This window comes from Aquarana catesbeiana, linkage group LG04 (assembly GCF_042186555.1).
Source record: "Aquarana catesbeiana isolate 2022-GZ linkage group LG04, ASM4218655v1, whole genome shotgun sequence".
NCBI lineage: Eukaryota > Metazoa > Chordata > Amphibia > Anura > Ranidae > Aquarana > Aquarana catesbeiana.
In genome coordinates, this window is record NC_133327.1 from 199069459 (window position 1) to 200222891 (window position 1153433).

Consider the following 1153433-nt stretch of genomic DNA (forward strand, 5'->3'; position numbering starts at 1 on the left):
ACTGGCTTCGCCAGCTACAGCCCAATATGGGATAATAGGTACTACCCAGAGCTGCAATTTTTGCAAAGTGGGAATACATGGAAAAGATATTGGGTTACATGCTTGAAGCACATTTTTTTGAATGGTAAACTATGCCCTTTTTCTGACCTGCGAGTTAAATCCCATCTACCGCATTCAATGTGCTTTTATTATCTACAGCTACAACATGCTATTAGGGCACAGTCAGGTGGGGAACCTAGGGTACAATCCCGACTCCTATTTTTAATTATATGGCAGAGGTTTCCCATCTCAAAGGATTTATAGTATATCAAACTGTTACTTTATGTTATCTTCTATATTTCTGAGAGGCTTCCCTGTTGCAGTCATGAGCAGGTGGGAGAAGGATGTTGATGTATTTGAGCATGAGCAATGGGAGGAGGCCCTGCAGGCTGTACAGACCTGTTCTCTCAATGTAACGCAGCAATTGTACCAGCTTTATATTGTCCTTCAGGTACATCTTACACCTGCTAGATTATGTAAAATGTGAGTGAGAGACGACCCAGTGTGCACCAGATGCTCTAGGGACCACAGGGACCTAATTCACCTTTCATGGCGATATACAAAACTGCATCTATACTGGACCAGGGGGACCATTAATAAGGTATTTCAGATCAACATCCCTACTGACCCTAAATCATATCTACTGGGTATCTTAGATGAGCTTCCAATTGAAAAACTTCTTAACAGGCTTTTGCCAGGGCTCTCTTCCAGGCCCATAAACGAATTCTTAAGAACTGGAAAGCAGCCAACCCTCCTACACTTAAAGAGTGTATCACCCACATATACCGGATACCGTATACCCTACGTATGAAAAGGTATATCCAACACAGGGGATGTAAATTCAACAAGTTATGGGGCCCATGGTTGGATACCCCAGGGTTATGGATAGACTGCTGTTGTAAAGCTATTGTCCATGTGAATGAACATGATGAACTAGGTGACATGTATACTGCATGACTTGAAGTTAAGATGGGGTGCTTCTGTTAGGCTCTGCGGGCAGGTGTGCACCCCTCGGTGCTGGTGTCTGGAACAGTGTCATGTTTATGTTTGCCGTATGTTATCTGGAACCTGTAACTTTTGTTTTTTACATTGTGTTTCTCAATAAACGTCTTTAAAATAAAATATATATATATTTGTGGCACTGTAATTTTTATTTCAGCATAACAAGGGCTTCATCTCTAAACTGTGTCTTTGAGGTGTTTTGGTGCACTCTTTGATGATATTGTAATAAACTCTGTACACAAAACAGTGTGGTATTGAAAAGATCATAAGCTGTGCTATGAAACTTGCTTTGCCACTTTTTGGCAATGTACTGTATATGAAGTTGATGGCTTTAGTTTTATTTTTTCCAAGTATACAGTACCTTCTGATAGATTTTGGAATTGCCAAACTTCCACTTCCACTTCCAGATTTGAAATCTGCAACTTCCACTTCTCACTTCTATTCTACTACTGATATAAAAATATACTGTCTTTGGAAATCAGTCATGTTGGATTGTTGATGCTGTATACAAGGCAAGAAATAATGTAACAGCATTTAAAATGTTTATGTATGCATGTTATATAAAGATAGAATATGGTGTCACTAATGCTGAGAATTGTAATATTCTGTATCACCACTTAATGCATCCCTTCAAGTATGATATTTTAAGGGTTTGTTTATTTTCTATGCTGTCCTTAGGTCCTTAGGGTAAAGACCCTCTCTCCACTAAATAGTATTTTATTCTTTTTTTTCCCATTGGTACATATCCCCTGCACCAGTGTGCAGCTCCCCATGCCCTATGTTTGAAAATTACCTGCCTATTAGTCCTAAATATGGCTAAAATTATTTTAAAGTGATTGTAAACCTCTTACATGAACTATGAACAAAGCATATCCCACTATAATGTGTACCTGTCTCAATTCAGAACACTAATTATCATTTCTGTCTGCTTCCTCATTCCTCTGCTATCTGCATTAAACACTTATGAGAGGTTTTCCTACACCAAGAGGTAAAAAGGTGATGGGGAGGGAATTCGTGCACACAGCCTGTGATTGACAGCCTCAGCTCTGTACCTGTGTGCAGTGTGAAAGGACCCCACCCCTTGCTTTCAAAAAGCTTAGACAAGCTGTATAAATTCTGGACTCTGGACAGCTGTAAAGAAGAGAAGACTGCACATAAGCAGGTATGTGAGGGTGTATCTAAGGGCTTACAACTACTTTAAAGGTTCAACTCTCATTGACTTCAATAGGGTTCAGATTAAAGTGTAAAAGTCAAAGAAGTTCAAACATCCCGCAATCCAAACACAGGTGCATCGTCTTATTACTACTTGATATATTGCCACTTATTGTTGGTCTAACCTTGGATAAAGTTTCCTGTCGATTGCAATAAAACTGTTACAATCATGCCAGTTCTGGTGTTGCCACAGCTCAGAGAGTGTGCTTGAATGCAAAACATAGCATTTGACAAGAAAGGCTGCATTTGACCTACTTTGCCTGTAACCCAAACACAACTCAATAGAACATGTTGCATCTGAACAAATGCAATGCAACGCAAAGCTGGTCAAACACAGCCTTAAGCCTCATACACACGACTGGATTTTCCACAGACAAAACCTCAGACTTTTGACCAAAGATGTTGGCCAGGAACTTGTCTTGCATACAAATGGCATGGAATTGCCGGCCAACAAACATGAACGTAGTGACGTACTACGTGTTTTTACAGCTCTTTAGCACCACTCTTTGGGCTTCTTCTGCTAATTTCGTGTTAGTAGAAGTTTGGTGAGTGTTGAGTCGCGCTTTTCATTTCGCGCTTTTCAGTTTGTGCTTTTCAGTTTGTGCTTTTCATTTCGCGTTTTTCAGTTCCTTTCTGAACTGCTTTTCGTCAACCAGACATGTTGCGGAACCAGAGGAGATAACGTGTTATTTATTTATTATTGGCCTTGGAGTTATTGCTTTGACCCAAGTTCAGTCCAGGAACAGGAGGAGGAGGATTTTTTGGACCAAAAATTGGTTGCTTTATTAATCGTGACCAATTATGTCATATGCCTTTGCTGCGGGAGCTCTAAGAGAATAATCTGGATGATTTTCGGAATTATCTCCGGATGATGGACCCCTGCTTTCACCAACTCTTGGCATTGTTGACCCCTTATATTAAGAAGCAGGACACATGCATGAGGCTTTTATTTTATTTTTTGGTTGAATAATGATTTGATTTGGTATATTTTCTATATTTTTGGATGCATAGAATGCACTTTTTGGTTAAGTTCTATTGGCAGATAGCATGTCTAATTTTATTTGTTTTCTTTTTTTAATGCACAATAAAATGTGGAGAATAATACTTGGCTATGTGTTTTACTTCAAATGACAGTTTGGGAGTAGGCAGTTACATTTAAAAAAATACAATGTAAAATTAACAAGGGACACCAACATAGTTGTATCTTTGATCTTAAAAACTACGGGATAATGGTGTTTTGGTAACTTGCCCAAAAAAAAAACAAACAAGCATAATAATATTATTCTTGATATCACTAGAAAAAAAAAGGCTTTTAACCACTTGCCAACCGCCTAACGTAGATATACTGCGGCAGAATGGCACGGGCAGGCAAAATCACGTACCTGGTATGTGATCTGCCTCCCGCGGGCGAGGGGTGCATCCAGGCTGAGGCGAAGACCACTCATTCATGGCCACCCCCTCGCGATCGCTCCCCACGAATAAGATTCTTCCTCTGCTGCTGTATAGTAAACAGCGGCAGAGGAAGTGGTGTCATCGCTCCTCGGCTCGGTATTTTCCATTCCGGCGCCGAGGAGAGAAGACATCGATGTGAGTGCACAACACATACACACACAGTAAAACACACAGGCACACATTTACACACATTCACAAAATTAGACACCCACCATTTAATCTGTAGGGCCTTTATATAATGTTTGGGGGTTCAAAGTAATTTTCTTGCAAAAAATTTTTTTTTTCATGTAAACAAATAGTGTCAGAAAGGGCTTTGTCTTCAAATGGTTAGAAGAGTGGGTTATGTGTGACATAAGCTTCTAAATGTTGTGCATAAAATGCCAGGACAGTTCAAAACCCCCCCAAATGACCCCATTTTGGAAAGTAGACACCCAAGCTATTTGCTGAGAGGCATGTCGAGTCCATGGAATATTTGTCACTAAATGATATATTGCTCAAACATGCCATGGGAATATGTGAAATTACACCCCAAAATACATTCTGTTGCTTCTCCTGAGTATGGGGATACCACATGTGTGAGACTTTTTGTGAGCTTAGCCGCATACGGGACCCCAAAAACCAAGCACCGCCTTCAGGGTTTCTAAGGGTGTAAATTTTTGATTTCACTCCTCACTACCTATCACAGTTTCGGAGGCAATGGAATGCCCGGATGGCACAACCCCCCCCCCCCAAATGACCCCATTTTGGAAAGTAGACACCCCAAGCTATTTGCTGAGAGGTATGGTGAGTATTTTGCAGACCTCGCTTTTTGTCACAAAGTTTTAAAAATTGAAAAAAGAAAAAAAAATACATTTTTCTTTTCTTTCTTCATTTTCAAAAACAAATGAGAGCTGCAAAATACTCACCATGCCTCTCAGCAAATAACTTGGGGTGTCTACTTTCCAAAATGTGGTCATTTGGGGGGGGGGGGTTGTGCCATCTTGGCATTGTATGGCCTTGGAAACTGTGATAGGTAGTGAGGAGTGAAATCAAAAATGTACGCCCTTAGAAATCCTGAAGGCGGTGCTTGGTTTTCTGGGCCCCGTACGCAGTTAGGCTCCCAAAAAGTCCCACACATGTGGTATCCCCATACTTAGGAGAAGCAGCAGAATGTATTTTGGGGTGTAATTCCACATTTGCCCATGGCATGTTTGAGCAATATATCATTTAGTGACAACTTTGTGCAAAAAAAAAAAAAAGTTTGTCATTTTCCCGCAACTTGTGGCAAAATATAAAATATTCCATGGACTCAACATGCCTCTCAGCAAATAGCTTAGGGTATCTACTTTCCAAAATGGGGTCATTGGGGGGGGGTTGAACTGTCCTGGCATTTTATGGCCTTCAAAACTGTGATAGGCAGTGAAGAGTGAAATCAAAAATTTACGCCCTTAGAAATCCTGAAGGAGGTGCTTGGTTTTCGGGGCCCCGTACGAGGCTAGGCTCCCAAAAAGTCCCACACATGTGGTATCCCCATACTCAGGAGAAGCAGCTAAATGTATTTTGGGGTGTAATTCCACATATGCTCATGGCCTGTGTGAGCATTTAGTGACAACTTTTTGTAATTTTTTTTTTGTCATTATTCAATCACTTGGGACAAAAAAAAAATAATATTCATTGGCCTCAACATGCCTCTCAGCAATTTCCTTGGGGTGTCTACTTTCCAAAATGGGGTCATTTGGGGGGGGGGTGTTGTACTGCCCTGCCATTTTAGCACCTCAAGAAATGAGATAGGCAGTCATAAACTAAAAGCTGTGTAAATTCCAGAAAATGTACCCTAGTTTGTAGACGCTATAATTTTTGCGCAAACCAATAAATATACGCTTATTGACATTTTTTTACCAAAGACATGTGGCTGAATACATTTTGGACTAAATGTATGACTAAAATTGAGTTTATTGTATTTTTTTTATAACAAAAAGTAGAAAATTTTGTTTTTTTTTCAAAATTTTCAGTCTTTTTCCGTTTATAGCACAAAAAATAAAAACCGCAGAGGTGATCAAATGGCATCAAAAGAAAGCTCTATTTGTGGGAACAAAAGGACGTAAATTTTGTTTGGGTACAGCATTGCATGACTGCGCAATTAGCAGTTAAAGCGACGCAGTGCCAAATTGTAAAAAGTGCTCTGGTCAGGAAGGGGGTAAATCCTTCCGGGGCTGAAGTGGTTAAAATACGTTTGGCAGAACTCCATCAGTATCACCAGCAAAGCAGCTTCATTATTATCCCATTAAAGAAGAAGATACTGTGTGCTGCATTTTGAGATTTCATAATTTGCCACGTCCCGAATGTTAATTTTCCATTACGAATGCCAGTTTACAAGACCGACAGCTTCTGGCTCGTCCTTGCTTCCGAGCATGCATGTTTGTACTTTGGACTTTTGTCTGACAGACTTGTGTACACACGATCAGAAAATCCGACAACACACATTTGTCCATGGAAAATTTTAAAGCCTGCCATCCAACATTTGTCCGTGGAAAATCTGTCAAAAATTGTCCGGTGGAGCGTACAAACGGTCGGATTTTCCGCCAATGGCCTGTCATCACACAATTCCCATTGGAAAATCCGATAGTGTGTACAAGGCTTTAGAACTGTCATCTACACAACTCCACTGACGATTATGGGAATTTGCTGACCTGCATTTCACTTGCTCTTAAATGCACATCAGATGCAGAAAAACAACTCATCCATATCAGCACATACTTTAAATTGCCCTGATTTGTTAAAGGGGTTTATTTTAAGGGAGTGTTGAAGAACAAACACAACAAGGTATATCTGATATAAACGTATTATGTAAAGGAAAACTATAGTGTGCAGTCATTTTGATGTAATGTATTTAAACTAAATTTGTGGCTTTCCCTGACAAGATCTAAGCTCTGTTAGAACTCCAGGCAGATGAGGGAGCTTTCTCTGCTAGATTATCATTAAAAAATAAATTAATGTAAGGCAGCCCAAAGATACATTTTTTTTTTGCGTTTTTGTTTTTCATTCAACCAACTGACTGAAAAGAAAAAAATGACTTTCTTTCCTCATCCACATACTCGATGTGGATGGGAGAATTCTCTCCGCTGAGATATTGTATTCTGACAGCGGGAGACTTCCCCACCATCAGAATACACTGATCAGAGCCGGTGGTGCTGGTTGAGCAGGAAGAATCGAACAGGGTGGTTGTACAGAAGTGAATCAGTAGGTCAACTTCTGTAAAACCTCTCTGTCCATACATGGATTGAAATGCGGCCTGTCCCTGCTGAACCAATCTGATTTTCCATCCATGTATGGCCAGCTTATGATTTGTAAAGGTTATGTTTAGTGTCATTGGTTAAAGCAGAGCACCACCCAAAAGGGAAATCTCTGCTTGTTTGCTTCCCCCCCTCCGCTGCCACATTTGCCACCTTTCAGGAGGGAGGGGGGAGCGGGTACCTGTTTTTGACAGGTACCTGTCCCCATTTCTGGGAGACCTCACCGCAGTGAGGTCCCCTGGAAGTTCGGCCCCCCTCCTCCTTCCTCGGCCGCCTGGCCATTCACAAAGTGCAGCACGCTTCACCCATGACTTCAAGGAATGGCGGCGGCAGCACCCGAGAGTCGATTGAAAAATTGGCTGGGGTACCTGTCCAGGATCCCTGGACAGGTAAGTGTCCTAAAATTAAAAATCAGCATCTACAGTATTTGACTTTTAATTTTTTAGTTGGGGGGGCTGGAGCTTCACTTTAAAGTGTAACTAAACTTTTTAATAGAGTAGGGAACAGTTAGAACATCTGTGAGGTTTTTATTGCTGAGGGAAATTGATTAAAGCAGAGGGCGCACTGGCCTAGTGCATTATCCAGCAGCAGTTTTATTAAAAAAATAATATATAAAATATAGCTACTCACAATCATACCATGTTTCCCCAAAAATAAGCCCAGGTCTTATATTAATTTTGGCAACAAAAGACCCAGTAGGGCTTATTTTCAGGGTAGGGCTTGTCATGTGCTGTCTTCTCTCCCCATCTCCCTCCCTGCCTGTCAGGAATCCCCAGTGGCCAGTGGAACTGAGTAAAAGTGCTTGTAAAATCCTAGAATGCACTGTATTATATAATGTAATCTGTGTATGTTTCTGTAATCTATTTGTGATAAACACCTTCTTATAGCGCTGCTCGGCACTTCCGTGACTCTCCGGAACTCTCTTCCCCGCTCCGAGCACTGCAGAGGGGGGGACGAGATCCCCGCTGACAGCTGGGAGAAGAGGAGGAGAGCAGCGGGAGGTCAGCTGAGCGCTGAGCTGCGCTGTAACAAAGGTATTTATCACAAATATATTACAGAAATATACACAGATTACATTATACTGTATACTATTGTAATACAGTGCATTCTAGAAATTATTTTCGGGGTAGGGCTTATATTGCAGCCCTCCCCGAAAATCAAAGTAGGGCTTATTTTCGAGGTAGGTCTTATTTTCGGGGAATCGCGGTAGGTAGTGAAAGCGCTTTTACAGCCATTGCATGTGGCTACAGCAATGCCAAAGTCTCTCAAGGAGGCCCTTACCAGGGTCCCTGCTGACTGACGTGTTTTTGAAGGTATGTCCTTCTACATCAGAGCCCATCGAAACGTGTCAATCTGGCGAAGTCCTCCTTGAGCGAGAGACTTTGGCATTGCTGGGGGATTGTAGCCACATGCAGTGGATGGATAAGTGCTTTCACTACCTATGTTTGTGACATACCTTCGAAAAGCGTCACCCAGCAGGGACCCTGGTGAGGTCAAGCCCTTTCACTACCTATATTTGTGAGTAGCTATATTTTATATTTTATTTCTTAACAAAACTGCTGTTGGATAATGCACTAGGCCAGCATGCCCTCTATTTTTATCTATTTCCCCCCAGTGTTCTGAGGACAACCCTAGTCCTAGAGGGCAGCAAGGCCCTTCTGATTGTGTAGTTCTTTTCTGGCTTGGAATATCACACCTATGCGCAGGAGAATTTCGTTGCTGAGGTTTTTATTGTTATCTGTGTTACCACTGAGGGGGACTCTCTATTTACCAGGATGGATATTGTCACAAGGACAGAAAGTGACGGGAAATCCAAAATGTCATGGTCATCACTGAAACACCTGTTGAGGGGGGATCCTATAATGGAGACACTTGCCTATGAGGCAATTTATGTTCATTTTGAAGAGATTCTCTTTAATTTCCGGTCTTCAGGACAAGAAGTAAAGAGAAATCTCCCTAATGGGACACAGTCAGCACAAAAAAAATCCCTTACTTTTAGCTAAAAGTGTTTTAGCTAATTTCCCAGGCTTTTGGTGCTAGCCAGCTCACCTATGCTATTAAAAGGGGGATCAGCTAATGGTCCAGGCTGCCAGCTGCTGAAGCGGGAATGGGAACATGGTGTCAGTGAATTTGAGTGCTGCTGAAGGAACCAGAATTGTGGAGGACATCCAAGCCATGGTCAATTCCATAATGGACTTTCACCCCACAGAGGTATGCCTGGGCCACCACTAGATATTAGTTAGGATTTGGGACAGGACATTGTCCATATTAAGCTGTGTGCCACATCATGTTCAGTAAAGCTATATTTACCATAATGAGCCTGGTCTGAAATCATTCAAAAGGGTGCATGTTGGTTCTGGCTTATTCCAAAAGAACCAGGGTCTGTAACAGCACTACAGTATGAAGTAAAAACATTGCAAAAGGTTTAAAGAGGAGCACAAGGGCTCCCCCCCAAAAAATACTGTAGCTGCTGAATTTTCATATTTTCATAAGGACACTTACCTGCTCAGGGATCCAGTGAAGTCCGCACCTGAGACGATTCTTGCGCAGGCACAGGCATCTTAGCTAAGGGAAACCGGCAGTAAAGCCTTCCGGCTTCACAGCTGGTTTACTAATACGCATTCACGACTGGTGTTGCGCTTTGTGAATGGTCCTGTGTGTTTTCAAGAATGCTGTGGGGGGAAGAAGGAGGGGGCAGAACATCCTCACAGATAGCTACAGCGATCTGCCCTGGAAGTGGGAGGGGGTACCTGTCAAAACCACATACCCACTCCCTTCCAAATAATGCAAACAGTGGAAGTGGAGGGGGGGAATGCACAAAAGCGAAACTTCCCCTTTTGGTTGAAGTTCGGTTTTAACTCAGCAAGACAAGCAGGAGGAATAATGTATTTGCTAAGAGTAACCGAGCACAAGCTCAAGACACGAAGCAACAATTTATTAAGCGTGGTATCTGGTAGGGTGACAGGTCCTCCAGTGCTGAGGGGGTAGATGTTCTGGCTCCCTCCCTAGCAAGCAGTATTCAATGGCAACATGTTCCAAACCCACATTACGTGATCTATGGCCTGGGTACAAGATACTGGAAGATAAGAGTTAGGTGAGAGCATGCATGAGGTCCCCATTCTGTTACTGACAACAGAGGTACGCTGGACTGGTGGAGTGGGCGCAGGATCGGCACGTCCCTCCTAATGCAAACATACGTTACAGTGTGTAGTGACATTGGACAAGTCGCGTTTCAGAGAAATTCTGTACTTTTAATTGCTGCATACAGTGAAGGCTCGTCTCTAAGTCGGGGAACTGCCTTAAACCCCTTTCACACTAGGGCAGTTTCCAGTCGCTTTAGCGCTAGAAATAGCCTCTGCTAAGTGCCTGAAAACAGCCTCTCATTCATTCCAGTGTGCCTTTTCATACTGGGTGGTGCGCTTGCAGGATGGGAAAAAAAGTCCATCTTTGGGGCGCTAAAACGAGTGGCGCTTTACCGCGAACGTGGCCGCAGTCCCAGTGTGAAAGGGGTCTTAATGTTAGATTCTTCACATGACCACAGTCTCCACCTTGTGCTGGGCATGATGAGCGTTCACCGGGAGAAAGGTACCCCCATGTGCCTGGGCAAAGATGACATACTTACTCTTATGTAAGGTATGTACCCAGTGTTATAACATAAAAAACATAAAATAGATATGTAAATGCAAATAAACATGTATAACGTGATTCACATTATAATATATAATAGACCATTTTTCTACAATGACTTGTCAAGTACAATCACTATTCTCCAGTTAAAGAGCTGCTTTCGTGCATACATAAAAAAAATTTAAAAAACAGATTGGTGTGCCTCCACCTCCTCGTGCAACCTCTGTGCTCCCAGAACTTTCAAAGGCAATAAATAAGCCTCATGATTGTAGTATAAAAGATGGTGTACATCAATTTTGGGTTCATTCCAGATATTCCAAAATGTATTAAAATAGTGAATCTTACATTAAAAAATGTCTCTGTACTGCGTAGATAGGCAATTTGCCATTCTCTTATATCACTTCCAATCCGGAATGCCCTACGCATTACGTCACGATACGTGATTTCATCAGGGGATGAACGCTTTTACACAGTACAGAGCCATTTTTAATGTAAGATTCACTATTTTAAATACATTTTGTTACTTCTAAATACTACACCATGGAGGAATATCTTCTTTTATCCTAATATATGGAGCTAATATGGGAGATGGAGTCCTAAAGGGACCAGTATCAAAGACTTTTGGCACACTCCTGGAATATCTGGAACGAATCCAAGATTGATGTACTACTTTTATACTACAAACTAAAGGCTTATTTATTGCCTTTTTAAGGTAAGAGTTCTGGGAGCACAGAGATGGCACTGGGAAGTGGAAGCACACCAATCTGTTTTTTTGTTTTTTTTATATGCACGAAAGCAGCACTTTAACTGGAAAATAGTAATTGTACTTGACATGTCACAGTAGAAAAATGGACTATTATTTATTATAATGTGTTTCTGCACTAGTACAATGGACTGCACATGTAAATCACATTATATATGTTTTTTTTAATTTACATATCTATTTTATGATTTTTATGTTATAACAGTGGGTACAATATTTACGATACACACTTACACGTTATAATCTGTGTGACACCAATTTACATACCTTACATTGCTTATAGTTTGTGGGAACACAACAGGTGTATGCAGCAGATTGTTCGCATTTTTTCAAGATTATTAACACAGTCACCAACAAATCACTTTTTTGCATAGATATTTTATTGATTTATTTTATCCTCACTTGGGTAGTGCAGAGGTACACTCACAACTGTGTAGTATACTTACCCTTCTACCAATTTCCCATTACTTAACCCTCTAAACCTAACCTTAACTTCTGTACAGTGGTTATAGTTTGAAGGATTAAGTGTTAGGTTACGTTTAAGGATAACTTTAACTGTTAGGGTAAGGTTTGAAGTTAGGGGGAGGGTAAGGGTTAAGGTTTGGGGTCTGTTAAAGCATTAAAGTGAAACTTTGAGCAAAATAAAAAACTACATATATGATGCAGTTTGTCAATACCCTCAACACAACAACCTTTTTTTTTCTAAGTACCCTCTGTAGCATAGTTTTATTACATGTTGATCCGGGCAAGTATGTTTGTATTTTTCAACTTCCTTTAACCAAGACATCCAGCAAAAGTTGAACAAACACTAGCTTCTCCACAGATTGAAAGTTGAGGAGTGAGTGTAGCAACCCTAAAACAGAAAATGTGTTACTGATCTGATCACCAAATTAAAATAAAGGGTAAAAAGTCTAAATAAAATGAATCCAGCCGGCACATCTCAGGATTTGTAAGCTACAATAAATTACAATATGTAATAATACATATTTACATCAAACTTGCATTTACACTTTTATATCCATAGCAGTGCTGCCCTCCATGTCCTCCACTGCTCATTGCTGCTCCTCTTTCGAGTTATATAATGCCAACGCATCCAACATGATTTACCTGCATACCTCTGATGAAGTCTTGATGCCGAAATGTGTCAAGCAGGGCTTGGGAGATGTTGCTATGCACCGTGGAGTCTTCAATAGAGCAATAGCCAGGAAACCATGGCAGACACAAATGGCACATTATGATGCACATTAGAAGATTTGAGCTACAGCCAGGAGATTGTGTACAATGCACTTTGTTGAGTGGAACCTGGTATTTTATGATAGTGTTGGTAGCACCTGGAAACTGTGAGTTCCTTGACTTTAGCCTTTGCCTGTTATTAATAAACAATATTTCACTGGGAGAAGTTCTCTATTTTCTTCTGAGAAACATATGCTATTTGCATATTGCTGAGAAGTCGGACACCTCTCTGCTCACCTTAGCTTAGTTCTCCTCTCTCGCCGAGGAGAGAATAATAAATGATATTTGATTTCCAGTACCTGTAATTAGATGGCCACCAGGCTTTGGTGAGATCCTATCGAAACGTTGGTGGGTCACACACTTTGGATTAGATTGATTTGACACATCCTGGTAAAATTGGCGTGTAATGGGTCTATTTCAGAGATTTCATGTTTTTGTTAATTTTGGGGGGGTATAGGTTTTTTGTAGGTCCTTTATTTTAGGCGAAGTTGCTTTTTTTACAACAAGGCTTCCCTTGGGATTCGCTCCAGGGTGGTATTTTGTAGTTTTCATTTTATTTATTTTTTCTTTCATATTGATATGGACTTTTTTAAGTTTGGGCTGCTCAAAGTGCAACTTTCATATGTTCACCAACTATTTTTTGGATCTGCCTTTTGTTTACAACATTCCTCTGCATTATTTGAAAGAGAAACTAAGTACAAGAAAAACTGTTCACCTAAACCATCTCACATTATCACTTACATTCACCACACTCCCTTATTCCCGTGGATTTTAGGCAATTACCAGCTAGGTTTATTATCCCTGATTAAAACTGTCCTGCTGCTTTCCAGTTTTACACTGCTGTATCCTCTGCAGTATTTTAATCCTTGTAGTGCTCTTTGCCTATATTAAATGGCTTTAGCCTTGTGTCATCTGTGTTCCCTTGATTCTTGTAGTAAAAGACCAGTCTATACTTTTTTATCTGATACATTTCAGCAAATTCTGTCTCATCAAAACGTGCTGAGGCTGGCCAATTTTACACTGCTGTATTATCTCTGGTTTCCTAATTCCTAATGAGAGTTTGATAAAAATTGGCTAGCAGCAGGGTGAAAAAGCATGTTTTGTTGCTAAAAATTTAAATGATTTGTGTATTTTTAATGTTGCCCTTGAAGTTTCATTAAATGAGAAGTATAACCAAAGCTTTTTTGGCTATATTTCTCCTATGGATCACAGGAGTGCAGTTTGTTCTGCACTCCTATGACCAATTTTCAGCTGACAGTTGTCCGACTGACGTCACTAAGCTGGTCCAGGCTCTGAAAAGGTTCCAAGCATATGGTCTGGATCCACCTAGCAACCTTGACTGACACCTGGCTCAGCCTCTCAGTGATCTGCTAAGAGCTTGAGCCAGCCCCTCCTGCCCCCTTTACAGCCCAGCAGTCCAGTGAGCACTGGAGGGTCAGAGCAGAGAGCCAGTACCTGACAGTCTCAGCTCTCTCATCAGACCAGAGGGGGAGAACCGAGCAATCAGCAGTGTTAGATTGCTCAGTTATCACTGCAGCGAAGGCGGGGGACAGATGCAACATCGTATCGATGCTGCATCCACCAAGGAGAGTATAATGGGGTTTTTTTTTCCACAAACTCCATACTTTCCTTTAAAAAGACTCCCTCCCTGCTGTGCAGTTTAAAAAAAAATGTTTTTGCATTGGTGCATGTGCCCCATGGCAATGCCCAGCTTCTAATGTCTTTTTCACAATTCTTTGCCCTTATGACCAGAATTTACTACCAAAATTCACCCTTTGCAGAATTCAGTGAGGTTCACCACTAAGCTTGTGTTTGCCTAATTTCAATACAGATTTGATGAACCTTTGGCAAATCATAAGCAGGCAGATAAACCCAACCCTACACATACTGTATGTTGAGTGTGTGTGTGTGTATGTATGTATATATATGTGTATATATATATATATATATATATATATATATGTGTGTGTGTGTGTGTGTTCTGTGTCATTTTATGTTTGTTGGTTTGCTGGTTTTATGCCAATTTATGTTGGGTGAAACGGGCAGCAATCATAGGAATTGTGGGTCAAAAAACAGCGCAGAATTTTTTTGGTAAAATATGTATATTGTTTTGTTAAAACAGCATAATATCTTAATACCTAACCAACAGAATTCCTCTTAGAATCATCCAAAATTTTAAAGAGAACTCACTTAGATGTCTTTTTTTATTTTTTATTTCTCCATGTATCAATATATAAATCTATAGTGGTGCGTGTTGAATGCTTTGCCAACTGATTTATAAAATCTATTACGCAAACAGATAAAACATCCCTGTAATATGATTGTTGCTTAACCGCTTGCCGACCAGCCGCCGCAGTTGTGCTGCGGCAACATGGCTCGGCTGAGCGAATCGCTGTCATGTTACGTCGGTAACATATTCGGTCACTAGGGGACATGTGCGCACTGCCGGAGGCGCGCATGCACCGCCAGAGGCGCATGTGCCCCCCCTGCTCGCCCTCAGAGCCAATGCGAGTGCCCAGCAGTCGCGGGTCGCGATCACCGCCGGGCTCCCGTGATCGTCCGGGGGACACCAAAAACCGGGATCTGTTTGTGTAAACAAATATCTTCCGGTTCTCTGAGGAGAGAACAGACAGGTAGTCTGTTCATACAGGGTATGAACAGCGATCTGTCATCTCCCCTGCATAGTCCCCCCCCTTCAGTTAGAACACACACTAGGGAACACATTAACCCCTTGATCGCTCCCCTAGTGGTTAACCCCTTCACTGCCAGTGACATTTTTACAGTAATCAATGCATTTTCATAGCACTGATTGCTGTATAAATGCCAGTGGTCCCAAAAATGTGTCAAAATTGTCCGACGTGTCTGCCATAATGTCGCAGTGCCAATAAAAATCGCAGATCACCGCCATTACTAGTAAAAAAAATTAATAATGAAAATGCCATAAAACTATCCCCTATTTTGTAGATGCTATAACTTTTGCAGAAACCAATCAATATACACTTATTGCAATTTTTTTACCAAAAATATGTAGAATACATATTGGCCTAAACTGAGGAAAAAAATAGTTTTTTTATATATTTTTGGGGGATATTTATTACAGCAAAAAGTAAAAAATATTGTGTTTTTTTTTCAGAATTTTCGCTCTTTTTTTTCAATTTTGTTTGGGTGCAACGTCGCACGACCGCGCAATTGTCAGTTAAAGGGACGCAGTCCCGAATCGCAAAAAGTGCTTTGGTAAGGAAGGGGCTTAAAATCTTCCGGGGCTGAAGCGGTTAAGATGACCAAGGGTCTGATGGGTTGGAATCTCTTTAGTAAGCAAATATCAGAAGTATAGAATTTAAACCTCTCTCTGAACCTGGGTCCACTTCAGGTTCTGAAATGATTGACAATCGTGTCCTATGTCCCTTGAGAAAGTGTATGGTTGCTTGTGAAATGATCATTGGTTTTGTAGCATGGAATAAAAGATCAGCCCAACTAATGGATGTGTGCGGTACCTGAAATACTTTCTAATTGTTGAACTTTTAGTGAAAATTTTTATATTTACAAAAGCAAACTATTTGTAAAGTTTTGCCAGCATACAGTCCTATCATATCTAAATGATTGAGTGTGACAGAATCATAGCACTTACCACAACACTGCATAGTTGAGTGTTTACTAAAGGGTGTAATAAAATTGCATATAGTTTTAGTAGTGTATTTTCCCAGTATAGTGCTAAGAGTATACATGCTATTCAGCCATGACGTAAAAACCTTTTAACATTGTTGTATACAGTAACTGTGCTATTGTATAAATAATAATGCATCTGTGGACCTAGAATAGTTAAATTAGTAACTATTAAGTTCATCGTGCATTTTCCCAGTGAGTGAGTCCCTGGTTCACTTATCTGCTAGTATTTCAGCAAATTACATTTGTTACATTTTAAACACTTGCTAAGTAAGTCAGACATGATGTAAAAACCTCTGTATACAACATTTTTGTATATAGTAACTGTGCTATTGTATATATTATAATGCATCTGTGGACCTAGAATAGTTAATTTAATTTATGTGTGCTGTTTTTTTTAGAACCAAATTAAAATTCTACATGAGAACCCTGCTTTCCCGAGCAAAGGGAAGAGGCTCCCTGCACATGTAGGAAGCTTATGTGCTAATAAAATGATTGTCAGTGGTTTCAGGCTGTCTCTCCCTGCATGCTGTGGATCATTCTTTATGTAACTATTTATGTAAAATGCCTCTAGTAACATGCATGAGACTCTGCCCAGCCTGATTCATCACAGCACCAGGCATAAATTAATCACTTTAAGCCTCCTAAACAGCTGCGATCTACAGATTTTTTTTTTTTTTTTGTAACAGGCAGGAAAAAAAATGTCCAGGGTAATTTCGTATTCCAAAATAAATCATATTAGCTTTGAATTGATTGGCTGTTGAGTGACCATGTTTTTCTCTTGATGAGATTTAAATATTATGTTTAAATCTCATTAAATGAAAAGTAGGTTAACATCAGAAGCAAGATTCATCTGACGTGGCAAATAGCAAGTGTTGATATTTGGGAAGCAATGTACTAAGAGAGGGAGGCATTTTTACAAGAACTATTGTTTGCTTTATACACCCAGTTATGCGCAGAGGAATTTAACAAAAACATCAGAAATTCCCTAGCACATGATTGGCTGTTTGAAGTGAACACTGGTGCCCTGGGCAAGGGTAAAAATTACTTCTTTTAAACACTGCCTTGATTTTATTTATCAATATTTTGTAACATGTGGAAATGAAGTTTCAAACTTTCATCTGATATACTTTCCATTTCAGTAGTGGAATGGTGATTTATTTAGGTTGAATGAGATGTCACCAGTCTGTGAACAATATTTATGATTTTACTAATTTTGCATGTAGTACCAGTACCTTCTCCAGTGCTTTACAGCGTGCTTATGGTCTTTTAACCCTTGCACTCTTATGCCCCCACCACAGTAAAGACAGTGAGGCGTATTTACTAAAATGTTCTCTTAACTTCTAAATAAAGCTGTGTTCAGTCATTATTTTTTTTAATTCTCCTGCACTTAATTTATCATTTAAAGTAAACATAGCTGATTTTTTAAATTAACTTCCTTATAGATTGATGAATGAAATATACTAAAGTTTTCTATATTAAAGGCAAATTTTCCTCTACATTTGAGAGTGTGGATGCTAGCTGAGACAGTCGATAAAGTAATGATGGACTTATGGCCGGTACACATGATCCGAATATTGTACGACCGATCATACGACCGTTTTCGCTTAATAGTCGCAAGTAGAAATTGAGTAGCTAAATAAAGTCACGAAAATTCTCATTCGACAGAAAAAAAAAATTGGAAGTGATGTCATGTGTTGTAATGTATTTGTATTGAATTTTCGGACGACAACTATACTGACTAACCGAAAATCGTACGATCTGGAATTGTACGAGGAACATTTTCGTGCATGCCTAATCAAATAAGATCGGATAAACAGTCGTGACCGGCTGTCGAAAGTAGTGTACACACGATCCGAAAATCGTACGATCCTTCCTCGGACGACATTTTTCGTATGATATTCGGATCGTGTGTATGGGCCATTATTCACAGTAGAGTTCTTTTTCTGAAAGTGAAAAAATAAATTGGAAGCAGGAAGGTCTTTTTTATTGCAGAAGAAAAAGAGTATGGTTTACTAAAATAGTTAAGAATCTTCACTTACTAAATTGTATGAATATTCAATTCAATCATTCAATCATACGAGAAAAAAAAATCCTGTTTATTTATTACTTCTGCACAGAAATGGAAAATTGAAGTAAATGTTCACATAATTTATTATGCATCATTGGTAAATCATCTCAGTACTATGTTTCTTCTGAAATAAAAGCTTTTTACTTTCCTATTTGCAAACTTTAGTTGCAACTTTAGTTGAATTACTAAAGCAAACTGAATGTTCACTTTGCAAGTGAAGTTGCACTATGCAAGGGAATGTGCCCCAAAGGTTCAGTGAAAAAAACAGCATTTTTCCTTGCACGTGATTGGATAATGGATGCCATCAGAGCTCCACCTCATTCAGTAAACTCTGGGGACATTTTCCTTGCAAAGTTCAACTTTCCTTGCAAAGTAAACAGCATAGTCACCTTTAGTAAATGAACCCCTGAATGTGTACACACAATGTACATTCTCAGTACCAGGATGAATTAACTTCAGTGCACATGTGTAGGAGTTACGTCAACCCGGGCTGACCAATCAAGATGACTGAAGATGCTGAAAACAGAAGAAAACCAGGCTAAGAGGCCGATGGTGTAGAGCAAGGGTCTCCAAACTGTGGCCCGGGGGCCAGATGCGGCCCTTTGCTTGCCTTTATCTGGCCCCTTGGGGCACTATTCATCCCACTGATATGAGACACTATTTTGCCCTCTGACTCCAAAAATTGAGCATAATTCCTGCCACTGACATCACCAATGGGGCACTATTCCTCCCCCTACTATCAAAGATGGGGCACTGTTTACTCCCACTGATGCCAGAAAAGTTTTCTATTCCTGCTGGCCACAGTCCAGCCCACCTAAAGTCTGAAGGACAGTAAACTGGCCCTTTGTTTAGAAAGTTTGGAGACCCCTGGTGTAGTGGAAACTCTCAAACCTAGCCTTACTGGAAGGAAGAGGAGGATGGTTTTGCAAACTTTAGTCCCTCTTTAAACCAGATCACCACCTAACCCCCTCCCCTCGTTTTTTTCTTTTACCACTGCTTACCTGAAGGTGATATCTGCAAGTTTCAGACACTCACCCATCCAACGGGTCCAGCGTTGTCCCGCTGAGATCTTCTCAAGCCTGGCCACAGCTCTGTCCCGCACTGCCATGTTCTTTCTTACATCATCAAGAGGCCTGTCGACTCTTCCGGGTTCGGAATGAAAGGCTATGCCTCCTGTAATATGTGATATGCATATCCCGGAAGGAACAGCGGGCAATGTGCATTTCATTTGCCTAGGCGAATTACAATCTTGGGGAGGTGGGGCCAGACAGTTTCCCTAAAAAGGGTGGGGAAAAAAAATGTGCTATACGTGTAGAGGATGGGAGGAGGGTTGGAGTGGAGGGAATTTGGTTAAGAGGATGAAGATTAGCTTTAAGTGCTCATTCTTCAGTGCAATATCTATCAGCAACAAATTGAAATCCATTCTGTACTGTTTTGACTTTAGTACAGTGACCTCTGATTGGCTGCTTTGGGTAACTGTATTTACAAATAGGAACTTTTCTTTGATTAGGGCCAGTAAGGGCCCATTCACTCTAGACTGCAGTACGGGAAAGCCACATTCCAGTGAGGCTTCCTGCACCTCATTCCAATCACACTGCCCTTGCGTTCTGCTGCGGGGGTCAGTGGAAAGTTAATGACACCAGTTTGCATTGGATCACCTAGTAAAAAAGTACCATGCAATGCGGTTGCTGTGCGTTTGATGTGGTGTGGTGCGATTTCAGCCCATTCAAAACATATATGGCTGAAATCGCACTGCACAGAACTGCATGTGTATTACACAGGAACTGCATAGCGTTCCTGTGCGATTCACATGCAGTTCCTAGTGTGAAGGGGGCCTTAGTCAGCCAGCATCTAGGTTGATGTTATAATAGCTAGATCACACAGGCACTATTTTTTTTCAATAAGAGAAAGCTAGAATTCGCTATTGAAATGATGATCAATCAGTTAAAAAAAAAATAACCAGTCATTTGCCAGTCTTCCTAGTTGTCTGGCTGCCGTGTTGATCCACTAGCTTCAATGCTTTCCAAATCACTAGCCTCGAACAGTGGAGGGATTCTGACTTCACTTTAATTTCAATTGCTACATACTTATTTTGGGTAAGAGACTTAGACACTTCTGAAGCCAGATGTTAAGCATGACAGCCAGGCAAAATGCCATTATTATAGAGAGAAGTAAGCAAATGGAAGCAGTTGTGTTTTTGCCATGGTGGATTTCCTTCATTGCAGCGGGGAAGTCAATTTAAAACACTGAATATTTTGGGGACATGAGACTGGATTGCAGCAATGAAGTTACAGGTATTTTTTAAGCACTTGCTTGTCCTTTTCCTAAAAAACAGCGCATGTTGGCATTTATCTGCCGCATCCAGATACAGAGCTGTGTTCAGAGGTCCTAACTCTATGCAGCTTTCTACTTTACAGTTAGGAGATTAAAAGTAAACCCGTCAAGGGGCAAAATGTTAGTTGACTAACTGTCATATTAATCCCATACTTCTAATACTTTATTTCAAAGACCTGAGGCAAGTCTCAGAAAAGCGTGCTCACAACACTGTGATAATACTTTACATGGGATCAATTCAACAAACTAAATGTGCACACATATAAGAACGATCAGCTGAGTCAACACACGTTTGCATTGTGTGCAGTGTGTATTGCAATGTTGGGAACTATAAGAATCCCTAATTTAACAAAGAAGGGTTCATCATTGTACTTTGTGTGTGTTTCCCCTCTCTTTGCCCATTTGGTTTCCTGTCATTAATAAAACGTCCAATATTTTAAGTGAGGACATGGAAGATTGAATAAGTAAAATTGCATTATTTTATGCGCCTTTTGTGTAACAGGGAAAAAGCGCTAACAGGGAATTTTTACTCATAATCTGATGAGTAAATAAAATGTAGAAAAGCTATATTTTAATCCATGTCTACAGGCCACCAGTGGAACACAACCACTTTTTTAGTCCTTAACGGCCCCAACATCAGCTACTGCAGCCTGTGCAGACCCCACCTTTTCAGAAATCATAATTAAGTACAATAAAATATGTCATCTTAGGAACCTTATCTGAGGCAATGCTATTTTGTCACCAAACTATTTCTATCCTGAATCTGAAATAGTAAAATGGGAGCGACTTCAGTGGTGTCACACAGTGAACTCTTTCTATCTCTTTCTATTGTAGCATTGTAAAGATGAAAATAATAGGTAAATACATTTAGATAATAAAAACACGATAGCCCCAAAGTAAGAAACAGAAAGTAAAACACTAGAAAGGATCATTTTGCTTTTTCTTAAATAGGAGAATTTAACTTATATTTGAACTTTGCGATCACAAAGTAATAGACGTGGGGTTGATTGAATAAACTGCACACTTTGCAAATGCAGTTGCACTTATTTTCCTAGATGATTTCTTAGATTCCTAGTAGATGTATTGTGGTGAAGCTTCACTTTGTAAAGAAAACCTAATCACATGCAAGGAAAAAAAAATGTTTGCTCGCCTTTAGTAAATCTCCCCCATTATGTCAGTTCTTATTATATACTGGAAAGCTACACCGGTGCATAGGGGTTGATTTACTAAAGACAAATACACTGTGCACTTTGCAAAGTGCAGTTGCACTCTACAAGTGCAGTTGCTCCAGAGATTAGTAAATGAGCAGAAGCTCTGCTGACTTCCGTCATCCAATCATGTGCAAGCAAACATTCAATTGTTTTTATTTTCCTTGCACGTAATTAGGTACTCTTTGCAAAGTGAAGCTTTACATCATTTACTAAGCTCCGGAGCAACTGCACTTTGCAAAGTGCACAGTCTATTTACCTTTAGTAAATCAACCCCATAGTATCCATAGAAAAACCCTTACTCTACACATTTCCCAGTGATTTATATATTTATATTTTTGGACACATTAGGACCTTGGAATCTTGGTACATTGCATTAATGTATGTATGTTAACACAAGTTTTTATGCTTGTTAATGTATATTGCATCATGGCAGAGCACTCACATGAACTGGCTAACAAGGCACCAAAATGTCCAAAAAATGGACATGCACCATTTTTGGCAGAAGAGTGCACCACAGCACACAGTAGTGTGCTAACCTGCATTGTAGTTTGCAATGTCTGGAACTTTAGTACGTTGGGTTTCCATTCAAAATGGCACTGGCACTGCAATGCGCTAATGCATGTAACGTGCACAGTTCCATGTGCAATACTGCAATGCATTTTTCTTCCCATCTGAAATCTGTTTCTCAGTATCTTTATGAATTGTATTTCATCATGAAAGTCAGTGCTTGCAAAATACAGCACCCTAATCTTAAATAAGCCTACTATGAAACAAAAAAATGAGCCTACTCCATACCTCATTGCTTTTTAAAAACTAAAGTTTCATACACATCTTTATTTTATATATCATTTATTGCTTATCTCAAAACTGTGATAATATGGGGTACACATATCACTAGATGACACTCCTGTCTTCCAAAGGTGGCCTGTAGACATGGATTATTACCTTTTTTAGTTTATTTAATCATCAGATTATATTTTACTGCTCTTCTTGCCCATGATAAGAACAATTTTACTGTACTTTGTTATAATAAATAAAATAATACTGTAATTTTTAATGTACACACTTGAAGATAAAAACAAATCTGTTGAATGCAAAGAATGTATTTTAGTAAGACTTAAAAAGGCAGAAAGTGCTTTCTTGAAAGAAAACACTTTTGCTGCCAGATACCCGTTAAATCCATGTTGCCACTGCTGAGCAGTCAGAAATAGAAAATTGTTGGTTTAACTCTTTTTTTGAGGGTAAATACGTATGGTCATTTTTTTAATCTTAGCTTAACAGCAATCATAAGTATGGTATGGTAAGCAAACATTTCCAAAGCATCAAGAGTTTTCTTGACACCATATATCCGCTAGTTGACAAGTGAGGAATACATCTGTTAGAGAAAGTCCTAAAGGGGTTCATTTACTAAAACTGGAGAGTGCAAAATCTGGTGCAGCTCTGCATAGAAACCAATCAGTTTCCAGATTTGTTTTTTTTTTTTTTGTTTTTTTGTCAAAGCTTAATTGAACAAGCTGAAGTTAGAAGCTGATTGGCTACCATGCACATCTGCGCCAGATTTTGCATTCTCCAGTTTTAAAATCAACCCCAAAGTGAGCTAAACACCTGTTTAGCAAACTTTAGCAGATGTGTAGCTGACTTCAGCAGGCATTTAGGAGGACATAGGCTGATCTTTGCATATACATACTAATGTTTGCTGAAACTAGCTTAATGTTAGCAAAATATAATGGAGTTTTTACAAAAGGATTAAAGAATGTTGACTAAGTAAACTAAAGCTGGCCATACACCTATAGATTATCTGCAGATTTTCTATGGTTAGATGGAAAATGTGCAACAGATTTCTCCATGTTTGCTAAACTGTGTGGATGGAGGAATCTCCCACTTTTTTTATCTAACCATAGAAAATCTGCAGATAATCTATAGGTGTATGGCCAGCTTTACTGTTGACCAAGCTCTGTACATATGTTGATGCTGTATTGGCCTAAATCAACCAATCAATTCATAGCAATAATCTAGATTTTTTAATTCTCCTCATACGTGACTGTATTTAAGTGAACATATATATACATTCCCCTGTTCAAGTGAGCCGACAAAGTAAAACACCTCTTTGCCTTCAGTAAATTAAACCTATTGCTCATGAGACTAACCTTTACATGCTACATTTTTTTTTTAAATGCCTGTCTATATGTAGCCTATAAATCTCTTACACTATAGCAAAGATGTGTTTTCAGAAAAAAAAAAAAATCTTTACAGTCTAAGCAGTATCTGATGTAATTCAGGATGACCATAAACTATTCAGCGATTGGGTTCCAAAACTATGCATTTGGCCTTTACTACCACTAGCACATGTAGCATTTGTATTTGCAGAAATAAATGAAAAAAAAAGAAGCAATGATATGTTAACAGTACCAAAGCACCAGAATGGGAAAACAATGCAGTGTTTTAATTCAGTTTTTCAGGTTTCTTATTGGAAATTACGTAGCCAAAAGTGGTTTAACAAAGAGGAAATAAACCTGAGTGATTTTGTTTTTAAAATATATTGTACCAACATCAAATGTAATGCAGTAATAACATACAAATTGTAAAATAACTTAAGAACACACTGAAAAAAAAATGGAATATATAAATAACTTGTTTTCATGGAGAACAAATAGTTACAAAGCCCGCCCATCAAAGTTCATTTAAAGGAGAGCTTTCCCCCCACCCCCACCCCACCCTCCCACCCAAACAGGTCACCTTTTAGTGTCCAGAAATCTCCAAATCATGTTTGCTAGCAAACTGCAATCACAATCGCCACGTCCACATTAAATATCTATATGTATTCAAAATAAAGGTCACACGATACTGGAATAGAATACACCTCTCATGAAATTAAAATGCTAACAAGGAACTATCGATTCACAATGTAACCAAAATAAATTTTGTTCATGTATATTAACATATTTTACATGTAGCCAATGGCTAGCATGAGATGTGCATTAAATATTATCTTTAATACAGTACACTCCTGGCCAATGCTATGTGAAAATATATCTCCACTTAGAATTGTATGTGCTAATATGTTAAGAAGATATAAAAAAAAACAAAAAACAGCCCGTTCACTTTTTAAATACCAAATCTTCGCCATTGTATGTACATTTGACAAGAAATGCTTTGGAAGAACTTCTGTCACATAAAGGGTTAAATAAGAAATATATAGGTCATTTGATTTCCTATTGTTTTATGTGAATGTGATGATAAATTCAAGGAGAAGGATTTTTTTTTGTTGTTGTTGTTGTTGCTTACTTATGTAGAACTTATGTTCTACTAAAATTGAGGATGAAGTGCAAGGGAGATCATGAAATGTGGAAACATGCAAACCAGGAATCTTGAGCAGAATCACCTGTACAATTTGCCAATGAAAATCAGCAAAGAAATAGTCTTTATTTAACTCTAGTCATTCTTCCAGAAGTGTTGGCGAATCCAGAAGACAATACACAAGGAGGCCCGCCTCACTTGTCATGATTTCTTGTATTAAAGTGAACTTTGCACAAAAGGGTCAGTGTCAAAACCTGGGAGTGTCCAAACATATTCCCTCCCCACCGATAATAGATCACATCTATTTTTTTTTTTTTTTTTACCCCCATCATCCACTTTATTCTCTGCTTCCTTTTCAAGTGCTGTAGCAAAAAGATGTGTGCTGAGTTCCCCATCCCTATTATAGCACACACACTCATCAGCATAAAAAATTCTAATTTATAGATTATTTACCAAATATAATTAGCATTCTGTCTCTGTAGTCTGTCCTTGTATAGAGCTTCTTTGTAGCCATATTGGTCCCAGAATGTGGAAGGTATTTCATAGGTAGTGATACCATTTAGTGGACCGAAAAAAAAGGCTTTCTGCTGCAAACAATTTCACGACTGCAGAAGCTTCAGCAACAGTTTTTAGGTCTTTTTTGGACTCCTTTTAGACTTGTAAAGGGAAGAGGATTGTGGTTGGGTCTGAGACTCCAGGCCATAAATAAAGAGCTAAGGATAATGTCTATGGACCCCAAAGTCTTGAGGCCCGAGCATTGCTAGTCACAGTCCCAGCGCAGCTGCATGTTTTTTGGCTTTCAGTCTGAGGTCTGCAATGCTTGAGTTCTTGCTGGACGTTTTGGCTGCTGCAGCTGCAGCCACTACTGACGCAGCCGTCGCTGTTTCTGCTGCTAGTGTTGCCAGTGGAAGACCAAAGGGAGGACCAGGAAACATCATATACGGAGCATGTGCTGTCAGATGAGGGTGGAGGTGGTGATGAGCATGTGCCACTGCACTGTCCAGCTGCAACTGTGCCTGAACCTGGAAGGACAAGGATGGCATGTTGCAATGACTATCCTACAAATAGTATTGCAGGCAAGCAGGCAAGAGCCACAAGAAAGAAAAAAAAAATAACAACAATCCATTAACACAACCACAATCAGATATACATGCAGAATAATTTGTTAACCCATTGCAGCCATAGAGTCTGTCAAATCTATATTCTGTTGCTTGTTTTTGATCCATCAAGAAAATAAAAACAAATGATTAAAGCCTTTCTCAATAATAGGCACCAGATTCAATCAAAAGGAAGTTACTAGGCACCAGATTCAATCATATATCTATCTATATATATATATACACACACACACACACACACATATATATATATATATATATATATATATATATATATATATATATATATATGATTGAATCTGGTGCCTAGTAACTTCCTTTACTTAATAAAAATGAGCACATCCTCATTACAAAAAATAAATACATAAAAATAAATATAATTATATATATATGTATATATATATATATATATATATATATATATATATATATATATATATATATATATATATATACATATATATATATATATATATATATATTGTAATGAGGATGTGCTCATTTTTATTAAGTAAAAGAAGTTACTATTCTTACATCAGACACTCATGTATTTCAAGGAGATCTGAGAGTTTTCATACAACACATAATTACTTGTTTATTATTATTATTATTATTATTATTATTATTATTATTATTATTACTATTATTTGTTAATTCATCAAGCAAACTGATTATGCTAATATGTGCCGCCATAATATAAATACAGTAAATGCTGGTCTGAGTATATATTTAAAAGGCCTTGCTAATAGGTGAAGAAAATTAAACATTTTAAATATTGTACACTTTAAAGTGTGTATTACGATTTATAGTTTGTATAAATGTATTGGGGAAATCAAATAAAATTGTGTTTTAAAATGATTATGGTCCTGCCAATTTTACAATAAGCTAATCAAATTATATCCTTAAAAAAATAGACAAAAAAAGCTCTAAAAAAATCTGACAAATGGTGCAATTCTTGTATGGAATAAACAGTACTTAAAAAATTTGTGAAAAAAAAAATAACAAAATCTGTTTGTTTTTGTTTTTTCTCTCTGTCTCTAGGCTAGATAGCAAGTAAACATCCTTGACATACATAAGGATTGATTGTGTGAAATAGACTTCTGGCTAAAATCAAAAATAAGAGCACTAACAGAAAAAAAATAGATTTAGAAACAGTTGATGGTTTGAGCTGTCAGGGAGTTAGGAGTGGGACTTACAGCTCAGGTAAGTGGTCAGGGCAAGTGGTCAGAGAAGTGTTTTACAAGGGAAGTTTGCTATGTGTCCTGACATTGAAGCTTTGTATTAATATACACATCCTCCTTGGTGGGGAGAAATGAAATGATGTCATTGTCTCTATAAAAGGAGCCTCATGTACACAGAGTACTCACATGATTAAATATTAATAAGCATGCTTTCAATGCAGTCATTACATAAACGGTGAATGAGTAGTTGTCAGCCCTCTCCTTCCTCTCTGAGTCTGTCCTGCTATGGCTGCTCCCACATTTATTTTTATTTCTGCTGATCCCTTTCGCTGATGATAAGCAAACAAAAGCATGCAATGATTTAGCAATCAAACAGAGTTGGCTAGGATGTACTTGCCTGCTGAAATGGCATCCTCAAAGCGCCCACGTTGACATAAGGTGCTACACGACAAGCTTCAAATTGGCTGCCTGCTCCGATAAGAACCCCTGCGAATATCAGAGGGATGGAGATGAGATGGGGAGAACAGGTAGCTCATGTACCGGCAAAGGTCTCTTGTGATAACATAGCCCCTGCCCTTTTCATTCTATTGACAGTACATGTGTTCAACGGATGACATTGATCCAGCGCCTCGCTGTGATGGGCTGTCGGCGTACACAGGGTGAATGCGTTCCCAACGCTGCGTTCACACTGCGATCACACTGCGATCACACTGCGCTAACCACCCATCGCTCTCTCCACGCCACACAACCAGAGACAGCCAACTACAACCATGACAGAATATGTCAGCGCTTTATAACATTTGCACTGTACCTTTATGTAGCTGATTTTCCTGCTTCCTGCATTTCGCTCTTCGGTTTTGAAACCAGACCTGGATACCAAAAAAATAATTTGATCTGTATTTTTTTTATATATAACGATTACAACGTTTCATTTAAGTATTGGGAACACGGTTTGGTTAACCTCCCTAGTGCCCATGTATTCTGGCTGGCAGTGCAAAGAGCCCTTTAGGTCATATCACTCTATACTATTATTATTATATAGGATTTATAATATTTAAATATACGACTCTTTATCATTTACAGTGTATTATATGACTCTCTATAATTTACAATTTATCATATCTCTTTCATTTGCACAGTATGTTTGAATTATCACAAACACACAGTTTGGGTATATGTACCCTTTGTAGTACTCATGTATTCTCTGATTGGCAATGCAATGAGCCCTTTCGGTTATATCACCCTATAAAATATACAATGCATCAAATCAACTATATAATTTACAATGGGGTTTATTTATTAAAACTAGAGAGGGCAAAACCAGGCTCATTTCGGAAACCATTTAGCTTCCAGGTTTTATTGCAAAAGCTTAATTGAACAAGCTGAGGTTAGAAGCTGATTGGTTTCTCTGCCGAAGTGAGCCTGATTTTTCCACACTTTAGTAAATAAACCCCACTTTACCATATCACTATAGTTTACAACTCATCATATTTCAATAATTTACATTTTTATAATTGGATTATTAGGAACACACACTTTGGTTATAGGTACCCTCTAGGGTACCCATGTATTTTTGGCTGGCAGAGCTTTGAGCCCTCATGAGATCATGTCACTCTATAAAATGTATAATTTTTTACATCACTGTATAATATTTACAATTAAATCTTTATATTTTAAATTTGTATGACTGAAGTATTGGGAACACATAGTTTAGGTATATGTACCCTTGGTAGTGCCCATGTATTCTGGTTGGCAGTGCAATGAGCCCTCTAGATCATAACACTCTATACCATGTACAATTTTTCCTATCACTGTAAAGAATTTACAATTATTCATACCTCTATCATTTCTAATGTATAACTAATGTATTGGGAACACAAAATTCAGGTATATACCCTTCGTAGTGCCCATGTATTCTGGTTGGCAGTGCAATGAGCCCTCTAGATCATAACACTATAACATTTACATTTTTTCCTATCACTGTACAGAGTTTACAATTATTCATACCTCTATAATTTATAATGTATAACTGATATATTGGGAACACACAGTTTAGGTATATGTACCCTTCGTAGTGCCCATGTATTCTAGTTGGCAGTGCAATGAGCCCTCTAGATCATAACACTATAACATTTAAAAAATTCCCTATCACTCTATAGAATTTACAATTGATTATATATCTATAATTTATAATGTAGAACTGAAGTATTGGGAACTAACAGTTTGGGTGTAATTACCCTTCGCAGTGCCCATGTATTCTAGCTGCCAGTGCAGTGGCCATATCACTCTATATAAATTGCGAGGTATATTTCAATGGGTAAATATACTATTGGTAGTGCCCATGTATTCTGGCTGGCAGTGCAATGAGCCCTCTCGGTCATATCAGCCTACACAGGGCATTTAATGAGCGCCGAATTTGGGATAATTACATGTCATAAAAGCATCGCTACAAAGAAGTTTAGTCTGCTCCTCTGTGCATTAAACAATAAAACACGCCGCATAATTGTCTCATTATTATGATAATCCCATTGGCTCCCTCAGAGAAAAGTCTGAACATCTGATCTAAAAAAAATCATCCCAGAGAAAATTACAAAAGGAAAAAAAAAATCATGTGCTGGGGAAGAATACAACTTTGTAAACTGCTAGATGCTGGGAAGCAGAGATCACAAATACAATCTGCTTGTAAAAGGACAAGAGATGGGACTTAGCATTAATAATAATAATATTATTATTATAATAATGCCACGACAAAGGTAGAAGAAGTAAAAATGCATACATATAATATAAACAAGAATATTAATAGCCGCAAAGTAGTAGTAATAATAGTAAGATTATATTCATTATTATTATAATTAAAATTATTATTATTGTTGTTGCGGTTAAAAAAAAAATCCTTACAAAAAGAAAAACAAAACCGTACCGCTCTTTTGTCACATAGATGGGATTATTATAACAAGAAGAATATTTGAAAATTATTTTATCTATATATAGAGAGAAATGATTACATTTACCGACATTTTCGATGTAGTCATGTATTTAATAATTATAAAATAAAGAAAGAAGAGCTACATTTGTCAGGAAGGGTTGGGTTGTCTAGTTATGTGATTCATCTGAGTCCCATAAGAGAGCTCATGTCACCCCAGCAGAGTTCAGGGCACATTCAGGGCAGATGGAGACCCTTTACACACAGGGTTGTACATAGAAAATAATTGCACATTTGTCGGCATGAATTACACTGATCTTTAAAAAAAAAACTGTATTAACAAATTTTCTAGTATATTGTTCTTTTAAGAAGAATTTTGCATCACTGAATCCTCATAAACACCAATATAATCTGTTTTTCACAAATCTATTAGCAAACAACAAATAATTGGATGCTATATATTTTGTAGTATTCTGAGAATGTATTTCATCTAGGGAGGCTCGTCCGATCACTGGAATAGAAATACCGGGGTATAGGCAAATGGCAGTGCCTACAATAACTGGAGATGGAGAATAGTGATTGAAATAAAATGATGTGAATTGAGGTAGGTAAGCCTTGTTTCCAAGCCTGACAGTGAGGTAGACATAGGCTCAGGATTTAAATGGGGAAGCAAGACTTGTTCCCCCAGCTATTGGGGACAGGTAGACATGGCTTACCAACTGAAGGGGGAGAATGAGGCTTGTTCCCAGGGGAGGCAGGTAAAGGGCTCATGGTTTAAATGGGGAGAAGCAGGTTTGCTCCCAGGGATAGCAGTGACAGTAAGACATGGGCTTAAGATCTGATTGGGGATATTAGGCATTGACTAGAAGCTCAAGATCTTAAGGGGGGGGGGTAAGCCTTGCTCACAGGGCCAGCGGTGACAGGACATGGGCTCATGACCTGAAGGGGGGAAGGAAGCCTTTTCCCCAGGACAAGCAGTGACAGACAAGGGCTCTTAATCACAATGAGGGGAATTAAGCCTTGTTCCCAGTGCTAGCAGTAGCAGGTAGACATGGGTCCTTGATCTGAATTGGGGGAAACCAGCCTTGTTCCTAGGGCTAGCAATAACAGGTTGACACGGGTGAATTAACCTTTGTTCTAGTAGACATGGGTCCTTGATCTAAATGAGGGAATTACCCCTTGTTCCTAGTAGACATGGGTCCTTGAATGGGGAAATGTTCGTGCTAGCAGTGACAGGTGGGGTCATTGGGTAGGCCAGTAGATAGTACCTGTACTCTGGCCTCTGACAGCCCCAGCCTCTGGCTCAGCTCTTCCCTCATGAAGGCATCAGGATAGTGGGTTTCATCGAACAGCCTCTCCAGTTCGTTTAGTTGCTCCAAAGTGAAATTAGTCCGACTCCTTCTTTGCTTGATTTTAGTCTGGCCTTCTTCTTCCAGCACCTTCAGGTCCTCCTTCCGTTCCTTCATGTCTGGGGACACTGCACACAAGAGACACTGGTAAACCCTGCTGTCACTAAATCCAGATGACAACTCTGACAAGAGAATTCTCTTCCCTTTGATATAAAAACACAGCTACTATTGTGGACTGCAAGCCTCCAGATCCCAGTACCTATAGCTATCCCAGAATGATCAATTACTTGCAGATAATCAGTACATCTAAAGCGCATAAACTAACAGATTATCCACTCAATAAATGACAATCACTATGACTAGATCATTGCAAAGGCCAGAGAGAGAGAGAGAAACTACAATCCAACCCACCTATAGAAAGTAACATCCTACATCACACTTCACTGGGCTGAAAGGCAACCCAGACACCTACCCCCATCAGACAGAAGGCCAAGTACACTAAACTTAATCTACCTAACTACTCCCATGTCATACTACCAGACATGCTGAAAATTGATCTTCATAACCACCCCTATGCCATAAAGCCAGGTATGCTGAAAATGAATCTTCACAACCACGCCCATGTCATCAGGCCAGGTATGCTGAAAATGAAACTACATATCTACCCCCATGTTATAAGGGCAGATATACTGAAAATGAATCTACACAACTACCCCCCATGCACTAAGGCCAGGTACACTAAACCTAATCTACACAACTACCCCCATGTCATAAGGCCAGGTACACTAAACCTAATCTACACAACTACCCCCATGTCATAAGGCCAGATATACTGAAAATGAATCTACACAACTACCCCCCATGCACTAAGGCCAGGTACAGTAAACCTAATCTACACAACTACCCCCATGTCATAAGGCCAGGCATACTGAAAATGAACCAACTACCCCGTTTGAAAAGGCCAGGTATACAGAAAAGACAGCTGCACAGCTTCCCCTGTGTCATAAGGCCAGGCATGCTGAATTTACAGAACTACCCCCACGTCATAAGGTCTGGTATACTGAAACTAAAACGACACAATTTTCCCCATGTCATAAGGATACTGATTCCGAATTTAAACAGCTACTCCCATGTCATAAAATCATGTATACTGAAGCTACACAATTACCCCCATGTCATAAGGCCAGGTATCCTGAATCTACACAACTATCCCCCGTGCCCATAAGATCAGATATACTGATTCTGAATCTACACAATTACCACCATGCCAAAAGCCCAGTTTGCTAAAGAACTGAATCTAGACAGAATATTCCCACACCAGGCAGCTTAATATCCCATAATTTAATCAAGCTTCCCTTCTTCTTGCAACTATGGCCATTCCCCCCATTCAAGCTAACCAGTTATTGGATTGACACTACTAAATAAATGCATACAAGAGGGACAGAGGTCTAAATTAAATCTGGATCACTGTGCTCATGCAAGATGGTCAGTCACTCTAAGCGAATCTCCCCAGAGAACCAATATATAACTACACATCATACTAGTCATTGCACTTGAACATAAGGAAGAGAGCGCTGGGGAGCCTGGAGGAGGCAGCGCAGTGTGCAGGGTGTCAGCGCAGTGTGCAGGGTGTCAGCGCAGTGTGCAGGGTGTCAGCGCAGTGTGCAGGGTGGCAGCGGGCGGTGATCGGACACGTGGAGCAGCGTCTATCCCGCAGCCTGAGAGCACTACCCGGACGTGTGCTGCTCATCACTGGGCACATTTGTTTAGGAAATTATTTCCGGGAGACGCTGCGAGCCCAGTTCCGATATGCCAACGAATTCTTATTTGAACAAAGGTCTGAGATAAACAGATCCACTGATTACATCCGCACATTCTACCATGCCCGTGCAGACATTCAAATAACACGCTGCTCCTCCTATTTGATTAAACAAATGCATGGATGGAAATCTTCCTATCATTCATGTCTATGTATTTATGGTATGCGTTCATCATGTGTTCACCTTATCATTGTGTTGATGGGTATAAAATAAATATGTAGTATATCTCTCTCTCTCTCTCTCTCTCTCTCTATATATATATATATATATATGTTCGAATGTATATATATATATATATATATATATATATATATATATATATATATATATATATATATATGTGTGTGTGTGCGTGTGTATATATGTGTGTATATATATATATATATATATATATATATATATATACAAACACACACACACTATCAGTTCTAAAAGGATTCACTGGATGTATATGTTATATATTAATTATCAATGCATGGAGCTGTGTAACTATTAACTATGAGAAAACATTTGTATACTATCGAATTTTATAAGCATCCATTAAATATCTGCTTATTCATAAATTATCAGTACTTGAATATGAGTATTGTACCAGAGAAATACATATGTACAATATCCATTCCATATTCATTTAATATATACTGTACACATTCGTGTTTATATACGTGTTTATGTGGATATATTTATTATATCTATTCAATTCTCTAAGTAATCTTTTAATATTTATAATGTGTTTTTAGTTCTGTTCAAATATATATATCTATATATCTATATCGATATCTATATCTATAGATATCGATATAGATATATATCTATATCGATATCTATAGATATCGATATCTATATCTATATCTATATCTATATCTATATATGTATATAGCTATATATATATTACACACTTACCTAAGTAAAGCAATGATTAAATGTACATTTATTATCACTTAATTATCAACGCTTGGATTTGAGTAAATATCAACTGAAACCTAATGCTGATATTATAATAAAATATGCTAACAATTGTAATTATATAAATGTAAAATGTACTTTTCTTACAAACTGACAATCTTGGTAAAAAAAAAAAAAGATCCCGATGATATAATTTTTTGTTACAGATCCTTACATTGTAATATTTGATTATGTATGCGATAATAGCTGTGAATCAATAGGCGGAATAAATAGTATTTTGAAAATAAAATACTAATTTCACACAGCTTTGACACAAGGATAAGTATGTTTATTTTAGCCATGTGGCTGTCATTTGCAAACCTCACTGAGCTCAGCTGAAAATAAATGTAATTTCTTTTCTAAATTCATCATCCTTTATCCTGGATGTTAGCTCTATGTACTGACCCTATACAGCAGCAGTAAGGGATGCGCTAATTATGGAGAGTAGCAATGAAGTGTATCTAGTTAGCATGCATCCTTCAATAGCTTGATGGCTGTCAGCACTGGGTAGTATTCCTCTTTACAGCCCACATCCGCAGGACAGGAGAAACATTATTATCGTGTCACTAATAGAATTAAAGTTCACTTGTGGTCAGAAGTGTGCTGGGGGCTCTCTCTTCTGATCAATGAGGGTGGGGGGGGAGGGGGAAGACCCTACATCTAGTGCTCCTGTGACCCTGATAATGGTAGATTGCATTGATTTCACTCCACTTTTAACTGGTGCTCGCCTGTCGAAAAGTCCTGTATTAGTAATATGACTGAGGGCTGTGTGTAAAGTGCACTCTGTGGACGTGTGTGTGTACAAAGCCTTGCACTGCTGCCCCTCTCTGCACATATGGCATAGTAAATAATGCATGGGATGGGTCTGATGCTTCAATCCATGTGTTGTTTTGTAATGGATGGTGTGGTCAATCTGTGTGTTCCTTTGGGTAACTTTTTATTACAAGTAATATAGATACCTGTGTGTGGGGTGTGTGTCAGTTTGTCTATCCATCTATTTATCTATATCTATCTATCCACCCATTGATCGATCGATCTTAGAGCCTACATAGTAGATGTGGATAACTTAATTACAAATGCACTGTGTTTGTATATAGATAAATAGATTTTAGAACCCACGTAGTGGATGTGGATAACTTAATTACAAGTATTATCTATCTATCTATCTATCTATCTATCTATCTATCTATCTATCTATCTATCTATCCATACATATCTATATCAGAACCTACATAGTAGATGCGAATAACTTCATTACAAGTATACTGTGTTTATATATAGATAAATAGATATCAAAACCTACATAGTGGATGTGGATAACTTCATTACTAGTATTATATATATATTACACTTGTAATGAAGTTATGCACACCCACTGTGTAGGCCCTGATATATATATACATATATATATATATATATATATATATATATATATATATATATATATATATATATATATATATATATATATATTTATTTATTAATTACACTTGTAATAAAGTTATCCACATCCACTATGTAGGTTCTGATATCTATTTATCTATATATAAACACAGTATACTTGTAATTAAGTAATTCACATCTACTATGTAGGTTCTGATATAGATATGTATATATATATAGAGAGATAGATAGATAGATAGATAGATAGATAGATAGATAGATAGATAGATAGATAGATAGATAGATAGATAGATAGATCAGAGCCTACATAGTGGATGTGGATAACATTGCAAGATTGCAAATATATATATATATATATATATATATATATATATATATATATATATATATATATTTATATATATAAAAAAATATTATATATATATATATATATATATATATATATATATATATATATATATATATATATATATATATATATATATATATATATATCTCAGATCGTATCTAATAATAATGATAAAAGAGCTACTTGTTAGGTGAGAGTCAGCAGCAATCAGCGTGCATTGGAATAAAGAGAAGTGTAGATCTAGTTACCCTCAGTAAGTTTGGGGCTCCCGGGGTCCCTGATCCTGCTGTCGGCGGTCAGTTCGAGCTCCAGGACCGGCGATCTGGTCCCTCCTCCGCCTCCTCCTCCTCCTCCGCCACCCCCACCTACCCCCCTGGCCACCGGTATCCCGTCCTCCCGGGCACCATCCCCGCCGCAGCCGGGCTCCTTCCCCCGGGCCGGGCCGCTCTCCAGCACCTCCCGGTAAGTGATCATCTCTTTTTTCTCCTTTATCTTGTGATCAAACGACTTGGACACAAAAGCAGTAAGTTCTTCCATGGCCGTGGATGTAATAACCTGGCAGCTCTTCCTTCCAGGCTCCCTGAAAAGCTCAATCAGAAGACATCAATGGGGGCTGAGCAGACAGAAAACCCCACTCAATCTCCCCTCGTTAGAGATCTTTGTCAATTCTTCTTGCTAAGAGTTTCACATCAGATAGGGATGTGCTATTGAAGTCGCAGTATTTATACTTTGCAAAGCCTGCCCCTTGTTCTCAGCAAATTACCTCCCCTTGGAAGTAGGAGAAGAATCCCCCCTTTCTCCCTTGTAGCATCCTAGCAGCAGCAGTGCCAGATCACTGGAGCCCTACAGGTTCCCAGATCATTTGTGGTCAGGTTGCTATTGGCCATTAATCCCCCGGATTGACAAGAAGCCCTAATTAATTTAGTTAAAGCCTTGCTGTGTGCAGGGCTGTATGAGGGAGACACAGGGGAGATGGGCAGGATCAGGGAGGGGCCACAGGCAAAAAAAAAACTGGCATGTGTCAGGGGAACAAGCCCTCACCTCAATCAGGTCCCTTGCCTATTAGATGGCCTTATCTTCTCCATTAACCCATCAGCAGCCGACATCAGGATTCCCTTTAACCAGTGCAGGGCAAAGGCCAGTCACCCGGGTCATTGGAAGATCTTGTGGAACATTAAAAACAATCAGCCCAACATGCAAACTTTGTATTCAGCCAATGACATGATTGATTGGGAAATGCATGCTGTGTTCCTGTATTTTTTATTTATTTCATTCTGATCGATCAGTGTGCTCGTGGCTTGACACCTTTAAACTGAATAGGATTGTTGTTATTATTATTATTATTATTATTATTATTATTATTATTATTATTGTGCAATAAGCACACCATGAATTATATTATCTACAATACATGCTGTGTGTCGGCTGATACAAGAAAAAAAAGGAAATAATTACAATATCCATTGCAGATTAATTGGAGAAAGGCGTTCATGTCGGCGCTGCTAATATTAATAAGAATTTGACAGTAATATAGTGATGACTGCTTTGGCTGGGAGGTGCTGCTAGCACTAGGGGTAATCCTTCCACTCCAATAAAGTCATTGCCATTTATTCTTCATTTGGCTCAGTCATCTGCTAATATGTACATTTCACAAATGCTAATCTTATACATTTAATACACCATGCATGGTTAGCTTAGCAATTCCCATTATTCTGCCCATTATTTTCATTTTTTTTTATTATTTATTGATTTCCCGACCTCTGATCTTTGTATAAGAAGTGTATCCATGTCCAATAACACAATTCTCAATACTTGACTAATGAATCAATTAAACCGGTCCCAATGCCAGAGTTCATTCTAGTTATATGTGTACAATAATGTGATCTATATATTTATCAAGGTGAATGTGTATGTGTTGTGTTTGTATATATATATATATGAATTCATATCCCACACATATAATAATACACACAAACGAATAATCCTAATATAAAACAAATTATTTAATGTTATTGGTTTATTGCAGTGTAATATAGAAAATGTGTAAAAACAGCATAACATAGAATATAGACTAGAATAAATAATAGAACACATTTTATGAAAAATAAAATCAGATTTTTTTTCCCTCCAGATTGCATTTTGCAAATATACGTAGAAACATTATATTCTTTTACACTACCATTTTACTTTATTACTACACATGCTGCTGTCTGGGAAGAGTATTGAATGGGGATAGACATGGCTTGTCATCCTGCTCAATGACATGATACTGTATCCAGGACCAGTATGAAGTGGGGACAGACATTAATTGTCACCCTCCTCAGTGACTTGTCACCTTCCTCAGTGACAGGACATTGTACCTATAATAAGTACTGAGAGGGACAGACATGATTTGTCACTTTCTTAGGTGACAGCACACTGTACCCATAAGTACTGAGTGGGGGCAGACATTACTGAGTACTTAGTGGAGACAGGTATGATTTGTCACCCTCTTCAGTGACAGTACACTGTACCTATAATGAGTACTGAGTGGGGGCAGACATTACTGAGTACTTAGTGGGGACAGGTATGATTTGTCACCCTCTTCAGTGACAGTACACTGTACCCATAAGTACTGAGTGGGGGCAGACATTACTGAGTACTTAGTGGGGGCAGACATGATTTGTCACCTTCTTCAGTGACAGTACACTGTACCTATGAGTACTGAGTAAGGGCAGACCTTAGTGAGTACTTAGTGGGGACAGGTATGATTTGTCACCCTCTTCAGTGACAGTACACTGTACCTATAATGAGTACTGAGTGGGGGCAGACATTACTGAGTACTTAGTGGGGACAGGTATGATTTGTCACCCTCTTCAGTGACAGTACACTGTACCTATAATGAGTACTGAGTGGGGGCAGACATTAATGAGTACTTAGTGGGGACAGATATGATTTGTCACCCTCTTTTGAGATAAGACACGGTACCCATAATGAGTACTGAGTGGGGGCAGACATTACTGAGTACTTAGTGGGGGCAGACATGATTTGTCACTCTCTTTATTGACAGCACACTGTACCCAGCAAAATAACTAAGTGGGACAGACATGATTTGCCACCCTCTTCAGCGACAGGACAATGTACCCATAATAAATACTAAGAGGGGGCAGACATGACTTGTCATCCTGCTTAGTGTCAGGTCACTGTGCCCAGGAAAAGAAATGAGTGGGGACAGAGATGGCCTATCACCCTCCTCAGTAGCAGGATACTGTACCCAGGATGACAACCGTGTGGGGACAGACATGGCTTGTCACCCTCCTCAGTAGCAGGACTATGTACCCATGATGAGAACTGAGTGGGGACAGACATGGCTTGTCACCCACCACAGTGACAGTATTACTCATGAGAATTGCAGACTGCATGGGAACAGAACTGATTTGTCACCCTCCTGAGGGACAGGACCCTGTGGGCTGATTTACTAAAACTGCAGAGTGCAAAATCTGGTGCATAGTAGCCAATCAGCTTCTAACTTGAGCTTCTTCAATTAAACTTTGATAAAAAAAAAAAATGGAAGCTGATTGGTTGCTCTAGAGAGCTGCAACAGATTTTGCACTCTCCAGTTTTAGCAAATCCACCTCTATACCTAGGGATAGTGCAGACTTGGGACAGAGATGGCTTGGCATCCTCCTCAGTGACAGGACACTGCACCCAGGATGAGAGCTAAAAGAGGGCACACATAGGTTGTCACCCTACTCAGTGACAGAATTCTGTACCTGGGAATAGTGCAGATTGGGGACAGAAATAAGATGTCACCCTCCTAAGTGGCAGGACATCATGAATAGTGTACATTGGGGATAGACATAGGATGGCACCCTCTTAAGTGACAGGACACTGTACCCAGGAATAGTGCAGATTGGGGACATAAATAAGATGTCACCCTCCTAAGTGGCAGGACACCATGAATAGTGTAGATTGGGGATAGACATAGGATGGCACCCTCTTAAGTGACAGGACACTGTACCCAGGAATAGTGCAGATTGGGGACAGATATAGGATGTCACCCCCCTCAGTGACAGAACACTGCCCCTGAATAGTACAGATTGGGGATAGACATATAATGGCACCCTCCTCAGTGACAGGACACTGTACCCAGGAATAGCGCAGATTGGGGACAGATATGGGATGCCACTCTCCTCAGTGACAGGACACCATGAATAGTGTAGATTGGGGATAGACATAGGATGGCACCCACTGTACCCAGGAATAGTGCAGATTGGGGACAGATATAGGATGTCACCCTCCTCAGTGACAGAACACTAGCCCTGAACAGTGCAGATTGGGGATAGACATATAATGGCACCCTCCTCAGTGACAGGACACTGTACCCAGGATGAGAATTGAGTGGGCACGCACTGGCAGGACTACCCATGAAGTCAAGCTGGCATATTCCTCTTATTCTAACAACTTCTCCTACAAAAGAAATACAAAAGATTAATATGACCATAGTTCACAAAAGTACAAATTAATCGATCTCTCCTTTACTGTATTAGCAATAAATACTGTACATACAGGTCCGGCTATTTAACAGGACGTTATCTCCTTTAATTTATAATCACCTTGCACCTTAGGAATTTCACTATATCTACTTGTAGGAATCATTTCAACTTAACAATATGTACGGATTATAGATCAGGACAATAGGAAGATCCGAGCATCGCTGTATGTGACACAATTGGCTTTCACTTGGAATCATTTCACCGAATAGTGCAAAAAAAAGTTGCAACATTTTTGTCCAAACAATGCTACAAATAACAACCTCAGCAACTATAATCATCAGAATAGTAAAAATACTACCACTAATAATTAATAATAATAATTGTGGAATGCATATAACTAATTAAAAAGAGATAATCGTCATTGTAAAAGGGGGGAAACTGTTCTAAAGAGCTTGCAAACCAAGCTAATGTTGTTGACCAGTACTGTGAAGCAGGGAAATAACTGTGTAATATAGAATAGAGATAGAAATATCATAGAGGCAGAGAACAGAGGCACCAAGAGGGGTCATTTAGAGACACTGTTACAAATGATCAGAATTCGTTGTTATACATATTACATGACACACCATACAGTATACACACATAGGAATTTACACACACACATTACTACATAGTATTACACTATACAAAAGCCAATATCCCCTGCACTGCAATACATTGGACACCACAGTTACAGAATTCACACACATGTATACTTTGGGAACTTACACTACACCGTTATTACATACTATACAATATTATACTGTACAAGGACCAACATCCACTGTACTGGAATACATTGTACACCACAGTCACTTCAGTATACACACATTTTAACCCACATGCATACTTAGGGGACTTAAATAAACATACCACTACTCAGTATTACACAAAGTATTGTATTCTGTACATACATACACTGTACAGGGCGAGCACATACTATACTGGGATACACTGTAAACCAAGTATACCATTTATTTCAGCTCAGTGGATATAGATTCATTTGAACCATTGAAGATATTACTTTATACACCACAGCACAGTAGAGCCTTCCTAAAACAGAAGATAATCTCATGTCTCACCTCCCCCAAAAAGTTGAATTTCCTTCTCTAGGACAGTATATACAGCAACCTACTATTATATAGCTATGTATTCTGTATACAGATGTCCCAGGCTTGGAACAGAAGGCTACACAATATTGGGCTGTATAATGGGATATAAAGCAGAGCTTCTGGATGCACAGAGGACCGGAGGGGATAAAAGGATAGATTTGCAGCTGCTAGTTTTAGGGAAGAAAAATCCTATATATATTACTAATATACTGTATATAATATAAAATCCCTATATATACTATACAGTATATCATGCTATATATAATACAGTATAAAATCATTATATACCGTCTATTATTCCTATATATAATCCCAATATACTATATAAAAGTCTTATGTATACTACAGTATATATAATGTCAATATAAATAAAATACTATATAAAAAGCCTATATTTACTATATAATCCAAATAAACATAACACAATATAAAACCCCTATATATAATCCCAATATTTATAATACTATATAAAATCCCTTATAGTCCAAGTATATATATTATAATATATAAAATCCTTATATGTATGTATGTTCTATATATAATCCCAATATATATAATACTCTATAAAACCGTTATATATATACTATATACAATCCCTATAATCCCAATATATATAATACTATCTGTAATCCTGATAATTGTGATGGGGTTTGTGATGGAGAGCAGGCATGTGGGTACCCTCTGCTTTACTTTGCACTGGTCCCATTGGAGGACTATTTTGTCTCTTCTGACCCACCCTATCTGACTTATCTGACTCTTTGGGGGTTATTTACGAAAGGCAAATCCACTTTGCACTATAAGTGCAAACTACAAGTTCAAAGTGCACTTGGAAGTGCAGTCGCTGTAAATCTAAGGGGTAGATCTGAAATGAGTGGAAGCTCTGCTGATTTTATCATCCAATCATGTGCAAGCTAAAATGCTGTTTTTTATTTTCCTTGCACGTCCCCCTCGGATCTACAGCGACTGTACTTCCAAGTGCACTTTCAATGCAATTTCAAGTGCACTTTGTACTTGTAGCGCAAAGCGTATTTGCCTTTCATAAATAACCCCCATTGTCTTTAAGTGGTAATAAAATCAAAGGCAAACACTTATTATATTGCAGCTTACTAATTCTTAGATATCATTGATGTATTCATATTATTTTTTAGGCTTCTTTCTTTTATTTTCCCCTGGTGATCCAGCCAATAAGTCTGTTGTTTCTCAAAAGAACAAGCTGTCCTGCAGATGTAGCAGTTAGACAAACCATTTACCACTGACAGCTTTTATTTATTTGTACGAAACCTTTATCCCAAAAGGAAAAAAATGCTGTTCATGTAACTGATTATAATGTATTAGCCGGAGTTTGGCTTCAATTTGTTAGTGTATTTAAATCTGCTAGTATATCTAACCCCCCCCCCCCCAGTGATAATGCTACTGTCCAAAGGTGCCACCTGTGCTACTTCATCCAGAGTTGTGTCTCACGAACAGGAGGTGTGTTCCTGGCCAGATCACCAGGTGAAAACAGAGGGCGAAAAAAAAAAAGAAAAGTAATGCAGCCACCACATTTAATGCTTAGTAAGCTGCAATATATTACATTTTGGGTGTAATACCGCTTTAAATCCCTACACCCCAGCAGTGTATGAAGACAGTACTGTTGATGGGGCGCCGTGCTCATTGCAGACAGCAGAGCAGATGGCCGTGTACAGTAGTATAATCAGTCGGTGTTTGCAGTACGTTTAATGTTAGGATCGCTCTGCATTGATTTCCCTTCTCCTGCTTCACTGTCTCAGCGAACGCCTATCGCTCTCTCTCTCTCATCGATTGCTCGGCGCTCTGATGCCTGTGCCTGCAGCGAGGCTCGCTCGATTGTTCAGGCCTGGGTGTATGTTTCCAGCGTGGTTCAGCTGCTAGGAGGCTGTGCAGTTTCCGGTGAGTGTTGCTCGCTGCTCGGTGTTGGCGGTTCCTGTACATTGCCCTCGGTGACCTGTGCCCAGCTCTGGGGATTGCTGCAGGGCGGCTGTGCTGTCAGTGGGCCTGTGTTGTGATGGGAAGAGGCACCGACCTAGCTGGGCCTGCTGTGTATTCGGCCATATACAGCATTCTGAATGGGAATAGTAATAAACATGGGATTGGGGGTGCATGCTGATTGCTGAGCAGGAGAGGTGTGCTTGTTGTAGTATATAGAGGGAGGGGAGCTGAGTGGGGAATTTAGTGTATGTCCTATTACACACAGCCTTCTGTATGATGGCAATGAGCCCCATTCTATGTTCACCTATGTTAGGGCAACCACTTCATCTCAATGGACTGACTACACCAAAAGTATAGCTCCCAACTGTCCTTGATTTCAAGGGACTGTCCCTGATTTGGAGCAAAGTCCCTCTTTTCCCCCTCATTTTGGTCTGATCTATATAGATGTATATAAAATGCACTTTTTATCTTACAAAAAGTGTTCTCCAGTGCTAAACCTTTCATCCACTTTCTAAATTGCTGCATTTGTAAATTCTAAAAGCCAATATAAAGGAATAGTAGTGGTAAAAAAAAGCCCTCGTGGATTTAACCACTTCAGCCCCGGAAGGACTTACCCCCTTCCTGACCAGAGCACTTTTTGAGATTCGGCACTGCGTCGCTTTAACTGACAATTGCGCGGTCATGCGACGTTGCACCCAAACAAAATTGACGTCCTCCCCCCACAAATAAAGCTTTCTTTTGGTGGTATTTGATCACCTCTGTGGTTTTTATTTTTTGCGCTATAAACAAAAAATTTTGAAGAAAAAAAAGCTATATTTTTTACTTTTTGCTATAATAAATATCCCCCAAAAATATATAAAAAAACTATTTTTTTCCTCAGTTTAGGCCGCTATGTATTCTTCTACATATTTTTGTTAAAAAAAAATGGCAATAAGCGTATATTGGTTGGTTTACGCAAAAGTTATAGCGTCTACAAAATTGGGGATAGTTTTATGGCATTTTTATTAGTAATGCGACTTTTGTTGTGACTGCGATATTATGGTACACACATCGGACACTTTTGACACAATTTTGGGACAATTGTCAGTTATACAGCGATCAGTGCAATAAAAATGCACTGATTACTGTTTAAATGACACTGGCAGGCAAGGGGTTAAACACTAGGGGGCGATCAAGGGGTTAAAGTGGATGTAAACCCAATGTCATCCTTTCTAAACTACTGCCATAGGGGTTATCCATAAGGATATACATGCCTCCTGCATGTATCTTTACCTGTCAAATGTCTGCCCTCTGTCTGTTATTAGACCCGAAAAACTGCAGATTCTGTGGGTGGGTCTGTTGTCCGGAGCTCGGTGGGTGGAGTTGTGATGTCAGTAGACTCCCCGCCTACCTCTACACTTTGTACTCCCCTTGGCCAGGCATTTTTTTTTCTTACACTGAACTTCTGCTGGTCTTGTGGATTGTCAATATGCATTTTCTCCTGTGTATTTCTTATACTGAACGTCTGCTATGATCTCTAACATCCAGTGAAAAGACAGGAAAGTAACCACATGACTTCAGCATGCCAAATCATGCTGAGGTGTGGAACATCCAATCCTTGCAGAGCTTCTGAAGAAAGGAATGGGAGGGAATTAAAAAATAATGCATGTCTTATGCCCTGTACAAAAGATAGGATTTTCCGATGGAAAATGTGTGATAGGACCTTGTTATCGGAAATTCTGACCGTGTGTGGGCTCCATCACACATTTTCCGTAGGAATTTCTGACACACAAAGTTTGAGAGCTTGCTATAAAGATTTTGTTGTCGGAAATTCCGACCGTGTGTACACAAATCTGACGCACAAAGTGCCACGCGTGCTCAGAATAAATTAAGAGCCGAAAGCTATTGGCTACTGCCCCATTTATAGTCCTGACGTACGTGTTTTACGTCACCGCGTTCAGAACGATCGGATTTTCCGACAACTTTGTGTGACCGTGTGTATGCAAGACAAGTTTGAGCCAACATCCATCGGAAAAAATCCATGGATTTTGTTGTTGGAATGTCCGACCGTGTGTACAGGGAATTAGGCTAGTAGACAAGATATGTAAATCACCTGTCACTCACAGCAAGGGGGAGGATTTGACAAAGTTTTTCTCAGTTTGTCAAGATTTATCTCACTGAACAATAAGAGGATTGCTCAGAGATGGATTAACTCTTTGTGGCAAGACTGGGCTCAAATGATAGGAAATCTTATACTCTACATTATGTAAAAAAAAAAAAAAAAAATTGGGTTTACTTCCACTTTAAGTGTGTCCTAGGGAGTGATTCTAACTGTGGAGGGGGGTGGGCTACCACTGACATGACAGCGATCACTGCTCCCAATGACAGGGAGCAGTGATCTCTGTCTTGTCACTAGGCAGAACAGGGAAATGGCTTGTTTACATCTCCCTGTTCTGCCGCTCTGTGACATGATGGCAGGCACCCGGGGGACATCGAGTCGGCGCGACCCGCGGTCACAGAGCATGCGGTGCGCGCTCCCACAATGCTGCATCTTAAAGGGGACGTACCTATATACCCATTTGCCCAGCCGTGCCATTGTGCCGACTTATATTGTCGTGTGCTGGTCAGCATGTGGTTTATTAACCTTTTTTTTTGTTCTCCTTTAAGGGGGTGTGTCCTATGCCTACATACATTTGCTAGTAGGTGTCCCTCATTCCCATCTCAAAATGTTGGGAGGTATGCAAAAGGTGCGCACATAGCATTTTCTGCATGATAGTGCATTGGCGCATTACAACACAGATGCATTGGGTAGGTTAATCAGATGTGCCCTTTTTCCAGGGACAGTCCCCCATTTACAAGGCTGTCCGCAGAAAAAAACACCCTGTTTATCAATTTACATCCATGGCCTGTGGGCCGCAGGGTAATCCTCCCTTTCAACATTCAGGATAATATTATTGGCTGCCTAGGCCTGGAGGGAGTGGAGAAATGAGACTACGTTAGCATCTGGTTGTATCCAGGTCTTATATATGGCATACAGTGATCTTCCCTCCTGCCTTGTTCACATGGGTGTACATCTGTGTGACAGACCATCTTTGCACGCACGGGATACATAGTAGTTCTGCGTAGGCAGTCCCATTTGTGCCTTTTGGGATGCAGCAGCTGCACAGGTACAGCCACCGGTCCTAGTTTGACAGCCAGTGTGTGTCCCCCGAATGCACACAGGGGTTGATTTACTAAAACTGAAGAGTGAAAAATCTGGTGAAGCTCTGCATGGTAACCAATCAGCTTCTAACTTGTTCAAATAAGATTTGACCAAAAAACCTGATTGATTTCTATGCAAAGCGGCACCAGATTTTGCACTCTCCAGTTTTAGTAAATCAACCCGAGTGTGCGTTTGGGGGACACATAACCGCTGTCAAACTAGGACCAGTGGCTTTATCTGTGCAGGTGCAGTAGACATGAATGGGAATGCCTGCCCAGAATTACTGTGCGTTTAAAGGCGGCCCTTTACACACTTAAAGTGTTTGTAAAGGTTCCAATTTTTGTTTTTTTTAAATAGCAAACATGTTCTACTTACCTGCTCTGTGTAATGGTTTTGCACAGCCCCAATCCTCCTCTTCTCAGGGTCCCCCACCAGCACTTCTGGCTCATCCCCCCCCCCCCCAGTGCTCCCATAGCAGTCTGCTTGCTCTAGGGGCACTCGTGTGTGCTCGCTCCCGACCTGCCTCTGTGTGTCTATGAAACACACAGAGCGTGGCTCAGCCCCGCCCCACACTCCTTTCTCATTGGCTGTGACAGCAGCGGGAGCCAGTCGCTGGATGAGGCTCATGTGAGTATAAGGGGGGCTTCACACTGAAGGTTTTAGAACCACTGTAAGTAGTCTTGTGTGAATGAGTCCTTACAGGTAGGAGGGGATGCTTCTCCTGGGCAATCATTTGTGCTGTTAGTTCCACTGGGTGACTGAGGTAAAAAATAAACCAGGGTTTACTAACTTTATTTTGCAAGTGGTTAGTGACAGAGGGGAGGACATGCTGCTAACTGTAGTATCTCATACACTCTGTGGAATACTTACTCCAGGCCCCTGCACTTTTTTTTTTTTTTTAATTATTAAACCTGGTTTTATTGAATTTAAATAATGCTGCAAACTCCAATAAGCCAACCCACACAGGGGAGGTCACTGGCGACTCCAGATACAGAACACCACTAACAACAAGCAACCTAACATGATGGCCCCCCGCATCAGTCCACAATGCCAGGAGTATGTGTCAGAGTATCTCCTCTTACTTGAGACACCCGAATGGTTGTAGCTCCTTTGAAAGGACTTGGGAAAGCCTCCAGAAGGTCAGCTAGACAGATATCAAGGGTCTAGACCAACAGCAGTGGATAGTTCCTCCAACCATTTTGCCCATTCACTGTGAAACTTTTTCTTCTTGCCCCTATTTTCAGATTTATCCCAGTAGAGAGGGGAATTCGAAGAAAAAAAAAATGAGGAGGTGCTTTCTTCCAGTGCATGGCGATCGATTTTCTTGCATAGAAAAAGAGCAGTCCCAGGAACATTCTCATAGTGATCGTGGAGGCCATATCCTTTACTGGACCCAAGAGACACAATTTGGGTTCCTGGGTAAAGTGGGCCTGAATGATTGTGTTTATTTCGTCCAGCACCCCTGTCCAAAACCTAGAGATAGACAGACTGGTCCAAAATATGTGTAAAAAAAAAATCACCATCTAAATGACATTGGGGTCAGTTCACTAAAGGTTACCACATGCGATATGAAGGTCATGTGACTAATTTTTAGGAAATATTGCATGAGATAAGAGTCAATTCAGCGACGTAAAATATTGAATGTGAGGTAAATACTGAACATTTGTTAAAATAGTGAAGTAAATATCACAAATAAACATGAGATAAATCATTAAAGTCAATTCACTAAAAAACACACACATTCATTATTTACCACCTGGTGATTACTGGCAGTATTTTTGAAAAGTACAAAATAACAATTGGAGAAACTCTGCACTGGCCAGGAAGTGAAAAGTATACAATATATCGGTGTGAAAATGTTCTCTGAGCTCAGGAATGAAAATAAATTGTAACATTTCATAAGAGGGAGCATATGTAAATAAAGGCATACTAGAATGTTTTGATAGTTTCACAATATTGCTGTGTGCCTTCTAGAGCAGTGTTGGACCCCCAAAATAACGCAAAATTTAAGTGCTAAATAACGTAAAACATAAATATTTAATGCGTTCATTAAATAACGCATTTTTATTTATTTATTTTTTGTGAATTTACTACTTTTGAGAGAAATACCGCAGGTGTGTTTTTAACTCAAAAATGTATCTATCTCTTGGTGAATTGACCCCATTATCATCAGCATGAGGGAGATAGGTCTTGGTTCAATCTACACTCACCGGTGTGAATGTAGATTGTGTGAGAGAGTTCAATTTGGCATATGATTTAACATTAAGGCCCCTTTCACACTGGGGCGGTGGGGGCGTCGGCGGTACAACAGCGCTATTTTTAGCGCTGCTGTACCGTCGTTCTTGCAGCAGTATTCGGCCGCTAGCGGTTCGGTTTTAACCCCCGCTGGCGGCCGAAAAAGGGTTAAATCAGCTCGTACAGCGCGGCTATAGCCGCGGTATTACCGCGCTGTCCCATTGATTTCAATGGGCAGGAGCGGTTTAGGAGCGGTGAATACACCGCTCCTTCCCCGCTCCAAAGAAGCGGCTCGCAGGACTTTTTTTACCGTCCTGCGAGCGCACCGCTTCAGTGTGAAAGCCCTCGGGCTTTCACACTGAACAATCAGCGGAGGCTGTTTAGGGGCGGTTTTCAGGCGGTATTTTTAGCGCAATACCGCCTGAAAACCGCTCCAGTGTGAAAGGGGCCTAAGGGATAACACCACCCCAAGGTAAGTAAAGGAGTGTACCCACCACAGCTGTAAGTCCTGAGGTGCCAGGGCCTCAGAATCAATATGAAAGAGGAGTGACCTGTGCCAGTTAACGCTTAGGCAGGAAAAGCTCTGCAAGACCAGTAGGGCTCCCTGCAGGGAAGGCCCAGTGTCGTCCAAGAACAACAGGAGATCATCTGCATAGAGGGTGCCCTTTCTTCCAGCTAGCCATCCCTGAGACCCCAAATGTCTAGGAAGACACTAAGGGCCTCAGCAATTGCTTTCATGGCAGGGAAGAGGGGGCACCCCTTTTACGTACCCCTATGTAACGGAAAAGAGGAAGATAGCTGCCCCACCAAATGCACAGCTGTATGGGCCCTGTATAAAGAAGTTATAACCATGTAATGAAATGCAGGGGGAAACCCAGTCACTTCAACACTTCTCATAGGTAGGGTCATTCGACAATATCAAAGACCTTCTCTATATCTAAGGAGGCTACAACCCTTGTACCAATATTGAAGTGTTATGTTAAAGGGGTTGTAAAGGTAAAAATTTTTTCACCTTAATGCATTCTATGCATTAAGGTGAAAAAACTTTTGACAGTACCGCCGCCCCCAGGCCCCCCGTTTTACTTACCTGACGCCTCGAATCTTCGCTCCTCGTCCTCGTCAGCTTCATTGCAGCTCAGCCTGGTCGCTGATTGGCTGCAGTGGATGGATTGAAAGCAGCGCAGCCATTGGCTCGCGCTGCTGTCAATCACATCCGATGACGCGGCGCGCCGGGGGGCGGGGCCGTGTGATACAGCGAGCGGCTATAGCCGCCGGCTGTATCACGGGAGCGCGCCCGCAAGCACTCACCACCGTGCGAGGGAGCTCGCATGAAGGTGGTAAATGCTTGCGGGGAGGAGCTGAAACAGCCGCCGAGGGACCCCAGAAGACCAGGTTCGGGGCCACTCTGTGCAGAACGAGCTGCACAGTGAAGGTAAGTATAACATGTTTGTTATTTAAAAAAAAAAAAAAAAAATAACTTTACAACCCCTTTAATGTTTATAGACATATGAGGTCTGAATCCCATCTGATCCGAATCGATAAGGGTGTGGAGCAACCGACTAACCTTAGATTTAAAGAGTTTAGTAAATATTTTAAGGTCACAATTTAATAATGTGATGGGCCTGTAGTTTGCACAGAGAGAAGGGTCTTTGGGATGTTTATAAATCATAATAATGTGAGGTTCCTTTATAGAAGGAGAGAGTATGTTGTCTTCCAAACTTCTGCAGTAAGTAGCAGCCAGTGTAGGGGCCAGGATATCCAAATGAGTTTTATAGAATTCCATGGGCATCCCATTTGGACCAGGGGCCTTCCCATGAGGGGAATGATTTAATGGCCAGTTTCACTTCCTCAGCAGAGTTAGGACCCATAAGGGAGTCGCTCTCTGAATCAGAGAGGCATCCTGAGCTGATGGGTTTAAGAGGGCAGTGAGCGCAGAGTGACTGATGTCTGGAGATAGAGAGGAGGTATACAGCTTGCTATAATATTTAGAAAACTCAAGTAGTATATCCTCTTGGGTTGTGAGAAAGATACCATCTTCTGAGGATTGCAAACCAGAAAAAGCCATAAGGGGCCTGCCATTTTGCAAGAGCATGGCCAGCAGCCTGTCCCTTTTGTCACGCTGTTCAAAAAATTCCTGTCTATGGTTATACAGGTTTTTTTCTAGTAATTTCTGTCATATGGAGCTGTAAATCTCTCTGCACAGACATAAATATGTGGAAATTAACTTGGGAAGGCTGGGTAGGATACAAGTTAGCCTGCACCTTTTCAGGATACTGTAAACACTGCGTACATGATGATTGCTCAGTTGTTATGGCTTTCTGTAGAGAGATGTAATGCACAGGCATGCATGCCTTGAAGGTGTCCCAGACCATGTTGGGGAAGGTAGAAGTCTCATTAAGGTTCCAATAGTCTTATGACATCAGACATTTGCACAGTGGCTTTCAGGTGGGATATCCACTATGGGTCCAGTCTCAATGGTTATCTGTTGTGAACCCAGGAGGTATGCAAGATCACAGATAAATGACAGTGGTCTGATACCCCCCCAGGAAGATACATGACCTCTTGAACGTGTGTGAGTAAAGAGGAGTTGGCGAATGCCAGGTCTGTATGGGAGCAAGTTCTATGTGTAGTAGAAAAACAAGAACCTGCTTGGCTGGTGAGATGACGCAATCTCCAGATCTCAATCATATTAGCAGCCAGTGACCAGTTGGAAAGATCACCTGTATGCTGGTTGTAAGGGGTAGCTCTATTGAGGTCTGTGGATAGGGTAACATTAAAGTCTCCCATGATGAGTACCTTACCTGGGCAGTATGAGCTAATCTTGTCTAGGAGAGTGTGTAAAAGATTGGGGCTAAACGGAGGTGGAAGATGGATATTAACCAAAACATATCTGAGGCCCGGCAATAAGTACTAGCATTATAAGATATATATGCCCTGTGGATGAGTATGTACACCCTCAATTGTACACAGTAATGATTTACTAATTATTATGGATATGCCCCTGGAGTTTGAGGAATATGTGGTGTGAAACACCTTTTAGACCCAGAGCCTCTTGAGGGAGAGGACTTTGCTATGCACTAGATGAGTTTCTTGTAAAAAAAACAAAAATACATTGATGCTGTTGTGTCTCCGGGGAGTAGTCAGGGAAGGAGATTGGTGAACCTCTGCCCATCATTACTTCTGAGACACCCTTTCTAAGGTGCTCTTTTTACAGTATATCCAGTCATGTTACTGACTTGTTGCCAAATAACCTAATTAGTTTATTTTATTTATTTCAGGTACTTATATAGCGCCGTTAATTTACGCAGCGCTTTAGATATACATTGTACATTCACATCAGTCCTTACCCTCAAGGAGCTTACAATCTAAGGTCCCTAACTCACATTCATACATACTAGGGACAGTTTAAACAGGTTGGTTGGGATTCGAACCAGCGACCCTTCTTACTGCTAGGCGAGAGTGCTACCCACTACACCACTGTGCCGCCCGTTGCAAAAATCTTCCAGCTCTTCCTTGTTAGTGCCACTTACTTTGCCAGCTTTTGGAATTGTACACTTCAACAGTTACTTGCTAGTTTCCAGGCCTAAGCAAATTATGTCATACATCCCAGGAGTCTTCAGGCGGGGAGGAGAGATTTTTCTCAGCTAAGCCTCTTGCCTGCATGCCTGAACTTAGGGCAAATGAATTCCAGGAATTAAATGCTACATGAATCATCTGCGCTTATTCAAGATGGATGCTAGGGGGTGGTTTCCCTGCAGTTCAGCTCACCATACTTTCTTTCCCAGCAATGACTTGGTAGACTTCTAATCTCTAATGTAAATACAGAGAAGGTGTTTTAGAACAGGGGAAAAAGAGGAGCTTGATGAATTCCTCCACAGTTCTTGCAGCTACAAAAGGCATTGTGGGCTGGGTTTAAAGTTCATTTATGGTTTGAAAATGTAATAGTTGAATGTCCAAAGCCTGGCCACACTTACACGTTAAGGTACATTGAGCATTTTTTGTAACATGATTGCAGTGATGGCATTAGTATCCTATTATACAGGATTTATGTAGCATCAACAGTTTGTAGATGGAGGCGACTTTCAGGCATTCTTCAACACATCTGTCTTTATCAGATTCTTGGCTGGGTCTTTTGTGCAATGGCGACGATGGTTGGACAGCTGCTTTCACTACGGCATGCAGTTAGATTAACTAATCATGCCAAGTTGTATACATTAGGTCTCATGCGCACTGAGCATTTGCCCAGCTCTCTTGAATGCCTTTCTGTTGACAGTAGAAAAGCAGCATCAAAATCATGCCTAAAGCCATGTTTTTGTAGGCATGTTTAGGCACCTAAAGTGCTTGGGCGATAATACATATCATTGGTCAGAATAATAACTTATTATGGCCATTGAAATGAATTAGCGCTCAAGCGCTAAACGTGTCTAGCATTAATGCGCATTTATACTCATCAATCTTTTTTTTCTGCCAGAACACTGCTGCTCCTTAACGCACTAGCAGTGTTTTTTTTTGTGCCTCTAAATGCTTGTTTGCATGGACACATAGGCTAGCATTGAGAGGTGTTTAGAGGCAGAAAAAAAAATTAAACGCCCCTAAAAGTGGTGTTTTTAACTCCCAGTGTGCATGAGGCCTTAGTACTATGCTAGCTAAAGCAGACATTTCCCTGAAGACTAATATATGCAGATCCGAACAGCAATTTAGTTAATTAAAAAAAGTAGCCCCTTGCAATTTGCTCACTCTGGCAAAAGAGGATACTTATCAGTCCACTGTTTATACTATCAGAGTTAAGGTAGAATTTTAGAAATTTTGTTTGTAGTCTTGTATAAAGTGTAGCATCACTATTGGGTTTTAATTGCTGCCTGTGTCCCCATTGAAGAGATTTCCTCTTATTTCCTGTTCCAGTGAGCACCTGTAAACGGGACAGAATGGGAGGAGGAACTTTCCAGTAAATTTGCAGACCTTTGTAAAAAACAGATTTTTTTTTTGTTAACTTGCTAAATGAAAATAAAGTTTGACTATTTTTTTTTTTTTTACTTTATTTTTTGCAAGGGACACAATGGGTCGCCACTCTTCAGATTCAGAGGAGGAAACCAGGACTCGCAAAAAGAAGAAACATCGAAGACGCTCTTCCTCCAGTAGTTCATCAGATAGCAGAGCTCGTAGTCATAAAAAATCTGGACGTAGATCAAGGTCTCGATCACGAGATGCATATTCGAGTTCACACTCCTATGACAAAAGGTGAGCTGACCTTTGTAGTATACTGCTAAAGACTTGCTGCTAGACATTTTAAAGAAAAATTCTCATACGTATAAAAAAAAAAAAATAGTTCCATACATACATGTCTAAATACCTGTATTCACTTCTCCAATAAAACAGTATTAAAATGTGAAGAAAATCTCTTTAGTCGTCTTCCACATTCTCTAACCTCACACACCCAATCAAGTCCCATTTGTGGGTGGTACTAAGCCCTTGTTAATGATCGCGATGAAGGGAGATGATGTATCGGTTTGAGGGCTCCCACCCAGGTACCCCGTTCCACCCCCTCTGTTTTTTTTTTTTTTTTTTGTTAGCTGTAGGTGGCCTTCTGCCTAGCATCCTTGGCTTGTAGCATACAGGCGACCTCTTCCACCTAGCGCCCTTGGTTACTAGGACATCGGTGGCCACTGCTGCCTGGGGTCCTGCTTGAATGCAGACAACCCCTGCTGTCCTTAGTTGCTTGAAAGCAACTGGCCCCTGCCACCTGGCATCTTTGGTTACTAGGACACAAGTAGCCCCTGCTGCCTGGGATCCTCGGTTGCTTAAACAAAGGCAGCCCCTGCCTCTCGTGGTTGCTTGGATGCTGGTGGCCACTGCTGTTTAGCGTCCTTGGGTGCTAGGATGCAGGAGACTGATGCCGCCTAGCATCCTTGGTTGCTAGGATACAGGTGGCCCCTACCATTCTCCCCCCCACCTCTCCACACCTGGCATCCCTGGTTGCTTGGAAGCAGGTGGCCAAACCATGCAGCATCTTTGGTTGTTAAGGTGCAGATGGCTGCCTGCATTCTAGCAACCAACAGCACTGGGTACTGAAGTAAGCACTGTTAATTGTAGTTATTTAAATATTTGTCTCCTTGCTAGATGCGTGGTTGGAAAACAGTGTTGTGGAGGGGTTGGTGGTCACTGTCAGCCACACTATTTCAGCAATGAGAAAATTTGGAAAGATGGGAAAATGTGCTACATGCACTTTGTTGCCTGGGGCACAGAAGCAGAAGAAAGAAAAAGTGTAGTAAGATATCAGCCATCCAGCCATAGTGTGGGGCATTAAAGTGATTGTAAAGATGATTTTTTTTTTTAAATAACAAACATGTCATACTTACCTGCTTTGTGCAAGGGTATCCCGGTGGCACTCCTGGCTCCTCCTCTTCAAGTGCCCCCTCGAAGAGCCGCTTTTCATGGGGGCACTCATGCGGGAGCGCTCCTTAGTTCTGCTGCCGCGTCCGTTGACACAGACAGCAGGACTCGGCCAAGACCCCCAGCTCCCCTGCCACTGGATTTGATTGACAGCAGCGGGAGCCAATGGCCACTAACCCGTGATTTTAAGGGGATGTACAGGTACGCCCATTTGTACAGCCGTGCCATTGTGCCGACGTACATCATCACGCGCTGGTCAGCAAGCGGTTAAAGAAGAGCTCCCGCCTTTCCTCTCCAAAACAACAGATGCATTGTGCATGTAAATAGATCACAACCCCAGTGTCAGATTGTGTGTAACTTACCTACTTTAGCTGTATACAGCAGGTTTCTGTGTCTGCGATGTAATTCCTCCTCCTGGCTGACTTTGAAAGTTCTCTGACTTCCTGTTTCCTTCCTTCCTTTAAACCTCTGTAGCTTCAGGACAGACTATGGGAGTCGCTTGTAGCAGTTCTGGCAGTTGATGTGGGTGGGTGTTTCTGGGCCTTCGTGTGGGTGGTGAAAGGAGAGTATTGGAATTCTGCTGCCACCAAACACACTCCATTTGTCTCTGCAGTGAACAGAATGCTGTACAGTAGGAAGTGTAACCTTACAAACCATCTCTTGGACAAGAAATATTCTATTCTAGCTATCGAGGGCACACAAATATAACACTGAACACATGATCATGTTTTTTTCTGCGGTGGTCTCATTCTTTTTGACAGAGAAACAGCAAACTGTCTTTGTTGAAGGCATGATTTGTAATGTGTATATAGTGTTTGCACATACAACACACACACACAACTCAATTTAGTCACACAAATCTTTGGTTGTTGTACAGTGTATGTGTAGTCACCAAACACACTAAAAATGTCAGCAGAAATGCGCACTCCTTCTACACAAAGTGTGAATCGGGCCTTAGATGCAAGGGATTCCATACTAGAATCAGTGAAGTCTTAGGGCTTGTTTAAATGAATGGTGTAAAAATGCAGCGCAACCACAAGGTTTTACCACCCCCCAACTTCTCCCCCTTTAGCTGAAGAGGCAGTGGCTGGGGGATGAACACATGCCATGACTGCGACACTCTGCTTCATGGCTGTGGTGGCAACTATACCTCCTGTTGTGCTTGGTGGGCACTACTGCCTGCCAGACACAACAAATTCTAGTAATTGGAGCCACACTGCAATTGTGCACAATGTACATGTTTACAATGCAGTACTGCAGCATTTGGGAGGTTAAAATGGGTAATGACGAGGTAATACAACTCCTCACCACCTGTCAAATGCTCCCTGAAGAGTGATCCTAATGCAGATCACTCTTCAGTCTGCAAAGCAGGTGTAAATGTGTAATTCCTGTCTTGCAGCATGCCAAAGAATAATGGCTAACTGCAAGATTACAGAGGAAGGGCTATGGGAGGTTATTATGAAGGTGTTTCCTTCATATGTAAATTAATCACTTCAGAGAACAGGGCACTGGGAGGGCGGGATCTGAGGTGTCTCTCTCTTCACACTGGTCAGTATATTTAATTGGGCAGGACTGAATTCAAATTGTGATCCATTTGATCCTGCCCAGCAGCAACACAGCTAGCTTTCAGAACAGCTGTATATGAAGGGGTTTCCTATTTGATTTTGAATAATGCTGTGATCTGTGAGGTGGGACTTGGAAGGTTTGGACTCTTCCTGTAGGTGTGACTGGGTGGGATTGAGTGCAAATTGGGTTGTATTTCCATCCCACCCACCATCAGAGCTGTGAGTGAAGTTACATCATTTGCACAGTCTCAGAAAATAGAGGGGCGTTTTTTAGGCTAGAGATGCAGCAGTAAGTGTCTGTCAGTCTTCATCAGGCTATACAGACTGTCACATAGTACAAAGCCACAACTAAACCCAGAATATCAGAGGATCTGCAGACAACAGAGCAACATGGTACAGAGAAAGGTATGAACTATGCTGGGACTGAACATTCCAGTCAGTTCTAGTGAAAAAAAAGTTGGAGTTCAGCCTTAAACCTGAATTAGTATGTGCCGTTGCTCCAGTTAATGTGCTGCTACCGGCGGCTCACAGCGCCGGAGCCCACGATACCCGGGAGTAACTCTGGGAGCGATGTCAACCGTCGGAGCGGTGTATGAGGACGGCTGCAGGGGCTTCGATCTCAGGTAAGTAATTCATAATGAGCTAGTATGCTATGCATACTAGCTCATTATGCCTTTGTCTTGCAGTTTTGTTTTTTTTTTGTCCTAGGGTTTACAGCCACTTTAAGGAGTGTTAGTGCCTGAATATGATATGGTATTAGCCACTTGCAATTCTCCATTTTGCAGAGCTCAGCCTGGGAGAGGGTGAAGCAAAACTATGAACCATCCAGTTGTGCTTTAGTGTTCATGTACTAACAAGGGACATGCTAATGCTACTTATTCTTTCTCTATCCGGTCACAGGTTGGGGGAGGGCCTTGTAACCATTACTGAACTGCAGCAGAGCAAATCGGGAATACTGCTTGCCAAACAGTAATCAGAACTTGATGGACACAAATAAAAAAAACAGTTCTAATATAAGTATTTCATCTGTGTTTTAAGCTGTTTTCCATGCATTTAGCTTTAAAGTAGTTTTAAACTCTGTTACACCACTTGTAACTACAGGTAAGCCTATAATAAGGCTTACCTGTACGTACTGTGAATATCTCCTAAACTTGCGCAGTTTAGGAGATATTCAGAGTGTATGCAGCCGATGACGTCTTCAGCACATGCGTTCTGAAGGTTCCAGCTTACAGTGCCGGACTTTCAGAGCCTGTGCTGTAAAAGTTTTTTGTTTTTTTCTTTAGCGGTTATTAAGCTCTGTAACTTAAAAAGCTTATAGCATTATGATTGTGAAGCCTATCATTGTTTTGTAATCCATTTCTTAAAATCTTCCCTTTGTTTCCTTTATTGGAGTGCCTCCATTCTTTCAGAGTTCCCTTGCTGCCCTTGGCTGTGAGTACAGCTGTACGTCCATAGGCTGTCTGTGTGCACATGCATACACACAAAAAAAAAAAAAAAAAAAAAAAAAAAAACAGATCCTGTTCCCTTAAAGCATTTTCTACAGCACAGTGCTTGTGCTATGTTATTTGGCCCCCTGTAACACCTACAAAACCTGGCTGATTCTGCCTGGCTATACCCTCCCTTCTGTAAACTGACAATAGTGTATCATGGCTGCTGAGCCCTGACACCGTGGTCAGCTTACGTGCCTCAGTCATCCGCAGCCCTGCTCTCTGTCTCCTGTGTCCTTTCCTCCATCCTCTCCCCCCTCCTGCCCCCTCCACTCCTGCTGCTTTCATATTTAATAGTAAAAGCTCCCATCCCCTCTGTATTATAACAATACGTTCCCCTGTGTCTGTGTTATATAATATGCTTATCTGTATCAATAACACAGCGGCTCCCTGCGATCATGTGACTCCTCGGATCTATCTCTCATCTCAGCCCCGTCCACTGGAACTGTCAGTCGGGCAGAGGAGAGGAGGGAGGAGGCACCTGAGCGCAGGAAGACACTGTGTTATCGGTACAGATAAGCATATTTATTATATAGCACAGGGGAATTTATTGTTATAATACAGAGGGGATGGGAGCTTTTTATAGAAGTGGCTTAACAACCACTTTAACCACTTGCTTACTGGGCACTTAAACCCCCCTTCTGTCCAGGCCAATTTTCAGCGCTGATACATTTTGAATGACTATTGCGCGGTCATACAACACTGTACCCAAATGAAATTTTTATCATTTTTTTTCCACATATAGAGCTTTCTTTTGGTGGTATTTGATCACCTCTGCGGTTTTTATTTTTTGTTAAAATTTAAAAAGACCGAATTTAAAAAAAAAAAAAAAAATTATATTTTTTTATATTTTGTTATAAAATTTTGCAAACAGGTAATTTTTCTCCTTCATTGATGTACGCTGATGATGCGGCACTGATGTGGCAATAGGCACTTGTTGGTTACACTGATAGGCAGCACTGCTAGGTGGCACTGATTGGCACCACTGGTGGGCATTGATATGTGGCACTTGTGGGCATTGATAGGTGGCACTCATGGGCATTGATAGATGGCACTGGTGGGCACTGGCAGGTGGCACTGGCAGGGGGTACTGGTGGCACAGATGAGGCAGAATTGCCTCTTCCTCTTCGGGACCGATGTCCCTTGCACATGAGCCGGTGATTGGCTTTTTTTTCTCCACACACTGTTAGCGTGAGGAGAAAAAAATAAACGATTATCGAGCTTTTGTTTACATCATGTGATTAGCTGTCATTGGCTGACAGCCGATCACATGGTAAGGGGCCGGGATCGGCCCCTTACTCAGATCTGTGATCAGCCTAGTCTCAGTGACTCGGTGATCACAGCGAGCGCTCTGCAGGGGGCGCGTGCAAAGGGGAGGCCCGGAAATTCAGGTCCGCGCTTTGGCCGTCATTGATACTAAACCTTAATTTTTTTTTTTTAAATAACAAACATCATACTTGCCTGCTCTGTGGAATGGTTTTGCACAGAGCGGCCCTGATCCTTCTTTTCTGGGGTCCCCGCCAGCGCTTCAGGCCCCTCCTGCTGAGCAATCTGGTCCAGCAGCAATGATATTTAAATGCTTTCTTACAAATCTAAAGGAAATCCTTTCCTGGGTAATGTTTTAGGATTTTAATATATGTAGGCTAAAAAATGTGACTTTAAAACTATATCAAGTGGTCTTTTGAAGTTAGTAAAAAGGTGGTGGAATCCTACCAGGCACCCAGTTGTTTTCTCCCTGATCAGATTCATAGAAAAACTCAGACAGAACTGATGGCATTATGTTGACAGAGAATCTTTCATACTCTTTTTGAGTCCATGCATTTTTTTCATGCAAAATGGGATGTGTGGTTTTCTATTTTGAATACAGTAGCTGACTTGATCTCCTCCTATTTTTTTGATAGTACCATTCAGAAAATATTAAGCGTATATTAAAGTGGATGTAAACCCTCACATATACCCAGTGAAGTCAACAACCTCAGATGATGCACAGAGATGAAACCAATCTTCCTACATAAGTTTTACTTGCATATCTGCTGTCTTCATCTTGCTATATTGTTTAGAATTCTTTCATCGTGTTGAATTTTAACTTCCTCATTCTGCACTGGGAGTGTAGCCTTGGCTTACACTGGCAGACAGCTGATTGGAGAAAAGCCCCCCCTCCCATGTAGGTAGAAGAACAAAGATTCGTTCAGAGCTGTGCTGTGACAAGACAAGCTCTGTGCTAATCTATTTATAGCACCCTCCCACGACACAAATTTTCAGCTACTTTTATCTGCCGTCTCTGAGAACTTCTCAGATGTTATCCTGCTGATAACAGGGCAACGAAACACACAGGACTTAGTGCTTTGAAGAGAGATGAGAAAACACTACAGATATACTGTATGTGCATAGGTCAAATTTCATGAATTGGATTTAAATCCACTTTAAATAGGTTTAGGATTATATCTTTATATTTCATATGTTTTTTTTTTTTTTTTTATCTCTGCACGATCTGTTGATAACACCTATCACTGGTATTATGTACAAAACATCCATTATGTATGACCGTATACCTATATATTGGTATTCTAATGATAGTAACTTTCTATGTTGTATACCAAAATTTTTATATATAGTAATGCAATCTGATTTTGAATATTTCTGAATAAACAGTTTGTAAACACAAAAAAATCACATTGCTAATTGCCTATAAATTCTAAGAGGAAGAAATCGGGAACGTTGGAGAGGATTTTGTTTGTGATATTGAGAGAGACACATCTAGAATTTTTTGGATACCATTCTTCTTTTTTATGAAGTGCACACATAATTGCACAATTCCACTGATTGGGCAGTTCCTTTTTAATTCAGATGCTTCCAATTCTTTAAAAGGATCTTGAGTTTTTAAATAATAAAGTTAAAGCAATCTGCAGGAATGTTTTCCATGCTTATTGATTTCTTGTTTTTATGTTATGTCATATTGGCTCTATCTTTCTTCTTTTCATAAGATGTTTTCTGACTCCTGTTGACAAATGGTTTCCCTGTTCTCATCTGTGGAGTCGGCTGCTTTATTTAGGAGCTCATCAAAGTTTCCAGTTCACAAGTATGCTGCGTTGGTAGCAGATGATAGAACCAGCCTTGGCTTTATTTATGAAAATTCTTGGTCTGAATTCCTCCCCAATTAGTTTTAAACTTTGTAGAACTTTCTGGTTTCTATGAATATTGGTCCACTGTTTTCTCAGATTGCTTTTCCCATACAAAATGCAGTTTCTTCTCTCCATTTTTTAAAAATTATTTCTACTAAATGTTAATTCCACATGTCATGCACAGTACTTGTGCTGTGTTTTCCAGGTATTCTTCATTTTTTGGCAGTAATCTTTAACTTTACCAAGTTGAACCAAGAAGTTTTCATCTGAGCAGATTCTCTACCAAGCAAGGCTTTTGTTATCCTGCAGATGGTTTCTTAACATTTTTTCTTATTCTGAATGATCCAAGCCATCTTTGACATGAGATCAGTGAAGCAGATGTTCATCAATTCTGCTGGCATATTGGATTTCTGCTCCTTGATCCTGAAGTGTAGTGTGGCAGAATTTATTTGCCTCTTATTTGCTTTATGCTGAAAGTGGGGTTCATATTGTTGCTATCACATGGTGATGGCCACAGTCTGCTTTAACTCCCATTGTTGGAACCTATAGTCCAAATTTTTAAAAGGTATTTTGAGTCAGATTAAAGTCAGTGTTTTAATCAAATAGCCATGAGAGATTTTAAAGCGGCTTTAAATTTGAAGCCAAAAATGTAATACAATATGTTGTGGCTTACCAATCATTAGATGTGGTGTCTGCATTAGTTTTCTTTTTTTTTAGGCCTTTCCTCCTCAGTTTTCACCTGACGATCTGGCCAGTAACACACCTCCTGTATTGGAGTGCCCCCTCTCTGGGCGAAGGAGCACAGGGGCACCTTTGGACTGCAGTGTTGTCATTCGGGGAGTAGGAGAGTGTTGGATGTTTGAGCAGATTTAAATTCACTAAAAAATTGCAGCCAAACTCCAGCTCATACTTTATAATCAGTTACAGCAAAAAGTTTTGTTCCTTTTTGGGATAAACTCGTCTAAGTGCTCAACCTGTGGCCCGCCAGCTGTTAAGGAACTACAAGTTCCCTCATGCCTCAGCCTTTGGGAGTCATGCTTGTAACTGCCAGCCTTGACAAAACCTCATGGAACTTCTAGTTCCGCAACAGCTGGAGGGCCACAGGTTGAGCACCAATGGGATAAAGGTTTTACATAAAAGCTAATCATTGTAACCACCCCTACTAGTGTTAAATGGTTTGTCTCATCTCTGTAACTGATACATTCTGCTGGAGAGCTTGTTCTTTTGAGAAAAAATAGACTTACTGGCCAAATCACCAAATGAAAATAGAAGAAATCAATCTTAAAAGAGAAATTGAATGTAAATCTAAGAATTAAGCTGCAATATAATAAATGTTTGTTTTTGGGTTTTAAGTATACAGTGGGGGAAAAAAGTATTTGATCCCCTGCTGATTTTGTACGTTTTCCCACTGACAAAGAAATGATCAGTCTATAATTTTAATGGTAGGTTTCATTTAACAGTAAGAGACAGAATAACAACAAAAAATCCTGAAAAACGCATTTCCAAAAAGTTATAAATTGTTTTGCATTTTAACCACTTCAGCCCCGGAAGAATTTACCCCCTTCCTGACCAGAGCACTTTTTGCGATTCGGCACAAAATTGACGTCCTTTTTTCCCCACAAATAGATCCTTCTTTTGGTGGTATTTGATCACCTCTGCGGTTTTTATTTTTTGCACTATAAACAAAAAAATAAAGACAATTTTGAAAAAAAAAGCATTTTTTTTACTTTTTGCTGTAATAAATATCCCCCAAAAATAATAAAAAAAAAACATTTTTTTCCTCAGTTTAGGCCGATATGTATTCTTCTACATGTATTTGGTAAAAAAAATAAGCGATTATTGATTGGTTTGCGCAAAAGTTATAGCGTTTACAAAATAGGGGATAGTTTTATGGCATTTTTTATTAATTTTTTTTTTACTAGTAATGGCAGCGATCAGCGATTTTTATTGTGACTGACATTATGGCGGGCACATCGGACATTTTTGACACATTTTTGGAACCATTGTCATTTATACAGCAATCAGTGCTATAAAAATGCACTGATTCCTGTGTAAATTACACTGGCAGTGAAGGGGTTAACCACTAGGGGAGGGGTTAAGTCAGTACTAGGGAGTGTTTTCTAACTGTAGGGGGGGTGGGCTAGCTGTGACATGTCACTGATCTCTGCTCCCGATGACGGGGAGCAGAGATCAGTGACACTGTCACTAGGCAGAACGGGGAGATGCTTGTTTACATCAGCATCTTCCCGTTCCTCCTCTCCGTGTGGCAATCGCGGGTATCCTCGCGGCGATCGAGTCCGCGGGACCCGCGACCCGACTCACGGAGCTCCCGGCCGGCGCACACGCAATGGCACGTCGGGAAATTCAAATAGGACTTACAGGTACGCCCATTTGCCCAGCCGTGCCATTCTGCCGACATACATCGGTGTGTGTCTGTCGGGAAGCGGTTAATGAGTGAAATAAGGATTTGATCCCCTATCAATTGGTAAGATTTCTGGCTCCCACGTGTCTTCTATACAGGTAATGAGCGGAGATTAGGAGTACTCCCTTTTAAAAGACTGCTCCTAATCTCAGCTTGTTACCTGTATAAAAGACACCTGTCCACAGAAACAATCAATCAGATTCCAATCTCTCCACCATGGCCAAGATCAAGGAGCTGTCCAAGGATGTCAGGGACAAGATTGTAGACCTACACAAGGCTGGAATGGGCTATAAGACCATCACCAAGCAGCTTGGCGAGAGGGTGACAACAGTTGCTGCGATTATTCGCAAATGGAAAAAAAAACAAAACTGTCAATCTTGTGGAGTTTCATTGATCATGAGCACAGTGAGGAATCAGCCCAGAACTACACGGGAGAATCTTGTCAATGATCTCAAGGCAGCTGGGACCATAGTCACCAAGAAACCAATTGGTAACACACTACGCTGTGAAGGACTGAAATCCTGCAGTGCCCGCAAGGTCCCCCTGCTCAGGAAAGCACAAAGTTTGCTTATGAACACCTGAATGATTCAGAGGAGAACTAGGTGAAAGTGTTGTGGTCAGATGAGACCAAAATCGAGCTCTTTGGCATCAACTCAGCTGGGGTCATAGGCAGGAATGCTGCCTATGACCCCAAGGACACCATTCCCACCGTCAAACATGGAGGTGGAAACATTATGCTTTGGGGGTGTTTTTCTGCTAAGGGGACAGGACAACTTCACCGCATCAAAGGGACGATGGATGGGGCCCATATACTGTCAAATCTTGGTTGAGAACCTCTTTCCCTCAGCCAGTTCATTGAAAATGGGTCGTGGATGGGTATTTCAGCATGACAATGACCCAACACACACGGCCAAGGCAACAAAAGAGTGGCTCAAATGAAAGAACATTAAGGTCCTGGAGTCTCCAAACCTTAATCCCATAGAAAAAGTTACCAAACATCAGCCTCAAAACCTTAATGACTTGGAGAGGATCTGAAAAGAGAAGTGGGACAAAATCCCTCCTGAGATGTGTGCAAACCTGGGGGCCAATTACAAGAAACATCTGACCTCTGTAATTGCCAACAAGGGTTTTGCCACCAAGTAATAAGTCATATTTTGCAAAGGGGTCAAATGCTTCACTTATTAAAATGCAAATCAATTTATAACTTTTTTGAAATGCGTTTTTTTTTTTTGGGGGGATATTTTTGTTGTTATTCTGTCTCTCACTGTTAAAATAAACCTACCATTAAAATTATAGACTGATCATTTCCTTGTCAGTGGGCAAATGTACAAAATCAGCAGGGGATCAAATACTTTTTTTCCCTTACTGTATGTGAACTCTCACCTTTTAAAACAACCCATTCAGTTTTTAAGAAAGAAATAAAATGCAAAACATTTTTGTTCTTTTAAAGACATTACAAATACCTTTTTTTTTAGTGATCCTCTGTTTTTAGCTGCATAAGAAGATCAGAGAGCTAGGGGAGGCGAAACAGCAGCACACTGGTCTTCCCGGTGAATGTGCGGGCAGGAGGGGGGGGGGGTGTGTCAGCATCAGACTGATCATTGGAGGAGAGTAGTCTGTGAAGGCTGAGTTCCCAGCACAGCCAGAAAACTAACCACGCTGCACTCTCATGCCTAGTGTGGTCAGATTTTTACAAAGGAAGCAATACAAATAGAACAGGATAACTTTTCATACAAGTACATGGTACAGCAGGCACACATCAGGAATATTAAATGTTGGGTTAACCTTATTTAATACCACTTTAATGTATATACCACCCCCTCAGATATGTGCTTTTGTTTTCTCATAGGATTCTACCGATAAACCATTGAATTCATCATATTTTTGTTGTTTAGATACCCCAGTAGAAGCATAATATTTATTATAGCGTAGATTGAACAAAACTCGGGGTACAATTTTGTTTTTTTAACAACATCACCTGTGCCTAGTGTATGTATCACAACTGTACAAGATTGTGTAGTATTTAGGTGATTCTTTACTCTTCCAGCAAATCTCTTGTAGTTGGATGTTTTGAAAATTATAATTTTAAGCTGCTTTCCAGGGTAGCTATGGTGTTTAAGCCCAATATAAAGATATAATGTTCAGTGTTCCATTGTGAGATTAATTTTTATGAGGTTGGGGTGTAAGCCCAGTTTTCAACTCTAAACATGGAAAACTAGAAACTCTTCTGTCAGGATTATCACACCTTAGCCAAATGGGTCCATATGTAGGCTCCTGGGACAGGTTTCCAACCATCTATATAAAGAAGATGTGGGATATGTTGGATGAATTTACAGGTGGTCCGCAAGTTGTAGCATTTCTTGAACTGGTTACACCTACTTGAAGTAATGTACCTTCAAGACAACTTTACCAGTCATTTACCTCCCTCCTTTGGTAAAGCTTGGCACCAGCACTAAACGGCACATACCACAATAATACCACTCAGTACAAAGCTAAAAAAAGGTTTTGGTGGGAGTTCCACTTTAGATTTTAATAGCAGAAAACTGAGTCATGTGCTTGACAGTGCGGATATCCAAATGCATTGCACCTACACTGCATTAATATTATAATGCAACCTCAATTTGGATACTGACTGATCTAAAAAATTGTGTTACTAGGTAATTAAAGTGGTTGTAAAGTCAAAGATTACTGCCAGCCCCTCTGTTTTACCAAGCCATACTACTCTAAGTATATGTTTGTATAAAATTATGCCTCCCAAATACCTTATTTCAGATATTTTGTATTTGGTCACGTGACCTCCAGTCGTTCTCCTCCCCCAATCTAAGGGCTACAACGGGAGGAAGCCCTATCTGACATCAACTGTGAGGTTAGGTGACCGCTGTGCTGTCCACTCAGCCCCTCTTGCTGTAGCCCTTAGATCGGGGGAGGAGGGCGGCCGGAGGTAGCATGACCGAACAGAAATCTGAAATAAGAGGCATAATTTTATGCAAACATTTACATTATGTAGTTATAGTATAGCTTGGTGGAACAGAGGGGCTGGCAGTAATCCACTAATAGTGGCAGGAGGAGAGGGGCGAGAGAAATCGCTCACACACAGGAACTGACGAGCAGGGAGGGAGGGTGAGGGGGAAGAAAGAGGAGAGCAGCGGGATGATGGAGGCATGTAAACTGACCACAGTATCATGGATCAGCAAATACCGTGGTCAGTTTATATAGGGGGACATGGGAACAGGCAGGATCAACCCGGTTTTTTACAGCATATAAAGGGACTATGCTGTTTAACCTGCTATAAGGGAACAGTATCCCTTCTCTTTTTTTTCCTCGGTCTGATGGCCAGCCTTATTAGTCCCACTTCCTCTAAGCCCTAGCGGTCTTTGACCCGCCCAAACTGTGATTGGACAATGAGAGAGAAGCAGCGTAGTGATAAGTTTGTCTCTGTCAGTCTGCTCTGCTGCTACCCATGTTTCTTCTTATTGGCCCCTTGTACTGCTTTCTGTCATACTCCAGCTCTGCTGTATAGGGACTGTAAACAAGTCAAATTCGGGCTGTACTACATTAATTTAAAATACACAAATGTTGTAGTATTTATTGCAGAACTGTATTTGCGTCTTTTTATATCTGCCTAGAATGTGGCTTAAAAGATTTGAAATTTTACCACTATTGAGTCCTGAGCGTAAGGATTTGAATAATTTTAGAACCACATCCCAATTTTTAAATACAAAAACATGAAGAAAGTAGGGACTTTAAAGGTGCAAATCGACACAGTTATGTTATAAAATCATTAATTATTTCATATCCATGAAATTCATTTTTGTAATAAAATTCAAAATTACAAGACTGATAAAATCACCAGACACATTTTACATGTTCCATGTTAAAATTGATGCATCCACCTCAATATGTTTCACCAATTTTTTTACACACAGCTTCTTCAGGAGTATATGCATCAATCTAGATTGAATGATAAACCGTCCATAAGAAAAAAATTATATAAAACATATTGTATTTATAACATGAGAACTCTTGCAACAGTATACACTAATATATAAAATAAACAAATCCTTTGTGTTATGCACCCGACAATGCATTGGCTGCTTTGTATTTGTTCTTATATTATGGCTTATATTACATACCTGTTAAATTTCCATCAAATATTATCTATAATTGTAATGGCAGTTGACACTCATGGAGTAATGGTCTGGACAACTGAGTAGACAGCCACAGGGAGGATAAAGGTCCAAGCTATGTAAAATATATATTTGGGATTACAGTCAAAATCTGCATATGGCTATACTGCATGACACTTAATCTTAAATGCATATGTGTTGACTTACAAGGAATCTTTATTCCTAAGTAAACCTCAGGAGCAGTTTAAGATTTTGTTTAATGTCTGAATTATCCAACATCCACAGGGTATGAGGATCCACAGATCTAACGTAAGAATGTATTAGATATTGTTACAAAAAAAAAAAATATATATACATATTGCTCTAATAATTACATTTCAAGCTAGTACTGTTGATGGGGTAGTTATATTTGCCATCAGTAACTAAATATACAGCCATTTGAACCAATTACCCCCCTTAAAACCACTATACTGCTTGCTAAGTAATGTTATTTTCACAATTTTCACGTAAAGAGTCTATCAACTTACTGTGTCAATACCATCAGTTTGTTTGCTCTCTCATGGCTCCAGCAAAATGGCTGCCAGCCAGCCTTTTATCCCCCCCTCCAATGCCGCTCGGCATGTGACGTCAGGAGCGGCACATGGACGCCCGAGGTCCCATCGCGCATGCGCAGAATATGTTCCCAGGCAAACCGAAGGTGACGCTTGAAACAAAGTCCAAGCCTCACTCTCAGAGCCATACAGGGAGGGGCCACGCCCCGCTACAAAGCAAAGACCGCAAACCCCAGCTGAATGTTAAGTTGACCCAGAACACTACGCAGCGCCCCTACACACCAGGAGGGAATGGGTATTGCATCATAGTGTCCCTAGTCAATTAACACAGCGCAGTGTTGATGATTGAGAAATCTCAATCTAAGTAGGACAAGTATTGGCATGCATGTTGCCTGAGCAATCATACATGCACCGGGTGTCCGTGTGGTTATCCATCCACATCCCACAGGATGGTCAACTTATACCAAAATTGAATAATACTCAAATTTAGCAATACTTTTGAATTTTTACACAGCCAATACATTTATCGGAACACAAACACATTTCATAGCATATCATGATAACCTCTTTTGCACATATTTCCATTTAACCTCATCGTACATTGTATCAACAGGCTTTCAGTAGGACTTATAGGAAAGGTTTAAAACTTGAAACAATCAAGATGTGAAATTGTGTAAAAGGAGTTTTATTTTAACAAACTAGTTCTTACCTTGAGCCGGCCATAGATGGTTTGAATCTGAGCTGAGTCGGCAGGGACTGGCTGAGATTCTATCCATTTTTGGGCAGGCTGATTGTACCCAAGTCAATCCATCAATCAACCTGGGTACACGGGAGGGATTATTCCCCCATTAACTCTGGGGGAATAGAGCGATTTTCTTTTCTGCAACCCAGGGTTGCAGGAAAGAAATTTGCATCAAACCTGGCCTGCCTTAGTTTTGGTTTTTGCGACTTGCTGTAATCAAAATTATGCTAGTCAGTTTATTTTTAAACTCTTCATCCAAACACAAAGAGTAGCCTTAGGTAAATAGATTTTTTTTTCTTTTTAAATATATATTCTCAGTCTATTTTGCTTGTAATTTGCTTGTAGGAATAGTGTGCACAGGCTTTTGTGATCAAGTAATGCTTTACTTTTATTCCTTCGTACAAGTCGGTGTGAATGTATGGTAAACACCTGGCAAATGCAGTGTAAATGCATTACAAATGTATTGAGAACCAACCTCAAATGCTTTTGTATTCTAGCACTTCATAAACCAGCCATAGGCAACACAGTACAGGCTGTTGCCTTTAAGTTATGGTAATCACTTATAACAGTATGTCCAATGAGAAAATCTACAGGCTTTAATACTGTTGCCTCAAACACTGTGATAACTGGTCAATAGGCTATATTTGCTGCAATCCTTGAGTATGTAGCCATTTGTAATGGTAATTCCTAGGAGAACTGTAATAACATGCTTGTAGATGAGATATAAAGGAAACTAAAGCTGCTGTTGTACTAGCAGACCTTGCCTTGTAGGGTGCTAGTACAGTAGAGCTATAGACAATTTTGTTTTCATTTTGGATAGAGCAAGGGAGGGTTATAACCCCTGTCAGATTTTTTTTTTCGCCATCTGTGTCCCATTTCAGAGATTTCCCCTCACTTCCTGTCCTAAATCTAAACAGGAAGAAAGAGAAAATCCCTGCAAATTAAGGGAATTTATTGGGGACCTCCAGCTCACCAGAACTAGTGTCCCTATTGTCCCTATTCTCCTCTATCACGTTTCTGGGGAAAACCCAAAATTTGGAATATTCTTTTACTTTCACTTTCAATGATAATGGTAAACAGGACAAATAGAGAGGGTGAGTCTCCCTAATGGGGGCACAGCAACAGCCTTTAGTTATACTTTAAGAAATTACAAATGTAATGTTTGCAGGACGCATTACTATCGATTTACCAATGAATCACAGCAAAAAATTGTGAGCTGTGGCTAAGGTAAATGCTTAAACATCTGTTTTTAGACTTGTTTACCTGTAAAAAAATATATATATATATATATATATATTGAAATGACAGTCACATAGCTTCACATCAAACTTCAAATCAAATAATGGGCGCTGCACCAAACAGTTAAGTTATAAACCAATATTATATCTTCCCTAGTGAACACATCCCACAGTCTTAAATAGCTCAAATAACAAAGAAAGGGAATAGTATAAAACTTGGTGACAATATTAAGTAGTTGGTGCTTTGATAATGAGAAACTCATGACAAATCAATAAAACGTTCTTCAAACAGTGTCCATTTAGGAAAGTCTTTCAAATTCCTGTGCTCTTAAAAAGTGCTCTCTCTATTAACATATACAGTGAAACACACCTCCTTCAAATCCGCTTAGTGCTCCCAAGTTATGCACTTATTAGAACTTTGTGACCCCTTAAAGTAATACTAAACACACACAGTTTAATGTACATTGTCCCTTCTATTTCTGTATGTTGATGATGGCACTGTAATTATTTGATAAAAAAAAAAGTACCTTTTTTCCTAATCAATATACAGCTGTCACGTGACCCAGCTCTTTCCCAGCCTGTCTGCAGGGAAAAATAAGCAGGAGGTGCCTCTAGTCCTCTGCTGCTGGTCACATGTTTAAAAAAAAAAAAAAAAAAACAGCCTTTGGATTACAGAGTAAAAATATCAACTGTTTGTTTTAAATTGTCATACTAATATATATTTGAAATCAAATCTTTATTATTTTGTGTAAACAACATGGTGTGGGGACGAATTTCTGCAAGTCACAGGCTGTGTCATGCCCCTCCAGCCTGTGTCTTAGAATAAGAAGGAGGTGAAGCCTTCATTAATCTAAATGTAATATTCTGCCCCCATTGCGTTTAGCTGGTTAGTGGGCATGGAGGAGGAGGAATAAAGTGGGCTGTCATTTGCCACTGTGTATACACCAACATGTATGACTCGATAGTCACATGGGCTGATCAGATGTGATAGGGAGGAAATGTTCAGCATAGAACCTTAACCACTTAAGGACCAGCCTCATTTTGGATTTTAGGTGTTTACATGTTTAAAACCGGTTTTTCTGCTAGAAAACTACTTAGAACCCCCAAACATTATATATGGTTTTTCTTCTAACACCCTAGAGAATAAAATGTCGGTCATTGCAATACTTTTTTTGCACCGTATTTGCGCAGCGGTCTTAAAAGCGCACTTTTTTTGGAAAAAATTTTTTGAATAAAAAAATAAGACAACAGTAAAGTTAGCCCAATTTTTTTTTTATATTGTGAAATATAATGTTACACCAAGTAAATTGATACCCAACATGTCACGCTTCAAAATTGCGCCCGCTCGTGGAATGGCGTCAAACTTTTACCCTCAAAAATCTCCATAGGTGATGTTTAAAAAATTCTACAGGCTGCATATTTTGCGGTACAGAGGAGGTCTAGGGCTAGAATTATTGCTTTCGCTCTACCGGGCGCGGTGATACCTCACATGTGTGGTTTGACCACCGTTGTCATATGCGGGCGCTACTTGCATATGCGTTCGCTTCTGCGCGCGAGCTCGTCGGGACGGGGGGGGGGTTTAAAAATTTTAATTTTTTTTATTTTTATTATTTAGTTTACATTATTTTATTTATTTTTACACTGTTTAAAAAAAAAAAAAATTGTGTCACTTTTATTCCTATTACAAGGAATGTAAACATCCCTTGTAATAGAAAAAAGCATGACAGGTCCTCTTAAATATGAGATCTGGGGTCAAAAAGACCTCAGATCCCATATTTACACTAAAATGCAATAAAAAAAACCAAAAAGTAATTGAAAAAAATGTGCCTTTTAAGAGGCGTGGACGGAAGTGACGTTTTGATGTTGCTTCCGCCCAGCAGTGTCATGGAGACGAGTGGGCGCCATCTTAGCCTCACTCGTCTCCAGGCACACCACAGGGAAGGATGCGATCGCCTCCGCCGCTACCGGAAAGCGGCGGAGGACACCGGATCGCGGCGGGAGAGGGCCCTCTCTTGCCACCGATAAAAGTGATCTCGCGGTGAATCCGCCGCAGGGACCACTTTTATCTGAAAGCCGGCCGCCGCACGAAAACGGGGATACCGGGGTTATGGCAGTTAGCAGGTGGTGGTCGGTAAGTGGTTAATGGAAACTGAGCATGTGCGGAGTTGCCACCACAGCTACAAAATCTCTGGCTGAATTGGAGACATGAACAGAAGGTGGAGATAGAGAGCAGCAGAATCATTAAGCGACTAAGCATGCACAGCATTTATTGATTCTTTTTTTATGATGTGGGTTTAGTGACACTTTAAGTTAATAAGTGGGTCCAAAACAGCCTTATTCAGTGCTATGCTTCCAGTCAGCCTTCCAGGTCACTTTTTTACACCACCCAATTGTGCTCTTAAAAGCCACTTTTCTCCTCCTCCAACTCTGTATTGCCACTTGATATCTGGAAGATTTTGCCCCCCTCATGACCAGTGCATTTTGTGCTATTCAGCACTGTGCTACTTTGACTAGCAATTGCTTGGTCATAGTAGGAGAGGTTGAAAATTTGAAAAGCAACACAGCACTCAAATTAAATGTATGTCATTTCTTTTACACAAATAGAACTTTCTTTTGCTGATATTTGATCACCACTGGCCTTTTTATTTGTTATTTTAAAAATGAAAATATCGAAATTTTTGAAAAAAACATGTTTTTCTTAGTTTCTGTTATTGATTTTGTAAACAGAATCTTTCTTCATAAATTTAGGTCAAAATGTTTTCTGCTACATTTTTTTGGGTAAAAATAATCCAAATCAATGTATATTATTGGTCAATCCTGATGAACTGATGTCTTATCTCATTTCTTGAGGCCCTAAAACTACAGTGGATATAAAAAGTCTACACACCCCTGTTAAAATGTTGGGTTTCTGTGATATAAGCAAATGAGACAAAGATACTAATTTTAGAACTTTTTCCACCTTTTTAATGTGACTTATAAACTGTACAACTCAATTGAAAAACTAAAATATTTTTTTTTGGGGGGGGAGAGTAAACATATAAAACTAAAATAATGTGGTTGCATAAGTGTGCACACCCTCTTATACCTGGAAATATAGCTGTGTTCAGAATTAAGCAATCACATTCAAATGTTAAATAGGAGTCGGTACACACCTGACATCATTTAAAATGCCTCTGATTAACCCCAAATAAAGTTCAGCTGTTCTAGTAGGTCTTTCCTGACATTTTCCTAGTCGCATCCTACAGCCATGGTCTGCAGAAAGCTTCCAAAGCATCAGAGGGATCTCACTAGTAAAAGGTATTAGTCAGGAGAAGGGTACAAAAAGAATTTACAAGGCATTAGATATACCATGGAACACAGTGAAGACAATCATCATTAAGTGGAGAAAATATTGCACAACAGTGACATTACCAAGAACTGGACGTCACTACAAAATTGTTGAAAAGACAAGAAGAAAACTGCTCAGGGAGGCTGCCAAGAGACCTACAACAACATTAAAGGAGCTGCAGAAATATCTGGCTAGTATTGGCTATGTGATACATGTGACCGATTGGCAACACGTAAGCCTTTTCTTACAAAGAAAAACATCCAAGTCCAGCTAAAATTTGCAAAAACACATCTGAAGTCTCCCAAAAGCATGTGGGAAAATGTGTTCTGATCTGATGAAACCAAGGTTGAACTTTTTGGCCATGGCCAAAAGATATGTTTGGCGCAAAAACAACACTGCACATCACCAAAAGAACACCATACCCACAGTGAAGCATGGTGGTGGCAGCATCATCCTTTGGGGCTTTTTTTCTTCAGGTGGACCAGGGGCCTTAGTCAAGGTAAAGGGAATTATGAACAGTTCCAAATACCAGTCAATATTGGCACAAAACCTTCAGGCTTCGGCTAGAAAGCTGAACATGAAGAGGAACTTCATCTTTCTGCATGACAGCGACCCAAAGCATACATCCAAATAAGCAAAGGAATGGCTTCAACAGAAGAAGATTAAAGCTTTGGAATGGTCCAGCCAGAGCCCAGACCTGAATCCGATTGAAAATCTGTGGGGTGATCTGAAGAGCGCTGTGCACAGGAGATGCCCTTGCAAGCTAACAGATTTGGAGTGTTTTTGCAAAGAGTGGGCAAATATTGCCAAGTAAAGATGTGTCATGCTGATAGACTCATACCCCAAAAAAACTGAGTGCTGTAATAAAGGTAGTATTAGTTTAAAGCAGGATTGGCAAAAAATCCCCCATTGGTACACCCCTCACACAAAACACTAAAAAGTTATTACATTAGTGAAATTGCTTACCATTGAAGAGAAAAGTCTAATTGAATTTTCAGGAAGTGCTCTCTCTCTCTAATTCAAAAAATGCATCATGTATTCTTCCAAAAAGGAGCTGTTAGAACAGTAATTACATCGTATCCTCTCCCCTCTCTCTAACTACATTTCCCATGAACCTTCGGGAATTGCAATGAATATGGGGGTGTACACTGGGCCTGTACATGTAAATGTGAACAAGCCCACTTCAACATAAATCACACCCCTCATTCTGCATCCAGCAAGCCATACTACTCAGTAGCACACAGCAGGATAGATGGGTTACAGCCTTATAAATGCAAAGCATGTTTGTGCTCTCTCCCTCCAGCCACAACAGGAGATAAACATATTGCCCTTACTTGCTTTATGTAATCATTACTGAACTGTAGACACATGTCCATAATTATAAATTATACAGACTGTACTCTGCTGTATTTCAATATTAGAAATATTCCTCCCCCTGCTGTATGTTTCTAACAGCAATCAGTGCTTGTATGTTGTATGTGAGAACATCCCTATGTGCACCACAGAAATAAAGAGCCGGGACACGCTGCTTTACATCGGCTTGTGGCACAAGTAAATGTCAGCATGAGAAAAAAAAAAAGTGCAGCAATAACTTACTAAAAACACAATAAAGGTGGAACCCTCTAATGTATGGCAATCTCCATAAACTTCAATATAAGTGCGGTCTCCCCATCGGTGCCCATAAGTGCGGTCTCCCCATCGGTGCCCATAAGTGCGGTCTCCTCATTGGTGCCCATAAGTGCGGTCTCCTCATTGGTGCCCATAAGTGCGGTCTCCTCATTGGTGCCCATAAGTGCGGTCTCCTCATCGGTGCCCATAAGTGCGGTCTCCTCATCGGTGCCCATAAGTGCGGTCTCCTCATCGGTGCCCATAAGTGCGGTCTCCTCATCGGTGCCCATAAGTGCGGTCTCCTCATCGGTGCCCATAAGTGCGGTCTCCTCATCGGTGCCCATAAGTGCGGTCTCCTCATCGGTGCCCATAAGTGCGGTCTCCTCATCGGTGCCCATAAGTGCGGTCTCCTCATCGGTGCCCATAAGTGCGGTCTCCTCATCGGTGCCCATAAGTGCGGACTCCTTATCGGTGCCCATAAGTGCTGTCTCATCATCTGTGCCGTTGCGGCATCCAGTATTTCGTATACAAGATCTGTCACAGCCCAAGATCTCCCGCTCTGTCACTTGGCCGGTGTCTCGCAGTGATCCCCGCTCTGCATTGAGAGATGGCTGGCGGGGGGGGGGCGGTGTTGGCAGGGAGCAGAGGAGGAGGAGTAGGGATACCACCTCAATGGGCGGTACAGATCGGGGGCTGTGAGACCCCTCCGTCCACTACAGCAAATGGGGACGGAAGTACAAGTCCCTGCTTGCTTTTAGGGAACTACTGGTGGGAAGTGACAAGACCGCTGGCTGGGAGTACATAGTCGGTGAAGGTAGGAGATCAGCAACAAGGACATGGGGAAACCGTTTTTTCCCGGAGTTCTGCTTTATGGGTGTGCACACTTATGCAATCATATTTTATTTTTTTATTTTTACTTCCCTCCACCTAAAAGATTTCAGTTTGTTGTTCAATTGAGTTGTACAGTTTATAGGTCACATTAAAGGTGGAAAAAGTTCTGAAATTATTTATCTTTGTTATTTTTTTACATCACAGAATCCCAACATTTTAACAGGAGTGTATATGATAGAGAAAATGTAGCGCATAATGAATATATGTGTAATCAAAGTACAAACGGTTTTCCTCAATTGTGCTTCAATCCAACAAAGTATTGGTGATTCATCAATCAAATAACATGTGATGTATATAAAGTCTATAATAATAAAATAAGTGAAGACTTTAATGTCCCACTAAATAAAAATGGATGTAATTCGAAGAGGGATGGTGTTCCAACATTTGGCAGAAGATTAAATCCGCAGGAAAGGCACATCAACCAGATGAAACAATCATGGAAACGGTGGTGTGTAGAAAACTCTTACCAGATCCTGTGAATTCCCTTGTCAGCGACAGGGAATCAAATGAGCAGGGTGCCACCCAGGGCAAAAGGAAGGATGTCCTGACACTCGAACCGTCCAGACTGGACTCTGCGTGTATCTCCGGGGGCCACCAGGTAGGTCCTCTCAGTGGATAACCAGGGCACGGATCAGAAAAGTGAAGACATCTCACGTGGAACTGGAGTAAGAACTTGATCTCATTCAGATGGTATGTGGAAAGAGAAAATAGGCCTCCACATAGTGCAGATAAAAATGGGGTATTTTTTATTTCTAAAAAAAAAGCCTTATTACAATAAAAACGTGATCACAATATAAAAAGCAGAGTGGGCAACATGGAGGATGCTGAATAAGCCCGACGCGTTTTTGACCTAGGGGTTTTCTACTGGGGTCTTCTACTGCCCCAGTAGAAGACCCCTAGGTCAAAACGTGGGGTCTCCTCATCGGTGCCCATAAGTGCGGTCTCCTCATCGGTGCCCATAAGTGCGGTCTCCTCATCGGTGCCCATAAGTGCGGTCTCCTCATCGGTGCCCATAAGTGCGGTCTCCTCATCGGTGCCCATAAGTGCGGTCTCCTCATCGGTGCCCATAAGTGCGGTCTCCTCATCGGTGCCCATAAGTGCGGTCTCCTCATCGGTGCCCATAAGTGCGGTCTCCTCATCGATGCCCATAAGCGCGGTCTCCTCATCGATGCCCATAAGCGCGCTCTCCTCATCGGTGCCCATAAGTGCAGTCTCCTCATCGGTGCCCATAAGTGCAGTCTCCTCATCGGTGCCCATAAGTGCAGTCTCCTCATCGGTGCCCATAAGTGCAGTCTCCTCATCGGTGCCCATAAGTGCGGTCTCCTCATCTACTGCCCCAGTAGAAGACCCCTAGGTCGAAATGCGTCGGCCTTATTCAGCATCCTCCATGTTGCCCACTCTGCTTTTTATATTGTGATCACGTTTTTATTGTAATAAGGCTTTTTTTTTTTAAATAAAAAATACCCCATTTTTATCTGCACTATGTGGAGGCCTATTTTCTCATTCCACATACCATCTGAATGAGATCAAGTTCTTACTCCAGTTCCACGTGGGATGTCTTCACTTTTCTGATCCGTGCCTTGGTTATCCACTGTGAGGACCTACCTGGTGGCCCCCGGAGATCCACGCAGAGTCCAGTCTGGACGGTTCGAGTGTCGGGACATCCTTCCTTATGCCCTGGGTGGCACCCTGCTCATTTGATTCCCTGTCGCTGACAAGGGAATCCACAGGATCTGGTAAGAGTTTTCTACACACCACCTTTTCCATGATTGTTTCATCTGGTTGATGTGCCTTTCCTGCGGATTTAATCTTCTGCCAAATGTTGGAACACCATCCCTCTTCGAATTACATCCATTTTTATTTAGTGGGACATTAAATTCTTCACTTATTTTATTATTATAGACTTTATATACATCACATGTTATTTGGTTGATGAATCACCAATACTATGTTGGATTGAAGCACAATTGAGGAATACCGTTTGTACTTTGATCACACATATATTCATTATGCGCTACATTTTCTCTATCATGTATTTATTGTTTTTGTCACATTATATGTAGCAGCTTTTTTCTTTGCATTTTGTTAGCGCAGTGTTTTTTCTATACACTTAACAGGAGTGTATAGACTTTCTATATCCACTGTAAATAAGTTCCCCTCAATTCCCAACCCGTCCATCTGGGGATAGAAAAATCTCCTCCCTGATCACGGGTAGTAATAATACATTTCCCACTTGCAGCAAACCTGAATATCAGCAGACTTTGGAAAGCTTCTGAACCCCCCTCGATAACGTCCACACTTACAGAACTTAATCTTCAATGTGAGATGGAGAGACTAGTGACTAGAAAAAATGTATGCATAGCTAAGTTTTTCTTTTTCAGTGGTCTTCATGGTTATCACATCCTAGCTGCACTGTACAAATATAATGATTCTTGTTAAACACTAGTTCATTTAATTGGTTTGCTGGTGCTCCTTTTCCACTTCCCTCCCTCCCCTTCCCATCCTTACCCCCTCTCTACTCCTCTGGAGCCACCTCTACCAATACCTCTGGATGGAGGCATATGTTTACTGATCTGTATTGAATTTCACACTGCATTGACTGTTTTGAGTATTTTCCATAATTTATCTGTGCTCCAGTGGGAACATCTGACAAGATTTCACATGTAAATGCTAACTCTTTATATGAAACTAATAAAGAATATAGAAACGTTATAAAACTAAATACGTTTATTTTTGGTACTTATTGTATTTTTTTTACATACTGTCAACAGTGCGGTACAGTGTCATCATATGACTGGTATGGTGGTGATCAGGGATACTGACTTGTGACAGTAAAGTACCATCCAATCTTATATATCATCACATGCCATTCTATTATATAAGCCTAACAACTATATATAGTTTATGTATATGGCTAATCATGTGCAGTTTTTAGATATAATTTTATACTTTTTCATCTGTTCATGTTTTAGACGCAGACATCGGTCTAGCAGTGAATCATCGTACAGTTCAAGGAGAAAGCGCAGTCACAGCAGGTCAAGAGATAGAGGAAAGTCGCGGAAAGTCCACAGATCAAGGATATCAAGGTGATTTTGTCATTTTAGGATGACCCGCCATTCATTTAAAGGAATAAATAAATCTGCTAAATAAATATACTGTACATTGCAATAACGAAGTCACAGTGAATACCCAATATTTTGCCAGAGGTTTTGCTTAGTAATTGCAAGCTGGAAAAAATGATAGGGAGCATTGCCTAAGTTCTCCCTCTTTGTCCTCCATTGAAGTTACTCCAATGGATATCCATGTACTGTCAGTGCAAATAAGGCACAGAGACTGAACAGTGTTCTCTATTGCTCCATGCTCAGGTTTAGCAAAGTCAACTCAGAGGCCTAGACAATAAGAAATTCACTTACAGGTCTGTCATATAAACCAAGCATTTTCTTAACAGTTCTTTTCTCTTTTTGAGAGAGTTGTTTGTTTTTTAAAAATGCATTGGGCATTGGCAAATTTTGGTATACCAAGGATTACCTAACATATCCCTACCATTTCAAAACAATCTGCACAAAGCTGTTTTGGTATAAGAAAAATGTAAATGCCTTCCTCTCTTCCTAACGAATGATCCTCTGGTCAGAATTCCTACAGTATGAAGGCTGCATAGAAATTGCCAGTTCAGGAATGTCAGTCTCCTGTGTTACTGCAGTGCTCGGTGGACTCCCACATCGCTACATGTTCTCTGCAGACTTTACAGGAAGATGTCTCATGGTTGGAATGGTATTGGGAAGTGCAGGAGAGATTAGTATTTATATTCTTTGCTGGGGCAGCTTTGTGCAGATTTTATTTCAACTTGACAGTGTCATTTTACAGGATAACCAATGCCAAGAACAAAAATATAATATTTTGCAACTTACCGATTCTTAGATGTGGTGGCTGTATTAGTTTTCTTTTTTCAGGTAAAGAATATTTTAGCCAATGCAGAAATTGCCTCTTGATTTTGCTAGACATGCTGCATCCTTGTTACTTCCTGGGACCTGAACAGAAAGCAAAGTGATTTTTCTTATGTAAACTACCAAACCCATCATCCCCTATATAATGGAGTTGAACCATAGGCAGGCATGTTTGAAGTACAGCCTGAGTAGCAACCATGTGTCACCCACCCAGGGACAGATTGTGTATTATTTATACTATTACCAGGTGAAAATAAAGGTAAAAAAATCGAATGAATAAAACAAATGGAACCACCCAATCGAAGGGCTAGTATACTGCAATATATTACATTTTGTTTTTTTGGGGGTTATACATGCCTTTAGCAATAATTGATTAGAAAATATAAAAAATATTCTGTACTATAACTGGTGGATGCTTTATCATTGATGGATGTTCACACCATGTAGAATTTAAAAACTATCAATATAGATGGATAAGCTAACAAATGGGGAAGGGCCCCACACGTAAATTTGCTCTCATGCACAAACTGTGCAACTCAGCACAATGTCTGACCTCTGATATAGGAAAGGCCATTTGCTCTGTAGGAAGTGTCCAAAATTCAATTGGCCTAGGCAGTGAGTGTGACTTTCACCAAACAATGTCTGCTGGAATATCAACCACTGCTATTTAAAATACATGGTTCTAAAAGATTCACTCGCACTGACATTCAGAAGACATTCTGTTTGCTGAATGCCAGATTCTCTACTTTTAAAATATACCCCAAAGCATATCTAAAGTCAGAACCCTTTTTCTTATTTTTGGATATACTAGGAAATTGTTATGGCCCCGTCAGTTTTATTATTTTTTTGTTTGTGTCCTGTTGAGAAGATTTACTCTTCACTTATTATCCAAGAGACACTGCAATAAGAAGATCTCTACAAAGTGTGGGGATATGCCCTCTTCGACAGTTGTCATCAGAACAGCTATGCCCTTTGGAAGATTTCCCCTCATCTTCTGTTCCTGTGACCATTCAAACATCTTGCATTTTCTCACTTCCTGTAGTAGAGACCATGGTTTACAGGATCGGCAGGAAAGCCTGGTACACACTAGCAGTTTTTTGTTTTGTTGAACCAGCGGGCTGAACGAAATAAAAACTGAAGAGCTCAGGAGGAGCCCTGTACTTACTATCTGATGTTAGTACAGCGATCTGCCCCGCTGAGCTATTGTGTTCTGACAGGGTGACAGCCCCCCCCACAAGAACACCTTAGTCAGCACTCTCAGCCATTGACTAAAAGTGCTGATCGGATGCCGATCGGCAGACATTTTTCGGTCCTACCCCTTCAAGAGAAGATATAGATTGATAGATAGATATATATATATATATATATATATATTAATATTAATATTCTTTAATGATTTGACCTATGTGCATATTGCTTAACTTCTATAGGCTCCATGATGACTATGTTCTATAAGAATTTTCCTGCTGTGATCTCCACTATGATGTTTGTTATAAACTGAATGTACTGTCATACCTTGGATTAAATGTTAAAAGTGCAAGAATAATAACGTGTTTGTACTGCTCAATTCCTACTAAACCATGACTTCTAGTGAATGTGATCTATGTATATTTCATGCCAAATGGCAACTGTTTTATTCTTCGTTTTGCTACCGTTTATGCCGTACCATCATAAAAGATGTTAACAGGAGGTAACCAATCAGGGATGGGTATTTGTGGTGCATACTGGTAGATCTCAAAAACTTTCTTCACACATTTATGAATATTTAAATTGCTTTATCTACATATGATGCCTTTTGTTTATGCCCAAGCAAAAGTATTTTTAACTTTGTGTTTTACTGTGTATCTGTGAGATTTTAACATATGGTAAACTGAATGCAAGACTGCAGCAAGCACCCCAGCAACCTTCCTGCATGTTCAGTTTATTTTATAGTGTCTTAGGAGGCTCAAAACCTGAGAGATTCTATCATTCTAATTTCTACCAGAACTTGGATTGACCTATTCCAGTCTGCCCACTTATATTGCCACCCTGCCCCCCTGGCCACTAAGAAGGATAGGTGTCATCCTTGACCAGTATGTGGACGTGGGAGGGAGGCATGTCTTATTGCAATTGTAATAATAGTGCAACTAAATTTGGATTTTCCCTGGGTACTTTGAGTATAACTAATATTTTAGGAAGTCAGATGTTTGCTATAAAGAAAAGTACTGCATTAAAACATAAAAACTATTTGGATCAAAAATGGCTACATATCTTAACTTTGCTGAAACAAAACTTATTGTATATTGTGTTCCTTGTCCCTGGTGCATATGAATACATTTAGTTGTGGTCTGTGTCCACTCCTGGTCCTCAATGGCAGAGTAACACATTTAATTTTCTTGCATTTCTTCACCGGTGCTATCAGTAACCACAATGAAGTATGCGAGAGACGCAGTTAAGTTTTTATGAAGATGTGGGGTACCAGGATAATTCTGTAGTAAACAAAAAAAATTGCTCAAGTCTTATAGTTGAGGGCATGGTGCTTTCGATTAGTTAAAATGCTCGATGGAAGCATTGAGAAAACAAATTTTACAAAACGTATACTAAAACTCTGAACTGTAAGTTTAACAGGGAAACACAAGAACCAGCCAGTATCTGGTAAGGTTAGGCTAAAGTTAGTAAAGCAGATCTGGCTGCAGAGTATTAATGTGTAACAGTGAGGTCTTATAGGTAAGACTAACAAGCTTAAAGCGGGGTTCCACCCAAATTTTGAACAATATCTGTATGTATTCTCTTCCTTGCCTAGATGCTGACATGCCGTTTAAAAAAATTTAAATCGCCGTAATTACCTTTTATTTTTCTATTCTTCTTTGCACTTCCTGGTTCTCCTCCCGTGGGAGTAGGCGTGTTTCTAGCCTCTCCCAGACTCCTGGGAGCTAGTCTCAGGCTTCCCAGGATGCCACTGAGCATGTGCGAGAACGAGCGGTGAATGCTGGGAGCACAGCATTCAACACATCCAGGAAATAAATGCTTGTGGGCTTCAAATGCCCACAATGAAGATGGAAACCGCCTGTAGTGAATAATATAAGTTATTCTTTCCGACAAAATCTGACACAGGCGGACATATTACACACAATAGGTGAGTATGTAATGCTGAGAAGAAAAGTTTGTGAATGAACTCAAAAAAAAAAAAAACGATAGATAGGTGGACCCCCGCTTTAAGGCCCAATTCCAGTAATCAACCCTTCTAAAGCTGGTGAGAGGTCCAAGGTTGCCAAGAGGAATTAAATTTAGACAAGCCATTGTTTCTCAGAGCAAATAGGTGTTCAAGTTAACAATTGTGGGTCAGATCTACAGACAGATTGGGTATGTCCCACAAAGAAGTGGTTGAGCATGACAAAGGTCAGTATGAATGGGTATGAATTACATTTTAAGAGATCCATTTCAAGGCAAGGTGAAAGATTATTAAGTCTTAATGTTTTAGTATATTCTTGCTAAGTATGCTAAGTTAATTCTCCTCAGCTAACAATTCAGATTCAAACATGCCTCAAAAGTCTGAAATGGTGGCTGTAGAGAATAATTCAATTAATTCAATTGATACTTCATGTTCTTAGTGAGTTACTGACCTGTAACACATGTGTAGATTAGGAGTTCTAATTTTACTGGTTTTATACTTGTTTTGGGCCATTGACTTCTTGATAGTTAAGAGGTGATGATAGTGAAAGATTTGCACTTTTAAAGTTGAAATGATAGAAAAAACTGGTACATTCCCAAAAATATAGTATTATCAGTGTGAACTATGTTACCTTCCAAAAAATGCCGGTTTTCCAATTCAGAACTCCGTCAGGCAGCACAGTCAGAATATGACTTTTTTCTTTCCTCTACTGCTGCCATCAAAACAATACAGTCTGGTCAGGGACAACCCCAACCTACAGTATGAATGGTTATTGGAGGAGCAGCAACTAACCGTTAAGGTCAACCCTATGCTCTCCCTTCCTATTAGCTAAAGCTACTTGTGTACTTTTCAGTGTAGCAAAGCCAGGCATGTCAAACTCAAATGAAACAGTGGGCCAATTCGACAGAGCTAAATTTTCAAGGGGTCGCAGTATATCTTCTGAGAGCTGTACCTACCTAATTCCAGAAAACGGCACTTTGGAACGTAACACTGTGGTAAAAATGGTATCTTATATTTAATCCAGAGGAAAGGGCCATGAAACTTTCCTGAAGTATTAAATTGTAAACTTATAAATGGAATTGTAACTTATTAAGTGCTGCGTAAACTGTCGGCGCTATATAAATCCTGTATAATGATAATCATAATTAATTAGGAAATGCATTATCTTGTTTTTAATTTGGTTTGAGGTCTTTTTTTAAAAATATACTGTAGCTCTTTGGTGTGAAAATGTAGTGTTGACAGAATTTTAGAGATCATTTTATGTTAAATTACTAAATATTTTAAGTAGGGTTGCATCTCTGTAACATTGTTAGGTAATATACAGTTGTGCTGTGGTGCTAAATAATTGAGATGCATGGCATTGCCACAAAAGTTGTGGTAGATGCCACCGATGTAGCTATTTTATGTATTTCATAATGTGCGTTATTATATTTGAGGGCTAGTGTATTAATTATTTCTGTCCTGGTAGATATTGTAATAGTTTGGCTTGTGCTTTTTTTTTTTTTTTTTTACCCACTAGTTCTATGAATTTAAAACTATCCTGGAGTGAGGCTGGATGATGCAAATGGGACTTAATAAGATCGCAAACTGAATTTCTGCAAAGGAACCGTGATTTACATTAAATTAGGAATTTAAAAAAACTGATTTAGCTTTGCGTTATTGAGCATTTGCTTAATAACATTTTGCCTCCTTGAGACAATAATTTGTCTGTGAAACTCCTATATGTCCTCTGCAGGAAAAATTGAAAGCAACAGCTCCCTTCTCCCAACCTCACATGGAACGATACAAAGGAGTCTTTCAGCTCAGCAAAATTTAATAAATCATCCTATTTCCTAATTCGATCATATTAGATGGTGATGTGGAAGAGGCATTTCAAATCGCATCTCCTCATTAATATACATCAGTCGGGGGAATGGAATACTTTATGTGGGGATGTCATGGCTCCCGTGTCTTAGTTTACTAAGTGGAACAGGTTGATGTGATACAGGGGGCTATTTGTCACTGTCTCGTTAAAATGGTTTGGGTCGAGTTATGGAGTCCAGAAAGACGCCGGCTGATAAATCAAAACTGGATTGAGTGGACAGGAGGCAGTGATTGATACTGTGACAGGATATGAAAAAGGAATTGAGATACAAGCATGCATGATATTGAATATGTGAAGGAAAATGGCCCCAGAGTATGAATATTATTCAAAGAAATGAGAATAACAATATTAGATGGCAATGGTTCTAGGTGCAAGGATACTACTTACTGGAGAAATATGTTGGCTATCAAGATTCAGGCTTGGGTACAGATTTCAGAATTTTCAGTTTGCCATTTTAGAGTGGTTGGAAAAAATTGTTCTGGTCCAACTCTAAACATATTCATTCTGTTTTTATTTTGTCTTTTTCATTTAAGTGCAGTCACCATTTGATAATAGAAACAATATGTCTGCCAGTTAATTTTTTAATTCCCTGAGATAAACTTATCCCTTAAATGTTGAAAATAGAAAGAAGTGTATATGTTTCCCAAAGTAACAAGATACCAAATTGCTAGTCGGGTTGCACAACAGGTACTGCAACTGGAACAAAAATATATTGTGAATCCCTCAAATTCCACCAAGGGGGCTTGGCTGTTGGTTCAGGATGCATTGGATCACCTGGCGTCATTGCCTGTCGTCTAATATTATGAAGAGAGGGAACAGACAGGTCACTTGCTGGCAAAAATTATGCAGTCACACTCACCACAAGTATCTCACACTATAAGCGCCTTATGCTCTTGGGAAGGTAAGCTAGTCAACTCCCCAGAGATCATTATGACTGAATTGGTCAAATATTATTCATCTCTATACCATTCTAAACAGTCATGCTCACTGGACTCCCTGCATGACTATTTGCATAGTATTCAACTGCCTGTCATGTCATAACTGGATAGGAACATGCTTAACGCCTGCAAACTCTGGAGGAATTGCAGACAGCGAACAGCATGTCTCCCAGTGATGAGGGTTTGCCCATTAAGGTATATAAAAAATATGCTGAACTTTTGCTGCTGAAATTACTTTAAGTTTCCAATGCAGCTTGTGAGAGTAGATGCCTACCCCAGTCAATGACCAAGGTTAATATCATACTCCCTTTGAAACCATGTAAAGATCCGAGTTCGTATAGATCTTTCTCACTCCTTCAAAGTGATATCAAGATCCTGGCCCAAAGTCTTAGCGCTTAGACTTAAGATCATTTCCTCTATCATAAATTCGTATCAATTAGGCTTTATGCCCCAAAAGTCTACGGCCATAAACCCCCATAGATTGTTGGTCAACATCCAATCAAAGGCAGATAACATGGGTGAAAGAGCACTGCTATCTTTAGATGCAGCTAAAGCATTTGGTAGTGTAGAATGGCAATCCTTGTGAGCCGTCCTGTCTAAATTTGGGTTTGTGATTCTTATATCCTGGGCCAAACTGCTCTTTGACCGACCTGTAGCAGCTATAAGGGAGACTGGTAAATTGTCACCAACATTCTGTCTGGGCAGGGGCACCCGAAAGGGATGCTCATTGTCCATGTTATTTGCCATGGCTATCGAGCCCTTGGCGGCGTCAGTTAGAATACTGACATAGGTTTCATACTGACATGAGTAGGTTTCAAATATGGCCCGATCCTGGAGAAAAAAATCATGCTCTATGTAGATGAGACTATGCTATTGCTGGGTGATACTTCCCATTCCCTTAGAGCAGCCATGCACACCATCATTCAATTTGGAGAGTACTCCAGACTTACTAGATGGACACCTTTCCTGGCTTTAGTCCCATCATGCCCCGTGTCTCCATTATTCAAATATCTAGTTGTACAAGTCACCCAACGGATGTTTGACACCGGTATATCTAACCCCTTTTGCTATGATTTTGGGACAAGATTAGGGTTTGGAACAGACTTTGTTTGTCCCTAGTGGGGAAAATAAATCTTATTAAAATAATTTTTATGCTTCAACTCCTACAGTGCCTTGAAAAAGTATTCAAACTCATTGAAATTTTCCACATTTTGTCATGTTACAACCAAATAGGTAAATGTATTTTATTGGAATTTTATGTGATAGACCAACACAAACTGGCACATAATTGTGAAGTGGAAGGAAAATGATAAATGGTTTTCAATTTTTTTTTCACAAATATCTGAAAAGTGTGGCATGCATTTGTGTTCAGCCCCCTTTACTCTTATACCCCTAACTATAATCTAGTGGAATCAATTGCCTTCAGAAGTCACCTAATTAGTAAATGGAGTCCTCCTGTGTGTAATTTAATCTCGGTATAAATACAGCTGTTCTGTGAAGACCTCACAGGGTTCTTAGAGAACCCTAGTGAACAAACAGCATCACGAAGGCCAAGGAACACACTGGTCAGGGCAGGGATAAAGTTGTGGAAAAGTTTAAAGCAGGGTTAGGTTATAAATAATATCCCAAGCTTGTAATCTCTCACAGAGCACTGTTCAATCCATCATCCAAAAATGGAAAGAATATGGCACGACTGCAAACCGTCCACCTAAACAGACAGGCCGAGCAAGTAGAGCATTATCAGAAGAAGCAGCCAAGAGGCCCATGGTAACTCTGGAGGAGCTGCAGAGATCCACAGCTCAGGTGAGAGAATCTGTCCACAGGACAAAGGACAACTACCAGTTGTGCACTCCACAAATCTGGCCTTTATGAAAGAGTGGCAAGAAGAAAGCCATTGTTAAAATAATGCCATAAGAAGTCCCATTTGAAGTTTGCGAGAAGCCATGTGGGGGACACAGCAAACATGTGGAAGGGAGGTACTCTGGTCAGATGAGACCAAAATTGAACTTTTTGGCCTCAAAGCAGAATGCTATGTGTGGCAGAAAACTAACACTGCACATCACCCTGAACACACCATCCCAACCGTGAAACCTGGTGGCAGCATCATGTAGTGGGGGTGCTTTTCATCAGCAGTGACAGGGAAGCTGGTCAGAGTTGATGGGAAGATGGATGGGGCCATCTTAGAAGAAGACCTGTTAGAGTCTGCAAAAGACTTAGGACTGGAGTGGAGGTTCACCTTCCAGCGGGACAATGGCCCTAAGCATACAGTCATAGCTACAATGGGATGGTTTAGATAAAAGCATATTCATGTGTTAGAATGTCCCAGTCAAAGTCCAGACCTAAATCCAATTGAGAATCTGTGGCAAGACTTGAAAATTTGCTGTTCACAGACGCTCTCCATTCAATCTGACAGAGCTTGAGGTATTAGGAAGAATGGGAAAATTTCACTAGATGTGCAAAGCTGATAGACATACCCAAAAAGACTTGCAGCTGTAATTGCAGCGAAAGGTGGTTCTACAAGGTATTGATTCAGGGGGGCTGAATACAAATGCATGCCACATTTTTCATATTTGTAAATTTTTTTACAATCATGGCAGCACACACGCTGGGTTTTGACTCCGCCCCCCTCAACCTGATAGGACTGGTTAGCTATAAGTTTTGAAGAGGAGTCCACCGCTGCATTCTCCTTTTTTTTCCTTACCTGTTAGGACTGACGGGATAAAGCACGGACCTCTTACTGCTTCGCCCCAGCTAGGTTCAGCCTCCCCTAGTTGGAAGCCCTGACTGTACAGTCTCTAAACGAGCTATATGCAGGGACCCCACTGCAACTTCCCACTCTCAGGGGAGTTGTATTAACTTTTTCACAAGCCTTAAATAGGCTCAGAACACTCTGCAATGGCCTCCATTTTTTCCTCCACTTTACCTCTTACCTGCCTTCTCTTAGGCCACTCTCCGTTTTTTTCTGTCATTTTTTTTTTTCCCCACACTGCTGAGCCTTCTAGTCCTCCGTATTCTTGCCCTTCCCAACATGGCGGCTGTGATTGGGGCGACCGGAAGTGACGCGAGTATCTTCTCTTTTCGCCAGTTTCAAAGATGACATCAGGTGCTGCATATCACCATGGTGCATGTGTGGCACCTACATCACTTCCACCGCGACGTCGGTCTATTTAAAAACGGCTCTTTATGCTGTACAGCCTTACAGATGGTTCTCCACGCTTGCACTCTGCATTTCTGCATCTGTTTACTGCTGCCACTAGTACTATTAAGCCTTCTGACCTGGTAAGACACTGCTCATCCCTTTTGTTTCTCTTATGGATGGGTGTCTTTCCTGTTACTGAGCTTCACCGGGACTAACCCTTCGCTTTCCAGATATACTCTATCTGTTGCTCATGGAGGCCGCCGCCCCAGCAGACCATCCACAGCTTACAGTGAGGTAAGAGGCATCATATTTTGGTAAGTAGCGAAGAGGAGTAAAAGAGAGCCACGCCACTAATATCACTTTATCCTGATAGCCCTGGCAGGTCATCAAAATCATCTCACTCCAAACGCAGGGAACGATCCCCTTCTAGGCATTCACACTCCAGAAGAAGCCGGTCAAGAACCTCCTCCCACCACCACAGTAAATCATCATCCTCTCACCAAGCGCAGCAGGGCCACCGTACCCAACCTTCAGCTAATGCCTGCTGTGTGTGCGGAGCGCAAGCCCTCCCTAACAAGCCAGCTTGCCAGACATGCGCTGAAGAAGCGACCAGGGAAAAGGAATCGGATGCATTAGAGGTGTCGAATATAATCAGAGAATCTGTAAAGGAATCAATTCTGTAGGTGTCAGCCACAGAACCAATTAGACCAGTTCAAAGTACATCAGCGACAATCTCTACCGTCCCGCAAGAATCAGATGACTCATCAGCTGAAGAAGATTCTCCAGTGTCAGTCGATTTCGATTTTGCTTTAATAGACCCCTTTGCAAGGTCAGTAAAGGAGGCAATTGGTTGGGAGGAACCAAAGGAAACGCCCTGCAAGCTCAGGAAATACTTCCCTGACTTAAAAAGGGACCCAGAGACCTTCCCCTTTATCGATGAGCTTGAAGAGTTAATTAAAGATGAGTGGCAAAAACCCGACAAAGAGTCTAGCCTGACTCTTGGATAGCAAAGCTATATCCTTTAAAAAAAACAGCCGTAAACCCTGTCATCGCGGCACCTGTAGTAGACGCTTCACTAATGCGTCTGGCTAGACACGTGACATTGCCGATAGAGGACACGGTGACTTTCAGAGATGTTTTGGACTGAAAAATTTACCTCGACCTCAAAAAAGCCTATTCAGCAGTGGGAGGAGCCTGCAAACCAGCTATCACCCTAGTGGCGGTTGGCAGAGCAATTGACAGCTGGACCTCCAACGTTGAAAAACTACTGTCAGAAGCAGCTGATCAGGAGAGAATCGTATCTACTCTACAGGAACTCAGCCTAGCAGGAGACTTTGTAGCCGAAGCTGCAGTAGATATAATAAGATCAGCAGCAAGGGCGATGTTGTCTTCGGTTATGTCCAGAAGAGCCCTATGGTTAAAACCGTGGGTTGCAGATACAGCTTCCAAATCTAACTGGTGCAAGATTCCCTACGACGGAACCAACCTGTTCGGCCCCAAGTTAGACTCGGCTATCTCAAAAGTTATGGGTGGAAAATCGAGCCTTATTCCCTCTGACCGTAGGCTGAAGCAGCAAAAGATTGACCCTTTAAGACGCAATCTTCCTGAAAGATACCGAGAAGCGAGATCATATAGACCAGGCAAAGAGTTCAAATGGAATTGGCGGAATACCCAATCATCTTTCCTGAGGACACAGAAACCCAAAGCTCCCAGTACAGGAGACCAGCAAAAGTTGTTTTGATGCCACGCCCGCCCGTGTTAGTGGGAGCCAGGCTCAGGCTATTTACAAAGGTAGGGCATATCATATAAAGGATCAGTGGACAATATCCACAATCTGCGAGGGCCACAAATGGAGTTTCAAGTGCAGAACCTCCAGGGATCACTTCCAAAGTACCCAACTTCCATCATCTCTTTTAAAGCGAGAACTCCTAATCAAGTATGTACTAGAGTTACTACAAAAGCAGGCGGTAGTAGAAGTTCCTCAGCACCAGAAAGGCAAAGGCTTTTACCCCCCCCCCCTTTTTCTTGTGAAGAAAAAAAAACGGGGGACCTACGACTGGTTCTAGATCTGAAGAACCTCAACAGGACGATCCTAGTAGAATCCTTCAAAATGGAAAGTCTTCAATCCATACTACTGGCAATAAATACAAAAGACTGGATGTTATCAATAGATTTATCCAACGCCTATCTCCATATTATTATACACCCAGATTTTTAAAAATACCTACGGTTTGCAGTAGGACAACATTTCCAATTCCAGAGTCTTCTGTTTGGAATATCCACGGCTCCCAAAACGTTCACGAAGATTCTACTTCCAATGATAGCTGAGAGAGAATGGACTAATGCCGCGTACACATGACCGGTTTTGCCGTCGGAATAAACTCCGAAGATTTCTCAGACAGAACTCCGCTCAAGCGGTCTTGCATGCACACTGTCACACCAAAGTCCGACCATCCAGAACGAGGTGACGTATAACACGTACGACGGGACTAGAAAAAGGAAGTTCAATAGCCAGTAGCCAATAGCTTCCGTCTCGTAATTCAGAGCATGCGTCGTTTTTGGTTCGTCGGAACAGCATACAGACGAGCGGTTTTCCCGATAGGAATTGGTTGGAAACATGGAAACATTTATAACATGTTCCATTTCTAGGTCCGTCAGAATTTTCGAAAAAAAAAGTCAGATGAGGCATACACACACGATCGGAACAGACGATGAAAAGCTTCCGTCTGACTTTTTTGTCAGACATTCCGCTCGTGTGTATGCGGCTTAAGAGTCCACCACTATCTCGACGATATTCTACTCTTGGCCAACAGCCAACAATTATTCCTCCAACTTCGGGGAATACTAATCTCCACATTACATCAATTCGGGTGGATAATAAATTGGAACAAAAGCAATCTGGAGCCAACCCAATCGATGGTCTTTTTGGGAGCAGAACTCGACACCAATGCCAACACGGTGGGTCTCCCTCAAGAAAAAATAGGACCATTGGTCCAGAAAATAAGAAGATTAATGGAAGCAACACACTTATCTGCTAGGACATGCTTCAGCATATTGGGATCCATGTCTACCACCTTCCCAGTGGTCCCAATGGCATACGAGGACATTCCAGATCTTGTTCCTGAAACAATGGAATAGAACATCAATGAATCAACAAATCGGTAAAACAATCTGCATGGTGGTGGACGCGAGTCAGCAACCTAAAATGTCATCGACACATCGTGCCCCCTCAGCCGGAAATAATCATGTCAGACGCCAGCCTCCAGGGTTGGGGAGCACATTACCAAGATCAGGCGGCACAGGGCCGTTGGTTTTTTTGCCTCTCGAATTTTCACAACTAGGCCTGGAAAGGGATCTAAGTTCGAGTACCCTAAAGGTTCAAATATCTGCCTTATCAGCCATGATGGGAATTGTGACGGGAGGGTCCGTGGAACTCAGAATCCCTTGGAAAGTAGGGGATGCCCTTGTTTCAGCTCCCCATACACCTCTTATGTCTAAGTCACCCTGTGCTATCCTGGCACAGGGTGAGTGAGAAAATATATCTTGGACTACTTAAAATGGGACAGTAATATTTGTCCACAATATCTCCCAGGATATATGTAAAGACTATTATTGGTTTGTTTGATTCTGAACTCAACATGTTAATTGAGTGAGCTGATCACATTGGCCTCCAGGACTGGCTAGGAGACGAACAGTCTGGCTTACCACAGCTTCTATTACACACATTGTTGTTTGTTCTAATTAACCCTGTGTTGATGTTTATGGTAATGTGTATTGCATAGTCACCTAGTCTGGGTAAATGATTTAGTAAACTAGCTCATGTTAATTAGGTTACAGTTGTATTGTTAGAGGAGGTTCCAATGGCATATAAAGTCTTGTAATTTTGATTCTAAATAAAATAGTCCATGCTAGCATCTAAGCAAGTCTCGCCTTGTTTTGTGCTTATGAGCGGTTGGAATATCTGATATCTGAGTCCAGACTGGGAGGAAGTGGTATACTGATGGAAGCACTCAAGCGGAGTGTGGAATGCTCCGTGACAGGAATCAAATGGGCCTCCAATCCCCTAATAATTCAATTTCAAAAAGCATGTTTAAAAATAAGACCACCTAGGAAGCCGACCTTTTCAACATGGGACTTATAGTTCTAGAGGCCTTTTTTCCTTTGGAGTCAATATCCTTATGGGATTTAATGCTCAAATTAGCCTTTTTAGTGGTAATAAACTCCTCAAAAAGAGTGTCCGAGCTACATGCACTATCAATGAAAGAGCCTCACCTGGTTTTCTATCCTGATAGTCGTTCTAAGACCGTCTGAACAATTCATATCTAAGGTGGCATCTGCTTTCCACTTCTATCCAGAGATCAATTTACCAGCGTTCCTCACTAGCCAAGGGGATCCACATCCATTGGATATCAAATCAGTTATTTCTTCATATCTGGAGGGTACTAACCCATTCAGGAAAGCAGAAAACTTGCTAATTATACCACACGGGGCTAAGAAAGGTCAGGCAGCTTCTTCCAGGGCAATAGCCTCTTGGCTAATAAAGATCATTAAGAGTGCGTATGGAATGCAGCTCCTTCCAATACCCAACGACTTGAAGGCTCACTTGACCAGGGCAGTGGCGACATCTTGGGCAGCATATTGTAGAGTGTCGCCGGAAACAATTTGCAAGGCAACAACCTGCTCTTCTAGAACCACGTTCATGTCTCATTACAGAATAGACCCGGCTAGGTTAACAACGGTTGAATTTGGAAGATCGATCATTAAAGCTAATTCTTCCATATCCTGTGGATAAAAAATAAAAATCTTAGAAAAGCACTCACCCATGTAGCGAGTTATTTCCTAGTGTGTGTGCTGCCATGATGTGTCAGAAAAACGGAAAATTATATACTTACCTTTCCGTAATTTTCCTTTCCTGACGCATCCCATGGCAGCACACAGATACCCACCCATCTAAGGTAATAGATACTGAGAATGCAGCGGTGGACTCCTCTTCAACACTTATAGCTAACCAGTTCTATCAGATTGTGGGGGGCGGAGTCACAGCCGAGTGTGTGTGTGCTGCCATGGGATGCGTCAGTAAAGGAAAATTAGGGAAAGGTGAGTATACAATTTTCCATTTTATCATTTTTTTTTTTTTTGTAAAATCTTTATTTTTAAGAACATTTCAGTGAAAAACATTACATAGAGTAAACATGTATAGCATAGCCCAGAGAAGGTTTATAATGACACATGCTTTTGCAACCGACCATATCTCAAGTAAGATTAGATCACAATTTTTGTGGCTTTTAAACATCTTATTGAGTCCAAACGTCCCCGGGGAGCAAGTCCCGTCCGGTGACGGTCCTCCCTCATCCAGGGTGTTGGCTGTTCGGGTGGGTAAAGGGAGCACCCCCCCCCCGACGACCGCTCGGGGAGAGGGGGGCCTTCTGCCTCCAACAACCTCCCCCGGACCGCCATATCGGCGAAAGCACCCCCCCCCCCCGATTCCCATTTTCCGGAGTGCGAGACACGGCCCCCCCGCCCCGACAGGGTTTAGAGGAGCCGGGCCCACCCTCTTGTGGTTGGCCACTGTTGTCTTATTTCTAGCTGCTGCAGTGTATAATACAGTTATTATCCAGTCTATGGGCGAGAGGGTATTGCATGCTCTATAAATCATAATTAGTAATAGAAGAGAAGTGAAAGAGAGAGAGAAAGGAATAGATAAAGAATTGGAGTGGGGGAGGGGGAGGGTAGGTGGGGAAAGTGGGGAAGGTAGGTGAGGAGCATACCTTATGTTCTGGAGAAGTCTCAGAATTCCGCGCCGAACGGGCCCCAATCACGGCAGGTCCTTTCAGTGTTTGATGTGGGTCTCATTCTTTATGTGGTATTATTAACATTAAGGCGAGATCTTAGGGAAGGTTCTGCCAGCTCTAGCAGGGCTATGTCTAAACTGGAATTTTCATGATCAGGTGCGGACATATATTCTTTCCAGGGGGTCCATATAATTTCAAATCTTTCTACTTTCCCCTTACAGGTCGCTACCCAGTGTTCAGCTTCTCTAATGTCATTCACTTTCTTTATTCAGTCTGTTTTTGAAGGGGTCTTGGTTTGTTTCCAATATATCGGGACGAGGCGTCTGGCTGCGTTTAGGAGATGTGGCAATATGCATTTTCTGTATCTACTGATTGGCATTTGTGGGATATGTAGGAGGAAGTATGCAGGTGACATGGGGATGTCAAGATCTAGGGTCTCTTTTATTAGGTTTTTAATTTCACTCCAATATGATTGGATCAGTGGGCATTCCCACCAAATGTGGAGGAGTGTACCCTTTTGTCCACACTCTCTCCAGCATAGGTCTGATGCCAAGGGGTAGATGCGAGCTAAGTCAGCCGGTACTTGGTACCATCGTGATAAAATTTTGTAATTAGTTTCTTGGGATTTGGATTCTATGGAGCTCGAGTGGGTTAGATAGTAAAGGTGTGTCAGTTGAGTTTGCGGAGAGGTCCATCTTTAAGTCCTTTTCCCATGCCCTTATATAGGTTGGCCTAAGATTGTCGGTAGCATTACTTAATAAACGGTACATTTCCGAGACCATGTGAGGGATTGGATCTTCTTCTATGAAAATCTTTTCGAAGCTTGTGAGAGTGGAAAGGTCTCTAATTGAATTCCCATTTATGTCAAAGAAGTGATGGAGCTGCCTATACCTCCAGAAGTTCATTCTGGAGCCCCCGTGTCTCTTTTGTAAAGATTCAAAGTCCATTCATTTACCTTCATGCATTAGTTTCCCACAGCTGGCATTACCATCATCCAACCAAGGACCAAAGAAGGCCATTTGTTCTGGTGGGAACCATAGGAATCCCCCTGATGGAGCTAGTGGTGACATAGGAGGAGACAGATTTAGAATTGAGTTTAATTTGTCCCAAGTGGAGAGTGCGTGGAGTGTCAAGGGGGAAGTATCTTCCGACAGTCCCCTGTACTCTCTGGGCAGCCATGGCGCATAAGCCAGGTTCCTGCCCGCTAGCCACTTTTCCAAGGAGACCCAAAGCTTGGACTGGGTGTGGAAGCGCCAACTGAGAATTCTCTGAAGGACTATAGCTCTATGGTATTTCAATATGTCAGGAATTCCCAGTCCCCCCGTCAATTTAGATCGCTTCAACACTCTCAAAGCTATTCTAGATTTCTGTGTGTTCCATACGAAACCCGAAAGTATACTATTAATCTGGGAAAAAAACTTGTTCGGTAAGGGTATGGGGATCATTTGTAAGTAAAAAAGGATGCGGGGTAAAATATTCATTTTGATTATATTGATACGTCCTATCCATGTGAAAGCAGTCTTAGTCCACTGTGAAAGGTCTTTTTTAATTATATTAAGGAGTGGGGGGAAATTTGTGGCGTATAGGGTATCATAGCTGTCTGTCAGTTGTATTCCTAGGTATCTAATTGAGGATTTGGCCCAGGCAAAGGGGAAGGCGTTTTGTAAGTTACTCATCAGGGAGGGAGGCAAGTGAACAGGCAAAATTTCTGATTTGGAGAAATTAATTTTAAAGTTTGATAATGATCCGAATTTGTTTAGTTCCTTCATCAGGTTTGGCAGCGAGGTCAGGGGTTCTGATAGATGAAATAGAACATCATCTGCATAGGCAGACAGTTTGTGTTCAGTTGTTCCAACCTTTAGGCCCTTTATATTTATCATCGCTCTGACAGTGCATAATAACTGTTCAAGAACTAGAGCGAAGAGGAGAGGGGAAAGTGGGCACCCCTGTCTCGTGCCATTCCGAATCGGGAATTGGGAGGATAGAACTCCATTCACTTTTACTTGTGCACAGGGAGTGGAATAAAGAGCTAGAATCGAGGATAGCATGCGTGTTTTAAGTCCTAGAGTCTCTAATACCATTTAAAGAAATGTCCAATCAACCCGGTCGAAAGCCTTCTCGGCGTCAGTAGAGAGAATTACATAAGGTTTTAAGTGTGGGCGGGTACGTTCCCAGTGTATAAGTTGGATGGCTCTAACTGAGTTGTCACCCTTTAATGAACCCTGTTTGATCTGGGTGGACTACATTAGGTATAAGGTTTCCAAGTCTGTTTGCTAATACCTTCGCCATGATCTTAATATCAACATTAAGAAGGGATATGGGCCTGTAGCTTTGGGGTAGCATCGGGTCTTTGCCCTCTTTGGGTAGCACTGTTATATGTGCTAGAAGCGCCTCAGTGGGGATAGGATTCCCTTCCGCAATGGTATTGAAATATCTGCACATGTGGGGACTTAAAAGATGTAGGAATGTTTTATAATATGTCCCCGTGAAGCCGTCCGGTCCTGGGCTTTTCCCATTGGGCAAGGATTTCACTGTTAACTCTATCTCTTCTGGTGATATTGGTAGTTCTAGTTCTGTGCATTGATCTTCGTTTAAGGGTGGAACACCGGCTGAAGCCAGGTAGTCTCGTATGGCTGTAGTTCTATTTGTCTGGGCGTCTAAAGGGTGGTCGGGTCAGGTTATAAAGTTGAGTATAATATTCTTGGAACCCTGATGCAATTCCAGAGGACCGGACCGAAATGTCTCCATTTGAGGAGCGTAGTTTGTGGACATAAGTCTGAGCTTGTTTCTTGCGAAGAGCTCTAGCGAGCATGCGCCCACACTTATTTCCATGTTCATAATATTTGTGTGAAAGGCGTCTGGCTTGCTTACGAGTCTGTCTATCTAGTAGACGTGACAACAAGTTTCGTAGGTCAGTTAACCTCTGTAATGCCTCAGGGCTCTCATTTTGTTTATGTTTCAGTTCTGCTTCTTGAAGGGCAGTCAGTACTCTTGTGAAGTCTGCCTGGAGCATCTTTTTAAGTTTGGCCCCTAGAGATATTAGCTCTCCTCTTATTACAGCCTTATGGCCTTCCCATACTATGCTTTCTTTAACATCGTTAGTGGTATTCTCTCTAAAATAATTTGTGATGGCTTCCGACACTCCAGCCCCCACAGCCGCATCATCCAGCAAATTTTCATTTAATCTCCACGTCCATGCCCCACGAGAGCCAGACGGGAGCTTGAGAGTCACACCTACCGGTGCATGGTCCGATATTGTGACATTCCCAATGCATGCTGACTGTAGGAGCTCCAGCGCCGGCCGATCAACATATATTTGGTCTATACGAGTATAGACATTGTGTATTGCCGAATAATAGCTGAAGTCCCTCTCTGCAGGATGTAGGGTCCTCCAGCTATCAATAAGCATGTGTGATTGAAAGGACTTACGGAAATGTTTTAGAAAGGCGTAAGAGTGAGTGTGGCTAGTGTTGGAGGTGTCAATGGAAGGGTCTGGGCTGACGTTGAAGTCTCCTCCAAGGACAACAAATCCTTCCTTAAACTCTGTCAAAAGTTCAAGGGCCTTATCTATGAAGGAAATTTGATTTGAGTTGGGAGCATATATCGAGGCGAATGTGTATTTGCGTTCTGCTATGGTACCTTTCAGGAAAACGTATCGACCTTGTGGGTCTATTTTACTGTTCAAGAGTTGAAAAGGGCATGTTTTATGGATCGCTATTGTAGTTCCTTTAGATTTGGAGGGAGGGGAAGTGCTGTGGAACCATTGGTTATATAAATGGGTTGGAAGTCTAGGTAAGGAGGTATGGGTAAAATGGGTTTCCTGTAAGAAAACTATTTGTGCCTTCAGTTTTTTGAGCTCCCACCATAATTTGCTCCTCTTCCCAGGGGAGCATAAGCCTCTTATATTATAGGATATTACCTTTAGTGTAGACATGATGAGTCAGATGGTTGGACGTATGTCGCGTGGCCGAGCCCGTCCGGCGCGGAGCCCCCAGTGATGTATTGCTCCTGTGAAGAAGGGGGTGGGGTAGGGAGAGGGTGGAGGAAGTCAGAAAAGTAAAGGAAAAGAAAGCACAAAGAGGTTACCGTTAAAACATAAAAAACAGTACAACTTATGAGTAACAGTGTTAATGAGAAGAGTTTCTGCATGTGAGGTATGAGGTCTGCCCTAACAACAGAGGAGGCCTCAGACCTTAAACTAATGTCCCAACTAGGGACAATACCCAACAAGGGGTGGCCTACGTAGGGAGACGTGAACCTAAACACGGGGGGGGGAGACATGGGGTGCCGTCTCCGTCCACCGCATCATTAAGTTGTGGTTTTGAACAGGGGGAGTCATTCTGGGTGAGCAAATGCAGCCTTTCATTATATGGGGCCTAGGTAAGATAGGTGAGACAATAATATCAGGAGGGTGGTTTTCACGTGGGGTCATCTGAGTCCTGAGCTTTGCCAGCTAGGGTCCCTCATTTGTTGATTGTAGTTAGTGATCGTGGTTAATCTGAAGGCTTGCATGTAAGTAGCCCGCTTTGCTTGTCAAATTGGAAGAGAGAGGGGAATGTCTCAGAATGTGGGTGTGGTTCTTTTATGGTAAATGTGTAGTTCACCCGTAGTCATCAGGGAATCACACAAGGGCTGCATAGAAAATGTAAAAGTCATCCATAGTTGTCAAGGTATCACATGTGGACTGCGGCATTAATCTCGTGTGGTGGAGGGCCCCGCCTCAGGATCTTGATTCTGGTGTTGTCTGTCTCTTCTGCGGTTCTTGCGGGAGACTGTTGACCATTGAGAGGGTAATTGAGTCCTGGGAGCATCAAATGTGTTTCTCCAATCCGGAAAGTCCACTGGATCTAGGTCAAGAGTGGAAAGGAAGTTTGGGAGATCATCCTTATTACGCAATGTGACTTGGCGTCCATTTTTAGTCACTTGTAAGAAGAAAGGGAAGCCCCAGCGGTACGGCAGACCCGCCTCTTGAATGGCATTCAGGAGTGGACGCAGAGCTCTGCGTTGCATGAGGGTGCGCCTGGAGATGTCTTGATAAAAAAATAAGTGCGCGCCATCAAAATCATAGAATGGTTTACCACGCATTTTTTGCATGATGCGGTCTTTTAGATTATATTTGTGGAGTTTGCAAATTATGTCCCTAGGATTGTCCACGTCTTGAGATGGAGGTCTTAGGGCTCTATGTGCCCTATCAATTTCTATTGGCGTAGTTGCTGATAGGCCCAGTATATCCCTGAAGATGTCTGTCAGTGTGGGGATAATATCTCTTGAAGCTGTGGCTTCAGGCAGACCTCGGATCCTTATGTTGGCTCTCCTGCTGCGATTTTCAGCGTCATCCAGTTGGCAAAGCAAGTTTTCAATCTGCTGGCTTTGTATTTGGCATTGTGATTGCAGCAGCGCAATAGTGGGGAGAGCCTCCTCCAGTTTTTCTTCTATAGATTCCACTCTATTACTCAGGTGTGTGGTGTCAGTTTTCAATTGGGCTATATCCTCAGTGAAGGCTTTTTCCACCCTGCTTGTGAAGCGCTCCAAGTCCTCTTTGGTGGGCAGGGACATAATATGGCGCCGAATGTCTTCATCACTGAGATAGTCAGAGATCTCAGAGCGGCCTCCTAGAGAAGCTGGGGAGGCACAGGGGGCAGAATCACTCACCGACCCTGGGGATGTAACCGGGGATGCTGGGGAGTTTGTTCCCTTCAGTGTCCGTGCTGTGGCTGCAGCTGGCTGGTAGGATTTGCTTGCTTTCTGGGCCTTCCCGGGCGGCGCCATCTTGGATGGCTCGCGGCTTTGTCCTCGGGTCCCTGAAAAGTAATAATCAAGCTGTCCCTGTCTTGATCGATCGGTCTTTGCCGGCTGTGTGGGTTGCCTGAACCGTTGTGACATGTGGGGAGTCTGGAGTGGCGATTTACCCCCCGTTTTTCGCTGATTAGTGCGGCGGTGGAGCGGAGCTGAGGCAAGACACAACCTCACTCCTCCATGGTCAGGACACGCCCCCCAAATTTTATCATTTTAACCATTTGTCATTTTCCTTCCACTTCACAACGATGTGCCACTTTGTGTAGGTCTATCACATAAAATCCCAATAAAATACATTTACGTTTTTGGTTGTAACATGACAAAATGTGGAAAATTTCAAGGCACTGTATATTTCCTCCATAATACCCCAATGGTTTTTCCACTTTCGATTTTTTGTGAGGTTAACTCTATCTTTAGACAATTTATTATGTCATTATAGGGCCCCATGGGTTAAGCTGGAAGACTTACAGAGACCTAAAAATTAAGGGGGTTTGGCTATATTATTTGGCAACACCATTACAGCATTAAATCGGGGCTATGACTGAACCCACACAGTTCTTACCCAATACAGTCCATTGTACTCATCTTACTACAGATCACCAAACTAGCAAGTGTTACCCACTTACACCATATACTGAGACATGATAAGTTGCTTACCTTTGCCGATTTACAAGAACATTTTCATCCCCCCCAATGCATGTACTACTATCTCCAACATGTGGTGAAAGCACAGGGGGGACTGGTGGTGTGGCGTCAATCCCTCAACCCCAATATTCAATGTAATGAAAAGTACAACTTGATTCATTTTTCATAGAGGTGTCCCAAACTGCATATCTACTGGGAGTGAATTTTACATACCTTCAGTGCAGTATTTCAAGCCCCTATCCAACTGGACCCTAGGCACTGTATACTTGGAATACTTGATGCTCTACAATTACCCACAGACGCGAGGGAGGCTATAGCAGGGCATTGTTTTAGGCACGCAGGTTTATCCTACAGCACTGGAAGTTGGCATATCCCCCCCACCCATAAGGAATGGTTGCAATGCATGGATGATGCTCTTAGACTGGACAAACATATCTACCAACATAGAGGTTGCGCCAATAAATTTAAAAGCTCTGGGGGCCCATGGTTGGATACCCTGAGTCTATGTTGATCGATCTGGTGATGTACAGGATTCTCTGTGCGTGAACCCAGGCTAAAGTCACTATGACAAGCCTGGGTTCACACCAGAGCGGTGGGAGAAACTGCATATGATTCGGACAGGAATCACCCCACATTCCTGTTAAAAACGCATGCGATTCTTTGCAGTGTGATTTTTATTTTTTTATTTTTTCCATATCAAAAATATAAAAGAAACGTTACACTAGGCGAGACACTCATCTCGTCTCTGCATCACATATAAAATTCCGGATACATCTCTAAAACCCCATCCTCCCCTACCCCTTTTCTACCCCCCCCCACCCCACCTTGCCCCTCCCCACCTTCCAGAAACATTACATTCTTTCTTTTTTTCTTACCCCGATTTTATCTTAGATTTATCTTCTCTTCTCCCTCCATTTCTATAGGTTTTTATTTTCTATTCTTATTCATTTTGGTTATGTTTTTTACTTAATTATTGTTGTGTTTTTAGCGTTTATGCTCCCATCAGTTCTGCAAATCTTAAGGAGTACTTATATTCTACCCACTTCCTCCACTTCTCTTTGAATTCCTCCATTCCCATCTCGCCATTGAACCCTAAATATTCTAAATTATAGATTTCATTTATTTTATTACACCAGTTCTTCACTGTGGGCCTTTCCAGTTCTTGCCAGTGTCTGGGTATTTGGCTTTTGGCGGGATCTAATAGTTGTGGGAGCAACGTTCTCTTATACTGTTTAATTGGCATTCTAATCCCATGAAACAAACACCCCCACGGATCATCTGGGATTAATATGCTCGTTATCTCTTTGATTATTTGCCTGATCCCTCCCCAATATTTTTTAATTTTGGGGCATATAGCCAAGTAATTCTGCGCTGCTCACAAAGTCAGCAGCTAACACACCGCATTGAATAAATGGTATATAAACATAGAAACCTTAAAGTGTAGCGCTAAAAAGTGATATGCCCAGGGGCAGTGTATACAGTGAATCTTGATAACACTGAATTCAAAAATAAATGCAATAAGTAGATAAAACAAACAAATATCTGTGCAAGACAATCAAAATGAAGTCCATATAAATAATGGTGCAAAAATGGTGAGCAATGAGAATATGTTCTTAGTCCATAGAGTTAAATCAATGAGATGCACTAATTAGGAGCCTCTATGGGAAGAGAACTTGCAAACGATGAATTGTATAGTTGTGAAGAAAACCACCACCGTGTGAAGAGGAGGCTTACCGGATTGTTTGAACACGACAGAGCATACACTCTGCGTGTCAGACAGGCTTGGGTAAAAATGGATGGACTCTGGATCGGTGTCCTCAGGCAGGTATTCACAAATGACAACCGGATGGAAACATGAGGGACGTAGTATCACATGCAGACCGGAACTCAGAAATCCACAAGCATGTAGAGGATGCCAAAGAAGAAAGCAAAAGGGGACCACATAGTGTAATTCCGTAAATCAAGAAAAAAATTTAATGAAGTAAAAACACTCACATGAATGGAAGTAAATCACGGCTGGTATAAAATCTATTAGGCAGCAGTGGGGACGCGTTTTGTCTCCAAGGACATCGTCTGGGGTGTCCCTCCATTGCTGCCCACCATAAATATATAGAAAAATATGACCCCCATCATGAGAGCCAAGCCCACAAACCTTTGCGGCATGTATAGCGAGTACTTCCGGTGTGGCAAAGATGGCGTTCCAGTGTGCGTTCCACAACGCTCACTGAATAGTGTAAAAATGCGTTCCACATACTTCCCAGTGTCGTACCTATCTAATGGAAGGAACACTGGGAAGAGGGCGGTTCAGCGTGGGTTCAACCCGGTCAGTGCGTAATGCAAAAGCCTCTGGGGTGACGTCACACGTCCGGGCAAACATGCGGATGTGCGCGTAGCCAGCACAGAACAATTCAGTGACTGGAGAGCGAGCGTTCATACCACGCTGAAGCTTGGCGTGCGTGCCACGTCATGACTGACGCAAGATCGCGAGTGACACGTCAGACACGGTAAATGTACCAACAACCGCTGCTCCGTGAAGGACATAATGGGATCACACGCACGGACGTGTTACGAGTCCCATGTGTGACTACATATGTGTAAAAAATGCAAAGCGGAAGTAAGAAAGTACTGAAGATGACATCTAATTGAAACAAAAAAAACGTAGTGGGAGGCAAATACACTAAATACAAAAACAGAAGGGGGCATCAATAATGATATTAAAATGTTGCCACCTAATGTCTCCAAACATCAATGAATTAAATAAAAATATATAAAAAAAGAAAAAATGTATTTATTGAAAAAGAAAATAAAATTAAAATTCGGCCATGTGGGATAAACTCGATGGCAAATACTAATGCTGATAAAAACAACCAACCATAGTGACAGCACTATGATATTCTGGCGACTATCTGGGGATTTGCCAATTGAAAAATGAATAAAAATAGGATAATAATTATATTTGCTTATAGGAACTAGAACAGAAATGTAAATAAATATATATACCGCTCATGGGATGGACTCTCATGTAGGACCATATATACATACAATATAGTTACATATCAACAATAATAACAAACAAGAAAGAGAGATATTAAAATATGAAAGTGGTAAGTAATGTGAATGATGAAAAAAGGGAATCATGCTTGACTCTGATTACATGTCAACAATCATAACGAACAAGAAAGAGATATGAAAAATATGAAAGTGGTGGGTATTGTGAATGATGCAATAAAGGGGATCAGGCTTGACTAATAAAGGCATTAATATCCCAATCTATATTCATGCCATCGGGCGAGTCCTATCAATGATCAAGAATGTAGTCCCATTGGGGTTGCGATCATGATGTAACTTGTAATGCCTGGGTACGGTATGTTTCATGTCACCGCTCTTGATTAGGGCAATATGTTCTGCGACTCTGATGAAAAATGTGCGAATAGTGCGACCCACATATTGCTTCCCGCAAGGGCAGGTGATTAAATAGACAATATAGTGAGTCGCACAAGTGCAGAAATGCTTGATAGAGTACTGCTTATTGGTCACAGAAGATCTGAAATCGACTACTCTGCGTCCTACTCCTGAATTATGCTGACACACTTTACATTTCCTGCACGGAAAGAAGCCCGTCAATTCTTGGAAAAATGACAAACATGTCAATACCGTCAGATTGAAGCCATTTTTACTAAGCATTGGAACATTCTCAAAAGTGATTGTATTCTGGGTTTATCTTTACCAGATCAAGCCAAAGTTATTTTCAGAGGAGTGCCCACTTTGCAAAGTAGAATAGCCACGAACACTATCAATCCCCCTACACGTTTGTCCTTTTTCCAAGATTTGACGGGCTTCTTTCCGTGCAGGAAATGTACAGTGTGTCAGCATAATTCAGGAGTAGGACGTAGAGTAGTTGATTTCAGATCTTCTGTCATCAATAAGCAGCACTCTATCAAGCATTTCTGCACTTGTGCGACTCACTATATTGTCTATTTAATCACCTGCCCATGCGGGAAGCAATATGTGGGTCGCACTATTCTGCAACTCTGATGCAAAATGTGCGAACATATTGCCCTAATCAAGAGCGGTGACATGAAACATACTGTACCCAGGCATTACACGTTACATCATGATCGCAACCCCAATGGGACTACATTCTTGATCATTGATAGGGTACATAGCCCCTTGGAGGGGCAAAAACCAGAGGTGTCTCACAACTTGAGACCTTTTGGATCTATGAACTATGCTCCTACTCGCCCTATGGCATGAATATAGAGTGGGACATTAATGCCTTTATTAGTCAAGCCTGATCCCGTTTATTGCATCATTCACAATACCCACCACTTTCATATTTTTCATATCTCTCTTTCTTGTTCGTTATGATTGTTGACATGTAATCAGAGTCAAGCATGATTCCCTTTTTTTCATCATTCGCATTACTTGCCACTTTCATATTTTCATATCTCTTTCTTGTTTGGTATTATTGTTGATATGTAACTATATTGTATGTATATATGATCCTACATGAGAGTCAATCCCATGAGCGGTATATATATTTATTTACATTTCTGTTATAGTTCCTATAAGCGAATATAATTATTATCCTATTTTTATTCTTTTTACAATGGGCAAATCCCCAAATAGTTGCCAGAATATCATAGTGCTGTCATTATGGTTGGTTGTTTTTATCAGCATTAGTATTTTCCATCGAGTTTATCCCACATGGCTGAATTTAAATTTTATTTTCTTTTTCAATAAATACATTTTTTCTTTTTTTTTTATATATTTTTATTTAATTTAATGATGTTTGGAGACATTAGGTGGCAACATTTTAATGTCATCATTGATGCCCCCTTCTGTTTTTGTCTTTAGTGTATTTGCCTCCCACTACGTTTTTTGTTTCAATGAGATGTCATCCTCAGTACTTTCTTACTTCCGCTTTGCATTTTTTACACATATGCAGTCACACACGGGACTCGTAACACGTCCGTGCGTGTGATCCCATTACGTCCTTCACGGAGCAGCGGTTGTTGGTACATTTACCGTGTGTGACGTGATCATCTTGCGTCAGTCATGACGTGGAACGCACGCTCACTCTCCAGTCACTGAAATGTTCTGTGCTGGCTATGTGCACGTCCGCATGTTTGCCCGGACGTGTGACGTCACCCCAGAGGCTTTTGCATTACGCACTGACTGGGTTGAACCCACGCTTAACCGCCCTCTTTCCAGTGTTCCTTCCAATAGATAGGTACGACACTGGGAAGTATGTGGAACGCATTTTTACACCATTCAGTGAGCGTTGTGGAACGCACGCTGGAACGCCATCTTTGCCACACCGGAAGTACTCGCTATACATGCCGCAAAGGTTTGTGGGCTTGGCTCTCATGATGGGCGTCATATTTTTCTATATATTTATGGTGAGCAGCAGTGGAGGGAAACCCCAGACAATGTCCTTGGAGACGAAACGGGTCGGGACGGTCCCCACTGCTGCCTAAAAGATTTTATACCAGCGCTGTTTTACTTCCATTCATGTGAGTGTTTTTACTTCATTAAATTTTTTTTCTTGATTTACGGAATTACACTATGTGGTCCCCTTTTGCTTTCTTCTTTGGCATCCTTTACATGCTTGTGGATTTCTGAGTTCCGGTCTGCATGTGATACTATGTCCCTCATGTTTCCATCCGGTTGTCATTTGTGAATACCTGCCTGAGGACAACGATCCAGACTCCATCCATTTTTACCCAAGCCTGTTTGACACGCAGAGTGTATGCTCTGTCGTGTTCAAACAATCCGGTTAGCCTCCTCTTCACACGATGGTGGTTTTCTTCACAACTATACAAGTCATCATTTGCAAGTTCTCTTCCCATAGAGGCTCCTAATTAGTGCATCTCATTGATTTAACTCTATGGACTAAGAACATATTCTCATTGCTCACCATTTTTGCACCATTATTCATATGGACTTCATTTTGATTGTCTTGCACAGATATTTGTTTGTTTTATCTACTTATTGCATTTATTTTTGAATTCAGTGTTAACATTCACTGTATACACTGCCCCTGGGCATATTACTTTTTAGCGCTACACTTTGAGGTTTCTAATTTTGGGGCATGACCACCATATATGGGCCATAGTCCCAATTTCTTCACATCCCGCGCAAACATAGCTGCGATGTCTCCTTTTGGCATTTGTGTGCCTTGTCGGGGGTTATATACCATCGGGCCAGACACTTATATTTTAGTTCTATCATATTGCTATTTACTGACGTGGAATGGGCCCTCTTCAGTAATTGCCTGGTCTCTAAATCCCAGTTCCTTTTCCCATTTCCCTATAAATGCCGGTATATCCAGCCCTTTCATGTCTCTCAATATTTTAAAGATCACAGCAATCACCCTCCTCCTTCCAGTATCCACACATAGTTTTTTTTCCAAAGGAAGTAGATTCTCTGCCGTTCTAATAGGCTGGGGTAATGCCTTGAAGAAATGTTTTAGCTGAGTATACTGCCACCGATCAATCACAATCAATTCATTTTTATGTTTTAATTCCTGGTACGTGTACATTTTATCTTGCTCCATTATGTCTTTCAATTGTAAATTCTCTTGTATGATCCATTTTCCAAACATTTTCTCAATCCCGCGATTCCCCGGTGCAAAATATTTTGTGTCTTTCAAAGGTGAGTTATAACCCCATTTTTCCCTTTTGTGTGTATCTTATCCCATGTTATTGGTGTAATACTGTGCGTGCCTTCGCTTAATAGTGCTTTCCATTTTTACCCATCTCTTTTCCTTATTATTTTTTGCCCATTCTATTTCGTGAAAGAAGTATAGCATTACAGTACTTTTTAATATCTGGTGCGCCCAATCCCCCATACTCCTTATCCTTTGTCAGTAGTGCTAAACTAATCTGTGTTTTTTTTTTTTCCTATCCAAATGAATCTTAGAAACAGTGTTTGTAACGTTTTGAAAATAGCCTGTGGGATTGGGAGCATTTGCATCTTATACATTATTTTAGGGAGAATTCCCATTTAAAAAAAAATTGATTCTTCCCATCCAGGATAGCTGTCCTAGTGTTATTTTATGAAGTTGTTTTAATATCGTTCAGTAATGGCAGAACATTTAATTGGTATAGTGTCTCCATGGATGTTGTTATCTTAACTCCTAAGTACTTCAGTTCTTTTTTCCCCCAAACGAAAGGAAAGTCCTTTTAATAAGAATGCTCCTCTGATTTTGGTGCGTCAATATTTAAGGTTTTTGACTTCACCGGATTCATTTTAAAGTTTGATATCTCTCCGTATTCTTTCAAGGCTTTCATTAGGTTTGGGAGGGTTATCCTGGGGCTAGTTATCAAAAATAGTATATTGTCCGCATAGGCCGCTAACTTATGATCCTCCTCCCCTACCTTAATCCCTCTAATGTCTGGGTTCTGCCTTATCCCCTACAACAGGGGTTCCAGCGCCAGCACAAACGGGGGAGAGGGGACAACCCTGTCTGGTACCATTGTACATCTCGAACGATCCCGAGACCGCCCCATTTACCTTCACCCTCGCAGCAGGTCGATTTATATAACGATTTGATCCAGTTAGTCATTGCAGTGCGATTTGAGCCCATCCATATTGTATGTAATCAAATCGCACCGCAAAGGTGTGTACTTCTGCAAATGCTTAGTGTCGGCACCAATGTCAGTGAAACCCTAATTTACAGTATCTCACAAAAGTACATCCCTCACATTTTTGGAAATATTTTATTATATGTTTTCATGTGACAACACTAAAGAAGTGAGCGTACAGCTTGTGTAACAGTGTAAATTTGCTGTTCGTTCAAAATAACTCAACACACAGCCATTAATGTCTAAACCGCTGGCAACAAGTAAGTACATCCCCTAAGGGAAAATTACCAAATTGGGCCCAAAGTGTCAATATTTTGTGTGGCCACCATTATTTTCCAGCACTGCCTTAACCCTCTTGGGCATGGAGTTCACCAGAGCTTCACAGGTTGTCAATGGTGTCCTCTTCCACTCCTCCATGACGACATCATGGAGCTGGTGGATGTTAGAGACCTTGCGCTCCTCCACCTTCCATTTGAGGATGCCTCACAGATGCTCAATAAGATTTAGGTCTGGAGACATGCTTGGCCAGTCCATCATCTTTACCCTCAACTTCTTTAGCAAGGCACTGGTTGTCTTGGATGTGTGTGTTTGGGGTCGTTATAATGTTGAACTAATGCCCTGCGACCCAGTCTCCGAAGGGAGGGGGATCATGCTCTGCTTCAGTATGTCACAGTACATGTTGGCATTCATAGTTCCCTCAATGAACTGTAGCTCCCCAGTGCCAGCAGCACTCATGCAGCCCCAGACCATGACACTCCCACCACCATGCTTGACGGTAGGCAAGACACACTTGTCTTTGTACTCCTTACCTGGTTGCCGCCACACATGGTTGACACCATCTGAACTCAATAAGTTTATCTTGGTCTCATCAGACCACAGGACATGGTTCCAGTAATCCATGTCCTTAGTCTGCTTGTCTTCAGCAAACTGTTTGCGGGCTTTCTTGTGTATCATCTTTAGAAAGGACTTCCTTTTGGGATGACAGCCATGCAGACCAATTTGATGCAGTGTTTGGTCTGAGCACTGACAGGCTGACCCTCCCCACCCTTTCAACCTCTGCAGCAATGCTGCCAGCACTCATACGTCTGTTTCCCAAAGACAACATCTGGACATGACGCTGAGCATGTGCACTCAACTTCTTTGGTCGACCATGGCGAGGCCTGTTCTGAGTGGAATCTGTCATGTTAAACCGCTATATGGTCTTGGCAACAGTGCTGCAGCTCAGTTTCAGGGTCTTGGCAATCTTCTTATAGCCTAGGCCATCTTTATGTAGAACATTTTTTTTTCAGATCCTCAGAGTTCTTTGCCATGAGGTGCCATGTTGAACTTCCAGTGACCAGTATGAGAGAGTGAGAAAGATAACACCAAATTTAACACACCTGCTCCCCATTCATACCTGAGACCTTGTAACACCAACGAGTCACATGACACCAGAGAGGGAAAATGGCTAATTGGGCCCAATTTGGACGTTTTCACTTAGGGGTGTACTCACTTTTGTTGCCAGCGGTTTAGACATTAATGGCTGTGCTGAGTTATTTTGAGGGGACAGCAAATTTACACTGTAATACGAGCTGTACACTCACTACTTTACATTGTAGCAAAGTGTAATTTCTTCAGTGTTGTCACATGAAAAGATATAATAAAATAATTACAAAAATGTGAGGGGTGTACTCACTTTTGTCAGATATTGTATATGTACACACACTATGGCTAATTTAGACTGGAGCTATTAATCCTATGAGCATGTCTTTTGGAGCGTAGGAGGAAATAGGAGTATTCTGAGAAACTCCATGCAAGTAGTGACCTGATTGGGATTTAACCCAAGAACCCTAGTGCTGAAATGCGGATGTGGATTTTATGTCTCAAAAGCTTTGGTTTAGTAAAGAAGTAGATGCTATTCTTCTAACAAAGTGAACGTTCTGTTTGTAAAGTGTATTTTTCCTTTGCAAGTATTGTAAATGTTGTTTAAGATGAACTAGTGTTTACATTGAACACCCAATCAGATGTAGCACCCTCTACATAGGTAGGTGCTAGAGGTGAGGATTTTTAAAGTGTAGGTAAATTTAGGCAGGCCTAGCTGCCTAGATGGAAGCTGGGCCTGTTTGCTTTGCTTTGTGTGGGCTGGGAGTGGCTCAGAGCAGCAGCTGTGACTCAAAGACAGCATCACTCCACGGTTACCTCCTTGCTTCTAGTGGATTTAGAGGCGGAGCTGTCTGGGGTGTCTCAGGGAGCCTTAACCAATCCCCAACTAGGATTGGCAGGGGGCAGGCCTACCTAGGGTTAGCCCAGCTGGGGGGGGGGGAGTTGTCAGGTGGAAGAACTTAGGATGGAATACTAGGCTGTCGGTGCCTTTGCGGGAGCTCCCCAGTCCGGGGGGGGGGGGTAACCTTGGGCCTGGAACTCGGGTGCAGCAGATCCCTACAAGAACTCATAAAGGATCTGAACAGGAGGCACAGAGAGGTGTCAGAGAGCACAGCAGGAGCTAGTACTGCGCAAGGCGATCTCTACTGTTCAGATACCCTCCACGCTTTACACCTCATGTCCACAGGTACAATCATTACTTCCCGCTTTCAACCCCACCACTATAGACGAGGTTGCTAAACTACTTGCTCACATCCATCTTACCACCTGCCCTCTGGATCCCATTCCCTCGTAAATACTATGTTGACCCTCTGACTCTATTCTACACTCTCTAACCCACATCTTCAATTTCTCCCTCTCTTCTGGCATCCTCCCCAACTCCCCAAAACATGCACTTGTCAGCCCCATACTTAAAAAACCCTCAGTGGACCCATCCATTCTTAACTCCTTGAACGTCTGGTCTACAACTGAATGAGCGACCACCTAGCTGATAATAGCCTTCTTGATCCCCTTCAGTCTGGATTTCGTACCCAACACTGCACAGAAACTGCTCTCCTAAAACTAACAAACGATCTACTAACGGCCAAAACCAATGGACACTACTCTGTACTCCTACTCTTGGACCTCTCTGCTGCCTTTGATACGGGTGACCACCCCCTCCTCTTGAAAAAACTCCATGCCTTTGGTCTCCGTGACTGTACTCTTCACTGGTTCTCCTACTTATCCAACCGCACATTTAGCGTTTTTTACAATTCTACTTCCTCCTCTCCTCTTCCCTTCTCTGTTGGGGTCCCCCAAGGTTCTGTTCTTGGATCTCTCCCATTTTCAATCCACACCTCCTGCCTGGGTCAGCTGATAGCTTCCCATGGCTTCCAATACCACCTCTCTCTGATGATACCAAAATCTATTTCTCTACCCCTCAGCTCATTCCCTCCATCGCCTCACAATATCACTAAGTTACTAACAGATATATCAGTCTGGATGTCACACCACTTCCTCAAACTCAATCTATCCAAAAGCGAACTCATGGAGGATCTGAACAGGAGGCACATAGAGGAGTCGGAGAGCACAGCAGGAGCTAGTAGCTGGGCAAGTCCATAGGATGGAACCAGCGGTTTGCAGCCAGGGGGGCTAGAGGAGTGACACGTGCTATCAGGAGGACTGGAGAGCCATGCTAGAGAGGACTGAGAGGAAACAGTCAGAGCTGGGTGTGGAGCTAGTGAGAATTGCAATATCACGAGCAGTGAAGACGGGCAGCTGCAGCCAGGAGGGCTGGCAGGGCCTGAAGAGGGCTTACTGGGAGCAGTAGTCCACCTAGGACAGCTAGCACTAAAGACTTCCCATTTCTATTTTCTCTACATTAAAGAGGTCCGCGGTCCCTGCCTGCAAATGGCGGTTACCAAGGCTTGGTTGAGTCGGTGTCAGGCCTAAACATGTACTATCTGTGTCTGAAAAGTAAGAGTTGTGCTGGAGAGAGAGAGAGTAACAGTTTGCAAGCAAGTGTATATAGTGGTCCCAACTGTTTGATATACAATCAACCAATTCCCTGTTCTACTGGGCATCCCATATATTCCTATCCCCATCCGAGTTATCCCCATCGCCATCTATAAAAATACAAAACAAGCACATGGACTTGTTCATTGTCTCAAAAGTGTCTGGGAAGTGAATGCCAGGCTGGGCAGGGTGACAGGTGGGGCCACAACACTCAGGGGCCCTTAAAGGGGCACTGCTACACATATGTGAGGGAAATTTAAAAAAAAACATGAATTTTGCTAGCACGATTGGGTGCTTAAGTAAACATGGCTTCATCTTATTCACCAACATTCACTTTTCAAAGTAAACAACTCTATTCCTTAAGTAACTGAACACCAAAGAATCAAGTAAAAAGTTTGGGATATAATACGTATACATTTTTCATTGCTGTTCTGTGTCAAATTTCCTGTTATCTAATCAACAGCTTTAAAATAAGTTTTTTGCATATGCAAATCCATCTCTGCATTGAACTCTATTGTTACATTGAGATGTTCTCCCCCTGCCTGTGCCAGGCAGGTGAGTTGTTAATGAAGGAAACGGACATATGGGTGGTCTGCAAAAGCTGACTGATGGACTCTGTACAGTAAGTTGTTAGAGCGGATTGAGATAAGGCCCTGATTGTTCTGTGGTGGTTCCTTCTCATTTGCAGTGTAATATCTCACAGTTATGGGACCTAGATTCATAAATATAAGCTAGTTCACACCAGATGCACTCCAGCACATTTTTAATCTGCATCAAAAACACATGCACAGTGTTTTTCATACATAGCTCACACCAGTACAGTGCTTTTCAGTAGTCAACAAAAGTAAAACATGCCACATTTTTTTCTGTATGGAACGCACATGCATCTGTAACACCATAACACACATCCTGAATTGCGACGAAGGCAAAAAGAGGTTAACAAATCAAGTGGCTTGATCACCTCATCTTCCCTGTAAAATCCCCCATTTAGCTATATTTTTCTAAACAATGGTCAGAAAAGTATTTTTTTGTAGTTTTCTATATTGTACATAATTCATGTTACTGCAATGCGATAGTGTGAAAGGGCCCTTAAAGGGGATATATACACAGAGGCGGCTCTAGGCTTTGTGAGGCCTTAGACAAAACTTGGACATGAGGCCCCACTCACGCCCGTAATGGAGAAAAAAATTTAAGCGATAAAAATTAACTGCATAAACTACATATATTAAGAACCTTAAATGCTGGTGTCAGTGTCCTCTATCTCAACGCTGATGTCAGTGTACCTTCTCAGCACTGACACCCATGTGCTCTTAGTGCTGGTGTTGGGGCACTCTATCTCAGTACAGTGTGTCTTGGAGCTGGTGTCAGTGTCCTATCTCATGCCGGTGTCAGGGTGCTCTATCTCTGTGTTCTCTGTCAGTGCTGGCATGCTCTCAGTGCTGGTGTCAGTGTTCCCTATCTCAGTGCTAGTGTTATGGCACTCTTTCTCAGTTCACTCTGTCTTGGTGCTGGAGTCAATGTCCTCTATCTTAGTTCTGGTGTCAGTGCTCTGTCTCTATCAGTGCTGTACTCACATAGAGCTCCTTGAACTCGGCCTCATAGAAGAGAAGGGGCTATGCAAGTTTCACCACCTCAGAGGTCTCATCATCACTGTCGGGCAGCAGTAGGTCTCCCAGGACTCCCTGTAGGGGGAAGAGCTCCTGGTGGGAAATATGGGAGATAGACGTTGGAGAAGCCGATCATGAGCAGTGCCATTGCAGAATGAAGACCACCTTGACCTCCCGACCACTGCAGCAGAGCCCTAGGTGGCCGGGGATGAGGGTGGCCGGGGATCAGGGGGACCCAGGCTGTCAATCACAGACAGACACACAGGACACTGGCAGAGGACTGAGCAGACCTGATCTCCATATAAGCAGGAGGTGATCACTCTGAGATATGTACACAGAGAGCTGATATACAGAGAATGGTGATGATTGTGCTATGCTCTCTATCAGTAGCGTATCCAGAACCTTAAGGGCCCCGATGCAAGAAACCACGAAGAGTCCCCCTGACCCCCGGGCCAGGGCCCTTCCCTCTGAGCCCGGTGGTGATACTCCAGGCCCTGGTTGCAAGTATGACCTTTTCCGCCTTATGACCATATGACCTTCCCTGTAGTTCCGCCACTGGTGTCAGTATTTTTTAAATTTTTTTTTACAATTTTCTTTTTTATTATGTTTTACAGTTTTTTAGGAATCCTGTGGGGGGGATTTGGTGAGATATCAGGGGTCAAAGCAGACCTCTCATGTTCCACGTTTGAGACAGAGAAGGAGACTGATGACACATCCCTCAATCTCCATCTCTGCAATCTTAGCTGCACAGAATGAATGGACAGGAGCTCTGTACAGAACTTCCAGTCATTTCCTAAACTGAAGCACAGGAAACACAGTTTACTAGGCCACAATTATGAATGGACTTGGTACAGATCACTGACTCTACTCAGAAAAAGAAGGGGCCGGAAAATGGCATATTTACCGACCCATTCTCCATCCTGACATATCCCGAGGGGGGTCACACAGGGGCTGGAGAGCACACGGGGGACATTGGAAGAAAGCTGAATAGGAGGAGCGTCAGGGACGGCTGCATATAAAGGAATTGATCTCTTCTTTGGATTTTACTGCCCCCTCCCCCATCCTGGCACCCTAGGGCCCCAGGGGAGATGAAGATGGGGCCCTGTCCCCAGGGGAGATGAAGTTGGGGGCCCTGTCCTCAAGGGAGATGGAGCCCCTGTCCTCAAGTGAGAAGGGGGCCTCTGTCCTCAAGCGAGATGGGGTTTCCATCCCCAGGAAATATGGTGGGTGTCCTGTCCCCAAGTGAGAAGGGGTCCCTGTCCCCAGGGGAGATAATGGGGTGCCCCTGTCCCCAGGGGAGATGATGGGGGGGCCCTGTCACCAGGGGAGGAGGGATGGGGTATGGGATGGTGTGAGGGGGATATGGAGGTCAGCTTACTTGCCATAACCAAGCTGCGGGGCACTCATCCATGGTTGCCTGGGCTCCCTCCAGCAGCAGCACAGACAGGACGATCAGATTATCTCCAAGGCGAGAGAGATCTGTGTATGAGGGGGGAGAAGGTGGGGCCTGGCAGACAAGCCTGCAGTGTCTTCCGGCTCTCACAGGGCTGCTGCACATGTGTACCTAAACTTCCTTAGCACGGGGAAAGTGTGCAGAGCATCTCCAGAGCACTACAGAAAGGAATGGATGCTGCCGAATTAGGGGGGCGGGACTCTGGCTGGAAAATACACTGAGCTGAGCAGCGCTGCATTAAGCAGGAGAGAGGAACCTGGAGGAGCTGGCCAAGGACAGGGCATGCAAAACATAGCAGCCAGTTCAATAGAGCAGGGAGCTCTGCTACAGAGGCGGCTCTTCAAGTAGGCAAATTAGGTGCCCGCGGGGCCCCTGTCAGTGCGAGGCCTTAGGCGGCTGCCTAATTAGAGAGCTGCCTCTGTATATACAGTATACTTTTGCAATCAGTTACTTTGTGTTTTTTCATGAGGTGAGTATGTGTACTTATTTATTTTACCCCTAGCCAAATGAGCATTTAACCCATGTAGTACTGAGGGGGGCCTCATTACACTGGTACAACAACCTAGAAATTAGCTTTAAATCAGAAATCTGTTTTCACTTCAACATAAAAGTCTATTACTGTTTTACGGTGTCAAATAAATATAAAGTGAATATCCAGCCAAAACCTTATTTTTAATATTTTTTTTAATGCTGGCCTTGTAATCTAAGTGCGCATAATCACTTCAATACAGGGCACTTTTACCCCCTTCCTGCCCAGGCCAAATTTTAGCTTTCAGAGCTGTCACACTTTGACAATTGAGCGATCATGCAACACTGTACCCAAAGGAAATTTTTATAATTTTGTTCACACAAATAGAGCTTTCTTTTGCTGGTATTTAATCACAGCTGGGTTTTTTATTTAAATTACAGAAACGAAAATAATGAGAATTTTGAAAAAAAAAAAAAGGTTTTCTTTTGTTTCTGTTATACAATTTTGCAAACAAATTATTCTTAATAAATTTAGGCCAAAATGTATTCTGCTACATTTCTTTGGTGAAAATAACCAAAATCGGTGAATATTATTTAGTCTGTAGGAAAGCTATAGAGTCCACAAACTATGGTTTATATATATCTGAAAATTGATCAGTTCTGATGTACTAATGGCCTATCTAATTTCTTGAGGCCCAAAAAATGCCAGGACAGTACAGATAACCCGCCAAATGACCCCTTTTTGGAAACTAGACAGTCAGAAGTATTTAGTAAGAGGCATGGTGAGTTCTTTGAAGTTGTCATTTTTTGTCATAAGTTTTTAGAAAATTAAGAAACAAAAACATTTTTATTTTATTTTTTTACATACTGTCACCAGTGCAGTACAGCACCCTCGTATAACTGGTGTGGCAGTGATCAGGGATACTGACTGGTAACAGTATGAAAACATTTTTTTTAACATTCTTTTTGAATTTGTCTTGTTTTTTATTATGTTTTCCCTTTTTTTTTAAACACTGACCAGAGCAATATAATTGTATTACTTTGGGGAAGTGTCAGTATTTATTTTAATTTAATTTTTTTTACACATAATGTTTGCATATAGCAGTGCATTACATTGCTATATGCAAACATTTTACTGAATGAAATCAATTCATTCAGTTTATTTTGTTGTAATTAGCTGTGGTTGGTCAGAGCTAATCACATGTGATTACACTGACCAATCACACCTAGCAACCCAATTGGATACAATAGATGGCTTGAAAGGAAGCCATCCATTGTATACAACTGTCATGTCATGTGATTGGTTACAGCAGTCCCATTGTACCGGCAGCAAGCTGGTACAGTCATCAGTCATTGGCTGTGTCCGGCGGACACAGCTGGTGACAGATCGTGCCGCTGCCCTGCCCCGTGATCTGAAAGGACGTCATAAGATGTCCGCCTGGATCGACGAGAGGTTCCCGTCGGCGTTGTCATGCCATAGGCTGGACTGGAACCAGGTAATTTATTTGCTGGGGGCCCACAGTTCCCTTGCTAAAATACTGAACTAAAAGAAACAATAAATACCTGAGTGTGTGGAAGAGGCAAAGGAACTAGAGATCAAATTGCCAACATTCGCTGGATCATGGAGAAAGCAAGGGAGTTCCAGAAGAATATCTACTTATGCTTTATTGACTAAAGTAAAGCCTTTGATTGTGTGGATTACAACAAGATGTGGCAAATACTGAAAGAAATCCGAGTACCAGACCCCCTCACCTGTCTTCTGAAAAACTTGTATGCGCAAGTCAAGAAGCAACAGAACAGGACATGGAACAACTCACTGGTTCAAAATTGAGAAAGGAGTGTGGCAAGGATGTATTTTGTCACCCTACTTATTTAACTTATATGCAGAGTGCATCATGCGAAATGCCATTCTTGACGAATCACAAGCCGGAATTAAGATCGCCACGAGAAATATCAACAACCTGAGATATGCAGACGATACCACACTAATGGCAAAAAGTGAAGAACTAAAGAGTCTCTTAATGAAGGTGAAAGAGGAGAGTGCAAAAGCTGGCCTGAAATTGAACATTAAGAAAACTAAGATCATGGCAACCGGTCCCATCACTCCTTGGTGAATAGAAGCAGAAGAAATGGAAACCGTTACAGATCTTCCTGGGCTCCAAGATCACGGCAGACGGTAACTGTAGCTATAAATTTAAGAGATGCTTGCTTCTTGGGAAGAAAGCAGTGGCAAACCTAGACAACATTATAAAAAGCAAACACATCACCCTACCGACTAAGCCTCGTATAGTCAAAGCTATGTTATTTCCAGTAGTAACCTATGGCTGTGAAAGTTGGACCATAAGGAAGGCTGAATGCCAAAGAATTGATGCTTTTGATCTATGGCGTTGGAGAAGACTCTTGAAAGCCTCTTGGACGGCAAGAAGATCAAACCAGTCAATCTTGAAGGAAATCAACCCTGAATATTCACTCGAATGACAGATCCTGAAGCTGAAACTCTAATGCCACGTACACACGATTGGATTTTCCAACAACAAATGTTGGATGTGAGCTTGTTGGCAGAAAGTCTGGCCACATGTATGCTCCATCGAACATTTGTTATTAGACATTTCGCCAACAAATGTTGGCTAGCAGGTTCTCAAATTTTCCGCCAACAAATTTTTGTTGTCAGACTTTCCGATTGTGTGTACACAAGTCCGTCGCACAAAAGTACACGCATGCTCAGAATCAAGTACGAGCCGGAAGCGATCGGTCTTGTAAAACTAGCGTTCCTAATGGAGATATTACTATTGAACTTCCTTTTTATCGGCTCCCTGTACGTCTTGTATGTCACATATTAATATTACATTCGTAAATATTGGCCAACATTTGTGTGACCATGTATATGCAAGACAAGTTGGAGCCAACAACCTTCGAACAAAATTCCACAGTTTTGTTGTTGGAAAGTCCGATCGTGTGTACGGAGCATAATACTTTGGCCACCTAATGCGAAGAGGGGACTCATTGGAAAAGTACATAAAATCATATAATGATTCCGCGCTACAGCAATAGTAAAGTGCAAAAAGTGCCCAATGAATAGGGTAAATAAAGAGTGTGCAAATGGTGCCCAATAAGTTGGGATAATGATAAAGTGCAAAAGTGGTTAATCCATGAGCTGGTGTAACAGTCCAGGGGCATTAGATTCAATGTGGTGATAGTCTCTTAATTCAGCATTTTTCAATAAATGTCCAAAAAAGAAGTTTTTTCAAAATGGGGAGAAGTGGATAGGGATGGGAAAGATAGACAACTCCAATAGTGTAGTATGTTTATAATTAAAATATGATCTCTATCTCTCCCATCCCTACCCACCTCTCCCCTCCCCACCGCCCTCTCTGGGAGTACAAGACTGTATGAGGACGTGGATGTGAAGTATCCATTCAGGTTTTACGGAACGTAAAAGTGGAACGGAGGACCCCCTGGTGGTGGATGTTGGCATAGCAGAACAGATTCCTGTGCATTATCTTATGCTGATTTTCAAGATATTAAGGTGAGGGTTCTGTGAGCTCATTTATGGGATTATACACCTCTCACCTTTTTGCTGTGTAGTTCATCTAAACGCATTTTGAAAAAACTTCTTTTTTGGACATTTATAGAAAAATGCTGAATTAAGAGACTATCGCCACATTGAATCTAATGCCCCTGGACTGTTACACCAGCTCATGGATTAACCACTTTTGCACTTTATCATTATCCCAACTTATTGGGCACCATTTGCACACTGTTTATTTACCCTATTCATTGGGCACTTTTTGCACTTTACTATTGCTGTAGCGCGGAATCATTATATGATTTTATGTACTTATGAGTGGAATGTGAACACTGTTAGATCCTGCTGCAGACAGCTTTTTTCACTATATTTGATTGCACTTTAGTGCACGGTACGCACTTTGCTTATTTATTTGTTTATTTTACTTTTAGTTTATGAGGGTAGCCCTCTTTATATTAATTAGGGGACCATTTTGAACACATCCTAGTAGCACGAGGGCTTTTTTATCTTTATTTTGTACTCATTGGAAAAGACCCTGATGCTGGGAAACATGGAAGGAAAAAGAAGAGGATGACAAAAAACAAGATGGATAGATAGCATCATCGAAACAATGAACATGAAGTTAAGCAAGCTCCTAGAGGCAGTGGAGGACAGAAAAGCCTGGCATGCTATGGTCCATGGGGTCACGAAGAGTCGGACACGATTAAATGGCTAAACAACAACCGTGTTATTACTGTTAACTGAGGCTACGTTGGTAAGATTTTCCTCTCACTGACCTGGTGACAGTGATTTTACCACAAAGGAAATTACAAAAAAATCTGCAACAGGGACACAGCCATACACATCTGACAGAAATTCTAATCATCCACCACAGAGTATAAATTTGCCATGCCTATAAAATAATTCACTCCAATAAATGCAGATACAAGATGAGACTACAGGGTCTCCAGACCAGTCAAGATCCCTTTCCATACATGGGTAATAGGTTTGAAAGCTAGAGGTTCTTGCTTACTGTTTATAGTTCTAGAGCAGGAGTCTAAAGTGTTCACTGCCCACTGACTGGTTCCTGGATGCCATTTTTATTTCTGTGCTTTCAGAATGAATACAGTTTAAACCAATTACATGAAGTAATTTGGTTTTCACATTTGAATCTCCATTTGCTACTGCAGCAAATGGTCTGTCATGGATGTCTTTTAGATGGTTAGCTACCTGCTATCTTAAATTTAATTTTTCTTTTTCAAACTCATTTACTTCATTTAATCTCTTAATCTGCTGCATATACAGTATACAATGTACATAAGCATATTCACGGACAACAGAGACCGCAGGATTGGAACAAACATAGTCATTATATTGGAGCAGCCATAGATTCAAAAAAAGAAAAAATATTCAAAATTTGCCTAAAGCATTGCATGTGATAATTGGGACATATCATGGTTCTTCTACAAGCATTCATTAGTCATCTGTGTAATTGGCGCACTCTTTCTCCCTTACTTGGCCATCATGGATCAAATTCAACAAAGGGCAGAGTTTTAAAAATGTGTCCAAATCTAGCAATAAAAAAGACAGAACTCTTACAAGTGCTCGGCAAGGATGTCTCTACACACTTTACAGGAGAACAGCATGGGTAGCAGAAGTGCAACACTTTTGGTGCAGAAAACACATGACTTTATGTAATTTATGCTCCATAAACTCTAAAAGCTGAACTGCAGCCACCAAATCATTACAATAAAATACCTTTTTCTGTTTTATCTCCTCCCTAACACACAACTGTTTTTAGCTTTTCCTACATTCCCAGCCATCCTTATATTTATACAGTGATACACATCCACACACTGTTCTAGCATAAAAAGTTAGTGTCATGTTGCTTGTTTGCTGCTCTTTTCTTTTGGGAATGTGAGTTCCTCTGCAATTGTTTGTGGAGTCCAGAGTGAAAAAACATGTCGCTTGTCTGGTCTCGTGTTAGCACATTGCAATACCAAGAATGAAATGCAGGGATGCATGCACAGTCAAGGGTTTACTTTGGTCATCAGCTATCACACTTGATGTAGATTTTAGGGAAAAAGTCTTGACTCTGTAAATAGCTTAATTATTATTTGTTTTATAAATAAATATTTAAGTCATGACAAATGATTCACAGAGCAGCATGGATTATCTAAAGAGACAGCACAGCAGTAACATGCCCGTAAGTTCTGACCATCTTCTGTTGTAGCTATGCTGTCTTTTACAGTTTTATATACAGTATCATTGAAAATGTGTGCTCCATTGATGAGTCAGAGACAGCACTTTTCCAGAGATAAATCTATTGATTTCTCCCTAAACTACAGGGATAGACTGCTCCTGCAACTATCCTTATATACAAACAGCAGCTGCATCTGATTGAATGCTGACAGGGCTTCTTATCTCGATTTTTGTCCAGTTCATTAGGAATGCTTGGACAGCTTTACTTTCTCTAAATGTATTGACACCAATTCCTAAAAGTTTGGCACTAAGAAATGCTGGTGATGGAATTATGGTCCTGAAAATTTCCAATCTGACCTATACTGCTTAAAATATTAAACCCAAAACCAAAATTGTAATATATTGCAGCTAAGCAATCCTTAGACGTGGTGGCTGCATTAGTTTTCGTTTAGGTTTTTTTTCCCTCTCTTTTTACATGGTGATTTGGCCAGTAACAGACATCCTGTATTAGTGTGTTCCCACTCTAGATGAAAGAGCACAGTTTTTACATGAATAAATAAAAGCTGTTCATTGTAAGCACCCCTGTGATACATGTGCAGGAGAGCTTAGTTTAAAAACAGACTAACTGGTCAGATCACCTGGTGAAAATAAAAGAAAGAAGGCCTAAAAATTAAAACTAATGCAGCCATTGTTGAGCTGCAGTGTAATGTTGTTTTTGGGTTTAATACAACTTGAATCAATGCAGTCAAATCTGGTAAATGTAATCTTCAAATGAATAAAATATCTATTGTTAAAGCAGAGTTCCACCCAAAAGTGGAACTCCCTTTTATATGCTCCCCCCCCTCCGGTGTGACATTTGGCACCCCATAGGGGGGAACAGGGACTCGTTTTTGACAGGTCCATTTCCCCACTTCTGGGAGACGGACCGTGGCCTGATCTCCCAGAAGTTCAGCCCCCCTCCTTCCCCCGCTGCCGGGCCAATTAGCGCAGAAATGGCGGTGGCAGCACCCGGGAGTTGATCTGAAGATCGACTGGGGTGCCGACATCGTGGGCTCCCTGGACAGGTAAGTGCCCTAATATTAAAGGTGAGCAGCTACAGTATTTGTAGCTGCTGACTTTTAATTTTTTTCACCCAGGCTGGACCTCCTTTTTAAGGAAAATAGTCCTATGTATTTGTGTTATTGCAATCCATAACACACACTTGTTTAAAGCATTCTAATTGTTGCAATTCATACTTCATGTGGACTGGGCTGCGAATACACATGGGCTGTGAGTACCTGTGTATTGTATTGTTGAGTATTAATGTCAGAAAGCTAGTTGTTAATTTGGACAGGGTATAATCCCCAATCCTCGTTAAATTAGTAGGTACGATGCCCGGCAGGTGTGGAGACATGACTTGGTGTACATCTTGCGGCATGTATGCGTTCCTTGATCATCCAATCGAGGGCGCATACTGCTGTGCAAAATGTAAGCACATTGTTTCCCTGGAAGCCCAGGTTCCAAATCTAGAGAAGCAACTGTCAGCACTGAGAAGACCCTCTATACTAAAGGAGAGCTGGGAACGTACCCGGCAGGTGCTGGCAGGGGCCAGCACAGAGGCAGGTGGAGACAAAGAGGTGCAGGCACTAGAAAACAGTAGATGGGTGACAGTCAGGAAGGGTAGAGGGGAAAGTGCCAGGGAAGCCAATCCTGGGCTGGAACATCCCAATAAGTACGCCCCATTGAGTGACATTGGTAAAACCAGTCATGGACCAGTACTGCTGGAGCTGAGGGACTCCCCTAGCTGCCAGGGGAAGAAATCCTCCAGTGAGAGTGGGGGAGAAGCAAAAGGAAAGACAGATTCTGGTGGTAGGAGACTCAATTCTTAGAAGAACGGAGAGGGCAATCTGTGACAAAGACCTGAAGCGTCAAACTGTATGCTGTCTACCGGGCAGTCGGGTTTGGCGCATCACGGATCTGGTGGACAGATTACTGGGAGGGGCTGGGGAAGACCCAGCTGTCATGGTGCATGTTGGCACCAATGACAAAGTCAGAAGAACATGGAGTGTCCTAAAGAATTATTTTAGGGACTTAGGAGCTAAATTGAGGAAAAGGACCTCCAAGGTAGTAATCTCAGAAATACTACCTGTATCTCGAGCCACACCAGAAGGGCAGAGGGAGATTAGGGAAGTAAACAAATGGCTGAGGAGCTGGTGTAGAAAGGAGGGGTTTTGGTTCCTGGAGGGGCAGTGCACAAACCTGACAAAGGGGCCCTGCGTGTCTCCGAAACGTTGCACTTTTCTCTGTGATGTGATCTTTCTCAATAAAAGAAACCTTTGGACGGAAGTGTTGATCCATGGTGTGCTGGCGAATATGTACACTTGCTTGATGTTTCCAATACCCAACTGGTAATCGCTACAGCACCCACCATTTTATGAGCCATACTTTCCAGAAACATGTGCGATAGGAATATTGACAAGACTATAGAAGGGAAGGACTGCATCTAAATGAGGAGGGTGCAGATCTGCTGGGAGTGAAGATAGCTGAAAAATTAGAGGGGCTTTTAAACTAGGTGATGGGGGGAGGGTCCAGAGGTAGAGATAGTCAATGCGGAACATAGTATTGAAGGCATTAGTGGTAGTGGTAGGTTGACTAAAGCACAAAAACCCAAGGTAAGTATAGTAACAAGTCCTATTTGCAACCTCGAACACCCAATAAGAAGCCGGTATGCGACCAGTCTAAACTACGTGGCATGTTCACCAATGCCAGGAGCCTGGCGGACAAGATGGAAGAACTAGAGATACTGTTGTACGAGGAGGAATTCGATTTTGTGGGAATTTCAGAGACTTGGTTCAACAGCTCTCATGATTGGCTGCCAACCATTCAAGGGTATTCCCTTTATCGCAGGCATAGAGAGGGTACAAAAGGGGAGGGGTATGCCTGTATATCAAGAATAATGTACAAGTGAATGTGAGAGATGACATCACTAAGGGAGCTAGGGAGGAGGTGGAATCCTTATGGGTAGAGCTCCAAAGGGATGAAACTATGGGGAAAGTAATACTGGGAGTATTCTATAGGCCCCCTAACCTGAGGGAGGAGGGGGAGACGGACCTCCTATCACAATCTGGATTAGCGGGAAGGATGGGAAGTGTCATCATAATGGGGGATTTTAATTATCCACACATAAACTGGGCGGAAGGAACAGCGCATTCGTCTAAGGCTCGCCAGTTCCTAAATGTCTTGCAGGACAATTTCATGGGTCAGATGGTAGACGCACCAACTAGAAACAAAGCGTTACTAGACCTACTGATTACCAACAATACAGACCTGATCACGGATGTGGAAATACGGGGCAATTTAGGAAACGGCGATCACAGGTCAATTAGCTTCAGTATAAATCACACAAATAGTAAACATAAGGGGAATACAAAGACACTAAATTTCAAAAGAGCCAACTTCCCTAAACTACAAACCTTGCTAGAAGATTTTAATTGGGATAAAATCTTAGCAACAAAGAACCCAGAGGAGAGATGGGTTTGCTTTAAGAGCATATTAAATAATGGCATTAGCCAGTGCATCCCTTTGGGAAATGCATTTAAAAGAGCGAACAAAAGTCCTGGGTGGCTTAACTCCTATGTAAAAATGCATATAAAAGCAAAAGAGAAGGCCTTCAAAAAATGCAAGGCTGAGGGATCATCATCAGCATTCAAACTTTACACAGAATGCAACAAGAAATGTAAGGGTACAAATAGGGCGGCTAAGATAGAACACGAAAGACACATAGCGGAGGAGAGCAAAAAAAAATCACAAGAAATTCTTTAAATATATAAACAGTAAAAGAGACCATATTGGCCCCATAAAGAATGAGGAAGGGAATCTGGTTACAAAGGATGGTGAAGGTATTGAATTTATTCTTCACAGTCTTCACGAGGGGCTTCAGTAACCAAAACTGCAGTGTTTAATCCTCATGACACATCACAGGAAGCACCCTCATGGCTAACAGAGGACAGAATTAGAAATAGACTTGAGAAACTTAACATTCATAAGTTACAGGACCAGATGGCTTGTACCCGAGGGCCCTTAGGGAACTCAGTCAAGTAATTGCCAGACCATTGTTCCTAATTTTTACTGACAGTCTACTGACTGGAATAGTACCAGCTGTTTGAAGAAAAGCCAATAAAGCACCAATATTTAAAAAGGGGCCAAAATACATTCCTGGGAAATACAGACCCATTAGTCTAACATCAATAGTTTGCAAGCTCTTGGAGGGGATGATAAGGAACTATATACAAGATTTTAGTAATGAAACTGGTTTTATTAGCAGTAATCGGCATGGATTCATGAAGAATCGTTCTTGCCAAACCAATCTATTAACCTTCTATAAGGAGGTGAGCTGCCATCTAGATAAAGGGAGGCCCCTAGACGTGGTGTATCTGGATTTTGCAAAAGCATTTGACACAGTTCCCCATAAACGTTTACTGTACAAAGTTAGGTCCGTTGGCATGGACCATAGGGTGAGTACATGGATTGAAAACTGGCTACAAGGGCGTGTTCAGAGGGTAGTGATAAATGGGGAGTGCTCAGAAGGGTCAAGGGTGGAAAGTGGGGTCCCCCTGGGTTCTTTACTGGGACCAATCCTATTTAATTTGTTCATAAACTACCTGGAGGATGGGGTTAACAGTTCAATCTCTGTATTTGCGGACGATACTAAGCTTAGCAGGGCATTAGCTTCTCCACAGGATGTGGAAACCTTGCAAGTAGATCTGAACAAATGAATAGGCTGGGCAACTACATGGCAAATGAGCTTTAATGTGGAAAAATTTTAAATAATGCATATGGTTGGCAAAAATATGAATGCAATCTACTCACTGGGGGGAGAACCTCTGGGGAAATCAAGGATGGCAAAGGACCTGGGGGTCCTAGTAGATGATAGGCTCAGCAATGGCATACAATGCCAAGCTGCTGCTAACAAAGCAAACTGAATATTGGTATGCATTAAAGAGGGGATTAACTCGAGAGATAAAGCGATAATTCTCCCGCTCTAAAAGACTCTGGTCCAGGCCTCACCTGGAGTATGCTGTCCAGTTCTGGGTACCAGTCCTCATGGAAGTATGTGCTGGAAATGGGTTAAGTACAGAGAAGGGCAACAAAACTAATAAAGGGTCTGGAGGACATTAGTTATAAAGAAAGATTACGAGCACTGAACTTATTCTCTCTGGAGAAGAGACTCTTGAGAGGGGATATGATTTCAATTTACAAATAACATACTGGTGACACCACAATAGGGATAAAACTTTTCAGCGGAAGGGAGCTTAATAAGACACGTGGCCGAAGAGAAGAAAAGAGGTCTAACCTTAAACTGCGTAGAGGGTTCTTTACCGTAATGCCCTGTATACACGATAGGATTTTCTGATGGAAAATGTGTGATAGGACCTTGTTGTTGGAAATTCCGACCGTGTGTAGGCTCCATCACACATTTTCCATAGGAATTTCCGACACACAAAGTTTGAGAGCTTGCTATAAAATTTTCCGACAACAAAATCCGTTGTCGGAAATTCCGATCGTGTGTACACAAATCCGACGCACGAAGTGCCACGCATGCTCAGAATAAATTAAGAGACGAAAGCTATTGGCTACTGCCCCGTTTATAGTCCCGACGTACGTGTTTTACGTCGCCGCGTTTAACGATGGGATTTTCCGACAACTTTGTGTGACCGTGTGTATGCAAGACAAGTTTGAGCCAACATCCGTCGGAAAAAATCCATGGATTTTGTTGTCAGAATGTCCGATCAATGTCCGACCATGTGTACAGGGCATAAGAGTGGCAAGGATGTGGAATTCCCTTCCACAGGCAGTGGTTTCAAAAAACTATTAGATAAGCACCTGAACGACCACAACATACAGGGGTATACAATGTAATTCTGACATATAATCAAACACATAGGTTGGACTTGTGTCTTTTTTCAACCTCACCTATTATGTGACTATGCACACACACACACACACACACACACACACACACACACACACGGGCCTGATTGAAAGCCCTGTGTGAAAGGGGCCTACAGTTCTGTTCATAAATTCAGTTTTTTTTTTTTTTATATCAGTCTTGTGTTTCATAAAGTGATACTGTCACTAAAAAAGACAGCCTGTAAAAGTACTTTATTAATGCTTTCAGTACCAAATCTGGTAAATCCAACTTTTTCTCTCTTGAAGAGCTACACTTGCTGCTGGAATCTTCATCCTTGGAAATTTTCACTAGTTCCTTCACATCTGCAGGGTCATAATAGTGACATAGTGGCCAGCAGGTGGAATCACAGTTCAGAAGTAGGAATTCAACATGCCCAGAAATGTCTAATGCTCCAGTTGCAGGTTTAGTAAGAGAGTGAAGAGTATATTTTTATTTGTTTTAAGCAGCAGTGTTGTTTTGCAGGTATTACTGTAGTTTTTAAAAATTTTTTACTGCATTTTTTTTTTTTACCGCTTAACCTCTAGAAAGTTTACCCCCTTCACGACCAGAGCATTTTTGCTATTCAGCATTGCGCTGCTTTAACCCCTTCCTGACCACTCGCTGCAGTTGTACTGCGACAGGTTGGCTCCCCTGGGTGAACCGACGTAATTGTACATTGGTTCGCCTTTTTGACCACTAGGAGGCGCGCACCAGCGGCGCCACGCCAGAGCCGATGAGTGCCTGGCGGGCGAGATGACCGCCAGGCACCCGCGATAGCTCGTAACAGAGCTAGAACCAGGATCTGTGTGTGTAAACACATATATCCCGATTCTTTCAGGGGAGAGGAGACAGTTTCTTTTTTCATACCAAATATGAACACTGATCTCTCTCCTCCCCTAGTGAGTCCCATCCCCCCCACAGTTAGAACACACACTAGGTAACACAGTTAACCCCTTGATCACTCCCTAGTGTTAACCCCTTCCCTACCAGTGACATTTACACAGTTACCAGTGCATTTTTATAGCACTGATCGCTGTCGATTGTCAATGGTCCCAAAAATGTGTCAAGTGTCCAATTTGTTCGCTGCAATATTGCGGTCCCGATAAAAATCGCAGATCCACCGCCATTACTAGTAAAAAATAATAATAAAAATGCTATAAAAGTAAATGCTATGATATAATAAATTAACCCGTTTTGTAGACGCTATACCTTTTGTGCAAACCAATCAATATACGCTTATTACGATTTTTTTTTTTCTTTAATTTTTTTTTTTACCAAAAATATGTAGAAGAATACATATCGGCCTAAACTGAGGAAAAAATGTGCTATTTTTTTTTTTTTAAATTTGGGCTATTTATTATAGCAAAAAGTAAAAGTAAAAACCGCAAAGGTGGTCAAATACTATCAAAAGAAAGCTCTATTTGTGGAAAAAAAGGACGCAATTTTGTTTGGGTACAGCATCACACGACCGCGCCATTGTCAGTTAAAGCGACGCAATGCCGTATTGCAAAAAATGGCCTGGTCATTGAGCAGCCAAATCTTCCAGGGGGTGAAGTGGTTAAGTGGCAGTTGCGCGGTCAGTGAAATGAAATTACTCATTTTTTTCACACAAATAGAGCTTTCTTTTGGTAGTATTTGATCATCACTGGGTTTTTATTTATTGTATTTAAGTGTATATTCATTGGTTTGTGTGAAAGGTATAGCGTCTACAAACTTTGATATGTACTGGAATTTACGCAGCTATGATGCTTTACTAGTAATGTCAGTAATCAGCGACTTGACTGTGCGACTGTGATAGACTGGCGGACAATCTGAGGTTAACAGACCCTCGTTGGGAGGTACACTGACTGACATTGACATCTATAGCGACACTAATACAATGATCAGATAGAATCCTGTACACTGTATTAATGACCCTTGCTGAGAAGGGGTTAACATTAAGGGGCAATCAAGGGGGTTAACTATGTGCCTAACACGTGTACTGTGTGCTGCTTTTACTATCAGATTTGGCTGTTTTTGAAACCTGCTTTGCAGGGAGAAAAAGCAGCCAGATCACTGATCTGCATACAAGAGCCCTGTGTGTATGTAAACACCGGACTCTGTGCTGTGATTGGCTACAGCTGATCAGCAGGTCTCAGCCATAAATCATTGGCCAGGACCTGTTGACAAAATCCCACTGTAGCCAGTGACAGCGTGAATTAGCAGGAGGCAAGCGCATCTGTGCCCCCAACCCGGAATAGGCTGGATAACATACGTGTACCTGATCCAGGCTCTTATGCTGCCCTCCGGCAGTAAATGTAATGTGGGCGGGTAGGAAATGGTTATGGTTTTACACAAAGCAGCCCTGATCCTCCTCCTCTTAGTTGGCAACTGAACCAACTGTTGTTTCTTGAGTATAGGCTCAATTTACTATAATGCTTTATATCATAACTGTTGCTGGTAGTAATAAAAGCTAAATATAACTGGCATATGGCCGGAAAAAAACATAATTAAGGCAGATAAACGTGTCAGAGTTTCGTGAATTGAGCCACATGGCCATTAAAGATGCAGTAACTTCATCAACCAACCTGACTGTTCTGTAATCAGTATATATCTATATGAAGTACTAAATTTGCTTGCTAATCAATGCAACTCAAACTAATGACAAATTTAGATTTGGCTAATTAACCACACTTTTATCAAAGTGCACACGTTTAGTTCTTACTCGTCTAACTTTGTTCTATGAAGGAATTTTTTCACAAATATTAAAGAAATTAAAATCATTGACTCTTCAGCCAGATATAAGTGAGACAATAATAATTATCATAAAACAAAAATGTAGGTAGGGTTCTAAAGTCTCGATGGACAGCTAACATGCATTTTTTTTTTTAACATTCAAAGACTAATATTGGAAAAAGTTGAATTTGTTTTTATACCTACTGTAAATATCCTATTCGAAGAAAGCCCCCGTACACATGATCCGAAAATCGTACGAAAAATGCTGCATTCGATTCGATCGTACGATAATCGGAACATTGGTACAGAGCTTTTGAGAGACGATCAGGACAGTTCATTTGATATTATTCTATCAGACATGCGCAGAAATTTTTTTCGTATGATGCCAGATCGTACGATTTTCGTTTAATCAGTACACCTATCGTTCAAAAATGCAATACAAATGCATTACAACACATGACATCACTTCCGAATTTTTATGCCGTCGTATGGGAATTTTCGTGACTTTAGTAAACTCATCAGATTCTACGTGAGATTAGCATGCAAAAAAAAACGGACGATCATTCGTCAGATAATCAGATCATGTGTATCGGGCATTATATCTGATTAACCTATTTTAGATTTAGACTTGGACCAAAACAACTCTGGGCTGCCATTTGGTACCAGCGAGTATGTAAAGCACAGCTCAAATTTCATCCAATTGCTCCTGAATGGGCTGAAATTCAGGCTGTGGTTGGCCCTTGAAGGAAGACTAAAGAAGACTGCATCCTATCAGATACAGTCACTTTTCAAGTATTTAGACAGCCATAGGTGCTGCTGCTGTCTGAATACAATAGCTGGGCAGGGGAGATTCCTTCATCAGCTCTGATTAGCATAGATGGGAGGAGTCTATTAATCTGTGGGTTAAACAAGAGAAATCTGTGTGCATGGCTAGCTGTAGGTGCAGTCATTTGATCAGGCAGTGAATGCTGTCTGTCACTGTAGTCTCTGATCAAATCTTGTCTTGGTGCAGGATATTTGTTATGTACAGTATATGTATTTGTTGTTTTGAATGTACTCTACATGTCAATTTTTTTTTTAATGCTACAGTTCTGAGGATGTATGGCAATATCCTTGTTTGGCATTAACAGCATAACAAATCTAGACAAGCTCTTTTTCTTTTTTTTTAATTAATTTTGCAATGTTCCTCTTAGAGCAGTGGTCTCCAAACTGCGGCTCTTTGCTTGCCTTCATCTGGACCTTGGGACACTATTCCTCCCACTAATACGAGCACTATTCCTTAAACTGATACCAATGATGGAACACTATTCCCCCCACTGACACCAATGATGGGACACTTTTCCTCCCATTAACCACCAACAATGGGGCACGATTCCTTCCACTACCACCAATGATGAAACGCTATTCCTCCCTCTGACACCAAAGATGGGGCACTATTCTTCCCACTAATACCAACAATGAGTCACTGCTCCTCCCACTGATGCCAACAATGGGGCACTATTCCTCCCACTGACACCAATGATGAGGCACTATTCCTCCTTCCACTGACCACCAAACCTAAGACAGTGTTTGCTCTCACTGACACCGGGACATTTTCTACTCTTATGGCCACAGTTCGGGCTCCCCTAAAGTCTGAAGGACAGTAAATTGGCCCTTTGTTTACAAAGTTTGGAGACCTCTGTTCTAGAGTAAAGAATGGGGTCTTATAGAAGTCAGACTTTCTGACCATTATTGTGGGTTTTAACCACTTCAGCCCTGGAAGATTTGGCTGCTCAATGACCAGAGCACTTTTTGCAATTTGGCGCTGCGCTGCTTTACCTGGTAATTGCGCGGTCATTCAATGTACCCAAACAAAATTTGCGTCCTTTTTTTCCCACAAATAGAGCTTTCTTTTGATGGTATTTGATTGCCTCTGCGCTTTTTTATTTTTTGCGATATAAACGTGAAAAGAATGAAAATGTAGAAAAAAAACTATCTTCCACTTATTGTTATAAAACAAATCCAACCAACTAAATTTTAGTCATACATTTAGGCCCAAAATCTATTCAGCCACATGTCTTTGGTAAAAAAATAAGCGTATATTTATTGGTTTGCGCAAAAGTTATAGCGTCTATAAACTAGGGTACATTTTCTGGAATTTACGCAGCTTTTAGCTTATGACTGCCTATCTCATTTCTTGAGTTGCTAAAATGGCAGGGCAGTACAAACCCCCCTCCCCCAAATGACCCCATTTTGGAAAGTAGACACCCCAAGGAAATTGCTGAGAGGCATGTTGAGCCCATTGAATATTTTATTTTTGTATCACAAGCGATTGAAAAATGAAAAAATAAAATAAAAATTACACAAAGTTGTCACTAAATGATACACTGCTCACACATGCCATTTTGGAAAGAAGATACTTCAAGCTATTTGATGAGAGGCATGTTGAGTCCATGGAATATTTTATATTTTGCCACAAGTTTCTGGAAAATTGAATTTTAAATTTTTTTTTTTACACAAAGTTGTCACTAAATTATATATTGTTCAAACATGGCATGGTTATATGTGGAATTACACCCCAAAATACTGCTGTTTCTCCTGAGTATGGGGATACTACATGTGTGGGGAATTTTTGTTTTTCACACAGTATTTGCGCGGCAATTTTTCAAACGCAATTTTTTTGGAAAAAAAAAACACTTTTTTAAATTTTAATGCACTAAAACACACTATATTGCCCAAATGTTTGATTATCTAATGCCGAGTACATGGATACCAAACATGACATGCTTGGTATGTTTGATATGTTTGTCGCCACTGCACTGCCAAACTACATACATTTTTAAAAGCCTTTAAAATCCTTTACAGGTTACCACTTTAGATTTACAGAGGAGGTCTACTCCTAAAAGTACTGCCCTCGATGTGACCTTTGCGTTGATACCTTGCATGCATGGTGCAATTGCTGTTTACATATGACACCAGACCAACGCTTCTGTTCGCCTTTGCGCGTGAGCAAGGGGTGCTTTTTTTTTTAAATCATTTTTATTGTTATCTCAGGGAATGTAAATATCCCTTATGATAGCAATAGGTAGTGACAGGTACTCTTTTTTTTTTTTTTTTTTTTTTTTTTTTTTAATTGCAGTCTATCAGACCCTAGATCTCTCCTCTGCCCTCAAAGCATCTGACCACACCAAGAGCGATGTGATAAAATGCTTTCCCAATTTCCCAATGGTGCTGTTTATATCCGGCAAAACCTCATGAAAGTCATGAAATGCTCGTAGCTTCCGGTTTCTTAGACCATAGAGATGATCAGCTCTATGGTCAGCTGGCAGAATCACCAGCTGCATTCTCAGGTTCCCTGTTGGGACAGGAGAGCCCAAGAATACCATAAAAGACGGTGGGGGGGGGGGGAACGTTCCCTCCCACTGCTTGTAAAAGCAGTCTAGAGGCTAATTAGCTGCTAGGATTGCTTTTACATGAAAGCCGACAGCAGGCTGAAAAGAATGATACCAAGATGATACCTAAACCTGCAGACATCATTCTGGTATAACCACTCAAAATCCAGCAACATACCAGTCCGTTGCTGGTCCTTGTAGGGCATATATTGTAATGTCCTTTGTTTTTTCATGCAGCCTGTGGACTGAATGAAAAAAAGATTGATTGGTGGGTATGCCCACCATTAGAATACCGCCCTTCATCCGCCCACTTCTAATGATGGTCATACATGCACCATTTTTTTTTTAACTGTGGTGGTGAAATCACCTCCTACAGCGCTGAAGTTGCTGATTTACGTATCGTGAGAGCAAACACGGTTGCTGTCAAGATAAATAAATCAGTGCTGCAACTGAATGGTGTACCTGCTAAGAAAATGATGGTTAACAATAAAACAAAGTAAAATTACAGTATAACAGTAAGACATACCATAGCTGCAAAGCAAATACAATAAAACATAGTAAAAATAAAACAGTACAGTTCTAAAATACAGGAACAATAGAGCGAGAACAATAGAGCAGGAACATAAGAGAGCGAACAATAAAGAAAGAAGAAAAATAAAACCACAACTATGTTTGTTTTTTTTGTGTTTTTTTGCACTTTTATATAAACTGTAAACTTTCCAGATTAGGGTCTCTCAAAATGTGATGGCCATCTCATATTTCGAGACCCTGTGTTAGTGTGCCCTAGGACTGTGTAGTGCTGTACCCTATGCTAATACTCCACTAGTGTGTGGTAGTGTTTGATGCAGAGACCAGGTTGGTCAGGACAGGAGGGACAATAAAAGCGGGTGTCACGCCTAAATCCGCGTTTTCTGCAGACACGACCTCTTCCTTGGGGTGTTCTTTGGGCAGGGGTACCAGCAAAGACATACTGCATTTGCGTTGGGAAGGTGGGGAATAGCACCGTCTGGAGACAGAAGGGCTGTGACGATCTCTTCCTGGAATTTTAGGTAGGATCCAGTTCGTCCTGAAGCTTTGTATAGCACAAAAACATTCAGCAGAGCCAATTGGAATAAATATACAGACATTTTTTAATACCAGCGTCTGGCCTTACGGGCAGTTAGGTACGGCGCCAACAACTGGTCCTTGAGGTCCACCCCTCCCATATTAAGGTTGTATTCGTGGACACAGAGGGGTTTCTCCACAACCCCAGTCGCCATAGGAATTTGGACTGTCGTATCTGTGTGAAGGGAGGAGGGAATGAAAACATTGCACGGTACCACATGCGCCAATTCCACAATCTAAAAGGTGACTAAAAAGTGGCACGCTTGTGTAATAATTGTCCACGTACAAGTGGTACCCCTTTCCGAATAAGGGTGATACCAAGTCCCACACAATCTTACCAGCGCTCCCTATGTAGTCTGGGCAGTTCTCTGGCTCCACGTGACTATTTCTTCCCTCGTAAACCATTAAACAAGGCTGCAAACTGCTGGTTGAAGTGGTTTACAAGGGGCCGAATTTTATGGAACTAATCGTATCCCAGGGTCACTCCGAGGATGACAGAATTCATTGTCATTGAAGTGCATAAACCGCAAGATCTGCTTGTATCGTGTCCTGGTCATGGAGGCAGAGAACACGGGCATATGGTGAATTGGGTCAGTGGACCAATATGACCGCAACTCGTTCTTTTTAGTAATGCCCATGAGGAGGGATAGGCCCAGGAAGGTCTTAAATTTGGAGACCATAATTAGTCTCCAATCTCTGGCAAGGATCAACTGGGGATTACCGGCGATTAATTGACCAGCATACAAATTGCTTTGGTCCACAATAGATTTATAGAGATCTTCCATGAAAAACGGCGAATAAAAATCAAGTGGCGTAAAAACAACTCTTTTCACCTGAATTACGGGTTGGCCAGTGAATGGGGGAACTACGGGTGCTGCAGAAGTGGTGGGCTCCCAATTCAGATTGGCAAATGCAGCAGGAAGGGCACTATGGGCTCGATGGGCCTGTGTTTGTCTTCTTCTTGGTGGGTGCAGGACACTAGTTGTGCTAGCCACCTCACCAGCTTGAACTACACTTATGGGACTTGCCACGTCACCACATGATACTGCGGTGCTGGTTTGACTATGACCAGGATGTACTAGGCCACTGGTGCTTGCCAGTTCACCAGAAGGATGAGCGGCACTAGTACTGGCTCTGTACGAGAGCCCTGCGGTTCTTGCACCTCAACAACAGCAGAAGAACGGGGTCGGGTACTGCCTGACCTTGGCAGAGATCACTACTCCCTCGCCAGAGATATCTGTCAGGTTGCCGCTGCTTTCTACTGGTTCGTATTCTAAACCAGAATCAGACAGATGGGTGACTTCCTCTTCACTCTCATCTGTCAGGCTCAGAAACGTGTAGGCCTCTTCACTAGTGTACCTTTGATTGGACATTTTGGCCTTTACTGGTACACTAGTGAGACTCCGACAGCAAAATCCGATCGGTTAAATTCTGATTGTGTGTACACAAATCCGATGCACAAAGTGCTACGCATGCTCAGAATAAATTAAGAGACAAAAGCTATTGGCTACTGCCCCGTTTATAGTCCTGAAGTACGTGTTTTATGTCACCGCGTTCAGAACGATTGGATTTTCCGACAACTTTGTGCGACCATGTGTATGCAAGACAAGTTGGAGCCAACATCCATTGGAAAAAAATCCATGGATTTTGTTGTCAGAATGTCTGATCAATGTCCGATCGTGTGTACAGGGCATAACACTGATTTTTGTCACAAATGACACCAGTACAGTGATCAAAAAAATATGAACACTGCACTGGGTGACACAGTGACAGGGAGTGAAGGGGTTAACTTGGGGGGAGGGGGTGACAAGTGTGCCTATGTGTACTGTGTCAGTGTAGTTTTGGTGCAACTTACTCTGAGATGTCTTCTCTCCTTTCTCTGGAACGGAAAAGAGTTCCACAAGGGGAGATGACTTCACTTTCCCTGCCCGTGTTTACACTTACACAGGCAGGGGAGGATTTCATTCGTCAGGACCGATCAGCAGGTCTAGGCCAGAAATCATTGGCCTGGGCATGTGGACTGACCAATTCTGAAGTGAATCCAATCGTTGTGGCTGCCTGGGGGGGCGTGCGCCCGACGTACAGCTATGACTCTTCACCCAGCCGAGCCAACCTGTCGCAGTATAACTGCGGCGGCTGGTCCGGAACTGGTTAAGTAGAATTTAGGCTAAAAATCAGAGTGCAGACAGATATTTAAAAGATAAAGTTTAATTTGCATATGTTTTGGCTTTCCTTGTCATCCCCCCAAACTATTAATGTACTGATGACTTTTTAAATAAAAAGCATTACAATTTTATTTCATACCTTTTTTTAAACCCAATGATCTAATCACTGGGCTTCAATGCTTCTCTATGAAAAAACATGCAGGTCATAGGTGGTTGGAGAGAGTGGCAAGGTGTTTGTATATATTTTCCTAAAACATCACAGCACCCTGCCTCAGTACTCTTTTCAAGAGCCCACAGTCCTGATGCTAGCTTTTCGCCAGCTTTTGTATGGAGATAAGTTAATATCAAAACATCTTGATTGGTGGATGTAAGTCTGTAGGTGTATAAAGACTACCCTAGATAACCCCCACATATGATACTAAACCTCCATGACTAAAGCAGAGCTCCAAGCAAAGGGAGAAGCGCCGCTTGTTTGCACCCTCCTCTGCCACATTTGGACATTTTTGGGGGGGAGCGGGTACCTGCTCCCACTTCTGGGTAAGGTCGTCGATCTACGACATTTCTGGTCCCTCCCCCCCACCCACTGCCTTCTGGGGGACACACAGGTCCCAGAAGATGGCGGGACCATTCAGAAAGCGCAGTGCGACTCGCACATGTGTAGTAGGAAACAGGCCGTAGAGCTGCGAGGATTCACTTCCTGTTTCCCTTACTACAGATGCCTGTGCCTGCACCCAAAGCCATTTGAAGAATTGGCTTGGGGTACTGACATTGCGGGATCCCTGGACTGGTAAGTGTCCTTATATTAAGAGTCAGCAGCATCATTGAAATCCTTAGAATAAAAGGGGTGGGCCAGGGGCAGTTTGGCTGAGGAGCAAAGTGATAAATGATGCTACAGATCCTCCAGTTAGGAAGTGAAGCGGATGCTATCTGACTGGCTTCAGCTTCTAATGCACACTGTGAGAAGCAAAATCAGAGTAAGCTATTTATTTTAGTACATGAGATGAGCCTGTACAACTATGCAAGACTAAAGGTAGGGCTGGAGTTCTGCTTTAAAGAGGCAAAGAATGTTGTGCCTAAGGCAGTAGCTTGTTTTAGCCAATTATCTTTTGTTCAGATTTGAATTGGATATTTGGTTGATGGACTATTACTTTTTGGATATGAGCATATTTGGATAACAATAGGCTTCTTACATTTCACTCATTTATTTCTGCTGTTTGTTTGATGCCTTTTTGTAGTTAAGCCGGTTTTTAAAAGTTTATTAAACAGTTATTTTCCAATACACGTTCTTTTAGTAGTTTATTAGGTGATTGTGTTTTCGTCTATCATTCTGAGGGATAATATTCCTTATCCAGTCACATTTACTTTCCACACTGACAGTGAAAGCTAATTTGTGCCAGAAGATCTGCCCAATTCCAGAAAATTTATTCATAAGAAAGTTTTCCTCTTAAAGCACTAAGCTTTTGTGATACAGAGAAAAAAGATTTTCATATTTTCCTTATATACTCTTCTTGAAGTTCTTCCAAATTAGGTTTTAAATGCCAATTAGGAGGTTGAATATAATAAAATAAAAGCAAATACAACCAAAATGGCCCAACCTTATGGCTAGTTAGACTGTTGAGAGAACAAGCGGAACCTTTGCTCTTAGCATGGCTTTGAGAAAGATATCCAGTTTAATGAACACATTAATTAGAAATATAACTATTTATAAGATGATAATTAGAGACGAAGCACTGTAAACTGGGCTTTTCCTGCAATTAATGGAGGATTAATTACTGGAGGTAATGAAGTGGATTTTTAAATACATTAAGGTGAAGTACAGAGATGTGCAAGGCTTTGTGATAGTTGCATAATTATTTCAGGCTGTTTGAGCATAGCTCATATAAGATCGCTAATAAGCATCATTGCATCATTATGTATGCACTTAAAAAGACTTACCACCAAAATGAATCCCTAATTATTTCTAATTGGCAGGACTCTGTGTAGTCATTGAGCTGTTTGTAGCCATTTTAAGGTTCATTTAACTATGCTTAAGGCCATGTGATGGGGTGGAATTACAAAAAAAAAAAATCCTAAAAAAAAAGAAAAGAAACCCTTCTCCTAGGCTGGCCTTAGCTGGCACAGTTAATCAGTTGTGGTGGGCTTGTGTTTTAAATGCACTTACTCAGGTAGAGGTCAGAGCTTTGTGTAGCCCAGGCAAAGTTTTTCTTTTTGAAGGCACTTGACTGTATTCATTTGCAATTAGCTAAATAATTGTGTCTGTCAGTATATTTGAGTTTCCAGCATGACTGCCTCCTTTCATCACTCTTTCTCCTTGTTGGATAATAACTTCTCTGTGTAGCAAATATTTTTCCTGATACCAGCCCCCCATCACACACACAAACCTTTTTTCTTTTAATAATGCCTCGATATGCTACCTATCCACGTTCATTTGCTAACTTAACAGTGCTCTACATTTCAACACAAGCTTCCAACTCACTTCTGATTGATTGGTGAGAGAAAGTTTCTTCTCAAGGACAATGTTTAGGCTTTTAAGGTCATCTCTAAGGAATTGGTCATTAAAAGGGGAAGCACAAAAAAAAAAAAAAAAGAGTTTTGACCTATGCCAGAGTTTAGTAGTTAGTGGCATCTATATGTAAAATGTTGACAGCCATTCACATTGAAGCATTCAAGTTGGCAAAAGCCATTGTACATTTTGACTCTTTAGTTGGCTTCTTCTCCCTGTCCCTTATGTATCTTTAGATCTCTTTTAGGGTTTCTTTGAGTTATTGAAATGTCAGGTTCAAATAATTTATTGTCGTTGCTCTATGATTGGTGTATAGTTATTTTTATCTCCTTGTATCAAATTTATTATTATATCCCATTAGGACGGAGTCTGTGAAAGTTATTCAATGGGTACCTTGTCCTGTTAAACATAATCAGAGCCATCTGTGGCGTGTTGTTAAGGTATATAAACCATTCGTACAGCTTAAGAAAACAGTGGTGAAGCAAATTGCAGTCTAATAAAAGGAAGGTCATAGTTACCTTCTTTTCCCCCCTTATGAAAATGTGGTTCTAATCATTCCTTTCATGTCTAAATATGAGAATAAAAATAGTCAAAACGCAGAATTTTCATTACAATTATAATAATGGGACATTGATGTTACATTTTCCGATTTTTCAATATTTTATTTTAAACGGTAGTATAGCAAATACTTTCCGCTTAACAAGCTGGTGATAACATTGACCTAGGTTGCTCTGGTTTGGCCAGTCAAACCAATTAAATATTGCATCTCATTTTTCAAGTGCTTTTCCGAGTTGAGGGACTTACTGAATTTATCTTCTGTCTTACTTCAGGGTGGCAACTACTTGAGTGTTCTTTCTATATATTATTTCCCACAGACCATATTTGAGCTATTTGGATATCAGGGTATTATAGCCAAAGTTAGCTGTATTTCTTGGAGGCATAATGTTGTACTCTAATCCAGTGTGTTTGTATTTTCTTTATCCAATTTGAATCTTTCTTGATTTTTGTAGTTATGGCATTCTCAAAGGGATTGTATATTACTGTGTATACCGTACTTTAGCACTTCACAATTTATTAGATACTATGATTTTAGTACAATAAATTAAATTGTGGATATTGCAAAGTAATTTTGCACTTGTGTGATCTTGTAATTACTTTTTAGGCAGGCAGCTAAAAATCCGGGACCCTGCATTCACTATATCTGGTCTCCCACAGTACACAGAACATGGCAATGCAAATATTTTAGTAAATATAAACTACTAAGTACCTTTTCTCATCAGCAGTATATAGCAGTCGTTTGACTTCTATTAGTGTCTGGTTAAAGCTTGTAGGAGGAGTTTTCAGTCTACGCTGACTGTCCTATGAGGCTGCATGACCCTTTACCCTTTGTCTGGACAGTGCTGATTGGCCTTGGCAAGGGAGATTCCTCCAATCACACTGATTAGCATCAAAATTTATCCATGTATGGCTAGCATTATTTGTAGGTTTACCAAGTGAAAATAAAGACAACAAATGCCAGGGGGCTAAAGCTTGAAAGAAATAATGCAGCTACATCATTTAGGCTTTATGCACATCAGCCGCTGTGTTACAACATAGCAGCTGGTGTGCATTGCAATGCGGTGGGACAACTGCAGTGCAATGTGCAGATTGACTTGCACCGTGCTGCGTTGGGAAAAAGTAAGGCCTGCCATACTTTTTTTCAGCGTACGCTACCGCAACGTGGTGGTATGAAATGAGCACATAGGAGGCAAGGCATTTTGCCTTGTCTTGCGGTGGGACTGCATTAGAAGAAATGCCCAGTGCATTCCCACTGCAGTCCCACCGCACCTGGTGTGAATGGGCCTTTAAGGACTGATAAGCCGCATTTACAATTTTCTTTTTGAAAAATGGAGGAGTTCTTTTTTCTTATTTAGACCTTCTCAGTCTGGACATTTTAGGAGGAGACCTAGTCACAAATTCAGATATCTTCGTAGGTGGATGGTAGTCATGTGAACAGTGACCCCATTAACTACAAAGTTATTTTGTCACGAAAAGGGCCACTGTTTATTTAATTTAAAGGATATCCATGGTCACAGCATAGCTTGTTTATTTTTAAAACTTCAACATTTTAATAGAAATACAAACAATAGTTATTTTTACAGTCCAGTATAAGCTTACTTGAAAAAATATTTTCATGTTGTTGCTGTCTATCTGATGACTATCTCCTTCCACAACTTACTGGATTCTCTGCATGTTTTGCAGCTTTTCCTCTGCTGTTTACTTTCAATTTTTAAGGACTACATGTCCCATAGTACCTTGTAAGCAGTGATTCTTGTACTGACTGTGCTTCCTGAAACTCCTCACCTCAGCACGTCTGTAGTTCAGAAGGCAGGATCTGTGAATTCTGTGACACAGCAGTGCCTATCAACAGGGCATAGTGAACGTGTCACAGAATTCAAAGAAATAAATGAGTGTGGATCTTCACAAAGTACGTTTACAAACTTCAAGGTCATTCGTATTAATAGGAGTAGGCTAGAAGTAACTGAGATACAATGTGTAAATATGATTTAACATTTTGACCATAGATACACTTTAAAAATGGAGTTTCTTTTATGTAAACAGTGTAGACACAATTGGTGGTTAGGAGTTCTTAAAATTAAGAAAACAAGGAAAAAAAAAACAGTAGTATCTGTTTTGGGTTTAACCCCCCTGGTGGTATTCCAGAGGGCGGCTCGGGGAGAGTTTAGTACCATTAGTGGTAACCCCGAGCCATACTCGGGATCGCATCACCGGATCCTGGAAGAGGTTACTTACCTTGTCCCTGGGATCCCGCGATGTACTCCCGGTGTGTACGGCGGCCGGATCTTCCGCCTGATGCACTGTGTGCCCTTGCTTCTGTTCCCTGCGAGCGCTGCGACACAGGTTGTGGAACCGGCGGCAAATTCCAACAGTTTAAGACACAAACACACTGATACATTGTAATCCTATTGAATTACATTACTAAATAAAATAAAATTGACCTTAGTTTGCCCCCAGTGCTTTATCCAGTGCCCTTGCCTGCAGTTTTACTGTACTTTCTGTCTGGAAACTGCAGCATGACCATGGTATCAAAAAAGCGTGCCTCTACCTCAAAAGTGGCATATGACCTGCTGGAAAACAGCGACAGCGATACAGAATCGCTTGCAGAATTGAGTGATAGCGATTCGTGGGGAAGTTCGTCATCAGGCACAGAAAGTGATTTCAGCGATGATCCTGCGATTGTGCCCCGTGATGTGCGGACTTGGTGCTCGATTGACTGCGGTACTGAGCACGCAGCGTCCCCAAGATTCCCATTTACTGGAGAACCTGGTATCAAAGTGGATGTGGAAGATGACAACCCATTGGCATACCTCCAACTCTTTTTGACCGATGAGGTTATAGAAAAAATTGTTACGGAAACAAATCGGTCCCAGGAGCAACAAGCTGCTATGCATCAGAGGTTTTCAAGGAGCAGAAAGTGGGAACCAGTGACCAAAGAGGACACCTGGAAGTTTCTGGGCCTCATAATTCTAGAGGGAGTGGTGGGGGAAACCCCTGCGGAAGTGGTATTAGACAATCAACAAATTACTAGCTACTCCTTTTTTGACACCGTCATGTCGGAGTACAAATTTTCTCTGATAATGAAATATTTGAACTTTCAAAATAATGAAGCATTTGATGAGACTTCTCATCCAGCACCAAAACTGAAAAAGATTTGGGAGGTATATCAAATTATTCAGAAAAATTTCCAGCAGACCTATGTACCAGATAGAGACAGTATCGACGAAAGTCCTAATGGCCTACAAAGGAAGACTTAGCTGGATACAGTGTATCGCGTCTAAGAGAGCACGATTTGGCATAAAATCATTCATGCTCTGTGATTCCAGCACTGGTTACTTATGGAATTCGGTCCTTTACATCGGGAAAGGAACCAAATTCAACTAAAGATTCAGTAATTATGGAATGGCAAAAGCTTTCGATCTTACTTTGATTAAGCCATTGCTGAATCAGGGCTACTGTGTAACCACAGATAATTTTTACACTTCTCCAGAACTCTGAGTTCCTTTTACAGCACAAGACGGATGCATATGGGACCATTAGAGCTAACCGGCGTGACATGCCTTTGGCAATAAAAAGCTCAAGGCAGGAGAAATAGTTGCCTGGCGGAAAGGCAAAACGATGGCACTGAGATGGCGCGACAAAAAAGATGTGTGCCTAATGAGTACTATTCACAACACCTCTACTGTCATGGTACACACAAAAGGTGGAAAAGACGTAATGAAACCACAAGTCATGATGGACTATAACAACACCATGGGAGGTGTTGACGGAGCTGACCAGGCCATGACTTTTTATCCAGCCATGAGAAAGCAACAAAAAAGATTACAAAAAAATCTTCAGGCATCTTCTTGAACAGTGCCTGTGGAATACTTCCGTTCTTCTAAAAAAAAAGAGTGACAAGCCTGTGGTTCATGCGGACTATGCTTGGAAAGTTGCCGAACTTATATTTCTCAAGCACCAAACACCAACGACTGTAAATAGATCTGGACGTTGTGCTGCTGGCGTTGTGAACCCGGAACGCCTGACTGGTCGTCACTTTATGGACCACATTTCACCAACAGAAAAGAAGGCAGCACCCACAAGGATGTGTGTGGTTTGCTGCTCTAAGCATGACGACACTGGAAGGAAAATCAGAAAAGAAACCAGGTTCTACTGTCCTGACTGTGACGTCGGACTTTGTGCTGTACCATGTTTTAAAATTTTCCATACCCGAGACATTTATTGAAGCAATATGACTACTAATATTGCACCCTTGTTTGACCAAAAAAAGTCAGTGTATTTGATTATATTATATACTAAAATGTATTGAATAAAAAGTATTATTATTATATTATTATTTGTTATTATTTATAGTTATTTATTATATTATAATTTATGATTTTGTGTTTCAAACTTCATCATACCCGAGATGTCTACTAGACTCTGGTTTGGACAGATTTAACTGAGTTATTCCTAAGAATTACAGGCCTACAATATAAAACGCCAAATTTCCATGCAAAATAATGGTACCACTTTTAGCACCAAAAATCTGAAATAATCATACCGCCAGGGAGGTTAAGCTAAACTGGGTGTATCATTTCACTTCAGATTCAGATGTGTGTTGTAAAGTTGTTTTAGAATGAACACAAAGCAGGCTTCAAGGAAACCTGCATGGTTCTCTTTCTGAAACTGACAGCTGCATAACTATCATATTAAGTAGCTTAAATTTGAACTCCCAGCAGGTAAAAAAAAAACATTTATGCGCTTGTATGTGTTTAAAGAATAATACATTTATTTTTAAATGCAGCTATTGAAAGTACCTGCTTTTGACTTGGTGTCTGCCCCTTGTAATCCACTACACTACAGTACTAGGGACAGTTGCTTGTGCTGCACTGCATATGAGCAGGATGAGTGAGCAGAATTACTTTATATCTGCCTAGTTTGTACTGTCCAATCATAGGCTGTTGGCAGGGAAGCAAGTCTGTTTATTTTGTTATCACTGTAACTGTCTTGTCCTCCCCTATTCCAACCCTTGGGAGGGGCCATGGCTCTCACATTGTGTGTCTGTAAGATATAGGGTATAAGTAATATTGAGTGAACCATTTGTAACCAGGCTCTGAAGAAGGTCGTCAGTCCTTCGAAAAGCGTCAGCCAGTAGGGTCCCATTTAGGACCCCCTACCTTGCTCTGGTAGTGCAAGCAACTTGTAAGAGACTAGCCACCCATGTGGCTTGATGAACGGGTTTACAAGTTTGTTTGTGAGTAGACATCTTTTTGGTTTTATCAGATATTTTTAATTTGTTGGATAATGCATTAGGCCAGTGCACCCTCTCTCTCTTTTCGTATATTCCTACAGCACGACCAGGACAACCCCAGTCATAGAGGGCAGCAAGACATCTAAGGGATTATCCATTTTCTGACCTAGTAATGCAGCACTATTGAGTCAGTTCACTGATGCGTAGGAGTATGATGTTCTATTTGTGAGCAGGGAAGTACCTGAGCTACTGTATATAGTTTAATGTGAACCTTTACCTTCCCCACCCACTTTCAAAACACTCCACTCCTACCCCTACTTTCTCACAATTGGACATTTGTTTTTAATTTTTTTTTCCCGCTCCCTGGAATTCTGTGATTCTCACCTAGACATCAAACATCGCAGGAGGCCTAGGGGTATTACAGCGCATGTACTGATGTATGTCATCAGTGGGATGGCTATCTTTCCAGGTTCTTTCAGCCGGCCCCTGATGATGACTGTGATGCATGTGCATTATTAGGGTGCTGGCTGCAAGGACCCGAATAAGACATTGACCCCCTGATGACATAAGTAAAGAAGATGGAGGCACAAGACCCAGCATGTGGTGGCAACTTGAAGCTGGATTTTCTGGACATGTGAATATGTATTTTGAGGATAACCCAGCGAACAGAAAAGAGGGGGGTTAAAAAATATAACACAAAGAGGGTGAAGTTCTTCTTTAACTGCAGTAGAGAAGAGTCAGGGGGCTGTGTGAATCTCAGGACTAAATAATATAATAATAATTTTGCAGGAAAAAGAGCTCCCATATTTATATTTCAGCAGTATATATATTTTGGTTTGCTTCTTTTTCTGATTCAGATTGAATGTTTTTTGTGATTAAGTTTTCAAATCAGAAGTTGTGATTATTCTTTGACTTAGGCCTCTTTCACACGGCCGATCCGTTCAGGTCCGCCTGTCAGTTTTTTAGGCGGACCTGAACGGACGCTCCATAGACCTCTATGGAGCATCGGATGTCAGCGGTGACATGTCCGCTGACATCCGATCCGAAAAAGTGTGACGGAGGAAAAACCTACTTTTCCATCCGTCTGTGGATCGGATTGGGTGACGACGGACTCTACGGTCCGTCGTCATCCAGTATCCCACAGGGAGAGCGGCGCTCTGACAGGTCCGTCGCTGCACAGTGTACAGCGACGGACCTGTCATCTGCCTGCTCAGCGGGGATCGACGGAGCGAACCCCCGCTGAGCAGAGCGGGCTACGTACACGGACACGTCTGTGTGAAGGAGCCCTTAATTGGCTATATATGTGTGCTTTGGAATAATGACTCAGAAAAAAGCAAATAAGCAGATAATCAGGCAACTATCTTTTATGAAGTAGGCAAGTAGTAAAAAGTTTGTTATAGGTCTGATAGAGGAGAGGGGTGCAAAGATACTGAATTGTGGAGCAGATCCCCAGTAATCCTCTGTTAATTGAAATAGGTGGTCTTCTACATTGAAAATCTTTTGTCTAGTTTAATAGTAAGTCGTCTTTCATCCATTTGAACATGAAGCTTTTCATTTTTACTTATGTCTGGAAGAACACAGATTTGGTATCTAACAATGGACGGCATTACTATTTGCATGAATTGTGGTATATAATGGTTAAAATAAAGTGATCCATTAGCTTGCCATTAAATAACACATTGGCAGGGATACCTACTTCTATCAGATTCCTGTCAAAGTAACTCATGACCTGCTTTGGAAGTCCATTGCCATGCCTATGTAAATATAAGCGATTGTACTTTTTTGTATGCAGTGCAGGCCTTTTTACAGCACTGTGCATTAAGCACATTAGATCACAAAAACATTTGCTTTTTTGACTTTTTTGTGACTTTTTTATATTTAATTCTTTGTTTAGAATTTTTAGCAAAATACAATATGCCATAAAAAAGGAGAGAAAAAAAATGGCACCAAATTAGAGGAGAAGACCCCAAACATTGCATAGGTCATAAGTCATAGGCAAACAAGAAGAGAGCGAAATCCTGACTCTAGGTACCACATAACTGGATGAGAAAGTACAGTATATTCTGTCCAGTAGAACCAGGTTTTGCGAAACTTTTCTTGTCTACCAAGACGATGTCCTCCATTTTGTAAATTTCTCCAATTTTACATAGCCAAACACTGAATGGAGGAGCTTCAGATTGCTTCCAGAAAAGCAGAATGCGCAGTGGCTATTTTATATCTTTCAGGTTGGTCCTTCTGTAGAAAAAGGCGTGTTTTTCAGTTCAGTTGATTGCCTCCCACGGCTTTAAATATCATCTCTACACTGATGACACCCAAATCTATCTCTCCACCCCCCAGCTCTCTCCATCTGTCTCCTCACGCATCACCAACTTACTAGCAGACATATCAGCCTGGATGTCACATCACTTCCTCAAACTCAACCTATCCAAAACCGAGCTCACATTTCCTCCCTCAGGTGCCACTTCCCCTGATTTCTCTGTCAATATCAACGGCTCTCAACTTGTCCCCTCATGCCAAGGTCCTAGGTGTAATCCTGGACTCTGAACTAACCTTTCGGCCCGCATCCTATCACTATCCAAAATTTGCCACCTCAACCTCCGCAACATCTCCAAGATACGCCCCTTCCTAACCTATGTCACACAAAGCTTCTAATCCACTCCCTGGTCATCTCCCGCCTCGACTACTGCAATTCCCTCCTCATTAGCTTACCTCTAAATAGGCTATCCCCACTTCAATCCATCATGAACGCGGCTGCCAGGCTCATCCACCTCACAAACCGCTCAGCGTCTGCTATACTTCTCTTCCAATCACTCCATTGGCTGCCACTCAGCCACTGAATTAAATTCAAGATACTAACTATAACTTACAAAGCCATCCACAACCTGGCCCCCAGCTACATCACTAACCTAGTCTCAAAATACCAACCTAATCGTTCTCTTCGCTCCTCCCAAGACCTCCTGCTCTCAAACTTCCTTGTCACCTCATCCCATGCTTGCCTTCAGGACTTCTCCAGAGCCTCTCCCATCCTCTGGAATGCTCTACCCCAATCTATCCGATTTTCTCCTACTTTATCCCCTTTCAGACGATCCCTGAAAACTCACCTCTTCAGAGAAGCCTATCCGGCCCCCACCTAACAACTCTGCATTTATCTTCTCAATCAGCACATCGCCCACAATTATTACCTCTGGTATCTCTTGACCTTTCCTCTTAGATTGTAAGCCCTAAGGAGCAGGGCCCTCTGATTCCTACTGTATTAAAGTGTATTGTATTTGTACTGTCAACCCCCAAGTTGTAAAGCGCTACGTAAACTGTTGGCGCCATATAAATCCTGTATAATAATAATAATTTTGGAAAAAGTTGCACTTATATAAAGGAACTGATATAGTAATAGACCATTTTTCATTTATAAACCTGAGCTCTTTGTAGGCATATAGCCCAGTGCTTGATTAAGCAAATGTAGCAAACAAATGCAATAAACTTTTTAGGTTGAACTGAGATGATTTTGTAGGGGAAATAAAACTGGGCAAGGGGCAAGCAGGTTGTGGCAGATGTGTGTAGTAAAGAAGCAGTTCAAGCTTACTTCCCTTTGAAATTAGATGTCCAGCACCACTATGGAATAAGAACTCACAGAAACCACTGGGACCCTGATACACCCATCTGAAGTCCAGAGAAGTGTTGTCAGAAGTGAAGTTCTGAATGCATTGCAAGCTAAAAGCCAAATGTGGCCACTACAAATAAGATATTGTATGTATCAAAGAAAATATAGAAAATGTTCCTTGAAAACTCTTCTATAACTGAGAGTAAAAATGTCCTCATCCCACATAGTGTGCTGTAGTTCTTCTCACTGACCCTTGCATCATCATTGTATCCTGTACAGAGAGTATTACCAGTACCAGGAGATTGACAATCCTGGAGATGTTGGATTCAGAAGATTCTTTTGAGGAACATTTTCTCTGAAACCAAGCTGTAAACAGTGGCACAGGCAGCAGAAAAGCTAAGTGTTACATATCTTTTTAGGGCCCTAAAAAGAAAAAGCCATATCTTGTCTGTTCTGCTGATGTAGGAAATTATGCCATTACTGAACTGTCTCTGGCTTTAGAATGAAGTACACCAAGACCAATTTTGTCACTATCATCTATTTACTATCCATCTATCAAACCACCTACGTTATTGCAAAGTTACCAGTAGTTTTATGGCCGGGAATATTAGTTTTAAGGCAAAAAGAAAAAAACCTTCAGATGACGATGTTACCACAGTAATTGCTCACTTTCAATGAATCATCACTGACATAGGAACCTATGAATTAACCTGATGTTTTACTATCGCCCTACTCCACGTACAAAGTATATAGGGCAGCTAAAGTCCAGACAAAGCCCAATGTATCGCTGGGAGCATTGACTTTTTCATGGGGTCATGTATACTGGCATATTACGCAATTGAAAAACATATTTTCTACATTAATAAGGTAGTCTTAGTCAATTTATTGAGGAGTGGTTTCAGATCTCGTATAAACCTCCTTTGCTTTCTGATGAGCGATCCATGTTCAGATTGCTTCTCAGAGACCATTAGACAGGCAGTGAAGAGGCGTTGTGTATCACCTACTCGCCACCTGCTTTAACTCCCCAAATTCTGGACAACCGTGTTGTTCTCATGCATGCGAGGTGCTTTTCGCTTTTGGTTTCACTTGCGAATGCACCCTGCCTACAATTAGATGTGAGAACTCCAGTGGAGGATCCCACAATTGGCTGCGAGAGGCAACCCCAATTGAAAGCATTGGGAGGCTGACGACTCCCACAGAAAATCACAACCACTTGCAGACTGCCTGCATCCAGGGGCGATCACTCGCATGTGATTGCTGCTTGAGAGATTACATGCAAGTGGGCATGGTAAACTGAGAGCTGACAGCCTCCCATTGCTTTTAGTAGGGCTGCCTACTCGCAGCTAATAACGGGACCTCCCAATGGGGTTCTCACATCTAATTGCAGGCAGGGTGCATTCTCAGGTGTGAATGCATGCTAATAGATGTAGAGACAAAATATGGTCATCTGGGTGCATTTGGTTCTATTTCTGTAATATTGTCTTCACCCTGAAACCTTTCCAAAATAAATAAATATACTGATTATCCTGATACAGGAAAGATCATTTAAATTGTCCCTGGCTTTAATATTTTTAAACACTAACCTGTGAGAGGCATGCAAATTAGGTAGTCAGAGCTCCTGATTTGCATACGTTTTCTATTCATTATCTCAAAAAGTAATAATCCACACAATCAGCCTGACAGCCAGGCAGCTATCATTTTCAGAAGGGGCGTTTGGCAGTGCCAGCCTCCATGTTCTTTAAGAAAACCTGTACTGAAAATTCTACTAGTGTATAGCCAGCTTTAATCCAGAGGTATTGAAGCAAGAGACCTGGAAGCTATCTGACTTGAGAAAGGGAATTCCACCCAGAAATGAGCTGACACGCCACTTTACACATATGTTTGATGTCACCCCGGCCGCATTCGGACAACCGCTGCTGCTTTGTGGTCTACAGCAGTGGTCATCAACCATGTCCTCAGGACCCACTAACAGGCCAGGTTTGCAAGATAACTGAAATACATCACAGGTGATATAATTTGCTGCTCAGTGATGGTAATACAAGGTAATACATAAAACCTGGCCTGTTAGTGGGCCCTGAGGACAGGGTTAATGACCACTGGTCTACAGCACCCACTGACTATACAGATGCAGCCAGCTTTTACTGGTTCCTGGCTCCCCTTACATTACTTCTTGTGAGACAATACAGTGGAGGACTCTACTATACAATCCCTATGCTTCCATCCACTGGGACCTAGAAATATAACGCCTGCTGGATCTTTATGATAATGCTACTGTTCTGCTACATGTGAGTGCAATCCTGTTCACCTTTTTATTACATCTATCATTAATAAATACTACACTGAGAGTGGTGCACTCTCTTGTCTATGTTGTCCTTTCCCCATGCGCATTGGAGTTACTGGAGATCCAGCCGCCTGTTGGCCATCCAACAGAGTATTTATTGATAAATGGTGCTCAAGTATTTGTATGTGAATGCATTACCTTAATGTTTCCAATTGTCCATGGTACTTTTACACACTACAATTAGACAGTGGCACTTTTTCTTCTGCCTTTGTCCTTTTCCCTTTCTGATGCTGCAGAAGTGTGAATCCCAATATGAACTTTCACATACCTTTATAGATTTTGAATACTCCACATGGAGATTGGATAATAGACTTTTTTTTTCTTTTGTGTTCATGATTGTGACCCCTTTTTTCTGACCAACCTGACCAGGGATCATTTTTGCTTTTGCGCTGGGTTATCCTAAAACATCCTTATTGTTTTATTATTATGCAAAAAGTCTTGTTCTCTATCATATATATATATATATATATATATATATATATATATATATATATATATATATATATACATACCACCGCGCTGCGCTGGTGTGCAATTTAAAATACATGTATGATATGCAGTGTTTTGTTTTGTTTTTTTCTTGTGGAGAACAGCAGCGTAGTGCGATGCAGTTTCCTGCATCACATTATGCTGTGGCCCATTGAACTTGCTGAAATGTTACATTTCAATAAAGTTTGCACAAAAAAGTAAACAGTTTGATGCTCTGTTAACAGCACATCAACATTGCTGCCTTTACCCAGCAATGTTGTCGTAATAGTATGCATTGTAAAAATATTCCATTATTTCACCTGCCTTTATATATTTTTTTCCTCCGTATTTAGTCGACTAGTAAGTGACAGGGCTGTGATAAAAACAACTTATCATGGCTGTCTTTTCTGTTTATAGCATTTTTTTTTTTTTAAATAAATGATGTAGTTATTCCAATTCCCGACATTGTTACTTCACTTTTGCTGGACAGCTTGGTTTCGGCCAGCTATTGTCCTAATGCGCTAATGCAACAGAGTGTTTGTTTTTTCTTTTCGAAAGCAAAAAAAAAGTTAATCTTTAAATGCATTGTGTTTCCATACCTTTACTCATGTTCATTTTCATGTAAGGTACTGTAGGGAACTGTAAGATGCTTTACCATCAGGTGGTAAGACTATTGATAACCCTTTCTACCTTTTTAACTTCTACGGCTTAAACAGGAAGAAGTCACCTCAGGCCCTGCAGCTGTTATTGACTTGTTTTTCCCAAGTACATCAACCAGGGTTGGCTCTGAGAGCTAGATGTTTTATCTGATTTGTTAACTGGGTGGAGCATCATGGGAAATGTAGTTCAGCAGCAGATGGATTGCCTGAGGTTTGCCCATCCCTGATTTAAAGGCTTGAAGCCGATCAGCAGCCTTCAAAATGTGCAATTGAACTCTACTACGCAGCTTGTTTTTCACACATTCTGTTGATCATTAATGTTCCTTATAAATAGTCTTCTAGTGAAACTTACACTGTGTTAATATTTATACACTATCATCTCGTGATATATGATTTTTGTGAGACTGATCTGTCTTCATACTAAAGTTTAATAAATATTGGGAAGTACCGAATGACACTGACCTCATTTCCTTTATAACAATGAAAATTAATAGTTTCACGTTTTATGAGGCTGATAGTCCAGATGTAGTGTACATTTAATTAAGTGTAGTTTCCTCTCGGTTATGGTATGTGTATCTGCTTTTTGTCGCAATTTCTTTCTAGTTTTACAATTTTCCACATGTTTTCCTTCATCATTTATGATTTTTTTCAAAGAGCAGCTATGAGGATTTAAATCACTTTAGCATGCAGCAAAACAGTACCCATTCAAACAATAAACGCCATTTTAAAAAGCCTTTAGATCTTCTGTCACTTCATAAATAAAAATGTATAAAACATTATGCAGTTGTAGTGCCCACCTGCTAATTAAATGCAGATTTTCTCAAACTTATTTTCAAATCTGCTTTTTTTGTTTCAACTCTGTCTGTGTGGAGCATACATATGGCTCTTGTGAAATTAATTATGCTTATGGAGCAGCTGTTAAATTTAGTGCAACTAATTTTATCCAATATTTTACATTTTAATTGATTACCTGTGAAGAAATTAGCAAATTAACACGTATTGTGCAGTAAGTAAATATGCTTTTATGGACAGCTTTGGGTATTAGGCTAATTTTTTGGTAACCTTTCTGTATATATGTGTGTGTTACTTTATTTATTTCACAACCTGGCTAGGTGTTGATTGAATAAAGACAGGGGTTTTGGTCTGCCACATAGGGAAGATATTGGAGAACCTTCATTATCTGATGGGAGGCTCGAGGAAGGGTGCGAGCCAAGCATCTGTGTGTTCTGTAAGTCCCGACATGAGAAGCAGATTGGAACATAATGACTCTTTCACAGAATTTTTGTAACATATGGGCCTATCTGGATCTGAGAAGGCTTTGAAGATCTTTCAACTTGACTAAGTGACTTAACCTTTGCCATAGTGGTGGGTCTTTTTTCGGCAACCCACTTTTCATTTAATCTGTTCTTCTTTTTTATTAATAAATTACCAGAAATATAGTTTTGTAGTATATTAAATCATTTTAACATGGTTCTCTTTAGATTTATGCACTATATTATTCATGTATACTCAGTTTATAATGTAGTTTAACTGTTAAATATATTCTAAAGAATTGATTTTAATTTGCTTCAGATCTTACTTCTAAGATGCATTTAGGGAATTTTCAATTACTATTGTTTTTGTGTTTTTTTTTTTTTTTTGGTTTAATTTTATTTTTCTTGGTGGAAAGCATATACTGTCTAAAAAAAAAAAAAGTTTAGTACATGTTTATGATGTTGGCCATTGATCTAGACAAAGTGTGCCAAAAACATGATTGGGGCGTTCTGTTGCTTTCAAAGTCCAGCCCCCTTTCTGTTCATTGCAGATCACAGACTAATAGGTAATGCAGATGGAAAATAGTCCATTAACCAAAGTATTCATTGTTTTTTAAAAAAAAGGAAAAAAAAAATACAGATGAACAAGTTAACCAATGTGCTTAATGGGGAGGGTTTATAATCTGCCACAATTGTTTTCACTTCTTTTCATCTTTTTCTAGTAAAGGTTTACACTATCTCACAAAAGTGAGTACACCCCTCACATTTTTGTAAATATTTTACTTTTCATGTGACAACACTGAAGAAATGACACTTTGGTACAATGTAAAGTAGTGAGTGTAAATTTGCTGTCCCCTCAAAATAACTCAACACACAGCCATTAATGTCTAAACCACTAGCAACAAAAGTGAGTACACCCCTAAGTGAAAATGTCCAAATTGGGCCCAATTAGCCATTTTCCCTCCCCATTGTGATGTAACTCCTTAGTGTTACAAGGTCTCAGGTGTGTTAAATTTGGTGTTATCCCTCTCACTCTCTTACTGGTCACTGGAAGTTCAACATGGCACCTCATGGCAAAGAACTCTCTGAGGAGCTGAAAAAAAAAGAATTGTTGCTCTATATAAAGATGGCCTAGGCTATAAGAAGATTGCCAAGACCATGAAACTGAGCTGCAGCATGGTGGCCAAGACCATACAGCGGTTTAACAGGACAGGTTCCACTCAGAACAGGCCTTACCATGGTCGACCAAACAAGTTGAGTGAATGTGTTCAGCGTTATATCAAGAGGTTGTCTTTGGGAAATAGATGTATGAGTGCTGCCAGCATTGCTGCAGAGGTTGAAGGGGTGGGGGGGGGTCAGCCTGTCAGTGCTCAGACCATACGCCGCACCCTGCCTCAAATTGGTCTGCGTGGCTGTCGTACCAGAAGGAAGCCTCTTCTAAAGATGATGCACAAGAAAGCCAGTTTGCTGAAGACAAGCAGACTAAGGACATGGAACCATGTCATGTGGTCTGATGAGACCAAGATAAACTTATTTGGTTCAGATGGTGTCAAGCGCTTGTGGTGGCAACCAGGTGAGGAGTACAAAGACAAGTGTGTCTTGCCTACCATCAAGCATGGTGGTGGGAGTGTCATTGTCTGGGGCTGCATGAGCTGCAGTTCATTGAGGGAACCATGAATGCCAACATGTACTGTGACTTACTGAAGCAGAGCATGATCCCCTCCCTTCGGACACTGGGCCGCAGGGAAGTATTCCAACATAACGACCCCAAACACACCTCCAAGACAACCACTGCCTTGCTAAAGAAGCTGAGGGTAAAGGTGATGGACTGGTCAAGCATGTCTCCAGACCTAAACCCTATTTAGCATCTGTGGGGCATCCTCAAACGGAAGGCAGAAGAGCGCAAGGTCTAGAACATCCACCAGCTCCGTGATGTCGTCATGGAGGAGTAGAAGAGGATTCCAGTGGCAACCTGTGAAGCTCTGGTGAACTACATGCCCAAGAGGGTTAAGGCAGTGCTGGAAATAAATGTTGACCACACAAAATATTGACACTTTGAGACACTTTTGTTGCCAGCGGTTTAGACATTAATGTGTGTGTGTGTTTGTATTTTGAGGTGACAGAACATTTACACTGTTGTACAAGCTGTACACTCACTACTTTACATTGTAGCAAAGTATCATTTCTTCAGTGTTGTCACATGAAAAGATATAATAAAATATTTACAAAAATGTGAGGGGTGTACTCACTTTTGTGAGATACTGTATGTATCTTGGGATTACAATGCATCTTCTTTCTTGACCATCAGCTAATGATGTTATTCATTGATCCTATACATACTAAAAATTTCAGCTTAGCTAATTTAAGCATGTATGTATGTTATTTTATAATATGGTAGCTTAACATTACACAAATGTCAAGTGTACACAGGGGCTTTTTATGAAATCAGTGGGCCTGTGTGTAAGATCATACCTTGGACTCCATTGCTTGATAAAAAAAAATATAGTGTGCTGTGATGAAGAGTGGTCATGCTTTTCATTGTGGCTGGGTTGTTGCTAGGGTAATAAAAACATGACACCATTAGGTGACTGAAGGAAGCAGAGCAATAATGTGGCATGCATAGTGTGCGTTGGCGAATGGTGGGTGTGGCCAAATTCTGTTAACAGTGGGAGGGATCTAAAGAAGAGTGGTTAAATAAAACAAAAGCCTTCTTGAACCCATTGATGTGTCACAGGTAAGAGTCTCACAGGCATGTAGAAACCTCAGCACAATAATACTTTTAAAAATTAAACACTACCATTACCTATGAGTTTTGTGTACACTGGAAATAGAGAGCTAACACTTTATCTGTGCCTACATTATAGAAGAACTTCATTACTATAGTCAGAAACTACTTTGCAACCAGCAACAATAAACACTTTGGTCAGATGTCTGTAGTGTACATTATAGTATATATAGTACAGAGTCTGTTAAACCTGGTTGTAGACATTAGGCTCTTTCTTGTTCAGCCAGTGGGCTGGACAAAAATAAATAAATTGTGGGGTGTATTTGTGCTAACCATATATAGGAAAAAACGGTGCAGCTGCTAGTGTAAGCCCAAAATACAAAAGACCCAAAGGTATCAAAAAAAAGTACAACGCGCATCCACAAATGATTTCTAAATATAGAAAATATTTGAAACGATAATTGTGTCAATATAAATGTGAAAGATGAGCAACAAAATTACTATACCAGATAAGATATGCTAACACAAATCTTACCGTGATATGTGAAACAAGGGATATATATTAAGTGTAACCAGATACACTAACACAAATTTAAACGTGATAAGTGAAAAAAAGTTAAGTGGTTAGGTATAACCAGATGTGATTTAGTGTATCTATTTGAGTTAATGAAAAATCAAACAAATCAACAACTAAACGTCCATATAAATCCAAAATTATTCCCATGAACGATAGTCCCAATGTGTAGTAAAGAATAACAGCCACAATTCCTCAACACTTGGAAAGAAATCGATGTTCTTCCAGCTTGAACTTGTATTTAAAAGGGCCGCTTACCAGATATGTTGAACCTCAGATTATAGAGATCGCATACGCCTGGTGCATTAGCCTGCCGGCAGCGATGGTCACACTTCGATCAAGGAAGAAGGATATCCTCATCTGATTCCCATGACCAGAGAGTAGATGCTTTCCATCTCAACAGCTTGGATCCACAGGTGAAGGAAATATATTACACTTAATTACAGTTTTCTTTTCACAGACCGTCTTGAAGTCCAACATATCTGGTAATCCAGGGTGAGGTCAGCTACTCTGCACAAAGATAAATTTCCAATATGTTTTGTACCTCTAAAGATATACAATGTGGTCTCTACCAGGTGAGCTCATGGTCAGTTTACTTATTACACGCATTTCAAGGATGCCCATGAACTTTTAGTAATTAAAGTTGTTATAGACTGTAATAGAGGAGCAATATACCTAGCACTGTTTCCGCCTGAACTTTATGAGGTATTTCATTTGCTAATTACTGTATGCGCTTAGCTATTTGCTACTGCTGTTAGTTTTGTCATTGTAGTTTACTTACAAGTTGCTCAAGGTGCATTTCCAAGCATACCAAAAATATTTTGAAAACCTATTTCTTACCTTTCTATGTGTTTGTTTTTGAAGTAGGCCTTGGGCAGATTGCAAGCTACTCTGAACAATTTAAAATGAGAGGGGAAACAAACGACGGACTGAATTTCCACTTGCTTCTAGACCAGCTTCTAGATCTTGAACCCTTTGTTAGGGTAGACTGTTTTCAAATCTGGTTTACAACTGATAATGAGATCTACCAGCACAGCACAGTACAGATATGTTTTTTTATGATGAACATTAACTCTCCAGCCGCTCTACACAGCACATGAAAACTTCAGTTTTGGAGCTTTGAGAAAAGAACATTTTAAGTTATGCTATGTAAATGCTAATGTGGCACAACATACAATTTTTCAGTGCAAAAGTGGAAATGCACTTTAAAAATTATCATAAGGAATATAAAGTACAGGTAGTGCACAAGTACCACAAGGATTGTTCTAGGAAGAAAGAATTTATGAAATAGAAAGCATTGACTTGTTCGTTTTGGTTTAAACAGATCTCGATCCAGACACCGCCAAAGATCTCGCAGCCGTAGTAGTGAACGATCCAGTCGGAGAAGATCCCGAAGCAAGTCATATGACCGAGACAGAGGAAAAGGCAGATATAAGGGCAAAACAAGAGGGAATGAGAGAGGCAAGGAAAAGGAATCCAAGGTTTCCAAACCTGGGTAGGTTTTATAATTTAAAGCTTAGCCTTCCTTCACATCGCAAACCAGTTCCATTACCATTAAAGTTTGGGTTGCACCGATACTAGTATTGGTATCGGTGCCGATACTGAGTATTTGCATAAGTATCGGTACTCGTGCTAATGCACCGATACCTGAAACCGATACTTTCAGGCTCAGTTCCTTGATCTGTCAGTGGGTCACCCCTGTTGACAGCTGAAGTGTTAAAGAAGTCTGGTAATTGGAGCTGTCCAAAAAAAAAAAAAAAAAAGCAGCCGGAAATGTTTATTAACAACATTGCTCAGCTGCTGAAACACTAAAATTCAAAGAAACATTGTTTATTTTTGTATCTTTCTGTTTCTTCATCTGCAGATCAAAGGGATGAACAAATGTTCCTCCGTTTAACCCCTTATTTATTATTTTCTTGCTTTTTTTTTTGTTCACGTCTATTTTATAAACGATGAAAACTTTTTTTTTTTTTGTTTTCTTTGTTAGTGAATATTTTTACACATATATATTAACATATATTTACACATTTCACATTGAAAAAGTGCAAAATTAAAACAAAAAATCTATTTAGTTTGTAAATAACGTTTCAATGCTTTGTACCATTGCTGACAGCTGAAGTAAAAACAAAACAGTTGCGGTTGGTATCCGCGAGTACTAAAAAAAAAAGAATCGGTACTCGTAAAAAAAAAATGGTATTGGTGCATCCCTAATTAAAGTATATGCAAACCCTCATCTTGTAAAACAGCCCATTCAGTTTAAAATACAAATGAAAGGCAAAACATTTGTGTATACATAAAAAAATAAATAAAATATGATGATCTATACATATCTTCTGTCCCTCAGCTGCATAAGGAGTTCAGAGGGCTGGGGGAGGAGAAAAAACAGCATACTGGTTCTTGGTGAATGGCTGTGCGAGGGGGAGAAGGGGGGCATGCCAGCACGTCTAATCATTGGAGGAAAGCAGGCTGAGTTCCCAGCACAGCCATAAAACTGACCACGATGTGCTCTCATGCCTAGTGTGGTCAATTTTTAATAGAAAAGCTGAGGGGCTGGCAGGAGCACCAGGGGCCTCACACAAAGGAAGCAACAGAAAGAGAACAGGATACTTTTTCATACAAGTACATGGTACAGTAGGCAAATATCAGGAACACGGAATGTTGGGAGTAAAATATTCTTTAAAAGAAGGGGGAAGGATAAAATAAATGAGAACATGCCTTGCAGCTGCACATTTTTCAGTTGATAGTAGTGTCTGTGGTGCATGTATGAGAGATTGCATAACACAGACACAGATTCTCACTATTGCTTCACCTGCTGTTTAAAAAAAGAAACAATCTGGTACTGTAAATAAATAAGGAGTAACATATAGTGGATTATCCCTTTCATGACTAAGCCTATTTCTGACATTTGGTGTTTACAAGTTAAAATCTGTATTTTTTGCTAGAAAATTACTTAGAACCGCCAAACGTTATGTATATTTTTTAGCAGAGAATCTAGAGACTAAAATGGCGATTGTTGCAATATTTTATGTCACACGGTATTTGTGCAGTGGTCTTTTAAACCCAACTTTTTGGGGAAAAAGACACTTTCATGACTTTTAAAAAAATGAAACTGTAAAGTTAGCCCAATTTTTTGTATAATGTGAAAGATGATGTTACGCCGAGTAAATAGATACCAAATATGTCACGCTTTAAAATTGCGCACACTCGTGGAATGGCGACAAACTATGGTACCTAAAAATCTCCATAGGCGACATTAAAAAAAAAAAAATAACAGTTACCAGGTTAGAGTTACAGAGGAGGTCTAGTACTAGAATTATTGCTCTCGCTATGACGATTGCAGCGATACCTCACATGTGTGATTTAAACACTGTTTACATATGCGGGCGCGACTTTTGTATGAGTTTTTTTTGCTGCGCGAGCTCGCGGGAACGGGGGCGCTTTAAGATTTTTTTTTTTAATTTTATTTATTTTTATTTTTTTACATTGTTTTTTTTTTTTTTTTTTTTTTTAAATTTTGATCACTTTTATTGCTGTCACAAGGAAAGTAAAAATCCCTTGTGACAGGTACTCTTTATGGAGGGATCGGGGGTCTAAAAGATTCCAAATCCCTCCTTTGCGCTTCAAAGTATTCAGATCGCCGAAAACGGCAATTCTGAATACTGTATATTTTTTAAAAACCGGCGCCATTGGCAGCCGAGTAAACAGGAAGGGACGTTGTGACGTCACTTCCGTGTTTACAGAGAGAAGACTGGAACAAAGCCATTTCCGGCTTCGTGCCAGTCTGCCTCTAGCTGCTGGAAGTGGCAGATCAAGGATCCGGTCTCCCGGTGGGACTGGAGGCCCGGTAAGAGCTACAGGAGGGGGGGATGTTTCCTCCCGCTCCTACGGGGTAACAACCAAGCAGCTTTTAGCCGCATCAGTTCTTATCCCTTTATAGCCGATCGCCCGCTCTAAAAAACGGTAACGGGGTGATGCCTGCAGCTGCAGGCATCATCCCGGTATAACCCCTTAAAGCCGAGGCCGCATATATGCGTATGCTTGGCGGCAAGGGGTTAAACCAATGTGCCAAGGTAATTAAAGCTACTCCAGCCTTAATTTCTGTCTTGCACAGTTGTATAGGCGCCTCTCCTGCACTGTATTTGCTTACTTTGATTTCACTGTATGCTTCTCACAGTGTTTTTTAGAATCTACAGAAACTCATTTCTTAGTGGATGAAACCCAACCCGTTTGTCACTGCCCAGCTTCTTTCATTCATTGGATATTAGTACTTTCAATAATGAAGGCTCAGCGTCAAATGTGGACGTTACCTAGGGTAGGAACAGCCACTCATCCATTATTCATCAAACTTGTGGCCTGCATAAAGTCAAAAGGAAGGACAGGAGAAATGACTCCAAGCTGAAATTAACAAGTAGTGGGGGTGCAATAGTTACCCCAGTTCCAGGCAGAGAGTGATAGGTGGTAAGTGGGCACAGTAGCGTGGCCGTGGCGCTAGACTAGAGAGGTTCTAGTGCAGGCCTTTTGCATGCAGTGCTGTGTAAATAAGGGAGATAATATTAGAGCGGGATACAGCGGGTAAAATAAGTATTGAACACATCACCATATTTCTAGGCAAATTTATTTCTAAAGGTGCTATTGACATGAAATGTTCAGCACGTTGGTAACAACCCATGCAATCCCATACATACAAAGAAGCCAAAACAAAGAAGTTCAGAAATTAAGTTATGTGTAATAAAATGGAATGACACAGGGAAAAATGTATTGAACAAGTTAACTGAAATGTATTTTATACTTGGTACAAAATCCTTTGTTGGTAATGACAGCTTCAAGACGCCTCCTGTATGGAGAAACTAGTCGCATGCATTGCTCAGGTGTGATTTTGGCTCATTCTTCCGCACAGTATTCAAATCTTGAAGGCTCTGTGGGCCTCATCTATGAACTCTGATCTTTAGTTTTTGCCATAGATTTTCTAATGGATTCAAGTCAGGTGATTAGCTGGGCCATTCTAAACGGCTTTATTTTATTTCTTTGAAACCAATTGAGAGTTTCCTTGGCTTTGTGTTTGGGATCATTGTCTTGCTAAAATGTCCTCTTGTTTCATCGTCAGCCTGAGAGCAGATTTTCATCAAGAATGTCTTAATACATTTTTCCTAGAAAAATAGTGATGTGTTCAATACTTATTTTACCTGCTGTATATGTGAAGGTGGTGGGCAGGCAGAGAGATATTTGAAGGTGGAGTTGAGTGAATTTGAGCTGAAGAAGAAGGTGGGTAGGAACATCAGTGAGTTTAAGTAAAAATAGTTGGTGGGGCTGAATAGCAGTGAGCTTCAGCCAAATAAAGTGGTGGACACAAATTAAGAACTTGAACTAAGGAAGGTGTTGGGCATAAACAGTGGTAATTAAGAGTTAAGATGTGGGTCAAAGCTTCAAATTACACTGGCCCGGGGCTCCCAGCAACCTCTCTTAGTCTGTCATTTTTGGTTTTTATTCCAGCAGTTTGTCAAAGTCAAAAGGAAGATTAAAGGAAAGCATAGAGTTTTCCAGGATAAATGAGAACGGCAGTATTTTTGTTCACCAGTATATGATAAAATCCACTGTTTAACCAATTGCTTGCTGGGCACTTAAACCGCCTTCCTGCCAAGACTGATGACCCTCTGACAGAAGTCGGTGATCGATTGTTTTTTCCCCTCACGCTGACAGCGTGAGGGAAAAAAAATAAGTACCGATTACCAGTCTTCTGTTTACATCACGTGATTAGCTGTCATTGGCTGACAGCTGATCACGTGGTAAGGGACCAGGATCAGCCCCTTACTCTGATCTGTGACCAGCTGAATCTCATAGACTCTGCAATCACAGAGCACTCCACGTGCGGCCCGCAGGGACGCACAGACAGTGCATTCTCGGGAGGACGTCTGTGGAAGCCCTCCTGGCAATTAAGGACCGCGCTGTAGCCGTCTTTCGGCTATAGCGCAGGCAGGAAGAAGTGAATATACAATAACTTTGTAGCTGTTCTAAATTCCTTTGCTCATTTTTCGAGTCTGAAAGTCAACTGGGGAAATTCCCAGATTCTCTCACTCAGGACACCTTCCCCCAGATGTGAAATTCCCGCAAATTGTCCCTTGCAGAGGGTAGAGGTGGTCAAATATTTGCGGTCACGTATCTCCAACTCTGTATCAGACTTTATTGCCTTAAAGCGGGGGTCCACCTATCTATCGTTTTTTTTTTTAGTTCATTCATAAACTTTTCTTCTCAGCATTACACACTCACATATTGTGTGTAATATGTCCGCCTGTGTCAGATTTCTTCGGAAAGAATAACTTATATTATTCACTGCAGGCGGTTTCCATCTTCATTGTGGGCATTTGAAGCCCACAAGCATTTATTTCCTGGATGTGGTGAATGCTGTGCTCCCAGCATTCACCGCTCGTTCCCGCACATGCTCAGTGGCATCCTGGGAAGCCTGAGACTAGCTCCCAGGAGTCTGGGAGAGGCTAGAAACACGCCTACTCCCACGGGAGGAGAACCAGGAAGTGCAAAGAAGAATAGAAAAATAATAGGTAATTACGGCGATTTAAATTTTTTTAAACGGCATGTCAGTATCTAGGCAAGGAAGAGAATACATACAGATATTGTTCAAAATTTGGGTGGAACCCCGCTTTAAATGTCGATCCACTTTTGACTAAACTAAAATCCAGACTGCAGGCATGGCAGAATCTACCTTTGACACTCATAAATAGGGTGAATTTAGTAAAAATGAAATTTTTACCTCTGTTTTTATATATATTTCGAAATTCTCCTGTTTGGATACCGAGATATATATTCAAAAGAATATATCAACTTATAACGACTTTCCTGTGGCAGGGGAGACACCCCCGAACCAAACCCTGGGTGTTACAATTCCTGTGGAAACAAGGGGGGCTGACGGTCCCGGACATTCACAGATATTTCTTAGCGGGTCAGTTAGTATTCCTGCACAGGTGGTTTACTCTACCCGAGAACGACACTAGTGCCAATACACTAGAGACTGCCAATACACTGTTGGTTCTTATGAGGCGCTGACACCTCTCCCGTATCGGGGTGTCAGGGATCCGTATAGGCTCACAAGATCCATGCGTGCAACCAGCAGGGCATGGGTAGCAGTGACCAAGATGGGTAGCACGTCTGAGACTTCTCTTCACACACCACTTTGGAAGAATCCTAAATTAATACACTTTTGTGAGTACCCTGATCCAATCATCTGGAATAAATTTGGTATTAAGACGCTGAAAGACATAGTGGGTGGTGGGAAACTTCTGCAGTTTGACGCCCTGAAAACTAAGTTTAATCTTCCCAACACTCACTCGTTCCGTTACCTTCAGCTCAGACATACATACAATGCCCAATTTGGAGATATAGGTATTACCCTGAAAATGAGTGATTTGGAGTCCTTACTGAGGGAGGACACCTTGGACAAGGCCTTGTCTACAATATATAAACAACTGTTCGGTGAGGGAGGAGATCTCCTTGCAAAATGTAAGGCGGTGTGGGGTGAGGTGTTCCCCCAGATAGACGGGGATGACTGGGATGATGTATGGGACATTCATTTATTAGATTGGTCTCTGCTAGGGACCAACTCATTCAGTTTAAATTCCTGCATTGTATATATCTTACTCCAGCTAGATTGGCTAAGATGTTTCCTACCCAGTCGCCTAGTTGCTGGTGGTGCAGTTCCCTCGCTGCCAATTTCATGCATATCATTTGGAATTGCTCGAACATCCAAGCTTTTTGGAAGGGGGTCACAGAATGTATAGCAGAAGTCACCGCCATTCCTATACAACCCACAATAGAGGTGTGCCTTTTGGGTTTGGTAGACAATCTAGCCCCTAAGAGAGTAACTCGTACCTTACTGACGATCCTAATTTATTACGCTAGGAAAATGATAGTGCTATCATGGAAAAAGCCCAATCCTCCATCTGTATCAGCATGGAAGGGTGTGGTTAATAGGGCTGCATCTTTCTACAAGGCTACGTACATTAGCAGGGGCATACCACAGAAATTTGATAAAGTGTGGGGCAGTTGGATGAATAGTGAAGCTACGGTGGTGGATTGAGTGGCACCTAATGGAATCCACCTGTGAGATTTAACATGCATGTAACTATTTGACATATCAAAACGTACTATTGACTGTCATTAGGAAAAGGGGGCCCTATTATCATTATTTTGATCTATTCACTGAGTGAGGGTCTGGAAGGAGGAGGAGAGAGAGTCAATGCTGAAGAAATGTAAATAGTTCTTTCTGTGTGTGGCCCATTGGGTCTTGTGTATACTTGTTATGTTTAAAAGCAATAAATAAACTTTTCAAAAAAAAAAAAAAAAAACAACTTTGTAGCTGTAACAAAAAAAGCAACATTAGACAACAAAGGTATATAACATTTTGCCAATTACGACTTATATTTGTAAATGTGCAACCCGCATATTAGGGTGCAACTGCCTTTCAGGCCAATTTTACTTATATTCGACATGCCTATGTTGCACTTTTGTTGATTTATATGATGATTATTTTATTTCTATACCCTTGTATATGCAACTTCAATTGCAGTAGTGAATGTAACTAGTTCCCACCTGAGATCAGTGATAATGGATATTTCTTATGAATGTTTAAATGCAAGAAGATTCAGCCAAGGTTTTGAGAAGGAACTGTGATACTGTAGCAAGGCTTTCTGAATAAAGAGTACACCTAAAGGATTTTGGAAAGCAAGACTGGTACTTGCTAAACATAATCTGTCATCAGTATTAAAAGTGCAGGAAGTATAAAATGCATCCAAATTAAGGTGCCTGCACACACCAACTTCCCATCTTGGCCAATTCCTGGACTATTCTGACCGAGAAGCTATTGGCAGAATGGTATTAGAGGCCGCTGCAGGTATGTGTTTCCTGCACTCTACCTGCAACAGTTTTTTTTGAAGGTTTTAATGACAGATTCTCTTTAACTCAGTCAGAATGTGAAAAAATGAGCCATACCTTCAAATTATTGAAATGAAAGAAAATGTTAGAGCATAGCTGCCATGCAATGCACATTGAAGAAAGTCACTGCAGATTGTGTGACAGTGACCAGTTACTGTATAAGGATACAAATATTACCTAAAGGGTCCATGTAAAAGTGTAAAACTGATTGTAGTAAGGTGGGTCTGTCATGTGGGGAATGTGTGTTCAGACCTGTCTGGTCTACACAGACAGGCCTGTGGGCGAAACCTACAGACCATTGTGTCTGAGCTAAGCAAGTAGCAGTCTGTATGGGGGTAGGGAACAGGTCCAGTCTGATAAATGATGCAATATGTGATCTTTTACCTTGTAAAACAGCCAAATTTTTTTTTATTCTAAATGATCACATAATCTAAGTTCTTAGCTGCATAAGGGGCTTAAAGAGCTGGAAGTGGAGAAACAGCAGAATACTGAACTTCACAGTGAATGGCTGTGCAGGAGGGCCTGTCAGCACAAATCTGGCTATTGGAGAAATGGCAAGCTGTTTATTCAGCATAGCCAGAAAACTGACCATGCAAGGATGAATGTGTTCTCTTGCCTTAACGAGATCAGTTTGAAATAGGAAAGTAGAGGGACTGGCAGGAACACCAGGTATTTCACACACAGGAAACAATATAAGGAGAACATGATACTTTTTAACACAAGTACAGAGTACAACTGGTGTATATCAGGAATGTTGGGGCAACATTCTTTCAGCAGAGAAGCTGAGAATCGGACACTTCTGTCCTATGAAGGAAAGATGGTGTTATGCAGCAAAATAGCCAGGAGGCAGAAATCGTGTTTATTGTGTTTATTTTTATACTAAAAAACCTCTATGCGGGCAGAACACTATGTTACTTTGATGTGTGGATGAATAAAAGTGGGCAAAAAGCCCTGAAAGGTATTTTGGTGATTGGACCAAGTCTTTGGAAAACTCTTCATTTGAAGCTGCATCTCACAATAAGAATTAATTGTTATTGAGGAAAACGAATGTACTGTGGCATAATTTGCCCATTAAATGCTCCAAAGTATACAAAACAATTATTAACGACCGTTTTCAAACAGAGACTTAGAAATTACAATTATACTGGGATAAAAAAAAAATGGTTAAGGTGGTGGTGTAAATAAACATATAGGAGTTTAGGTAAATGGTGATTAGAAAAAATGACAAAAATTTTTAAGCTGTCCTGATGAGTATGATTTTTTAATATTTTGATATTATGTGAGTGTTTTGACCTCTGAATGACTAATAAGAATGCTTCCAATTTATTTGCATGGAATGTACAGTAGATCAGTACGGCTGGTGTTTTTTTTTGGGGGGGGGGGCAGAAAACAACACACCCCTCAAACCGCAAGTAGAACGAGACTAGCACAACTGCCTCCCCACGGCCTGGTACTAACACCCCCATACCCCACTACGCGCTGTCCGTACCCTGGATGCGGGCGGTGAGAGCAGCGTTCAGAGCTTATGCGGCCATCTTCCAGCCCTGTCCTTAAGCGTGGTGGGAAAGCTGCTCCGGTGCTGCAGTGTGCGTCTCCTACCTGCTCCTCCCGGAGCTAGGCGTCTAATAGGATCAGCTGACATTTTGGCCAATCTGAAAATGGGTTTCATACCTGCTTCTCGATTGGCTGGGAAGAGGATCAGTGTTGCAACAGCTAATATTTATTCGCTGTTGCAACACACCTGCTTGGGCTCTGGTCGGATCCTCTGCGACCCGAGCCCACCCTATTTTGAAGCCTAAGGATTTTATCACATTTTTATTTCATATGTTTTTTTCTAATTCATTTTGACAATCATTATTTATTTTTGAGTGCTGGATGCAACACTACTGTATATTTCTATATATTGTGTGTGTATATATATATATATATATCTTTCTGATTGTATTAATGCACGATCTGGTATTTTTTATTTTACATGAAAGTATTGGGATACTTTGCATGTACACTTGCATAGCATATCACCTTTATTGGTAGTACTACATATGTTACACTTTTTTATTTTTTTATGTTGGCACTTCACATTTATGTATATATATCTATTCACTAGGAACCTCTAGAGAAGATATTATGGTAACCCTATTTAGGGGCAACTCTGCACAGTAGTTCACCAATACAGGTTTGAGGGCGCATGCCCCCCTTTTTTACACCTATACACCTGCACACATTTCTAGGAATCGCCCCCATAGGAGGGCCTGCATTTAATGTTCAGGCTGGGATATTTGGTGCGGAGTTTTTGTATACAGTACATATCCAGGGTACAGCCCCCCCTAATTATACTTTGTGCTCTTAACTATTAGGTAGCGCCACTTAACCCCAATGTATTGTTTTTTTGTCATTACTTAGAGCCCCCTCAGGGGAGCCTTATTAGGGGAGGCAGCAACCTTTTTCTATTCTTATCCTAAGCGCGGTTTGCTTCCATTTCTCTATATATCAAAAGAATATTGTCAGAGAAAAATACAGTGAGATTAACTTTCGTGTACACAAACACAATGTAATACCCAGTTTTTTTGTAAAATAAGATGAGGTTGCATTGAGTAAATAGATACCAAACATGTTAAGACTGAAAATTACGCGTGCCTTTGAAATGATGAAAAACTACCGTACCTAAAATTCTTCTTAGTTGATGTTTTAAAAGCCTTTACAGGTTAACAGTTTAGACATAAATTATGACCCTTGAATTACTGCTGTCACTCTGATGTTCATGGCGATACCTCACATTTTTGGTACACAAAAACAATATTATACCCATTTTTTGGTAAAATATGAAATAAGGGGTTGCACCAAGTAAATACAAAACATGTCAAGCCTTAAAGTGGTGGTAAAGGCAGAAGGTTTTTTTTATCGTCCAGGGACGCCCTCCCGGCAAATTAACTCTGCGCTGTAGACATCTTTCGGCTATGGCACGGATAGCAATTGGTTAATATTGCACCCCCCCCAATGGAAAATCTATGGTACCCAAAATTTTCCATGGGCAACACACTAAAAATCTTTACAGGTTATCAATGTAGAATGAACTGCGAATTATGGCCCTTGAATTATTGCTCTCATACTGTATGTGTGCATTTGCATGAGTGCTTTATATATATATATATATATATATATATATATATATATATATATATATATATATATATATATATATATATATATATATACACTGTTTAACTTTATTACTATCACAAGGGGACCAACAAGCCCGCTATTTCATAGCTGATAGCATGGGCAGGTAACAAACACAGATGCTGAAGGAACAGAAGAGCCAGGAAACCAGCGTGACTGGTACCGGGGGGTACTGGTAAAAGTGATCAGGTGGCTCTGCAGCCAGCTAAATCACTTTTACTTGAAAGCCGATCAGCGGCTTAAACAAATGACACAATGCTCATGGCTGCAGCAGCGTTGTGAGCTTGCTTTTAACCCTTTGTTTAGCAGGTCGTTTCTTCTTGTACATCTACCAGTAAAGTAGATAGCCCCCTTTAAGGTTTACTTTATTACTTTATGCATATCAAATATTTGTATGCAGTATACTGAGAAAAATAAAATAAAAATAAAACTCTAAAGGTTTCTATTAACAGCTTATATTTCCCCTGTGCAGTGTCTGTTTATTTCTTTAAATTGCAGGTATGGTTAGTATAATTCGCTTTGTCAATACTGATCATCCATCAAATAAATGATAATGATGTTTTTCTGAGTTTCTACTCCTTACGGGCTGTGACAGGACTCTTCTTTTGTCAGTGATTGCTGATGATCATGGCTAGTGCAGTCTTCTGCATACAAATCTGACTAAGAGCTCACCATCTGAAACTTCTGATGGAGTATACATATTTTAAGCCTGCTGCCTCCACACAAAATCTGTGTGAGGTTTTTCTCTTACTGTGGGTATGAAGTTTGATTTAAGCCAGAGTGGAGAACTTGTATCATGGTAATGTGGATGTTACTCATTCTAAACATAGAGATATTAGCAATTCAATATGATTGGTGAAGGCTATCTCCGAGTGTGTATATAAAATAGCATAATTTTATCCAATAGAGCTGAGACCTCCTTCGTTTTAGGAAAAACTATGATCACAAATCTCTTCCCCTTGATAGTGTTAGTTATTACAGATGCTCCTTGGATAAATTTTTCTTATATAAATTCATGGAAACTTCCACCTAGACCCTATAGAATTATTTAAATCAAAAGTCTGTAGCGGTTCATCTGTTTTCCTTTTATTACATTATCAAGGCTGGCTGTATTGGTGCAGTCTCTTGAGTTATTACCCAGTCACCTTCTCATTCTGGTAAAATAAATAGTGTCAACAAAGAACAAGCCCTTTTAGGGCAGCTTCACACTGCCCCGCTGTGCTTTGGCTAAAGCGCAGCTAACCCACGGTTTTCGTGTGGGATAGCTGTGTTTTCCCTTTGACTTCAATTACATCCTGCAGTTTTGGTGCACTTTCTGAAAGCATAATGCGCAGCAGGGCAGTGTGAAGCCGCCTTTAGTGCTATTAGTTAATATAATTTCTTGTAACAAGGATCTCTGGAAGGTTTTTGGTTTTCCCTGTTATTATGACCAAGATAAATGTTACCGCCACTGAATTCTATCTGAAGCAAGACTTATTTTAGAGGAATATGTATTTCCTCTTACAGTTAAAAAAAAATCAGCTTAGGTTGCTGATTCAGAACTGTTCTTATCGTGGGACTTTTCATGCACCCAGATCACCTTTATCTGTTGTTGTGATCTCATGGGCCCTTCCTCTGGTCACTCAACTATGCACACTTTCTGTGTTACAGTAGTTGTATGCAAGTCATTTGCTTAACAAGGATGTTGGCCTGTAATAATCTGCCTGTCCTTACTTGAATAGCAAATTGTTGGATTGGGACAATGTACAATCTCTATCCCTTGATAGATAAACAGATGAGCTGCAAGCATCTTGAAATGTTTGCTTACCTTTTGCTACAGAAAAGGTAGCATCAAATGTTTCTTTTTATATCTTTCAAATGGATCTTTGCTGATAGTGTGGTTTTCATAATATTAGTAGCCACTAGGTCCAATCTCAGTCCACTCTGATATCCTAAAGGTTCCTAATACCATGTCGTTGCTGAGAAGTGTGAAGTAACTGAACTGAGTATCTCAATATACAGCAAATTTTCATGTTGGCAAAGAGAAGTCAGCAGTGTCCTGATGCATACTTTATTGCAATGTGACCTAATGACTGTAGAAACATTGCGCTTGAGTACCCCTCTTTTACTAGGCCATATTTCTCTTTTCAGTGCTGTGATAGTTTGACAATTACTTGGTCATGCAACATTGTTCCCAATTAAAATGTTTTTCCTTACTTTTGGCTCCAAAACATATCAAATAGAAAAACTCCCCCAAATGGACGCTATTTTGCAAAGTAAACACCTCAAAATGATCTCATTTTTGGCCCAATTTTTGGGGGGAAATTTAGAAACATGCTAGATACAGCACATCCTTAAAGTCCAAATCTGGGCACAAGAAAAAAAATGAATCTTGCAGTAGGCTCTTCACACTGCATGGGTTAGCTGCTCGTTAAGTCTAGGGGTATGTAGTAATACCTTACTCCTTGCTCCTTGCTCCTGTAGGCTCCTTCCATCTGTCTGACCACTCCTATGAAGCTGCCTATCCAAGGTGCTTTCAGACACAGCGTGCGTGCCCCCTTTCCCATGTATAATGCTGGGTTACGAGCCCACAGCCTGGGGTAGAGAAGAGGACAGCACCGGAATCTGCCAGAGTAGGGGGGAAAGTAAGTTGTGTGTTCTCTTCAGCTCCCCCTAGACTTAACAAGCATTTAACCCTTGCAGTGTGGCATGGCCCCAGTGCAAGTGTATTTTTCCCCTAACCCAGAGTTAAGCTTTAGGGTTCATTCACACCAGATGTGCTGGGGTGCACTTGTGAGTGCATTCCCAGTGGGTGGCAACAAAAAAAATAACGGTTCCCTGTGAATGCAGTTCACACCAGCGTGTTGGATTGCATTTGCCAAGTGCTGAAAAAAAGTATGCACTACTTCTCTTCATTTTATATTCATAAGATGGTTTTTCATCCTATTCCTCCGTTGAGAAGTAGGAAAAGACTTTTGAGCTTAAGAATTAGTTGTGTTTACATTTGTGATCGCTGTTAGTGGTTGTCACAGCAATCACAAGGCATAGAGTCAATCTGATTGGTGTTGTGCATTTTTCCTGTAAACCATGCTGTGCAATGACAGGCATTGTGCGTATGTGCACTCGCCCCTCCAAAAGATCACCTCTATCAGCGTGACTTTTTAAATGTATGCTTGCAAACTTTCAAATTGAATTTTTACTTGGCTTCATGCATAAGCTGAACTTCTGCAGGCTTTAACCAGTTGTGGACACTGAGTGTGCAAAAAACGTTATGAAAGTGCACACTGCATATGTAATATGCATTATTCATCTGCCCCACTGCAAACTTTCTGTTGCTCCAAAAGGAAAACTGATTTTCTGTAATGTTCTAAGAGTGAATAAGCAAATAAGTGGTACAGTATCATGTGTAGGCATATGGTAGATTCAGTGCTAGCAAGTAAAACGTTCACTGTAGTTTAATATCTAGACCTCATACTCTGCCTAAAATTACTTATTGACATTAAAATATGGCAGGGAAACCTATTATCAGCAGTCTGTTTTATTAATCCAAAATAGTTTAACGCATCTATTTTTAGATCCAATATTGGGCCCAAAAGTTACAATCAGATGCATAACAGGGCAATTCCCAACGCTTAATCATCCTAGCCATGTACGTTTTTCCATCCTAAGAAAGGAATTGACGACTTTAATCCACATATTTACTGTTGGGTTGTGTTGGAGAGAGCCATTTTTTGCCACACACTATTTGTCTGCAAATTGCTGAGGTACAAGAGGTTCAAACTGACCAAACATACAGATCGAGTTTTCAAGATGGTTACTGAACAGGTTATTGACTACCAATATTGGAATAATTTGGGACATTGCCACAGTATGTGAATTAGATCACCTGTTGTGTTACAACACCTCAGGGAGGTTAAGGTTTCCCCACCGGGGGATATGTACTGTGTATCATAACCAATGTTTCATGGTATTCCAGAGCAAGAAGTAAAGGTGAATCTTGATGTTCAAATATAACTTTTCTTTATTAAAAAATAGATCGCTGGTGCATAGGGATGAGCCCACGGTTCGAGTCAAACGTAAGTTCCTTTGTTCGAAAACGATACGGAACATATGGGGCGTTCGCGGAAGATTAGAGCGCCGTGGAAAGCCCCATAATGCACTACCAGATTGAAGTGCATTGCTGTATGATGATTTGCCAAAGCATCCACCTGACTTGCATGCTTTGGCCAATCACAGCACGCTCTGCTAAGAGAGCCAAAATTGGGCAAAGGCAGGGTGCTTTTGGCCAATCATGGCTCAGGAGAACTAAGTCCATGCCCCATACTATATAAGGCTGCTTACAGAGCGGCCGTGTGTAGTGTTATTGGCGTGGACAGAGATTAAGCAGGTAGGTTATTCATTTAGTGGCAGTGTATTTGATACATGTATTTTTATATATATATATATATATATATATATATATATATATATATATATATATATATATATATATATATATATATAGTAAGTCAGTCTAGTGTGTGTATGTGTGTGTATATATATTATACACTCTGCATTTAGCATAGACTATATATTCAGTGTTTACTTGATATTCAGTCAGTGCAGGCAGTGTATTCATATATATATATATATATATACAGTCTCGTGTGTGTGTGTGTGTGTGTATATATATATATATATATATATACTCTGCATCCAGGAATATCTACAGTACATTCTGTGGTGTACTGTTTCTAATGCACTTCAGGCAGTGTATTAATATATATATTTACAGTCTTGTGTGTGTATATATATATATATATATATATATATATATATATATACACTCTGCAACCAGTATAGCCTATATATACAGTGCATTTGGTGGTGTACTGATCCTAATACACTTCAGGTGGTGTGTGTGTGTATATATATATATATATATATATATATATATATATATATGTGTGTGTATGTATATATGTATGTGTATATATATATATATATATATATATATATATATATATATATATATATATATATATATATATATACCGTATTTATCGGCGTATAACACACACCCCAATTTAAGAGGCAAGTTTCAGAGGAAAAAAATTTTTTTTTTAAATAAACCACTTTTAAGCAAAATTAGGTTAGTGAGCATTAATGCAGCCTGATCTGTGCCCATCTGCAGCCTTGCATTTACTTCTCCCATGTGCTCTTAACTGACCCCAATGTGTTGCAAGCATTTAGGTGTGACTTGCCTCTCAGCTGCTCCACCATCCAGCAAGAATTAGCCAGTTAGCAGGAGATGTGCCAGCGATCCCAAACTAGCCAGGGATGCCATGCTTATTCTCTCACCTCTGTAGAGCACTGGAATCTCTCCCACTTCTGTCAAATACAGCTGATTACTGCCCTGAAACCATAATTTAATCTGTGAATACAGATGTGGCACTGTGCAGGAAGTTCCTCTACTATAGTTCAGCTTTCCTGAGCAACCGAGCCGAGTACGGAGCTGAGCCTAGCGCCGAGCGGAATGCTGAGTGCTGAAAGGAGCCAAATGCCGAGCCGAGTACCGAGCTGAGCCGAATGCCGAGCGCCGAAAGGAGCCGAACGCCGAGCCGAGTACCGAGCTGAGCCTAATGCCGAGCGCCAAAAGGAGCCGAACACCAAGCTGAATGCCGATCCGAGCGCCGAAAGGAGCCGAGCTATGCCGAGCCAAACGCCGGAAATCACTGAGCCGTCATCTCCACTCGGCTCGGCGATTTCCGGCGGCATTCGTCCCCCTCCTTCCCCTCTGAGATACGCTATCGGCGTATAACACGCACCCGCGAATTTCCCCCTATTTTCAGGGGAAAAAAGTGCGTGTTATACGCCGATAAATATGGTATATATACTCTGCATTTAGTGTAGCCTATATCTACAGTGCATTCAGTGGTGTACTGTTTCTAATACACTTCAGGCAGTGTACACAGTACCTACTACAGTGTGTACAGTTTCTACTACACTTCTGGTGGTGTATACAATACAGTGCAGCCGTTGTGCACTTTCTAATACACTTCAGGCAGTGTACACAGTATCTAATACAGTGTAGTGTGGTGTTGCAAAACGAAAAATACATCATGTCTGGAAGGCCACCAAGGAGAGGCAGACGCTCGCAGGCCACTAAAAGAGGGCAAGCAGCCTCTGTGTCTACAGTCAACAGTGGTGGTCGTGGGGTCTGCAGTTGGCCGTGGGGCACGATTGTCCTTTCTTGCTGCTGCTGGCCGAGTTATTGAGCCACAACATGCAGAAGAGTTGGTGGAGGGGATAACGAAGCCCTCCTCATCCTCTGTCACCCAGGCTCAGAGTAGTTTGCCTTCCAATGCAGCTGCCAAAGTGGCCTATTCCACCGGCTCCTTGTCCACAGTCACTCCTTCCGTAGCTCCAACATCATGCACGGAGGAGTCTCCAGAATTATTCGACCACAGTGTCGGTTATATGCTGCTGGAGGGTGCGCAGCGATTTGAAGGCTCCGATGTTGGTTCCCAGGTTGAGGAAGGGAGTAATGTGAGCCTAGAGAGAGGGGGTGCCGCAGAGGGACAAGAAACTGGCAATCATGTTTCACAGCAGAGCCTGTTCCTGCGCCCAACATGAGTATCTGTGAGGGGTTACAGTGTTGTGGCACCACCACCCAAGGCCCAATTTTTCTGCCCCTGTTTAACAGGGGCATGTAATTACAACTTTTGATATATTTCACAGCAGGGCCCGTTCCTCCGCCCAACAAGATTAACTGTGAGGGCTTACAGTGTTCTGGTACCACCAGCACCTAAGGCCCAATTATATATACTGCTTTTCAGAGTATCTATTGCCTGGGGAACCCCCACGCCATTTTTTTTGGGTATTTTTATCTATATTGCAGGGATCTGACAATACATTACAGCCGCGAGCAGTTTTAAATGACATTTTTTCCTTTAGAAATGTCATTTTGCTGTGGCACTGTTATAAACATGGGAAAGATGCAGTACTTTACAGGCATACTAAGGACACCCCCCAGGCATGATATTTAAAGGAATATTTCATTATTATTGGTTCACTTTAAGCATTATTAAAATCACTGTTCCCGAAAAAATTGCAGTTTTTAAAACTTTTTTTTGCATTGATACATGTCCCCTTGGGCAGGACCTGGGTCCCCAAACACTTTTTATGGCAATAACTTGCATAAAAGCCTTTAAAATGAGCACTTTTGATTTTTCACGTTCGTGTCCCTTAGACTTTAATGGTGTTCGCATGTTCTGCTGTGAACCAAACCGGGGGGTGTTTGGCTCATCCCTACTGGTGCATAGTCAGGCTCCAGCTGACACTGCCTACAGCATTCTGCCTGTACCTCTGTGCAGGCTTTCTATTTGGAAGCTGGGAGAGAAGTGTCAATAAACTACAAGAGCACTCATCAGTGTCTCCGCATTTCATTGAGAACTACAAGCCATCTGCCATGGTGGAAGACAGGGCTTGTAGTTCATTCATTCACGGACTCCTTTGACTTGAGGGTTAAAGATTCTGCTGTTTTTAAATTGCGACAGTGGGTACGAGGAGAACCCCCTCTCTCACTTGTCACAGGGTGGGTGGAGGGGGAATAGGGGACTGTGGGAGCATGTTATATCTTAAATACAGGTGTAACATGCTCCAAAAGCTGAACTTAAGGCGGAGTTCCACCCAAAAGTGGAACTTCCACTTATCTGATTCTCCAGTGCCACATTTGGCACCTTTCAGGGGGGGAGGGGGGAGTGGGTACCTGTTTTTGAGAGGTACCCTGTCTCCACTCACGTCGGACCTCTCCGTGGTGAGGTACGTCACAAGTTCGGCCCCGACCTCCTTCCCCTGCTGCCGGGTCAGTAAGTGCTCCACGCATGCGCAATGGGGACCTGGCTGTGAAAAGCCGCAAGGCTTTACTGCCGGGTTCCCTTACCAGCAGTGGTGGCGACAGCACCAGACAGCCGGTGTAAACATCGGCTGGGGTGCCGAAATCGCTGGACAGGTAAATGTTCTAAGATTAAAAGTCTGCAGCTACAGTATGTGTAGCTGTTTATTTTTAATTTGTGCAAGCGGGGACACCGCTTTAAGTAATGAAAAGTTCTTGCCAAATAAATGGGCCCATAGTAGAAACTGGTTCCTTGCTCATGATTGGATATTCTTTAAAAAGGGTATTTTCAGTGTTTCACCCCATTCATTTAGATAAATAACAATTTACTTTGAAAGTAAACATGCTCTACTTCTTTAGTAAATCAGAATCATTGTTGGCATGGTAGTTCCAATGAAACTCATACTGCTAGTACAAACAAACAAATATGAATATATTTTCTTATCCAGTGGTGGAGTTCACTTCTTTTCACTTGCTTTCCTTAGCCTTCTTAGAAAAAAATGTTGCTGTTTACAGAGTTCAATATCTCAAGCTGAAATTTACATACACAAGTAAATAATTCAAAGGTGTTCGTTTATTGGACTGTTCTCTCCAAGCTTTTAGTTAGCATTTTCAGAAATTGCTCATACATTATGTGAAAGGGTCGTATAGAACTGGATTCACCAGATCAGGTGATTGCAAACAGACAAGGTTCAGTGGAATTGTATTTAGCAATTTGTTTTAAAGTGTTATAATACTTTACGAATATTAAGCATCTTCATTACTAAAGTTAGCGAATAGTTTATTTAAGTTGTTATCAGTTATAGGAAACGTACTGACAGATTGCTGACCCGGAAATTTTCTAGTTGCCTGGCTTTCATACCTCTTTTTGCTATATAGTTATCTTGGAACAGAGGTGAGATGGATGCATATCAGGAGTTGTAATGCAGTAGGGCGCATTTTGCTTGTTGCTAACTTGGTGCGTATTATGCTTCACATGCTTTCTTTTGGGAGCACTGTAGTATCACATTCCAGCAGTACCATAGAAATAGACGCTCCTTCTGTTTCAGCTAGTCTTGTTATACAGCTGGGAATCCTGATCCAGGAAACACTTGTATATCTCCTCTGTGACAACATATTTTTACAAACAAACTAAGGATTTTGGACTTTTCTGGTATGACAGCAGACGTTCGCTTTTATTTGGAGCTTGTCATATTTTTTTTCCCCTTGCATCCTCTTTATGCAGCAGGAAGTCATTTATGCTAATTCCCTTCTATTTGCATATAGGTTATAGAGTTCTGTGGAGCAAAGCATTCTCAGAACTCCTTTTAAGTGTCTGCTTAGATCAAAGCAGGTCTGTGTGATAGCTGTTGTCTGACACCAAGCTGAGCGGTGTTGTTTTCATTAAACATTTATCATACTTCCAATGCGACAGCAGGCAACTTTGTGCTTGGGTAACATGTTTTCATGCAAAATTTATTGAAAAAGACGAGACGTTGTAAAAAGATCTTGTTGCCTTTCACCAGTGGCGAAGGGTAAATGTTTGATTGGTGCGATGGAATATATATGTATTTTTCGCTATCCACACTGCTTACATACCCAGCACCAATCCCAGCATAAGACCCTTTTCTGCATTACACAGAACTGGATTTATATTTTTAAATATTTATTTTTTATGTCTGCACCATTCTGTCTTTTAAGTCACATAATACCATTCATCTTTGTTTTTGGTAGATGAAAAAAATATGTTGGAAAATAACATGTATTCATATATACTTGGATGATCCTACATAAGTTAAAATATTGGTAATACTTGTAAAATACAATTAATATGTATGTACAGTATGTTTGCGGATATATACTGTGTGCGTGTGTGTGTATGTGTATATATATATATATATATATATATATATATATATATATATATATATATATATATATATATATGTATATGTGTGTGTGTGTTTATGTACAGAGTAGACCCTTCTTATCTCAGGTAAATAATAGAAGTTGGCTGGAAAATCCTTTTTGATTTTCTTTAATGCTCTTAGAAACCTGGTTGGGGTTTTAACTATATTCCCCTAGGTAAAGTGGAGCTTCACCCAAAAGGGAAAGCTCAGGCCAGATCGTGACAATGAAGTTGGGATCCGCCCACATGCTTCACTGCAGGTTTCCCTTACCCAAGATGGCAGTGACAGTTTATAACATTTATACCCAGTGAAGTGACTAGCCTCAAATGATACACAGAGATGAAAGAGACCCTCCTACATAAGTTGTACCTGCAGTCTTCTCTTCTCTACATTTGTTCAAAGTGCTGAATTATAAAGCTAGTCTGAGAGTTCAGAAAAAAGGGGGGCAAAGAGCTGAAGTTATACTCTGCAGAGCTCAGTGGTGAGAGCTCTGAGAGCTGATTGGAGGAAAGACACACACCCCTCTGCACACAGGAACAGAGCCCTGTCAGGAAATCTTGTCAGAACAACCACTTTAAGTTTTTATAATTCAGTGCTTTAAATCAGTTTTTACTCCCTCTGAATTCAACTAAGCTTTGTAGTGTTAAAGTGGATGTAAACCCATTTTTTTTTTTTTTTTTAAGTTAAGGCTTGCACTATGTACAGTATAGGATTATATGTCCTCTGTGCCCAGTCTTGCCACAAAGAGTTAATCCATCTCTGAGCAGTCCTCTTATCTCTTTTCAGTGAGATAAAAATGGCCACACAGAGAAATAGATGTTGTTTTCTTCCCCTTGCTGTGAGTGCCCGGTGATTTTACATATCTCACGCATGAGTGTGAGAGAGGCATTGTGTGTATATTCTGTGTACTTCAGATCCCCTCCTCCTTTCTTTTCCAGCTCTCCCAGGATTGGCTGCTCCACACCTCAGCATGATTGGGCATACTGAAGTCATGTGGTGACTTTCCTGGGTTTTGACTGGATGTTAGTGATCATGGGGCATAGTCCACAAGACCAGCAGAAGTTCAGTGTAAGAAAAAAAAATGCCTGGCCAAGGGGAGTACAAAGTGTAGAGGTGGGCGGGGAGTCTACTGACATCACAACTCCACCCACCGAGCTCCGGACAACAGACCCACCCACAGAATCTGCAGTTTTTTGGGGTTTCATAACAGACAGAGGGGAGATATTTGACAGTTAAGGATACATGCCGGAGGCATGTATATTCTTATAGATAACCACTAAGGCAGTAGTTTAGAACAGATGGGAGTGGGTTTACATCCACTTTAAACCTGAAATTTCAGTGGATTTCATTGGGAACAGATTCATACAAGTATAGTGGTTTTAGGCCCATTTTATTTATGTTAAAAATATATATATAATAAATATATAATATTTTCGAAAATAAACATTCAGAACATGGCAAAGTATTCCCAGAGTGCTAGGAGTTATCTGAATGAAACAGCAAAGAAGTAGAGTAGCTGACTTCCTTGAAACTTACATTAATTAAAAATACAAAATATCCTCTGTAACTCATTGGATAGCAAAAGTAAATGAAATCAAGCACAAAGAGGACCATATAGTTTTTGGCAGAGGCATGATAAATTCAGGTGAACCCGGTTTTATTTGAGTTTTTCTTCTACAACTGAATATGAAAATCGGATGTGTCCTAATCCCACCTAATAAGCCTGTGACTGATTGATTTTGGACAGTAAGTTGTGACTGGAGGGTAGGTCTGGGTCTGAGAAATGATTAACCCCCTAAAACTTCTTCCATTCATTACACATTATCCTTCTCCATAATGTTGCCATTTTAGCCTTTCCTTTACTTCTCACCCCTTATGAAAAACTGCTCACACTTTGGTGACAATATTTTCAGTCACAGGCCGGTTCCTCTATCTGTGGCATATACTTGCACCATACATCAGTCTGTCCTATACCTAGGCCAGAACTATGGTTTCTGCAGTAACTTTGAACTTTGTACTAGTTTTACTGTACCCAATAACATTGACTCCTGGGCTCTGTTACTGTTTGGTCTTAGGCCCCGTTCACATGCTCATAGTACCCATAGCGGAAATGAGCGCTCCCACTCTGGATTTTGTTTGCATGGTTTTCATGAGATTCCGTGTTTTGTGCATAGGGCAGCCCATGCTCTTGAATGGGCTGCCCTATGTGTGTTTGTCGTACAAAAGAAGCTCATGCACCTTTTGGGTGATGTGCTTTGCATGTTTTTTTAAAAGCGTGTTTTGCCACACGACAATCGCTGCAAAATCGCACCACATTTGTGGTGCCATTAAGAATGATAGCATCCAAATGCATGTCACGCATTTTGCCATGATTTGTAATTACGGGCAGAATCACCCTGATTCTGCTGGCAATCCTAAATTGCCTAATGTGAATGGGGCCTTATGTTTAGGTGAATGTTACTTTGTTTAAACTATATATATATATTCATATGCACTAATTTATATATTTATCTTACTTAAAAATGTAAACATTTTATATTTATTCGTGACTAGAGATGAGCTCCAGGGAGGCAAATAAAGACTTCTTTTGGTAGTATTTAACACCTCCCGCCCAGCCTATTATAATATGGCCGAGAGGGAGTACCATTATCCCATTTGCGCGCATTGTACACGCCCTAGGGGCTGCACAGCGGCACAATCTGTGATAAGCTTTGTCCAGTCTGCCATGGTACCAGTTATTTCTCATGTGCAGCATTGGCATACTTACAATTACACCCCAAAACAAATTCTGATATGCCTTGGAGTATGTGGATACTACATGTGTGAGACTTTTTCACAGACTAGATGCATAGACGGGCCAAAATCCAAGAAAACCCTTTGGGCTTTCAAGGAGCATACATTATGTGTTTAATTTCCTGAATACCTATGATATTTCTTGAGGATACTGAAGTTTGAGGACTGGATGGTGATGATCACATTTGGAAAGCAAACACCCCAAGGTATTATCTGAAAGGCATAGTGAGTCTTTTGAAAAGGAATTATTTTTGAAAAATGTAGGAGATGCACGTAGTTGTCAATTAATAAGATATTTCTACCACAGATCATAGACATAATGCTACTCCTCCCAGGTATGGTGATACCACAAGTGTGAGACTTTCACAGACTCACCAAATAGAGGGGCCCAAAATCTAAGAAGCACCTTCAAGCTTTCTAGGAGTACAAATTACACATCTAATTTCCTGGCTACCTATCACAATTTCAAGGCTCTGGAGATTAGAAACACCCACAAAATGACCAGGAATGCTATTTATGGCTGCACTGGTTTGGTGACATTAGGACTTGGTAGCAGTGATCAGCAACACTATTGCTGGCTTACTCTGGACCGGTGACACTGTTGCTAGCTGCACTGGTCTGGTGTGGTGGTAATCAGGAGAACTGATCTTAGCTACACTGATCTGGCTGCACTAATAGGACTCATTCACATCTACCGCCCATCAACTGTTACCCCCTTTAGTTCCAGAGGCAGCGGCTGGGGGTGTACACATGTCGTGGCTGTGATGCTTTGCAGCCAAATCAGGAATGGCACCCCCTGTAGGCCCACCAATCATGACTCATTCAAGTAGTGAAATGGGCGGGGGGGTTGTGTGGGGTTCAAGGGCTTAAAGCAGGTGGCGAGGAGGCGATACAATTCTACGCTGCCTGTCAAACACTCTCCACATGAATTGCTCTTCAGAGAGCACCACACATGTGAACAAGTCTGTAAGGTGACACTGTGACTGGTGTGGTGGTGATTATATACTCTGTGACTGGTGTGGCAATGATTAGGGACACTGTGACTGATATGGTGATTGGGGACACTGTGACTGGTGTGGTGGTGATTAGGGACACTGTGACTGGTGTGGTGGTGATCAGGGATACTGACTGGCAGCACTGGTCTGGTGACATTGTACTGCTGTGATGCTGATCAGAGACCATGACAGGCAGCACTGACACACAGTGATATTAAAGCAGCCGACCATTGTATGATCACCTCTACAGAATTACAATTTCACCATAGTGACACTGCACTTGCTCTGGTGGCACTAGAGGAAAAAAAAGAATATATACAGTGTGTGTGTGTGTGTGTATAGATACAGTATCTCTCAAAATTGAGTACACCCCTCACATTTTTGTAAATATTTTAATGTGACAGCACTCAAGAAATTACACTTTGCTACAATGTATTGCTCTTACTCTCTCATACTGGTCACTGGAAGTTCAACATGGCACCTCATGGCAAAGAACTCTCTGAGGATCTGAAAAAAAGGAATTGTTGCTCTATATAAAGATGGCCTAGGCTATAAGAAGATTGCCAAAACCCTAAAAACGGATCTGTAGCACGGTGGCCAAGACCGTACAGTGGTTTAACAGGACAGGTTCCACTCAGAACAGGCCTTGTCATGCTCGATCAAAGAAGTTGAGTGCATGTTCTCAGCATCATATCCAGAGGTTGTCTTTGGCAAATAGACCTATGAGTGCTGCCAGCATTGCTGCAGAGGTTGAAGGGGTGGGGGGTCAGCCTGTCAGTGCTCAGACCATACGCCGCACACTGCATCAAATTGGTCTGCATGGCTGTCATTCCAGAAGGAAGCCTCTTCTAAAGATGATGCACAAGGAAGGCTGCAAACAGTTTGCTGAAGACAAGCAGACTAAGGACAAGGATTACTGGAACCATGTCCTGTGGTCTGATGAGACCAAGATAAACTTATTTAGTTCAGATGGTGTCAAGCGTGTGTGGCGGCAACCAGGTAAGGAGTACAAAGACAAGTGTGTCTTGCCTATATTCAAGCTTGGTGGTTGGGAGTGTCATGGTCTGGGGCTGCATGAGTGCTGCCGACACTGGGGAGCTACAGTTCATTGAGGGAACCATGAATGCCAAGATGTACTGTGGCATACTGAAGCAGAGCATGATCCCCCTCCCTTCGGAGACTGGGCCGCAGGGCAGTATTCCAACATAACCCCAAACACACCTCCAAGACAACCACTGCCTTGCTAAAGTAGCTGAGGGTAAACATGATGGACTGGCCAAGCAGACCTAAACCCTATTGAGCACCTGTGGGGCATCCTCAAACGGAAGGTGGAGGAGCGCAAGGTCTCTAACATCCACCAGCTCCGTGATGTCGTCATAGAGGAGTGGAAGAGGACTCCAGTGGCAACCTGTGAAGCTCTGGTGAACTCCAAGCCCAAGAGGCTGGAAAACCAGCAGCCGACCGACTCCCGATCAGCGCTCTACGCCAATGGCAGAGAATGCTGATCAGACTGTTCTGGCGGGGGGCAATCAGAACACAACAGCTCATCGGTGGAGATCTCTGTACTAATGTCGGATGGTTAGTACAGCGGCTCTGACCGGTGCGGTCAGTTTTCCACTGGGTTGCGCGAAAAATAAACTGTTAGTGTGTACCAGGCTTTAGGCATCGTTCTTGCAGTAGTTAAAGAAGAAGGAAAGGCTTGGTAATATACCAATATTTGAATGTTCCCTCCCCTCCTTTCCCTCGAATGGGCCTGCATTTTATAACAAATCACTATGTTAATACCTTTTTTAAACGTGTTTCTATGTGGTCACATGACCACAAAGCTCCGGCTTGGTGTAAATGTGGAGGGCCAAGAACGTGACTGAATCACATACAACATTGACGTCACCCACTGGTGCCTGCTCTAAGCATTGTTGGTGGGGCAGAGAGAGTTAACACCCACCAACTACATAGAAAAAAAATCTGAAGCTTTGGTCCCGTGACTGCATACAAAAAACTTGAAAGTATAGTATTTATATTGCAATTTGTTATAAAAGGTGTGCTGGGCCGCAGGGCCCTGGGGAGAAAATGATAGGGAACACTTAAATGTTTATTACTTAGCCATTCTTTGTAATTAAATCTTTGCTGCCTCCAGTTTATTTTACAAATCACCACATTTAAAGCGGGATTCTGTCCTAAAAAAAAAAAAATTAAAGTCAGCAGCTACTAACAGTGTAGCTGCTGACTTTAAATAAGTACTTACCTGTCCTGGGTGCCCGCGATGTCGGCCACCCGAGGCCGACCCGTCCCTCGGCTCTCGGGTCACGGCACTGCCATCCTAGGAAAGGGGAACAGGCAGTGGAGCCTTGCGGCTTCACTGCCAGTTTCCCACTGCGCATGCGCAAGCGGCGCTCCGTTCTGTGAATGGCCCCGTGGTGTTCTGGGAACACACACAGTTCCCAGAAGACAACGGGGCTGCTCACCGAGGATAAGAACTCACCGCGGAATAGGAAGAGGCAGATTAGGAAGACTGCCTAGCAACAAGGGTTTAGGTAAGTTTAATTTTTTTTTTTTTTTTCAAATTTTTTTTAAATTTTTTTTTTAGGATTTTTGGTGATTTTTTTTTTCAGGGTGGCCCTCCACTTTAATAAAAAGCAAATATATGAAAGAGCATGCAAGTAAAAATTAGATATTTGTGCTCTCTGTAAATACATATATTTATATATTTGCTCAGGCTCATGGTAGTCCTTACTGATGCAAAGCAGTATCGTGTTTGCGCCAATGGAGGGGGAAGAGAGAGTATATGTATTTACAGAGCACAAATTTCAAATTTTTTATATGCATGCTCTTTTGTAAAATAAACTAGAGAAAATCTGAATACATACCTTTTTTTTTTTTTTTTTTTTTTTTTTTAGATAACTTCTGTCTGGTTATGAACAGCTGCTCAGGCTTGTGGTAGTCCTTACTGATGCAAAGCATTATCGTTCCCTAGATCATTCTCTTGTGAACCCAGGCTGTCTGAATGATGCTCCCCTAGGGGGCATTTAATTTACTGCCTGGGCTCACAGAAAATGGATTAAATGATGCTGAGCCTCAGTCAATCAAGAAAATTAGGCAGAGGGGACTTTGTGGTGAACAGCGCTGGAGAGGAGTAGAGTATTGCAGCCAGAGCTGTTTTTTTACTGTCAAGAATGCCTGACGATTACATTTTTTTTATGTATTTATTTTTTAATGAATACTAGAACTCTGATTTAAATAAATACATAGATAAAAATATATTATTCTCACTCCTCACCCTTTTAAGGGCCACCCCCCTCCAAGGCATACATAAATTCCAATCGAAATTCACGCATTCCTTTAACCACTTAAGGACCGAGCCTCTTTCTGAGATTTGTTGTTTACAAGTTAAAAACAGTTTTTTTCGCTAGAAAATTACTTAGAACCCCCAAACATTATACATTTTTTTTCCTAACACCCTAGAGAATAAAATGGCGGTCGTTGCAATACTTTCTGTCACACCGTATTTGCGCAGCGGTCTTACAAGCGCACTTTTTTTTGGAAAAAATACACTTTTTTGAATGAAAAAATAAGATGACAAAGTTAGCCCAATTTTTCTTTTTAAATTTTATTATGAAAGATAATTTTCCGCCGAGTAAATTGATAACCAACATGTCATGCTTCAAAATTGAGCCCGCTCGTGGAATGGCGACAAACTTTTACCCTTAAAAATCTCCATAGGCGACATTTAAAAAATTCTACAGGCTGCATGTTTTGCGTTAGAGGAGGTTTAGGGCTAGAATTATTGCTCTCGCTCTACCGATCGCGTTGATACCTCACATGTGTGGTTTGAACACGGTTTTCATACGCGGGCACTACTCATGTATGTGTTCGCTTCTGCACGCGAGCTCGGCGGGACGGGGCACGTTTAAAAAAAATAAAATTTCTTATTTATTTTACCTTTTATTTTTACTGTCCTTTAAAAAAAAAAAGTGTCACTTTTATTCCTATTACAAGGAATGTAAACATCCCTTGTAACATCCCTTGTAATAGAAAAAAAGCATGACCTTAAATATGAGATCTGGTGCAAAAAGACCTCAGATCTCATATTTAAAATGCAATACAAACAAAAATTGTCATTTGAAAAAATACCCCCCAAAAAATGGCCCTTTAAGAGCTATGTGCGGAAGTGACGTTTTGACGTAGTTTCCGCCCTGCAATGGTATGGAGGCCATCTTCCCCTCACTCATCTCCATGACTAGCAGGAAGAAGGATCCGATCGCCTCCACCGCTGCAGACAGCTCAGGTAAGTGGCGGAGGGCACCGTAGTGTGGCGGGAGGGGGGCCCTCTCCCGCCGCCGATTTAAAAGTGATCTTGCGGCGAATCCGCCGCAGAGACCACTATTATCAGAAACCAGACCGCCCGCCGAAGAGGATACCAGGGTTATGGCAGCTAGCTGCTGCCATAACAAAGATACCCCTCTTCAAAGTTAGGACGTATATCGGCGTGCGGCGGTCCGGAAGTGGTTAAAACCTGAGGAGGGAAGTTAGAGACGGCCACCCCCTTCTCCCCTTCACCATCACCCCTACTTTTTTCTCTCTCTCTCCCTCTCTCTCTATGTTCCCCCCCATCTCCGCCCCGCCCTCCTTTGTCTCTCCTCCCCACACTCTCCTCCTTTCCTCCTCTGCGCTTCCTATTACCCCCCCCCACCCCACTCTACTAATGTATCCAGTTTTAACACGCACATATTCTCCCTACAACTCCACTTCACATACACCTCAGCTACATTCTATAACAGGGATATGCAATTAGCGGACCTCCAGCTGTTGCAGAACTACAAGTCCCATGAGGCATAGCAAGACTCTGACAGCCACAAGCATGACACCCAGATGCAGATGCATGATGGGACTTATAGTTTTGCAACAGCTGGAGGTCCGCTAATTGCATATCCCTGCTCTATAAGAACCAAACTTGGACCTAACACATGGCGAATCCCTCCCTACTACTAATCGCAACTCCCTCCAAAAGCGATTAAACTATGCCCATGTATCCTACTTAAGACACCTTCCCCATCCCCTTGTCTGAGAATCTTAGCAGTAGTCGCACTCTACATGGACTCCTGTCTTGGATAAAGCTCACTGACGAAATGTAGATCATACTGAACGGAATAGTAGGTCCAGATCTACCATGTAAAGGTTTATGCTGAAGTGATAAAATCCTACATGTACTGAAATCTTGTTGTTCTAAAACTCAGTTATGTACAACAGTTGATCGAGATTTGTTATTTTTTTCCTTAAATAAAATTTTCTTGGGAAAAAAAATTATTCTTTCTATCTTAATTAGGAGGAATTGGTGGATTCATGGGTAATTCCTCCCCTATTCTCTGGAAAGTGCTACCTAAACAAGAGTATCTTCTAGTTTTCAACATTATGAGATTATCTTTACAGGCACATGCATTCAGTTATTAAGTTAACATCAAAGCAGACCTGAGGCCTAAGGGGTCTAATGTGAGCTATTGCCATAATGTGCAGGGATGGAAAGCATGCTTACAAATATTACTAGTTGTACCTCTGCAGTTCAACATTTACAGCTCTACACTCCACAGCCACTGGTGCCATCTTGCCTCAAATTTGTTATGCAGTTGGTGTCTTGCTTGTTTGTCCATTGAGCAGCCAGTGACAACGCTACTCCTGCACAATAGAGTTGCTTCACTCTTCAGCATCTTGCATATGACAGTTGCAATTATCATGCAACAAAACACGCATTGAAAAAAAAGCAGGTAAGGCTCACTGCCATAAAAAAGATAAAGTGAACGGGCTGCCCTATTCTGTTCTGCAACAAATGCACAAAAACCTTTGTTGCATGGTGCAAGTGTGAATGCAACCTAAGGGCTCATGCACGCTGCAGCACAATGGAGCTCATAGAAGCAGCTCCTACAGGTTTTGAGCTCCTATTTTTTCTGCCTAGAAATTCCTCTCTGTTAGCCAATGTGTCCATGCACACTACTGCTTTTTCGGGCGTTTTCAGGCATATGTTCCTACAGGCAGAACCCCCCCCCCCCCCCCCCATCAATCTCGTGTTTTTGAGAAGAGCCTAGTGCCCCAAAGAGCTCAAAAAAAGCTCAAAAATGTGGGAAAACGCACAAAAACATTTTGTCCTGCTTTTTGTTTTGTTTATATAGTGGTTAAGAAAAGACTATCTAGGAGGGTTTATGAAAAAAAAACGCTTATGCTCAAAAGAGCTCAATAAAAATGCGACAGAGCACAAAAAAGAACAAGCTTTAATAGGTAGAAATAAAAGCTCAAACGCCTGTGAAAAGCAGCTTTTTTTTAGCTGCAGTGTGCATGAGCCCTTGAAGGACATGTTCACTTTTTAGTTGAAAAGAAAAAAAGTCTACCCTCTATAGCTCTTCCAACTTAGAACTCCCCATCTAGCTGCTTGATTACTATAGCATGACAGCTGCATTCTTCTCCTGGCTGAAACTGTCTTTGGTGTTAGCCACACCTGCACTGTGAGCCATTGTGGTCTTGAGTGGGGCTGTGCATTTTTGAGAATGGAGACACTTGGTGTACATGGACTGACCTTTTAAGCCCCACTTTTGCAAAAGATATGATCATTCTCCTTTCTCAGGGTTTCATGCTTTTGCTTATGTTTTCTCTTTTCTGTTGGTTTTGTCTTTTTCACAGATCTCTTCCCCAAGTAATTTTTTGTTATGCTTGCACCACAGTAAAAAATGTTTTTTTTCATGCAGGATTACTGTATGTATGATTTTAATCCTAAGTACTATCAGGAAGTTTATATGATTAATCAAGTCAGCAATATCGATTATTTAATCAATCAATATACAACAGTAATAGAAAATATTTGATAAGTATAATTACACTGACTCATTTAGTGATTGCCTGAATTTGTTGCACTATGTAGGTATTTTAAGCAACGTAAAATTGCATGAAAGTATGGATTATGGAAAAAAAAAAATGAAAATATATTTAACAATTCAGTCACTAACAATCACATGTATCAGTCAGATTAATCGTATAACATAGACACGTGAAATAATATCCCACAACTAATCTCAATAATACAGCCAAAAATGTATGCTTAGGAGTAGGATGACTTTAATAATTTATTTTCCACTCATAGGTGTCACAACCACAGTACAGAGTACCAATAATTTGACTAACCTAGCAGAAAACCAGGTCCGCATTGTCAGACCAACCCCTTTTGCTTCTTATGCAGCAAAATAAAAAGGGGTTGAGTCTATGCAACAAACTGTGTTAATACAACTCGGAGTTGATTACTTACTCCTAAAGGGTTGTGTTACAGTGGATGGGAGTATAAGGTCACAACAAAATCTCTCCCACAAATTTTGTAATATACACTTAGATTCAGAAGTAAGAGGGAATTTTCTCAAAGTAATTATCAAATTATATTTTACCCAGAAAGTTATTGATGTTGAATTGGAGCCACAAACTGGAAGGTCCTTCAAGTAAATTGATCGAGGGGGCAATGATTATCTGTATAGGCTGATCTTTCTTTCTAAGACAGAGCGTGATGATCATAGAGGGTGTCACTGTCAATGAGCCAAGATCTCTCGGAATTCCCCTTTTATTCCTAAAAATCCTCTTATCTAGGGACTGACATAGTGGGTGTAGTTTGGAATATTTACTCACATCTGATTGGGGAGTATTATTACTGATTAATTATTTACTCAGTCAGTGGTTTCACTGATCCACCAGATAGCGCTCTAAGACTTAGAATCTCTGTATTACATCATCTGAGAATAAAATCAGATTTTATTTAATTCGGTTTTATATGTAATATAGGAATAATCTCAATATGACCTTTTCATTATAGTGTGTGTAGTTCTATTCCCTGGGGTGTTTTCATAATATTTGTAATATTCACTTTTGATGTGCCATCGGCTAAAGATTTGTGACTTTATCCAGCATTCCATGTTAAGGTATTAATTATTATGCCTCAAAGGTTGTTTGTCTACATCTTGCACCATTTTCCATTTTAATTCTGAAAACACATATTGCAAAATTTTAAGTAACACTTAATTTAAAGTGTTACTAAACCCAGGACCCTGCATTCACTATATCTGGTCTCCCACAGTACACAGAACTTTGAAATGCTATAGTTTTAGTAAATATAAACTGCTAAATACCTTTTCTCATCAACGGTATATAGCAGGCTTGTGTCTTCTATCAGTGCCTGTTTAAAGCTTGTAGGAGGAGTTTTCATTCTGCTCTGACTGTCCTCTCAGGCTGCAGGACATTTGACCTTCTGTTTGGAAAGTGCTGATTGACCCTGTGCTGATGCACTCTCCCAAGAAAAAAAAAAACTATCTAGCAACACACACCAAACTGAGCATGTGCAGCTTGTCCCCTAGCCTCTGTTCTATCAGGAGATAGTTTGGGGACTGTGAAAGTAGGGGAGGAACAGAGAAGACCGGGTCAAACAGCCTTTTTACACAATGTAGAGGATTAACTCCTTAGTCTCCACAGTGAATATAACAAGCATGCTTTACTGCATATACAGACTGATTTTACTGTTGTGGGTTTAGTAACGCTTAAACAGTGATTCAATTCTTTAAAATTATAACACGTATGAATCTATGATAAAATAATTTGATTACAATGCACTCCTTTACCTAAATTCTATTGCATGAAGTACATTGAAACAAATCAACATGGTATAAAATTTACAGTTTCTGTTTCAAATTATTTTGATATGATACATGAGGGCATAATATCATGTACCTTACTTAATCTCCTGATATTTTTCTGAGTATATGTTACCCACAGATCTCTGTGCTGTCAATAATTGACCTAATGTCCATCTAGGTCTGATGTTGAATAGTGCCCTAAGCTGACGCTATATAGAAAGAGTCTTGTCTCACCCAGCTGTGTAAAGAGCAGTCGTAAAAGTTAGTTGGGACTGTTTGAATAGTAAACTCCTTCATTGTTTCTCAACTTGGAATGTCCATTGGTTTCGTCTGTACACAACTTCGTTAGTAGAACAAACTCTTTGGGTTTCTGCATCCAGAGAAAAGTAAATATTTCTGTGACATTTTGGTCTTGGTGTATCTGAAGTTCAGGCATTTTTATAAAAAAATCATATTTTATCATTTCAAATCAGAAAAACCCTGACAGCATGCATAGTATTGGCCTTGTACAAAATATAGATATGTGTGACCACTGTGTACAGTTTCCTGTGTGAAGGCAAAAATTCTTCCACCCTGAATATATCATAGTTTCCCAACTCATTTCAGATAAAATAATCAGGTTTCTTTAAAGACCTCATTGATATGTGACAAGTGCTTGCAGCAATTCTTGAGACAGGCCCCTTGCACACAGTGACGTCTAGCTGTTGTGTGCCCCTACTGCCATTTTGGTGCACCCAGGAGGGACAGGTGCAGCTTTCCATCCCTATTGCCTGTGATCTTTCAAAGTCTACGGCAGGCTGAGGATGGATGGAGCTGAACGCTGTACCCGGAACACATCGGGCCCTAAAAATGAGTACTATCTGGTATCGTGTTCAGCCCTGCGCAGCCACAGCCTGCCATTGACTTTGAGAGGCTGCAGACAGCAGGTCTGGTCACTACACCTATCCTTCCCAGGCACACACAAATAGGCCGGGAGGGATGCACCTTTTAAGGCCCTTTGTTTGCAAGGGGCCTTAAATGTTAAGTACATGCAGTAAGGTTTAGTATACTTATGACCATGTTACTTCGTAATTTCCCAAAAAAATGCATCTCCTAAAAAAGTCTTCAGCACAGATCCAGTGTGTTTTCATATTTAAAATGTTGCAATTATTAAAAAATAAATAGACTAAAAATGTAGCCATCTATCCTTGCCCTAAACAAAGCATGTAGATTTCATCTGGGGTTCAGTGAAGAGATACAGAAAACATACATGTTTGGCACCCACTGAGAGCGGGAGTTAAACATTGGTCCATATGATGGCTGTGTCTGTCAGGGGTCATTAGGAGGCTTCAACTTAAAAATGTTCCGTGTTCTGTCATGTACAAGGAAAATGTCAACGTTCCAGTTGTAAGCAGCTAGCCAGACTGTAGCAACCCTTTCTTGTGATGTTTAACCGGTTTTGTATGCAGAAGGTTTTGTTTTACTAAGGAGTAGAAGGAGGGCAGTTGATTTCCCAGCCAGGGCATCTTGTATCTTTTAAGCTACTATTGTCTGGCAGAGCCCTTCTAATCTGTGCATGTGGAATCCAAGGTGAACGATATGGAGCTGTGAAAATCCAGTTAGTGTGAGCTGTAATCTCTTTACTGGTTTTAAGTAGTTAGAGGGGTATTCAAACACCCTGCAGATACTGAACTGCAGAGATACAGTAATCATCCAGCCATGCACTCGACGTTCTGCTATCACCAAGCTGCTCTGGGAGAGCCGGCTGCAATAATTGAGTGGCTAAACAGATAATCATATTGGCTTCAGAGTTACTTGCAACATCGCATGTGTTAATTACGTTTCATCGTTTAGTGCAAAGCTATATAGAGCAGTTGCTTAAACTTAGCTTGTAATATTGTAGTTTTATTAAACATGCTTGTCTTGGGTGCTTTTATCAGTAATTTTGTAGCACTTTTTTGTACAGTCTTTTGTATTTGTGAATTTATTGCTTAATTTGTAGTTACGCTTTTTAAAGGACAACCATCATTTTGACGAAAACCACAGCTCCAAGCATATTCAAGCTATGCTGGCAGTAAATCATATGGACTCCAACCTATAAGCAGCAGAAGTGCTCATTTGTACTGCCTGACCTACCTGGTGCAGTAATTTAATTGTTAATGCTCGGGTACACCAGAGAGGAGACAGGCACCTACATAGTTGTAGAACTTAGGTGCCTGTCTCCTCTCTGGTGTACCCGAGCCATAAAAAATTAAATTCCTGCACCAGGTAGGTCAGGCAGTAGCTGGTAGCTCTACATGTGATCCACCTACATGGCTTCACTGCCACAAACTCTACATTTCACCTAGTGGCCATTAAAGAATATTTCCCAAGTAGCGCTCACTACCAGCTGACACCAAACACCAATTGTATCCCCTTGAACTGAGGCAGTGGCAATTTAAAGCCACAAAACACGTTTTATGAAGTTAAATAAAGAAATTGGATGTTTTACTAAAGCAGAAGACTCGTGCCTATCATGTGAGCAACCACATTGGGTGAACTACCTATGAGCCCTTTTTCTGCTGTCTCTTTCTACCACTTGCTTGAAGACAGGTTTTCTCCACCCATGCACTAGGAATGCCACGTGCCCCCCCCCAGCTGGGTGACGGCAGCCTCAACAGCTGTAAATCCATTTCGATCTTTTTTCCTTTTTTTTGTGGAAGCACTGTATTTTGTTTTTTGAAGTAATCTACTGCACTATAAGTGCTCTCTCTCATCCCTCTTTTCTTTTTTGGTGGAAAATCTGAGCTTTACAGGGAACCCCTGGCCAGCTCCTTAGAATCCTTCAGTCCATGATCTAGACCTTAGGCACCTACGTAGGAGTAGAAACAGGGCTGGGGTCCTTGCCAGGGTGGTAGCTAGAAAATGACTATGTTAGTATGCACCTTATTTTCATCTTCATTTGTAGGTTTCTAGTGTACCAGAGCCATAGATGATGTAAAAAAACTACACTAATAAGAAGCAATTCTGCAAGGAAGGGGAGGTCCCTTTTATTTTTCCAACAGTAGAGGTTGGTTCTTGTTTGGAGATGTACATTTTACCGTTGTCTCACCGGGTCAGCCACTTGTTTCTTACATTTAAAGGCTGATGCCATGAAAGGTGTACAGATCAGCAAAACTCAGTCATTGAATGTGGTGGCTGCATTAGCTTTCTTTTTTTAGGCCTTTTCCCTCTGTTTTCATCTGGTGATCTGGCCAATAACACACCACCTGCATTAGAGTTTCTTTACTCTGGAAGGAGCACAGGGGCACCATTGGACAACAGCATTGTTAATCTCGAGGGGAAGGGAGTGTTAGATGTACCAGTAGATTTAAATACACTAGCCAATTGAAGCTTACCCTCTATAGACAGTTGGTCTCACTGCAAATGATAGGTAGGGAAAGCATTGCACAACTTTTTCCTGATCACAGGCTCACAGAACTGTTCTCCTTAGGTGCTAGAATAATTTTGGGGTGGTTTATTGAATCCAGTGACAATTTGGCACCTTTCACATGGGATTACTGGACTGGTCCAGCTGGCAGTTCTTCAGGCAGGCCCATTCGGAATCTCCATGCAGCTCTATGGGCAGATACATGTTGGCTACCTCTGTCCAGGTCAAAAAAAAAATGGAAAATGTCTGTGTCCTTTTTCATTATTCCAGACCTAAATGTAACGGATTGGAGGTAGCCTAATGTAACGGATGGGAGGTAGCCTTATGTAAATGAACACATCCATTTACATCTGCCCGCCTGCATACGTCTGCTATCAGAAAACGAACTGAGACTGGACGGGCATTGAAGTCAGAAAACTAACATCCATCCATTCAGCCCTGATTCAGAAGGAGATCTGTTCACGAATCCCCTGCTGAACAGAGCTGACAAAGCCCATGTGAAAAGACCCTTCCTCTTCACTGCTCATTGACCACAGACATATTTCTTGTGACTCATTTCCCCCAAGAGAGATTTTTTTATGCATGACATTAGGGAAATTTTCAGAGCTGGACTCTTTTCTCATTATTCCTATAATTTTTTTTTCATTTGCATGTAATTGATAACAGCATTGTTACTGTAAAGGTTGGATATGATAAAACAAGTAATCTGTATTGGCCAGTCCCATAACTTTGTGAATCTCTCCTCTTTTGTACCTTTTGTTTGCACAACCTTGGAGAATCGAATTATTCTGGAAGTATCTGTGGCCAATGCTACTGTATTTTTTTAACTAGCGGTTGGATAAGATTTACTGTTATCGATAACTAGTGATGTTCAAAGCAGTTGTCATTTTGTGTGTTGGAACATAGTTCATAGAAGTCCAATTTAGCAATTCTTAATACATGACACATGGACATTGCTGTGTCCTTGTGAGTGGATAGTCTGCAATTCCTCAAGTCTTGATCAATAAGCTTTTCTGCTGTGTTTGGATAACTAGTAAACTGTCTAAATAGACAATTTTTTGCTATGAACCATATAGTAAATTTACTGCAGTGTGAAATGTTATCCTTGTTTCTCTTTCTAAACTCAAATTTATCTTTAGGATTTTTCTGTTACTGTATCTATTGTATATTACACTGTTACTAAAAAAAACAAAAAAACACAAACATATTTCTCACAGGAACGAATTGATTGGCTGATGATGTGTACACTGCTGCCTTTACAGATGCCTCAGACCATGCCAATATTTTTACCTGTTTTCCAATCGATAGCTGTCTAGGAATTCAGATCACCCGGTAAATGTAAAATTCCTATAGATTTACATTCACCTCAAATCGAAACCTGCTTTATAGAGCCCCCAGAACTTTGCTCATTTTTTAGCTAAGAAATCCTTTGTTTTCCTGATCTTAAAAAAAAAAAACATTTTTACTCAGTTAAATGCTTGTTAAGTGGTATTGGAATAATTGTTATGTAAATATTTTCTTTAAAGGTGAACTCCAGACAGATATAAAAGACAAAAACGAATGTAGTTTTGTATTCATTCCTTACTAAATATGTTTTTTCTATTAAAAGCAATGTAAGTACATAGATTTGACCTGGCACCAAACTTTGCAGCCTGTCTAGCAGAGTTCAGACTGGAAGAGGGAGAAGCAGCAAAAGAAGCCAGTCATTTGTGTTGCAGCACAAAGAGCATATTAACTAGAGGAAAGAGTAGAGTAACAGAGATGTGTTCTTATTAGTCTGCTGCTTCACCTTTCACTGTCCAGTCTCAGGCTGTGGGAGATACAAGACTTGTAGGTGGTAAACTGCAGGAGTGAGAAATCAAGTTTCCTCTCCTGTCAGACTAAGCTGCCTGTGTAAATGTCAAAAATGGATGGACAGAAATGCCAATCCTTTGGAAGGTTAAACTATTCTCATATGTGTATTTTATTTGTGTTTAGTTTGCTGCTCAGCTTAATATGGTAAGAACTAAAAAATACGTTTACCTATTTTTTTTTTCCTTACCTATCAGTGTATGAAGACCGATAGCTGAATCTAAAACTAAATTTGCTATAGAGAGACTCATCCCTTAGTGGACAGCTTTAACAAACTTTAACAAGGAATGCAAGAAACGCGTAAAGCTATATATTCGTCTGTTGGCGAGTTTATAAAGAAAATGAATTATAGGCGGTTTTGTCCATCAAACAGCTTCTAAAAAATGTATTTTTGATGATTAACAAAGTATGATCATTAGTGGTATTTTTGTACTGGATTGTTTGTATGAATCATCTGGATAAGTTTTAACTTATAATTATGTATTCAAAGTTTAGAATTTTATATTAAGTATAAGTTGTGCCTCAAAAATCCTGCTAGAAAGACATTTTGGATGCGATTAAGGTTTCCAAGGAAGGGATCTGTTTAGTGGGACACTTGCCCATTTTATCAAAGACGTTACAAGTGGGAAGGTTTTACTTCCACAGTGGAAGGTCCCTGAACAACCTTCTTCAAGAGCTCCTAGCTCCTGAAAATACAGAGCACCTGTCTGCTCTAACCAGGTTTCAACTTCTAAACTTCAATTTCGGCGAAAGGCTTGGCCCACCAAGGTCCCTAAGCGTTCATCAAAGCGCTCTTCACAATAAAAGGGTGCCCCCACTCCTAAGAGTGAGGAGATGTCTCTTACAATTTGCGTCTCTCTGGATGACAGATGTCCCAAACCTGTGGGTTCAGTCGGTTTCAAAAGGGAACAAAAAAGAGCTCAAAACTCTACAACCTAACTGCTTTCTATTTTCAAATCAAAAACTACAACGTACTCAAGCACAGTTAGATTTGCAAACTTCCCTGAAGCACTCCCTTCTGCTCCTGAACCGACACAAGACAGGTTCAAAGGATTTTATCCAAACCTGTTTGTGGTACCAAAGTCCAAAGGGGGTATTCGTCCTGTTCTGGGTTTAAAACGCCTCAACAAATTCCTTCAGATTACAAAATGTTGCATGGAATCTGCAAGGTCAGTGTCAGGGCTGGGTTCTCAGCCCTTCCTTCTCCTTGCTCAGGTTGCTCAGCTGTCAGTTAATTGCCAGTACTTATCGTTCCACAGTGGCTCACCTGTTCATCTCCTGCTTGTCAGTCAAGCCCACAGCCAGCCCCTTCTGGCTATTTAAACTGCCTGGTTCATTTCATCAATTGCCTTCGCCTTGGTCAACATATCTAGAGATTCTGCTGTGTTCCTTTTGAAGACTTGCCTGGTTGACATTCCTGATCCTGTCTGCTGCCTCTGACTATGCTGATCTCTGGCTTCTTGATTTCCTGGCTTGTTCTGACTACCTGATTTGGCTACCGAACCCTGGCTATGTTTTGACTATGTTTACCAGTTGTACCATTTTTACCATTTTATTAAAAGGTGTGATTTTTACTGCATTTTCTATCTCAATCTGTTTCATGGTTCCTGACAGATTGTTCACAAAGATCTTAACACCTCTGCTTGCCCTGCTTGGAATTCGGGGCATCCAAGTCACAGGCTATATAGACAACCTTTTTCTTAAGAGCTCATCCTCCTTGCAGCTATCAGATGCTCCAGGCCTTTGGCTGGGTGATCAATTTCAACAAATCTGCTCTCTAGCATTCCCTTCACCTTGAAGACGTGGGTCTGGCCCTGGACACATCCCAAGCAAAAGTCTTTCTACCAGAAAAAGAAAGCTCTTTCTCTAAGAGCACATTCTCGTTAATTGTGATCCAAGAGCCCATACTGAGATTCTCCAGGAGAGTTCTAGGTCTAACGATAGCCTTCTCTAAAGCAGTATAATCTGCCCAATTCTATTCAAGAACTCTCCAACAAAATATCTTGTTTGCCTGGAACAAGCAGGCTCCTTCTCTCGATTTTCTAATTCTCCTGTCTGGCAAAGCAAGTGCCTATCTTGATGGATCACCACCCCCTTACAGTGGAGAAGTCCTTCCTTCCATAGCACTGAAAAGTTATCACAACAGTTGCAAGTCTCTCAGAATGGGGAGGAGTGTTCCAATCCCTATTAGTCCAAGCAAACATGGTCATTGAGGAAAGCCAAACTTCTCATCAACATCTTGCAGTTTAGAGCATTCTTGTTGTCCCTGAAACACTTACCCCCCCCCCACTGAAGAGGCACACAATCGGTGCAGTCAGGCAATGCCATGGTAGTTGCCCACATCAGCCATCAAGGGGGCACCAGGAGTCTGACTGCCTTAAAGCAAGAGAACCAGATCATCTCTTGGACAGAAACTTGCTGTCCAGCAATCTCTGTAGTTCATATCCCAGCAGTGAGTAACTAGAAAGCGGTTTACCTCTGCCACTATCGCCAGGATCAAGGGGGATCTTAAAGGGGATCTCTTTAATTTGACCTGCATCCTAGCCTTCCACCAGATTCAACAACAAACTACCTCAGTTTTCTCCAGAACATGAGATCCTGTAGCTCTAGCTTCGTATGCTCAAGAAGATAGAACGAGAGAGAAAAACAGTGATTATAATTGCATCAAACTGGCCCAGAAGAACCTGGTACATAGATCTACTTGGACCCATGGGCTCTTCCAAACAGGCAGATTTGTTATCTTAAGGCCCTCTGTTCTATACTTTATTCACAGTCTCTGGCTTTATAGGCACGTCTGTTGAAACGCCAGGTATTAAATGCTGATACAGACAAGACTGGAGAAAAAAAAACATTTGTCCCACAAAGAACTTTCTGGAATGGAATTACCTTGTCTCACACTAAGTGACGTACACCCTCCAAGTGCAATGGGAAACTTTGCAAGAAATTGATTTCCTAGCTTTCACGAACGTAGGTTGTAGGTCAGACAAAATTTGATAGGCCCCTTTCCCTCAGCCAGGTTGTTTAAACCAGTGACCAAGATGAAGGATGGCAACTGGCCTGCGGGATAGTATAACAAATCAATCTAGGAGGGCCTCAACGAACATCTGACGAAGTCCGAGAAACTCTACCTTTAGTTTAATGCATTGAAAGTCACCAGAATGCCCTCTATCTTGATCCTACAAGGCAGACAATTAAACAACTTCATAGGAGGAAAAGGCTGAACCGATCTCATAGTCACCAGAGCATCAACTCTTTAGAGGATCCCTGACAGTTTTTCACATCTGTGATGTGCACAGCAATCAGGGCTAGAATGTTAAATTCTGCCCAAGCCAGAATTAAATCAGTTTCTTAAGTCACAAAACTTCCGGTGCTGCCCTGATAGTTGATGTAAGCCACTCTTGTGGCATTGTCCTACTGAATTCTAATTGGATGACCTCACAGACAGGCAGTCTAAAGTTGAAGAGAAAACCAAATTGCCCTGAGCATTGAAGAGATAACAAAATTACCCTTAGTTCCAGAATATTGATTGGGATCCAAACTTCCTCCAACCACAAAGTCTCTTGTACAGATGGGGTACCTAGGACTCCTACCTAGCCCAAAAAATGGGCATCCTTTTGTGAGCACCTTCCAAACAATTAGGAGCTAGGATTTTCCAGATTCCTAACTTGTGACCCACCACACTGAAACTCAGGCAGAGAGGTGGTGGAAGTGCACATGCACAGCAGCATGTGTCAGAGTGCTTGAGGAGGATGTATGTGGTGGTCCTTACAAGGCACCCACAACCAACAGAAAAGTGGCACGGGCAAACGCAAATGTGTTGTAGCCTACACAAGGTGCATTTTTAAAAAAATTCTTTACTTCTACAATCCACAAAAAGTGCATTCCAAGACCAAGCATAAATTACCAGCATGTGCAATAGTTGGCACTAAGCATATAATGGATAGGAAGCAAACGTGAATAATATAAAAAACTATAGAGACTATAACGTAGATAGAACATCATTGAAATACCACGTTCAGCGTGAGTGATGATATTGTGGCTTTCCATTTTGGCATTATGGGCTGCGTTTTTAATGATTATTAAGCCTATGGAAGAAGATGGGATGAGGAAAAAGAAATAAAAAAAGGGGGGGCAGATCCAAATTACTCTCTGATGTCTCGCAGGGCTTCACAAGCTGCGACCTAAAGTAGGTGAGATCTTTCTCTCTCCCTGAGGATCAATTCGTAGTCTCTGGAGTAGTTTCAAGGTAATTTCGGTATTCTTGTGTGAAACTAAAAACTTGCACATAATGTTAATTTGACCAATTCAGAAAAACGTCACTACGCCAAAAAGGTTTTGCAGCACTCAGAAAATATATGTGACAATGTTAAAAATGTTTTGCGGTGCTCTAATGGAGTGTCTGAAACACATTTTAAAGCATTACAGAACATATCACAACCCTGAAATGGGAAGATGATAAACACTCCAAAGGGTACCGACTCCTACAAAACCAAGGAGAAGTCCTGCTGCTTGTGAGCGGTAATCTGGATGGGAGACAGTAGCCCATGCAGAAAAGAAAACAAGAGTGTCTTCTAGAGAACTTAACATAGAATTCAGTGCTCAAGGACAATTGCAGGCTGGGCACCACTTCTTCCTTATCACGGGGGTCTAGGTACAGCCTCCAAGGCTATGCTGAATATTGGCCACTCCAGAAGGCTCCCAGATGAGCCCAGTGGCTCTGCAGCAACTAAGAAATCTTGCTAGTTGAAAAAAAATCTTCATCGAAGGGAAAAAAAAGTAACAAATATATTGTTCCTCTCAGAGCAGAGAACACACCAATGCTTCTAGGACACTAGCAAAAACAGAGGCATGCTGAGTGGGAGAGGGTCCTTATAGCCCTTTCCTTGGTTTTGCCAGTGTCCATTTTCCTGAATGCGACAACATAACATGATATACTTGAGTTACTTCATCCTGTGGCCTGTAATGTGCAATTAAGAAAGGTGTTATGTTTCCAAGAATTCAAGTTATGTTCCAATCTTTGTAAACAGTGGAACAATGTTTTGTACCTTTTGATACAAGTTGTCCTTTCAGGCATGGCCCCACCCTTTGGAGTGCAGCCCACCTAGTCTGATACTTTACTCCCTTTCTAATGTTCTTGGGCCCTTGGAGCCGTACTCAGGGCAGCTTTCTGCAGTCCTGCAGAATACTGATCTCCCAATAGAAATGAACTGAGCTGTAGTGTGTATGCCCAGAATAAAGACCTAGCAGGGATGCTTTCTAAAGAAAAGGCTGTGCGGCTTTAGTCAGGACCTTGAAGATTGCTGGAATGAGGCAAATGTAAGTGTTAGACCACGGGTGCTACACTTAGGGGTGGCCATACACCTTAAAGGACAACTTGTTCCAAAAGTACAGTTGTCCTTTAAAAGTGCTCCGGTCAAGCAGCTAAAAGTACTGTACACGTGAATTGTTTTACCTTTACAAATCATGTATTTTCTAACAATCAATAAAATTAAATAATATGTTAATGTATAACAAAATAAATATGACAAAATGGTGATGGTTAATCCAGTCATAAGCCTCAGTTTTAAATGTATTTAACAAAGTATCATACCGTATACTAATTAACAGTTCTATGTATGAATACTTGGGTTTTTTCTTATCCGCCATCTCTCACTTTTTGTGACTTTAATGTGGTATTACTTCATCCCATTAGTTCCATAGCTATTTTGCTTTTTCCATTGTTTATTTTATAAATCAATTACACACAAAATGATTTTGTATAATTACTACATATAAACTATTAAACTCCTAGAGTTTATTAAACTTTAATAATACCTGAATCATTAAAAAGGATATGTCATGTTTAACATAAATAGGAACTCCCCGTTATTGTGTCAAGAGTTCCATGGGCATTGAATAATTGTGAATAATTGTAAAGCAACTCCATGCTTTATGAAAATATGCAAGGGATTGGGATGTTGTGCAACTGAAGCTAATGATGCTGTGGAAAACTTATGGTTTTATTACTTACTGGATGCTGGTTCTTATATACTGAATAACACTGCTGTAATTTTACCACATTTGCAGCTGCTTTGCTTAGGTTAAACAAAAAATTCACTATGAGCCTTTAAATATTTTGCAAGATTAAATTGTGTTTTTATACTTCAGTATATCATCATTGTTACATTGGAGATAAAAAAAAATTTGCTCTACCAAAGATCCAAAGTAGTGCTCCAGGGTGTTTCTTACCCCCTCCAACCTATACAAACTGGCATATAGCAGAACTGTAGACAATATGAATACCAATTGTTCACTGATAGACTCTTCTATGGGCCTGCATAACCTGCAATCTATGGGGCCTGAATTAAGTAGCATATAGCCTTTGTCGCCCCTTATCCGAGCTGTGCACTTGTAAAGAAGTGTACGGATAATCGCCTAAATCTAATTAGGGGTTAAAAGAGGCCATGACGGTGATGTGGCAGCGAGACACCTTACTGTATCAATCCTGTTTGCATTTGAAAAATAAGGTTGTCATATTGATTATTCAGATGAGCTCTTATTAGCTTTGGCTCAGTGGCTTGTAGCACAGCTGAAGTTTTTTTTTTTTTTTTTTCCTTAACAGAAGGAAACATGCTACGGGCCAATATCATCTTATTTGTAGTTTACATCCTACCTCCTAAATTGGTGGCAGACGTGATTCGATTGGATGGCTATATGCGGGTGTGTGTTCCTGATCAGGAACGTTAAAACTGAGATATTTCATGTCTTGTGCAATATAAACACATTTTTTCTTGTAAAATGTATGATCATAAATCCATTCTAGAGTGGCATTAAAATGTAATTTATGACTGCTCAGACTAAGTATAATTACTGTTTACTCAATTAATGCCACCAGTGGACTGCATTAATTGTAATAATACCTATTTCAGTGCAATCTTATATGTTTTGAGGGAATGTGTATACAATTTAATTAAACCAATGATTATGCACAATAACCACCTTAAATTAAAGATTAAAATTATGTGAAACATTGAGCAATGTCCAGAGTATAATAACCTACAGCAACAAGTCAATAATGTTATCAGCACAAAAAGGATTTTGACAATTTTTGTGTGTACTGTGGTTTGGTTTGCATGTTTAAGAATATACTGTGTGTTTATGCATGTTACTGGACTTTCAGTTAGTATTTTTAAGACATCCATGTAATATACAGTACACAAAATTTGATTTTATTTGTACAATATCTATCCATTTTACCACATTTGTATAGCCACAACTTAGTCAGTATAAAGTGTTTATCATGATCGTGATGAAGTTGCACAATTCATTCATACACACACATTCTTCTTCAAGCACAAAATTTACACTAGGGCCGTCTGTTTGAACTGTCTGTTGGGCCGTCTGTCCCAACCATGCCACTACCTGCATGGAGTTTGCATGTTCTCCCTGTGCCTGCATGGATTTCCTCCGGGTACTCCGATTTCCTCCCACACTCCCAAGACATGCTTGTAGGTTAATTGGATCCAGTCTAAATTGGTCCTAGTATGTGCATGTATGAATGTGAGTTAGGTACCTTAGAATGTAAGCTCTTTGAAGGCAGGGACTGATGTGAATGTACAATATATATGTAAAGCGCTGAGTAAATTGATGCCGCTATATAAGTACGTTTAAATAATAAATAACTCCTGGAAGCCATAATCCACTATGGTTGCTCTTTCATAGTATTTTGGTTGTTTAATGTACCTTTAAGTTTAATGCTTCATATTTGCTAAGTGTTGTATCCATCTAGACCAGAGGTAGGCAACCTTTGAGAAGTGGTGATCTACCTGAAAAATATAAACTTAACCTACCTAAAAAAGTGACAGTGTCAGTCAGTAGAACAGTGTCTATAGGTCAGAGGGTGGTGTCTGTAGAGCAGTGGACAGTGCCAGTAATTGTTGTTTAGTTTAATTTTTTTGAAATGTTTAACAGCCCTGTTGGAGGGCTCTGGTGAAACATCAGTGGTGTAAACAGACCCTTGGTGTCTCACATTTGAGACACAAAGAGGAGAATGAGGACTGTATCCTCAAGCTCCATTTCTGCAGCCTCAGCTGCACAGAATGAATGAACAGGAAGAGCTTGGCACACTCTCTCCCTGTTCATTCACAAACTAAAGCATTCAATTATAAATGAATATGTTTCTTCTTGTCAGCGGTGCAGCATACTAAGTTGTTACTTCCCTGTGTAGCTCGGCATATGTGGGAGGAGAAGTCTGGGGGTTAGCAAAGGAGGGACACGATCTACCTGTCACCTGCCCTTGATTGACGGGTTGCCGATCCCTTGATCTAGTCCTTTCTTTGTTTATTTAACTTGATGCATTTTAAGCTACACTGATGGGTAATCAAGGCACCATATCCCTTGTATATATAATAAAAACAAAACTGCCAAAAGCAACCAGGAGTAGAAATGCCATATATTTCCTTATACCCTATCCAGAATTCTCATGTATATACTGTATCTTATAGCATACACAGTGAATTTAACATATACAGTATAGACAGCAACCCTGACATGTTTCGTGTTCAGCTTTGTTCAGAAGCTGCTGTTATATAGACAACAATGTGTGTATAATAACAACACCGTGAAAGTGCATGCAGTGTCAAAAACAAATATATACATCAAAACCAATAGAAAAGTGACACTTAAATAAAATGAATCAGAGCCACATGTCCTTGGTGGGAGACTTCAAGGCAGGCATGAGGGGAACCAAGTGAAGGCCAGCAGTGTGTTTCTCTGTGGTAAATTCACAGGTAAGTACGTATAATTGTCCTTTACATGGAACTCAGCTGTCAAAATACATATTATTGTGGTTATTATCTGTGACATTCTCCACACATGTGGCTGTGATTTATATTCGGTAGATTTAAATTCTTCTGTTGGTTTTGACGTATATATTTCTCCTTACATTGCATGCATTTTCACTGTAGTATTATTATACGCTTGTCTATATGGTCGAATCTGACCGAAAAATGCATCAAAATTGGCTGCTTCTTACACTACATGTTGAATCCATTGTGTACGCTACAAGACAGAGTGTAGCGAATCAAGGATGGTTGTTATTGGAAAAATCTATCTACCAAAATATATACATAAGAATTCCGGGTAGGATGTAAAGTGGTAGTTCCCAAAGGTACAGTATTAGCATGATTGGAGGCAGTGGCAGTACTGCCAGGGTCGCAGCAGTCACACTTGCAACCGGCCCTGGAATTACGCCACTGTCGGGGCCCCAGTGGGGTTGCTAGTCCCACGGCTTTGAGCGGAGAGCGTATCTCTCATACAGCTCAGAGCCAACAGTTCTCCCTGCTCCCTCCTTTCTTCCTCTATCGCACGGGATGACACAGCCGATCTGCTCCTTCTCCCCCCTCCCCTCTCCTGTGTGTGCTTTGCGGGAAGTAAAGTGTGAAGCTAATGAGCTCACACCTCCTGCGGTACACATATGGGAGGTGGCAGGGGGAGAAGGAGCAGATTGGCTGTGTCATCCCGTGTGAGAGAGGAAGGAGGGAGGGGGAGCAGGGAAAACTGTCAGGTCTGAGCTCTGAGAGATTCGTTCTCCGCTCAGGGCCTTGCTGAGGAGGCAGGCGGCGTTGATGAGCACTGATCGGCTACACTGATAGGCTGCACTGATAGGCAGTGCTGATGGGAGGCATTCATGGGCAGCAATAGGCTGCACTGAGAGATGGCATTGATGAGCAATGATCTGTGGCACGAGTAGGCGGCATGGCACTGATGGGCATTGATAAGCACTGATAGGATGCACTGTTACGCAGCACAGATAGGTGGCATTGAGCAATAGTCTCTGGCACGGATAGGCAGCATTCATAGGTGGCACTGATAGGCAGCATTGATGGGCACTGATAGGTGGCACTGATAGGCATTGAGCACTGATGGGTGCTGATAGGCAGCATTGATGAGCACTGATAGGCAGCATTGATAAGCTCTGATAGGTGGCATTGATGGGCATCATTGATGCGCGCTGACAGGTGGCACAGATGGGCGGAATTGATGGGCACCAGTGGGCACTAATAAGCGGCACTGATGGACGCTGATAGGCGGCATTGATGGGCACTGTTAGGCTGCACTGAGCACTGGTAAGCGGAATTGATGGGCACTGATAGGTGGCACTGAAATGTAGCACTGAAAGGTGGTATTAATGAGCACTGATAGGCAGCATTGATGGGCACTGATGGGTGGTATGGATAGGCAGCATTGATGAGCAATGATAGGCGGCACTGAATTGCAGCACTGATCGGCGGCACTGATAGGCAGCATTGATGGACACTAATAGGTGGCACTGATAGGCAGCACTGATTATCAGTGTAAACTATTTACTGACATTCTTGGCAGTGAACACCTTTCCTTTCCTTACACAGACACAGCGTGGAGGAAAGGGCTGCCTATACCCAGCAAGTCTGTTTACATGTGATCAGCTAATCACATGATAAAGGGTGAAGCTGCACAATTTTGGCTAAAATAAGAATCGTGATTTTTTTGCTCAGAATAAAGATCACTATTCTCGTGGCTAAACATCATCTTTCACATTATACCAAAAAATTGGGCTAACTTTACTGTTTTTTTTTTTTTTTTAATTCATTAGTTTATTTTTTCAAAAAAAAATTGCGTTTGAATAACTGCTGCGCAAATACAGTAAGACATAAAATATTGCAACAACCACCATTTTTTTCTGTAGGGTCTCTGCTAAAAATATATAACGTTTGGGGGTTCTAAGTAATTTTCTAGCAATAAATATTGATTTTAACTTGTAAGCAGCAAGTGCCAGAAAAAGGTTTAGTCTTTAAGTGGTTAGTTAAACTTCCCTCATCTACAGGCAGAATGTCATTCCTTTGATCTAAGAAGAAATTTTACTTTGTTTATACTTATCCACTATGTTGTGATAAAACTTGGCAGGCTGCCTGGATTTTTTTTTTTCAGCTGTGAGAATTTTTTGCACTTGGAAAGAATCGTGAAATGCTGTTTTGAAGATCTGGAAGGGAAAAGAATCGCAACTTCGATTCTTAACAATTAATCGTGCAGCTCTAGTAAAGGGATGCCGTGATAGCCCTGGATGCACGTCCCTGGGGGTATTCGGGAGGCAGTGTTCTGGGAGGATATCCATGGACACCTTCCCAAAATTGGGAGCCCAGAGGTCTGATGGGAGGCCCATCATGATTTTTTGCACTGGGGCCCTGAAGATTCTAGTTATGCCCCTGATTGGAGGCCTTATAAATATGGAGTTTTACCATAACTTATACATTCATTATGAAATGTTGATATCAAATGTTAATGTTTTTTAATAGAGACTTGTGTTATCAAACTTGTGTGTCCGTTTATGAAACTGTGAACAGCAGTGATCCCTAGGATTGCTGCTGATCTCAGTTCATTAACGGTTTATGAAACTAAGATGATCGGGGGAGAACATGGTCTTCGTCGATCTCCGCACACTGAGAAGCTGTAACTCACACAGAAATGACCAGTTTATGAAGATGCGATCTCAGCACTTCACTGGCGATCTGTTTCAGAATTCACCCTCCCAGATTCACCAGCTCAGAGGTGGAGAATCGGGGAGAGAAGAGAGAATCCGGGTGGAAATGAGGGGGAGTGAGGAAGAGTAATGACTTCTTCCTCGATCAGACCCCCCAAGACAGTAACATGTCCATGTCCCACTGCCATGTCTAGGTATGTGTCTGTGTATGTATATTTATATATACTGTGTAGGGGTACGCATCTTCACTGGCCTCACGATTCGATTACGATTACCCTGTCCACGATTTGATTCCGCGATGCATCATGATTACTGCGCACGGTTTTCATCCAAAAAATTCAACCGTGCAGAAGAACGCCATTTTTTTAATTTTATCTGTTCTAAAAAAAAAAGAAAACACTCCCTGTATGTGGCAAAGTGTAAACACCTTTAAGAGTAGCTCCAGACTGCCCCCAAATGACTACAGGAGATGGTCAGAGACTGCAGACATGATACAGGAGATGGTCAGAGACTGCAGACCTACTACGGGAGATGGTCAGAGACTGCAGACCTACTACGGGAGATGGTCAGAGACTGCAGACCTACTACGGGAGATGGTCAGAGACTGCAGACCTACTACGGGAGATGGTCAGAGACTGCAGACCTACTACGGGAGATGGTCAGAGACTGCAGACATACTACGGGAGATGGTCAGAGACTGCAGACCTACTACAGGAGATGGTCAGAGACTGCAGACATGATACAGGAGATGGTCAGAGACTGCAGACCTACTACGGGAGATGGTCAGAGACTGCAGACCTACTACAGGAGATGGTCAGAGACTGCAGACCTACTACGGGAGATGGTCAGAGACTGCAGACCTACTACGGGAGATGGTCAGAGACTGCAGACCTACTACAGGAGATGGTCAGAGACTGTAGACCTACTACAGGAGATGGTCAGAGACTGCAGACCTACTACAGGAGATGGTCAGAGACTGCAGACCTACTACAGGAGATGGTCAGAGACTGCAGACCTACTACAGGAGATGGTCAGAGACTGCAGACCTACTACAGGAGATGGTCAGAGACTGCAGACCTACTACAGGAGATGGTCAGAGACTGCAGACCTACTACAGGAGATGGTCAGAGACTGCAGACCTACTACAGGAAATGGTCAGAGACTGCAGACCTACTACAGGAGATGGTCAGAGACTGCAGACCTACTACAGGAGATGGTCAGAGACTGCAGACCTACTACAGGGGATGGTCAGAGACTGCAGACCTACTACAGGAGATGGTCAGAGACTGCAGACATGATACAGGAGATGGTCAGAGACTGCAGACATGATACAGGAGATGGTCAGAGACTGCAGACATAATACAGGGCATGATCAGAGACTGCAGACATAATACAGGACATGATCAGAGACTGCAGACATAATACAGGACATGATCAGAGACTGCAGACATAATACAGGAGATGGTCAGAGACTGCAGACATAATGCAGGAGATGGTCAGAGACTGTGAACTTGATGCAAGAGATGGACAATGTCCCCATAACGTCCCCCCAAACGACAATGTACGTCATTTCATTAACTATGGTTTATGTATGTCTTATTGTCTCAGCGATTGATTCACATCACAATTTCATTGATACCTTTTTATTTTTTGTATGATTTATGGTTTTGCTCATCACTGCCCCACACATGAAATGCATGGCTGCATATGTGGGGTCAGTGATGAGCAAAACCATAAATCATACAAAAAATAAAAAGGTATCAATGAAGTTGTGACAAGATTAAATCACTGAGACAATAAGACATACATAAACCATAGTTAATGAAATGGCATGGTCACTTTAATGTTTAGGTCCACCATCAAGTTTATTATTTTATTAGGGTCATAATTTGGCATATTACAAGGTAAGAGTACTTAGTGCCTAGCTATCATGCTGCCATACTGTAAGGATTCTCTGAGTGGGTAACACAGAAATTTTGCTAGCTATGCTTGTTACAAAAAATAATTTCAGTCCAATTTAAAATTTGATAGAATTCCTCTACTTAATCCAATGATATGATCTAATGAATACATCCAAATGTGATATAGGCAGCAGACCATGAGTTTGCATCCATCAGTTCTGGACTGGCAATCTGTGAGGAGGACAGAGGACAAGCGCAGCCTGGCTCGCTCTGGTCTTTCTCCCACAGTCCTGCCGCCCACACAGCCAGTTCTAAGAGGAGTCGGGTGACAGTCTCCACAGTCTCTCAAACCCCCCCTCATAACAGCCTGTGTGCAACAGTGAGCCGAGGAGAAAAGCTCTGGGGACCAGGACTCAGAACACGTGTCTGTCTCCTCTCTTGCCAGTGAAGTGAAGCGAGCGACACAGGGCGGCTGGGGATGACGTCAGCGGGAAGAGGGAAAAGCGCGGCTTAGTTCGGCTGCTTTCGAACCCGGACTCGGAGGCAGAGCATGGCGTGGCACGGCACGACGATGACGTCATCAAAATAATCAATTTTTTAAAGATGTAGCATCGATGCCGCATCGTGGACGGCCGAATCCCGATGCATCGATGTTACAATTAATTTCAACACCCCTAATACTGTGTGTGTGTATATAAAATACTGTGTAATAGAGTAACTGCAACCTTTAGGTGTTAGTGAATGGTCCAGTTAAAGCTAGCTATACACAGCTAGGCTGATAAAATCCATTTATTCCTCCATCCACACTAAACAGCATGGATGGAGGAATCTCTGATTCTATATTGTGTCACAGCTGCCTGAATACTCGAGCAGTGATTACATTTGGTAGGATGCCGTAACTGTTCAGCCAATGATTTTTCCACCCAGCCTAGTCGATTTGGGGCCTGCAGGGCCACATGGCCCGATTTTATTCTGATTCAGAAGGAATTATCGAAAATTTTTCAATATCTATAGCCAAATTAAGCAATGTTTTCATTGCACAAACTTTTCAAACATATAAATATATATTATAAACTTTCCAATCAAACAGCAAATAATGGCTTCTGTTATTGTTGAAAATGATTCTAGTTTTTTAATATTTGGCTTTCTGTTTATAGAAAGTTATTGTAATTCTAAAAATTCATAATATTTCTTAATAAAATATTTTAGTATAATAAGATGGCAAAAATGTCTTTCTTTTTTTTTCCTGTCTGCCCTCTATTACTTGTAAGCTAGCAGCGCTTGCTAGGGATTTGGTGTGTCATGGGTTAATGCTCTTTGCATTGTTTTCCTGTGTATCAGATGCTTCTTATTTTGCCACAACAGACTGTAGGCCTCAAGGAGTAGAAAGAGAATGGACACAGATGTATCCAAATATCTAATTTTGCCTAAAAGCAAGTGCCGGCAGATAAATGCCCATAAAGGGATTTCTTTCTTAAGCCCCGTGGATTTTCCTCTTTCCTCTTTTTTTTGGCAACTTTTTGTGCGAGTTAGAAATGAAAAGCATTCATCCAGTGCCCTAAAGAACAGCTCTGTTGAATGGAATAACAGCGTAATGTAGCATTGAAGGCAGAATTGAAAGTGATTATCTAGTTAACTCTTGACAGTTACCTCCAGATTGAAAAAGAAGTGGCAGGCTTGATTTGCAAATGAATTAGGGCTTTTTCATTTGGTGCCAGGATCATCTTTTTATATTCTGATATGACAGATGCTGTGTTCCACGCTTTTGTCCCTTCTTAGTCTAACACTAGCAAATAAAAAACAAAGGATAATGGTACTCATTTTATTTGCATCTTTTCTCCAGGAGTTTAGGCTTTGTGTGAAAGTTTTTAATATTCAATATTTCTAAAAACATTTTTTTAAATTGCTGTGAATTCCATTGTTTATAACAGAATGAAACTTTGTTTGGCATTACTTGTATGATTGAGTTGTGGCTGTTTTTATAGTGAATACCAACTTTTTGATTATAAATAATTTTTCAGCATTTGGGAATGATGAGATTGAGATGTACAATAGATACAGTTAGAAAATGTTTGTGCTCAGTAAAAATGTTCCATCATATGTTGTTTGTAACGACCTGCAGGACTATGGTGGTGGATTTAATTTCAAGAAATGGCACACAGCACTGTAAAAGTTTGCCAAGATCTATAGTGATGATTAGGGATGAGTTTCGAGTTCGAGTCGAACTCATGTTCGACTTGAACATTGGCTGTTCGCAAGTTCGCCGAACAGCGAACAATTTGGGGTGTTCGCAGCAAATTCGAATGCCGCGGAACACCCTTTAAAAGTCTATGGGAGAAATAAAAAGTGCTAATTTTAAAGGCTTATATTCATGGTATTGTCATAAAGTGTTTGGGGACCTGGTCCTGCCCCTGGGGACATGGATCAATGCAAAAAAAAGTTTTAAAAATGGCCATTTTTTTTCGGGAGCAGTGATTTTAATAATGCTTAAAGTGAAACAATAAAAGTGTAATATCCCTTTAAATTTCGTACCTGGGGGTGTCTATAGTATGCCTGTAAAGGGGCGCATGTTTCCCGTGTTTCGAACAGTCTGACAGCAAAATGACATTTCAAAGGAAAAAAAGTCATTTAAACTACTCGCGGCTATTAATGAATTGCCAGTCCAACAATAAACATAAAAGTTCATTGATAAAAACGGCATGGGAATTCCCCACAGGGGAACCCCGAACCAAAAAAAAAAAAAAAAAATGACCTGGGGGGTCCCTCTAAATTCCATACCAGGCCCTTCAGGTCTGGTATGGATTTTAAGGGGAACCCCGCGCCAAAATTAAAAAAAAAGCAGCGTGGGGTCCCCCCAAAAATCCATACCAGACCCTTATCTGAGCATGCAACCTGGCAGGCCGCAGGAAAAGAGGGGGGATGAGAGAGCACCCCCCCTCCTGAACCGTACCAGGTCACATACCCTCAACATTGGGAGGGTGCTTTGGGGTATCCCCCCAAAACACCTTGTCCCCATGTTGATGAGGGCCTCATCCCCACAACCCTGGCCGGTGGTTGTGGGGGTCTGCGGGCAGGGGGCTTATCTGAATCTGGAAGCGCCCTTTAACAAGGGGACCCCCAGATCCTGGCCCTCGCCCCTGTGTGAAATGGTAAGGGGGTACAAAATTACCCCTACCATTTCACTAAAAAAGTGTCAAAAATTTAAAAAATGACGGACAGTTTTCACCATTTCACACAGGGGGGAGGGCCGGGATCTGGGGGTCCCCTTGTTAAAGGGGGCTTCCAGATTCCGATAAGCCCCCTGCCCGCTGACCCGCACAACCACCGGCCAGGGTTGTGGGGATGAGGCCCTTGTCCTCATTAACATGGGGACAAGGTGTTTTGGGGGGCTACCCCAAAGCACCCTCCCAATGTTGAGGGCATGTGGCCTGGTGCGGTTCATTAGGGGGGCTGCTCTCTTGTCCCCCCCTCTTTTCCTGTGGCCTGCCAGGTTGCGTGCTCGGATAAAGGTCTGGTAAGGATTTTTAGGGGGACCTACGCCATTTTTAAAAAAATTTTGGCGCGGGGTTCCCCTTAATATCTATACCAGACCTGAAGGGCCTGGTATGGAATTTAGGGGGACCCCCCACGTCATTTTTTTTAAATTTTGGTTCGGGGTTCTCCTGTGGGGAATTCCCATGCCGTTTTTATCAATGAACTTTTATGTGTATTGTCGGACCGGCAATTCATTAATAGCCACGAGTAGTTTTAAATGACTTTTTTTCCTTTGAAATGTCATTTTGCTGTCAGACTGTTCTAAACACGGGAAACATGCGCCCCTTTACAGGCATACTATAGACACCCCCCAGGTACGAAATTTAAAGTGATATTACACTTTTATTGTTTCACTTTAAGCATTATTAAAATCACTGCTCCGGAAAAAACGTCCGTTTTTAAAACTTTTTTTTTGCATTGATCCTTGTCCCCTGGGGCAGGACCCAGGTCCCCAAACACTTTTTATGACAATAACTTTCATATAAGCCTTTAAAATTAGCACTTTTGATTATTCATGTTCGTGTCCCATAGACTGTAACGTTGTTCGCGTGTTCAAACGAATTTTTTGCCTGTTCGCAAGTTCTGGTGCGAACTGAACAGGGGGGTGTTCGGCTCATCCCTAGTGATGATATGTATTACATGCTTGTACCTTACATTTAGCATAGGTTCTAAAAACTTGGACACTGAAAAAATAGTATAGAAAGCTGTAGGCCTGAATTTGTGTCTCTATATAAGCATAGTTCTATTGAACCACTGGGGGCTATGAAGTCTGTCTAAGATGTACTTTCAAGATATGACACACAACACTTTGAAATTTTGCAAATGCCTTTAGTGTTGCTAAGTATTACATGCTTGTACCTCACAATTGGCATAGGTTCTTAAAGCTTGGACACTTATAACATAGTATAGAAACCTGGAGGCCTGGATTTGTGTAGCCATATAAGAATGGTTCTTTTTAGCCAGTGGGGGCTACAAAGTCTGTCTAAAATGTACTTTCAAGAAATGGCACACAGCACTGAGAAAGTTTGCAAAGATCTTTAGTGATGTTATGTATTACAGTACATGCTTGTACCTCACATTTGGAATTGGTTCTAAAAGCTTGGACACTGAAAACATAGCATAGAAAGCTGTGGGCCTGGATTTGTGTGGCCATATAAGAATGGTTCCATTGTGCCAGTGGGGGCTACGAAGTCTGTCTAAAGGCCCGTACACACGATCGGACTTTTTGACAACAAACATGCAAATTAGCTGTTTTGGAGCAACATCCGACCGTGTGTACGCTCCATCGGACAAACTTTTTCTGTTTCCATCGGACTTTCTTGGCTGTACGAACGGACAAACTTTCCGGCAACAAAAGTCCGATTGAGCAAAGTCTGATCGTGTGTACACAAAGCCATCGGACTTTTGTACAAACTACAGTACGCAACCGCGAGAATGTTTCCAGCGCTGGTTCTCGGCGGCAGGGTACTGTACATCTCGCACTAACTGCAATAGGAAAAACACATTTTCCTACTGCGGCGGGGGCGCGAGAGGGAATTCCCCTCTGGAGAATACCAAGCCCTTTGGTCTGGTATGGATTTTAAGGGTAACCCCCTACGCCGAAAAAACTGCATGGGGGTCCCCCAAAATCCATACCAGACCCTTATCTGAGCACGCAGCCTGGCCGGTCAGGAAAAGGGGTGGGGACGAGCGAGCGCCCCCCCCCTCCTGAGCCGTACCAGGCCGCATGCCCTCAACATGGGGGTGGGTGCTTTGGGGGAGGGGGGGCGCCCTGCGGGCCCCCCCCAAAGCACCTTGTCCCCATGTTGATGAGGACAAGGGCCTCTTCCCGACAACCCTGGCCGTTGGTTGTCGGGGTCTGCGGGCGGGGGGCTTATCGGAATCCGGGAGCCCCCTTTAATAAGGGGGCCCCCAGATCCCGGCCCCCCACCCTATGTGAATGAGTATGGGGTACATCGTACCCCTACCCATTCACCTAGGGAAAAAAGTGTCAATAAAAAACAGTACACAGGTTTTTAAAGTAATTTATTAGGCAGCTCCGGGGTCTTCTTCTGACTTCTGGGGTCCTTTCCGACTTCGGGGGTCCTCTTCTGACTTCGGGGGTCTCTCCGGCGTCCGCATCTTCTGCTGGCTCCACCGCTATCTTCTGCCGCTCTTTTGCCAGCGGTGGCCTGGACTTCTGGATCGTCTTCTTCCCTCTTCTCTTCCAGAGATGTTGACACGATGCTCTCTCCAGCTGGAATGCTCTCTGAGCGCTCCGCAACGGATTTATATAGGCGGTAACCCCGCCCCTCCATGACATCAGAGTCCCGAGGCATGCTGGGACTGCGAGGTCATAAGGGGGCATGGTCATGTCAGGGCCCCCCCTCCCCCAAATCACCCACCCCCCATGTTGAGGGCATGCGGCCTGTTACGGCTCAGGAGGGGGGGGCGCTCGCTCATCCCCACCCCCTTTCCTAACCGGCCAGGCTGCGTGCTTGGATAAGGGTCTGGTATGGATTTTGGGGGGACCCCCACGCCGTTTTTTTGGCATAGAGGTTACCCTTAAAATCCATACCAGATCTAAGGGCCTGGTATGCCCCTGGAGGGGAACCCATGCTGGTTTTTTATTTAAAATTTGGCGTGGAGTTCCCCCTCAAGATTCATACCAAACTGGTATTGGTGGGGATCCAAGTCGGATCCCCGCACCAGTGTGAACCCGGCTCGCAAGGTGTCAATCTCGCCAATAAAAGTGGTGAGATTGACACAATATCAGACAACAATAAAGAAGTTAACCAAAGGGTGGTGGTAAAGAGCTGAAAACCATGTGATTTGGTGAAAGTTGGCTGGAAAAGTCCTGTCGTCTGTATGCAAGACAAACTTCTAGCCAATGCCCTTTGTACAAAAATCCAAGGGAAAGTTTGTACAAAGTCCTATCGTGTGTATGGGGCTTAAGATGTACTTTCAAGATATGACATGCATCACTGTGAGAGTTTGCAAAGGTCTTTAGTGATGGTATGTATTACATGCTTGTACCTCACATTTGCCATAGGTTCTAAAAGCGTAGACACTGAGAACATAGTATAGAAAGCTGTAGGCCTGGATTTGCATGGGAGTATAAGCCTGGTTCTAAGGGAAGCGTGGTACATGATAAAACTAAATATAGTAAATAATATTGGATTGTTCGTTTTAACTCAATGTATCCAATACCCAGACTGCAGAAATATCAGTCAGTTTGCAAAGAGTACAAACCTTGTGTCCATTTGCAAGCCCATCCTCTCACTACATGATCATTTGATATATGACCACAACACAAATGTAAAATGTGTGTGCAAAATGTTTGTTGCATGTACAGCCAATTACAATTCTACTTCGTTCTCTCCTCTTCTTTTCTCTGTCGGGATCCCCCAAGGTTCTGTTCTTGGACCTCTCCTATTCTCAATCTACACCTCCTCCCTAGGTCAGCTGATAATTTCCCATGGCTTCCAATACCATCTACGCAGACAAATTTATCTCTCTGCTCCTCAGCTCACTCCTTCAGTCTTCTCAAATATCACTAATTTACTAACAGACCTATCAGCCTGGATGTCACATCATTTCCTCAAACTCAATCTATCCAAAACCACTCATATTTTTTTCTCCCACACATGTGCCCCTTCCCCTGATTTCTCTGTCAAGATCAATGGCACAACTATCAGCCCATCCCCACATGCCAAGGTTCTGGGTGTAATCCTGGACTCTGAACTCTCCTTTCCACCCCACGTCCAATCACTGTCCAAATCTTGCCGCCTTTACCTCCGCAACATCACCAAAATACACCTCTTTCTGACTAATGACATCACAAACCTCCTAGTGCACTCCCTGGCCATCTCTCGACTCGATTACTGCAACTCAATTCTCATTGGCCTACCTTTACATAGGCTATTCCCCCTTCAGTCCAGTATGAATGCTGCTGCCAGGCTCATCCACCTTACCAACCCCTCAGTGTCTGCTACTCCTCTCTGTCAATCCCTCCACTGGCTTCCACTCACCCAATGAATTAAATTCAAAATACTAATAACAACTTACAAAGCCATCCACAACTCAGCCCCCAGCCAAATCACTAACCTAGTCTCAAAATACCAACCTAATCGTTCTCTTTGTTCCTCCCAAGACCACCTCCTCTCTAGCTCCCTCATTACCTCCTCCCATGGTCGCCTCCAGGACTTTTTACTGAGCCTCTCCCATCCTATAGAACTCCCTACCCCAATCTGTCTGATTATCATCTACACTGTTTGCTTTTGGACGATCCCCTCCTCTTCACAGAAGTCTATTCCACCCCTACCTAACAACTGTACTTTTTTTTTCTCAATCAGATCTTCCCCCACAGCTATTACTGTACCTTTTGTATCACTTGACCCTCCCTCCTAAATTGTAAGCTCTAATGAGCAGGGCCCTCTGATTCTTCTTATATTAAATTGTATTTTACCTGTACTGTGTCTCCTCATGTTGTAAAGTGCTGTACAAACTGTTGGCGCTATATAAATTCTGTAGAACAGGGATCTCAAATTGGAGGCCCTCCAGCTGTGCGAAACTATAAGTCTCATGAGGCATTGCAAGGCTGACAGTTCCAAGCATGACTCCCATAGGCAGAAGCACAATGGGACTAGTATTTTCGCAACAGCTGGAGGGCCGCCAGTTTGGGACCCCTGCTGTAGAAAAATAATAATAATATAGCCAGGATAGCTCAGCAACCTTTAGTGTTAAACCTTAAGACAGATGCTAATTTACTGTATATCAACTCTGATTTTAGTTTATTGTCTGGAGTTCTCTTTTAAGGTTTTCCCATTACGTACATGTTAGAATGTACATTTTTTCCAAATTAAACAGATATTGAAGAAAGCTTTTCCATCCACATAGCCTTGTGTCAATGTAACTTTTGCTGCAATTTGTCAGTAGTCTAATTAATGATCCTATGAAAATGAGGACAGTTGCTGGATGCCGTCAGTATAAGTGTGAGTGGAAGCCTTTTTAGTCACTAAACTGTTTATTAGGCCTCATGTACACGGACGGACGTTTAGGAGCAGTTGGGCATTTTTTTCTGATGCGCGTGCCCGGCGGACATCTGCGATTGCCAGTAACAGAGCTGGGACGTGGATCTGTGTGTGTAAACACACAAATCCACGTCCTGTTAGGGGAGAGAAGACCGATCGTGTGTTCCCAGTACAGGGGAACACCGATCGGTCTCCTACCCTCGTGATTCCCCTCCCCCTACAGTTAGAATCACTCCCTAGGTAACACATTTAACACCTTGATCGCCCCCTAGTGTTAACCCCTTCCCTGCCAGTGACATTTATGCAGTAATCAGTGCATTTTTATAGCACTGATGTCTGTATAACTGTGAATGGTCCCAAAATAGTGTCAAAAGTGTCCGATATGTCCACCGCAATGTCGCAGTCACAATAAAAATCGGAGATTGCCACCATTACTAGTAAAAAAAAAAAAAAAAAGTAATAAAAATGCCATAAATCTATCCCCTATTTTGTAGACGCTATAACTTTTGCGCAAACCAATCAATATACGCTTATTGCGATTTTTTTTTTTTTTTTTAACCAAAAATATGTAGAAGAATACATATTGGCCTAAACTGAAAAAAGATGAGTTTTTTTTTTTTTAATTTGGATATTTATTATAGCAAAAAGTAAAAAATATTGTGTTTTTTCAAACTTGTCACTCTTCTTTTGTTTAAAGCGCAAGAAATAAAAACCGCAGAGGTGATCAAATACCACCAAAAGAAAGCTCTATTTGTGGGGACAAAAATGATAAAAACGTTCATTTGGTTACAGTGTTGCATGACCATGCAATTGTGATTCAAATTGCGACAGCGCTGAAAACTGAAAATTGGCCTGGGCAGGAAGGGGGTGAAAATGCCCTGTATTAAAGTGATTAAACGCTTCTAAACGCAAACGTGGCAAAACCCAGCTGAACACAACATGTAAACGCGGAGGTTTTAAATGTTTGTTTTGTTTTGTTTTGTTTAAATGTGGGTTACTATCTGTCAAGTTAAATCGTTCAGGAGAGGTTGTAAAAACGTCCCGTGTACATGAAGCCCAGTAGTGTTCCTCCCAGACAGATGGGGTATTTTTCAGTGAGTTCTAGTGGCAGTTGGGGAAGCAAGGGACATGTGTTGGCACCTCTTTTAGCTGTTTCCTAATCTTATTTCCTGTTTTATTTACTTGTTATTGCAGAGGTTCTTGTCAAGCTTTATTGTCTGAGTGAGAGTAGCATGACTAACTTTTTGCTCATTCATTGTTAATTCTGCTACATTTTAATGAGCACTTTCTTCAGATATAAAGCAAGAGATTAACTCATTCATTGACATTTGTCTCCTTCATTTAATGTCTGGCTTAACTGAGAGTTGGTGCAGCTTGCTGCTTACAAAAGTACTGTTATGGGGCAAAAATTGCATTTTATATAGTGTTAGGTCCTGGTTGAACTGGTTTGCTATTTTTAAGTATTTTATTTATAAAATATTAGGTAAAGTGGTTTTAAACCCAAAAGCAAACATGTATTATATTGCAGCTTAGGATTCATAGATGTGATGGTGGCACTTGTTTTCTTTTTTAGGCTTGCTTTCTTTTTTTTCACCTGTTGTCCAGCCAGTACGTCTGTTGTGTTTTTTTTTTCCAAAAGAACAAGCTGTCTTGTAGATGTATCAGTTAGAAATAAGACAAGCCATTTACCACTTACAGGGGTGCTTGATCATCTTTTATTTATTTATATAAAACCTTTAGCTCAAAAGGTAAAATAAATCTGTAACTTCTTATAAAGTGTTAGCTGTATTTCAGCTTCAGTTCGTTAGTGTAGCTAAATCTGCTAGTACATCTAACACTATCCTCCCTCCAGACCAATTCTTGGTTTTCAATTTTAACCTATGTGGAAGAGATAAATGTTATCATTTTGAGTGAACAGATATGTTGTAAAGTCTGGCTATGCACAGCAGAGCCATCAGTTATGTGATATAGACAAGTATTTCAGGGAATTGATCACATTTCTTTAACTACTTTAGTACCGTTGTACGTATTTAAACGGTAGCTTGGCAGACAATTGTTTACCCGATGCCATTATAATCAACAATGGGTAAAGCACTATCAGGCCAGAGGCAGCACAGTGTACTGAGCTGTCATTAGAGAAAGTGTACCAAGCCAATCCAGGCAGCTCGGTACCATGTGATCACTCTGATGATCAATCACAGAAAACACGTTTGTAAGCATACTGTTATTTACATTGGAGAACAACTTGGGAAATAAATTAATCTGCAGCAGTTTCTGGTCTGTTCATTTTCACTGTGAGTTTTTTTTTTACTGCACATATTTCATCTTTATTCGCTGAAAAATGAAACGATCCAATTGGTTTACTATTTACAAATTATTCACATTTGTTTTCTGAGTTTTAATGTTATAAGCCCTATTAAAGTTCTGTTGGCATTATTTGTTCCAAAGGGCAGGCTTAAAGTAGAAGTCCAGCCTAACACTAAAATCCCTGCATCTACAGACATTGATGATCTAACACTAACCTATCTAGTCCTGTAAAGAAAAAAATCAATATACAAACCTTTTTTTTTTCAAGCCCACGCTGATCTATCAGCTGCGGCTTTGCTGTGTAGGCGGGTGCAGAGGACTCATCCGACAACGGAAGCCCCATAGTAACTCTATGGGTGACGTCACTCCTCATTCATTTCACAGCCATTGTCGGCTGTATCCTCTGCAGAGCTTGCGCTGCTGGAGACCAGATCAGATTGGCTTGAAAAAAAAGTATGTATACTGATCTCTTCTTTACAGGGATAGGTAGGTTAGACCCCTTTCACACTGCGGTGGCGTTCGTGGTAAAGCGCCGCTTGATTTAGCAGTGTTTTACCGTTTACTGTTTAAGCAGCGCTTTGGTGTCACTTCTCGGCTGCTAGCGGAGCGCTTTTAACTCCAAAGAAGGGGTTAAAAACTCCCGTGTTGTGATGCTTCCGAATCGCTGGTCATTCATTGCAATGGGCAGGGATGTTTTGGGAGCACTGTATACAGCGCTTCCAATCCGTCCCAAAGATGTTGCTTGCAGGACTTTTCCAAACGTCCCGCAAGCACACCGCCCGGGTGTGAAAGCACCCATTGCAGAGAATTAGAGGCAGTTTTTAGGCACTTTACAGGCGCTATTTCTAGCGCTTAAATGCCTGAAAACTGCCTCAGTGTGAAAGGGGTCTTAGTGTTAGCTCGTGGATGTCTATAGATACAGGAATTTTAGTGTTAGGCTGGACTTGCACTTTAATCCATCAAGGAAATGAAAGGACAATTGGTATCCTTTCATAGTACAGTTCAACATTTGTTTTGAAGTAAATATAAATGAAATCACTAAGTTCTCTTATAAGCATTTACATGTTTGTTGTTTCAAAAGTTGTTTTATTTGTAAATCTGCAGCTTTAAATTAATACTTAGTAACCCCCCCCAGGAAGATACTTGTTCAGGCACTTTCCTGATATAGGGTGACACTTTACGCATTACATACACTGGATATGGAACTTTGTTGTCATTATCAGGAAACCTGAATTGAGAAATATCATATGCCCATCACTGGAGTGCAAGCATTAGGACAGGAAGTGACTTCAAAGAAGCAGGGGAGGGAGGGAGATCAGCAGCACTAAATCCTCATTAACATGAGTAATGATGCCCACATAGCATGAACGGGGCATTTTTTTGCAGCGTCTTAATTTCAAGTGCTGCATGCAGACAGTCCATTGAAGTGCATTATGATACAGCAGCTGCATGCACACTGTCACTGGTCCTAATGTGACAGGCATGCACTTGCAGGTGAGCGGCCTTGAACGCAGACATTAGGACAATCGACTGTATCTTTGCAGCTGCTGCGTTCTAGTCGACTTTAAAGGATAAATTCACCTTTCAAAAACAATTAAAAATAAATGCACGTATTTTTTTTTTTACAATGCAGTCTGTGAAGCATTGCACTTGGGATCAGCAGATTATGGGTGCAATGCCAGGATCCTACAGACCCTGTCAGCTGTCTGCCCATACCTCCCTTAAAGGAGGACCATTACTGAACTGCAGGAAGAATCAATGAACTATGAGAGTGCTCACCAGCACCCTCACAGTTCATTGAGAGTTACAAATGAGGGGGTGTGTCCGGCCGGCTCCATGGATGGCTGCCTTCCGCTGAAGCTCCTCCACATCTCCACCTACATGAGTGGCTCGAGCCTCGCAGACGGGGTGGTTTTCAGCAAACCCACTCCAGCACAGCTCTTCCAACACTCAGGCGACATGACCCAGAGGCGTGAGGCACCCTGTCAGCCTCAAAAGCTGACAGATATTTACCCAGCCCTCTCCTTACTACTCTACACTGCAAGCCGCCCACACCTCAGATCCCAAGCTGGCAGTTCTACTATACCAAGGGGATCCTGGTGAGTCATCTCCCGCCCTGTCTCCAGACTCTCGTGTCCATTAAAGTCTAGCTCCAGAATAGAGAGCTCTGATGGCAGCATTATACCTTCTGCTTCTCTCACTCCTCCACTCCCTACAGTCGATATAAAAAGTCTACACACCCCTGTTAAAATGTCAGGTTTCTGTGATGGTAAAAATGAGACAAAGATAAATCATTTCAGAACTTTTTTCCACCTTTAATGTGACCCATAAACTGTACAACTCAATTGAAAAACAAACGGAAATCTTTTTTTTTTGGGCTGGGGGAGGCATTAAAAATAAAAAAATGTGTCTACATAAGTGTGCACACCCTTTTATAATTGGGGATGTAGCTGTGTTCAGAATTAAGCAATCACATTCAAACTCATGTTAAATAGGAGTCAGTACACACCTGCCATCATTTAAAGTGCCTCTGATTAATCTCAAATAAAGTTCAGCTGTTCTAGTAGGTCCCTCCAAAATTAATTAAAAGACGAGAAGAAAATTGGTCAGGGAGGCTGCCAAGAGGCCTACAGCAACATTAAAGGAGCTGCAGGAATATCTGGCACGTACTGGCATGTGGTACACGTGACAACAGTCTCCCGTATTCTTCATATGTCTGGGCTATGGGGTAGAGTGGCAAGACAGAAGCCTTTTCTTATGAAGAAAAACATCCAAGCCCGTCTAAATTTAGCAAAACCACACCCGAAGTCTCCCAAAAGCATGTGGGAAAATGTGTTCTTGTCTGATGAAACCAAGTTTGAACTTTTTGGCCATAGTTCCAAAAGATATGTTTGGTGCAAAAACAACACTGCACATCACCAAAAGAACACCATACCCACATTGAAGCATTATGGTGGCAGCATCATGCTTTGGGACTATTTTACTTCAGATGGAACAGGGGCCTTAGTCAAGGTAGAGAGCATTATGAACGGTTCCAAATATGAGTCAATATTGGCACAAAACCTTCAGGCTTATGCTAGAAATCTGAACATGAAGAGGAACTTCATCTTTCAGCATGACAATGACCCAAAGCATACATCCAACTCAAGCCTGTTCACGCGTGCTTGAGGCCTAAAATGTACTGATGAAAATATTTTAAAAGCCCAGCTTTTGCAAACTAAATGTTCTCGGTGAGGGTTTACATCAATGTTAAGTCATCAGTAAATTCTATGCAACGGTCCTTGATTTTTGTTCTTGCTGTTATATCGGCTTTCTACTGCCAAACATGCATTAAAGTAATCAGTACATATTTTACATTAGATCCATTTACTTCTATTTATTATATATTATGTCAGGTTCATTTAGTCGACGTCTGTTTTATTGTGTTTGCTGTATGGTTTTTAGATTGACAAAGAAGCTATTGCCAGATGCCAATAGATGTAAATGTAAGTGTTGCCTTCCCTGTGCTCATGGCTCCTGACCACAATGTTCTGAGCTGGTAAGCTTCATGTTACTCTTCCACATTGCTGCCTGTGCTTCCTCAACAGGTCAACTTCATGTTACTCTTCCACATTGCTGCCTGTGCTTCCTCAACTACAAATTGAATGAACAGCCCATGTCACTTTTTTCAATATTATTACATTAAACCAAGTGGATTTTGATTGATAACCTAATATTCAACTAATGCAAAGCATCAATCATAGCTTCTATATTAATTATTTAATATTGCAGTCTAATTCAAAAATCAATGTGCAGTATGAGTAGAAGGGAAACTCTCGGTTCCCCAAAGACCTAAGACGGAATGATTAAAAAAAGAGAGCGCGAGCGAGACCTGCTGTACTCCTATGTGTTTTCCTGATACAAATCTTTATTCATTTGCCAATAATCTCTTCCCATTTTCCACTTCAGGAGCATGTTATCAGTTCTGAGCCCTGTAATTGAATTAAGGCTGCTTTCAGCGGAGAGGCAAACTTGTACAAATATTGATAAAGCCATGACAGGGACAGCTTTGCACACAGACCACTAAATAAAATCCAGACACCATGACAGGGAGTTATCAACTACTGATAGACAGCCGTTCCTTTCCTGCAAGTGCGTTCCTTTCCTGCAGTAAATTAGCTTCATTAAGAAGGTTGCACTTAAAGGTCTCAATAGATGCTCAGGACTTCATCTCTGGACAGATAATAGATATCTCCATTTCTTTCTCTTGTTGTTTCTGCTTCAAACTGATTCTCACCAGCTTTTCACCAGTGGTTACATTTTACGAATAAGGACCTGCTAACAGACATTTTCGACTGAAAATGCATTTCTTTCTTGTTCATTGAGGGACACAGGATTTAGAGACATTTGGTTTATATTACCACATACAGTAGAATTTGGTTTAAAAAAAAAGGGGGGGGGGGACTTGGCTGGTATAGCCTCAGCCACTTTTTAGCATGCCTCAGTTTTTTTGCAAGTATGCTGGAAGAATGGACACCTTTTCTCTACTGAGAGAAGACATCCACGTGTAACTGTTTTACTAGCCATTTATTTTTTTTTACCATTCTACCAGGTTTTGTGCAAACTGATCAATAATCGCTTATTGCAATTTTTTTTTTACCAAAAATATGTAGAAGACTAGGTATCGGCCTAAACTGAGGAAAAAAAAATTTTTTTTTTATATGTTTTTGGGGGATATTTATTATAGCAAAAAGTAAAAAATAATGCGTTTTTTAAAAAATTGTCTCAAAAAATAAAAACCGCAGAGGTGATCAAATACCACCAAAAAAAAGCTCTATTTGTGGGAAAAAAAGGACGCGCAATTGTCAGTTAAAGCGACGCAGTGCCGAATAGCAAAAAATGCACTGGTCAGGAAGGGGGTAAATTCTTCCAGGGCTGAAGTGGTTAAAAAATTTTTTTTTTTCCTATTTCTTTTACATTGTCCCTTTAAAAAAAATAATTAAATTTTGACCCTAAATCCCTCCTTTGTACTTAAAAGTATTCAGATCGCCAAAAAACAGCGATTCTGAATACTGTGATTTTTTAAATCAGCGCATTGGCAGCCGAGTAAACCGGAAGCGACGACGTGACGTTGCTTCCGTGTTTTTACATAGATTGGATCTAAGCCATTTCTGGCTTCGTTACAGTCTCAGCCTAGCTGGTGGAAGTACCGGATCGTGGATCGGGTCTGCCGGTGGGACGTGAGGCCCGGAAAGAGCAGTGGTAGGGGGGACCTCCCCTTCCACTCCTATAGGATAACAGCTGAGTGGCTTTTAGCCGCATAGATTGTTATCATTAAAAAGATGACCGCCGAAAACGGTACCGGAGTGATGCCTGCAGGCACTCCCCCCCGGTATAACCCCTTCAAGCAAAGGCTGCATATGTGTGTATGGTCGGCGCTAAGGGGTTATTATTATTTTTAGAATTTTTTGTGCAAATATCAAAAATTGCAGAGAATGACACTATAATATTTGTTCATTTGCAAGAGAATGCTTATATACATATATATATATATATATATATATATATATATATATATATATATACATACACACACACACACACATTTGTTGCGCTGCACTATGAAGGTATGAATTATGTTTCAATTTGTCAGCCTCTTTTTCCAAGACAAAGTCCAGAAGTCACAGAGCAGATAGGAATAAACCACGTAGACTGTTACTTTTTATTTATTTATAGTTTGGTACCTTGTGTTTGCCCAATTTTTCTTTTAAGGCCCCTTTCACATGATCGGACCGATCAGGTCTGCCTTTCAAGAGGACCTGATCGGGCCACCTATTGTCTTCTATGGGAATACGGATGATCAGTGGACAAAATCCGCTGAGAACAGACATATGGCGATACGTTCACCATCCGTCCAGCGGGTCGAATCGGATGAAAACGGACAGCCTGATCTCTCTGTAGAGGAGAGTGAGACTTTGACAAGTCCATCTCTGTACAGTGATCAGATACGGACCTGTCATCTGCCTGCTCAGTGGGGATTAGCGGAGCGATCCCCGCTGAGCAAGCAGAGTTTGTCAATATGGATCCGCTTTATGTGAAAGGGGGCCTAAGCCTTATCAAGATAACATTTTTGTGCTACTGGGAATTGTACTCTTAATACATGCCTGGGTGTTGGTGAGTGAATCCGTTGACTAAATATAAAGCTTGCTGAAAATGTGATCCGTGTAGTTATGTGTGAAAGACATTGGATGCTACACACCTTGCAGGACACAAGGTAATTTGATCTGGCTTGATACATTTCTAAAGTAACAATGCTGTTGATGTACAGACACCTTGTGGTGCCTGAATGCTATTGTGCAAATTGATCCTGATCTTCCTGTGCAGCTCCATAGATACTCGGCCAAGCATGTACATAGAGCCTGGACGTCTGCTCAACATGCTAGAGAAACATTAATAGATTTTGAAGGAATGTTGATGAAAAGCAGTTATGTTTTATCAAACCACACATCAGTTGCTATGACTGCGATCCATGATTATGGGTTTAAACTGCGTCAGCTGAATTTTGACAGCGGGGCTCCTGCTGGGAATCGCTATGAATCAGAATTGCTAAGCTGGGGATGTGACGCTGACCTGACTACAAAAGGTACAGCATTTTGGAACTCCAAAGAGGCACACTCATACCCAAACTGACCACGCCAGCACAGATCTGCTTCCATGCTTGCCGTGGTCAGAAAAAAGGGCAAAAGGAGCTGGCATGATAACCGGGTATTTCTAATAAAGGAACTAAAAAGGAAAAGGATAGATTAACTAAAAATAAAATGAAAAATAGTTACATATATATGGTCAACATTTTTGAGGTAACATGCACGTTAAGATCCTTTCAGCACTGGTGGAAAATTGTTTGCACCTTAAAAAGGACAATTTTGAATAACAGCCCTGACAGATATTTCCAGGACCATCGCTTCATTGTGAAGCTGATAATTTATGGGGAATCCCACATACATGCTATAATCCTTACCATATCACACATATCTGAAATTAGGTCATTGTTGATCCAGCACTGAAATGTTTTTTTTTTATAAAGCTACATAAAAAGGTAATTAAAAATCATGGTATGTTGTGAATGGATATTCTGTGGTTTTATGAAAATAAACTTCTTCAAAACATTAGACATAAACCATTTACATTATGCAGCAGTTCAGATTACTTTGACTGCACTATGCAGAAATGTGTAAACTGAAATTTGTCAGTTTACTGCTTCTCCCAGATTGTATTAAAATAAAGTACATTTAACCAATTGCATAGTACTTATACAACTATATCGAATTGCATTGACAAAAAAAAACATAGGAATGGACCTAGTTTTCATATTGTCATTGACCATATTTTTGTAAGGTTTACAGATAGTTGTTACCATTAGAACTGAAATCAAAACATGAAGAATTGGTACAGGGAACAGCTAATAATGTGTTTGTTTCTAAGCAGTACACTGAAAGATGTACCTTTTTGTCTTTAGTTTCTCATTAATAATAGCAGTGCATTTCTTGTGCCCTCAGCCTCATAGCTGGTGGTTTGCACTGTGAGACCATCTAAGGCACTGCTGCCCATAACTGTTATGCCCCGTACACACGGTTGGATTTTCCGATGGAAAATGTGTGATAGGACCTTGTTGTCGGAAATTCTGACCGTGTGTAGGCTCTATCACACATTTTCCATCTGATTTTCCGACACACAAAGTTTGAGAGCAGGATATAAAATTTTCCGACAGCAAAATCCGTTGTCGGAAATTCAGATCGTGTGTACACAAATCTGACTGACAAAGTGCCACGCATGCTCAGATTAAATAAAGAGATGAAAGCTATTGGCCACTGCCCCGTTTATAGTCCCGACGTACGTGTTTTACCTCACCGCGTTTAGAACGATCGGATTTTCCGACAACTTTGTGTGACCGTGTGTATGCAAGACAAGTTTGAGCCAACATCCGTTGGAAGAAATCCTAGGATTTTGTTGTCGGAATGTCCGAACAAAGTCCGACCGTGTGTACGGGGCATTACTCTTTCAAAATTTTGAGATTTGGTGGTGTCACTAATGTGGTTCTCACTGTTCTCCTTGCTGGACAGAAAGCTGTTTGTGAGGATGCACAGACAGGCATCTCCCTGCTTCTATTTTATGCATTCTGTGGGTCTATGCTTTCTGAATCTCTCCTGATATGATTATTTGGCCACCAGTCTTCAGATCATGGTTATCAGGGGGTCGTCTTAACATGAGAAAGCAAAACCTTGCCTCTGTTAAGATGGCCACCTCCATACAATGTCGAACAAGGCATGGTAAGTCAGTAATGGGGGAAAAGAGCAGTTGCAAAGTGGCTACAGCCAATATTGATGAGTGCAGCAGTTTTCCCTTTCATGCCACCAGCCTTTTGGCAACTTTGTTGTATAATGATGAGCCCTCTTTATTTTTTAGGCTATATTTTTAACAGCAAAAAAATATATAGTAACATTCCACTTCAGGTAAAACAGATGGATTTTTATTCATACATCTCATGGATACAGGGGACTTCATGACTGCATTGTGTTATGCCACCGCTTTCAGTTGAATGGACACTAGCCGTAACCCTTCCCAGCCCAGCTAAGCCTCAGTTTTTAGCTAGTGTGCTTAGGTGGTGGAGTGCCTACAGATGTCTCTCTGAAGATTATTTTTTGTGAACTTTATTGCCCTAATGTTGGCCTATTCTATACACCCCTGCTGTGCAAGAGATTGGCTTTTTCTGGAACAATTGCCTGCAGCATGGTGGCCAAGAGGAACTGTACACAGACCCTGCATACAAGAGCAGAGATCATCTGCTATGTCACCAGTCTGTGTTGGATCCCGCAGGCATTGATCTCCAGGGTACTGTGATATAGGTGACCCTGCTATCAGAATGCTTTACAGGTCGAATGCAGTAATCCTCCTGAGGGGAGTCAAGTCCCTAAACGGCCATGCTAGGAGCACATTCTGTGAGGGGTAAAGTTTGTGTCTGTGGACCCTTGAGCTGAACTGGTGAGTAACTTTGATAGTGCAGCAGCTGGTAGCTCCCTTTTATAGAGTTTCTTTCTGATATAGACTGACTTTCCAATGTGGGTACACTACACCACTGTAGAAGTGTTCAAAAGATGAGGATTGGCATTGCACATGTACATCTGCACAGGGGAGGGGGCATTTTACTAGTCCAGGCACAGCTGCATGTGTGTTCACAGGTTTCTGGATCACTTCTGCCCAGTACAGCTCCAGCGGTTCTGTTCTTAAATGTAACCCTTGCACAACTGTAGAAGTCTACAGTGCAGTTGGTGCCAGTGCATAGCAAGTTTTGAGACATTTGTGATTTGGGGTGACTTGCCACTTTTTAATTTTGCCAACACTCATCCCAGCTGCTTGGCCGTTCCCCTGTAGGGTGTTATAGGTTTATTAACCCCTGGCAAGCCATTGCCTTGTGCAGGCAGAGAGGTGTGTGTGGGGGGGGGGGGTTATGGGCTCCCAAATCCCTCTATAAGGTAAAGAGGACAGATGAGAAATGAAATGGTCGCACACCGGAGCTGCAAAATTGCTTGATGATTATCTTTATTGTCAAAATGCAGACGGGTTACAGGGATTGCAGTTGACGCGTTTCACGAGAGTGTAGCTTGCTTGTTCACAAGGTAAGGAGGACCCCTGCAGAGTTTGATCTGCAATGGCTTTACTAATGGTCAGATTAGCTCTGAACCTTTGCCCTTAACTGGTATTTCCACCATCTCAGGGGCGAATCATCTGGTCCCTTTGTGTCAAAAATTGAGGCATTCTCGAAAGCTATTTCTGGTTTTCAGGATCAGCTCTAAGAGGTAGACATGTGCATTCGTTTTCATCCGAATGCATTTTCGTCCGAATTTCAGGTATTTTCGTTATCGTTTTTCCAAACAATAACGAAAGTGCAGAATCCGAAAAATGAAAGATCCGACATAAACAAATTATTTATTTTCGTTGCTACAACAGTTCGATATAGATAGGAGATTCGACATGATGCTGGCTGACAATAACAATCTGTGTCCATCAAACCTGTGGTCGAATGTGCCTAACCTTAACTCTATTAGTCCAAGATTATTCTACATAGAGAGAAAAAATTTGATCGCTGCTGGAATTGAGTGGGGGAAGTAAAATAAAAATAATGATGATAATGAATGTTATTGGCAGATTGTAACCAAAGAGGATTATGGCTTATGGTGTCTGTTGAAAGTTCTATGAAGATTCGACGGAGCAGGTAAACTATACAGCGTCGTACAGTTTAGCTGCTCTGTCAAATCTTCTTTGAACATTCGACAGACACCATAAGCCTTCAATGTCAGATTCGACCTTAATTAATTTGGATTTTCAGACGAATGCAAGTTTTTAACGAAGAACGAAATAAAGAAAAACGAATTTCGGGAGTAACTAAATAAATGTATTTTTCGGACGAAAACGAAATTCCGAAAAGAAATATTTCAGTGTGCACATGTCTACTAAGAGGTTATTGCTGGTTTTTAACGTGTGGACGATGATGAGGAATAGGATGAGGAGGAAGCTGTTGAGTATGAGGAATCCTCTATAGAGGAGTCGTCCCTGGAGGAATTTCAGGGCCATGGGGCTGTCTCAGACACATTAGACCACAGTGGGCTTCCTGGCAGTAATCTGAAATGACCACTTCCAGCATCCTCTCTTAAAAACGTCAGTTGGTTTAGGCTCTGATGGCTGCCAAAATACCCCTCATCTTTCCATTCTCCCTCATTTGAAGAAGGTTTTTTCACATCTGAAGCAATTTGCTCAGCAGTATCCCCAAGAGGAGAAATTCTACAAAAAAATTAGGACCGTCAGTTGTCAGTTTTTTCTTTTTCTTAAACACATTTTATTACAAGAGAAGTCAAAATACAGAGTAATACAACTCAGCACAAAAATGTTCACAGCATGATTTGTATGAAATTCAACATAAAGCATTCAAGTTACAGAAAAGAAAAGGAACCTGGAAACCGCTGCACTTCTTCAACCTTGTTTAGTTTACTGTACTTTTTAACTAGGAAGGAGACAGAGTCCGTTTCAGTTTTGGTTCATTGACACTTTGCTTTAAAAACACACAAACAAAGCTGCTCCAGGAGAGTGAATAGCCGTACATCTACTAGCCACTTTTAGTGAAGGTGCTAACACAGCTGATCTGCAAAGCTACAGAAAAGAAAAGGATCCAGAATCCGCTGCACTTCAACCTTTATTGAATGTTCCATAAAATTAGCACAGACAGTGTGGGGTACATCAGAAAGTTAACGTGTTTCACACTACAACTAGCGCTTACTCATAACCTTCATAACCTTAAGGAGGTTATGAGTAAGCGCTAGTTGTAGCGTGAAACGCGTTAACTTTGAGCTGTACCTCACACTGTGATGATTTTATAGAACATGCAATAAAGGTTGAAGAATTGCAGCGGATTCTGGATCCTTTTCTTTTCTGTAGCTTTGCAGATGAGCTGTGCTAGCACCTTCACCACAAGATGGAGGGCCAATCACTCACCTGGAGCAGCTTTGTTTCTGTTTTTAAAGCAAAGTGTCAATGAACCAAAACTGAAACGGACCCTGTCTCCTCCCTAGATAAAATGTACAGTAAACTAAACACGTACAGAACAGCAGACCTAATGTGGCATATCTCCTACAGACAATGTCCCATAAAGATTATTGCTCAGTTATCATTGGGAATAGTAAGAGTTGAATTACACCACACATCCAATACATTGCTATATTTCCTTGGGCACCCTCTGCGTTTGTACAGGACTAATTATATAAGGTAGGATTTGATTAACAGCGCAAATCCACCGAGAAGTTTGCATCTGGGTGTTGCATCCATTAAAGAGCAATTTGCTTTTGTGCTAGGAATAACGTCTCTATCAGGAACATTCTAAAGTGACCCAGCTACTTTCTATTTCAGTTAGATCCTGATTGTCTTTAAAGACACTACAGATAAGATGTTAGAAGCCCTCTGTAAGGCCAGCCATACACGATTCGAATCTTGTGAATCTTCTTACAAATTCCTGCTGAACTGGCTGAGAATCGAACCGTTAATGGGCAGGCTGAATGTACCAAATTGATCTTCGATCGATCACCTTGGGTACTACCAGTCTGCCGGATTTGCTTGCGATTATCGTTATCAGCTTCTAAAGCTGCTAGCAATAATCATTGTATTCTCCCCCTGCTGTCTGTGTTGATGGGAGAATCATAAAAATTTATTTTCTGCAACCCATGGTTCCAGTAAAGAAATTTGCACTGTGTATGGCCGGCCTGAGGCATTCTTCTGTCTGGTAGGAGCAGCTCTGCAAGTTGTAAGGTTTTCCATGAATCTTGCGTTATCGGGGGAATGCCTTGGAAGACTCCATAAGGCAGCTTTCATTGGTGAACACTGTCCAGTCAAATATTGGTCAGCAGAACTTTTTTGCAAGAAGCAAATTGAGAAGCTGGGTCTGCAGCATGGTGTCCAGAGGCTGCAAACTGGAATTTCATTGCTTTCCTTCCACATACTTTATGCACTTGAGGATCCTTTTGGAGCCATAAAAAAGGCAATCATCTGGGACACATCACAGGTCCCAGATGATTGACCGGCCAGTCACAGCGTGGCTCGCGCATGTGCAGTGCGTGCCCGGCTCTGAAGCCACAACCGGGCGCCCACAGTGACAATGCCGGCACCGCAGAAAGGAGGGGGAGACAAGCGGGGCTCCGTTCCCCCCGCATCGCTGGACCGTGGGACAGGTAAGTGTCCGATTATTAAAAGTCAGCAGCTGCATTATTTGTAGCCGCTGACTTTTAATTTTTTTTTTTTTTAAGCGGAACCCCGCTTTCACTAGCTTAACTAGCTTATTACTTTTCTTTAGATACTTCAATCAACTCTTCACTGGTGCAACCCCAGTAAAACCTTGGAAAATACCTGGGCTTCATGCTGTCGGGGTAGCCTGGAATGTTGATTCTGGCATTGAATCCTGTGTGGGTGTTCACCTTCTCACTGTGCAATGCGTGTAGTTAGCCTCTGGGTGCTTTACAGGTCCAGGGATATGGTCCATATCTGCACCCTGAAGACTCCTTTGGGGGTAGCCCACCATGCTGGCCCAAGTGTGGACCATATATAGGGATCAGCGACGTGGACAGGTAAGTTAGGGTCACCCTGTTTGTTACACGTTACTATACCCACACTCCTGAATAGCATGCGTTTATACATTATAACTATCAGGAAACCAGGACTTTGTGGAAACCTATTCACTTTTACAGTGTAAAATGTTTTAACTTGGTGCTAAAATTCGATCATTCAGAGCTTAGTCGCAGGTGCATGATAAGGTGTTAAACCATACCACAGATTGCACATTTTACCATCGCTTCTGCCTGGAGCCCTTTATAAGGTACCAAGGAGCTTTGTCCCTTCCTTTTACTGCTAGGATTTCGCTACTTGACTGTCACAACCCTAATATTATCATGTAATCATGATAATGTAATTACATCTTCTAACTGGTAAGCTGGAATATAATCTTATCTTTTGGGTTCAATACTGCTTTAAAGGCAAGGTTCCTCCTTTCACTGGTGAAATTAGCCTTTTTTGGCCAGTGTTTACTTACTTGAAGGCATAACCCAAATAGTCATAAATATGAAGTCATCTGTGTCCTTTGGTATACTCCAAGAAAAAGATCTTACAGGTAAACTAAAAATCTTATTTTAAAATGTATCAGAATTATAAAATAACTCACGAAATGCTGCAAACAAGGGCCCGTTCATGCTTTTACAATCTATGGCGCATTTTCCTCCACAAGATAGCATATTCAGATGCGGCAATTTACGTCTAATTTTGCTGTTTGCACTGCTCTATGCCTGTGACTGCATAGATTAGAAAAATGCATGCATTTTCCTTATAGTACAATGAAAACCTTCTTTTAAAGGCCATGAAAAGTGCAGAAACACCTTTCAGCAGTGTTTAACTTGAGGTGCAGTAGTTTTTTTCCTTTTATTTGCAGTATTGTAAAGTCTTCCGTATCATTTTAAATTAAATGTAATTGAAATTAGGATTCTGTGCTGTAGGTAAGCAGGTAATATACAGTGGCCATCAGCCGAGAGAATACAGAAGACGTACTGGAAAGAATTAGTTGACTGTTGTCTGCGTGTGTCATAATGTGTGCATAGACTAATGCCTTGTACACACGATGAGATTATTAGACAAATGACCGTGCATTTTTTTTGAATGCTAGTCTCCAGATCGAAAATGAAGAGGTTACTAAAGTTACGAAAATTCTTGTACGACAGAATAAAAAAGTGATGTATTGTATTTTTGGACGAAGACCTGTACTGATTAAGCAAAAATCGCATGATCTGTTATCGTACGAGAAAAATTTTCGTGTTTGTCCCTTCTAATAATATCAGATGAACTGTCGTGATCGGCTCCCGAAAGCTGTGTACTAAACATCAGAATATCGTACGATCTCTTCTAAAGTGTTTTTCATCAGATTTTATGATTGTGTGTATGGGCCTTTAGGGACATCTTTATAAAGCGAAGAATTTGACATTCACCAAATATTCACTGCAGTAGAATCAATCGCATTAATTTAAAATGTGTGCTAGTCAAAGCTAGCCTGATTTGACAACGAGCATCTTATAAATATGGGCACCTGCAAACCTTTGCGTTTGCCACTGTACAAATTTTGGTGTAGACTTGCCTTGGTACAGGTATGTGGGTTACATAAGTTTATTAAAATATTGTTACAGTAATTTTAATAATATTATGTTATTTTCTCACCCTGTTCTTGTAGTAGCGTCTGCATGATGATGTTGTGTATCAATGGTATGCTTAAAAGCCAATTATTGTCTATTGGATCCACCAATCAGGAGGAGCATCCTACCGAAATCTCTAGATGAGGCCCTTTTTGAGCTGCCTATAGGGTCCAGCAGCACTCTATCTTATGATAAACAAACATGTTTGCACTGTCTGAACATGCATGTTTATGCACCCTTAGGATATCTTTGTCTCTGGGAAATTATTGGAAAAACATAACAGACAGCTCCCTGATGTTTGGTGGTTAGGAATTGTCTGCAGAGGTTATACACTACTTATGACCATAACATTGTTTCTTGGCCTGTCTGTATTTGGCCAGGTTGAACAATGATTTTATCATTTCTAATGGCAGCTATACTGGTATATCATCTTTCTAAATCTTCTTGCTTTATAGAAGTTATCTGCTAAATGAAAACAAGATAGCTCTGGTCAATATTTAAACATCGGGGAGCTAGGAGGCAAATTACATAAATTGCATTGGACAAGGATTTAGCAACGATTTAGAACTTTTGTTCTTCTGTTACAGGGACTTGGTTAACATCAAAGCTGGATTAGAACATCTGGTAAGTTCTACATTTCTCTTGAACATTTGCATCATCTTTGATATCTGCATTCCAAATGAACATTTTTCAATGAGCTTTGAATACCTTGATTTGAGAGAGTCAACTATTTCCCAAAGGGTCCGCTTACCAATATTATGTGAAGGTACTTACGCTTTCATTTAGTCTATCATCTCACGGGAATATAATTTTTTTTTTTAAATTACCTTTTTTATTTTGATGTGAAGATGAAATGAAAAATGCAGTACAATCATTGGAGTGATGATTGTTTTAATTATCAGCAGAAAAACAATATTTGGCTGAAGATTTTTTTATACTAAAATCTAATGTGTGCATATGTAGTTTACCGTTATTATTTTATATGGTTGTAGATTCCATATGTTTGTGTAGCATGCATTTGGTAAGTTAACTTATGCTTTTTTTTCTGTATTAAAAGATAATGGCTGTGGTAACATTGTGCAGATTTTACAGTTGCCTGACTTTTTAAAATTATTTTAAAATTATGGGTAAAGAACTGGCACACTGGTTAAATTGACAATTCTTTCTTAAGGCTGCATTCATGGGGGGGGGGGGTGTTATGTGAGAGGACGTGTCTCACAGAGCTCCCATCCTAGATCCTGCTTTGATCCTGCTCTCAGCCTGTGAAATCGCTGCATTTCGGTCCACAATGCTGCCGGACCCACCTCTGACACTCCCGGTCCCACCACTGGACACTTTGGACAGCTATGCATACCCGTAAACAGACGGAGTCCGGGGGACCGCTCAAAATCCAACATTGCGCCTTGGCCTCCTTCTCCAGATACTCACGTGGAGCTGACAAGCCAAAGGATGCGGGTAAGCCTCTCAAAACTCTCAAGACTAATAGCAAGGACCCCCCCAGGAACATGCTATACTATACACAAAAACTGGCTGAGCTTACAGGGCAGAGAGGGGAGGAAGATATGGATGCCACTCCAGCTATACTGCATGCAGCACTGGTGGGAGAGCAGCTCTCACAGGCCCCCTCTGCCATACAGGAATTGGCTTTCCCTGAGAGTGGGGTGGAGGAGAGGGGGGGGGGTGAAGAGGCAGCACAACCTACCCTGGCAGACATCCTCAGAGCAATACATAGCTGCACAGCCTCTGTGCATACCCTACAGGAGCAATTTGGCAGCATGAAGGAGGAACTGAGCTATATCCGCCATGACATGTAAAAGATTTGAGAGCACACCACTGCCGCAGAAGGTCGCGTTAGTGACTTAGAAGACAAACTGGCCCCCCTGATCAGAGACACTCAGATCACAGCGAGACTTACAAAGGCAAATGAGCTTAAGTCAGATGACATTGAGAATCGTCTGAGAAGGAACAATGTGTGCAAAGTGGGGCTCCCGGAGAAGACGGAGGATAGGGACCCCACAGAATTCGTGGAAAAATGGCTACTCGAGGTCTTTGAGAAAGATATGATCAGGTCGTTGTACTCAGTGAAGCGGTCACATAGAGTACCACCCAGACCTCTCCCACCAGGCCATCTGCCTCGTACCCTTCTAGCCAGACTCCTTAACTACAAAGACAGGAAATTATACTTCGCCAAGCAAGGGAATGGCGCAACATACAATTTAACGGTGCACGCATCTCTTTTTACCCTGACTACTCTGCGGAAGTACAGCACCGCAGAGCAGGATTTGCAGATGTTAAAAGAAGCTTCAGCAACTCCAATCTCCATACGCCATGCTGTTCCCGGTGCGACTCCGCATCTCAGCTAGAGGCCAAGCACACTTTTTTGAATCTGCGGCTTATGCATCTGCCTGAATTGATGCCAACGAAAATGCTATCTGCCAGACCAGGAGGGAAACTGACATCAGGCTCCAGTACACCCGGAGGTGGGATGAACACAGCGAATGCTACCTTTATCCTGTCTTTCTACAGGACGCCGGCAGTTTGACAGGGAGACGTTTTTTTCCCCCCAGCGTTGTGAGCAATGTGAATTTTTCAAATTCTAAAAGTTTACCAGGAAAGAACTAGTTGATTCCCTTTGAGCTGTACCAGTTGTGCGGCTCGAAGCAACCCTAAGTTCTCTGTTTATCGACTTTCAGTTACCAACCGACCGATTGAGTCGGGAATCACTGGCTAACGAAAGTTTCCACAGCTACACAGTGATGGAGACTCTACTGTTCTTAGTTCACTATTTTTCTTTACAGTTCAACTAAGCTGCTCTTATGATTCCAGAACTATTGACATCACTTCCAGCCACTGCACATTCATTGCAAAATTGTGCCTTGTAACTTACCCAATGCCCTGTGACCGACATACCGGTCTGGTATACCCGGCTGAACAGAAATATGTATCGCTCCGGGCAAGAAGGCCTGAGGCTCCTTTCACCCTATGTCAGATACTTTATTGCCTCTAAATGAATAATGTTCCAATACTGTCCTGGAATATTAGGGGCCTCCAAGACCCACTTAAACGTACCATGGTGTCCACCGTCCTCAGAAAGCACTCACCGCTATTTATGCCCTCCAGGAAACCCATCTGGTTCCAGAGACGGTATCTTGTGTTAATTTTGCATGGGTTGGATGGGCGTGCCATTCCACACACACCTCCTACTCAAGGGGGGTGAGTGTACTGGTACACCGATCAGTAGACTTCCAGGTGTATGACAAACTGATTCTGAGGGGGGGTATGTGATCCTGCTATGTAGAGTGTACCAACTGAAATGCATTTTGGCTGCTTTATATGTCCCACACCCCTTTAACCTAGAGGCACTGAGAACCCTCCTGGCATTTCAGCTTAGGAACCCTGACCTACCTTTCGCTGTGGGCGACCTCAATTGCTATAAACATCCCCCTCCGATGGATGGCCGCACTATTGCCCAAACAGCGCTGCAGAAATTCACGGAGGAGGTGGGATGGATAGACCCCTGGCAAGGCCGTAACCCACAGCAAAAACAATTCTCCTGCTTTTCTAAAATGCATCTCTCCCTCTCTAGAATAGATCTTTGCCTATGCACACCCCAAACGTTCCGCTTCCTACATGACATCAAATACCTAGTCGGGAATCTCTGATCATTCTCCCCTATTGGTCTATTTGTCTCTAAACCTGTCACGACCCTACTGGAAAATCAATGCCTTTTGGTTAAACCTATTCCCCTCCCAAGATGGCATAACTGACGCAATTGCAGGGTTCTGGCTACACCATGCTGACCACCCTAATCTGAATACAGCCTGGGATGCCTTTAAAGCATTCCTAAGAGGTATCCTTATCACTGAAGTTACGAGAATTAAATCTAAAATGAGTGCCCTGAAAGAGCAGACAGAGCAAATAGTGAGCCAACTGGAAACACGGTTTATAGATAACCCTAGTGACTCTAATAAGGAGGCCTGGCTGGCCGCACAGGAGGCGGTTGATCGTATTAGCAGCTGATAGAGATTTTTCAATAAACTTGCTTTTTACGAAGAGGGGGAACAGACAGGCTGACTACTCGCAAGAATAGTCAAGTCTTCCCAGACCCTTTATTGGCTCTCTGCGCACCAAACAGGAAAAGCTGGTGAACACTCCCACTCAAATCATGCAGGAGCTGGTGGAATACTATTCAGATCTCTACCAGTCTCATGCAGGCTACTCGGAGGTGGAATTGCAGACCTACCTGCGGGCTGTTGTGCTGCCCTGCCTCTCGCATCCCAAATAGCACTCCTAGATGCCCCCATCAGAATAGGCCCTGGGGGACGATGGCCCGAAATTTATAAACAATATGGGGGTCCCATTCTACCACATCTCCTTAGAGTACCTAATTCAGTCAGGGAACGTCAGTGCCTGCCAGTATCTGACTAGAGCTAATAATGTGCTTATACTCAAACCGGGTAAGGACCTGCTGGACCCGGGTTCGTATAGACCAATATCCCTCCTAGCCAAAGTTCTAGCCTTGAGAGTCACTAAGGTTATCTCCTCCATTATTCCAAAAGAATGGAGGGGACACTAGGGAGAAGAAAGTTGCTGCTCACCCCTTGAAGACTAGAACAGAAAAAAGAAGGTTTCCCCACCTTGGGGTTTTTAGGCAGCGCAATAATGGATATAGACTCAGTTGTATGAAAAAAGTATAACAATTTTTATTAAGTAATAATAGACCATCAAAGTTAAAAACTGTGAGCTTCAGTGGGAATTATTTAAAAAGTAAGCTGAACATACATAAGCAGACATTTGTTCATAATCATACTTTGAATCATGAACATTAAACCTGACGCGTTTCAACCCCTACAATTGGGGTCTTCTTCAGAGGATCAGTCTGCTGGGGAGAACATGAAAATAAAGTTGATATATATATATACATGTTCCATTCGTATGAATCTAGTATGAACTACATTGGCTACGCGATACTTTAGTGCAGTATAATTCATCCGTCTTGACGGGCGGTGTTTCAAAAGTGTGATCTCTCGTAAGCCACGTTATACCTCACAATCCTGGTCCGGGCTGTGGTGGCGATAGAGGTGGTTGGAGCCCCCCACTGGAGAAGAGGACAAAGCAACTTACCTTTTAAAGGGATCTTCATGTGGGAATCTGTGTTCTTTGTTGAACATACCTACACTTGGTAATTATACTGCACTAAAGTATCGCGTAGCCAATGTAGTTCATACTAGATTCATACGAATGGAACATGTATATATATATATCAACTTTATTTTCATGTTCTCCCCAGCAGACTGATCCTCTGAAGAAGACCCCAATTGTAGGGGTTGAAACGCGTCAGGTTTAATGTTCATGATTCAAAGTATGATTATGAACAAATGTCTGCTTATGTATGTTCAGCTTACTTTTTAAATAATTCCCACTGAAGCTCACAGTTTTTAACTTTGATGGTCTATTATTACTTAATAAAAATTGTTATACTTTTTTCATACAACTGAGTCTATATCCATTATTGCGCTGCCTAATCTCCTCCATTATTCAACCTGATAATGCAGGGTACAGGGCACTGCTGTCAGATGCTCACAAGGCTTTCAACAGCATAGGCAGTACCTCTGGACAGTTATGGACAAATTCGGATTCTGGGATAAGTTCTTGTCCTGGGTCCGGCTGCTTTTTAACTCCCCTCAGGCAGTTATTGGAGATGCGGATCACATCTCCTTACCCTTCCGACTTCACAGGGGTCCCCGACAAGGCTGCCCACTGTCCCCATTACTATTTGCCGTCGTGATAGAGCCTATCGCGGCCTTGATTAGGTATAATTCATCTATCTGTGGTTTTAAATACGGGGGGGGGGGGGGGCTACACGAAAACAAATGCTTTATGCTGATGACACCATGTTACTCTTGGGAGGGAGACACTTCAGACTCCCTGAGGACAGCAATGTCAGTCATCGAGCATTTTGGAGTGTACTCCGGCCTGGTGATTAACTGGACCAAATCCTCATTAATGCTAATAGATGCAGGGCCTGATAGCCAGGGCCCTGCGCTACACAACGTACCAGTGACCTTGAGCTTTAAATATCTGGGGGTATACGTTACCCCTGAGACACAAGATTATATCCTGCTCAATTTATCAACTCTGTTAGGTCTCATCCGTGATAGAATTAAAGTCTGGTTGAGTTTAAAAATGTCCCTGGTAGGTAACGTAAACCTTATAAAAAAAAGTTCTTCATACTGCAACTTCTCTATATTCCGGCATAATACCCCAATGATGGTCCCCCTTAAAATATTTTGCATTATCAACTTCCTCTTTAGGTCCTTCCTATGGCATGACAAACCCCCAAGAGTTTAGCTGGAACAACTGCAGAAATCCAAAGACGCGGGGGGCCTGGCCCTATCTAATCCATGGATTTTCTACGTAGCAGCCCAACTACAGCATATTGCTCGGGCTATGTCTCTGCCGCAAGTAGAGGTGGGGGGAACCTCCGAAACAGATTCTACCAAAGCCCTTATGTGCCAAGTAATGGCAGTTAATGATGTAGCAGAGGGGTTGGAGGCCTTGGTCTATGCAAAATCCAATAAGAAGTTCCCCACATTTGCCCTGCTCCAAAAAATATAGAACAAGGCCAGACACCTGCAGGCCGTCTAAGGTTTTACTAAATACAGCCCAATTTGGAACAATGCTTACTATCCGGAATTGCAGTCCTTGACATGTGGGGCTCGGTGGAGGAAACACGGAGTCACGCACCTGAACCACAATTTTGTGGCGGGCAAATTGAGCTCTCTTTACGACATGCAGGAGCAATTTCGACTCCCACAGACTATGTACTTTTACTATATGCAGCTGCAACATGCTGTTAGGGCTCAAACTATTGAGACTCTATGGGTGCCATCCCCAACCCCCATATTCCATTACATTGAGGAGGTGTCCTGTTTTAGGGGCTTTATCTCTTGCTGTTATTCAGTGTTATTGTTTGTATTCCTGTCGGGTTTCCCATTGGGGGCAGTGAGCAAGGGGGAGAATGACATGGGCACTTTTGAGGAAGATCGGTGGGAGGAGGTCCTCCAGGCTGTCCAAATGTCATCCCTCAATGTAATGCAACACCTGTCCCAGTTGTACATAGTCTTGTGGGTGTATTATACACCCGCAAGGCTGTTTAGAATAGGGGTGAGTACAAACTCCGATTGCCCTCGGTGTGCTAGAGACTTGATCCATATGTTGTGGTGTTGCTCCAAGCTACACCTATACTGGACAGGGGTCCTGAACACTATTAATAAGGCCTTTTCAGTTGATATCCCGACAGATCCCAAACCAGGCATACTGAGTGTGCTGGACGACCTCCCCCTTGAGGATAATTTTAAACCACCTATTGCAAGTGCCCTTTTTCAGGCTCACCTGCTTATCCTTCGGTGATGGAAGGCAATTGACCCTCCCACGCTCAAGGAATGGGTTACCCGAGTGGGGGACACTTTACGGTTGGAGTGGTTTATTTTCCAGCATAGAGGACACCCTGGAAAATTGGATGCATTATAGTCACCCTAGCTGGATACCCCAGACCTCATACTGGATAGACTATTGATTTATACTAGCTGCTGGAAGTTTACAACCTGTAAAGTTACTTAAGATTTGATAGAGCAGTGGGCCCTGCAGGGTAGCGTGTTGTAGGTGCATAATGATGATGCCATGTTGAGTGCTGGTGTAAAGTGATGATAATACTGATATCATCATCACTTTACACCAGCGTACACTGTAACTTGCTGAATCTGGAATCTGTCATGTTTGTAATTTAATTTCTTTAATATAGTTTTTTATTTAGAAAAAAAAAAAGGCTGCATTCATACCTGAGCATTTTCAGCTAATAGAATGCCCGAAAAAACACCTGAAAAACACCCAACAAGCAAAATCTCATTCATTTCAATGGCACCTGTTGACATCTGAGCATTTTTTCGTCTGATGCAGAATGCCTGAAAACGCCATAAACTCAAAAAAGAACATGAGCTTCTTTGGGGCAGATTACAGGCGTTTTTCTGCCTTTTGCACTGGTGACCTGAACAAAATCACGGCAAAATCGTGGCAAAATCACGCGACTTTGAAACTCTCAGGTGTGAATGCAGCCTAAAGTGAGCCCATGACTAAATAGGAGCATTAAAACTGCCTTTAAAAATATTAGTGCATTTTTACCCTTATATACCATTATGCTAACAACATTCCTTCACTGTGAGGTCCATCAGCAGATTGACTGGCTAGGTCCATGAATGGTTACACGAGTGAATAGAACTTGGGAAAAAATGGCTGGCTGAGAAGATATTTTTCAAGAGGTTGTATGGCATTGGGCAAGCTGCGCTAAAAAAATCCTCAGAGTTTCGATGTTTAGGTAAGTATAAAGTGAATATACAGTTAAATGAGTTTCTAATATGTGTTTTACCTAAACTCTTTAAACTCATTGGATATGGTTATCATGCAAAGGCCTGCATACAAAAGTGAGGTTTACCCAGAAATCTTTTTGTGTTTTTTTTTTTTTTTTTCGAGGGGGTCTTAAATCCACATCCCAGGAAGCATTGTCTGAACATACACACTTATATTGTGTGCTACTGATATCACTCCTTTAGCAGTCAGACAGTAAAATTTGACCTGTCACTGAGAAGGCCCAGCCAGGGCCGCAGTTAGGAACACTTTTTTATATGTACAGGTTTGCCCAATCTGACTGTAGTGGCTGGATTGAATTAAGTTGATTTTATGTCTTTAGGCACTTTAAGAACTTAAATTGGAATTATATATAGCTCCCGACCAGAGATGCAGCGTCTGCAAGGTTCCTGGCAGCACAGATATTTTTGTCCGATCTTCTTCTTGGGTTTGAGATCTTTGGCCATCTTGATTGACTGTGCTGGGATGACTACATTTCCTTACATGTGCGTGAGAGTTCATTTGTTACGTCCTTGGGTAGATGCCAGGATTGCACACTGAGCTGCACATGCACAGCTTAGTGTGCATTTGTAAAGAGATTGTGAACAGACAGGTAGATATCCTTTATTGGGACATAGTTTGTCTGTTCTGCAAAAAAAGCCTGTCGGTTTGCAAATTTGTAATTTATAGGTAAAGTTCCACTTTAAAGCATATCTACAGCCAAAAACAAATTGTCCTTCTAGATGGTGGTTGCTTTAGTTTTAATTTTTTAGAGTATTTTCAACAAGCACAGAGAATAAAACAAAACCCAAATAGTACCTAAGCGCAATAACCCCCTATATGTAAATATGTCTCTTAAAGTGGAATGAATTAAAAAAAAAATAAATCAAATTAAATATACTGCTGCTCACACTCATCTATTCCCAAAAAATTACACAGTGTAAAATACAAAAATTTGTGTCACGCAGTACTATATATCCTGTGAGGATATATATACTAACAAATAAAAAACAGAATCATGAAATATTCATATGTGCTGAAACTTAAAGTAAAATCAATAAAAAAAAAACAAAATGTCTGAGTGTTGTCCTTTAAATCAGCAGTCCCCAACCTTTTTGGCATCGGCTGCTTGGAAGAAAATTGTGCCAAGGCCCAGGGGTGGAGATTCGGGGGGGTGTTTATGCTATTTTTCATGGGCAATTTGTGTCAGGATGATTGAAGTGCAATATGTCATTTATTACATTGTAATCTAAAATGAAATGGTTCAACTCACCATAATGCAGAATCAGTGGGAGCCCTAAGCGTGTCACTTGCCACCGTCTCCTGCCCCCCAGATGCAGATTGTCAAATGCCACGTCACCTGCCTTCAGATGCAGCTTGTCACTTGCCATGTCGCCTGCCACCAGATGCGGATTGTCACTTGTCACTTGCCACCAGATGAAGATTGTCACTTGCCACGTCATTTTTCACATCACCTGCCACCAGATGCGGATTGTCACTTGTCACCAGATGAAGATTGTCACTTGCCACGTCATTTTTCACATCACCTGCCACCAGATGCGGATTGTCACTTGCCATGTCACCTGCCACCAGATGCGGATTGACACTTGTCACGTCACCTGCCACCAGATGTGGATTGTCACTTGCCACGTCGCCTGCCACCTGATGTGGATTGTCACTTGCCACGTTGTCGGCCACCAGCTGTGGATTGTCCCACAGATGTGGATAATAATGCCCACTTTGCTAAAGCCGTGGCAATAGTTATGCACAAACCATGGCAGATCGTGAATGTCATTGGTGGCCCAGCACAGAGAACATGGAAGAAACCAGACACCAGTGACATAAATATTTAAAATGGTGATGTAGGTTTTTTCAGCATTGGATGGACTAAGAGGTTTTTGAAGTGATAGATAAATTAGGCATGCAACCATCCTAATCTTTATATCTTCCAATATAGAGTTTGTTTATGATGGCATTTAAAGTGATACTAAAGTCTCGTTTTTTTTTTTTCTATAAAAAAAAAAACAAATGTTACACTTACCTGCTCTATGCAGTTGTTTTGCACAGAGCAGCCTGGATCCTCCTCTTTTCGGGTCCCTCTCTGGCTCTCTTGGCCCCTCCATCCTTTTGAGTGCCCCCACAGCAAGCTGCTTGCTATGGGGCACCCGAGCCGAGCTGCAGCTCCCTGTGTCCATTCAGACACAGAACCGCGGTTCAGCCTTCCCCCTCTTACTCCTGATTGGCTAACTGACTTTGACAGCAGCAGGTGCAATGGCACCACTGCTGTGTCTCAGCCAGTCAGGAGGGAGAGTCCCAGATGGCCGAGGCACTCGTGCATATCACTGGATTGAGGTAGGGCTCAGGTAGGCATTGCACAAAGAAGTTTTTTTTATCTTAATGCATAGAACGTTTTCTTTAAATGAGCTTTCCATGCAAAGACTTTGTACATGATTAGGCTCCCTAAGCCCCCCTGAGAATTTGCACATGATTAAGCTTCCTGTCCATGTTTATCTAGCTTTATCTAGTCTGTATTGATAGACTTTATAAGTCAATTTCAACTAAAATGATGTGTGCCTGTGTGCTTGCAAGCAAGTTGTGGTATACAGTATGTTGGCCTCTTTTTTGTTATGGCAAAAAGTACTTCAGAAAATGGGAGAAATTGCCACAATATTTCCTTGGACATACATGAATTGCTTAAATGATGCAGCTCATTTGTGCTTCTGCAAATCCAAGATCAGTTTGGAAGGAAGATGGCTTTTCTTTATTAGGATGTAACTGGTAACAGAAGATGATGTTTCAAGAGCATTATACAATGAAATAATAATAATAATAGAAATAAAAGAAGCAACTTAATTGTTGTTAAAAGGACTATTTACTCAAACTAGATTTGATAGATGCTGGTTAATTGAATTTCACCCACAGGTATCCTAGGTCTGACCCACTGGTATCCTAGGTCTGACCCACTGGTATCCTAGGTCTGACCCACTGGTATCCTAGGTCTGACCCACTGGTATGCTAGGTCTGTTCAGTTGCCACAGCCTTTAAAAGTTGTGCCAAGTTAGAGCTAAAAAATAGCCCCGCAATTAAAACTCGAGCCAAAACGTTCTTTCTAATTTTGTACAAAGTAAAGAAGATTAGAACCTCTAATCGTTTTTATTTAGTTAAAGTGTTTGTCACCCCAGCACTTCATATTCCTGATATGTGCCTGCTGTACCATGTGCTTGTATGAGAAAGTCTCCTGTTCTCTTTGTATTGCTTCCTTTATGTGAAATCCCTGGTGTTCCTGCTAGTCCCCTTGCTTCGCTAATAAAAACTGACCACACTAAGCAGGAGAGCACACCATGGTCTCTAGCTATGCTGGGAACTCAGTATTCTCTCCTCCAATGATCAGACTTGTACTGACATGCCCCCGCTGCACAGCCATTCACTGGCAAGCTCAGTGTGCTGCTGCTTCTCCTTCCCCAGCTCTTATGCAGCTAAGAACAGAGGGAATGTGATCACTTATAAAATGCATGAAAAAAGGTGTTTATAATGTTTTTTGTATATCTTTACAATAATGTTTTGCCTTTCATTTCTATTTTAAACAGAATGGGTTGTTTTACAAGGCAATCGTTTGCGATCACTTTAAGTAATCAAAAAGAGAAAGCCCTAAAAAAAAATCCTACATCACTAACACTATGGCAAGGTTGCCAATATATCCCTAATTGAATGGAGGATACTTACTTCCACTGTGGTTTTCTGTTTATCTTATTATGAATGAAGTTGGTGTGGATACAGCATGAGGACTCATACTCTTATTCTCATGCCGGGTAACAGAGCCTGAAATGGCAGAGGGATCTCACTTCCCTAGTCCTTCAGGAAAGCCCGTGTTTCAACTCCCAAGCATCTGGCAAAAATACGATGAGGTTGATTTACTTTAACGGCAAATATACTGTGCACTGCAGGTGCACTTTAAGTGCATTTGCTCTAGATCTTAGGGGAAATTCTGCTCTATCATCCAAGCATGTACAAACAAAAAATGCTGTTTTTTAATTTCCTTGCACGTGATTGGGTATTCTTTGCAAAGTGAAGATTTACCTCCATTACTAAGCTCTGGAACAAGTGCACTTGCAGTGCAAAGTATATTTTTATTTTGTAAATCAATCCCAAATGTCTAATTTCTAGTTGCCTGGCTTGTTTCAGTGCTTTCTGAGGTAGTTGGGCACTTTTTATTGGATGGGTTCATAAAAACACTGCTCAGCTGTCTGAGGCTGCAAAGGCAGCAGACATGGGTGTACACATCACTACGTGGCAAAAATTATCTCTCTTGCTCTCGGCGGTCATTACCACTCGCCAAACCCATTCACTTGAATGGAGCCGCACCGCAACCGCCCCCAACCACTTGTAATGCCCACACAGCACAGTGATACTGGGATGAGGAGGTGACATAACGCCTCCTCACCGCCTGTCAAACTGCACCACAAGTGTAAACAAGCCTTTACCTGGTAAAAAATATGCAGGTTATAGTTCTGACTTTTGAATCTAATTAAGTCCAGAAACAATAAGGCAACTATTAGAAGGCGGTCAGCTTTGACAGCCTCTGTATTTTCCTCACTGTAGTTTTTCTTTATTGTGACTAAAATGTAGTGCTCTTTTACGGTGCAATTGTGTGAAGGCTGGTCCTGGCTGTATGGTTATGAAATCTAACAGAACATTTATTCACCTTAAAAAAATTGCCACAGAAAGGACATCTGTTCACCGGAGAGAGATTCAAAATAGAAATCTCTTATTTATGTGAAGTATGGATTTTATATAAAAAAAAAAAAAATCAAAAGGGGAAAAAATTGGCTATGTCACATAAACAAAAAATGGGCAGAAGAACAGACATATTTAAAAAGGAGAAAAAAAAATCTGTTACAGTGTATAATATTAAACATTCTGTTTTAGCAGCGTTTAACTGTTATGATTGCTAAACCCTTATGTGTGATTTGGATAAAAAAAAGGATAAAAAGCTTCTTTTTTGTAGAATCTATGCCAGTATATCTTACTAAAACATATTAAAGTTTAAACATTAAATAAACTAGCCATCTGGATCTAGACGCCAGTGTCTCTAACTTGAAGTAGACTTAAACGGGAGTTCAAGAAAGCATTGTTTCTGTGTTTATAGACAAATGACTTGTATTTATTTATTTTACAGTTTTAGACGTGTGTGTCAAATACAATGAGTGAATGATGAAATAAATTTCCTAGTTCTGTTACATTGTTGAAAAGGCAACGAATTTAAAAGAATGTTCCTCTCCTGGTATTTATCCTTTCCTTTAACAAATGTATTGTTAAATTCTCACATGAGTCTGTTGGTTTGTCTCTGCATCATCCGTATTACTTGTTCCCAACTGATCATTCACAATTTTACATCCTTCTAATTGTATTTGAGTGTTGTTTCTATGATTGTTTAATATGTCTTAGCCTAAATATATGACTAAACCACCTTTAATCAATTGCTATCCAAACTGTCACTGTAAAAAAGCCATTGCATTTCATTTTTTTTTAAACTCTGCATGGGTCTGTGTTTGTTCTGCTAAGAGCCACATTTATCTAATTACAAACGATACTAGTGTATTTTGAAGATTAAAATGCAGAGAATGTCTCTAAAAAATGTTTAATAATTTACTTTATTACAATTACCAAAATGTTAATGCTGACATATATGGTACGAAGTACTTATCATAATTAGGTGCACATTCCAAGCCCACATTCACGACTGAGCAGAGCGTATTCTTGGTGTTTCTGAAGCGTTTTTTTTTTTTTTTTCTCAGGAGTTTTGCACGTGTCTCAAGCATCAGGAGTTTATTTCCTGGTCCAGGCAAAAGGAGGAAAGCAATTCTGTAGGTGTAGAGCAGGGAGGGATCTCCAAACTATGGCCCTCCAGCTGTTGCGGAACTACATATCCCTTGAGGCATTGTAAAACATTGACATTCACAGACTTGACTAGGCATGATGGGAATTGTAGTTCCTGAAAAACTAGAGGGCCATAGTTTGGAGACCCCTGGTGTAAAGGAATTCTTTGGATGCAAAAACGTACCCATCTTGCATTTACAGGCATTCCTATTGAAGTCTATGGGATCAAAAATGCCTGAATAAAAAGAAAAAAAAAACTCATGTACCTTTTTGCGCTTAGAGCAACTGAGCATACAAGCATAAATGGGCACAATTAGAAGGAATGGAATTCTACATAGTCAGACATAGAGAAGTAAGCAGAAAAACACCCAAGTGTGAATGAGGGCCAAAACACTAGTAGTCTTGGGGCACTTTTACATTGCTTCGATGCAGTCTCCCCACAGCGTGGATGCAGTACAGTTTGCTTGCAGTTTTCGTACAAACTACTGGATTTTTCCCATAGACTTCTGTTTAGATTGGCCATTTTTGGTGCGTTTTCCGAAAGCGCACCAAAAGTCCCGTATGATGTGGGCAAAAAAAAACAAAACTATATACTTAAAAATAAAATGCATGTACTAAATACTGATAATTGAAGTACCCAAAATATATTACCCCTAACAGTTCACATTAAATACAAGGGTTTTAGTTGCACTTGCAATGTAGTTTGTCACCAGTTCACGAGAGTGTGAAATTTTAAATCTTGGCATGGTTAGTATATATTTACTCGACACAACATCATCGTGTAAAGTTTATCAAAAAATTGGGTATTATATTGTGTTTGTGTGCACTAAAATGCATTTAAGTGTATTTTTTTCCTGAAAATTTGCGTTTGATAAAGGGCTATGCAAAAATAATTTGCAGCAACCACTATTTTATTATGAAAATAATATATATATACCGTATTTATCGGCGTATAACACGCACCCCAAGTTTAGGAGGGAATTTTAAGGAAAAAAAACTTTTAGGAGGGAAGTTGAAGGGAAAAAAACTTACATTTAAATGCCCATCATTGCAGCCTTGTCAGTGCAGCCTTGCCCCAGTGCAGCCTTGTCAGTGCAGCCTTCCCCAGTGCAGCCTTGTCAGTGCAGCCTTCCCCAGTGCAGCCTTGAAAAAAGGAATGATTAATGCGCTACCTGAAAAGAAAAACATAAGCTGCTACAAACCATGTGACTAAAATGTGTACTTGTGTTAAATAAATTGTAGCGCTAAAAAACATGTGTCATAAGAACAGAATGTCTCTGTAATCATAGACGAGTGTCCCAATAGTGACGTGTAGTCAACAAAACACGATGATCCGCAATGGATAAATAAACGGTGTAACAGTCCCTTCAGTTTCCCAAATCTCAGTTCAGATGTCATCAAACTCATAAAAAGATGGGGTACACTTACCGGAACTGTTGGATTCTACTGCCATAAGCATAGAATCAATCGAGCTGTGTGCCGCCCTGGGCAAGTGGGTGTGATGGTTGGAGGCCGATGGTACCTCTATGAGGCCTGGATGTCACCTCTGGATACACGGGAAATGGATGGAGACCTGGTTCCAAGGTTGATGATATTTTCTCAATTCCCGAAAGTATATAGAAAAGAAAAGGGGTGCCTCCACATGGTGTAAATCTGGGTAATTTATTTACTAAAAAACCACTATACATAAAAGTGATCATACAATAGTAAAATGGCAGTGTACTGGGTATAAAAACTGCCCTATGCGTTTTGATCTACTGACCTTCAACAGGGCCCCTGTTCTTACCCGATGTAAGAATATAGCAAGATATAGCAGATATACATGTAAATCTTATGGTAAATCTTATGTGGGGAGATTTGTTTAATCTCTGTGTGTGTGTGTGTGTGTGTGGGGGGGGGGGGGGGGCACATTGTACAAGCAGAGAGGTGAGGGGGGGAGAAGGACACAGGAGGCAGACACAGAAGAGCAGGCTGCGGCTGATGGAATCACGCAAATAGATAACGGTATCAGGGGCTCAGCAGCCATGATTATTGTGGTCTGTTTGCAGAGGGGAGGGCATAGCTAGGCAGGATTTCAGGTGATACAGGGCTCCAAATGACACAGCACAAGCACTGTGCTGTATAACAGGCTTTAAGGGAACAAGATCTGTATTTTTTTTTTCTGGGTTAACAAACGCTTTAAGTTCATTTCATTTAAGTGCATATCTAAGAAACATTAATAAGACTAGTTCCCCTTTAACATACCATAATTTCCTGCACACCAGAAACTAGGCTGAGAGTGAGATTATTGATCCACCCGTTGCATTGCGCAGTGCTGACATCACAATCTATCTAGGAAATAGACACGGGAGAGGGAGGAGTTGGGGCACGCTTGCAAGAGGACAATGGAACAGAAGGGACATCAACAGTATGAAAGTTAATGCTCATCCACAATCTAGAATGCAGGAAGTAAGCTGCAAATCTGAAAACTTTGAAAAGCAATGTCACTCTTTGGCAGCAGTGTATCATCTGCAGGCACGGCTATATGACAATTAAATGTTTAATTTTGACAGGTAAAACAGTTCACATATGTATTTTAGTCAATTACTTGGACTGTTTAATCTACTATAGAATTGTTTTTGGCCTCATTTATTTTTTTACTGAAATAGGTAAAATAATAAAGGGCCTAGGGATGCATACGGTCCAAAACACTTCTGTTAGACACACCTGGTCTGAAACTATTTAGTTATCCGCTAGAACAAATGTTTATTGCGTTTCTAGCTGTCAACAAATAATTCAAGTCTTTTTAAGCCCCATTGTAAGATGAAACATAGAAATGAGTGCTATTTGCAATAATAAAAAATATTATCTATGGGAAAATATCCCCTTATCCCAAGATTAAGCTTCCAGAAATTGTATCAGCCATTCTGGGGAACATTGTGGCCCTTGATCTTGTTGCATTGGTCTTATATGCTCATAAAAAGTAAACATCTGTTGTACAGAAAGCAATTAAAAAAAAATTAAATATAATTACTTCCCCGTTGATCCATTTCAAGTAGATATCCACAAAATATCTAGGGAACAGGCACAGGAGGTCATTTTGGAGTGCTGTACTACACATAAAATAGATGGGAAGGGGGGAGGAGAGAAGAACCATGCCACCTACAGAGCAGTATTGTTTATTAATCAAAATTCAGAGTTACAGTGCATCTGAAAAGTTATGTTGAAGCCTTATTCCAAAATGGATTAAATTCATTAATTCCCTCAAAATTTTACAAGCAATACCCCATAATGACAACGTGAAAGAAGTTTATTTAAAATCTTTGCAAATTTATTAAAAATAAAAAGCGAAAAAAATCACATGTATAGAAGTCTTCACAGCCTCTGCTCAATACTTTGTTGAAGCACCTTTGGCACCAATTACAGCCTCAAGTCTTTTTTAATAAGATGATACAAGCTTGGCACAAATCATATTTTTGGGCAGTTTCTCCCATTTTTCTTTGCAGGACCTCTCAAACTCGATCAGGTTGGATGGGGAGCGTCGGTGCACAGCCATTTTCAAATCTCTCTAGAGATGTTCAAATCTTGGCTCTGGCTGGGCCACTCAAGGACATTCACAGAGTTGTCCCATAGCCACTTCTTTGTTATCTTGGCTGTGTGCTTAGGGTCGTTGTCCTGTTGGGAGATGAACCTTTTCCCCAGTCTGAGAGTAAGTTTTCAGCAAGGATGTCTCCGTACATTGCTGCATTCATCTTTCCCTCGATCCTGACTAGTCTCCCAGTTCCTGCCACTAAAAAACATCCCCACAGCATGATGCTGCCACTACCATGCTTCACTGTAGGGATGGTATTGGCCAGATGATGAGCGGTGCCTGGTTTCCTCCAGACGTGATGCTTGCCATTCAGGCCAGAGAGTTCAATCTTTGTTTCATCAGACCAGAGAATTTTGTTTCTCATGGTCTGCGAGTCCTTCAGGTGCCTTTTGGCAAACTCCAGGCAGGCTGTCATGTGCCTTTTACTGAGGAGTGGCTTCCGTCTTGCCACTCTACCATACAGGCCTGATTGGTGGAGTGCTGCGGAGGTGGTTGTTCTGGAAGGTTCTCCTCTCTCCACAGGGAAACGTTGGAGCTGTCAGAGTGACCATCGGGTTCTTGGTCACCTCCCTGACTAAGGCCCTTCTCTCCCCGATCGCTCAGTTTTGCTGAGCGGCCCGCTCTAGGAAGAGTCCTGGTGGTTCCAAACTTCTTCCATTTTCAGATGATAGAGGCCACTGTGCTCAATGGGACCTTCGATGCTGCAGAAATCTTTCTGTACCCTTCCCCAAATCTGTGCATCAATACAATCTTGTCTCGGAGGTCTACAGACAATTCCTTGGACTTCATGGCTTGGTTTGTTCTCTGACATGCACTGCTAACTGTGGGACCTTATATAGACAGGAGTGTACCTTTCCAAATCTTGTCCAATCAACTGAATTTACCACAGGTGGACTCCAATCAAGTTGTAGAAACATCTCAAGGATAATCAGTGGAAACAGGATGCACCTGAGCTCAATTTTGAGTGTCATGGCATAGGCTGTGAATACTTATGTACATGTGATTTTTTCATTTTTTAATTGCAAAGATTTCAAACAAACTTCTTTCATGTTGTCATTATGGCGTATTTGCAGAATTTTGAGGAAAATAAATAAATTTAATCCATTTTGGAAGGAGGCTGTAACATAACAAAATGTGGAAAAAGTGAAGCGCTGTGAATAATTTCCCGGATGCACTGTAAAAGTAAGTTATGCACTCACAGGATAACCAGTACAAGGGGCATAACAGATGGTAATAACAGATCATCAGTGAACACTGGGGTAGACCATGAGCGCCCGACAGTCAGTCTGAGCGAGGTGTCAGGAAGACTTGATGACATGAGGAATCTGCAGCTGTCAAAGCTCGGTGTTTCCTGGAAGTGTTCTGGCCAATCGGAGCGTGTTTCGGAGGCACGGTCAGGCCTCCTTCATCAGCCTCTACCTCACCACCTTCAGCAGTCACTGAAATCAGACTTTGCACCTTATTCATGAACTATTATACCCACTGGGACAACTATATGTTATTACCAATTACAGCCTGCAGGTTTAGTGTGACTTTTCAGGGCAACCTTTATGCTACTGGACTATACATAACCCCTGAAATTACATGAGCTAAATTTTAGGCATCATGCCCGCACGGTGCAAAGAAAGGGAAAAAAGCAAGAAGTCCATATTGGGCCATAAGTCCACGTACGCATAAAGCCCTTACTGAGTGCTGCTCGGATGTGCCTACAATCATGTACAGCCAAAACGTATTTCAGTGATGGCTGCGCTACCATTTGTTTCTCACGAGTGCTGAAATACATTTTTATGCTGTATGGGCATGAAGCCTTAGTCGTCGTAATGAAAGTATAGGGGGCTTCTATTTGCAACAGATTTTTCTATTCATAAAATGACAGGGGCCACAATTCTTGCAGATGTGTTTTATAACCAGTGGTCACTTAGCATAGTATTTATAAGACAAGACCTGCATGGCATTTTACATGCTCTTCCTATACTACTGCCATTGATCATTCATTTACTAAACGTCATCTAGTAACAGGTGTACTTTGTTTCTGCTTTCATTTCACTGTTAATAATTTGAAAACAACTTTGGCTGTCCATACTCATTTATAGGCTTCAGGGAAATCAGCAAATAAAAAGGCATCCTTTACTTTATTCCTGTCGAGCTTCACCCGATCAAAAACTATAAAACACAAAAGTCTGTAAATCGGTTGTTTTGTAGGTTTGTTTAGGTAGCGTTCTTCGTTCAGTCTACAGAACGGCTTAATTTGTTGCATGTTTATAGTATAAAAATGTCATTATTGAATAAATATTTGTAACATCTCCTCAAATGTTAAAGTATTTTTGGGATAGTTTATTGCTTTAATTGGCTTTCTTTAATAAAAAAAGAATATTTGAAAAATCATGACACATTTATGAAAAGATCCTGATATTGGACAATAATTATAATACCTATTAATTTGGTATTTGTATATGTACGTAAAGGAAGTTTATGTATAAAAATATAATGTAAAAAATATGCAATCTGTAACTAACAAGTAAGACAAGATGTATGTGGACTATATTTAAATTCTTGGATGTATGAGTCACATGGTAGTTTTGATTTATTTTATTGCTCAAAAAAGCATGGCTGAAAAAAGTAATTAATTAAATACTGTCCACAAATGTATTCCCAAGTTTTTATTTGTTTATTTAATGGAAGAGAGACAATATGAAGTATTTTTGTTTCTACATTGCTTCTTTGATAGCACATTATGTGCATGTTCCACCTTGTCTGTAGTAACATCCTTTGATCTCATGGAGACTATTGAATACCATATTCCAGGCAGGCACACAGTAGGGAAAAATTTCTGATTGAACCAACTTTTTATTTTTTCCTGTTGCTGGATATTTAGATTTTTTTTTTAATCTATTTTGTGACCTCCATGATTTATTTTGTGCCATCCTAATTTTGCTTATTGCTCTTTCTGCCATAATTTACTTTGACTCCAGAATGCCATTCTTAACAAGCCGATGCGTACATGAGGCTCCTCATAAACAGAGTGGTTATGCAAGCAAACAGCTATAATACAAAAACATGTCAAAAAGAAGTGTATTATTTTCTTTGGCACTAGCAAAAAAGAATTGCACTTGGAAATGCTGTTCCCCATTGCACCAGTGGTTTGTTCGTAATTTCAGTAATTTGATCGTTGCTGATGAAAAGCTGACAAGATTTCCACAGCGCCCCATTAGATAAAAGCAGCATGAAACCACAGGTTAATCTGCAAACAGATTTTCATGCTTATTACTCTAATGATTCCATCATATTTGATGTCGCAGGCAGCAAGCCGCTGCTCGGCAGCAACAGTGTGTGCTCCATTTTGATCTTTCTACTCATTAAATGATGTAGTAATTTGACTGACCTCTGACCAGGTGCATATCTATTCATAATTGCGTGTCATTCTGATCGGGAAATTACTTTAGAGAAACCAAAGTATTCATCCTGCTTCCCAAGTCAAAAAACTAACAAAAGAAATATTGCATTAATTTTCAAATGATGATATTACATTTAGTGCCTGGGCCCCATATATCAAAATCTGAAAACTGCTCAGTTACTATATGCGCTTAATCTTAATGGTATCTCTGGATGTCAAGGGCATGCAGGAAATTAAATCGGAAAGTGCAGATAGACCTAAGAAGACATTATCTCTTGATGATTGCAGTTTTGATAGGTATTTCAGTGAATTTCATTTTCACAGAATGGTAGAAGATGAGTTAGCCACCAGATTTTCTCATTTTTCTTCCACATGATTTATGTGAGTTGAGTATAAAACTTTTTATGGGGAAGCAGTTACCGAAGATGAGAGGTAAATTAATGCACTGGGTTTCCATCTCGGCTCCATACACAAATGTCAGAGCTGTACGTACGTAATGGCTCCCATCATTATTCAGAGTTGTTTACATTCAAAATATGTAATGAAATCTGTTCAGAATAATGAGGGAAATAAAAGTTTAGAAAATTGTAAAGGTCATGAAGTTTGAGAAATGATGCAATGCTTCCAAAATAACATTTAGGCAATATAAATTACATTATTATGCACCAACTCTGCATTATGGAGACATGAAGATGAAGTGCTTTGGACTAGTAAAATGCTGTTAGCACTCTCTGAAGTATGAGAATGTGTAAAATATTTCTGATTTTCATATTCTGTCTTTTTTTTTTTTTTTTTTTGTGCATAAAGGGAAAAAATGTTTCTCGTAGCTACTATAGCATTACAGCTTTAAGTCATAGCTACAGGAATTTGGCCAAGATGCCAGCCTATCATTTAATTTCCTCCTCTAATTGATGTGCATGCATTGATAAGGCTCTCTGTAGTGTCCAGCAAGTCTATTTGGCTTCATAATAGATCTGTTTTTGTTATGAGGTTATTTCTAGCCATGCCATAATGGCTCCCGCTCTGTTTGATTCATTTTAAGACTAGGATGTTTATACCATGAGCCAGAACAGATAATTTGCTTTATTTAATAAAATGTTTTTGTGCTTGGGCTAATGGAGTTTTATTTGCGATACTGAGAACTTGGTGAACTGTCTGAAGTATGGATGGTGTCTTTTGGAAGACAGATTATAATCCTACGACAATGTTATTTTGTGTGCTTACATTATTATTTTTTATGAGGTTCAGCATTTGACCTTTTCAGCATTTTGAGGTGCTTATGAAATACAATTATTTGGTTTAACACTGTTATAAAATCGTCTGACAAGTATTTAGCCATGTTTGTTAAAGTGAACCTATGCATAGCTTAAAAATACTTAATGGATAGTCCTACAAGGCAGACACTTAGAGTTGCCTGTACATAATTTCCGATGTTTTGCTGAGTGCCCCTGGACATGGGTCAGTTTTGCTCTCTTCTTACCTGTGCATCTGACATTTGGTTCTGTGCTATGATGAGCAGTCTCACTGACCAGCCAGTTTTAGGACTTCCAGGTCCTCACATTGATCTCAAAAGGTACTGTATGTGTGGGCACCTCTAGGTGCCTACTTTGTAGTTGTGTGATTCTTTAGTTATTAAGCATTTTTACTGTCCAGTTTAACTGCTGGGCCTGCTACTGCTTGAACACCCCTAGTATCAGAAGCCTTTTTTACTATGTACTTCACTGTGATTTATGGAAAAGATGACTTTGCTTAATGTTCTTGATAATGAAAAAAATACAGGAAGTAACCAATCACTATTTCATTAAAGCATTCTAGTATTTTTCTAAAGACATTAAATAGCCACAATAGCATTGCTAGGGGAATCAAGGGGCTGTATTAAAGCCAAAATCATGGCTCTCCAAGCCGTTAATGCTTGTGAAATGATTTACTGAATGTGAGATTACAAGCTTATCCATATATCCAGGATACATAAATTACTGGGACTTTTCCTCACTTGCATTCGTCTTTATATTACAGACAGCATTACTTCTAGGGCCTAGAAATATAGATTAAAGCTCCTGTTTATCTTCAGGATCCCATTTGATATATAAATATGTCTAGCTGTGTGGTAAGAAGCAGTAGTATACAGCAGTAACTTGGCATTCTCTAAATACCTGCCTGTATATGGGCCACCCTCAGCTTTTCATAATGCCTACATGTATTTCTTAATTATTTTAAATGAACAGGAACAAATTATTATTGAATTTAGGAGCAAATCAGTGCAATCTGAGAGCCAGCAGGATTTTTTAAAAAGCCCAAAAATATACTTTTACTTGCAACAGCACTACCACATTTGAGGACAACTTCACTACTCCCCCGCAGTGTAACCTACGTTGCATAATTCTTACCTTCAACACCACTCTGGAGATCTTCACTATATGGCCCCGTCTAATACCACACACCCTTTTTACAAAAAATGCCCGTGTCCTACTTTTGCCGCATAGGTGGGCTTCTTTCTCCATTCATTGCTATGGCTAGGGCTGTACTCGTAGTCCAAGCCATCAACAGGCATATGAATCCAGCCATATGAATGAATAAGGACAAGTAGCATTCATGCAGCTGCCAGTACATTTTTATGCAAAGACTGCACAGTGCCAGAAAGGGACAATCTCCAGAGCAGGGCTAAACGTTAGTATTTTGTTTTTTCCATTACACTTAGAGGGTAAAGGGGGATTTGGGACAACAAAGAACAGATTCACCAAAAGGCATACTGGCTCCTAGAATTAGGCTATGTGACTCTTCAAATTTGTCGGCTCCCTAATTATAATTCTAAAATTAGTATTAGAACCGTTGCAGCATGTAAACAGTGAGATGCACAAAAAGTGTTCTTACCTACGGAGAACCACTTCCTGTCAATGGTTCATCATCTCTAATCTGCTACTGTTGAACTAACATTAAAGAATGTGAATGTTACCATTCAAATCAGAATTTGCAGTGGTCATTTTCAATAATGTGTGCATTGGTTAACACAAAAAAAAAAAAGGTAAGTTTGTGATGGACACTGGAGATTTACTGGCTACACAAGCCTTTCTTAGAGGTGATCCATGAATGCATTCCTTTAGGATGTATGTAGACAAACTGAAAAAAAAAAAAAAAAAATTGTAATTTTCAGAATAAGCCCTTATGTGTAGTGTGCATGTATAACTTTGTTTAAATTAGTAATTTACTCCAAGTAAGATCATTATTATGTGCTTTATTATATCCACATTATGAAGTGGCAGCAGAAGCAAATTTGTCTAGCACAAACATACAGCGCTACAGGTATTTTTTACCCCTATAAGAGAGAGAGAAACGCTAAGCGATTTATGCTATTTATAAAATCATATTTTCCTCTTTGGTGGTATCCTAGGAAATCTAAGAATAAAACGCTAACTTTAAAAAAAAAAGTAAAGCTTGTAGAATTGTTTTCCTGAAATTCAGATCTGCTGTGCACACTTTATTTTCCTTACCCATTGCTTTGAAAAGGAAGCCAGTAACAGGATTTGTTTGGGCTCAGATAAGTAGCTGTTGACTCGAACCCTCAAGAAGTTAAGGGCTGTTGATAAATCAGCAACAAGTGACTGTTTACTTAGGGAAGCTGTGAGTGAGAAGTTTCACTTCACAATGTTATTTGCTATGATAACATATCCAGAAGAGTTATGCCTTTCCACAAATTTAAAGTCCACTGAATATGAATGGTTGATCATATTTGAACTATGTTATACAATTTTCTTATTATGTTGCAATTTGGACTGTACACAATGGAACATTACAAAAGTAAGCCAGGCCAAGCAAAAAAAGACCTAATAAAATCTCCTTGCAGCATTTTTATTAAAGTTAGGGGTCCTTGTTGTATATACTTATATGCTTTGCAGGTATGTGTAGATGGAGCACTCCAATGTCCCTTTGGAAACTTTAGATTCATTCTCATCTTTGAGCAAACCATTTCTTTCAATTTAGTTGTGGATTCTCTTCCCTAAATGATGCAAATGCATACAATTAGGGCGTTTTCATTTTAAGTAAACTTCTCTTACCCTGTTGGTACTATCAGAACCTTTTAACAGAGTTTGCTAGTTGTTCAGCACAGGACACAGGCTCCTTAATCATTATGGCTGGTTATATGCAACTACCTTCAGGTGATTTTACAGTGGCAAAAAAAGAAGGTGCAAGGACACCCCCCTAATATAATCCCTCCTGCTTCCAGCTAGGACTCAGTGTCTTTAGGTGATGGGCCTCTTCTCTTTACTCCTCTCTGGATGATATATTCCAGAATGTTTTTTGGAATCCTCATGCAGCTTCTGGATAGGCTGACTGCTCAACAGAGCCCTGAGGGACTATACCCTTCCTTATGGAAGATGTGTTTCTAGCCAGTAATGTTGCTTTCCGCATTGAATACTGATGAGGTTACTGTCCGTAGCATGTACTTCAAAATGTTGACTAAGCTGCAGGGTGCTTCAAATGTTCATGGCCATTTTCTGCCTTGTGCAGCCCATTGTGAATGATAAAGCCAGGAAGGGGCTAATTTCCTGCTAATCCTGTCTACATAGATCGCAGTGAATACAGGGCAGAGGCCCATTAAACATTCAGCTCAGGATGCTCTCTTATTTAGAACCCCTTGGGATGTGTGGGAGCTGCCAACCTTACTTCTATTGGTTGTGGCAGGAAACTGGGAGTGTCAAGGTTAATTTTAAACTTGGCACCATACTAAGCTCTGGCGCACCTGTGCACATCCCCAAGTTACGTCTAGTGTGCCTGTTTGAACTGGTGCTACTGGGTTAGCGTAACTCAAGTGTGTGCTGCGCCTGCCCTGCCTTGTTCTTAGTGCAGTTACGTTGACTGCATGCACTGCCTCTTCCTTTTTACAGGTGGGATTTCAGACTACAACACCACCTGGTTCTCTCTCTACTGAGGGCATATCACAGTGGCTGCTCTCACAATACTTAGGTCATGTGTCCTACAAGTGGCACTGTTCGTCCCTCTCTGCTGCTGTGGAGATTGTAAGTACCTTTTTGGAGACAATATCACGAGCAGGACAGATCACCACCCGTTCTTCTGATGGTTGCCCCCACTCTGACTCTTTGTCTTCCTCTGGCCTTTTGGCTGCCTCCTTTCTTTCTAGAGAAGAATTTTCTGCCACAGTGTCAGATTTTATGGGCACAATTTCTGGCCTTTTTGAGGCTATAGATAGTATTGTAAGGGTTGCAACCATTTCCCTTTGGCCTCCCCTTCTGAATCGATCTTCAGAATCCCTTGCTTTTTGCGGCACGGGATCAGGATGTCACACCTATTACAGAGAATTCAGCCAAGCTAAAGGACACCTTTGCTATCCTTATTGATGCTTTAGGCCCCTTTCACACGAGGCGGGCTCCGTTTCTACGGAGCCCGCCTCGGTCCGCCGGCTCAGCGGGAGATCAGTCCGTTGATCTCCGCTGAGCCGGCGGATGACAGGTCCCTCTCTGCTCACTGAGCGGGGAGGGGCTTGTCAGGCGCCGCTGCCGCCTATGGAGGGATCGGACGAAAACGGACAGCGTGTCCGTTTTCGTCAGATCTCACCCGATCCGATCCGCCAGCGACGGATCTGGACGTAGAGCCATACGTCTGCTTTTAGCGGATCGCACGGGGTCGGATGTCAGCGGACATGTCTCCGCTGACATCCGACGCTCCATAGGCTAACATGGATCGCCCGTTCAGGTCCGCCGTCAAAACTGACAGGCGGACCTGAACGGTCCGATCGTGTGAAAGGGGCCTTACGTTCTTGCCTCACATTGGAACGTGTCTTATGGTATCCTGTATGGGGTCTCTTTAATTCCCTAAACCAGCCAAGACTTTCTACTCTCTGGTAGAGTCTGTCCTGTATGGAGGCTGGCCTCACCCAGGGAAGATTTTTACTTCTCCAAAAATGTTTTTTTTAAACAGTAAGTGGACACTTCCTGTGGTAGATCCTGCCATTGATTGTCTTTAACAAGACCCTCACAGACCCTATGGAGGATAAACTCTAGTTCCTAAACCCAGTATATAATAGATTACATATTCTTCTAAAGCTCTTTTTTTCTTGTCAAGCCTGGCCGTGCAGCCCACAGTGGCATCTGTGGCAGTCTGTCAGACCATTGCTGTTTGGACTAAACACTTGGCCTTCATTCTGTTCTGAATCCTGTGCTGTTTGCCTCTGTCAAAGAGGTTATTTACCTCTCTGTTCTTATCTAGGACTATAAGTCAATTAGTCCCTATGCTGTTATTCAAACAGGTCATAGATGGTTTGCATATCGGCTGGTTCAGCAGGGACCAGCAGAGGTTTGAACAGTGTATAGGCAGGCTGATTGTACCCAAATTGATCGATTGATCAACTTGGGTACAACCAGCATGTTTGATTTTTTTCATGCAATTATTGCCGGCTAGCTATAGCCACTAGCAATAATCATTGTGTGCTCTCCTGGCAGGAACAGCTCCCCGAGCAAGGCCCCCCCCCCCCCCCCCCCCAGGCCACCAGAGGAGAACACAATAGCTCTGCGGGAGGGATTTCCCCACCATCAGTGACTGTGTTGATGGGGGAATCCAGCGCGATTTTCCTTCTGTGGTTGCAGGAAAGGAAATGGCACCATCTGTGGCTGGCTTAAGAAGACAGTAGGATACAGATAGAAGGTACTTTGCAGCATGTTACCTCACTAAATAACCAGTTCTTTTATTTGTTTCATGTTTACATACTGTATATAGGATATTTTGTATTAATGGAATAATAATTTTCCCAATATTTTTGCCACTGATGCATTCTTGTTCACAAAATTGAATTGATATTGCATTTATTTCATTTCATTTTACATCCAAATGACCTTTTGACCATGTGTAATATGTTGTGAAACCATCTGATGTTTATGCTTAATTGTGTTAAACCGTGATATGTAGCTATTTGCCTTCCTTTTTCTTTTATTTAAGGTTACAGTTTCTTTGCCTATTACAGGTTACTGTCTCAGTAGATTAGTTTTCTTTTAGTTCACCTGCAAATGCCTTCAAATACTGATTAGGCATGGCAGCTAAAGCTGATCCCAGGGTTACTGTCCTGTTAACTAGTTCGTTTGGGCTAAGCTGGCTCCAACTATTTTCTACACTGTAATCATTTAGATACACAGCTGCCTGTAAATGGCTGAGCAGCGCTCAGCCTGACTCAGTTTTGTTCCTGGTGTGAAACAAACTAGTTAAAAGAACAGTGAAGCAAGGAATCAGCTTTAAGTCCACCTAATGCAGCTTCCTATGATTGGTTGGCACTGCTCCTGAATTCAGAGTTGCCACCAATATGTAGGCTGTACCTGCTTGATACGTTGGGATGAAAAATTGTTACAGGGGACCTGGCTATCAGCATTGTCACTGCTGATTCAGAAGCATGTAGCTAATATGAGCATAGCAAATTATGATTTTTCTCTCACCATTGCTTTTGTTGAAAACCATCTTGGATCTTAAGACACTAAAGGTATCTTCATTCGCAGTCAGAAATTTTAATTCCATTGTAGGATACTTAGAGGACCTCTTGTTGGATACTGTCTGGAAGATTCTGTCTTGGGTAGAATTTCAGATTCCATTCTTTCACTCAGAGATGTTTTAAGAACAGGTGGGGGACTTTAGATGTGGACCTCCTGGATCCCAAATTCAGCAACAAACTGAGGCAAGTCCAAATGCAGAGATTCACTGGCCATATTAGTGGATGCCCTAGTGCACAGGTGTCAAACACAAGGCCCGCGGGCCGAATCCGGCCCTCCAGGCCATTTCATGTGGCCCTCGCACCTCTCCTGCAGCTGCAGGAGAACTCCAGCCCTCCTCTGTTCTTCCTCCAGACTCCTACTTTCTGCTTTCAAGCAATGCATCCAGCTTCTTCCCAGCAGCAGCATAAGGAAAGAGGGTGCACTGTGATGTTAGGGAGAGTAGGGGACTTAACTTCTGATGGTGGGGTGGCTCGTGACATCTAATGTAAGGGGAGGTGATGTGCTGGACATCTAATTTTATGGATACAACCAGCCCTTTTGAGGACAATCATAATGCTGATGTGGCCCACGATGAAATTGAGTTTGACACCCCTGCCCTAGTGGCTCTGTGGGATCAGTGCAACCTGATTTACACCTTTGCTCTTCTGAAACTTCTCCCTCATCTGCTATGCAGGACTGATATGGAGGGAATTCCAGTAATATTTATAGCACCTTATTAGAATCCTTGGATCCCTTCTGGTTCCTTCTGTCCAAGGGACCAGTTTACCCCCTTGGTTAATGTTCACTGGCTTGAGGGCATTGCTGTTGAAGCCCTTGTCCTAATGGTTAGGAGCCTTTATGATCTGGTAATCCCTATGCTCTTCCAAGCTAGGCCATTTCAGCAGGGAACGTCTAAATTTCAATCCACGTATTGACTTTCTGGTTGTACACAAGTTGATCTATTGACTGCAAGCTACTAGAGCGGGAAGTATGATGGATATTCAACCTCCATACCAGGACTCCATCTGGTATGAACTTTAGCTATGGTGTGGATCTTTTTCTCAGATGATTGTTTACTTGATTTGACATCTTTGTGTCCTGATTCATTTATGAATTGAGATGCATTTATTTTTTTATTGTACAGTGGGGTGGACAAGTATTTGATACACTGACGATTTTGCAGGTTTTCCTACTTACAAAGCATGTAGAGGTCTGTAATTTTTATCATAGGTACTCTTCAACTGTGAGAGACGGAATCTAAAACAAAAATTAATTTGCATTTTATTGCATGACATAAGTATTTGATCACCTACCAACCATTGTGGTTCCATCCCTCTGTCTGACCCCAGTGCTAAATAGGTCTCTTTTTGGAGGCTCTGACAGGTCATCATACAACTTATAGTCTAATAGATAAGATTAACTATTTCCTGTCAGCACACACTCTACTAGATCACAAAGGGCTTCTTTCAGGCATTTGTTTCTTAGATTTGCAAAGCTGCCACCTGGTATTCGATTCATGTTCTTTAAGGCTCCCTTCATATGAGTGTCATCAGTACCATCACAGAATCCTTTTTGAGCTAATTTACACTTGTGGTTGGTGCATGGTAAATCATATGGGCGGCACAGTGGTGTAGTGGGTAACACTCTCGCCTCGCAGTAAAAAGGATTGCTGCATCTAATCCCAACCACGACAATACCTGCCTTGATTTTGCTTGTTCTCCCTGTGCCTGTGTGGGTTTCCTCTGGGTACTCCGGTTTCCTCCCACACTCCAAAGACATGCTGGTAAGTTAATTGGCTTCTGTCCAAAATTGGCCCTAGTATAGTACTGTGAGTTGGGGACCTTGGATTGTGGGCTCCTTGAGGGTAGGGACCGATGTATGTGTGGAGCGTTGCGTAAATTGACGGCGCTATATGGGTACCTTAAATGCATAATGATATAATAGATGAGCATCTTAATGATACACAATGTATAGGGATAGGGACAATTGTAGACACTTAGGTTGATCTAGATGGACTGGTGTCTTTATTCAACCTTACTAACTATGTAACTGTGTAACTATATGGTTAGGCTGTGGTTTTACCGCCCCCAAGCTGCTCCCCTTTAAGCTGCAAAGCATGTGTACCTTGCTGTAAAGGCAAGTTATAATTTGGGAAGTTACCATTTTTGCTGCTGGTTTCTGCACTGTTGTCTGTGGGTGTGTTAGCATTTTTGCTGCCATTGTGCACAACCCACATCTGCTTTTGGATTTCCTGTAATTTGGTGTTTCTTAACCAATTTCTCTCTAGGGCAATTTTTACATTTTTCACATCCAGTACATGTTAAAATCAGGATTTTTTTGCTATAAAATTACTTAGAACACTCAAGCATTATATACGGTATTTTCTTAAAGCACAGGCCCTGGAGAATAAAATGATGATTGCTAAAATTTTATCTTCTGATATTTGTGCAGCCATTTATCAAACACAAATTTTCAGGAAAAAATATACTTAAATTAATTTTGGTGCACACAAACACAATATAATACTCCGTTTTTAGTAAAACATAAAATATGATGATGTGCTGTGTAAATAGATACCAAACATGTCAAGATTTAAAACTGTGCATGCCTATGAAGTGATGACAAACTATCATGCCTAAAATTATCCATAAGTAATGCTTTAAAAGCCTTTACAGGTTTACAGTTTTGAGTTAAACATGATCTCTGGCACTAGAAATATTGCTCTCACTCTGATGCAGCAATACCTGCACATGTGTGGTTCAAGCACTGTTTACATATGTGTGCCGGACCTGCATGAGCACAGGGGGACGGGAGTGCTTTACATTTTTTTAACACTTTTTAAAAATAAAAGTTCCATTCAACTTCATTGCTATCACAAGGGATGAACAACATCCCTTGTGATAACTTTGGCAGATACAGGTACTCTTTTGGAGAGATCAGATCTATTAGACCCCTGATCAGCTCCTCTGCTCTCCAAGGCAGCCAGTCAAACAGGGATTTTTTTGATCAGCTGCTTCCCTGGCTGTACCAGCCAGTGAAAAACAGCATTGAAACTGGAAGGGATGAAATCCTTGCGGCTTCTGGCTTCATTCATCACAGAGGAGATAGGGGGACAGATGTTCCTCCATCTCGTCTGTTGACAGTAAATCTAACCAATTGCAGCTGTCTTAGGCTCCCTGGTGGAATTGGATAGCCCAGGAATGACGACAGGAGGTGGTGGTGGAGTGGGTGTGTATAAGACAGCTATGAAGCTGCTTGGATCACTTTTACCTGAAAGCCAATTTCCATCATGGTAGCAGCAGCCATGATCCTGGTATAACCACTTCCTTTTCAGGATGTAATTATACGTAAGAAGGAAGTGATTAATGAACAAGAAAACAGGATTTTTGTGTTTACCGTAAAATGCATTTCTTGGAATTCATTAAGGGGCATATGTCCCACCCCTCTGTAATAGTATTCTACTTCTACTGTTACTTTTTTACAAAACTGAAGCATGATGGGAGCGGGAAGTTTTTACCTGGCTGGCCCATGGCTTTATTTTTTTACTTGTACTAAAGTCCTGTTTTTTTTTTTTTTTTTTTTTTTTACTTTGAGTCTTGAACATCACATAGTAACTGGATTTGGTACTTGTTTAGACTAATTTAGGAGCCTTTAGTTATGCTTATAACCTGTTATTAAAGTGTCACTAAATCCAGACTATGAAAAACTCTCATTACATGCTATATAACAGATTGTTCATACTCACAAGGCCACGAAAGTATTCGTTTTAGAGTGAAATGTACCTGATTGATTCTGCCTTCAGCTGTCCCTCCTATCTTCTCTGTGTCCCCATTGCAGACAGAGCTTGTGTAGACCAGCAAGTGTCCTCTATAGAGTTTCTCAATTTCAGTTCCTTTCTAAGCTCTTCATTTCCTCCTTTTTCATGCCTGTACAGCCCACATGACTATAGAGTCCCACATGTGGGCATATACACAGTGGTAAATTACACTCCCCTGCCTCACGAACTCACAAAATGCTTCATTTTTGTATAAATCAATATTAAATATATCAAATGTAATTGCTAATACCTGTAAGGTAAAAAAAGAGTCTTGGATGCAGATTCATTCTGAACAAAATGAAAGCTAGTGTCAGTCATACTTGAATCACCCTATTCATCATATACATTTGATGTTCAATAAAGAATTGGGAGCTGTAAAACAGTTATTAGATTTTTTTTAAAAATGAATTGCTCTTTTGAAACACAGACCAATACTGTAGAGAGCATACATTATTATTATTATTATAATGCAGGATTTATATAGCACCAACAGTTTACGTAGCGCTTTACAACTTGAGGATAGACAGTACAAATACAATACACTTTAATACGGTAGGAATCAGGGCCCTGCTCCTTAGAGCTTACAATCTAAGAGGGAAGGTCAAGACATACAAGAGGTAATAACTGTGGGTGATGTGCTGTTTGAGAAGATAAATGAACAGTTGTTAGGTAGTTTGTTAGCCAGATAGGCTTTTCTGAAGAGATGATCTTTCAGGGGTCGTCTGAAAGTGGATAAAGTAGGAGAAAATCGGACAGCTTGGGGTAGAGCATTCCAGAGGATGAGAGAGGCTCTGGAGAAGTCCTGAAGGCGAGCATTGGATGAGGTTACAAGGGAGTTTGAGAGCAGGAGGTCTTGGGAGGAGCGAAGAGAACGATTAGGTTGGTATTTTGAGACTAGGTTAGAGATGTAGCTGGGGGCCAGGTTGTGGATGGCTTTGTAAGTTATAGTTAGTATCTTGAATTTAATTTGGTGACTGAGTGGCAGCCAATGGAGGGATTGGCAGAGGGGTATAGTAGACACTGAGCGGTTTGTGAGGTGGATGAGCCTGGCAGCAGCGTTCATGATGGACTGAAGTGGGGATAGCCTATTTAGAGGTAAGTCAATGAGGAGGGAGTTGCAGTAGTCGAGGCGGGAGATGACCAGGGAATAGATTAGAAGCTTTGTGGTGACATTGGTTAGGAAAGGGCATATCTTGGAGATGTTGTGGAGGTTGAGGCGGCAAATTTTGGATAGTGATAGAATGTGGGGCTGAAAGGTTAGTTCAGAGTCCAGGATTACACCTAGGACCTTGGCGTGGGGGAATGGGTTGATAGTTGAACTGTTGATATTGACAGAGAAATCAGGGGAAGTGGCACCTGAGGGAGGAAATATCATGAGCTTGGTTTTGAATAGGTTGAGTTTGAGCAAGTGATGTGACATCCAGGCTATGTCTGCTAGTAAGTTGGTAATGCGTGAGGAGACAGATGGGGAGAGCTGGGGGGTGGAGAACATCAGCAGTAATAGAAGCCCCTCACAAAGATCTTTCCCTGCAGATGCCAAAGAACAGGGAAAGCGCTCTCATTCTGGGACGACATCATATGATGTTGTTCCACTCTTGCCGCGCTTGCTCACCCGCGGGGGTGTGTGGCGATCAGCAGCGTGCTGTGTCCCTAGGACACGGAGCATCCCCGATCTCGATAAAGAGCCGATTATGAGGCTCCCATGTGATCACCCATGTGATCAGCTGTGATGGGCACTGATGAGGTGGCTCTCCTTTCATGCTGTCAGTGTAAGGAGAGCCGATCAGCGTAATTTTCTTACAGGGGAGATCTTCACAGATAATACAGGGCGCTGATCATCAGTGCCCTTATCAGTGCAGCTCCAAAAATGCATAGCAGTGATGCCAATCAGTGCTGCCTTTCAGTGCCACCTCATCAGTGTCCATCAGTGCTGCATATTAGTACCTCCTCCTCAGTGCCGTCTCATCAGTGTCCATCAGTGCAGCCTATTAGTGCCCGTCAGTGCAACCTTATAAGCGCACATCAGTGAAGGAGAAAAATTACTTAGTTACAAGATTTTTTAGCAAATTAAAATGACCTTTTTTTCTTTTAATCAAAAGTCTTTTTTTTTTAGCAAAAAATTAAAAAATCCCACTGTTGATTAAATACCACCAAAAGAAAGCTCTGTCTAAAAAAAATAAAATAAAAAAAATAATAAAAAAAAAAGATAAAAATGTCATTTGGGTACAGCTTTGCATGACAGCGCAATTGTCATTTTGCAACAGCGCTAAAAGTTGAAAATTGGCCTGGGTAGGAAGGGGGTGAAAGTGCCCAGTATTGACGTTGTTAAAGGAACCATAAAGATGACTGCTTACAAATTTTATTTTCTTTAAACTAAGCAGTGTAAGCAGGTTCCTTTAAAGGAATTACTGTGTCGCCTGTGTTAAGCAGCCCCCCCTACTACTTACCTGAGCCCCACCTAGATCCAGCGATGTTGCACAAGAGACTTGGCTGTTTCAGATTACCTGTAGGTAAAAATTACCAAGCAGGATTTACTACCGCTTTAAGATTTTTATATGTACTGAAAGTTTTTCATCTGCAATTAATGGACTGTTGAATTAACAAATAATAAGTGACGTTATATGGTACCCCTATGCTTTGGAGAACAGGTGTCCCGTTACAAACATTTTGTATGGAAAGTAAAGTATATCTAAACCCAAAACTTTTATCTTAATTATACAGGATAGAAGGTCATAGATCATGGGTTATATGCCACTTCCTTCAGGTGATTGGACACTGGCAAAAGCATTGCTGGGAATGCCCCCAGTGCATCCTCATATAACATTGTCCACGCTGTGGGACTCCAGTTTTTTGATAATGTCTCTAGGTGATTCACACCTAATAGTGTAGTTTTCTAAACCATTCTTTATAATTTTCTTTACTAATTTGACTGACCAGCGGTGGTGCATCCATTAAGGGCGCACGGGTGCCGCCCCCTCTGTCCAGCCACCCCCCTATATGACTAATGGATAGATTCATGCATTGCATGAATCTATTCATGGCTGCTGCTGCCATCCCCTATTCAGGCATCCCGCCCCTTTTTGGACGCCGGGTGCCTGAATTCCAGCAGTGGGGGGGGGAGGGTATTTTTGAAGCACCTGATTAGAGCCATAGGCTCTAATAAGCTTCAAAAAAAGTGAACTCGGAGCGCAAAGCATTGAATATTTGCTTTTGTAACACTGAACCGTCTGTCCGCCAATCAGGAAGCGCAGGTGTGTTACCCGTCACATGATTGGCTGAAATGACAGGCGCTGTGATTGGACGCCTATCAGGAGGAGAGAAGGGGAAGAGATGCATGGGGGACACAGCTCGGCACAGTCACCCGCTGCTACACCGAGGGTAAGTGCCGGGCAGACAGCGAGCAGGGGTGGGGTTGCAGTGACTTTATTTGATGGGCACAGTGACGGTATTTGATGGGCACAGTGGCATCATTTGATTGGGACACAGTGGAATCATTTGGGACACAGTGGCATCATTTGATGGGGCACAGTGGCATCATTTGATGGGGTACAGTGGCAGCATTTGATGGGCACAGTGGCTGCGTTTGGCAGCACAATGGCTGCATTTGATGGGCACAGTGGCTGTGTTTGATGGCACAGTGGCTGCAATTGATGGGGCACAGTGGCTGCAATTAGTGGGGGACAGTGGCTGCATTTGATGGGGCACAGTGGCTGTGTTTGATGGGCACAGTGGCTGCATTTGATCAGCGCAGTGAGGCTGCAATTGATGTTTTTTTTTCAGAATTTTTCAGTTTGCACCCCCCCAAAAATTTTGAGCACCAACCGCCACTGTGACTGCCGTTGATATCACAATACAACTGTTTATAACCTCAGGGCTCATTTGCAGTTTTTGGATCAGTTTCCCTCAATGTATATAACTGGAACCATACGCTGACCCTCTAGTAGCAAGACTACTGTCTTATGTTTGCTTTGGGCACTGCATCCTGCATTTGGCGATCACCTTGGCACATGATGTAACGAGTGTAATTAGCCATAGGATGCTATACAGGTCCAGGGCTGTGGTCCATTCCTATGGTACTCAGTCCATGAAGACCTCTTCAGAGGTAAGCCCACTGTGCTGGCTAAAGCTTTTCTTCTACTGGAACCTGCAGCCTGGGTAAGGGAAGATGGGGGTTTCCTTGTATTGTGACCGTGTCCCCCCTCTAAAACTGTCTCTACCACATTGGCAGTGGACAAAGTTATAATAACGTTTACCTTTTCCAATTTGGTGGATTTTTTTTCCCACACAGTGCTGCTCTGGTGGTGAAATAGTTGTTCTATACCTTCCGGCTGATGCACTTCCACCTGCTATTTCCCCTGAGAAAGTAAAAAGCACAACAAGACAAAAAAAGGCACAGCAACAGGACATCGGTTAGTGCCTAAGGTTATCGTGGCTTCCTTTCCCCGACATACTAATACCCTCCCAGTCCACATCCATTTCGGGAGTACTCCACAGTGGATCCCCTCACTAAGCAATGGAGGAGACAAGCATTCACTTGAGCAGAGAAAACAGGGCGCTAATAGCGCTAATGCTACAGATGCCACTAAGGGAAAACAGTGAAACACTGCAAGTGATAGCTATTCACCTGCACTGGAGCAGAGCCCTACATACATTTTCCTCTAATTCTAGCTCTCTTTCAGGTGCACAACAGACTGTCTATCTGAATAAGGCATATTTCACTACAACTATGTCTTGTTTCTCTGCCCTACTACAACCTTCAGGCCCGACCCTCTGCCTCTCCACCACCTGAATCCTATTAAGGAGTATGACCCTGTACCTACTAACCTCTTACAGGATGATATTGGTGAAGGTGAGGTGGACGTGGAAACAGATTCCACAAAGGAATTTTCACCTCCTGCATTTTTAAAAGCATAAGCTAAGGCTTCATTTCATATCCTTTCTAGTGTGAGCTTGATGCAGTGTGTACTCATTTGCCAGCTCCTGCGATCTATCTTGATAGGGATTGGGCTCTGATATGTCTTTTCCAGCGTCAAATATCCTCCTCAATGAAGTTGATGTGGGTGAAATGCATAGGGGTGGAACCTGACGCTGGTGATAGTACTGGTTTGTGTCCACATAGCTGTGAGTGCTCAGATAGTGGGGAAGGTGTTGTGCGGCTGACAGCATTCAGATCGCCCCACCACCCTGCTGAACTAGTGATCTGTTGGGAATGCTTGATTTATTTTACAAGACTGCTGATTATTAATTTATTGTTAGTATATTTTTATTGCGTTTATTAAAATTGTTTGAACGATATCACACTGTCTGAGTCTTCTTTTGGCATCTATATGTTCATCTGGGGAGTTGGGGAGTTGAGGAGTGGAAGGTGGAAAGAGAAGTATTTGAAAGGTAAAATGTGAACACCATTTTTATTGGAATCGCACAAGCTGTGTTTGCCTAATCTGTTGCAGGATAGGCATGCACTTCTGGTAAGTGCATTCCCTGAGTATGGTGGAGGGAGTACATTGGGCAATTTCAAAATGTTTAATGTGACATATGGTGGTAGACAATTTTGGACAATTCATTATCGGACTTGAGACTGTTTATGAATTTACTAATTCCTATTGAAGCTTTTTTGTCATTTGAAGCTGGTTATCACATGTATTGAATATTTGCAGATGTTTGGATTTGTTGATAAACATTTGGGAATAATTTCAGTGCTGTATATATTACTGATTTTTTGGGGGGATATGTATATATAACAGATGATTATATACCTAGGTAACATTTTTTAAACATTGCACAAAGGAAGGGTTTACTAAATATAGCTTTTGCTTAGCAACAATGAAATCTCAACCAAATCAAGCTCCTATGGACTCAAAACGGTTAGTGAAGGCTAGAAAGACTTTTTACTTGCACATGCAAATTAACTGTGCTTTTACATAAGAACTGACCAAATCCCAAAATGGTATTATTCCTATAAAACGATTTGCTGGGGTATATGTTACAGAAAAGGAATTTATATAAAAAGGGTCTGTCCCAGTAGTAGATCCTGCGACCTCTGTAACAAATTAAGGATGTTACCTTCTATAAGGATTTACTCGATACACACTTTGAACCCATATTGAAGACAACCTGTGCTCTTGCTGGCCCTGTCTTACAACGGGCCATTGCGGCTATGTCCATTTGTTAGACTGCTGCTAAATTGGACTGGGTAAATTAATAGAGAACTCAATCTGGTCTTTGGTTCTGCTGGAACAATTGAAACTTGCACCTTCAGTACTGCTACTTTGTGTTGATGCCTTAGAGAATGTACTACAGTGCTTTGCAAAATTATTCACCACCTTGGCATTTTTCATGTTTTCTTGCCTCACAACCTGGAATTAACATGGATTGTTTGAGGATTTGCATGATTTAATTTACAGAACATGCCCACAACTTTGAAGATGTTTTTTTTTATTGTGAAGCAAACAACAAATAGGACAAAATAACAGAAAAAGTCAACGTGCATAACATTCACCCCCCTAAAGTCAATGCTTTGTAGAGCCACCTTTTGCGGCTATCGTAGCTCCAAGTCGCTTTGCATAATTCTCTATGAGCTTGCCACATCTTACCACTGGGATTTTTGCCCATTCCTCCTTGCAAAACTGCTCCAGCTCCTTCAAGGTGGATGCTTTGAGCTTGTGAACAGCAATCTTTAAGTCTGACCATAAAGTTTCTGTTGGATTGAGGTGTGGGCTTTGACTAGGCCATTCCAACACATTTACATGTTTCTTCTTAAACCACTCAAGTGTTGCTTTAGCAGGTTGTTTGGGGTCATTGTCCTGCTGGAAGGTGAACCTCCATCCTAGCCTCAAATCACACACAGAGTGGTACAGGTTTTGCTGAAGAATATCCCTGTATTTTGTACCATTTATCTTTCCCTCAACTCTGACCAGTTTCCCAGTCCCAACTGCTGAAAAACATCCCCACAGCATGATGCTGCCACCACCATGTTTCTTTGGGTGATGTTGTGATGTGTTGGGTTTGTGCCAGACATAGCATTTTCTTTGATGGCCAAAAAGTTCAATTTTAGTCTCATCAGACCAGAGCACATTCCTCCTCAAAACGTGCCATTTTGTTTTTTGCTGAAAGTAATAGCTTTTTTATGGCCACTCTGCCATAAAGCCTAACTCTATGGAGCGTACTGTTTATTGTCGTCCTATGTACATATACTCCAGTCTCTGCTGTGGAACTCTGCAGCTCCTCCAGGGTTACCTTAGGCCTCTCTGATTAATGCCCTCCTTGCCTGGTCCGTGAGTTTTGGTGTGTGGCCATCTCTTGGCAGGTTTGCTGTTGTGCCATGCTCTTTCCATTTGGTTATGATAGATTTGATGGTGCTTTTAGGGATTATCAAAGATTTGGATATTTTTTTTTATAACCTAACCTTGACTTATACTCCTCAACAACATTGCCTCTTACTTGTTTGGAGAGTTCCTTGGTCTTCATGGCAGTGTTTAGTTAGTGGTGCCTCTTGTTTAGCTGTTACAGCCTCTGGGGCCTTTCAAACAGGTGTGTATATGCAATGACAGATCATGTGACACTTAAATTGAACACAGGTAAACACTATTTATGTGACTTCTGAAGATAACTGGTTGCACCAGAGCTTTTTATGGGCTTCATAACAAAGGGGGTGAATACATACACACATGCCAATTATCTTTTTTTTATTTCTGAAAACAAGTTTTATGTATATATTTTTCTAATTTTACTTCACCAACTTAGACTATTGTGTTCTGATCCATCACATATAATTCAGATTAAAAACACACTGAACTAAAGGCTGAAATGTAACAAAATAGGTAAAAAGCCAAGGGGGTGATTAATTTTGCAAGGCACTGTATGTCAGGTCTGTAGGATACCACTGCTCTCTGTTCATACGCGCAGAATTATATAGTTAAAGGCTTAATCTGCTGAGTCTGCTTGCAAAAGGCATCATCTACACGTGCCTTTTAATAGAGAATATCTTGGCGAATCCCTAAATAAAACCCCTCAGCATCAAGCATCATTTTTGCAGGTTTGCAAGGCTACCACCTGGTCTTTTCCCTCATGTCAGGACATTGTTTTAGGACAGTGGGACCCACCACTTCCAGAATACACTGTACTGAAGTCGTTGATGGACAAAAGTTTTTCAGCATGTCTTTTTGACAGCGTGGATGCCCCCATACTGATCAAAATTTTGTTCCGTGTACGGTCAGCTTTAACAAACATTTAACCCTTGCAGTGCAGGAAGGAAGGGGGGGGGGCAAATATAAGGGTATTTTTTATTGTGCCTGGAGATGGGCTTTTAATTGCTGTCAGGCTTCTGTGTCCCTTTAGGAAGATCTCCCTTCACTTCCTGTAGACTCAGCTAAAATGTGAGGGAAATCCTCCCTTAGACAGTTGTCATTGAGACAAATTTCCCTATCGGAAGACAGCCCTATTGTGATAGCAACTCAAAATTTTGTATTTATTTTCATTTTAATCCCTGGTGACATTGGTCTAAAAAAATTAACGATTTGCTGACTGTCTTGCGTATATATGAGTCCTGTCAGCAAGTGGTTATAACAAGCTCATGGCTTCAGCTGCAGTCATGCTGTTGGTGTTACTTTTTACAGTCGGTGATCGGATGTTCAGTAAAAGTTATCTGAGTGGCTTTACAGCCACCCAATCACATTTACTAAAATGAGAAGGGCCATATCCCCCCCATCGCTTGCGGTGGTTCCAGTTTCAGAGCTGTCATTCCTTGGCTGCCACAGCCAGGGAAGCAGCTAGTCAAGTACAGTCTGTGCAGAGATTGCACCTCTGGGTCCAATCTGTCATTGCAAAGGATTACAAAATAGAGTTTCTAACTCTGCCCCCTCTACGCTTTTTATCTTCCAATCCCTGCTTTAGACCAACAGGCAGATTTAATGACTGCTGTGCCTCAACTTCAGGCACAAGCAGTGGTTGTATTAGTTCCTTTTGAAAAACAGTGTCAAGGTTTCTATTCAAACCTGTTCACAGTCCCAAAACCAAAATGGAGGGCATCCATCAAATACTGAACTTAAAATCTCTTTTTAATCAAATAGTTTTTATTAGTTTTCTCTTTCATCGAACAACAATAAAAAATAGACTCACAAACACACAATATAGCTCCTACAAATCCCCACTCCCTAGAATAAATAAAAAAACAAAACAAAAAGATATTAATTTCCATCTAATCTCAAAGCCCCCTACACAATATTACACCTTATTAATACAAATATATATATATATATATATATATATATATATATATATATATATATATATATATATATATATATATATATATATATATAACTGCCCCCCTCAAAAAGCAGAATTATATCTCATTATTGATTTTCCTCAGTGTCATTACTATACTCGGCTGACTGCTCCGATAGATTGGAGACTAGCCACCAGTGCCAAATTTTTTAGGGCTCCTTCTATGTTTATATGCTCCTCTCGTCTTAAATTAAGGTTAATCACTTTAACCCATTGATCTATTGTTGGTGGATATTTAGATATCAATTTTGTAATGTAAGTTTTGTAATCCCTAACAGAAGTTAAAATCTCTAAACTGATTTCTTTGTGTAAAAAAATTCCTGATGGAACCAATGAGATCTGTGATTGTTTCTCTACGAAAAGGGGGTTTCTGGCATAATTAGACATGGAAAATGCCTAGACACATTTTCCCCTCACACCAATGCTTTCTGTGTTTTGCTGTGGGAGACCAACACTTCCAATTTCTAACACTACCAGGCCAGCTCCTCTGCACCCAGAGTGTTCACTAAAGTTTTTTTCCCTACTGGCTCTTCTACAAACCCAGTGCCTTCATATCACAGGTTACTTGGACAACCTCATGTTTAACCTCTTCAACACTGAGCACTTTTACTCCCTTCCTGCCCAGGCAAATTTTCAGCTTTCAGCGCTGTCACAATTTGAATGACGATTGCGCGGTCATGCAACACTGTACCCAAATGACATTTTTATTATGTTTTTTACACAAATATAGCTTTCTTTTGGTGGTATTTAACCACCAATGTTTTTCTTTTATTTTTTTTGCTGAAAAACATAAGGGTGAAAATTAGGGGAAAAAAAGTCTTTCTTAGTTTTGGTCAGAAAACTTTGTAAATAAGTAATTTTTCTCCTTCACTGATCTGTGCTGATGAGGCTGCACTGATGGGCAATGATAGGCTGCATTAATGGGCACCAATGAGGCAACACTGATGGGCACTAATGGGGTGGCACTGATGGGCACTGAGGTGGCACTGATGGGCACTAATGAGGTGGCACTGATGGGCACTAATGAGGTGGCACTGATGGGCACTAATGAGGTGGCACTGATAGGCCGCACTGATGGGCACAGATTGGTCTCACTGATGGGGACAAGTTGGCATCACAGATTGACCTCACTGATGAGGACAAATTAGCATCACAGATTGGCCTTACTGGCACAGACTGGCATCACTGATGGGCACTGTTGGGGCTGCACTGATAGTCAGGACACTAATGATCGGTGCCCTAATTATCTGTACAGGTCTCCCCTGTGAGGAAATGCCGCTAATCAGCTCTCCTCTGCTCACACTCTGTCAGTGTGAGGCGAAGAGGGCAGATAACTGCCATTTCCTTCTTTACATGTGAGAGACTGGGGTCACGCCATGTCCCAGTAACACAGCGCACCCACGATCACGCCCCCGCTGGCGCATAAGTGCAGTGAGACTAGAACAACGTCCATATGATGATGTTCCAGAACAACAGAGCACGCAGCCCGCCATTATGTGTCTATACGGCACGCAAGAGGTAAAGTCTCCTCAACCACAACAATCTCCAGAGAATGATTCAGTTCTTTCAAACCTTTGGCTGGATAATCAACTTTTCAAAAGTCTTTTTTCCAGTGGTCATACCTTCTTGAGTCCCTGGGTCTAATCTTGGACTCAGTCCAAGCCAAAATTTTCCTTACCCAAGGGAAGGCTGCTTCTCTAAGGTCCAACTCAAGGACCCTCAGGTCAATGCCTCATCCATCAGTTCACTTCTGCATGAGGGTTCTGGACTTGATGGTAGACTCCTTTGAGGCAGTTCCCTTTGCCCAGTTCCACTACAGACCTTTTCCAACATATTCACGCCATGGAACAAGCACATCCAATTACTGAATCGCCCAGTGCTTCTGTTCAGCCAGGTAAATCTCTCTGGCATGGGGAACCTCCAATACTGCTCTAGAATTGGGAAAGTCTTTCCTTCACATGTCCTGGAAGGTGGTGACAATAAATGCCAGCCTTACAGGCTGAAGTGCAGTTTAAAATTTTTAACGTCTTGGAACCATCAGATTGTCACTACAACATTGAACTTCTACACTTTAAGGTCACCAACTCAGGGTACAGCTACAGCTCAGGCTGATACTCTCCTGGGCAGAAACTCACATACCAGCCATCCACATCCCTGGAAACTTGGCAGGCTGACTTTTCAATTTGCCAACGCCTAGACCCGGGAGATTGAGCCTTGCACCAAGAGATCTTTAAAACACTCCATCAAGGGTGGAGAAAACCAGATGTGGACATTGTGGGTTCCAGGTTCAACAACCATCTGAACAAATTTATACCCAAGACTACAGATCCTCTAGCCTTCGTCGTGAATGCTCTGGTGATTGCCAGCTGGTTTATTCCTTCCCCCTAAAGAAGATTCTCCTCTGACTGCTGTGCAAGAAAGGACATGAAAAGGTTTGGTGATTCTCATTGCATTGAATTGACCCAGAACGTGGTACAAAGATATACTCAGACTTCCTTAGATGAACCTTGGCCTCTTCCAAAACAGACTAGACCTATTGGTACAAGGCCCTCCTATTCCGTCTTTCTTTGCAGTCGCTGGCTTTATTGCATGGCTGTTAAAACCCAACTTCTAAAAGATAGGGGTATTTCTGAGTTGGTTACTCTCACCTTAATTAAAGCAAGAAAATCCAGCTTGCCTAAGATTTACCATCAAACATGGAAGACTTATTTTCCCCCCTCACCTTGGCTCTGCCCTCTACAGGAAACACAAATCAGATACAATTCAAAAGGCCCCTCCCTTTCCTCTGACCCTCAGTTGTTTTGTGTTTCCAGACACTCCAGGAGCACCGACATGTTTTTTGTTTTCTTAGGTCTGGTAACTGTGGTTGGTGGACCCCCTTCTCTGGTATCATCCAGGACTAGTTGTGGCCAAGTCCTGGGTGATAATCTGTACTTCTACCAGAAGGGTTCCCTTTTTTGGGGGTTTCTTGTCTACCTGGTGGTGTAAGTGGCTGTGTGGATCTGTGTTGTCCTCGTGCTTCACCGCGGTGTACCAAGATGGTGTCAGAGGACTTCCGGTGACGCAGCAAGATGGCGCCGGAACCAGAAGTCACATGACGTACTTCCAGGCGCCGTTTTTTTCTTAAGGAGCGTGGCATGGTTACACTGAAGACATGCTGCTTGGGTAACAGTTTGAACGCTGGACAGGCGCATTTAGCGGTACAGCAGCAGTTTGTCTTTACGGCCGATCTCCACTTGCTTCATGGAGCTTGGGGACAGGTCTGAAGATGGAACGCCCGCTCGGATTGAACCAGCAGCAGCATCCGGGTCCCATACTGCCCCCAAGTTAAGCCCTTGTCTGTGGATAGTTACTTCTACAGCAGGGTTTTTTTTGTATGGAACTTTTCCGTTTTTAGTTCTTGTTTCTGCTTTTTTTCTAGGACAAACTGGTGAAGAAGAAATGTGGGAACTGTAGGGCCAGGCTTTCTGATAGTTATAAAAGACTATTTTGTGAGGATTGTACCCCATCCAAAGCTAGTTCAGAGACTTCCTCTTTTAAACAGTTAATGTCTTCTATGAAGGAGGTAATGGACTCCTTTCGGTCCCTTAATGACAGGGTTACTGGTCTAGGGTCTTCCATAGCTCAAGAGCCTTCAGCCTCGGCTAGATCCCTTCCTCTGTTAGTGTCTGAGACCGTTAGTTCTCGCAATACTTCCAATCTGGAAGAAGGTGAGAATACAGTTTCTTCATCTGATGAGGAATCTGCATCAGAGGAGGATACGGGTAGCTCATCTAAATATCTTTTTTCAGTTGAAGATATTGACTAACTACTAAAGTCAGTATATGCCTCGGAGCAGATTGAGATGCCACAGCAAACCCAATCTGTACAGCATAAAATGTATAGGGGTCTACAGGGGCGGAAATTGAGAGCCTTTCCAGTACACCAGTCACTTAAAGACATGATTCTTCTGAGTGGAGAGAACCTGAAAAAAGGCTGTTCCAGTCTAGGGGACACAAACGAAGGTTTCCTTTTTAGTCTGAGTTCGAGTAGGTTTTCTTTAAAGCGGGGGTCCACCTATCATTTTTTTTTTTTGGAGTTCATTCAAAAACTTTTCTTCTCATCATTATCTACTCACATGTTCTGTGTAATAAGTCCGCCTGTGTCCGATTTCGTTGTAAAGAATAACTTATAAAATTCACTGAAGGCGGTTTCCATCTTCATTGTGGGCATTTGAAGCCAACAAGCATGTATTTCCTGGATGCAGTGAATGCTGTGCTCCCAGCATTCACCGAGATGTTGTGATGATGCTGTTGCACAATGCATGCTGGGAAGCCTGAGACTAGCTCCCAGGGGACTGTGGGAGGTCTGGGAGAGGCTAGAAACACTACTCCCTTGGGAGGAAAACCAGGAAGTGCTAAGAATATTAGGGAAAAAAAAGTAATTACGGCGATTTAAATTTTTTTACACAGCATGTCAGCATCTAGGCAAGGAAGAGAATGCATAGAGATAATGTTCAAAATTTGGGTGGAACCCCGCTTTAAGTGCCCTAGATTAGATGCCCCTATGTCGCAGGTGTCCAAGAGGTCTGATTTTTCTTTTGAAGACTCTGGGATCCTCAAGGATCAAATGGATAGAAGGGCCAAGTCCTGTACTGTACGATTAAGAGAGGAATTTTGAGTTCCCTTTAAATTCCTTATCTTGGAGTACAGGACACAGCCCCCCCCCCCCCCCCCTTTCTGTGTCTTGATCACCCCTTATTGGTTGCTAAAAAAACTGGAGTCTCATGGAGCATGGAGTGGACAGAGTGGGACAGCTTTTTTTTTGCCAGTATCTGATCATCTGAAGGTAGCTGCATATAACCCATGGTCTAACAATACTAGTCCTGTGTACTCTACTGTACTTCAAGATACTAGTCCTGCACTATACCCCAAGATAAGAAATTTACAGATTACAGGATTAGAGCTCCTTTAAGGTTCTTATTGCTGTCTTTTCCTCTAAAGGTGAGATTGACCCCCTCTATTTGTCCTAGAGTGCTACTGACCATTTTCACTGGAATATAAAGTGATGCCAAAATTTTATTTCTCCACTAGAACAGGAAGAGATGGTAAATCTTGTAGTGGAGGATACTTGTTGCAGAAAAAAAATTGAACAAGAGATTTCCATTAGTCTGCCTTTTTTCTCTCTCACTTCCTGTTGTAGCTACAAGAAGCATACTAATACAATTATTAAATCTTTTCTGTTTTCATTACATACCTTTAGTGGTATCATCTTTAGGTCGCTGTGCTTTCTCATGCAATGCAGGCCAATCATGGCTGGTAGGATGGGCTGGCATGGTGCTGTAAATACCGCGACTTTCTGTTTTCAGGAAGCTACTGTAACACCCGCATGTGATGCTGAATCTCCTTGATTGGAAGAACGGTGACAGGCTGGGGAGGAGAGAACTACAGTAGATAATGTCAGAGATAGGTGGGCCTTATTTGACTTCCTGCCGCTGCTGGACACTCACAGCGTATAGTGAAAGCAAAGTAATCAATTTCAGTAGAGGAGCCTGTACAACTGTGCAACATTGAAGGGAAAGCTGGACTTCAGCTTTAAGGGATATCTCCCCAATAAAGCTTAGATGACAAAAGAAATGAAGTTTGAACTATTCCCTGCTCTATCCGAAGTGACATTTATTTTGGGCTTTAGATTTACTTGAATGTAAAGTGTTTATCACCCTTTTATTTTTTATATATTTTATAGTTTACTCTCATCTCCTTTGTGTGCCATTCAATACCATTACCCTTTCTAAAAAGGAAAAACTAGCAGCTGAGGTTCTGTTTCCTTTGTCATCCCATGCCTGTGATTCGACAATGAAGAAGCAGCATGAAGAGTGTATTGATGAGGATTATTCACAAGATCTCAGTGTTCTACGCTTGTGTGAGCTTGTAAAGTGTTTGACTGACCAACAGAGCAAGTCAATACTGTAGAACCCCAAATATGTTAGTGTGGTGTACTAAATTACACAGGTGATAGTAGCCAGTTAGATTTAGTTCCATATGCTAGTATGTAAAAGTACATTTAAACTTGTAATGAGTATATACCTGAAATAACTTTTGTTTATCAACTTTTTGCATTGCGTTCTACTTTGATTTTGAATTATTTTTATTTTAGTTAACTGTTAAACCTTAAGAGAGCACACGCAGAAATAAACTTTAGATTAAGGCAAGAAGGAAAAAAATTCTGTCTGCAATATTTTACTGAAAATGAGACATGTACAATCACCCTGCACTGCTGCCTATTGAAGTTTAACTTTAAAATGGTTTATATGCGGATGGCAATATATATATATTTATGTAAAAAGATATAATATTTTGAAGTGGTTTTATAACATAAGATTTGCCGAAAAGCTTACAGACTCTGCAATAATTCATAGGCATTTCAAGGCCAAAGGAAATTTGTTTTTTAGGCATTATTTCACCTTCTTTGTGTAACCCAGCTTTTCCTCATATCCAGGGCTGCAGTAAAACTGGAATTCTCAGATATTGCTGCCGGTACAATCAAATTTTTTTTATGTATATATTTTTGACATATTATGAAGTTCCCACACACCAGTCATTTACATTTATACCACATATAACCTTATAGCTGCTAAAATTGCTCTTAGGTTAAAAGAATTATATATGACAAAATGACACAAACGCTAACATAATAGATGTGAATGGATATTAAGCAATGTGCTAATATAGTGACTGCACTACACACAAATGTCCAAATTTTATGAAATGATGAAATACAGTCCAATTAGGTTTGTGATCCAATACACATGTGAGAAGTTCCTGGCATTCCTGGGAACCTTGGAGTGAAAAAATGGAAGCAAACACCACCACCGTCAAAGAGGGAGGAGACTTACCAGATAATATTGACTTGGCGGGGCATATACCACCCAAATCAACAAGGCTTGTTGGGTTCAAACCACCCAATGGGGGACAGCAGATCCTGGAACTCCGTCAGTCGATCAGCCTTAGCCGGTCATGAGATGTTAGCTGAAGGTTCCAGGAGTCTTGGGGAGCATGAAAACTTATTGTCACAGGAAGGGTATCATGTAATAGATAAAGGGGGCAGACATAGCGTGATACCGTTTAAAAAGGAGGTGGTTTATTAAAAATATAAATTCAACACTCACATTTGGAAGAAATTGATACAGCATGTAAAAGCATGAGGTGATAGCGGAAGGTCCACCCAACGCATTTCGACTGTGCAGGTGTGGAGGGGCTGAGAGCGTACAGGTGTGGGGGGCTGAGAGCGTACAGGTGTGGGGGGCTGAGAGCGTACAGGTGTGGGGGGCTGAGAGCGTACAGGTGGGGGGGGCTGAGAGCGCACAGGTGTGGGGGGGCTGAGAGTGTACAGGTGTGAGGGGGACTGAGGCACTGAAGGACTTAGTGAGATAGCTAGTGGGCAGATTCTGTGGGGCGGCCTGTGGGCAGGACCCTGGGGAATGTTGGTGGTCAGGCTCGGGGGGGGCCAGACTTAAAGCTGTGTAAGGGGCCCCACAATTTCTGATGGCTGCCCTGGATGTGATGTCCATTATCTCCCTCATAGACACTGATATCTTGGTTAATTTTCTTTAGCATATCGGTTAGTCAGTCCAGTATGAAGTGCATGAGCTGTACAGGTGTGTATAAATGTACAGTCTTTGGAGATTTGCAGGAAAGTATGAAGCTTTTATTGCAAATGTGACATACAGAGTCTCCTCTGCAATAAAAGCCTTCCTGTTAATATTTTTTTTCTTTTTTAACATTTTGCATTGAAGAGTTATGATTTTGCCACCACGTGCAATGTATTTGTAAGTTCTAACCTTCGTGGCAGAGGTGTAACTACAACCTTCAGGGCCCCGGTGCAAGAAACCATGAAGGCTCCCCGTGACCCCATCCCGGGGGCCTTTTTTCATGTTCTGCACTGGGCCCCCTCTTGAGGCCCCCATATGGTGGTGGAACACCAGGGCCTAGTTACAAGTGCAACCTTTGAAACCCTGGTAGTTCTGCCACTAACCTTACTATTGCTAGAGGGCTTTTTGGATGATGTAATGGAGCACTCAGAAGATATAGGGGGCATGCTGAAGGTACTAAAACAGTGCCCCCTAATGCCTCCAGAGTGCCTCCATAATGCCCCTTGCATCCTCCTGAGTGCCCCCTGGGTTTAGTGGCAGACGGCTGGTGGTGGGAGATAGAATCAGTGGTAGAGGGATTGTGTGGGTGGGGTGGGGATCAGGATCAGTGGCAGAAGGCTGGTGGTAGGGGGTGGGATCAGGGGCAGAGGGATGATGTGGGGGGGTGGGATCAGTGGCAGAAGACTGGTGGTGGGAGGGATGTTGATGGGTGGGGGGGATCAGTGGCAGAGGATTGATGGTGGGGGGATGAGATCAGTGGCAGAGGGATGGTGGTGGGGGGATAGGATCAGTGGCAGAGGGATGGTGGTGGGCAGGATGGGATCAGTGGCAGAGGGATGATACATCCCTCAACATCCTCTATCCTCAAATGATGCAGGACATAAATGACCATAAGCAAAAGATGATATGACCATAATTAACCAAATGATCTTGTCCATTTTCCAACGTTCAACACGTTTCACTTGCTTATTAGCTTCTTCAGGACCCTATACTTTTGGGGCGCCCCGCAACATAGGATGGGTGTAATCTAATATATCTGGGAGATAATTTTGCAAGTAATTTATTATATACATAAGGATGGGCTGCACTGTATACTCCTTTGGGGTATCTTTGATACATACAGATTGTTTGATATATGCTCCTGTTTGACTATTTTGTACAGTGCCTTGAAAAAGTATTCATGTCCCTTGAAATTTTCCACATTTTGTCATGTTACAACCAAAAACGTAAATGTATTTTATGAAAAATAGCTCAAGCTCTGTCAGATTTTAATGGAGAGCGTCTGTGAATAGCAATTTTCAAGTTTTGCCACAGATTCTCAATTGGATTTAGGTCTGGACGTTGACTGGGCCATTCTAACTTCACAATTATGTGCCACTTTGTGTTGGTCTATCACATAAAGTCCCAATAAAATACATTTATGTTTTTGGTTGTAACATGACAAAATGTGGAAAATTTCAAGGGGTACTGTATATTGTAGGTCTTTTTTTCTGCCTGCCCTACATTTCTATTACACCTTGTAGTTTGTTACATTTATGTCCTTTTTAAATGGAAATAATACGTGTAGAGGATGTATTCCTCTTTCTGCCTATTTCCTTTTAATAGTCTTTTAATACATAGGTTTTTAACATGTTTATAGTAAAATATATTGTTTATAAAAGTTTGTACGTCACTTGTGCCTTTTAAGTCCACCATTTACCCGTACAAGTAACTCTTGTTAGTACTTTTTTTTGTTAGTGTATTGGATGAAGCACCCTTTGAAAGCTATTCTTTCTGACTACCTATTTTCAACAAAGATTCCACTTTGCTTCCGTGCATAGAACAGACCCCAGATCTGATTGATCAGCTTCCTAGAACACAAGGATTCGGTGCCATGTCTAGCTGTTCACAGGACACATGGGTCTCAGTCCTTTCCTCCAGTGTAGTATTTAGATTGGCTTTTATTGCTGGATAATTTCACTACTGGATGTAGCAGGAAAGCACATTTGCCTCCTCGGAAATGTGTCCCCTTCCTGATTTTTACTTTGTAAGTCCCCAGCACACACATTGGGGGGAGATTTACTAAAACAGGTGCACACATAATCTGGTTCACCTGTGCATAGTTACCAATTGGCTTCTAGGTTTTATTGTCAAAGCTTAATTGAACATGCAGGCGTTAGCAGCTGATTGGTTACTATGCACAGCTGCACCAGATTCTGTGTGCACCAGTTTTAGTAAATCTCTCCTGCCCTAACCATAAGCTTTATTTTATCTTCCAACCTACCATTTCAAAATAACACTGGCCACCTTAGTTTACGTCATTAAATTTTCTAGTGGACTATTCCTCAATTCAACATTTGTAGATTACATTATTTTCCAACAGTCTGTTAAATATTTTTAGGCTTGTCAATCTTATCTTCAGCTTATTCACATAGTCCTCTCTTCTCTACCAGGTGTGTAATACTATACATGACAATCAGTGTTTGCATACTCACACAGAGCACTGTTATTCAGTTGCCTCTACTTTCTTTTCTAAACACTACCTTTTTCCCCTCTCCTTTGACTGTGTTTGCTGCAGGTTAGTATGCAGAGGCTTCTCAAATGACCTTCTATTTTTCATCCAAGCCTCAAAAGCCAATCTTGAGATCTTCTGTATGCTACTTCGACCTCTTCTACATTGTTAGATGTCAATTTTATAATACATATTTAAATTCACATAAAAGCAGATAAAAAGGCATGCAGTGTTGTAAAAATGGATTCTTATTGCGTACAATAGGTTTCCCAACACTATAATGACAACTTTATGCTTCCACTCCTCTGCCAGAAGGTTGCTGTTGATGTACTTGTTATCCAGTCCGATAGTCTCAAATGCATTTGAAATTTTCAGCAGACATGTGCTGTTGGAGTTAAACTATAGGCAAAACGTTTTTTTTTCATTTTTGATAGAGTAGGGAGGGTTCTAACCCCTGTCATGTTCTTTTTCCTGCCATCTGTGTCCCATCGCAGAGATTTCCCTTCACTTCCTGTCCCATAGCCAAACAGGAAGTGAGAGGAAATCCCTGCAAATTAAGGAAATTCCTTGGGGACCCTCAGGTCACCAGAACTAGTGTGACCATTGGAAGACTTCCCCTCTGTTATTTTTCTGGAGATAACCCATAATTTGCGATTTTCATTTTACTTTCACTTTTAATGATACTGGTAAACCGGACAAATAGAGAGTGTGAATCTCCCCAGCAGGGGCACAGACAGCAATAAAGGCTGACAAGTGTTCTATTCCCTCTCCACTCTATCAAAAAAAAAATAGTTTTGCCTTTAGTTATACTTTAACCACTTCCAGACTGTGCTATAGCCGAATGACGGCTACAGTGCAGTCGGCCAGTTCTGGGAAGGATTTATAAGACTTCCTCCTGTAATCGCGCTGCGTGCTCTGTGATCAGTGTGTCCTTGGGACACAGCTGATCACAGATCAGGCGTAAAGGGCCAATCTGCTGCCTATCAGTGGCCATCAGTGCTGCCAATCGGTGACTCTTCATCAGTGCCACCTCAGTACAGCCACATCAAAGCCCACCAGTGCCCGCCCCATCAATGCAGCCAATTAGTCCCAATGAGTTCAACTTTATCAGTGAAGGAGAAAAATCACCTGTTTGCAAAATTTTATAACAAACCATGAAATTGTATTTTTTTTTTTTTTCAAATTTGTCAGTTTTTTTACATTTATTTTGCAAAAAAAAAAAACCCAATGGTGATTAAATACCACCAGAAGAAAGCTCTATTTGTGTGAAAAAAAAGATAAAAATGTCATATGGGCAGTGTTGCATGACTGTGCAATTGTCATTCAAAGTGCGACAGTGCTGAAAGCTGCAAATTAGCTTGGGTAGGAATAGGATAAAAGTGCCCAGTAGGCAAATGGTTAAATACTAAACCACCTTATGCAGGTCCATTCCTCTTTACAAAATGCAAAATTTATATAAAGAAATTACATACAATTGTTTTCATATAAAACAGGATTGAATTTTTTTCTGTCCAAAGAAAGATCAATCCAATATCCTTTCTGGGATGGAATAGAATATCCCTTGAAGACACGTTTTTTTTTTTAAGCTCTCTTAAGTGCAAAACATATTTTGTTTATTCTACATATCATGATCTACTATTGTGTTTTAACAAATATACCACACATTTGCAGGTAATACACTGTTTTATTTCTGAACGCTTTCATGCGACATTGGATTTAAACTGTGTGTATTGCCATATGGAATCCAGCCACTTGTAGAAGTGGCAGTTTTTATTGAACTTTATTAAAAAAAAAGAAAATGAGTATGCTGTTGCGCTGACTAAAACCCAACCATTATTTAACAGAGCACATAAGAGGACCAAAGAGTGGTTTTATAAAGGGGCGGTCGTGTTGCCCTGAAACATGTAGCCACTTCCACTCCACTTCCTGTCAGCATCACCCAGCTGAGAGAGGTGCTGATTTGGGCAGCAACCATCTTGCTACACCCAGAAGCCGCTGCTGCATATGTTGCAGCCTGAAGCCTGCCAGCTGTACTTACACCAAGAATTTGGCTTTAGCCAGCTACTTGCCTGCCGAGCTCTGCAGCCTCACGGTCCTATGGATGTTTATATGGGTTTATGACAAGCCTTGATCCACTTTTAACTAGTGAGTGCATTTTTTTGTCTCTTATTCTTTTTAATAAATTGCTACAGCTAGATGGAGGTGCCCTCTTGTGGTTTTTTTTTTTTTTGTTTGTTTGAAAATAAAACAGCTTCACTTCAGCAAAAGAACATAACATTGTCCATAACTCTGGTTCAATGGAAAAACAAGGCAATGGCCTCCCACAACTATACTAGCCCCAGGAGGAGGGGCTGAAGTGTGTGATGCGAACGTGAACCAGGACGGCGGCCATTTTGTTGGAAACACTGGTCGCTTCCATTTGCATGGCTTGTATCATAGAACATGTGAGGGTAATCTCTTTTATACAATAAAATATGCTTACTGGATGTCTGCGCAGTGGATATTTTTCTTTTTATTTCTGAGAGTACCATTGCTGAAGTTGAGGTCTATCCATTTGTTTTCCATGGCGATTGATGGTGGAGTTTGAGTATTGACATCCATACCTGTGCAGTGTGATTAGCATAATCCTGGTGGAGTGGATCTATCTGCTTGTGATGATCACTGGTACTATCATTTGACTTCTCACTGTGTATATCCCTTCGTTTTAGGGTAAGAGTCAGTATTATCGGGTGTTGGTGACGGCTTTTTCTATTCAGCATACCAGTATTCACCTCAAGAATTACTTTGGCTCTCTACGAACTCTTAATACATTGTTTGGACTTTAAATAAGCACTGCACTTCTTCAATTATACTAGCCCCACATTGGGATTTTGAGGTTTTCCCATCAGCTTCAGAGGTCCCAAAGATGGTGGAAGAAGCAGGATCGGTCAATAATGTGCATTCTGAACCCTGGACTCTGCGATAGGTGCTCTCCTTGATGCTCTTAGTTTAACGTGAGTTAACTGCAGAGTACTTTACAGATCCAGAGCTCCCTGTGGACTTCGTCAAAGCATTTGACATGGTACCCCATAAACGCCTAATATACAAAAAAGGTACACGATAGTGTGTGTAACTGGATAGAAAATTGGTTACAATGGCATGTCCAAAGGGTGCTGATTAATTGTGCAGCCTCTGAATGGTTTGGAGTTGTGAGCGAAGTGCCCCAGGGCTCTGTTCTTTGACCAATTTTGTTGAACTTCTTCATAAACTATATGTAGAGGTTATTATAAATAGCTCAATCTCAGTATTTGCGAAAGACATGAAGCCAAGCAGTGCAATAACTTCACAACAGGATATTGAAACTTTACAAGAATACTTCAGTGAAATAGAGGGGTGGGCAACTAAATGGTAAATGAGGTTCAATGTAGGCAAATGTAAAGTGATGCCTTTAGGGGCTTAAAATATGAACGCAGGCTATCTGCTAGGGGGAGAACCCCTAAGGGAGTCAAGGATGGAAAAGGACCTGGGAGCCCTAGTTGATGTCAGACTCAGCAATAGCATGCAATGCAAAGTTGCAGCAAGCAAGGCCAGCAGACTATTAGCATGAATTAAAAAGGGGAGACATACTCGAGAGATAAATATATAATTTTACCACTTTACAAAACTCTGGTTCAGACAAATCTTAAATATGCTGTCCAGTTCTGATCACTAGTCCTCAGGAAGAATATGCTGGAATTAGAGAGAGAGTCTAGAGAAGGGCAGCTAAACTAATAAGGGGTTTGGAGGAACTCCCTGCCATCTCCTTCAAATGCACCCATACCATGATCATCCAGTATGTTTGTTTGGGCTCCCTACTGCCTCCAGTGATGATTTAAAGACTGTATTAACCCATCTTGCTCCAGCAGGTTCCTGTGAGTACCCGCTGTGGAAATCCTTAATTTCTTTACATACCAAGTATGGCATATAACAAATGCAAGGCCAGTGATCCTGCAGGCCTTGCCAGCTTGTGATCCACAAACACATCTGGGGTGCTTGCAATGTACATTTAAAGGATCTGAGACTGTATTCTTGACTTGCAACACTCCCCAGAGTCCTGCATAATACATTCAGATGTGACTCCTCCCTCTTTATTGTACAGGTAGGCATTTCATGAATACTATGTCTATGTTTATGGAGATAATGTGATGCATGTTTTCTGTCTAAGAACACAGGAGCCACAATGTGCTTCCACCCACCTCTTTTCCAGAGTCCATCTCTGATTTCCCTGTAGATGGAGGTCCTCCTTCAGATTCTGTTGGGGATGTTGAGGAATGTATCTTATCTGTTTTTTGACTTGGTACATGAGTACCTGATGTATTTGGCTCCAAGGTCTGAAGACTTAGCTCCAAAAGGGCACCAATTTGATTCTTACTGACATTATGAGAACCTGCCTTGACCTGGAACAACCTGTGTCGACCATGCCTAAAGTCTCCAACCTGGATTCTTTTAAAGGTTCCCCCAAATCCTCCAACCATGACAAAGTCCTACTCACAGTGAGGAGACACCCTAACCTGCCAGAATGGGGAGGGGGGTGTCTGTTGGTCCCAGGACATTTAGAATGTTTGGGTCCAGAATGGGATACCAGGAGCTACAAGTTAGGATTTTCATTTCTGCCTCTGGCCCAATTTAATGTTGTCCAACCTAACAACATCTCCCTCGAATGACCAGCAGACCTCCAAGCTGCTTTGATTCAGTTCCTGTCTCAAGGGGTCTTAACCCCAGTTCCAGAGAAGGAAGGGCTCCAAAGTATTTACTCAGACCTGATCACGGTTCCCAAAGCAGATGCTGGCTCTTGTCCCATTCTGGGTATAAATGTTATCTACACCTTTCTACAACTGCAAAGATTCTGCATGGAACTTCCCAGGTCAGTCTTTGCTTCTTTCAACTAAAGGACCTTCTGGTCTCTGTGGACAACAAGGATGCCTACTTGCAAATTCCCATCTTACCAGTGCATCAATGCGAATTGCAATTTGCTGTGGACATGTAACATTACCAATTTGTTGACCTCCCTTTTGACCTGTCCATTGAACTTTGGGTCTTCGCTTTCAGAGCATCCCAAATTGCAATGTCTGGGTGACCTCTTTCTGAGGAAACAATCAACTCAGGCTCTGTCAGAGATTCAGGTGGATCTTAAGTAGATCTTTCGGAAAGACAGGGTAAAATGGAGGGGTGGTGGTGTCTGTCTCTGTGTGAGAAGTGATCTCAAAGCGAGTGTGAAAGAGGACCTAGTTGATGGAGAGTGTGATAAGCCTGAAACATTATGGGCGGAACTGTACATGGGTGTGCGTACTACAAAGGTCATCACTGGAGTTTGTTATAGACCTCCCAGTGTTAATGAGGAGGTGGAGACAAAATGGAAAGGGCTGCAAGGGCTGGGACAGTGATAATAATGGTAGATTTTTACTACCCGGAAATTGGAGTAATGGCACCGCTGGGACAGTTAAGGGGGAAACATTCATAAACCTATATGGTCCAGTTTATTGAGGCCCTGACTAGGAATGATTCTCTGCTGGACCTGGTAATCTCAAACCATGCAGAGCTTATTACCAGTATTCATATAAAAAAACATCTGGGTAGCAGTGACCATAACATCATTTAATTTAATGTTAGCTGTAAGCGAAAAAACACATACGGGAAAGATAAAAAAAAAAAAAAAACTTTAAGAGAGCAAATTTTCCAAGCATGAGGGCTGCTCTCCAAAACTTAGACTGGGAGAGAATATTGTCATCGATTAACACAGAACAGAAATGGGAATTCTTCAAATAGACTGTATGGAAACTCACTGAAAAGTATATTCCAATGGGCAATAAGTTTAAAAGGCTAAAAATAAAACCTATGTGGCTCACGGCCAAAGTTAAAGTTATAATTGTTAAGAAATAAGCTTTTACAAAATATAAAAATGAAGGAACACTATCATTGTTTAAATGTTAAAAAAAGAATATAACAGAATATGAAAAAAGGAAATCAAGGATGCAAAAATTCTAAACGAATGACAGATTGCAAAAGACAGTAGGACAAACCCAAAAAATTATTCAAATATATTAACAGTAAAAAGGTCAGGTCTTAGCATCTAGGCCCTTTACAAAATAATCTAGAGTGGGTGACTGTGGACAAAGAAAAGGAAAATGTATTAAATACTTTCTTCAGCTCTATGTATACAAAGGAGCATGGGGGAGCTCATGTCCATAATGGGGATGGTAGTGACAGCCCCAAATGATCCACTGTGGCTCAAAAGCGATATGGTCCAGAAATATTTTAACAGAATAAAGGCAGATAAAGCACCTAGACTAGATGGCATCCACTTACGGATCCTAAAAGAATTGAGCTCTGTCATTTCAAAGCCATTGTTTTTAATTTTTAGGGACTCATTATTGACTGTAATGGTAGCACTGGATTGGCGTAGGGCCAATGTGGTGCCCATATTTAAAAAGGAATCAAAGTTTTTACCCAGTAACTATAGACTTGTTAGTTTAACTTCTTTAGTCGAGAAGATACTGGAGAGTTTAATAAAAGCATAGATGAGTTCTTGTTGGGAAAAAATATTTTAAGCAACAGCCAGCATGGATTAATGAAAGACGGAAATTGTCAAACCTGATTTCTTATTATGAGGAGGTAAATAAAACCTTGGACAGAGGGGTGGCTGTGGACATGGTATGCTTGGATTTTGCAAAACCATTTGACTCAGTTCCCCACATTCGGCTAATGTGTAAGGTAAAGTCTACAGGCTTTGAAAGTTCAGTTTGTAAATACAGTGCCTTGCAAAAATATTCACCTCCTTGGCATTTTTCATGTTTTGTTGCCTCACAGCCTGGAATTAACATGGATTGTTTGAGGATTTGCATAATTTAATTTGCAGAACATGCCCACAACTTTGAAGACTTTTTTTTATTTTGAAGCAAACAACAAATAGGACAAAACAGAAAAAAGTCAATGTGCATAACTATTCCCCCCCTCTAAAGTCAATACTTTGTAGAGACACCTTTTGTGGCTATCACATTTCCAAGTTGCTTTGGATAAGTCTCTGTGGGCTTGCCACATCTTACCACTGGTATTTTTGCTCATTCCTCCTTGCAAAATTGCTCCAGCTCCTTCAAGTTGGATGGTTTGAGCTTGTGAACAGCAATATTTAAGTCTGACCACAGATTTTCTATGGGATTGAGGTCTGGGCTTTGACCAGGCCATTCCAACACATTTACATGTTTTCTCTTAAACCACTCAAGTGTTGCTTTAGCAGTGTGTTTGGAGTCATTGTCCTGCTGGAAGGTGAACCTCTGTCCTAGCCTCAAATCACACACAGAGTGGTACAGGTTTTGCTCAAGAATATCCCTGTATTTAGCACCATCCATCTTTCCCTTAACTCTGACCAGTTTCCCAGTCCCGACTGCTGAAAAACATCCCCACAGCATGATGCTGCCACCACCATGTTTCACTGTGGGGATGGTGTTCTTTGCGTGATGTTGTGTTGGGTTTGCGCCAGACATGGCATTTTCTTTGATGGCAAAAAAGTTCAATTTTAGTCTCATCAGACCAGAGCTCCTTCCTCCATACATTTTGGGAGTCTCCCACATGCCTTTTCGCAAACTCAAAAAGGTGCCATTTTGTTTTTTTGCTGAAAGTAATGGCTTTCTTCTGGCCACACTGCCATAAAGCCCAACTCTATGGAGCGTACGGCTTATTGCCGTCCTATGTACAGATACGCCAGTCTCTGTTGTGGGACTCTGCAGCTCCTCCAGGGTCACCTTAGGTCTCTGTGCTGCCTCTCAGATCAATGCCCTCCTTGCACGGTCCGTGAGTTTTGGTGTGCGGCCGTCTCTTGGCAGGTTTGCTGTTGTGCCATGTTCTTTCCATTTGGTTATGATAGATTTGACGGTGCTCTTAGGGATCATCAAAGATTTGGATATTTTTTTATAACCTAACCCTGACTTGTACTTCTCAACAACATTGTCCCTTACTTGTTTGGAGAGTTCCTTGGTCTTCATGGCAGTGTTGGGTTAGTGGTGCCTCTTGCTTAGGTGTTGCAGCCTCTGGGGCCTTTCAAAAAGGTGTGTATATGTAATGACAGATCATGTGACACTTAGATTGCACACAGGTGACCATCATTTCACTAATTATGTGACTTGTGAAGATAATTGGTTGCACCAAAGCTTTTTATGGACTTCATAACAAAGGGGGTGAATACATACGCACATGCCAATTATCAGTTTTTATGTATAAATTTCACTTCACCAACTTAGACTATTGTGTTCTGATCCATCACATATAATTCAGATTAAAAAAACATTGAACTAAAGGCTGTAATGTAACAAAATAGGTAAAGAGCCAAGGGGGGTGAATACTTTTGCAAGACACTGTAGATAGAAAATTGGCTAATACGCTGAATTGTCTAAGGTTATCAGTGGTGTACCCCAAGGTTCAGTGTTGGGACACTTACTTTTTATTATCTTTATAAATTATATATGGTCTGGGATTAAAAGTACCATTTCAGTGTTTGCAGATGACACCAAGCTATGCAGTGGAGTAACGTCCTTACAGGATGTCTCCAACTTACAAGCCAACCTCAGTGCACTGTTTAATTGGGCAACTGTGTGGCAAATGAGGTGTAATATTGATAAATGTAAAGTTATGCACAAGGGGGCTAAAAATATGCATGCATCATACACACTAGGGCAGGGGTCTCAAACTGGCGGCCCTCCAGCTGTTGCAAAACTACAAATCCCATCATGCCTCTGCCTGTGGGAGTCATGCTTGTAACTGTCAGCCTTGCAATGCCTCATGGGACTTGTAGTTTTGCAACAGCTGGAGGGCCGCCAGTTTGAGACCCCTGCACTAGGGGGAGTACAACTGGGGGAATCCATAGTGGAGAAGGATCTGGGGGTTTTGGTAGATCATAAGCTTAATAGCATGCAATGCCAAGCTGCAGTTTCCAAAGTGAGCAAAGTCCTTTCTTGTATTGAGAGAGGTGTGGACTCCAGAGAGAGTGATATCATTTCCCCCCTTTACAAATCATTAGTAAGACCTCATCTGGAATATGCAGTTCAGTTTTGGGCACCAGTTCTCAAAAAGGATATCGGGGAACTGGAGAAAGTGCAGAGAAGGGCAACCAAACTGATAAGAGGCATGGAGGAGCTCAGCTATGAGGAAAGATTAGAGGAACTGAATTTATTCTCTCTTGAAAAGAGGAGATTAAGATGGGATATGATCAACATTTAGCTACTTCTATTAACCTGTTATTGTGGGGGGGGGGGGTTTTGTTGCTGTTCTGCCCATCCCTTAGTTGGTCTGTTTTTGTACCTGAATAATAATAAGCTTGGAATATATTAAAGAGGAACTGCAGTCTGCTCACATAATTTGTTATAAAGACATATTTGCCATTCTGAAGCTTCCCTCCAACCACTTTGCATATTATTTTATATGTACTGTGATTCTGTACTTGCCAAATATGCTGCAGAAATCTCCCTCTACTGAGTCTGGCTGCAACCATTTTAACTGTGGGCAGCTGTAGCTGTTGCCTGTTCACTTCCTGGATTTACACAGACACACATAGGGCACACCTGCAGCTCTCATTGGCCCTCTTATGACTCATCCCCCCTCCCTTCCTGGCAAACTCTCACAAGAGTGAGAGAGAGCTGTGCATGATGTCATAAGCCTAAGCTTTTTACCAGACGAGAAACAGGAAGTGGGCTGTAGGAGGTATTTACTGGCAGAAAAAAATGTTTTACTATCCAAAGTTAAAAAAGGGCAGAAGATTTAATAGATATAAAATTGAAAAAATGACTTTAGATTTGCTTTAAGGAATACATTGTTCTCATTTTCACTTCTACTGTTGCTTTCCACAAAATTGAGCCAGGCTAAGAATGGAAGATGTCAGAGTTCATTCAAGTAGCTGTCTAAAACTGTGTTTATATGCATACAGTGTATAGTTTTTTTGCACTTATAGCACTATAGGAGTCAATGGGGCCATACATACAGCTGTGTCTACAAATGAAAATGTGTGTCGTGTATAGTGACCTAAAAAAAGTGGAACACAAATGCATCTGTGACCATAATATATCCGAAGGATTTATACATGTAAATGCATACAGGCATAAAACCTTTCTTAAATCAGCACATGCTCATGCTTAACGTCTTCCTTCTTTGTTGGTTCCTGCTATGTGTTCTCTGCTTTTTCCTATGGTTCATAGTCAATTCTCATTACTTTGTCCACTCCACCCACTACAGTGATTTGCTTCCACCGTGCTTCCACTTTTTCCCCTGTCCTATAAACAGTTGTCGTTTACCCAGAGAGGAATGCTTTGTTTGAATTTTTAGCCTGTGTTTTCTTCTGAACAAAAAAAATTGTGTATTGCTTTTTTAAAAGTTATTTAAAATGTTTTCCTTGTATTTTGTCACCATGGTATTCAGTGCTACTCTTTATTCTATTAAAAAAGAACACCTTTTTATGTATGAAAACAAAATTGAGAGCAAATGATAACTAATAAACTTTATGTATATTATATGTGTGTATTTATATCTATTTATATAGACTTTATAATATATGTGGGGTGAACGTTAACGTTATATATATATATGCTCTTTACATAATGTCATTATTAAAATTATATCTTTCAATTTTCAGAGAAAATATTTAAAAGTATGCATCAGATGTATATTGTTACACTTTAAGTAGTTGGTAAATGGCCAAGAAATGATTTCCTTACAAAGTGATTTTATTTTCTTCTCCCATTTATTTTATGTAATTTAATTAAATATTACCAAGAGAGGCGTGCAGCCAGCAATTTACATGGGATAGAAGTGGATATATCCTAGCAATTAAACGGGAAAGTCATTGGTCTACATTTAGGCTTGGAGATGTGGATGTTTCATAATGGTTGAATGCCTTTTCAAATCAGGGATATTGCATAGAAATTAGGAGGGATATTTTTTTATAGATGTGTTGGTCTATCTCGGTGCTGTTTATTCTTTATAAAACACTGTGCCTTTTGATTAGTACCATAATGTATGGTAAATATGCTTTTTGTCTTTGTTTTTAGTCTCCTGCTGAACAGGCCAAAGCAACGCTGCAGATGGTTCTCCAAGCTGCTGGTGAGTGATGGTAGATGAAGGTTTGCGTTTGTGAGACTGAAATAATTACCGAGCAGAAACTACACTGTGGAACATACCTCATTATAAGGCGGTATTATGTACTGGCAGTGCTGCAAAGTCTATTTCTATCATTATTTTAAAGAGGAAAGGAACTAATTTAAAAGAACAATGACAACAAAAAGTATAGAATTATTTGCATTCTTTCTGGTACAGCAATTATGGGACGAGGTTAGCAAATGCGTATCCCTCTGAAGGGCATGTAAAGTGATTTCTGAACCTCTAGCAAACAGAAGATCGTTTTTACAATTAGAAGCAGCCAGTGTGCTGCCTAAGGTTACACAGAGCTGATAAACAGAAGGTATTCAGAGGACATTAGGTGGTTTAGTTATTACCATTTACTGTCTGGAGCAAGCAGGACCTAAAGCAACATATGTAGTTGTCTAGTAAACCCCCGTTCGCATCCAGATGTAAAAAAAATGTAAGTCACAACCACCAAACATCTTATAGCTGAATCGAAGATCAATAGCTTTGTCATTTGCATGTGTGTGTTTGCACATGTGTAGATGTATAATATAATACACCCATTAAATAAATGTTTTATAAAAACAGCCCTCTATGGAGTGCTCAGTAAGTTATATTTGCATAAACAGTATGTTCTGAACCTGTTACCACAAAACATATTAATTCCAATGGGAGTAATCTCTAAATGCTATACCAACTCACAATGATGTGCGGTCACTGCAACCAAAAACCTAATCATAAACTTCCAAGGTGGACCAAGGTATAGACACCTTGGTCCATGAAAGAAGTTGCCCAAAGTGGCAAACCTGGCATAATTTACAAAAGTATTAAAAGTATTTATTAGTTTTTACCCAATAGACAGAATTTCACAATTCAAGGAAACGTTTCCAATACCCTTCACCTCAACCTTTAAAAAGTAGTCAGCATTGCCTCACATGGACGAAGGACCTTACGTCACTGAGACCCTACAGATGGCCAGGCACAATAATATCAGTTATTTTACATAAAATCCAACAATGCCAAACAAATATTTTACCTTGGCATGCCTCTGTAGTTACCACCAGGATGTTACCACCCGGGTATAAACTGTGCACATTTGACAAATTACAGGACATGGATGCTATAAAGCAAAAATTTGTATACTTTCCATCAAAAAGTCCAGCAAATGCTTATATACTCATGTGGTCAGCACTAGTAGTTAAATCAGAAGTGCAGTTCTGTTTTCATAATCCAAAGGCAATGTGTAAAAACAAAGGTCTTTTAAATTGCTGAGCTTGATAATAGAGGGAGGAAGTAGACCTGGAGGTACATTGAGCCAAACGCATATTAAGCCAATATATAGCAGAGAGAAATGCAGTTCATATGTATGCAAGCAGATAGATTAGCAAGTGGGTGAACGCGCTGTACACCATGCAATCCAGGGAGTTAACCTAATAGTGCCACCTCACCATCAATAGTCACTCATCTCACAATGTGCTGCAATCGTCTAGCACTCCTCCGAGATATTGAATCTTTCATCAGCTGTTCCGATAATATCTCCAGTATTAAACAGTCTTCCAGTTCATGGACACCTTGATGTCAAAAACCCCAGGACATCAAGGGAAGTGGTCAGCGTGACGTTATGTGCAGACGTCTACATGTTTTGCTATAGTAGTGTAATGCAGCTTCGTCAGGAGGGTTGTCCATGTGATTGAGACAACGTTATCTCCTTTTTAATAGGTGAGGGGAAGGGTATTGGTATAGTTTTCATTGTATTGTGAAATTTTTTCTATTGGGTAAAATGTAATAGATAGTTTTGTAAATAAAGCCACATGTGTCACTTTGAGCAACTTGAACATTGCTTGGTGTCTATACAATGGTTCATCTTGGTTTATGTTCTGAACCTGCTGTTTCAGGACCTGCTCTTTTAATATTTTTATATTCAAAGTTTCCAACTATTTGTTTAAAATCTATCCCACATACACTGTTGGTGACATACAGGTAAAGCCACACTTTGAGTTTACTGTATCTTTTTATAGCTCAGATGTATGGCTTAACATTAGCTGTGAATTTACCTAGAAATCACTCTCCTAAAGTTGGACAATTCAGAGAGCCAGTGTCTGTTCCCTTGCATTGTTTGCATCCATGTCAATTTGTAGAAGATCTATCATATTATAAGAATAAGCATACCCCATCAATATAGTTTTTAAGGTATAGAAACTCAGCTCAGAATATCTCTAGCTTTAGGGCTTAACTAAATGCATTATATGCACGTCAAGCTACTAAGCAATTTAACCACCTGTTGGCAACCTGGTCCTGGTGCAGGACAAGATTTGTATTCAACAGGGTAGGGGCTAATTAGTATTGGATTTGTGTTAGTGTTATTTTTAATATGTTGGTGTTTATGGGTTAAGGTGTTACTAAACCCACAATAGCAAAATCAGTCTGTATGTGCAGTAAAGCATGCTTGTTGTACTCTCTGTGGAACCTAAGGTGTTAATCCTGCACATTGTGTAAAAAAGGCTGTTTGATCCTCCCCTTCTTTTACTGTCATCATTCCTTCTGCTGATAGAACATTGCCTTGGAGGCACTCTGCACATGCTCAGTTTGGTGTGTATTTCCAGAGTTTTTTTTTTTGGGGGGGGGGGGGGTGCATGTGATCAGCACAGGGCCAATCGGCACTGTCCAGACAAAGTCAGGGGTCATGCAGCCTCATAGGACAAAGTAAAAATGACAACTCCACCTACAAGTTTTAACCAGTGCTTGGCCAGACACTGATAGAAGTCACAAGACTGCTATATACTACTGATGGGAAAAAGGTGTTTAGCCATTTATATTTACTAAAATAATTGGATTTACGTGTTCTGTGTACTGTGGGAGACCAGATATAGTAAATGCAGGGTCCTGGGTTTACACTTTAAAGTGACATTAAACAATGTAATGTCCTCCATGAGCTATCAAACCGCTTCTTTTTCTTTTCCCCCTATCTTCCATTCCTTTGGAACGAGCAGTGCACGTTGTAGTCATGGTCATACTCTATGCACACTACACGTCCCTGGTTCAGCATGGTAGTGAGCAAGACAGGGGGCTAGATTTCTACATACAGTGGGATCATGGAAAATGAATGTAGCCACTGTCTAACAGGAAATCAGTTCACAGCAGCAGGAAAAAACAAAAAAGGAATTTGGACATTTGGAAGAGACGGAGAGTAATAGAAGGTACTTTTTAATTTAAGAATACATAGTTGAATAGAATTTTTAATTTTTTGAAACCAGAGTTTAGTGTCACTTTAAGAGCTAAAAAAACACTATGGTACCCAAATATCTTGTTATTGGATCACCCAGCTGCTCTCTAAATTCTCATCAGAACTTTGGCATTCTTCCCTGTGATTTCATCATAATGGCTTGCCTGAGTGACTAATAATGAGGTGCTCTATTCTTTCCCAGTGGGCAGTATTAAAGTGATTCTAAAGGCTGAAGGTATTATACCTTAATGCATCCTTGCATTAAGGTAAAAAAACATCTGTGTGAAGCCTCCTCCCACCCTCTTTATTCTTACTTTAGCTTGATCTTGAGTATTATGCATGAGAGCAGCGGATCTCTCCATGCTCTCCCTCCTCATGCTCAGAGACAGCAGGGGGAGCCGTCGGCTTCCACTGCTGTCAATCACAGCAAGTGAGGAGGGAGCCGAGGGCTGGGGCAGAGCCACACTTTGTGTGTCAATGGACACACAGAATGTGGTTTGGGAGTGAGCCGGCATGAGTGCGCTCATAGCAAGCAGCTTGCTATGGTGGGGGGAAGGAGCCAGATTGCACAGAGCAGGTAAGTATGACATGTTTCTTATAAAAATAATAAAATATGGGTTCACAATCACTTTAAAGGGACATGTACGTATGAAATGTTTTTTATATAAATAAGAAAATATGGGTTTACAATCACTTTAAAGGGACGTGTACAGTACAATACTTTTTTAAAATGCTTGTATTGCAGTGGTATTCTAATGTGATAATGTAATTCTAATTTTAAAAAAATCCCATAGCATTACAGCTGAAACATTGACAAAAGATTTTGAATATCAAATTCTGATGTTACTGTTTAGCTGGCTGGCATGTATTGTGCACTTAGAAATAGCCTTCTGCACACCACTACTGTAGAGACTGGTTATTTAAAGTATATCTAAGCCCAAACAAAAACGCATTAAATTTGCATATATGTGAACCAGGGCTGAGACATGACATCCGGACCGCAGAAGCTCTGGCAGGTGCTCTACCGCTAAACCACCAGGGCACAGGCAAGTGAGCTGGGCGTTATGTGTAAAAAATAAATGCATCCTAGGGCAATAATTGATTTTATATTTGCTGGCCTACCACTTCACCACGAGGGCAGAGGAACAGCAATTAAGTGTAGGGAAGTAATCCTTTTTCATTAGTCTAAAAAAAAAGTCACATGACATTAAAAATAGGTATCGTATTCGTAGTCTTCAAAAACTGATATTAGTGTATCGCTACTGATTATCATATGTGTAGGCCCCATTAGTGATTTCCAAATGTGTTACAGGGTAGACTTACCATTCCATAGATATGGTCACACACAGTTGGGACCAAATGTTGCAAAGTTGGGCCAAATGTTAGATTTCTAACTACATAAAAAAAATTGTTTCCTTTTGGCCACAAGGGAGGGGACAGTTATATTTCACAGGGCTTCCTCGGCTTTTGTATAATCACCAACAAACATGCTCTTTTAGGAAACATATCTGCATATGGCAAGAACTGGTTATGATATACAAATTAAAGTTATTCTTATTCATATTAATCAACCTTAAATAGCTTTCCACTAATCTAGCTGTAATGAAAAATGAATGTAATGATTTGGCATGGGTTAGGATTACTATTACTGCACTTTGTATGCTCATCTTAGAACTTGCACTAGCTTGCCTAATAAAATTGCCACCTGTTTTTCATAGATTATATTACTTGATGAGAAGGGAAGCTGCTTTTAAATGCAGTGGAACTGATCTACTGTGCATAAATTGTGCCAAATATAAACTAGGAATCTATTGTACAGTACATATCCAATCCATTACCAGTAATTAACTCACTGACTCTTCTTAAATGACATTGCATATGTATAGTATACTCATTTTAATGCTCCTGGTGTCTCCCCCCCAACCCTAACCCTATTCTGGCTGCAGTGGATGGTGTGCACAAGTGAAGGTATAGCATGTTTGTAATGACTATATTCTACTTAATTGTTATGCATGTGTATCTTAAAGTATACAGAAAGATAGTACCTTCGATCACGTGAGTTTCACGTTAGTAATAGTAATACAATTTTTATACTCTGCACAAAGTTGCCACCATCATTTCCAATAGAAGAATTTTGTGGTATTTCATGAATAGCGTCAGTGTGTTTGGGGTCCAGCACATGTTGATACTCTTTTAGTTCAACAGTTCTTATAAATTATAATGATGATAACCTTCCTATAATTTCATGTTACATATTCTGTTGGGCCCATAATGGAGGCTTTCATGTTGTGAAAACTTATTTACAACCACTTTAAGGTAGTTAATAGGGTCGTTAGATGCATATTGACGCTTCTAAATTTGGTCTGGATATCTAGCTTGCATTGACCTCTGGCCATGAAAGGTTTAAGTATCTGAATTTATTAGGATTGACCTCTAATTCCCTGTACAGCAGCACTCACACTAGAAGAAAGAGAGGCAACACTGTAAGACAGTCAGGACTCTCTTGCTTTGTACATGCTTACAAGAGGGACAAGCATAGGTATGACCTCATCAGTGTTCTACTGTCCTTTAGACCCCACCATAGGCAGCTCCTATATATCTAAAATTGTTTAAAGCCCACCTTTAGCCCAACTAAAGTTTTAACTAGAGTAGAAAACTCTTTTAAAGCTTTAAATGTTGTCTGTGTCCACATAGAACAGCTTCTCTCTTCCCTCATGGGACACAGAAATAATATTGCAACAGTGGATCTAAAGCTACCCTTCTATAACCGAATATTTATTGTTCTTACTATCCAAGTCCTTGTTTTTCCTGTTCTGACACCTGTCAAATAACAAGTGAAGACAACGGGACAAAGTTCACAGGTGTTGCCACCCTTGCCTGTTCCTTTTAAAACTAAAAAGAAAATAAAGTATTGTTTGGAGCAAGGCTTTAACATAGGGAATTCAAGGACCATGGGTAAGCCGTGTGCTAGGAGATTCTAGATCACAAGTTTGGCTGAGCAGAATTATCAATCCTTTGGCAGGTAACAATTCACATACTTTTCATATGTGTAATTCATTATTATTCATTTGAGTTTGACTTTAATACTCTTATGTCTGATATGTTCTAGAAACATTTAGACATATGCATGTAAATACTCTTTTCTGCAAGGCAACTTAACATTCTATGCTCATTGTCATCTGTTCACTTCTGCTGCATATTCAAATTCACTCTCTTTATGCCTTAAAATATTTTAGCATGGAATTTCAGCCAGTGTTTTTTTTTCTCCTTTCTAGCTCTAGTGTATGTATTGATACTGCTTGCAAATATTCACATCTTTTCCAATAAAGTTTCCAAACAACGTTATATTTCACATTTTCAAATATATGCATTATTCTCCATATCTTTAATATGCCTTTGAAGCGTATAATTATAAAATAGATGTGACAGCCCGGCCCTCAAAAAGAACAATTTGTTTATTTTCCTCTCAGCTGTCACCCCTCATTTCTTTAATTTAACACCTTGAAATGTATTACAGATAGAATGAGATCTACCTCATTTTGGCCTTGGTGCTCTGGATTTTGAAAGATGTTTAAAAATATTTTTGACACCTAAATACATAAAAGAAAACAGAAGTTGGGCTCATGATGATGCATTTTGTAATAATAGCATCTCCTGAAGCATAGCAGAGACATAAAACTTGTTTTCCCATCATCCTATGTGTTATCTGGATTTCTTTTGTGTTATTTGTCTCATTCAGCCATAAAGTGGATTAACATTGACCCTGTATAATGTGTCACTTATCTCTTGATGTTGCGTCTTTTGAAGCTGAGTTTAGGTAGCCTGTTCTCAGCGGGAAGGCCAGCAGTCCTAAGGTTCTTTAACTTGATCACTAGTGTAACCAGTGGCGTTGGCTTGGTAGTACGTTATTTGTGAATTTGGAAAAGCAGTTCAAACAGAAGTCTGAAGTTAGGCGTTACCAATATTTAGGCCTGATGAAATGCTGATACAGTCTACTTTCTTAAAGTCTAGTGGAGCTATATGCCTGTATGCTGCTGCACACCTCCATTGGTTTGCTTAAAGCCTAGCACAATGTCATGTACAGGACTCGGGTTACCCAAAATTTCCACTGTACAGCAATTGTGTGCTTACAGCATCATCAAGCATGCCTTTTCTGCTGGTCATGAGGCAACTGTGCACTCAATGACCACTCCAGCTATTGAAGAGCAATGCAGATAAATTGCCAAGGATCATTGCCCTTTCCTTGGGGTGAGTGTAGTAAAAAAAAAAAAAAAAAAAAATACTAATTATGATTTGACTTACTGTTTAAAAGCGGAGTCTCAGTTCTTGGAGTGAAAAATGAATCATGCTGTGCAAATAGTGTTTTGCTATTTTTTTTTTATGCCATGTATAGCAAATAACTGTTTTGTTCCAGTTTTTTACTTACAACAAAAGCAGTAGGCTATACTGATACCAGCATTATTGTGTAGCTTTTGTACACAGCTGACCAAATTATATACTGTGAATTTTTGTATTAGAAAATCCCTCAAAAATTATGCACATGGCCTGGCTTAACCACTTAAAGACCAGCCTCGTTTTGGATTTTAGGTGTTTACATGTTTAAAACAGTTTTTTTTGCTAGAAAATTACTTAGAACCCCCATACATTATATATGGTTTTTCTTCTAGAGAATAAAATGGCGGTCGTTGCAATACTTTTTTTTTGTACCGTATTTGCGCAGCGGTCTTAAAAGCGCACTTTTTTTGGCGAAAATTCAATTTTTTGAATGAAAAAATAAGACAACAGTAAAGTTAGCCCAATTTTTTTTTATATTGTGAAATATAATGTTACGCCAAGTAAATTGATACCCAACATGTCACGCTTGAAAATTGCGCCCGCTCGTGGAATGGCGTCAAACTTGTACCCTAAAAAATCTCCATAGGCGACGTTTAAAAAATTCTACAGGTTGCATATTTTGCGGTACAAAGGAGGTCTAGGGCTAGAATTATTGCTCTTGCTCTACCGGTCATGGCGATACCTCACATGTGTGGTTTGAGCACCGTTTTCATATGCGGGCGCTACTCGCGTATGCGTTTGGTTCTGCGCCCGAGCTCGTCGGGACGGGGGGGGGGGGGGTTTAAAAAAAAAAATTTTATTTTACAATATTTTATTTATTTTTACACTGTTTAAAAAAAAAAAAAAAAATTGTGTCACTTTTATTCCTATTACAAGGAATGTAAACATCCCTTGTAATAGAAAAAAGCATGACAGGACCTCTTAAATATGAGATCTGGGGTCAAAAAGACCTCAGATCTCATATTTACAATAAAATGCAATTAAAAAAAAAGTCATTAAAAAAAATGACATTTAAAAAAATATGCCTTTAAGAGGCGTGGGCGTAAATTACGTTTTGACAGATGCGATCGCCTCCGCCGCTACTGACGGCTCCGGTAAGCGGCGGAGGGCACTGGATCGCGGCGGGAGGGGGGCCCCTCTCCCACCACCGATAAAAGTGATCTCGCGGCGAATCTGCCGCAGGGACCACTTTTATCTGAAAGCTGGCCGCCGCACGAGAATGGGGATACCGGGGTTATGGCAGCTAGTTGCTGCCATAACAACGATATCCACGTTCAAAGTTTGGACGTACATCGTCGTGCGGTGGTCGGTAAGTGGTTAAAGTGTAAGCGCATTTTAAAAGAGCCCCTATTTGCTGCACTTTTGTTTTCAATAAAAAATAGATATTTGAATCTCTCAGGATAACAAATCATTTTTATAAAGCATATTCACCATGTTTGCCTTGAGGTAACACAGAGTGGTAGATAATAGTCCAGGTACAAAAAGTTTCCTGAATCAATTGCAGTACATGACTGCTCAATGTCATATTGACCAAGTTTTCTCAAATGTGGTCAGGCATTGCGTATGTGTGTAGGTTTGTATAGAGGAAGTGATTACTTTCTGGTTGTCTTCCACTCAGCCACAGTAGGTGGATGTGGTGATTTTTAACAAAATGTCCCTTCTGACGTAAAAAGTAGTGAAGAAAACTAAAAATTTTGGTTTGTCTTGGTAGAATAAAAGTCATTAAGAATAGGTAAAGCTTATAGCTGGGTAAGTAGGCAATTTTTGCCCTTCGTTTGTTTTAAATATTTAACAGTGTATAGCTATAAATTTCTACTGTTGTCAACCTACAGACTGTTACCTTAAAACACCTCTGAGGGGACCTCACAAATTCAGGGTTACATTTTCTATGACTGCTGACTATATTGTCTGCTGACTGACTTTTCTATGCGTGTGAGCTAACATGGCTTAATTGGAGATGCACGCTAGGGTTTGATCCATTTAAAACAGTGGTCAAAGGCACAGCCACAAAATGCTGCTTGCTTACTCAGATCTCCTAATATTTTTATACAAGAATAGGCTCTTCTGCTTAGGCTAACAATATCACAGCTACTTCCCATGTCTGAGCAGATGTTAAGCAAGCTGTAGCTGAATGTAAATTTTGAGAGGGTGGCATGATTTAAGCTCATTTGAAGTGGGCTGGTGTCCCTGCTTTGCTCATAATTCAGCATCCCCAGGGGGAATTTTCTACTATACCTCTTTATTTTGGCTCTTTATATGGACTCTCTCAAGTCTGTATAAAGCAGATCATCCCTAGACTAAATCTCTTCAGCCTTTGTTATTGGGCTCTGTAGACCTGTAATTAGGCCTCCTGGCAGGCCTTGCAGGCCGGTTAATGGTCATATGGAGTTTCTATGAAGCAGACTGGCTTTGAATAAATCCTGGTAGGGATGGGTTTATGGGTCACTTCCTATCTGGACCTAACTTTGTCTGTGTGCCCTACGGGCTAAGTTCCCTTGACCATGGACAGCTCAGTTTGCTTCTCAAGCTCTACCCTGTTAATCCCTAGTGTAAACAGAGGATTTAGTTGAGCTTCTGTCACTTGCCAATCCACTTGGGTGTTAGCAAAGCTGTTCACAAGACTTCATTATAGAGCACTGCTTATAGTGTAGTGTGAGCCAGTGAATCAATTGCATACACTGTGAGTCGATGAATCAGTTGCAAAAAAGTGCAGTATTGAAATTCTGATAAATATGCTCAAAATTAGTTTAATTTTATAATAAGTATGATAATCATGGTCATATTTATCTAGAAAATATATCATGTAGTTATATCCTAGGATTCTAGTTGACAGTTGATGGACTACCATGAAATATTGCGCTTTATTAATTTTATTAAGCAAAAGAATTTATTGGTTAAATTTGCAGGCATGATGTAAAAACCTTCACTCCATGATTGTTGATAAAAGGCTGGTTGCATTGGTTATTCAAACTCTTACCTTTTATAAAACAAATTTAAGCAAATTTTGTTGCAATTTAATTTTTTTTTTTAGTTTTGGTATTTTATGTGAGAGATTTGGAATAATCTATATAATTTGAAATATATTGTTCATTCTTCCTCAAGGCAGTGTTTGCTGGAGAGGATGATCGAATTGTGTTTTTAAAAGTTTAGTTTGTACTTGATAATAATCATGTAGTACTAAGGCCTGTGTTAGCAAACTATGGCCTTGTGAAGAATTTACTTAGCTGAGTTACGTCAGCGTGCTTGTATTTATTCAGCTTCCTACAGAAGTGAAGAGAAGATTGCACACTATAGAAACAAAATGGAAAATGACAGATGTGTCTTGAAGGACCACATACGTAGAGTCTCTGATTTAAGTCTGGTGGAACTAATAGGATCATTGGTTTACTTTCTTGCTTGCCATTTTTTTTGTCCTAGTCCAGCTCAGTTAAATAGGTTATTTTGTCTCCAGATATGCAAAATGATCAACCCGGCAGCTGGTACTGAATATGAAACAGAGACTGACAGTAGAACATTAACCAGTATTGTAAACAGTCTGCCACATCATTGGCACTCTGCAATGGATTTACAACTGCAGAGAGCTTAAGAACTTCTTGTATGATTAGCTGATTTTCACATTTTGGCATCAGTTCATACCTTTTTGGAGCAAAAGTATTAAAGATCAGCATCACCTAGTAAAATGAGATATGTTGCCATAGTCAGCCTTGCAAACAGTTTTCTGTCTTTCTTTGGTTAACTGCATGTGCATGTCATTTATCAATGTTCAATAGCCCAATAGAAATTGATATTTTGGGGAATTAAGTTTGGGCCTGCTAGCTTTTAATTATTCATACCATAACACACAATATTTTTCTTGACCTCTGCTGTAGGAAGTCTCATTCTCATGGAGATGCTATGTAGGTTTGGGCCTGAGATGGCAGCATTCAGTTGGTGAAAGACTGCACATAGCTGATGCCATTTATGTGCCTACTATCTTAGTCACAGTATGGATGGATGGATTTATCAAGCTCCTTGCATTAAAGAAAGCAAGTGCAGACGTCATGCAAATGTGGCTGCGCCTAAATTCTCATTTCTTGCAACTCAGTTGTGCCTCATACGGCCACATCTTTAAGCAGCTCCAGGTGTGCATGAAGTCCATACAAAAGAATTACTTGATAGAAGTCTTTCACTGTTTTGCTCTACTTTTTTAACAGAATTGGCACATGAACTGGTCGAGGGGTGTGTTTTATTCTGGGGCAGGCAGTTCTTGTAACTGTGATTAAATTGGAATATTGGAATTTTCATTTATATTGTAAAGTCATTTTTGGTAACGTGAAATATGTTTGCATATTACATTACTAGTACATTTAACTATTCAAATGTCATATTTGGGATAATTATCCTCTAACCTTTTTTTTGGGGAATCTGTTTTGAAATCTGTTGTATATATGTGTGTAGATATAATTTCAAAAAGAGTTGCAACACTGCTTCTAGCTCTAAGGCCCCTTTCACACGGGCGGATAGAAATCAGCTTTTATCTGCAGATAGATGAAGTTATCTACCGCACCTAAACTCTCACAATGCTTTCCTATGGCCCCATTCACACACTGCGTTTAGCAACGGTTTTGTTACATGGAGTTTTGTGCGGTTAGAAAAAATAAATTTGACTGCGTCCAGGACCAATTTAGCACAGCTATCTGCACATAACCGCATGTAATCACAGTGTACCATTTCTCCTGCGGATAGCAGCCGCAACAAGGAAAGAAAAACAGCAGGAAGCACATCAGAAATGGCAAGAATGTTCCACCGCAGCTAAATGCAGCCACGTGTAAACGCTGCTAATCGCAATGTAAAACTGCAAGTGATCGCTGTGCCTGGAGTCTTGGAATTTAAAAATAACAAAAAAAATTGCTTTTAACAGCAGCAGAACAGCCGCCCGTGTGAAAGAGGCCTAAACCGTTATTTTTTTTTGGAGGGCACTAAGTTTGTTTGCACAATTTTTTGTTTTTGCACCTTTTTTTTTCCCTGTGTGGGGGAGGGGTGTTAACATTGACAGGAATGGATTGGTTCCTTTTTTTTTTAAGTTAACATTTTTTTCCAGGACAAACTATTTCCTAAAGATAAAAATATTTGGCTTCTAATGTAGGAAAACCTAATGCCAAAAAGTTTTCTTACAATATCAAAACAAATCCGTTTCTGGAAAATCCAGTCTCTGATCACCTTTTCACCATATATATATATATATATATATATATATATATATATATATATATATATATACACACACACACACACACACACACACACACACACACACACACACACAATATTTCACTATTCTAGACAATCTGTCCCAGATTTTGGATGCAATGGAAGGGCATAAATATTTTAATGACTAAAAATGTACACTATAGTGACATACCTACAATTATATATGTATACTATAGAAGCAAGTTGTACACACTGTTTATTCATGTTGACTTTAATAGATACTTGCAACTTTCCATTCCATGTTCTTGAAATATCTGATGGGATTTAAGTGATGGAGCAGCATATGGCATAACTGATTTTGATGCAAATGTGCCTGCTAATTATGGGAAGATGAATATTTTAGATTTCCTATTGATCTTTATCACAAGGCAGTTATGTGACTTCTTTAACCAAATCATTAATTGCAACAGTACCTTAGTGGCGACTGTATTCAACAATGATGGTTCAGAAATGTGGCCCTATTCAGCTTTCTCTTCTAATTTTGTGCAGTAGGGTGAACAGTTGCTATTATTTAACTGCTGACCATTGGAGCGACTTCACCTAAACATTGTTCATGCAGAGTTTTTTGGTTCAATAAAGGTTTTATTGCATAGATCAGTTGAATTTTGCACGTAAATGCCACATAATGGTTCTTGCAAAATTTTTTAAAAGTTTACTTCACAAACATTCTTTGTGGGTTTCCACTTCTTAAAACTGATCTCTAGCCAGATATAAAAGGCACAAATTAATTCAAACATGTAATCCTCGTTACAGCAGAGCCCAGGTAGAGGGAGAGAGAAGCAGAATGAGGAGACAATCTGGTGTGCTGCAGTGCAAGAAGCATGTTATTAGGAATGGCAGAGAAATTAGCTTATCGATATGCTGCTTTTCCAGTCACAGAGTAGAGGTGAGGAGGGGGCCTGTAAGTGAAAGTAAAACTGCAGCTCTATTTAGACAGGGCTGTTTTATGGAGAAGAGCAGTGTAACTATCAGGACTGGTTGGTTAGAAATACAAATTACACTTGGCAGGTAAAAAAGATTGGCTTGTACTGTATATACCATGCTTTGAAAAAGTATTTGCCCCCATTTTTTTTTTTTTTGCATATTTGTCACACTTAACTCAGATCATCAAACTAATTTTATTATTACACAAAGATAACCCAAGTAAATACAAAATGCAGTTTTTAAATAATTGTTTCATTTATTAAGGCAAAAAAGCTGTCCAAATCTGCCTGGCTATATGTTAAAAAATTAATTGCCCCCTAAACCTAATAACTAGTTGTGCTACCCTTGGCGGCAACAACTGCAATCAAGCATTTGCGATAACTGGCAATGAGTCTTCCACATTGCTGTGGAGCAATTTTGGCCCATTCTTCTTTGCAGAATTGTTTTAATTCAGCCACATTGGAGGGTTTTCCCAGCATGAACGGCCTGTGTAAGGTCATGATACAGCACCTCAATTGGATTTAAGTCCAGGCTTTGACTAGGCCACTTCAAAACCTACATTTTGCTTTGTTTGAACCATTTGGAGGTAGACTTGCTGTTGTGTTTTGGATCATTGTCCTGCTGCATAACCCAAGTGCGCTTGAGGTCACAAACTGATGGACGGACATTCTCCTTTAGGATTTTCTGGTAGAGCTCAGAATTCATGGTTCCATCAATTATGGTAAATCCTCCAGGTCCTGAAGCTGCGAAGCAGTTCCAGACCATCACGCTACCACCACCATGTCTGACTGTTGGTATGATAATCTTGTTATCAAATGCTGTATTAGTTTTATGCCAGATGTAACGGGAAGCACACCTTCCAAAAAGTTAATTTTTTGTCTCATCAGTCCACAGAACATTTGCCTAAAAGTCTTGGGGATAATCAAGAGGTTTTTTGGTAAATGTGAGATAAGCCTTTGTGTTCTTTTTGGTCAGCAGTGGCTTTGGCCTTGTAACTCTCCCATGGATGCCATTTTTGCCCAGTCTCTTTCTTATTGTTGAATCATGAACACTGATCTTACCTGAGGCAAGTGAGGCCTGCAGTTCTTTAGATGTTGTTCTGAGTTCTTTTATGACCTCCTAGATGAGTCTTCGTCATACTCTTGGAGTAATTTTTGAAGGCCGACCACTCCTGGTAAGGTTCACCACTGTTCCAAGTTATCTCCATTCGTGAATAATGGCTCTCCACGTGGTACAATGGAGTTCCAAAGCCTTAAACATGGCTTTGAAACCCTCCCTAGACCAATACATGTTTGTTTCTAATCTGTTCTAGAATTTTTTTCTAGAATTTTTTTAGATTGTGACATGACATGAAGTTCATTCATGATTCAACATGGGAGGGGTCAATTACTTTTTCACATAGGGCCAGGCAGGTTTGAACAGCTTTTTTCCCTTAATAGATGAAATAATAATTTAAAAACTGCATCTTGGATTTACTTGGGTTATCTTTGTGTAATATTAAAATTAGTTTGATCTGAATCATATAAGTGTGAGAAATATGCAAAAAAAAAAATCGGGGATGGGGCAAATCCTTTTTTACAGCACTGTATTCCATCTGTTTAAGTGTTTGCCTGGAGTTGAGCTTTAAGGTAGATCTATATCCTAAATGGATGATGCCTAGTTTGCTGAAGCCCCATGTATCATAAACAATTAGCATTGTTTATCATAAAAATAATGTTTTCACCTTTTTTCATCCATTATTGCACCAGCCTTAAAGTGGAGTTCCACCCACTTTTACAACTCTTCAGCATCCCTCACTAAACTGTGCACTGTAAACGAATTGGATATTTTAAAATTTTTTTTCTCAGCACCTACTGTATATCTGCTGAAACCTATTACACTGCTTGTGCTGCACTGAGAATGTGCGAGATCTGCAAGGATGAGATCCAGGAAGAAATACAGTCTGGCTTCAGATGCCCACACTTAAGATGGCCACGGCCTGCGGCACGTTTATAAAATAACAAACTACTGCTATAAACTAACAAAACAGACCTTAGTTTACAGACTAACTTTACCAGAATACATTAAGCTTGTGTATTATAGGGGTATTTTTATTTAAAAAGTATAATTTCGGCCGGAACACCACTTTAACTGAACATCATTGCAGTGGACCAGCTTCCTGATAATAATGGCCCTACGTGCCTGCACAGTGTGCCTCAACATGGCCACTTCATCAGGTATACCTAGATGCCATTAGGGATGACAGGGTATTAATGCAATAGCAGAATTAAAAGATAGATGTCACCCCACAACAGTAAGTGATTGGAAACGATCTTCTGGAAGGATCACCGGGTATTCTTTTAACCCATTCACATCCAGAGGTCATCAGTAACTTTGTGACTAGGCAAACTTAAAAAAAATTTGCTATGCAGTGGTTTACTCAACATTAGATTTACCACCTGAATAGCAGACTGTACTTTTTTCAGCGCAGTGCAAAACATTTCAATGGAGTTTGTTTAACCACTTCAGCCCCAGAAGGATTTACCCCCTTTCTGACCAGAGCACTTTTTGTGATTCGGCACTGCGTCACTTTAACTGACAATTGCGCAGTCGTGTGACATTGCACCCAAACAAAATTGACGTCCTTTTTTTCCCACAAATAGAGCTTTCTTTTGGTGGTATTTGTTCACCTCTGTGGGTTTTATTTTTTGCGCTATAAACAAAAAAAGTGACAGTTTTGAAAAAAAAGCAAGTTTTTACTTTTTGCTATAATAAATATCCCCAAAAAATATATAAAAAACTAATTTCTTCCTCAGTTTAGACTGATATGTATTCTTCTACATATTTTTGGTAAAAAAAATTGCAATAAGCGTTTGGTTTGCGCAAAAGTTATAGTGTCTACAAAATAGGGGATACATTTATGGCATTTTTATTATTATTTTTTTTTATTAGTAATGGTGGTGATCTGCGATTTTTATCGTGACTGCGACATTGAGGCAGAAACGTCAGGCACTTTTGACACTATTTTGGGAACAGTGACATTTATACAGCAATCAGTGCTATAAAAATGCACTGATTACTATGTAAATGACACTGGCAGGGAAGGGGTTAAACACTAGGGGGCGATCAAGGGGTTAACTGTGTTCCCTCACTGTGTTCTAACTGTTGGGGGGATGGGCTCACTAGAACATGACAGAGATCACTGCTCCCGAGCAGTTGAGCCCTGTCATATTGCTAGGCAGAACAGGGAAATGCCTTGTTTACATCTCCCCGTTCTGCCTCTCCGTGTCACGATCGTGGGCCGCCGGCAGACATCGAGCCCACGGGCACGCTCGCACTCCCCGCCGGTGGCTCGTGCGCCCACTAGCCCACGATTTAGAGGGGACATAGAGGTACGCCCATTTGCGCAGCCATGCCATTGTGCATCTTCGTGCACTGGTCGGCAAGCGGTTAAAAAAAAATTGTGCTGCACCGAGATCAGTGCAACTACACTGCAGTGATCCCACTGGACTACACACACCACTAGTGTGAATAAGCCCTAACGTTCAGGTACATTTTACGCTCCCATAAGTAAGTGGGAACTAGACTTTTGTTATCTTGAGATTACATAACAGAGTAAAATTAACTCTGCTTTGCAAATTAACCCCTATGCTTATAACAAAAAGGAAAGTTTGAATCATCTTTTACTACAGGAATATAATCAGCCTGTGTTTTCAGCTGGTCTGGTGCTAAGATGATCTTTGGTTTGTCTGTCTTTACATGTTCTGAAGCAACACTATTCACGTACCTAGAAAATAAATTCCAAAACCGCTGAACTGCAAAAAAACCCAACCTGTAGGTAACTGCTAGAGTTTAGCCGCATTTTACTGAACTTTTTTTTTCACCTTGCACAAATTTTTTTATTTTTATTTTTTCTGCTATTGGCCTAGAACCACCTCCACAATAGTTTTCTATTCATATATTGCTTGTCTTAATAGCAGTGATATGTTCTCGGGAGCGCTGTTCACTATAGTCACTTTTAAAATTTACTTTAAAAGCATGATAGCATTCTCTCAATTATTTAACATTGATTGTTTACCAGATTTAAAAATGTTTTAATACTGTAATTACAGTAATCAGGGCTGAAGTTTGAGATGCGTTATCCTGTCAAGCCAGCCATAGACAGATCGAAATGTGTTTGGTTCTTTCGATCAATCTGTGGGCAGGCTGGCTGATTGACTTTGTACAACCAGGCTGTTAGCTTTTTTTCGCTTGATCATTGCTGTCAGCAATAGCCTCCAGCAGTGATCATTGTATTCTGGTGGCTGGGAAACCTACCATTGTCAGAATACAATAGTGCATCAGGAGGGATTCCCCCATCACCACTGACTGTGTTGATGGAGGAATCGAGCATTTTTTGTTTCCTTCATCCCATGGTTGAAGGAAAGAAAATTGCATAATCTGTGGCCAGCCTAAGGGATTGACAGTTCTGAGAGGCGTTTTTCAGCTGTAAAATATGCGCTAATGTCAAACGCCTAAAAACGCAGATAAACGCTCAAAAATGCAGCTCACCAGCGTTTTTTTAAGTTTTTGATCCATTGAAAAAAAAAAAAAAATGCTAACACTAAAAAATTCTAAAAAACACTATTGCAGTCACGTTGAAAAACTTTGAAAAACTCACTGCAAAGCTACTGGTGTTTTTATAACCTTATGTCCAGTGTGCATGAGGCCTAAAAGTAACCATGTGTTGACACAGTTGATTTAATAGAAGGTGGTATATCATTATAACACACACAACCTACTTCCACAGCTTGAACAGCACTTTTTAAAAGATTTATCCATCAAGCATTATAGAAAAAAATCTTTATGATGGCTATTTTGTCCCACACTTAACTTATGATGCTATAATTGGAATTATGATTCTTTTTCTTTGTACTCATTCATCCATAGTAATGTTAGGATTATTTTTTTTGTTTTGGATGGTGTAGGGAAAGATTAGAAACTCACTCAGGTTTTATGACTGTCTGTATTCTTAAAGCAGTATTTAACCCAAAAGTAAACATTTATTATAGCTTGTCAGTTCGTACAGAATCACATTTTGTTGCTTTGCATCCTGAAATGGAGACAGACACAGTTTTTGTTTTATCTACCTGTATTTGCTTATAACATCCAAGTGAAAGATATAACACCAACAGGCCAGAAAAAAAAATCAAAAACATAATCAATGAGTTAAAAAAAAAGGATCACCCCCTTCCTGAAAATGACTCAATCAGGTGTAGCTAATCACCTTCTTAATGGCACACAAAGCCAATTGACTTTCAACTGTGATCAGCTGCGATCATTTTGATTAGCATTTTGATGAAAAGAACTTTCCTGGACCATTCCAATTCCTGGTTGTGCAACTGAAGCAAACAATCAACTGTGGGTGGCACTTTTCAGAATAGAAGGAAAATAGATGGGACAAAATACCGTCAAATTCTTGAAAAAAAAACGGTTCCCATCTGCCAGAAAGTTGTCAATGGGAAGAAGTTGTACCTTCCAACAATACAATGACCCAAAGCGCACAGCAAAAATGATCACACAGTGATTGAAGGAGAAAAAGGTGAATGTTCTTGCATGGTTTAGTCAGAGCCTGGACTTAAACCCCATTGAAAATCTGTGGAATTACTTAGAAGTCCACAAACGGTCACCATCAATTTTTACTGAACTTGAGCAGTTCTGCAAACAAGAGTGGGCAAATATTGCAAAGTCTAGATGTGCAAAGTTATTAGAGACAAATCCCAACAGACTAAAGGCCGTAATTAAAGCAAAATGTGGTCCAACAAAATACTGACACAAAAGGGTGATGCTTTTTCCAACTCAGTGATTGTTTTTTATTTTGTATTTTCTTCTGACATGTTGGTGTTATATCTTTCACTTGGATGTTATAAGTTGCACTGGGTAAGTGCAACTGGATAAAACAAACTGTGCCTGTCTTCATTTCAGGCTACAAAGCAACAAAATGTGTTTTTTTTTTTTTTTTAAAGGGGGGTGATTTGTTTCTATACCCACTGGGTATGCATTGTTTTTATTTTAGGCTTTATTTCTTCTTTTTTCATCTGGTGATCCAGCCAGTAAGTCTGTTATTTTTCAAAAGAACAAGCTCTCTTTCAGATGTATCAGTTTATAGGAATTGGACAAACCATTTAACACTGACAGGCTTGCTTACAATAATCCGCTTTTATTCATGTAAAACCCTTATCCCAAAAGGAAAAAAAAAATTGCTTTAACTGATTATAAAGTGTTAGCTAGAGTTTGGCTTCAATTTGTTACTCTATATAAATCAAATAGTACATTTAACATTACCCTCCCCCCAGACTGACAATGCTGCGCCCTTGTGCTCATCCATCCAGAGTGGAAACTAATGCAGCCACCACATCTAATAATTGGTAAGCTGCAATATATTACATTTTTAGTTTTGGGTTTGATACTGCTTTAATGGGAGGGAGATTTCCCTTCATTCTTTGTGCCACAAGAAGTAAGGGTAAATGTCCCCTAATGGAATACAGATAGCCATAAAAAAATGCAAAAGGAACTGGTCATAATCAACTTTAAATGAATGCTTGGGAAGTATAAAGTTATGGCTGTTGTAAATGTTGTCTGGTTAACCACTTGCCGACCGCCTCAGGTAGAAAAATGGCGGCAGAGCGGCTCTCTTGCACTGGATCATGTTTCTAGTACGTGTACCAGCACTTTGGGTAGGGGGCACACGTTTAAGCCGATCAGCAGGTCCCAGCCAATGATTGACTGCTGCCACCCGCTGATCAGTGAAGAGGGTGACGGGACAGAGCTCTGTGTATGTAAACAATACAGAGCTCTGTCCTGTCAGCTGGGATGTGCCATTTTTTGTTTCCCTGCAATGTAAAAACAACCCACAGTGAATGCACCAAGCACTGTTGAGCACACATGTAACCCCTTCCCAGCCAGCCAGTGTATATTTTTAGCACTGATCACTGTATTAGCGTCATTGATTCCCACAAAATGTCAAAAGTGTCAGATTGCCCGCCATACTATCAATTCAGCTATAAGTCGCTGATCACCGCCTTTACTAGTATAAAATAAATAAATAAAAATTCCAGTATATATACCATAGACGCTAAAACTTTCACGCAAACCAATTAATATATGCCTATTGGGATTTTGTTTATCAAACATATGTAGCAGAATACATAGTGGCCTAAATTTATGAAGAAATTAGATTTTTTAAATGTTTAATTTTATATGTTTTATAGCAGAAAGTAAAAAATATTGTTTTGTTTTTTTTTCAAAATTTGTGGTCTTTTTTGTTTATAGTGCAAAAAATAAAAAACCCAGCGGTGATCAAATACCACCAAAATAAAGCTCCATTTGTGTGAAAAAAATTATATAAATGTAATTTTTGTACAGTGTTAAAGCAAAAAATGGCCTGCTCATAAAGGGTGGAAATCTTCCGGAGGTCAAGTGGTTAATCTACAGTATGTATTGCAGTTCATCGTCTGAAAGACTTGACTTGCCTGTTACATTTTTTTTTTCTTTCTTTTTAATTTTTTTAACCCCTTGCCGACGGCCGAATGCCGATATATGTTCTCGCTTCGAGGATGGATATCAATGTTATGGCAGCAGCTAGCTGCCATAACTACAGTATCCTTGTGTTCGGCCAGCGGTCGGCTACAAGATAAAAGTGGTCTCTGTGGCGGATTCGCTGCAAGATCACTTTTATCAGCGGCAGGAAAGGAGCCCCCCCCTCCCACCGTGATCCGGTGCCCTCCGCCGCTTACAATCTGATCCTTCCCGTGGCTGTGCATGGAGACGAGTGAGGCAGAAGCGATGTCAAAACGTCACTTTCGCCCATAGCTCCTAAAGAGCCATTGTTTAAAAATTATTTTTTTTAAATGACAATTTTTTTTTTTTGCGTTTTAGTTTAAATATGAGAGCTGAGGTCTTTTTGACCCCAGATCTCATATTTAAGAGGTCCTGTCATGCTTTTTTTCTATTACAAGGGATGTTTACATTAACACAATTTTTTTTTTTTTTTTTTTAAACGGTGTAAAAATAAAAGGTAAAATAAATAAGAAAAAAAAAATGTTTTAAACACGCCCCGTCCCGCTGAGCTTGCGTGCAGAAGCGATTGCATACGTGAGTAGCGCCTGCATATGAAAACGGTGTTCAAACCACACATGTGAGGTATCGCCATGATCGGTAGAGCGAGAGCAATAATTCTAGCCCTAGACCTCCTCTGTAACTCAAAACATGCAACCTGTAGAATTTTTTAAACGTCACCTATGGAGATTTTTAAGGGTAAAAGTTTGTCACCATTCCCTGAGCTGGTGCAATTTTGAAGCGTGACATGTTGGGTATCAATTTACTCGGCGTAACATTATCTTTCACAATATAAAAAAAACTGGGCTATCTTTACTGTTGTCTTATTTTTTAAATAAAAAAAGTGTATTTTTTTTTTTTAAAAGTGTGCCTGTAAGACCGCTGCGCAAATACGGTGTGACAGAAAGTATTGCAATGACCGCCATTTTATTCTCTAGGGTGTTAGAAAAAAAATGTATAATGTTTGGGGGTTCTAAGTAATTTTCTAGCAATAAAACTGTTTTTAACTTTTAAACAACACATCTAAAAAAGAAGCTCGGTCCTTAAGTGGTTAACAAATGTTTCTAAATCAAATTCATTCGTTTTATTATGAAATGGTATTCATCTCAGTTTTTTGTTTCTGGGACAGTGGCACCTGTTTTTCTTCCGATACAGAAAATTTTCTTTGCTCATCATCTGCACAGTATGCAAGCGGTGGACTCTATAGCATAAGTTTTTTTTTTTTTTTTGCATATCTTCAAAGGTTGATTTTTATGTAATATAATATATACCTAACAGTACAGTTGAATTAGGTTATAGGTATGTCACAACTGAATGGAATAACTTTTTGGCCTTATTTAGTAAAATACTGTAAAGAGCGCTAATGGTATGGTTCAGTATTCCATAGCATCAATTAAAGCTGAACTCCAACCTTACCTTTCGTCATGCACAGTTCTACAGGCTCCTCTTCTGTACAGCAATTGCTTGCTCAGATTTCACTGCACACTGTCAGCTTCTATCAATGTGCATTAGAAGCTGTATAAAAGAAAAAAGACATGCTGAAAAATCAGACAACACCAAAAGCATGTCCCAGTAAAAAAATGCTAATATTTTATTGGTGCGTAAACTTTGGTCAAAGTTTATATGACACCCTTACCCTGTATGTAAAATTACAACCCTGTCAAACATATCCCTTAGCTTAAACCCCCCCACCACCTAGTCTAGAGATGCACACAAATGATCAAGTTATAAGAAATGTATGGCTAACCAATAAGACCACCCCTAAATAAGTACTATACCCTTATATAACACCAGATACCATGTGAAGAAACAAAACCTTATTAAAACCTAAAGAGGATCTTCCCTCATCCTGCTAGAAAATGGCAATACTATGTAAAGTACACTTGACTATGTCCAAGCTGCCTTTCTTTTCTTTTGGTTCCCTTTTCAGTCGATGTCCCAGCTCCTGCGCTGGCATTTTGAAAATGTATGTCTTCCTGTACATGTGTAGAATGAAGATCAAGATGTAATGGTCCTCATCTTGCGCATGTGCTATACAATACTACACATCCATTAAAAAAAAAGTGAGATCTCGGGGAATACTTTTTTTTTTTTTTAAATAACAAATGAGTCTAATGCCATACAGCACATGTGTAGTATGAGAATACTGTAAGATCATGTAGCTTAGGTATGAGGTGTCCCTGAAGGCACTAGTGATGTTGCCTTCCCAGGGAGCATCTGTGTGACCAGTGCTATACCACGAGTGCCTTTCAGGAAATAAATTAGTGGAGGCAATAAAGTAAATAACGTCAATTTTTTTTTTAAAATCATTGTTGGGTGATTTCACATTAGCCTGCAGGGCAATTTGTGCTGATGTGAACTTTAATAAAAGGGGGTAGAGGACCACTTTATCTGGCCATGCAAAAACATTGTAATATAGGCAATATTTTAGTGTGCTGGTAAAAAAAAACTATTCTCCAGCTGAGGAGATATGGTCCATGCCATATATCCTTAATGCAGGAATTAGGCAACATTGGGATATATGTTTATAAGTTAGTGAATGCTGATTCTATTATATGCATATGAACTGCGGTTCTCAATATCAAGAAGCACGTCCATATGGCGTACTGCAACCTCCCCCTTACACAATATTATGTTCCAATGGAGAACTATAGAGTCAATGCAGCACTGCATCAAATAGGAAAGTAAAGGTTTCATATATACTGATATATGTGTGAAAATTCTCTCTCTCTATATATATATGCTAGTGGGTGCATGAAACTTTCTTAGAAGAGGGGGTGAGCTAAAGTTCTGTGCTTTGCCTTTGTACAGATGGAACCCAAGCCATGTGTGAGATATCATACTATTTTGCGTTTGTGGGCACTTAATTCCAAAACTTGAGCTGTAAATACACATGTATGCCCTCAAGGAATACTGTCACTCATGGAACTTATGTATAGAGTTACTATGCCTACATTTGGGTTTACTATCTGAATCTCAAATATACATGTGCTCATAGATCACTGACAATTTGTGAAAACTGCTTCTTGATATTGAGAACTACAGTTCATATGAATATGATTGAACAGGCAATCTCTAGCTTTGAAACGGCTATTCTTTTATTGCTTTATTCCTGCATTATGGATGTGTGGCATGGACTTCTTGTAATTATATCTCCCCAGATGACGAATACCTTTTTGTCAACACATTTTCACACCTTGACTTTACTATGTCTCCTAATCGTACTGAACTGTACACAGGCTCTTTAATCTTTGACTCAGTTGTATGCAGCTATCTTCAGGTGATTGGACTTGGACAAAAAGAAAGGCTGCAAAGACATATATAACCCCTCCCACTCCCAGCTAGCCTAATCTCTGCTGGTGTCCTTAGGTCAGGGGTCTCAAACTGGCGGCCCTCCAGCTGTTGCGAAGCTACAAGTCTCATGAGGCATTGCAAGGCTGACAGTTACAAGCATGATTACCACAGGCAGAGAAAATATGGGACTTGTAGTTTCACAACAGCTGGAGGGCCACCAGTTTGAGACTCCTGCCTTAGGTGATTGACCTCTTCTCTCTACTGACAGAAGCTTACCTTCTTCTCCGAAGCTTTCTCTCGATCTTTCTCTGAATGATAATGTTCCACCTAGATGATTCTTCTGTCAAGATCCCTTCTGCACCCTAGAGACTGCAGCTTCCGGATCTAGCAATTGAGTCTTCTGTTCAACCACCCTGTCAGATTTTTGCCGCTCAATCAGTGCTGCAGGCTATAGCTTGCAGTGCTGATTAGTGTTTTATGATGACGGGTAAGTCTTCCCGATTCCCGCAGAATACAAAGTCGCAGCGGGGAAGATTCCTCCATCCACATCCAACGTCTGGATGATCAAATCGGGTTGGCTTTTCTTTATCATACATCACGGGACACAGAGGCTAATATTCATTACCTACTGAGTTACGCCATCTCTAGGTGAATGGACGCTGGTAGACAAAGTCTTAGACAGGAAGTGATCCCCTATATTACCCCTCCCATACAGAAAGTACTCAAGTTTTTTACCAGTGTCTGCCAGGTGGATGGGCAGTTCGTTGAGCTCTCTGAGCTCCAGGTCTTTAGTTCCACAAGTGGTTCTTAAATGAATCAGGGGATTGACCGATCTGATCCATTTGACACAGTCTTATATGCTTAGATAAATGGTACCTGAGCCTCACAAAGAAGACTCAAGGATTCTGCAAGGTTTTGCCTGTAATGCGACCTCCGGACATTGGATCCTGCATAGTGGAATCCTGAACACCACACAGCTAAGGCATTCCTGCAGGGTGCTGTACAGGTCCAAGGTAGTGGACCCTAAAACATGAAAAGGTTATCCAGTCCTTGAAAGTCCTCAAGTGACAGGAACCCGCCGTGATGGGTGAAGATTGGGCTCTTTCTGAGTTTCTGAGGCTGCCCTGTGCCTGGACGGGTAAGTGAAACCCCCTTATTTACCTATTGTGGGGTGCCCCATGTGTGTAACAATCAGTCAAGCTAGCTAGAGGCTGGATACATGTGTTCGGTGACCACAGGTGGGAGTTTGCGCTAGCTGCAAAGAATACCTTTTTTTTCTTGTTGTCTGGCTGTTTTTTACCTTAAAATGAATGGCCCGCGCACAAGGGTGCTCCATTGCGCATCTTGGGTCGCATGACGCACATGTGTTTGCCAAAGTGCTCAAGAGTTCACGGTTGTTAGGCGGCCATGACGCATGCGGCTTTGCCACAGGGGTTGTGCGCACAAGAAGCCGCACATGCCCCGTAGCCTAATCTGGGCGCACAAAGATTTGCGTCATATGCAAATACAGCCACGCCCGTTCGCCGTGACCGTGAATGCCGTGGAACGTCCCGGCGCACAGCCAGCTTATTTAATCTGTGTGTGCTAAGCATGCCGTGCTTCCAGAGGGCAGCTGTGGGACACAGAGCAGGCTCTGAACCAGGCATCAGGGACCACTTCCTCAGGTGTCTCAGCGCCGAGGCAGTTCCACTGCCAACAGGGCGCTAGAGCCAGGGGCAGGCCACGAGGCCAGAAGAAACCCTGGGTCCAAAACTCTTCTAAACCTGGCACTTTTGAGGGGTTGCCCCCACTCTATCGGGTGGGGGGGGGGGCTGCTGCACTTTGTAGACAATTGGAGAACAGTGGTTCTGGACGAGTGGGTCACCTCAACAGCATCTTGCGGTTACAAGCTGGAATTACGGGGGATTCTTCCTCAGAGGTTTCTAAGATCCAACGCTCCCTCGGATCCTCCAAAGAGAAACTTATTGTTTCAGGCACTACTTCATTTAGTGCATCAGGGAGTGATTGTACAGGTGCCTGTATCTGACAGGAGCGCAGTGTTTTATTCAAACCTGTTTACGGTTTAAAAATCAAACGGGGAAACAAGGCCCATTTTGGATCTAAGATCCCTGAACCAGTATCTATTAAACCAGTGATTTCGGATGCAGTCTGTCTGCTCAGTAGTAGCCTCGCTCCAGATGGGAGACTTTCTGGCTTCCATCAATATCAAGGACGTGTATTTAGATGTAACTATCTTTCAACCTCATCAGAGGTTCCTGCGATTTGCAGTAGAGGAACGTCATTTTCAGTTTTTGGCTCTGCCCTTCGGGCTTGTTACAGCACCCCGGGTGTTCAGAGGTCCTAGCACCAGTACTGGGTCTTTTAAAAGCCCAGGGGATCTTGGTGCTCGGGTACCTGGATGACCTCCTGCTCAGAGATCACGCACTACAGGCTCTAGAACATTGCATAGCCTGCACAATGCAGTATTTGGAAAGCTTGGGCTGGGTCATAAATACCGAAAAGTCAGCCTTGAGACCAGCTCAAAGTCTGAAGTATTTAGGTCTAATCCTAGAATACGGTCCAGGCAAGGGTATTTTGCCACCCGTAAGGATCTGTGCCCTGAAGGATCAGGTGCGTCAGATAAGGGGCACCAGTCAACCCTCCATTCGGCTCTGTATGAGTCTTCTAGGAAGGATGGTGTCCTCCTTTGTGGCAGTGCCCTATGCCCAGTCCATACACAAGTCCATCAAGTCCAACCTATGTATGTGATTATATGTCAGTATTACATTGTATATCCCTGTATGTTGTGGTCGTTCAGGTGCTTATCTAAAAGTTTTTTGAAACTATGGATGCTCCCCGCTGAGACCACCGCCTGTGGAAGGGAATTCCACATCCTTGCCATTCTTACTGTAATGAACCCTCTATGTAGAGAACCAGTCAACCACCATAAGGATAAATGTGTTGCCCTGGGAGCTGGGTAATCCACAATGAAATCCATGGACAGGTGGGTCCAGGGCCCCTCTCATTTGGGTATGGGTTATAGGAGGCCCACTGGAAGGTGTCATGGAGTCTTACTCTAAGCACGCACGGAACAGGCAGCTACAAAGGCGGTTACATCAGCGTGTAGGCTAGGCCACCAGAATTGTTGGGAAATGGCTCAAAAGAGTTGATTGTTCCCAGGGTGGCCAGCAGCCTTGGGAGAATGGTAAGTCTGGAGCACGGCAGTACGAAGACTCTCTGGGACAAAGCAGCGGTCATAAGGTTTCTCAGGAGGAGCATGGACCTGAGCAGCAAGAATTTTGTCACCCAAAAGAGAAGTGAGACTGGTGTGAACCGTAGCCAGAATACGATTGGGTAGAATCACAGGAAACGGAACCGAGTGCATCTTGGAAGTGGAGGAAAATTGTCGTGACAAAGCATCCGCCCTTACATTCTTAGTATCGGGTAAGAATGAGACAATATACAAAAAACAAAAACATGCAGCACTGTGTGATACTAAGAGCAATTCCAGGATTCAGATTAAACTAGTTAATGAACGACTAATTCTATATAGCAAACTGCATGGTTATTCAGTTAGAAAGCTCACTCAAGAATTGTTAGTAATGTACTGCAGCCAGGTTCCAGAAAACTCCCTACAACCTCTGTTTCAATACCTTTTTGATAGGTTGTCGCCAAACTGAATGCCTGACAAAAATCTGAAATGGGGCAGCGGGAGAGTGAAAGAAAGTTAAATATATGCTACAGGGAAGAGCTTAAAGTGCACCTGTTGGTTTTTTCCACATGGGCAAAGCATGGTTCACTTTTAGGTTCTGATCCCACTACTCCTGCTGCTGAATTGTGCCAGGTGTATGTAAAATACATTTAAACGATCATTTAAATGTTTTTCAAGGAAGGTATAACTGGGTAAATGGTGCACTTCTTAATCATTACATTTGACTGATGTGAACCTTTAAATAGCAGTACTGCTTCAGCGACCACATTGCGATGTCTTTTATCGCACTAGCAGACCGCATAATTTTTCTGTCTTTATGTAGTGGGTGAAGTGCAAATAAGGTAACTCTTGTATACCTAAATTGTCATTTGGATTGCTGCTTATCTGTAATAAAGCCGAGTGGCCTGATGGTAGTAACCAATAGCTTATTTAATAAAGTCACATCTGGGTTAACCTGTTAACAGAAACTTAAAGTGGAACTCTAGTCAGAAAAGTCAGAAAATAGGGTCCTGCTGATAATGTATGGAGGCTCCACGGACGGAAGCAATTTATTCTTTTTCCTATTCTTACCTTTTCTAGTGTTCCTCTGATTCTTGCCAGTCTTGACTTCATACTCTAGCAGCTCTTCTCCTTTCTTAACAGAGCTGCTCATGTTTACTGTTGGGGTTTGGAGTTCCTTATGTGAGATAGTTTTATTGTATGGTAACAGAAAATACTCTGGAAGCTATAATCACTGGATTAAGACATTTTTACTTTGCAGGCATTTTTACAATGATTACACATTGGTGAAGTGTTGACCTTCAGATCCTTATGACTTGTTGCTCTGTATTCTGATTTCAAGAGCAGCTGTCTAGACAGCTATCTCCCAATGCTGTATGGAGTTTGTGTATGCACCTGTGGCCTTATGAAGGACTCAACCTAACTACCAAGATCTTCCCTGGTCTCGCTTTTTGGTATATTTGGTCCTCCTCCTCCACTTATGAATCATTCTTGTTTTATGTACAGAGCATGCAAGGATTGTTTGCTGCTCTGGAAAGTGTACTGTACTTTTGTACTGTAAATAATAAAAAACGATTGAAACAGAAAATTACATTTAAAAAAATCTTTACAGCCAAGGAAGCTGCTTCTGTTTGCTCTGTAACTGCCATGGTGCTGCACATGAGCCATTCGATGGCTTGACAGTTTGGTTGAGGAGACAAGCAAAAGTCCCAGCATTCCAGGAATGTACGGTAACTGTTTTTTGAAAATGTTAAATCAATGGCTTTAGTCCCGCTTAATGATTAACTGCTTCTTAGGGCTCTGGGCTTCAGCAAAATGGCAGCAAATTTACAGCATACACTAATTTTGCAAGCACTAATGTGGAATGTGTGTTTCCTGCTAAAGAACATTATTTTTTATCAAGCTGTTTATGGGTAAAGTTCCACTTTAAAAGTGCAGACCTGCCTGCTCGTACAGTCAGCCATTACCAATGTTTTTGGTAGATACCAGGGGTGCCAATTCATGCTCTTGTCTCACAATAGCAAACACTATTGTCATCCAAAGTACACAGGTAATTTTATCTGTAATGTTAGCAGTTGCTGCTTAATAACCTGCTTCTGTTTAGTTTGCATACCATAATTGCCGAAGTCCTGATGGAATTATTTCCCATATTGTCTTATTTGGATTTATAAGCTAAAAAATGACCTGATGCATAGTATGATTTTATTTAAACCCCAGTCCTATGACTCTGCCATTTTGTTATTAATGAGAGTATTTATCATTGTCTTATTAAATACGATGCAATAACGGTGCCATCTTTTCCAGCTAGTTTCATTTGCCCATGTTTTCTTTGTTGGGCCAAATGAATGAAATTAGAATAAACAATCTCTAAGTCATTTGTAATCATTGGCTGATTAATGGAGTTTAGTTTCACAGCCATTATTCATTCACTAGCACCTGATATCTTTTCCATAAACAAATTATGTTTGGTCAAATTATGAAATTAAATGAAGCATTTGATGAGTTTATGATTGACCCTTCCAGCTCAGTAGCCATTAGTCAATGTCGCTGCTGCACTTAACCGCTTGACAAATGCGCTGTCTAAAGAAGCACATGGATTTATTATGATTTCTGATTAATGCGTACTGTTAGGCAAACTAGATTCTAATCATTTCTTGACTCTCGTTTTAGCAGTCGAGGAAGAATTTCATCGCTGATGAAATACATTTGTGTCTCTGTAGATTTAAAGATGATTATAAAATGCTGACTGGATAAATCCTGTGATGTTCCAAAGGATTTTACCAAGAGCATATTTTATTTAACACCAGCCAGATCTGGTTTCATCTTCTCCCCTCTGTGCCTGTTATTATTTGTAAATTGCTGTGCACAATTAAGGAGATGAGGGGGTCTGATAGGCTGCCCAATTGGTCTGGGTCATTTCAGTTAATTCTTTTAAGTTTACTGTGCTTTAGAAGTCAAGTTTTTCCCACAGGTAGTGGTTTATTTAATTAGGTGGTGTGATGTGCACAATGTGATAAATAACTACAGCAGCTGATATCAGTCTTGATACTTAAAAGTTACAAAAAGTTCAAAACTGTCCCTTGCCTAATTTTTACAGTACAGAAATAAGTGTGATTGTATGGAGTTTAAGAAAACAATGCTGTACAGTTCATGCACAGATTCAGTTTTTTTGTTCTGTCTATTCTAATCTTTCTAGTTCTATAAAGCATATATCTAAAGTCAGTTTACCATAGATGTAATGACAACCTTTTTTGTCTTTTTTTCCTTTATTTTCATCTGGTCAGTAGTACACTTCTTGTCCTAGGGTGGCTGCAATTTTTCCTTCACTGTATCTCTGGAGGAACAAGTAGCCACTCTTGGACAGCCGCATTGTCAGCATGTGCAGAGGCTAGTGTTAGATGGACTTTACATGGGTGGCAAACAAATTAAAGCTTAATTCTAGCTCCTACTGCAATGGTTACAGTAACAGTTTTTTTACCTCGGAGATGAAAGCTAGCATTTCTCTGTGTTAAAATGTTTGTCACACTGCCACTTTTGATGGACAGCTTAGTCTGTTAATGGAAGTTTATTGGACAGACTGCTGTGTTAATGCTATTGACAAATCACATTACATTTTTGGTTTTGCTTTATGGTTCCACTTTAAGAACCCAAAAACCCTTACTAGTGATGTGCTTCATGTCCAGTATAACACATATTTTGGTACGCAACTAAACCTCCAAGATATTCTGGTCTGAAGGATAGCTTATGTTTATAAATGATAGAATCCAGTTTTTCACAAAGTGTAGGACATGTACCACTGATGGTGGACATCTGCAGTGCAGGTACTCAGATATAAGTCACCTGTAATAAGTCCAAGGATACCTTCTCTCTAGTGTGAGATACTCAGCAAAACCTCCAAGATATTCTGGTGTGAAGGATAGCCTATGTTTATACATGATAAAATCCAATTTTTCGCAAAGTGTAGGACATGTACCACTGATGGTAGACATCTGCAGTGCAGGTACTCAGATATGAGTCACCTGTAATAAGTCCAAGGATACCTTCTCTCTAGTGTGAGATACTCAGCAAAACCTCCAAGATATTCTGGTGTGAAGGATAGCCTATGTTTATACATGATAAAATCCAATTTTTCGCAAAGTGTAGGACATGTACCACTGATGGTGGACATCTGCAATGTTGGTACTCAGATATGAGTCACCTGTTATAAGTCCAAGAATATCTTCTCTCAAGTGTGTGCTACCCATTTTTGGACACTAGAGGAAGTATTTTGTTTTAAGCTAGGTTTACTCTAGTGCAGTGTGTGTGATCCGATTTTGAATGCGACTTTGTAGTGCACCTGTAGTACAACTTGGTGCATTTTTGAAACATTTATTTAATGTGTGTTACTACTGCAACTCATCCCTGCTGTCAGCCAGCAGGTTTGAGTCACTGGCTGTTAAGGCGGCAGCACTTGCTGGCGTCCTAACAACCAGTGACTCATCCCTGCCCAAAGGGCCTGGTATGGATTGAGTGGGGACCCGCGTGCTGTTTTTTTTTTTCTTCAACTTTTTATGTTGGCTTTCATTTACATTCTGCTGTCAGCGGCAAAGACTCAACATTTTTAGGACGCCAACGGCTGCCGGCTCCTTAACAAGCAATAACTAATTCCTGCTGCTGACAGCAGGTACGAGTCACTGGTTGTTAGGCCGCTGATGGGTGTCTACTCCTAACAACCAGCACAAATCTCACACAAACGCATCTTAAAACAAATGTAGATGCAATTTTGATGCGCTTCCATTGAAGTCTATGGACCACAAAATCGCACTGCATCACACCAAAGTAGCACAGGACCCTTCCTCAAAGACGCATCGCAGCTGCACTGCATTTATGTGAACAGGAACCTTTGGAAGCCATGTTATTTCCATTGTCATGCGTTTTCAGATGTGACTTGTGTCACACTGAATTGCATTAGTGTGAACCAGCAATTTTAGGCAACAAGTAAAAACATGCAATGAGCTCTTAATTCTATCTGTTAAATGCTGCAGCTGTGCTTAAATTAAAGAGACCTCTCAGTTTACCTTAGTCTGCGTTCTGTTTAATCCAGGGAAGCCAAAATGTAGGAAATAGCAGGGCTACTAGACTGTACATCCTGAAGACTCTGCTGCTTACCTTCCACTCTCCCTGCTTCACAAATCAAGTTCAAACTTCACCCTCAGGTTTGATTCTAATGGGTTGCTAGGGGAACCTCAAAGAATTTATATTTTTCTTACATCAGACATTTGCATGGGAAAAGCAGCATGGAGCCATCAGCGGGTGTGAGTGGGAAATGCTCTGCTGCATTGCAAACAAGGATTCTCATATTACCAGGGGTGGCCTGGTGCATTACTCACTAAGGCCCCTTTCACACGGGGCAGAATCTGTCCAAGCAGATTTTCCTGCTCAGCGGGGGATCCCTCTGCTGATCCCCACTATGCTATGCAGAGCGGACACAGACACAGCCCACTGTTCTCTATGGGGCGGTCAGATGGAAACCGACTGCATGTCCGTTTCCATCCGATTATCCGCCTGGCAGATCAGATAACAAATGTATCCCCATCTATCTGTTTTTATCGGATGCCAGCGGGTCACAATGGACACATGACTGCTGACATCCGCTGCCCCATAGAGAACAATGGGTGGTACACTTAGTTACCCTAGTTTCAAAAAAGTACATGACCTTTTTTTTTCTTCTTTTGTTTGCATAAGCACTGCTGTTTATCATCTGTATGGCTGGATTCACACTATTGGGAATTGGATGGGGGTTTCCACCATCCAATTGGCATAACAGGAGATTGTGACCGGCTCTCTATTGAGCCAGTTCACACATCTCCACAACAGCTCTGGTGTGAATTGCACAAGAGTCCTGTGTGTCTTTTTGTCTGTTTCAGGTCCAAATTCAGCCCAAAATGTGGGCTGAAATTGGACCTGAAACAGTGAATAGAGATGCACCGGACTCCTGCTGTGTGCTGCTGCGATCTCCAGTGTGAACCCAGCCTTATGCAGAATCATTAAAGCTGAACCCCGGGCAGAAACATTTTTCCATGTTGCTGCTGGTGCTTTCCTACCTTGAGTAGATATGTACTCCATTTGTTCCCCAGGCTCTATAGTTTGAGAGAAAATGAATGTGCATTTTTTAAAATCACAGGTTTTATTCCCTGTGATTTCCATTCTGTAAGACTGATGGCTGCTGTTCCCTCTATCCCCACAGCCACCGGTCTTATAGCTTCCCCATTGTAGTGTTGTGTGAGTGTAATGGACGGGTCCTGCGAATTTCAGACTCCTGGTCTGTACCTCCCACTCATAAGCATGCACCATGGGAAATGTTCTTTATACTCGCATGGATGTGATTTGTGTTAAAGAGTGGAAGCGGGGATTTTTTATCTCTAGCAAGATGATGTCACAGGCTCCAAAAAAATCAAAGATTAGAAAAAAAAGTAAGACGTATTTGCTTTAAACTTTATTAGTGTTTTTATAGCTGCTAGGGAGTGGATCTGAAATAGATACTTTTATAAAATCCTAGAGTTCAGCTTTAATCTTCTATCAGAAAGTAGGAGTATTAGACATAATACAAAACTATATTCAATTTAAAAAGAAATGATGGTGTTATACAGTGTATTTCATTTCTTGCTCTGCTTTAGCTATCTCTTAGTACATTTTGATGTCTGTTTGCATTGGGTTAACACAAATTGGCAAACAAATTTGTGAAGAAGTAATTTATGTCACACACAATAAATGAGATGTAGAATGAAAAGTATATACTGTATGTTGCTTTTAGCAACCACTCACATGTATGCTTTAGGTTTCTAACTTTTACTGCAAAAAAGGTTGCTAAGGGAAACCAACTTTACTTTGCAAGCGGTCATTCATTTCTCTGCTACAAAAGAAGTAAACCTCCATACTTACAAGTAGCTGTTCACAGACAAATATTTTGTTGATTTGTATCTGATATTTAACTGTAATATTAAAACAAGTGTAATTTTGTATACATTTCTGTTTGTATGTTACAAAAATATTCAAGTTTGCTTATAAAATTATTTTCTAAGTACATATTTTGGTTCAGTCAAAAGCGATGCAAAGCTTTGATATTTCCCAGTGCCTCGCCCTCATCGATCCCAAACACATCTTACCAAGGGTGATTAAGTGTCGGTTCACACAGGGCGACTTGTCAGGCGCCTTGTCAGCCTGACACGTCGCGGTCCATTCAGTACAGTGGAACCGTTCTAATAGGAGCAACTCAAGTCGCTCTGACTTAGAAAAAGGTTTCTGTACTACTTTGGGGTGACTTCGGAGCGGCTTGCATTGACTTCTGTTAAAGAAGTCATTTGCAAGCCACGCTGAGGTCATGCTGTGCGGGGCGGCTTCAGAGTCGGACGACTTTGAAGCCGCCCCTTTGTGAACTGCCACTGAATGCTTTATTTTGGAAAAATATAAAATGTCATGTACTGACACAAGATGGGTAAAGAGGAATTATTTCCTTATGTTTCAGCCTGTTTAAGTTGTCCCATTTGATAGTTTACATATTTTCTTTTCTGTGATAATACATTAGTGTGTTTCTTTACTTTTTGAAATAGATAACTTATATTTGATGAAGTTAATTTTCTTTTACATTTGAGTAATTTCTTGTATTGTAATACTGTGCTGTTTAAAAGCTTCCAGCCAAAATGTTTTTTCCACTTTGAGTTGGTGGGTTTGATTCAGTTCTCTGATGGTTCTTCGGGTAATATAAGCATGTGCAAGAAAAGTAAAACAAAAAACAAACAGGATTTATATTTGCACATGATTGAGTGATTAAAGTCAACATATGTACACCTCACTTTGCAATGGGAAATTTCATGCAGCTTACTCAATTAGGTCACGTTGTTCTTGCCTTAAAATGTTTGTTAACCCCAAAAAATGTAAAAAAAAAAAAAAATCCTGTTCCCCTAACTACTTAAGGACCGGAAGGCAATTTTTTGCGATATGGCACTGCATCACTTTAACTGACAATTGCGCGGTCGTGCGACACTGTACCCAAACAAAATTGATGTCCTTTTTTTTCCCACAAATAGTTTTCTTTTCATGGTATTTGATCACCTCTGAAGTTGTTTTGTGCTATAAACAAAAAAGAGCAACAATTTTGAAAAAAAACCCAATATTTTTTACTTTTTTGCTATAATAACCCTTTCATGACTAAGCCTATTTTTGACATTTGGTGTTTACAAGTTAAAATCCGTATTTTTTGCTAGGAAATGACTTAGAGCCCCCAAACATTATATATTTAGCAGAGAATCTAGAGAATAAAATGGTGATTGTTGCAATATATTTTATCACACGGTATTTGTGCAGCGGTGTTTTAAACGCAACTTTTTGGGAAAAGGGATACTTTCATGAATTTAAAAAACCAAACAGTAAAGTTAGCCCAATTTTTTTGTATGGTGTGAAAGATGATGTTACGCCGAGTAAATAGATACTAAACATGTCACGCTTTATAATTGCACGCACTCGTGGAATGACAACAAACTATGGTACCTAAAAATCTCCATAGGCGACGCTTTAATTTTTTTTTTTACGGTTACCAGGTTAGAGTTACAGTGGAGGTCTAGTGCTAGAATTATTGCGCTTGCTCTGATGTTCGTGGCGATACCTCACATGTGTGATTTGGACACCGTTTACATATGTGGGCGCAACTTCCGTATGCATTTTTTCTTTGCTGCGCGAGCTCGCGGGGACGGGGGCGCTTTAAAAAATTTTTTTTTCTTATTTATTTTATTTTTATATTTATAAATTGTGTTTAAAAAAAAAATGTTTGATCACTTGTATTGCTGTCACAAGGAATGTAAACATCTCTTGTGACAGTAATAGGTGGTGACAGGTACTCTTTATGGAGGGATCGGGGGTCTAAAAGACCCCCGATCCCTCCTTTGCACTTCACAGTATTCAGATCGCCATTTTCGGCGATTCTGAATACTGTATATTTTTTTTAAACCGGCGCCATTGGCAGCTGAGTAAACGAGAAATGACATAACGTCGCTTCCGCGTTTACAGTTAGGAGGCTAGAACAAAGCTGCTCACGGCTTCGTTCCAGACTGTCAGTAGCCGCCGGAGGCGGCGGATTGTTGATCGGGCCTCCCGGTGGATTGGGAGGCCCGGTAAGAGGGGGTGACCCAAATGACCCCATTTTGGAAAGTAGACACCCCAAGGAAATTGCTGAAAGGCATGTTGAGCCCATTAAATATTACATTTTTTTGTCCCAAGTGATTGAATAATGATAAAAAAAAAAAATTTACAAAAAGTTGTCACCAAATGATATATTGCTCACACGTGCCATGGTTATATGTGAAATTGCACGTGTGGGACTTTTTGGGAGCCTAGCTGCGTACGGGGCCCCGAAAACCAAGCACCGCCTTCAGGATTTCTAAGGGCGTACATTTTTGATTTCACTCCTCACTACCTATCACAATTTTGAAGGCCATAAAATGCCAAGATGGCACAAACCTCCCCCAAATGACCCCATTTTGGAATGTAGACACCCCAAGCTATTTGCTGAGAGGCATGTTGAGTCCATGGAATATTTTATATTTTGACACAAGTTGCGGGAAAATGACAAACTTTTTTTTTTTTTTGCACAAAGTTGTCACTAAATGATATATTGATCAAACATGCCATGTGCATATGTGGAATTACACCCCAAAATACACTCTGCTGCTTCTCCTGAGTATGGGATACCACATGTGTGAGACTTTTTGGGAGCCTAGCTGCATACGGGGCCCCGAAAACCAATCACCGCCTTCAGGATTTCTAAGGCCGTAAATTTTTGCAAAATACTCACTATGCCTCTCAGCAAATTGCTTGGGGTGTCTACTTTCCAAAATGGGGTCATTTGGGGGGGGGGAGTTTGTGCCATCTGGGTATTCCATGGCCTCCGAAACTGTGATAGGCAGTGAAGAGTGAAATCAAAAATTTACACCCTTAGAAAGCCTGAAGGCGGTGCTTGATTTTCGAGGTCCCGTACGCGGCTAGGCTCCCAAAAAGTCTCACACATGTGGTATCCTTGGACTTAGGATAAGCATCAGAATGTATTTTGGGGTGTAATTTTCACATATTCCCATGGCATGTTTGAACAATATATCATTTAGTGACAACTTTGTGCAAAAAAAAAAAAAAAAATTTGTCTTTTTCCCGCAACTTATGTCACAATATAAAATATTCCATGGACTCGACATGCCTCTCAAATATCTTAGGGTGTCTACTTTCCAAAATGGGGTCATTTTGGGGGGGTGGGGTTTGAACTGTCCTGGCATTTTATGCACAACATTTAGAAGCTTATGTCACACATCACCCACTCTTCTAACCACTAAAGCCCTTTCTGACACTTTTTGTTTACATGAAAAATTTTTTTTTTTTTGCAAGAAAATTACTTTTTTTAAAGCAAATGCCCTACAGATTAAAATGGTGGGTGTTTCATTTTTTTTTTCACACAGTATTTGCGCAGCGATTTTTCAAACGCATTTTTTTGGGAAAAAACACACTTTTTTTAATTTTAATGCACTAAAACACACTATATTGCCCAAATGTTTGATGAGATAAAAAAGATGATCTTAGGCTGAGTACATGGATACCAAACACGACATGCTTTAAAATTGAGCACAAACGTGCAGTGGCAACAAACTATATACATTTTTAAAAGCCTTTACAGGTTACCACTTTAGATTTACAGAGGAGTTATTCTGCTAATTTTACTGCCCTCGATCTGACCGTCGCGGTGATACCTCACATGCATGGTGCAATTGCTGATTACATTTGACGCCAGACTGACGCTTGCGTTCGCCTTTGCGCGAGAGCAGGGGGGGGGACAGGGGTGCTTTTTTTTTTTCTTTATTTTTTTTAATTTTTTATCTTATTTTTAAACTGTTCCTTTCATTTTTTTTTTTTATATCATTTTTATTGTTATCTTTATTGTTAGGGAATGTAAATATCCCCTATGATAGCAATAGGTAGTGACAGGTACTCTTTTTTTGAAAAAAGTGGGGTCTGTTATGACCCTAGAACTCTCCTTTGCCCTCAAAGCATCTGACCACACCAAGATCGGTGTGATAAAATGCTTTCCCAATTTCCCAGTGGCGCTGTACATCCGGCGAAATCTACGTCATAAAATGCTCATAGCTTCTGGTTTCTTAGGCCATAGAGATGTTTGGAGCCACTATGGTCAGCTGGCCGAATCACCAGCTGCATTCTCACGTTCCCTGTTGGGACAGGAGAGCCAGAGAAAAACATGGAAGATGGTGGGGCATTCCCTCCCACTGCTTGTAAAAGCAGTCTAGAGGCTAATTAGCCGCTAGGATTGCTTTTACATGGAAGCCGACCGCTGGCAGAAAAGAATGATACCAAGATGATTTCTAAACCTGCAGGCATCATTCTGGTATAACCACTCAAAGTCCAGCAACATACCAGTATGTTGCTGGTCCTTGTTGGGCATATATTGTAAACTTTTTTTTCATGCAGCCTGTGGGCTGAACGAAAAAAAGAGATTGATTGGTGGGTATGCCCACCATTAGAATACCTCCTTTCATCCACCCACTTCTAATGACGGGCATATATGCACTGTTTATATATGCCGAAGCATGGGGGCATCTGCCCCAAAAGGTAGGAGCAAAACGCTCCTCCGCCCCTGCTGCCCCCATGTTTCGGCATATATGCTCTTTTTTTTTTTTTAAGTGTGGTGGTGAAATCACCTCCTACAGCGCTGGAGTCACGGCTTTATGTATAGTGGGAGCAAACGCTGTTGCTGTCAAGATAAATAAATCTGCGGTGCAACTGAATGGCGTACCTGCTAAGCAAATGATGGTTATTAAAACAAAGTAACATTACAGTATAACAGTAAGACTTTCCATACCTGCAAAGCAAATAAAAAAAAAATAGTAAAAAATAAAACATTTTTTAACGCAACCTGTGCCTAAAATATAGCTATACCGAAGCATGGGGGCATCCACTCGCAAAAGGTAGGAGCAAATCGCTCCTCCACCCCGCTGCCTCACGCTTCTGCATATATGCTCTTTTTTTTAACTGTGGTGGTAAAATCGCCTCCGACAGCGCTGGAGTCACGGCTTTATGAATCGTGGGAGAAAACGCTGTTGCTGTTAAGATAAATAACTCCGCTCTGCAGCTGAATGGCATACCTGAAAAGAAAATGCATGAAGGGAGGTAAGAAGGAAAACATTCTTATTATCCCTCCACTTCATAGCGAGCAAGTTATTACACTTGAAGCAGGCCATCTCCCCCGGCCTAAGACAAGAATCTACAAGCCGCTGGGGAAAGCCCCGGCGATTAGGTCGCACGGTGCCACATGCTCCAATCTGCTGATCAAACAAGTGACTAAAAAGTGGCACGCTCGTGTAATAATTGTCCACATATAAGTGGTACTCCTTTCTGAATAAGTGTAACACCAAGTCCCACACAATCTTGCCAGCGCTTCCTATGTAGTCAGGGCAGTTTGTCGGCTCTACGTGGCTATCTTTTCCCTCATAAACCATAAAACTACATGTATAGCCCGTGGCCCTGTCACAGAGCTTATACATCTTGACCCGTATCTGGCACGCTTGCTGGAAAGATACTGTTTGAACAACAAGCAGCCAGAAAACTTAATCAGGGACTCATCCCCAACTTGATGAGGAGTAAACAAGTCTGCAAAACGTTGGTTGAAGTAGTTTACGAGGGACCGAATTTTGTAGAGCCGATCGTCTCCAGGGTCTCCACGAGGATGGCAGAGTTCATTGTCATTGAAGTGCATGAACCGCAAGATCTGCTCGTATCGTGCCCTGGTCATGGAGGCAGAGAACAAGGGCATATGGTGAATTGGGTCAGTGGACCAATATGACCGCAACTCACTCTTTTTAGTTATGCCCATGTTGAGGGAAAGGCCCAGAAAGAGCTTAAATTCGGAAACCGTAATTGGTCTCCAATCTCGGGCACTATGGGCACGACGGGCCTGTGTTCGTATTCTTGGTGGCAGCGGGACACTACTTGTGCTTGCCACCTCACCAGCTTGAACTGCACTTATGGGACTCTCCACGTCACCACGTGATACTGCAGTGCTGGATTGCCTATGACCAGGGTGTACTAGGCCGCTGGTGCTTGCCAGTTCACCAGAAGGAATAGCGGCGCTAGTACTGTTCTGCTCCATACGAGGGACCTGCGGTTCTTGCACATCAGTGACAGAAGAAGTTCGAGGTCTGGAACGCCTGACCTTGGCAGGGACCACAACTCCGTCGTCAGAGCTATCTGGCATGGAGCCGCTGTCCTCTACAAGTTTGTATTCTGAGCCTGAATCTGACAGATGAGTGACTTCCTCTTCACTATCTGTCATGCACAGAGACATGTAGGCCTCTTCACTAGTGTACCTTCGATTTGCCATTTTGGGCTCTAAATTTAGTGGTACACTAGTGAGACTCACAGGTAAAAAAAGCTCCTGACTGTTAGCGACTGTATCAAAATGCTACCAAAAAAACTGTTAGCGATCGCAGGGATCAGGCCTGACTCTGCGAACGCTGCAGTTATGTGTGTTTAGTGTTTTGTAAGTGACAGTGATCGATCGATACTGCACTTAGGTGGGCTGGGCTGGGCGAAGGGGCAAAACGCAGGTGCTAGCAGGTATCTGGGCTGATCCTGCTAACACTGTGTTTTTGGGAACCCTAAACTGCTGGGGACGCTAGTATAGATCTGATCGGATCAGATATTGATCCGTTCAGATACTATACTACTAAGGGAGGTGTATGCTGCATGCGTGGGTGTTAGCGGAACTGGCACTAACCTGACGCTGCCTGGGGCGACGCAGACCCTATCTGACCCTAAAACTTAACTTATATCACCGCCGGGTGATCAGGGGGTTAAACCTTTATTAGGTAATAAACGGCGGGTGCCCTGAAACTATAAAAAACAAACAAACTAACTAACCAGTGTCACCCATAACAGTTATACGGTGATCACTGGTGAAAGGGTTAACTAGGGGGCGATCGGGGATTAAAACCTTTACTAGGTAGTATATGGGAGTCCCTGACATTATAAAACGCTGACGGCGAACCTAAATACTTACCTCCCTAACTAGCGTCACCTGTGACACTAATACAGCGATCAGAAAAAGGATCGCTTAGTGACACTGGCGACGGGTGTGAACAAGGGGTTAAAACTTTATTAGGGGGGGTTGGGGGGTACCCTAGACCTAAAGGGGCCTAACACTAACTGCCCTACCACTTATAACTGTCACAAAATGACACCAATGCAATAATCAGAAAAAAAAAACTGCTATTGGTGTCACTGTGACAGGGGGTACAGGGGGGTGATTAGGGGTGAAAAGTGTGCCTAGAGTGTTCTACTGTAAGTGTAGTGTTGGTGCAGACCTACTTGTCTTGATGTCTTCTCTCCTCGGAAGCCGGAACGAAATTGCTTCACGAGGAGCGATGACATCACTTCCTCTGCCCCTGTTTACATTACAGCAGCAATGGAAGATTTTCATTCATTGGGAGCGATCGCGAGGGGGTGACCACAAATGAGTGGCCTCCCCCTCAGCATGGATTGCTCCCCTAATGATGCCGACCGCCTTGGGCACCGGTGGGGGAGCGATGCGCCCCCCCGCCCACGGGAGGCAAATCACATATCGGGTACGTGATTTTGCCTGCCCGTGCCATTCTGCCGCAGTATATCTGCGTTAGGCGATCGGCAAGTGGTTAAACAAAGAGTTAGTGTTACTAAACCCATCACAGTAAAATCAGCTTGTTATACTTACACTAGAACCTGAGAGGTTAATTCTCTGCATTGTGTAAAAAAGCTGTTTGATCCCGTCTTCTCTGATCCCCCCTTCTTTTACTGTCCCCAAACCAAATCAATGTTCTGTGTACTGTGGGAGACCAGATATAGTGAATTCAGGGTCCTGGGATTAGTAAAACTTTAATGATTTTTTTTTTTTTTTTAAAGAAGATGCAAAGATCTTATTTTATTACCTCACCCTTTGTAAGAGGAATGTTTGGAACGCTTTTGGGGGTTCATTTCTTGCTAAAAACCTGAAGTATTTGCTGTATATGGGAGGAGTTATGTAGGGAAGAGCCTTCAGTCTGTCTGTTTCTGCCAGTGTCCATTCACCTATAGGTGGCGCATAAGCAAAGTAGTCATGATTTATAAGCCATGTCCCGTGATGTACTCCAAGAAATTTTTGTTATCAAGTAAGAGCAATATTACACTATACCTCCTTGAAATTGCAGAGCACCCAGGGCGATTCACCGCTCTGGACACTCTGCATTGCCGATGCGCTAGGGGGCAGTGTGATGCACAACTGATTAATCGCATATCACACTGCTCCCTTTTTTCTTTTTTTTTTGTACTAGCTTTATTTGAAGTGTCCAAAACGTACACTTCATTCACTGCAATGTCAGGCGGCTCAATGCGCTCAATCATTGCAGTGCAGTTTGGGCCAGTGCGCTGTGATAAAATGCAATACAAATAAATGCTAGGCTGCGTTGCAGTGTGAATGGGACACATAGGACAACATTGCTTCCTGTGTGTCCCTGTTGTGACAGACGTTTTACAATGCAGTAAAACAGCTGTCACTGCGTATAGTGCGGATTCACTCTTAGTATAAATATCCTATTTTCCCTGTTAATTTCCAGAAAAAAAATGGAAATTTTTGGAAAAAAAAATTCAGTATGGAATAGTGTTATAAATTGAAAGTCATTTTGTTATGCTGGGAACCTAAAATGCATTGCATATAAAAGTATTATGCTATAAAAGTACAGCTTAATCAGTAAATAAACAACATTTTTAAAATTGTATTTTTTTATTACAAATGGAATAACCAGGACTGTATATGTTAAGAGCATTTTAATTATACATAAGAACAGGTAACCAACCCCCATTTCATCCTAATCATTTAAAAGCTTCCTGCCAATATGCATTTTCATTTATTGACAATACTGATCCAGAAGCATATATTGGTCCTGCAAGAGCTTGATCAATTTTCTCCTTATTTTTAGGTGTCATTTTATCTATAAATGAAGTGGTTGTTTATACAGTATCTCACAAAAGTGAGTACACCCCTCACATTTTTGTAAATATTTTATAATATATTTATAATATACTTTCAAAATAACTCAACACACAGCCATTAATGTCTAAACCGATGGCAACAAAAGTGAGTATACCCCTAAGTGAAAATGTCCAAATCGGGCCCAAAGTGTCAATATTTTCTGTGGCCACCAATATTTTCCAGCACTTCCTTAACCTTCTTGGGCATTGAGTTCACCAGAGCTTCACAGGTTGCCACTGGAGTCCTCTTCTACTCCTCCATGATGACATCACGGAGCTGGTGGATGTTAGAGACCTTGCGCTCCTCCACCTTCCATTTGAGGATGCCCCACAGATGCTCAATAGGGTTTAGGTCCGAAGACATGCTTGGCCAGTCCATCACCTTTACCCTCAGCTTCTTTAGCAAGACAGTGGTCATTTTGGAGGTGTGTTTGGGGTCGTGGTCATGTTGCGGCCCAGTCTCAAAAGGGAGGGGATCATGTTTTGCTTCAGTATGTCACAGTACATGTTGGCATTCATGGTTCCCTCAATGAACTATAGCTCCCCAGTTCCGGCAGCACTCATGCAGCCCCAGACCATGACACTCCCACCACCATGCTTGACTGTATTCAAGACACACTTGTCTTTGTACTCCTCACCTGGTTGCCGCCACACGTGCTTGACACCATCTGAAACAGGTAAGTTTATCTTGGTCTGCTTATCTTCAGCAAACTGTTTGCGGCTTTCTTGTGCATCATCTTTAGAAGAGGCTTCCTTCTGTGATGACAGCCATATAGACCAATTTGATGCAGTGTGCGGCGTATGGTCTGAACACTGACAGGCTAACCCCCACCCCTTCAACCTCTGCAGCAATGCTGGCAGCACTCATACGTCTATTTTCCAAAGACAACCTCTGGGTATGACCCCAAGCACGTACACTCAACTTCTTTGGTCCACCATGGCGAGGCCTCTTCTGAGTGTAACCTGTCCTGTTAAACAGATGTATGGTCTTGGCCACCATGCTGCAGCTCAGTTTCAGTGTCTTCACAATCTTCTTATAGCCTAGGCCACATTTATGTAGAGCAACAATTCTTTTTTTTAGATCCTCAGAGAGTTCTTTGCCATGAGGTGCCATGTTGAACTTCCAATGACCAGTATGAGAAAGTGAGAGCGATAACACCAAATTTAACACACCTGCTCCCCATTCACACCTGAGACCTTGTAACACTAACGAATCACATGACGCTGGGGAGGAAAAATGGCTAAGTGGGCCCAATTTTGACATTTTCACTTAGGGGGTGTACTCACTTTTGTTGCCAGCAGTTTAGACATTAATGGCTATGTGTTGAGTTATTTTAAGGGGACAGCACATTTACATTGTTAAACAAGCTGTACACTCACTACTTTACATTGTAGCAAAGTGTCATTTCTTCAGTGTTGTCACATGAAAAAATATTTACAAAAATGTGAGGGGTGTTCTCACTTTTGTGAGATACTGTATTTGTGAGGCAGTGGTTTGCAACAAGTCCTTACTGCTGGTGAAGAAACAATTTGTCATGACCCAGAATCAGCAGAAAGAGTGTTTCTGGAATGAACTCCGGAGGGAAAATCTACTTGCACTTTCATTATGGTCCTCATAATTTCATTCCATAAAGTATTTTTTAATGTCTTTAGGCAACTTTGACATGCAAGGATGTGTTTTGTCATATGTTTGCAAATTGCAGCTATGCTCTCAGCAGAAATTGCAGCTGTGGAATTGTTTCCAAACTCTAGATGTTGGTCTCGCCATTTTACCGAGAGGTGGAAAAGAAAAAAACTATTTACTGACCAAGACTGTTGGTGAACATTATGCTGTGGTGATGGAGAACATTAATAGTAATCATTTAAAGGATATAAAAAAAATACACTAATTTGTCAGACAAATTTACCCTCTTACCTGCCAATTAAGGCCTGAGAGGACAAAACCATCATCTACTGCAGGGGTTGGCAACCCATCGATCGCGGTCCACCCGTCGACCGCCTGCAGGTGACACGTGGACCGCAAACATATTCCTGCACCACTGACCCCTGTCTTCTAAGTGCTGGTCCTTGCCTTTTCTCCCAGCCGGCTCCGTGAATCAGTGAATAGCGGAGACCGAGGGGAAGCACAGCTCAGGACTGAGGGCGGGGGGGGGGAGCTGGCCAAATTAACTTTTTAAGTTAAACTGCTGGTGATTGGCTGTTAGGACACAAGGTGGTCCTAAGCAACCAATCACCAGCTTGCAAATATGAAAATTGACTCTGCCAGCTCCCGCCCCCTGTCCAGAACTGTGCTGCTTCCTGGTCTCCACTGTGGAAAAAGGTAAGACACTGCTATGGGAGGAAGGGCAGCCAGAGGTTACTGCTATAGGGGAAGGGGGGGCAGAGAACCTTGCGTTCTGAGTGTAAAATGCACTCCTGATCCCTGCGTTTTAAGCATAAAACGCACTCCTGAACCCTGCATTCTGACCATAAAATGCACTCCTGATCCCTGCATTCTGAATGCAACCACATTCTGAGCATAAAACGCACTCCTGATCCCTGCATTCTGAGCATAAAATGCAATCCTGATCCCTGCATTCTGAGCGTAAAACACATTCCTGTTCCCTGCAATCTGAGTGTAAAACGCACTCCTGATCCCTGCATTCTGAGCGTAAAACGCACTCTTGATCCCTGCATTCTGAGCAAATAGCACTCCTGATCCCTTCATTCTGAGCGCATAGCACTCCTGATCCCTGCATTCTGAGCGTAAAACGCACTCTTGATCTCTGCATTCTAAGCGCAATGCACTCCTTAACCCTGCATTGTGAGCATTTTGCACTCCTTAACCCTGTATTCTGATCATATTGCACTCCTTAACCCTGCATTCTGAGTGCAATACATTCATGGTCACCGCATTCTGAGCGTAATGAACTGGTGAAAACTGCATTCTCTGCATAACGCACTCCTAAACCCTGCACTCTTGTAATACTTATTTTATTTTAGTTCTGAGTAAAAATATTTTATTAAGTGAAAAAAAATAGGTCTGGCTTACTGTCTTTTTTTGGGGGGGGGCGGTGATCTTTGACTTCATTAGTGTTGTTCAAGTAGATCTCCATCTCTTGAAGGTTGCCCACCCCTGATTTACTGTATCCTAACAATCACCCAACTGTAGGAGGTACACGATTGAGCCCACAAGTAAACTAAACAGGAGCCTTTCCCCTGCAGTGCCTCCTAGTGGGGAGAAGCACAGTGTTACTTGAATTGTATTCCAGGATTTGCTTGCCTTCATGTTAGAGATAATTTAACACTTTACATAAAGTTTCAGAAATCTTTCATTAAGGTTTTCATATTATAAAGTTTGAATACCATGTCATATATATATATATATATATATATATATATATATATATATATATATATATATATATATATATATATATTATGGCTGTAAAAGAGCATGTTCCACACTTCCGTTTTTGTGTGTTAAATCTTCAAGAAAGAAACAAAAAAACAGCTTTGAAAAAAAAAAACAATTTTTCAACTTTTTCCAGGCCTCATCTGCAGGCATAATCTGTCTCCTCATAGCTTCATTGTGAAAGAGATGTCATTTTTAATTTGTAAATATTGGAACAGCTTGGACGAACACAGATGATGAGAGGCTTAGAGGTCTGCAAAAGATTTTATACCATTGGCACACACCAATGAAAGTATAAAAGCAGGTCAATTTCAGAGTGATCCAATGCTTGACATAGACTACAGGCAGATACAGAAACAAACATTAATTTACACTGTAATTTTCACACTCTCAGAGGTTCTGTGCGAATATTTCCTTTTTCTGAATCTTTGGTAGAGCTGTACAGCCTCTGCCTTAGTCAGAACCCAGTGCGCAATTTCTACGTATTCTGAGAAATTGTCCAGGAACGTCCAGAAATTAGATCTGATGGTGGTCATAGTTGAATGTAAGTCGAATGTTCCTGGGGTTGGAATTGAGTTGGTCAATAAATTCTTTGAAGGACTCTGGGGTGCCTCCCCAGAGGACCAGGACATCATCTATGTACCTCAACCATAGGAGGTCATGGCTGAGGTACATTTCCAGGCATTAAACAAACTCTTCTTCCCACCAGCCTAAATGAAGGCAGGCATATGCCAGTGCCCATGGGGCCCCATAGATGTGCCTCAGGTCTGCCTATAGCTGGTGCCCAGAAATTGGAAGCAGTTGTGTGATAGAGCAAATTGTAGAAGCTCTAGTAGAAATTAATTTTGGGCTCCCACTGTGGGGAAGTTTTGGTCCAAAAAGTGTAGGGGTAGGGGTAGTTGGCCTCAAGGAGTGTAAGATAGGAGTTTAAGTTTATCCCTAAGTACAAAAGTTTAGAATCTACCCAATGGTAAGGGAATGACTGCTGGAGAGAGCTGCATAGGGAGGCCGGGAAGGAGATAATAAAGTGATAGTAAAGACAGTTTTCTTTTTTTTTTTCCTCCTCTTGCATCCCCCGCCGGTGCTTCTGGCCCCTCCCTCCTGCCAAGTACCCTCATAGCAAGCAGCTTGCTATGGGGCACCCAATCAGACTTGCTCCCGAGCCGCTGATTTGTGTGTCCTTTAACACATGGAGCACGGCTTGGCCTGGCTCCCACTCTCTCCTCACTGGCTCACTGGCTGTGATTGACAGTAGCGGGAGCTAATAGCTTGTGCTGCTGTCTTAGCTAACGAGGAGCAGGAGACCCCATTTTCAAAAATATTTGGACAAAAAATTGCAACTTCGAAAAACTTGCTATGCCTCTTACTAAATACCTTGGACTATCTACTTTCCAAAATAGGGTATTTTAAAGGAAATTTGTACTGTCCTGGCATTTTTGGGCCTCAAGAAATGAGAGGTCATCACTACATCATGATACTTTTTCAGATATCTATAATATAGTTTGTGGACTCTATAACTGTCTTACAGACTACATAATAAACACAAATTTGGGTTATTTTCACCAAAGAAATGTAGCAGAATACAGTTTGGCCTAAATTTATGAAGAAAGGTTATTTGCAAAATTTTATAAAAGAAAAAATGAAAAACACTTTTCTTTTTTTTTTCAAAATTTTCAGTCTATCTTTTCCAACGGTGATTAAATACCACAAAAAGAAAGCTCTATTTGTGTGAAAAAAATGATAAAAATTTCATATGGGTACAGTGTTGCATGACTGCGCAATTGTCATTCAGTGTGTGACAGCGCTGGTGCCTGGTATTGAAGGGGTTAAATTTGTGAGGGTTCAAGGATTAAAATTGTGGCAAAAGTTTCTGGATAGTCAGTAAGGAAACCAGGGGGTTACTGATGAGATCATCTGCAAAAAGGTTCAACTTATAATGGCGTTGTTCAACCATCAAATTCAGAATATCTGACGTATTCCTAAGGAGTTGGGCTAAGGGTTCTATGGTGAGTGTGAATTAATAGGGGTGATAGTAGGCACCGTTGTTTTGGTGCCTCGCAATATTTAACGAAGAATTACCGTGCATCATATAATTTCTTTATCCATGCACAAAATTTCCAGTTGAAGCCCCATCTGTCCAGGATAAAAAAAAGGTACAGTCAAGAAAAAGTCAAAAACTTTCCAGATATCCAGTAAGGGGAGCAATGAGCGGGACTGTACAATTTTGAGATGCCTCGATGAGATGGGCTGTTTTGTGAATATTATCGCTGGCTTGGTTTGTGGATCGCAGTGGACAAGTCTCCTAATACCTTGGGTCAGTCTCATTAGCAGAATTTTAGCAAAGAGTTTTATATCCACATTGAGGAATGATAAGATGGTTAGACCAGTTGATTTAGTCCATTTCCCGTTTTGGAATAATTGAGCTTAAAGCCAAGAGGATATCTGGGCTGAGGGATTTCTGGTCTGGAAGGTTATTTAGAGTGTCTTGTAAGAAAGGAGCTAGGATATCCAGAAAGCTTTAGTAGTAGGAGGCTAAAAAGTCATCAGGGCCTGGTCTTTTATGGGTTTTCTTTAAGTTCTTGATAGCTGAGAGTACCTCATCGTCTGTTATTGGGGAGTCTGATAATGTGCGTAATGCATGGTATGGATATTATGTAGAGTAGGGCTTCTGAATCCGATGCGGAGGAATTATCCATGTAGGAGTATAATCCTGAAAGATTTTGCTTAAAAACGTTTACTATTTTGGATGGGTTACTAGTAAAGGACTATTTACCTACACATAGATGGTAAGGTTTAAACACTAGATCTGGTTTCTGAAACCTGGAGGCTAGTAGGGTGTCAGGCTTATTTTCCTAAAGATAGTATGCATTTTTAATTAGTTTGAGGGATAGATAAAATACATTCTGTGTGTAGCAGCCGCCCCAGCACCCCCTAATTACTTACCTGAGCCCCATCTCTCTCCAGCGATGTCCACAAATGTCTAAGCCGTCTGGAACACTCCTCCTCAGCTGAGACACAGCAGTGCCACCATTGGCTCCCGCGGCTGTCAAAGTCAGTCAGCCAATCAGCGGAGAGAGGGCGCAGGGCAGGGGCGGGGCTCTGTGTCTGAATGGACAGTGCCTCCATAGGAACCTGCTGACTGTGGGGGCACTCGATAGGAGGGAGGGCTCAGGAGCAGCAAAGAGGAAACCAAGAAGAGGAAAACCAACTGCACAGAGGAGGTAAGTATAATATGTTTGTTATTTTTTTAACCACTTGCCGTCCGCCCACTGTCAAATGACGGAGGGACGGTGTGGCTCTCTTTCTGGGTGGACATCATATGACGGCATGCCTGCGATTGTGCCATGTTGCTAGGACATGGCGCGACGTCGATCTCTGTAAAGAGCCTCTGACATGGTTCTTTAATCATGATCGGCTGTGTTCAATTACAGCCGGTCACATGTAAACAAGGAAGTTCCGGTAATTAGCGCTCCTCACCTTACACTGACAGAGTGTGTGGTGACTAGAGCCTATCAATGGCACCTCCTCGCAGGGAACAGTAAGAGATGTAATCAGGGCACTGTTGATCAGTTCCCTGATTACATTAGAGCACCAGAAGTGCCATCAATCTGTGCCCACCAGTGCCAACAATCAGTGCCCATTAGTGATGCCAGTTAGTACTGGTTTTCATTGCTGCCCATCAGTAAAACCCATGAATGCCCATCAGTTCCGCCCATCACTGCCGCCTATCCATGCCGGCTATCAGTGCTCGTCAGTGCCACCTCATCAGTGCCCACCAGTGCAGCCTATCAGTGCCTCCTCATGAACGCACATCAGTGATGGAGAAAAATTACTTATTTACAAAATTAACTGACAGAAACTAAGAAGAACTTTTTTTTTCAAAATTTTCAATTTTTTTTAGTAAAAAATAAAAATCCCAGCAGTGAATAAATAGAACCAAAAGAAAACTCTATTTGTGTGAAGAAAATTATAAAAATGTCACATGGTTGCAGTGTAGCATGACCGCGCAATTATTCAAAATACGACAGCGCTGAAAGCTGAAAAATGGCCTGGGCAGGAAGGAGGTGAAAGTGCCCTATAGGTAAGTGGTTAAACGAGACTTTGCAATCACTTTAAGCTTCTCTTGGCCTACTTCAGATCCAGTTTAGCTCGGTCCAAGGGGGTGTGGAGAAATGTCTGTGCCTTTTCCTGAAATTCAGTGGAAGGAGACAAGCAGTTTGTGTTTTTGAGAGAGGAGGCTAGTTGTATAGATTCTAGGATGTGTGAATGGATAAAGGTCTGCAGGGGTGCATCTGAAAGAAGAGAGGAGTTAAGGTTCCATGATGGATCTGCTCCTATGGCCAGTAGAGAGGATAGTGTGATTATCAAAGCTGAGAGATTGGTCCATGAGGTTGGGAGTATGGCGGCCGCTGTTATAGATGGGAGCAATGCTTAAGACATGAAAATGGGGTCCGTGTGAAAGAAGGACTTATGGGGGTGTGAGTAAAAGATGAAGTCCTTGGTCGTTGGGTGAAGCTCTCTCCAGCAAGCAACTAAGGAATGTTAGGATAGTAGAGTGTGGAGATGCACTGCCTGTTGAGAAGTTGAAGAGTGAGGCTATGCCCTGTCCAGGAAAGGGAAAAGAACAAATTTGAAGTATCCGCATAGAATTAGGACACCCCATTTGATACATGCACACTGTCCGAAGCAAATACTTAAAGAAGGGGAGCCGAGTAGTGTTGGAGGCATTGTAGGGAGCATATTGTCTCTTCCCTGTCATGCAGGAATCCCGTATGTACTAGGTAGCGCCCATTTGGGTCTTTGATTTCCTTACTAGGCAAAAACTGTGTAGACCTTCAGAAGGCGATAAGAACCCCCCATTTCTTAACCTGGGCTTTCGCCTGGAAGACCTGAGGGTATCTGGCGCTGATGTATTTTGGAAATGAATATTGTGAGAAGTGTCTCTTGTAGACAAATATCGGCTTTCAAGGACTGGAAGTGATGCAACTCCACAGTTCAATTGTTGTTGAGTTAAGACCCTTAACATTAAGAGTAAGTATGCAAAGATACCCCATGGTATATCTGAAAAAGCAGTCTAGTTCAATAGCATAAGGGGGTAGGAAGAGAGAAAGAAATGGAAAGGGTGGAAAGAGAAAAGGAAGAGTGAAAATGAGAAGCAAGTCACTCATACAGGATAACATAAGTGGCATTAAATGTCCACAATAGAGTTAGAGTCTATAACGTAAAATGTGAAGCTCCTCACTTATCTAAATGAAGAAAAGTGATGCTCACTGTAAAAAATGATGACAGGACAGTTCAGGGCTCAAGTCTGAGGAGGACCGTGAAGCAGGGGAGCACTGACCAGGCTCCAGTTCCATAGATTGGGAACACTGAGTCCCATGGTCAGGGAGCCTTGCTGTGCCTTTGGACCTCTAGGTGATAAGCTAGAAGGAGTAAGAGGGAGCCGGAAGCTATTTCTGTGATGTTGTGCCTCGGGCCAAGGTGTTGCTCATGTAGATGCAGTTGCGGTGCACAAAGATAGGATGGATTGGGTATTCCCACCTATAGGGTATACAATGGTGTTGAAGAATTTGCAGTATGGTTTAATTTCCCTCTGTCTTGAAATAGTGGAAGGAGCCAAGTCTGCAGATACAGTGGTGATGGAAAGTATTCAGACCCCCTTCAATTTTTCACTCTTAGTTATATTGCAGCCATTTGCTAAAATCATTTAAGTTCATTTTTTTTCCTCATTAATGTACACAGAGCACCCCATATTGACAGAAAAACACAGAATTGTTGACATTTTTGCAGATTTATTAAAAAAGAAAAACTGAAATATCACATGGTCCTAAGTATTCAAACCCTTTGCTCAGTATTTAGTAGAAGCACCCTTTTGATCTAATACAACCATGAGTCTTTTGGGAAAGATGCAACAAGTTTTTCACACCTGGATTTGGGGATCCGCTGACATTCCTGCTTGCAGATCCTCTCCAGTTCTGTCAGGTTGGATGGTAAACTTTGGTGGACAGCCATTTTTAGGTCTCTCCAGAAATGCTCAATTGGGTTTAAGTCAGGGCTCTGGCTGGGCCATTCAAGAACAGTCACGCAGTTGTTGTGAAGCCACTCCATCGTTATTTTAGCTGTGGGCTTAGGGTCATTGTCTTGTTGGAATGTAAACCTTCGGCCCAGTCTGAGGTCCTGAGCCCTCTGGAGAAGGCTTTCGTCCAGGATATCCCTGTACTTGGCCGCATTCATCTTTCCCTCGATTGCAACCAGTCGCCCTGTCCCTACAGCTGAAAAACACCCCCACGTGCCACCACCATGCTTCACTGTTGAGACTGTATTGGACAGTTGATGAGCAGTGCCTGGTTTTCTCCACACATACCGCTTAGAATTAAGGCCAGAAAGTTCTATCTTGGTCTCATCAGACCAAAGAATCTTATTTCTCATCATCTTGGAGTCCTTCAGGTGTTTTTTTAGCAAACTCCATGCGGACTTTCACGTGTTTTGCACTGAGGAGAGGCTTCTGTAGGGCCACTCTGCCATAAAGCCCCGACTGGTGGAGGGCTGCAATGATGGTTGACTTTCTACAACTTTCTCCCATCTCCTGACTGCATCTCTGGAGCTCAGCCACAGTGATCTTTGGGTTCTTCTTTACCTCTCTCACCAAGGCTCTTCTCCCCCGATAGCTCAGTTTGGCCGGACGGCCAGCTCTAGGAAGGGTTCTGGTCATCCCAAACATCTTCCAATTAAGGATTATGGAGGCCATTGTGCTCTTAGGAACCTTAAGTGTAGCAGAAATTTTTTTGTAACCTTGGCCAGATCTGTGCCTTGCCACAATTCTGTCTCTGAGCTCTTCAGGCAGTTCCTTTGACCTCATGATTCTCATTTGCTCTGACATGCACTGTGAGCTGTAAGGTCTTATATAGACAGGTGTGTGGCTTTCCAAATCAAGTCCAATCAGTATAATCAAACACAGCTGGACTCAAATGAAGGTGTAGAACCATCTCAAGGATGATCAGAAGAAATGGACAGCACCTAAGTTAAATATATGAGTGTCACAGCAAAGGGTTTGAATACTTAGGACCATGTGATATTTCAGTTTTTCTTTTTTAATAAATCTGCAAAAATGTCAAAAATTCAGAGTTTTTCTGTCAATATGGGGTGCTGATGTACATTCATGAGGAAAAAAATGAACTTAAATGATTTTAGCAAATGGCTGCAATATAACAAAGAGTGAAAAATTGAAGGGGGTCTGAATACTTTCCGTCCCCACTGTACCTAGTTGTCATAGCCCTGGAAAGTGAGATTGGGTTTCTTGCATGCCGCTTGAAGGATGATTTTCTTGGTGTGGTAGTAAAGAAATTTCATGATAATGTGCCTTGGCGGGCCCGAGGACGGCTTTCTTACCAGGGCTCTATGGATTCTTTTTTTAATTCTAAGTGATCAATCGGGATTGCTGGGGTAAATTTTTGCATGAAAGCAGTAAATGGTGGATTGTAAGTCAATCAATCTCTGGGATTCCCCTGAAGTACAGACTGGATCTAGGTGATCTGTTCACCAGATCCTCTAAATTGTAATGAAGTGTGCTGTTTCCTTCCCTTAACCACTCAAGCTATTTGTCATGTGTAGAAATGGAAGTGACTGCATCGTCCATCCTTGCTTCTAGATTCTCAGTTTTCTGGCCTAGTTCCCTGATTGCTCTAGTAAGGCGGTCAGTGACCTGTTTAGAGGTAGCCTGGAGGGCTCTTTGTAGCATTTTGTCTATTTGTGATAGTAAATCTGTGTAGGTGTGACATCCCTCAGGGAGTTTACCTGGCTGTCCCTGTGTTCGTCTCCCTGTGCTGTGGAGACAGACCTCGAAGAGGTGGCTAGGTCTTTGTCAGCACCATCTTGGGAGCTGCAACCTGGACCAGTGCCTCTTTGATCGAGTGGCTCCAAAGCTTCCCCTTAACCTTCGGTGGAGCCATGGGGGGTAGTAAATGTTATGGAGGGCCCAAAAAAGTGTCAGGTGCCCAGCTGCTGTGATCCGGCTCTTATCCAGGCCCGAGCTATCCTAAAGTGTGCCTGCTGTCAATTGCCTAGTGTATACACCCTGAAAACAAAAAATGTTTTAAGGGACAAACATACTATAGATCTATACGCAGACAAAAAAACGGTAAAAATAAAATAAAAACAAAAAATAAATAAAGGGGGAGCATCGATGTGCCCCTTGGTCCTTTTTCTGCCTTCACTCTGATTTGAGTACATGTACACATACACACAAGTGGCTTAAAGAGGCTCACTATCAGCAGTGTTCAGATGCAAAAAACAAAAAAATAAATTATTTATGATGCACTGTGCTGTAGCAAATTAAATGCCATCCAGTTAGGGTTTAGATCTACTTTACAGGGCTTGGGAGTTTTTTTTTGCTCTTAGGCTCTTGATCTACTTGGGCTGTAGTTGGGTAAAGCCCAGCATGAACTACTGAGCATGCTATTTATGCAGAGGCAATTAATTTGGAATAAAAAATAAAAAATAAACTAAAAAAACATCAATTACTAAGCACTTTTCTGCTTTGTTTATGCAGTTATGTGATGTTAATGGTATCTTTACAACCTCTTTAACTTTTTGATTCTCCGACAGAACTCTATCTTGGCCAACAAAACCTCATTTGGTCACTGTAATAAGTATTTACTAGTTACCGTAGATAGCAGGCAGTGCAGTTGATGTGAATGAGATTTTCTTGGGGAAATGTAAACTGATTCAATTACTTTTGTTAATGGACTGTAAAAGCGTATAGTAACTCTTTATGGGTGATTCACTTATAATTCATAGTTTATTCATTCTCCTATGCACATAGAAGCACACGTCGTTCTTGTTTTCAACATTCATTCACATAAGGCTGGATGTAAATGCAAGCTAATCAGTTTATGGTTGCGTAAAGGAAGAGCTTACAGTTCAGCTATATATTTTACCTAGCTTTTATTTTGGTATTTAAAAACATAATTTTAAAGGGTTAGTTCACCTTTACCAAAAATCTGCTTATGCAGGTAAAGGGTGCCTGTAGATATAAAGGTAACAGTACAACTTTGACCGAAATTAAATTATGACTTTGCTATATGTGCCTGGCTGAAAAATTCCCAGAGATGGTATAATCGCGTCCTCTCATGCTACACCCTAGCATTTACGCTCTCTTCCTTGTCACAGTAGCTCTGAGCTGAGTTCTGAGATCTAATGCTGTAGTAGAGGAGCTGGTGGAACCACACACATGGCAGTGGTTGAGAGCCAGCTCCTGTGATGGTGGGTGTGAGCAGTGACAGCTGGGAGTGTCTTAGCAACGTCCTAGCAACAAGACAGGACAGGATTATGTCATCTCTGGGAGTTTTTTTGGCCAGGCTAAATGAGGTACATAAATGGTTTATGCCTATAGCAAGAGCATTATCCAACTTTGGTCCAAGCTGCGCAGTTTGTTTTGATCTACAGACGCCCCCTATAACATAGGCAGTTTTATGGTAAAGGTGAACAAACCCTTTAAATGTGATATGGATATTGCACTAATTTAATGGGCAACTGTACCTTTGGTACAATTTGTGCTTTAATGAATGCATTCGCACTACTGAGTGCAGCCCACCTTGTCTGATACTCAACTTTGCAGCCTTACTTCAGGAAATATTCTTGCTGAGTCTTTTTTAGCCTACAATGCCAGTGAGGAAGTTTCCTTGAAGCAAGGCTTTCAGCACCTGGAAGAGTCACATAGTGAAGATTGCTAAATTGAGGAGGAAGGTATTGGGTCAGCAGGGCAGTGCTAAGGGAAGTGGCTGTATTCATTAAAGGACAACTTTTACCAAAGGCACAGTTGTCCTTTAAAGAGTAAGTTTCCAAAACCTGATCTTAATTTTGGGTGGATTGTCAGTTGGTTCATTCTAATCGCAGCAGGTTAGGGAGGTGCCAGTTCTCCATAATGGGTTAGTTTTGATTGGCCTTAAAATGGTAATAAACACAGTGGTGGTGGCTCTATTAGGGGTGCAGAGGCCCGCCCCCCCAATCCATGCGTCCAGCCCCTAATCTACATGCAGGGCACCGGACGCATGGATTTCAATGGGTTTTTTTTTTGTTTTTTTTTTTTTTTAGAAGCACATAATTAGAGTTTGAGGCTCTAATGGCTTCAAAAAAGGGTGGGCTTAGGGTGCAGAACACTGAGTCCACCCAGTTGTGTGACATTAGCGAATTAATATTCTTTAATGTCTTCCTGCTTCTCCTCCCGGCCAATAAGACTCCCTGGCCAATCGGGTCTCAGGACCCAATTCCTGTTCGGCCGGGAGGAGAAGTGTGACAGACTCACCCGGGACAGAGGCTCTAAATAAGTGTTGTCTTGTTTTGTGCTTGTGAGCAGTTTGAATACCTGATATCTATAGTCAGACTGGGAGGAAGCGTTATTACTGACGGAAGCACTCAAGCGGAGTGAGGGTCATTCTGTTGCATTGGTGGCAGCAGTGGGATGCTTCCTGCAGTCTCGGACATCCAAACATCCACCTGGATCCAAGGTCCGGATAGCAGGAGAGGAGAGGTACAGATACCAGCCGCCATGGAAGAGCAATTCAGAAGGAGGTTGCGAGAGATACAACACAGAGGACCAGTATCAGAGCAGGTTCTGCTGGGATGGTTTGATTCTATTCGCTGCGAACTCTGGAAGGAAGCGCTAGTCCGTGAGCAGCGACACCAGGGAAAAGTTCTCCCCTCCATCCAGGAAAGGTACTGGTTGCAATATGTATTGCGGGTGCTGTTTTTGGGAGAAAAACCGCACAAGGAGCAGACGGCTGAATTAAGCAGGCTGGTCTGGGCAGAGATGCGGCTGGATGAGAGCTCCGGTAGCATGTATCCCAAGCATACCCTTGGATAGCGGATGACAGCCCAATGGAAGGCTTTGGCTACGGAGGCCTGGGACTCTTGTATGTGAAGCTGACAGGGGACCCTAACTTTGGGAGTGATTTGGAGTGACGGTTGGACAAAATCATGGATTTCAGAGAAGGGCTACTTAACGTCTCGGAAGTGCACTAGGCACTGGAAGATATAGAGTTTCTGGCCGTTCAGGAATGGGAGCTGGAGATAGCCTACAGACGGCTGCTAGACTCTGCTCAGTGCCAGGGCTGGGCTCCCTTTGCCTGGGACTGTTAGGAATTACCAGTTGACAACTCTGAAATCCTGGCTGAAGAGTCAGTTGTGTGGCAGAGTGACAGTGTGCTTTGCCAACCTGCCCCCACAGCTATGGACGCAGAGGTCTTATGGCGGATGCAGCAAGTGCTGACTGGCCTTCATGATCCTGTTTCTGCATGGGATGATGTTGGATGGAGGAGTGTGCCTGTCCAGCAGCATGCCAGAGAATCGGCAGTGGAAAATCTGGAGATTGCCATCCCCAAAGCTGAAGTGCTGACAACAGGGCAGAGCTCTGCTAACCTCTGCCCAGCACTGATAGCATCTTCTGAGTTCCATGGACAGGAGATGGTGAACCTCTATCCCCAGACACCAGTTGCAGAGACAGGGGATTTGATAGACTTTTCTACTGAGGAAGAACAACCTGATGAGCCTCCAGCAGAAGAGCTTGTATCCGGGCCAAACTTCACTGTGCTCTGCCCAGCACCAACAGCAGTATCTGTGGAGTTCAGAATCAAACAACCCAAGAATAGTCTTTACATATATCCTGGGAGATTTTGTGGATAAATAATACTGTCCCATTTTAAGCAATCCAAAACATACCCTCCCAGTCACCATTTTCAATATGGCATACACAGGGTTCCCAGAGTCTGTGTGTCCTGGGGGACAAGGACCCAAATCCAAAGTAACACCACCTCAAGGGTCCCCAGGCATGCAGCTCACAAAGCGCACCGTTCCCCCAAATGTCAGGGTCCATAGTCGGTAGGCAAGAGGCTGGCATTCGGTCCCCTCCAAAAGCCTCTGTCCCGGGTGAGTCTGTCACAAGAAGCAATGGCCCCGGCTCCTCCCTCGGCAAGCTGGAGCGAGGAGCAGTGGGCGGAGGGGCATCAACAGCCACTTTGAGGAGCCCTAACCTGGATCCAGCACCACCTCGTCATTGGAAGGTAAGGAAACGGACCACCACCTTTGCCACCCCCCCCCCCAAAAATATTGAGCACCAGCCGCCACTGATTAAACCCCCCCCAAAAAATTGAACATATTGCAGCTTATCAATCCTTAAATGCAGTGACTGCACTCACCTCCCATCTTAGGGTGTCGCCACTCCACTGGAGGAGCCATGGAGACATCATTGGACAGCATCATTGTGGGGAGTGTTAGATGCACTAGCAGATTTAAATGTACTTGACTAACAAATTAAAGCAGAGCAAAACCCTCCTTTCCTTTACAGCCAAGCAAGCTGTTAGCTTAGCCTCTGTTTGGTTTGCGTTGTACATGTGATCAGTAATGACACCAGCCATTTGATGTCGTGACAGTTCAAATGGGAGAACAAGCAACTGTGACAGTTATCATTCACAACATGCCTTGAATATAACTGTTTTGGGAAACCGTTAAATTGATGGGTTTAGGGCTAAACTCCACAATACTTGCCTATCCTTCAACAGTCCAATGTCCCTTGCTGGTGCCGGCTTCTTCCAGGTGCTAGGATGTGGCTGTCTTCATTGGCCCAGGATGACATCACTTCTCACACATGCAGTCATCCTGGCACACAGGCGCTGTACCAGAATGTAAATGGAGCTGCTTTTGTGCAGCTCATTGTACATTCCTAAGAAGACTGTGGGCAGGCAGGTACTGTAGGTCTTTCCTATTGCCTAAGAGACAAATAGAATTGAAATGAAAAACATTTGTGTATAGATATAAAAATGATTACAAATTTTTCGCTTTTTTATAAGTGATCCCTATGTTCTCAGCTGCATAAGAGCTGGGGGAGGAGAAACGCCAGCACACTGAAGGCAGTGCAGAAGGGTGTGTGTCAGTACAAGTCTGATTTTTGGAGGAGAGCACACAGAGTTCCCAACATAGAGAACTGACCACAATGTGCTCTCATGCCTAGCGTGGTCCGTTTTTAAAAGGAACGCAGAGGGACTGGCAGGAACACCAGGGATTTCACACAAAGGAAGCAATACAAAGAGAACAGGATACTTTTTCATACAAGTACATGGTACAGCAGGCGCATATCAGGAATATGAAATGTTGGTTTTACATACTCATAAGCATTATCAGATTTGTTTTGTGCATAGTAACAAAGACCTGGTTGATCCTGCCTCTGGTTGGTGCTGTCTATGGATCACTTGCCACCTTTACTGTGCATGCTCCAGAGTAAGTGAACAGACAAGCTGTTAATTTCTCCTCTTTCTATGCAGTTTGTGTGACTATACAGTCATATTTGTGGCCAAAGTGCTGAGTGACCCCTTCCTCTCGCCTTCTCTTCCAGGCAGATAGGTCTGCCCCCTTGGTGTTAGGAACATAACATAAGCACTGTGACCCCTCCCTCCTCCTCTGCCCCCTGCTGCTGTTTTCCTCGCCACTGGGGGGGGGGGGGTTACTTGCTGCTAGAGACTCCTGATAGAGATCTTTCTCTGCAGACAGGAACCAGCAGGGTAAGATCAGGTGTACTCCTCATAGCAAAGATAAAATAAAGTATTTAGCTGTTTTTACAAAAAGAGGAGCATCTGGTGTACTCCTCAAAGCAAAGCTAAAATAAAGTATTTAGCTGTTTTTACAAAAAGAGGACGATCTGTAATTACCTTAAAGCAAAACTCCAGCTAACACTTGTTAGCCACTTTCCTCAGTCTATACTCATATATGCGGCCTCTCAGCGGGAGGTCTTTAATGCCGAGAGGCAGCATATATGCGGCCCTATGTAAGCACATTTCTGTGCTTAGTGCGCGGTCGCTGCATGCTTCCAGCACAGTAACCAGTGGGTACCAGAAAGCTGCTGATGCATACATGCAATCAGTAGCTTTCCAATCATGTGACCGCTGTGACTGCCAGTCACATGATCAGAATGCTCGCCTCCACCTCCCGGCATTTAGAAGGGCTGGGAAGTGCCGGCAGGAAGGGGTTAAGCAACCAAAACATCTAAGAATTGTTAAGCTGCAATTTATAAGGTTTTCGTTTTTAGGTTTAATACTGCTTTAAATTTTATTTCTTAAAGGCAAACTCCATCTTTCTGAGCAAGTTTAATGTTACACTTATATTTAGGTTGTAATGAGAAGCAAGGTCAGGGTCTGCCACCACCCACCCTTTTATCAGGAGTACGGATTCAAGATTAAACATCTGAATTGTGGTCATGGAGGGTACCCTGGCCACCACAGTGCACTGGTCCAATTCAATATTTTATTTAGTGGTGGAAGTCACAGTGGTTTTTGGGTATAAAAGCTAGCATGCCACAATGCATTACATGGTAGTATGCTGCAGGCTTACCGAAAGGGTTGGACTCATACGAACATACGCTCAATGAGTTAACAAGGCTTGTATTACCAACAGGCAATAAAGGAGGATCCTTAGACCAGATAGCGATGAAATCCAAATCACATCAAGAACTCTGAAGGAACTCTTCTAAAAGGTGTCTCGTCTCGGTAGAATAGCCCATAAAGGATAAAAAAGGGGCCACATAGCATAATTCCGTTTGGTACAGCAAAATTTATTAAAAAGTAAAACACATTTTCCGTGGTAAAAAAAGCACTTGGCATAAAATTATGGCAGGCAGTGGAGTCTACCGACGCGTTTCGTCTAATCAGACTTAATCTGGGGTACCTGCATTGCTTCTATGTGGAGGGCCCATCACATTCACGTTTATTTATACCAGCTACTCACGTGGTGAACAGAATCACTTCATTCTTAATATTGAACTATGAACTTTCCTCACATTCAACAGATATCTGAAGACCGCTAGGGTTCTCTATACAAACTGTTGTGTATGGTTATAAATACATGTATTTTTTCTTTTTTTTTGGTGTATGCAATGTTACAACCATCTATTCATCGGATTTAATTAGGGCTACACTGTATATGCACTTGTAAGTAAAATGAGTTGGAAGAGAGTGTACAGTATTCTAAGGCTAGATACACACGAGCCAAATATCAGCCGAAATCAGACAGTACAGTAGAAACTGTCCAATGTGTACAGCTGCCCCTCCAACAGAAGTCGATCTCATGACCAGCTTCTGTCAAATGAGCATGCTAGAAAACCAGCAGCTGACCAGTGTGTTCTGGTGGGTGGGGGGGGGGGGTTGAGATCGCTGCATTAACATCACTTGTGTTAGTACAGCGATCTACCAGTTTTTACAAGATGCAATATTTAAAAGCTAGTGGATTAAATACAAAAAGCAAAGGTTTTTAAAACATAGTGGCTTTTTTTTTAACTCTTATTATGCTGTGTCTTAAGGACGCTTTACTAGTTCACTTAGTTGATAGTGAGAAAAGCATAGTGCGGACAGTTTTTTCTGTCATGATATCTGTGTTTTACATATAAAGGCATGATTATTTAGAAAATTAAATTGGCTGTTTTACAGTACAATTTGACCCCCTGTAAATAGTGTAGAAGAAAAACCAATTGATCGTGTCTCCATAAATTTGATGCAGGTTAGATAAAAAGATGGTGACCAATTGATGGTCCCCAGAGATGCCGATGTATGATGGTAGACTGTCTAAATAAACTGTGTGCAATTTATAAATAGGCCCCCAATGTATACATTGCATTTGTTAGAATCATCAGAGCAGCCAAGTAATAGACTTGATAACCTTTCTGTTTGCTTATTTCCAGATAATGATAGCACACATAATATTACAAACAGGGGTGTTCATGTAATTATGATATGTCTTTTACTTTGAATTATGGCTTCTTTGAAGTAGAATTTCCATTTGAAATGAGTTTCCATATAATGGTTATTGCGTATAAAACAAAACAATGTAACAGACTGAAGTGGTTTCAGGGCTTTAATCCCTTGGTAAATTAGCCAGGAGGCTTGCCTTTTCATGGACTTCCCAACAACAGGTTGAAATCGTTTGGGCATTGACACAAAGGTCCACTGCAGGGAATAATTCTGAAAGAGATGTGGTGAAAAATGGTATCTGAGAGACATTACTTGAGTTGCTTATGCCTCCTGGACCAGAGGAAATGAAACGCTGTGTTCATCAGCTGACAATAATATAACTGCTCAAATAAGTGAGGGCTGTTTGCTTTTGCATAACTGTTGTTGGGGGAAATAGTAATTTATATTGTAAAGGCATAGAGGACAATTACAATCATTTTTTTAGGAACCATCTACTTCTTCTGCATTTATCTTTCAAAGCTCCCCCACCCAGTGCTGAGTATTTGTAGATAAAATATACTTGCCTAATCTGCACAGCTCCAGTGAATTTCACTGTCGCCTTTTGATGCCATGTAATATGCAATCTATGTAAAGTAGGGCACTGCTTTCTTTCAAGGGGCATTTGTATTGCACTTATTAGGGCTTCCCCCTAAAAGCATTATTTTGAAGACTAGGTAATACTTTTAATCCCACCCACCTTGCTTTTACCCATGCACAGTTTTTTTTAAAAAGCCCTTCAAAGCCACTGGCATGTGTTCTACACTGGCGCTTTTGCTAGGCCTGGAGACTGGTGATCCAGGGCTGCATTTTGGGCCTACTGCCAAAAGTCTTGTTACTGCCCCTCATTTTCATGTCATCACACGCTGTAGTTTTTCTGGAGCTTCAGAGGAGATGACAATTGAACAGCCAATGGGAAGTGTCCATGTTTCCCAGTCAGCAACATAGTGGGGTACCTAATGAAGTTAAATGCGTAATGGATCTGACATGTAGGCACCTAAAGATGCATGCTAAGTGCAAGTGTGGATTTAGAATTTATAATCCGAGTTTAAAGCCGGGAGAAGCAAATATTGTCTAAATACAAGAGGCATGAATATTCTTAGTGTTTGTTAAGCCAAAATTTTAAATCACTGCCAGCCCCTTTATTATAGGCAGGCATAGCGCACTGTTAATGTGTTATATTGAAAGGAGGCATGTAAATACCTTTTTAGAGCTATCTTCAGTCCGGTCACGTGACTCACAGTCGCTTTACAGCTCTGATACATGGCTTCTGCAGGAGGGGCCGAGATCGCCCTCTGACGTCAGCCTGGGAGGTCACATCGGCGCTCAGCCCCTCCTGCAAAAGCCATGTATGGGAGATGTAAAGCGGCCGCAACTCACGTGACCGGCCTGAAGATCGCTCTTAACCACTTCAGCCCCAGAGGATTCTACCCCCTTCCTGACCAGAGCACTTTTTGCGATTCGGCACTGCATTGCTTTAACTGACAATTGCGCAGTTGTGCAACGTTGTACCCAAACAAAATTGACATCCTTTTTTTCCCACAAGTATAGCTTTCTTTTGGTGGTATTTGATCGCCTCTGCGGTTTTTATTTTTTCCACTATAAACAAAAGAATAGCGACAATTTTGAAAAAAATCCTTATTTTTTACTTTTTGCTATAATAAATATCCCCCAAAAATATATAAAAAAATTTTTTTTCCTCAGTTTAGGCCAATATTCTTCTACATATTTTTGGTTAAAAAAAAAAAAAATCGCAATAAGCGTATATTGATTGGTTTGCGCAAAATTTATAGCGTCTACAAAATAGGGGATAGTTTTATGGCATTTTTATTTTTACTTCTTTTTTTATTAATAATGGCGGCGATCTGCGATTTTTATTGGGACTGCGACATTATGGCGGACACATCGGACATTTTTGGCACTATTTTGTGACCATTGTCATTTATACAGCGATCAATGCTATAAAAATGCATTGATTACTGTGACACTGGCAGTGAAGGGGTTAAGTGTGTCCTAGGGAGTGATTCTAACTGTTAGGGGGCTTGACTTCAACATACAGGACAGTGATCACAGCTCTCGATGACCGCAGCAGGCGCACGCCTGCAACTCCGCTTCTTAAAGGGGATGTACCTGTACGCCCTTTTGCCTACCAGCTCCATTCTGCCAACGTACATCGGCCTGCGCTGGTCGGCAAGCGGATAAACTGTATTTACATGCCTTGTTTTAATATAACACACATACAGTGTGCTATGCCTGCCTATAATAGAGAGGCTGGAGAGTGACAATCTATAATATTTTATGTGTACTAAAAGCGGCAGGGATGGAGACACAGAACATGGAGCTGACAGGCAGGGAGGAGGGGGTGAGAGAGGAGAGCAAAGAGGACAACTGCGGATGATGAATGGACGTACTCTGACCATGGTGGTCAGGGCTCAGCAGCCATGATTATCTTTGTCAGCACAGACAGGGGATACAGGAAGTGGCAGGATCAGCCGGGATTTTTACAGTTTAGAGAGGGGCAGATTAGACAGCACAAGCTGTGCTGTTTAATCTTCTTCAAGGGAACGGGATCTGTATTTTTTTTTTTTTTTTTTTTTTGGGGTGGGGGTTAACAAATACTTTAAATCTTGGTGTGCTTTGTGTATTTCTTTCATATCTGTGCATTACTCCAATGGTAAGCAGTGTTAATTTTGGCAGCAAATTTGGATTTCGTTTTAGTCATAGTCTTTTGACTAAAATAGTATTTAAGTTTTAGTCTCATTTTAGTCTTCTGCAGTTGTTTTAGTTTTAGTCGTATTTAGTCGACTAAATCTCCAGTACATTTTAGTCGACTAAAATCATTTTAGTCAAGTTAAAACACAATGGCCTGTCCAGTTGATGGCCTGGATTTATGTTGTTTTATACTTCCCTTACTTTTACCGCAGGCTTCATATGGAGGACACTGGATCCTGGAACTGTCGCTACGCGAGCCTTGACACGCTCGAACAGGAGGGCATATAGTTCATGCTCGTTACCCTTGGCCGGGGCATGCCCCAGCTGACACTGGTCTCACCCAGCCTCCCCAATAGGGGGATCCCCAAACCTATTCAGTCCTATGTGCTAGAACCGGAACAAAGATTTCCAGATATTATATTGATACTATGCACCCTACTATTCATGTTCATGTATAATTGTTCCCAATGGCAGAATTACCGGTAACATACCGGTAATATCCTGGGATGTTAGGGGTTTAGGCTCCCCAATTAAACGCATGATGATTTCCACTTGCCTGGAAAAGTACCCTCCGATCATTTTATGTATGCAAGATACGCATTTCACTACAGAGACCCAGATTTGCCTTAAATATGCTTGGGTGGGGAAGGCATACCATTCCACGCACACCGCTTACACTAGGGGGGTGAGTGTGATGGTACACAGATCTGTAGACTTCCAAGAGTTTGATGCATGTGTAGACTCTGAGGGACGGTTTTTTTTTTTTTTGCATTGTCATGTTGGGAGGTTGCAGTGTATCCTTGCATGTATATATGTTCCTCCCCCGTTTTCAATGGCTGTACTCCGGCTTCTGCTAGCATATTTGGAGAGCCGTCTGGATCTACCGTTGCTGGTTGAGTCCCTCTATGGACAGACACCCTGGTTCAGGGGTCTTTGTCCCATCAAGGGACTCTCCATTTGCTACAACTGCTTAACGAGGTGGGTAGTTATATGGAGACATAGGAACCCTTTGGACAAACAGTTTTCCTGCTTTTCCAAAACACATGGAACGCTATCCAGAAATGACCTGGCAGTAGGTAACCCAGCCATGCTCCCATCCGTCTCGGAGGTGGTATACAAACCCCGCAGTGTGTCGGATCACTCGCACATTGATTAGTCTAATTGTGTCCCCACTGTCCAGGCTACTTAGGGCACACTGGAAATTGGCTGAAGCTATTTTTGTCTCGTGAAGGGATGGATCGGAGCATGCGGGAATTTCTTGATGGCCGAGATTTTGCAGACTCCCCCCTTGAATCAATGGGATACCTTTAAGGCTTAGCTGAGGGGACTGCTTATCTCGGAAATTGTTAAACTAAGAAAAATTAATCTGGGCAGAGAGAAAAACAGGTGCAGGAATTGGAGGAGAGATATGTACAAGACCCTACTGACTCAGCCAGGGAGGCATGGCAGTCATCTCAATCTGCTTATGAGCGGCTGCTATTCTCCAAGGCAGAGAAAAAGCTATTTTTCTCCAAGCTAGCGTTTTTTGAGGAAGGTGAGAGCACAGGACGCCTTTTGGCTAGGATAGCTAATTCGCAGCAGCTTTTCCCCTCAATCGGAGCTATTACAACACCTGAGGGCAAACTAGTGAGCTCCTCTGACCAAATTCTGCAGGAATTAGCCAGGTTTTATGAAAACCTGTATCTTCCCACCGGTAAATACACCCCGGAGGAACTAATCGGGTACCTACAAGGCATTACCTTACCACAACTCACGAGCGACCAAAGGAGGGCCCTAGATGCTCTTCTTATCGTGGAAGAGTTACAAATGGCGTTAGCGGCATTCCCTAACTGTAAGGCCCCTGGGGCAGATGGGCTGCCCATGGAAATTTACAAACAATATGCGGGAATACTTCTACCCAAACTACTTGCTGTGTTCAATGAGACTAGGGAACAGCAGGCCTTACCTCCCTCTATGTCCACAGCCAACATTGTCTTAATACTAAAACCCAGGAAAGACCCTGTAGACCCAGGCTCATGTAGGCCCATATCCTTGTTGCAGAGCGATCAAACTCCTAGCCAAAATCCTGGCAGTTAGGCTAAATGGGGCCATTACGTCTATTGTACACCCAGACCAGGCTGGATTCATGCCCAACAAATCGACAGCGGTAAACCTAAGGAGGCTCTATTTGAATATGCAATCCCCGGCAGATAACGTAGGACAAAGGGCCCTGCTCTCACAGGATGTTATGAAGGCCTTCGATAACGTAGAGTAAGAGTATCTGTGGGGGATTCTTCAGCGGTTTCTCATTTAGGGACGCATACATTTCTTGGGTATGCCTGCTTTACTGCTACCGCAGGCAGCGGGGTAGTATGTCACACGCCTTTGCCCTGGGTAGGGGCACGAGACAAGGGTGTCCACTGTCACCCTTCCTCTTTGCACTAGCCATAGAGCCCCTGGCGATTAACATCAGAGACCAACCGGGTATCACCGGCTTCCATTATGGAGACAGACAAGAAAAACTGATGCTATATGTGGATGATACTATGATCCTGCTTGGAGATGTTGACAGCTCCCTTAAGGAAGCCATGTCCACCATAACGGAATTTTGCAAGTACTTTGGGCTCAAGATTAACTGGACAAAGTCCTCCCTAATGCTCATCGACACGGGCTATACTTCCCAATACTAGCTCCATACCCATAACCACCTCATTTAGATACTTGGTTGTCCAGGTGATGCCTAATGTTCTTGATTATGGGAGACTGAACATTTCCCCACTGCTTCAAAAGTTCCGGGATCAGATTAAGACATGGAACTCACTCTGTCAGTAGCCAGCAGGGTGAACCTGATCAAAATGATCCTCATGCCTCAGTTACTTTACATGCTACACAACTCACCAGTCGTAGCCACCCTAAAGACATTTAGAATAGTGAACTCCCTATTCCGAATGCTAATATGGAAGAACCACCCACACCCCCACCCCCCAGGATTAAACTTGAGCATCTGCAGCGCCCTAAGGACATGGGGCGACTGGCCCTGCCAAACCCCTGGTTATATTATTTAGCCACACAAATACAGCATTTTATAGGAGTTATGAATAGGGGCGTGGAGAGAGGGAGCACTAATTGTAGCTCTTCTCAGTCTTTGATGCTACATACAGTGAAGGTTGAGTCTGTGGCGGTGGCCCTTGAGGCTTTAGCCTTTGGAAAGCTCCATAAAATATACCCAACCTATAACCTTAGCCAAAAAATCTGGAATAAAACAAAATATCTGCAGGGAGTTACAGGCTACACGGAGTTTAGCCTGATTTGGTCCATTGAAACGTACCCTGAAATAGCCAAGCTGCAATATGGAGCCCTATGGAAGAGGTACGGGGTGATATAGATTAGACAGATTTTTCATAATGGGATACTGCTGTCATTCGAGACTCTGCAGGAGCTATTTGACTTGCTGCACTCCATGCGATTTTACTATATGCAATTATATGCAGTAACGGCTCAGAGCAGATCTTCTGAATGGTCTTCTTCACCAACACCAATGTTTACTTTGATCACAAGAGCTTCTAATACCAAGGGATTTATATCGCAATGTTACAGTATGTTAGAACTTTCTGAGCAAACACCCTCTGTGAATGCTGGCTAAATGGGAGGGAGATGTAGGGCAGATGGATGGCGATCAGTGGCGTGAGGCTCTGCAGGCGGTGCCCACGTGTTCACTGAATGTATTGCAGAGGCTAACTCAACTGTACATTCTACTGAGTGTATTATACACCCCACAGAATGTACAATATTATTGTATACCCCACAGAATGTACAATATGGGTCTTCGGCCCACTCCGCTATGCACCAGATGTAAAAGAGATCATGGAGACCTGATCCATCTACTGTGGAGGTGCCCAAAACTACTCCCCTACTGGAAGGGAGTGGTGGACACCATAAACAGGATATTTCAGATCTCTATGCCTACAAATCCAAAACACTGCTTACTTAATGTACTAGAGGAATTTGAATGGAAAGAGTACAGTGGCAGGGTGGCAGTTACCAGAACCCTATTTTTGGCACGCAAGCTGATAATGATACATTGGAAGTCGTAGGAACCCCCTACAGTTAAGGAATGGATTAATGCAGTGGGAGCAACGCTTCGAAAGGAAAAGGTCATATACCAACATAGGGGATGCTACCAGATGTTTGAGAAACTCTGGGCCCATGGCTGGATGTACTGGGTGGACCTGGATGTCTTGGTGGACCTGGTCATGGGTAGGCTGCTAGGTATGAATGCTATATGTGAAGCCTCTGTATGTATGTTTATGTTGACTTCAATAAACTTTTTCTTTGGATAAAAAAAAAATAAAATAATTTTAGTCGACTAAAACTCATTTTAGTGATCTAAAATTTAATGGGTGTAGTTAAAATTGTAATGCATTATTTAAGCATTTCTCTACAATTTCCAAACTCATTATATACTGCTGGAGTGAAAAATAAAATGTTATTATTTATGGTATTAAGGTTTGAACATGCACTACAGACTAGTGTTAGCTTTGACATCAAATTTCAATTTAGTTTTAGTCATGGTCTTTTGACTAAAAGGCCATTTTAGTTTTAGTCGTATTTTAGTCATCTCAATTGTATTAGTTTTATTCGTATTTTAGACAACTAAAATAGTATTAATTTAGTCGACGAAAATGTTTTCGTCGACAAAATTAACACTGAATGTAAGACTGCCTGTGTATGCAGGATCTTCATATAACAAGGACTGGTCACTTCTGCTCTCCTTGTGCAGGGTGATATAGTTTTCTGTAGGCAGCCTATAGTGGGAGGAGCTCAGCGGTCTGCACTGGCTGTGTGTAACATAGAGATAATGTCACCACTACTTTTATAAGACAGTATCTGAGTTTGCAAAAGCATTTGGTGCTTGTGATATATACCCAATGGAGACCCAATCAGACAACATAGTAAAGTCATATGACAGGGTTCCCAGGTCTCTTGCTCTTTTGTTTGTGCTCCTGTAGTTTTGCCTTATTTTGTTCATTTTGTTTATATTTTCCCAACTTTAATGTAGTAGAAATAGTTACACATACAGATGAGAGAGGAAATATAAATCCCCTTTTGTGTCCTACATATTGAAAAATACATAGTATCTTTGTTGTATTATAACTTGAAGGAATAGTTTTCCTCCAGAGTGTTCTTTTAATCTTTGTACATTCATTTTATGAATATATTTCCAGACGCTGAGCTGTTTTGGCAGTATAATAATCCTTTACATTTTTATCCTTATTACTTCACTGTAATAAGCAAACACCTATTGATATGTTGATATTGATAGCTGTCAGCAAGAGCTGTGAATTGAGAAAATTGATGCATTATTGAAGCTGTTCAGGCTGCCCTATGACCCTCAGTACTTCTCCCTGGGGTCTCAGTATTCTATTTAGCAGAGGCTTTAAGGGATCAATATGGAATTCTGTTGATATTATATTTAATTACGCTAATCAGAAATCACGCTTAGAGCATGGCACCTGCTATAGAGAACTTCAAACGCACATTAAGCAGTATTCAGTGATCTAGCTTGGTTTAACTATCCAACAGTGCAGTCTTGTGTGAGTCCCAAATGGGGCCAACAAGGCAAGCTATTTCATGGCATTTGATACAGTTTTGGGGGTGGTTTAATTTCCCATAATGCCATTGATCAATGATTTCCTTTCAGCAGTGATGTAATTAAAGGGATTAAGCTGGCATGTGCTGTGTTATCTAGAAATATATTATTCTGGAGATTTGGAGAAAATCGATGGCAAGCGAGAAAGGCCAGCATTCAGAATAGAACAGTAGGCGCATGTTGAAAGGCTGAGCTGTGGTAAAACACTGCTCTAGGACAAATATACAGTAAAAATATACCTGGGAATTTATTCTGACCTGTGAAGGCCAGTTTCTCTGTAACCACAAGCATTTTGCAACTCTTTATCATTTTATTGTACATATATTCTAACAGCTTTATGGCTGGCAGTTTAATCTCTTGTGGGAATAAAAAGAAAAATTTTCTTGGCTTCATATTTACTTTACTTTAACCAGAAACCTGTTATATTCTTTTCCATACTGAAACAAAATTTTTACGCACTTAGCAACAATATTGTTTCTGGTGACTTCTACATGCTGATTGAAACTAATAGATGTGCAATATGGGCTTCCTAGTAATGTCACATGTAAGTATAGTTTTTCTGACAATAATCATGTTTGCGTCAAAAAAAAAAATAGAAGTGAGGGATTAGAACCTCTGTAGGGTATTTATTTCTGTCTTTGTCCTTGCAGGGAGAGATTTACCCTATACTGTATGTTTGTCCTGGTGATCATTGTCATTAGGCCTGAAAGTGAGGTGAACTTAAAAATTTTGCGTTGCCATCAAACAAGAAGAGAAACAAAATATTCTAATGTTCCAAGAGGGGATTTAATAAACTTAGAAGTGATTTACATTTATTTTCTGTTGTGTCTTCAGGACACAGAGTGAAAGAAATCTCTTAATTGGGATAGAATTTGGGGGGGGGGGGGGACTGAAAGGGGTTTAACCATTCACTACTCTATCTAATATGGGAAAAAAAGTTTGGCTTTACATACTAATTGGAAACCATGTATTGTTTCTTTGACTGTGGTAGTGAATGTGCCTTCATAGTTAGTCCCTCAAATTTTGCTTTCTTTTTTAGGCAAACTGCTTTAGGTTATAAGTTTCTAGAGGATCTTGTATGCATGAGCTTTGTGTATCATTTGTGATGAGGTTACACAGTTGTCTTTTGAATGAATGGGGTTCAGACATTTCTAGAAGGAGCAAGTGTGTATTTGGGCATTGAATAGATTATAAAGTTCTGTTTTTTTTGTTCTCTAAAATCGATTAGTAAATTAATACCAATAACATACTTACAATGGGAAGTCAAAGAACAACTATACGAACAATTACAGTTCTAGCTGAGGATTAGTAGTGCTTCATATACACTTTATTGCAAGTGTATGGTGAAATCTACTTTTACAGCCCATTGTTAACATTTATGTAAGACCGTCTATATTGTACCATTTAAAAAGAACCTTCATTGTTTAAGCTGTACCCAAAAATGGCAAGATGAGGACAAATGATTAATCACCAATGTTACCTGTAGGCTCCTGCCAGCTAATCTTTTCCACAGGATTGATTTATTATGCCTAAATCTTCCCGTCTATGAGCTGAGGTGGGCATCTTGGTAGAGGTGCAGGGCAATACCTCCTCATGTCAGGGCTGCCCCCTGATGGCTGCTGGGGGAACAGTCAAGAAGCAGTAGCAGCAGAGGCAAATGAAGCAAAGACCCCTAGAATGAATGAAGCAGAAGGATGATCTTGCTCTGCAGGTCCTTAGGTAAAACTTATCCCCAGCAAGCCTCATGGAGGAGAGTAAGCGACACAGTAGGAAGATCACCAACTCTCGTTCCATTTCTTATGAGAGCAGCAGAGAAAGGCAGCAGTGTTTTAGATGACCTCACATGGCAGATATATACCTATGAGACTACAGAACAGTCACATGCCAGAAGTGCACCTCTACTTAAAAGGAACAATTCAAGGCAAACAATATATATTTGATAGTACTGCTTAGGAAAAATTAAAGTATATGTAGACCCAAGTACATGTACGTTTTATATTTTGCTGTCTGTGTACGCATGGGGAGATATTTATTCACTTCCTGGTCTAGAATCGCAAAAAGAAATGAGAGGAAATCTGCCAAAGTGAGGGTGATTTCACTTTTAGATGGGTCCTCCCTTGAATTCTGGTGACAACTTTAAAATTTTGTATTTCGTCTCACTTTCTCTCTAGATGACAATGGTCAATAGTACAAACAGAGGGATATGTTTTCCCAGTGGGGACCCAGACCACAGTTCCATTTTAAGAGAAGGTCTAATCCTTCCTTACTCTTTTAAAACTAAAAAAACAGTGTTTACCTTTACATTGACTTTACCCTTTTATATGCTCTTCTCGAAATCTTTGTTTTTTAAGTATAGGTCCACTTTAAGAGTTACTGTTCTTTGAAATTTCTGTCTGTATTTTTCAGTACTTTGTATTTACTAGCCTGAAGCATTTGCTCTTTTGTATGAACTTCTTTTCAAGCTGTACTACAAGCCCCTGTAAAATTAATATAACAAACTATAGCTTTAACACTACATAAATATGTAAAATGCTAAAAAGAAGTGCAGGGGTTCTTATCATAATAAGAGTGCCACTTCCCTCATCCTGCTGATACCCTACTGGATGCCAGAACAAGAGGGCAGAAACAGCTCTGTGCCATCAAGTCACTAGCAGTGACTCAGGCAACAGTGTTCCATTTTCTAATGGCGAGAACAGTTCCCTCTTGATAGAGGAAATGACTACCTGGGTCTGGCTGGAGAGAAATAAATTGCCCCCTGTAGTTCGGTAATGAGTTGTTGAGGAAACATGGGTCCAGCCTGAGGTGGGCAGAAATGTCACTGTGGCAAGTTTTATATATTCTTTGTGTCTTGCGTACTTGTGCAGTATTACCAGAATTATTGATAATTCAACTCAATATGTAATTAAATGTAACTTTATTTTAACATATTTTTGGCTCTCTGTTATATTTTATAATTGTTTATATAAAAGAACTGTGTACAACTCTGATAAGGCATCAGCAGCTTTTTATTTATGTAACTGACAGGAGATCGGCAGCTGTCTCTGTTGAGAAATTTAAATGGAAATACCCTAAGGCATAGAAGTCAAATAGAATATCGGTCCTACTTTTGCATCCATTTTAAATGTTTTGTGGTTTCCCACTTAATGCATGTGTTCAGGATGCCTGCCGCTTACAGGAGTCATGCTTGATCTAGGCATGTTTGACATTTTTAAAATGGCAGATGAAAGTCTCGTTCATTCTGTATACCAGCCTCACTGTGGAATGTTTCAGCTTTGCTGACAAGCTGTCATGTGAATTTTTTTCGTCTTAAGTGCCGTCAACAAGGTTAAAAACATCACCTGTCACGTGTAATAAGTGTGCAGTACATCTGTACTCATCTGCTGGCAATACATCCTTTTATTCCATTAAATTCCCAATAAACAAAGCTGGTATGGTTTTGAACCTGTATCAGGTTTATTTTCCTTACTTTTGGTCTCATGAGATTCATGTGATTGTTTTAGCAAACTGAAGAGACCGGTTATCCAGATAATTAAAATCTTCAAAATAACATTTATAGTGTAAAAAATTTTACTTTAACATATCAAGTATATGCTTTTTTATTTCATTTCATTTTTATATTTGCATCCTAAATGTCAACACAGTTTAATTCAATGCTTTTTGGATTTAAAAGATATTTGCAATGTAAAGGTTTACACTACACCCTCTATTTAAATTGAGCCCAGATAAATCACTGCACATAACCAAACTCTGAAAACAGCTTGTGAAGCGCAAATATCAGTAGCTCACAAACTGTTTGTGCCAGTGGTTGTTGGAAAAATTGTACAAATGCTATACCCCTTTTCTGTATTCTGTATACATTAGTTAAAAAAAAGGATACGAAAAAAGAAATGAAATTGGTAAAAGAAAACAGATTTACATGTCATTGACTATATATAGATAGAGCTTTTGTTAGTTCTCTAATGCATGACCTTAAATTATATATAACCCTACATTAACAAATGCAAAAAAAATCCCTGTTGATTCCACCGAAAATCCAGTGAGCTCTTAACTTCTTGTGTACTCTGCCTGTGCTGCACAGCTATCAGTTATTGTTCTCGGTTTTCTCTGTGGAATACAAAATTCCTTCTTGCTATGTTATGGAGAAGTGGAGGTATTCTGTAGTCCTGTCCTAGTGTAACAAAGCTGCTCCTCTATAGATACAGTACAATGAGTAAAATCTGTCACCCAAGGGCAGAAAGTCTGTTACTGGCATGATCAGCTGGCAGAAAAAGCTGATAAAAAACGTATGCTGCCACCACATCCAAGTATGGATAAACGGTAGTTTATTACATATTTGTTCTTCGTGCCAGATACCGTTTTAGATTATTATTTTCAGTTCAAATCCAAAAATAATATTTTCCTCCATGTTATGATTGTCAGCTTAGCCATGCTAATTTGGTTTGACCTTTAGTGGAAGGTAAGAAACATATAGGGTTTTTCGGGTACACAATGATGACGTTTAGTTAATAGGTGGATCAAAAGTAACAAATGCAAACATTGTAAATAACAGAATGCTCTTTTTAAAACACAAGGTATTTACATCACTTCCAACCCAAAGTGGAAAAACAAGTGGTTTAACCCAAAGTTGAAAACCAAGTGGTTTAGAATCGGTTCACACTAGTGCAATGCAAGTTTGTGGTTGGCATATTCTGTGGAGCCAAATAGCACAGGAAATGTTTCCAAAATCACACCGCATTGATGTAACATCAATGCGAACCAGCACTTAGTTCTGATTTTAATATAAAGGGTAGAACTATGCAAATAATGCCTTTCATGCCCTTATGGCATCATTGCATCTGGAAACACTTTTTATAGCACAGATAGTTATTTTTTTTTCCAAATTGTCTGTAGCCATTTTTTTCTGAAATGGGGTTTGGTGGTTACCCAACTAGAACAAATACAATGCTGCCCCTTTCTGATTTTTCTTTTTTTCTTTTGCATATTTGTCACACTTAAATGACTCAGATCATCAAACCAATTTTATAATTACACAAAGATAACCCGAGTAAATACAAAATGCAGTTTTTAAATGATGGTTTCATCTATTAAGGCAAAAAAGCTTTCCAAACCTGCCTGGCTTTATGTGAAAAAAGTAATTGCCCCCTAAACCTAATAACTGGTTGTGCCACCCTTGGTGGCAACAACTGCAATCAAGCGTTTGCGATAACTGGCAATGAGTCTTTCACATTGCAGTGAAAAAATTTTGGCCCACTCATCTTTGCAGAATTGTTATAAGGTCATTATACAACATCTCAATTGGATTTAAGTCCAGGCTTTGACTAGGCCACTCCAAAACCTAAATTTTGCTTTATTTGAACCATTTGGAGGTGGACTTGCTGTTGTGTTTCGGATCATAATTCTCATGCTGCATAACCCAAGTGCACTTGAGCTTGAGGTCACAAACAAATGGCCAGACATTCTCCTTTATGATTTTCTGGTAGAGCTCAGAATTCATGGTTCCATCAATCATGGTAAGTCGTCCAGGACCTGAAGCTGGAAAGTAGCCCCAGACCATCACTCTACCACCACCATGTCTGAGTGTTGGTATGATGTTCTTGTTATGAAATGGTGTATTAGTTTTATGCCAGATGTAACAGGAAGCACACCTTCCAAAAAGTTAAATTTTTGTCTCATCAGTCCACAGAATATTTGCCTAAAGGTCTTGGGGATAATCAAGACGTTTTTTGGTATATGTAAGATGAGCCTTTGTGTTCTTTTCGGTCAGCAGTGGCTTTGGCCTTGGAACTCTCCCATGGATGACATTTTTGCCCAGTCTCTCTCTTATTGTTGAATCATGAACACTGATCTTACCTGAGGCAAGTGAGGCCTGCCGTTCTTTAGAAGTTTTTCTGGTTTCTTTTATGACCTCCTGGATGAGTCATCGTCATGCTCTTGGAGTCATTTTAGCTGGCCTGCCACTCCTGGTAAGGTTCACCACTGTTCAAATTTTCTCCATTTGTGGATGATGGCTCTCACCATGGTTTGCTGGTGAAAAAAAAAAAAAACAATATTGTTTACTTTCTGCTATAAAACCAAACCATTAAAAAAACTGAACAAAAAACACATTTGTTCATAAATGTAGGCCAATATGTATATTGCTACATATTTTCGGTAAAAAAAAAATCCCAATAGGTGTATACTGATTAATTTGCGCAAAAGTTATACAGCGGATATAAAAAGTCTACACACCCTGTTAAAATGTCAGGTTTCTGTGATGTAAAGAAATGAGACAAAGATAAATCATTTCAGAACGTTTTGCACGTTTAATGTGACCTATAAACTATACAACTCTAATGAAAAACAAACCGAAATCTTTAAGGGGGGGAGTAAAACTAAAAACTAAAATAATATGGTTGCATAAGTGTGCACACCCTCTTATAACTGGGGATGTAGCTGTGTTCAGAATTAAGCAATCGCATTCAAAACCATGTTAAATAGGAGTCAGCACACACCTGCCATAATTTAAAGTGCCTCTGATTAACCCCAAATAGAGGTTCAGCTGTTCTAGTAGGTCCTTCCTGACATTTTCTTAGTCGCATCCTACAGCAAAAGTCATAGTCCACAGAGAGCTTCCAAAGCATCGGAGGGATCTCATTGTTAAAAAGTATCAGTCAGGAGAGGGGTACAAAAGAATCTCCAAGGCATTAGATATACAATGGAACACAGTTAAGACAGTCATCATCACGTGGAGAAAATATGACACAACACTGGCATTACCAAGAACTAGATGTCCCTCCAAAATTGATGAAAAGACGAGAAGAAAACTGGTCAGGGAGGCTGCCAAGAGGCCTACAGCAACATTAAAGGAGCTGCAGGAATATCTAGCAAGTATTGGCTATGTGATACATGTGACAACAATCTCCAGTATTCTTCATACATCTGTGCAATGGGGTAGAGTGGCAAGATGGAAGCCTTTTCTTACAAAAAAAAACATCCAAGCCCGGCTAAATTTTGCAAAAGGACATCTGAAGTCTCCCAAAAGCATGTGGGAAAATGTGTTCTGGTCTGATGAAACCAAGGTTGAACTTTTTGGCCATAATTCCAAAAGAGATGTTTGGAGAAAAAAACAACACTGCACATCACCAAAAGAACACCATACCCACAGTGAAGCATGGTGGTGGCAGCATCACACTTTGGGGCTGTTTTTCTTCAGCTGGAACAGGGGCCTTAGTCAAGGGTAGAGAGAATTATAAACCATTCCAAATATCAGTCAATATTGGCACAAAACCTTCAGGCTTCTGCTAGAAAGCTGAACATGAAGAGGAACTTCATCTTTCAGCATGATAACAACCCAAAGCATACATCCAAATCAACAAAGGGATGGCTTCACCAGAAGAAGATTAAAGTTTAGGAGAGGCCCAGCCAGAGCCCAGACCTGAATCCGATTGAAAATCTGTGGGGTGATCTGAAGAGGGCTACAGGAGAAGCCCTCGCAATCTGACAGATTTGGAGTGTTTTTGCAAAGAAGAGTGGGCAAATATTGCCAAGTCAAGATGTGCCATGCTGATAGACTCATACCCAAAAAGATTGAGTGCTGTAACAAAATCAAAAGGTGCTTCAACAGAGTTTTAGTTTAAGGGTGTGCACATTTATGCAACCATATTATTTTAGTTTTCTGGGTATTTTTTTTTAACTTCCCTCCATCTAAAAGATTTCAGTTGTTCAACCGAGTTGTACAGTGTTTAGGTCACATTAAAGGTATAAAAAGTTCTGAAATTATTTATCTTTGTCTATTTTTTTTTTACATCACAGAAACCTGACAGTTTAACAGAGGTGTGTAGACTTTTTATATCCAGTGTAGCATCAACAAACTATGGGATATTTTTATTTATTTTAATTTTATTTTTTTACTAATAATTAGCGGCAATCAGGGACTTATAACAGTAGTGGACACTCTGACACTACTGACACGTTTGACACTTTCTGGGGACCAGTGACACTAATACAGCGATTAGTGCTAAAAATTTGTACGGTCACTGTACTAATGACATTGGCTAGGAAGGGTTTAACATCAGGGGTGATAAAAGGGTTAACTGTGTGCCTAGAAAGTGTTTTACTATACTGTTTGAGGTGGTTTTACTAGGGGAAGACATGGAATTTATTTCCTGCTGCGCAGGGACACAAACTCCATTCCTTTCCCCCTGTCAGAACGGCACTCTGCCTTGTTTACATAGGCAGATCGCAGTTCTGTGTCTCTGCCTAACACTCGGCGGGTGTCGGAGGACATCCAGTACCCTGCACCCGCCGATCGGCTTCCGCTGTGTGTAATCGCATCGCACCCCCTTCCCGGAAGTGTCGGATCAGGTATATATACACGTGGTCCAGTGCACAGCTGCCGCTATGTAGTCTGCCCTGTCCAGGGCAGACTTAAAGAGATTAAAGAGAATGAAGATTGCAATAAAAGCTGATAGTGGTTCTAGTTCCTCACCGCTTTATCCAAACAAAAAGAAAAACAAGTTTTGCCTTTAGTTATACTTAAGTGCGTCTGTGTGATCCTCCTAATAGTATAGCTTATCACATATGTCTTTTTTGCTGAATCTGGCAAGACTAATTTAATGTGAACTTTGCAACTCTTGACAGGCAGGAGTCATCTAATCAATGTTGTCCTGAGACGAGATTGGCTTTGGGAGTGTTCACTTAGTGCATAGGCACAGATCATTTTCCATAAAAAATGTTTTGCAGTTGATCTGTGTACACATATTCTGAACACCACATCAATGCGGCTAGCTTTACACTGATTACAACCTTGCTTGCTGTACAATGTAAGGAGAATTTACCCAGCAGAACAAACAATATTGTCCTGCAATTAAAAGCTTGTACAGTTGCTTTGCTGTGACCTGTGTGCCATTGCAGTGCACCAGTCATGTCTGTGTGATGATCCCCCCTCAGTGCACGCAGCGCAGGGATGTTCTTTTATGGTTCTCACAAGAATTATGTTGGCAGAAGAGTGACAGGCGTCATTTTACTATGATTTGAATGTGTTTGAAGACACCACGGTGTATATTTATTCTCTCTGACACATTCAGACTGACAACGTCTTGTTAGACTGACTTTGGTCATTTAATGGCAATGAATCCTTCCCTTTCTTGTCCTGGCTTTTTGTAGTCATGTGTTAGATCTATTTAGCTGCTTTGTTTCACTGTGACAATATTATAACTGCTTATTAGGAGTCAGCATCTCTTCATCAAAGCAGGCATACACACAGATAATCAAATGTAGCTCGCTGTAGAATCCCTGTGTGGCTACATTACAACACATTATTCATATAGATGGTGGTGATATATTAATTATGTTGTATGTATTGGCTTGTAAATGATCTCATTTTTTTTTTTTTTTACAGATGTTATTGAATGTTTTGAATTATACACTCATCGGCCACTTTAATAGATACGCCTTGCTAGTACAGGGTTGTACCCCCTGTTGCCTTCATAACTGCCTTAATTCTTCATGGCATAGATTCAAAAAGGTGTTGGAAGGTATCCTAAGAGATTTTGGTCCATATTGACATGATAGCATCAGGCAGTTTCTGCAGATTTGTTGGCTGCATATCCATGATGTGAACTTCCCATTCCACCACATCCCAAAGGTGCTTTATTGGATTGAGATCTGGTGACTGTGGAGGCCATTGGAGTACAGTGACCTCCTTGTCGTGTTCAAGAAACCAGTTTGAGATGATTTAAGCTTTATGACATGGTGCATAATCCTGCTGGAAGTAGCCATCAGAAGATGGGTACACTGTAATAATAAAGGATGGACATGGGCAGCAACAATACTCAGGCAGGCCATGGCATTTAAACAAACAATTTGGGCCCCTTCATACCAAACAGTTGGTATGAAGGGGCCCAAAGTGTGGCAAGAAAATATCCCCCACACCATTACACCACCACCAGCCTGAACCGTTGATACAAGGCAGGATGGATCCATGCTTTCATGGTGTTTAAGCCAAATTCTGACCCTACTACCTATATGTCGTAGCTGAAATTGAGACTCATCAGACCAGGCAATGTTTTTCCAATCTTCTATTGTCCAATTTTGGTGAGCCTGTGCGAGTTGTAGGGTCAGTTTCCTGTTCTTTGCTGACAGAAGCGGCACCAGGTGTGTTCCTCTGCTGCTGTAGCTAATCTGCTTCAAGGTTAGATGTGTTGTGCCTTTCATGTATTCTGCGTACCTTGGCTGTAATGAGTGGTTATTTGAGTTACTGTTGCCTTTCTATCATCTCAAACCAGTCTGACCTCTGACATCAACAAGGCATTTTCGTCCACACAACTGCCACTCACTGAGTATTTTCTCTTTTTGGACCATTTTCTGTAAACCCTAGAGACAGTTGTCCATGAAAGTCCCTTAAATCCCCTTTCTACCCCATTCTAATGCTTGGTTTGAACTTCAGCAAATCGTCTTCACCACGTCTAGATGCCTAAATGCATTGAGTTGCTTCCATGCTATTGGCTGATTAGCAATTTGTGCTACCGAGCAATTGAACAGGTGTACCTAAAAAAGTGGCCGGTGGGTGTATAAAACACACAAGAAATTAAAACATTCATGGCACATAAATGTAGTTGGTACACAACAAAATACTCATCAATTGGTATTCCATATACATCAATAGTATGACTACACCTAAACATACGGTTATCACAGATCAATACTCAGCGGTTCACCTCGGGGGGGGCAGAAAGGAAAGGAGAATGAGAAGGAAAGATTGGAGAAACCAGGAAGGGTGGAGGGGGAAGCTGTTAAGGATAGAAAAGGAAGGGCAGAAAACAACTTCAAAACTGGAAATGGGAAGAGTTACAAAAGATCTCAAGCATCTTCCCACCCATAGCCATAGAAATAGAAAACTTTGTAAATGATCTAATTTACAGCATTTAAGCAATGCATTTGGATTCATTGTATCCATCTCAAGTCGATCGTAAGGGAGGATCAAAATTGTGTTTGGCCTTGTCTCCACCACTCGCAATCTGAGCGTACATTTTGATTATGGGACATTTCTGTGTGGAAAGTTGCATTGCATTGAAATATATTGCAGTGCTTCAGGCACCAGCTGAAAGATTAAGCTTAGGTATGTTATAAAATTCATTATATCGGTACTAAACTTTGTAAACTGGCCTTGAGAGAATACATTGTGAAAAAGTATGTACACCTCATTGAAATAATTGTTGTTCAAAATATTTGAACAGGCAAACATTAGATCTTGATTAAAATATTGCCTACAGTTAAACATTATTATTTTATACAATTTACACATAAACTTGACATGTGATCTAAATTAACAAAAATACAGATTTGTTATAGGGAAAAAGTAAGTACACCCCTACGGTTATCATCATTTTAAATTCATAAAATTTTAATCTGGTGTTCCAGATTAGGTGCCAGTGATTAGAACCTCTTTGGGGAGTATACAGGTGGAACTTGTTTTACTGAAACCTCAGACATCTAGAGTCTGTAGTTCTCTTTGCTATTGAAATGTTGTCATCCAGCCAAGATCAATAAAGCTCTCTAATGCCGCGTACATACGACCGGTTTCTCCGACGGAATTCTGCTCAAGCAGTCTTGCATACATACGGTCACACCAAAGTCCGACCGTCCAGAACGAGGTGACGTACAACACGTACGACGGGACTAGAAAAAGGAAGTTCAATAGCCAGTAGCCAATAGCTTCCGTCTCGTACTTGCTTCAGAGCATGTTGTTTTTGGTCCGTCGGAACAGCATACAGACGAGCAGTTTTCCCGATTGGTTCCGTCGGAAATATTTAGAACATGTTCCATTTCTGGGTCTGTCAGAATTTTTGAAAAATAAAGTCCGATGAGGCATACACACGATCGGAATAGACGATGAAAAGCTTCCATCTGACTTTTTCTGTCGGACATTCCGCTCGTGTGTACGAGACTTAAGACCCTCAGAAAGTGGTGGATTCCAATGAGTCTGGCTAGGGATTAAAAAACATTGCCAAATGATTTTAAATCATTCATTTTACTATAACACTATAAGTAAAATAATCTACAAGTGGTAAAAATGTAAGTTGATTGACGCTAAAAGAAGTCTCCAAGAACCCCAAAATTAATTGCAGGCTGTTCAGGTAGCTCTTGCAACTATTGATGTCAAAGTGCATCTTCTACAATCAGAAAGAGATTGAACCACTTCAACCTGTATGAGAGGTGTGTTAAGAAAAATAATTATTTTTCCGCTGAACAAGCCGCCTTGAACAATGTGCTTCTTAAGTCAAAGATAGAATTTTTTGGTTCCAAGAATAGAAGACATGCTTTCTGCAAACTGAAGACCGTATTTCAGGATAGACTTTACAACTATGGAGCATGGTGGTAAAAATAGTTTCAACAGCTCAATGATTCCCTTTAAACTGCTCCATTGTAGCTTTAGGAGTGTGCTTAGGGTCATTGACCTGCTGGAATGTGAACCTCCATCCCAATCTCAAATTTCTGGCAGACTGAAACAGATTTTCTTCAAACATTTCCCTGTATATGGTGCCATCCTTCCTTTCAATTCTGGACAGTTTTCGGTCCCTACACATGAAAAGCAGGCCCACAGCAGTGTGCTGCTACCACCATGCTTCACTGTTGGGATGGTGTTCTCTGGGCAATGAAAAGTGTTTCTGCCACTTTTTGTTAAATGTTAGCCTCATCTCACCGAAGAATTTTCTTCCATGTGTTTGGGAAGTGTAGCACATGCTATTTGTTGAACTCCAAAGATGTATTCTTTTTTTTTTCTGGCCACTCTCCATAAAGCCCTGGTCTGTGGAGTATGCAACATAAAGTGGTCCTGTGGACAGATACTCCCACCTTCGCTATGGATCCTTGCAGCTCCTTCAATGTTATCTTGGTGTTTTGTTGGAGGACTATTGTGTGAAGGCTTTGTATGTTTTCTTTTGTTTTTTTTTAACAGCGTTTGGTAAGGCATTTTTGATATGTACCTTTATAAATATCTTATGATATACATACATATATATATATATATATACAGTTGTGCTTATAAGTTTACATACCCTGGCAGAATTTATGATTTCTTGGCCATTTTTCAGAGAATATGAATGGTAAAACAAAAACTTTTCTTTCACTCATGGTTAGGGTTTGGCTGAGCCCATTTATTATCAGTCAACTGTGTTTACTCTTTTTAAATCATAATCACAACGAAAACTACCCAAATGACCCTGATCAAAAGTTTGCATGCCCCAGTTCTTAATACTGTCTATTGCGCCCTTTAACATCAATAACAGCTTGAAGTCTTTTGTGGTATTTGTGGATGAGGCTCTTTATCTTCTCACATGGTAAAGCTGCCTATTCCTCTTGGCAAAAAGCCTCAATTTCCTGTAAATTCTTGGGCTGTCTTGCATGAACTGCACGTTTGAGATCTCCCCAGAGTGGCTCAATGATATTGAGGTCAGGAGTCAGGAGTCTGAGATAGCCACTCCAGAACCTTCACTTTATTCTGCTGTAGCCAATGACAGGTCGATTTGGCCTTGTGTTTTCGATCATTGTCATGTTGGAATGTCCAAGTACATCCTATGCGCATCTTCCTGGCTGATGAATGCAAATGTTCTTGCAGTATTTTTTGACAACATACTACATTCATCTTGCCATCAATTTTGACCAAATTTCCTGTGCTTTGTAGCTCACACATCCCCAAAACATCAGCCATTCACCTCTGTGTTTCACAGTAGAAATGGTGTATCTTTCATCATAGGCCTTGTTGACTCCTCTCCAAATGTAGTGTTTATAGTTGTGGCCAAAAAACTCAATTTTGGCCTCATCACTCCAAATTACTTTGTGCCTGAAGGTTTGAGGCTTGTCTCTGTGCTGTTTGGTGTATTGTAAGCGGGATACTTTGTGACATTTGCGTAGTAATGGCTTTCTTCTGGCAACTCGACCATGCACCCCATCTTTCTTCAAGTGCCTCCTTATTGTGCATCTTGAAAAAGCCACACCACATGTTTTCAGAAAGTCCTGTATTTCACCTAAAGTTATTTGTGGGTTTTTCTTTGCATCCCGAACAATTTTCCTGGCAGTTGTGGCTAAAATTTTAGTTGGTCTACCTGACTGTGGTTTCAACAGAACCCCTCATTTTCCACTTCTTGATTGGAGTTTGAACACTGCTGATTGGCATTTTCAATTTCTTGGATATCTTTTTATATCCCTTTCCTGTTTTATACAGTTCAATTAACTTTTCCCGCAGATCCTTTGACAATTCTTTTGCTTTCCTCATGACTCAGAATCCAGAAACGTCAGTGTAGCACTGAATGAAAGATGCAAGGGTCTGTCAGGAGTCCAGAAACACATTAACATTTTATACACACACATACACACACACACTAATTACAAGCAAACAGATCACAGGTGAGGATGGTTACCTTTTAATAGTCATTTAAACCCCTTTGTGTCAACTTGTGTGCACGTTATCAGGCCAAAATCACCAGGGTGTGTAAACTTTTGATCAGGGTCATTTTGGTAGTTCCTGTTGTGATTATGATTTAAAAAAAAAAAAAAAAAAGTATGGTACAGCGCTGCGCTAAAGGAAAACTAAGGAAGCAGCCAACACACCCGTAGACTCAGGGACAAAAATAACATCAAAAAATTCACAGTGTGGCGCTATTTGTTAGGTGTGTACAATATGAGAGCCTAAGCGTTAGATAACATCAAATCATACAATATAAACAAGGAAAATACCACGTAAACACCTGTGACAGTGACTAGTGAACAAAATAATAATACATATATGTGTTCAATTAAAATAAACATCAAAAACAATATCAAATATAAAATCCATAACACCAAAAAAAAAAGTCTGTGATGACAGTGCATAAATGATGATGAGCAGGTGTTTTCTTGTACGTGCAGAGAAATTGGTTAAACCCGGTAGCCTGGTAGATGAATGGACCATAGAAGACCAGAGGTGCACAGAAGTTTTTGGAAACAGTGCCGGACCATCACCAGAAAGTATGGAGGCTTACCAGAAATAGTGGCCTGTAATAGCATATGCCAAAACAGGTCAAGAAAGCTTGATGACCAACAGGTCTAGATGTTTTATCTGGTCAGATGTCATCACCGCACAAAACGAGGGAAGGGGGGAAATGATCAGCACGACTTCCTCATTGGTAAATGTACCACCATAAGCCAAGCGAAAGATTCGTGTTGCGTGTGAGGGATGAAAACACTCACATAGTATAATAACGTTTAAACTTGGATTTATTTAAAAATAGCAATAAAAAAACAAACTCACATTTTTTGCAGATCAGAATAGCATATAAATCGTATAGCGGTAGTCGTGAGGGGTCCACCCGACATGTTTCAACTAAAAAAGTCGTCTTCTTCTTCGTCCCCAGAAGACGACTTTTTTAGTTGAAACATGTCGAGTGGACCCCTCACGACTACCGCTATACGATTTATATGCTATTCTGATCTGCAAAAAATGTGAGTTTGTTTTTTATTGCTATTTTTAAATAAATCCAAGTTTAAACGTCATTATACTATGTGAGTGTTTTCATCCCTCACACGCAACACAAATCTTTCGCTTGGCTTATGGTGGTACGTTTACCAATGAGGAAGTCGTGCTGATCATTTCCCCCCTTCCCTCGTTTTGTGCGGTGATGACATCTGACCAGATAAAACATCTAGACCTGTTGGTCATCAAGCTTTCTTGACCTGTTTTGGCATATGCTATTACAGGCCACTATTTCTGGTAAGCCTCCATACTTTCTGGTGATGGTCCGGCACTGTTTCCAAAAACTTCTGTGCACCTCTGGTCTTCTATGGTCCATTCATCTACCAGGCTACCGGGTTTAACTAATTTCTCTGCACGTACAAGAAAACACCTGCTCATCATCATTTATGCACTGTCATCACAGACTTTTTTTTGGTGTTATGGATTTTATATTTGATATTGTTTTTGATGTTTATTTTAATTGAACACATATATGTATTATTATTTTGTTCACTAGTCACTGTCACAGGTGTTTACGTGGTATTTTCCTTGTTTATATTATATGATTTGATGTTCTCTAACGCTTAGGCTCTCATATTGTACACACCTAACAAATAGCGCCACACTGTGAATTTTTTGTGATTATGATTTAAAAAGAGTAAACACAGTTGATTGATAATACATGACTTCAGTCAAACACTAACCATGAGTGAAAGACATATTTTTGTGTTATTCATACTCTCTGAAATATGGTCAAGAAAACATAAATTCTGCCAGGGTATGTAAACTTATGAGCACAACTGTGTGTGTGTGTATATATATATATATATCTGTGTGTGTGTATATATATATATATATATATATATATATATAGTATTGTTAGTACCATATTACTGTAGCTAAAAGATTTTCTAAATCCTTTTAAAACAGTAAAAGTATGGTGTACATATAAAAACATTTTATTGAAACTCTCTATTATTATTTTGAACAAGCCATACTTTCTAAACCTGTCAGAAGTACCTCCCTGAGGTAAATTTACTATTGCTTGGGAACTTTATATTATAGTACAATACAATACAAACACACTTACCAACTAGTTTGCAAAAAAAAAGGGCATTTTACAAAGTTCCAGCAATTAACGTACAAAACAGAGGTTTACGTTGCATATATTTACAAATATATTTTGAAACCACATTGCCTTGTCAAAACCCCTCTGTGGAGTGTGTTCCCTAATCTACTCTAACAGACTCATTTTGAAACTGCACAACCCAAGGCATCTGAAGACCTCCAGTGTGTATCTGCACCAAATCCAGCAAGCAAAGCAAAAATAGCAACTGCTCCATTAGGCCCGGTTCACACTTGTGCGATGCCAGACATCGCATGTAATTTGCAGCGCACTGCTGTTCACATTACATGCGATGTCTGTGCGGTACGATATCAGCCATACAGATAGTATGGTTGATATCGCACCGCATTCGGTCCAAACACGCACAGGACCCTTTTTTCTGTTCGGACCAGAATCGGATCGCATGTGTGTTAACACACATGCGATCCGATTCATGTCCAAACTGTCAGTTCGCAGTGCGATATGCAAGCTGAACTGGGTGTGTTGTTAACAATGTATTGACACTCCCCAGCGGTTCTCGCATCGCACAAGTGTGAACCGGGCCTTAAATTCATTGCTAGCTTTTTAAAGTAAGGTGCACAAAGGCATTTCAAAGAGAATTACAAAAAAATGCAGTACATTTACCAGTTATTCATCAAAAAATACACTCTACACTATTTCATTGTCAGCTAACGACCTTGATTGTGTGTCTGCACCAAATACTGTAGTATTTTATAACATTTTGTGGAATACATTGCTTAATTCCAGGGCCCAGTCTTGGTATTTTTTTTTTTTTTTTTTATCATTAAGAGTTTTATTGATATCAAAAGATGAGTACATGGCAAGAAATTGCAATTTTGAAAGAAAAAAAAGACAAATGTAGATGATGTCAAAAAAAGGTAATTTCCTTGTAGTACCATAAGTATGTTCTAATAAAAAGTACAAAATACTAGGAAGTCCTTTTTGCTCTATGATATATCGTAACAAAGTACGATATATATATCTTGATATTTCTCTATTTAAACCTCCTGTCTTGCTTACCCTTTTTAATCCCTTTGACTGAACCTTCAAAATCCAATCTGTATTTGTTGTAATTGTATAGACTTATGAAGGTTTTATATTTCCCTCCAATTTAATTTTACTGTGTTTGATCCTGCCACTTTAGCTGTAGTGTCAGGGGGTCATAGGTCATCTGACAGTCTGAATTCACAGACTCAGAAGATAGGAAATGGTGTTTGAGGTCAAGCAGATGACAGGCCATTAGCTGTTGGACCTCTGTCTCTCAGCAATGCTGGTTCTTTTTAAAGGTTCACTCAAACTGGTATACATGTTTTAGAAGATACTACTTGAATCACTCAATAATTAATGGACTCTTTGCAGATTAACTATTTCTTGCTGAATTGACAAGTTATATGACCAATCATAGCAGCTAAGAGGGTTTAATGGTCTGCTGTTTTTTTTGCATTTAAATTTATGGATAATGCCTCACAGTACAAATCTGGAATATTTACCAGCAGGAAAATATTGCCCTAGTGTACCCAAGAATTATAATAGGTCATCTGTTCATTCAAATGTTCATCCTCTGTCCATTACAGAAATACATTGAGTCATTGAGAGATCCCTTCATCACCTACCCAACTGAAATACATTTTGAATGTATTGACCCTTTTTCAGGCAATCATAGCTCTGGCTAATATTTTACTAACTGTCCTCACTATATTTGATAAATCCCATTCTGTTAATCTGGTATGTTTGAAGTTTTCACCCCATAAATTTCAGCATATGCACTAAGAGCGATGTTCTTGTGTCAAATAAAAGTAAATTCAGTTCCTTTATAAATGGATGGCTTGTGTGATGATTCAGAGTACAGAAATAATTTGTTAAAATGATAGTAATATCTTTCAGGTCTTCCTTCTAATAAAAAAAACACTAATTGTACATATTATCGAAATGAGGCACACTTAGCAATAATAATGTGTTTGGTGACATAGAAGTAAGCACTTACTCTTTGCACCAGTACATTAGTTATGCTAGTTCACACCAGATGCAGTCCAGTGTTTTTTTTTTCTGCATGAAAAATGCATGCACAGCATTTTCCATGTATTTCAATGGCCCTAGTTCACACCAGTGCAATCAATTCCAGTGAGTTTTCGGTGTAGAAAAAAAAAAAGTAGAATGCTGCATTTTTTTCTGCACAGAACTGTACTGGAACATAGCAAAACTCCTCAAAAATGCACCGTAACTGCGTGTGGTGTGAACTGTAAGCAAAAAACGCTTCCAGAGCGCATCCAGAGTGCATTTTTGTGGTGTGAACTGACCCTATAATGGAAGTCCAGCATTGGTAGTTTGAGTGGGTTTTGATGTAGAAAGCAAAGGGCTATTGCCCAGAATGCAGAATACCTACATTTTAGGCATTTGTTCTTAAACACACAGGGCCCTAAACAAGAGTACCATTTGGTACAGCAATCGGCCTCATTCAGCCACAGCCTGTCATAGACTTTGACAGGCTGCAGGCAATGTGGCTGGATGCTGCACCTGGGCACACAGCAGCTAGACCTCCCCATATGCAAGAGGCCTTACCGCTGGATATGAAACATATTTTTCCATTTTCAGTCAAAGCACACACACAATAAGTGTTGGTTCACACTGAGGCAGCACGACTTGCAGCGCGACTGCCTCAGGCGACTTGGACATGACAGGAGCGTCGACTTGCAAAACTACTTCTGTATAGAAGTCAATGCAAGTCACCTCAAGTTGCCCCCAAATTCATATAGGAACCTTTTTCTAAGTCGGAGCGACTTGCGTCGCTCCAATTATAACGGTTCCATTGTACAGAACGGAACGCGACTTGTCAAGCGGCTAAGTTGCCTCACAAGTCGTCCCAGTGTGAACCGGCAGAAGAAGTGGTCAAGTGCAGGTTTTATTGTGTTGCAGTGCTGTGAGCAGCTGAAGGAATATTTTTTAATGAAACTGACTAATTATCATACATCTCTCAAGTTTGTCTTAAGTTGTGTCATAGCTCCTTTTTAACATTGCCTGGCTATGTGACAGAATTTATAAAACCCACACAGTATATGTTTGCTTTGCCAACCAAAGAAATTGTAATTCTGTACATTTTGTACACATCTGCCATACTGCACATCCAAGCACATACTTCCCAACAGTCACGGAAATCATACCGATGTCCCAGTCTGAGACTGTCCAGGCAGAATCTCGAAATTCCACCTCTGTGTTGGTGAGTGAGGTCAAAGCTCAGGTGCTGCTGGGCGGGGGGCCAAGAGACAGAGCAGGAGAACATTGATTGCCGGTCTATCTCTCCACCCCCAGTAGCTTAGATCAGACACTCATTGCAAGTCACTTTGACCGAACACCACCCAGGAGGCGGAGCATGCAATGCTTGCAGTTTCTGATTGTCTGGATCACAGGAGGAGGTGTGGCCATCCCAGATCGTTCCCAGCCCACCTTCTGAAGGCAAGCAGTTTGGGGGAGCATATCTCTGGCTTAATGAACAGGGAGAGACACCAAAGGCAGGAACCCATGCCTGCCGCCAGAAAAGCTACAGCCGCAGTGAATCCTAAAGAAAGCTGTCTGCTGACTGTCCTATGGTCCTATGCAGCAACTTTTGTGTGCCTGTCCTCCACCATCCTGTCCCAGTGTCTTCCCTCCCAGCAGCCTGGAACAGCCCAGTTCTGCTCATAACCCCCCCCCCTTTACCAACCCTTTTTACCTCCCCTCTTCTGTATCTCCTCCAAATCTTCTCACTTCCCCTCTTCTACATTCCCCCAACTCTGCTCACCCCCCTCCTCTTCTCTATCCCCAGCCCAACTCTGCTCACACCCCTCTAATCCAGCCCCCCTGCCCTACCTACATTCCCTATATATTACCACATTTTCCACTATGTAGGTCAACTCAGACTCTAACCACACCCCCTTTAAGTCACGCCTAATATTTAGTGTAATGTAAACTATGTCCATTTTTCGCACCTCATTTTTTAAATCCTGCTAGACCACGCCTATAAATAAATGCCCTGCCCCTAATTAAGATAATACTCCACCTACAGAAAAAAGTGTGCCTACATTTTTTTTTTTTTAATGAATGTTGGTAACTATACAAGCAGGTGACACACTGTATTTCCCAGTTAAAGAAGTGCACTTTCTAATGTCATCTCCTCCCCTTTGGCTTGATGTTTGGACGGGAGGGGGAAGCAACAGTGCTTATGGTCATTTAACAGGAAGGGGAATCCAGAAGCAATTACGCTGAACCAGGAAGCAATGAAGTGAGCCCTGTGGGAGATGCATTTACTGTAGATCATTAGACGGGCTTTACAAAATTTTGGTAGGTAAAACAATATGGGTATATGTAGTTCAACTGTATATTTAGCTGTTTGCTAAAGCTATTAGCTGTTACCCTGGTAATTAAGCTAAACTCTCAACCCCTGACCCAAACACCAAACTACCTCAAAGTCGAATTGTACATAGTAATAAATTGGATTTATAAACCAAAGTATATTTACCTAAAATTGCTGCTGTGGGCTAGCTTTGCCCCAAGCTCCCCTTTGGTGTCCACCAGCGGAACCATCATGTATAGTGTCCATTCTTTTCCTTCCTTGTTGCAAAGTTCTACTCATTGCATGTATCATATCAAAATTCAGCACATGCACAGATACCTGACATAGATCTAGACATAGATCTTGGAGTATAAACTTAACATCTCAGGAATCTGATGGAGAGATGTTGATCTGGAGTGCACATTCTGGCATCTCCCTTATGAAGAGCGGGGAGCAGCATAGGCTACAGTATATAAAAAAAAAAAAAAAAGACGACACATTTTGCTGAGAAGTAAACCGTTATTAAAAATAACTGCCTGACATTTTTTTAGGTGAAAATGTTTTGTTAGGCTACAGTTCCACTTTAAAGTGGTGTTCCAGCCGAAATTATACTTTTTAAATAAAAATACCCCTATAATACACAAGCTTAATGTATTCTAGTAAAGTTAGTCTGTAAACTAAGGTCTGTTTTGTTAGTTTATAGCAGTAGTTTGTTATTTTATAAACTTACAGCAGGCCGTGGCCATCTTAAGTGTGGGCATCTGAAGCCAGACTGTATTTCTTCCTGGATCTCATCCTTGCAGATCTCGCACATGCTCAGTGCAGCACAAGCAGTGTAATAGGTTTCAGGTCAGGTTTCCATAGCAACGGCAGTGTCAGAGGAAGTTGCCGCCCCTTCCAACCCAAGTTACTTAGAATTTCCAAAGTATATTCGGATAGATTTTCCTCTCACTGCTATGATTATTGGCAAATAATTGCTAAGGATTACGTTGGTGTGTGGAGTGTTATACTGCTTGCCATGTGATAGTAAGTTTCACTAGGGCAGGGACTTGTAGGAATGAGGAGCTTTAAGCCTTATGTATGAGCCGTGTGACTGAAACATAGGCTGTTTCTTTCCTTCTTTTCTGTTTGATTTCTAACATGCCCCAGCAACAGGAAGAGGAGTAGCTGGGTAGTACATATGGTTTAAAGAAAGTTCTATAATCAGACAATTCATATACAGTATCTCACAAAAGTGATTTCACCCCTCACATTTTTGTAAATATTTTATTATATCTTTTCATGTGACAACACTGAAGAAATGTAAAGTAGTGAGTGTACAGCTTATATAACATTGTAAATTTGCTGTCCCCTCAAAATAACTCAACACACAGCCATTAATGTCTAAATCGCTGGCAGCAAAAGTGAGTACACCCCTAAGTGAAATTGTCCAAATTGGGCCCGATTAGCCATTTTCCCTCCATGGTGTCATGTGTCTCGTTGTGTTACAATGTTACAAGGTCTCAGTGTGAATAGGGATCAGGTGTGTTAAATTTGGTGTTATCGCTCTCTCTCTCATACTGGTCACTGGAAGTTCAACATGGCACCTCAGTGCTCAGACCATATGCCGCACACTGCATCAAATTTGTCTGTCGTCCCCAAAGGAAGCCTCTTCTAAAGCTGATGCACAAGAAAACAGTTTGCTGAAGACAAGAATACTAAGGACATGGATTACTGAAACTATGTCCTGTGGGCCAATAAGACCAAGATAAACTTATTTGGTTCAGATGGTGTGAAACGTGTGTTGCGGCAACCAGGTGAGGAGTACAAAGACAAGTGTATCTTGCCTACAGTCAAGCATGGTGGTGGGAGTGTCATGGTCTGGGGCTGCATGAGTGCTGCCGGCACTGGGGAGCTACAGTCCATTGAGGGAACCATGAATGCCTTGAGCATGATCCACTCCCTTCAGAAACTGGGCCGCAGGGCAGTATTATAACATAATGACCCCAAACACACCTCCAAGATGACCACTGTCTTGCTAAAGAGGCTGAGGGTAGAGGTGATGGACTGGCCAAGCATGTCTCCAGACCTAAACTCCATTGAGCATCTGTGGGGCATCCTCAAATAGAAGGTGGAGGAGCGCAAGATCTCTAACATCCACCAGTGCCATGATCTCGTCATGGAGGAGTGGAAGAGGACTCCAGTGGCAACCTGTGAAGCTCTGGTGAACTCCGTGCCCAAGAGGGTTAAAGCAGTGCTACAAAATAATGGTAGCCACAAAAAATATTGACACTTTGGGCCCAATTTGGACATTTTTACTTAGGGGTGTACTCCTTTTAGTTGCCAGCGGTTTAGACATTAATGGCTGTGTGTTGAGTTATTTTGAGGGGACAGCAAATTGACATTGTTATACAAGCTGTACACTCACTACTTTACATTGTAGCAAAGTGTATTTTCTTCAGTGTTGTCGCATGAAAAGATATAATAAAATATTTACAAAAATTTGAGGAGTATACTTACTTTTGTGAGGTCCTGTACATGGTCCTTTTATTCTTTGTTGTCCTCTATTGCCCCCTACTGATGCCAGCTCAGTGAAAAACACATTTTAAAATATAACCCTATTAAAATTGAATTTGCTCTGTGCTAAAGTATTAAATGTTGTTTTTTTTTTTTTTAATTGCACTGTTGTACATTTGCATTTGGGAGTCAACTGCTATTTTCTGTAATAAGTACAAAAACATACATTACTTGTTTCTGCAAGTCAGTATCACTAAGCTTCTATATATAACCACTTAAAATAACTATTGGAAATCTGTTCCCCCCAACCCATGATTTTGCACGCCCTCTGGATTACTAGTACTGACCACAGAATTTTTGGCACATCCGTTCTACCTGTTTGGTGTGCATGTTTTGCTGGGAAAATCTATTGTGTCCCGTGCAGCTCATTATCTGCTATAAGTGAAGCCCAGTGTAATCTAATATGGCAGCACATTGAAGTGAAATATGTCAGCTCATTTAGCAGCCTTTTGAGAGACGTCAAGTACATAATAAAAGGAACTAATTATTAAATCATTTAAAAGAAGGGGGAAAGGGACTCGTTTCCTTGCTGTTTAACAGATTTAACCCAACCATAAAAAGGCATGTTTTGTTTTCCAATTTAACAGACGATTGGTGGTTGTTGCTGTTTTTGCTTATGTACTCAAATTTATTTGCTTTCGTAAAATGTAATAAAAGTTCCTTAATTGTGTGACCATCACATAATTCCTAACTCAAAGAGATTTTTCTTTCCCCCCTTCCCATTTTTTTTTATCCAGAGTTTTCAGAATATTCAGCATGTCGCAGCTGTTCATGAATAATGTCCATTTAAAGCGCCTGGCATAGAATGCTAGTGTGTTGGCGAGATGAATTAAATGTTTGGGGGATCTGACAGGCAGCACGCTGCTTTGTGATCATTCCAAAGTTCTAATAATCTCCCTCACCTTCTTTGCCTGCCACTAATGAAAGAGAATAGGTGATTGCACCTCCGGCTATGTTCTTCGCCTAATGACTTCTCCAAAGGCAGATTTATGAAGAAAAAATTAACTTTGAATGAGGATTGAATTGGTCCTGACAGTCTGATAGACTGTGACACAGATTCTATGGCAAAACAGACGTAGCCCTAATTGATTATCAATATTTTAAGCAAAGTGATGAAAATAAGCATTAAGTGATGAGAAAGGCAGTCTTAATACAGTAGGCAGTAACCAGGATGGCAAGAGTCTGCGGGGAGGCTGGCCCTGATTGCTGTTACTGAGTTTTATCTGTCAATTTCTCTTCTTTAATTTTTTTTTTTACCTTTTTTGTGTCCCAACATTGTCCCTTTTCAGCTGCCTTTTTTTTCTTTTATAGCTCTATGACTAGCATGTTAATATTCTTGTGAGAGGGTCTATGCGGCACTTTCTCTGGAGATGTTTATTTAATATTTAACCTATTTCGATATTGCTACTAGTGCTTTGTTTTTTATACCATTTTTACTACAAAAAAAGGGGCCTATTTTTTTTATGTTTTATTCAGCATCAAGTTCCTAAACATTGTTTTTATTACATGGCAGTCAAGCTGCCTTTCCCAGCCTTCCTCCAGTTTCATAATTACAAGATAATGTAGAGATGGATGTTAGTAATTAGAACACCTAATAACAAAAATGTGTTTTGTTTTTTTAATTTCCCAGCCTGGGAAGCGAAAAGTGCAATCACAGCATAGATATCCACTAGAAACTCAGCGGGTGTCAATTAAAAGCAACATTAATCTGTCCTGATTTTACAGTGTTAGATTTGGTTGGTTTTATGATGCAGGGTGTGAGCGAGAGAGCTGTTAATGCTCTGCAGAACAAGTACACTTCACAGAACATTCTCACTGTATTTACGTCTGCTTAGAGATTCTCTCACACCATGTGTACTGTTACATTTTGTAGCTGTGGCAAAATATTTTTTTTTCTGTATTTGTAAATGTGCATAGGTGCTTAATTAAGACACATGCAAAAAAATTTTTTAAAAAAAGGAAAAAGTTTAACTCATCACTCTGTATGATCTGCTCTTCAAATGTTAATTCAATTTTATTCATGCTACAGACAATCTTATTTAAATAAAACTGTTGTCTTTCTCATTACATATGCAAGCTCCGCTTCCTGCTTATCACTGTGCTGTACACTGTGCAGAGAGGGACTCCTGTGGGAGGGACCTAAAGCGGAGCTCCAGCAGCTACACTGCCTTGCAAAAGTATTCACCCCCCCCCCCCCCCCCCTTGGCTTTTTACCTATTTTGTTACATTACAGCCTTTAGTTCAATTATATTTTTAATCTGAATTATATGTGATGGATCAGAACACAATAGTCTAAGTCGGTGAAGTAAAATTAGGAAAATAGATACATAAAACTATTTTTCAGAAATAAAAAACTGATAACTGGCATGTGCGTATGTATTCACCCCTTTTGTTATGAAGCCCAATCTATCATAACCAAATGGAAAGAACATGGCACAACAGTAAACCTGCCAAGAGACAGCCGCACACCAAAACTCATGGGGCGGGCAAGGAGGGCATTAATCAGAGAGGCAGCACAGAGACCTAAGGTAACCCTGGAGGAGCTGCAGAGTTCCACAGCAGAGACTGGAGTATCTGTACAAAGGAAGACAATAAGCCGTACGGTCCATAGAGTTGGGCTTTATGGCAGAGTGGCCAGAAGAAAGCCATTACTTTTCAGCAAAAACAAAATGGCACATTTTTGAATTTGCAAAAAGGCATGTGGGAGACTCCCAAATTGTATGGAGGAAGGTGCTCTGGTCTGATGAGACTAAAATTTAACTTTTTGTCCATCAAAGAAAACTCTATGTCTGGTTGCAAACCCAACACATCACATCACCCAAAGAACACCATCCCCACAGTGAAACATGGTGGTGGCAGCATCATGCTGTGGGGGTGTTTTTCAGCAATCGGGACTGGGAAACTGGTCAGGGTTGAGGGAAAGATGGATGGTGCTAAATACAGGGATATTCTTGAGTAAAACCTGTACCACTCTGTGTGTGATTTGAGGCTAGGATGGAGGTTCACCTTCCAGCAGGACAATGACCCCAAACACACTGCTAAAGCAACACTTGAGTGGTTTAAGGGGAAACCTTTAAATGTGTTGGAATGGCCTAGTCAAAGCCCAGACCTCAATCCAATAGAAAAGCTGTGGTCAGACTTAAAGATTGCTGTTCACAAGCGCAAACCATCCAACTTGAAGGAGCTCGAGCAGTTTTGCAAGGAGGACTGGGCAAAAAATCCCAGTGGTAAGATGTGGCAAACTCATAGAGACTTATCCAAAGCGACTTGGAGCTATGATGGTGGCAAAAGGTGGCTCTACAAAGTATTGACTTTAGGGGGTGAATAGTTATGCACATTGACTTTTTCTGTTATTTTGTCCTATTTGTTGTTTGCTCCACAATAAAAAAAAAAAAAAGAAAAATCTTCAAAGTTGTGGGCATGTTCTGTAAATTAAATCATACAAATCCTCAAACAATCAATGTTAATTCCAGGTTGTGAGGCAACAAAACATGAAAAATGCCAAGGGGGATGAATACTTTTGCAAGGCACTGTACACTTTACAAGATGTGTAGCTGCTGACTTTTAGTAAACGCACACTCACCTGTCCCAGGATCCAGTGATGTGGCCACCCAAACCCTTGATTCTCTCCCTTTCCTCTCGCCGACGCCAGCATTACACCTGTGGCACCCAGCTGTGACAGCTTGCAGCTTCACAGCCGGGTGCAAACTGCCCATGAGCGAGTCACACTGCATCTCCTGAAAGCTCATGCAGTCTTCTAGGGTCTGTGATGTGTCCCAGAAAATTGCAGGGAGGGAGAGGGAAAGGAGAACTTCTGCTCGAATCACCTAGGTGGTCCGAGCGGAAGTGGAAGCTGGTACCTGTCAAAACTAGGTACCCGCTCCCCCCCCCCCCCCCCCCGAAAAAAAAGAAGAAAATGACATGCCAAATGTGGCAGGGGAGGGGTGATGGAGTGCTTAAAGCGAAACTTCCACTTTTGGGTGGAGTTCTGCTTTAATAGACCCCACTCACTACAGATTGCCTGCAGAAAGTTGGAGGAGAGGGAAAAGTTGAGACCAGTAACCCTGAACAAGGAGAGAGAGCAGTGACTGGTCTTTATTACAGGAAGCTCCTGTACAGTCAGTCTTACGTTGGATTACTGCACAGATCTGGAAGAAATACACAAAGCACACCAACATTCAAATAAGCATTATATACACGCTTCTTGTATTTAGACCAAATGTTATTATCCTGGAGTTCAGCTTTTAACTACTCTTCTTTTATTGTAAGCCTATGGGTCAAGTCCAACCTAGCACATCTTAAAAATTGGAAACACTAATCGCATTCCACTAAAGTGAGCACTTACAGATTTGCCTAAGTACGATAATAAAAATGTGAAATAGCAATCACATAAACATGTGAAAGTCAAAGCAAAATGCACAGTCAGATTACACACATGTACTTACTAAATTACACCTTGGTTTATCTTTAGCAAACAACTGTGCCATTTACATGGTGTGATTATGAAACCTCTTGCCACATAAAAAGGAAGTTTGTTGCTGTCATTATGATCTGCTTTGTGCAATCATTATCCTAGTATGCATGCAAGCAGCTTTAACATTCAACACTGTACTAGTGGAAAAGCTTTGAGCTTTAATAATTAGACTACAGTGCCTTGCAAAAGTATTCACCCCCCTTGGAATTTTTCATGTTTTGTTGCCTCAAAACCTGGAATTAAAAAGTCAATTTGCATAACTATTCACCCCCCTAAAGTCAATACTTTGTAGAGCCACCTTTTGCAGCTATCACAGCTCCAAGTCACTTTGGATAAGTCTCTATGAGCTTGCCACATCTTACCACAGGGATTTTTGCCCAGTCCTGCTTGCAAAACTGCTCCAGCTCCTTCAAGTTGGATGGTTTGTGTTTGTGAACAGCAATCTTTAAGTCTGACCACAGATTTTCTATTGGATTGAGGTCTGGGCTTTGACTAGGTCATTCCAACACCTTTGCGTGTTTCCCCTTAAACCACTCAAATGTTGCTTTAGCAGTGTGTTTGGGGTCATTGTCCTGCTGGAAGGTGAACCTATGCCTTAGCCTCAAATCGCACACAGATCGGTACAGGTTTTGCTCAAGAATGTCCCTGTATTTAGCACCATCCATCTTTCCCTCAACTCTGACCAGTTTCCCAGTCCAGATTGCTGAAAAACATCCCCACAGCATGATGCTGCCACTACCATGTTTCACTTTGGGGATGGTGTTCTTTGGGTGATATGATGTGTTGGGTTTGCGCCAGACATAGTGTTTTCTTTGATGGACAAAAAGTTCAATTTTAGTCTCATCAGAACAGAGAACCTTACTCCATATATTTTAGGAGTCTCCCATATGCCTTTTCGCAAACTCAAAACTTGCCATTTTGTTTTTGCTGAAAGTAATGGCTTTCTTCTAGCCACTCTGCCATAAAGCCCAACACTATGGAGCATACGGCTTACTGTTGTCCTATGTACAGATACTCCAGTCTCTGCTGTGGAACTCTGCAGCTCCTCCAGGGTTACCTTAGGTCTCTGTGCTGCCCCTCTGATTAATGCCCTCCTTGCCCAGTCCGTGAGTTTTGGTGTGTGGCCATCTCTTGGCAGGTTTGCTGTTATGCCATGTTCTTTCCATTGGGTTATGATAGATTTGATGGTGCTCCTAGGGATCATCAAAGATTTGGATATTTTTTTATAACCTAACCCTGACTTGTACTTCTCAACAACATTGTCCCTTGTTTGGAGAGTTCCTTGGTCTTCATGGCAGTGTTTGGTTACTAGTGCCTCTTGCTTAGGTGTTGCAGCCTCTGGGGCCTTTCAAAAAGGTTTGTATATGTAATGACAGATCATGTGACACTTAGATTGCACAAAGGTGGACATCATTTCACTAATTATGTGACTTCTGAAGGTAATTGGTTGCACCAGAGCTTTTTATGGGCTTCATAACAAAGGGGGTGAATACATACACATGCCAATAATCAGTTTTTTATTTCTGAAAAATAGTTTTATGCATATATTTTTCTAATTTTACTTCACTAACTTAGACTGTTGTGTTCTGATCCATCACATATAATTCAGATTAAAAAAACATTGAACTAAAGGCTGTAATGTAACAAAATAGGTAAAGAGCCAAGGGGGGCGAATACTTTTGCAAGGCACTGTATATCATGTCAGAATCAAGGTATTTCTACACATGAGATGTTTGGCTGATCATCTTTTTTGAGAGTTTTAGACATTAATTTGATTATATAGCTCAGTTTGTCAACCAGTGGTACCCCAGGGGGACTATCTGACATATCCAAAAATACCAATCGAAGTGTTTTAAAATGTGGAGAATGGTATGAAATTATATATAGATACATGGAGGCTACTGACGGTGTACTCATGTAATAAAGGTACTAAATCCAGTTCAGCCCCTGCCAGGGTTCCTTTTAATGCCATTTATAAAGTACACACTTCAGTGACATTAAAAACATTAATGTAAATAATGATGATCGTGTTGATATAGTCAAATGAAAACTCAGTCATTGCCCAGTTATTCTCAATTGTGAGTATAGAAAAAAACTTTGTATTTAGGATCAAAGCTTTTGTTAAAATCGTGAAATAATCAATACACAATGTATGGGATTAAAACAGACCTTTTAGTGACATTGTATGTCTATCATTAAATGCGGGCAGGTTTAAACAGGAAATGCATGCTAACAGGACAAAATATTGTTAATAACCTTTTAATTGTGGTGGTCAAGTTCCTGTAATTCAGACATATTAGTCAAGAATAATGAGTGCAACATCCAGGATTTTTGGTTGGATGTCTCCTTTGGATCCATGGGTCAATTTCCTCCATGGTTTTAATATTTTATACAAAGATTATCACAACGGTCTATTTCCCTATTTATTACATTCGGATAAAATGAATGTGTCTTCACATTGGAAGTCATCAACAGCTCCGCCTCTTAATACATGGTTTAATCAGTTAAATCAAATAATGCACATGGAGAAACTAATGCAGCGCAGTGGGCATTTTTTTTTTAATCTAAATAATAAATACTTGATAAGGTTAAATATCCTTAAATAAAAATGAATAAATACAATCAAATAAATAAATCAATGGTAAATAAATCAAGTGTTCAATGTGTGATCAAACATGTGAAAAGAAAAAACATGATCAGGAATCAAACCATATTATGATTATGAGTGAAGTCCATTTCAAAAGAAAAAAAGTTCAGTAAAAGTGCATCAGATCCATGAAGGCAGGAATACAAATCCACAATTCACCAAAAACAGCCCATATGAGTGGAAGGAGGAGAGGAAGATGTAAGGATGTATCCCAAAGAAACAGTGAATCCGGAGAACATTAAGGATGGACCCTTACCCGAAGTGGTGGACCTCCCTGTTAGCGAGGTCTTGTGCGCGTGCAGATACAGCCCTTTGCGGGGACAGTTGAATGGTGGCATCCAACTCCGCTGGTGAGTGGAGCGTTCCCAAACAAGACTGGTCCAATCCGTCTGCCTGAAGGGGGACACCCACTCTACCCGAAGGTGGTAGGTGAAAAAAAGCAGAAGAGGGCTCCAATGGTGTAGTAAATTAAAGGTAAATTTATTGGTAAAAACAGGGCCGGAGAACCATACTCCGTATTACAATGTTTAAAAAACGTTATAAAAAGCCGGCATATGAATAAACGAACACCCGTGCATAACATGGGGCGAACGGCGTGATGGCATACAGAGCATAGACACTATATACTATACACAAATAAACTGATCTAAAAGTAGATCTTGTGTGTATAATTCTGAATCCGGAACCGCAGAGTAAACCAAAATGACATTTGCTAAGCTAGTTCAAAATATCATAAAATATGGTTTATAATGTCAGGGGTTAAACCACTTGTAAGTGGAAAAAATATTAAGAATAGACAACACAATATGTACTTATTACTTAAAAGATAGGTATATGAATAGATTACCCATTATTCCCCCATTCTACCTATTATCTGGGCAAAGTGAAAGATGGAGCTTTCATCTGAATGGGGAACACCAGATAGTGTAAAATTACACAATTAGATAAATAATTAGGGGAAGAAGCCACTGTAAAAAAATTATTGACAGAATAATACCTATGAAAAGTGAAAATGCCCATAAATAAAAATATGAAAAGTAACATATGAAGTTACAATAAAATTATTAAAATAAATAAAAATGAAAGCTTATTAGTGAATATAATACAGAAAAATCATATCTTAGGAATTGTCGATAAACGTATTTATCTCGATATCCACATTTAATCCTAGAGGCCTAAGAAAGCGAATATTATAGATCCACTCCATTTCAAGCTTGGAAATGGCACGCCTCTTAGATCCTCCTCTCCACGGTAGTTTGAGTCTATCTATCCCCACAAATGAGGTGCCCCTAGGGTCCTGTTTATGTACTTCAAGGAAATGTTTGGAAACAGGATGGCATTTGAAGCCTCTCCTTATATTTCAGATGTGTTCATTGAGTCTCACCTGCAATGGTCGTACAGTACGGCCCACATAATGAAGCCCGCACGGGCAGGTGTGAAGATATACAACGTGAGAGGGAAGTGGTTGGTACCAAGGTGGCCTATCGTTCTGTGTACCTCTTCTGGGGGTACGAGGCTCAGAGAAATATTCTCCTCTTCTCTCGTGTCTCCCATAGTTACCATGTTGGTAGTCCATACCTCTCAAAGATTGAAATCGATTCTGGGTAGGGACAGAATATCTATAATATTGATCCTCACCATATGCTCTCCTAGGAGAAGCATAATAGTGAGAGTAATCACTGAATTCCTGTTGGTGATATCCATCATTATATTGAGTATGGTCATTAAACTTACAGTTCTTAGATTTCTTTTTTGGGGACTTGGAATTACCCCCAGATTTACGTGTTTGAGGACGTAGTTTAGATTGAGAAGACTTGTTCTGCCTTACTGGTGATCGATAAGAGACTCTTCTAGGGGTAGTAGGATGTTGCATATGAGTGGGAGGGGGTCTGTGTGGGTGATCATCCATTTCGTTAGAAACTGCATCCTCTTCTCGACCAGAGGAATGTGGGACGGGCAAAGGACCAGTTGACTCGACTGAGTCTGCTGCAATTTTACTTTGCCATTCAAAAACGCACCCACTTTTGTAATCACACTAGGGAAAGTAATAACACCGATAGGAATGTGGTCTGTCCTTTTATAACTGGATACTCCCATCAACATTTTTCAATCAAAAAAATATTACACAAACACTGGCACATTGTTAAAAATGATCCCCTATTGGGACCACTTCTCCCTGATAAGCCTCAGATCGGTTTTAGAGGTGCCCCCTCAATAAAATCATGTGTGGTTCCTACTGTTTGTGACCCTCCTATTAATAAACCTATGTTTTTTCAAAACCTAGTAGGATACTATAGGTGTACGAACTGTGCAGTCTGTTCCGTTAATGCTGTTACAGAAAGGAAGGTCAGCCAGTTCTACTCCAATAGCACCTCCCGGGAATTCTCCATTAAATCCTTCATCACTTGTTCCACGACTCACGTTGTATATCTTCTCACCTGCCCATGCGGGCTTCATTATGTGGGCCATACTGTACGACCATTGCAGGTGAGACTCAATGAACACATCGGAAATAAAGGGAGAGGCTTCAAAGGCCATTATGTCTCTAAACATTTCCTTGAAGTACATAAACAGGACCCTAGGGGCACCTCATTTGTGGGGATAGATAGACTCAAACTACCGTGGAGAGGAGGATCTAAGAGGCGTGCCATTTCCAAGCTTGAAATGGAGTGGATCTATAATATTCGCTCTCTTAGGCCTCTAGGATTAAATGTGGATATCGAGATAAATGCGTTTATCGACAATTCCTAAGATATGATTTTTCTGTATTATATTCACTAATAAGCTTTCATTTTTATTTATTTTAATAATCTTATTGTAACTTCATATGTTACTTTTCATATTTTTATTTATGGGCATTTTCACTTTTCATAGGTATTATTCTGTCAATTTTTTACAGTGGCTTCTTCCCCTAATTATTTATCTGATTGTGTAATTTTACACTATCTGGTGTTCCCCATTCAGATGAAAGCTCCATCTTTCACTTTGCCCAGATAATAGGTAGAATGGGGGAATAATGGGTAATCTATTCATATACCTATCTTTTAAGTAATAAGTACATATTGTGTTGTCTATTCTTAATATTTTTTCCACTTACAAATAGTTTAAACCCTGACATTATAAACCACATTTTATGATATTTTGAACTAGCTCAGCAAATGTCATTTTGGTTTGCTCTGCGGTTCCGGATTCGGAATTATACACACAAGATCTACTTCTAGATCAGTTTATTTTTGTTTTTCGCCTTATACTGTTAGTGTCCTTTTTGTTCCTCTTTGAAGGGATTCTAGTATGGAGCGTTCGTTCCGTGGTGAGCACCAAATAGACGCTTGGTCTCCCCTCCTTACTTTCTTTTTGTTGCTAAGCGCTGAACAATACCCAGACGAAAACGAGGTCTGGTTTTCGTCCAGCGCTATATAGGTGATGGCTCAGTGCGTCGCCCGTGCCCCTTTGAAGACGTCATTTATGACGAAACATGTAGGGCGTGGCTATGCACTGTATGCCATCACGCCGTTCGCCCCATGTTATGCATGTGTTTGTTTTTTCATATGTCGGCTTTTTATAACGTTTTTTAAACATTGTAATACGGAGTCTGGTTCTCCGGCCCTGTTTTTACCAATAAATTTACCTTTAATTTACTATACCATTGGAGCCCTCTTCTGCTTTTTTTCACCTACCACCTTTGGGTAGAGTGGGTGTCCCCCTTCAGGCAGACGGATTGGACCAGTCTTGTTTGGGAACGCTCCACTCACCAGCCGAGTCGGACGCCACCATTCAACTGTCCCCGCAGAGGGCTGTATCTGCACGCACACAAGACCTCGCTAACAGGGAGGTCCACCACTTAGGGTAAGAGTCCATCCTTAATGTTCTCCAGATTCACTGTTTCTATGGGATACATCCTTACATCTTCCTCTCCTCCTTCCACTCATATGGGCTGTTTTTGGTGAATTGTGGATTTGTATTCCTGCCTTCATGGATCTGATGCACTTTTACTGAACTTTTTTTCTTTTGAAATGGACTTCACTCATAATCATAATATGGTTTGATTCCTGATCATGTTTTTTCTTTTCACATGCTTGATCACACATTGAGCACTTGATTTATTTACCATTGATTTATTTAGTTTTTTATTTGATTGTATTTATTCATTTTTATTTAAGGATATTTAACCTTATCAAGTATTTATTATTTATATTCACTTAAGTAACATATGAACTTTTGATTGTAAACGCACTTACTTTTACTTATTGCAGTTTATTACACAGATATTGGTGTTTTTTGGTGCAGCTGCAGTCTTGTAATCCTTTTTGCTCTGCAGCACATGTTTCTTTTTTCTTTTTCTTTTTTTTAAATCTAATGTCTGAAGTCTTGGGAAAAAAAAATTAGGGCAACCACGGAATATTTATAGGAAGCCTAATGACACTCATACTTATTATTTTCTATTTTTAAAGCTCCATGGAAATAGAATTGTTTATTGCTTATTGAAGACCAACACAATTGAGTTGCATATATGTGAACTGTTTTACCTGTAAACATATTTTCAATTATCTTAAAGGAGAACATCAACATTGTAATAGTAATACAAAAAATGGTTATTTTTTATTCTTACAGTACAGGACCCAATGCTGTGAGGGTGGCCTGTAATGTTGCTTCGGGCACTTTATCCTGCATGGACATTCACATTGTTGACTTTGCCACAAGGTGCTATACAAGTCCAGGGCTTTGGTCTATCACAGTGGTACCCAGTCCCTGAAGACCTCTTCAAGGGTAGGCCCACTGACAGGCAAAGCTCAGACTTTTACAGTCGAGAGTCGTGGACAGGTAAGACAGTGTACCTCTGTATCTCTGACAGTTACTGTAAAAATGGGGCTATATTTGGAATGTATTCACCTCACAGTGTATACTTTTCAAATTTGACACAAAAATGTAAGCATTCAGAGCTCAGTCTCAGGTGGAAGATATCTATGGTGTGATATGTATCATACCACTGGTCTCTCACTTTACAAAAGCTTCCGCCTAAAGCCTTTATAAGGTACTCAAATGCTTCCTCTCACCCTTTAACCACAAGGATTCATTACAGGATGGTCGACACCTGGGTTACTGCATACCCTTTACTTCACATCCTATTCTGTGAGTACCTCACAGTGGAACATCCTCACACATCATGCTTGCATACGTTGAAAAGCTCATTGCCTCTGTCTGCAAAAGCCTTGACATTGTGCAGCCTGACTATCCTCCATCTCACCATGTCCCTTTGAGTACCAAGAGACCTGCAAAACACTCCCTCTTCATGAATAGAATCACTGTGCCACTGGGTCACTCCTGAAAGAGTTTTCACTTTCCCCAAAATCTTTGCTGAACTCTATGCAGTAGAAAGAGTTTGCAAAAAAGTAGGTAGTATTGCTATAGTTGATTCTACCTTCTCTGTACTAAATACTGTTCTGTTCACTGTTCCTATTGAAGATGTTTCTTCTTTCAAAGATTCTGCAGATAGAACATTTGAGACACTCCAAAAGCCCCTCTTTAATCTTGCAGGCCCAGCCCTGTAACCAGCTCTTGCTGCAATTTTAGCATGGCAGACTAGAGCTAACTGGACTAGGACAATTAACCATTTTGACCCTGTATTTTATGATCATGCTGTTTCAGAACAGTTACAGCAATTGCCATCTGCTCTGCTTTTTTCTTATTGTACAGCATGGGACACAGAGCCATAGTAGTTACTATGTGGGTTATAGGCCACCTTCAGGTGATGGACACTGGCACACCCTGAGATAGGAAGTCCACTCCCTATTTAACCCCTCCCACTACTGGGAGTACCTCAGGTTTTTCGCCAGTGTCTTAGGTGTTGGTCACGAGTACAGATGTGCTGTGCTGAGCTCCACTGAAAGATTCCTTTGCTAGGGGAAAGCTATGCAACCGGATCCATTCAAAGTGTCTTTTCTAGGCCGAATTGAATGGTTCCCAGGCCTTGTGTCCGAAGAAACAAGATTTTGCCTGTAACGCTTCACTTTTTAAAGAGCTGGACCCCGGGATCCAGTGCTTTTGATTTTTTCCATAAAGTTTTACTAGTGGGGTGCTTTACAGGTCCAGGAGTGTGGGTTCCCCGAGGGTCCCCGGTTCCTGAAGGTTTGGTAATGGAGCCCACCGTGGGGGGTGAAGATTGGGTCTGTCAGTTTTACCACAGAAAACCCTATGGCAGGAAAGGTAAGTGGAGGTTTCTAAGGAATTAAAAAAAAAAATTTCTTATTAAATGTCTCCTTTAAAAAAAGTAAATGTTGTCATGCCTAAGAGTCACCACTGGGGGCTGTATAGAGCACGTACTTTGTCATGCTTTCCTCAGAGATCAAACTGTGTCACAGAAGCAGCAAGTTTCCCTCCACGAGCAGCTCAGACCTCCGGTAAGATTGGGGGGGTTTTCCTCCACTAAATCACTACCCACCTGGAACAAGCTTCCCCTCTTCTTAGAAAGGGGAAGCCAAAAATGATCGGTAATGCCGCTCCGTTTCTTTCACCGCCCCTTGCCCGTCTCAGATCTCCTCTTTGCCATCCCCTCCCCACACAAACGCCGATCCCGTCGGATTGGAGACCCGTGCGGGAAAACCCTCTTTTGGAAAGTAGGGGCACGATGTGACTGAAGGGGACGGGGATTAGCGCGGCGTTAGCATGCAGCAACATTCAGCGTGAGAGTATTTTTAAAAGCTCCTTTTTTACTGGCTGCAAATGTCAGAGGGACACAAGCAAAAAGGGGCATGTAAGAGGTTGATGGCACAGGCATTCCCATTGACACATTTACTAATTGCATCAGGCTGAGCATTAATAGCAGCGGCAGTGGCTGGACTATTGCTCAAGCAGTGGATGCGATTCTTCTGGTAGTACCTCTGCATTTGTGCATCGGTCTATGGTCAGAAGGGGGCTAGAAACACCCCAAAAAAGGGCTCAAGAGGGACTCCTTCAGCCTCAAAAAAGCCTAGAACCATCTCTAAAAAAATGGCATCCTCCCCTGAGAGTTCTGAGGTGGCTGGTCAGGGTGAGCCATCTGGGCCATCAGGTGTTGCAACTGTTTCCAACACTGCAGTCCCTGTCTATGTTACGGAAGAGGTTTTTACCTCAACCATATTGGGGTTAGAGCAGAGAATAACAGCTTTTATCACATCCCAGAATGGGACTAAGCATGATAGGTACCCTTCTTTTACCCAGGACCCTCAAACTGAGGAACCGGGAGCAGAAGATGATGAATTTCTCTCAGGGGACCAGGAAGAGGCTGATGACTCCTCTTCTGAGGGGTCAAATGCGTAAGGAATCAGGTTCACAATCTGAAAGATTGTTAGTACAATCGAAAAGCCTACTTCTTGTTTGGGTTCAGTAAAGCCTCCCCAAGCTGTTTGCTTTTCCTATCCATTCATTGCTGGAAAAGCTTATGTGTTCTGAGTGGATCACCCAGATAAGCAGTTTTACCCTCCTAAAAAGTTTTCAACACTTTATCCTATGCAGGAAAAATTTAATAAAAAATGGGAAATCCCAGCAATTGACGCTGCTATATCGTCTGTGAATAGAAGTTTGACTTGTCCAGTAGACAATGCTCAAATGCTTAACACTTTTTTTTTGGCAGGTTCAGTAACTCAGCCTGCCCTGGCAGCAATTGGTGTATGTCAATCATTGAGAGACCAGTTTAAACAGGTGCTCAAGATTATTCCTGATCAGCAGGCCCAGGAGTTGGCCGAGCTACCAGAGGCATTATGTTTTGCAATAGACTCTATGAGAGATTCTCTTCTCAAGGCCTTACGCTTGGGCTGGTGCATATGCATAGAATATTATGGTTGAAAAATTGGTCAGTCGAAGCACCATGCAAAAAGCTCCTGGCTAGTTTTCCCTTTCGCAGTGAACAGCTGTTTGGGGATGATCTGGATAAATTAATTCAAAGAATTTCTAATGGGAAGAGTTCCCTTTTGCCAGTTCGGAAAAGGAATAAGCGTTTTTCATTTAAACGAGCTTCTTCTCCAGTGCCAGGGGCATCAGCCTCCAGGCAGTCTCGACGGCCTCCATCGTCAAGTTCAAGAGGTAAACCTCAGAGTCAACCCCAGGGACAAAAAAGGTCCTGGGGAAGGAAGCCTACAAAACAAAATACTAAGGTCTCCTTATGAAGGGGCGCCCCCACTCACCAGAGTCGGGGGAAGATTTCTGCAGTTCTCAAGGATCTGGCAGGAAGAGTGTCGAGACAAGTGGGTGGCCTCCTCAATAACTCTAGGGTACAAACTAGAGTTCCGAGAGTCCCTGTCTCCTCATTTTCTCAGATCAAACCTTCCCAGGGATCCAGGGAAAAAGAAGTCTCTCTTTCAAGCATTGGACCATCTTTTGTCTCAAAAGGTGATATCGGTGGTTCCCATGGAAGAGCAGGGATTGGGGTTTTATTCAAACCTTTTCACGGTACCAAAACCGAATGGGGATGTCAGACTCATTCTAGATCTCAAAGATCTAAATCGGTTTCTGAATATTCACTCTTTTCACATAGAGTCAATCTGATCAGTAGTCTCCATTCTACAAGGTGGAGAACTTCTAGTGTCAATCGACATCAAGGATGCTTACCTCCATGTACCTATTTTTCCCGCTCACCAGAAATATCTACACTTTGAGATAGAAAATCTTCATTTTCAGTTTTTAGCTCTGCCTTTCGGTCTAGCTACTGCACCTCAAGTGTTTACAAAGGTCCTGGTTCCTCTAGCCAGATTAAGGGCTCAAGGTATAACTATTCTAGCTTACTTAGATGATCTGCTCTTGATAGACCAGTCGGTAGCCCACTAAGACCAGAGTTTGGTCACCACAGCCAGCTATCTGGAGTACTTAGATTGGATTCCCAACCTAGAAAAATCTTCCTTAAAATCATCAAGGAGATTGGAATACTTGGGTCTGATCATAGATACAGCTCAGAAGAGGGTTTTCATGCCCCAGGCAAAGATCATTGCCATAAGGGAACTGATTCAGGTCGTCAAAGCAAAGAAGAATCCTTCTATGAGACTTTGCATGAGATTGTTTGGAAAGATGGTGGCTTCATTCAAGGCCATTCCGTATGCTCAATTTCATTCGAGACTACTACAAAACAGTATCCTATCGGCTTGGAACAAGAAGGTTCAAGCTCTAGACATCTCCAAAGGTGCGCCAAAGCCTTAGTTGGTGGTTGATATAAAAGAATCTGCAGAAAGGAAAATCCTTCCTACCAGTTACCTGGAAGGTGGTAATAACAGATGCCAGCCTTTTGGGTTGGGGAGCAGGCCTGGAAGAAGTGACTGTCCAAGGGAAATGGTCCAAATCAGAAATGACCCTACCCATCAATATTCGGGCAGCATGCCTGGCCCTGAAGGCCTGGACGCTCAGGCTATGGAATTGTCCTGTCAGGATCCAATCTGACAATGCCACAGCAGTGGCCTATATCAATCACCAAGGGGGCACGAGAAGTCGTGCGGCCCAGAGAGAGGGGAATCATATCCTAACTTGGGCAGAAGACAACATACCTTGCCTATCGGCAGTCTTCATTCCAGGAATAGAGAATTGGCAGCTGTTGTTTCCGGGAGAATTGTCTCTTCACCCCAACATCTTTCTGACAATATGTCAAAAAAGGGGAATTCCGGACGTGGATCTGTTTGCGTCCAGGTTCAACAAAAAGATCGACAACTTTGTGTCAAGAACAAAGGATCCGCTGGCATGCGGAACAGATGCCTTGGTATTACCGTTGAATCAATTTTCACTGATTTATGCATTCCCTCCTGTTCTGCTGCTTCCACGACTTCTTTGCAGGATCAAGCAGGAAGGGAAGTCGGTGATTCTTGTGGCCCAGGAGATCTTGGTATGCAGAGATCGTAAAGATGGCAGTAGGAGTCCCATGGACCCTACCGCCACGTCCAGACCTTCTCTCGCAAGGTCCTGTATTCCATCCTACCTTACAAACGCTAAATTTAACGGTTTGGCTATTGAGACCCACATTCTGAAGAAGCATGGACTGTCAGGTTCAGTGGTGTCTACCTTGGTTAATGCAAGGAAGCCGGCCTCCAGAGTTATATATTATAATGTCTGGAAGGCATATGTCTCCTTGTGTGAATCCAGGGGTTGGCACCCCAGGAAATATGTCATAGGTAGAATCCTTGACTTTCTACAGATGGGGTTAGAAATGAAGCTGGCCTTGAGTATTATCAAAGGCCAGGTTTCGGCCTTGTCGGTATTTCAATGACCACCTGCTTTGCATTCTTTGGTTTGTAGCTTTATTCAGGGGGTGACACGGCTTACTCCTCTTTTTAGGTCACCCCTGAACCCTTGGGACTTGAATTTAGTTCTGTCGGCATTACAAAAACAGCCTTTTGAGCTGATACGACAGATTCCCTTGGTCCTCCTGACAAGGAAACTAGTTTTTCTGGTAGCCATATCTTCTGCAAGAAGGGTATCAGAGTTTGCTGCTTGTAAAGAGCCATATTTAATTATTCACAAGGATAAGGTTGTATTGTGTCCTCATCCTAATTTTCTACCGAAGGTAGTATCGGGTTTTCATATAAACCAGGATATTGTCCTGCCTTCATTTTTCCCAGAACCCTGTTCTGCGGAAGAAAAATCACTACATTCTCTGATGTCGTGAGAGCTGTCAAAGTCTATTTGAAAGCGACTGCTCAGATTCGGAAAACGGATGTTTTTTTTGTGTGGCCTAAAGGTCCTAAAAGAGGACAAGCAGCATCGAAATCTACTTTTTCTAAATGGATTCGACAAGTAATAGTTCAAGCTTATGGTTTAAAGAGGAAAATTCCACCTTTTCAAATTAAAGCGCACTCTACCAGGGCTGTTAGTGCTTCCTGGGCAGCGCATCACCAAGCCTCCATGGCTCAAATCTGCAAGGCTGCAACTTGGTCTTTACCAGATTCTATCAAGTAGATGTAAAAGGTCATGAGGATATCGCCTTTGGGCGCAGTGTGTTGCAAGCAGCAGTATAAGCCCTCTGATCTCCCTTCAGTTGGCATTGCTCTGGGACATCCCACATAGTAACTACTATGGCTCTGTGTCCCTTGATGTACGATAAAAATAGGATTTTTATAACAGCTTACCTGTAAAATCCTTTTCTTTGAAGTACATCACAGGACACAGAGGTCCCTCCCTTCTTGCTGGTATACACGTGTATTGCTTTGCTACAAAAACTGAGGTACTCCCAGTAGTGGGAGGGGTTATATAGGGAGTGGACTTCCTGTCTTAAGGTGTGCCAGTGTCCATCACCTGAAGGTGGCCTATAACCCACATAGTAACTACTATGGCTCTGCGTCCCGTGATGTACTTGAAAGAAAAGGATTTTACAGGTAAGCTGTTATAAAAATCCTATTATTTGTACATGCTTTAGAACGTGTCATGATATAAATTTCCAGAATGGGTCTGATCTCCATTTGCATGGTCAGAATCACACACATGTCTTCTGAAGGAAAACAACTGTTTGTTGAAGCACTTGGACAATTCATCAAAGATTTCACAGGTGGGTAAATTTTACTTTTTCAGCAGAAGGTCCCAAAACCGCCCTGCTCACGAGCCCCTAGCTCCTCTAAACTCAAAGCAGGCTTTATATTCTAGCCAGACTTCATATTCAAAACCTAAGTTCAGCCCAACAATGCCACCAGGCCTTCCCCAAAACCCTCTTTACAATGAAGGGGCACCCTCACTCCTAGAAATTGGGGGAAGTCTGTTACAGTTTACCTCTTCCTGGGTTTACTGACATCTGAGACCTATGTGTGCAATTAGTAGTTTCAAAGGGGTACAAAATAGAGTTAAAAATGTTGCCACCATAAAACTTTCTTCTTTCAAATCAACCAAAATCTGCCCAAGGACAGGTAGATTTGCACAATGCCTTGAACCACTTCTTGTCCCAGGAAGTCATTGTACCAGTACCACCACAAGACAGGTTCAAAAGATTCTACTAAAACCTGTTCTCGGAACCAAAGCCCAATGGAGGTATTTGTTCTCTTCTGGGTTTAAAAATGCTCAAAAAAATGCTTCAATTTCTGAAATTTAGAATGGAATCGGCAAGGTCAGTAGTTGCCTTCCTGAGACAAGGGGAATAAATAGCATCCATGGACATGCAGGATGTCTATGTGCGTGTTCTTTTTTTTTACCCACCTCATCAACGATTTCTGCTCTTCTTAGTGGCAGACAACCACTTTCCAGTTTGTTGCCCTGCCCTTTAGCCCATCTTATGCTCCCAGAGTGTTTAGAAAGATCTTGGCATCGCTACTTTCTCTTTTCAGAACTCCGAGTATCCAAGTCACAGGCTATCTAGACAACTTTCTTCTGAAGGACTCCTCTCCCTTGCAGCTATCAGACAAGACACTTCAGATGCTTCAAGCTTTTGAATTGATAATCAATTTTAACAAATCTGCTTTCCAGCCTTCCCTTTGCCTGGAAAACTTGAGTCTGGTCCAGGACACACCCCAAACAAAAATCTTTCTAGCAGAAAAGAGAGTTCTTTTTCTATCAAGAATTAAGATCCAAGGGACATCCCAAATTCATATTCTCCATAAGAGTACTAGGCCTAAAGGTAGCCCCCTTTGAAGCAGTACCATTTGCCCAGTTCCATTCAAGGCCTCTTCAACAAAACATATTGTTGACTTGGAAAAGGCAGGATCCTTCACTTGATTTACCCATGCGCCTGTCCAACCAAGCAAGGAATTCCCTATATTGTTGGATCACTACCCCAACCCTAACAATTAGAGAAGTCCTTCCTTCCCTATCACTGTAAAGTTATCACAACAGATGCAAGGCTCTAAGGCAGATTATCTCAGCCATCATCGCCTAGATCAAGAGGAATGGGCCCCTCATCCTCAATCTGATATGCCTAAAATGGGAGTATCTCAAGTGAACATCCTAGTCTCTAGATTTAACAACAAATTACATCTGTCTGTTGCCATATCCAGTGATCATCTAGCTCTAGTCTCAGATGTGATAATTCACTGGTCTCACTTCAGACAAATTTATGCCTTCTGCCCAGTGCAAATCTTAACTCATATACTCAAGAAAATAGAGCAAGAAGGAAACTGTGATTGTAATTGCACCAAACTGACCCAGAACAGTCTGGTACATACTCTGACATCTAGCAAATGACCCCTGGCCTCTTCACAACAGACCAGATCTGCTATCTCAAGGCTCTCTATTCCATCCTGCTTCTCGATCTTCCTGGAGATTACTTTGTACATCACATTCTGGCCTTCCTACAAACAGGTCTTTACCAGAAATTGACGATTAAGTACTCTTAAAGACCAGGTCTTGGCCTTAACTATTCTTTTTCAAAGGCTTCTGACTTCACTCTCACTTGCAAGAACCCTTCTTTAAGGTGTATTTCTTATTAAGCCCCTCTTGCATGCTTCTTTAAGATCTCAACTTGATTATCTCTGCTCTGCAGAAACCACCCTTTAAACGTCTATATTAGGGACATGCCCCTAAAAGGTTTCTCATGCAAAGTAGCTGTTTTGGTCAGACGTGTTTATGAACTGACGGCCCTTTCCTGTAAAGAGCCTTTCCTCATACTTCACAATAATAAGGTGGTCTTGCGCCCAAGGCCATCTGTTCTCCCAAAAGTGGTTTCCGTATTCCACCTTAATGAGGACATTGTCCGCCCATCCTTATGCCCTGCATATAAGCATCCAGATAAAATCTCTCTGCATTGCCTGGACGTTGTCAGAGCCATTAGAATATACTTCAAGTCTACTGCTCCATTCAGACAGATGGATTCCCTCTTTGTCCTGTTCTCGGGACCTTGCAAGGGACACCCTCCTTCAAAGTCCACAATTGCACGATGGATACAAAATCTGATTGCAAAAGCTTACATTCACAAAGAGAAATCTCCTCCTGCACGCCGCATGCTCTTTCGTGAGCATTTTGGCACCAAGCCTCTCTAGCTGAGTTGTGTAAGGCAACCATCTGGCTTTCTGTTCATACTTTTTTAAAGTTATTATTATAGGCTGCAAGGTTCTTGCAAACATTCTCCTGAGGTTGGGTCTTCTGACCCTTGTTGGGCTTGTTGGCACAGTTCTGTTTGCCTCATTGTTGCCCAAACTTCTTCTTCATTACTTCATGTCCCATGGTGTATAAATGCTCTGCCTATGTCCTGTACTGCAGAATTTAGATAAGAGGAATTTTTACTTTAACTAAATTCCATATCTTGGAGTACATTCCACAAACCACTACACAGGGCACCCTACCTTCCATATCTTTGTTTACTGTCCATTGCTTGCTACAAAACTGAGGACTTAAGAAGTGCGGTAATGTTATAAGGCAGGTGCCCAGTGGGCGTGTCATAAAGCTTTGCCACTGTCCGAAACACCTGTAGGTACACGCCTATAACCCATGGTGTATGAATACTCTACCTGTGTCCTGTACTATACACGAAGATATGGAATTTACAAGTAAGTCAAAATTCCTCTTTTTTAACAATCCAATAACAGCTTACTTGAAAAATAGCTCCTTCATGTTGTGATTGCTCTTTTATCTTTTAATAGACTATAACTTCTTATCTTATTTTTGGCTGGAGTTCTTTAAATAACTAAAATCTATTACAGTCTAAATGTGGGCGGAACTTTTTTTCTTCATACCAGGCTTTAGTTCTAAATGTCAGTGCTTTGCTCAGGGTCCATGCAACATGTAAAAAGCAATCTTGGCATAGTCTGCCACTGCAAGGGAGATTATGTAACATAATATGTTACATCTCATCAGTCATTTTTTTAAGAAAAGGTATACATTAAAGTTGCTAACATCTTTGTTTTTCAAATACAGAATTCCAGCCTAAAGCTATTACATAAAGTGTCACTAAAATATATTTTTTTTACACCAGTCATTCTAAAATATCAAGTATGCAATGGCTCTGTTTTTTTTTTTTTTTTTTTTTAAGTCTTCTACCATTGTTCCCGTAGAGCTGAATGTGTCTGCAGGTGGATGTGTAATCTATCTCCAGGGCAAGCAGGAAAGCGTTGCTACGTTCACATAAACAAGGGGGCACGGAGAACGAGCGTAGCCACCCTAGCACAGGAAGTCTGACAGCAGAAAACAGCAGAAAAAATTTGCGTTTGAGAGATTAAACAAAGGAAAAGAGATTGAAGGCACATTCTACTTATGGTTAAACGTATTGTATTTATTTTATTTTATGAAAATAATGTGAGTTTAGTGTCACTTAAATATTTTAACACTTTGCCGTAATAACTGGTAACAAAAAATGTACATGTACCCAGATTAACAATCTCTGATCCTAAATCTGTCAGGGCAAATCATAGCTGTTGCATTTTTCATGTATTGTTTACGGAAGTAGATCATAATTAAATACAATCATGCCAAACCATTTTCTAATTACTTGATTTGGTAATTCAAATACACAGAGCTAATATTAGATTATTAAAGTGTCTTATTCTCACTGCGCCATCTAGTGTTCTAATAGTAAATTGCTTGTGTTTACTTATTGCTGACTGTATCTTGAAGGCTTTTTCGTGGTAATTCATTACAGGAAGGCCCTAGAGATCTTGCTTTAGGCATAGCAGCTATTGATTTAATTAGTCTTAAAATATTTTATTAGGACATAATCCTATGCACTGGCCCCGATAGTAATTAAAAATAATTTTCTTTTTCTTCAGAAGAAATACAGACAATCATTTTCACACAGATATTCTATGATTTTATACATTACAAAAAACGTTCGAGGAGTTTGGATAAAAAGGGGAGCAAGGAGGTGGGGCGAAGGTTGTTAAGATTGGATGGGTCCAATGAGGGCTTTTTAAGTATGGGTCTGACAAGTGCATGTTTTAGAGAGTTGGGGAAGATGCCAGAAGAGAGGGAGAGATTGAAGATGTGGGATATATATGTATATATATATATATATATATATATATATATATATATATATATATATATATGTGTGTGTGTGTGTGTGTGTGTGTGTGTGTCATATATATTTTTTTTTTTTTTTTTTTTTTTTACTGCACGATTTGAGAGAATTTATTCTCTTTCAACCTGCTTTGTGAATGCATCCATACAAGGAGTCTCTCCATCTGAGCTAGACACTTGGAGAAGCTGATAGGGAGGCGAATGAGGTGTCCCAGGATGGTGACCTCTGGAGGACCCCAGGTTTACCTTAGGAGGGTTCATATCAAAAAGTTATTTCTAATCAGTTTTTAACCATTGAGGTTGCTACATCTTTTAACCACTTGCCGACCGCCTCACGCAGATATACTGCGGCAGAATGGCACGGGCAGGCAAAATCACGTACCTGGTACGTGATTGCCTTCCCCCGAGGCGGTCGGCTTTGGTCTGGGAGCGATGAGAGGCGAGGGGGAGACCATCCATTTGTGGCCCCCCCCTCGCGATCGCTCCCAGCCAATGAGATCATTCCCCTGCCTCTGTATAGTACACAGAGGCAGAGGAAATTATGTAATCTCTCCTCGGCTCGGCAGTTTCCGTTCCGGCGCCGAGGAGAGAAGACATCTGAGTGAGTTGCACAACACAACACACACAGTAGAACATGCCAGGCATACTTTACACCCCCGATCCCCTCCTGATCACCCCCTAATCACCCCTCCCCCCGTCACACTGACACCAAGCAGTTTTTGTTTTTTTCTGATTACTGCATGGTGTCAGTTTGTGACAGTTAGTGTGGTAGGGCAGTAAGTGTTAGCCCCCTTTAGGTCTAGGGTACCCCCCTAATAAAGATTTAACCCCTTGATCACCCCCCGTCGCCAGTGTCGCTAAGCGATCATTTTTCTGATCGCTGTATTAGTGTCGCTGGTGATGCTAGTTAGGGAGGTAAATATTTAGGTTTGCCGTCAGCGTTTTATAGCGACAGGGACCCCCATATACTATCTAATGTTTTAACCCCTTGATTGCCCCCTAGTTAACCCTTTCACCACTGATCACTGTATAAGTGTTACGGATGACGCTGGTTAGTTCGTTTACTTTTTATAGTGTCAGGGCACCCGCCGTTTATTACCGAATAAAGGTTTAGCCCCCTGATCGCCCGGTGGTGATATGTGTCGCCCCAGGCAACGTCAGATTAGCGCCAGTACCGCTAACACCCACGCACGCAGCATACGCCTCCCTTAGTGGTATAGTATCTGAACGGATCAGTATCTGATCCGATCAGATCTATACTGGCGTCCCCAGCAGTTTAGGGTTCCCAAAAACGCAGTGTTAGTGGGTTCAGCTCAGATACCTGCTAGCACCTGCGTTTTGCCCCTCCGCCCAGCCCAGCCCACCCAAATGCAGTATCGATCGATCACTGTCACTTACAAAACACTAACCGCATAACTGCAGTGTTCGCAGAGTCAGGCCTGATCCCTGCGATCGCTAACAGTTTTTTTGGTAGCATTTTGGTGAACTGGCAAGCACCAGCCCCAGGCAGCGTCAGGTTAGCGACAGTAGCGCTAACACCCACGCACGCACCGTACAGCTCCCTTAGTGGTATAGTATCTGAACAGATCAATATCTGATCTGATCAGATCTATACTAGCGTCCCCAGCAATTTAGGGTTCTCAAAAACGCAGTGTTAGCGGGATCAGCCCAGATACCTGCTAGTACCTGCGTTTTGCCCCTCTGCCTGGCCCAGCCCAGCCCACCCAAGTGCAGTATCGATCGATCACTGACACCTACAAAACACTAAACGCATAACTGCAGCGTTCGCAGAGTCAGGCCTGATCCCTGCGATCGCTAACAGTTTTTTTGGTAGCGTTTTGGTGAACTGGCAAGCACCAGCCCCAGGCAGCGTCATGTTAGCGCCAGTACCGCTAACACCCACGCACGCAGCATACGCCTCCCTTAGTGGTATAGTATCTGAACGGATCAATATCTGATCCGATCAGATCTATACTAGCGTCCCCAGCAGTTTAGGGTTCCCAAAAACGCAGTGTTAGCAGGATCAGCCCAGATACCTGCTAGCACCTGCGTTTTGCCCCTCCGCCCGGCCCAGCCCACCCAAGTGCAGTATCGATCGATCACTGTCACTTACAAAACACTAAACGCTTAACTGCAGCGTTCGCAGAGTCAGGCCTGATCCCTGCGATCGCTAACAGTTTTTTTGGTAGCGTTTTGGTGAACTGGCAAGCGCCAGCGGCCTAGTACACCCCGGTCGTAGTCAAACTAGCACTGCAGTAACACTTGGTGACGTGGCGAGTCCCATAAGTGCAGTTCAAGCTGGTGAGGTGGCAAGCACAAGTAGTGTCCCGCTGCCACCAAGAAGAAGACAAACACAGGCCCGTCGTGCCCATAACGTCCTTCCTGCTGCATTCGCCAATCCTAATTGGGAACCCACCACTTCTGCAGAGCCCGTACTTCACCCATTCACATCCCCAACCAAATGCAGTCGGCTGCATGAGAGGCATTTTCTTTATGTCCTCCCGAGTACCCCTACCCAACGAACCCCTCCAAAAAAGATGTCGTGTCTGCAGCAAGCGCGGATATAGGCGTGACACCCGCTATTATTGTCCCTCCTGTCCTGACAATCCTGGTCTTTGCATTGGTGAATGTTTTGAACGCTACCATACACTAGTTGAGTATTAGCGTAGGGTACAGCATTGCACAGACTAGGCACACTTTCACAGGGTCTCCCAAGATGCCATCGCATTTTGAGAGACCCGAACCTGGAACCGGTCACAGTTATAAAAGTTACAGTTGCAAAAAAAAGTGTAAAAAAAAAACAAAAAACAAAAAAATATAAAATAAAAAAAAATAGTTGTCGTTTCATTGTTCTCTCTCTCTCTATTTTCTCTCTATTGTTCTGCTCTTTTTTACTGTATTCTATTCTGCAATGTTTTATTGTTATTATGTTTTATCATGTTTGCTTTTCAGTTATGCAATTTTTTATACTTTAACGTTTACTGTGCTTTATTGTTAACCATTTTTTTGTCTTCAGGTACGCCATTCACGATTTGAGTGGTTATACCAGAATGATGCCTGCAGGTTTAGGTATCATCTTGGTATCATTCTTTTCAGCCAGCGGTCAGCTTTCATGTAAAAGCAATCCTAGCGGCTAATTAGCCTCTAGACTGCTTTTACAAGCAGTGGGAGGAAATGTCCCCCCACCGTCTTCCGTGTTTTTCTCTGGCTCTCCTGTCTCAACAGGGAACCTGAGAATGCAGCCGGTGATTCAGCCAGCTGACCATAGAGCTGATCAGAGACCAGAGTGGCTCCAAACATCTCTATGGCCTAAGAAACCGGAAGCTACGAGCACTTCATGACTTAGATTTCGCCGGATGTAAACAGCGCCATTGGGAAATTGGGGAAGCATTTTATCACACCGATCTTGGTGTGGTCAGATGCTTTGAGGACAGAGGAGAGATCTAGGTTCTAATAGACCCCAATTTTTTCAAAAAAGAGTACCTGTCACTACCTATTGCTATCATAGGGGATATTTACATTCCCTGAGATAACAATAAAAATGATTTTAAAAAAATGAAAGGAACAGTTTAAAAATAAGATAAAAAAGCAAAAAAAAAAATAAAGGAAAAAAAAAAAAAAAAGCACCCCTGTCCCCCCCTGCTCTCACGCTAAGGCAAACGCAAGCGTTGGAAATGTAAACAGCAATTGCACCATGCATGTGAGGTATCACCGCGAAGGTCAGATCGAGGGCAGTAATTTTAGCAGTAGACCTCCTCTCCTCTGTAAATCTAAAGTGGTAACCTGTAAAGGCTTTTAAAAATTTATTTATTTTGCTGCCACTGCACGTTTGTACGCAATTTTAAAGCATGTCATGTTTGGTATCCATGTACTCGACCTAAGATCATCTTTTTTATTCCATCAAACATTTGGGCAATATAGTGCGTTTTAGTGCATTAAAATTTAAAAAAGTGTGTTTTTTCCCCCAAAAATGCATTTGAAAAATCGCTGCGCAAATACTGTGTGAAAAAAAAATGAAATACCCACCATTTTAATCTGTAGGGCCTTTGCTTTAAAAAAATATATAATGTTTGGAGGTTCAAAGTAATTTTCTTGCAAAAAAAAAAAAATTTTTCATGTAAACAAAAAGTGTCAGAAAGGGCTTTGTCTTCAAGTGGTTAGGAGAGTTGGTGGTGTGTGACATAAGCTTCTAAATGTTGTGCATAAAATGCCAGGACAGTTCAAAACCCCCCCAAATGACCCCATTTTGGTAAGTAGACACCCCAAGCTATTTGCTGAGAGGCATGTCGAGTCCATGGAATATTTTATATTGTGACACAAGTTGCGGGAAAGAGTCAAATTTTTATTTTTTATTTTTTTGCACAAAGTTGTCACTAAATGATATATTGCTCAAACATGCCATGGGAATATGTGAAATTACACCCCAAAATACATTCTGTTGCTTCTCCTGAGTATTGGGATACCACATGTGTGAGACTTTTTGGGAGCCTAGCCTCGTACGGGACCCCGAAAACCAAGCACCGCCTTCAGGCTTTCTAAGGGCATAAATTTTTTATTTCACTCTTCACTGCCTATCACAGTTTCGGAGGCCATGGAATGCCCAGGTGGCACAAAACACCCCCAAATGACCCCATTTTGGAAAGTAGACACCCCAAGCTATTTGCTGAGAGGTATAGTGAGTATTTTGTAGACCTCACTTTTTGTCACAAAGTTTTAAAAATTGAAAAAAGAAAAAATAAATTTTTTTCTTGTCTTTCTTCATTTTCAAAAACAAATGAGAGCTGCAAAATACTCACCATGCCTCTCAGCAAATAGTCCCACACATGTAGTATCCCCATACTCAGGAGAAGCAGCTAAATGTATTTTGGGGTGCGATTCCACATATGCCCATGGCCTGTGTGAGCAATATATCATTTAGTGACAACTTTGTGCAAAAAAAAAAGGTCAGGAAGGGGGTAAATCCTTCCGGGGCTGAAGTGGTTAAGTCACATTTTGGATATTTATGGTGAAGGTTCACATTTGGTAGGGGGAGCAGATTTTTTTTTTTTTTTTTGTGGGTGGAGCTGGATATCACCTGCTGCAGAAAGATATTTCTGTTATCACTATATGTGTAGATTTAGGTGGAACATTTAGTGCCTTATATTGGTTGTGAGGACATTCCTGTTGCACAGAGGCAGATATACTTAAAGTGGATGTAAACCCAATGTCATCCTTTCTAAACTACTGCCATGTGGGTTATCTATAAGGATATACATGCCTCCTGCATGTATCTTTACCTGTCAAATGTCTCCCCTCTGTCTGTTATGAGAGCCGAAAAACTGCAGATTCTGTGGGTGGGTCTGTTGTCTGGAGCTCGGTGGGTGGAGTCATGATGTCAGTAGACTCCCCGCCCACCTCTACACTCCCCTTGTCAATATGCATTTTTCTCCTGTGGATTTCTTACACTGAACTTCTGCTATGATCTCTAACATCCAGTGAAAAGACAGGAAAGTAACCACATGACTTCAGCATGCCCAATCATGCTGAGGTGTGGAACATCCAATCCTTGCAGAGCTGCTGAAGAAAGGAGTGGGAGGGAATTAAAAAATAATGCATGTGTCTTAGGCTAGTGCATGAGATATGTAAATCACCTGTCACTCACAGCAAGGGGGAGGATTTGACAATGTTTTTCTCTGTTTGTCAAGATTTATCTCACTGAACAATAAAAGAGGATTGCTCAGAGATGGATTAACTCTTTGTGGCAAGACTGGGCTCAAATGATAGGAAATATTATACTCTATATTATGAAAAAAAAAACCTCTTATGGCTTTCTTTCAACAATGACTTTCTTCTTGCCACTCTTCCAAAAAATGCCAGATTTGTGGAGTGCACAACTAATAGTTATCCTGTGGACAGATTCTCTCATCTGAGCTGTGGATCTCTGCAGCTCCTCCAGAGTTACAATGGGCCTCTTGGCTGCTTCTGTGATTAATGCTGTCCTTGCCTGGCCTGTCAGTTTAGGTGGACAGCCATGTCTTGTTAGGTTTGCAGTTGTGCCATACTCTTTGCATTTTCGGATGATGGATTGAACAGTGCTTCATGAGATGTTTAAAGCTTGGGATATTTTTTATAACCTAACCCGGCTTTAAACTTCTCCACAACTTTATCCCTTACCTGTCTGGTGTGGTCCTTCGCCTTCATGATGCTGCTTTTTCACTAAGGTTCTCCAACAAACCTCTGTGGGCTTCACAGAACAGCTGTATTTATACTGAGATTAAATTATACACAGGTGGACTATATTTACTAATTAGGTGACTTCTGAAGGCAATTGGTTCCACTAGAATTTAGTTAAGTGTATCATGGTAAAGGGGGCTGAATACAAATACACGCCACACTTTTCATATATTTTTTTATAAATCTTTTTGAAAAACATTTATCATTTTCCTTCCGCTTTACAATTATGTGCCACTTTATGTTGGTTTATCACATAAAATCCCAATAAAATACATTTATGTTTTTGGTTGTAATATGACAAAATGTGGAAAATGTCAAGTGGTATACTTTTTCAAGGCACTGTAAGTCTGTCATAATGTGCTAGTAAGTGATGCATACCAACACATTATGCCATTATGCACATTAAGCAGTTCTCTCTCCAGACCAGAGGAGTGGCAATGGGGGCACGGTTTGCTCCCAGTGTTGCCAGCTTGTTCATGGCACACTGGGAGGAGGAGGCCGTGTTCAAAAACAAACCCCTGGAATTGATATGTTACCAGAGGTACATTGACGACCTCATTATGATCTGGGATGGGGATAGAGAGAGCCTGAATGTGTTTGTATCCAAATTAAATGCTAATAATAAAAATATCGTTCTTACATGGAATATAAGTACAGACAGAGTGATTTTTTTAGACCTCGACCTGACAAAGGATGGAGATCGGGTTAAAATGTTTACTCATTTTAAGGCTACAGATCAGAATGCCTTCATTCCTACTGAGAGTTGCCACCATATTAAGGCCCCTTTCACACTTGGGCGGTGGGGGCATCGGCGGTAAAACAGCGCTATTTTTATCGCTGCTTTACCGTCGTTTTTGCGGCAGTATTCGGTCGCTAGCGGTGCGGTTTTAACCCCCCGCTGGCGGCCGAAAAAGGGTTAAAATCGCTCGCATAGCACAGGTATTGCCGCGGTATAGCCGCGCTGCCCCATTGATTTCAATGGGCAGGAGCGGTGAAGGAGCAGCGAATACACCGCTCCTTCACCGCTCCAAAGATGCGGTTTGCAGTAGTTTTTTTGCCAGCGCACCGCTTCAGTGTGAAAGCCCTCGGGCTTTCACACTGAAGAAACAGTAGAGGCAGTTTTAGGTCGGTTTGCAGGCGCAATTTTTAGCACAATAACGCCTGCAAACCGCCCCAGTGTGAAAGGGCTCTAAATGGCTGTGCAATATACCCAGAGGGCAATTTATACGCCTGAGGAGCAATTGTACTGATGAAGGTGATTTTGTTTCTCAATCACAGATCTTGGCCTCACGATTCATAGAGAAGGGTTATGATAGGAGTACTCTGGATAAGGTAATGGAAAAGGTTCAGGTTTTAGATAGGAAAGCGTTGGTTTCTAATTCCCCTAAGGCCAATCAGAATGATCTTATGAATACTCGGATGATTTTGGATTTTAATATCCAGTACAGGAAATTCGAGAGGATCGTGCAGAAACACTGGCCAATTCTAAAACACGATAGGATTTTGGGCCCAATATTACCAGATTGTCCACAATTTATCTATAAAAGAGCACCCTCACTTAGGGATAAGTTAGCTCCAGGGGTCATTGACCCCCCTGTAAATTTTGAGAATAGGATTTTTGGCTTTCTCACTAGTTTCCATGCATGCGGTGGTTGTCCTGCATGCAGACAAGCTAGAAATAATGTTAAAAAAAGTAAGGATTTTGTGGCATTGGCAACTGGAAAAAGTTATAAAATCAAGGAATTGATCACTTGCAACACAGTTGGAGTCGTTTATATGCTGCAGTGTGAGTGCGGTCTGCAATATGTTGAAAGGACCTCCAGACCCCTCCATGTGAGGATTGGAGAGCACGTTAATAACATTAAGAAAGGCCTCCGATCGCACAATGTTTCTAAACACTTTCGACTTTTCCACAAGCGCGACCCTGTGGGGCTGCAGTTCTGGGGGATCGAGAAGGTGACGAATCACTGGAGAGGAGGGAATTTAATTCGCCAGCTTAGCCGACGTGAATCGTTTTGGGTTTACGAAACTAAGGTTGGGGTTCCTTTGGGGTTGAACGTTGAGTTCGACCTCAACTGTTTCATTTCAGATCGTTAATGATTTATTTATTATTCTCATTTTACAATTTGCTTATTGCTTATATTTGTTATGTTATTTGCAGGTAAGGTGGTTGTGCTGATGTCTATCACTTAATTATAGACTTATCATTTTATATGCAAAGAGTCACCAGACCTGCAGAAACACTACTCAGCGCCAGGTCACTATACTGATCCAAAAATGTAGATATAAATAAAGATATATATAAAAATCTTATTAAACATTCAAAAATGCATACATGTGAATTAACATTGATATGCGACTATAAAGTCATTCATATACACATAAATGAAATTAAACTCCACTTTGCCTGTTAAGCAGAGAGGAGATCTGAAAGAAAGTGCAACGCAGCTGTCTCAAATCAAATACGTCAAAGTAAAAAACTGTGTTATAAAATAATCCAAAATAGGACTAAATCATCGCACTAGACAGCGCTAATGTTGAGCAATTGAAATATGTGGCCAACAACACATGCAAAAGGAAAATCATATAGCAGACAAGTCCCTTAGGAGAAATTCCCTTATATAGGGTAGTGATGTAAAGTTCAGGGTGTAGTTCAAAACATAAAAAATCAGGTGATCATGAAAACAATCCTCCGCATGCACCTTCCACCGATCACTGCGAACTCCACCCGGTGCAAAACACTCTCCTCCTAGGGGGTTAAACTCACCAGAAAAGGGGAGTAATAAAGCATTCAGAATAATCACTCTTTGCCAGAAGTTGTCAACATCACTTCATGCAGGGTCACAGATTTTCAGGGCTGTCACAGATCAACTCCTGTCGCAGCCCATCAATGTATCGATTCCAGACGGCTTCTCACCTGCCCCTCTCTTGTCTGCTATATGATTTTCCTTTTGCATGTGTTGTTGGCCACATATTTCAATTGCTCAACATTAGCGCTGTCTAGTGCGATGATTTAGTCCTATTTTGGATTATTTTATAACACAGTTTTTTACTTTATCATTTTATATGATTATATTCATTTTTAATGGTTCTGGCCCTTTAAGGTTCCCGTGCTTGCTAACTCGGGGGGGGGGTGGCAGTTCTCATCCTCTATATTGGTCATTGTGCCCGTTGTATATGACCTTAGTGCTTTGTGTTGCTGTGAGTTGGCCTCCCCTCTACGTGTAATACCACCTAGTAGCATTTTTAGTTTTAGGTGTCAGGTTCCTGGGCTTTTGGTAGATTATCTACATTTTTAGAATAAATTCAGATGACTGAATGATAACTGTGAGACATTCTCTGGGTCATTTGGCAACCAAGCTTTAATTTGTATATTTTATCATTCTGTTTTTAGTTGCTGTTTATGACCCCCCCATGTAAGGCTGTATTGCAGTGTTATTCTGATGACGCAGACTAGGAGGTCGGGTCTGATTGTCAGACCAGCATCACTATTTGTTACCATGGCAGCTAGTTTACTGGAGGTTCCCATATACTGGTCTCATCACGTGTTACATGATCCTGTTCTCTGACTGACGTAGGTGCTGTGGGCGGCACGGACCGTCCCGTCCTGCGGTGTTGACAGTTACCATGATAGGAGGATGTGTGGGTATCATAACCCGAAAGTGACTGCTGTGGATCCTCTGCTAGCCTATCATGCTGTGCACCACAACCCAGAAGTGAGTGTGCTGGACATGTTTCGATGGCCAATCATGCTGTTTGTTACTTTTTGACACATCTTTCAGCTGCCAATAGCGTCATCCCAGACAGACGTCTCACCGCTGCTGGGTAGGCGGGGTTTTTGATTGCATTTCACACAAACCAGGATTAGAGCATTTATTAAAAAGAAACTGACACACAGGTCCCCAACTTATTCACTGAGGAAGTCCTTACCCATGGACGATACGCGTGCGGGGGACTAAGTGACGTCAGTACAGCCACCTAACTGGTTCTATATGCACTTTACATGTCTTGTATCCAAGCACTGGGACTCAGTGCCATGTTTGTGAGTAATATTTTTATTCATTAAATTAGTGTTTTTTATACAAACGGAGAGCACTATATTTCTTTTGTTTGAATTTTACATGAACAATACATGCCTAAGAGTGTGACTTTTGGTTATCGAACGAATGTGGAGATCGACTGAAGGACCATGCAGGAAGTCAGCCCTCTCAACTGTTACTATTACCCTTGTTAAGGGATTGCATGAATGACCTATCTGTTAGTTCAGAGGTCCATTCATTAAGGTGAGCGGCCTGTACCTTTGGTGGTGGACAACACTGAAGTGGATGCACAGTGGTTAATATTGTTTTCAAGCACCCTGTTCACTATCAAGGAGTCTTCTTTCTTCCTGTTGGTTTATCAGCGAATGACACCTTTCTGCTTCAAGAAACTTCACACTCTGAGACTTTCTGTGGTTCTGTGTTTTAGTAGTAGTTTTTATCTATGTTTGACTGAAGTATTGTTTTATATTGACTTTCAGTGTTCAGCTGCATACTGTTAGTATTGGTTTTGCGCTATCTGAATCTTTTTTACTATTTTACATTATGCCATTAATATGCAGGGATACAGTTTTTTTTGTTTTTTTTTGTTTTTTTAGACTTTACCTCTTCAAGCTGTTCTCACAGGGGGGACAGTAAGTGAGAGAAAAACTATTTTAAAAAGTTTTCACTGGACTTACACTTTGTTCTTTTTCCTGTCTATAATTTATTATCATTCCCCAGCACAATGCTCAGAGGATACCACTTTAGTCTGAAGAAGGTAGTGCTCGAAGTAAAACAAAGGATCACAAGAACCATGGGTCACAAAAAATTAACTTCCGTCTTGAACGACACTCATTCAGAATTCTTAAAAACATGGTCCCTGTGGTTGGACCATAACCCCAACTTCTACCTTGATCGGTCTCTCTCTCTCTAATACAAGATGAAATGCAAGCATCTGTGACACCCGCCCGACCCACACCCTCTCTGGTCTTTCTCCATCCCTCTCCTCTACCCCTCTTTGCAACATTCCTCTCTTTTGATCTTCTTAGCACCATCACTCTTTTCCACGGCAGATAGTCTTAAACATGTACTGAACTGTGTGTTCACGGCTTTGTTGTGCTATTGCTGCAAATATTGCCGCTATTCGTTTAGAGCATATCACTGCATTTCATTTGTTGACTCATGCTCCATACTGTACTATCCAACATAACGTGCCTGCAATGTATTCTTGAGCTTGTATTCTATGCCCAAAAATTGATAAAGAAGGTAGTGTTCATTTGTAATTCTCAAATACAATTGCAGTATTAAAAATCTATAAATTAATTTCATATAGACAAACTGTTTACATTGTTGCACATTTTGCAAGTCTATAATACAAACTCATGCTTTAATAAAACGGTTCGCCAAATAAAAGCTTTATATGTTATTAAAAAGTCAAGCTAACCAATGCATTCTGACACAGCGTGTAAAATAGATCACATATACACTTGTTTTTCAAGTGTGTATACAGTGAATCGGCCAAATTGTTTGTTATATTTATATGCTTCGGATTACTTATAACCAGGTATAGATGTAGAAAGCAGTTATAAAGTTTGACAGGTGACACACCACCTGCCCAGTTTGAGTGCTTTCATTGAAATGATATTCAAATATTGGCAGGGCACATTACTTATGCTATTTCTGAGTCACCTTGCATTGGTACACCTAAGTAAATGAAACATAAGCTCGTAACAAGTGTATGTTATTAGGTTGTCTGGTATCAAATGAGTTAAGTGCTTTGCATGTGTTTGTAAGTTTTGCATGAGTGAATACTTGTCTTTAGTAGCTGCTGCTTGCTGGACTAAGCACAGAACAGTGTACCAAATCTGCCACTAAAGCTCCTTAACATTCCAAATGGCATTAAGACCAAGGCAACTTTTAAATCTTGTAATTCAACATCCCATCTTGTCATGACTCGGCTAACAGCATAGATTTTGTGATGTCATCTCAGCTCAAGTGATATTTTTGAGTTAAATGCAGGAAGTGGTGAAAACTTTCCAAAATTTAGAAGGTGAAAGTTTCTGACTGTGCGGCTGCTAAAATGTTCTTGCAGAGGCACCAGTTTTTTGGAAGTAAGTTTTTTCTTTCCCACTTGAATACACCTGAACTAAAATATGAATTAATATAAAGTACAACCCCAATTCCAAAAAGGGTGGGACACTGTAAACTCTACCTAAAAACAGAATGCAATGATTTGCAAATCTCTTAAACCCATATTTTATTCACAATAGACATTCCCAGACGTTCACAGAGTGTTAAAGGAGGGGATGCTATTTCGTAGTAAACATGGCTCTGCCCCCATTTTAAGACTTGTTGCTGCCGTCAACTTCAAAATTACCTTATTTTTTTTCTTAAAATGGCACATTTTTTCAGTTTAAATGTGATCTGTTTTATATTTTCTATTGTGAATAAAATATGGGTTTATGAGATTTGAAAATCATTGCATTCTGTTTGTATGTAGATTTTACGCAGTGTACCAACTTTTTTTTGAATTGGGGTTGTAAATCGTTTTTAAAAACATTAATTAGTGCTTTAAAATCTTCTGCCCACTAAAAACCTATTTACAATAGTTATTAACCTGACTGTGTACATGCTTGTTTAAGGTACAGAATACAGAGTAAATAATAGCAAAATAAAATTATATATACCGTATTTATCGGCGTATAACACACACTTTTTTCCCCTGAAAATCAGGGGAAAATCGTGGGTGCGTGTTATATGCCGATTCCCCGCCGATTGTAAGCTTTTCGGCCGCTCTCAGCGGCTTTTAGCTTTTCTCCGCGGCTTTGAAAATGGCGCCGCCGTTCTTGGCCGCTTTCGGCCATTCTCGGCGGCTCTCGCCCACCTTCGGCCATTCTCGGCCGCTTTCGGCAATTCTCGGCGGCTCTCGGCCATTCTCGGCGCCTCTCGCAGTCCCGCGGGAGCTGCCGAAAGACAAGTGCGGCCGAGAGCCGCCGAGAATGGCCGAAGGCGGCCGAGAACGGCGGCGCTATTTTCAAAGATGCACAGACTACAGATGGACACTAACAAGGCTGCAATGGGGACAAGGCTGCAATGGGGACAAGGCTGCAATGGGGACAAGGCTGTAATGGGGGAACAAGGCTGCAATGGGGGACAAGGCTGCAATGGGGACAAGGCTGCAATGGGGACAAGGTTGCAATGGGGGACAATGCTGCAATGGGGGACAATGCTGCAATCAGGGACAACACTACAGATGGACACTGACAAGGCTGCAGATGGACACTGATGAGGCTGCATTGATGGGCATTTAAATGTAAGTTTTTTTTCCTTAAACTTTCCTCCTAAAAGTTTTTTTCCTTAAAATTCCCTCCTAAACTTGGGGTGCATGTTATACGCCAATAAATACGGTATATATATATATATATATATATATATATATATATAATTAATATACAATATACGTTTGTCCATAAAATATAAGTTGATGTGTATTCACTTAGAAAAACATTTGCAAGGAATTTCTCACATGATGTGTTTGGATTCTTTGACAACCATTGCCATGTATTCATTTGACTGATTATGTAGTTAGATGCCAATAAGCCTGAGTATGTTATGTAACAACAACAGGCATTTTTTTTCTATTTTTATTTCTATTATGTGATATACCCACTGACAGCTGTCTTTTAATTCAGCATAGTATTGGTTGTGAAGATTTTTACAAGTTTGTTCCTCCTCCTTAACTTGTTCACTGATATAATCAAATTAAGTTCACTTTAATCATTCAGGGTGGTAGTTTTGTGTGCGTTATCTTTGGTTTCTATAGGCTAGTGGTGGTCAACTTGAAAATTAATGAGGGCTTCAGGTAGCCTCCGATACTGCCAGAGGTCCACACAACAGCCGCTAATTTTCACACCTCAACACCCAAAAATTTCGGTCCTGCTGCATTTTTTGCCGCCTTTTGCAATGCACACTGAAGAAGTTGGAGTACAGTAAACCCCAGCATTGGTGTCAGTGAACGCAATAATAAGCCCCAGGATTGATATCAGCAGACGCAATAATAACCCCTAACATGATATCAGTGGACTGAAATAAATCCCCCAACATTAGTGTCAGTTACCGCAATAATAGCCACCAGCACTAGTGTTGGTACTATTAACACTACATACACACACACACACACACACACATCAGTGGCAATAAAATTTCACCATCCTCTCCCTGCATTGCTGGTCAGTGACAGCAACATTTTACCCCCCTAACATGATGGTCAGTAGCATTGAACGTAACCCCCCCCCCCCCCCCCCCCGCATTGGTAGTCATGGCAGTGAATGTAAACCCCCTCAGTTTTGGTGGTCACCCCCCCCCCATATTGATCGCCATGGTAATGAAAGTGTATGTGTTCTGTGGCCGCAGATAAATCCAAAGTAAAGTAGACTTCATTTATGTCCTTGTATACATGGATGCTTTCTAAGTTAAGTCTAGTTAGTAGCGGACTCCTTTTACTTGTTACTGAACTTGTAGATTTATCATGTTTGTATTTTCCACAAAAAGCTTTGATTTTACTAGTGTAGCTTAGTTTTTTTCATGGGCATTACACCATGAACATTTTATTTAGAATTCTAGGGCATAAAGAGTATGGTGAAGAATAATATTTATTTTATTATTCTACTAGACTGGAAGAAAATAATTCTAAGGTAGTTGCCATGAGTAGCCTGTCATGTCTTTTCTTCTGTAGCCTCCACTTTGAAAGTAAGAATCTGATTGGTTACTATGGGCAGCAATGAGGCAGCTGTGCTCCAATTTTTAGAAATCTGACCATCCATTTTTTGTACTGTTCTTGCCAGGCAAGTTACCATGCCCTGTTGCTTATTCTGTTTGAAATAAAATAATCTGAGTGAAAGAGCTTAGGGGGTTTTATTCACGTTATTCAAATGACCATTTGTACACTTTTATTCGAAATAGCCATTGCTCTTTTGCCATCTTAGTGAAATTCCTTTGCAAAGAAACACATTTGCTGCAAAGGGCAAACTTGCATAGTAGAATAGATAAATCAAAATCATGAATGGGTAGTTTATTGAATCTAAATTGTGCCCAGTTGGCCTAAGATCTGCGTGTGAGCAATCCATCTTATGCTGATAATGGAGGCGCTGGAAATCCACCCGATGCTTGCAATATTAAATTTCAGTCTAATGAGCTGTACTAATACATATGGAAGATGGTTGCAAAGAGCAGCGTGTGAATCTAAGCGGGATAATTTGAAAGAAACAACATCTTAGCCCTTAACGTGACTCTAGGGGTACATCTACTATTACACATAAGACCAAGGTTATGTTTAAACAAATTTTTTAATTAGGCTTGTTTTCCTACATCTTTGAATAAAATAGTGTATACTTTCAATGTTTTCTCATCATTGTGTGTTTATTATTGTTTCTATTATGTGTGTGACTGTTTCATATTATGTGATAAATATAGTCTATTTGGATTGTTCTTACTGTCAATTATTTAGGAAATCCAAAAATGCACAGTGCTCCTCTTTCAGATGCTATACGGCTTTGTAGATATAGAAAAAGATTCACACCACACAATTTTGGCAAGATTCTGTGTCCATTTCTTAGATTTGTAAGGCACTTTAAAAGCATAGATGAGGACTGTAAAAAAATGTCCTTCTCAGACAATTCCCTGTCCTTGATAACAATACATTTTCCGAGTACTTTCACAGCACCAAAACCAGAGAGTATAGTATTTCTCCAGACTTTAAATAGTTCTTATAGTTCTACATCTCAGATTTTAAGATTTCAGATCTCTTTCTTACTGTTAAACAGATCTATGGTGTGTAAAATAAAATGTCTCCCATTCCGTGCGAAAGACTGAATCACACACTTTTTGTAGCCATTCATTGGGTAACTGCGTTAAATTGGCGTTTTTCCTCCGTTTCCTGGGCACAAGTGTTGAGATGATTGCATTATCAGAACAAATCCATCATACTGTATATGACACCATATATCTCTTTGACAAGAAATGGGAACACTGGGACTCTCCTTTTCTATAACTCACATATTTTATATATATATATATATATATATATATATATATATATATATTTAAATAATACTGGTCCTGAAGATCCAATTCCCTATTAAGCCCTCCTCACTGGTTCGTACATTATTTACCCTATCCTATTGTTTTCTCATCACAGTACTCATAGTAATCCAACAAAGTGTAACCTATACCTTACTTTCAGTTTTATTCTATATGGACTATTCTTGTGTTTGCTTTACCTTGGTTACTGTCAAAATGTATGTTTATCATTTTCTTTGTGTAAACAGATCTTTCATAAAAAAAACATTTGTAATACAAAGAAAGTCTACATTTTCTAATGACAGAGCTGTTTACCTTTCTAAATGTGACCTATCAAGGACCATGTCTCACGTTTTTTATTCTGAAAGTTCAGGTAATATGCCAGATAGTTGATCTCCTTAAGGAAGCACATGTGGCAAGTCAGGGGTGCCCAACCTTTTGAAGAGCAAGGGCCACTTAAGCGACTTGGTAACCGCAAGTGGGCCACAATGAGGGGAACTGGAGGATGACACGCCTGTTTCCACTTTGCATATGCAGAGCAAACATGGACACAGCCCGCTCTACTCTATGGGCCCTCCGATGCAGTCCACCCAGGTGGAAGGGGATGGATCCCCTTCTGTTTTTTTTGTGGATTGGATTGGAGGCAGGCAGGTGTAAATTGAAATTAGTCCGTTTACATCTGCCGTTCCATAGAGATGAATGGAGGGTCCGATTGGTTCGGCTTGATTGTGTGAAAGGAGCCTAAGACTGCTTTCACACTGATGCGCTGCGGTTTACCCACAGCATGGGTGCAGCGCAGTGCACCTGTGGCTTTCCTGTGAGTTTGCTCCACTTTGCCATAGACTTCTATTATATCTTGCAGGTGTGGTGCACTTTCTGAAAGCGTACCAAACCCATAGGTAATAACAGAAGCCTATGACTCATTGCAGATAACCTGCAGGTGCACTGCGCTGCACCTGCGGATCAGTTTGAAAGTAGCCCAGTAACCACTGCAGAACAGATACGCCCATATATACACTGTGATTTTAGTAATAAACTTACCTTTAATATCAGTCTTCCATTCAGGTATAGCTGGCTGTTGTTGTCCCAGGCAGATTGCATTTTGATATCACTCCACCTGTGACAGGAGGTGGCGCTATACAGGAAGCACCAGCTTATGCGGCTCTGCAGCCACTTGCTTGCTCTGTTGCCGACTTCGTTCATAACACTGATGCTCTGAGATGGCAGGTTCTGAGTGGAACCTGTTCTGTTAAACCGCTGTATGGTCTTGGCCACCATTCTGCAGCTCAGTTTCAGGGTCTTGGCAATCTTCTTATAGTCTAGGCCATCTTTATGTAGAGCAACAATTATTCTTTTCAGATCCCCGGAGAGTTCTTTGCCATGAGGTGCCATGTTGAACTTCCAGTGACCCGTATGAGAGAGATAACACCAAATTTAACACTCCTGCTCCCCATTCACACCTTAGACCTTGTAACACTAACGAGTCACATGACACTGGGGAGGGAAAATGGCTAATTGAGCCCTATTTGGACATTTTCACTTTAGTTACCAGAGGTTTAGACATTAATGGCTGTGTGTTGAGTTATTTTGAGGGGACAGCAAATTTACACTGTTATACAAGCTGTACACTCACTACTTTACATTGTAGCAAAGTGTCATTTCTTCAGTGTTGTCACATGAAAAGATATAATAAAATATTTACAAAAATTGTGAAGGGTGTACTCACTTTTGTGAGATACTGTGTATGTGTGTGTATGTGTGTGTATATATATATATATATATATATATATATATATATATATATATATATATATATATATATATATATACACACACACACACATATTGTTGGTATAATGCATCGTAAAGCTAGCCCTAATCCTGCTGGCTCTTCCAGCTCATGATCCTATTACTATTTGTGCGGTATCTTGCCATGTTGGCTAACTTGTCACAAGTTTCGTAAGCTGTCTGCCTCACACTGTCCTCCGGAGTTCATCTCCACTTTTTTCCTACAGCATCTGCTCAACTGAAGATATGAGGAAATACACCCTATCCTTTCAAATGAGCTGGTATGCGGTCGAGGGTTAGTCTTAGATATAAATTGAATGCTTGTATTTTCCTAATCTTTTCTTAGACCTTTTCTTTGAGATCTGCACATACCTACACCTGCGGCCCTTACGTCAGCTTTTCTGGGCCAATCTGAGTTCTTAGAAGTCCTCATCCTGCATCTGGTTTTAGATTATTCAGACGTTTAGGTCCCAGCATTGTATCCAAGGGCTACCCACTGGAATTTCCGTCTCTGTCGCCATTGGATTGGCTGTCCTTCCAGCTTTTCTGCAACACAGGTTTTTCTTTTTCATACATCATGGGACACAGAGTTAGGCTAATAATCATTACCTGCTGGGTTATACTTCCTCATCAGGTGAATGGGCACTGGTAGATCAAAGGTCTTCAGACAGGAAGTGATCCCCTATATAACCCCTCCCATACAGGAAGTATTTTAGTTTTTTACCAGTGTCTGCAAGGTGGATGGCACGGCTGGTTTGAGCTCTCTGAGCTCCAGGTCTCTAGTCCCACAGATGGTTCCAAAATGAATCAAGGGATTGACCGATCAGATCCATTTGACACAGACTTTTATGCTTAGATAAATGGTACCCGAGCCTCGCAAAGAAGACTCATGATCCTGCAAGGTTTTGCCTGTAATGTGTAGGAGACAAAAGAACAGGGCCCTCTAAGTGCAGCATGCAAGCTGATTTAATAAATTGAATGGGTTAAAAACACTCACAAAGGTAGATGAAGAATGGGCATGTACACCGCATGCAATGAGCAGTGCACACCGCTGATCACCTTCCCTATCACCCGGATAGCACCGTGAACCAGCAGTGTGACCGGCATAGGATCGGATCGAGGAGAAACAGCCACCACCACATCTATACCGGACCTTCCCTCATTCTCACCTGGCCATCGGGAGCGAATGACATTACATGCCCATTGTTTATCTACCTTTGTGAGTGTTTTTAACCCATTCCATTTATTAAATCAGCTTGCATACTGCACTTATATGGCACTGTTCTTTTGTCTCCTATCCATTCCAGAGTTTCTTGTACATTCTGAACTTTGAACTGGCTGCCCTCCATGGACAGTTTTTAATACTATTGTTTTTAATACTATTGCTTTTAATACTGTTTGCAATACTGTGGTTAATACTGTTCTCAATACCACTTTTATATTGCTTTTATGGCCACAGTTTGTATCTTCATACGGTCTAACCATCTCCTATAGATACCTGACCATCCTTTGTCCCTCACCCCCCGTTTTAGAATTGATATATCCAGAGTGCGCCGTATTATCCTACTGTTTGCCTGTAATGTGGCCTCCGGGCGCTGGACCCTGCGGAGTGGAAATCCTGGACACTACAGCACTAAGGCATTTCTTGCAGGGTGCTGTACAAGTCCAAGGGAGTGGACCCTAAAAATGAAAAGGGTACCCAGTCCTTGAGGGTCCAAGTGACAGGAACCCGCCGTGAAGGGTAAAGATTGGGCCCTTAGTTTCTGCGCCTGGACGGGTAAGTGAAACCCCTTTGTACACACGCTGCGCTTATCAAAATAAAAAATAAGAAATTTCCACTAAAATATTAATAAAGTGATATTGTGCTTAACATATACAAAATCTATTAATACTATACTATACGTTAATGTGCAATAAATTTCAATGAATGAATAAATAGGTAAAAGTGCTCCAATAAGCCTGTGTATTGCAAATATTCCACAAAGCTTGTGCAATTTTCAAACATTAATAGGTAATTCAACACAAAAATCCAAGCGATTTAGTGTTGCATCCAAGCACTTTACAAACCGCTCAGTGTCTGCTACCCCTCTCTGCCAATCCCTCCATTGGCTACCACTCGCCCAACGAATTAAATTAAAAGTACTAACAATAAGTTACAAAGCCATCCACAACTCTGCCCCCAGCTACATCACTAACCTAGTCTCAAAATACCAACCTAATCGCCATCTCCGTTCCTCCCAAGACCTCCTGCTCTCTACCTCCCTCATCACCTCCTCCCATATCCGCCTCCAGGACTTCTCCCGAGCCTCGCCTATCCTTTGGAATTCCTTACCCCAATCTGTCAGACTGTCTCCAAATGTATCCACTTTTAGGCGATCCCTGAAAACTTTCCTCTTCAGAGAAGCCTATCCTGCCTCCATCTAACAACTGCACTATTTTCTCCATTAGCTCATCCCCCACAGCTATTACCCTTTTATATAACTTGACCCTCCCTCCTAGATTGTAAGCTCTAACGAGCAGGGCCCTCTGATTCCTCCTGTATTGAATTGTATTGTACTTGTACTGTCTGCCCTAATGTTGTAAAGCGCTGCGTAAACTGTCGGCGCTATATAAATCAAATTAACAGTCCACAGATCTTCCACAATCCATTTGTGTGTTATGGTGAACACAAACTAAAGTGCTGTGCGCTCATACAAGTGCTCCCCCCAGGTGATAGCCCCTCACCTTAGGGCGTGTGACCTTGCAATTAAGCTTGGTCAGAATGCGCCTTAGAACCTCTCTGGGTTCGATGTTATATGCAGGGTCCTGGATAGATTTGCACTGGTGCCTCTGTTCCTCACAGCAGTCCCGTTTGTACCTCAATATATCATCATAAAAAGAACTTCATGGTGCAGTATGTACTAAATTTATTAAAATCATAAACAAATCCTGCAATGGGTACTCACAGTAACAAGGCACTTAAGGGCGCCACACTAAAACAGCAGAGACGAACGGGCAACAGCGGCCGGTATGGGGTGGCGTGCTAATCTGTCCCAACAGGTTGTATGTATAACGTTCTGTCCTGTCCCCGTCCTGTCCCCTGACGGAGCGTTATACATACAACCTGTTGGGACAGATTAGCACGCCACCCCATATCGGCCGCTGTTGCCCGTTCGTCTCTGCTGTTTTAGTGGATTATCCAATGTGCTTATCTCCTCAGGCATGCTTAAGCCTAAACTGGTGGTGGCAGGATCAGAACCTGCAAAAGGGAAAATCCTTTCTCCCAGTAACTTGAGTACTGACTACAGATGCCAGTGTCTCAGGCTGGGGAGCAACCCTAGACCGCCTCACAGCTCAGGGGAAATGGTCAGGGACAGAGCAGACCCTGCCCATCAATGTCCTAGAATTACGGGCAGTACGTCTGGCCCTACGGTCCTGGACGGTGGAGCTTCAGGACTGCCCCCTCAGGGTTCAGTCCAACAGTGCCATGGCAGTGGCCTATATAAACCACCAAGGCGGTACCAGGAGTCGTTCAGCTCTGAACGAGGTGAACTACATACTAGCCTGGGCACAAACTTTTATCAAGTAGATGTTCGAGCAGCCGAGGATTCGGCTTTTGGCCGCAGTGTACTGCAGACTGCCGTTTAAGTTCTGATGGCTATTGTTTGGCAGGGTGTCTCCCTCCCATCAAGGCTATTGCTCAGGGGCTTCCCAGCAGGTAATGGATATTAGCCTGACTCTTTGTCCCATGATGTATGAAAAAGAAAATAGGATTTTTTCGTCATACTTACCTGTAAAATCCTTTTGTTTGAGTACATCATGGGACACAGAGATCCCCCCTTTTTTGAGGATTTAGTGCTTGCTACAAAACTAAAGTTCTTCCTGTATGGGAGGGGTTATATAGGGGATCACTTCCTATCTGAAAACCTTTGTTCTACCAGTGTCCATTCACCTGATGATGAAATATAACCCAGCAGGTAATGAATATTAGCCTGACTCTGTGTCCCATGTTGTACTCAAAGTAAAGGATTTTACAGGTAAGTATGATGAAAAAATCATATTTTGGGGCGTGTCCGGATGTGAGCGGCGGCAGACATCTTGGTGAAGAGCTCCAGAGCCCTGCTTGCTAATCCGCCTGCATCCGTGCACCTACAACCCTAAAAATTGCACAAAAACCCGCCAGACTAGTCACCGGGACTCCCTGCAGTGCTACCTGGGACTATTTTTGAGGAATCCAGCCTGTAAGAGGCAGAGGGACAGCCTCCAGACTCCTGCGGCTGCCGCCATCTTGCCGGTCCGAGGCCTCCCAAGGGGATCGCAATCCGAACGGATCCGGAGGTAAGGGGACCCTCATCCATTCCCATAGACTATCCCCCTGCACATCTGGCACGGTCTGGGGGCTCCACCGAGCTCTGGGGACGTCCGTACCGGCCACGGCCTGGTCCGGCCTAGTGAGGCCCGCTCTTTCCTGAGGCCGCATCCCCGCCGGGGGTCATCGAGGCCGGTCTGGCCCACATCTAACTGCAGGCCTCCTTTCCTCATCTGCCTTGTCAAACCCCCTGGTCCCTGCCAGGGTCTGGGATACTGCCAGAGACTGCCTGACTGAGCCAGGGTATTAGGAAGCTTGGTGTGCCCCACTGGCTGCTGCTTTTGTCACACTGCTCTGGGCCTTCTGCACACTGGCACCCCTGATACATCATCCACCATACCTGGCCTCTGCCTGCTTGTTACTGTGAGGGGGGAGGCTACAAGTGATTGTTGACTGTCCTACGATATTCGGCTGGCCATTCTTTCACGGAGCACTAGGGTCCACTTGCCCTAACAACCACCCCCCCAATACTATACAAGTCCACAGGGCTACTGACCAACGGCCCCATCATGTTTCACAAAGTCCTTTCTCTTGCTATGTAAATCACTGCCTAAGAGGGGCGCATACGCGTGAGCGAAGGTAATGGAAGTCTGATTCCTCCACTCCGCGCCGTCGGAAACCGTTACCTGGCCTAATCCAACATAGAAGACACGAGGAGGGGACCGCTATACCCCACAGGATAGAAGAATACCTGGAGCCGCAAGCGGTGATGTACCGCTCCGCAAAAAACAAGCTAAAAAATCGGCAGAGCAGCAACAAATCTCCAGCCCCAGGCAAAGGCAGATCCAAGATGGGGCCCGAGCCTCCAGAGCCTGATGAGGATACACAGCTCTCTGAACTGGGACAGGGATCTCCTGCCGAAAGCCTCCATCTCTTCCCCACAGACCACCTAAGTCCTCACCCTGCTGACCCTGATGCCATGCTAGCTAAGTTCCGCAGCATTGTTAGTGATGAGATAACGGCTGCCTCCCGAAAGCTTTCCTCAGATTTGGTCCGCGGCCTTAAAGAGATAGGCCACCGCACCAATCAATTGGAACACCGCATGGACCTGGCCACCACCGTGTTGGAGGGCCATGAAGAGGCTGTAGACAAAATGTCCGCAGAAATAGACGCTCTCAGAGATAAATTAGAGGACGCGTAAAACAGGGCCCGCAGGGATAACCTTCGTATCCGCGGCATCCCCGAAACGATCACTGACCTGCAGGGAACAGCCACCGCTTTTTTTCAAGAATTGGCCCCTGAAATCCCGGTGGACAGACTGGAGTTTGACCGCATTCACCGGTCACTGGCCCCTAAACCCTCTGAAGGTCCCCCAAGGGATGTTATCATCAAATTCCACTATTATAGGACCAAGGAGAAGCTCTTACAGTCTGCCCGAGAGCAGCTGGATATCTCTTTCCAAGGCAATCCCCTCCAAATATTCGCGGACCTCTTGCCGGTTACCATTGCTAGGCGCCGAGGTCTCAAGCCTTATCTCCAAGTTCTACAATCCCATCAAATCAAGTACAGATGGGGGTTCCCCTTTAAACTTTCCTTCTCCTATCAGGGTCGCCAGTTCCATGCCACCTCCCCATCGGGCCTAAAACAACATCTCCAGGATCTGCAATTGGACATCCCTCTGTCCCAACCTGATGCCCAGGCTTCACATTCCCGACCAGGCCCCGCTAGGCCTCCTCGTCAATCCTCTCAAGCATCACAAAAATCACAATCTGGATCCCAGGCGCTACGGACTTGCAGGCCCAAAGATTCCAACAAGCCAATAATGGATGAAAATCCCCATCTTCCCTTGATGTGCATTTCACTTTTCTTGGCCGCTTACCCGGTGTGTCATTGACTGTTCTCGTTCTAAATTCCAACCTAACTTGAGGAGTCCAACAGCTTGTTTTGGAGGACGTCCCCTTGCCGTACCTTTGCCCTGTCGAGTTGACTGCTGCTTGGTTGGGGGGGTCGTTGTCCGACTGTAGACTGCCCCGGTTGTGAGATGGCGGTCTCGGGCATGGACCACCCCTTATGGGGCTCCCTGATGTGCCTCCGACACTAGTTTGCCCCCCAAACCACCTCTGCATTGCTGATGGCTCTCATGGAGTAGAGGGTTCATCAGACTTAGGAAATCACTTTCAAGACCTGTTGGGGTGGGGGGAGAAGGGTAAATGGTTTTAGGCTAGGGACACGCCTCCATTGATTGCTATGTAGGTTGGTTGTTTTTGTTTACACACCGTGGCTCTTCACTCCTGTTCAGTGGAGTGATAGGGCTGGTGTTTTGACTTTGATGTGGGGTCTCACCCCACCTTCTGGGGTGGATGGTCTTGTGGCTGTCGCCCCTGAATGTCACATTGTGGGCCCTATTGCCCACGGCGTGATACGTCAATGTATTCACTATACACTCTAATCCGAGTTCTTCTCGGTATTCTCATACCTTATGTTCTTTCCTATTTTCACTATTCTTCTCTCTTTTCCCTCCCTCCCCCTTTCCCTTCTCCCTCGGCCCCTGGGGTGTGCGGCTGGAGTAGTCCATAACGTTATATCTCAGATCCAATGACCCTTCATTGGCTGTCCCTGAATGTTCAGGGCATGAATTCCCCCCAAAAAAGGGTTAAGGTTTTTAATTACCTTAAGCAACAAAAAATAGACATAGCTTGTTTGCAGGAAACACACTTTTCTTCCTCTTCCTGCCCCAAATATTTCACAGCAAATTATCCCCAGGTCTATTTGGCTAATGGTCCTACTAAGCAGAGAGGGGTTCTTATAGCTATACGTAAATTGGTCCCATTTATCTGTAACAAACAGCTGACCCTAATGGTAGATACCTTCTCCTGCAGGGTTCTGTTCAGGACAATGAAGTAACTATTATGACCTATTACGCCCCGAATGACAATCCGGGCCCATTCTTGTCTCATGTCTGCTCCTTGTTACAGGTCCACCAGAAAGGCACCCTCCTGTTAGCGAGTGATTCTAATGTGACGCTCAACCCTGCCCTTGATAAGTACCCAGCGGATCATAAATCTCCCTCTCTTGCTTCAAAAAAATTCTTGCTAGCCCTACAAAATCTTGACCTAGTGGATATATGGCGAGAGTTTCATCCCATGGGCAGGGACTACGCCCACTATTCCCATCCTCATCACTCCCATTCTAGAATCGACCATTCGTTTGTGTTACGGAAACATCTCCCTTTAATAGACTCGGTCTCGATCTTAGCAGTAACTTGGTCAGACCATGATCCTGTTCTAACTGTTTGTCGCTCCCTACTTAGCAAACCACAACATACTGGGTGATGAATGATTCACTTTTATCATTCAAACCGATCCTCAGTGAAATCCAAGAAGTTTCTGCGGAATACTTTAGACTTAATGCAGGTTCTGTCTCATCCCCAATAACACTCTGGGAGGCTTATAAAGCTGTCCTCCGAGGTCGTGTTATTCGAATAGCGTCTCAACGCAAAAGAGAAAGGATTCAGGCCCGACGCAAGTTAGAGCAGAGCTTGGAAGAACGCTCGGCGGCCTTTAAATTAACCCCCACCCCTGCTAACCGCAGATCTTTAGACAAGGCCCGTACAGACTTGGATTTATGTCTGACAGATGAAGCGGACCGTTCCTTATGATGGGCCCGCCAGAAATGGTATGCTAAGGCAAACAAACCCAATGCTCAGTTGGCCAATAGACTACGCACTTTTACCCTGAAATTTACCCCCATAACCTTGCGCACCCGCCATAACATCCTCACGGGAAACCCCCAGCGGGTCTTGGAAGAATTCTGACATCGACTTACCAAACTCTACTCCCCCCCCAAATCACTCTTCAACACAGGGCCTGAATGCTTTCTTAAAAGAGTTATCTTTACCTTCCCTATCCGAATCCCATATCTCCCTAATGGACCGAGATATACAGGTCTCTGAGGTTCTCCAGTGCATTAAAGAGCTTAAAGTGGGCAAAAGACCAGGCCCGGATGGTTTCACTGCCTTGTATTACCGAAAATTTGCAGAGGTTCTGGCCCCACACCTAGCGGCTATGTATAACTCGGTCAAGGGAGGTCACCCATTTACACCAGACCTGCTGACTGCCAACATAGCGATGATTCCTAAACCAGATAGGGACCATTCTTCCTGGGCAAATTTTTGACCAATCTCTTTAATTAATATTGACATGAAGATATTGACGAAAATTCTGGCCAATCACCTGAATTCCTTTCTACCGCGCCTGATAAAAAAGGATCAGGTGGGATTTGTCCACCTTAGGCAGGCAGGAGATGCCATTAGACGACTCCTCCAAATCCCACATATAGCTCATGAAAGGTCCCTGGAGACAATGTTTCTTTCTTTAGATGTTAACAAGGCTTTCGATACCTTATCCTGGCCCTATTTGACACAGGTCCTCACTCACTATGGTTTCGGCACCTCCTTTTTGAGTTGGGTCTCAGCCATATATCACTCCCCCCAGCCTAAAGTGCGTTATTATGCATATGAATCGCCTACTTTCCCTATTAAGAGGGGGACCCGTCAGGAATGCCCGCTCTCCCCACTTCTATTTATACTAGCACTTGAACCTCTGGCGGAGGCCATACGCTCCCACCCAGATATATCAGGAGTAGAAGTAGCAGGCACCGCGCACAAACTGTCAATGTTTGCGGATGACATTTTATTAACCATTACTAAACCCAGAATCTCCCTCCCCAACTTATTCTCTCTCTTAGACTCCTTTGCCTCATTCTCAGGCCTTTCAGTTAACCCGACAAAATCTAAAGCGATGTCTATCAACCTTCCGGCCCCAGAATTAGAATCCCTACAATCGGCATTCTCATTTCAGTGGTTAACCTCACTACCCTATTTGGGTATTAAACTTACTCCGAGGTACTCGGGATTATACCAAGCCAATTTTCCTCCGCTTTTCCGAAAGCTGGAGGCTATGCTTGCCTCTTGGTCCACACTTCCGATTTCTTGGTTCGGCAGAATAGCGACGGTACACATGACGTACCTCCCTAAATTGCTCTATTATTTTAGAGTTTTGCCAGTCCATGTGCCCCCCCATTTCATTCGAATACATCAACGTAAAATTATGCAGTTTATATGGGGCCTCAAGAGACAAGTACTTTACGCGCGCAAACTCAATGGTGGCCTTTCAGTTCCTAATCTGCAAGCATATTATACAGCTGCGGGTATTGCCCCATTATCTCACCTCCATGAGAAACAACAAATGCCACTATGGGCCACCATGGATTTAGTCGACACACACCCAACGCCTCTAGTTTCTCTTCCTTGGCTTCCTAAAGCACATCGCCCCTCTATCATAGGTCCCTGTCTGGCTCACTCCCTTAAACTGTGGGATGCGGTTAAGTACTCAGCAGGCCTAATTTCTCCTCATCTCCCACTACTTAGTCTCCTCCACTGCCCCTTATTTCAACCAGGTTGTGATAATCCATTGCAGTTTAAGTGGTGGTCTGATAACGGCTTTACAGATATCCATTCATTACTCACCCCAACCAAGATCATCCCTTTCGCGGCTTTATGTTCCTCACACGATATCCCCCTTAGGGAGCATTACAGTTACCTGCAAATTAGGCATTTTCTCCAACAGCTTACAAAATCTCATTCGGCCCCCTTTACCATGACCCCATTTGAAAGCCTTTGCAGATCGCGCCCCCAGTCCTCGGGTCTGATTTCCCTCATATATATCGCTATAACTAATTCCAAGACGCCACCATTGGGACCCTATCGTCTCCATTGGGAGGCCGAACTCGGGAAACAATTAGACCCGGAGGACTGGCAAGGTATGACTATTATGCTATCCAAATGCTCTAAGAATGTTCTCTTTTTGGAGAACGCTTACAAAGTCTTCTATGGATGGTACTATACCCCGGCTAGATTAGCAAGCTTCATCCCATCTTATTCCCCCATCTGTTTTCCTGGGTGCTCACAGGAGGGCACAATGGCGCATATCTGGTGGACCTGCCCCAGGGTTTGCAGATTATGGGTCAGAGTATACGCACTACTACGCAATCTTTTTAATACCACTATAAAGCGGGACCCTTTTGAGGCCCTTATATGGAAACCGATTGCAGAGCTTCTTCGTCCTGAACGCCAATTAGCAGCACATATTTTTACTGCAACTAAATTGAACATAGCAAGGGCCTGGAAAACTCCGAACCTTAGCTTTGAAGCAGTTAAAAATTGTGTGAATGACATCATGGAAATGAGAAACTTACGGCCATACTGTTGGACACACATGATAAGTTCCTCAGGATATGGCAACCCTGGGTGACCCATAACCGTCCATCAAGATTTGACTTAACGCTTCTTTCCCTATAATGAGCTTCAGTTCCCCCCACCCCAGGGTCCTCCCCTCCTTTCCCACCCCCCTCTTCTCCCACTTTCAATTTCTCTCTCTCCTTCTTCTTAAGAAGCCCTTGGGCTTAAGTTTACAGAGATTGGATATTTAAGGTAACAAAAAAGTTATACCATACAAAGGTATGTTATCTTCTTTGAAGTTAATCAATTTAATCTGATTTTATTTCTGCTTCCTTTTTTTTTTTTTTTTTTTCTTAATGCAATGTTACATATTACAATAACATCTCGCTATGCGTTTTTTAAATGTTTGAGTGTTTGCAAACATAATATTCTGGGTTTGCAATTTACCGCTATGCTAGTAAACAGGAGATGAAGACACTCCTCAGTATGTTGCCTGAGACCAGGCTTAAATTCCTGAACCTCAGTTCTACCTGCCGGATTCCGGCAATCTTATACCTGTCAATTCATGATGTATCCATCACTGTTTTGTACTATTCTGTTGATATATATTTTCAATAAAACTCTTTGTACAAGAAAAAATCATATTTTTCCCCCTTGTGATCAAGGCCAAGAGCTCATGCTCCCAATGTGGGAACTAATGATTCTTACCATTCAATGGAATGCCCATTGCTTGTTCCCATCTTCCCAGCACTTTCACTTACCTGTTATTGTCCTGCTTTGACAATGGGATATCAGACAACTTCCTTCTGAAGGAATATTTAACTGTACTTAACTGTTTGGACTTCAGTACAATTGAGGATCAAATCTCAACCCTAGCATTTCTTTTCAGGGAATGCTTCTCACTCCACAGTGAAGACCTTTGTACAAGGTAGAAAAAGGAAGCTACACAAATGATGACAGATCACATGCAACTTTTTTTAAAGCTGGTCAAAGTATACTGCCACCCCCTAGGACTGCCCCTTCGTACAGGGTGCCTTTCACAGTGTTCCTCCTGTATTTTCCTCAGTACCTCTGTAGGATCTCCACCAGGCCCCACAGTTCTTCAACAATCGCCCTATGAATCTATCAGGGATTTTTCTTTTTCTCTCCCTTTCTCGTCGCCATCATGTCAGTGAGTTGCATTTTCTGTATCCTGGCCTTAACCTGTACAGACCTCCTTTAGTGTTGCATATGGATATGGTTGTTTTGGGGCCCAGGACCTCTTTTTTTTTTTCTTCCCAAAGATGGTTTATTCCGTTCCCCTTAACCATGACAATGTTCTACCGAGTAGCTTCTATTCTATGAAACATCCTAGGGAGATTTCCCTCCATTGTCTGGATGTGATGCATGCTATTCAAGTTTTTTTTGCAGATACTCTTTTTTCGCTAGCCTAGCTCTTTGTCCACTGCTCCTGAGGCTGCATTCACACTACAGCGTTTTGAATCACAGGCAGATTTGCCACGCCGAGGTGTGAATGAAAAAACGCTGGACTTGCATTTGACATGCCATTCATTTGAATGGCACCTCAAATCGCGGGGCAGGGCCTGACGCAATTGTCCCACTGCAATCGCATGACGCCCCAAAGTAGCTCCTGAACTATTTTTGGGCTACGTGTCCCGTGATGCTGGTTGCCGTGATTGCATCCCGTTTTATTGCATGAGAACAGGTCGGCACCGCAGTTTGAGGTGTCATTCAAATGAATGGCATGTCAAATGCAAATCCCGCGTTTTGTCATTCACAACTCGGCACTGACAAATCGCGGGCAGATCCGTGGCAAATCTGCCCGCGATTCAAAATGCTGTAGTGTGAATGCAGCCCTCAGGTCCCCATTGGAGATGCCCAGCTTCTCTTTACTATGCTGCTAGGTGGATTCAGAAGCCCCTAGTTTATAAACCTTAGGGGCAAGGTTCCTTCTTTCTCATTTTACCAGATAGTGCTTCTGAGGCTGCATGTTTTTTTCAGATTTAGAGGCCACCACCTGCTTTTTTTTCTTTCTTTATTTAATGGTATGCATCAATAAAAACAGCATGGAAAGGCACCGTTCTTGATTATGGTAAAACTTGGGTGACTAGTACAGGTTGTTACAGTATTGTAGAATCAACAAGCATATTCATGTCTCACAGTATAACTGAACAAGTGGTCGAGCACAAAGGAAACGCAAAAGAAAAACCATGAGAAACTCAGCCATAAAGACTGGGGTGATACATCAATAAATGCATAGATATGGTTTAGAAGCAGGTGAATTTGATTTGCAATACATATAGCCTACATACAGCCATACTATTGTCATCAAAGCACACCAGGCATTTTATAGTTTTATATGATGGGGAGAAGCCACAAAAAAATAAGAGAGGGAGACAGAGGGCAGGGACAGAGGGTGAAGGGAAAAAAAACACAGGGATGGAGGTGAGTGGGTAAAGGGAAAGGAAGGATTTATGGTGGGGGTGATAGGGCAGGAAAGCATTTCAAAATGGGAGTATAAGGCCTAAGAATCAGAAATATTGCAAGTATTCATTAGAAAAGTGGAACAGTTTCTAGTAGGGCCAGCAGTTTTTGCTCCTTCATTTTATTTCTAAAGGCCACATTTCCATGTACTAGATATCCTTCACTTTGGCAAATCATTGGGACACGGTGGGCGATGATGATTGTTTCTACGTGCTGGGAATGCAGGCCCTGGCGGCATTTAAATGTTTAATGAGCAAGTTACGATACATTTTACTGGACATAGGCATTAGGTTCAGGAGAATCGCTTCAGGGTTGTCAGAGGGAGAAGCCCATAGGTTTCTGTACTGTTTGAATGATTGGGCATTCCACAAAAATTTGTAGTAGCGTACCCGTTTGGGTTATGCAATTCCAGAATAAGGGGCTGTGCCATGGAAACAAGGATATCAAGACCGAAGGGGCCCTATAGCAATGCGTTAAAATCTTGTATGTGTCTTCTTGGTATTTACTACAGTGTAAAAATTTAGGAGCAAAAAAAGAGTATGCATTTCTTTTGGTCACCAGTAAATGTAGTGTTCAGGTCTCTTTCCCTTTTTTGCAAATATGGGAGTTCTTATTGAGATGTTGTGTCAAGTAGTATGCGGTAAACAATGGAGAGGGACTCTCAAATGGGGACTTCACCAAGGCAGAGGTCTTTGAACGGAGTGATGTACATGATCTGGTAGGGAACATATAAAGTTGGCGAGCTGTAAGATTCTCTATCTACCCTTGTATTTTCTTTTTACCAGGTGGACGTTTAAGTGGTGTTGGCTTCAGTAATAAGGTTCTTTAGGTAGCTCTGTAGGCTGAGTAGCCACCTCTGTTAAACCGCTGGTTTTGCAGGCCTGTTAGCGTTTTTTGCCCTGTTGCCCTCCCCTCAATTGGACTGCTTGTGTGTGTCCCAATGGTTCCAGAATTACCATCCTGTGTATAGTGAAGTACGATTAAAAATATAGTATTTTTATCTCGCTTGCAAATTCTTTTTTTTAAATATATCACAGGGCATAGGTCCATTCGCTCTCCAAATATGATCCACTCTTGTTATTGCTACATAACAGAAGGCATACAGTAAGTGAGAAGGGTTATACTGGCCTGCCTTTACAGCTTTGTTTGCAAGTGTCCGATTCTCCTGAAGGTGGTAGTTCACCCAAGTCATTCTAGAATTACCATCCTGTGATGTACTCAAAAGAATTTCACAGGTAAAACAAATATCCTTTTATTCAATGAATACATAAAAGTATTTCTTAACTCAAAGTAATTGAAAAGACATGTACACATTGTAGACATTTAACTTTATGTAAACACAGTTAAATTAGAAAAAAAAAATAACATGTTTTATCCCCTCAAACTTGCTGCAAGTACAGAAAAATAACTGTTGATGTTCCAGAAATATAATATACTCCTACCTTCTGCTTTAACATGACAACACAGCGTTGAACTAAGCACATGTTGCCAGTCTTGCCTACACTATAACAAACCCCCCCCCCCCCCATATTCATAACCTGTCCCCTAGCTCAAGGAGAGAGAACAGAAATCTATCATCAAGATTTCTGGCAAAATCAAGAGCTATTGTTTGCACTTATTGAAAAGATATAGCAAAATACTTCCAATTGATTATTTAGCAGACCGAAAAGGGAACAAATATGAGAAGTTCATTGTTAGGCAGACCATACATTAATCTTTTTTTTTTCTTCCTTCAACAAGTGGATTGAACAGAAAAAAATTGCCTAATTCACCCATTCACATACGTAATGTGGGTGGGAGAATCCTCCACATTTAATTTTTGTATTCCGACAGCAAGCGAACTTCCCTGCTGCCATAACACACTGATCAGTGCTGGCGGCACTGATCGTGAAAAACCAGACAGGCTGGTTGATGATTGGTAGACTTCTGTCCTTTTTGAACTTGCTAAATTTTGACTGGCCAGCTTTTGATCCATGTATGGCTAGTTTTAGGGTTTATATATACATAAAAGTATTGCAACGCCTGCCTTGAATATTTAACCACTTGCCGACCAGCCGCCGTCATTATACGGCGGCAGGTCGGCACGTTCCCATGAATCGCCATAGCAGGCGCGTGCCCGCTGCATGTGGCCAGCGGCTGGGATGTCCGCTGGCCACAGGCAAACGTGGGAAAGAGAGCCAGAACGGAGATCTGTCAATGTAAACAGACAGATCCCCATTCTGACAGGAGAGGATCTGCTGTTTCTAGTGATTAGGAACAGCAATATGTTCCAGTCAGTCTCTTTCCACCACAGTTAGAAACACACACGAGGGAACACATTTAACCCCTTGATCGCCCTCTAGTGTTAACCCCTTCCCTGATAGTGACATTTACACAGTAATTAGCGCATTTTTATAGCAGACACTGCTGTATAAATTTCAATGGTCCCAAAAATGTGTCAAGTGTCCGATCTGTCCGACGCAATGTCGCAGTCCCGCTAAAAATCGCAGCTCACCGTCATTGCTAGTAAAAAAACAATAATAAAAATTCCATAAATCTTTTCCCTATTTTGCAGACACTATAACGTTTGTGCAAACCAATCAATATGCGCTTATTGCGATTTTTTTTTTTTACCAAAAATATGTAGAAGAATACATACATGTTGGCCTAAACTTATGAAGAAATGTTTTATTTTATTTATTTTTTTTGGATATTATAGCAAAAAGTAAAAAATATTGTTTTTTTTTTTCAAAATTGTCGTTCTTTTTTTGTTTATAGCGCAAAAAGTAAAAACCGGAGAGGTGATCAAATATTGCTAACAGAATGCTCTATTTGTGGGAAAAAAAGGACATCAGTTTTGTTTTGGGTACAAAATCGCACGACCACGCAATTGTCAGCTAAAGTGACGCAGTGCCGTATTGCAAAAAATGGCCTGGTCATTAAGGGGGCAAATCCTTCCGGGGCTGAAGTGGTTAATGGCATCCCAGTCTTATGCTGGCCATACACTATACGAAAAATCGTTCGTATAGACACTTCGTTCGTTTTTCGGCAAGTTAATGGGCACAAATCGATAATCGTTTGTGACGTTTTTGTGGGAAAAAAACGAACGGGAAGTTTGGAAAATTTCTGCCGAACGTACGATAAATTGCAAGGTTAATGTGTTTCCCGTCCAAACTGTCTGCACTAGGTATATGTAAAAAAACGAACAAAAAATTATTTATTCATGTCCACTGAACAATTTATCGGTCATTATATGATGGCACGATCGTTTGCGGTCACGGTCGAACGTTCGTTTTTCGAAAATGGGTTCGGCCGATTTTCTGTATAGTGTATGGCCAGCATTAGTCCGTAGGGTTCAATATTGAGTTGGCCCACCCTTTGCAGCTATAACAGCTTCAACTTTTCTGTGAAGGATGACCACAAGGTTTAGGAGTGTGTCTATGGGAATGTTTGACCATTCTTCCAGAAGCGCATTTGTGAGGTCAGGCACTGATGTTGGACGAGAAGGCCTGTTGAACTCATCCCAAAGGTGTTCTATTGGGTTGAAGTCAGGACTCTGTGCAGGCCAGTCAAGTTCCTCCACCTCAAACTCGCTCATCCACACTATACTGCCAATAGTATTGGGCCGCCCCTCCAAATCATTTGGTGGAGTGGGGGTTATGGTGTGGGGCTGTTTATTAGGGGTTGGGCTTGGCCCCTTAGTTTCCAGTGAAGGGAACCCTTAGGCCCCTTTCACACTGGAGCGGTAGGGGGCATCGGCGGTAAAACGGCGCTATATTTAGCGCTGTTTTACCGCGGTATTCGGCCACTAGCGGTGCGGTTTTAACCCCCCGCTGGCGGCCGAAAAAGGGTTAAAACCCCTCGTATAGCGCGGCTATAGCCACGGTATTACCGCGGTATAGCCGCGCTGTCCCATTGATTTCAATGGGCAGGAGCGGTTTAGGAGCGGTGAATACAACGCTTCTTCACCGCTCCAAAGAAGCGGCCCGAACAAACAGCGGAGGCTGTTTAGGGGCGGTTTGCAGGCGCTATTTTTAGCGCAATAACGCCTGCAAACCGCCCCAGTGTGAAAGGGGTCTTAAGGCGTCAGCATGCTAAGACATTTTGGACAATTTCATGCTCCCAACATTGTGGGAACAGTTTGGGGATGGTCCCTTCCTTTTCCAACATGACTGCACACCAGTGCACAAAGCAAGGTCCATAAAGACATGGATGAGTGATTTTCGGGGTGGAGTTTGGGCTGCAAAGGGCGGGCCAACTCAATATCGAACCCTACGGATTTCATGTGCATGTAAAGGCAGGTGTCCCAATATAGTGTACTTTAGGTGTATAGTCAACAGAATGCAGATGCAATTTCTCTAGTGCAAGTTTGAAGATGAAGCTAACATTCTGCTAATTAGTATAACTGATTAAGAATAATTAGTGTATGTAAAATTAAACTGGACTTTTGATTTGAAAACATGTACATATGGCAGTTTACATTGTGCCATAAAATATTGTACTGCAAGTTACTAAAAAATAGTCATCGATACAGTATAATAATTATTCTGGGGCACTGGCTCAAATTCATACGAGAGGGATCAGTTAAAGTTGAATTCCAGGTATGGTATGGTTACATTAGTTTGGCTTGGACCAATATATGTATGCATGTTTCATTGATCTCTGTGAAAGTGGATAACTACTGTAGTAGCCACTACTACTAAAGTGTTCCACGCTGTCTTTCTGGGCCCTGTGGCCTGCTGCATTGTGAACACGGGGGTCAGTTGACACAGGCATCCAAGCTTTGACTAAAGTAACTGCAAAAAAAATCATACCTGGAATTCAGCATATCACAAATGAGCTTTGCATGCTTCTAGCATCCATTTAGTTAAGCATTGATTTTGGGATTTTCTGGTCCACACATCAGCACCAAATAGTAAAATAAAAGCGCTTGTAATGCATTTTACTTTTATAGCCTTGTTTCTACACAGTTGGCAGCCCAACTCTGTCAGTCTATCTATGTATACATCTGCTGTTTGCCCTTCCTTTTAGATAAAGTTCAGATTCTTCAGTTTTATTTTTTATTTTCCATCTGACAAGGCAGTACTTTTTAAACTTAATATTTCATCAAGTATAATGCTATTAGAGACTTATTTTCACTTAGTTCACTCATCAGGCAGTGAGATGGCAATAAAAGGGAATGGCTCCTTTGAGACATTAATGCTTTGGAATAAATGATGTGCTAGAACAGAAATTTAATTAATTTACAGAGTATATTGATAGTCCCCTGTTACTGTGCTGTATATTTTTAATCTTCTTTAACATCTGTAGTAAAGTGTTTCAAAACCCCTGCAGTTGAGCAACTAATAGATAATTAAGTAATAAGGGAAGAGGTTTCCAGAGGGAAAGAGATTCTTTTAACGAGTGCTGTCATAATAGGAATAAAGTACTGTTCATATGATTTATTGGGACGAAAATATATAATTCTATTATATTTCAAAATAGAAACTGCATCCTTGCTATGTGTTGAGACTCTATCCATATAAACGTTTTGTGCTCAAGAAAATCGTCACTGCAACAAGAGAACATTTGTTATGTTTGCGACCTTATGTATTTTTTGTGGAGAGTGACGTTTAAGGGGGAAAGATTGCTAAAATGAACTTGCCTGTAAATCAAAATAATAGGGGTTAGTTTTATCACCTGAAGCTGTAAATGTTGCTCTTTGAATGGCCATAAACATTCTGATCCAGCTGGAATACAACACTTGGCGAAGATAGGGTCGTTAGCTACACTAGGGGGCAGTAATGTGTGCTTCCTAACAGGAAGAATATTTTTTTTTCATGTGACCTGACCAGTACTTCATTGCTATTCTAAATGAAATGAGGGAAGGAAGGTGTTGGCTATACATGTACTGCTTTAACATATTATGCAATTTATAAAGGAGCACAGAGGAAGGACCTATCTCATCAGATAGGGGGCAATGTTGTATTGGAGGAGACATCCACCTCTCTGTGGTTGCATGGGATATTTTTAATCACGTCCTTATACTGTACTTGATTTTAAAGAAATCCAAGTCCCTAAAGAATAGAACTTTTGGAGATGGGTATGATGAAAATAAATATAAGCAGATTTGTGGGGGCTTAAAGAGAATCTTCAGGCTGTATGAAGAAAAAAAACAGCAGCTACAAATACTGTAGCTGCTAACTTTTAATAAAAGGACCAGGCCGGGCCAGTTCTTCACCAGTCTCTGGGTTCTCAGTGCCGGCATGTTTGCTAAGGGAGTTGGCTGTGACAACTTGCGACTTCACAGCTGGCTTCCCGCTGCATGCGCAAGCCACTCTGCACTTCCTGAACAGTCCTGCAGTCTTCTGGAACCTGACCTGTGACGTGTCCCAGAAGGCTGCGGGCATGGGAGGCGGGCGAACTTCGGTACCTGTCAAAACCAGGTACCCGCCCCCCTACCCGCCAAAAAAAAAGAGGATCCAAAAGTGATAGAGGAAGGGGGGAGGTGGATAAGGGCAGAACTTACCCTTTTGCATAAGGTTCTACATTAAATTTGTGATACAATGATAATTTTGGTTTTTCAATAACCAGCAAGACCAGATGGGTTTAGTGATGCAAAACAGAAAAACTGAATGTAACACTTACATCAAAGAATATGGTCAGCATGTGTTCTGCAGGTCAGCTGTAATTGACATGTGTACTATTCGGAGTAACAGATAAGTCATGTATTTAGACTACTTATGTATGAATTAGGTTGTTTTTTTATAGTACATAAAGGCCTGGGGAGCAGAAATCCTGTTGGCATATTAAAAGCCAGTCAAAACTTGGGCCAAATGGGAAACCCTACGATCTTCCATTTTCTATTTTCATTAAGTGAATTATGCTATCTTTGTATTGGTTTGGCGCAATCCTTATATTAGACAAGGCTGATAAAATGTGAATACCAATTGCTAAAATATAAATTCACACAGAAAACTGGTTAAATTTTACTAAATTCTCCAAAAAAAAATATTTTTGACATTCTGCTCTGTTTTACTGCATAACAGTAAGGATTTGCAAGGTGACAATCCATTATTCTCGCCTGCTTACAGGACAGCTGCAGCATGCTCTAATGTTTACATCCTCTGCCCTAAATTTTCCTCAGCAATGGCTATGCAGTGATCCCTCATAGACTTTTACAGGAGTGTCTTCCAAGATTGGATCTTTTTGGAAGACATTCCTATGAAGGCATTTATTGTTGCTTTAACACAGCAATAAACATAAAACAAATTATGCTGATCCTGATGCTAATGATTGCTGAGTTATTCTAATACTCTTATCCCTTTCTTTTCTTTGTTTTTTTAGTGCAGAAAACTAACTTTTTTTTTTTTGTTTTAGCAAAAGCTGATGAAGCTTTAAGAGCAAAGGAGAAGAGTGAAGAAGATGCCCAAAAACGTAAAGAAGAAGGTAAGTACTTTTGTGCTGCTTTAACTGAAAACTGTTTTTTTTCCAAGACTGTATTTATAGTAACCCAAGTAGCTGCTGTGATGCCCATTGTTGCAAGGCCTCATGGCTTAAAGAAAAGGAGACTGACTTCCGATATAACTACCGCTATAGAAAATATTTTTTTTAAAAGTTGCGGTGACAGACCCACATTGCCATGTGATTTATTTGAGAGAATTTAATCACTGGCTTCAAAGCGGAAGTAGGTTTTCTTTAGTGAACAAACCAGTGGATTAATTTTTAGTGTACATTTAACTCTGCTTCTCCTTGCAAATATTTTAATTGCATTTGGTATAATTTTTGTATGGATGTAATGTAACATCAAAATGCTCCACTTCCTGTAACAAATGTAATAATCTGTATGTTCTGTTTTAAACTATTAATTGACAGAGGAAGAATGATAAGACTTATTGAGTGGAATGTAGTCCTTCTCCAATGTCTTTGTAGGTCTGTCTACTTCTAAGCATTTATTTATCTCTGCTTTTGAGTTATTATTCATAGTAAGAAAAAGCAAATGCCTGTAATCATCTTTAGAGGTTTAGGATATTGAAGTTTAAACATACTTTTCATTGATCATTTAAAAAAATAACTTTTTTTCAGTGTAATGAGAGATTTAAATAATGTATGCAAAACTGTTCTCACTTCAAACTAAGCTGGGCACTCATTTCATCTAAAGAATGTCTTTTTTTCTCTTATGTTAATTTGCTAATTATGTTAGCCAGGTATCCAGTTTAATGCATGATAAAGAAATGAATTGCAGATTTAATGATGATTAATAGAGTTAAGACTGCAATGCAGTTTTCTTTTTGTTGGATTGGTTTTACATGTGGTTGCTTAGAGGTCCTGTTTATTCTAGAGGTATCAAAACTTTGCATATGTCTTCAAATATCTTGTTCTTGTGAGCACTGTTGCTACTGGGGTCACAGGAAAATTAAAGCCCACTTTGGAAACATAGATTGGGCCTGGGAGGGAGCCCGCACGAGTGCCCCCATAGTAGAGCTGCATGATTCTGGTTAAAATGAGAATCACAATTTTTTGGCTTAGAATAAAGATCACGATTCCCGCGGCGCAACATCACCTTTCACATTATACAAATAAAAATTGGGCTAACTTTATTATTTCGTTTTTTTTTTTTTTATTCATTGAAGTGTATTTTTTCCCAAAAATTGCTTTTAAAAGACCGGTGCGCAAATACAGTGTGACATAAAATATTGCAACAATCGCCATTATATTCTCTAGGATATATATATAGATATAGATATATAATGTTTGGGGGTTCCAAGTAATTTTCTAGTAAAATACTGGTTTTAACTTTGTAAGAAACAAGTGTCAAAAAAAAAAAAAAAAGGGTTTGGTCTTTAAGTGGTTAAACTTCCCTCATTTACACACAGAAGTTCATCCCTTTGATCTAAGAACGAAAAGTTACAATGTTTCTAGTTATCTACCAGCACGGACAATGTTGTGAAAAACTTAGCAGGCTGCCTGTTTTTTTTCTTTTGACAGCTGAGTGAGCAGAGAAGTCTCTACACATGAATGAATCGGGAAATTCTGCATAGCGATCATGAGGGGGGTTAAACCGAGATCATAATTTTTTAACGATTAATTGTGCAGCTCTACCCCATAGCAAGCAGCTTTCTATGGTGGGTACTCAGCTGGGGGGAGCCAGGAGCACCTGTGAGGGACCCGAGAAGAGTATCGGGGCTGCTCTGTGCAAAACCATTGCACAGAGCAGGCAAGTACAACATTACTTGATTTGATGTAAAAAAAAATGGTTTACAATCACTTTAATGCTTATTAGCCAATACTTAATTTATAATAACAAACATAATCTCTTTTTTTACTTAACCCCTTCCTGACCAGCTGCCGCACAACTGCGACAGGTTGGCTCCCCTGGGCAAAATGACGTTACCTTACGTCGCTTCGCGTTTTGACCACTAGGGGGCATGTGCGCGCGGCTCGCCTCCGAAGCCGATGCGAGTGCCCAGCGGGCACAATGACCGCTGGGTACCCGCGATTGCTCATGACAGAGCAAAAACCTGGGATCTGTGTGTGTAAACACACAGATCCCGATTCTCTCAGGGGAGAGGAGACAGATTATGTGTTCATACTAAGTATGAACACCGATCTCTCTCTCCTCCTTGTCAGTCCCATCCCCCCACAGTTAGAACACACACTGGGGAACACAGTTAACCCCTTGATCACCCCTAGTGTTAACCCCTTCCCTGCCAGTGACATTTATACAGTAATCAGTGCATTTTTATAGCAATGATCGCTGTATAATTGTCACTGGTCCCAAAAATGTGTCAAAAGTTTCCGATATGTCCACCGCAATATCGCAGTCCCGATAAAAATCTCTGATCACCACCATTACTAGTAAAAAAAAAATAATAATAATAATAAAAATGCCATAAATCTATCCCCTATTTTGTAGATGCTAAAACTTTTGAGCAAACCAATCAATATACGCTTATTGCGATTTTTTTTTTACCAAAAACATATAGAAGAATACATATCAGCCTAAACTGAGGAAAACATTTTTTTTTATTTGGGATATTTATTATAGCAAAAAGTAAAAAATATTGTGTTTTTTTGTTTTTTTTGTTTATTAAAAACAGTATTGTGCTTTTTAACCTCCTCACTCCCACCTGCGGTCATATGACGTGACGGACTTTGAGCGGGTATATCTGAATGATGCCTGTAGCTACAGACATCATTCAAAATAACAAAGACTAATGCGCAAAAACCACAACCTCCTATAAAATATAACCTAAGCAAACAATTGTGTTACCAGATAAAAAGCTGCCAACATAGATGGGTGCACTCAATACCCCAGTAAATAGATACTAAGACAGAATAATATGTGGCGCTACTCTATCCTCTGGTACCAGATTGCAGAGAAACGAGATGAACACTATTTTGTCAATCAACATCCATGTAATCCTCCTATTACACATATAGGTGTGTGGCAATAAGACTTAGCCACTAAAGCAAACCAAGAGAAAATCAAATTACTATTATAGATCTTGGAAATTAAGAATATTCTTAAAACTGAGTATACCATGCTGTCATCTTACAATAGTCCTAATAAATAACCTGCGTGTCAAATAAATAGATGAATAAAGTGACTTGTGCAAAAGTGCAATCCCTGGTGCAATGACCAAACCCCACAATGTAGTAAATAATCAAAATGACATACTAATGACTCTGAATACAGTCCAAAAAGTGTAAAAGTGCAAAATCTGCATACATGTGCAAAAAAATATAATAATAAAGGATTCTTCGTGCTATAACATAAGACGTGTGACCTCGTCTTCTCTAAAGTATAGCAATTAACCAGTGTGCAAAAAAATCATGAATGCTAGATTACAACTACGGATGCGGAAAAGTGCTCCGCAACAATATAAAAATTTTTTTTTTTGCATAAAATTAAAATGAGAAAATAGTGACATATGTGCAATAAAATATTATACATGCATCCCTTCAGTGTGAGATGCAAACAAACCACAAACAGAAAATAAGAATAATAAATAGTGTAGTCCAAAAAAGTGTGACAAAGGTGCAATGCAGTCCACACCAATATCATGCAAAATGTGACTTCAAGTGTTCCAAAAGTCTATTTAAGACGTGTAGATAACAGTGACTTGTGCTGTTCTTTTGCTTCTGGTGCATACACCGATTGTTCCCCCCAGCCTCTCACCTCCAGTAGCAGCCCCAAGTGGGCCGAGTCAAGCAGATGGATAGTGCTATTATAAAGGGGATATGTTTCCTGCAGCAGCAGCATCAGCATTCACCTTCCCTGCAGGGTGTCCGTGGATCTGGCTCTCCGCTTCACCTCCCGCCACTCACAGTAGTCCCAGGACATTAGTCAGGAAAAAAGGAATAGCTCCCATAGTGTAGTAATTAAAATACAAGTTTATTGTAACATACGTAGTAACTTACATTAAAACTGAAAACGAGCAGTGAGAACAGTGTAAGGCTTCCGGGTCCAGCCGTCCCCGAGAAGCGTCGGCACCTGGCTCCTCCTACCCTTAGTACCTTAGTACCTCCTTAGGGTAGGAGGAGCCAGGTGCCGACGCTTCTCGGGGACGGCCGAACCCGGAAGCCTTACACTCTTCTCACTGGCACCTTTCAGGGGGGAGGGGGGGAGCAGATACCTGTCAAATCCAGGAGGAATGCATGGAGGAATGCCAACATACCAGCAACAGTGTGTGACAACCTTGTGAAGACTTACAGAAAACGTTTGACCTCTGTCATTGCCAACAAAGGATATATAACAAAGTATTGAGATGGACTTTTGATATTGACCAAATATTTATTTTCCACCATAATTTGCAAATAAATTCTTTCAAAAATCAGACAATTTGATTGTCTAGATTTGTTTCCACATTTTGTCTCTCATAGTTGAGGTATACCTATGATGACAATTACAGGCCTCTCCCATCTTTTTAAGTGCGAGAACTTGCACAATTGGTGGCTGACTAAATACTTTTTTGCCCCACTGTACATGGACTCGGCTATCAAATTAAAGTGATTGTAAAGGCTTCTGTGTTTTTTTTTCTAATAATAAACATGTTTTCTTTTTCATACATCACGGGACACAGAGTGAGGCTATTATTACTTACTGGGTTATACTCCATCTCCAGGTGACTAGACACTGGTAGACCAAAGGTCTTTAGGCAGGACATGATCCCCTATATAACCCCTTCCAAACAGGAAGTACTTCAGTTTTTTACCAGTGTCTGCAAGGTGCATGGGCACATTTGTTAAAGCTCTCTTGAGCTCCAGGTCTGGAGTCCCAGCACGGTTCTTAAATGAATCAAGGGATTGACCAATCGAATCCATTTAAAACAGGCTTATATGCTTAGATAAATGGTACCTGAGCCTTGCAAAGAAGACGCAAAGATCCGGCGTGGTTTTGCCTGTAATGCAACCTCCGAGTGCTGGACCTTGCGTAGTGGAATCCTGGACACCACAGAGCTAAGGCATTCCTGCAGGGTGCTGTACAGGTCCGAGGGAGTGCACCCTAAACCTTGAAAAGGGTACCCAGTCCTTGAAGATCCACCAAGTGACGGAACTCCCCGTGATGGGTGAAGATTGGGTTCTTAGTTTCTAAGGTTGCCCTGTGCCTGGACAGGTAAGTAAAATCCCCCTTATTTACTTATTGTGGGGTGCCCGATGTATGTAACAAACTGTCAATCTAGCTAAGGCTGGACACCTGTGTAGCATTGACCGCAGGGGCGAGTTTTGGGCTGACTGTTGGTGTTTTGGGTAAGGAGTACCCTTCTTGTTGCCTTGGCTGCTATCTTGTGGATGGTCCGCGCACAAACATTCACTGCTTGCACAGGACCAGACGCAGAGTGTCCCAGCGCACAGCCATCTTATTTAAGCTGAGAGTGGCTGACATGCGGTGCTTCCAGGGGACAGCTGTGGGACACAGAGCAGGCTCTGAAAACCTTTCGCTTTCAACAGTTCATTCCTCCTTACCAAGGTCACGTGAGTCACCAGGTGTGGCAAGTTAAAGTGCTTAGCAGGATTGTTGCATAGGGGCTTGGTGAGCCCTATTAAAGGGTTTTCCTTCTGGGATATGTAAATACTAAACCCAGGTACTCCCTTTTTGTGACTTGCAATGTCTTCAAAAAAGAGGAGCGGGGCTAACACTACAGGGAAGGGCACAGCTATGTCGTCAGTAGCTCCTGAGTAGCCTAGTCGAAACCCTAGTGTTGTATCCCCTGAGAGACCAGAGTCTTCCGGGCAATCTGGTATTGTGCCTACAGTCAACACTCCTGCTTCACCCTTTATCACCAGGGATGAACTGTCCTCAGCCCTAGCCAGGTTAAAGCACAGGATTGCTGGCATGATTGCCTCCATCCCGCAGGGTGGCAAACAAGTGTGGTAGATCCCCCTCCCCTGAGCCTCCTAATTTGGAGCAGGAATGGGTTTAGGAAGAGCTAGATGCTAAGGACTTAGGAAATGGCCTGGCAGATGAGTCTGCTTCTGAGGAATCTGAACCAGCAGATGTCCAATTAGTATCAGTCTCTCAATTGCAGAGGCTTTTGATTCAGACTCTTACTGAGATGGTTCGTTCTGCCTTTAAGTTACCTCCTTCAGAGGTTTCTGAGCCTCCTAAGGCTGCACAGGCTTTCCCCTTGCACCCACTGTTGGAACAGGTGGTGTATGTTGATTGGGAACATCCTGACAGGATTTTCGTGCCTCCTAAGAGGTTTTCCCTTTCATATTCCATGGAGGAAAAGTTTGTTAAGAAATGGAGCATGACAGCCCTAGATGCGGCAGTCTCTTCCTTAAACAAGAACTTAACTTGTCCGGTGGATAACACACAAGGCTTGAAGGACCTGTTAACAAGTAACTGGAGTCACTATTAAAGGCTTCCTTTTCTTTGGCCAGTTCAGCTATTCAGCCAGCTGTTGCAACAATTGGAGTCTGCCAGTCCTTAAAGGATCAGGTCGGACAGCCTGACAGGCCTAACCAGGAGGATGATCTTGCTGAAAATAAGGCAGATATTCCTCGAGCGTTGTGTTTTGCTGTAGATGCCTTAAAGGATTCTATACAGCAAGTCTCTCATCTAGCTGTCCTGTCTGTACACATGTGCAGACATGTGTGGCTTAAGAACTGGTCAGCCGAGCTTCCCTGTAATGGCGCGTACACACGGTCGGATCGTGTGTGGGCTTCACCGGACCTTCAGCGGACTTTTCCAGTCGCAAATCTGATGGACTTTAGATTTAGAACATGCTTCAAATCTTTACGTCGTAACTCCACCGGACCCAGAAATCCGCTTGTCTGTATGCTAGTCCGACAGACAATAACCCACGCTAGGGCAGCTATTGGCTACTGGCTATCAACTTCCTTATTTTAGTCTGGTGTAAGTCATCACGTACGAATCCGTCGGACTTTGGTGTGATCGTGTGTAGGCAAGTCCGTTCGTTAGAAAGTCTTTTGAAAGTCTGTCGAAAGTCTGTCGGACGGGCTGTCGGACTTTTGTAGCTGAAAAGTCCGACCGTGTGTACGCGGCATTAGAAGTTCTTGGCAGGGTTCCTCTTCCATGGGGAGCATTTGTTTGGTGATGATCTGGACAAGTACATCCACAAGATTTCCGGGGGAAAGAGTTATTTACTTCCTGTAAAGAGAAGAACCAGGCGTCCCTCATTTAAAACCTCGGGACTTCCTCAGGTGCCCCATGGGATATCTGAAATGGGAAGTCCACCTCTAACTAATATATGACCTTTCACTCATTGCATTTTTCAGCTGTCCAAAAAATGATAGGTCCCTTTTAAGGACACAGGTTTAGTAGTCTTGGGTACTGCATAAATGCAATTTTTTGGTAACATCGGGCTGCTCAAAAGACATCTAGCCATGTATGGCAAACTTTAGGCTAGCCAAGTTGATCAGACTTTCCAATTAATGTGCCATTCACTTCTGTGCACTATTCAAAGGCTTTCAAGTAAACCAAGAGCAAGCTGAAATCTGTATCAAAGTTTTGGAAGAATGTGAATGGCTTGTGCTGTAACCACCTAAAATGAAATAAAATTAAGTTTTTAATAGGATAACCACATTTATTTTGTTTACTTTTCTGTCTGTGGGAAGTGGAGAGAATATTTATACAGCATTTCCTATATAGTTGATTGGTAGCTCTGTGCTACTGCCCCTTATTATCTTTAGATTTCCTTTCTCAAATTTTTTACTCTTCAGTGTGTGCTTTTTATAAAAGTTGTTTCACTTACCTATACGTATATGATATCACTTTTGCACAAAAAAATGTGAGCAGACTGTTGAAAACAATGGCTACATATATGCTGTCATTTCTTGTTTATGTAAAAAATCTTAACTTCTTGCCCTCTTAGCAGGTTATTGGATTGTACATATTTTATTTCTTTGCATTTTTATTGTTATACACTGTAAAAGGATTTGTAGCTGTCACATTACTGAAATCCCCTAGAGCTTTTTGTTAAGGGTTATTTTTATTATTTTAAATATTACATTTATTATTACCCTCAAGAACCTGTTAATTTAATTTACTGAAATACAAAATCTTAAACATAACATACATTTAATTCACCCTAATGTCAAATTTTTTAACGGTGTATTCTCCTTGATTTTACAACTTCTCTGTGACGGTTGCATGCAAATTGCATGTACTGATTTATGATTTGTAGAATAAAGGCAATGTTCTGATCACCCGTGTTTATATTGATGCTTTTAAATAATTGGTACAATGCTAGATATTTCTATATAATCTGGTCTAACAGAAGATTTACATTGACAAAATCTGGGGTAGAAGCTGAATCGATTCAGTATTTAGTTTTGTATTAGTAAAGACAAAATGTGAAGCAAAACTACAAAACATGATTTAGCCATAAATATAGGCATAGGTTTCCATGCAGAGATCCCAGGATAGGTAGTGTTTGCTATACTACTGCTTGGATTAATTGGGGTACTTTTAGTGACCAATAGGGTCAGTGTGGAATTTTGGGGCTAATTTTAAAGTAAGTCTTAGTATTTAAATGTTATTAAACTCTCCTTTTCCTTACATTAACATATTAATTTTCAACACAGAAACACGCACCATAAGATTTTTTTCTTTCTTTACAAAATGCGTCCCTAATTGTTTACAGCTTGTTGTGATGAAAACCACTCGCTCCTACTTAGTGCTGCTTTCCCGAACACCTCATCCAGAAGCATGCTCAGCAGATTTCACATAAAGGTCACAAGACCAACTGCAAAATGGTTTTAAATGATCAAATACTATACATATTTCATTATGCCAGTGTTAAAAGGTGTAATGTTGCAATATGCAATACAAATTATTACAAATGATGAGCAGCTAGTGCTGTTTTGAGAGCCACTGCCATTCTCTTGGAGGAAAAGTTGAGGAGTGGTTTGCATCCCCGGAGCTGCATATTTGTGTGGAACAACATGCTGTAGTTCTGAGCAGGAGTGCGTTTACAAGGGTGGTATTGAAGGGCTCCATGAGAACCTCCAAGGCAGTGTAGCCACCCTAACAATAAAACCAAGTGGCCTAAAATGTTTACGGTAAATTGACAGGTCGCAAACAGAAGTGATAGCCCTAATAGGAGTAATATGGAAACTGCAGTTGTTGACCTTCTTTTAAGAATACTAATTGCTTGGCTTTCTGTAGCTTGAGATCTATGAGTCGCAGACCTGTAGGTATATTATTAAAAGTAGGAGTAAGGTCAGAACTCCTTATCTACCAAATTGTTGAAGGTCAGCACCTCAAAGTACTGAAGGCATTGAAGCAGAATGACTTGTGACAACATTTGATTGCACTTAATGTCCACTCACCCACTCTAAATTAGTAGAAGAAAAAACAGCTGTGTCACAAAACATTAAATGTCTCAAAAGTGTCCAAGCAGATTTTAATATGCAACAATAAATACAGCTCTGATAAAATAAAAAGGTGTTAACAAGACTCAATGTTTTCAGATGTTTGTACAAATAAAGTAACTTCATGCTTCAAGGAAGAGAGTTCCAGTGCAAAAATGTGTAAAGGTCTAATAGTGTATTATCTAAAAATGTCTGTCACCTTGAGAATCTTCCAATATGTTCACATTTTATACCAGTACAAAAAAATATTGCCCTCCATCACGCTCAGGAAAGTGCATGCTTTGTGTATTCCCAGCCAAGATGGTGTTCACTTAGCTTTTCCCTTTAAAGTCCGTTTTTTCCTCCAACTCCCCAACTCACAAGATGGGCATATAGATATAAAAAAAAACTATCGTGTGATAACGTTCATAAATTGTTATTAAACAAAGTTAAAATATACTGCTGTATATTCACTTGTTAGCAGGCTTATCATCAACAACAAACATTCCAAGTCTCACACTAGTTCATCAAAGTGAGAGTGCACACTGTCAATCGTTCAAACCTTCATTGCTTACTGAACTATAGCTGTCAGATGGACACAATGCAGGGTTTCTGCCAGCATTAGGCTTTTCCCCTACGCGTTTCGTATACAGCAGCTTTATCAAGGGGGGTGCCTGGTGCTGGAAACACCAATCAGATATACTCTGGCCCGATCCCTGCAGGGATGAATCCCCAATCCCCAGAGTCGGCAACATACAAAAACCGTCAACAGAGGAAACAAATATAAATACCAAGCAACTACTTTTATCCACCAATGATGAATATCAACTTCGTAACAAACTATAAACCTAGATACTAAACAGTTTAGTATTGCAGTTACATCATTACAGTTGATAATGATTTTGAAGTACAAGCTAATATACTAATGGGATGATTCAAGAATAAGGGTTATAAACACACATTTTTAGAAGAAGTTAAACAACAAGTAAAATCTATGAGAAAAAAATGATAAAGAAGCATTGGCCCTATACCTGTTAGAGATAGAACTCTTGCAAAAATCCTTCCTAATAGACCACAATTTTTTTCACAGAAAGGCCCCTACAATAAGAGATAGACTGGTCCACAGTGTACCAGATTCCCTGAAGAAATTGTTTACTTTCCTTGACCAAAAAGGCTTTTTTAGATGTGGGAGGTGCAGTCCCTGCTGAAAAGTGAGAAATAGAGAAAAAGTACTCAGTTCAAATCTAAATCTAATAAACAATATACTACTGTATATAAGTGTTCATATCCTTTAACAACACCCACACCACCTATCTTTTGGAGTGCCTATGTGGGATGACCCACTAGAAAATTAGGCATTAGAATAGGAGAACACAAAAAAATTAAAGGGGGATTTCAAAAACAGTGTTTCTAAATATTGTAGACTATATCACAACAAAGACCTAAGTTTACTGTCATTTTGTGGAATTGACAAAGTAGAAAAACACTGAAGGGGAATAGATATGTAAAAAGCAGTGTTCATAATAAATATGTTGGATTTATAAATTGTGTACCTTTAGTCCAGATGGTTTAAACATAGACTTAACCACTTTACAACCGGCCCATAGCTGAATGACGGCAGCAGGGTGGTTGCTTAACTCTGGGATCACGTCATATGACGTCTTCCCAGAGTTCCCCTCTCGCGCGCCCCTGAACACATCCGGATCACGGATCCCGGTAAATGGCCACTGATCGCGGCCGTTTACCATGTGATCGCTCCGTCAAATGACGGAGCGATCACATGTAAACAGACCGGCGTCATCTGATGACGCCGGTTCCTCTCCTCCCCTCCTGTGTACCGATCGGTACACTGTGAGCGGAGAGGGGGGTGGATGGATGTCAGTAGCGCTGTGAGCTGGATATGTAGTGCCCACAGCGCTAACCAGTGACATCCAGCCATCCATCCATCCATGCTCAGCCATCCCTAATGCTCTGCAATGCCCCACAATACTCTGCAATGCCCCAGAATACTCTGCAATACCCCACAACACTGTGCAATTACTCTGCAATACCCCACAATACTCTGCAATACTCTGCAACACCCCACAATACTCTGCAATACCCCACAACACTGTGCAATACCCCGCAATACTCTGCAATACCCTGCCATACCCAGTCATACTTGGCGATACCCTGCCATACCCAGTCATACTTGGCGATACCCTGCCATACTCGGCCATACCCCGCCATACTCTGCAATACCCCGCCATACTCTGCAACACCCCACCATACTCTGCAACACCCCGCAATACTCTGCAATACCCCACAATACTGTGCAATACTCCACAATACCCCACAACACTGTGCAATACTCTGCAATACCCTGCAATACCCCGCCATACCCAGTCATACTTTGTGATACCCAGCCATACCCAGTCATACTCGGCGATACCCTGCCATACTCAGCCATACTCGGCGATACCCTGCCATACTCTGCAATACCCTGCCATACTCTGCAATACCCCGCCATACTCTGTAATACCCCGCCATACTCTGCAATACCCCGCCATACTCTGCAATACCCCGCCATACTCTGCAATACCCCGCCATACTCTGAAATACCCCGCCATACCCAGCCATACTCTGCAATACCCCGCAATACTCTGCCATACCCAGCCATACTCTGCAATACTCGGTGATACCCAGCCATACTCTGCCATACCCTGCCATGCTTGGCCATACTCGGCTGTACTCGGCCTCTGTATGTGGCCAGGCTGTGGAAGTCTCACACATGTGGTATCGCCGTACTCAGGAGGAGTAGGAGAATCTATTTTTGGGTGTCATTTTTGGTATGTACATGCTATGTGTTAGAAATATTGTATAAATGGACAACTTTGTGTTAAAAAAAAAAAATGCGTTTTAACCACTTCCCGCCCGCCGGCTGTCATACGACGTTCTTGACTTTGTGTGGGGATATCTGAATGATAGCTACAGGCATCATTCAGATATCAGCTTTTTTAGCCAGCGATTCCCTACACCATGAGAATGATCATAGCGGCTGTCCCACTGCTTGATCGTTCTTACGGGACGTCCCCCCTCGTCCGGTGCTTCTACCAACTCACCGCTACAATCGAAGCCAGGATCTTTTTTTTTTATTTTTTTATTTCAGGCTTCCCAGCCTAGAGATGAGATGTGAGGTCTTATTGACCCCATATCTCACTGTAAAGAGGACCTGTCATGCCATATTCCTATTACAAGGGATGTTTACATTCCTTGTAATAGGAATAAAAGAGGTCAAAAAAATGTTTTTTTTAAAAAAAAGTATCAAACTAAAATAAAGTAAAATGAACAATAAAAAAAAAAAAAAAAAATTTAAAGCGGCCCTGTCCCTGTGTGCTCACATGCAGAAGCGAATGCATACGTAAGTCCCGCCCACATATGAAAACGGTGTTCAAACCACAGATGTGAGGTATCGGTGCGATCGGTAGAGCGAGAGAAATAATTTTGGCCCTAGACCTCCTCTGTAACTCAAAACATGTAACCAGTAAAAATTTTTAAAGCGTCGCCTATGGGGATTTTTGAGTAGCAAAGTTTGACGCCATTCCACAAGCGCGTGCAATTTTGAAAGGTGACATGTTGGGTATCTATTTACTTGGCGTAACTTCATCTTTTATATTATGCAAAAACATTGGGCTAACTTTACTGTTTTTTTTTTTTAAAGCACAAAACTGTTTTTTTTTCCAAAAAAAAGCGTTCAAAAATTTGCTGCACAAATACCGTGCGAGATAAAAAGTTGCAATGACCGCCATTGTATTCTCTAGGGTCTTTGCTAAAAAAAAATATATAATGTTTTGGGGTCTATGTAAATTTTCTAGCTAATAAATGATGATTTTTACATGTAGGAGAGATATGTCAGAATTGTCCTGGGTGCTCCAGAACGCCTGATGGTGCTCCCTGCATGTTGGCCCTTTGTATGTGGCCACGCTGTGTAAAAGTCTCACACATGTGGTATCGCCATACTTGGAAGTAATAGCAGAATGTGTTTTGGGGTGTAATTTGTGGTATGCATATGCGGTGTGTGAGAAATAACCTGCTAATATGACAATTTTGTGAAGAAAAAAAAAAGTAAAAAAAAACCTTGATTTTGCAAAGAATTGTGGGAAAAAATGACAACTTCAAAAAACTCACCATGCATCTTTCTAAATACCTTGGAATGTCTTCTTTCCAAAAAGGGGTCGTTTGGGGGGTATTTTTCTGGCATGTTGGGGTCTCAAGAAAATAGGCCGTCAGTACTTCAGGTGTGATCAATTTTCAGAGATTGGCACCATAGCTTTTGGACTCTATACCTTTCACAAAGACCAAATAATATCCACCGATTTGGGTTATTTTTACCAAAGATATGTAGCGGTATAAATTTTGGCCAAAATATATGAAGAAAAATGCATCGGGACTACATGTCTCATGATCCTCCTTTGTGCTCCTTTTTGATTTTTTTTTCTCTGGCCAATAGAAAGGAGAGGGCGTGGATCCAGAGTTACAGCAGCATGAGGAGGAAAGCGAGGGGGAAAAGAAGGCTCTGCAGCTGCTCTCTCCACGCAGAGTCACAACCACTCTCCCAGCTGCTGACAGAAGGAGAGAGGGGGAATGGGCAGGAAACCGAGCCCTGTTCTGACAGTTGCGGCTCGAGGGGGGGGGGCAGCACAATTTCTCCTCCTCTGACCCGCTCGCCGCTCCTATCATTTGCCAGCGGGGAGCGCAAGCAGGAGGGAGATCTGCGGCACCTGAGCTTTGGCGCCCTCCCCCTCTGCATTCGCTCGCGGCACCTGGGCGTGGTGCACCCTGGGCACTCACCCAGGATTGGTCCTGCAGGTGGTACAGCACATAGTATTATTTATAAGCTAAGTTTTAGTATGAGAACAGCCCCTCTGTTGAAGTTCACAGGGTAAATTGGGATCTGTTAATAGTTATGGGAAATTAGAATTACAAACTCAAAACAAGGGTAATGTTCTGTTCAAAACCCTATTAAGTTTAGGTCCACTTAAGCCTTTCCTGAAAAAAAAGTAATAGAAAACTTTAAGAAATGATAAAACGCTTAAGCCATGCTTGTTCAGTGTTTCAAATGTATTTTCAGTAAAACTGTTGCTGTGCTGGTATTTTTTCATTGCTTGATGTTTCTGGCCTGAAGAAAGGGTTTTCATTTTACTGTGTGCTATGTGAGATAAGCATTGGGCTTAGCGGGAGGTTGCACGTTAAAGAACCAATATGCATATATTACACCTGTGGGATCCCTCTAGAAACTGGAAATCACTGTGGTAGGCACTGTTACTACAATAACCTCCACTAGCTTCTAGGTTCAATGCCCAGCAGTTGCCTGTTGCATTGTGAACACAGGAAGTCTCCCACTCCACACAGGCGCCATTTAGATCTCACTTTGCATGTTGTCAATGAAAGCAAAGTGGACAAGGTGGAGAGGTGGGGCACTGATGAAACAAATGACGATGTTGTCCAATCAGAGAATGCTTTGAAATCACTGTAAAAATGCAAAGCATTGTCTGAATAGTGCATGTGCCGAGTGGGCGACCTCCTGTGTTCACAATGCAGCAGGGCAGCCACTTGGCATGTCACCCGCAAGCTTAATTGGTCAAAGCTGGACTAGTGTAACAATGTAAAAAAAATCCACACCAGGAATTCTTATGTAATATTTGTGTTTTACGCTCTTTGTCTGCAAGGTGTTTTTGATAGACTTTGTATGTCCAAATTTGGTAACATGCCATCCTAAAAATAGTTAATGTGGCGTTATGGATTTTTAATTACCCTTATTTGTTACACTACCAGTGTATGAAAAAAATCCATCTCTCTCATCACTTTTACCTGTACCTTATATTTAAACCTGAGATAAGAAAAGGCTGCCCGGCTGAACCCCTGCTGCAATAGCAGGATGGTTAAGTAGCCAAAGTGATTTATCAACCTTTCACTTCCCATTGTATTTCTTGGCTTTTTACATAGAGCATCTAAAGTCTCCTTAGCATCACACCATTTTCTGATAGTGCTTCTGAATAATTTACAGTTTCAGCCTCTGCTTGAACCCAGTAGTTTTCATATTCAAGATTCTTGTGCCAATGCAAGGCACTTTTTCTTTGGCATTAGCTGGCTGTTGTCATAATTTCAAAAGTCCACCAGCTTTACTTTAAAATGCTGTTTTTCTTCTGCAATTTGTAGTACTCTTTTAGTAACATATACCAAAGTTTAATAAGTTGAATGACACTAAAGCTATACTTTATACAAAGGCAAAACATTTTTTTTTAAATCTAGTTAAGTACCTGAATTTGACTTTGTATCAGCTTCCCGTAACCCCCCGTACAGCAGCCCGTAAACTGGGAGGAGTTGGGGTAGCTAGCCAGGTGTACTATATCCAGTTGTGCTGACAAGCAATACAGTGGTCAAAATAATTATTTGATCCCCTGTGAAATTTTGTAAGTTTGCTCACTTATGAAGTAATGAAGGCTCTATATTTTTTATTTTATTTATTTCAGGTACTTATATAGCGCCATCAATTTACGCAGCGCTTTACATATATATATTATACATTCACATCAGTCCCTATACCCTCAAGGAGCTTACAATCTAAGGTCCCTAACTCACATTCATACCTATACTAGGGCCAATTTAGACAGGATCCAATTAACCTACCAGCATGTCTTTGGAGTGTGGGAGGAAACCGGAGTACCCGGAGGAAACCCATGCAGACACAGGGAGAACATGCAAACTCCAGGCAGGTAGTGTCGTGGTCGGGATTCGAACGAGCGACCCTTCTTACTGCTAGGTGAGAGTGCTACCCACTGCACCACTGTGCCGCCCGTTGTTATCATAGGTGTATTTTAAATGATAGAGACAGAATATCAACCAATAATCTAGAAAAAACACTTGATACAATTTTTATAAATTGAGTTCCAATTCAGTGAGTAAAATAAGTATTTGATCCCCTACCAACCAACAATAAATCTGGCTCCCACAGACTAGCTACAGTATGTTTTCATGTGGTACACATATTAATCTTGTCAATTTAGGAATGTGCTCCTAACGACCGGTCATTATGTGTATAAAAGACACGTCTCCACAGAATCTTTCTTCCATTTAGACCTCACCATCATGGGCAAGACCAAAGCTGTCAAAGGACATTGGACAAGATTGTAGATCTGCACAAGGCTGAAATGGGCTACAAGACCATCAGCAAAAAGCTTGGTGAGAAGGAGACAACTGTTGGAACGATTATTCCCAAATGGAAGAAATAAAAAATAGCCATCAGTCGCCCTTGGTCTGTAGCTCCATGCAAGAGTTTGCCTCAAAGGGTAAAGATGATCATGAGAAAAATGGGACCACAGTCCGCCGCCATGGATTAAAATCCTGCAGCGCCCACAAGGTCCCCCTCCCCGAGAAGGCACATGTACAGGCCGGCCAATGAACATCTAAATGATTCAGAGAAGGATGGGGAGAAACTGCTGTGATCAAATGAGATCAAAATTGAGCTCTTTGGCATTAACTCGATTCGCCGTGTTTGGAGGAAGAAAAATGCTGACTATGACCCTAAGATCACCATCTCTACAGTCAATCATGGAGGTGGAAACATTATTCTTTGAGGCTGTTTCTCTGCTAAAGGTATAGGCCGATTTTGCTGCATTGAGGGGCCAATGGACGGGGCCATGTATTATAAAATCTTGGATGAGAACCTTCTTCCCTCAGCCAGAACACTGAAGATGGGTCGTTGATGGGTCTTCCAGCATGACAATGACCCAAAACCTGCCATCAAGGCAATAAAGGAGTGGCTCAAGAATAAGCACATTAAGGTCATGGAGTGGCCTAGCCAGTCTTCATACCTTAATCCTGTAGAAAATTTATGGAGGGAGCTGAAACTTCGAGTTGCCAAGTGACAGCCAAGAAACCTTAAGGATTTAGAGAAGATCTGTAAAGAAGAGTTAACCAAAATCCCTACTTGGATGCACAAAAACCTGGTAGCCAACTGCAAGAAAGGTCTTACCTCTGTGCTTGCCAACAAGGGTTTCTCCACCAAGTACTAAGTCATGTTTTGCTTGAGGATCAAATACTTATTTTACTCACTGAACTGCAACTCAATTTATAACATTTGTATTGTGTTTTTTCTGGATTTTTGGTTGATATTCTGTCTCTATCATAAAAACATAGACCCTTCATTTCTTTGTAAGTGGGCAAACTTACAAAATCTGCAGGGGTATCAATTATTTTCCCCACTGTACCTTACCCAACAAACCTTTAGTTATATCACTTACATACAGTTGTGCTCATAAGTTTACATTTTCAGATGATATGAATAACACAAAAACTTTTCTTTCACTCATGGTTAGAGTTAGGCTGAAGCCATTTATTATCAATCAACTTTGTTTACTCTTTTTTAAAATCATAAATGGCAACAGAAACTACCCAAATGACCCTGATCAAAAGTTTACATACCCCAGTTTTTAATACTGTGTATTGCCCCATTTAACATCAATGACAGCTTGAAGTCTTTTGTGGTATTTGTGGATGAGATTCTTTATCTTCTCAGATGGTAAAGCTGCCCATTCCTCTTGGCTAAAAGCCTCCAGTTCCTGTAAATTCTTGGGCTGTCTTGTATGTTTGAGAGCTCCCCAGAGTGGCTCAATGATATTGAGGTCAGGAGACTGAGATGGCCACTTCAGAACCTTCACTTTATTCTGCTGTAGCCAATGACAGGTCGACTTGGCCTTGTGTTTTGGATCATTGTCATGTTGGAATGTCCAAGTACATCCCATGCGCAGCTTCCTGGCTGATGAATGCAAGTGTTTCTCCAGTATTTTTTGGTAACATACTGCCTTCATCTTGCCAACAATTTTGACCAAATTTCCTGTGCCTTTGTAGCTCACACATCCCCAGAACATCAGCGATCCACCTTCATGTTTCACAGTAGGAATGGTGTGCCTTTCATCATAGGCCTTGTTGACTCCTCTCCAAATGAAGCGTTTATGGTTGTGGCCAAAAAGGTCAATTTTGGTCTCATCACTCCAAATTACTTTGTGCCAGAAGGTTTGAGGCTTGTTTCTGTGCTGTTTGGCATATTGTAAGCAGGATACTTTGTGGCATTTGCATAGTAATGGCTTTCTTCTGGTGATTCAACCATGCAGCCCATCTTTCTTCAAGTGCCTCCTTATTGTGCATCTTGAAACAGCCGCACAACATGTTTTCAGAGAGTCCTGTATTTCACCTGAAGTTATTTATGGGTTTTTCTTTGCATCCCGAACTATTTTCCTGGCAGTTGTGGCTGAAATTTTAGTTGGTCTACCTGACCATGGTTTGGTTTCAAGAGAGCCCCTCATTTTCCACTTCTTGATTAGAGTTTGAACACTGCTGATTGGCATTCTCAATTTATTGGATATCTTTTTATATCCCTTTCCTGTTTTTTACAGTTCAACTACCTTTTCCCGCAGATCCTTTGACAATTCTTTTGCTTTCCCCATGACTCAGAATTTAGAAACGTCACTGCAGCACTGGATGAAAACATTGACCTTTTATACACGCATACTAATTACAAGCAAACCAATCATGGGTAAGGATGGTTACCTTTAATAGCCATTCAAACTTCTTTGTGTCAACTTGTGTGCATGTTATCAGGCCAAAATCACTGGGGTATGTAAACTTTTGATCAGGGTAGTTTCTGTTGCTATTATGTTCTAAAAAGTGTAAACACAGTTGATTGATAATAAATGGCTTTAGCCAAACACTAACCATGAGTGAAAGAAATGTTTTTGTGTTATCATTCATATTCTCTGAAAAATGGCCAAGCACAACTGTATACACTATATTGTCAAAAGTATTGTGACACCTGCCTTTACACACACATGAACTTTAAAAGCATCCCAGTCTTAGTCCGTAGGATTCAATATTGGGGCAAACTTACAGAATATGCAGAATAATTATTTTTGCCACTGTATGCTTGATAAAACAAAAGAAAGAGATGAGCTCATTGGTCGGCTGCTTTTCCTTCATCCTCTAATCATAGACTGAGGCACTGAGCAAGTTATATTATTTAACTATAACAGAGAAAAGTCAGGTCACCAGGCTGGTGTGGTTCTGTAAATCACAGGAATGGTTGAAAAGAAAGAGAGATGCTTTGGCAGGTAAGAAAGTTGTATTGTATTTTTAACTGCGTATTTTCCTGTTTTTCCTGAATGTTGGCTTTAATACAGAAGACAGAATCACAAAGCACAGTGATAAAAGTATTGTAGGCAAACTATAGAAACCAAAGTTGCCAGTAGCCAGAGAGAGTGAGTTCATGTGAAGTATTGGTGTAACTATTGCCATCGCAGGTGATGCAGCTGCTTTGGGACATGGCGCCTCAGTTTTTGTTAAGCTGGTTCAATCCATTCAAAAATAAGTTACCGTTGTTATTTTCTCCTCTCCCAGCTGCCAAAGGGTGTCTCTGTAAGGGGCAGACTACTTTATAACTTATTAATCCCTGTGCCCATATACAGGAGAGAGGAACCAGCTTCTATTTTCTAGTAGCTATACTTGGTAATATATGCCTGCTTTATCAGGATAGCTCCGTGCCACTTCCTGCAATAGTAGATCTGAATTTGTTCAGTAGGCTTAACCAGCCATTGACCATAAATGTAAAGAGGAATTGTCCGTAGACATATACCTCTGAACCACACTAATGCAAGTAGGCATTTATTGATGACTGTCAGTGGGGTTTTCCCACTGACCGTTATTGCTGTGGGGACCATATTTTGCTGCCTGCTTATGTTGAAGAACTTAGTTTGTGTTGACCTTCAATATAAAGTTGGGTTTTATAAACTAAACTCCAGTATATAAGGGGTTATTTTCCACTAGCCATCAATGCTTCTTCTAGGGGCATTAGGCACCGATCTAATAGAGGCTGTTATGAGGGGCTGCTGCTAGGCTGCAGTGAAAAGGGGTGTTTTTGGATTCACAATACAAGCCCCTCCCCCCAACAAAAACTAGTCTGCTGGACAATAATACAAGTGCTGGGTATTTCAGAGAGTGGTTTCTTGAGAAGGCCACTATCACTGTTTTGTTATGGAGCTTTGTGATTGTTTTTTTCTTCTCCCAAAATAAAGCGAGAATTTCAATGAAAGGCCCACTTAAAATAATCAAGATTTTCTCCATCTGGATTTTAAACATTTCAATTGCAATAAATGAAAACTGATTTTTTAAGGCAGTTGTTTAGCCCTGAAGATTGCAGACATATAAAAGGAATAATTTAATAATACACAGCACTGTCCCTAGAAATCAGGGGTGTTTAGTCATTCGAAAACATTGCTTTGGTTGCTGTAAACTGAACGTAGACATGTGGTTGCTATAGGTTACATTACTTCACCGCTATTTAGCTTCATAAGTAAAGCCTAAAGTCTGAATCACTGATTATCTACTTTAATCACAGCAATTTGAGGAAAAAAAAACCCTTGCCATTAAACTGTCTAATAGGCAGTTAAATAAGCAAACACATTCAATATGGAGCCTTTTAAACTGTTTATTAATTTGTACAGAAGAAATAAGATATTGTCCGGCTTCTTGCCTCCAGTAGATGTGTCATAACATTGCTTTCATTGTAATTTTGTTACCAAACGATGTGAGATTAGATGTTGGATGTTGTATGTAATCTGCTGTGAAATCAAATTATTTGACCTCCACGCTTACCAATACCCCCTCCTGCCAGCCTTGCTGTTAAATATTCAGCATTTTGCTGTCATGAATACAAATGGGGGACAAATTAGAATCTACAGACAGCTGACCCAGGCTGCAGATTAGAGACTGGAGGCTGGTGCTGTTTTAATTACTAAGGCCCCAGTAGCTATTTAAAGGACATATACACAAAAAGGAATAATTTCAGAAGGCACAAAAAAGAAGGAAAAGGGGAAAATAAATAGCTGCCTTTTCCCAATTTGAAATTTTGATTTCATTTGCCCTTAGATAAGAGCCATGCTAATTTGCTGAATGGGATATGATCTCTGGGGGCACGAAATAATTATTACATTATACAGTACTGAGTTTTTTTTGTGTTTGTGTTACGCTTTTGATTTGTAAGACTTTGTGAAAATGGGAACAAAATCCAGAGTGTTTTTTTTTTTTTAATAGTATAGAGCTTAATGTTAGATTGCACAAGGTTTTCAGTAGCAGTGCAATACTGATACATCAAATACTTTTATATATTGACCTGTCATAGATACCTACTGCATGCAGCTATTTCCCTGTGCTTGAACAGTAGAACAGAACTTGGGAACAGCCCAGCTTGTAGATTTCAGTATTCCTATAACATTTTCCATAATTTAAACTAAAGTTTCAACAGGGAACATGTACAACATTTGTAGTGACTGGTATACAGAACTGGGAAGTCAAACTTTTCTCACCACTGAGAGTCCCTGAGAGACATAAGAAACCAATAAACATTTTAGCTATCCAATGTCTTAAAAAGATTATATATTAGTTTAGGTTTGACTGTACCCTTAAAGCCAAGAATTTATATAAAAAAAAACATTTTAAGTAGCTATAAAGTGTGACCCTCTGGATGGCAAGCTCCACCATCACCACAAGATTCAGCATAGTTTAATCGCTCACATCTTTCTAAACTGTAAAGGAACTCTTGAGGGGTCAGTGCTGCCAGTCCTTATGCCAACATTTCTAACTGCCAGCTTGGATGTGGAGCCTAACGAATATGACATTAAAATTATAATTAATTTTGTTATATTTTTGCTTCAAAAAAATAATGAAATGTTTCCTTTATCGGACAGTAAAAAGAGCACTGGTGGTTTACGATAGTAATCCAAAGAACCAATTGCATTTTACGTTTTATAAGTTTAGAGCAGGCAAAAAACGAGAGATGACAGCTGGGTTAATAGGAGTAACTACAATTTGTAAATTACTCTTTTGACCTCTTCCATAAACCTGCTTTAATGTTAAGCTGGAGTGCCTATAATTTTTAGTGGTGGCTGCAGTCTGGAAAAGGCTGTTTAAACCCATCTGCTGTGTATAAGCAAGGAAAATATTTCACGCGATACACAAAATGTTTAAAGTATTTATATTTTATAGTTCTTTACATTTTTTTTTCCTGGTTTCCTGGATGTGACTTTATAAATGATTACAAAATGTTAAATATTCTACTAGGATACATATAAAGTACATACTTTGTTTATAGGGAGAATTAACACTTTTCATCTATGTTGCTCATGTATACATATCACTTTAAGATTGAAGCTGTAATCCTTTTAATGTTGTATGCTTAAAATGTATCACTATTCTTTATTGTTACATTTGCATTATGTGTTGTGTGTGTTAACCCAATGGTAAATTGATTAGTTATGCCTGGCTAGTAAGCAGTGAGACATTGTGATGTACACTTGGGATATAAATGTGGCAGAAAATCAGCATGAGTTGATTTAATTATCACTCTGAGACCTTCTCCTTTTCTGGTTTAGTGATCCTGAAACTCTCCTTGTTTCCATGAAATCCGGATGGATACTAAACCACGCTTACTAATTTGTCCTCTCTTACTATGATAAGCCAAGCAATTACCGCCTTATTGATTTTTCATCATGGGAAATTTTATGGGATTTTTTTTTTTTTCGTCATAAAATAGATCAGAGTGATGTGAAAGAGGTTCCTTTCAGTGCAGTACACAACAGTTGTGTTGCAGAATTTAATATCCTCGCTTTGACCTCTGCCGGTAGATAATACAACATCTTGGCCATGTTTTAGAGTAGAATCAAGGTTAATATGTAATCAACTATATGTAGGGACAGATTCATTTGCCCTATTTGTATAAAAGTCAAGAGGCACATGTTTGGAAATCAAAATTGTCATTATGGACCAGAAAGCAGTGTCATAACCCTACTAAGGTTAGAACTAAAAAAAAACTCCAACCATACATAGTTAGTCTGGGTGAAAAAAGACACAAGTCCATCTAGTTCAACCAATAAAATGGGGGAAAAAATATACAATCCTATACCCACAGTTGATCCATAAGGAAGGCAAAAAGCCCCAGCAAAGCATGATCCAATTTGCTCCAGCAAGGGAAAAAAGTCCTTCCTGGTCCCCCAATAGGCGATCAGATATTTCCTGGATCAACTTTAGCTATAAATATTAGTATCCGGTCATATTATGTACATTTAGGAAATAATCCAGGCCATTTTTAAAGCAATCTACAGAGCTGGCCAGAACCAGCTCTTAAGGGAGTTTACTCCACATTTTCACAGCTGTTACTGTTAAGAAACCTTTCCGTATTTGGAGATGAAATCTCTTTTCATCCAGACATTGAGTGCCCCCTTGTCCTCTCTAATGACCTTAAAGGGAATAACTCAACACCAAGTTCACTATAATGGACCACTTATGTATTTATACGTCAATCATATCCCCTTAATCTCCTCTTCTCAAGAGAGAATAAATTCAGTTCCTCTAATCTTTTCTCATAACTGAGCTCCTTCATGCCTCTTTATCAGTTTGATTGCCCGTCTCTGCACTTTCTCCAGTTCTCCGATATCCTTTTTGTTCACTGGTGCCCAAAACTGAACTGCATATTCCAGATGAGGGCTTGCTAATGATTTGTACAGGGGCAAAATTATATCTCTCTCTGGAGTCCATACCTCTCAATACAGGAAAGGATTTTGCTTGCTTTGGAAACCACTGCTTGGCATTGGATGTCAATATTAGATTAATGATCCTGCTTCACCATTGATTCCCCCAGTTGTACTCCCCCTAGTATGTATGAAGTGTGCATATTCTAATCCCCCAAGTGCATAACTTTAATTTGCCACATAGTTGCCCAATTAAACAGTTCATTGAGGTTGGCTTGTAAGTTAGAGAGCACCTGTAAGGATGCTATTACACCGCATAGCTCGGTGTTATCTGCAAAAACTGAAATTGTACTTTTGATCCCAGGCCCTATAACACTTATAAGTATATTAAAAAGAAAAAAGTAAAGGTCCCAACACTGAACCTTGGGGTACACCACTGATAACCTTAGACCATTCAGAGTAAGAATCATTAACCACTTCTCTCTGAATATGGTCTTTTAACAAGTCTCTTATCCATTTACAAACTGAACTTTCCAAGCCTGTAGACTTTACCTTACACATTAGCCATGTGTGGGGAACTGTGTCAAATGCTTTTGCGAAATCCAAGTATACTATGTTCACAGCCACCCCTCTGTCCAAGGCTTTACTTACCTCCTCATAAAAAGAAATCTGATTTGTCTGACAACTTCTGTCTTTCATGAATCCATGCTGTCTTTTGCTTAAAATATTTTTTCCAGCATATATATGTGGTCTTTTATTAAACTCTCCAGTATCTTCCCAACTATAGAAATTACATCAACGCTCTATAGTTACTTGGTAAAGACTTTGATCCCTTTTTAAATATAGGCACCACATTGGCCTTACATGAATCCAGTGGTACTATTCCAGTCATTAAAGAGTCCCTAAAAATTAGAAACAATGGCTTTGAAATGACAGCTCAGTTGTTTTAGGATCTGTGGATGTATGCCATCTGGTCCAGGTGCTTTATTCACCTTCATTCTGTCTAAATATTTCTAGTTGGGGGGCCTCTATGAACTGTACCATAAAATTGTCTTGTAATACGTTTATACATTTTTGCCCTTTAACTGTTCTTGCAGTGGCATTACTCCAGTCAATTAGTCAAGTAATTAAAATCTCCCATTATTATGACTGACCCGCCTTTGCAGCCCTTTCTAGCTGTGCAAGGAGCCGTGCCTCCACTTCCTCATTAACACTTTGAAGTCTATAACAAACTCCAATGTTGCCTTTGTAGTATGCACACCCATAATGCTTCAGCCTCATCACACTCTCCATCGACTAGGTCCTCTTTTGTACTCACTTTGAGATCACTTCTCGCATAGAGACAGACACCACCACCTTTCCTTTTTACCCTGTCTCTCCAAAAGAGAGTATAGCCAGGAAAATTAACAGCCCAGTCATGTAAAGAATGAAGCCAAGATTCAGCAATACCAGTGAAATCATAGTTCTCTTTATGCACCAGAGCTTCCAACTCATCTATTTTGCATGGCAGACTTCTGGTACTAATGGTTTTAAATAGGAATGCACTGTCACCATTTTTTTATTTCATCGAGATTTTATTAAAGGTTTTCACGCACAATACAGTAAATGATTCCATAGACATCACAGCAGATAAACTAATACATACAAAAACAGAACAAAACATGGTATACAGAAACAACTCCACCCATAGCCTATATGATTATTAAGATCAGAGGGAGTCATCCTGTTCCTGGGCATGTGATTAGCTATTCCCAATATTGTACCCTTCATTCAAGTTTACTGATACCATTTTTTAACACAGAGTATGAGCACCAATACTTTTTTTTTTAAACTCGCCGATACCAATTACCGATAACTTCTGTCTAGGAAGAGTAGCTAGAGGGGTGTTTTGAGGGGTGGAGGGAGTTAGGGAGTTGGCTGAGTAAGCGAGGGCAGGGTGGGGGGGAGTAGGGTGGTAAGTGAGGGCTGAAGTGGTTGGGATGCAGCTTCTCATGCAGGTGGATCCTCTCGAGCTGGGAGCCTGGGACCAGCTGAGCACTGCTGATACATCTGGTCCTGTCCCTTCCTCCTGGGCAACTGGAACTAGGGGGGAATCAGTGGGGGGCTGGAGGTAGAGCAGGCAGTGACTCCAAAATCATGTGTACCAATGAGCTAATCCCCCGCTGTGCAAAAAAAAAAAACTTCTCCAGGTCTCCTGTGTTCAGTGGGTGCTGGGGGACAGAAAGCCTGACTGTTTAACCACTTTCAGATTCAGACGGATTAATCTGCAGCAGCGCTCCTGACCGGGCACAGTGTACTAATATAGAAGGGCCGGCCTACAATGTAATTGTGTGGAGCACTGCTGCAAATTAGTGGTTAGTCTGCTTTCTGTCCCCCAGCACCCACTGAACAGAAAAATAGCTGCACAGAAGGGGGATTAACTCATTGGTACACAGAATTTTGGAGTCCCTGTCCGCTCTTCCTCTGCTCCCCCCCCCCCCACCAAGTTTACAGAGCCAGGACAGGAGGGCTGAAGGCTAGTGTGGTATGAGTGGTGGGAGGGAAATGGGGGCAGAAGTGACAGCTGACAGGAGGGGAGGAGGCGGGGAAACCCATGTACAGCTAAAATGTCATTTTTTTTTTTTTTCATTTCAGCTGCTAGCGTGGAAATCCTGCTGACAGCTGAAAGAACCGAACCATAAGGTATCAGTTTTGGGTATCGGAGCATTTGCATGAGTACCGATACCCGTGCAAATGCTTAGTATCAGCACAGATACCGGTATTGGTATCGGTGCAACCCTAGTTTTAAATGTAACAATATTGTGTAAAGTTCAGCAACCAGTAGTAGATTCCATAGCTTACGGTAGTCAGACCAGTGAGAGAAGAATTTTGATTGGATGCTCTGATCTGCAGCACTTTGGCTTAAGGAAAAACTCTAACCACACTGATCCAATTTTTCTGTTTTGATCTTAGAATGATTCATACGAAGAAACCAGGTGCAGTGTGCATATCATTTGGTTGATGCTAGGCAATTTAAAAAGAGTCATATCTAAAAGATTATAAGTTTACTTCCATACACATAACATCTTATGTTACAAACCTGCTATCATGTACATATACAATACTCATATTGCACTACAATATTAAAAAGTTTCCATCTCACTGTTTTTATTTATATTGATTGTATAGTTACATTTGTATTGGGATATTTGTGTTAAAGCTTTTGTACAACAAAGCCTAAATGTTGTGAATTGTGCATTTTGATTGTGAACCCATGGGGGTCTAGAAATGGTTATGAGCAGGAGACAGCACAAATCTGTGCATGCCCATTAGGCTATTACACACATTGGGAGAGTCTTTCCCACTGCTTTGACTTGCTAGACACAAGATGGGTCTGGGTGGGAGCTAGAGTGTAGGCCTAGACATGGTATGTCTGCCCCCTGGACACTAGGTAACATATCCCCAGTGCTCCCAGTATTCAGAGTACCATCTGTGTCCCATTGGGGAGATTTACCTTCACTTTCTGTCTAAAAGCCAAAACACAAAGTGAGCGAAAAGCCCTGGAAACTAAGGGAATCCCTTGGGACCTCCCAAGTGACCGGAACTAGTGCCCCTTTTTGAAGGTTTCCCATTTATTACTTTTCAGGGAACAACCCCCAAAATTTGGGATTTTCTTTTACTTTCACTTTCAATGATAATGGTAAACAGGACAAATAGGATGGATCTCGAGAACACAGAAAATAATAAAAGCCTAATAGGTGTTCTAATCCATCTCCACTCTACCAGAAACTAAATTTAAAAAAGTTGCCTTTAATTATAATTTAAAGCCCATCTTCCGTTACAATGTAAAATCATATATTAATTTCTACAATTATTTTCAATTATTTCTAACAGACTACTATTAATCTGAACAATCTTGGAGTTTGTAAACTTACTTTGAGATGATCCCACATTTTTACTTCCTAGGCATGTATTCACTATGTCCTGTGAGTAAGTCACAGAATTCACAGAGCCTGCCTTCTGAACTACAGAGATACTGAGGAGGGGTTTCAGGAGGTGGATCACTGTTTGCAGGCAGCAAGGTACCATAGGATTTGTAGTCCTTAGAAATTAGAAAGTAAACAGCAGATGAGAAGCTGCAAGGAATCCAGGAAGTTATGAAAAGATATGCAAAAATCACAGCACGACAGGAAATTTTTCAAGTAATCTTGTATTGGATTGTCAAACATAACTACTGCTTGTATTGCTATCACAATTCTGATGTTGCAAAATGAAAGTGTATGCTGTGACTATAGATTTTCTATAAATCGTACTACTAAATTTATACCAACTCTCTAGTAAAGAAATGATATATTTTTCCAAAATACACCATTTAGGTGGGCAATTTCTTTCTTTTTTTGTGTGCATTATAAACCTAATCCCATTTGAGAAGCAGAAGAGCTAGGTAGCATCTTACACATTTACTTAAACCATAATGACCAAGGGCAGGGAATCAATACCTTAATTTTCAATACTACGGCTGTGCCAGGTCATAATCTGTAGTTGATGGTGTTGTAGGTAAGGATAGAATATGGTCAATGTGCCAGTGCAATGGGCTTAAAAAAGATAAGTGCACTTACATTCATGTAGTAGTAGTACTACTAGTACTCAAGTAGTCTTGTTGCATAAGAGGAAAAAATAAACTACCAATAGGACACATACATGTAAATTCTTAACCTCTCTTGTGCCACCGAACTACTGAAGAGAAATCCCTGGCTGGGGTCTTTAAAGAAACTACCGGGACCAACGATCTTCCGTGTTGCCTCCTGCACTCAGTGGTTTCCCTTGTGGACCTACACATAACCATACATAGAGGTAAGCAGAGAAACCAGTGAGCGCTATGGAGCAGGCAGGGTATCGACACTCCTGGAAATGTTAGCTGTAGAAGAAATTTCAATTGGAGAGGTAAGCATTTATTTTTTTCTTGCGTGTTTTATTGGGAGATTCCTGTTATGTGACAGATTTTTAACTGTCAGACCAATCTGATTAATTTTTTTACTATATTACCAATGTTTTGGACCAGGCTGGTGCTGTGGACATAGCATATCTGGATTTCAGCAAGGCATTTGATACCTTTTCAAATAATGATCTAATACAAAAGTTGTACAAGCTAGGACTTAACCCTTGGGTGGTTCAGTGGATATGCAGTTGGCTAAAGGATAGATACCAGAGTGTGGTTATAAATGGGCTTCACTCAGAACAGAGAGCAGTCTCTAGTGGTGTACCACAAGGCTCTGTACTGGGTCCTGTTCTATTTTATCTACACTTTATTGTCAAAAGTATTGGGATGTCTGCCTTTACACTCAAATTAACTTTAATGGCATCCCAGTCTTAGTCCGTAGGGTTCAATATTGAGTTGGCCCACCCTTTGCAGTTATAACAGCTTCAGGTTTAGGAGTGTGCCTTTGGGAATGTTTGACCATTCTTCCAGAAGCACATTTGTGTGATCAGGCACTGATGTTGGTCGAGAAGGCCTGGCTCACAGTCTCCACTCTAATTCATACCAAAGGTGTGCTATTGGGTTGAGGTCGGGACTCTGTGCAGGCCAGTCAAGTTCCTCCACCCCAAACTCGCTCATCCATGTCTTTATTTACCTTGCTTTGTGCATTGGTGTGCAGTCATGTTGAAACAGGAAGGGGCCATCCCCAAACTATTCCCACAAAGTTTGGAGCATAAAATTGTACAAAATGTCTTGGTATGCTGACACCTTAAGAGTTCCCTTCAAAGGAAATAAGGGGCCAAGCCCAACCCCACACCATAATCCCACCTTCACCAAATGATTTGGACCAGTGCACAAAGCAAGGTCCATAAAGATATGGATGAGCAAGTTTGGGGTGGAGGAACTTGACTGGCCTGCACAGAGTCCTTACCTCAACCCGATAGAACACCTTTGGGATGAATTGGAGCGTTTACTGCGAGGCAGCCCTTCCCGTCCAACATCAGTGCCTGACCTCACAAATTCGCTTCTGGAAGAATGGTCAAACATTCCCGTAGACACACTCTTATACCTTGTGGACAGCCTTCCCAGAACAGTTGAAGCTGTTATAGCGGCAGAGGGTGGGCCAACTCAATATTGAATCCTATGGAGTAAGACACTATTAAAGTTCATGTGCGTGTAAAGGCAGGTGTCCCAATACTTTTGACAATATTGTGTATATGTAAGTGATATAACTAAAGTTTTGTTGGGCAAGATACAGTGGAGAAAATAATTATTTGATACCCATGCAGATTTTGTAAGTTTGCCCACTTACAAAGACATGAAGGATCTATAATTTTTATCATCTGTGTTTTTTTTATATGAAAGAGACAGAATATAAACCAAAAATCCAGAGAAAACACATGATACAAATGTTATAAATTGAGTTGCAGTTCAGTGAGTAAAATAAGTATTTGATCCCCAAGCAAAACATGACTTAGTACTTGGTGGAGAAACCCTTGTTGGCAAGCACAGAGGTAAGACATTTCTTGTAGTTGGCCACCAGGTTTTTGTGCATCTCAGGAGGGATTTTGGTTCACTCTTCTTTACAGATCTTTAAATCCTTAAGGTTTCTTGGCTGTTGCTTGGCAACTCGAAGTTTAAGCTCCCTCCATAAATTTTCTATAGGATTAAGGTCTGAAGACTGGCTAGGCCACTCCATAAACTTAATGTGTTTTTTTTTTTTTTTGAGCCACTCCTTTGTTGCCTTGGTGGTATGTTTTGGGTCATTGTCATGCTGGAAGACCAATCCACCACCCATCTTCAGTGTTCTGGCTGAGGGAGGTTCTCATCCAAGATTTTAGAATACATGGCCCCCATCCATTGGCCCCTCAATGCGGCAAAGTCGGCCTGTACCTTTAGCAGAGAAACAGCACCAAAGCATAATGTTTGCACCTCTGTGCTTGACTGTAGGGATGGTGTTCTTAGGGTCATAGTCAGCATTTTTCTTCCTCCAAACACGGCGAGTCAAGTTACTGTCAAAGAGCTCAATTTTGGTATCGTCTGACCACAGCACTTTCTCCCAATCCTTCTCTGAATCATTTAGATGTTCATATGCAAACTTCAGTTGGGCCTGCACATGTGCCTTCTTGAGGCGGGGACCTTGTGGGTGCTGCAGGATTTCAATCCATGGTGGCATACTGTGTTACCAATGGTTTGTTTGGCGACTGTGGTCACAACTACCTTGAGTTCATTCACAAGCTCCTCCCGTGTAGTTCTGGGCTGATCCCTCACTTTTCTTGCCCCATGAGGCGAAACCTTGCATGGAGTTCCAGACCGAGGGCGATTGATGGTTATTTTGTATTTCTTCCATTTGGGAATAATCATTCCAACAGTTGTCTCCTTCTCACCAAGCTTCTTGCTGATGGTCTTGTAGCCCATTCCAGGCTTGTGCAGGTCTACAATCTTGTCCCTGACATCCTTTGACAGCTCTTTGGTCTTGCCCATTATGGTGGGTTTGAATGGGCGAAAAAGATTCTGTGGACAGGTGTCATTTATACACATAACAAGTTGTCGTTAGGAGCACCTTCTTAAATTGACAGGACTAATCTGTGTACCACATGAGCACATAACTGTAGCCAATCTGTGGGAGCCAGAATTATTGTTGGTAGGGGATCAAATACTTATTTTACTCACTGAATTGCAACTCAATTTATAACATTTGTATCATGTGTTTTTTTCTGAATTTGTTTGATATAGTTTCTCTATCATTTAAAATAATATGATAACAATTATAGACCCTTAACTTTTTTGTAAGTGAGCAAACTTACAAACTTACAAAATCTGCAGGGAATCAAATAATAATTTTCCCCACTGTATGTATTTTTGCTGATGACACAAAGGTGTGCAACAGGATTGATATCCCTGGAGGTGTCTGTAACATGAAACATGATTTGGCATTGCTGGAAGATTGGTCAAAGCAGTGGAGACTGCAGTTCAATGTTTCTAAATGTAAAATAATGCACCTATAAAACACATCAAGAGTGACTTTAGGAACTTAAAGTGTTACTAAACCCACAACAGTAAAATCTGTCTGTATATGCAGAATAGCATGCCTGTTATACTCACTGTGAAATCCTGTTTGGGCAGATCCTCCCCTTCCTGCAGGGTCTCTCTTGGCAAGGCCAGATAAGACACAGTCAGAGTAGTAAAGCTGCACATGCTCAGTTTGGTCTCTATTGCGGAGAGAACATTTCCTTGTTGAGCTGAGACTTTCAGGTCACATGTTATTGACATCGCACATTTGGGTGTGTATACAGATCCTAAATGACAGCCCAGTCCCTCCCTCCTCCTCCCAGTAACTAAAAAGGACACAGTGGGTGGGATGTCACATCTTGATTAATGGATGATCCGCCTCCCATAACAGTATGAGGACACAGGCTGTAGTGGAAATCTCCTCCTATCTGAACACTCAGCACTCAGGCAAACCCTGCAGTTTATCACGTGACCATGGTATACAAATCAGCCAAAAAAGTATATAGTGGCAGTATTTTAATGTAAAAAGAAGATTTATAAGCTGTGGGGGTGGGGGAGGATGAACTATTTTCATATCTCTTGGTTTAGTAACACTTTAATATGTACAGTCTGGAGGAAAGAAGGGAAAGGGGAGACATGATTGAAACTTTTAAATACATCAAGGGGGTAAATGAGGTTCAGGAGGGCAATTCTTACACTTTGAAATGTAAACCAAGAACACGGGGACATGGCCTCAAACTAACTGGAGGAAAGTTAAAAACGAAGCATAGGAAGTATTATTTTACTGAAAGGGTGGTTGATTCTTGGAATAAACTACCATCAGAGGTAGTGGGACAGTCAACTGTAAATGGCTTAACACATGCTTGGGACAAACATAGATCTATAGTCAGACAATAAAGTTAATAAAAAAAGAACAAAAACACAAATTAAAAATAAAAAAAACCCTAAAAAATACAAAAACAAAAAATGGGCAGATTCGATGGACTACTCTGTCTTTTTCTGCGGTCACTGTTTTAAGTTTTCTATGTTTTTAGACGAACACTGATTTACAGCAACCTCCGGTTAAATTTTAAAATCGAGTGCACATCCAGTAGTTTGTTTTTTTGCATAGAGCCCATTGTAAATCATATAAAAGGTATTGGTCCCTTTTGATGCCTCAGCCTGTACTGCATGAAGTCAGCAACTGCACTTGTAATAACCTAAGTGTTGTGTTCAATGATAAGGACATTTATTAAAATGCTTATTAGGCTCCAAGGTCACGCTTTATGTGCCATATGTTTTATAGCAAATGATTGATCCAAATGTAAGTCTTTAAAAAAAAAATCAAAAACATCAGAGCATGCCTATGCATCAAACATAAAGGTTAACAGTTATTTCAATATATTTGCACACAGGTCAAGGCTTTCTTTTAATTAAGTGTTCTTGCATAGCAAGACCACATACTGTTATCTCACATATATATATTATTATTTTTATAGCCAAATTGACAACCCTAACTCCTCCCACAGCTTTTACACTACATAGACAGTAATATACCGAAACGTGCAGATTGTTCCCAATTAGTGTGCTATTACTTTGTGGAACGTTTCGCCGAATGGTTCACAAAATATCGTTGTTTTTGCTGCGAAATTGGTCCTATAGGAATGAATGGCGAAATGTTCAAAACTAGAGTGGGAGGTGACAAAAGCTGACAACCCCATGATCAGCTAAAACATTATGACCACCCCATGATCAGCCAAAACATTATGACCCCCCCCCCCCATGATCAGCTAAAACATTTTGACCTCCCATGATTAGCCAAAACATGACCACCCTATGATCAGCCAAAACATTATGACCACCCCATAATCAGCCAAAACATTATGACCCCCCCCCATGATCAGCCAAAACATTATGACCACCCCATATTCAGCCAAAACATTATGACCCCCCCCATGATCAGCCAAAACATTATGACCACAACATGATCAGCCAAAATATTATGACCACCCCATGATCAGCCCAAACATTATGACTCCCCATGATCAGCCAAAACATTATGACCACCCCATGATCAGCCAAAACATTATGACCAACCCATGATCAGCCAAAACATTATGACCACCCCATGATCAGCCAAAACATTATGACCACCCCACGATCAGCCATAACATTATGACCCCCCCCCCCATGCTCAGCCAAAACATTATGACCACCCCATGATCAGCCAAAACATTATGACCCCCCCCATGATCAGCCAAAACATTATGACCACCCCATATTCAGCCAAAACATTATGACCCCCCCATGATCAGCCAAAACATTATGACCACAACATGATCAGCCAAAATATTATGACCACCCCATGATCAGCCCAAACATTATGACTCCCCATGATCAGCCAAAACATTATGACCACAACATGATCAGCCAAAACATTATGACCACCCCATGATCAGCCAAAACATTATGACCAACCCATGATCAGCCAAAACATTATGACCACCCCATGATCAGCCAAAACATTATGACCACCCCATTATCAGCCAAAACATTATGCCCCCCCCATGATCAGCCAGATAATTTATGACCACCCCATGATCAGACAAAACATTATGACCACCCCACGATCAGCCAAAACATTATGACCCCCCCCCCCCATGATCAGCCAAAACATTATGACCACCCCATGATCAGCCAAAACATTATAACCACCCCATGATCAGTCAAATAATTTATGACCACCCCATTATCAGCCAAAACATTATGACCCCCCCCCATGATCAGCCAAATAATTTATGACCACCCCATGATCAGCCAAAACATTATGACCACCCCATGATCAGCCAGTCAAAACATATTGACCACCCCATGAAAAAAATAATAATAATAAATAGGAAATATTTGTACACGTGTACACAAACACAGTGAGGGGAATTTATCAAAACTGGAGTAGCCAGAATCTGGAACAGCTGTGCATGGCAACCAGTCAGCTTCTACCTTTCATTTTCAAAGCTTAAGCTGAAGATAGAAGCTGATTGCTTGCAATGCAAATCTGCTCCAAATTCTGGCTATTCCAGTTTTGTTAAATTCTACCATTGAGAAAATGGACAGACTTTAAAAAGTTACTGATGTATTTTAGTCAAACCAGCATAACAGATACTTTTGGATAATGCTATCTGTATGGTTATGTGTAGCCACCTGAATTGCAGACCTGCACCAATAACAGTATTGCTTTGTACCAAGACTTCCAGAACACACTGGTTGTTTACACCTGATGAGCACATGTTTGTATTCCATGCACTGTTTTAGATATGTTCATCAAAGTGGAACTAAACTCTAATTCGGTTTTAACTATTTTTATTCCTTATGCTGCTAGCATTAGAAAAATAGGAAGGTATATTATATTTGTTTTAAACTTTGCATGCCTGAGCTAAGGGCAGATGGATTGTAGGAAGTAAATGCTACATGAATCATGTGTTCTTACTAAGATGGCCATGACCAGAAATGCTAGGGGGTGTTTTTCAAAGTAATTTCTCAACTAAATAAAGCATAGAGATGTGGATGACTGGATGAGTGTGCTTTGAAAAATAAAAATAAATAAAATAATATTTTCACTATCTGGTGTTCACAAACAGTTTATCTTTGCTTTAAATGCAGTGTAACCAGAATGCCCTGTTAACTTTTGGTAAGGTTGGTATCGTGTGTCACCTTGCCTGAATGTCCGCCAGCTTTGAAATGCACTAAGTGCAATATCCATCTTCCTAATGGATTCTAACCATGGTCCATAACTACTTCCAAAGAAGGGCAGGAAATGTCCCAGTCCATTACTTAGGGTATGAAAAGTGCAGACTACTTTTCTATACATTGGTGCATCTCCATGAGCCAGCCTATTGTGGCCGACTAGGAAAAAGAAGCTCCTGTACTTTGGCACACACTGTAGGCTAAGCGCAGCAGTGGATTATGGGGAGGAAGTCTAGTATCTGCACAGCAACCCATTTAGAATATTTGGCTGCCAGTTTGAAGGAGTATAGATTACCCATCTTGGATCATCAGGGTTAAGGGGGCATGAATAGGGATGTATTATAGACAACCTTCCACTGATGGAGGCACATCAATCTTTTTCTATGGGAGATTTTCTGAGATTTCTAGGTGCACTCCTCATGCTAACACATACAGTATATTTGGCAATACAAATCCAGGATACACTCACAGTCCAATTGATATGCCATGGGCTCATCCCATGTATTAAATTTTAACATTCAAGTTGGAGCCATCTGCTGCAATTGATGTTTTAAGTTTATTGAGAATATTTCTGTCACTCTTCATAGCTAGTATGAAGCTTTACTTTGTGAAGCACTGCACAAACTGTTAGCACTATATATAAAATATTTATAATGATTTAAAACCTGTATAATATAAATTTAATAAAATTGCAGATGGTGTTGATTTTCTTTTTACAAAACCAACAATATCCTAGCATAGTCTGAATAATACAATAATGCCACATCCCTAATAGTAACTAGAGAAGTTTTTATGTCAATGGATGGGATTTTTTAAATATCTGATTACCTACAGTTACATCATATTAAAATTAAACACTGTTTATTAAATCATCTTTAAAAGACCATATGCAACAGTTTAAAAACAACCGGCCAGATGATGACTTGTAAGCATAGCTAAACCACCATGAACAATCACATAAGGGCAACTGTAGATGTCTCACATACATTTAAAGTAGATGTATACCATACTTTTTTCAACTTTATCATCCTTTGCTGCATTCCAGTGCTGCTAATCTTGCAGCCTCTTGTCTAATAGTAAGCACTTCAGCAATAGCTGCATCGCATTTCTCAGGATGGGTTTCCTGATGTGGTCAATGGTGGACGATGCATGAACAATGTATGTTGGAAGTGTCTGAGCATTGTTGTCGTATAGCAGGAAGTGCCTGAAAAAGGACCTTCGTGGTCAGATTACCAGGTATTGTTTTAAAAAAAGCTGAAAATTTAAAAACATTAAAAACAAACTGAAATCACAATAACATGGCTAAGCTTACTGTATGCAAGGTGGAAGAGTTTGTATACTTTAAACATGTCATTGTCTGTCATTAACCATTTATGGCATTTTATTTATCCTTCTCTTTTCAAGCAAAACATTTTATACAAACAAATAGGCTTCCCCTATTTGCAGACAATGTTCATCTATTAGTTGGACACGCATGCCTTAAAACACTGCATTCCTAGTTCCAGTATCTACCTGTAACTACGATCTGTGTAGCTTGTATATTCATCCCATGTTTGCACAGGATATTTTTAGGTGCTCCTCCTCGACATCCCTAAAAATGGATGCAGGTAAATTGGCTACTAACTAAACCTGCTATGCTAGTATGAATGTAGGATATTAGACTGTAAGCTCATTCACTACCAGAGATGGATAGAAAGTAAAAAAGATTGTTTTTTTCAGTTAGCACTTATATTTTAACACTTCTTCCTTTGCTGCAAGTTTTTAATATGCTTGCCTTGGTGTGATCATTATAGTAATGCTGCCTTTTCTATACTTTTCTCTTACCAATAGCTGTACTCAACTGGTTCAGTATTTTCCTGCTGTTGTGCAACAGATGTAATCCAGCACGTGTCCTTTCCATGAAGGGTGCTATGGGTTACCACTTATCTAGCACACTACATAATATATATGTGTCTAATCATTAATCAGCCAGTCAAAGCAGCGGTTCTTTACTTCATCTGCTGCATATCATTCTCAGCGAGTGTGTGGTTTCTTCATTAGGCCATTACAGTCACCTGGTGTGGGTTTGAGCATCCCCAGAGAATATCTGTGCATCTGCCAGTAGCTCCGATCCTAATCTGCTGACCTGCTGAGTGATCCTGATTAGTGTTCACATTATACGCATGCTGCCAAGATTGTGCAGCCATTAGGAACATTGTTATCATAACTTAATGGGACAAAGATTAACAGTAGCATCATCCACTAATTCAATTTAACTCATTCATAAAGCATCATTTTGAGCAATTTGCTTCCCTCTGCTCTAATGCTTTGAGTGGCCTACTCATCATTTTGAGCCAGTGATGCTAAACAGGTAAATTTGATGAAGCCTTTAATATTGATGTTTCTTTTGTGTGAGTCTCATTGTCACTCAGCCAAGAACAATAAATTAATGTGTCAGTGCAGCTTCCCACTTGTTAGTGAGGACTTTTGACAGAATAGCTGGCTTTCACCTCAATAATCCTTGTTAAATGTACACTATGTATGCCACTTAGGACTCAATAGGGTGGTTTTCCAGAATCCTCTCAACAGACGTTTGTGTAGATGCAATTATGTGCCCGTGTCCATTCACACTTAGTGTACATCCTCTGTCACTGAGTATTAGGTTCACAGTGATTTGATCTTAGGAAAATATCTGTAGAAAATGCTGTCATCCAGCAAGAAGGGAAAGAGTGGAGATAATACAGCAGATCATCACTTTGTCATTACACAGAAGAGCATCATTCAATATATACAGTATGTAGTAGTTAACAAGAACAGGTGTATTCAAGTGTTGCAACTAGTATAATAAAACCATGAATGATATGCACTATTTTCTTTGTTGTGTTGAGCTGCATAATAATTGCAACTTCAGCCATGCCCCAAGAGAACTGTGTTCTTGAACCTACATTACCTGATAGATACTCTGGACTGCTACTTCCTCAAACAATATATACGCTGTTTAGGTGCACTGATTCATAAAAATTAAGCAAAATGAACAATCTTGTCCAAATCAGGAAATCTAGTAATCATAAGCAGCTCCACTTTTGCTGCCAAAGAGTGCTTGCCAAAAATGTGCAAGTATGCATGGCATTAAACAGAATGGATCTACAAGGTTGCCTAATCAAGAGCTTTATTTATAAACTAAAAGATACACACAGATAATAATCACATGCTGCCTTTGCATGATTTGTATGGGATACCGTGTGATTTTAAAAACTGAAGTTACACTGGGCCAATCAAAGTTGCAATGAGTGTGCCGCAAAGTGGACAGCTCTGGGCTCGCTATTGCCACCCTGTAATCACTGCTGAAATCTATTCTGCTTCTTCCACATCCGATTTCTTCTTTCTTTGTCCATAGGGCAAGTCAGTACTGGTGCAACACCAGCATATGCATGCTAAAGTTGCACTATGCCAGTACTTGGTTCCAACTTTATACCAAGAGTGTACACTGTACTGCTCTACAGGTAGTGTGCATAAAAAAATTCTAGTGAAAAGGGAAAGGAGTTTTTGGGCAGAAGAGACATACACAATTTCTTTACCTTTTTAAACTTGAAGCGAATCTTCACCTCCAGCCCCCTCCCTCCACAACTGGATATTTATATATCAGTACCTGCAGTGAAGCAGGTACAAGACCTCTTGTCCTGCGCAAGCACAGCACATGTGTTGATGCCCTTCTGCACATTTGCAAAATGGCTGCGTTGGTGGAGAAGGGGCAGAGCCCCATTTAAGCGGACTGAAGTTCTCTTTAGGTTTCATTGTAAATACATGCATATGAAAACTGCACAGTGAGATACAGGGATTGGACAAAAATATGGAAAAACCAGGTTAAAGAACAAAATCCTCATTGAATATGATGTTGGACAGCCTTTGGCTTCCATAATGGCCTGAATTTTCCTGGGAATTTACAAATATAAGTGTTTGGATGGTGAATAATGGAATCTGATGCCACTTTTCATGCAAAAATCGTTCCAGTTCTCATAGAGATGCTAGAGGTGGAAAACTAGCCCAAACCTTGTTCTCCAAAATTGACCATAGTGGCTCTATGATATTGAGGTCAGGGAAGGTGCCAGCGACTTTGTCTACATGCTCGTCAAACCACAATTTGACAACACCAGCTGTGTGAATTGGACCATTATCGACTTCAGAAATGGCGCTTTGGGAAACAGTTTCTGCACCAGGGGTGCACATGGTTGGCCAAAAGTTGTACATAGTCACTGGCAGTGACTATACCTTTCAAAATGATGACTGGGCCTGCAGAATATCAAGTTATGGTTGTGACTGCCCAAACCATGATTGCACCGCCACCATGCTTTACCATTTGCACAAGACAGTCCTGGTCATAAGCTTGGAACGGTGTTCGCTATTATTATTATTATACAGGATTTATATAGCGCCGACAGTTCACGCAGCGCTTTACAACATTAGGGCAGACAGTACAATTGCAATACAATTCGATACAGGGGGGGATGGGAGAGCCCTGCTTGTTAGAGCTTACAATCTAGGAGGGAGGGTCAAGTTATACAAAAGGGTAATAGCTGTGGGGGATGAGCTAATGGAGAAAATAGTGCAGTTGTTAGATGGAGGCAGGATAGGCTTCTCTGAAGAGAAAAGTTTTCAGGGATCGCCTAAAAGTGGATAGATTTTGAGACAGTCTGACAGATTGGGGTAGCGAATTCCAGAGGATGGGCGAGGCTCGGGAGAAGTCCTGGAGGCGGATATGGGAGGAGGTGATGAGGGAGCTAGAGAGAAGGAGGTCTTGGGAGTAACGAAGAGAGCGATTCATTTGGTATTTTGAGACTAGGCTAGTGATGTAGCTGGGGGCAGAGTTGTGGATGGCTTTGTAAATTATTGTTAGTATTTTGAATTTAATTCATTGGGCAAGTGGCAGCCAATGGGGGGATTGGCAGAGATGGGTAGCAGACACTGTGCGGTTTGTAAGGTGGATGAGTCTGGCAGCAGCATTCATGATGGACTGAAGGGGGGGGTAGTCTATTTAAAGATAAGCCAATGAGGAGGGAGTTGCAGTAGTCGAGGTGAGAGATAACCATGGAGTGAATCAGGAGCTTAGTGGTTTCATTGGTTAGAAAGGGACATAGTTTAGAGATGTTGCGGAGGTTGAGGCGGCAAGCTTTGGAAAGTGATTGGATGTGGGGCCGAAAGGAGAGTTCAGAGTCTAGGAAAACACCTAGCACGCTATCATGTGGGGACGGGTGGATGGTTTTGCCATTGCTCTTGACAGATAAGTGGGGGAGGAAATATTAACAGTACGGTTTTGGACAAGTTGAGTTTGAGGAAGTGGTGTGACATCCATACAGATATGTCTGTTAGTAAGTTAGTGATGCGTGAGGAGACTGATGGAGTGAGTTGAGGGGTGGAGAGATAGATTTGTGTGTCGTCAGAGTAGAAATTATATTGAAAGCCGTGAAAGAGGTGACCCAGGGAAGAGGTGTAGATTGAAAATAAAAGAAGTCCAAGAACAGAACCTTGGGGGACCCCGACGGAGAAGGGAAGAGGAGTGGAGGAAGTAGAATTGTAAGTGACACTGAAGGTGCATTGGGATAGGTAGGATGAGAGCCACTGAAGAGCACAGTCACGAGGACCAAGGGAGAAAAGTTTTTTGAGGAGGAGGGGGTGGTCAACCGTGTCAAAGGCAGCTGAAAGGTTCAGAAGTAGGAGTACACAAGAGTGTCCATTGGTTTTTGCAGTTAGTAGGTCATTTGTGAGTTTTAAAAGAGCAGTGTGGAGTGTTGAGGGTGAAATCCAGATTGAAGGGGATCAAGAAGGTTATTCTTAATGAGGTGGTCACTTAGTTGGTTGTAAACCAGGCATTCAAGGAGTTTAGAGGAAAAGGGGAGCAAGGAGATAGGGCGTAGGTTGTTAAGATTGGTGGGGTCCAAGGACGGCTTTTTAAGTATGGGGGTGACCAGTGCATGTTTTAGAGCTTTGGGGAAAATGCCAGCGGTGAGGGAGAGCTTGAAGATGTGAGTTAGAGAGTGTAGGATAGAGTCAGAGGGCGACCGTAGTATTCGAGAGGAAAAAGGGTCCAGGGGGCAGGTTGTTAGGTGGGTGTTAGAAAGGAGTTTAGCAACTTTGTCTGTAGTAGCAGATTTGAATAACGGGAGTGTCAATTGTACCTGTTGATATGGGGTCTTAACTGGGGGAGATACCCGTAGAGTGGAGATTTCATCACGGATTGTATCAATCTTGTTTTTGAAGTGATTAGCAATCTCCTGGGCAGTGAGTGAGTCAGTGGGTGGAGGCGGTGGAGGACGAAGTAGAGAGTTGAAGGTAGAGAAAAGTTTACGGGGACTGGATGAGAAGGTGTTAAGGGTTGTAAAATAGGTCTGCTTGGCAGTGTGGAGGAAAGAATAGTATTTTTAGAGAGCAGATTTGTATTGGTTGAAGTCTTTGAGAGACTTGGTCTTGGTCTTACGCTACACGTAAACACGTCTGGTGGTTGGGTACAGTGTGAAGCTCGATTCATCGGACCATATTACAGTCTTCCATTGATCGATAGCCCTACTCTTAGCATTCAGTCATTAGTGGTTTGGCAACTGCAGCTGGCTTGTAAATGTTTTGTTTATAGAGTACCCTCAGTTTTTGTGGACATGGACTTTGGAAGACTGAGATTTATCGCTTTGCAGTAGTTGTTTTCTTATTCTTTCCATCATAGGATGATGACGTTTTGTATTAGATCAAAAAAGGTCAGCTGATTGGGAATATTTTGTAAGTGCTGGGAGGTCCTCTAGGATAGATCATTTAAAGTCACCTGACCCCCCCAGAACATTCCAGAAATTCCCAGGACCCCATTTAAGCAGGAGTCTGGAGTGGTCTTTGCAAGTCGCCAGAGGGATATTTGAAGAGCACCCCACTAATTTTGGCTGATTTTGTTTACAGTTTTAAAGTATTTATTGATTAAAAGAATTCTGGTGAATTGTTTATTGTTTATATTTGTGACAACAAGTAAACAAGGTCGCCGCCGTTATTAATCCAGTTTGGTGTGTTCTTTGTATATTTGAAGTTTATTGTGTGTGTGTGTGTGTGTGTGTGTGTGAATCAGGGCTTAAAGTGATTGTAAACGATCACCTTTTAAAACAGGGGTGTGCAACTACTGGCCCATGGGCCACGTGGTTTGCGGCGCCATCTGATGTGGTAAGTATAAAATTGATGCGCTTTAAATAAATAGTGCACAATATGCTGCTGCGACTAAGCTTAAATCCAGGAATAAAAAATGCATACATGTGAATAAAATAAATAAATAATTATGGTGCTAATACATGTGTTAAAATTGCCAAAATAAATCTTCAAATTGGTGATGTGACGGTGAGTATAAATAAAATAATAATGACACTCTGAGTACAATGTCCAGGCAGAGATAAATAGTGGGAGAAAGTAAAAAATAATTAAACAGTTCCTTCCCTTAATCCAGATTGATTGACTCACTGGGTTAGATCGTTTGTATCAGGATATTTAGTTTTTCTTGCATCCCACTTCAGCCATTATACTGCTGGTGATTCGGCTCTCAGGATAAAGGTTTTATGCAAAGCAAGCAAAGAAAAAATAGATCATTGTGCAGTGAACTTACTAGATAGTACATAAGCAAAACAGGGACAAGAGATACACTCACAAACTCCCGGTCTATTAGAAGCATTCAAATAAGCAGATTGCAGTCAGCCGCTGTGGACGAGGTTTCCCATAGAGAAACAGCTGCTGTTAACGTGACTTTTTCAAGGATCCTTGAAAAAGTCACGTGTCAGTGATGTAACGCGTGGGAGGAGCTTAGGACGTTCAGTGCTGCAATACACCTGAAGGTTAACAGCAGCTGTTTCTCTATGGGAAACCTTGTCCACAGCGGCTGACTGCAATCTGCTTATTTGAATGCTTCTAATAGCCCGGGAGTTTGTGAGTGTATCTCTTGTCCCTGTTTTGCTTATGTACTATCTAGTAAGTTCACTGCACAATGATCTATTTTTTCTTTGCTTGCTTTGCATAAAACCTTTATCCTGAGAGCCGATTCACCAGCAGTATAATGGCTGAAGTGGGATGCAAGAAAAACTAAATATCCTGATACAAATGATCTAACCCAGTGAGTCAATCAATCTGGATTAAGGGAAGGAACTGATCACCCTATATTGATAGCAGCTTTAATTTACTGATTTTTTCATAGCACTAACTATATTGGTATATATATATATATATATTTTTAAGCACAATTTATTTATATCACACATATCTATCCACATCAGCGCTTGGTCTTTATTCATTTTTTTAGCCATCTGATGTGGCCCGCCACCTCCTGCTCTGGGATGGCGAGTCTGATTGCCCAGATTGCGGGTTCCCGACCTGCCATCCCCGAGCATCAGTGCGAAGAATGGAGCTGGCACTAGAGGAAGCAGAGCCGATGCTGCCTGGGTAGCGCCGGCCCCTGTCACAGGTCACCTCTCTACTGCAGCCGCATGCTTCCTCCAGCGCTGGTTCCATTCCTCACACTAATGCTCAGAGATGTGCATTGGGAACCCGCCAACTGTACCCAGCAACAGTACCCACCAGCAGTGTACCCAGCAACAGTACCCACCAACAATACCCAGCAGCAGTACCCGCTCACATTACCCACTAGCAGTACCCACCAGCAGTACCAGCCAGCAGAACCAGCCCTGGAGGACAGCCAGGAGAAGCTACCAGCCATACTCACCTGAGGACAGCAACAGCCTGTGATACCTGCAGGAATCCTGAGTAAGAAGTAAAGATTGAGGTCAGTTGAGGTGCAGGTAAACCGCAGTGCATCAGTGTGAAAGCAGCCTTAGGCCCCTTTCACGCGATCGGTCCGATGGGTCCGCCTGTCTGTTTTTCAGGTGGACCCAATCAGACCCTCCATTCGCCTCTATAGAGCGGCACATGTAAACGGACTTGTGTCCTTTTACACCCACCTTTCTCCAATCCAATCCACTTAAAAAACAGAAGGAGATCCATCCCCTTCTGTCTGGGCAGATCAGTTCGGAGGACCCATAGAGTAGAGCAGGCTGTGTCCGCGTCCACTCTGCATATTTAGAGTGGACACGGACCTGTCATCCGCTCGTTCTGCTCATTTGTGGCCTGCGACCGGTTACCAAGTCGCTAAAGTGGCCCTCGCTCCTCAAAGGTTGGGCACCCCTGTTCTAAAACCACCCATTCAGTTTAAAATGATAGGTGAAACATTTTTGTATAGACATAAAAAAATATAAATACCATTTTTCCCTTTTTTATAAGTGATCACATTCCCTTTGTTCTCAGCTGCATATGCAAAGGGACCGGCAGGAACACCTGGGATTTCAGAGAACAGTAGATTTTCCCATACAGGTAAATGGTACAGCAGGCACATATCAGAAATATGAAGTGTTGGGGTAACAAACGCTTTAAGAGTTGGAGGTTGGGTCCATTATTGGATCAAATTACATTGTGTGCACCTGTTTGGGTTCACAACACTGAGGCAAATTTGTTTCTGCTTTGTGTCACAGGACAGCACCTTTTGCTGCTATAGACCCAAAACTGCTCAACATTTTTATACAAACAGTGCAACCAAAATCAGAAACAAACACCTGTTTTACATCGCTTCTTACTACATGATGTTGTTTGGCCAGAGCTCTCCTTTAATGCGTGAACATTTTGCTGATTATATCATTGTGGCAGCTTCAGACTAATTACTTGTGAAATAAATTTAAAGGTAATGGATCCCAGGCAATCTTCATCAAACAATGCACTGTTCGAGCTGGTTAATCACAATGAAAGGAGCATACTTCCAATTAAACGGAGTACAATGTTACCTTAGCTATAAATAAATCAGTGCTTTAAGAAACAGTTTCTGGCCAGTGATCAGGTAATAGGTTAGGACTGAATTGATTATTCACTGACAGTACTCAATTCAGCCCTGAAAATGTATCAACTGTGTAATAAGGAGCTATTAGGCCTATTGATTTTCTGATTTGTATTGATAGCTAACAGGCCAGAGCTACATACCAATATTTGCATAACCGATTCCCCAGGGTTAACAAAATTTTCACTAATGAAAATCTCAGCAGAGTCACCAGTGCACGTTAATGGAAATGTAAAGGGCACAGCTCAGTTTTTCAATTAAATGCCTAATAAGTTGAGCAGTTTTTTTGCTAGGTTAAGGTTTCAGACTTGTTTTGCCAGTGCGTATTGTATACATTATTGTATACTATTTATGTATGTTCCAGAAGCCTTCATTAAACATAAGCTTTGCATTGTATAGCCCTGTTATGCCTGGTACTGTATGTTATAAATAAGATTGTTCTGTAGTAATCTAAGAAAAGAAGGATAGGTAAAAAGCATAAATTTAAGAGGTATCTGTAGGCATTAGCTTTGCAGACTAGAACTGATTAAAGGGGTTTTAAAGGTTCGTTTTTTTTTTTTAATAACAAACATGTCATACTTGCCTCTTCTATGCAAGGGTTTTGCACAGAGGGGCCCCGATCGTCCTTTTCTTGGGTCCCCCAGCGGCGCTCCTGGCTCCTCCTCCTCTTCTTGAGTGCCCCCACATAAACCCGTGTCACTGGCTTTGATTGACAGCAGCAGGAGCCAATGCTCCCGCTGCTATCAATCCAACCAATGAGGACCCGAGACAGCGACTGGAGCTGCTCTGCTCATCCCCATCGCTGGAACGATCAGGTTAAGGTAAGTAAAAGAGGAGGCTCTGGGGGGCTTCTGCCCTACAAAAGGTTTTTTACCTTAATGCATTAAGGTGAAAAACCTTGAGGGTTTACAACCCCTTTTTAATTTGTAAATACAATTATCCTGGACTTGGGTTTTACAGTGGTTTTGAACTCAGAGTAAAAATGTGCTGTTTTATAGGTAACATCTAGATATGTTCATGGTTCCTAAGCAGTACCCTGAATAATGTATCTCTGGCCTTGAAATGCTCCATAAAAATTAACTGTGTACTTCTTGACATGTGACTGTGAACATCTGTGGTAGTGGGAGTGTGAAGCTGGCAATAAATGACAGTGTTTTTCAAATAGCCAGTTGGCTGATTAAAAAAACTTGAACGGATAACCCCATCTACACAAGCGAGATGGATGGGGGTATCCTGCCCAATGGTATTCTGACAGTGGCACTCCTCTGCTGTCAGAATACACTGATGAGTGCTGCAGCTGATTGGCTGCAGGCGCTGATCAAAAGAAAATATACCAACAGTCCCCTTTGAGAGGGGTCAATTACTGGACCAACTCCTTTTGAACGGCAACGGCCATAGATTAATCGAAATTCAGCCAGTCACTGCTGTATCATCCGAACTTTGATCCATCTATGACCAGCTTTAAGGTGGGTACACATTATAAGAAAATCAGGCAAAAGATCATCCAGTTTTCCTCAATGTTCACAACAAGTTAAAACCGAGGATGAAGCTCATGTATGAAAGTTTTTGTACGACAAAGGCTTTTTGCTGTTTATTATTTCTGATCATGCCCAGTCTTTCATATCTGATTTTTCTCGTACGAAAGCAGTAGATATTAAGCAAAAATCATTAGTTCTGTTTACATACGAGAAAAGATTTGGAGTTTGTCCCTTCATTAAATTTTCATTTGCAAAGTCTGAATCAGATTTTGAAAGTTGTGTGCACGCTGTACAAAAATTGAATGATTGTGCCTCCTATGGAATTTTTCGAAATAGTGTGTACCCCACTTAGACAATTAGACCACTTTAGATTGAGAGCCTCAGGAGATTTAGAGAGAGATTTGGTTTGGGGTGGACATGAGTACCCTCCAGGGATGGTCGGACCTGCCTGCAGGATCTCTCCTCCCATCCTAAAGTCCCTTGGTTAAACTGGGCTTCCCCTCCCCCCGGATTGATGGGAGTCCCAGGGCAGGCAGCAGAGACCCCTGGGGGGTCTCCCCCGTCATTCCCCTTCTGGGTGGTGTGTGTCCTGCCCTGGCAGTATGGGGAGGTGTTCCAGTGCAGAGGATGCAGTGGAAATCCCTAGGTGCATGCCCTGCTGTGTGTGCAGTGTGAGGTAGTGTGCAGTTTTGGGGTCCCAATTCTGAGAGCGCAGTGGTGCAGAGTGCACAGCGGTGTCCCCTTAAATGTTCACCCGGTTGGAGTACAGTACCTTTTGGAGGGGGGTCCCCTGGCAGAGGGTGCAGCGATGTTGAAGGCACAGAGGATCCTGGTAGCATGCTTCAGCATGTCAAACGACCGGCGGCCATATTTGGGAGGTCCAATGACATCATGGCGGCCACAGAGGCTCCTTCCCTTCTCAGCCGTCGCCTTCCTTCTCAGCCCACAAGAATTTCTTCCGGGCCCGGGACTGCAGATAAAGGAAACAGATCTCCCAAGTCTTCCCCGGGAAGTTTCAAGCAATCTTGGTCTGGTAAGCCTATAGCAGGCTTCTCCGGATCCTCTGACAAGACTCCTTCAGCATGAAGGTCTGCCCCCACCCATTGCAGCAATGGGTGGGGGGGCATCTTCACTGGTTTCCAGATTCATGGACCTCCTTCGTGAGTGTCAAGGGGGTCCACAAATTGAACCATTTGGGGGTACCAAAGAAGGGGGACAGAGTTTGTCCACTTCGGGGGGCCCTGTGTCTCCTTGAGCAGGTATAATTCCTGTAAAGGTTCGGGTGACGTCCGAACTACCCAAGGTCCCCTCTAGCCCCATCCAGGAAATTGGGTTACCTGTGTCTGACTCTGGAGTGAATGCTGACCAGGTTAGTAGTTTTTCTTCTCAAAGGTCGGCCCCTTCAGCAGGTTCAGTTCAACAGGAAGTAACTGAGGCTCGTGGCAATCTCGCGGGTTCCTCTGGTAGATGCTGCCATTGTTCTAGTGCCACAGCAGGGCCAATGCCTTCCTCTTCTGAGGTGCCTGCGAAAGGACCGAGGGTGAAAGTCTTCTGGTGGCCGTAAACATCCCTTGGAAGCTACTTCTCAAAGAGCACCAGTTGTACCGAGGGCTGAGCTTCCATCCTGTTTTACAGTAACTGGTTTTAATGGCCTAGTCATTGAAAGCCAGGTACTGAGAGATAGAGGTCTGTTGGGATCAGTGATTCCTACTATGGTGAAGGCTAGGAGGTCGACTTCTAGTATGATATACCATCGTACGTGGAATGCGTACATTTCTTGGTGTGAGTCGATTGGCGTTCATCCTCGATCCTTTTCTGTGACTTGGATCTTGGCTTTTCTTCAATGGGGCGTTGGGTTTAACCACTTCAATACAGGGCATTTTCACCCCCTTCTTGCCCAGGCCAATTTTCAGTTTTCAGCGCTGTCGCACTTTGAATGACAATTGCGTGGTCAGGCAACACTGTACCCAAATGAAATTATCATTTTTTTCCCCCCACAAATAGAGCTTTCTTTTGGTGGTATTTGATCACCTCTGCGGTTTTTATTTCTTGTGCTATAAACAAAAGAAGAGTGACAAGTTTGAAAAAACACACTATTTTTTACTTTTTACTATAATACATATCCCAATTAAAAAAAAAAAAAATTTCCTCCGTTTAGGCCGATATATATTCTTCTACATATTTTTAGTAAATAAGTGTATATTAATTCGTTTGCGCAAAAGTTATTGCATCTACAAAATAGGAGATAGATTTATGGCATTTTTATTAATTTTTTTTTTTTTTTTACTAGCAATGACGGCAATCTGCGGTTTTTATTGTGACTGTGACATTGCGGTGGACATATCAGACACTTTCGTCCCTATTTTGAGACCATTCACATTTATACAGCGATCAGTGCTATAAAATTGCACTGATTACTGTATAAATGTCACTGGCAGGGTAGGGGTTAACATTAGGGGGTGATCAAGGGGTTAAATGTGTTACCTAGGGAGTGATTCGAACTGTAGGGGGAGGGGGACTCATAAGGGGAGGAGACCGATTGGTGTTCCTCTGTACTGGGAACACACGATCGGTTTCCTCTCCCCTGACAGGACGTGGATCGGTGTGTGTTTACACACACCGAGCCACGTCCCTGCTCTGTTACCGACAATCGCGGGTGCCCGGCGGACATTGCAGCTCATACCAAGGATTTTGCTTTGCATACCTTGGATGTAGTTCGTGCGGTTCAAGTGTATCTGGCAGCCACTGAGTCCTTCTGGAGGTCAGACTCTTTTTTTTTTTTTTTTTTTTTTTTTTGATTTTTGGTCTGATGGATCAGACAGGTTGTGACTCAGGCCTATTCTATTAAGTGTCAGGTTTCTGTTTTCCCCTGTTACGGTGCATTCTACTTGAGCGCTTAGTACTTCTTGGGCCTTCCATAATCAAGAGTCCATATTACAGGTTTGCAAGGTGGCCACTTGGTCGTCAGTACAAACCTTCACTAAATTCTATAAAGTAGATATTTTGGCATCTGCGGATGTTTCTTTTGGCAGCAAGATTTTGCAGGCTGCTGTTTAAAAGGGGGGTTCCCTCTTGAGGGGTGTTTTTTCTTTAAAAAAATTATTTCAGATGCGGCTCCTGTGACCCAGTTAAGGCTCCTGTGTCCTGGTTAGGGCTCTTGTGGTTAGCCTTGGGTTATTTTGCCCACCCCTCATTTTTCTTTGGCACTGCTTTTGGACATCCCAATGGTCAAGAATAAGGAGGCGCTGTGTCAGTCGATGAACGAAAGAGAAAATGTGATTTTTGTACTCACCGTAAAATCCATTTCTTTGAGTTCATTGACGAACACAGCACTCACCCCTCTGGAGTTTTGGATACTTCTATTACTGCTTGCTACTAAACTGAATACCTAGAGCAGGGAGGGGGTTATATACTGACTGGGGACAGCCCATGGGTGTAGCCAGGTGTTTTTTGTTCTGCCTAGTCCTACTCCTACCGAGGCGATATAACCCAATGGTCAAGATTAAAGAGGCGCTGTGTCCGTCGATGAACTCAGAAAAATTGACTTTTATGTTGAGTACAAAAATCCCATTTTACTGCTTGCTTAAAATATGTAATTGTATTAGAATGCATAGTCTGGTCACAGGTTGACTTTAAATTTTAAAAAACGGGCTTCTAAATCTCTGACATTCAAAGCAGGTATCAGGGTAACCTGTAATAAGTACATTGTAGACAATAGAAAAACATAAACAAGATAATGCTGTAACCGATTGCATAAATTATTGGGTTATACTTAATTTAAACATTATTTATGGTACAAAAAGTAAATTGGTTGAGCATTGCCAGACAGTTATTTTCCTTTAACATATATTTAAAATTTCACTATTAATAAGCTTGCTAAATAAATGACAAAATAAACAATAAAACTGTAAGGGAGTATTGTAGATGTTACACATGATGCAGATGATAATCTTATGCCTGCTACATTAATGTGTTAAGAAGTATTTGATTGAATTTCCTTTCTAAAAATGTTCACTTTTATAATATGTACACTCCTGTGCCCAGGATTAAGCTATATGCGGAGAAGTAATTGCCCCTTTATCCTTCCAAGAGATGTGATATGCTCTGGAGACATTGAATATACCGCTTGAAAGACATGATTCAAAAACTGATATTGAATAAGTGGACTGTATATTGCCACATCACAATAACATAACTTTAAGGCTGATTTTTGTGTGTAAAAATAGATATTGGAAATTTAAAATCCTTCAGAGCTTCAGGCGACATTGACAAATTGCCTGACCTTCAGCTTTCTCTTATGATGTCACCTGAACTCTTTTGCAGTATTGTTTTCCCATAACCACTCGTTTCTGCCTGTTATCCTATATGTTGTACAGAGGACCAGAAACTTTATCTGCCTCCAGCTTGCCTTCTACCATCATATTTCTCTATCATCTGATCTGTGAAAAATATTGATTTGGTGAGCAGCACTTAATTTTTACAAGACCTAATTACGCATGTAACTATAGTGTTTATGCCCTTTGCTGTAAATAAAGATTTTTGCTTTTGTTTCCTAAACAACAAAGTAGTATGACAACATGGGGTCAAAGCTTAGGGATTCGGGAAATGGGACTTATACTCTTGCTATGCACATCTTTTTAAAATTTGTTTGGATCTTTATCTTTCACATTTGAAAAAATATAATGGCACAATATATAATGTGGTGTTCGTAATACATAACAGCTTAGGTTGTGATACATACATGAGAATTCCACTCCAACTAACTCCATTTAATTTCAATTTATGTGGTTGATAGATTAATCTTTTTTAATGAAGCTGTTCTCTGAAGATCTGACTGCATCCCTCATTTGAATTCCTTCCCTTCTTTACCTCAACTGTTTTGTCTGAAAGTGTATCGGAGTTTCCTATTGAAGTCAGTAGGACTGACAGACAGGTCTATTGTGAACATAGAGCAAGCTCAGGGAAGAACCTAAGTGGATTCACTTTGGTGGCTTTTCAAAGTACAGCTTCAAAGTACATTACATATCATCCACTCAAAATCAGATGGTGCAGGGAACACAGCATAGAAACTTATGAAGCAGCACTGAACAAAGAACACAGCAAAATAGGCCTGGTCAAGTCTCTAGTATACAATATTACTGTGTCCTTTAGTTATTTGATAGATCAAAATGAAATTGCTGATCCAAACACCCAAATATTTATAAATGACAATCATGGAAATTGTCAGGGGTTCCTAAACTTTTGCATACAACTGCATCATGCTTTCATGGCCACAGGAATTTGTTCCTAATTTAAACAACAGACCTGTGTCTGTGAAAGTGGCTTTGGCGTGTTCACCAGGAAGTAAATTTGCCACACATTTAAATACATCTATGCCTTAGTGTACCTTCATGGCCAGAAATATTGGCACCCCTGCATTTCTGTCAGACAATGCACCACTTGGCCCAGAAAATTGTTGAAATTACAAATGTTTAGCCATTAGCCTCTTCATTTCTTTTGTTGGTTATTGGTATGACACAAAAAAGTGGAGAAACAAAAGTCAAATCTGACACATTCCATGCAAAAACAATTGACTGGACAAAATGATTCGCACCTTCTCAAAATTGTAAGAAATAATTGCATTCAGAGTTTGTGATGCTCCTGTAATTTGTAATGAAACTCACCTGTATCAATTAACAGGTGCTAACAATATAGAAATCGCACTGGCAACCAGTTAAAATGGTGAAAAACTGACTCAACCTTTCTGTTGTGTGTCTCTGTGTGCCGCATGAAGAAGAGAAAGAGCAGCAAAGAATTGCCTGAGGATTTGAGAACAAAAATTGTAAAAAAGTATGGACAATCTCAAGGTTACAAGTCTATCTCAAGAAATCTTATGTTCCTGTGTCCCCTGTGCGCAACATTGTCAAGAAGTTTACAGCCCATGCCACTGTAGTTAATCTACCTGGACATGCAAGATCAAAGCGTTTGCCAAAACTTACCTGAGGAAGCCAAAATCCTTTTGGAAGAATGTGCTATTGACAGACAAAACAAAATTACAGCTTTTTGGTAAAGCCCATCATGCTACTATTTTCAGAAAAAGAAATTAGACCTTTAACCACTTGCCACCCAGGCCAATTCTCACGTTTCTCTCCGACATGTAAAAATCATATTTTTTTTGCTAGAAAATTACATAGAACCCCCAAACATTATACATTTTTTAGCAAAGACCCTAGAGAATACAATGGCGGTCATTGCAACTTTGTATCTTGCGCGGTATTTGCGCAGCAATCTTTCAACTGAGTTTTTTTTTTTAAAAATACAGTATGTGCTTTAAAAAAAAAAAAAAAAGCAAAGTTAGTCCAATTTTTTTGCATAATGTGAAAGATGAAGTTACGCAGAGTAAATAGATACCTAACATGTCATGCTTCAAAATTGCACACGCTCGTGGAATGGCGCCAAACTTTGGTGCTTAAAAATCCCCATAGGCGACGCTTTAAATTTTTTTACTGGTTACATGTTTTGAGTTACAGAGGAGGTCTAGGGCTAAAATTATTGCTCTCATTCTAAGGTTTACAGCGATACCTCACATGTGTGGTTTAAACACCGTTTTCTTATGTGGGCGGAACCTATGCGTTCACTTCTGCGTGAGAGCACACGGGGACAGGGGCGCTTTATTTTTATTTTTTTTTATTGTTAATTTAACTTTTACCTTTTTTTTTAGTTTGACACTTTTTAAAAATACAAATTTTTTTAATCACTTTTATTCCTATTACAAGAAATGTAAACATGCCTTGTAATAGGAATATGGCATGATCGGTCCTCTTTACAGTGAGATCTGGGGTCAATAAGACCCCAGATCTCACCTCTAGGCTGGGAAGCCTGAAATTAAAAAAAAAAAAAAAAACTATCTCGGCTTCCCAGCCGAGGTGGCGCTGTTTGTTTGAATGCAGAGGCCGGGCGTGACGTCATAACATCACGCCCGGCCTCTGAACAATCATAGAAACTCCTGCGACCATCTGGTCCACCAGAAATCTCTATGGTAAACATCCGGCGCTGGCAGATCCTGTCTCTGACTCACCGATGGAAGCGGTGAGTCGGTAGAAGCATCGGAGGGCGGCGAGAGCGTCCCCTCTCGCCGCCTGTAAGAATGATCAAGTGGTGGAACAGCCGCTATGATCATTCTTATGGTGTAGGTAATCGCCAGCTAAAAAAGCCAATATCTGAATGATGCTTGTAGCTGCAGGCATCATTCAGATATACCCGCACAAAGTCAAGGACATCATATGACAGCCGGCGGGCGGGAAGTGGTTAAAGAAAGGAATACAGTCCCTAAAGTCAAACCTGGTGGAGGTTCACTAATGTTTTGGGCTTGTTTTGTTGCTTCAGGCACTGGATGTCTTGACCGTGTGCATGACATTTTGAAATCTGAAAACTACCTATGAATTCTGGGGTGCAATGTAGGGCCCAGTGTCAGAAAGTTAGGTCTCAATCAGAGGTCATGGGTGTTACAGCAGGACAATGACTCAAAGCACATGTCAAAAAGCACCTAGAAATGGTTTAAGAGAAAGCGCTGGAGAGTACTGAACTGGCCGACAATGAGTCTAGATATAAATCCCATAGAGCACCTGTCAAAACAGCAGTTGGGAAAAGGAATCTTTCCAATCTGAGAGACCTGGATCAGTTTGTAATAGAAGAGTGGTCTAAATTTCCAGTAGAGAGGTGTAAGAAACTCATTGATGGTTACAGGAAGCGATTGATTTCTGTTATTTTTTTCCAAGGGGTGTGTTACCAAATATTAAATTGAGGGTGCCAATAATTTTGTGCAGTCCTTTTTTGGAATTTTGCGTGGAATGTGTCGGATTTGGCTTTCTCCATGTTTTTGTGTCATACCAATACAAACAAAAGAAACAAACATGAGAATGCCTAAACATTTGTAATTTCAACAATTTTTCTGGGTGAAGTGGTGCATTATCTGACAGAAATGCAGAGGTGCCAATATCTTTGGCCATGACTATGTCCAACTAGAGTTTTTCTCAAACTACACAAGCACAATTGTTAAACTGTGTATTTAGGTCATTGGATTAGTCCACTATTTTTTTACTCTGAAATAATTGTTTTCATGTGGGTTAATATGCATATAAATCATATTTAAAGGTACATAGAAATTAGAAAACATAAAGCCGTGCAAACTCTATTAATGGAGGATATTTGCATTTGACAATCAAACAGGATTTAGCCCCAAATTACTATGTTGCCACGGGCATATCAGACCATGTCTCTGGTCACATCTGGGACACCGTCTGCAGAGCTATGGAGATTATTTAGATTTTGGTTAGCCGAGGGGTGATATGACATTCAGACAGGGTAAGACTGAATATTGGGTTCTTAATGCACGTACTGCCTCTTCTTCTGCAACTTGGGATGCTTTCAAAGCTTTTACAATGGGACGTTTCCAGTCCATTATAAGAGGGGCTGGAAAGATTTAAGGGCTGAAGTTAGTCGGGCAGAGTATAAGGTCACAACTTTAGAACAGGCTTATACTCAGACTCGAGACCCTTCCACATACTCATTAATACAAAAAGTAGCTGCGCTGAAAAGTTAATATACTGAATACAAAATGAAAAAAGTAAACACCTCAGTGTGAAGGTTATGCACCCGTGATGTAGTGACGTCAGCACGCCGCTCCTCCCTATGCTGTTTCGTCACACCTGACGTCTTCCAGGGGCACTGGGAGGAGCAGCGTGCTGACGTCACCACACACTACCACGCTGATCCCGGAAGCGACGGGCAGCATATTGAAGCCGGCCGGCCTTTGTTTTTACTAGATAGTGTTGTACAGCATAACTGTAAGTGCAATTCTTTTTTACTTAAATAAACTGTGTGAAACATATCACGCTATGGGAGCCTTTTTTGTTTATCCGTATGGAGGATGAGCACCCAATCTACTACTTAGAAGACCTGTGGTGGAGAGATACAGCGGGATCCTTCCTTACCAAGACCCGCGGCTGGGGTTGATAAGCCACACGCCCATATGATCTCCGTAACAAGAGATCAAAGGAGCTGGTAAGGGGCAGCATTTATATTGGTGGAGGAGCCCTTCTGTCACCACGTTCTTCTCGGTGTTACAACTGTATCACTCACACCGCATGGATGCTTGTCTCACCCATTTTTAAAGGAGTATTCTGCCAGTGAACTTTTTCCTTTCCCCTTCATTAATCTGAATTGACTGAATTTACCCATTATTCCATGTTACATTTATTTTTGTTTGATATGGTTATAAATACGTTTTTCTCATTACTTGTCACTACATCACGGGTGCATAACCTTCACACTGAGAGGTGTTTACTTTTTTCATTTTTTATTCAGTATATTAACTTTTCAGCGCAGCTACTTTTTGAATTTTGTGTATTACAGTGTGGGTGTCTCACATTTTCTAGTTGCAGCTTTGTGTCATTCTAATTTTTTATACTCTGTACACTTGTTGTATACAGGTTCTATAGGGATAGCGCAGTAATTTTTTCTGTTATAACTATACTCATTAATACAGGTAGCACTCTTTTGTGCCTCCAAGACCAAAACTGAAACTTTTCATCAGTCCCAAAAGATTTTTCAACAGGGGGTACAAAACAGGAAACTGCTTGCTTGGCTCACTAAAGAACACTCTGTCTATGTCACGATTTCTTGGATTTTGTCAGCTGAGGTAGAAGTTCTTATGGACCCCCGCTTCATAAATTAAAATTTTGCCTCCGATTATCATTGTCTTTATAGTTATAGGGTGACATGCAGAGACGACATCTAACTGGCACCTGTCAATCTCCCAAAACAAACGGACAATTACAGGGAGAAACTGGATGCCCCCATGGGGCTTGAGGAGGTGCAAATAGCTATATCCACTCTGCAGTCTGGGAAGACATCTGGACCTGATTGTCTCCCAATAGAATTGTGCAAAACATTCTCTGACAAGCTAGCTCTCAGACTCCATTCGCTTCTTCAATCCCTTGACTCGGGCACCCTGCTGACTTGTTGGATGCAGTGATCGTAGTGATCCCTAAGCCTGGCAAGGACCCTGACTTGTACTCTTCTAATAGACCGATTTCACTCTTGAATGTGGATGCAAAAATTCTGATAAATTTTGTCTAACCACCTAAATATGGTTATGTCAGCTTTGGTACATCTGGACCAGTCTGGGTTTATGCCGAGCAGGGGGATGGATATCAATAGCTGTAGGCTGTTCACTCACATGGTTTGGCAGCAATGGACAGCCTGGAGGTAGTGGTCTCCTTTGATGCTAAAAAATCTTTTGATCCTGTTCAACTGACCTTTCTTGGGGCTGCCTTCCGCAAATTTGTTTCCCAATTTATTAATTCATTTTTTTGAATTGATCAACATTTTGTTTAATACATTACAATTATTGTGTATTTGGGCACAGCACATATTGGTGTTGGTGTATCTGAAGGTGATTATTGGTTTACATTAATGTTTGGTGCGGCTATCCATGTTTATGGTTTAACTGGGTGGGCTTGCCATAAAAGCGAAATTATAAGGGATTCCAACTGCTTAAAAAAACAGGAGAGTGCCTTAAACCATACAGCAAGACTGGGAGAATTTTCATTTTTATTAAGTTAATTTTGCCTATAAGTTTTAATGGGAGATGGGACCAGGTCTTCAGTTTCTGCTTGCCCCACTGTAGTACTGGAAGCAAATTGAGTTTGCAAAATTCCTTAACATTAGGCAAGATTTTAACCCCTAGATATCGAATAGTATCTGCCCACTGTAAGGGTAGATTGGAATTAGCCAGTACCCTCGCCCCTGGATCTATCGGAAGGATAATTGATTTACTCCAGTTAGTATGTAGGCCTGCGATTTCCACAAAGCTAGCCAGATTCCGCAGAGCCTCTGAAAGTGAGGGACCAGGGTCCTTAAGAAAAAGGATGAGATCATCGTCGTAAAGCGCCAATTTTTCCACAATAGAGCCCACAGGGATCCCAACCACTCCAGCCGATGCTTGCAACACCTCTGCCAAGGGTTCCATAATCAATGCAAACAGCGCAGAGGAAAGGAGACACCCCTGCCTTGTACCCTTCTAGATTGGTCCCCTTTTAATTTGCACCACTGGAACCTTCTATAGCAAATTAATCCGCTTCCTGAATATAGGGCCAAAACCAAACAGTTCTAATACCTTCATCATTTAATTCCAGCGGACTGTATCAAAGGCTTTCTCAATGTCAAGTGTTACCAACACACTTGTGGCACTCTCGTCAGGTTGGAGGAGAAAAAGTATGAGAACCCTTCTGATATTTGTCTGTGGATTTGCCAGGCATGAAGCCAGTTTGGTCAATGTTATAAGAGATAGCAAAACCTTCATTAAAAAATCTGTTTGCTAAAACTTTGGAAAGGAATTTAAGATCATAGTTTAACAAACATATAGGCCTATACGAGGAGCAATGAGTCAGGTCTTTACCCGGTTTTGGCAATAACACTATATGCACTTGATACATACTGTCCGGCAGCCTCTCAGCCTCCAAGCAATAGGTGGACAAGTGTTGTAATTTAGGGGCTAGCAGTGAGGCATAGGCTTTATACCATTCCCTGGGTAGTCTGTCCTGTCCCGGGGACTTATTATTGGTAAAAGAGCAAATGGCAGCTTCTATCTCCAGTGGGGACAGGGGAGCCTCCAAGCTGTTTTAACTACCAGCTGTTCTTCACACAGAATTTGAATTGGTCTATCATTTTTCGACAGATCAGAATTCTAATCATTCTAAAAATTTGGAATTGGTTAGAAAACAAACAAAATTCATTTTAAATAATTTTAACAAAATTCGTTAATATCCGTTACTATTTCATTTGAAGATTCGGATACATACGAATCTCCGAATAACCCAAAATTTGTCCAAATTTGTTTTTGGACTGAAACGAATGAACACATGTCTAATAAGGTGGAAATGCTCAGCATAAAAACTCAATTAAAACTGAGCATGTGCAGAGTTGCCACCACAGCTGTAAAATCCCTAACTGAATTGGGTACATGGACAGAATGTAGAGCTAGAGTGCAGCAGGATGAACTAGGTTTTTTGAAGAATACAGAAAACTAATCTCATAGTGACCAAGTGAGTATGAACAGCATGTAATGCAGCATCTTTTGATAGTTTTTTTTATGATGTGGGTTTAGTGACACTTTAAAACTTAGAACCACAGTTATAAAAAGTACACCTAGGCTATTCAAACTGAGCATACAGTCTGGACGGAAAGTATTCAGACCCCCTTAAATTTTTTCACTCCTTGTTATATTGCAGCCATTTGCTAAAATCATTTAAGTTCATTTTTTTCCTCATTAATGTACACACAGCACCCCATATTGACAGAAAAACACAGAATTGTTGACATTTTTGCAGATTTATTAAAAAAGAAAAACTGAAATATCACATGGTCCTAAGTATTCAGACCATTTGCTGTGACACTCAGTATTTAACTTAGGTGCTGTCCATTTCTTCTGATCATCCTTGAGATGGTTCTACACCTTCATTTGAGTCCAGCTGTGTTTGATTATACTGTTTGGACTTGATTAGGAAAGCCACACACCTGTCTATATAAGACCTTACAGCTCACAGTGCCCCCACTGTATGTAAAAAAACAACTCATAAGTAGAGGTTACCTTCATTAAAACAACAAATCAGAATGATGATTAAAATACAGAAATTTAGATAGTTGAAGCTATATGCAGATCTTGACTTTTCTTGTTAAAGTCTATCATAGCTTTACTCTACTGCCTCCTTTTTTGTCAGCAGGTAGGGTTCTAAGGGAGAAGGTAACCTCTGCTTATGCAGTTATTTGATTATATGCCTAGTCTGATTTGCCCATGTTAGTGACAGGCTTACTTAACAAAAAACATATATTACTTATAAAATTACTCCTGGATTTTGTGTTCCAAAATTTGCAAAGGGAATGTATGTACAAGGACTGCAAGCCTATTTTTGTGCTATGAAAGCTTATAATCAATGAAAATGCATTTTAACATGTCATTGATGGTTAGTGATGTATAGACCTTTGCACTTGTCCCAAGTTTTGCAATACCATGATCTGGTGTAATCGACACATTGTACATGACAGCTCAGCCCATCTTGTGCTACTTATCTTCTCTATGAAAAATGTTCTTATCAGTGCCCATTAGGAGAAGTGTGTGAGATTACATCCTCCAGTGAATATATAGCACAAATGTCATACTTACCACATCTGGGTTATTTTGTACATGTATAGGTCTCTATGTGTGTAGAAAATGATGCTGTGTTTATATACATATGCATGTGTATATATTTGTTTTCAGAAGAAATGGTAATCATATTTGGACTCTGACTAGTTATTTGTAATCCATGTGTATATAAAATCCATTCTATCATCCCCATACTCCAGCTAACATTCCAAATGCATTATACAAAACAAACTAATGCCCCGTACACACGGTCGGACATTCCGACAACAAAATCCATGGATTTTTTCCGACGGATGTTGGCTCAAACTTGTCTTGCATACACACGGTCACACAAAGTTGTCGGAAAATCCGATCATTCTGAACGCGGTGACATAAAACACGTACGTTGGGACTATAAACGGGGCAGTAGCCAATAGCTTTCGTCTCTTAATTTATTCTGAGCATGCGTGGCACTTTGTGCGTCGGATTTATGTACACACGATCGGAATTTCCGACAACGGATTTTGTTGTCGGAAAATTTTATAGCAAGCTCTCAAACTTTGTGTGTCGGAAATTCCAATGGAAAATGTGTGATGGAACCCACACACGGTCGGAATTTCCAAAAACAAGGTCCTATCACATATTTTCCGTCGGAAAATCCGACCGTTTGTACAGGGCATAAGACTGAGTGACATAGAAACTTACCTTCAGCCCCACTCTAAATCTACTGGCAGCCACATTCTATGACTAATCTATCTAGCCCTGTAAAGCAAAAATCACTATACATACCTTTTCTGCAGCCGCACCAGTCTGGTTCCACGCTGAGCTGTCAGCAGCAGCTTCTGTGTGTAAGCGTGTGCAGAAGAGGCAATCAACAACGCACACCCCATAGTAAGTCTATGGGTAATGTCACTTCCCAGGCATTTTCCTGCCATTGTCAGCTGTCTCCTGCACACAGCATCCGCCGCTGGAGAATAGACTCGATCGGCATTTAGAAAAGATATTTACAGCGATTTTTGCTTTACAGGATTCGATAGATTAGTCTTAGAATGCGGATGCCAGTAGATTTAGAGTTAATTAGTTTTTTGCTGAACTTTCTCTTTAAGTCATTGTGATGGACTGTTTCGCACCCCACCTGGGTGCCTCCACCAAGATAGAGCTGCCTCTACCCTGGAACCAGATGTTATAGCTGAGAATTGCACCCAAGAACTAGACGGCCCTAGCCTAGGTACAAACTGGAACTCTCTTTATTGTAAATTCACACAGAATTTATACCATACAAAATCAGATAAGAGCTTGATCACATTATCAATAAACCATGCAAACTTTATATACCATCTAATCATCAGCCAACAGTGTTCAAATCAAACTTCAATCCAAATCAAACCTCAATCCAATCAACATCTAACTAATTACCAGTAAGCTCATTAACAGCTAGGCCCATAGACAAGCCTTGATTAGTCAGGCAGTGCCCACCCCAGAATCTCCGGCATTAGTTCGCCATCATTCAAGAAGACCCGGGGCCATCCAAATCTCATTAACCAGCTTTCTTTTCTACATCCATCTTACTGAGTTTCAAGTTGGAAGAGACCATCATGGCTTCCTTAAATGTTAAAAATGTTAATGCCATGCCATTTTGCATTATATAACAGGACATCTTCCTAAATGCTCATAACTTCCTCAGATGCCAAGGCCCATAAGCAAGAGGCTCCCCTGTAGTCCCTCCAAAAGCCCATGCCCCAGTTGGGTTGTCACAGATTTAATGCAACCATTAAAAAAAAAATCTGACTGCAGTGGAGGAAGGCTGCAATCTTAGTGGGAAGAGGGAGGAAGTTAGAGGTTACTGACCACCAAAGGTGTGGGATTGTTTTGAAGAGATTAAAGTCCCAGAAACTACCAATAATAGTGGAGGTGACAGGGGCAATGTAAAATGCCACTGACCATCAATGACCCATTTTTTCTTGGGGGGGTTAAATGCAGTTGACCACCAATAATGGGTTGGTTTTAAAACCTCAGTATTTCTATATTTCCAAAAAATTGTGTTGAGATCACCTTTTGGGTTTTCACTTTCCAAAAAGGGGGTCCAAGGTGTTTGTACTGTCCTGGAATTTTTTTATTTAATATGTTTTATACTAGAAAGTGTTTGTTTTTTTTAAATGTTCCCCATGCCTCCTTTTTCTAATTTTATGTATCCAATATTTACCTTACATGCTCCTTTCTTTCTGTCAGGAACCAAGAAACAGATGGAGACAGAAAATGCAGTAAAAATCACACCTTTTAATAAAATTGTAAACTTAGTCAAAACATAGCCAGGGTTCGGTAGCCAAATCGGGTTGTTAGAACAAGCCAGGAAATCAGGAAGCCAAAGATCAGCATAGTCAGGGACAGCAGACAGGATCAGGAACCAGAACGGACGTCAGCCAGGCAAGTCTTCAACAGGAACACAGCAGACAGTCTCTAGATATGTTGACCAAGGCGAAGGCAATTGATGAAATGAACCAGGCAGTTTAAAATGCCAGAAGGGGCTGGCTGTGGGCTTGACTGACGAGCAGGAGATGATCAACAGGTGAGCCACTGTGGAATGATGAGTACTGGCAATTAACCGAAAGTTGAGAAACCTGAGCATAGAGAAGGAAGGGCTGAGAGCCGAGCCCTGACAGTACCCCTTCCTCAACGACCCCTCCCCCTCAAAGGACCACCAGGTTTGAGGGAAAAATGTCTATGGAAACCACGGAGGAGGACAGGAGCATGTACATCCGAGGATGAGACCCAAGAGTGTTCCTCCAGACCATACCCTTTCCAATGAACCAGGTACTGTATGTGCCCACAGAACCTACGTGAGTCAATGATCGATTGTATCTCATACTCCTTATGGTTCTTAACCTGCATCGGGCAAGGACGTGGTACTGAGGTGGTGAAGCGGTTGCACACCACAGGTTTTAATAAGGAGACATGCAAAACATTTGAAATACGCATGTTAGAAGGAAGGTCTAATGTGTAAGCCACTGGGTTGATCCTACGTAGAATACGGAAAAGCTCAATAAATTGTGGTGCCAGTTTCAGTAAGGAAACAGGGAGTCAGAGGTTACGAGATGACAGCCAGACCCTTTCTCCAACCTGGTAGCAAGGCGCAGGTAGGCATCGGCGGTCAGCATGGAGTCTATACCTCTCGCCGGCATGTCGCAAGGACTCCTTTACCTGCACCCAAGTGTAACGAAGATTGCAGAGATGATCCTCTAACGCAGGAATTCTTTGAGGAACAAATGAGTCAAACAACATGGATGGTTGGAAACCATAATTCACCATAAACTGAGACAATCGGGAAATGGTATTGACGGCACTATTGTGAGCAAACTCTGCCCAAGGTAGGAGGTCTGACCAGTTGTTATGGTGGTCAGAAATATAGAAGCGTAGAAACTGCTCCAGTGCTTGGTTGGCTCGTTCTGCGGCCCCATTGGCCTGTGGGTGATTCGCAAAGGAGAAGGAAAGCTAAATTCCTAACTGTGCACAAAAGGCTCGCCAAAACCTGGAGACAAACTGGCTACCCATGTCAGAGATGATAACCTTGGGTAGCCCATGTAACCAAAAGATCTCCCGAGCAAAAATGGATGCCAGTTCTTTATATGTGGGAAACTTCTTTAGTGGAATTCAATGTGACATCAATGTGACAGAACTGGTCAACCACCATAAGAATAACTGTGTTGCCCTGGGAGTTGGATAACTCCACAATAAAATCCATAGACAGGTGTGTCCAAGGCCTCTCTCCATTGGGTATGGGTTGTAAGAGGCCCCCGGAAGGTGTCGTGGTATCTTACTTTGTGCACACATAGAACAAGCGGCTACAATGGTGGTTAAATCAGCACGGAGACTAGGCCACTAGAATTGTTGAGAAATAGTCCAAATGAGTTGATTGTTCCCTGTGCAGCCAGCTGCCTTGGGAGAATAGTAAGTCTGGGGCAAAGCAGTGCGGAGATTCTGAGGGACAAAGCAGCAATCACCAGGTTTCTTGAGAGGAGACTGGATCTGAGCGACACAAATTCTGTCACCCAAAGGTGAGGTGAGACTGGTGCGTACAGTAGCCAGAATGCGATCGGAAGGTGCTACAGGAACAGGCACTGACTCAATCTTGGAAGCAGACTAAAACTGTTGAGACAATGCGTCAGCGCTTACATTCTTAGTACCGGGTAAGAATGAGATGTAATTGAAGTTTGACAGAAAAAGAGCCCACCGCACTCTTCTGGTGAGACAAGAATGTGAGATTCTTATAGTCATTCAAAATAAGGACCGGTACAATGGTACCTTCGAGGGGAGATGCCTCTATTTTTTAAGAGCTAAAATTATAGCTAACAATTCTCTTTCCCCAATCTCTTAATTGCATTCTGCAGAAGAAATTTTTTTGAAAAGAAGCCACAAGGATGCATAGCGCTCTCAGAGGTAGGACGTTGAGACAGAAGGGCGTCCACTCTAGTCTCAGATGCATCAACCTCAAGAAGGAAGGATAATATAGGATCAGGATGTGCCAACACAGGAGCTGAAACAAAGGCAGCCTTGAGAGGCTCAGAGGCTTTAATGGAATCCGGAGACCAATTCTGTGGGTTACCATCCTTTCTGGTCATATTAGTCAGGGGTTTGACCAGAGAAGAGAAGTTCTGAATTAATTTCCGATAATTGGCAAAGCCAAGAAAACGTTGTAATGGATGTAGACCTATAGGTCGAGGCCACTGTAGAACTGCAGATCATTTTTCTGGGTCCATCGAAAAACTGGCAGTAGAAATGTCATAACCCAGAAATTTAACCTGTTCACGATGGAACTCACACTTCTACAACTTACGATACAGGTTATTATCTCTCAGCCTCTGTAGCACATGGGAGACATCTTTGTGGTGGCTCTCTAGGGATTTAGTTACTGTCCTTTAGGTAGTGGACCTCTTCTCCCTACAGGGGAAATCATTCTGTGCTGAACTATTCTATTATTTTTTTTTGGATTCTTCAATCAACTTCTCTGTTTACTAAAGCAGGAACAGTACATCTGGTTCAGTGCAACCTCAGTAAAACCCAGACCCCAAGCTGTGGGAATGGTCTGCGTTGTTTTGGTCACAGAATCCTGCTTGGGCGCTCGCGTTGGCAATTATTGAATGCATGTAGTAAACCACAGGGTCCAGAGCTGTGATTCATCCCTTTGGAACCCAGATCCTGAATAACCTTTCAGGGGTATGCCCGCTGTGGCAGGTGAAGCCTGGACCCTAAAAAGAGACCAGCAAGATGGAGAGGTAAATGCAGGTTGACACTGTATTGGATGAATATTATAGCCTCATTTATAACCGTTTTATTGAATAGTATTCCTTTCAATGTTAAAGCTATAAGGAAACCAGGAATTGTGTTGTAAAGCTATTCACTTATGCAGTGTTAAACTTTTCAAGCCTGGAGGTAAAAATTCCACCATTCAGAGCTTAGTCCCAGGTGGATGACTAGGGTTTGCTTCACACCGCAGTTCACACAATTAACACTGCTTCTGCCTAGAGCCTTTATAAGGTACTTAGGTACTTCTTATTGCCCTTTTTCCATGGGGGCTTTACTACGGGACAGTTGACACATGAGTTGTGTGTATTCTTTCTCAAGCATGCTTACCCCATTTTTGCACCCTACTCTGTGAGTACCCCACAGGGGAATACTCTTGGTAATAGCAATGGTGAAAAATAAGTGCAAAAGGAACAAATGCAAAAGATTAGGAAAACAGTTGCTCTGCCAAAGGTCTGCAAATCACTCAAACCACTCTGTGCGCTTATCTTGCACTGGAGCAGGATTGTTCTCTACATTCAATTCTAGCTCATCTATCTCAAGCATGCAACAAGTGCTTTTTTCAACCAAGAACATTTTTTCTTCTTTTGTATGTGTGTCAGGCTTTCTTGGACAACTCTAACGCAACCATCACTGCCCAAAACTCCAAAGCTCCTTCTTTATTCCCACTGTCTCTGCTGGAGTCAAAAAGTCAAATGCCTCCTCTTGAGGATGCAGACATTGAGGGGAATAAAAAGAACCTGGAGGTTCCAGTGTTAGAGGAGGCCATAGAAGATTTGTCACCTCCAGCCTGTCATACACCTAATGCAATGGCTACATGCTATATGCTTGCCAGTGTAGATGTGCTCACTTTGTGCAGAAGCCTCAGCATTGTTGCACTAGATTCTTTTTCATCTTGCCATGTTCCCTTATTTTTTACCCCTCCAAGAATCATTATCGAAGTCTATCCAGTGGAAATAAATTTCATAAAAAAGTAGCTTGTTCCACTAGTAGACCCTGCCGTCTCAGTCTTAACCACTTCAAGTTCGGACTGCTTTATCCCCTTCCAGTCCAGATCATTTTTCAGATTTCAGTGCTGTCACACATTACATGACAATTACTCATGTGACAGTGTACCTAAATGAATGTTTTATCACAGAGAGCTTTTTTTTTTGGTGGTATTCAATCACCACGTTTTTTTTTTTTTGTTTTTTTTTTTGTTTTTTTTTGCTATATAAAGGAAAAAAGACCAACAATTTTAAAAATAAAATACTGTTTTTCTTAGTTTCTTTTGTAAAAATTTGAAAATAAAGTCTTTCTTCATACATTTAGGCCAAAATGTATTCTTCTGAATTTCTTTGGTAAAAATTAACCAAAAGCAGTGTAGAATATTTAGTCAATGTGAAAGTTATACGTTGTACAAACTATGGTTTGTATGTATATACAGCAGGTAAAATAAGTACTAAACACGTCACCATTTTTCTTGATAAATATATTTCTAAAGATGCTATTGACATGAAATTTTCACCGCATGTCGGTAACAACCCATGCAATCCATCTGTACAAAGAAACCAAAACAAATGAGTTCAGTAATGAAGTTATGTGTAATAAAATGGAATGACACAGGGAAAACGTATTGAACACGCTAACTAAAATTTATTTATTACTTTGTACAAAATATGTTGGTAATGACAGCTTTCAAGATGCCTACTGTATGGAGAAACTAGTCTCATGCATTGCTCAGGTGTGATTTTCGCCCATTCCTCCACACAGTCTTCAAATCTTGAAGGGTCCGTGGGCCTCTTTTGTGAACTCTGATCTTTACTTATTTCCATAGATCTTCTATTGCACAGGTGTCAAACTGGCGGCCCTCCAGCTATTGCGGAACTACAAGTTCCATGAGGCATTTAAAAGCTGACAGTTACAACCATGACTCCCACAGGTGGAGGCATGATGGGAATTGTAATTCAGCAACAGCTGGAGGGCCGTCAGTTTGACGCCCCTGTTCTATTGGATTCAAGTCAGGTGATTGGCTGGGCCATTCTAGCACCTTTATTTTCTTTCTTTGAAACTGAGAGTTTCCTTGGTTTTGTGTTTGGGATCATTGTCTAAATGTTGTGCAGCAAACTTTAAACGAACTTCAACATGATTTTTATGCAGCAATGGAGCCTTGCGTGGTGAGCATGCATACAGGCCATGCGGTTTTGTGCATTACTTATTGTTTTCTTTGAAATAATTGTACCTGCTAATTCCAGGTCTTTCTGAAGCACAAGTGTTCCTTGGCTCTTGGACTAGACAACTCTTCTGATAATTCTTTTCTGTCAGAAATCTTGCGAGGAGCACCTGGTCATAGCCAGTTTATGGTGAAATTATGTTCTTTCCACTTCCGGATTATGGCCACAACAGTGCTCACTGGAACATCTAGACGTTTAGAAATCTTTCTGTAACCAATGCCATCCGTATGTTTTGCAACAATAAGGTTGTGGAGGTCTTGAGAGAGCTTTTACCCATTATGAGATGTTTTTTGTGTGACACCGTGGTAATGAGACACATTTTTATAGGTGATCAGCTGAGACTGAACCAGCTGAATATTATTTTGCACTGACAAGGGGCAGAATTGCTTTGTAATTATTGATAGATTTCAGCTGGTGTCTTGGCGTTCCATGCATTTTTGCACCTCCCTTTCTTCATGTATTCAATACTTTTTCTCTGTGTCATTCTATTTTATTACACATAAAATTTCTGAACTTATTTGCTTTTGGTTTCTTTGTGTGTATAAATTGTGACGGTGATGTGTTCAATACTTATTTTACCTGATATAATTCAGTATATATATTTTTTTTTTTTCAAATTATTTTTATATATATATATGTATATATATATATTTTTTTTTTTTTTTTTTTGAAAATGTATCAGTTCTCATGTACTGACTGCCTATCTTATTTCTTGAGGTAGTAAAAAAATACCCCCCACAAATGTTTTGTTTTATCAAGTTAATTCTCATACACAGCATAGGCATACTTACAATTACACACCAAAGCACATTCTGCTACGCCTTCCAAGTATGGGGATAACACATGTGTGAGACATTTTCACTGCCTAGCCACATAGACAGGCCTAAAATCCAAGGAGCACCTTTGGGCTTTCAAGGAGCATAATTTACACCCCAAAACACACTCTACTATAGGGCGATACCACATGCATGAAATTTTTTCACAATTTAGCTTTTAGAGAGGTGCCCAAATCCAAGTAGCACCTTCAGGTGTTCCAGGGGCCTAAATGACTAATTTTCTGACTACATAACACATTTTTGGAGCCCCATGAGTACCAGTACAGTGGAAACACCCACAACATGCCCACATTTTGGAATGCAAACACTGCAATGTATTTTCTAAGAGGCATGGTGAATTTTTTAAAGACTTTGTTTTTTGCCACAAGTTTTTTGAAAATGCGGAATAAGAATTGTATTTTTTCCACAAAGGTATACATTAATAAGATATTTCTAACAGACAACATGGACATACTTAGAATTAAACCCCAAAACACATTCTGCTACTCCTTCCCTGTGTAGTGATACGACATGTGTAAGACTTTTTTTTTTTTTTTTAACAGCCTGACCACATAGAGAAGACCAATAGCCGAAGAGCAACTTCAGGCTTTGTAGGGACATAAATTATGCATCTAATTTCCTGACTACCTATAACATTTTTTGAAGGCTCTACCGCTTTTTTTCATGGCTTTTTCACTGTTTGAATATAAACTAAAAATAATCAGGGCTAACAATCCTGAACAAATACTAATAATTGCAGCTCAACACTCAAGGCCAATTACACAACACAGTTCAAATAAGCTAATAAATGAAAATAGTGCAGTACAAGAAATATTCATATATTAAAAAAACATAAATCTTATAAGTTCAAATAAGCTAATAAATGAAAATAGTACAGTACAAGAAATCATATATTAAAAAGACATAAATCTTATAAAATATATAAGAGAAAGTCCAAATAAATTTCCATAAAAAGTTAAAAAAAAGATCCAGATGGTGCAAAGCGTTGACTCTAGATTGAGCAGGCAGGTGTCATATAATGTGCAGCACCTCCACCATACAATCAGATGGCCGCTCACCTTCGGACCATGACCCTTGCATTACCATGAAGGGATCTAATAGTGTTCCAATGGTTTGAGTGGATGCTAGACAGCCAATTCCTCCGTAGGATTGTAGAATTCTATATAAAAGCAAATAGAAAGAATCTAGTGCTCTCTGTTATATAATCATTTGTTCAATAAATGTAAAAGCTCTTACAATTCTGACACTTGTCACAAGTGCACAATTGAGCTATTTGTGTATACACATCAAATCCAGTAAGATAGCCACGAGTGATGTCATGCATGGCTCCTTCCCTCGTACGCGTCCATGGCAGGACTTCTTCAGTGGATACGGAGTCACGCTAATCTCCCGCACTTAAATAGACTTGAAGAAGTGCAATGGCTGCACATTCACTGCAGTGATTATATAACAGAGAGCACTGGATTCTTTCTATTTACATTTATATCGATATCCACAATCCTACGGAGAAATTGGCTGTCTCGGATCCACTCAGACAATTGGGAGACTATTAGATCCCTTCATGGGAATGCTTGTTTTACCGTCCTGTTGGTTCAGGGGGTCATGGTCCTAAGGTGAGTGGCCAATTTTCACTATTTGGACTGATTATGTACCGGACATTGTATCTCGTGTATCACAAATATCAACCAATTGTGTCAAAAAACAGTATACTGTAATGGTCACCTCTGTACAAGTTAACAGGGTATATAGCTTAGTGTAGTGTCACCTATAGCAGTCTGTTCCTATAAGCCAATCAAGCCTAGTACTTGTATGTGGCGGCCCCCAGGAATGCCATGATATGGACGGGATATATCTGACCTGCGTCATTTCTACATTGCCAGAAAACCCACTTCCAGAAAAATGTACTATTGTATCTGGAAGTCCTCCTTTGCCTGAGTACATGCACTTTAATTCCAGAGATTTCTCAGTGCCTTGAATTCTGGTCTTCCTGCAATGGGGACTTGACCAGCATTTGGTCTTAAGTACCCTATAAGGAACAGGTGTCATCCTAGTCTATTTTGTTTCATTCCATTGCTCTGTAAAAAAAACACTTTATTCATGGTGTTTCTCGGATTCAATCACTTTTACAGTACCCTGTGCTTTCCAGGGATTTTAATTTGGTTCCCTCTACCCTGCAGAAACCACCCTGTGAACCAGTCAGGGAACTCTCTTTTGATCTAGTTTCCAAAGTGGCCTTCGTAGTGGCTTTCATGTCTGTCAGATGTGTCTCTGAGCTGGTGATTCTCTCTTGTAAGGAGCCATTACTGATCCTTCACACAGACAGAGTAGCCTTATACCCAATACCTACCTTCTACTTTTGGTGGTATCTACCTTCCATCTTTTTATTTTTTTAATCAGATTTTCTTTTGGGATTTTTTGTGACAAATACAAAGAAAACAAATCCAAAAATCTATTTAGCCGATAAAAAATTGATGTCATCGGTACTTTTATTTCATTGTCATCTGATTTTCCAGAAGATATCCCAGAGCAACCGCTACACCTATCTTCTACTTAAGGTGGTATCTATATTCCCCTTTTTTTTTCTTTTTTTTTAATCAGATTTTCTTTTGGGATTTTTTGTGACAAATACAAAGAAAACAAATCCAAAAATCTATTTAGCAGATAAAACATTGACGTCATCGGTACTTTTATTTCATTGTCATCTGATTTTCCAGAAGATATCCCAGAGCAACTGCTACACTATATTATTTAATGTTTAATATAAAAAAAAAGTTTTCCTATAGGTGACAGACATGTCCAAGGGAGAGATAGACAGAGGAAAAAAAAAAAGTGGGAACGAAAGTTTATCAGCTTAGATTAGAATAGGAGACACACCTATTAATTTTCTCCAGATTTTTTCAAACTTCCTAGAAGCATTACATTGAGCATAGGTATATTTCTCAAACAGTACATATTTGTCCATTTCCCAAACCCAGTTCCCGAGGGTGAAACCCATAGAAAGGCTATTAACTTGTGCCCCAAAAACAGCATTCTCATAATGGCCACTGCCTCATCGTATTCCAAATTGTTGCAATTTATATACCCAAGGAGACATGGGACAGGGTCTGGAACTAGCATAGTATCATATATAGAGTTTATCACATCCTGCCAGCAACGATGTAACTTTGGACATCTACAAAATAAATGTATTATGGAACCAGGGGATTTAGAACATCTTGCATTCAGGATTTTCTTTCCTACCTACCCTATACAACAGCTCCGGAGTACGATACGCCCTATGTATAATAAAAAGTTGGGTCACTCTGTGGGTTGGAGATATCGAAACAAGCTGCACATTTTCTATTATTTGGTCCCATATATCCTCTAAGGCCACATCAATATCCGTCTGTCACTTTTGTCTGCACGGACTCGGAAATTTAAGAAGCAGTGCGGACATTAATTGTGTATAAACTTGAGAAAAAAGACCCTTAGTATTGTTTGCTTGGACTATGCTGTCTAAGATGGGGGCTGGATTGTTACCTTCCATATTAATGAAGACATAGTCCTTTTCTCTTTTTACCCTGCTCCTAAGCATCCCAAAAAAAGTGCTGTTATTTGCAGGATGTTGTCAGCGCTATCAGAGTTTATCTGAAAACCACAGCTTCTATCAGAAGAACTGACTCTTTATTCTGTTATCAAGGCCATGTGGCTAACAAAACTCAGCTCAAGAGCTTATAAATATGAAACAACTTCAATACTCTTAGGCCGGCCATACACGGTTCGAATCTTGTCCAGTTCACCATTAATGGGCAGGCTGAATGTACCAAGTTGATCGATCAACTTGGGGACAACCAATCTGTCTTCACCTGGCAGGGACAGCTTCCCCCACCGGGAGAAGACAATTGGCAGGAGGGATTCCCCTGTCAACACTGTCCGTGTTGATGGTGGGATCGTGCAATTTTCTTTCTGCATCCCTTGGTTGCAGGAAAGAAATTTGCACCGTCTATGGGCTGCCTTAGGTCCCAACATGTGAATTATCACCATGTAATTACCCCTTGTAATTCATTTACAAAAAAAATTAAAGAAGAACTCCAGCTTTGCACACAATTTACATAGTTCTTTTGGGCCAAGGTGGCCCAAATGGAACTACGTCCCTCACTAACCCGTGAGGCCACTGGATGTGCGGTATAAATTGTATTTAGCTGCGGCTACATACAGCATACCACACTGTGTTCTTGATGCGAGCAGGGACTTCCTGTCTTATACCCGGAACACAGGAGAGTCTACAGCACTGACCCTCAGCCATTCAGAGGGAGTGATGTATTCTATCAATGAATACAACGCTTCCTCTGATTGGCTGAGTCAGAGAGGCGGGCTGATGATGTCACACCTCTGACTCAATCAGAGGAAGCTTTATATTCATTGATAGAATACATCGCTCCCTCTGGCTGAGCATTGCAGCTGTAGACTCTCCTGTGTTCTGGGTATGAGACAGGAGGTCTTCACTCGCACCCGGAACACAGCTTTGTATGCTTTATTTAGCTGTAGCTACATACAGTTTATACCACACATCCAGAGGCCTCACAGGTTAGTGAGGGACATAGGGTTTGGGTTAGCAAACTAAATTGGGTTAGCAAACTAAATTGTGTGAAAAGCTAGAGTTATTCTTTAAGTAGCGGATAGGAATACCCACACCTTTGGAAGAGCCCTAATAAAAATAAATATAAAATGTCCATCTGCATTTTTTTTTTTTTTATACATAAAGTACATTTTTAAGATGTGGCTGTTTTTATTTACTACGTGAGTAACGTGGCCCCATTGACTTGCATTGGTCGCGTTCAGTGGTGATAACACCTGCCGAAGGCAACATGCGCTTCAATTTTTGCTGGTGCAGTGTTGTGTGTACGGTCCTGAGTGGCTGCATGCCTAGGTTCAGGCATGGAGGGGTGGTAAAAACCATGGGAATGAGTAAGGGATACATAATATCCCTTGATACACAGTCACAAAAAAAAAAAAATAATGGTAAATAAAAATACCCACACCTTAGGAAAGAAAAAAAAAGCAATTTGTCTCAATGTAAATCCATTAATCACTTTGGCAGTAGATCCAACAGGAATCAAGATGAGGGTTCACCTGCGCCATAACAATCCTCTCCCGCTGGTGCTCTCCAAATGACAGTTCACTGGCATTGCCTGAATGTCAACACAGTACCAGAAAACCTGGATGAATATGGAAATATGGTCATGACGTTTACGATGGTAAACAAACTTACAGGAAGCTGTATTTTAGGCCTCATGCACACTGGACATTATAATAATGTTATAAAAATGCCAGTAGCTTTGCTTTGAACTCTTTTTCAACGTTTTTGCAATAGCGTTTTTTTAGCATTTTTCCTCGTTAGCGTTTTAGCATTTTTTTTTTTGTTTTTTTCAATGGATCAAAAACGTTAAACGCTGGTGAGCAACGTTTTTGAGCGTTTATCGGCGTTTATCAGCGTTAGAGTGTTTTTACAGCTGAAAAACGTCTCTCAAAACCCACTAGTTTTGTGGGGTTTTTTTACTGCTCAAAAACGCCACTGTCCAAAACTGCTGATAACAGCCTATGTGTGCATGGACACATAGGATAACATGATGGCGAGTTTAATGACTGTAGAAAAAAACATCTACAGCCAAAAACAGCTGCTGTAAAAACGTAAAAAAAACGTCCAGTGTGCATGAGGCCTTAGTGGTGTTAGTTATACCCTCACTATATGAATAACTTCCAGCTGCAGGAGCTGGATATCTGAGGAACCAGGTGAACTGGCCAGATCTGATTATTTAGTTCACTTCTTTTCAAAACTTTGAATAAGCTGGGTTAAAGTTTGACTCATGTTTGCCTAAAGGTTATCTCTTTTTATGAACGGATCCACCAAGTGTCCATAGCTTTGATGTGGCAGAATGTTACATTTAAATAATGCCCACTGAGCACAAAGAATAGCCTGCTGAAGTATAAGGAAACACGATAGGTAGTAAATACTTTTCCAAAATGCATTATTTAGCTGCTGAAATGTATTTGCAGGAACCCAGAAGTCAGCTGTATGCAGGAAAATGTCTCTTCTGATGATGGGGTTGATTTACCAAAAGAGTCAAGGCATGGTCAAGCTAGTGAAAAAGGCCAACAGATGTTCACTTTGAATACCTAATCATGTGCAAAGGAAAAAAATAAAACTGTATTCTTGTTAGAAAATGACTGGGCATTGAAAGTGAACACAGATTCCCCTTATATACTAACATTCATATCGTTATTTATTTATGGTGTTTATATAGCTGTAAGAATTTGCACAATGCTTTACATATTGTGTGTTTACATCAGTCCCTGCCCTCATAAAGCTTACAGTCTAAGGTCTCTATTTCACATGCATACATACACATACTAAATCTAATTACCCTACCAGCATGTCTTTGGAGTGTGGAAAAAGCCCAAATTCCCAGATTAAACCCACAGGGAGAATATGCAATCTTTTTTTTTTAAACAAAGTTTTTTTATTGAATGTTCAGTGCATACAATAAGAAAAATTAAAGATTACGTTGTCATGTTAGTACTATGCCAGTATTGTAATTGTTGTCATTGAAAATAAATAAAAGAAAAATAAATACAGGCCAAAAAAAATTCTATATATCATTGAATTTAAACATTTATGGCGTATCTCGACTTTCAAAGTATACATATTTTGTTTTTAATATTATCTATCCATACTTATATCTATATATCACTGTACGTTCTTGCAATTGCATTAGACACAGGTAGCAGATTCTTGAAGCCATAGAATATGCAATCTTTATGCTATCAGTGTCCTGACCGGGATTTAAAAACCGTTACCTTCGTGCTGCTAACCACTAAAGCTGGATATACACTATACAATTTTCTTTAGATTTTTCCTTTTAGATTTACCAAAACCATATAATATCAGGTCAAACCTAAACACTTTCAATTTGTATGCAATCAGGCAAGCCCTTGCACTACATAGTTGAAGGTAAAGCTGAAGGAAATCGAACAACAAAAGTTGTATAGTGTGTATCCAGCTTAAGTCACTGTGATTCCCAAAGTATAAATGTAATCAATTTTTAAAGTAAACATTAACTTCCCAGATATACAGCTTTTACTCCTTTAATAAATGAATCCCTACATCTACAAATTCCACAGTTTTCATAAGCTTGTGGAGAAAAACATTTTCTTTTGAATTTATTTATTTATTTTTAGCTTTAGCTGTAGCCATCATCAATGTGGAGATACAAATTTTAAACTGACTATTTAGTGTTATGGACACATTGTGGATAATTATAGACTGTAAAAAATCAATCTCAGCTGTCAATAATATCGTTGCCATGTACCGTGCATGTTAAGGCATGCACGCACGTCAGTCACTCTCCTTGCCTGGAGTACGGAGGTTATTGGGGATACAGAGAGAGCAGAGAGAAGGCCCAGTAATTGCCTTTAAGATCACAGCATCAAGCATTACTTTAGATTTTTACAAGGCCAGCCAGCAACAAAAGAGCAGTAATTTATGAGCTCAGCGTAAAAGAATAGCATAATTGCATTAAAAATTAATGCTAATGAACACTAAAATGGGGAAGGTGGTTATTATGAAAGTTTGTATTCATCTTCCCTGGTTTGAATGATGGCTAGTGCCTTGATTAATGGCTTAATTTCTATCAATTAGCAGGGAAAAAATCTCCTACGAGACAAGGGTAAATTGAGCATTGAATTACATATCTTTTGTGTGTGCTGAGGATAGAGGGAACAGTGTATCTCCATGACAAATGTGGTGTGGCCTGCAGGGTGACAGCTTCTGTGTAGTTATGGGGTGTCTGGAGATGACATGCAGACAACTATTCCATCTATACAATGTTAATTAGTCTATGTGCATGCTGCTGCCAGTGTGACTTGTTTTTTCCTGGTTTGTTGGGCCGCCAGTGGCCTCCTTTTCCCTGTTGTTTTTTTTTTTTTTTTTATCAGGTCAGTGTGGTAAAGATTTGCAGTCTTTTTTTATTGATCAATTTGTGGGAAGAGTGGCAGTTTAAAGCTCTGCTCCAAAAAAGGATTTACATGTAGCCTAAATTTCCCCCCTAGACAGCTCATATTTTCTCAGATTCCTGCTGAATCAGCCAAAACTGAAGCCATCGGTGGTCCTGTAAACACCACTCTGCTTGACAAAAGTAGATTTTAAAATCAATTAAGGCGGGTGGAGAAAATACTAGGTGGTATAGCTGGCAGTGGAGATTCCTCAATCCATACTATTAGTGTGGATGGGGGAATCAACAGATTTTCTATAAATCTTTTTATAATGAGAACTATTGGTAGACGCAAATCTGTCAGCCTTGTTACAGTTTTAAAAGTAAAAATCCATTTTAAAACCAGCTCTACAAGGTACCTACTACTTCCTTTACTAAAATACAGTATATGTAGACTCTTTCATTGGGCCCTTTTTGTGCCCTTTAAGGCACAGTGATTGTGCTGTGTAATTCTTCTCTTCCTAACTGGTAATAAACCTGAGTCCCCCTTCCTCTGCTGACCATGATAATCATGGCTGCTGAGCCTTGACTACCGTGGTCAGTTTACGTGCCCCATCATGCTCTCTCCTCTGACAGTCTCTCCCCCTGCCCTCCCTGTCAGCATGAGTGTTTCCTCCCAGCCCCTCCACCCTCTATTCCGCTGCATAATGCAGCATATTTCAATGTATTTAATGCAGATATCCAGCCATTCCAAAAACTGTATGTATTAAAAATGAAAAGGCTAAATACCGTTTCTGACACCTCAGCTGTGCATTCACGTGATCCCCCTGTGCTGGCCGGCCTCGATCTACGGAGAGAAACAGGAGTGGTGGAGATTCCCCTCTGCTGTGAATCTCAGCCCCTCCCACTTCTCTCCGTAGATCGAGGCCGTACAGGACAGGGGGATCATGTGACCGCACAGCTGAGGTGTCAAATGGTGTTTAGCTTTTTCATTTCTAACACATCCAGTTTTGGTAATGGCTGGATATCTACATTAAATACAGGTAAAGTCACTTTAGTGACTTTACAAACACTTCAAAGTATAACTAAAGGCAAAACCTTTTTTACTTTTGAATAGAGTGGAGAGGGATTAGAACACCTGTCAGATTTTATTGCTGTCTGTACCTCTGTTACCCTATGTCCATACTTCTGCGTGTGGCTGCGGGTACGGGAATCTCATTGATACCCGCAGTGAAAAATCACTGCTCTGCGAAAATGCGTGGGGCTATCATTCATTCTGGATGACACCCCCACACATGTAAAATTGCAGTGCGGGAACCGCAGGGAAATTGTATGGTCAAAAAGACCATAAGATTTCCCTGTGGCCGCGTTTTTGAAAAGGTACATGCAACTTTTTTTTGTGACAACGCAGGCATGGCAGCCCATTGAAATCCATGGGCTGCTGTGCCCATGCACATGCGGCCCGCAAACACGCAGAGATATGAACCTTAGGGAGATTCACCCTCTCTATTTGTCCTGTTTACCAGTATTCATTGAAAGTGAAAGTAAAAGAAAATCCCAAATTATGGGTTGTCCGCAGAATAGTAATACAGTACAGGGAAATCCTCCAATGGGGACACTAGTTCTGGTGACCTGGGGGTCCACAAGGAATTCCCTTTATTCGCAGGGATTTCCTCTTACTTCCTGTTTGGCTATGGGACAGGTAAAGTAGAGGGAAAAGGGAAAGCTCCCCCAAGTAAAGGGAAAGCTCCTCCATGGGGCACAGATGGAGAGAAAAAAAATCTGACGGGTTATATAACCCTCTCTTATTATATGTAAAATGAAGAAAAAAGTTTTGCCTATAGTTCTACTTTAAGTATAGTACTGAAAGCATTATAACTGATGAATGTAATAATGTCACTGGTCCCCAAAAAGTGTCATTTGGGGTCAGATTTGTCCACCGCAATGTCGCAGTCCCACTAAAAATCAGAGATTGCCGCCATTACTAGTAAAAACAATAATAAAAAAAAGTCCCTAAATTTATCCCATAGTTTGTAGACGTGATAAGTTTTGCGCAAACTAATTAATATACACCTATTGCGTTTTTTTTTTTAACAAAAATATGTTGAAGAATATATATCAGCCTAAACTGATGAATAAATTAGTTTTTTAAAAAATTTTTAGGATGTGTATTATAGCAAAAAGTAAAAAATGATTTTTTTTTTTTTTTTTTAATTTGTCGCTCTTTGTTTATAGCGCAAAAAATAAGAACTGCAGAGGTGATCAAATACCACCAAAAGAGAGCTCCACTTGTGGAAAAAAAGGAGATCAATTTTGTTTGGGTATAGCGTCGCACGACTGCGCAATTGTCAGTTAAAGTGACGCAGTGCTGTATCGCAAACAATGGCCTGGTCATTAAGGGGGCAAATCCTTCCGGGGCTGAAGTGGTTAAACAAGCTTTAGGCTGTGTTAATATATATGCGAATTGGATGCGTTTTTAAACCGCATCCAATTTGCATGACATGTCATCCGGCAGCCCTTTCTATGGAGCCGATTCACATATCTGCAGGCCGCACATGGAACATTTTTAAAAAGAACCCTGTGCATTTTTCAGTCCATTTCAGGTATGATTTTAAGTAAAAATTTGCACCTGAATCGCACCTGAACCAGTGAACAAACCCGCACTGGACTCCTTTTAAAAATCACGCTGAAACCGCGGCCGGACATGTGTTAACCGAGCTGTCATTGGAAAACCTTCATTGGCCCTCTGACATACTCCGTGAGACCACCACTCACTCCTTCAGACTTGGAAATGTTAATCACCCATTGTCATCAATACAAGTGCAGAATGAGCTGCTAATGTGCTTGCACTGGATTGTAGGATGGTTAGAGCTGGGGGCAAAGCTTAGCATCATAGGAAGGATATCAAAGGTAAAATCAGACACCTTCTGGTCCCTTTTCTTAGGGAAAACTTAGATTCTGATACTATGAAAAGCTGACCTGTTTATTTAAAATAGTGAATGAAAACATACACGCACATCATCCTAATGTATGCCCATGTACTATGAAGGAGTATCCTCACAATGGTAAGGTCCTCTTTGTGCTGTGACCCACAGTAAACTGCTTAAATAATGCCATTCCAATACATTATGAAATCCACGTGTTCTTAAACTCTACTTCCTTTGGTTTGGTAAATAAGAGCGCCTAAAACTTGGTGACTACACCTGCTTTTAGCCATACCAACAAACCACAAGGGAGCTTGAAGTGGATTTATGTTTGCTTGCTGGTAGCTCGCGCCATCCTCAAGAAATGAGTATCATCATGGATATCAAAAAAGATTTGAGAATCCTATTATACAAAGAAAAGCTGGACAGAACTATACTTCCACTAAACGGTTTGTAAACAGTTGGGAGGCCTGTATGGAATCCACTCTCACAGCCTTTAAAAAATGATCCTTGCTATCGTCCTATCACTGTATGAAATGGTACGCTAAAGCAATGTCTGCTACTCCATAAAGTACCAACTTACATAGTCCAGAGCTATCTCAACCCTTCAGGTTCGCTCCACTTTCCCTACTACAAGACCATACCTTGCTGCTATATACATAAAGCAGTTCCTACTATGTATTTACTTTGTATGGTTACTGCCCCTGGATTTAAAGGTATCTCCCTTTTTTTTAATCCTGCTTTGCTCCTCCCTTTCCTTTTTTTCTTTTTTGCATGATACCTATATTTTAAAAATCTGTGTATACTTCGAAAAACATTTATTTCAAATGAAAAAAACTTGGTGCATGTCAATCTGCTGGCTTACACTTGTTGTGTTTCCCTGCATTGCAGTAGGAACTTTTTTCTGCAAGGAAAATTTAGACTCAGTATCTCTGCATCATACTGTGAAGCTCTTGCATGATTATGGGGGAAAGTTTAGATACATTGGGACAAGGCCTACTAGAAAAACAGTTTGCATGTATGAAATATGCTGTGGGTGGGTAGAGATGGAGCTGGTTTGAAGATGCAATGCGCAAAAGGGATTGAGGGGAAAACTGTACTGTTGTGTATTTAACAGGGTTTAGTGTGTGAGAAGGGTGGTGCAGAGCAGATTGGTTAAAACATGACAGGACAGAATAAAAAAACCTCTAGTGTTTAGGATGTCTTCCCCATAGGCATCACTAGACTGGGGGATGCAGGTCTTGGGTCAGTGACCTCACTCTCAGAAGTGGTATAATATTTACTACTGTATATAACTGCTGCACTCTACAGTGACCAGGCATAATTGTAATCATTAATTGAAAAACTTACCTACTTGTCAGATAAATGATTGGTGCACATTGCCTGAAAGTAGAACCCAACTTCTCCTGCGCTTTGTGTTTTGTGAATTATGCCAAGTACCATTTCCCAGTGCTAACTAGTTGGTTGGCATTTAGGAACTGCTTATGTCAGAATAATGCCACATTGTTGCTGGTGCCTGTCTTGTTGGAGCTGGCTTCTAGAATATGGGGAGATTTGGTTAAACCTTCGATAACTAGTGAGCATATTTTAGAAATTTTAAGCCTGACATTTGGGTGGGGTGAGGGGGTAGAGCATGGATAGGAGCTAATAGGCACCCATGACAAGAAAGCGGTAGTTGCAAAGTGGTGTACAGAGCTTGTCACAACAAGTGGCAGCATTGGCTCAATAGTAGCATAGTGTATTGCACTCAAATGTGGGCTAACAATGCCTGGGCTGGATAGTAAAAGGCCTGATGGGGAATAAATTATAGTAATTAACTCCTCTAAAGAAAAAGTACTGACTTGACAATATGGAGGGGAAACAGAAGGGACATTCCTAACAATAAATGAGCCATAAACTAATAATTTTTAATGAATAAATTATTCTTTTTTTTTTTTAATACATTAGGCAGCAATTGCGACAATATACAAGCATGGAGCATTCGTATCATATTCAGTGTCAGTCTCCTAAGCTGTTTAATAGCTGAAGTCCTTCTAAAGTCAATGATCTTATCTTAGCCGGTCTATGTGCTAGTAAATCATATATATGATAAGAATAGCACTACAAACTATGATTCCTTTAGATCAGCATCCAGGGTGTGCTTGTAAGGTAAAGATTAAAAGGTAAGCTTTTTAATGTAACCTGTAATAAAAATGTTTTTCTGCATGAACACAGAGGAAACCACCCGCAGCAATCATTTTCTATAATGCTTGAGTTTCTCAGAAACATGCAAGTGTGTCTAGAGCTTTCAATATTAGAACCAGGACTACAAAAGGTTACTCACCTTTTTGCACAGCTGAAAGGTGGCTCACTGTGCCTTGTGTATGGTGCTGACTTTCCTAAGGGAAACCTTTCATGGTAAAGGCTGCCTCTGCTGACATATCTATGAAAATGCTAGTTGCCTGGCTGTCTTACTCATCCTTTGGCTTCAACATTTCTTAGATCACTGGCAAAAAGTCTTGCAGATCACAAGTACTGACTGTACTTCTGGGTCAGGGAATTTAAAAAGTTTTTAAGTTAGATGATCAACAAGACAGGCAGCTAACATGGCGGCATCTGCTTTTAGATTTCCTTTGTGATAGTTTCCTGTAATGTTACAGTCCAATCCACCCAGCTCCATGACCTTTTTCTCTACTGGGGATGCAAGGCCCCTTATTATAGCTTATTTAAATAGTCAGCACACCATATATAGAACCCCAATTGTTAAAATGTTTGAGGTTCCGTTTTTTTTTTTTACTTTTAGTATTTGGTGTGCTGCCTATTTATTTAAATGATTTTCCTGTACCAGACACATGAGACCCTTCACCTCACCCATCAGATTTTTGTAGCCCCATACCATAGGTAAGTGACTTGGATTTTAGGTTTGTCCTCCTCCGTAAGTGCTATACCCTGTTTATATTAATATATTTTACAGTATTTAAAAAAGCCTAAAATAAAATAGAGTAGCAATGAGCGATTTTTAAGTGTTCAGAAAGTTGAAAAAAAAAAACAGTAACCTTCATCCCATTTAGCATACATTGCAGTATATGCTTGTGAGAAAATATGAATTCAAGGTAGAATAGAAGCCTTTTGATGAAATGTTATCTTGGAAAAGATTGCCACCTAGTGGTGATTGTGTATGATTGCTTTTTAGCTTTTTTTTTTTTTTCTTTTTAGTCTCTTGGCAGAGCAAAAAATGACTATGATAATAATTATTATTTGAAAGCCATCCTGTCTCATGCCTCTGAAAGTTGTTAGTTGGTATGTTGCATTTTGAATTAGCTGCACTTTTTCTCAAATATAATCCGGTGGAACACATTACCGTAGATTTATCCATAGTTTAGTGTTGCTGCGTTCCACTGGGTATGTTTGTTATTATGTGCCAAGGCAGAACATTAGTCCTTTTTTAGGTAAATCAAAGTTTTCTGCACATTTAAGGGAAGTGTATCGTGGTAAAATTACCTAGGTCTACGATTGCCGACCTTCATCTGAAAAACCTAGTTGGCTGGCTTTAATGCTGGTCTTATAGTAGTTGTTGCCTTTTGTCATCACCTGTATATTACATCATCAGTTTATATAGATCCCGCACATTTTACATTACTGTGTAATAGGCCATTCATTAACAAGTGCCTAATGTCAAAGGACCCTTTTAATTTAAAACCAGGGCCCCAACACTGCAGGGCAAGCTAGAAGGTATCCATTGTAATACGCTTGTCAGTTCTTAAATGAATAAAATATAGCCTAACTTCAATAATTGTCGCTTGTGATTATGTAGGTATTTTTAGATTATTAGATTTAATACTGTATACATGTTCAAAACTGTATGAGGAAACTAAAGTGCTGTATGTATACATGTACAGTATATGTAATGTTTTTACACAAAAAAAGTGTGGGTGTTGTATAAGTTTGTTACAAGACTTGTCTCTGGAAGTGAACAGAATATATATTCTACATGTACATTAAAGTTTTTCCTTAAAATATAGGTTCACTATCACAGATGTCCTAGATGTCAGTGATGTGACCCGCACAAGGCCAGGCAAAGTTTACATCCTTCCATCAATGCTTTCACTGTAATATACCACAAATGTAGCAGCCAAAGAGTTTAATGGTATGCCTCCAGAGACATTCTGTAGGTGAACCATTATACTCTATGGTCCATATATATTGTATGTGTGACAAAAGAAATATTAACAGCAGGTGTAAACATTGCTTTTCCTAGTGCTGAGATCACCTTTTTACTTACTGAATTCTGCATATGACGAGAATGGCAAGTTTAAAACTGCTGTATTAGGCTTATGACTGGTTTGCTTTAATGACAGTTCATGTTTTATTGGTATGTGGTGGGGAACATTAACATCAAACGTTACCAAAATAAACTAGAAGTTCCCCGCCATTTGTCTAGTATAGGCTAAATATGAACAACTAAGTTTCTTTTCATTGGCAAAATACACATTCTCATACCCTAGCATCTTAATGTGTTTCTGAATGATCCGGTAGATTAGATAAAGTGACCAAGAGAAGTAGCTTAACATGAGAAATTAAAGCTGTATTTGAAGCCTGCTTTGAATATTCAGCAAACAAGCCAGTCTGATTTCCGTGCAAGACATCAACCATTATTGGAATGTCTTTTCATTTTCATTTTTCAGCAAGGACTTTTACAAAGTGAGCATTGATTTCTGTTGCTTTCTAGCCTTCTCAATCCATTATTTTTGATTTTCCTATGAAATATATATGTCCTTTCTACTGACATCTGACAAACATCATATGGAAGTCATTTTATCTACCAATAATGTGTTTGTCAAAAGGTATCAGTCACTAATGGATTTCACTTCCTTGCAGTCCATTCCAACCACGTTAATGTCATCGACATAACTCTTAGAAACATTTAGCCATATATTTATTTATTTTCATCCCTGTCCCCGCCCTTTGCAATTTCTTTCTGGATGTCACTTCTTATCTGTTGGTTCATTATGAATACTGCATACAAATATAGCTAATGGTTAATGATAAATTATGGGCAGGCAGCTAGATTAGAGCCTTGATTTTGCCCTCAGCATTTTGACAAATTGTTTTCTGTTTCTTCGGATTGATGGGAAGTCCAAGTCTCCTGATCTTTCAATTTTGAGTCTAACATTTAAAGGGTAATTGCAGCCTAAAGATGTATTTTCATATTAGATACTGAATGGATACCAGTGAATTGACTCAAAAGATGCTAGGTTTCAGTTAGTTGACCACCTGTTTGAGTGAAACTTCTTTGGGGGGGGGGGGACAACAAGCCAGGAACTTTAGCATAGAAATCTTGCCCCTAGAGTCCCCAACATGCTTGAAGCTGATGGGCTTTTTATCCTACTAGCATACTCAATTACTGAAAAATCTGTTTTGAGGGCACTTAAGAAAGGTCTCCTTTGACAGTCTTTTTCATCTTGTTTGTTCTTAATTTGCTGATGCGTGTAAATAGTGTTTACTTTCCATGTCTCCCGTATGCACAGGCTGGACCACAAGGTTTCTTCAGTCTCCTTCCAGAACACCTTAGGAATCCCAAAAACTCAGGGCCTACTAACTTTACCTACATAGCAATTATTTTGGCCCTTCTTCTAGTCCTCGGTATTGGCTGCTGAATATGATGGGTAGCCTCAATAACCTGCAGTGAAAGGTGAAAAGTGCCAACCTCCTAGGGAAAAGGAACACCCCAAATAGCAAAAAATCCATAGGTGCTTTATATTTAAGGCGCCTGCAGTATGGTCCAGCTAGCATTTTTTTACACTGCAAGTCACTACAGGTTTGCTTTAATGTCTATTTTATCTCAAAACTAATATTTCATCTATAACCACTCTCTATTAATATGGCATCTGTAAATGTCTTTACCTTTCAGACCAGGCTATACTTATAGAACAAGCACAGCGTGTGAAGGAATTTGAAGCTATTGAAAGTGACTCCTTTATACCACAGGCCTTCCGGTCAAGTCGAGACAATAAAGCTGTAAGTTTCTCCGTTTTTTTTTTTTTGCAGTGTTCTGTTTTGCTTGAAACCAGTGCTTTAGCTAACTCTGTGCTATGTAACTTTGGAACAACCAGTCAGTTTAAATGCTAGTCTATACTAAGCCCATAAAAGGCAGAGGAACTGTACTTGCCTTCACTCCATTCCCCTGTCTACCTGATATATTACTGAAGCACCCTGGGTTTCCCCCACAAGTACAAACATTCTGAAAGTTGAAATGTGTTCAGAGCTCAGCCTCCTCCTTCTAATCCTTACAGGGAAAGCAATCAAGTCTGGCATTTGGCTACTTAACCACTTCAGCCCCGGACCATTTGGCTGGCCAAAGACCAGAGCACTATTTGCGATTCGGCACTGTGTCATTTTAACTGACAAATGTGCGGTTGTGCAACGTGGCTCCCAAACAAAATTGACGTCCCTTTTTCCCCACAAATAGAGCTTTCTTTTGGTGGTATTTGATCACCTCTGCGGTTTTTCTTTTTTGCGCTATAAACAAAAAATTAGCGACAATTTTGAAAAAAACGCATTATTTTTTACTTTTTGCTATAATAACCCCCAAAAATATATAAAAAAATATTTTTTTCCTCAGTTTAGGCCAATATATATTCTTCTACATATTTTTTATATAAAAAATCACAATAAGTGTTTGGTTTGCGCAAAAGTTATAGCGTCTACAAAATAGGGGATAGTTTTATGGCATTTTTATTAATGTTTTTTTTACGATTAGCGATTTCTATCGTGACTGCGAAATTATGGCGGACAGATCGGACACTTTTGGCGCTTTTTTGGGACCATGCACATTTATACAGCGATCAGTGCGATTAAAAATGCATTGATTACTGTGTAAATGTGACTGGCAGTGAAGGGGTTATCCACTAGGGGGCACTGTAGGGGTTAAGTGTGTCCTAGGGAGTGATTCTAACTGTGGGAGGGATGGGCTTTGTGTGACAGGACACTGATCACCGCTCCCAATTACAGGGAGCTGTGATCAGAGTCCTGTCACTAGGCAGAACGGTGAAATGCTTGTTTACATCAGCATTTCCCTATTCTTCCTCTCCGTGAGATCGCGGCGGGCGCCTGCAAGCCGCTTCTTAAAGGGCAACGTACAGGTACGTTAATATGCCTGTACGTGCCCTTCTGCCGACGTATATCATCGTGAGCCAGTCGGCAAGCGGTTAAGCATTGAGTGCTTCGTTTTGGAGGCAGGGGGAGTGCCACTTGTTTTACCCATACCTGAAAGTACCAAATATGTTGGAGTGATGGGGAAACACAAGAGCGCTGGGCCCTGACTTGAAACTAAAGCCTAGTAATGGGCTACATGTCAGGCGGCATCAGCCCCTGTGTACGGTACCTATTCAACCGGCTTCTGCCGAAGGGTTATGACTGGAAAAGGTCTGCCGACCGGCTCCCTGCCGCTGCTCTCAGCCAATGGGGAGATCGCTGTACTAACATCAGATTATTAGTACAGCGGCTCTGACCTAAGCTGTCTTTTTTTTTTTTTTTTCAACCCAAATAACTAGGCATGTGTATGAGGCTTTAGGCTGGCCATACATTATATAATTTTATTATTCAATTTCCTTTAGATTTACCTTCAACTATGTACTGTCATTTTTTTTTTTTTTCAACCCTAAAAACTAGTAGTGTGTATGAGGCTTTAGGCTGGCCATACATTATCCAATTTTCTTATTCAATTTCCTTTAGATTTACCTTCAACTATGTAGTGCAAAGAAAAAAGAATAAGTTATTGCGCTGACTGGAACCCAACCGTCATTGAATGGGGCACATAAAAGGGCCAGGAGAGTGGTAGGGAACACCAGGTAAAACGGGTGCAGCTCCTCTCAAATTAGGTCTGGAGATCCTAATGCATAAAAAACAAACACAATAGGGCGCCTCCATCTAGGTGTAGTGATTTAATTAAAAAGGCATAAAAAACAATTAAAATGCACTCACTAGATAAAAGTAGATCAAGGCTTGTCAAGTTTCCTATGGTTTGATAAAGGGGCCCTCCTTTCTGCCTTGAAACATGTAGCCACATCCCCTCCACTTCATGTCTTCACCCAGCCGTGAGAGGTGCTGTTTTGGAGCCGCAGCCATCTTGCCACTTCTGGAAGCTCCTGATACTTATGTTCCAGCCTGAAGCCTGACAGGTGCACTTCCTTCAAGAACTCTGCTTCAACCAGCCACTTGTCTGCTGAGCTCTGTGGCCTCACAATGATCCTATGAAGGTCTATATGGGTCTATGACAAGCCTTGATCTACTTTTATCTAGTGAGTGCATTTTAATTGTTTTTTTTAAGCCTTTTTAATTAAATCGCTACACCTAGATGGAGGCACCCTCTTGTGTTTGTTTTTTATATGTAGTGCAAAGGCCTGCCTGATTGCATATAAATTGACAGTGGTTAGGTTTGACCTCATATTATATGGTTTTGGTAAATCTAAAGGAAAATTGTACAAGAAAATTGTATAATGTACGGCCAGTCTAAGGATGATTTCTGCTTCGCTCCTTTCATATACCTTGGAAGATATATGTCTAACAAGTCTTAACCAGTCACAGTGTATAGTAACGAGATTCCTATCAATCGCAATGTATAATAACAAGGGTCTTAACTAATCACAATTGACAAAGAACCATGGTTGTGTGACATATACTGCATGACAAGGTATCTTCTCAAACAGTTTTTTTTAATTGGTGAGACACTATGGACTTTAGAACCACCCCCATTTCAAGCAAATTTTTTGGCTTAGTTAAAACTAGCAGAATATACAGTATTTTTGTGAAGCCTGAACTGTTTTGTTTCCATGGTACGATACTACTCATACAAGTAACAACCATGTGAACATTAACAATTAAAAAAAAAGTTTTTATTGAATTTCATCATTTGGTTATCATTCTGGATTTCTTTACCCCCCAAACACATGATTTTATCCCATGTCATTGAAGGATACCTGTACTAAGAGAGGTGTGGAGTATGCCATTATGGACCTTCTTTGTAAAATGCTAGTTGCCTGATTCTCTCTGGCACCATTGAATCAAGCATTAAGCTAGAAGTCCCAATTTGTATACGTGTTTTAGGTTAGTGACTCAGAATGTAGTAGAACCAGAGAAACAGCATGACAGACAGGCAAGAAGCATTTTTAAAAAGAGAGTTTGTGCACTGGTGCGCAGTCATGTTGGAATAGGATGGGGCCATCCCCAAATTGTTCCCACAAAGTTGGGAGCATGAAATTGTCCAAAATGTCTTGGTATGCTGAACTAAGGGACTGAGTCTATAACCACTGAAAAGCAACCTCACGCCATAATCCCCTCGCCACCAAATGATTTGGACCAGTCCACAAAGACATGAATGAGCAAGTTTGGGGTGAAGGAACTTGACTGGCCTGGTCCTGACCTCAACCCGATAGAACACCTTTGGGATGAATTATAGCGGAGACTGCGAGCCAGGCTTTCTCATCCACATCAGTGCCTGGCCTCACATAGACACCCTTCTAAGCATTGTGGACAGCCTTCCCAGAAGAGTTAAAGCTGTTATAGCTGCAAAGGGTGGGCCAACTCAATATTGAAGCCTATGGACTAAGACTGGGATGCCATTAAAGTTCATGTGCGTGTAAAGGCAAGCCTCCCAATACTTTTGATTATATAGTGTATGATGGTGATCAGGGGAACATAATATAAATAAATGAGAAATCAATCAGTAAGTCTGGAAGACCCTCATAATTGTATGTGCAGCCATGGAAACTCACTTGCATCTAACTACATGCCAAATTATTTTTTTTGTTTTTTAGTTTAACTCTCCAACATCCATCCAAAACTCACATCCCCACCACCACCACCTTCAAATGTTCCAGATAGATTCAGGCAGTAGAATGTATGCAGTAGCAGTAGACAAAAGGTATAGACAGTGGAACGTAGATCAGCACTGCATCTAAGGTGACATTGTTTTTTTTGTTTTTTTTTAAAGATACATTATTAAAGCGTAAGTTCAGTTTAAGCTAGTGTCGTTCCCAGTTCATAGCCAACATAACAGTATAAAGCTTTAAAGCTTCATTTACACTATATATTTATAATATGGTAGTTAAAGTGGTTGTAAACCCTCACATATACCCAGTGTAGTGAACAGTCTTCAGATGATACACAGAGATTAAACAAATCCCCCTACATTGGTGTTATATATCTGCAGTCTTCTCTTCCCTACACCTCTTTAAAAGGGCATAATTGTGTTAAAATCCTTCTTCATCTGTTAGGAGCACAGAGGAGGGGGCAGAGAGACTGCAGTTACAGTGTGTGAGAGCTGATTGGAGGAAAGGAACATATCCCCCTCCACATAGAAGAAATGTATTGTGAATAGACAAGCTCCCTGCTTATCTCCCTCCCCGACACAAATTTATCTCATGTGTCAGGAAAACTTGTCAGAAGTGACTCATGCTGATAACACGGGAACAAAGCACCAGAGAGAAATGACACTTAGAGCTTTGGAGAGAGATAAGTAAACACTACAGATATATGTGCTTTGCTGAAATATCATGACTGAGGTTTACAACCACTTTAAAATGAAAGGTCTGAGTTTATGATACCACCATAACCACTTGCTGAACTGCTCACGCAGATATACTGCGGCAGGTCGGCTCTTCAGTCCGTAAAAGCAGGATAGCGGGTGCGCTCCCGCTGGGGTACTGCGGACTCGATGTCCGCCAGGTGCCCACGATTGCGGCGAGGAGAGGCAGAATGGGGAACTGCCTTTGTAAGCAAGGCATTTCCCCATTCTGCCTAGTGACATGACAGGGATCTACTGTTCCCAGTGATCTCTGTCTTGTTTCAGTAAGCCCACCCCCCCTACATTTAGAACACGCTGAGGGAACACACTTAACCCCTTGATCGCCCCTAGCGTAAAACCCTTACCTCCCAGTGTCATTTTTACATTGATCAGTGCATTTTTATAGCGCTGATCAATGAAATAATGTAACTGGTCCCCAAAAAGTATCATTTGGGGTCAGATTTGTCTGCCACAATATCGCAGTCCCACTAAAAATGGCGGATTGCCGCCATTACCAGTAAAAACGATAAAAAAAAATTAAAGTCCCTAAATTTTTCCCATAGTTTGTAGACGCAATAACTTTTGCGCAAACCAATCAATACACGCCTATTGCGTTTTTTTGGGTTTTTTTTACCAAAAAATATGTAGAAGAATATATATCGGCCTAAGCTGATGAATAAATTCGTTTTTTTTTTATATATTTGTTTTAATATGTATTATAGCAGAAAGTAAAAGCATTTTTTTTTTTTTTTCAAAATTGTCGGTATTTTTTTGTTTATAGCGCAAAAAATAAAGACCGCAGAGGTGATCAAATACCACCAAAGGAAAGCTCTATTTGGGAAAAAAAAAGGACATATATTTTGTTTGGGTTCAAAATCACACGACCGCGCAATTGTCAGTTAAAGTGACACAGTGCTGTATCGCAAAAATTGCCCTGGTCATTAAGGGGGCAAATCCTTCTGGGGCTGAAGTGGTTAAAGGAGACGTACAACCAAAGCTTGTTTGGCCGTACTTCTCCTATGGATCACAGGCGTGCAGTTATGTTTTGCACTCCTGTAGGCTGAAGTCCACTCTCTGCTGTCCTCACAGAAGATTCGCCAGATCCCTGGACCGACACCCGGCTCAGCCTCTCAGCGAGCCCCCGCCCCCTCCACAGCCCAGCGCTCCCAATGAGTGAGGAGGGGGCAGAGCAGAGAGCTGTGATTGACAGTCAGCAGCTTTCTGCTCATGGAGCCCTGAGAACTGAGTAATCAGCGGTGTTCGGTGGCTCGGTTCTCAGTGTAGAGGCGCCGGGGGACTTCTAGGTAAGTATAATTCAGGAAAAAATAAAAAACATACTTCTCTTTTAAGCCAACACTTGATGTGTATAATCAAAGCTCAGATGATATTTCTTGTAAAGTGTAAATATTTTATAAGTCTTACAGGAAGACTTTTTCATCATGATATTGATATTTCAGAACAAAGTTCTCTTTTTTTCGTTTTGTTTAACAGAAAAAAGAACAGTAAGTACAAAACAGAACAAAACAGAACAGTAAAGGAGAAAGGTGGCCTACAATCCACTGATTACAAATGTATCTTGCAAAATTTTCCGACATAACTAAGAAGTCCAGAATTTTAGTAATTACATGAAAATAGTATTGTAGGTGTGAATGAAAAATACAATAAAAAATGTATATATGGTTGGGAAATAACCATGGTCTGTGTACCTATTGTTGTATCAATCATTTATAGCAGTGGAAATGAATAATGGGTATAGGGAGGTAAAGTTCAACTGTCTATCCTGAGGACTATGATCTCCAAAGAGTCTGTGCATAACTACAGCAGGGGGTGCCAAGGTGGGTTCATTAAGGCATTAAAGTGATTGTAAGGGTTAGTTTTTAAAAAAAATAACAAACATATCATAGTTACCTCCACTGTGCAGCTCGTTTTGCACAGAGTGGCCCCGGACCTCGTCTTCTGGGGTCCCCCAGCGGCTCTCACAGCTCCTCCCCACATCAGATAACCCCCTAGGAGAAGCGATCTCCCAGGGGGTTACCTTGCTGGCGTGCTCCTAAGTCCAGCATTTGCGTCCATAGACATGAATGCCGATCTCGGCCCCGCCCCCCATCGCTCGCATCATTGGATTTGATTGACAGCAGCAGGAGCCAATGGCTGCGCTGCTATCAATCTAATCAAGAGCTGGGACCCCGTGTAGAGAGGGAGAGAGCGTCTCTGACTACAGAAATACGGGGCTCAGGTAAGTAAAACGGGGGGGCTGGGGGGCCGGTCACTGCCAGATGTTTTTTCACCTTAAAGCCTAGGATGCATTAAGGTGAAAAAACACGAGGGTTTACAACCCCTTTAACTAACTTCTCATTTTGCGAGAGCAGCGTCTGCGGGTATAGGATAAGTTGTCTACATGTAGGATTGCAGTCACCTTATCAATCCAAAGAAATGTAATAGGGGTTTGGGCAATAACCAATGTTGCGCTATGATTTCTTGGCCAAGTACAGGGTTCTTTATGTTCTTTAGGGGGTGCACCCCAAAAGCTCAAAACACATGCGCGTGTGTGTGATATATATATATTCATATTATACAGGATTTATATAGCGCCAACAGTTACAATACAATTCAATACAGGAGGAATCAGAGGGCCCTGCTCGTTAGAGCTTAGATATATATATATATATATGTATGTATGTATGTATATATATATGTATATATATATATATATATATATATATATATATACACACACACTCTTATAAACAAGCATAAAGCAAAGATTTTAAAATGTATTAAAATATGTGTCAGTAGTTTTTTTTTGTTTTTTTTTCTATCTGTATTCTTTTTTTTTTTACAATATTTTTTTTACATTTTTTTTAGGAGCCCTGCTGGGGGGCTTTGGTGAAATATCAGGGGTCTAAGACCCTGATGTCTCACTTTTGAGACAGAGTAAGGGACTGAGGACAGAGATTCCCCAGTCACTTTCTCTGCAGGCTCAGCTGCACTGGACAGTGAATGAATGGAAAGTGCTCTGTGCTGAGCGGCTTTCTGTTCATTCACAAACATTCATAAACACGGTTTACTATGCTTTAATTATGAATGAACACAGTAAGTGATTGGTACCGATCACTCACTGTGTACATTCAGAAAAGGAAGGGGCTAGTAACTTTATTCACCGGCCCCCTTCCCCCGATCTCTATCCTGAAACATCTCCTGCAGCAGTGGGGGGGAATCAGCGCAGCATGGGTTGATTAGGGTGTGCCCAGGGATATCAAACACATCTTGCCAGTATTGAACTAGTTTTGAGCACCTCCAGAATAAGAATCTCTGTACTGAGGTGCACCTAGGGCACAGTGGGGAGTCTCTATGAGAAAGGAAGTCCATTTCTTAAGGGAGTCCAATATAATCTGGGGGGAAATTTGTGAAAATTGGAGCAGCCAGAATCTGTAGCAGCTGTGTATGGTAACCAATCAGCTTCTATATTCAGCTTGTTTAGTTAAGCTTTTAAAATGAAAGATAGTATTAAAATGATTGGTGGCAATGTACAACTGGTCCAGATTCTGGCTGCTCTGGTTTTGATTAATTTTCCTCACTATGTAATAGGAATAACTGCCTAAGTTACATGAATGCAGATATTTAAAGGGGGAGATATCAAAATCCGAGGTAATTTTTGCAGAGCTTTAAGCCACTGTTAATTTGTAAATAGATCTAGGTACTGTATCCATTTTTTGTGCTTAGTTTTAACAATGGGTTGTGAGATCTGGCAGTTAGTGCATTATATGTTTTAGCTGTAAGACCCTTCTTAGACGGAGAAAGAGTTATAAAGGAAATCAATTCCATTTTATGAAGTGTAAAATCATTAAGTTTGTACTGACTATTAAGGGCATGTTGAAGTTGAAGATATCTTTAAAAAAAAAAAAAAAAAAAAAAAACAAGGTCTTGGAAGAGAGAACTCTGCAGTTGTTGGAGGGATTTGACTGTATCAGCAAGGTGTAGTTGAAAGAAAAGAGTAAAGCCACTTTTTTCTCCACAGATGAGATCCCTCAAAATGAATTGACTCTCTAAGGCAGGGGTCCTCAAACTACGGCCCGCGGGCCACATGCGGCCCGCCGAGGACATTTATCCGGCCCAATCCACCCAGGGCCGGATTCCCGACAATCCAGGCTCGGGCCGGGGCCAGGTCGGCTCGGCTTCGGCAGGGAGCATATCCGCTCTGCTCCGCTCAAGCCGCCTCCCCCACACCAGTAATGGAGGGCTCCGTGTGCCGCGCTGCATGCTGGGAAGTGTAGTTCCCAGCACAGTCCCGCACGGAGACAGGAGGCGCGAAGAGTGACAGAGAGAGCGGAGGCTTCAAGCAACAGCCTACGAACAAGTGAGGACCCCACTGTCCCCCTGTCCACCCCACTGTCCCCCTGTCCCCCCCTCTGTCCACCCCACTGTCCAACCCACTGTCCCCCTGTCCACCCCACTGTCCCCCCTACTGTCCCCCTGTCCACCCCTCTGTCCCCCTGTCCACCCCTCTGTCCCCCTGTCCCCCCCACTGTCCCCCTGTCCACCCCACTGTCCCCCTGTCCACCCCTCTGTCCCCCTGTCCACCCCTCTGTCCCCCTGTCCACCCCACTGTCCCCCTGTCCACCCCACTGTCCCCCCCTCTGTCCCCCTGTCCACCCCACTGTCCCCCTGTCCACCCCTCTGTCCACCCCACTGTCCCCCTGTCCACCCCTCTGTCCCCCTGTCCACCCCACTGTCCCCCTGTCCACCCCACTGTCCCCCTGTCCACCCCACTGTCCCCCCCTCTGTTCCCGCTGTCCAACCCTCTGTCCCCCTGTCCATCCCTCTGTCCCCCTGTCCACCCCACTGTCCCCCTGTCCACCCCACTGTCCCCCTGTCCATCCCTCTGTCCCCCTGTCCACCCCTCTGTCCCCCTGTCCACCCCTCTGTCCCCCTGTCCACCCCACTGTCCCCCTGTCCACCTCACTGTCCCCCTGTCCATCCCTCTGTCCCCCTGTCCATCCCTCTGTCCCCCTGTCCACCCCACTGTCCCCCTGTCCACCCCACTGTCCCCCTGTCCACCCCTCTGTCCCCCTGTCCACCCCTCTGTCCCCCTGTCCATCCCTCTGTCCCCCTGTCCATCCCTCTGTCCCCCTGTCCATCCCTCTGTCCCCCTGTCCATCCCTCTGTCCCCCTGTCCACCCCTCTGTCCCCCTGTCCACCCCTCTGTCCCCCTGTCCACCCCTCTGTCCATCCCTCTGTCCCCCTGTCCACCCCACTGTCCCCCTGTCCACCTCACTGTCCCCCTGTCCATCCCACTGTCCCCCTGTCCATCCCACTGTCCCCCTGTCCATCCCACTGTCCCCCTGTCCATCCCACTGTCCCCCTGTCCATCCCACTGTCCCCCTGTCCATCCCTCTGTCCCCCTGTCCACCCCACTGTCCCCCCTCTGTCCCCCTGTCCACCCCTCTGTCCCCCTGTCCACCCCTCTGTCCCCCTGTCCACCCCACTGTCCCCCTGTCCATCCCACTGTCCCCCTGTCCACCCCACTGTCCCCCTGTCCACCCCTCTGTCCCCCTGTCCACCCCTCTGTCCCCCTGTCCATCCCACTGTCCCCCTGTCCATCCCACTGTCCCCCTGTCCATCCCACTGTCCCCCTGTCCATCCCACTGTCCCCCTGTCCATCCCTCTGTCTCCCTGTCCACCCCTCTGTCCCCCTGTCCACCCCTCTGTCCACCCCTCTGTCCCCCTGTCCACCCCTCTGTCCCCCTGTCCACCCCTCTGTCCCCCTGTCCACCCCTCTGTCCCCCTGTCCCCCTGTCCCCCTGTCCATCCCCCTGTCCATCCCACTGTCCACCCCTCTGTCCATCCCACTGTCCCCCTGTCCACCCCTCTGTCCCTCTGTCCACCCCACTGTCCCCCTGTCCACCCCCTGTCCCCCCCTCTGTCCCCCTGTCCATCCCTCTGTCCCCCTGTCCATTCCTCTGTCCCCCTGTCCATCCCTCTGTCCCCCTGTCCATCCCTCTGTCCCCCTGTCCATCCCTCTGTCCCCCTGTCCATCCCTCTGTCCCCCTGTCCACCCCTCTGTCCCCCTGTCCACCCCTCTGTCCATCCCCCTGTCCATCCCTCTGTCCATCCCCCTGTCCATCCCTCTGTCCCCCTGTCCATCCCCTATATATATTATTATTTATTATTCATTCTTTTATTCTTTTGCACTACAAAAAAGATGTGTGCATAGGAATTTAGGAATTAGTTCATATTTTTTTTAAACTATAGTGCGGCCCCCCAACAGTCTGAGGGACCGTGAACTGGCCCCCTGTCTAAAAAGTTTGAGGACCCCTGCTCTAAGGGCTCGTTCACACTTGATTATGAAGAATGAACCAATGCTGACTACTGCGCCTATAGCATTTATGTTGTGTTTATGACGTGTTTTCATTGTGCTTTTGAAGCGTTGAAAAAGTTTCAAGAATGCTTGATCAATACCCATGGAAGTGTTGCTTTTCTACATAGTTACATAGTCAGGTTGAAAAAAGACACAAGTCCATCTAGTTTAACAAAAAAAAAAATACAATCCCATATACACAATCCTTCACCCACAGCTTATCCAGAGAAAGGCAAAAAACCCCAGAGCATGCTCCAATTTGCTACAGCAGGGGAAAAAATTTCTTCCTGATCCCCCGAGAGGCAATCGGATTTTCCCTGGATCAACTTTACCAATACTGTAAATGTTAGTACCCAGTTATATTATGTACATTTAGGAAAGAATCCAGGCCTTTTTTATAGCAATCTACTGAGCTTGCCAGAACCACCTCTGGAGGGGTATTCCACATTTTCACAGCTCTTGCTGTGAAGAAACCTTTCCATATTTGGAGTGCCCCCTTGTCCTCTGTGATGACCTTAAAATGAATAACACCAAGTTCACTATATGGACCACTTATGTATTTGTACATGTTGAGCATATCCCCCCTTAATCTCTTCTTCTCAAGAGGGAATAGATTCAGTTCCTCTAATCTTTCCTCATAGCTAAGCTCCTCCATGCCTCTTATCAGTTTGATTGCCCTTCTCTGCACTTTCTCCAGTTCCCCCATATCCTTTTTTAGGATTTGGTACCCAAAACTGAACTGCATATTCCAGATGAGGTCTTACTAATGATTTGTACAGGGGCAAAATGATATCTCTTTCTCTGGAGTCCATACCTCTCTTAATACAAGAAAGGACTTTGCTCACTTTGGTAAACGCAGCTTGGCATTGAATGCCATTATTGAGCTTATGATCTACCAAAACTCTCAGATTCTTCTCCACAGTTGATTCCCCCAGATGTACTCTCACATTTATCAACATTAAACCTCATTTGCTACTTAGTTGTCCAATTAGACAGTGCATTGAGGTTGGCTTGTAAATTGGAGACATCTTGTAAGGACGTTATTCCACTGCATAGCTTGATGTCATCTGCAAAGACAGAAATTGTATTTTTAATCCCAGACCCTATATCATTTATTCAGATATTAAAAAGTAAGAGTTCCAGCACTGAACCTTGGGGTACACCACCGATAACCCTAGACCATTCAGAGTAAGAGTCATTAACCACTACTCTCTGAATTCTATCCATTTACAAATTGATCTTTCCAAGCCTGTAGTCTATACCTTACACATTAGCCGTGTGTGGGGAACTGTGTCAACCACTTTTGCAAAATCCAAGTATACCACATCCACAGCCACCCCTCTGTCCAAGGTTTTACTTACCTCCTCATAAAAAGAAATCAGGTTTGTTTGGCAAGTTCTGTCTTTCATGAATCCATGCTGCCTGTTGCTTAAAATATTTTTTTCCAGCAAGAACTCGTCTATGTGGTCTTTTATTAAACTCTCCAGTTTCTTCCCGACTATAGAAGTTAAACCAACAGGTCTATAGTTACTTGGTAAAGGCTTTGATCCCTTTTTAAATATGGGCACCACATTGGCCCTGCGCCAATCCAGTGGTATCATTCCAGTCATTAAAGAGTCCCTACGTATTAGAAACAATGGCCTTGAAATGACAGAGCTCAATTCTTTTAGGATCCGTGGGTGGATGCCATCTGATCTAAGTGCTTTATCCACCTTTATTCTGTCTAAATATTTCTGGACCATTTCACTTTTAAGCCATTGTGGATCATTTGGGGCTGTGTCACTACCACCTCCATTATGGACATGAGCTTCCTCATGCTCCTTTGTATACACAGAGCTGAAGAAAGTATTTAATAAATTTGCCTTCTCTTTGTCCCCAGTCACCCACTCTAGATTATTTTGTAAAGGGCCTACATGCTCTGACCTGACCTTTTTACTATTAATATGTTTTGTCCTACTATCGTTTGCAATCTGTCGTTCGTTTTGAATTTTTGCATCCTTGATTTACTTTTTACATATTCTGTTATATTCTTTGTAACATTAAGGAACAATATCATCGTTTAAATTTTTATATTTTTAAAAGATCTTTTTTTTTTTCCAATGTGAAGTGCTGAAAGGAGAAGTCATGCAGAGGAAATGATCTGTTTTGAGGCGTGGTTAGGTTGTGGTGTAAGAGCAGACATTTTTGTGAACTGTGCAAGATGGATTCATATACTTTGAACTCTGACATTTGGCTTTGTCAGTATCAACTTTTTCTGAAACAAAAAGCTGACAATAATGCTTAATGCCTCTGCTCCTGCCTGGTCCTGGCAGTATTGCTGGCTGGCTTGATGCTTTTGCCTGCACGCACAAGCAAATGGCGTTACCACACGGCTGCTCTGGGAAACCAGGAGGTGGCTGGAGCTGCTCTGTCCTATTTCTCTATCACTTTCCAGCAAATCCTGGGATACAGGAACCTCCACTGGCTTTCCCCCAATGCCCAGTTAACACTTTAAATGCTTCACTAACACACTTTAAATGCTATAGGTGCTGTAAGGGGCGGTTACAGAGCATTGCCATTGAAATCAATGAACAAGTGTTGATGCCTCATGAAAGCAACATGCTGCTTAATTTTTAACACAACTCTACCTCTCCTGCATGAACAACACTGTGTGATACCCATTGTAATATTCATGGCAGGCGTCGAATTGCAGTTATGAGGCTTTAAAAACAAATAAATGCCACATAAACACAAGGTATTGACACATGTGTAAACAAGCCCTAAGACATTTATTATTCTATAGCGGGGTTTACTCATTATAAGAACACTTTAATAGTTGAATTGAATGTTTCATTTAAGAGATACTTTGGTTATTGGTAATTTAAATTTGATATTGTTACAATAATTTGGCCATTAGATGGCACTGTTTACTATTGGTGAAGAGCGTTCACTACCTAGCAGTTTACAATTTCAGGGACTCTGGAGATCTCAGCTCTTGAGCCCCCAGGTCTACAGACCTGCTGCACCTATTAGGAGTCCCACCATCCCTTGGATATGCCTTTTATTATTACATTCTAAACACAGCTGTAGTAACAGAAGAAGAGAGCAGCCAAACTGGACTGAAATGTTATAGGGTGGTCTGCTGCTGGGGTCAGATAGAGGCAAAAGATGCCATTGGGAGACTGAAATCACTTATTTCACATAAAACTGAAATGTTACTTTGGGGATGTGTTAAGTGGCGTAGCCTCAAAGAAAAAAAATGGTTTGACATTTTGGTTGTGTGGATGCATTCATTAAAATACCCAAGTTTACAACTTACATAACTGTTCATTCCGGTGAGCCCGAAAGTGTGCATAAGATAAAGCGAGATATTTTTGATTACACATGGGAGAATAGTGATGTTCATTTATTGAAAACGAGAACATTGCCATATGTGCTTTGGTTTTTGAGTGGGGGAGAAGTGTGTTTTCAGTACTGGATGAAAAGGAGAATGAATAAGGCCTAAGGGCATCCTGATTTCTCATAAGATTTGTAAGTAGTGCTGCAGATTTATAAATGATACAACTTTGTATATCACCTGTGATATTTTGAGTTATTTAGGAAGTAGCTAACAAGTGAATATGAACACTTGCACTATTGAATAAATTTTCCACCTCCAATCGTGGGGTTAAAGTAGAACTGTAGGCAAAACATTTTTCTTCATTTTGGATAGAGTAAGGGAGGATTATAACCCCTGTAAGTTTTATTTTTGCCATCTTTGTTTCATTGGGGAGATTTACTTTCACTTCCTGGCCCATAATACATGTGCAGTCCAAAGATATCTATAGGCTTGTGACAATCCACCTGCATATTACACCTCTTGTGGAGCATTCCTGAGAGAAAGAGCTATTCGCTGTGCTGGAAATTTTTAGCCAGTCATTGTTGTTTGTCCCAGGGTATGCCAGTGCAAAGGTTAGGGTGCGTCGACCCTTTTTCTTACATGGATAAACGCACATGCTCAAATTCAAGCATGCATGTTTTTGGAAAGATGCTTCAAAAGAAGTTTTTTTCAGCAGTTACTGTTTATCATGCCTGCACATCCAGCTGCCCTCCTGTACCTTTACCAGTTTAAGTCATAGCCTTGTGACCTACTAAACTTTTAAAAATATATTTCCATATACAGTAACAAAAAGCTTATTTACTCAGTTATCCAACTGTGCTGAAGCACAGTTGGTCTTTCACTAGTACACTCACACATACATCTGAAGGCCTGAATCAGAGATAGCTGATTAGGGAATAAATACGGCTTTATAGATTAAAGTAGTTGATTTGTGGAATTGAGTCCCAGTGGACAATACAGACTAGAGAATTAAAGGCAGCATGGGATCTACTACCTATAATTTAATCTATGAAGATTAACAAATTGCGTAACCCACAGCCATTAAATTCTACCCTGAAGCGGTTAAACATATTTATTATATCTATCTGAAAAGTACGGGAGTGGGGCGATATTCTCAGCGAGCTATCATCTCGAAAGTAATTGACAAAGGGGTGGAGGGCTGAACGTAGCTTGAAATGAGTTTGTCAATTCTCTGTGCCTGCCGTACATGTCTGCAGAGGGGGCAGTTTATGAGCATAGCCTTTCTTACCCGACATACTTCATTGAGAATCATGCACTATGACAGCCCCGAAGGTCACAGCAGAATTTATTTAGCACACACCGCTCAACGAGATCTTTATTCACATTTCTGTCCTGTGGAAATGAGCAGCAACCATTTTAAACTGATTTATGGGGATAATTCATGCTCGACTTGGTTGTATTTCAAGACATTTAATATGCTTTCCATGGTGTATATTTAAGTACCACAGCTTAATAATGTTGTTTTTTTATTATATATTTATTTCCAGCTGCTGGAGCTGTACGTCTCGCCACGCTGTAAAAGCTCAGCAGCATTTTATAAGTGTCCAGTGAAGTATCTTCATAGAGAAAACAGTGAAAGCTGTGTTTATATAGATATAGGCTCTGCAGTGGACAGCTCTCCTGTCAACAGCAACCAGCTTCTCCTATACTGCACCAGATACCTGAAAGGAAAGGTCTACCTGATTGGTTTAAGCCATAAGGATGGTGCTTTTTTCACACATTGGTCTGCATAAGGTCCAATGTTTCATTCCTTGTAAGCAAGAAATGAAACTATATAGTGCATTTACATTTTGTGATCAAAATCCATCAACTATTCTTTTCAGCTAAAGTCATTGACAAGTTTTAGTAATCCCATCACAGAATGCTGTACATAACAAATGCATTTAGTCTGCTGTAGCTTATAATGGCTATTAGCACCATTGTTGGTTTCAGCTTCAAAGCAAATGTTCACTTATACTGTATATGTCAAATCTTGTCAAAATACGAATATATTTTATGTAAAGTACTCTGCAAAAGTTTTAGGCAGTTGTGAAAAAATGCTGTAAATTAAGAATGCTTTCACAAATAGAAGTGTTAATAATTTATTTTTTATCAATTAACAAAAGGGAAAATAGCTGAACAGAAGAGAAATCCAAATCAAATCAATATTTGGTGTGACCACCCTTTGGCTTCAAAACAGCATCAACTCTTCTTGGTACACACGGTGCTTGTTTTGAAGGCACTAAGCAGGTGGTTGTTCCGAACATCTTGGAGAATGAAGTACAGATCTTCTGTGGATGTAATCTGCCTTCAATCCTTCTGTCTCTTAATGTAAGGCCAGACAGACTCGATTTTGAGATCAGGACTCTGTGGGAGCCAAACCATCACTTCCAGGACTCCTTGTTCTTCTTTACACTGAAGATAGCTCCTAATGACCCTGGCTGTATGTTTGGGGTCAACGTTCTGCTGCAGAATCAATTTGGGGGCAATCAGATGCCTCCCTGATAGTATGGCATGATGGATAAATATCTACTTGTATTTCTCAACATTGAGTACACCATTGATTGGGCAATGTTGAGGACCGTAGATGCAGTGGTTGGTGAAGGAAACTTATTGCAGCAGATAAAAGGGTAGTCACACCAAATATTGATTTGATTTAGATTTTTATTGTGTTCACTTACTTTGTATTTTGTAAATTGAGAAAAAATAAAGAATTCTAGGCACCCAGTTACCCTCGGAATACTTGCTGCTCCAGAGCCTAATGAGAGTGGCAATTCAGATCTATCACTGGGCTTTGACTCCATTGTTTGTGGTTTTCCCTTTTTTTTTTCATGTTATATATAAAATGAGTATGACAGCAGAGCAATGTTTAGGCTGTGATTTCATCTTTTTGTTACTGGTCATGCTAACTTTATATTTGCTTTGTACTCTGAATTGTCCCTCAACACTGTATCCCTCTTTGCCTGAAGGGATACGGTATGTACCTATCTCAGAAAAATTCTGAATATATGAATGTTTTGTTGTTAACTATTAAAATATATATTTTTAAAAACATTGTTACTGTGCATTTCTGTACAGCTGCCTAAAACTTTTGCCAAATATTTTATATTTATGAAAATGTTTGTTGTATTTTAATGAATTTGCTGGTGTTTAGCTTGTTTGGTCCTGTTTGGCTTACAATTCAGCATGCTGGTAGGACTGTGATTATATCCTTTTTATGCCTTCTGATGCAGTTATAAGTACTAGGGGTATAGAAACAATACTCTTAACTAGGTATAGAATCTATGGCCGAGTTAATGATAAAGTTACATTTGCCATTCTCTCTGGGCGCCTGACAAGAAATAATTAATTTTGGTGGAAATAGATCCTCATCCTTGCATCCTTTACATAAATGTCTATAGATGGCTCTATCCTGAAGAGTGACGTTTTATTGGACACATAATCCATAATGGTCAGAGCCTGCTATAGATTAGTGTTCATGTCATGACATCCATTGTGATCCACTTTAAGACTGATCTCCCGCACTCCCACACATTACACAGGCCTGTACAAGAGGTATTCATTGTTAATTAGAAACACAATCCATACAATTATACTAAATAAGCTGCCTTTCACTGAATACTCCAGTTGTCATTAATGGTTGGAGGTAAAGCCACATCTAGAAATGTAACCTATTTTAATGTCATGTCTAATTTAGCTGATTGGACTCATTTGCTGCACTATGGTTAGATGTGGCACCATGACTGTTTTATAACCTTTAGTTAAATATAGGACAAGCACTAATTAAGATATACTATATACTGTGTATGTGTGTGTGTGTATATATATATATATATACACACACACACACAAGCTTTATACTCATGAGATTTGAAAAGAATATACAGTGCCAGGACAAGGACAAAGATGCCAAACTGCGCCTCTGATCGTCTTCTGTAGTCCCACTTCCAGCTGCCATCCTGCATACCTCCGCTTTTCACGTAGACCCAGAAGTGCGCAATGATGATCTATGACCATATTGGTGTTTGTCCTCTGCCTTTTCCATTCCCCTTGTGCTGACTGAAAACAGTATCGGACTGGCCAGAGGAAAAATGAAAGGCAGGCATGTATCTAGATTTTGCAAAAGCATGTGACACAGTTCACCATAAACGGTTAAAAAATATAACAGGAGTTTTGCCTGCGGACAATACTAAGCTAAGCAGGGCAATAACTTCTCTGCAGGATGTGGAAACCTTGCAAAAAGATCTGAACAAATGAATGGGGTGGGCAACTACATGGCAAATGAGGTTTAATGTGTAAAAATGTAAAATCATGCATTTGGGTGGCAAAAATATGAATGCAATCTACTCACTGGGGGGAGAACCTCTGGGGGAATCTAGGATGGAAAAAGAACCTGGGGGTACTAGTAGATGATAGGCTCAGCAATGGCATGCAATGCCAAGCTGCTGCTAACAAAGCAAACATAATATTGGCATGCATTAAGAAGGGGATTAACTCGAGAGAGAAAATGGTAATTCTCCCACTCTACAAGACTCTGGTCCGGCCTCACCTGGAGTATGCTCTCCAGTTCTGGGCACTGGTCCTCAGGAAGGATGTGTTGGAAATGGAGAGAGTACAGAGAAGGGCAACAAAGCTAATAAATGGACTGGAGGGTATTACTTAAATGAAGTTATTGAGTGTGAGCACTGAACTTATTCTCTCTGGAGAAGAGACGCTTGAGAGGGCATATGATTTCAATTTACAAATACCATGCTGGTGACCCCACAATAGGGATAAAACTATACCGCAGAAGGGAGTTTAATAAGACATGTGGCCACTCATTAAAATTAGAAGAAATTAGATTTAACCTTAAACTGCGTAGAGAGTTCTTTAGTGTAAGAGCGGCAAGGATGTGGAATTCCCTTCCACAGGCGGAGGTTTCAGCGGGGGGCTTCAATAGTTTCAAAAAACTATTAGATAAGCACCTGAACGACCACAACATACAGGGATATACAATGTAATACTGACATATAATCACACACATAGGTTGGACTTGATGGACTTGTGTCTTTTTTCAACCTCACCTACTATGTAACGTTGCATACAAAGGTTTAACTAAAAATATAGAACTGTGGAGTGGAGGCTGTACAACATGGTATAGTGAGTAGGGTAGTGGGTATAGGGAACAATTATCATGGTATAAAAAATGAGGTGGTAGAGAGAAAGAGAACATACAGCATGGTATTGTAATGGAAATTTGTAAGTTCTGTATATAATTGTATTGTATTTTGTATGTATTGCACACTGCCCTCACTGTGCACACAGCACTAATAATGTTTTCAGTAAATGTTTACATTCTTTCGAGTCCTGATTAGAATAAGCCTGCCTATGTAACGCCCCTTGTTACGATAAACCTACAATTGTAATATTAATGTGATACCTACGTAATCATGTGCATAAAAACCTTCAATTGCGTCATAATAAAGCAGAACAGTAATTTGGAAAGATGCTGAGCGTATCTTTTGTGTCTGTTCCCTACTGTAGTAGTTATTATTAATTTGGAACCACTAATCAATATGAGGATAGGAGTTGCCTATCATCAATTTAACCAAGTCAGCATGGCGAGCTTTGCCTTAGGATGGGATTCCAGGTGACCCTGAGTATCCGAAACGAGGAGCTTGTTTTAGCAAAGCCTGTGAGCTATAATAGGGAATATATGGCATGACTTACGAAAGGAAGCAGTCTGAAATAAGTACAGCATGTTCTAAGGATTGAGGCATTGCATAATAGAGAGCATACAGAATGAGGCTCGGTGGCACAGGGAATGTACAGCATTGCTTATGGAATGAGGGTGTGCAAAACAGGGAATGTGTAGCATTACATATAGAATGATAGGTTGTGAAATAGGGAACATACAGCATGGCATATGAAATGATAGGCATTGCGGAAAAGGGAACATACATCAGAGTGAGACAGTAGAGAGTAGTTACAAAGCACCTTAAAAATTGCTTAATTCTTCTGCTCAGGCTGACCCTATCCAGAACTCTTTTGTCCATTTGGATGGGGGACACCAGGGATGAGAAGTGTTAGGCAGAAGATATCTGGTTCTGCCAGTCACACTGCGTGCCTGACCCCATCCAGACCTCTGTCAGCACAGAATCTGACAGCTCACCTGACTGCTGCTGTCCTTTGTAAACAGTAGCAGACAGTGGAAGTCTTCTACTACACGCTTCCACTGCCACACTCTACAATCAATGTCATCAATGTCATAGAGATCTGGATGGGATTAGCAGCGCTCGGCATCCCCCTCCCAATCGACAATACTGCACCCCCCCTTTTCCTGGAACTGCCTATATATTTGAAACCTATATATATACACACGCATATTTATATATGTATAAAAATGTTTTACTGTTGACCCACATCTTATAATTTTGGTGTTTTTTTTTCAGTCTACAGAGAGTACAGAGACCAAGCATGACTCTGCTATATTAGGGACAGGAACCCTGGATCTTTTTGCAGAGGAGAAGGAAACTGATATTAGTACTATCCCAACTGCTATCAAGTACTTGGATGATAACTCAGTCGCACACCCAAATGTAAGTTGCATCATAAACTATGCTCAGAGTGAATACAGAGCCATTAATAACAGTTCACCAGTGAAAAAATCTAACATCTGTATAGCCTATTGACTTATCTCCCTGTTAAATGAGGATGTTCAAACACTTGCTAAAAATGTATTAAACTTTCTAAAGTAATTTTATATTCACAATTGAGCCCAACAGCTTTTATGCCCCCCCCCCCCAAAAAAAAAACACATCTGCCAATATATGAAGGCTGTATCTATATGTTCATTAAAAGAGAAGTATGGCACAAGCTTTTTTGGCCATGTGTATCTCGTGGGTCACAGAAGTGCACTAACTTTTGCTCTCGTGTAACCCAGAGTCAGCTTTTAGCAGGCTGTTGCCCACTGTCGGCTGACATAGCAAAGCTGCTTCAGGTTCTAGAAAGATCCCGAAAATATAGTCGGGTTCCACCCAGCTGCCCGATTGACAGCTGGCTCTGGCTGTAAGCACGCAGCTAAGAGCCAAAGTGAGCTGCGCACACCCCCTCTCCAGCCCGGCACTCCAGTGAGCACTGGAGGAGCAGGGAGAGGGAACTGACAGTCTCTGCTTCGTACAGACCACAAACTGAACCATTAGCGTTCATGTGATTGTTCAGGTCTTGGTCCTGGAGCTGACATGGGACAGCTGCAACATCACACTGATGCTGCAGTATAGAGGTGAGCAGTGGCGGCTAGTGGACCTTTCTTCTGGGGTGGCTGTAAACAACCAGCACTACCCCCCCCACCCGCTGCACTGTCAACCAGCACCCACCCACCCCTGGACGTCCGGCATTTACATTGCAGGCTGTGTCCTCCTCTCCCACTGTGTCGTCCTCCTCTCTTCCTGTGTCCTCTGGGCAGCGACGGGTCCAGCTCCAGCACGTCTTCTCTTCCACAGCACTAAGCATCCAATAGGATCACCTGCCTTGTGCTTTGGCCAATCGGGAAACAGGTCTCCCTGATCTGCCCCCTGATTGGCGGGGAGTAACTGTAGTATGAAAATTTATTCGCTATGGTCACACAATTGGGTGGGATCGGGGCACACTCTCTGCCACATATTTTGTAGTCTATTAGAGCCTCTGGCTCTAATCATGTGCTTCAAAAAACAGACCCCCGCCCACCCCCAACATAAGAATTCATGTGTCCGGCATCCTGAAAGGCAGAGGTGTTTGGGGAGGGGACGCCGCACGGGCCGCCACTGGAGGTGAGTATGTGTGTTTATTTTTTATATACTCCATACTTCTCCTTTAAGGTTGGCACATGAATAACAGACTCCTCATGGTGGAGCGGTCATGGCAAGTCTATGATCTAAAGGTCATGAAGTGTATATGTTGTAGACCTGCTCCTCCAGTCTCTTAGGCCTGGTTTTCACACCTATGCAGTTTGCTATTGATCCATTTCTGCAGTGTTTTTTTTTTATGTGTTTTGCGTTTTTTTTATGCTTTTTTTTTAAAGGGGAGATGTTTTTGTTGTTAGACAGATAAAAAACACAAAATGCATCGAAATCTTATCATAAAACGAACTACATGCATTCAGTACATCCATCCCTGTATAAACCCAAGTCACCTATAGATGCTGGTCTATTGGTATGGCACAGGCCAAGAGCAATATCACCATTTTTGTTGAATACTTTATCCTCCACTTGTCCCTTTTGGCATAATCTTTATATGTTAGTTTTAAAAAATCGCCATACATAATGGCACAATGCACAGAGCCGCACAAAAGGCATGCAAAAAACATGTGAGTGTCGTTCCTGCCCCCCGCACCCCCAAAGCACCCCTCCATGTTAAGGGCTTGGGGGACTTGCTCCTCCCCCTTCCCTGTTCTGCCAGTCTGCATGCTCGAATAAGGGTCTAGTATGGATTTTGGGGGGGACCCCCACACTGTTTTTATTTTTTCAGGGAATTGAGCCCACAGTCTCTTTGGGTCAATGTTGGATGTTATCATCAATGATGCTACCAGGGTCAAGAGTACCCATCTTTCCCAGTGGAAGAAGCCTAAGGAGTAAGCTGGAAGTCCTATACATGTACAACTTCTCAGTTGCACCCCTTATACATCACAACTCCCTTGACTATCAACCTGTTCACCGCTGCCAAACTCAAAGGGGGCATTCGTCCCGGATTTCAAAGATTTCAATGATAACATTAGTGTATAAAAAATTTCTGATACAGGACTCAAGTTTATGTGTATTAGCAGTGCATCTTTTCAAGGCCACCAAGCTAACTGTAGCCAGTGCCTGGAAATTCCCTGCCCTCAGTTTTGAGTTGGTGAAAAACCGAATATATGATATCATGTTTATTGAAAAGCTGATGGTTATGTTGGCGGACTCCCAAGACAAATTTCCTAAAATTTGGTGCCCATGGATTGAATACGCCTATCTCTCTAGAGTTGATCATCTCCTCCTGACAATTTAACTTTTCAGCTATCGAAGCCCCCCTGGAACCCGGTCTCTCTTCTTATCCCTATTTCTCTGCTCTTTTCTAGTTCTCCCAGTCTTTTTCTTCTCTTTCTTTCCTATGCCCTTATTTTAGCTCCTCCTGCCCCCGCCCCCCCCCCCCCCCCCCCCAACGACTAGATCATTTGGTATTCCCCTTACTTAGGTAGTTTCCAGTTGGCTCCACTCCCCTTTCTGGAGGAGCCTTAACTCCTCTGTAGTGCCTGCTGTTAATTTGACTACAAATATCTCAAAATATCTTTGTTATAGGCCCAGACACAAATGCCTTTTCACTTAATGTACTCTTCTTTTTGTATGTTTTAGTGTTGACCCTTTATGGCTGTTTTTCCATATTTAATTATGGAAATCATCCATATTTTTCAATGCACACTTAATTTCTAATTGAACAGTGAGCTAATTCATTGTAATGTGAAAACTGCCAATAAACCGTTAAATACACCGTTAACCATTAATAAACAAATTCTAATAGAAATAACAAGATCAATTATTGCTTCTCTTTATCAAGGGGACCTTCTGGCCTTGGTGGACATAAAGGTTGCCCACTTATATATACCAGTTTTCTTAGTGCATCAATGCTTCATTTGTTTTGCAGTGGGGCCACCTGCACTACCAGTTCATAGCCCTTCCATACAACTTGTCTTCTGCATTGCGGTTGTTCACCAAGCTCTATTATTGCCATCTTACGCACTCTGATGTGTCCATGACTGTCCAGATATTGCAAACCTTCAGATAGATCCTGATGGATAGTAAATCTTTAAAAAGGCATTGCTGAGTTTGCCCATCACTTGAAATATCTGGTGCTGGTTCTGGGAATTTACTGGTCCAGCCTGTTCCTTCCACAGGAGAAACTTCAGGCTCACCAGTCTCTGGTTTGTGTGCTTCAGCGCAGGAGCAGTTTGACTTACTTTTTTTTACTTTAGAGGTTTGGGACTGATGGTGGACTCCCCAGTTCCATTCAAGGACTCTGCAATGCAATAGTCTGTCATTGTGGGACAAGTCAATTCTGTCTGTACACAGACCAGTTAATTTAATACCAAGCACCAGACTGTCTCTGTCCTAGTGCATTCAGAATTTGTCTCTGACATTGGGGAAGTCTTCCCTTCCGGCGTTTTAGAAAATATTGATGACACTCTCCAGCCTGTCAGGCTTTGAGGGGGAGTCATGGTTACTTGGTGCAGTGGACTTGGTTGGTGGAATCCCATCTCTTGTTAAACATCCCAGAGGTCCAGGTGATTTTGATATTTCACCAGCACAGTAACAAATATAGTCAATGTTGTATGAGAAAATATAACAATTTTATTGGATGATATACCATAAGAGTTAAAAACAATGAGCTCCAGTGGGAAATACTTTAAAAATTATTATTGATTGGCTGAACATACATAAGCAGACATTTATTTATAACAATAATTCATATCATGAACATTAAACTGACGCGTTTTAACCCCTATAATTGGGGTCTTCTTCAGAGGGTCAGTCTGCTGGAAAGAACACATAAATAGAGTTGATATAAGTTCCATTGGTATGAATATAACATTAACTACATTCACCATGTAATACATCAATACAGTATAGTTACCAAGTAATGTATGTCCAACGGAAGAGAAAAATTCCCACATGGAGATCCCTTTACAAAGATATGTTGCTTTGCCCTCTTCCCCAAGGAGGGGATTCCAAACACCTATACCACCACCGCACCCCAGGCCAGGATAGTGTAAATCCATCCATCGGCACAAGTTTGCACCATTTTAGTTGTTTATTACATTTTATCACACATCTAGATTGCACGCTTTATCTCACTCTTCACCCCTTTCACTTTTCCATTTCTTTTCACCACCATTTTTACTTGAGCACAGATAGAGTATTTACCAATACCCTTGCAGCTAAGAACCTCTTATGTTATTAACTTATAAAAACATACCAGATAAACATGGTTCGTAATTTTTTTGGCTTGAGCCATATATATTATATTTATAAATACAGGTAACCTTGGTCCCCCAGTGACTTTCTCTGTCCACAGAATAAAGCTGACTACTTTATTATGGGCATTTACTTATTTTGCCTTGCAAATTTTCATCGCAGGTGCTTTGGTGCTTTCCGGCCGGTCGTCTGCTCTGGCGGGCGGTGCCCAAGAGTGTGACCTCTCGTAAGCCACCTTGTTTTTCACTATCCTGGCCTGGGGTGCGGTGGCGGTAGAGGTGCTTGGAATCCTCTCCTTGGGGAAGAGGGCAAAGCAACATATCTTTTTAAAGGGATCTCCATGTGGGAATTTTTCTCTTCCGTTGGACATACATTACTTGGTAACTATACTGTATTGATGTATTACATGGTGAATGTAGTTAATGTTATATTCATACCAATGGAACTTATATCAACTATATTTACGTGTTCTTTCCAGCAGACTGACCCTCTGAAGAAGACCCCAATTATAGGGGTTGGAACGCGTCAGTTTAATGTTCATGATATGAATTATTGTTATGAATAAATGTCTGCTTATGTATGTTCAGCCAATCAATAATAATTTTTAAAGTATTTCCCACTGGAGCTCATTGTTTTTAACTCTTATGGTATATCATCCAATAAAATTGTTATATTTTCTCATACAGCATTGACTATATTTGTTACTGTGCTGCCAAAAAACCTCACTGTGGGGAAACCTTTCCTTTTTCGCTCTATTGTCAGGTTATCCACTTTGGATTCACGCAGACAACAGTGTATATCTCCTTCATTCTGCAAGACAGATTTAATTTTTGTAATTCTGGGTGGGCTTAGAAAGGGAACCCTGGCTTCTAGTTCCACCATTTCTACGTAGCTCAGACAGACAAAGAAGATTATTGTCTCAAGGATCCCCCTTTCCAGTCAAGGCTCACTCCACCAGGGCTGTGAGTGTATCTTGGGTGTTTCATCATCAGGCCTCTGTTTCCCAGGTTTGCAAGGTTGGTCTTCAGTTCACATGTTTTCCAGGTTTTGCCAGAAGAACATTTCAGCCTTTTCTGATGCCAGCTTTGGGTGCAATGTCCTTCTGGTGGCTATTTAAAGAGGAACTACAGTCATTAAAAAGAGAAGCCAGCAGCTACAAATTCTGCAGCTGATGACTTTAAAAAAAGAAAACAGACACTTACCACCCCATGAAGCCCAGGAGTCCAGAGCTGTCTTCGTCTGTCTTTGGATCCCTGGTGCCACCTTGGCTGTGGGAAGCCTGCTGAAACTCCATGCTGTTTCACAGCCTGCTCCCCACTGCACATGTGCAAGATGAACATTTAAGTTTCAATTCTCTAACCTACACTGAGAAAATCAAATAAGAAATTTAATTTGTTGATTTTGGACTGTCTCCACCTTTCTCTTCAGTATTTAAAATAAAGGCTATTGTTAATTGTTACATTTTTTTTCAGAATGCAACATGCTTGGTGCCAAACAGTAGACCTTTGTTTCCAGTATCTGTCTCTTGATATTTGACAAGTACATCTAACAACATTTTTTTTCCCTCTACAGCTGTACATTGAGAAGGCTGAAGCGGAGGAAAAATGGTTTAAAAGATTAACTTCTCTGCGACAAGAGAGACTGATGGGAAGCCCAGTAGCGTGAACATTGGCATTACCGAGTCACCTTCATATTATGGTGTTTTTACTTCTGTGTCATTCCTTCAACTTCATTATAGTTTTTTAAATAATGGCTTAGACTAGTGTGTGTTTCATGAGACCTTGGAAATGGTATACATTGTACGTAGCTGTGGGTACTTATTAAATTGCTGTACAAATACATATTATTTTTTTTTTTTATTCCATACCGTTTTTATTGAGTTTTACAAACAGGAAAGAAGAGCAAATACATGGCGACATAAAATGTATCTGTTAGGCTCCTTTCACACATGCGGACCGTTTAGGTCTGCCTGTCAGTTTTTCAGGAGGACCTGAACGGACGCTCCATGCAGTTCTATGGAGCGACAGATGTCCGCGGTGACACTATTACCAAATGTTCTGTCCAGAACATTGAATGTAGAGGTGATCTAAGAAGCATTAGAATTCTCCTCCGCTGACCACACCTATTATTTTTGGTTGGCCCAGCCAGGATTGTACTTGAAACTGAATTTTCACCTCCACAGACTCCCACATATTATTATTGCCATTGCAAGCTTAATTGGCAGTAATTAGAAATACTGTTTTGTTATAAATGGTTTATAAATTCAAACCCATCTGGAATGATCATGAATTACAATATACCCAGTTTTGATATTCTTATTAAATGACTGTATTAAAATATTTTCAGTAAATACTATATTATAGCATTGGAAATTGCCAATGATAAAAATATTAGACAGAAAAATATTTCTGGAAATGAGGATAAATTGGCAGCTACTACTGACATTACATTTCCAACGGGGTTGGTAGCAAATGTCTTGCTTTTATACTTCTACTCTTTCACGTGTTTTACCTATCTGCTCTTCTATGCAGGCAGAGTAATGGGATCCCTCATAATGCCCAGATCTGAATATACTGAAATGGTGTCGGGCAGCAAATACACCCTTCACTTCTTTTCTGGGACTGTATGACAGTGCAGATTGTCCCATAAATCTCAGAAGGGCAGTTGTATAGTCTTAACAAGTGGTATCTCCATTTATAAAAACGCTACCTGCATTATACATATATTTTTAAAGGAACACATAGGGGTGTTTTTTTTTACTTGTTTTTTTTTTTGTCAGGTAAATATAAAATATGAAGATACATAGACGAGTGACAGCAAAAAAAAGATCCAGTGGTCAATCAGGGCTGCCTCACTTTTTTTTTTAATACATTTTTTGCATTTTTTTTTTGTCTAGAGTATAGATTTGTGTTTATCCCAAGTGTGTTTGAATTTGCTTACTGTTGACTGGCTCACTACCTCCACTGGAAGTCTATTCCAAGCATCAGTAATAATATAAGGATTTATCTGGAAGCTGCAATAGAGGCAAAAAAAAACGATCCATTGAATAAAGTAAAAGCCAGAAGATACTTGCACTAGTGGTCCTCAGTACAGCCTGTTCAGCTGGCCCTCAGAAGAACAATGAGCAGCACAAGAGTAACATCACCTACTCTCAGTCTTAGCTACAGAATAGAACTGCCTAGGTACAGTAACATGCTTTTCTCAGGGATTTTCAAGGCAAAAGGTAGATTTTAGAAGGTTCTAATGGCAATAGAACATCAGTATCTAGATATATGACCTGATCTCACCTTTTCTTACACTGATTTTTATTCTTAAGCTTGTGTGCTCAATTGTGAGTATATTATGAACACTGAGTGCCAAACTGCCAAATTACAAATATATTAGATCATTCAGTTATAATACTGCCAACTAGTGCTATGCCATGAATTTATACAGATGAGAAGTTCATCTTAGCCATCATTCTGTGTGAGGCTGGTCCAGAACATGTGACATGTGGGTGTCACAAATGGGTGAACAGATGGGGTTTTCAGTACATGCAGGCTGCACTCACTGTAAAGAATTGGGTTGTTATAAATTGGCTGTGCTGACTCTCCATTAACACCTCCTGTAATCCCTTTTTTTTTTTTTTTTTTTTTTTTTTTTTTAGGAAAAGTGCTGAAATGGACTATAGTATGGGAAATTAGGAATTCTGAAAATGGTTCTGGGGATTTGTATTAATTTCTTCTGCAAAATTACATTACACACAGACCACAGGAGGTACCTCTTACATACTCTAGCGTAATCTAGAAAGTATTTCACACAAAACTGTTGTGGAAAAGGCAGTAGGAGAAGTTCAAGAGCATTATATAAATTTGAATCAGAATCAATGGAAACACAGTCCATTGTATGTAGAATTGACCATACATGAGCTCTACTTTGGTCTAGACTTTTTTCATCTTCTTTTGCTGTGTGTCATTTAAACTGGAAGAGGATCAGCACAGAATAACTAAGAATGATCCAGATGGCAGCACTGGAGAGTGAAGAGGATGGGTAGGGTTATTTTTCCTTAAAAAATTGGGCAGCAAATGCATTATTAAAGTTGAACTTTATCCATAACTTGATAAAAAAAATGTTCTTTAGCGAGGAACATACATTCTACATTATTATGCTTCCAAAATTAGTGTGTGCTGTAAAATGCCTCTAGCATTGTTCCTTTTTTTTTTTCTTTCTGGAGGCTGCCATTTTGCTGAAGCCCAGAGCCCCTGAGCAACAGTAAATCTTTAGTCTGTCAGCAGATCGGGCTCTAGTGGCTCTGATTTTCAGCACAGTACCTAAAATAGCAACTGTCCATGTGCAGAGCAGGGTTAGAGTGTATTACTGGATTTTAACCACTTCAATACAGGGCACTTACACACCCTTCCTGCCCAGACCAATTTTCAGCTTTCAGCGCGCTCACACTTTGAATGCCAATTACTCAGTCATGCATCACTGTACCCAAACAAAATTTTTATCATTTTTTTCATACAAATAGAGCTTTCTTTTGGCGGTATTTAATCACCACTGGGTTTTTTTATGTTTTGTGACATAAGTGAAAAAAGAGCAAAAGTTTCTAAAAAAACAACACTTTTTTTAGTTTCTATGATAACATTTTGCAAATAAGTCATTTTTGTTCATAAATTTGGGCCAAAATTTATACTGCTACATCTCTTTGTTAAAAATAACCCAAATTAATGGATATTATTTAATCTCTGTGAGCGTTATAGAGTCCACAAGCTATGGTGCAAATCATTGAAAATTGATCACCCCTGATGTACTGACAGTCTATCTCATTTCTTGAGGCCCTGGAATGTCAGGAAAGTACAAATACCCCCCAAATTACCAATTTTTGAAAAGTAGACAGTCAAATGTATTTAGTAAGAGGCATGGTGAGTTTTTTGAAGTTGTAATTTTTTCACACAATTCTTGGGAAAATTAAGAATTTTTTTTTTTTCACAAAATTGTCATAATAACAAGTTATTTCTCACATACACAGTATATGCATACTTCCAATTACACCCCAAAATACATTCTGCTACATCTCCCAAGTATGGCTATACCACATGTGTGTGACCTTTACACAGCCTGACCACACAGAGAGGTCCAACATGCAGGGAGCACCATCAGGGGTTCTAGGAGCATAAATTACTTTAATTAAAGTTAAAGTTCCTAGGGCTTATCTCCTATGCTCCTCCCTCCAACCCTCCTTAGTCCCCATTAACTTTTGCCTGCAATTCTTGGCTGTGAAAATGACAATCGGGAACTTGCTAGGTATGATGGGAGCAGTGGCAAATGTCAATGACCAATGATGTAACATAAGTGTGTTTACTTCTTTTCATTCAATTAAAGCAACTGTAGAAGTTTATTGTAAAATAAATTATGTTCCTATTTAACCTATTATTAAGCCTTAGTTAAAAATGCTTAAAAATGGAAAACAAACTTTTTTGCCATACTTTGTACCAGAAATGCTATTTTATTATAGATGGGGCAAACTATACCATATAATGTTTATCTACAGTTACATTACTTATTTTAAAGCGGAGTTCCACCTCAATTTTTTTTTTTTTTAAAGTCAGCAGCAAAAAACACTGTAGTTGCTGACTTTTCATAAGGACACTTACCTGTCCAGGGAGCCCGCAATATAGGCCCCCTGAGGCCGATCCATCCATCGAATCAGGTGCAGGCGCTGCCATTGAAACTAAGGGAAACCGGTAGTGGAGCATTCAGGCTTCACAGCCGGTTTCCTACTGTGCATGCGCGAGTCGCCTGGTGCTTTCTGAATGGCCCCATCATCTTCTGAGACACGCACAGGTCCCAGACGGCAGTGGGGGGGAGGAGGAGGGGCAGAGCCAGAACAGAAAATTACATACCTCACCGCGGCTAGGACGGAACTTCACCTGTTTACTACTAAGGTAAGTAAAAAAAAAGTCTATCCAAAAACGAGGGGTGGAGCGGTGGTCTTTCATTTAAGACCAAGTCGTAAAGTTGGGTGGAACTAAAATTAACTCTGCTCGCAGAGGAAAAAAATGCATTTTTTCGTCCTTATTTTTGTCTATAGCTTGCAGAGTATAAAATAATTCTTTCAAGACAGTGTTGCCAATAGAAAGCCTCATTCTTCCTCCAAAAACGTATATTTTTTATCTTAATTTTATAACAAAGTTATCTCCGAATAAATCGAAAAAGGGTCCGGTATGGATTTTGGGGGGGGACCCCTACACCATTTATTTTTTTTAATTTTGTGTTCCTCTTTAAAATCTTCAGGTCTGGTATGGATTTTGGGGTGATCCCTATGCCATTTTTTTTTTAAATTTGGCGCAGGGTTCCCTTTAATTTCCATATCAGACCTGGTATTCATTTTAGGGGGACCCCCACACATTTTTTTTTTTTTTTTTTAAGTTTGGTTTGGGGTTCCCCTTAATATTCATACCAGACCCAAAGGGCCTGGTAATGGACTGGAGGGGACCCCATGCCATTTTTTTCAATGAGTTTTATCTGTATTGCCAAGACCCGACAATTTATTACAGCCGCAATCAGTTTTAAATGAAAATTTTTCCTTTAGAAATGTCATTTTGCTGTGGTATTGTTCTAAACACAGGAAAACTGCGCCACTTTATAGGCATACTATAGACACCCCCCAGGTACGAAATTTAAAGGAATATTTCATTTTTATTGTTTCACTTTAAGCATTAAAAAGAATCACTGCTCCCAGATTTACCAAAACCATGTAGTGCAAGGGCCTGCCTGTTTTACATACAAATTAAAACTCTTAAGGTTTGACCTCATATTATATGGTTTTGGTAAATCTGAAGACAAAAATCTGCAGAAAATCTAATAGTGTGTATGGGGTCTAAGGCTCTGTTTCCACTAGTATGAATTGTCATGCGACTTTGGACACAGTCGCATTACAAGCCACAGCCCATTGATTTCAATGGCATCCGTTCCCATCTATGCAACTTTGAAAATCAGCGACTTTGAAAAGGTACCTGCAATGCTTTGATGCAACTTTGATCCAGAGAGTGTAAAGTTGAAATCAAAGTTACTCTCCAAAGTCGCACTCTAGCCTTAGGCTACGTTTCCACTAGTGCGACTCCAAAGCTGTGCAATTTTGAGTGCAACTTTGATCCAACTTTACACTCTGGATCAAAGTCGGATCAAAAGTCACATCAAAGTAGTGCAGGCTCCTTTTCAAATTTGCATAGATGGGAACGTTTGCCATTTAAATCAATGGACTGTGACTTGTCATGCGACTTTGTGTCCAAAGTCGCATTACACGTTGCACTAGTGGAAACTGAGCCTTAAACTCATTACTCACATGTAGCTCCCTCAGCTCCTGCCCACGCTATTGAAAAATGACAGTCAAGTGGGAACCCTTCTGTTCTGGGAGGACGCCATATGACATCCTTCTGAGAATAAGCTCCGGGCCACGCTCGCAATCTGTCATCCGCTGTGTCCACCGGACAAAGTGGATGACTGATCAGTGTACCGGCCCTTTGTCAGTACCATGTGATCACTGTGACCAATCACAACAGATCACATGACAGTTATAAACAATGGATGGCTTCCTTTCATGCCATTCATTGTATTCAATTGTGTTGCTGTGATTGGTCACAGTGAACACAGGGCCAATCACAGCCCATTTGTTCGATGTGATTAGCTGTGGCAAATAAATTAATGAAGAAAGATTATTTATTTGCAAATTTTTAGAACCGAAATTAAGAAAAACGCAGTTTTTTTCAAAATTTTTGGTCTTTTTTCGTTTATTTAGCAAAAAATTTTAAAGAATGGCAGTTGTGATTAAATACCACCAATAGAAAGCTCTATTTGTGTGAAAATATGATACAAATTTCATATGGGTACAGTGTACATGACTGCGCAATTGTCATTTAAAGTGCGACAGCGCTGAAACCTGAAAATTGGCCTGGTTAGGAAGGGGTTAAAGTGTCCGGTATTGAGGTGGTTAAAGTGGCTGTGGCATTACCTGCATTAACCACTTGCCTACTGGGCACTTAAACCCCCCCCCCTCCTGCCCAGACCAATTTTCAGCTTTCAGTGCTCTCACACTTTCAATGACAATTACTCAGTCATGTAATACTGTACCAAAATTTTTTTTGTCCTGTTTTGGTAGTACCACCAAAAGAGCTTTCTTTGGTGGTATTTGATCACCTCTGGGTTTTTTGTGTGCTATAAATGAAAAAAGACCGAAAATTTTGGTCTTTTTATAAAATTTTGGCCTTTTTATAAATGAAAAAAGACCGAAAATTTTGGAAAAACCGCGTTTTTCTTAGTTTCTGTGATACAGTTTTGCAAATTATTAATTTTTCTTCATACATTTTGGCCACAATTTATACTGCTACATTTCTTTGGTAAAAAAAAACAAATTAGTGGATATTATTTGGTCTGTGTGAAAGTTATAGAGTCTACAAGCTATGGTGCAAATCATAAAAAATTGATCACACCTGATGTACTGGTGGCCTATCTCATTTCTTGCGACCCGAACAAGCCAAGAAAGTACAAATACCCCCCTAATGACCCCTTTTTTGAAAGTAGACATTCCAAGGTATTTAGTAAGATGCATGGTGAGGTTTTTGATGTTGTAATTTTTGTCCCACAATTCTTTGCAAAATGAAGATTTTTTTTCCACAAAATTGTCATTGTAATAGGTTATTTCTCTCACATGGCATGTGTATACCACAAGTGACACCCCAAAATACTTTCTGCTACTTCTACATGTGTGGGACTTTTTCACAGCCTCGCCTACATAGAGAGGCCCAACATGCAGGGAGCGCCATCAGGTGTTCTAGGAGCATAAATTACACATCTAACTTGTTGACTACCTATTACACTATTGAAGGCCCTGGAGCACCAGGACAATTACACTGATGACAGATGGCACTGATGACACGTGACACTGATGTGGCACTGATGACAGAGGGCACTAATATGTGGCACTGGTGACAGATAGCACTAATACGTGGCACTGATGACACGTGACACTGATGTGGCACTGATGTCAGGTGGCACTGATGACACGTGACACTGGTAACAGATTGCACTGACAGGTGGCACTGGGGACAGATGGCACTGACAGGTGGTACTGGGGAAAGATGGCACTGACAGGTGGCACTGGGGACAGATGGCACTGACATGTACTGTGGGCACTGTGTTTTAGTTTGTGTTCACTCACGCTGCAGCACAGGTCGCTCTCCCTCCTCACAGGCGGTCTTTGTGTGAGGAGGGAGAGCCGACAATGAGAGATGATCTCATATGTTTACACTTGAGATCATCTCTCATTGTACACGCCGAACAAGTGCTAAATGGCCGCTGTTATTGGCCATTTAGCACGATCTGTGATTGGCCAAGGGACACGGCCAACACAGATTTTCTCCGATGCGCGCCTGCGGCATGCGGGGAACGAGTAAACAGGAGGACGTCCAGGGTCGCCCTCCTGGCAATTGAGCACTGTGCTGTGGCCATCTTTCGGCTATAGCGCGGGCGCCTAGTGGTTAAGGTAAAAAATGTTTCATTATGTGTCAGTCAAATCCTGTGATGAGGGAGTGGGGGGCAGGGCAGAGCCTCTCTGTCTGTGTCTATAGACACAGGCAGCATGGTTCGGGATCAAGCCCGCAGGTGTGCCACAATAGAGAGCAGCATCCTATGGTGGCACACAAAGAAGAGGAGGAGTCAGGAGCGCCAGCAGGGGACCCCAGAAAAGGAGGCTTGGGGCCACTCTGTGCAATACCATTGCAGAGAGCAGGTAAGTATAACATGTTTGTTCTTTTAATACAAAAAAAAATGCAATTAACAAAATGGAAAGTAAATGAACAGAAAAGAAATCCAAATGAAATCAATATTTGGGGTGACCACCCTTTGCTTTTAAACCAGCATCAATTCTTCTAGGTACACATGCACACAGTCTTTGAAGGAACTTGGCAGGTAGGTTGTTCCAAACATCTTGAAGAACTAACCACAGATCTTCTGTGGATATAGGCTGCCTCAAATCCTTCTGTCTCTTCATGTAATCCCAGACAGACTCAATGATGTTGAGATCAGGACTCCTGATGGTGGGGGCCAAACCATCACTTCCAAGACTCCTTGTTCTTTATACTGAAGATAGTTCTTAATGGCATTGGCTGTATGTTTGGGATCATTGTTTGACTGCAGAATAAATTTAGGGCCAATCACACACCTTCCTGATGGTATGGTATGATGGATAAGTATCTGCCAACCATACTTCACTGTTGCCTGCAGACACGCATTATTGTACCGCTTTCCAGCCCTTCGCAAATAAACTGCCTCCTGCTACAGCTGAATATGTCACAGTTTGGCTCAACAGTCCAGAACATCTGCTGCCATTTTTCTGTACCTCAGTTCCAGTGTTTATTTGGTTTGTGTTCCTGTGCACAATACATGGAAGCAAGGCTAAGCGACTCAACTATGCATTCAAATTTAGGAACTGGGGTGCATAATTGTTCGCACCATACAGATGTTTTGCAGAAAAATACATTTACACACAACGTGTATAGAGTTGAATGAACAGTTTTTTTGTAAAGGTAAAGGCAAAAATGTGAACACTGCTACAAAGCATTGTTACAATGCATCGTACTGCCCCTACACAAGCACACCAGTATGGGAGTTTTATGAATAACATGGGCCTACTGATGTGAACGAGCCCGTAGGATTTACATCTGCATCAGTACTTTGTTAGACAATGACCTTGAGCAAGAATCTACTTCAGGACTTCTGACTGCACTCTGATTTCAGAAGAGTTCCGCAATGACAGCTCTATGTATCTCTTTTATTCGTTTTTAATAGAGAAGGTGAAGTGCTAGAACTTTTGTAAAGTTTATATTGTTGTTTTTGTCATGTGATGAAAGATGAGAGAGTGCATAGACAGAGAACTAAAAATCTGACACACTTGTACATTTCTTTGCTTAACCACTTCAGCCCTGGAAGATTTGGCTGCTCAATGACCAGGCCATTTTTTGCGATACGGCACTGCGTCGCTTGAACTGACAATTGTGTGGTTGTGCGACGCTGTACGCAAACAAAATTGACGTCCTTTTTTTCACACAAATAGAGCTTTCTTTTGGTATTTGATCACCTCTGCGGTTTTTATTTTTTGCGCTATAAACAGAAGAAGAGCGACAATTTTGAAAAAAACACAGTATCTTTTACTTTTTGCTATAACAAATATCCCACATTTTTTATCAAAAAAACACATTTTTTTCTCAGTTTAGACCAATATGTATTCTTCTACATATTTATGGTAAAAAAAAAAATCGCAATAAGCGTATATTGATTGGTTTGCACAAAAGTTATAGCGTCTACAAAATAGGGGATAGATTTATGGCATTTTTATTGTTATTTTTTTTACTAGCAATGGCGGCGATCTGCGATTTTTATTGGGACTGCGATATTGAGGCGGACAAATTGGACACCCTTGACACAGTTTTGGGACCATTGACAATTATACAGCGATCAGTGCTATAAAAATGCACTGATTACTGTATAAATGACACTGGCAGGGAAGGAGTTAAAACTAGGGGGTGATCAAGGGGTTAACTGTGTTCCCTAGGTGTGTTCTAACTGTGGGGGGGGTGGGACTGTCTAGGAGGAGAGAAAGATCGGTGTTCACATTTAGTATCGCTACTCCACTGAAAGAACCAGGATCTGTGTGTTTACACACACGTCCCGGTTCGCGGTCTGTCACCAGTGATCGTAGGAGCACCCGCTAGGCACTCGCATCGGCTCCGGGCACGCGCTGTGGGTGGCGCGCATGCGCCCCTAGTAGCCAAAAGGCAAAGCGACATAAGGTAACGTTGTTTCGCCCAGTCGTGCCATTCTGCGGCAGCTGGTCGGCAAGCAGTCAACTAAACTAAAATAAGAAAAAATATATATATATATATATATATATATATATATATATATACACATATATAAAAAAAAATATTGGCGTGTGTAACATTTGGAAAGATACCCTTCTCTGGCTTGATGAACGCTGTCACTAGGACAGGAAGTAAGGGGAGTTACAACAATAAAACCCCTGGCAGAGGATGTAAGCCTTTCCTTCTCTATCCATATACAAAAAGCATAGTTGTGGCTGGACATCTACTCTAAAGCTGAACTCCAGCAGGAACAATATAAGGTAGATGTTTTGCCTTGCAAAGGATTTGCATGTCTATCTATTATTTTCTGTGATTTAAAGTGATTGTAATTATACTTACCTGCTCTGTGCTATGGTTTTGCACAGAACAGCCCCAATGCTTTTCTTTTTGGGCGCCTAGCCAGTGATCCTGACTCTTCCCCCCGCTGAATCCCCCCAATAGCAAACCTTTGGATTGAAATTCAGGCGGTTCAGCAGGGACAGGTTGAATTTTAATCCATGTGCGGCCTCCCCTTTTAACAGAAGTCAAACGGAAATGTTGGGAAAAAAAATTCTGTCACTGGTTGCATTCACTGATCAGTGTATTATGACAGTGGAGAGCCTTGCAGTTGGAATACAATGTCCCTGCAGGGAGGATTCTTCCATCCACCTTGCTTGTGTGGATGAAAGAATCTTTTTTTTTTTTTTTTTTTTTTTTTTTGATCAGCCAGCAGGCTGAACAAATAAAAAGAAAAGAAGAGTCATCCTTGGCCAGCTTTACACGGTCCTGCCAGGGATGACACCACTGTCTTTGTTACAATTAAGGAATACAGCAGTGACATCTCCCTGCTCCCAGTCTGTGATTGGACAGTGATAGAGCAACAGAAAACTAATGTTATCCCTCTCACTCTGCTCTCCTTTCAATTAGCTTCTCATCAGCATATTTTACAGCAGTATGCCCTGATTGACTCCCAGTACTGCCCATCACTATCCCTATCTGGGTTCTGCTGTACAGAGCATTGTAAGAGACTGAAATCAAGTCAAATTCAAGCCTTTATATTTGTTGCATTTTTATAAAACGCATTTAAGGATTTATCAACATAGCTAAATTAGTTTGTGTCTTATACCTGATTGGCAGTCAGGTTTAAGTATTTTTTATGTTCTACTACATATTTTCAGCACAAAAAGTGTTAAATTTAGCAAATCCTTTAAATAAGCATCAATTAGTACATGCCACATAGTGACTGTGAGATTAAAAAGTAAATTCTAACAAGCTGCAACTTCACAAATAACATGGATTGTACCTAACTCTGCAAATTAATACCAGAGGGAAATTACCTAGTATCTAATTAGCAGTGGAGTAACAAACCCTCAAACTTTTAATTACAAATATTTATTTAAAACTAATTGCAGGCTCCTTATTGGGACTGTGCTTTCAGGCACACAACAAACTTTGCACGTAATTATTAGTCTCTTAAACACCTTTCAGTAGAATCTGAAAGCACAAGTCAGAAAGGGACCACTTAACTGCTATAGATGATAAGAGAGCTACAAGCATTCAGTTATTGGAGGCCAGATGCAGCAAGCTGCTTTCTCCTATCTCCTAGTTCTTAGTTACATAACATCTGGGGAGCCTTGGGCAATGGGCATATAAGGCAAACCTACTGTATATATAGTGAACATACAAAAGCGCCTGCTCCCCTGTGATACAAACAATAAAGATGCCTTCCTTATAGTGAAACACTATAAAAACATTAAACAAAAATAGGAAACGGCACTAATACACCCTTATTAACATTCATTGAAATAATCAACTAAAAAGTCCAAAAATAATTGTGGTATGTCCCATAAAATGTGATCTTCCAATAAAACACGAAGGGCCACCGCCACTGTGAGAAGTGCGCACTCACTGTCACTACATTTAAATGAATAAAGGTCAATATGCGCTTTGGTATATTTATTGACTGATCCAAATTGATCACAGCCTCACCATCAGATCTTCCAGTATTGTCCTATATCTGTTCATCCTCTCTCCAAAGGATATCCCTACTACAAATCAAAGAGAAGCCTATAGTGTAATAATTTTATTGCACCAGACTTTAAAATGGCAAAAAAATATTGCACTCACATTTGACTGTGCCCTGACTCGGCACAAATGTATACAGCCTTATTCGTGTTAACTCCACTGCGTCTCCCTCCCGGGATCCAGGCGCGTTCCAGCAACAGGAGGTTCGGGCCTGACATGATGTCAGAAACAGGTCGGAAGTGACAACGCCTGTGAGGCTTCCGACTAGGAAAGCCACCCTGAAGACGCAGTTTGCGAAACTGGTCGGAGGCTTCATGGGCGTCATCATTCATAACAGGTTTCGTTAAACTGATAATGATAAAATGATGAAAAATGATAAAAGTGGTTGTCAACCCATACACAGAGATTAAATTTTCTTTATCGTACATCACGGGACACAGAGCACCATAGTAGACACTATGTGGGTATATGAGTATATAGGCACCTTCAGGTGATGGACACTGGTATACCCAAATGAGGAATTTCACTCCCTATATAACCCCTCCTCCTACCAGGAGTACCTCAGTTTTTTTGCCAGTGTCTAAGGTGTTTGTCACGGGTGAAGATGTGCTCTGAGGAGCTCCAGGAGGGATCCATGCTGTATTTAAACAGCCTCCATAGACCGGATCCATCCAAGATGCCACTGAGGCCAAGGTGGATGGTACCCGGGCCTCATTTACGAAGCACAAGGTTTTGCCTGTAACGCCTCTCTTTGCAGGGCTGGACCCCGGGACCTAGGGCTTTGGTCATGCTACATTACCTAAAGTTTTTCCTGGTGGGGTGCTAATACAGGTCCAAGGGAGTGGAACCCCTATAAAAGGGACCCGGTCCTTGAAGGTTTGCTAACGTAGCCCACCATGATGGGTGAAGTTTGGATCTGTCTGTTACAGCAGTATCCTGCAGCGAGGATAAGGTAAGGGAAGAAGCCTAGGAACTGTAAAAAGTTCACCTATGATTCTTTCTTCCATAAGTAAAATGTTGTCATGCCTTAAAATCTCCACCAGAGGGAGTAAATGCACATACCTTGATACGTTGCTTCTCGGTCAGCTCAGTCCAGTTAAAAACAGCATGTGCGTGTCTCAGCAGCCAGGGGGGATTTTTTTTTTATCATGAACAAACACAGCATGTTCTTCTCCCCCCTGGGGGAACTAATGGGGTTGGGAGGTACAACAGTGTTGTTACTCTCCTCCTCAGCCTTTTTCTTGCCATATCGCAGCGGCTGAAATTTCCCCCACATAAAGCTTCCCCCCCCCCCCCCCAACCCTGTCCATACTTATTTTTTTACAGAGGATAGAGCCTCCCCTCCTATGGGTCTGCACTGGCAGACAGACTCGAATGCCATCCGCGCGCACAGACCGCTGTTAATTTGAAACAGAGGGGAGGGGCAGGTTAGTGGCGAGGGGGCATGGCTTAAATGCGGCGCCGTGTGCGGGACGTAGCATCCACGTGGAGCACGCGGCTCCGGGGCTGGGGATACGAGCAGAGCTCGCACCTGAGACAGTTTAAACAGACGCTTCTCATTAAATAGGAGATCTCTGTCAGATCGATCACAACTGAAGAGATGGATGTCTGACACACAGGACACAGGAGCGCTGGGGCACGTAAGGGATGCATGCAGGCATTTCCAGTACAGGAAATACAATTTACTTAGCACCAAGCTGAACTTTATAGCAGCATTGTATTGCTAGACTATTACTCAGCAAATAGTGCATTTACTTAGTGCCTCTGCTTTTGTGCTTAGCACTATGACTTCCAAAAAAGATACCACAAAAAAGGTACTAAAAATTCCACCCTCAGGTGCTGGGAACTCCAGTCATGCCTACACACTGTCATCCTCTCAGGAAATACCAGATATGGCAAACCAGGGTGAGTCATTGGAACCAATTGGTGGTGCAGCTGCTTCTCACACCTCAGCCCCTGTATACGTGATTGAAGATGCATTTTCCTCTGCCCTGCAGGCCTAGAAGGAAGATTAGCAGCTTTAATCGCATCCTCCATCCAAAAGGATAGGAAGCGTGCTAGATTCCCCTCCCCCACCACACACCCCCTACCAAGGGAACAGCGGGTACAGGATGAAGTGTTACCCTCAGGCGATTAGGAGGAAGGGCAAACCGATGACTCCTCTTCGGAGGAGACAACAGTGGATGAACCTTTTTCAGCCTCACAATCTGAGACATTGCTGGTACAATCTCTTACGGAGATGGTTTGTTCCTCTTTCAAGCTACCCCTAACTGAGTCAGCTGAAAGTTATGTTTCTTCTTTAGGTTCCTTAAAACCTTCACAGCCTTTTCATGCGTTTTCTGTCCATGCTCCTTCAGACCAGTTATCTGGAAAGTGGTAACGACAGATGCCAGCCTGTCAGGCTGGGGAGCAGTACTAGAGAAGACAACTGTCCAGGGACAGTGGTCAAGAACCGAAAGAGCTTTGCCCATCAACATTCTAAAGATTTGGGCAGTGCATCTGGCTCTGAAGGCCTTGACTTTCAGGTTACGGGATTGTCCTGTCAAGGATCCAATCCGAAAATGCCACAGCTGTCACCTATATCAATCACCAAGGGGGCACCAAGAGTCTCGCAGCACAGACAGAGGTGAACCATATTCTAACTTGGGCAAAGAGGAATGTTCCGTGCCTGTCGGCAGTCTTCATTCCAGGAGTATAGAATTGGCAGGCGGCTTACCTGAGTCGCCAGCATTTATTCCCGGGGGAATGGTCCCTTCACCCCAACATTTTTTGGGCTCTTTGTCAAAGCTGAGGCTACAAGAATTACCGGCTTTCTTTCCAGCTTGATCCTGCAAAGAAGTTGTGGCAGCAACTGAATGGGGGGAATGCATAAATCAGTGAGAACTGATCCCACAGGATCACCAACGCATCTGTTCCGCATGCGAGTGGATCTGGACACAAAGTTAACCAACTTCATGTTGAATCTGGATGTAGATCTTCTGGCATCCAGATTCAACATGCCAGAAGATCTACATCCAGATTCAACATGAAGTTGGTTAACTTTGTGTCCAGTACAAGGGATCCACTCGCATGCGGAACAGATGCGTTGGTAATCCTGTGGGATCAGTTCTCACTGATTTATGCATTCCCCCCATTCAGTTGCTGCCACAACTTCTTTGCAGGATCAAGCTGGAAAGAAAGCCAGTAATTCTAGTAGCCTCAGCGTGGCCCAGAAGGTCATGGTATGCAGAAATCGTAAAGATGGCGGTGGAGGATCCATGGGCCCTTCTATTACGGCCAGACCTACTCTCACAGGAGCCGATATTCCATCCTACCTTATGAATGCTAAATTTAACGGCTTGGCTATTGAAACCCACATTCTGGAGAAATGTGGGCTTTCCAGTCTGTTATCTCTACCTTGATTAATGCAAGGAAGCCAGCTTCCAGAACTATATATTAGAGTCTGGAGGGCTTATGTTTCCTGGTGTGAATCCAAGGGTTGGCACCCTCGGAGGTATATCAAAGGCAGAATTCTTGTCTTTCTACAATTAGGGGTAGAGATGAAATTGGCCTTGAGTACTACTAAGGGCCAAGTCTCAGCTTTATCGGTCTTATTTCAAAGACCGCTTGCTACACATTCTTTAGTCCGGGGTTTTATGCAAGGGGCGATGTAGATTAATCCGCCAGCTAAATCACCCTTAGTGTTACAAAAACAGCCATTTGAACCGATATAGCAACTTCCCTTAGTCCTTTTGACAAGGAAGTTGGTGTTCTTGGTTGCTATATCCTCAGCAAGGAGGGTTTTGGAATTGGCTGCTCTTTCTTGTAAAGAGCCATACTTGATTATTCATGAGGACAGAGTGGTGTTGCACCCTCGTCCAGGTTATTTGCCAAAAGTGGTCTCAGGTTTCCACCTGAACCAAGATATTGTCCTGCCATCGTTTTTTCCAAAACCATGTTCCAGGGAAGAGAAGTTACTACATTGTCTTGATGTGGTGAGAGCGGTCAAAGTCTATTTAAAGACGACTGCTCAGATCCGGAGAACTGATGTCTTATTTATACTGCCAGAGGGTCCTAAGAAAGGACAGGCAGCGTTGAAATCCACTGTCGCTAAGTGGATTCGGCAAGTTATAATCCAGACTTATGATTTAAGGGGTAAGATTCCACCTTTTCAAGTCAAAGCAGAGTCTACTAGGGCGGTTAGTGCTTCTTGGGCAGTGTGTCACCAAGCCTCCATGGCTCAGATCTGTAACGCCGCAACTTGGTCTTCAGTACATACATTCACCAAGTTTTATAAGGTGGATGTAAGAAGGCATGAGGATATCGTCTTTGGGCGCAGTGTGCTGCAGACAGCAGTATATCAAGTCTGGGGTTGCCCTACGGATTGTGTCTCCCTCCCCTCAAATAGCATTGCTATGGGACGTCCCACATAGTGATTACTATGGTGCTCTGTGTCCCGTGATGTACGATAAAGAAAATAGGATTTTTATAACAGCTTACCTGTAAAATCCTTTTCTTGGAGTACATCACGGGACAAAGAGGTCCCGCCCCTCTTTTTGAGGTTTAAGTAAATTGCTTTGCTACAAAAACTGAGGTGCTCCTGGTAGGGGGAGGGGTTATATAGGGAGTGAACTTCCTGTATTGGGTATACCAGTGTCCATCACCTGAAGGTGCCCATATACCCACATAGTGATTACTATGGTGCTCTGTGTCCCGTGATGTACTCCAAGAAAAGGATTTTACAGGTAAGCTTTTAAAAAATCCTATTATTCCTCCTACATCAATTGTACCTGTTGATCTGCATTCTTCCCTTCTCTACATCCATTTAAAGTCCAGAATTTCTAAAACTCTGAGCTGCCAGGAAACAGGGCAGAAATCTGAAGTTACAATCTGCAGAGCTAAGTGAGGAGAGCTCTGAGAATTGATTGGATGGAAGGGACACCCCCCCCCCCCCCACTTCACAGAGCACACAGGAACAGATATGAGGCTGTTAATCAGGTGGAGGTCCCTCACCTGGCACCTTTTTTTCTCTTAGACCCCTTTCACACTGAGGTGTTTTTCAGGCGCTTTTGGGCTAAAAATAGCGCCTGAAAAATGGCTCCCCTGCAGTCTCAGTGTGAAAGCCGGAGTGCTTTCACACTGAGGTGATGCGCTGACAGGATGTTAAAAAAAACTCCTGCAAGCAGCTTCCTTGGAGCGGTGTATACAAAGCTCCTAAACCGCTCCTGCTCATTGAAATGAATGGGCAGCACCGCCGAACCACCGGCAAAGCACTGCTATATCGGCACTTTGCGAGTCGTTTTAACCCTTTTTCGGTCGCTAGCGGGGGTTAAAAGCGCCACGCTAGCGGCTGGAAACCTCCGCAAAAACGATGGTAAAGCGCTGCTAAAAATAACGGCACTTTACCGCCGGCGTCCCAATGTGAAAGGGGTCTAAGTGTCAGGAAAACTTTGTCAGAAGTGATTGTTGCTGATAGTTGAGGAATGAAGCAACAGAGATGACACTTAGTACTCTTAATTGAAAAAAGTACACACACTATAGAGCAGTGTTTCTCAACTCCAGTCCTCAAGGCGCCCCAACAGGTCGTGTTTTCAGGATTTCCCTCAGATGAAACTGCTGTAGTAATTACTAAGGCAGTGAAACTGATCCAATCACCTGTGCAAAATAATGGAAGTCCTGAAAACATGACCTGTTGGGGCGCCTTGAGGACTGGAGTTGAGAAACACTGCTATAGAGGGATATGCTTTGTTCATATTTAATGTCTGACCATTTTAAGGGGTGGTATTGCTAATGTGGATTCCTGTTAGGATAGACAGTCATAGAAAATTTCTCTAATGGAAGCACAAAAAAAAAATATAAAGGGGTTGATTTACTAAAACTGGAGAGTGCAGCTGAAGTTTCTCCAGTGCCTGTAAAGTAAAGAAACATATATTTATTACTTTGATCTTATCTGTTTTAAATCCCTGTTTAGTACAGTGTGTGTGTTTTCCTAAAATTATAATGCTAAATACCCTCTTTGCAGAGCCCTGCTGTGCAGACAAGTGATCTCCCTCTGTCAGCTTGCATTCATCAGAGGGGAGGTCACATGACAGGACAGCAGGGCTCTGCAAAAAAGGTATTTAGCATTATCATTTTAGGAAAACACACACCCTGTACTGAACAGGGACCTAAAACAGAGAGGATCAAAGTAATTAATACATGAGACTTTACAACCACTTTAAGTTCATCTATCTTTTTTGCATTGAAGCCTACAGGACACTGCAACAGAAATCTGTGTGTAGCACCCTCTACCTTAGGTAGGTAGGTGTGTGGGAAATTCACCTTAGACCACACTCTGGATCAAGTTAAGAAGTTTTCTTTATTTGACTCTTAAGAGGAGACAACTTACAACAAAAGGACAGATATTGTTCTGATCTCTATGACCCATGCAATAGGGCAGCATACATAGAGTTCAGCCTTATGGGCTCCTATCTGACTCGTCTAACAATTGAAAAACTTGCATTTATATACCTTTTACAAGCCTTATCTTAGCCATCTCTCCTAGATATGATTGGTTGCTAAGATCTATGTCAATGTAACTAACCATAAATCTGACACTTGTACACTTGTCATACAACCAGACAAACTTATTCATTCCCAGAATTCCTACATGTTTATTAAAATGATTTATAACTGTTTTTGTCTATGGTTTTACCCATTAAAATACTTGTATAGAGACAATATGGCACCGAGTCATGTTAAATCAAACCCTCCTTGTCCTGATAAGACTTCACCAACTTCAAGGATAACAGATTTACGACTTTGTGAGTATGAACTTTCAATAACCCCACCTTATGTGTTATATGTCTCACTATATAATCCTATATGTATGTATTCATATATTGGTTCTACAAAAAGGCACTGTATCATTTACATTACATATGTATGCACACACACACATATATACACAAAGCCATCTACTTTATTCAATATTGTCTAATTATTAATATATACATACACATCAGTGTTTTTTTATTCAATGTATTTTAACTGTTTTAATGAGGGCACAAGCAGACCTTTGTTTGACCCTGTCAAACTTAATTAATGTACTGTACATAACTTTCCCATATTCCACATAATTATTTCTAAACCACCTGTATAAGATGTTCTTATCTTATCAGGCTTATCAACTGCTGTCAAAAGTTTCTTTTCTCATTAGTAAACTAAAAATGAACTATTATATCTCTGTGATTTATATGCATTTCAAGGACTCGAAACAACTCTGTGTAACTTGAAACTATTCTACTTCTAAGCAATCTTTTGCAAGAATTCATAAATGATTATAAAATAAGTATCTAATTTCTCTAACAGTAGGTTGCTATAGTAGTGTGTTTTTGTTACAGCCACTGCAGGTAAATTTTGGCAGGCTCCTATTTGTTTTTGATCTAGCAGCTGGGGAGTGGTTTAGTGTAGCAGCAGGTGACTGACGTGTACTTCATCTCTCTGGCACCACCTCTGTTTCCAGAGGGTTCTGGAAAAGAGGCAGGACAGAGGATGGGAGTGGCATGGAGTGTACCTGGGAGCCCTGACCAATCCCAAACTAGAATTGGCAGGGGGCAGGCCTCCTATATATGCTCATGGTCAGCCTGTTGTGGGAGGAGTTGTTGGGGGAAGAACTGAATGATGGAGTGTTATACTGTCGTGGCCCTCGAGGGAACCCCCTTTCTGGGGGGTGACCTCAAGCCTGGAGCTCGGGACCTGGGAGAGAGCCTCTCTCTACATTGTCATTGAGGAGGGATCCATTCCGGGGTCAGTGAGTGAGAAGCACAGTGAGAAGCTCTGGGAGGGACATGCCAGGATTGGATGTGAAGCTACAGGGAGAGACTGTGGTGTAGTTGAAGTCAAGTTGCTGCAGCCAAGAGGGTTGGCAGGATTTGCACCAGACTTTCTGGGATCAGTAGTCCACCAAGTTTCAGTTGAATAAAATAACAAAAACAAGCTAAATGACTGTTCATTGACTGGCAAAGTGTGTCTGAAGTGAATTCCTGGCCAAGCAGGGTGACGTGTGGAACTACAACATGCAGCGACCCCAGGGGGGCACCACTACATGTGTGTTTTGTGTGGAGTGCAATGTCTCCTGTATTGTTTAACCCCAGTTTTAGGTCAATACAGAATTATGGAACTTCTGTTGTGGAACTGGAGGAGGTAAACAATAGATTACAAGTGCTATGACATCACTGCACTTTTGCTCCATTGCAATCTGTGAGTAGGCTTTAAGCCAGCCATACATGGAACAAAAATTGGCCCGTTTATCAAGGATTGGCTGAATTTCAATCCATGTATGGGCACCCTTCTGACTTCTGTACAACTAGCCTGTCAGATAAATGCCACTTGATCAGTGCTGGAAGTCTCCCCACCGTCAGAACACAATAGCTTAGCTAGAGTGATTCCTCTATCCACCTCGTGTGGATGGGGGAATCGGGTCATTTTTTTTAGTTTAAACCACTGGTTGAACAAAAAAAAATGAATCATCTATGGCCTGCTTTAGGGAGAAGAATTTAGGTAAGTGTGTGTGAGAGGGTGGGGGGTTTGGGGAATGTTACAATGTTTTTCATATTACCCCTGAAATTTGTATTTACATTTTATTTTTTTTCCCCATCTGCATCTTTTATTAAAAGATTACCTAATGAACCTGCCATAAAGGTCCTTGTTTAGGCACTTCCTGTTTTGGAGTAACAAATGTCTCCTATTTGTGCTCCTGTGTTACACATGCTCCTGGTGAAGACTAGAAAAAAAGTGCTGACACAAGCTGCAAATCTGCAGGCATAGTCCCTCCTTGTCATTCATACTGAGCAATGATGGGCAGCCAACCCTGGAGAGCCTATAGACAGAAGTGACTACAAAGAGGCTGCAAGAGACCAGTAGCACTGAGCTGCAAAAATAAAATACAAAAAAGGTATAAACAGTATTATAAGTAAATGACAATTGTTTATTATATAGAGCTTTTTTACATGAAATGTCACCTAGTTAGGGTTTATATTTACTATGTTATCCAAATGATTTTCTCTGGACTTGCACACCCATATTTCTGTTGCCTTTTTGCATTATTCCTTTTTCTTTTAAAAAGGGGCCACAGACCTCTCTTCTTATTTAGGTCCTGCCAGTCTGAAAATAAAGTTGAATGTTTGCATTGAACTTTTGTACACTGTCAGGTGGCTTTGTGTGTAAGGAATTAGATTGCTTCCAGGACATATTAACTTCCTAATGCTATTTTTGACGCGGTTCATGTGTAACATCAGCTATTTCTATTTTAGCATGCCTGCCCTTACCACGATTCCTTGAACTGAAAGGATCTGTTCTATTTTTGCTGGTGCATCCTTTGCCAGATGCTCTTTCATTGTAGCTTAAGAGGGTACATTGCAAACCCTTCTACTAGGGAGAAATTTATATCAGTGTTATCTGTACTCCAGTCTGTTCACACTCATCACCAATATGTATAACTGGCTATATTATGCATATTGTACTGTTTGCTCTTGGTCAGTTTTACATGCAGATTTATTATATGAGACTAAAATAACTACTAAACTAAAAACAAAGCGAGTGTTTTATAAAAAAAAAATATGTACTTGTAGAAATACAAGTTGCAGTTTCTGACCTCTCCAACTCCAAAGTATTTTTTTATGTCAGTCTGGAGGTTAAAAAAACAGCTTTGGCTGTATTACTCACCTCCAATCTGGTGCTGTTACTCGCAGTACATCTTCTCCACCACAAGATGTCGTCAGTTTTCTGAAGACCAAGAAAATACTATGAGTGTAGGGAGTCATGGATACATCCCTTGAGAGAGCATCGTTATGGCACCCTGCACTTACATTATATTGATACAAAGAGTAACTCTAACTTCAGTCTCTACATCGGTCTTTCTTAACCCTTTGAACATTGGGGAATCGTTGAAAAAACGTTCAGGTCTCAAGGAACCCAAGCTAATAGTTACTGTATCTACAAAATTATGTGTGGTGGGCTAAACCACCAGACATAAGCCCAGCGCTTTCAAACTGAGAACACAATGAAGTCAATTCACTAAAAATTAAATAACGGCCAATAAAATGTGGTAAAATAGCGCTTGCGGTAAGTCAGTTTTGAAAGTGCAATTCACTAAGAATTTTGTGTTAAATAGCGAATGCAGTATTTGTTCGATTGAGTGGTAATTACCGCATTGAGCTGGTTGCCTAGGAGGGATCGGGAAGTTGGCCGCCGTGTCCTTAACAACAGATGACTCATCACCTGTCAGCAGGGAACCTGCTGACAGGTGCATGTTAAAAAAAAATGGCGGCAATTAAACAGTATGAAAAAAAAACAGCGTGCCCCCCCCCCATGCATACCAAGCCCCATGCGCATCTGTAGCATGTATAGAACATGTTGCAGCAAAAATTGAATTTCTAAAGAAAAAATTATGAAATGACATTTGACGGTAATACAATACCATTGCCGGCAGAAAAAATAAAAATGAAAAAAAGACGTGTTGCCCCCCAGTCCAGCCCTTTGGGGCCCCATGCCAAAATTAAAAAAAAAAAAAAAACAGCGTGGGACCCCCCCCCCCCCAAGATCCCCCCCCCTTATCTGAGCATGTAGCCCAGCAGGTCAAAAAAAGGGGGGGATGAGCGTGCATCCTCCCCCCTCGTGAACCATACCAGACCACATGCCCTCCACATGGGAGGTTGGGTGCTTTAAAAAATAAAAAACAGTGTCCCCCGATGTAAATCCATCGTCCATCACCGCCCGCCGCACCACCGGACCCAAAAAAACTTCATAAAATGCTCCACTGTCCAGTAAGGAAAACCGTCGAATGCCTGGCTTGCCATTTCACAGTTCTGATATAGGTATGGGCGGGGCCACCTGGAGATGTCACTTGGTGGCACCACCCTGCTTGTGACGTCACCAACCCAGCATGCACCAGTCCGTGAGGTCACAAGAGGGCGGTGCCACCAGGTGACATTGCCCGGTGGCCCCGCCCTTACCAATATAAGAACTGTCAAACAGCAAGCCAGACATTTGACGGTTTGCCTTACTGCCTTTTTTTTCGGTCCAGCGGTGCAGCAGGCGGCGTGATTGACAATGGATTTACATCAGGGGACACTGTTTTTTTAATTGTTTAATAAAGGAATTGTCAAAAACTGTAACACTTTTTTGGTGAATGGGTATGTACCCCATACTCATTCACGTGGGGGAGGGGCTATGATCTGGGGGCCCCTGTTAAAGGGGGCTTCCAGATTCAGATTAAGGTTTCCCCTTAAAAAACCATACCAGACCCAAAGGGCCTTTTATGCATTGAGGGGAACCCACGCTGTTTTTTTGTTCATGATTTTTTTACACTTAGCTGTCAGTGAGGAACCCGCTGACAGCTGATGAGTCATCCGTTGTTAAGGACACGGTGGCGCTCCTTCGCAACCAGCTATTGGGGGTGTTTTTTGACAAGTATTGCATGTTATACCGCCAGCAAAACCTTGGTGATAAATATTGCATGTTTTTTTTTTTTTACTCTCTGGTCCGTTTGTGAAATGGACTTAAGAGCTTACCGCATGGTTTTTAAACAATATTTACTGGCACATTTTGCAGTAAATACCGCATAATCATTATTTCTTTTTTGTGAATTGGACTTTATTTACCGCATGCAGTAATTTATGCAAATGAGTCATGTGAACGTGTTACTGCATGCGGTAAACGTTAGTGAATTGACCCCAATGTAACAAATATATAACAAATACTCTTCAAATGTTACAAAAACAAAACACAAATAGTGCCCATGTGTAGTTCCTCCTGATTTTCAAAAATTTGTGTTCACACCAGTGTCTAAAACCTTTAAAAAGGTATGAACAACCAAATTTATATAATATTGTGTGTAACTCCACCGGTGACAACTCCCACCCAAACAAAGGTCCTCACTCACCAAAAGCAGTTGTCTTACTTAATGAAAAGAAAGGCAAAAGAACTTGACTCTATTACTACCAGCCAGCAAACTGCTCTCTCTTCCTCCTCTTCCTTAGGGGGTTAATGGGAAGATCACAGTCCGCACTAGATATCTTATTTGCTGCTGCCTTTGCAGATCTCCATCATGAATTTGTCAAATTTCCATGGAGGAAAGAAGTGAAACAATGAACTGTATGGTGTGAAGTTGGGATTAAGCTTGCTTTTGATCCACTGTAAAAAGATCACTTTATTTGATGTAAAACCATCCCATGCAGATATAATCACTGCATTCCCCATATGGCTACAAGCAGGCTTTTTCGTGGTAACTGGGAGCACAACCACTCCTCTGCTTCAGACCTGATCAGGCTGTAGTCGCAAAGGTATCCCTTATTGCTTGTTGCCCCAGCCAGGTTCAGCCTCTCCTGGGTGGAAGTCCTTCCTGTACAGCCTCTAAATGAGCTCAGTCTCCAGTCTAGTAATTTGAAGAGTATCTGTTATATATTTGATAAATTGCTTTCTCAGTTTGCAAGCATTGGGCTTATGTCTGGTAATTTTGTTCATATTGTTAGGGGTATAAGTCTAGCAACCAATCTCCAGCTTGTTAATATGTAAAGTTAATCCGACAGCTCTCTTCCTCCATCCAGTGCTGCTATTCCTCTGCCTTCAGTCCAGGATTGTCCCACCTCCTGTTCTGTGTGTTTGGCAGTCATGTACATGGGGGCAGTGCTGTGTGTGTGGGGACATGTACAGGGGGGCAGTGCTATGTTTGTGGGGACATGTACAGGGAGGCAGTGCTGTGTGTATGGGGGGGTCATGTACAGGGAGGCAGTGCTGTGTGTATGGGGGGGTCATGTACAGGGAGGCAGTGCTGTGTGTATGGGAGGTCATGTACAGGGGGGCAGTGCTGGGTGTATGGGGGTATGTACGGGGGGCAGTGCTGTGTGTGTGGGGGGGGGTCATGCACAGGGGGGCAAGCCTGTGTGGGGTGGGTCATGTAAAGGAGGCAGTGCTGTGTGTGGGGGATCATGTAAAGGGGGGCAGTGCTGTGTGTGGGGGATCATGTAAAGGGGGTCAGTGCTGTTTGTGTAGGATGAATCATGTAAAGGGGGGCAGTACTGTGAGGGGTTATGTAAAGGGGGCAATACTGTGGGGGAGGGGATGTGTGAAGGGGGCAGTGCTGTGTGTGAGGGGGGGGTGATGTAAAGGGGCACAGTGCTGTGGGGGGATGTGAAAGAGGCAGTGCTGTGGGGGTGATAAGTGAAGGGGAAGAGTGCTGTGGGGGAGGAGTGAAAGGAGGAGTGCTGTGCGGGGATGTGAAAGGGACAGTGCTGTGGGGGTGATATGTGAAGGGGGGCAGTGCTGTGGGGGGGATGTAAAAGGGGCAGTGCTGTGGGGGGGGAGTGAAAGGAGTGTTATGGGGAGGATGTGAAAGGGGCAGTGCTGTGGTGGGGGAGATGTGAAGGGGGACATGCAGCCGCACACAAAATGAGGTGCTGCACATAAAATGTGCGGGGGTACCATGAACTCTTAAACGCACTGAAATACATGGTACGGTTTCCCACACATGGAAATTGCATGGTACAAATGCACCATGCGGTTTCCATGCATATAAAATGTGCGGGGGTACCCAGCAGATAACGCAAGCACAGCAGCCCCATTCAAATGAATAGGCTGTCATGCCTGCACGCCTGGGCTGTGATGTAAAGAATCTGAGTTATCGCACAAAAATGCAGTTCGGACCTCTGCTGGAAGAAATTTTTACTAATCGACCTCCATGAATTTAGTTCCATACCCCTGGAGGAACCCTGGTTGAGAAAGGCTGCTCTACATCACCTCCAAACACCACCAGAAGGAGATCCTCAGAGGAAGAGGACCCTGCAAGTCATGTGGTTAGCCGAATGACTCCTGGTAAAGGTAGTTCTAAAATACGGGGGGGGGGGGATGCTCAAAACTCCTGGTCTACACACACAACTATAATCGTTGAAGAGAGGTCAGCTATGGCAACATATTGTACATGTTTCCTTTAACCACTTGCTTACTGGGCACTGGTATGGTATGTATGGTATGTTGCATTTACCTGCAAACAAGCCCGCTGGTTGCCGCATCCATCTTCGCCCCTCTTCCTACCGGGACTATTGACTCCGGCTCTGTGACTGGCCGGAGTCACATGACGTCACTCCCACATGCGCGTGGGAGCCACCGGTCACAGAACGTGCCCTTTAGAAATGGCACGATCGTGCCCTTTCTTCAGTGTGCATGCACCGTGCAGACTTAGAAGATAGTTCCAGTACCTACAGGTACGCCTTAATATAGGCTTACCTGTAGGTATAAGTGGTGTAACTAGATTTACAACCACTTTAAACCCCCTTCCTGCGCAGGCTAATTTTCAGCTTTCAGCCCTGTCACACTTTGAATGACAGTTGCGCGGTCATGCTACACTGTACCCAAATAAAATTTTTATCATTTTTTTTTCACACAAGTAGGTCTTTATTTTGGTGATATGTAATCACTACTGGGGTTTTTATTTTTTGCTAAACAAACAAAAAAGACCGAAAAAAAAAGTTTTCATACTTAGTTATAACATTTTGCAAACAGGTAACTTTTCTCCTTTGTTGATGTGTGCTGATGAGGCTGCACTGATGGGCACTGGTAAGGTGGCACTGATAGGTGGCACTGAGGCTGCACTGATAGGTGGCACTGATGGGCACCGATAAGTGGCACTGAAGGGCACTGATAGGTGGCACTGATAAACACTGGTAGGTGACACTGATAGACACTGGTAGGTGGCACTGGTGGGCACTGCTTAGCAGTAATTATGGGCACTGATAGGTGGCACTGATGAGGCGGCAGTGGCTCTCCGTGTGCATGAGCATGTCATTGGCTGACAGCTGATCACGTGGTAAGGGACCGAGGTCTTATTGACTCGCTGATCACAGAGCGCACCGCCCGCTCCGCGCAGGGGGCGCGCTGGCAGTGCATGCGCGGGAGGCTGTAATTTAGGTCCGCGCTATAGCGCGGGCAGAAGAGGTTAAAGTACAACTAAAAGCAAATGTTTTTCCCGTTTTGGACAGAGTGGAGAGGGAGTAGAACGCCTGTCGGATTTTTATTGCTGTCTGTGTCCCCGTTAGGGAGATTCTCCCTCTCTATTTGTCCTGTTTACCATTGTCATTGAAAGTAAAAGAAAATCCCAAATTTTTGGTTGTCCCCAGAAAAGTAATAGTCTGTCTGAGTCTATCTAAGTCAATGACTTAGAGCAAGTATACACTTCAGAAAAGACAGAGAACCCAGTCTTTTAGGCTGGCCATACACAAGTAATTTTTTTTCCTTTGACTTGTGTACAACTACCCTGCCCAGACATAGATCAGAGTTCGGCAGGGCCCTGCTGAACCGGCCAAATTTCATTCAATGTATGGCTAACTTACATCATGGGCACTGCTGTGACTGGTCTTCTATATATTATGATTGTCATTTTACTTGGCTCCTTGTCTGTGGAAGCTAAGTGAAGGTCCCCCTTGGTTACTCTATACATTGCCCTCCTTTTGTGTGTGAATCAAGACTGGGATATGGAATGGGTGGAGGGAGGGCACGGGGAATGGTGAAAGTCTCTTTGCTTTACCTGTAATGAAAAATATCTGTTCAATAACAACTCTCTACAGTGATTAGAAAAAAAGGACAACTTGCCTTAAATAGAACTAAACCCATTAATTTAACAGTTTCCCTAAACAGTTATATATAAGGCATGCCATGAATGATAGCTGTCACAGTTGCTTGTGCTCTAAACGAAATGTCACGTCATCAAATGGCTGGTGTCATAGCTGATCACATGTGCAGCACCATGGCAACTGTGGATCAAACAGAGGCTAAGATGACAGCTTTTTTAGCTGTGAAGAATAGGAGGGTTTATTTCCACTTTAACACAATACTCATTATTGCATGCTATAACACACATTAACCACTTCAGCCCCGGAAGGATTTACCCCTTCCTGACCAGAGCACTTTTTACAATTTGGCACTGCGTCGCTTTAACTGCTAATTGCGCGGTCATGCAATGCTGTACCCAAATGAAATTTGCGTCCTTTTTTCCCACAAATAGAGCTTTCTTTTGATGATATTTGATCACCTCTGCGGTTTTTATTTTTTGCGCTATAAACGGAAAAAGACCGAAAATTTTGAAAAAATTATATTTTCTACTTTTTGTTATAAAAAAAATCTAATAAACTCAATTTTAGTCATACATTTAGGCCAAAATGTATTCAGCCACGTGTCTTTGGTAAAAAAAAATGTCAATAAGCGTATATTTATTGGTTTGCGCAAAAACTATTTGCTGAGAGGTATATTGAGTCCATGGAATATTTTATATTTTGACACAAGTTGCGGGAAAATTACAAACTTTTTTTTTTTTTGCACAAAGTTGTCACTAAATGATATATTGCTCAAACATGCCATGGGCATATGTGGAATTACACCCCAAAATACATTCTGCTGCTTCTCCTGAGTACGGGGATACCACATGTGTGGGACTTTTTGGGAGCCTAGCCGTGTACAGGGCCCCGAAAACCAAGCACCGCCTTCAGGATTTCTAAGGGCGTACATTTTTGATTTCACTCCTTACTACCTATCACAGTTTTGAAGGCCATAAAATTCCCAATGGCGCTGTTTTCATCCGCCGAAATCTAAGTCATAAAATGTTCATAGCTTCGGTTTCTTAGGCCATAGAGATGTTTGGAGCAATTCTGGTCTCTGATCAGCTCTATGGTCAGCTGGCCGAATCACCGGCTGCATTCTCAGGTTCCCTGTTGGGACAGGAGAGCCAGAGAAAAACATGGAAGATGGTGGGGGGGGGGTGCATTCCCTCCCACTGCTTGTAAAAGCAGTCTAGAGGCTAATTAGCTGCTAGGATTGCTTTTACATGAAAGCTGACCACTGGCTGAAAAGAATGATACCAAGATGATACCTAAACCTGCAGGCATCATTCTGGTATAACCATTCAAAGTCCAGCAACATACCAGTACGTTGCTGGTCCTTGTTGGGCATATATTGTAAACTTTTTTTTCATGCAGCCTGTGGGCTGAACAAAAAAAGAGATTGATCAGTGGGTATGCCCACCATTAAAATACCTCCCTTCATCCACCCACTTATAATGATTGGCATATATGCATCGTTTATATATGCCGAAGCATGGGGCCATCCGCCCCAAAAGGTAGGAGCAAATCGTTCCTCCGCCCCTGCTGCCCCCATGCTTCGGCATATATGCTCTTTTTTTAACTGTGGTGGTGAAATCACCTCCTACAGCACTGGAGTCACGGCTTTATGTATCGTGGGAGCAAACGCTGTTGCTGTCAAGATAAATCCGTGCTGCAACTGAATTGCGTACCTGCTAATCAAATGATGGTTAACAATAAAACAAAGTAACATTACAGTATAACAGTAGGACTTACCATACCTGCAAAGCAAATACAAAAAAAAACATAGTAAAAAAATAAAATATTTTTTAACGCAACCTGTGCCTAAAATATATATATGCCGAAGCATGGGTGCATCCACCCGCAAAAGGTAGGAGCAAATCGCTCCTCCGACCCTGCTGCCCCCATGCTTCGGCATATATGCTCTTTTTTTTAACTGTGGTGGTGAAATCACCTCCGACAGTGCTGGAGTCACTGCTTTATGTATCGTGGGAGCAAACGCTGTTGCTGTCAAGATAAATAAATCCACTCTGCAGCTGAATGGCGTACCTGAAAACAAAAAAATGGTTAACAATAAAACACAGTAAACAGTAAACTATAAAAAAATTGCATACCTATAAAGCAAACATGATAAAACATAATAATAAAATATTGCAGAATAGAATACAGTAAAAAAGAGCAGAACAATAGAGAGAGAACAATAAAACAACAACTATTTTTGTTTTTTTTATTTTATATATTTTTTGTGTTTTGTTTTTTTTTTTGTTTTTTTTCACTTTTTTTGTAACTGTAACTTTTCTTACTGTAACCGGTTCCAGGTTCGGGTCTCTCAAAATGCGATGGCATCTTGGGAGACCCTGTGAAAGTGTGCCTAGTCTGTGCAGTGCTGTACCCTACGCTAATACTCAACTAGTGTATGGTAGCGTTCAAAACATTCACCAATGCAAAGACCAGGATTGTCAGGACAGGAGGGAGAATAATAGCGGATGTCACGCCTATATCCGCGCTTGCTGCAGACACGACATCTTTTTTGGGGGGCTCGTTGGGTAGGGGTACTCGGGAGGACATAAAGAAAATGCCTCTCATGCAGCCGGATTACTGCATTTGGTTGGGGAAGGTGAGATGGAGCACCGTCTGGAAACAGAAGGGCTCTGACGATCTCTTCCTGGATTTTAAGGAAGGATCCAGTCCGTCCTGAAGCTCTGTATAGCACATGAGCATTCAGCAAAGCCAATTGAAATAAATAAACAGACACTTTCTTGTACCAGCGTCTGGCCTTAGGGGCAATTAGGTACGGCGCCAACAACTGGTCGTTGAGGTCCACCCCTCCCATATTTTGGTTATATTCATGGACACAGAGGGGTTTCTCCACAACACCAGTCGCCGTAGTAATTTGGACCGTCGTGTCTGCATGAAGGGAGGTAAGAACGAAAACATTCTTATTATCCCTCCACTTCATAGCGAGCAAGTTATTACACTTGAAGCAGGCTCTCTTCCCCAGTCTAAGACGGGAATCTACAAGCCGCTGGGGAAAGCCCCGGCGATTAGGTCGCACGGTGCCACATGCTCCAATCTGCTGATCAAACAAGTGACTAAAAAGTGGCACACTCGTGTAATAATTATCCACATATAAGTGGTACCCCTTTCCGAATAAGAGTGACACCAAGTCCCACACAATCTTGCCAGCGCTTCCTATGTAGTCAGGGCAGTTTGTCGGCTCTACATGGCTATCTTTTCCCTTGTAAACCATAAAACTACATGTATAGCCTGTGGCCCTATCACAGAGCTTATACATCTTGACCCCGTATCTGGCACGCTTGCTGGGAAGGTACTGTTTGAAAGATAAGCGGCCATAAAACGTAATCAGGAACTCATCAGCGCAGACAACTTGATGGGGAGTAAACAAGTCTGCAAAACGTTGGTTGAAGTGGTTTACAAGGGGCTGAATTTTGTAGAGCCGATTGTATCCAGGGTCTCCACGAGGACGACAGAGTTCATTGTCATTGAAGTGCATGAACCACAAGATCTGCTCGTATCGTGCCCTGGTCATGGAGGCAGAGAACAAGGGCATATGGTGAATTGGGTCAGTGGACCAATATGACCGCAACTTACTCTTTTTATTTATGCTCATGTTAAGGGAAAGGCCCAGAAAGAGCTTAAATTCGGAAACCGTAATTGGTCTCCAATCTCTGGCAAGGGAGGACTGGGGAATATTGGCGATGTGTTGACCAGCGTACAAATTGCTTTGGTCCACAATGGATCTATAGAGATCTTCGGTGAAAAACAGCAAATAAAAATCAAGTGACGTAAAATCAACTGTTTCCACCTGAATGCCGGGTTGGCCAGTGAATGGGGGAAGTACGGGTGCTGCAGAAGTGGTGGGTTCCCAATTAGGATTGGCGAATGCAGCAGGAAGGGCACTATGGGCACGACGGGCCTGTGTTTGTCTTCTTCTTTGTGGCAGCGGGACACTACTTGTGCTTGCCACCTCACCAGCTTGAACTGCACTTATGGGACTCGCCACGTCACCACGTGATACTGCAGTGCTGGATTGACTATGACCAGGGTGTACTAGGCCGCTGGTGCTTGCCAGTTCACCAGAAGGAATAGCGGCGCTTGTACTGCTCTGCTCCATACGAGGGACCTGCGGTTCTTGCACATCAGAAGAAGATTGGGGTCTGGTATGCCTGACCTTGGCAGGGACCACAACTCCATCGTCAGAGCTACCTGTCATGGAGCCTCTGTCCTCTACAGGATCGTATTCTGAGCCTGAATCTGACAGATGAGTGACTTCCTCTTCACTATCTGTCATGCTCAGAAACGTGTAGGCCTCTTCACTAGTGTACCTTCGATTTGCCATTTTGGGCTCTAAATTTAGTGGTACACTAGTGAGACTCACGGGTAAAAAAGCTTCTGACTGTTAGCGACTGTATCAAAACGCTACCAAAAAAACTGTTAGCGATCGCAGGGATCAGGCCTGACTCTGCGAATGCTGCAGTTTTGTGTGTTTAGTGTTTTGTAAGTGACAGTGATTGATCGATACTGTACTTGGGTGGACTGGGCTGGGTGCAGGTGCTAGCAGGTATCTGGGCTGATCCCGCTAACACTGCGTTTTTGGGAACCCTAAACTGCTGGGGGCACTAGTATAGATCTTATCGGATCAGATATTGATCCGTTCAGATAATATACCACTAAGGGAGGTGTATGCTGCGTGCGTGGGTGTTAGCGGTACTGGCACTAACCTGACGCTGCCTGGGGCGACGTAGACCCTATCTGACCCTAAAACTTAACTTATACAATAAATCTTCCAATTGCTCGATTTGTTAAGTGTATGTTCTCAGATAATAAAAAAGGACACAAGCACTAAAATGTGAATAAGTGTTAAAAATCCAAAAACCTTCTGTAGTGATGATTATAATAATAGAAAGTCCAATGTTAATAATAGGGAATATATAAAAATAATATAAAATTGTATATCACAAGAAATGTCCCAATAAAACATATAAAATAGGTGGCCGTTCTTGTTTATACTTCAATATCGCCAATAGGAATCTATATTGGAACATACAATCTGATCATCAAATGTTTCCAAATATCGCTGTGTGATAAGATGTTTCCAGCAGAATATTCTTAGGTATCACCAGTATATGTAATGAAAAAGAGACAACATCATTGCGCAATGAACTTGTACTAGAAAACCAGCAGCACTACTACACTGAGTGCACTCAAGTTAGCCTGGATTGATAACAGCCTGGATGGAAGACAATCAGCCTTGAAAAAGTCACATGTCGGGTGACGCAGCGCGTAGGAGGAGTCAGTGACGTATGTTATTGTGGCTAGTCAGCAGCTTGCAACGAGCGGTGTGAGGATCCACCACGCCCCAAGCGGCTGATTGTCTTCCATCCAGGCTGCTATCAATCCAGGCTTACTTGAGTGCACTCAGTGTAGTGCTGCTGGTTTTCTAGTACAAGTTCATTGCGCAATGATGTTTTCTCTTTTTCATTACATATACTGGTGATACCTAAGAATATTCTGCTGGAAACATCTTATCACACAGCGATATTTGGAAACATTTGATGATCAGATTGTATGTTCCAATATAGAGGGGATTATTCCTATTGGCGATATTGAAGTATAAACAAGAACGGCCACCTATTTTATATGTTTTATTGGGACATTTCTTGTGATATACAATTTTATATTATTTTTATATATTCCCTATTATTAACATTGGACTTTCTATTATTATAATCATCACTACAGAAGGTTTTTGGATTTTTAACACTTATTCACATTTTAGTGGTTGTGTCCTTTTTTATTATCTGAGCACATACACTTAACAATTCGAGCAATTGGAAGATTTATTGTATTTGATTGGAAGGTTAATATTAGCGCAACTATATATTTTTTCACTATGTTATTTTAGGTGTCTGAACACTTTTTTAGTTTTGCAGCTTTTATTATTTGGTTTTCTTCCAAGTTTAAATTATTTTGCACTTTATTTTATTTATTTATTTATTTAGTGTCTCATCTATTTTCACTACAGCGCTTGAGTACATTTTTTAAATTTTTCACAAAACTTAACTTATATCACCGCCGGGCGATCAGGGGGTTAAACCTTTATTAGGTCATAAACGGCGGGTGCCCTGACACTATAAAAAACAAACTAACTAACCAGCGTCACCCATAACAGTTATACGGTGATCACTGGTGAAAGGGTTAACTAGGGGGCAATCACGGGGTTAAAACCTTTACTAGGTAGTATATGGGGATCCCTGACGCTATAAAACGCTGACGGCGCACCTAAATACTTACCTCCCTAACTAGCGTCACCTGTGACACTAATACAGCGATCAGAAATACGATCGCTTAGTGACACTGGCGACGGGGGGTGATCAAGGGGTTAAAACTTTATTAGGGGGGGTTAGGGGGGTACCCTAGACCTAAAGGGGCCTAACACTAACTGCCCTACCACTTATAACTGTCACAAAATTACACCAATGCAATAATCAGAAAAAAAACTGTTATTGGTGTTACTGTGACAGGGGGTACAGGGGGGTGACTGGGGGGGTGAAATGTGTGCCTAGAGTGTTCTACTGTTAGTGTAGTGTTGGTGCACTTACTTGGATGTCTTCTCTCCTCAGCACCGCACCGCAACGAAAAGACCGTGATGTAATGTTTACATTACAGAGGCAGAGGAAGATTGTAATTCGTTGGGAGTGATCGCGAGGGGATGGCCACGAATGAGTGGCCTCCCCCTCAGCACGGATCGCTCCCCTAACGATGCTGACCGCCTCGGGCACCGGAGGGAGGCAAATCACATGCCAGGTACGTGATTTTGCCTGCCCGTGCCATTCTGCCGCAGTATATCTGCATTAGGTGGTCGGCAAGTGGTTAAAGTGTTTGTTACACCAACATGTCATATTCCTGATATGTGTCTGTTGTACCATGTACCTATGTTAATTATGTGCAATACCTGGTGATCCTTCCAGTCTCTCTGCCTTCCTATTTCTAACTGACCACACAAGGCATGGAAGCACGTCCATCCCAGCATGATCAATTTTCTGGATGTGCTGGGAGAACAGTCAGCCTGTCCTCCAGTGATCAGGCTTGTGCTGACACACACCCCTGCAGTCTCCACTCCCACCTCTCCAAGTTGATTATGCAGCTGATAACAGTATGCAATCACTTATAAAAAAAAAAGAGAAAAAAGGTATTTATAAAAAAATGTATTATATATGTATGTATAACCAAACATTTTGCCTTTAATTTATATTTGAAGCTGAAGTAAGGCCCCTTTCACACTTGTACGACTTGCCCTACGACTTGGGACTGCAAAGTCGTATGACAAGTTGTTCCCCATGATTTCCAATGACAACCATTCATATTAGTACGACTTCAAGTCGTTCTGACTTCAAAGTAGTCCCTGCACTACTTTGGGACGACTTTGATCTTACTTCAGCCCATTCAATATCACTGAAGTCGGAGCAAAGTCTGATCGCCATCTTAACTGATCTGACTTTGTCATGTGACTTGTGCTCTGGTGATCTTGAAGGGGAACTCTACGCACAATGTAAAAAAAACTGGCATGGGTTCCCCATCCAAGAACATACCAGGCCCTTCGGACTGGTATGGATTTTAAGGGAAACCCCCACCCAGAAAAAACTGTGTGGGCCCCCCCCCCCAATCCATACCAGACCTTTATCCGAGCACACAGCCCGGCAGGTCAGGAAGGGCCACATTTAGCCTGCGGGACGTAGTTTGCAGACCCCTGCTTTAGATTGACAGCACAATGTTCTATCTGCAGGAGCCTTAGTTAAATGGTGTATATGCTCTGTCCAGTCCCTGATCATGATACATCCAGCTTCCCAACTACAACAAACATTTAAGAGGTAAATTAGATTTCCTTTAAGACATTTAACATGCCAACCTACATTGAAAACATCCGTCTTTTACTCAGGAAGGAAAAAAAGAGAGAGTTTAGCATGATGGACTTTAACTCTACACATCTCAAACATAAACTCATCGTTGTCAGTAATGGCATGGATAAGGGAAAAGTTAACTTTAAGACTACAAATATACAATTGGAAAGTGTATTACCATATGGTTTTACATAAATGCATGTCTAACAATTTGCACATTTATGAAAGTATCCCCCAGTGATGTCACATCCATAAAATATAACCAGTATTGAAAATGACCATTGCCGCTTCTGTAAAACATCATTTCAGCTTGAGGAGTTGTAATGTCAGAAGTCACATCTGGAAAACAGTGGAGAGGATGAATTGTTCTGAAAATGTTCCATGATTCTGAATGCAGGAAAGTACAACACACCAGGATCACGTCGTATAACAAGATTTGATTGAATTTGAAATGCGTGTAATATAAGGAATGATGTAATCAGTTCACTGTACAACAAAAATTACATTAAAGGCCCGTTCACACCATCCCACACATGTACTGCACAATATAACACGCATTGATGTATGTTGTGAAGGGTGGGGCACTGCGTTGTAACACACACAGTTTACATTTTTCTTTTTTTTACTGTACTTAATGTGAAAAAAAAAAAACTTAGTTTAACTTTCGCCACCTCACCACATTGTGACACACTGTGGTGCATTAATATGTAGTGGGGAGCATTGGGCTGCGTAAAAAATGCAACACATGCCAGGACACACGGAGAACAACAGTTTCTATGTGACTGCATTGATTAATGCAGATAAATGCACCTTGTGTGGAGTAGTTTTAAAGTGGAAATGGATGAAGTGTGTTGCCAGCACACCAGCAAGATTGTTTCAAAGTGGAAAGCTCTTGTTTTTGAACCTTGCAGGGACTCTTCTTCAGGTATGTCATGTATGACGTATTTCATTCATGATGCACACCATGACCAGTTGAAATTCATTGCAGCACCCTTTTAATCACATAGTAAATTCCAGTATGGTCTGTGTGAGAGAATATACCACATTAAGGTGAAACAGAACTAAAAAAAGTCAGTCAGTGGACAAAGCACTAGTCATCAGTATTGCCTGTGAGCACCCTACAACTGACATTTCCCCATTACTGACTTACCATGCTTTGTTTTGCACTGTCCCTATATGGAGGTGGCTTTGTATGGCAGCCATCCTGGTAGAGGCAGGGTTTTGTTCCTCCAGCTCAGAGCTCTTCCCCCAATGACTAGAGATCTGATAACTGGTGGGTGAATATTCAAGATGCAGCAGGAGAGGGTCACAAAGCACAGATCTACAAAATAAATAGAGCAGAGGCAGGGGGAATGCATTTAGTACAGAATCCTCTCCAACAAGCAACACAGTAATGACATCCCCAAATTTTTCTCCAGATCTCCTGAGATTAGCATGGGCAGATGTGCCTTATATCTCACACTGTAGATATATAGCTATGAGAGTGCAGACACAACACACATTCACATGAGAGGAAATTCACTGCGGTTCTCATGAGGAATTCAATAAAAAAAGCATCCCTCTCAAATCTCTGAAATGAAAAAGGAGGACACCTTTTAACACACAGTATGTAAGCTCCCCCTTTATGGATCACTGCCTTGTCGTGGCGAAGGGGCTTGTGTAATTCAGTGAAACTACGAGCTATGCCATGTAGCCAAGATGGACAGGTCGCAGCGGAGAATTCTGACAAAACTGGAGGAAATGGCAACCCCAGTATCCTTGCCAAGAAAACCTCACGGACAAAAAGAAAAGGCTAACAAATGTGATACGTGAAGATAAGTCCCCCAGATGGGAAGGTGTCCAATGTGCTACTGGGGAAGAACAGAAGGCAATTACAAGTAGCTCCAGAACTAATGAAATGGCTGGGCCAAAGCCGCAAAGGACACTCAGCTGTGGATGGTAGGAGTGAAAGGAAAGTCAGATGCTGTAAAGAAGAATACTGCATAAGAACCTGGAATGTAACATCAATGAATCAGGGTAAGCTGGATGTGGTTAAACAGGAGATGGCAAGACTGAACGTCAATATCTGGTAAATTAGTGAACTAAAATGGACTGAAATGGGCAAATTCAACTCAGATGACTACTATATCTACTACTGTGGACAAGAATCTCTCAGAAGAAATTGTATAGCCCTCATAGTCAACAAAAGAGTGAGGAAAGCAGTACTGAGGTATAATCCCAAAAAAGACAGGATGATCTCAGTCCGTACCCAAGGCAAACCACTGAACATCATGATAATCCAAGTTTATCCACCAACCTCTGATGCTGAAGAAGTTGAGGTTGACCGCTTTTATGAAGATCTACAACACCTTTTAGAACTAACTCCAAAAAAAGATATCCTTCTCATAATGGGAGATTGGAATGCTAAAGTAGGAAGTCAATGCATTTCTGGAAAAACAGGTAAATATTGCCTTGGAGTACAAAAGGCAGCAGGACAAAGGCTAATAGAGTTTTGTCAAGAGAACACACGATAATAACAAACACTCTTTTCCAACAACCAAAGAGGCGACTCTACATATCGACATCACCGGATGCTCAATAACGAAATCTGATTATCTTCTTTGCAGCCAAAGATGGAGAAGCTCTATACAGTCAGTCAAAACAAGACCTGTAGCTGACTGGCTCAGACAATGAGCTTCTTATGGCAAAATTCAGGCTTAAAATGAAGAAAGTGGGAAACACCACAAGACATTTCAGATATGATCTAAATCGGATCCCTTGTGCACATTCAGTGGAGTGCCTGAGGAACTATGGAAGGAAGTGTGCAACATTGTTGGAGGAAAACAACAGAATGGGAAAGTCTAGAGAGCTTTTCAAGAAAATTGGAGATATCAAGTTTTGTGCAAAGATGGGCACAATAATAAACAAAAATGGCAAGGACCTGACAGAAGCAGAAGAGAAGAGATAACAAGAATACACAGAAGAACTATACGAAAAAGATCTAAATGTCCCATATAACCACTATGAGGCAGTCATTGACCTTCAACCAGACATCCTGGAGAATGAAGCCAAGTGGGCCTTAGAAAGCATTGCTAATAACAAAGCTAGCGGAAATGATGATATCCCAGCTCAGTTATTTAAAATTCTAAAAGATAATGCTGTTAAGGTGCTGCACTCAATATGCCAACAAATTTGGAAAACTCAACAATGGCCACAGGACTGGAAGAGGTCCGTTTACATTCCAATACCAAAGAAGGGCAGCGCCAAAGCATATTCAAACTACAGTACGATCGCACTCATCTCACACGCTAGCAAGGTTATGCTGAAAATTCTTCAAGCTAGCCTTCAGCAGCATGGGAACCGAGAGCTACCACAAGTACAAGCTGGATTTCGAAGAGGAAGAGGAACTAGAGATCAAATTGCCAACATTCGCTGGAACATGGAGAAAGCAAGGGATTTCCAGAAGAATGTCTACTTCTGCTTTATTGAGTACAGTAAAGCCTTTGATTGTGTGGATCACAACAAGATGTGGCAAATACTGAAAGAAATGGGAATACCAGACCATTTCACCTGTCTTCTGAAAAAAACTGTCTGCAAGTCAAGAAGCAACAGTTAGAACAGGACATAGAACAACTGACTGGATCAAAATTGAGATAAGAGTGGGCAAGGATGTATATTGTCACCCTACTTATTAAACTTATATGCAGTGTGCATCATGTGAAATGCCAGGATCGACGATTCACAAGCCAGAATTAAGATCGCTGGAAAAAATATCAACAACCTGAGATATGCAGACGATACCACACTAATGGCAGAAAGTGAAGAAGAACTAAAGAGTATCTTAATGAAGGTGAAAGAGGAGAGTGCAAAAGCTGGCCTGAAATTAAACATTAAGAAAACTAAGATCATGGCAACCGGTCCCATCACTCCTTGGCGAATAGAAGGAGAAGAAATGGAAACAGTGACAGATTTTATCTTCCTAGGCTCCAAGATCACGGCAGATGGTGACTGTAGCTATGAAATTAAGAGGCGCTTGCTTTTGGGGCAGAAAGCAATGGCAAGCCTAGACAATATTATAAAAAGCAGAGACATCCCCCTACCAACAAAGTGCCGTAAAGTCAAAGCTATGGTATTCCCAGTAGTAACCTATGGCTGTGAAAGTTGGATCATAAATAAGGCTGAACGCCGAACAATTGGTGCTTTTGAACTATGGTGTTGGAGAAGACTCTTAAAAGTCCCTTGGATGGCAAGAAGATCAAACCGGTCAATCTTGAAGGAAATCAACTCCTGAAGCTAAAACTTGAATACTTTGGCCACCTAATGCGAAGAGAGGAGTCATTGGAAAAGACCCTGATGCTGGGAAGCATGGTAGGAAAAAGGAGAAGAGGACGACAGAAAACAAGATGGTATAGATAGCATCATCTAAACAATGAATATGAAGTTAAGCAAGCTCCAGGAGGCAGTGGAGGACAGAAAAGCCTGGAGCGTTATTGTCCATGAGGTCACGAAGAGTCGGACATGACTGAACAACAACAATGTAAGCACAGGAAAGATCCCTGCCATGGTTTTGGTTACACAGACTACAAATATCCAGTGGCAAGAAAAAGTATGTGAACCCATTGGAATTAACAAGTTTTCTGTAGTAATTGGACATAAAATGTGACATGGTCCTCATCAAGTCACAACAGACAAACACAATGTGCTAGCACACAAACAATTATAATTTCTTGTGTCTTTATTATTGAATACACCTATTAAACATGCAGAGTGCTGGAGGAAAAGGTACGTGAACCCATTGACTAATTACTTCAACAAAAGGTAATATGAGTCAGTAGTTTGCATACCTGGAGTCCAATTAATTAAATTAGTTTGGAGGTGTGGTTTAGGGCTACTTTGATAGATATAAGACACTCAAACATTTTAAGATTGCTGTTCATAAGAAGCATTAGTTGATGTAAACCATGCCTCACAAAAATGAGCTCTCAGAATACATATGATTAAAAGCAGCTGACTTGCATAAGGCTGTAAAAAGATAGAAAGCAATCTCAAAGTGTTTAAGCATCCATAAGTCAACAGTTAGATAAATTGTCTATAAAATGGAGACAGTTTAGTACTGCGGCTACTCTTCCTGGAAGTGGATACACAGCCAAGTTGACTCCCAAGGCAAGGCAACTCAGAATCCTTAATGAGGTAAAGAACCCACGAGTAACAGCTAAAGGCTTGAAGATGTCACAGGAACTGGTAAATATCCCTGTCCACATGATTCTACCATACATACAGTGCCTTGAAAAAGTATTCATACCACTTGAAATTTTCCACATTTTGTCATGTTACAACCAAAAACGTAAATGTATTTTATTGGGATTTTATGTGATAGACCAACACAAGGTGGCACATAATTGTGAAGTGGAAAGAAAACGATAAATGAACAATGGCAACATGCATGTATCTTTGCACACAAATGCTCCATTAGCTCCCGTTTTCAGGAACTTTCATATAAACTACTATCACATTGGTATATAACTCCTGAGAAGTTGAAACAATGGTTCCCACAGTCCTCTGATTTTGTTGGCGTTGTAATCAAGAGATAGGTTCTCTGGTGCACATTTGGTGGAAATGCCCTCTTATAACCCCATTTTGGCAGAAAATGTGTGCATTGATAAAAAGTATTACTGATACTAATATTAAATTGACACCAGCCTGTTACTTCATATTTCTGACTGCTCTATGAAAAAATTTTAAAAAATTTTAACAAGATACCTGCTAATACCACAATATTGGAAATCTACCTGCATTCCATCAATTAAAGTGGTTGTAAGCCCGAGCAAAAAAAAAACAACCTGCAAGACAAAGGCATAATGAGCTAGTATGCATAGCATACTAGCTCATTATGTATTACTTACCTTAGATTGAAGCCCCCGCAGCGGTCCTTCACTGCTCAAGCCAGTAACATCTCTCCCGGAGTTACTTCCAGGTATCGCGGGCTCTGGCGCTGTGAATGGCCGGAGCCGCAATTACGTCACTTCCGCGCATGAGCGCGGGAGCCGCCGGTTAAGGCACAGTCTAACTGAAGCAAGGGCACGTACGTGCCCTTGCTTTAGTTTGCTTCAGTGCGCATGTGCTGATGACGTCGGCACATGCAAATGCAGGGGATATCTCCTAAACCGTTCAGGTTTAGGAGATATCCAGGGTAGCTACAGGTAAGCCTTATTATTGGCTTACCTGTAGCAAAAAAGTGTGTTAAAAGGGTTTACAACCACTTTAAAGAATGGAATAATACATTTCAGGAGCTTTAGAACATGGAGGAAGTAGTAGCAACAGCTAACAGATCAATAGAGAAATGTAATAAGATATGGTCACCATGGGTTATTGTTTTGCTTGCGTCTATCTAGAAAGGTTACTCTGTGGTATAAGCAAGGAAGCTGAGATTTCTGCAGTGTGTAAATTGTGCTTTTACTATACAAAGATGCTGTACATACAAAACTATTACAATCTTAGGAATACAATACAAGACTGACAGATCTCTATAACAAGCAAAATGCCTATCAAATGAACAGCCTATAGTCTATATTAGTACAAATGCTTAAAAGTTACTTGTCTTCTGTTACTGTATGTTCCTGATCTCCATTGGCAACGATGCTTCTTGGACACCAGGCAGTGTTCTTGTATCATGAGTGGCGGCTTCAGTCATTCTTTCAGTTTGGAAACCTCAAACAACTAAATCTCTTTCTTGTGTACTGTAGCACTAGAGACAATAGCCTGGAAACAATACAACAATACCCCCATTGTATAAAACAGCATTTGTTTGAGAAATCTACTCAAGCCAAAAACTGACAATACAGTCAGGTCCATAAATATTGGGACATCGACACAATTCTAATGTTTTTGGACATATACAAACTGTTGTAATTCCTACACTGTTCACCTGATTTGGATGTAAATACCCTCAAATTAAAGCGGAAAGTCTGCAGTTAAAGCAAATCTTGTTTGTTTCATTTCAAATCCATTGTGGTGGTGTATAGAGCCAAAAACATTAGAATTGTGTCGATATCCCAATATTTATGGACCTGACTGTATCTCTATGACCAACCACTATTGTTATGTCCCATGTATCTTCTGTCTGATTAATAAAAAAAAATCATATTGTAACAAACGCAACACATTCCGCCCTAGATTTTTTTTCCTTTCAGACTACACACAAAATCTCTTCATTACTAAACTAATTCTAAACATTAACTTTTCTTGAATGCAACACCTCCCATTTCTGTCACCAAGAAGGTGTTTCAATCTTTAACTAAAAAAGTTCATTAGAAAGTCCATTCTAAAGTTCTTTAGAAACAAGTCCAGGCTTGTAATACATCAAAGGCCTTGCTCTCCACAGCTCTTGCGATCTTCCGTCATTCTTTCCATCATGTAACCACTTTTCTCTGGTCTTCCTATAGATCAAATCGGAGACAGCCTGTGGAGTGGAAAACAAAGCAGATTATCTGTTCCTTCTAATAATACATAAACAGTAGATCCAGGCCCTTCAGCTAAAATCTCTCCTCTATGTGGCTTCTTGCCTGGATATCTGACTAACACTTTGCCCCCTGCCTGTACCCACTTCTGACCCTCCCAAAGAACATCAATAGGGAGGAGAGGAAATATACTGATATTTCCCAGAAGATCACTGCTGTTTATTTTGGAAGGTTTGCTGTTATGTAGCCTCACTTTCCACTCTTGCTGAGAAGTATCCACTAACCAGTCAGAGTCCCAGCCACTGTCTTGAAGCTCATCTGTCAATGCAAATGTAACTTCAAACCTTCCTGCCAGATTCCCTCTCATTCCTAGATAGGCTTCAACTTCAGATACATCACTCTTGGTTTCTATGTCATGGGAAGCAGTAACATGGTATCTGTTAAGCCCTGTTCTTTCAGGAACCTTACATAAATACTGAACTCTGCACTCCAGCTATGGAATCTGTGCCCCAGCCCCTATCATCCTCTCATATGGTGTGCTTTTGGCTATTGGCCTAGAATTCAACAACATGACTGCCTGTGTGAGGACCCGATCCCACCCTCTTAGTGTATGTGTGGGTGTAAGTTTGCGTATCTGGTCCTTCAATAGCCCGTTGTATCTTTCAATCAAACCAGCTGCCTATGGATGGTATGGGATGTGGCACAACCAGTACACTCCAGAATCTTTGGCCCACTGCTGTATTGTTGATCCAGTGAAGTGTGAGCCGTTATCACTTTGGACTTGTTTGGGACAACCATAAGCAACGACAAGTTTCTGGAGTAGTTGAAGCGTTGCAGCTTGATCTGCACGTTTGCAGGGATGAACAAGCATAAGTCCTGAATAGGTGTCCACTGCAGTGCAACAATATCTCAGTCCATTCTTTCCCCGGGGCAGGGGGGTGATGAAATCGATCTGCCAGATCTCTGCAGGCCTCTCACCCCTCTTAATCGACCCGGTGGAGTACTTTTGCAATGGCCATTGTCACACTTTTCCACACACTGTACAGTTCCCCGTTACAGTCTTTATCATGTCCATGGATATAGGCAATCCTCTCTGCTGTGCCCATTCATATATTGCTTTCTGCCCCAAATGTCCAGATTGCTTGTGGACCCAATTGGCCAAGTTCATCAAGACAGGATCAATTGGCACAACTGCTTTTACTTTGGTGATTTCATCTGCAACTCTGTTATAGTTCTCAAAGTCTGGGACTAGGGGCACATGTGCATCAACATGCCCCACTTTTATGGTGTGGGAGTGAGCTTTCTTCCAGATGTAGTCCCAGACTTCCTTGCCTCCCCACACCACCTTTCCATGAATCATCCATTCATTGGACTTCCACGTGGGCATCCAAGTTGTCAGTCCTTTAAAAACGCCCAGCTGTCAGTGTAGATAGTGACATGGGAAGAAGGATCCTCCTGAAGAGTCATCACCACAGCTTTCAACTCTGCATACTGACTGGACCCTCCAATTCCGGGTCTCCTGCAGGACTGTGTCTGTACTTGGGTTGTAGGCTGCTGCTGTCCATTTACGTCCAGACGAGGTGACTATGGCTGAACCATCAGTGAACCACGCTGACTCCTTCATGTCTTCTGACAGAGACTCAAAGGGTGGAGCCTCTTGAATGGGGGATGACTGCAGCACAGGAATTTCTTCTTCTGGCCGGGTGCTGGTAAAAGTGATAAGCCCAGCCAACTGTTTTGAAATGTCTCTAACATCCCCAGCTGCAATACCCCCTCTTTCTTGAAGGTACCACTTCCATTTCATCAGTGTCTGGTTCTGGGCTACAGCTGCCCTAGTGGTCAATCCATTATCTCTCACCCATCCTGCTATTGGCAATGCAGTATGGATGGTGACTGTGTCCTTTCCTGTAATGGTCTCTACATGTTGAAGTGCTGTGAAGGCCCCAAACAGGTACTTCTCTAGGGGCGTGTATCTCTTCTGTGCCCCTGTCAGTTGTTTGGACCAAAATCCAATGGGTATTGCTCTCAGTCCTTTCTTTTCATTTGGTTGCCACAGACTCCAAGATATGGTACCATTCTGCTCCACTACATCCAGCTGAAATGGTACTCCTTGCCTTACAGGTCCTAATCCCTGATGCTGCAAAATAGCTTCTTTAGCAGCCAGGAATGCAGTCCGCTGCTCTGAACCCCATGAGAACTCAGTCTTTTTTCTGGTGACATTATATATATATATAGGCCTCAGAATCAGATGTGGGATGAACGATCTCCAGAACCCCACAACTCCAATGAACTTCTGTGCCTCCTTTTTGGTAGTAGGGGGCGACAGCACCTGGATAGTTTGCACAACTGTCTCTGGAATTTTCCTCTGCGGCCCAGTCCACATCATTCACAGGAATTTCACTTCTGTGGCAGGTCCTTGGACTTTGTCTCTGTTGATAGCACACCCTCTGTTCTCCAAGTGCTCTATCACCAGGTGCAGTGCTTCAGCTACATCTTCTTTTGTCCCAGAGCTCATGATGTCATCAATGTAGTGAAACACAGCGACTTTCAAATTCAGGGTACTTAAATCTCGGGCAATCAGTCCATGACAAATCGTTGGAGAATGAACATAGTCTTCAGGAAGCACGGTGAAAGTGTACTGGCGGCCGTCCCACACTATAGCAAACTGGTCTTGACACTCTGGGTCTATCAAAATTGAAAAGAAAGCATTAGCCAGGTCTATCACAGCATGATATTCTCCTGCATCTTTAGCAATTTTCTCAACAATTGAGATCATATCTGGTACAGCTGATTTCAATGGAGGTGCCACTTTGTTTAGACCTCTGTAATCCACAGTCATTCTATATGTCCCATCAGGTTGCTTTACTGAGAACACCGGAGACGAGAAAGGACTTACAGCAGGTCTAAGGATCCCTACTCTCAACAGTTCTTGAATAGTCTCCCCAATTTCTTTGTGTCCTCCAGGAGGACTGTAGACAGGGGTCCATTTCTCATGACCTTTGACCACAGCCTTCACCGCCCTAACCAGATACGCTTTATCAGGATACCCGAATGTGCATGTACCTCTTTCAGTCTGAATTGACTGACCTTGAAGTACATCAATCCCAAGAATATTTTCGGGTAACTCTGATACCAAAACATTTGTCATAAATCCTGATCCCTTGCCAATAGCCAATTTCACCCGTATCCTAACTGCTGGTGTGGTTTGCCCTCCCAAAACTTCTACATAAATCAATTCTCCTTTGTGATGGGAAGGATTAAATTGCAAAAGTGTAACTTTAGCTCCGCTATCAACTAAAGCCATTACATGTGTAGGAGAAGATGACTTCCCCCACCATACAGTGACAGGTGCATATGGACGTCGGTCTCCTGCTGTCACTGCCCTCACGGCTATTACAGGAGACTCACCTTCCCTTCATAAAGGATAAGGGACCTCCCAATCCCCTTTTCTGATTCTCTCTAACTCCTCTCCAGGATAAAGGGATTTAGGTTCATGTTCAGTTTTGGGACTTGGTTTGGGGCTAACAGGAGGAGTCTGTTCTGTTTTCTCTAAGTCCAGGCTGATGTTATCTTCACTAGGAGTAGTGTTTCTAACCCTGACAGTTTTCCCTACTAAATGTTTCCACCTCTTCAGCATTTCTGCAGTAGAAATGCCATCTCATCTTTAGGTACTCCTGCGTTTAATAGGTCCACCCACATTTGTTTCCTAGAAATAACTAGCCTGGTTTTCTCTTCACCTCCTGTCTTCTCTACCCCATTCCCTTTCTTCTCTGTTCTTTTCTGCTTGTATTCTTCCTGTCTGGCCTTGACCTTATCTACTGCCCTGACGGGTTTTGTTTTAGTCTCCTCTAGCTCCCCCAACTGGCTTAAAAGGGTTGTGGCTTCATGAATTTTGCTGTTTAATCCTAGGCCTCCCAACAAGGACAATAATGGAGCCCTGAGATTAAATGGCGCAGACTTCATCAGCTTAGAGCGCAGAGCAGACGTAAAGGGTTCCATATCTGGACCCATCCATTCTGGAAACGTATTTAATCCGGTTATACAACCCATCTCGCGTAACCTGGAAATACCCTCTCCTATTGCTCTCCATGAGTAGGTATTTTTCAGGTCAGTAGGACTAGAGTATACTCGGACTATTCCATCTCTCACGAGGTCTAACAGTGAAAAATTCACGCTAACCTCTCTGGCTTTTCGCATTGCCTGACGCAATTGTGGATCATGGGTTAACACTCCCATAGTCACTGCTTCCTTACCTGACAAAACAACACTGTCCGCCCCTTCATCCCATAAGCGTAGGAGCCAGGTCAATAGGGGCTCCCCAGACCTTTGTTTGTATTGTTTTGCCAGCTCATGGAGTTCAGTTTGTGTAAACTCCCGTACTTCTTCAAATTCAACATCTCTGGGGTTGCGATAATGCACATCCCCATCTGCCATATCCTCTCTATCATGTTGCCGTTTCCTATGCTTAGTAATGAGAGGTCTGGCATACTTTTTCTTTTGCACTAGCAGATCATCATGCGAAATATCAAACTCTATCTCCTCATCTTCACTATCATTTGAGGAGAGCACATCCTCACAATCCCAATTTTGGGATGTGACAATGGCTCGTACCCTGGCTTTACTAACAGGTTTACGGCCCTTCCTTTTCCTTAAGGCATTCATTGATTTGGTCATGAGGGCTGCACACCACTCTTGCAAATCATCAGCCCGACTAGCAGTTGAACGTACACACTCTGTAGCAACTGCTAGCTGGACTTTTAATACCTTAACTTCTGCCTCTGCCTTCTCCCTTTTCTGTGATTTAGTGTAAATAGCATTAAGGAAATACCAGCCCACTGTGGATACTGTCCTCTTCTCTTTTTTACTTAAATCCAACCCCTTAAGGCTAAAATCTACAAAATGATCTGAGACTTTATCACCCCAAGTCAGCTTCAAGGGAGAAGCATACTTCACAAATTCTTTAGCAAGAGGCTCCCACTCATTGTCTCTGGCCCAGATAGGTAAGCTGCACACTTCCTTCTGGCCACCAGAACCCTCTGCAGCCTTGCTTTTCCTAAACAGCTTACGCAGCATTTTACCTAGCCCAAGCTAGACAACACACTACAGAAAAAACAGGTCTGCTTTAATTGAACTATAGCACAGATCCCGGACGAGCCCCCAAATGTTTTGCTTGCGTCTATCTAGCAAGGTTACTCTGTGGTATAAGCAAGGAAGCTGAGATTTCTGCAGTGTGTAAATTGTGCTTTTACTATCCAAAGATGCTGTACATACAAAACTATTACAATCTTAGAAATACAATACAAGACTGACAGATCTCTATAACAAGCAAAATGCCTATCAAATGAACAGCCTATAGTATACAGGTATATTAGTACAAATGCTTAAAAGTTACTTATCTTCTGTTACTGTATGTTCATGATCTCCATTGGCAACGATGTTTCTTGGACACCAGGCAGTGTTCTTGTATCATGAGTGGCGGCTTCAGATGTTACAGCATGATGGTGTGTGTGTGTGTGTCCCTAGCTTATGCCTGAACCCCCCTTTTATGTGCCAGGCTGTTTACCATAGTTACCAAACAACAGAAAACATACCTGTTTGCTGTAGCTGTGTAGACAATGGACTGTTGAAAACTGTATCTACGTAACCATTGGCTAATCAAACCAACACCTGACAGTAATCTAACAGTCATTCTTTCAGTTTGAAAACCTCAAACAACAAAATCTCTTTCTTGTGTACTGTAGCACTAGAGACAATAGCCTGTAAACAATATAACAATACCCCCATTGTATAAAAACGCATTTGTTTGAGAAATCTACTCAAGCCAAAAACTGACAATATCTCTATGACCAACCACTATTGTAATGTTATGTCCCATGTATCTTCTGTCTGATTAATAAAAAAAAATCATATTGTAACAAACATAACACAGTTATTTTCAGAAATTTTCCAGACTTCGCTCAGGTTACAACTTGGTTAATTGGATAAGTCTGGACCCTTATTTAAATCTTCATTTATGAGTTTACACTAAATCGCTTATTGTTATCTTTATTATTTTATTATTTTTACTCAGATCTATCTTTTTTTCTAATTTTTCTTTCTTTTTTTTTTTTTACTTCTATATCTTAAATGGTTCATATTAATATACTTTCATATTATTAGTATTCATATTAATATACTTAGATTACTGAATGTTAATTTGGCATTCAATTAATTTAACAATGTTGTTTATGTTTACATGTTGTAAAACGTTTGTGATTGTATGTGGAATACAAAACCTCATGTATGTTTAATATGTTTAACAAAATGAATAAAAATTTATTGTACTAGATAAATGGTTTTCCAAATTTTTTACAAATAAATATGTGAAAAGTGTTGTGTGCATTTGTATTCAGCCCCCTTAACCAATACTTTGTAGAACCACCTTTTCCTGCAATTACAGCTGCAAGTCTTTTTGGGTATGTCTCTACCAGCTTTGTACATCTAGAGAGTGAAATGTTTGCCCATTCTTCTTTGCAAAATAGCTCAAGCTCTGTCAGATTGGATGGAGAGCATCTGCGAACAGCAATTTTCAAGTCTGGCCACATATTTTCATTTGGATTTAGGTCTGGACTTTGACTGGGCTATTCTAACACATGAATATGCTTTGATCTAAACCATTCCATTGTAGCTCTGGCTGTATGTTTAGGGTTGAGGTCCTGCTGGATGGTGAACCTCCACCCCAGTTTCAGGTCTTTTGCAGGCTCTAATGCCCCGTACACATGAGCAGAATTTCCGTCGCAAAAAACTTGGATGGTTTTTCCGACGAAATTCCGCTCAGACTTGGCTTGCATACACACGGTCACACAAAAGTTCTCTGAACTTTCGACCGTCAAGAACGCGGTGACGTACAACACTATAACGAGCTGAGAAAATAAAGTTCAATGCTTCCGAGCATGCGTCGAATTGTTTCCGAGCATGCGCGGGAGTTTTGCGCGTCGGAATTGATACAGAAGATCGGTATTTCTGATCGGAATTTTTCCCGACCGAAAAATAGAGTACATGCTCTCAATCTTTTGCTGGCTGGAATTCCGCCAGCAAAAGTCTGATGGAGCATACACACGGTCGTAATTTCCGACCAAAAGCTCCCATCGGACTTTTGCTGGCGGAATTTCCGCTCGTGTGTACGCGGCATAACAGGTTTTCTTCTAATGCTGCATACACATGGGCAGACTTTCCGACCGGACTGGTCCAACGGACTGAATCCGGCGGACAATCCGACCGTGTGTGGGCAGCATCGGACTTCTGACGGACCGTTTCGGTCGGAAATCCGACGGACTTTAGATTTGAAACTTGCTTCAAATCTTTACATAGTAACTCCGCCGGACTCAGTTCCAGACGGAAAGCCCGTTCGTCTGTATGCTGGTCCGACAGACCAGATACGACGCAGGGGCAGGGTACTACATCTCGAGCTCGCTGCAATAGGAAAAACAAATTTTTCTTTTGCGGCGAGCGCGGGGCATACCAGGCCCTTAGGTCTGGTATGGATTTTAAGGGGAACCCCCTACGTTGCAAAAACGGCGTGGGTCCCCCCAAAATCCATACCAGACCCCGATCTGAGCACGCAGCCCGGCTGGTCAGGAAAGGGGGTGGGGACGAGAGACTGGACCCCCACCCTCCTGAACCGTACCAGGCCACATGCTCACAACATGGGGGTGGGTGCTTTGGGGGAGGGGGGCGCCCTGCACCCCCTCACCCCAAGGCACCTTGTCCCCATGTTGATGGGGAGAAGGGCCTCTTCCCGACAACCCTGGCCGTTGGTTGTCGGGGTCTACGGGCGGGGGGCTTATCAGAACCCGGGAGCCCCCTTTAATAAGGGAGCCCCCAGATCCCAGCCCCCCACCCCATGTGAATATGGGTCACATGGTACCCCTACCCATTCACCTAGGGAAAAAGTGTCAATAAAAAAACACACTACAAAGGTTTTTAAAGTAATTTATTCTTTACTCTACACTATTCGGTTCTTTTCCGCTCTCTCCGGCCTCTTCTCCCGGTGTTCTACCTCTTCTCCCGGTATCCGGTTCTTCTGCCGGCTCCTCCACTATCTTTTGCCACTCTTTTGCTAGCGGTGGTCCGGACTTCTGCATCGCCTTCTTCCCTCTTCTTCCGATGTTGACATGACGCCCCCTTCCGGCTGTAATGCTGTCTGGGCGCTTCGCACTGACTTATATAGGTGGTGACCCTGCCCCCTTATGCCGTCACAGTCCCTGGGCATGCTCGGACTGTGACGGCATAAGGGGGCAGGGTCAACATCACCCGGTGACCCCGCCCCCTTATGCCGTCACAGTCCCAGCATGCTGCAAGTCAGTGCGGGGCGCTCAGACAGCATTACAGCCGGAGAGAGCGTTGTGTCAACATCGGAAGAAGAGAATGACAAAACATAGAGTTTCGTTTTTAGGACAAAAAGTTCAATTTTGGGCTCATCTTACCAGAGCACCTTCTTCACCATGTTTTCTATGTCCCCCACATGGCTTCTTACAAACTGCAAACGGGACTTTTTATGACTCTGGTTCAACAATGGCTTTCTTCTTACCACTCTTCCATAAAGGCCAGATTTGTGGAGTGCACGACTAATGCCCCGTACACACGGTCGGACTTTGTTCGGACATTCCGACAACAAAATCCTAGGATTTTTTCTGACGGATGTTGGCTCAAACTTGTCTTGCATACACACGGTCACAAAAAGTTGTCGGAAAATCCGATGGTTCTAAACGCGGTCATGTAAAACACGTACGTCGGGACTATAAACGGGGCAGTGGCCAATAGCTTTCATCTCTTTATTTATTCTGAGCATGCGTGGCACTTTGTCCGTCGGATTTGTGTACACACGATCGGAATTTCCGACAACGGATTTTGTTGTCGGAAAATTTTATCTCCTGCTCTCCAACTTTGTGTGTCGGAAAATCCAATGGAAAATGTCCGATGGAGCCCACACACGGTCAGAATTTCCGACAACACGCTCCGATCGGACATTTTCCATCGGAAAATCTGACCGTGTGTACGGGGCATAACAGTTGTCCTTTGAATAGATTGTACCACCTGAGCTGTGGATCTCTGCAGCTCCTCCAGAGTTACCGTGGGTCTCTTGGCTGTTTCTCTGATTAATGCTCTCCTTGCCCGGCCTGTCAGTTTTGGTGGACGGCCATGTCTTGATAGGTTTGGCTTTCATGATGCTGTTTGTTGTATACTGAGATGTAATTACACACAGGTGGGCTCTATTTACTAGGTGCAGTGGCGGCTGGTGCGCAAAATTTTTGGGGGGGCACAAACAAACTGAAAAATACTTAAACCCCCCCATCAATGGGAGCCTCATTGTGCCCATCAGTTGCAGCCTCACTGTGCCCATCAGTTGCAGCCTCACTGTGCTCATCATATGCAGCCACTGTGCCCATCATATGCAGCCATTGTGCCCATCAAACGCAGCCACTGTGCCCATCAAGTGGAGCCACTGGTGCCCATCATATGCAGCCACTTGTGCCCATCATATGCAGCCATTGTGGCCATCAAAAGCAGGCACTCTGCCTATCAAATGCAGCCACTTGTGCCCATCAAATGCAGCCACTTTTGCCCATCAAGTGCAGCCACTTGTGCCCATCAAATGCAGCCACTTGTGCCCAGTATATGCAGCCACTTGTGCCCATCATATGCAGCCACGTGTGCCCATCAAATGCAGCCACTTGTGCCCATCAAATGCAGACACTTGTGCCCATCAAATGCAGCCACTTATGCCCAGTATATGCAGCCACTGTGCCCTTCGACCCCCCTTGCGGCTCTGATGGCCCCCCGCTCGCAGCTCTGACGGCTCCCCCTTGCTCGTGGCTCTGATGGCCCCCCTGCTCGCAGCTCTGTCAGCCCCCCCATCAATTGCAGCCTCACTGTGCCCATCAAATGCAGCCACTGTGCCCATCAAACGCAGCCACTTGTGCCCATCATATGCAGCCACTTGTGCCCATCATATACAGCCATTGTGGCCATCAAACGCAGCCACTTGTGCCCGTCAAATGCAGCCACTTGTGCCCAGTATATGCAGCCACTTGTGCCCATCAAATGCAACCACTTGTGCCCATCAAATGCAGCCACTTGTGCCCATCAAATGCAGCCACTTGTGCCCATCATATGCAGCCACTGTGCCCACCGCCCCCCTTGCGGCTCTGACACCCCCCCTGCTCGCGGCTCTGATGGCCCCCCCATCAATTGCAGCCTCACTGTGCCCATCAATTTCAGCCTCACTGTGCCCATCAAATGCAGCCACTGTGCCTATCAAACACAGCCACTATGCCCATAATATGCAGCCACTGTGCCCATCAAACGCAGCCACTGTGCCTATCAAATGCAGCCACTTGTGCCCATCATATGCAGCCACTAGTGCCCATCAAACGCAGCCACTGTGCCTATCAAATGCAGCCAATTGTGCCCGTCAAATGCAGGCACTTGTGCCCAGTATATGCAGCCACTTGTGCCCATCATATGTAGCCAGTTGTGCCTGTCAAATGCAGCCACTTGTGCCCATCAAATGCAACCACTTGTGCCCATCAAATGCAGCCACTTGTGCCCAGTATATGCAGCCACCTGTGCTCATCATATGCAGCCACAGTGCCCACTGACCCCCCTTGCGGCTCTGACGGCTCCTTCCGCTCGTGGCTCTGATGTCCCCCCGCTCGTGGCTCTGTCGCCCCCCCCCCGCTTGCAGCTCTCTGACAGTTACACTTACCACCAGTCCTGAGTTCACCAGAGCAGCCGTGGCGGCGGGGATGTCCATCCCCGTGTCTCCTCTGTGCCACCTCTTCCTAAGTGCCACTGTGCCCATCAATTGCAGCCTCACTGTGCCCATCAAATGCAGCCACTGTGCCCATCAAATGCAGCCACTGTGCCCATCATATGCAGCCACTGTGCCTATCAAATGCAGCCACTTGTGCCCATCATATACAGCCATTGTGGCCATCAAACGCAGCCACTATGCCCGTCAAATGCATCCACTTGTGCTCAGTATATGCAACCACTTGTGCCCATCAAATGCAGCCACTTGTGCCCATCAAATGCAGCCACTTGTGCCCAGTATATGCAGCCACTGTGCCCATCAAACGCAGCCACTGTGCCCATCAAACGCAGCCACTGTGCCCATCATATGCAGCCACTGTGCCCATCAAACGCAGCCACTGTGCCTATCAAATGCAGCCACTTGTGCCCATCATATGCAGCCACTTGTGCCCATCATATACAGCCATTGTGGCCATCAAACGCAGCCACTGTGCCTATCAAATGCAGCCACTTGTGCCCATCAAATGCAGCCACTTGTGCCCGTCAAATGCAGTCACTTGTGCCCAGTATATGCAGCCATTGTGCCCATCAAACGCAGCCACTGTGCCTATCAAATACAGCCACTTGTGCCCATCATATGCAGCCACTGTGCCCATCAAACGCAGCTACTGTGCTTATCAAATGCAGCCACTTGTGCCCATCATATGCAGCCACTAGTGCCCATCAAACACAGCCACTGTGCCTATCAAATGCAGCCAATTGTGCCCGTCAAATGCAGGCACTTGTGCCCAGTATATGCAGTCACTTGTGCCCATCATATGCAGCCAGTTGTGCCTGCCAAGTGCAGCCACTTATGCCCATCGTATGCAGACACTTGTGCCCATCAAATGCAGCCACCTGTGCCCATCATATGCAGCCACAGTGCCCACCGACCCCCCTCGTGGCTCTGACGGCCCCTTCCACTCGTGGTTCTGATGGCACCCCCCCGCTCGTGGCTCTGCAGCTCTCTGACAGTTACACTTACCACCAGTCCTGAGTTAACCAGAGCAGCCGGGGCGGCGGGCATGTCCATCCTCGTGTCTCCTCTGTGCCACCTCTTCCTAAGCGCCACTGAGCCCATCAATTGCAGCCTCACTGTGCCCATCAAACGCAGCCACTGTGCCTATCAAATGCAGCCACTTGTGCCCATCATATGCAGCCACTTGTGCCCATCATATACAGCCATTGTGGCCATCAAACGCAGCCACTGTGCCCGTCAAATGCAGCCACTTGTGCCCGTCAAATGCAGCCACTTGTGCCCAGTATATGCAGCCACTTGTGCCCATCAAATGCAACCACTTGTGCCTATCAAATGCAGCCACTTGTGCCTATCAAATGCAGCCATTGTGGCCATCAAACGCAGCCACTGTGCCTATCAAATGCAGCCACTTGTGCTTGTCAAATGCAGCCACTTGTGCCCAGTATATACAGCCACTGTGCCCATCAAACGCAGCCACTGTGCCCATCATATGCAGCCACTTTGCCCATCATATACAGCCATTGTGGCCATCAAACGCAGCCACTGTGCCTATCAAATGCAGCCACTTGTGCCCGTCAAATGCAGCCACTTGTGCCCGTCAAATGCAGCCACTTGTACCCGTCAAATGCAGTCACTTGTGCCTAGTATATGCAGCCATTGTGCCCATCAAACGCAGCCACTGTGCCTATCAAATGCAGCCACTTGTGCCCATCATATGCAGCCACTTGTGCCCATCAAACACAGCCACTGTGCCTATCAAATGCAGCCACTTGTGCCCGTTCAAATGCAGCCATTTGTGGCCATCAAATGCAGCCAGTTGTGACTGTCAAATGCAGCCACTTGTGCCCAGTATATGCAGCCACTAGGGATGAGCCGAACACCCCCCTGTTCAGTTCGCACTAGAACATGCGAACAGGAAAAAAGTTCATTCGAACACGCAAACACCGTTAAAGTCTATGGGACACGAACATGAATAATCAAAAGTGCTAATTTTAAAGGCTTATATGCAAGTTATTGTCATAAAAAGTGTTTGGGGACCTGGGTCCTGCCCCAGGGGACATGGATCAATGCAAAAAAACTTTTAAAAACGGACGTTTTTTCAGGAGCAGTGATTTTAATAATGCTTAAAGTCAAACAATAAAAGTGTAATATCCCTTTAAATTTCGTAGCTGGGGGGTGTCTATAATATGCCTGTAAAGGGGCGCATGTTTCCCGTGTTTAGAACAGTCCGACAGCAAAATGACATTTCAAAGAAAAAAAGTCATTTAAAACTACTCGCGGCTATTGCATTGCCGGTCCGACAATACACATAGAAGTTCTTTGATAAAAATGGCATGGGAATTCCCCACAGGGGAACCCCGAACCAAAATTAAAAAAAAAAAAGACCCCCACGTCATTTTTAAAAAAAATTTTGGCCAGGGTTCCCCTTAATATCCATACCAGACCTGAAGGGCCTGATATGGAATTTAGGGGGACCCCCACGTAATTTTTTTTTTAAATTTTGGTTCGGGGTTCCCCTGTGGGGAATTCCCATGCCGTTTTTATCAATGAACTTCTATGTGTATTGTCGGACCGGCAGTGCAATACGCGCGAGTAGTTTTAAATGACTTTTTTCCTTTGAAATGTCATTTTGCTGTCAGACTGTTCTAAACACGGGAAACATGCGCCCCTTTACAGGCATACTTTAGACACCCCCCAGCTACGAAATTTAAAGGGATATTACACTTTTATTGTTTGACTTTAAGCATTATTAAAATCACTGCTCCTGAAAAAAACGGCTGTTTTTAAAACTTTTTTTGCATTGATCCATGTCCCCTGGGGCAGGACCCAGGTCCCCAAACACTTTTTATGACAATAACTTGCATATAAGCCTTTAAAATTAGCACTTTTGATTTCTCCCATAGACTTTTAAAGGGTGTTCCGCGGCATTCGAATTTGCCGCGAACACACCAAATTGTTCGCTGTTCGGCGAACTTGCGCTGTTCGGCGAACTTGCGCTGTTCGGCGAACTTGACTCGAACTCGGAGCTCATCCCTAGCAGCCACTTGTGCCCATCATATGCAGCCACTTGTGCCCATCAAATGCAACCACTTGTGCCCATCAAATGCAGCCACTTGTGCCCATCAAATGCAGCCACTTGTGCCCATCATATGCAGCCACTGTGCCCACTGACCCCCCTTGCGGCTCTGACGCCCCCGTTCGCGTCTCTGATGGCCCCCCTCGCTCGTGGCTCTGATGGCCCCCCTCGCTCGTGGCTCTGATGGCCCCCCTGCTCGCGGCTCTGATGCCCCCCCTTCAATTGCAGCCTCACTGTGCCCATCAATTGCAGCCTCACTGTGCCCATCAAATGCAGCCACTGTGCCCATCAAACGCAGCCACTGTGCCCATCATATGCAGCCACTGTGCCCATCAAATGCAGCCACTGTGCCCATCAAATGCAGCCACTGTGCCTATCAAATGCAGCCACTTGTGCCCGTCAAATGCAGCCATTTGTGGCCGTCAAATGCAGCCAGTTGTGCCCAGTATATGCAGCCACTTGTGCCCATCATATGCAGCCACTTGTGCCCATCAAATGCAACCCCTTGTGCCCATCAAATGCAGCCACAGTGCCGACCGACCCCCCTCGTGGCTCTAACGATCCCTTCCACTCGTGGCTCTGACGGCACCCCTCACTCGTGGCTCGGTGACCCCCCCGCTCGCAGCTCTCTGACAGCACCCCCCCGCAGGTGGTCTGGCACTTACCACCAGTCCTGAGTCCACCAGAGCAGCCGTGGCTGCGGGGATGTCCGTCCTCGTGTCTCCTCTGTGCCACCTCTTCCTAAGCGCCAGGCATCCAATAGGATGCCTTGGTGCTTTGGCCAATTGGGAAACGGGTCTGATGGCCTGCCTCCCTGATTGGTGGGGAGGAGCGTTAGTGTGAAAATAGTGAAAATTCATTCAGTTGGGTGGGTGCGCCCCGAGCCCACCCTATTTTAAAGCCTATTAGAGCCTATGGCTCTAATCAGGTGCTTCAAAAAGTACCACCCCCTCCCGCCCCGCCATAGGAATCCATGCGTCCGGCGTCCTGAAAGGGGCCGGGCGCATGGATGTGGGGGCGGAGCCCGTACGCCCACAATGCATGGGCCACCCCTGATTAGGTGACTTCTGAAGGCATTGGGTTCCACTAGATTTTAGTTAGGGGTATCAGAGTAAAGGGAGCTGAATACAAATGCATGCCACACTTTTCACATTTTTTTTTGTAAAATAAATTTGAAAACCATTTATCATTTTCCTTCCACTTCACAATTATGTGCCACTTTGTGTTGGTCTATCACATAAAATCCCAGTAAAATACATTTACGTTTTTGGTTGTAACATGACAAAATGTGGTAAATTTTTAAGGGGTGTGAATACTTTTTCAAGGCACTGTAAGTCTTTGAAGAGGCAGGGTGTACATGGGAGAACACTATGGAAGAAGCCATAAAAAAGCATTACTGCATACCTGAAGTTTGCCAAAGAGCACCTTTTGCAAACCGCAGTGCTATTGGGAAAATGTTTTATGGACTGATGAAACAAAAGTTGAATTGTATGGTACAAAAAGGGCACAGCTTGCCAACAAATGGTGAAGTATGTTGGAGGGAACATCATCATTTGGGCTGGCTTTGCTGCCTCAGGGCCTGGACCACTTTCCATCATCAAGGTGCAAAATGAATTCCCAAGTTTACCAAAATATCCTACAGGATCATGTCAGGGGGGCTGTCTGCCAGCTGGAGCTTAGTAGAGAAGCTGGGTGATGCAGCAGGACAATTACCATAAGCACTGCAGTAAACCTACCACAGACTGGCTTCAGAAAAAGAAAATGTGCCTTTTTGGAGTGGCCCAGTCAGAGCCCAGACCCTAACCCCATAGAGATGCTGTAGAATGACCACAAGAGAGCCGATTGCACCGTGCTATAAATGTGTCTGAGCTGAAGTAGTTTTGTACATAGAAATGGTCAAAAATTCCTCCTGAACATAGGTGTGCGCAGCTTACTGCATTAGGGTGTGCACCCCAAAGCTTAAACACACATGCCTTTCTAAGTGGCTTCCTGTTCATTCACAAATGGAAGCATAGAAAGCACCATTTACTATGCTTCAGTTATGAATGGACACAGTAAGCAAGTGTGTTCACTGTGTTCATTTAGAAAAGGAAGGTGCTGGTAAATTACATATTTACTAGTCCCTACCCCCGCTCTCCATCTTGAAACATCCCCCAGGGGAAGAGGAGGGGATGGAAGCTAGCAGCACTTCAGGGGCGGGTTGGGGCAGCAGTAGAGGGACTTGGTAGCGCACATAGTGATTAGGGTATGCTCAGGCACACCCCCTGCACATGCCTGTGCTCCTGAATGTTGTGCAGGTCTGATCCAGAGCTACCGAAAGCGCTTGCTTTAAGTCATTGCTGCCAAAGGAGGTTAAACCCGCTATTAAACTCCTATTGTTCACTTACTTTTTCCTCCAATACTGTGACTGTTTAATGTGTGTGTTCAATAAAGACACAAGAAAATTAGAAATGTTTGTGTGTTATCAGCTTATGCACATGGTGTTTGTCTATTTATGCGACTTATGGCTAGTAAACACAATAAGAATATTAGACGAATGATTGTTTTTTTTTAGCATGCTAGTCTCATATGGTAAACCAATGAAATAGTAAAGTTACGAAAACTCTCGTATGACAGAATAGAACTTCAGAAGTGTTATGTATTGTAATGTATTCTTTCATTTCCTTGTCAAATTTGTTTATTGAATTTTAACAATTAGTACACATAAGTACATATGGTGGCAGCAAAGAAAAGATCACATATATGGTAATAATATTGAGTTGTAGTTCCAACATAAACTAAAAGTAGTTTAACTAAAACAATTTTAGCATGGATCTAACTACTCAAAAGATTGCATAATACATTGTATAAGAATGGATAAAACCAACTTAGACCAGGTTAATATAAGATAACCTCAGATTAAAAAAAAAGGGTCTTAATTATTATCAAGAGTATAGTTTTTAAATAAATAAGTAAAAAAAAAAAAAATTTATCATGGAATCTAAAATCTTATACTACATATTGGAACTATGTACAATTGGTATAACCACTTGAGGTCCGGGCCATAGCCAAATGACGGCTACAGCGCGGACCTCAATTTCCGGGAGGCCGTCATGGGACGTCCTCCCCTGTGCACGCGCACCGCGCGCACCCTGCAGGGCGCGCGGTGTGCGCGCTGTGATCACCGAGTCACGGAGACTCGGATGATCACAGATCCGAGTAAGGGGTCAGTCCCGGCCCCTTACCATGTGATCAGCTGTCAGCCAATGACAGCTGATCACATGATGTAAACAAAACCTCGGTGATCGGTTTCGTTTTCTCCTCACGCTGACAGCGTGAGGAGGTAAAACAAGCCGATCACCGGCTTATGTCAAAGGGAATTCGGTCCCCAAGAGGAAGGAGGCACATATGCCTCATCTGTGCCAACAGGTGCCATCTGTCATTGCCACCTGCCAGTGCCCACAGTGCCCACAAGTGCCACATGTTAATGCCCATAAGTACCACCTATCAATGCCCACAAATGCCACCTATCAATGCCCACTAGTGGTGCCAATCAGTGCCACCTAGCAGTGCTGCCATCAATCAGTGCCCAATCAGTGCCCATCACCACCACCCATCAGTGCCCATCACCTCCACACATCAGTGCCCATCACTGCCACCTATCGGTGCCCATCAGTGCCGCCTCATCAGCGTACATCAACGAAGGAGAAAAATTACCTGTTTGCAAAATTTTATAACAAAATATAAAAAAAATATTTTTTTTTTTTTAAATTCTGTCTTTTTCATTTTTTTTTAACAAAAACTAAAAACCGCAGAGGTGATCAAATACCATCAAAAGAAAGCTCTATTTGTAGGAAAAAAATGATAAAAATTTTATTTGGGTACAGTGTTGTATGACCACGCAATTGTCATCCAAAGTGCGACAGCGCTAAAAGCTGAAAATTGGTCTGGACAGGAGGGGGGTTTAAGTGCCCAGTAAGCAAGTGGTTAATGATAACCAAGGAAATAAAAGTTCTGCTACCAGAACTATTTAAAGAGTGAATTGAAAGAGGAGAGAGAGAATAGGGCTGGCCATACATGGGTCTTATTTCGAAAGAATTCTCTTTTGAAAATCAGAAAATTTGTGCGTTTTGTGATCCGATGATGCCATCATTGATTTCCAAATTTGGCCAACCAAGCCTTCAATTTCACCTCATGTTGCTACAGAAAAGAATTTTCGTGGCTTGGAATCTTCTTTTCTTTCCGGGAATTTTCTTTTCTTGCACATGCTCATTTCTTTTTCGATTACATTTCTGGCACGATTCTCCCATCATTGATTAGAAAATCGTTTGTTTTTCAAAAAGTTTCCAACATGTCCGATTACTCAAATTCAATGGCCGCACGAAAATCGGCTGCTGCAGCCAACTAATGGTGTGAAAAATGAAAGAAAATTCTTAGATAAGATTTTCGCAAGAAAATTATTTTCGAAATTCGACCCATGTATGGCTTGCCTAGGGGAAAAAAAGTAGAAGGTATTCTTTCATTTCCAAGCATGCGTGATTTTGGTCACACATTCTGTTATCGTACAAATACTACACTAATTGCACGGAAATGTACATCCTGTTAGAGCTGCACGATTAATCGTTAAGAATCAAAATTGCGATCCTTTTCCCTTCCTGATCTTCAAAACAGCATGTCACGATCTTTCTAACAAGTACAGAGAGTTCTCACAGCTGGAAAAAAAAAAATCCAGGCAGCCTGCCAAGTTTTATCACAACAGGCAAATAAGTAAAAACAAAGTATCTTTCTGTTCTTTTATCAAAGGAAAGAACTTCAGCATGTAGATGAGGGAAGTTTAACCATTTAAAGACAAAACTTTTTCTGACATTTGTTGCTTACAAGTAAAAATCATTATTTTCTGCTAGAAAATTACTTGGAGCACCCAAATATGATATATATATTTTTTTTAGCAGAGACTCTTAAGAATAAAATGGTGGTTGTTGCAATATTTTATGTCACACAGAATGTGCGCAGCGTTTTTTCAAACGCATTTTAAAAAAAAAAAATACACTTTAATTTAAAATAAAAAAACGAGTAAAGTTAGCCTAATGTTTTTGTATAATGTTGCAATAAGGGGTTAAATGCTGTGTTACATTTATTCATAGGTTCATTCATATATTTACCCTTTCAGATATGTGGTCATTAAATGCAAGGATTAAAACACACAACACACAAAGAATATAATAAAGGAGATTTACTTAGCTTCGATTAAAGAGGGAGTAAACTCTCCCGCTCTGATGCTTCTTTTCATTTAGTCCATTATAATAAGTAATTTTCAAACTATAGCCACTGTAATCCAGCCCAAATCGCAAATTACTTACTGTTTTAAGAAACTTTAAAAAACTTGTTTCCAGTGGTAAGACAGCGCCATCTTAAGTATTGTTTTATGAGTCCACAGTAGAGTGTATTTCCGCCCTTACATTGAGCACTTTGTGTACTGTTAACCAAACCTCCTTCTCAATCCAACATTTCTATGGCAACCCTGCTTCCCTGCTCATAGCTGACTTGTTTTATTTAATAGTATTTACTTGTGCCGATTATCTAGTGTTTGCCTATGTCAGTCTTATCAGCTTCAGCTGAAAAGACTGCAGTAATGCTGTCTGATGCCTTTTTTTCCACTGCATGTGATGTCACATGGTCACATGGGGTGTAGTAGGAAGCTCTGAGTGATTATGCAGTCTTGTGGGATTTCAGTGTTGTGCTGTAGGAGGTCCTGATAATAGATAGACAAGCAAACAGAGTGTGCCGTAAATCAGGGGAGATCTGGGCATGCTCAGTGACGTCATTCTAAGGAGGGGAGAGAGAGTAAAGAAAGAGGGGAAGTGAGGGGAGACGGGGGAAGGGGGTAAGGGGAAATATTCCCCGTGGTCATGGAGTGTTCAAAGAAGGTGCAGCTGAGCTGTATCTGTAATATTGTTATCTGCCCTGCATATATAGGTTAGGAGTTGAGTTTACCTTATGAAAGGTCAGTTAGTGTAGCCTCTCGCCTTCACTTGAGTATATAAACATGTTCCACAGCTGCCATGTCTTGGAGAACTTCTCCTGTTTGTTTTGTGCAGTGTGGATGAGATCTTCCATTCTTTTGATTTCCTCTACTTTTTTCAACCATAGGTCTATGGTTGGTGGACTTGTGGATTTCCATTGCAGTGGGATACAGGCTTTAGCTGCGTCTATAAGGTGTCTGATCACTGAATTTTTGTACGTCTTTGTAGGGATGTCTGATGCGTGTAGGAGAAAGAGTGCTGGGTTGTCCCTGATGTTGTAGTCCGTGAATTTTCGTACTCTCTCCCGTATTGTTTGCCAAAAGTTCGCCAGTCTGGGGCACGACCAGAAAATATGCAGCAATGTCCCTCTTTCTGTCTGGCATCGCCAACAGAGGTCAGATGTTGTCGGGAAGAATTTGTGTAACAGTGCTGGGGTTCTGTACCAGTGAGTGAGAATTTTGTAGTTTGTCTCTTGAGTTTTGGCGCAGATAAAAGACTTGTGTGTAAACCTAAGGATTTGCTGTCTCTTGTTTATGTTAAAGTTGCAGTCTAGTGCTTTTTCCCATTTAAGCAAGCCCGGTGCGACAAAGTCCGTTGGTGGTGTATTTAAAAGGTTATATGTCAGAGAGAGCGTGTGTGGTACCACCCCTGAGGTGGAACATAATTCTTCAAATGTGGTGAGAGTTTGGACGTTCGAGGGAGGTTGGATGGATTTTAGAAAATGGCTCAACTGAGACGCCCTCAGGAAGTCTAGGCGAAACAGGCCCATGGGGTCAGAGAATTCTGTAGCAGTTTTCCAGTGTCCTCCAGAGCTAAAGTGGGAAGCTTGGTGTAGACCTGACTCTGCCAGATCCCCGGAGACTGCATCCTGCAAACCTGGTGTAAGTAGTGGGTTCCCCAATATTGGGTAAAGAGGGGAATTTGGCGAAATTAAGTTTGCCCGTGAGAGAAGCTGGGCACAGATTTGTATAGTTGTCCCTATTAGTGGGTGTCTCTTAGTCCCTATTGGCATATCTGAATGACACCATGGAGCCCTCCGGAGGGGAACTGTACTTTGATCTTGTTCCATTTGGGCCCAGAGTTTGGTTTCTCGGTGACGACACCAATCCACCATTCTTCCCAAATGAACTGCCTGGTAGTAGGTATGGACATCTGGCAGTGCCAGGCCACCGTGTTGTTTGGGGAGAACATGTATTTTGTTTGTAAGTCGTGGTCTTTGTTTGGCCCATACGAATTCCGTGAATAACGACTGTACTTGCCTGAAATAGGTTGTGGGTATGGTTACGGGCAGGGCCTGCATAAGATAGAGGAATTTGGGGAGTATGGACATTTTTAGTATGTTACATCGTCCCAACCAGGCGTGTAGTCCCGTGACCCAATTATTTAAAAGTGATTTGACCGTCTTTAATAGTGACGGGAAATTTAGTGTATAGAGCTGCGAGAGTGTTTGGGGATTCGTGTACCTAGGTACTTCAGTGCCGTATTGGTCCATCGCAGGTGGAAGCTGGATTGGAGATGTAGAAGCCTTGAATGTGGTATTCCCACCCCCATGGCTTCTGATTTGGTGAGGTTGATCTTCAGATTGGAGAGGGTACCGTATATGTCAAATTCCCTAAGTAGGTTCGGGAGTGATGTTGTTGGTTTTGTAATTGAGAACATAAGGTCATCCGCGTACGCGGACACTTTATATTGGGTTTGGTTTATCGTTACTCCCGAGATGTTGGGGTTTAGTCGAACGTGGCACAGAAAGGGTTCGAGAGATAGCGCAAAGAGGAGGGGTGAGAGAGGGCACCCCTGCCTCGTCCCATTGGTGATTGGGAACAGGTCTGATGTTACTCTGTTTGCCCTGACTCTAGATGTCGGTGTCGTATAAACTGCTTTTATCCATCTCATCATGGTGTTGCCTATTCCTACGCGTCGAAGTGTTTCAAACATAAAAGACCAGTTTACGCGGTCAAACGCCTTTTCGGCGTCAGTACTTATGAAAACACTCGGTGTGTTCGTGAGATTGGCCGTGTGGTTCAGGTTCAGGACCTTAATGGTGTTATCCCGTGCTTCCCTGGTTGGCACAAACCCCACTTGGTCTAAATGTATTAACTGGGGCAGGTGAAGTTGTAGTCTGGTAGCTATTATTTTGGTGAACAATTTTAGGTCCGTATTGAGTAGGGAGATTGGGCGGTAACTTCCGCATTGTGTCAGGTCTTTCCCTTCCTTAGGAATGACCAATATCTGGGCCTGCAGTGTGGAACTGTGACACATGCTCCCCTCATTATGGTTATTAAACAGTTTTAGCAAGTGGTTTCCCAGGGATGGTAGTAATGCTTTATAAAATTGAATTGTGAGGCAGTCCGGGCCAGGAGCTTTCCCTGATTTGGTGTTGCTTGTTGCTAACTGCACCTCAGGCAATGTAATAGGTTCTTCTAAAATGTCACGTGTTTCAGTCGATAAGGTGGGCATTAGAGAGTTAGGTATTCTGTCATCTGCTCCGGTGTCTGTTGCGTCATGGATAAGTTATATAATTTCTCATAGTAAGATTTTAATATATTTATAATTTGTTGGGGCAGATTCATTTTTTGGCCTGCGGGGGAAGTCACGTATGGTATATAGGATGCTAATTTTTGAGCTCGTAGGGATTGTGCTAGTAATCTGCCACATTTGTTTCCTGATTCATACACTTTTTTCCGGGAGATTTGCAGTGCTGCTTTAGTTTTAAAGTGGAGTAAGTCCTTAAATTTGTTGGGGCAGATTCATTTTTTGGCCTGCGGGGGAAGTCACGTATGGTATATAGGATGCTAACTTTTGAGCTCGTAGGGATTGTGCTAGTAATCTGCCACATTTGTTTCCTGATTCATACACTTTTTTCCGGGAGATTTGCAGTGCTGCTTTAGTTTTAAAGTGGAGTAAGTCCATAATCTGCGTACGAATCATGTCAAGTTCGGCTCCTAATTGTCTAGTCTGATTCTGTTTATGTGCGGCTTCGAGCGTCTGTAGTTTGTTAATTAGTAAGGTCATTTGTGCAGTCCTCATTTTTTTAAGTCTCGCCCCATGTTTTATGAGAATCCCCCGTATCACTGCCTTGTGGGCTTCCCAAACCAGGCCCGTGTCATCATCTGAGGAGTTGTTGGCCTGAAAATAATGTGTGATTTCCCTTGCTATATCAGCTAGTATCTCCAGGTCTTGTAGGAGGCTCTCATTAAGTCTCCATGGTTTCCTTTGTCCCCTGTGGAAATCCATCAAAGCGTATCGCATCATGACTGGGACATGGTCTGACCATGTGATGGACCCCATAGTGGCGCCCCTGACTGCCTGTAGCTGTCCATGTGGTATGAAAAGGTAGTCTATGCGTGAGTAGGAGTGATGTGGGTGGGAATAAAATGTGTAATCCCATTCCCCAGGGTGTAGGAGGCGCCAGACATCTATCAATTGTGCGGTATGCAGAGCTGCATGTATCATTTTGCGTGCTCCACGGGATGTGGAAGAAATCCCCATCGAGGTGTCTTCTGTAGGGATCAGGGCGGTATTAAGATCACCTCCCATAATGAGTTGGCCTTCAGAGAAAGTTTGGAGTAGTTTAAGATGTATCCTGATGAAGACATCTTGTTGGCAGTTTGGGGCATAGAGATTAGCTATAGTTACCTTCACATCTCCTATCATGCCTTTAAGGAAGAGATATCTTCCCATCGGGTCTGTTTTTATGGCAAGCAGAGACCATGGTACTCTAGCTGAAATCTGGATGGACACCCCTCTAGACTTGGTCTTTGAGTATGTAGAGTGGTACACTGTCGGGTAAAATCTATTCTTTAAGATAGGAAAAGCATTTTCCCGAAAGTGAGTCTCTTGTAGTAGGACAATGTCCGCTTTTATGCGTTTCATGTCGTTTTGTAGCATTCGACGTTTTTCAGGGACGTTAAGTCCTTTTACGTTCAAAGTAACAATGTGGAGTTCATCCATGATCGCGGTGAGTTGGGGGGAGGGTGAAGAGTGGATTGGGAAGAGAGAAAAGTAGTGGGGTTGTGAGAGAAGAGGGGAGACAAATAGAGGCAAGAAAAAGAAAAAAGAAAAACGAGGGTGATCAGCCCTCTAGAAGCAGTGTTAGAAAATCTAGCGTATTAGCAAAATATTGCTTACACGCTCTTCATGGAGGCCTGAGTAATGAGCGTAGGCCTAGGTGGGAGTGTGTTCAGCAAGGGTCGTGGGAGATTTCCGGTTGCCGCCCGTATCCCTCCCGGCCCTTCTTGTGTATGTAGGAGTAGGCAGATATGGATTTCCTGGCAGCACCGGTGATATAAGTTGAATAGGTATGGGACTTATAACATAGAGAGGTCTTATATAGAACTTACAACTGTCTAACACAAACAGTGTAAACAAAAAATCAAACATAATAATTATGCAGGTTGAACATTTAACTGAATCATCCCCCAAGCTTGCGTATTTAGAAGATACCCCTTCACAACATTCTACCGTTCGCTTCACCTGGATAAGACATACGACTGCGCTATACCCTGTTAAAGACAAGCATCCATGTTCACACGCTGGTAGCAGGGGTGCAGAACTCTTACCAACCGTCCGGGTGGGAATCTGCTTGTACTCACGGTAGCAGTCAGGTTGTAAGGAGAGAAAAGTTAAATTATTAGAGCGTGTAATTAGTTGTTATGCGCCGTACGGTATCTTCTCCAGTAAGTCAAACCTCGCTAGAAGTTGGGCATATAAGCTTGTACTCCACTATGGATTAGCCTTAAAGATCCGGTGGGATAGACACAGGACTAGCTCCCAGGGCAAGAGAGCATCTGACGTGCATCTGTGCATATCTCGTTGGATAATAGGAGGGTATAAGTCACTTCGTTTCTCCATGTGGTACCGTATCGGGTAATCGAACAACAAAAACCAAGAGCTATAACAAAAAAAAAAAAAAAAGAAAAAGGGAAAAAGCAATAAAACTGTGGCCTCCACTGTATCCCAATGTTCCCGGGTGATATTTCAGGGGGGTGTATCTCATTCCGTAGGACAGTACAGTTTTCCCATATAGTAACTCAAGGGGGGTTAACAATAAAGCCACAAAGTATGCCCGTCAGGTCAAAGTATGAGGATGCCTGCCTTCAGTGGGGTCCCGGGATCACAACAAAGGCATTAGGGGCTGGTAGTCTGGAAGGGTCTATCATCAGATGAGTGTCAGATCTTGGGGGATAGCATTAAAAGTGACATGACCTCAATTCCTGCATTTTGGTCTTAAGTAATTAGAGAAGTAATATAATTATGACTCACATGACCTGTTGATATTAGGGGCTCGAGAACGGCCCCGCTGACTCCGAGAGCGGGCAGGCTGGTATGGTCTGTTTGCAGTCAAGCCTGTACGGCCCGTCGGTCTCGGTATCTTCATCAACCAGTTCGGTACTGGAACTGGGTCAGATCCCAAAAAGGTGAAAAAGGCTGGGAGGTCTGCCGGCGAGCGCAATGTGAATGATGATTCGTCGGAGCGGAATATAACCGCCAGGGGATAACCCCATCTGTAAGTGCATCCACGACGTCTAGCTGCTTCCAGTGCCGGTTTCAGCATAGCTCGGCGTTGTAAAGTTGCTCTGGAGACGTCCGATAGTATCCGTATATGTGCTCCGTCGAAATCAATGTTGCCATTTTCCCAAGCTCTTTGTAGAATGATCTCTTTTTGGGCATAACGGTGCAGACGGCATAGTACGTCTCGGGGTCTCGTGGGGTCCGTAGATTTTGGGCCCAGAGTACGATGTACCCTGTCGATTTCTAAGGTGGGTGCTGGATTCTCCAGCAGTCTGTGGAATATAGCAGTAACTGTTTCCACAAGGTCTTCGGAACCTGTGACCTCTGGGATCCCCCGTAGCCGCAGGTTGTTACGGCGGCTACGATCTTCCATTTCTTCTAGATGGAGCTGCATCTCTTGAACCTCCATAGCCTGGGACTCACATGTCTGCTCCAGGGACAGCACCCGGGATTCCAGATCAGAGGTCAGATTCTCACCAGCGGTCACATGGGTATTGATTGCGTGGAGCTCTGTTTTAACTTCTTGTATATCCCTACTGTGAGCTTCCTCCACCCACTGGATTAGGCTTTCAATGTCTGCCCTCGTGGGTAGGGCCTGCATCATGGCGCGGAGGTCATCCACTAGACGGAATTGGCTGTGGGGGGGGCCTGTCGACCCCTATCGGGACGCAGCTGGGGTCCCCATGTGTGGCTCTGTCTCCGAAGAGGGTGTAGAAGAGGACTGTGACATAGTAGTGCCGTTCTCAGCACGGGGCGTACGGAGTGAACGCGGGGCCGACACAATGGCGTCCGGAGATATCTCCTGCCTGCCTCTGAAGTATCTCTGGATACCGAGTGGGGTAGCTGGGTTACTTGTCCCTCTTGTTGTCGCCCAGGTCCTGTAGCGGTTCTGAGTGCTCATGCCGTGTCTCCGTGTAATAAAAGTTGTCTGTTAGGCCGGGATAGGTCGGGTCGAACCGGGAGCTCCTTCACCACGCGTCTTTACCCGGCCATTGCTAAGACACGCCCCCGTGATTCTCATTTTAGCCAGAATCGTGCAACTCTATATCCTGTGAAACATGTTCATGCCTGTCCCTCCGGATAATTCCACATTAACTGTCGTGATCAGCTCCTGAAAGCTGGGTACTAACGATCAGATTATCAGACAATTGCTTGGAAAAGCGGTATTTTTTGTCCGATTTTCTCATCGCATGTAGAAGGCAGAAGATGAGGATCAGATCACATTTTATGGCAAATTGCTGCAGAAAACCAGCTCCTTCCAGGAGGGCGGCTCACATACTTTTTCTTTCAACTGTAGATTTTTCCTTTGGAAAGTATACTGTACACAGTGTTGCCAACCGCCAGTAAAAAATGGGCACTTTTCTCCTGCCAGTAAATACCAGTGAAAGAAAAAGGTTGCCATTAAAAAATATGGCTGTGACGCTTGGTCGAGACCATCCGAGTGCCTACTACAGCGTGTTTGGACTGTGACGACAGTGTGTCGGATGAAGTCATGGTGCAAGGGAACGGAGCAGCCGGAGCCTCATGTGCAGGTCTGTGGAACGAGAGGAAAGCAAGCTGGGAGTGGACTGGAGGGACCACTTGGCATGGAGAGAGAGGGTCATTGTGACTCAGGAGGGGACATCCTGTTGGTGAGGTGTCATCATCATCTGTGCTGCTGCACACTGCTGTCAGTGTCACTGGGAGAGTCAATTGCATGTGTGTGTGCTGCCCATTCTAATTTCTTGCCCTCTTGATTCCTGTCCCTGAGCTACTTATTTACTATATCGAAAATAAAATAAGAAATATGTTTTTGCCTTAATATCTACCTTAAATCATTTTACTTATTGCATATTGTACTTGTTTGTAGTCTAAATACTGAAATTTTCACTTAAAACATTATGTATTATCATTTTGTAACTTTTAAATATGGCAGAAAAAACGTGACTGTGCCAGTAAATTGTGGGTGTTGTGTCAGTAAATTTCAATCTGGTAGGTTGGCAACACTGACTGTACAGATAAAAGAGAGCCGAGCCTGACACACACAGATGGTCCAGATGAATCCTCAGCGTTACTTTCCTATATTCGGAGTTGATGTATATGGGATATTGAGGGCTGTTAATACCCAGGCAGTCTGTATTTATCCCCTATGCACTAAAGTCTGTCCGGCCGTCATTTCTAGTTATTTCCATCCCTGCCCTCTTGGCAATGACTCTGTTGACAGCGGTTGCCATTGAGACAGAAGAAGCTCCAGAGCTTTCTGCATGAGGCTGAGCAGCCAATCAGGATGCCGGCAGCGGGTCATGTGAGGCGGTGGTGGATTATACACCGTGCAGCCAGGCTTGCTGGGTTTTAGTTCGGAGCTGAGCTGGACTCGGTGCTGGAGGGACGAGCGGGAAGATGTTCGGGAGCCTGCTCAGAGACTTCGACGAAGACCCGTTCTTTTCGTGAGTCCATTACATGTGTGGACCTGTACATGTGTGACCTGTACTGAGCTTCGTGCTGCTGTGGGGCTACAACCCATTGCAAGTTCTAGCCTGTATGTGTATGCGAGAATTCTAGCTGTATGCTATTTGTGGAAGTGTAAAGGAATAGAATGAAGTGTATATCTGCTTCTTTCACTGTAATTCGTGTCACTTTGTGGAGAAGCTTTCTTATGCAGCACACCGCACCGCCTCATAATGCATCCACTCCAAGCAAGTGTCATTTTGTGACGCTTCCATAAAGTTGGGGGGAAAAAAAAAGTAAACAGTGCCTTGCATTGACCACTGTGCAAAGTATTGCCCCCCATTATAGAGGTCAGCCCATACGTGGTTTAGGCTTCATTCACACAGCCATAATCATGTTACTGATCTTTTTAAGCCCTGCACACGCGATCCGAAAAACGTACGGAAAAATACCGCGATCGTACGATAATTGGATCGTTAGTACAGAGATTTTCGAGAGCGGAACAGTTCATCCGATTATTATTCTATGAGACGTGCAGGAAAAAAAAAATTGGTACGATGCCAGATTGTACGATTTTTGTTTAACCAGTATAGCTATTGTTCAAAAATGCATTACAACACATGACATCGCTTCTGAATTTTTTTTTGGTCGTATGGGAATTTTCATGACTTTTTAGTAAAATCATCAGAATCGATCTGAGATTATCATGCCAAAAAAAAAAGAACGATTGTTCGTCCAGTAATCTCATCGTGTGTACTGGGCATTAGGAAATCTCCTGGGTAATGATAGCCACTTCAGCTGCGGAGGGTTTTACCCCCCCTTCATGACCAGGCCATTTACTTTAACTGATAATTGCGCGGTCATGCAACACTGTACACAAACAAAATATATCTTTTTTTTTTTTTTTTTTTTTAAACAAAAGAAGAGCTTTCTTTTGATGGTATTTGATCACCTCTGCGTTTTTTTTTTTTTTTTTTTTTTTATAATTTGTTTCCCTTTTTGTTTAGACTTAATTTACACATTTACAAACGCGTATATATATGCATACACGCGTAAACCGTATGTTCATAGAAGCAGGTTTTTCGATTCTGTGTTAAGAATCTGAAAGTGGCTCATGTTTACATCCCCTGTGTGAATGGGTCCATTGAAAACATTGCAGATATGTTCAGATCTGTAATTCAAGTGCTTGTTACCCCAGCATTTCATATTCCTGATACGTGTCTGCTGTGCCATGTACTTGTGTTAAAAGAAGTATCCTGTTCTCTTTGTATTGCTTCCTTTGTGTGAAATCCCTGGTGTTCCTGCAAGTCCCTCTGCTTTCCTGTTAAAAACTGACCACACTAAGCAGGAGAACACACCGTGGCCAGTTCTCTAGCAATGCTAGGATCTCAGTGTCCAATGATCAGACTTATCCTGACACCCCCCCCACTGCACAGCCTTTCACTGGGAAGCTCAGTGTGTTGCTGCTTCTCCTCCCCCCAGCACTTATGCAGCTGAGAGCAGAGGGAATGCAGTCACATAAAAAAAGGTGGAAAGTGTAGATAAAATTCCTATTTTAAACTGTTTTACAAGGTAATTGCTTACATTCACTCAGTGTGCTGCTGTTTCTCCACCGCATGTGTGCGTGCAGATAGATACCTATACACAAATGTTTTGCCTTTAATTTCTATTTTAACCAATTCAGCCCCAGAAGGATTTGCCCTCTTAATGACCAGGCCATTTTTTGCAATACGGCACTGCATTGCTTTAACTGACAATTGTGCAACTTTGTACCCAAACAGAATTGACCTTTTTTGACAAATAGAGCTTTCTTTTGGCGGTATTTGCTCATCTCTGCGTTTTTTTTTATTGTTTGTGCTAGAAACAAAAAAAGAGCGACAATTTTGAAAAAAAAACAATATTTTTTACTTTTTGCTATAATAAATATCCCCCCAAAAATGTAAAAAAAACAAATTTGTTCATCAGTTTAGGCCAATATGTATTCTTCTACATATTTTTGGTAAAAAAAATCGCAATAGGCGTAATATTGGTTTGCACAAAAGTTATAGCGTCTATTATATATTATACTAGTAATGGCTGTGATTTTTAGCAGGACTGCGACATTGCGTCGGACAGATTGTACACTTTTGAGACTTTTTTTTTTTTGGGGGACCACTGACATTTATACAGCGATCAGTGCTATAAAAATGCACTGATTACTGTATAAATGTCACTGGCAGGGAAGGGGTTAACACTAGGGGGCGGTCAAGGGGTTAAGTGTGTTTCTAACTATGAGGGGATGGGACTGACTAGAGGAGGAGCCAGATCACTGTTTCTACTTAGCAGGAACACACAATCTGTCTCTCCTCCCCTGTCAGAACAGGAATTTGTGTGTTTACACACACAAATCCCTGTTCTGGCTCCCACGGGTGGCCGGAGGCAATTGCGCCCGCTGGCCATGCGCATCGGGTCCCCCACTCTGCAGTGGGCGCAAGCCTGCTATAGCTCTTAAGGGAGCTGCTGTATGGCGATTCACGCAGTGGTGCCACTCTGCCGCCATATATCGGCGTGAGCCGGTCGGCAAGTGGTTAAACAGTTTAAGGTAATTGTATACATTCACTTTAAAAAAACAAAATGGCCATGTGAATGAGGCCCAAGTGTGCAAGTATGAATGAGTCCGTCGTTGTCTTTAACCACTTGCCGACTGGCTCACGCACATTTACGTCGGCAAAGTGGTTAGTTCACGCGAAACCCAGTACCCATACGTCGGCTCCTTTTAAGAGCCATAGCGTGCGCCTGCTGCACGGTTGGGGACCCGTTGCATGTGGCCGGCGGGCACAATTGTCGCCGGCCACCCGCGGGCATCAGCGCCAGAACAGGGATTTGTGTATGTAAACGCACAAATCCTCATTTTGACAGGAGAGAAGAGACAAATCTGCTGTTCATAGTAATTACGAACAGCGATATGTCTCCTCCAGTCAGTCCCATTTTCTCACAGTTGGATACATTCACGAGGGAACACATTTAACCCCTTGATCGCCAACTAGTGTTAACCCCTTCCCTGCCAGTGACATTTACACAGTAATCAGTGCATTTTTATAGCTCTGATCGCTGTATAAATGTCCTATCTGTCCGCCGCAATCCTGTAAAAATTGCAGATCAGCGCCATTACTAGTAAAAATAATAATAATAATGCCATAAATCTATCCCGTATTTTGTAGACGCTATAACTTTTGCGCAAACCAATAAATATACGCTTATTGCGATATTTTTTACCAAAAATATGTAGAAGAATATGTATCGACCTAAACTGAGGAAAAAATTTGTTTTTTAAAAAAAAAAAAAATTTGGTTATTTATTATAGCAAAAAGTAAAAAATATTGTGTTTTTATCAAACTTGTCACTCTTGTTTTGTTTATAGCACAAGAAATATACACTTATTGCAATTTTTTATTTTTTTTTTTTCAAAAAAAAATATGTAGAATACATATTGGCCTAAACTGATGAATAAATTAGTTAAAAAAAAAAAAAACATTTTTGGGGAATATTTATTATAGCAAAAAGTAAAAAATATTGTTTTTGTTTTTTTTCAAAATTGTCTCTTTTTTTGTTTATAACGCAAAAAATAAAAACCGCAGAGGTGATCAAATACCACCAAAAGAAAGCTCTATTTGTGTGAAAAAAAGGACGTCAATTTTGTTTGCGTACAGCATCTCATGACCACGCAATTGTCAATTAAAGCAACGCAGTGCTGTATCGCAAAAAATGGCCTGGTCATTAAGGGGAAAATCTGCCGGGGCTGAAGTGGTTAAAGCTGAACTAAACCCATCGATTTAGGGCCAATTCACACAAAGTGCAGTGACAGACATTTTGCCACATGGTAAAACGTCTGTCACTGCAGGGACACAGGAAACAGTTGTTTCCTATTTGTTACATTTACACTGCAACACAGCCTAGTGCTGAGCTAAAATGCGGACCTGTTGCATTTTATCGCAGCACACCGGCCCGAATTGCACTGTGATGTCAGGCAGCGCATCGCTACCTGACATTGTAGTGAATGAAGTGTATGTTTCGTACACTTCAAATAAAGCTGGTACAAAACAAAGAAAATAAATTAAAAGGGATGGTGTGCTCAATCTTTCACCAACATTCCTCCCTAGCCAACTGGCAATACAGCGCATCCAGAGCACTGAATTGCTCCAGCTGCTCTGCAATTGGAGCCCTTGCACATGATACTCCGGTTTGAGCATCTACTTTTTCAGACTTTTTTTTTTTTTTCATGTATTTGTGCATATTTACGCTCATTTTCGCGCACTTGTTCTCGTTCTGTACAATATGTAAATGGGCATTTGCATGTGTTTGTGTGTATTTGCGCGCATGAGGTGTAAATTACTAACCAAAAAAGCAGATTTTTCTATTTTCTTTCTTCTTCAGTAAAAAAAAAAAAAAAAAAAAGAATGCACGGCGTTTGTTCACGCACCTGTGTGCATAGGCACATTACAATTATTGGGCTGTATTTTAGCTCAGTATTAGCTCAATCTGCAGTGTGAATTGGCCCTTAATGGTTTCTCAGAACAGTTCCATTCAAGGCATTCTGGGGATAACTGTCATGGCTGCTTGTGCTCTCAACTGTCATCCTGTCAAATGGCTGGTGTCAGCTGATCACATGTGCAGCACCATGGCAGTGGTAGATCAAACTGACAGTAGAATGGCAGCTTCCTTGGCTGAAAAGGATAGGAGGGTTTGGTTCCGCTTTAAAGCCCAATTCTAGGAAAACTAAAACTCCTCTCTTGCAGAGGGGCTGCGCAGCCATGTGACCATGCAGACCATTGAGAAGCACATCTGAGACTGCTACTTCTGGTAAGGCGTTCCCAGAAGAAAGAAGAGCTTCTCATTGGTCAGTTCAGTCACACTGACCAATGAGCCCTTGCCATTGCAAGCATTATAGTGTACGGACTGCTACACCAGCAACGTGAGGCATCATGGCCTCTACGTACAACGGGGTCCAGAGGGGTAGCCAGGATATTTAGAGTTGTAACATTTTATTTTGTGGGTGGTCCCTGCATTCCCACATACAGTGCCATGCATACAATGCAATGCTATTGGCCTTCAGAGCGCCTTAGAGAAGAGGCTGTGGCAGCTGGTCTTATACTGTGGATAAGACATTAGATGAGTAAAGGTCCTTGTTACGTGTACCCTTCAAGCAATTAACATTGCAGTGTGGGGGGAGCCTCACTGCAAAGGAATTTATTTTGTTTTCCCCAGAGTTAAGCTTCAACCCCTTCTCTGGAGTCCTTTTTAAATAGAATGGCTTGGGGGTGGCAAGGATTGTGAACAAGTGACCCCTGTCACATGTTAAGAAGGATCAGCAATCATGAGATCAATGTCATAGTGGTCACATGATTGGAAGCCCATCATACTGACTACCAATCCGTAGTTCGGCCTAAGAGCTGTCTTCGACAGTTCAGTCTTTGTGCTGGGGGGCATTCTTTTAGCACATAAACACCGGATGTTCAGAGCGTCACCCACTGCACGCTTGCAGCACAAAGGCCGAGCTGCCTGCGCTATGTGCAGTGTGTGGGCATTAAAGCCTACCCTTTTACTGTCGCACATATGTGTTGGGCTGTCGTAAAGAGGATAAAGTTTAATGTATGTCCTGTAGTCTATGTTAATAGCATTACTACAGCAGTTTCTTTAATAACTCAATGTTATTACGTGTTTTTCCTGCCAGGATCAGGCAGGGTGTGTCAACACTGGTTGCATCAGCACATTCTCGTGTAGTTCATCATGGGTGAGAACTTGGGACCGACCAATATCGTTTTTTCGGTACCGATATTTCGGCAACCTCTCAGGCCAATATTATGTACATTTAAAAAAAAAATGTTTACACTTTATTTATTGCTGTCACAAGGAATGTAAACATCCCTTGTGACAGTAATAGGCAGTGACAGGTACTCTTTAATCAATAGGTCAATTTAGTCAATAAGACCCCAAACCCCTCCTTTGCACTTGAAAGTATTTAAAACGTCAAGATCAGCGTTTTTAAATATTTTCTATTTTTTAAAACTGGCACCTTTTTAAGATGCCAGTAATCCGGGAAGCTTCCGGGTTACTAGATCCGAGACCCGAACGAAGCATCGGCTTTGTTTGGCTAGTAACGGCTAGTTGCTTGGGCCTCCCGGTGGGACGGGAGAGCCCAGGTGAGTAGCAGAAGGCGGCGGGAGGGGGGATGTCCTAACAGTCGAGCAGCTGCTAAGCCGCATCGGTTGTTATTACAATAAAGCCGACTGTCCTCTCTAAAGAACGGTACCAGGTTAATGCCTGCAGCTGCATGCATCACCCCGGTAAAACCCCTTGAAGTAATATCTGTCTAGTTTGTGACCGATACCAATTTTTCGGAAAATGCTGATAGTGAGAACACTGTTGCCTAGCATAGAAAAGTAGTGATGTCACCATTAACCAGGAGGTGCTGGGTCATGTGGCCATAGATTTTTTTTTTTTTTTTAAGAAATGCTGCACATATGATGATGTTATTTTAAACTGCTTGTTGTATTCAGATATGCCATTTATAAGCTGAATTCAACTGCCACTACTTAGTTTGATGATAATAAAGGTGGAAGTAGTATTTGGCACAGGGCCAATCACCACTGTCCAGACAGAGGGTCGGGGGTCCTGCAGCCTCATAGAACAGTCAGAGGAGAATGAAAGCTCCTCCTACAAGCTTTAACCAGACACTCCTATAAGTCATAAGACTGCTATGTACTGCTGATGAGAAAAGGTATTTAGCAGTTTATATTTACTAAAACAATTGTATTTCCATGTTCTGTGTACTGTGGGAGACCAGATATAGTAAATGCAGAGTCCTGGATTTAGTAATACTTTAAGTCTTGGCAATCTTGTCAAGAGAGAATCTCATTCACAGGTGCCACTACAATTCCTGAGGTGACCCTTCACAGTCATAATACATGCTTGTCAATGATTCTCTTCTAGGATGTACCAGAGTGTTGCCACCATCACATAAAATGCTTGCTTACCTTAACGTATGGAACCTATATATGATACAGGTCTTAACATGCTGGTTTCAATGTACGGTGTCCCCTCCATCTCTCATGGGGACAATGGAATAGAGTATGTGTTAAAACCCCTGCCATGTTTTCATTGCTGCCTGTGTCCCCTTGTTCTGGTGACCATTGTTGCCGGATTAGAAAGTGTTGGAAAATAGCACATGCCCAGTAATATGGCTCTTGGAGGGTATTTTTCCTCACATTGGAGAGATTTCTTTTTACTTCCCTAGTGGAACACGGGCAGAAAGAAAAAAAAAAACTTTTATGATTAATTACAGCAGAAGCGGCCTGTGCCCCCTGTAGGTGGAAGTGCAGAATCGTGTGTGTGTGTGTGTATATACATGATCCTGCACAGGAGGGCCGCCCTGTAGCTGTAAATCTGCTATAGGGCAGACTGGAAGTGGTTAAAGTGGAGTTCCACCCACTTTTACAACTCTTCAGCACCCCTCACTAAACTGTGCACTGTAAACGAATTGGATATTTTTTTATTTTTTTTCTCAGCACCTACTGTATATCTGCTGTATTCATTTTTCACTTCCTCCTCCCTGGCCGTGGCCCATCGCATCATTTCCTGTTTGCAGTGCCTTCTGGGAAGGGGCGGCAACTTCCTCTGACACTGCCGTTGCTATGGAAACCTGACCTGAAACCTAATACACTGCTTGTGCTGCACTGAGCATGTGCGAGATCTGCAAGGATGAGATCCAGGAAGAAATACAGTCTGACTTCAGATGCCCACACTTAAGATGGCCACGGCCTGCTGGAAGTTTATAAAATAACAAACTACTGCTATAAACTAACAAAACAGACCTTAGTTTACAGACTAACTTTACTAGAATACATTAAGCTTGTGTATTATAGGGGTATTTTTATTTAAAAAGTATCATTTCGGCTGGAACACCACTTTAAGCTAATCTGCACTAATCTCCCCTATCAAACTGAAGGTTTAATTGGACTTTAAAGCGTGTGTTCACCTTTTCAGTAAAGAGAAAAAGGCTGAACTAATACTATGGATGTACCTCGGTGGGTGATTCGTTGTCATTGTTCATGCAGATGGTGTTATGGGGGAGTTATTTACAAAAGGAAAGTCCACTTTGCTCTACAAGTGCAAACTACAAGTGCAAAGCGCATTTGAAATTGCACTGAAAGTCCTCTTGGAAGTGCAGTCGTTATAAATTTGAGGGGTAGATCTGAAATGAGGGTAAGCTTTGCTGATTTTATTATCCAATCATGTGCAAGCTAAAATGCTGTTTTTATCTTCCTTGCATGTCTCCCTCGGATCTACAGCGACTGCACTTCCAAGTGCACTTTCAGTGCAATTTCAAGTGCACATTGCACTTGTAGTTTGCATTTGTAGTCCAAAGTGGATTTGCCCTTCGTAAATAACCCCCTATGTCTCACTACTTGCTGCAGGGCTTCCAGGATAGAGCTTAGCAATGCTCTGTGCCAGTGGAGTTTTTGAAATCTCCCTTCACTTCCTGTTCGATAGCCGAAACACGGAATGAGGAAATCCCTGGGGGTCACCAAACTCCTAGAACTAGTGTCCCTATTGGAAGATTTCCCGCTCTACTTCTGTTTGGGCGACGACAACCTCAAATTTTGGGATTTTCCTTTCATCTTTAATTTTGGTGATAACTGTCACCAGAATAAATAGAGGGGGTGAATCTCCCTAAGGCTAGGTTCACATCTGTATGGGTGGTTCCCACTGCGGGACTGCATCTGTTCCCACAGCTGCAATCACCTGCAAAGAAAAACACGCTACATGCGCATAGGTGCAATTAATCCTAATGTACCGCCCCTCGCGCAGGAAATCATTCCCATGCGGGCTGTGATTTCTAAAATTCTGCAGGGACCTTTTTCCTGCATTTCAGGAGGCACTGCAGCCTATTCAAATGAATGGGCTGCCATGCCCATGCAAAACAGATCAGACAGCATGTGTGAAAGTGCCCTAATTGTAAACCTAGCCTTAGGCTGAGTTCACACTGGCATTAGGAGCAGGCATTTGAGAGGCACAGTAGACAGCACATAGTGCTGTTCACACTATGTGTTAGCGTTGCTTCAAAATTGAAGCCTCATGTCGAGTCAGGAGGCGTTTGAAGCCTTTCAACTATGGTAACGCCTCGCAAATTCTCTGGTAGGCAGTTAAGATTAGTTAATTTACTGTAATGGAATAGGCGTTTGGGGAGCATTTTAAACTCATTAATGCTTGTAAAACACCTGTCTGACGCCCATACCAACACCATACAAACGCTATAGGAGCGTTTATTGAGCATTAGAAATTTAGTCAAGTGTGAACAAGCTCGGGCACAAACAGCAGTGAAAACCTGACAGGTGCTCTAATCTCTCTCCACTCCAAAATGAAAGGCTTTCCGTTTTGTTATAGTTTAAAGTGAACCTGTTGCTTTTCCCATTTTTATTGCAGTTTTTGTGCAAATGATTTTGCACATGTATTAAGCCTCCGTGGCTTCTTTTCTAGGCTGGGAAAGGGGATGACAGCAGTTCTAGAGGAGAGGAGATTTTTCAGGCATAAAATCCACGTACATAAAAGGTGTGTCACATGTAGTCTTGATAAGCGTGTTTGAATGAATCCATGTAAAGGTGGATTATAGCAGAAATCCCCAACATGTTATCGCTATGTAAAGTCTATCACAGATATCAAGCAATGTGTTTCTAAGCTTGTATTTTGCTGGGTCTAGGATGGTAGACTGGAGGCTTTTTTGTGTTTGGACCAAACATGTACCTTGCATAACTCAAGCTTTCAAAACAAATCATGGTGTCCAGCACTTTTGTTTTGTTTTTGTACCACTCGTGGAGTTGGACCACCCAGACACATGAAACACATGCAAATGCAGCTTGAAGGACATTTTCCAACATGTCACCATGCACTGCAATAGTGAGAAAGTGTCCCATGGAAAAGAATACATTTTATTTGGTTTTTATTTCGGTTGGTGTTAACAATCTGTTTTTTTTTTAAATATCACATATTTAAGCACCTTAGTTTTAAGTGGGGTACACACTATGAGAAAATTTAAAGAAACATGCCGTACGAGACACGATCATTACGTTTTTGTATAGTGTGCACACAACTTTCGACATCTTGATTCTGACTTTGCAATCAAATTCAACATTTTTCTCCTACATGAACAGAACAAGCGATTTTTTTGCTTAATGTGTACAGGGGTCCCCTAGTTACAAACATCCGACTTACAAACGACTCCTACTTACAAACGGAGGGAGACAACAGGAAGTGAGAGGAAATCTACCCCTAGGAAGGGAAATTCACTCCTGTAAGAGCTATTATGGGGAAAAGGTACCTCCACTGATGCTTTATCACCAAGGCTTGTTTCCACAACAACCCAAAATTTTCAAAATCCAATTGTCATTGGGACAGAAAGTGAGGTGAAATCTTCTGAACAGGGACACACACAGCAAAACAAATGTTACAGGGGTGTTAACCCTTACCTATGCTATCCAAAAAGCTTAAAAATATTTTTTTTGGCTGGAGCTACACTTAAAAAATGTACCTGTTCCGACTTACAAACAAATTCAACTTAAGAACAAACCTACAGTCCCTAACCTGTTTGTAACCCGGGGACCCCCTGTACTATTTTTGTAAGATTTTCATTTGAGAAAAATCGGTTCAGAAAGACTGCATGATCAGAAGCCATAAACCACACAAAAAAAGCCTTTGTCGTATGAGTTTTTGTATATTGTTATCCTTCCTCGGTTCTGACTTTCTAAGAAACATTGAGGAAAACTGGACAATCATTCGCCTGATGTTCTTCTAGTGTGAACCCAAAAGTGGAACTCCTGCTTTAAGCACTCCTCCCCTCCTTACATGCCACATTTGGCCTAGTTTTTAGAGGGACTTCCTGCTTCTGACTATAGGCCGCCTAGGCGACTCCTCCTCTTCCCCTAGGCGGCTCCTCCCTCTTGGCAATCTTCTGGGACATGTCCCAGAAGATTGCCTGTCCACTCAGAGAGTGCAGCGTGACGTGCAGTGTGCGCCCGGCTGTGAAGCCGCAAGCTGTAACAGCCGGGTGCCCACAGTTTCTATGGCGGTGCCGCGGAGAGGGGAGGAGAGGAGCGAAGCTTCGGGTGGCCGCATCGCTGGACTGTAGGACAGGTGAGTATCTGTTTATTAAAAGTCAGCAGCTACACTTTTTGTTGCTGGTTAACAGCTGTAAAATGTAACATTTTCCTCCAATCCTGTCCTGGTGACAGGAAAAAAACACAGGAGAAGTTATAAGGCTTTATATACACTGGCCTACATTGGCTGTGGGAAAACGCAAAACGTTAAAGTTTTTCCTGTGGCCGACGGTCAAGATATTCCTATCCTGAACGTGATTCTGGACTCTCACCTATGCATTGTAGTGACACACACCACTCAGTACTCAGAAGTACCATGTGATCTGGTTGCAGTGCGTTTCCAGAAGTAGTGCATGCACTAAGGTGCGGTGCGATTTTAGCTCATTCAGCATGAATGGGCCGAAATTGCACCACACAGAACTGCATGTGACTTGCACAGGAAAGCACAGCGCTGATGTAAACCAGCCCTTAGTGGTAACAGTGCAGGTGGGCTTACGCATTTAGGGGTAACAGTGAAAACCTTGCAATAAGCTAAGGGACATCTTTTCAGTGTCATTCAAGGATTACCTGCAGTGCAGTTGGCTTGATAACATGTCGTTTTTATTGTAGTCCATTCTCATGAAAGCAGAATGCAGATGTCAGTTTCCTGCAGTTGCTGACTGAGAATAGGAATGCAGGAAAAAATTGTAACTTCATTTATGGAAAAAAAAATACTCGATGGGAAAATGGACATGGGTGTCCGTTTATGAAGCAGTGATCCAGAGGATCGCAACTGTTCATGAAACGGAGATAATTGGGGGAAAACGTGTTTGAACATGTTCTCCTGCCGATGATCTCCACACCCTGAGAATCCTCATTGACTGACACAGAAATGGCCAGTTTATGAAGCTTCACTGGCGATTTGTGTCAGGATTCACACTCCCTGATTCACCAGCTCAGAGGTGGAGAATCGGGGAGTGAAGAGAATCTCCGGGGAACTAAGGAGGAAGATTATTAACTTCCATTCTACCTCGGTCAGACACCCCAAGACAGTAACCATGCCCCACTGTCATATTTATTTATATGTATGTGTGTGTATGTATGTATGTATATAATATATATATATATATATATATATATATATATATATATATATACATACATACATACATACACAGTGGGGATGGAAAGTTTTCAGACCTCCTTAAATTTTTCACTCTTTGTTATATTGCAGCCATTTGCTAAAATCATTTATGTTAATTTTTTTCCTCATTAAAGTGGATGTAAACCCAATGTCATCCTTTCTAAACTACTGCCATGGGGGTTATCTATAAGGATATACATGCCTCCTGCATGTATCTTTACCTGTCAAATGTCTCCCCTCTGTCTGTTATTAGGCCCGAAAAACTGCAGATTCTGGGGGTGGGTCTGTTGTCTGGCGCTCGGTGGGTGGAGTCGTGATGTCGGTAGACTCCCCGCCCACCTCTACACTCCCCTTGTCAATATGCATTTTCTCCTGTTTATTTCTAACACTGAACTTCTGCTGAACTTCTGCTATGATCTCTAACATCCAGTGAAAAGAAGGAAAGTAACAACATGACTTCAGCATGCCAAATCATGATGAGGTGTGGAACAGCCAATCCTTGCAAAGCTGCTGAAGAAAGGAATGGGGGAGGGAATTAAAATATATAAAAAAAAAATAATAAGTTTTTCCCAGTTTGTCAAGATTTTTCTCACTGAACAATAAAAGAGGATTGCTCAGAGCTGGATTAACTCTGTGTGGCAAGACTGGGCTCAAATGATAGGAAATCTTATACTCTACAGTATGATAAAAAAAAAAAAAAATTGTTGACATTTTTGCAGATTTATTAAAAAAGAAAGACTGAAATATCACATGGTCCTAAGTATTCAGACCCTTTGCTGTGACACTCATATATTTAACTCAGGTGGTGTCCATTTCTTCTGATCATCCTTGAGATGGTTCTACGCCTTCCTTTAAGTCCAGCTATGTTTGATTATACTGATTAGACTTGATTAGGAAAGCCACACACCTGTCTATATAAGACCTTACAGCTCACAGTGCATGTCAGAGCAAATGAGAATCATGAGGTCAAAAGAACTACCTGAAGAGCTCAGAGAGAGAATTGTGGCAAGGCACAGATCTGGACAAGGTTACAAAAAAATTCTGCTGCACTTAAGGTTCCTAAGAGAACAGTGGCCTCCATAGTCCTTCAGGTGTTTTTTAAAGGTTTAATCCTTAAATGGAAGACGTTTGGGAGGACCAGAACCCTTCCTAGAGGCTTCCGTCCGGCCAAACTGAGCTATCGGGGATAAGAGCTTTGTTGAGAGAGGTAAAGAAGAACCCAAAGATCGCTGTGGATGAGCTCCATAAATGCAGTTGGCAGATGGGAGAAAGTTGTAGAAAGTCAACCATCACTGCAGCCCTCCACCAGTCGGGGCTTTATGGCAGAGTGGCCCGACGGAAGCCTCTCCTCAGTGCAAGGCACATGAAAGCCCGCATGGAGTTTGCTAAAAAACACCTGAAGGACTCCAAGATGGTGAAAAATAAGATTCTCTGGTCTGATGAGACCAAGATAGAACTTTTTGGCCTTAATTCTAAGCGGTATGTGTGGAGAAAACCAGGCACTGCTCATCACGTGTCCAAACAGTGAAGGACAAACAGTGAACAGGACTGTTCCCAACAGTGAAGCATGGTGGTTGCACCATCATGCTCTGGGGGTGTTTTTCAGCTGCAGGGACAGGACGACTGGTTGCAATCAAGGGAAAGATGAATGTGGCCAAGTACAGGGATATCCTGGATGACAAACCTTCTCCAGAGTGCTCAGGACCTCAGACTGGGCCGAAGGTTTACCTTCCAACAAGACAATGACCCTAAGCACACAGCTAAAATAATGAAGGAGTGGCTTCACAACAACTCCGTGACTGTTCTTGAATGGCCCAGCCAGAGCCCTGACTTAAAACCGATTGAGCATCTCTGGAGAGACCTAAAAATGGCTGTCCACAAACGTTTACCATCCAACCTGACAGAACTGGAGAGGATCTGTAAGGAGGAGGATCCCCAAATCCAGGTGTGAAAAACTTGTTGCATCTTTCCCAAAAAGACTTGTGGCTGTACTAGATCAAAAGGGTGCTTCTACTAAATACTGAGCAAAATGTCTGAATAATTAGGACCATGTGATATTTCAGTTTTTTTTTTTTAATAAATCTGCAAAAATGTCAACAATTCTGTGTTTTTCTGTTGATATGGGGTGCTGTGTGTACATTAATGAGGAAAAAAATGAACTTAAATGAGTTTAGCAAATGGCTGCAATATAACCAAGAGTTATTTGAGGGGGTCTGAAAACTTTCCGTCCTATATATATATATATATATATATATATATATATATATATATATATATATATATATATATATATATATATATATATGACAGTGGGGCATGGTTACTGTCTTGGAGTGTCTGACCGAGGTAGAAGGAAGTAGTTAAAAATCTTCCTCCTTAGTTCCCCGGAGATTCTATCTATCTATCTATCTATCTATCTATCTCGTCTGTCTGTGTACTGAGCAGTGATAATTTATCACCGATTAATAAACTGACATCTCTGTGTTCCGGTGAATTTCTGGTACTGTAATCTTATAAAGTCTCACGAGATTCCAGTATCAGGGGCCGTTCTCCACCGTTTGAAGCGTTTGTAGATCACTTCACTCCTCCAAAGGAGAAGCGATCTACAAAGCTTCATAAACTAGCATCCAGAGGAGAACGATCTCCTTTGAGAATGCCGGAGAATGAAGCAGTGATATTTTTTCACTGCCTCATAGACTGGATTGAAAATTTGACTAAGAGGAAGTTACATCACCCATCAGAAAGTGTAGAATGATTTGCTTTATTAATTCAGTGCAGTATTTCCAGAAATCATAAAATACAAACATTAATTGTAACCAAAGATTTGGTGTTTGAGACATCATTATAGAGAGGAGTAGATCTACTGAAGACAACATAGCCTGGCCTCAGAGTAACCTTAGAAGTAAGTGAAGGAAGTCGTGTTCTAAGTATAAAGTGGATAGAGAGTGTTGATTGAAGACTTTAAACAGTACACTGTATACCTTTTGGACTCGCATGCAACTGCCTGTTACTTAAATCCATGTAAAGCCCCTATCTAATCTCAGCATTTGTATGGAGAACATTGAGCCTAGAAAACCAGTTCTCAAAGGTAGATGAAAAGCAGCATAATAATAATACCACATCTAATTATTACTGTTAAACTCTTGCATTGAGAAATATTTCTACTATCAATGCAATTTTCTGTAACTGTGTCTAAGCTCTGTTCATACCGGTGCAACGTGTTATGTGATTTAACAGTTTCAAATCACATGACAAGTCCCACCCTATTTGGGATTTTAATTATGGAATCGCTCAAATTGGTGCGACCCCCTAATAGCAGCCAGCACAACACTAGAAAGAGTGTCAAAACTAATATAAAGGTAAAATTATGTGCAGCGCTTAAAAATTTGTATTGCTACAAATTCATGTATATAATAAGATCCAATGTATAGTGTGAAGAATAACCACAACAGTAAAAAGAAGAAATAATCAAAAAACGGTAAAAAGTGTTTTGAAGATCGCACACAATCTATGAGTCCATATGTTGTCATATAGAGGTTAATAAAATGTGAATACAACAGTCCATAGATGAACAGTGAAAAAAACTCAATAGGAGGAAAAGATTTGGGATTGTACACCCCATTAACGCCCATCGTACCATAAGAACATACCTATATAATAAAATAAACACACAACAAGGATTGTGGAAAAGACCTACATGACTGACAATGGCTGTGCATCGGGGGACATGTGTGTTGTTTTTTATGTTAAAAACTGTGTTGTATGTTTATTTTACTTGAATTTTCTGGGTGAATGAGTAGGGGTACTATGTGGGGGCTGGGATCTGGGGGCTTCCACATTCCAATAAGTCACCCCAACTACCACCAGGCCAGGGTTCAGGGGAAGAGACCCATGTCCTTATCAACTTGGGGACAAGGTGCCTTGCCACCCAGCTGCCCCCCCCCCCCCCCCGGGCAAAGTACCCCCCATAGAGGGGCAAACGCTTGTAAACCCCCCCCCCCCCCCCTTTCTAGCTTGTCAGGCTGCGTGTTCAGATAAGGGACCTAAGTTTGTCAATACATTAGGTTTGTTTGTTGCATGCCCTCATGGGGCCATAAGTAGATAAATAGTCTGTTATTTCAAAAGATGGTTTCTGAATTTGGTGGAATGGGTTTACTAGAGCATGCTAGGTCTGTTTGCTTTTCTTTGTCCTTTGTCTTGGATGGGGTTTGATGTATTTTTATACATTTTCTGTATCCATGTAATATTATGTGAAAAAGCTAAAAGGTCTCAGAATGTCTATGGTATTGCTTTGATCTTGCCACTAGAAGATTGTTACAATCTTTTGTTACAATCCAACAGTTACAAGTACTATAAAATACTAAATAATAATGTTTCTGATTTCCTTTAAAAATATTGATGGCATCAATAGAATTAACTAAATATAACTGTTTTATGGATGTATGGTGTGAACATTAAGTCACTGAATTGTTTAAGACATCTGGCTATTGCTGTTTGTGGTTCGGGAAGCAATGGGGTTGATTTACTGAAGGCAGATCCACTTTGCACTACAAGTGCACTTGGAAGTGCAGTCACTTTAGATCTGAGGGGAAGATCTGAAATGAGGGAAGCTCTGCTGATTTTATGATCCAGTCATGTACATGCTGTATTTTCCTTGCATGTTCGCCTCGGATCTACAGCGAATGCACTTCCAAGTGCACTTGTAGTGCAAAGTGGATTTGCCTTTAGTAAATAAATCCCAATGTCAGCTATAAATTGAATTGGGCATTTTTTGCTGTTCTCTGATTAAACGCACTGAAAGATTGGCAAATGGTTTTGAAGATGTTGTTATCAATGTTAACAGGCATGTTTGGAAAACTAGATAACCACTTTTGGGTAGTGAAAATTAAATTATGGGGACAAAAATATTACTGCAGTATAAGGCCTGATGCACACTGGGGCTTTTTTTTTTTTTTCAAGCGGGTTTAGGCGCTTCAAGCGCTCTGGTGTTTATTAATTTCATTGGCCGTTGAAATGGAAAAAATGCTGGTGATAAAAATAAAATTGTAAAAAAAAACTTTTTTTACTCACCTTGAAGATTGAGGCCACATGGAAAAAGTTGGTATGGTCAGATGAGACTAGAGGACTAGTCTGGTGGAAATCCAATACAGCTCACCATCCAAATAACACCATTCCTACAGTAAAGCATGGAGGTGGTAATATCCTGTTTATGGGGGTGTTTCTCTGCAGCAGGGACTGGAGCACTTGTCAGGATAGAAGAAAAATTGATGGGGCAAAAGACCATCAAATTCTTGAGGAGAATCTGCTGCGTTTTCTGACAGGTTTGTGTTATTTCTTTCACTTGAATGTTATAAGTTGTACTAGTAAATACAGCTGGATAAAACAAAAGCTGTGTATGTCTTCATTTCAGGTTGCAAAGCAACAAAATGTGTTTATGGGGAGTGATTCTTTTCTATACCCACTGCACCTAAACTTTAAAACAGTTCTCACATCCTACCCCCCCCCCCCAATTTCTATAATGACTACCCTGAAGAAGGAAGATGCTTATACTTATCTATTCTCAGGGTGGTCTGGTCACATGACTGGCTCCCAGCTACAGCTTTAGGGGAAAGGAGGGACAGCTGATAACGAATGGCCCATAATAAGCCTGTGGGTGATGTGACTGCCCAGGTATTCCAAATGTTGCCAGCGATTCCCTCCTCTCTCCTGAAGTTGTCCGGGTTTGGAGATCATGTGACCAGAGCATCCTAATAGGTAAATATAAGGCCTCATGCACATAAAACGGTTTTGCAGTAGCGTTTTTTTAGCGTTTTTTCCGCATTAGCGTTTTTTTTTTTTTTTCAATGGATCAAAAACTTTAAACGCTGGTGAGCCGCGTTTATCAGCGTTTTTTGACGTTAGAGCTTTTTTACAGCTGAAAGCAGCTGAAAAACTCCTCTCAGAACCCACTAGTTTTGCGTATTTTTTTTTAAAGCCAAAAAACGCCCCAGCTAAAAACTGCTAACACCCTATGTGTTCATGGACACATAGGATAACATGATGGGGAATTTGACTGTAGAAAAAAACATCTGAAGCCAAAAACAGCTGCTGTAAAAACATCCAGTGCTCATGAGGCCTAAGCATCTTCCTTCTACAGGGTAGTTGCCGTCGAAGGAAAGAGGTGGGAGGAGTCTTAAGCCTCATACACACGGTACGATTGTTGGCCAACCGAGCGTCTGATTTTTGTCAAAAGGGCGTGTGCCAGGATCTTGTCTTGCATACTAACGGTACACAAACACGAATGTAGTGACGTACTACGAGGAATTTCAGCTCTTGAGCGCCACCCTTTGGGCCCCTTCTGCTCATTTTGTGTTTGGTAAGCATTGATTCCGAGCATGCGTGTTTATACTTTCGACTTTTGTGTGACGGATTTGTGTACTGACCATACAAAAATCAGACGTCAAACCGTTGTCTGCCGAAAATTTACTAGCCTGTCATCCAATATTTGTTGGCAGAAAATTTGACAATTGTCCAAAGGAGCGTACTGACGGTAAGATTTTAGGACAACAGTCTGTCAACAGACAATCCCCTGCCAACAATCGTACCGTGTTGTATGAAGCTTAAAGCTTAGTTAGAGCCTAGAATTCACTTTAAAGCGGAGTTCCACCCTCATTTTACACTTCTCACCATCCAGCACTAATGTGCACCCTTAAAACTAATTGGCTTTTTTTTTTTTTTTTTTTTTGGGATCACCTCCTTTTATTAAAGCATTTGTCCGTTTTCACTTCCTTCACTTCTTTGTGGCCGTGGCACCGTACGCCATTTTCCAGCTTTGCATTGGCTCCTGGGAGATGTGCGTCATTAATCCCAGGAGGCAATGGGCATCGCCGACTCGTAGCAAAGGGGCGGCAACTTCCTCCAACGCAGCTATGGAAACCCAACCTACAAGCTGTTGTAGTGCTCACGCCCCGCACTGCGAAATGCGCAAGATCGGCAGGTGCATGCTGGGTAGCCAGCATGCATGGAATCCAGGAAGGAATACACTGCGGCTTCAGATGCCCACACAGGAGATGGCCGTGGTGTGCTGGGACTTTCTAAAGTAAAAACAATGCTGCACAAATACAAAACAAAAATCTGACCAGCTTGGTGAATGCAACACATATGTTGAAAGCTTTCTTTATTGAAAAGGAAGCAAGCAACTCAGCCTTTGTTTAAAAAGCATTTACAGCCCACTTTTACATGACTTGCTATACTTTAATGTATACTGTCTAATTTTCTTCCTTGTCATTCTATCTTTTTTTTTTTTTTTTTTTTTTTTTTTTTTACAGTTTTTTTTATTTACCTACTTTAAGACCAGGCCTATTTTGACTTTGTTTTACAAGTAAAAATCGGCATTAATTTTTTTTTGCTAGAAAATTATTTTGAACCCCCAAGTTACTTCATGGCGTCCTAGACTATAGAGATGGCCAGGGCACTGCCGGATCGGATACTGGACTCCCTGATCTCATGGGAAAGCCCAGAGAGGTGGTGGCAGGGGGCGTCCCCTCCTGCCGCCTGTAAAAGCAATCCAGCAGCTAATCAGGGGCTAGGTTTGCTTTTAGAGGAAAGGGCATCACTGGCTGAAAAAAAAAACATATTGGGATTATGACCTCTGCAGTCATATTCCTGGTATAACCACTTGAACACAATCACGTACATGTACAATGCTGTAAAAAAGTATTTGCCCCTTTCTGATTTTTAAAAAATTTTTTTGCATATTTGTCACACTTAAATGATTCCGATCATCAGACACATGTTATTATTACACAAAGAACCCAAGTAAATACAAAATGCAGTTTTTAAATGATCGTTTAATTTATTAAGGCAAAAAAGCTGTCCAAACCTGCCTGGCTTTAAGAAAAAGTAATTGCCCCCTAAACCTAATAACTGGTTGTGCCACCCTTGGCGGCAGCAACCACTGCAATCAAGCATTTGCGATAACTGGCAATGAGTCTTTCACATTACTGTGGAACAATTTTGGCCCACTCTTCTTTGCAGAATTGTTTTAATTCAGCCACAGAGGGTTCTCCAGCATGAACGGCCTGTGTAAGGTCATGATACAGCACCTCAATTGGATTGAAGTTCGGGCTTTGACTAGGATACTCCAAAACCTAAATTTTGCTTTGTTTGAACTATTTGGAGGTGGACTTGCTGTTGTGTTTCGGACCACTGTCCTGCTGCATAACCCAAGTGCACTTGAGCTTGAGGTCACAAACTGATGGCCGGACATTCTCCTTTAGGATTTTCTCAGAAAATCCTAGAATTCATGATTCCATCAATTATGGTAAGTCATCCAGGTCCTTAAGCTACAAAGCAGCCCCAGACCATCACGCTACCACCACCATGTTTGACTGTTGGTATGATGTTCTTGTTATGAAATGCTGTATTAGTTTCATGCCAGATGTAACGAGACTCACACCTTCCAAAAAAGTTACATTTTTGTCTCATCAGTCCACAGAATATTTGCCTAAAAGTCTTGGGGATAATCAAGATGTTTTTTGGTAAATGTGAGATGAGCCTTTGTGTTCTTTTTGGTCAGCAGAGGCTTTGGCCTTGAAACTCTCCCATGGATGCCATTTTTGCCCACTCTCTTATTGTTGAATCATGAACACTGATCTTACCTGAGGCAAGTGAGGCCTGCAGTTCTTTAGATTTTGTTCTGGGTTCTTTTATGACGACCTGGATGAGTCGTCGTCATGCTCTTGGAGTCATTTTTGTTGGCCGGCCACTCCACTGTTCCAAGTTATCTCCATTTGTGGATAATAGCTCTCCCTGTGGTTCACTGGAGTTCCAAAGCCTTGGAAATTGCTTTGAAACCCTTCCTAGGCTAATACATGTTTGTTTCTAATCTGTTCTTACATTTTTTTTAGATTGTGGCATGTGTGGCTTTTTGAGGTCTGTTATCGTGCTTCACTTTGTCAGACAGCTTCTATTCATGTGATTTCTTGATTCAACAGGTCTGACAGTAATCAGGCCTGGGTGTGGCAAGTGAAATTTAACTCAGCTTTCCAAAAAATTGTGATTAATCACAGTTCATTCACGATTCAGCATGGGAGGAGCAATTACTTTTTCACATAGGGCCAGGCAGGTTTGAACAGCTTTTTTCCCTTTAATAAATGAAATAATAGTTTAAAAACTGCATCTTGGATTTACTCGGGTTATCTTTGTGTAATATTAAAAGTTGTTTGATGATCTGACTTATTTAAGTGTGAGTAATAGGAAAAAAACATTTTGAGACCCCTTTCACACTGAAGCGCTGCAAAAACTGCCGATAAAACGCCCGTTGTTTTTGCGGCACTAGCGGTGTGCTTTAAGGTCACGTGACCTTAAAAAACTGAAAGCTGTTTTGCAGCACTTTGGAACTGCTGTCCATTCATTTTAATGTGCAGGGGCGTTTTTGAGGCGCTTTTTAGAGCGTTGCAAAGATGCTGCTTGCAGGACTTTTTTCACCGCCCCGCAAGCGCACTGTCCAGTGGAAAAGTATTTATTGAAATGAATAGGAGGCAGTTTTCAGGCGCTATTTTTAGTGCAAGAGTGCCTGAAAACCGCCAAACCGCCTCAGTGTTAAAGGGGTCTAATTATAAGAAAATTTACCAACATCCTTAGCGATACCCAAACTCATTTTCTTTGTATATAGCAACCTTGGATAGTTACGCACAGGGTGGATTTGATTGAAATCAAGTCGATTTTAAAATCCACTAGTAAAAATGCTTGATTTAAAGCCACTCGATTTTAAATCATAATCATAATTTTTAAAGAACAACTGTCAGGTCTGTCCCGCAGCGGCTTCTCCTCTGACCCGCCGACTCACCCGCCGACTCACCGACAGTCCCATTCACTTTAATGGGACAGCTGGTGATGCAGCAGTGACACAACAAGGAGTCTCCCCAATATCGGTGTCCCCCCATCAGAGTCTCCCCAATATCTGTGTCCCCCCATCAGAGTCTCCCCAATATCTGTGTCCCCCCATCAGAGTCTCCCCAATATCGGTGTCCCCCCATCATCAGAGTCTCCCCAATATCAGTGTCCCCCCATCAGAGTCTCCCCAATATCGGTGTCCCCCCATCAGAGTCTCCCCAATATCGGTGTCCCCCCATCAGAGTCTCCCCAATATCGGTGTCCTCCATCAGTCTCCCCAATACCAGTGTCCTCCATCAGTCTCCCCAATACCAGTGTCCTCCATCTCTGTGTCCTCCATCCATCAGAGTCTCCTCATCAACATTGTCCCCATCATTGGTGTCCCCAGTATCAGTGTCCCCAGCAGAGTTTCCAAATCTTCAGTGCCCCCGTCAGGAGTCTCCTCATCATCAGTGTCACCAGCAGTCTCCCCATCAACAGTGTCCCCAGCAGTCTCCCCATCATCAGTGTCCCCAGCAGTCTCCCCATCATCATCATCAGCGATACCCAAACTCATTTTCTTCGTATATAGCAACCTTGGATAGTTACGCACAGGGTGGATTTGATTGAAATCAAGTTGATTTTAAAATCCACTAGTAAAAATGCTTGATTTAAAGCCACTCGATTTTAAATCATAATCAGAATTTTTAAAGAACAACTGTCAGGTCTGTCCCGCAGCGGCTTCTCCTCTGACTCGCCGACTCACCGACAGTCCCATTCACTTTAATGGGACAGCTGGTGATGCGGCAGTGACACAACAAGGTCAAATGATAAATGACATGGCGGCAGCAGGTGTTGCCCGCTAATGGGCGCTGCCATGATGGATCTGAAATGACAGGTGCTCTTTAAATGTAAGGACTTATTCTTGCTGGTGGTTTAGAATCTTTTAACATTTGCAAACAAAATGACGGTTTCCTATTTAGAATAAGCTGTCAGGTTAGTAAAACAGCAATATCGGAACCACTTCAATAAAACAGTTTGTAGTGTACATAGATTTGCAAAACAATGGGATAAAGGATAAACTTTGTTTTATCTCATGATTACTGTGAAATTGTGAATGCATCAATGCAGTGTATGTTATTTCAGCTTGCAGAGCTTGGATTCATTGAATGAGTTTACCCAAAAAATGTAAATATTGCAGAATCTACAGCCTCATGCTACATAACTAAGCTCCATTTCATGCTGAATAAACACAATTATTAATTTATCTTAAATAGAATACTCTCTTTTTAGATAAATAGATAGTTTTTTTATTACCAAAAGCATTTTACACCCATAAGTGCTCTTATGCCTCTCCACCCTTTGATTATCTTAAGATATTTCAACCTGAAATGCCTAGTGCACTTCCATTTGCAAATGGCAATTTGTGACTATTGTTTTATTTATTTTTTTCTATTCCCCCTCAGAGTCAGGGACCTTCCTCCACTGCTCTTGTCCTACCGTTGTCCTCCAAAGTGATGGCTCACTTGAAGTGGCCGCTGTAAGAATGGAACCTTATTCTCTGTTAACCCCAACAGCCATTGTTCTGTCTTGACTCCCTCTGTGTTCTTCCTAGGGGCCCCCTCCTTTTCTTCTGCTACAGGGGGGCTTAGTATCCTGGAATCCAGACCTTCTTTTTTCCTTTGGGCTCTTTTTATCACCCTCTGTGGCAATGTCATTTCTCCTACCCTATGCCTGCTTTGAGGTCATGCAAAACACTTACAATTTGCCTTATAGGTGGATCAGGACTGTCATCTATAACTGCCTGCTATATCCTCCCTTGCCAACTGACCTTTTCCGCTGCCCACAGGGTGGACCCTCTATGGGATTCCTTTCTCCTCTTCCACCCAATTTGGTATTTATTTTGTCTTTCTTCCAGAGCTTCTGCTCTCCGGTTATAGTTCTTGGTTTCTTTACAGCATCTAACATTGGTCATTCTTAAGGGTTGCAGGGCCAGCACCTGTTTCTCTGTTTACATTTTTTAAACTGGTTTTTGACAAGTGACTGATCCTCTGCTAATACCTGCTTGGAATACAAGGTGCTTCTGCTGTCCTCTCTGCTCAGGTCCATTTACCCTTCTTGGTCTTCCTGTAGCCCAGCAATTTTTACGGTTTTGTTGCCCACCTCTATTTATTGGTTAGGGGCATCCCATAGTCTAAGAATAAATTCCTGTGTCCTGTACCATATGATTTAGGATAATTTTTTTTTTATGTTTATGTCAATTCCATGTGTTGGAGTACAGTACAAGACATAGGTCCCCCTCCTCTATTTCTCTGTGGTCTCTTTGCTGCTTGATAAAAATTCTGAGCCTCAGAGTTGACTAGGTTATATACGGGCACACTGGAGGGTGGTTCCCAGCAAAGCTTTTGCCAGTGACCAATCACCTGAAGATAACGGCATATAACCCATGGTCTGAGAATTAACTCCTGTGTTCTTTTCTGTACTTCAAGATATTTAATTTACAAGTAGGTCAAATCTCCTTTTTCAGCAGTATACAGTATTTTGTGCTGGCAAGTCATAACTGCTCATAGGAAAATCTTTTGTAGTTCATTTTTTTCTTACTTATCAGCTAACTTATCAGGTAGTTTATACTAATACTAATATATGTTTTCTGAATATCGAATTTTTGGATAACTATTGTGTAAAAGAAAAAAGTCTAAAAATGTTAACTAATGCCGCGTACACACGATCAGAAATGCTGCCAGCAAAACTCAGATGAGAGCTTTTTGTCGGAAAATGCGACCGTGTGTATGCTCCATCGGTCTTTTGCTGGCGGAATTCCAGTCAGCAAAAGATTGGGAGCATGTTCTTTATTTTTCGGTCGGGAAAAGTTCCTATCCGAAAATGCGTTAGTCTGTATGTAATTCGGACACGCAAAAAATCACGCATGCTCGGAAGCATTGAACTTCATTTTCTCAGTTCGTTGTAGTGTTGTACGTCACCGCGTTCTTGACGGTCAAAAGTTCAGAGAACTTTCAGGGGCAAGCTTAAGTGGAATTCCGTCGGAAAAACCATCCAAGTTTTTTCTGACGGAAATTCCGATCGTGTGTACGCCGCATTAGAGAAATGCATTAAAACTAGTAATATAATAATAATAATAGTAATAATAATAATAAAAAGAAAAAGAATATTATTATTATTATTATTATTATTAATCATAATATTTGCATGAAATGTCCTTTTCTAGTGAAGGCATCTGAGCGGCAACCAAACATGTTTATTCCTGACATTTATTTTAAGCATATTAGCAGGAACTTGTCAAGATATAAATTTGAGCACCACCATAATCGTTTTTGAAGGTTCTAGCTCCTTGGCTGTTCTCCTTAACTTTGATTAACAATTTGGTAAGGTACTGACCTGAAACAAGCATGCTATGCTGTCTGGTGTTGGGACATCAAATATACATGTTCTTGTTCAGAGTTAATGACTTTAGAAAGAGCCAAGAAATGTTAAGGGTCACAGTGTTGAAGCTAAGTGCAAACCTAGAAATGGCAGCTCCCATATGCCTATGTCGGTAGTTTCCCTTTTAGAACTAATGCGGTCTGATGAACACCAGCCAAAATTACATAAATGTAATTTGTGCTTTTGCCTATAGCCAAGTCTCCTTGGTTCCAGGCAACAGTCTTCTCTGGTTAGTCTGCATATGGACCTAACTGTACATTTCTGGTCTTAAGCTACTTTCACACTGAGGCGCTTTTCAGGCGCTACAGCGCTAAAAATTGCGCCTGTAAAGAGCCTCTCCTGTCTGTCCAGTGTGAAAGCCTGAGGGCTTTCACACTGGAGCGGTGCGCTTGCAGGATGGTAAAAGAAGTCCTGCAAGCCGCATCTTTGCAGCGCTGTAGGAGCGGTGTATACACCGCTCCTTAACCACTTGAGCCCCGGACCATTATGCTGCCTAAGGACCAGAGGTCTTTTTCCAATTTGGCACTGCGTCGCTTTAACTGCTAATTGCGCGGTCATGCAATGCTGTACCTAAACGAAATTTGCGTCCTTTTCTTCCCACAAATAGAGCTTTCTTTTGATGGTATTTGATCACCTCTGCAGTTTTTATTTTTTGCGCTATAAACGGAAAAAGACCGAAAATTTTGAAAAAAAATGATATTTTCTACTTTTTGTTATAAAAAAAATCCAATAAACTAAATTTTAGTCATACATTTAGGCCAAAATGTATTCGGCCACATGTCTTTGGTAAAAAAAATGTCAATAAGCATATATTTATTGGTTTGCGCAAAAGTTATAGCCTCTACAAACTAGGGTACATTTTCTGTAATTTACACAGCTTTTAGTTTATGACTGCCTATGTCATTTCTTGAGGTGCTAAAATGGCAGGGCAGTACAAAACCCCCACAAATGACCCCATTTTGGAAAGTAGACACCCCAAGGAAATTGCTGAGAGGCATGTTGAACCCATTGAATATTTATTTTTTTTGTCCCAAGTGATTGAATAATGACAAAAAAAAAAAAAAATATTTACAAAAAGTTGTCACTAAATGATATATTGCTCACACAGGCCATGGGCCTATGTGGAATTGCACCCCAAAATACATTCAGCTGCTTCTCCTGAGTATGGGGATACCACATGTGTGGGACTTTTTGAGAGCTTAGCCGCGTACGGGGCCCCGAAAACCAAGCACCGCCTTCAGGATTTCTAAGGGTGTAAATTTTTGATTTCACTCTCCACTGCCTATCACAGTTTCAGAGGCCACGGAATGCCCAGGTGGCACAAAACCCCCCAAAATGACCCCATTTTGGAAAGTAGCCACCCCAAGCTATTTGCTGAGAGGCATATTGAGTCCATGGAATATTTTATATTTTGACACAAGTTGCGGGAAAGTGACACTTTTTTTTTTTTTTTGCACAAAGTTGTCACTAAATGATATATTGCTCACACAGGGCATGGGCATATGTGGAATTGCACCCCAAAATACATTTAGCTGCTTCTCCTGAGTATGGGGATACCACATGTGTGGGACTTTTTGGGAGCCTAGCCGCGTACGGGGCCCTGAAAACCAAGCACCGCCTTCAGGATTTCCAAGGGTGAAAATTTTTGATTTCACTCTTCACTGCCTATCACAGTTTCGGAGGCCATGGAATGCCCAGGTGGCACAAACCCCCCCCCAAATGACCCCATTTTGGAAAGTAGACACCCCAAGCTATTTGCTGAGAGGCATGGTGAGTATTTTGCAGCTCTCATTTGTTTTTGAAAATGAAGAAAGACAAGAAAAAACTTTTTTTTTTTTCTTTTTTCAATTTTCAAAACTTTGTGACAAAAAGTGAGGTCTGCAAAATACTCACTATACCTCTCAGCAAATAGCTTTGGGTGTCTACTTTCCAAAATGGGGTCATTTGGGGGGGTTTTGTGCCACCTGGGCTTTCCATGGCCTCCAAAACTGTGATAGGCAGTGAAGAGTGAAATCAAAAATTCACGCCCTTAGAAAGCCTGAAGGCGGTGCTTGGTTTTCGGGGTCCCGTACGCGGCTAGGCTCCCAAAAAGTCTCACACATGTGGTATCCCCGTACTCAGGAGAAGCAGCAGAATGTATTTTGGGGTGTAATTTCACATATTCCCATGGCATGTTTGAGCAATATATCATTTAGTGACAACTTTGTGCAAAAAAAAAAAAAAAAAAAAAAAATTTGTCTCTTTCCCGCAACTTGTGTCGCAATATAAAATATTCCATGGACTCGACATGCCTCTCAGCAAATAGCTTGGGGTGTCTACTTTCCAAAATGGGGTCATTTGGGGGGTTTTGAACTGTCCTGGCATTTTATGCACAACATTTAGAAGCTTATGTCACACATCACCAACTCTTCTAACCACTTGAAGACAAAGCCCTTTCTGACACTCATTGTTTACATGAAAAAGTTATTTTTTTTTGCAAAAAAATTACTTTGAACCCCCAAACATTATATATTTTTTTAAAGCAAATGCCCTACAGATTAAAATGGTGGGTGTTTCATTTTTTTTTTTCACACAGTATTTGCGCAGCGATTTTTCAAACGCATTTTTTGGGGAAAAAACACACTTTTTTAAATTTTAATGCACTAAAACACACTATATTGCCCAAATGTTTGATGAAATAAAAAAGATGATCTTAGGCCGAGTACATGGATACCAAACATGACATGCTTTAAAATTGCGCACAAACGTGCAGTGGCAACAAAATAAATACATTTTTAAAAGCCTTTAAAAGCCTTTACAGGTTACCACTTTAGATTTACAGAGGAGGTCTACTGCAAAAATTACTGCCCTCGATCTGACCTTCGCGGCGATACCTCACATGCATGGTGCAATTGCTGTTTACGTTTGACGACAGACCGCCGTTTGCGTTCGCCTTAGCGCGAGAGCAGGGGGCGACAGGGGTGCTTTTTTTTTTTTTTTTTTTTTCTTTATTATTTTTTTGCTTTTTTATCTTATTTTTAAACTGTTCCTTTCATTTTTTTTTTTTTTTTAATCATTTTTATTGTTATCTCGGGGAATGCAAATATCCCCTATGATAGCAATAGGTAGTGACAGGTACTCTTTTTTGAAAAAATTGGGGTCTATTAGACCCTAGATCTCTCCTCTGCCCTCAAAGCATCTGATGACACCAAGATCGGTGTGATAAAATGCTTCCCCAATTTCCCAATGGCGCTATTTACATCCGGCGAAATCTAAGTCATAAAATGATCGTAGCTTCCGGTTTCTTAGGCCATAGAGATGTTTGGAGCCACTCTGGTCTCTGGTCAGCTCTATGGTCAGCTGGCTGAATCACCGGCTGCATTCTCAGGTTCCCTGTTGAGACAGGAGAGCCAGAGAAAAACACGGAAGACGGTGTGGGGGGGGGGCATTCCCTCCCACGGCTTGTAAAAGCAGTCTAGAGGCTAATTAGCCACTAGGATTGCTTTTACATGAAAGCCGACCGCTGGCTGAAAAGAATGATACCAAGATGATACCTAAACCTGCAGGCATCATTCTGGTATAACCATTCAAAGTCGTGAATGGCGTACCTGAAGACAAAAAAATGGTTAACAATGGTTAACAATAAAGCACAGTAAACAGTAAAGTATAAATAATTACATACCTGAAAAACAAACATGATAAAACATAATAACAATAACAATAACAATAAAACATTGCAGAATAGAATACAGTAAAAAAAGAGCAGAACAATAGAGAGAGAGAATAGAGAGAGAGAACAATAAAATGACAACTATTTTTTTTTATTTTATATATATATATTTTTTTTTTACACTTTTTTTGTAACTAACTTTTATAACTGTAACCGGTTCCAGGTTCGGGTCTCTCAAAATGCGATGGCATCTTGGGAGACCCTGTGAAAGTGTGCCTAGTCTGTGCAAAGCTGTACCCTACGCTAATAACTAGTGCATGGTAGCGTTCAAAACATTCACCAATGCAAAGACCAGGATTGTCAGGACAGGAGGGACAATAATAGCGGGTGTCACGCCTATATCCGCGCTTGCTGCAGACACGACATCTTTTTGGGGGGGTTCGTTGGGTAGGGGTACTCGGGAGGACATAAAAATGCCTCTCATGCAGCCGACTGCATTTGGTTGGGGATGTGAATGGGGGGAAGTACGGGCGCTGCAGAAGCGGTGTGTTCCCAATTGGGATTGGCGAATGCAGCAGGAAGGGCACTATGGGCATGACGGGCCTGTGTTTGTCTTTTTGGTGGCAGCGGGACACTACTTGTGCTTGCCACCTCACCAGCTTGAACTGCACTTATGGGACTCGCCACGTCACCAAGTGTTACTGCAGCGCTGGTTTGACTACGACCGGGGTGTACTAGGCCGCTGGTGCTTGCCAGTTCAATAAAAAGCTTCCAAAAAAACTGTTAGCGATCGCAGGGATCAGGCCTGACTCTGCAAACGCTGCAGTTATGCGTTTAGTGTTTTGTAAGTGACAGTGATCGATCGATACTGCACTTGGGTGGGCTGGGCTGGGCCGGGCGGAGGGGCAAAACGCAGGTGCTAGCAGGTATCTGGGCTGATCCCGCTAACACTGCGTTTTTGGGAACCCTAAACTGCTGGGGACGCTAGTATAGATCTGATCGGATCAGATATTGATCCGTACAGATACTACACAACTAAGGGAGGCGTATGCTGCATGCGTGGGTGTTAGCGGTACTGGCGCTAACCTGACGCTGCCTGGGGCCGGTGCTTGCTAGTTCACCAAAATGCTACCAAAAAAACTGTTAGCGATCGCAGGGATCAGGCCTGACTCTGCGAACGCTGCAGTTATGCGTTTAGTGCCTTGTATTGACAGTGATCGATCGATACTGCACTTGGGTGGACTGGGCTGGGCTGGGCCGGGCGGAGGGGCACAACGCAGGTGCTAGCAGGTATCTGGGCTGATCCCGCTAACACTGCGTTTTTGGGAACCCTAAACTGCTGGGGACGCTAGTATAGATCTGATCGGACCAGATATTGATCCGTTCAGATACTATACCACTAAGGGAGGTGTATGGTACGTGCGTGGGTGTCAGTGGTACTGGCGCTAATCTGGCGCAGCCTGGGGCTGGTGCTTGCCAGCTCACCAAAATGCTACCAAAAAAACTGTTAGCGATCGCAGGGATCAGGCCTGACTCTGCGAACGCTGCAGTTATGCGTTTAGTGTTTTGTAAGTGACAGTGATCGATCGATACTGCACTTGGGTGGGCCGGGCGGAGGGACAAAACGCAGGTGCTAGCAGGTATCTGGGCTGATCCCACTAACACTGCGTTTTTGGGAACCCTAAACTGCTGGGGACGCTAGTATAGATCTGATCAGATCAGATATTGATCCGTTCAGATACTATACCACTAAGGGAGGCGTATGCTGCGTGCGTGGGTGTTAGCGGTACTGGCGCTAATCTGACGCTGCCTGGGGCGACGCATATCACCGCCGGGCGACCAGGGGGCTAAACCTTTATTCGGTAATAAACGGCGGGTGCCCTGACACTATAAAAAATAAACAAACTAACCAGCGTCACCCGTAACAGTTATACGGTGATCAGTGGTGAAAGGGTTAACTAGGGGGCAATCAAGGGGTTAAAACATTTATTAGATAGTATATGGGGGTCCCTGTCGCTATAAAACGCTGACGGCGAACCTAAATATTTACCTCACTAACTAGCGTCACCAGCGACACTAATACAGCGATCAGAAAAATGATCGCTTAGCGACACTGGTGACGGGGGGTGATCAAGGGGTTAAAACTTTATTAGGGGGGGTTAGGGGGGTATCCTAGACCTAAAGGGGGGTAACAGTAACTGTCCCAACACTGTAACTGTCACAAACTGACACCAATACAGTAATCAGAAAAAACAAAAAAAAAAAAACTGCTGGTGTCAGTTTGTGACAGGGGGGGGGGGGGTGATTGGGGGGGGGATCGGGGGGCGATCGGGGGGGGGATCGGGGTGTTTTGTGTGCCTGGCATGTTCTACTGTGTGTGTGTGTGTTGTGCACTCACTCACTTGTCTTCTCTCCTCGGGCCGGAACGGAAATTACCGAGCCGAGGAGAGATGACATCATTTCCTTTGCTGCTGTTTAGCATACAGCAGCAAAGGAATGTTCTCATTGGCCGGCGGCGATCGCGAGGGGGGGGCCACGAACGGATGGCCTCCCCCTCATCTCCGATCGCCGTGGGAGAAAAGACGACCGCCTCGGGCACCGGGGGGGGGTCCGATCGGACCCCCCACCCGCGGAAGGCAAATCACGTACATGTACGTGATTTTGCCTGTCCGTGCCACCTTGCCGACGTAAATCGGCGTGAGGCGGTCGTCAAGTGGTTAAGCGCCCCTGCCCGTTGAAAACAAAGGGGCAGCGCAGCCAAACCGCCGGCATAGCGCTGCTGCAGCAGCACTTTGCGGGCGGCTTTAACCCTTTTTCGGCCGCTAGCAGGGGTTAAAACTGCCCCACTAGAGGCTGAATAGCGCAGCTAAAACGATGGTAAAGCGGAGCTAAAAATAGCATTCATTGATTTTTAATGGAAATAGGTTTTCGTGAGCTTTTCAGGTGCTTTTTTTAGCGTGAAAGCACCTGAAGAGCGCCTCAGTGTGAAAGGGGTCTTACTTCAGATTTGCCTGGAAACCCACTCCTACTGTGGCAGGTTAAGCCCTCAGTATTGTCTGGGAATCCAATTGGCAGCTGCTTTAGAGCAGGGGTCTCCAAACTTTTTAGCCCGAGGGCCACATTGTAGATTTTACAAATATTCGCGGGCTGAAAAAATGGTTTATTTATAAATAAATTAATACATTTTAAATAATCTCCTCATAGCCTTTCCACATGTCTGTGTCCCCCTCAGAGCTTTTCCGCATGTCTGTGTCCTCGTCAGAGTCTCCTTATACATTGTGTCCCCATCAGAGCATTTCCACACATCTGTGTCCCCCATCAGAGCCTTTCAACATGTCTGTGTCCCCACCAGACCCTTCCACACATCTGTGTCCCCATTAGAGACTTTCCGCACCTCTGTGTCCCCTATCAGAGTCTCCCCAATATCTGTGTCCCCCATCAGAATCTCCCCAATATCTGTGTCCCCCACCAGAGTCTCCCCAATATCGGTGTCCCCCCATCAGAGTCTCCCCAATATCGGTGTCCCCCCATCAGAGTCTCCCCAATATCGGTGTCCCCCCATCAGAGTCTCCCCAATATCTGAGTCTCCCCAATATCGGTGTCCCCCCATCAGAGTCTCCCCAATATCGGTGTCCCCCCACCAGAGTCTCCCCAATATCGGCGTGTCCCCCCATCAGAGTCTCCCCAATATCGGTGTCCCCCCATCATCAGAGTCTCCCCAATATCGGTGTCCCCCCATCAGAGTCTCCCCAATATCGGTGTCCCCCCATCAGAGTCTCCCCAATATCGGTGTCCTCCATCAGTCTCCCCGATACCAGTGTCCTCCATCTCTGTGTCCTCCATCCATCAGAGTCTCCTCATCAACATTGTCCCCATCATTGGTGTCCCCAGTATCAGTGTCCCCAGCAGAGTTTCCAAATCTTCAGTGCCCCCGTCAGGAGTCTCCTCATCATCAGTGTCACCAGCAGTCTCCCCATCAACAGTGTCCCCAGCAGTCTCCCCATCATCAGTGTCCCCAGCAGTCTCCCCATCATCAGTGTCCCCAGCAGTCTCCCCATCAGCAGTCTCCCCACCATCAGTGGCCCCAGCAGTCTCCCCACCATCAGTGGCCCCAGCAGTCTCCCCACCATCAGTGGCCCCAGCAGTCTCCCCACCATCATTGCCCCCAGCAGAGTCTCATGTACATGTACATTTGCCTCTTTCCTTGAGCAGCTCTCCTGCACCTAGCGACTCCCGCCCGCTGCTACACACGTGGAAGGATCTCTAATACAAACAGCGAACAGGACGCCGTGAGGTGGCGCGCTGATGACGTCATTGGTTGCTAGGACAGGCAGTCCCAGCAGCCAATCCTCAGCACAACGTGGCAGGGTGTGGGGGAGTGGCTTTGTTTGCGGGACCTTACAGTCATACTGCCGATCTGCTGCTTTTAAAGGCAGCAGATTGGCAATGCTATGAGTCTGGGTGAGCCGCGGGCCAGGGAAAAGGCACAAGTGGGCCGGGGTTTGGAGACCCCTGCTTTAGAGGAACAAAATGCTGTAAGGCCGGGTTTACACTGTAACCCGTTGCGGATCGCACAGGAGCGCTGTGCGTCCCTGTTCCCCATTTCAGGGACAAATCAGGGCCGATTCTATGCCTGAATTCGGCCCTGAAACGGAGCCAAAGACGCACATCGTTTCTGTGCAGTGCGCTCCGCAGCTGCAACGGAGATATGTGAACTGGCTCCATAGGGAGCCGGTCACATTCTCCTGCTATGTGAACTAGATGCAGGGAAACCCGCATCTAATTCGCATAGGCGCGAACCCGGCCTCGATGATTTAGGCAATGACAATCCACACAATTAATGTAGGCATACATGTGTCTTTGGATATGCTTTTGTTTTTGCTGACTGTTAATTTGATTAATTACGTTGTTCTTTGTTTAGGGAACATAGCCATCGAGGTTCTGTTTTTAAATAGATGACAACTTCCTGGTTTTGTTTATTGTTAGACTGGATACATTTTATGCCATGATTTCATTAGAGCTGCCTTTTATAGAGAACAAACCTGACTTAGAATAAGAGTCAGACAAAATATCATCAGCTGAAACCTACCACTATTTTCAAGTCCTGGACTGTTGCCTTTGAGTTGCACCAAGCTAGGTATTTGTTACACCTTTATGCTCACCCCCCCCCCTCCAATGCCAGAACCTATTCCTGTATGTCTTGTATATCATACGCTTTGGAAATTGTTTGTGCTTTCAGTGGTCAAAATAGCTGTTTGTTTTAATCATAGTCCGTTTCAGGTCTGATCATCAGTGCCCTGATTACAATTAAGTGCCCACCAGTGCCAGCAGTGATTGTCCTCCATTGCCAGCAATCTGCCCACAAGTGCCAGCAATCTGTGGCCATTCAGTGATGCCAGTCAGTGTTGGCTATCACTGCTGCCCATCAATGCTCATCACTGCTGCCCATCAATGCCCACCAGTGCCACCTATCTGTGCCGCCTCATGAGCGCCCATCAGTGAAGGAGAAAAATTACTTATTTACAAAATTTACTGACAGAAACTTTTTTTTTTTTTTTTCAAAATTTTTTTTTTCAAAAAAAAAAAAAAAAATCCAGTAGTGATTAAATACCACCAAAAAAACCTCTATTTGTAAGAAGAAAATTATAACAATTTCAAATGGTTACAGTGTAGCATGACCGCACAATTGTCATTCAAAGTGTATCAGCAGTGAAAGCTGAAAAATGGCCTGGGCAGGAAAGGGGTGTAAGTGTCCGGCATTAAGGTGGTTAACCTAATTACCAGTAATTGCAAAATGTTCTTTTCAGCTCTTTCAATTTCAAATTTACCTTTTGTTTTTTTTCTTAAAATGGTACATTTTCTTAGTTTAAACATTTGATGCTTTCTATTATGACTAAAATATGGGTTTATGAGAGCTGCAAATCAATGCATTCTGTTTTTTATGTTGATTTTACACAGCGCCTCAACTTGTTTTGGAATTGAGGTTATAGTTCTGCACAGACTTCTCCCCAGTGCCACCTGGTTTGGTAAATTGAGGAAAGATAATTTATTTTCTTAGTTTTGGGTGTAATTGTCATTTGATATGGCTGGTTTTACATGGCCAGCATTTAGTGTACCATGTGGTGATTTAAAAATAGTTTTCTTAAAATAACAAAAACTTTTCAAGTCTGGGCAGGTTTGTCATCAGTTCTGGGAACCTGAGTATGCATCTACTAAATATATATTTGTCACAATTCCTCAATTATCACATGTCCAAAAAAAGCAACACCGTAATCAAATTTGTAGCCAACACATGTCTGACAAGTATTTTGTTACCTGCCCTTTTTCCCAATTTATGCTAGTGAGCAAATGATTTGTCTGTCTGGCTGATCTTTTTCTCATTCGTTCATTGACAGACACAGCCTTCTTTATTCAGAACGGTAGGGTTATATCATCTCCGCAGGAGTAGAACTAGGCAGAACAAAGGAACAACCCCTGGCTACGCCCATGGGCTGTCCTCCGTCAGTATATAACCCCCTCCCTTCTCTAGGTATTCAGTTTTTTTTCTGCCTAGTCAGGAGTAAGGACCTAGTTCCCTGCTGGGATCTCTAGTCCTTGGAATTTTTTTGTTTGTTATTTTCTCTTTTTCCTGGATTTTTTCCGGAGAGATCTTCAATCAACTGCCGGGCTGGGCGACGAGCTGGACGCTTGATCCAGTGGTCACCCCAGTCTGGCCAGCGAGCGCGCGCAGACCACAGCTACATGCTAGGTCGGCCGTGACATAGCCCCACTGGACAGGGGCTGTCCCTGCAAGTTAAACGTCTCCCGAGGTCGCATATGACCGTGTCTCGGCCTATGTCGCAGCGTTCCTCATGGCCGACAGCCCCCCCACTTCGGTGGCAAGGAGAATCTGTCTGTGAGCGTTACCCGCGCTTTTCGCTGGAGAGGTAAGTAAGGGGTCCCCTCTCCTTACCCGGAGTGGTATAGGGCGTGGGTACTCCCCGGGTGAGGCCCAGGCTCCGGGTTAGGGGCTTTGGGACATGGTTCCCCTTTTTTCCACCTTCAGGTTGTTACTGGGGGGGAGCATCTAGGGTTGGGCCTGGGAGGTGAGTGGTTGCTGTAATTTAGGCCGCGGCTTTGCGGCCTACCAGCTGGGGGGGCCCCTCTCGCGGCTGAAAATTTAGGCCGTGGCTTTGCGACCTATCGCACTTGCGGCCGGCGGCCAAGGATTTTTGGCCTACCGGAGGTCCGAAAGTGTAGGCCGCAGCCTACCAACCAGCTGTCCTGTTGGGCGGTCAGTTCCCACCGTGGACCGCGTGCTCGTGGCAGGCGGCCAAAATTTATTCTGCAGCTTTTGCGGGCTACTGGGCTGTGTTTTTTTGTTCCTATTGGGCTGCGGCTTCTATGGCTTCCTGGATCTGTGCCCCTGTGAGGGGCCCCGGTCTGTCATCGGTATGTCAGCTATGCTTCTTGGCCGTAGTTCCTCTGGTTGCTGAGCTTCTAAGGTCTCCTTAGTGGTGCTTAGACAGGTATTTTGGGGGCTACCCTGGATGTCAATACTTCCAATGGGCGTCTACTGCTGGACCGCTTGCTGTTCTCCGCGGGGAGGAGCGATGTGCAAGCTCCGTTGCTGTAGAGTGTGGTTGTCACGGTTTCCGTGTAGGGAACAGTTTAAAGCCCTGACCTGCCTTGTGTGGTACAGAAGGTTAGGATGGAGTCAGTTAGCACGACGGTATCACCCCTTCATCATGGGGACCTTCTGGTTTCTATCAACATCACGAATGCTTGTTTACGCATTCCGTTATGTGCCTGACTCCAGCACTTCCTCCGTTTTGCTGTGGGTGTGGTGCATGATCAGCGCATAGTCTGGCCTTCACTCCCCGGGTATTCGCGAGGTGTTGGCCCCGGATCGGGCGTGGTTGCATCTGTGGGGGTTTGCGGACCTGGCTGCCTAGACGATCTTCTTCTGCCACTCTTCGGCTACCCCGAGGGGCAATGTAGTTTCTATACAGACCTTGACTGATTTCAGTAGGCATCTACACTATCTGAAGTCTGCTTGGGCCCTTCCAGAACGTCAGATTATCTACGCCCGAGCTTCAGCTCTGGCCAGCGTGTTTTCTTCTCTTGGACAAACTCCAGAAGTTGCATGCTGCGTTTTTTATCCTGTCCGGCAGGTAGGCCCTTCTGCGGACCTGCGTGTGGGTATTGGGTCTGAGAGTTTCTACCTTTTTTTAAAACTATTCCATTTGCGCAGTTCCTTACAAGCTCCCTTCGGGGAGATCTTGGCATGAGACACAAATGCCCAAGGTCTCGGGACAATTGGATTCAGCTGAGTTAGGAAACCAGGCTTCCCTGGTCTGGTGGCTCACTCTCTGGTTCTTCGGTGGGATAAATCCTTTCTCCCTTTGTATTAAACAGGGTCCCAGGGCCGTTCTTCCACCCTGCCTTAGAGTCACTGGTTTTAACAGCCTGGCTGTGTTGAGTCAGGTGCGGCAGTTCCGACACAGTTGATGGCTAGGAAGTCCATCTTTTAGAAGGTTTTAACCTCTGGGTGTGGAGAGCGCATATATCCTGGTGTGAACCACCGGGCGTTCATCCTTGTTCTTTCTAGGGGACTACAATTCGACCCACATTTACGGGGGGGGGGGGTTTAGCAGGAATGCGCCTCGAGTACCATCAAGGGCCAGGTGTCAGCCTGGGTGGTCGTCTTCAGCATCCCCTGGTCTCGCGCTCCCTGGTGCGTACCTTTTATTCAAGGGGTTAGATGTCTGTTTCCACCGGTGCATTTTTTTTTCTACCGCCGTGGGATCTGAACTAGGTGTTTTCGGTTCTCCAGGAGCCTCTCTCTCTCCCTCTCCCTCTCAAAATATCGGGAGATTCCACTGCTTACTCTGTCTTGGAGGGTGGCCTTCACCTCTGCTCACAGGGTGTCAAAAAGGGTGGTGTTATCTTCTCGTTCACCTTACCCAGGTTTAGGCAGTGCTTCGCCCTTTTCTATAGTTCCGTCCCTGGGTTTCTATTTGAACAATGACATTGTGTTTCTTTTCTTGTGTCCCTGGCAACACATCCCAAGGAATTTGCCTTATTTGCCCCGGGATGTGGTTTGGGGGATTTGGTTGTATTTGCCAGCCACTGAGTCTTTTGGAGGTCAGGCTCTCTGTACTCACGGACAGGCCAAGAAAGGGGCTGTCTGCTTCTTCTGCGACCTTCTTCTGGATGGATCAGACAGATTATGACTCTGGGCTATTCTGTCAGGAATCGAGTTCATGCTTTCCCTGTTACTGCGCTTTCTTCTTGGGCGCCTAGTGCGTCTTGGGCCTTCTGTCTTCATTTTTCACAAGTTCTACGAAGTGGATGGGTTGGCATCTGCTGGTGCCTTTTTTGGACGCAAGCTTTTTGCAGGCTGCTGTAAGAGGGTCTAATCCCCTCTTGAAGGGGTATCGTTCAGATTGGGTTCCAGCTTGTCCTGTGTGAAACTCCTGTTACCTGGTTGGCTTTTGTGTTAGCCTTGGGATTTTTCGCTGTCCCCTCATGTTCAGCACTGCTTTGGGATGTCCCTACCATTCTGAATAAAGAAGGCTATGTCTGACAATGAACGAATGAGAAAATAGGATGTTTTACTTACCGTAAAATCCGTTTCTCTGAGTTCATTGACAGACACAGCACCCATCCCTCTATGGAGTTTTTTGATAATTCTATTACTGCTTGCTACTAAACTGAATACCTAGAGCAGGAAGGGGGTTATATACTGACGGAGGACAGCCCATGGGCGTAGCTAGGGGTTGTTTTTTTGTTTTGCCTAGTCCTACTCCTGCGGAGATGATATAACCCTACCGTTCTGAATAAAGAAGGCTGTGTCTGTCAATGAACTCAGAGAAATGGATTTTACGGTAAGTAAAAAATCCTATTTTCTCTATTAGGCCTGATTCACACCTATGCATTTTTTTTTTTTGTGCTTTTTGCATTTTGTAGATTTGCACTACAGAACGTGTTCTATAGGAAACCATGTTAAATGGACTGTAGTGCAAATCTGCAAAATGCAAAAAGCACTAAAAAAAAATGCATAGGTGTGAATCGGGCCTTAAGGAGTAGCTCCAGGTTCCCCCAAATAAATTAAGTCACCATCTACTAATGCTGTAGTTGCTGAGCTTTTAATATCAGGGCACTTGCCTGTCCAGGTATCTAGCAACATCCTTGCCCAAGCCGTTTCTTCAACAGGCACCAGCATCTCAAGTAAGGAGAACAGACAGTGAAGACTTGTGAATGGTCCTGTATGTAGTCTTCTGAGACCTGTGATGTGTCCCAGAAGACTGCTGGGGGGGGGGGGGGAGACGCACTCCAGCTTGGATCACTGCAGTGCATCTGATCAGAAGTGGGAGCAGGTACCTGTCAAAACCAGTGCCAAATGTGGCAGTGAAGGAGGAAGCAGAAATTGCACTTTAAAATAGTCTTGTCTAATCATCATATGTTTGTTTTAGATTCAACACACATAGAGACGCACAGGAAATTGTACTAATGTAATCAGGGTGGATTTTATTTAAATCAAGTCAAATAAACAATCACTAGTAAAAAGGATCGATTTAAATCATAATTTTTAACCACTTCAGCCCCGGAAGATTTTACCCCCTTTCTGACCAGAGCACTTTTTGCGATTCGGCACTGCGTCGCTTTAACTGACAATTGCGCGGTCGTGCGACATTCCACCCAAACAAAATTGACATCCTTTTTTTCCCCCCACAAATAGAGCTTTCTTTTGTTTGGTATTTGATCATCTCTGCGGTTATTTATTTTTTGCGCTATAAACAAAAAAAGAGCGACAATTTTGAAAAAACGCAATATTGTTTACTTTTTGCTATAATAAATATCCCCTAAAAATATATAAAAAAAAATTTTTTTTCCTCAGTTTAGGCCGATATGTATTCTTCTACATATTTTTGGTAAAAAAAATCGCAATAAGTGTATATTGATTGGTTTGCGCAAAAGTTATAGCGTCTACAAAATAGGGTTTTATGGCATTTTTATTATTAATTTTTTTTTTTTTACTAGTAATGGCAGCGATCTGCGATTTCTATCGGGACTGCGACATTATGGCGGACACGTCGGACAATTTTGACACATTTTTGGGACCATTGGCATTTTTACAGCCATCAGTGCTATAAAAATGCATTGATTACTGTAAAAATGTCAGTGAAGGGGTTAACCACTAGGGGGCGATCAAGGGGTTAATGTGTTCCCTAGTGTGTGTTCTAACTTAAGGGGGGAGAGGACTGGGTAGGGGAAGAGATAGATCGCTGTTCATAGTCTGTATGAACAGAAGATCTGTCACTTCTCCCCTCAGAGAACCGGAAACTGTGTGTATACACACACAGATCCCGGTTCTCCGCGTGCCCCGAGCGATCTCGGGAGCCCAGCGGTGATCGTGACCACCAGGCACTCGCATAGGCTCCGTGGGCGAGCAAGGGAGCCCCTAGTGGCCACAGGGCGAAGCACATTACATAACGTTGTTTCGCCCAGCCGTGCCATTCTGCCGCAGTACAACTGCGGTGGCTGGTCGGCAAGTGGTTAAAGAGTAACTGTCCCGCTGTTGACTCACGACAGTCTCATTCACTTTAATGGGATGGCTGATGATTCGGCAGTGACACAACAAGGTGAGGGACGTGACGGCTACCAGGTGCTGCCATGATGGATCTAAAATGACAAGTGCTCTTTAAATGTAAGGACTCATTCTTGCAGGTAGCTATAATCTTTAATATTTGCAAAAAAATTAAGGTTTCCTTTTTAGAATAATAAGCTGTCAGGTTAGTAAAACATCGATATCAGAAACGTTTCAATCTGTTGTTCAATCTTTGTTTTATTTCATTGCAGAGCTTGGATTCATTGAATGAGTTTACCAAAAATGTAAAAATTGCAGAATATACAGCCTGATGCTACATAACTATGCTCAATAAACTAAATTATTAATGTATCTTAAATAGTAAAATATCTTTAGATATATGTTTACTCCAAAAGCATTTTATTTAAATTAAAAAAAAAAAAAAAAAAATATATATATATATATATATATATATATATATATATATATATATATATATATATATATATATATATATTCATTGATTTTTATCCATCCTGACTGTAATTGAAATGACTTGTAACTTCATTGTAACTAAATTAACCACTTGCTACCCAGGTCAATTCTTAAATTTTTTCTTCTACATGTAAAAATCATAATTTTTTTTTTTTTGCTAGAAAATTACACAGAACCCCTAAACATTATGTTTTTTTAGCAGACATCCTAGAGAATAAAATGGCGGTCGTTGCAACTTTTTATCTCGCGCGGTATTAGCGCAGCAATGTTTCAAACGCTTTTTTTGGGAAAAAGTTTCATTCAAAAAAAAAAAAAAAAATACAGTAAAGTTAGCCCAATTTTTTTGTATAATATTAAAGATGATGTTACGCCGAGTAAATAGTCACCTAACATGTCACGCTTCAAAATTGCGCACACTCGTGGAATGGCGCCAAATTTTGGTACTTGAAAATCCCAGACGCTTTAAAAAAATTTACAGGTTGCATGTTTGGAGTTACGGAGGAGGTCTAGTGCTAGAATTATTGCGCTTGCTCTAATGTAGAAGAAAAAAACGGATGGGATTTTTTTTTTTCAGCCTCTAAAGGCTGAGCTTAAAATATGCCTCTAAACGTCCATGTGCATGGACCCATAGGATAACATTGAGCTGCTTCCACAGGCAAAATGCTAAACTCCATATACAGTGCAGATGTAAAAAGGGCACTCGTCACCACGTGATAATGTAGTCTGCTTACCAGAGTGTAATACGGATTAAGCATGTATGAATATTTCGCAATAGCATCCAGCAAATCCAGCTCCCTGGAACCCCTCGTCACCACAGACAACAACCTCCGTGTAACTTCCTTCACAAATCTGCAACTCCCAGTAATCGCATCAAAGATGGGGCTTTCCAATGTGTGGTCATCAAATACTCGGGAAGAGAAATGAAGGACCCATAGTGAAGCCCGTAATGATAATAAAACAACTTTATTGTAGTCACTTACAGTTAGAAGTTCAAGTTTGCATGCATCAGAAAAAGGACAAACGGCTGCAGCATTCAGCGTGCTGGTGTCAACCTGCCTGACATGTTTCTTCCTAACGGATGTCTTCAGAGGCGTGGCTTCAATGACCACCGCACGCTATACATATATATAGAAATTAGTGGGTGGATCAGAGGGGAAATTATCCATCCAAACACTAACAGCTGAGCAGAGTGTGCATCTATCGTGCAGCGCGCGATGCGCACGCGCACAAGATACAAACACCGACATGTAACGTGAGGAGACAATCATACGTCACTCCGCACGTAGCTGAAAAGTAAACAACACACTGCGCATGTCTACTTCCAAAGAGCTAATGGGATGGATGCAGTTGGCAACAGCTGACGCGACCACGCGTCGCTGGCAGAAAATAAAAAAAGGAGATAGGGTGATGGCAATAACAACAGGTGACGCGGTGCCGCATCATTGGCCAGCCATTCATCTAGTGAAAAAAAGGTATAGATATGTCAGATAAGCGCGGACAAACAGTCCACTGATGCCTATCATGATATATAGCCAAAAAGAGGAGAAAAAACGCTATGCATAATCAGTCAATCTGGTACTAAAAATGACATACAATTCAATACAAGTTCACATATTCAAAAATGAAAAATACATATATCATAATATATTAATATATAAAAAATGGAAATCAGTACAACATCATTAAAAAACATGCACCCATTATTCAAAATAGTTGAGGATATATATAAGAGATATTGTTGTCGGAGAAAACATAAGTAAAAGCAAAGAAGGTGGAATGTGTTAAAGCTAGCTGTTATTAATAAAGCTATTAACATCCCACTCAACATTCAACCCATGGGGCATATAGCATTTCAGGGTATGTATCCACTGGGTTTCCAACCTTGAGATTTCTCTCTTGGTATAGCTACCTCTCCAATGCGGTGTGAAACGGTCAATGGCGGTAATCATGGTCCCCATGCATACTTTGGATAGGATGGTGCACTGACGCACCCAAGCATTGTGAGTACCCTCCTGGAGGGATTGTTTTTATGGCTTTTCAAATAAATTCCTGGCGGTATTATGCTATGAGTCTCCTTTCTTTTATATATGTCACCATTTGAGCGTGGTACAGATCATCACCAGCAGACCCTGTATGAGCCCTGGAGTGGCTCTAATGCGTGTTTTGACACTGTTTAGCCACTGTGTCACACGCTCTAAGGTGAGCGCCTTATCCATTGGGGGTCACTGGAGAGCACTGCAGCATGCCATAACGTGCACATCTCTTAAGAAGAGCATGAGGAATATTTAGCACTTTTTCATAAATACAAGCATGAGGAATGCCTGCTATTTGTTTGGACACTATTGTGCACTTTGATTTATATACTCCGGTGGATACATACCCTGAAATGCTATATGCCCCATGGGTTGAATGTTGAGTGGGATGTTAATAGCTTTATTAATAACAGCTAGCTTTAAGACATTCCACCTTCTTTGCTTTTACTTATGTTTTCTCCGACAACAATATCTCTTATATATATCCTCAACTGCTTTGAATAATGGGTGCACACATTTTAATGATGCTTTATTGATTTCCATTTTTTATATATTAATATATTGTAATATATGTATTTTTCATTTTTGAATATGTGAACTTGTATTGAATTGCATGTTATTTTTAGTACCAGATTGACTGAATATGCATAGCGTTTTTTTCTCCTCTTTTTGGCTATATATCATGGTAGGCGTCAGTGGGCTGTTTGTCCGCGCTTATCTGACATATCTATACCTTTTTTTTTCACTGGATGGATGGTTGGCCAATGATGCGGCACCGCGTCACCTGTTGTTATTGCCATCACCCTATCTCCTTTTTTTATTTTCTGGTAGCGACGCGTGGTCGTGTCAGCTGTTGCCAACTGCATCCATCCCAAGACATCCGTTAGGAAGAAACATGTCAGGCAGGTTCACACCAGTACGCGGAATGCTGTAGCCGTTTGTACTTTTTCTGATGCATGCAAACTTGAACTTCTAACTGTAAGTGACTACAATAAAGTTGTTTTATTATCATTACGGGCTTCACTATGGGTCCTTCATTTCTCTTCCCGAGTATTTGATGACCACACATTGGAAAGCCCCATCTTTGATGCGATTACTGGGAGTTGCAGATTTGTGAAGGAAGTTACACGGAGGTTGTTGTCTGTGGTGACGAGGGGTTCCAGGGAGCTGGATTTGCTGGATGCTATTGAGAAATATTCATACATGCTTAATCCGTATTACACTCTGGTAAGCAGACTACATTATCACGTGGTGACGAGTGCCCTTTTTACATCTGCACTGTATCTGGTGATTGGACTTCTCCCATTCTTCAGACCTTTTTGGACTGTTTTTAGCGCCGCAATATATTTTTTATGTGACTTTTTGTTTGATATCAATGAACTTTTGCTGGCTGCTTGCTTATACATTTAGTTCAGCGCAAATTTTTTTCTTTTTATAAAATGCTAAACTCCTTCTAGAAGCAGTGTTTTTTTTCTTTTTTTGTTTTTAAGCCAGTGTGTATGGAGCCTGACAAAGTAACTTCATGTTGGTGAAAGCACTGCCCACCGGCAGGGGACATAACAGTAGAAGGAGTAGTCTAAGGGCCAGCCTCCATGTTAGAACCAGCTGCTGCTATGAACACTTGCCAATGCTGTCTTCACAGCAGAGTATCCAGCTGAAATGAAAACATTACAAGTACAAATGTAATCAGTCTGTTTACAGAAAACTAATGCCAACAGATGCTTGTGTGTCCTGAGCCTCTAGGTACATATTATCTTTTTTCCAAGGCAGCAAAAACAGACATTTATAATGTGCAGATTACAGTAAACCATAGCAACCAGTTTCATCCTACAGTACTATGATGGGGGATTTCTGATTGGCTGTTAGGAACTACTACAGTGTGTAAATCTTGTTCTCTTCACTACACTTACTGAATAAACTTCAAAAGGATACTGTCAGATATATTTTTTTCATGTTAAGCGCTTGCTTGCTAAGTAGTGTACAAGGCCGGTTCACACTAGTCCCAATTTCAGATGCGATTTTGAGTCACGCACAATTGCATGGAATGGAAATCGCATTGTTTTCAATGGTGCCTATTCACATCAATGCAGCACAGCACAGTGTGATTTTTGCAAAAGTGTCCTGTGCTACTTTGTTGCGATTTCAGGGCCCCATAGAATATGCAAACCAAATCTAAAGTGCAACCAAGTTGTACTGCATAATCGCACTGAAAATCAGATCAAATTGCAGCCACAGTAGTGTGAACCTAGTCTTAGTGTAACGCTTCCTGTTATTTTTTTTTTTCTCCCAGAGATCAAAGTACTGCCCTGACTATACCAACATCTGCTTTTTTCATGAGAAGGACAGAGCCATTTTTGTTCAGGCATTGCCTAGGACAGTAGTTGCCAAACTTTCTGACCTCACAGACCACTAAAATCACAATTTTTAATTCCGCGGACCACCAACATGAATTTTACATGCCTTATACACACACAATGCTCTGGCTTTCAGACCCCCCACTCTGCATCATACTGCTGCCTTACACAGACTCCTCATTGGATCTCACCTCCTTATCCAGCCATGTGCTCAAGGTCCGTGCTCCCTCCCACAGTCTGTGATCAGTGTTGCCATTGGAAGTCCCCCTCCTTCACCTCCCGCTCTCTGCACTACTTCTGGCACCTCCCTCTGAGTTCACAGGAGCCAGAACTACAGAGGAGGCATCGGGTATCAATGCTTGCTGACAGTATTGCTTGTTAGCGTGCATTGAGAACAACACTGGAAACCACATTGGGTGGCATACATGCGCCACCATGTTGATTTGCCGCTGAACTCCTGGGGACCACCACAATTTTCTCTTGGACCATCAGTGGTCTACCAACTGCTAATCTAGGATAAACATCTACATCCTGAACCTAGATACTGACTAGGAGACAGAGTCCTAAAACCCTGGTGCCTGTGCAGGTTTTAATATTTACAAATGTCTGCCACAGATCATCCCCTGCTGCAGCCCTCAACTTGTGACTTTCAACAAAATTACATTCTGGGGATCAGGAGAATGAGGAAATGCTCCCTGCTGCCTGCAGCAAACAGATATTTACTCAGGACAGCACTTTAATGATATGGTTCCATTTCCACTAGTGTGACTTGTCATGCGACTTTGGACACCTAAAGTTGCATCACAAGTCACAGCCTATTGCTTTCAATGGCATCCATTCCCATCAATGCGACTTTGAAAAGGTTCCTACACTACTTTGATGCGACTTTTGCTGCAACTTTGATCCAGAGACTGTAAAGTTGGATCAAAGCTGCACTCAGTCGCACAACTTTGGGGTCTCAATAGTGGAAACATAGCCTAACAGGTACAAAGTGTTTCAGATTGTTGTATGTTGCGACATGTCAGGAATGTATCCATGCAGACTTGTAAAGTTACTGAAAGTTTCAGTTTAATATCATACATCAGGGTTTCATGGTAGACACATGCTCCATTCACACTGCTGTAATTAAAAAAAATGCATATACTAGTGTTTTTTTAGTTACGGATCTAAAAACCGCTGCATTGTCTACAATGGAGCCATTCACACAGGTGTGTAAACATGAGCTGCTTTCAGATCCGTAACAGAATCCAAAAATCTGTGTCTAAGAACATGTATACGCGTTTGTATGTGTTTATATAAGTCTAAACAAAGGGGAAAAATAAGTTATCATTATGTACGCTTCTTTGCATATTTATATGCATCATAACACAAGCATTTTACTGATCATTAGCAGGAACTTTTCTCCTAGAAAACTTGTCATAACATCAGTAAAATGTTTACGTCCTTTGAATGAAGCCTTAGGTGATGATGTGGGCTTTGTAGAGAAGGTACTCATTTTGCTGTTTACAGTGGCGTTGCTAGGGGGGTGCGGGGGGTGCGGTCCACACCCGGGTGCCACCCGCTGCAGGGGTGACACCATCCGGAGGATGGGGAAAGCCCTGGCTTACTTTGGAAGTCTTTTTTTCTTTCAGCTGGAACAGCGCCGCGGCAGCGGGTGTTCTCCTCCTCCTCCTCTGTCTCTCTCACTACGGCGCTGCTGCCTGTCACGATCCATTCTCCACCTGGGCGGCGTAGCTGCACGCTGTCCTTTCCTCTCCAGCTGCCGCCCGGGTGTTCCATGTATCTGAGCCGCCCGTGCTAGTGCGGTAACGGGCAGGGGGAAGGGGGTGTCGGCTTGCGATGGGGGGAGGGATGTCCTCTGTAGTGTTGACAGGTGGGGGGGCTGTACTACTGATAAAGGGGGTAGTTTGTCCTGGGGGGGCTGTACTGATGGGGGTAGTTTGTCCTGGGGGGGCTGTACTGATGGGGGTAGTTAGTCCTGGGAGGGGGCTGTACTGATAAAGGGGTAGTTTTGTCCTGGGGGGGGCTGTACTGATGATGGGGGTGGTTTGGCCTGGGGGGGTTGTACTGATGGAGGGGGTGGTTTGTTCTGGGGGGGGCTGTACTGATGGAGGGTGTGGTTTGTACTGATGGAGGGGGTAGTTTGTCCTGGGGGGGCTGTACTGATGGAGGGGGTGGTTTATACTGATGGAGGGGGTAGTTTGTCCTGGGGGGCTGTACTGATGGAGGGGGTAGTTTGTCCTGGGGGGACTGTATTGATGGAGGGGGTGGTTTGTCCCGGGGGGGCTGTACTGATGGAGGGGGGTGGTTTGTGCTGAGGGGGGCTGTACTGATGGAGGGGGGTGGTTTGTGCTGAGGGGGGGCTGTACTGATGGAGGGGGTGGTTTGTACTGAGAGGGGTCTGTACTGATGGAGGGGGTTTATATTTAGTGAGGGGTCTATACTGAGGGAGGGGGGTCTGTACTAAGTGGGGGGGGGTCTCTACTGAGGGTAGACTATACTTGGAAGGGGGAATGTACTGAAGGAGGGGGGGTCTGTATTGAGGGGTGACTATAGTTGGGGGGGGTGACACCATGTTTTACCTCACCGGGTGACACCAACCCTAGTGACGCCACTGGCTGTTTAGTCCTACATTATGCTTAAATTCTCCATCTCTTGACCTAATCAATACTTATTTTATTTATACTTGCTGTATACCTTTTCACCAAAAATTAATAGGTGAACTAACACCATACACCCTCCCCCCCCCCCAGTCCCCGCTGCACTTACCCCCGTGGGTGGTTAGCTATCACTGCCCATACATCCAGTGCAGCGAATTGTGGATTTAAAAACTCTGCTCTTCTTCCCCTTCTTTCCTTAGGGCTTACAAAATGGAATTATGCCCGTACACACGATCGGACATTCCGACAACAAAATCCTAGGATTTTTTCCGATGGATGTTGGCTCAAACTTGTCTTGCATACACACGGTCACACAAAGTTGTCGGAAAATCCGATCATTCTGAACGAGGTGATGTAAAACACGTACGTCGGGACTATAAACGGGGCAGTAGCCAATAGCTTTCATCTCTTTATTTATTCTGAGCATGCGTGGCACTTTGTGCGTCAGATTTGTGTACACACGATCGGAAATTTTTATAGCCTGCTCTCAAACTTTGTGTGTCGGAAAATCCGATGGAAAATGTGTGATGGAGCCTACACACGGTCGGAATTTCCGACAACAAGGTCCTATCACACATTTTCCGTCGGAAAATCCGACTGTGTGTACGGGGCATTAGAGTGATTGTTTTGACCAATCGAAATTGCTCTGATCTGCCCCAAAAGCCCTAAGGAAAGACTGAGAAGAAAAGCGGGGCTTTCAAATCCCTGTATACAAGTAAAGGCACAAAAATCTGGAGCAGTAATTAACCCACAGCATTCAAAAAATAAATCACAAATTAAAACGTATAAAAATTATGTATAACAGTAGTAATGAGGTGAAAGGAGTCCATAATGAATGGTAGTGTTATAAAAGTCCAAAGACCAAAGAAGGGATGGAGAGATGATGATACAGGGGTCCACATTCAGGGTTGCCGTCAGAGGGGAACCGAAACCAAGTTCCAAAGATTCTAGGAAAGATACAAGGGGAGAGGCGCCTCTGGGTGTAGAAGTAAAACAATTTATTCACAATTCACATGTACAGGCAACTCACATTTGTGAAGTTATCAGTAAGCGTGTGTATTAAAATAACCCATCATGGGGGTGGTCGTCAGGTCCATCTTTCTGTACCTGCTTGCTGGGCGCTTGGCTGCTCATTGTAGACACCGCAGGATGGTAAAGCCGGCCACGGTGGAGCGAAAACTCAAAGCGAGGCTTGGGGCGCAGTTGGAAGGCAGGCGAGAAGAGATGACGTCACTGGATAGGAGACGCGCTTCTCGAGCGTACGAGCTGCGAATGACGTGGCAGCCGCGCTCCTCCTTCAAGCTTGAAGAAGGAGCGCGGCTGCCAAGTCATTCGCAGCTCGTACGCTTTTGATGGACGGACCTGATGACCGCCCCCATGAGGGGTTATTTTATTTTTATTTTTTTTTATTTTATTTTATACACACGCTTACTGATAACTTCGCAAATGTGAGTTGCCTGTACATGTGAATTGTGAATAAATTGTTTTACTTCTACACCCAGAGGCGCCTCTCCCCTTGTATCTTTCAAATCCCTGGACTGCAGCATAGTCAGCGACCGCTAATCACCAGGGAGGTAAGTGCACTGAAATCCTAAGCAGTAACATCCCTGCCTGAGTTCTTCTTTCTGAACTACAGATTTTTCCCCAATGTTGCAGAGGATGGGGGTGTTCTGTAGTCCAGCAGGGGTAACTGGATAGGGCTAAACACTGCTTTGGGTATTCGTGTAGCAGAGTTGTCAATCTGAACTGGAAGTCAGGACACATTGGCCTTCAGGCAACTAAGCTGTTATTTTTCTGCACTTGCAGCATTTTTTAGGAATAAAACATTGAGAAATGTACAGGTATACTTTTAGAAAGAGAGACAAAAATAATTTGTTCACAGTTACACTAAGGCTGGGTTCTCACTACTGCGAATTGGATGTGGCAAAAATCCGCATCCAATTCGCATGTCAGGAGATTGTGACCAGCTGTCAATGGAGCCGGTTCACACATCTCCGGAGCGGCTCCAGTGCGAATTGCACAGGAGTCCTGTGTTTCAGGTCTGAATTCAGCCAAAAATTCGGGCTGAAATCGGACCTAAATCGGTGGACAGGGATGCACCAGACCCCTGCTGTGAGCTGCTCCGTGCTGTTGTGTGAACCCAGCCTAATAGGCTTTTTATTGCAGTTTGTTTTTTTTTTGTTTTTTTTGTTTTCCCCAAGTGTATGTAAAAAGCCTTTCTTTTACATTAAGCTTAAAGCGGAGTTCCACCCAGAAATGGAACTTCTGCTTATTGGACCCCCCCTCCCTCCGGTGTCACATTTGGCACCTTTCAGGGGGGAGGGGGGAGCAGATACCTGTCAAACCAGGTACTTGCTCCCACTTCTGGGCATAGATCGCCGCATTTTCTGCGGCAAACTACGCCATGTCTCCCCCCCCCCGCTGTCTTCTGGGAGAGACACAGGTCCCAGAAGACAGCAGGGACCATCTAGAACGGACAACGCGGCTTGCGCATAAGCAGTAGGGAACCAGGCGTGAAGCCAAAAGTCTTCACTTCCTGGTTCCCTTACCAGGAATGGTGGAGGCAGGACCCGGTAAGTGTCCATATATTTAAAGTCAGCAGCTGCAGTATTTGTAGCTGCTGATGTTTTAAAAAAAAAAATTCCCAGGCGGATCTCCGCTTTAACAAAATACATTGCTCCATCCAAAACCATGAGTCACTTATTACAAATGCCTGCAAGATTTGCTCACTGGAGAGTACAGTTTTACTGATCCAGTTCTGGAATGGTTACAGATGGTCTGAAGATGTCATATGAACTATTAGGAAGACTCACAAATCTCCAAATCCTACACAGCTACTCTAATCCTTTTTGGTCTGGGCATTACATGGACCTCTCAAGGACATTCCTTTTCTGTAGCTGAGAAGTCAAGTGCTGCTTTTTCCTTTTACTTAGGAAGACGCTCCAGCTGAAGTGTGAATATTTTCCCAGTCCCAAATGGTGAGCAGACTGGAACACATTTTCCTGTGTTCCATGCTTGTTTTATTTTACTGCCAGACATGTGTCTGCTGTCTTTTGTGCTTTAATATGGATGCAAGTTTCAGAATTTACAATTTTTAAGGTTGTTTTAAAGGAAGTTTCACATCTATGCATGTTGCTTTTGAGCATTTCTGCAGTGCTTTTTGCGGTGCTTACCGTGTTTTTTGAACATGCATTTTTTCCGCATTTTATTTATATATATATATATATATATATATATATATATATATATATATATATATATATATATATATATATATATATATATATACACACACACACACACACGCATGCGCTGAATTTGCATCGCATTCGGACCAAACTCGTGCAGTCGCGCAGGGCCCTTTTTATCAGCAGTTAGAGCAGTCTTGTGACTTCTATCAGTGTCTAGTTAAAGCTTGCAGAAGGAGTTTTCATTCTCCCCTGATTGACCTATGAGGCTGCAGGACCCCTGACCCTCTGTCTTGACAGTGCTGATTGGCCTTGAGCTGATCGCATGCACCCCCCAAGGAAAAAAAAACCTCTAAAAAACTCTAGCAATACACCCCAAACTGAACATTTGTAGCTTGCCCCCAAGGAGATGGTTTGGAGACTGTGGAAGAAGGGGAGGATCAGAGAAGACAGGATCAAACAGCCTTTTTACACAATGCAGAGGATTTAACCCCTTAGGTTTCTTGATGAGTATAACAAGCATGCTTTATTGCATATATATATATACTGATTTTACTGTTGTGGGTTTAATAACACTTTAAAGCTAACGTATCGCTCACTTCTACTAGTAGAGCTGCTCATCACAAACAAAAGATTTTTATTTTTTTGCATTTATTGTGTCATTATAGCCATGCCCTGGAGTGATTTTTGCCTCTAATCTAGAGCTGCAACAACATGGTGGGTGTGCTTTACTAAAACTAGAGTGCAATATCTGGGGCAGCTCTGCATTGAAACCAATCCGCTTCCAGGTTTTTTGTCAAAGCTTAATTGAACAAGGTGAAGTTAGAAGCTGATTGGCTTTAAAAAGAGTGGGGAGGGGTTAGAACACCTGTCAGGTTTCCAGGATTACCCCACCTTGGATAGATTTCCTCACTTTCTGTTTTGGCTATGGGAAAGGAAGTGAGGGGAAATCTCCCCAGTGGGACACAGAAGGCAAAAAATGATAGGGGTTATAACTCTCCCTTACTCTATCCAAAATGAAGAAAAAAACATTTTTGTCTTTAATTCTACTTTAAAGGTGAAGTGTGGGGTCCTGAAATAAACAAACATTCTCACCTTGTTATGCCTTAGCATCAGTCTGATGCAAAAGTTGTTCTTCCCCTGCTCTAAGACCGAGAATGTAGTGATCACATGACCACTGCCAGAGGGCTTTCACACTGGAGTGAATGGAGCAGCTGTTTTAGGGTGGTTTGCAGGCACTATTTTTAACGCTATAGCACCTGCAAAACGCTCCAGTTTGAAAGGGGTCCAAACGTTTCATTTTGTTGCAAGTCCTGGCCCAGAAAGCCTTTCAAGTACCCCCTTGGAGTGGGTGGATGTTTGTTCATGTTTGTGGCACTCTGGATCCAAGACTTCCCAGACCTCTGGGTATAATCAATCCTTTCAAATGGGGTACAAATTTTCCCTCCTCGCTTTTTGCCCTCCAAATTACCAGCTTCAGACCAAAAAAGGAGGTTTAATGACTCTTGCACAAACTTGAGGCAGAAGGGGTAGTTTTACCAGTTCCTTCAAAAGAACACTTTCTGGGTTTCAATTCAGACTTAGTCAGAAAACCAAATGGAGACATTCACCCTATACTGGAGTTAACATCCCAAAGCAGATTTCTTTGTTTACCGAAATTTCGGATGGAATCAAAGATCTGTCATTGCTTCTCTTAGACAAGGGCATGTTCTGGCACAGTAGACCAACATGCCTATCTATGCCTTGTCTTCATCCTGTTACATCAACACATTCTGCATTTTGCTGTGGGAGACCAACACTTCCAATCTGTAGCAATCGGACTCTTCTCTACACCCCAAGAGTTCACAAAAGTGTTTGCCCCACTTATGGCTGTTCTGCAGACTCAGGGCATTCATGCCACATGTTACCTGGACGAGCTCTTGCTGAATGACTCCTTCATCACAACCTTGTCCAGCAATGTGCAAAACCTTTGGCTTGATGATCAACTTCATAAAAAGTCTGCTCTTCAGCCCTCACAACATTTGGAGTACTTAAATGTAATCTTGGACACAGCCCTAGCTAGAATCTTCCTCCCTCAAAAGATTGCCTTCTTATAGTTCAGCTCTTTGACCCCGGTCACAAACAAATGCAATGTCCCCCATGCACACATTCAAGAAAACCAACTGTTCAGGAATGCTGGGTGCTGTAATGGCCATAGGCTGGAAACCGTGGATAATCAAAGTGAAGAAAATGTCATCCGCACACCAAGGATTCCTTGAAAGGGTCCAATGCTTTAATACATGATAAACATACAGCAATGTTTCGGAGCCATGCAGGGCCCCTTCGGGTCACTTGCCTGACGAAGGGGCCCTGCGTGGCTCCGAAATGTTGCTATATCTGAGTTGGCAGCATTCTCTTGTAAAGACCCTTTTCTTGTTTTGGAAAAGGACATGGTGGTTTTGAGACCAGAACCTTCTTTTTTACTTTAAGTGTAAGATATTGTCCTCTCTTCCCTCTGTCCTGCCCAAAACATGACAAGGAAATTGCCTAATTATCCTAACTTTGTTTTGGATGTGGTTAGGGCTGTCAGGGTCTACTTGGTACCATAAATCCTACTAGACCATTGCCAGGTGGATTAGACGACGCATTTCCAGGGCCTACGTAATAAGCGTTTCTCTTTCTCCTATCACCTTCCAGGATGGCACACCTGTGAGATGAGGGCTCCTCCCTACAGGAAACACAATCAATTGACAGCTCGTTATAAGACCCCACCCTTCCCCTTAATCCCCAGTATTGATTGTGTTTCTCCCGAACAAAGCAGCATGTTTTGTTTAAAGACCAAATGACCGAGGAGGTCGGATGGTCCCCTGTTGAGACAGGTTTTAGGGAGGCCGGGGAGGGCTGAACTTACCTGCAGGCTTGTCCTTCTCACAGGTCGCCCTCAAGGGTGGACCAGCAATCTGGCCACAGGGATGGCGCGCCATAGCTGCAAGTGCATAAAACGCTGCTGCCAGCCGCTCTCTGCATCCCTGGGGGAAAGCCATCCTGCATGGTAAGGTCACGGCCACATCACAAGAAGTGGGTGGCACTGGAGGAACAGCATGACCTGGAAGTGCTCTTAAAACATTGGGAGAACAGCTTCGAGAGCGGTGTGGGGAAGAGGGAGACGGAGCAAGATGGCGGACAGCAGTCAGCTTGCTGCACTAGCCCCTCAGCTGTACCAGCAGCCCAGGACCGAGCCAACCTTCTCATGGAACAAGGGATGGCGACTGCAGCTGCGGGCAGATCCAGGTCAGGGCCCGGTGAGTAAAAACCCCCCTTCGGAAAAGGGGGGGTGAGAGACTCTGGCTTCTAAGGGGTCCCTCAGGTGTGCCGTCCTGGAAGGTTCTTAGACATATCGGTAACGGTATTTCTAACATAGGTTTTCCCATCAGATCCCATCCCACCAGGACTGTTGGTGTCTTTCCAAGCATCCAGCAACTGTATCCCAAATTTGCAAGACTACCACCTGCTTCTTTGTTCACATTTTACCAGGTGAACATTCAAGCCTCAGCTGCATGCTTCGGCCACAAGGGGCTTCAAGCTGTTATCTGTTATTAGTATTTTGTTCGGTCTCTTTAAAGTGGTTCTAAAGTCACAACATTTCCCTCTCAAAACTTTGCCTATCTGCAGCAGCGCTTCTCTCTTCCTCTATTCACAAGGCTTGGTGATAGCGGGAGCCATTGGTTTCTGCTCCTGTCAATCAAATCCTGTGAGGGGGGATCGGGGGGGGGGGGGCGGGGAAGAGGTCTGATGAGGGGGCACTTGTAGAAGAGTAGGAGTGGACAGAGCTGGCAAGGGACCCCAGAAAAGGAGGTGGGTGGCCACTCTGTGCAACACCATTGCACAGAGCAGGTAAGTATAACATGTTTTATTCTAAGGGAAAAAAAACCCTTTATAACCATTGCGTTTCTTGCGGGCCTGTTGGCAGTTTATGTTGCTATATTGTTTCCCTCAGTTTTATTGCTTGTGTACGTCCCATGGTCTCAATTGTATAAACTCAATTGCGATTGCAGAAATTTTGAGGTTAAGTCAAAATTCCTATTTTGTACAGGACACAAGCTTCTTTAACCTCTTGCTGCCACGTGACGTACCTGTACGTCGCCCAACTTTGAGTGCTTATGCCAATATCATATTTTTTTTTTTTTTCTTCTTTAGAGCCAGCATAGCACTTTCTTGTAAAAGCAATCCTAGCGCCTAAAAAGAGGCTGGATTGCTTTTACAAGCGGCAGGAGGGGGTCCCGATGCCTTCCCGGACTCTCCTGTCCTGCCGGGAACCCGGAATTGCAGCTGGTGGCTCCTTCGGCTGACCGTATAGCTGATCTCTATGGTCTAAGAACTTCCAGTTTCACTGGTTGTAAACAAACCATTGCTGGTTTGGAAAAAAGCATTGGATCATATCTTGGTATGATTCAAAGCTTTTAAAGGCAGAGGAGACATCGGGGGTCTAATAGTATATCTCAGTAAAGAGGACCTGTCACTGCCTATTGCTATCACAGGGGATGTTTGCATTCCTTGTGACAACAATAAAAATGATTAAAAAATTTAAAGGTACAGTTTAAAAATAAATAAAAAAAAATGCATTTTAAAGTGCCCCATCCCCTTGTGCTTGCATGCAAAGGCGAATGCGCGCATTGGTCCCACGTCGTGCCGCACGTGTGAGGTATCACCGCAAATGTCAGATCAAGAGCAAGAATTCTAGCACCAGACCTCCTGTGTGAATCTAAAGTGTAACCTATAAAGCCTATGTTTAGAGGGCAGGGACAGTTAACCCTTAGCACCACATCCCTATTAGATAGAAGAGAAAAAGAAGGGGGTTGGGGTAAGATTACCCCTGGGACTTTTAAGGTGCTTATTAATATTAAATTGGATCAATGCAGTAGATCAAAAAATAAAAAATAATAATGTATGCAAAATGCCAAACTGTCTAAAATTTTTTAACTTTTAATTCAAAATCTTTAATAGTTACATGTATCACCAAGACATCTAAAAACATACAAAATTTCTTTCAATCTGAGTCAAATAATGAATGAGATGTTTAAATAAACCACTTTAATGGATACCACTCTCAATGGTGGAGAGTGGTATCCATTAAAGTGGTTTATTTAAACATCTCATTCATTATTTGACTCAGATTGAAAGAAATTTTGTATGTTTTTAGATGTCTTGGTGATACATGTAACTATTAAAGATTTTGAATTAAAAGTTAAAAAATTTTAGACAGTTTGGCATTTTGCATACATTATTATTTTTTATTTTTTGATCTACTGCATTGATCCAATTTAATATTAATAAGCACCTTAAAAGTCCCAGGGGTAATCTTACCCCAACCCCCTTCTTTTTCTCCCCTGTAACCTATAAAGGGTTGCCTATGGATAATATAATTGACGTAGTTTGTCTCCATTCCACGGGCGTGTACAGTTTTAAAGCATGACATGTTTGGGATCTCTTTACTTGGCGTAACATCTTTTATATTTTACCAAACAATTGGGTATTCTATTGTGTTTTAGTGCATTAAAATTAGTTAAAGTGTATTTTTCCCCCCCAAAAAAAATTCATTTGAAAAATCACTGTGCAAATACCATGTGACATAAAAAATTGGGCCTCTGTAAAAAAAAAATGATAATGTTTGGAGGTTCTAAGTAATCTTCCAGAAAAAAATACAGATTTTTACATGAGAGAAATGTCATGTCATGTCATAAAAAGCCTTGTCTTGCCTACCTTCGGGTGATTGGACACTGGCAAAAAAGAGGCTGCAGGGGACCCAACATAATCCTTCCTTCTCTATCCTCCTTCTTTTTCATCGCTTCAGATCAGTGAACTCTTTGAAAGTAGCTTGGGGGGGGGCTCCAGACTCCACCTGATGGAAGACAGGGTTAGCCTGTAATGTATGTTTTGAACTGGATCCTGCTGTGGGTGCTCCCCCTGGCGTGTAGTGTGTGGCGTTAGCCTTAAGGTGCTTTTACAGGTCCAGACTCGTGGTCGGCTTGCATGGACTGAAATGCTTTCTGCATGCGCACCCTGCCTCTTTGTACTTTGGTCATTCAACATTTCCTGGCTCTCCTATTTGAAGACACATTAAAGGTAGTTGCAGATTCTGGGTTACAGCTGCTTGAAGGTGTGACATCACACCTCTCCACCTCATCCAAAGAACATTTTGCATTTATTCAGAGAATTTAGCGCAATCGCTGAATGGCAAATGTACTGAGCAGACAATCTCCTGTATCTACAATGCATCAGGCTAGCCGCTCAACTCAGGATCCCAAAGCAATCATTGGAGTAGTGGCAAATACTTCAGTAATTTCCAGCTTCCAGGGGCATCGGGCCAGGTATGGTATATACATAGTTACATTGGTCTAAGCTGGACTAATGTAACTATGTAAGACTATACCATGCCTGGAATTCTTCTTTACAATCTGTGCAAGACACATGGCTAGTAAATAGCAATGTCTATTTCCCATCTATTTCTAAAGTGTTTACCATTAAACAGGAGAGTCGTTTATGTGTGCCATATTTTATTCAGAAATTCATGCCAGCAACTGAATGATTAATGAACTACACTAAATGAACTCCACTGCAGTTCAATATGGACTGCATACCAGACTTTTGTTTTGTTTTGTTTTGTTTTGTTTTTTATTAAATTTTTTTTTCGGTGGAAGATTATTTTAATATTTATGATTATCAACGTTTTTTTTTAAATACTATGGGAGATTTTTGTTTTAATGAATAAATATGCCTTGTTCTTAATTGAAAAAATATATCTGTTATTTAGTAATGGATGTTCATTAGAACAGCTAGGGCTCATGCACAGTGGATGTAAACTCTGCTTTTAGGTGTTTGGCTTCTTCCCTTTTTCTGCCTATACATACACCTCTGTTGCCCTGTGTGTCCATTCACACATTGGCTTTGACAGGCAATTTAGAAGAGAAGTGTTTACAGGCAGGAAAAAACCCACCACCAGCATGTTCAGGAGAGGAGCTTTTGGGCAGTAGAAATGTGGAACGCACATAAACGCTAGGCGCATTTGCATGTTAATGCATTTTAATTGCCATCATAAATTTATATTCTGGCTAATAGAATGCATTAATGCATAAATGTGTGTGCGGTACTCAGCTTTTACCACTTCGTGCAGAGGAGCTGAGCAAATGCTTAGTGTGCTTGAGAACATAAATGTAATCAGATGCGAATATGTGTATGCATATACAGGGTGATTGATGTTTATTTATATATATATATATATATATATATATATATATATATATATATATATATATATATATATATATAATTTTTATTTATTTTTTTTGTTTTTTTTTTTCACAGGGATCCATTCCGTGCACACCAAGAACATGTCAGACAGATAATGAGAAGCTTCTCTGATCCCTTTGGCCGGGATCCCTTCTTCAGTATCACAGATGGCAGATCTCATGGCCGAAGAGGGCAAAACCCTTCCCAGGTGGCTCTGAGAGAAGATCACAGGGTAGGCATTTCCTCAAATTGCAGTGCTGTCATCAGCTTAGATTTTATAGCCAGATTAATTTCAAAGACCTGATTGTTAGCTTAGGTATACACTGCCAGCGGTAATACCAACCTTTAACTGCCCCGATTTGCTCTTTTCTTTCCTAGTGATTTAATCCACAGCTGTTTTCACCCTGTACTATTCCTATAATAGTTTAACACTTTTAACTATTTAACTACCTAGAAGGCACATAATTACAGTTACAGACACTGATGTACAAGTTTAGCACTGTTGAGCCTGTACGACAGATGTCAGTTCCTATACTCCTGGCTGTGTAACTGATAAAAGCAAGCCTGGCATTCTTCCATCTGCTATATATAGTGTGCCAAAACCCTTTGCTGAAAGCAACCTTGTGGTTCAGAGACATGAATGCTTTTCCTTAAAAAAAATGGTAGGAAAACCACACAGACAGCATGGGAAAGTTTTTTTGTTTTTTGCCAGGAGCAGGTTAATTTTAAGAGGTGTGGTACTTTTATAAGCCCTATGGCACTTAAGACCTCAAGCATAAGGACACTGCAGGGGTCCTTGGAGCCCTGCCAGCCACTGGTAGTGTAATCTGAACTTGCTTATCTGTAGCTCAATAAATGGCAGTCATCCATCTGCAGGTCAAAAGGAAAATGTGCAACAGTTCTGTTTTAAAAATCCTTTTTTTTAATTTATTTTTTATTGGTCTTATGTAATATTCTAATTTTCTGAGATACTGAATTTTGGGTTTTCAAAAGCTGTAAGCCATAATCATCAAAATTAAAAGAAATAAACGTTTGAAATATCACTCTGTGTATAACGTATCTATAGAAAATATGAATTTCACTTTTTGAATTGACAAACTGAAATTAATTTTTAGATCTAATTTTGAGATGCACCTGTATATATTTGAAATCACTTGTGAATAAATGCATTTCATTATTTGTAAAAACAATGTAGGGAGCACAACTGAGCCATCTTAAAACAGAAGGTACAAAGCTTATACTAATGAGATGTACATTTTGACTGGGGTTTGCTAATGAAATAATAATATAGCAGTCATTTATTAAAGATTGATGAAGCTACATGTAGAACAATGCTATCTATGTATATGAGCTGTATGAAGAGATATATTGCTGTAGTGATCAGTCAGATAGATAGGCTTTAATAAGAGTTCAGTGCTCAATGTGCAATATGCTATGTTTCCTCTTTTTTAGTGAGGTTAGAGCAGTCCGAGATGGTTACTGTATCTGACACATTGGGTTCTGCTTTTCAATTACAAATGCATACAATTTGTCTTTTCTGAATCTACAATTTTGTAGTTTCCTCAGTAACAGATGTAAACATGATTACCTTTAAAATAGGCTTAATTTGCCCTCTATCCATTCCTTTAAAGTGGAGCTATAGTGAAATTATAAATATCTTGAAAATGGCTAAAGGAAATACTTTCCTGTCTTCCAGAAAATGCTAGTCTGGGCTCCTATTGCAGCAGGTTACTTGACCAAATGCTAGTGTTCTTCGCTGGTCTTGGGGTCCCCAGTGTGACATGTTTAATATGGGCAGTCAACTGTGATTCCTTGTGGCATCACAGCTGCCTGCCTATTGCACATGCGTGAGCCACACTGGACTTTGAATGGTCCCGCAGCCTTCTGGGACCTGTGATGTGTCCTAGAGGGTTAAGGGTGGAGGGGAAGATGAGAACTTCTGGTGGATGTACCGCAGCAATCCAACCAGAAGTGGGAACCGATACCTGTGAAAACTGGTTATCTGTCCCCCCCAAAAATAAAAAAAAGTAACAAAAAATAGAGTAGGGGAGGTAGGAGGGCATAAAGCAGAACTTCCCCTTTAGGGTGAAGTTCTGCTTTAACTGAAAGTAAGGATCAGACATTGGGCTAATCACCATCTCTCAATGAAAATCGAAGCATGGTCAAGTTGAGGGTAGAGGTGGAGCTTATACTAATGGTCCACACTCTTTAAGGTAACACGGAGCTTTTCCCCTACATCCTAGCTTATTGTTTATTATGACCTATTTGTTACATTTTATATGCAGATGAGGTATTTGGAATTTTAAGGCTTGTTTAATACACAGCTTCTTTTTAATTCAGTTGAATCGCATTTGATTTAGGTATTTTAAAGCGGAGTTCTACTCAAAAGTGGAACTTCCGCTTATCCGTCTCTCCCCCCCCGCACTGGTGCCACATTTGCCACCTTTCAGGGGGAACAGGTACACGTTCCGCCACTTCCGGGAGAATTTATCCACCGTCGGGCCAATTAGAAAGCGCAGCGCACAATAGGGAACCGGCTGTGAAGCTGTCCATATATTAAAAGTCAGCAGCTGCAGTATTTGTAGCTGCTGACTTTTAATTTTTCATGGGGGGGGCTGGACCTTCTCTTTTAAGATACAACACAATCCTTAAAGCACACTTGTGCTTTGTCCATGATCAACAAAGAAAGTGGATTACTTTAATGTATCCCTCCCCAGCAACACATACACTCCTATTTTTCCAATCTCCTCACTGCACTTTCAGCCACTGGCTATAAAATAAAGACTCTGTATATCTGAGTATGGAGGAGCTTGTGATGATGCTGGCGCTTGGTGATTGGCCCATGGCTGTCATGCGATGGACCCACTCCTGTATTTTGTAGTGTTGGAAGAGTTGGCAGGAGGAACCAATAAGCGCGGCAGGAGGAACCACTAATTCAGCAGGAGACACAGGAGATTTGCACTCCAATAAGTGTAAGTTTAGAAGAAACTGCAGGTGGCAATTCCTCTTCACTATAGTGGTGTTCAGTGGCACGGGCAGCTGGAGGGGTATTTACTATATTCCTTAAAGGTAAATGTGTTGGTTAACTTTTCATTTTTGCAACAGGTATACCTTTTGCCCAGATTGTTTAAAATGCCTAGTTTGTGTATTTTAGAAATTTATAATGCTCAGCTTTATTTATCAAAGTCTTGCCTCTAATAGCCAGACTCTTATTTTCATTCATAAGATCTGCTTGCTGCAAGGACCATTTTCTTTGCATAAACTAATAAGTAAAGGTAACAATCTTTTATAGACTGTAGATTTTTCTATTACAGCAAACATTTGAAACAACAGCATTTATTCAAAATTGTTCATTTCCATTGATACTTTTCTTGCAGGCATCGAGTCTAAGCCACATGCCTAGTGCCCCTTTACCTAGTATGGTCAGTACTTTGGGTCTTTTGTATTTTTTTTGAAAGCATGGCGTTTTTTTACTCTAACCATAAACCAGTGTTTGTTTTATGCCTCACCTTTTATTCAAGGCTGTTTGGAATAACTGCAAAATGATGGCATGGTGTATTAAGAATATTAACACAGCTTTGTTACATGGATGTTTTAAGATAGTTAAAATAATTTAGCCTTTCTCTCAAATCTTGTTCACAAAACTGTCTAAATCTGTGTTAGTGAGCACTTCTCCTTTGCCGAGATAACCCATCCACCTCACAGGTGTACCATATCAAAATGCTGATTAGACAGCATGAATATTGCACAGGTGTGCCTTAGGCTGGCCACAATAAAAGGCCACTCTAAAATATGCAGTTTTATCACACAGCACAATGCCACAGATGTCGCAAGTTTTGAGGGAGTGTGCAATTGGCATGCTGACTGCATGAATGTCCACCAGAGCTGTTGCCCTTGAATTTGAATGTTAATTTCTCTACCATAAGCTGTCTCCAAAGGCGTTTCAGAGAATTTGGGAGTACATCCAACCGGCCTCACAACCGCAGACCACACCAGCCCAGGACCTCCACATCTTGCATCTTCACCTCCCAGCTGAGACCAGCCACCCGGACAGCTGCTGCAATAATTGGTTTCCATAACCAAAGAATTTCTGCACAAACTGTCAAACCGTCCCAGGAAAGCTCATCTGCATGCTCATCGTCCTCATCGGGGTCTCGACCTGACTGAAGTTCATCGTCGTAACCAACTTGAATGGGCAAATTATCATATTCGATGGCGTCTGGCACTTTGGAGAGGTGTTCTCTTCATGGATGAATCCCGGTTTTCACTTTACAGGACAGATGGCAGAGTGTATGGCATCGTGTGGGTGAGCGGTTTGCTGATGTCAAAGCTGTGGATCGAGTGGCCCATGGTGGCGGTGGGGTTATGGTATGGGCAGGCGTATGCTATGGACAATGAACACGAGTGCATTTTATTGATGGCATTTTGAATGCACAGAAATACCGTGAAGAGATCCTGAGGCCCATTGTTGTGCCATTCATCCATGACCATCACCTCATATTGCAGCATGATAATGCACGGCCCCATGTTGCAAGGATCTGTACACAATTCCTGGAAGCTGAAAACATGCCAGTTCTTGCATGGCCAGCATACTCACCGTATATATGTCACCCATTGAGCATGTTTGCGATGCTTTGGATCGGTGTATACGACAGCGTGTTCCAGTTCCTGCCAATATCCAGCAACTTCGCACAGCCATTGAAGAGGAGAGGACCAACCTTCCACAGGCCACAATCAACAACCTGATCAACTCTATGCGAAGGAGATGTGCTGCACTGCGTGAGACAAATGGTCACACCAGATATTGACTGGTTTTCGGACAGCCCCCCCATACCAAAAAAATGCACATTTTAGAGTGCCTTTTTTATTGTGGCCAGCCTAAGGCACACTTGTGCAATAATCATGCTGTCTTATCAGCATCTTGATATGCCACACATGTAAGGTGGATGAATTATCTCGGCAAAGGAGAAGTGCTCACTAACACAGATTTAGACAGATTTGTGAACAATATTTGAGAGAAATAGGCCTTTTGTGTACATAGAAAAAGTCGTAGATCTTTCAGTTCAGCTCATGATAAATGGGGGCAAACACAAAAGTGTTGCGTTTTTATAATTTTGTTCAATGTATAAGGAGGGCATTCTTGCCACTGACTACCAATGTAAAGTGGGGTACACACTGAGGAAAATCAGAAGAAAAATTTGGTACAAGGTGATTGTTCGATTTTCGTATAGTGTGTACACAACTTCCGACATCCGATTCAGACTTTGCAAATGAAAGTTTCTGAAGGGTCGAACTCCAACATTTTTTCTCGTATGTGAACAGAACGAACCATTTTTGTTTAATGTGTACCGTTTTCATACAAGAAAAATCAGACAGATTGGAAAGACTGTGCATGATCAAAAACCTTAATCAACCAAAAAAAGCCTTTGTTGTACAAGAGTTTTTGTATATTATTTCCTTCCTTGATCCCGACTTGCTGTGAAACATTGAGGAAAACCAGACGATCATTCGCCCGATTTTTCCTAGTGCGTACCAGTCTTAAGAAGCATCCTTCTCACTGACCACCATGCCTAATATATTGCGAGTTGTAGGTATTGTAATTATTGGCAGAGGTTGCCTGAGGCCAGAATGTTATTTCAAGGGTTCCTTCATGTTAAAAGGGTTGGGAAAGGCTTGTATAAAGTGCTTTTTGGGTGGTTCATGTATTATGAATGTGCATGCCATCGTAGAAGAAACAAGATGGAAAATGTAAGGTAAATACAAAATCAGGTTCGTTTTTACATTTGTGTCCATTTTCTTGGGGCACTGTTGGTGGAGCAGTCAGTTTTATTCTGCCAGTATACAAGAGTATAAAAATGAAAAGGTGCAGCGCAATAAAAGTCCATAAAATTAAATAAAATCCACCACGTGAAAGACTGGAAAGAGCCAATTGATGCAGCCAAAATTCATAGTGTGAAATCCTCCACCGTCAATAAAATATACTCTTACCAAATAGGATGGACCATTTGAATGAACAAATGGTCAAACACGCTTGTTACCCACTCAGAGGGGTGAAGATGGCAAGTAGATCCAGCAGCATGCACAAAGGATTTCCCAGATGGATGAGGTAGATGAAAAAAGGGGATAAAAAAATGGACACAATCTAAGTGTACACTGTAAAGTCTTTTATTAAAAAAAAAAAAAAAGCGTAGTACACTGAGCATTGTACACCAGCCAGTGTATAAAAGTTTTCAGCTATCAGTATTCGGTATACAGCAACAAGAACACAGCAATAATGTGACAGCACGGATCAGCGGTGTTACGTCCACCGCTGACGAAGTCCGCTCAGTGTACATGAGGCCTAAAGGCATTGAGACAGTTGGATTTGGGCATAAAATATTCATGATCAGTTTGGTGAGTGCTAGATGCACTGAGCAGAGCTCCACACAATAGGAAGCTTTGCATTGCCTACCTCCTCCCTGGGTACATTTGTCACCCCGGTGAACTCAGCCGGAGGTTCCCCCCCCCCTTCTCCTTCCCATGCAACCAGCCCATTCAGAGCACAGTGCATTTTGCGCATGTAAAGTAAGGAAACGGCTGTGAAGCAGCAAGGCTTCACTGCCGGGTTCCCTTAGTAGAGATGGTGGTGGCAGCAGATTGAAAAATTGGCTCAGACACCGGTGAGGGCACCGCTGGATTCCTGGACAGGTAAGTGTCCTAATAAGTCAGCAGCTACAGTATTTGTAGCTGCTGACTTAATTTTTCTCTGAAGGCGCCTGGACCTCCTCTTTAAGTTGACCACAGACCTCAGAAGAACGTTATTGTGCAGGCACAGTTGAGAAGACTAGGTCTGCTGGTCTGGTGTTCATACTATGGAGCTGGGAAGGAAGCGGCACATGTAGACATTTCTGGTGCTGATTTTTCTCCAAAGAGACTCTCTGATCCTTCCTCTGATGTCTGTACACCGGTGATGTTAACAGATTCATAGACACATTGTTGTCAGCTGATCCAGCCAAAATCTGTAGGACTGGGTAATTATCTTATTATAGGAAACAATTGTGCTGAAGTACAGTGGTTTTTAAAAGTTAGTCTTTAAATTGACCCTGATGTTCTTTGCATCCTAGACCTGGAGTGAGTAGGTCTAACAGCTAGGACATGTGCAGCTGTCAAATGGAACGATCAACAGTCTCTCAGTGTGAGACAGATTGTGGGCAGAAAGGGACACAGGAATTGATATTAGAACCTAAGCACTATTGTTGCCTTTAGGCACTTTAAACCAGGACAACTTTAGCACACAACTAAATAAGTATATGTATTAACACTGAAGACTAAAAAGGGGATACTTGTTTTGTATTGTTTGGATTTCAAAAAGCAGGCGCCTTTTAGAAAACAATTTATGTAGCGACAAGAGCATTGTTGAGTATAATCTGTATATAGTCACTAAATGATACATATCATAAAAGCACAAAATAATAAAATGATTGTGAATACCTGAACTGTCCATGTTTATGATTAAATAAAACTTTAAATATACATGCTTATTAAACTACAAATGGACTTCTGAGATGACAGCAAGAGTACTTCTGAGTAGCTGCTATGTCTCCATTTGCATGAACGTGTTATGTAAAAGCCTTGTCAGTCAGCCTACTCGACGGTTAAAGATGATAGCCTGTTGATGCTGAGAACACCTTTATGTAAAAAGTAGATAATGTGTATACTGTGTAGAAGACCACAAAGTACCCATACATGCATAGTTGTAGTCCAGTTGGATATTAAAAAACCTTGCAATCTGTAACGCAACCTGAGAGATCTCAGTCACTATGTTAATTAAGGAAAATTCTCACAGCCTATTTTTTCATTGGTGTCTGGTTTCCTTTCAGGATGCCTCCTCATGCTTCAGTTATATATGTCTAACCTGCCAGCAGACGAGGATGACACTCCCTTCATATATTAAAACATATTCAGTAACTTGAGCAGCAAGGTCTGCTTGCTATCTTAGATCTGTTATCACACTATATACAGTTGTGCTCATAAGTTTACATACCCTGGCAGAATTTATGATTTCTTGGCCATTTTTCAGAGAATATGAATGATAACACAAAAACATTTATTTCACTCGTGGTTAGTGTTTGGTTGAAGCCATTTATTATCAATCAACTGTGTTTACTCTTTTAAATCATAATGCCAACAGGAACTACCCAAATGACCCTGATCAAAACTTTACATACCCCAGTTCTTAATACAGTGTATTGCCCCCTTTAACATCAATGACAGCTTGAAGTCTTTTGTGGTATTTGTGGATGAGGCTCTTTATCTTCTCAGATGGTAAAGCTGCCCATTCCTCTTGGCACAAAGCCTCCAGTTCCTGTAAATTCTTGGGCTGTCTTGCATGAACTACACGTTTGAGATCTCCCCGGAGTGGCTATTATTGGCCTATTGAGGTCAGGAGACTGAGATGGCCACTCCAGAACCTTCACTTTATTCTGCTGTAGCCAGGTCGACCTGGCCTTGTGTTTTTGGATCATTGTCATGTTGGAATGTCCAAGTACGTCCCAAATGACCCTGATCAAAAGTTTACATACCCCAGTCCTTAATACAGTGTATTGCCCCCTTTAACATCAGTGACCGCTTGAAGTCTTTTGTGGTATTTGTGGATGAGGCCCTTTATCTTCTCAGATGGTAAAGCTGCCAATTCCTCCAAGCAAAAAGCCTCCAGTTCCTGTAAATTCTTGGGCTGTCTTGCATGAACTGCACGTTTAAGATCTCCCTGGAGTGGCTATTATTGGCCTATTGGCAAGGGTCTGTCAGAAGTCCAGAAACGCATTGACATTTTATACACACACACTAATTACAAGCAAACAGATCACAGGTGAGGATGGTTACCTTTAATAACCATTCAAACCCCTTTGTGTTAACTTGTGTGCATGTTATCAGGCCAAAATCACCAGGGTATGTAAACTTTTGATCAGGGTAATTTGGGTAGTTTCTGTTGTCATTATGATTTAAAAAGAGTAAACACAGTTGATTGATAATAAATGGCTTCAACCAAACACTAACCATGATTTTTACAAAGCCCTGGCTCTAGGTTAGTAGATGTGCCTAACTGTTTTCAGTTGTAAAAGCATGTGTGCTGGCTTCTGTTTTGGAGCTACTGGCTAATGAATGCAACATTAACTAGTCCATGACTGCCTACTTGAATTAATTTGTGAACTGCTTTAGTTATATTCAAGTATATGTAAACCTTAACGTGGAACGTCTCTCTCAATTAACATGGACTATTTCTAATCCTTATAGCATTTCTGCAGTTACTTCCTGGTTTCCAGGCCTAGGCAAATTATGTCATCCCAGGAGTCTTCAGGAGGGTTCTTGGCTCAGCCCATGCCTGAGCTAAGGGCAGAGGGATCCTAGTATTTAAATGCTACACAAATCATCTGCCCTTTCTCAAGATGGCCACTGCCAGAAATGCCAGGGGGTGTTTTTGAAAATGATTTCTAAGCAAAATATAGCATGGATACATGGATGGATGGAGGAGTTTGCTTTGAATATTAAACATTAATTCTATAGCTTTGATCTGTGGTGCTCAGATGCAGTGTAGTTCCACTTTAATAATCTTTTCCTATTTTACTTCTTTTAGACTCCGTGCACACTGAAGCTCATAAATGACTGTTTTTGGGAGTTTGGGCGTGTTTCTTAACAACCTGTAAACACCCCTCTATGTTATCCTATGTGTCCATGCACACATGGGCGTTTATCAGCAGTGGAGTTTATGGGCTGTTGTTTGAACGCCCTAAAATCGCATTCAGGAGCTGTTTTTCTGACCACAAAAAACGCTTAAAAACATTAAACGCTGAGAAACATGGCTCACCAGTGTTTTTTAACGTTTTTGATCCATTGGGAAAAAAAAAAGACTCACTGCAAAGTTACTGGCGTTTTTATAACGTTATTTTTAATGTCCAGTGTGCATGGAGCCTAAAAGTGAAAATGAAGTCCTGGTAGGTCACCTCAGGCTGGCCCCTTTAATTGTAAAACATTAAAAAATAAGTGCCTATACTGTTTAAAATCCCATAATGCACTGTTGTTCTGTATTCTTGGCACTGTGCCTAAAATCAGAGCCATTAGAGATCGATCAGCTGATCGCTTTTAAGATTTGCTGTTGCTGAAGAAAACCAAAAAGACACAGACTGTATGGAAGGAACACAGATTGGGGAGAGAGAAAAGAAAAGCAGGAGAGCTGACAGGACAAACTCTGCTGCCACGGAGGGGTAGATTTAGATTTTGTCTAAATTCACACTGCAGTGCAACCAGCCTGCAAATCGATGGATCAGTGGGAATGCCTGGCTTTAGGGTTAGGCAGCAGAAAAAAATGGCAGAAACGCTTGCAAAAAAAATGCTCGTATGGATGCGATTTGCGCTTATTATCATTTTTCCTCAAAACACTAGAAAAATTGTACACTTTAAACGCTTGACGCGTATGCTCTCTATGACTTGGATTCCCATCATTCCTATTTTACCGCTGAGACAGTTTATTCTTTGTGTTCTCTGCTCCTTACCCTGAACTTTTCTACTTTTGTACCTTTTTGTTTTATAATGCAAAACAACAAATAAATAATTAAAAAAAACAAACAAACCTTGACGTGCCTAAACTCAGCGTTTAGGCTTGTCAAACTTTTTTTTCTGCCCAAAAGCTTCTCTCAAAAACGCACTTGTGATGGTTTTTTTTTTTTTTTCAGCCTGTAAATGCTCCCCCACAGATATGCCTATAAGTCCTTAAGTACCCAAATGTGCATGAATACATAGCCTGACAAAGAGTTGCTTCTACGGGCTAAAAGAAAAGACCCCAAACACTTGTATAACCAGCATTCTTTTTTTTTTTTTTTTTTTTTTTTATGCCCAATGTGCATGAGGCCTAAAGCTTCTGTTAGCCTTCCTCCCAATCTGAGCCAAGCCACACAATAAAGGTGGGAAACGTACATATTTTATTTGAAGAAAGTATATAGTTTTTGAGACCAAGGAGAGGAGGAGAGTTTCTAATTCACTGCACTGAGCTTCAACAAAATGTCAGCCACCAGCAAGAAGAAACATGAGCAATGCTGGAGGCAATTTACAACACACACTAGTTTTCATAGCATAATTATTAATGTGAAATGCATGTTCTTTTGTTGTAGCACATGAATTATCAAACTGTTATGAGTAAAGTTCCGCTTTAATCTTCTGCTTTAATTTAGTCTGCCAAATATATTATTGAATGTGACAGAAAATCACTGAACTGATAACTTCATGTGCTGCACTGTTCTCAGCATTATTCCCAGTTGTCTCTGTGGACAACAGAACACCTCCCCCTATGTTACAGAAAAGGGGGGTGTTCCGTAGTCCTAACACACTTGCTGTCCTTAAAGGGTAAGTTTACCTTTACAGAAAAATCTGTAAGGTGAACTTACACAGGACGCCCTCCTCAACCCCCCCTTCCCCCCCCCACCCCCGTCCCGCTGACCTGAAGCACGGCGATCATCGGGTCTCCACCTCACCATCCGGGGCTTAGAAATCCCCCACAGCTTAAATAGGAACTGCAGTCTGCTCACAGAATTTGTAATAAAAACATCTTTGCCATTCTGAAGCTTCCCTCCAACCACTTTGCATTATATTTTATATATACTGTGATTCTGTACTTGCCAAATATGCCACAGAAATCTCCCTCCACTGAGTCTGGCTTCATCCATTTTAACTGTGGGCAGCTTCAGCTGCTGCCTGTTCACTTCCTGGATTTACACAGACACTCCTCCAGCTCTCCAGCTCTCCAGCTCTGCAGTTCTGCAGCTCTCATTGGCCCTGTTATGCCTTATCCCCCTCCCTTCCTGGCAAAGGAGGGAGGGGGATAAGGCATAACAGGGCCAGTGAGGTCAGGAGGTATGTTTAGGAGCATTCTAATTGATCGGCGCCGACCAATTGGAACCCGCTTAGCCCATCCTGTCATGGCGGGCAAAGAGGAGGGAAAGCTGCGGTGGATTTCAAATCCCTGAATCGGTACAGTGGCAATACAAGCTGTCAAAATTGGAGATTGCTGGACTCCAGGTTAGTGGGACCCGGGAGGAGGGGGTCCAGTGTAATTTCACCTTACAGATTTTCTGCAAAGGTGAACTTATACTTTAATAGGTACAGTGTATTGAGAGAGTGTGGTCACCCTAAGAAAATGTGTGTTACTGGCAGGGTCCCCAGGTGCAAACAAATGCAGACCTTTCTCACTCCCCTCCCTCCAATCCACTTTCCATCATTCTACTACTTACTCCCCCTTGTCTCACACAATTGCACATTTATTTTATACTTGGGAACACTACAGCGCTTTATTAGGGGCCTGCTAAAAGAACCAGAAAGACAGCCAGCCCCGAGATGACGAAAATGGCAGTGTGGGACCAGGTGGGCAGCAGTGAAACTGCAGATTAATGCTGGTATCCCTTGGCATACGAGTATGTTAATGGAGAGAAACTTGGCGATAAAGGAAAGTGGGGATTTGAAAATACAAAAAGGGGAGGGGGGTGGTGAAGTTCCTCCTTAAGTAACAAAAAATTGCATACATTTATGACTTTTGGTAAACTTAAATTGCAGCGAAAAGATGAACTAATCAGATTCTAGTAGTTGTCGCCAATGCAGATAAATAAAATGGTACGTGTGACTCCACAGGACCCATTTTCATAATTTGGAAGTAAAGAAAAAACAGAAGCAGAGTTGTTTCTTTCAACTCTGTATTTGGTTATGAGACATGTTCATGTTAGATTGTTTTGCCTAACTTTTGTGTATTTCAGAAAACACTTGAAATGAATAATATACAGTATATTTGCCGGTGTTCGATAAGTAAACAAGGTTAATGTGCCAATTTTTTGTTTTTTCTAAATTGTATTTATGTTGCTTTATTTGCTATTTTAGGTCTCTGATATTAAGGACCCTTTCCATTCATTTGATAACATGATGGCCAACTTTAGAAACCGAATGACTGACATGCACAAACAATTTGTAAGTTGTTTTACTTCTTTTCATTAAAATAGCTGGCAGAGTTAAAGAGGACCTTCAGTCATTTTTCAACTTTCCATCTATTAAATCCTCTGCCCTTGTTTTAACCTTGGATAGTTAAAAAAAAAATTCTGCCAGTAAATACCTTATACATCCCACTTCCTGTTTCTTGTCTGGTCATTAGCCTAGGCTTTTGACATCATGTACAGCTCTATCTATCTATCTATCTATCTATCTATCTATCTATCTATCTATCTATCTATCTATCTATCTATCTATCTATCTATCTATCTATCTATCTGTCTGTCTGTCTGTCTGTCTGTCTGTCTGTCTATCTATCTAGAGAGATTGCCAAGAAGGGAGGGGGGATGAGTCATAAAAGGGCCAATAAAAGCTGCAGAGCTGGACGTGTGTCTGTGTGTGTACATTCAGTTGCCATTAAAGTGTAACATCCAAAAGCTTCAGCAAAAATGTGTTTTTGTTTTTTGGGCAGAGCTGGAATGAGTTAAAACCTAGAGGATACAGACACATGTGTAGATAGTTAGCAAGGCTTATAACCTCTTGTAATGTTTGTAGTTCTGTTTGCTCTTCCTGTCTGACAACTCATCCCTGTTTCTTGCCTAGTGTCACAGGGACAGGAAGTGAGAGAAAATGTACTCAATGGTGTCACATAGAGAACCTGGAATTTTAACTCCTACCCACTCTAAGCAAAGCTAAATATAAATCTCCTAGGTTTTAAAATGTTTAATAAATTGTGCTAGTTGTAGTAAATGGCAAGCAAGCTTACCTGTATTATTTATATTGCATTAACTCCTCCTACACAATGGCTGCCAAAAAAAACATGTTCCCGGTGACCTGACAGCAGCTTCATTCACTGGCCCTGCCAGTGATGAACAGATTCTTTTCAAGTCCCTGGAATCCTCTGTGTATGCCAAAGATCTGTTTAGCCTTTCCAAGAAAATGCCTGGTCTATAGTTCCATTTGATTTAATGCATCATTTTTATACTTGAGTATGTATCACTATTAATAACATTTCCCTTCACATACAGGCTATTGTAGCTTTCTGCCATGTTTGGTCATAGTGCAAGGCTGGGTGAGGTGCTTATGTGTACAGTGTAGCAGCCAAGTCTATATATGAGTGACTCATACTTTAATGTAGTAATATTATCTCCCTCCCAAGGCTGCATCTCCTGTGTTAAAAAAAAAAAAATCCTAATCTTCACTCGCACATCAGACACTCTAGCTCTGGGATCATTATACTATAATCGTGCTATCTGCTCTCATGCTCGCATTTGCTCTTCCAAAAACTTAGACACACTAGTAACCGTAGAACAAGTGTATATTAAGCAGCACTTCTCCCTGTGACTACTGCAGTTATCATATTGCTAGGTGGCTGCATGTTTGGACACATCCTGTACTATCAAAACACCCCTGCTATGATGTAAGCAGTGTTTATTTATTCATTTTCTTAGGGCCCGTTCACACTAGAATGCAGTGCGGGAGAGTTCATTCCAGTTGCACTGCCCTTACAATTTACTGCGGAGGTCAGTTAAAGGTTAACGACACCCCAAACACAGTGTGTTTGCATGCACCAGATGGCATGGAAAAAAAGTACCATGCCATGCAGTTGCCATGCGTTTCACAAAGTAGTACACAAGTTTTGGAGTGGTGAGATTTCAGCCCATTCAAATTGAATGGGCTGAAATTGCACTTCACAGGAACTACATGTGAATCGTACAGAAACCGCACAGCTTTCCTGCCCGATTCACATGCAGTTCCTAGTGTGAATGGGCCCTAAAGTTTTTACTTTTAAACTGAACGATTAGGCCCCTTTCACACTGGCACTACCTGGTCCGATCAGCTGTGAATCTGTGAACAGATTCCTTGCTGAGGTGGAGCACATCTGTGCCAGTTCAATTTTTTCCCCTGATTTTTAGATCTATGGCTAGCTGGATAAAAATGGACTTTTCCATCAGACAACCCCGATCCATCACGTTTAGGTCCAGAAAAACTGAAAAAGGACGCAGACCTTTTTCAGTTCTTTTTTGCAACTGGGCAGACTTGGAGGTGATTGAGTGTAAATTAATGCACCTATAAACAGTACCTGCCCATAGACTTGCATGGAGCTTCTGATTAGGTCCACCAAAAAACTAAAAGGCAGACCTTGAGGTATTTCCACTGTGAAAGGGGTCTTAGACAAGTTAGTGTTGGTAGAATTCATATACAGTATCTCACAAAAGTGAGTACACGCCTCACATTTTTGTAAATATTTTATTATATCTTTTCATGTGACAACACTGAAGAAATTACACTTTGCTACAATATAAAGTAGCGAGTGTACAGTTTGTATAACAGTGTAAATTTGCTGTCCCCTCAAAATAACTCAACACACAGCCATTAATGTCTAAACCGCTCGCAACAAAAGTGAGTACACCCCTAAGTGAAAATGTCCAAATTGGGCCCAATTAGCCATTGCCCTCCCCAGTGTCATTTGACTCGTTAGTGTTAAAAAAAAGAATTGTTGCTCTACATAAAGATGGCCTAGCTATAAAGAAGATTGCCAAGACCCTGAAACTAAACTGCAGCATGGTGGCCAAGACCATACAGCAGTTTAACGGGACAGGTTCCACTCAGAACAGGCCTCGCCATGGTCGACCATAGAAGTTGAGTGCACGTGCTCAGCTTCATATCCAGAGGTTGTCTTTGGGAATTGGATGTATAAGTGCTGCCAGCATTGCTGCAGAGGTTGAAGGGGTGGGGGGGTCAGCCTGTCAGTGCTCAGACCATACGCCGCACACTGCATCAAATTGGTCTGCATGGCTGTCGTCCCAGAAGGAAGCCTGTTCTAAAGATGATTCACAAGAAAACTTGCAAACCGTTTGCTGAATACAAGCAGATTAAGGACACGGATTAATGGAGCCATGTCCTGTGGTCTGATGAGACCAAGATGAACTTATTTGGTTCAGATGGTGTCTAGCGTGTGTGGCGGCAACCAGATGAGGAGTACAAAGATAAGTGTGTCTTGCCTACAGTCAAGCATGGTGGTGGGAGTGTCATGATCTGGGGCTTGATGAGTGCTGCCGGTGTTTCATCAGATTAGGCGACCTGTCAGAATGTGTAACGAAAGTGACGTTTAGTCACCGCCATCTTGCTACACCCCGCACTCCTCCACAGGAAGGATACACTCAAAAGGGGGCAAGCGGACATCTTGTTACACCCACCGGATTTTTGCATTTTACACTTATTTTTAACAGTAAACTGAGTTTATATAGTGAAATACAGTACTTAGAACTCCGTCTAACTGTTTAGATGTTGAATTTTAAAAGAAGCGGCAAGCTTGCTGATCTCACAGGTTTACTAATCGGACAGAAGTTCGCTGCTTTTAAAATTCAACATCTAAACAGACACGGAGTTCTAAACACTATATTTTACTATATAAACTCAGTTTACTGTTAAAAAAAAAAAGTAAAATGCAAATCTCCGGTGGGTGTAACAAGATGTCCATTTGCCCCCTTCTCACTGTATCCTTACTGTGGATGAGTGCGGGGTGTAGCAAGATGGCAGCGATGGAACACCACTTCTGTTACACATTCTGATGGGTCGCCTAATCTGACGAAACACCGGCACTGGGGAGCTACAATTAATTGAGAACCATGAATGCCAACATGTACATGACATACTGAAGCAGAGCATGATCCTCTCCCTTCGGAGACTGGGCCACAGGGCAGTATTCCAACATAACGACCTCAAACACCTCCAAGATGACCACTGCCTTGCTAAAGAAGCTGAGGGTAGGGGGTCTGGCCAAGCATGTCTCCAGACCTAAACCCTATTGAGCCATCTGTGGGGCATCCTCAAAGGTGGAGGAGTGCAAGGTCTCTAATATCCACAAGCTCCGTGATGTCATCATGGAGGAGTGGAAGAGAACTCCAGTGGCAACCTGTGAACTCCATACCCAAGAGGGTTAAGGCAATGCTGGAAAAAAATGGCCACACAAAATATTGACACTTTGGGCCCAGTTTGGTCATTTTCACTTAGGGGTGTACTCACTTTTGTTGCCAGCGGTTTAGACATTAATGACTTTGTCTTGAGTTATTTTGAGGGGACAGCAAATTTACAAGCTGTACACTCATTACTTTACATTGTAGCAGTTTAGCTGAATGCGCACGATTTCAAACCCACATTTCAGTGTGAGTTGGGGCGATTTGAAAGATATCTGTGCAGGTTCATGCACAGATGTCTATTGAAATCGGCCCCAAAGTTGCCAAAAGTAGCACAGGAACTACCAGTACTTTTGGAATCGTTGCGGCGCCGCAAAGTCGGCGTTGCCCCGATTGGGACAGTGCCGTTGCTGGCAATAGGGTGTGATTTGTCAATGTCAATTTGTCGTGTCATGTAGGCTTATATGCTATTGGTTTCCTCTGGGTTGCTTCTGGATGATATATTAGCTAATTTGATCCTTTCATGTGTTTCTGGAGCTGTTGAAAAAACAAACTGTTTTGGAGATGATTAAAGTACAAACTGCGGGGGGGTGGGGGGGTGGGCGTGTCCGGATGTGTAGGAGAGAGGGCGCTTGAGAGCGCTCCGTTTTCCGGGCTGAAAAATCCTTGGCATTTCTTCTGAACAAGGCGCCATCGAATGAAGCAAGCTACAGGGACGGGCACTCTCCTTTGATCCATCAATGCCGTCCAGGAGACATTCATCCAAGAAACGGCCGCCTCCTAAGGTCCTGGGCTCCCGGGCGCTCATACATGCGGTGGCCATCTTGCCTTTGGGAACCTAGCAGGCTGTGTCAGTGCAGACTGATCTGCGGCTACTGCTGGACATGGAGCAGGATGTAGGCAACTCTGCAGCCTACAGGTATGGAGCAGCCAATGGCCACAGCAGCCATAGAGGAGAGTAGAATGCTGGTAATGGGCAGAATAGATACGCTGGCCATGGAGTACGGTCTCGTCAGACAGGACCTTGACAAATTCAAGGGCCGCAATACTTCTGCAGAAAATCATATCTCTGATATAGAGGATACTGTGGCCACCACCGCAAAAACGTGAGAGTGGTGAGTCTTGCAGAGGGTCTGATTTGAAAATACTACACTACATTCTTTCCGGATTTTTCCCCGGAGTTGCAGAGGCGTTGACGCACATTTGTGGAGGCACGAAAAAGGGTGCAAGAAAAGGGGCTCAGCTATGGCATGTTATATCCCAATAAGCCTTGCATTAAATATCGGGGCTCAGTGAAATTTTTTGAGGTTCCCTCGGATGTTTCTGATTGGCTGGATACTCTGAATTAAATTTCTCTTTTGGGAGGGAATGGGTCGACTGTTTGTTTTTTGTTTTTCTTGTGAACCTGCAATGTGCAAGCCAAGCACATCCTGGTTACCATGTCTAAACATTGTGAAAGCTTATTCCTGTGTGTTTTCTCAGATTGCTTCACTGATATGTGTCATTATAGCGGGTTGCATATCCTGGTCTTACTTGCTCAGTTTACTGACCTCTAATATGTTGCTTTCAATGCATGGCTACCTAGTCTTCCATATCCAAAGTCTGCGTGGAGTTCGGAGTCCTCTCTAAAAAGTTTTGGGTGTTCAAGAACTGCACTGTGTTGTCAGACTTGACTTCTCCCCCTCCAAACACCCTATTTTTCTCCTAACGGAGCTCATGGAGTGTATCTTAAAGAAGTGCGCTCCAGGTTTGAGTTTTTTGTTTTGGGATCACGTCTGCCTGCTAGTTTATTTTACTTTCTGCTGGTGTGACAGGGACTGATAGACTATTTGATGGGACTGTTTGATTTTTGTTCCATTTTTTTGTTTTTCTTCTGGGGTTTTTTTTTAAATTTTACCACTTTTGCGCCAGTGGGTTTGTGGTGCCAACAGTTCCTCCCTGATTACGGGAATGGTGGCATCCAGAAGCAAAAAGTATTGTAATGTTGTGTGGGTTATTGGTGTACCTGTATTCTTTAGCATGATGTGGCTGTGTGACTCTGGACCTTACTTTTGACCCTAGGCTTCCATCTTGTGGCCTTTTTGAGAATTACAGTCATGTCTTTAAATGTTAGTTATCTCCCGGAATGTCAAGGGACTGAATTCTAAATTTAAGAGAGCCCTGGTGTTAAAATACTTACAGGCCTGTCATCCTCACATTATGTTCCTGCAAAAAAAAAAACATTTGTTGAGAATAAGTTTTTACCTATGAAACGTCCCTGGATGCACAGAGCCATACATGCCACATTTTCTTCCTATGCTAGGGGTGTGTCAATACTGCTACATAGATCATTGCCCTGCTCCTATAGAGACAGTAATTATCGATCCTGGGGGACAATATTTAGTGATATTGATTGATGTTTATTTGCATCGCTTAATTCTGGTTAATATGTATGTATAATATGTATATTCCTCCTTTGTTTTCTGGGAATATCCTGTACGAGGTACTGGAGAAACTTGCGCCTCATGTCTCATTTAAGTTGCTTGTGGGCGGTGATTTGACATGTCAAATCCACATAGGATCCCTAATGTTGATTTCTTTCACTGGGCAGAGGCTACAGGTCTTACTGAACTTTGGCGGTGGAAGCATCCCACAGAGAGATGTTATTCGTATCTGTCCTCAGTACATACTTTCTCTTCCAGGCTAGATACGGCTTTAGCAAATGAGGCCCTTTTGCCCCTGGTATCTGAGACTTTGTATCTCCCTGGGGGTGTCTCAGATCACACCCCATTACAGATTATCCTGCATTTGGGCCCTCATGGGTCTAGGAAGACTTGGCGTCTATCCCCTGGTTGGGTGGGGGATGCCTTCAAGGCCGCAACTAGGGGATGTGTATATATCTGCCATAAAAGCCCTTAGAAAGGAGTGCAACAGTGTAGAGAAACAACTCCAGGATTTAGAACAGGAATGTGCACGTACCCTGACTCGCCCTCCCCGGACACGTTGGTAAGGTTGCAGTTTGCTAGGAGGAATGTGTCTCTTCATTATCAAGACATGGCTACCTGTCATCTGCAAAAGAGTACAGAGCACATTTTCGAAAAAGGGGATAAAAATGGTAAACAATTCGCTCTATTGATGTCAGTGGATACATCTCTGACCATAGTCCCTTGTATCTTTTCCCCATCTGGAATATTCTTAAATGACAGAGGAAATTTTACAGGCATTTGTATTCTTTTATAGGACTGTGTACTCACCTATAGCTTCATATGATGTGGAGGACCTTTTGGCTACCTTAGTGGCCTTGCAGTTACCTACGTTGCCTGTGGCCTCTAGAGATTTTTTAGATGTCCCATTTTTAGAGAGGAAGAGGTAGATTCTGCAATCTGGTTGTTTCCTACGGGTAAGGCTCCTGGCCCAGACGGTATGCCAATAGAGTTGTCCATCGATACTCGGAAGCCCTTGCACCCAGATTGTTACAACTATATGTGGACTGTTTCCAGGAGGGGAGCCTTCCTTGTTGCTTTTATGAGGCCCACATAGTACTCTTACCCAAGCTAGATAAGGATCTACTACCGTGCTCTTCATACAGATCTATATCATTAATAAATATGGATTTCAAAATACTGACTAAATTGCTAGCTGCTAGAGTTATGTTAATCTTGCACCATGTTATTTCCCCTGACCAGACTGGTTTGATGCCTAAGAAAGCCACGGATATAAATCTACGGAGAGTTTTCACGCATACTCAGTTAGGCCCAGATATTTACAGTGGTAGGATATTGGTCTTCCTTGATTTGGAAAAGGCCTTTGATTCCGTGGATTGGAAATATATGTTTACAGTGTTGGAAGTGTTTGGCTTCGGCCGTCACTTTAGAAAGTGAATTGACATTCTCTATCACTCCCCAACTGCGGCCATAATGTTGAATGGCATGTTATCAGAGTTTTTCTCGGTGGGTAGGGGCAGTCGTCAAGAAAGCCCTATGTCCTCGGGAGTATTTCCATCATGATTGAACCCTTGGCTTCAGCTTTGATGGTTTCCACGGAGGTGCGGGGATAACTGTGGGCAGCTTGAATGAAAAAACTACTCTATATGCCGATGACATGGTTCTTTTTTTGCGAGACTGAGATTTTCTTGACGGTGGCATTGGACATCTTAAATTCTTTTGCAAAATTTTCAATTTTGAAAGTCAATTAGGGTAAATCCCAGATCCTCCTACTCAGGACCCAGTCTCCTAATTGTAAGGTTCCTGCCAACTGCCCCTTGCAAAAGGTAGAAGTGATCAGATATCTGGGTCTGCATATTTCCAACTCTGTGTCAGATTTTATTGCATTGAATGTCAATTAACTTTTTTTTAAAGCTCAAATCTAGGCCTCAGACATGGCAGAATTTACCTTTTTAACACTCATTGGTGTTGTGAATCTATTAAAGATTAAGTTTTTACCTTTATTTTTATATATATTTCGGAACTCACCTATATGGATACCGAAATATATATTCAAGAAGATTGATTAGCTGGTAAAGACTTTCCTTTGGCAGGGGCATCGCCCTCAGATCAAACTCTGGGTGTTGCAATTGCCGTGGAAACAAGGGGGGGCTGGAGGTCCCTGATTTCTATAGATACTTTCTAGCAGGTCAGCTGGTCTTCACCCATAGATGGTAAAGACTTCCTGAAGATGATGCTGCTAATGCCCTGGAGGCGGCTATTTCAGCTTATGAGGCACTGGCACATCTGTTGCTACGTGGAAATAGGGCTCCGTATAATGTTACAGTATCTATGTGTGCAACTGGTAGGGCATGGGTGGTGGTTAATAAGATTATTAGTGCTACAGCGATTTCCTCTCACACACTGTTATGGAGGAATCCCAACCTGATACACTTCTTTGAATACCCTGATCCGATTACCTGGACTAAATATGGTATTAAAACACTAAGGATATAGTGGGTAACGGGAAACTCGTACTCTCCCCCATACTCAATTGTTCCGTTATTTGCAGCTTAGACATGCGTACAATGCCCAATTTGGCGATATCAGTCTTGAACTGCAAATGAGGGATCTGGAATCTTTGCTTAGAGAAGACAATTTAGAGAAGGTCCTGGCTACTATTTACAAATAGTTGTTTACAGCGGCTGGTAATCTTCTTTCACGATGTAGAGAGGCGTGGGAGGCAGTGTCCCCCTAGATGGATGGGGACGACTGGGATTATATTTGGGATATTCACTTTTCCAGACTGGTGCCAGCCAGGGATCAGCTTATCCAATTTACATTTTTACATCGCACGTACAGTGGGGCAAAAAAGTATTTAGTCAGCCACCAATTGTGCAAGTTCTCCCACATAAAAGATGAGAGAGGCCTGTAATTGTCATCATAGGTATACCTCAACTACGAGAGACAAAATGTGGAAACAAATCCAGACAATCACATTGTGTGATTTTTGAAAGAATTTATTTGCAAATTATGGTGGAAAATAAGTATTTGGTCACCTACAAACAAGCAAGATTTCTGGCTCTCACAGACCTGTATCTTCTTCTTTAAGAGGCTCCTTTGTCCTCCACTCATTACCTGTATTAATGGCACCTGTTTGAACTTGTTATCAGTATAAAAGACACCTGTCCACAACCTCAAACAGTCACACTCCAAACTCCACTATGGTGAAGACCAAAGAGCTTTCGAAGGACACCAGAAACAAAATTGTAGACCTGCACCAGGCTGGGAAGACTGAATCTGCAATAGGCAAGCAGCTTGGTGTAAAGAAATCAACTGTGGGAGCAATAATTAGAAAATGGAAGACATACAAGACCACTGATAATCTCCCTCGATCTGGGACTCCACGCAAGATCTCACCCCGTGAGGTCAAAATGATCACAAGAACGGTGAGCAAAAATCCCAGAACTACACAGGGGGACCTAGTGAATGACCTGCAGAGAGCTGGGACCAACGTAACAAAGGCTACCATCAGTAATACACTACCCTGCCAGGGACTCAGATCCTGCAGTGCCAGACGTGTCCCCCTGCTTAAGCCAGTATATGTCCGGGCCCGTCTGAGATTTGCTAGAGAGCATTTGGATGATCCAGAAGAGGATTGGGAGAATGTCATATGGTCAGATGAAACCAAAGTAGAACTGTTTGGTAGAAACACAACTCGTCGTGTTTGGAGGAGAGAGAATGCTGAGTTGCATCCAAAGAACACCATTCCTACTGTGAAGCATGGGGGGTGGCAACATCATGCTTTGGGGCTGTTTCTCAGCAAAGGGAACAGGACGACTGATCCGTGTACATGAAAGAATGAATGGGGCCATGTATCATGAGATTTTGAGTGCAAAACTCCTCCCATCAGCAACGGCATTGAAGATGAAACGTGGCTGGGTCTTTCAGCATGACAATGATCCCAAACACACCTCTTGGGCAACGAAAGAGTGGCTTCGTAAGAAGCATTTCAAGGTCCTGGAGTGGCCTAGCCAGTCTCCAGATCTCAACCCCATAGAAAACCTTTGGAGGGAGTTGAAAGTCCGTGTTGCTCAGCGACAGCCCCAAAACATCACTGCTCTAGAGGAGATCTGCATGGAGGAATGGGCCAACATACCAGCAACATTGTGTGACAACCATGTGAAGACTTACAGAAAACGTTTGACCTCTGTCATTGCCAACAAAGGATATATAACAAAATATTGAGATGAACTTTTGATTTTGACAAAATACTTATTTTCCACCATAATTTGCAAATAAATTCTTTCAAAAATCAGACAATGTGATTGTCTGGATTTGTTTCCACATTTTGTCTCTCATAGTTGAGGTATATCTATGATGACAATTACAGGCCTCTCTCATCTTTTTAAGTGGGAGAACTTGCACAATTGGTGGCTGACTAAATACTTTTTTGCCCCACTGTACATTACTCCTGCCAGATTAGCTAGAATGCTCCCTACCCAGTCGCTCTGTTGCTGGTGGTGCACTTCATCCACTGCAGATTTCTTACATGTAATCTGGAATTGTGTAGCTATCCACGTTTTTTTGGCGCGGAGTCAGAATGTATAGAGGTTACTGCTATTCATATACAGCCAACGGTGGAAATGTGTCTCTTAGGACTAGTCAACACCCATGCTCCGAAATGAGTGACACATACTTTGCTGACAATTCTATTTTATTACGCTAGGAAACTAATAGTGCTTTCATTTTAAAAAGTCTGCCCCTCCATCTGTCTCAGCATGGAAAGCTCTTGCCAACAAGGCCGCCCCTTATACAAGGCTACTTATAATAGCAGAGGTATACCACTGAAGCTTGATAAGGTGTGGCGTAGTTGGATGAATTAGTGCATCCACGGTGGCTGATTAAATGACTAATTTTTGTGATAAATATATATGGTAAACTATAATATGTGTGGAGACTGATATGGGGATGTGGGTAATTTGCCTGTTCGTACCATTGGAGTGACAGTCGACTCGTTAATCAACTTAATTGTCAAGGGTGCTAATTTATTGCAAGATGGGTTGGGCCAAAGTGGTATTTACTTTCTCACTGGAGTTTTATATTTTGTTCATGAGGGTCTTTACTCTTATTAATTTATTCTTAGGTATGGGTCTTGGGATTGTACAATGAGCCAAATGCTGAAGAAGTGTGTGTTGTAACAATCTGTGTGGCCTGTCGGGCTTTCGTTAATGTTTGTAATTTGTTATTGCAAAACTTGATGGATAAAACTTTTCAAGAAAAATAAAAGGACAAACTGCATAGACACCAAAACTGATACTAATGAAAAACACCCTTGGATCTGTAGCATTTTTTTGTAGGTTGTATGTTCGTGCATAATGATATTATCACTGAATTAAAACCACCATCACAACCACTCATACAAACTTTTTGATCCTTTCGTATTATTTAAAGCATGTCCTACTTGGGGTTCATGCACACTAGACGCCTTTTCTCCTGGCAGTAGAAAAATGCTTGATGTTGGTAAAGGCGTGTACTGCGTTTTACCACTTTAAGAGCTTGGGCGTTTATTTTTCTGGTCATTGAAATTTATTAAATCTCAAGCACTAAACATGCCTAGCGTCAACACATGTTTAGGTGCATTTACACGGGTTTTTGCCAAAATGGTCCTCTCCTGAACACAATTCTTCTGAGTTCAGGAGAGTAACATTTACTGCCTCTAAAAACAGCTGCTCCTAAACTCTGGTAAAAGCTTATGTGTGCATGGCTTTTATTGTGTTTTGTGCAGAGACTTTGGCAAAAAATGCTAAAAAGCCCCAGAATAGTGACTTTAGGAGCAGCAGTGTGCATGGGGCCTTTAACCAAAACCATTTTAGATGGTTATTGGTAAGCTTTTTGCGTAATGGCTGATTTCAGAAGATGCTTGCTATTACCTTTTTTTAATAGCTGAAAAATATTTTCTGATTTAGTTTTACTTTGTTCCTGGGTACTCCACAAACTGCCTTCCCCGTCAAAAAAAAAAAAAAAATTCCCTTACTGGCTACTAAGGAAGTTGAATTCGAATGTCAATGAAAAATCATCATTCTATCACTGTTACATGAATCAATATGCATTGAGGTCATATTTGTTGTAGTATATTTTACCTATTTTGCTTTTTCTTCCTTTAGGAAGGATTGTCAGACAATCCTAACACTCATTCATTTAAGTCTTCTTCAGTAATGACATATTCCAAGACTGGAGATGAACCAGCAAAGGTTTTCCAAGCTAGTAGTCAAACACGTCAAGCTCCCGGTGGTGTGAGTATTAATTAGTACATCTGTCCTTACATTTTGTTTTTGCTCTGTTTACACATTTATTGACACGTACAACAAGCTTGCTTCTTTAATGCAAGGTTGGCAAGCTTGTTAGGATGTTAAATGTGATTAATTGGCTTAATTTGTAAAAAATTGACTCTCAACATGTCTTAGTTTTTATTTGAATCTACAAATCATATTACCCTGCCTTTATTAAAAGCCTTACTTTATGTTAAAAAAATATTGCAGCACCGTAGCCATTTTAAATTTTTAGGTTTATAAAAACGATTTACTATTTCAATCTGTAGACTTTCTAATACTGAAAATGTTTCAAAGGTGCGTCCGTGTAACTATTTCAATGATGACAACACTGGGGATGTTCTTTTACATAGTGTTTAGAGCACTCCCAGAAAAGCCTGTTATTGTGATTACTTACTGCTTTTCATAGTGGATGTTCTGTTAAATAGACGCTGTGCATTGAAAAAGGGTTGGAATCAACCATTATGCTTTGAGCTTTCTGGGTTTCGGAGCTGCTAGGGCACTCTACAAAGGGAGGAAGGGAGATTTCATAAGTCTAAAGGAGGCCATAGCTGACAGATTGAAATCTCAGAGTCAGAGTGTCTTAGAGGAGTGAAATTAGTGAAATGAGTGACTTCCTGCACAAAGGCCTTTACCAGAGAATGAGAGGCCAAAGGATGCTGGAAGAAGATAGGCTGAAATCTGTCCTTTGAGGATACTGCAGGTCAGATGCTGATCTATACCTGACTGAAGAAAGGCCACGACATGTCCCACCAAGTATTGAATAGCATGAGACTTTCTCTGCTCGCACCAAACAAAATAACCATGCCATTCTTGATGGTATATTTCTTCCTAGCATTAAGAAATGTCAGGATAACCTCATCCAATAAGCCTCTATCTTTCAGGAACTGGGCTTCAACAGCCAGGTAGTCAAAGCCAGTGACCGAGACAGAAAATCAATCTTGAAAACCGCTAAGAGGAAGGTGCCAGAGTATGTTCAAGCTCTTAGGTCAGTTCAGTGCCAGAGAAATCACCAGAACACCCTCTGACTCGATCCTGTAGAGCAGCTGTTGAACAGACTTTCATGTAGGGAAAAGCATGGATCAGGTGAAACTGATCTCAAGGCATCACCAGAGCGTCCACTGTGAAAACACTCTGGATCTCTGGACCTGGCCATAAACCTGTTTGGTTTGATGTTGAATCAAAATACTAACAAGTCCATCTGGCGTCCCCCACCTAAGACAAAGGTCCTGAAAAACCTCTGGGTGAAGGGATCACTCTCCTTGATCCAGATGCTGACAGTTGAGGTCAGTCTGCCAATTTTCTACACCTCAAATGTGTACCGTAGTCGGAGCCAGAACCTGACTCTCCACCAAGGTCAGAATCCATTCCACGTCCTGCTCTGCCGCATTTTTTAAAAGGCTGGATCGGAAGTCCCTGACCTGAGACATCAAGTGCTGAAGTGACCGTTGAATGAGCTCCAAAATGTTTGTTGAAAGTTCCTCTGCTGACAAGGGTCCCTAAAAACTCAACCATCTGAGAGGACTCCTCCCCAGCCTGACATACTGAGATCCATTGTGATAGCCTGCCAGGTTAGTGAAATAAATGACTGCCTGAACTGCCAGCGCTGGATTTTAAAATCCACCAAGTCAGGGAGAGGCGGGCTAACACAAATGAATGGTATGGTCCAAGGACTGAGTATGTCTGTCCCCACGCAGACAAGATGCTGAGTTGCAGAGGTCTGGAGTAAATTGGGTACATGGCACTGCCTTGAATGAGACAGTGTCTAAATTTGAGCTTCCATGCTTGAGAGCAGAGACGTGTTTTTTTTTCCTCTAAAGGGAGAAAGACCTGGGTCTGGTATGTATCCAAGGGCAGTGCCAAGTATTCCAGATGGTATGTGGGATCCAGCACAAACCTCTGAGAGCTGAGGATCTGACCAAATTTCTGCAGAATCTGTACAGTCTGTTGTATGTTGTATACGAGTAAGTGCCCTTAATAATATAAAAATAAAAATGTGAGGTTTTTTTTTAGTGTGCACTCTAATTCCAAAACGGTTTCTACAGCCATCCACTCACTTCCTTTAAAATGGCAGTAAAGTTCGATCTGTAACTTTTAACTATAAGTTAGCCTATAAGGCTTGCCTATAGGTACTGTAAATATCTCCTAAACTTGCACCGTTTAGGAGATATTTACATTACATGCAGCCAGTGACATCACTGGCGCATGCGCTCTGAAGAAACGGCCACCCGTGCCGTTCCTTCAGAGCCCTGTGCCGTAATAAGCGGCTTCCGCACGCATGCACGGGAGTAACGTCATCGCAACTCTGGCCAGTCAGTCAGAGTCCGTGAACCCGGAAGCAAGACGGGTGAAGATGGGAGCCCCTGCAGCGCTGACATCTCAGCGCTGGAAGAGCTTCGTTTTAAGGTAAGTTTCACATGATGTGCTAGTATGAGATGCATACTAGCATACTGACATTACCTTGCAGGGTAAGAAGAAGAAAAAATGTCCAGGGGCTTACAACCGCTTTAAAGAATGCATTGGCAATTGTGAATCTTGGTGAATAGTTGAAGTTGGAATCATTTAACATGGACTATTTATGTGGTGATCATGCCAAAGTTTACACTTTTAAATTTTTTTTCTATTCAGATCAAGGAAACTAAGAAAGCCATCCGAGACTCTGAAACTGGAGTAGAACAAATAGCTGTTGGCCATCACATCAAAGATCGGGCCCACATTATCAAGCAATTACAGAACAAAAAGACTGGGGATCGTGAATTTAACCAGGAGTTTTTAAATATGGATGAAAGTGAGTGGTAGTAACATGTGATGGCATCTTAACCATTTAAGCTCTGAAAGATTTTACCCCCTTTATGACCAGGCTATTTTTTGCTATTCGGGAAACTTGGAATAGGCAGCTGCACACTGTAATGGGATAACAATAAACACTTCTTTATTGTAAAGTTAACAGATGCAGTCACAGGAATGAACGGAAGATTAACATGTTTCACACATCTTGCGCTTCGCCATAACCTGGTTATATATATAATTATTATAATTTAATAATATATCACACACACAGTATCTCACAAAAGTGACTAAACCCCTCACATTTTTTAAATATTTTATTATATCTTTTCATGTGACAACACTGAAGAAATGACACTTTTCTACAGTGTAAAGTAGTGAGTGTACAGCTTGTATAACAGTGTAAATTTTCTGTCCCCTCAAAATAACTCAACACACAGCCATTAATGTCTAAACTGCTGGCAACAAAAGTGAGTACACCCCTAAGTGAAAATGTCCAAATTGGGCCTAAAGTGTCAATATATTGTGTGGCCACCATTATTTTCCAGCACTGCCTTAACCCTCTTGGGCATGGAGTTCACCAGAGCTTCACAGGTTGCCACTGGAGCCCTCTTCTACTCCTCTATGAAGACATCATGGAGCTGGTGGATGTTGGAGACCTTGCGCTCCTCCTCCTTCGCACCACAGATGCTCAGTGGGGTTTAGGTCTGGAGACATGCTTGGCAGTCCATCACCTTTACCCTCAGTTTCTTGAGCAAGGCAGTGGTCGTCTTGGAGGGGCGTTTGGGGTCGTTATCATGTTGGATTACTGCCCTGCAGCCCAGTCTCCGAAGGGAGGGGATCATGCTCAGCTTTAGTATGTCACAGTACATGGTGGCATTCATGGTTCCCTCAATGAACTGTAGCTCACCAGTGCCGGCAGCACTCATGCAGCCCCAGACCATGACACTCCCACTCCCATGCTTGACTGTAGGCAAGACACAATTGTCTTTGTACTCCTCACTTGGTTGCTGCCCCACACGCTTTACACCATCTGAACCAAATAAGTTCATCTTAATCTCATCAGACCACAGGACATGGTTCCAGTAATCCATGTCCTTAGTCTGCTTGTCTTCAGCAAGCTGTTTGCGGGCTTTCTTGTGCATCATCTTTAGAGGCTTCCTTCTGGGAAGACAGACATGCAGACCAATTTCATGCAGTGTGCGGCATATGGTCTGAGCACTGCAAGACTGAAACCCCACCCCTTGGCAGCACTCATACGTCTATTTCCCAAAGACAACCACTGGATATGATGCTGAGCACGTGCACTCAACTTCTTTGGTCGACCATGGCGAGGCCTGTTCTGCGTGGAACTTGTCCTGTTAAACCGCTGTATGGTCTTGGCCACCGTGCTGCTGTGTGTTTCAGGGTCTTGGCAATCTTCTTATAGCCTAGGCCATCTTAATGTAGAGCAACAATTCTTTTTTTCAGATACTCAGAGTTCTTTGCCATGTGGTGTCATGTTGAACTTACAGTGACCAGTATGAGAGAGTGAGAGCGATAACACCAAATTTCACACACCTGCTCCCCATTCACACCTGAGACCTTGTAACACTAACCAATCACATGACACCAGGGAGGGAAAATTGCTAATTGGGCCCAATTTGGACATTTTCACTTAGGGGTGTACTCACTTTTGTTGCCAGCAGTTTAGACATTAATGGCTGTGTGAGTTATTTTGAGGGGACAGCAAATTTACACTGTTATACAAGCTATACACTCACTACTTTACATTGTAGAAAAGTGTCATTTCTTCAGTGTTATCATATGAAAAGATATAATAAAATATTTACAAAAATGTGAGTGGTGTTCTCACTTTTGTGAGATATTAATATTTACACACACACACACTATATTGTCAAAAGTATTGTGACGCCTACCTTTACATGCGCGTGAACTTTAATGGCATCCCAGTCTGAGTCCGTAGGGTTCAATAATGAGTTGACCCACCCTTTGCAGCTATAACCGCTTCAACTCTTCTGGGAAGGCTGTCCACAAGGTTTAGGAGTGTGTCTATGGGAATGTTTGACCACTCTTCCAGAAGTGCATTTGTGAGGTCAGGCATTGTTGTTAGACGAGAAGGCCTGGCTCACAGTCTCTGCTCTTATTCATCCCAAAGGTGTTCTATCGGGTTGAGGTCAGGAATCTGTGCAGGCCAGTCACTGTCCTCCACCCCAAACTTGCTTATCCACACTATATTTGAAGCAAAACAAGGGTCAGTGCCCATCAATGCAGCCTTATCAGTGCCCATCTGCAGCCATGCCATTGCCCATCAATACAGCCTGATCAGTGCCCATCTGCAGCCTCTCCATTGCCCATCAATGCAGCGGAAATCCTTCCAAATTAGGGAAATTCCTTGGGAACCCCCAGGACAAATGAAAACCGGGCCGGGTACAACACTTATGTTGAGGAGGTAGATGTAGAAGACTATTACTTCTGTTAATTGTTCTCCAGAAATAAATGACACTAGCTACATGACACTTATAAAACAAGTTGGTGGATCATATAGGTTCTATTAATTAGGGTTCAGAGGAACTGGCTTGGTTAAAGCTTAATAAAGCAATGGGTCCTAATGGTAGTCATCATATTTATAGGATAGAACAAGTCCAAAGATGAGCAAGAAAAATGTTAGAAGGCCTATGCGATACAGTAATACAGTATTTACAATGTGAAGCAAAACACTGGGAAGTGACCTCAATCTATCAGGAGAAAAGTTCAAAACTAACCTTAGGAAGTAGTACTTTACAGGTAAAGCAGTTGATGCTTGGAATAGGCTTCAGCAGAGGTAGTGAGTCAGTCAACAGTAAGTAGGTTCAAAGGTCTATCTACATAATTGCACTCCTCTACCTTTTTGATACACCTGCTTTTTTTCTTCAATGTTTTTATTGAAATTTACATAAGAATAACAGATAGAAAAGCATGTAAACTCATAAATAGGAGACCTTCATAACCATTAATCGTGATTTTAAGAATACAAAACAGTTAAAAAGCAAAGCAAAAATAATAAGATCTAGTAGCAATTCATATAACAAGTAGTAATGGGACTGTAATAAAATATTCTTAGTAGTCATTAAGTCTAATAAGTCATACCGCCATACCACACATCCACCCCAAATGGGCACAAACTGTGGATGAGTGGGGGCACATTATAAACTGAAAGAGTGTGTTCATTAAAGTATCTAGGTAAATTGAAAGAGATGTGAAAGGGTGAAGATTCTCATTTTATAGATCTTACAGTAGATGCTCATATGTTTTTGAATAAAGAGATGAAAGGTAAAGATCAGAATAACAGAAAATATACAATATGGAACTTTCTCTGATCATATAATTATGAGTATGGAAGAAGAAGTATCCCATAAATATAGGTTATTTGAAAGGAAGTAAGGGAAGTAGTTGGAGAGGAAAGGGCTAGATACGGAAGAGATGCAGGACAAAATAATTCAGTGATGACTGAAATAGTGATGCCAATCTAAAATACCCGCCACTAATAGAACAGTATGAAATAAGAAAGTAGGGGTAAAATCATAGAGAGAGGGAGAAGGGAGTGGGGAAAATCTCCCCTGATGGTAGCGCGGCCCACGTCCAGGAAATGCTATGATCAATAATTAGATAGAAGAGTTATTGAGGCAACAACAAAGAACAATGGAAATCTGAAGGCAGGAAGTGTTTTACCCAGGGTTTCCAGATCTTGTGGAATGTCAATATGTTATCATCCTCAATAGCTGACATTTTGGCATAAATAAGTGTGTTATGCATCCTATGCTTAGCTTCAGCCACGATCAAAGTTGGCGATTTCCAAGCCTTGGCTATGGTTTGTTTGGCTGCAGTTGTAAGATTAATGAGGAGTTGAAATTGATGTCGGGTAAGCGCAATAGGCTTAAGATTCAGAAGGGCCACTGCTGGGTCTGGAAGGATAGATATTGCCAAGGCTTTAGAGGCCATATCAAAGATTTTTTTCCAAAATTCTTGGGCCAGTGGACATTGCAACCAAATATGAAAATGGGTACCTGGTGTGGTGCAACCTCTGCAACAATTTTCTGGGTATGATGGGCTAAATTTTGCTATTCTGACTGGTACTAAATACCATTGTGCCATAACTTTAAAATTAGTTTCCAATGCAAAACAATTAGGAGAAGAGGTTTTGGTGGCTAACCAAATATTGGACCAGTCATCTTTATCGATTATTCGGTTTACATCTAGCGACCATTTAATACCATAGGAGGGTAATGTTTAATTGGGATTAGAAGTGAGATGTTAGTATAGGGATGAAATCAGTCCTCTGATGTGTGGGTCACTCTTGCATATACGTTCAAAATGTGACATTTGGTGAAGTAATGAACCCGTGCTAATAAAGGGTGTATAAAAATTCTTAATTTGTAAGTATCGGGAAAGTTCAGTTTTTAGGAATGCCAAAGGTTTCACAAAGTGATGGGAATGTATGGATAGAATAAGAGGAGACTAGTTTATGTAGTTGGGTTAAACCAGTAGAAGACCAATTTGAAAAAGTTGGAAATTTCCAGGCAGAATAAAAAGCAGGGTTTCTAAGGAATGAAAGAAGGGGATTATGTGGGGATTGGAGGCTATGGCAAGTCCTAAATTTGTCTCAAACAGACAGGGAGTGTTTAGTAATGGGATTAGAGAGGTGGGCTCTATCTTTGGGTTGGAGCCATAACAAGTTGGCCACTGACATGCGGTCAATGTCAACAGATTCAACAACAACCCATAGAGGGATTTCCACGTTGGCATGATAGGGAGCAGTGATAATTGAGCTGCGTAGTAGTAGAAAGAAAAGTTCGGCAAGCCTGAACCCCCTTTATGTTTAGGTAGATAAGAGTGTTTGTACAGGTATGCAAGGTTTGATATTTCCCCATATAAATGACAGAACCCTACGTTGTAAAAGCCGTAAGAAATAAGATGGTAATGAAATAGGAAGCACTCTAAATGGGTACAAAAATTTTGGTAATATCGTCATCTTTATGGCATTAATCCGACCTAGCCAGGACAATGGAAGGGAAGACCACTGCTTCATTAAGTTAGTGACTTGTTTTAATAATGGAAGATAATTGGCTGCGAAGATGTCAGATAAAGAGGTCGTGATTTGTACTCCTAGATATGAAATTTGGTGAGAAACCCAATGAAATGGTAGGGAGGATTGGGCCTGAAGAACTTTGGTTTGTGTCAACAAAACATTTAGCGCGTTCGATTTTGTGGGGTTGACATATAGTCCGGAAATATGTGCATATTTGTCCAAAAGGGCTATTAGATTCGGGGCGGACACATGAGGATGGGTTAAGAAAACAAGAATGTCATCTGCGAAAAGACAGACTTTATGTTGGTGCCCTCCCAATTCTATGCCTTTTGATGTTGTGATTAGATCTAATTAATATTGCCAAGGGTTCTATAAGTAGGGCAAAAATTAATGGGGAGAGGGGGCAGCCTTGTCTTGTTCCCCTCTTGATGTCTATCATCACTGATTTGTAGCCAGCATACTTAACATATGCCCGTGGGTAATTGTATAGAGAAGAGACCCATGTCATGAAATGTTTCCCAAAGCCCCATTTTTGGAGTATGTACCACATGAAAGGCCAAGTGACCGAGTCAAATGCCTTTCTAATATCCAAAGATAAGAGACAGGTCAGAATGTGTCGAATTTTAGCTGCATGTGTGAGTAAGAGGACACGTCTGATATTGTCACCCGATTGGCGTGTGGGCATGAATCCCGTTTGGTCACAATGTCGGCCTATGATAGTATTAAGTCGGTTCGCTATAATTTTGGCTAATAATTTAATGTCCAGATTTAGTAAGGATATGGGGTGGTAATTTGTCTAGGAAATAGAATCTGATTTAGGTTTAGGAAGCATGGTTATGATGGAGGTTAGTGTTGTCAGTTCTGAAGGAATGTCCAGTAAGTATATAATTGAAAGCTATAGTTAATACGGGTGTCAAAGTTGGCGCAAAGTGTTTATAATAAGAAGCTGAAAACCCATCTGGGCCTGGTCTTTTACAAGGTTTTAAGGCTTTGATGGCATTCTGGACTTCAATTGTTGTTATGGAGCTCTCAAGGTCAGTATACTGTTCACTCTCTAGGGTAGGAAAAGTGATATGAGCAAGCAATGCATCTGCTTTGGTCTTATCAAAATCTAGAGTAGGGGAATATAATTTAGCTAGATTAGAATGGAATACTTCTAATATTTTAATGGGATTACTAGTATAGGCGTCACGGGATGTTTTCAATCTTATAGGTGTCTGTGTATGATTAATTGCCTTTAAACTATGTGCCATAGAGGTATCAGGTTTATTAGCTTTGAGATATTGGATATGCTGGCGCTTATGTATGAGTTTATGCGCTGAGTCTGTTAAGAACAAGTCTAGATCTAGATGGCTTTATCTAATTTGCATTAGTGATGGCATTTGGGGAGGATTGAAAGGCTATGAGACATGCGTTGAAGTCAGCCTCCATCTTAGCGAATAGGGCTTTGCGTGTTCTTTTAAGGGTTACAGCTTGTTGTATAAGTTTGCCGCGGAGAACAGTTTTATGAGCTTTCCATAGTGTAAGGGCAGAGATATCTTCTGTGTCGTTGGTTGAAAAGTATTCCGTGAGTGCTAGTTCAATCTCAAGACGATAAGAGGGGTGGGTTAATGTAGAGTCGTTTATATACCAAGTCCTGTCTTCTGACCTGGGTATAGAGGAGGCTAATGAGGTATATACTACGCAATGGTCTGTCCACGGGGAAGGAATGATTTTAGAGGAAAGAATCTCCGGGGTCATGCCAGAAGAGACAAATATGTGATCAATGCGCGAGAAGGAGTTATGTGGGTATGAGTAGTGTGTGAAGCGTCCACTAGTGGGATTAAGTTCACACCATGTGTCTACTAGTTTATATGTGGTAAGTAGTTGTTGGATCGTTGTCTGTTTAGGACTGGTAATTGGGACTGATGGGGATTTGTCTAGAAAAGGAAAAATAGTCACGTTGGAATCTCCGCACAAGATAACTGTTTCGAATTTGTGTTTCTACCACCTGGAGTAGATGTGATAGAAAAGCCGCCAGGCGTTTATCAGGGGCATAATAAGATACAATTGTGGAAGACAAAAAAAGGGCCTGGACGGCCGAACTTCCGTGAAGAAAAAAGCACCTTTATTGTTGCAAAAAATGTAGACAAACAGGTCACATAAAAAGTGGATGTCACAGGACAACTGCTAACGCGTTTCACATCAACCGATGCTTACTCATAGCTAAGTTGAAGGTTGTCACAACATGAACATATAAGAGGTAGGTGATTAAAAACATGTGGAACACCTGACAATAAATAAAGGGCAAGGCAAAGAAACAAAGAAAAGAGAGAAAAACACCGCCCCCGTTATATATTTTAACCTTCAAATGCCCAGAAAATGTGGAGTATTGGTAAAAACCATTAAATTAAAAAGTTACATAGCAATAAAATTCTGGACAATCGCAATTATTAGCACACTACTTGAAAGTGGTTATGGACAAACCACACATGTTCATGTACATATAAAGTCGGTGTATGTCAAATAAATAAAAACATAGATGTATATAGATGAAAAAACACCAAAGAATATGTACTGAGTATTGCAGCATGGGTAGTGAGACTTTTGCCTTTACAGTGCAACTCACCTTCTTAGCTGGGACACAAATTTCTAGTCGAGATTCGTTTAAGCGGCATCTGTTCATACAATTATATATATGTGTTGTTTGTATATCAGAATTAGATCAGCTAACTTTAGTTTCAGACATAATTTTTGGACTTTTTGCAACATATATATATATATATTTTATCATTTTTTCAATCCAAGTAACATAGGACAGTTTGCCATATATCAAATAGCATCCTTGCTCTAATATCAATTTTTACTCCACCCCAACGGATGGGCTGTATCTAACGATATTGATATCGCGGTTTACAGCCTATTTAATATGCCGTTTTCCTTTCTAAACAGTTCATTTAATGCTATTTTTGGGCTCACATAACATAGTATTGGAATGGATTGGAATTCACTAGTCAGTTGTGCATTGCAGCACATGGAGTGGGACTCTTGCTTTCACAGCGCTACTCACTTTTTGTGCTGGGACACGACCTTTTGGTTGAGATTTGTTTTTTGTTTTCTTTGTTGCTGCTTAAGCGATATCATCTGCCTTTATACATTTTTCCAGATTGGAACTTCCATCAGCTAATTTCGATTATAAATAATAGGCTTTCTATTACATATTGGCAGGGTCCTCTATCACTTTTATTACGACAACGTATGGCGGATAGCTAAAACTCCAAGTAGCATTTTCTAGTGATTGTTACTTCACTTTAATAGACGGATGGTATCCAACTATACCGACATTGTGGCTCAGTTAGTTCATAGTTCATTACGTTATTTTATATATACTACTGTCATGCCACTTTGAGGGCTCATATTTGTCATAAGTTGGATCTATTCTTTTGTTACATTCACATCTCTGTGCGCCCTATTTTGGGACCATCCACGGAGTGCCTTATTGATACAATTTTTTCCTATATTTTTTGATACTATTGGCACTGCCTTGGCACTTTCCAGATGGGGCACACTGAAGTGTGTATGTGGATCGCATAATTTCAGCACGGTTTGTAATAATTTCTGTTCCACACTGAGTATTTAGTTACAACACTTCAGTACATATTCTTTGGTGTTTTTTCATCTATATACATCTATGTTTTTATTTATTTGACATACACCGACTTTATATGTACATGAACATGTGTGGTTTGTCCATAACCACTTTCAAGTAGTGTGCTAACAATTGCGATTGTCCAGAATTTTATTGCTATGTAACTTTTTAATTCAATGTTTTTTTACCAATACTCCACATTTTCTGGGCATTTGAAGGTTAAAATATATAATGGGGGCGGTGTATTTCTCTCTTTTCTTTGTTTCTTTGCCTTGCCCTTTATTTATTGTCAGATGTTCCACATGTTTTTAATCACCTACCTGTTATATGTTCATGTTGTGACAACCTTCAACTTAGCTATGAGTAAGCATCGGTTGATGTGAAACGCGTTAGAAGTTGTCCTGTGACATCCACTTTTTATGTGACCTGTTTGTCTACATTTTTTTCAACAATAAAGGTGCTTTTTTCTTCACGGAAGTGTGGCCGTCCAGGCCCTTTTTTTGTCTTCTACTAATTGTGCAGAGCCAGCACCTGTGAGGCTGGGAGAAGGGTAGAGAAGGAAGCGCCACCTGAGTGTAGTATTAACAAATGATGTTTAATGACACCAGGTAAAAACACACTTACAGGATAAAAACATATAAAAGGCTCATCTGTATAGGTATGTGATCCTTGGTGTTCCCTCTGATCCTGTGGTGGTGACGCTGCAGGGATGCTGGGCTGCAGAAGGTGGATTACCAGCCGGGAGCTCCTTCTGTGGCCATCAGGAAGAGACTAGGGGCCGGCGTGGAGCGTGCATGACGTCACAGGTCATCCGTCTGCTTCCGGGTTAAGTATCCAGGGGAGGGATCGTCCAGGGAGGAGGGCTAGCAGGGAGGTTGAGAGAAGGCTACGCGCTCAGAGCCACTGCTAGTTCAATAGGCCTCTATTGATGGAGCACCTGTGAGGCTGAGTGAGGGCGTTCACTATCATCCGGGAGTGGTAACCCCGTGAGCGGCTTTCTTTCCTAAGATACAATTGTGATTGCAATGTCTGAGATATGGCCCATGAGCAAGAGATATCTACCTCAGTTGTGAGGTGAGGGTAAATGGCATGGATCGATGAAAGCCTATAAGAGTGCCTCGTTGTTTGACAGTGGCTGAAGCTGTGTTAAACTTGAGGGTAGGAGGGAGAAAGGAATTTAGGAGAGGTTTTGTCATTAAAGTGAGTTTCTTGTAAACAGATATTGTGGGCCTTTTTAGCTGAAAAAACGCATTGCTTTAGTGCGTTTATGAGGAATGTTGAAGCATTGTACATTTAAGGATAAAATGTTTATGGGGGCCATAACATGTCTGGGATAGACGTTATGAATAGAAAAGCATGACCTGTAACGAGAGCCGCGGCCACCACCAGGGGAGAAAGAGGAGAAGGGGAGGAAACAAGAAAAAAGAAAACATTTCATTGAACAACCCTAGTATGTGTCAAAAATGTCAACAGGTAATAACATGACAATAGGGTGTGGGAACGTCTCAAGGGAACATTCAAAGGACCCCGAGAGGTTCCAGTGCCACCATCAGAAACCCGCATATCAATAATAGGAGTCTAAGGGTGGTAAAGGGGGTAGCAAGACATTCCTAAGGGAGGAACAACACCAGAGAACCACAGAATACTGCAATTAAATTGTATGAAAATATAACCTAAATGCCAACAAAATGAATCTAGTTCAACATAGCCAAACCTGAACAGGAAAGAAGCTTCTTAAATACCTATTAAAACCAAAAAATTGATTAAATAGGGTGATAAACATAAGAATTATCCTAAACATTCAGGAGCAATATATAAATAAAGCTATCGAGGTTAGATGTATAACAACTATGTATCAAAACAGTCATATGTTCAGTGGTAAAATTGTACACCTATATGTGACCTGAAAATGATCACACAAAGACTGTTTATAGTGGTCACACATGAAATCGTAGTGAGTCACTGCAATTTGTAAAAAATACGTTTAGGTTTATAGGTGGATTAAAAGAATACTAGGATCTTTTAAAAAAAAATAAGGGTTCCTGAAAAAAGGACAAAATATTAGGTTATGTCCAAATACAGATGTCGAAGTCTGTGGTATTTCCAACAGTAATGGTCATCCGTCAGTATATGATACTGAGGGCCAAAGAAAAAAAAAAAAGGAGAAAAATAGGAATGCATCCGAACAGCAAGTTAAAGTCACTCCATCGAGTCCTCATTGAATAGAGTCGGATTCTCAAAGCGTCCACGTTTATGTAAAATTCTGACGAGCGTGAATTGAAGAACCAGAGTCTGTCGCTGCTGCTTGTTGTGAAGATGATCGAGAGGCCGAGCATCTGCACTTTTGTTCTTTGGGAGGGATTTGATCGATGAGGCCTATGTCGATCAGGGCTGACTTTAGCTCCTCTGAAGAGCGACAGACATATTTGGTCTCAAGGTGAGTAAAGCGTAACGAAAAAGGAAACCCCCAATGATATGCTATTTGGTTGTTTTGAAGCACTAGTAAATGGGGTTTGAGTGCGCATCTTTTAGCCACAGTGAGGGGAGAAATATCTGCAAATAGCTGATAAGTATAACCCTGGAAATTGAGGGGGGCTTTACCTCTAGCTGTCGCAAGTAATTTTTCCTTGGTACGATAGTAATTAAACTTTAACTATTATGTCCCTGGGTTTCCGTGGAGCCAAGGCCCTATGCACTCTATTCATTTCTAACCTCCTCAGCAGGGATGCCTGGTAACAATTCCTGAAAGAGGGCTAACATAGTGGACTGAATGTCCAAGACAGTCTCAGGGATTTCTCTAATCCTCAAATTAGAACGGCGGTCCCTATTTTCTTGGTCCTCCAAGCGGGACTGTAACAGAAGATTTTCCAATTCAGGGATGTAATGTTGTGTTTGATTCTCTATTTCGTCCACTCGCACCTCTAATTCTGATGTTCTTTGTCCCAGCTCTCTAATTTTCTTTGTTAACTTCTCTGTAATGTGGTCAGAAGTTTGTTTTAAAGCTTTCTGTAGCATGCGTTCAAATTGTTTAAATACACTGGATTGTATCACTGTCTGAGAAGTGCCAGTATCAGAGTCAGACTCACAAAATCCTGAGTATGGGCTTTGAAAGCGCGCTGTGAGCTAGTCTGTGAGGTAAACTGTGAGGGGGCCGGCGCCGCCATTTTAGATGACGGCTTAGACAGCGCTTCCTTGGAGCCGACGGCTTTATACTTCAGTTTAAAGCCCTTAAGGATCATAGTTATGGTGCCGGTGGGCTCTGTGAGGGTTTAGGTGACAGCAGGAGTGTTTCTCAGCGTCTCTGAAGTTCGCAGTTCTCCGGTGTGTTCAGCCCAGGAGCAGAGCTCTAAGACAGCATGTCCGCATGTCTCTCAGGCTCCGCGCATGCGCCCTATGTACCTGCTTTTTTAAAGAAAAAAGTGGAAGATGCATAGGCAAGCAGTGCTTTTAAATAGTCCAGGGAGCTTAGTTATGCAAACCTTGGCTGTAGCTCACCAAGACCTGCATACCTCCTCTAGTCTAGTCTACAGCCAAACCTTGGCTGTAGCTCACCAAGACCTGCATACCTCCTCTAGTCTAGTTTTTAAAGAAAAAAGTGGAAGATGCATAGGCAAGCAGTGCTTTCAAATAGTCCAGGGAGCTTAGTTATGCAAACCTTGGCTGTAGCTCACCAAGACCTGCATACCTCCTCTAGTGCCTCACTATTGGTCATTGAGGCAACCCATCAGATAGCGGAAATGACCAATAGTTACATACTGGATGAAGGAGGGGACAGAGCTTAACTGCACAAAGATTAGAGTTGCATATTTCAGTTCCCTGAGTTTTGGGACACCTATTTTGCTATGAAAGCTATCTTAAAGATAAATCGGCTGTAGGTGGTTATTTGTCCTTTGCAGTTGTCTTGTGTGAGAATTTAATCATAGCAAATGCTGATTTTGGGTGATGTATATTATTTTACAAGTAGGTATTTCTTCTATTTCAGCTGAGGCTCCTTCATTTAACAGTGAATGGGACAGAGAGCTCTCCAGATTCAAACCTTTTGAGCACAAACTATCCATAGATGCTCCTAAACCCAAGCACCACAGTACTCACTATTCTACTAAGATTGGGCTCCCGGATATGCCCAGAAGGTAAGTCTACTACTTTATCAAGGTAAATGGGCAGTAATGGCAGTAAGTTCATTTTTGTTAGTTGCAAAATGTAGTAGTAGTATTTAGTATGGGACTTTTGATGTTGAAAAGTAAAAGCCATGTTTTCCTGTGTGTGCTAACCTGTTGTCAAGATCCGGGTCTTAACCTGCAAACTCTGCTGTGTCTTGTGATGTTTCTTCTTGCTGAGCCTCCTGGGATGCTGGACCATCCCTCAGATGATCTTGCCTTGTACCTTGTTTCTTGTGAACCTTGACCCCCTTGCTCCTCCCATGAACTTCCTATTTAAGCCATGCTTGCCAGCTCCAGATAACCGGATTTATGAAAAGAGTGTGAAAGCAATTTGAGAAGTTACCTTCATGTTCTCTATTGTCAATTACTGGATGAATCCAGTATTGGCACCTCTTCCTCTGCTCCTCCGTTTTAATCCATATAGCAGCAGTTGCGAAAAGTGGCATAAAAACTGACATTTTTCTCTACACAAGACAGCCAAGAGGCAGATCCAGATTCTTGGTGATGTAACTGCAGGAAGTGAATCCTCTCTGGCCAGAGCTAAAAACACACAACACAGGAAAAGGCCTGGTAATGCATCAAGAAGGCTTTTCCCTGCAAATAGAAAATGTGCCTTGCTCTTCGCTGCATATAGAAAACGCAACATTCTTCTCAACATTCTAAAATGCAAAATAGTAATTGTACCAAAAAAAAAAAAAAACAATAAAAGCAGACACCGATTTAAATGTGAACCTGGCCTAACTTTAACTTTAACCCCCCTAAGACTAACTTTGCTTATCCAAATCCCTAATGCTGACTTAACCTCTTGAGCAGAATACTCACTATATGCGGTGTTCTGTCAGAATAGCGAACCCGTCAGATTAGGTAATGGAAGTGATATTTCATCAGCTACGCATGTGTTCCACCGCTACCATGTTTGCTAATCTGACAGAACACCTGCAGTCAAAAGGCATCTTACTAGACCCAGCTACGTCTTGAGTACCAGAGTAATTTTAGCAGTAAAGTGAGCGTATATAAATACATATAGTACATATATACATATAGTATATTGACATCTGTGATGCTGTTTGGATGTTCAGATTTGAAAGCCACTTTCCTACTGCTGGCGTCCAGCTTCTTTTAAAATGTAACATCAAAACCACATCACAGATGTCAATATACTAGATTTATTTATATACGCTCACTTTATTACTAGAATTACTATGAAATTCAAAGCGTAGCAGGGTGTAGTAAGATGTCCGCTACCGCCTTCTGACTGTAGGTGTTCTGTCAGATTAGCAAACCTGGTAGTGGTGGAATGCATACACAGCTGATGGAATGCCACCTCCGTTACCTAATCTGACGGGTTCGCTATACTGACAGAACACCAGCACTGGAATCATGAACACTGAACTTGGTCATAGAGCCTAGATGCTGAAACCTGGTGATTTGCAGTAATAGACTTTAAGTGGTTTCCGGTTCGTGTGTGTATATTTGTATGTATGTATGTATATATATATATATATATATATATACACTCACACACACTATCTCACAAAAGTAAGTACACCCCTCACATTTTTGTAAATATTTTATTATGACTTTTCATGTGATGACACTTTGCTACAATTTGTGTGCAGCTTGTACAACAGTGTAAATTTGCTGTCCCCTCAAAATAACTCAACACGGACTGAAATTCCGGGGGCATGGCTTAGGCATGGTGGAGTGAGGAGGTCCCGGACCAGAGCTCAGTAATACCGCTGTGCATTACCCAGTGGACTGCCGATAATACAAGCTCTATAGCCCATGCCGAGGCAGGGAAAGACTACAAGAGCGCTCTATGTTCCTTGTCACTCTTATATCATCAGATACCTGATGGTAAGAAGAGACATCGGGCAGTCCGCTGCTCCTAATATGGCGCCACTACGGGAACCACAGTCTGAGATGGCTCAGCAAACAAAGGATAGCTCCACACTGCCGCCTGATGTAGCGGTTGTTGAACGGCCTTTAACAGCAGGGCCGGAGTCTCTCATACCTATACTGATGCTTCCTTGTAAAGACTCGCAGCTATCCTTACCGAACCCACACAGCCAGGAGCACACTGCTGAACCAGACATCCGACAGCTTATTCAAGCTCTCCCCACCAAAGAGGACATACAGAAACTGCTGGGCAGTCTGACTGGTACTCTACGGGAAGAGATAGAGGTTTGCATTAAAACAGTTGCAGTGGACCACAAACTGCTCCACTTAGAAACTCAGCAATCTGTGTCTGATGCACGCATTAATGCTATGGAAGAAAGAATACACATTCAACATCAGAGACTGATCATGTTGTCATTGCAAGCAGAAGATTCTGAAAATAGAAGTAGAAGGAACAATATCGGGATCAGGGGGATCCCAGAGACGGGGGGGGGCTATCTAAGAGACAAAGTGTCTGTCATTTGCAACCAGCTGTTGGAGACTTCCCCAGACACTCTGATTGAAATGGACTGTGTGCATAGGGTCCCTACTACTCGTAATCCCGCACAGGCTAACCCTAGAGACGTTTTGTGCCAGGTACACCTTTTCGGGATAAGAGGATATACTCAGGGCAGCATTTCAGAAGGGGCCATTGGACTTTGATGGGGCACTAATGCAGCTGTATCCCAATTTATGCCATCAGACAAAGCATAGACGCCAGTTGCAGAAACCATTATTGGACCACCTATGCTCCATGGGAGCTATGTACCGTTGGGGCTACGCACTCTCTTTGTTTATTAAAAAAGATGACCGTAGTTATACCCTATATGATCCTGCTCAATTACCAGACTTATTTCATTTTCTGGACTCACAGGTTATTGAAATTCCCAACTGGATAGACCTTCCATTAATAGTGGAACAGGGTCCCCAGCAGCAGCCGAGACAACAGTGGAAAAGGAGATCCAGTTCAGGATGATCACGCAATCGATCGGGCCGGCAGGCTCCAGAAGATAGGGAGGTTTCATTTTTATACTTAGTAGGGGGTCTGCACTTACTACCCTATACCTGTCTATCTTTTTTGTATCATTTTCTGGAGATTTTCTCAGGTTAAACTGTTGCTCTTTTTTGAATGTTCTCGTTATTTTTTGTTTATTATTCTTTTTAGCAGAAGTTTCAACCCTACATAAGGGTAGGGGCAGCCTCTAATGAGCAAATTATAGGAGTTGGGGGGCGCAGGGTTGGATGCCTGATGTTGTTTGGTGTTTAGTTAATGGATGTGGTAAAATGGGCAGATTTTGACATGAATATAGGCGAAATAGAAGGCAGTGCTTCTTCAGTAAGGATTGGGGGGCGTGGGAGGTGATGGGAGTGGCCCATGATTCTCTAGAGGATATCTAACATTATATACGTCCTGTGTATTCTACCAGAGATTTGGGGGGGATTGGGTGAATTACTCTGCAGTGCACCGCTTAACCACAGAGACTACAGCGGATCATTGCTGATTTGCGGGATGGTCTCTGTGGGCTGCGACAATGTATCCCTGCTTGCTGACTGGGCTGTTGGGGGTTGTTGTGCAATACTACCGTTAGCTGATTGGGGTACTAGAGGATGCTACACATAGTGCCGCTTGTTGGTTGGGTTGCTGGGGGCTGCTGCATAGTGTTACAGATCATTGATTGGGATATGAGAGAATACTGTACATCACATCATCACTTACACTGATTGGGTGGCTAATTGATTCTGCACAACATCACTGTTCACTGAATGAGACACCACAGCTCATTGATTGGGTTGATAGCGATTAATGCACATTATCACCGCCCACAGAGCGGGGGGATAGAGGCTATTACATATTATCACCAGGCACTGGTGGTGACGGTCACATTATTCTGAAATGTGATGGTATATTATGTTCACTGGCTGGGTTTTAAATTCCCGTTCACTGATTGGGATATTAGAAGGCATTGCATCAATGCCTCTTATTGACGGGGTTGCTAGAGGTTGCTACACACTTTTTTAATTTTACTGATTGAGTTATTGGAGGTTATTGTATACCACTATTGGTCACTGATTGGGGTTTTTTTTTTTTTTTAACACCATCGTTGTCTATTGCTTGGGTTGTTAGAGATGGCAGTACATTACTACTGTTGAATAGATTGGGATATTAAAGGGTATGGTATACAAATATTGTTCATCGATTGGGTTGTTCGAGGTTACTGCACATTAACACTAGGTATTTACCAGATACTAGAAGTTCTTAAATATAGATTTATGTAACTCATTTACAGTGGCCCTCTGTAAGCTTCTCCGGGCTAGCTGCAGCTTAGTCAATCCACCCCCCTCCGCTGGTGACAGGAGAAGGGGGGAGGAGATCAATTATAACCTGTTTGGGGTCTCATCTTAGCCTTGCTGACCGAAGAGAGAGTGGGGTTGACAGAGGGAGCACTGAGATGATTTTCCTCACCTCCAGATGGAGCTGTTTTGGGGCTGGTATGGGGAGAGGGGGATGAGTTTGCCACGGTACATACAGCCCGCAGTATGCCTCTCCCCTATCATGCTCAACCGGCCAGGGGAAGGATGAGCTGTATCCGCTACATGGGACAAATGTTGACGGATAATGAGGGCTTGGGGGAAGGTGCTTTGGGACCCCCCCAGTAAGGGTTGGGCCCGAATCGACAGTCCCGTTTGGCCCAGCGTCAAAGATGGTCCCGTTATAGTGGATATATAATATGAGTGGGGGGGGGGGGGGTTGGTTAGTTGAATTAGTATGATCTCCCCGGCCGAGCCTGTTAGCTCTTTGGGACTGGGGTGTGAGGGGCTGTCGGATGAAGCCTGTGGGGGATGGAATATTAAGACAGCCTGACCATAGTTTGGGATATTATTAACCGCTTCCCAACCAGCCGCCGTCATTTTACTGCGGCAGGTCGACATGATTCTGCGAACCGTCGTAGCTATACGTCGGCTTGCGGGATCGGGATAGCAGGCGTGCGCTGCACAGTGGGAGCGTGCGACCACGGCCATGAGCGAGCACGAGGGACGGAACACAGAAGTGTGTGTGTAAACACACAAATCCCTGTTCTGTTCTGACAGCAGTGACAGATCGTGTGTTCCTGTTAGCTAGGAACCACAATCTGTCACTTCCTCTAGTCAGTCCCCTCCCCCTTCAGTTAGAATCACCTCCCAGGGAACACAGTTAACCCCTTGATCGCCCCCTAGTGTTAACCCCTTCACTGCCAGTGACATTTTTTACAGTAATCAATGCATTTTTATAGTACTGATCGCTGTATAAATGCCAATGATCCCAAAAATGTGTCAAAATTGTCCGATGTATCTGCCATAATGTTGCAGTCACGATAAAAAATGCAGATCGCCGCCATTACTAGTAAAAATATAAAAATTTTGTAGGCGCTATAACTTTTGCGCAAACCAATCAATATACGCTTATTGCTGTTTTTTTTTTTTTTTACCAAAAATATATGTAGAAGAATACATATTGGCCTAAACTGAGAAAAAATTAGCTTTTTTTAAAAAAAATGGGGATATTTATTATAGCAAAAAGTACAAAATATTGTGTTTTTTTTCAAAATTGTCGCTCTTTTTTTTTTTTGTTTATAGCACAAAAAATAAAAACCAAAAGAAAGCTCTATTTGTGGGAAAAATAACAATTTTTCATTTTTGTTATTAAATTGACGCAGTGCCGCATCGCAAAATATGGCCTGGTCATTCAGCATCCAAATCTTTCAGGGGTGAAGTGGTTAAAAGCTTCCCCTTTGTGAGAGCTAGCTAATTTAAAGTATGGGGTGTAGGAGGATATTGGATCCAATCTGTAGCATATATGGGTTAATGCGCCTACGACCTTATTATATATAGGTGTAAAATGCTTGTTTTATTTGCGCTTGGGCAGGCATTAATGATTAATGTGCAATGCCCTTTCCCCCTTTGGGGAATTAGCCCTGCAGATGGACCTGTGACGGCTCTAAGCTATAGAGTTTTGATATGTAATACCCATGTTATTTGTTTAATGGGGTTAATAAATTGTTTGAGTATTCTTTATATGTTTCAGTATGATTAGGAATGCAATCATGCTGGTATCACATGTCGGATCACTGCCTTGCCTGACCACTTCCCCTACTGTAATCATCTCTCTATTATGGAGGAAAGCCGGAGACGTTTCAATTCTTTCTGTTTTATGGCTTGATTTGATTGTAGACGTATTAGTGCAATTGTGACAGAGAAAATTGAGTACTGTCCGTGATACTTTTTTTATTTGCACTGACATACAATTTTTCAGGACAAGCTTTCGGGGTATGTCCCCTTCTTCAAGGTCCAAGCAGTACTCACTGCTTGGTACTGCTTGGACCTTGAAGAAGGGGACATACCCCGAAAGCTTGTCCTGAAAAATTGTATGTCAGTGCAAATAAAAAAAGTATCATGGACAGTACTCAATTTTCTCTGTTTTACGGCTAGCAGACAGACCTGAAAGTCGTGCTCTGTCCGCTGCCCCTTCTTTTTTCCATCTAGCCCTATACCATAATTGAACGCTGAAATGACTAGAGTAACTCTAACTTCCTACAATCTTAAGGGGCTAAATAGCCCAGAGAAACTCACTTTGCTTCTAGACGAATTGGGGAGACTTAAATCTCATATTTTTTTTCAGGAGACACATTTTAGAAACTATAGAATTCCAAGATTAAGGAACTTTCGGTTTCAGGCAGTTTATCATAGTGCCTCTCGGACCTCCAAGTCAAGAGGGGTATCAACTATTCTATCAAAACAGATACCTTGGAAGGAATCGAAGATAATTACTGATGATGAGGGTCAACTCCCTTATCATCAAGGGATTCTTGTTTGAGCAAAAAGTTACCTTGGTTAACTAATTCCGTGTACACACGACCGGACTTTCTGGCTGACTAGGTCCGACAGTCTTCCCGACGGACTTCCGGCGGACTTACGACGGACTTTCCAAACGAACTAACTTGCCTACACACGACCGGACTTTCTGGCAGACTAGGTCCGACGGTCTTCCCAACGGACTTTCGACGGAGTTACGATGGACTTCCGAATGAATGGACTTGCCCATACATGAACTAAATGGACTAAAGTCCATTCATTTTGACCGTGATGAGATACGACGGGACTAGAAAAGGAAGTCAATATCGCCGCTTTTATCAGCGAGATTGACACCTTGCGAGCCCCGTCGCAGAGCATACCAGATCTGGTATGGATTTTAAGGGGAACCCCATACTCCGAAAAAAACGGCGTGGGGGTCCCCCCAAAATCCATACCAGACCCTTATCCTAGCACGCAGCCCGGCCGGTCAGGAAAGGGGGTGAGGACGAGCGAGCGCCCCTCCTGAACCGTACCAGGCCACATGCCCTCAACATGGTGGGGTTGGTGCTTTGGGGAAGGGGGGTGCCCTGCAGCCCCCCCACCCCAAAGCACCTTGTCACCATGTTGATGAGGACAAGGGCCTCTTCCCGACAGCCCTGGCCGTTGGTTGTCGGGGTCTGCGGGCGGAGGGCTTATCAGAATCCGGGAGCCCCCTTAGATAAAAATCATCATTAGATAAAAATCATCATTTATTTGCTAGAAAATTACATAGAACCCCAAAACATATATGTTTTTTTAAGCAAAGACCCTAGAGAATACAATGGCGGTCGTTGCAACTTTTTATCTCGCAGGGTATTTGCGCAGCAATTTTTCGAACACGTTTTTTTGGGGAAAAAAAAACAGTAAAGTTAGCCCAATGTTTTTGCATAATGTGAAAGATGAAGTTATGCCAAGTAAATAGATACCTAACATGTCACCCTTCAAAATTGCACACGCTCGTGGAATGGCGCCAAACTTCGCTACTTAAAAATCCCCAAAGGCGACGCTTTAAAATTTTGTACTGGTTACATGTTTTGAGTTGCAGAGGAGGTCTAGGGCCGAAATTATTGCTCTCGCTCTACCGATCGCAGTGATACCTCACATGTGTAGTTTGAACACCATTTTCATATGTGGGTGGGACTTACATATGCGTTCGCTTCTGCATGCGAGCACACGGGGGGGGGGGGGGATTTTTATTTATTTATTTTTTTTATTGTTCATTTTACTTTATTTTAGTTTGTCCAAAAAATACATTTTTTGATCACTTTTATTCCTGTTACAAGGAATGTAAACATCCTTGTAATAGGAATATGGCATGACAGGTCCTCTTTACAGTGAGATATGGGGTCAATAAGACCCCACATCTCACCTCTATGCTGGGAAGCCTGAAATAAAAAAAAAAAAGAAAACAATCCTGGCTTCGATCGCAGCGGTGAGTCGGTAGAAGCACATGAGGGCGGCAGGAGGGGGGGACGTCCCCTCTCGCCTCCCGTAAGAACAATCAAGCAATGGAACAGCCACTATGATCATTCTTATGGTGTAGGGAATCGCCGGCTGAAAAAGCTGATATCTGAATGATGCCTGTAGCTGCAGGCATCATTCAGATATCCCCGCACAAAGTCAAGGACGTCGTATGACGGCCGGCGGGCAGGAAGTGGTTAAAACACATTTTTTTTTTTTAACACAAAGTTGTCCATTTATACAATATTTCTAACACATAGCATGTACATATCAAAAAATGACACCCCAAAATAGATTCTCCTACTCCTCCTGAGTATGGCGATACCACATGTGTGAGACTTCCACAGCCTGGCCACATACAGAGGCTGAGCATGGCAGATCATGGCTGAGCATGGCTGGGTATGGCAAAGTATGGCTGGGTATCACCGGGTATTGCCGAGTATGGCTGGGTATTGCCGAGTATGGCTGGGTATGGCCGAGTATGGCTGGGTATTGCAGAGTATGGCAGGGTATGGCAGATTATTGTGTGGTATTGCAGAGTATTGCGTGGTATTGCGGGGTATTGCAGAGTATTGCGGGGTATTGCAGAGTATTGCAGGGTATTGCAGAGTATTGCAGGGCATTGCAGAGTAGTGCGCTGCTGCCATCCGATCCCTTCCCCTCTGTACCGATCGGGGAGAGAGGGGAGAGAGGAACCGGCGTTATGTCATTTGACGGAGCAATCACATGGTAAACGGCCACGATCAGCGGCCGTTTACCATGTTCCGCCGGGTCCAGGTCACGGATGTTCCTGTGTGCGCGCCCCAGGGGGCGCGCGGGAGCGGTTTTCCGGGATCACGTCATAATACGTGCTCCCAGAGTTATCCAACCGCCCCGTCATTTGGCTATGGGCCGGTTGGTAACTGGTTAAAAACCTGTGTAGTGTGTTTTTTATTGACACTTTTTTTTCCCCCAGGTGAATGGGTAGGGGTACGATGTACCCCATACTCATTCACATAGGGCGGGGGGCCGTGATCTGGGGGCCCCCATATTAAGGCGGGCTCCCGGATTCCGATAAGCCCCCCGCCCGCAGACCCCGACAACCAACGGCCAGTGTTGTCGGGGAGAGGCCCTTGTCCTCATCAACATGGGGACAAGGTGCTTTGGGGTGGGGGGGCCCATGTTGAGGGTATGCGGCCTAGTATGGTTCAGGAGGGGGGGGGGCGCTCGCTCGTCCCCACCCCCTTTCCTGACCAGTTGGGCTGTGTGCTCGGATAAGGGTCTGGTATGGATTTTGGGGGGGCCCCACGCCGTTTTTTTCGGCATAGGGGGTTCCCCTTAAAATCCTGTGTTTTTCCTATTACAGCGAGGTTATACCCTGTCGCCGAGAACCAGAGTGATAGGATCACGCTGGAAACATTCTCGTGGGCAGGTGCTGTAGCTGCCCTTGCATCATATTTGGTCCGTCGGACCAGCATACAGACGAACGGGCTTCCCAATAGGAACTGGGTCCGGCGGAGTTCCGGCGGAAAGATTTGAAGCATGTTTTCGATTTTCGACCGAAAGGTCCGTCGGAAGTCCGATGAAGCCCACGCACGATCAGATTGTCTGCCGGATTCGGTTTGTCGGACCAGTCCAGTGGAAAAGTCCGCTCGTGTGTACGCCGCATTATACTTACCAAATGAGGATCAGGTCTCTGCACTTGAGACATGCCTACATTTGGTGCATCAACATAAGGAGGGTCTCTTGTTGGTGGGAGGGGATCTTAATATGGCACTGGAGCCCATGCTTGCTGTGTCTAAGGGTATTTCCCATTTATCCTATGCGAAATTATGCAGAGCTAAAAGACTACTCCAAGATCCACAATTGGTGGATAGCTGGAGATCTCTTCATGTACAGGATAGGGATTACACCTTTTTTTCAGCCAATCATGGGACATACAGCAGAATCGACTATTTTTGTTGACACCATCTGAACCAAACAAGTTTATCTTGGTCTCATCAGACCACAAGACATGGTGCCAGTAATCCATGTGCTTAGTCTGCTTGTCTTCAGCAAACTGTTTGCGGGCTTTCTTGTGCATCATCTTTAGAAGAGGCTTCCTTCTGGGATGACAGCCATGCAGACCAATTTGATGCCGTGTGCGTATGGTCGGAGCACTGACAGGCTGACCCCTTTCCCCCACCCCTTCAACCTCTGCGGCAATGCTGGCAACACTCATACGTCTATTTCCCAAAGACAACCTCTGGATATGACGCTGAGCACATACACTCAACTTCTTTGGTCAACCATGGCAAGGCTTGTTCTGAGTGGAACCTGTCCTGTGTATAGTCTTGGCCACCGTGTTGCAGCTCAGTTTCAGGGTCTTGGCAATCTTCTTATAGCCTAGGCCAGTGATGGCGAACCTTGGCACCCCAGATGTTCTGGAATTCCATTTCCCATGATGCTCATACACTCTGCAGTGTAGCTGAGCATCATGGGAAATGTAGTTCGAAAACATCTGGGGTGCCAAGGTTCACCATCACTGGCCTAGGCCATCTTTATGTAGAGCAACAATTTTTTTTTTTTAGATCCTCAGAGTTCTTTGCCATGTGGTGTCATGTTGAGCTTACAGTGACCAGTATGAGAGAGTGAGAGCAATAACACCAAATTTAACACACCTGCTACCCATTCACACCTGAGACCTTGTAACACTCACTACTTTACATTATAGCAAAGTGTAATTTCTTCAGTGTTGTCACATGAAAAGATATAATGAAATATTTACAAAAATGTGAGGGGTGTACTCACTTTTGTGAGCTACTGTATATTATATTTACTGCTGATATATAATGTTGGGCAGGGCAGCCATCAGAAATTTTGGGGCCCCTTACACAGCTTTAGGCCTGGGCCCCCCGGTGCCTGACTACTAACATTCCCCATGGCCCGTCCACTGGCCATCCCACCGAATCCTCTCACTGGCCATCCCACTCAGTCCTTCGGTGTGGTGTGATACATGAATAAATCAATATAACAACTCTTGACGGACTAAAGCACAATACCTTTATCCCCATCCACGGCCAGCATCCTGGAGAAAGATGGGTGATGCTGGGCGTGGATGGAGATACATTGTGGAAAGAGGGATGGGTGATGCTGGGTGGGGATAAAGATGATGGAGTTGCATTGTGAAAATGGATGAGGATTCTGGGTGGGGATGAGAGTTACATAGTGAAGAGGCTCTCCACAATGAAACTCATCTCCACCCAGAGTCATCCTCATCCATTTTCACAATGCAACTCCATCATGCCAGCTTGGCAGCCTCAGGTGTCCCATCCAAGGAGTAGGATATTATATATATAAAGCAAAGGGTTAGGCAATTCCTAATGGCTCAGTCCCCAGGAGCAGTAATGGATAATACCCCAGGAGCAGTAATGAATAATGGCCAACAGGCCCTCTTACCAGACCCAGCGAAACTGCAGCAGAGATCCCTCTGGCTGGACGTTCGCTCACTCAGGGTTTCCCAGGCCGACTCTGGTCAGTAGTGTAGCATGTCTGTACCGTGGCAGTGGCTCAGTCTTTCTCCCTCTCTGGTGGTGCTTGGCAGCGTGGCTCCCTCTCTGATGGCATGGGTACAGCATGGCTCCCTCTCTGATGGCAATGGTACAGTGTGGCTTCCGTCTCTGATGACACAGGCACAGTGTGGCTCCCTCTCTGATGGCACGGGCACAGCGTGGCTCCCTCGATGGCATGGGCACAGCGTGCCTCCCTCTCTGATGGTATGGGCACAGCGTACCTCCCTCTCTGATGGCACAGGCACAGCTTGGCTCCCTCTCTGATGGCATGGGCACAGCGTGGCTCCCTCTCTGATGGCACGGGCACAGCGTGCCTCCCTCTCTGATGGTATAAGCACAGTGTGGCTCCCTCTCTGATGACACAGGCACAGCGTGGCTCCCTCTCTGATGACACAGGCACAGCGTGGCTCCCTCTCTGATGGCACGGGCACAGTGTGGCTCCCTCTCTGATGGTATGGGCACAGTGTGGCTCCCTCTCTGATGGCACGGGCACAGCTTGGCTTCCTTTCTGATGGCATGGGCACAGCGTGGCTCCCTCTCCGATGGCACGGGCACAGCGTGGCTCCCTCTCCAATGGCACGGGCACAGCATGGCTCCCTCTCTGATAGCACGGGCACAGCGTGGCTCCCTCTCTGATGGCACGGGCACAGCTTGGCTTCCTTTCTGATGGCATGGGCACAGCGTGGCTCCCTCTCTGATGGCAATGATATAGCGTGGCTCCCTTCTGGCTTTCCCCAGCACAGTGCTCTCTTTTTCCTGTGTCCTGTAGCAATCACTCCCTCAGCTTCTTCCTGGGTTCCAGACTCTCTCCCCCCAGCAGAGTGCATGCTGGGGGCTGAAGTCTGCTGCCTGTGTACAACAATGGGGCAGTCAATCTTCTGGGACTTCATGTCCCATGATGCTCGCCTAGACCCTAGTCTCTTCTGATTGGCTCTGCTGTGGCCAATGGGGAGAGAAACAGACCGGGCAACAAGCTAAGCGGCGAACCAGATGAGAGCCGCTCTCTCTTCTCCACTGCTGACAGGAGAAAGGAGGGGGCGAGCGGGGGAGATACACTGACTTCCCGCAGCTCGCCTCTCTCCCTTGTCACAGCACTGCTTGTATTCACTGGGCAGACTGAGCTAAGGAAAAGAGCACACTTTACTGGTGGAAGGGGGTTGCTGCTAGTGAAAGGCGGCAGTGGCTCTGACTACTAAGCTCCCTTCTCCTTCCCTATAGCAAGGCTTCTCTCTCCTCCTCTATAGCGGACGCCGGCCGGGGCCAGCCGGCGCATGACAGTTTCATGTGTTGCTGAAGGAGGAGCGGGCCCGGCCGACCAGGCCCCTTGGGACACTGGAGCCCCTTACAGGAGTACTGCCTGTACCCCCCTGATGGTGGCCCTGATGTTGGGTACTACACAAGACTGCTGCTTTTGTATATATTTAACTGCTGAAAAAGCAAAAGCAGCAGTCCTGTGTGATTCCCTATATTATATAATTATGTTTTTTCTTGGGGGGGGGGGCACGCAAGTAGATGGGTCTTGCCTAGTGAAGTGACCAGCCTCAGGTGATACACAGAGATGAAACAAATCTTCCTACGTAAGTTGTACTTGTTTATCTGCAGTCTTATCATCTGTATATCCGTTCAGAGTCTGGAATTTAAAAAGCTTATCTGAGCAGTCAGAAAACAGGGGGCTTGCACTCTTCAGAGCTCAGTGAGGAGAGCTTTGAGAGCTGATTGGAGGGAAGGGACCCCTTCACACAGAACAGGAACAGAGCTGAGGCTGTCAATCTCAGACTGTGCTGGAGATTACCTATAGAGGGATATGCTTTATTCATATTTCATGTCTGAGGGTTACAACCATTTTAATACAGAGAATATGTTTAAAAAAACCTTTTTGCCAGACACTTTAACCAGATCTGCTCTCGCCACTGAATTGTGGCTAGAGGACCTGCAGAGAAACAATGTTGCACAAAGATAAAATGTTGCTAGTTCAGTAAAATCACAAACACTACGTTTATGTTTAGTTTAGCCAGACATTCCTCAGTGTGTCCACATCACAACTTCAGTGTGTGTTTTGAAAAGCCAAATACAAGTGCAAAATGGTGTTTATTAGGCCCTTTTTGTTGAGCGGTCCTGCTGGAAAGCCAGCATTCGATCAGCGCTTGCAGCTGAAGGTTGCAGTGCTGAACAGTGTTCTGACAAAGGGGAATGCTTGTGTGGATGTGAGAATCTGTCAGGTTTATTTATTTTTTTCAACCTGTGTATGCCCAGCTTAACTCTCAATGGAAAACATTAGCACTGCAACTACACCAGTAAATCACTGGTCCAATTAGTCCTAATTATCATTGCTTTATTAACTTTACATGAAATAAACTTGACTTTTTTGTTTTTTTCAATTGTAGGGATCGGTGCATTTCGAAAATGGTCATCTAGAAGGCAAATTCAAATCTTTGGCTAAGAACTGAATCGGAATAATAGGAAATGTTGGTCATCTAGGAGACACTTAAAGGGACTTGTGTCATCTAAGTTGTAAAAGGGTCTTATAAATAAATAAGATCTGCACATATGATCGGTTCTGCCTTTTCTCTGTAAAGTCTACCATTACTAATGAGGTCTGTAGGTCAGTTGTAGCACTTCTCTATCTAGTTCGTAAGCTTCGCATACCAGTGAATCATGCACTTTAGCAAACCAAAAGACACATTTCCGTTATTACCAGCCATGCAATTGTAAGCATTTTATAAGAAAAAATTAAGCTGATACAGCATTATTTTTCAAATAAAGGGTTTTTAAGTATCTACAAATTTGGTAAAAACACAAAATATAACAAAGAATTTTAATATGTTAAAGCAGAAATATGCGCTTGCCCTTTGTAAATGTCTATTATGCACTTAATGTCTATACGTTTTTAAAAGGACTGTAGATTTATATTATGGGCTTAAAAAATAATGCTAACCTGTCAATGCTAATCAACTCAAACTGCACATACAGTGCCTAAAAAAAAAAAAAGCATTCACACCTTTGGAAGTTATCTTTATCGTCACATAACATTGAATCACAGTGGGGTTTTTTTTGCCCTGATCAACAAATACTTTTCCATGTAAAAGTGAAACCAGATTTCTGCAAAATCATTGAAATAAAAATAAAAAAATACCCCCTTTTAATATGATACACCATCATTCCAGTTCAGTCATTTCATTTGAATGGGGATGAATACAGTAAAATTTCAGTCTCCTTAATACCTTGTGAAGTACAATCAAAACAATAATAAAGTGATGGAAAGGGTAAAGCAAAGTTGTAAATCTATGAAAAAAAAAAGGCCACCTACCAAAAACGTTAGAGGATGTGTGCAAGAAGGTAGACTATTGAAGGCCATCATGAGATATATGGCCACTCTGAATGAGTTACAGGCCTCAGTGGCTGGACTGGAGAGACAGTGCATATAGCAACTGTTGCCTGGGTGCTTATCCAGTTGTAGCTGTAAGCCGTGGTAAAAGAGAACCACTGTTTACTAAAATGCTTACCTACAGTTTGCCAGAAGACACTTTGGAGATGCTTAGGTCAGCTAGAAGAAGAGTATGTGATCTTATAAGACCAAAATTGAATTTATGGCTATTATACCAAACACTGCACATAATCATATATGCACCACCCCCGCTGTGAAGTTTGGTGGTGGCACCATTATACTGTAGGGATGGTTCACTGCAAAAGGCCCTGAGAGGCATGTGAGGGTAGAAGGTAGATAGATGCAAAATACAGGGAATTGTTGGAGGAAATGTTTTCTTCCAGCAAGACATTGGGGCTGATTTACTAAAGACAAATAGGATGTTAACTTTGCAAGTTGAGCCAAATTCTCAATTGGATTAAGTTCTGGACATTGACTTGACCATTCCAGGTCATTAATATTGTTTTCAAGCCATTCCTGGATAGTTTTTGTTTTTTATGCTCTGAGTCATTGGGGTTGATTTACTAAAGTTGACTAGGCTGTTCAGTTTTCAAGAGAGTTTTCACTTAGTGAATGAGGTAAAGCACTGCTGACTTCCATCATCCAATCATGTACAAGCAAAAATATAGTTTTTGTTATGTTCCTTGCATGTTATTGGGTATTCTTTGCAAAGTAAAATTTCACCACATTCACTAAGCTAAGGAAAATTCCCTAGCAAAATATGCTTTTCGTATATCAACCCCAATGAGCATAAAGCCAATGCTACCCAAGAATAGCTTGAAAACAATGTTAACGATGTAATGCCCAAGACAAAGTCCAGAACGTAATCCAATAGAGAATTTGCAGCTGGTCTTAAAAGGGCTGTTCAAACTCCCACAAAGTCAGCCAATGTCCAAGAAGCTTTAGAAAGAAATAGGGAAAATGTTAAGCTTTTCAAAGCTGATAAAGACTTGTCCATAAAGACCTCCTTTAATGTCTGCCAAAGGTGCATCTACTAAATACAGTCTTAAAGGGTCTGTATACTTATGTCAGTTTTTTGTTTTTCTGAAATCTGCATTTTTTATAAACCCACTGTGATTCAGTGTTCTATGTCAAAATGAACCCTTTTTATAGGCGCTATATGATGATAAACACATAAGCAGAGGTTATTTTCAGTCAACAAAGTAACTGATCCAGAGAGATATAAGCGGGGGAAATAATTTCCTGTAAAACTGAGCTCTTAACCTTGCCCCCTTTCTACCTTTTTTATTGATCATTCAATGTGCTTGTTGGATCCAGCTTGACTTTTACAGGATAAAAAAAAGGAGGATCAATATATTCGCCTAGTTGTAGGCATCTTTGTACCTCCTGAACATTTCTCTGTACACTTAGAGCCCTTTCACACTGGGGCGGTTTGCAGGCGTTATTGCGCTAAAAATAGCGCCTGCAAACCGACCTAAAACTGCCTCTACTGTTTCTTCAGTGTGAAAGCCTGAGGGCTTTTACACTGAAGCGGTGCGCTGGCAAAAAAACTCCTGTAAACCGCATCTTTGGAGCGGTGAAGGAGCGGTGTATTCACCGCTCCTACCCATTGAAATCAATGGGGCAGCGCGGCTATAGCTGCGCTATTAGAGCAATTTTAACCCTTTTTCGGCCGCCAGCGGGGGTTAAAACCGCACCGCTAGTGGCCGAATACCGCCGCAAAAACGACGGTAAAGCAGAGCTAAAAATAGCGCTGTTTTACCGCCTACGCCCCCACTGCCCTAGTGTGAAAGGGGCCTTAGTTTGATTTGGTGAGATTTGTGACAAGTTTATTTTGTGCTAATGCATTCAAGTCATACATGAGCAACTAAAACCAGTTTTCCACTGTGTTTCATCGGAACTAGGAGAGAAATAAACTAGGAGAGAAGTTATATCATATTCTTAAAAGAGTATTTTTTGTTATTGTTTTTCAATATCCACTTGCTTCTGACAGAGTCTCAAAGTTAGTTGGCCTTTGTGAGCAAGGGAAGAACCTGGATGGGGTGGGGTGGGGTGGGGGGCAGTGATTTGCCCCAGGCCAGCAATAATATATGTTGGTTCTTAAGCCTTGTACACGCTACTAGTTTTTTTTTTGTTGACCGAGAAAGAAACTGACAGCTCAGGTCAGAGCCGCTTTACTAATAAATGTTAGTACAGCAATCTCCCCTGCTGTGTTCCTGCTGTGTTATTTTGTTCTGACAGGGGGACGGCCCCCCAGCCAGAACACTCCGATCAGCGCTCTCAGTTTCTATTGAACCGGCCGACATTCGGCCCGTGTGTACTAGGCTTTAGTGGCAACGCTTCACCATTCAGACATTGATCAGATAGGGACCTGCAGTCAGTGACACATGTGGAACATCATGTAGCTACCTGCTTCCTGTTCAGACCTGCAATCACAAAGTTTGGAGTGAAGCCTTCCAGTACTGACTGACTTAGAAGTCCATGTGAACTAATAACCAATACCCACAAAGAGAACTGGAAGATGTGAAAAGATGTATCCAAAATAAACTGTCTTTTAGAAGCACCCACTTTTTATCATGCCTACCAGTCACTTTGACACACTTGTGGTATACACTTTCTTTAGCTCGCATAAGGCTGGCCATAGAAGAGCCATTCTCCCATCCACACACTCAATGTGGGTGGTGAAAGCCTCCCCGCTGTGCTATTGTATTCTGACAGCAGTGAGATTTCTCAGCCATCAGAGTACACCGAGCAGCACTGCTAGTTACTGATCAAGCGGTAAATCGATTTCTGTACAGTCACCCTGCACATACATGGATCGAAATTTGACTGTTCTCTGCTGATCCCAACAAATTTTGAACCAAGTATGGGCTTAAAGCAGAGGTCCACCGAAAAGGGGAAGCTCCGCTTGTCGGATTCCCCCCGGCCACATTTTGGCACCTTTTAGGGGGGAGGGGGTACTTGGTTTTGACAGGTACCTGCTTCCCACTTTTGGATTAGTTGACCATGGCCAACTGAGCTGGAAGTTCGGCCCCCCTCCTTTCCCCACAGCCTTCTGGGACACTTCACAGGTCTATGGGACAACGGCCCATGCAGAAAGCGCAGCACGCTTCGCACATGTGCAATAAGAAACCAGCTGTGAAGCTGCAGGGCTTCTCTGCCCGTTTCCCTTAGTCAGGATAGTGGCGCCAGCACCCAGTAGGCAATTGAAGAATCAGTTTGGGTGAGGACACCGCTGGATGCTCGATGTAAGTTCCCTAATATTAAAAGTCAGCAGCTATAGTATATGTAGCTGCTGACTTTCCATTATTTGGGATGGATCCTAGGGCTCCTCACTTGTCTGTCCCTTACGTAAATGAGCTAGTTGGCTGTGTGTTCTCTCCCCCCCCCCCCCCAGGCTAAAGGTTCCCAGTCCTTAACTGTTGTGGGCCCTGGTTATTACGTTATAAGAAACATTTTTTATTGACGTCCATAAAAAAAAAAAAAAAAAGAAGTTGATCAAGTTATTTAACAAGATAACTCTTCACTGTCATTTGGGCAATATAGTTGTTATAGTGACTTATATTGTGATTGGACAAAAATATAATGATCTCAGATATTTATGAGATTCAATAGGTCATCTGTTTCTACTAAAACCAAAAATTAGGCATTACAAGTTTGAGCTATCTTAAAGTGGTTGGTAAACCCTTACATATACCCAGTGAAGTGTCTGGCCTCAGGTGATACAGAGATGAAACAAATACTCCTGTATAAGTTGTACCTGTTTATCTGAAGTTTTCTCTTCTCTACAGCTGTTTTAAAGTGCAGTATTTATAAAGTTTGTGTCTAAGCTGTCAGAAAAAAGGGGGTTGGAGAGCTGAAATTCCACTCTGCAGAGCTCAGTGAGCTGATTGGAGATAAGGGACACACCCCCTCCACACAGCACACAGGAACATAGCTGAGGCTGTCAACCAGTTGGAGCTCCCTTGTCACGTTTTTTCCTCTTGGTGTCAGGAAAACTTACCAGAAGTGATTCATGCCGATAGAGGAACAAAGCAGGAAACAGAAATGACATTTGGTACTCTGGATTGAGACATGTGCTTAGTTCATAGTTCATGTCTAAGGTTTACAACCACTTTAAATTAAATGCTGCACATTGGAAAATTATTGTAGTGGTCAGAAACAAAATTGCTTTAAAGTGATTGATTATTTTTTATGATTTTTCTTTTCTCTTTTCATTCTGGTCATATTTTATTGTTCATGTTGTAATGGTGTAATAGAAGTTACAAAAAATTCTAAATAACTGGAGCCAGCACGTATATGAACTGCTTTGTAATTACAAAGGCTGTATGTAATCTCATAAACATTTTTACAGAAACTCAAATACCTTAAAATGAAAATATGTAAATGGTAAATGTAATGTTACAAAATAAATTTCATTATAAACATTTGGGTTCATTCATTTTTTTTAATACTGCATTATAAACACTTGCCAGACTTGCTGTCATTGCTTGTAGTAAAAGGAAACCTATACTAATCATCAGATTTTAAAAACATACAGGCAGTGGATGCAAATTCCTATAACCCATGAAGATCACAAGGATGTGAAAGGCTTCCATAATATGCAAATTTGCAGCAGCAAGGTGTATGGGCTTTAGCACCTAGCCGCCTCATATATGCATTGCAGTCTTGTTCTGGGGTGCGCTCCATTGGTGTCCCCAGAACCATGACCAAGCTGTCAGCAACAGCTCACAGTCAACTAATAATGATCGAGAGCCGGTAGGCACAACCTCCAATGACGTCAGCACTGTGCAGCTGCACACTGTGGCAAGATTGAGTGCCTTGCCTACCAGCGGCGAAAGTCACGGCCCATTTAACGCTCGAGCCAGTGAGTACCTTTTTATATTCTTCCTGAATATTAAACCCTTTAAACTATAAACGTTTCTTAAGATTTACAATTCAAGTAAGCCCATTAGTAGCCGATAAGTATACAAAGTCAAAACAACCATCAAACATTGTTCCCTGAGTTATACATCCACACTACTGATAAGCAGACCTACAAGGGTTCATTATATCAGGATGGCAAGAGGATTGTAGGGTACAGGTAGGCATAGTGGAGTTGATGTCATATAAGCGTCGTCCTTGCTCAGAGAACTAATTTGACTTGGCACAAAAGGGTTGTAAACCTCTAATCCTATGTAGAGAACAAATAAGAAAACATTAAGAATGTCTATTCACAAAGCACAGGTAAAGGAGAGTTATGAGGAAAATCCAGTAAGTGGTGGAAAGGGGTACAAAAAGAATATAAATAGAGCAATAAGAATGATGGGGGGGGGGGGGGTTATTACATGTAGAGATTATATTGTCCCAGTCTACCCCCAGCCAGGAGATGTTTACTTTAATTTTAAATTGACATTTACAGATAAAAATAAAAAACAAAAACTGATCCTTTGTATTTTCCTCAGTACACTAATGCAGTTGTATATACTTAATGAGTGTCCCTTTAATGGGTCAGTCCACCCATCAGAAAGAGGGCAACTTTCTGGCTGGTGCAAATTGACCAGTAGGGAGATCGTTCCACTGGAGCTCCAGATAAAGTTAAAAAACAGTGGGGGATTAAGTCCATAGAAGTACACCAGTAACTGACTTAACCAATATGGGTGGTGTAAAGGAAAGCATCATGAATGTAACACTGAGGCTGCCACTGCTCACCCCCCCCCCCCTTCTGAATATACAAGTTACCTGGCTATTATGGTGACCCTTCTACTTCAGCATATTGATGATACACTGACCCAGGTCAAGTATGTAGATCAGGGGTAGGCCGCAAGCGGCACGCAAAGCCTCTTTTGCCGGCACTCGACTCCCTCCACATCAGCAGAGCAGCGCAGGGAAGTGTCAGTGAGACATTAATGCATTCCAACTTAAGAGTTCTCCATGCCGCACCTGCAGTGAGGGGGAGGCACTGTGCCCCCACACATTGTAAGAGATGGGAAGCTTTGTTTGGTTCTTTAACTTTGATGTAGCTGCGATCGTCACCTTTTGTGAAGATATTGGGTGCAGTTCTGCTGGGGGGGGGGGTCGGTACCTGTTTCCAGGAGGAGGACTGTCATTGGTCACTGCTAAAGTCAATTGCAGTCCTGCTAGCCCCGCCCACCATCTGGAGGAAGATGACTCAATTGGTTGCCACTACCAATCTCAGAAAGAAGGGATTTCACTGTGATTGAGAAAACCACAATCAGGTGAGTTTGTGGAATTACTGTTGAGCTTCTGGGAACTTTTTGAAATGATTCCTGAACCTTTGTGTCACTTACTACTGAACCCCTGCACTCCCTTTAAGTCAGAGCCAATGTTCAGCACAACAAAAATCACACCCAACTTTTGCTACACCGCACTATTTCTCAACTGCGGAGGACCAACTTAGGTGAATCAGCAGGATGAGTGTGGCAGGACAGGTAGATGTGTCTCATCTCTGCTTCCTGCCTCCACTCTACATATCACGCATATCATATATAGGAAGAGGGTACAGCGGTGGGGAAAATGAGCAGGGGGGGTTCAGAGGTGAGACAGAAGAGCAGGAAAGTACAGCGGTAGGGCAGATGTGCAGGAGCTATAGTGGTGGAAGAGATGAGACGGGGGTTCAGTAGTAAGACAGAAAAGCATGGGGATACGGCGGCGGAGCAGATGTGCAGGAAGGTACAGTGGGGGGCGGGATGAGAAGGGGGTACAGTGATGGGGCAGATGAGAAGAGAGTTACAGTGGTGGGATAAAAGAGCAGCGGTGGGGCAGATGTGTAAGGAGGTGCATTGGTGGGACAGATGAGCAGGGGGTTACAGTGGTTGGGCAGAGGAGCAGGGGGGTACATAGGTGGGGCAGATGTGCAGAGACAAAGGAGGTACATCGGTGGAACACATGAGCATGGGGTTACAGTGATGTGAAAGGAGGTGCATTGGTAGGACAGATGAGAAGGGGGTTACAGTGGTTGGGCAGAAGAGCAGGGGGTTACAGAGGTGGGGAAGGTGTACAGGGGGAACAGTGGCAGGGCAGAGGAGAAAGGAGGTACATTGGTGGGACAGATGAGCAGGGGGTTACAGCGGTGGAGCAGAGGGATACAGAGGTGGGGCAGATGTGCAGAGAGAAAGAAGGTACAATCAGTGGAACACATGAGCAGGGGGTTACAGTGGTGGGGAAGAAGAGCAGGGGAACAGAGGTGGGATACATGTGCAGGAGGTACAGTAGTGGGGCAGATGAGAAAGGGGGTTATAGTGGTGGGGCAGATGAGCAGATAAGTTCAGTGTTAGGATAGATGAGATGTTTCAGCAGTGAGACAGAAGACAATTGGGGTACGGCGGTGGAGCAGCTGTGCAGGGAGGTACAGTGGTGGGGCATATGAGAAAGGGGGAACATTGGTGGGACAGAAGAGCAGGGGGGGTTACAGTGGTGGGACAGAAGAGCAGGGTGGTAAAGCAGAGCAGGGTGGTACAGAGGTGGGGCAGATGTACAGGGTAGTACAGTTGGGGGTTACAGTGGTGGGGCAAATGTGCAGGGCGTTACAGTGGTGGGGCAGATGAGCAGGGGGGTACAGTGGTGAAACAGATTTGCAGGGAGGACAGTGATCTGAGGTGTGAAGGGGCAGGAATTGGGGCTGATCTGAGGCGTGCAAGTGCAGGATGTTAATTTCTCACTACTACTGAAGTAGTTTACAGCATTTACTTCATAAAAAATCTTTTTCGTCATTGAGAGTGAAGTTGAAATTCTTTTATTATAAAATTGGCACGCTCAATTACTTCAAAAAACTTTTTTCGGCACACTGTGCTCAAAAGTTTAGTCCTCTCCTAATTGTGCAAAAATTAAAGTGTATCACTGAGAATATTCTATACAAAGTCCAGAACATGTGATCCACTCAGTGCAAAATAAACGTGACACAGGTGATAAATATCTCTTCATGCAGCACGGCACACATTGGTGGGCAGTGGCCCCTTACCTTAAGGTAATGGGGTACTCGCATATATCCACTTTATAGGGATGGCAGCCTTTGGTTGTAAATACCATGGGGTAAGCAAACAGTGGGGGCGGTGGTAGTACACTCCTATCCTGGCTTGTCTCCTGTATAGGTGTACGCCTCTCCAAGTAGTGTCCCAGGGTCACCGAGATAAACCAGAAAGGAAAATCCACAATAGTATAATATTGTCTGATAACAATAGGATTTTATTGAAGTGTACAGGTACTCACATTAAAAACATGATACTGGGCGGAGGTCCGACGAGCAGCGAGCTCGTAATGCAAAATACAAACATAGAGTGCCTTTCCCGTCCCTACGCGTGACGTCACGACCCACGTGACTTCTTCAGGGGATCCCCTGAAGAAGTCACGTGGGTCGTGACGTCACGCGTAGGGACGGGAAAGGCACTCTATGTTTGTATTTTGCATTACGAGCTCGCTGCTCGTCGGATCTCCGCCCAGTATCATGTTTTTAATGTGAGTACCTGTACACTTCAATAAAATCCTATTGTTATCAGACAATATACTATTGTGGATTTTCCTTTCTGGTTTATCTCGGTGACCCCGGGACACTACTTGGAGAGACGTACACCTATACAGGAGACAAGCCAAGATAGGAGTGTACTACCACCGCCCCCACTGTTTGCTTACCCCATGGTATTTACAACCAAAGGCTGCCATCCCTATAAAGTGGATATATGCGAGTACCCCATTACCTTAAGGTAAGGGGCCACTGCCCACCAATGTGTGCCGTGTTGCATGAAGAGATATTTATCACCTGTGTCACGTTTATTTTGCACTGAGTGGATCACATGTTCTGGACTTTGTATAGAATATTCTCAGTGATACACTTTAATTTTTGCACAATTAGGAGAGGACTGTACTACACCTTAAGAGCACGCTTTACGCTATATACATGCACCAGATATATGCTGAGAGATACCAGGTGCACACTTGCTCAGTCAGCAGACTGTTGTATTTTCAAGTTTTTTTTATTTTTCAGCAGATTTTATGTGGTACTAATATTTCTATATAAGGATTTCAGGATCACTTTGTTGAGCACTTATATATTTGTTTTATGTTTAGCTTACCATTTTCTTGAGCCTAATTTTGTCTAAACAGTTGATGATATATGCTTTTTATGATATATACACAGTTTTAGGCACTCCTAGTTAGAGGTTTTATCTTCACGTTATTGCAGTAATATACACCAGCAAGGCTGCGATGGCCGATTGCACTATATTTGCACTTTAGAGATCACCACCACTATTGTGCCTTCATATTTAAGTTATACTTTTTGTTTTTTGATTTTAGAGCATAGGATTAGCGCAACACCACACTTATATTGACTTTATCCCAGCGAGGGGCAGGCTGTACCCTACTCGGTGTTAGCGGCTTTTCCGTATTATAGATACACCATTACTCTCTATTTTCTTATCTCCCTGTCCCCAATTATTAAGATAGCGCAGGAATACCCCTCATTTGACTGTGCTCAAAAGTTTGCTTACTCCTGATGTAGATAACATTTGATTTAAATTTAACATCTTGGGCAGAAGCACAAATTATACCCCCACATAGCATTTTTGTAAGGCAAAATATGTAATTAGAATGTATCTTGTTGGAAGCTAAGCAAAGGACACTGGGAAGTTCACTGATCCTTTCATAACCTTTACTTTTCATTTGTAGTTTGCCGTTTTGTGTATTTAACTTTTGCATATTACATAGTTACATAGTAGGTGAGGTCGAAAAAAAACACAAGTCCATCAAGTCCAACCTATGTGTGTGATTATATGTCAGTATTACATTGTATATCCCTGCATGTTGTGGTCATTCAGGTGCTTATCTAATAGTTTCTTGAAACTATTGATTACAAATATTTAAATTTATTTTTCTTTGCATCTTTTACGATGCTGTGTACCGTGATCCCCAGACCTAGATGTATGACGATTTTCTTATTCTTACCACCATATATTGGCTTCATTGGACAATTTATCTTGCTCTGTATGCCATGTAGCGCTGGACGAACTTTGAGGTCTTTGCTCTTGGTTTTCTTTGATCTCACGAAGCAGGTGAACTAAACTTTAAAGGGAAATATTTGTTTTATCAAGCTCATAAAGCATTTCTCTCTGGAGTGACAGCATCCTTGTTACAAAGAAATCCATAGTGCCTGAGCATTCCTTCATGTAGTTAGCAAGCCTATACACTCCTCTGCTCATATAGTATAGTTCAGATTGAACTGCTGCAAAGTTTCTATCCAGCACATGATATGCATGGAAATACCCTGTGTAATCTTGCTGCACATATGGGGTTTGGTTAAAATAACTGCTATCTTCAGCATTTAGTTCTTGGTGAACACCATCTGGTGGAGCGTCCGCAGCCTCTTCTGAACGCTCTGTCTTCTGAACATGTGCCTTTTAGATGTTGAGCATACTTCTTCCAATAACTGAGACTGACACAGTTTTTTTCCCAGAAGCTTTCTTCTACTCAGGACCTATGGACAAATTAAAGAAGAATCATTTAAAATGAACCAGTCACAATTTTGTCTTAATTAGTATTTTAATTGTGAAGGATTGCTTGTAAAAGTTTTTAGGTGTGCACCTTTTATTCATTATTTAGATTGTCTGTCTATTTAGCTTAAGTGGGTAGTCACCTTTTAGAATAATGCTGATTTGGTTTGGCTTTCAAAAGCCCGATAGTTAACATTCACCAGTGATCAGTTTTCAATTAGCAGATAATCCAAATTTATTGATTTTGCTTTTTAAATATGCTCAAATATGTTGATTTCCTTCCCACTCCAGTACTTTGTGCTAGTAATGGCCACACCCCTATTTACAAGCGTCCTATGTTGTGTGCAGATAAAGGGGGTGTGTTGGGCCAGGTCTGTCAGATTAGAGCACACTGGGTGACATGGTACCTACTGAACTATGCAGTAATATTTAGCCCATAATGCAGACTGGGATTGGGGGATGTTAGTACAATGGCTAACTGAATATTTACTGATTAGTTTTTATTGCCATCTGTGCCCATGTTGGGGAGATTCGTCCTCTCTATTTGTCCTGTTTACCATTATCATTGAAATTTAAAGTAAATTCCAAATTTTGGGTTGTCCCCAGAAAAGTAAGAGGGGAAATCTTCCAAACGGGGACACTAGTTCTGGTGACCTGGGGGTCCCCAAGGAAATCCCATAATTTGCATGGATTTTCTCTCACTTCCTGTATTGGCTATGGGACAGGAAGTGAAGGTAAATCTCTCAATGGGACACAGGCAAAAAAGCTGGCAGGGGCTATAACTAGGGTTGCACTGATACTAAGCATTTGCACGAGTATTGGTAACTGCAAATGCTCAGATACCTGAAAGCGATATTTTCAGGCTCATTTCTTTCAGCTGTCAGCAGAATTCCCCTGTTGACAGCTGAAGTTTAAAAAGTTCTGGTAATTGTCAAAAAACAAAAACAAAACAGCCAGTAATGTTCTTTAATATTGATCAGCTGCTAAAACAAAAAGATAAAAAGAAACATTGTTTCTTTTTGTATCTTTGTTTATTCATCTACAGATCAAAAGAGATGAACTTCAATCTGCAGATGAAGCCAGTTTAAAGCAACCTGTCAAGCAAAAAAAAAAGTTTTTTTTGTTTACCACCTCAATACCAGGCCAATTCTGACACTTCTGACATACATGTAAAAATTTATTTTTTTACTGGAAAATTACTTAGAGCCCAGAAATATTATATATAATTATTTTTAAGCGGAGACCCTAGGGAATAAAATGGCAGTCGTTGCAATATTTTATGTCGCACTGTATTTGTGCAGCGGTCTTTCAAACTCAATTTGAGGGGGGGGGGGGAATACACTTTAATAAATAATTAAAAAAGAAAAAACAGCAAAGTTAGCCAATTTTTTTTGTATAATGTGAAAGATGTTACGCTGAGTAAATAGATACCCAACATGCCATGCTTTAAAATTGCACGCGCTCATGGAATGGCGTCGAACTACAGTACTATGCTATAAATTATCCATGGGTGACACTTTAACTGCTTCAGCCCCGGAAGATTTGGCTGCTCAATGACCAGGCCATTTTTTGCGATTCGGCACTGTGTCGCTTTAACTGACAAGTGCGCAGTCTTGCAGCACTGCACCCAAGCAAAATTGATGTCCTTTTTTCCCCACAAATAGAGCTTTCTTTTGGTGGTATTTGATCATCTCTGCGGTTTTTATTTTTTGCACTATAAACAAGAAAAGAGCGACAATTTTGAAAAAAACCCACAATATTTTGTACTTTTTGCTATAATAAATACCCCATGTTTTTTTTAAAAAGTAGGATTTTTATAAAAGCTTACCTGTAAAATCCTTTTCTTTGAAGTACACGGGACACAGAGCCATAGTAGTTACTACGTGGGTTATAGGCCACCTTCAGGTGATGGACACTGACACACCCTAAGACAAAAAGTGCACTCCCTATATAACCCCTCCCACTGCTGGGAGTACCTCAGTTTTGTAGCAAAGCAATACACGTGTATACCAAGAAGGGAGGGACCTCTGTGTCCCGTGATGTACTTCAAAGAAAAGGATTCTACAGGTAAGCTGTTATAAAAATCCTATTTTCTTATCGTACATCACGGGACACAGAGCCATAGTAGTTACTATGTGGGATGTCCCATAGCAATGCCAACTGAAGGGAGGGAGACACAACAAAAGTAGGGCACTAAGACTAGAGGACTTATACTGCAGCCTGCAGTACACTGCGCCCAAAGGCGATATCCTCATGACCTTTTACATCTACTTGATAGAATCTGGTAAATGTATGGACTGAAGACCAAGTTGCGGCCTTGCAGATCTGAGCCATGGAGGCTTGGTGATGCACTGCCCAAGAAGCACTAAAAGCCCTGGTGGAGTGCGCTTTAATATGAAAAGGAGGAATTTTCCTCTTTAAATCATAAGCTTGAACAACCACTTGACGAATCCATTTAGAAATAGTACATTTCAACGCTGCCTGTCCTCTTTTAGGACCGTCTGGCAACACAAACAAAACATGTTTTACGAATCTGAGCGGTCACTTTCAAATAGACCTTGACCGCTCTCACCACATCAAGAGAATGTAGCGACCTTTCTTCCACAGAACGAGGTTCTGGATAAAATGAAGGCAGAACGATATCCTGGTTTAAATGAAAACCTGTCACTACCTTCGGTAGGAATTTAGGATGAGGCCGCAATACAACCTTATCCTTAAGAATAATCAAATATGGTTCTTTACAAGAAAGAGCAGCCAACTCTAATACTCTTCTTGCAGAAGATATGGCAACCAAGAAAATTATTTTCCTAGTTAAGAAGACCAAGGAAATATTTCGTATTGTATCATGCCATGATTTCTTTTTTTACAATAAAAGACCAACCTTGTTGTTAAAAAAAAAAAAAAAAAAAAAAGTTACGAACCAGAGAGTGTGAAGCAAGTGGTCGTTGAAACAACACCGATAAGGCTGACACCTGGCCTTTGATAGTACTCAAGGCCAGCTTCATTTCTAATCCCATCTGTAGGAATTCAAGGATCGTACCTACGACATATTTCCTGGGGTGCCAACCCCTGGATTCACACCAGGAGACATATGCCTTCCAGACTCTATGGACTCTGGAGGCCGGCTTCCTAACATTAACCATAGTAGAAACTACTGAAGCTGACAGCCCACGGTTTTTCAGAATGTGGGTCTCAATAGACAAACCATTAAATTTAGCGTTTGTAAGGTAGGATGGAATACTGGACCTTGCGAGAGAAGGTCTGGCCAAAGTGGTATGGTCCAAGGGTCCCCTACCACCATTTTTACGATCTCGGCAAACCAAGATCTTCTGGGCCATGCTGGGGCCACAAGAATAACTTCCTCCCCTTCTTGCTTGATCCTGCGAAGAAAGCGCGGAAGCAGCAGAACAGGAGGGAACGCATAGATCAGTGAAAACTGATCCCATGGAAAAACCAAGGCATCTGTTCCGTATGCCATCGGATACCTTGTCCTTGACACAAAGTTGTCGATCTTGTTGAACCTGGACGCAAACAGATCCACGTCTGGAACTTCCCATCTTTGACATATTGATAGGAAGATGCTGGGGTGACCATTCTCCCAGGAACAATTGTAGGCGACTCAAGTAGTCCACCTGCCAATTCTCTATCCCTGGAATGAAAATTGCTGATAGGCAAGGAATGTTGTTTTCTGCCCAAGATAGAATATGATTTACCTCTCTCTGGGCCACACGACTTCTTGTGCCCCCCTTGGTGATTGATATAGGCCACTGCTGTGGCATTGTCGGATTGGATCCTGACAGGACAATTCCGTAGTCTGAGCGTCCAGGCCTCTAGGACCAGGCGTACTGCCCGAATATTTAGAATATTGATGGGTAAGGTCATCTCTGATTTGGACCATTTCCCTTGGACAGATGCTTCTTCCATGACTGCTCCCTAGCCCAGAAGGTTGGCATCTATTGTTACCACCTTCCAGGTAACTGGTAGAGAGGATTTTCCTTTTTGAAGATTCTTGGATATCGACCACCAATTGACACACTTCGGGGGATAAACGCATTGGGAAGTCCAGAGCTTGGACCTTCTTGTTCCAAGTAGACAGGATACTGTTTTGCAGCAGTCTTGAATGAAACTGCATAAGGAACGGCCTCGAAAGAAGCCACCATCTTTCCCAATAATTTCATGCAAAGTCGAATAGAAGGATTCTTCTTTGTTTTGACCAACTGAATCAGTTTCCTTTATGGAACTGATCCTTTCCTGGGTCAAAAACACCTTCTTCTGAACTGTATCTATGATCAGCCCCAAGTACTGCAATCTCCTTAATGGTTTTAAGGAGGATTTCTCTAGGTTGAGAATCCAACCTAGGTATTCCAGGTAGCTGACTGCGGTGACCAAACTTTGGTTTAAGTGGGCTACCGACTGATCTATCAAGAGTAGATCATCTAGGTAGGCTAGTATCCTTATACCTTGAGCTCTTAACCTGTCTAAAGGAGGATCCAGGACCTTTGTAAACACTCGAGGTGCAGTAGCTAGACCGAACAGCTGAGCTACAAACTGAAAATGAAGATTTTCTACCTCGAAGTGTAGAAATTTCTGGTGAGCGGGGAAAATCGGTACATGGAGATAAGCATCCTTGATGTCAATTGAAGCCAGAAATTCTGCCCCTTGTAGGATGGAGACTACTGATCAGATTGACTCCATGCGAAAAGAACGGATATCCAAAAACTGGTTTAGATCTTTGAGACCTAAAATGGGTCTGACATCCCTGTTTGGTTTTGGAACCGTGAAAAGGTTTAAATAAAACCCCAATCCTTGCTCTACCAAGGGGACCACCGATATCATTCTTTGAGACAAGAGATGACCCAAAGCTAGAAAGAGAGACTTATTTTTCACTGGATCTCTGGGAACGCTTGACCTGAGAAAACGAGGAGACGGGAACTCTCGGAACTCTAGTTTGTAACCTAGAGAAATTGAGGAAGCCACTCATCTGTCTTGACATTGTTCCTGCCAGACCTTTGAAAACTGTAAAAGCCTTCCCCCCCACTCGAGCGAGCGGGGGTGCCCCTTCATAAGGAGGCTTTAGTATTTTGTTTTGTGGGTTTCCTCCCCCAGGTCCTCTTTTGGCCCTGGGACTGACACTGAGGTTTACCTCTTGAACCTGATGGTGGAGGCCGTCGTAACTGCCTGGAGGCCGATGCCCCTGGGAATGGGGAAGAAGCACGTTTAAAAGAAAAATGCTTAAACTTCTTCATAACCGGTAAAAGGGAACTTTTCCCATTAAAATTTCTTTGCATATACTTATCCAGATCTTCTCCAAATAACCGTTCAAAATGAAATGGGAAACTGGCCAAGAGCTTTTTGCATGGTGCTTCGGCTGACCAATTTTTCAACCATAAGATTCTACGCACATGTACCAGCCCTAGCATGAGCTGTGAGGCCTGGAGAGTAAAATCTTTCATAGCGTTGATTGTAAAACACAACACTTCTGATATCCCGGCCAAATCCTGGGCCTGCTGATCAGGAATAACCTTGAGTACCTCTATAAATTGGTCCTTTAAAGACTGAGATACTCCGATTGCTGCCAGCGCAGGCTAAACAACTGAACCTGTGAGTGAAATATAGTTTTTAAAAAGGAATTCCAACGTATTATCTGTTGGATCCTTTAGCATATGAACATTGTCTACTGGGCAAGTCAGGTTGTTTACAGAGGATATAGCAGCGTCAATTGCTGGAATTCCCCATTTCTTATAGAACTCTTCCCCCATAGGATAAAGTATTGAAAACTTTTTCGGAGGGAAAAACTGTTTATCTGGGTTCTCCCACTCAGAATGCATAAGCTTTTTTAGCCATGAATGGATCAGAAAAGCATGAACAGATTGTGGAGGCTTTAATGAACTCAAACCAGAGGTGGGCTCATCGACTGACTGCGTTACTGGCAGTAAAAATGTGGAGTGGACCAATTCAGTGAGGGATTGTACCAACAACCTTTCTTGCGAACCTGATCCCATATTAGGTTCTTCGGAAGAGGAGACATCAGTCTCTTCCTGGTGCTTTGAGAGAAATTCGTCATCTCTCGCCCCTTGTTCCTCAGTATGGGTCCTGAGCAATGGACGGGGACCTGCTATGCGTAGTACCACTCTGAGATGCGATTAAAGCAACAATTTTTTGCTCCAAACTTAAAATGGTTGAAGAAAAAACCTCCTTAGTAATATAAACAGGGGCTGCAGTGTTAAGAGCAGCTGCAACACTTGCCCCTCCTGATGGCTCACTCTGACCAGCCATATTACTCTCGGGAGGATGCCATCTTTTTTTAGATGGTTCTAGGCTGTCTTGTGACTATAGTCCTTCTAGAGCCCTTTTTTGAGGTGTTTTTAACCCCCCTTCCGACCATAGCCCCATGCACAAAGCAGAGGTACTACCAGAAGGAATGCATCCACTGCTGGAGCAATAGTCAAGCTCTGCTGCTGCTATTAATGCTCAGCCTGATGCAGTAGTAAATGTGTCAAAAGGAATGCCTGTGTTACCAAAACCTCTTGCATGCCACCTTTGGTGTTGTGTCCCTCCGCAGCTTGCACCAGCAACAATGGTGCCTTTTAGGACGCCAATGCCGCGCTAAGCCCTGCCCCCCCACGGGCTTTCTTTTTTTCAAAAAGAAGTTTTTTCCGCGCGAGCGCAGGCTCCGATCCCAGGGGATCAGCAGGAGAGAGGCAGTAATGGCGAAGGGGGGCCTGGAAGCCGCTGGCGGCAATTTTTTTTTGAAGCGCTCCTTCCCCAGGAAGAGGGGAAGAAAAAACAGCACAGGGGGGAGTCTGGTGGGGAGGTAAAACCCCCCCCCCAGACTTACCAGTCTGCTGCTGGCCGGAGGAAGAGAAAACTGCTGTTTCCTAGACACATTGTGAGGTTTCTGAGAAGCATGATACGGTGAGTGCTCTATACAGCCCCGGTGGTGACACATAGGCATGACAACATTTACTAAATTAAAGGAGACATTCATAAGAAAATTTTGAAAATTTCTTAGAAAACTCCACTTACCTTTCCCGCCGCAGGGTTTTCTGTGGTAAACCAACAGACCCAATCTTCAACCTTCACGGTGGGTTCTGTTAAACCTTCAGGAGCCAGGGATCCTCGAGGAAACCCACAATCCTGGACCTGTATTAGCACAACTGCCAGTAAAACTTTATGGCCTTACTACCAAAAAGTACTGGATCCCGGGGTTGAGCTCTCTAAAAAGAGCAGCATTACAGGCAAGACCTCGTTTCTTTGGACAAGAGGCCCGGGTACCATTCAATGCGGCCTAAAAGACACTTTGAATGCATCCGGCTGCATGGCTAGCCCCAGCAAGGATTGCTCCAGTGGAGCTCAGCACAGCACATCTTCACTCGTGACCAACACCTTAGACACTGGCGAAAAAACTGAGGTACTCCCAGCAGTGGGAGGGGTTATATAGGGAGTGCACTTTTTGTCTTAGGGCATGCCAGTGTCCATCACCTGAAGGTGGCCTATAACCCACATAGTAACTACTATGGCTCTGTGTCCCGTGATGTACGATAAGGAAAGCTATTATTTTTCTCAGTTTAGGCCGATATGTATTCTTCTACACATTTTCAGTAATAAAAACCGCAAAAAGCGTATATTGATTGGTTTGCGCAAAAGTTATAGCGTCTACAAAATAGGGGATAGATTTATAGCATTTTTATTATGATTATTTTTTTTTTTTTTACTAGTAATGGCGGCAATCTGCGATTTTTAATCGGGACTGCGACATTATGGCGGACACATCGGACACTTTTGACACATTTTTGGGACCACTGGCATTTATACAGCGATCAGTAAAATGCACTGATTACTGTAAAAATGCCACTGGCAGGGAAGGGGTTAACACTAGGGGGCGATCAAGGGGTTAACTGTGTTCCCTCACTGTGTTCTAACTGTAGGGGGATGGGACTGCCTAGGGGAGATGACGATCAGTCTCTTCTCCCCTCAGAGAACCGGAAACTGTTTACACACACAGATCCCGGTTCTCGGTGTGTCACGAGCGATCGTGAGAATGCGGCGATCTCATGAGGAGCAGCGGGCGCGTGCCCCTAGTGGCCACAGGGCGAAGCGACGTTACATAACGTTGTTTCGCCCAGCCGTGCCATTCTGCCACAGTAAAACTGCGGCGGTTGGTCGCCAAGTAGTTAAAAAGCCTTTGCAGGTTACCAGTTTAGATTTACAGAGGAGGTCTGGTGGTAGAATTATTGTGCTCGCTCTGACAGTCGTGGTGATCACTCATGTGTGGTGCGATCACTGTTTACATATGCATGCAGGACCGTCGTGGGCATTCGTCACTGCGTGTAAGCACATAAGCACACAGTGATGGGGCGCTTTAGTTTTTTTCTATTTTTACAGTGTTTTTGAAGAAAAAAAATGTGATCGCTCGGGAGAGCCCGGTTATTTGGGGGGGGGGGGGGGGGAGACCCCTTCCTCCACCTGTAAAAGTATTCAGCTGCCCAGCCGCTCAGAATACTTTTACATAGACAGAGAATCGCCAGCTCTAAAAAAAAAAAAAGACACCAGGATCATGGTTGTAGCATCAACCATGATCCTGGTATAACCACTTCCCTATCACGATGTGTATATGTACTGTGGCTGGTAAAATGTTCCTCTGTTTAACCCTTAATTTACTCCAATCAGCCTTAAAGGGGTTGTAAAGGTAAAAATTTTTTCACCTTAATGCATTCTATGCATTAAGGTGAAAAAACTTCTGACAGAACCGCCGCCCCCAGCCCCCCCGTTTTACTTACCTGACGCCTCGAAAGTCAGCTTCGCGTTCCCGACATCTGTTCCTCCGCTCACCCTGGCCGCTGATTGGCTGCAGTGGATGGATTGAAAGCAGCGCAGCCATTGGCTCGCGCTGCTGTCAATCACATCCGATGACGCGGCGCGCCGGGGGGCGGGGCCGAGTGATACAGCGAGCGGCTATAGCCGCCGGCTGTATCACGGGAGCGCGCCCGCAAGCACTCACCACCGTGCGAGGGAGCTCGCATTAAGGTGGTGAATGCTTGCGGGGAGGAGCTGAAACAGCCGCCGAGGGACCCCAGAAGACGAGGTTCGGGGCCACTCTGTGCAGAACGAGCTGCACAGTGAAGGTAAGTATAACATGTTTGTTATTTTAAAAAAAAAAAAAAAAACACCTTTACAAACACTTTAACTCCTTATTCGCCTTCTCCATTTAATTATTTTCCTGCTGACTTTTTTTCACTTCTATTTTATAATATATTAATGATTAAAACTTTTTTTTTTTTGTTTGTTTGTTAATTTTAACACCTTTAACATATATTTACACGTTTCACATTAAAAAAAGCACAAAATTTAAAAAAAAAAGTGCATTTCATTGTAAATAACTTTTCAATGCTTTGTACCATTGCTGACAACTGATTTGTAAACAAAACAGTACTCGTTAAACAAAAAAAAAAAAAAAAAAAATGGTATCTCTGCATCCCTAGGTATAACCTTGCCTTACTCTATCCCAAATGAAAAAAGGTTTGCCTATAGTTTACTTACTTAACCTACTTTAACTGCTTCCCGACCAACCGCCGCAGTTATACTGCGGCAGGTTGGCTCCCCTTCGCGAGCCGTCGTAGCTATACGTCGGCTCGCGGGGTTCGGGATAACAGGCGCGCTGGCTGCACAGCGGGGGGGGTGCCGGTGTTAGTGGCCAACGGTCGCGATGCGATCATGAGCAGGAGAGAGAGAACAGGGACGAGTGTGTGTAAACACACACTTCCCTGTTCTGTAAGGAGTGGCCACGGAGTTACAGATGGCCCTCTCAGGATTTCCCCATGCCCGTTGTGGTTGGAGAACTTAACAAATCGGTGCTTTATCTGGGACTGGCGGGACCCCTGCGCGGCTGGAGCACACATATATACAAAAAGGCCATGGTAGCTACACTCTCCACTCTAGTAGATACACCGGACTGGGCAGTAGCTTCAAACAGGGATTGCCCTGGAGGGGACTGTGGGAGTGGGGAGATGTGGCCCTACTCACACCCAGATGAGTATTGACTACTGGGGAGCACACCCCATCTATGGAAAAGGATACGGGAGCATCATAATCAGGGGATGGGGGGGTTATCGCTGGTTTGAGGGAAGTTTTAGGAGCCGTGGAGGCAAAAGCAATAACGGTTGGTTTGGGGGGTACCAGACACCCACACATGGGGACAGTTTTTTAGGGTTATGTTCTGCTTTGTTTTGTGCCTTATACTATCATATACTTTGATTGCAATTGTTGATGGTATGCCAGTATGGTATGTTGATGTTTTCTTAATAATGTTGGGCTTGAGGGATCGGGGGTTCTGCTCCCAGCTCTGTCTAACCACTCCTCTAGTTGGGAACACACTCAATTCCCAGTAGTTTACTGGCGAGCGTCTTGGCAAATTCTCGCTACTTGTTTTTGCTTAGATTGAGGTTTCCACCTTTTGCTGTAACCGCCTACCTTTCTGGTCTATTTCCTTTTTACTACTACTTTTTACCTCTAGTCCCCTTCTTTCTCCCCCATCCCCCCCCCCCCTCTTATTCCCTTAGTGTTTTACCCCATGAACATGGACGTACTCAGAATAGTGTCACACTGCGAAGGGGCTCAACGTCCCAGAGAAGAGATGAATGCTCCTGCAAGGACATGCATCGTCTCCATGCTGACATAATTTTTGTACAGGAAACGCACTTCAGAGATGACAAACTACCAATACTAAAGAACAGGTTCTTTCCTATGACATACCACTCTACATTCAAGACAGCGAAGGCTAGGGGGTATCCATCCCAATATCCGCAAGAGTACCATGGGTACACCTAGACACAAAGACAGACCCTGAGGGATGTTTTTTTATTTCTGAAGGGCATGGTTGGTGGCGTCAAAGTGACACTGGCAAATCTTTATGTCCCAAACAGTCAACAAGATTTTTTCATCGGTTGGCAAGTTAGATTACTCCTAGAGTTCACAGATGGCCACTTATTTTTGGGAGGAGACTTGAACATTACATTGATCCCACAGAAGATGCCTCATCGGGGTCTTCCTCAACCTTGCCAGGCACCCGCAAACCTATTGCAAACACCCTTCATAACGCACAACTCTTGGATGTATGGCGCCTATTCCACCCCGGGGAACGAGGCTATACTTTTTTTCCCCACACCACACCAAGTATATTCCCATATCGATTACTCCCTGATCCCACACACCCAGCTCCACGCAATACGTGACACCTCAATAGGCTCAATTACATGGTCAGACCATGCCCCAGTAATTTTGTCCTATGCCCTCTCTGACAATCCCACTGCCCGAAATAAGACATGGAGACTAAATGAGCGTCTCCTACAGGACCAAGATGTGCTAGCAGATGTCAAAAAAGAGATAGGACACTACTTCCAGACCAACGATGCCGACAGTGACACTGTGTGGGAAGCACACAAGGCGGTAATTAGAGGGGTACTTATTAAACACGGAGCTAGGATTAAACGCCAACATAACGTACAACTGAATACCCTCTTAAAGGACCTGCAAGCCATGGAAGCTAGACACAAACATGCTCCGTCACAATCTTTAGAAAGAGAACTTGATGTTATACGTAAACAAATTACCGACCTTCTACACTATAAAGCCAAGGCGGCGATTCAGGTCTGCCGCAAACGAGTATATGAGTCGGGTAACAAGTGCGGTAGAATGCTGGCCCAGTCCCTTCACGCACAGAAATTGGCGTCCTACATACCTCACATTACAAAAAAATCACCCTACCGCAACATATCATGCGGGAGTTCCAGCTGTTTTATGAATCACTATATAACCTACGCACAACAACTCCATCTCATGAGCGAATATTGGAATACATGTCCACATCCCAGATGCCTTCATTGCCGGAGGAGGTGGGTGAACTTCTGGAAGAACCCATAACACTATCCGAACTCCAACTAGCTTTAGGGAACACTAAACCAAAGGAAAGCATCGGGACCGGATGGCTTTACGCTCCAATATTACACAACTCAACTTCCCTCCCTAGGTAGTCACATGATTAAACTTTTTAACACCCTAAGCAAGGGGACTCAATTCCATGAAACCACCCTCCAGGCCCACATATCAATAATCCCAAAAGAAGACAAAGACCCCCCCCCCCATGTGGGAGTTACAGGCCCATTTCCCTACTAAATACAGACCTGAAATTATTCACTAAAATAATTGCAACTAGAATGTAGCAACACCTCCCTGCCCTGATTCACTTAGACCAGGTAGGCTTTGTCCCACTCAGAGAGGCTAGGGACAACACAACTAAGGTTCTTAACCTACTCCATGTAGCCAACACCACTAATACCCTATGTGTTTTCCTAGGGACGAACGCTGAAAAGGCCTTCGACAGTGTTAATTGGCCATTCATGTTCTCGGTCCTGCGACATATAGGCCTGGGAAACAAGATAGTGCATTGGATCAGGTCCATTTACACCGGCCCAACAGCCAGGGTCAGGGCTAATGGGGTTCTATCGGAACCCTTCAAGATCACCAACGGACTAGACAGGGATGCACCCTGTCACCCCTCCTGTTTGCCCTGTCCCTGGAGCCATTTCTGTGTCACGTCCGGCTAAACCCGGATGTCACAGGTATTAGTGTGGGTAACTCGCAACAAAAAGTATCAGCATATGCGGATAATATGATGTTTACACTTACAAAACCAGTTATATCTCTCCCAAACCTGCTACGTGAATTTGAAATATACGGTGCGATGTCTAACCCAAAAATCAATTTTACTAAATCAGAAGCGATAGGGGTGGGTATATCACAGCCACAAATTCTCCAACTTCAAGCGACCTTTAAATTGAAATGGACAGACAACGCTTTGAAATACTTAGGCACCGCCATCCCATCAAAGTTCTCCAAAATATTCAACCTAAACTTCCCCCCCCTACTCAAGTCGGTCCGGACTGTCCTTAATAAATGGCACACGGGCCATTTCATTCATGGTTTGGCCGCTGTAAAATATTGAAAATGAGCATCCTCCCTAAATTTTTATACCTTCATCAGGTCTTGCCTATCCAAATCCCTGCAAGTTACTTCAAATTGTCACACTCACTATTAGCAGAATTCATCTGGGCCCCACAAACGACCGTGACTAAGCAGGACATTACTTTCACTGCCTAAACCACACGGAGGCTTGGCAATGCCAGACATGTGCACCTACTATTATGCAACACATCTTAGTAGGCTCATAAACTGGTGCCAACATCAAGAAGCTAAGCTGTGGCCATGTTTGGAACAGGCACAGAGTCCAGTACCTCTTAATAGAGTGCGTGGTGCTATGCATCGCTACCTACCAGCCTCAAACAACACCCCCTCATTGGGCCCACCCTATGCATTTGTGCTAATCTACTCTCCTGGACTGTTATTTCATCTAAGAATTTTAGGTAATCCACAATTCACGCCCGGACTTCAAGACGGGATATTTCAGAATCTGACCAGATCAGGCCATTACCAAGCCTCACACTTTTGGACCATGGGAAGATGGGTGTCCTTAACGGAACTTACAGACCCTACGAGCCCTTTCCACCTGGATTTTTTGAGAGCACTTCAGATAGGTAATTTCTTAAACTCCTTACCACACTCTAGAGACCCTAGCCAGCCTCTGACGACCTTTGCAGACTGCTGTTCAGACACTGGCGCTCTACCACATACACTCTCACTTGCATACAAACTGTTGATCACACCCCCAGAAGATTTTCAACCCCCAGGTTTGATTGGGTGGGAACGGGAGTTGGATCGTCACTTTAACCCAACTCAACATCTACACATCCTTCGATTCGTACACAAATTTTCGATCTGTACAAATGCACAGGAGACCAATTTTAAAATCCTGTCGCATTGGTATAGAACCCCCGGCACAACTATATAAATACTTTCCCTTGACCTCCGACCTCTGCTGGCGATGTCAGAGTAAGCGAGGAACTCTACTATACATCTTTTGGTTGTGCCCTAAACTGACAGACTTCTAGAAAAAAGTAAGTCAAATCACGCAAAAGTTTACAGAACGCCTGGTCCCGGACGACCCGGCCTTCTTCCTCTTACATGCTTAAGGGCCCTCGGCAAAAGTATATAAAAAAAAAATCCATGATCCGCCAGGGCTTGCATTCCCCACCTTTGGAAGTCACCTCACCCACCGACCATTGACCTATGGCTTAGGAAAGTCATGGACATAAACAAAATGGAAGACCTTATCCTCACTGCCAGACATCAGGGAGAACAGTACTTCAAAACCTGGACCCTGTGGAACCTGTTTGTATACTTGGACGAGGGCCAAACCCTCCTGGGAAATGATACTGAAGCCTGATCTTTCAAGGCATACCCCCATTTATATCTCTGCAGTGTGAAAACCGCACCAAACTGGACTATTATACTCTGGACACCATGTGGGCCCATGTTCATGGCCCTCCCCCCCCCTTAGCCCCGCCTCTCTCTTTGCCCTGACTCTTACCCTCCCTAATTCCTCTAACCTATACTATAATCTTTTCTTTTTTTTCTTCTGTCTCTTTCTATTTTTATCAAGACAAATAAAGAAAACCGTGGAGAATGAGACCCCTGGGGAAACCTACCGATTTATGTATACGTTGACAGAATTGCTCCGATGGGGAAGTCGGGGATACTCAGATCCCCTTCTTCCTCCCCCTCATATGGAAACATGATTACTGTTGTGACAGGTTAAACTGTTTATATCCATACATTATGTTTGTATTAATCTGTCTTACCTTGGCCGCGAGGGCCTTGTCTTTTATTCTAAACTAAATAAAACATTTGGGAAAAAAAGAAAAGATAAGGAATAACTGTCGGGTAACAACACAGAACTGCTTGAGCCTCTGGAAGAATCCCAACCATTTTGTCAGGATCCACCCAGCTGCCCGATTGAAAGCTGGTTCCGGCTCTCAGCACATGGCTGAGAGCCAAAACTAGCCCTCTCTCCAGCCTGGAGCTCCAGTGAGCGATGGAGGGGCAGAGTGGATAGTGGTGACTGACAGTTACAACTCCCTGCTTTGAGCTGACCAACAACTAAGCACACAGCAGTCATGTGAGTACTCAGTTCTCATTCTTAGAGCTGATGGGAGACAGCTGATATCACAGCGATGCTGCAGCATAGCGGTGAATATGTATGTTTATTTTTTTTAAATAACCCCAAACTTCTTTAAAAGGAAAAATAAAAAAAACAGTAAGATAACAGCGTAAAGCACTTTGCGGCTGAAGCTCGCATAAGCCAAGGCCTGAACAACCCCCTGCTAGGATTTGGAGAATGTGTAAACATAGGACGGCGGCCATGCAAATTTGAGACACAAATTCTTGATTTTGAAAAGCCCAAGAGACACCAACAGCTCTGGTGGAATGAGCTTTGATGGGAAAGGGAGAAACCCCAGGCATAGCCCCCTAGAGATAAGTTGTCTGATCCATCTAGTAATGGTGAATCGGGAAGCAGGATGTACTCTGAGGACCTCCAGAAAAAAGAGGGACTCAGTCTTGCAAATAGAGGCTGTAGCTGCCATGTAGACACTGACAGCCCTGACCACATCCAGGCAGTTTCCTTGTCATGACAGAAGGAAGGGAGGACACAGACAGAAAGAAGAGATTACCCTAGGTAAAAAGGAAAGTTTTGGTCTTAATCACCTTGTCCTTGTGCTGAATGAGAAAAGACTGTTTAACAAGAAAGAGCTGCCAGCTCAGAAACTGCTCTAATAACAGACATAATGGAAACCTTACATGTGCAGTCTTCCAAGGGAATGTAATTGGCTCAAAAAGGGGTCGCTTGAGACGGAGCGCACCAGACTGAGATTCTAAGGTGGCACAGGAGGGTAAATCAGGGGGATTTAAATGAGCAACTTACAGTAGAAAAGTCTTTTAGGGAGGCTACGATTAAGCCCAAAAGCAAACTGAGGGGTGCCATTTTGACCTGAGGGTCGGCATGTGAAACCTCAGGGAAGAAGTTTTCTCCCGAAGAAGGAACATTCTGGGTTGGGTTGTGTCCAAGATTAGATCCAGTAAAATATGTCCATCGCATACATTTCTGAAAGTGCTTATACCAGGTAGGTGCTGGCTGGGAACTGGTATCAACACAAGGTTAAAACTTACAAATATCGCCAGCACACCTCAGGTCAAAGAGAGCTGTCTTCGGAAAGCCAAAATTGTGAAGAAACTGAATTGTCTTTTGGACGTTTGCAGACAAGGTTGTGACTGAGGAGTCCTTCAATAGGAGGTCTTCCAAGTAACCTATGACATGAATGCTCTGGGTTCACAGAAGAGCCAGAAGCGGGATGAACCCTTTCTTGAACACTCACATAGGACAAATGCAGAAAGCTTTGATGTGTGGAGAAGGTGGTGTGAAGCAATGACAACTCAGGTGGCCTCCATTTTGGAATTTTAGTGCACAAAGATATTGGTTTAGAGGTTTTTTGTCAGTAATTGGATGGATGCCCCCATTTTGGTTTTGAAACGGTTCTTGTAAAAGAACTGGTACAACCAATCCTTATGCTTGAAGTTGGTGTAAGTTTGTCATTAAATCTGTTTTCTTTTCGTCTGAAGCTGTGTGGGCAATCCTGTGTATGAACTTTTATTTTTGCGTCTTCTAATAAAAATGGGCTGCCACGCCCTTAAATAGCTGACTGTCATTGACTCACTAAAAACACATCTACCACTGATCTAGACATCCCCCATATTACAAATATGCTTTTAGTTTTGTCACTTGTTTTTTTACCACTTGTCACTAGACAAATGTCTAGTGATTTCTGCTGCAATACAAAAGGAATAGAAAATGAAAGTGCGGAAAACACAGCCAGGTACGGTTTAAATATGAGAAAAACAGAAATGGAAGTCGCACACACCTAGTGCATTACCAGATATAATTTAATATGATTTTTTTGTATAAAGTGGGTACTCACAAAATGCAACTGACAAAAGGCCATAAACACAGTGCATGAACATGCACAGAACACGGGGTACAGCCAACGCGTTTCGGGGGCGCACCCCCTTCCTCAGAACCAGGAAGGGGGTGCACCCCCGAAACACATTGGCTGTACCCAGTGTTCTGTGCATGTCCATGCACAGTGTTTATGGCCTTTTGTCAGTACCCTGCATGTGCCAGCGGCTAATTACGGAGGATGGGACTAATAATAGTAATTCAGATTATACACTTTGCAGAGTGACCCATTCTTAACCAGTTCATTCTAGTTTCCTATACATAAAGTAGATTAGGGTAAACACTGTGTATGAGAGGCAGGACTTATACCAAACTACTCTACACATTCTACAGTGAGGACCTCCTAGAAACCACTGCTTTCTACAGATACTGTATATACAATACAGTACTAGTTCTTAAAAAGCCTGCAAAACAGCTGACAAAAAATAGGATTTTAACGTCATACTTACCTGTGAAATACTTTTCTTTGAGTACATCAAGGGACACAGAGTCAGGCTAATATTCATTACCTGCTGCGTTATACTTCATCATTAGATGAATGAACACTTAATATTCATTACCTGCTGGGACGTCCCAGAGCAATAGCCTTGCGGGGAGGGAGACACCCTGCCCAACAATAGCCATCAGAACTTATACGGCAGCCTGCAGTGCACTGCGGCCGAAAGCCGAATCCTCGGCTGCTCGAACTCCCACTTGATAAAATTTTGTGAATGTATACACTAAAGACCAGGTAGCAGCCTTACAAATCTGAGCCACAGATACCTGATGGCGAAAAGCTCAGGAGGTTCCTACACCCCTGGTAGAATGAGCTCTCACGCTAAAGGGAGGAGCTTTATGTTTCAGACTGTAGGCCTGAATGACCAATTGACGGATCCAATTGGCAATGGAAGATTTGGAAGCTGCCTGCCCCTTCCTGGGTCCTGGGAAAAAAAAAAGAAGGAGTCTGATCCTCGGCTCTCCGCAGATCTAGACAAATAAACCTTGACTGCCCAAACAACGTCCAAAGAATACAGTCATCTTTCTTCTGGAGAACGAGGCTGAGAGAAAAAAGAAGGCAATAATAATACATTTCCTGATTTAAATGAAAGGCCAACACCACTTTTGGCAAAAAGAATGGAACAGGTCGTAACACGACTCTGTCATGGTGAAGGATCAAGTACGGATCCCTGCATGAAAGGGCTGCCAACCCAGACACCCTTCTAGCCAAGGTGATAGCCATCAGGAAAGCTAGCTTGCGTGACATCAAGTTTAATGGAATTTCCTTAATAGGAATGGTTGTTTCTGTAACACAGCCAGCACCAAGTTCAAGTCCCAAGGACACAAAGGTGACCTAATGGGGGAAGCAAGCGAGTTGCCCCCTGCATAAAGGTTCGGATCAGTGAATGGGAGGCTAAAGGCCTTTGGAAGAATACTGATAGGGCCGAAACTTGACCTCTGATTGTACTCAAAGCCAATTTGATTTCCACAGCTGACTGTAGAAAAGAGAGAATTCTCCCAATCACATATTTCCGAGGATGCCATTTTCTGGCTTCTCACCAAGTAATACAAAGTCTTCCAGACCTTATGATAAATCTTCCTAGTGACAGCTTTTCTAGCATTCACCAGAGTACACACCACTGATCCCGAGATGCCACAGTCTTTTAAACACCCTGGCTTCAATATCCATGCCGTCAAATTTAGAGACTGTAAATTGGGGTGGAATATAGGACCTTGAGACAGTAGATCGGGGCAACGTGGAAGCGTCCATGGCCAGTCTATTGTCAGTCTCACAATCTCTGGGAACCAGGGCCTTTTGGGCCAGGCTGGTACCACCAGAATGACTGGAGCCCCCTCTCTCCGAATCCTGTGCAACAAATGTGGAAGGAGAGGGATTGGAGGGAAAGCATAAACCATGGAGTACTGGCTCCATGGAACTATCAAAGCATCTGCTCCAATTGCCAGAGGATCTCTTGTTCGAGACACAAACTGCTGTAGCTTGTTGTTGAACTTGGATGCCAGTAGGTCGACCTCTGGCCATCCCCAACATTGGCAAATTTCCTGGAACACCTCTGGGTGTAGGGACCATTGCCCCGAGTGGATCTGCTGGTGGCTAAGATGATCTGCCTTCCAGTGCTCTACTCCCGGGATATGGACTGCCGATATAATTGGCACATGTCCCTCTGCCCAGGCTAGTATATAGTTCACCTCTTTCAGAGCTGAATGAGTCCTGGTACCGCCTTGGTGGTTTATATAGGCCACTGCAGTGGCATTGTCGGACTGAACTCTGATGGGGCAGTCCTGAAGCTCCACCATCCAGGACCGTAGGCCCAGACGTACTGCCCGTAATTCTAGGACATTGATGGGCAGGGTCTGCTCTGTCCCTGACCATATCCGCTGAGCTGTGAGCCTGTCTAGGGTCGCTCCCCAACCTGAGAGACCGGCATCTGTAGTCAGTTCTCCAAGTTACCAGGTGAAAGGATTTTCCCTTTCGCAGGTTCTGATCCTGCAACCACCAGTTTAGGCTTAAGCATGCCTGAGGAGATAAGCACAATGGATAATCCAGGGCTTTTCTTCCTCTGTTCCAAGCCAACAAGATGTCTTGTTGTAAGGGCCTCGAATGGAACTGGGCATAGGGCCCTGCCTCGAAGGAGGATAAATCCTCCCTATAAGACTCATACAGAGCCAAATGGAGGGTTGTTTGGTGCCCCCTATCCGACGCACCTGATCCTTCAGGGCACAGATCCTTATGGGCGGCAAGAAAACTCTTGCTTGGACCCTGTTTAGGATCAGACCTAAATACCTTAAATACCTTAGACCTTGAGCTGGTCTGACCTCGGTATTTATGATCCAGCCTAAGCTTTTCAAATACCACACTGTGTATATTATGCTCTGTTCTAGAGCATGTACTGAGTGATCACTAAGTAGGAAGTTGTCCAGATACCTGAGAACCAGGATCCCTTGGGCCCTTAAAAGACCCAGTACTGGTGCTAGGACCTTTGTGAACACCCAGGAAGCTGTAGCAAGCACGAAGGGTAGAGCCACAAACTAAACATTTCGTTCCTCTACTGCAAAATGTAGGAACCTCCGATGAGGCTAAAAGATAGGTACGTGTAAATACGCATCCTTTATATCAATGGAGGCTAGAAAGTCTCCCCTCTGGAGTGAGGTTACTAGTGAGCGGACAGACTTCATCCGAAAGGTCTGCATCAATAGATACCTGTTCAGGGACCTTAGGTCCAAAATGGGCCTTGTGTCCCAGTTTGGTTTCTGAACCATAAACAGGTTTGAGTAAAACCCTGTGCCCCTTTCGAATACAGGAACCTCTACAATCATTCCTTGATGCACTAGATAATGTAGTGCCTGAAGCAATACATTTCTTTTTGGAGGATCCGAGGGAACGCTGGATATTAGAAACCTCTGAGGGGGACCCCCCCGCAATTCCAGCTTGTAGCTTGCCCCTGGCACTAGCGCCCTGTTGGCGGCGAAACTGCCCTGACGCTGAGACATTTGAGGAAGCAGTCCCTGGGTTTTTAAACGAGGGACGTCTGGTGCTTTTCTTCACAGGAAGTAGAGAACTCTTCCCTTCGGAAATATTTTGGATATATTTGTCCAAGTGATCACCGAATCAATGTTCTCCATGAAACGGTAAACCTGCCAATAACCTTTTACAAGGAAGCTCGGCTGACTAGTTCCTAAGCCATAAAAGTCTGTGCATAAGTACAGACAAGAGAGCCAGACGAGAAACCTGCTGTATTGAATCCTTTAAAGCAACAACAGCAAAACACAGCGCTCGAGGAATATCTGTCTTACTTTCAGGCAGATCGTCCTCCTGGTTAGGCCTATCAGGCTGTTTGACCTGATCCTTTACAGACTGGCAAATACCAATTGCTGCAACAGCTGGCTGAATAGCTGAACTGGCCAAAGAAAAGGAAGCCTTTAATAATAACTCCAATTTCTTGTCAACATTGTCTTTCAAGCCCTGTACATTATCTACCGGACAAGTTAAGTTCTTGTTTAAGGAAGAGACTGCTGCATCTACGGCTGGCATGCTCCATTTTTTAACAAACTTTTCATCCATGGGACATAAAAGGGAAAACCTCCTAGGAGGAACAAAAGTGCTGTCAGGAGGTTCCCAATCAGCATACACCACATGTTCCAACAGGATCTGTCACGCTTCCTGCCACCCTGCGGGATGTAGGCAATCATGCCAGCAATCCTGTGCTCTAACCCAGCTAGGGCTGAGGACAGTTCATCCTTAGTGATAAAAGGTAAAGCAGCAGTGTTGACTGTAGGCACAATACCAGATAGACGCAGCGGCTCAGATTGCCTGGAAGCCTCTGCTCCTTCAGAGGATACAACACTAGGGATGTGACTAGGTTCATCAGGAACTACTGACGACATAGGTGTGCCCTTCCCTATGGCGTTAGTCCCACTCCTCTTTTTAGAAGACATTTAATAGCCACAAACAAAGAGTACTTGGGTGTAGTATTAAACAACTCAGAAGGAAGACTCTTTAATAGGGCTCACCAAGCCCCTATGCAACAATCCTGCCAAGCAATACCTGGTGACTCATGTGACCCGGGTAAGGAAAAATAAACTACTGCGAGTGTCTGTTCAGAGCCTGCTCTGTGTCCCACAGCTGCCTTCTGGATGCACCACATGCTTGGCCTACACAGCTGAAATAAGCTGGGTGTGCGCTGGAACGTTTTGTGTGTGCGGGGAACTGGATTTGCGCAGCCCAGATAAAGGCTACAGCGCATGTGCAGTGAAGCTGCGTGCGCCATGGCCGCCAAACAAACTGCTGAGCCCAGCGGCGAAATGGTGCACCGTCGTGCGCCATCATACAGGTAAAGAAACAGCCAGACACAAGCAAAAAAGGTACACTTTGCAAACACCCACAGCTAGCCCGGAACTCCCCCGTATGGTCACCGCACACAGGTGTCCAGCCTTTAGCTAGCTTGACTGATTGTTACAATAACTGGGACACCCCACAATAATAAAATAAAGGAGTTTCCCTTACCCATCCAGGTGCAGGGCCACTTAGAAACTAAGGTCCCAATCTTCACCCTTCATGGTAGAGCTGCACGATTCTGGCTAAAATGAGAATCACAATTTTTTTGCTTAGAAGATAGATCACGATTCTCTCAGCGTAACATCATCTTTCACATTAAAAAAAAAAAAAAATAAAAATTGGGCTAACTGTACTGTTTCGTTTTTTTTTTTAATTCATTGAAGTGTATTTTTTCCCAAAAAATTGCGTTTGAAAGACCACTGGGCAAATACAGTGTGACAAATATTACAGCACTTGACATTTTATTCCCTAGGGTCGCTGCTAAAATATATATATATTACCACTCCACTTGTTTAATGAAAGAATTGGCAGACTCTGCAACAGAGATCGTCAGGGGGGTTGAATCGAGATCACGATTTTTTAACGATTAATGCAGCTCTACTTCACGGCAGATTCCGGTCACTTGGACCTTCAAGGACTGCATACCCTTTTCATGTTTAGGGTCCACTCCCTTGGACCTGTACAGCACCCTGCAGGAAATGCCTTAGTGCTGTAGTGTCCAGGATTTCCACTCCGCAGGGTCCAGCGCCCGGAGGCCACATTACAGGCAAAACCTTGCAGGATCTTGAGTCTTCTTTGCGAGGCTCGGGTACCATTTATCTAAGCATAAAAGCCTGTGTCAAATGGATCAGATCGGTCAATCCCTTGATTTATTTTGGAACCATTTGTGGGACTAGAGACCTGGAGCTCAGAGAGCTCAAACAAACCGTGCCATCCACCTTGCAGACACTGGTAAAAAACTAAAGTACTTCCTGTATGGGAGGGGTTATATAGGGGATTGCGTCCTCTCTGAAGACCTTTGTTCTACCAGTGTCCATTCACCTAATGATGAAGTATAACCCAGCAGGTAATGAATATTAGCCCGACTCGGTGTCCCATGATGTATGAAAAAGAAATGCACATCCCCATTCAAGTCTATGGGACCAGTTCTGCCTGGAAAAAATTTTGTGGGATTTTGTGTGTTTAGCGTTTTGAAGCTACAATGTACCAAATGCACAAGTGTGGATGGGGCCTCAGGGTTGCTCACACCAACCTTCCTGTGAAAACGCTATAGACTGGTGTCCTATGTATAGGGGTGGTGATGGGGTTTGTGTGATGTGTTATTACAATGCATCACACTGTTTTTTGTTTTTTTTTGACACTTCATTAAATAGATAAAAAAAATGTAGACAGTAAGTCTATGCACTATAGCGTGTTGTGATGTGATGAAATTTAGTGGGGGGGTGGGGCTTAAGTTGTGCACTACGCACGCATTTATGACACACAATAAACATGTTCTATGATATATTTAACACAATAAAAGTGAGCGAATACTTGAAGTTAATTGTTATGGTTTACATACATTTACGTAGGTAAATAGGCAAAGGCCAGGCAGAGGGTGCTGATGAGAGTCTGTGCAGTCCTAGTGAACTGATTGTTACATACAGTCAGGTCCATAATTATTGGGACATCGACACAATTCTAATTTTTTTGGTTCTATACACCACCACAATTGATTTGAAATGAAACGAACAAGATGTGCTTTAACTACAGACTTTAAGCTTTAATTTGAGGGTAATTACATCCAAATCAAGTGAACAGTGTAGGAATTACAACAGTTTGTATATGTGCCTCCCACTTTTTAAGGGACCAAAGTAATGGGACAATTGGCTGCTCAGCTGTTCCATGGCCAGGTGTGTGTTATTCCCTCATTATCCCATTTACAAGGAGCAGATAAAAGGTCCAGAGTTCATTTCAAGTGTGCTATTAGCCTTTGGAATCTGTTGTTGTCAACTCTCAATATGAGATCCAAAGAGCTGTCACTATCAGTGAAGCAAGCCATCATTAGGCTGAAAAAACAAAACAAACCCATCAGAGAGATAGCAAAAACATTAGGTGTGGCCAAATCAACTGTTTGGAACATCCTTAAAAAGAAAGAATGCACCGGTGAGCTCAGCAACTCCAAAAGACCCGGAAGACCATGGAAAACAACTGTGGTGTATGACCGAAGATTTCTTTCCCTGGTGAGGAAAACACCCTTCACAACAGTTGGCCAGATCAAGTCAACAATCAAGAGAAGAAGACTTCACCAGAGTGAATACAGAGGTTTCACCACAAGATGTAAACCATTGGTGAGCATCAAAAACAGGAAGGCCAGATTAGAATTTGCCAAGCAACATCTAAAAAAGCCTTCACAGTTCTGGAACAACATCCTATGGACAGATGAGACCAAGATCAACTTGTACCAAAGTGATGGGAAGAGAAGAGTATGGAGAAGGAAAGGAACTGCTCATGATCCAAAGTGTACCACCTCATCAGTGAAGCATGGTGGTTGTAGTGTCATGGCGTGGGCATGTATGGCTACCAATGGAACAGGGTCTCTTGTATTTATTGATGATGTTCCAGACTTCAGGCTGTAATTGACTGCAAAGGATTTGCAACCAAGTATTAAAAACTGAAAGTTTGATGAATGATTGTTAATCTGTCCCATTACTTTTGGTCCCTTAAAAAGTGGGAGACATATATAAAAACTGTTGCAATTCCTACACCTTCACCTGATTTGGATGTAAATACCCTCAAATTAAAGCTGAAAGACTGCAGTTAAAGTACATCTTGTTCATTTCATTTCAAATCCATTGTGGTGGTGTATAGAGCCAAAAAGATTAGAATTGTGTCGATATCCCAAAATTTATGGACCTGACTGTAAATAATTACATCATACCATAATAAATTGGCACGAGCATACAATACGAAACATCTGATCTTCTTTCCATGACATATAACCTTACATGTAGAACGATAACCCTGTCTCCAGCGGCCAAACCACAATTGTTCGCTAGATGGCACTCAGTCTCCACCAACCGCTACACAATAACAGCGCACAGTATATCTGCTTCTTCTTCATTGCGCTGCAATCTGATTGGTGACTCAATTTATAAACGTCAATGAACGGTTCTGCCATTTTGCTTCAGGGCACTGTCTTAGGAATATTCAAGTTAGCAGGTTAGAAATGAATAAAGGATCTTATAGCGCACCTATAGGCTACAGCCCGCTTTCACAGTTTTTTTTTAAAACAGCATACCCGGTGTTCTATCAGATAGCTGCTACCCAGCCTACTGCACATGCGTGATGAGTTCCACACATTATGGTGTCCGTTTATGAAGCAGTGGAAAATATCTACTGCTTCATTCCCCGGCATTCACAGAGTTCTCCTCTTTGTGCCTGTTTATGAAGTGATGTAGATCGCTTCTCCTTTTGTGAAGTGAAGCGATCTACAAACGCTTCAAACAGTGGATAATGCCCCCTGAAACTGGAATCTCCTGAGACTATGAGAATGTAATTAGAGTTTTCACTTGGAAGTGCGATACCCTAACTACCAAGACCTGAGGGGTGCCTTGGTCTAGCTGGTCAGTACGCCTAAAAAAGAGGGCATACCCTGAATGTATGAATATGAAAAATGTACAATGTGTATAAGTATATATGAAGGTTTGGCAGAACGGGTGGGTGGGAACCCTAAAAACGAGCCTACGCAGGATCAGATAGAGGAGGAGGGATATATACCCCCCCAGACTCCTCCTACAAATACAGGCTAGCCTCCGGCCAGCCTTCTTACTTGTAGTCAGAGTCTTCACTTGGAAATGTGATACCCTAACTACCAAGACCTGAGGTGTGCCTTGGCCTAGCTCGGGCATCACTAAATGGCGAACCGCGGGCCAAATGCGGACCGCCTCACTCTCCTATGCGGCCCGCCGCAGTACCGCCATTTAGCAGCCTTTTCTTCCCCCTGCCGTCTCTGTAATCTGTAGGCGGGGCAGTTCTGGGTGGAGGGCGGAGCTGCCGGAGGTTAACAAGCAGGCGATTGGCTACTAGGATAAAGGGCGGTCTTAGCAACCAATCACCATCTTGCAACACCTGCCCTCCATCCGAGACATGCCGTGCCTCCCTCCAGTCTTCGGTCTGTGCAAGGTAAGTGAGGGAGGGGGCGAAGTTACAGGGATTGAGGACACTAGCCTGAAAAGCTGAAAAGGAGGAAAGTGTGTGCTGACTCGCTGAGGACATTATAGTGGAGTTGCTGAGGGCTGTGATGTGGTGGGCTGAGGACATCAGGGTGGGGGGGGCTGAGCTGACTGATGTATGGGGGAGATGTGGACACTACAGTGGGGGGAGATGTGGACACTACAGTGGGGGGAGATGTGGACACTACAGTGGGGGGAGATGTGGACACTACAGTGGGGGGAGATGTGGACAGTGATGTGGGGAGCTGAGAAATGTAATGTGGGGGCAACAAGGACAGTAATGTGAAGGGGGCTGAGAATAGTAATGTGGGGGGATAATGTAAATAGGGGCAAAGGACAGTACTGGGGGGGGTTTGTGTCAAGGAAATGTGAGAACATTACTGTGGAGGGGGGGGTGATATAAAGGAGGACCCGAGGACACTCATCAAGAGGGAGAGGACTCTGATGTGCACTGGGGACTGAGGATGCTGATGTAAGAATGGGTTTAGATATGTACATGTGCATTAGGTGCAAATGTCATGGGTATGTCAGCCCATTTTAATGGGCTGCACTACCCGCAAGAAACACAGAGAAAGACGTCTTTGACGTCTTTTACAAAATAGTGCGGCAGCAACATTCGTTTGGCACATGCGAAAAGACGTCACGGGTAAGGACCTCTGCTGGAAGAAAATTTTGTTGACCGGACCTCTGTGAATTTTAATTCATTACCCCTGGCGTAGCTGGTCAGTACGCCTAAAAGAAAGCAAAAAGACATGAAAGTAGGTGTAATAAGAAAGCTTGATGAAGAGTAGGTAACAATCCGTCTAGTAGAGTAGCGAACGCCCGGGTGGCTTCAGTATACGGATCCAGTATGTATCAGCTATAAACAGGAGGAATTCCAGCGTCCCATGAATTGATGATAAGAAGGGACCCCCTTTTTGGAACCTGCAAAACTGCCCAGAACCCAAATAAATGTCCCGTAAATGATTTGGATTAAGCCTAATTTCTGAAAAAACACAGACATGAGAACGACCTGCTCGTCGTGAGAGGATACGTGGGGGAAAGGGCACAAGGGCTGACCCGAGGAGCCCATGTGAAATAATTGCACTTCAAAACGCACTCCAATTAAGTAGCGCTGTAAAATTCCCACAAATCCCCTGTCTGTCTATTCTTGGTATAGGGAAGTTTTGAAAGGGTGAGCCGCAAAAATGGACGAACTGACAGGAGTTTGAAGGGGTCTGAAGTGCTGGACACCTGATAGATATGCTTGATAGTGTTGGCGGATAAGGCCAATACGCTGTGGCAATATGCATCGAAAGCCAGAGTCAGGAACCTAGGAATCTTCCAACCCCCTGATCCACCTTATTAAAAAAATTAGGCTTTGGCCAAACCCTCCATAAAACCCTGAGCTTCCTGACCAACCGGACCCCATGTGACTGTAACTGCCAGTATTGGACAAATAATGAAACGAAATGCGCAAACTAGGGCAGATGAAAAACTTTCGGGGGGCCAAAACCAACTAAGTCAGAGGCGACTGAAACACTCCGAGCACCCTGCTCATGGTTGTGGAGTAAACATGGAGATACCATTCCAGACACACAGAAAACTGGGCCCACATGATTAAAGTCGGGTCGTGCTTCTGTTAGTAACCCAAAAACCAAGTCCTAAAACAGGAGAAGGAGGCTAGACTTTATCCTGAGGAATAATTCTCACGGCCTGATTCATCATACCCACAAATGACTGAGAGCCCCCCTTTAAACAGGCTGGCGATCGGCGGGGGGCGGGGCCGAGTGATACAGTGAGCGGCTATAGCCACTGGCTGTAACACGGGAGCGCACCCGCAAGAACTAACCACCATGCGAGGGAGCTCGCATTAAGGTGGTGAGTCCTTGCGGGGAGGAGCTGAAACAGCCGCAGAGGGACCCCAGAAGACCAGGTTCGGGGCCACTCTGTGCAAAAAGAGCTGCACAGTGAAGGTAAGTATAACATGTTTGTTATTTAAAAAAAAAAAAAAATACCTTTACAACCCCTTTAAGTATAGACCAACTCCTTAATGGACGGGGTGCTACCATGCTCTGAACCCCCACGTGGGGCTGAAGGGATGAACGTGAATTAGTTGCTTCTGAAACATGCGGCATGCCCAACCTAAGGGCCCTTTCACACTGGGACGGTTTGCAGGCGCTATTGCGCTAATAATAGCGCCTGCAAACTGACCTGAAAGTGACGCTGCTTTGTCTCCAGTATGAAAGCCCCGAGGGCTTTCACACTGGAGCAGTGCGCTGGCAGGACGGGAAAAAAAAAAAAGTCCTGCCAGCAGCATCTTTGGAGCACCACTCCTTCCCCGCTCCTGCCCATTGAAATCAAGGGGACAGCGTGGCTATACCGCCGGCAAAGCGCTTTGCGGTGGTTTTTAACCCTTTCTCGGCCGCTAGCGGGGGTAAAACCGACCCGCTAGCGGCCGAATACCGACGGTAAAGCGCTGCTTACAATAGAGAAAGTGACATGCAAGTGAATGTGCATTGTATGGTATACGGGCGAGAAGATTGTGGTCAACTATCATTTAAAAATGAAACCTCAGCCCATATGAATCTGTAGACGTGACAGATCCAAAGATGTGAGCACTAGCAAATTCAACCCAGGTATACAAGGAAACCTAAACGAAAGGTACGTCAAGACAAGAAAAACAAATGAAACGCCTACTGGTGTATATGCCGTAACTGCATGGCACCGAACTGCTATGACAGAACCCGCCGAGACAGAACCCGCTATTTTAGAAACGCTATGACGCTATAAATCTCATCTATCGCAAGAATGACCGTGACAATGGAGCCGAGTCACCAACCTGCCCCCCCCCCTTATTAGTTATCCTTCCAGCCTGAAAACATCTGGCAATCAGACCTCATAACTTGCAGAGATGACAAGGGACAGATGTAAATATACGCGCATACAGTACACTGAGCAGTATATATGATGTGTAGCTCAGTATAGATGGGGGCATCAGTACATACACGTATATTGCACACAGTATACAGTGCAGAAACCTGTGGCCTGCAGCCATCCACCCCCCAAGACCCATGCCGCAAGGAAAGCCTAGACCTGGACTGCAAAAGATGAAATCATAAATTCCCCCACAACAGGGGCGCTAGAGAAGCCCGTGCATATAAGCTCCACACACACACACACACACACACACACTTCCAGCATTAATAAAGGGAGAAAATGGCATTAATAAAAGGGAGATCTCTCCACTTAGTGCCTAAAGGTTATAAAGCCCATGTCAGTCTAAAACAAAACCATAATTTGGTTGTTCTTACACCTGAAATAAATAATCAGCTTTGTATCTGTCATTTCGGACAATATATAAATATTTGACAGCATGCGTCTGCCCTCCAGCAACAGACTAGCTGGCTACTCTGTCCCCCTCCTCCCCTTACTCCAATGCCCCAGGAATGGATGATCTGCTGTGAGTGGGCAGACCCCCCCCTCACATTGAAGCCCCCCCCCCCCCCCCCCCCCGAGAATGTCAACCGAGCTATGGGAGGCATCCGACACAGGCCCCCCCGGCTAATGCCCTGCGCCCGCACCAACTGGAACTGTGAACACGGGGAGAGGTGAACGCCACAAGTCTCCTGCATTCGACCGTCCTGCCGCTCTGCAAACCGGAAGCGATGCGGACACCCTGTGAACCCGGAAATGACATCAGCTATAAACCTGAAGACGAGCCGACGCAGGATCACACAGAGGAGGAGGGATATATACCCCAGACTCCTACAAATACAGGCTAGCCTCCGGCCAGCCTTCGTATAAACAAACACACAAAATAATATATATATATATACACACACACACACACATACATACATACATACACACACACACACACATAAATATGACAGGGGAGGCATGGTCACTGTCTTGGGGGGTCTGATAGAGGTAAAAGGAAGTTAAAAATCTTCCTCTTCCCCCTCAGTTCCCCCCAGATTCTCTCTTCATTCCCCGATTCACCACCTCTGAGCTGGTGAATTGGGGAGGGTGCATTCTGACACAGATCGCCAGTAAAGTACTGAGATCGCAGCTTCATAAACTGGCAGCTTCTGTGTCAGTCAATGAGGGATTTCAGTATGTGAACATAATCGGCAGAGACCATGTTCAATTATGTTCTCCCCCAATTATCTCTGTTACATAAACCGTTTATGGACCGTGATCAGCGGCTGTCCTTGGGATCACCGCTGTTCACAGTCTCATAAACAGACACCTATGTGTGATGGGTAAAGGCTTTCTGATAGAAAATTTTAAGCATACTGCCATTAACCTATTTAATTGTCTTTCTTTAATTGTCATCTGCGAGTGTGTATTCTACTCGTAATTGGTGCTCGCTCCCGCAGCGGCCCACCCCTCTTGCGCATGCGCAGTGTGCTTAAAATGTTCTATCAGAAAACCGCTACCCATCACACATAATGTGTGGAACGCATGCGCAGTAAGCCAGGTAGCAGCTTTCTTGCTTTGGTAGCGGCTATCTGAAAGAACACCTGTGATCTAAAATTTTCCTCAACTTATGAAAAACCTCGACCGCGTCACTTCCGGTGAGGCTACGTCACAAGCCAGCTATTCTCGCGCCTTCACCACGCATGCTCAGACTGTTCTTCGGGTCCAGGAATATCATAGACCCGAGCAGCGTGCCAGTTGATTCATGACGTCAGCGAAGCAGTGCATCCAGCCACGCCCCTAGGCTGCACTGGAGAGGGGGGGCTGGCCCCGTGCATAGCCATGTGTCACTGGAGCTCGGATTGCTGGTAGCAGTGGTAGGGGCCTCGAACTGTGCTTGGAGAGGGGGGGGGCGAGCCCCGTGAATAGCACTGTATGTGTAAATGACCTACAGTTTAAGAAAGCCCATCAGAAGGCTGATCCCTGTGCCCAAGAGCTCACAATCTATGACAATCTACAGTTTAGTTGGCAATATAAGAAAGCCCATCAGAAGAGCTGTGTCTATTCTGATCTCTGTCACTCGTTCTTTTGACAAGTGTGCTGTAGATAGAGCATATCAAGCCGTAGCTGTGGATAGATATGTAAAACATAGACTATGACTAATTTTAGGTGGGCGTGACTGGAGCGCAGGTAGATAGAGCGGTTGGGTTTGGCCGTGCATAGCACTGTAAGTGTATATGGGAGGTTAAGGAAAATTATAAAGTTGTGTTTGTGATCTCTGTTACTCTGTCAAGCGCTGGGGGTTGGATCGCCTCCGCCGTGTTTCCTCTAATCAGGGGCCAAAGATTCTGAATAAGCTAGAGACTTGTACACAATACATCATGTCGTCCCAGGACCAGGTGTGTATCTCCACAGAGGACAGGGACATCCCATATCCCCTGGGGACAGGGACCCCTTCTTCTCACCCGAGGACAGGGGTCCCCTTCTCCCCTGAGGACAGGGACACCTTCTCACCCGGGGGCAGGAACTCCATCTCCCCTGGGGAAAGGGACCCCATCTCGCCTACGGACAGGAACCCCATCTTGCCTGACAATGGGGACTCCATCTCATCTAGGGACCCCATCTTCCCTGGGGACCAGGACCCCACCTCCCCTAAGAACAGGAACCTGATCACCCCGAGTGTGCCAACCTCCCCGCCCCTGCCTGCCATGTGTCCTGTGTGAGATCCCTCCCATGACAGCTCTTATCAGGACTTCACCCCACTGTGTGCTCCCCTACATGGATACATGGATGTGCTCCCACTACACGACTGACCCCTCTGTGTGCTCCCCCTACAGGGTGGGACCCCCTCTGTGTGCTCCCACTACATGTATGCATACTCTGACCATCTCCTGTATCCTGTGCACTTCCTCTAACCATCTCCTGTAAACTGTGCACATCCTCTGACCACCTCCTGTACCATTTCCACATCCTCTGACTACCTCCTGTATCCTGCCTGCATCCCCTGACCACCTCCTGTATCCTGCCTGCATCTCCTGACCACCTCCTGTATCCTGTGCACATGTTCTGACCACCTCCTGTACCATGTCTGCAGCCTCTAACCACCTCTTGCATCATGTCTGCAATCTCTGACTATCTCTTGTCTTTAATCATGTCTGCAGTCTCTGAGGGGGAGTCTGGAGAGGAATCAGGAGTGAAAGCACCGCCGGGATGGGAATTACGGGAGGAGTCAGACGTGTGTGGACTGTGGAGAGGAAACTATAAAATAAAACCAGAGCCACCAACCTGGAGCCGTCTAACTGAGCCCTGCAGGGTGTACCTGAGAGGAGGTCAGTGATAGAAGCGATGAAGGCCCAGAGACAAGTCCAGGGTACACAGAGGACACATTGGTTAGATTTGAAGGGATGGAGGCCCAGGGACATGTCCAGGGTACACAGAGGACATATTGGTTAGATTAGAAGGGATGGAGGCCCGGAGACATGTCCAGGGTACACAAGGGATACATGGGTTAGATTAGAAGGAATGAAAGCCCAGACACATGTCAAGGGAACACAGAGGATACAATTTGTGCGAAAAAAATGTATAATTTAATTTGGGTAATGGTTAATTTGCATGACTGAGTAATTGTCATTAAAAGTGTCAGAGCACTGAAAGATGAACATTGGTCTGGGCAAGTAGGGGGTTAAGTGCCCTGTATTGAAGTGAAACCTGTGGAAGAACATTTTAATAAAATTGAACTGAAGATAAACAAGACTTAATTAAACTTACCGCTTGATGTTGTGAGTAGTCTTCTCGTCCAGTCTGTTTGTTTAAGGATGATACACCGCTCCTTTCGATACTGCACATCCGATCGTTGAGCTTTAAAAATAAATAAAAAAAACAAAACACAGGAATATAAAATTATAATATACCAAACATATTAGAAAATAATTTTCCAAAAATGGTAAATGGAGGGGGCATGGCTAGCAGCCGAGTGGAATGGACGCCTGATCTCCAAGCTCCAGCGCCGACCGGAGATTGAAGCAGAGAAACACCGCTACACAGACCAAATCCTTACCTCCTAAGGACACCAGCCCTCAGGGAACCACCCCACCATGTCCCGCAAGAGGAAGGATTACAGACAATCCAAGAAGCTAACAGCTTACTTCACACAGCCACCGAGGCTCCGATTCCAAGATGGCGCCTGCGGCCTGACATACGAGGATGACGGATCCTACACAGACCTTCCAGAAATATCCCTTCCCAGGGATGAAGCAGTGGACAATCTGTCCTCCACAGCCTCATTGTCACAAAGCAGTCCATCAAAATCGCGTATCCGGCTGGATTCTGACTCACAACCCTGAGGTGAGTCCTCTGATAACTGCTCCACCTGCTCAATTACCTCAGCCATCTCCTATAGCGTCTTTTCCTACATCCAATCAACCGGTGCTAGACACCACAATGAAAGAAATGCTCATCTCTCTCCAAAGCTCCCTGCATAACAATCTCTTCCATTTTCATGAAATTTTCTTTAGAAATGCACTCCATGGGGAATAAAGTGTTCCAAATTGAAAATCAGGTGGGTGAAATAACAGTAAAATGCCCATGAACACGCGACGAACACCAGTGGATGAGGGCCAAAATGGCGGACCTGGAGGACAGGTCTCTTTGCAACAACGTAAAAATACATGGTATACCAGAGAGTGTCCTACCAGCAGACCTTAATGCTTACACCAGACAGCTAATCTCCACCCCGCTTACTGAGCTGTCTCCCATGGAAATAATTATTGACTGGATCCATCGCCTACCTAAACCTCCCTGAGGAAGTTCCCTGTATTACTGAGAATACATTTCTACCACACTAAAGATCAGCTGCTGTTCAAAGCAAGGCAATTGGGTCAACTCCCAGCACTGTACTCCAAACTGCAACTGTACGCTGACCTGTCGCAATATACACGACAGCTTAACCACTTGGCGACCGCCGCACGACGATGTACATCGGCAGAGCGGCACGGCAGGCAAAAGGACATACATGTACGTCCTTGCCTTCCCGCGGGTGGGGGGTCCGATCGGACCCCCCCCGGTGCCTGCGGCGGTCGGATTGAGGTCAGGGGCGATCAAAGGTGAGGGGGAGGCCACTCATTCGTGGCTCCCCCCTCGCGATCGCTCCTGGCCAATGACAGACTTCCTCCCCCTCTGTAATGTAAACAGAGGGAGAGGAAGTGATGTCATCTCTCCTCGAGCCGGTCTTTTCGTTCCGGCGCCGAGGAGAGAAGACATCAATGTAAGTTACACAAACACTACACTAACAGTAGAACACTCCAGGCACACTTGTCACCCCCCATCACCCCCGATCACCCCCCTGTACCCCCTGTCACACTGACACCAATAGCAGGTTTTTTTTTTTTTTTTTGCATTGGTGTCAGTTTGTGACAGTTATAAGTGTTAGGGCAGTTAGGTTAGCCCCTTTAGGTCTGGGGTACCCCCCCTTTAGGTCCAGGGTACCCCCCTAACCCCCCTAATAAAGGTTAACCCCTTGATCACCCCCCGTCGCCAGTGTCGATAAGCGATCGTTTTTCTGATCGCTGTATTAGTGACACAGGTGACGCTAGTTAGGGAGGTAAGTATATAGGTTCGCTGTCAGTGTTTTATAGCGACAGGGACCCCCATATACTACCTACTAAAGGTTTTAACCCCTTGATTGCAATTGAATTTTCTGGCCGCTTGTCATTCAAACAGTACCTTCCCAGCAAGCGTGCCAGATACGGGGTCAAGATGTATAAGCTCTGTGACAGGGCCACAGGCTATACATGTAGTTTTATGGTTTATGAGGGCAAAGATAGTCACGTAGAGCCGACAAACTGCCCTGACTACATAGGAAGCGCTGGCAAGATAGTGTGGGACTTGGTGTCACCCTTATTCGGAAAGGGGTACCATTTATATGTGGACAATTATTACACGAGCGTGCCACTTTTTAGTCACTTGTTTGATCAGCAGATTGGAGCATGTGGCACCATGCGACCTAATCGCCGGGGCTTTCCCCAGCGGCTTGTAGATTCCCCTCTTAGGCTGGGGGAGAGAGCCTGCTTGCAGTGTAATAATTTGCTCGCTATGAAGTGGAGGGATAAGAAGAATGTTTTTGTTCTCACCTCCCTTCATGCAGACACGACGGTCCAAATTACTACGGCGACTGGTGTTGCGGAGAAACCCCTCTGTGTCCACGAATATAACCAAAATATGGGAGGGGTGGACCTCAACGACCAGTTGTTGGCGCTGTACCTAGTTGCCCGTAAGGCCAGACGCTGGTACAAAAAAGTGTCTGTTTATTTATTTCAATTGGCTTTGCTGAACGCTCATGTGCTGTACAGAGCTTCAGGACGGACTGGATCCTTCCTTACATTCCAGGAAGAGATCGTCAGAGCCCTTCTGTTTCCAGACGGTGCTCCACCTCACCTTCCCCAACCAAATGCAGTAAGCCGGCTGCATGAGAGGCATTTTCAATATGTCCTCCTGAGTACCCCTACCCAACGAGCCCCCCAAAGAAAATATGTTGTGTCTGCAGAAAGCGCGGATTTAGGCGTGACACCCGGTATTATTGTCCCTCCTGTCCTGGCAATCCTGGTCTTTGCATTGGTGAATGTTTTGAGCGCTACCATACACTAGTTGAGTTTTAGCGTAGGGTACAGCATTGCACAGACTAGGACACACTATCACAGGGTCTCCCAAGATGCCATCGCATTTTGTGAGACCCAAACCTGGAACGTTACAGTTTTAAAAGTTACAGTTATAAAAAAAAAAAAAAAAAAATAATACACAAAAAAAATATAAAATAAAAAAACCAAAAATAGTTGTCGTTTTATTGTTCTCTCTCTCTCTATTTTCTCTCTATTGTTCTGCTCTTTTTTACTGTATTCTATTCTGCAATGTTTTATTGTTGTTATGTTTTATGATGTTTGCTTTTCAGGTATGTAATTTTTTTATAGTTTACTGTGTTTTAACCATTTTTTTGTTTTCAGGTACGCCATTCAGCTGCAGCGCAGATTTATTTATCTTGACAGCAACAGCGTTTGCTCCCACGATACATAAAGCCGTGACTCCAGCGCGGTCGGAGGTGATTTCACCACCACAGTTACATACTTCAGCATATATGCCGAAGCGTGGAGGCAGCAGTGGGTGGAGGAGCGATTTGCTCCTGCCTTTTGCGGGAGGATGCCCCCATGCTTCGGCATATATAAACAGTGCATGTATGCCCATCATTAGAAGGGAGTGGATGAAGGGAGGTATTCTAATGGTGGGCATACCCACCTATCAATATATCTTTTTTTCGTTCAGCCCACAGGCTGCATGAAAAAAAAGTTTACAATATATGCCCAACAAGGACAAGCAATGTACTGGTATGTTGCTGGACTTTGAGTGGTTATACCAGAATGATGCCTGCAGGTTTAGGGATCATCTTGGTATCATTCTTTTCAGCCAGCGGTCGGCTTTCATGTAAAAGCAATCCTAGCGGCTAATTAGACTCTAGACTGCTTTTACAAGCAGTGGGAGAGAATGCCCCCCCCCCCACCATCTTCCATGTTTTTCTCTGGCTCTCCTGTCCCAACAGGGAACCTGAAAATGCAGCCGGTGATTCAGCCAGCTGACCATAGAGCTGATCAGAGACCAGAATGGCTCCAAACATCTCTATGGCCTAAGAAATCGGAAGCTACGAGCATTTCATGATTTAGATTTCGCCGGATGTAAACAGCGCCATTGGGAAATTGGGAAAGCATTTTATCACACCGATCTTGGTGTGGTCAGATGCTTTGAGGGCAGAGGAGAGATCTAGGGTCCAATTTTTAAAAAAAAAAGAGTACCCTTCACTAACTATTGCTATCATAGGGGATATTTACATTCCCTGAGATAACAATAAAAATGATTAAAAAATATAAAAATGAAAGGAACAGTTTAAAAATAAGATAAAAAAATCAAAAAAATAATAAAGAAAAAAAAAAAAAATAAACAAGCGTCGGTCTGGGTCAAATGTAAACAGCAATTGCACCATGCATGTGAGGTATCACCGCGAAGGACAGATCGAGGGCAGTAATTTTAGCAGTAGACCTCCTCTGTAAATCTAAAGTGGTAACCTGTAAAGGCTTTTAAAAATGTATTTAGTTTGTCGCCACTGCACGTTTGTGCGCAATTTTAAAGCATGTCATGTTTGGTATCCATGTACTCGGCCTAAGATCATCTTTTTTATTTCATCAAACATTTGGGCAATATAGTGTGTTTTAGTGCATTAAAATTTAAAAAAGTGTGTTTTTTCCCAAAAAAATGCGTTTGAAAAATCGCTGCGCAATTACTGTGTGAAAAAAAAAAAATGAAACACCCACCATTTTAATCTGTAGGGCATTTGCTTTAAAAAAATATATAATGTTTGGGGGTTGAAAGTAATTTTCTTGCAAAAAAAAAAATTTTTTTCATGTAAACAAAAAGTGTCAGAAAGGGCTTCAAGTGGTTAGAAGAGTGGGTGATGTGTGACATAAGCTTCTAAATGTTGTGCATAAAATGCCAGGACAGTTCAAAACCCCCCCAAATGACCCCATTTTGGAAAGTAGACACCCCAAGCTATTTGCTGAGAGGCATGTCGAGTCCATGGAATATTTTATATTGTGACACAAGTTGCGGGAAAAAGACAATTTTTTTTTTTTTTTTATGCACAAAGTTGTCACTAAATGATATATTGCTCAAACATGCCATGGGAATATGTGAAATTACACCCCAAAATAAATTATGTTGCTTCTCCCGAGTACGGGGATACCGCATGTGTGAGACTTTTTGGGAGCCTAGCCGCGTACGGGACCCCGAAAACCAAGCACCGCCTTCAGGCTTTCTAAGGGCGTAAATTTTTGATTTCACTCTTCACTGCCTATCACAGTTTCGGAGGCCATGGAATGCCCAGATGGCACAACCCCCCCCCCCCCAAATGACCCCATTTTGGAAAATAGACACCCCAAGCTATTTGCTGAGAGGTATAGTGAGTATTTTGCAGACCTCACTTTTTGTCACAAACTTTTGAAAAAAGAAAAAAAAAAAAAATTTTTCTTGTCTTTCTTCATTTTCAAAAACAAATGAGAGCTGCAAAATACTCACCATGCCTCTCAGCAAATAGCTTGGGGTGTCTACTTTCCAAAATTGGGTCATTTTGGGGGGTTTTGTGCTATCTTGGCATTTTATGGCCTTCGAAACTGTGATAGGTAGTGAGGAGTGAAATCAAAAATTTACGCCCTTAGAAATCCTGAAGGCGGTGATTGGATTTCGGGGCCCCGTATGAAGCTAGGCTCCCAAAAAGTCCCACACATGTGGTATCCCTGTACTCAGGAGAAGCAGCAGAATATATTTTGGGGTGTAATTCCACATATGCCCATGGCATGTTTGAGCAATATATCATTTAGTGACAACTATGTGCAAAAAAAAAAAAAAATTGTCACTTTCCCGCAACTTGTGTCAAAATATAAAATATTCCATGGACTCAACATGCCTCTCAACAAATAGCTTGGGGTGTCTACTTTCCAAAATGGGGTCATTTAGGGGGGGGGGGGGGGGTTGTGCCATCTGGGCATTTTATGGCCTTCAAAACTGTGATAGGTAGTGAGGAGTGAAATCACAACTTTACGCCCTTAGAAATCCTGAAGGCGGTGCTTGGTTTTCAGGGCCCCGTATGCGGCTAGGCTCCCAAAAAGTCCCACACATGTGGTATCCCCATACTCAGGAGAAGCAGCTAAATGTATTTTGGGGTGCAATTCCACATATGCCCATGGCCTGTGTGAGCAATATATCATTTAGTGACAACTTTTTGTAAATATATTTTTTTTTTTGTCATTATTCAATCACTTGGGACAAAAAAAATAAATATTCAATGGGTTCAACATGCCTCTCAGCAATTTCCTTGGGGTGTCTACTTTCCAAAATGGGGTCATTTGGGGGGGGGGGGTTGTACTGCCCTGCCATTTTAGCACCTCAAGAAATGACATAGGCAGTTATAAACTAAAAGCTGTGTAAATTCCTAGTTTGTAGACGCTATAACTTTTGCGCAAACCATAAATTGAGTTTATTGGATTTTTTTTATAACAAACAGTAGAAAATATCATTTTTTTTTCAAAATTTTCGGTCTTTTTCCTTTTATAGCGCAAAAAATAAAAAATGGCAGAGGTGATCAAATACCATCAAAAGAAAGCTCTATTTGTGGGAAGAAAAGGACGCAAATTTCGTTTGGGTACAGCATTGCATGACCGCGCAATTAGCAGTTAAAGCGACGCAGTGCCAAATTGGAAAAAGTCCTCTGGTCCTTAGGCAGCATAATGGTCCGGTCCTTAAGTGGTTAAAAGCCAACTAAACACCATATGAAACTAATGGTCACTAAAAATGGGGAAAAAAAACAATATTCACACGGTGGAAGAGGGCCTCCAGTTACTCCAGCCTTGGGGAATCATTCCTGATTCTGCAATCCAAACGCAAGCTAAACAGGGCAAAAACAACCCTTCTTCATCCAGGCATTCCCATACCAACAACAAATCTAATACTCCAATTGTTAATTGTTAATTTTCAAATTTTCTCATCCTTCTGATTACTATTCCAGAGAACACACAAAGGACTTCTGAACAAGCTTTATCTCATCTTCTTCTTCCCAAGTATCAACCATCATCTGTATAAAGATTTGGACCTCAAGGTATCTAACTTCGTCCAACTGCAAGTAAACCAGATACACTTCACACCCGCCCTTCCCACATCAGCCAAAATGCAAAAATCCATGTCACTCAACACTAAAGGATTAAATCATCCAGCTAAAAGAGCCTCACTATGGCGCACAGCCCACGAGTCTCACTGCGACGTGATGTGTGTACAAGAGACACACTTCAAGATAAATGAGGAACCCCCGCTGCTCCAACAAGAACTTTCCCCACATATTTAAAGCCTCAGGCCCACACAAGAAAAATGGTGTACTAATAGCGGTCAAAAATACTACATCCTCCACGACAGTCTTATAGACTAGACTAGAGATACCTAGCTCTAGATTGCACACTGGACAACACCAGATGCACTATAGTAAACGTTTACGCCCCCAACACCTAGCAAATCAAATTCCTGACAAAGCTCATGAAAAAAATTATACAAGTTCAGACAAGGTCATCTTATAATCTGCGGGGACTTTAATTTGGTACCAGACAACCTACTAGACACCTCCTCCCAAACAAATAGATACCCGTCACCAATGGGAACAATGATCTATATGATGTATGGAAATGCCATCACACCACCGAACATGATTACACGTTTTTCTCCCATTGGCTCATACTCCCGAATTGACTACTTCCTGGTAGACATGTGGCTATTGCCCAACATCACCAAATCAATCATCTCTACAATAACCTGGTCAGACCATGCACCCACCACTATCAATATTGACACCCTACCAAAGACCACTACCACAAGACTATGGAGAGCCAACACTTCCATCCTACAATCTCCCACTTATGCTACTTACCGTATATACTCAAGTATAGGCCGACCCGAATATAAGCCGAGGCACCTAATTTTACCCCAAAAAACTGGAAAAAACGTACTGACTTGAGTATAAGCCTAAGGTGGGAAATGCAGCAGCTACCGGTAAATTTAAAAAATAAAAATAGATACCAATAATGTTTTTGAATATTTATTTCAAAGAAAAACAGTAAACTAGCTCTGTAAGTGGAAAAGAGGGTCAATAAAAAGAATATTGTATGAACAATAACTTTAAAAAGTACAAAAACCTTAGCTCAATCAACCTTCAACATGGATTCCTCCTCATCATCTGTATGTCCAAATAGAGCTTCAGCTGGTGTGAGGTTATCAGCATAGACATTGTCATCATCACTGAGTTCGCAGTCATCACCATCACTGCTGTCGTTCTCATACAAAGCAAGGTCTTCACTGCCATCCATAGCATTACTAATGCCACATTTCTTGAAGGCGCGTTGCACCATGTCCTCTGGAATCTCTTCCCATGCATCACGAACCCACTTTGCTATCAATTCTATGTCAGGCTTCATCAGATTTCCACCTTTTGTCAGTCGGGCTTCACCAGATGACATCCATTCATGCCACATGTTTCGCACACGGTCTTCGAAAGGTTTATTCAAACACACATCTAGGGGCTGCAATACAGATGTAAGCCCACCTGGAATAACGGCCAAAGTAACTTGAGAAGACTTTGCCAATTTTTTTATGTCATCAGATGTGTGGGCTCTGAACATATCCCCAAACTAGCAATGATGGGTTTTTCTTTAAGGCTGCTCCTGGTCGTCCGTTCCAAATTTCTTCCAGCCATTTTTTGTTCCGTCTTCATCCATCCAGCCTTTAATATATGCGGGCACTTTAATTCGTGGTGGGAATTTGACCTTTTTAGGCAAGGTCTTTCTTTTAAAAATAATGACAGGCCACAGCTTAGTTCCATTAGCCAAACATGACAGAGCGACTGTGAAATGTTTTTTTTACTTTCCTGTGGTTCTAAGAAAAATAGTTTTGTCTCCCAAACTTGCCACAGTTCTGTTGCTTGGAAGATCAAAGGTCATAGGTGTTTCATCCATATTTCCAATATCTGCCAGGTCATAGTTATGGATCCTTCTTTGTTTTATGATGAATTAATGGAATTACATCACTTTTTCATCAAGGACTTTTGGCAACTTCTGTGAAATCTTTGTTGTTTGCTGCAAACATAGGGCAAACCTATTCATGAAGCGGGTACACCATCCTGCTGATGCAACAACATTTTCAATGCCTGGTGCTTTTAACCACATGCCGACCGGGCCATAGCCGAAAGATGGCTACAGCATGGTCGGCTTATTCTGGGTGGGCATCCATGGACGTCCTCACAGAATCGCACACCTGGGAACATTCGTGACCACCGGGTCTCACGGATCGCGGTAAATGGCTGCTGATAGCGGCTGTTTACCACATGATCGCTCCATCAAATGACGGAGCATCACTTGTAAACAAACCAGCATCATGACGCTGGTTCCTCCCTCCCCTCTCTGTACCGATAGGTACAGTGTGAGAGGAGAGGGGGAGAGAGGGAGAGATCGTTTGCAGCCCTGTAGGCACTACAGATTCAGCCCACAGCGCTGCTCAGTGCTAATACTCTGCAATAAATTTTAACAGAAACAAAGAATTTTTTTTTTTTTTTTTTTTTTACCAAATTTTCAGTCTTTTTTGATTTATAGTGCAAAAAATAAAAAGCCCAGCGGTGATTAAATACCACCAGAAGAAAACTCTATTTGTATGAAAAAAGGACAAACATTTCAAATGGGTACAGTGTTGCATGACTGAGTAATTGTCATTCAAAGTGGGAGAGCACCGAAAGCTGAAAATTGGTCTGGTTAGGAAGTGGGTTTAAGTGCCCAGTGGTCAAGTGGTTAATTTGTCATCTTTAGCCATTTGAAGGGCACGTAAGCGAATTCCCATGCGTGTTACGCAGTAACCATTTTGACGACACTCCATAACCCATTTATGCAATTATAGTAAATATAGTGAAGCCATGCTCATTTAGAGTGCCCAGTTATTTGCAAGGGAAAATAAATAGAAAGATCACACTTTCATGTTATTCGCTAGGTGAGTATTCACATTACTGGGTGAACAGCACATCTTTAGTAAGTCAAGCTATCTCTGCCTGTTGTGTGGCTCTAAATGTTCCTCCTGGGCAGCATCTACACAGAATCCAGTGGATGCTGCAATGGTGGACAAGTTCTGTGTGCATTGCATGTTTTGGGGATTGAAAAAAAGTGATCCTCTGCTTTGACATCCTATATTGGCCTCTTGCTGTGCCCTTTATGCAGTAGGGAAGAGATCTGCTGGCATAAGTTAGGTGGTGGGGAGCATTCAGGAGCATGGTGCAAAGCTTTATTCTATTTTCTTACCAGGAATGGTATGTGATGCAAGATCGATGTCCCGCTGTGTGCAGATAGCCATGCAGCCGCGGTAGCGATGTCCCGCCTCCTATGACACACGGCACAGTGATTCCTAGCACTGGATCACTGTGCCGTCTGTCACAAGAGGAGGCGGGACATCATTATGCGGTTGGCTGTGCGGTGATCTGACACAGCATGGGAGGGAGGGGAAACTTACAGGGGCGCTAGGCCGATTCACGAGAGTCACCCAGCGGCACGGCCCCACCCCTTTTTCTCCTCCATTTTAGGCATTTTTGTCACTCACTCGAGTATAAGCCGAGGCAGGTTTTTTTTTTCAGCCAAAAAAAAAAAAAATGGGCCGAAAAGCTTGGCTTATACTCGAGTATATACGGTACCGGCGCGAGCAACTGGAAGAATTCTTCACCATCAACAATGGATCCATCTCAGAAAGTACTACCTTATGGAATGTCCACAAGACATTCATCAGGGGAATCCTTATACAAATAGGTGCTAGGAAGAAGAGGAAAAGGAGGCAATGTCTAAACTCCCTCACTTAATCTATTAAAGAATTAGAAAAGACTAACCAATCTAAACCAGACCCCGACATCAAAACAAAGCTTCTGCTTCTTAGACAGGAACTAAGAACATTCCTACTAGAAACTTTTGAAACCCCCCCCCCCTCAAAAAATTAAGGCCAAACACTACAATATGTGCAATAAAGCAGGGAAGGTCATGGCCATAAAAATTAAAGACTATCACAACAAAACAAAGATTTCACACTTCTTCCATCCCTCCACCAATACCAAACTCATTGACCCCCAAGCCATAGCTGATGCTTCAGTCATTACTACAATACATTGTATAACCTCAAGGATGACACCACGATCCCCCAACCATTTACTGACGAAATAAGCTCATTCCTGCGGGAAATTACCTATGCTCTCTCCAGAACAGCTCTCCATGCTCAATGCCCCTTTTACAACCCAAGAACTGTCAGACATAATCTCAAAATTACCTTCTAAGTCACCAGGTCCAGATGAACTCACTGGAGAATATATTATAAACAATTCAAGACAACTTTAGCACCCTTCCTGACCCAAGTATGCAACAACGCTGCCTCCTCTTCCTCTCTCCCTCCTGAAAGGTTTAAAGCTCTTATAACCCTACCGAAGCCAGGGAAAGAACCTACCTCACCCCAAAACTTCAGACCAATCTCCCTACTTAACATTGACCCAAAGATCTATGCCAAGTTGCTGGCTACTAGATTAACTGTTACACCCGGACCAATCCGGTTTTACGGCAGGTCGTCAAACATTTGATGCCACACGCAGGCTCATTAACATTATACATAATGCAGAAAACACCGAACGCCTTCTCTGCTTTTATCTTCAGACGCAGAGAAGGCGTTCGACAGAGTCCATTGGACTTACCTCCAGAATACACTTTGCAAATTTGGGTTCCAAGGTCATATCCTATCAGCCATCATGGCCCTCTATTCATCTCCATCAGTACAAGTCTATTAAGCAGAAATGCTATCCATTCCAAACCATTCCTCATATCTAACGGAACCCATCAGGGGTGCCCCCTATCACCTCTCATATTTAATTCAATAATGGAACCTTTTGCCGAGCATATCAGATCACAACCACACATTTCTGGCTTCCAGATTGGCCCCATAGAACACAAAATTAATTTATTCGCCGATGATGTGATACTTATGATGACCAACCCCACCGTATCCGTCTTCGGAACAATCAGTTCTACACAGATTTAGTAATATTTATTACAAAGTGAACGTTAACAAATCTTACATATTAGATCTCGGAATGGATGGTGTCACCAGCAACATACTTTGTAATATGTATACCTACTCATGGGCTGACACAGGCATTTCCTATTTGGCAATCACGCTCACTAAATCTGTAAAGCAACTTTTCAAACACACGCTCTCCCATGACTTGACCAAACTTTCCAAATTTGAATTTACCTGATTCGGAAGGATAGCAGCATTCAAGATGATGCTACTACCCAAAATCTTATATCCATTTCGTACACTCCCCATACCATTACCCTTCTCCTACCTCAGCTACCTTCAGTCCACCATTCATCAATTCATCGGGCAGGGGAAAAAAGCCAGAAGTGGTCACAATAAACTCAAACACAGACTAGTCGGTGGTTCAGGCTATACAGACATAAAAGATTACTACATCGCCACACTACTGACACAAATGAAAGAATGGCTGTCCACACATACCACAACTTTATGGGGAAACATAGAATCTACCATGATTCCAGGAGGAAATCTTAAACTTTGGCTGTTCAGCATAGCTGTGAATCCTCCCACTTACAAACTTTCTTGCCCCAACCTTCCAGGCCTCTGTTAATGCTTGGAAATCACTACGCCTCTCTAAATAGTCCCACCTTGCCAACAAAGCACTCCCAATCCCCCTTGAAACACTGCATCTGCTAACCCCAGATCTAATAATACCCTAGATGGTTAACAGACCAAACAACCCTTACTTCAGACCTCCGCGATAAAATAGCTCATAAGTCATTTGCACAAATCCAAAAACTATACCATGCACCATCCAAAGATTTATTGATATACCACAGAATTCACCAGTGTACCTCCCCCTACTCTCACCTAAAAGGAGCAATACCTACAGACCTGTGGAACTACTACTTCTCCAATAGTCAGAACTGCAAAGGCATTTCCTTAATCTATTCAATATTACATGAAAAAATATTTACTAAATCAATGCCCTTCAGGCGATGGGAGGAAGACCTACAACAACACTTTACTGAACAACAATGGCAATCAGCCCTGCGCTCGATTTACAAATCCACAAACTGCGTGTCACTTTGGGAATTAACCCAGAAACTAACTCTGAGGTGGTCCTTAAAGAGGAGTTCCCACTAAAAAAAAAAGAAATTAAAGTCAGCAGCTACAAATACTACAGCTGCTGACTTTTAATAAATCGGACACTTACCTGTCCCAGGGTCCAGCGATGCTGGGGGGGGAGAAATCGGAAGCCCCGCTCGTCTCCCCCTCCGTTCGGTGGGGCCGGCATTGCAACTGTAGGCGCTCGGCTGTGGCTTCACAGCCAGGCACCCACTGCGCATGTGCAAGTGGTGCCGCGCACCGTGATTGGCCGCGCAATCATATGGGACCTGCCACGTGTCCCATATGATTGACAAGAGGGAGGGGGCAGAGCTGAGCCCTTCCTGCGCCGAGGGGAAGTGATGTCACCAGCCCAGGCACTGAGGGAGGCAGATTACGAGGGACCCCCTAGCAACAGGCATTTAGAAACTCGCAAAATTCCATCTAAACCCCACTCTCACTTGTTGGAGACAATGTGGCCAAACGGGAACCCTATGTCACATATTTTGGTCATGCCCACGCCTGAATGAGCTCTGGTCAGACATATCTAACATACTATCTGAAATTACACAAACACAATGTAGACTCACCCCACTACTAGCCATCTTAAACATTAACATTGATTCCATTTTACCATACTTTAGGACAACTACCTATATACTGTATATACTCGAGTATAAGCCGAGTTTTTGTGCTGAAAAAGCCCCCCTTGGCTTATACTTGTGTCTCCCTGCCTCACTGTGCCCATCTGCAGCCTTATGCACTCGATCTCCCGACGCTGTGACATGCAGTGTCACAAAGCCCCACCTTCTCCTCATCCATGATAGGCGGAACGCTGACTCACTGCTGGGAAACTGAATCAGTGTTCCGTCACGGACAAGGACGAGGAGGAGGCGGGGCTTTGTTACACTGGACGGCCGCCGACTAGACTATATGTCACAGCGCCAGTGTTCTGGAGATCAGGTACACGAGGCTGCAGATGGACACAGTGAGGCATGCAGATGGCACAGCGGGGCATGCAGATAGCACAGCGGGGCATGCAGATAGCACAGCGGGGCATGCAGTTGAGCACAGCGGGGCATGCAGTTGAGCACAGTGGGGCATGCAGTTGAGCACAGTGGGGCATGCAGTTGAGCACAGTGGGGCATGCAGTTGAGCACAGCGAGGCTGCAAATGGGCACAGTGAGGCTACAAATGGGCATTGTTGACCCTCTTTTCCACTTACAGCAGCTGCTGCATTTCTCACCCTAGGCTTATACTCGCATCGATAAGTTTTCCCAGTTTTTTGTGGTAAAATTAAGTGCCTCGGCTTATACTTAAGTATATACGGTACTACTAGCAACAAGACTACTGATCGCTAGACACTGGAAGACTGACAAGGTCCGAACAATGCTATATGTGATAACTCTGGTGCAGACTCATTACACCTATGAGCGTTTAATGGCGAATGAGTCACTTACACGCTCTAAAATCTTAAACAATGGCTTCCATGGAACAATTGGTACGAAAGACTCGTCAACCTTTGAATTTAATTAGTATACTTTACCTTTGCGTTTTCCCTTTCCCTGCCTACCTTCCCTCATAAAGCATTTGAGAGGAGTTGTCTCCCTGCCCCTGACACAGTATGCATCCAGATGGGGTGTCTGGGGATGATAGACAAAAAACTCTTAACCCTACACATAGCATTCAGAATTGTTAACACTGTTTACAGCTGTTCATATCACATTATGTCATATATTCCTGCCTAGTGAATCTTTTACTACTGAATCTCAATGTCTGACAAAGTTTATTACCCATTTGATGTTATATGTGAAACTTCAATAAAAACTATTAAAAAAAAAATAAATAAATGGTAAATGGAAAATACACATACTTGGTTGATGAATTCTCTGCTCTGGTCAAAGAGTATGCGCTTCGGACAACCATGTCGGTAGATCACAGATCGCACATAAATGGCGTCCCACGTCTGCTGCGGTCTTTGTCCGAAGTGGAAAAGCCTCCACCCACTTTGAAAAGCAATCGGTGGCCGTCAAAATGTATTGAAATCCATCCTCTGTTTTTGGTAAAGGGCCTGTTAGGGCAATCCCAACAAGCTCTCAAACAGAAGACACCTGTGATAAAAAAAAAACATTTTCTATTTTTAATATACTAATGTAGTAATATCTGTTATGTTATACTGTAATAGTTATTTACCTTAATACATTGTAAGGGCTGCTAAAGGCTTTCCAACCTTCTGGCACTTCTCGCATTCTTCGATCTGTAGGAAAACGTTTGTTAATCTGTGTACCACTTTCATAAATATTGCAAGACACTAAAGTAATTAGTGGGTACCCAGTTCCGAATATCTTTGCTTATTCTGTGCCAGAATAATCTTGAGCAGACTGCCGACTGCGTTTGGTTAATTCCTGCATGGCCTCCAATTGGTGATGAGTGGAATTCTGCACAGATCTTCTTAACTTCTTCCTCCGATTTACTTAATCTTCTTTTTCCAACGAAGATATTGTTTTCTGTAATGAAAGGGAAAAATTCAAAAGCTACATTCATGACAAAGCGATTTTGTAAAACCACTAAAATTTATTGTATTTCTGATACTCGCCCTTTAGGGTAAATTTAGCAGTGGTCTAACTGAAATTATCTCTCTGTGACTTACCTGGATGGGTATTCCCCACAGAAAGGAATCTGAAAATGTCCTCGTACCTCTTCTCCATACCTATAAACATAGAACACCATTCACAGCTAAAATAGTACAATCACGTGAAATTTTAAAGATGTAGCATTTAGTAATCAAGTGTCATGTGGGATCCCAGCGAGCACAGTGTATTACTGAATGCAGCTACATAGCAGCATTCAGTAACAGCTAATAAATGGTTACACAGAGCTTCTACACAGCGGAGTACAGCCACTTTTTAGCTGTTATTGTATGCTGCTATGTAGACAGAGAGACAAGTTAAAATGTGTAAAAAAAAAAAAAATGCTTTTACATTTATTTTTACAAAAACAAACATTTTATGCCGTTAGTATTTCAACTAACACTAAAATGGTAAAAGGATAAATGCCCCACCATACTGTGTAAATTAAAAAAAAAAAAAAAAAAAAACACACACACACCTCACTGCAGGGGCTGCCTTCCCTCCTCTGCTTGTCAATCCTGGCAGCGCTCTATGATGACAGCATCACTTTAGAGAGGAAAGAGCGCTACACAGAAAGATTTTTGACCCTCTGGCCCCCCGGCCCAGTCCGCCCCTGCCTCACTGTTTGAAGTCTGCTATCACTGGACACTACAATGCAACTGATGTAACAGTAAACTCTGTTTATATAGTGCAAAACAGTATTTGCAAGTACCTGACACTGTTTAGATGTTGAATTTTGAAAGCAGCGGCAATACTGCAAATCTGACAGGTTTGCTAATCTGACATAACACCGCTGCTTTTAAAATTCAACATGAAAAGCTCAGTTTAGTGCTAAAAATAAGTGTGAAATGCAAGAGTTGGGTGAGTGTAAAAAGATGTCCGCTGCCACCTTCTGACTGCAGGTTTAGTACGGCCGAATGCGGGGTGTAACAAGATGGCCATCGGTTGAAGAATTTGACATGCAGTGTCCTGACGTCAGAAATGATATGTTGCACATGCGCAGATGATGTGGTGCACATGCACAGCGCATGTGGTTTTTAGCAACAGCTGATTCCACGTCTCAGGAAGTGACGTGGTTCGATATTCTCCCGGTTTGCAATTTGTCAGAACACCTGTGATCTAAAATAATCCTTGACTTATGTGAAATCTCGACCATGTCATTTTCAGTTAGACTACGTCAGAAAACAGCTGTTCCCAAGTCCTCACCACGGATGCGCAGACTATTTCAGGTCCAGAAAAATGATCCCTGTTCAAAAGTCTGCACATCCTCAGTTTTTAAAGGAACACTAAAGGTTCCTTTTTTTTTTTTAAACACGTTATACTTACCTCCTCTGTGCAGTTGGTTTTGCACAGAGTGGCCCGATCCTCCTCTTCTGGGGTCCCTCCGCAGCGCTTCTGGCTCCTCCTCTTCGTGAATGATTCAGTCAAAAGGTTGTATGGCTCAGAAGAGTGGGAAACAAAGTCTTACTTTGGAAGTTTGCAGCCAGGGTGTCCAAGCCGAGGTGTCTTCCCACACACCAATAGACAAATGGTCATCAAGAAAAAGAAGCAGCCATCAACTCCATAACATCAAGCGTATTTATTGTAAAGCCTTCTCAATGAATACAGTCAGTGGCAGACGCGTTTCAGCGATGAGCCTTGTTCACAGCACACCTCCTCTTCTCGAGTGTCCCGTCGGAGAATCGCTCTCCCTCGGGGCACTCATGCGGGCGTGCTCTCGTGTCCTGCTGATGCTTATATTGACACAGACAGCAGGACTCGGCCCTGCCCCCGTGTCATTGGATTAGTTTGTCAGCAGCGGGAGTCAATGGCTGCGCTGCTATCAATCTATGGAATCGGGACACGAGACACCGGCCGGAGCTGGTGTGCTTGTTTCCCTCACGAGAATTACCAGGCTCAGGAAAGTACCTTTTCAGTGTTGTCACATGAAAAGGTATAATAAAATATTTACAAAAATGTGAGGGGGGGGGGACGACTCACTTTTGTGAGATACTGTATATTGGTTGCATATGAGAGGGAACAACTGTAAAAAGAGATGGGTGTGAACAGAAGACTTACATTCATTTTCAGAGACCACAAACTGGAGAATACTGAAGATGTATGAACATTGTAAACTTCTCAAGAGTTGTAGTATAACTGAAGGCAATTTTGTTTTGGATGGAGTGGAGAGGGATTAGAACTAGGGGCCGACTGATTATCGGAGCGGCTGATTATTGTGGGCCGATATTCACACTTTTCAAATCGTTATCGGTCACAAACCTACCGATATTGTTCAGACCTCCTCCCCCTGTCCCTGTGCAGCGCTCACTGCAGTCTCTGCCAATCTCTGTCAGCGGTGCGGTGGGCAGCAGACAGATGATATAATCTCTCACTGCTCCCCTCACATCACCGCTGTTCCGCCCCTACAGCGGGGCTGTAAAGGCTGCTCCTGACAGAGCTGCGGGCGAGCAGATAGTTATGTCATCTCTCAGAGCCCTCCCGGACGTGGAAGTTTATCAGCTTGGACACCACTGGGGAGAGGCTGCCAGAAGTAGTGTAAGCAGTGACACGCCGCAGCTGGGTGGCAGGTGACAGAGGCAAGTGACACGCCACATCTGGGCGGCAGGTGACAGAGGCAGGTGACAGGCCACATCTGGGTGGCAGGCCACATCTGGGTGGCAGGCCACATCTGGGTGGCAGGTGACAGGCCGCATCTGGGTGGCAGGTGACAGAGGCAGGTGACAGAGGCAGGTGACAGGCCGCATCTGGGTGGCAGGTGACAGAGGCAGGTGACAGGCTGCATCTGGGTGGCAGGTGACAGAGGCAGGTGACAGGCCGCATCTGGGTGGCAGGTGACAGGCCGCATCTGGGTGGCAGGTGACAGGCCGCATCTGGGTGGCAGGTGACGGTGACAGGCCGCATCTGGGTGGCAGGTGACAGGCCGCATCTGGGTGGCAGGTGACAGGCCGCATCTGGGTGGCAGGTGACAGGCCGCATCTGGGTGGCAGGTGACAGAGGCAGGTGACAGGCGGCATCTGGGTGGCAGGTGACAGAGGCAGGTGACAGGCGGCATCTGGATGGCAGGTGACAGAGGCAGGTGACAGGCGGCATCTGGATGGCAGGTGACAGAGGCAGGTGACAGGCCGCATCTGGGTAGCAGGTGACAGAGGCAGGTGACAGGCCGCATCTGGGTGGCAGGTGACAGGCCGCATCTGGGTGGCAGGTGACAGGCCGCATCTGGGTGGCAGGTGACAGAGGCAGGTGACAGGCTGCATCTGGGTGGCAGGTGACTGTGAAGTACAGAATATCGGCCTGAAAGGTGGCCAACAAATCATTATCGGCCCTGAAAACACGATATCGGTCGACCCCTAATTAGAACACCTGTGGGTTTTGATTGCTGTCTGTGCCCCTATTGGGGATGTACACCCTTTCTGGTTGTTCCATTACCATTATCATCGAAAGTAAAAGACAACCCAAGGCTGTCCCCAGAACATGAATAAAGAGGAAATCTTCCAATGGTGACACGCAGGGATTCCATCACTTTGGAGGCATTCCCTCTAACTTCCTGTTTAGCTATAGGACAGGAAGTGAAAGGAAATCTCCCCAATGGGCAACAGAGGACAAAAATAAACCTTACATGGTTTATAACTTTACTCGATTCTATCCAAAACAAAGGAAATGCTTTGTCTTTAGTTCTACTTTAAATTATTATGGCTGCCAATGTTTTTTAAAACATGTATATATATATATTAGTACTCCACTATTAAACACTATTCCTAAACTACAGGGACTAGCTTCACGAGTGTATGTAACATGTTAAACACTTGACCAGCAAACAAAGCGTGGCAGCTCACAGAGGACTAACTACATACTGACATCAGAGATCCCAGCTTCCAAGGACACTGTTAGCACAGCAGAGCTCCTATGTACGAGTATCCACATGAAGTCATCCTACTAATAGAAGAGTGGAACTACAAGTACCAGCTCACCCTCCCACAGACCCACCATACCTGATTCCTAGCAGTCACCCCGGTAAGATGTGATAGCCAGGGCCCGATGACACAAGCAGCTCTTAGAATTCCCATTTCTGCCCCTGAAAGTCACGCTGATCTCTGTAGAATAAAACCACTTCCGGGAGTCAGGGAAGCCATTGGAACGCACACTTTACAGGCTTTGTGAAGTGTGCGTTCCAATTCCCGGAAGTCTTGTGTGTGACCTTAGCCACCGGCTTCCCTGACTCCCGGAAGTGGTTTTCGTTTACAGAGATCAGCGTGACTTTCAGGGGCAGAAATGGGAATTCTAAGAGCTGCTTGTGTCATCGGGCCCTGGCTATCACATCTTACCGGGGTGACTGCTAGGAATCAGGTATGGTGGGTCTGTGGGAGGGTGAGCTGGTACTTGTAGTTCCACTCTTCTATTAGTAGGATGACTTCATGTGGATACTCGTACATAGGAGCTCTGCTGTGCTAACAGTGTCCTTGGAAGCTGGGATCTCTGATGTCAGTATGTAGTTAGTCCTCTGTGAGCTGCCACGCTTTGTTTGCTGGTCAAGTGTTTAACATGTTACATACACTCGTGAAGCTAGTCCCTGTAGTTTAGGAATAGTGTTTAATAGTGGAGTACTAATATATATATACATGTTTTAAAAAACATTGGCAGCCATAATAATTTAAAGTAGAACTAAAGACAAAGCATTTCCTTTGTTTTGGATAGAATCGAGTAAAGTTATAAACCATGTAAGGTTTATTTTTGTCCTCTGTTGCCCATTGGGGAGATTTCCTTTCACTTCCTGTCCTATAGCTAAACAGGAAGTTAGAGGGAATGCCTCCAAAGTGATGGAATCCCTGCGTGTCACCATTGGAAGATTTCCCCTTTATTCATGTTCTGGGGACAGCCTTGGGTTGTCTTTTACTTTCGATGATAATGGTAATGGAACAACCAGAAAGGGTGTACATCCCCAATAGGGGCACAGACAGCAATCAAAACCCACAGGTGTTCTAATTAGGGGTCGACCGATATCGTGTTTTCAGGGCCGATACCGATTTATTTATTTTTTGGCTGCCTTTCAGGCCGATTGCCAGTATCAGGTGTTGATATTCTGCATATCAGTCACCTGCCACCAGATGCAGCATGTCACTTGCCACCGTCACCTGCCAACCCAGCTGCGGCGTGTCACTTGCCTCTGTCACCTGCCACCCAGCTGCGGCGTGTCACTGCTTACACTACTTCTGGCAGCCTCTCCCCAGTGGTGTCCAAGCTGATAAACTTCCACGTCCGGGAGGGCTCTGAGAGATGACATAACTATCTGCTCGCCCGCAGCTCTGTCAGGAGCAGCCTTTACAGCCCCGCTGTAGGGGCGGAACAGCGGTGATGTGAGGGGAGCAGTGAGAGATTATATCATCTGTCTGCTGCCCACCGCACCGCTGACAGAGATTGGCAGAGACTGCAGTGAGCGCTGCACAGGGACAGGGGGAGGAGGTCTGAACAATATCGGTAGGTTTGTGACCGATAACGATTTGAAAAGTGTGAATATCGGCCCACAATAATCAGCCGCTCCGATAATCAGTCGGCCCCTAGTTCTAATCCCTCTCCACTCCATCCAAAACAAAATTGCCTTCAGTTATACTACAACTCTTGAGAAGTTTACAATGTTCATACATCTTCAGTATTCTCCAGTTTGTGGTCTCTGAAAATGAATGTAAGTCTTCTGTTCACACCCATCTCTTTGTACAGTTGTTCCCTCTCATATGCAACCAATATACAGTATCTCACAAAAGTGAGCCCCACCCCCTCACATCTTTGTAAATATTTTATTATATCTTTTCATGTGACAACACTGAAAAATATGACACTTTAATACAATGTAAAGTAGTGAGTGTACAGCTTGTATAACAGTGTAAATTTGATGTCCCCTCAAAATAACTCAACACACAGCCATTAATGTCTAAACCGCTAGCAACAAAAGTGAGTACACCCCTAAGTGAAAATGTCCAAAATGGGTCAATATTTTGTGTGGCCACCATTATTTTCCAGCACTGCCTTAACCCCTTTTGGGCATGGAGTTCACCAGAGCTTTACATGTTTTCATTGCGTGCCCCATTTAGGTGGTTTTCTCCCTAACATCCTGCCCTGGAGACACAACAGGAAGTGTGAGGCAAAGTGATTGATAATACCTTGTTAATGGAACCAGGTGTCTTTCTATTGGAAGAGTTCCCCTCACCTCCTGTTCAGGGGACAGCCATAGAATTTTGGATTTCTTTTTGACCTGGTGACAATTATCACCAAGACAAATGGGGAGAACCTCTAAAGTGGGGACACCATAAAAACATGCGTTCCCAACACTATCCAAAAAAAAGAAAAAAAAAGTTTGTGATTTGAGATACACGTTAATGTATTGGCTGAAATAAAATCCTGATTTCTTATTGCGCTTATCTTTTTCAGTTACTTCTGAACATCTGCCGGCATTGCTCCTCTGGCATAATTCCAAATGAACGAATTCGCAACATCGGGATATCTGCCCATATTGATTCTGGCAAAACAACCGTGACTGAGCGAATTCTCTTCTACACTGGCAAAATAGCACAAATGCACGAGGTAAGATATCCCCCCCCCCCCCCCCCCCCGGTTTTAGTATATCGAAAGCATATCTGGAATGGTTAAAGCCCAACTCTGGGCACAGACCACTGCAACCTTATTTTGTCCAGGGGGAAGGAGAAGCAGTTTTACTTACCTGATCCTGTGGTCCCCAATGATACGATGGTGGACTGCCCCCTGGCGTCCCCACATCTATATCCCTGTTCTGGTCTTGAAGATGTCAGGATCCTGGAATGCAGGGATGTAGAAGTTATGGGGACCGATCTAGCTGCAAGGAAGAGCAGAGGATCTCATAAGTATCTCTCCTTTTATTGTTCCCCTAGACAAAAACTAGCAATTAACCCTTGCAGTGTGGGCATGGAGTCTGGCTTTAAAACCACCGTCAGGTTTTTGTTTTTTTCTTTGCCTTCCATGTGCCATTAGAGGAGATTTCCTTTCACTTCCTGTTTTTTTAGGCACAACAGGAAGTGAATAAATCTCTCCAAGTTGCGAACAACCTTTGGTTCTGTTAACCGCTCCGAAATTTACATTTTCCTTTATTCTTGGTCCTAGTGATAGTGGTCACTAGGACAAATTGAACAGGAGAGTTTCCCTAATAGGGATACATACAGAAGCAAAAACCTGACCGGAGTTCTCCTTAACCACTTCACGCATGCAATGAACTGCAGATAGGTGGCCGGTGTAGGCAAAGTGATGTACTCGTGCGCCGCTGCCTAATTCTGGGTTTGGGGTGCGAGGATGTGTGCTCCCGGCTGGCATCTGCTGTGAATGTACATGGTGGGAGCCTGTCAGCAAGTCCCGGCTAATGATTCACGGCTGGGACCTGCTGATTGGCTGTGTATAATCACAGCCCAGATTTCTGTGTTGACAATCAACACAGAGCTCTGTACAGAGAGAACGATCTCTCCTGTTACTCATCCCTGCAAAGCAGGGAAGAGAAACTTAGAGATCTGTTAGTAAAAGCAGCACACTGTACACACATTACACATAGGCACACATTTAACCTCTTCCCAGCCAGTGTCATTAGTACAGTGACGGTGTATAGTATTATCACTGTATTAATTTCATTGGTGATGTCAGTGGCAGTTAGTTCCCCCCCAGCGTCAGTTAGTGTCAGATTGTCTACCACACTATCGCAGTCCCATTTATAAGTTGCTGATCACTGCCATTAGTAGTATTAAACAAAATAAATAAAAATTATAGTATGTATACCAGGGGTGCTCAACCTTCTGAAGAGCATGGGCCACTTAAGTGATTTGGTAATGGTCACAAGCCACAATAAAATCAAATGGTTCAAAATGTCACTTTTTTTTTATTTTGAATGGCATAATGAACATTTTCCTCCTGCAGCTCCTGAATGTTGGCAGGAGGGAGAGGATGAGAAGCTGGCTTTCAGTGGTTGCAGGAGGAAAATAGAGAGGATTGGTTCTTGTATATGTTGCCCCTGCCACCTCTCCTGTCCAAGTATAAAACAGAATGTGACAGGGAGGCCGTAATGGCCTCTTTTGAGCATGGGTTGGGTCACCATTGCGACCTCTGATGCTACACCAGTGGTTGGGGGGGGGGGGGGTGTATTTGGTAAAAACATGTCTCAACTATTTGGTTTTACTACCCCAAAACTGCAAATGAGCCTTTACTGTTTTGAGCCCCCTATAAGGGTGCTTTCACACTGATGCGCTGTGGTTTACCCACACCACAGGTGTAGCGCAGTGCACCTGCGGCTTTCCTGTGGGTTAGCTGCGCTTTGCCAGGCTTCTAATATGTCTTTGGGTATGGTGCACTTTCTGAAAGTGCACCAAAATTCCTGCATTCAGGTGTTTTGTTGTACATTCAGAAACCACACCAAACCCACAGAGTATAATAGAAGCGTGCTTCCCTGGTTTGAGGTCGAGGGCACATCAGAGGGCTCCGAGGGCCACAGGTTGAGCACCCTTGATGTATACCATAGTTTATAGGTACTTTGACTTTCACACAAAACAATCAATATACACTTTATTAAGATTTTCTTTATCGCAGACATGTAGCAGAATACATTTTGGCCAAAATTTATGACAAAAGATGGCAATAAAGAGAAATCTGCTTGCTTCAAATTAGATTTTCTCTTACTGTTGGGGGGACATTAGGATATGCCCTGTCTATAGAAAGCTAGACGTTGGACTATTCACTCTGATCTAGGGCCTCTGGAGATGTTCAAGTAATCATTTCTCTTGCAGGTGAAAGGAAAGGATGGAGTTGGCGCCGTTATGGATTCTATGGAGCTAGAACGCCAGAGAGGTATCACCATTCAGTCTGCTGCCACTTACACCATGTGGAAAAACACCAACATTAACATAATTGATACACCAGGTATGTTCTGTGGCCAAGACCAAAACTCTTTATAATGTGTTATATGGCTTCAAGGGGCATCATTTTTCTTGGCTTTATTGCCCTCCTATTAACAATATAACTGGTATAACCACTATTCAATAAAACAATGCCTAACTAAGGAATGGCTATAGCAACCCGAATGCATTTTTATCTTTGACCAGTTTAATTGCCTACTGTGGGTTTCTGTGCCTATTGCCATGTTTTGTTTTTTTTTTGTTGTTTTGTTTTTTTTTGTTTTTTTTTTTTCTATTTTACCCCCAAGTTGTTGCAAAAATCTGTTTTCATTAAAACCTGTTGTTACTAACTCAATTTTTTTAAACTCCTCCTAACTAAAATATTCTTGGTACAAGTACACAATTATTTTGTTTGGAGCTTTGGTTATAGAATGAAAGCCAGTTGTCATTATTATCTCTTTTTCTTTAATTTCTCATTATAAATTTCAACACCCTAAGGGCTCATTCATATATGCAACTATATTGTTGCCTCACACTGAGTGGTTTGCTTTTCAGAGGGTGTTTGACAGATGGAAAGTCACCTCCTGGCTGCCTGCTTTGACCCACTGTACTGCAGTTATGTGCATTGCACATGGTTGTGTCTCTAACTGTTCGCTTGAAAAAACAAAATACAAATGTTTTATAAATTGGGTTGCAGTTCAGTGAGTAAAATAAGTATTTGATCCCCTACCAACCAGCAATAATTCTGGCTCCAATAGACTGAATACAGTATGTGTTCATGTAGTACACAGATTAGTCCTGTCAATTTAAGAAGGTGCTCCTAACGACAACTCTTTATGTGTATAAAAGAAACCTGTCCACAGAATCTTTCTTCCATTATTCCCAAATGGAAGAAATACAAAGTAACCATCAATCACCCTCGGTCTGGAGCTCCATGCAAGATTTTGCCTTGTGGGGTAAGGATGATCTTGAGAAAAGTGAGGGATCAGCCCAGAACTACATGGGAGGAGCTAGTGAATGATCTCAAGGCAGTTGGGACCTCAGGAACCAAACAAACCATTGGTAACACAATATGCCGCCATGGATTGAAATCCTGCAGCGCCCGCAAGGTCCCCCTCCTCAAGAAGGCACATGTACAGGCACATCTGAAGTTTGCATATGAACATCTAAATGATTCAGAGAAGGATTGGAATAACGTGCTGTGGTCAGATGAGACCAAAATTGAGCTCTTTGGCATTAACTCGACTGGCCGTGTTTGGAGGAAGGAAAATGCTGACTATGACCCTAAGAACACCATGCCTATAGTCAAGCATGGAGGTGGAAAAATTATGCTTTGGGGCTGTTTCTCTGTTAAAGGTACAGGCCGACTTTGTTGCATTAATGGGCCAATGGACGGGGCCATGTATTGTAAAACCTTGGATGAGATTCTTCTTCACTCAGTCGGAACACTGAAGATGGGTCCTGGATGGGTCTTCCAGCAAAACAATGACCCAAAACATACCCCCAAGGCAACAAAGAAGTGGCTCAAGAAGAAGCACATTAACCACTTAAGGACTGAGCCTCTTTCTGAGATTTGTTGTTTACAAGTTAAAATCTCAGAGGCTAGAAAATTACTTGGGCCCCCCCAAACATTATACATTTTTTTTTCTAACACCCTAGAGAATAAAATGGCGGTCGTTGCAATACTTTCTGTCACACCGTATTCGCGCAGCGCTCTTACAAGCGCACTTTTTTTCGAAAAAATAAATTTTTTGAATTAAAAAAAAAAAATATAAGACAACAGTAAAGTTAACCCAATTTTTTTTATATTGTGAAAGATAATGTTACGCCGATTAAATTGATACCCAACATGTCACACTTAAAAATTCCACCCGCTTGTGGAATGGCGACAAACTTTCACCCTTAAAAATCTCCATAGGCAACGTTTAAAAAAAATTCTACAGGTTGCATGTTTTGAGTTAGAGGGGGTCTGGGCTAGAATTATTGCTCTACTGATCACTGCGATACCTCACTTGTGTGGTTTGAACACTGTTTTCCTACTCGCGTATGCGTTCTCTTCTGCACGTGAGCTCGACGGGGCGCATTTTTAAAAGGTTTTTTTTTTTTTTTTTTTTTTTTTACACTGTTCTTTAAAAGAAAAATAAATTTGTGTCACTTTTATTCCTATTACAAGGAATGTAAACATCCCTTGTAATAGAAAAAAGCATGACAGGACCTCTTAAATATGAGATCTGGGGCCAAAAAGACCTCAAATCTCATATTTACACTAAAATGCAATAACAAAAAAAAGTCATTTTCAAAAAAAATAAAATTGGCCCTTTAAAAGCTATGGGCAGAAGTGGCTTTTTGACGTTGCTTCTGCCCTGCAATTGTATGGAGACGGGTGGGGCCATCTTCCCCTCACTCGTCTCCATGCCTAACACGGAAGAGGACCCTATCACCTCCAGTAAGCGGCGGAGGGCACCGAGCCCCTCTCCCGCCCCCGATAAAAGTGATCTTGCGCCGAGTCCGCCACAGAAACCACTATTATTGGAAACTGAACTGCCCACTGAAGAAGAGGATACCGGAGTTATGGCAGCTAGCTGCTGCCATAACAAAGATATCCCTCTTCAAAGAGAGGACGTATATTGGCGTGCGGCGGTCCGGAAGTGGTTAAGGTCATGGAGTGGCCTAGCCAGTCTTCAGACCTTAATCCTATAGAAAATGTATGGAGGGAGCTGAAAGATCGAGTTGCCAAGCAAACAGCCAAGAAACCTTAAGGATTTAGAGAAGTTCAGTAAAGAAAAGTGGACCAAAATCCCTCCTGAGATGTGTGTAAACCTGGTAAGCAACTACAAGAAACATCTTACCTCTGTAAGTATCTACTATCTGGCCAAAGTCTTATTAGATGGCCGAGGAGTGCCGATGATTTGATGATTACATTAATTCATATTATTAAAAACATATACTGTAAATAAAATAATTACACACTTATATTATGATAGCCCCACCTGGGGGCCGTAATACCAGCACATAACTGCACTAGTATTCCACTCAGAACCCCTTAAGCTAAAATCAAATCTCATCAGGGACTGCCCTATATTACCTATGACCAGGAGGCCAAAACTTCCTGCATACTTTAGAGCGGGACGAAGATAGCATTTTCTACCCTGATAACAGCATGTACCCCAAAACTTTGGTGGTGAGCCTGAAATGAAGGTATATGGGCATTTAAATACTCACTAATACACTATATCCCTATCACCCAATAATGGGCATATCCGGAAAGAAGGCAAGGGTATTATTATACTAATGGGAGAGTAAATTAATTCTAATTGTACCACCCACGGGAGGGCCTACTTATCGGAGATACAGCAATTAAGATCGAAGTCTACATTCAATCCATTTGGCTTGAGAGAATGTATCTTATGAATCCACCATGATTTGCGTTTACTCAATGACTTTATTTTATCAGACCCCCCCTCCATTGGCTGTAATATTTCTCAATACCCCAGAAACTGAGTCCCAATGGGCTCTGGTGATGAAATTCCTTAAAGTGTCGTGATGGGTGATGTTTTGTAAAACCCGTCGTAATGTTGTAAATATGTTCTCTTTGCCGATTTTCGTTTTGTCCTTCCAACGTATTGTCGCTAACAGGGACATTGGATGCAATACACCTCCCCTACGGTGTTGCATGTAATGAGGTCTTCGATTGTATATTGCCTATTAGTTACTGTAGAATGGAACTTTTCTTTTTTTTTTTTTTTTTTTTTTTTTTTTAAGGTTACCTATGGTGCTTATGCATCCAGTGCATCCTCCACACCCATAGAATCCTTTATGGTCCAAAAATGTGGGAACACTGGTCTTAGGGGGATCCAATAAGCTTTTCACTAGTCTGTCCCTTGGATTAGGTGCTCTGCGGTATATGAACTGCGGTCCTGATGGTAACACTTTCTGTAATTCTTTATCCTTCAATAGGATGGGCCAATGTTTGCAGATGATACTCTTTGCTTTTTTATTCTGCCTATTGTAATCCAATATAATGGCTCCAGATAGATCCTTACTCTGGTCCTAATGTTATCCTGAATGAGGGGTGCCCTATCTAACACAGCTACTTGTCGGATTTGTTCTTGTATCACCTCTCAGTGGTAACTTTTTGCTATGAACCTATTGTCAATCATATTAGCTTGATATCTAAATGTATCTATATTAGTACAATTTCTTCTTAGGCGGAGCGATTGTCCTCTAGGTATATTATTTAACCATGGTCAGTGGTGGCAACTATTCTTTGGGATATACCCATTCCTGTCCGTAGACTTGAAATGAGTGCTGGCAATAAGTGATTTTTTTCCTCGATTTCTATCTCCAGCTCCAAAAAGTTAATTTTGTTAGGGCTGATACCGCCAAGCATTCTAACTGTTGCAGTAAGTGCTTAGCATCTCTAATGTATGCACTAGTTTTGTTTGACTACGGGTTGCAGGTAGCCACCTACATATTGCCCCATGCGTGCTTATACAGAACCGATCCCATTTACTATGGGTCTTCCCTGGGGCCTCTCCAGACCTTTTTGCATCTTAGGGATAGAATAAATAATAGGGCTTCTACAGGTGGTCGGTACCAGGTACTGAGCCTCCTTATTAAGAATTTTTTTCTTGACTCCCCTTTTGACCAACCTCTCCAATTCTTCCTTAAATTTTGCAGTAGGGTTCCCCATTAGAATGGTATAGGTACTTTCATCCTCCATCCTCCATCCTCCATCCTCCATCGTCCAGTATCCTATTCATTTCATCCTTATAATCCTCTTTGGACATTACCACAATTCCTCCCAGGATCACCCATGAGGGCAGCAGGGCCGAGGCCTTGCGGACGATTATGTGACCCCAGGTACGGATCTGTATTTGTTTGAACTCATCACCTGTATGCACCAGGGCTAGTGCATTCTTAAATGTGAGTGGAATAGTCGCATGTGTTTTTAAATAAATTTCGTTTTACAGTATTAAACTATGCTAGTTCCTTCTTCATCCTTATGTTACCATCACCTATGAGAGACCACACTTGCAGGAGTCCACTGTTGGGAGCTTAAGAGATACTGGATTGAGACCCCAAAGGGGAAGGCGGTACTTAGTGTAATTAGGGGCCACTTTGGGAGATGAGCGCATAGTGTGACTGGTGGAGGGTCCACTGGGTGTCAAGTCACTCATTTACTAGTATTCAGTGCTGGATTGCATGAGGATAGCAATTTATTCACAAAAGATATCACTGAATATATGGACTTTTTCTTGACATATCATGTGTTTATATTTCCTTTGTCCACTAGAGGTCACTGGTTACACACATTGTATTTGTGGTTTTTGTTATACCACTAGGTGCTATATTCAGCACTCGGGGCGTTATTATTAATTTATGATTATATGTTCATATTATTGAAGTAAGTTTATCAAATTTAAAAGAGGTAGCGCTTCACATTTATTTTTTTGCATCATTTAAAATATGCCTATGTTAAAAATTCTAGACTTACAAAATCTGCAGGGGATAAAATAATTATTTTCCCCACTGTATAAATGCAGCTGTTTTGCCCAGCACTCAAAGCACAGATTCACTTTGAGTTGGTCATACACCTAACAACCAGATTGTACAATGTCCTTTATATTTACCAACTACTGAACAATCTAATTTGTTATTAAAGCAGGTGGGCCCTAGCGCTTGTTTATGATTGTAAAGATTCTACAATGGGATTGTACTGTTTATGGCCAGCAGTAGACATATTGATTCAGAAGCAACTTAAGCATGGTACTTCTATAGGATAAGAATATCTATATTTTATGTTTGTAGAATAGTTAAAAACATTTCAGAAATATGTTATTTACATTTGTGCTCAAAGGGTTGCATACCCTGGCAGAAATCTTGAAATTTTGGCATTAATATTGAAAATATGACTGATGATGGCAAAAAAAAAAAAGTATTTTATTTAAGGATAGTGATCATATGAAGCCATTTATTATCACGTAGTTTTGGCTCCTTTTAAAATCATAATGATAAAAGAATTCATCCTATTGGCCCTGATCAAACGTTTACATGCCCTGGAATGTTTGGCCTTGGTACAGACACAGAAGGACACACACACACGTTAAAATGGCAAATAAAGGTTAATTTCCCACATCTGTGGCTTTTTAAATTGCAGTTAGTGTCTGTTTTTAAATAGTCCATGAGTTTGTTAGCTCACGGGGATGAACTGAGCAGGCTAGATACTGAGCCATGAGGAGCAAAGAAGAACTTTCAAAAGACCTGCATAATAAGGTAATGGAACTTTATAAAGATGGAAAAGGATACAAAAAGATATCCAAAGCCTTAAATTTGCCAGTCAGTACTGTTCAATCACTTACTAAAGCGGAGATCCACCAAAAAAAGTGGAGGCTCCACTTATCTGCTTCCTCCTCCCCCTCTGGTGTCCACATTTGGCACCTTTGGGGGGGGGGTACCTGTCCCTACTTCCGGGAATGACCCCCTCCTCCTTCCCCGCCATGGACCATTCACAAGGTTCAGCTCGCTTCACGCATGCACAGTAGGGAACCGGCTGTAAAGCCACAGGGCTTCACTGCTGGATTCCTTTACAGGCAATGCCCGCGACAGCAGGAGCAACCGAGAGCTGATGGAAACATTGGCTGGGGTGCCAACATAGCTAGATTCAAGGACAGGTAAGTGCCCTAATATTAAAAGTCAGCAGCTACAGTATTTGTAGCTGCTGACTGTAAATGTTTTCATTGGGGGAGGCTGGACCTCCTCTTTAAGAAGTGGAAAATTCAGGGATCTCTTGATGCCAAGCCAAGATCAGGTTGACCAAGAAAGATTGCAGCCACAACTGGCAGAAGAATTGCTCGGGATACACATAAAAACTCACAGGCAACTTCAGGAGAAATACAGGCTTCTCTGAAAAAAACAAAAACGATGTGGTTGTTTCAAGGAGTCAATACGACGATACCTGAACAAAAATTAGCTGCATGGTTGAGTTGCCAGAAAGAAGCCTTTACTATGCCAGTTCTACAAAAAAGCCTGATTACGATATGCCCAGCAACACCTTGACTCGCCTCACAGCTTCTGGTAAACTGTAATCTGAAGTGATAGAGCTTTATGGTCACAATTATAATCGCTATGTTTGGAGAGGGGTCAACAGCGACAAGAATACCATCCCCAGTGTTAACCACTTCCATACCGGGCCTATTCTGGCACTCCTCTCCTACATGTAAAAATCATATTTTTTTTGCTAGAAAATTACTCAGAACCCCCAAACATTACATATTATTATTTTATTTTTTTTAGCAGACACCCTAGGGAATAAATTGGCGGTCATTGCAACTTTTTATCTCGCACGGTATTTGCGCAACAATTTTTCAAACGTGTTTTTTTTAAAGGAAAAACTTTCATGATTTAAAAAATAACCAAAACAGTAAAGTTAGCCCAATTTTTTTATATAATGTGAAAGATGATGTTACGCCGAGTAAATAGATACCCAACATGTCATGCTTTAAAATTGCACACACTCATGAAATGACGCCAAACTTCAGTACTTAAAAATCTCCATAGGCGACACTTTAAAAATTTTTTACAGGTTACATGTTTAGAGTTACAGAGGAGGTCTAGTGCTAGAATTGTTGCTCATGTTCTAACGCACGCGGCGAAACCTCACATGTGTGGTTTGAACGGCATTTACACATGTGGGCAGGACTAACGTGTGAGTTTGCTTCTGAGCGCGAGCTACCGAGGATGGGGGCGTTTAACATTTTTTTAATTTTTTTTTAAATTTAATTTTTTTTTTTTTTCCTGTGTAAACATCGCTTGTAATAGGAATAATTTGTGACAGGTCCTTTTTATGGAGAGATGCGGGGTCAAAAAGACCCCACATCTCTCCTCCAGGCTAGAAAGCACGAGATCGGAAAAAAAAAAACACGATCTCATGCTTACCAGCTGATCACAGCTTTGTTTATATCCAGGGCCTGGACATGACGTCATAGCATCGCGCCCGGGCCTCCGACAGTCATAGAGATGAAGTGAAATCGCTATGATCGTCATCCAGCGACAACCGATTCTTTCTCCGGGTCCCCGATGGCACGGGATAGCACGGAGAAGCACCGGATGGTCCCCTCCCGTTGCCTGTAAGAACGATCAAGCGGCAGAACTTCCGCTATGATCGTTCTTATGGTGCACAGAATCACCAGCGGAAACAAAGATATCTGAATGATGCCTGTAGCTGCAGGCATCATTCAGATATTCTCACTGAAAGTCCAGGACGTCATATGAGGCTCACTGATGTTTTAGGGGGTGTAAGCTCTAAAGGCACAGGGAATCTTGTGGAAATTGATGGCAGGATTAATGCAGCATTTTATCAGAAAATACTGGCAGACAATTTGCATTCTTCTGCATTAAAGCCAAGCATGGGATGGTCTTGGACTTTCCAGCATGACGATGGTCCTAAACACAAGGCCAAGTTGTCACTCCCAGTGGTTGCAGCAGAAACAGGTGAAGGTTCTGGAGTGGCCATCTCAGTCTTTTGACCTTGATATCATCGAGCCACTCTTGGGAGATCTCAAATGTTTGCATGAGCTGGAGGCATTTTGCCTAGACAAATGGGCAGCTATACCACCTGCAAGAATTTGGGGCATCATAGACAACTATTACAAAAGACTGCTTGCTGTCATTGAAGTTAAAGGGGACAATGGACAGTATTAAAGGTGTTGAAAACCCTCAAGGTTTTTCACCTTAATGTATTCTATGGAGGATTGGGCGGCTCTGTGCAAAACCAAATGCAGAGGAGGTACGTATAACATAACATGTTTATTTAAAAGGAAAAAAAAAAAGAAAAAACCTGAACCTTTTAGCGTTCCTTTAAAAACTGAGGATGTGCAGACTTTTGAACAGGGATCATTTCATTTGTTTACTTGTTGCCATGTTTTGTTTTATGATTGTGCCATTCTGATATGACCTACAGTTGATAAGAAATCCTATAAGAAAACAAAGAAATGTGTTTTGCTTACTCTTGTTTTCTTTATAGCACATACTGTATATTACCAATTCTCTAAGGGTACACAAACTTTTGCACATGTATCTTAAAATGAGGATGTCACGTAATTTTTGGGGGGTTTTTTGTTTTTTTTCATGATTTTTTTTTTTACTTAACTCCATTGTTTTGCTCACAAGTGCAGTAAAATGAATGAATGAAAGAAAGTTGTATCTCGTGACATATTTACTGCTGAGAGTTTTTCAGCAGTTTTTGTTTCTTATCCTTAGTTTGTGTGACATTTTAAGATTTTATTTCTTGGCTGTCAGTAGTTTTTTTTTTATTTATTTATTTTTCACAATTATTCCTTGCTTTCATTTATTACTTGGTGTTGATATGTGACAGTGTTTTTTGCTTATCCTGATTATGTCTTCCAGGCCATGTGGATTTTACAATTGAAGTGGAAAGATCACTGAGGGTATTGGATGGGGCTGTCCTTGTTTTGTGTGCAGTTGGAGGGGTTCAGTGCCAAACTATGACAGTTAACAGACAGATGAAGCGATACAATGTCCCCTTCCTAACTTTCATCAACAAGCTTGACAGGCAAGGCTCCAATCCTGTAAGGGCCCTGCAGCAGCTCAAGTGAGTATCACTGAATGATTTCTATGAATTTTGGAAGAGATCATACAATGTAGAAGTCACAGGACCTTGGCCATTTTTTTTTTTGTTTTGTTTCTACAACAGGTCCAAACTAAACCACAATGCCGCATTTGTCCAGATTCCTATTGGACTTGAGAGTAACTTTAAAGGGGTCATAGACCTTGTTGAAGAAAGAGCTGTATATTTTGATGGAGAATTTGGGTATGTATAGTTTGCAAAGCGTTTTCTCTGTATTATTGTTTGCACTTGTAGAGATAAGGAAGCAATTAGCTTATTTATTATTATAGGGCCATAAGCAGCGATGTGCTGTAAGCCACAACATCAGATATAAACCTTTATTTGCTTAGACTGGCACTGCTATTATTCTGTAATAAATATGCTCTATAACATTCTTACAGGCAGAATGTGCGATATGAAGATATTCCAGCTGAGTTCAGAGCAGAGGTTGCGGATAGGCGACAAGAGCTGATAGAAAGTGTGGCCAATTCGGATGAAATTCTTGGAGAGATGTTTCTAGAAGAGAAAATCCCATCTGCTGCTGACTTAAAGGTGGACCATGGACATAAATATGACTGTTGTCTTCTTCTTTTTTTTTTTTTTCATTTTCTTATATACAAGGAGACTAACATTAACTTTTTTTTTTCCCTCAGTCGGCCATCCGAAGAGCTACACTGAAGAGGGTATTTACACCTGTTCTGCTGGGAAGTGCCCTAAAAAATAAGGGTGTCCAGCCCCTTCTAGATTCTGTATTGGATTATCTTCCAAACCCTGCTGAGGTGTCCAACTATGCCATCCTCAATGAACAGTAAGTCAGCGTTCGATAAGTTATATGTTATGTTTCCTTTGCATTATTAGCAATAAAATGTTGACGTGTAAATTAAGGACAAAGCCAAAGGTGCTGTTCTTTTAGGACATATTTTTAATTTCTAACTCCTAGATGCACATCCCAAATAAACCTTAATCAAAAAGCTTGGGGATTAGGAAGAAAATCTTCATTTCTATGCTAGGTGTCAACAGCATTAAGTCAAAAACGCCATACATGAGTCAACTAGCAGGTTGAATGAAAAAAACTGACACGATTACCCCATCCACACAATTTAGGTGAATGGGGGAATCCTCCCCACTGTGTCATTGTATTCTGACAGCAGAAAGACTCCCCTGCCGTTAAAATTAAACTGATCAGCGCAGCAGTCTATAGCCTGTCATGCTGATCAAGCGGCTTTTTTCCAACAGAGCGGTTGACCAGAAGTAATTCAGCAGATCGACTTCTGTTCAAGCATAGTGGCCATATATGGATCGAAATTAGGCCAGTCCCTGCTGATAAGACTGAATTTCGATCCACTTAGAGCCAGCTTTACAGTGGTGTGCATGAGTGCAGAACATTGTTTTTTTTTTTTTTTTTTATTTCTTAGTTGCTTATGATTGGGATTGAAAATCTGGAAAAAAAACTGCATCAAATTCAAGTGATATGCAAAAATGCAAACAAAGTTTTAACATATTTATTTTATGTACTATTATATTAATTATTACACAAATTTTAGGGAAAAAATGCATGTATGTGTAAGGGCTGGTCTTGTGAGGACTAGCAGGTTATGTTCATGAATGTTGGATAAAGAGTATCTAAATTCTAGAATGAGAGAGTAATACATGGCAACTTACTAACTCATAGGGGTGGTGGTTGCATGGGCTTTCTTGAAGCTAATGGAGCACATTCTGTGCTTTATTAGCTTCAATGTAGGACCAGTAAGGGGTCTAAAGGAGAACCTGTCAAAAAACATTATTACATAGGGGACTGTTTGTCCCACATGTGATATAAAAAGTATAGTGAGAAAATAAAGTTACACAAGCACTTAAACCTGTACATATATGCACATATAAACAAAAAATGGGGGGCACCTGCAAGCAAAATCATGGATTATGCTACAAATCTTACATCTCGTCCTGCACTTGAGAGTGAGAACATACATTCTAAGGCCATTAGTCACAGTTAGCTCTAATCTAAAGACCAGTAGAGATGTTTAAAGTGGCGCCTATGAAGAATTTAGGGTACCCAAGTTTGCTGTCATTTCACAGGCACGTGCAATTTTAAGACTTGACTTGTTGGGTATCAATTGTGATACTTGGGGTTTTCGCTCAAGTAGTAGTGCTTTCCGGTGAGATTAGACGAGCCAGGAAATACTGTATCAGGGCGTGTGGCTCACTTTTATTTAAAGGAGAAGTCAGACAGGGGACCTCCTGTTTCCTGGGTAGAGCCCTCATGCTATGTCTTTGATTAAAAAGGCTGTGTACACCTGCACACACAAGGTTGCTAGTCTTCAGCAAATCTTGGACCAGGGTTAGGGGCTTCTTTCCTCTCAAAATTTTTAAATCCTCTGGACCCCAATCCAGGATTTCAAAAACTGAAAAGCCAATTTTCTTGACTCTGACATGCTGGAGCTCTTCAACCTGCATCCACGGGAACCCTGTGTAATCTTTAATCTCATTAACACAGTGGTAGGGTCTGGCACTATCACACCATTTAGTTGGCACAACCTCATCTTTAAAGTTTTACCAAAAAAATGGGTAATAAATTTTATGTTTCTTAAAATTAGGTTACTGAAACGGTTGTGCTAATATCGATGACATAAAATATTGAAACTACCACTTTTTCAGACTACAGGGTGTCTGCTTTCAGAAAATATGTCATGTTTTGGGTGTTTAAGCTAATTTTAAGGCCTAAAAAGATTTTTAAATGTGTGTAAAAAAAATTGTAAAAAAAAAAAAACCTAAACCAAACGGCTCTTGAAGTGAAAGGGCTAAATGCACATATGTCTGTTGGTAATCTGTGTAAAAATGTAGATAGGCATTTGGGTTTTCTTTGTAACTGAGCTAGATGTTTGCTGTGTAAACAGGTGACAATTGCTCAATGTGTACTTGTCCATTTATCTTAACTCATTTAACAATGGTAAACATGTTTTTCTTTTTAGAGATGAAGAGTGTGCAAAGATATTGATGAGCCCTCTCAGGGATGGCTCTCATCCATTTGTTGGACTTGCATTCAAGCTAGAGGTAGGTGTATTTTTTGATTGGTTGCATTTTAATTGAATTTGTCATATGTAAGAAAAGACTATGGCTTGACCCCTCACTTACAGTTTTCACCTTGAGGGAATCTGTCAGGATAAAAATGAGCACCGCTATATATGACTTATTCTTGAAGGCCTATGTTCCAAAGCTGTCATTCCTATTGTTACGGTACTGCTTGGTGAGTCACTTACCTGGAATAAACGTAACATGTTATTTGTTGGAACCCCCTGATGTGTAACTGGGTCAGTGGCTCCCAAAGTAGTAAAGTAAGGATAAGAATGACAACTCTGGACATGAACCTTCAAAGTCCACTTTAACTGTTCCTACGTTGCTAGCCTGACAGGTTTTGTTGAAGTCAGTTTTGCAGACGTTGGCTGTGTATGATCTAATAATCCAATCAGGAAGTAGCATGTTTCTTCAGTGAAAAATGTGCCTTATTATTTTTCGTCTGGTTTAGGCTGGTCGCTTTGGTCAGCTGACGTACGTCCGCGTGTACCAGGGAATGCTGAAGAAGGGAGACTATATATACAATACAAGAACAGGAAAGAAAGTCCGTGTACAGAGGCTTGTCTGTCTTCATGCTGACGTAATGGAGGTACAGTGCTTTTGATAAGAGTACTGAGAAAATATATTTACCTGATTTGTTTAATACTTGTATAAACTAACAGCCATAGTTTGCGTTTAGTGATATTTACCTCTAACCTATTTGCCAATATGTACAAGATATTATTATTATTATACGAGATTTATATAGCGCCAACAGTTTACGCAGCACTTTACAATGTATAAGGGGGACAACACAATTACAGTACAATACAGAAGGGACAGGAGGGCCCTGCTCGTAGAGCTTACATTCTAAAGGGAGGGGGTGGTGGTACAAAAGGTAATAGCTGCAAAGAATGATTTGATGGGGGTGGCAGTTATGTGGGTGTGGGATAGGCTTCCCTGAATGAATAATATGTGACAACAATAAAAAGCTGACAGAGGTTCTATCATTCCTCTACTTTAATTTATACATTTTCTTTTTTTACTTCAGACTGTGTTGTCATTAGAGAAAGTTCCCTTCACTTCCTGGGGGCAATCCTTCCCCTTTTTTTTTTTTTTTTTTTTTTTTTTTTAACACCAGGAATCTCTTCAACAAAATCTTTGTGGTAAACCCTTATAGGAGTTCGAATTCTTCCCCACTCTATCCAGCTAAGAAAAGGTTTTGGCTATGGATGCACTTTTTACCTGATATTTTTTAGGGACTGAGCTGTTAATAAAGGAAGCTTGCTTTAAAGTATATCTAAAGCCAAAACCTTTTTCTCGAAACGTCTTCCAGGGCAGCATCCGAGAGATAGGCTCCTACTCCCTGAAACAGGAAACACATTAGTCCACCTTTATAAATTTCACAGTCTAACCTGCGTGCCTCAGTTGTTTGTGCTTCCCCTGGACCCACAGGAGCTGCAAAGAAATGTTTTCTTTTTAAATTTAAAGTGTGAATTTAGGTTCACGTTAACATTTCATTAGTATTAAAACATTCAAGTTTTTTTTCCAGTCTGAATATTTACACCCCTTATAATAAACTGTTTCTTGAAATTTTTGTTTTTCAAGGATGTAGATGAGGTATTTGCAGGAGACATATGTGCATTATTTGGGATTGACTGTGCAAGTGGAGACACCTTTACCAGCAAATCCAATGACAACCTATCTATGGTAAGTTGCATACCCATGTACGACTACAGAAACTAAAGTTATTCTTCCTGGAGAAGAGCTAGTAAAGAGGGGGATATGGTTACAATAAACAAAATATCAATCTTGACTACAGTATCAGAAATGAACCACTTAATCTAAGAACTCTGAAGAAGTCATACAGCCCAACATGCAGTTGGATGAGAAACATTTTATTTTTAAACTGTGTAAAGCAGGGTACACACGGGCCAAATGTCGGGAGACAGCTGCCGGTTAAAAAAAACGGCCAAAATCCGGCCCGTGTGTATGTCACTTTGACCGACAGAAGCCTGATTAGCGCTTTTAGCTAATTGCAGAGAGCGCTGATCAGAGTGTTCTGGGGTGGGGGGGGGGAGCAATCCCCATATCAGAACACAATAGCTCAGCGGGGAAGATCGCTGAACTGACCTTGCATGGTTAGTACAGTTGTCAGAGCTCAGTAAAAAAACCCTGCCATTTGTAATTTTTGTGAAACTTTGCTGATGGTCCTCGGTATCCAGAAATTGGTGCAGGATTAGCTTTCCTCCTTAGAGGTGTTCATTGCCAGGACAGTGAAATAATGCAGCACATGTGTTGAAAGGTTAATTTTCCCTTTCTCCTCATTAAAGGGTCAGTTAATCTTTTCACGATAAACGAAAAAGTCAACTAACAACACTCTCCCCACCTCTCCTGTTGCATGTACATTATGTTATGCCCATATTCTGCCTCCCTACCCAGTCCGGTACTTTAAAACATTACTACGCAGTGCCAAAGGCTGTGTAAAATTATGCAAGCAATGGAAAACACTTGTTGGTCATGTGACTGCGTAACTGAGTTACTTTACCTTTTTTATTTGTGAAAACATGAACTAACCCTTCAAAGTCCAATTCCAACTTTAGGAACATATTACATGTTCTACCCATATTTAGAGTTTAATACGTTGCTAAGCAATCCCTATCTCCAGATTTAATTGTATAATAGTCAAAACGGACAGTTTTTAATAATCGGTGTAAAATTCAAGATCTGTATAGTACTCTGACTCGTCTGTTTTCTGTTAGAAATGATAGAACCTCTTCTTGGTTACAGGAGTCCATCCATGTACCAGATCCAGTCATCTCTGTAGCAATGAAACCTGTCAACAAGGTAAGATGCTTACAGCCATCTTGTTTGCTTCGTTGATCATTGTTTGTCTTTAGACTGTTTTTTTTTTTTATGTTGTTAATGCTTTCATTATGACAGACTATAAATATACAAACAGAATTAATATGTTGCCTTTGCTTGCAAACACATGTATATAAATAAAACCTGTTCAGTGACTGTTTGGCCTCTTTCACACGGATGATCCGTATGTCCGTTTTTCATCCATCCGTTTTCGGATGAAAAACGGACATACAGTCATCCCTATGGAGCGTCGGATGTCAGCGGTGACATGTCCGCTGACATCCGACCCCGCTCCGATCCGAAAAGTGTAACGGAGGAAAAACCTACTTTTCCCTCCGTTTTCGGATCGGATCGGATGACGACGGACACTACGGACCGTCATCATCCGATCCCCCCATAGGGGAGAGCGGCGCTCTGACAGGTCCGTCGCTGCACAGCGTGCAGCGATGCACCTGTCATCTTCCTGCTCAGCGGGGATCGGCGGAGCGATCCCCGCTGAGCCAGCGTGTGTTCACGGGGCGGATCATCACTGATCTGCCCCGTGTGAAAGAGGCCTTTCTGACATAATGGGTTTTATTTACTAAAGCTGGAGAGTGCACAATCAGGCTCACTTCTGCATAGAAACCAATCAGCTTCTAACCCCAGCTTGTTCAACTAAGCTTTGATAATAAGACCTGGAAGCTGTCTGGTTTCTATGCAGAAGTGAGCCTGATTTTTCACTCTCCAGCTTTCGTAAATAAACCCCAGTGTGTCCATCATCAAAAACTAACCACCTCTGAGGTCTTGTAAAATTCCAGCTTTACAATGTGTTAGGAAACTTATTTAATTATATGATGTAAGAGAAATGTAGTGTAATACTTTGTAATCTACAAAAGATTAGTCTTGGGACTTGTTCACACCATGAGGTGTGTTTGGGCGCACATGTTTTTTTGTGCATTAACTTCACAGGGTTGCCTTATTTATGTGAAACATGCAAAAAAAAAAAAATGCAGGTACAATTTTTTTAAATCGTGCAACACTAAAACAAATGGTATCGCAGAACCATGCATTTTGGTGGGCACGAGCACTTGATGAGCAGGGATGCCATTGAAACATAACTTCACTCTCAGTCAACATTGACTATTTGTAATCCTTATTCTGCTAGCATTTGTAAATGGATAGGAAGGTATGTCATATTTGCTTGTTTGAAGCGCTGTGGTTTTTTTTTTTTGTTTTTTTTTTTAACATTTCTTCAGTTACTTCCTGGTTTCCAGGCTTAAGCAAATTATGTCATACATGCCAAGAGTCCTCCGTAGGGGAGGAGAGGTTTTCCCAGCTAAGCACACCCTCCTGCCTGTATGTCTGAGCTAGGGACAGATTGATTCCAGGAAGTAAATGCTACATGCATCATCTGCCATAGTCAAGATGGCCACGGCCAGAAATGCTAGGTAGTGTTTTTCAAAGTGATTTTTTTCAACAAAATAAAGCATGGAGAGATGGTTGGATGGGTGGGTTTGTTTTAAATATTAAAAATGAATTAAATGGCATTTTTGGTATGTGGTGGTTAGGTGCAGTCTAGTTCCACTTTAAACATTGCACACAATCCCGCACTGTACCTGGTGTGAACAAGCCCTCAATCTTACTAGACTTGATGGATTTCCACTTCCACCATTGTGATACCCCTTAATTGAGCTATGCCTAGGGGGGGTGTGTGTCCCTGACAGCTTCCCACCAATCGGATGTTTCATAGCAACTCTGAGAACTTTTGCAAAGCCTAGTTCCAGCTTTATACAGAATTGAAATTATTGCATCTCTCATCCCTCAAAAAACTGTTACTAGGTAAAATCTGCTTCTTGCTGAAAGCTTAAAACCACTTTAAAGTGTATCCAAACCTAAGAACAAAATATAATATTTTGCAAATTATCAGCCTTACACGTGGTGAATATATTGGTTTTCTGTCTTGGGTGACCAGGCTACTGACTTTACTGTATCTATGGAGGAGCCGATTTCTTGCTCTAGGACTGGAAGTAGTAAAAGTAAAGAACACTTCCCCCAGTCCCCTCTCCATACTTTAAGGGTTGTGTAGTTCAGAGGTCAGCTTCACAGGGCTGATAAGGCTGTGAAGTGCACAGGACAGTGCACTGGATTTATGGCAGCATCAATGGGTGTTTTTTACACCGATATAACAAAGTGATTTCAGTGGTATGTTTTAGCAGACCAAAGAGGAACAAATACAAATAGTGTACTATTGGGTTTAAAGTGTACAGTATGTAAACCCCAAGAAACTCTATCTATATATATATTTTTATGAAAGGCAATATATGAATTTACACTTAAAGTTTGCAAGATATCAAGTGTGCGAAATTTATCAGTATAAATGACAAGTTTTCTTCTCTAATTTTGTAGCGCATACAGACACAATAGGCAAAATCCGTTTTTTGTATAGCTTAAAATGTCTGTTTTTCTGTGTATGCATTTTTTTTGTAAGAATGGTTAATTTTTTGCTCTAATGATTTTTTTAATTTATTAAATTTATTTTAAACAATTGAGTAAACAAAAATGGAATGTTAATCTTGATTGGTCAGTTATTGTTGACCTTTTATTTACTCCCAGAATGATCTAGATAAGTTCTCCAAAGGTATCGGTCGGTTTACACGAGAAGACCCAACTTTTAGAGTGCACTTTGATAATGAGAGCAAGGAAACCATTGTTTCTGGCATGGGAGAGCTTCACCTGGAGATCTATGCTCAGGTAATCAATGATCTGCTTATATAATCATAATGTTGTATAATACATGATGTAACCCTTAGCAGTTACTTTCTAAAGACCACAATTTACATTTACACTGATTTCTGAAATACCTTAATAATTCTCAATTCAGGAAATCATAATAAAATATCCACCTGAAATGTGATTACACAATTCATGCTTAGTAAACCGGAGGAAAGACCATATTTGTAAGCTCAGTTATGTGAGAGTCGCACTGACTGGTATGTGGAGTGGATTATGCTTGCTGATAGACATTATAATGCAGAAATAGGACCACATGGCTACAGATGACACATTGGAAACCGTTGCACCTAGATAGTGAAGTGAGGATCAGTTTACCAGTGCATGGGTGCAGGCAAGGTTTCTTTAGAAGGGACGTCCTTCATTTCTCTTATATTCACTATGCCTGCGCTTACTTGCAGATCCATGCTTCTCTGCAGGCAGTGATTGAGGAAAGTGCTGACATCATGTGACAGTGCTTGGCAATAGCAATTGGGAGCAGGAGAGTAGGTCAGGTGCTTCTTTATACCCTGAAGTAAATTCTCGCTGGCTGAGGAGGAGGAAGCGGCTCCAAGCAAGTGCAGGTAAAAGAGTATAAGGTGGAAGCCCTTTCTTCAAACACTGTTGCCTTGCTTCAGTGGCTGCGTCTTTATTCTTTTTCTACATTCCTCCCAGGTTTTTCAAAAGCAGTAACGGCTAGGCTTCTCTTAGCAATGTCCTAGAAGTTTTCCAGTCAAGCTTCATGAGGTACATAAATGACCTACACCTATAGCAAGGACATTATTCAGCTTTGGTCAAAACTGTACAGTTTGCTTTTATCTACAGATGTCCCTTTTTATATACATTTGTGTTTTTTTTTTATTAGTAAAGGTGAACTAACCCTTTTAATACAGGGGTCTCAAACTGGTGGCCCTCCAGCTGTTGCTAAACTACATTGCAAGGCTGACAGATACCACCATGACTCCCACAGGCTGAGGCATGATGGGACTTGTAGTTTTGCAACAGCTGGAGGGCCGCCAGTTTGAGACCCCTGCTTTTAATATTATTAAAAAAGTACTATTTAAATCTGCAGCACTGTAATTTTCTGTAAAAGTCAATGTAATTTGGCAACCTGGGGGCGTTCTGTACACTGTTGGTGTACAGATGGCCTTCAAAAATCTAATTTCCTGATTGCGTGGCTCAGATTTTCCCAGAAGTCTGCACTAAGATACCAGTCAGATTTTAGGCACCCTCTGCAAAAATATTTTTTTAAGTCAGATACTCTTATGCCGTGTACACACGAGCGGAATTTCCAACAGAAAGAGTCCGATGGGAGCTTTTCATCTTATATTCCGTGTGTATGCCCCATCGGACTTTTTCTGTCGAAAATTCAGACAGACTTAGATAGAGAACATGTTTTATATTTTTCCGACGAAACAAATTACTATCGGAAAAATGGCTCGTCTGTATGCCGTTCCGACGTACAAAAAACGACGCCTGCTCTAAAGCAAGTACAAGATGGAAGCTACTGGCTATTGAACTTCCATTTTCTAGTCCCGTCATAGGTGTTGTACGTCACCGCGTTCTGGATGGTCGGAATTATGTGTGACCGTGTGTATGCAAAACCTTCGGAGTTTATTCCAACAGCAAAACCAGTCGTGTATACAGGGCATTAGGGTTAATTACTTCTAAAGGGATGCAGACACTGCAACTTTTCTCATCGGAACACTGAAAGTGCATCAGTCAGTGTGAAAAGGACATGACCAAACTAACCTCTATTACTTCAGGATTGAAATCTGCAGCAATGTCTGTCCCCTGCAATGCCCATTGATCACCCAGAGGGGATTGTTACTTTTTCTCAACAACTTAAGTATACTGCAGATTGTTACTAAAAACTTTAGATAAGACTTGGAAAATAATGTAACCAATCTAGGATTCTTGGTCAAATCATCTTTATTTACCTAGTTTGGCATTAGAGCATTTTGTTTTCTTTTTTTTTTTTTTTTTTTTTACACACATGTAAAAATCTTTATTTTTGGCCATAAAATTACCTTAAACCCCCAGAACATATATTTTCTAAAACCAGAGACCCTGTACAATAAAAATGTCACATGATATTTGCATAAATGTTTCAATGTTCAAAACACAAGTTTTCAGGAAAAAATATAATAAAATGAATTTTAGTGCAAACACGCACGATACTCATTTTTTGGTGAAATATAAAAGATAAGGTTGTATCAAGTAAATGCATACCAAACATTTCAAGTCAAAAAATTGTGTGCGCCTGTGATATCACAAACCACTACAGTACCCAAAAATCTTCAGAGTTGACCTTTAAAAGCCTTTACAGCTCATCAGTTTAGCATTAAATGTGAGCTCTTGTGCTAGAATTATTGCTCTCTGACATTCGTGGTGATACCTCGCATGTGGTGCATCGCAGTTTACATACACATTGACACCTGCGTGCGTTTGCAATTGCTGGTGTGTGCAGGCAATAGGGGTTATGAGTAAAGAAGTAGTATTACCAAAGCAATTTTGCCCATACTTCTGTAAGTCAAAGGAGTGCACTTAGTTCTGCACTTCTGTGACCCAGATTCAGCCAACAGCGGACTAAAGTCTGCTGTGGGCTGGCGTCAGAGTTTACCAGGCTCTGCAGGGATCCCAACAATAATGTCGGGATCCACCCAGATGCCTGGATTGGCAGCTGGTTCAGCCTCTGTGTGCTGTTAGGAGCCTGAGCCAGATGCTCCCGCCCCTTTTACAGCCTGGCACTCCAGTGAGCACTGGAGAGGTAGAGCACAGAGAGGTAACTGACAGTCACTGCTCTGTGCTCAGAGCGGATGCGAGAACTGAGCAGTTAGCCGCCTTTGATCACTCAGTTCTCGGTGTAGAGGCAGTAGAAAAGAGATGCAGCATAGATTTGATGCTGCACCTACATAGGTGAGAATGAATATTTATTTTTAATTTTTTTCAAACCCCGCACTACTCCTTTTAAAAAAAAATTTAATACATTTTATTTATTTATTTTATTTCTATCACAACTGGTTAATAAACCCCTGTGTGATAACATCGGGCAGGGAATGAAAACTCTGAAACCGGAAGTGATGAAGTCATTGTTGCTTCCGATTTTCATTTACGGCCAATTCAGACTATATGTGGTGACAGACGTTTTACAGCATGGTAAAACATCTTTTACTGCAGGGACGCACAGAAAATAATTCACACTGCAAAGCAGCCTAGTGCTGTGCTAAAATGCAGACATGCTGCATTTTATCGCAGCGCACCAGCCCGAATTGCACTGCAATGCCCGACATTGCAGGGAATGAAGTGTATGTTTTGCACATGTCAAATAAAGCTTGTACAAAACGAAAAAAAGGGTAGCCGTGTGATGCTCTGAATCACGCACCACACTGTTCCCTAAGGAGCCGGGAATGCAGAGCTTGAATCGCTGTAGCTGCTCTTCGATTTTACGTATTTGTCCTGTGTGAATTCGACCTTAGTACAGAGGAGATCAAGGCTTTGGTGTGCCTCAGGCTACTCCTTAACGTCATCCTGAAGTGACAGGATGTGGTCCCGGGCTCAACTTGTGCTTAATGGTTCACTATATGGACATGCGTCCAAAGAGCCAAACTAGTTATTTTCCTTTTTTTTTTTTTTTTTTTTTTTTTTTTTTTTTTTTTTAGAATTGTTTTGTAATTCTTCCCCTTATTCTTTTACAATTGTGTATTGTTTCCACAGAGGATGGAGAGAGAATATACCTGTCCTTGCACTATGGGCAAACCAAAAGTTGCATTTAGGGAGACTGTCAACAAAAGAGTGCCGTAAGTATAAAATCATTAGGTCATGTCCAGTCTCTGGAGTGTTGTCTTTTTTAGTTGTCTTCTTAATTTCTTTTTGGGAGTCGTTTCTGGTTTTTTATTTTTAATCCTTCTGATGGGTTCCAAGTGACTTCTATTTGCCATGAAATCATTTCCTGTAATTCAGAGGTTTGTCAGTGTATTACATTGTACTAAATATTGAATGCATCAGTAACAGCAGAAGGGGTTCTCTTACACTATAACCGTTATTTTCTTGATCTGAAATGTTTTGTAACTGGGTCATACATTTATATTGCCAGTTATGTTTCCTGGCTAAATCTAAAGGACCATTTTCCAATTTGCCAAACGTTGTTTACTTGGCACGATCCAATAGAAAATGAACAAAAGTGGGTGCCCCAGCCTAGTGCATTATCCCAAAGCATTTATTGAAAATTAAAATCATATGTACTACTTGCAAGCATAGGAAAAAAGATTGCTTAGCGAGCCACTCGTCTGTAGCTTAAGAGTCTTAGACTTGGCAGTCGCCAGACCATGAGGGGACCTCACTGTGATCCCTGCTGTCTAATGTGTTTTCAAAGGAACTTTCAAGAACTAGCCGCAATGACCTGTTACTTGGGCTTTGGCTGTTGATTTGGTCCAGTTATTGAAGCTCAATATGGCTTGCCTTTTGTGACCGACTCCATCAAAATGGCGGGTGCCACTGGACTGGAAGTGGAGGCCCAAAATTCCGGTGGCGCTACAAACACTATTAGAGTGCCACTTTTCTACCACCGCCATTTTTCTTTTTTTTAAATTCACATTTTAGGCCCAAAAATTAGTTAATGTTGAACATGTTCATGAAATGCATATTTTCAGTAAAATAAATACACTAAAGTTAATTTTAGTGCACACAAACACAATATATTGCCCACATTTTTTGTAAGGTACAAAATATGAGGTTGCGTCAAGTAAATGGATACCACACATGCCATGCCCTAAATTTGTTTATTGACAAAAGCCTTTTATAGGTTATCAGTTTAGGGTTCTCTTTACTGAGTCAATAGACACATGATGTGCTCCCTACTGTCGACTGACTTCTCCAGCCACAGCAGCTAGTGAAGCAGCGTAATACATGTTTATTCACCAGAGGGGAGATAAGCAATTGACTGGTTGCGGTGCCTTTGGTAGGCTGTAGAAGTGATCGGGATGCTTTACAGCTGCCCGAATCACTTTCACTAGAGAGCCATCACTGGCTGAACAAATTTAAACACAGTCCTAGCTGCTATGGCACCTCGAAGAGTGCTAAAAATCCTGTTTAAAAATGGTGCTGGTAGACAAGTGGCTAAGGTACTTCTATCACAAGCCTGCTCAATTCATTCTAATGAAAAAAATACACATTACATAGGTGAAAACTGCAAGTCAAAACAATCTGCCAAAATTCTTGTCTTTTCTTTTAAAGTTGAGCTTGGCTCCACATCTCCGACCTCTTATACCTCCCAATTGCACCTTTTTGTAGTGACCCTGTCAGGAGGTCAACAAAGTAAATGAGGCACTAAGCAGAGCAGAGCTCCCAACAGCAATCCTTTCCGAATTCTCAGGCTGGTCAATTAGTGAGCCCCCCCCCCCCCAGTCCCTGCAGAACACAGTAGTAACATAGGTGGTTACCGGGAGGAACCAAGGCAGCCAGTGGGGAACACACTCTTCTACATACTCAGAATTGTAGAATCAGACTGGGATTTCTATTAGAGAGGCCAGGAGTGTGTAATAACATTTTCTTGTCAGGTTAGTACCCTTTTCATTGTTTTGTTCACCCCCTGACAGGGTTACATTAAATGTGATATGAAGTCTTACTGACCAATGAGAATTGCTCTCACAGGATTCAACTTTCACAGGAAATGTCAGTAATAGCACATCATTTCAGCTGACTGCATCTTTTGGTCTACTGATCATTTGATGCGTGTTTTTCATTGTAGGCAACCTCTGTTTTATTAACAATATGCTCAGTTTACAACCCCAATTCCACAAAAAGTTGGGACGCTGTGTAAAATCTACATAAACACGGAATGCAATGATTTGCAAATTTCATAAACCTATATTTTATTCAAAATAGAAAATAGAAAGCATATCAAATGTTTAAAATGAGAACATTTACCATTTTAGGAAAAAAATAAGGTCATTTTAAAATTGAAGGCAGCAACGTGTCTCAAAAAAGATGGGACAGGGCAACAAAAAGCTGGTAAAGTATAAACCCAATTCCAAATAAGTTGGGACAGGGCCATGTTTACAATGGAGTAGCATCCCATCTTCTTTTAACAATACTCTGTAAACATTTGGGAACTGAGGAGACCAGTTGCTGAAATTTTGGGAAAGGAATGTTGTCCCGTTCATGCCTGAGCATACTTTGCTCTAAAACCTTGATATATCTTTCAGCATTGATGGTGCCTTTCCAGATGTGCAAACTGTCCCATTTCATACACAATAATGCACCCTCATACCATCCGAGATTTAATGCGCTTTGGCCAGGAGAATAAGGTGACGTTTCTGAATCATGTTCAGATATGGCTGCATCTTTGCATTATAGAGCTTTACCTGCATTTTTGGATGGCAGAGCAAACTGTGTTCACAGACAGTAATTTTTGCAAGTATTCCTGAGCCCATGCAGTGATGTCCATCACACAATCATGTCTGTTTTTAATACAGTGTCGTCTGAGGATCTGAAGATAATGGGCATCCAATATTTGTGTATTGGCCTTGTCCCTTGCACACAGAGATTTCTCTAGATTCTTAGAAGCTTGTGATATTATGTACTGTAGATGATTATACATTATTTTGAGATTGATTGACAATTTTTAGACGCAGCTTTTCACAGAATAGCGAACATCTGCCCATCTTTACTTCTGAGACTCTCTAAGATGCCCTAATTATACACAGTCATGTTGCTGACCTGTTGCCAATTTAACCTAATTAATTGCCAATATTTACTTTCAGTTCTTCCTTGTTAGTACCACTTACTTTCCCAGCTTTTGTTGCTCTGCCCCTCCTTTCTTGAGATGTGTTGCTGCCATAAATTTCAAAATTACCTTTTATTTTTTTCTTAAAATGGTACATTTTCTCAGTTTAAACATTTGATATGTTTTCTATAGTAAATAAAATATGGGTTTATGAGATTTGCAAAGCCATTGAATTGTTTTTATGTAGATTTTACAAAGCGTCCCAACATTTTTGGATAGGGGGTTGTAAATTGCTAAGGGTTTTTTTTTTTTTTTTTTTTTTTTTTACTGGTTTACTTTGAAGTGAACTTAACCTGCCCTAAACATTTTACAAAGTGACAGCATTGATGTGTGGCCACCTTGCCTACAAGTTCTTATGTTAGCAAAGATTATGCAGTCCCCCCTCTTGGCGCCAAGTCCTGCCTCTTGTCTTTCATCCATCAAATGCCAGAGCTTCCACTACCCACTGAAGTTCTTTTGACAGTTGAGTGGCAGATCTGGGTCTTGGTGCCAGGAGGTGTTGGGTCGTAATCTCACCCTGGACAGAAATTGAGACCTCATGTAGTAGTTGTAACCTTAGAAATATTTCGGGCAAGGGTTCAAGTGATACTAAAGTCCTTGTTGTTGTTGTTATGTTGTTTTTTTTTTTTGTTTTTTTTTTTAAAGAAAAAAAAATTATACTTACCTGCTCTGTGTAGTGGTTTTGCACAGAGCATCCCAGATCCTCCTCTTCTCGGTTCCCTCTCTGGCGCTCCTGACCACTTCCTCCTGTTGAATGTCCCCACAGCAAGCAGCTTGCTATGGGGGTATCCGAGCTGAGCCGCAGCTCCGTGTGTCCATTCAGACAAAGAGCCGCAGCCCTGCCCCCTCTCTCTCCTCATTGGCTCACTGAATTTGACAGCAGCGGGAGCCAATGGCGCTTCACTGCAGTCTCAGCCAATGATGAGGGAGATTCCCGGACAGCCGACTCTCTCTTGCAACATCGCTGGATCGAGAGGGGGCTCAGGAAGTATTAGGGGGGCTACTGCACACAGAAGGCATTTTCTTAATGCATGGAATGGATTAAGATAAAATAAACCTTTTGACTTTACAAACACTTTCGCTTTAAAGCAGGAATGTACTTAATATAATCAGCAAAACACATTTACTTTCAATCTGTGCATACCTGAGTAACCATTTCATGGATCTGTAAATTGTAAAGGAGTTTCAGCGCGTCATCTTTTATCTGCAAAAAAAAACTCAGCTGTTAGTCAGTTTGACCAAGCTTAAAGTTATAGGATCAGGACTTTTTTATACCATATTGAGCTGCTTTTTTCTGCACACCATTGTACATGTATAGTGTGAATTGGGCACATAGATCAATCGTTTTCCATGTGCCTTGTTCCCTTCATACCGTACAAGTGTAGTAGTGTGCAAAAAAATGCAGCTCAGTGGACATGGCGTTAACAAAGTGTAAAGAATTTGTGATCCACTTAATTATATGTATTTTGTTCTAAATGTTTGTGAAAGAGCATTTCAAATAACATTTGTGAGCTGTTGCAAAATTCAGTTTTGACTAAAATGCCTGATGGCTTATGCAACATTTTCCTTCCATCTTTAACACTTTTCTTACTTGATATACAATGAATGTTGTACATACCTGCTGCTCAACCTTGTCAATAACCGTCATTGCAAATAATGTCTCTTCTGTTGAATTTTTCCACTTGACAAAACCAGCAGCAGCTATCCCCAGATTCCATACAGGCTCCATATCTGGTGCTACATTGCCAAACTTATCTGCAAGTTAAATGGTCAGATAAACTTGTTTGTGTTCATTTCTATATCACAGGCATATGATGACATAAAACAGAGATTACTGTGAAAATTCCAAAATCAAACAGTTAGTAGATTCAGAGAGGAATGGCAGATACGTTATATCCAAATCCTAGTTTTTATGTAAAAGTCAGGCTTGGCACTGCCCTCTTTAACCTCTAAGCTTCCAAGTTGATCCTCTTATGTGATGGCCTCACTGACCAATAAGAAGGATAGAAGTCTGACAGTCTGAAGCAAGTTTGACTTTTAGGGCTCAGGCACACTATATGCGGTGACCTGCAGTTTTCTGCACTTGCTAAACGCAGATCACCACTAGAGCGCATAGAAAATAATTATTATTTTCTATGTGCCCCATTCACATTACAATGCTGGTGTGATATGCAACATTCCACACTGCACTGGACGGCACCCCATGTCTCCGCAACACACATAAATTAAGTGTCACATAGTTGGGGGGAAACAATATGAATAAAACCAAGCAGTGTGATGCGCTGTAACACTACTGCCAGCACTGCCCTAGCCTGCATGGTAAAAATGGTGCATTTAAAATGTACAGGCTAGTGCGAATCATCAACTGCTAATATCACTGGATCTGCTGATCATTTTAACTTTCATTTTCCCTGAAGGCATCTTGCTTTGGTATGTTTAGTCTTGTGCTTAGATAAAATTACTAGGTTTATTTTAAAGAATTAAAAAAAAAAAATACCTGGGATGTTTTCAGCTACCAGCGGTTCTTTATTGTTTTTCATTTTCGTGTAAAATTCTTGGTCCTGAGTTGCTGTGTAATTCTCTGGCTTGGTTTGCAAGGTAAATTTGACATCAGGAGGACAGTTCTTGTCACTGTAATACAAGACCTCTGCAGTGCACATGATTTCAGGTTGCTGCAGAGATATGAAAATAAAGGCATTGTATGGTCTCATCATACACTTTAATTTTTATAACTGTAGAATTGTTATAGCAATACAAACAATAGTAATTTGTGACAATCCAATATAAGTTTACATGAAAAATCTCCTTTCATGTTGTGAGTTCTTCCTGTCTGCTGGCTATCTCTTTCCACAACTTCCTGGATTCCCTCCATGCTTTGCAACTTCGCCTCTGCAGTTTACTTCCAATCTCTAAGCACTACATATCCCATGATGCCTTGCTGCCTGCAAGCCGTGATTTCTGTACTGACTCCACCTCCTGAATCTCCTCCTCTCAGCACCCCTGTAATACAGAAGACGGGCTCTGTGAAATCTGTGACACAGCAGTGCCTATTAACAAGGCATAGCAAATAAGTGTCACAGAATTCAAGATCCTTACTAAGTTTAAAATCTTCAAGATTGCTCAGATTAATAGGCGTAGGCTAGAAATAATTGAAATACAATGTAGAAATGAATATAGAATTTTACATTTTGAGCATATCCTTACTGATTTCCATTGTTAAAGCGGAGTTCCAGACCGATTTTAAAAGGCACAGTTTGGTTCAGTTCTGTAATCCTTAAACGAGTTGTATATGCATTCTATACATTAAGATAACAATTATTCTGTGTGTAGCAGCCTCCCCAGCACCCCCTAATTTACTTACCTGAGCCCCCCTCTCCAGCAATGTCCACGAATGTCTAAGCCATCCGGGACACCCTTCCTGATTGGCTGAGACACAGCAGCGACACCATTGGCTCCCGCGGCTGTCAGTCAGCCAATCAGGGGAGAGATGGGGTGGGGCCAGGTCGGGGCTCAGTGTCTGAATGGACACACGGGGCTCTGACTTGGCTCGGGTGCCCCCATAGCAAGCTGCTGGCTGTGGTGGCACTCGATAGGAGGGAGGGGCCAGGAGCACCAAAGAGGGACCCGAGAAGAGGAGGATCCGGGCTGCTCTGTGCAAAACCAACTGCACAGAGGAGGCAAGTATGATATGATATGTTTGTTATTAAAAAAAAAAAAATGAGACTTTACAATTTGAAGTGGAAGTCCAGGCAAAAGCTAACTAATGGCGAACCTGCTCTCTGCCACATTCTAAACCTGATCTATCTAACCCTGTAAAGCAAATATCACTGTACTTACCTATTCTGCAGCTGATCTGGTCCGGTTTCCAGTGGCGGAAGTTGTGTACAGGAGAGGACCAACAACGACTGTGAAACAATTGGAAAGTGACGTCACCCATAGAGTTACTATGGGGCTTCTGTTGTCGGCTGCCTCTCCTGCACCCCGCCTCCACACTTTGAAGCCGCCGCTGATGCTGGGACCGGGCCAGATCAGCTGCAGAATAGGTGAGTACACCGATTTTTGCTTTACGGGTTTAGAATGTAGCAGAGAGCAGGTTTAGCTTGGCATTAGTTAGGTCTAGCGTGGACTTCCACTTTAATACATCATTACATTTTTTTTTTTTATACAAACCGTGCATGTACCTGTTAACCTCCTGCAGTTTTTCTACAGCAGAGCTTAGAGACAGGAAGGGAAGAAGCAGCACAGAAAGTCTGCCAGGTTTGCTGTAGTACAAGAAGAATGCTGATATAAGAGGAGAGCAGAGATGGATAAATGAGCTTATCATTCTACTCCTTTTCCCACTCAGTCTTAGGGTGGGGGGGAGGAGTGAAGCTGCAGCAGAGGAAGATCAGGTCCCCTGCCAAACAATGCTGTGCCATGTGGCAGAGCTGTGCATCTCAGGGCTGGACACAGAAATACAATTTCTTTTGATGGGTAAAACCACTTTCATATATGTAATTCATCTGTGTATTCAGTGGTTTGCCAAGAGTGCAACTTTTACATTTATGTGTACTCAAAAATATATAATAGGGAATTTTCTAAGCTATCATATCTAGGTGTGTCTCTGTATATGTTAAAGCACTTTGGCTGGATTAAATTAATAAGTGGTTGTATGTTTAGAATATTTATCATCATGGCACTTCTGGGACATTGCCCAAAGGGCATCATCAAGCCAAAAAATTTACAGGCACTACATTTTATTTTTTCTTACTTCTATTTTCTGACCACCACTTGACAGTTTAGCAAATTTTCTGTAGACAAATAAGGTGCAGGTATGATGTTAAGAGGAGTTGGGGGACTTTCACAATAGTTTTAAGAAATGAATAAGGCCAGCAATTTTTCAGTTTTTCTTTTTCTATACTCTGGTTTTCCTGGCCACACGTGCGTTATATCCTAAGTGTCTTTTCTGCATAAGTACTAAGAAAACTACCTTTTATACGCAGCAAACATGGTTTAAATGCGGGGGTACCCTGCTATGTGTGTTATGTGACATCTGTAATTTTTTGTAGTTTCTCATTAACTTGTGAGTGGATCAGTTTTTTCCTTTCTTTAACCGCTTTCTTACTTGGCACTTAACCCCCCTTCCTGCTCAGACCAATTTTCAGCTTTCAGCACTGTCACTCTTTGACTATTGCGCAGTCATGCAACACTGTACCCAAACAAACTTTTTTTTTTTTTCACACAAATAGAGCTTTCTTTTGGTTGAATTTAATCACTGCTGGGTTTTTATTTTTTGCTAAAAAAAACAAAAAAATTTGGGAAAAAAAAAGTTTTATAGTTTTGTTATAAAATTTTGCAAACAGGTAAATTTTCTCCTTCATTGATGTGCGCTGATGAGGCTGCACTGAGGGACGGGCACTGATCAGGGCTGCAGTTACAAATCATGGGGCCCCATACAGCCTACTTGACAGGGCCCCCATCCTTTTTTTTTTTTTTTTTACAGCTTTGTTGGGGGGAGGGGGGCTTTGGTGAAATATCAGGGGTGATGTCTCACATTTGAAACAGAGAAAGGATCTGAGGAGAGCGATTCCCCAGTCCCTTTCTCTGCAGCCTCAACTGCACTGAACAGTGAATGAATGCACTCTGATGCTCCCTGTTCATTCACAAACTGAAGCATAGTGAACACAATTTACTATACTTCAGTGATGAAGGGGCACAGTGAGTGATCGATGCCAATCACTCACTGTGTTCATTCAGGAATGGAAGGGGCTGGTAAATGACATTTACCGCACACCCTCGCTCTCCCTCCTGAAACATCCCCCTGTTTGACCTCAGAAGCTGCTGGTGGGAGAGGTGAGGAGGAAAGCTGCCAATGCTGCAGGGGCACACAGGAAGGCCTGGACAGCAGTGGGGTTTGGGAATGCAGATACCAATCCCCCTGCAGTGCAGCGGAGGAAGAAAAAGTAGGAGTAGCTGGCAGAGCTGCAGGGGGAGCCACAAGAGTTGTCAATAAGGCAGTACAGCCATCGCTCCTGCTCGGCAGGTGCCCGGGTCCCTCCTTTTGAACTGATGGGGCCTGGGCCCAGTACAGGAGGGCTGGCTGTACTGCCTTTTCAGCGGCCGTGGCACTGGTGGGCACCGCTTAGCAGCAGTGGGTGTCCGTGTACCAGTCCGATGTCCCTCTGACAGAAGCCAATGATCGGCTTTTATTTTTCTCCTCATGCTGTCAGCGTGCAGAAAAAAAAAATCTGATTACGATATTCTTTTTACATCACAGGAACAGCTGTCATTGGCTGACAGCTGATCACGTGGTAAGGGGCCGGGATCGGCCTCTTACTACGATCTGTGATCAGCTGAGTCGCTCCTTTGTTGCCTTGGCAGTTTGTTTTGGGTCATTGTCATGCTGGAAAACCCATCCATGACCCATCTTCAGTGTTCTGACTGAGGGAAGAAGGTTCTCATCCAAGGTTTTACAATACATGGCCTTGTACATTGGCCCCTCAATGCAGCAAAGTCGGCCTGTACCTTTAGCAGAGAAATAGCCCCAAAGCATAATGTTTCCACCTCAGTGCTTGATTGTAGGGATGGTATTCTTACGGTCATAGTAGAGCTGCATGATTCTGGCTAAAATGAGAATCTGGCTTTTTTTTTTTTTTGCTTAGAATAAAGAGCGGGATTCTCGCAGCGTTCATCATCTTTCACGTTATACAAAAAATTGGGCTAACTTTACTGTTAGTTTTTTTTTGTTTGTTTGTTTTTGTTTTGTTTTTTTTATTCATTTAAGTGTATTTTTTCCCCGAAAAATGCGTTTGAATAACCGCTGCGCAAATACAGTGTGACATAAAATATTGCAACAACCACCATTTTATTCTCTACAGTCCCTGCTAAAGAAAAAAAAAATATGTTTGGGGGTTCTAAGTAATTTTCTAGCAAAAAAGACTGATTTTAACTTTGTAAGCAACAAGTGTCAGAAAAAAGTTTTTAGTCTTTAAGTGGTTAAACTGACCTAATTTATAGATGGATGTTCATCCCTTTGATCTGAAAGAATGAAATGTTACTTTCTTTTTTATAGTCATCTATCAGCACAGACAATGTTGTGAAAAAATTTGGCAGGTTGGCCGTTTTTATTTTTTATTTTTTCACAGCTGAGTGAGCAGAGAACTCTCTACACTTGTTACATGAATGAATCGGGAAATGCTGCATAAGAGATCGTGAGGGGGGTTAAATAGAGATCACAATTTTTTTTTTTCTTAACGCTTAATTGTGCAGCTCTGGTCATAGTCAGCATTTTTCTTCTTCTAAACACAGTGAGTCCCCCTCCTCAAGAAGACATATGTACAGTAATGCCAATGAACATCTAAATGATTCAGAGAAGGATTGGGAGAAAGTGCCGTGGTCAGTTGAAACCAAAATTGAGCTCTTTGGCATTAACTTGACTCGTCGTGTTTGGAGAAAGGAAAATGCTGACTATGACCCTAGGAACACCATCCCTACAGTCAAGCACAGAGGTGGAAACTTTATGCTTTGGGCTGTTTCTCTGTTAAATGTACAGGCTGACTTTGCTGCATTGAGGGGCCAATGAATGTGGCCATGTATTGTAAAATCTTGGATGAGAACCTTCTTCCCTCAGCCAGAACACTGAAGGTGGGTCGTGGATGGGTCTTCCAGCATGACAATGAGCCAAAACATACTGCCAAGGCAACAAAGGAGTGGCTCAAGAAGAAACACATTAAGGTCATGGAGTGGCCTAGTCAGTCTCCAGATTTTAATCCTATAGAAAATATATGGAGGGAGCTGAAAGTTCGAGCCAAGAAACCTTAAGGATTCAGAAAAGATCTGTACAGTAAAGAGTGGACCAAAATCCCTCCTGAGATGTGTGCACACCTGGTAACCAACTACAAGAAATGTCTTACCTCTGTGCTTGCCAACAGGAGTTCCTCCACCAAGTACTAAGTCACGTTTTTCTTGGGGATCAAATATTTATTTTATTCACTGAACTGCAACTTAATTTCTAGCATTTGTTTTATGTGTTTTTTCTGGATTTTTGGTTGCTATTCTGTCTCTATCATTTGAAATACACCTATGATAAAAATAATAGAGCCTTCATTTCTATGTAAGTGGGCAAACTTACAAAATCTGCAGGGGTTCAAATATTTTTTTCTCCCACTGTATAGGCACCATTGTTGAGCTGTGCTTAGGGCAGTCTAATGTCTAAATACAGCCATGGTTAGCGGTTATTCAGCAATATAAATAAGTGTGCTTAATAATCCCTTCCCACCTGCCCCAGGGTCCCTTTTTAAAAGCTTCTGAACACCCAAGGAGCAGGAACAATCAGTGACCATGTGATTGGCTGTCACAGTGGTCATATGATCAGGAATTGGTCCTGCTGGCTATTGATCGTTAGTGGGAACAGAGAGCTGTCTTCGTCAGCTTTGTCTCTCTGCTGGGAGTGCACAGTGAGCATGCTCTCGGCACAGAAACATTGTCTGACCAGTGACACATATGTGTGGCATGGGGGGGTTAAAGCCCGCCCTTTTGTCTGCACATATAGTGTGTGTGTTACACAGGCGGCAACAGGTTAAATAAAGTAATGCAAGGACAAACTGGGCACTGTTTCAGACCTATGCATGCAGTAGTTTTGTTTTACTGCACCTGTAATGCACAGCACTCCATGCAGTGCGTTGTGGTTCTATATGTTCATTTAGAACGGGTCCCTATAGCAGTGGTTTTCAACCTCAGTCTTCGGGTACCCCCAAACCAAGGGGCCAGGTTTCCTTAGATAAAATAGCTCTCATCTATATAGCATGTCATTGATATTGATTTAAAGCAGCTGTGCAAAGTAAAGGAAAACATGGCCCGTTGGGGGTACTTGAGGACAGAGGTTGAGAACTACTGCCCTAATGCACAAGTATGGTAGGTGCCAATGGGCTCTCACTGCCACATGCCTTACATTGGCATGCACTGCATTAAAATTTTTCTACATTGCCGTTCATTGGCAGCCAATTCGTAATTAAGTGGTTGCCTAAAAGAGAAGTTCAAGATTTGAAAAAAAACAAACGTTTATACTCACCTAGGTTGATGCAGCATTGGGCCGATGCTCCATCTGTCTCCCGCCGGCTCTGTAGTGAGAACTAAGTTGATCAACTGATCGCTCAAGTTCTCCCCCTCCACTCTGAGCAGAGAATCGTAATTGTCAGTCAGTGGCTCTCTGGTCTCCCCTCCAGTGCTCATTGGAGCGCAGGGCTGTAAAGGGGGGAGGGAGGGGCTGGCTCAGGTTCTCAGCGGCTTGCCGAGAGGCTAAGCTGGGTGCTGATCCAGACTTCTGGGCGGATACTGACAATATGGTCGGAATCTTTTCAGAGCCTGTACCGGCTCTGTGACATCAGCAGACTTCAGCCCGCTGTCAGCTGAAATCAAATCACAGGAGTGCATAACGTACTGCACTCCTGTGATCCATAGGATCCATACTTCTCGTTTTAATTCAACACAAATTAAAGTGGTTCGAACGGCAGAAGGTTTTTTAGCTTAATGCATTAAGCTAAAAAACCTTCTGTGTGCAGCAGCCCCCCTAATACTTACCTGAGCCCCATCTCGATCCAGCAATGTTGCCCGAGAGCCTCGGCTATCCAGGGCTTTCCCTACTCATTGGCTGAGACAGCAGTGGGCGCCATTGGTTCCCGCTGTTGTAAATCAAAGTCAGTGAGCCAATGAGGAGAGAGAGGGGGCAGGCCGAGCCACAGCTCCGTGTCTGAATGAACACACAGAGCAGCGGCTCGGCTCGGGTGATTAACCTGTGATGATGGAACCTGGGTCCAGGGCCGATCAACTCAGATAATCAGTCCATGAGCTGTTACGTGTGACTAGTCAGGTTTAGCTGTGGGATCTATCAGCCTTCTATTACTTTGTTTTGGTATTTTTTTGTTTATATGACAAAAAAAAAAAAATGTTGATTGAATACCACCAAAAGAAAGCATTTGTCATTCAAAGTGTGATAGCGCTGAAACATGGCCTGGACTGGAAGAGGGTGAAACAAATCCGGACTTGTGGTTACATTTGTTTTAGAAACAAGCACACTTTTACTAGTCTAAAATAAACATGCACGTACCTTATTTACAGTATCTTTTATGGAAAATGTTAGGTGATATTTATTCCCCATTCCAGCAATGCTCTGTAAAATAAATCGAACATCCTGATTATCACACACACTCTATCTTCAAAACCTTCATTTTTATTTATACTATGTTTATATTCCATTGCATTCTTTAGGGATCTGCAGAATCAGGACTCCCTTAACAAAAATAAATACTTTATTTTTTGCATTTCAGCTGATTAAAGTGTAAATCACTTCTTTTATAGCGGCTGTATTTTCTACGATTTTACTAGTGAAGTGCTAATAACAGCGTCAGTAAGTCAAAAGTTGTTTTTTGTCACACACATTCTTAAAATATGCTAAAATGAGAAAAATGTCAGTATAATTCCTGTAGAATAAAGCAGATGATCATGAGCACATATTCACTGAGCTCAGTCATTTTTCTTAGGGGCCTAGTTTAAAATCTGCTTTTAATAAAAGCAAAGGTGTCATTTGTATATGTTTTTCACCCACTATTTAGGTGCCTAAACAATGAGAGCACCAACAGTGAGATATATACATAGAGGGAAAAGTAGTTGAATAGACCGTGGCTAGAGATGATCCCAACCCTCCAGAAAGGTGCTACAATCCGTTAAAGGCTAAATCAAGACGGCTCTAGGACTGGCCATACACTGTTAATTTTGTTCAGTTTCTGATGAACCGGTCAAAATTTGCTCAGTGAGTCGCCCTGCTGGGGCCACAATACTCAACAAATGTCTATCTAATCATTTGATTGACTTTTGTTGAAGGAGCCTTCTGGAAAATTTTCTGCCAATCAGATGCAACCGCTGTTCAGGTATTTTGACAGCTGATGGAGTCAGCTGTCAAAATACAAAAGCTGCAGCAGGAGATTCGTCCGTCCGACTGGCGTTTGGAGGGTGGGATCTGTCAGTGTGTGGCCAGCTTAGGCTTCTCATGGGAGCATATCAAAACTGCAGAAAGAAAAAATAACTTCATTTTTATTATATGTGTATACATAATGGCAAAAAGTGCATTCTGGGATTAAAAAATAGAGACTAAAATGTTAAGCAAAAAAACTATGCATTTAAACGCATGTTTTTGAGCATTTAAACACATCTAAACAGAAGCATTTTACTGATCCTTTACATGAGAACTTTTGTGCCAGAAATTCCATGTATATAACACAGCTACAAAAGTACTGTTTTCATTAGTACCATGTTTTAAAATTGGTTCTGAATACAGTTGTGTTGTTGTTTTTTTTTTTTTGTTTTTTTTTTTTTTTTTTTGGGACCATGCACTGAGTGCATAAGGATTAGTAATAGTGCACTGCAGTCAGATTTGTAAAATATGGGCACACCTTAGCCACAGAACTGGATAAGCTGGGTTGGAACTGGCCAGGGCACAGATGACCGTGGCACTGCATGTAACCACACCTTTTGCTGGTATCAACATGTATGTAATCTTGTTCTGTTTGCATTCATCAGTTTCCTAAAATTGAAAGTTCTCTGTGGAAGGAGGAGAAGATTTTTTCCTTTAAGTAAAATTATAATCTACTGCACTCTGTTTGTTTTTTTGTTTTTTTGTTTTTTTTTCTAATATGTAAAATTTAAAGTAATTGCTGGTTTTGTATTTTGTTGCTAAGGCCACACAGTGTAGGCAGGGATATTTGTTCCCAGCTCTGTTATGCTCACCTCTTTGCTTGCGCTTGTCACCTGTTGCCTTTCATAAAGACGATGCGGTGTCCCCATCTTGTAATTGATGTAGTGCTGTACAACAGCTGCTGCTCTCGAGGCTGGGTAGTGTGAAGGGTTAATGGGCTCCATGTTGCTTGCAGGACAGTGATCTGATACAATGAGCTGGTAATGTTCTCGCACACACACTTAGGTTGGTTGGCTACCTTGTAACGAATGAGATTGCAAAACCACTGCCAGGATTTGTGTTGCAGTCTGTGATCAGGAAGTGCTGACATCACGGGGAGGAGCAAAGGATCTTCTCCCTGTGAATGGAAAGTGAACTTCGATCTGTTGTAAATTGCCTGGAAGTTAAATGATAGCATTTCAAATTCTGATATAACAGTAGTTTACAAGAAAAAGTTTTATTTACTATTACAACACTGTTAATGAGAAATAATCAGCGTCCCAGTAAATTTAGATTTTTGAATGTAATTAACGTTGTAAAACAAATGTAAATGTTTTATGGATTATGGTAAGTTAAGGTTCCTGTTGTCGCCCTAGGGTGCTTATTTATGGCAGTCTTGCACTTCTGGTAAGAAAAATCCTGGACAAGCCGTATAACATTCACAGGGTTGCCACAGGATATGGTTGCATGCATATGTGTATTTTTGCAAATAATGCATTGGGAGAAATGTATAAGCAGATTTATTCTTATATGCACTCCTTATTATGACCAAATTATAGCAAGCTATAAAAAATCAGAACGAGACTCTGCGCTTAGGATAAAAAGGTGTGCAGCCTCCCCTAATAGACCCCCTAGGGAGCTAATAAATGAAGTAGATAGAATGGGGTAGATGGCGCTACCTATACTTGGGGAAATAATTCTCCCTGTTTACACAAAAAAAGTGTGCACCTCACACATTACAATGCTTACATAAACAAAAAGTGATAGTGCAATAGTGATAACCCCCTAAAATATATAAAGTGCAATCAATCAGATCAATTAATAATATATAAATAAGTGACCAGGAAAAAACTAATGATATGTATAAAACATGCAACCAATCAAATCAATTAATAATATAAGTGATCAAGAAAAAATATAAAAATTAATATATATGAAAATTAAAAAACAATGATGTATTAAATCATGAATAATTCCCAACTTGCATCAAAAAAAGATGGCGAAGTGTTCAAACGATCAAGTGACTCTTGTGCTCAATCAGATCAAGTGACTCGTATGCTCCCCCTTGTGGGTTCCCACTCACCAGCTCCTGGTACCCCTGCAAGGGTGGTAGGCATATATGGATAATCATGGGTGGTCGCCTTTGAAGGCCTTACCAGTGGTATGTTCTTGCAATCACTACACCTGATCAGGGCGTCCAACCCGGTCATCCGCTCAGCACATCACCCATCTCCGTATCCAGGAAATGATTCAGCAGCTCCTCAGGCCCCGGCTCTGATTCCGCTGTCAGAGTAGGGACACGCCATTTTGCTTGGTAGTTGGAACACACCCATCTCCTCCGTACAGCAGACTGGACATGCCTCCTTTATCAGGAAACCGAAAGCAGAGCAGACAGAGGGCGGGGGAGGGGGACGTGTCCGGGAAGGTGCTGGAGTTGGAAGACTTAGTCCTGAGGAGCTGCTGAATCATTTCCTGGATATGGTGATGGGTGATGTGCTGAGCGGATGACCGGGTTGGACGTCCTGATCAGGTGTAGGGGTTGCAAGAACATACCACTGGTAAAGCCATTAAAGGAGACCACCCATGATTATCCATACATGCCTACCGCCCCTGCAGGGGTACCAGGAGCTGGGGAGTCAGGATCCACAAGGGGGAGCATATGAGTCTCTTGATCTGATTGAGCACAAGAGTCACTTGATCGTTTGAACACTTCGCCATTTTGGAGCTTCACCGTTTTTTACTAACACTGCTTTTTGGGACGTTTTATCACTTGGACTTGTTTGTGATACATCCTTTCTATACACGTTTTTCATATTTTTTCATATTTTTTGATGAAAGTTGGGAATTATTCATGATTTAGTACACCATTGTTTTTTCATTTATATATATATATATATATATATATATATATATATATATATATATATATATATATATATATATATATATATATATATATATTTTTATATTTTTTATTTTTTCTTGATCACTTATATTATTAATTGATTTGATTGGTTGCATTTTTTATACATATCATTAGTTTTTTCCTGGTCACTTATTTATATATTATTAATTGATCTGATTGATTGCACTTTATATATTTTAGGGGGTTATCACTATTGCACTATCACTTTTTGTTTATGTAAGCATTGTAATGTGTGAGGTGCACACTTTTTTTGTGTAAACGGGGAGAATTACTCCCCCAAGTATAGGTAGCGCCATCTACCCCATTCTATCTACTTCATTAAATTATAGCAAGCTGCCAGTATTGGAGCCTTCATGTGCTTTAGCTGATTAAAAATTGGAGATTTCCTCCTCCTGCTTTGAACCAAAGGGATATGTAGGTAGCTATCTCATTCCTTCTTATAATACTAGTTACAAAGGCTTCTGTACTTTGAGTCTCTGACCTTCAGTGCTGTGATAGTTTCACTGAGGATAACTCATACAACACTGTACCAGTTTAAAGCGGAGTTCCAGTCCCCCAAACACTTTATTTTTTATTTTTTGACTGCTCTGTGTTTCTCCAAACATGTACATGAACATTTACAACATGTCATATGTGTTGCACTTTTACTTTCTTTAAAAAAAAAAAAGTTTATTACTTACAGATCTCGGAAGCAGACAGGTTTCATGTTGTGGGCATCTGAATCCCTCCTGTCTTCATTCCATTCTATTTCCATGCAGCTGGCTACCCAGCATGCACCTCCCAATCTCGTGCATGCGCAGTAATGACTCTGCGCGGCTCTCCTTCTTTCCTGTCTGCAAATAACGCTAGATTTCGTCAGTAAGCGATTCACAAGGACTCCTGGGTTACGTGATACTGCTATCCCAGGAACCCCTTGCAAATCGCCTAGGCGGGGACTGCCAGAAGTGCAGGATAAAGAAGAAAATAAAAGGGATTTCCATTTAGCAAAACATAAATAAAATTGCATTGAAAAAAGGATGAGCTAAGGGGATACCACTGAGAGAGAGTGCATAAAATGGGTGGAACTCCGCTTTAATGCGGTATTATTTTTTTGAGATAGGTAGAGCTGGTGGTATTTTATAATGACGGGTCTTTAATTTGTACTATATAACGGAAACAAAAAATGGGGAAAAACATGCTTCTTACTTTCTGTGTATATATTACAGTACTAGGATAGTACAAGCGCAACCAAAGGTGATCACGTTTTTGCTACTTTTTTTTTTGGAAATGAGAAGACATGCTGGTATTGAGAGGGATTAAAACATGGAGCTTGGTAATGGTGCACTAGAATACAGGTCGTACACAGAAGGAGGTGAAGGGGTTAACTTACAGGTCGCCCACAGCAATATGATGGAGATGATGAGGTCAGTGTGCAGAATAGGGGACATGAAGGGTTAATATACATGTAGCGTAGAGACAGCATGGAAATGAGACAAGAGGGTAAAAAGGTAAAGCTGATCATTTATGGTCCAGTTTTTTTTTTTTATTTCTTCAACCGGCTGGCTGAACAAAAGAAACACTGGAAATATTCCCCAATCCACACATTCAAGTTACATGTGGGAATCCTCGCTACCGCACTAATGTATTCTGACATTGGGGAGGCTGTCCCGCTGTCAGAATACACAGGTCAGCACTGCAGCCGCTGATCAAGTGTCTTTTTTATTCGACAGGGCTGTTGAACAGCAGTCAGCCAGTAGATCGACTTCTGTTCATCTGCACTGGGCACAAATGGATCGAAATTTGGCTGGTCCCTGCTGAAATAGGCAAATTATGATCCATCTATGGCCACCTTTACAAAAAGATCCCACAATCTGATAAAACTGCTCACCGTTTATCAACTACTACTACTGCTGCTAACCCTTTCATTCTACATTCAATGAGGTACAGGTAAGTGAAATTCCTGTGCTACAAAGCATATCAAAAATCGAAAAAAAAAAACGATCACCTAAAGAATCCACACCTGTCCCCCTACCACTTGAGTGGCTCAAACGTGCAAAAAGCAAAAATTATGTGTGTGGCACTATGGGCATACTATAATACACCTCCCTCTTTCTAAAAACTAGCTTGAAAAAATAAATACATTAGATATCAGATAAGAATACCAAACACATCCAAAAAAATTAAGTAAATGCCGGAAAAATTTTTAAGTGTACTACAATACATCCCCCCCTCCTCCTGAAGAAACGTTATCTGTAAGGTGAACTTACACTGGACTCCCTCCTCGCCCCCTGGTCCCGCTGACCTGGACCACGGCAATCTCCCGAGTCTCGACCAAGGTCCCTTTGTTGGGACTACACGCAATATATTAAAAAGGTGCAGAAAAGTTGTTACCATAGCCGTACTACAATACACCTTCCTCTTACATTGCACCAAATCATAAACAAAATATCACATCACCCATGGTGTACAACCTATGTAAGAAAAATCATTGTCAGTGTACTGAAATACACTTTTAAATAACTGTCTCTAAAATAAAAGTTCCAAAGGCAAAAGCAGCCTTTGTGCAATTTAAACAGCACTTTATCACTGTATAGGGAATAAATTGCACAAACACTGCTTTTGCCTTTGGAACTTTTATTTTAGAGGCACTGTCCTGTCTTCCATTAGTTCCTATGGGTGTAAAAGGAACACATAAGGCTTTGGGGTCATTTTTTTATTTTTTTTTTTTGTTCTTAAAGGTTAAGTTCACCTTTACAGAAAAATCTGCAAAAATCCCTCCCGGTCCCGCTGAACTGGACCGTGGCAATCTCCCGTTCAAAGCCCCCGTATATCCGCTTCAGGAGTCCGGGGCTTAGAAATCCCCTCAGCTGAATGTCCAAAACGTACCTTGCCAGGAGGGACGTTTCGGAGGATTCTAATTGGTCAGCCCCGTCACATGGGCGCCGCCGACCAATCAGCAGCCCGTCCTGTCAGCTATGGAGAAGACGCGTGGATGCCAAGGCGATTTCGAAGCCCTGGACCCCTGATGCAGATCTACCAGGACTTGGAACGAGAGTTCGCCATGGTCAGTGGGACCGGGGAGGGGGCCTGTGTAAGTTCACCTTACAGATTTATTTCAGTAAAGGTGAACTTACACTTTAAGTTAATATAAATGACTGAGTACTGAATCCAGAGAACTTGAGCAATTGAAGCAAGATAACTAGTATTTGCAGTAGGTCAGCTGCAGCAGTCTACTTATTTCTCACACAAAAGAATATATATTTTTTTAATACCTATATCAGGCTGGACTTCTCCTAGAAATCAGATAGCTAATACACTTAAAGCTGTAGTAAATTGAAACTAAAAAGAAGAAGATAAAAAAGGTTTCCCTGAAAAATGTGCATACTAGCACATTATGTGAAACTTACCTTAGAAAGAAGCCTTCCAGTGGTGTGCTGCCACCGCTCACAGCGCTTCCATCTTCACCCGGTCTTCCTCCTGGGTTCACGGGCTCTGGTCCTTTGACTGGCCAAGCTGCGATGTCATCAATTCCATGCAGTGCACGCTGGAGTCACTGTTTATGGCACGGGTATGTCGTTCCTTCAGAGCGCATGCGCTGGTGACATCAGCGGCGGCTGCACAAGTAAATCTCTCCTAAATGGTGCAAGTTTAGGAGATATTTACAGTACCTATAGGTAAGCCTTATTATAGGCAAAACATAAATATATGGCCTGTACTACCACTTGAGGCTCGGTTCACAAATAAGATGGCCACGGATCACACAGGCACGTTTCAGGGACTAATCTTTGCCTGAATTTGGTCCTGAAACGGAACCAAAGACACACAGCGTTTCTGTGCGAGCCACCCTGGAGATGTGAATCGGCTCCTTAGAGAGCCAGTCACAATCTCCTAACAGTATAGTATAGTATAGTGGAGAAAAAACAGGAAGAAAAAGCATCTGGAATGCGTCTGGAAACTTTTCAAAAACGCATTTAAAACGCGCATGCAAAAACGCATCCAAAACGGAACTGTAGTGTGCGTTTTTTTTGGGGTGTGAACCAGCCCTTCAACTTTTTCAACGGCTGCAACAATTTTAAGATTTTACAAAATATATGCCTAATATCTATTTCAAATGCTATAGAATTAACTTACAAGGGCACAGTATACTGCTCCTTGATGTTGTAGTTTTTGTTTCTACCTGAATAAAATGGTCCAACAAGTGCTGGCTGCAATATTTATGTTAAGGATGGCTCCTTCAGAACCTTATAAAGCCAGACTTGCATGCTTGCACCCAACCGGCTGTGTGCTTCAATGCAGACACACAGCCCCACAGCAAGCCACTCCTTTCCTCTAAGCTGGTGCCTGCACTGTTCCTTTGTCTCCTGATATTCAGTACACGCACTTCCCAACAGGAAGTTTAGGGAAGCTGCACTAGGAACCTGGACCTGGCAGCAGTGTATAGTGAATAAAGTAAGCGTTTGTGCCCCAGTACACAATAAATGATGTGCTGGCAAATGTTTGATAGGGTGAATAGAATCTATTCTTGAAAAAAAGCTTGAGCATTTAATACTACTCCCACAAACAATACGTTTTTCTTATCTACAAATATGACACATCGAACCCAAACTAAGCACACCAGCTGACAGTTAAGCCCCCACATCAGTGTGGACCTCATTGACTACGCAAAATCCTCTGATAAAGTCCGACTCTGGGGACGTATCTAATAAAGTGGAGCTTTCCCTCACGATGTCATCACATCTGTTCAGGTCTGCTCTATGTGGATTGCTAATAGCCAGAATATGAATAGAGTGGTACCTGTCAGGCAGTTATTGATGTTGTAGTTTAACCTGTTTTTAAGAAAATTCATCTATTGTAATGTGAGTGTGTTCACTGCTTGCTTTTAATGAAAATTGAGTGACTAGGACAGAGCTCGACAAAGCCCAGGCGCCAGGTCGCCACGGCGACCAGAAATCAGGTCCTGGCCCCCAGGCTCCTGCCAGCCCACCCACCTCTTGTAGTGGCACCAGGCACGAGCAACTCCTCAGGCAGCCGCCCACTGAGCTCCTTGCCTTCTCTCCAATGGCTGCGTATCACATGCCTATCTTGTGTGGTGGAGCAATGATTGGGCAGCCTGTCAGCCTCTCGCCTCTCCATTGGCCGAAGCTTCCCATCCCCTGTTGACCCTCCCCCAATTGGGAGGCGAGCTGGGGACAGCAGCTTCTCCGATTGGTTGGCCAGGAAGTTGGCGAGGAGGTCGCGTGGAGGAGCTGACAGTGAGCCCCGGCTCTGCGCGATGGCTGAGAGTGACCTGGCTGAGCCCTACAGAGAGTCCAGCCCGAGGTGGGGCCCAGGAACCCTACCAACAGGAACAGAGGAGGGGGGACACTGTGTGAGAGGACTGTATGAGGAGGGGGGACCACTGTGTAAGAGGAATGTATGAGGAGAGGGAGTGGGGACACTGTGTGACAGGAATGTATGATTCTGATCTCATTGTCCCAGCAATAGGTATTCCCTGCCTGATGCGTTATGCAGTTTTAGGACAGGCTGCATAGAGACCCCCCCCATCAGAGTTCCTTAGAGACCAAACCCCCCCCATTAAATCAGATTCCCCTTTTAGAGATCAACGGTTGGCTATCTCTGTCGCCGAAAATAAAGCCTTATCAGTCAAAACAAACCTGGCTTCTAAATTCAAAATGGGGCAGATTTTCTAAAACTGGTGCACATAGAATCTGGTGCAGTTGTGCATGGTAGCACTCTCCAGCTTTGGTAAATAACCCCCTAGATGTCTTTTGTGATTTCTTGCTAAAGGGGCTCCTATAAAAGAGATACCCTAGGCAGTGATGGTGAACTTTGGCACCCCAGATGTTTTGTAACTAAATTTCCCATGATACTCAACTACTTTCCAGAGTACTTGAGCATCATGGAAAATGTAGTGCCAAAACATCTGGGGTGCCAAGGTTTGCCATCACTGCCATAGGGTGTTTGAAGGCTTGCTGACATGCTGGTGGCCAGTAAGGTATGATCAATCCTGAGGCTGGAGGTAGGGTTTCCCCATTTAGGCTTATCTTGACCTCCTGCGATAAAGAGGTCTCTGGTCCGGCGAGCATATAAAAAGTTAGAACTTTTGGAGTTGGTGTTTTGGGAAAAGGCTATCTATCATCCAGGTATTGTTTAAACACCTGCACAGAAGCTGTTATTCACCAGAAGAAGTGTTAGACAAAAAATGTATCTATGGAGTGTAGGAATTGCACTAAATGCTTATGAAGTTTTCTTGTGTCACAAGTCGCATATATCCTTACTCACTTATAAGGGGTGCACATTATAATATTTGCTGATGTAATAGTGACTTTTTTGTTTTGTTTGTTGATGTATATAGAGGAAGACTAGTAAGAATATGTATTTAAAGCACCGCACATATGCTTATCTATATTAAAAATTTACTAAGGGGTTTATTTTCATCTGCCTTAACATGCTATTTAAAGAATGCCTAAGTCAAATTTGAAAATGTTTTTTTTCTAAAACCACTTTTTATACACTATCACCTGTGTATAGTATTTGGTATATGCAGTTTTAGCTTTACATTATTGATTTTTATTTTATTTTTGTCGTGCAGGTTTGACTACACCCATAAAAAGCAGTCAGGTGGTGCAGGCCAGTATGGTAAGGTCATTGGTTATATTGAGCCTCTTGATCCCGAAAATAACACAAAATTGGAATTTGAAGATGTAACAGTAGGAACAAATGTCCCCAAACAGTTTGTCCCAGCTGTGGAGAAAGTAAGTGCATTGTGATACAAGTATGTTTACCTAGTGTACAATGTGATTTCTTGGCATTACAGTATATATTATTACCTTAAAGTGATTGTAAGCAATCACCTTGTAAAACAACCCATTCATTTTTAAAGGAGATGTAAAGTCTCAAGGTTTTTCACCTTATTGCATTCTATGTATTAAGGTGAAAAACCTTCTGTGCTGCAGCTTCCCCCCAGAACCCCCTTTTTCTCACCTGAACCCGATCATTCCAGCAACGAGCTCCAGCCAGTGTCTCGGGTCCTCATTGGAAGTATAACATGTTTCTTATTTAAAAGAAACAAAAAAAAAACCTTTACAATCGCTTTAAAATAAAAGTGAAAGACAAAACATTTGTGTATAGATTTAAAAACATTATAAATACTTTTTTTTTAATAAATGATCACATTCCCTCTGTTACAGTATTAGCTGCATAAGAGCTGGTGGAGGAGACACAGCAGCCACTGATCTTCCCAGTGAGAGGCTGTGCAGGGGAGGTGTGCCAGGACTAGTCTGATCATTGGAGGAGAGCAGGCTGAGTTCCCAGCACAGCTAAAGAACTGACCACGGTGTGCTCTCCTGCTTAATGTGGTCAGTTTTTAAAAGGAAAGCAGAGGGACTGGCAGGTACACCAGGGATTTCACACAAAGAAAGCAATACAAAGGGAACAGGATACTTTCTAATACAAGTACATGTACATGCAGGCACATATCAGGAATATGAAATGTTGGGGTAAAAAACACTTTAAAGTGAATCTTTACCCTCTTCTTGGGTTATCTGTTCAAAAGTGCTTACAGTCCATTGATATAATAATGAAAGACACACTTATCAGGGAAGTTCAGGTAAACCTGTTATGAGAGAAATAAGAAGCCCTTATACCAATCTCCTTTTACTGCCTGTTAGAATGATCTGCGTTCTTTAATACTTTGAGACAATGACCCAGAACAAGTGTGAAAATGTGTATCTGCATACTTGTTCCAGTTCAGTGACTCATAGTATGGAAGCAAGAGGATAATCATGACAGCTGTCACATGCATTGCAGTGATCCTTCAGTGCTGCAAGGAGTGATAAGCCATAAAGTAAAATCTTGAAGGAGTTAAACAGGTCTACCAGTCATGCCTGTGTGTATCTCAGGGGAACAGAGAGATATCATGAACACTGACTGGTAAATAGATGCACCTTGACAGGCTTGCTTTTTTTTTTTTTTTTGACAACCAATGCTATCTGGGAATCGGGCACACTTGTATAACAATCTGTGTCTACTGTACACACCAGATATGGGTTCCAGCAGTAGATTTGTATCTTTTCAGTTATGCCTGCAATGACCCATTCTGCATGTTTACAGCTCGCTTTCACTATAGAGGTGAATGTGGATTGTATGCACGTGTCAATGCTTCTTTAACCACTTGCCGACCGCACTATGATGAATGACGGCTACAGTGCGGCTCGATAACTCTGGGAGGGAGTACATTGACGTCCTCCCATAATCGCGCACGTGGGAGTATCCGTGACCGCCGGGTCCAGAGGACCCGGCGCATCACGGATCACGGTAAATGGCCGCTGACAGCAGCCGTTTACCACGTGATCGCTCCGTCAAATGATGGAGCGATCACATGTAAACAAACCGGTGTCATGTCCGGTTCTTCTCTCCCCTCTCCATACAGTGTGAGAGGAGAGAACGGATGCAGCAGCGCTGTGGGCTGGATGTGTAGTGCCCACATCGCTGCTCAGTGACAACTGCAGCACTCATCCAGCCATCCATCCCTCTGTATTAGCCATCCACACTCAGCCATCCCGCCATCCACACTCAGCCATCCCGCCATCCACACTCATCCATACTCAGACATCCATGCTCAGCCATCCCTCTGTCATACTTATCCACCCATCCGTGCTCAGCCATCCATACTCGGCAATACTCAGCCATCCCATCCACCCCCAGCCATACTCAGCCGTACCCAGCCGTACCTAGCCATACTCAGCGATACCCAGCCATACTGAGCCGTACCCAGCCATGCTCAGCCATACCCAGCCATGCTCAGCCATACACAGCCATGCTCAGCCATACACAGCCATGCTCAGCCGTACCCAACCATGCTCAGCTGTACCCAGCCATGCTCAGCCGTACCCAGCCATACTGAGCCGTACTCGGCCGTACCCAGCCATGCTCAGCCATACTCGGCCGTACCCAGCCATGCTCAGCCATACCCAGCCGTGCTCAGCCATACTCGGCCATACTCGGCCGTACTCGGCCTCTGTATGTGGCCAGGCTGTGGAAAAGTCTCCCACATGTGGTATGGCATACTCAGAAGGAGTAGGAGAATCTATTTTGGGGTGTCATTTTTGGTATGTACTTGCTATGTGTTTAGAAATATTATATAAATGGACAACTTTGTGTTAAAAAATTGCGTTTTCATTTTCTTTCAACATTTTCCAAAAAATTGTAGAAAAAAATAACATGTTCAAAAGACTCATTATGCCTCATAGATTATACGTTGGGGTGTTTTCTTTCCAAAATGGGGTAATTTTTGGGGTGTTTCCATTGTCCTGGTGCTCCAGGGCCTTCAAAAGTACAAGAGGTAGTCTGGAAATCCGATGTGTAATTTATGCTCCAGAACGCCTGAAGGTGCTCCCTGCATGTTGGGCCTCTCTATGTGGCCAAGCTGCGTAAAAGTCTCACACATGTGGTATCGCCATACTCGGCAGGAATAACAGAATGTGTTTTTGGGTGTAATTTGTGGTATGCATATGCTGTGTGTGAGAAATAACCTTCTAATATGACAATTTTGTGAAAGAAAAAAAAAATCTTGATTTTGCAAAGAATTGTGGGAAAAAATGACAACTTCAAAAAACTCACCATGCCTCTTTCTAAACACCTTGGAATGTCTATGTTCCAAAAAGGGGTCATTTGGGAGGTATTTGTACTGTCCTGGCATTTCAGGGTCTCAAGAAATGAGATGGGCCGTCAGTACTTCAGGTGTGATCAATTTTCAGAGATTGGCACCATAGCTTGTGGACTCTATAACTTTCACGCAGACCAAATAATATACACCGATTTGGGTTATTTTTACCAAAGATATGTAGCAGTATAAATTTTGGCCAAAATTTATGAAGAAAAATTTTATAACGGAAACAAAGAAAAATACATTTTTTTTTTTACAGAATTTTCAGTCTTTTTTCTTTTATAGCGCAAAAAAAAAAAAAAAAAAAAAGCAGCGGTGATTAAATACCACCAAAAGAAGGCTCTATTTGTGGGGAAAAAAAGGACAAACATTTCATATAGGTACAGTGTTGCATGACTGAATAATTGTCATTCAAAATGTGAGAGCACCGAAAGCTGAAAATTGGTTTGGAAGGGGGTTGTACCTAGTGGTCAATTGTTTAAATGAAGAGCAGCACAATACATTACACTTGTGCATCTAAACACTAAGGCCCCTTTCACACGGGCGGACCATATGACCGTTTTTCATCCATTTGTTTTCGTATGAAAAACGGACATACATGTATCCCTATGGGATAGCGGATGAACATCCACTGACATCCGATGACATCAGTCTCCGCTATGCTCCGAAACTGGTGACGGAGGAAAACCCTATTTTTCCATCCGCCATCTGATCGGATGAAAACGGATAGACGGTCCATTTTCATCCGATTCACCCCATAGAGGAAGGCGGAGATCTGACCGGTCCGTTTCTGCACAGTGTGCAGAGACGGACTAGTCATCTGCCGCCTCAGCGGAGATCAGCGGAGCGATCCCCGCTGAGCAAGCAGGTGTCCAAAAATGGATCCTCCCGGGATCCGCATGTGTGAAAGGGGCCTTAGGAAAAATGTTTTAGAAGTTTCAGATCTTTGGCTTTAAAAAGGGCTAACAGAAAAAAGGAGCATGATTTATTCTGGGTTTTATTTTGAAAGTCTTGAAACAAACAGGTGGAAAAAAGGCCAGGAGACTGTGGTTGAGGCATAAGTACTGGGGGCCACTGGTCTGCCAAAACATTTTCTTTTTGTTTTTGCTGGAATAACAAAAAGACATTGCTTTTAGGAACAATTAGGGATAAAGCATTTGTTACCTTAACACTTCATATTCCTGATATGTGCCTGCTGTACCATGTACTTGTAGGAGAAGGTCTTCTGTTTTCTTTGTATTGCTTCCTTTATGTGAAATCCCTGGTGATCATGCCAGTCCCTCTGCTTTCCTATTAAAACTGCCCACACTAAGCAGAACACATCGTGATCAGTTCTCTAGCTATGCTGGGAACTCAACCTGCTCTCCTCCAATGATCAAACTTGTCTTGACACGCCCCCACTGCACAGCCATTCACTGGGAAGCTCAGTGTCCTGCTGCTACTCCTTCCTCAACAGAGGAATTTGATCACTTATAAAAAAAGGGAAAATATATTTATAATGTTTTTTTATATCTGTACAAAAATGTTTTGCCTTTCATTTTAAACTAAATGTTGTTTTACAAGGTGATCCTTTACAATCACTTTAGGTGCTGCAAAAACAAAAAGACAATCTTAACTCCATTTAGGAAGCAGACATGTTAACAATAATAGCAAATTTCTCGACTGTAAAATAGTTTGGTCCTGAAGGAGTTCTAAATCTTCAGATAGCAAGAGTTCAGTTAAGCTATATGATGTTTGTGAAACATAGGAAGCAGCCTAAAGGGATTCGGAAAAATGAAAGTAGTACCCCCAGGGGGAGCTTGCTGCACAATTTTCAATGGGATACACTTTTCTTTTTTCTTTTTTTCCTTTTTCTTTAGTCATTTGATAACATTACATAAAATCACCTAGTACTAATACCTGTGTGTATGTGTGTTAATGTTCACATCAGTGTTTGTCCCGGAAGGAACTACAGTTTAATGTACTTATCTCAGTCCTGTATGGACATTTATTACCAGTTTATGGATTGTGGGAGTAAACTGGAACATCTGCAGTAAATCCCACACAAACGCATGAAGAACATATAATGTCCTTGCAAATGGTGTATTGGGAATTCAGCCTTGTCACTGACTGCTTTTCAATTTAATACTTAGATTTTCACATTTGTAAATATTTTATCAGCATGTTCTTTATATTACGCTGGCAATTTGTTTGTTGCAGGGTTTTCGTGATGCTTGTGAAAAGGGTCCTCTGACTGGACACAGGATTTCTGGCTTACGATTTGTCCTGGAAGATGGTGCTAATCACATGGTGGATTCCAATGAATTCTCCTTCATGAGAGCAGCTGAAGGAGCCCTAAAACAAGGTAATGTTTGTTCCTATTGGCTATTTCTTCTCAGTCAACCTTATGACTGTCTACGAAATTTCTTATGCATCTTGGCTGTCCCTCTCAAAGGTGGCCAGTGGTATGTTGAATGCATAATGGCAACAAGGGGTAAAATGAGCACAAGGATGTAGACAAGATTACAAAGCCGCCAGATCATTTTCACAGCCCCAAAAAAGCAAGGCCCTGCCCAATGGCATATGCTGATTGGCAGTCTGAATGTTTGACAAAAAATGTAATCTGTGCTCTTGTTTGGTTCTGCATGCACAGCAACTGTGCGGTATCCAGTCATATCCAGCCATATTCAGCTTTGGTGATAGGAATATATTTATGAGTCGCAGACTTTCTCCTTAAAACAGTTTGCACAGCACTTTACTAAATAAAGGGAGGCAGTACAATTACAATATAATTCAATGCTAGAGGGTTCATCATATTTGATGCAAATATATATGCATATGGAATAATTTGGCTGTTTTTGGTATTAGCAAATGTTTATATTTCTTTTAAGCTGAAGCAATTATGTTCTTTTTTTAAAAAAAAACAAACAAAAAAAACAGTGGGCTGTTCTAAATATACATGGTACCAAATTTAGTAATGTTGACACCGGTTTTCTTTGCTTCAGTATTGCATCACTTCATTGAACCAAACATGCAGATTATTAAATTACATATATGTATGCCTTTCTTAATCGTACATCACAGGACACAGAACCATAGTAGTTACTATGTGGGTTATAGGCCACCTTTAGGTGATGGACACTGGCACACCCTAAGACAGAAAGTCCACTCCCTATATAACCCCTCCCACTACTAGGAGTACCTCAGTTTTTTCGCCAGTGCCTTAGGTGTTGGTCATGAGTAAAGATATGCTGTGCTGAGCTCCGCTGGAAGATTCCTTTGCTGGGGCAAGCTATGCAACCGAATCTATTCAAATTGTCTTTTGTAGGCCGAATTGAATGGTACCCTGGCCTCGCGTCCGAAGAAACAAGGTTTTGCCTGTAACGCTTCTCTTTTTAGAGAGCTGGACCCCGGGATCCAGTGATTTGGTTTTTTCAGCCATAAAGTTTTACTGGTGGGGTGCTTTACAGGTCCAGGAGTATGGGTTCCCTGAAGGTCCCCAGTTCCTGAAGGTTTGGAAACAGAGCCCACCGTGAGGGGTGAAGATTGGGTCTGTTGGTTTTTACCACAGAAAACCCTGCGGCGGGAAAGGTAAGTGGAGGTTTCTAAGGAATTTAAAAAAAAAAAAAATTCTTATGAAATGTTTCCTTTAAAAAAGTAAATGTCATGCCTAAGAGTCACCACTGGGGGCTGTATAGAGCACGTACCTTGTCATGCTTTCCTCAGAGATCATGCTGTGCAGTAGAAACAGCAGGCTTCCCTTCGGAGAGCAGCTCAGACCTCCGGTAAGATTGGGGGGAATTTTTCTTCCACTAGATCATCCCCCACCTGGAACAAGCTTCCCCTCTTCTTAGAAAGGGGGAAGCCAAAAACGATCGGCGATGCCGCTCCATTTCCTTCACCGCCTCTGCAGGGCGGCCTGTCTGAGGTCTCCTCCTTGCCACCCACTCCCCACACAAACGCTGATCCCGTCGGATCGGAGGCTTGCGCTGGAAAACCCTCTTTTGAAAAAAGAGGGGGGCGCAATGTGACGAAAGGGGGCAGGGCTTAGCACGGCGTTAGCGTGCAGCAACGCCCAGTGCGGAAGTATGTTTAAAAGCTCCTTTTTTGCTGGCTGCAGATGTCGGAGGGACACAAGAGCAAAGAGGGGCATGTAAGAGGTTGGTGACACAGGCATTCCCATTGACACATTTACTTATGGCATCAGGCTGAGCGTTAATAGCAGCGGCAGTGGCTGGACTATTACTCAAGCAGTGGATGCGATTCTTCTGGTAGTACCTCTGCATTTGTGCATCGGGCTATGATCAGAAGGGGGCTAGAAACACCCCAAAAAAGGGCTCAAAAGGGACTCCTTCAGCCTCAAAAAATTCTAGAACCCCTGAGAGCTTTGAGATGGCTGGTCAGGGTTGGCCATCTGGGACGTCAGGTGTTGCAACTGTTTCCAACACTGCAGCCCCTGTCTGTTACTGAAGAGTTTTTTCCTCAACCAAATTGGGGTTAGAGCAGAGAATAACAGCTTTAATCCCATCCCAGAATGGGACTAAGCGCGATAGGTCCCCTTCTTTTACCCAGGACCCTCAAACGGTGGAACCAGGGGCGGGAGATGATGAATTTATCTCAGGGGACCAGGAACAGGCTGATGACTCCTCTTCTGAGAGGTCAAATGCGGAAAGATTTTTGGTACAATCTCCTACTGAATTGGTCCGCCCCACATTCATGCTACCTTTAACTGAGTCGATTGATAAGCCTACTTCTTGTTTTGGTTCGCTAAAGCCTCCCTAAGCTGTTTATGCTTTTCCTATCCATTCATTGCTGGGAAACCTTATGTATTCTGAGTGGGATCACCCAGATAAGCAGTTTTTCCCTCCTAAAAAGTTTTCAACACTTTATCCTATGGGGGAAAAATGTAATAAAAGACGGGAAATCCCAACAATTGACGCTGCTATATCTTTATTGAATAAAAGTTTAACTTGTCCTGTTGACAATGCTCAAATGCTTAAGGATCCAACGGATAAGAAGTTGGAACTCCTGTTAAACGCTTTTTCTCTGGCAGGTTCAGTAACTCAGCCTGCCCTGGCAGCAATTGATGTATGTCAATTATTGAGAGACCAGTTTAAACAGGTGCTCAAGATTATTCCTGATCAGCAGGCCCAGGAGTTGGTCGAGCTACCAGAGGCATTATGTTTTGCAATAGACGCTGTGAGAGATTCTATTCTCCAGGCCTCACATCTTACACTTGGGCTGGTGCATATGCGTAGAATATTATGGTTGAAAAATTGGCCAGCCGAAGCGCCATGCAAAAAGCTCCTGGCTAGCTTTCCCTTTCGCCGTGAACGGCTGTTTGGGGATGATCCTGGATAAATACATCCAAAGAGTTTCTAATGGGAAGCGTTCCCTTTTGCCAGTTAGGAAAAGGAATAAGCATTTTTTATTTAAACAAGCTTCTTCTCCAGTGCCAGGGGCCTCCAGGCAGTCTCGATGGCCTCCACCGTCAAGTTCAAGAGGTAAACCTCAGTCAACCCCAGGGACAAAAGAGGTCCTGGGGAAGGAAGCCTACAAAATAAAATAGTAAGGCCTCCTTATAAAGGGATGCCCCCGCTCGCTTGAGTGGGTTGAAGACTTCTGCAGTTCCCAAGGATCTCGCAGGAAGAGTGTCGAGACAAATGGGTGACCTCCTCCAATAATTTTAGGGTACAAACTAGAGTTCCGAGAGTCCCCATCTCCTCATTTTTTCAGATCAAACGTCCCAAGGGATCCGGGGAAAAAGAAGTCTCTCTTTCAAGCATTGAACCATCTTTTGTCTCAAAAGGTGATATCGGTGGTCCCCATGGAAGAGCAGGGATTGGGATTTTATTCAAAACCCATTCTAGATCTCAAAGATCTAAATTGGTTTCTGAATATCCGCTCTTTTTGCATGGAGTCAATTCGATCAGTAGTCTCCATTCTACAAGGTGAAGAACTTCTAGCGTCAATCGACATCAAGGATGCTTACCTCCAGGTACCTATTTTTCCCGCTCACCAGAAATATCTATGCTTCCAGATAGTAAATCTTCATTTTCAGTTTGTAGCTACTGCACCTCAAGTGTTTACAAAGATCCTGGCTCCTCATCTAGCCAGGTTAAGGGCTCAAGGTATAACTTAGTTTAGCTTACTTAGACAATCTGCTCTTGATAGACCAGTCGGTAGCCCTCTTAGACCAGCGTTTGGTCACCACACTCAGCTACCTGGATTACCTAGGTTGGATTCTCAACCTAGAAAAATCTTCCTTAAAACCATCAAGGAGATTGGAATACTTGGAACTGATCATGGATACAGCTCAGAAGAGGGTGTTCTTGCCCCAGACAAAGATCAGTGCCATAACGGAACTGATTCAGGTGGTCAAAGCAAAGAAGAATCCTTCTATTCGACTTTGCATGAGATTTTTGGGAAAGATGGTGGCTTCATTCGAGGCCGTTCCTTATGCTCAGTTTCATTCGAGACTACTGCAAAACAGTATCCTATCGGCTTGGAACAAGATTTCCCAATGCGTTTATCTCCAAAGGTGCGCCAAAGCCTCAGTTGGTGGTTGATAGCCAAGAATCTGCAGAAAGGAAAATCCTTCCTGCCAGTTACCTGGAAAGTGGTAACAGATGCCAGCCTTTTGGGTAAGGGGAGCAGTCCTGGAAGAAGCGACTGTCCAAGGGAAATGGTCCAGGGAAATGACACTGCCCATCAATATTCTAGAGATTCGGGCAGCACGCCTGGCCCTGAAGGCCTGGACGCTCAGGCTACAAAATTATCCTGTCAGGATCCAATCTGACAGTGCCACAGCAGTGGCCTATATTAATCACCAAGGGGCACGAGAAGAGGTGAATCATATCCTAACTTGGGCAGAAGACAACATACCTTGCCTATCAGCAGTCTTCATTCCAGGAATAGAGAATTGGCAGGCGGACTACTTGAGTCGCCAGCAGTTGTTCCCGGGGGAGTGGTCTCTTCACCCCGACATCTTTCTGACAATATGTCAAAAATGGGGAATTCCGGACGTGGATCTGTTTGCATCCAGGTTCAACAAAAAGATCGACAACTTTTTGTCAAGAACGAAGGATCCGCTGGCATGCGGAACAGATGCCTTGGTATTCCCGTGGAACCAGTTTTCACTAATTTATGCATTCCCTCCTGTTCTGCTTCCGCGACTTCTTCGCAGGATCAAGCAGGAAAGGAAGTCGGTGATTCTTGTGGCCCAGGAGATCTTGGTATACAGAGATCGTAAAGATGGAGATAGGAGTCCCATGGACCCTACCGCCACGTCCAGACCTCTCGCAAGGTCCGGTATTCTATCCTACCTTACAAACGCTAAATTTAACGGTTTGGCTATTGAGACCCACATTCTGAAGAAGCCTGGGCTGTCAGGTTCAGTGGTGTCTACCTTGGTTAATGCAAGGAAGGCGGCCTCCAGAGTCATATATTATAGAGTCTGGAAGGCATATGTCTCCTGGTGTGAATCCAGGGGTTGGCACCCCAGGAAATACGTCATAGGTGGAATCCTTGACTTTCTACAGATGGGGTTAGAAATGAAGCTAGCCTTGAGTACTACAAAGGCCAGGTTTTGGCCTTGTCGGTATTTTTTCAACGACCACTTGCTTAGCATTCTTTGGTTCGTAGCTTTATTCAGGGGGTAACGCGGCTTAATCCTCTGGTTAAAGCACCCCTGAACCCTTGGGACTTGAATTTAGTTCTGTCGGCATTACAAAAACAGCCTTTTGAGCCGATACGACAGATTCCCTTGGTCCTCCTGACAAGGAAACTAGTTTTTCTGGTAGCCATATCTTCTGCAAAAAGGGTATCAGAGTTGGCTGCTCTTTCTTGTAAAGAGCCATATTTAATTATTCACAAGGATAAGATTGTATTGCGTCCTCACCCTAATTTTCTACCGAAGGTAGTGTCAGGTTTTCTCCAAAACCAGGATATGTCCTGCCTTCATTTTTCCCAGAACCCTGTACTGCAGAAGAAAAATCGCTACATTCTCTTAATGTCGTGAGAGCTGTCAAAGTCTGTTTGAAAGCGACTGCTCAGATTCGGAAAACTGATGTTTTTTTTGTGTTGCCTGAAGGTCCTAAAAGAGCACCATCGAAATCTACTATTTCTAAATGGATTCGACAAGTAATTGTTCAAGCTTATGGTTTAAAGAGGAAAATTCCACCTTTTCAAATTAAAGCACACTCTACCAGGGCTGTTAGTGCTTCCTGGGCAGTGCATCAGCAAGGCTCCATGGCTCAAATCTGCAAGGCTGCAACTTGGTCTTCTGTCCATACATTTACCAGGTTCTATCAAGTAGATTTAAAAGGTCATGAGGATATCGCCTTTGGGCACAGTGTGCTGCAAGCAGCAGTATAAGCACTCTGATCGCATGGCGCCCTAATTTTGTTGTGTTTCCCTCCCTTCAGTTGGCATTGCTCTGGGACATCCCACATAGTAACTACTATGACTCTGTGTCCCGTGATGTACGATTAAGAAAATAGGATTTTTTTAACAGCTTACCTGTAAAATCCTTTTCTTTGAAGTACATCACGGGACACAGAGGGACCAATGTTTTTTGGCAAAATAGACAATGAATGTTTCTTGCGAAAAATGTTAGCCCCCAACAATTTTTTCAACAGGACTTTAGTTCAACTTTGTTGTTCCTTTTGGGATTTTTATGTGCTTCGAGGCCTCATTCACACTGGTGATTTTAGGTCTGGTAGCGAATGAGTCTGCGGGTTCTTGCGCCTGGAATCGCAGGTGGTTCCCGGACAGGTGTAGCTGATGAGCCTTTACAAAGAAATGAGAGTCTGATAGGAGCCACATCTGTTCACTGATCTTTCCATGTATTCACAAATCCAGCGATTACCTGCAGCTAGGACAGATTGTATCCAGGACCATCCCTAACTGCAGGTAACCACTCAATGTGTGGATACATGGGAAGATCAGTGGACAGCTGCAGCTCCTGTCAGACTCTCATAGCTTGGTACAGGCAAACTGTGGCAGCTGTCAGGAAACACTTGTGATTCCAGTTGCAGGAATCTGCAAATTTTAGTTGCAGGAATATACTGTCGGACCTAAAATCACCAGTGTGAGTGAGACCTCATAAGTAGAAGACCTTGGTATTAAAGGTATTCTGATTACACATGAAGTTTACTGTAGTTTTTCATTTTTGATCCAAAATGTGTTATCTTTTTCTTTTTTGCCCCAGCTCTGGAGAATGCAACTGTGGTTATCCTGGAACCAATAATGTCTGTGGAAGTTGTAGCACCACATGAATTCCAGGGAGCAGTCATTGCAGGTCTTAACCGCAGGCATGGTGTGATTCTGGGTCAAGATGGATCAGATGACTACTGCACTATCTATGCTAATGTAAGTACACATGGGTTTATCTCCCAGCTTTTGAGCTAGAACTGTATTCATAACCAAACTTTTTTTTTTTCAGTTTTAAAATTCATGGAGAAGGGATATAACTTTTGACATGTTTATCGCTATTTGTGCTCCACTGGGGAGATTTATCCTCTAGAATTGTTCTAGCGACCACTGTCACTGGGGCAGAAAGTGATCTAAAATCCAAAATGTTACCGTTGACTCTATTTGTGGGTGATTGGAAATCTTCCTATGTGGACGCTTGTTCATATGACAACTATTTGAGGGGGGTTTCCCACTTTGGAGACTTTTCTTCTAATTTCCTTTTGCATCTACAGGACAGACAGTGAAGGGAAATCTCAATGGAACACAAAGCAATAAACTGACTAATCAGTCTCACTAGTTTGGTTCAGCCAGGCTTGTCATCTAGGGAGCCCTGCCAGATCGCTCCATGTGTGATCTCCATTTGGACTACCTTCAGATAAGCAACTCTTGTTGCTCCAGAATCTTGATCAGCTAATTACTGCAAAGTAAGGAGAAGAAGCACAATGATGAAGTCTGCACTGTGCTAATAACTCCTTAGGTCTGTTCAGTGTTTGATACCATTTTAGTTGCTCATCTGCATTTTTACAGACTGCATGGGGGGATTACATGAGGCTAATAAGACAGAATTAGGTACTTTCTTTTTCATACATCATGGGACACAGAGTTAGGCTAATATTCATTACCTGCTGGGTTATACTTTATCTCCAGGTGAATGGACACTGGTAGACCAAAGGTCTTTAGACAGCACTTTAGTTTTTTACCAGTGTCTGCAAGGTGGATGGTACGGTTGTTTGAGCTCTCTGAGCCCCAGGTCACTAGTCCCACAAAGGGTTCTTAAATGAATCAAGGGATTGACCAATCAGATCTATTTGACACAGGCTTTATATGCTTAGATAAATGGTACCCGAGCCTTGCAAAGAAGACTCAAGATCCTGCAAGGTTTTGCCTGTAATGTGGCCTCTGGGCGCGGGACCCTACGAAGTGGAATCCTGGACACCACAGCGCTAATAATAATAAAAGGTGCAGCGCTAACTCAATGGGTGACCATACAGAGAAATATATAATATATAATAAACCGGAAGCAAAAAGAAATGTCCAACAGTAAATGTCCCAAAAAGACTGACATAAATCCACCAGAGGTGTGATGATAACAGCAGACAATGATGTGTGATACTGGAACCCTTCACCATAGATCGAATGGCCTCTCACCTGGTCCTAAAGATAATCAGGCAATGATACAAGATCGGCAGACAAGGAGATCTACATGACAAGGGACTCCTCCGGATGATCAGATGGCAGGTGGGTATCATAAGCATGTAATCACAAAAGGGACAGACATAGTGCTCTCCGTAATCAAATGTTTATTGTAAAACGAATAAAATCAGACTTACATATCAGGCACTTCACAAGTGCCAGGAAACGAACATGGACACACAGTGTGTGAGCGGTGGAGCATGCGCAGTAGCAGCGGATGACGTCACGACGTCACGTTCTAGACGCGTTGCGTCCCAGTGGGCGGGGACTTCATCTGCTGAGGAAGTCCCCGCCCACTGGGACGCAACGCGTCTAGAACGTGACGTCGTGACGTCATCCGCTGCTACTGCGCATGCTCCACCGCTCACACACTGTGTGTCCATGTTCGTTTCCTGGCACTTGTGAAGTGCCTGATATGTAAGTCTGATTTTATTCGTTTTACAATAAACATTTGATTACGGAGAGCACTATGTCTGTCCCTTTTGTGATTACATGCTTATGATACCCACCTGCCATCTGATCATCCGGAGGAGTCCCTTGTCATGTAGATCTCCTTGTCTGCCGATCTTGTATCATTGCCTGATTATCTTTAGGACCAGGTGAGAGGCCATTCGATCTATGGTGAAGGGTTCCAGTATCACACATCATTGTCTGCTGTTATCATCACACCTCTGGTGGATTTATGTCAGTCTTTTTGGGACATTTACTGTTGGACATTTCTTTTTGCTTCCGGTTTATTATATATTATATATTTCTCTGTATGGTCACCCATTGAGTTAGCGCTGCACCTTTTATTATTATTTGTCTAGAGGGATTTGATCGTTTACCCTGGTGTTCAGCTGCTTCATTTTTTATTTACATTTTTATTTTGTGACATACGTGCGCTGATATACTTTTATATTTTTGCTAATTTACCACAGCGCTAAGGCATTCCTACAGGGTGCTTTACAGGTCCAAGGGAGTGCACCCTAAACATGAAAAGGGTACCCAGTCTTTGAAGGTCCTTAAGTAACAGGAACCTGCCGTGATGGGTGAAGTTTGGGCTCTTCGTTTCTAAGCTGCCCTGCGCCTGGACGGGTAAGTGAAACCCCCTTATTTACTTATTGTGGGGTTTCCCAGTGATTGTAACAATCAGTCAAGCTAGCTAGAGGCTGGACACCTGTGTGCGGTGACCATACGGGGGAGTTTTGGGCTAGCTGTGGGTGTTTGCAAAGTGTACCTTTTTTGCTTGTGTCTGGCTGTTTTTTACCTGTATGATGACGCCCGACGGTGCTCCATTTCGCCTTGGTTCGCTATTGGCGGACGTGCGTTCACAAGAGCGCCGCTGGGATCAGCAGTTTGTTTGGCGGCCATGGCGCACGTGGCTTTACCGCATATGCGCCGTGGCCTTTATCTGAGCGCATGAAGATTCACGTCATGAGCAAATACGGCCACGCCTGTTCACTGGGACCGCACGCAAGCGCAGAACGTTCCGTTGCACTGCCAGCTTATTTAGGCTGTGTATGCCAAGCATGCGGTGCTTCCAGAAGGCAGCCGTGGGACACAGAGCAGGCTCTGAACCAGGCACTTGCAGCGGTTCATTTCTCCTTACCCGGGTCACGTGAGTCACCAGGTGTTGGTTGGTAGGCTAAATGTGCTTAGCAGGATGAGCCTTATTAAAAGGTCTCCCTTCTGAGTTGTGTTAATACTACACCTAGGTACTCCCTTTTTTGTGGTTAGTAAATGTCTTCAAAAAAGAGGAGTGGGACTAACGATACAGGGAAGGGCACACCTATGTCATCAGTAGTTCCTGATGAACCTAGTCGTATTCCTAGTGTTGTATCCCCTGAAGGAGCAGAGGCCTCCGGGCAATCTGAGCCACTGTGCCCATCTGGGATTGTGCCTACAGTCAACACTGCTGCTTCACCCTTTATCATTAAGGATGAACTGTCCTCAGCCCTAGCCATGTTAGAGCACAGGATAGCTGGCATGATTGCCTCCATCTCGCAGGGTGGCAAGAAGCGTGACCGATCCCCCTCCCCGGAGCCTCCTAGTCTGGAGCAGGAATTGGTTAAGGATGGGGAAGAGCTTAAAGCTCAGGATTCTGTGGATGGCCTGGCGGACGAGTCTGCTTCCGAGCAATCTGGACAAGAAGATATACAGTTGGTGTCTGCCTCTCAATCACAGAGGCTTTTGATCCTGACTCTTAACGAAATGGTTAGTCTTGCCTTTTAGTTGCCTCTTGCAGAGGTTACTGAGCCTCCCTGGTCCTCTTTGGGATCCCTGAGGCCTCCTCAGGCCACACAGGCCTTCCCCTTACACCCTTTGTTAGAACAGGTGGTGTATGCTGATTGGGAACATCCTGACAGGATTTTTGTTCCACCTAAGAGGTTTTCCCTTTTATATCCCATGGATGAAAAGTTTGTTAAAAAGTGGAGCATGCCAGCCGTAGATGCGGCAGTCTCTTCCTTAAACAAGAGCTTGTCCGGTAGGTAACGCACAGGGCTTGAAAGACCCTGTTGACAAGAAATTGGAGTCATTATTAAAGGCTTCCTTTTCTTTTGCCAGTTCAGCCATTCAGTCAGCTGTTGCAGCAATTGGTATCTGCTAGTCCGTAAAGAATCAGGTCAGACGGCCTGACAGACCTAACCAGGAGGATGACCTGCCTAAAAATAAGTGTTTTGCTGTTGACGCCTTAAAGGGTTCAATACAGCAGGTTTCTCGTTTGTCTCTCCTGTCTGTACATATGCGCAGACTTTTGTGGCTTAAAGAACTGGTCAGCTGAGCTTCCTTGTAAAAAGTTATTGGCAGGTTTCCCCTTTCACGGGGAACGTTTTTTTGGTGATCATTTGGACAAATCTATCCAAAAGATTTCCGGAGGGAAGAGTTCTTTACTTCCTGTGAAGAAAAGCACCAGGCGTCCCTTGTTTAAAACCTCAGGGACTGCTTCCTCAAATGTCTCAGCGCCAAGGCAGTTCTGCCGCCAACAGGGCGCTAGGACCATGGGCAAGCTGCAAGGCCAGGGCCAGAAAAAGCCCTGGGTCCAAAATTCTTCTAAACCCAGCACCAAGCCCTCCTTTTGAGGGGACGCCCCCACTCCATCGGGTGGGGGGAAGGCTGCTGCACTTTGCGGACATTTGGAGAACAATAGTTCAGGACAAGTGGGTTTCCTCAACCATATCCCGCGGTTACAAGCTGGAGTTGCGGGGGGTTCCCCCCAGAGGTTTTTAAGATCCAGCGTCCCCTCAGATCCTCAAAGACTTATTGCTTCAGGTACTACATCATTTAGTCCATTGAGGAGTGATTGTAGAGGTTCCTGTACCCGAAAGGGGCACAGGGTTTTACCCAAACCTATTTACGGTTCAAAAACCAAACGGGGACACAAGGCCCATTTTGGACTGAAGATCCCTGAACCAGTATCTACTGATGCAGTCCTTTCGGATAGAGTCTGTCCGCTCAGTAGTAGCCTCACTCCAGATGGGAGACTTTCTAGCCTCCATCAAAATAAAGGACGCGTATTTACACGTACCTATCTTTCAGCCTCATCCGAGGTTCCTGCGATTTGCAGTAGAGGAGCATCATTTTTACTTTGTGGCTCTACCTTACGGGCTTGCTACAGCTCCCCGGGTGTTCACAAAGGTCCTAGCACCAGTACTGGGTCTTTTAAGGGCCCAAGGGATCCTGGTGCTCGGGTATCTGGACGACCTCCTGCTCAGAGATCACTCACTACAGGCTCTAAAACAGAGCATAACATGCACAGTGTGGTATTTGGAAAGCTTAGGCTGGATCATAAATACTGAAAAGTCAACCTTGAGACCAGCTCAAAGTCTAAAGTATTTAGGTCTGATCCTAGATACAGTCCAAGCAACAGTATTCTTACCACCCGCAAGGATCTGTGCCCTGAAGGATCAGGTGAGTCAGATAAGGGGCACCAGACAACCCTCCATTTGGCTCTGTATGAGTCTTCTAGGGAGGATGGTATCCTCCTTCGACATCTTCAACAACTTGTTGGCTTGGAACAGAAGAGGACAAGCCCTGGATTATCCAATGTTCTTATCTCCTCAAGGCACTCTTAAGCCTAAACTGGTGGTTGCAGGATCAGAACTTGCGAAAGGGAAAATCCTTCCTCACGGTAACTTGGAGAGTACTGATTACAGATGCCAGTCTCTCAGGCTGGGGAGCGACCCTAGAGGGGCTCACAGCTCAAGGGAAATGGTCAAGGACCGAACAGATCCTGCCCATCAACGTCCTGGAATTACGGGCAGTATGACTGGCCCTACGGTCCTGGACGGCGGAGCTTCAGGACTGCCCTATCGGGGTTCAGTCTGACAATGCCACTGCAGTGGCCTATATAAACCACCAAGGCGGTACCAGGAGTCGTTCAGCTCTGAAGGAGGTGAACCACATACTAGCCTGGGCAGAGGGACATGTGCCGATTCTATCGGCAGTCCATATCCCACGAGTAGAACTGGAAGGCAGATTATCTCAGCCGCTAGCAGATCTGCCCGGGGAAATAGTCCCTACACCCAGGGGTGTTCCAGGAAATTTGCCATTCGCCCCCATCTACTGTCTCAATGTCCTATATTCCACCCCAATTTACAGTCTCTAAATTTGACGGCATGGCTATTGAAGCCAGGATGTTAAAGGACCGTGGTATCTCGGGACCAGTGGTGTCTACCCTAGTGAATGCTAGAAAAGCTGTCACTAGGAAGATTTATCATAAGGTCTGGAAGACTTATATTGCTTGGTGTGAAGCCAAAAAATGGCATCTTCGGAAATACGGGAGAATTCTCTCTTTTCTACAGTCAGCTGTGAAAATCAAATTGGCTTTGAGTACAATCAGAGGTCAAGTTTCGGCCCTTTCAGTATTCTTCCAAAGGGCTTTTGCCTCCAAATCACTGATTCGAACCTTTATGCAAGGGGCAACTCGCTTGCTTCCCCCGATTAGGTCACCTATGTGTCCTTGGAACTTGAACTTTGGTGCTGTCTGTGTTACAGAAACAACCATTTGAGCCTATCAAGGAAATTCCATTATACTTGCTGTCACGCAAGCTAGCCTTCCTGATGGCCATCACCTCGGCTAGAAGGGTGTCGGAGTTGGCGGCCTTTTCATGCAAGGAACCATACTTGATCCTTCACCACGACAGGGTCGTGTTAGGACCTGTTCATCCTTTTTGCCTAAAGTGGTGTCGGCCTTTCATTTAAATTAGGACATTATTTTGCCTTCTTTTTTCTCTCAGCCTCATTAGGCAGAAGAGAGACGGACAGTCAAGGTTTATTTGTCTAGATCTGCGGGGATTCGAGGATCAGACTCCTTTTTTGTTTTACCAAAAGGACCCAAGAAGGGGCAGGCAGCTTCCAAAGCTTCCATTGCCAATTGTGTCCTCCCTTTAGGGTGAGAGCTCATTCTACCATGGGTGTAGGAACCCCCTGGGCTTTTTGCCATGAGGTATCTGTGGTTCAGATTTGTAAGGCTGCTACCTGGTCTTCAGTGCATACGTTCACAAAAAGTTATCAAGTGGATGTTCGAGCAGCCGAGGATTCAGCTTTCGGCTGCTGTGTACTGCGGGCTGCCGTATAAGGAGTGATGGCTATTGTTTGGCAGGGTGTCTCCCTCCTTTCAAGGCTATTGCTCTGGGACGTCCCAACAGGTAATGAATATTGGCCTAACTCTGTGTCCCATGATGTATGAAAAAAAAAATAGTTTTTTGTCATGCTTACCTGTAAAATCCTTTTCTTTGAGTACATCATGGGACACAGAGGTCCCTCCCATCTTTTTGAGGATTCAGTGCTTCCTACAAAACTGAAGTACTTCCTCTATGGGAGGGGTTATATAGGGGATCACTTCCCGTCTAAAGACCTTTGGTCTACCAGTGTCCATTCACCTGCAGATGAAGTATAACCCAGCAGGTAATGAATATTAGCCTAACTCTGTGTCCCATGATGTACTCAAAGAAAAGGATTTTACAGGTAAGTATGACGAAAAAAATCCTATTTTTACTAGTTGTAGTTTGAAAACCTGTATTGTTACTGTAACAATACCTATAAAAACAAAACAACTATACCGCGCTGTCTCTTTACGTTGTTAGATAGCAGCCGGCACAGCAAAGGATCAGTTGCAACGTGAAAAAATTATAAATAAGTGCAGCGCTGATATACTGTCTTAGAATAGACCAAGACTGAATATTTGTGCAAGGTGTACACTATATGTGAACCCCTTATCTGCTGAAAAGACTTGTGACAGAATAAATGTGATTGCATACAAATTTAATGTACACAATATACAAGGGTAATTGGTGAAAACAATTCTTGATGGCACTCAATGTAATACTTAGAGTGCCATATCTCTAATCTATACACAGTCAAGTGAATACAGTAAAACGAATGAACATAATGACAATGAAACAAAAATCCAAAAGTAATTCAGAGTCCATAAATGAATGGGTAAAACATCATTGTGACTTCAAATATGGGGTTGTGCAGAAAAGTTGCCGATAGACGATCTACCACCAATAAGAAAAAGGCTTACCGGAAAGATTGAACTCAAACAGGAGTACGCCTGAGTCAATCAGACTCGTGGTGTGACACACCAGGGGATAATGGCCTCAACACACACGACCTCTGGTTAGGGGTATAAACTCCAGTGGTCCCTCACAGTGACACTCCAAAAGGATATCCCTCCAAAAGGATTGAGACGGAGAGCCAGATGAATAATCTTTCCCGTGTGATGTAGTTATAAGGAAAAAAGGAAAAGAACCACATAGTGTGAGTCCATTTAAGAAAAAAAGGGTATTTATTGTATAAAAGGAACACTCAAATTTGTTAAGATAAAAAAGCGATTGGAATAAAATATGACGCAGTGGCATCAGAAGAGCCCATCCCGACACGTTTCATCTAATAATACATAATCTGGGGTGAACTGTAAGCATACCTAAAATAGTTGAAAAAAATATACCGTATATGCATACAGTGAGGGAAAAAAGTATTTGATCCCCTGCTGATTTTGTAATGATTTTGTAATGATCAGTCTATAATTTTAATGGTAGGTTTATTTTAACAGTGAGAGACAAAAAAGTTATAAATTGATTTGCATTTTAATGAGTGAAATAAGTATATGATCCCCTATCAATCAGTGAGATCTCTGGATCCCATATATCTTCTATACAAGTAACGAGCTCAGATTAGGAGCACTCTTTAATGTGGCCTAGCCAGTCTCCAGACCTTAATCACATAGAAAATACAGTGGTTATAAAAAGTCTACACACCCCTGTTAAAATGTCAGGTTTCTGTGATGTAAAAAAATGAGACAAAGATAAATTATTTCAGAACTTTTTCCACCTTTTATTGTGACCTATAAACTGTACAACTCTGTTGAACAACATAGCACAGCATAAGTGTGCACACCCTTAAAGGGGTTTAAAGCTTTGTGTTTTTTCACCTTAATGCATCCTATGCATTAAGGTGAAAAAACACCTTGCACTCTCTGGCCCCCCCACTCTCCTCCCCCCCCCCCCCCCGAGCCCCCGTTTTACTTACCTGAGCCCCGAATCCCCATGGGCGCGATTCCGCCTTGCTTTCCCCCAGCTCTTGTGGGCTCTTCATTGGATAAATGATAGCAGCGCAGCCATTGGCTCCCACTGCTGTCAATCAAATCAATGACTCGGCGCGCCAGATGTGTTTTTGCAAAATTTAGCCGGGCACGAATGTTTTTCTTCATAAGAAAAGGCTTCCATCTTGCCACTCCACCCCATAGCCCAGACATATGAAGAATACGGGAGATTGTTGTCACATGTACCACACAGCCAGTACTTGCCAGATATTCCTGCAGCTCCTTTATTGTTGCTGTAGGCCTCTTGGCAGCCTCCCTGACCAGTTTTCTTCTTGTTTTTTCATCAATTTTGGAGGGACGTCCAGTTCTTGGTAATGTCACTGTTGTGCCATATTTTCTCCACTTGATGATTACTGTCTTCACTGTGTTGCATGGTATATTTAATGCCTTGGAAATTCTTTTCTCCTGACTCATACGGTAACTAATAAATCCAGAAATGGACATTAAATCCATCATTTCAAATAGGCAGAGGATATCGGCGAGAAAACCAACAAAATACCTTAACAGCCATATGGAAAAAATTATCAACAGTAGGTTATTGCCTCTACATCAAATATAGCCTGTTTTTCAAACAAAACTGTGGTGGGAACCTCAAATTATAAAAGAAAAATAGTTTTATGGGTCATACACATACCTATGAGAAAAAGAAATAGGGTGAGACAAATGTGACCCTAACTAGCAGGTACCAAGCCATTGTGACGTAGGGAGCATAACGTATATGTCTTAAACTGTACCAGGCACGGCTCTCTTCCCCGATATTGTAGGGGTGGCACCTATTGATCATCGCATACCGGTAGATTTATTTTATGGGTAATATAGAAAAATGGATGACACCTTAGGTGTCAGGAAGGTAGAGAAATGGTGAGATGGGATGAGAAGGGAAAAAAAGAAAAGGGGAAGAGGGAATTAAAAGTACAGAAGGGGGGGAGTAGGAGGAAAGGGGAAAGGGAGGGTAGAGAGTTTTGGCGAGGTCGTCGGCTCAAGGCCTCTGATTCTCATGAAGGAAATTGCTCAAGTGTATGTCCCATAATCGTTTGAGAACCGGAACAAATCCCAGTGTATCCAATGTGTATTGTGTTCCTCCACTCTTTCACCAAGGACTACCGTCAGGCTTTCAATCTGTTATATGTCATTCACCCTGGCAAACCACTGCAACACCAAAGGCGGACGCTGTTGCTTCCACGTGCTGGGGACACAGGCCCTTGCTGCATTAAAAAGGTGTTTCAGTAAAGATTTGTGATATCGCTTACAGGACATAGGGATCCAATTCAGGAGTACAGCTGCCAGATTGTCATGAAGGGAGATATCAGTAAGCTTGTGGATGATCTTCAGGACCTGTCTCCAAAAAGGTGCCATTATCGGACATTCCCAGAAGATGTGGATTAATGTGCCAGTCTGGGTACCGCACCTCCAGCACAAAGAGCTATGTCCTGGGAATATTGACGCTAGCACCGATGGGGTCTGGTACAAGCGTGTCGGAATCTTGAAAGTGATCTTGTGATATTTGCTGCACAGGGATAACTTGTGCGCAAATAAAAGGATACGATTCTTTTGATCTTCCGTGAACGTAACATTGAGGTCTCTCTCCCATTTCTTCAGATACGGGGGATCATGTTGAGATGTGGCTGTCAGTAGAATATTATAAGAACAGGATAGAGATATCCGTACAGGCTCATCTCCTTGGCATAGATCTTTAAACAGCGTAGGTTGTCTACGAAATCAGCCATGATCTGGGAGGGATCTAAGAAAGTAGGATAATTGTGAGATCTTCCACTTGCCCAAAATGGAGGAATTAAGGGTGGGGTATAAGCTTGAGGGGTTAATCCACTCAGAGGACCCAAGAAAGGAAGAGGCTCTAACCAATCTCCTGTCAGGCTGAAGCCAGAAAGCCCTGTCAGAGATACCCGGTGTAAAGCCCGGGTCTCCGATAATAGGCGTTAACGGAGAGGGAAAATTGGCCGTCTCTGCTATCCTAAAGTATCTGTGGAGCTCGTGTAAGGTGGGTTTGATTAATGGGTGTGAAGAAGAAAAACGGGAGTAACTGATCCCACTCCAGGGTACGCCTGCCAGGGGGGTCGGCACTATTTCCTGCTCCAAGGATACACATAATTTATGAGTTAGGTGTCTGCACCAGTCTACTACTCTATTCATGTGGACCGCTGTGCAATTTAGAGCTAGGTCGGGGAGTCCAACCCCTCCTCTGAGCTTTGGTCGCTGTAAAAGGGTTCTCCTGAGCCGCAAAGGTTTGCCCTGCCAGACGTAATTAATAAAAGTCGTTCGGCGCTTACGAAAAAAACTCTGCTGAATCCTAATTGGTAATGCTTGTAAGAGGTAAAGCAGCCTCGGCAATGTTCATCTTTAAAACATTGCATCTGCCAAACCTAGAAATCACCATGTTCTTCCATCTGTCTAAGTCTGTAGAAAAAATGTTCAGAAGGGGCTGGAAGTTGAGTTGGTAAATGAGGAGAAGGTTGGAGGGGATCTTGGTGCCTAGATATTGGATAGCTTGAGGAGCCCATCAGAAGGGGAAGTTGCCACTAAGGCGATCGAGAGAGCTAGGAGTAAATGTTGAGCGCTTCTGACTTTTGCAATTTCATTTTTAAATCTGAGAAGGTGCTATAATCGCGTATTGCTGATAAGAGGACCCTTAGAAAGATATGCGGTTCTGATGTGTAAAACAGTAGGTCGTCTGCATAGGCAGCAAATTTATGGTGGTATGTGCTGGTTTCGAGTCCTCTAATGTCAGGGTTGTGCCTAATGTGTTGCAGCAGGGGTTTCAAAGAAAGTATGAAGAGGAACGGGGAAAACGGGGAACCTTTTCTCGTGCCATTGCTTATCGTGAAGGGGTTGGAAGCTACTCCATTTATCTTGACCTTTGCTGTAGGGGTTGAGTAGATGGAAGAGATCCAAGACAGGATGGTTGTCAGCATCCCAATATGTCGCAAGGTAGCCAAAAGGAAAGTCCAATTCACCCTGTGAAATTCTTTTTCGGCATCTGTAGATAACGGGATGAAAGGGGAATTAAGATGTTTGGCCCTTGCTATGACATCAGTAGTCCTGATTGTATTGCCCCATGCTTCTCTGTTGCGGATAAACCCGTCCTGATCCAAGGGGATTATACGCTGGAGGATTAACCCCAGTCTCTCCGCCAGGATTTTTGTGAACAGCTTAAGGTCACAATTAAGCAGGGAGATGGGCCTATAGCTGGTGCAGAGGAGTGGGTCTTTCCTAGGCTTGGGGATTACAGTGATGCTTGCTTATAGGTCTGTTGGCATGTTGTGGTTGTCTAGAATTGCATTAAAGGCGGTAATAAAATGGGTTGCTAGTTGTGTTTAGGAGGTTTTGTAATAAGAATTTGAAAAAACGTCAGGGCCAGGTGCTTTCCCCTTGGGGACCCTGCCAGGACAGGCGCTCGTGATTTCATCCTTGGATATAGGTTACAAGAGCAACTCTACATCCTCCGCACTAAGAGAGGACAGGTTAGCGGCTCCAAGGTAGGCATCTATTGCCTCCAAACTATCTGGGGGTTTGTCCATAGGAGTGTTGGAGTGCACATTGTAAATTGCCTCATAGAAAGCACGGAAGGACTCTGCTATCTTTAGGGACTTATGGATTTTGGTGCCCGCAGGAGTGACTAATGCTGGAATTTATGACAAGTTATGTTGGGTTCGAGTGGCGTTCGCTAATGATCTACTGCATTTGTCTCTATATTCATATAGGGTTCGGTGTGCCTTCAATAGCATGTTTTTGCCTTGAAATAAGGAGTGTTCCCTAACTTGTTCTCGTAGTTTGGTTACTTCCACCTCTAGGTCTTTGTCTGAGTGAGTTTTATGTCGCCTTTCGCAGTCATGGAGTTTGGAGAGCAATCCGGACAGTGTTTTTGCTCTCTCAACCTTGGGTCTTGTGTCCATGTTTAATAAACATTCCTCTAATATAGCACTTATGTGCTACCCATATAGAAAGAGTGTTGGAGACCAAGTCTTTGATACTTTCGAAAAAGAGGTCTTAACTTTCGCAGAATGTCTGCTTTAATCTCCGGTTCCTGTAAGAGGGATTCATTTAATCACCAAGTGGCTGATCTAGGAGTCTGGTATTGTGAGACAGTATCGAGTGTGATTGGAGCGTGGTCCGATATGGCCAATTTGAGCACAAGAGACGATCGGAATCGTTGCATGGGAGACCAGGATCAGATCTATACTAGAGCACGAACCGTGCACTGGGGAGAAAAAGGTATAGTCTCTCTCCTGCGGGTGTAGGATACGCCAAATGTCAACCAGCTGATAGGAATGAAGCAGTTCTCTAACCCGAGTTCGGGTTCTCTGGGATAGGGCAGAGGAGCCTGTTGAAGAATCTTTGCGGGGATCCATGGTGAGGTTAAGGTCTCCCCCTAAAAATAGAGTGCCCTCAGCAAAAAAAGCCAAGGCGGATAGACATGTCTCAAGCACTGGGAGCTGCTCCACATTTGGTTAGCCAGGGTGAACGTCTGCAACTGGAGTTTACCCTTTACAAAGAGGTATCTACCCTCCTGATTAGAATGGAGGTCTTAGAGCTGCCAGGGTACAGTTTTGGCCAGTAGGATACGTGCCTTTTGATTTAACTGAGGGCGATACACTATGGCAGTGATGGCGAACCTTGGTACCCCAGATGTTTTGGAACTACATTCCCCATGATGCTCATCTACACTACAGAGTGCATGAGATATCATGGAAAATGTTGTTCCAAAACATCTGGGGTGCCAAGGTTCGCCATGTTATGCTTTTGGGAAATGTTTACTGTATAGTTTCAGAATCCTATCGGCTCAAATGTGTTTCTTGTAAGAATACAACTTGAGGTCTCTGCTGCCATAGTTCAGCAAGACAACTGGATCTCTTTTCAGGAGCATTGAGGCCCTTCACCTTCCAGGACACGAGTTTCAAAGTCATTTTTAGGGAAGCAGAGTCCGGCCGTCATCCTCTGCCAAAACTTGGAACAATGGGTATTGTGAGTCGGGGGGGAGGAGAGGTTAGGAGAAAGGAAGAGAAGGGGGCGAAGGGGAACAGTCAAAGAGGGTAAAGAGAATATAGGAAGTAAGAGGTAAGGAAAGAGGTGTGGACAAAATGGGCAAAAACTAAGTCTCCAGAAGGAGGGCTACTGCCAAAAAAGGCAGCTAAGGTCTAGTAGGGGGTGAGGTAGGGTACTTCAGAGGTTGAGTCCCTGGGCCGCGGGAACTTCCCAGACAGCCCTGTGCCAAAAGTGGCTCAAAAAGTAGCAGTTCTAATAAGAAAAAAAAAAAAAATTACTTCTCACGCATTTGTCTTGTTCTGTTTTTAAAGGTTCCACTGAATGATATGTTTGGATATGCAAATGAACTCCGGTCGTGTACAGAGGTTTGTTTATAACTTGTTTTGTTTTGTCTACACTGAATTGGGATATTGTAATTTTTATGTATTATGAAAATTTGACCTAACCTCAGAAAGCAATCATTTTTTTTGTTATAGGGAACATACAGTTGTGCCTAAGCATTACCCTGAAAGATGTACCTTTTTTAATTCCTACTGAAAAATAGCAGTGCACTTCCTGGTATGTAGGGATGCCGATGCATTTGTGCACCTACAGCCTTATAGCTGTGTATCTACAGTGTGAGATCTAAGACATTGCTGCCCCTGGGTTAATTTTAGGCTATTTGGAGTGAGATTTGATGATGTTACTACTGTGCTTTTCACTGTTCTCCTTACTGGAAGCTCTGATATGAGAAAGCAGAACAAGGCATTGTAAATCAGTAATGGGGAATAAATCGGCTACAGGGTGAGCACAGACAATACTAACAAATTTATATTAACAAATAATACATGTGCCATTGTACAATAGTGTAGATGTAAGAAGTCAATGCATTCATCTTAATGGGTATTTTACACAATAAATCCCATTATGTAGTAATTGCCAACAATTTGGGAAGATTATACACAACTCTCTACCATTTACTTGCTTCCAGCCAAGTGATGTGAAAGAATTTGTAATTGACCAGAACAGTCCGGTGCAGTGTGATCTAGATCTCTAATAGAAATGTAGAAAGCTGTTAGGTGTTCCAGTATTTGATTGTCAAATTCCTTTCTGATCTATTGCCCTGTGTGCCAACAGTTAAAGTGGTTGTTAAGCCACACTAACCTGTATACATCATCAGCACTGCCTCCTGTTGTTGAGTTGAATTTGGGATATGAATTTAAACCGGGTCAGCGCGTCCTGTTCTGTTTTATAGCCTCTAAGCATTTAATAGATTTTTCTAACTTTTAGTTATAACAGATCAGCTAAAGACAATGCCTTTTTATGCTGTGTTGTGCTCATGCATTTGTTTCGTTGTTTAGGGGAAGGGTGAATACACTATGGAGTACCAGAAGTACCAGCCTTGCTTAGCCAGTGTGCAAGAAGAAATCATCAGCAAATATCTTGAGGCAACGGGCCAGCTTCCAGCGAAGAAAGGAAAGTACAAGAGTTGATCTTGCTTCTAATTCCTAATTAGAGACTTAAGCCCAGCTCTGCTTTTTTTTTTTTTTTCTGAGATTTTCCACCAATGGTTACCTTTCTATTAAGTCACCTTTACATTCCAGCCATGCATGGAGTGTGGTCACAGCAGATATTAAAGGTTCGTGGCTGGTTTTTGTGAAACCCCTTAAATCTGTGATGTATAATCCACAAAGCTCCAACTGAATTTGGATATGGTGAAAACTTAGTGTTCATCTTATGAAGCAATCACATGTTCCTACAGGCTGTACGGGTGAAAAGTCTTCATCTGCTCTCTCAAGACTACCCAAGTGATGGTGAATTCAGACAAAATTGTAGACTGCTCTTTTCTTGGGGAAGGAAACCATACTCTTCCAGTATCCTGGAAATTCAACAGCTACGTGACTGTCTAGCATTTCACTTCCGACTTTTTCTCTTCAAGAATCATTACAGCGATTCACCACAGTGAAATAAAGTTTGTTAATGCTAACACTTCTGCAGAATTTTGTCTTTTCATCAGTCATTTTTGTTTCTAAAACTTGTTGCTGAGTTTATCTATGATCACCAAGGTTGTATGTGGCTTTATAGATGTTATCTAATTTATTTGAGAGGTAAGCCTCTTTGAAATATATCTGCCTCTTGACAAGTAAACCTGGTCACAACAGTTACATTCCGATTGTACAGGCTCCTGACATACAACACATTTATGGATCACTATACTGGAATGAGATTTATTGTTTTATTTTATAGCCATCTAAGCATATTATATATTTTTACATAACGTAAAATCTAGCAAATGTTCCCTAAATAGGCTGTTGTACTGCATAATGTTGGTTATCCTAAAGGCATTTGCATACAAATCGTATAATCAGCTTTTTGCGAATTATAGTCACCAATGCAAGCCAGATACAGTGCCTTGCAAAAGTATTCACCCCCTTGACCAATAATAAAAAATATGCGGCGCTTACTCATACAAGGTGAATACATATGTAAAACAACCATACCAAGAGGCAATAAAGCCAGATCTCCAGGTATCGATAATGTCTAAATACTTGATCTTCCACTACATTGTGCAATCAAAGGTCATAGAAAGCCAGTATTGCATCAAAAAATGAAATCGCTAAAACAGAAGCAAATCCTATGTAATTGCACAGAATGAGAATAATTAGTAGCTGTTTCTTAATAGCCCATAAACATGTACATGAATAACTAAATAAAAGGTCCACTGAAAGAAAGAAATAATGAATGTAATATCCACAGACCACACAGCCTAGGAGGATCTTCAAAGACACCACTCAAATAAATAAATCCAAAATAAGACGTTTCCCTAAAAAAGAGTGACTGCAATTATGATAATTGGTGCAGCAATCAAAGAATAAAAATAAAATAATTGAACAAGGAAATGACTAGTGAAACAATAAGTGTAGTCAGCGCAGCATAAATTAAGATACAAATCTACTGATCCAAAAAATAATTAAATAATACTGGAACTAGAAATAAAAGTGAATACGAATAATGCAACCAGTGTGAGATCCCTGACGCGTTGCGTGACTGCCCTTTGAAAAAGTGACGTGGCAGTCACGCAACGCGTCAGAGAAGAGAGAGGCAGATCGTTCGGCTGCAGCTTGTCTCTCTGATCACGGCCGGATCGGTGAGCTGAGAGCAGCCTGAGTGTTTTCTGTGTTACCCAGTTTTCTATGTAAGTGGATTAATGTTTAAATAAACCTTGAAATTATCTGCTACACTATGAAACCCTTTCCTTTCTTTTGAGCTGAACCTGAAAGCAGGACTCTGGAGACTCCTGGTAATAAGGAGATCGGGAAGCCGGTGTTTCATCTGTTACTTGCTTATTAGGCTGTGATTGTTCAGCCGGGAGGTGAGAGGCTGGGGGAACCGCTACCCTTACACACTATTTATCTATCACTGAATACCTTTGGAAGAACTTTGTTTGGCACGTTTTCTCAATTATATTTGTCACAATGGAGATCTAATCTTCTATGGGACTCTTTTGAGACTGTTTTGTTTAAATATTTATTTTTCACAGTATTATTCATTCATTTCACACTCTGTGTCATCACATATGTTGCAATTTATTTTTTCACTTAATACTCTTATTGATTTATTAGTTTCCTTTTTTTGGATGGGACGCTTTGGAGACTGTTTTGTATAAATATTTTTTTCACAGTATTATTCATTCACACTCTGTGTCATCACATATGTTGCAATTCATGTTTAATTTTTTCACGGGACACTCTTAGTGATTTATTAGTCCCCCTTTTTTTGGATTTCACACTGGTTGCATTATTCGTATTCACTTTTATTTATAGTTCCAATATTATTTAATCATTTTTTGGATCAGTAGTTTGTATCTTAATTTATGCTGCGCTGACTACACTTATTGTTTCACTAGTCATTTCCTTGTTCAATTATTTTATTTTTATTCTTGCTGCACCAATTATCATAATTGCAGTCACTCTTTTTTAGGGAAACATCTTATTTTGGATTTATTTATTTGAGTGGTGTCTTTGAAGATCCTCCTAGGCTGTGTGGTCTGTGGATATTACATTCATTATTTATTTATTTCAGTGGACCCTTTTTTAGTTATTCATGTACATGTTTATGGGCTATTAAGAAACAGCTACTAATTATTCTCATTCTGTGTAATTACATAGGATTTGCTTCTGTTTTAGCTATTTCATTTTTTGATGCAATACTGGCTTTCTGTGACATTTGATTGCACAATGTAGTGGAAGATCAAGTATTTAGACATTATCTATACCTGGAGATCTGGCTTTATTGCCTCTTGGTATGGTTGATGGTTTTACATATGTATTCACCTTGTATGAGTAAGCGCCGCATATTTTTTATTATTGGTCCTTGATTGGTGTGTGAACACTTATATAGTGGCAGCTACTGACTATTTTTGACTATTTTAAATTCATATTTTATTCCATCTTTTTAATTGTTTTTTTTATTGTTCTATGTTGTGGTGTGCGCACAAATATTTATTATTCTGAATATATTCACCCCCTTGGCTTTTTATCTATTTTGTTACATTACAGCCTTTAGTTCAATGTTTTTTTAATCTGAATTACATGTGATGGATCAGAACACAATAATCTAAATTGTTGAAGTAAAATTAGAAAAATATATACATAAAACTATTTTTCAGAAATAAAAAACTGATAATTGGCATGTGCGTATGTATTCACCCCTTTGTTATGAAGCCCATAAAAAGCTCTGGCATAACCAATTACCTTCAGAAGTCACATAATTAGTGAAATGATGTCCACCTGTATGCAATCTAAGTGTCACATGATCTGTCATTATATATATACACACCTTTTTGAAAGGCCCCAGAGGCTGCAACACCTAAGCAAGAGGCACCACTAACCAAACACTGCCATGAAGACCAAGGAACTCTCCAAACAAGTAAGGGACAATGTTGTTGAGAAGTACAAGTCAGGGTTAGGTTATAAAAAAAAAAATATCCAAATCTTTGATGATCCCTAGGAGCACCATCAAATCTATCATAACCAAATGGAAAGAACATGGCACAAAAGCAAACCTGCCAAGAGAAGGCCGCACACCAAAACTCACGGACCGGGCAAGGAGGGCATTAATCAGAGAGGCAGCACAGAGACCTAAGGTAACCCTGGAGAAGCTGCAGAGTTCCACTGCAGAGACTGGAGTATCTGTACATAGGACGACAATAAGCCGTACGCTCTATAGAGTTGGGCTTTATGGCAGAGTGGGCAGAAGAAAGCTATCACTGTCAGCAAAAAACAAAATGGCACATTTTGAGTTTGCAAAAAGGCATGTGGGAGATTCCCAAAATGTATGGAGGAAGGTGCTCTGGTCTGATGAGACTAAAATTGAACTTTTTGGCCATCAAAGAAAACACTGTCTGGCGCAAACCCATCACATCATCCAAAGAACACCATCCCCACAGTGAAACATGGTGGTGGCAGCATCATGCTGTGGGGATGTTTTTCAGCAGTTGGGACTGGGAAAACTGGTCAGGGTTGAGGGAAAGATGGATGGTGCTAAATACAGGGATATTCTTGAGCAAAACCTGTACCACTCTGTGTGTGATTTGAGGCTAGGACGGAGGTCCACCTTCCAGCAGGACAATGACCCCAAACACACTGCTAAAGCAACACTTGAGTGGTTTAAGGGGAAACATATAAATGTGTTGGAGTGGCCTAGTCAAAGCCCAGACCTCAATCCAATAGAAAATCTGTGATCAGACTAAAAGATTGCTACTCAAAAGCGCAAACCACCCAACTTGAAGGAGCTGAAGCAGTTTTGCCAGGAGGAATGGGTAAAAATCCCAGTGGTAAGATGTGGCAAGCTCATAGAGACTTATCCAAAGCAACTTGGACCTGTGATAGCCGCAAAAGGTGTCTCTACAAAGTATTGACTTTAGGGGGCTGAATAGTTATGCACATTGACTTTTTCTGTTATTTTGTCCTATTTGTTTGCGTCACAATAAAAAAAAAAAAAAAAAAAAACTTCAAAGTTGTGAGCTTGTTCTGTAACTTAAATTATGCAAATCCTCAAACAATCCATGTTAATTCCAGGTTGTGAGGCAACAAAACAGGAAAAAATGCCAAGGGGGTGAATACTTTTGTAAGGCACTGTGAATCTCTGAATCGGTATCAGTGGATATCACTGGGTAACCATAAAAAGGATGGTGCTGTCAGATATTAATACTGAAATATTAACAGTATTATATTTATGGAAATATGCAAAAATCTATGGTTAATGCGGAGTTCTACACAAAAATGAAACTTCTGCTTTTTGGAATCCTCCCCCCCTCCGGTGTCACATTTGGCACCTTTCAGGGGGGAGGGGGGTGCAGATACCTGTCTAAGACAGGTATTTGCACCCACTTCCTGGCATAGACTCCCACGGGAGTCTACGCCTCTTCCCGTCCCTCCGCGCTGTCTCCTGGGAAACACACAGGTCCCAGGAGATAGCGGGGACCGGTTACGACGCGCAGTGAGACTCACGCATGCACAGTAGGGAAGCGAAGCCGCAACGCTTCACTTCCTGATTCCCTCACCTAGGATGGCGGCGGCAGCTGCCGGGGGTCGAGCGAGTGATCAGCGTCGGCTGCCGACATCGCTGGACCCTGGGACAGGTAAGTGTCCATTTATTAAAAGTCAGCAGCTGCAGTATTTGTAGCTGCTGGCTTTTAATTTTTTTTTTTTTTTTTAGGTGGACTCCCGCTTTAAGGAGATTTTCATGTCTGTCCAAAAATTCAAACAAATAATTTAAATTTGTTTATCCATGGTAGTTTGAAGTCAAAAAGGAACACAGCGGTGTCCTAAAATATATATATTTATTAACTAAAAACTCAATATAATATCAAATATAATTGGTGATGATACAAACACGATAACTTCAAATATCAATTATATGGGTGATACAAATGATGAGAAATTTTACCACAAGCTCTTGTTACAAAAATACTATGTCCCAACACTTCATGACGGCTAAATAGCAAATAGTAAATAGCTTTCCGTGACTTTACAGACTATGAAATCAGGTGTTGATTTTAACACTTAATGATTTCTTCTCACACAAACAGATCTACAAGTTTAAAACTCTTACGGTATATGGACAATTTTGATAACCATATACAAACTTGGTAATTTAACCAAGACATTTTTTTTTTCTAAATAAAGATAAATTTAGAATGAATTTATGTTTAAACACATCACAACAAAGCCATTGTACAGACTTTGGAATTGGCTTTTGTAGATATATACAAATATGTGCATTTCTCCTTATAATTGAAATAGAATTATCTCATGCTGCAGGTAGAAATAAAACAATTTCAATGCTATGCCACAAATAATAAATGGCTCCATTTTGTATATGTTAAAACAATTTAATTACCAAAAGGTAAAAACATAAATTAATACTTTACCGGAGATTTAAGAAATGTGTTATTTTGAGAGATATCTCTACCATTCCTACGTTTCTCTTTTCTCTCCTCGTCCTCCTGCTCTCTCTCTCTCCTTCCGTTGTTCCAATCTCCCCTCTGTCATGTGTATACACTCTTGCTTAAAAAAAAAAACTTTTTTATTGATATATTGCTCTTTCAGTGTATATAGTATTTGCATCCGGTAAGTAAAAGAGTATACATATTATACAGATTGTAGCAAATATCTATAGTACATGAGCAATGACAGAAGGCAATACAGATATTGTGACTTTTCAACTAAAACACCAATTAGCACTGTCAGTCCAATGTATTAGAACAGTATTAGACATTTCTTCAACCAGCGGATCATGCGGATTCTATTGCTTTAACTTTGAACATGACTTAACCTGTTTCTCCTGCCTCTTTCCCTCTCTCTCTCTCTCCCCCCACCCCTTCCCCGCCGATATCAATGGCAGGTCTCTAATGCAGGAGTCTGTCCATCACCAGTTGTGGTGGAGCAAGATTGGGATCATCCAGCCATGGTTGCCAAATGAGGTCGAATTTTCTCGCAGCTTTCCTGCAGCTATAAGCTAGTCACTCCCTAAGAAGGAATGAGTTAACATAGGTAATCCATTGTTTCCTTGTGAGAACTGTAGATGCCATCCAATATCTAGCTATAAATTTCCTAGCCAGGTACAGTAGCCTGGTTATCATGTAGTACATTCCCCTTAGGTACATCTCCTCATCAATTGCCCCCAATAAGTATGCCAAGGGGTTCAGGGGTACTGTTACCTGAGCCAATCTAGAGATACACTGAGATACTTCCGCCCAATATCAGTGAAGTTTGGGGCATCTCCAAAGTAGGTGTATAAAGTCCCCCTGGTGCACTTTACATTTTGGACAGAGAGGAGAGTCTCTCCTGCCCCAACCATGGAGCTGTATGGGTGTTCTATAAGCCCTATGTAGAATAAACAGTTGTGAGAGTTTATGAGAGGCTGAGACCGAGGTTGCAGGTATTGATTCCAAAGCCATGTCCCATTGATGCCCATCTATATCTCCAATATCTTCCACCTGGTTCTGCATTTAAAAGAGGCGTGATCTTGGACAGAGGACAACTCCACATATATTTTAGATATCAGTCCCTTCCGGGTGTCCGCCCGGAGGACTTCCATCAGCAAAAAAGAAGATGATACAACTAAGGAGTGTGTTTGTTGCTGTGCCTGCAAGGCATGTCTAAGTTGAAGATATTTATAAAAGCTCCTTGAGGTGAGCTGGAATTCTGTGCATAACTGTATGTTTTCAGGACCGTCCCCTCATAAAGTTGAGGGAAGAACCATATCCCCTTCTGTCTCCAGGGAGAGAACCCTTGCAATTCAAGAAGTTCTGGATACCTGGGATTATTCCATAAAGGTGTAAAGGACAATGGGCCCCTAATAGTCAAAGCTTTTTGAAATTCTTTCCATACCCTCCGAAGGAGATCCCCGGTTGGGGACAGAGATGGGACACTTTGTAGATCCATCTCCATATGGGAGGCGGCCTTTAGTGCGGGGTAAGACATCCTGCCCCCACCCTGCTAGTTGTGGGATTTGTGCAGCTAAAAAATACATTTTGGGGTGTGGTACTGCCAGTCCCCCCCGGTCCTTCCCATATTGTAGGGTGGTCAAACTAATTTAAGCTTTCTTTTTCTTCCATATTAAATCTCGCATTAAAGAATCAATGTGTTTGAACCATTTATTTGAAATCCATATAGGGGAGTTGCGGTGCCCGTACCATTTTAATTAGGTTCACTCTGCCGACAGGGGAAGCTTACACCAGCTAGTACATTTGACTTTCTGCCTGTCCAATAGTGGGCCCAGGTTCAGCCATAAGTAATCAAACGGATTTGGGATAGCTACCACCCCTAAGTATTTGAAGCTGTTTGCTATGTTAATTTGGTTCGCTCCCGTGGGCAAGGGTGCTGTCAGAGGGTCTATGGGCATCAATATTGACTTGGACCAGTTTATGGTAAAGTCCAAGAACTCACCAAAGTCAGTTATAATCCCCATCACTGTTTGCAGAGAGGCAGCCATGTCTCCCAGGTAAATAAGTGCATCGTCCTCATAAAGGGATATCTTGTCTTCCAGCAGACCTCTACAGAACCCCACAACCTTAGGCGTGTTGCGGATCAGAATGGCTAGAGGCTCTACCGCTAGAGCGAACAGTAATGGGGATAATGGGCATCCCTGACGGGTGCCCCTATGTAGAGTGAAAGATGGGGAAAGATTATTATTAATACGGAGTCTAGCTCTGGGTTTTGAATACAGAACCTTCACCCACTCTATAAAATGACTCCCCAGACCAAACTTTTCCAGGATCTCCAGGAGGTAAGGCCATTCCACACTGTCAAAAGCCTTTGCGGCGTCTAGCAATAGAATGGCCCTCCCTCCAGGATCATCCACTGGTATCTGCAGATTCATGAACATTCGTCGTTTGTTATTGGCCGTGGATCGGGTGGGAATGAACCCAGACTGATCTCTATGAAGTAGCCTACCTATCGCCCTAGAGAGTCTTGTGGCCAGAACTCGCACCAATAGCTTAAGTTCAACAAATAAATCAGATTATATGAATCCGGCAAAAGTCTATCCTTACCTGGCTTGGGAAGCACCATTATGATGGCCTCCTGCATGCTATCAGGTAAGTACCCTGTCTCAACAGCTTCAGATAGGGCCTGCAGCAGAGGTGGAAGAAGGACCTCACCATAGCATGAGTACAACTCAGCTGGCAGGCCATCCGAACCCGGAGATTTGTGATGTGGGGCCCCCTCCAATGCTTCTGTTAGTTCCGCCAGGGTAATTGGAGAGTTCAGTGTGTCCCTCTCAGCATCAGATAGTTGGGGAAAGGGACAAGCCTGTAAGAACAATGTTAGATCAGATGGAACATACCTAGCTTTAGAGGCACATAAATCATTGTAAAACTGGTGGAAATCATTCAATATGTCTGGATTAAGAGTGTGCATTTCCTCTGTTGTTCTGGTGACCTTATAGCTGTAATGTTAGAGGGATCCCGTTGCTCCCTGGCCACCAGTGCCAGGAGATGCCCAGTGTTTTCCCCCTCAAAATAGCTTTGTTGGAGAAAGTATCTCCTCTTCTCTGCTGTGGACATGACAACGGAGTTATACAAAGATTGAGCCTCAGTCCAAGCCTCATGATTGGACTGGGAAGGGTCAGTGATCAGCGCCTGTTCCCTGTTCTGCATTTCATTCCGCACTCTATCCTCCCATTCTCTGGAGCGGTTCTTGATGCCTGTAATCTCCCAAAAAAGGCAGCCCCTCAGGAATGCCTTGAGTGAGTCCCATATCACCACTGCACTGGCAGATTGTCAGGAACTCCCTCAATGCACCCAGGATGCCGAAGGCGGGAACAATGTCAGTCAAAAAGGGTTCACTCTCCACAGTGGTTGGCCCGAGGAAGCGGTAGCATCTAGCCGTACCCAGAATGGGGAGTGGTCGGACAGGAGACGTGGTTCATAAGCTGAGTCCTGTACTCTTTGCATAAGCATCCCATTACCCAGCCCCAGGTCAATACGAGAGAGTCCACCATGTATGGCCGAGTAGGAGGAATAGCATCGGTCCGCAGCATGTCTCTCCCGTCGCACAACATGGAGTCCCAGCTCTGCAAGCAGAGAGGCAAAAGCAGTCTTACCCACAGTGGGTCTAGTGGATCTTGGTGTCACCGACATCCTGTCCAGGTGTGAGTCCAGAGTGTTATTAAAGTCCCCCAGGGCCAGTACCAGTAAGTTAGGGTGCAGTGCCATAAATTAAGCTAGGCTCTTGAGTAGGGATGAGCCGAACACCCCCCGGTTCGGTTCGCACCAGAACCCGCGAACGGACCGAAAGTTCGCATGAACGTTAGAACCCCATTGACGTCTATGGGACTCGAACGTTCGAAATCAAAAGTGCTCATTTTAAAGGCTAATTTGCATGGTATTGTCCTAAAAAGGGTTTGGGGACCCGGGTCCTACCCCAGGGGACATGTATCAATGCAAAAAAAACTTTTAAAAACGGCCGTTTTTTCGGGAGCAGTGATTTTAATGATGCTTAAAGTAAAAAAAAAAAAGTGAAATATTCCTTTAAATATCGTACCTGGGGGGTGTCTATAGTATGCCTGTAAAGTGACGCGTGTTTCCCATGTTTAGAACAGTCCCTGCACCAAATGTCATTTTTAAAGGAAAAAATCTCATTTAAAACTGCTTGCGGGTTTAATGTCAAGTCGGGTCATGGCAATATGGATGAAAATCAGTGAGACAAACGGCATGGGTACCCCCCAGTCCATTACCTGGCCCTTTGGGTCTTGTATGGATATTAAGGGGAACCCCGCACCCAAATTAAAATAAGGAAAGGTGTAGGGCCACCAGGCCCTATATACTCTGAACAGCAGTATACAGGTTTGTTGTTAAGTAGAATCTGTTTGTAATTTTGAACATTTTTAACGTGTTTAGCTCCAGCCAAAAAATCTTTTCTAAGCTTTTTGGAAAACATAGGGAAGGGTTATCACCCCTGTGACATTTGTTTTGCTGTCTTTCCTCCTCTTCAGAAGATTTCACCTCACTTTTTTGTCCCAATGAAAAATGTTTTTTGAAAATTTGGGTTTTTTTGTGGAACAAGGATTGGAAAGCATCAGTGGAAAGGAGAAATTGTTTTCCCATATTAACTCTTACAGGAAAGAATTTCCCTTCCTAGGGGTAGATTTCATCTCACTTCCTGTTGTCTCCTTCCGTTTGCAAGTAGGAGTCGTTTGTAAGTTAGATGTTTGAAAGTAGGGTCCTGCCCTATATACTCAGCAGAAATTTGGGCCTTAGGTGTTGCTGTGGCCACAACACTGTAAGCCCTCACAGGGCCCTGCTGTGAAATATTAGATCAAGAATTGTAATTACATGCCCCTGTTGAACAGGAGCTGAAAAATTAGGCCTTAGGCACTGGTGCTGGTGCCACAACACTGCAACCCCTCACAGACACTCTAGTTGGAACGCAGGAACGAGCCCTGCTGCAAAGTATTGCTTCAAAAATTGTAATTACACGCCCCTGTTAGACAGGGGCAGAAAAATTGGGCCTTAGGCACTGGTGCTGGTGCCACAACACTGCAACCCCTCACAGACACTCTAGTTGGAACGCAGGAACGAGCCCTGCTGCAAAGTATTGCATCAAAAATTGTAATTACACGCCCCTGTTAGACAGGGGCAGAAAAATTGGGCCTTAGGCACTGGTGCTGGTGCCACAACACTGCAACCCCTCACAGACACTCTAGTTGGAATGCAGGAACGAGCCCTGCTGCAAAGTATTACATCAAAAATTGTAATTACACGCCCCTGTTAAACAGGGGCTGAAAAATTGTGCCTTAGGCACTGGTGGTGGCGCCCAGAACCAAAAATGTTCTTACAAGCTATCAGCGTGATGATTGAGGAGGAAGAGGATAATTACTCAGGGATAGTCACTCAGCATCAGCATAGGCAGTCTTTGAAGGGATCTGAGATTTCAAAAAAAATTATTCGGTTACATCAGCATCAGGTGCTTGGTAGCTGGTGGTGATCCAAGACTCATTCATTTTTATGAAGGTCAGCCGATCGACCGAGTCGGTGGACAGACGCACCCTGTGATCGGTTACCACGCCTCCAGCAGCACTGAATGTGCGTTCCGAAAGAACGCTGGATGCAGGACAGGCCAGTAGCTCAATTGCATACTGTGCAAGCTCTGGCCAGTGATCCATCCTCAAGACCCAGTAACCCAGAGGATTTTCGGTGGGAAAGGTGTCCAAGTCTGATCTTGCCCCTAGGTATTCCTGCACCATGTAAAACAGACGCTGGCGATGGTTGCTGGAACCGATCATACCTTGGGGCTGCGGACCAAAAAATTGTCTGAACGCATCGGTCAGACGGCCACCTTCTCCACCGCTCCTTCTTTTACTGACCGAAGCCTCAGCAACACGTTGTCCAGAAACAGGAGTTTGTAACCTCCCAGTCTCTGGGAACGCGTTGCACAGACCTTTCTGCAAGGCCTCCCGAAGATGTTTCATCCTCTGCTCCCTCTGCGATGGCAAGATAAGGTCCGCAACCTTACCCTTGTAACGTGGATCAAGGAGGGTTGCCAGCCAGTATTGGTCCTTCTCCTTGATACCACGAATACGAGGATCCTTACGCAGGCTTTGCAGGATCAGGGAGGCCATGCAGCGTAGGTTTGCTGAGGCATTCGGTCCGGAGTCCTCTGGGTCACTAAGAACGACATGGTCCGCAGCCACCTCCTCCCAGCCACGTACAAGTCCATGTGTTTCTTGGGACTGATCCCTTAAAGACTGCTGCTGATGCTGAGTGCCAGGCTCCACCTCCATACTGACACAATCTTCCTCCTCCTCCTCTTCCTCCTCGTCCTCTTCCTGTGTGATCGGCGGGCACGCAGGAACACTGTCTGGATAAAGGGGGCCTTGAGAGCTAAGGAAGTCCTCCTCTTCCTGCCTCTGTTCTGCCTCCAGTGCCCTGTCCATTATTCCACGCAGTGTGTGCTCCAACAGGTGGACAAGGGGGACAGTGTCACTGATGCATGCACTGTCACTGCTCACCATCCTCGTGGCCTCCTCGAATGGTGACAGGACAGTGCATGCATCCCTGATTATGGCCCACTGGCGTGGGGAAAAAAAAACAAGCTCCCCTGACCCTGTCCTGGTGCCATAGTCGCACAGGTACTCATTGATGGCCCTCTGCTGCGTGTGCAGCCGCTGCAGCATGGCCAACGTTGAGTTCCACCTGGTGGGCATGTCACAGATTAGGCGGTTCTTGGGCAGGTTAAACTCCTTTTGGAGGTCCGTCAGCCGAGCACTGGCATTATATGACCGGCGGAAATGCACACAGACTTTCCTGGCCTGCCTCAGGACATCCTGTAAGCCCGGGTACCTGCCCAAGAACCGCTGCACCACCAAGTTAAGGACGTGAGCCAAACAGGGCACATGGGTCATTTGTCCCTGTCGGAGGGCAGAGAGGAGGTTGGTGCCATTGTCGCAAACCACCATTCCTGCCTTAAGTTGGCGTGGCGTCAACCACCTCTGAACCTGCCCCTGCAGAGCTGACAAAACCTCTGCCCCAGTGTGGCTCCTGTCCCCCAAGCACACCAGCTCAAGCACCGCATGGCATCTTTTGGCCTGCGTACTTGCGTAGCCCCTTGAACGCCTACGGAGCACCGCTGGTTCCGAGGAAGAGGCCATGGAGGAAGAAGAAGAGGAGGGGGTGGAGGAGAGAGGTGTGTCACAATCAGCATTTTGGAGGCGTGGTGGCGGAACAACCTCCAACACTACTGCACCTTGTCCTGCATCCTTCCCAGCTGCCAGCAGAGTCACCCAATGCGCCGTGAAACTTAGGTAACGTCCCTGTCCATGCCTGCTGGACCATGAGTCAGCGGTAATATGCACCTTACCGCTGACCGCCCTGTCCAGCGAGGCATGGACATTGCCTTCCACATGCCGGTAGAGAGCCGGAATCGCCTTCCGTGAGAAAAAGTGGCGTTTGGGTACCTGCCACTGAGGAACCGCACATTCCACAAACTCACGGAAGGGGGCAGAGTCTACCAACTGAAAAGGCAGCAGTTGAAGTGCTAGCAATTTTGCCAAGCTAGCATTCAACCGCTGGGCATGTGGATGGCTGGGAGCAAACTTCTTTCGGCGGTGCAGCAGCTGGGGCAGGGAAATTTGCCTGGTACAATCTGACGTCGGTGTACCAAAAGCAGATTGCCCACAAGTACTTGGCTGTGACACACCTAATTCTACACCTTCATTCCTCTCACTGCAGGTCTCAGAGAGGACTGAAGGTCTAGTGGGGTTGGAAATCTCAGCTGATGAGGAGCAAGGAGAGATCCTCTTTGTTCTTTGGTGTGGGTCTTTTAGATATGCTTGCCAACGAACTGCATGGCAGGTCAACATATGTCTGGTCAAGCATGTGGTACCCAAGCGGGAGATGTTTTGGCCACGCGAGATACGCTTGAGACATATGTTGCAAATAGCAGCGGTGCGATCTGATGCACTCGTCTCAAAAAAGGCCCACACCAAAGAACTTTTTGAATAACGCGCAGAGACTGCAGCGCCCTGCACATGTGGAGCTTTGGGGTGTGATGCAGTCAATGTGCTGCCCTTAGGCTGGCCCCTGGAGGGCATCCTGCCTCGTTGGTGATGTGCCGCCGCCTCCTCCTCCTCCTCCTCCTCCTCCTCCTCCTCCTCCTCTCTCCTATCAGGCACCCACGTTGAGTCAGTGACCTCATCATCCCCTCCCTCCTCATCACTGGAGCAAACCTGGCAGTATGCTGCAGCAGGGGGAGCATGACTGCCAGATTGCTGTCCTTCTTGGGCACCCCCTCTGTCCGTGCTCATGTTACTGCCTTCATCGAGCTCAGTATCGTCATCAGAGCCTTCCAAACGCTGGGCATCCTCCTGGAGCATGTACCCAACACTGTGGTCAAACAGTTCGAGGGAATCCTCATGAGGACATGGTGGAGCTAGGGAAGGAGTCACTGATGACATTGAGCTGAGGGAAGAGGCCGCTGCTTTGCCAGACAAAGCACCCTGGGCATGGGTGAGAGAGGATGAGGACGGCTTGGTCATCCACTCGACCAACTCTTCCGCATGTTGCGGCTCAACACGGCCAGCTGCCGAAAAAAAGGCCAAGCGTGTCCCATGGCCACGTGCTGATGAGGATGCACCGTCTCCACGACCAGCACTAGACACAGAGCCTGCTTGCCCTCTCTTATTGGCTTGTGACTGTCTGCCTCTCCTTCTTGGCCTTCCAGACATACTAATGGCCTGTAGCTGCACTAAGCTGGGATAGAACACCTGTAATTTTCTTCAAGTAGCTTTATATACTGTAACCAGACAAGCCTGCCTGTCAGTAGGAAGATAACAGGAACGGATCTAGCTGAACACTGTGAGCAGGACGCACTGTACTAAATGTAAATAGTCTAGCTGCCTGACCGTGGTACTAATAGGATCAAATAGAACACCTGTAATTTTCTTCAGGTAGCTTTATATACTGTAACCAGACAAGCCTGCCTGTCAGTAGGAAGATAACAGGAACGGATCTAGCTGAACACTGTGAGCAGGACGCACTGTACTAAATGTAAATAGTCTAGCTGCCTGACCGTGGTACTAATAGGATCAAATAGAACACCTGTAATTTTCTTCAGGTAGCTTTATATACAGTAACCAGACAAGCCTGCCTGTCAGTAGGAAGATAACAGGAACGGATCTAGCTGTACACTGTGAGCAGGACGCACTGTACTAAATGTAAATAGTCTAGCTGCCTGACCGTGGTACTAATAGGATCAAATAGAACACCTGTAATTTTCTTCAGGTAGCTTTATATACAGTAACCAGACAAGCCTGCCTGTCAGTAGGAAGATAACAGGAACGGATCTAGCTGAACACTGTGAGCAGGACGCACTGTACTAAATGTAAATAGTCTAGCTGCCTGACCGTGGTACTAATAGGATCAAATAGAACACCTGTAATTTTCTTCAGGTAGCTTTATATACTGTAACCAGACAAGCCTGCCTGTCAGTAGGAAGATAACAGGAACGGATCTAGCTGAACACTGTGAGCAGGACGCACTGTACTAAATGTAAATAGTCTAGCTGCCTGACCGTGGTACTAATAGGATCAAATAGAACACCTGTAATTTTCTTCAGGTAGCTTTATATACAGTAACCAGACAAGCCTGCCTGTCAGTAGGAAGATAACAGGAACGGATCTAGCTGAACACTGTGAGCAGGACGCACTGTACTAAATGTAAATAGTCTAGCTGCCTGACCGTGGTACTAATAGGATCAAATAGAACACCTGTAATTTTCTTCAGGTAGCTTTATATACTGTAACCAGACAAGCCTGCCTGTCAGTAGGAAGATAACAGGAACGGATCTAGCTGAACACTGTGAGCAGGACGCACTGTACTAAATGTAAATAGTCTAGCTGCCTGACCGTGGTACTAATAGGATCAAATAGAACACCTGTAATTTTCTTCAGGTAGCTTTATATACAGTAACCAGACAAGCCTGCCTGTCAGTAGGAAGATAACAGGAACGGATCTAGCTGTACACTGTGAGCAGGACGCACTGTACTAAATGTAAATAGTCTAGCTGCCTGACCGTGGTACTAATAGGATCAAATAGAACACCTGTAATTTTCTTCAGGTAGCTTTATATACTGTAACCAGACAAGCCTGCCTGTCAGTAGGAAGATAACAGGAACGGATCTAGCTGAACACTGTGAGCAGGACGCACTGTACTAAATGTAAATAGTCTAGCTGCCTGACCGTGGTACTAATAGGATCAAATAGAACACCTGTAATTTTCTTCAGGTAGCTTTATATACTGTAACCAGACAAGCCTGCCTGTCAGTAGGAAGATAACAGGAACGGATCTAGCTGTACACTGTGAGCAGGACGCACTGTACTAAATGTAAATAGTCTAGCTGCCTGACCGTGGTACTAATAGGATCAAATAGAACACCTGTAATTTTCTTCAGGTAGCTTTATATACTGTAACCAGACAAGCCTGCCTGTCAGTAGGAAGATAACAGGAACGGATCTAGCTGAACACTGTGAGCAGGACGCACTGTACTAAATGTAAATAGTCTAGCTGCCTGACCGTGGTACTAATAGGATCAAATAGAACACCTGTAATTTTCTTCAGGTAGCTTTATATACTGTAACCAGACAAGCCTGCCTGTCAGTAGGAATTTAACAGGAATGGATCTAGCTGAACACTGTGAGCAGGACGCACTGCACTAAATGTAAATAGTCTAGAAGATAACAGGAACGGATCTAGCTGAACACTGTGAGCAGGACGCACTGACTGCACTAAATGTAAATAGCAGGAACGGATCTAGCTGAACACTGTGAGCAGGACGCACTGCATTAAATGTAAATAGTCTAGATAGAAGATAACAGGAACGGATCTAGCTAAACTGAATACAGTGTATATATATATATATATGCAACACCTGGGATGCATATATATACACAATACACTGTAAGTGCAGCTAACTGACTGACTGTTCTGCCTAATCAATCTAACTCAAATCAAATGACACTGTCTCTCTCTCTCTCTATCTCTCAGCACACCGGAACACACACTACACAGGGCCGCCGTGCAGGCGGCCTTATATAGTGTGGGGTGTGTACTAAATCCCCTGAGCCATAATTGGCCAAAGCCACCCTGGCTTTGGCCAATTACAGCTCTCTCTACTGACGGCGCTGTGATTGGCCAAGCATGCGGGTCATAGTGCATGCTTGGCCAATCATCAGCCAGCAATGCACTGCGATGCCGCAGTGAATTATGGGCCGTGACGCGCCACACGAATTTAGCGCGAACGGCCCATAACGTTCGCAATTCGGCGAACGATCGAACAGCCGATGTTCGAGTCGAACATGGGTTCGACTCGAACACGAAGCTCATCCCTACTCTTGAGGGAGACCACTGAAAATGGGGGATATACATTGCTGCAATGATAAATTTGAACCCATTTAGCTTGCACAGTAAGAAGACAAATCTACCCTCTCTGTCAATCCGCTGTTGAATACATTCAAATGAAATGCTTGAAGCATGACCAGCAATGTCAGGATCAGCAAATGTCCCACCTGCGGAGAGAAAGGATTCAAGGGGAGAGAGAGAGAGTTTCACACGGATTAGGTCTGAGTTAGTACAGTTTGTGGCCAACAGAGCCAGAATAAGAACAAAAGAACACCCCCAAAAACTCAGGGGAAGGGTCTGCTCAGGACCATCTTGTGGGGGCACAATAGCAGCCTCAGGGCTAGAAACCAGTTTGTGCTGTAAAACCAGAACTTAGAACAGTAAGCAATAACTTTGTGCAACTTGGGGAAGTTAAGCTGCGAGAACTGTCCCCATTGGTAAATATCAAAAGCACCTTGAAGAAAAATGTAGGGAGCTGATGTCATCTTGGTGTTAAGGCGGTCGCTGTGCGAGGTGTTCCTCCTCTTTGTCAATCCAGTGCAATGCGGACACAGGATTCTCAAAGCAGTGTGTTGCCATTGGCAATGACATTTAGCTTTGCAGGATAAAGCATGAAATATTGGACGTTGAGGGTGTGCAATCTTTTCCTTATGTCCATGAATTTAGATCTCTGCTTCTGTACCTCCGCCTAGAAATCAGGGAAACCCTCGCATTATCAACTTTAAGGGTACCCACTGCTCTAGCTTTGTTCAGTATGGCATCTCGATCTTTATGGTTGAGCAGACAGAACAAAAATGGACATGGTGGGGCACCTTGTGGTGGCAGCCTTGCGGGGACCCTATGCACCCTTTCCACTGCAAACATTGGGGAGAAAGCATCGCGGCCAAATGTATAGAGCCATGCCTCAATAAAGGCCACTGGGTTTTTGCCCTCTGCCCTTTCAGGGACCCCCACCGTGCGGATGTTATTTCTGCATAGGAGATTCTCCATGTCCTCCAAACGGGATGCGTTAGCAGAGGCCACTGATTGTATGTGTCTAACATCCCTCTGTAATGGCTGCCATTCATCCTCTAATGTACTAAGGCATCCCTCCAAAGCAGGGGGTGCGCTCCTGCAGTTTCTGCATGTCATGTCTGATCAGGGATATTTCAGCCTCCATGCCCTTCACCTCCCCTGTTAAATCAGCAATAGAAGAGCTGCATGTGGTCACAGCAGTCAGTATGTCCATTAGTGTGGGCTCCGGGTCAGCTCCATCCTGCTGGGACGGCGCCACCATGTTGAAGTCCTGAGGTCCAGTACTCACGTGGGATGAGGCCTGTGTATCATCCAGCAGCCTGGGGACGCCATCCAATGATCCCATGTCCGTCTCGCTGCATCCTTCCCCGGGATACAGCAGCTGGGGGGGTGACAGGTCCTTCATGGAGAGGCTTTTGCCAAACATGCATTGTGCTGCTTCCTTCGCCGAGCAGGGTGGGAGGCCGCCATCATGTCTGGGGGTGTTGGGCAGTATTTTAAGTCCTGCTCCTTGTTTGGACATGGCAGCTCAGAAATAAACCCAGCCGGACATAGCAGAGTGTCCACAGCAGCTGATGCGAGATGTCCTGAGTCCATGCTGGGAAGGGATGGCGGTGCTATGCTCACAAATGTGCAGGATGGTCAGCGGAGCTAGCCCCAGCATGTCTTACTGCATGCCGTGCATAGCCACACCCATGTGTATACACTCTATATCCCCCCCAGGAGTGAGTGTGTATTTACCTTCCATGTAACTAATAACGTCAAATAATGTGATGTTTGGATTTTAACATAATCATCACCAGGGGGCGGTATTGTATTAAAATTTAATATGGAATTTACTTGAAATGTCAAAAATATTCCTATGAATAACCTTTTAAATTTGGCTTAGAAGAAGAACCTCAATTTGATAAGGATGTCTCTTTAATGGCATTTGTGTCAGACTTCCTGGCTCATCCTGAAATATATGGCCTCTAAGTGAATCTAACCCACATAATTAACTCGTGTTCTATATACCTTGATAGTTAAGTCATAGTTCTGACTAGAAGTATAACAGCTATTCATGAATATTCTCATTAATAGAACTCCTAAACATACCAACTCATATACAGTATTTTAACCATATACGTCTTGTATACTAATATTTCCATGATTAATATTCAACAATAGATAATACATATATGGATGTTATAAAAAGAAATAATATATAAAAAAATGCACAAACTAAAATATGTGAGATTATTCAATTAAGTATGCATCTACTTGCCCTATTATAATGTAATAATAATACAATATAACTTATTGCTAATATGATTACTCGTAATTAATAAGGCTTGTTTTGTAAAACCGTTTTTGAATGAGCCCTATTTTTGTTTCTCAGTCCTGAGAAAAAAAATACGTCTGTAAACTCATGGTTCCCTTAACTTGTTTATTTGACTAAGACTCTTCAAGATTTATAACTTGAGAGAGAATGTGCATTGGAGCTCTAAAAGGGGGCAAAAAAAACTCTTGTAAAAGTTTCTATTCATTAGTCATGAATGTAATGTCACTTAATGTAACCTCTTAGGAAACAGTACAAATTAATGGCTCCTCTCATGTCCACAAAAACATATGTAAAAATAATATGATTTTGGCCTTCTTTTAACTTCAATAGTTCTTACAGTGCTGTCACTTTTGCTCCTTATAATCAATTTGTGACTGTGCTGTTTGGGTTAGTAAGTCTTGATACGCCCCCAAACCAGTTTCATTTGTAGCAATTGTATTTAGCAGCACAACTTATGTTTCCTCATATTTACATCACATATTCAAAATACTGGATGGAGTTTATTTACTTGTTGTGACATAAACCCCTGAAAATGTGTGCGTTTATTATTTCACAACTAAGATTCCTGCCAGATATGTTTCAAGATGAGTGTTTCTTCAGAAGCACGTGTTTGTTCATTGTTCATACTTGGATTCCTTTCTTCTTCAAATAATCACACGTTTTATTTAAAATGGGCTTGTCTCCTCATAGTGAGGCTGTCATTCTTTGTTACTGTGCCGCAAACACTTATTCATTGACTGACTATTTGATGGCATAAGTGGTTGAGAATAAAGGGCTTTATCACATTTTGTGACACAAGATTGACAGAAAAGCTACTCTTGTTGTCCAACCCATCTCCTGTAAAAAAAAAAATGTAATCATGTTGCAGCTTTAAAGCAACAAGAACGCCTACTTCACTTTGACAACCAAAGTCCAAGGTTCTGTGGTCTTCCATTAACCCTTTTATGACTAAGCCTATTTCTGACAGTTGTTGCTTGCAAGTTAAAATCCGTATTTTTTGTTAGAAAATTACTTAGAACTTAGAACCCTCAAACATTCTATGTAACATGGCAGTCGTTGCAATATTTTATGTCACACTGTATTTGCGTAACAGTCTTTTAAACGCATTTTGTTAGGAAAAAAGACGCTTTCATGAATTAGAAAAAAAAATTAAACAGTAAACTTAAACAATTTTTTTGTATAATGTGAAATATGATGTTATGCCGAGTAAATATATACCCAACATGTCATGCTTTGAAATTGCGCACACTCGTGGAATGGTGACAAACTACGGTACCTAAAAATCTCCATAGGCGGCGCTTTAAAAAAAAAAAAAGAAATGGTTACCCAGTTAGAGTTACAGAGGAGGTCTAATGCTAGAATTATTGCTCTCACTCCTCTGATGATTGCGGCGATACCTCACATGTGTGATTTGAACACCACTTACATATGCGGGCGCAACTTACGTGTGCGTTTTCTTTGCTGCAAGCTCACGGGTATGGGGGCGCTTTAAAAAAAAAAAAAAGAAAATTCTTATTCATTTTATTTATTTTTTATTTTTTTTACATTGTCACTTTTAGAAAAAAAAAATTTTGATCACTTTTATTGCTGTCACAAGGAATGTAAACATCCCTTGTGACAGTAATAGGTGATGACAGGTACTCTTTATGGAGGGATCGAGGTCTAAAAGAGCCCAAATCCCTCCTTTGCACTTCAAAGTATTCAGATCGCCAAAAATGGCGATTCTGAATACTGTAATTTTTTTAAAACTGGCGCCGTTAGCAGCCGAGTAAACCAGAAGTGACATTGTGACGTCGCTTCCATGTTTACAGAAAGAAGACTGGAACAAAGCCGTTTTCAGCTTCATTCCAGTGTCCCGGTGGGACTGGAGGCCCAGGTGGAGCGTTGGAAGGCGGCGAGGGGGGGGGAGTCCCCTCTCGCTTCCCCGGTATAACAGCCGAGCAGCTTTTAGCCACGTCGGTTGTTATCCCTGAAGAGCTGTCTGCCCGTTATAAAAAAACGGTCTCGGGCATCATCCCGGTTTAACCCCCTAAAGCCGAGGCCACATATATGCGTACGCTCAGCAGGAAGGAGTTAATTATAAGCATGGAGGATTTTATTTTTTCTAACTGCAGTAACTCGTCTAAAACATGAAAGACAGAGGTGGAAAAAAGATCTCTGTTCACAAATGCAACCTCTCCGCACAATGTGTGCTTCCCTTTTCCCTGGATAGATATGTGGTGGTGGATCTTTTCTTTTTGTCAACACCTCTGCAGTGGAAATGAGGCCTTCAATAAATTATGATTGCTTTGAGTCCCTCCTTTTTTTATTTAACCACTTAAGGACCGAGCCTCTTTCTGAGATTTGTTGTTTACAAGTTAAAAACTGTTTTTTTTTGCTAGAAATCTACTTAGAAACGCCAAACATTATACATTTTTTTTCTAACACCCTAGAGAATAAAATGGCGGTCGTTGCAATACTTTCTGTCGCACTGTATTTGCGCAGCGGTCTTATAAGCGCACTTTTTTTGGAAAAAATACACTTTTTTTGAATTAAAAAATAAGACAACAGTAAAATTAGCTCAATTTTTTTTATATTGTGAAAGATAATGTTACACCAAGTAAATTGATACCCAACATGTCACGCTTCAAAATTGCGCCCGCTCGTGGAATGGAAACAAACATTTACCCTTAAAAATCTCCATAGGCGACGTTTAAAAAATTCTACAGGTTGCATGTTTTAAGTTACAGAGGAGGTCTAGGGCTAGAATTATTGCTCTTGCTCTACTGATCGTGGCGATACCTCACATGTGTGGTTTAAACACCGTTTTCATATGCGGGTGCTACTCGCGTATTTGTTCGCTTCTGCACGTGAGCTTGTCGGGACGGGGAGCATTTGAAAAAATTGTTATTCTTATTTATTTTACCTTTTATTTTTTATTTTTACACTTTTTTTTTTTTTTTTTTAAATTGTGTCACTTTTATTCCTATTATAAGGAATGTAAACATCCCTTTGTAATAGAAAAAAAGCATGACAGGACCTCTTAAATAGGAGATCTGGGGTCAAAAAGACCTCAGATCTCATATTTACACTAGAATACAATTAAAAATAAATAAATAAAATTGTCATTCAAAAAAAAAAATGGCTCTTTAAGAGCTATGGGCGGAAGAGGACGTTTTGACGTTGCTTCTGCCCTGCAATGATATGGAGACAGGTGGGGGCCATATTCCCCTCACTCGTCTCCATGTAAGGCCACAGGAAGGGTCCGATTGCCTCCGCCACTGGCGACGGCTCCGGTAAGCGACCAAGGGCACCAGATCGCGGTGGGAGGGCCCTCTTCCGCCGCCGATAAAAGTTATCTTGCGGTGAATCCACCGCAGAGACCACTTTTATCTTAAACCGGACCGCTCACTGAAGAAGAGGATACCGGGGTTATGGCAGCTAGCTGCTGCCATGGCAACGATATCCTCCTTCAAAGTACCGACGTATAACGACAGTGGGTGGTCCGGAAGTGGTTAATACATGACAGGATTCCAGAGCACTATGGGTTAGCTAAAAAAGACAGGTCAGCAGTAATCCATTCTTTTCAGGCAGATACAGGTTCTCAGTGAAACCAAAGCCATTCGGTAAGGGAGAAGCTCTCTGATTTACTGTGTGTATATTACAGCTTGGGTATTTAGGTTTAAATGTGTTTGTAGCAGGCGCTATTGCAACTGGGTAACATATAATAGAGAGTATAACGCTCTACTTGCTCAAAAGGGTATGCAAAATAATTTATGCAATATTTCATGTTTACCTGTTAAAAAAAATTACATATTTTAGTCTTTACTCCCTGTCATTTTAAGTAAAATATGTACCTAGCCACTGCAGAGTCACTTTATCTGTAACATTGAATTGATGACTTTGCATGCAAAGTACATGAGTTGTACTACATAGAGTGGTAATACAACAGATCTGTTGCTTAAGTGTGGAATTGCTACCTAAAGTGTATGTAAAGGCATTTTTTTGTTTTGTAAAGAGGTTAGACCCTCTGTCAAGTTATTGTGCATTCAAACTGGGGAGATTTACCCTCTCTATTTGTGCTGGTTCCAATTGTGACAGAGACAAAAATGCTGGCAAATCTACAAGGTGATGGTTATTTTCTAAACGGGGTTGAATGTTTTAAGATGGTTATTCTCATTTCCTGTTGTGTCTTTTGGGACAGGAAGTAAGGACTTAATCACACCTATGTATTTTTCTTTGAAATCTAAGGAAGTGCATCAAAATGCATGTCAAGGCATGTGTATCAAAGTGAGTTGATATGTGTGTTGAAATCTTTTTTTTTTTTTTTTTATAATTCACAATTTTTATTAAGTTTCCAATTATACAATACAATTGTTGAAAGTAACATCGTTTGTACGAAAAAAAAAAAAAAAAAACTGAGAAAAAAAAGGCAGTATAAGCATAGCATTCATAACAAATTTCTCTAGAAAAAAGGACAAGCGGACCATAGAAATCTAGACGAACACACAAATAGTGTTTTGTCCATGCTGCTCAAAAAGGGAGTAAGAGAAAAGCGAGAGAAGAAAAGAGAGAAAAGGGAAGTGAAAGAGGTAGATAAAAAGAACCCATATATTAAGGCTCATCTCTCCAGGGCTCCAGGTGTGTATAGTATACAAGGTGGGGGAGGTCTCATGGAATCGCAGGGGGATCCATTCACTTGTGCCATGACTCCCATGTTGCTGTGTGTCTATCCACTCTATCTGTAAGTCTGGCTGTCATGGATTCCATAATCTCTACGTCTTTAATTCTGGTATACAAATCAGATAGAGACGGGGGATTACGATGCTTCCAATGTAAGGATGTTAGACATCTGGCTGCCGTGAGTAGTTGCGTCGCCAGTTTTTTGGCTAGTCCGGGAAGTGTGGTGGGAGGGAGCCCCAATAAGAAAAATTTAGGAGAAAGAGGAATATCTACCTCAAATAGCTGGTGAAGGAGGTCCTGAACCGCCCGCCAGTAGGGCTGGAGAGAGGAACAGCTCCAATAAATGTGATATAGCGTACCCCGGTCCCGGCGACACCTCCAGCAGCGAACCGAGGCCGACGGGTATATGGCCCGTAACCGTAATGGGGTAAGGTACCAATGAAGGAGCACCTTGCATGAGTTTTCTTTATAAAGTGTGCATATAGAGCTCCTAGCTGCCCATCTCCATATGATGGCCCATTGTTCAGGTGTTAGTTCCTCCCCAAGTTGTTCCTCCCACCTATGCATGTATTTATGTTTCCCCCTAGTAGGCATGTCATATGAGTTTATTATCTTATATATGTCTGAAGTCAAACCTTTCTGCGTGGGGCCTGATAGAACCAAACATTCAAAAGGGGATGGCTTGGAAAATTGGAGGGTAGGGGAGATGCTGAGTGCATAATGCCGTATCTGGAGGTAGCCAAAAAAGGCACTAGGGGGAGCTCATATTTGGCTCTGAGTTTGTCAAAGGATAACAAGATCCTGGACACTGGGTCCACTAAGTGTCCATAATGAAAGCGTTTTCTTTGCAGCCATGGGGAGATCATCTGAGAGGTTAAGCTGTCAGGTAATTTAGGGTTATAAAGGAAGGCCGTTACCAGAGAGGCCTCAGATTGTAGGGGGGTGGTATGGTTTAGCCGCCTCCAGATAGTGCGTAAGAGATGCATAGTGTGTAGTAGGGCAGAGGCGGGGACATCAGCACTGGCGTTCCACAATAAATTGTTCGGGTGGATGGGAGCCAGCCATATTTTTTCTAACTGAGTCCAGCGATTGTAGGCTGGAAGGGTGACCCAAGAAGCTATGGCTCTCAGTTATGCAGCATAGTAGTAGCGTTGAAGGTGTGGAAAGGCCAAACCCCCGTCCCCTCTGGAAGCAAACATTACAGATTGGGCTATTTGGTGTTGTTTGTAATTCCATGTAAAATTTAAAAGGTCATTTTGGAGTTTTGTGAGATGGGCCAATGGGATGGGTACTGGGAGAGTCATAAAGCAGTACAGGAGTTTAGGTAATATGTTTATTTTGATCGAAGCGATTCGACCGAACCAAGACCTCAGATAGTGTCTCCATTTGGTCAGAAGGGATCGGATGGATGCGAATAGAGGTCCAAAGTTTGCATTATATAGGGATTCATATCGAGGCGTAAGGTGTACCCCTAAGTATTTAATGGACTGTGACTTCCATGCATATGGAAAGTTTTCTGACAGGCGGCATTCTTCCGCTGAAGGTAGGTTAAGCAGGAGGGCCTCCGATTTACTTGGGTTAACCTTGTAGCCCAATAGGGATCCATATTCCTGCAAAAGTTTATGGAGGTTAGGAAGAGTAATGTGTGGCTGTGTCAGGGTCAAGAGGACATCGTCCACAAACAGTGAAATTTTAAATTTGCGACCTCTAACCATTACCCCCTTAATATTTGGGTCTCCCCGGATCTGGGCCGCCAGGAGCTCGATGCACAGGGCAAAGAGCAGCGGGGAGAGTGGGCAACCCTGCCTAGTTATGTTCGAAATGTGTGTTGAAATCTTACTTCAAAGTGCATTGCACTGCTGTGCTTGCTTTTAATGGCAAATACATCAGAAAATTGCAAAAGTGTGAATATGTCCTAAAACAAAACCTCCCCAGCGGGACACAGATAGCAAAACATTATAACCTGATCTGCTTTAACTTTCCCCTACCCAATCCAGAACTAATATAAGTTTTGGTATATACAATACATACATTTTACAACTAAAATATTCAGGCAGCTGCACCTACACAAAAGGTCCCACTACTAATCCAAGCTTTAACGGTTTTGGAAACCTCCTTTGTGATATCGAAACATCATCACATTTAAGGACCCTTTCACATGTGCGGACAATCGGGTCTGCCTGTCAGTTTTTCAGGCGGATCCTATTGGACCCTCCAGTCTCCTCTTTGGAGCGGCGTGTCTGTCCGTTGACACCCACCGACATCCCATCCCATCCAATCTTGTCTGATAAAAACATTGACCATTGACCTGAGCAGGCAGACTCCAACGTAACCTGCCCATGGGTAAGGGGCCTTAGGCCACAACTGTTCTCGCTCACATTTCTTTTAGCCTATGTCCGAGCATCATACATAGGGCAGCCCATTCACTGGCGAGTTTTTAAGCGTGTTTTCTGCATTCCAAAATGTGCATCTGCAAACCAGGTGTCAAAATACAACCTCATCATAATTATTATTGGTTTTGTTTAATTATAATATATACAGTGGGGATAATAATTATTTGATCCCCTGCAGATTTTGTAAGTTTGCCCACTTACAAGGAAATTAAGGGTATATTATTTTTATCATAGGTGTTTTTTAAATGATAGAGACAGAATATCAATCAAAAATCCAGAACAAACACATGATACAAATGTTATAAATTGAGTTGCAGTTCAGTGAGTAAAATAAGTATTTGATCCCCTACCAACTAACAATTATTCTGGCTCTGACAGACTGGCTACAGTATGTGGTACACAGATTAGTCCTGTCAATTTTAACCTCCCTGGCGGTATGATTATTTCAGATTTTAGTTGCTGAAAGCGGTACCATTATTTTGCACAGAAATTTGGCGTTTTATATTGTAGGCCTGTAATTCTTAGGAATAACTCACTTAAATCTGTCCAAACAAGAGTCTAGTAGACATCCCGGATATGATAAAGTTTGAAAAACGAAATAAAAAATTATAATATAATAAATAATTATAACAAATAATATAATAATAATAAAAATTATTCAATAATGTAATCAAATCAAAAACACTGAAATTTGCTCAGTCGCAGAATTGTCGCTTTCGTTACTTTTAGTGTTTGGTGACAGATTTCCCCACAAATCACTATCACTCAATTCTGCGAGTGATTCTAATTTATTATCGCTGTTTTCTAGCTGGTCTAAAGCCACTTTTGATGTAAAGGGACAGTTTTGGTTTTTATGGACAATCTCCAGTTTCCTGGCAGAAAGAACAGTATTTACAATATAAAACTGCATGCAGGACACTGGGCAGACCACTAGGGACAAAGGGGATGTGAAATTTTTTGATACAGTATACTGTATCTATACTGTGTGTTTTACTGTTTGAATTTGCCGCTGAACTCCGTCCACGTGCGTCGCAACGCTCGCAGGGAACAGAGCTCGGCACTGTGAATCGAGCGAGACACAGCGGCTCGCCGATCACAGCGGGGAGACATCGCAGGATCCAGGGGACAAGGTAAGTAAACTCTTTCTGGATCCTGCGATGCGATCCCGAGTCTGGCTCGGGGATGCCGCTTTTGGTAATGAAAATCCACCCCGAGCCAGACTCGGGAATACCACCAGGGGGGTTAAGAATGTGCTCCTAACGACAACTCATTATGTATATAAAAGACACCTGTCCACAGAATCTGTTTCTTCCATTCAAACCTCACCATCATGGGCAAGACCAAAGAGCTTTCAAAGGTCGTCGGAGACAAGATTGTAGATCTGTACAAGGCTGGAATGGGCTACCAGATCATCAGCAAGAGGTTGGTGAGAATGAGACAACTGTTGGAGTGAAAAATCAGGAGAAAGTGCTGTGGTCAGATGAGACCAAAATTGAGCTCTTGGGCATTAACTCGACTCGCTGTGTTTGGAGTAAGAAAAATGCTGACTATGACCCTAAGAACACCATCTTTACAGTCAAGCACAGAGGTGGAAACCTTGTGCTTTGGGGCTGTTTCCCTGCTAAAGGTACTAGAGGTGCACATCTTAACTGGTCTCTCAATTTGATTACGGTTATCTGGTCAACGATTCAATATCACGATTACGGACGATGGTTTCCATCAAAAAAAATTCAAGCATTTAGAAGAACAATTTTTTAAATTTTATCTTAAAAACAGAAAACAAAACACAACCTGCATATAGCAGGACAAGGACATAATAGAAGAGTCCAGGATCTGAGGAAGGGGTAGGAACTGAAGGATGGAAGAATCCATGAATAAGAAAGAAAGGAAGGAAGGATGGAAGAGTCTGGGGATGGAGGAAACGATGGATAGAGAATTGAAGGCCAGAGGAGTCTGGAGATAAGAACTGAAGGATGGAAGAGTATGGGGATGGAGATGGAGGAATCCATGGATAGGAACAGAAGGATGGAAGGGTTCAAAGATAAAAATGGTGGTGGTGAGGGGGGGACTGAAGGATGGAAGAATCAAAGAGAGGATGTTAAGATGTTCATCATGGAGTCCTGCAGGTGAGGAATATCAGAGGTAGAGGATCCCCTGTGCTGTGTACATGGCAGGGTTGGGGATGTGATGGTCTCCTCCTGGAGTCCAGGATGGGGATGTAATATTGCTTTCTGTATAAACATCATTTTATTAAAGGGGAGTTCAACCCAAAAGTGATAACTTCCGCTTTAAGGAGTCCTGACTCACAGGTCTCAGAAGATTGCCGCCTGGCCATTCAGTACAGCGCAGTGAGACTTGCACAGTGCACACCTGGCTGTGAAGCTGCAAGCTGTCACAGCCGGGTGCCCACAGTAGTATTGCGGTGGGGGGGGAATGGAGGGTTTGGTTGGCCACGTTGCTGGACCGTGGGACAAGCGAGTGTGTGTTCATTAAAAGTCAGCAGCTACACTTTTTTGTAGCTGCTGACTTTTAATAAACAAAAAAATCGACTGGAACTCTACTTTGAATTAAAAATAATCTCACTCACTTAAAAAGTGCACTACAGGGTACAGCTATTCACACACACTGCTGCTGGGAGGTCAGGAGAAATTAGAATCTACAGCTGACAAACAGCCCTGTGAAGTTCCCTGTACTGTCTCTGTGCTGACAGTTCCCCTGGGCTTCCCGGTTTGCACCTTTTAGCACACTAGGAGTTAACACATTGGAACGTGCAAACGGGGAAGCCGGGGAACTGTCAGCATGGAGCGTGTACGAGGTATAAGAGTACAAACTCATCTGTACTCTACTTACTGCTGTTAAAATAACAGTTTTAATAAATCCCCATGTTACAGTCCATTAAGTGCCCCACTGTATGTGCTTTTTAAAAAATATGGAGCTACATACTGCATTCTCAGTGTGTGTACACACTGCTCATGTGACTGTGCGGCCCGCCTCTCTCATCTCTCCTGACGTCAGCGGGGAATCCTCAGCCATGCCCGCTGACTGTAGCTATCAGATCAGAAGAGAGGTGGGCCAGGCTGAGAATTCCCTGCTGATGTCAGAAGAGACGTGAGAGGAGGGAGGCGGACCAGGCAGTCACATGAATGGCGTTTACACAATGAGAAATGCGGTATGTAGCTCCATATTTTTTAAAAAGCACATACTGTAGGACACTTAATGGATTGTAAGACGGGATTTATTAAAACAGTTATTTTAACAACTATACGCTCAGAGAGCTCTCCCGGGAAGGGCGGGGCAAGTCAGGATGATGTCACCCGTCAATCAATTTTTCTGGACGTATGCATCGTTGCCACATCGGGGACACCCGAATGCATCAATGCTCTGATTAATTTCAGCACCCCTAAAAGGTACAGGCTGACTTTGCCGCATTGAGAGGCCAATGAACGGGGCTGTGTATTGTAAAATCTTAGATGAGAATCTTCTCCCCTCAGCCAGATCACTGTAGGTGGGTCGTGGATGGGTCTTTCAGCATGACAATGGACCAAAACATACCACCAAGACAACAAAGGAGTGGCTCAAGAAGAAGCACATTAAGGTCATGGAGTGGCCTAGCCAATCTCCACACCTTAATCCTATAGAAAATTTATGGAGGGAGCTGAAACTTCGAGTTGCCAAACGACAGAAACTAAGGATTTAGAGAAGATCTGTAAAGAAGAGTTCACTAATGCCTTGTTTCCACTGAGCGGATCGGTTCGGGTCGGTACAGTTTGAATGGCCTAGAATGGTCCGGTCTATTCTGGTGAGCGTTTCCACTGCAAGTGGGACCACAAGGGGCCATACAGGGTTTAGAAAAAATGCCTCAGCATAGCACAGCAGAGGGTTTTCTGTCAGCCAATCAGTGGAATGTATCGTAGCTCCGCCCTAACCGAACTGTTCCATCTTCTATGGCCCCACATCTGAAGCAGGACCCTGAATGGAACGGTTCGGTTGTATGGGCCGCTTTCATAATGGAAACACCCAAAATAGCGTACCATACCGAACCGAACTGATCCACTCAGTGGAAACAAGGCATAAAATCCCTCCTGAGATGTGTGCAAACCTGGTAATCAACTAAAAGAAACGCCTTACCCCTGTGCTTGCCAACAAGGGTTTCTCCACCAAGTACTAAGTCATATTTTGCTTGGGGCTAAAATACTTACTGTATTTATTGGCCCATAACACTCACTTTTTCACCATGAAAATTGGGTGCAAATAGCATGTGCGTGTTATACACCAATACTTCAATTTTAGCTGCCTCGGAGGAGACAGGGAAGGGGCGGGACGAGCGCCATCATATTACATACAGTGAGAAACTCCAGTTTACTTGATGGCCTCTGTAATAGGAATTTCCGTCTCCTGGGCCGCCATTGGACCACTGTTCTGTCTATCATAGGAGATTCTCACTGTATGTAATCTGTCGGCGCTCATCCTGCCCCCCTCCCTGTCCCCTGTAGGCTGCAGATGGGCATCGATCAGGCTGCACTGATGGCAATGGTGAGGCTGCTGCATTGATGTGGACTGGTGAGGCTGCATTGATGGCACTTGTGAGGCTGCAGATGGGCATTGATCAGGCTGCATTGATGGCAATGGTGAGGCTGCAGATGCGCACTGACCCTTATTTTGCTTCAAAGTTCCTTATTTAAAATTTAAGTTTTTTTCCTGAAACTTCCCTCTGAAAATGAATGTGCGTGTTATACGCCGATAAATACGGTATTTTACTCACTGAACTGCAACTCCATTTGTATCATGTGTTTTTTCTGGATTTTTGGTTGATATTCTGTCTCTATCTTTCCAATAGACCTCAAAGCCATCATATCAAACGGGAATGCTTGGGTTCCTCAAAGTATTTCTACTGGTAAAATGTGCGCTTTTGTAATTATGCAGCTGAATGTTCATGAAATGTTTTTTGCCTTCCCGCTAAATGTTTGGATAATTAACTTTGTGTATTAAGCTACAATATGAAAAGGTTTATTTTTATAGCCTTTAATTAGTGGCTGGGCAGAGAAGCTGTAAACGGGATTGTTTGTCAGCAGGCGATTTCTCCAGCACATTCACAGCTCAGTAGAGGGCGACCTGTCCTTTTTGTTCAGTGACTGTATTGGAAGGGATCTCAGGGGACCCTCCCCAGACCACTACCTATAAATAGATGTGTTCAGCTACAGTAAAAGTGTCCTATTAGCAACTTGATGTAATTCAATATTACTCTTTGCACAGGTCTCTGCAAACCAAGGTCATCTTCTGAACACGTACAGGGTACATTTGTCTTTTCATTAGCAGCCACACAATAACAACATGAACATAGTATCAAACTTTATTTAATTTGTATAAGTAGGCAGATTTTATTAGAGAAGTCATCTTTTTAAAGGTTAATGGAAAATAGATTACATACAGGTTATCTTTGAGGCTGCATTCACACCTGAGCGTTTCATTTTGATTTTGCCGTAGTTTTTTGCCACAATTTTGTTCAGGTTACCAATGTAAAAGGCAGAAAAACGCCTGTATTCTGCCCCACAGACGCTCATGTTCTTTTTTGAGCTTAGGGCGATTTTCAGGCTTTTTGCTTCAGGTGACAAAACGCTCAGATGTGAACATGTGTCTTTGAAATGAATGGGATTTTGCTTGTTGGGTCTTTTTTCAGGCGTTTTTTCTGGCGTTTTATGAACTGAAAACGCTCAGGTGTGAATGCAGCCTTACATTTACATTAAAGGTGCAAACTAGAAAAGCTTGCTAAACACCACCAATAGAATTTCATTTCTAATATAAAATTTGTTAGCTAATCAGTGACAGATTATTTATGTTCACTACCACAAAGCCAAAACTAAGTTGTACAGACAAGGCATGATACATGGGACAGTCTTCTCAGGGTAGGGTTTGGCTAGGGCTTCTTTTACCCTATTGCCTTCTACACTGAAATGCTGCAGTATGTGTTAATATAGTAAAGAATTTAAAGTGGTTGTAAAGGCTGAAGGTTTTTGTACCTTTTATGCATGAAGGTAAAAAACCTTTAGGAGCAGCTCCCCCCTAATAGTTATCACTGGATCAGGCTTGTGCATGAGAGCCAAGGCTCTCCCAGGTCTCTCCAGCTTCAATGGCTGAGATGCACCAGTGGGAGCAATGGCCTGCTGCTACTGTCAGTCATAGCCAGTGATATAGTCATAGCTGCACTCTGTGTTTAATGGGCACAGAGAGCTAGCTTGGGAGCAAGCATGTACAAGTGCCCCCATAACAAGCAGCTTGCTATGGAGGCACTTGACAAGGGGGAGTGGCCCAGAGCGCCAGCAGGGGACCCAAGGAGAGGAGGATCAGGGCTGCTCTGTGCAAAACCATTGCACAGAGCAGGCAAGTATAACAAGTTTGTTGTTTTGTTTTTTTTTACGTTTCCTTTACAAACACTTTAAGGCTGCCATGAAAAATGTGTCTTTTATAACAAATGACACCAAAGTCTTTCAAAATGTATTTTCTTCCTAGAGTTTGTTATTAAATGTTTCTTGGTCAGATTTAACAGTACAATGATTTATTTATTTTTTTATCAGATTTGTAGGAGATAATGTTTTTATCTGCACAACTTCTGAAAAATCATGAACATAATATTTACACATGGATTTATATCAGCAGGCAGGAATTAAAGTGCATTTTCTCACCTCCACACAGTGAGAGCCATTTTGTGAGCTGTACCAAGATTCATCAAAGAAAGAATTTACAGATTACCATCTCATGCTGAATTGATAGTAGTGCTTTAAAGTGGTTGTAAACCTCTAAGATGAAAAATAAACAAAGCATATCCTTCTAGTGTGTACTCGCTTTGACCCAAAGGACCTAGTGTGATTTCTATCCACTCTGTCATTCATCTGCTATCTGCTTGAGTCAATTCTGACCACACTTAAAAATTCTTGAAGACCGCCTCACCATCTTAGCACACAGCAGGTGATTGACAGCCTTGGCTGTGCATGTTTCTCTGGGAGACTGTGTATGTCCATTCCCTCCACTCAGGTCTCAGATTACACTCTGCTCTGTGCTATGCAATGTGTGTCATCAGATCCATGCCTTCTGAAGCTCAGAAATACTGTGTAAAATGTGTGCTTTATGAGGATGTACAGGAAAGGGGGCTGCAGATTAACAGGTACAACTTATATAGGATGACTTGTTTCATCTTTTTGTATCACCTGAGGCTAGTCACTTCAGTGGGTATACCTAAGGGTTTACAACCACTTATATTCTGCCTGTCATAATGTGAATCCCACTGCATACTTGTCTAATTTTCCATAGATTCTTAAGAGTCCAACTCGTAGGCAGTGGGTAGCAGTGAGACAAGACCTACAGAAATAGAGAGAGAAGCGCGTAATATTTTACGGTGCACACTCATGTAAACTATCTAGTTTAATTTTGGTTCAGCTCAGAAATGGTGAATCCTTTCATATTTAGATTTTAAGCCACGTTTGTCAGTATGATAACGATAAACTAAACTAAAAACTACATACATACTTTTTAAAATCCCTAAGATATCAAGGCACACCAATTAGGTTTTACATTTTCTACCAGTTTCAAGAGCTGTCCTGTCACATTCTGCACCTACCTACTGGCCCATCACTATGATGGTAGACCTTACTCACCAATAGACAGCTAAGAGAGAGGCTGGCCAGTGCTTGACTTTTTAAGAAGTGCTGAAATTAGTATATTAGGGTTTACTTGCATTTTGAGCTTCCATGGCTCTTGGGAGAACCTCAAAAAACATCAATGGGTCAATTCCAGCAAAGTTGTGAAAGTCTCACGTGTAATTAAGCTAAATTAGTATTGTTTTTTTTCTTGTTAAAAAAAAAAAAAAAATTTTATTAATATTGCTTTATTGATATTTGTGGTACTAAGTAACTATTTCTAAAACCGTATCATTTTCTTGTCAGATGTAACAATACTTTATTACTTTATTTATTAGCAGTTTCAAATGTGGATATTACTTTATCACGTGCTTCTGAAATATATATACATCTTATACTAGTTAGACATTTATGCAGCTAGCTGTAATTATCAAAATTATATATAATCAATATATTGTTTAGTCCATCAAGTATTAGCTCTATTTAAAATGTGATTCAACTAGCGGTCCACTAACCTTTGGCCGTTATTATTTGTGTAAGCTGCATGACCACAGTGGGTGAAATAAGACCGATATTAAAGACCTAGTCCTTGGTTCTTAATATGTTAGAAAATGGTTAGCTCAAAAAAAAAAAAAAAAAAAGAAGAAGAAGCTCTGTAATGTCATAGCCTTCATATTAACTATTTGCAAAGTATTCCTGCTGTTTAGTGCAAACAAATAAGCAGCGATGTGCAGCATCCCATAGCAACCAGCTTTCATCAAAGCAGAGTTATGATTGACTGCTATGGGTAAGTGCTTTTGAGCATTGCTCTTTGCTTTTTTGAAGTTAGACCTATTTCAAAGATTTACGGCCCATTTACATCACATGCATTTAAAATGTTTTTTTTTTTTTGTTTTTTTTAAACATATTGTGCAGAGAATGTGTTTTTTTTTTTTTTTTTTTTACACGTGTTAGATATGGGAGTGGGGTAGTTGAAGACTTCTCTTCAGCTATATGTATTTAAAAAGCAAATGCATAGTGCATTTTATATGCAGAAGCTAAGCAGGATTTTTAATGCTGACTATAAAAATCCATTGGTGAAAACGGTACCAAAACAATAAGACAGCACTTTTTTTGCACTTGGAGGTGCAATGTTAGATATGGTAAAGTATAATAAAGTGTAAATGGACCCTAAACAGTTTTGCCAATTTTCTCAATAATTGTTCACGCTGCTATGATATTCTCAAGCTAATGTGGAATTTCAGCATGAGAACCCAGATGAATATCAATATTCTTAACAATGTCTTCATTTGTCTGAGAAAGTCAGACAAGACACTCTGCCCAGGCTATAGAATTATATAGTACTTCCAGCAAAAAGGCCAGGCCATAATAATGGGCTGCATAAAAGAAGGATGCCAGCGAAAATTTAAGATTTCCATAATGGAATGAAATGAGCTTGTAATATAGAGCCTGGATAAGAAATAGTGAGTCAGAGTTGGCTAACTCTGTCTTTTGTACAATCAATTTTTAGAAAATAACTTTTGTTGTATTTTAGGAACCAAATTTTATTTAAAATTTCCTAGGAAGGCAGATCCCTCTTCTGCTTTGCTACCAGATCCATTCTCTGAGTAATCATGGCAGCTATAGTCCACTTTGGGCGATCTTCCAGGGGCCCATACCACATGCAGATTACATGGCACCATTTCCTAGAGGAGAGGAAATGTAATAAAATAAATTATGTATTTAATTATATCTGGAATTGATCTCATATACAGTTTATTTACAGTATGTTTATCCACTGACAAGTCATTTACCTCTGAAGGTCTTTCATAAAGATAGAGATCGTAATTGAAGGCAATAAATTTATCCTGTCGTGGCTGAAAAAAAAAACAAAAAAAAAAAAAAAAAAACGTAAAATGCGACACATTGAACATTTTTTTGTAATTCAAACTTTGGCGGGAAAAAAAGTTGATACTCATCTCACATCTCCTTATTTTCCAGTTCAGTAACTCAAACTATTCATTCAAATCAGTAGGTCAACCAAGAAAACAAGCATTTTCAAAAGGAGCGTTTAGTAGGGTATAATATTGTAGGTCACATCCCTGTTTTGCGAAGAGTTATTCCATTTACAGCCTATATACACACCCTTGTTTTTATTTATGAAGGGTCTTCAAAAAGTTTCCACACACTATATTATATATATTTATATATCACACACACACACACACACACACACACACACACACACACACACACACACACTTGTCCTCATAAGTTTACATACCCTGTCAGAATTTATGATTTCTTGACCATTTTTCAGAGAATATGAAAGATAACACAAACTTTTCTTTCACACATGGTTAGTGTTTGGCTGAAGCCATTTATCATCAACTGTGTTTACTCTTTTTAAATCATAATTGCAAAAGAAACTACCCAAATGACCCTGATCAAAAGTTTAACATCTTTGACATCAATGAGAGCTTGAAGTATTTTGTGGTTTTTGTGGATGAGGCTCTTTATCTTCTCACATGGTAAAGCTGCCCATTCCTCTTGGCAAAAAGCCTCCAGTTCCTGTAAATTCTTGGGCTGTCTTGCATGTTTGAGATCTCCCCAGAGTGGCTCAATGATGTTGAGGTCAAGGAGACTGAGATGGCCACTCCAGAACCTTCACTTTATTCTGCTGTAGCCAAGGACAGGTCGACTTGGCCTTGTGTTTTGGATCATTGTCATGTTGGAATGTCCAAGTACATCCCATGCGCAGCTTCCTGGCTGATGAATGCAAATGTTCCTCCAGTATTTTTTGATAACATACTGCATTCATCTTGCCAACAATTTTGATCAAATTTCCTGTGCCTTTGTTTCACAGTAGTAATGGTGTACCTTTCATCATAGGCCTTGTTGACTCCTCTCCAAATGTAGCGTTTATGGTTGTGGCCAAAAATCAAAATTTTGGACTCATCACTCCAAATTACTTTGTCCCAGAAGGTTTGAGGCTTGTCTTTGTGCTGTTTGGCGTATTGTAAGCGGGATACTTTGTGGTATTTGCGTAGTAATGGCTTTCTTCTGGTGACTCGACCACGCAGCCCATCTTTCTAAGTGCCTCCTTATTGTGAATCTTGAAATAGCCACACCACATGTTTTCAGAGAGTCCTTTATTTCACCTGAAGTTATTTGTGGGTTTTTCTTTGCATCCCAAACAATTTTCCTGAGAATTTTATGGCTGAAATTTTAGTTGGTCTACCTGGACGTGGTTTGGTTTCAAAAGAACCCCTCATTTTCCACTTCTTGATTAGAGTTTGAACACTGCTGATTGGCATTCTCAATTCCTTGGATATCTTTTTATATCCCTTCCCTGTTTTATACAGTTCAACTACCTTTTCCCACAGATCCTTTGACAATTCTTTTGCTTTCCCCATGACTCAGAATCCAGAAACGTCACTGCAGCACTGGATGAAAGATGCCAGAGTCTGTCAGGAGTCCAGAAACTCATTGACTATAAAATATATATAATGGTTACCTTCAATAGCCATTCAAACTCCTTTGTGTCAACTTGTGTGTATGTTGTTATCAGGCCAAAATCACCAGGGTATGTAAACTTTTGATCAGGGTCATTCATTTGGGTAGTTTATGTTATCATTATGATTTAAAAACAGTAAACACAGTTGATTGATAATAAATGGCTTCAGCCAAACACTATATATAAAATGTATTTATTATAGAAAAAAAGTTTAAAGAGTGCGGAAACTTTATCAAGAACCCTCATATGTGCTCCCCATGAAACCTACACTACAACCTTGACATTTCCATTTTTTTCTAATGCATTGGAGTATAAAGCCAACAACTGATTGCACAGCACCTCCAGTTCTCCTTTCCACCGCTTTATTTGTATAATACGTACAAAAGATGCATTACAGTGTACATAAATGTTTCATTACAGCCTGTGAGCAAGGAAGCCTACAATTCAATGCCCATAGTCATCCAGATGCATTAGGGTCAAGTTTGGTGTAAGCCAGTAAACATTACAATATGTTTTGGAGGTGTGGGAGAAAACTAGTGCACCCGAAGGAAACCAACACGAATATGCGATATTGATGCAGACTTTGTCCTGTTTACTAAAGCAAACACCACGGCACTGTAAAGCAAGCATGATAACCATATACAGTAGCCATCATCCTGCTTTTTAAACTTGACACTGGTGGTAATGTTGTGAATGTCTGAATGTAAAGGGTTAGGAGGTTGGCACGGTCCCTCCACCATCAAACTTCCTATTAAAAAAGAGACTTTGTCACTGGAAAACTGCATTGGAAGTGATAGCTTTAAAAGTCAACTGTCATAGAAAGGTTTAAAAATGTGCAGGCCCCTATAGATATGCAATATGTAGTTTGGATCATAAGCAGAGACAAACTTAAAGTATGCAGCTCTTCATAATTTTCTCCTTGTCATAAATATAACTTATATGATACATGTACAATATATTACAGATGGAATTGGCAGTTATTGAAATATACCACAGATCTACATGTAAACCTATGAAATCTTTAATGTGTGCTTCAGAAGCACCTATTAGCAATGCACAAAAACCTAACCTTAAAATGGTTGGTGCTTTATACTTACAATTTGCTTTACAGTTCTAATTTGTGCCATAGCATAATCACGATCTTCTGTGGCCTTATCCACTATAACATAGCTGCTTCCCAAGATGGCTAATTGCCACACCGGCTCAAATTGTGGTTCAATGTTTCCATAGCTGTCTGATACCAGAGAAACGACAGACCATCAATACAGTTTGACAAAACATACTAGGGGAATTTATTAAAATGGAAGCAGACATAATCTGAAGCAGATGTGCAGAGTAACCAACCAGCTTCTAGCTCTAGCTTGTTTAGTTAAGTTTTGAAAATGAAAGAGGTAGAAGCTGATTGGTTGCCATACACAGCTGCTCCAGTTTATGACTGCTCCATTCTCAATAAATTCCATTTATTGTATAACATAAGATATAGTTTAATGTTACCAGTATTATGTAGCTTGTAAATAGCTTAAACCAATAGGAAAGCTATTAAAGGAGAGAGAATGACACAATCACCTATTTTCTTAGCAGCCATGTCCTTGCAGAACTAATAATAATTAGTGTTACATTTGTCTTGACATATACTTTGTGAAGATCGTGTTCTCATATTGTAACAAAACCATAAGCAATGAGAAAAACAGCGGGAACGTGGGTCTGTTCTGCAACCAGGGGTTGACTGGGAACTTTTGACCTGAGAGGCAAACACAATCAACTAGTCCATTCATGGTTAGGACAGTTCTTGTGGGCTAAAAGTGCATCATATAAAGTGCGCGCAGGGATTGGTGGCCATGGAGAAAGGTCGGTGTCGTCTTAAATCACATGGTTCTGAGCACGACAGGGAGCAGATAGCTGTAGAACACCCAACAGCTGTTACTTACTGCAGATTCTGAGCCAATTAAAGGTTTGAATAGGGCAGTTTCTCCACTCAAGGCCACCAACCCAACATTCATTATTTGTACTGGCTGAGGAAAATGCCACCCTGCTCCCTAACCCAGTCCTTCTCTGACTGTTGCTGCGGGGAGGTAGGTGCCTCCCTGTCAATGCATGGAAGAGGAATTAAAAACAGATGAATTACGATTTTGAACCAAAATAACAAAAAAAAAAAAAAAAACCCTCACCAGGAATATTTTCTCCAGTAAGTGGGGAGGTTTGCGCTTTTATTTTCTGATAGAACTCATAGTCATCATCTAGAGCTTGCTTCTGCACTTTACTGCCCGAGCAGTTAACAGAAATGGAAGGGCGAGGCTTCTCATCCAGGAAAAACACTGATGCACTGCACAATCCAACATCCTCCTATAATAGGGAGAGGAGATCTCAGTGGGTTAAATTCACGTACAAGTGTCGTCTACCATAAGTGACAGTCATAGCTCGGCGCGTAACATTGATTTTGTTAGTTCCAGTCATTATTTGAACTTACCATGGTTTGGTAGACATTGGCTGAAAATTCTACGCAATATTTGTGTCCAACAAAGGGAAATGCCTGCAAGAAAAAGGGTCACAAAAATAAAGTGTCTGCTTTGGTAGGACATAAAACCATTAATAGATTGTTGAGTAAAACCTAAAGCTGCACTACTACTATTTGGCAATGTCTTTTAAAGGATATACTGAAAGTTCTCCATTCTTTCCTGTCCATCTCTGACAAACCTATCCAATAACCAGGAGGTCAGGCAAAACAATACCTGGGAAACAGCCAGCTCAATGAATCTGAGGTAGGACAAATTAATCTGTCAGGTGAGGAAAATATAGGTTGCTGATGCTTGTTCATTATTTACAAGTGCTGCAACCAGAGACAGCCAAGCAAAGTGCATGTTTGGTGGTGCAATGGCAGCATCTCACTTCCAAAAGGGTAAATCAACTCTATTCAGCACATGCATAGACAGACACTCTATCTAGGCTCCTACTTGGACTTAAATTATAGAGCAATGCGTAACAGAATTGGCAGCATTAAATAGGCATTAATGGCAACCACATGACACAACCATACTATGCTGCTTTGCCAAATTCCAAATGTTGTTGATTCTTTTAAGTTGTCCTTTAAAGTGAACCAATGCTTTGCACAAACAGGATAAAGCAATTTTTTCACTTTAACCACTTGACCTCTGGAAGATTTACCCCACTTCCTGACCAGGCCATTTTTGGCGATATGGCACTATGTTACATTAACTGACAATTGCACGGTTATGCGACACTGTACACAAACAAAATTTATGTCCTTTTTTCCCCGCAAGTACAGCTTTCGTTTGGTGGTATTTGATCACCTCTGCATTTTTTTTTTAATGTTTTGTGCTAAAAGCAAAAAAAGACAGACAGAAAGAATATTATATATATACACACACACACACACACACACACACACACACACACACACACACACAACATTTTTTATTTATTTTTTTTACTTCTGCTATAAAACACATCCAAATAAAGTGTATATTGATTGGTTTGCACAAAAGTTAAAGCGTCCACAAACTATGGGATAGCTCTCTATTTATTTATTTTTATTTACTAGTAATGGCGGCAATCAGAGTCTTATAGTGGGACCATTATACTGCGGACATTCTGACAATAATTGACACTTTTTGGGGACCAGTGATACTAATACAGTGATCAGTGCTAAAAAAAAAATATGCACTGTCACTGTACTAATGACACTGTCTGGGAAGGAGTTAACATTGGGGTTAACTGTGTGCCTAGCCTGTGTTTCAGTGTACTGTGGGAGGCGCTTTTACTAGGGGAAGACATAGATCCATGCTTTGCAGAGACACAGGATCCATGCCTTACCTGCTGACAGAACGGCAATCTGCCTCTTTGCCCGTGTAACGATTGATTGGCGGGTGCCAGCGGACATAGAGTCCGCTGTAGCCACTGATCGGCTCCCACTGTGTATAATCACAGCAGGAGCGAGGCCACACGTATGTGCGCCCCCTACCTGGACGAGCTGGATCAGGTAAATATACTGTACGTGATTCGGTGCACAGCTGCCGCCCTGTAGCATTAAAACTGCTCTGGGGCAGACAGCAAGCGGTTAAAGCTGACACCCACAACATCTAATATCTATTTTCCACTCACTCCTCATTGCCCTGTTTGCCACTGGGAGTGAGGACAAAAAGCCCAAGTAAGCTCCAAGTTGATCTCTGTCAAAGCTTACACGGGGTTGAGGGCTCTTACCCCAATGTGACAGCGCTGAAACACCGCATATGCAAGAGGACGGCCAGGTATTAAAGTATAACTAAAAGTTGAAGCATTTTTTTGTTTTGTGTTAGATTATATATCAAGTTTTTTATTGCTGTCTGTGCCCCTATTAAAGAGATGTACCCTCCTATATCGGTCCTGGTGACCATTATCACAGAATGTGAAAGAAAATCCAACATTTTGGGTTGTAACTAAACAGATACAGAGGGGGAATCTTTCAATAGAGAACTAGTTTTGGTGATCCTGGTAACAACCAGGGATTCCCTCACTTTGGAAGGTTTTTATTTCTTGCTTCCAGTTTTAAATAAAATGGAAATAAAGGCAAATGTCCCCAATAGGACACAGAGGACAAAATAATGGACATGAGTTATAACCCTCCCTTACTCTATCCAATATAAAAAAAAAAAAAAAAAAAGTTTTGCCCTTAGTTCTAGTTTAAGTGAACCTGGGGTTTTGTCCTACATACTTCCTATTAGAGCTGCACAATTAATCGTCAAGAATCGTTATCGCGATCTTGACTAAAGTGTTTCACAATTCTTTCTATGCAAAGAATTCTCTCTGCTCTTCTGAAGCCACAGCATCAAAAGAAAGGAATCAAAACATTCTTTATCAGTTGAACTTAAGTATAAACATTATAACAATTTGTCAATGGAATAGACTTCCTGTGTAAGTGAAAAAAGTTTAACCACTTAAACACTAAATCTTTTTCTGACATTTGTTGGTTTAAAGTTAAAATGATTTTTTTTTGCTGGAAAAATTACTTAGAACCCCCAAACATATATATTTTTTTAGTAGACACGCTAGAGAATAAAATGGTGGTTGTTGCAATATTTTATGTCACACTGTATTTGCGCAGCGGTCTTTCAAATGCAATTTTTTTTGGAAAAAAATGAATTAAAAAAAAATTAACCAGTAAAGTTAGCCCATTTTTTTTTTTTTTGTATAATGTGAAAGATTTTACGTCAAGAGAATCGTGAAAGAATCGTGATCTTTTTATTCTAAGCAAAAAAATTGTGATTCTCATTTTGGCCAGAATCGTGCAGCTTTACTTCCTATGTGACCACACAAATCAAGCATATCGCTTAGGGCACCTACAATCACCATGGGATTGATTTACTAAAACCGGAGAGTGAAAAATATGGTGCAGCTGTGCATGGTAGCCAATTAGCTTCCAGCTTGTTCAAATTAAGCTGACAAAAAAAAAAAAAAAAGGAAGAGGAAGCTGATTGTTTTCTATACAAAGCTGCACCAGATTTTGTAAATTGCTAAAACTGGAAATCAAGCCCTATAGGTCCAGTTTTTAGGAAAGCCAATTCATTGTCCAATAGGTTTTTGGAAGAACACTGGAGCATTGGAGAATCCAAAACACAAACAAAGGGAAAAAAATGCAAAATCCATGCACAGGAGTCCAAACTGCCCTTAGCCAAGAAATAAATATAATGGATATTTTGCAATTACATTTAAATCTTTCCTTTTTGAAGGATTGTAATAAAGCATGTCCAATTTTATTCTTCAAAACAAGCAAACAAGATTTCCGTGGTTACTGTCCATTAAATGGTGCTCCAAGACGTCAAAAAGGGAAGACACATGATTGAGTGTTAAGCTGTAAACTGTCGATGGAGAAACACTCAGCGTCCTAAAAGGAGGCATTAAAAAAATGAATGGAAAATGTAAAAAAAAAAAAATAAAATAAAAAAAAAGCATAAAATGTTAAAATGTGTTCTGTGTAAACTTTTCTATGTAAAGAAAAAAAGCTTCTTATTCAATAAAAATAGTAAGCAAAACCCTGCGAGCCACTTACGGATAAATGCCTACAAAATGATGAGTAAAAAGTGGAGACCAGCTGCAAACACTCAGTCACGTTCCATATTCGTGCAAAATATTAAAGATAAAACAATGTGTCTGCGCTAGAAAAAGTCACTTCAATCAAAGTGCAATATTAATAAACATAAACAACATGAGTGTTGATATAAAATGTGCATGAGTGAAAATACCCCTAGGTGCTGGAGTGTAAAGTGCACAGTGCTATATAAAATACAAAATGTGAGTGATCAAATGAAACAACATATCATTTAAAAAATAAATCAAATAAAATGTAAAAGGATATGAACAATTGGTGAATAAAATAAAGTCCAAAACCGTGTATATCCAATAATATAAAAGTGCCCAAATAAATTAGTCCAAAGATTTAGTGAATTTCACATATCAAATCTTCCAAAGTGTGTCACCAAGAAACATGCTGTGGTGTCTTCCAGCCGCCCCCACAGGTGTATATGCTCACCTTCCTGTGTGTGACACAGCGATTAAACTATGCCAAACAAAGCCTTGGAGCCACTCCTGTGCTCATTAGGAACCAGCTGTGCAAACTTCCAATGTTCTCAAATGAAGATGGTTTATGCAAAAGAAAAAGACTCCATGGCGCAATATTGTAGGTATAAAGGATTTTAATCAGATAATTAACTCCCCTTACTGGGGTACTCACATATTATGGGTGCGTGAGTGCACCATCCTTAACGAGCATAGAACGGTCAATCTCTCGGTGTGGCGTGCGGTGTGGTGTGTGTGACGAAAATCTCCTTCTCTCTCTCTGCTGACAGCTCCGTCCAGGCCCCTCCCCTACGCGTGTTCGGCACCGGGACCACGTGCCTTCTTCAGGGGGAATCTGATTGGACGAGAGCTCCAGAGTGAATTTATATAGCTCCAGCGGCCATTTTGCCTAAGACCGCGGACACATCTGCGTCTATAGCGGCCATTTTCCCTTAGGCCAAGGACCAGGCTGACATCAGCCGTGTCAATCATGGCAGCCATTTTGCCTGGGATCACAGATATAAACCCTAATAGAGATAGTAGAGGCAGCTCCAGCGGCCATTTTCCCTGAGACTACAAATCTGCTAAATAGCAGGATGTGTGCTATAGATAGCAGGATCTTACAATAAATGATCCAATAAGATGTTATGCATAAATTTAAATAATTGCATAGAAATGAATAATCTACAATGATAGTGATATATAACCATGTATTCTATATTAATATAATTCTATACAGGACGGAGCGGTCTAGCAAAGAGAGCACCACCACGCATCACACACGTCCAGATCGCCGCAACGATTAAATACCACAAACTAACCTATCTAATAAATAATAAACATACAGCATTACATATATAGATTAATCGACCCCCAAGGATAGATCAACCGAATAGAAATTAAAATATTATTAAAATATTAAAAACAAATATACTTTATTCTAAAATTATTACTAATGAAATTAATTAAAATCACATTAAAAATCATATTAAAATTCTTAATAAAATTATTACTCTAAAAATCTATTCAAAAAAAAAATCTTTCCAAAATTAATGAAACTTATATACCAAACATATTAGTAGAATCACTGTGGGGAGGTAATTGAACTATCAAGAGGAAAAGAACATCAAAGTATAAGATATATAATGGATGCCCTAGCTAAGCCCAATGGATAAGACCTTCCTTCCAACTCAAAATCAAAGAGAACAGGAATGATAAAAAGTATATCGTCAAAGCAAACAGTATCAATAGTTACTAAGAAAGCATCTCAAATCGAAATCTCTATTCAATCCTCCAGGAACCAAAGATTCAAGCTGGTGTATCCACCAGGATTCCCTTTTGCTTATCTCTCTGACGAAATTAGAACCCCTCCAGTGGCGCTTGGGCGCCTCGATCCCCCAAAACTTCATGCCTACGGTACTTTGGTTGTGTACCCTCTTAAAGTGCACATATAAACCATGTTTATCAGACCCATTGCATATGTGCCTCACATGTTCTTCCATGCGATCTTTAAGAGCCCTGGTGGTGCGCCCCACATACAACAGGTTGCATGGGCATTTCAAGGCATAGACCACCCCTACTGTATCACAAGATATGAAATCCCTAATCTTATATGAAACGTTGTTTCTAGGGTTCGAGAATTCCTTTAACCTCCTAGTGTTGTCCGGGATCCTCCTGCAACTGTAACACCTGCCGCAGCTATGGAACCCTTCTAGGTCCAGAAACATTTTAGGTTTTGGAGGGGGGGGGATCTACCACATTATGTATTAGTCTATCCCGCAAGCTGGGAGCTCTCTTAAAAATCGCATGGAAGAACATGTGAGGCACATATGCAATGGGTCTGATAAACATGGTTTATATGTGCACTTTAAGAGGGTACACAACCAAAGTACCGTAGGCATGAAGTTTTGGGGGATCGAGGCGCCCAAGCGCCACTGGAGGGGTTCTAATTTCGTCAGAGAGATAAGCAAAAGGGAATCCTGGTGGATACACCAGCTTGAATCTTTGGTTCCTGGAGGATTGAATAGAGATTTCGATTTGAGATGCTTTCTTAGTAACTATTGATACTGTTTGCTTTGACGATATACTTTTTATCATTCCTGTTCTCTTTGATTTTGAGTTGGAAGGAAGGTCTTATCCATTGGGCTTAGCTAGGGCATCCATTATATATCTTATACTTTGATGTTCTTTTCCTCTTGATAGTTCAATTACCTCCCCACAGTGATTCTACTAATATGTTTGGTATATAAGTTTCATTAATTTTGGAAAGATTTTTTTTTTGAATAGATTTTTAGAGTAATAATTTTATTAAGAATTTTAATATGATTTTTAATGTGATTTTAATTAATTTCATTAGTAATAATTTTAGAATAAAGTATATTTGTTTTTAATATTTTAATAATATTTTAATTTCTATTCGGTTGATCTATCCTTGGGGGTCGATTAATCTATATATGTAATGCTGTATGTTTATTATTTATTAGATAGGTTAGTTTGTGGTATTTAATCGTTGCGGCGATCTGGACGTGTGTGATGCGTGGTGGTGCTCTCTTTGCTAGACCGCTCCGTCCTGTATAGAATTATATTAATATAGAATACATGGTTATATATCACTATCATTGTAGATTATTCATTTCTATGCAATTATTTAAATTTATGCATAACATCTTATTGGATCATTTATTGTAAGATCCTGCTATCTATAGCACACATCCTGCTATTTAGCAGATTTGTAGTCTCAGGGAAAATGGCCGCTGGAGCTGCCTCTACTATCTCTATTAGGGTTTATATCTGTGATCCCAGGCAAAATGGCTGCCATGATTGACACGGCTGATGTCAGCCTGGTCCTTGGCCTAAGGGAAAATGGCCGCTATAGACGCAGATGTGTCCGCGGTCTTAGGCAAAATGGCCGCTGGAGCTATATAAATTCACTCTGGAGCTCTCGTCCAATCAGATTCCCCCTGAAGAAGGCACGTGGTCCCGGTGCCGAACACGCGTAGGGGAGGGGCCTGGACGGAGCTGTCAGCAGAGAGAGAGAAGGAGATTTTCGTCACACACACCACACCGCACGCCACACCGAGAGATTGACCGTTCTATGCTCGTTAAGGATGGTGCACTCACGCACCCATAATATGTGAGTACCCCAGTAAGGGGAGTTAATTATCTGATTAAAATCCTTTATACCTACAATATTGCGCCATGGAGTCTTTTTCTTTTGCATAAACCATCTTCATTTGAGAACATTGGAAGTTTGCACAGCTGGTTCCTAATGAGCACAGGAGTGGCTCCAAGGCTTTGTTTGGCATAGTTTAATCGCTGTGTCACACACAGGAAGGTGAGCATATACACCTGTGGGGGCGGCTGGAAGACACCACAGCATGTTTCTTGGTGACACACTTTGGAAGATTTGATATGTGAAATTCACTAAATCTTTGGACTAATTTATTTGGGCACTTTTATATTATTGGATATACACGGTTTTGGACTTTATTTTATTCACCAATTGTTCATATCCTTTTACATTTTATTTGATTTATTTTTTAAATGATATGTTGTTTCATTTGATCACTCACATTTTGTATTTTATATAGCACTGTGCACTTTACACTCCAGCACCTAGGGGTATTTTCACTCATGCACATTTTATATCAACACTCATGTTGTTTATGTTTATTAATATTGCACTTTGATTGAAGTGACTTTTTCTAGCGCAGACACATTGTTTTATCTTTCTTATTCAATAACTCAGTCCTTAATTCATCTGCTTAGCACAGTTTGGATCTAATGAAACTGCTAAATTTAACTAAATGAACAGGTCTGCATTTCCTTTAAGCAAGCTTGTAATCAGTCATGCAAGAATTTCAAGTAGTAGTTAACGAACCAAAAGCAAAGCCCATCCCAAAGCAGCTACCCTGAGCTTTATTTCTGGAGCCAAAATACAGTTATGGCAACTCATTATTATGGTATTTGTTAATCAGAGGATACAGGAAACTAGATTTCAGACCACAACGCCCTACAAAATCCAAAGCTTCACAAGGAAACTCAGGAATACCATCTTAGAAAGGATGTGGGGGGAATCTACCGTGTGCTATGGTTTGAAAGATCTCAGAATTAACAGCATAATGCTTCTATATTGGCCTGGTCACAGATTACTTCCCGTGGATTGGCTGTATATTTTTATTTCATGTTGAGCGCTTATCTTGAATGTAGACCTGAATCTAAAAATGTGAAGATTTGCTGTTGTAGAGGGAACAACTAGATAGAATTTCCAATTGTGCCTAAGGAGTTTCCTGAAAAATGTAGCATTTTTCTTAATTTCCTCCTGAAAAGCAATAGCAGCCTTCCTGTGCCCTCTCAGCTGTATATCTGCAGTGTGAGATCTAAGGCACCGCTTCCTCTGATTTCTAGTTTCAGGAGATCTGAACTCAAATTTGGTGATGAACAGTTGAAAGCTGTAACTGAGCATCTGCAGGGAAGGGAGCATCCTGCTTTTGTGGATCTGTGCTTTCTTTTCCCCTTGCTGCTTCTTGAATATTCCCCCAGCTGTCATTAGCTCACCAGTCATCAGGGAAGCAGTATTAAGACAAGGAAGCAATGCCCTTCCATTGCTAAGATGACCACCTCCACACAGACCGTGCATAGCAAGGCATGGTTTAAAAAAAAAAAAAAAAAAAAAAAGGGATGTAAAAAGATCTGTTGGAAGGAGCCTATAGACCAGTGATGGAGAACCTTGGCACCCCAGGTGTTTTGGAACTACATTTCCCATGATGCTCATGCACTCTGCAATGTAGTCGTGGCATAATGGGAAATGTAGTTCCAAAACATCTGAGGTGCCAAGGTTCGCCATCACTGCTATAGACAATACTTTTGACTGATCTTTCAGTCTCTGGTTCCCCTTTTTTGATGAAACTTCCACAGTTCAGATCGTCTTTTTTCCAATCTGAACCCTTTAATTTGTTATTGTAATGCTGTCAAGCTGCAGATACAGTAACGAATATGCCTTTTTTTTGTTTTTTACACTTTGTTTATAATCTCTCAAGTGCTACAGTAAGTATTCAAACGGTTTATACTTTAAAAGTAATCAATTAGGCTTCAAAGTATAATTAAAAGGCAAAACCTTTTTTTGTTTTTATTGTGGTCTGTGCCTCTGTCATTCACTCCATTTGTCCTGTTTACCATATTTGTTGAGGGTGAAAGTAAAAGTGCAAAAAAAAAAAAACAATGCAGGTGAGCAGACACCTTTGAGGGGTCAGTGGAGGCTTTCTGCTTTCATTACTGGAAGATCTTTGAACTGAGTGGACTAAGCAGTTTTACCACACGGTGGTGTGCACAAATCAAATGTTCACATAGAAGAGTGGCAAAAAAGTCATGTTTATATGATTTACCGATATTTTTTTTGGTTTATTCATTTACCACTTTGATACATTAAAACATATATAAATTGATGTATATAAATTTGTCAGCAGTTGGATTTGAGCACACTATTTTTTTTTTTACTTAATATATACACCAGTAAGATAACCATAATCTAAACCTCAAAAATATATCTTTCTGTGGGCCAAACACTATTTATGAATTCCCTAATGGTAGTGACAACTAAAATAGTGACTGCAATAAAGCCTGCATGAGACATGGGTACCCAGGAGAGAAAGAGAGCCCTGAGTATTAGTCAGCTCACATATAAAGTATAAAGGTCTGGGGATGGCTGAGAATAATAATGAAGTCTGGCTACCAGGTAAAATAGGGACCTAGGAAAGGATTCTTTATCCCACACAAAGCCTCCAGACTCCAGGACTCAGAACAAAATAAGTTTGTTTATTCCATATCAGTCATTAACTGTAAAGGCTCTTACCATGGGAAGGTTAAAAAAAAAAAAAAAAAAAAAAAAAAAAAAAAAAAAAACACACCATAGTGACACATATACATTACATGGTCCACAATCCTGCCAGCCAGTGCCTCACAATATACTCCAATCAGCCATAACATTATGACCACCCACCTAATATTGAGGAGGTCCCTGTTTTGCCACCAAAACAGCCCTGACCTGTCCAAGCATGGGCTCCACTAGACCTCTGAAAAGGTATGCTGCGGTATCTACCACCAAGCCCTCAGTAGCAGAAACTTGTAACTCCTGTAAGTTGCAAGGTGAGGGCTCCATGGATTGGACTTGTTTTTTCAGCACACCCCACAGATGCTCGATTGGGTGGAGATCTGGAGAATTTGAAGGCCAAGCCAACATCTCAATTTGTTTTAGTGTTTCTCAAACTATTTTTGCAGTGTGGCATGGTATATTATCGTGCTGAAAGAGGCCAAAGAATACCGTTTCCATGAAGGGGTGTACTTGGTCAGCAAAATGTTTATGTAGGTGGTGCATGTCAAAGTAACATCCACATGAATGGCACGACCCAAGGTTTCCGAGCAGAACATTGTCCAAAACATTACACTGCCTCCACCGATTTGCCTTCCCATACGTCATCCTGGTGGGATTTCTCCCCCTAGGTAAGCATCATACCCAGCTATCCAAATGATGAAAAAGAAAATGCGATTAATCAGACCAGGCCACCTTCTTCCATTGCTCTGTGGTCCAGTTCCAATACAAGCGGCACATGAGTAGGTACTTTTGGCTGTGGTTGCAATCTGACTTGGGAGAACATTAATAAATCATAATAGATGTATTAGATGTAATAGATGTGCAGCGATGGACCTTTCAGAGCGCTGCTCTCCCATTGGGGGATCGGATGATGACAGACTGTAGAGTCCGTCGTCACCCGATCCGATCCACAGATGGATGGAAAAGTAGGTTTTTCCTCCATCACATTTTTTCGGATCGGAGCTGGTCGGATGTCAGCGGACATGTCACCGCTGACATCCGACGCTCCATAGAGGTCTATGGAACGTCCGTTCAGGTCTGCCTAAAAAACTGACAGGCGGACCTGAACAGATCATCTGTGTGAAAGAGGCCTTAATGTTCTCCCAAGTGGAGGAGTTCTTTAGCAGATTAGACAAATCATTTTGTTGCTTTCTTTCAAAATTATCAGTATCTCTAAGGATGTAAAAGAAAAATGCAGCTATAAAAATATCCTTGTAAAGAGAATAACAAGATGTTTTAATCTGGGAAGAATTGCATAACATGACTTCACTGAACAAATTATTTTACATGTGCTGTTTATAGGGTCTGAGAGACTGGATATACAGATGAATAATGCGTTCCCTCAACATGCAGCTCCAGGGCTATTATTACATAACTTGTTTCCATTTTATTTACTAAACCCTTTATGTTATAAAGAAAAAGACACTAATAGATACGAAAGATATGAAAGGTTGTTTTTTTGTCTGAACTGCTCAACATTTATAGTACAATCATTCCATAGATTCCACAATATGACCCTTCAGGGCATTTCCAACCGTTTTTATTATTATTATTAAATATATCAGTTATACCAGACAAAGCAGTGTTTTTTTTCTTGTATCTGTTCAGGCGGATGAGGGGACATTTGCAACATCAGGATAAGAAATTATAGGATAAAAAATAAATAACAATAATTTTTTTTTTTTTTTTTTTTTTTTTTTTTTTACACACACACACACACACACGCACACGCACACGCACACGCACACGCACACGCACACGCACACGCACACGCACACGCACACACACGCACACACGCACACACGCACACCTCAAATTTTTGTAAATATTTTATTATATCTTTTCATGTGACAACACTGAAGAAATGACATTTTGCTACAATGTAAAGTAGTGAGTGTACAGCTTGTAAAGGGCCCTTTCACACGATCGGACAGCGGACCTGAACGGGCGATCCATGTTAGCCTATGGAGCGTCGGATGTCAGCGGAGACATGTCCGCTGACATCCGACCCCATCCGCTAAAAGCAGACGGATGGCCCTACGTCCAGGTCCGTCGTTGGCGGATCGGATCGGGTGAGATCTGACAAAAATGGACATGCTGTCCGTTTTCCTCCGATCCCTCCATAGGCGGCAGCGGCGCCTGACAAGCCCCTCCCCGCTCAGTGAGCAGAGAGGGACCTGTCATCCGCCGGCTCAGCGGAGATCAATGGACTGATCTCCCGCTGAGCCGGCGGACCGAGGCAGGCTCCGTAGAAACGGAGTCCGCCTCGTGTGAAAGGGGCCTTACAGTGTAAATGTGCTGTCTCTTCAAAATAACTCAAAACAAAACCTTTAATGTCTAAACCGCTTGCAACAAAAGTGAGTACACCCCTAAGTGAAAATGTCCAAATTGGACCCAAACTGTCAATATTTTGTGTGGCCACCATTATTTTCTAGCACTGCCTTAACCCTCTAGGGCATGTAATTCACCAGAGCTTCACAGGTTGCCACTGGAGTCCTCTTCCACTCCTCCATGACGACATCACAGAGCTGGTGGATATTAGAGACCTTGCGCTCCTCCACCTTTTCGTTTGAGGATGCCCCACAGATGCTCAATAGGGTTTAGGTCTGGAAACATGCTTGGCCAGTCCATCACCTTTACCCTCAGCTTTTTTTTTTAGCAAGGCAGTGGTCATCTTGGAGGTTTGTGTGGGGTCGTTATGTTGGAATACTGCCCTGTGGCCCAGTCTCTGAAGGGAGGGGATCATGCTCTGCTTCAGTATGTCACTGTACATGTTGGCATTCATGGTTCCCTCAATGAACTGTAGCTCCCAGTGCCAGCAGCCTCAGACCATGACACTCCCACCACCATGCTTCACTGTAGGCAAAACACACTTGTCTTTGTACTCCTCACCTGGTTGCTGCCACACACGCTTGACACCATCTGAACCAAATAAGTTTATCTTGGTCTCATCAGACCACAGGACATGGTTCCAGTAATCCATGTCCTTAGTCTGCTTGTCTTCAGCAAACTGTTTGCAGGCTTTATTGTGCAACATCTTTAGAAGAGGCTTCATTCTGGGACGATAGCCATGCAGACCAATTTGTTGCAGTGTGCAGCGTATGGTCTGAGCACTGACAGGCTGACCTCCCACCCCACCAACCTCTGCTTCAATGTTGGCAGCACTCATTCATCTATTTCCCAAAGACAACCTATGGATATGACACTGGGCATGTGCACTCAACTTCTTTGGTCGACCATGGCGAGGGCTGTTCTGAGTAAACCGGTCCTGTTAAACCACTGTATGGTCTTGGCCACTGTGCTGCAGCTCAGTTTCAGGGTCTTGGCAATCTTCTTATAGCCTAAGCCATCTTTATGTAGAGCATTTTTCAGATCCTCAGAGAGTTCTTTGCCATGAGGTGCCATTTTGAACTTCCAGTGACCAATATGAGAGAGTGAGAGCGATAACACCAAATTTAACACACCTGCTCCCCATTCACACCTGAAACCTTGTAACTCTAATGAGTCACATGACACCGGGGAGGGAAAATGCCTAATTGGGCCCAATTTGGACATTTTCACATGAAGGTGTACTCACTTTTGTTGCCAGTAGTTTAGACATTAATGGCTGTGTGTTGAGAAATTTTGAGGGGACAAAAAATTTACACTGTTATACAAGCTGTACACTCACTACTGTACACAAATTACACAAAGTGTAATTTCTTTAGTGTTGTCACATGAAAAGATATAAAATATTTACAAAAATGTGAGGGGTGTACTCACTTTTGTGAGATAGAGATTTTATATATATATATATATATATATATATATATATATATATATATATATATATATATTCTCACACACACGTCATTCCAGTGCATGGAGCGCAGTGTGTATGGCAAGCAGGTGACATAAAACAGTGTCAGATGAGTGAAAGGGTCTGTGCCACCTGGTGGTTACATGAAAAACTTCATATTCGTTATTAGCTTTATGTCAGGAAATAAAATATAGGCTTGTGTTTTTACTACACTTAATCTTAGCCAAAAGGCCGAGAAATATAGGCTTGTTTTTTGTTTTTAAAGTAAAACTATAGGCAAAACTTTTTTTTTTTTGGATACCACAAGGAAACCCCTGTCAGATTTTTTTTTTTTGTGTTGGTGTCCCATAGTCAAAACAGAAAGTGAGGAGATCCCTAAAATAAGAATTCCTTGGGGACCCTAGGTCACCAGAATTAGTTTCCCTATTGAAAGATTTCCCCTCTACTACTTTTCTGGGGACAACCCAAAATTTGGTATTTTCTTTTACGTTCACTTTCAATTATAATGGTAAACAGGACAAATAGAGAGGGGGCCCTCCTTTCCGGGGGCACAGACAACAATAAAAACTGACAAGAATTCTAATCACTCTGCATTATATCTAAAACTAAAAAAAGGTTTTGCCTTTAGTTATACTTTAAGGTGCATTCCTCATAGCTTGCTTCCTTCACTGATCATTAAAGCAGATCTAAACCCAAAAAAAAAAAAAAAAAAAAAAAAAAAAAAAAGTAATAGATTGCATCTTACTAATCTTTAGATGTGGTGGCTCTATTTTTTCTCCTTCATTTCAAGCCAATAACACTTCTTGCCTTAGTGTGTTTCCACTATGAATGGAGGAGCAACAGAGATACCCTTGCAATGCAGCACTGTCTGGAGTGTTAGATGGACTTTACATAAGTGATTAACAAATTAAAACCCAACTTCAGCTAACGCTTTTTAAGCAGTTACAGAAACATTTATTTTCATTGGGGGTAAAGTTTCTACATAAATAGTTGACCATTATAAGCACCCTTGTCAGTGGTAAATGATTTGTCTCAACCCTCCAACTGCCACTTTTGCTGGGCAGCTTGGCCTATTAAAGGAAGTTGAAGTCAGAAATGGTGTAATCCTCTGTTGACACAATTCCCACTCCAACAGCTATCCACTTCTCTATCCCTGCCCACAACAGCATTGGAACTTGGATACAAATCTGACTGTTGTAAGCACTTCCGGCAGTATTACATAGTTTGTTCCTATCTCTGTAACTGCCACCTTTGCTGGACAGTCTGGCCTGTTGAAGGACTTGGTAAAATAGCAGATCTACTGGCAAGATCAACAGGTCCTTACTTTGTTACAGGGGGGATTCAGAAGTATTGCTGGGTTTCTGCTATTGAAAATCTGTATAATGTATTTATTTTCCCAAAACTCCACTTCAGGATCAAGAATGAATATTGTTTAGAGTACAGAAGGAGTAGGCAATGGATATCTAATGGAGAAGCCAAAAAGAGGGAAAAACAGGAAGTAAAGAGGTGGATTGGAAGCAGACAGAATTAAAACGGAAAAAAAAAAAAAAAAATTAGAGGAAACAGATGTAAGGACTGGTGTACACACAGCTTAAACGTTTGAAAATATTGGGCAGCTGACATAAGAGGTAATGAAAAAAACAAAAACAAAAAAAACACTATACTGTAATCGGTCATGCCACTTCCTTCAATGGGAGAAAACTTTAATGTGAACTCCTAGAAACTGTCTTGTTTTAATAGGTAGATGCAATTACTTTGGATAAATGAGTCTCTCAAATGGCAGGTGATGTGTGAGAAGGCAGTCTTTGGTATAAGCATTGGGTTATACAGACTTAAATCTGAATTAAAGTATATCTAATGCCACGTACACACGAGTGGACTTTCTGGCATACTTGGTCCAGCGGACCAGAGTCCACCGGACAATCTGACCATGTGTAGGCTCCAGTGGACTTTTTCCCAAAAGTCCGCCGGACCTAGGATTTGAAACAAGTTTTAAATCTTTCCGTCCGACGGAAAGCCCGCTCGTCTGTATGCTGGTCCAACGGACCAGATACAACGCAAGGGCAGGGTATTGCATTTCGCGCTTGCTGCAAAAGGAAAAACAAATTTTCCTATTGCGGCGAGCGCGGGGTATACCAGGCCCTTAGGACTGGTATGGATTTTAAAGGGAACCCCTACACCGAAAAAATGGCGTGGGGTCCCCCCCTAAAATCCATACCAGACCCCGATCCCAGCACGCAGCCCGGCTGGTCAGGAAAGGTTGTGGGGACGAGCAAGCACCCCCCTCCTGAACCGTACCAGGCCACATGCCCTCAACATGGGGGGTGGGTGCTTTGGGGAAAGGGGCGCCCTGCGGCGCCCCCCCACCCCAAAGCACCTTTTCCCCATGTTGATGAGGACAAGGGCCTCTTCCCGACAACCCTGGCCGTTGGTTGTCGGGGTCTGCGGGCGGGGGGCTTATCGGAATCTGGGAGCCCCCTATAAGAGGGCCCCCAGATCCCGGCCCCCCACCCTATGTGAATGAGTATGGGGTACATGGTACTCCTACCCAGTCACCTAGGGAAAAGTGTCAATAATAAAACACACTACACAGGTTTGTAAAATAATTTATTAAACAGCTCCGGGGGGGGGGGGGGTCTTCCTCCGGCTTCGGGGGTCCCTCCGGTTCCTCTTCTCCCGGCGTCCAGTTGGTTCTTCTCCGCTCCCTCTGGCCTCTTCTCCCGGTGTTCCAGTTCTTCTGCCGGCTCCTCCGCTGCCTTCATGCCGCTCTTTTGCCAGCGGAGGTCCGGACTTCTGGGCTGGATGCTCTCTCCGGCTGAACTGCTCTCTGAGCGCTTCGTTGTGACTTATATAGGCGGAGACCCCGCCCCTTTATGACGTCACAGTCCCTGGGCATGCAACGTCATAAGGGGGCGGGGTCTCCGTCTATACAAGTCACAACGGAGCGCTCAGAGAGCAGTTCAGCCGGAGAGAGCGTCGTGTCAACATCTGGAGAAGAGAAGAGGGAAGAAGCCCAGAAGTCCAGACCTCCGCTGGCAAAAGAGCGGCATGAAGACAGCGGAGGAGCCGGCAGAAGAACTGGAACACCGGGAGAAGAGGCCAGAGGGAGCGGAGAAGAACCAACCGGACGCTGGGAGAAGAGGAACCGGAGGGACCCCCGAAGCCGGAGGAAGACCCCCCGGAGCTGTTTAATAAATTTTAAAAAGCTGTGTAGTGTTTTTTATTATTGACACTTTTTCCCTAGGTGAATGGGTAGGGGTACCCCATACTCATTCACATAGGGTGGGGGGCCGGGATCTGGGGGCCCCTCTTATTATAGGGGGCTCCCGGATTCCGATAAGCCCCCCCGCCCACAGACCCCGACAACCAACGGCCAGGGTTGTCGGGAAGAGGCCCTTGTCCTCATCAACATGGGGACAAGGTGCTTTGGGGTGGGGGGGCCCGCAGGGCCCCCCCTCCCCTAAAGCACCCACCCCCCATGTTGAGGGCATGCAGCCTGGTACGGCTCAGGAGGGGGGGCACTCGCTCGTCCCCACCCCCTTTCCTGACCGGCCGGGCTGCGTGCTCGGATCGGGGTCTGGTATGGATTTTAGGGGGGGACCCCACGCCATTTTTTTAGCGTAGGGGTTCCCTTTATAACCCATACCAGACCTAAGGAAATGGTATGACCCGCGACGGGGCTCGCAAGGTGTCAATCTCACCGATAAAAGCGGCAAGATTGACTTCCTTTTCTAGTCCCGTCGTACCTGAGTCACGTTCAAAATGAACGGACTTGTCCATGTGTGGGAATGTCCGTTCATTCTGAAAGTACGCCGTAACTCCGGCGAAAGTCCGTTGGAAAGTCCGGTCGTGTGTGGGCAAGTCCGTCCATTTTAAAGTTTGGCGCACCTGGCGGACAAAGTCCGTCGGAAAGTCTGCCGGACCAAGTATGCCAAAAAGTCCGATCGTGTGTACGCGGCATAAAGCCGACATTTTTTTGTTCATTTGGGTAAAGCTTGGAAGGGTTAAAATCTGTCAGGTTTTAATCGGCGTGTCAACGATTTACCTCTTCTGCCCAGGACAGAAAATAGTGAACAATCTAAAATGTTACAGTTCTCAGTGGAAAGGAAATAGAGGTGCAACTTATAATAAATACAAAAGAGATACAAATCAAATTGATTCTGTATATTTTAAAGGCCTTGGATGCAGGGACCAGTTCTCTATGGTAAACATATTTCATTATTTCAGTATTACTCAAGTCATTTTTAATCAGAAAATAAATAAATATACTTACATACAAAAATATTGTATATTTATTAAGGAAAGTTTATAATATGTTCAAATTCAGTGAAAACACTAACTGCCACTGATGTTGTTATGAATGCGAGTTTGGTTGCACAAATGATATAAAAAAAAAAAAAAAAAAAAAAGGGTATGGAATGTAGCATGTGACATGCGACCACAAGTTTGTATTTGAGTTCTTGGCATGTGTGGAGAAAATAAAACCATTGTCAGATTGAGCCATTTACATGAAAATGTCCAAGCTATTTATATGTTAGAATCAGTGGGACCCGATATGAAACAAGAATACATATAAAATAACATAAATCAGCTTTAGTCTCAAGTGATTATAAAATATTATCATTTGCAGCAATACAGAACACATGGGCGTTGATTTACTAAAGACAAATAGGCTATTCACTCTGCCAGGGTAGTTTCACTTTGCAAGTAAATTTGCCCCAGATCTTAGTGAATGAAATGAAGCTCTGCTGACTTCTATCATCCAATCAGGTGCAAGCAAAAATGCAATTTTTTTTTCCCCCCCACTTTCATGCGATTGGATGATCTTTACAAAGTGAGACCTGTCTGTTTGCACTTAGTTTGTTAGTTCTTGAACAAGAAAGGAAAGCAAATTGTATTTCTGGGTGAAGAGTGAAAATAATGATCAGCAAGTGCAAGAACTTATAGCAACCAATCAGATTACAGGTTACTACTGTCTGTTCCGTGAAGATAATTTTTTTATTGGTCACAGAGAGGAAATGCATTGTGCACATTTGTTTTCCTAAATGTTTAAATGGGTGCAGGGGATCCACTTTAGAAACGTAAAGCTTTGGTTGGTAAGTAGCGAGGACCTTATCTTGAGTAGCAGGGGCTCCAGTGTTTCTTGGAAACGCCACAAGCAAAATTATGAATGTATAAGAAGTCCTACATATTGTAAAACAAAAAAAAAAAAAAAACACAATTGCCACCTGGATGTGTATAGATTGTGCAGGAAAGGCAGTGCCATGACAACAAGTTTGCAAAGGAATAGCTCAGTTCCAGCACAGAGCCCCGGAGATGCAAACCCATAGTAACATTCCTATTGCAGTCACCAAGGACCAGTCTGTGTTCTTTGTGTTCATACAAATGAATTCCCTCTTCCCTTCTTCAGGCAGACTGCAAACATTACATTTATCAGCTAGGCACAGCCACTTCAGCCTGGAGAGGCTTTCAGGTGACTTTACTGGAAAGCTTTACGTCCTCCTTGTGATACATTATTCTAACAAAATAATAATGTAGCAATAATCTGTCACTTTCCCTCTGTAACCAAACTAGAAATAAACACTTTATAGATTTAAACGTATAAAAAAAAAAAACCCCTACACAAAGTAATATTTAACTTTTAAAATGGTCATACACTGGTGCAAACCAGGTATCCCACCCACTATCAGAATGGGTATAAGAGATGTATTCCATCTACTACCTAAAAGGAATGCTCTCCTGGCAGCTTAATGACTTCTTGGTTCACATCGGCTCATTTGCGACACTCTTCAGCTTTCCCCTCATACAAGACTTATTATATAAAAATGTGCATTAGCAATGATCATCTACTGATGTTCAGACATCTGGAGGTGGTGTCCAGCACCATATTTCTTTTCCCTTATGGCCTCTCCTTCTGCCCCCTTACCTACCCCCTCAAGATAATTTTCTTGGTCCCCCCCCCCCCCCAACTTGCCGCCACCTCCCCCCCCGCCTTTTACTTATGCCCTACCTCTTCTTATGCCCCGTGCACACGATCCGAAAATCGGACGACTTTTTTCGCTTACTAGTCACAAGTAGAAATTAAATAGGTTACTAAAGTCACAAAAATTCTCGTACAACAGAAAAAATAAATAAATAGGAAGTGATGTCATATGTTTGTATTGTATTTTCGGACGACAACTGTACTGACTAAACGAAAATAGTATGATCTGGTATTGTACAAGGAAAATTTTTGTGCATGTCCGATTGAATATATCTGAGGAACTGTTGTGATTGGCTCTCGAAAACTCTGTTCTAACGATCTGTATTCGTACGATTGCGTCGCAAGTGGTATTTTTCGTACGATTTTCATATCGCGTGTATGGGCCATAATTCTTCCTTGACTTTATTTACCTCACTACCAACATACTCTAAAGCCTCATACACACGGTATGACTGTTGGACAAAGGAGCGTCTGATTTTTGTCAAAAGGGCGTGTGCCAGGATCTTGTCTTGCATACTAACGTTACACAAATTGTCGTTCCACACACGAACGTAGTGATGTCCTACCAGGAATTTCAGCTCTTGAGCGCCACCCTTTGGGCCCCTTCTGCTAATTTCGTGTTTGGTGAGCATTGATTCCGAGCATGCGCGTTTGTACTTTCGACTTTTGTGTGACAGATTAGTGTACTAACCATACAAAAATCTGACGTGGAGCGGTCATTTGACAAAATTTACTAGCCTGTCATCCAACATTTGTTGGCCAAAAATTGGAAAACAATTGTTGAAAGGAGTGTACGAACAGTAAGAATGTCGAACAACAGTCTGTCAAAAGACAATCCCCTTATGATTTTCGTACTGTGTGTACGAGGCTTTACACTCAAGCTTCAACCTGGCTGTTATTTCCATACAAATACCCTTGGGATAAAGTGTTCCCCTGGGACAGCTGCAGTTTTGTTGATATCTTATGATCCTATGATATCTTATATAATCTTAGTTACACTCTCAGGAGAGTCAATGCAAACAATAGTTATCTTTTGAAACTCCAATATAAACTTATTTTAAAAATCTCCTTTCATGTTGTAAGTGCTGCCTGTCTGCTGATCATCCCTTTCCACATAGCTTGGATGACAGCATTAAGCAGTGGGGTAGGGAAGATAGGTATGTTAAGGGTATAATTATGTGCTTGTAATGCATGTCAAGGTTGCAGGTACTGGTAAACCCCTTTCTGGTCAAGTCTAGAATCTGTACATGCGGAGAAATTCTTATTGCCTTAATTCTGCCAATAAAAACCTGTTAGAGATTTAAAAGTACAAATAAAGTCATTTTGGATAGAGTAAGGGAAGGTTATAACGCCTGTCAGTTTTTTTTTTGTTGCTACCTATGCTTCATTCTTAAAATTTTTCTCTTCACTTCCTGTCCCATAGCTGAACAGGAAGTAAAAGGAAATCCCCTGAAAGTGAGCGAGTCAACATCTCCTATCTTGGACCTCAAAGGCTTATCTCTGGAAAATCCTGCAGCATGCCTCCTCCATCTCAATACTCTAAATCTAGTAATCCACCTCCTAAGCACTGCCATCTCTTGTATCCCTTCCAATTGAAAACATTGGAAGAACCTCAATGGATCAATGCAGTTAACAAAATACATGCTATAGAAGACTTCACCATGTCTATGCAAAAAAACAAGAATGCTTTCAAAAGACATGGTTTTATTGGACTCCAAAGTTTTACTGGACTTCCAATTTCCTCCAACATACAAAGACTTACTGATGGCAGACCCCCCTCGGGTAGAGGGTTAAAAGAGTGCTCCCCTACCCATCCACCCCCCCCCCCCCTTTTTTCTTAAATCTTGTAACTTGTGGTCTTATAATCATTAAAAAAAAAAAAAAAACAAACAACAAACACACACCCACACCATTTCAAAACAGTTGGTTTTTCATGCCTATAGGCGACCCTTTGTGTTGTATCAGCAGAGCTCCTGTTTCCAGGCAATTTCTTGACATGGATAACATGATGGATAATAGTCATTGTCATGCTAAATGTTACAAAGTATTTATCTATATGCAAATTGTTCTAACTTCACTGCTCTCCCTATTGTACATGTTCTCTGGATATCCTTGTATCCTTGAGAGAATCCCTGGTTGTCACGAGGGTCACCAGAACTAGTGCACCCATTGGATGATTTTCCCCTCTTTTACTGTTCTGGTGACAACCCAAAATTTGGGATTTTCTTTTACATTTACTCTCGGTAAGAACAGTAACCCAGATAAATAGAGATGGTGAATAATGGACACAGGCAGCAATTAAAACCTGACAGATGTCCTAATTCCCCTCCACTCCATTAAAAAAAAAAAAAAAAAAAAAAAAAAAAACCACCTGTAAACCAATATCATCACCTGATAATTTCGGTACTGTGGCGATATTGGTTTACAACCAGTGCATAGGAGGAGGCATTACCACCAGGGAGAGTCACCAATGAGGCCATGGAGACAATATATGCCCACTGAGGGGGACACAAGCCTTGTAGGAGAGACCTTTTTATTATAATTTTGCATATATATAGTTTTGTGGTTTGTTTAGATCTATTTAGGCACTAATCACGGTGTGGTATTAAGAAAGTATATTGATTATATTAAGTGTATCTAAAATAACTAAAAGGCAAACCTTTTTTTTTTTTGTAAACTGGAGATGGCTGAGGATGTATAAATATTGTAAACTTATCAAGATTTAAAGTATAATTGAAGGCATTTGTCTTTATCTTTTGGGACACAAGCTTTGTATGACCTTACATAGTATGTAAGGTCATGGAATCCAGTGGTGGTGGTTACACAGTAAAAAGGAGCATGACTGGTGAAAGAGAAGCACAACACAATCATTTTTGGAAAGACTTTATTATAATTTTGCATATATAGCTTTGTGATTCGTTTGAATTTAATTACGTACTGATTATAGTGTGGTATTAAGAAAGTATATTGAATACAGTATATAAGTGTATGTAAAAAGCACTACACAGTTTTATAAACACTTACATACAGTGCCTTGAAAAGGTATTCATACCCCTTAAATTGTTTCACATTTTTTGTCATGTTACAACCAAGAACGTAATTGTATTTTATGTGATAGACCAACACAAAGTGGCACACATTTGTGAAATGGAAGGAAAATGATAAATGGTTTTCAAATTTTTTTGGCAAATAAATATCTGAAAAGTGTAGCATGCATTCATATTAAGCCCTCTTTACTCTGAAACTAAAATCTAGTGGAACCAATTGCCTTCAGAAGTCACCCAATTAGTAAATAGAGTCCACCGGTGTGCAATTTAATCTCATAAATACAGCGGTTCTGTGAAGCCCACAGAGGTTTGTTAGAGAACCTTAGTGAACAAACAGCATCATGAAGGCCAAGTAACACAACAGACAGGTCAGTGATAAAGTTGTTGAGAAGTTTAAAGCAGGGTTAGGTTATAAAAAAAAAAAAAAAAATTATATATATATATATATATATATATATATATATATATATATAATAAATAAATAAAAAAAAAATATATATATATATATATATATATATATATATATATATATATATATATATATATATCCCAATGGAGCACTGTTCAATCCATCATCTGAAAATGTAAAGAGTATGGCACAACTGCAAACCTACCAAGACATGGCCGTCCACCTAAACCGACAAGCCGGGAAAGTAGAGCATTAATCAGAGAAGCAGCCAAGAGGCCCATGGTAACTCTGGAGGAGCTGCAGAGATCCACCGCTCAAGTGGGAGAATCTGTCCACGGGACAACTATTAGTGATGCACTCTACAAATCTGGCCTTTATGGAAGAGTGGCAAGAAGAAAGCTATTGTTGAAAGAAAGCCATAAGAAGTCCTGTTTTCAGTTTGTGAGAAGCCATGTGGGGGGACACAGCAAACATGTGGAAGAAGGTGCCCTGGTCAGATGAGACCAAAATAGCCCTTTGCTTTTAGACCAAAAAGCTCAATGTGTGGCAGAAAACTAACACTGCACATCACCCTGAAAACTCCATCCCCACCGTGAAACATGGTGGTGGCAGCATCATGTTGGGGAGATGCTTTTCTTCAGCAGGGACAGGGAAGCTGGTCAGAGTTGATGGGATGATGGATGGAGCCAAATACAGGGCAATCGTTGAAGAAAACCTGTTAGAGTCTGTAAAAGACTTGAGACTGGGGCAGAGGTTTACATGCCAGCTGGACAACGACCCTAAGCATACAGCCAGAGCTACAATGAAATGTTTTAGATCAAAGCATATTCAGGTGTTAGAATGGCCCAGTCAAAGTCCAGACCTAAATCCAATTGAGAATCTGTGGCAAGACTTGAAAATTGCGGTTCACAGACGCTCTCCATCCAATCTGGCAGAACTTTTGAAGATTTTGCAAAGAATAGGCAAACATTTTACTCTCTAGATGTGCAAAGCTGGTAGAGACATCCCCAAAAAGACTTGAAGCTGTAATTTCAGCAAAAGGTGGTTCTACAAAGTATTGGGGGAGCTGAATACAAATGCACGCCACATTTTTCAGATATTTGTAAAAAATGTTGAAGACCCATTTATCATTTGCCTTCCACTTCACAATTATGTGCCACTTTGTGTTGGTCTATCACATAAAATACATTTATGTTTTTGGTTGCAACATGACAAAATGTGAAAAATTTCAAGGGGTATGAATACCTTTTCAAGGCACTGTATGAGAGTGTAATAAGGTGGAAGCTGCTTTTATGTGGTTTTTGTTGTCTTTTGTTTTGTAATCATAGCAGCTCACAAGGCACAGTTTGATATTTGTCCACCTTTAGTTATACTCTAAACTTTTTAATAGAAAGACTCTTTGGCTAGAGGTCCACTTTAGGCTATTTTACCTAGTGATTTCAGGGGCTCCTTGTTTTAAACAAATAACCTCTTTTGTTAGAATGGAGTTCTTTGCTAAAAAGGAGCACAATGAAGTTTCTAATTTAGTCAACATTTGTTAACTTTGGTACAGTATCCCAGTTTCTACGGAGGGAGTATAATAAGTATCCTGGGAGAAGAAATGTTCACAAGGAACATCTTGGAACAGTATTTGCAGGGTACCAAGTTAACTTATTAAACTTGATTTAGCTGTAGATTGTTGGAGGGGACACCAGGAAACGTAATGGGACTCACAAACATCTCTTTAGAAGTCCCCCCCTCCTTATATAAATAGCTTATATATTTTGCCATGCAGTTTTTAACTCTTGGTAAAACAAAAACAGGTAGGTATCTGCGCTACTTAATGTACTATTATTGGAAGAGGAAAGCAGCCAACACTATTTGTTGATAAGCAAATAAAAAAGTCCACGTGTGGCACTAATAAAAAGCAACAGTCTGAAGTATTAAAATAGGAAAAGATGATAATCCCTTCACCAGTTTTCAGTGTGTATAGGGAAGCACACCAAACCACGTGAGACGCAAATGTGCTTACAAGATATCAGCAAGTATTAGGCATTGATTAATAACTTCCCAAGGGATCACATCTGAACTCGTCAACCACCAGTAAGTAGATGGTTAAAATACACCGCAAAGCTTGCATCCATTCACTTGTCCCAGGCAGCAACAAAGCAGTAAACTTCTAGCATTCAGTGGGAGTCTCATCCAATTAAGGGAATATCACCAAATGGAAATAAAGCAGCATATAGTGAAGCCCATCTCACTTTTGAAATGATTTATTGTAGCAACTTACATGTACAGTCAAAGAGAATGATCATAAAACAAAACAGCCGCAGCATTCAGTGTGCTTGTGTCTCATAGCCAGCCTGACATGTTTCATCCGAATGGATATCATCAGAGGCATTTTTAACTCTATATAAAAGTAGGGGAAGTATGCCTATTCAGCCATAGGAGAGCTTAGGGAGAAAGTCAAAGGAAATCTCTTGCAATATGTAATGCTGAATGTCACTGTAAAGGATACAAAAACACTTACAGTGGGGAAAGAAATTTTCCCCACTATAAACCAAGAGCAGGAACGAGTGAATCTGCCTGTGTTCAGCTAGGGAATAAGTATGCAAATCTTGCTTGCAGTTTGCTAACTTTGCACTGAACCCAACCGAAGTCCAAGGGAAGGGGAGGGGGAATCTTGTTCAATTCTGGCCATATGCAGGGCTAAGAAGTACAAATGCAAACAAATACTGTACAGAGGGGAAAGGGTCTTTCTTTTTAGGCAACTTTGAGGACAACATGGAAAAATACCATTAAATTATATTACATGCTTGGAAGATGCGTTCAAGTTGTAACTAGTATGGAACAGTATGATTCTCACAGACAGAGTCATACACTGTATTCTGATATCACATATTTTTTTATGTGCAAATCATTTAGTTTTTGTATTTATCTTGGTTTAAATACAGAAGTAGAACCCCAATCTGAATCATTTCAGCTTGAACAGGGGAATTTGTAGGTAGTTGTGGCTGCAAGAGTTAATTTTTGTATATTCAGCAGTAATAAATCTGAACTGACCAGTAGAAATAAAAGCCCCAACAGATTGAAAAGCTATAGGAATGTTTACTGTTAAAAAATAAAGCTAAAGCCCTCAACTTTGTGCCAACTGTCCAGGAGCAAAACAGTTTTATAGTACAGCTTGTAATTTTATTTTACCCACTACCACACCGTATGGTCTTAAAGTTAAGTAAAATGTCAGAGAAGTCCACAAAAAAAAAAAAAAAAAGCAAAAACACCCACACACCACCAAACACAACCCGACATTTCAGAGACTAGGCAGTTTTTAGGCTACAATAAAAAAAAAAAAAAAGTGCCATATTTCAGAGACAATAATTATACATACTGTGTAAATACAGTAGATGGAGAGTATGTAAGCAGCCTAATTGGACTGCAATGTAAAATAGAGTGGTAAAGTGGAGAGGAGGCATCTGTATTATTTTACAGAAAAAGCCGGGAATATTGTACTGACTCTATGCTCAGTATTACTGTATCGGGCCACATTTTCTGAGTGAGAGACCGGCCAGTGTATTTAAATGACAGAAATCACGCACACATAATGCGTGTGTTGGGACGCTTGCCTTTGCACGCACATGAACTTTAATGCCATCCCGGTCTTAGTCCGTAGGGTTCAATATTGAGTTGGCCCACCCTTTGTAGATATAACAGCTTCAACTCTTCTAGGAAGGCTGTCCACAAGGTTTAGGAGTGTGTCTATGGAAACGTTTGACCATTCTTCCAGAAGCGCATTTGTAAGGTTAGGCACTGATGGTGGACAAAAAGGCCTGGCTCGCAGTCTCCACTCTAATTCATCCCAAATGTGTTCTATTGGGTTGAGGTCAGGACTCTGTGCAGGCCAGTCAAGTTCCTCCACCCCAAACTCGCTCATCCATGTCTTTATGGACTTGGTTTTGTGCACTAGTCCAAATCATTTGGTGGTAGTGGTGGGGAAATTATGGTGTGGGGTTGTTGGAATCAGGGGTTGGGCTTGGCCCCCCTAGTTCCAGTGAAGGGAACTCTAAAGGCTTCAGCATACCAAGACATTTTGGACAATTTCATGCCCCCAACTTCATGGGAACAACCAAGAGTTTAAGTCAGGAGAAAACTGACAACTTGCCAGCCTCGCCAACCAAGGAGGTTGCCCCAAACCCAAAAAAGCATTCTGTCTTACCTCAACACAAAGCCAAGTCTTCCCCAGATGAAAATCGAACCCAGTCATCTCCTTGTGCTAAAAAGACTTCTGATAGATACCTAAAAAAATTCCCTTCTTCAACTAAGCCATCACCTAAAGAGCTCAGTGACAAAGGGTGCAGGGACAGCTGTACCATATGTCCTGACTGGAGGTGAATGCAGGAGAGCTGTCCCTGCTTACAGCTGTTGTTCAGAATGTATGCACTTTTAACGTTTTATTTTGTTTTTTGATTTGTTTTTATTATTTTTAATTTTTATTTTGGCCCCTTCCTGTTCAAACAGGACTGTGCACCGGTGCACAAACAAGGTCCATAAAGAAATGGATGAATGATAGAACACCTATGGGATGAATTAGAGCAAAGACTGCAAGCCTGGCCTTCTCATCCGCATTAGTGCCTGCCTGACCTCACAAATGCACTTCTGGAAGAATAGTCAAACAGTCCCATAGACACACTCCTAAACCTTGTGGACAGCCTTCCCAGAAAAGTTGAAGGAGGTTATATCAAAGGCTGGGCCAACTCAATATTGAACCCTACGGACTAAGACTGGAGTGTCATGAAAGTTCATATGTGTAAAGGCAGACGTTCCAATACTTTTGCAGGTTTCAGTATGAAATTAAATTTAGTGCGTACTATGCAAGCTATAGCCATTCGCTTTTTTGGGGGGTTTTTTTTAGATTAAATTGGGTTGAAAAACAAAAAAATGAATTAAAAAAAAAAAAAAAATAGTTAAATAATGTTGAGTCTATGCACACAGTAATATGTAGCTGACTGCATGACATAGGACATAATGTACTTCATTACAGGTAACTAAGACTGTGGGGCCAAAAAATGTTTTTTTCTAAACTTCAGCTGTAAATGAGAACTGAACTGCATGCTGGCACAAGGCCCAGTATTACAATTCCACAGGTAGAATTTTCAGATTCAAGTCTGCAATAAATATATATTTATATTCATATTATTATATTAGTCTCATGGTAAATTTGCTTTATACCAACAGTAGTAAATGGTTGCAATGACTATGCTGTAATTTTAGTCCCCCATAAAAAGAAATGTAGTTTCTACTGAAACCCGATCTCGAAATCTTTCCACATTGCTTGCCAAACATGAAGGCCCATTTTATCTCCAAGTTATGAAAACAAAGTACTTTTATGAGATCATGGGTTTTGTAGATTTTTGTACAGCTGCTTTTTAACAAAGGGGCCCATTCATTTTATTTCTTTAATTTGTATTTCTGTTTTCTCCAAAGCATCAGTATGCATAAAAGCCTGTGTGGATTTATCAGTATCTGTATTGCTGATTAGGGATGAGCCGAACACCCCCCTGTTCGGTTCGCACCAGAACATGCGAACAGGAAAAAAGTTCGTTCGAACATGCGAACACCGTTAAAGTCTATGGGACACGAACATGAATAATCAAAAGTGCTAATTTTAAAGTCTTATATGCAAGTTATTGTCATAAAAAGTGTTTGGGGACCTGGGTCCTGCCCCAGGGGACATGGATCAATGCAAAAAAAAGTTTTAAAAACGGCCGTTTTTTCAGGAGCAGTGATTTTAATAATGCTTAAAGTCAAACAATAAAAGTGTAATATCCCTTTAAATTTCGTACCTGGGGGGTGTCTATAGTATGCCTGTAAAGGGGCGCATGTTTCCTGTGTTTAGAACAGTCTGACAGCAAAATGACATTTTGAAGGAAAAAACTCATTTAAAACTACCCGCGGCTATTGCATTGCCGACAATACACATAGAAGTTCATTGATAAAAACGGCATGGGAATTCCCCAAAGGGGAACCCCGGCCAAAATTAAAAAAAAAAAAAATGACGTGGGGTTCCCCCTAAATTCCATACCAGACCCTTCAGGTCTGGTATGGATTTTAAGGGGAACCCCGCGCCAAAAAAAAAAAAAAAAAACGGCGTGGGGTCCCCCCAAAAATCCATACCAGACCCTTATCCGAGCACGCAACCTGGCAGGCCGCAGGAAAAGAGGGGGGGACGAGAGTGCGGCCCCCCCTCCCTCCTGAACCGTAGCAGGCCACATGCCCTCAACATTGGGAGGGTGCTTTGGGGTAGCCCCCCAAAACACCTTGTCCCCATGTTGATGAGGACAAGGGCCTCATCCCCACAACCCTGGCCGGTGGTTGTGGGGGTCTGCGGGCGGGGGGCTTATCGGAATCTGGAAGCCCCCTTTAACAAGGTGACCCCCAGATCCCGGCCCCCCCCTGTGTGAAATGGTAAGGGGGTACATAAGTACCCCTACCATTTCACAAAAAAAGTGTCAAAAATGTTAATAATGACAAGAGACAGTTTTTGACAATTCCTTTATTTAAATGCTTCTTCTTTCTTCTATCTTCCTTCATCTTCTGGTTCTTCTGGCTCTTCTGGTTCTTCCTCCGGAGTTCTCGTCCAGCATCTCCTCCGCGGCGTCTTCTATCTTCTTCTCCTCGGGCCGCTCCGCACCCATGGCATAGGGGGGAGGCTCCCGCTCTTCTCTTCTTCTTTTCTTCTGTTCTTCTTCATTTTCTTCTCCGGGCCGCTCCGCAATCCATGCTGGCATGGAGGGAGGCTCCCGCTGTGTGACGGCGCTCCTCGTCTGACAGTTCTTAAATAACCGGGTGGGCGGGGCCACCCGGTGAACCCCGCCCCCCTCTGACGCACGGTGACTTGACGGGACTTCCCTGTGGCATTCCCCGTGACGTCACAGGGAAGTCCCGTCAAGTCACCGTGCGTCAGAGGGGGGCGGGGTTCACCGGGTGGCCCCGCCCACCCGGTTATTTAAGAACTGTCAGACGAGGAGCGCCGTCACACAGCGGGAGCCTCCCTCCATGCCAGCATGGATTGCGGAGCGGCCCGGAGAAGAAAATGAAGAAGAACAGAAGAGAAGAAAAGAAGAAGAGAAGAGCGGGAGCCTCCCCCCTATGCCATGGGTGCGGAGCGGCCCGAGGAGAAGAAGATAGAAGACGCCGCGGAGGAGATGCTGGACGAGAACGCCGGAGGAAGAACCAGAAGAAGATGAAGGAAGATAGAAGAAAGAAGAAGCATTTAAATAAAGGAATTGTCAAAAACTGTCTCTTGTCATTTTTAACATTTTTGACACTTTTTTCGTGAAATGGTAGGGGTACTTATGTACCCCCTTACCATTTCACACAGGGGGGGGGCCGGGATCTGGGGGTCACCTTGTTAAAGGGGGCTTCCAGATTCCGATAAGCCCCCCGCCCGCAGACCCCCACAACCACCGGCCAGGGTTGTGGGGATGAGGCCCTTGTCCTCATCAACATGGGGACAAGGTGTTTTGGGGGGCTACCCCAAAGCACCCTCCCAATGTTGAGGGCATGTGGCCTGGTACGGTTCAGGAGGGAGGGGGGGCCGCACTCTCGTCCCCCCCTCTTTTCCTGCGGCCTGCCAGGTTGCGTGCTCGGATAAGGGTCTGGTATGGATTTTTGGGGGGACCCCACGCTGTTTTTTTTTTTTTTTTTGGCGCGGGGTTCCCCTTAAAATCCATACCAGACCTGAAGGGTCTGGTATGGAATTTAGGGGGAACCCCACGTCATTTTTTTTTTTTAATTTTGGCCGGGGTTCCCCTTAATATCCATACCAGACCTGAAGGGCCTGGTATGGAATTTAGGGGGACTCCCACGTCATTTTTTTTTTAAAATTTTGGTTCGGGGTTCCCCTTTGGGGAATTCCCATGCCGTTTTTATCAATGAACTTCTATGTGTATTGTCGGCAATGCAATAGCCGCGGGTAGTTTTAAATGAGTTTTTTCCTTCAAAATGTCATTTTGCTGTCTAAACTGTTCTAAACACAGGAAACATGCGCCCCTTTACAGACACACTATAGACACCCCCCCAGGTACGAAATTTAAAGGGATATTACACTTTTATTGATTGACTTTAAGCATTATTAAAATCACTGCTCCTGAAAAAACGGCCGTTTTTAAAACTTTTTTTTGCATTGATCCAGGTCCCCAAACACTTTTTATGACAATAACTTGCATATTAGCCTTTAAAATTAGCACTTTTGATTTCTCCCATAGACTTTTAAAGGGTGTTCCGCGGCATTCGAATTTGCCGCGAACACCCCAAATTGTTCGCTGTTCGGTGAACTTGCGAACAGCCAATGTTCGAGTCGAACATGAGTTCGACTCGAACTCGAAGCTCATCCCTATTGCTGATGAACAAGGGATAAACAAGAACAGAATTTGACTGGAAAACAACACTGGTGTTCAGTGTCACATGTTGGTTATCACTAAACTCATCTAGTTTTGGGAAGCAAAAGCAAACCACTTCCAAACTGTTGCCACCAAAACAAGAATAGAGGTAAAACTTGCTTCTGTGACAACTGTCTAAGAGGGGATTTTCCCCTCACACTGGAAAGATATCCTCATACTTCCTCTTGTGTCTATAGGACAGGAAGTGAAGGAAACCTTCCCAATGAAACCTAGAAAAAAAAATATTATAAAATCTCACAAAAGTGAGTACACCCCTCACATTTTTGTAAATATTTTATTATATCTTCTTTTCATGTGACAACACTGAAGAAATGACACTTTGCTACAATGTAAAGCAGTGAGTGTACAACTTGTAAAACAGTGTAAATTTGTTGTCCCCTCAAAATAACTCAACACACAGCCAGTAATGTCCAAACCGCTGGAAACAAAAGTGAGTACACCCCTAAGTGAAAATGTCCAAATTGGGCCCAAAGTGTCAACATTTTGTGTGGCCACCATTATTTTCCAGCACTGCCTTAACCCTCTAGGGCATGAAGTTCACCAGAGCGTCACAGATTGCTACTGGAGTCCTCTTGCACTCTTCCATGGCGACATCACAGAGCTGGTGGATGTTAGAGACCTTGCACTCCTCCACCTTCCATTTGAGGATGCCCCACAGATGCTCAATAGGGTTTAGGTCTGGAGACATGCTTGGCCAGTCCATCATCTTTACTCTCAGCTTCTTTAGCAAGGCAGTGGTCATCTTGAAGGTGTGTTTGGGGTCGTTATGTTGGAATACTGCCCTGTGGCCCAGTCTCCGAATGGAGGGGGATCATGCTCTGCTTCAGTAAGTCACAGTACATGTTGGCATTCTTGGTTCCCTCAATGAACTGTAGCTCCCCAGTTCCGGCAGCACTCATGCAGGCCCTGACTATGACACTCCCACCACCATGCTTGACTGTAGGCAAGATACACTTGTCTTTGTACTCCTCACCTGGTTGCCGCCACACTCGCCTGACACCATCTGAACCAAATAAGTTTATCTTGGTCTCATCAGACCACAGGACATGGTTCCAGTAATCCATGTCCTTAGTTTGCTTAGTTTGCTTGTCTTCAACAAACTGTTTGCAGGCTTGTGTATCATATTTAAAAGAGGCTTCCTTATGGGACGACAGCCATGCAGACCAATTTGATGCAGCATGTGTTTACACTGTTATGCAAGCTGTACACTCACTACTTTACATTGTAGAAAAGTGTCATTTCTTCAGTGCTGTCACATGAAAAGATAATAAAATATTTACAAAAATGTGAGGGGTGTACTTTATAAAATCTATCAGGTAGTTAAGCTATATGTTCAAACACTGCTACAATTATGAATACCTCTTTTAATCTCTACAACAAACAAATTGGCCACAGATCTTTTTACTGTAGGTTGCCTCTCACATTTAACTTGTTGGCGGACAATTATAACCAGTGACAGATGGTACTGCACTAGTGCCAACATTAACGCTGCAATGAAACTGCAGGGTACATAAGACAATAAGCAATGGCTGATGCTTCCTCTATTCTGAGAACGAAGGACAAACTAACACTGTTCTATATAATATTTAGAAATGACAATCTGATGTAGCACCATGATGTTTAGGCAGGGTTGCTCTCAAATTTATTTGCCAAGTGATAGTTGCCTTGGCTAATTGATAGGAGGGCAATTGATTTCACCCGGATTCTGGAATTGCTGCACTTCTCTCTTCTGTCACTAGAAGGCTGGGTGTCTGGTGGCATTAGATAAGAAAAGGGCATTGCAAGGACAGATTAGGAATGAATGGGGTGTCTCAGCCAATGGGCAGGGATTTTCTTGGGTCCCTTGGCTGCTGCTGGGAGAGCCTATTTATTTGGGTGGAGTCAGGTGATCTTGGTTCTGTACCACCTGGATGGCTGTCTAGGTGGATGTGTATTGTAATACCATGGGCTCTAGGCTATAAGCCTTGGGCCTATCCCAGGGATATCTGGCTGCTAGGCTGTCTATCCAGAAGCAAGAGAGCAGCGTAGGGTTGGGACTGCGGCTTGCAGTCCAACCAGAACTAACGGTTCCGCCAGGCAAGGGAACCAGTCGTGGTCTGAGGGAGAGAGAAAGCTGTTGCCACTAAGGGACCATTCACCTCGCCACTGGAGACCACTGTGGGTAAGCTGAGGCCAGTGAAGAAGTGGGAAAACTTCAGCAAGTGCCAAGTCAGGGACCCAGCGGGACAGCAGGGGCGATGCTTGTGGAGTGCCAAGCCAGGGACCTAATGTGTCAGCAAAGGTGAAGCTTGAGAAGTATCTGATTGCCAAGCCAGGGACCAAGCAGTGAAGCGGAGGTGACGCTTGAGGACGATACTCAGTGCGAAATTGGAAGAACTCAGGGGATGCAGTGGATCAGTAATGCCGCGTACACATGACCGGACTTTCCGGCAGAAAAGGTCCGACAGAATCATTCCAGACATTCTGATCATGTGTGGGCTTCATCAGACTTTTTCTTTCTAAAATTCTGACTGACCTAGAAATAGAAGATGTTTCAAATCTTTCTGACTGACTCAATTCCTATCAGGAAAACCGTTAGTCTGTATGCTAGTCCAACAGACCAAAAACGACAGAAGGGCAGCTAATGGTTACTGGCTATTGAACTTCCTTTTTCTAGTCCCGTCGTACGTCATCGCGTTCTAAACGAACTGACTTTGGTGTGATTGTGTGTAGGCAAGTCCGTTTCAGTGAAACTCCGTCGGAAAGACCGTCAGAGTCTACTCTGACGGAAAATCCGGTCGTGTGTACGCAGCATTAGTCTAGTGAAAGACTGAGGGCTCAGTGGAAGTGAAGTTCTACAATAGGAGATTGTAGAAGAAGTGAAAGTTCATTGCAACCTTTGTTAGAAACTGTTGCCATAGGAGACAGCGTTCCTACTCATGCAGATGTGGGGTCTGGCTAGATACTTTTCCCTGCATGGCTGTCTACCTAGAGAAATCTCAGAGTCTGTCAATAAACATTGCATCTACTTAAGGGTGTCCTGGCCCAACCCTCTCTCCCACATTTCTGTTTAAGAGACAATAAATCTCTTTGCAGTCAAGAAGTGTCTGGATCCCATCAATCTACTTTGCATTACACCCACCATGCCTTGTAGCCCACTCTACACAGAAGGATGTCAGCTGTCCCTAAACCTGCAGGTCATTATTAGGCCTCAAGGACCCATGACTTGGCTACACTAACATATATCACAAAGACTTTGCTGCAGTCCAGTGAGATCATTCAGCATGGAGAGATCCGACACAAAGACAACTTGATATCCCAGCAATCATCTGCTCTTGTGAGTCAGCATTATGGGGGTTCTCCTCTGGGTGCAAACAAGCACACGGTAAACCCTCTGTGGAGTTTCACTAGGCCCACATAGAGTGCAGTGCTGGGACAAGGTCATCCAGTGCCCCCCCCCCCTCCAAAATGCCACCACCCGCCGATCAGACACACCAAAGGGAAGGGGTCGGTGTGTAGAGCAGCTTGTGGCAAAATGTTTGTGGCATGCGATGAAATAGTACTGATGTTTGTGGTACACTGCAGCGAACTGATAAGTTTAAGATCAGCACACAAATATGGGCCTAAGACTGTGAAGGAAAAAATGTCCTTGGGTTTGATGTCACTGAAAGGAAAAAATATCCCTCCATCAGGGGTGTCATTGAAATGAAAAAATGTCCCCGAGTTGCTGGTGTGGCTGGGAGGAAAAAAAAAAAAATGTCCCCAGGTTACTGGTGTGACTGGGATGAAAAACATGCCCCCAAGTTGCTGGTGTGACTGGGATGAAAAAATGTCCCTCAGTTGCTGGTGTCACTGAAAGGTAATTATTACCTTGCATCGGTGATGTCACTGGAAGGACCACCACTACAAAAGCTCCTCCCCCACCCCCACCTGCCTAGTACAGGGCTCATCCATCAACCCCCCCCCCCCCACTGCAAAGCTCATCATCTCCAGGGATGAGCTCAGGCATGTTTAGACACGAGTCTGAACCTGCCTGAATTATCCAACCAGGAAGCTGTCAAAGATAGTCAAACGTAGTAGAGGCATTCTCCGCCCTGCAGCCGCACATGTACACATCCTGTGCATACATGCGGCTGCGGGATGGGGACTGCCTCTGCAGCCTATGATTGGGTGTTGGCTTTGACAGCTTCCTGGCTGGATAGCTCAGGTGGGTTCAGACTTGTTTCTGAACCCACCTGAGCTCATCATTACTCATTCTCCTCTCAATATAGAACCCCTCCAAGAAATACAAAGCTTCCTCAATTCAGTAGAGAGCTCTTCAACCCACCGCCCGCTACTTACCCAGTCCTACACTATTACAGGAGCTCTGCAGCAGGACAGCCCAGCCTCCTGGAAGCTGCTCCTCCTACACCAAGGAGGCTCTTTCACTTGAGGTGTGTTGTCACTCTTAAACAGAAGCTAGCAAAAGAATCTGGCTTCTGCTTTTAGGACAAGTGACAGCGGTGAGCGCATGGCTAGTGCCATGACTGACAGTTAGAGGTCTAGTTCAGTTAGAGGTGACTAGTATCCCTCACTCTGGAGGAAAAAAAAAGCCCTGTTGACAAGAGTGACATGGCAGCCACTCCTGTCAGTGACAAGCAGGAAGAAGGGAGTTGCTGGAGCTCCCATCGTGCCCTCCCTGTACAGAAGCACGGTGCCCAGGGCACATTACCCTTCTGCCCCCCCCTCGTCCTGGTCCTGAGAGAATGGAGGAGTTTTCCTCACTGTTAGTTCATTATAAAGAGACCCCCTTGGTCACATTCTGAGAAACCAAATCTCAAGAAGCACTGTTATGGCTTGTGTACACAGGTCTTTGTACAAGTCAGAACTGCATCTTTCCCCATACAAGTCAACAGGAATGTGAATACAGCTTGAACTATCTCAGAAGCACCTCTGAAGGAACGTGGATAATTCTCAAACTGATCTCAAAATACAAGTTAAATGCATATGAAAACAAGCTGCATTTCCAACATATGCAAGCCTACAAACAGTTAGAGGGCCCCCCTCCCCCATGCCTTCCAAAAAAGGGCACCGTCTCCATTTGATGAAAGGGCTCAGGCACCGAAATGTGTCAGTACTGGCGGGAAATGCTCTCAAATTTGTTCACCTGAAGACTGTCATCCCCCGGCATTCCTTTCCACCTGTCAAAGTCTGTCCACTGTACAGTATTCCCCTCAGAATAGTAAGAATCATAGACAATACGGGATATTTTGGATGGGAGAAAAGAGCTTTGGAATCTCTGTTTATTGCTATTTCTGTCTGAAGACATGATGAATATTAAAGCTGAACAATCACACAGCTAAATACAGAAGAAGTGAAAAAAAAGAAAAAAAAAAAAAAAAAGAGAAAAAAGGGGGGGGGGGGATATCTTTATCTGCCAGACCACATTTTGTAATTCTGCCAGACCACATTTATGACTGCCATATGCTACAGCCAGGAGTGTGACACCACTTTCTCTTTTAGAGTTCAGGGATACAGTGGTGTCCTCTCCACACCCTCATGATTGAACTAGGAAAAAAAAACAAAAAAAACAAAAAAAAACAAAAAACAAGACACTGATCATTCTACTTCCCTATATCACATGTGTAGGCAGCAGAGCTTGATTGGCTTGCAGTGCTGCTTCCCCTTCCCAGTTGGAGTGCTGCTGTGCAGAGCATGGCAGAAGGCCTATATCAAAACAAATTCCATTATCTATGCTGGATATATGTTAAAATACAGCTCATTTTTAAAGGAATACACAACTACATTAGGTTATATTTTCTTTCTACAGTTTTTTTTTTGGATGAAAAAAAAAAAAAAAAAGTGTCAGTATACTCAAGGCCCCAAAGATAGGCTGCAATGTGCCTTGTACATTCCGATAATGATGACCTTGTGTACGCTGCCCTGATCTTGTAAGCAAAGTGAAGTGCAATTCTGCTATCTGGAACAGGAGAGAGAAGAGCACTGGCAAACGTAACTTTGCTATGACTGGTGGGACTGGGATAACAATGCAGAAACACATGCCAGTCCTTGCTAAAACAGAGCAACAAAGTTATTGGTACAGTGACCTTTAGATTAGAACAAAATGGAGTCTGATGTGCCTGGTGCCTCCTTACAGTGTGTTAAAAATATGAGGGGGGGGGGGGGCCCAAGAATTTTCTGTACTGTAGGGACTAAACAACATTTTAATAAATAACCTTTACATTCTATTTGTGAATGTGTTACTTAAGATGTTCAATATGTAACTTTATCTAACTCATTTCATGTGTTCACTGCCAGAGAGCTGAACAAACATGCCACGCAATGGATGGCAGACGTGTGGGATCATTTACATAGAGGGAAGCAGTGCTCTTTTATTATACTTTTACAGAATATTTTATTAGTGCTAAAACTGCATGTTGGACCTGTCGATATACAAAAAAAAAAAAAACACCCGGAGCAAATCATGTTTATTTATGTGTTGTCTATAGCAAATGAAAAAACTGTTTGCTCAAATGTATTCCTTCAGTTTTTATAAATCCATAAAGCAGGTACATTTATCTTGACAAGAATTCCAAGTAATCATATTTTCAGATCCCATATGTAGCCAAACTGTCAGTCTATGGTCTTTAATTGAATATGTTTAAAGGGGAATTCCAAGTTGAATATGCACAACTTGTTACTATTTCTGATTGCGGTAGTGAAGTAACACAGTGCACATTTGCAGTATGACGATATCATTACGTCAGTGTCTACGCATGCATGATGACACAGGCGCACAAATTTAAAGTGCATGATGACGCCATTATGCTAACTTAAGTGCAATTATAAATAAAGGTAAAAATGGCAGCCACCATTATTACATGTGTTTGGGCACATTTTATTATTTCATGACACTGGATGAAACATGTTGAGTTTTGTGGGGTTTTTTTATGTAGTGCTTTTTTAGTGAATTGTTGGGGTGTGCTAGGATCTGACTTTAGAATTTTTTTTGAGGCAGAGATTATATACAAAGTCAGAGTTTGGACCTGTAAATCTAATCAAGATTCGTTAGAGGTAGTTAGCTGTTTAGGAAACATTCCACAGTTCACTCTCAACTTCATAAGTCCCAGCATATACCTGTAGGAGTTGTATTACCTAATTCAATTTCACCAACCTTTTGTATTTTTTTTTTTTATTTTTTATCTATGTTAGCATCACATGTGGTGAGACACATGCATAACTCTCACGTAACAATCAATGTTGATTCCCACACAGTGGTCCATCATTATGTTTTTTTTGATATTTCAGGCACATTAGAGCTCACAGCCCTATTATATTAAATACTCAATCATCACAACAAATGTTTGAGCATGTGTAGCTTTAAAAAAGGACTATAAGCCCTCATGCACACAGGCTGTTAAAATAACGTTATGAAAACGCCAGTATCTTTGCAGTGATTTTTTTTTAACTTTTTTCAGCTTTTTTTAGCATTTTTGCAATAGCGTTTTTTAGCGTTTGAGCATTTGAGCATTTTTCCGCGTTAGCGTTTAGCGTTTTTTTTTTTTTTTTTTCAATGGATCAAAAACGTTAAAAAACGTTGGTGAATGACGTTTATGAGCGTTTTTCAGCGTTAGAGCGTTTTTACAGCTGAAAAATGTCTCTCAGAACCCACTGGTCCTGGGTTTTTTTTACAGCTTAAAAACGCCTATGCCACTTGCAGCTCAAAAACGCCTAGGTGGGCATGAAGCCATAGACTAACATAGACAGGCCTTTTTAAGCTGCAAAAAAAGCTCAAAAAAGCAGCTGTAAAAACGTCCCTGTGCATGAGGACTAATAGGGATTGTGTAATAAGAGAAATATTGACCCAGACTTCCTAAGAATGCTATTTGCCTGGCTGTCCCTGGCTTCAGTATTTTAGAACAGGCAAGCAGAATATGAAAGTTCTAAAACTCCCAATCTGCATACTTGTTCTGAGACAGAGACCCAGAAACTACTGAATTCATTGGATAAGCATGAAAGTCAGGGAGTTAAAGTGGTTGTAAACCCTCACATATACCCCATGAATGACTAGCCTCAGTTGAAACACAGAGATGAAACAAATACTCCTACATCTGTCTAGCCTACATTCATTCAAAGTGCAGCATTTACACAGGATCTATCAGCTCAGGAGGTGGAGAGCTGAAGTTACATCAGTGAGGAGAGCTCTGAGAGCTGATTGGATGGAAGGGACACCCCCCCCCCCCCTCCATACTGCACACAGAAACAGAGATAAGGCTGTCAATCAGCTGGAGCTCCCTCCCCTGTCACCATTTTTCTCTTGGTGTCAGAAGCGATTCATGCTTATGGCAGAGGAACAAGGCAGCAGACAGAAACGACATTTAGTGCTCTAGATTACAACAAGTACACACTATAGAAGGATATGCTTTGTTTATATTTCATGTCTGAGGTTTACAACCACTTTAATATTGTAGATAGTAAGGTCACTGTAATGGCCTCCATTATTCCCCTTTAGAGGTCTCCTTTAAAAAAAAAAAAAAAAAAAAAAATATATCTCAGCTGTGTAATGGGACAAGATATTACAGTTGTGCTAGCTAGTGCTGAAAGGCAATATCCTATATTTTATTACTTTTGTTGCAAATTAGATATAAAAAATTGCTATTGTACAAAAGATCGGACTGTCCTCTTTCCTCAAACTAACTTTTTCAGCTCAAAATGTTAAACTGAAAGATGTATTCTTTTTTTTCCCTCCCAATAAAGAGCGCATAAAAAGGTATCTAAAATGTATTCAACTTTAGTATGTCTAACTCCTAAACTTTAGGCACTGGCAGGATTCACAAGTCATATGGACCGATTGTAGTACGCCATTTGTATAGCAAATGCTCTTTTCTTGTAAACAAATGCAAAAAAGCACGCAATTTCATTAAATGGAACCATGCCACCCAATTAATGCCAGTGCAACAAAAAAAAAAAAAAAACAACAATTGATTGCCTGTTATGGCAACCGCTCAAGTATGCTATAAAAACTATAGCAACCAGCTAGATTTTCATTAATTCACAGCTTTTTATTTTATGCTAATAGGGTCATTGTTCCCTTTCAGGGGGCATGTACAACCCAGGCACATAGGAAATACTAATGTACAATGCACATCCAGAGGGACCAGTCATGTGCGGGGGGATGACACCAACAGCTAACCCTTTACTCATGTCTTTACTGAGAAGTAAAAAGTTATAACAACTATTGCTTAGCAAGTATACCCTGGTGTAGGTTGTCCAATTTAAATGACCCCTTGAGCAGTTATTACAGCAGGCTTTCTAACTCTTTATACCCCAGAGGAACCCCTGAAATAACTTTATGTCTCACCTCTACTAAAACCAAAATTTATTAGGGGTCAGTGGGAAGAACGCCCCTTACTGTACATTGGTTGTCAATGGGAAGAATGTCCCTTTACATTGGTGGTCAATGGGAGGAATGCCCCTTACATTGGTGGTCAGTGGGAGGAATGTGCCTTACATTGGTGGTCAGTGGGAGGAATGTTCCTTACATTGGTGGTCAGTGGGAGGAATGTTCCTTACATTGGTGGTCAGTGGGAGGAATGCCCCTTACATTGGTGGTCAGTGGGAGGAATGTTCCTTACATTGGTGGTCAGTGGGAAGAATGCCCCTTACATTGGTGGTCAGTGGGAGGAATGTTCCTTACATAGGTGGTCAGTGGGAGGCATGCCCCTTACATTGGTGGTCAGTGGGAGGCATGCCCCTTACATTGGTGGTCAGTGGGAGGAATGTTCTTTATATCAGTGGTCATTGGTAGACACGTCCCTTACATTGGTGTGATTTACCATACAAACAGGTAAAGAGATAAAATGTTGTGCTGCTGGCTCTGCCAAGTGCCCTAGAATTATGCAGGCACCATCAGAGGGGAGGTCAATCCACCACAGCTCATGGAACCCCTAGTAACAACTGGAGGAACCCTAGGTTTCTAAGTAACCCTGGTTGAGAATGGCTGTATTACAGGTACCACCAAGCGTTTTCAAAACAATTCATAATGTTTCTAAACAGCGAAAATATAATATATCTCAAGTTACATGACACCAGGGAGGGAAAATGGCTAATTGGGCCCAATTTGGACATTTTCACTCAGGACTGTACTCACTTTTGTTGCTAGCGGTTTGGACATTAATGGCTGTGTGTTGAGTTATTTAATACCAACTGATCACGTTTATCACAAGCCCTTACATTACATAGCTGGTAGATTTCAAGCTGACCATACACGATACAATGTGATTGTATCATTTAGATCTGCCATCAACTATGTAGCGCAAGAGCCTGCCTGACCGTATATATTGAAGTTCAATGGATTGTTTAGATTTGTCCTTATATTATAAACATTTGGTAAATGTTAAGGACATTGCACAGTGTATGGCTAGTTTAAAGAGGAATGTATAATCAGATTGAGTAGTGTATGGCCAGGGGGCTGATTGAAAACAAAAAAAGAAATGGATTATCCTATCCACACATTTGAGGTGGATGAGGAATTCCTTCCCACTGAGTAATTGTATTCTGATAGCGGAGACTCCTCCACTGTCAGAGTACACCAATCAGCTGACTGCAAAAGTTTTCCAACAGTTCCATTAGACAGAAGTTGATTGTTAGTTTAACTTCTGTTGAGCAAGAACAGCCATTCGAAATTCAGGCTGTCCTCGCTGAACTGGCCAAATTTCAATCCATCTATGGGCAGCTTTACCAAAACAATGTAATACAATTACAAAGACCAGCTTAAAGAGGAACTGCAGTCTGCTCACATAATTTGTAATAAAAAACATCTTTGCCATTCTGAAGCTTCCCTCCAACCACTTTAATAATATTATATATATATATATATATATATATATATATATATATATATATATATATATATATATATATTAGTGATTTTGTACTTGTCAAATATGCTGCAGAAGTCTCCCTCCAATGAATCTGGCTGCAACCATTTTAAAGAGAGAGAGGAGAGAGAGGAGAGAGAGACTAAATTGAGTCTAAATTGATCAGAAGGGAAGTGATTTTATCAAATTGCACATTGATCGGGTGGGGAAAAAAATAAAAATCAAAAGCGTGTATGGCCACCATTATACTGATTATTACCAACCAATGTTCCCCCTCAGCAGGTGTATGCATGTTATGGGAAGCAGAGTGATTTATACTGTTCCTAGATTGTAAGCTCTAATGCCCAGGGCCCCCTAATTCCTCCTGTATTGAATTGTATTGTAACTGTACTGTCTGCCTTAATGTTGTAAAGCGCTGTGCAAACTGTTGGCGCTATATAAATCCTGTATAATAATAATAATAATAATAATAATAATATCAGTGTATAAACATGGAGAGGAAAATCATTAGGAAATCTGATTGAAACATTTTGAAAGCAAGTGAAGAAAGTAACAGAGAATTGTGCAGAAAGTGAAGTAACTACAAGATGCAGATTAAATCTGATTGGTTGCTGCAGGTTACTGTTGTCACTTACCATGAGGGTGGCTTTTTTGACATCTGTCACATCAAGCAGCTGATGGGGAGAGCCGGATTGGTAGTTGAAGAAGTGAAGGGCGAGTCGGGCTGCATGTTGGGCTTCTCTGTAGTTAGTAGGGATGTCGGTGGGGGTCTGATCCCTGGAGGGGGCAGCTTGGATGGTGAAGGGCAGCAGAGCCAGAAGGCAGCAGATCCCCGGCATCATCATCATTGTGTGCTGGTGGAGATGTCTGTGATCAGAGCTGCAGATCCCAGCTACAAATAGTGTGTGTGTGTGTGCTCATCCCTCCTCCCAGAGGGTGTCCTGCCCCTTCCATCACCTCCTCCCACCAGGCTTATCTCTTCCATCCTCCACTTCCCAGAAATCAGCTTATATTCCAATGACTTCTACCTCCCAGATCTCTCTATTCCTTCCTGCTGGTATCCCCTGTCATTTTGTGTGCGGACTAATCCCCCATCCCTCCACCTGTGTGCTCTGATCACAAGGACTTCTACCTCCTAGATCTCCCCATTCCTTCCTGCTGGTATCCCCTGTCATTGTGTGTGCTGACCAGGGACATGCGGTGAGGTCAGTGGCTGGTGAGGCACTTGCTAATATCAGAGCCAGATACACACAGGTTACATACGCCACGATCGTTAGAGTGAGAACAAGAATTCTAGCACTAGATCTCCTCTGTAACTCTAAACATGTAACCTGTAAAAATATTTACAACGTCGCCTTTTGAGATTTTTAAGTACTGAAGTTTGGCGCCATTCCACAAGTCTGCACAATTTTAAAGCGTGACATGTTAGGTATTTATTTACTCAGCGTAACATCTTTCACGTTATACAAAAAAAATTTGGCTAACTTTAGTGGGTTTTTTTTTTATTAATGAAATATATATATATACATATATATATATATAATGTTTCTTTCCACAAAAAAACGCGTTTGAAATATTGCTGCGCAAATACCGTGTGACATAAAAAGTTGCAATGACCACCATTTTATTCCCTAGGTGCCTGCTAAAATATATATATATATATATGTAATGTTTGGGGGTTCTGAGTAATTTTTCTTGCAAAAAAATTATGCTTTTTACATGTAGGAGAGAGGTGTCAGAATTGGCCTGAGTGGCAAGTGGTTAATTAAGTAAGTAATATACAAATAATTATTATATATTGTTTTTTATTTAATTCACTATATTTTCAAAATCTGTACTCAAGCAGGTGGCTTAACAGGCAAATTACTAAAGTTTGAAGTTATAACTTCAAACCAGTAATTTCACAGTAAATAGATAAATAATAAATGATTATGTTATAACATATAGCATAATAATATATGATTTAGTTTCATTAAAACTGTACCTTTTCAACAGCAGATTTTCATTCTCCCTCTTAACCTTGTGAGAAAAACATGGGATTATGGGTGAATCTTATACCCATAAATCCATGTTTTTTTCCTTGTAGTTAAGAGGGTGCTGGAAGGGAGCATGTGTCTTTTAGACACAAGCCCTTCTAAGACACTGCTGAGAGAGGAGAGACTCCACTGCAGCATTGTTATTGGAAAGCTGGGGTCAATGGTGCTTTATCATTGGTCCAAGACTCCAAGCTGTCCATTGAGCTCAGTGTCTCTGACAAGAAGTGAGAGGCACTGTGAGCTCATCCTCCCAGTCTGCTGCAAACAGAGTGTGCCAGCTTGTATTTAAACTGACCGCTCTGTATGTAGCTTCTGACAGGCTGCGCAAGGAGACCCGTATCTCAGAAACCATAGGGGCTATGACCCCAGGTCGCTGAGCTACAACCCTTGAAGCTTGATTGTTTGTTTTTGTTACATTTTTTTTTTTGTTTTTTTTCCTTATGTTCATGGCTCTGCCTTACCTGCCACCTCTGACTGCACGTCCCTGGCGCTGACCAATCCCCCATCCCTATACCATCCCTCCATTATCCCTCCACCTGTGTGCTCTGAACACAAGGACTTCTACCTCCCAGATCTCTCCATTCCTTCCTGCTGGTATCCCCTGTCATTGTGTGTGCTGACTGATCCCCCATCGCTACACCTGTGTGCTCTGATCACAATGACTGCACAGGTGAGGCAGGTGCCTGTCACATTCACCTTCTCCTGTCCATTGTATGGAGGAATGCTGGCTGTGACTCACAGTTTACAAATGGAAATGTCAAGGTTTACACTTATCCACAAACTAAAAGGGTTCACATGGATGACCTTTTGATGACTTTATCTGCAATGCATTCACCTGCCATGCATCATAAGGAATGTATGGGCAGTATTGTTCTGTACCAATGCTGCAATAAAATGATGTAAATACAAATAAAGAAGAAAATAAAAAATCTTACAAAGCTTTCTCAGCAAAAAAAAAGTATGCGTGACTGTAGAGAATTCAGCTTTGCAGGGATCCCAAGTCATTCTATCATCTCTGGTTCCCAGCATAGTTTGAGCAAATGTAAAACTGTAAAGTGGTATTAAAGCCAAAACAAAATATGCTATTTTATTGTAGCTTATCAATCATGATATATGGTATATTTTCTATTTCTTTAGGCTTTTTTCCTTATGTTTTAATGTGGTGATCTGGCCAGTATCACACCTCCCATATTAGTGAGATACAACCAGGGCTTTTTTTTCAGCGAGAACGTGGGGGAACGCAGTTCTGGCACCTCCAGCACTGAATGTATGTAATAGCATGGGGTGTGGGGTGTGCTGGAGGGTCTATTGATGTTGGCTGCTGGGGGATCTATTATCACTGGTGGGGATCTGATTTTGTGTGAGGGTCTATTGTTGCTGATGGGGAATATATTGTTGCTGGGGGGTCTTATGTTGCTGGAAGGGATCTACTGTTGAGGGAGAGGTCTATATTTACTGGCTGCTGGAGGATCTATTGATGCTGGCTGCTGGGAGATCTGTTGTTGCTGCTGGGGGGGGTCTAATGTTGCTTGCGTGGATATTTTGTTACTGGGTGTGATATTTTGTTGTGGGTGGTTCACTATTGCTGTAGAGAATCTGTTGTTGTTGGGGTGGAGTCCATTGTTGCTGGGGAAGTCTATTGCTGTGTGGGGATCTATTGCTGGGATTCTATTCCTGGCTGCAGGGGATCTATTTTACTGCTTTTCTTTTTATCATTAACATGTTCCATACAAATGATTTAGCACCACAAAATGATACTTGGTTCTGTATTCTCTAAAAGGGGCAGTACTGGTAGGTGGATAGGGGGTGGAATTAAGGGACAGTGGTCAGAGGTGGGTAGGGGGCAGAGACAAGGGGTGACTCAGATGGAGGGTGTTCCTGCACCTATTCTCCGAGAAACAAAGCCCCGGATACAACTCTGGGTAAAGGAGCACAGGGGGCACCTTTGGAGAGCACTGTATTGCCAGTATGACAGAAGGGGAGAATTAGGCTGACCATACATTATACAATTCTATTGTACAATTTTCCTTTAGATTTATCAAAACCATATAATATGAGGTCAAATCTAAACACTTTCATTTTGTATGCAATCAGGCACACACTTGCACTACACTACATAGCTGGTAGGTAATGCTAAAGGAAAATGAAAAAGAAAATTGTATAATGTATGGCCAGCCTTAGATGTACTAGCAGATTTAGATACACTAACAAATTGAGGTAAAACTCCAGCTCACACTGCAGCCACGCAAGTAACTTCACAAGCTTTTTTCCTTTTGGGATAAAGGTTTTACATGAATAATTAAAGGAGAAGTCCAGCCTGAGCTTGTTTGGCTGGGCTTCTCCTCTGGGTCACAGGAGTGCAATTAGTTTTGCACTCCTGTGACCCGTTTTCAGCAGAGAGCGGTCTGAAGTCCGCTCTCTGCTGAAGTCACTGGAATCAGCCCAGGCACCGTGTCATTGCGACAATGAAGTCTGGATCCGCCAGGTGCCTGAACTGATACCCGTCTCAGCCTCTCAGCGAGCCTCTGAGAGACTGAGACGGCCATTCCCCGCCCCTCCACAGCTCAGCACTCCAATGAGCGTGGAGGAGCAGAGAGGAGAGATGCTGCTTATCAGTTAGCAGCTCTCCTCTCAGAGATCTGTGAGAAATGAGCCATCGATGGCGATGTTCGATGGCTCAGTTCTCAGTGTAGAAACGGCAGGGGACAGATGCATCATTGGTCCCATGCTGCATCCACCTAGGTAAGTATAAAAGGGGGAACCCCCCCCCCACACTTTTTTTTTTAAAGCTGATCTTTGTAAGACCCATTAGTGGTAAATGGTTTTGTCAAAACCCTTTAACCAGTTACCAACCGGCCCATAGCCAAATGACAGCTGCAGGGCGGTTGGATAACTCTGGGAGGGCGTACAGTGATGTCCTCTGAGAATCCTGCTCTCACGTGCCCCCTGGGGCACGCACCCAAGAACATCCATGACCGCCGGGTCCTCTCACAGATCACGGTAAATAGCCGCTGATCGCCGACGTTTACCACGTGATCATTCCGTCAAATGACGGAGCGATCACCATGTAAACAAACCATGACGCCGGTTCCTCTCTCCCCTCTGTGTACCGATCGGTACAGTGTGAGCGGAGAGAGGGAGGAATCGGATGGCAGCAGCGCTGTGGGCTGGATCTGTAGTGCCCACAGCGCTGCTCTGTGACAATAGCAGTCACATCCAGCCATCCATCCATTCATGCTCAGCCATCCCTCCATGCTCAGCAATACCCTGCAATAATCTGCAATGCTCTGCAATACCCCGCAATACTCTGCAGTACCCTGCAATACCCTGCAATACTCTGCGATACCCCGCAGTACCCTGCAATACTCTGCGATACCCTGCAATACCCCGCAATAATCTGCAATACCCAGCCATACTCTGCCATACTCTGCCATACCCAGCCATACTCTGCAATACCCAGCCATACCCTGCCATACTCGGTAATACCCAGCCATGCTCGGCCATACCCTGCCATGCTCAGCCATACTTGGCTGTACTCGGCCTCTGTATGTGGCCAGGCTGTGGAAGTCTCACACATGTGGTATCGCCGTACTCAGGAGGAGTAGGAGAATCTATTTTGGGTTGTCATTTTTGGTATGTACATGCTATGTGTTAGAAACATTGTATAAATGGACAACTTTGTGTTAAAGAAAAAAAATGCGTTTTAACCACTTCCTGCCCGCCGGCCGTCATACAACGTCCTTGACTTTGTGCGGGGATATCTGAATGATGCCTGCAGCTACAGGCATCATTCAGATATCAGCTTTTTCAGCCAGCGATTCCCTACACCATAAGAATGATCATAGGGGCTGTTCTACTGCTTGATCGTTCTTACGGGAGGTGAGAGGGGACGTCCCCCCCTCCCGCCGCCCTCAGCTGCTTCTACCGACTCACCGCTACGATTGAAGCCAGGATCGTTTTTTTTTTTTTTCTTTTACTTCAGGCTTCCCAGCCTAGAGGTGAGATGTGGGACCTGTCATGCCATATTAGGGATGTTTACATTCCTTGTAATAGGAATAAAAGTGATCAAAAAATGTATTTTTTGAAAATAAGCATAAAAAAATCATAAAATAAATAAAGTAAAATGAACAATAAAAAAAAAAAAAAATTTTTTTTTTCCCTGTGTCCCCATGTGCTCGCATGCAGAAGCGAACGTTTACGTAAGTCCCGCCCACATATGAAAATGTTGTTCAAACCACACATGTGAGGTATCACTGCGATCGGTAGAGCGAGAGCAATAATTTTGGCCCTAGACCTCTTCTCTAACTCAAAACATGTAACAGTAAAAAATTTTAAAGCGTCGCCTATGGGGATTTTTAAGTAGCGAAGTTTGGTGCCATTCCACGAGCGTGTGCAATTTTGAAGGGTGACATGTTAGGTATCTATTTACTCGGCATAACTTCATCTTTCACATTATGCATAAACATTGGGCTAACTTTACTGTTTTTTTTTTAAAGCACAAAACAGTTTTTTTTGCAAAAAAAAACCATGTTCAAAAAATTGCTCCGCAAATACCGTGTGAGATAAAAAGTTGCAATGACCGCCATTGTATTCTCTAGGGTCTTTGCTAAAAAACATATATAATGTTTTTGGGTTCTATGTAATTTTCTAGCAAATAAATGATGATTTTTACATGTAGGAGAGAAATGTCAGAATTGGCCTTTGTGGTATGCATATGCTGTGTGTGAGAAATAACCTGCTAATATGACAATTTTGTGAAAAGAAAGAAAAAAAAATCTTGATTTTGCAAAGAATTGTGGGAAAAAATGACAACTTCAAAAAACTCATCATGCATCTTTCTAAATACCTTGAAATGTCTTCTTTCCAAAAAGGGGTCATTTGGGGGGTATTTGTACTTTTCTGGCATGTTAGGGTCTCAAGAAAATAGATAGGCCGTCAGTACTTCAGGTGTGATCAATTTTCAGATATTGGCAGCATAGCTTTTGGACTCTATAACTTTCACAAAGACGAAATAATATACACCGATTTGGGTTATTTTTACCAAAGATAGGTAGCGGTATAAATTTTGGCCAAAATATATGAAGAAAAATTACTAATTTGCAACATTTTATAACAAACGAAGAAAAATGCATTTTTTTACAGAATTTTTGGTCTTTTTTCTTTTATAGCGCAAAAAATAAAGAACCCAGCAGTGATTAAATAATACTAAAAGAAAGTTCTATTTGTGTGAAAAAAGGACAAAAATTTCATATAGGTACAGTGTTGCATGACTGAGTAATTGTCATTCAAAATGTGAGAGCACTGAAAGCTGAAAATTGGTCTGGTTATTAAGGGGATTTAAAGCGGGATTCCGTCCCTGAAAAAAACAATTTAAAAGTCAGCAGCTACAAACACTGTAGATGCTGACTTTAAGCACTTGCCGACCAGGCCATAGCCGAAAGACGGCTACAGCGCGGTCGCTTATTCTGGGTGCACGTCCGTGGGACGTCATGCCAGAATGTTGCTCCTGCGGCGCGCACCTGGGAACATCCGTGAGTGCCGGGTCCACCGGACCCGGCGCATCACGGATCACGGTAAATAGCCGTTGATCGCGGCTGTTTACCACATGATCGTTCTGTCAAATGGCGCCGGTTCCTCCCTCCCCTCTGTGTACCGATGGGTACAGTGTGAGGGGAGAGGGGGAGAGATTGCAGCAGCGCTGTGGGCTGGATGTGTAGTGCCCACAGTGCTGCTCACTGCCAATAATCTGCAATACTCTGCAACACTGTGCAATACTCTGCCAATACCCAGCAACACTGTGCAATACTCTGCAACACTGTGCAATACTCTGCCAATACTCTGCAACACTGTGCAATACTCTGCCAATACTCTGCAACATTGCAATACTCTGCCAATACTCTGCCAATACCTGCCAATACTCTACCAATACTCGCCAATACTCGCCAATACTCTGTAATAAATTTTAACAGAAACAAAGATTTTTTTTTTTTTTTAAATCGAATTTTCAGTCTTTTTTGATTTATAGCGCAAAAAATAAAAAACCCGGCGGTTATTAAATACCACCAAAAGAAAGCTCTATTTGTGTGAAAAAAAGGACAAACATTTTATATGGGTACAGTGTTGCATGAGTAAGTTCACGCCCAGTTACCTACTGCGCACGCGCGAGCGTGAATGGCCCTGTGGTGTTCTGGGACACAGTGTGTGTTCCCAGAAGGCAACGGGGCCGCTCCCCGAGGAGCAGAACATGCCGTGGAATAGGAAGAGGCAGATTAGGAAGACTGCCTAGCAACAAGGGTTTAGGTAAGGTAAAAAAAAAAAAAAAATTTTCAAATGTTTTTTTTTTTTTAAGTTTTTTAGTATTTTTAATGCAATTTTTTTTTTTTGGCCCTCCACTTTAAGTGCCCAGTGGTCAAGTGATACTGATACATTTGTAAATCGTTTTTTTCTTGAAAAACAACAGACTTCCTGGGTGTATCATCAGATGAAAATAGAAATAAGAAAGCCTAAAAAGGAAAATGAATGCAGCCATCACATCTAGGAATTTATAAATAAATGTTTGCTTTTGGGTTTAATACTGCTTTAATTAGAATTAGCAGGTAAGGCGAAGATAAGCTGGCTTGTATACTGAACACAAATGCACCATATCAATGTTTATTAAAGTAGAAATTAATCATAATAAAATTGTCATTTTATACTGTAGAAACTGTAAACATTCCTTAAAGTGAAAAGGTCCCCTATTGTTGGTTCTTTGCACACTGTTCTGTACTCCTACTCCTGGAGCTCTCTGCTGCCTTTAATATGGTTGACTTTCTCCTCAAAAAAACTCCACTCCTTTGGTCTCCGTGACTGTACTCTCTGCTGGTTCTCTTATTACTTATCTGACCGCACCTTTATCGTTACTTACAATTCTACTTCCTCCTCTCCCTTTCTCTGTCGGGGTCCACCAAGTTTCTGTTCTTGGATCTCTTCTATTTTCAATCTACACCTCCTCTCTTGGTCAGCTGATAACCTTCCATGGCTTCCAATACCATCTCTATGCCCACGACACCCAAATTTATCTCTCTACTCCTCAGCTCACTCCTTCAGTCTCCTCAAGTATCACTAATTTACTAACAGACATATCAGCCTGGATGTCACACCATTTCCTCAAACTCAATCTATCCAAAACTAAGCTCATGATTTTTCCTCCCCAACGTGCCCCTTCCCCTGATTCTCTGTCAAGATCGATCGCACCTTCTTTCAGCCCGTCCCCACATGCCAAGGTTCTAGGTGTAATCCTGGACTCTGAACTATCCTTTAGGCCCCACACCTTTATTGTCCGAATTTTGCCTCCTCAACCCCTGCAACATCTTCAAGATATGCCCCTTCCTAACCAATAACACCACAAAGCTTCTAATCCGCTCTCTGGTAATTCCCTGGTGAATACAGGCTTGCTTCTAGACTTTGCACTTTGGGAGATCCTGCATTACCTGCTCTCACATGGACATGTGCACTTCTGCCAAGTGCTGTGTTCCTCCATTCCAGCTCCACTGGGCTTCTTCGTGCACCCTTGGTGAGATGCAGATTCAATGGTGGGGTGTTCCCCAGTTTTAGCTCCCAGGTCCTCTTTGTTCCAGTTTGCTTCCTCTTACATCCTTGGCAAGATAGCATTTCAGTGAGGGCTGTGTTCCTCCTTACAGCTCCCAAGTCCTTCTTGCTCCAGTGGGCTTCCTCGCACACCCTTGGTAAGACACAGTTCTAGTGAGAGCCACATTCTTCAGTTTGAGCTCCCCTAGGTTCTCTCTGTTACAACTTGGTTCCTGGAACACCCTTGATGAGACACCGTTCCAGAGAGGGACATGTTCCTCTGTTCCAGTTCCCAGGTCCTTTCCAGTATGCTTACTGCTTCCTATGGGATTTCCTGTTCCATGTAGCTGAAGGGTCCACATTATCGCAGAAGCATCCTGACAAATACAACATTTAATGCATTTTTTATTGCAAGCAGTTTAAGTACCTAAATTTGACCTGGTAACAACCTTTTGCAGTCCCTGTACAGCAGGGGGCCAAGCAGCACAAGATGCCAATCAATTAATGTGCTGACAGGAAGCATGCTAAAAGAAAAGGAAAGAAAAGTGACAAAGAGAGGAGCTCAGCACTGTGCTGCTTCTCTTTTTACTGTTCAGTCACAGGCTAGGTCAGGAAAATCTGGGTTGCTTTAGACTGAGGAATGATACTGGCCATCAGACTGAGGACATCTAGTGGCAGAAAAACTGTACTGTATGGGAAATCTTTTGGATTGAACGTGAATACAGCTGATCTTGTTATTGGATCTTTGTATTGTATCATCCAGCATTGTATTTTTGTATTGCATGTAGTATTGTATCTAGGCTATTAATTTTTACCTTGTTATTTCTAAATGCTTTTAGTTGTATAAACCTATAAAAGACATTTATTCCTGCTTGGGTGTGACTCTTATTTCTTACTAAATGTCACTAAGGTAATTCAAATAAACTATGTTAAGACTATTGTGGTGAGACTTAAATTGCCATCTTATGTCTTGGTGAACTCAGAGAGACAAAAGCTATATACGGTAGCTGTATTAAAGCTGTAAAAAAGAAGCCAGAAAGAGGGAATTACTACGATTAACCAACAACCTATACATGGGCGGCTGCAGCATAGGGCAAGGGGGGGGCAATTGCCCCTCCTTGATCAGGCCGGCGCAGCGCCAGTTCCTCTGGTAACCACAGGTAACAGCAGTGCCAGTTAGGAGGAGAATTTAGATATATATATTGCTTGGAAAGTTGGACGGCTGAGCTATTGCTGGAAAAGATATTTGTGTGTTATATAATCTTCTTCACTTGTATGGAAGTTACTCAGTCTCAGGCATACCACGCCCATATAAATATAGCCTAGCGAATGTACATCTTTCTATATTGCAATGTATTGCAATACATGTGTTGTGACCATATTTTGATCTGGATAAAAACAACCTATACTGTATTGCAATATATGTCTGAGACTGAGTAACTTCCATACAAAGTGAAGCTGAATTATCTCAAGAGCTATTTCACACTGCCATGTGGCCGCGTTATCGATAAAGCGGGGCTTTACAATCGTCTTAGCGATGCTATTCGGCCTCTAGCGGGGGGTTATTAACCCCCCGCTAGCGGTTGAAGAAAGGGTTCAATGCAACTGTGCATCACTGCTGCTCTCTTAGTAGAGAGTGGGAGGCTTATAACTTTCTTCCTTTCTTTTATTCTGGGAATAGGTAGAACAGTGGTGTAGTGGTTAGCACTTTCACCTAGCAGCAATAGGGTAAATGGGGTAAATCCCAACCACGACACCATTTGCCTGGAGTTTGCATGTTCTCCCTGTGCCTGCATGGGTTTCCTCCGGGTACTCTGGTTTCCTCCCACACTCCAAAGACATGCTGGTAGGTTAATTAGATCCTGTTGAAAAATTGGCCAAAATATGTCTATGTGTTTGTATTCGTGTCGAGACCCCTTTGGGATAAAGGACCGCTCTATACCGCAGATGGACACCAGTGGCAAAAAGCGCCCTGAGGCGATTCAGTTCATTCATTCAATGCTCCTTTAAACATTTGAAAATAACATTTCAGCTTGGTCTAATTATGGGATTTACCACTATATTATTACCACTGTGACATTGTATTCAAGTTTACCATAACAGGCAGATGTACATCATAGGACTTTGAAGCTAGCTGCACACATTACAATCAGATTGTACAGTCTGCAAAATTTTGTATATGTAAGAAAAAATATGTACAAAATCTTTATTTTAACAATATAATATTTAAAAACACATCAAATTGTCATGGCTTGCATACTGATACCAGGAAAACACTATCCACTACAAACATTTATCGCTGTTTGTCAAGATGAGGAACTAGGGTCAACGCATTTCGTAGAAATTACTGCTTTTTCAGGACCTTTTTAATGTACATCACAAAAGTGGATTCTAAGAACAAAATATAAATATGAGTAGAATTTGCCAAACATCAAAAAATAATTACCACATTTATCGGCGTATAACATGCACTTTTTTCCCTTGAAGATTGGGGGAATTCGTGTGTGCGTGTTATACACTGATTCCTGCTGTCTCTGAGGGGAAGGAGGGGGTGGGCGCCACTAGATTACACACAGCCACGATCTCCTGTGCACCCGATCTCAAGCACACACAGTTCTGCGTTCTGGGCTGGCAATGGACCACTGTTCTGTCTATCATGTGAGGCAGGCCAGGAGGGGGGACTGTGTGTGACTGAGCGCCGGGTACACAGGAGATTGCGTCTCTGTGTAACCCGGCACTGGCAAGGCTGCAGATGGGCACTTTGCAGGCTGCATTAATTGTCACTGGTGAGGATGCAGAAGGCACTGTGCAGGCTGCATTAATTGGCACTGGCAAGGCTGCAGATGGGCAATGAAGAGGCTGCAGATTGGCAATGAGCAGGCTTCATTCATTGGCACTGGAGAGGCTGCAGATGGGCAATGAGCAGACTGCATTAATTGGCAATAGTGAGGCTGCAGATGGGCAATGGAGAGGCTGCAGATGGCCAATGAGCAGGCTGCATTAATTGGAAATGGCGAGGCTGCAGATGGGTACCAAGCAGGCTGCATTGATGGGCAAAGGAGAGGCTGCAGATGGACACTGATCAGGCTGCATTGATGGACTGTGACCCTTATTTTGCTTCAAAGTTCTTTATTTAAAATTTAAGTTTTTTTCCTGACACTTCCCTTATTATTATTATATAATATTATTTATAATAATCATTGGGTCAGGGAAAAAAACAAAATACCTATCCCCAAGGAAAGACTGAGAGCGGGGAGGGGGGGAAAGAAAGCAAGCAATATATCTAAATACGATACCTTTTTCTGGAAGATTTCAATTTATATACTTTTCATGCATCTTGTAACTAGACCACACAGTATACAGATATGTACTGGTGGAATATGCTGTAAGGTAAAATCTCGCCAGCCCATGGGAGAAAGATCATCCTCAGAGTAGAGCAATTCTTCAAATTATACTCATATTTATATTTTGTTCTTAGAATCCACTTTTGTGATCATGTACATTTAAGAGGTCCTGAGGAAGCGGTCATTTCCGTGAAACACGTTGACCCTAGTTCCTCATCTCGACAAACAGCCATTCATGTTTGTAGTGGTTAATGTTTTGCTGGTGTCATTATGCAAGCCATGACAATCTGATATGAGTTTTTAAATATTTTATTGTTAAAATAAAGATTTTGTACATATTTTTTTTTTTTTTACATAAGTGCAATTGTGTGATCACTGGAGAGATATTTAAAATCCTACTACCTACCTTTTGTTGCAACATATTTACTATAGGGATGATACCCTCCACTGGCACATCTTTCTAGTTGATCACCTCCCCTATATATACCCAACAAACACACAAAGAAACTCTTTGATAAATTTTGTATAAATTGTATTTTTTTTAAATATCAAACATATTATATTTATTATACTTACCCACTCTGTGCAATGGTTTTGCACAGAGCAGCCCCAATCCTCCTCTTCTCAGGTCTCTCACCAGCACTCCTGGCTCCTCCCCCCTCCGCCAAGTGCCCACCATAGCAAACCGCTTGCTATGAGGGCACTCTTGCAGGGTCGCTTCCGAACCGGCTCTGTGTGTCCATAAATACACATAGCGCAGCTCGTCCCAGCCCCCTGCTCTTTCCTCATTGGCTGTGATTGACAGCAGTGGGAGCCAATGGCTGAGTCTATGAGGATTGAGGAAGTGGAGATAGCCTCTGCCCTCAAGCACAGTGATAAATCAAGTTCGGGCAAGGGTAAGAAATGGTGTTGGGTTATTGAGGCTACATACAGAAGGTTTTGTACTCTAATGTAGAGAATGCATTAACGTAAAACAAAATTTTCAGCCATTACAATTACTTTAAGAATCTTGTGTTCAAAATGTTAAAGAGGATCCTTGCCCTGTATTAAAAAAATGAAAAGTCAGCCATTACAAATACTGTAAAGGACACTCACCTGTCCAGGGGTCCAGTGCCATGCTCACCCAAATCACTTCTTCATCGGTCTTCGGGTCCCTGGTGAAGTTCTGCTTTAAGGAAAAATTACTGAAAGAGATTGTAAGTGCTGTTAACTTTACATTGTGCGTGCCTATTTACAAAAATAAAATATTTAAATCCAATGTACTCAATCACTGTTTTGTATCAACTCATCCAAATGTTATCCACACGTTTGGGTCCTTTGTGAACTCACACAGATTATGTGTGCATGGGTAGCTCCTTAGTGCTGGACTACATGCATGTTTATTTCTTGATAGAAAACAAAAGATGTTAATGCAGCGTGTATCAGTATGAATACATTGAAGATGGATGATTATAGCAGGTGTTCAGGCGTGGATAATCAGAAGTAGTGATCTCACCATTACAGAGAAGTGCAATACTGGTACTAAGTGGCTTAGTCATAGAGAGGTTATCAGAGAAGTTGGTGATGACCACATCAACAATTTAAAGAGCTGGTCCCTCCATTGTAGAGTAATGATAGTAGAACCGTTCATTGCAGAGGAATGAGACTCTGCATACCAAAGGGATGAACTGCCAGGATTTGTAATGTATGCAACCTTCCTCCATATCTATGCAAATTATACTTGCTTCCAGGAACTTTTGAAGAGTTCCTTCCTTATCTCCAAACTCCCAACAATGTATTCATGTAATATGTATCTATAGCAAGAGTTTACTATGACTAGTCATGCTTATTATCTAATATTCCTTAATTCGCACAAATTAGTTATGTCAACATACATTGTTCCTGATTTTAAGGCCTGGTTCACAACTATGCATTTTTCGTGCATTTTCAGTTTTCAGAAACACACTACAGTCCATTTAACATGGTTTCCTATGGATGTAAAGTGAAAAAAAATCAAGCGCTGAAATGGATTACCCAATATATGTATAGGTAAAGAATAATAAATATAAATTGTGATAGTAGTATAATAAAAGTCAGCTGCTACCAATCTAAAGTGTTCAGACACCCACAAACATAAAAGAAAAATAATTATTGGAGCGCTTAGCTAAAAAATCTCGTGCACAGGTAGTGATAGATTAGTTCTACTGGGTGAAACATTGGGATCTGTGTTTAAGAATATCCTCTATACATAATATTGGCAGCATTTTTTAAGTATTTTTCTACATATTCTATCATTATGAATTGCCCATAGGAATATTAGCTCATGAGTATCATTACGTATACACGGATTTATTTATGCACACTGTTTTATGGGATGTGCATGGTTCAATACTTGATTCAAATTAGGTGATTCACATACTATCACATGTTAATCTATGCATGTATGTCTTTGATAGCAAATTTGTTATAGTGAGTTCATTCAAGTACACTTTATACACAGAGCACGTAGGTAATTTGTTATGTATTTTCTTATGCGTTTTTATGCGTTTTTTTTTGCGAGTCTATGCATGATCATAGTCTGGTGGCCCATACACTGAACTAATCTATCACTATCAGTTTGCTCAGTTTGAAGCTGTGGAGCTTGGTGTAAGTGGAGCTGGATTAAGTGGGAGTTAAAAACAAGTGTTAGAGTATACAAGTCTTGCTGTCTGTTGGTGTGTGTTGCTGTCTGTTGGTGTGTGTTGCTGTCTGTTGGTGTGTGTTTGCTGTCTGTTGGTGTTTGCTGGGTTGCATTTTGGGGACTTTTCCTTTTAGTTTTTAATTTGCCTTTTGCTGTCACTTTTTAAATAGCTTTTTTTTTTTTTTTTCTTGTTTCATCAGTCTATCAATTAAGGGGTGTGGTTAATTGCTCACAGGTGCCTATTTAACTTGTTGTAGGACTCAGTCTGAGCGTGCTCAGTTTGAAGCTGTGGAGCTTGGTGTAAGTGGAGCTGGATTAAGTGGGAGTTAAAAACAAGAGTTAGAGTATACAAGTCTTGCTGTCTGTTGGTGTGTGTTGCTGTCTGTTGGTGTGTGTTGCTGTCTGTTGGTGTGTGTTTGCTGTCTGTTGGTGTTTGCTGGGTTGCATTTTGGGGACTTTTCCTTTTAGTTTTTAATTTGCCTTTTGCTGTCACTTTTTAAATAGCTTTTTTTTTTTTCTTGTTTCATCAGTCTATCAATTAAGGGGTGTGGTTAATTGCTCACAGGTGCCTATTTAACTTGTTGTAGGACTCAGTCTGAGCGTGCTCAGTTTGAAGCTGTGGAGCTTGGTGTAAGTGGAGCTGGATTAAGTGGGAGTTAAAAACAAGAGTTAGAGTATACAAGTCTTGCTGTCTGTTGGTGTGTGTTGCTGTCTGTTGGTGTGTGTTGCTGTCTGTTGGTGTGTGTTGCTGTCTGTTGGTGTGTGTTGCTGTCTGTTGATGTGTGTTGCTGTCTGTTGGTGTGTGTTTGCTGTCTGTTGGTGTGTGTTTGCTGTCTGTTGGTGTTTGCTGGGTTGCATTTTGGGGACTTTTCCTTTTAGTTTTTAATTTGCCTTTTGCTGTCACTTTTTAAATAGCTTTTTTTTTTTTTTTTCTTGTTTCATCAGTCTATCAATTAAGGGGTGTGGTTAATTGCTCACAGGTGCCTATTTAACTTGTTGTAGGACTCAGTCTGAGCGTGCTCAGTTTGAAGCTGTGGAGCTTGGTGTAAGTGGAGCTGGATTAAGTGGGAGTTAAAAACAAGTGTTAGAGTATACAAGTCTTGCTGTCTGTTGGTGTGTGTTGCTGTCTGTTGGTGTGTGTTGCTGTCTGTTGGTGTGTGTTGCTGTCTGTTGGTGTGTGTTTGCTGTCTGTTGGTGTGTGTTTGCTGTCTGTTGGTGTTTGCTGGATTGCATTTTGGGGACTTTTCCTTTTAGTTTTTAATTTGCCTTTTGCTGTCACTTTTTAAATAGCTTTTTTTTTCTTTTTTTTTTTTTTTCTTTTCTTGTTTCATCAGTCTATCAATTAAGGGGTGTGGTTAATTGCTCACAGGTGCCTATTTAACTTGTTGTAGGACTCAGTCTGAGCGTGCTCAGTTTGAAGCTGTGGAGCTTGGTGTAAGTGGAGCTGGATTAAGTGGGAGTTAAAAACAAGTGTTAGAGTATACAAGTCTTGCTGTCTGTTGGTGTGTGTTGCTGTCTGTTGGTGTGTGTTGCTGTCTGTTGGTGTGTGTTTGCTGTCTGTTGGTGTTTGCTGGGTTGCATTTTGGGGACTTTTCCTTTTAGTTTTTAATTTGCCTTTTGCTGTCACTTTTTAAATAGCTTTTTTTTTTTTTTTTCTTGTTTCATCAGTCTATCAATTAAGGGGTGTGGTTAATTGCTCACAGGTGCCTATTTAACTTGTTGTAGGACTCAGTCTGAGCGTGCTCAGTTTGAAGCTGTGGAGCTTGGTGTAAGTGGAGCTGGATTAAGTGGGAGTTAAAAACAAGAGTTAGAGTATACAAGTCTTGCTGTCTGTTGGTGTGTGTTGCTGTCTGTTGGTGTGTTTTGCTGTCTGTTGGTGTGTGTTGCTGTCTGCTGGTGTGTGTTTGCTGTCTGTTGGTGTGTGTTTGCTGTCTGTTGGTGTTTGCTGGGTTGCATTTTGGGGACTTTTCCTTTTAGTTTTTAATTTGCCTTTTGCTGTCACTTTTTAAATAGCTTTTTTTTTTTTTTTTTTTTTCTTGTTTCATCAGTCTATCAATTAAGGGGTGTGGTTAATTGCTCACAGGTGCCTATTTAACTTGTTGTAGGACTCAGTCTGAGCGTGCTCAGTTTGAAGCTGTGGAGCTTGGTGTAAGTGGAGCTGGATTAAGTGGGAGTTAAAAACAAGAGTTAGAGTATACAAGTCTTGCTGTCTGTTGGTGTGTGTTGCTGTCTGTTGGTGTGTGTTGCTGTCTGTTGGTGTGTGTTGCTGTCTGTTGGTGTGTGTTTGCTGTCTGTTGGTGTGTATTTGCTGTCTGTTGGTGTGTGTTTGCTGTCTGTTGGTGTTTGCTGGGTTGCATTTTGGGGACTTTTCCTTTTAGTTTTTAATTAGCCTTTTGCTGTCACTTTTTAAATAGCTTTTTTTTTTTTTTTTCTTGTTTCATCAGTCTATCAATTAAGGGGTGTGGTTAATTGCTCACAGGTGCCTATTTAACTTGTTGTAGGACTCAGTCTGAGGGTGCTCAGTTTGAAGCTGTGGAGCTTGGTGTAAGTGGAGCTGGATTAAGTGGGAGTTAAAAACAAGTGTTAGAGTATACAAGTCTTGCTGTCTGTTGGTGTGTGTTGCTGTCTGTTGGTGTGTGTTGCTGTCTGTTGGTGTGTGTTTGCTGTCTGTTGGTGTTTGCTGGGTTGCATTTTGGGGACTTTTCCTTTTAGTTTTTAATTTGCCTTTTGCTGTCACTTTTTAAATAGCTTTTTTTTTTCTAGTTTCATCAGTCTATCAATTAAGGGGTGTGGTTAATTGCTCACAGGTGCCTATTTAACTTGTTGTAGGACTCAGTCTGAGCGTGCTCAGTTTGAAGCTGTGGAGCTTGGTGTAAGTGGAGCTGGATTAAGTGGGAGTTAAAAACAAGAGTTAGAGTATACAAGTCTTGCTGTCTGTTGGTGTGTGTTGCTGTCTGTTGGTGTGTGTTGCTGTCTGTTGGTGTGTGTTTGCTGTCTGTTGGTGTGTGTTTGCTGGGTTGCATTTTGGGGACTTTTCCTTTTAGTTTTTAATTTGCCTTTTGCTGTCACTTTTTAAATAGCTTTTTTTCTTTTTTTTTTTCTTGTTTCATCAGTCTATCAATTAAGGGGTGTGGTTAATTGCTCACAGGTGCCTATTTAACTTGTTGTAGGACTCAGTCTGAGCGTGCTCAGTTTGAAGCTGTGGAGCTTGGTGTAAGTGGAGCTGGATTAAGTGGGAGTTAAAAACAAGAGTTTAAAACAGGAGGTTATAACAGGGGTCATAGTACCTGTGTAGTGTGAGTATCTGAGTGTTGTCTGAGTAGTGTGTGTGGATCGTTAGTACTTGTGTATTGTGTACCTGTGTATTGTCTTGTCGTGTACCTGTGTATTGTCTTGAGTATTAGTGCCTAGTTGTTAGGTAATTTGGACAGGGTAAAATCCCCAAATCCTCACCAAATTTAATAGGTACGATGCCCGGCGGGTGTGGAGAGGCGACTCTTTGTACATCTTGCCGCATGTATGCGTTCCTTGATCATCCGATCGAGGGCGAATGCTGCTGTGCAAAATGTAAGCACATTGTTTCCCTGGAAGCCCAGGTTCTGAATCTGGGGAAGCAACTGTCAGCACTGAGAAGTCCCTCCATACTAAAGGTGAGCCAGGAACGTACACGGCAGGTGCCGGCAGGGGCCAGCACAGAGGCGGGTGGAGACAAAGAGGTGCAGGCACTAGCAAAGAGTAGATGGGTGACAGTCAGGAGGGGTAGAGGGGGAAGTGCCAGGGAGGCCGATCCAGGACTGGAGCATCCCAATAAGTACGCTCCATTGAGTGACATTGGTGTAACCAGTCAGGGACCAGCACTGCTGGAGATGAGGGACTCTCCTAGCTGCCAGGGAAAGAACTCCTCCAGTGAGAGTGGGGGGGCAGCAAAGGGAAAGGAAAGACAGATTCTGGTGGTAGGGGACTCAATTCTTAGAAGGACAGAGAGGGCAATCTGTAACCAAGACCTGAAGCGCCGAACAGTATGTTGTCTACCGGGCGCTCGGGTTCGGCACATCACGGATCTTGTGGACAGATTACTGGGAGGGGCTGGGGAAGACCCGGCTGTCATGGTGCACGTTGGCACCAATGACAAAGTCAGAGGCAGATGGAGTGTCCTAAAGAACGATTTTAGGAACTTAGGAGCTAAATTGAGGAAAAGGACCTCCAAGGTAGTGTTCTCAGGAATACTACCGGTACATCGAGCCACACCAGAGAGGCAGAGGGAGATTAGGGGAGTAAACAAGTGGCTGAAGAGCTGGTGTAGTAAGGAGGGGTTTGGGTTCCTGGAGGACTGGGCCGACTTCTCAGTCGGTAACCGGTACTATAGAAGGGACGGACTGCACCTAAATGAGGAGGGTGCAGATCTGCTGGGAATGAAGATGGCCAAAAAGTTAGAGGGGTTTTTAAACTAGGCGATGGGGGGGAGGGTCCAGAGACAGTGATAGCCAGCGCGGAAGATATTCCAGAGGGTAGTATTGGGGGCATTAGTGGTAGGTTAACCAAAGCACAAAAACACAAGGTGAGTATAGTAGCAAGTCCAAGTTGCAATCTTGAAACACCCAATACGAGGACAATATGCGACCGGTCTAAACTATGTGGCATGTTCACCAATGCCAGGAGCCTGGCGGACAAGATGGGTGAACTAGAGATACTGTTGTACAAGGAGGATTTGGATTTTGTGGGAATTTCAGAGACCTGGTTCAACAGCTCTCATGATTGGCTGGCAAACATTCAAGGGTATACCCTATACCGCAAGGACAGAGAGGGTAAAAAAGGGGGAGGGGTATGCCTATATATCAAGAATAATGTACAAGTGAATGTGAGAGATGACATCACTGAGGGGGCTAGGGAGGAGGTGGAATCTTTATGGGTAGAGCTCCAAAGGGATGAAGCTAAGGGGAAAATAATACTGGGAGTATGCTATAGGCCCCCTAACCTGAGGGAGGAAGTGGAGACGGATCTCCTATCACAAATTGGATTAGCAGCAAGGATGGGAAGTGTTATCATAATGGGGGATTTTAATTATCCAGACATAGACTGGGCGGAGGGAACCGCGCATTCATTTAAGGCTCGCCAGTTCCTTAGTGTCTTGCAGGACAATTTTATGGGTCAGATGGTAGACGCACCAACTAGAAATAAAACATTACTAGATCTACTGATTACCAACAATACAGACCTGATAACAGATGTGGAAATACGGGGCAATTTAGGTAACAGCGATCACAGGTCAATTAGTTTCAGTATAAATCACACAAATAGGAGACATGAAGGGAACACAAAGACACTGAATTTCAAAAGAGCCAACTTCCCTAAACTACAAACCTTGCTAAAAGGCATAAATTGGGATAAAATATTAGGAACAAAGAATACGGAGGAGAGATGGGTTTGCTTTAAGAGCATATTAAATAAGGGCATTAGCCAATGTATTCCATTGGGTAATAAATTTAAAAGAGCGAACAAACATCCTGGATGGCTTAACTCCAATGTAAAAATGCATATAAAAGCAAAGGAGAAGGCCTTCAAAAAATACAAGGTTGAGGGATCATCCACAGCATTCAGAATTTATAAAAAATGCAATAAGAAATGTAAGGGTGCAATTAGGTTGGCTAAGATAGAACATGAAAGACACATAGCGGAGGAGAGCAAAAAAAATCCCAAGAAATTCTTTAACCTCCCTGGCAGTATTCCCGAGTCTGGCTCGGGTTGGATTTTTCATACCAAAAGCGGTATCCCCGAGCCAGACTCGGGCTTGCATCGCAGGATCCAGGAAGAGCATACTTACCTTGTCCCCTGGTTCCTGCGATGTCACTCCGCTGTGATCGGCGAGCCGCTGTGTCTCGCTCGATTCACAGTGCCGAGCTCCGTTCCCTGCGAGCGTTGCGACGCACGGGGACGGAGTTCGGCGGTAAATTCAAAAGTGAAACACACAGTATAGATACAGCATACTGTAATCTTACAGATTACAGTACTGTATCAAATAATGACACATCCCCTTTGTCCCTAGTGGTCTGCCCAGTGTCCTGCATGCAGTTTTATATATATAAAACTGTTCTTTCTGCCAGGAAACTGGAGATTGTCCATAGCAACCAAAACTGTCTCTTTACATCAAAAGTGGTTTTAGAGCAGCTAGAAAAAAGCGATAATAAATTAGAATCACTCGCAGAATTGAGCGATAGTGATTTGTGGGGAGATCCGTCATCAAACACTAAAAGTAACGAAAGCTAAAATTCTGCAACTGAGCAAATTTCAGTGTTTTTGATTTGATTACATTATTATATAATTTTTATTATTATTATATTATTATTTGTTATAATTATTTATAGTTATTTATTATATTATAATTTTTTATTTAGTTTTTCAAACTTTATCATACCCGGGATGTCTACTAGACTCTTGTTTGGACAGATTTAAGTGAACTATTCCTAAGAATTACAGGCCTACAATATAAAACGCCAAATTTCTGTGCAAAATAATTGTACCGCTTTCAGCACCTAAAATCAGAAATAATCATACCGCCAGGGAGGCTAGGTATGTAAACAGTAAAAAAGGGAGGACAGACCATATTGGCCCCATAAAGAATGAGGAAGGACATCTGGTTACAAAGGATGGGGAGATGGCAAAGGTATTGAATTTATTCTTCTCCTCAGTCTTCACAAGTGAATCGGGGGGCTTCAGTAACCAAAACTGCAGTGTTTATCCTCATGACACAACACAGGAAGCACCTACATGGTTAACAGAGGACGGAATTAAAATTAGACTTGAGAAACTTAACATTAATAAATCACCGGGACCAGATGGCTTGCATCCGAGAGTACTTAGGGAACTCAGTCAGGTGATTGCCAGACCGTTGTTCCTAATTTTTACAGACAGTCTATTGACTGGAATGGTACCAGCTGATTGGAGAAAAGCCAATGTAGCACCAATATTTAAAAAGGGCCCAAAAAACATCCCTGGGAATTACAGACCAGTTAGCCTAACATCAAAAGTATGTAAACTCTTGGAGGGGATGATAAGGAACTATATACAAGATTTTAGTAATAAGAATGATATCATTAGCAGTAATCAGCATGGATTCATGAAGAATCGTTCTTGCCAAACCAATCTATTAACCTTCTATGAGGAGGTGAGTTGCCATCTAGATAAAGGAAGGCCCGTAGACGTGGTGTATCTGGATTTTGCAAAAGCATTTGACACAGTTCCCCATAAACGTTTACTGTACAAAATAAGGTGCGTTGGCATGGACCATAGGGTGAGTACATGGATTGAAAACTGGCTACAAGGGCGTGTTCAGAGGGTGGTGATAAATGGGGAGTACTCAGAATGGTCAGGGGTGGGTAGTGGGGTTCCCCAGGGTTCTGTGCTGGGACCAATCCTATTTAATTTGTTCATAAACGACCTGGAGGATGGGATAAACAGTTCAATCTCTGTATTTGCAGACGATACTAAGCTAAGTAGGGCAATAACTTCTCCGCAGGATGTGGAAATCTTGCAAAAAGACCTGAATAAATTAATGGGGTGGGCGACTACATGGCAAATGAGGTTCAATGTAGAAAAATGTAAAATAATGCATTTGGGTGGCAAAAATATGAATGCAATCTATACACTGGGGGGAGAACCTCTGGGGGAATCTAGGATGGAAAAGGACCTGGGGGTCCTAGTGGATGATAGGCTCAGCAATGGCATGCAATGCCAAACTGCTGCTAATAAAGCAAACAGAATATTGGCATGCATTAAAAGGGGGATCAACTGCAGAGATAAAACGATAATTCTCCCGCTCTACAAGACTCTGGTCCGCCCGCACCTGGAGTATGCTGTCCAGTTCTGGGCACCAGTCCTCAGGAGGGACGTACTGGAAATGGAGCGAGTACAAAGAAGGGCAACAAAGCTAATAAAGGGTCTGGAGGATCTTAGTTATGAGGAAAGGTTGCGAGCACTGAACTTATTCTCTCTGGAGAAGAGACGCTTGAGAGGGAATATGATTTCAATTTACAAATACTGTACTGGTGACCCCACAATAGGGATAAAACTTTTTCGCAGAAGAGAGTTTAATAAGACTCGTGGCCACTCATTACAATTAGAAGAAAAGAGGTTTAACCTTAAACTACGTAGAGGGTTCTTTACTGTAAGAGCGGCAAGGATGTGGAATTCCCTTCCACAGGCGGTGGTCTCAGCGGGGAGCATTGATAGCTTCAAGAAGCTATTAGATAATCACCTGAATGACCGCAATATAAAGGGATATGTAATGTAATACTGACACATAATCACACACATAGGTTGGACTTGATGGACTTGTGTCTTTTTTCAACCTCACCTATTATGTAACTATGTAACTATGTAACTATCTGTGCACGAGATAGTTTTTTTAGCTAAGCGCTCCAATAATTATTTTTCCTTCCTATGGATGTAGTTCACATCTGTTCATTTTATGGAAAGGGCCAGGGTTTTTTTCTGGTTTTTGGTTCCATAGACTTCAATGGTTTAAAGCTGTGCATTGAAAAAAACGCGAAATGCACCTGAAATATGCAAACTGCAACCTGCACAAGTGTGAATCAGGCCTAAAGCCTCATACACACGGTATGATTGATGGCAGGGGATTGTCTGTTGACAGACTATTGTCCTAAAATCTTACCGTTAGTACGCTCCTTTTGACAATTGTTGTCCAATTTTTGGCCAACAAATGTTGGATGACAAGCTAGTAAATTTTCGGCGGACAACAGTTTGACGTCAGATTTTCGTATGGTCAGTACACAAATCCGTCACACAAAATTCAAAAGTACAAACACGCATGCTCGGAATCAATGCTCACCAAACATGAAATTAGCAGAAGGGACCCAAAGGGTGGCGCTCAAGAGCTGAAATTCCTCGTAGCACGCCACTATGTTCGTGTTTGTGGCACAACAATTGTTTTAGTATGCAAGACAAGATCCTGGCACACGCCCTTTTGACAAAAATCAGACGTTCGGTTGGCCAACAATCGTACCGTGTGTACGAGGCTTTAGACCCCATACACACTATTCGATTTTCTGCAGATTTTTGTCTTTCGATTTACCAAAACCATACAATATGAGGTCAAACCTTAAGGCTGGGTTCACACCTATGCGAATTGGATGCAGGTTTTTCCACATCCAATTTGCATAGCCGGAGAATATGACTGGCTCTCTATGGAGCCGGTTCACATATCTCCGCAGCTGGTCCTGTGCATTTTGCATGAAAAACTAGTGCCTTTTTTGGTCCGTTTCAGGTCCGAATTCAGCCCAAAATTGGGGTTGAAATCGGACCTGGAACGGTGAACCAGCACACGCTGTGCGACGGATGCGGTGATGGTGGGAACCCAGGCTAAGGCCTCATACACACTGTAGGAAAATCAGAAGGGAAAAGTCTGAAGACGAGCTGTCTGCGGATTTTCGGATCGTTAGTACGGTGCTTTTGACAGACGATTTGACTTTTACATCAGACAAAACTGGATGTGCAGGCTATAAAATTTTTGTCTGATATGAACTCAACGTATGATTTTCGTATGGTCAGTGCAGAAATTCGTCACACAAAAGTCGAAAGTACAAACACGCATGCTCGGAATCAAGGAACGGCTAGGAAGAGTTCAGTCTTGTAAACTACTGTTCGAAATCTAGAATTAAACATTTGTGACGCTGCAATTGATGAATTGTCAAAATTCTCTTCTTTAATGGGATAATAATGAAGCTGCTTTGCATGTAGTTATGCCAAATGTAATTTAAAAGGCATTTGTTTTGTACGATCTGAAAATCGAGAATCAACGCTCACCAAACTTCTACTAACATGAAATTAGCAGAAGGGGCCCAAAGGGTGGCGCTTGAGAAATGAACTTCCTCTTTATACTTCCATAGTAGGTCACTACGTTCGTGTTTGTCAAGACAATTTGCGGATAATTAGTATGCTAGACGAAATCCTGCACATGCGCTTTTGTCAAAAATCAGAGGCTCGGTCGTCCAACAATCAGACCGTGTGTACGAGGCCTTAATGCCGCGTACACACGGTCGGACTTTTCGTCTACAAAAGTCCGACAGCCTGTCCGACATACTTCCGACGTACCTTCGGCGGACTTGCGGCAGACTTTCTTACGAACGGACTTGCCTACACACGACCACACAAAAGTACGACAGCCTAGTACGCGGTGACGTACACCAAGTCCGACGAGACTATAAAACGGAAGTTCAATAGCCCGTACGACACCCTTTGGGCTCCTTCTGCTAATCTCGTGTTTATCTCGTGTTAGTAGAAGTTTGGTGAGAGACGATTCGCGCTTGTGAGACTCGTATTTTTCAGTTCGTTTTAACTGTTGTTCAGTCTGTGCTTGTGAGGTTTGTATCTGCTTTTCAGTGCATTTGGTCAGTTGGCATTGAGAAACCTTTGTTTTATTGTCCGCTCGTTCCTGATTTTCAGGTCGTTCTTCACAGGCCTTGCTGTTCTTCAGTGCGTTCTGTTTAGTGCGTTCTGACCAGCCGACCGTTTTGAAACCATGTTACCTGTACGTACTCGTCGTAGAGCTCGTGCATTGTATGTGTTTGGTGCTGTAGTTTATTCTTCAGCCCAAGACCAGTCCATGAACAGGGCGAGGAGGAGTTCATGGACCAAGAATTGGTTGCTTCAGCGTGACCAGTTCTGTCACATGCCTTTGCTCCGTGAGATCCGTGGGAATAATCCTGAGGGTTTCAGGAACTTTCTCCGGATGACGGACCCCGTTTTTGACCGTTTGTTGGCTTTGCTGACCCCCTATATCAGCAGGCAGGATACCTGCATGAGGCAAGCCATCACTCCGGAGCAGAGGCTGGTCGCTACCTTGCGGTATTTGGCCACAGGGAGAAGCCTGCAGGACCTTAAGTTCTCGACAGGCATCTCCCCCCAGGCTCTGGGGATCATTATCCCAGAGACCTGTTCTGCCATCATCCAGGTCCTGCAGAAGGACTATATTAAGGTAAGATATTTTTCTTTTATTAGCATCACATGTTCTTTTATGTAATCTTTGATAATGTAATGTATTTCTTGCTTCAAACACTACTTACCATCATTGCAATATAGTGTGAATGTCCCCTTTTTATCCTCACACATGCTGGCATTTTTTCCTGTTATTTTTTGTCATGCATGTATATTTTCCTTCAATAACCTTCCCAGCATGAAGTGATGGGAACATATCCACCTAGTCTACTCATTTTGAATGTATTTTGTTTGAGTGTATTTAGTGTGCTTATAATTAGCAATTAGCTAGATTTCCCAACCCCCCCACCCACCCCCACCTAAACTCAGTCCAAATAGTGTGCTGCTAATTAGCAATTATCTTGATTTCCCAACCCCCCCACCCACCCCCACCTAAACTCAGTCCAAATAGTGTGCTGCTAATTAGCAATTATCTTGATTTCCCAACCCCCCCACCCACCCCCACCTAAACTCACTCCAAATAGTGTGCTGCTAATTAGCAATTATCTAGATTTCCCAACCCCCCCACCCACCCCCACCTAAACTCACTCCAAATAGTGTGCTGCTAATTAGCAATTATCTAGATTTCCCAACCCCCCCCCCCCCACCCTCGTTAAAATTTGCTTGAATGTTCTGTGGTGTTGATTTGTCTAAAGCAAATATATGTTGCAGTTTGCAAAATGCATGTGCACTCTACAAGTGCATTTGTTCCAGTGCTTTAGTAAATGAGCAGAAGCTCTGCTGATTTCCATCATCAAATCATATGCAAGCCTCAAAGTGTTTTCATTAATTGCCCTTGCCTGTGATTGTGTACTCCTTGCAACATGAATGCCTTTTTACATTACCTCATTTACTGTAAGCTGGTTAGCAACTGCACCTGCAGAGTGCGACAACTGCAGTCTTGTAGCCTTTTTAGTCCCTAAATTCCTGCGTGTCCTAAAAGTAATCTTTTTTAGGGATTTCACAACCCCCTAAAATGTAATCAATGTTCCATCAGAGGGGGTGAGCAATCTGATAAGTGTGCCTTTCCATATTAGTTATTCCAGAAGAATTAAATTATTTAATGTTATACTGATGCTGGGGAATAATGTTTTTAATTGTCTAATTTTCTTGCAATGTTAGCTTCCAAATTAATTGATTTTGGTTTTCTTGTTTGATTCCCCAGTTTCCTTCAACGCCACAGGAATGGCAGACTGTGGCATCCCATTTTGCCAGCCGTTGGGACTTTCCCAATTGTGGAGGGGCTATAGATGGGAAACATGTCCACATTGTGCCACCACCCCATTCGGGGTCATACTATTTTAATTATAAGGGGTTCCACAGTATTGTTTTAATGGCGGTGGTGTCGGCACACTATGATTTTTTATATGTGGACGTGGGGAAGAATGGCCGGATGTCGGATGGAGGAGTATTTGCCCAGACGGAGTTCTGCCAGCGTCTCCAGAGTGGTGGCCTGGGATTGCCACCTGATGAGGATAACGTGGAAGGACTCCCCTTTGTCTTCATTGCCGATGAAGCCTTCGCTCTCAGCAAGCACCTCATGAGGCCATTCCCCCAAAGAACCCTCACCCCGGAGAGGAGGGTTTTTAATTACCGGCTGGCCAGAGCTAGAAGAGTGGTTGAGAATGCGTTTGGAATTCTGGCCAGCCGGTTCCGCCTGTTTCAAACAGCCATTAATTTGGCGGAATACAAACTTCATTTTATCATTTTATCGTGCTGCATTCTGCACAACTTTTTAAACAAACATTCTCCGAATTATATAGGCACAGTTGGGCCTGAGGCCGGACAAATAGAAGCCAACCTTACGGGCCTGGATACTGTCCGTACTGGCTTGGCCCCCCAAAGTGCCCGTCAAGTTAGACAGCAATATGTTAATTATTTTATGGGTAGGGGGGCCATTGCAGTGGGCCAGGATATATAATTTTTTACAATAAAAAAAATATTGAGGAAATCTTGCATTATATTTATTGCTTGCCTTTCTTTTGGGCTGTCTCCTAGGTTATGGTCGAGCAGTTGTAGTGCCAACAATGACAGGACCCAGGGCAGCTGCCCCTTTTGCCCTGCCTTAAAGACGGCCCTACCGCTGCCCACTTTACATGGACCCAGCAGACCCCAGACAAGGCTGTTAGCCATGATAAAAGCCACCCCAAGGACCAGCAGTGGGGCTCCCTGGATTATGGGTCATTTAGCCAAGACACCAGGGACTGCATCCAGCCTAATCCACACACATGGACGGACGACCAGCCAGGTAGAGGGGCAGACCTAGGTCTTGCGTATAGGAGGAAAAAAGAACGCCAAGGCTGTAGGTGGGCTCAAATTTATATGAGTTAAATCCTGGAGGCATGGGGGGGCGGAGCCTATACCCAGCTGTGCTGACATGGGTCCGTCAGGAAAACTGTGGTATAGGTTGCTCAATTGATGAAAAATGTGAGAAAAATTTCCAGCTCCTCAAGACATTATCAGTAATTCTTCCTGCAATGCAGAAAATGAAATATAATAATAACATTGTAATATACTACGTTATATTTACTGTCAATCTATTAGATTGTAAGCTTGCAGGAGCCCTCCTAACCCTCTTCTATTAAATTGTATTGTTACTGTATTATCTCCCTTTATATTGTAAAGCGCTGCGCAAACTGTTGGCGCTATATAAATCCATTATGATAATAATAATTAGGTCTACCCACTTTGACTATAGATATTTATTTACCCCAACATTTCATGTTCCTGATGTGTTTTTGGACCCATAGGCAAGTGCACAGGGTGTGCCAGGTGTGCCTGTGGCACACCCTAACAAGCCCTTGCAGCACAGACCCCCCCTGCTGCCTGTGCCCTCCAGTGCTCCCCCTGCAGTGCTGCTGGCTTCTGCTGGGGATGTTTCAGGAATCTGGAGAGCAGGGGAGGGCCCCTTCCTTTACTGAATAAATTGGTACCAATCACTCACTGTGTTCATTCGTAACTGAAGCATAGTAAATAGAGATGGGCTCAGGCATGTTCGGGATCGCACCTGCCCGATCCTGCCAGGAAGCCGACACTGCACACGGCTAATCACAGGCAGCAGTGGCAGAACTACCACCATAGCGACCCACGCGGGCGCTATGGGGTCCGCAGCCAAGTAGGGCCCGGCGAGTCGGCGTGCGAGTGGGCGGCAGCTCGGCGGCTCACCCGCTTGGCGCTCATACAGTCACACTGACTGTGTGAGTGGACTCAGCTGGGAGGCTCGGTGGGGGGAGGGATGGACGAGAAGCTGCCAGCTGGGAGGCTCGGCAGGGGGGAGGGATGGATGGGAAGCTGCCAGCTGGGAGGCTCGGCGGGGGGAGGGATGGATGGGAAGCTGCTAGCTGGGAGGCTCGGCGGGGGAGGGATGGACGGGAAGCTGCCAACTGGGAGGCTCGGCGGGGGGAGGGATGGACGGGAAGCTGCCAGCTGGGAGGCTCAGTGGGTGGACTGGCCAGTCAGTGGGTGGCGGAGCAGAGAGATGACATAATCTCTCACCACCCGGCGCCCGCCCTGCATCCTGGCAGTTCCGCCCTCACTCACTGTGCAGGCAGCAGAGAGATTACATCACTTGTGGCAGGTGGACAATTTGCAACTTGTGGCAGGTGACAATCCGCAGCTTGTGGCAGGTGACGTGGCAAGTGACAATCCGCAGCTTGTGGCAGGTGACGTGGCAAGTGACAATCCGCAGCTTGTGGCAGGTGACATGGCAAGTGACAATCCGCAACTTGTGGCAGGTGACGTGGCAAGTGGACAATCCGCAGCTTGTGGCAGGTGACGTGGCAAGTGGACAATCCGCAGCTTGTGGCAGGTGACGTGGCAAGTGGACAATCCGCAGCTTGTGGCAGGTGACGTGGCAAGTGGACAATCCGCAGCTTGTGGCAGGTGACGTGGCAAGTGGACAATCCGCAGCTTGTGGCAGGTGATGTGGCAAGTGACAATCCGCAGCTTGTGGCAGGTGACGTGGCAAGTGACAATCCGCAACTTGTGGCAGGTGACGTGGCAAGAGAACAATCCGCAACTTGTGGCAGGTGACGTGGCAAGTGGACAATCAGCAATGTGTGGCAGGTGATAGTGGACAATTTGCAATGTGTGGCAAGTGACAATCCGCAACTTGTGACAAGTGACAATCTGCATCTGGTGGGAGGCGATGTGGCAAGTGACACACTCAGGGCTCCCACTGATTCTGCATTATGGTGAGTTGAACTATTTCATTTTCTATAATGTAATGTAATAATAGAAATAATGTGTTTCAATCATCCTGACACTATAATAACCATGGTGCCAGGATGATTGAAGCGCCAACATCAACCATTTCCCTGATAAATTGCCCCGAAAAAAAGCGTATTTTCTGGCAGTGCCCCTCCCGAGACTAGACTCTGAATCCGCCCCTGGGTGAGGGGGGTCCCATACAACATTTTGCTATGGGGCCCTGTGATTTCTAGTTACGCCCCTGACAGGCAGTGAGACATTTCATGATCCGTCCAGTTGCGGATCAGGAAATGTCTCACTGCCTGTGATTAGCGGTGTGCGGTGTCGGCTCTCTGACGGGATCGGGCAGGTGGGATTCCAAACACGCCCGAGCCCATCTCTAATGGTAAACTGTTTATTATGCTTCAGTTTGTGAATGAACAGGAAGCATTTCCTATTCATTCACTGTCCAGGGACTGAGGAATTTCTGTCAAATGTGAGACATCAGGGGTCTAGACCCCTGATATTTCACCAAAGCACCCCCATTGGAGCTCCAAAAAAATTGTAAAAAAATAATAAATAACAATATTTAAAAAAATAATTTCAAGAAAAATTGTAAAAAGTAATAAAAAAGAATAATAATAAAAAAAAAAACTACTGACCCCATCCACTGCCCTACTACCATCGTCCACTGCTCTACTGACTGACACCAAACACTGTCCTACTGACACCAACCACTGCTCCACTGACAAGTCCTCTGCCCTACTGACACCATACATGTTTCAATACATTTTAAAATGTTTATATACAGATCAAGAGAGCAAGTGTGTTAAATTTGGTGTTATCGCTCTCACTCTCTCATACTGGTCACTAGAAGTTCAACATGGCACCTCATGGCAAAGAACTCTCTGCAGATCTGAAAAAAAAGAATTGTTGCTCTACTTAAAGATGGTCTAGGCTATAAAGAAGATTGCCAAGACCCTAAAATGTAGCTGCAGCACAGTGGCCAAGACCATACAGTGGTTTAACAGGACAGGTTCCACTCAGAACAGTCCTTGTCATGGTCGACCAAAGAAGTTGAGTGCACATGCCCAGCGTCATATCCAGACGTATGAGTGCTGCCAGCATTGCTGCAGAGGTTGAAGGGGTGGGGGATCAGCCTGTCAGTGGTCAGACCATATGCCGCACACTGCATCAAATTGGTCTGCATGGCTGTCGTCCCAGAAGGAAGCCTCTTTTAAAGATGATGTACAAGAAAGTGTGCAAACAGTTTGCTGAAGACAAGCAGACTAAGGACATGGATTACTGGAACCATGTCCTGTGGTCTGATGAGACCAAGATAAACTTATTTGGCTCAGATGGTGTCAAGCGTGTGTGGCAGCAACCAGGTGAGGAGTACAAAGACAAGTGTGTCTTGCCTACAGTCAAGTATGGTGGTGGAAGTGTCATGGTCTGGGGCTGCATGAGTGCTGCCTACAATGGGGAGCTACAGTTCATTAAGGGAACCATGAATGCCAAGATGTACTGTGACATACTGAAGCAGAGCATGATCCTCTTGCTACAGAGACTGGGCTGCAGGACAGTATTCCAACATAACGACCCTAAACACACCTCCAAGACGACCACTGCCTTGCTAAAGAAGCTGAGGGTAAAGGTGATGGACTGGCCAAGCATGTCTCCAGACCTAAACCCTATTGAGCATCTGTGGGGCATCCTCAAACGGAAGGTGGAGGAGCGCAACGTCTCTAACATCCACCAGCTTTGTTATGTCAACATGGAGGAGTGGAAGAGGACTCCAGTGGCAACCTGTGAAGCTCTGGTGAACTCCATGCCCAAGAGGGTTAAGGCAGTGCTGGAAAATAATGGAGGCCACACAAAATATTGATACTTTGGGCCCAATTTGGACATTTTCACTTAGGGGTGTACTCACTTGTGTTGCCAGCGGTTTAGACATTAATGGCTGTGTGTGTTATTTTGAAGGGACAGCAAATTTACTCTGTTATACAAGCTGTACACTCATAACTTTACATTGTAGCAAAGTGTAATTTCTTCAGTGTTGTCATATGAAAAGATATAATAAAATATTTACAAAAATGTGAGGGGTGTACTCACTTTTGTGAGATACTGTATATACATACATACACACACCCGCATGTGTGTTTGAGCTTTGATGTGCACACCCTAATGCAATAGGCTGTGCACACCAATGGTTGAGCCATGTGTTAAAAAGTATTCAGTTCTCCTTGCGTTGCTTCCTTTGTTTGAAATACCCAGTGATCCTGCTAGTACTCCTGCTTTCCTATTTCAAACTGACCACACAGGGCATGGAAGCACATCCTTCCCAGCGTGGTCAGTTTTCTGCCTGTGCTGGAAGCCCAGCCTGCCTGTCCTCCAATGACCAAGGCTTGTGCTGACACACCTCCCCTGCACAGCTCTTTTCTGGGAAGATCAGTGTATTGCTGTTTCTTTGCCTTCTGCTGACACCCCCCACCCCCCGAAAAAAAAAACACTGTAGTATGTACCAGGCTTAAGCCTCCTTCACAGCTGAGATCAGAGGTTATGTGATCACTTATAAAAAAATATTCGTATTGATATATATTTTTCTTTGCATATAGTAATGTTTGGGGGTTGTAGCTCAAGTGTGGTAGTGCTTTTTAGTGAGCTCACCAGTGGCGACTGGTGCTCAAAACTTTTTGGGGGGGCACAAACAAACTGAAAAAAAAACATCAATTTTAGCCACTGTGCCCATCAAGCGCAGCCACTGTGCCCATCAAGGGCAGCCTCTGTGCCCATCAATTGCCGCTACTGTGCCCCATCAAATGCTGCCAGTGTGCCCATTAATAGCCGCTACTGTGCCCCATCAAATGCTGCCAGTGTGCATTGCCCAGCACTTGCCTGTCTCACAGCGGGTCAGCGGCGGTGTCCTGCACGCTCCTCAATGTCTTCTTCCGTCCTCTCTATCAGGCGTCCAATCACAGCACCTGACGTTTCAGCCATTCAGGTGACAGGCAACAGACCCGAGCATCTGATTGACTAAGAGACGGTTCAGTGTTAGCAAAGCAAATTCCTTCGCTTTGCTAACACACAGCTGAGTGAACAGCGAACGCACAGCATTGCACCCGCTGTTCACCTTTTTGGGAGCCTATTGGAGCCTATGGCTCTAATCAGGTGCTTCCAAAAAACATGCTTTGATGCTTTGATGAAGGCTTCTTAGCCGAAACGCATCAGCATAGCCTGTATCCGTGTACCCATGTAACCCAATAAAGGACTTTTATTCAAGAGCATCCGAGTCGCCAGCCCTTTTCTGAGTCAAGTACTGCATTTTGGGGCCTGAACATCCTGACTAGAGCACCGGATCACAGTTCATAAATCATCATATTGGCAGTGGAGCTGGGGTATCACTTTGCTTCTCTTCCAAAAAACACTCCGGCCGCTGTAATTCAGGTGCACGGCGCCCGAAAAGGGGCTGGACACCTGAATAGGGGGTGTCAGCGGGGACCGACTTTCTATAGTGATAGAGCGGTGCCAGCAGACAGGGGGCGGTGCTCCTGCAGCCTTTATGGACACACCGCCACTGGAGCTCACACCAGCCAGAAATTAAGGTTTGAGGGCTGATGGCCCACTTTTATTCAAAATGAAAGTAAAGTCCAAGGTAAAACAGTTTTCCTTGCAAGGAATTTTCACCATAAACTGGAAAATAAATGATAACCAGCCTCCTGGCTCTCTGTTGCTGATCAGGCCTTAGTTTGGTCCCTCAGACTGTTATACAGCTCCCTGATACTCACTCTCCACAAGGCAGGGTTGTCCAATGGATCAGACAGGGTGCTGTCCAGCATCTCAGGTAGCTTAGCAAGAAGAGCCATTGCCAGACACAGCAGTGGTTCTAGGTTCATGTCCAGGCCCTGACAGGTGACTTCTGAAGAGACCTCCTGCTGAACAGGTCCTCATGGCTTCCAGGGTGGCTAAGTTAAAGTGGATGTAAACCCAATGTCATCCTTTCTAAACTACTGCCATGGGGGTTATCTATAAGGATATACACGCCTCCGGCATGTATCTTTACCTGTCAAATGTCTCCCCTCTGTCTGTTATTAGACCCGAAAAACTGCAGATTCTGTGGGTGGGTCTGTTGTCTGGAACTCGGTGGGTGGAGTCATGATGTCAGTAGACTCCCCGCCCACATCTACACTCCCCTTGTCAATATGCATTTTCTCCTGTGTATTTCTAACACTGAACTTCTGCTGAAAGCGGAGTTCCACCCTAAAGTGGAACTTCCGCTCATCGGATCCCCCCCCCCCTCCGGTGCCTCAATTGGCACCTTTCGGGGGGGAGGGGGGTTCAGATATCTGTATAATACAGGTATCTGCACCCACTTCTTGGCATAGCTAGCCGCAGCTAGCTGCAAATGCCCCCCCCCCCCGTTGTGTTTTGGGTAACACACAGTTCCCACAACACAACGGGGACCAGTGTAGACGCGCAGTGCGACTTGCGCATGCGCAGTAGGGAAGCGGGCAGTGAAGCCGCAACGCTTCACTTCCTGATTCCCTGACCGAGGATGGGGGCGGGGGCAGCCGAGAGACGAGCGATCGATCGGCTTCGGCTGCCGACATCGCTGGACCCTGTGACAGGTAAGTGTCCATTTATTAAAAGTCAGCAGCTGCAGTATTTGTAGCTGCTGGCTTTTAATATTTTTGTTTAAGGTGGAGCTCCGCTTGAACTTCTGCTATGATCTCTAACATCCAGTGAAAAGACAGGAAAGTAACCACATGACCTCAGCATGCCAAATCATGCTGAGGTGTGGAACAGCCAATCCTTGCAGAGCTGCTAAAGAAAGGAATGGGGGAGGGAATTAAAAAATAATGCCTGTGTCTTAGGCTGTCACTCACAGCAAGGGGGAGGATTTGACAAAGTTTTTCTCAGTTTGTCAAGATTTTTCTCACTGAACAATAAAAGAGGATTGCTCAGAGATGGATTAACTCTGTGTGGCAAGACTGGGCTCAAATGATAGGAAATCTTATACTTTACAGTATGGGGAAAAAAGAAATTCGGGTATACATCCACTTTAAGCCTAGCTGAGGCTGAATGGTGAGAGGATTTCTCCCTGCTTTCTCTGTCTCCCAGCACACTTCCTCTCTGACACCTTCTGCCTGGAGGCAGAGCTCCCCAGCACAGGGGTCCCCCTCTGGATCCTGGACTTTCTCCCCACATGACCAGGCACCAGAATATTTATGGGCCATCTCTCCACCATCTGGGCTGTCCTCACCTAGGGATTGGTAGAGATCCCATAAATATTCACCAAATCATAAATAACCCTGGCTCCACTGGCTACTACATTTGTACACAGGGGGTGATACAGTGGTGATAAATTACTTTGGATTTGAATTTAAATTTGGATATTACAGGTCTGGTCAGACAAACTGTGGTGAAGTCCAAGAGAATAATTAAAATGTATATCTGCTTAATCTTGCCTGCCTTATCAGTCACACAAGGGAGATACTGATGCATGGAAGGACCTCTGTCTGTCCTAACATCCAAATGAAGTAGAAAATGATTTCCGTACAATGCCTTCAGCTGCTATGATTAACGCCATGTAGCATTTAAAATGCAACAGACTATGTCCTTGATAAGTGTTATGCTCATATTATAATAAAGCAGTGGAATTCAAAGGTGTGTGCAGGATTCATTTTTTACTTCATTTGTAAAAACCAAGAGAACTGGCCACACATCTTACCTCCTCATTGTGCAATCTAAACAATTTTGTTAGAATTATACAGTAAACTAAAAGTATGTATACTCATATAGTATCAAATGCATTCATAACATCTACTGATTTGTAGATCTACAGCAGGGATATGCAATTAGCGGACCTCCAGCTGTTGCAAAACTACAAGTCCCATCATGCTTCTGCCTCTCGGTGTCATGCTTGTGGCTGTCAGTCTTGCTTTGCCTCATGGGACTTGTAGTTCTGCAACAGCTGGAGGTCCGCAAATTGAATATCCCTGATCTACAGTATACTGCAGTAACCTCGAATGACCATGGAAATTAAAAATATATTCCCACTGGAGTATTTTGTAAAAAGATTTTTTTAGCAAAAATGTAGTTTAACAAACTTGGATAAAACTTTAATCTTTCAGAAAGTACCTTTAGGGGACAAGGATTTAATGTAGCACCAATATTTAAAAAGGGCCCAAAAAACATCCCTGGGAATTACAGACCAGTTAGCCTAACATCAATAGTATGTAAACTCTTGGAGGGGATGATAAGGGACTATATACAAGATTTTAGTAATAAGAATGATATCATTAGCAGTAATCAGCATGGATTCATGAAGAATCGTTCTTGCCAAACCAATCTATTAACCTTCTATGAGGAGGTGAGTTGCCATCTAGATAAAGGAAGGCCCGTAGACGTGGTGTATCTGGATTTTGCAAAAGCATTTGACACAGTTCCCCATAAACGTTTACTGTACAAAATAAGGTCCGTTGACATGGACCATAGGGTGAGTACATGGATTGAAAACTGGCTACAAGGGCGAGTTCAGAGGGTAGTGATAAATGGGGAGTACACAGAATGGTCAGGGGTGGGTAGTGGGGTTCCCCAGGGTTCTGTGCTGGGACCAATCCTATTTAATTTGTTCATAAACGACCTGGAGGATGGGATAAACAGTTCAATCTCGGTATTTGCAGACGATACTAAGCTAAGCAGGGCAATAACTTCTCCGCAGGATGTGGAAATCTTGCAAAAAGACCTGAACAAATTAATGGGGTGGGCGACTACATGGCAAATGAGGTTCAATGTAGAAAAATGTAAAATAATGCATTTGGGTGGCAAAAATATGAATGCAATCTATACACTGGGGGGAGAACCTCTGGGGGAATCTAGGATGGAAAAGGACCTGGGGGTCCTAGTGGATGATAGGCTCAGCAATGGCATGCAATGCCAAGCTGCTGCTAATAAAGCAAACAGAATATTGGCATGCATTAAAAGGGGGATCAACTGCAGAGATAAAACGATAATTCTCCCGCTCTACAAGACTCTGGTCCGCCCGCACCTGGAGTATGATGTCCAGTTCTGGGCACCAGTCCTCAGGAGGGACGTACTGGAAATGGAGCGAGTACAAAGAAGGGCAACAAAGCTAATAAAGGGTCTGGAGGATCTTAGTTATGAGGAAAGGTTGCGAGCACTGAACTTATTCTCTCTGGAGAAGAGACGCTTGAGAGGGGATATGATTTCAATTTACAAATACTGTACTGGTGACCCCACAATAGGGATAAAACTTTTTCGCAGAAGAGAGTTTAAGAAGACTCGTGGCCACTCATTACAATTAGAAGAAAAGAGGTTTAACCTTAAACTACGTAGAGGGTTCTTTACTGTAAGAGCGGCAAGGATGTGGAATTCCCTTCCACAGGCGGTGGTCTCAGCGGGGAGCATTGATAGCTTCAAGAAACTATTAGATAATCACCTGAATGACCGCAATATACAGGGATATACAATGTAATACTGACACATAATCACACACATAGGTTGGACTTGATGGACTTGTGTCTTTTTTCAACCTCACCTACTATGTAACTATGTAACTATGTAAGGTTGATGATGTCCTCTAGGCTATGGCATAGATTTGCAAAGCAGGAAGAGGAAACATATGAAGAAATTAATTGACTTGTTGTTATAGTACATATTTGGAGGAGATTTGTGAAAATGATTTTATCATTTGCAAAGTTTCCTTCAGCTGGTGGCAAGCTGTAGCTTGCCACAAACACAATTTTCCATTCAAATTTTCTTTATTTGGTAAAATGAAAGAGGTTAATAATTATTAAAATGAATTTTGGTTCACTATTTCATTTCTTGATTGTTTTTTTAAAATCTTTGTACTATTTTCATAAAATCTTCATATTATAAACATAGTTTTAGAGGTACGGGGTGCAGTCAAAATACTGATTACAGTAGTTAGTTTGCTTTCAGACATTCTCTGTCTAATTGAAAATCTGTGCAAAGCTTAACAGATCAGGGAGAGTCTGGGGGGTGTAGGTTAAGATGAGTCACTATCCTGACTTTATCAGATGTGTTTTATCTGAGCTTTAGTTAGGCAGCCCATACATTCTTAATTTTTTTTTTTTTGTTTAACCAGCAGGTCGAATGAAAAAAAATTATCAGAATTTCCCCATCCACACATTCCATGTGGATTGGGTAATGCTCCCGCTGTGCCATTGGCCATTGTGTTTTGATGGTGGTGAGCCTTCCCTTCCATCAGAATACAATGATTTTAGCTACTGACCATAGCCAGCAGCACTGATCGATTGAGTAAAATCCAACAGGCTGGTTGTACAGATGTCGATCGGTAGATCGACTTTTATACAACCAGGGTGTGCATACATGGATCGGAATTTGGTCGATCCCTGCTGAACCAGATGAATTTTGATCAACGTATGATAGGCTTAAGTGAGCTTGCTTTTTTAAGCAAAGCTATTTATACCAACCTGGTAAACCTGTAAAAAAGAATCTAGAGCACCTTCTGCAGATTGGAGATTGTAACTATGAAATGCTCAAATGCAAAACTTTTCACATCTCCCAATTAACATTGTTTGGACCTGGTGTTTGGTTACTAAAAACAATGCAGTATGGGGAAACAAAAAAATTGTATGTTCCCGATAGTGCAGTGGTTCTCAACTCCTGTCCTCGGGACCCACTAACAGGCCAGGTTTGCAGGATAACTGAAATACATGACAGGTCGAGGGGGCGGGAGGTGGAGCCTAGCAGAGCAGACATGCATTGTTAGAGCTCCACACCGCTGAGGAGAGAAGAGAAGGACAAAGCGGAGCCTGCAGGCTCAAAAGGTATCCATTTGAACCTTTTTGCCCCAGGGAACAAACTGTGAAAGTTTGGGCAGGAAATATGGTACTGGGAGGAAACCGTGGCAGAAATAAAAATTACCTCACAAAGAGCTCACAGGCACTCACTGCAGCTGAAGCAGCTCCAGTCACCTCACAAGATACAGCATCAGGGCGCTCTCACAGACAGAAAATGTCACAGCAAGACTCTCCATTTGAGTCAGATACAGAACAAATCCTCTCACAAACTTCTCCACAAGCCTCCTCAGCATCCCCAGTAATATTATTACAATTTGAAAAGATGCTTCATAAGGCTTTAAAACAAACCTCAGACCAAATAACAAAAAGCCTAACCAAAGAAATAAGAGAGCTGGGAAACCGCACCGCAGCCTTAGAAATAAAAATGGATGAAATTAAAATTACAACCCAAGAAAATATAACAGAATTGGAACAATTAAAAAAAGAGAATTTAATACTTCAAACTAAGCTTGAAGATTACGAAAATAGAGCCAGACGTTCAAACTTGCGCATAAGGGGAATACCTGAAACTGTGACAGACCTGCAATCTATTATTACTGCTCTATTACAAGAACTAAAGCCAGATATCCCTATTGAACGTTTAGAACTGGACAGAGTACACAGAGCCCTCACAGCCAAAAAGAAAGATGGACCCCCACATGATATAATCACAAAATTTCATTATTACAGAATGAAAGAACAAATACTAATTGCTGCAAGAGAAAAAAAGGAACTTAATTTTCAAGGACACAATTATCAAATTTTTGCTGACCTATCCCAACTTACTATTACTAAAAGACGATCCATGAAACCCCAACTAATGGAACTGCAACGCCACAACATTATGTATCAATGGGGCTTCCCCTTTTCAGTCAGATTTAACTACCAAGGTACAATTTACAGAAGCAGATCAGCAGATGAACTACAACAAACCCTTTTAAAATTAAATCTGACAGAACCCACAAGCAGCAACACTCCCACACGCAGAAGAATGACATCATCTTCACCTTCAGGCAGCACTCAGAAAATTTCAGAACAAAATGGGAATCATCATTCTCACAAAAGAGGCCGTTATGCCACATCATCCATGGACCAAGAAGATTCAATGGACTGACATCCTAATTCCTGATATCTCTTCATTTATTATACTAAGAGATGGTTCTCTATAAAAAACCTATATTTATAACTGAATGTAACTGCATTCTGATAGTCACACACTGTGTGGGATCATCTTACATTCCAGTTATATTTCTTATTACTTCTGATTCATATAGCCTTAGAATATATAAGTGAAATAAGGAAATTCTTGTTCAGTTATATATTATAAGGTAATAACAATAGATTTATTACTTTTTAGGACAAATATGTTCAATAATCCAGAAGTAATGGAAGCTTTTTCTTTCTTTTCTTAAAACAAATATATTATTACCTAACTAGTTCCTAGAATTATGTTTTTGTTTATTCTAATCTGAAGCAATACAACCTCAATTTTATGAGTTAACATATCTAAACAGTTACATATGAATAAAATATGTAATTGTTTACTCTAAAAGGGTTAAAGTCCCAAAATAATTCAAACTATCTTCATCAATACCAAAGTTATTAACAGTACCTTTCTAACTGAATTATTTAGCCTAGGGCAAGACTAACCATATACAACCACCCTGGAATAAATAATTTCAACAAAAACTATATTCTGCACTCCAATTAATGAAACATCATTTTGATGTCTTTTGACATAGCACTTCTCTCCTGTAAGCGGAAGATCCGTGTACCCCCATTAGCCCTCCTCATTCTCCCAACCATATTATGTGGGAGTGTGACGAAGGCACTTATTCCCCTGAAAGAGATATTTATTCTCTTTCACGGGTAAATTGTGATTACTTGCAAAAAATAATTTATACAATGTATCATCTAATCTCATATGTTTTTTGTTTACTCTTTACTCCAGAATTCACTGGTTTCTTTTCTATCTATTCATCTCTTCAGTCCACACAGGTTGATCTGCATAACAAAAAGTAAGTCAAAACTATTTTATCTATTGCCATGGCACCACTGAATATACTTTCCCTGAATGTTCAGGGAATAAATGTCCCTCAAAAAAGGACCAAAGCCTTCCGTACTTTCCATAACAAGAAGGCTCACATAGTATGCCTCCAAGAAACACACTTCACCAAAGATTCTACTCCAAAATATATTTCTCCTTTTTATCAACAAATTTACACGGCTTCTGCCTGTACCAAGCAAAGGGGAACTCTAATTGCATTTCACCGATCCACACCATTCACCTTATCATCAGAAATTAAAGACCCAGAAGGTAGATACCTGATACTCATGGGTTATATAATGGATACAGCAATCACGGTGATTTCCTACTACGCTCCTAACAAACAACCTACACCATTCCTCTCACATATATTACAATTGATTAATACACACAAAATAGGAACAGTAATAATGTGTGGGGATTCGAACCAGGTCCTCCTCCCATTTCTAGATAAATCACCTTTTACACCAGGGGTCTCAAACTGGTGGCCCTCCAGCTGTTGCAAAACTACAAGTCCCATCATGCCTCTGCTCTGTGGGAGTCATGCTTGTAACTGTCAGCCTTGCAATGCCTCATGGGACTTGTATTTTCGCAACAGCTGGAGGGCCACCAGTTTGAGACCCCTGTTTTACACCATCCAAAATAACCTCTAGATTACCTTTTTCTCAACTTCTTTCCAAATACAATCTGGTAGATTCATGGAGAGAAAGTAACCCAATGAAAAAGAAATTCACTTATTTCTCGCACCCTCATCAAACCTTCACCAGAATAGATCATATTTTTCTAACAATAGGAATGATACCAGAAATTATTGCATCAGATATAATTCCGATTCCGTGGTCTGACCATAATGCAGTATACACTAATATAGCCTCAGCCATACCAAAAGCGCATGACCCAACGTGGTACTTACCGGACATAATGCTCAAACACCCACTACATCAGATGGCCATTGAACAAGCTTTAAAGGAATACATATCAATTAATAATACAACAGACATCTCCCCAATAACACTGTGGGAAGCTCATAAGCCTGTCTTGCGTGGTACAATACAAAGACAAATGGCACTATTTAAACGGGAACGCAAAAATCTAGCAAAAAAACTAGAACTCAATTTTAATGCAGCCTACATATCATTTCAAGATAATCCATCTCAGAGTACAAAATCTCATCTGGAAAAATCTAGATTGGAATACGATCTATTTCTCACTGAGTCAGTTGATAAATCCCTCAAACGCTCCAAACACAATTTCTACATGAATACAAACAAACCAGGTACATATTTGGCTCGGGCATTAAATTCAACTAACAAATCTTTCAAACCAATACGTTTGAAATTATCAAAAAATGTTTACACTTGTAATCCAGTTAAAAATAGTCCATAAATTTCACTCACATCTCGCAACTTTATACAAGACAAACAGTGAATTTAATCCTACAGAGGCTGAATCCTTCTTCTCAAAAATAACCTTACCTGAGTTATCTCAGAATCAAAAAAGCAGTTTGGATGAGCCTATAACTATAGATGAAGTTGCTAACGCCATAAAAGACCTAAAACTTAACAAAAGACCAGGCCCAGACGGCTACTCGGCTTTATACTATAAAACATTCTCAGAAATACTCTCTCCCATTCTCACTGAAACTTTTAACAAACTTCTAGATGGACATTCTTTTCGGCAAGAAACACTAATGGCAATTGTTTGTATGATCCCAAAACCCCTTTCTGATGATACTTCCTGTGTGAATTATCGGCCTATCTCTCTGTTAAACCTCGATATTAAATTATTAGCAAAAATAATAGCAAAACGCCTCAATAGCATTATAGGAAAATTAATACATAGAGATCAAGTAGGCTTCATGCCAAATAGACAGGCAGGCGATAATATACGCAGGGCAGTGTTATTGGCACATATTGCTAAAAAACGGAAAATCCCTTTATGTTTTCTATCTCTCGATATTAAGAGGGCATTTGACACAGTATCCTGGCAATATATGCAATATTCATTACAAAAATGGGGTTTTGGACCCCACTTTTTAACATGGATCAAAGCATTATATAATAAACCCAAAGCCTATATAAAATATGCTGGATACAAATCTGAAGCCTTTAATATCGAAAGAGGTACCCGACAGGGTTGCCCATTATCTCCCTTATTATTTGCCCTTATACTCGAACCCATGGCCCAATACATCAGAACAAACCAAACTATAACTGGCATTGAAGTAGGAGGTATTACACACAAATTATGTATATTTGCAGACGATATATTACTTTTTCTATCATCACCACAGGTCTCTGGTCCTAACTTAATACCAGCTCTTGATGGATTTGCAGCCCTATCCGGCCTTATGATTAATCCTAAGAAATGCCTAGTGCTTAATATTTCACTCGCAAACATGGAATTGATCCCGGCTAGGGCTGCACTCCCATTCACATGGGCAGAAAAATCAATCCCATATCTTGGAATTCATTTAACAGCATCTCATTCTGACTTATTCTCAACCAATTATCCTCCTGTATTAAGACAGATCACAAATCTAATAAAACAATGGTCGCAACTTCCTTTATCCTGGATAGGGAAGATTAATGCAATCAAAATGTCTATTCTACCCAAATTGCTTTATCTATTCAGAGTCCTCCCTATTCCAATTCCTTCCTATTTTTTGAGAATAGTACAAAAAAGAGCAACTTCGTTTATATGGGGCTCTTCTAAACCACGTATACCTATACACACACTACATCTTCCCAAAAATAAAGGAGGCCTGGGATACCCTAATTTTACTAAATACTACAGAGCGGCACATTTGGCCAGTCTGTCCAAATACCATGCAAAACAGGAAATCCCATTATGGGTATTTATAGAGGCTTCAGAAAATGACCCTCTATTAATATCAAATTTATTATGGCTTGATCCTAAAGACCGCTTTAAAATTCATAATCCCATAACTAAACACTTCTTATCTCTCTGGGATAAACTAAAAACCAAATATCAGTTACAATCTCCACACAATCCTCTCCTTTCTTTTATCAGAAATCCGGCCTTTTATCCGGCATGGATCTACCCAAATTCTTTTAAAGCTTGGACAACATCAGGCATTCAGACACTAAATGACTTCATAGCATCTAAATCATTCCTTTCATTCCCATCGCTTAGAGAAAAATATGATCTACCAAACTCAGAGATATTTAGATATCTCCAAATCAAAAATTTCTATACACCATTCCTAAAGGAGGATACACCATTATCCCAATTATCCATTTTTGAATCAATCTGTACAAAAGATCCATTTGCTAAAGGTACAATTTCATCACTTTATAATCAATTATATGGAGTAGCAAATCTTAATAGACCCTCTTACGTTCAGAGGTGGGAGGAGGACCTGGGACGAACTTTAGAAGACACGGACTGGTCTAACATATGGCTCACATCTAAGTCATCTTCACCCAACATCTTAGCACTGGAGACAAATTATAAAGTCCTAACTCGCTGGTACCTTGTACCCGCTAGAGTGGCAAAATATTCACCTAATACCTCAGCTCTTTGTTTTCGAGGATGCCCAGAAATAGGCACATATTTACACATATGGTGGACGTGCCCAGTAATCCAAACCTTCTGGAAGGAAGTCTTCGTGATTGCATCTAAAATATTTAAAAAAATAATACAACCAGATCCATATTTAACTTTACTTAATCTAAAACCGGAATGGTTAACACTCTCTCAATTCAAACTTATGATCCAACTAATAACGGCTGCAAAACAAACAGTGGCCAAGGCATGGAAATCTCCTACATTGGTACTAGCAGAAACAATTCACAGAATGAATAATACAATGTCCCATGCTAAGATGGTAGCCATCGATCAAAATCAAATTCCAAAATTTGAAAAACTTTGGCATCCTTGGATAAAACAACAGTTCCTGTCAAACTTCAATGACTCTGGCCTGTTGCCATGGTAACAGATTAAATGACTTACAGAGACACCCATTCTAAGGCTTCAAAGAGAACTAAAAAGAATAATAAACTGACGAGCGGGACAACCTTGTGGACCATACCTCTACCTTTCAACCCTTTTTCTTCTTTCTCTTTCCTTTTCTCCACCTTATGATTAAAGCTCATTATCAGAATTTATTTGACCTATATACACTCTACTTGTAAACAATATGTATAGTAGGTATAAATCATTTAAATACCTACAAAAGTAACTAAGGAAATTATATATATCTTTAATTTAGGTTTACGTGAACCCAATGTTTAATATTTGAAATTTCATGATATTTACCTATATAAACCCTACTGTAAAACAATGAGCTTACTTTATAGATCCTTGTAAACTTACTTTATGTATCTTTATAACATTGTATACTCAATAAACTTCTTTTGACAAGGAAATACATGACAGGTGATATCATTTGCTGCTCAGTGATTGCAGTATTCTAGTCTGCATCTCCCCAAGGTAATACTTAAATTCTGGCCTGTTAGTGGGTCCTGAGGACCGGAGTTGAGAACCACTGCGATAATAGTAGGTAGTGAGGGTCAGGGTGATGGGAGGGCAATCAAAAGGCATGTAAATCATCCTAATAATCCCTGCAGTAAAGTTAGCCAAATTCTTTGCTCAGTATGGACAAAATGCTCAGGCACATTCCTAATTACAGTTATATACTTGTCCCCACAGCCTCATAAAAAAAGAAGCCGGGATGATGTGCTACCTTTGCAAAAAGGCATAAGTGCATGTGTGCTTCTAAAAATCCTTCTTCATGGCCCTCCATTTATTTAAAGAATAACTCCACTTTCATGGGGAAAAAAAATAACAAATAAAGAATCAGTAATATAGCGTATATAATTGCGACACAAGTCATTTTGTAATTGAATGTTATTTAAAAATTACGTTTCCTTTTCAATCTGCAGCCACTGTAACTTTCTGACAATGCATTGCAATATGGCTACCTGGAGTTGTTCTGTACACACTGTGTGTCCTGATCACTCCTCAGAAACATAATTTCCTGCTTGTGTGATTGGCTCACCAATATTCCCAGAAGTATGCCTAAGATACAAGTCAGATTTCAGGCATCCCCTGCAACAAAAATGTAATTTTTGGTGAGACACTCCCAGTAGGAACACATCTAAAGGGATGCAGGCCCAGCAGCTTTCCTCATTAGAGCCCTGCAGGTGCACAGCTTTTTCATTAAACCACTCCCATTAGACCCTCTCACAGAGGAACATACATGGATTTCTTCTTAATAACAAAAGGTATGAATCTACAACAAAGGTTGTTATAATCCTTGCACTGTACATAGATCACCCAGAGGGGAATGTTTTTTTCTCAACAAAAGTGGGCTTACTCTTTAAGTAAAAAATACTCACTTTAATATGCAGGTGCTGCTGTATGCTGCCCATTAGAAAGCTATCAGGTTTTCCTTGTCAAAAGAAGTTTATTGAGTATACAATGTTATAAAGATACATAAAGTAAGTTTACAAGGATCTATAAAGTAAGCTCATTGTTTTACAGTAGGGTTTATATAGGTAAATATCATGAAATTTCAAATATTAAACATTGGGTTCACGTAAACCTAAATTAAAGATATATATCATTTCCTTAGTTACTTTTGTAGGTATTTAAATGATTTATACCTACTATACATATTGTTTACAAGTAGAGTGTATATAGGTCAAATAAATTCTGATAATGAGCTTTAATCGCAAGGTGGAGAAAAAGAAAGAGAAAGAAGAAAAAGGGTTGAAAGGTAGAGGTATGGTCCACAAGGTTGTCCCGCTCGTCAGTTTATTATTTTTTTTAGTTCTCTTTGAAGCCTTAGAATGGGTGTCTCTGTAAGTCATTTAATCTGTTACCATGGCAACAGGCCAGAGTCATTGAAGTTTGACAGGAACTGTTGTTTTATCCAAGGATGCCAAAGTTTTTCAAATTTTGGAATTTGATTTTGATCGATGGCTACCATCTTAGCATGGGACATTGTATTATTCATTCTGTGAATTGTTTCTGCTAGTACCAATGTAGGAGATTTCCATGCCTTGGCCACTGTTTGTTTTGCAGCCGTTATTAGTTGGATCATAAGTTTGAATTGAGAGAGTGTTAACCATTCCGGTTTTAGATTAAGTAAAGTTAAATATGGATCTGGTTGTATTATTTTTTTAAATATTTTAGATGCAATCACGAAGACTTCCTTCCAGAAGGTTTGGATTACTGGGCACGTCCACCATATGTGTAAATATGTGCCTATTTCTGGGCATCCTCGAAAACAAAGAGCTGAGGTATTAGGTGAATATTTTGCCACTCTAGCGGGTACAAGGTACCAGCGAGTTAGGACTTTATAATTTGTCTCCAGTGCTAAGATGTTGGGTGAAGATGACTTAGATGTGAGCCATATGTTAGACCAGTCCGTGTCTTCTAAAGTTCGTCCCAGGTCCTCCTCCCACCTCTGAACGTAAGAGGGTCTATTAAGATTTGCTACTCCATATAATTGATTATAAAGTGATGAAATTGTACCTTTAGCAAATGGATCTTTTGTACAGATTGATTCAAAAATGGATAATTGGGATAATGGTGTATCCTCCTTTAGGAATGGTGTATAGAAATTTTTGATTTGGAGATATCTAAATATCTCTGAGTTTGGTAGATCATATTTTTCTCTAAGCGATGGGAATGAAAGGAATGATTTAGATGCTATGAAGTCATTTAGTGTCTGAATGCCTGATGTTGTCCAAGCTTTAAAAGAATTTGGGTAGATCCATGCCAGATAAAAGGCCGGATTTCTGATAAAAGAAAGGAGAGGATTGTGTGGAGATTGTAACTGATATTTGGTTTTTAGTTTATCCCAGAGAGATAAGAAGTGTTTAGTTATGGGATTATGAATTTTAAAGCGGTCTTTAGGATCAAGCCATAATAAATTTGATATTAATAGAGGGTCATTTTCTGAAGCCTCTATAAATACCCATAATGGGATTTCCTGTTTTGCATGGTATTTGGACAGACTGGCCAAATGTGCCGCTCTGTAGTAGTTAGTAAAATTAGGGTATCCCAGGCCTCCTTTATTTTTGGGAAGATGTAGTGTGTGTATAGGTATACGTGGTTTAGAAGAGCCCCATATAAACGAAGTTGCTCTTTTTTGTACTATTCTCAAAAAATAGGAAGGAATTGGAATAGGGAGGACTCTGAATAGATAAAGCAATTTGGGTAGAATAGTCATTTTGATTGCATTAATCTTCCCCATCCAGGATAAAGGAAGTTGCGACCATTGTTTTATTAGATTTGTGATCTGTCTTAATACAGGAGGATAATTGGTTGAGAATAAGTCAGAATGAGAGGCTGTTAAATGAATTCCAAGATATGGGATTGATTTTTCTGCCCATGTGAATGGGAGTGCAGCCCTAGCCGGGATCAATTCCATGTTTGTGAGTGAAATATTAAGCACTAGGCATTTCTTAGGATTAATCATAAGGCCGGATAGGGCTGCAAATCCATCAAGAGCTGGTAATAAGTTAGGACCAGAGACCTGTGGTGATGATAGAAAAAGTAATATATCGTCTGCAAATATACATAATTTGTGTGTAATACCTCTTACTTCAATGCCAGTTATAGTTTGGTTTGTTCTGATATATTGGGCCATGGGTTCGAGTATAAGGGCAAATAATAAGGGAGATAATGGGCAACCCTGTCGGGTACCTCTTTCGATATTAAAGGCTTCAGATTTGTATCCAGCATATTTTATATAGGCTTTGGGTTTATTATATAATGCTTTGATCCATGTTAAAAAGTGGGGTCCAAAACCCCATTTTTGTAATGAATATTGCATATATTGCCAGGATACTGTGTCAAATGCCCTCTTAATATCGAGAGATAGAAAACATAAAGGGATTTTCCGTTTTTTAGCAATATGTGCCAATAACACTGCCCTGCGTATATTATCGCCTGCCTGTCTATTTGGCATGAAGCCTACTTGATCTCTATGTATTAATTTTCCTATAATGCTATTGAGGCGTTTTGCTATTATTTTTGCTAATAATTTAATATCGAGGTTTAACAGAGAGATAGGCCGATAATTCACACAGGAAGTATCATCAGAAAGGGGTTTTGGGATCATACAAACAATTGCCATTAGTGTTTCTTGCCGAAAAGAATGTCCATCTAGAAGTTTGTTAAAAGTTTTAGTGAGAATGGGAGAGAGTATTTCTGAGAATGTTTTATAGTATAAAGCCGAGTAGCCGTCTGGGCCTGGTCTTTTGTTAAGTTTTAGGTCTTTTATGGCGTTAGCAACTTCATCTATAGTTATAGGCTCATCCAAACTGCTTTTTTGATTCTGAGATAACTCAGGTAAGGTTATTTTTGAGAAGAAGGATTCAGCCTCTGTAGGATTAAATTCATTGTTTGTCTTGTATAAAGTTGCGAGATGTGAGTGAAATTTATGGACTATTTTAACTGGATTACAAGTGTAAACATTTTTTGATAATTTCAAACGTATTGGTTTGAAAGATTTGTTGGTTGAATTTAATGCCCGAGCCAAATATGTACCTGGTTTGTTTGTATTCATGTAGAAATTGTGTTTGGAGCGTTTGAGGGATTTATCAACTGACTTAGTGAGAAATAGATCGTATTCCAATCTAGATTTTTCCAGATGAGATTTTGTACTCTGAGATGGATTATCTTGAAATGATATGTAGGCTGCATTAAAATTGAGTTCTAGTTTTTTTGCTAGATTTTTGCGTTCCCGTTTAAATAGTGCCATTTGTCTTTGTATTGTACCACGCAAGACAGGCTTATGAGCTTCCCACAGTGTTATTGGGGAGATGTCTGTTGTATTATTAATTGATATGTATTCCTTTAAAGCTTGTTCAATGGCCATCTGATGTAGTGGGTGTTTGAGCATTATGTCCGGTAAGTACCACGTTGGGTCATGCGCTTTTGGTATGGCTGAGGCTATAGTAGTGTATACTGCATTATGATCAGACCACGGAATCGGAATTATATCTGATGCAATAATTTCTGGTATCATTCCTATTGTTAGAAAAATATGATCTATTCTGGTGAAGGTTTGATGAGGGTGCGAGAAATAAGTGAATTTCTTTTTCATTGGGTTACTTTCTCTCCATGAATCTACCAGATTGTATTTGGAAAGAAGTTGAGAAAAAGGTAATCTAGAGGTTATTTTGGATGGTGTAAAAGGTGATTTATCTAGAAATGGGAGGAGGACCTGGTTCGAATCCCCACACATTATCACTGTTCCTATTTTGTGTGTATTAATCACTTGTAATATATGTGAGAGGAATGGTGTAGGTTGTTTGTTAGGAGCGTAGTAGGAAATCACCGTGATTGCTGTATCCATTATATAACCCATGAGTATCAGGTATCTACCTTCTGGGTCTTTAATTTCTGATGATAAGGTGAATGGTGTGGATCGGTGAAATGCAATTAGAGTTCCCCTTTGCTTGGTACAGGCAGAAGCCGTGTAAATTTGTTGATAAAAAGGAGAAATATATTTTGGAGTAGAATCTTTGGTGAAGTGTGTTTCTTGGAGGCATACTATGTGAGCCTTCTTGTTATGGAAAGTACGGAAGGCTTTGGTCCTTTTTTGAGGGACATTTATTCCCTGAACATTCAGGGAAAGTATATTCAGTGGTGCCATGGCAATAGATCAAATAGTTTTGACTTACTTTTTGTTCTGCAGAGCTGACTGCGCAGATCAACCTGTGTGGACTGAAGAGATGAATAGATAGAAAAGAAACCAGTGAATTCTGGAGTAAAGAGTAAACAAAAAACATATGAGATTAGATGATACATTGTATAAATTATTTTTTGCAAGTAATCACAATTTACCCGTGAAAGAGAATAAATATCTCTCTCAGGGGAATAAGTGCCTTCGTCACACTCCCACATAATATGGTTGGGAGAATGAGGAGGGCTAATGGGGGTACATGGATCTTCCGCTTACAGGAGAGAAGTGCTATGTCAAAAGACATCAAAATGATGTTTCATTAGTTGGAGTGCAGAATATAGTTTTTGTTGAAATTATTTATTCCAGGGTGGTTGTATATGGTTAGTCTTGCCCTAGGCTAAATAATTTAGTTAGAAAGGTACTGTTAATAACTATGGTATTGATGAAGATAGTTTGAATTATTTTGGGATTTTAACCCTTTTAGAGTAAACAATTACATATTTTATTCATATGTAACTGTTTAGATATGTTAATTCATAAAATTGAGGTTGTATTGCTTCAGATTAGAATAAACAAAAACATAATTCTAGGAACTAGTTAGGTAATAATATATTTGTTTTAAGAAAAGAAAGAAAAAAAAAAAGCTTCCATTACTTCTGGATTATTGAACATATTTGTCCTAAAAAGTAATAAATCTATTGTTATTACCTGATAATATATAACTGAACAAGAATTTCCTTATTTCACTTATATATTCTAAGGCTATATGAATCAGAAGTAATAAGAAATATAACTGGAATGTAACATGATCCCACACAGTGTGTGACTATCAGAATGCAGTTACATTCAGTTATAAATATAGGTTTTTTTATAGAGAACCATCTCTTAGTATAATAAATGAAGAGATATCAGGAATTAGGATGTCAGTCCATTGAATCTTCTTGGTCCATGGATGATGTGGCATAACGGCCTCTTTTGTGAGAATGATGATTCCCATTTTGTTCTGGAATTTTCTGGGTGCTGCCTGAAGGTGAAGATGATGCCATTCTTCTGCGTGTGGGAGTGTTGCTGCTTGTGGGTTCTGTCAGATTTAATTTTAAAAGGGTTTGTTGTAGTTCATCTGCTGATCTGCTTCTGTAAATTGTACCTTGGTAGTTAAATCTGACTGAAAAGGGGAAGCCCCATTGATACATAATGTTGTGGCGTTGCAGTTCCATTAGTTGGGGTTTCATGGAACGTCTTTTAGTAATAGTAAGTTGGGATAGGTCAGCAAAAATTTGATAATTGTGTCCTTGAAAATTAAGTTCCTTTTTTTCTCTTGCAGCAATTAGTATTTGTTCTTTCGTTCTGTAATAATGAAATTTTGTGATTATATCACGTGGGGGTCCATCTTTCTTTTTGGCTGTGAGGGCTCTGTGTACTCTGTCCAGTTCTAAACGTTCAATAGGGATATCTGGCTTTAGTTCTTGTAATAGAGCAGTAATAGTAGATTGCAGGTCTGTCACAGTTTCAGGTATTCCCCTTATGCGCAAGTTTGAACGTCTGGCTCTATTTTCGTAATCTTCGAGCTTAGTTTGAAGTATTAAATTCTCTTTTTTTAATTGTTCCAATTCTGTTATATTTTCTTGGGTTGTAATTTCAATTTCATCCATTTTTATTTCTAAGGCTGCGGTGCGGTTTCCCAGCTCTCTTATTTCTTTGGTTAGGCTGTTTGTTATTTGGTCTGAGGTTTGTTTTAAAGCCTTATGAAGCATCTTTTCAAATTGTAATAATATTACTGGGGATGCTGAGGAGGCTTGTGGAGAAGTTTGTGAGAGGATTTGTTCTGTATCTGACTCAAATGGAGAGTCTTGCTGTGACATTTTCTGTCTGTGAGAGCGCCCTGATGCAGTATCTTGTGAGGTGACTGGAGCTGCTTCAGCTGCAGTGAGTGCATATGAGCTCTTTGTGAGGTGATTTTTATTTCTGCCACGGTTTCCTCCCAGTACCATATTTCCTGCCCAAACTTTCACAGTTTGTTCCCTGGGGCAAAAAGGTTCAAATGGATACATTTTGAGCCTGCAGGCTCCACTTTGTCCTTCTCTTCTCTCCTCAGCGGTGTGGAGCTCTAACAATGCATGTCTGCTCCGCTAGGCTCCGCCTCCTGCCCCCCAGCTATCAGGTTTTCATAACACTTCAAACATGCATCCTACAGACCCATAAGCTGTTATGGATTCCCATCAACTTCTGAGTTCACAAGAGAGGTAGAAATCGAATACAACCTATATGGTGGCTTCTTTTCGATGGAAACCTGATTACTGACTTGCTGATCAGCATACAGTGACCTTTGTGTTGGAAGGTAAGCATTGTTTGATCAAAAAAGACAAAGAGGGCCGGAAGAGAGGATATTAATTTATTTAGGAGTAAACATGCACTTATCCATTAGAGGATGAACTGTTTCCAATGCCTGCAGCCTGCTGTTCACTGAAAAATCTGCTTATCATAAAGAGATTGTCATTGAGTTCTATGCAGATCAGATCTCCTATCACCAAACAACTCTCCCTAGCGGTGTCCAGGAACAGCTTGTTCACAGAAAAGAAGTATGCAAACACATGACCAAGCCATGTTTCTGAAAGCATAATTTATTTTCATGATAGAAACCCATCAAGACGTTGTTTTCATAGGATGCACGAACACGAGTACAAATGGTTAATGAAAAATCTTTACTTTAAGATTTTCTTGAAAAACACATGAAATGGAACCCAGACCACTGCTGGCTGAAAGTGGCAATGCACTATATTTCAAATTTACCCAACAAAACATTAAACATTTTTTTTTTTATTAAAATTTTTTAGTCCCAAACAAAAAGAAGATAGATAACACATACAAAACAATACATATTTCTATTTGTTAGGGATTTTTTTTTATTATATGATTGACTACAGTCAGAGGTTATCAGGGTGAGGCAAGGGGTGGGCAGGAGGGAGGGACGTCTGCCCTGGGCACTGTAGTATCATGTAAGGTGGGGGGGCACCACAAGGAGATTGAGGGGGGAGGGGATTTTTGGGGCAGCAGGGGGGTAAGAATTGTTCTAGGAGGGGAGATTTGGCAGTGCGTGCTAGGAGTGGTAATTCAGGGGTGATTTGTGTTGGTAGGGGGGTGGGAGTAATGGTTTTGTACTAGAAGGGCCAATTTGGGAGGTGCTTGTGCTAAGAGGGTGGGGGGAATATTTGTACTAGGAGGGGGATTTGGAGTACTCGGAGGGGAAATTTGAGGGGTGGAGAATTTGTGCTAGGGTGGGTGTTTTTTTTTGGGGGGGGGGGGCATTTGTGCTGGGGGGATTTGGGGGATGGAAGGGGCAGAGATTTGCGCTGGGAGAGGGGATAATTTATGCTTAGGGGGTCATCATGCAGATTAGTGCCTATTTTTTTTTTGGGGGGGGGGCACAATTTGTTATGTTCGCTCTGGGCTGTAGGTGACCTTATCCCGGCACTAGTGGTTATAGTACATTAGCATTTAAAGATTGATTAATGATTTTTAACAAACCACAAAATAATCCCTTTGAAATCCATGTGAATTTTAAAGACTTCTGCCTGTTCTTCAAAGTTCTGATGATGGCAAAGAGCCCAGATACCCCTTTATATTTCCTGCAATGCCTGTTAGGCCCATTGCCATCTATGCATAGATACAAAATGAAGCTTGCTCAACTTTTTGGATAGTCACAGTATGCACTCAAATGCTTCCTGCTTTTCTCTATGACAGCAGTTCTAATCAAATACATTTTCTCTTTCTTTCTTTCTTTTTTTTAGCAAAGTAGCTGTGATTAGTCTAGCAAACGCATAGGAAAGAGTCTAAAGCTCCACCGGCTGTCTGAAAACCATAAACGGGTATTTTGCATGTGCAGGAACTTCCAGTTGCTCCCTGATCTGCTGCCAGAGCATCCTAAAGTCTTGTCTAAGTTTTGCTGTCATGATAGACATGATAGAGTTACCATTGCTGATCTGATTATGATAATGTTTTAGTGACCTACTGGCTTTACCCCTTTCTGAGTCATCTAGAACAAGCATGCAAGTCAGAAGTCTTCCAGATTTGTGCCTAAATAAGTGAGGTCTGAGGGGCTGCATGACAGCTATTTTCAGACTAAGAGGTCAATAATGACTGCCTCCATGTTTTTGTCATGATAGATTTACCTTTAAGGCTTTAACGTTGTCAGACACAATGTAGTAATCGACCTTTACCCACCACTTGACAGTAAGGTCATGAGGCCAGTCGTAAGAACTATTATTTTCAGTTCTGATTCTATTCACTCTGGACTAATAGTAGAGGATAATAAAATGAGAAGTTCTAAAATAGCTATGAGGGTCTCTAGTCTTATGCTGAAGGATACAGGTGTATTTGTGAAGGTTGTTATGTACCATCCTACTACAATATGTATCATTAAATAGAAAAAAGAGGTTTGTGTTTACCATCACTATATGCATCTGTTCAGCTAGTCCTTATAAAAATACTCCAGTTCATATGTCAACTATTCGTAACTAACTATGGAAAAAAAACAATGTCAGTATAAGATGAATAACATATTAATAGCTGTAGATAGGGAATGGAAAACTAGTACAGAATATGAGGGCAGTTGCATGTCTCATAAATCCTCAATGAACAGAAAAGAAAAGCGTGACAGGAATCTTCTAGTCGATGGAAAGGGCACACTCTCATGAATATTTGATGACTGCACAGGAAATCTTGTTTCCTGTTTCTAAACTGATACCTATGATTTCAAATAGAACTGCTGTGGTCAATGTAGTGTATCAAAAATCACTGTTCAGGTTGAAATCCTTTTCTGCGCAATGATAAGTATTGGTGGAAAAGTTTGAGCAATTAACTTAAATTAGAAAGTGAACCTGAGGAAACCTAATTCCCACTGGAATTTTAAAACTTTCTTTTAAACTTTTTGTTTCACACTGATCAAATGAGGCTGAAAGCATCAAAGTTTTAATCCAATGTACGGCATATATGTATACAATACCCTCCTCCTGTTTGTCGTCCAGTATGGAGGTGCCAAGAACAAATGGCCAAATTTATAACCAACCCTCAATAAACATAGAAACAAATGTATTTGACAGTTTACCATAGGTAGTAAGGCTCTAATTTATTGACCTTGACAATATGTGACATTTCATAGAAAGCTGTAACTTTCTAGGGACTCTGTATCTGAAAATAGGAATAAAATCAGCCGCACTCCAATTAGCTATTCTTACAGCATTTTTAATAATCAATGCATAGGCTGCATACTGTAATGTCTCAAATCCAAAACCAGCCTTCCTTGATGCATTTCACCAACCCTGACTTGCTACCCCATTCTTATAAGCAAGCTAGGAGTGGTGAAACGTGTCAATGAAGACTGCATTTCAGTTGGAGACATTACTGTATGCAGCCTATGCATTGATTATTAAAAAATACTGCAAGAAGAGCTAGTTGGAGTGAAGCTGATGTTTTCCTATTTTTAATGAAGAGTGGAGACGGACTGTGTTGACCGGCACCCAGATTGTCCATATGCAAGAGAGGCCTGTCTTGAGCGGAGCTATGGATCTTTGTGTGATGTTATATCTGAGTTGAATATAGGGGCACTACTACTTCACCAAACTTCTTCTTCCTTACAGTTATGTGTACAAGGTATTTGAGGTCCACATTCACAGAAGATAGGTCACACTCCTAGGTTACTCGGTTGATAAAAACAGCAAAACAAACATTGATGTACCAAAGGGCAAGGGCATCAGTGAGAGGAAGTAAAAGGGAAGGGAACAGTTTGTGGGATTGTTGCTATGGCAGAGGTTGTTGGAGCAGACAATGGGTATTGGTATGGGTGCCGGTGACCAGTGCAAGGGTTTATATCCTAAAGCAATGGCTCCAGGTATGGGTATAAACCACTGTAATTGAGAGGCTAATAGCAATGGGGGAGACAGGTGAGATGCTGCAGAATGATGAGTAGAAAGTGCAAATTCCCCCCCATACACCTCCCACTGATCAAGCACAACAGGCTAATTAAACCTTTCAACGTTTTGCGTTAAAAACAGGTTTTGTTGCATCAATGAACCTCTGCAAAGTGTGGTTCCTAATACTGAATTATTTAAAGCATAGCTCCACTCTCTCAATAAGCATTGGTTATTTTTAATCCTTATGCTGCTAGCATTAGTATTTTTTTTTTTTTTTTTACAAGTAGAACCATTTTTTTTTAACATTTCTTCAGTTGTTTCCTAGTTTCCCAGCCAAGGCAAATTATGCCATATATCCCATGAGTCTTCGAGAGGGGAGGAGGGTTTTCTCAGCTAAGCACACCCCCCTGCGTGCATTCCTGAGCTAAGGGCAGATAGATTCAAGTAAGTAAATGCTACATGAATCATCTGCCCTTACTCAAGATGGCCATCGCCAGAAATGCTTGGGGGTATTTTTCAAAGTGAGTTCTCAGCAAAATAAATCACGGAGACATGGATGGCCGGGTGAGTTTTCTTTCAATATTAAAAATTAATTAAATAGCGTTTTTGGCTTGTGGTAGTGTAGTTCCGCTTTAGAGTAACTCCACTTTAGTTGAGAAAAAAACATTCCCCTCTGGTTGCTCCGTGTACGTTGCAAGGATTTAAACAAACTTTGTTGCAGAGTCCTACCTTTTGTTATTCTGAAGAAATAGCTGTTTGTCTGTGTCCATGTGCACAGTGAATCTGTATAGGAGTGATTTTATAATTATCAATCAACTGTAAAACTATAAAATTTTACACTCATAGGTTCTCTGGGTAAAATATTGTCAAGTACGATTTTGGTATATGGTTGTCATGGTTATGCAGTAATGTTTGTCTGTCAGCTTACCTCTTCTCCATGTGTTCACCTTTAGAGGCCAGCTACTCTCACCTGGCTGCTTAAATAATCTTCCCTCAGCATAGCTCCACCCCAGCCTCTAATTAGGAACACTAGATTAACCTGTACATTGTAAGCCAACCTCGCTGATCAATATTGTGATTTGGCTTCCGTGTGCTCATTGCTCTGTGTCCTACGTCTGATACTGTTTACTGATCTTGGCTTGTTCTTGACTATTCCTGCTTGCTTGTGACCCTGACCTTTTGGCTGTTCTCTGTCTATACCTGTCTGCTAGTCGACCTGACCTTTGACTTATCTCCTTACTATCCCTTGTTGTCCTGGACTGCTGCTTCCTCTCTGTCCTCCTGTAGCCTACTGTGAGCATGAGCTGGGAGACCCTGGGGCCCGCGACCTGAAGCCAGTTGCAGCGCAGTCCATCCTCACCACTAGAGGCTCTGGTGAACACCTACTGGCTCTTAGACTCCGCACCATGGGGAACCTTATGCTCTAGCTCCCAGTGGGATCTGTGTTTGTTGCTCTAGTGGACCTGCCTTCCTGAACCACCCAGTGTTCCATCTGCAGCAGTCAGCCGTAGGGACCACTACCTTGCGGTGCACTCCAGACCCCAACGGGGTGCATCTATTACCTGGACTCAGGTGATCTGACAGTTTGATCAGCCATGGACCCGGCTGACGTACCGCTTCCCGCAGATGCACCATTGCAGATCATAGTCTGCAGACTTGAGACCCAGGAATCGAATCAAACCCAGGTGATGTGATTCCTCCAGGATCTGGCTTCCCGCTTCGAGCAGCTTCGGGCCTCCTTGGGAACCCCGGGTCACCAACCTCAAGTACAACCAGGGGCTGCACCTATTCCGGTCGCAGTCACACATTCACTACAACTGCCAGCTCCGTCCCGTTACTCCGGGGACCCCAAGGCCTGCAGGGGGTTCCTTAGCCAGTGCACAATTCATTTTGAACTACAGCCTCAAAACTTTCTGTCGGGCGAAGGTAGCCTATATTATATACCTTCTGTCCGGCGAGGCGTTAGCCTGGGCTGCCCCTCTATGGGAACTGAATGATGCAGTGGTTTCTAGCCTGTCTGATTTCTTGGAACATTTTTGGAATATCTTCGAGGAACCGGGTCGTGTCTCCTCAGCAGCCAGCGCCCTTTTACATCTCCGTCAAGAGTCCGCTTCTGTGGGACAGTACGCTCTTCATTTTCGTACTTCGACTGCTGAGCTGGAATAATGAGGCCCTAGTTGCAACCTTTTTACATGGCCTCTCTGATAGAGTGAAGGATGAATTAGCAGGAAGAACCCTCCCTGCTGATATGGACGGTGTCATCACCTTGTGTAACCAGATCGATATTCGCTTTCAGGAGAGGGCCCTGGTAAAAAAGACGCCAGCGCTCCCGTTTATTTAGGCAGCCTGAGCTCCCTGTCCCTTCTCTTGGACCCGAGGAGCCCCTCCTGCCTGCTGAGAAACCTATGCAGCTGGGCTGGACCAATTTATCTCCCGAAGAATGCGCTAGGAGCAGAACTCTGAGCCTGTGCCTCTATTGTGTGGCCAAAGGTCATTTTCATGACACTTGCTCTCTTCGTGCGGAAAAACGCTTGGGGCTAATACATCTGGAAGGTGGAGTATTTGACCCTGAAATATCACCTTCACCTTCTCGTCTTCTGCTTTGTGTGTTCCTTCATGTCAGCGCTTCCTCTCATTCGGTCTCGGCATATCTGGATTCCGGAGCCGCTGGCAATTTCATGGACTGGGGAACTGCATCTTCCATGAGACTTACCCTTTTGCCCCTCACAACGCCATTGGTGGTCTTGGCGATTGATGGCACTGTTCTCCCAGGGGGCCCTCTCCGCTTCCAGACCCTCCCTGTTAAGATGTCGGTAGGAACACTCCACCAGGAGTGGATATACTTCCATATCTTAACTAAGGCTTCATCTCCTATCGTTTTAGGTCTTCCTTGGTTAGGGCTCCATTCTCCACATGTTGACTGGACTGCTGGACAGATCCTGGCTTGGGGTTCCTCCTCTTCCTCATTCTGCCTACTCAAGGTTGCCCCAAAAGAGAAACTTCCTGTTGCCACCATCCCAGTATCTTCTGCTCTTCCCACTGCATATAACGATTTCTGGGATGTGTCCTGCAATAGCCAGGCTGATGCACCCTCTAGGTCATGTGGCACTCTGGATGAGGAGCCCACCTATGAACCTGAGCCGATCATTCACTCCAGTTTGCATAACCATTTACCTTTGCCTGTCCCTAAACTCCCTTGGACGCACACCCAGGCTAACTCGTCCACCAGTTTTTACAGTGGCTACTCCCTGCGATGCAATTGTGGTAGTCGCTGCACCCGGCGATGCTATTCAGTCAGCCTCTGCACCTGTTATGCCAGTCCAGCCTATGCCCAGTGAGCTTCCTGCTTTTTCTTATTCAGGACCTTCTGTAACCTGGCCTTACCCTACTACTACGTCCATTCAAACCTGTTTAAGAAGCTCAATCCATCCTTTGTATGGACTGCCTCATTCGGCCAGGTGGGGTTTTCAATCATTTTTTCAGGGCTCTCTGCATTCTGCTTGTGTTTCAGTTATCCAGCTTGACTCCTGTGACATGTCACCTTCTAACCAACCTGGCCTCAGGGATCCACTGACTTCTGCCCAGTCTGATGGTCCTGTGCTGGATGTCCAGCTCATCTTTAAGGGTCTGGGGGACCCTGCTCAGACTCCTGATGGTCTTCTCATGCCCTTACCCATTCCTAAAAGCCTTTAGTCCTCAATAAATCCTCTTGTCTTCTCCCTACCTCAGTTCCGGTCTCTGAGGAAAATCTAAAATACAAGGTTAGTCAAGTTCTGGATTCCCGGCTCCGTAAAGGCATTCTTCAGTACCTCGTACATTGAAAAGAGTTTGGTCCTGAGGAGAATTCTTGGATTACTGTGTCTGAGGTCTTTGCGCCTCATCTGTTGAGGAGGTTTCATCTGAAGTTTCCCTTTAAGCCTGGGCCCAGGAGGGGGAGGCCACATAAGAGGGGGGGGGGGGGGGGGGGGGGTACTGTTGTAATGGAAATTTGTAAGTTCTGTATATAATTTTATTGTATTTTGTATGTATTGCACATTGCCTTCACTGTGCAACAGCACTAATAATGTTTTCAGTAAATGTTTACATTCTTTCGAGTTCTGATTAGAATAAGCCTGCCTATGTAACTCCCCTTGTTACGATAAACCTACAATTGTAATATTGATGTGATACCTACGTAATCATGTGCATAAAAACCTTCAATTGCGTCATAATAAAGCAGAACAGTAATTTGGAAAGATGCTGAGCGTATCTTTTGTGTCTGTTCCCTACTGCAGTAGTTATTATTAATTTGGAACCACTAATCAATATGAGGATAGGAGTTGTCTATCATCAATTTAACCGAGTCAGCATGGCAAGCCAGCCAGGAGGGGATTCCAGGTGACCCTGAGTATCCGAAACGAGGAGCTTGAGACGATCCGGGAATTTCTGATAATCAGCCAGCTGAGGTAAGCCCTTTGCTTACATTTGAGTTATCAGACTTCCTTGATCGGTAAGGCATTTTCGGGACAAAGGGTACCTATTTTACTCCCCTTAATCGAACTGTATTGATTGGTGGTTATATGTTATGTTGTCCCTGTCTATTGTCCATCGGAGTGCTATATATAAGAAAGGGAAGAATAGTGCTGTTCACAGGTATATGTAGTAAATCTGCTAGATAAAGTAGTTTAGAGGCAAGAAGGTATAGGCACACGTAGAGAAGAGAGAAGACTGGCCAGTCATTATGGGCATTGAATTAAGTAAAGGAATGAAGGGTAAGAGACCCTCAAAAATGCCCAGCGCAAGAGGAGCGCTATATATGAACCGAAGGTGCGGTTCTGCCTATACTGAGCCCCTAGATTAATGGTTAGAGTGGACATGGATCCACAATGGGTAACTGGGTTACCAAGGTCCACAGGGACTAAGAATCATGCAGAGTAAACAGCTAGAGAAACAGCTATCTATGTGAGCAGGATGGATTAAGGGTGACATTAACACTAGACAGAAAGGGACATTTTCATGTTAAGTTGTGGGATGAATTTGGGGTCAGGCACTACAACTAGTAAAAGTCAGAAACAGAGAAATGAGAGGTAAAACAGAATACTTTATATGTTGTCAGAGAGGGAAGATGGGATGAGCACTCTGGCTGCCCGTCTGATCATAGAAACTAGATATAAAAGATATCTGAACAAAATAAGGAATGCAGAATTTATGCAGGGAAATATTAAAGAGTTAAAAGAAAGTGAGAGAATGATATGCATGTGTTGTGTACAAATGGGAAAAAGTAAACGATTTTAGAGAGATATTGGTGTATGTGTGTGCGAATGCTGGGACCTTTAGTTCTATTGCTTGTGTGTGTCATGTACGCAGATGTGACCCCCTCCTTTGTGCTCTCCTGAAAGAATGTGGTCAGTGATAAGCTGGAAGGACACCATGCCAATTCCAGTTTTTTAGACAAAACATGTGCCGGTTAATGAATCTAATGGTAAACAATGTGATCACAATTATTTTGAATCTGTTTTCCAAACATGGTAAAATGAAGGTTACATTTAACCGTGTATTGCATACATTGAATATCCTTTGATAGTGGAAACAGTGCATTTAAAAAAGGGAAATTAAGTAAAATTAAGTAATAATGAGTATTAATTTCTAATATGAGTTTAACAATTTTATTAATAATATAGATATATTGAAACTGGTTTAGACAACCTTTGGTTGGAAATGAAATTCAGGTTAATGGGGAAATTTGTAATGAATGGGATTAGTTTAGATTAAGATAACAATTTTGTAATTTTACATTTATACAATAAGCCCTTATTGAGAGAAAAAAAAGATTAAGATGAGGTTGTTATTTGGAATAAAGCTGCCATAATATTTAACTAAGCCAAGATGGATGGGATACATAAGAAGTTCTTCTACAAAAATGAAATTTTAAGGTTTTTGATAATAACTTGATGTGTAGTCCATGATGTGAGAGTAATAATAAATAAAATTTAAATATAAAAGTCCCATCACATGAAGTCCACACATCCTGTTAGGATAGATGCCACCTGCAGATCCTTTTGTTTTATTTATTTTTATTTTTGAAATCCAAAGCAGAATGTGTGGATTGTGAAATGATGTGCCCCTTTTTCTTGTAAGTACAGTGGTATAAGCAGAAGAATATTTTGGATTTATGGACATCTCTGCATAACCGCAGGGTATTGTTATCGTTTATTATAATATTGCCAGGAAAAAGTTGTGTTTTGAAACATGAAACTGGAGTTCTTACACAAACAGCATGATAGAAAACAAGCTATTGTAATATATTTATGCAAGCTGGACCCAGTAATAAATGGTTCACCCCGATATATCAGAGCTGCAGCTTTTATGCAAAGGTGCTATTAGACAAAGTTAGATATTGTTTTGGTCAAACATTTAATTTTTAATGGTCCGACATTCTGTGCAGCAAATATACAGCTAACTAAATCTTTGTCTAATGAAAGGTTTAAAATATGAGTTTGTTTATGTACAAATCTAACAATGAAAAATGCGTACATTTGAATCCAGCCACCTTATTGCCTCTATTGGAGGAGGCTGGAGACAAAGGAAGACACGTGTTAAATTGATGTGGGAATCAGCTGCTGTGAGCCCAGTGCAGGACACACTCCCTGAAGACCCAGATATTACATTTTTTGTAGATTTGAGTATGCAGTTTATCACCCAGAAGGATACTCTGTATTCAAAGTCATTGGATCCTTTTTCCCCAGCTCAAGAAGCAGAGCTCCATGTTTTAGCAAAGCCTGTGAGCTATAAAAAGAGTGTATATTTATATAGATAGTCGAGATATAGAGAGCTTTTGGTTCCATTTAAAGGGCCAGAAGTTTGTTTTTACTTCGGCAGGTAAACCAACCAAGCATGCCAAGTTAATTTCATCGGCTGTTTTCAGCCTTCCAGGTTCTTGCTGAGGTAGCCATATTAACTTTCACACATGGAAGCAGACCAGGTGACTAAGGATGCTGCATTTACAGCCCCGGACACTTGATGGGTCTGTGCAACTCACAGATTCCACCCTAGTTCTGGCCCAGTATAGCTGGGATTAATAATTCAACTTTAAGGACCCCAGAACGAGAAGAACAAGTGGTCCACAGGGGGCAACTTCTTATGAAACAGGACTTTGGAAAAGGTGATCATTTATGTCCGCCAGCCACTCTTTTCCCTCCAGCTTGACACATGGACCGTGTCATCAGTCACAAGCAGTTATGGCTGCCTTAGTAAATGAGCGTGGGATAGAGCCAGGGTTCTCCACAATTGTTTTTATAACATACCACTTCTTGTTTTACCTGTTACCAAAGGTGTTACCAAAAGCTGAACATCCCTTCCAGATATTACAAAAAGATATATCCAGATGCCCAAGTTAGGATCTTACGAGTATGCATTTTGTCTGTATGGACATGTTTTTTGGATGTCCAGTGGCAAATGCTACTGCAAAGGCCACAGTAAAAAGTGTTATCAGAAGTAGTTTGTAAGTACAGAGTGCCAGAAAGTACAGAGAGTAACAGAAGAAATCATTTTTTATAGGAGAGTCCTTAATAGAAGTTTTGAGGTTTTATTTTTACACCCCTTACTGTCTACAATGTAGCGGACAAAGTAGAGTAAGAAACTAGAAAACTTTTGCCTGAATGTTTTCTTATATTTTATGAAGCCCCTAAGGGGGATGTCGGACTCTCTCCCTATGGGATTTGGTTTGGGAGTGTGTTACTCACTTGCTTATATTTTGTCTCAGCAGCTGAAGTCCTCCATTCGGATCTCACAGAGAATGTTGCTGATCTTTTAAGGTTTTTTTTACAAACTCATTTATGTGTTTTCTCCCCAATTCCAGATCCTAAAAGTTTGGAAGGATCTAAAACTAAAGCCAGGTGACTTGTACATTGTTAAGAGACATTTATATATAAGGAAATGTTTGGAGACTCAATACAGCATCTATTTCATGTACAGTTTTTGCAAAACTTGAAGGAAAAGTCACCTGGATCCACACCAGACACTGCAAAAATGACTAAATTAAGAAATCTCTGTGTTTGATTTGTTTCCCTCTTGTGATCACAGTCTAGGGTACTTTTTGATTCAATTACTTTAATTGTAAGGGATATATATATATATATATATATATATATATATATATATATATATATATATATATATATATATATATATATATATTTGAAAAGTAGTTTAGCCATGTTGAAGTCATATTTTGTCTTTTGTACGTCTTCCATTTTATGTAGAATTGTCTGTGTTTACATATGCTGATAAGTCAGCATGCCAACAATTCAGCTAGAAGGCCATTCTGGCCACAGGAGTATACAGCCAGTACTCTGTAAATATGTCTTATCAATCATCTGTTTTTCACAATGAAAAGTCATTTTGTAATGAAAAAGTTGCTCAGCTATTATTTTCTCCACAATGGAGTTTTTTTTGCCTCTTTGGCCAGGACTACCTCCACCTAAGCGTTTGGAGGTTCCAGGTTAAAGGTGATAGCAGGTATGGTTAGTGATCAAAATATTGATCAAAAGAGGGGAGACTGTAATGGAAATTTGTAAGTTCTGTATATAATTTTATTGTATTTTGTATGTATTGCACATTGCCTTCACTGTGCAACAGCACTAATAATGTTTTCAGTACATGTTTACATTCTTTCGAGTTCTGATTAGAATAAGCCTGCCTATGTAACGCCCCTTGTTACGATAAACCTACAATTGTAATATTAATGTGATACCTACGTAATCATGTGCATAAAAACCTTCAATTGCGTCATAATAAAGCAGAACAGTAATTTGGAAAGATGCTGAGCGTATCTTTTGTGTCTGTTCCCTACTGCAGTAGTTATTATTAATTTGGAACCACTAATCAATATGAGGATAGGAGTTGCCTATCATCAATTTAACCGAGTCACTGTCATGGTTATGCAGTAATGTTTGTTTGTCAGCTTACTTCTCCTCCATGTGTTCACCTTTAGAGGCCAGCCACGCTCACCTGGCTGCTTAAATAATCTTCCCTCAGCATAGCTCCACCCCAGCCTCTAATTAGGAACACTATATTAACCTGTGCATTGCAAGCCAACCTCGCTGATCAATATTGTGATTTGGCTTCCGTGTGCTCATTGCTCTGTGTCCTAATCAGGGCTTTCTTTCTCAGAAAATAGGTGCAGGAACTCAACCACGACCCCCCCCCCCAAACCTCCAGGGTGCACTACACACAGTGTGCAGAGTTTAGCCTTCTTCCGCAGCTGCTTACCTCTGCATCCCCCATCCACATCTCACTTTCACCCCTCTTCGGCTCTGACCTCTGCATGTAACCCCCCCTTCCACTGCCCCATCTTCTCCCTCCCTCCTTAAAAGCTCCACTATTTTCCACTTACTTGTCTTACTTGTGTTGCTGTATTAAACTGAGACACCCTGTTGGCTCTAGTACCTCCCCGCACACTGTAGGTAGCTCCTCTCTCACGTAGGGAGATGATCCAGTGGGGGAGTTGGGATCTGCTCTGCACCTGTATCTTCCTTGTCCACTCAGGAGATCAGATCTGTGGGAGCCATTGAGAGACAAACTCTTCCTTGTAAACACAGAAGCCAGACTTCAATGTTTACAAGTAATAGTGGTGAGCAGGGAGCAGAGGGCCTGAGCCAGAAGTGGTGGAACTGAGTTCCACCAAGTTCCAGCTGAAAAAAAGCCCTGGTCCTAATACTGTTTACCGATCTTGGCTTGTTCCTGCTTGCTTGTTACCTTGACCTTTTGGCGTGTTCTCTGTCTATTCCTGTCTGCTAGTCGCCCTGACCTTTGGCTTATCTCCTTACTATCCCTTGTTGTCCTGGACTGCTGCTTCCTCTCTGTCCTCCAGTAGCTTACTGTGAGCGTGAGCTGGGAGACCCTGGGGGCCGCGACCTGGAGCCAGTTGCATTGCAGTCCATCCTCACCACTAGAGGATCTGGTGAACACCTACTGACTCTTATGCCGCGTACACACGGTAGGACTTTTCGTCTACAAAAGTCCGACAGCCTGTTCGACAGACTTTTGACGGACTTTTGGCGGACTTGCGGCAGACTTTCTAACGAACGGACTTGCCTACATACAATCACACAAAAGTCCGACGGATTCGTACGTGATGACGTACACCGGACTAAAATAAGGAAGTTGATAGCCAGTAGCCAATAGCTGCCCTAGCGTGGGTTTTTGTCCGTCGGACTGCATTACAGACGAGCGGATTTCTGGGTCCAGCGTAGTTACGACGTAAAGATTTGAAGCATGTTTCGAATCTAAAGTCCGTCAGATTTGCGGCTGGAAAAGTCCGCTGAAAGTCCGGGGAAGCCCACACACAATCGGATTGTCAGACGTATTTTGTCCGTCGGCGTCCGTCGGACTTTTGTAGACGAAAAGTCCGACCGTGTGTACGCGGCATTAGACTCCGCGCCCTGGGGAACCTTATGCTGTAGCTCCCAGTTGGATCTGTGTTGTTGCTCCAGTGGACCTGCTTTCCTGAACCACCCAGTGTTCCATCCGCAGCAGTCAGCCGTAGGGTCCACTACCTTGCGGTGCACTCCAGACCCCAACGGGGTGCATCTGTTACCTGGACTCAAGTGATCTGACAATGGTCAGAGCTGGATTTCTGCATAGCCAACATAGGCCATAGCATAGGGTGTTAGGAATGCAAAGGAAGACACACAGACACCCACTTATGTTGTTTACTGGGTCTATACAAATGCTAGCAGAAAAGGGTAACAGACTGCCCCACCTAATTCAATGTAAACCAAGGCAGAGTGTTCAAACTGCCTCTTTCAGCCCCTTTGCCCCTAGCCTTGATATGCCTTGTGTAGCTATTCCACCTGACCCTTTTAGTGAAGGGAAGCCAGGCTAGTGAGCTGGGGGAAAGACAAGTTAAAAGTATAAATATGGCCCTGTGTATGGTGCTGGCCTCCCAAAACAGTAAGTACTGGCTTTTGAGTTCTGACCCAACTCCTCACTGATGGTCATATTTGTTTATTTTCCCAGAATTTTACTCCGTTCATACTTAGCCAGAACTTTCCTTGTGGCTTTGGTACAGTATTACTCGATGAGTGAGAGAGTAAATACGTTGCTCTCTAAAAACTCAAAGAGGCAGGAAAAAATCTAAAAATAAATAATTGAAGTAAATATTAAAATGTGCTTTTGGACTTTGGAGATTTCATAATTGCACAATGGCTGACAATAAAAAAATCCAGATGAAAGTGGAAAACAAAAAAAGAAACCACTCATAGGAGTGACTATGAATGTAGGTTCAAAAGGAAATCCTCCACCTTGTGAAAGCCATCGACACAGAGGTTAAGATGTACTCTTACCCTAAAGCATGGACCCTCTAGTTAGCCTTTGGAAATCCACCACTGATGAATATCCAGGGAAAACAAAGCAGATACTGTGCGCCCCACACAATTCCTTCTAATCTGGTCTCTGGTCATCTGGATGTTCCAGCGGTAAACCAAATAAAGAAAGAAGGGGCTCCCATAGTGTAAAACCTTTTCTGAGGATTTCATAATTGCAAATTTTGATATTTATTTCAATTAGATTTAGATTTTTCTTGCCTTTTTGAGTTTTTTTTTTTTGAGCGCAACGTTTTTACTCTTTTTTACTATTTTGTTGTGTTTTTATCTCACAATATATGTTGCAACTTCCTTACATTTATGCTTTAGTACACTTCAACACAAGCTCAGTATTGTTTTTGTAGCTTTTGCAGAGTATTACTTTAGTATGTTGTTCCATGGCTTGGCACTCAGACAAAGGTAGAATCTATTTCCAAACTATTAGGCTGGTTTTAGATGTTCAAATAATTACAAGTGATGACAGAAGGATCTGAAGAACTGTGCATGTGCAGCTGTGGGCTAGAACCTTGGCAGGTGCTGGTGTAAGGATAGGCAGATGTTTCTGTCTATAGCCAATCTTTGCAGCCAGATGTCCATTCTGCCTGTGACAGAGGCTGCTACTCAAAGGATATTCATATGCTAAAGATTATCTTAGGACATAAACAAATCTATTAAGAAGCCACGTAGCTGGTTGCTATAAATGTACCCCATTACTCAAATGTGGGGCAATTTAAATAGTACACTTTAGTTTGTGTTGCCCATATTTAATCTTATTTAATATATTTACATGTTAAAAAAATAACATTCGACCAGACAGTTTTTCTGTACTCCGCAGAGTAGAACTGGACAGAACTAAGAATACTGCTTGATATTTCAGTGCAGCACAGGAAGAGATCAGAAATCAATTACAGAAAATCAGAATCTCAATGGATTTCTGGCAGGATCAGCAGGTATTTTTTTTTTTTTTTTTTTTTTTACCAATCAAACAGATATAATAAAACACTTTTATTCATATACAGTATTTGTATTTAATAGCTACCATATTATTTCGTTGTCGCTATGTATATAAGCCACCAACATCAATATAATATTTTAATTTACATACCAATGCTAAGCTAATGCTAAGAAATGTCTTTGTACTTTATTTAGAAGGTAAGGCTGGTAGGAAGGAAATGACCACCATAAAAAATATACGCTGGTACTGAAAATTAATATTACAAGATGTTAAGGTTTAGATGATGCACTCATTAAAAAAAATGTCATGTCATATCCAGGAAGAGCAGGGAGCACGCGGGAGAGGAACTCTGTGGGGGACACATAAGCACATATCTATTAGCATTGAACATTGACTTATATTCTGTAACCATGGACTGCAGCCAGCCATGCATAAAGAGGCACGTTTCCCCCCACCTTCAGCTCATTAGCTTTCAAAGACTCTAACTGGGCACTTGGCCTTTTTAAACATCCATTGTCGTAATCATGATGAAAGCATTAGTAATTAATTTATTGCAACATACAATAAATAGCACAGTGAAAGGCAATCAGTTCTGCAGCTTGATTATGTGCTCCAGGTTTTTATGGTACACCGCCCATAACATCACAATGGGTTTGAGTCCTACAATGATCTTAACCTACACTTCAGAACTGTGCTCAAACAAGTTGTTTTAATATGAAAATAATGTAAGTACAAAAGGGTATATGGTAGACTGCCAGTACAGTTTGGATTGATTATGAAAAAATCTGAAGCTTTTTATTCTTTGGCCTACAGTTAAGTGAGGCACATTCTTTAGACTATATTATTGTTGGCCCAGCACTCATGTCACAAGGAGAAATTTTATCAAGCTGGAAATGGTGAACTACAGTAAAGCTAAACAACTGATCAGAATACATTTTTCATTTTTTTTTTTTTTCACGTGTATGCCAACAGCACTGCCATTTCAGTCAAACTGCTTTGTTAAAACCTGAACAACTGGCAAACAGCTAAATGCACAAATGAAATACAGTATATGAGAGGTTTATTATTTATCCAGTCCAGCACAGCTATGTCTAGCAGGGGAGGAGACCTGATCTTTCTCTGATGCAGTTTTATTTTATTAAGGGTTCCCTCCCCATTTCCCTTCCCATGACTGGACAGTGAAAAAAGAAGCTGATGAGCTGATCTCTGTCACCTTGCTCTCTGCTCCTGCAAGAGGTCTACTTGCATTAAAAAAAGCTTTTAATAATGTATTACCAAACATATGACTGCAATAATTTTTGTCTTTTATTTCATCATTAAATATACCCTTTTTTATGTAGTTGAACCTGAGGTTGTATGACTGTTCCGTTTCGCCTGTGCTAGAATCTAGGCTGCTGAAGTGGACAGAGCCTTTTCACCATCATTTCCACTGACATAGCTTTAGTGGCAATAACTACTACTCTAGTGATGTAATACCTGTGACCAATCCTAATGTAAGATGGAAGGGAGAAGGTACAGATCTGGCTATGACATGTATAAAGTTGTAATGACCGAGATTAATTTACAAGGGGCAGAATTTTAACATATATGCACAAGGAACTACACAGCCGTAACCAGGGGTGTTGCTAGGATTGTGGTAGGCTCAGGACACCTTGGGGAGAAGAATGATTCAAAATGGGTAGTGCATTGGGCAAAGAGTGGGTGTGGCCACATTGCACTTGCAGTAGGAGAGGCTTAAAGGCTAATTTCACTTTTGCAGAAAAAAATAATAAATGCACACATTTTTGCTGAGAAAAATCCTGCAGGAGCCTGGAAAGCATTGCACCTGCGATCAGTAGATCACAGGTGCAATGTGGGCTCCTGCAGATATGTCCTCCGCCTTTCAGTGGATGCCTCTGTACGGGCTTTCTTTTTGTAAGCTAGAGTACATGTCAGTGGACTACAAGAGCACTCATCAGCACCCCTGCAACCTATTGAAACTACTAGGTGGAAAACTGTACTTGTTGCTTATTTATTCGTAGGAATCTGTGAATGAACAACACGACCAGGGCTGCTGAAAAAGGCAGTACAGCCAGCCCTTCTGTACTGGGCCCATGCCCCATCAGTTTAAAAGGGGGGGGGGCAGCACCTGCTGAGTAGGAGGGCCAGCTGTACTGTCTTATTGCAGACACTGATCCTCTTCTGCCCCCCCCCCCCCCCATGCGGCGCTGCCAGCTTCTCCTCCTCTTTCTCTCTCCGGTTGCACTGCAGGGGGATTGGGTCTAGTACATGTGCCACTTCCATCTGCTGGCCGGGCCCCTGTCCCCTCACAGTGCTGCTGGCTTCCCTCCTCTCCTCTCCTCTCCCACTGACAGCTGCTGCAGGCACACAGATGGATGTTTCAGAATAGAGAGCGGGGGGAAGGGGTCAGTAAATATGTCAATTTCTGGCCCCTTCCTTTCCCGAATGAACACAGTGAATGATTAGTACCAATCACTCCTTATGTCCATTCATCACTGAAGCATAGTAAACTGTATTTACTATGCTTCAGTTTGTAAATGAGCAGGAAGCCTAAGAGCGCTTTCTATTCATTCATCTGTGCAGCTGAGGTTGCAGAGAACGTGATAAATCTATGTGATCAGACACTTTTGGCCAGGGGGGTCTTTTCAGGTAGGCTGTATGGGGCATGTTACATGCTCAATACGTAAGATGTACCAAAAAGGAACTTATTCTTTGAAAGGACAAGGTTAAATAGGACCCGAGCCTGCTTTCTGTACACATGGCAGACATATGCCACAGCTCTCATACCCACATAATATTTTTAAAATGTATTTATAGCTAAAACATTAAAAACAACTTTTGGATGGAGTAGCCTGAGTTTTATTGCTGATACATAGCTGCAGGCTCCTCAGTGTCATCATATGCTGCTCACACTGGATTCAAGCTGCCCTTCATTGCTTTATAACATGCCAAGGAGGTTTTGAGAGTTACTTAATGCATTAGAGTAGACACTCTGCCTTCTCTCCCTCCCATCGCGAGACCTATTGGCTATTAGATTGTGTGTCCTTCAGACTATGCTGCTGCATTACCTGTAGCCTCACCGTGTACTTCCAATATTGGGAGACATATCTATCCGATTCACTTATTTTGATACTTTATGTCTTTTTACCCAGATCTCCCAATTTGCTTTTTTAGATGAGCCTTTCGATTCAGGAGTCTCCCAGAGTCCTAATAGGGATGTGGTCACACACCTCTAGCTCTTTCAGTATATTGGGGCTGCCCAGATCCTGTGTCTCACTTTTGGGACCTTACAGTCTTGCATGTTAATGCTGTATATTCTGCCATATTCATATAACTTTGGACTGCATGGATGTGCATATGATGTCTAGATGTACTTTTTGGTACTAAGGCAACGTAATCTTTTTATGGTAGTGGAAAGTGATTTGTTTTTACAGTATCTCACAAAAGTGAGTACACCCCTTGCATTTTTGTAAATATTAATTATATCCTTTTCATGTGACAACACTGAAGAAATGACACTTTGCTACAATGTAAAGTAGTGAGTGTACAGCTTGTATAACAATGTAAATTTGCTGTCCCGTCAAAATAACTCAACACACAGCCATTAATGTCTAAACCGCTGGCAACAAAATTGAGTACACTCTTAAGTGAAAATGTCCAAATTGGGCCCAAAGTGTCAAGATTTGTGTGGCCACCATTATTTTCCAGCACTGCCTTAACCCTCTTGGGCATGGAGTTCACCTGAGCTTCACAGGTTGCCACTGGAGTCCTCTTTCACTCCTCCATGACGACATCACGGAGCTTGTGGATGTTAGAGAGCTTGTGTTCCTCCACCTTCCATTTTAGGATTCCCCTACAGATGCTTAAGTTTAGGTCTGGAGATAGGCTTGGTCAGTCCATCACCTTTACCCTCGGTTTCTTTAGCAAGGCAGTGGTATTCTTGGAGGTGTATTTGGGGTCATTATCATGTTGGAATACTGCATTGTGGCCCAATCTCCGTAGGGAGGGGATCATGCTCTGCTTCAGTATGTCACAGTACTGTACATGTTGGCATTCATGGTTCCCTCAATGAACTGTAGCTCCCCAGTGCCGACAGCACTCATGCAGCCCCAGACCATGACACTCCCACCACCATGCTTGACTATAGGCAAGACACACTTGTCTTTGTACTCCTCACCTGGTTGCCACCACACACGCTTGACACCATCTGAACCAAATAAGTTTATCTTGATCTCATCAAACCACAGGACATGGTTCCAGCAATCCAAGTCCTTTGCTTGTCTTCAGCAAACTATTTGCAGGCTTTCTTGTGCATCATATTTAGAAGAGGCTTCCTTCTGGGATGACAGCCATGCAGACCAATTTGATGCAGTGTGCCGTGTATGGTCTGAGCACTGACAGGCTAACCCCCCACCCCATTAACCTCTGCAGCAATGCTGGCAGCACTCATACGTCTATTTCCCAAAGACAACCTCTGGATATGACACTGAGCACATGCACTCAACTTCTTTGGTCGACCATGGCGAGGCCTGTTCTGACTGGAACCTGTCCTGTTAAAACGCTGTATGGTCTTGGCCACCATGCTGAAGCTCAGTTTCAGGGTCTTGGCAATGTTCTTATAGCCTAGGTCATCTTTATGTAGAGCAACAATTCTTTCTTTCAGATCCTCAGAGTTCTTTCCATGAGGTGCCACGTTGAACTTCCAGTAACGAATATGAGAGAGCGAGAGCGATAACACCAAATTTAACACACCTGCTCCCCATTCACACCTGAGACCTTGTAATTAACGAGTTTCATGACACCGGGGAGGGAAAATGGCTAATTGGGCCCAATTTGGAAATTTTCACTTAGGGGTGTACTCACTTTTGTTGCCAGTGTGTCAGAGAACCATTACAAATGCTCGTTTCCGTGCGCCAGCTAGACGTGCGGCACGAACGAGTGAGCCCCGGACCAGGCACGCATATTAGCACTCTCATACAAACGAGTGCACGGCAGCGTGGGCACGTCCGCATGCCAACGAATCACGGCACAGGGCACCCTATTTAAAGGATCAGCATACTAGCATCAGTGCTGGATTGTCTCAGCTAGTTCCTGTATCCTTGTTGCTGTTTTGACTGAACCTTGATCCTGAAACCTTATCTTTCCTGACTACTCTTTTGGATTATCCCTGCAACCCTGCTTACCTCTGCTTCCTGTACCGAACCCGGCTTGAACTCCTGACCACGGCTTTGTCTTCCGATCCTGTACCTCTCTGCCAGCTCGTTGCCAACCTCCGCCAGCCCCTGACTACGAACCTGCCTATCGACTCCTGCCGGTCCCCGACCTTGCAAGTACATCTGTTGGACTTTCCTGAACCAATCCAGGATCGACATCCCACCAGCTTCTCTAAGGCTCCGGTGTTCCTGATCCTGCCAACAGGCACCTGCGCCCTTCCGTTGCCCTAGCAGCCCTGTCTCCACCTCCAGGGGTGCTAGGACCGGGACCGTGCAAGAGGCCGCCCTCGTCATTTCAGACTCCGCTAGGTAGTAAGGTAGGTGACAGTACAATCCAGCCACATGGAGTCTGAAAGGGGGGCCTCAGCTATGGATGCTCTGTGCCAGCAGATTGCAAACCTCACTCAAGCAGTCCAGGGCCTGCAGGATGGCTATCAGTGACTTGAGCAACGAGTGGAGTCTCTCTCTCCAAGCACCTCGGCACGCCAGACAGCCGCAGCACCTGCAGCATCGATCTCAACTTCTACTCCCACAGTAGTGGTGCCACCCCCAGAGCCACGTGTTCCTGCTCCAGAAAGATTCATGGGAGACCACAGTAAATTCCGCGCTTTCAGAAACGCCTGCCATCTGTATTTCCTGCTTCAGCCTCGCACCTTCTCCTTGGAGAGTACCAAGGTGGGATTCATCATCTCATTGCTACAGGGAGAACCCCAGACCTGGGCTCACCACCTATTAGAACAAGCTAGTCCCTTGCTCGGCACCATGGACTCTTTTCTGGATGAGATGGCTAAGCTTTATGATGACCCTCAGCGTACCACCACAGCTGAGGCCAGTCTCCATGCCCTCCAGCAGGGCCGTAGGCCTGTGGAGGAGTATGTCACAGACTTCAGACGGTGGAGTTCCGACACACAATGGAACAACGCTGCTCTCCGTTTTCAGTTCCGCCTTGGACTTTCAGAGGCACTGAAAGATGATCTAGCTCAGGTGGGGGTCCCCAATTCTCTTGAAGAGCTGATTCCACTATCTATTCAGATCGATCGCAGGTTGAGGGAGCGAAGATCTGAAAGAACCAGCCAGTACCGGCCCATGTGGATGCTACCTAGGGTACCCAGCCACCCACCTATTCCTGCAACCCCACTACCTGCTCCAGTCACTGAAGCTCCAGAGCCAATGCAATTAGGCCTGCTTCGTGCACCATTGACACCAGAAGAGAAGCAGCACCGCCGTATGAATAATCTCTGCCTCTACTGCGGAGGAGCCGGTCATTACGCCAACATGTGTCCTAACAAGACTCGTAAGTGTGACTCTCCTTCTCTTGATCCTTGTGCTTTGGCTCTAGCAAGATCAACTCACATTGCTGTTCCTGTCTCCCTACAGCTTCCGGAAGGGGCACTCCAGGTCCAGGCCATAGTTGACTCAGGCGCCTGTAGTTGTTTCATCGACCATGCCTTCGCCCTGCAACACAAGATTCCTCTACGTTCCAAGCAACACAAATTTGTCCATACGACTAGCTGATGGGTCCAACATCAAATCTGGGCCCATCATTCAAGAAACTCACCAAGAACTGTTGTGCCTAGACGTGATATCCTCACCGCTCTTTCCAATCATCCTGGAAATGTCATGGTTGCAAGCACACAACCCACAGATCGATTGGACAACCGGCAAGGTGGTCTTCCAGTCAGCCTACTGCCTCCATAACTGCCTCCAGACCCTCCACCACTCAGTACCAGTTGTTGGCTGTCTCAAACCAGTATCTGAATCCCAAGATCTTGTTCCATCCGTATACCACGATTTCCTGGATGTTTTCGATAAACAGAAAGCAGACACCCTTCCTCCCCACCGGGCCTACGATTGCCCGATTAAACTTTTACCAGGGGCAGAAATCCCCTTTGGCCGAATTTTCCTCCTCTCAGAACCTGAACTCTTGGTCCTTAAAGACTATGTCAACGAGAACCTCAAGAAGGGGTTCATCCGACACTCTACTTCTCCAGCCGGGGCAGGAATATTCTTTGTCGAAAAGAAGGACCACTCACTCTGGCCGTGTGTGGATTACAGGGTATTAAATCGGATTACTGTTAAAAATCGCTATCCCCTGCCTCTAATCCAAGAATTGCTCCAGAGACTCCGCTCTGCAAAGATTTTCACCAAGTTGGATTTACGAGGTGCTTACAACTTGATCAGAATCAGAAAGGGTGACGAGTGGAAAATGGCCTTCCGGACACGGTTTGGCCATTTCGAATACCTCGTTATGCCCTTTGGGTTATGTAACGCCCCGGCAACCTTCCAGCATTTTGTAAATAATATCTTCAGAGACTTCCTAGACCTATTCATGAGCGTTTACCTAGACGACATTCTGATTTTCTCGGTTTCTCTAGAACTACACCGTGACCATGTGAAACAAGTCCTTCTTAGGTTAAGACAAAATGGACTCTATGCCAAGGCCGAGAAATGTGAATTCGAACGGCAGACCATTCACTTTCTCGGACTAGTAATCTCTACAGGAGTGATGGCAATGGATCCTCAAAAGGTCGCAGCCATAATGTCCTGGCCGCCTCCCGTTGACAAGAAAGGGGTACAGCAGTTCATCGGCTTCTCCAATTTTTACAGGAAATTTATTAAAAACTTTTCTGGTATCATCATGCCCATCACTCAACTCACTAAGAAACAGAACCACTTTCAGTGGACAGAGGTAGCTCAAGCTGCTTTTGACAAATTAAAAAGACTGTTCACCTCTGCCCCGGTATTAAAGCACCCTGATCCTGCCCTTCCATACATACTGGAAGTAGATGCCTCAGAGAACGCTGTAAGGGCCATCCTGTCTCAGCGCCAAGGACCTAAAGCTCTAATGCACCCTGTGGCCTTTTTCTCGAAGAAATTAGGGCCTTCAGAAAGGAATGTGGGATGACCGGGAATTGTTGGCAATCAAATTGGCTCTGGAAGAGTGGCGGTACCTCCTGGAGGGAGCAACACACCAATACTGATCTTCACGGATCACAAAAATTTAGAGCATCTCAGGACTGCCAAACGTCTCAGACCCAGACAAGCAAGATGGGCTCTTTTCTTTTGCTCGCTTCAGTTTCCATATAACCTACCGGCCCGGATCTAAGAATGTGAAACCAGACGCGTTATCGCTTATGTTCACGGAAGTCGAGGTTCCACCTCAAACGGATACCATCTTACAGACTGGGAATTTTTTGCTCACACAAACCGATTTAATGACACAGATACGTCAAGCATCCAGAGGAACATCTCTGCCTCCAGATATGAACCTTCAAGAAAACGATGGGCTCTATTGGCAGGGGAATAAAATTTTCGTACCACAGAATCTGCGTACTACTATTTTACAAGTGTGCCATGACTACCCACTGGCCGACCATTTCGGGGGATACAAGACCATGGATTTGATCCAGAGACATTTTTGGTGGCCCAGCTTAGCAAGGGACTGCAGGAAATATGTCGGCTCGTGCTCAATTTGTCTCAGAAACAAAAACAGCAAAAGCAAAGCATGGGGATTATTATTATCATTACTGATAGACTGATTACTGATAGACCCTGGAATAAAATTGCGATGGATTTTATAGTAGAGCTCCCTCCATCGGAAGGATTTTCATCCATCTTTGTAGTGGTAGATCGCCTCTCCAGGATGTCACATTTTGTCCCCATGAAAGGGACCCCATCAGTAACAGAAACTGCTGAAGTTTTCATTAAAGAAGTGGTGAGATTGCATGGAATCCCTAGTGACATTGTCTCAGATCGTGGAGTGCAGTTCACTTCAAGATTTTGGAAAGCACTGTGCGAAGCACTGGGCATCAAACTAAATTTCTCTTCAGCTTCCATCCCCAGTCCAATGGGCAGACTGAGCGTACCAACCAAACGCTAGAACAATACCTGCGATGCTTTACCTCTTTTTCCCAGGAAGATTGGGCCTCACTACTGCCCTTGGCGGAATTCGCATTTAACAACTCTGCCCATGCAGCTACCAACCAATCTCCATTCTTCTCAAATTACGGGTTCATCCCTCTTTCTTGCCAACGTTAATTCCAGACTCTCCGTTACCAGCTGTTAAGGACAGACTAAATTTCCTTGCTACTAATAACCAGGTGCTGAGAGAGACCATTTCCAGGACACAGGAGGTTAATAAAAGATTCTTTGACAGGAAGAGGAGAGGAGAACTGGATTTGAAAGTTGGTGACCGTGTGAGGCTTTCGACAATCAATCTGAAACGGGCCTGTCTGTCCAGGAAGTTGGGACCTAAATATCTGGGACCTTTCCCGGTCAAGAGAAAAATCAACCCAGTGGCTTATGAACTTGAACTTCCAGACACATTCAAGATCCATCCTGTGTTTCATACTTCCTTGTTGAAACCTGACGTGGTTAATCCCTTTCCAGGTCGTGAAGTGGGGCCCCCAGAGGCTATAATGGTGGATGGAGAGGAGGAGTTCGAGATCGAGACCATTGTAGATTGCAGGAAAAGGCAAGGACATAATCAATATCTAATTAAGTGGAAAGGTTTTGGTCCAGAAGAAAATTCTTGGGAACCAGAAGCAAACCTCCATGCCCCAAGGCTTATACAAGCCTTTCATCGCTCTCATCCAGAAAGAAGGATCCAGAGGGGCATTCGGAGGCTGCCCGTAAGGAGAGGGCAATGTCAGAGAACCATTACAAATGCTCGTTTCCGTGCGACAACTAGACGTGCGGCACGAACGGGTGAGCCCTGGACCAGGCACGCACGTTAGCACTCTCATACAAACGAGTGCACGTCAGCGCGGGCACGTCCGCATGCCAACGAATCACGGCACAGGGCCCCCTATTTAAAGGATCAGCATACTAGCATCAGTGCTGGATTGTCTCAGCTAGTTCCTGTATCCTTGTTGCTGTTTTGACTGAACCTTGATCCTGAAACCTTGGCTTTCCTGACTACTCTTTTGGATTATCCCTGCAACCCTGCTTACCTCTGCTTCCTGTACCGAACCCGGCTTGAACTCCTGACCACGGCTCTGTCTTCCGATCTTGTACCTCTCTGCCAGCTCGTTGCCAACTTCCGCCAGCCCCTGACTACGAACCTGCCTATCGATTGTGTACCTTCCTGCCTGTCCCCGACCTTGCAAGTACACCTGTTGGACTTTCCTGAACCAATCCAGGATGGACATCCCACCAGCTCCTCTAAGGCTTCGGTGTTCCTGATCCTGCCAACAGGCACCTGCGCCCTTGCGTTGCTCTAGCAGCCCTGTCTCCACCTCCAGGGGTGCTAGGACCAAAACCGTGCAAGAGGCCGCCCTCGTCATTTCAGACTCCGCTGTAAGGTACGTGACACAGTGGTTTAGACATTAATGGCTTGCGTGTTGCGTTATTTTGAGTGGATAGCAAATTTACACTGTTATACAAGCCGTACACTCATTACTTTACATTGTAGCAAAGTGTCATTTCTTCAGTGTTGTCACATGAAAATATCTAATAAAATATCTAGAAAAATGTGAGGGGTGTACTCACTTTTGTGAGATACTGTATATTTGTTTTGATATTTTTGTAATTTATTAAAGCATTTCATATTTCTCTAATTATTAGTGTTTTGTTTTTGAGAGTGGTCTTGTAATGCCCCGGAGGCTCACATTTATGGTTCTTTCTTGGTAGACTTCTTCTGTCTGCCATCCTCTTTTGTATATGTTGTAGGTGACCATAGAACCCCACTCCCTATTGTGGTAGTGAGTGGGCTAGCACTGTGGGTATAGACCTGATACCTAATGTTATTGACTATCCCACTTTTTGTTTTTTGGTTCAGTTACCTGCGTGAAGGCACAGATGGTCAGCCCCGGATGCAGGATGTTTCCAGGGCTGGTCATCTGTCCCACTCCCTAGCTGCAGGTAACTGCTGGATGTGCAGATTCAAGGGAAAAGCAGAGGACAGCCATGGACAGCTCCTGTACCTGTCATTGCCAGGTTTCCTGGTCACAGCTGTCCACAACCACCTGTGATTTTAGCCACAAGGATTTGCTGATTCTTGCTGCAGGAAAAAGCTGTTCAGACCTTATAGGACAAGTGAATGAGGCCTAAGGCTATTTTGCCAAAGATACTAGAGACAACCACAATGAACAATACAGTACATAAACAGCTACTTGCACTTAGCCTCTGCATCAATAACACTCAACAGTGAAGTGCAAGATAAGTCTGAGTACACAGGCAAACAGCTGGAGGAATCTCAGGACTGGGGCACCACAGGTGAGCAGCTAGAGGAGTCCCCCCCCCCAATTCCCCAGCAAAGAGCTCTCCCTACAAAAACGGTCCTCAAGAGAAGTCCCTGTCCAACTTTCAGGCCCCAGTCAGCCAGGACATGTCCTTCCTCTTAGGCTCCTCTTAAGCTGTATTCTATGAGACATTGGGGCGGGTGTCACCAAGCAGAAGATGTGGGGGATGTGCCTGTTGTGGCACTAGTGCAGCTCCTAGACATGACTAATAGATAGGCAACATTTATTTTGCCACAGACATACACTTTACAACTTGAGAACACAGGCTGTACAGGGTATACCATCAAAAAAAAAAAAAACTTACATTGGACATACGCCAAACGGCTTTTTCCTCTTCCTCTACTGCTGGTCCCTGATCACTATTGCCTGTTAATCTACTCTGTATCACAAATACCAGCATCAGCAGGACCAGCTGCTTTTGTGAAAAAAATATGTTTATAAGTTTGTCAAATGTAATGTTAAAACATTATTGTTACATCAAATGTACTTTGTTTCATTCCAGTAATTTATTTTTTTTTTTTAAATAAAATGTGTACCTAATTTAACCTCTTATTAACCATTAATTAACCATAATGAGCCCCAATTAACTCCTTCCTCTCCTTAGCTATTATTTTTTTGAACTTTTTTGTTTTATTTTCATATTTGCTTACAAGTTAAAAATTAAACTGTTTTTGTTTTGTTTGTTAATATTTTTAATTGCTTTACTGACACTTGAAAAAAACACATTTGTTTTTTGATTTTATTACAGTTTTGTATCTGTAAATAGTAGATTATTCAAAAATAAAATCAACAAAATATTACTAAAAGAAATCCTTTGTTCAAAAAAACAAAACAAAACAATACATGTATAAGTATATATACGTCCTCGTCGGGAACAATCACTTTTACAGGGAAGGGAGCCCCACGCCGTCATGATGCTACCTTTCCCGGGTTCTCCTGTTCCATCGGGAAGCCCATGACCAATGCAAGAGTGGGAGGACCCTTCTATGATGTTATAAACCAGAAGCAATGAGGATTTTGTCACTTTGGGTTTCGGCTGTTTGTTTACTAGCCATTACTGGCTAGTGAAGCATGTGATCAAACCAATCTCAGTTTGGTTGGCTGCTTTGGAGGGCACAGGAGAGATAAGGAGTCCAAGGCTTGGTTTACACTAGTGCAACTTGTGACGCGACTTGCAACACATAAAGTTGTATGGCAAGTCGAAACCCATTTATTTCGATGGTACAGTATTGGTGGATGCAGCCCTGCCTATGTAAAACCTTACAGCAGTTGAGGCTGTCCCTGGAAGTACAATAACGTTTGGTTTCCTTGGTCCTTGAGTTAAGATTCACATAGCTATTCCCCCCCCCCCTCCCACTTATTAGTTTCTCCTTTTCCTCACCTCCTCCTCATTCCTACCCATTCTCCCCCTTACTTTTTTGATACCCCTAATATTTTTCCCTTTGCTACCCTTTTGCTTAATCCCCTGCCTAGATGGTAATTTTTGTTGAAGGATGGATAGTACACCAGGTTTCATTCTGCGTCTCATGTGTTTGTGCTGAGATTTTGTTCTTTATGTAAGTGTATGAGGTATATGCTCTATTGCATTGTATGGTTGGGTCTTTATTAACCACTTCAGCCCTGGAAGATTTTACCCCCTTCCTGGCCAGATGACTTTTTACAATGTGGCACTGCGTTACATATAACTGACAATTGCGCGGTCATGCAATGCTGTACCCAAACAAAATTTGCGTCCTTTTTTTCCCCACAAATAGAGCTTTCTTTTGGTGATATTTTAATCACCTCTGCGTTTTTTATTTTTTGCGCTATAAACAAAAAAATGCATCAATTTTGAAAAAAAAAAGCTATATTTTTTACTTTTTGCTATAATATCCCCCCCAACTTTTTTTTAACTATTTGCCGCTCACCGTCAAATGACAGCAGGGTGGTGCGGCTCTCATTCTGGGACGCCGTCATATGACGGCGTCCCAGAACGGCCCGTGCTGCTAGGACACAGCATGACCCTGATCTCTGTAAAGAGCCGCGGCTCCTCAACTGTGTGATCGGCTGTGTCCAAACACAGCCGGTCACATGTAAACACGGAAATGCCGGTAATCGGCGCTCCTAACCTCACACCGACCGAGTGTGGGGCAAGGAGAGCCGATCAGCGGCATCTCCTCACAGGAGACATCTACACATGGAATCAGGGCACTGATCATCACTGCCCACAAGTGCCAGCAATTAGTGTCCATTAGTGATGCCAGTCCGTGCTGGCTATCAATCCCGCCTATCAGTGCTACCCACTAATGCCCATCACTGCTGACCATCAATGCCCATCAGTGTCGCCCATCAGTGCCACCCATCAATGCCCATCAGTGCCCATCAGTACCGCCTATCCGTGCCCCCTATCAGTGTCCACCAGTGCCGCCAATCAGTGCCACCTATTAGTGCCCATCAGTGCCACCTAACAGTGCTCATAAGTGCCACCTATCAGTGCCCATAAGTGCAGCATATTATTGCCTCCTCATCAGTGCCACCTAATCAGTGCCCATAAGTGCCACCTCATCAATCCCCCCCAGTTCAGCCTATCAGTGCCGCCTCATCAGCACACATCAGTAAAGGAGAAAAATTATTTAATTACAAAATTTACTGTCAGAAACTAAGTAAAACATTTTTTTTCTAATTTTTTTTGGTCTATTTTTTTTTTTTTAGTAAAAAATAAAAAACCCAGCAGTGATTAAATACCACCAAAAGAAAGCTCTATTTGTGTGAAGAAAATGATAAAAATTTCACCTGGGTACAGTGTAGCATGACAGCACAATTGTCATTCAAAATGCGAAAGCGCTGAAAGCTGAAAAATGGCCTGGGCAAGGGGGGGGGTGTTAGTGCCCTGTGGGCAGGTGGTTAAAAGACAAATTTCTTCATCAGTTTAGGCCAATATGTTGTCTTCTACATATTTTTGGTAAAAAATCGCAATAAGCGTATATTGATTGGTTTGCGCAAAAGTTATAGCGTCTACAAACTATGGGAAAGATTTATGGCATTTTGTATTGTGACATTGCGACGGACAGATCGGACACTTTTGACACATTTTTGGGACCACTGACAATTATACAGCGATCAGTGCTATAAAAATGCACTGATTACTGTGTAAATGTCACTGGCAGGGAAGGGGTTAACACTAGAGGGCGATCAAGTGGTTAAATGTGTGTCCCTTAGTGTGTTCTAACTGTATGGGGATAGGAAACGACATGTTTCCTCTCCTCTGACAGCACAGGGATTTGTGTGTTTACACACACAAATCCCCGTGCTGGCGCTCGTATATCTGCTTGAGCCGGTCGGGAACCGGTTAAAGTGATTGTAAAGGCAGAAAGTTTTTTTATCTTAATGCATTCTCCTCCCCTAGTCAGACCCCTCCCCCTACAGTTAAGACACACAACAGGTGACACATTTAAACCCTTGATCGCCTGCTAGTGTTAATTCCTTCCCTGCCAGTGACATTTATACAGTAATCAGTGCACTTTTTTTTTTTTAGCACTGATCGCTGTATAAATGTGAATGGTGCCAAAATAGTGTCAAAAGTGTCCGATCTGTCCGCCGCAATGTCACAGTCACGATAAAAATCACAGATCGCTGCCATTACTAGTAAAAAAATAAATAAATAAATAAAAATGACATAAATCTATCCCCTATTTTATAGGCGCTATAACTTTTTTGCGCAAAACCAATCAATATACGCTTATTGCGATTTTTTTTTTTTTCCCAAAAAATATGTAAGAATACATATCGGCCTAAACTGAGGAAAACATGTATTTTTTTTTTTAAATTGGGATATTTATTATAGCAAAAAGTAAAAAAGATTGTGTTTTTTTTTGTTTTTTTCAAACTTGTCATTCTTCTTTTGTTTATAGCGCAAAAAATAAAAACCGAAGAGGTGAGCAAATACCACCAAAAGAAAGCTCTATTTGTGGGGGAAAATTTGGGTACAGTGTTGCATGACCACGCAATTGTCATTCAAAATGTTACAGCGCTGAAAATTGGCCTGGGCAGGAAGGGGGTGAAAATGCCCTGTATTGAAGTGGTTAATTGTCAGTTATGTTTGGCACTGTATATTGTTTATGGGACTATTCATTGTGGACTGTCTTTGTTTTCAAATAAAGCACTCCTGATTTGTTAAACAAAAAAAAAAGTCAGTGTCTTTAAAAAAAGGTTCCTACACTACTTTGATACAATATGATTGCTAAAGAGGGTAATAAGTCGCATTTAAGTTGCATGAAAGTCGCACTGCAAAGTCGCACTGGAAATCATGCAACTTTAGAGTCGCACTAGTGTGGACTAAGCCTAATAGACCTGTGATAGAAATAAAGTTTAATAAAGAAAAAGAAAGAAACAGTGTAAAAAAATAAATACATCTGAAAAAAATGTAAAGTGTACTCATCCCCCTGTGCTCATGCGCAAATTTGAGCTTGTAGATCCCACATGCATATGTAAACAGTGATCGCAGCACACATGTGAGCAAACTAAATTCCCCTTAAGTGGACTTTTAGGGCACTAATTCCATGACATAATATACAGTAAAAAAAGTTGTATTTTATTAAACAAGCATTAGTAAAAAACATTGAACATGGAACGTACAAAACTCTGTCTAAAATTGCACCAATAGAGAATGATTGGATATGATCCTCTTTCACCGACGCGTTTCAGAGCATAAACATCTCCTTCTTTTTTTATTTTTAGAAAGGGCCTCCCAGTGGACCCCCACAGGATGATAGACACTAGAGAGCACTGAGGTCAAGAGTGGACAGGGACCTGTATCTTGCAGCAAAGGGAGAGGAGACATAGCGGCCCTCTATTAATGGTGGTGATGTAAACTTGAGTATAATGAGTAGAGCGTGTAGACACATCCTTCCATCTGGCGTCTCCGCAGGAACGTCACAACGACAGCAATAATTCTAGCACCAGATCTCCTGTTTAACTCTAAACTGGCAACTTAGAACCAAAAGATCTGATGAGCACCTTGAGAATTGCTACTGCATCCACTGAACCAGGTATTGATGTGTTAGTTTATTAAAAAAAATGTCAAATATCTCACTCATTTTTTGTTGCCCTCTTTTAATCTTCTAATTAAAAAAAATTACAAAAAACAACTCAGATTGTACAATATCTATATTAGTGATCGTTAACTTGTGATCTGCTCATCATTTATCATTATAGTTAGTGTATTTTATTTTGTGCGGCCCAAGACAATTCCTATTCTTCCAATGTGGCCCAGGAAGCTCAAAAGGTTGGACACCCCTGCTGTAATAGCTTTTAAAGCGCCGCCTTTGGATAATTTACTGCACTGTAGTTTGTCGCTATTCCACAGTCACCATACCACAGGCATGCGCAATTTTAAAGCTTGACATGTTAGGTATCAATTTACTTGGCATAACATCTTTTTTTAATTTAACAAAAACTTTTTTTTTCCTTTTTTTTTTTTTGATAAATGCAAGTTTTCATGTGACATGTGCAAATATCATGTGACATAATATTGTAACACTATCTATTTTATTCTCCAGAGCCGTTTGTTTTCAGAAAATATATAATGTTTTGGAGTTCTAAGTAATTTTCCAGGAATAAATGCAGATTTTTACATGTATGTGATAAGTCAAAATTGGCCTGGTAGACAAGTGGCAAATAACACATTTATCACTGAATCAATATGTCCTTACCAGAAATATAACATTTCTCTGGTCCATAAAGGGTAAACAGGTGCAGGAGAAGAATTGGTAATACTTTATACAGTTTACTGCACATTGAACTTTATCACTGCTCTTTTTTTTAAATGTCAGTTCAGTCACCTGACTCCTCAGTTTGTTTGTTACATGTTAAGCCTTGTTACCTATCTGAGATCCTTTATTAAAGAGAGTCGATGAAGCAGAAGTTGAAGACCCCATTGTGTGCTTTACATACAGCAAGGTCAGGCCTTCAGTTCTGTAATGTATTGAAATCTATAGGAATGTGAGCCCCACATTCCATATTCTTCTAAGGCCCCACATTTTGTTTAGCTAGCTTTAGTGATGAAATCAATTCTGTACAAAAGCCCATTCTACTGAGGAGGAGTGTTTTGACAGTTCTGCCAGCTGCTGAAGGAATGTGAACATTAATGGCTTGGCTGAGGTCTTAACATCATTATGTTGGCATGAAGCATGATAATAAAAAGATGATAGGTGGGCGGGAGATGTTCCAACATAATGCCTGACTGTGGTCTATTCGGTTGATCTGGCCATTCTTTGTGGAGGCCTCATTTCATCAGAAATCCCTATTGTGCACAGCCGTGGAAGGGACCACCACCAGTCTTTTATGGGGTGAGTAAGTCAGTTCTATAAACAATTGACATCATTTATCAAAATGTCTCAAAGGAGCCTGTGCTGTCCATAGCAACTAGTCAGATTACAGCTGTCATTTATTTTTTTGCAAATAAAAAGAAAAGGCTCTGTTTGCTATGACAACAAGCACACTTTCCATTCAGCCATTTTTGGCACATGAGGAAAATAATAAAATCTGGAAATATATTTTAAATAGGCACGCGCCATAACCAACAATGAGAGCGTTTTTTTTTCACTCATTTAAATGATTCATTATCAGATTTAAAGTGCTGACGAATTACTTTGTTTAAATCTGTAGTTGTTTCTAATTTTTTTAGTAATCTATAAGATTTCATCTGTTATTTTCTCTTCTCAGTAAAAAATAACAAATAACTCATGACTTTTCCATAGCAAAAAATAAATAAGATGTTAACATTTTTCATTAATTCTCTCTGAAGACACTAAACATAATCTAAACTGAAATTACAGCCAAAATTATTATTCAGTTTGGATAGAGCTGGGAAGAGGTAGAATCTCTATCAGATTTGTATTGATTGTTGTGTCCCCATTGGGAGATTCGCCCTTTCTTCCTTTTCTAGTTAATGACTGTTGGCGCTGGAACAGAAGGAATACAATTAAAATTGTATGTAGCCAGATGCTTGGCTATAAGGAGTCCGTTGTGACACTGTCTGCCACTGCTCTTTAATAAAGAACTAAAGTGACATGCTGTGTTTAAAGTGGTTGTAAACCTCAGTCATGGAATTTGAGCTAAGCATCCGTAGTGTTTACTTGTCTCTCTCCAAAGCTCTAAATGCTGTTTCTCTCTGGTGCTTCGTTCCTCTGTTATCAGCATGAGAAGTTTTCCGACATATAAGATAAAATGAGCTAAAAATTTGTGTTGGGGAAGGAGATAAGCACACATCTTGTCTATTCAGAATACAGCTCTGCATGTTCCTTCATTCCTCTATCTATGTGGAGGGGGCGTGTGTCCCATTCCTCCAATCAGCTCTCACACAGTGTCTCAGAGCTGTTAACTGCAGTTTTCTACTTCCTTCTCTGTACTATTCACAGTTGCATAAGAAATGTATCACTTTGAAGGGTTGTAGAGAAGAGAAGATTGCAGTTAAACAAGTAAAACGTAAGTATGAGGATTTGTTTAATCTCTGACTATCACCTGAGGCGATTGACTTCACTTGGTATATGTGAGGGTTTATAAACACTTTAAGCACACTGCCTGCCTCCTGCCACCAAGGGGAACAGGCAAGCTAAAGGAACTCTATAGGCTTCTATGCTGTCTGCATTGGAATTTGGGAGTTGAAGTTCAGGTGGAAAGCCGTGCCACTGATCTCTATTGACCATTAGACTACAATTTCCAGGATGAGATGGTGCCAAGGGAGAAGACAGAGGCTGTTTTTCCTGAGCTGGTGATGAACTGGCACTCTTTTTGCCACAAACCGGAGTTTGCACATCTTCCTGTCTGGGTGTGTGCCCACCTCACATTGATCGACAACCTATGCACTAAGGATTGGAGACACAGAGGGAGATTGGATCGGAGTGCGCAGAGATTGACTGCGTCATTTGTGAGATACGGTCTCGTGCTGCACAGACATTGGAGCATTGTAGTCTGATGAACTGAGGATAAGAGTTGCACTGGGAGAAAACAGAGGACATCTGCACAGCAGGACATTTGCGGCTGTATCGCTGGATTAGTGAGAGGGCCACCTGACACCTAACCAGCAGCCTATACCACTGCCTTAAGATGCCACTGGGACTCTATTCATGTGCACCATCATACAGATTGGGCCCCAGCGTTAGCTGGCTGAAGATCCAGTGCATATTACTGTCTCTTTACATAAGCCATTCTACAAGAACTTCAGTCATTGTCTATAGCAAAAGGGGTACTGCTGCAGTAGATCCAGCTTATAGTCTAGTCACCCCTAGAGTGCACTCTAGCAGTGTGTTATACTGGTAGCGGAAAGTTATGACAACACTGTTTACAATTACTGGTGACGGGGTTTGTGCCATTGCTTAATACTGATTTGCAGTTCACCTGGTATAGATCTAACTGCTGTGATTATTACTTTAAACTACTACTACGTGATAGCTCTTCTGTATAGAGGGTTATGTTAGATGTACATTCTACCTGATTCTATATGTACATATTGCCACCCTCTTCAACTTGATATAGTATAACATATTCTTTACTCGCTCATTCTTTTAACCACACTGGTGTTCATATAGTTATAACTGTGTGTTGAGTACATATCCTTATTCTCTCTGCAATACAGCAACTGCTATCCACTTAATCCGATGTGTGAAAGGGGCTGAGGTCATTCATAGAGTCGAGGCAAAGAACAAAGGATCCAAACTACCAAATGGATCCTTTGGGGATAGTACTACATTTTATATAGTTGTCATCATAGGTGTCATTAAGGGGTGGCTATTGAGGCTGGAGCCGCAAATGTGGGGCCAATAGCCCCAAGTGTCTAAGCAGGGCCTGCAGTCACTGTAGAAAAAGGGAGAGAAAGGACGGACAGCAATGGCAGCAGCCGCATTTTACCTTCTGACTGATCCGGCAGTTGCGGCGCCACCCACTGTACTGACTGTTACCGGCGGAGTGATATGCGCCCGGCCTGAGGAAAGCAGCAGGAGATCAGGAGAACGGCGGCGGTGCTTGATTTCTCCTTGTATGGAGCTGGCGCGGCAATGCCTCCTTCTCCCTCCAGAGTCACGCTGTAATAAGCAGCCAGCAGAAGAATAGAATAACGGCCATGGTTGCTGGGAGTGAGACAGAAGAGAAGAGTAAAGGTACCAGGTCAGGTTGGTCAGTGTGGGTCAGTGTATGTCAGATAGGTAGGTCAGTGTGTGTCAGGTAGGTCAGTGTATGTGTGTCAGGTAGGTCAGTGTGTGTCAGCCAGGTAGGTCAGTGTGTGTCAGGTAGGTCAGTGTATGTCAGGTAGGTAACACCCTAACACCCCCCCTCCACACAACTCCACAGCCTGCCATCCCAGTGTATGTCAGATAGGTCAGGGTGTGTCAGGTAGCTCACTTCGGGCTGAAGCCCCTGGTCTTTTTGCCACCTAACAACGCCCCTGGTTGTCATCACAAAACAAGGTGAAGGGAAGCCTCCTACTGAGGACACCTGTTCCCATGTCAACTGTCAAGCTAGGATGTCCTATCCCTTTGGGGAGATTACCTTTCATTTCCTGTTACAGTGCCTTGAAAAAGTATTCATACCCCTTGATATTTTCCACATTTTGTCATGTTACAACCGAAAACGTAAAGGTATTTTATGTGATGGACCAACATAAAGTGACACATAAATTTGAAGTGGAAGAAAAATGAAAAAAAGGTTTTCCACATTTTTTTACAAATAAATATGTGAAAAGTGTGGCATGCATTTGTATTCAGCCCCTTTACTCCAATACCCATAACTAAAATCTAGTGGAACCAATTGCCTTCAGAAGTCACCTAATGAGTAAATAGAGTCCACCTGTGTGTAATTTAATCTCAGTATAAATACAGCTGTTCTGTGAAGCCCTCTGTGTTTTTTTAGAGAACCTTAGTGAACAAACAGCATCATGAAGGCCAAGGAACACACCAGACAGGTCAGGGATAAAGTTGTGGAGAAGTTTAAAGCAGGGTTAGGTTATAAAAAAATATCCTAAGCTTTGAACATCTCACGGAACACTGTTCAATTCATCATCCGAAAACGGAAAGAGTATGGCACAACTGCAAACCTACCAAGACATGGCCGTCCACCTAAACTGACAGGCCGGGCAAGGATCAGAGAAGCAGCCAAGAGACGCATTTGAGCTCTGGAGGAGCTGCAGAAATCCACAGGTGGGAGAATCTGTCCACAGGACAACTATTACTCTGCACTCCATAAATCTGGCCTTTATGGAAGAGTAGCAAGAAGAAAACCATTGTTGAAAGAAAGCCATAAGAATTCCCATTTGCAGTTTGCGAGAAGCTATGTGGGGGACAAAGCAAACATATGGAAGAAGGTGCTCTGGTCAGATGAGACAAAAACTTTACTTTTTTGGCCTAAAAGCAAAATGCTATGTGTGGCGAAAAACAAACACTGCACATCACCTTGAATATACCATCCCCACCATAAAACATGGTGGTGGCAGCATCATGTTGTGGGGATGCTTTTCCTCAACAGGAGCAGGGAAGATGGTCAGAGTTGATGAGAAGATGTATGGATAGAGCCAAATACAGGGCAATCTTAGAAGAAAACCTGTTATGCCGCGTACACACGGTCGGACTTTTCGTCTACAAAAGTCCAACGGACGCTGACGGACTAAAGCTGGCTGGTAATCCGATCGTGTGTGGGCTTCTCCGGACTTTCAACTGACTTTTTTAGCCTCAAATCCGACGGACTTTAGATTTGAAACATGCTTCAAATCTTTACGTCGTAAGTACGACGGACCCCGAAATCCGCTCGTCTGTGTGCTAGTCCGACGGACAAAAACCCATGCTAGGGCAGCTATTGGCTACTGGCTATGAACTTCCTTATTTTAGTCCGGTGTACGTCATCACGTACGAATCCGTCGGACTTTTGTGTGGTCGTGTGTAGGCAAGTCCGTTCGTTAGAAAGTCTGCTGCAAGTCCGCCGAAAGTCCGCAGGAAGTCTGTCGGACAGGCTGTCGGACTTTTGTAGACGAAAAGTCCGACCGTGTGTACGCGGCATTAGAGTCTGCAAAAGACTTGAGACTGGGGCGGAGGTTCACCTTCCAGTAGGACAATGACCCTAAACATACAGCCAGAGCTACAATGGAATGGCTTAGATCAAACCATATTCATGTGTTATGCCCCGTACACACGGTCGGACTTTGTTCGGACATTCCGACAACAAAATCCTCGGATTTTTTCCGACGGATGTTGGCTCAAACTTGTTTTGCCTACACACGGTCGCACAAAGTTGTCGGAATTTCCGATCGCCAAGAACGCGGTGACGTCAAGCACGTACGACGAGACTAGAAAAGGCCAGTTCAGAACCAAGCGCGGCACCCTTTGGGATCCTTTTGCTAATCTCGTGTTAGTAAAAGTTTGGTGAGAGACGATTCGTGCTTTTTCAGACTCGTGGCTTTCAGATCGTTTTCTGCCGTTCAGTTTGTGCTTGTGGGTTTGTATCTGCTCTTCAGTGCGTGCAGTCAGTTCGTATTGGAGTTTTCTGTGCGATCTTGTCCGCTCGTTGCTGTTTTTCAGGTCGCTCTTCACAGGCCTTGCTGTTCTTCAGTGCGTTCTGTTACTTCGTTCTGAGCAGCCGACCGTTTTCTAGCCATGTTTCGTATGCGTACTCCTCGTAGAGTTCGTGCTGTGCGGGGGCTTGGTGTTGGGGTCCTGACCTTGACACAAGTCCAGTCCATGAACAGGGTGGGGAGGAGTTCATGGACCAAGAATTGGTTGCTTCAGCGTGACCAGTTCTGTCATATGCCTTTGCTCCGTGAGATCCGTGAGAATAATCCTGATGATTTCAGGAACTTTCTCAGGATGACGGACCCCGTATTTCACCGTTTGTTGGCTTCGCTGACCCCCTATATTAGCAGGCAGGATACCTGCATGAGGCAAGCCATCACTCCGGAGCAGAGGTTGGTCGCTACCTTGCGGTATTTGGCCACAGGGAGAAGCCTGCAGGACTTGAAGTTCTCGACAGGCATCTCCCCCCAGGCTCTGGGTATCATCATCCCAGAGACCTGTTCTGCCATCATCCAGGTCCTGCAGAAGGAGTATATGAAGGTAAGATTTTTATCCTTTTAGATCACATTTTATTGTATTGAATGTTTGATAATATATTGTATTTCTTCCCTCATTCCATAATTACCATGATTGTAATATGCAGTGAATGTCCCCTTTGTCCTCATGCATGCTGGATTTTTATGTAATTATTATTTTAGGTCCTTCATACATATTTGCCCTTCAATAACCTCCCCAGCATGGTGTCTCCTGCCCTATATTCACCTCATGTAGTCACTTAACAATGTATTTTATCAGCTCCATAGTAGTGCTTTACCCCAAACACCCCCTAAAATGTTTTGAAATGTTATTTTTTATTTAAATTCAGGCAGAGTGGCAGGGGCTTTTTTTTGTGGTGTCCCCAAATTTTTGGTAACCCTCCCTCCCCCAACTGCTAAGTCAGCTGATCCCAATTCTCTATCTTCAATCATCTATCTGCTGACTTTGCCAAACCCATACACACTATACCCATCTCTTTAGTGCTCAGATTTATGGATGAATTCCCCAAAGCATGTAGTGCAAGGGCCTGCCTGTATACTTTCCAATGGTACTGTTTAAAGTTCTTGTATCCTATTATGATCTTGATAGGTAATAGCAGAATGTCCAAATGTGCTCAAATGTGTACAGTGTGTATTTATATCTTTGTATTATGACACTTCTTACCTGTCCAGTGGGCTGCCAATAGTGTAACTAAGGAGGGGCTGTTCCAAGTAATACCCTGTATTTAGGCATTCATCTCTCAATGAAGTGAAGAGGGTTACCTGTCCAAGAGTTCCCCCCCCCCTATAATGTTAGAAATGGCCCATGAGGGGGGGAGGGGGAATATGATAGGTGTACCTTATACTTTGTTGTTGTTAAATTCCCCTTAATAAATGCTATCTGGAGGTTGACCCATAATGTTTGTGTCTAATCTGCTTGCCAGGTTTCTGTGAAAAAATAGTAATGTTTATTGTTTTTTCCTCAACAGTTTCCTTCCACGCCACAGGAATGGCAGACTGTGGCCTCCCACTTTGCCCAGCGGTGGGACTTTCCTAACTGCGGAGGGGCAATTGATGGGAAACACGTCCACATCGTCCCACCACCCAACTCGGGGTCGTACTATTATAATTACAAGGGGTTTAATAGTATAGTGATGTTGGCGGTGGTGTCGGCTAATTACGACTTCTTGTATGTGGACGTGGGGAAGAATGGCCGGATGTCCGATGGTGGAGTGATCGCCCAGACGGAGTTCTACAGGCGTCTCCAGAATGGCAGCTTGGACTTGCCACCTCCAGAGGACAATGTTGAAGGTCTCCCATTTGTGTTCGTTGCTGATGAAGCATTTGCGCTGGGGGACCACCTGATGCGGCCATTCCCGATGAGGACCCTCACCCCGGAACAGAGGGTTTTTAATTACCGGCTGGCCAGAGCCCGAAGAGTGGTGGAGAACACATTTGGAATCCTGGCCAGCCAGTTCCGATTATTTATGACACCCATCCATATGGCGGAGTATAAACTGAACCATATAATACTTGCCTGCTGTGTTCTCCATAATTTTCTACAAAAACATTCAGCCAACTATGCTGGCTCAGTTGGGCCTGAGGCCGGAATCCCAAATACATCAACAATGACGGCACTTGAAAGCGGCCGTCCTGGCTTGCCCTCCCTGAATGCCCGTGATGTCCGGTTACGATACCTGGAGTTCTTTGCGGGTAGGGGGGCTATCAATATGCCAGACAATCTGTGACACCTTTTTCAAATAAAAAACAACCAAAAGAAATTCTTGGTGGACATTTACTGCTTGTGTTTGTTTTAGCTGACCCTGACAGAAATGTGTTGAGTGCAGAAAATGTCGTGATTGGGTAACCTTATAAAAAACAGTGTTGGCTGGTACTTCCTAAATGCAAAAACACATTTCACTACAAGTGCACTTGCAACTGCACTGAACCTGCACTTGTAGTGCAAAGAGGATTTGCCCTTAGGAAATAACCCCCATTTGTGCATAAAACAACAATTACATCACCCCAAAAGTGTTGTAGTGTTGAGACAATAATCCACACATTCTTGAGTAAGGCACTTTTTTATACCTGCACAATCACATGCGCATTTACCAAAGGTTTTTAAAACAAACCAACATGTTTGTTGTATAACAATGTTTGCAGTAGCATTATGAAAAATCAAAATATCCATTTCAGATAAAACAGGCCTGTGTAAAACCAACAAGAAAGCCAAAAAACTTGAACTTACAAAGTTCACATTAGGTAAAACCTGAAGGCTAGATCAGACATCAGTATTTAGGAACTGGGTTTGATCTAGCGTTCAGATGGGGGGAAATCACCCCTGGAAAAGCCAAATTTGGAAGATGCACACCAATTTACGAATGGCAACATGTGCTATCTGCCATCAGGGGGGATCAAGGGACGTGTTTTGGGGGAGAAAGCCTTTCCTCAATGCGACTTTATAATTGAGGAAGGTGTTGCACCCCCAAAACGCGTCCATTGATCTCCCGCGATGGCAGATAGCACATGTTGGCACACTGTGTGCATCCTCCAAATTTGGCTTTTCTAAACATTTTAAAAATTTTTTGAAAATTGGACCACATTTATAAAACAGGTGATTTTGTGGGGTTTAAATTCGCCCCAAAACATCAATGATGTTATTATTTTTTTAATAACATCACTGATTTGGTTCTGGATGTTTTGCAATTGGAGATTACACCCCATGATCTCCTCGATAAGTATCTGGGCACTTTCTGAAGTAAAGCGTTCAGGATCCCTCACATCACGATCACCTAAAAAGAGATAAAGAACAAAAAAAAGGTCTCAAAAATCTGCCACCATCCATCTCTTTTACCTGAGCCTGTGGTCGCAGACACTCACCTGTTGTGGTGCCAATCTCCACCACGTCTTCTTCTTCCTCCTGCTCTTCTTCTTCGTTTGGGGGTATTTCACCTTCTTCCATAGGTGGGGGGTCTGTGGTCTCCTCGGATGAGGGCTGTCCTCCGAGTCTTTTCTCCCCTATGTAAAACAAAAATGGTATAATTAGCACACAGATATTTGATGGCAGAACTAGAAATAGGAAACATTGCTTGGAAGTGGGGTACAATTGTCTATTTTAGCCGAGTTCCAAGATGTATATTTTTTTTATTGCCCTTTGTCAAGCTGCAATACTTTACATGTTTGGTACAAGCTTCACACATGTAGCCCCCCCTATAGTATACACTGGAGCACCTGTGTGCCCCCCTAATAAAAATGGTGTTCTGGGGTCCCACACTAGTGCTCCAGTGTCCAGATGTGAAAACAGCTGCTCAGTGTCCTCTCTTTACACACAATCTAGTTGTCATTTCATTCTAGTAACAAACCCATCTACACAAACAAATCTTTGGCATCCAAGTAGGCCCCAAAAAATGTGTGAAAATGCATATGGCCTAAACAATGGTGTTCTAGAGGCCGAAATAAAAATGTTTGATACGAACGAATAATGGGCCCATGAACATTAAAGTTGCCCTTTTAAACGTTACAATTAATAAAAGCATATGGAGCAGAACGAACGTAATAAAGACAGAAAGAATAGGAACACAGCACAACTACTTACTTTTTTGCAGCACTCTCCGGATCTTTCGGTACTGCTCTGGCTCTCTCAACTTCAGGTCCGACCACCGCTTCCTGAGCTGATCTTTAGACCTTCGTACCCCGAAATTCCGCTCTAGACTCCTGACCACTTTACCAATGATTTTTGCCTTTCGGATGTTGGGGTTGGGGTAAGGCCCATATTTTCCGTCATAGTCGGACTTCCTCATCTTCTTCCTCGTCTTCTTCTTCCTCCTGCTCTTCTTCTTCGTTTGGGGGTATTTCACCTTCTTCCATAGGTGGGGGGTCTGTGGTCTCCTCGGATGAGGGCTGTCCTCCGAGTCTTTTCTCCCCTATGTAAAACAAAAATGGTATAATTAGCACACAGATATTTGATGGCAGAACTAGAAATAGGAAACATTGCTTGGAAGTGGGGTACAATTGTCTATTTTAGCCGAGTTCCAAGATGTATATTTTTTTTATTGCCCTTTGTCAAGCTGCAATACTTTACATGTTTGGTACAAGCTTCACAGATGTAGCCCCCCCTATAGTATACACTGGAGCACCTGTGTGCCCCCCTAATAAAAATGGTGTTCTGGGGTCCCACACTAGTGCTCCAGTGTCCAGATGTGAAAACAGCTGCTCAGTGTCCTCTCTTTACACACAATCTAGTTGTCATTTCATTCTAGTAACAAACCCATCTACACAAACAAATCTTTGGCATCCAAGTAGGCCCCAAAAAATGTGTGAAAATGCATATGGCCTAAACAATGGTGTTCTAGAGGCCGAAATAAAAATGTTTGATACGAACGAATAATGGGCCCATGAACATTAAAGTTGCCCTTTTAAACGTTACAATTAATAAAAGCATATGGAGCAGAACGAACGTAATAAAGACAGAAAGAATAGGAACACAGCACAACTACTTACTTTTTTGCAGCACTCTCCGGATCTTTCGGTACTGCTCTGGCTCTCTCAACTTCAGGTCCGACCACCGCTTCCTGAGCTGATCTTTAGACCTTCGTACCCCGAAATTCCGCTCTAGACTCCTGACCACTTTACCAATGATTTTTGCCTTTCGGATGTTGGGGTTGGGGTAAGGCCCATATTTTCCGTCATAGTCGGACTTCCTCATGATGTGTACCATCTCCAACATCTCCCCAAACGACATATTTGTGGCCTTAAAACGTCTCCTTCTGGATCGGGACGTGCCTGGATCCGGCCTTTCCTCCTCCTCCTCCTCGTTGCTATAATTAGCCCGCACCTGCTGTAACTCTGCCATCATGCTCTTCACCCACTGCGCCGAACGAAAAGGGGCGGGGAATACACTAGAAAGAACGTCAGGGGCGGGCGGAGTTACACGCATGCGCAGTGTGTATAAAGCGTAACACGCGTGCGTATTACGTACAATCTGTGAGCGGAGGAAGGAGCATTGGAGGCGCCGATCGTAAGAACGAAGGTAAGAGACAAACTTGTGCCTATACTGCTTCTAGATTGAGGCCTATATTGTAACAAGATTAGGAGAGTTTTGTCTGACATTAGGCTTTGTCTTGTGTTGTGTCTTGCAGTGAACATGGATATCTTAATGAGAGATACTGACTTCATGTCACTATTCATTGATATGCTAAGTGAGCTGCCCTGTCTGTGGGAGATTACCCACCCCCATTTCAAGAACCAAGCAAAGAGGAAGGCAGCACTGGAGCAATTGTGTGAAATTGTGAAGCAGGTGATCCCCACGGCAGACATCACTTATTTAAAGATTTTCATTGGTGGCCTGAGGAGCACATATCTGAGGGAGCGCAAGAAAGTCCTGGATTCACAGAGATCCGGAGCAGCAGGTGACATCTATGTCCCCAGGATGTTGTACTACGACAGGCTGCACTTTCTGGCAGGCCAGACTGAACCCAGGCCATCCCTCTCCAGTCTTCCTTCCACGCTTCCTTCCCCCCTGGCTGAGGCTTCTGACGCCCAACCTGGGCCTTCCAGGCCGCATGTGGAGGAGCCCAGATTGAGCCAGGTATAGCATTCCTCTAAATATTTCTGCTTGTCCAATCAATGATGTTACCTAGATGTTAGTTTGGAGTACTAATTTAGGATTGTGATTGATGATGCAAAACATTACAACTATGTCCCTTTTTCATACACAGGGAAGTCTCAGCCAGGAGGTGGCCGGGCCGAGCCGGCTGGCTGATCTGCAGGTCCCTCCACCCCCCCTGAAAAGTGAAAGTGGCAGTAGGACGAGTGCCCTAGAGGAGGCGGCTATCAGATTCTTTTGGAGGGCTACAGAGGTCCTGGGAGCACCACACACCAGGCAGGAGAATATTGCTGCCTTCATAGCATATAAAATGCAGAGGATGGAGGAGGGCCAAAAAGCCATGTGTGAGGCCCTCATATCAGAGGCTCTGGAGAAAGGTATGAGGGGCCAAATTACACCTCACACACAGCTTTGGGATGGTCCTCCTCCTCCTCCCTCTCCTCCAGGTCCTCCCAGTCCTCCTCCAGGTCCCCCCAGTCCTCCTCCTCCTCCAGGTCCTACTCCTCCTCCTGCCACATCTCCAACTGCACAGCCACAGCCCGGAAGGAAGTGTGAAAGGAAGACCAGACAGTGATTACCCTGGGTTCAGTCTGGTCGGCCAAAAAATGCAGCCTCTTGTGGTACCACAGCCTGGGGACACAGATGTCATCTGCTGCTATCCGGATCTCTGCGAATCCCGGACCAGACTGCCCTCCCTTACATATGGACTCCTCAGGCCACCAATTTTGATGTTGAAGAATTGATGTCTGCCGTGGGGGTCCCAGGCTTCGCTAATTTCTCCTGTTGATCCAGTGTTGCCTCCCTCTTTGTTTGGATCTGATCCCTTAATAAAGGATTTTTGTTTTGAATTATACTCTCCTATGTGTTTTACTTCAAAAAGGACAGTTTGTTTGTGAGGATTCAGGTACATTTCTAATATACAATGTGAAATGAACAAGGGACACCAACAACAAACAATCTCCTGGAGATTAAATAATAAAAGATATCAATGGTGTTGGGGTAACTTGCCACACAAAACACACACAAAAATATTCTGGAGTAAAAATAAAAATAACATTGAACAAAGATCAGCCTTGGAAAAAATCCAAACATTAAAGAAAAAAAAAGGCTTAAAAACAAAATAAAACAAACATAAAAAATATAAAACTGTCAGATGTGACAACTAATAACAATATATTGAGGGAATCCCACTAAAAAAACACAAATAAAAGTTTGTGAGAAGTGTGTGTGAATATGAGCAGCAAAACTACTTAATTCTTGTCACATTATAAAGAAGAAGAGAGTGCGCTGTATTAAACCATTTTTTACATTGCAGCGTGACGAAAGTGCTGTATCCATTGCGAACGCTAAGTTTACCAGAACGGGCTGTCCCGTGTCGGAATTTCTTCTGAGCATGCGTGGCACTTTGTGCGTCGGAACAGGCCACACACGGTCGGAATTGACGCGATCGAATTTTTTGTCGGAAAATTTTATCTCCTGCTGTCCAACTTTGTGTGTCGGAAAATCCGATGGAAAATGTCCGATGGCGCCCACACACGGTCGGAATTTCCGACAACACGCTCCGATCGGACTTTGTCCATCGGAAAATCCGACCGTGTGTACGGGGCATTAGAATGGCTCAGTCAAAGTCCAGACCTAAAACCAATTGAGAATCTTTGGCAAGACTTGAAAATTGCTGTTCACAGACACTCTCCATCCAATCTGACAGAGCTTCAGCAATTTTGCAAAGACGAATGGGCAAAACGTTCACTCTCTAGATGTGCAAAGCTGGTAGAGACATCCCCAAAAAGACTTGCAGCTGTATTTGCAGAGAAGTATTCACTCAGGGGGGGCTGAATACAAATGCATGCTAGACTTTTCACATTGTTTATTTGTGTAAAAAATGTTGTAAACCATTTATCATTTTCCTTCCACATCACAGTTATGTGGCCACTTTGTGTTGGTCTATCACATAAAATCCCAATGAAATACATTTGCTTTTCTGGTTGTAACATGACAAAATGTGGAAAATTTCAAGGGGTATGAATACTTTTTCGAGGCACTGTATATCACAGAAACTGTGGGTAAATCGCAAAAAATAATACACACATGGCAGTAGATGTGATTCTGACCTAGTGCCCACTCTTTTCAAAACTTTAAATTACATTTTTGCTATAGGTTGACTTTAAAGTAGTAGTAAAATTAAAAGTTTATCTTAGCCCTACAGGTAAGCTTGCCTGTAGATGCTTTTGAAATGGCTTGAACTTGCGGCATTTAGTACCTATTGACATTGACTCCAGCTGATGATATCACTGGCACATGCACAGTACTCTCTGCATTCACGGAACGCTGAGTGTGATCACAGAGAGTACCGTGCCACGGTGGAGACTTCTGTGCACAGAAGTGACGTCATCACAGACCGGCCATTTAAATGGCCAGAGAGCGCGAACCTGGAAGGAAGACCAGATGAAGATGAAAGTACCAGGAACAGTGACAGCTTAGCGCTGGAGGGTTCCACTTTAAAAGGTATGTCTGTCATAATGTGTAAGTATGCGGTGCCATTTTACTACAGTTTTAAACAGGAGATGTTGCTTGGATAAAGGTTTTCAAGTGACACTAAAGACAAAAAGCACTAAAGGCAAAAAAGACAAAAAGCAGACACCTAGAGGAAAGTACCTTTGTTTAGTCACTCACCACAGACTCTCCAATTTGCAATTCAGCACCAGATGTCTTCCTGGTAGAATGATGCGCAGCCCAAGGCATCATGGACATGACTCCTGGGGGGGTAATTTCACTGTTCTGGATTAAAGTGGAGCTCCACCCAAAAGAGGAAGCTCTGCTTGTTTGCTCCCCCCCTACCTCTGCTGCCACATTGACACCTTTCAGGGGAGGGGGGAGTGGGTACTTGTTTTTGACAGGTACCTGTCCCCACTTCCTGGAAACTTTGCCACGGCGAGACCCTCAGAAATTTGGCCTCCTTCCACCAGCGCCGGGCCATTCAGAAAGCGCAGTGCGCTTCGCGCATGTGCAGTAATGAACTGGCTGTCAAGCCACAAGGAATGGCATCGGCAGCACCAGAGAGCCAATTGAAAAATCCACTGGGGTGCTGACATTGTGGGATCCCTGGACAGGTAAGTGTTCATATATTAAAAGTAAGCAGCTACAGTATTTGTAGCTGCTGACTTTTTAATTTTTTGGAAAAAACAAAAAAAGGACTAGCACTCGGAGCACCGGTGTAGTATCACACAATCAGACAATTAGCCATGAGTAATGGTGTATGCTTCATAAATATATGGGGAATGTTCAGCAGAAAAAAAGGAAGTCCATAATAATAAAAATAAACTATGAGAAAAATGTCCAATCAGCAATGGTAATGGGTAGTTTACAAGTGAAAAGGTAATTCAAATGAATAGTTTTTGCAGATAAAAAAGATAAATCAAACGGTGTAACACTGGCACAAAGGGCTGCTCTTCTTCTCTGGAGTGAAGCCGGCTCGGGATTATCAAGGAGAAAACAAAAGTAAAAGAGCGCCTCTGAGTTAATGTGTTTTATTCCATATAAAAAGAGAATTAACAAGCACTTAGATGTTATTAAGCGATGACAATCTAAACGAGACAAATAGGGTAATGTAACTGCAGCCAAAGGCCGATCTTCAGGAGCGTCACAAGTCCACGCTACAGCGGCGGCAGGGAGCTGGGATGAAAACAGCTGATGTATAACAGTGGAGAGTAGTGAACAGCTCAGGGAAAAACTGCATGTGACGTCAGCTGGGGAAGGGAACACAACGCGTTTCAGAGCATGCGCGAAGTCCGTACGGCGCATGCGCGCTCCTTTCTCAAGTGTAATGACGGGGAACAGGCTGGACGGCACTTAAATACGCTATCTGCTGACCAAAAAGAACACCTGACCTCATAATAAAAATCGTACTGCTTAACAATTATGGGCACTAAATAAAATTTAATTAGAGCTATAAAATTAATGGATCTGTAGAAAGATATTAATAGTAGCTCTAGACGAGATATATGCCAAGTGGATGTGCAGCCATATAACCCATAGCGCAACTGGAATAATCCATACTGTCATATAAAAATACAAGCATTAAAAATAAATAAAAATAATAATAAGTAATGAGTAACAACATGATACCAACTGTAAGGGGCACTAAGGAACACACGCAAACACATATGCATAGCCACCAGTATAAATGATAAGGAGTTAATGATAATGTACAAGGAATTGTATTATGTATAAATGATATGTGGAAAAATTATATGAGTAACATATGTGTATATAAAAACATGCTTAAATACATATATATATATGTATGTAATTATTATATAATCATTTTTATCTATCTATTTCCTTTTATAATATATCTAGATATTTTAGACCTTTTATCTATATCCTTTTTTAATATATACAATTTCCATTAACTATTTTATAACACTCTTGGTACAATTGTTCCTTAGTGCCCCTTACAGTTGGTATCATGTTGTTACTTATTACTTATTCTTATTATTTTTTATTTTTAATGCTTGTATTTTTATATGACAGTATGGATTATTCCAGTTGCGCTATGGGTTATATGGCTGCACATCCACTTGACATATATCTCGTCTAGAGCTACTATTAATATCTTTCTACAGATCCATTTATTTTATAGCTCTAATTATATTTTATTTAGTGCCCATAATTGTTAAGCAGTACGATTTTTATTATGCAGTCAGGTGTTCTTTTTGGTCAGCAGATAGCGTATTTAAGTGCTGTCCAGCCTGTTCATTACACTTGAGAATGGAGCGTGCAAGCGCCTTACAGACTTCGCACATGCTCTGAAACGCGTTGTGTTCCCTTCCCCAGCTGACGTCACATGCAGTTTTTCCCTGAGCTGTTCACTACTCTCAACTGTTATACATCAGCTGTTTTCATCCCGGCTCCCTGCCGCCGCTGCAGCGTGGACTTGTGACGCTCCTGGAGATCGGCCTTTGGTTGCAGTTACATTACCCTATTTGTCTCGTTTAGATTGTCATCGCTTAATAACATGTAAGTGTTTGTTAATTCTCTTTTTATATGGAACAAAACACATTAACTCAGAGGCGCTCTTTTACTTGCGTTTTCTTTTTAATTTTTTGGTGCGGGGGGGGGGCTGGAGCTCTGAAGAATGCTGCAGAGAATGCCGCTTACATAATTAGGTAATATCTGTTCTGTACACCACTCAGTACTGCCCACTAGTAGAGGAAGAAAAAGAGGAGGGCTCGTGATGTCATGTGACTTGAAGACCTCAGGAAAAAAGGTACGTATACAAAAACACAGGTAGCAAAGGGAAAGAAACTTAAATCGGTACTAAACTCTCCAATACTCACCTCTTCTACAGCGATGCAACATCTGTGAGCTCCCTTGCCAGCATTGACATCTTCCCACTTGCTTCATCCTGGATTAGGGTATTTGGCCATCCTGATTGGCCAGGTCGTGATGACGAAACGTCCACGCATGTGCGCAAAAGTTCATTCATCCAAGCATTGAGGTGAACATTCTAAAACATCTTGTGAGTAGGAAGGTAAGAAGCATTTATTTGAGAAATCCGATAGAATCCCATAGTCTCTTCTGCAATAAAAATCTTTTCTGTTTCTTAACGCTCTCACCCCCCTCTACTTTCTACAGTCTTTATCAATTCGTACACCCCACTACAATCCACCTAACAACCTCCCTGCAATTATACATGGTGGGGATATTACCGTTATTGCTAGTAATATTATTAGTAATATTGATGTTATTGTTATTACTACTACTAATGCCCTACTCAAAAAAGAACCTAGTTACTAATGACCCCATTATGGTGAGAGAACATGCTATGTTTAAAACCCCTTGTTAGCTCCAGTTTTGAGTAATGTCTTGTTCGTTGTCACTGTTACACCCCATGACTCATTTGCAACCTATGCTTTGTATTGTATAAGTATGTCACGGTTGAACGGTTCACATACAAATCAATGTGATTTTTGTACTGTTGATTCTTCTTTAATCCTTCCAATAAAAATAATTTTGTGGAAAAAAAATCTTTTCTGTTCACAAATTAAATCAGAGCAAAGTTCTGCTTTAAAACCCAAATAAGTTGTACCTGTTTACCTGCAGTCATCTCTTTTCTACAGCCATTCAAAGTGCAGAATTCATATAACTTGCCTGAGCTTTCAGAAAGCGGGGGTGGGGAGCTGAAGTTTATTTATTTTATTTATTTCAGGTACTTATATACCGCTGTCAATTTACGCAGCGCTTTACATATACTGTACATTATACATTCACATCAGTCCCTATCCTCAAGGAGCGTACAACCTAAGGTCCCTAACACACATTCATACATATACTAGGGCCAATTTAAACAGGAGCCAATTAACTTACCGGCATGTCTGTAGTGTGTGGGAGGAAACCAGAGTACCCGGAGGAAACCCGCGCAGGCACAGGGAGAACATGCAAACTCCAGGCAGATGGTGCCATAGTTACACTCTGGAGAGCTCAGTGAGAGCAGTGAGGAACAGTGTTGAGGCTGTCATCCACAGGCTGTGTGTCGGAGCTCCCTCCCTGGTCACCTTTTCACCTCTTGGTGTCAGAAAAATGTGTCAGAAATGTCTCATTCATATAGCAGAGAAATGAGACAGCAGACAGAAATCACACTTAGTGCTCTAGATTGAGACAAGTAATCTATAGAGAGATGTGCCTTGTTCATGTCAGAGGTTTGCAACCACTGTGTCATTAAACCCACATAATTACAAACTATCAGTAAATACTGTATTACATGCTGTTCATACTCACTCATTCGCTATGGGATTTGTTTTCTGCAAAAAACTGGTTTATCCTGTTGTTCTCAATGTCCCTCTTCTGTCCATGTCCCCACTGCAGTTGGGGATTTTGCAGAGCATTGTTGGCAGCTAGTGCACATGCTCAGTTTTTAACGCTGCGTAAATTGACGGCGCTATATAAGTACCTGAAATAATAGTGTATTTTCTACCCTGAGCATTTCCTCCCTATTACATCTGAGCAGCCTAAGATATCACACATGTGAGCATATACACAGTGGTAAATGACAGCCCACTCCCTCCCTCCTTATCCATGCTCACTAACCAGCTAAACACAATGGGTGGGGGGAATATTGCATCTTGATGGAGCCTTTACCTCCCTTTTATTCTAAGACACGGGCTGGAAGGGAGTGACACATCCTGCGACTGACATAACTTCCCCACACCATGTTATTGCCAAAATAAAAAAATAAATTGATTTCAAATACAGTATATTTGTATGACAATTTAAAACAGTTTATTGATATTATTTTTTACTCTGTATCACAAAGGCTGTATTTTTTTTTTTTTTTTTACATTTTGAACATGTGACCGGCAGACAGGCTGGTAAAGAGCTGGGTCAAGTGACAGCTGTATATCGATTAGGAAAGAAGGTACTTTTTGTATTAAAACATTATTGTATTGAATGACTTCTTGAGGGTACACCCTGATGTGTGGTTTCTAAATGTTACATGTATGATCACAAAATATTCTCACAGAGTAAACATAATGTACTGTTTAACATATGTATAGAGTTTATAACAATTTATGTACTAGTTGCCAAGTTTGTATGTTACAGCAAGCATCACCTGTATGCACCAGTTAATTAATAAAACTTTGTTTGATGTAAAAAAAAAAAACATTATTGTATTAAAAGATTTTACATCCACATACAGAAAGAGAAGGGATAATGTAAATTAAACAGTGTGTGTTTAGTATCACTTTAAAGCTTATTTGGCTGTACGTCTCCCATGGATCACAAGAGTTCAGATCATTCTGCACTTCTGTGACCCATTTTCAGCAGACAGCGGGCTGAAGTCCGCTGTCGGCTGAAGTCACAGAGCCGGTCCTGGCTTGGGAAAGATCGCAGGGGATCATGGCCGTTTGGTAAGAAGTAACTTCTTCTGTAGCGGTGGTGGATCACAAGTTTGTGTCAAATAGCAAATGAAGAGCTTCCTCATTTGGATGAATTTGATTCCCAATTTGTACACGGGTGGACGTTGCTCTTTTCAGTCACTCACTGAGACTATTCTAGTTTTTTTTTTCTAATTTCTATATATTTAAGTTTGACTCACAATTCTATCACTGCAGTTATTTGCTCTCCCATTCATAGCCATTGATATTGGGTATTTATGGGGTATATGAATTATTATTATGTTGCACTTATTTAGATTGAATTGTCAATGATTCACTATTTTATTTATTTATGGTTGATACACATTCACAGATCAGCGCAATTCTAATGTTTCTAAAATTATTCCATTATATTGATGTTATATAAGAGAATTGCTGCTTACATTTTGCCTAGTGTTTATTATATTTGTATATCACACATAGGTACATACCTTAGCACAGTTTTTCCCCTTTTTTCTCTTGGGAAAGATCGCGCCCATATGGTTGGGATCTGCCCACATGCCTGGACCGCCACCCGGCTCAGCCTCTCAGCAAGCCGCTGAGAGCCTGAGCTGGCTGCTCCCGCCCCCTCCACAGCCCAGCACTCCAGTGAGAAAGGAGGGGGGGGGGGGCAACGCAGACAGCGGTGAATGAACTTGATTAACAAAAAGAGGGAGGAGCCGTGGGGAGGCGTGATGCGGACGTGACTCGCACATGCTAGGGGAGGGGCCTGATGGCGGCGCCTGTGAGGCGCATGGAGGAGGCTCTGCTGACCCGGTCGGAGCTGAGCAGGGTGAGGGACCACAAGGACCGGCGAATGAAAGCCCCTGAGACCCACAGACCGTAAGCAGAGGAACGGTGCGGTCTGGTGGGAGAACGGCGCAGGTGAGGAGAGCGGAGGAGCACGCTGGGAGCCTGTCTGGACCGGCTGGAAACCGACACCCCCCTTCCCCTCTCCACTCTCCCGGACACCCCCTAGCAAGCCTGAGGGCAGGCTGAAGATGAACGGATAGTCGAGTCAGGATCGAGGGGATGAAATATTAAGCAGCTAAGGACGCCTTGGAAGCGATATAAGGGAGCCTGAAGCACTTGAAAGAAGAGCAAAGGGACCCCTCAGAGGACTAAAGGCAGCTCCTGGAAGGTAAAGGAATGATTACAGATCACCAGGTAAAATGGCTTTTTTGAACTTTTAATTGCATGTGCTTGTGCTATACTACTGCCTGGTGACTCTGGACTCTCTGGCTACATCCATAAGCCTTGTGCCCAGGGTGAGTGGGATCTGCTGTGCTAAACTGCGGCCTTAGGGCCCCTGTATGCCTATTGACTGTGCTATATTGCTTCCTAAGGCTTTGAAGTGTCGCTGCATAATATTTCTGCTAGGTCATGATAATGACTGAATGCTCTTGCCCTTTAATATTGGACTTATTCCCCCCTTGATTACATTGCAACCTGCTGCGCTAAAGTGTAGCCATATGGTATCTGCTGACCATGGACTGTGCCAGATAATTATCCAAAAACCTGCATTTTTTTCTTTTTTTTTTTTCATTGGAATGACTGGAGGTTCTGCTTAGTAATTTTGGACATAACTTCTGTTCGGCCATACTGTGATCTGCTGTGCTAAGGTGCTGCCATAAGTCTCCGCAAGCTTATGAACTGTGTTAGATTACTATCCAAGAATCTGATTCTTTGCTGTTCCATATTGCTGCTAGGCCACTATAAGGACTGGATGCTTTGTTCTGTCTCACTGGTCACACCCATTGTGTGGCCATAATACTAAAGTGTGGGTATCACGAGAAGATCTAGAGAAAATAATGAAAAAAATATTTAACCCAGTCCTAGGTAAAGGGGAAGGAGATGAATTAAAGATCGATCGAGTTCATAGGGTGAGAAAACCTCCGAGTCTGAAGGAGGATGTGCCTCGAGATGTAATTGTCAAATTCCATCAGTATGAAGATAAAGCTAAAATATGGAGTAAGCTAAGAGGAATGTCCCCAATACAATACGGGGGAGTTTTCACTGACTTGTCTGCAGGAACCTTGGCTTAGAGACGACAACTAAAACCCTTATTGGAACAATTGAGAGGGACCAATATCAAATACAGCTGGGGGTTCCCCGCATCGCTAATAGTCCATAAGGAAGGAAGGACTTTAAGATTAAAGTTTTTGGAAGAGATGCAGGACTTTTGTAAAAAATTAGACATTCCAGCTCCAGACTGCACTAGAGGGCCAGAAAGGGGAAGAACAACAGGGTAAGAAGGATTGTGGCAGAGAACGTAATGGAGCCATGTGAAATTAACCCAAAGATAAAATAAGGAACTAAATGAGATCCGGGGGTGGTGGGGGGGAGGGAGGGAAAAGGGTTTTATAAAGGTAAATAAAGTTAAGGGAGAAGGGGGGGGCTTGAGGTTCGGGGGAGGTCTTATGCCTTTTCCGTTCACCCGCTCCTGCCCCCCCCCCCCCCTGGAGGGGGGAGGGAGGGGTTCGGACACGGGAGGCCGTGGTTGGAGTCACACCCTAGAAGGTAAAGCTGCAGTATGGAATCAGAGGGAGTTCAGGACTGTGACATTAAGGCCGAACTGTGGCCGAGGGGAGGTGGGAGGTGGGGGGATGAGGGGTGGGGGGAAGGTGGTTGGAGGGGGGAGGGGGGGTTGGTGGGGATTTGGGAAGGAGGTGGAAGTTACTGCCTAGACCAAGTAAAGTTAGACCCCAATTATGGGACAGGATTTTCCCTCAGGAAAGTAGGGGCCGCCTTTAATTCAATATGACAACAGTATTTTTTTTTACGTATAATGTCAGGGGGTTAAACACACCTGCTAAGAGGCATAGAATTTTGAAAGAAATTGAGCACTATGGGGCAGATGTGGTCTTTCTTCAGGATGCCCACCTGTCGCATGAAACTAAAGTGAAACTGTACTCCCCACGGTACCCAGTGTGGTACTATGGAGACTCGATGTCAAATAAATCAAAGGGGGTAGCGATTGGGATAGATAGAGGGGTGCGGTTTTCCTTGGTGGACAGACTATGTGACCAGGAGGGAAGGTTCCTCTTTCTTAAAGGGAAACTATGGGGAATGGAGTGTACTTTGGTAAACATATATTGCCCAAATAACTACTACTGTCTACGAATATAGAGATAACTTCATTATCAGATCATGCTCCTGTTTCCATGACAATTAGAATCCCAGAGGTACAGAGGCAACCATATACATGGAAACTTAATAAGAACCTCCTAGATAAATAAGGGGAAGAGATCTTGAAAAGGGAATTAGAACAATTTTTCATCGTCAATAAGACAGATGAGATCACAGAGAACTCCTTGTGGGAGGCCCATAAAGCATATATTAGAGGGATATTGATATCAATGGGAGCAAGGAAAAAGAAGGAGAGGAGTAAGAAGAGGGAGGAACTTATTGAGGAAATATTTATATTAGAACAGGGTCAAAAAAAGAAGAACTATAATAAAAGACATGACAGGGATTTGCAACATGAACTGGTACTTAAAAGAGATGAGCTAAAGGACCTTTTGGATCTGGAAATGAGGAGAACCTTCAGCAGAGTAGCAAAAGATAGATATCTGTGGGGGGATAAAAACAGTAAAACCTTAGCCAGGATATTGAGGAAAAAAAGATCAATACAGTTTGTAGAGAAAATACAAAATAAAAAAGGGGAAATGGTGCATAATTCAAAAGATATTGCAGGTGTGTTCCGAGATTTCTATGAGCACCTATATTCTAAATATTGTAAGGAATTTCGCGCAATATTCTAGTGAGTGAAATGAATAACAACTAGGTAAAATGAAGTGCATCAAAATGTACACAATAAATTATAATGATGGAATGTGTATTAAAAGTGAATTAATTATTAATGGTAATAATGGCAATAATGACACTATTTTTACTTCACCATCTGCACATAATATCACTTATCAGGTGCTAGTGCCTGCGGCAATAAACTGCAGTTTAGAGACAATTGGTCCTTACAGTGTAAGCTGTACAGGCCACTACCACCACTCTAATTGTTTACTCACTATATTACCACTTTTATTATTTTTATTTATATTTTATATATTTATTCATTTATTCACTTTGATGCACTTTATTATATCTATACTTCACCAGTAGGTGCTAGCGGCAACAGAAACCAACTGTAGTGTGGAGACAATTGGTCCTTACAGTGTAGCTTATATATGCCATTATTACCATTAATAATTAATTCACTTTTAATACACATTCCATCATTATAATTTATTGTGTACATTTTGATGCACTTAATTTTACCTAGTTGTTATTCATTTCACTCACTAGAATATTGCGCGAAATTCCTTACAATATTTATTCTATCAAGTGTTGGTGTGAACACCCTCATTTTGCTGCAATATAATTATTTTTGTATGAGATTTTACACATTACACACAATGGTCTAAGGGTCTAGGGGTAGGGGGAAAGGGGGAAGGGTTGGGAAGGTGAAAGAGGGAGGGTTCAATTTAGGGGAAGGTAGGGGAAGGGAGAAGTTTTGTTTTGTATTTATATTTTGTAATACTATCCCCTGGTGTGATTCCATGGGTAACAAGGATGTCTTCTTACCCTGTATTTCATATGAAAACTTTGATATTAAAAAAAACAAAAAACAAAAAGAGGGAGAATTTTTAAATTTGTTCACAATTTTTTATATAATATAATTTGCTGAGTTTCACAAAAAAAATACAGTTCTCAGTGCAAAACCCATCTTGTTTTCAGTGGCGTACCCCTGCATACTCATTGTCCTGACACTGGTGCTGGTCCTCCTCCAGGCTAAATGACAGCTAGTATCAATCAAAATATTTGCTGTGAACCAAAGCTCATAGGACACAGTCATGGATACCCCCAACATCATCAGGTCAGCCGGGTCTCAGAGCACATACTGCAGATAGTCACACACGTCATATTATGAAACAGCTCTCAGCAGTTTTAAAGGCTACTACTGTAAAAAAAGCCAGAAGATGACTGGTTAAAAGGTATGTATGGGGTAAATTAAAGAAAAAAAAAAACCTCCTTGCCTGTCCTGTCAGTTTAGGTGGATGGCCATGTCTTGGTAGGTTTGCAGTTGTGCCATACGCTTTCCATTTTTGAATGATGGATTGAACTGTGCTCTGTGAGATGTTCAAAGCTTGGGATACTTTTTTCTTATAACCTAACCCTGCTTTAAACTCCTCAACTTTATCCCTGACCTGTCTGGTGTGTTCGTTGGCCTTCATGGTGCTGTTTGTTCACTAAGGTTCTCTAACAAACCTCTGAGGGCTTCACAGAACAGCTGTATTTACAGTATACTGAGATGAAATTACACACAGGTGGACTCTATTTACTAATTAGTTCACTTCTAAAGGCAATTGTTTCCACTAGATTTTAGTTAGGGGTATCAGAGTAAAGAGGAGGATGGAATAAAAATGCACACCACTCTTTTCAGATATTTATTTGTAAAAAACTTTGAAAACCATTTATCATTTTCCTTCCACTTCACAATTATGTGCCATTTTTTGTTGGTCTATCACATAAAGTCCCAATAAAATACATTTACGTTTTTGGTTGTAACATGGCAAAATGTGGAAAATATCAAGGGGTATGAATACTTTTTCAAGGAAATGTATCTTAAAGTGATTGTAAAGTCTTGCTTTAAACAATAAATAAATAACAAACAATACTTACCTGCCTTGTTGCAGTGGATTTGCACAGAGTGGCCTGGATCCTCCTCTTCTCTGGTCCTTCTTCGCTGCTCCTGGCCCCTCCCTCCTGACGAGTGGCCCCATAGACCAGCAGCTTACTATGGGGGGCACCTGAGCTGAGTCAGAGCCCCGTGTATTCATTCAGACATGGAGCCCCAACCCGGCCTCGCCCCCTCTTTCCCCTGATTGGCTAACTGACTATGATTAACAGTCGTGGGAGCCAATGGCACCGCGGCTGTGCCCCAAACAATCAGGAGGAGAGTCCAGGATGGCCGAGGGAATCTTGGACATCGCTGGATTGAGAAGGGGCTCAGGGTAAGTATTAGGGGGTGCTGGGGGGCCTGCTACACACAAAAGGTTTTTTATCTTAATGCATAGAATGCATTAAGATAAAAAAAACCTTTTGCCTTTACAACTCCTTTAAGGCCTCGTAAAGTACAGTGTAAAATACGTCTGTTTCTACTTGTTAAAAAAATAAAACGTCTGTTGTTGTGGCACCTGGAAGCCACAGTTGCAGCAAACTTTTGCCCATAGGAAACCATTACAGAAAACGCAGTGTGCATGTAACCACCTCCAACATGTACTCTAGCACATATATGGGTGTATTTTTCAAATTAGAAAAATTATATTTTGAAAAAATATGCTAATTTGCATGCTGGTGTTTGTTCTAATGTGTTCCTTTATGCAAAATACGCTGCAGCTAAGGCTTCAGGGTGCCACAACAACAGATATACAGGATTTACATTGTTTGCCCATAAGCTGTACTTTACAACTGTATGCAAGAGGCCTAAGATTGCACTTATGTGGTTATACTAACCCTATGCATTTAACAAAGAAAGATTAGAGCGAAAAAATTAAAGCCCCGGAAACATTAATTGGGGTGGGGGGGGGGTCGGACCTGCTCATGTTTTTTAAATGTTGAGGCTTGTGATGAACTGATAACCTCCATTTATACAGGAAACATATGGAGTGTTTGATAAGTTACCCAACAATACCTCTCTTATTAATGTTATCCATGTTTTCCATGTAGATAGTCAGACCATGCAAGTAGAACAGAAATCACAAGCCTAATGAGAAATCTAGGGTGATTTGTAACATTTACTCTGATGCTGAACATACCAAAATGATCTCACCTATCAGACATCTGGGTACAAAATAATTAATATTATCTATCCTTAAGTACAAAAATGATTAACATTACCTTTCTCAAATAAAAGGGAAATAATGTAGCACACAGAAAGTTTCTGGAATGCATCCTGCTGGAGCTGGTTAAAGTGCCATTAGGCAAAGATGGGTTACTGCCAGTGCAAAAGCTGCTGCCAATACCATCAATACAACCTCTATATATATGTGTTTAATAGAATGGAAGATAATGGTGGTTAAAATTTGATTTTGCCTATCTAGGGCACACAATTAGAACAGATTAAAACTTTATATTCACATAAATGAACCGATTGTCAGGTTTTACTCAATGCAAAAATATATCTACAGTTTTGATAATGTAGCCCAAACAGTGAAGATGCCAAGTCTAACACCAATGGAACTAACCCAAGTAAGAATAAGTCCTAATGTTCAATTCATTATTAAAATACTTTACAGCATATACAGTATAATAGGTATGCATATGGTGGCAGGGGACAAGTAAATAGTTACCTTTCTATACCATTCAAGGACAGTCATATAATGTAGTGATCATGGAACACGTGGTTGTGAATATGCTGGCTAGCAGGGGCGTTGCTAGGTCTGAAAAGATCTGGGGCTAGAGCCCATAGCAGCGGTCACCAACCTTTTTGCATGCCCGCGGGAGGGGGAGACCAGTGGTAAGCAATTTGTCACGGGCGACGCTTCAATCATCATGGCATAATGGTTGATATGGTGTCAGGGTGATTGAAGTGCATTATTTCTATTGTTACATTCTAATATATAATGAAGTGGTTCAACTCGCCATACTGCAGAATCAGTGGGAGCCCTGAGCGTGTCACTTGCCACATCTCCTGCCACCATATGCAGCATGTCACTTGCCACCGTTGCCTGTCACCAGATGCAGTGTGTTACTTGCCACCATCACCTGTCACCAGATGTGGATTGTCACTTGCCATGTCGCCTGCCACCAGATGTGAATTATCACTTGCCACTTTCACCTGGCAGCAGATGTGGACTGTCACTTGCCACGTCACCTGCCACAATTTGCAAATTGTCACTTGCCATGTCACCTGCCACCATTTGCAGATTGTCACTTGCCACCATTTGCAGATTGTCACTTGCCACGTCTCCTGGCAACATTTGCAGATTGCCACATCTCCTGCCACCATTTGCAGATTGTCACTTTCCACGTCACCGGCCACCAGATGTGGTTTGTCACTTGCCAACTGATGTGGATTGTCACTTGCCATGCCAGCCAGTGCCACCAAATGTGGCGTGCAGTGAAAGATGATGTCATCTCTCTGCTGCTTGCCGCACCTCACTCCCAAATTGAAGAGGCCTGGCTGTGAAGAGCGCTGATGTGGAGCGGGCGGAGAGAGATGTCATCTCTGCTCGTCTGCCCGCTCGCTTCTCTTCTCTCCTCCGCCTCTCTCATGCAGCCAGCCCACCTGGCGCAACAGCTGCAACCCACTGGTTAGGCAGGGACCCTGCGGCAAGAGACTCGGGGCTATGGGAACCAGACTGGGGGCTATAGCCCCAATAGCCACCCCCTAGCAACGCCCCTGCTGGCTAGGGCAGCCCATAGACTGAACGACCTCCATCCATCACTGTAGCCTGTGGCTTGGTTGATCATTAGAAGAAATGTGCGTGCAGCTGACACTTCTGTTCTTTTTCAATGAATTGTCCCAGCTTCAGAAAGATTTGGGAAATCTTTATTTTCATAAAAAGCACTGTAACAATCAGAAACACGTATCTTTGCTCCCTGTGAAAACTTTCATAAACTGGCCTTTGCTTTATCATTGGAATATTGGTTGGTGAAAAATCCAGCTACATATCATCAACATCAATCTGCATTATTCCATATGGTGTTGAGTGCTGTTTTTTTTTCAGGCAAGAGGCCCTTTAGGTTATGATAAATATCTAAACTAAACTAAAATGTCAGATACAGTATGTAGCACCAGTGCCTTTGACAAAGCAAGACCCATAAAGACATGGATGAGTGAGTGTGGGATGAAGGAACTTCACTGGCCTCCACAGAGTCCTGACCTCAACCCGACAGAACATCTTTGGGATGAATTAGAGGGGAGACTGCGAGCCAGGCCTTCTCTTCCAACATCAGTGCCTGACCTCACAAATGCGCTTCTGGAAGAATGCTTAAACATTCCCATAGACACACTCCTAAACCTTGTGGACAGCCTTCCCAGAAAAGTCGAAGCTGTTATAGCTGCAAAGGATGGGCCAACTCAATATTCAACCCTACGGACTAAGACTGGGATGCCATTAAAGTTCATGTGCGTGTAAAGGCAGATGTCCCTATACTTTTGACAATATATATTGATATTAAAATATGACATCCACAACTGCAAAAATTCCCATTATCAAAGCGTGCCCATAAACACACCAGAGTGTATCAGACCAGTGGGTAAAGAACACCCAGTGAACCATACCTGAAAATAAAGTTGCTGGAATGTTTAGTTAATGGAAATAAAGAGCCAACATCCTTGATGATGATGATACAAGAATTCAACAAAAATGTATATAAAAGGTGTATCCAAAACATACATAAGAGGGAGGATCAAATGTAGTGAGGCACGGAAACAACCACGCTGCACAAACAGCAATCAATTCCATACATCAGAGATATGGTTATAAGTGCAAGGAATCATATGAGCTTGGATCTCTATGTCAGAATCGCAGTATGTATGAACATACAACCATACAGATCCCATGATTGGAGACTAGGACACTGGACAAAGATAATGGACAAAGACATGTGACAGAAGGACTGTTATAAGCAGAACAGAGGCAACCAGATCAGTCATAATAATGAGAAACATGCCATTAAAGATTTAAACCAAAAGGAATGCAAGTGTGTAGGTTAAAGATCCAGAACACCTCCCTTTTCCACAACAGCCTCAACCGATCACCACCACTGGTAGCAACCTTAACTCTTTCAATAATCTGAACTAAAACTAAATTAAAGTGGTTGTTAACCCACTAAGTAAAATTTACACCATCCTCTCTGTTTATTAAAGTAATCTGCTCCTGTGTCTGTACCTTATAAAAATATGCAGCTATATACCTGTTTTCAGAGCACCAGTCGGCGCTCATGTGACCCGCCGGCTCTCTCCTCTCTCAGTCTGACAGCTGCAGCAGGCGGGGCTGAGGATGTCCTGCTGACATCAGTCAGGAGGAGAGAAGGAGAGTGGCGGCAGGTCACGTGAGCGCCGACCAGCGCTCTGAAAACATGTATATAGCTGCATTTTTTTTATAAGCATCATGCACCTGGTGACGACTGGAATGTTGTGGAGGCCTCTCTTGCACCTCCTGCCCAACACTCCTGAAGGTGGAGACAGAAAGTGTGAGGGCACGGAGTGGCACGAGTGCTGGAATAGCTGGCTGGTGAAGTATGCACTTAGGTGGAAGGAGTGGGAGTTGTAGTCCTAGAAACAGGATACTGAAGCAGCTTGGCACCAGAGCAGGAGATGGTAGCAGAGCCGATATGCAGACAGCTATCAGCGGCCGCCGAGTATCAAGGCACCGAGTCAGCAGACAAAGCAAGTCCAGGAAGCAGGCCAAGGTAGGTAAAAGCCGGGCAGCACAGTACAGAATCGGCAGGCAAAGATAAGTCCAGTAAACAGGCCGAGGTCAAAGAGATGTGAACAAGGTTAATGCAGGAGCAAAGGCAGAGTCCAGGAGAAAGCCGGGTCATACAAAGGTAAGCAGGTTCAATGGATCAGGTCGCAGGAATGCAGGTACAAGCTGAAGACCATTCAGCAACTGCTCATGGTGACAAGACAGTTTAAATAGGCAGCTGGGTGCCAAGTATGCACACTAATTCGTATGTGCACGTGCGCATGTGTGTGTGCGAGTGTGCCCATCTGGGTCATCTTCTCGGGGTGAGTTTGGAAAAACTTTCTTACCAGTTTTGGGGTGTGAACATTGCCTTCCAGTTCCCGAGAGTTCTCTTCCAGACCATAACCCTTCCACTTTATTAGATACTGAGTGAGACCTCTCCTCTTTCTGCAGTCCACAATGGCCTCAATTTCATATTCCTCCTCATCATCAACTATGGTTGGTGTTGGAGGACCCAGGTTACGGCCAGGAAACAGATCTGTAATAGCAGGTTTTAATAGAGACACATGAAAAACTGGATGGATTTTATACATTTATGGTAGCGAAAGTTCATAAGCTTTTGGATTAATTCTTCTTTTTACAGGAAATGGGCCAATGTACTTGGGACCAAGTTTCTTGGAAGGACAAGCAAGTTTCAAATTGATGGTTGATAGCCAAACCTTTTCCCCGGATTTGAGGCCAGTTATAAGTGGGCGCAGGGGCCATTTGTTTGTCACCCTATTTTGAAGCCTGTTAGAGCCTCTGGCTCTAATCAGGTTCTTAAAAAAAAAACCTGGCTGCTGTAATTCATATGCCCGGTGACCCAAAAGAGGCCAGACACATGAATAGGGGGTGGCCGTGCTATGCATGAATCTGCATGAATCTATCCACTGCATATAGGGGGGTGGCTGGAGAGAGGGGACGGTGTCTGGGCGCCCCTAATGGACGGGCCGCCACTGCTTTTCTCCAATGAGCTGATACCATTCCAGTAAGTAAACTGTCCATAAAAATTAGAAACCATTGTCTGGCTATCACTTGACTGAGTTCCTTAAGGACCCTTGGGTGCAAGCCATCTGGTCCCGACAGTGCTGGGACAAGGTCATCCAGCGCCCAGGGCAAAGATGGCAAATAGCGCCCCGCCCCTGGGTTCAGACTTGGGCCCCTTTCACACAGGCTTTCTGATCAGGTCTGTCAGTTTTTCAGGCAGACCTGATTGTAACCTCCATTCATTTCTATGGAGTGGCAGATGTCAGCGGTGACATGTCCGCTGACACCCGCTGCTATCCAAACCGATCCTGTCGTGAAATCCAGATGGATGGAAACCCTATTTTCCATCCTTCTGGCAGATCGGATGAAAACAGCCAGGCGGTTCGTTTTCATCCGATCTCCCCATAGAGGAAAGCGGGGCTCTGACAGGTCCATCTCAGCACAGTGAGCGGAGACGGACCTGTCATCTGCCTGCTCAGCGGGGATTAGCGGATCGATCCCCCACTGAGCAAAGCGGAGTCCGTCGGGTGGACCGCCCGTATGAAATGACCTTAATGATGGTGTAAGGTCTGTAATGTTTGTAATAGTACTTACAGTGTTGCACTGCAGCAACCTGAGAGTAATGGGTGCACATAAGAATCTGGAGTACTTCCGTACAGCCAAACGTTTAAGACCCCGCCAGGCTAGATGGGCTTTGTTCTTTTCACAATTCTCATTTCATATTACCTGTAGACCAGGTTCAAAGAATGGGAAACCCGATGCTCTGTCACGCAGAGGAAGCAGAGTCTACCCAGTCTGATACCATTCTGTCTCCACAGAGTTTCCTGTTACTCCAAGGAGATTTAGTGTCACAGCTCAAGCTGCAGTTGCAGGAACAGGACGGCTTTTTCCTTCATCAACAAAGGGTGTTTGTTCCCTCAAGTTTGCATCAGGTAATCCTGAATCTGTGCCACGACCATCCCCTGGCTGGGCATTTTGGAATACGCAAGACCCTGGAACTCTTGCAGCGGTCCTTTTGGTGGCCTAGCTTAAGATCTGACTGTCAGGGCTATATAAGGGCCTGTGAAATATGTATCCAAAACAAGGGTGACAAGACGAAAGCCTGGGGTCTACTAAGGCCTTTGCCTATTCCTAGCAAGCCATGGGAAATGATTAACATTAACATTGCTGAACTCCCACTGTCTGAAAACTTCACAAACATTTTTGTAATAATTGATAGGTTATCCAAAATGGCACACTTTGTGCCGATGATTGGAACACCATCCGCAGTAGAAACTGCACAAGTATTTGTCGAGGAAATAGTAAGACTGCATGGGGTTCCACAAAGTATAACCTCCACAAACCCCATTTTTTTGCAAATTTTTGGTTTAATCCATCTTTTTTTCCTGATATAATCTCAGATGCATCTGTACCGCCAGTTCAGGAGAGAATGGAGCTTCTGCAAGCCAACAACAAAATTCTACAGGAAGCCATTGCTAAGGCCCAACAGGACAGTAAGAGATTCTTGATAAGAACAGAAGGGGTGACCTCTGGCCTTCACAGCAAGGAGCACATGGAAGGGCAAACGCATAAAATACAAAAACAGAACATTCCATAGCTCAACTCACCAACCAGTCTGCTGACCAACCGAAGACTGTTGGACAGGTTAATTCAGTTGGCCAAACGTCAGCCAAAACGTCAGGTGATCCTATTGGACACCTAGCACCGGGAGGAGCATAGAGGAGACACTGCAGAAGCTGCTCCAGGAGAGGACACCCGAGCAGGGGATGATAAGAGTCTATATACAAGATTTTAGTAATAAAAACGGTATCATTAGCAGTAATCAGCATGGATTCATGAAGAATCGTTCTTGCCAAACCAATCTATTAAGCTTCTATGAGGAGGTGAGCTGCCATCTTGATAAAGGAAGGCCTGTAGACATGGTGTATTTGGATTTTGCAAAAGCATTTGACACAGTTCCCCATAAACGTTTACTGTACAAATTAAGGTCTGTCGGCATGGACCAAAGGGTGAGTACATGGATTGAAAACTGGCTTCAGGGGCGAGTATAGAGGGTGGTGATAAATGGGGAGTACTTGGATTGGTCTGGTGTGGAAAGTGGAGTCCCCCAGGGTTCTGTCCTGGGACCAATCCTATTTAACTTATTCGTAAACAATCTGGAGGATGGGATAAACAGCTCAATCTCAGTATTTGTGGACGATAAAAAGCTAAGCAGGGCAATAACTTCTACGCAGGCTGTGGAAAGCTTGCAGGAAGATTTAAACAAATTAACGGGGTGGGCAACTACATGGCAAATGAGGTACAATGTTGAAAAATATAAAGTAATGCATTTCGGTGCCAAAAATATAAATTGAATTTACGCGCTAGGGGGAAAACCTCTGGGGGAATCTAGGATGGAAAAGGACCTGGGGGTCCTAATAGATGACAGGTTCAGAAATGGCATGCAATACCAAGCCGCTGCAAGCAAAGCCAACAGAATATTGGCATGCATTAAAAAGGGGATTTACTCCAGAGATAAAACGATAACTCTCCCACTCTACAAGACTCTGGTCCGGCCGCCCTGGAGTATGCCATCCAATTCTGGGCACCAGTCCTCGGGAGAGATCTGCTGGAACTGGAGAGAGTCCAGAGAAGGGCGAAAAAGCTAATAAAGGGACTGGAGGATCCCAGCTATGGGGAAAGACTACAAGCACTGAACTTATTCTCTCTGGAGAAGAGATGCTTGAGAGAGGATATGATTTCAATGTACAAATACCGTACTGGTGACCCTAGCATAGTGAAAAAACTTTTCAGAGAAAGGGAATATAAAAAGACTTTCCATTCACTAAAATTAGAAGAGAAGTGGTTTAAACTTAAATTACGTAGAGGGTTCTTTACTGTAATGAAGCGTACACACGGTTGGCTTTTCCAACAACAAATGTTCAATGGGAGCTTGTTGTCGGAAATTCCGACCGTGTGTAGGCTGTATTGGACATTTTCCGTCGGAATTTCCGACAAACAAAATTTGAGATCTGGATCTCAAATTTTCCAACAACAAAATCCGTTGCAAGTAGAAGAGAACAAGAAGACCTGGACAGCCACACACCGGAATGGATAAATCCATCTTTTTATTCAAAATACAGGATCATGGGGTACACAAAACATGACTGTGGGGTGGTACAAGAATAGCTGATGCGTTTCGCGCTTACACCAAGTGCTTATTCATAGCTGTGAGTAAGCACTTGGTATAAGTGCGAAACGCATCAGCTATTCTTGTACCACCCCACAGGCGTGTTTTGTGTACCCCATGATCCTGTATTTTGAATAAAAAGACGGATTCATCCATTCCGGTGTGTGGCTGTCCAGGTCTTCTTGTCCTCTTCTACTTGCATCAGCATTTAGCCAGCACCTGGGGCTCTTCTCTTCCTGAAGGTAATGAGACACAAGCACTCTGGTTTAAGCCCCTCTTTGAGCGGAGGATCCCACATCAACAAAATCCGTTCTCGTAAATTCTGATCGTGTGTACACAATCTGACGCACAAAGTTCCAAGCATGCTCTGAATCAATTATGAGACAGAAGTGTTCGGTCTGGTAAAACTAGCATTCGTAATGGAGATAGCACATTCATCACGCTGCAATTTTTAAAATCTTTTAAATGCAGCGCATTCTCTTCTTCTCTATAATGCTAGAATAATGAAGTTTTGCTGCTGATATTCTTTCTATATTATTTCTTTATTATTTCTTGTGATCTCATGAATAATTTTTTTTTTGTTTTTTTTTCTTCAGATTTCCATAATAATGTTTAGAATTTTTTGTTTTATAGTGTTTTTTTTTAATCCAGATCTCCTTTTTTTTTATAGTGATCTCCATAATTTTTTCTTTCGTTTTGTGTCAAGTTACCACAACACCATTATTATCTTGTATTTTTTAACCTCAAAGAGGTTGATAATGTACCTGCCTACTCACAAACAAACTGTCCTTTTTGAAATAGAACACATAGGCAAGCATTTGTGAAAAAGAAAAAGCCATTTATTATGGGTCATAACAAATTAAAGAGGAAGGCAACGCTGGAAAAACTGGTGAAATTTGCAAAGCCTTTGTACCCCAGGGCAGACATCAGTTATTTTACAGTCAAAATTGGTGGCCTGATGAGTCCTTATAATAGTGAACACAATCTGGTCCAGGACTACAAGAGATCAGGAACAGCAGCAGATGACATATCTGTCCCCAGGCTGTGGTCTTTTGTCAGACCAGACTGAACCCAGGCCATCACTTTCTTCCTTCCACGCTTCCTTCCATGCTTGCTTCCAGGCTGTGGCTCTGGTGTTGTAGTTGTGGCAGGAGGTGGAGGAGGAGGACCATGGTTGAACTCCCAAACGTGGTTGTGGCTTGTGAGTTCGCCCCTCAACCCCTTATTTAGGGCTTGTAACTTCCTCACATAAGAGGCATTGGCCCTCCTCCATTCCTTGCATTTTGCAGGCTGCCATGTAGGCATAGTCATCTTGATTATTGGGGGGGGTTCTGAGGGCCGCAGTAGCCTGCCGAAATAGTCCAAGTGCTGTCTCCTCCAGGTTACTCTTCTTCCTGGGACTTTTTTTGGAAGGCGGAGGGGAGGGACCTGGGATTCGGGCAGGCTACTGGGCCCGGCCACCTCCTGGCTGCCACTTACCCAGCGCTGCCTTCCTCTTTGTTTTATTGTTATAAAAGGGGTGGTTTACCTGCCACAGACAGGGCAGCTCCCTGTACATATCAATGAATATGGGGATAAAGTCCTCATCATTGAATAGATCCATTTTCTCTGCAAGACACAACACAAGACAAACCCTAAAGTCAGGCTAAACTCTCCTAATCTTGTCCCAATATAGGCCTTAATCTAGAAGCAGTATAGGTCACTGATGCACCAAGTTAAAATTGTACCTTCGTTAGAACGATCGGCGCTTCCGCTAGATCGTAGATCACAGATCATACCACTTTATATACACTGCGCATGCATGAAACTCCACCCGCCCCAGACGTTCTTTCTAGTCTATTCTCCACCCCTTGTCTTTCGGGGCAGTGGGATAGCACATGGTGGTGAAAGAGCAAGTGCATGCAGACAGCAGCAGCAGCAACGACGAAAGCCCGGAGCCATGAACGTCCAGATCCCGGAGGAGATTTAAGGCCTCAAATATGCCCTTTATAGAGATGGTGGAGATGGTGGACATCTTGAAGAGGGCGACTATGATGGGAAGCATGGACCTTACCCAAACCGAAATGTGAGAAAGGCCAAGATCATGACTAAAGTTGTGAAAAGTCTGCACAGGAATTTTGGGGTACGACGTTCCAAGGATCAATTGAGGAAACGCTGGTCAGACCTGAAATTGAGGGAGCACGATCAGTACAGAAAGATCAAAAGAGTTCCTCAAAAAAGTAAGTAGTTGTCGTGTGTCCCTAATTATTATTATTATTATTATTATTATTATTATTACTTGCATGCTGCTCCATGGGCTTTTCTTTACTGTTGTACAGTTTAAAAATAGCAACTTTCAGGTTCGTGGGCACAGTAATCATTCATAGTAAACATTGTTCGTTCGCCCACTAATACAATGTTTTTGGCAGATCCAGGTTAACTACATTTGTTCAGGCCTATTTGTATTAGAAGAAGTTTAGTACATTGTTGTCTAGATGGGTTTGTAAATAGAATTTAATGCAAACTTGATTCAGTGTAAGGAGAGGACACTCAACAGCTGTTTACACATCTGGACACAGGAGCACTAGTGTGGGACACCAGAACAAACTTTTTAGGGTATCCCACACAGGTGCTCCAGTGGATACTAGGGGTGTCTCCATGTGTGAAAATTGTACAAAAAAGGTAAGTATTCCAGCTTTAGAAAAGTAAAAAAAATGTCTTCAGCTTGGAACTCTGCACAAAAAGACAATTGTACGACACTTCCAAGCAATGTTTGGAAGTGGACCCCAACCTCATAAAGAAGGGGAAATACCAACACCGCAACCAGAGGATGTGGAGGAAGGAGAGGTTTATGAAGTGGGCGAAATAGTGACCACAACAGGTGAGTGTCTGAGACCACAGCTTCAGGTAATAGATGTATGCCTGCATATTTATAATACATGGTGTGTTTTTTTATTTTAGGTGCTTTATTTTAGGCGTTTTGTGGGTGCAACCCCTTCCTCGCAACTCAAGTAGCTGAGAGGAAGGGGTTGCACCCCCGAAACACGTTCATTGATCCCCCATGATGGGAGCTACCACATATTGACATTAGGCATGGGATCAGGAGGGAAATCCCCATTTTGACTCTCAATTTGTGTGCCTCTTCAAAATTTGGCTTTTACAGGGGTGACATCACCCCATCTGATGAAAGCAATATCAACACAGTTTGGACATACTAATGTCTGATATTGCCTTCAAATGATCAAAGTTGAACTTTGTAAATTCCTGAGTTGTTTTACGGTTTTAAATATGCCTGTTTACCACTAAAAAGGCTATTTTGTAATGTCAAACGCCAAAATGTTTTTTTAAAAATATGTTGGTTTGTTCAAAAACCCTTTTCTAACGCACATGTGAATGTGCACAGAGTAAAAAATTATTCCAAATAACAATGTGTGGCTTCTTCTTTCAATGCTAAATAGCATTTTTTGTAGTAAGTTGGTGTTTACAGTGACAATGGGGGTTATTTACTAAAGACAAATCCACTTTGCACTACAAGTGCACTTTCAGTGCAGTTTGAAGTGCAGTTTTGCAGTGCACTTGTAGTGCAAAGTGGATTTGCCTTTAGTAAATAACTCCCACAGTGCTTTAAAATTTGCCACAATTAGGCCATTTTTGTGACTCACAAAAATTAATTCATGGTGGTGAAAATGATGAATATTTTTATCATTAATGCATTACATACATTAACAACAAAAACAAAGTGTGTGTGTAGCAGACACACAACATAATAGTTCGCTGAAGAAGAGATTGTCACCTCATGTATCAAATAAATTACATTTGCACTGTTGAAGAAAATGGCCAAAAAGAAAAGCCCATTGGATAACCTAGGAGACAGCTAAAAGAAAGACAAGCAGGAAATCAAAAGAAATCTTTTTTCAGTGTAACTAAAAAATTTATTTTCAAAATGTTTATGAAAGATTTTCTGGCATATCAATGGCCCCCTACCCGCAAAGTACTCCATATATTTGATATATTTGGGGGGGCAAGCCAGGACGGCCAGCTTCAAGCGCCGTCAGGGTTTGTTCATTAAGTCTGGCCTCAGGCCCAAATGAGGCAACATAGTTCATTTAATTTCTCCTTAAATAGTTGTGGAGAATGCAGCATGCAAGGATTATATGGTTAAGTTTATATTCCGCCATGTTGATTGCCGTAAGGAATAGGCGGAACCGGCTGGCCATTATCCCGAAAACATTCTCCACCACTCTTCTGGCTTTGGCCAGCCAGTAGTTAAAAACCCTCTGGTCCGGGGGGGAGGGTCCTCATCGGGAACGGCCGCATCAAGTGATCACCCAGCCCAAAGGCTTCATCAGCAACAAAGACAAACAGGAGTCCTTCCACGTTCTCTTCAGCAGGTGGCAATTCCAAGCCAGCATTCTGGAGCCATCTGTAGAACTCTGTCTGGGCGATGACTCCATCATCCGACATCCGGCCAATCTTCCCCATGTCCACATAGAGAAACTCATATGTCGCCGACACCACCTCCAACATCACAATACTATTAAACCCCTTATAGTTGTAATAGTATGACCCTGAGTTGGGAGGTGGGACTATGTGGACGTGTTTCCCATCAATTGCTCCTCCGCAGTTGGGAAAGTCCCACCGCTGGGCAAAACATTCTTGGCCAACATCAGTATAACATTTATTTTAAGGAGTATTTAAAGACAAAAATATAAGGTCCACTTATCAGATTCCTCACCCTCTCTGATGGCCCATTGTAAACAATTGAGGGGGGTATGTTTTGGACAGGTAACCCTCTCCACTTCATTGAGAGCTGAATGCATAAATAAGGTGTTTTACTTTGGCCAGCCCCTCCTTAGTCACACTATTGGAAGCACACTGGACAGGTAAGAAGTGTCATAATACAAAAATATGAATACACACTGTACACATTGAAGCACTTTTTTACATTCTACAATTAACTATCAAGATAAGAGGAGAACAAAACTTTACATAGTACCATTTGAAAGTATTCTGGCAGGCCCTTTCACTACATGCTTTGGCAAATTCATACAGAAATCTGACCACAAAAGAGGTAGGTATAGTGTGTATGGGTTTGGCAAAGTCAGCAGACAGAGGATTGGTATCGGTTGACTTAGCAGTTGGGGGGGAGGGAGGGTTCCAAATGATTTTGGGACCTCAAAAAAAAGTGACTAGGCTAGGTGTGTGTGGGCCTAGGATAGCATGTTGGGGAGGTTAGTGAAGGCAAATATGCATTAAGGACAAAAAAGGAAGTTTAAAAACTTCAAGCATGCATGAGAACAAAGGGGACTTTCACAGCATATTACAATCATGGTAATTAGGGAATGATGAAAGAAATAAAATACATTAGTAAACATTAAATACATAGAATGTGATATTAAAGGAGAAAACTTACCCTAATATAGTCCTTCTGCAGGACCTGAATGATGGCAGAACAGGTCTCTGGAATAATGATCCCCAGAGCCTGGGGTGAGATGCCTGTCGAGAACTTGATGTCCTGCAGACTTCTCCCTGTGGCCAAGTACCACAACATGGTGACTAGCCTTTGCTCGGGAGTGATAGCTTGCCACATGCAGGTGTCCTGCTTCGTAATATAAGGGAACAGTAAAGCCAACAAACGGTGAAAAACGTGGTCCGTCATCCGGAGATAATTCCTGAAATCATCAGGATTATTCTCATGGATCTCCTGCAACAAAGGCATATGAGAGAATTGGCCACACTGGAGTAACCAATTCTTGGTCCATGAACTCCTCCCCACCCTGTTCATGGACAGGGCTTGGGCCAAAGTAAGAACCCCAACACCAAGCCCCTGCACAGCACAAACTCTACGATGAGTACGTACCTGCAACATGGCTTCCAAACGGTTGGCTGGTCAGAACGAACTAAAGAACGCACAGAAAATCAGAAAGGACTAAGAAGAGCGAGCTGAAAATCAGAAACGAGCGGACAAGAACGCACTGAAGATCAAATACGTACTATAATAATACGCACTGAAAAACAAATGCGAACTGACTACACGCACTTAAAACCAGATATGAACCCACAAGCACAAACTGAAGAGCAGTAATGATCTGAAAAGCACGAGGCTGAAAAGCACGAATCGTCTCCCACCAAACTTCTACTAACACGAGACAAAGACGAGATTAGCAGAAGGAGCCCAAAGGGTGGTGCACTGGCTATTGAACTTCCCTTTTCTAGTGCCTTCACACATGTGGTACGTCACTGCGTTCTTGACGTTCGGAATTTCCGACAAGATTTGTGTGACCGTGGGTATGCAAGAGAAGTTTGAGCCAAGATCCGTTGAAAAAAAAATATGGATTTTGTTGTCGGAATGTGCGATCGTGTGTACGCGGCATAAGAGCGGTAAGAATGTGGAATTCAGGGAGCAAAGATAACTTAAAAAAACGATTAGATGGGCATCTTAACGACAACAACATACAGGGGTATACAATATACTATTAACCACTTGCTTACTCAGCACTTAAACCCCCTTCCTGCCCAGACCAATTTTCAGCCTTCAGCGCTGACACACTTTGAATGACAATTGCGCGGTCATACAACACTGTACCCAAATAAAATTTTTATCATTTTTTTCACACAAATAGAGCTTTCTTTTGGTGGTATTTAATCACAGCTGAGATTTTTATTTTTTGCTAAACAAACAAAAAAAAGATGGAAAATTTTGAAAAAAAAATCATGGTTCATAGTTTGTTATAAAATTTTGCAAACAGGTAATCTTTCTCCTTCATTGATATGCACTGATGAGGCGGCACTGGGGGGCACTGATGGGCTGCACTGATGGGCACTGATAGACACAATTAAGGTGGCACTGATGGGGACAGATAAGGCGGTACTGATGGGATCAGATAAGGCAGGTTTAATGGATGGCACTGATGGGCCCTGATGGGTGGCACTGATGGGCACTGATAGATGGCACTGATAGGTGGCACTGATGGGCACTGGTAGGTGACACTGATGGGCACTGATAGGTGGCACTGATGTGCAGCACTGTTGATGAGGCACTGATTGTGGGCACTGATAGGCTGCACTGTGGGCACTGATGAGTGGCACTGATGGGTGGCGCTGGTGGGCACTAGTAGGCGGTACTGTTGTCTACTGCTAGGTGGCACTGGCAGGTGGCACTGGTGGGTACTGAGGAGCTGGCGGCAGCCCCCCATGATCGGGACTGATGTCCCTTTCACAGCCATCAGGGATCGGCTTTTTTTTTTACATGGAATGATCAGCTGTCATTGGCTGTCATTGGCTGACTTTTACTCCGATCTGTGATCCAGTGAGTCTCATAGACTCGCTGATCACAGAGCGCGGCGCGCGCGCCCTGCAGGAGGTGCGCAGGCCGCTCGGGCACGGGAGAACGTCAATAGACGTACTCCCGGCAAAGCAAGTCCGCGCTCGAGCTGTCATTCGGCTTCTCAGGTCCTTTCTGATTTTCAGTTCGTTCTGTTAGTTCGTTCTGACCAGCCGACCATTTTCTAGCCATGTTGCGGTTACGTTCTTGTCGGAGACCTCGTGTCGTTGTTAGGCATGGTGTTGGAGTTCTTGCTTTGACCCAAGTCCAGTCCATGAACAGGGTGAGGAGGAGTTCATGGACCAAGAATTGGTTACTTAATCGTGACCAATTCTTACACATGCCTTTGCTGCAGGAGCTCCAGGAGAATAATCCTGACGATTTCAGGAATTATCTCCTGATGACGGACCACGTTTTTCACCGTCTGTCAGCTTTGCTTACCCCTTATATTACGAAACAGGATGCCTGCATGTGACAAGCCATCACTCCTGAGCAAAGGCTCGTCGCCACCTTGCGGTACTTGGCGACGGGGAGAAGTCTCCAGGATATTACGTTTATGACTGGGAACTCCCACCAGGCTCTGGGAATTATTCCAGAGACCTGTTTTGCCATAGTTCAGGTCCTGCAGAAGGACTATATTAAGGTAAGCTTTATCCTTTAACAGCACATTCTATGTATTTAATGTTTGCTAATGTATTGCATTTACTGTATTTCATCATTCCCTAATTACCATGATTGTAATATGCTGTGAATGTCCTCTTAGTCCTCATGCATTCTGTAAGCTTCATGCATATTTGTCTTCACTAACCTCCCCAGCATGCTATCCTGGGCCCATACACACCTAGCCTAGTCACTTAACAATGTATTTTGTCAGCTACATTGTAGTGCTTACCCTAAACACCCACTAAGATGTGTCCAAATGTTATTGTTGTCCTTAAATTCAGGCAGAGTGCAAGAGGCTTTTTTTGGGGGGTCAAAACTCATTTGGAACCCCCCCCCAACCCCGATACCAATACTCTATCTGCTGACTTTGCCAAACCCATACACATTATACCTACCTCTTTTGTGGTCATATTTATGGATGAATTCACCAAAGCATGTAGTGCAAGGGCCTGCCTGAATACTTTAAAATGGTACTGTTTAAAGTTTTGTTCTCCTATTATCCTGATAGGTAATTGTAGAATGTTAAAAATGTGCTTCAATTTGGACATTGTGTATTCATATTTTTGTATTATGATACTTCTTACCTTTCCAGTGGGCTGCCAATAGTGTAAGTAAGGAGGGGCTGGCCAAAGTAACACACATTATTTATGCATTCACCTCTCAATGAAGTGGAGAAGGTTACCTGTCCAAAACATCTCCCCCCCATAACATTTTACAATGGGCCATCAGAGGGAATGAGGAATCTGATAAGTGTACCTTACACTTTTGACTTTAAATACTCATTTAAATTAATGTTATACTTATGTAGGCCAAGAATGTTTGTGTCTAATCTGCTTGCAATGTTATGTGCAAAAGTACTATTTTTTTTTCTTGTTTGACTCCACAGTTTCCTTCCAACCCACAGGAATGGCAGACTGTGGCTTTCCAGTTCGCCCAGCAGTGGGACTTTCCCAACTGCGGTGGTGCGATATATGGGAAACATGTCTGGATCATCCCGTCCCCCAACTCGGGGTCGTATTACTATAACTACAAGGGGTACAGTAGTATTGTGTTGTTGGCGTTGGTGTCTGCTACTTATAAATGTTTGTATCTGGACATGGGGAAGAATGGCCGTATGTTGGATGGAGGAGTCATCGCCAAGACTGAATACTACAGGCGCCTCCAGACTGGCAGCTTGGGCTTGCCACCTCCAGAAGACAACGTGGTGGGCCTCCCATTTGTGTTTATGGCAGATGAGGCATTTGCACTGGGGGCTGAGCATTTAAAGAAGAAGTCACACATTGTTGAGTATAAAACATTTTACTCCAAGCACATTCACATGTGCGTTATAAAAGGGTTTTTGAACAAACCAAAAACTTTGGTGTATAACATGTATGTTTGACAGTAGATATAGCCTTTTTTTGGCTAAACAGGCATGTTTAAAAACATAACATCCACATCCCCAACTCAGGAACTTACAAAGTTCAACTTTGATAAAGTGAAGGCCATATGAGACATTAATAAAACCAAATATACTCTCTTATGAAAAGATAGTATTAACAGCGCTAATCAGGTTCTCAAATGGTCTACGGCTAGTAAATATAATAGCACTAAACGCTCAAGTGGATGAGAGTAAATATAAACATAAAATTGATAATCATATAACAGAAAGTCCAATGCAGTAAATGAGAGCCAATAGTCCCAAAACGATCCTTCTTCAAATACCAGCGATAGTATGTGATATACCAGCGGTAATCTATGAACACTAATTATATCTACTGCATAAACTCAAAGTTTTCTTGAAAATAGTTCAGCAGACCATTGTCAAAAAAAGGGGATTGTATTTCCTATGGAGTTCACAAATCCATGGGCAACTAAACCATCACCACTTCACCACATGAGTATCCCCTATGGATGTGAGCTTACCAGAGGTATGTGAAAGACAAGCCTGTCATCTCCTTTATCCTTCAGAACGAAGGATAATTATCCGAAATAATGAATGCCATATCTGATTCACTTCATGGATGTTTAAAAACTCTGCTCTATTCATGCTATTTTAAACATCCATGAAGTGAGTGAGATATGGCATTCATTATTTCGGATAATTATCCTTTGTTCTGAAGGATAAAGGAGATGACAGCCTTGTCTTTCACTTACCTCTGGTAAGCTCACATCCATAGGGGATACACACGTGGTGAAGTGGTGATGGTTTAGTTGCCCATGGATTTGTGCACTCCAGAGGAAATACAATCCCCTTTTTTTGACTATGGTCTGCTGAACTATTTTCAAGAAAACTTTGAGTTTATGCAGTAGATATAATTAGTGTTCATAGATTACCGCTGGTAGATCACATACTATCGCTGGTATTTGAAGAACGATTGTTTTGGGACTATTGGCTCTCATTTACTGCATTGGACTTTCTGTTATACGATTATCAATTTTATGTTTATATTTACTTTCATCCACTTGAGCGTTTAGTGCTATTATATTTACTAGCCGTAGACAATTTGAGAACCTGATTAGCGCTGTTAATACTATCTTTTCATAAGAGAGTATATTTGGTTTTATTTATGTTTGGTTTTTTTGTTATAACAGCAGCTTATAATTTATTTATTATTTTATTTATTGTTTGAAGTGGATTCATTTCCACTCTTCTTCTGTAATCCAGTGAGCACTGGGACCAGTGTTGTTTATCAACCCTGGTTTTTGTTTTATTCATATGAGACATTAGTATGTCAAAACTGTGTTGATTTTGCCTTCATCAGATTGGGTGATCTCACCCCTGTAAAAGCCAAATTTTGAAGATGCACACAAATTGGGACTCAAAATGTGGATTTCCATCACGATCCCATGTCTAAAATGTGTGTCTTTTACCTACATCTATTTTGATAAAGCCACAAAACACACAGTGTGTCAACATGCGCTATCTGCCATCATGGGACATCAATGTGCGTGTTTTGTGGGCGCAACCCCTTCCTCGCAAATAAAGTAGATAAGAGGAAGGAGTTGCACCCCTGAAACACATCCATTGATCCCCCATGATGTGAGCTAGCACATGTTGACGCACTGGGCCTTATTTCAGAAAGAGCAATCCACTTTGCCCTACAAGTGCACTTGCATTGCCCTTGTAGTGCAAAGTGGTTTGGCTTTTTTGAATTAATTCACAGTGTGTCAACATGTGCTAGATCCCATCATGGAGGATCAATGGACGTGTTTCGGGGGTGCAACCCCTTTCCTCTCATCTACTTTAGTTGCGAGGAAGGGGTTGCACCCACAAAACGCGTACATTGATATCCCACAATGGCAGATAGCACATGTTGACACACTGTGTGCATCTTCAAAATTTGGCTTTGCAATTACTTTAAAATTTTTCGAAAAATATAAACAATAACAACAACATTTAATTTTTTTTGTTTTTTTTTGGCTAAAACATCAATGATGTTGGTCAGTCTTTTTTCAGCATCATTGATGTTTTTCTTGACCTTCTCTAAATCCCGATTGCACACCATTATTTCGGTGATGCACTGTTGAAGTGAGTTTCTTCTTCCACAACATCCACATCACCTAAAAATAAAAAACACACCATGTATTATAAATATGCAGGCATACATCTATTACCGGAAGCTGTGGTCTCAGACACTGGCCTGTTGTGGTCACCATTTCGACCACTTCACCCACCATTTCCTGAACCTCGGAATCCACATCCTCATGTTGTGTGCTGACTTGTTCCCCTTCTTCAGGAGGTGTGGGTGTTCCTGGCAAAAGACTCAGGCTGTTGTAAGACCACAGCCTCGGGACATATATGTCATCTGCTGCTGCTCCCGATCTCTCGGAGTCCTGGACTGTATTGTACTAAATAGACTCCTCAGGTTACCAATTTTGACAGTCAAATAATTGATGTCTGCCCTGGGGTACAAAGGCTTCACCAATTCCAACTGTTTCTCCAGCATTGCCTTCCTCTTTATTTTGTTATGACCCCTATTAAATGTCAAATTTTTTTTGACAAATACTTGGCTATGTGTTTTACTTCAAAAAGGACAATTTGTTTGTGAGTAGGCAGGTACATTTCAAAAATATAATGTCAAATTAACAAGGGACACCAACATAGTTGTATCTCTTTGAGGTTAAAAGATACAAGATAATAATGGTGTTGTAGTAACTTGACACACAAAACGACAAAAAAAATTCTGGAGATCACGAGAAAAAAAAAAAAATGGAGATCAATAGAAAAAAATATATATTAATCTGGAGATCACTAGGAAAAAAAATACGATTTTTATAACAGCTTACCTGTAAAATCCTTTTCTTGGAAGTACATCACGGGACACAGAGCACCACAGTCATAACTGTATGGGTTATACGCCACCTTCAGGTGATGGACACTGGCATAATTACAGACAAGAAGTCCCCCTCCCTATAAAACCCCTCCCACACAGGGAGTACCTCAGTTTTTGTAGCAAAGCAATATAACAATATCCCAAAAAAGAGGGGAGGGATCCGTGATGTACTTCCAAGAAAAGGATTTTACAGGTAAGCTGTTATAAAAATCCTATTTTCTTTTTCGTACATCATGGGATACAGAGCACCACAGTAATAACTGTATGGGATGTCCCAAAACAATGCCATCTGAGGGGTGGAAGGCACAAAAAAAAACAATGCAGACCACTGTCAGACATGAGGACCTATACTACTGCCTGCAGAACACTGCGTCTGAAGGTGGCATCCTCTTGTTGACTTACATCCACCTGGTAGAATTTTGTGAATGTATGTACTGATGACCATGTTGCGGCCTTGCAAACCTGAGACTTGGAGGCTTGGTGATGAACTGCCCAAGAAGCACTAACTGCCCTGGTAGAGTGTGCCCTAGGACGAAAAGGTGGAATTTTCCCTTTCAAATCATAGGACTGAATAATGACCTGATGGATCCACCTAGAAATAGTTGATTTTGATGCTGCTTTCCCCTTTCTAGGACCTTCTGGTAGTACAAACAAAGCGTCAGTTTCCCATATCTGACCTGTTGCTTCCAGATAGAATTTAACCGCTCTTACTACGTCAAGGGAGTGTAGTAAATCTTCCTCTGCAGAATGTGGTTCTGGAAAAAATGAAGGTAGAGAAATATCCTGGTTCACATGAAAACTGGATACTACCTTAGGTAAAAAGGATGGGCGAGGATGTAAGACCACCTTATCTTTATTAATGATCAAGTATAGCTCTTTACAAGAGAAGGCTGCTAACTCAGAAACTCTCCTTGCAGAGGTTATTGCAACTAAAAATACCAATTTCTTTGTCACAAGGACCAATGGAGTATGGATCAGGTTCAAATCCCATGGACACAGAGGTGATCTGACCGGAGGATTTATACGCGATACTCCCTAAATAAAGCCTTGAAAGCCCACAACGCTCTAGCACGAGGGTCTTAACAGCCAAACCGTCAAATTAAATTTAGCGTTTGTAAGGCAGCATAGAACACTGGCACTTGTAAAAGCAAATCTGGGCAAGACGGGAGAGTCCAAAGTTCCTCTACTGTCATTCTCACGAATTCCGCATACTAGGATCTCCTTGACCAAGCTGGAGCCACTAGGATTACAATTTTCTGTTCCCCTTTTAATCTGCGTAGGAGACGCGGGAGCAAGAGAACTGGAGGAAATGCATAGATCAGAGAAAACTGATCCCAAAGAGTTAACATGGCATCTGTTCCACAGGCCAGCGGATCCCTTTTCCTTGACACAAATTTGTCAAACTTTTTGTTGAACCCTTGACGCCAACAGGTCTACATCCAGGGTGCCCCACCTTTGGCATATGGCCAAAGGTGGGGCACGGCTCCTGGTGCCGCCTTGATGATTGATATAGGCTACTGCCGTGGCATTGTCGGATTGAACACGGACAGGACAGTTTCGTAGCCTGTCTGTCCAGGACTTCAGGGCCAGGCGTGCCGCCCAAATTTCCAGAATGTTGATGGGTAGGAACCTTTCGGAATCCAGGCCATTTCCCCTGGACAGTGTCCTTTTCCAAGTCTGCTCCCCAGCCCAAGCGGCTGGCATCAGTCGTCACTATCTTCCAAGTGACGGGTATGAAGGACTTCCCTTTCTGTAAATTTTTGGCTGGCAACCACCATTTGAAACTTTGATGAACACTGGGAGTCAAAACCATTGGACAATCCGAATCCTGGCTCTTCCTGCTCCAGGCAACCAGGATACTGTTTTGCAGAAACCTTGAATGAAATTGGGCATAGGGAACCACCTCAAATGAGGCTACCATATTCCCTAACAACCTCATGCAAAGGCGGACGGAAGGCCTCTCCTTTGTCCTGACCGAGAGTACCAGTTCTCTTATGGCACAAACCTTTGCCCGGTGTAAAAACACTTTCTTGTGGGTAGTATCTATGACTAAACCCAAGTACTCCAATCTTTTTACTGGTCGTAAGGACGATTTTTCTAGGTTGAGAACCCAACCTAAACGTTTCAGATATCTGACCCTGCTTATCACATGCTGATCTAGCCCTGCTACAGACTGATCTATCAGCAGCAAGTCATCCAGGTACGCCATTACTGTTATACCCTGGGTTCTCAATCTTGCCAAAGGCGGAGCCAGGACCTTTGTAGACATCCGAGGTGCGGTGGCCAACCCGAAGGGCAAGGCCACAAACTGAAAATGCCGCTGCTCTACTGCGAATCCCATGAATCTTTGATGAGCTGGAAATACTGGAACATGGAGATATGCATCCTTGATGCCTATTGATGCTAGAAGTTCTCCTACCTGAAGGGTGGATACCACTGAGCGAATTGTTTCCATGCAAAATGAACAAATGTTTAGGAATTGGTTCAGGCCCTTGAGATCTAAAATGGGTCTGACAGTTCCATTGGGTTTCGGCACTGTGAAGATATTTGAATAAAACCCCAACCCCTGTTCTCTTAAGGGAGTCTCTATGATCACCCCCTGAGCCGGTATAGTGCCTGAAATAAGGTCTTTACTTTTATTGGGTCCTTGGGAACGCTCGATCTTAGAAAGCGAGATGGTCGAAACTCCCTAAACTCTAGTTTGTACCCCAGAGACACTGTGGAGATGACCCATCTGTCCTGAATTTCCTCCCGCCAGACTCCTGAGAACTGCCAGAGCCTTCCCCCCACTCGATCGAGCGGGGGCGCCTTTTCATAAAGAGGCCTTGGGACTCTGCTTTGTAGACTTCTGTCCCCAGGGCTTTTTCTGGCCATGCGTATGGTTCTGAGGCCTTCCTTTTGGAGTTGACAGCGGAGGCCGTCGTAACTGTCTGGAGGCCGTTACCCCTGGCGATGGAGAGGCAGAACGTTTGAAAGATCAATGCTTACTCTTCCTTTTTACTGGAAGAAGGGTACTTTTCCACCAGATATCTTCTGGATATATTTATCCAAGTCATCCCCAAATAATCGTTCCCCATGAAAGGGAAAACCAGTTAGCAGTTTCTTACAGGGCAACTCTGCTGACCAATGCTTAAGCCACAAAATCCTGCACATATGAACTAACAGAAGGGCAAGGCGAGATGCCTGATGAATAGACTCCTTAATAGTGTCAACCGCAAAACAAAAGGCCCTGGGCAATTCTGCCAAATCCGGGACCTGTTGACATGTTTTACTGTCATTAAGAGATTGACAGGCGCCGATTGCCGCTACTGCAGGCTATGCAACTGCAATAGCCATGGAAAATAAGGCTTTAAGCAATGTCTCCAGTCTCTTATCTGCTGGATCCTTAAACACCTGAACATTGTCTAGTGGACAAGTAAGACTCTTATTCAGAGAAGAAACAGCCGCATCTACTGCTGGCAAACTCCATTTTTTAGTAAATTTTTCCTCCATGGGATAAATCTGAGAGAATCTGGATGATCCCAGTCAGCATAAATAAGCTGATCCAGCAACGGGTGCATAAGAAAAGCATGTGAACCCTGAGGAGGCTTCATTGAACCCAAAGAGGAGAAAGGTGCTTCAGCCGTCTCTGCTAAGGATGATTTATAACAAAAATGTACTGTTTCAGTGAGCGATTGAACTAACAACCTTTGCAACTGTGAAGCTGAAACCTAATCCTCTGGGATATAGTCCTCAAATGAGCAACATCCTCCTGCCCCTCTAGTGGGCCCCCCAAGGGCACATCCAAATCCTCTACCCACTCCTGATCCACAGATACCGAGTCCAGGGCAGGGGAAGGGGATCTTTCACGGTTTCTCCCAGCCTGGGAGGAGGACGCAAGCAAACTAGCTATATTTCCATCCAAACCAGCCAGGGCTGTAGCCAAATCGTCTTTAGTGACATAGGCAGAGGCTGGAATGTTGGAGGTAGCAATGCCTGAGGGCTCCAATGGCTCAGCCTGGTCAGCCGCTTCAGGACTTTCAGGAGAGGATGATACTGTGGAGGCATGACTAGGGTGCTCAGACCCTGACCACTGTGCCTTTGCACTCCTTCTCCCTGACTTTGTCCCTCTCTTTTGGGAATACATAGTCCTAAGCACACAGTAGAGGTACTATTACCATGCATCTATTGCTGAGCTCAGTCTTAGCAATGGTTAATATGCGGCTATCAATGTCAGCAAGATGCTAAGTAGATGTGTCTGAATTGCCTGTAGCCAATCACCCAGCACTTACATGCCCTTGGACTGTGCCTGTGTCCCTCCTTCAACCAGTACTCTGTACACGGCAATGGCTCATACAAAGCCGCCGGTCCGCGCCAGCGCTGTGAGAAAGCGTGCACGCCAGTGGCGCTGAGCCCCGCCCCCTTGTGATGACCTCTCAATCCTAGGCACTGATGCCTAGATTATCCCCCTTCTTCCACCTACGAGTATCTGCTGACCGGAGCCTAGGAAACAGACCCCTCCACAGGTACTGCTTGACACAGCTATCCATAGGGGCTAGCATGGGATGTTTAATACTACATATGTCAATAACACCCTCTAGTGGTTGAAAATATAAATACAGGCAAGACAACATCTATTTAAAAGAAGTCCATAGGAATGTCCCCAGGATCTTCTTAACTTACCATTCCCGCCGCAGGGTACAAACTGGAATACTCACAGTGACCCAATCTTCACCCATCATGGTGGGTTGGAGTCAGGCCAGACCTTCATGGACGGGGTCCCCTTTTAATGTAGAGTCCACTGCCTTGAACCTGTATACTGCCCTGCCAGAAAAAAACCTGTGTATGAGAATGTGACCAAGGTGCTGGATCCCAGGGCCCAGCTCTCTTAAAGAGTTACGGGCAAAATCTCTCTTCTTCCGAACTGAGGCTCAGGTACCATTCACCTTAGACTTTGATTGTGGCCTTTGAATGGATTCGATTGTGCAGCTCCTTGACCCTGCAGGCCTTTCCAGGGATCTTCTTTAGCACAGATCTTAACCAACAGACCAACACCTTAGACACTGGCGAAAAAACTCCCTGTGTGGGAGGGGTTATATAGGAAGGAGGACTTCCTGTCTGTAATTATGACAGTGTCCATCCCCTGAAGGTGACGTATAACCCATACAGTTATTACTGTGGTGCTCTGTGTTCCGTGATGTACGAAAAAGAAACAAAGATTATTCATGAGATCACGAGAAATAATAAAAAATCAGTTTGTCAGAACTCTGTGAATATCAGCAGCAACGCAAAAATTCATTATTCTAGCATTATAAAGAAAGAGAATGCGCTGCATTGAGAGATTTCAAAATTTGCCACGTGACGAAAGTGCTACATCCATTACGAACGCTAATTTTACAAGACTGAGCGCTTCCGGCTCGTACTTGATTCCGAGCATGCGTGAACTTTTGTGCGCGGACTTGTGTACAAACGATCGGACTTTCCAACAACAAAGTTTTGTTGGCGGAAAATTTGAGAACCTGCTAAGAAACATTTGTGGCGGAAAGTTTGACAGCAAATGTTCGATGGAGCATACACAAGCTTCAGATTCGCTTCAGAACCGACTGGGTCTCCAGGCCCAGGCCAGTGATTTCAGGCCTGGACCTGGTGGTCGGTCCTGGAAAGTGAAATCCTTCCCCTGCATGTGTAAGTGTAAACACAGCAGGTGAAGTGATGTCATCTCTCCTCGCGGAACTCTTTTCCGTTCCAGAGAGAGGAGAGAAGACATCTCAGAGTAAGTGCACCAACACTACACTGACACCAGTTCATGTAGGTACACTTGTCACCCCCCCGATCGCAACCCCCCCCACGTTAACCCCTTTACCCCCTGTCACTGTGTCACCCAGTGCAGTGTTCATATTTTTTTTTTATCACTGTACTGGTGTCATTAGTGACAAAAATCAGTGTTAGGGTACTTAGTGGTAGGCCCAGATAGGACTAGGGACCCACCTAACCCCCCCAATAAAGGTTTAACCCCTTGATCACCCCCCGTCACCAGTGATCACTGTATTAGTGTCACGGGTGACGCTGGTTAGCTAGTTTTTTTTTTTATAGAGTCAGGGCACCTGCCGTATATTACCTAAATAAAGGTAATCACCCAGTGGGTGATATCAGTTAGGTTTTAGTGTCAGATAGGATCTGCGTCGCCCCAGGCAGTGTCAGATTAGTGCCAATAGCGCTAACACCCACGCACACAACATACACCTCCCTTAGTAGTATAGTGTCTGAACAGATCTACATCTGATTTGATCAGATCTATACTAGCGTCCCCAGCAGTTTAGGGTTCCCAAAAACACAGTGTTAGCGGGATAAGCCCAGATACCTGCTAGCACCTGTGTTTAGCCCCTCCGCTCAGCTCAGCCCACCCAAGTGCAGTATCAATCGATCATTGTCACTTACAAAAACACTAAACACATATTTGCAGCGTCAGGTCTTATCCCTGCTAATGCTAACAGTTTTTTTTTGTAGCGTTTGAAGCATTCGCTGACAGTCAGGGGCTCTTTTTCCTGTGAGTCTCACTACTGTACCAATAAATTTAGAGACCAAAATGTCAAATCGAAGGTACAGTAGTGAAGAGGCCTACACGTTTCTGAGCATGACAGATAGTGAAGATGAAGTCACTCACCTGTCAGATTCAGGCTCAGAATATGAACCAGTAGACAGCAGCGGCACCCTGACAGATAGCTCTGATGACCCCGTTCTTCTGCTGTCGTTGAGGTGCAAGAACCGCAGGGCTCTCGTATGGAGCAGAGAGCCAGTACTAATGCCGCTCATTCTTCTGGTGAACTGGCAAGCACCAGCGGCCTGATACATCCTGGTCGTACGTCCAGGACTGCAGTAACACTTGGATGACATGGCGAGTCCCATAAATGCAGTTCAAGCTGGTGAGGTGGCTAGCACGAGTAGAGTCCCGCAGCCACCAAGAAGAAGACAAACACAGGCCCGTTGAGCCCATAGTGCCCTTCCTGCTGCATTTGCTAATCCAAATTGTGAGCCCACCACTTCTGCAGCACCCGTACTTCCCCCATTCACTGGCCAACCAGGAATTCAGGTGGATTTTACGTCACTTGATTTTTATTCGCTGTTTTTCACAGAAGATCTCTATAGATCTATTGTGGACCAAAGCAATTTGTATGCTGGTCAATTCATGGCTAATCCCCAGTTGACCCTTGCCAGAGATTGGAGACCTATTACGGTCTCTGAATTTAAGACCTTCCTGGGCCTATCCCTCCTCATGGGCATAACTAAAAAGAGTGAATTGCGGTTATATTGGTCCACTGACCCAATTCACCATATGCCCGTGTTCTCTGCCTCCTTGACCAGGACATGATACGAGCAACTCTTGCGGTTCATGCACTTCATTGATAATGAACTCTATCCTCCTCGGGGTGACCCTGGATTTGATCGGCCCTACAAAATTCGGCCTCTCGTAAACTACTTCAACCAACAGTTTAAAGCCTTGTTTACTCCCGATCAAGTTGTCTGCGTTGATGAGTCCTTGATTACATTTTCTGGCTGCTTGTCTATCAAACAGTATATTCCCAGCAAGCGTGCCAGATATGGGGTCAAGATGTATAAGCTCTGTGACAGTGCAACAGTCTATACATATAGTTTTATGGTTTACGAGGGAAAAGATAGCCACAAAGAGCCGGAGAACTTTCCGGACTACATAGGGAGCGCTGGTAAGATTGTGCGGGACTTGGTGTCATCCTTATTCGGAAAGGGGTACCACTTGTACATGGACAATTATTACACAAGTGTGCCATTTTTTAGTCACCTTTTTGATTATGGAATTGGCGCATGTGGCACCTTGCGATCTAATCGCCAAGGCTTCCCCCTATGGCTTGTAGAATCCCAACTTAGACGTAGGGAGAAAGCCCGCTTGAAGTGTAATAATTTGTTAGCAGGGAAGTGGAGGGATTCATGAAATGTTTTCGTTCTGTCCTTCCTTCACGCTGATACGACAGTCCAAAATCCTACGGTGACTGGTGTTGTGGAGAAACCCCTCTGTGTCCATGAATACAACCTTAAGATGGGAGGGGTGGACCTCAACGACCAGTTTTTGGCGCTGTACCCAATTGCCCATAAGGCCAAACGCTGGTACAAAAAAGTTTCTGTATACTTATTTCAATTGGCTCTGCTGAACGCATTTCTGCTATACAAAGCTTCAGGACGAACTGGATCCTTCCTAAAATTCCAGGAAGAGATTGTCACAGCCTTTCTGTTTCCAGGTGGTGCTATGGCTCACCTTCCCAACGCAAATGCAGTGAGCCGGCTGCATGAGAGGCATTTACCATATGTCCTCCCTGGTACCCCTACCCAAAGAACACCCCAAAGAAGATGTCGTTTCTGCAGAAAATGCGGATTTAGGCATGACACCCGCTTTTATTGTCCCTCCTGTCCTGACCAACCTGGTCTCTGCATCAGTGACTGTTTCAAACGCTACCACACACTAATTGAGTACTAGTAGGGTACAGCACTGCACAGTCCTAGGGCACACTAACTCAAGGTTTTGAAAGATGAGATGGCCATCACATTTTTAGAGACCGTAATCTGGAACGTTCAAAGTTTACAGTTTTTATAAAAGTGCAAAAAAAAAAAACCACACACACAAAAAAATATAAAATAAAAAAGCCAAAAATAGTTGTGGTTTTATTTTTCTTCCCTCTTTCTATTATTCTCTCTATTATATTCGCTCTCTATTGTCCACTTACTGTTGTTCTATATCTGTTGTTCTCTCCCTGTTGTTACTGTATTTTAGAACTGTAATGTTTTATTTTTACTATGTTTTATTGTATTTGCTTTGCAGGTATGGTATGTCTTACTGTTATACTGTAATGTTACTTTGTTTTATTGTTAACCATCATTTGCTTAGCAGGTACGCCATTCAGCTGCAGCACTAATTTATTTATCTTGACAGCAGGGGAGGCTTAGATATGCCCCAGTGAAAGACCTATTGAGTTAAAACGCGTCAGCCCAGCATCTTTTGCTTCTCACATTGCTTTATACATTTTAAATCATTTTTGTGATCACTTTTATATTCTGCATTCCGCTGTAAGATATTTCTTTCCAATAAACCATATTTGGTTGACCTGCGCCATATGGAGCCCATTTTTCTTTCTCATTTTATATATGGGCACTGATGACCTTTTTTCCATACCATCATTCCTTGGATTTGTTTGGCTATCGGGTGTCCATTGCTGCTTGACTGCATGATCCGGAGTTGCAACAACGATCAGCATATCCAGCGTGGCTTCTTCAAACTACCAGGAACCAAGGATTATGAGCCTGTTTGACTCACTGCCATATGGCATGTGTGTCCATCATATCTGGTAAGAGTACCCAACTTCTTATCCCTTCGAAGTGTCTATAGGTGTATTTACCAGTCCATTTTGAACATATGTCCAGACCTCATCTGGAGACTGGGAAAAATAACTTTTCCATTTCTATACATCCGTTTGGACATTGATACACTATTGGTGTTATTATTGTGTGTTTCACCTATATATTTTGTGTTATATTCAGTCACATTTTCACACATTCATTCTGTGTGTCTGATTGTTTTTTTTTTTTTTTCACTAACTTTTGAGTGTGCATTGACTGTTGTCATTGAACAGTTTGTTTATTTATTATATTCTTTTAGATACATGCACATATGTTTTCACTCATCTGATTTTAGTTTTAACGCTACACTAATTTTCTGTATAAAAGGGTTTCAGAGGGGGGCGCATGCGCGGATGCCTGAGGGAACGGTAATGCCTCCTTAGAGCTCCGCTCCACAGGAATTCAGACCGGAGAACTACAGGTCCCAGCGGCTTACAAAAATCCACAAAATTGTAGGTAAACCTCTCCAGCGCCTTTCTATACATATATTATGGTCCTGAAAGGACCAAAAAGCAAAATAAAAGCTAATTACAAATCTGAGGCGGCTCTCAGACTGGCAGCTAAGATGGCGGCGTCATCTATCTCCTCACAGCACAGCGCTTCACAGGCTGGGAAACCACAGCCTCCCAGACAAAAAACACAAGCTGACAAAACAAATCTTGACATTGTTATTAATCCAGCTCAAAATGTATCACAAACAGATATGTTTGCTACATTTGAAGCGATGTTACAGAAAGCATTGAAACAGACTTCTGACCATATCACAGATAAATTAACAAAGGAAATTAAAGAAATTGGTCAGAGAACAGCTGAACTGGAATTGAGGGTAGATGATATTGACTGTCAAGCACAATATTGCACTTCTGAGATAACAGCCCTTAAAGAGGAAAATACCCTATTACAGACACGTTTAGAGGAACAAGAAAACAGAGATAGACGATCTAATCTAAGGATAAGAGGTATACCTGAATCCATCCTAGACCTGCAGGCAACCATTACCACACTTTTTCAAGAATTACTCCCTGAAATTACCATTGATAGATTAGAAATGGACAGAGTGCACAGAGCTTTAGCACCACGCAAAACCAACGGCCCCCCAAGAGACATAATAGCTAAATTGCATTTCTACAAAACTAAAGAACAATTGTTATCAGCTGCTAGAAGAAAAGAATCCCTCAGTTTTCAGGGTCATTCTTATCAGTTATTCACAGACTTGTCTCCTCTTACAGTTGCAAAAAGACGGGCCCTCAAACCCCAATTACAGGTACTTCAGAATAACCATATTACCTATCATTGGGGCTTTCCTTTTTGCCTTCGTTTTACACACCTGGAAACTAGATATGTCTGTCGCTCTTCAGAGGACTTACAATCGGCCTTATTGGAATTAGGCTTAGTAGAAACAGCCTTACCTAAAGATCAGCCTCGCAGACGTTCAACAGCTCGTTTTCCTCAGCAAAAGAAAAGTTCAGACTCCAACTCTTTTTCATCTTCACCTCTCTTTAATCCTCTTTTTTCCATATATAATATATTTTTTAAGCAAAACATCACACATCTCTTGCTGGATTTCTTATTTTCCTTTTTTTTTTTTTTTCTCTATTTTTTGGTACCTGTGGTTCTCCGGGGCCGTTTTTCCTATAGGAATTTCTTGCTGCCCCTTTGATTTTTCCATTTGCAGACTCCTGCCTTTTTTTTATGGAGGACTCTGCTGATGGACTTGGATCCTCTCAGAAAGTTTTGGAAACTTTCTTGAGATGCTCCCTAACCCTAATATTCTGTTTTCTAATTAAGCAACATTATCTATGTTACGGGTTAATAAGAACAATCTATTTATCTCTTTTTTTCATTATTTATATATTTTTTTCTTCTTTTTTCTTGAACTCCGATTTCCTTATGTTTCTCAGAGTGGTGGATCTGGCTCAAAGTTTATATTTTTTATGCTATGATACATCAGATACCTTGGTTAATCTATGGCTCCGATAAATGTATTATCTTTAAATGTACAGGGATTTAATATCCCACATAAACGCACTAAAGCTCTAAGATCCTTTTCATCCAAAAAAGCCCATATTATATGCTTACAGGAAACACACTTTACAGAAAAAGCTCAACCTAGATTTCTCTCACCATCATATCCACAATTTTATACCGCCTCTGCAGCAGTTAAACAAAGGGGTACGCTAATTGGTTTCCATCGTACCACTCCGTTTAACTTCAAAACGCAAGTGATAGATCCGGAAGGTCGATATTTAATTTTAACAGGTTATATCTCTGACAACCCTATAACTATTGTTTCTTACTATGCTCCCAATAAACGCCCAACGGCGTTCTTGTCACACCTTTTTCAAGTCATAGAGTCTCACAAATTTGGAACAGTTGTTATATGTGGTGATTCTAATGCAACAATCTTCTCATTTCTAGACAAATCTCCCCCTGGGCCAACAACAGGTACAACAAATCTAACTTTTCAACGTTTACTTACCTCTCATAGCTTGGTCGACACCTGGCGTGAAATCAATCCTACTGATAGACGATTTACTTACTACTCCTACCCACATAAATCTTTCTCTCGGATTGATCATATTCTTATCCCTTCTAGCATGCTACCAGAAATTTTTTTAGCTAAAATTATACCATTCCCTTGGACTGACCATTGTGCAGTTTCAATTAATATAGCTTCTACACTCCCTAGATCTCATGACACAACTTGGTGTATGAAAGATTTCATGCTGACTCATCCATCTCTTAATAAAGAATTTGAGAAATCAATATCTGACTATTTTAAAGATAACGACACAAACGATATCTCAGCCCTCACACTTTGGGAGGCTCATAAACCTGTCAATAGAGGTAGAATGATACAACTAGCAACTAAATTCAAAAGAGAACGTAAAATAATGTTCTCAAAATTGGAATCTAACTTTAATAACCATCATCAGATCTTTCAATCTTGCCCAACGACTATTAATAATTCTAATCTTGAAAAAGCCCGACTAGATTTAGATCTTTTTTTGACTGATTCTGCTGATAAATCTTTACGCAAACGACAACATACTTTTTACCTGAAGGCTAATAAACCGGATACATCCTTGGCCAGAAGCTTGAAAACTATACAACACGAAAAGAAACCTTTCCGTTTGAAAATCTCTAAAGAAAAGTACACTAGCAATCCGATTAAAATTCTTGAGATTTTTGCGTACCAATCTTACTAAACTATATTCCCCAGCCCCAACATTTGATAAGTCAAAAGCTGATATTTTATTTTCTAATATTAAACTCCCGTATCTAGACCAAAAACAACGAGACCTTCTCAAAAGTCCTATTACCACTATAGAGGTTTTGAATACTATCAAACTTCTAAAACTTAACAAGAGACCGGGCCCTGATGGGTTCCCGGCAGTATACTACAGACAGTTTACGCATATCTTCACACCAATCTTAACTAGGGCCTTTAACTCAATTCTTGAAGGACATTCATTTAGAACAGAGACACTCACATCTATTATTACTATGATTCCCAAACCACAATCTGACTCATCTTCTTGGTCAAATTATCGCCCCATATCACTTCTTAATTTAGATATTAAATTATTAGCTAAAATCCTGGCTACCAGAATGAATAATATTATTGGACACTTAATCCATAAAGACCAAACAGGTTTTATTCCGAAACGTCAGGCAGGTGACAATATAAGACGAGCACTTCTACTCATACATGCAGCCAAAACAAGACATATACCAGCATGTCTGGTTTCATTGGATATAAAAAAGGCATTTGATTCTGTCACTTGGCCATATATGGATTATTTACTACAGAAATGGGGTTTTGGTAACCATTTCCTTACCTGGATCTCATCACTATATAATAAACCAAGAGCATATATTAAATATTCTGGTTATAAATCCACTATGTTTGACATAAATAGAGGTACAAGACAAGGTTGCCCCCTTTCACCATTACTTTTTGCCCTATTAATAGAACCCTTAGCACAACTAATTAGAACAAATATAGATATCAAAGGAATTGAATTAGGTGGTAACCATCATAAGATAAGCCTTTTTGCTGATGATATCCTTGTTTTCTTGTCCCATCCTCATATATCCACCCCAAATCTTCTCAAATTACTACATAAATTTGCTCATATTTCTGGACTACATATTAACCCTTCTAAATCAAATGCCTTAAACATTTCTTTATCACAATGTGAACTTCAACATACAAAATCTGTGTTACCTTTTACTTGGGTCTCAAAACAACTACCCTATTTAGGGGTACAACTCACAATTTCTCTCAAAGATCTGTTTTCAGCTAACTATCTACCTCTATTGAAACGAACATCGGGATGTATGAAGCAATGGGCCTCTCTTTCACTTTCCTGGTTAGGTAAAATCAATGCTATTAAGATGTCAATATTGCCAAAATTTTTATATTTATTTAGAGTGTTGCCTATAACTTTACCTTCTTATTTTACTAGACTTACTCAATGAAGAGTCCTATCATTTATCTGGGGTTCCACTAAGCCTCATATACCCAAATCTACACTTTACCTTAACAAATTAAAAGGTGGGTTAGGACTACCCAATTTCTTATCTTATTATTATGCTGCCCAATTGGCACTTCTACCTAAATACCATGCTACTTCCGAAACACCCCTTTGGGTAGCTATCGAAGCAGTAGATATTGACCCAATATCAGTAGCCAATATGCTATGGCTTCGCCAGATCGACAGAAAAAACATTTCCAATCCCATAACTAAACACACCTTAGCCATTTGGGATAAGTTCAAACACTTACATAATCTCCAATCTCAGCATAATCCTTTACTTTCATTCCTTGGGAATCCAGCTTTCTACCCGGCATGGAAATTTCCTAGATCTTTTTCCATATGGTCCTCCATGAACCTGAATCGTTTATACAGATTGTCATCTGCAAACACTATGTATACCTTTCCGGATTTGTGTGAAACCTTTAATATTCCAAGAAGTGAAATCTTTCGTTACCTACAAATTAAAAATTTTTATGAACCACTCCTTATTACAGGTACTTCTCTTAATCAAATGTCTCAATTTGAACGGATTTGTATAAGTGACCCACACATCAGAGGACTGATTTCTTTGTTATACCAACAACTTACAAGTAATTCTGATGAAAACTTACCCTCATACACTGCCAAATGGGCACTTGACATGAATCGGACCTTGGATAACAAAGATTGGTCAAACATATGGTTAGTCACTAAATCTTCTTCTCCTAATAGTAATGCAATAGAAACAAACTATAAAGTCCTTACACGGTGGTACCTAGTACCTGCTAGAATAGCAAAATTCATTCCTACATACCCATCTAATTGCTTCAGAGGTTGTGATTCACTTGGAACTCACTTTCACATCTGGTGGCAATGCCCGATAGTCCAGGAATTCTGGAAAAACATATTTTCCATGGCTTCTAAAGCTCTTGAAACCTCTATTCTTCCTGATCCTGCTACAGCACTTTTAAACCTCAAACCCAATACACTCTCTCATACTCAATTCCAATTACTCATTCAAATTACTACTTCAGCCAAACAAACAATCGCCAAAGCTTGGAAGTCTAAATCTTTAATTCTGGCTGAAACAAAACATAGAATTAATAGAGCACTTGTTTTTGATAAAATGACAGCTATAGCTGATAACAAGATCAATAAATTTCGAAAGATATGGCAACCTTGGGTTAAACACTATTACGCTAATGACTTCGACCAATCTTTGTTATTACCTCATTAGAATTTATATAGAACATACAATATAATAATAAATTGTGTAACTCAGGAGCCAGACCACCACCACATATACTCCCCTCTCTTTTCTTCTTTTTTTCTATATTATTTTTCTTTTTATATTATTATTCCTTATAAGACATATATCCATGAGCAGAAAAAGTCACATCGACTATTTATATACTTATTTATTAAATTTCTATGTCATGATCATTTTGATGTATTCCTATAAATTGTATCATTCTTAAAGTAATAAGATGAGTTTATTTTTTCATGATGATACTAATTATCTTATACTAATTGTATATGAAATGCTCATGCATCATATTTATATGTCTACTTCATCTCCTTATTTATTTATTTATTTTTTGTACTATTTTTTTTATTTTTTATTTACTTATTTATTTACTCTGTTATCTATGAAAAATTCAATAAACATATTTAACAAAGAAAAAGGGTTTCAGAGATCGGGTCCTTGGGTCATGAAGAACCTTTCCTGATTTTCTTTTCGGACCGGGTGGTCCTCATCCTATGCTCGGCTCAAACCCGAAAGTTACTTCAGTGTTCCATGAGAACCAAGAAATTGTCCTACCTACATTCAGGGCCCCAGGGTCCTCTGAAGTTCATCCTCTGTATGTAGGCCAAATACTGAAGGAGTACTTGCAAGTTACATCCTCCTTTAGACTCTCTGTCTACCTGTTTATCTTGCACTGAGGCAGTAATAGAGGGAAGCAGTGGCGGCTGGTGAAGTTTTAGGATGGGGGGGCGCCAGACCCCGCCCTTCCTTTTTGACCCCTCCCACTTGGTAAAAATGGGCGTGGTTTCAGCAAAATAGTGGGCGTGGCTCTAAGGTGGTGTGGTTAGCGTCTGAGATGAACGAGGGATGGAGGGAGAGGGAGAGAGGGACAGCAGGCCTAGATCCTACACAACAATAGAAATGTGTATTCTACAAAGTTTAAAGCCCCATACACACTATCAGATTTTATGCTTATTTTTATCTTCAGATTTACCAAAACCATATAATATGAGGTCAAACCTTAGGAGTTTCAATTTGTCTGCAATCAGGCAGGCCCTTGCGCTACATGGTTTTGGTAAATCTGAAGACAAAAATCAGCAGAAAATCTGATAGTGTGTATGGGGCTTAACAATCATCAGATAAAGATACTCCAAACACCTGGTGTTAGCGCTTCAATCATCCCGTCACCATGGTTGTTATGGTGTCAGGATGATTGAAGCGCATTGTTTCTATTGTTACATTGTAATATAAAATGAAATCATTCAACTCACCATAATGCAGAATCAGTGGGAGCCCCGAGTGTGTCACTAGCCACGTCACCTACAACCAGATGCCATCAGGTGTCCCCAGCAGTCCGTCCTTACATGCAGCCTGTGTCACATCAAATGCAGCCTCTGTCCCCCCAAATGCAGCCTCTGTCCCCCCAAATGCCCAAATGCAGCCTCTGTCCCCCCAAATGCAGCCTCTGTCCCCCCCAAATGCAGCCTCTGTCCCCCCAAATGCAGCCTCTGCCCCCCCCAAATACAGCCTCTGTCCCCTTACATCAGAGTTGCCATAAGTGTCCCCACACAGCATGTGTCCCCCATCAGAGCCCCCCACAGCAGGTGTCCCCCACAGCAGGTGTCCCCATCAGAGTCCCCCCCACAGCAGGTGTCCCCCATCAGAGCCCCCCACAGCAGGTGTCCCCCATCAGAGCCCCCCACAGCAGGTGTCCCCCATCAGAGTCCCCCCACAGCAGGTGTCCCCCATCAGAGTCCCCCCACAGCAGGTGTCCCCCATCAGAGTCCCCCCACAGCAGGTGTCCCCCATCAGAGTCCCCCCACAGCAGGTGTCCCCCATCAGAGTCCCCCCAAAACAGGAGTCCCCCATCAGAGCCCCCCCACAGCAGGTGTCCCCATCAGAGCCCCCCCGCAGCAGGTGTCCCCATCAGAGTCCCCCCACAGCAGGTGTCCCCATCAGGGTCCCCCCACAGCAGGTGTCCCCCATCAGAGTCCCCTATCAGAGCCCCCCACCAGAGCCCCCCATAGCAGGTGTCCCCTATCAAAGCCCCCCACAGCAGGTGTCCCCCATCAAAGTCCCCCCACAGCAGGTGTCCCCCATCAAAGTCCCCCCACAGCAGGTGTCCCCCACCAGAGTCCCCCCACAGCAGGTATCCCCCATCAGAGCCCCCAAGAGCAGGTGTCCCCCAAAGCAGGTGTCTCAGTCAGAGTCCCCCCACAGCAGGTGTCCCCATCAGAGTCCCCCTAAAACAGGAGTCCCCCATCAGAGCCCCCACAGCAGGTGTCCCCATCAGAGCATCCCACAGCAGGTGTCCCCCATCAGAGCCCCCCACAGCAGGTGTCCCCCATCAGAGCCCCCCACAGCAGGTGTCCCCCACAGCAGGTGTCCCCCATCAGAGCCCCCCACAGCATGTGTCCCCCATCAGAGCCCCCCACAGCAGGTGTCCCCCATCAGAGCCCCCCACAGCATGTGTCCCCCATCAGAGTCCCCCCACAGCATGTGTCCCCCATCAGAGCCCCCAAAAGCAGGTGTCCCCCAAAGCAGGTGTCTCAATCAGAGTCCCCCCACAGCAGGTGTCCCCCATCAGAGTCCCCCCACAGCAGGTGTCCCCCATCAGAGCCCCCCACAGCAGGTGTCCCCCACAGCAGGTGTCCCCCATCAGAGCCCCCCACAGCATGTGTCCCCCATCAGAGCCCCCCACAGCAGGTGTCCCCCATCAGAGCCCCCCACAGCATGTGTCCCCCATCAGAGTCCCCCCACAGCATGTGTCCCCCATCAGAGCCCCCAAAAGCAGGTGTCCCCCAAAGCAGGTGTCTCAATCAGAGTCCCCCCAAAGCAGGAGTCCCCCATCAGAGCCCCCCACAGCAGGTGTCCCCATCAGAGCCCCCCACAGCATGTGTCCCCCATCAGAGCATCCCACAGCAGGTGTCCCCCATCAGAGCCCCCCCACAGCATGTGTCCCCCATCAGAGCCCCCCCACAGCATGTGTCCCCCATCAGAGCCCCCCACAGCAGGTGTCCCCCATCAGAGCCCCCCACAGCAGGTGTCCCCCATCAGAGCCCCCCACAGCAGGTGTCCCCCATCAGAGCATCCCACAGCAGGTGTCCCCCATCAGAGCATCCCACAGCAGGTGTCCCCCATCAGAGCCCCCCACAGCAGGTGTCCCCCATCAGAGCCCCCCACAGCAGGTGTCCCCCATCAGAGCCCGCCACAGCAGGTGTCCCCCATCAGAGCCCCCCACAGCATGTGTCCCCCATCAGAGCCCCCCACAGCATGTGTCCCCCATCAGAGCATCCCACAGCAGGTGTCCCCATCAGAGCCCCCCACAGCATGTGTCCCCATCAGAGCCCCCCACAGCATGTGTCCCCCATCAGAGCCCCCCACAGCATGTGTCCCCCATCAGAGCCCCCCACAGCATGTGTCCCCCATCAGAGCCCCCCACAGCAGGTGTCCCCATCAGAGCCCCCCACAGCAGGTGTCCCCCATCAGAGCCCCCCACAGCATGTGTCCCCCATCAGAGCCCCCCACAGCAGGTGTCCCCCATCAGAGCCCCCCACAGCAGGTGTCCCCCATCAGAGCCCCCCAACAGCATGTGTCCCCCATCAGGGCCCCCCACAGCATGTGTCCCCCATCAGAGCCCCCCACAGCAGGTGCCCCCCCCCATTCTCCACACAGCGGTACTTACCTTCAGTCTCCTGCGGTGTCCTCCTCCTCACACTGGCACCAGCATTCTTCCTGTTTCCTCTCTCGGGCGCAATGAAAGAGAGAGGCAGGAAGTGACATCTGACTCAGGGCAGATGTCAATCAAATCTGAAGTGCCAAGTAGCTTCCGCCCGGCACCTGTAGTATCTATTACTATGGCCGGGCGGAAGCTACTTGGCGCTTCAGAAAACGCCCCAAGGCGGGCTAAACGCCCGCAAATGCTGCGCCACGTCTGCAGTCTCGTGATTGCATAGACGTGGCGCTTCCTATAAGTGCACTGTGTCCGGCGTCGCACTGTATCCGGCGTCCGAACACAGTGCATTTAAGGACCTTTTTTTTCTTTTTTTTTTTTTTTTTAAAGGGCCAGTAGTAAAAAAATAGTGGCGCCCCCTATGGACGGGCCGCCACTGGAGGGAAGCGAGCTTCATCCAGAACGATTGCGGCCTGGATCGTCCAGTCCATCCAGCAAGCATTTAGGGCCAAGGGCTTGGCTCCTCCAGAGGCGGTGATGGCACACACCACCAGGGGTATGGCGGCATCATGGGCAGCAGCCCGGCATGTGGCTCCAGACGTTATATGTAAAGTGGCCTCATGGGCCTCCATTAATACCTTTATGTCACATTATTGCATAGAGCCTGCGTCTCTATCTTCTGTGAACTTTTGGTTTAAGAGTCCTGTCAGTTGATGGGTTAAATTAAATTTCTTTTGATCAGCATACCCACTCGTGTGGATTGGCTAGTCATTTCCCACATATAGTCTGGCATGGAGTCTGTCAGGAAAACGGAAAATTTATTATCAATACTTACCGTAATTTTCCTTTCCTGATGGACTCCATGGCAGACGGAGTTCCCACACATCGGTCAAAGAGTTAGCTAGTAACGGAAAGCAGTCTCTAGTGGTGAGCTCAAATTTATGGGAGTGGGGTCCTATAGCATTGGAGAGGAGGCGGGGTTAACCCACACATAGTCTGCCATGGAGTCCATCAGGAAAGGAAAATTACGGTAAGTATTGATAATAAATTTTCAGTTTTTTTTCCTTTAGAAATGTAATTTTGCTGTGTTACTTTACAGGCATACTAAAGATACCCCCCAGGCACGATATTTAAAGGAATATTTCAATTTTTTTGTTTCACTTAAAGCATTAGTAAAATCACTGCTCCGTTTTAAAAACTTTTTTTGCATTGATACATGTCCCCTGGGGCAGGAACCGGGTCCGCATACACTTTTTATGGCAATAGCTTGCATATAAGCCTTTAAAATTAGCACTTTTAATTTTTCATGTTCGTGTCCCATAGACTTTAACGGTGTTCACACACATTTTTGGCCTGTTCGCAAGTTCTGGTGGTTATTCAATAATGATATGGTTTGGAATTCCAAAAATCCAGCTATTCAAAAATCAAGGAAAAAAGTGGTGCGCCCCCCCCCCCCCCCCCCCCAGTACATACCAGGCCCTTCAGATCTGGTATGGACTTTAAGGGGAACTCCACGCCAAAATTAAAAAAAAAAAAATGTACATGGGCCCTTCAGATCTGGTATGGATTTTAAGGGGTACCCTGCGCCAAAACTAAAAAAAATTGGTTAGGGGTCCCCCAAAATCCATACCAGACCCTTATCTGAGCACGCTACCTGGCAGGTCAGGAAAGGGGGGGGGGTAAGCGAGCGCCCCCCCTCCTGAACCATACCAGGCCACATGCCCTCAACATGGGGAGCGTGCTTTGGGGTCCCTTAAAAAACATATTATATATATATTTCTTAAAAAAGGCCCTAAAAGCCTTAGACAAAAGAGTCTATTTATGTTGATCGATGTGATGGCATAGAATGAATGAACATATGATATTGATATGTGGCCAACTTAAAGTGGAACTTTAGTCGGAAAATTAATGGGAAAGTCCACCCCAACACTAAAACCGCTAAATCTACAGGCATCCACAATCTAAGACTAACCTATCTAGCCCTGTAAAGAAGAAACTAATATACATACCTTTTTTTGAAGCCGCAACGGTCCGCTGTCTCTCTCCTCAATGGACAGATTGATAGCAGCAGGAGCTGCTATCCATTGACATAGGAGTGGGGGCTGGACCAAGTTCCTCTGTCTGTGTCAATTTACACAGCAGCGGAACTCAGGAGCGAGCCTGCATGGGTGCCCCCAGGGAAAACGGCTTTCCGTGGGGGCAGCCTATGAAGAGGAGTAGCCTGGAGCACCGGCGGGGCACCCCAGAAGAGGAGGTTCTGGGTTGCTCTGTGCAAAATGATTGCTCAGAGCAGGTAAGTATAACATGTTTTTTTTTTTTTTTTTAAACAGAGGTTTACAACCCCTTTAGATCACAGATTGGTATACAGTATTAAGGATCTATAATAAAAACGCTCTATATACTGTATCTCAGCAAGGTTTCCAGTTTCTGGCTTAAAAGGGTCACCATGGGCCCAAAACATTACTGAGATTTACAGACTGATCTCATTACAGACGCTACTCATTTTAATCTGTGATTTTAAGAATTAATAAAGAGCATTAATTACAAGGCCTCTACCACTAACCACTGTCAGCTGAGTAAGGGCCAGTTCACACCACATGCAGTCCAGTTTTTTTTCTGTATCAAAACACGTGGAAAGTAGGTTATATGGTTTCTAATGACATAGTTCCCACCAGTGCAGTCAGTTCCAGGGCTTTCCAGTTCCAGAAAAAAAGTAGAACATGCTGCATTTTAACTGCATTGGACTGTACTGAAACGCAGTAAAACTCATCAACAATGCATCGAAATGCACTGGAACGCATCAAAAATGCACCAGACCCCAATACAGTGAAAAAAAAACAGGAAAAATGAGAAAAAAAGCATCTAGAATGCATCCAGAAATGCATCAAAATGCTTTTTTTTCCAAAGATAGTTCCTAGAGTTCCTTCATTGAATTTAAGAGAACTGAGCGGCTCACAACCAGGTAAATGAGCCCATAAATATGAAAATTATATTATTTAAGTTATTTTTTGGCTCTAAGGAAAGCATTTGTTTTCAGCCGTTTCTAAATACTTGTATAAATGACGCATACAAGTGAATGAAATCAACCATAACATAACACTGGTAGTAACATCAAGACATAACGTAAAAAACAATTGTGTTTAGGTGGATGTTAGCTGTCAGAGAAAGAGTTTGGGAATGTCACGGTGGACTCATTTTGCCTTTTAGAAGTGTGATACTGTTGTTGGTTTTCTTCCAAATCTAACTTTCCATAAAGGGCAAAGCAAAGTTGAGTTTTACGGAAAAAGATGGTGACCACAGATAACAATGATCCGTTGGTCACAGAAGCGTTTACATGTGTTATAAATGCTGTTAGCTCCCTCTACCTTTGCTTAATGTGTACTACATTTAACATATGCAGTAATAATGATCCCTCAATTTACTAATTTCTATTGCAAAAGTTGTCTATAGTAAAATTTGCAATGTGTGCAATTAAATTGCAAAAAAAAAAAATCAAGAAATACTGTATGGCCATTTGATTTATTGGCCCGTAATAGCCACAAAAGTATATTAATAAAACACATAAGATTCTATTCTCCCTCGTAGTGCAAAAGTTAGACTTTTTTCAAAGACATTAAAAACCAGGATTATCCCCACAACTAGGTATGCTTATTGTTTTAGGCATATACAGCAGCACATTCTACTAATAGGAGGAATCTTGTTTTACTGTATAAAGTAAGAACCTGTTATTTTGCAGTATAATTATATGCCACCAAATCAGACACTGTCAGAAAGCCCCTTAGGAAGCAGAGTCTGTATCCATAATGAGCATATATGGCGGCCCCATGTACTGTATGTTTATAATTATAAAATTTACAAAAAAGCAAAGTTGTTTAAAGCATTAAAGTATTTGTTAACCTAAAGAAACATTTGTACTTGTAAAGCAAAGGACAGTACTTCCTGTGTACTTGTTTCTCCACAACAGCCTGGATAGTCAGTTTGTGATGATGTAAGAGACCACCATTTTGGTTGAGTTTAGCAACAAAATTCATGGTATAATCTTAATTACAATTTAGATGCTTAAAACAAAGGTGCGGTTGTCCTTTAACTCTATTGCTGCTACCACTGCAATGAGAGTGCTCTAGCAGCAGGGTTTATTTTAATCTTTTACACCTGCCTGCTGGCCCTCAAGTAGAATTCACCTTACAGCTGCCTGATTGCTTCTACACTGCTGGGAATGTGTCACCTCCCCTTTCTTGCCCACCCCCCTACCCTCACCAAGATGTGTCACGCCTGAGAACTCAATGGTGGATGTCAGGATGGAGTGCGGCGAGACATCTGCTGGCATAGCAGCAGTATTCTAACAACACATGTGCTTGTAATAAGTGGTGCAGTGTTAGCACCAGTAAATGGCCTATTTAAGCTGGATTGAACAGTATTCTAACTGGGCTTCAGCTAGTTCCTGCTTTAACTGTGCCCTGACTTGCTATATCTGCCTTCCCATGCATGACCCAGCTTTTCCACGGCCTGTCTTTGGCTTCTTGCTTACCCGTTGTGACCTTGGCTCGTACCCTGACTCCACTTCTGCCTTTATGTTCCTGTACCTTGCTGCCTAGCTGTGAACTGATCCAAGCTTATATCCTGACTCTCTCTGATGCTCCTGTACCTTGCTGCCCAGCTGTTGATGACCTTTTGGCTTGTGTCCTGGCTTCGCTCCTGTCTGCTGGTTGAGTGTCACCATGTTCTGGTCTCTGGTCCCTGACTGGTGATCCATGGTTATCTGTATCCTACAACCAACAGCTGGTGCTGGTGCTGCCTGCTGCATCGGCTCTCGTGCTGCTCTGTATCCTCAGATCTTCTGTCACCACTACCAGGGGTGTTGGACAGGAGGTGCAAGAGAAGCTCACTCTCCAGCATGATCTCCAGGTACGTGGCATTGTGTCAATTAGTGTACCATAGTAGCAAGCATTTGGGTGAAGCCGCAGCTTGTACCTCATAACATGCAGGAAAGAAATAATCCTCTGCAGCCTCTAGTACAAAATCAATGGCCTCAATAACTTCCTGCATTATATTCTCAAGGAAAGCAGGTTCTGCTTCTGAATCCTGAATAGTATCAGGGGGAATAAAAGACGTGTAGTGTTCCTGACCTCTGAAAATTGAAAGTTCTAGAAGTGCCAAGAGTTTCAGACATAGTGGCAGAGAAATCCTGCTTTTTTCAAACAGACTGCATGTTGTGTGCCTGAGAGGGAGTCAGAGTCAGATAATGGTAGTGGGGTCATTCCAGGATATTGTTCTGGGACAAGGGAACAGCTATCACCCTGAGCGGGTGTTAGAGGTTTCTTGTAGGCCAACTGCAGAATGCATGCTATTCGGCTTTTTTGTCCCATCTCCCTTGTGTCTGATCTGCTATTGCTAAATGTGGTGATCCCCACTGGGGTAATCACAGAATACAGTGGAGTGGATAGGGTTTTGCTTGTTTGGTTATAGGAGCCGCTTTAACAAGATGGCAGCAGGACTGCAGCAACATGGTCTCTGCATTTTCAGCAGGAAAGGTAGTGCCAAGGCACCATCCAGAAGGCTTGACAGAGCTATATCAACCTTCTGAGACTTAACAGGAAGAAAGTAATACGCCAAGTTTACATTACTTGTGCTGAGAAATGTTAGAGACACAAATGCCATAGATACCACAATAAAGTTAATACCTCTCGAATTCTCTGCCTGTAGAATCACATAATGTGATACACACTGCGGATTATGTTCATTAAAGCTAGGAATCCAAGTAAATACAAAGGGAAACCCTGATCAACCTTAACCATGATGCTGGACTTATTAAAGCGGTAGTAATCCGTGGCATCCCCTGCAAGGCAATGCATCGCATACTAGCACATTATGAATCAGAAAACGGATCTCAGACCTGCTTCTGATTGGCCGGATTGAGGATCAGTGTTACAACAGCGAATATTCATGGCTCTAATCAGGTGCTTCAAAAATACACCCCCAATGCGTACCTTGGAACGAAGCCCTCCATCAGTGCGCTATCACCGCTGACAGGGCTTCCCTCTTCACCAGTCTTCCTTCTGGGTTCGCAGGCTCCAGCAGCTTCAATGGGGGAGCCGCATGCATGTGGATGTCATGGCCAAAGCACAACACTCTGAAGGAATGGCACAAGTATGCCGTTCCTTCAGAGTGCATGCGCTGGTGACATCACTGGCTGCCAAAATTGCGAATATCTCCTAAACTGTGCATGTTTAGGAGATATTCATTTTACCTACAGGTAAGCTTATAGTACAAATCACATAGCAGACTTTACTACTGTTTTAAGAGTTTCAGGCTTCGCCAGTCACAGTGGGCATACCCCCAAAGGGGTCTGGGAACCATAGAAATAGACCACAGTCCAGGACCTGTATAGCACTCTCCAGCTAGCTTCCCAGGGTAAGCACCTGATGCAGGATCCAAAGCTTGAAGCAATCATTACAAGCCAACCCCATAGAGTGAATAGTATGTAGACCTCTGAGACAGGATCGTGTCAAGGCACAGATCTGGGGAAGGGTACACAAAAATATCTGCAGCATTGAAGGTCCCAATGAGCACAGTGGCCTCCGTCATCTCTAAATGAAAGAAGTTTGGAACCACCAGGACTCTTCCAAGAGCAGCTGGATGCACTGTACATAACAAGTTTTTTGCCAGTGCCCAACCACTTGAAAGTAGTCCACCTATAAGCCATGGTCCATGTGTACAAGGCTTGTGTCCCCCACTGTAAAAATATATGTTGTCTAAACGTAAATATTACAACATGTCTCCAAAAGATCTATGTAGTATACAGTATCTCACAAAAGTGAGTACACCCCTCACATATTTGTAAATATTTTATTCTATCTTTTTATGTGACAGCACTGAAGAAATGACACATTGCTACAATGTAAAGTAGTGAGTGTACAGCTTGTATAACAATGTAAATTTGCTGTCACCTCAAAATAACTCAACACACAGCCATTAATGTCTAAACCGCTGGCAACAAAAGTGAGTACACCCCTAAGTGAAAATGTCCAAATTGGGCCCAAACTGTCAATATTTTGTGTGGCCACTATTATTTTCCAGCACTGCCTTAACCCTCTTGGGCACTGAGTTCACCAGAGCTTCACAGGTTGCCACTGGAGTCCTCTTCCACTTTTCCATGACGACATCACGGAGCTGGTGGATGTTAGAGATCTTCCACCTTCCGTTTGAGGATGCCCCACAGATGCTCAATAGGGTTTAGGTCTGGAGACATGCTTGGCTAGTCCATCACCTTTACCTTCAGCTTCTTTAGCAAGGCAGTGGTCGTCTTGGAGGTGTGTTTGGGGTCGTTATCATGTTGGAATATTGCCCTGCGGCCCAGTCTCCAAAGGTAGGGGATCATGCTGGGCTTCAGTATGTCACAGTACATGTTGGCATTCATGGTTCCCTCAATGAACTGTAGCTACCCAGTGCCGGCAGCCGCAGACCATGACACTCCCACCACCATGCTTGACTGTAGGCAAGACACACTTGTCTTTGTACTCCTCACCTGGCTTCTGCCACACACACTTGACACCATCTGAACAGAATAAGTTTATCTTGGTCTCATCAGACCACAGAATATGTTTCCAGTAATCCATGTCCTTAGTCTGTTTTTCTTCAGCAAATTGCAGACCATTTTGTTGCAGTGTGCGGCGTATGTTCTGAGCACTGACAGCCTGACCCCCTCACCCCTTCAACCTCTGCAGCAATGCTGGCAGAATTTATTTATCTTTCCCAAAGACAACCTCTGGATATGACACTGAACACCTGCACTCAACTTCTTTGGTCGACCATGGCGAGGCCTGTTCTGAGTGAAACCTGTACTGTTAAACCTCTGTATGGTCCTGGCCACCATGCTGCAGGTCAGTTTTAGGGTCTTGGCAATCTTCTTATAGCCTAGGCCATCTTTATGTAGAGGAACAATTCTTTTTTTTTCAGATCCTCATAGAGTCCTTTGCCATGAGGTGCCATGTTGAACTTCCAGTGACCAATATGATTGAGTGAGAGTAATAACACCAAATTTAACACGCCTGCTCCCCATTCACACCTGAGACCTTGTATTACTAACAAGTCACATGACACCGGGGAGGGAGAATTGGGCCCAATTTGGACATTTTCACTTAGGGGTGTACTCACTTTTGTTGCCAGCGGTTTAGACAATGTGTTGAGAGTTATTTTGAGGGGACAGCAAATTTACACTGTTATACAAGTCTGTACACTCACTACTTTACATTGTAGCAAAGTGTAATTTCTTCAGTGTTGTCACATGAAAAGATATAATAAAATATTTACAAAAATGTGAGGGTTGTACTGTGAGATACTGTGGGTGAGTACTAGGGTTGCTACCTTTTCTTCAAGCCAAACCCGAACACTTTAGTGGCACAGGACACATTTTTTTTAATAGTATACACTATAGGATTATAAAAGACCTGGGACATCTTTGGGTGTCCCAAGGAGAGTGGTAATGCAGCGCGCTGCGGCAAACAGTGAATGTGGCTAAACCACTCTTGCTGACATCATCACCCCCCAGTGCCCCATTGATGCTGAACTTGCCCCCAGACAGCGGCCCGCAGCTCCCGAATGGCAACAGATTTTTGTGCAACTATCTCAGTTACTTGGGAAACCATGGCCCAGTCTGAATAATGTGTCCGGGTTTCAGGCAGACTGAAACCCGGACACATAATTCCAAACCCAAACTTTCCAGGTGAATCCTACCAACCTGCTGGATTGGCTCCACTGACGCCTTCTCCATTACTGATACCTGCAGGTTTCCTGCCAATCCCCTGGACAGGTTTGTTGGTGGCGGGGGTCCTCTGGGCTTCTACGGCCCTCTGTGGAGCTAAAGAACAGATACACCAACTACACAGTGAGACCCTTTATCTCCATAGTGACAGTGAGCAGAAAGTGTGCCGGAGACCCACCATAACATAGAAATTGTGGGGAGCCACCTCTAAGAAAATGTGCCCCCCCTCTCCCTGACACACAAGTAGCAATCTCAGCCATTTTCCTTCCGTTTTCTGCAACTTTGGGAAGCTTTGTGGTTTCCAGGGACTCATCTGTAGAAGGTCCAGTATTCATTGCTCAGAGCCATAGACATTCCCTGTCTGCTCACATTCACACCACATGTTACAGCTATTCATACTCAGGAGTAAAGGAGATAAAGAACTTTCCTCCAACATTTACATCCAAAGAAAACATGCGCACTTTACAAATGTCTGCCTGCTTCTAAAAAAAAAAGCCTAGCACAAGTTTTTGTATGGTGGTAACCGATATAAAATGGAAATATGGCGGAATACCGCATGCCGCTGTAACAAATTTCCACCATATCAGTCTCCGTTCACATCTGTGTGTTCCAGTAATGCGCACAGAAATGCACGTTTCCACGCAATCCCAGAACATGCACAAAAATGGGCCTCACGCTTGTAGTGCCGTTTATTGTAAATGTCCCCCCAAAGTGAGATGCCAATACAACAAATATGGCAAAATGTGTGAATAATAAAACAAACTGGAACGCGCCATGAGCTATTTTGTCACGCTTGTGGCAAAATCAATGGGCTGCTCTATGCTTGTTGGGTGCCATCCAGGTGTATGTCAGAGGTGTGACTGGGGCCTTCATAATTTCACAAACTATGAAATGCTTGGAGAGCAGAAATCAGCAATTAGCACATGTGCAAAAATGTCCAACAGTGAAAGGGTTCAAATGACTGAGCGCGCACCCCTCCCCCCCTCTGGCAGTGGTAGTTGCTCATGTCTGCGGACACTACACCCCCCCATAGCCCCGTGTGTAATATGCTGCACCCTCTTTTAGACTGAGTCCCCACCATCCCCCGCATACCAGCTAAAAGATAAATTAGAACTAAAGGCAAACATTTTTTTAATTTACAGTAGAGTATGGAAGGGCTTTAACTAGGGTTACCACCTCATCCCTTTAAACCCGAACACATATTAATTACACAGGTTCTTTGGCTAATTAAAGCGACACTAAGGGTATTTTTTTAAAAATAACAAACATGTCATACCTACCTCCACTATGCAGCTCATTTTGCACACAATGGCCCTGATCCTGGTCTTCTGAGGTCCCCCGTGGCTGTCTCGACTCCTCCCCGCATCAGATAACCCCATGGGAGAAGCGTTCCCCCGGGGGGCTACCTTGCGGGCGCGCTCCCGAGTCCAGCAATGCAGGACTCGGCCCCACCCCCCGTGGCCACGTCATTGGATTTAATTGACAACAGTGGGAGCCAATGGCTGCACTGCTATCAATCTATCCAATCAACAGCCGAGAACCCCCTAGCAGAGAGAAGGCTCGTCCCAGTGGGTCAAGTTCGAGGGTTCAGGGAAGTAAAACGGGCGGGGCTGGGGGCCGATCACTTACAGGTGTTTTTTCACCTTAATGCATAGTATGCATTAAGGTGAAAAAACACTTACCTTTACAACCCCTTTAAGGTGGTAATTAAACTCACTTGGTGCCTTATCTGCATTCAATTAGCCTCAGAACCTGTGTATTTCAAAGGTGTTTGGGTTTAAAGGGATGAGGTGTCAACTCTAGCTTTAACCCCTGTCAGGTTTTCTTTGCCATCTGTGTCCCCATTGGGGGATTTCCCTTCACTTCCTTTTTCATAGCCAAAAAAGAAGTTAGAGAAATCCCCTAAAGTGACATAATCCCTGGGTGTCACCAGAACTAGTGTCCCCATTGGAAGATTTCCCTCTAATTCCTGTTCTGGTGACAACCCAAAATCTGGAATTTTCTCTCACTTTTTTGTGGTAATGGTAAAAAGAGAATGAATCTCCCTAAAGGGGGCGCAAACAGCAATAAAAACCTGACAGGAGTTCTAACCCCTATCCACTCCATCCAACACTAACAATAAACAGGTTTTCCTTTATTTATACTTTAACATATGGGCAAGAAATGGGAAAAAACAATTGGTTTGGCAGTGAAAAAGTTAAGGGGAAAACTGGTTTTGGTGGTGAAAGGGTTAAAAAAGGGGAGGGGGAGGGTTCAGAAAAAAAAAGAAAATAATTTGGTTTGGTGGTGAAAGGGTTAAAAAAAAGAAAGGATAAAAAAAAAATCTTGGTTTGGCAAAGACAGGGTTAATAAATGAAAGGAAAAACACTTGACTTGCCAGTTAAAGGGTTGTAAATAAAAAAAAAAAATATATATGGTTTGGTAGTGAAAGGGTTAAAAGGGGAAACTGGTTTTGGCAATGAAAGGGTTAAAAAAGGGGGAAGGGGAAGGTTAAGAAAAAAAAGAAGAGAATTTAGGTTTGTGGTGAAAGGGTTAAAAAAAATGAAAGTATAAAAAAATAATCTTGGTTTGGCAAAGAAAGGGTTAATAAATGAAAGGAAAAACACTTGATTTTGCAGTTAAAGGGTTATAAACTAAAAAAAAAAAAAAAGATTTGATAGTGAAACGGTTAATAATGGAAAAATAATTGGTGTGTAATAATGATAAAATAAAATAAATTAAAAGATTTGATCTGCAGGAAGGCTTTATAAGGCTCCATTCACATTGTTATCATAGGAATATATAGTTACATAGTTACATAGTTACATAGTAGGTGAGGTTGAAAAAAGACACAAGTCCATCAAGTCCAACCTATGTGTGTGATTATGTGTCAGTATTACATTACATATCCCTGTATGTTGCGGTCATTCAGGTGATTATCTAATAATTTCTTGAAGCTATCAATGCTCCCCGCTGAGACCACCGCCTGTGGAAGGGAATTCCACATCCTTGCCGCTCTTACAGTAAAGAACCCTCTACGTAGTTTAAGGTTAAACCTCTTTTCTTCTAATTGTAATGAGTGGCCACGAGTCTTATTAAACTCTCTTATCTTGGTTTGGCAAGATAATATACAATACACATCTTTATTTCAGCCATGGGACTGTAACGCCCCGTACACACGGTCGGACTTTGTTCGGACATTCCGACAACAAAATCCTAGGATTTTCTTCCGATAGATGTTGGCTCAAACTTGTCTTGCATACACACGGTCACACAAAGTTGTCGGAAAATCCAATCATTCTGAACGCAGTGACGTAAAACACGTACGTCGGGACTATAAACGGGGCAGTGGCCAATAGCTTTCATCTCTTTATTTATTCTGAGCATGCGTGGCACTTTGTCTGTCGGTTTTGTGTACACACGATCGGAATTTCCGACAACGGATTTTGTTGTCAGAAAATTTTATAGCTTGCTCTCAAACTTTGTGTGTCGGAAAATCCGATGGAAAATGTGTGATGGAGCCTACACACGGTCGGAATTTCCGACAACAAGGTCCTATCACACATTTTCCGTCGGAAAATCCGACCGTGTGTACGGGGCATTAGGGTTAAATCTCATTCACAATGTCAAGAAAAACATGTTGTTACAGGAGCCGTATCCCTATTAGAGCTGTATACTGAGCCTAAAGGGCTGAATTCACAAATCTCACAAACAAGGACGTGGCTCCTTTAACCACTTGCAGACCACCCGCCGTTGTTATACATCAGCAGTTTGAAGAGGAATATCGTTGTTATTGCCCCCCTCCTGCCACACTCTGGTTGAATCTGCAGCTTACCAGAGTCGTCGGTAGAGGCAGAGACGATCACTTCAGCTCTCCTCTGAGCCTGGATGCCGAGTGAAGGGAAGACGACCCCCACTCGGCTCCATAGCATTGGAGGGTGGAAGCGATGTCAAACGTCACTCCTGCCCAATGCTCTTATTGGAGAAATTTTTTTTTTTTATTGCATTTTGTGTAAATATGAGATCTGAGGTGTTTTTGAACCCAGATCTCTTAATTAACATGTCCTGCCGTGCTTTTTTTCTATTACAAGGGATGTTTTCATTCCTTATAATAGTAATAAAAGTGACCCACATTTTTTTTCTTTAAAAGGACAGTGTAAAAAAATTAAAATAAAATGAAAGTGCCATGTTCCGCCGAGCATGCACGCAGAAGCGAACGTATACGTAAGTAACGCCCGCATATGAAAACAGTGTTCAAACCACACATGTGAGGTATCGCTGCGATCCTTAGAGTGAGAGCAATAATTCTACCCCTAATTCGACCAGCATGTGACGTTCACATGGAGCTTCCAGCAGCATGTGACGTTCACATGGAGATTCCAGCAGTATGTGACGTTCACATGGAGACTTCACCAACATGTGATGTTCACATGGAGACTCCACCAGCATGTGACGTTCACATGGAGACTTCACCAGCATGTGACGTTCATATGGAGACTTCACGAGCATGTGACATTCACACTAAGACTCCACCAGCATGTGACATTCACACGGAGAATCCACCAGCATGTGATGTTCACACTGAGAATCCACCAGAATGTGACGTTCATTGATGCTCAACCAAAATGTCAGGGAAACGTCTCCAGTGAAGATGGGGGCAAGGTTCCAAGAAAGTATAGGCAGATACTAGTGGTAGGGGATTCAGTTATTGGAAGGATACAGAGGGCAATCTGTCACATAGACCGTTATCGCCGAACAGTATGTTGTTTACTGGACGCTCAGGTTCGGAACATTGCAGATTGCATGGACAGATTGTTGGATGGGGCTGGAGTGGACCCAGCTGTCATGGTATATATCGGTACCAATGAGAATGTTCGAAAGATGGAGTGTCCCTACAAAATGATTTCAGGGACTTAGGGGTTATACTGAAGAAAAGGTTCCCCAAGGCAATATTTTCAGAAATGCTACCTGTACCTCACCAGAGAGGCAGCAGGAGCTTATGGTACTTAACAAACTGACACGTATTAGAAACTATTGTTATATCATGATGATGTATAAAGAAACGGCCAGAGTCCAGTGCAGCTGCTAACTCCTGGAGGAAGTGGGCAACAAAATAGACAATGATTGCAGCGCTCAATGGGACTGACATTAAAAAGATATATATAGATGAAGTGAACGGTCATGTTCATTTATTAGGATGCACATAAAAATTAGAAACAACGGCTGACAATGGAAAACTAGAAACACGCTGATTAAAAATGGACCATAGCCAGAATTGAAGTACTTGGAATACTTGTAGAATGATACCGATATAACCCCTGGCGATAAGGGGTTAATGCCAGCAAGTGTGCTTGGTGTAACGATCCTCAATGCGGACCCTGTAGATGGAATGTGCCCAGATGGAATAGGGGAGAAACCGCTCACTGCAGTGCAACAGGTAGATCTTCCACTGTGAATCCGAGAGTCGGTGTCACGTACCTGGTAGGTTGTGAGCCTGAAGTGCAGGGAAAGGCCTCCCTTACAGCTCCCACTCCCGTTCCCCTGGAATGGAAACAGAGGGCCAGGAGTGAAGAGTGGTATGGGTGCCTGGCAGGATCAACAGTTGCTGAAAGTTCAGTAGTGGTGGCACCCTCTGGAATCAGGAACCTGAAGAGAAGACTGAAGACAGAGACTGGAATGCAGGTAGGACTGGAAGCCCAACAGGTAAGCGAGCCGGATAGTGGAGTACTGGACTGGAACCAGGAACAACAGCAGGTAGGAGTCTGGAACGCTGGGCTGGAACCAGGAACAAGCAGTAGATAGCAGGCTGGAACGCTGAACTGGAGCCAGGAACAACAGCAGGTAGTAGCCTGGAACGCTGGGCTGGAACCAGGAACAACAGCAGATAGGAGCCTGGAACACTGGACTGGAACCAGGAACAACAGCAGGTAGTAGCCTGGAACGCTGGGCTGGAACCAGGAACAACAGCGGGTAGGAGCCTGGAACACTGGACTGGAACCAGGAACAACAGCAGGTAGGAGCCTGGAACACTGGACTGGAACAAGGAACAAGGAGTAGGTAGCAGACTGGAACGCTGAACTGGAACCAGGAACAAGCAGTAGGTAGCAGACTGGAACGCTGGACTGGAATCAGGAACAAGCAGTAGGTAGCAGACTGGAACGCTGGACTGGAATCAGGAACAAGCAGTAGGTAGCAGACTGGAAGCTGGTATACACAGCGGAGGGTCAACAAGCCGGTGGTCGGTATCGGTCGGACAGCAGAGGTACCAAGGGAAATGCAGAGGAATGGTCAGGCAAGCCAAGAGGGTCTGGTGCAGGCGGATAGCAGGATGGTCAAACAGGAAGCCGGGTCAGATAACAGGATACACAGGTCAGATCAGGTAACACACACAGAACGCTGTAGAGCAGACAGCGGGGATGAAGTGTGACAGACTGGTTTAAATAGCCCGCCTGACAACAGCGGGAGTGCACGCGTGCCCGTGCGTGACTGCACCCGAGAACGCGCGCGCATGCGCAAAGGAACCCGTGGCCGGGTTCCCGTGCGCCTGGATCGCTGGTTACTGGCAGGATCTTCATGACAGTCAGAAACCGCTTGTCAGGGCCAGAAATGAGGAGAAGGTTTCCGACTCTTGGATTCACAGTGGAAGATCTACACCGCCATTCTGGAAGCCCAGTCCCAGCTTGCCTGATCAGCTAGCCTGACAATTGGGATCCCATGACAAGCTCCACAGGACACATCCAGGTCACAGTGAGTCTGGCAATCTAGCCACTTGTTGCACTGCAGTGAGCGGTTTCTCCCCTATTCCATCTGGGCACATTCCATCTACAGGGTCTGCATTGAGGATCGTTACACCAAGCACACTTGCTGGCATTAACCCCTTATCTCCTGGAGTTATAGGGGTATCATTCTACTAGTATTCCAAGTACTTCAATTCTGGCTATGGTCCGTTTTTAATCAGTGTGTTTTTAGTTTTCCATTGCCAGCTGTTGTTTCTAATTTTTATGTGCATCCTAATAAATAAACTTGACTGTTCACTTCATCTATATATATCTTTTTAATGTCTTTTGAGCACTGCAATCATTGTCTATTTTGTTGCCCCTTATTGGGAGAGAAGATGACCAAAAAGCTGGAAGAAATTCAGGCTGATGCTCCACCAGAATGTGACATTCACATTGTGACTCTGCTAGAATGTGACGTTCAAGATGAGAATTTACCAAAATGCCAGAGGAACCTTGGGAACATCTCCAGTGAAGATGGGGGAAAGGTTACAGGAAAGAATAGGAAGATACAGGTGGTAGGGGACTCAATCATTAGAAGGACAGAGAGGGAAATCTGTCACAAAGACTGTTATTATCGAACAGTATGTTGTTTACCAGGTGCTTGTGTTTGGGACATTGCACATCAGATAGACAGATTGTTGGATGGGGCTGGGGAGAACCCAGCTGTCATGATACATATTGGTACTAACAACAAAGTTAGAGGAACCAACACAGGTTCCTACACTGGTGGTGGCTGCCACTCCAGTAAGCAGAGGGTCTTCCCATGAGCCCTCTATTTCCCTTTCTGCAGCTTCTGAATCACCAACTATCAATGTAGTTGGACAAACAAGACATTTGGCTATTCCTAGAAGAAGACGAGGGACCAGGTACAGCTGTGCCAACACAGGTTCCTACACTAGTGGTGGCTGCCACTCCAGTAACCTGAGGGTCTTCCCATCAGCCCTCTATTTTTCTTTCTGCAGTTTCTGAAACACAAACTGTGAAGGAATCTGCAAAAATGAGATGAATGGCTGTTCCTACAAGAAGACTCAGTAGAAAGGCTGAGGAACCCTCCCAGGGACCAGGCACAGCTGTATCAACACAGGTCCCCACACTGGTGGCCGCTGCCACTTCAGTAACCAGAGGGTCTTCCCATCATACTTCCATTTTCTTTTTTTGGAGCTTCTGGATCACCAACTGCAAACGTATCTGGGAAAACTCAATGGAAAGCCTGACGTGCCCTTCAAGGAACCAGGTACGGATGTACCAATACAGGTCCCCACAGTGGTGATGGTGGATGCCACTCCAACAACAGGAGGGTCATCCCATCAGCCCTCCCAGGGACAAGGTACAGCTGCACCAACAGAGGTCCCCACACTGGTGGCAGCAGCCACTACAGTAACCAAAGGGTCTTCTAATCAGTCCTCCCAGGGGCGCGATATAGCTGTAACAACACAGGTTGCTACACTGGTGGCAGCTGCCACTCCAACAACTGAACAGTCTTCCCATCAGGCCTCCCAGGAACCTGTCTGTACCAACACAGGACCCTACACTGGTGGCGGCAGCCATTGCAGTAACTGGAGGGTCTTCTAGTCAGTCCTCTCAGGGGCCCGATATGACTGTAACAACACAGTTTCCTACACTGGTGGCCCCTGCCACTGCAGTAGCTGGAGGGTCTTCTAATCAGTCCTCCCAGGGGCCCAATATGGCTGTAACTCCAGCAACCAAAGAGTCTTCTCATCAGCCCTCCCAGGAGCCTGGTACCTCTGTACCAACACAGGTCCCCACACTTGTGGCGGTTGCCTATCCAGTAAACAGATGGTCTTCCCATCAGCCCTCCTGAGGACCAGGTACAGCTGTACTGACACAGGTCCCCACACCAGTTGCAGCTGCCACTTCAGTAAACAGAAGATCTTCCCATCGGCCCTCCCAGGGACCAGGTGCGGCTCAAACAAACATCCATGACCTATTGACATCTGCCATCTCAGCTATCTTGAGGAAATGGTAATATGCCCTCCCAGGGACCAGGTACTGCTGTACCAAGACAGGTCTCTGCACCAACACTTCATCTACTGAGCTCACCTAAAAGGTATTTCCAATTTTTCAGAAACATTTTACACCTAATTTATATTTGTTATGTGTTCCCAAAAATTTTAAAAATTGCTGATCACCATTGAAGGTAGAACCATGAAAAGAAAAAAGAAAAAAAAGCACACATCCTGGCAGGCCAGGAAAGGGGGGTGAGCATGCACCGTCCTCCTCTCCTCGCCCATACCAGACCACATGCCCTCGATGTGGGGAGTTGCCTTGTCAGGGGGGTTCCCTTTTGCAAGGTCCACTCCCTATGTCGAGGGCATGTGGCCTGGTATGGCTCAGGAGTGGAGGGGGTGCACGCTCATCCCCCCCTTTCCTGGCCTGCCAGGCTGCATGCTCGGCTGGGGTTCTGGTATCAGATTTGAAGGGGCCATTTTTTTGGTAATTTTTTGCATGTGATTCCCTCTTTAAAAGGTGAGCAGCAAACATTACAATTTTTATTAAATTTTGGCCTGTGAATGAGAACATGTAACAGATATAAAGTAGATGTTATCCCAATATGGCTGCAAAAGTGGAAATACCTTTTAGGTGAGCGTAAAAGAAGTAGCGCTGGTGCCCCATTCAAGTGGTCACCATTCAGACGCTCATAAAAACAGCAGAGGCTGGCCAGCATACCTGGGCACGGTAGGTGCAGCTGGTAGCAGCTCCACAGGCAATCATAGACAATGATGATGGACTATCAGCGCATCACCTTATTGCCCAATCCACTATACTGGGAATGGACTCTCTACCATCTATGAAGAGCCAGACTTCCACATTCAAGTGAGTTGTCCTGTCCCTGCCTGTCTACATTTCTGGAACACCCATGGCTAGTTCATGTCCTCTTTTATAAGACAGAGCCTATCCATGTAGTAGAGACACTATACAGACCAGAGGACATGTATTTGTCCCATTCCACACAAAGGACATCACCAATATTGGTGAAGTGACCACTGAGGCCTACAACACCTGATGGACTCTGTAGCTCCAGGTCAATATGGATGGCTCAATAGGTAGGGTGGATGGAATGAGAACCATTCAGAGTCTCCCCCTACAGGACAGAATATGTAGGATTCATAACTCTACAATATGGATCTGTATCTACAGGTCCTTTAGGAAATTTAGATTCAAAGGAGGAAGAGGAGGAAAAGCAGAACTTTTCTTTATAGGTGAAGTTCTGCTTTAAGATCGTGCAGCACAGAGGCTTAGTAGTTAGCACTTCTGCCCTGCAGCACTGGGGTGTTTGGTTCAGATCCTGACCAGGACAATGTCTGCATGAAGTCTGCATGTTCTCCCTGTGCTTGTGTGGGTTTCCTCCTACAGCCCAAAGACATGCTGGTAGGTTAAAAGGCTTAATTCAGTGCGCCCAGGATGACTACTTCACCTCCTTTGAGTGTATATCACTGATTTACCCTGCTCAGCGGGGGGCAGGCCTTAGAGAACAGAGGCCACATATGGGCAGCACAGAGGCTTAGTGGTTAGCCTTGCAGCACTGGGGTCCATGGTTAAAATCCTGACCAGGACACTATCTGCATGGAGTTTGCATGTTCTTCCTGTGTTTGCATGGGTTTCCTCCGGGTACTCCGGTTTTCTCCCACACTTCAAAGACATGCTACCTCGCATTGGTGGTGCAGTGGTGAGCATAGTTGCTTTCCAAGCAGTTGAACCAGGTTCAATTCCCGGCTAATGCAATCTCACAAGATGGCTGCCTCACCTGGTGTTACCCCCCTTACCATCATATCTGTATATGTAATGTTCCCTCTACAGTACTGTGCAAAAATTTTAGCCAGGTGTGAACAAATGCTGTAACCAAAGGGGCCATGTGATCCCTTCCTGTCTATGTCCTGGTCGGATGGAGATCACTATGAACCTCTAATCGGAGCCATGTGATCCCTTCCTGGCTATGTCCTGGTTGTAGATTACCATGAGCTTACTATAGGGGCAATGTGATCCCTGCATGTCCTATAAGGGTATATTGATTTGTTTGGGCAAAAGCTATTGTGCCTACAAAATAGGTTATTGATTTATGGCATTTTTATTTATTTATTTTTTTTACTAGTAATGGTGGTGATCTGTGATTTTTATTGGGACTGCGACATTGCGGCGGACAGATCCGACACTTTTTTTGAAACCATTGACATTTATACAGCGATCAGTGCTATAAATAGCCACTGATTACTGTATAAATGTCACTGGCAGGGAAGGGGTTAACACTAGGGGGCGATCAAGGGGTTAAATGTGTTCCCTCAGTGTGTGTTATAACTGTGGGGGCATGGGACTGACTGGGGGAGTAAACCAATCGGTGTTCCTATATACTAGGAACACATGATCTGTCTCATCTCCCCTGAGAGAATGTGGATTTGTGTGTTTACACACACAGATCCCCATTCCTACTCTGTCAGGAGCGATCGCGGGTGCCTGGCGGACATCGATGTGGGCTCCTCAGTGACGCTGTGGGCATGTTCGCACCCCCCATACCCCTTAAAGCGGCTACGGCGATTTGCGCAGGGGAGCCATTCTGCTGCCGTCAAATGACGATGGGCGGTCGGCATGTGGTTAATATATTGCGTTGAAAAAGTATTCATACCCCATGAAATTTTCCAAATTTTGTCGTGTTACAACCAAAACGTAATTGTATTTTATTGGGATTTTATGTGATAGGTCAACAAAAAGTGGCACATAATTGTGAAGTGGAAGGAAAATGATAAATGGTTTTCAAAATTTTTTATAAATAAATATGTGAAAAGTGTGGCATTTGTATTCAGCCCCCTCTACTCTGATACTAACTAAAATCTAGTGGAAGCAATTGCCCTCAGAAGTCACCTACTTAGCAAATAGAGTCCACCTGTGTGTAATCTAATCTCAGTATAAATACATCTGTTCTGTGAAGCCCTCAGAGGTTTTCTTAAGCCCCATACACACTTACCAAAACCATATAATATGAGGTCAAACCTTAGGAGTTTCAATTTGTATGCAATCAGGCAGGCCCTTGCACTACATGGTTTTGGTAAATCTGAAGACAAAAATCAGCAGAAAATCTGATAGTGTGTATGGGGCTTAAGAGAACCTTAGTGAACAAACAGCATCATGAAGGTCACGGAACACACCAGACAGGTCAGGGATAAATTTGTGCAGAAGTTTAAAGCAGGGTTAGGTTATAAAAAAATATCCCAAACTTTGAACATCTCATGGAGTACTGTTCAATCCATCATCCAAAAATGGAAAGAGTGTGGCACAACTGTAAACCTACCAAGACATGGCCATCCACCTAAACTGACAGGTCGGGCAAGAAGAGCATTCATCAGAGAAGCAGCCAAGAGGCTTGTGGAATGGCGACAAACTACAGTACTTCTATAGGTGACTCAGGCCGTCACCCTGATCCCGAGCACCCCAGACCCGTCACCCTGATCCCGAGCACCCCAGACCTGTCACCCCAGACCCATCACCCCGATCCCGTCACTCTGATCCCAAGCACCCCAGGCCTGGGGGTGCTTGGGATCGGGGTGATGGGATCAGGGTGATGGGTGTAGGGTGCTCAGGATTGGGGTGACGGGTCTGGGGTGCTCAGGATTGGGGTGCTCTGGATCAGAAGATGGGCCTGGTGTGCTCAGGATCAGGGTGATGGGCCTGGGGTGCTCGGGATCAGGGTGATGGGCCTGGGGTGATCGGGAACAGGGCGATGGGTCTGGGGTGCTCGGGATCAGGGTGATGGGTCTGGGGTGCTTGGGATCGGGGGTGCTGTTTGGCTTTTGGCAGTGCCTTATTCACTGGAATGAGCTGCATTTGGCGGTCGTATTGCCTGGTGGACTTTTTTTGTAAACTTTGCAGCATCACATCCACGCCGCTGGTTACCAATATGGCCCCTGGATGGTCAGGGGATGGTAAACCTGCAGCTCAACAGCCTATTTTAATCCCCCCCATGTAAATGGGATGTTACGTGCCCCTCATGAGGTGAATACTGCAACCAGATTATTAGATTGAGAGGTCATCCAGCACAGAACTGATGGGGGGTGTCTATTCTTTTGGACAATGTAAATGTTTCTATTAATTACCGATTCCATATCCACAGAACTATTGGGCTGCTGAAGAGTCTGTGTTTGGACAAATTGTCTAAATTGACAGAATGTCTAACTCACATCAATTTCTGTCACGTGGCATCAGCTGTTTCACTAAACCACGTGCACATTAGATAAAATCAGCAGCATAGCACAAACAACACACATCCTTGCCGCTCATTGGCTGCCTGGCCGGCTCATCATCCCAGCCATCCAATATCGCCTTCCACCTTTTCCCGCAGCATGATTGCATCGGGGAACCATCAACTTTCTTCCGGAGCCTTCGTGTATTTGTTGATTTTAGCTTAGATGTGATTGGTCAGAAGGAGCTGTCTGCTAGTTTCGGACTGGTCGGCGCTCTGAATGCACAAGACCCGTGGGCTGGCCGGTGATTGGCTGGCTCTTGGCACGAGGAGCAGATTTGAAGTGATCTGTGGGAGTTGGTGAGAGGATCTGCGCTGTCCGGTTCCAGTGTACGGGGAGGGGCTCCAGGTGAGTGCTGTGATACCTCACGGGGGAAGTGTTAACAGGCTCGGTAAGGGGGATATGAAGACTTCCGTCCATTGATCATGTTTCAAAAAAAAAAAAGGTAGAACGGGGTGGGACTTTAATTGTGCCTCAGAGGAGTATAATAAAAAATAGAATACACATACTTGAATTATAGAAAGACATATAAACTTTATTACTCTGCCATACGGCAGTACCTTCTAAAAATAAACAGGTTAAAATAAGTTACAGTCTTGGAATTTTGAAATCAGGGTGTGCAAGTCTCAGACAAAATAGAAAAGATATGGCATACGCGTTTCGCAGACAGTTCCGCTTCGTCAGGGCCTTGGAAGTAGCACAGTGGATATCACATGGGTTCTAAAAATCTTAATAAACAATGTATAAGTGACATAATTAACATTATCGTGTAAAGCATTTGTTAATACAAACTATACTTTATATTATAGAACATCCAACAATATGTATATACAGTTACAATACATAGATATTCATGAACAGCTGTGTTTTCGCGTGCATGGAGTGTTCAAGTTCGGATATTCATATAAATGCAGGTTGGAAAGAATATAGAGAATGTCTACATGTAAGAGTTTAATTCTCTCTGCATGTCAATATAGACAGTTTTAATCTCAAATACATGCATTTTGACTCACCCAGAGACTGTGAATGGAAGACGCTCAGAGGGACATAGGTTCAGCCTATGTCCCTCTGAAAACCTAATCATGCAACACTTTGTAAACTACGATTACATTGGTATCATACATCTGCTCACATGCTGGTGTGGAAAACATTATGTAGGTAAAACCAAAAGAAAATTTTG

General features: G+C 42.1%; 6 protein-coding genes across 10 annotated transcripts; 3 read left to right on the forward strand and 3 right to left on the reverse strand.

The window, feature by feature from the left end:
• Positions 1-24615: 24615 nt before the first annotated feature.
• SHOX2 (SHOX homeobox 2) lies at positions 24616-37216 on the reverse strand. 3 transcript variants are annotated; one of them, XM_073626093.1, is made up of 5 exons: positions 36514-37215; positions 31667-31875; positions 28287-28344; positions 27873-27961; positions 24616-26234 (listed from the first exon to the last, which is right to left on the reverse strand). In XM_073626093.1, exons 1-5 carry the CDS (start codon positions 36800-36802, stop codon positions 25941-25943), a joined length of 939 nt encoding a protein of 312 aa, XP_073482194.1. In that variant the 5' UTR covers positions 36803-37215; the 3' UTR covers positions 24616-25940. The 3 variants fall into 3 exon arrangements, with proteins under 3 accessions (XP_073482194.1, XP_073482195.1, XP_073482196.1); XM_073626094.1 differs by having other exon boundaries at positions 24616-26198; positions 36514-37214; XM_073626095.1 differs by lacking the exon at positions 27873-27961 and having other exon boundaries at positions 24616-26198; positions 36514-37216.
• RSRC1 (arginine and serine rich coiled-coil 1) lies at positions 36619-568226 on the forward strand. 2 transcript variants are annotated; one of them, XM_073626091.1, is made up of 10 exons: positions 36619-36727; positions 54304-54492; positions 79698-79811; positions 159194-159364; positions 236997-237033; positions 299395-299446; positions 455729-455797; positions 541059-541165; positions 561859-562005; positions 567958-568226. In XM_073626091.1, exons 2-10 carry the CDS (start codon positions 54311-54313, stop codon positions 568048-568050), a joined length of 972 nt encoding a protein of 323 aa, XP_073482192.1. In that variant the 5' UTR covers positions 36619-36727; positions 54304-54310; the 3' UTR covers positions 568051-568226. The 2 variants fall into 2 exon arrangements, with proteins under 2 accessions (XP_073482192.1, XP_073482191.1); XM_073626090.1 differs by lacking the exon at positions 36619-36727 and adding an exon at positions 43668-43799.
• A 70670-nt stretch (positions 568227-638896) lies between these two features.
• Positions 638897-758755, forward strand: MLF1 (myeloid leukemia factor 1). Of its 2 annotated transcripts, XM_073626096.1 has the most exons (8): positions 638897-639080; positions 697922-698078; positions 701224-701268; positions 710744-710830; positions 723338-723466; positions 726131-726290; positions 738968-739115; positions 753328-758755. In XM_073626096.1, the coding sequence occupies exons 1-8, from the start codon at positions 639034-639036 to the stop codon at positions 753356-753358; spliced, it is 804 nt and encodes a 267-aa protein (XP_073482197.1). In that variant the 5' UTR covers positions 638897-639033; the 3' UTR covers positions 753359-758755. The 2 variants fall into 2 exon arrangements, with proteins under 2 accessions (XP_073482197.1, XP_073482198.1); XM_073626097.1 differs by lacking the exon at positions 701224-701268 and having other exon boundaries at positions 638901-639080.
• A 58588-nt stretch (positions 758756-817343) lies between these two features.
• On the forward strand, positions 817344-895810 carry GFM1 (G elongation factor mitochondrial 1). Its single transcript, XM_073626098.1, has 18 exons — positions 817344-817480; positions 819557-819709; positions 821923-822055; positions 831439-831643; positions 831746-831862; positions 832060-832210; positions 832312-832466; positions 834628-834709; positions 835182-835319; positions 836318-836419; positions 837500-837556; positions 840167-840304; positions 844040-844122; positions 867534-867696; positions 872808-872952; positions 879799-879959; positions 894156-894209; positions 895185-895810. Exons 1-18 carry the CDS (start codon positions 817406-817408, stop codon positions 895314-895316), a joined length of 2244 nt encoding a protein of 747 aa, XP_073482199.1. The 5' UTR covers positions 817344-817405; the 3' UTR covers positions 895317-895810.
• On the reverse strand, positions 843936-859163 carry LXN (latexin). The gene is made up of 6 exons (XM_073626100.1): positions 858870-859163; positions 857194-857256; positions 849607-849781; positions 848728-848864; positions 848254-848313; positions 843936-844274 (listed from the first exon to the last, which is right to left on the reverse strand). The coding sequence occupies exons 1-6, from the start codon at positions 858999-859001 to the stop codon at positions 844185-844187; spliced, it is 657 nt and encodes a 218-aa protein (XP_073482201.1). The 5' UTR covers positions 859002-859163; the 3' UTR covers positions 843936-844184.
• Positions 895811-931009: 35199 nt separating the features above from the next.
• On the reverse strand, positions 931010-979134 carry LOC141139713 (retinoic acid receptor responder protein 1-like). Its single transcript, XM_073626101.1, has 6 exons — positions 978813-979134; positions 935713-935775; positions 935414-935588; positions 934343-934479; positions 931543-931605; positions 931010-931434 (listed from the first exon to the last, which is right to left on the reverse strand). Exons 1-6 carry the CDS (start codon positions 979023-979025, stop codon positions 931294-931296), a joined length of 792 nt encoding a protein of 263 aa, XP_073482202.1. The 5' UTR covers positions 979026-979134; the 3' UTR covers positions 931010-931293.
• Between the last annotated feature and the right edge of the window lie 174299 nt (positions 979135-1153433).

What these genes read in the sequence shown, in the direction of transcription:
- SHOX2 (XM_073626093.1), bottom strand. Translation starts at nt 36,802, where the DNA reads ATGGAAGAACTTACTGCTTTTGTGTCCAAGTCGTTTGATCACAAGATA. An exon ending in GGAAAATCAGCTACATAAAG is followed by an intron (nt 27,962 to 28,286) that starts GTACAGTGCAAA and finishes TGATATTCGCAG; the next exon opens with GGGTTCTTATCGGAGCAGGC. An exon ending in TGAGGATGCCATTTCAGCAG is followed by an intron (nt 26,235 to 27,872) that starts GCAAGTACATCC and finishes TACTATTTGTAG; the next exon opens with GATAGTCATTGCAACATGCC.
- RSRC1 (XM_073626091.1), top strand. Translation starts at nt 54,311, where the DNA reads ATGGGTCGCCACTCTTCAGATTCAGAGGAGGAAACCAGGACTCGCAAA. An exon ending in CACAGATCAAGGATATCAAG is followed by an intron (nt 79,812 to 159,193) that starts GTGATTTTGTCA and finishes TGGTTTAAACAG; the next exon opens with ATCTCGATCCAGACACCGCC. An exon ending in AAGCTGGATTAGAACATCTG is followed by an intron (nt 237,034 to 299,394) that starts GTAAGTTCTACA and finishes CTTTGTTTTTAG; the next exon opens with TCTCCTGCTGAACAGGCCAA.
- MLF1 (XM_073626096.1), top strand. Translation starts at nt 639,034, where the DNA reads ATGTTCGGGAGCCTGCTCAGAGACTTCGACGAAGACCCGTTCTTTTC. An exon ending in CTCTGAGAGAAGATCACAGG is followed by an intron (nt 698,079 to 701,223) that starts GTAGGCATTTCC and finishes CTTTTCTTGCAG; the next exon opens with GCATCGAGTCTAAGCCACAT. An exon ending in GTGCCCCTTTACCTAGTATG is followed by an intron (nt 701,269 to 710,743) that starts GTCAGTACTTTG and finishes TTGCTATTTTAG; the next exon opens with GTCTCTGATATTAAGGACCC.
- GFM1 (XM_073626098.1), top strand. Translation starts at nt 817,406, where the DNA reads ATGGGAATTCTAAGAGCTGCTTGTGTCATCGGGCCCTGGCTATCACAT. An exon ending in GGGTGACTGCTAGGAATCAG is followed by an intron (nt 817,481 to 819,556) that starts GTATGGTGGGTC and finishes TATCTTTTTCAG; the next exon opens with TTACTTCTGAACATCTGCCG. An exon ending in AAATAGCACAAATGCACGAG is followed by an intron (nt 819,710 to 821,922) that starts GTAAGATATCCC and finishes TTTCTCTTGCAG; the next exon opens with GTGAAAGGAAAGGATGGAGT.
- LXN (XM_073626100.1), bottom strand. Translation starts at nt 859,001, where the DNA reads ATGGAGCCCATTAACCCTTCACACTACCCAGCCTCGAGAGCAGCAGCT. An exon ending in GGTAGCTGAAAACATCCCAG is followed by an intron (nt 848,865 to 849,606) that starts GTATTTTTTTTT and finishes TTTAACTTGCAG; the next exon opens with ATAAGTTTGGCAATGTAGCA. An exon ending in TTGACAAGGTTGAGCAGCAG is followed by an intron (nt 848,314 to 848,727) that starts GTATGTACAACA and finishes TTTTTTTTGCAG; the next exon opens with ATAAAAGATGACGCGCTGAA.
- LOC141139713 (XM_073626101.1), bottom strand. Translation starts at nt 979,025, where the DNA reads ATGATGATGATGCCGGGGATCTGCTGCCTTCTGGCTCTGCTGCCCTTC. An exon ending in TTAGAACTGTAAAGCAAATT is followed by an intron (nt 931,606 to 934,342) that starts GTAAGTATAAAG and finishes TTTTTTTTTCAG; the next exon opens with CCACGACAGGATAAATTTAT. An exon ending in TTTATGAAAGACCTTCAGAG is followed by an intron (nt 931,435 to 931,542) that starts GTAAATGACTTG and finishes CCTCTCCTCTAG; the next exon opens with GAAATGGTGCCATGTAATCT.